Genomic DNA, 1093153 nt, shown 5'->3' with positions numbered 1-1093153 from the left:
GAAATCAGAGGCCTTGCCAACTGTCACTGGCTCGAAAGAAAGAAGGAAAGCAAGAATTCAAGCCACTCCTAAAGAAGCTCAGGTCCTCCATTGTTGCCACCAAAGATGCTCCACCAGCATGGTAGAAGCATTTTGCTCTTGTACCAATTTCAGCTGCCTGGTGATGGCTCTTGAAGCTTTCAAGGGTCTGGGCTCAGCAGGAGAGAATGTGGTGATTGATTAACAATGTCGGTCATGAGCAGACACAGATGCTTCATCCTTGCTACATCCCACCAGCATCCTTGTTAAGGATTATGGATTTTCTTGCAAAATATTAAAGATAATGGAGTGGGGAGAAAATCCCTAGATGACATGGAGTTTGCCACTACCTTTGGGCTGGTTTTGGATAAGTCAGTTCTCTCTGAGCCTCAGTCTCCCCAGCTATAGAATAAAGATGTTGGGCTCCACGATGCAGTGGCCAGGCTGGCTGTGATGACCTTTGCTTATAGTGGAGGGGGCTCAGTTCTTATGCAATGAGGACTGGGCTGTTTCTGAGGTCAAGTATGTTGTTAGGAAGATCAAACCCATTGACCCAGGGTCAGTGGAGGTTCTGCCAAGGGAACTGGCCAGTGATTTGAGCATAGAGAACTGTGAGGATGCTCACTGCAGCCTTACCTGGAATAGCCCTAAAGTGGGACCCGCCTTAACATCCAGCAATGGGATTTATTAAATAAACCGTGGGCCACCAGGCAGCCATCACAAAACAATGTAGACCAACCAACAGAAGTAAGTGAAAAGGGAAACTGTTTCTTCTATTTTTTAACAAAAAAAAATTTTTTTTAATCTAGAAAAAAATACTGGAAGGAAATGCATCAACAGTACACGTTTCTTGGTGGTGTGATCACAGGTCACTTTCACCATCTTCTTGGTATTTTTCAGAATTAAAAAAATGTTTACACTAAATATATGTATTGGATATGTAAACAACCCCACTAAATGGCCTGCAAATGAGTCAATAAAGGTTGGGCGCAGGACAAGGGAGTGGAGGAAACCTCATTCCTTTCCCAATGCCCGACCCACAGCCCCCACCAACCTGGGACTCTGAGGAATTATTGTGATGCCATTGCTGATAGCAGCAACAAACGCCCAGTCATGCCGGTCCCGGAACCACCAGGAAAGAAATAAAGAAATCATTACTGGAACTTACAACATAATCCCTCTTTTGTGGGACAGAAATAGATTAAATTCAGTGCAAATGAACCCTGGCTAAGTTGGAAGCTGTCCTAGCTCTTGGGGGGAGACAAAGACCAGATCTCTGCCCTCGTGGGGCCCACAGTCCAGTTGATGAAGGTGTGTTGGGTGACCCAACAGAGGTGGATGCAGGCAGCCGGCTGAGTGCTGGGATTTTCATCCACGTGGGCAGCATGTGCGTAGGCTCAGAGCTCCAGGAATGGGAACCCAGGCAGGGTGATGTGTTGCTTTCACTGCCGTGAGCCTTGGCCAAGTGTGCAAAGTACCAGGATAGAGGTGACACAGGGATTGTTATTAGGGCCAGACGAGCAATACAAATGCCAGGGTGCAGACAGGATGGGCTTAATAAGGCCAGCACAGGTCAAGTATGTCAAACAGTAGAACAGGGGCAAACACACAGATGGTATGGTCAGCACTGAGAGAGAGGGAGGCTGGCACCTGCCTCGTGTGTGACAGTCGCTGGCAGCTCAGTGGGGCCCAGAAGGGGATAACCTGCCTGATTAGGGAGGGGAAAAATGATTTCTTTCTTTCTTTCCTGGTGATTCTGGAACTGGCATGACTGGGCTTTTGTTGCTGCTATCAGCAATGGCATCACAATGCTTCCCTGGGGAATAGTTCAGAGAAGGCTTCCTGGAAGAGGTGACATTTGATCTGGGCTTAAGGGATAGGGATGTGTTAGGAGGGGAGGGCATTCCAGAGTGGGAGCCTTTCAGGGGCAAAGGAAGGAGGGTGGGTTTTGGAAAGAGTGTCTGGGAGCTTGCCTGAGTCGCTTGAAGGGGAAGGGAGTGGGGCGGGTGGCAGGGAAGGTGGGCTGGAGGGGAAGGGAGTGGGGCGGGTGGCAGGGAAGGTGGGCTGGAGGGGAAGGGAGTGGGGCGGGTGGCAGGGAAGGTGGGCTGGAGGGGAAGGGAGTGGGGCGGGTGGCAGGGAAGGTGGGCTGGAGGGGAAGGGAGTGGGGTGGGTGGCAGGGAAGGTGGGCTGGAGGGGAAGGGAGTGGGGCGGGTGGCAGGGAAGGGGAGCTGGAGGGGAAGGGAGTGGGGCGGGTGGCAGGGAAGGTGGGCTGGAGGGGAAGGGAGTGGGGCGGGTGGCAGGGAAGGTGGGCTGGAGGGGAAGGGAGTGGGGCGGGTGGCAGGGAAGGTGGGCTGGAGGGGAAGGGAGTGGGGCGGGTGGCAGGGAAGGGGAGCTGGGGATGTTCTCATGAGGAGTCAGAACCAGGGGCTGGAGGTGAGATGGGATTGGGGATGGGAATGGAGCACAAGCAGGGCTGGGGTCCTGAGGCCCTCAGTGCCTCCCAGAACGCTGTGGGCTGTATGGAGCCTCCCCCAAGGCAGGGGACAGTGTGCTCAGATCCTCAAAACCAGGCCTCGGGTAGCCTGCTTGTCTTCACTGTCTGGCTTTCCCAGAGGTCTCTGTCTTGCTCTTGCCATCCCCTTCTCTTTCTGTCTCTCCTTCCCTCCTCCTCAGGCTGTCCCTGCCCTGTCTCTCTCTTACCCACTGTCTCTCTCCTCTCTCTGCCAATCTCTTGGGTGCTTTCTGAAGCTCAGGAGGGAGCTGGGCGGCCTGTGGAGAGTGCACCTGGACACACTACGCGGTGACCCGCCCCTACTGTGTGGCCTCAGGCAAATGTCCTCACCTCTCTGTGCCTGCAGTCTGTGCCTGGCAAAAGGGGCTCTGGGCCCCAGCTGTCGGCCTGTGCTGTGCCTGGCCTTGACATGGAAACCACCCAATCAGATGAGCAGGTCCTCTTTCCAGGCCCTGCCCTGAGCATGGTGTTAACTCACTTTGACTTCACAATAGCGGTGCTGCAGGGGACAGGAGCTGGGACATACTCACAGCACGCTCACTTAAAGCAAAGCGGGGAACCCCAGAAGGAACTCTTGACACTGGGATTTCTGTGACTGGTATTGCAGTTGCTCTGATTGATATCATATCATATTGTCTAGCTGTAACTAGATAAAGGAAGACAGGAAGGGGTGACTTACAAAGTTCAGCTGTTGTGAGAACCCTCACGTACCAGTGTCTACCTGTCCTTGAAAACGGTGTGACTATTGAGTGGGGGGCTTGGGAAATGGGCAGGTCCCTGGGAGATGGGGGAATCACTGGACCAGGCCCCTGGGGGCAGCTGAGTCCCTCAAGTTGGGAGCCTCAGTTTGGGGTGCTTGGAGGTTTAACCTCATCTGCCCTCAAATGGCCATCCTTGGAGATAGATTCTTGAGGCAGCCCCCACCCCCACCCCATCTCCAGTCTCTCCAGGTCAGGAGGGCGGGAGAGGTTCCACTAGCAGCCCAGGGCAGGGCCAGAGAGGCTGGAGCAGGCTAGAGCCTAAGACTTTGCTATGTTGCAGGGCTTGTATGATTTTAGGGGTCAGTCCCCCAGTATTTCTCTCCCAACCCTCTAATTTTCTTTAGTAATTCAAGACTGGTGGCACAAACAGATGCAGTCGGCTAGCAGGTCAGTTAGTCAGTCAGCAAATGCACCTTACACACCCTCTGTGTGGACACAGAGCTGGGTGCCTTGGATATAGCAGGGAGCCCACAGATCAGCCCCTGCCCTCCTGGGGCTCACAGTGTCCTGGGGAGACAGAGACGGAGGGAGAGCAAGAAACAGACAAATAAATATACAGTCACAATGTGCGATTATCTCAGTCATGATGCGGAACAAAAATGAGAACATGTGTAGGATCCTGAAACGACACCATCAGAGGCTCATGAGAGGTTTCAGCCTCCTGGGAACGCCCTGGATGCCCTCCCCCAACCAACACTCAACACCCCTGCCACACACACACACACACACACACACACACGCACACATACACACACGTGACCCTCCCTCTATTCATCTTCCACGCATTTGACTTTGGAACACAGTTTTGGGGGCCAACAATGTATGAAAGGAAGGGAGCTTTATGAAATGTATAATATAAATAGCCCTACTATTTCTTTTTTCTTTTCTTTTCTTTTTTTTTGAGACAGAGTCTTGCTCTGTCTTGGAGTGCAGTGGCGTGATCTCAGCTCACTGCAACCTCTGCTTTCCAGGTTCAAGTGATTCTCCTGCCTCAGCCTCCTGAGTAGCTGAGATTACAGGCGTGTCCCATGATGCCCGGCTAATTTTTATATTTTTAATGGAGACGGGGTTTCACCATGTTGGGAAGGCTGGTCTCGAACTCCTGGTCTCAAGTGATCCACCTGCCTCGGCCTCCCAAAGTGCTGGGATTACAGGCGTAAGCCACCGTGCCCAGCCAATGGCCCTCCCATTCCTGAGTGCTCACTACCGGCCTAGCTGAGCCTCAGACCTGCAGGTCCACTGTTATCCCCTATGGCACAGAGAAGGAAATGGGGATACAAAAAGGCCTGGTAACTTGCTCGAGGTCACACAGCTACTGTGACAAAAAGCCAGGATATAAACTCGGGTCTATCTGACTGCAAAGCCCATGCTCTTCACCTTCGGCCAGAATCTCCCAAGCACCTGTCATTTATATACTGTCCTCACCTACCCCTGACAACTACCTTTAGCTTCTCCATATCTGCCAATGCCTGGGTTTTTATGGACTTAGCATGCATCTTGGCAAATGAAATAACTTTTGAAAACTCAAATAAATTTGATCTATTTCTTTTTTCTTTCTTTCCTTCTTTTTTTTTTTTTAATACGGAGTTTCGCTCTTGTTGCCCAGGCTGGAGTGCAATGGTGTGATCTTGGCTCACCACAACCTCCGCCTCCCAGGTTCAGGCGATTCTCCTTCCTCAGCCTCCCGAGTAGCTGGGATTACAGGCATGCGCCAACACGCCTGGCTAATTTTGTGTTTTTAGTAGAGATGGGGTTTCTCCATGTTGGTCAGGCTGGTCTCGAACTCCCGACTTCAGATGATCCGCTTGCCTCGGCCTCACAAAGTGCTGGGATTACAGGTGTGAGCCACTGTGCCTGGCCAATTAGATCTATTTCTAACAGAAAACTGTGTATGCTACCCAAAGTGAAAAAAACAATATCACTTGCCATAAATAGCCAGTGATGATGGGACTATAGTGACCATAATAAGGGTGGCGATTAAGCTTAATGATTACTTATCATGTGCCAGGTTCACTTTTACTCCCAAGAGCACTTGGCACGTGATAAGTACCCATTAAACTCGTCGCCCTTATCATCATCACTATAGTCCCATCATCACTATAGTCCCATCATCACTGACTGTTTATGGCAAGTGATGCTGTTTACAGAGGTGAAATGCCCTTTCCAAAGTCACAATGGAAACAAGTAGAAACATTTTGTTGAACTCTGGCTATCAAATGTTGCCTACTTTCTTTCTAAGGGGGAAGGTAGCGAGTGGTTGGAGAGGCATTGAAGACATTTCAGCACTGTGCCGAGCCTTTCTCCGTGATATCTTCAGAACAACTGAGAGAGAGTAGGAAGGTGACTCATTTTCTCACCACCACCAATGGCGTGGTAGGCAGCCAACACTTGCAGGCAACCCTCAACCAAGCTCTCTAGGATGCATCAAGAATGCCTTTGCTCTCTTTTTGAGAGTGTGTGAGTCAGATTAAGATCTCTTACCGTGTCCACCTGCGGAGGCTCCCAAACCAAATGAAGTGAGTTCTCCAAACCCTTTGTACCTTTCCGGACTGTGTGACCTCCCTGGACTGTGAATGTCGTGTTCTTTGCTTGTCCTGATTCCTGGTGGCCAGGAGGGAAGCATGGGGCAACCACAGGGCACCTCCCTTGAAGTTGTGCACAGGGGTTGGGTTTCTGCACTAATATTTACTCACTTAATCAGCAAGTCTCCCAGGAGGGGAGAAAGAGGCAACGAGGAGCCCAGCCCCATGGAGTGGGGGAGCGAGGACACCCACTGAAAGGTGGGGCCATCACAGATGCTCATCCACTGTTTTCCTTAGTGTTGGAAAGGAGCATTCAGGACCGCTGCTTTCCCCAGCCCCCCTCACCTTTCTGCACTTTCAGCATCTGCTGCTCCTGAGAGAGGCCACTCCTGGGTTTCCTTGCAGGCTAGGCCTGACTTCTGATCTGTCTCCCGTCATTCCTCACTGTGCCCCTCGTCTCCTGAGTCTCCCAACAAACGATGCCTCTGGCTCTCCCTCCTCTCTACCCCACTGCCCTGGCCTCCCCCCAGGCCTCCTCATTTCTTGCCTGGGAAAATCGCCACAGTCTCCTCACTGGCTTTCCTGAATCTCATCTGGGCCCCTCAAATTCATTTTCCATCACTATAGCCAGCACCATCTTTCCTCCCTCCAATAGTTTACAATGAAAAATTTCAAACATAGAGAAAAGTTAGTTTTACAGAGAACACTATATCCAACACCTAAGTTCTACCATTCACATTTTACGGCACTTCTTTAAATATCTATCCATTTGTCCATCTTATTTGATGCATTTCAAAGTAAGTTGTAGACATCTGTACCCTCCCTTCTAGGTACTTCAGCTTAAAGTTCAATATTTGTTTACAGTTGGGCTTTCTGCTCAGAGGAGAACAAGGTGCAACTTTCTTTGATCACTCAGCATCCGGGTTCAAGTGACACCAGCCACGTCCTTCACATGGCCCAGGTTCAACCCCAAGGAAATCAAAGTCTTGTACCTGATGTGCACTGGTGGGGAAGTTGTGCCACATCTGCCCTGGCCACCAAGATGGGCACCCTGGGGCTGTCTCCTAAAAAATGGTTGGTGATGATATCACCAAGGCAATTGGTGGGTTTAAGGAAGGGTTTAAGGATGACAGGGAAACGGATCATTTGGGACAGACAGGCCCAGACTGAAGCAGTACCTTCTGCCTCTGCCTTGACCATCAAAGCTGTCAAAGGACCACTCAGACAGAGAAAAGCAGAAGCACATTAAGCACAGTGGACATGTAACTGTTGAAGAGATCGTCAACATTGCCGACATAGGCGGGAAAATCGTTAGCCAGAGAACTCTCTGGAGTCATTAAGAACTACAAAGGAAAATATCTCAGTATGCAACAAAAAGCGCGGATCCTAAGTGTCCATTTGCAGAGTTTTGACAGGTGCATGCACCTGTGTGACCCAAACCCCATCAAGAGTCAGAATCTCCCCATCGACCCGGAAAGTTCTGTTCGCCCCTTCCCAGCCAATCCCCACTCTTCCCCCACAGCGAGGGTGACGTTCTCATTTTTTCCCCCACTATAGATTAGTTTTGTCTAAGATTCCATATAAATGGAACATACAATAGGTACTCTTTTGTGTCTGCCTTCTTTCACCCAGCACAATGATTTTGATATTCATTCACATTGCTGCAGCTCTTGGTAGTTTATGCCTTTTTATAGATACACAGTATCCCATTGTGTGGATATACCATAATGTGTTTAGTCATTTTCATCCTGTTGATGGACACTTGGGTTGCTTCCAGTTTGGGGCTATTCTGAATACAGTTTCTATGAACGGTCTTGTACAAGTCTTTTTGTGAATACATGTTTTCATTTCTCTTGAAGTGGGATTGCCAGCTCCTAGGGTAGGTATATGATTCGTTTTGTAAGAAACCGCCAGAACTTTCCCCAAAGTGGCTGTATCACTTTATACTCCCACCTGTAGTGTATGGGAGCTCTGGTTGCTTCACTCCATTACCAACGTTTGGCACTGTGAGTCTTTTTAATTTCAGTCTGCTGGCTTCCTACAGCTCTTAGGAGAAAGTCCAGCTCAAAGCCTCGTATTCAAGCCCTCCACTGTCCGGCCCTTGTCTCTCCAGCCTCACCTTCTCCCATTTAATTTTCCTACTACATTGACACCAGTGATTTCTCCTACATGCATCAGGTCAGTTCATTTTTCTCTGCTTTTACATGGGCTGGTTTTTCAGTTTAGGATGTGCTCCTGCCCTTGCCCATCTGGTGATGTACCAGTTATTTATTTATTTTTTTAGCCTGAGCTTAGGTGTCACCTCCTGCAGGAAGTCTTCCTGGATATCTCAGTCAAGTCATTCCCTCCTTAGTGCCACTTTCCAGCAAGTTCTCCTGCAGCTGTGACCACCTTGTTCTGTAACTGTCTCAGCCTCTGGACTGTAAACTCCATGAGGAAGGCACCCATCAGATCTATGCCTGAGTCTCCAGCTTGCGATGGATTTAACAGCATGGACAGTGGCAGCAGTGGCAACTGTGATGGCTGCTGATGTTCGCTGCATGCTCATGTGTGCTGGGCCCTGTGTGAAGCACATCAACACCTTCATTTAATCCCCATGACAACCCATGAGGAAGAGATGTTATCCCTGAAACAAAGATGTGGAAACTGAGGGTCAGAGAGACAAAGAGGCTTTCTCTAAGGAATAGCCAGCATGTGTTGACAATGGAATGCACCCTGGATCTTCTCATCCATCAGGGATCTGCTGGATCTTACATTTTCTTCCTGCACTCCCTGCCTCCAGCCCTGCAATCTTTCTCTCTTACTTCTTCCCACCTTATGGCCTTTGCAGCTCCCATTGCAGCCTGCAATGATCTTATTTATGTATGTGTTTACGTGCTTATCATCTGCCTCCCTTGCCCCCTGCCCTGAATGGTAAGCTCTCAAAAACATCAACTCATATCCACTCTGCTGCCCCAGCACATTGCCACACTGTGTGGCGCACAGTAGGAGCTCAGTGAGTGCTGGTGGAAAGTGAAGCAATGAACCTATACCTGCAGTCTTTAAAAAAAATTAAAGGCTGGCTCAGTGGCTCACACTTGTAATCCGAGTGCTTTGGGAGGCCGAGGCAGGAGGATCACTTGAGGCCAGGAGTTCAAGGCAAGCCTGGGCAACATAGCGAGACCTCGTCTCTCCAACAACAACAACAAAATTAACTGGGCCTGGCAGTATGTGCTTGCAGTCCCAGCTACTCTAGCAGCTGAAGTAGGAGACTCGCTTGAGCCCAGTGAGCCAAGATTGCACCACTGCGCTCCAGCCTCGGTGACAGAGTGAGACCTCATTTCTAAAACCCAACCCAAACCAAACCAAACTAAACCAGATATAAAGTATAAAAGTTAGAAATAGATACACTGAAAGATTTGTGTATTTCATTGCATATAAATTTATCTTGAAGTTAAAAAATAAACAAATATTAAACTCTTGTTAATGGAATGCATCTTGAAAAAATATATATATATATATTCTCTCTCTCTCTCTCTCTCTCTCTTTTTCACTCTTGTTGCGTAGGCTAAAGTGCAATGGTGTGATCTCAGCTCACTGCAACCTCTGCCTCACAGGTTCAAGCAATTCTCCTGCCTCAGCCTCCTGAGTAGCTGGGATTACAGGCGTGCACCATCATGCCTGGCTAATTTTTGTATTTTTAGTAGAGAGGAGGTTTCACCATGTTGGCCAGGCTGGTCTTGAACTCCTGACCAGAGGTGATCCACCTGCCTCGGCTTCCCAAAGTGCTGGGATTACAGGCCTGAGCCACCATGCCTGGCCAGCATCCTGAAATATTTAGGGATAAAGTAAATTGCCACTTCTTTAATTTACTTGAAATGCGTCGAAAAGTAAGATGGTTAGATGGAAGGCTGGATGGAAGGATGGATAGATAGGCAGATATATAAGGCAAGTATAGCAAAATATTAATTATAGAATCTAGTTAGTGGGTATATGGGTGCTTACTATACAATTATTTTAAATTTTCTGCATGTATGAATATTTTTATAATAAAATGTTTGGGGAAAAGTGATTCATGGACAGGATGAAAATTCTACCAGTGCAGAAGGATAATGAGTGAAGCAAGACATACAAGCTCCTTACCCCAGCCCTTTCTGCTCCCTGTAGTTTAATCACTGTAAACCCTTTCTTGCCTGTCCTTCCAGAAAGGACTTGTCCTTTTACAGTCATTGTTGGAGGATCAAACTGGATATTAGGTTTTGCACCTTGTTCCCCGTCTCACTCATGAACATGTTTTGGAAGTTTTCCCATATTGGCACATATAGTTTTAATATTTCATTTCACAGGCTGTATCATACCATCACTTTCCCCCTTGTCTCCAATAATGAGCACCTTGCTCACATGAAATCACTTCCTCCTTGGTGCCCCAGCGATACCTTCCGCTATTTCAACTGCAGCTCTGATTGCCAGTTCTGTAAAGGGGTTTCCTATTTCTCTGTCAGCCTTGGGCACGTGTCAGGGTGAGTTCCTGGGTGTGGGGTTGCTGGGTTTAAGGTCACTCATGTTTTAGTTTTAGATACTGGCAAACTGCCATCCCTGGTGACTATTTCTATTGATAAGCCCTGAGAGTGCCTGCGCCCATGGCTAATGTGTAACATTAATAGTCAAATTTATTGACATACTTTGAATTTCTTTCTTTTTCTTTTCTCTTCTTTTTCTTTTTTTGAGACAGGTCTTGCTCTGTTGCCCAGGCTGGAGTGCAGTGGCACAATCACAGCTCACTGCAGCCTTGACCTCCTGGACTCAAACGATCCTCTCACCTCAGCCTCCTGAATACCTGGGACCACAGGCATGTGGCCACCATGCCTGGCTAATTTTTTAAAATTTTTAGTGAGATGGGGTCTTGCTATGTTGCCCAGGCTGGTCTTGAACTCTTGGGCTCAAGCAATCCTCCTTTCTTGGCCTCCCAAAGTGCTGGGATTACAGGTGTGAGCCAACCACCCTGCCTTGCTTTGGATTTCTTTTCTTTTTTTTTTTTTTTTGAGACGAAGTATCTCTCTGTCACCCAGGCTGGAGTTGCAGTGGCACAATCTCAGCTCACTGCAATCTCTGCCTCCCGGGTTCAAGCAAATCTCTTGCCTCAGCCTCCTGAGTAGCTGGGATTACAGGCATGCACCACCATGCCTGGCTAATTTTTGTATTTTTAGTAGAGAAGGAGTTTCACCATGTTGGCCAGGCTGTTCTCGAACTCCTGACCTCAAGTGGTCTGCCCACCTCAGCCTCACAAATTGTTGGGATTACAGGCGTGAGCCACCGTGCCTGGCCAGATTTCTTAGATTACAGATATGTCTGAGCACTTTTGCTTATGATGATTGGGCATTCAGGTTTTCTTTTCTGTGAACTGCCTGCTCATACCTGTTTTGGATCATGTTCCTGAGAGGTGGAGCCTGGAATGGGGATCCTGGGGAATGCGATTTACTGGGGGAGTGCTCTTCTGGGAAAAGTTATAAGGGAGGGAAGGAAGCAGGATGGGGTGGTGGAGGAGCAGAGCAACATGTGGTCTCAGGGACGTCTGGTACTGGGGGCTCTGGCATGGATAGCCCACAACAGAGTTCCTCCATCTTGCAGCAAGGGAGATAGCCTTCTTCACTCTTAGTCAGTCATTGGCTGTGGGCTGTCCCTTAAGGGGATGAGCCTAACTTAGAGGTGCCCTCCTGTCAGTTGAGGGCACTTCCCTAGAGAGGGAGGAAGCTGTGGGTTGTTAGCCCTCACTGACAGCAGCTGGGGGTTAGCGCCCAGTGCAGGGGATCTGTAGGGCAATGCCGGTGTCTACAGTCCACCTCTTACACATCAAATTCACTCTGTTCAGGCACAGGTGCTCCAGGATTCTGCTTGGTCACTGTTATGGACTGAATTGTATCTCCCAAATTCATATGTTGAACCCTAACTCCCAGTATCTCAGAATGGGACTGTATTTGGACATAGGGGCTGTTAAAGAGCTGATCAAGTTAAACTGAGGCCGTTAGGGCCACCCTTATTTTATTTTATTTTTTGAGAGAGGGTCTCACTTTGTCACCCAGGCTGGAGTGCAGCGGCATGAACACAGCTCATTGCAGCCTCAGCCTCCTGGACTCAAGAGATTCTCTTACATCAGCCTCCCGAGTAGCTAGGACTACAGACACATGACATCACACCTGGTTAATTTTTGTATTTTTTGTAGAGATGGGGGTTTCACCATGTTGCCCAGGCTGGTCTTGAGCCCCTGACCTCAAGTGATCCTACTGCCTCGGCCTCCCAAAGTGCTGGGATTACAAGCATGAGCCACCGCGCCTGGCCTTAGGGCGGGCCTTAATTTAATCTGACTAGTGTCCTTATGAGAAGAGGAGGTTAGGACACACAGAGAGCCACAAGGTATGGCCATGTGAAGAGGCAGCAAGAGGGCAGTTGTTTTAGTCCATTTGTGCTGCTATAACATTATAACATTACCTGAGACTAGGTAATTTATCAAGATCAGAAATCCATTTCTCACAGTTCTGGGTGCCAGGAAGTCCAAGATTAAGGTACCAGCAGGTTCATTATGTGGTGAGGGCTGGTCTCTGCTTCCAAGATGGCGCCTTGAGTGCTGTGTCCTCTTGAGTGAAGGAACACTATGTGCTCATGTGGTGGAAGGCAGAAGGGCAAAAAGGGGCTTTCTCCATCAGGCTCTTTTATATGGGCACTTGATCCCATTCATGAAAGAGGAGCCTTCATAACCTAATCACCTCTTAAGAACCTCACTTGTTAATACTATAACATTGGCTATTAAGTTTCAACACATGAATTTTGGTGGGGCAGGGGGACATATTCAAACCATAGCAGTGGCCATCTGCAAGCCAAAGAGGAGAGGTCTCAGGGGCAATCAGTCCTGCTGGCACCTTGATCTTGGACTTCCAGTCTCCAAAACAGTGAGAAAATAAATTTCTGTTGTCTAAACCACCCAGTCTCTGGTATTTTGTTATGGCAGCCTATGTGGACTAATCCAGTCATAATTCACGGGAAACTTGCAAGACCAACAAGAGTCTCTGATGCTGCAATTGATGATGAGGCTGCAGCAGATACTCACAGTCTCCCTCCTCTACTATGTGTTCCAAATTGTCCTCATCCTCAGCGATCCTGTTGTCCAGGTGGCTTGTCTTGGTGGGGTGATCGGGACCTCATGTCTGAAGGATCTGAGCACCCTGGTCATCAAGCCTTTATCAAGCTGTGGTTATTATCCTTGTCTCTTTAGAGTCAAAGCTGGGCATGGGACTATGGGAGTCACCCCATGGTTGACCTGAGTTTCAAACACATTCCTGCTTTTCCCCAGCCACCTGCGTCCCCAGGGTTTATTACCCCTGCAGTCATGAAAACTCCTTTCTTCATCTGCTGGTCTACTGGCATGAAAAGTCCAAAGCAACCCAATGACAGTGGTAGCTTGAAGTTTAGCGAGATCCTCATTGAGTTCCCTAGAGAAAGGATCCTTCCCACTCTGGGAACCAGAGACTCTAGACTCACAGAGACTAAAGTTTTGGGAATGGAAAGTTCAAAGTCTCCATGTGTGTCACTGGAAGTGATGTTGAATGGGAGATACTTGTACTTGATTTCTAGACCAATGCATTCTATGTAGTGAGCACCCAGCATCATAAAATAGCCTAGGGTTTAAGGTGTGTATCACATCCTAAGGGATGATGCCCATGGAAGCCAGCCTGCAAGTTGGCCTCCAATTCCCCACCTCCTGGTATCCACACCCTTGTGTTGTCCCCTCTCACCCTGTACTAGGGTGGTCTGTGTGACCAATAGAATATGGCAGAAGTTGTGCTATGTCATTTCTGAGACTTAGGTTATAAGACTGTGGGTTCCATGTTGAGCTCTTGGATCACATACTCTAGGGAAAGCCAGTCGCCATACTATTAGGACAACGCCACCTGTGGAGAGGCTCACGTGGTGAGGAAAGAGGCCTCTGATCAATGGCCGGTGAGGAACTGAGGAAAACCAACAACCACTTGAGTAAACTTGAAAGCATGTTCACTCAGTCGAGCCTTCAGATGAAACTGCAGCGCCAGCCAACAACTCAACTGCAACCTCATAACAGACTCAGAGCCAGAATGCCCAGTCCAGCAGCTCCCAAATTCCTGATTCAAAAAAACCATTAAATAACACATGTTTATTATTTTAGAGTCCTGAGTTTGGGATAATTTGTTACACAGCAGTAGACAGTACCATACTGCATCCTTGCAGTGTATCGCCCACAAGATTGTGCCTCTTCAAGAGCCTTCCCATCATTCTACCAGGCTGGCAGCTTCTGGATGGTGTGATACATAGTAAAACCAGTGGATCTCACAACCATGTGCCCACTTCACAATGCCTTTGCTGAAATGGCTCCATTGGTCCAAGGTGATGATGTGTGGGACCTGGTGTCAGTGAATCAGACATTCTGCCAGCCTTTGTTTAGTGATGGCAGTTTAGGCTTAGCAGGTGGGAAAGGCAAACCCATTCTGAAAATATATGCCAGTCCTAGTCAGGGTGAATCAATGCCTTTTCCAGGACTGAAGGGGTCTGTTGTAGTCAACTTGCCACAAACTGGCTGGTTGAGCTCTTGAATGGATGGTACCATAGCAGGAGGTCAGTGTTTGTCTGTGGTTGACAGGTCACACACTCACTGGCAGTTACTAGATCAGCCTTGGTGTCCCCAGTCTTCCAATCTTGTTTCTTCCAGGTCCCTGACTAAACAATTAAACCATTTTCCCCAGCCCAAGTGTCTGTAAATTTTTTTTTTGAGACAGCATCTCTCTGTCACCCAGGCTGAAGTCTAGTGCATAATCATGACCCACTACAGCTTCCACTTCCCAGGCTCAAGTGATTCTCCCACCTCAGCCTCCCGAGTAGCTGGGACTACAGGCATACACCACCTCGCCTGGCTCATTTTTCATATTTTGTAGAGAGAGGGTTTTGTCATGTTGCCCAGGTTGGTCTCAAACCCCTGGGCTCAAGTGATCTCCCACCTTGGCCTCCCAAAGTGCTGGGATTATAGGTATGAGTCACTGCACCTGGCCTATAAATCTTACCTCCAGTTGTTTTTTTGTCAAAGTGGATGAGCAAGTGCACAGCCTGAAGCTTTACTCCTGGGGGGATTTCCTCGGGTTGCTGTCTTTCAGGGTCACTCCTGAGGGTGTGAAACATCGTCGATTTTTGGCTTCCTCTAACATACTGAGCTGACCTACTCATGAATCAAGTTTAGAATTTTTCCTTCTCCATCAGCTGATCCTCGGGAACATCTATGGGGCCATGGGTGTGCACCCAGGGAGAAGCTGGGTGCAACACTAGTAGGTGATGCGAAGGTCTGGGTAGCTTACTTTTGCCCCCTGGACCTTTTTGAGCCCCCACTAGATCAGACACCACTTCTGCCTGATGAAGAATTGCTGTTGGTCCTGCTGACCTGATGACTTGGTGGATGACAGTGACCAGTTCCTGATGGGCAGTTCTGGCCTCATGGTTACTGATGCCCTGTGATCAGGCGCCCCTTCCTGACCAGGGCCCTGTAGCATGTCAGAAGCTGTTTTACTCATGGTATACAGTTCCCTGCTGAAGGCAGCATGGCTTTGCTCCAGAAATCTAGCAGTCTGTGACTCCCTCACTGGGGCTCGCCAGAAAGTCCACATGGCATCTTTATAGATCCCAGAGAGTTTCAGTACCATGGCGGGGCGGTGGGGGGTCTGCCTGACCACCACATAGCTGAAGCATCAGGGCTGTTTGCAGCCTGCTGCAGAGCCTTTTGTTTCTCTGCGTCCCACTCAAAACCAGCACATAGTAGATTCTCTATAAATATTCCCCTCTGTGGGGGAATGAGGGACAGAGCAGGAGTTTCAAATGCAAAGATGCTTTTAGAGTAAGCGTAAGTTCTCACGTTGCTATGAAGAAACACCCAAGACTGGGTAATTTATAAAGAAAGAGGTTTAATTGACTCATGGTTCTGCACAGCTGGGGAGGCCTCAGAAAACTTACAATCATGGCAGAAGGCACCTCTTCACAAGGTGGCAGGAGAGAGAATGAGTGCCCAGTGAAGGGGGAAGCCCCTTAGAAAACCATCAGCTCTCATGAGAACTAACTTGCTATCACAAGAACAGGATGGGGAAAACTGCCCCCATGATTCAATTATCTCCACCTGGTGCCTCCCATGATCTGTGGGGATTATGGGAACTACAGAGATGAGATTTGGATAGGGACACAGCCAAACCATATCAGTAAGGTTGACAGGTAAAATATAGAAAGCCCAGTTATATTTAAATTTCAGATATATGATGAAAATTTTTTTAGTGTAAGTATGTCCCATGAAATATTTGGGACATACTTACACTAGAAATTATTTGTCGTTGATTTGAAATGTAAATTTCACTGGGTATCCTGTATTTTTACTGGTAAATCTGAAAATCTGCTTTAGGAGCTAAACAGTTAATAATGTAAGACAACTTGGTATGCTAGTTGGGGGATATGATGAATGCATTTGTATTTAGCATCCAGCTGGAGAACAATCAAGCATTCAAAGCAAAATCTAAAAAAATAACAATGCATCGGATTTGGCTGGAGCTCATGAGTTTTCAACCTATGACAAATAGCCTGAGCTCCAGAGTCTGACTGCTGGGATTTGGATTCTGGATCAGCTGCTCACAAGCTCTGTGACTTTGGGCCTTAGAGACCCCGTCTCTGGGAAGATTAGATGCAATCCTTAAAGGAGTTACTGCTACATAGATGTTAGTGTTCATTCCCAGGGTGGTAGCTGGGAAGTACATATATGTGCAACAGCTTCCTCTAGTGGCCACAGGACATACAGTGTGAGCGCTGGTGCAAGGTTAGGGGCCTGGAGAGCTTGGCTTCAGGAAATCCAGTAGCCAGGCTGGTCAGGCATTGGAGGCATGGTCCCTAAGCTCCCCGAATTCCAGTCATTCACATATCACCTCTGCGACTTGTGCCATATACAGGCAACCATTACTTTTATTTACTTAATATTTTCCTTTTGGGTGTCTTCCTATTTTTAAAGAAATCTATTATAATATAACAGGAACTTTTACATATTTTAAGTTTCACCATCAACTTCCTGAAATACAGGGTAACTGCTAAGTAGATGCAAACGGAAGAGAAAAACGTTATTAAGTTTTCCTGGATAATGTGGTGAGAAGAACTGGAGTCCAGCTCTCTCACTCTCTCTCTCTCTCTCTCTCTCTCTCTCTCTCTCTCTCCCTCTTCTCCTTTCTCTTTCATAAAAAAGAGATTGCGGCAGCATCACCCAGAGCATTCAAGACAGGCTAGCTCCCAACTGACACTCTTTCCTTGTTGCAATCAGAATAAGGAAAGAAAAATTACAAAAGGAACAGAAACATTTCCCCTTAGTGACTCAAGGTTGTTTCATGCTGTATCTCGGAACCATCTAAAGTCATCGCATGCCTGCCAACACTGGAGGAGACACGACAGATGGCAGAGATGTTGAAACTGTGCCCCTCACCCCCACTTCCACTAGAGTATTTCTGTTTTTATCTGGTCTGAATGAAGCAGGAAGGAAAAATTACCATTAAATGAATAATCAAAACAAGAATAGAAAACAAAAACACCGGACTATAGCCATTTGCACTTTCAAGAGAGATTGAAGAATTTACCTAAGGAGGAAAGACTCATTTATTTAAGAAAGCCTGCTCCTGGGACTTTGGCCATTGAAGGAAATGCCCAGGGTAACTTCCGGAATGGAAGGGAGTATAGTTGTTTATAATATATCCACAATCCTTTGATGCTCCCTCTTAAGAGGGAGAGCCTCATTCTCCTTTCCTTGCATGTGGGGTGGATTTACTCACTTCTAGTGAATAGGTTATGGCCCAAAGTGATGGTGTGTGACTTCTGAGGTGAGGTCAAAAAGAGGTACTGCAGCTTTCTTCTTTCTCTCTCTTGCTCTCTTGGATCACGTGTTTTGGGGAAGCCAGCTGCCATGTTGTGAGGACACTCAAGCAGCCCAGTGCGGATATTCTGGTGGCCAGGAACTGAGAATTCTCCAGCCACAGCCATGTGTATGAACCCTCTTGTATTCTCTGGGGCTCTAGTCAAGCCTTTGGATGATCGTGGCAAACATCCTGACTCCAGCCTCGCAAGAGCCAGAGCCACCCAGCTAAGCAGTTTCTATATTCCTGACCCACAGAAACATGAGGGTAATACCTATGAGATAATACATGTTATTTTAAGCCATGAAGTTTTGGGATACTTTGTTATGTATTAGTGATAGATAACTAATACAAGGGAGAAACTAAGGGAGCTACGTTTAGCTTTAGCATACGTCAAGTGGTGATCTTCCTGGGGACAGAGTTTCATCTGAAGCAAAGACTCAACAGCTAAAAGCTTCCCATTTCTTACCTTGGAAGACTGAGCCCCAAAGAGGAGGATGTTGTGCAGTGAGTTCTGCGGTTGCACTGCTGTTCATACTCAAGAGGGCTGTGGGAATCAGAACTTTGGGAAGCCGAGGCGGGCAGATCACGAGGTCAGGAGATCGAGACCATCCTGGCTAACACGGTGAAACCCCGTCTCTGCTAAAAATACAAAAAATTAGCTGGGTGTGGTGGCGGGTGCCTGTAGTCCCAGCTACTCAGGAGGCTGAGGCAGGAGAATGGCGTGAACCCAGGAGGTGGAGCTTGCAGTGAGCCAAGATTGCGCTACTGCACTCTAGCCTGGGCAACAGAGCAAGACTCCGTTTCAAGCAAAAAAAAAAAAAAGAGGGCTGTGGGATTGTGACTGGTCTTGGCTACTTTGCATTCAGGGTCACACACAGTGGGGGCAGTGTCTGGACTAGCACCCAGTCTCTGGCTTCTATTCCATGGCCTTACCAAACGCCCAGACTCTCAAATGTGTTCACTGAAGGAGCAGGAAACCTTCCTTGTGCCCCTGCATCTGTGGACTTGGAGGTGCAGAGACCCTAAATCAGGTTTCAGTTTTTCTTTGTTCTTCCTCACTTCATATCCATCTCCTCTTCCTGTCTACCCGCCCTGCTGGGTTGAAGCTCCAGCACCAGATGCAAAACAACAGCCTAACAAGGACTATTTAACCCACTCCCATGGTTCTGTAAGATCAAATCTCTACAATAGATCTCTTATCCTATGAAGGTCTCCGAAAAGCTTATGGAAAATGCATATTATGAAGAAACTATGCCTGCATTTCCAAATTCTTTTTGCACCAAAATAAACTTGAACTAATTTGTTATAACATGTTGAACGGGATCTAGTTTGAGGCAATAAGAAGGATAAGACATCACTTAGAAAAAAACCCTATCAAAGCCACATGAATCCTGCTAAAATTGAAGCAAGAATACACATCAAATTTATGGTGAAACTTGGATGGGTGAATGGTGAAATCATTGAGGCTTTATGAAAAGTTTATGGAGCCAATGCCCTAAAGAAATCAGCAATTTACAAATGGATAGCTTTTTTTTTTTTTTTTTTTTTTTTTTTTTGAGACAGGGTCTCACTCTGTCACCTAGGCTGGAGTGCAGTGGTGCAATCTTGGCTCACTGCAAACTCCGCCTCCTGGGTTCAAGCAATTCTCATGCCTCAGCTTCCTGAGTAGCTAGGACCACGCCCAGCTAATTTTTGTATTTTCAGTAGAGACGAGGTTTCATTATGTTGCCCAGGCTGGTCTCAAACTCCTGAGCTCAAAGCGATCAACCCACCTCAGCCTCCCAAAGTGCTGGGATTACAGGTGAGAGCCACTGTGCCCAGCCATGGATAACTTGTTTTAAGAACAAGAGAGAGCAGGGGCAAGACTGAGTGTGTACCGTTATTTATCCCAAGTGAGTGCCATTTGCTTCTGAGCTTGTTACCTTGAGTATTGAAAAGAACACATTTTCCAGATTAAAAGCTCCATAGTAAGTACCTAAGGCTGCATTGGGCTGTTCCAGTAAAGATACTACAACAGTCAACGCACTGTGTTAAATTTCTGGAGGTCCACCCTCATCTGCCGTAATCCAGCTCGTTTTACAAACGGGAGAGTGGAAATGGATGGAGTAAGCCGTTCCACTCTGTATTTCCTACTGAATGAAACAAAAACCCTGGACACAGTGAATGAGAAAGCTCTCTGAGGGTTCTGAAAACAATAGTGGCAGGGACATTGGGAAGGAAGTCATAATTTAAAGTATGAATGATCTATAAGTGAGTTTCCTGGGTTTTTATTCCTTTTATATTTTTCAGAATTTATCTGCATCACAAACTTGAGCTTTAAACAAATAAAAATTCATATCTTCTTCCTGCTTTATAATGGCATGTCTTGACCTTTGATACCTATCAAATCATCCCTCAGGCAGACAATGAGAATTCGGATCCTCTTCCTAACTTCATTCAAGTTGTTGTGTAAACCAATATCTGTTCCTCTTCATTGCCCAGTAGTATTCTGTGGTATAGATGTACTGAAGTTTGTTTATTCACCTAATGAAAGGCATTTGGGTTGTTTCCAGTTTTGGGATATTATGAACAAATTTGCTATAAACATTAAGGAACACGGCCAGGCGCATTGGCTCACGCTTGTAATCCCAGCACTTTAGGAGGCCAAGGTGGGTAGATCACTTGAGGTCAGGAGTTTAAGACCAGCCTGGCCAACATAGTGAAACCCTGTCTCTACTAAAAATACAGAAGAAGTAGCTGGCTATGGTCACGTGCATCTGTAATTCCAGCTACTCGGGAGGCTGAGGCATGAGAATCACTTGAACCTGGGAGGCGGAGGTTGCAGTGAGCCAAGATCATGCCACTGCACTCTAGCCTGGGCAACAGAATGAGACTCTGACACACACACGCAAAACCAAATGCCCCCCCCCCGCCCCCCGCCGCCAAAAAAAAATCCCCAAACATGAAGGAACAGGTTTTGTTGTGAGCATATTTCATTCCTCTAGCCTAAAAATCTAGAAGTAGGGTTGCTGGGTCATATGTTAAGTGTATGTTTAACATTTTTTTCCAAGTATACATTGTGATTAATTTTTATGAAGTTGAAGAAATGGCTAAAATAATGTATGTTACTAGAAATCAAAACAGGGGCTGCATATGGTAGAGTGAGTGGGTATTGGTTAAAACGTTACAAGGAGTTTTTTTTTGTTTTCTTTGTGACAGAGTCTCACTGTGTCACCCAGGCTGGAGTGCAGTGGTGCAATCTCAGCTCACTGCAGCGTCTGCCTCCCAGGTTCAAGTGATTCTTGTGCCTCAGCCTCCCGAGTAGCTGGGACTACAGGTGTTTGCCACCATGCTTGGCTAATTTTTGTATTTTTAGCAGTGATGGGGTTTTGCCATGTTGGCCAGGCTGGTCTTGAACTCCTGACCTCAAGTGACCTGCCCACCTCGGCCTCCCAAAGCGCTGGGACTGCAAGCATGCGCCACAGCACCTGGCCACAAGGAAATATTTTATGTGTTAATAGACATGATCTATATATTGATAAGGCTGTGGTATACTATAAGGAATATAAAGTTTAAAACTCTATAAAGCCATGCATTTAACATGTGCACATTTTACTACATTTTAATTTTATATAGTTACAAAAACAGTGAGAAAGGAAAAGAAGAATGATCATTAGCAGTAATGGACAAAACATATTTTATTTATAAATTTTCTTCTTTCCTTTCCTTTCCTTTTTTTTTTTTTTTTTTTGAGACAAAGTTTCACTGTTGTCACCCAGGCTGGAGTGCAATGGTGTGATTTCAGCTCACTGCAACTGAGGAATTCCGCTTCCTGAGTTCAAGCGATTCTTCTGCCTCAGCCTCCCGAGTAGCTGGGATTACAGGTGCCCACCACCACGCCTGGCTAATTTTTGTATTTTTAGTAAAGACGTGATTTCACCATGTTGGCCAGGCTGGTCTCGAACTCCTGACCTCAGGTGATCCACCCGCCTTGGCCTCCCAAAATGCTGGGATTACAGGCATGAGCCACTGCGCCTGACCTAAATTTTCTTTTCTAACTGACCATAAAAGAGACCAATCCAGGCTTCCAGTTAATAGCTGGGTTCCATTTGGAATGCTGGGGTGTTCTTTGGTTTTTGCTATGCTATGGCTGTGGGATCCATGGTTGCTGGGCAGAGGCCTATGGTGGCTGCAGTGCCATGCAGGGGCTGTGATCTTCTGCGGAGCTGGGCCCTAGGCTGACCCTCGGGAAGCTGGGCGAGGTGATAGTGGAGCTGCTGCCACATGACCTGAGTCCATGACTCATTTTCCATGGCCTCCAAGGGGAGATATTGGTGTGTCTGCCTCTTATCGGCTTAACATTTTAAGAAACTACCATACCGTCTTCCAGAGGGGCCATACTGTTTTTCATTCCCACCAGGAATGTATGAGAGTTTCACTGGCTCTGTGTTTTCACCATCACTCAGAATTGTCAGGTTTCTTTTTCTTTTTTTGGGTCATCCAATTAGGCATGTAGTAGTGTCCCAAATTTAGGGAGTTTTAAAATATGTTAGGTTTTAACTGGTTCCCAAAACCATCATTGATCATTTTTATTCTGTGTCTCTTCCTATCACAAGTTAAGTTAGACTCATTTCCCAGTTGCTTGCTTTTTAAAAATGGACAGATGTGTAGGATCATTTTTGATTCCTTGAACACTTAACTTGATAGCTTATTCTTGTTTATTACTTTCATAAGCAATATGAAAACACTGCTGATCTGAATCCTTTACTCTCAGCCTTCTTCCCATCTCCATTGAGAACTCTTGTCTTCTAATATCCTGTAGGAAAAAAACCTGGGGCCAACCTGGTTTTGCTTCCTTTGCAGGTAACCTCTGCCTTGGCCTCCCAAAGTGTTGGAATTATAGGCATGAGCCACTGCACCTGACCAAGAACTTCATCTCATGCTTAGCAATCCAGCTAGGATGCTTTCTATTACAGAAGTCTGAAACTGATAGTCACATATTGTATCCAGCCCATCTTTAAAGCTGGCTCAGCCAACAGTGTTTTTAATCTCCATATATTTGTAAATTTACCAAATTTCCTTCTGTTATTAATTTCTAATTTCATTCCATTGTGGTCAGATAACACACTTTGTATGATTGCCATCTTTTTAGAGGTATTGAAACTGTTTTATGACCTAACATATGTTCTATTCTGATAGGAGAACGCTCCATGTGTGCTTGGCAAGAATGTACATTCTGCTATTGTTGGAAAAAATGTTCTATAGATGTCTGTTAGCTCTAGGTGGTTTTGTAGACCTGTTCAAATCTTCCATTTCCTGTTGACCCTCTGTCTAGTTGTTCTATTGTTGAAAATTGTGTGTTTAAGTTTCTTGCTATTTTTGTTGAATTTTTAATTTTTTCCTTCAATTTTGACAATTTTGGTTTCATGTATTTTGGGGCTCTCTTGTTAGTTGCATACATGTTTATACTTGTTATATCTTCTTGAGGGATTGACCCCTTTATCGTTATAAATGTTCTTTGTATCACGTAACCGTGTTTGTCATAAAGTCTATTTTATCTGATGTTAGTATAGCCGCTCCAGCCTTCTTTGGTCACTGCATGGCATACCTTTTTTTTCATTCTTTTACTTTCAATCTGTTTTTATCTTTGACACTAAAATGTGTCTCTTGTAGAAAGAATATAACTGGATTATGTTTTTAAAATCCATTCTGCCAATCTCTGGTTTCAATTGGCAAGTTTAATCCATTTACATTTAATTAAATTACTGATAGAAAAGAATAGGATTTACTCATAGCATTTTGCTATTTGTTTTTTATATGTTTTATGTCTTATATGTAGCTCTATGCCTCAATTATTACTTCTTGTTATCTAAATAGATATTTTCTAGTGTCCCATTTAATTCTCTTGTCATTTCTTTCACTATATATTTTTAGTTATTTTCTCAATAGTTGCCCTAGGAATTATAATTAACGTAGAACAGTCTATTTCAATTAATGTGAATTTAATTTCAATAGTATATAGGAATTTTGTTCCTGTATACCTCTGTCACCCCTTTTCTTTATGCTGGTATTGCCATACAAATTACATATTTATACATTTGTATGCTCATTGACACATCTAAGTATTGCTTTATATAGTTGTCTTTTAGTCAGGTGAACAAAAAGAGTTACAAACAAAAAATACATTTATATTGTCTTTTATATTTAACTATGTAGTTATTGGTACTGATGTTCTTTACTTCCTCCTTTAGATTTAAATTGTTGACTAGTACACTTTCATTTCAGCCTGAAGGACTTCCTTTAAGCCATGTTTACTAGTGTCAGATTCTCTCAGTTTTTGTTGATGTAGGAATCTCTTAATTTTTCCTTCATTTTTGAATATTAGTTTTTCTGGATGGAGAATTCTTTGTTGGCAGTCTTTTTTTTTCTTTCAGAACTTTGAATGTTATTCAACTGCCTTCTTAACACCGTTGTTTCTGATAAGAAATCAACTGTTAATCTTATTGAGGGTTTAATGTACTTGGTGAGTCACTTCTCTCTTGCTGCTTTTAAGATTCTTTCTGTCTTTGTCTCTTGACAATTTGATTACTATATGTCTAAATGTAGATCTCTTTGAATTTATCCTACTTGGATTTTGTTGAACTTCTTGGATGTGTAGATTAATGTTTTTCATAAAATTTGCGGAAATTTCAGCTACTCTTTCTTTATTTCTTTCTTTTTGTTTGGAGACAGAGTCTCGCTCTGTCACTCAGGCTGGAATACAGTGATGTGATCTTGGCTCACTGCATCCTCTGCCTCCTGGGTCCAAGTTATTCTCATGCCTCAACCTCCCTAGTAGCTGGGACTACAGGTATGCACCACCATGCCTGGCTATTTTTTTAGTAGAGGCAAGGTTTCACCATGTTGGCCAGGCTGGTCTTGAATGCCTGACCTCACATGATCCACCCACACGGCCTCCCAAAGTTCTGGGATTACAGGTGTGAACCGCCATACCTGGCCCAGTAATTTTTTTTCAAATGTTCTCCCTCCATCCCCATCTCTATCTCCTCTTGTTCTGGAATTCCTATGATATGTATGTTAGCATGCTTATGGTGGCCACAGCCTTTTGACACTCTGTTTTTATTTTCTTCATTCTATTTTTTAATTTCTGTTCCTCAGACTAGATAACCCCAATTGATTAACCTTCAAGTTTTCTGATTCTCACTATGTTGGAGAGACACCTGCACTCTCAAATTTGTCACAGCACTGTTCATAATAGCCAAAATTTAGAAGCAACCTAAGTTTCCATCAACAGATGAATGGATATTATTCACAATGGTACTTATTCACAATGGAGTACTATTCATCCATAAAAAGGATGAGATCCTGTCATTTGCAAAAGCATGGATGAAACTAAAGGTCATTATGCTAAGTGAAGTAAGCCAGGAACAGAAAGACAAACATTGTGTATTCTCACTGATTTGTGGGATCTAAAAATCAAAACAAATTCATGGACATAGAGAGCAGCAGGATGGTTACCAGAGGCTAGGAAGGGTAATGCAAGGATGGGGGCAGGTGGGGATGGTTAATGAGGACCAAAAAATAGTTCAAAAGAATGAATAAGACCCAGCATTTGATAGCATAACAGGTTGACGATAGTCAATAATAATTTAATTATACATTTAAAAATAACTAAAAGAGTATAATTAGATTGTTTGTAACACAAAGGATAAATCCTTGAGGGGATGGATACCCCATTTTATATGATGTGGTTATTAAGCATTGTGTGCCTGTATTAAAACATTCCATGGCTGGGCTTGGTGGCTCATGCCTGTAATCCCATTACTTTGGGAGGCTGAGGTGGGCGGACCACCTGAGGTCAGCTGTTTGAGAACAGCCTGGCCAACATGGTGAAACCTCGTCTCTACTAAAAATGCAAAAAATTAGCCAGGTGTGGTGGCGCATACCTATAGTCCTAGCTACTAGGGAGGCTGAAGCAGGAGAATTGCTTGAACCTGGGATGTGGAGGTTGCAGTGAACTGAGACTGTGCCACTGCACTCCAACGTGGGTGACAGAGAGAGACTCCATATCAAAAAAACAAAAAACAAAAAACCAAAACTGATTTCATGTACCATATATATACATATAAATATATATATGTGTGTGTGTGTGTGTGTAGTATATATATGTATATACTATATATACTACATGTAGACATATAGTACCTACTATGTACCTACAAAAATTAAAATAAAAAATTAAAACAAGTTTTCTGGGCCGGGCGCAGTGGCTCACACCTGTAATCCCAGCACTCTGGGAGGCCGAGGCAGGCAGATCACGAGGTCAGGAGATCGGGACCATCCTGGCTAACATGGTGAAACCCCCTCTCTACTAAAAAAAAAATACAACAAAATTAGCCGGGCTTGATGGCGGGCGCCTGTAGTCCCAGCTACTTGGTAGGCTGAGGCAGGAGCATGGCATGAACCCGGGAGGCGGAGCTTGCAGTGAGCCAAGATCGCACCACTGCACTCCAGCCTGGGCGACAGAGTGAGACTCCATCTCAAAAAAAAAAAAAAAAAAAGTTTTCTGTTTATTCAGCTTGCTAAAATCTGCTGGTTAGCCTCTCTAGTGAATTTTTTATTTGTTATTATGCTTCTAAACTTCAGTTTTTTATTTGGTTCTTTAAAACAATTTCTGTAATTTTACTGATATTCTTTATTTGTGAGACATCATTCTGATATTTTCCTTTAGTTCTAAGCCATGGTTTCTTAGACATATGTTCTTTGAACACATTTTAAATTTGCTGATTTAAAGTCTTTTTCTAGTAAGTTCAACGTCTGAGATTCTTCAGAGATAGCTTCTATGGCTGTCATACTTGGGAAGTCATACTTCTTTCTTTGCGTATCTCATTTTTTTATTGTTGTTGAACACTGGTATTTTAAATAATATAACATGGCAGTTTCAGAAATTGGATTCTCCCTCCACTCCAGAGTTTTTGGTTGTTACTTGTTCTTGTAGTTGTTTGTTTACTGATTTTTCTGAACAAATTCTGTAAAGTCTGTATTCTTTGTCATGTGTGGCTACTGCTGTGTCTGCTTAGTTAGCTTACTGGTCAGCTAATGATTGTGTTGGGAAAACCAGTCTCATGCATGCAGCCTTTCGACTCCCACTCAGTCATATAAGAACAGGTCTTGGGCTTGGAACACTTCCTTACCAAGAGATAAAGGGCTCACGTGGCCTGTTCCAGGCCCTGCATGGGAATATATTTCCCTGTTTTAGATTCAATGTGTGCCCCTTTGTTCTGCTTAAGTGTATATGTCAATGGCCCTCAGATATGCCCCCAGCTTTTGGTATTTCTAACTCCACAGGAGAGGGGTCAGAGTCCATCCGTGGCATGAGAGGGGTGTCCATAGCCAATTGCCTTGCACTGGCTATTGGGGGGATCTGCTGGCATGGGGGACAAATGCATACGATTGAAGCTGATTTTGCTTTGTCTCTTCTCTACATAAGTAAAGTGTTATATTTTCCTTGGTGACTCCCATACCAAGATAAAATGGGCAGAAGTGTTTGGAGCCCTCTCCTAGGGTTGGTAACCTGTGCATGGTGTTCCTCTCCCCTGGGACTGGTCACTGGTGCAGGACGTTCAGCTTAACAGTTTGACATAGTGTGCAGGGTTGCCAAGGAAATAGACCATCACATGGTGGAAAGGCAAGGGCTTGTCAGCCCCATTGCCCAAGGTGGTACCAGCTCCTCTGAGGGGTCATAGACTGACTGAGGTGCTCGCTGCCCAGGGATAAATGGAACATAATGTCAACTCCCATGGTGTCCCAGGGACCACAGATGATGTCTGGGGGGAATGGGGGGCCCTGTGCAGGGAATCCTGCCTGGTCCAGGTTGCTTGCAGGCCTCAAGTAAGGCCTGTTTCCAAAAAGTGCTGAACAACAGAAGGCATTGCTGAAAACTAGACTATTGAAATGAGGTCATTCTCTGAAGAGGATATCTGACAATAAAAGGGAAAATGTGGACAAAAGCCAGAAAGTCTAATACAGCCCGGATGGTGTGTTTGTTTGATAAAGGGATATTGCAGACTCAAATGTCTCAGGTTGAATGGCACAGTTAGGAATGGGGCCAAGGCTCCTGGCTTCCCACTGGAGACCAATGATCTTATACCCCTGTCAAGATAAATGGGAAAAGAAAGAGATTCAGACTTTTCTGGGGCTCGTGGATACTCGTTCCCATATGACAATATTTCTGGATTTCCTTAGGGGAAAAATTAAACTGATGTCATTGGATGGTTTGGGGGTTAACATGGTGATCCATGGTGCTTACCTGCTTGTGGTACTTATGTGCTTGCGAGTGAGGCTCTTTGAGCCATTTTGAGTGCTGGTGACCATGGTTCCTTGTGTCGAGTGCATTACGGGCATTGATATTTTGGCTGCTTGTAGCACAGAACATCACCACTGCCTGAGGGGATATTCCCCCTCACAGCTGAGAATTTGAGCCGTAACAGTGAGGTGTGTCCACTCTACCTGCCACTTAAATTCTCCAAGCCTCAGTAGGTTATTCCACAAATACAGTACTGCATACCAAGTGGAGAAGAGGATATTACTCTGTGAATTTGGGATGCGCTTCTGTAGGAATGTTACAAACTACCCTGTCAATGTAACAGCTCAGTCTGGCTGATTGAAAAGCCTCCAGGGTATGGTGGCTGATGGTAGACGGAATGCAGGCTGAATGTTGGGGTTTGCCCTGGGCCCATGAGGTGTCAGATGTCATCACTGTCACTGAGGCAGTGGGAACCCTTACTGGAGATTAGCGTGCTGTTATTAACTTGGTTAGTGCTTTTACTCAATCCCCTTGTGACCAATTTGCATTCACAAGGAACTGCCTGCATAATACTTTCACTATTCTTCCTCAGGGATACCTCAATTCCCCTGCCATATGCCACCAGTGGGTGGGGCTTGACCCTCAACAAGCCCAAGTCCTCATAGAAGATTTAGTCATCCATTGCATAAATGATATCCTGATAGTAGGGCCTACTGAAAAACAGGCCATTGATACAATAACTGGTGTTGGCTGGACTATAAATCCAGATAAAGTCCAGGACTCAGCACAATAAGTGCATGTCCCAGGGGTCATTTGTATAGGAAACCAAAAAAGTATCCCCAGTACAATTGTTGGCCCTAGTGACATCCACTAATAAACAGGAGGCCCATTAGCTGATAGGCCTATTTGTATACAGGAGACAGCATATGCCCTGTCTGGGTGCTCTTTTGGCCTTCCTCGTCAAGGTGACCCACAAAACCACCAGTTTTGAATGGGGCCCCTTGCAGCAGCAGGACTTGGAAGTAGTTCAACAAGTCATGGCTCAGGTACTGCCTTTGGGACCTTTGGAACCTGCTAGCTCAATGGGACTCCGTGCGTCCATGACCGCCAAGCATGCTGATTGGAATCTGTGGCAACAGGAAACTGCCACTGGCGTGCACCAGCCTCTTGGCTATTGGACACATGACTTGCCTGTGGTGGCCACCAGATACACCCCCTTTGAAGGGCAACTCCTTGCTTGCTATTGGGCACTAGAGGAGACTGAGCATTTTATGGCAGGAGTGCCACCTGTGATGCTGTAACCTGTACTGGGGTGCTTACAAATCCCACCAATAAAACCGGACAAGCTCAACAGAGCTCAATCATTAAATGGAAATGGTACATCCAAGTCAACTAGGACAAGTAGACTCCATGAACAAATAGCCAGCTTCCCAGAAGCACCAAGCAACCCACAGGGAGATGCTCTGAACCCTCCTGTGGCTACCTGGGACCCAAGATTCAAAGATGTGTCTACTGACTATATGACCTGGTTTACTGATGGCTCTGCAAAACTAAAGGCAAATGGGGTCCACTGGGCTGCAGCTGCCCCTCAGCCAGCAGATGGCCATCTTTTGGCTGGGATTGGAATTGGACATTCTGCCTAATGAGCTGAATTATGTGCAGTGATGACAGCTGTGGGGGCCATTCTACCACCATATCTTGTTACATTTTCACTGACTCAAGGGCCATTGCCAACAGCCTAGCCATCTGGTCAGGAGAATGGTAACTGAGTGACTGAACCATCACAGAATCCCCTGTGTGGGAACAAAAACTATGACAGCAGCTTGCTGCCTGGAAGGAGACAAATGTTTGTCACTCCTGTGGATGATCATAGCAAAGGACCTTTTAAAATGGAATGTGGACAGAAGTCTTGTGCCAGTTAAGCTTGTGCCCCACAGCCAGCAACAATCGACAACTGAAAGTCCACCGCTATGGTTTGGATATCATTTGTTTGATCGCCAGAAGTGATGGTGTTGGGAGGTGGGGCCCAGTGGGAGGTGTTTGGGTCATGGGGGTGGATCTCTCACTGATGACTTAGTGTCATTCTCCTGGTAGTGATGGAGTTCTTGCTCTCACAAGACTGGATTGGTTCTGGGAGGATGTATTAGCACCCACGGGAGAGGGTTGTTATAAAGTCAGGACACCCCTTGAGTTTGGCCCTTCTCAGCATGTGCCTGCTTCCTCTATGGCCTTCTCTGCCAAGTTGTGTCACCACACAAAAGACCTCTCCAGAAGCTGAGCAGATGCTGGCAGCGTGCTTCTTGTACAGCCTGCAGAACTGTGAGCCAGATAAACCTCTTTTCTTTAGAAAGTACCCAGCCTCAGGTATTTCCTTATAGCAACACAAAATGGACTAAGACATCCGCCTCAGATGCAAGAACGAGCATCCTGGAAGATGCCGAGACTAGGGACACAGTACAACCTTGTGATTCTTGCTAAGGGGCACAAATTGTTCAAAGAGAGGAATTGGGATACATTAACTGAGGGCTAGAAACTGCCCTGGTGTGGCAGATTGACCACAACAGGCCTCTGGCCTCCTGCCATGGGCACTCATGTCCTCATTGCCATTGACACCTACTCAGGCTGTGGTATTACCATTCTAGACCACCATGTGAACTCTGAAACTACCATAGATGCTCTTAAAAAGAACTATGTCATGTTTTTGGATACCTGTGGGACTTTACTCTGACCAAAGAATATATTTTACTGCCCAAGCAACACAACAATGAGCTCAAACTCATGGAATGTGAGTTTGCACTCATATCACCTGCGGGCCAATGGAGCCAATGAATGATGGAGCGGTTAACTCAAGTAGCAACTGAAGAAAGGACATTAAGGTGGTCTGCTAATGGGCTGGTACCCTTGCCTGATTAGGGCAGGATGCACAGTAAATACTGCAGCACATGCTGGGAAACACTGAACTTGGTGGGGCTTGAGGTGGACATGGACTGGACAGTGCTTGATTAGGCTGTGCCTGTGAAATTCCAATCTCCGTGTTCTCAACCATTCTTTTTTTCTTTTTCCCTAAGGAGTGCACGTCTCTGGGGTAGTTTGTGGTTCAGGCTGTCATAATACCCCAGATGGGGCCCCCTAACTCTAATCTGGTGGTGATGCTTCCCCTGGGCACCTCTCTTTTATGGGACTCCACAGGGGTAGTGGATGAGACCAAAGAGTTCCAGGATGTTAGGGTCCCATTAGTGGCTCCAGGGACATCTGATCCTTCTACTCAGGTGGGCAACATTATCAGACCTGTTAAATTTGTGCAGTACATGATCTCCCTTCCTGGACTGGACAATTGAGGCTGAAAGTTCTGGGTCAAGCAGGAAGGGCAATGGGTGTCCACAGAGGTAGTCTCAGGATGGGGACACACAGCCTGGGTTGTAATACCTGGACAGCCAGCCAGCACCCCGATTAATAGACAGACACACCTCCAGCCACAAAGTATGAGAAGAGGGTAGAGGATGGGGAAACAAATCTTTCCCCTTTTTGTTTCATTAGAGTACCTAGTAGTGCCTAGATTGACAACACACTGGTGAAGATTAGCAGTGGCAGCCGTAGGTGGGGATTTGAAACATTGTGGACCTGTCACCCGTGTATTTGGAGCTTTCCCTCCAGGCATGAATAGTCCACATGTGACATATTGCCAATCTGATGGGGGCCCCAGTAGGAGAGTGACCCTCAGTGCGGGTTGAGATCCACAGGTACTGAATACCCTGTTCACAAAGCTTACCTTAAACATAGGGATATGTTCTAATGGGCTTTTCTTAGAGATTAGCAAGTTGGGCAGCATCCCATCTAAAGATTTAGAAAGGCTCCTGTGAGCTCCTGTGGGCTGAGCAGAGGTGGGTTTTATAGGTATAAAAGAAGAAGAAACAGGGGACAAAAAATAGATTGATCATCTCAAAGTTACTTTCCTTATAGGGTTAAGGAAGAGGGAACTTTCTTACCCTCTGGCTCAGGTAGACTTGGCCCCCTCTGGTTGGTTGGAAAACTGGCCTGTTACTAAAGTTTAGTTTGATTACATGATCCCATGCCTGAGTGGCTCCATTCTGGTTTGGTCTGGTCTGTTGGGCCTAGTGCAGGAGCTCAGTTCAAAACAGTGGCCTTTTCTAATTTTTATTTAACACAATTCTGCCTTAATCTTTACTCCTTACATAAACACAGCTCCCTGTAAGCACATGCCCTCCTAGAGCCCTAGGAGTATGTTGGAGATTTTCAAAGCTCATATAGATATCTTATTCCCCAGCTTTTCCTTGTCAGCTTTTTGGTTAGTTTTTTGTTTGCCCCAAATATTACATCCCCTCAGGCAGCTGTGGTGTTAAATAGTTGCCTCTGGTTATTTTTTGACAAATGTATTTGGGGAAAAGGTTGTTCAGACCAGGGGAGCTCTGCGTCAGGTCAAGTAATGACAATCATGAGAATGGGTCTTCCTGGGAAACCAATGGGCCGGTCAAACAATGACAATTCTCTGCGAATGAGTTGCTCTAACTCCCTCCTCACCTCTCCAGTGTCTACTGGGCTGCTGGTTCTCACAAAGATTGTGGGCTTTTCGTTTTCGAGTTGGCTGTGGAGCGGGAGTATGGGGAGATGGGAGAGGTTAAAATGCCACAAAGCTCTCTGTTCTTGCTGAGACTCCATAATTTGTATTGAATAAACTCTCCCCAGATTGCTACAAGCTTTGGTTAATTTCCAGAGCTCTGAAAATGTTAGTTAAGACCATTTCTGTCAGTTTTCTCATTGCTTTTACGTAGGAAAAAATTTTCAGAGACCTTTCCTTTGCCACTTTCACTGACATAATCCCAGAGAGTTTTAAAAATGTGTTTCCACTCTTTAAATAGCATAAATGTTTTTGACTAGCCTGGCCACCTGGCAGGATGTCTTGTATCCAGGGGAATTCTAGATTAGCTAATTAGAAATTGAACTTGTCAGAGAGGGGAGGACCCTTCTGTGGGCTATAGGAAGAAGTCCAGGGGAGCAGGGGGAAAATCATATCCAGAGATGGCCAGGGGATGGGTGTGAGGCAGGAACACGGTTCAGTACAATGGCCAGAGGGCAGCAGGCCCAGCACTGATGGTTCTAGATGTGTGTCCCTGGGCTCCATCCATCTCAGTTCTTGGGGCCTCAGACACAGGGAACTCTCAGTGCTGATCCAGTGCCTGCCCTGAGAGGACCTGAAGGTAGCTTATTCTTGGAGCCTCTCTAGCACGAGCAGGCCCCAGTTGCTGGCTTCCTATCTGGAAGGTCCTTCTGCATTTCCGGTCAGTGCCTAGGTGGACATTTCCAAGGCTCATTCAGCTGCTTGCTGGGAGTTAATTACTCATCTGAGCTCAGAGAACTTTTGTGGGTGTGGAATATGCTTTCTTTCTTAAATTCTCCCTGAAGACACATGATGGTGTCACACAACAAATCTCGAAGTCTGAGCTATGCAACTGTCCTTCTATGATGCCATGTTGATTGGAGGCAACAGTAGGTGGAGATAGTGGCAGGTCTGGACTTGATGATTGATGTCTGACAGGGGTTGGGGAATGGGTAGGTCCCCAGTTTAGAATCAGAGATTTGAGAAACATGAACTGGAATCTGCTCATTCTCACGAGCTCAACAAGGTCTCCAAAGAGCAAGGGACATGGTTTTCTGTAAAGTCTGGGATGTTTCCAGTCTTTCATTGGCCCTTTTGTCTCCCTGTGGCCTTGGGCAAGTCATTCACACAACCCCAAGGCCTCAGTATCTCATCTGTGTAATGAAAGGGTTGGACTAGTCCCTAAAGACCTCAACAATGAGAGTGTATGTATTTTTTATTTGAGGGGGGGTCAGAGTTCTTCAGTCTGGGTAGCCCCATTCTTTTTCCTTCTCACAGCCAGTATTTCATAAATCTTTTCTTTTCTTTCTTTTTCTTTCTTTTTTCTTTTTTTTTGAGACAGGGTCTTGCTTTGTCACCCAGACTGGAGTGCAGTGGCGTGAACATGGCTTATTTCACCCTTGACCTCCATGGCTCAAGCGATCGTCCTGCCGCAACCTCTCAAGTAGCTGGGACTACAGTCACATGTCACCATACCTGGCTAATTTTTCTTTCTCTCTATATATATATCTTTTTTTTTTTTTTTGTAGAGATGAGATCTCCCTATGTTGCCCAGGCTGATCTCAAACTCCTGAGCTCAAGCCACTCACCCACTTCGGCTTCCCAAAGTGCTAGGATTACAGGCATGAGCCACTGAGCCTGGCCTCATAAATCTTATCTGCATACACAGACTCAACTTCCTTACCTCCCCTCCTCTTCTCAGTACCTGAAACTCAGGCTTCTTCCTCCAACAATATGACTCCAACCCAGGATATCAAGAAGCTGCTGCTTACTTACAACTCTAGTTGTATCTTTCTCAAACCCCCAGCAGTGAACACTTTGCACCAGTTTGTCCTTTTCATTTCGTCCTTGGTCATTTTTTGTCCTCCTCTTACTTAGAGAATTGACAAGAGGTCAGTATGACTGCATGCAAGGAAGCAAAAGATGGGCGGTAGGTGACTTGTGTACCATCAGCTTCCTGGATGGATCCTCCGGGTGTCCCAGGCATTTCCACACAGAGTAGCCACAGCTAAGGGCATACTTTGTCTGTCGGAATCAGTTCATCCTCCCAGATCCCCAGGTACCCTTGGCTCCTCAGCCTGACACTGGACACGCACCTCACCTACGCCCTTGTCCACATCCTTCCAGATCTACCTCCTGAACATCTCTTAAATCTGCCATTTTCTTCTTTTCTTTCCAACTTTTATTTTAGGTTCAAGGGGTACATGTTACCTGGGTAAACTGTTTGTTGTACAGATAATTGTGTCATCCAGATAATCAGCATAGTACCCATAGGTAGTTTTTCAGTCCCCACTCTCCTCCCACCTTCTACCCTCAGATAGGTCTGGTGTGTATTACTTCCTTCTTTGTGTCCATGTGTACTCAATGTTTAGCTCTCACTTGTAAGTGAGAACACGAGAGACTTGATTTTCTGTTCCTTCATTGATTCACTTAGGATAATTGCCTCCAGCTGCATCCATGTTGCTGCAAAGGCCATGATCTCATTTTTTAACAACTGTGTAGTATTCCATGGTGTATATGTACCATATTTTCTTTATCCAGTCCATCACTGATGGGCATCTAGGTTGATTCTATGTCTTTGCTATTGTGAATGGTGCTGCAATGAATGTGTGTGTGTCTTTTTGGTAGAAGGATTTATATTCCTTTGGGTATACACCCAGTAATGGGATTGCCAGGTCGAATGGTAGTTCTGTTTTAAGTTCTTTAAAAAATCTCCTGACTGCTTTCCACAGTGGCTGAGCTAATTTACATTCCCACCAGCAGTATAAGCATTCCTTTTCTCTGCAACCTCGTTGGCACCTGCTATTTTTTGACCTTTTAATAATAGCTGTTCTGACTGGTGTGAGATGACATTTTACTGGGTGTTTCTAAAAATTAAATTTAATTTTTTTTTTGATAGGGTCTCACTTTGTCACCCAGACTGGAATGCAGTGGCATGATCTTGCCTCACTGCAACCTCCACATCCTGGGCTTAAACAATTCTCTCACCTCAGCCTCTCGAGTAGCTGGGACCACAGGCACACACCACCACCCCTGGCTAATTTTTGTATTTTTGGTAGAGATAGGGTTTTGCCATGTCAGTCAGGCTGGTCTTGAACTTCTGCCCTTAACTGATCTGCCTGTCTTGGCCTTCCAAAGTGCTGGGATTACAGACGGGAGTCACGGCACCTGGCCTTCATTGTAGTTCTAATTTGCATTTCCCTAACACAAATCTGCCATTTTCATTCGTGGTGCGGCAAACTTGTATGTCATTAACTGTACCTGGAGTATTATATCTACCCTGAATGCCTTATTCCCCCTTTCTAAGGACACCTGGGAAAGCCTTCTGAAATCCACACACACTTGAACATCTCCCTGACCTGCTCAAGACTATTCAGATCTACAAAGTAAGTGCCAAACTCTATGCTATGGGCCCAACCACCCAGGCCAGGGCTGTTTCCAACCCAGGAGCCCTCAAGTAATGGTGAAGGATGACAAGGCCCCTGATGCAGAAGAAGAGCCATTTTATTAGGTGAGGCACATGGGATGTTACACACGCCTGGTGGGAAAGGAGAGGGGGCAGGTTCCTCGGAGAGAAGGCAACTGTGTCATCTTCCAGCACATGGGCCAGCCATCTGTGAGCACTGGGAAGCTGGGCCAGAGGAAATGGATTGAGCAGCAAGAAATAGTTCTGTTGGGGGAAGACCCTAATCAGGATGGAGACTCAAGGTCAGTGAGCGTTACTGATATTGACTCATCATCAAACTCATGCCCCAGAGGGACAGGAGGAGGCTGAGACCCTGGGCAAGCCATCAGGCCTGGAGTCAGGGCTCTGTGAGCATGTGTTTGAGTGAGTGTGTCTGTGTATCCACGTGTACTTATGTGTGGTGAGTCCACTGATGTGTGCATATGTGTGAGGGTGCTGGGTGAGAGTGTGTGTGTCTGTGTGTGGTGAGTCCACCAATGTGTGCATGTGTGTGAGTGTGCTGGTGTGAGAGTGTGTGCATCTGTATCAGTGGCCATGTGTCTGGGCATTTGTGTGTGTGTTTCTCTTGGTAGCTGTGTTGCTGTGCTGCCTGCATCCTTCCACCTCTGTCAGCTTTTCTGTGGATTTCTCTGTGCATCCCTGTGTGTACCTCTGTAGATGTTTGTCTCTTTCTTTGGATGTCATTGTCCCAAGCTCCCGTCTGCCTTCTACCAGGAGAAGAACAGCCAGCCCCCAAAACCCTGGGGTGTGGGGAAGGGCACTTACCAGCTCAGCAGAGGCCAGCCCCTTCCTGGAAGGCTTAGACCTTGATGACAAACTGTAGTCCGTGGATCAGCATGTCTAAACAAACAAACAAGCAATAAAAAAACAGACGACAGTTATGATCTCAACGTGAAGGAGTCCATATTCCTCAAGGTGGGGGGCCAGGGAATGGAGGCCTCTGGAGATCCGACTGTGTTCAGCATGCTTGGAGGAAGCCAGGCCTCCTTCTACCAACCAGCCCAGCTGTCCTCAGTGTCAGGGCTGAGGCAGGAGACACGGTGTCTATCTCAAAATTATCTGGATTATTCGGGGGAAAATGAAGCCCAAAATAGAGAGAGTTGAGGCCAGAGGGACCTAGTATCCTAGGGTGTGCAGGGAAAAAACTCCTTGGGGGAAGTTGCTGCTCCTGCAGAGAGGGACAGAGGGCTTGAAAGCAGGTACTTACTAACAATGTCATGCACCAGGGTGATGTCCAAGCCTCTGAGAACCTCATTGACCAGAGGGCACACCTGGCCAGGGGCAGAGAGGAGAGTTAGGCAGAGTGGCACCCTGGAGCAGCAGAATCCCTAGTGGGGGTTCTCTGGGGAAATTTCCTGTCATTTTTCTGTGTGAAAGTGATTCTAAGCAATCCCACAGATCAATGGTCACACATGCCTGAGGAGAAACTGGAGGCATGAGGGATGTTGTGAAGGGCCCCAAATCACACAACAAGCCCAGTGTTCACCCTGTGACATCACATCTGATTCTAAGTGGAGTGGAGTGCCCTGGTTATAGGAGACACCCAAGCATAGGTTGAAAGACTGTCTGTGGCCATAGAAGGCTGGACAGGGAACTTCTCCAATTTCTCAGAACAGGGGCCAATCCATTTCAGCTTCAGTGTGGACAAGCAGGGCCTGGCCTAGAGCAGAGACTCATCAATGCATTTGGAAAGATGTAAAGAAGAAACATGGACAGATGGATCAATGGACAAATAGATTGATGAATGGAAGTTACTTATCAAATTGAGGGACTCGGACCCACTTAGCTCAGGGCTTTGTTTTAGTGCAAGAAGCTCTAAAACCTGAGGATCAGGGGATCCCCACCTTGCCTACTTACGTTGCCCTGAACCAACTCAGGCAGGACTTTATTCAAGATCCCTGTGAGGCTGTCCAGAAGACCTTGAATGGGGAGGGGGCCAAGTCTGAAAGAGAAAAGTCATGGGTGATGCAGGGACCTGGAGATGGTGTGGAGAAGTCTCCAGAGGGGGCCACTGTGAACCCCACAGTCTCAACACTCAGTCACTAAAGCCGAGCCTTGTCTATCTACACCCACGTGCAGGCCAACAGCAAGGGTCTTATGTAAAGGGAGTTACATTTGTGTACAGCAGTGAACACACAGGTATGTGTAGGATAAACACATGGTTCTCAGAAAAAGCAGGTGCCAATAAGGCTTTGCAGAGTCCATAAATGAATGGATACTACTTAGTATGTAGTTGTCATTATGATCCAATGAGATGACACATGTGAAGCCCAATGTATGTGTTCATTAAAAGTTAACCACGTGGGCAACTTTTGCGTAATAGGTTTGACACAGTCTCCCCATGTGACAGGTAACTGAAATAAATAACCTAGTTAGGATCCACGTCTATTTTACCCCTTACTGGGACAAAGCACTTTCACACCTGTTATCTTGGTAGGTTCTATCAATAACTCCAGTGCAGTTCCATATTGCAGATAAGTAAGCTTAGAACTAAATTGGAGAAGCACTACCCAGGTTCACACAGGAAGCCCTCTATCCCCATTCCCCTGTAATATGCAGGGCTTAAACTCCAATTTCTTGTTGCTAGATCCAGCATAAAATTGGTTAGCTTGGTCTAAGAAGGAATAAGTACTACTTTATCTATCTATCTATCTATCTATCTATCTATCTATCTATCTATCATCTATCTATCCATCCATCTATCTATTCATCCTTCTCTCCATCAACCCAACCATCTAACCATCTGTCCATCCATCCATCCATCCATCCATCCATCCATCCATCCATCCATCCATCTTTCCACGCTCCCTCCTTCCCATCCATTTTCCCACCCTTTCAGCCTCTCACTCATCTATTCTCTCATTGTCTCAGCTTTCCAATCATCCATCCGGCATCACACCCTGTCATCTCTGGGCAGGATAAGCTGCTCCTCTGGCCTCACCCATCAAGCAGAGAAATTTGCAGGCTTCCAGGGGAATGGGTGCAGTCACCAAGGACCAGGTGGATCCTCTCCTGCTTATCTCTCACAGCTAAGATTTCTGCAGTGATGTCCAGCTTCACAGCCAGCCTCAACAGACTTGCACCGACCAGGGGCCTGCAAAGGAGACAGCCCCACTGGTATCTAGCTCCACCACATTCCAAGGAAGAGGGTTATTTTCTCCTTGCCAAGAATGCTAGCCTCACCTCACTCCATCTTGCCCACAGTTGTACTTATCTCATTTTCTAGCAGGAGAAACAAAGACTTAAGAGGTCAAGTGAGTTTCCCAAGTGACCCAAGGCCACTTAGCATAGCAGCAAATGAGCTGAAGTTGGAGGCTCAGGTCTGTTAGACTCCAATACCCCCGTTATGGTTAACCATGGTCACCAGGGTCTCCCTCGGTGAGCCATCCTCTCACCCCCTCTTGGGACCCACTCACGTATTCACTTGGAGCTTTATGCCGAGAGGGATGGTGACATAGAGACGGTGGCCATCAGGGCTCTGCACAAGGCCAAGTTCCAGCAGCTGGGGGTCAGTGACCTTTATGCTGTCCAGGGAGTAATATTGGAGGGGGAAACATTAGCTCCTCTAGCTCCAAACCCAGAAACCATCTTTAACCTAACAGTACCCATCCCAGAGGTAGAGCTTCCCACCCAGGATAGGGAGATGGGAGGGGAGTCTTGCAGCCTAAGCCACGTGGGTTCTGAGTCACACACTAGGTCTTTTCCAGCCTCTGCCCTGGAACAGATCTGACACACACACAGGGCCCTTTCCTTATCTCCAGTCTATGAGGTATTCAGGACAACAACTGTGTCTGGATTATATCTGCATCCTGTATGCCAGCTAAGAGCCTTACAAAGAAAGTGGCTACTTCATATTAGTTGACTGGATTGATGGGAAGGTGGGTAGTGGATATGTGGGTACATGGATGGAAGAGTAAGTGATTAGGTAGAAGGATGGATAACTGGATGATGGATTGGTCAGTGGATGAATGGATGATGCAGGTGCAACTGGAAGTAAATCTGCACAAACATTTATGGGTAAGAATCACTCACCCTGTCAGGTGGCCAATCACCAATGTTTATCATGGGAATTGAGGAGCAGGAAGTCAGGGAGAGTGCAGAAAGGGTGGAAGGAAGCCATTCTCCCATTGTCCTATCTTTCCAACCATCCATCCATCATCACACCCTGTTGTCTCCAGGAGAAGCCAGGCCTGTGACCGCACCCATCAAGCAGGGAGGCCATTTGATGGGTGAGGCCATTCACTGAGCCAGCCACTGCGCCAGGTGATTTACACCTTTTCCAGTCCTCACAATACACTTTCTCTGTGGGTTCTATAATCTATATTTTACAGATGGAGAAACCAAGCACAGAGAGACAGGGTGTCCTGTCCCAGGTCATCCAACAAGTACATTTGAAAATCAAAGTCAAGAAGTCTGTCTGTCTCCAAGTCAGGGAGTGAGACCCTGGGTGGGTAGGATTTTGGAAATGGCTTTGATCCAGTCCTATCCAGGAACCAGGCTCTGCCGGCTCACTGGCATCAAGCTTCCATTCTTGCTTTTTGCTTTGCGAGCTCTTGGGTGTCTCATGGGAAACTCCACGTTAGACCTTTCCATGGACATCACACTGTTTTTCATCACATTGATATCATCAAGGTGGGCAGGTTATACTCTCGCTAACATCAAAGGCCGTCTGTGTTCTAAGGGATTTCACAGGTGCAGAGAACAAAATGACCACAGTGTAGTGGGAAGAGCCTTGGCTTTGGAGTTAGGATAGTAGAGTGAGAGCCTTACTCACTTGGCATCACTCTAGCAGCGTGAACACAGGCACCTCTGTGCTTTGGTTTTCCCATTTGCAAACTGGAGATTATTAAATCGACCTCAAAGGGTTGTGGTGAGGATTATAGATGATGCTGGGGCCTCAGGACATGCCTAGAACTGAGGGCATTGCTGGTTTGGGGAGGACGGGTGTCCCTGCCAAACTGGAGATGGGTCTCAGAACTGAGTCCTGGCTCCATCTTCAGGCCGCTCCCTCGCTGCTTCAGGGTCGCTGCTTCAGGGTCACTGCCTGGGGCTGGCAGATCTTCACCTGGGGTTCCCTGGTGGAGATCAAAGCTCTATTTTAGGACAACTCACTCAATGATGTTGTTCAGGCCAGGAATCACTGACGTCACTTTTCCAAGCAGTCCCCCAAGGAGGCCACCAGAAGTACCTCCTCCAGGCTTCAGGATGTCCAGGAGCGGAAGGTTTTCCAGAATGCCCAACAGGCCCCCAGACAGCAGGCCATTGCTGAGGGCTGGAAATGGGTGTAAGGGTCTCTGGGGGTCAGATCTGACAATTCCAGATCCTCAGGCCCCCTCCCCCATCCAGCCCTGTCCCTCCCCACTTTGCAGGGTTGGACACACACACACACACACACACACACACACACACACACACACACACACACACATGCACACATACACCCCTGAAAACTCACCATTTGTCAAGCTTCCTGCAAGACCTGTGGGACTCAAGGGCAGGGCTGGATTCACATTCAAGGGCAGGGTCTGGTCCAGGGGCACGGGCAGGCCTCCAAACTGGGCCATGGTCTGGGCTAACAGCCCGTAGAAGACAATGAGGCCCCCAGTTTGAAACATCTTTGCTCTTAGTATCTGTGGCCAGAATGACAAGTCCAACATGGCATGGGTATCAGAGAGGAATTTATCCACCACCTGCCCTGACACCTGGGGGGTGGGGTTGTTTGCTCCCCAGAACACCAGGGGGTCACTAGTAATAGCTAATACTGCTGAACAATTTCTCTTTGCCAGGCAACAGGCTGACCACTTTACACAATTTCATCTTCATCACAACCCTAAGACATGGGCACCTGTTACCTGCATTGCACAGGTGAGGACCACTGATCAGGGGCCTAAAAAGGAGACAGCCCCACTCCACCACATTCCAAAGAAGAGGGTTTTTTTCCTTCTTGCCAAGAATCCCAGCCTCACCTCACTCCATCTTGCCCACAGTTCACTTGTCTGATTTTCCAGTAGGAGAAACCAAGGCTCACAGAGGTCAAGTGAGTTTGCAGTTGGGAGTTTCAAATATACTCCCATCCCTTCTTGAAACCCACTTGTGTACTACCGAGTGTGGGTAACTTTCCCCAAGGTCACAAGTACACGGTGGACAGAGGATTAGAAGCTAGAGCCAGGTGAACCCTCGGTTAAATTAAGTAACCATCAGATTTATTCTCCAATCGGGCTTGCTTCAATGGTTTGAATCATTGCTGCTCTTCAGACAAAGCAAATGAGAAGGGTTAAACGTGCAAGTGCTGAAGAATTGAACTGTTTTAGATCATCCCTGTTCAGTCCTTTGGCCTGAGCTCAGGCCATGATGGTTGGTGGATGCCCTTGAAAGTCACACAATACAGGGGTCGCATGGCCACAGCCACCATCTCATGTAGACCTTTGTTGGGGAATTCCTGGGGCCATCAAAGTCTTCATTGCATGAGAAGAACCAGGAGACCAAAGAGGGGTAGTGACTTTCCCAAGGTCATACAATAAATTGATGGCAGAGCTGTGGTTGAAGGCAGGTCTCCCAACCCTCCCCTCACCCAACACACAAACATGCATTCTATCATTTTGACACCTTTCTCTTCTCCTTCAAGCTGCCCTGGATGGAATTCCGGTCAACCCCTGAGGTTTGGCTTGCAGACCTCTCACAGGTCTATTTGGCAGCCAGCAGAGTTGTCCAGAGCCAGCACTAGTACCTACAATTTGGAGACAACTGGTGACTTTGTGCAAAATTCCATCTATTGGCTGACTCAGCTAAAGCTCCATCCTTGTGGTGGAAGGCTGGAAATGAAAGGTCTTTGGTCCAAAGAGCCAGTTGTGCCCTTCTTAGGGAGGTAACTTTGACCACAGCCTCTGAATCTCTTTTGGGCAACAGACCCTTTATGAATCCAATGGAAGCTAAAGATCCTAGTCTCAGAAAAAATGCATCAAAATGTATAAAATTGGGTGAAGAATTTTAGGAGGTTTTTGGATCATCTGTATCCACATTGGTAACCTCAAGCTAAAACTTATGCCTTAGAGGCTTTCATTTACGGCATTAATAGTGCCCATTTCTATATCAATGTTACTGGTCTCTTAGGACAGCAGAGCAAATGGCCATCCCCACATCCCTGACATTGGCCAGGTCTGTTTCTCTTGCACAGCCCCCAGTGAGTGATCAAGATCACTCACTGCCCCACAGGGCAGGAGCCTGAGATCCCTGCCGTTAAGGGTAGCAGAGGGGCCACAGAATGGATGGCTCTTACCTGGACTTCTTAGAGGTCTCAGCAGCTGTCCTGGTCTCCTCTCTCTCCCCCACTCACTTCTGCCGAGGAGTCAGCCTCTTTTATAGTATGGGGACGAGGAAGCATGTGTTGGGTGATGGGTTTCTAGATAATTGAGAATTCTGCAATCTGACAGTGTCTTTCAGGGCTCTCCAAAGTAAATAATTGCCAATCACATTAGCAGGTGAGACAGTTAAGCTATTTGGTCAACAAGATAAACAGAGAAAAACCTGAGATGGGATGTTACTCAAGACTTTATGGTTTCCTGAGCGGAGCCAAGGTTGGGGACCCACGCTCCCAAGGTAGCTTGGAGCATTGAAAGGAGCAGCCAGACAGAGCCCAGGAAGGGACCTCAGTCTCATCTCTTGGCCCCTTTCCTCTCCTGCTCTAATTTTTTTGCTCCAGTTGGAGGATTCTTTCTCCTAAAATGTCAAAAGAGTCACACTGCATCCTACATCTGGGGTGCGTCTCCATTCCAGGGCAAGGGTCTCCTGTTTTCAGAGCCCCTATTGCACGTCAGGAGCTCTCTGTCCTCACAAGAACCCTGAGAGGGAGAGGTGACTCCTCCTCTTTTATAGAGGAGGAAACTGAGATCCAGTGGGGACAAGTGCTGAAAGACCCAGAGAGGATGCAGCAGAGTTAGAATGCAACTGACTGGAGAATGAAAACAACAAAAACAACGCCAACAGCAGACACTGGCCGAGCTCCTGCTGTATGCCTGGCCTGCCATGGTGTTCACAGGCAGCATCTCACAAAATCCTCACAACCCTGTACTCCTATTCTATAAGGGGGAAACTGAGGCTGAGTGTGAGGCAAGTTGTCCAGAGATGCAGTGCTTGCCTGGGGTGAGACATCCACATTCAGGTCCTTTCCCCGAATCACTGCACTGAGAGATGAAGGTGCCTCCCAACACTTGCTGGCCATTTTGATTTCCCCACCTGTGAACTTTACACTTTCATGCGTCCCTTTTTATTTTTTAAATTTTCACTTAATTTTTATTTTATTTTATTTTTTGAGACAGTCTTACTCTGTCGCCCAGGCTAGAGTGCAGTGGTGTGATCTCAGCTCATGACAACCTCCACCTCCCGGGTTCAAGTGATTCTCCTGCCTCAGCCTCCTGAGCAGCTGGGACTACAGGCGAGCGCCACCATGCCTGGCAAAGTTTTTGTATTTTTAGTAGAGATGGGGTTTCACCATGTTGGCCAGGCTGTCCTCGAACTCCTGACCTCAGGTGATCCACCTATCTCAGCCTCCCAAAGTGCTGGGATTACAGGCGTGAGCCACAGTGCCCCGCCGCTTCTCTTTTAGGTCCTGGAAAAGTCTTTCCAGGTTCCCAGGCCTGAGGGATCCTTTGGCATCCTGGTCTCTATCCTACCCTTTCTTCTACCTTTCCCTAAATGGAGTAATCAGGCATTTATTTATCCCCACCACTGGGGCCCTTGGAGTCTGTTCAGCAGATGAAAAAGTGAAGACACAGGAAGGCCAAGGTCCTGGACCAGTGAGCGCAGCTCTTACCCTGCAAAACCTAACACCTTATAAGCAAAAGTGGAGAGAGAAGGAATAAATGTGCTTTTATTAAGCACTGACTGCATGCCAGGTGCTCTCCATATTTGAACCTCATCTTCTTCAGGAGTGGTTGGTATTGTTGTCTCTCATACATTGGATGAGGAGGCTGAGGATCAGAAAGGGTGACTGCTTCCTGGGGACACACAGCGAGTGAGTGTTGGAGTCAATTGACCCTGCCACCCTCTGTGTCTGTCTGAGTCCCTGCTAATCAGTGGGCCACACTGCCTCCCTCACACTAGGCCTTCACTGGCCTGCTCCACTGCTCTCCAGAGTCTGGGTGGTGCCCCCAAGGGTTTGGGGCCATGGCTTTGAACTTAATTATCCATTCAAGGTACTTGCTGGACTCTGCCCACATCTTGTACATGGCAATCATCCTCACAGTGGTCCCATCGTATAACTCTTGTGGGTTGGGTCAGGTTGCTACTATCCTTGTGGGGAAACTGAGGCAGATAAGGCAAGGAATTAGTAGAGTTTGTGCAGCCAGTTAATGAAAGCTTACACCCTCTGGTTTGAGGCCGGGAGGCTGTGTCTGTATTGCAGCAGAAAGTGGGTGAATTTGGGCTCAAACAGCCCTGGTTCAAATCCTACGACCCTGGGCAAGTCAGTCCAGTTCCCTGAACTTCATTCAGTTTCCTCACCTGTAAAATGGGGAGCATAAAATCTGCCTCACAGGGCTATGGGGAGATGATGTCTGGGGAGCTGGTATGAATCACAGTTCATAAACTCAGGCGTCCACACATCTTTCTGATTTATCTATACTTTACCATTTCAAATGCCATTTTGCTCAGGAACAGAAATGTCCCAATTTCCCCCTGGGGTTTCATGTCTGTGCTAGGGGCTTTGTTTGTACCAAGGAGGCTGCCTGTCCCTATTTTTGGCTGGCAATATAGGAGACAGCCATGTGCCATCTGCCCCTAGATTGCAGAGACACTGTACTTCCCTCCTGGTGAAAGGTCCCTTTGGATTTAGCATTTACTTTCAACTCGTTTGTAAGACACAGAATTGTTCTGCTGTTCGCCAGTTCCTTGGGCCTGATACAGGACTGTGAGGGGCTGCCCAAGCCCTCCTGCCTGGATCCACCTAGACCCTCCCTTTACCCTTCTCTCCCTGGGGTCTCATGCCCTCTTCTGGCTCTGGGAGGGAGTGTGGACACAGACGCCCTCTGTCCCTGGATCCCATACATGTGCCTGGGATTCTGTTCCCTTCATCCCATGCTCAGGTCTGCCTGGGAGCAGCAAGGGACGGAGGCACCATCAGAACCCACCAGAACTATGCTCCTTCCAGTTCTCCTGGACCCTCACACTTCACCAACCCAACATAGGGCATTTTCTAGTTTTGTGGGCAGGAAGATTTGCTTCAACTTCATTGTGTGTATGCTGTTCTCAGACTCTCCTATGCCCTGAGTTTAACAAGTCAAAAGCCAAGACTATAAAAACAAAAAAACTTACAGTAAAATTGACTTCTTTTAGTGGTATGGTCCTTTGAGTCTTACCACATGTATAGTCAGCCACCATCATAATCAGGGTAAAGAACAGTTCCATCCCCCCAAAGGCACTCTCATGGGTCCCTTTACAGCCACACCCTGCCTTCATCTGCTGGCAACCACCTGTTTGTTCTCTGTCACTACCACTTTATCAAAAACCCAGGCTCTTGAAAGTCAAGAGCCTTGTTTCTGCTTCTGTTGAAACTGCCCTTCCTTGTGGCCACAGGGACTGCATGCTCCCTGCCCTGAACAGGGGAAAGGTCTCAGGGCACCAGGAAACAAGTGGAAGGACACACCACGAACATTTCAAGAGGTTTTCCCCACTCTGGTGATGTCAATACCCTCTCCATGTGTTTCTCAGAAACTGTAGGTGGTGCCTTTCCTTCCTGCTTCTCAGGTTGCAATTGTGTTTGGGAGCCTTTGCTCAGGTTGTTTTGTCAATCAAGAGATCCATTTCTGGCCGGGTGTGGTGGCTCACATCTGTAATCTCAGCACTTTGGGAGGCCCAGGCAGGTGGATCATTTGAGGTCGGGAGTTCAAGACCAGCCTGGCCAACATGGTGAAATCCCATCTCTACTAAAAATACAAAAATTAGCTGGGCATTAGTGGTGCGCACCTGTAAACCCAGCTACTTGGTAGGCTGAGGCAGGAGAACTGCTTGAGCCTGGGAGGCGGAGGTTGCAGTGAGCCAAGATCATGCCGCTGCATTCCAGTCTGGGTGACAGAGTGAGGCTCTGTCTCAAAAAAAAAAAAAAAAAAAAGATCCATTTCTAAAGGGCAGAATTGGTTTGATTTTTCAAAGGGCTCTGACCTATGCAAGGTCTGTTCTCCAGAATGTGAGAATGGGATGCAGGATCTCCTCCCCAGGAGAAAGGTCAGCGTGGGGACTGAGTTGCAGAGGGTCTTCAGATGGCCTTGGAAGCTCCAGAGCATTCCCAGAGAGCCAGAAACCCCAACTTAGATGAAAAAAATATATATTCTCAAGTAGGGTTTGCTTCAGGCAAGCTCCCCTTGCTTTTGAGATTAATCTTTGCACTTGCTTTTAAAGTGCAAAAAAAAAAATACTACTACTAATGATAACCTTTTGTGAGACACTAGAGCTTTATGCCACCTGTAACAAGCCTGTGGGGAAACTGAGGTTCAAGGAGGGCTGTGACCTGCACAGGGTCATCTCAGCTGGGAAGAGGTGAAGTCAGACTGTCATCTGGGGCTTCAGTGCTCTTACTTCAAGTGCAAGTTTGCATCACAGTTTTCAGTTCAGAAAGCACCTGCCCATCTTCCCTGGAGCCCTCCCGTTGGTGGAGCGCTTCCCCTGCCAACCCCCTTTCTTTTTTTTCTTTTGAGACAGTTTCGTTCTGTCGCCTAGGCTGAACTGTAGTGGCGCCATCACAGTTCACTGCAGCCTCGACCTCCCGAGCTCAGGTGATCCTCTCACTTCAGCCTTCTGGGTAGCTGGGACTACAGGTGTGCACCACTACACCGGGCTAATTTTCATGTTTTTTGTAGACACAGGGTTTTGCCATGTTGCCTAGGCTGGCCTGAACTCCTGGGCCCAATTGGTCTACCTGTCTTGGCTGCCCAAAGTGCTGGGATTACAGGTGTAAGCCACCGTGTATGGCCTTAAAAAAATTTTAATGTAGTAAGAACACTTAACATGAGATCCACAGAGTTTTTTGGTTTTTTTTTTTTTTTAACAGTTTCTTTCTTTCTTTCTTTTCTTTCTTTCTTTCTTTCTTTCTTTCTTTCTTTCTTTCTTTCTTTCTTTCTTTCTTTCTTTCCTTCCTTCCTTCCTTCCTTCCTTCCTTTCTTCCTTCCTTCCTTCCTTTCTTCCTTCCTTCCTTCTTTCTTAGTCTTGCTCTGTCTCCCAAGCAGGAGTGCAGTGGCATGATCTCGGCTCACTGTAACTTCTGCCTCTCAGGCTCAAGTGATTCCTCGTGCCTCAGCCTCCCGAGTAGCTGGGATTATGGGTGTGTGCCACCACACCCAGCTAATTTTTGTATTAATATTTTTGGTAGAGGTGGGGTTTCACCAGGTTGATCAGACTGGTCTCAAACTCCTGACCTCAGGTGATCTGCCCACCTCAGCCTCCCAAAGTGTTGGGATTACAGGCATGATCCACCACGCCTGGCCTTAACAGAGTTTTAAGTGTACAATACAGCATTGTTAACTGTAGGCACGATGTGGTATGACAGATCTCTAGAAATGCTTTGTTGCACCCCCTCTTTGAGCCTCAGTGTCCTTGCTTATGTCATGGAGCTAAGGACATCCACCTCCTAGGGCTGCAGGAGGGCTACAATTTGGGGAAACACATGTAGCTCCCAGCCCAATACCTGGCACAGAGTCAGTGCCCAGTAGTGGGAGGGCATGGAAGTTATAAAGCTCAGAGGGGCAGAGCCAGGACTGAGGTTCTGAACATTTGGGGCTGCATTTGGGCCTTAAACCATCCCCCAGTGTGAACCCCAGTATCCTAATAGAGGTCCATTGTCCAACAAGCCCTTCTGGGAGGAAATGTAATGAGTCCATGCTCCATGAACCTTAAAATGAAAACAGAATGTCAGAAACCCAAGGAGGTCCCTACAGGAAGCCCTGCGCCAGCCCAGGAAGAGTCAGGAGGAAGGCAGACAAAAGCTGCCTTCACCAGTGAACCAGGTAGCCTTGTTGGGGACCAGGCCTGGCCCTCCTGTGTTTGCTCTTTGAATCATGAGCAGGAAGAACCCCACAAGCTCACAGCTGGCAAGGAGAACACTAGCGTTTAGGGTTGCAAATCCCTGATGAAGCATTCCGGATTAGGGAGCTTGAATTGAAAGACAGAGAAGCGAGATTCTCCTGCCCTATTCTCATCTCTGAGCTGTTGACATTTCCTTATTTGAGCTTGTCAGTCCCACTGAACACATATTTCATCAGCCCCCGCTTGCGTGTGTGCATGTGTGTGTGTGTGGTGGGGTGAGGGGTGTTGGAAGGAAGGAAGGAGGATTCACAGTGGTTTAGAGTGTGGGCTCTAGAGCTGGCTGCCTGAGTGCAGTCATTGTGGCCATTTCCTTACTGTGTGACCTTAGACAAGTGACTTTATTTCTCCGAGCCTCAGGCTTCTCATGCATAAAGTGAGCTGAAATTTTGTATCTGGTGGGGTTGCTGGGAGGCATTGATAAGATGCTGGATGTAAGCTCTGAGCACCAAGAATCTCTTTATATAACAAGTGCTTAATGTGTGCTACTGTGATTAATATGTGTGTGTTATTTTCCCTTGATTTCTCAGGTTGCTTTTTCAACTCTTGGTTGGAGGAGAGTGGGAATCCATATTTAATAATTGAATAGTCAAGAGTCAAATCATTAACAATGGATTAATTGACTTTTTTTTTTTTTTTGAGACGGAGTCTCACTCTGTTGCCCAGACTGGAGTGCAGTGGAATGAACTTGGCTCACTGAACCTCTGCCTCCTGGGTTCAAGCAATTCTCCTGCCTCAGCTTCCTGAGTAGCTGGAATTACAGGCACCTGCCACCATGCCTAGCTGATTTTTGTATTTTTAGTAGAGATGGGGTTTCACTGTGTTGGCCAGGCCGGTCTCAAACTCCTGAGCTCAAATGATCCACCCACCTTGGCCTCCCAAAGTGCTGGGATTATAGGTATGAGCCACTGTGCCTGGCTGGATTAAGTGACATTTAATAAGCATTTCCCATGAACCCATCACATGTGAAATACACTGCAAATGGTTTTTCATGGCTTTACTCCTTACAAGCATCCTGCATTATAAATACATATATGGACTTTTTAGAGAGACAAGGTCTTGCTCTATCACCCAGGCTGAAGCACAGTGTTGCAATCATAGCTTATTGTAACCTTGAACTCCTAGGCTCAAGCAATCCTCCTGCCTCAGCCTCCCAAGTAGCTGGGACTACAGGTGTGTGCCACTACCTCCAGCTAATTTTTCAAGCTTTTTGTAGACATAGGGTCTTGCTGTGTTGCCTAGGCTGGTCTTGAACTCCTAGCCTCAAGCAATCCTCCAGCCTCAGCTTCCCAAAGTGTTGGCATTACAGGTGTGAGCCATCACAACCGGCCAATACTTTTATTGTCAAAATTGTTAAAGTACATTACACATAAGAAAAATGTGTATAGGTAAATAGCTCAATGAGTTTTCAGAAACCAAACATCCCTTCCCATACCCAGCACCTAGATCAGGAAACAGAATGCTATCAGCTCTCCAGAAGCCCCCTTCAATGCCCTCCTAGCATCTAACCCTTGCTCCAAGGTAACCACTATCTTATCTCTGGCGGCACGGATTAGTTTTGCTGTTTTTGGACTCACATAAATGGGAGATGCAACACATGCCCTTTTGTGTATGGCTTCTTTCATGTAACATTCTGTTTATGAGATTCATCCACGTGCTGTGTGCAATTGTAGGTCATTTCCATCACTATAGAGATTCCAGTGGGTGCCCATCCCACAAGATATCTGCCCATTCTATTTATTCATTCTTTTGATGGGCATGGGAGGATGTTGAGTTTGGGGTTATGACGAACATTGCTGCTATGAGCTTCCTTGCCTTTTGCTCCACACGTGCATGTATTTTTGTTGAGAATACACTAGGTAGTGGAATTGCTGAGTTGTAAAGTAAGCCCATGTTTAACTCTAGGAGATGCTTTATAAAGTGGTGGTAGAATTTATCTCCCACCAGCAGCATGGGATGGCTTCTGTTGCTCCACATCTTGCAAGATTTCTATTCCATTTTGCAAATGATGAAGACCGAAAGATAACAAGCTTTGTCTCAAATGCAGCTAGTGGATCCTAAGACTAGAATCCATCCACTCATTGAGCCACAGATATTTACTGAGCACTCACTCTGTGCCAGCTGTATGCTGGGGCTGGGATTCATGCGTCACCATGCTGCATGGCACCTACACCCTCATGGAACTGCCAGTTGAGCTGAATTGAAGGTGAGCTCAGATGTGTTTGTGCCCATGGTTTCACTTTTCCACTCTCTCACCCTTTCTCTACACCCTCTTGGAGCCCAGGAGTATTCTTGACACATATTAGGTGCCCAATAAATATGGAATGAAAGAATGAAAGAATGAGAAATCTCAACAGGCCCCTCCCTGCATTTTTTTTTTTTTTTGTCCTGGTATTTCTGGGCTGATGAGCAACCATAGGGATATTTGTTCTCAGGAGGATACTTCATCAGGTCTGACTTCTAGACCTAAACCCCAGGGCCCAGGTGGGAGGGACCTGTGCACCCTTCAGAGCTAGAGTTTATTGTAGGAGAGGATGGTATGTCCACAGAGCCTGGGGTAAAGTTTTTAGGGTAGCAGAAGCCCCACTCTAAGGGAGACTTAAGGTTGCAAGATGTGGACTTTCCTTCTGATCAGCAGAAGTCAGCTGGGGGACTCTCCAGCCTGGCATGCAGAGGGTTGGCTGGTTTCATGGTGGGTTGGTTCATGAGCAGCCTCCTGTTCTGTAAGGAGAAGAGGTAGCGTCTGTCACCAGTGTGCCCACCTCCCAACTCCCACACCGAAGGGAAACCCTCATCCATCCATGGTGACCAAAGGCAGGTGCCGGGAGCGTTCACGTGAAAACCCTCCCCAAATGATGCTGAATTGTTTGCTTCTTGGTGTCTTCACTTCACTAGTCTGTGAGCTCTATATGGGCAGGGACTATAACTGTTTATCTGTAACTGGAGTAGAGATGGTCTCAGGTTTGGGATGGGGCCAGTGTTCCCTACTGGATTGGGTGGAGATCTTGGAAGCAGCTCGAATCTCTGGTAACCTGATGACTTCAGTGACTTGGCAGGGCACAGCCTGCTTGGTAGGGGTACGTTCTGCTGTCCCAGCTCTCTTGGGGGACAGTGTGGTCATCATAATATGGTCACCTCTAAAGTGTTCTCACGGCACATGCAGACGCCCCTTAGCAGGCCTCCCTGGGGGCTCCAGGGCCGGGGGTACCTCTTTCAGCCACTTGCCAGTCCTAAGAAGTCCTCACTGGATGGACCAGACACTCACCTATGAGGCTTTTCAACAGTTTCACATCCAGCTGCCCGAGGATTTCACCGATCAGAGGACATACCTGGACCATCAGCACAGAGAGAAGGATCAGGCCAGGGGCTGGAAAAGGAAAACTGAAGTGACTGTGGCAGGAAACTTCAACTCCATGGGATTTTTTCCAGTAGGAATCGTGGCCAGAGCAGCTCCCTTGTAGTGAGCGCCAACTACCTGCTCAGTGTCATGCACAACACTTCGACGCTTTGTCTCCACAAATCCTCATCATATAAGATAGAGACTATGGTGGATCCCATGCTACAGGTGGGAACACTGAGGCTCAGGGAGGCAAAGTCTCTTGCTCAAGGATAGGCTGGCAAAACTCATGGCCAAACTGAAATTTTAAATTGAGATTTTTCAAGCTCTAAAATCCAATGTTTGAAATCCTTTGCTAAATTGCCAGTGGATATATGCCCTAACCCTCGGACTCAAGGATGCTCAAGATGCAAAGTTTTTTCTAAACTTACCTGACTTTCTACCATGTGTGGGAGAACTTTTTGCAGATTCTCTTTGAGGTTGTAGAGAAACTGATTCATCTTTGGTGGGATAGCCCTAGAAAGAAAGGTAGAGGCACAGAACAGAACAGAGCAATCCAGGCAATATTAAAGCCAGGAGGTATGTGTTGAGTATACTTTCCACAGTCTTTTAGTCCTCACTCAGCCCCATGCCAGAAGTATCATTGTCAGTGATCATCAAAGGGGTAGCTCAGACCTTGCCCAAGGTCACACAGCTAATAAGTGCTGGTTATATTAGAAACATGGCAATAGAGCACCAGATTCCAGAGTCTTTCCCTTACACCGTCCTCCCATGAATGTCTGGTACAATCTAGGTACTCAATGAATATCTGATGAATAAATGAACAGACATCCACTGAGGTCTTCATTGCTTTCAGCATTCCGGAATTACAGAGATAAATCAGGCACAAGTCTTGCCTTCAAGGGACTTACAGTCAGTTGAAATTGAAAGACTTGGTCAGCCAGTCTATGGAGCTTTATTAAAGCTGTATTTTGTGTCTTGTTCACCACTGTATCCCTAGCATCAGGTGTGGTGCTGGCATACAGTAGGTTTTTGGGAAATATATGAATGAATGAGTGATAAGGAGGAGCTTCATAGAAGATGGGACGGGCATTCCAGGCAAGAAGATCAGCATGTGCAAAGGCACAGTGGTGTGAAAATGTACGGTGTGTGGTGGAGGACAAAGGGCTGAAAAGTTGGCAGGGGAGAGGACAAGCAGGGCCTTGAGTGAAATTTGGGAGTTGCTGTTTACCCAGAGGGCACTGGGAACCACTGGAGGCTTTGGAGCAGGGGCTTGGGCATGGCCAGATTTCTGTGTTAGAAAGTTATTTCTGCTGCAGGATGAGGAATGGAGTGTAGGAGGGGAGATCCGGGCCAGGGAAAGCCAGGTGAGTTTCCTGTAGTGCTCCAGGTAGTGGAGTAGGAGATGGAGATAAAAGAGAGAAGCTGAGGGCTACTAGCAAGTCATTGATGGGAACTTGTGATGATGGGCTTGAGGAGTGAGGAGGGAGAAGAGTCTGGCTTCTGGGAGGGTGGTAGGGTCATCACGGATGGGAACATGGGAGGAGGAGCAGATCCCGGGGGAAGGATGAGATCTGCTTTGGACTAATTTAGGAGACGGTCAGGAAGTGACCCTGCAGCTGGGGCTCATCAGGAAGGAGGCCCAGCTCTGGGGAGGGGCAGCTGGGGTCTTACTCAGTGAGGATGGCCACATGGACACTGCTGGGCTCTGCATCGCATTTGCCTATCACCAGATCCCTCCGGCCAAACTCGTCTTTCTCCAGCCAGAACTCCACAACGATGCTCATATGTGCACACATCTTTACGATGTTGTTATCGAAGGACCTGCAGATGAGAGAGGAAGAGGAGGAAGGGCAAGGGGAGGAGGTAGAGAAAGAGTAGAAATCTCCGTATTGGCAAAGACGGGCACTGTCCACCGTTAGGGCTTCCCCTGGCACTCTGAGTCCTTTCAACAAACTAGGCCCAGTTAAATCCTGAAGTCAGTGATTAAAGAGAAAACAGCTGTAGCCAGAGTGACTCTGAAAACCCCTTAAATAGGCCTTTGGAAATTCAAACGTTGAGAGTTAATCTCTGTTTCAAAAATCTTTCCCATTTAGCTGCATCCTCCCTTTCTTGGGGGCAGTGGATGTCAAAGGATAGTTTGAACAGGAGGATGGTGAGCAGGGGCGATGAGATGATTACAGCAGTTCTCCCTTTCTCTCTTTAATCAAGCCCAGTTGTTGTGAACTCTCATAGGTTTGAATGAGCAAATGACTTCCTTCCACTGACTAATGATTGTCATCATATTTCAGGTGAAGAAACCAAGGCTCAGAGAGGTGAAGTGACTTGCCCAAGGTCACACAGCAAGTGGCTTTGGAAGCCAGGATTTGAATTTAGGTTGGGATCAGAAAGATCTGAATTTCCCAGGTTCCCTGCGAGGAGGGCCAGCACCTCTCAGATTCTGCTTCTGTATGACTCACGGTCTCAATTCAAGGTCAAATTCAAGTGAGATATTTGCCGAGAACCACTCCTTATGGAATGATATCTGGATCCCACCACAGTCCAGCTGAATGTTGGTGATGTTGATGCTGCACAAGGAAAGAGCAGAGGCCCCACAAGGGTGAGGGACTTCAGAACAGGTAAGGCTTCCTGCTGAGAAACAAGGCTGTCCGACTATAAAGAGGGCCTGGCAATGGGATTTGGACTGTGATTCTTTTACAGATGCTCTGAGGGCAAGAGTCAGGTGCGGGAGCCCTGGACTGCAAGCTGCCCCAGAGTGGCCCTAACAGTGCCACACAGTTTTGATTTGTGCAGCTGGGCCCCCACTGTTCCTTGTGTGGGCCTTCCACCTTCTCTTCTTTCAATCTTCCTACCTTCCCTCTTCACAGGCCTTGCACCTCCCCAGCCCCCCATCAGCTCTACCCTTCGATCTAGAGCTCTATAAAGAGTTCCAGGGCCACGGATAGAACTCAGGGTCTCACCTGCTCTCTTGCTGCTGCTGGTGTTTCCTGCCGCTGATTAGCCAGCCCACCAGCCCTGGGGCCACTTGTGCTGAGGCATTCAGTCTGTCCCCAAAGTGGATGTTCTGAATTCGGCTTTCTGCGTTGTGCTTTATGAGGCCCTGAGCAATAACTGGAAATGCACAAGGACCACTGACTTTGCACAGTGTCACGGAAAAGGTGGGGGGCTTGGGATTCGGAGGCCTGGGTTGCAGGCTGGTGCAAGATCTGATTGCTTAGTGAGTGGTGCATGTCACCACCTCCCCATGGAGATCTACCTTCTTCATCTATGAAATTATGCTTTGCAAGATTGATGTGAGAAATAAAGAAAAACACCTGCAGAGGGTGTGGCAGGCAACAGCTGCTCAAAGTGGGGTATTCTGGTTGAAAGTTCACCCAACACTGTATTTCAGTCTGGAGCACGGAGCTAACATACAGGATGTAGATCAGAGTCAATGTTGGTTGAAGAGAAAATTAGATGGGTAAGCCTGGAAAGAATAGATGTAAATTGCTCCACACCATGTCTAGAATAAATTGCAGGACCCAGTGGAGCTTCCACCAGAAAGGAATAAATCTCCCAAAGGAAGGAATTTTTAAAGCTATGGAGATGCTTAAGTCCTTTCTATTTTGTCTCTAGACCCTCCTGCCTGGGATGAGGACCCAGCTCTGATGAACCTCGTAGTGTACCACAGGGCACATTATTTCACTGGTTTGACCTGCCCTGAGATCAGTTCCCACACTGAGAACTCTGGGTTACTCCAGAGCAGCAGAAACCTTTGTCATACCCCATCCCCCTCCTCCAAGACAGCACCTTGGAGTTGTTTGTTTCAGCAATGTTTGTTTCTGTCGCTTACAAACAAGAATGTGTCTGGAGTAGCAGATCTTGATTCAAATCCTGGCTCTATCATCTCCCTGGGTCTTGGCTTCTTCATCTGTATAACAGGGGCAGTACCTCACAGGGTTCTTGTGAGGAATATTAAGACCATTCATTCATTCATCCAACAAATATTTATTGAGCATCTACTGGGTGTCAGGCCCCAAGCTGGTCACTGAGGGTACAAACCAGTTTTATGTCTACTAGGAGAGAAATATATTAAACAAATAGTTTCAAGGATAGAGTGAACCTATAGGTATGCCCAGAACTCTTAGTAGTTCTTGGTTCATGATTATAGTGGTGCTTGGGAATTTGTGAGCAGCAGACACCAGTGGTTGCCAGTCTAATATTCATCTATCCATCCATCCATTCATCCGCTCATCCATCCATCCATCCACTCATCCATCCATCCATCCATCCATCCATCCATCCATTCATCCGCTCATCCATCCATCCATCCACTCATCCATCCATCCATCCATCCATCCATCCATCCATCCATCCATCCATCCATCTGTCCATCTATCCATCCATTTATCCATTTATTCATTCTATTTTCCTCATCTGAACCCTGATTTTATTCAAGTACTCCCTTAAATTCCTGGTCTAGATGAGGCTGTTGATTATCTGAACCATCAGGTGTGCCTCACCCTCACTGACTCTTTTGGGTTCAAAGTTGGCACATGACCCAGTTGGCTCTATCAGACCAAACAAGAGGGGAAAATTCCTTTCTGTTTCTCCTATCGGAAAGAAGCAAGACAGCCTATAGCGCCAATGGCCATGGGCCACCATTTTCCTACCACAATGGGAACCAGCATGAGGATAAAACCATGATGATAGCAGAGCTGAGAAATAGACAAAATCTAGTCTGGAGGCAAACTTTGAACTCATGACTGAACCAAACCTGGAGCTTGTCCTATCTCTGACTTTCAGTTATGTAAAATGACAACTTTTTTTATTGTGTAAGCCAGGTTGAGTTGGGTTTTCTGTTGCCTGCAGCTAAGTACTCTAACTGATAATATAGTTTCACTGCCTTGACCCTACCTGAGATCAGGCCCTACACTGAGAACTCTGGGTTACTGCAGAGAAGCTGCTACTGGTCATAGCAATAAACATATGCATAGTCAAAGAACTTTTCACATACTTTCCAGCATTTAAGTTTGAAAAGCAGCTTCGTGAACTAACATTCTAACTGCACTTATTGTATAAATGAGGTTACCTGGGTTCAGAATTATACGCCAATATATTCAATAACCTAAATGAAAAGGATACATTTATGCCAACCACAAAATGCCAAGTTTCAATGAGGAAAAATAGAAAACATTCATAACCAAAGAAATTAAGAAATTTCTTAACAAATAAAAATGATGATTGAAGATCTCATTCTCTGAGAGCTTTTGATCTAGAAGATTTTATGCAGAGTTTTATCAAACTTTTATAAAGAGATAAATGTGAAAGAAAATTTAAAAACAGAAAGACGTTAAATTCATTCTCTGAGGTTAGTATAACTTTCCTAGCCTCAAGGACAGTACCAAGAAAAGAAAGTTACATATTAGTTTTATGTATGAAAAGTTTGCTAAGATCCTAAACAAATTATTAGCTAATGAAATCTTGGCCAGGCGCAGTGGCTCACGCCTGTAATCCCAACACTTTGGGAGGCCAAGGCGGGCGGATCACCTGAGGTCTGGAGTTTGAGACCCGCCTGGCCAACATGGTGAAACCCTGTCTCTACTAAAAATACATAAATCAGTAGGTCGTGGTAGTGGGGGCACCTGTAATCCCAGCTACTCGGGAGGCTGAGGCAGGAGAATCATTTGAACCCAGGCTGGGAGGTGGAGGTTTCAATGAGCTGAGATCCCGCCACTGTACTCCAGCCTGGGTGATAGAGCAAGACTCCATTTGAAAAAAAAAAAAAAAAAATCTAACAGTACATCATAAAAACTTTCATTTTAAAAGTGTTAGGAAGGTTCAACAGCAGAAAAATCTATTAATACAATTTATCATTTAGTAGGTTGGAGGAAAAAAGTGATTAACTTTTAGATGCAGAGAAACATTTGTTAAAGGTCAATACTGACTTATGAGTAAGAAAAATTCATAAAGCTAGGGGCATAAGGAACAGGCTTAATGTGATAAACACTATATTCCAAAAACCCACAGAAAATTTACTTGTAGGGGAATTCTGGATTAATTTCCATTCCTGTAGAAGGCTCTGGCTACAATGCAAGATAAGAAAAAGGCACAGGAAGTGTCAGGCTTAGAAGAGAAAAGATAAAGCTATTACTACTTATGGACAATATAATCCCCTAGATAGAAAAACCTACAGAATAAATAAAACAATAAAAATATAAGAGGTCAGCAAGGCTTTTGAATATCAGAAGAAGTCAACAGCTTTCCTTCCATCTGTACCTGCAATTCCAACTAGAAAATATAATAGAAGATTAGGTAGCATTTACTATGGCAATGAAAACTATAAATTCTCTGGGAATCATGTTAATAAATCATGCTCAATACATTGATAGGACTTTAAAATTCTCTTATGGGATATATAGTAAAATCTGAATAAATGGAAAGATACACTAAATTTATGATTGGGAAGTCTAAAATATCAACTCTCTTTAAATTAACAAATTCATTTTAACTCCAATCCAATTTCCAGCCTTATTTTTTTTTTTTAGATGGAGTCTTGCTCTGTCCCCCAGGCTGGAGTGCAGTGGCATGATCTCCACTCACTGCAAGCTCTGCCTCCCGGGTTCACGTCATTCTCCTACCTCAGCCTCCCGAGTAGCTGGGACTACAGGCCCTCACCACCACGCCCGGCTAATTTCTTGTATTTTTAGTAGAGATGGGATTTCACCGTGTTAGCCAGGATGGTCTCGATCTCCTGACCTTGTGATTCGCCCACCTCAGCCTCTCAAAGTGCTGGGATTACAGGCGTGAGCCACTGCGCCCGCCCTGATTTTTTTTTTTTTTTTAAGAGACAGGGTCTTTGTTGCCCAGGCTGGAGTGCAGTGGCACAATTATAACTCATTGCAGTCTCAAACTCCTGGGCACAAGTGATCCTCCCACCTCAGCCTCCCAAGTAGCTGGGACTACAGGTGTGTGCCACCATGCCTGGCTAATTTTCTAATTTTATTTTTGTAGAGACAGGATCTTGATATGCTGCCCAGGCTGGTCTTGAATTCCTAGGCTCAAGCGATTTCCCACCTCAGCCTCTTAAAGTGCTAGGGAGCCACCGTGCTCGGCCAGACGAATTTTTTAAAGGAACTCAACACACTCTAAAATTCATTTGGAAGAATATAGGTCTGTCAGATAAAACAGCATTTTACAAAGATGTTGTATTTACAATATTATGTTATTGGTGTAAAACAGATGTACAGATACAGCATAGGGAGTTCAGCAGTGAATCCTCATTTTTGGGAATTTGATCATTTAGTAGATGAGTTGGGGAAACTGAGTCATATGGAGAGAAGCGAAGCTGAATCTCTGCCTTACATACACAGGCATACATAAAGATAGCCTCCAGAGATGGGTTAAAATCTTAAATGTGAAAGGTAAAACTATAAAGCTATTAGAAAAAAACAAAGTAGAATATGTCTGAGGTAGGAGCAAGGTCTTAAGACTTTCCAAACACAAACTATAAAACAAAATATTGATGAATTTGAAAATATTCCTGTTCAGTGAAGGACCTACAAAGTTAACAGATGACAGTTTGGGAGAAATATTCACAATGCATAAATCTGACAAAGGGCTAATGTCAAGAATTAAGTAATGTCTCTTCAAGTCAAAGAGGATTAAAAAAACCCAGAAAAGCAAATTTAAAAATGGATAAAAGGTAAGAACAGGGAATTCAAAGAAGTCAAAATGGGGCTGGGCACAGTGGCTTACACTTGTAATGCCAGCACTTTGGGAGGCCGAGGTGGGTAGATCACTTGAGGTCAGGGGTTCGAGACCGCCTGGCCAACATGATGAAACCCCATCGCCACTAAATATACAAAAATTAGCCGGGCATGGTGGCATGCACCTGTAATCTCAGCTACTCAGGAGGCTGAGGCAGGAGAATTGCTTGAACCTGGGAGGTGGACGTTGCAGTGAGCCAAGATCATGCCACTGCACTGCAGCCTGGGTGACACAGTGAGACTCTGTCTCCAAGAAAAAAAGTCAAAATGGTTAACAAAAGTATAAGATGCTCAAACTTCCCACTCACCAGATAAAGTCAAGCTAAAACAAGTAGTTATCACTCAACTACACATCAAACTGGCAAAAAAAAAAAAGTAGAAAAATAGTGTCATAGATCAAATTGTGCCCTCTCCTCCCCCAGTGCGACTGTCTTTGGAGATAGGGCCTTTAAAGAGCTAATTAAGGTTAAACGAGGTCATTAGGGTATGGCCCTAAACTGATGGGATTGGTGTCCTTATAAGAAGAAACAGATCTCTTTCTCTGCATGCACAGAGAAAAGGCTGTATGGAGACATCGAGAAGGTGTCCGTCTGCAAGCCAGCAAGACAGGCCTCACCAGAAACCAACCCTATTTGCATCTTGATCTTGGACTTCCAGCCTCCAGAACTGTGAGAAAATGAATGTGTGTTGTTTAATTCCCAGTCTGTGGTGTCTTGTGAGGACAGCCCTAGCTGACTGATACAGCTCAGTACTCGGCAGTGCTGGGGAACATGGGGAGACAGGTATGCTCATTTCTTACTGGAGCACGTGTAGACCACACAGCCATTCTAGAGAGGATTCTGGCAGTTTTGGTTAAATTGAGTTCACCTCTACCCCAGGACCCAACCACTCTCCTTCTGGGTTTATCCCAGGGAAATTCTCCCACAGGCTGTAACAGGGACACTTGCAAGGAGGTTCATCTCAGTGTAGTTTATAATCATGGAGAGTTAGAGACAACCTGCATGTCCATCCAGAGGGGAGCAGCCAAATAAACTGAGGTGGATGAATCTTATGGCTCTTTCTGCACCAGCTGAAGCAACATAGATGTCAACAGCATAGTGCTGAGTGAAACCCAACACTATACAATTTATGTAAATTAAAGTACAATACAATTTATGTAAATTAAAGTACTGTACATACAAGGACACAGGCATATTTAAGTACATCCATTAAACACGCTGCAATGCCTGCCAAGGCAGTAGGGATATGGGGTGAGAATAAGTCATAAAGGGGGAAAATAAGAAAATAAAACAAAAGGGGGACCTTGCAGTGATTTGTGCCAATGAGGATGTGCTAGAAATTGGCATATGATCAACACAACCTCAATTTTCTGTACTTGAGGTCTAAGAAAAAGAGAAGAGGGAAAGTGACTAACCTGAAGTCACCCAGCGGGTTAGCAGTGGAGCCCAGATGGCACCTTCCCACCTCCCCAGCCCCGTAGGCAGCAGGCAGAGCCCGGGGCTTAGCTTACTTCTTGCCAGGGTGGATTTGTTGTCTCTGTGGGCTTGGGCCAGGCCAGGCCAAGGCTGCTTGTGTGGTGCCAAGGGCAAGGCCAGCAACCCGAGGAAGATGAGGAGCCTCCAGAGTGGACACATCATAGGGTCTGGGACCTGCAGATGTCAAGAGTGTCAGATGGGGCCTGGGCAGACGGCTTTGAGGGTGGCAGTCTGGAGGGATGGTCTAATGGTTTTCTGCAGAAAGATGACATCAGAATTAGCCCCCAGCATGCTGTGGGGAGGGGCTGCACTGGACCCTGGCGCTGCCACCAGGGCTTGCTCACATTGGGAGAGCAACATGTGGAACCCTGGGAGGAGGCCAGGGCTCCAGAGGGAGGCCTTGTTGCTTGGAGACACTCACCAGAGTCTATTGTTGGGTCATCCAACAGGAGTCCTCTCCCAGACCCTGGCACAGGCTGGATGTTAGTGACTCTTTAGTGAACCAATGAATGAATACATTTGAGTGAGGATGGCTAACCCCAGGCTCTCCAATTGGGTTAGGACTTTCTTAAGGGCATGACCAACCACTTCAATCCCTACCACGATACTTGCTTGTCAGAAATTGAGTGTTAATGAATGTTTGTTGAGTGACCAAACGACTGAATTGATGAGTGGAGATGGTTGATCTCTGAATCTCCTCTGAATTATGAGTTTCTTGAGGGCAGGGTATGAGTCTAATTAATCCTCATGTCTACAGTGCCTCCCATGTTTGCCACATGGTAAGTACTGGTGAATGTTTGTTAATGCTACAAATGAATGAATAACTGGATGGATGGATCTTATCTTTCTGGATAAGAATTACAGACTCTTGAAGCCAAAGCATCAGGTTGACCTTGGAGCCCTGGGGTTGGGATTCAGAGAGAATTCAGTTTAAGTCCCCTGTCCTCACTCTTAGGAAATGGTGCCAAGTCCATCTAGTTGTTCTACTCCCAGCCGGTGGAGCTGCCCTTTCCTCCCCTTTTCCCATCTCCCACAACCCATCTGTCAGGAGATCCTGCTGACACTTCCAGAACATGACCACATATAACAACTACTCCTCAGCCACCATCAGCTTGATCTGAATTATTGCCAGTGGGTCCCGGCTGGTTTCCCAGCTTTTAACTGTGCCCACCCACAATCTCTTCCACACAGCAGCCTGAACAGTCATTTTAAGATGTAAGGTAGGCCGGGTGCGGTGGCTCATGCCTGTAATCCCAGCACTTTGGGAGGCCGAAGCAGGCGTATCATGAGGTCAGGAGTTCAAGACCAGCCTGGCCAACATGGTGAAACCCCGTCTCTACTAAAAATACAAAAAATTAGCTGGGTGTGGTGGCACATGCCTGTAGTCCCAGCTACTTGTGAGGCTGAGGCAGCAGAATCACTTGAACCCAGGAGGCAGAGGTTGCAGTGAGCTGAGATCACACTACACTGCACTCTAGCCTGGCAACAGAGCAAGACTCCAACTCAAAAAAAAAAAAAAAAAAAGATGTAAGGTAGACCACCATGCCACTCCTCTGCTCAAAACCCTCCAGCATTTCCTACTGCACACAGAGCAAAAGCCACATTCCATGCAACACCTCCCAGGCCCAGGAGGGTCCCTGCATCCTCTTGGACCGCACTGCCTGCAGCTCTCTCTTCCCCACTCCACTGCAGCAGCACAGGTCTCGGATGTCTGGGCCCCACCTTGCCATTGCTGTGAGCTCTGAGACAAAGGCGTTTGTCACTGTCCCTGTGCTGTTTCCCCATACTACGGGCGACATAGAGGGTCCCATGTGGATGAGGGATGGGAACGTCCTTTGCAAATTTCACAGAAGCCTTGGGGCTATTCTTGGGCAATTCACTCTGGTTTTGTAAGAGATTGTACTGAGAAAGCCTTGGTTCAGGGTGTTGGCTTTCCCTGTTTGAGGTCCTTTCTCAGAGTTCATGCTCCCCTTGGGGATGTTTGTAGAATATCACTTACTTCAAAATGTATTTTTCTAGCCTTCCTGGTCTTATGTAAGTGGTTGGAATTTTGTTATTTATTGTCAAGAAAACAGAGAAGAGTGGGCATTGTCGGGAGGAACAAATCTGTTGTCCTTGGCTCTTTGGACATCTTAACATGGGGCAGGAGCTGTTGGTCCTACCTCATCACAGGCTGTGGTTCTCAGGGCCACAGAGCCTAATGAAAGGACAGCATGGAGGGTATAGATTTTCAGAGCTTGATGCATGACAAGAGAGAGCAGATTTGGAGGGATGAGAGGGCCCTGCTCAGGGGCTGGGGACTGGATTTGAAGCCAACTCGGTGCAGGATCACATGCAGTCCAGAGTATGTGCTTTAGGGTCACGCAGACCGGGGTTCAACTGCTGACTCTGTCTCTTGGCAGACTCAGCTCCCAGGTCTGTAAAAGGATCACAGTGCAGACCTCAGAGCTATAGTGAGGATTAAAGCGAATCATGCTTGGGCCAGTCCTCCAAAACCATGTTATTATGATGATCCTCCTCCTTGTCCTTACGCCTCTGAGCCTTCCTCACCTGTAAACCAGGGAAGCTGATGGAGTCAGTGACATGGAGCATGAGAATCCCAAGATGGTTCCTGGGACACGTGTGCAATGAATGCAGGAGCCACCTCTATCAAGTACTTTCACGAATGAAATGCAACTCCAGAAGGCAGGCAGGAATGATAGAGAGGCTGAGATGGCAGTGAGGGTGTGATGGTCCTGGAGTGAGCTTGCGCGTGGCTGTTCAGATGGTGGGCTTTGCTGTCATTCATTCAATGAATAAAACCACTAAAATCAATGAACACTGAGTGTCAGGAGCCGTGGGCTCTGGGGATCCCACAGAGAGTGGTCAGGCAGGGTCCTTGTCCTCATGGAGCTCACATACCAGTGGGGAGACACACAGTCTTCAATTATCCCTGCAACTGAGCATATGATTATGAAATATGGCCCAGAGGTGAAGGAGGTGGGAGGTACTGTGAGAGGGCACAGGGAGGGGATACCTGGCCAATGGGGGAAAAGGGATGTCAGGAAAAAGACCTCCCTGAGGAGGTGGAGTTTCTTTAGCTGACATTCAAGGAAAAAACCCAGGGTGGCTGGGCACGCCACGCTGGTGCTCTCAGGAAGGATGGTGGTGGATTGAGGACAGCTCCTTAATGAGCAAATACTTGGAGGCTGGCGGGGCTGGCGTTTCTCCGTTGGGACCCGTTCCCTGTGTGAAGCCTGCTCTGTGGTCTATCTCATTCCGTCCTCATCCCACAAAGGTGAGGAGACAGGGACCCAGAGAAACCCAGCGGCTGCCTAAGCTCCCAGCCAGGAAGAGGCTGAGCTGGCATCCCAGTGGGCTGTCTTGCCTTCCCCAGAACTGCCTCAGACACTGTTTTCCTTGGACACTGGCGCTGTGGAACACCACTGAGCCTCACACATTAGCAGCCTCCTTCACTATTCCAAATAGCTTTCCTTAAAACAAGCTTCTTTACCTTCTTGGGGGACATTTTGAAAATGCACTGGAAGCTTTGGTTTGTCTTTTAGGAAAAAAAAAACTCACCAAGCCAAACAATGTTGCACACAGTACCAGGATTGCCATGGACCTCTTAAGGCATGCCCATGGGTTCAATGGTAAAACCCTTGCTCTCCTGGGAAACTGGCTTTCAAGGAGTTTGACTTTGAAAAAAATTCATTTATCCATCCACCCAACCATTATTTACTGTGGGCCAACTGTGTGCCAGGCACTGTGCTTGACTCTAGGGAATAACAGTCACCCTATTCCCCAGCAGCTTATCATCTGGTGAGGGAATCAGAACAAGGTGAAATAAACAAGAAACCAAATAACCATAAATTGTATTAAGGGGAAAAAGCTTACTGTAAGATTGGAAATAGCAAGGAGGCCACATTAGACCAGGATTAGGGAAGGTCTCAGGCGACATTTGAGCAGAGCCCAGGAGGAGAGGAGGAGATGGAGCCAGGCTTGAGTATAAAAATGTGGAAGGGGAGCCAGGCAGAGGGAACCATGAGGGCAAAGGCCCTCAGGTGGGAAAGAGCTCGGCAGGTTGGAGGAAGAAAGGAAGACAGTAGTGGCTGTCTATGGGGTGAGAAGTCTGTACCCATGTGCCCAGGGAGAGGGCCTGTCTCACATCCCTGGCTGCAGGAAGAGCTGTCCAGTGGGACAAGGAGGCAGGAACCTCCCTTGGCAGAACTCCGGGCCAAGCAGGCTTATGCACACCTGTGATCTCTAACGGCCAATTGGGGTGGCCACTTCCCCTCCTTGGGGCTCTAAGGAAATTCCAGGTCCCTAGCAAAAGGCAGAGGTCCCCAAACTCCAGGGAACAGCAGAGGAGGCAGAAGCATTAAATGCAGATTCCTGAATCTGATTTAGTGGGGGCTGGGGGGAGGTGCTGGGAGCTGCCTTTGGAATGAACACCCTAGAGAGATGATGCAGGGGGTTCAGTCCATACTTTGAGAGTTACTCTTCTAAGGAATGGAATTCATTATTCATCTAGTCATTCATTCATTCCATTCTTTTATATATATATAAAAGATATATATATATACACACACATATATATGTATATGTATATATATATACACACACACACACACACATATATATGTGTTTAACATACATATGCCTAACAACTGTACAGAACTAGGGGCTGGAACCTTAATCCAAAGGCGAATTTCCTTAAAATGGCAGGGGAAGAGAGAGTGGGGACCGTTTCTGAATGGCATATTGGGTTTCACAAAGGAAGAGTTGACCTTTTCTGGGTTCTGAGGGTAGCCTGGAGAGGGCAAAGGGAAAATGGAAATGCTGGAATTTCCAGGGGAGCATCACCGAATTTTGGAGGGAGAGATGGGACTTGTAAAAATGCAGATTCTTAGGTCACCTCTGATGAATTGAGTCAGGCTCTCTGAGGGGGATCCTGGGAATAAGCTTCTGGACAATTCTGATGCACACGGTGTGTGAAGATCACTTAGCTGAAATAATAACAGTGATACCAGCTAACAGTTATTGAGTGCTGACTGAGCTCCAGGGGCAAGCTAAGTGCTTTACCTGTAATGACTTATTGAATTCTCAACACAACCCTTTGCAGTAGGCACTGTTATTATTGGCCTCCTTTTGCAGAGGCACAGAAATGTTAAGTAAAATCCCCAAATCCACCCAGCTGGGGAGGGGTGGGGCTCAGATGGGAACCAGGTAGCCTGGCCTGCAGAAGGGAGCTCAGAGGAGCTGTTGCTCATTCCCCACCAACTGCTTCATCCCACACCCCATTCTGCTGCCCAACATGATCCTCAGCCCCCATTCCCCCAGGCACAAGCATTGCAAGGAGAGGCAGGAAGAATAATAAGGGCAGATGGATGTTGAGCCCTGACTCTGGAGACACTTGTCTAAGGACACACAGCTGATAATGTGGAGCTAGGATTTGAACTTGGGCTGCCTGGCTCTGATAGGCTCTACCTTGTTTCTGGATAAATTCACTTACAGCCCTTAACCTTCCCTCGCAGGGGTCTGCAAGCTTGTTCTGTCCGGCTGCATTTCCTCTTATATACTACAGAGGCCAATAAGATTCCGTGGAACACACATGGCAAATACCAACATTTTCAGTGAGTTGAACCACCAGATAGACTGAAGACTGCAGGTCTCACCATAACCATGAACACTCTGGACCACAAGGGGGCAGGAACCAACCTGTCAAGTCCCGGGGCTTACATAGCAGGAGTGTTCTCAGGAGGAAAGGAGCAAGGCAGGTCATTAAGGATAACCAGCCAGGCACAGCCTCACCTGCCCTTAAATGTCAGCCAGTAGGAAGAGGAAACCGGCATGGGTCCTTCTTTTAAAAATGCACATTCAACCTGTTTGATCATTAATTTTATTCTTCAGCCAACTTGGCTTCTCTTCTGCTTCCTGCTGCGTTTCTCAAAGGGACCAAACTTGCTTTCTCTCTTCTTCCATTTTCTGCTTTTGGATCCCAATCCCCCTTTTAGTAATTTTCTCCAACACATGTCACCCCATATTTGCTCATTTTGCTTTACCTGATCCTAAATTCTCGTGGTTGCTGGAGATAGCTGCAGCACTAAATTTCTTCACCCGGATCCTCTGGGAATTGGGGAGCTGTCTTTGGGAGAGGGATTGTGTGACTCTGAGGGTGACATTCTCCATGCTATTGTGCAGTGTGTGGCAGCTCCCAGGAGGGAGCCTTTATCAGGGAGTTGGCAGGTTTCACTAAGCCCCTCCATGTGCCAAGCAGTGAACAGGACAGATAAAAATCCAGCCCAGTGTTCAGCCCTGAGGTTGGAACAAGCTGAGGAGGCAGCACAAGAAAGCCAGTGTGACCAGAGCAAGTGAGACAAGGGGAGAGTGGTGGGGACGGGGTCAGGAACATGCATATGGACACAAACAGTGTGCCCACAGGCCCAGTGAGGACCCAGACTTTCATTCTAAGGCAGACGTAAGTTTGAGTCCTGACTCTCTCATTCTTAGAGGTGCAGCTTGCACACATCACTGCACCTCTTTGAGCCTCAGTTTTCTCACTTATTCAAGGGAAAACAACAGTTACTTCCTAGGTTTATCATGAGAATTAAATTAGAATAATACTTTGGAGAAGGAAGCCATATTGTAAAAAAAAAAAAAAAAAAAAAGAAAGAAAAAGAAAAGAAAAAAAAAATGATGGCCGGTTGCAGTGGCTCACATCTGTAATCCCAGCATTTTGGGAGGCTGAGGCAGGTGGATCACTTGAGTCCAGGAATTTAAGACCAGCCTGGCCAACATGGTGAAATCCCATCTCTACTAAAAATACAAAGATTTGCTGGGCATGGTGGCACACGCCTGTAGTCTGAGCTACTCAGGAGGCTGAGGCAGGAGAATTTCTTGAACCCGGAAGGCGGAGGTTGCAGTGAGCCGAGATCACACCACTGCACTCCAGCCTGGATGACAGAGCAAAACTCCATCTTAAAAAATGACCAGAGGTTGAAGGTGAGGAAGGAGAGGCAGTGAATAGCAGCATATGTTTTGGGAAGTTTGGTGATACAGGGAAGAAAAATGGAGTTACCAGGGCCAGGATAAGGTTTCTCCCATAAGTCACAACTTTGTAGGCTGTTCCTGCCTGAGGGCGCTGGGAAGATGAGACCAACATTCCCACTGCACAGTGATGAGACTGTGGCCAAGAGGATGGAGCCACTCAAGGTCAAAAAATCAGTTCAGAAAACATCCCAGACAAGACAGGAAACCTTTTTAAAATTTTAATTAGCCTTTGGGAAACATCATACCAGAGTGTTCAGATGTTTATGAGATAATGGATAAATCAACCCAAGTATCCTCCCCTGCTTTTCATACTTTTGTTATCATGACCAGACCCACCATCATCTCTGGCCACGTTGCCCCCATCCACATGGCGCTGTGGAAGCTGGACAGTTTGCAGTTCAGAGCTGCTAAAAATTTATTGTGGGAAGATTACAGGGAATCAGCACATGGGTTCTGGTGAGGATTTACAGGGAAATAACCTCCATACCCGGAGAAGCAGGGGCTCTTTTGGTCCAGGGTGGGTCATGCAATTCCAGGCATCAGCTGAATAATCAACACGATCTACGCAGGTGGTGTCCTGGAGTGTGGAGGACATTCCAGGGAGGAGACTAGGATGCAGAAGCTGATTCTGTGTGAGATAATCCAGGTATTAGTAAATTTCACACCCTTTCTTCCGGTCAGAACGGACAGCCTTTCCCGCTTCTGCCCTCCCCCTCCGCACTGGCGTGACTGCTGTCCGTGGTGCTGAAATCTATTCCTGTCGGGACACCCATCCACTGCCTCTCTCTGGATAACGTTTTCTCATTGTTTCCCTGGACTTCCTCTCATCAATTAAGGTGGCTCTTCCTCGTCGCCTTGGCCTACTTCACAACACAATAATACAAAATATCACCAGGTGCCCTAGCTAATCAAAAGACATATTTCTTACTTTTAATATTGGCAACTCAGTCACATGTATAAAACACTTTATAGGCTAAACCAAACATGTCTGTGAGCTGAATATAATATGGGGGGGGGGGTGTCACAGATTTGGGACTTCTGTGCTAAGTGGCAGCCTAGATATATTGGCAGGAATACATGAGATGCCCTAGACCTTTCAACGTTTTGCAACTGCCAGCCAATTTACTTAGAGAGAGCTGCGTTGTCCAATATGGTAGCCACTAGTCACACATGGATATCAGCATTTGAAATGCAGCTAGTCCACATTGAAATGTGCTGTAAGTATAAAATACACATCAGACCAAAGACTTACTGCAAAAATAGAATGTAAAATATTTTATTACTTTTATATTGATTCCATGTTAAAATGATAATATTTTGGATATGGTGGGTAAATATAAACTAGTAAGGTTAATATAATCTGTTTCTTTTTCCTTTTAAAGATGGCCTTGCCAGAAAATTCAAAATTACTTGTGTGTCTCCTGTTATATTTCTATTGGATAACATTGGTTTAGAGTATTACGTAACTAAGCTAATTAACTCAAGGATGTGGATTCCATTATGGTGTTGGGCACTTAATTTTTTATGTCCCCTGTCATGGACTGTACCTTCTTACAGCCCAATTCATCACATGTGACCTTGTTCTCACAAAGCATGTGTACAGCATAGCTTATTACATGCTTATCCTTACTCCTCAGGGGAGGATACCTCTGTCCCCCATGACTCCTATGGGCAGTCACCCAGAGCTTCTCCCCATTGCCCAGAGCTTCTCCCCATTGCCCAAAGCATCAGACCCTTTCCTGCTTCTGTGTACTTGCACATGCTGTATCCTCTGCTTATAATGTCTTTTCCCACAAAGTGAGTCTTTATCATTTTTCAATACCCAGTTTAAATCTTGCCTTTTCTGCAAAGTCTCCTGGAAGTCCCCTGGCTACTGGGTCTTGCCTCTCTACTTCCATAGAACCTTAACTGAGCACCTCAATGCACATGAAATTGCCGATTTATTTGTTTTATCTCTCGCTAGGCTGGGAGCTCTTGAGGTCAGGGGCCAAGTGTGATTCATTTTTGTAATCCTGGAACTTGGGATAAAACAGGGAATAGATAAAGTCCCTGACTTCATGAGGTCTACATTCTTTTAAGAGGTGGAGAGAAAAGATACATATAATATAGTAGGAAGTCAAATAATAATGAGTGGTATGAAGAAAAGTAAAGCAGGGAAGAGAGTGGTGGATGTGCCATTTTTGAGAGACTTGAGATGGTGACACCTGAGCAGAGTGTATTCAGCACTGAAGAGTTGCAAATACATACATGATAAATGAATGAATAATGATATCTCCTTTTATAGAAACTCCCTTCCTTTTCTCTGCCAAATATCACTCTTGTAAAGATGTCTCCTACAACTGAGCTCCCTACACACTCCAGCCCACGACGGCCTCCTTTCTTTACTTCAAAAAGGCAAGTTCATTCATTTCTGCCTCAGGGACTTTGCACATGTTCATCCTCTTGCTTGTGATACTTTTCTCCTGGGTCTTGGCACAACTCCTTCTGCCTTATCATTCAGGGCTCAGCTGAATTGTCCCTTTGTTCCCCAAAGAGCCTCTGTCTGACTGTATTAATTTGATGTCTCTCTCTCTGCCCCCACCCCAGTTACTTTTGCCCACATCCTCCTACTTTGTTTTCTTCTGAATACCCACCATCCTCTGGAATTTAGTTGACTATATATTTATTTCCTTATTCACTGTTAGTATTCCCAACTAGAATACAAGCTCCAGGAAATCAGATTCCTTGTCCATCTTGTTCACTGCTGTATTCCTAACATGTGGAATAGAGTCTAGCATATAGTAGGGGCTTAACTAAAATTTAACAAATGAATGAATAACACACTTATAATGACCCTAAAGGCCAAAGGTCATCACTAAGCAATGGAAACATGCTCTGGTTTCTCACCGGATTGATACACACATAGCTTCTTCACTTTGGGGACATTTAGATGGTGACTTGGTACTTTTCCTGCAGCAGGACCAGATCTAGAATGCAAAAGAGATACTCAGACTGTGGGGGTGGTGGAGGATCAGAGAGGCCAGGGAAGTTTCCCCCTTGGAGCAGCACTGGGAGCAGAATGGGGATGAGAAATGAGCCCAAGGTGTGGAGACAGAAGGCTGAGGCTGGAAGCTCTTATTTGTCACTGGCTGTCTTGTATGATTTAACTGACAGTTCTTTATCCATGCAGTACAGTGACTACCAGTGTGGGCTCTGTAGCTGGAGGATGCGGGTTCACTCTGGCTCTGACATTTTCTTCCATGGAAATATGGGCAAACATTTTGATCTTCCTTTGTTTCTGTTTCCTCATCTTTAAAATGAAGATAGTGATAATACCTAGTTCACGGAGTTGTATGGACAGATCAAATTAACATATATAAAGTCTGCAAAGAGCCTGGCACATAGTAAAGCACTTAATATGCATTTAGCTTTTATTGTTATTATTTTTTACTAAGTAATCCTGGATAAATTGCTTAAAGTTCTTGGATCTTGGTTTCCTTATCTACAGATTGGGAACAACCACTTCTTCCCAAGCTAATCACTTAAGAGCTCCTACATTGGAATGAGACAGTGGAGAAAGGTGCCATTGCTGCAGCCGGAGTCTCCATTCACCTGGCCATCTCTCTGAAGTGATGGCCCATAGTAGAGCGAAGGTGTTGGTTGAGCTGTCCCATTCATTTGAGTGGGCCCGGGAACACAAGCTTTGGGAGTTTTTAGGCTCATCCAGATTAGTTGCCTCAAGCTTCCTACCTCATAAGTAGTGAGTACTGGCCGGGCTCACTGGTGGTGGTTCACACCTGTAATCCCAGCACTTTAGGAGGCTGAGGCGGGTGGATCACTTGAAGTTAGGAGTTCAAGACCAGCCTGGCTAACACAATGAAACCCCATCTCTACTAAAAATACAAAAATTAGCCAGGGATGGTGATGCCTGCCTGTAATCCCAGCTACTTGGGAGGCTGAGGCAGGAGAATCGCTTGAACTCTGGAGGCAGAGGTTGCAGGGAGCCGAGATCGCACCACTGCACTCCAGTCTGGGCAATAGAGTGAGATTCCATCTCAAAAAAAAAAAAAAAAAAAAGTAGTGACTTCCCAGTCAATGGAATAGGCAGAAGTCAGAAAATTGCTTGCTGGGAGAGCCACTCGAGGAATTTTAGAAACTCTGGCATCTGGCACTTGGCAGGACGAGTGAATATTCAGTGAATGAAGGCATATACCTTTCAATTCAGCATTTTTTTTTTTTTTTTTTTTGGTGGTGGAAGTTTGAAGTCCTGCTGGGGGCCTGAGCTGCTGAGATTCAATCTTGCATTTTTTGCTTTGAGTTCTGGCAGATATGAAAACTTTGGATGCTTGAGGTAGCGACTACTGAAAGGAGGCAGTGTTTGTCTGGGCTGAAAACAGACCAATTTTCTGCCCATCATTTAACTCATACAAATTTAGGGGAGGACAAAGGCAGAATTGGGCAGATTTTCTCCCCTGGAGAAGTTTCCATTCATATCTCAGCTGCTCTAGGCTTTGGGAGCAAGAATAGAATTGAAACCAGCACGTCCTTAGCTAAAGGTGCACGTTCAATTGCTAGTGCAGGCACAGTGCTTCATGTTGGCACACTGGGCTCCCTCAGTTAATGTCAGCTGAGTTTATTATTAAGGTTGTTATTATTAGGGACCATTCTACTTCAGCAGGAAAGAGATTTTTGGTCTAGGAGAAGTGCCAGAGTGAGGTAAGGGGAAATGAAATACAAAGGGTGAGGGAGGGTTCTGAGCTTTCTTCTGGAGTGTTCCTGTCCCTTCCCACCTCCAGCACTTACTAATCAACTCTTTAACCACATGCTGGTCCAGGTTGTAGAGCCATTTATTAATCACAGGGCACACCTGAAAGACAAGGAAATAGGCAAAAGTCAAGAGGAGGGCTCCACTAATAAAGTCTAAATGGGAGTGAGCAAGGCAAGTTCTCCCAAGCCAACCCATTCTGGGGACAACCAAGTAGATGGGTTTTGGGGGCAGACTGCCCTAGGGTCATAAGCCAGCTCGGCCACTTGGTAGCTCTATGACTTGAGTAAGTCATTGGCCTTCTCTGGAACTTAAATCTGGAAAATGAAGATGATATTGTTACCTGGAGTATGAGATTGTTTGGAGGATGAGATAAGAAAATTCATTTCAGATACTTAGCACAGTGTTTGCGTGCTTAGTGAATGTTAATTTTGTGATTACTTATCTCCATCTTACAGATAAGGAAACTGAGTTTTGGGGAGATTTATCTACTTACTTCTGGTCATATGGATGCTGACTTTGACCTAAATAATTAAATAATGTCTGTAAAATACTTCACCAGTGCCTGATTGCAGAATGGAAACTTAACAGATGCCACTCCATCTCTCTCTAACTTTCCTTCCTGGAAGATTTCTTCCCACTTCATTAAGAAGATCCAAACTCCCCCATGCTTTGAGTCTCAGCTCAAAAATGGAAGTAATCTGGGTTTGCATACTTACTTTTCGTCCCAGATCATGGGCTACTATGTTTTTCAGGTTTCTCTCTATGTTTGCCACAACAAATTTTGCGCTGGGGCGAGTCTAAATGAAGAGGCAGAAAATATGCAGAACAGATTAACTTCTCTCAGACTCTCCTTTATCCCTATCACTTCTTTGCTCAATGCCCGTGAACTTCTTCAAGTCTACTCCTTGTTTCCATGGCATTCCATCACCCAGCTGTGTCCTACCGCTCCAATCCACACTCTAGGGTTCTTTAAAATTAATCTTCCAATTTAAATCACCTTGCCCTTATCATTGTTACTCACCATTATGTTTTCTGTGACTATTTTGCATCTCCCTCTGGAGATGCCTTCTTCAAATTCTATCACTTTGCTAGGCCCGGCCAACTGGTTTCCTCCAGAAAGCTCTTCTTGACCATCCTAGCCAATTCTCAGTTCTCTCCTTCCTTCTCACTTTCCCATTTCTCTGATTACCTGATGCTACAGTAGAACTTATCTCCTCTGCCAGAGGGCCAATGCTTTCATGGAAGGAACAGTGTAACATCGTTCTTTAATTGGGAGAAAGGAGAAAGAAGCAGGAAATAGCATAAAGGTGTCCTTGTGTTCTGTGTTCCTGACTCAGTCCCTAATCCTTAACATGTGAGGGTAAATCTGTTTTATTCTCAGGCAAAGGGTTTATGTCTTTATTTCTTAAAGAGTTTGCATAGAAATCAGCTACGATCTACTGCTTCCAACCTGAGGTCTCAAATTCCTTGCAAAAGAGGGACATTTTCTTTAGTATATCATGGGAGAGAGAGGTATTTGCAGAGTTTTCAGAAGGGGAGATGGGCTGTGAATCTGGTCTGGTTCTCACTTATGTTTGAGCATGTCAGGAGGACAGGACCAGGTGTGCAAGGGTGCAGAAAGCATTCCACACCCAGATCTTTCCTGAAAGAGTGAGCAACTGAGATGAATCAAAATAAGAAGAAGACAGGATAGAAAATGGACTGGTGATGACCACTGGATTCAGCTAAATGTGGATATCAGCCTTAATTAAAAAAAAATTTTTTAAAAGGGCTAGGTGTGGTGGCTCATGCCTGTAATCCCAGCACTTTAAGAGACTGAGGCAGGTAGATCAGTTGGGTGCAGGAGTTTGAGACCAGCCTGGGAGACATGGTGAAACTCTGTCTCTACAAAAAACACAAAAATTAGCCAGGCATGGTGGCCTGTGCTTGTAATCTCAGGTATTCAGGAGGCCTAGATGGGAGCATTGCCTGAGTTGGGGAGGTGGAGCTTGCAGTGAGCCGAGATTGCACGACCATTGCACTTCAGCTTGGGCAACTGAGTGAAATCTCGTTTCAAAAAAAATATTTACAAAGAAGATTTTTAAAAAGAAATTATAAATTTAGAAGTAAACACTAAAACTCTAATTAATAAAAGGGCAAAACCTCTGAAGACAGTTTCTCTGAAGAGGAAATATCAGAGACTAAGAAATGATGAAATTCTTTTCTACTGGTAGACAAGGTAATGAAAACAATAGCATTCGTGGGATTTTCCTCCTAGTGAAAAGAAGATCTTGTCTTAACATACCTCAGAATAATCATATTCAGCACTTTTCCCAGCACCAAGCAGGCTGAAATAAATGAATGAGTAAGACTGAGAGCCATCTATAGAGATACTTGGGGAAGGTATGTATGTATAAAAGAATAAATGTTGTGAAAAAGAGAATAATTGGGATTGATTGTATATGGGACAAAACTGCCGAATGTCGGCTACAGACATGCCACTTGCTTCAGTTCCATTGGTAAGGCATTTGTTGAGTGGTTTGGCAGTGCCTTAAAACTTAGAAGTTGTAGAACTGTGTATACGTTTGGAATAATCTTAAAAATCTACAATAAGAACGTAATTTTATTTTGGAAAAGTTTCCTGTATCAAAATGTTCTGGGTTATTTATGTTAGCAAATGTTTATCTTTTGAATTAATTTAATTTTTTTGAGACAGGGTCTTGCTTGTTGCCCCGGCTGGAGTGCAGTGGCATGCTTATGGCTCACCGCAGCCTCAACCTCTTGGGCTCAAGTGATCCTCCTACCTCAGCCTCCCTAGTAGCTGAGACTATAGGTGCCTGCCACAACACCTGGCTAATTTTTGTATTTTTTGTATAGACAGGGTTTTGCCATGTTGCCCAGGCTGGTCTTGAACTCCTGGGCTCAAGCTATCCACCTGCCTCGACCTCCCAAAGTACTGAGATTACAGATGAGCCACCTGGTTAGCCCAAAAGTTTAGAAATAATCTATCAACAAATGGCCAAGCAATCCTTCTTTTTTTTTTTTTTTTTGCTTAGTACTATTTGGTAAGTCTCTTTTCATGTCGATAGAATTATTACTTTTGTAAAAAGCAAAATTTTAAAGACACAGAAAGTCCTATTTATTATACACACATCACTATACACACAAAAGCCTAATTTGGTAGGGTATTGTTTTTCTGGTGACATCTTTCAGGTGAAATCTCACTGGGGACGTCATCATAACCAGCTGGACACAGAGAAAGACAGATTGAGAACTCACTGGACTCCAGTTTGGATCCAAATAGCCTCGGGCAAGAGCCTGCAGTTCCCAAAGGCAAGCTCATATCTGCCACCTACATTCTTCTCCAAACGAATCTGGACTTTTATATCTGACTGCATATTAGCTGTGAAGGGCTTCATGGTCAGGAGCCTGTAGGAGGGAAGAGGTAAGGCAGGTCGGGGAGAAGCTCAGAGCTTACTACATCCTCATTTGTTTCTAGAACTAGGGTTCTTCAAAACCACCCTGTTAAGGTCATTTTCTCATTTTTCAAAAGAGGCCATTCAGTCCTGGAGAATGGGAATGGCTTTCTCCAAGTCATGCATCCAGCCAGTGGCTAAGTCAGAGGGTTCTGCACTCAGGGAGTCTAACTAATACTTGCTACCTCTGGCTCTGGGGACAGTTAGGAAGGAAAATGTTGATTCTAAGTATGACATCTTATCAAAACTGAGAAACTGCATCTGACCTTGGAAAGTCCTTTTCTAGAGTCTCAAACTCCATTGCCTTGATGGCCAGGCTTGAAATGGAAATGAATGAAGCAGATGGGCAATTAGTTTCACAGGGAGCGGTAAAGGCTGTGGTGAACTGGAGAATGCGTGGCCTCTGCAGATGCACCATGCAAACCAGACAAAATATATCAGTGGGTCAGATGCAGCCCCTGGGGTGATCTCTAGGCAATAGTGCCACGGAATTGGGGTCCAGAGGTGATTCTTTGCTCTTGTCTTCAGTTACATTCAATCAGAACTAAGAGAACTCATAAAGTCCAAATAAATGAAGGTGGGGGCTGTCTGGATGAGGTCGGGCGAGGAAATCTGCTTTCCCCAGAGAGGCCCCAAGCTTGGAGCACTCAAGTGTTCTGCAGGCCTCTCATTCTACACATGGGGCGACTCAGGCCCAGAGAGGGTGGATGTTTTGCTCTAACCACACAGTGAGTCCGTCGCTGAGCCCTTTGGTTAGGGATCTGCCCACATCCCCCGACTCCTATGCAAAAGCCAATGGAGACTGCAAGACCCATAGCTGTGACTTACTGCACAATCAACTCAGACGTGAATGGTACTTGTACAGTGGCCTCCTTTCTTTGAGGGGTGCTCTCGATGGAGACATGGAGGAGTTGAGGATTTTTCACCTGTATGCTGGGTGAAGAAACAACACAACACAGGGAGGCTGTGGCTCCTGCTGCAGGTGGACCTCACTTTGTGCAATGGCAGGTCCCTTGCAGAGAAGAAGCTGAATATATGCAAAGATCAGTACTCATTCATTAACCAGGTAGTTTATTGCAAAGTTACTATGTGTTATAAGCACGGGGAATATATCCCTGAGCAAAAAGAAGCTCTTACCTTGCTGTATCTCAGAATAATCACGTTCAGCACTTTGCCCAGCACCAAGCAGGCTGAAATCAACGAGTGAATAAAACTGAAAGCCATATATAGCAGATGCTTGGAGCAGGTATATATGTATAGGAGAATAAATCCAGTAAATAAATACATATAGAAAGTGATAGGCACCGTGAAAAAAAAGGCCCTACAGGATCAGGAAGATGGAAGGTAATATTGGGAAGAGTGGAATTTCAGACAGGGTAGTCAGGGAAGGTTTATCATAGGAGGTGATGTTTGGGCAGAGTCACGAATGAAGTGAGAATGAGTCATGCAGATAGCCAGGAGAAGGAAAGGACAGGTTTAAGACAGAGCAAGGCTGGGTGCAGTGGCTCACACCTGTAATCCCAGCACTTTGGGAGGCCAAGGCAGGAGGATCAATTAAGCCTAGAAGTCAAGGCTGCAGTGAGCCGTGATTGTGCCACTGCACTCCAGCCTGGGTGACAGAGCAAGACCTTGTCTCGAAAACAAAACAAAGCAAAACAAAAAATCAAGCAACCAAACAAAAAATTAGCTGGGCATGGTGGCATGTGTCTGTGGTTCCAGCTACTTGGGAGGCTGAGGCAGGAGGATGGCTTGAGCCCAGGAGGTTGAGGCTGCAGTGAGCTGTGGTCACACCACTCACTGAACTCCAGCCCGGGAGATGGAGCAAGACCCCATCTCAAAACAATAATAATAGTAAAAATAAAGAAGACAGAGCAAGTGCAAAATCCCTGAGGCTGAAATGTGGCTGGTGTGTTTGAGGAACAGCAACAGGCTTCATGTGGCTAGCAGGCAGAGAGTGATGCGAGACTAGTAGAAGAGGTGAGCGAGGTAGCCAGGGCCAGATTGTGTGGAGCCTTGAGGGCCAGTGGTAAGAACTTTGGGCTTGGTTCTGAGGGCGAAGAGAACACATCGGAGGGTTTGGACAAGGGAGTTACAGGGTCAGCTCCACTTCTTAGAAAGATTTTTCTGGATACTGGCAGAACAGAATGGAGGAGATGAGGGCTGGTGGGTGGAAGCAGAATAATCTGGGGCTGTAAGTCAAGCGGGGAGATAATGGTGGCTCAGACCACCAGAGGTGGAAAAAAAAAGTGGTGAGATGCCTGGGTATGATTTAAAGGCAGAAGTGACAGGGAGGGTTTGGCAACAGGCTGGAAGCAGGTACAAAGGAGACAGAGGAGCCAGGGAGGACATCATGATTTTTGGCCAGAGCAACTGGATGGATGGAGTTGTCATTAGGTAAGATGGGCTGGGCAGGGGGAGGCACAGGTTGTGGCAGGGATGAAGGTATGAGTCAGCAGTTGAGTTTTGGACATGTTGAGTTTAAGATGCTTGTGAGGCAAGGGACCCAGGTCTTCTATATTCTGATGGCCAGTCTAACCCTAAAGCTCAGCATCATCTAGTGTTAGGATTACCACATTCTTCCTGTTGTTGTTTATTACCTGTGATTGGATGCTCACTGAGGAGAGGAGGATGTGCAAACATTTTACACATATTATTTCACTTAATGTTCACAACAGCCCTATGGGGTTAGAAGCTATTATTCCCCATTGAACAGGGCAGATGTTGAGGCTTAGAGAAAGGGGGAGATGGGTGATGCTGTTACAGCTGGTGAGCAGCCATCCTCTTCCCAGACAAGGGGACTGAACCCCTGTGTCTTTAGCCTCTCCCCTAGCCTCCCGCGGTGGGAGTTTCTCCCAACCAGGGGATCTCAGGCCATCAGAGTTGGAAAGGCTCTTTGCAAGGGAAGGGCCTCTGTGAGGTCAGGAAATGTGGGGAGAGCTCTAACAATCCAACAAACCAGGACAGCCTGGACTGGGGGTGGTTGGTGATCAGAGACCACTCACCTAACAGTGTTGATCTCATTGGTGAGTGGAGGTCCAAAGATGTCCAGGAGGCCTGATACACCATCGAAGGCACTACTCAATGGTTTCTGGAGGCCAGTTGTCTGCAGGCTGGGAAGAAAGTCTGCCCTGAGGAGTCCTTGAGTCAAATCTGTAAAGAATGCCCCACTCCCAAACCCAAGTAGACATTTAGATGCCAAAGATCCTCAGATACAACCTTGACCTCCGAGCATGTCCCCTATGTGGCTCTGACTTGTTGTTCAGCTATTTCTGGCTTGCTGGACTGTGGGCCAAGTTCTAGACATAATCATCCAGCAAATATTCACAGGGGCCTACTATGCACCCAGGCCATGCACCCAGTCTGTTCACCACCCTGGGCACCACCCTGATGGAGCTGGCATTCTTACAGGACTGAGGAGAGACAGACGAAAAAGTGGAGAATAAAGGGACAGGCAGGATTCCGGTGCAAACAAGTGCTGTGAAGGGGTTGGTTTCAAAGTATTTAGCAATGAGCTCAACAGGGGCACTGGTCATAGCTCTGGATCCAGGTCCTGGGCTCCCCGGGCTGTGCCAGGTGTTAACTCCATAGTTGTTTCGTTCATGGGGAAGCTAGAGTTCTGGGGGTGAAGCTGGGATGGTTGGGGCAATGGCGGGCACCTGGAGAGTCTCTAAGCAGGAAATACTTCACAAATAGTATACCCCAAAATTTCAATGTTTTAACCACGATGACCATGCCGCTAGATATCAGTCCATCCTATGATGAAAAAACAAAAGGCAGGGTGAGGGATTCATTTACGCAGGAGGTCAAGGAAGGGCTTTCTGCAAATGTGGCATTTGAGCAGAGACCTGAAGGAAGGGAGGCAGCTAGGTTGACAGGTAGGGGAAGAGTGTCCCAGGCAGAGGAAACAGCAGGTACAAAGGCTGCGACAGGGACCAGTCCATATAGAGCTGGTTCCTTTGATGGTGGGTCTTGATAGATAAAGCACAGCAAGGAGACAGGAAAGAGGGGGTGCTCGGAAAATGAGGATTAAACGATGTTGCAGTCAGGACGGCTAATAATTAATAGTGTTCATTGTGTCCCAGGTACTTTGCTAATGAGAACTTAACTGGCATTGGCTCAGGGTTCTGCATGACCCAAAGCAGGACAGTCTCACCATTAAGGAGCTGGGAAGAAACTCCAGCCAGGACCTCCTGTGCAGAGGATGAGACAAGCAGCCCACAGAGGAGAACAAAGAGGCCGGAGACATTCAGCATCTTCGGTCAGGTCCCTGTGGAGGATCAGGGCAAAGAGGTCATTTGCAAGGACACTTTCTCAGAGGGTCTTCCCAGAGCTCAGATCTGAAGTGGCCACAGAACTCATATGGACCCATTCACCTATGTCCATTTTACAGATGGGTCTACTGAGGCTCAGGGAGGGACCTGCTTTTCCTCATAGTTTAGAGCAAGAAAGGGAGGGTCCAAGAGATGAAGTCACTTGCCCAAGGCCACACAACCTGTATTTATGCCCAAAAGCTGGACATACGGTTTTTCCCGCAGGGACACTGCCTTCCCCAGCAGGGCTGCTCATGGCTGCTGCGAGAGGCTGCATAATGTTAGAGTTATGACAATGGTCTCTGAAGACCCCCACCTGTTAGCAGCTGTGGGATTGTGGGATTTAGTGCAAGTTGCTTCACCACACGATGTTATGCAGGACACACTATCCTCATTTTACAGCAAAATGGTGGTGGTGATATGCCCTGGCTTCAGAGACAGACAGACCTGGGATGGAATCCCAGCTCTGCCACCTACTTGCTGGATACCTTAGGCTTTCCTCATCTGGAAGATGCAGAGGATCCAAACTCATACCTTCCTCTTGCTCTTGTCGTAAGCACTTAGCACAGTACCTTGCACATTGTAAGTGCTTCACAAATGGTCACCACTGTACTAATGCATCATTATGATCATGATTTTCACTTGACATTTTCAAGGGCTTACCTCCCTGAGCTGATGGGAGAGAGTAGGCTCCACAGCACAGACAAGAAGGGCCCAGGCTGAGGGACCAGGGCTGGAGTATGTGGACACTGTAGGACCATTTACTGTGCCCGCTTGAATGGCACACTCCCTGGGCTAGGAGTGGCCCTCGGGATCTTGACACACCCTCCACACCTCCTGGAAAGGAGGTGCATGAAGATGTTCGTGTGGCTTCCTGGGACTTCAACCAAATGCCAGTGCAAATGGTCCCATTAGGACCTGAGACTAACAGGTAAAGGCTGGTAGGGACCGATTCTCTCCTTCGACACTTGACAGATTCCAAGCAGACTCTCAGCCCAGTCCCTGGTCACTATTCTCATGTAAATTCATAACCCATTTGGTTTAGCATTTTATTTTATTTTATTTATTTATTTATTTATTTTGAGACAGAGTTTCACTCTGTTTCCCAGGCTGGAGTGCGGTGTGGTGTGATCTCGGCTCACTGCAACCTCCGCCTCTTGGTATCAAGCAATTCTCCTGCCTCGCCTCCCAAGTAGCTGGGATCACAGGCATCCACCACCACGCTCAGCTAATTTTTTCATATTTTTGGTAGAGACGGGGTTTCACCATGTTGGCCAGGCTGGTTTCGAACTCCTGACCTCAGGTGATCCATCCGACTTGGCCTCCCAAAGTGCTAGGATTACAGGCGTGAGCCACCGCAACTGGCCTGGCTTAACATTTTAATTTGGGTGATCTGTTTTTAGGCAAGTAGAAAAATTAGAAAGTGAAGATATGCACAAAGAGAAAAAAGTAAATAAAAATCAGTTCACAGAGATAACTTCTGTTGTATCTTTTTTTGGAAGTTTTTCTTTCCATAGGCGTGCATTCATGTAACATGATGAGAAACAAGGATTGGCCTGTCATGCTTCTACAGAAGCATTTATTCAAGTAGCAGTACATCAGGACTGTCTACCTCCTTGTCTGCAGAATTTTCTAAGGTATGTATTGACTGATGTTCATGGAATGTCTCCTCTTTTGGGCTATTTTCATGTTTTTACCCCAGATGGCACCGGCAGGAATATCCTTAGGTGTTTTTCTGCATTTACCTGCCACATTATAACCCACGAAGCATTTTCTAGGAATAACCAACCCTGAAGTTCTTTTTGTTTGTTTGTGTGTGTGTTTTATTTGTTTGTTTGTTTTGTGTGTTTGTTTGTTTGTGTGTTTATGTGTGTGTGTGTGGTGTCTTGTTTTGTTTTGTTTTTGAGATGGAGTTTCGCTCTGTCACCAAGGCTGGAGTGCAGTGGCGCAATCTCAGCTCACTGCAACCTCTGCGCAAGCCACCACACCCGACTAATTTTTTTTTTTTAATTTTAGTAGAGACGGGGTTTCACCGTGTTGCCCAGGCTGGTCGTGAACTCCTAAGCTCAGGTAATCTGCCCGCGTCAGCCTCCCAAAGTACTGGGATTACAGGCGTGAGCCACCGCGCCCAGCCTGTTTTTATAAGTATCGAAGCATTCTCTGTGTTCATCCTTCTCACCCTATCCCTGAACCCCAAATGAGGGGTTGCACAGTCCCTATGAAATCTAAGTTCAAGTTCCATCTGCAGAGTTCTGGTTTTGATCATGACAGAGTATCTTGCATCAGACTAACACTCCCAATTAAAGTCAACTATAAGAGATGGAAATCTGTAAAAACAAAGGAGGACATCCATGAGCAACTACATGGGCACAATTTGAAACCCCGTGATTCTTGAGAAAGAGGCATCATTCAAGGCGGGCTCCATATTCACCCAGCTTTTGCCTGAGGTCATTTTCCAACATGTCAACCAGGGTCCAAGCAAAAAGAGCTAGTCTTACAGGGATGAGGGGACAGAAGTTGGAATTTGGGGCTACCAGAGTGGCTGGGACTTGAGGGGCAAAAATCCCAAAGAGGAAGTTCCCCAGGGAAGGAGCCTTGAAATCTCAGCTTTTTAAGCTGCACCCTAGCAGTGTGGGACTCTCAGCCATGTGGCAGAAAATAGCAGGTGAAAGTTAAAAAGCTGAACAGAGACATCAGCACATCCACTGTGTGATGCTGGGGAAGGAAGCGCTAGTTTGAGGTGGGGCCCCTTTGATGGGAGGAACCTTGGTACACATCTTAAGCTCTCAGTGAAGACATAAAGCACTGTGCTCTAGGAGAAAGGGCCACACCCTAGAAATAGTCTCCCTCTAAAAGTAAGAACAAGACCAAAATAGTTCTACTTAATAAAACACAAAGCTAAGCCTAGGCAGGGTCATGATCCATTTCTGCTCTATCTTTCTGCCATCTTCGTTTCTGGAAAAAAGATAATGTCATTTCACCACCATGTTCAGCATCCAATAAAAATTTACAAGGCATGCATGCTTAAAAAATGACCAAGGGACTAAAGGCCAAGAAATTAAAATATATGATATAATAAACCCACAGGCAAGTCAAATATTCAAATATTGAGCAGACAACAGGGCAAGAAACCAACAGAGGATAAGGAGGCCCGAGACCTTCAGCATCTTGGGGCAGTACCCGTGGGATACCAGGTAAGTACAGTCAGCTTCAGGGTCACTCTGAGAGGTTCTCTATGGAGCTAAAGGAGATAGGGGGGAAGCAAAGGAGTCATTTGGACTCATTCTTACCCACCCAACACCCATTTTTTTTTTTTGAGATGGAGTCTTGCTCTGTCACCCAGGCTGGAGTCAGTGGCACGATCTCGGTTCACTGCAACCTCTGCCTCCTGGGTTCAAGCGATTCTCCTGCCTCAACCTCCCGAGTAGCTGGGACTACAGGTGTGCTCCATCATGCCCAGCTACTTTTTGTGTTTTTAGTAGAGACAGGTTTCACCATATTGGCCAGGCTGATCTCAAACTCCTGACCTCGTGATCCTCCCACCTCCGCCTCCCAAAGTGCTGGGATTACAGGCATAAGCCACCGCACCTGGCCCAATACCCATTTTACAGATGGCACACTGAGGCTCGGATCAGGGTTAAGTTTTCCTAAGGCCAGCTGTAGTTAGTGGCTAGCACCTGGCTCTCCCGTCTTTTAGTTTTTTATACTTTAATCTGCATCTCACTCAAAAAGGTTACTAGGAGAATTCAGGAAGCATTTTGAAAATTGTTTAGCCTAGTGCCACTAAATAGAAGTTAATTTTGGATTTGCAATTAAAGTTCCTTTTTATCCCTCCCTGGTTCTGACAGTGAGTACCCTTGGAAGACTCACAGACAGTCTGAAGGAGGGGAGGGTGGCCAGGGAGCATCTTTCCTGCTGGGTGTTGGAGGAGTCCCCCAATTCCTTACAACATCCCAATCTTATGAGACAGTTATTGACATGCTTCCTTTACAGAGCAGGAAACGGAAGCTTGGAGAGCCGAGGGCACATGCCCATTCTTCCCTCTTTATTTACAGAATCCTTTTATTTTTGAGGGAAGAAATGTGCTTAACAAAGAAATTATCTTTCCCAACCTTCTTTGCAACCAGGCATGATCAATGAGATATAAATGGAAATTGTAGGTCGGGGCTTCTTAAAAACTTCTCTAGAGTGGCTGACCCAGCTGCAAATTGCATGCTTTTGTTTTCCTCTCCTGCTTTTTCCTGATTACATATAAGATATGACGACTGGAGCCCAGCAGTTATCTTACTAGCAGGAAGATGAAAGCCACATCCTAGGGGTAGCCAAGGAAGGAGATGGCAGGCTCTGCCAGCCTAACTCTGGGCTTCTCATCATGATTGAAGCCACGATTTTTCATGTTCTGTGCTAGAACCAAACACAATTGGTAATAACTGGTAACATGTATCAAAAGCTTTAGTCTGGTTCAGCATCTGATGAAGAGGCAGGTTGGAGAGTGCCATTGCCTTGTGCTTACCTGGATTTCTCTGGTGTGCTGTCAAGACACTCTGGCCTCTGTAGGTTGATTCCCGATGACTTTGTAGGGGGGCAGACTGTATAAATGGCAAGTGATCCCATTGCTGGGGGAGACGTGGCACTGGGTGATGGACAGCTAGGAAGCTGATGGAAAGCCCTTGATTTTACCACGTCTATCCAATACCTCCAAAGCAAACATTCCTGCTTGGAAGGCCCGGGGGAATGTCAACAACATATTTGAATCTGTACATCATGAATGCCATCAAATGGAGAGGTGCAGAGAGTGTGGAGAGCACCGAGAGGGGCTGCAAGTGGGAAGATGGTGTGCAGGAGTCACATTCACATCCCTGCTCCACTCTGAGATGCTTTTCTCATCTGTACAATAAGCGAGATGGGCCTGGTGACTCCGAGGAAGGAAGCCACTCGGTCTTCTGTGAGTGGGGAGGCAGAGGGTGTCCTAGCTTCAGTTTACTGGTTTGTGGTCCCAGACCCTTGAATTCTAGCATGGCGCTGCCCATTTCTTGCTGTTTGATGCTGGACAGCTCCCAAGCCCTTTCATGGTCTCCGTCTCTCCATCTATAATAATAGTAGCTCACATTGACAGGCAATTTTCACAAATGCATCCTTATCATCTAAGAACTAATTTGCCTGATTTTACAGATGAGGAAACTAAGACTCAAGAGAAGACAAATCTTGCCCAAGGTCCTAGAGCTAGTGTATAATAGAATCAGGATTTGAATCTAGTTCTACATTCTATGAAAGCTTGTAACCTTCACACTACATCACAATTTCCTCCTTTTAAAGCAGAGCTGTGGTTTCCTTGTAGGGTAGGGGCAACTGTTCTCTATCTCACTGAAGATGTTTGTTCCTTGAAGACTTCAGAACAGATGTGCTCAACCATTTGAAAAGTTGGGACCCCACTAAAGCCTTAATTGCAAAGATGTCTTAAAACACGTGCATGGTTTGAATGCATGTGTCCCTCCAAAATTCATATGTTGGAACTTAAACCCCAAAGTAGTGGTATTAAGAGGTGGGGCCTGTTGGGCCCAATTAAGTCATAAGAGTTCTGTACTCATGAATAGGACAGTGTCCTTATAAAGATGGCCTCAGATAGCTGCCTGGCCCTTCCACTTCTCTTCTGCCATATGAGGACACAGCAGTTGTCCCTGTTTGCCCTTCCATCCTTTCTCTCTTGTGATTGCAGTGAGAAGGTGTCATCTTGGAAGCAGAGAGAAAGCCTTTACCAGACACCAAGTCTGCTGGCACTTTGATCTTGGACTTCCAGCCTCCAGAAGTGTGAGACGTAAATTTCTATTATTTATAAATTACTCAGTCTAAGATATTTTGTTATTGCAGCAGGAACAGGCTGTACTTTCTTGATGGTGAGAACAAGTCTAGCCCTTTTCCCCTCTCAGTTCCTCCAGCCCCTGCAGCAGGTGTAGCAGGAACATATTCCTTGCATGCTGAGGTTGGAGAGGCACTGCTTAGGTCACCTCTGAATTGCTCAGCACAGGCTTGGCTCAGCTAGATACTCAACAATCTTCCTATTTTTTTTTTGAAAATGCATTTTTTTTTCTTGCATGCACTAACACAGAAATAAGAGTCATGTCTAACAAATAAACTTCTGTCAAATTTTGGCATCCCTTTTCAGTTTTTTCTCAGTTCCACTTTTTTGCATCATTGTGATTCCAGCTAAGCAAATTCTTAGATCTGTATTCCCACCCAGCTGGAAACTACAGCTATTTTTCCATTTTTAAAAATGCTCAGAAAGCAGTCTGTCGAGTTGGTGTAACAATTAACTCCCCTAATTTGAGAACTTTGGCTTTTCCAGTGTTATGAAATTTATTCTATTCCCATTCACAGAGCAAATATTTACAATAAAGGTTTCCATCTGCTGGCAAAGATGTAGTGAAATATGTACACGCTATCATTGTAATGTAAACAGAAAGATCCAGTTTGGTAAATATTTCGTGATGTGTTCCTGGGGTCACAAAATGTTCCAAGGCATAGAGTTAACAATTTGGATCCTGAAATGTTATCCTGTGTAAATCAGGCAAACATTGGAAAGATCCATATTAATGGACAGCATTGATTTAACTGAATAAAGGCTTCAAAAGAGCCTGTACTAGAGTTGAGTGCTTTACTCTCTGGATAACCTCATGTCCACTTAGGTTTTGCCTTCATTCTTCCCACATATCCCCTTATGGTAGGTGTCCCTCTCCCTCCCAAAGCATCCTCCTCTTACCCAAAGCCTCCTTCATGGGACATCACCACCTCCAGGAAGCCCTCACCACATCCCCACTTTTACATTCTGGGCTTGGTGAAAAAGAAGTCAGAGCTGGTCCCAGGGAGGCTCACAGAGGGGAACCCCCCCCCCAACCCCACATTGGCCACATCAGTCTTCAGTGGGTCCTGGTGATCTTGGCCCTACCCCCTCCACAGCCTGGAGTCATGTACCTAGGAGCCATGCATTTGGTTCATAGTCCATCAATTTTGTCCTCCATTATCTGTCTCTGGTTAACAGAAAATAATGCAGGTCTCCTATACCCCCTAATCCTGGTTTGCTAGAATTTTCCTGCTTACTCACCCATTCAGCTGCCCCAGAGATGGTGTCCATGTACAGTCAAGAAGAGGTTCATTCATTTATTCACTCATCCAGTCATTCATTCATCATGGGTTATTTGCTTGCACCTTTGCTAGGCACTAGAGCTGTTGAAGACTGAAGCACCTGCCCTGGGGCAGATGGGCGGAGGGGTGAATGAGAAAAGTGGAAGCCACGCTATTGAAAGCTGATGATTTTTGAGTGTTCTCTCTGCACTGGACGCTGGTGACAAGGTAGCTTGGTTAGACCTGCCAGTCGAGAAATACAGTGTCTCATTTTTGGAAACATTAAGGAGCAGTCCCCACTTAGCTGGGCGGTGACTCCTGAGCAGTGAGTCTGGAAGGTTGAGGAGGATTTAACCAGCAGATAAGGGAGAAGAAAAGGTGTCCTAGGTGGTTGGTACAGCATGGACTAAGGCTTGGCACCGACCCGAGTTAGTTACTGCCCAAAAGAAGCCCCAAATTTCGAGCACCTCCTTGTGTATTTTCTGTGGGAGGTGGGATTGCCACAAATTATAATCAGCAAGGAAAATTCACATCCTTCATCTTTGGCTAGCGGGGGGAAAGCTATGGAGGAGATGAACTTCGGATTAAATGCAATTTTGCCTCTGACCAGCCATGTGGCCTCAGACAAGTCACTTCACCACTCTGACCGTGAGTTGCCACCCCTATCCAAAGACTCATTCACTGGATCACTCAGAAAAAATCCGAATTCAATGAGATAAATGTGTATGAGGTCCACTACAGGATTTCTTCCCCACCTCGCCACTCCCACAGGTTTTAAAATTTAACACATTGTAATCAAATAGTAGCAGCAGTAAATAAACACTTTGAAAAACAAGCAAGTATCCCCCTGTATCTGGAAGAATATTAAGTCTAAGTATTCTACATGATAGAAGGGAGAACTGACAATGTCCATGGTTAGACAATTCAAGGACATCTTGGAGATTTCTTTTTTTTTCTTTTTTCTTCCTGAGGCACAGTCTCACTCTCACCCAGGCTGGAGTGCAGTGGCGTGATCTCAGCTCACTGCAACCTCTGCCTCCCAGGTTCAAGTGATCCTCCTGCCTCAGCCTCCCAAGTAGCTGGGATTAAAGGCATGTGCCACCACGCCCGGCTAGTTTTTGTATTTTTAGTAGAGATGGGGTTTCACCATGTTGGCCAGGCTGGTCTCGAACTCCTGGCTTCAAGTGATCCGTCCGCTTTGGCCTCCCAAAGTGCTGGGATTACAGGAATGAGCCACTGTGTCCAGCCCAACTTGGACATTTCTAAAGCCATTTCCAAAAAATCAATGGCAACATGTTGGGACACAGCTACTTCAAATGGCAAAATGTCTATATCTACATTGGTTTTTATTAGCAGAGGTCAAATTCTACCTGTATAGCATGACATTCTTGTCTTTAGCTTTAAAAGAAAAAAAGCCTTTTCCATTTGCACCAGTTTGAAATATTTCTGAAATAAGCCTCCCTTAAAATGGATTAGTACAGTACTTATTCATATGACAGAGTTCATCCATGTAGTAAAAAGACAAATACAGGCCAAGTGCGGTGGCTTACACCTGTAATCCCAGCACTTTGGGAGGTCAAGGCAGGTGGATCACGAGGTCATGAGATTGAGGCCATCCTGGACAACATGGTGAAACCCCATCTCTACTAAAAATACAAAAATTAGCGGGGTGTGGTGGCGTGTGCCTGTAATCCCAGCTACTCGGGAGGCTGAGGCAGGAGAATCACTTGAACCTGGGAGGCAGAGGTTGCAGTGAGCCGAGATCGCGCCCCTGCACTCCAGTCTGGTGACAGAGCAAGACTCCATCTCAAAAAAAAAAAAAAAAAAAAAGACAAATACAGGGCTTCATGGGCTTTTTTTTGTTGTTTATTTGGTTAATTGTAGAAAATGAGAGAGAAATACTCACAAGCACGATCTGTTTAACAACTGTTTAACTCCTAGGTACATCAGAATGCAAAATATAGAATGCCCTAAAAGAGACTGACGAACAGGCATACAAAATTGCAGTGAAGCCTGGGATCAGCTCAGTTCCTGCCATCCCTTTAGCATTCCTATGAGGAGGTCTTTCTCTCCTCCTGGAGCATAGACCTTCGACCTAATAGAAAGGAACCTCAGAAAGGCAAGGCATTCTGATAAAACACTCCTCCAGCCTTTGCATGGGACATTTTATTTTTAATTTAAAAGGATCAACTGGCCTTGGTCAGCCTTAGGAAGGGAGGTATCACTTAGGTGAAAATATCTGGGGGAACTTTAAATACCTAGCTGCCTCTTCGCGCATTTAAATCAGACTGACTTTAGCAGTTCTTACAAAGAATTCCGCATAGCTATTCAGAGCAGTCACTCAAGTTTTGGTTCCCTTTTACATAGCTGCATTTGGAGATACGCTATGTGAGGCATGTTTAGGAAAAGAGAAACACGGCCGGGCATGGTGGCTCAGGCCTGTAATCCCAGCATTTTGGGAGGCCTAGGCGGTTGCATCACTTGAGGTCAGGAGTTCGAGACCAGTCTGGCCAACATGGCGAAACCCTGTCTGTACTAAAAATACAAAAAATTAGCCAGGCATGGTGGGTGCCTCTAATCCCACCTACTTGGGAGGCTGAGGCAGGAGAATTGCTTGAACCTGGGAGGTGAAGGTTGCAGTGAGCTGAGATCACATCACTGCACTCCAGTCTGGGCAACAGAGCAAGACTCTAGTCTCAAAAACAAACAAACAAACAAAGAAAACAAACAAAAAAAAACCCACTTATACCTGGAACTGATATTCTTCCAATTAACTTTTAGTCTTGTTGGTAAAGGCCGTTCCCAGATATCACTGTCTGTTAGCAGTGGGTTCACAGAGCTGCTATAGAGATGGTGTTTCCGGTGGACAGTGTCCAGGTTCTTGGTGTCTTGAACAAAGAATTGGACAAAACGCACAAACAAAGCAAGAAAGGAATGAAGAGATTTATTGAAAAGGAAGTGCACTCCACAGTGTGGGAGCAGGGCCGAACACGGGCTCAAAGGCCCTGTTACAGAGTTTTTGTGAGTTTAAATACCCTGTACTTGGGGTACGCCCTGTGTAAATGAACAGGATGAAGTAAAGTTACAAAGTCATTTACTCAGTGTAGGCCCTATGGAGAGGACATTTCCTGTCATAGCTGAAGTGTGAATTGGCCTTATGTTCCCTGTCTCCAGACTCTATTTTCCTGTTTCATCAGTGCTGATGGGTAGAGTGATTTGGTCAGTAAAGGTGAGCAGTGCTGTTCTGGGGCCTTCCCACCCGTCTGCTCATCCTTACACATCTGAACATAGCAGTCAATCAGATGAAACCATACTTGCCACATAGGACAGAGTGCAATCTGAATTTACCATCTTGGTATTTGATTGGAAGATTAGTTGGTCCAGCTGATGTTTTAACAGATATTGTTAGTAGGTCGTCTGAATGGGAGCTATCTCTAATCAAGGAATTTCCTCCTGGTGCCTCTTTTAATTTCTCTTTGGCTCTGTGGACATATTTCCCCCGTACCATCCTGTGGGAGCTCCTGCAGGGCCTTGCCAGACACGCACCGTCTTCAGGCACAGCTCCTCAGTGACCCTGTGGTCTCCCTGCTGGCTCCGCGTCCCTTCCCTGCCATTCCTGGAGGGCTCCAGACACCGCAGGGTCATGGGAGCAGGGTCACCGTGGCAAAGAGAGGTGGCCACTAGAGCTGGCTGGGGTCAGAGAAGGGTTTGTGTCCTTCCTGGATGTCAGTGGGAACCCCAAAATGAGTCCATCTGGGGTATCTAAAATGGTGGAGGAGGGGTAGGGGATGGGGTTCTTTCTCCCCAGGTCCGAAAACACAGATGGCAAAGTCCTTCGCAGACATGGTCACCCACAAATTGCCTACCCCAGGCTCCCCAGCTGCAAGCGTGGGGAATCCTGAGGCTGCGCCCCGGGGTCCTGGCCCTCACTGTCCTCAGTCAATACCAGTTGCCTACTACAGGGTTTCTTTTTTCTTTTTTTTAAGACAGAGTCTCACTCTCTCACCATTACAAATGTTGTCAGCATTGCTAATCTTGTACTTGGGTTTAATTATTTGCTTTTTGTTTCAGGTTTTTTGTTTTTTAAATTCCCATCATGAATACCCCTATGTCTTTGTGCTTAAATGTATCTGTACTTAAGTTTTTTGGACAGATTCCTGGAAGTGAAGCTAACTAAGTCTAAAACCTTGCCTCTTTCAGCACTTTTCATGACCTAGTTTTGCCTTCCCTGGTGGCTTAGAGGGGTGGGTGGGGTGAGTGGGTCCTGTCATTTTTTTTTTTTTTTTTTGAGATGGAGTCTCACTCTGTCACCCAGGCTGGAGTGCAGTGGCGTGATCTCCGCTCTGCAAGCTCTGCCTCCCGGGTTCATGCCATTCTCTTGCCTCAGCCTCCCGAGTAGCTGGGACTACAGGGGCCCGCCACTATGCCCGGCTAATTTTTTTTTGTATTTTTAGTAGATACGGGGTTTCACCACGTTAGCCAGGATGGTCTCGATCTCCTGACCTCGTGATCCACCTGCCTTGACCTCCCAAAGTGCTGGGATTACAGGCGTGAGCCACCGTGCCCGGCCTAGGGTTTCTTAACACTAGTGACATTTTAGGTTAGATGCTTCTGTTGTGAGGGGCTGTTCTGTGTATTATGGAATGGGTAGCACCACCCCTGGCCTCTACTCATGTGCTCTCCTGGAGTAGCACACACCTCATCCATTTGTGACAACCAAAAATATTGCCAGTGTGAAAGGAAAATATCGATGAAAGCTTTCGGATGGGCAGAAAATGAAGAGAAAAATCTTCCCCTCCCCCTCCCCCTCCCCCTCTCCCTCTCCCCACGGTCTCCCTCTCCCTCTCTTTCCACGGTCTCCCTCTGATGCCCAGCCGAAGCTGGACTGTGCTGCTGCCATCTCGGCTCACTGCAACCTCCCTGCCTGATTCTCCTGCCTCAGCCTGCAGAGTGCCTGCAATCGCAGGCACGCGCCGCCACGCCTGACTGGTTTTCGTATTTTTTTGGTGGAGACGGGGTTTCGCTGTGTTGGCCGGGCTGGTCTCCAGCTCCTAACCGCGAGTGATCCGCCAGCCTCGGCCTCCCGAGGTGCCGGGATTGCAGACGGACTCTCGTTCACTCAGTGCTCAATGGTGCCCAGGCTGGAGTGCAGTGGCGTGATCTCGGCTCGCTACAACCTCCACCTCCCAGCCGCCTGCCTTGGCCCCCCAGAGTGCCGAGATTGCAGCCTCTGCCCAGCCGCCACCGCGTCTGGGAAGTGAGGAGCGTCTCTGCCTGGCCACCCATCGTCTGGGATGTGAGGAGCCCCTCTGCCTGGCTGCCCAGTCTGGAAAGTGAGGAGCATCTCTGCCCCGCCGCCATCCCATCTGGGAAGTGAGGAGCGCCTCTTCCCGGCCGCCATCCCATCTAGGAAGTGAGGAGCGTCTCTGCCCGGCCGCCCATCGTCTGAGATGTGGGGAGCGCCTCTGCCCCGCCGCCCCGGCTGGTATGTGAGGAGCACCTCTGCCCGGCCGCGACCCCGTCTGGGAGGTGAGGAGCGTCTCTGCCCGGCCGCCCCATCTGAGAAGTGAGGAGACCCTCCGCCTGGCAGCCACCCTGTCTGGGAAGTGAGGAGCGTCTCCGCCCGGCAGCCACCCCGTCCGGGAGGGAGGTGGGGGTTAGCCCCCCTCCCGGCCAGCCGCCCCGTCCGGGAGGGAGGTGGGGGGTCAGCCCCCCGCCAGGCCAGCTGCCCTGTCCGGGAGGGAGGTGGGGGGGTCAGCCAGCCGCCCCGACAGGGAGGGAGGTGGGCGGGTCAGTCTCCCGCCCCGCCAGCCGCCCCGTCCGGGAGGGAGGTGGGGGGGTCAGCCCCCAGCCCAGCCAGCCGCCCCGTCCGGGAGGGAGGTGGGGGGGGTCAGCCCCCTGCCCGGCCAGCCACCCCGTCTGGGAGGTGAGGGGTGCCTCTGCCCGGCCGCCCCTACTGGGAAGTGAGGAGCCCCTCTGCCCGGCCACCACCCCGTCTGGGAGGTGAACCCAACAGCTCATTGAGAAGGGGCCATGATGACAATGGCGGTTTTGTGGAATAGAAAAGGGTGAAAGGTGGGGAAAAGATTGAGAAATCGGATGGTTGCTGTGTCTGTGTAGAAAGAAGTAGACATGGGAGACTTTTCATTTTGTTCTGTACTAAGAAAAATTCTTCTGCCTTGGGATCCTGTTGTTCTAGGACCTTACCCCAACCCTGTGCTCTCTGAAACATGTGCTGTGTCCACTCAGGGTTAAATGGATTAAGGGCGGTGCAAGATGTGCTTTGTTAAACAGATGTTTGAAGGCAGCATGCTCGTTAAGAGTCATCACCACTCCCTAATCTCAAGTACCCAGGGACACAAACACTGCGGAAGGCTGCAGGGTCCTCTGCCTAGGAAAACCAGAGACCTTTGTTCACTTGTTTATCTGCTGACCTTCCCTCCATTATTGTCCTATGACCCTGCCAAATCCCCCTCTGCGAGAAACACCCAAGAATGATCAATAAAAAAAATAAAAAAATAAAAAATAAATAAATAAATAAATAAATAAATAAATAAATAAAGGAAAATATCTTGGGCCCCCAAATCACTAAGCTAAAAGGAAAATTCTAGCTGGAAACTGCACAGGGCAAACCTGCCTCCCATTCTATTCAAAGTCATCCCTCTGCTCACTGAAATAGATGCATATTGTGATTGCCTCCTTTGGAAAGGGTTTTCAGAAACTCGAAAGAATGGAACCATTTGTCTCACCTACCTGTGACCTGGAGGCCCCTTCCTTGCTTTGAGTTGTCCCCGGTTTTCTGGACAGAACCAATGTACTTTTTACATATATCGATTGATGTCTCATATATCCCTAAAATGCGTAAAACCAAGCTGTGCCCCCATCACCTTCAGCACGTGTCGTCAGGACTTCCTGAGACTGTCATGGGCACACATCCTCAACATTGGTAAAATAAACTTTCTAAATTAACTGAGACCTGTCTCAAATTTTCAGGGTTCATACCAGACATTACCAAACGTTCCCTGGAAGGCAAAGTCATCATCAGTCTAATACAGTGTCTGGCATGTAGTAGAAACTTAATAAATGTCTATTCTTTCCTTCCCTCTTCGGTTATGGAAGAAACATTAATTTCTGTCCTGTCAGAGTAGGAAGAACCTTCAGGGATATGGAAACAGGGGTCTGAGAGAGGAAGTCGGCTGCCTAATGGTCACACAGCATGTGATTGGCAGAATGAGTTAGGTACAATGTAGACAAAGCAGACTTAGCAAAAAGACCCCAACATAATGGTTTAAATAAGCAAGTTCATTCCTTTCTCCCTTAGGAGCCCAGGGCTGAGTGGTCTGGGGCTGCTGGAGTAGCTGTACTGTACTCAACACAGAGCTTCCACCTCTGGGTCCAGGGCAGTTGCTCTAGTTGCTCCCATTTCTAACTGCAGAGGAGGGAGAATGCCAGGAGGAAGTTGAGGGAATCCCCTTCCTTTTAAAGCCCAAAGTGGAATTTGCATAATTAGTTCTGCTTATTTGCCATTGGCCAGACCTTAGTCACATGGCCACAGTTAGCTGCAAGGGAGGCTGGGAGATGTGGTCTCTGGCTGGGGTCCGTGTGTCTAGCCAAAACTTGGGGAGAGAAGAATGCACAGTGGGAGTTAGTTAGCAGTCCTCCCTCAGAGAGACAAGGTAGAAGCTCAAGATCTCCTTGGGCCACGATTCTTCTACCATATTAGTGTTTTTATCAGTCAATCAACAAACCTGAGTATGGCAGTCATAACAGCAGTTTCAGTGTGTAGAGGCCAACATTTATCCTGCTGTGCTTACTTGATGTGAGGCCCTGGTTAAACACTTTCCACTCACTGACTCTTCATTTAATCCTCACAAGCCCAGTGAGGGAGATTTTACTATTAATTCCATTTGACAGGTAAGAAAACTGAGGTTAAGTAACTTGCCCAAGATCACACTGCTAGAAAGTGGCAGGGACTGACTCGAGCTCAGATCTGCCTAAGTCCTCAGTTTTACCCTGTGTCAGGCAACTCACAGTCATAACCAGAGCTGAGGTCTTCAGCAGAGGGGCTCAGGAGAGGATTCAGCTTGCTGGTCCAAGGCTCTCTAGGCAACTTCAAGGAATCAAAGGACCCTGTAGGTCACCTGACTCAGTGAGGCTGCCTTCATCAGAGAGGAGGCCCTCGAGTGAATTAGCAGCTGGGTGCAGGCTTCAGTGTGGCCTTGGCTTCTCTGAGTTTGAGTTTCTCGTGGGGACAAGAGACATTCCTGCCTCCTAGAGTTGTGCAGAGTAATGAGATGGCTGCTTGGCAAAATCGGCAAAGGTTCCTGGGGCTGGGTTCCCTATTGGAAAGGAGAGGCTGCTGGGATCCTGAGGCGATGGTGTGCATTGGTGTGTGGCCCGTGTTGCATCTCTGCTGAGGCCAACGCGATTGTTGGGAGCGGACAGTGTCCTGCCCCTTCTAGAGCAAAGGAAGAGCCGAGGGTCTACACTTGGGGGAGAAGAACAGCACCCAGAGTACCTCATCTGTCTTGGGCCAGGGAAGTGGAGCCTGCTGGAGGCTGGCAAGAGTAGCGGCCAAAGTGCCTGGAAGCCAGGATGTCACCTCTCTGAGCCTGGGCCCTCTTTGTGCCTCAATGTCTTCATTTGTAGTAAATTCAGGGGTCCTACAGCTGTGGATTCAAAGCCTGGCTCTGCCTCTTGCTCACTGTGTGACCCGGAGGAGTCACTTTGCCTCCATCAGCCTCAGAGTCCTCCTCTGTCAAATGGGTGTGATAATGGCTCTCCTGGTGCATGGGTGTGGTAAGGAATCAATGGAGCCCGTGGGCCGCACAAAGGCAGTCCCCCATGACGTGTTGCCGTGAGCAGCGTGATGCTGTCTCTGCCACAGCCTGGTGCAGCATGGGCCGAGCTGCATTCTGGGGTGTGGATGGAGGGGCCTTGGGTGGAGGGAGAAGCTGGTCTCCATAGGATAGGTGAGCATCCCAGGGTTCTCGACCTCACTAGGGAGGCTGGGCCTCCAGGCAGCCTGGCAAGTGGGTGCACAGGCTCTCAGGTGATGGGAGGGGTGGGTGAGGGTGCTACAGACTGAGAACTCTCAGCACCACCTGGAAAAGACATCTCTGCTCCAGTGGGACCCCTAGAGGGCAGCAGGGCTAACAGGGCAGGTGGAGATGGGGCCACAGGCCTCTGACCCTGCATCACTCTGTCTCATACTCCTGACTCCAGTCAGGCTAGGTGTCCCCTGATTCTCCAAGAATCCTCAGGGCCCCTGGAGAGGAATGGAGGAAAGTGCTGGGTGGGGCTGTCCCCAGAATGTGACTTTCCAGTTCCCATTGCCTGTCTGGCACAGAGTAGGTGTTCACTACATACCTGTTGAATGCATGAATGGATAGATCAGGGGTCTGCTATTGCCACAGATTGGCTGTGTGACTTGGGCTAGTTTGTTGCCCTCTCTGTCTCAGTGGCCCCCTTTATAGAACCAGGAGATGTGGCTGGATATTCCCACTGAGCCTTCTAGCTCTGGATCCAGGTCTCTCCCACCCTAGTTGCAGCCCCCAACCTCCCTCCCCAGTTCCCACCAACAAATCCCAAATGGAGGGAATGCAACAAGCCACACAGAAGGGTGCAGAAATGGGCCTTTATTGCCAGGGGCAGGACAACATGTGTAGAGGCTGCTGTTCTGACTGTGAGGAGAAGGGGTATCTGGGAAGGTCCTTCTGGTGGGACTCAGGCTTTCACGCTGGTTAGGTGGTGGCAGCAGCTTCCTGGAGGGAGATGCTATAAGGGGGTGGGGCAAGCCACTGGGAACCAATCTGGAATGAGACCAAGGGGGTTAGGACATTTGCTGCTAGGCTGCCCTTACACCCAGCTGTCAGTCATCCACTGGGCACTTGATGGGACCCAAGTTGACCTGGCTCCAGTGTCCCAGCTCTTTCCCACAATACCCCATGCGGTTTAAGTCCTGGGAAGAAGAAACTGGCACCTGTGGTTTGGGGTCTTTCATTAGCACCTGGCACTGACTCATCTTCATTCCCCTCACCCTCCTTCAGAACAATGGTAGATGTGAAAAGATTGATTGAGGCCACTACTGGAGCCAGGTTCAGGGCCCAATATGTGATCAGAATCATGGATATCCATTTGAGACCAAGGTTGGGGCTCATTCTGTGACCAAGACTAAGGCTCAGTCAATAACTGGCATCAAAGCTCAGTCTGTGACTAGGATCCAGGCTCAGTCTGGGGCCAGAATCAGAGTTCAGTGATTAAGGCTCAGTGTTCAGAGTGTGACCAGAATCAGGGCCTAGCCTGGGATGGGGGCCAGGGCTCAATCTATGACTGAGATGAAGGCACAGTCTTCTAACACAAAAATAAGGGAAGCCACGCTTGACTTTTACTTCACCATAGGCCCCTGTGCATTGGGGCACAGAGACTGGCTCCTCACCAGCATGCACCACAGTGGTCCTCCTCATTCGTCCTCTTCAGATGAGGGTTTGCAGCTGGGTTTTGTGCTGAGGATTATCTGAAGAAACAAAATCAATAGCAGGCCTTAGTCTCTGCCACTGGAATTGAATAGAGACCAGACTCCAAAAGATGCCGCTCTCCAGCCGGTAACCTGACAGTTGTGGGACCCCAGGGATGTTGCTCCACCTCTCTGAGCTTCAGTTTGTTCATCTGTAAAGTGGGTACAATGACAGTACCTTCCCCACAGGGTTGTTGCAAGGATCCAGTGAGATAGTGTGTACAGAGCACAAAGTGACTGCCTAAGGGACTGGACTTGTGGCTATTTCCTTTCTTCTTCTTCTTTTTTTTTTTCTTTTTTTGAGATTGCGGTCTCACTCTGTCACCCAGGCCGGAGTGCAGTGGCATGATGTCGGCTACCTGCGATGTCCGCCTCCTAGGCTCAAGCAATCCTCCCGCCTCAGCCTCCCGAGTAGCTGGGACTCCAGGTGGATGCCACCACGCCTGGCTAATTTTGTATTTTTTAGTAGAGATGGGGTTTCACCGTGTCACCCAGGCTGGTCTCAAACTCCTGAACTCAAGTGGTCTGCCCACCTCAGCCTCGCAAAGTGCTAGGATTACAAGTGTGAGCCACTGCGCCTGGCTGACTTGTGGCTATTTTCATAGAAGGGTCACCTCCAGGGTCTTGACAGCTTTACTTACTCCATTTCTCCCCAGCAACCCCAGCCATGCCTGTAGACCCAAAAGCCAAAGGGAGCCCCCGGGTGCCTGTGGAGGGGAAGCCATGGCTCCCAATTTGCTTAGGACAGTGGGTCCTTCTGCTTCTCCAGGGTCCCCTGACCAGAACTGCTTATGGGGTGGGCACAGAGCTCCATGCCTGCCTCAGAAGGTCCCCACTTCCCCATTGACTTACCGACGACCTGCTGAATGACATTCACATCCAGGGAGTGGATGAAGATGCGGATCAGTGGACATATCTGACAGCGGAGAAAGGAGGAAGAGGAGGGTCAGGAGTAGGAGGAAGAACAGATCATTCTTCTCAGCTGAGAACAAATTGCTTGCCACCCACAGATGAGCTCATTTCTAGGGATCTTAGAATCTTTGAACCTTAGGATTTTATTTTGTTTTATTGTATTTTTTTTTTTTTTTCTGAGACAGAATCTCACTGTCTTGCCCAGGCTGGAGTACAGTGGTACGATTTCTGCTCACTGCAACCTCCGCCTCCCAGATTCAAGTGATTCTCCTGCCTCAGCCTCTCAAGAAACTGGGTTCACAGGCACATGCCACCATGCCTGGCTAATTTTTGTATTTTCAGTAGAGACAGGGTTTCACCATGTTAGCCAGGCTGGTCTTGAACTCCTGACCTCAAGTGATCTGCCCACCTTGACCTTCAAAAGAGCTGGGATTACAGGCATAAGCCACCGCGCCTGGCCTGAACCTTAGGATTTTAGAACAATGGGATCCCAGCAGTCTTAAATCTGGAAACCCTAGGGTGTTAGAATCCTAACACCTTAGAACACTAGAATTCTAGGACCTCAAAAATCTACATTCTAGATTGTTAACATTCCCATGTTGAACTTTGGAACCCTGGAATTTTAAAGGGTCAAATGGTGCCCTGAGGCATTTGCCCTGAGGTTGTAGAGCGGAGTATCTCTTGCTCCTGTGTGTACACAGTTCCCCGCAGATTGCAATTCAGCAGGTCTGGGGTGTGGCCTGAGATTCCGCATTCCTATCAAGCACCCAGCTGAGGCTGAAGCTGGTGGAGGATCGCTTTTGGAATATAACTAAACTCCGGTTCAGTGGGTCACAGAGCCATCCGGAGGATTTTTCTTTTATAAACCCACATTCCTGGGTCTGCTTCCAGAATGACTGATTTAGAATCTCTGCAACTTTGGGCCTAGTAATCCTGCACATGGTACCTATGGTTTTGGATGATGCACAGATGGAAAAAAAATTAAAACTATTTTATAAGTCCATTGATTGTATGATATGTGATATTAATTTTCTATTTATGATAGGGATATAAAGTTTTATTTTTAAAAATAAATGCTTCTAAAGAAACATATTTAAGTAAAATTGTGTTGAAGATGTTAGCTACAAAAGCATATTGGTAGTGCGTGGATATGGTGAGAGGCTCAAGTTTGGGACCTGGCAATTTCAGCTAATGTCAGGCCTCTGCTCTACCCTGCTACCCACCAGGCTGATTAGTAGAGGAGGAAGCTCCAGCTGACCTCCTAAGGAGAAGCTTTCACCTCCGAAGGAAAAGTGCTCAGAGGATACAGCCAGGCCTGCAAATTCCCCCACCTGCCCCCACCAGGCCTGGATCTGGGCTCCAAGGAGTGGGAGACTCACCTCCTTCTGCAGCAGGGAGGATACAGTGCTTTTCAGCGTGTTGATCACGCTATTCACGAACTTGTTGATGATTTGGCTGTGTCTGGAAAACACAGGGAACTATTAAAGTCTGGTCAAGTGGGCAAGAGATGGGAGAACTGCCAAAAAGTTGGGGGCGGTGCGGGAAATACTGTGGAGTCAGATAAACCCCAGGGACATGGAGACACTTTAACAGACAGAGCCTCCCATCCACATGGATCATCACTTAGACTCCCACATCTGACCAGCGGCTCACCCCAGTGCCTCATGAGATTCTCAGCGCAGAGACCTTATTCGTTCACTCATTCAACCCGTATTTACAGAGCACCAGCTATGCACCAGGAACCTAGCTGGGCCCTGAGGATACCGAATAAGTAAAGTACAAACATCCCCTAACCTGGTACCTAAACATTAAGGGTCCAAACATACCCTGATGTGGTACCTAAACAAATCTTGCCAAAGTTGGCTCCTCCCACCTTCAACTCTTAGTATAATTGCCACCTCCTCAGGGCACCCCTCCCTGACTGCTTACCTAAGAGAGAGCTTTGCTATCACAGTGCCCAGTTAAGGGTAATGCTTTCTGCAGGACTCATTTCCCTGGAGCGTTCTTTACCGATGGACTGAATTTGGGTTGGATTGGATCCAAAGTGCAAAGAAAAGCGCTGAGAGGATTTGGAGCTGTAGAGTGGTGTCATTTCACAGATGTGGACACAGATCCACGGCAGCTTAGCTTTCCCTTGGGTAAGCTCCGCAAGAACAGGGACCTTGTCTGTCATCACCAATCAGTTCTCCAGAGCCCAGAATGGTGCCTGCCTGGCACACAGCAGATGCTCAATACACTTTTTTTTTTTTTTTTGAGACAATGTCTTGCTCTGTCACCCAGACTGGAGTGCAGTGGCACGATCTCGGCTCACTGCAACCTCTGCCTCCTGGGTTCAAGCAATGCTTGTGCCTCAGCGTCCCGAGTAGCTGGGATTACAGGAAACCGCCACCACCCCCGGCTAATTTTTGTATTTTTAGTAGAGACAGGATTTTGCCATGTTGGCCAAGCTGGTCTTGAACTCCTGACCTCAAGTGATCCACCCACCTCAGCCTCCCAAAGTGCTGGGATTACCGGTGTGGAGCCATCGTGCCCAGCCTCAATACATTTTTGGCTGAAAGAATGAAAGAAGTGAACATACAATTAAATATATATTGAGAACTTGTGACGAGTGCTTTAAAGGCAAGAGTTAGACTCTTACGAGAGAGAATAGGAGGAGCCCTGGGAAGGCCCTGAAGGATGCAAAAGTCCATCAAAGTGGAGTGAGAAGAAGGTGCTCTAGGTAGCCAGAGCACCCCAGGCAAAGGTCTTAAGCTGGGAAAGAGCCTTGAGAAACAGCCTATCTGAGACATGGCACAAAGGCCACTGTATCTGGGCACAGTGAGTAAGGGGAGGGTACAGGGATACAAGGGTGGGGCCAGATCAAACAGAGCCTTCATGACCATGGGGAGCACTTGGGATTGAACCACAAGTGCAAAGAAAGACCCTGGGAGGATCTGGAGCCTCAGAGTGGTGCCATCTCACAGATGTGGGCACAGACCTAGTGCAGCAGGATGGCGTCCCTGAGGCTACTTGGGAAGATAGCACCCAGCCAGGCTCCAGCCTCTGAATTTACACCCCGGCCTTCGCAACTCACATCAGGCTATGGAAACTTTCTTTGGTTTTCAGGGGTCTTTGAGCAACCTGTGTTCAGATCCCTCAGTGCAGGGCGAGTGGAGTGTCCTCTGCTCATGGCCACAGGGGCTGAGAGCTGAGGACCCAGCCTTGCTCCTGGCCAAGGCCAAGTAGCCCCAGCCCTCAGCTTCTGGGTCATTCATCCTCTCCCAGCCATCGGCCAGCATCACTCTTTCTCCTTCCACCCTCTTGCCTGAGTCAAACCTGCTCTTTCAGGCACAGAGCTTAAGATGTAGATTTTGTGGATTAAAAGGGATCAGTGAGTCAAATGGAGAGGATTAAGTTTTCAAGATCTCCTTTCAGGAAATTTCCACTGGGTGGAGGATGATTTGGGGACAATCTGAAATTAGAGCCCGTGGCAGGCACTTACTCTCCCCTCTCCCTCCCAACTGGAGGCAAGAAGGTAAATATAATTTTATCGTTATTATTATTATTATTATTGAGGGACATTACATAACAATAAAGTGGACAATTCTCCAAGAAGTCATAACAATCCTAATGTGCATGCACCTAACAACAGAGCTCCAAAGGGTATGAAGCAGAAACTGACCGAGTTGAAAGGCGAAATGAACAAATCCATGATTATGGTGGGGAGCTCAACACTCCAGTCTCAGTAATGGAGAGAACCAGCAGGCAGAGAGGCAGCATGTTCCAGGCTGCGTGCTAAATATTTGTATTTTCTCATCTGGTCATCTCAGAAGCCTATGAGTAGTTATTATGAACACCCCCAGTTTACAGATGTGAAAACAGGCCTGGGTCAAGTTGGTGATAAAGTTACAAGTTAGTGGCAGAGCTGATGTGTAAACCAAGGTCAACATGACTCCAGAGCCTGAACACTTTCACCACTAGGCCTCCTCTTAGGTAGAGGACTAGAGCTGAAATTAGGGGTCCTCAAGTTCCCTGAGAGCCCAGCTCTACTAAGATGAATGGGACTTACTTGTCCAGCAAGGAAAGTGAGATGCTGGTTGGGTCACTGGCGCATTCTCCCAGGACGGCAACAGGCTGGTGTGTCTGGGGATCAGTTTCAATTGTGACTGCGGTCAGGAGGTCCAAGGAGGCTTTCAGGTTGATAATCTGGCCAATGATGGGCCTGCAGGAAGTAAGATGCACAGTGAACAAAGTCTAGAAGTTCCTGCCTGTTGCCCAGTTGGGTTCCTCCACCTGTGTGGACATGAGTCAGAATGTCTATGTGTAATGTCAACATGGCCCAGGTAATATCAACATGGTCCATATCCTCTATGAGATTTACATGTTTATATTAGGGGCTTCTTCTCCTGGCCACTTGGGTTTAGCTCATATGAATTTTTTATACAACATTACACTAATAAGTAAAATAATAATAGTTAACATTTATTGACAACAATTTATGTGTAGGTACTTTAAAAAAGTATTTTACCTGGATTCATTTATTACTATCCCTATTTTCTGAATGAGGAAACCTTGGTACAGAGAGGTTAAGTAACTATCCCAAGATCTCATAGCTAAATAATGGGTGGCATCATTAGTGCATGTAGTTTACAGAAGTGCTTTCACACATGCTCATTTCTTGTCTATCTCCTTTAAAATTAAAATTTTTTATTTTTTGTGAGACAGGGTCTCACTCTGTCGCCCAGGCTGGAATGCAGTGGTGCAATCACGGCTCACTGCAGCCTCGACCTCTCCGGCTCAAGCAATCCTCTTGCCTCAGCCTCCCAAGTAGCTGGGACTACAGGCGTGTGCTGCCACACCTGGTTAATTTTTGTATTTTTTGTAGAGACAGGGTTTTGTCATATTGTCCTGGCTGGTCACGAACTCCTGAGCTCAAGCAATCCTCCCACCTCAGTTTCTCAAATTGCTGGGATTACAGGTATAAGCCACCACTCCCAGCTAAACTTAAAAGAGTTTAAACTTATATTTTGCACACACACACTTTATTATACACTGTGTATTATTGTATGAATTTTTCTGTAGTGGTCACTGCAACTTAGAGAGAATCTTGAGGGACAAAATAATGCTGGAGGAAATTTTGCCAAAGAATGATAAATGTTTGTTATCTCAACTTTTCAAATTTTAAAACCAGATAAATGTCATGATTTCAAAACTATATTCAATGGAGCATTGTTTTTAAAAGACACTTGCTTATGGCCAGAGTTCTCTAGAACATTTTAAGGGTTAAGATCTTAGACCCAGAAGGGTTCTCTCACTCACAGATTGGGAAACTGAGGCCCAAGTTCACCCAGCAGCGGGAGGAGGTGCCCGATTCCCAGGTTGGGCATCCATCGGCCAGGTTGCACTGCCTTTCCCAAATCTCAGATTCTAGTGCATACTCACCCGGCCACAGTGACATTCGCGGTGACAGGGAAGCTCAGGTTAAGGCCTTTGCCATCATCGATCGGTTCAGCTTTGACATCCAGGATGAGGGAGTTGCTGATTTTCAACCTGTGTGAAACCCACAATTCACCCTTGTCACTCCTCATGACAGCCACTTGCCAACCACTTCCCTGGGCCAGCCTCGAGCTGAGCGTTTGGGTCTCGTCAGCCTTGCCTTCTTTAGTCTTCACTATAGCCCTGTTCAGAGGTTTGATTCTCTGTATTTTATGGCACAGCACACTGAGGCTCAGGCTGGTGTGATTTTCCCCCAGATTCCTAGGGGAGTAAGTGCCAGAGGCAGATTTTGAGGCCAGAACTATCTGACTTTAAAAGTTCATGAGTGGGACCGGGCACGGTGACTCACGCCTGTAATCCCAGCACTTTGGGAGGCCAAGGCAGGCAGATCTCCTGAGGTCGGGAGTTCGAGACCAGCCTGACCAACATGGAGAAACCCTGTGTCTACTAAATATACAAAATTAGCCGGGCGTGGTGGTGCATGCCTCTAATCCCAGCTACTCAGGAGGCTGAGGCAGGAGAATCGCTTGAACCCAGGAGGCGAGGCTGTAGTGAGCCAAGATTGTGCCATTGCACTCCAGCCTGGGTAACAAGAGTGAAACTCCATCTCAAAAAATAATAATAATAACAATAATAATAATAAAAGTATGTGAGTGGATCCACTGCCTGGGGTTATGTGGCGAAGACTCCAGTTCCCTTCCCCTAAGGGGATCTGGGCTTTTACCCCCAGTTATATATGGAAAAGGGAAGTTTTATTCCTTGGAAAGGGACTTTGTGTACCAGCAAATGGGTAGAGGTAAGGATAAATATAACCTTCACCCTGACCCTGAAATTAAAGAAAGCGGAAGCCCGAACCCATAAGATGCCCGGATTGACTCTGTAGCCCTGCCTCTAATTTACTCAAGCTCTGGTGGGTCTGGCCTTGCTCAGACCACCTTGGCTCTGTGGGAGGGGAATGAGGCTTGTCCATCTGTCTTTCATCTTAAACTTACCTCCTCAAAGATATGTTTTCCCTTTCCTTAGAGCAAAGATCTCCACCCTGAAGGACCAACTCACCCAAAAATGTCCGTGTTAGTTGGAAGCAGCTTAGAAATGACATTGTTCAGCAATTTCTCAGCTTCCTGGGCCTTCTGCTTGGCCAGTTGCCAAGCACTGGATTTCTGAAGCACTCCTAGGTCGACCTTCAGTTTCTCAAGGATGCCTGCCAAAAACAATCGCCATTTTGTGTCACGCACCACTTACGAAGTAGCTACGATGCTCCAGGTACCGGGTAAGACTGTTTGCCTATGTTATTTCATTTAATCTTTATAACAACTCAGTGAAGTAGATATTGTCACTGTCTGCTTTTTTATAGCTAAGGAAATAAAGGCTCTAGATGGTTAAGAAACGTGTCTAGCCACACAGCCAGGGAACTCTTGTTTCCTCCATACTGCCTCCGTACTATTAATAATATATACTGATTATTTATCAACAGTGCAATCAACCAGTTGGCCAGGCAATTGCTATTGATTGTACACCAGTGTCTAGGAGTGACTTAGGGGTCCATTGTGCTAAGTGAGATGCTCACGTGAGTTTGAAAAACTAGAAAGAATGAGAGAATACACTCAAGAAATGAAAAATCTAGAATCCAGGAGAAAAAATGGCTCCAATCCATGAAACTGGAAAACGAGAGTCCCAGAATGACAGCTTTCCAGCAGGTCCACAGAGCAATAATAATAATTTTTTTTTTTTAACTTTAAGTTCCGGGATACATGTGCAGAATGTGCAGGTTTGTTACATAGGTATACATGTGCCATGGTAGTTTGCCGCACCTATCAACCCGTCATCTAGGTTTTAAGCCCCACCTGCATTAGGTATTTGTCCTAATTCTCTCCCCCACCTTGCCCCCAAGCCCCCAAATGGCCCCAGTGTGTGTTGTTCCCCTCCCTGCATCCATGTGTTCTCATCATTAAACTCCCATTCATGAATGAGAACATGCAGTGTTTGGTTTTCTGTTCCTGTGTTAGTTTGCTGAGGATGATGGCTTCTGGCTTCATCCATGTCCCTGCAGAGGACATGATCTCATTCTTTTTTATGGCTGCATAGTATTCCATGGTGTATATGTACCACATTTTCTTTATCCAGTCTATCATTGATGGGCATTTGGGTTGGTTCCATGTCTTTGCTATTGTAAATAGTGCTGCAATAAACATATGTGTACATGTGTCTTTATAGTAGAATGTTTTATATTCCTCTGGGGATATACCCAGTAATGGGATTGCTGGGTCAAATGGTATTTCTGGTTCTAGATCCTTGAGGAATCACCACACTGTCTTCCTCAATGGTTGAACTAATTTACAGTCCCACCAACAGGGCAAAAGTGTTCCTATTTCTCTACAGCCTTGCCAACATCTATTGTTTCCTGACTTTTTAATAATTGCCATTCTTACTGGTGTGAGATGGTATCTCATTGTGGTTTTGATTTGCATTTCTCTAATGATCAGTGATGATGAGCTTTTTTTCATATGTTTGTTGGCCACATAAATGTCTTCTTTTGAGAAGTGTCTGTTCATATCCTTTGCACACTTTCTGATAGGGTTGTTTGTTTTTTTCTTGTAAATTTGTTTAAGTTCCTTGTAGATTCCGGATATTAGACCTTTGTCAGATAGATAGATTGCAAAAATGATCTCCCCTTCTGTAGGTTGCCTGTTCACTCTAATGCCAGTTTCTTTTGCTGTGCAGAAGCTTTTCAGTTTAATTAGATCCCATTTGTTAATTTTCCATGCTCACGGATAGGAAGAAACAATATCATGAAAATGGCCATACTGCCCAAAGTAATTTATAGATTCACTGCTATTCCCATCAAACTACCATTGACTTTCTTCACAGAATTAGAAAAAAAAACTACTTTAAATTTCATATGGAACCAAAAAAAGAGCACATATAGCAAGACAATCCTAAGCAAAAAGAACAAAGCTGGAGACATCATGCTACCTGGCTTCAAACTATACTACAAGGATACAGTAAGCAAAACAGCATGGTACTGGTACCAAAACAGACATATAGACCAATGGAACAGAACAGAAACTTCAGAAATAACACCACATGTCTACAACCATCTGATCTTCAACAAACCTGACAAAAACAAGCAGTGGGGAAAGGATTCTGTATTTAATAAATGGTGCTGGGAAAACTGGCTAGATGTATGCAGAAAACTGGAACTGGATCCCTTCCTTACACCTTATTAAAAACTTAACTCAAGATGGTTTAAATACTTAAATGTAAAACCCAAAACCATAAAAAACCTGGGCAATACCATTCAGGACATAGGCACGGGCAAAGACTTCATGACACCAAAAGCAGTTGCACCAAAAGAAAGCAATAATTCTTATAGGAGGAGGAGGACAAAGTGTCTTTATGATAGGTCTCTGGAGAACAGGGGGATGGGAATAAATGTCGTGACTGGGTGTGGTGGCTCACGCCTGTAATCCCAGTACTTCGGGAGGCCAAGGCAGGAGGATCACTTGAGGCCGGGAGTTCGAGACCAGCCTGGGCAAAATGGTGAGACTCCACCGCTACAAAAAATGTAAAACTTAGCCAGGTGTGGTGGTGTGCACCTGTAGTCCCGGCTACTGGGGAGGCTGAGGTGAGAGGATCAGTTGAGCCCAGGAGGTTGAGGCTGGCAGTGTACTCTAGCTTGGGTGACAGAGTGAGACCTTGTCTCAAAAAATAATAAATGTCATGATAGATACAGGATGATGCTCATGAAAATAATTAAGTATATATGAGAAGAAAATAATTCAAGTGAGAAACAACAGGGCAATTACTAACTTAAGGAAAAACAAAAGACTATACCGTATAAGAAAAGAGATGTAATCATAATATTGTAACTTGGCTCTGTAATGGACAATATCTACCTAGTTATAATGATTCAGAGAATGACACTTTAAATAAAATTGGTGATATAACTACGTCTAATCGTATAATTCACGAGGTGACTTTGGTTTAGACATTTCTGTCTCTGGGCCTCAGTTTTCTCAGCTGTGAAATTAGAGTGTGAGTCCTTTCTGCATCTTTGAAAGTTACCTAAGCCCTTGACAAGGTTTGAAAGGCAGCCATTTGCAGAAGTTACCTCCTCCTACAAAAACTGTTTTTGATGTGCTGCTAATGTTTCCATAAAACAAAAAGAAAGCCAAGTTATTTTAATAGGTTAGCATAAAAAGGAGGTATAAATAAATATAAAGGTAGGTAGCTTTACAGATACCAAGGCTAGGTAGGGATAATTTCCTTAATTTTCACTGAATTAACACAAGTCCATAAAAGAATATTAAACAACCCAAAAGAAAAATATGCTAAGAATATAGACAAAATCCTCAAGTTAAAATATGTAAGTACATAGTAAATATATGAAAAAAGAAGAGGGCTCCTTCATAATTAGAGGAATGCAAAGTGAAATAAGTTATAGCTTTTCATCTGTGAGACAGGCAGAATATTTAAAGTTGTCCATACCCAGTGCTGGAAAAGGAGTGGGAAAAAAGGCACTTTCGTAGACTGTTGGAGAAAGTGTTAACATAGGAGATTATTTGTCAACAGCATAGTTTTTGAACTTTTGAAATCCCACTTGTAGGAATTTATCTTATGCACGTTTATCAGGATATAATATGTAAAAGGCTATTCATTGTGGCATTGCTTGTTTCTAGAAAGATAAACGAATGAGTCAGGAATTGAATAGCCACTTTTCTCAGTAAACCGCCCATAAAGAGTAGCCCCTGGTGGCAGCCTCTGGTAATGCAGGCATAGTGTTTAGGAGGCTAATTTAGGTGACACTGTTCATCACCCTTGTTGATTTACCTTTAAGAGTATTGTCAACTGTCTCAAGTCCCTCGTGAAGAACAGGTTCCAGCTTATCCACGACATTGCTTAGGTCATTGCCAAGATTGTCAAGAAGAGACTCTGAGGTCCCAGTGAGCACGCCGCACAGGAGAACAAGTTTCCAAAGCTGAAGCATCTTTTGTCTTGACACCTGGACAGTCATGGGAAGAACAGGAGTGAGAATTGCCCAGAGGGAAATGGACTCTTCAGTGAGTTCCCATCACTCTTAACATTTAGCATTCCATTAAGATAGATGTGGTTATTTCCTATTTTACAAATGGGCAGCCAAGGTCAGAAAGCTACAGCAACTTGCCCGGAGACACACAGTCAGTGAGCAGAGGAGCTGGGATTTGAAAAGTCAGACTTGACTCCAAGCCCATACTCTTGACACAAAGTTCCTTTTCATACGCTGTCTTCTCTGCCTAAAATATTTTTCTTCTTCTTTACTTTTCCACTTAGGTCAATTCCTACATCATGCCCTCTGTGAAGCCTACTGTAGGCCCCTTCCCAGATTCTAGGTTGGAGGAGTCCCACCTTGCTGCCTTCATTATCCTGATCAAGGTCTTGGATAACACTTCCCTGATGATTTGACCACCTTTCCTACCAGGCTGTGAACTCCTTAGAGGAAGGACTGTGACTTATTTCACTGTCGAATCCTCAGGCGCCAGTAAAAAGCCTGCACCTAGTACAGTACAGTAAACGAATAAATCTTTGTTGAATATAAGTATGAACAAATCAATGGAGACCACCTCATGACCCTGCATTGTTCATTAGTTTGACACTTATTTTAATATAATCTATAGATCTCTAAATTTACTCTGATTTGCCATTTGTCTTGACACCTGGACAGTCATGGGAAGAACAGGAGTAAGAATTGCCCAGAGGGAAATGGAATCTTTAGTGAGTACTCATCACGAACTTGCCATTTAGAGCACATTTAGAGATATATTGATTATCTCTGCTGTATTCAAAATATTAGCTAACCCAAGCAATCCCACCCCTCTGCCTCTTGCCCCCAAAGCCTTCCAAAGACCACCACGTGTGGTGCCACTGGGGGGAGCACGCCACTCACGCGTTTAGAGGAGGATGCTCATGAAATCCTTGCCCCACTGCACAGTCTGCTGGGATTCTGCTGAATGGTGGCGGCTATTATATGGTGGAGATGGGATGGAAGGCTGCCCACAGAAGCAAGCCTTGGTTCTGGGATCATCCAAGGACACTCCAAGGAAAATAACCCCTCTCCAGGATGAGCAGAGAGAGAGATTTCCAACTCAAAGGTCACCCAGGATGCTTGAATTGAAACGGATGGCTATGGAGAGGGCTTTCCGCCAAGACTAAGACCAGGTCCTCATGGAGCCTGCAGCTACCGAGGGGGTGGTCCTTGGTCCTTGTGGGTGAGGACTGGGAGAAGACTGAGAATGAATGAATTGGAGAATGTCCTGGCAGGAGGACCCATAATGACCATCCGGTCTAACTCCGTCATCATTTGGAAACTGAGGCTCAGAGAGGGGAAGCCACCAGCCTGGGGTCATTCAGCAAGACAGGGACCGAGATGGGTCTAGAATTGTGGCCCACAAGGAGTCAGACAGCCTCCCAGGGGTCCTGCCCCCAGGGGTCTGCACCCGGCAGGTGCAGCAGATGCCTGGCAGCTGCTTGTGCTGACACTGGGCTTGGTGTCCCTAAAGGGCACTTTAGATGCACTTTTCTGTTAGTCTTTATGAAAACTCTGTAAGGCAGGTTTTCAGAGCTCCATTTTCCAGTTGAGAAAGCTGAAGTTCAGAGAGGGAGGTGGCTTGTCCATACTTGCAAGGACAGGAACCAGGCATTTGGGCCACCAGGGAAGACCCTTCCACCCATATCAGGCTGAGGTCAGTTAGCAGAGAGGGAGAGTCCCTGGGCCTGAGTATCCTGTTTTTGCTTCGGCCACTGATGTTTGGGTTGGTTGTAACGCCTGCTGCATTGGGCCTGTGTCAACCCGGAACAGCACAGGAAACTCGGGTGGGTGCCCACTTGGCCTCAGGCTGGGAAGGACTGGCACAGAGCTCAGGGTCACCATAGGTCTCTGCCCTTCTGCTCACCCACCTGCAATTCAGCAAGGACCTGGGGGGCCTGTCCTCAAAATGATGCAACCAAGCAAACGGTGGGACAAGACCAGTGGCTCCAGGAGCTGGCTGTTCCTACACTGACCATGGCTCCACTGTTACAGCACAGAGCTGGGCGGCTGCAGGAAGGTGATGGCCAGGCCCCAAGAGCCCAGACCATTAGACCCCTGCTGCAGTCTTGCCTGTGGTCTTGAATGGTTGTCACACCTCCTTCCCTGGCTGCCTGACACCGGGTTCTCCAAACGTCTGAGCCCCGCTCTTCCCCCAGTTGTGAAGCACAGAGCCAAGGGCTGTGCTGAAATCTTGTGAAGGCAGTTTGTCCCAGCCCAGGAACATAGCCCAGGGTGCTGAGCATGATGCAGTGACCTCGAGACCTGGTGTTGGCCCAGGCCTCAGTTGCCTCATCTGTAAAATGGGTAAACACGCTGTTCCTGGATCTCAGAGGCATGGTGGACAGGCAAGGACCTAGGAAATCAAAACGATGGTGAGGGGCTTTGAGGGCAGTGCTCAGAGCCTGGCACTGGGCTTGGGCTGTCCTGGGCATGAATACTCTCTCTCTGCTGGTTGCTGGCCATGTGACCTGGGCCAGAGACCGCACCTTGCTGAGCCTCAGGCTCTTTATCTGTGAAATGGGACTAAGAACAGTGCTCACCTCAAGGGCATGCTGTGAGGTCAAATTAGTGTAATACCCATGAAGGCTTAGCATAGGGTAGGCCCATGATGCACGGCAACAGCAAAGATGGCGAAGAAGATGCTGATGAATATGTGCGCATATGGTCCCGGCTTACGATGGTTTGACTTCAATATTTCAACTTTACTATGGGTTTACTGGGACACAACCCATTATAAAATGAGGACCATCTGGCCAGGCATGGTGGTTCACACCTGTAATCCCAGCACTTTGGGAGGCCGAGGCGGGCAGATCACCTGAGGTCAGGAGTTCGAGACCAGCCTGGCCAACATGGTGAAACCCTGTCTCTACTAAAAATACAAAATCTAGCCGGGTGTGGGGGCAGGCATCTGTAATCCCAGCTACTCTGGAGGCTGAAGCAGAAGAATTACTTGAACCCAGGGGGTGGATGTTGCAGTGAGCCAAGATTGTGCCACTTCACTATAGCCTGGGCAAAAGAGCGAAACTCCGTCTCAAACAAACAAACAAAAATAAAATAAAATGAGGAGCATCTGTCATAAGATTAATATTATATAATATATAATATAGGGTCCTTGGTGGGTGGGGAGGTTGGGATCCTCAGAGGTCACCCGAGGTTCAGGCTGGCTGGTCTGAGTCATTCCGGAAAAAGAAACAGTGACAACTCCTCCTGTGTGCTCCTCCTCCTCCTCTTCTTCCCTCTCCAGGTTACACAAAGTCTTCTCACATAGAAGATGTTTGCCTCTTAGGGACAAAGGCCCCAGCCATGAGGGTCGCGAGATGAATTTCTTATTGAAAATTCCCAGTGAGGCATTAAAGATTAGCTGTGCCAAGACTAGGACATCCTACCTGCTGCGTGACTGCTAATCCCCAGCTGGGGCAGCTTCCTGATCCCACTGGCCCAGCCTTAACCTCCAAGCTGGTATCTTTTTCCATACCTGGCTCAGTGCCCTGGCTAGAAACAGCCTAAGAGGTCATGCAGCCTACTGAGACCAGAGAAAGCGAGTGACAGGGCTGGGGTTGCATGAGGGGCCAGCCAGGCTGGGGGGTGCTCAGCTGACCAGACTGCCCACTGACCTTCCTTCTCCTGTGGACAGAAGCAGCCCCCACCCCTTCTCCAGATAACAAACACACAGGTGTGCACTCCCATTGCACCCATCAAAGATAATTGCCTTATTTTGCTAGTAAAATTGCTGAAAGGCTTGTCACCATTTTGCCTGTGAAATCAGTCAAGTACGAATCATCCATCCAATTTCTAGTAGGTCCTGGTTTCTCACACTTGAACTGCCTACTCAGGAATTCTGGGCAAATAAGAAAGATCAAAGCAACAAAACCTGTTCACACGTTACTGTCCTTCCTGTGACTGCTAAATAGAGCAATTAATAAAGTTGTCACAATGTTACAGTCTGAAGACCTTTAATTCAACTTTTGGTAATTTTGACTTTGCCGGGTTTTCTTCTGGTGACACAGTTTATTCTTTCAGCGCTCAAGTATTTCCCTAAGTCCCGGATTCCACATCTGGACACTAATAGACCCCTCTCAAGTCCTGCCTTTAGAATATGGAGAGCCACTTCCTATGGACTGACAGATGGAGGGGGCCTTGCCCCACTGCAGGCTGGAGTCTTCTTCCTCCTGTCCCATGGAATGTTCCCTGAATGCTTCATCCAACACTCCCAGAGAAAATTTAAAGGAGTTTTCACCGGGTCAGGGTCCTCCCCTGGGTCCTTTGAAGTCTGGGCACCTTGTCTTCGTTCACCTTCGTTCCCCCAGAGCTGGCACAGGGTCTGGTCTACAGCAGGAGTCAAATGATGTTTGTGGCAGGAAAGAAAGGAAAAAGAGAGAGAGAGAAGGAGGAAAAAAGAGAGAGGAAGGAAAGAGAGAGGGAGGGAAAGAAGGAAAGAGAGGGAAGGAGGGAGGGAAGAAAGGCAGGAAAGGAGAGAGGGAAGGAAGAAAGAAAGAAAGAAAGAAAGAGAGAGAGGGGATGTGGAGAGAGAAGAAGAAAGGGAGGAGAAAAGGAAGAGAAGAAGGGAGGGAGGGAGGTCAGCCACGTCTCGCCAGTCCCACTCTCTGAGGGCAAGACCACAGCATCTCCGAGGTCCCAGTACCCAGCACAGGGTCTGGTTCCCCTCATGGGCATTGACTTTCTGTCTTCCCCAGGTGGGTGGGCCTCTTGACATGAGCGAGCTCTCTGGGTCGCTCCCTGTTCTCACCTCACTCCCTGGAATTTGGCCCCTCAATCTCTCTGTGCCCTCTCTCATCTTCCAGATCCTCCCTGCTAAAGTGGGCCTGGCCCTGTATCTAGTCATCTGTCCATTTATTTATTGTTCATTCACTTTACAAGTGCAAATTATTTTCTGCTGGAGCCACTCATGCTTTTGACAACCCTTTAGTGGGCACCCCAAGCCCTGTGATGGGGTCAAAGATGTCTGAAGCTCAGTCCTTGTCCCAGAGACAGGCCAACTCCAGGGCAGTAGGTGAGCTGATTCGATCGGCCCATGTCTGGCAAGAAGGCATATTCTCTCCATTTACTCCTCCCAGCAACCAGAGGCAGGGACTGTCTTATTCCCATTTTATAAACAAGGAAACTGAGGCACAGAGAGGTAATGTGTACTGCCTAAGGTCACACACCTAGTAAGTGGCAGAGCTGGGGCTTGAACTCAGAAAACCTGGCTCCGGAGTCCATGCTCTGAGCTACTCACAGTGCACTGCCATTTATACTGTACATATATATATATATATATTTTAAACAAAGTCCATCTCGGCTCACCGCAACCTCCACCTCCCGGATTCAAGTGATTCTCCTGCCTCAGCCGCCCGAGTAGCTGGGATTACAAGCATGCACCACCACACCCTGCTAATTTTTGTATTTTTAGTAGAGACGGGGTTTTACCTTTTGGCCAGGCTGGTCTCAAACTCCTGACTTCAAGTAATCCGCCTGCCTTAGCCTCCCAAAGTGCTGGGATTACAGGCATGAGCCACCGTGCCCGGCAGCACTGCCATTTATATTCTAACAGTCGGAATCCTCCCTGGGCTGTGTGGGTCCTTTCGATTCATCTCCATTGCGCTAGCACCCCCAGCCCCAAGCCTGTGTCAGAGAAATCCCTTCATAAAAGCTTACTGGTTGAAGGGTTGTGGGTTAGCCCTTTCTCCTCCGCTGGACTGGGGCTCCTTAAGGTTGGGGATCATGATTCTGCCATCTGTGTGTCCTCAGCAGCCAGCCTGGGGCCTGGCTTTTGGTGGATCCCAATAAATACCACAATTAATTAAAGTGAGAAAAGCAAGTTAATCCACAGACTGAATAGATGAATGTAGATGAGACCCAGAATCACAAGAAGAGTCCTTCCTTCCCTCCACCCACCCATCCTGTCATTCATTCATTCGTCACACACTTACAGAGCGTCTCACCTGGGTCCTGTCCTGTGTGGGGCTCTGGGCCCCACAGAGCACCCCCACATGTGTCCATCCTTAGACCCCACCAGCAGGGGCAGAGGCCAACACGCACACTGACAATTACTTTCCACAAAGCAGGTACAGTTCTTGCAAATTTTCTGTGCATTGATGGCCCCAAGCAAATGGGGAGCTGCTGTCCCTGGCACAGTGCCCAGCCCTGGTGAAGGTCCTTCCTTTAAGCACTGAATGGGGTCGAAGTTAGCACTTTGGGAGTGAAAGAGGAAGTGCTATGACACTGTGGGGTAGGTGGAGACAGATCATGTAGAAGACAAATGATGGGAGGATTCCAAAACGTGGCTAAGTCTGGGTATATTTATCTTGCAGGGGCTTTGGGTAACCAGCCAGACCTCAATTTGGGTCCTAACCCTGCTGCTTTCTAGCTGTGTGACTCTGGAATGGTGGCATTGCCTCTCTGGGCCTGCATTTCCTCATTTGCAAAATGGTGACCATGATCATCTGCCTGACATAGCTGATCTGGGACTTAAGCCTGGAAAAGAGTTAGCCCAGTGTCGGGCACATCATAAGTGCTCAGTAAAGATAACTCAGAAGTGCTGTGCCCAGCGGCAGGATTAAGGGTGGGAAAGAGGGCAGAGCCTCATTCTAGATTCCGCCACTGGCCAGCTGTGTGATGTTAGGCAAGGCATGGCCGCTGTCTGAGACAGTGTCTTCTGCTCTCTAAAATCGGTGCTAATCCTGGCTAGTAGGGACTGGGGAGGCATTAAATTAAAGGGGGAATGCAGAATCCTGGAGCATCGTGTGGTGGCCACTCAATCAAAAGGGGGAATAAAAACCATGGGAGAGGCTGGGCACAGTGGCTCATGCCTGTAATTCCAGCACTTTGGGAGGCCAAGGCGGGTGGATCACCTGAGGTCAGGAGTTCAAGACCAGCCTGGCCAACATGGTGAAATCCCGTCTCTACTGAAAATACAAAAATTAGCCGGGTGTGGTGGCAGGTGCCTGTAGTCCCAGCTACTCGGGAGGCTGAGGCAGGGGAATCATTTGAACCCGGGAAGCAGAGGTTGAAGTGAGCCAAGATCTCACCATTGTACTCCAACCTCGGCGACGGAGCGAGACCCCATCTCAAAAAAACAAAAAAATCAAAACCATGGGAGAAGTACCATAGCTCCTTGTCTTTTCGTCCGGGACCCTCGAAGGACTTGTTTCTGTGGGGTCTTGGCTTACCACCTCAGACTTCTCTGTTTCTGCTGGACAATTCCCAAAGCCTCCTCTCTGGCCTCGCAGAATTTCTTTGCATCAACTCTTCCCAGTGCCAAGGGCCAGGTCTGAGGATGTCACCCCCCTGCAAATTCTCCCCATCCTGCAAGCACCTCTTATATAAAGCCTTCATTGAGCCACCCAGCTGACCTTTTCTCACGTTCTGCCTTGTCATTTTTGAACAGGTGTCTTCCTTGCCTACACACCCACAGCTGTCTCTTCTCCATTGTCAACTCCAGGAGGCCAAGTTCTCTCTGGGGTTCATCTCTGGTTTCCCACCATGGCTTGCCAATAAACTGAAATGTTTGTCAGTTGCATTTGTCAGGATTCTTTGGGTTATATTTGTAATTGAAAACACAACCCAAAGTGACTTAGATGTGAAAGAAAGTCATTGGCTCATGTAACTAGCAGGCCAACGGGTTTCAGGCATGGCTGAATCTAGGTGCTCAAAAGAAATCTCCAGGCCTTTGTTTCTTTCCATGACTTGGCTTGGGGTTTCTCCTCAAACTGACTTCCCCAAAGAGGTGGCAGAGATGGCCACCAACAGATTCAGGTCCACATTCTCTCTTAATAGTCTAGCAGAAGAAAGTATGTCTTTCCTAATATCTCTTCACAAGTTCTAGGACTGATTCCCATTGGTCCTGCTGGGGTTACATGCGGAGCAATGAACCAACCAAAGTGGCCAGGGTGAAGGAAGCCACTGGTTGGCCGATTTGAAAATATTACATCTGCAAAGAGGCAGAGGTAGAATGGTCAGAGGAGGAGGAGGAGGAGAGCCAGGGGAGTAAGGCCAAGGGAAGAACTGGATTCATGGAGGAGGAAGTGGTATGTGTGCTATGGTCAAGATGAGGCTGACCTCATCTATGATCCATTGACTTCCTCTACCTGGTGATCACGGAGGACCTGGTAAGGCCGAGTTTGGTGGGGCAACCAGTGGAAACAAGATGGGTGGTGGGGTGGATGTATCCAAAATAAGCATGCTGCTCAAAGGGTGGCCCATGGACCGCTGGCCTCTCCCTAGTTCAGACCAACTGCTCTAGAACCTGCATCTTAACAAGAGCCCAGGTGGCTCATTTGTGTGTTCAAGGTGGAGAAGCACAGCTCTAAGGAACTTTGGCTGCGAAGGGACGAGAGAGGGAAGGAGGTTGGTGGAGGGAGTGTGGAATTACAGAAGGGACCTTTATTCTTCCTGAGAAGGGAGGGACTTGAGCAAGTTAGGTGTGTGTTCTTAACAATGGAAAAGGTGGGGGGAGGGGATGTTTTATTTAACTTTCTGGTCACCATGTAAAACTTAATATGTTGCAGGACACTGTTGCAGATTTGCAGGTCAGATTCATATCAAATGGGACCTGGCTATGCTTACTGCCTGAAAGAATGAATGTCGTGATGGTGATATTTCCCAGGAGCCTCCCATAGTGGATCCTGTGGTGACCCAAGTCCTCGCCATCCATCTGAGCATTTATTGCTGGACCAAGAACAGGTGCCCTGGGCCTGTGGAGACTCAGGAACCCTGAAGGCCAGCTCCACTTGCTTCTTCTCTGCCTTCCTTGTGCCACCCTCAGGCTCCACGTGACTCTCCCCGCAGCCTGCAGGGCCCTCAGGTTGTTCACAAAGGCGGTCCTGACGAAAAGGTTGAGAAAACAAACATGGTCATATGTGTCATCAGCCATGCACCCAAGTGACACTAGGGAGGCCCAGTGTGGACTGAGCTCTGGGTGGCTTTGGCTGGGGCATGGGGAGACACCCAGGAGCTGAGGGCCCTCTTCTTGCTGCAGGGTCCACCCCCGCAACTCCAGGAGCCTCCTGGATATGGCTTCTTGGCTGTTGCACTGCATTTTTCTCCAGAGAACCAGGGGACCGTGAAGGCACTCCACTTCAAACATCCCAATCCCTGTGGTATCAGTGGTGAAACTGAGGCCAGAGGGCATGGGAGACTCAGCCAAGACACAGTAGGGTCCCCCCTGCTCCAGGCCCCAGACACCCACCACCTCCTGCAGCTCCTGCTCGCTGCCAGAGGATCTAGGTGTGAAGCCCAGCTCTGCCTCCTTCCAGCTGTGTAGAAGTGGGCCAGGCAGCAGCTAACCTCACTGGGCCTCAGTTTCCTCATCTGCAGAATGAATATGTATCAACAGCTGCCTCTTAAGGGGGGTAAAGGGCGGAATGAAATGATCCATGGCTGGGCATAGGATAAACAATCCACAAAGAGCTAAGGTCTATTCAAAATATTATTGCTATCATTGGCCCCATTTTTCCCCTTTGGAGCCTGAGGCACGAGAGGTTATGTGTCCTGATAGGCTGAAGAGCTGGGATTTGAGCCGAATTCTGACTCCCCAGTCAGACTCCCCAGTCCATCCATGCAGTCCCATCACCACTTTGAACCTCAGTCTCCTCATCTCTAAAATAGAGATAATGATACTGCTGACCTTGAGAGGTGGCTATGAAAATCACATGCGATCCTGAAAGCCAAATGCCCAGCACAGTGCCTGGCATAAAAAATAAAAATAAAAATAAAATGCTGCATTATGCAAATATCCTTAAATTCTAACAGGTATGAGAAACATGGAGTAGCAGGGTCACAACTCTACCTTGTGGCAAAATCTGAGAACTGTGCCTGCTCTCACCCCAATCCCTCCGCCTGGGAGCCCTGCCGGTGCCCAGGCCATACCTGCTGCTCCCTGTGTGTGGCCAGCAGCGGGAGAGACGTGGAAGGACAGGCAGTGTCCAGCTTCTGTCACTGTGCTTGTCTACGGGGAACAGGGAGAGGCAGAGAGTGTGATTGTGGGTTCTCACAGCCCCTTGCGGTTCCCCACTCCACACCTTAGCTCAAGCTGCCTGTCCCCTCTGCCTGGTGGTGTTTAGACAATCTGCCAGTGGTCATATTTGTTTAACAGTCAAGGAAACTGAGGCCCAGTGAGGTGAGGTGCCTGGCCCACTTCTGCACAGCTGGAAGGATGCAGAGCTGGGCTTCACACCCAGGTCCTCTTGACAGCAGGCAGGAGCTGCAGGAGGGGAGAGGTGACCGGAGCCTCAGGCAGGGGGCACCCTACAGTGTCTTCGCTGAGTCTTCCATGCCCTTCTGGTCTGTTTCCCCCATTAGTACCACAGGGATTGGGGTGTTTGAGGTAGAGCTGCTTTACCACCCTCTGGTTCTCTGGAGGAAAGGTAGAGTGCAGAGATGTGGTTAACTGGAAATGCAATGGTTCCAGGTAACTTTACATTTAGCGCTCATTTCCTTTCATTCTTTTTCTTTTTCTTTTCTGTTTTTGAGACAGCATCTCACGCTGTCACCCAGGCTCTGAGCATAGGCTTTCTTCATGCATTTTCTCACAATTTTCCTATAAAATAGGTGCCATTCTCACTCTCATTTTGTGGAAGAGGAACCTGAGATTCCGAGTCATTGGAAGGGTGGAATTTGAACTTAGGTCTACCTGACCCTAAAGCCTGTCCCTTTCACTGCCACACCAAAAAGCCATGACAGGGGCCACCCAGTTCCCAACACACTACTGCATCATGAGAGTTTCATGCAATTAAAGGATGCAGGGCTTCAATCCTGTGGACCCAGCAGGTCCAGCACCTCTGCTCATTCCCACCCATTGCCAAGGTCTTGGAGTTCCCAGGATCTCTAAGGCCAAGATTCTGACCTTCTGGAATTCTAAATGTATATAATCTTGGCATTCTTTACTTTATTTCCCTTGGCAGATCCTAAAGTGAACCTTACTCATTGAGAAAGTGGCTTGGGAGCACCTTGCTTATGCAGGAGAGGAAAGCAGAGTGCAGAGATGTGGTTAATTGGAAATGCAGACAGTCCAAGGGTTCCAGGTAACTTTACATTTAGCACCAATTTCCTTCAGGTCTTTTTTTTTTTTTTTTTTTTTTGAGACAGGGTCTTGCTTTGTCACCCAAGCTGCAGTGCAGTGGTGCAATCATGGCTCACTGCAGCCTTGACCTCCCCAGGCTCAGGCCATCCTCCCACCTCAGCCTCCCAAGTAGCTGGGACTTCAGGCACACACCACCACACCCAGCTAATTTTTGTATTTTCTGTAGAGATAGGATGTCACCATGTTGCCCAGGCTGGCCTCAAACTCTTGGGCTCAAGCGATCCTCCTGCCTCAGGCTCCTGGAGTGCTGTGATTATAGGCAGGAGCCACTATGCCTGGCCTCTACTTCCTTTAGTTCTAACAGACTTAAAGTCAGGCTTGTAACCTGGCTTCATACATCTTACTGCAAGGCCATTGACCTGCTGGATGGAACATCTCATCAGCTTCAGATGGTCCTCAAGAATACTCAAATCCTAAGCTATAAATCCGACCATCTGTCTGAAGTGGAAGGGGCATTCACTTCCCTTCCCCTGTCAGGCACCATTCCTTTAGTCTGCTTCTTAGAGGCTCTTCTACCTCCATCAGCTCCATGCTGAATTACCTTCCCTTGGGAAATTTCCCAGCTTATCAGCTTTGGGCATATCCAAACATAAGCTCTAATGAAGGAACTATTTGTGGTTTGGCTGCGGGAAATCATTGGTGGGTAGATCAAGGTCACAGCCACTTAGAGGGGAGTCCCACAGTGATGCTCCAGCGTTTGAACATCCTTACCATAGTCTTGGCGGGGTCCCATGCTCATCCTAGAAATAGGAAGACTGAGGGGTCACTGCAACCGACAGCACAGAAGACATTAGAAGACGCCACCATGAGAAAGACTTGTTGCGGCCAAGGTTTTGCCCTGCTTTTCACCTTCCCAACATTCTTATTGAAAGAAAGGCCTTTGGAGACTCGGCACACTTTACAGATGAGAGGAGAGAGGCCCAGAGAGAGGGTGGGGCTGGCATAAGTTCTCCCAGAGAGTTAGTGTCTGAACTGGGTCTTAAAACCTAGGTCTCAGGATGCCTGGCTTAGGGCTGTTTCTGCTCACCTTTTCTGGCTTTCACCATAATGTTGGAGAAGTCCCAGAGAAACAGCAAGAGGGCTTAAAAGCTTCCCTGTCTCCCCAGGGGAACAATAGGCTTCCCCGCCTGCTTGGGGGAGAGGAGTGTCCCATCTTTTCTCCTGCCTCCTGCCTGGTGCCCAGCCTCGGTGAGAAACTGAGAAGTGGCACAAGGCACCCTATAACGGCAGTTAGTCCAGAAGTTTGGTCCAGGACAACTCTCCTTCTTTGCCTACCTCCCTCCGCTCTTGCCTCAGCAGTAAGCATAGGAGATTTGGGAAATGTAATGAAAGCACAGTGATTTTTTAAAAATTCCTCCAGACTCAGAAATCAGTTCTGGAAAGCTTCTCACAATAGAGCAGTGGGCTATCCCAGGAATTCCAGCCCTGCATTCTTCACCAAAAAGTGGCATAGCCCAGGAACGTAGCTATAACACCAAAACCGTAATAACCATAACGTTTCACTTTAACACCAAGGGAAGGGGCTAGTCCTGAGTCCGATGGTAATGCCTTCTTTACGGAGTCAGTTATTTCAATAACAGACCACAGTAGTGAAATATTTTAGGAATTTCACTATAATAGTCTTCCCTGTGGGGCAGGCTATCCCAGGAATCCCACAGCACTGATCATTATGGAATGGGAAATTTCAGCAATTTCACCAGAAGACTAGTCATCCTGGAGTGCGTGATCACAGGAAGCTCATGATAAAACCCTTCACTGCGCAGTAGGTCAGTTCAGGAGACCCACCCTAACACTGATCACTGTAGAGTGGGCTATCCCACGAACCTAACACTGGCCACTATGGGATGGACACTCCAGAGATCCCTCAATAACAAGAATCACTACGGAATAGGATGGCCCTAGAATGCATTGTAACAGTAATCATAGTGGAGTGGGCTATCTCAGGAACCACACTGCAACACTGGTCACCATGAAATTGACTATTCAGAAACCCTGCTTTGGTGCTATTGATCAGGGCACAAATTCTGTGTCAGGTAGGTGCTCTGAGGTCCTACGGTTTTACACCAATGTTTGAGGAAGGACTGTCCTGCCCTGAAGAGGGAGGCAGGACTGGGAGACAGTGGGGTGGATATGAGAAAACAAAACTTACTTTCAAGCAGCCAGTTAATGAAAGAGCCTGGGAAGTATTTGTCCTGGGGAAAAAACCAGATAGCCCACATTAGTTGAGCACCTATTGTATGCTAGACTATGTGCCTCTCATTTAATCCTCACAACAACCTTGCAATATAAGAATTATGGACAAGGAAAGGAGACTCAGAGATGGCTCTGCCCCAAGATCCCTGAAGGTTCTACTTTGTGGAACAAAACACATTCTCTGTAATTCAAGAATTTCTGTGAGTTAGAGGGGCCGGCAGGATTATGCTAAGGCTTGGGAGAAGCTGAGAGGAAAGGGATGCAGGCCCATCATGGACTTAAAACCCCCGAATATTGTGATGCCAAGTAACTCACTTAATTTAATATTTTAAACTAAGGGCAGGTTGGGCATGGTGGCTTACGCCTGTAATCCCAGCACTTTGGGAGGCCGAGGCAGGCAGATCACCTGACGTCAGGAGTTCGAGACCAGCCTGGCCAACATGGTGAAACACTGTCTCTACTAAAAATACAAAAATTAGCCGGGTGTGGTGGCGCGTGCCTGTAATCCCAGCTACTCGGGAGGCTCAGGCAGGAGAATCACTTGAACCTGGGAGGTGGAGGTTGCAGTGAGCCATGATTGCATCACTCCAGCCTGGGTGACAGAGCGAGACTCAGTCTCAAAAATAAATAAATACAAAAAATAATAATAATAAAGGTAAAGAGGAATAAACCACTAGTGTTTGAGCTCCTAGGCTGTGCTAGGTAAATAACCAAGCATGTTCTCATCTAATCATCATATTATATTCCACACACACTAGAATACCATTGATTAAGATATGCATTATTTAATGTGCCACTAAGAAATTTTTAAATTGCCAATTAAATTATGAAATGCCATTGAATATACAATGCATTCCAATTTAAGATATTTACAATGTAAGGAAAATGCACGTCTTGCAAGTGATGAATTAGCTTTATATGGGGAATGCTAATCATCCTCACCTGATAGAGGAAGAAACCGAGGCTTAGAAAGGTAAAGGGATTTGCCCAGGGTTGCACAGTCAAGCAGAAGCAGAGCCTGCCTGGCTCTGAAGCCATGGCACATACTCCCTCTTTTAAGGGGACAGCTGTGGGCACATTTGCTTGGGAGACTCAAGTGAGTGATGGGGCACCATTGAGCTAGTTTCAGATGTGAAGAAAATCTCAGAGGCGAATCCCAGAACATTCCTTAGGAGAGAAGCAGCTGCTCCTACCTGAAACTCCAGGCAGTGATACTGCTGAGACAACAGGGGTATTTGGGAGAGAGGTGAGAGGTGGTCCCTAAATAATCTGAGTAAGTGGACATCTGATGGAGACAGAGGGAGACAGGGGGCGACGGGAAGGGCGGACAAGAGAAACATAAGAGATAAGTCAACTGAGGTGGAGACTTATGAAGCTCATTCATTTTCCCTTGTCATCCATAGATTTATGCAGGAGACGGAGATTATTCCCAAACTGTTACATTGCAGCTATAAAGCCCACTGTCTTCTGGCTCAGACAGTGGAGCGTTCTCAACTTGGCATGTTGTAATCCATCTCTCTTCCTTGTCCAGCCATGAAGCTCTCCTTACTGCCTGCCTAACCAGCATCTTTCTACACATCTTCCCATCCATCCACCCAGCCACCAAGTTTTCCTTTTTTTCTTCCTTCTTTTTCATTCATCCATCTCTATAGCTTTTTTCTTCCTTCACCCATTCATTAATCCATCTATTATTTATCCATCCACCTAGCCACCATTCATCTTCCCACACATCCAGTAATAAATCTTTCCTTCATTCATTCACTCACCTCTCCAACCACCATTTATGTACACTTTAATCCATTCATCCTCCTATTCAACCTTCCTTCTTTCCTTCTCTTTCCATACTTTTCTCCAACTTTCTCCCTTTGCTTCTCCCATCCATCCATCCACATATTCTTCACCTTTTATCCAAGTTGCCTGCCTTCCTTCCTTCCTTCTTTCCTTCCTCCCTCCCTCCCTTCCTCCCTCCCTCCCTCTCTCCCTCCCTTTCTTCCTCTCTCCCTCCCTCCCTCCTTCTCTCCCTCCCTTCCTTTGTTCTCCATCCATCATTTCACATCCATACTTCCTTCTATTTAAATATCACTCATCCACCCTTCTATCCATACATTCTTCCATTCATCTTTTCATTTTTCTATTTTATCATTCATTCATACTTCTGTCCATCCACATTTCTTCCTTTCATCTCCAGTTCCTATGCCAACAAAGTTGACATGGTGGGTCTACTCTGTGCCCAGCAAGGACTATGAGACAAATACAAGAGAGAGTACAACAAAGTCTCAACCCTTAACAAGCTTCTGGTCTAGATTAAAGACACAGCCAAGAAACAGAGAGTTACTAAGCTATATGATGAATACCAGATGGGTGTGCACAGTCCTGCAGAAGTCCTCAGGAGGGAGTCCTTCTGCCTGGAGAGATCTGCAAAGGTTTTGGAAGGACAAATCATGGGAGTCACACCTTGAAGGGGTAAAAGAGTTTTCCAGGCACAGAAAGAGGGTGTAGGAAGTCTCCAAGAGCAAAGCCATTGTGTCTCAAAAGGGGCTGGCATGTATGGGGGTGGCTGAGGCCAACCAGCTGGAGCAGCAAGAAGAAAGACAAGACTAAGGCTGGATGGAGCAGTTGCAGGAGAGATCTCAACTGCCAGCCTTGGGGGTGTGCCCTTGATCCTCCTGGTCATCTGCAGAAGATTTTGATCAGAGATGTGATCCAGAAAAATCTCTCTGGCAGCCATGAAGGGGAGAAAGCAGGAGTGGGGGAAGGGGGTATGCAACGGTCTAAACAGATTTGGTCTCAAGCCATCGGCACAACTCACTTTTCAGAACGTTCAACTGTTGATAGATAATGTAGAACCAGAACTGGACCACTGGGCACAGCTGAAATACAGAGGAACAGAGATCTCGGTGAGAGGAGCCTTGGGCTACCCTTGCAGCCCAGCTGTCTCCACCTGGCTGTGTGACCCTAGATAGATCCTATCTCTCCATGGGCCTCCAGGTCCCCATCAAGGGACTAAATCAATCTAATCCAGTCTGAGCTCTGCCATTTTCTGCATGATAGAAATATCATCACATTACCACCATCAACATCAACCATTTCATTCAGGGCTTCTCAGTGTTGGCACTATTGACATTTTGGACCAGATCATTCTCTGTCATGCGTGGCTGTCCTGTGCCCTGTAGGATTTTTACCAGCATCCCTGGCTTCTACCCACTAGATGCCAGGAGCACTCCCCTAGTTGTGACAACCAAAAATGTCTCCAGATGCTGCCAACACCCCTTGGCATGCAAACTTGCCTTGAGTTGAGAACCAATGTTTTAATCAGTTTGAGCTCCACTCAGCAATGAACTATTTAGCAATGATAACAGCTAACACTTATATAGTGTCCTTGGGCAAGTCACCCCACCTCTCTGAGCCTTTTTTCTCATCTCAAAAATGGAAGGAATTATAGTCTACACCTCATAGCATGGCCATGTGGGCGACAAAATTATAAGCCTCAAATATTTAATTATTATAGCATTCTCTTTTCTTTTCTTTTTTTTTTTTTGAGATGGGGTCTCGTTCTATTGCCCAGGCTGGAGTGCAGTGGCGCGATCTCAGCTCGCTGCAATCTCCGCCTCCCGAGTTCAAGTGATTCTCCTGCCTCACCCTCCTAAGTAGCTGGAATTACAGGCACCTGTCACAACGACAGGCTCATTTTTATATTTTTAGTAGAGACAGGGTTTGACCATGTTGGCCAGGCTGGTCTTGAACTCCTGACCTCAAGTGATCTGCCCTTTTTAGCCTCCCAAAGTGTTGGGATTAAAGCCGTGAGCCATGGTGCCCAGCCAATTATAGGATATTCTGATAAGCCTCAAATGCATTAATTCAATGTTTGACAAATTTAAAGAACAGAAGCACAAATCAGTAGATGTGATGGCATTTTAATGAGAAACTTTTAAGAAAAAGACTTGACAAGATGCTTTTGTGAGTGCATCCTAAGAGCTAATTATTACCTTTAGTTAAAAGATAAGGGAGTAAGTTGGAGATTCACATAACAGTGTAAGAGAACCAAGGATAAATAGCTTTATTCAGGTGGGGTAAATGCTTTAGGTGAAATTTATATTTATTCTCTAGCTTGTCATCATAAAATTGGATTTCTGGCTGGGTTGCTAAGAAGGTCAGGAAAACATTGTTCATACCTCCCCATACTCCCTTCCTTTGCCACTTGAGTCCAGCTCCCACTTGCATCTGTCTATTGGAGCCTCCAAAACCTGCTTTTCCTGCCTGTGCATAGGCTGGAAGTACCATGGAATCAATGCTCCCAGGAGCAGCCCTCAACCAAAGACTGATGGGAGTTGGTATATAAATACCCCAGCTTCCTCACCCTTGGGTGGGGTAATTCTAAGGCATGTTCCATGCACTGAACCAGGTTTCCCCAAGGAGACTAAGCTCCAGCGCTCATAATGGTAACTGGCTTGATATCACACCATATGAACTGCCTCCTCTTCCCTGTCTCTAATCCTCACTCTCCTACTTGTACTTCCTGGGACTACCTCCCAAATAAACTGCTTGCATTCAAACCCTTGTTTCAGTGTCTGCTCCTGGAGGAATCCAAACCTGGTCAGCAGGACACAGTGCTCTTTTTCAAAAAAAAAATTCTTGTTATTTTGCAAGCATTGCAACCTATACCCTTAATCCAAACATATTTGTGATGGAGGCACTGCGTTTATTAGGCTGTTGTAGGGAATTGCGATTGTTTGTTTAAGTTGTAAACCCATGTTTGCCAGAAGAAGCTGATTGTTTACCAACCTTGTAATAATGAACTTGCTGGTGGAAAGCTCATTGATCAAATTGTAACCAGTAAACAGATGCTGAATTCTCTTGATAAGAAAAAATCTGTATGCCTTTCTCTTTGAAGAATAAATTTATCAGATGAGATTAAATGATTCTATCAGAATTTGTAACACAATGCAAATCTTCATCTTCCACAGGTGTAAACTACCTGGTATATAGTTGTCCCTCATGAAATGTCCCTTTCTCTCCGCCTTGCCCAGTATCAGGGACTCATAAAAAGGACAGGAAAGAAAACTCTGAGAGATTAGAGAGCCCAGGAATAAAACTGGCATGGCTGCCTCTCCCATCTTGGCTACCCCTCCATACTTCAGCTGCAAAGGGTCTGCCTAGTTTCCCTTTTCAAACTTACCATGTTGGGTAGGGAGGTATCCAGGATCCATTTCAACATGGTCTCCATCACTGCAGAGAGCAGGCTGGGGAGTAGGAGCATTAGAAACAATAACAATTATAGCTAAAGGTTACAAAATGTTTCCTTTGCTCCGGGGACTAGTCTAAGTTCACGGCATATTTTTTTTTGTTGTTGTTTGTTGTTTGTTTGTTTGTTTTTAGACAGAGTCTTGCTCTGTCGCGAGGCTGGAGTGCAGTGGTGCGATCTTGGCTCACTGCAACCTCCACCTCCCAGGTTCAAGCGATTTTCCTGCCTCAGCCTCCCAAGTAGCTGGGACTACGGCGTGCGCCACCACGCCCAGCTAATTTTTTGTATTTTTAGTAGAGACAGGGTTTCAGCATGTTGGCCAGGATGGTCTCCATCTCTTGACCTCGTGATCCACCCGCCTCGGCCTCCCAAAGTGCTGGGATTACAGGCATGAGCCACCGCGCCCGGCTCAATTCATGGCATATATTAACTCAAACTACCAGAATAGTTAAAAACACAGATTGCTTGAATCCCAGCATCACTATTTCCTGGCTATATGACCTTGTCCAATTTATATAACCTCTCTGTGCCTCTTATCTATAAAATGTAAAATAGGGTTGTTGTGAAGACTAAATGAGTGAAAGAAAAGAAATTGGCTGGAGTGCATTCAACCCATTACCACAGGGTACCTGCCTTCTCTTAAACAAGGGGTGTGTTTTACATTCTTTGTGACTTGAGCTAAGGCACTTAGAGGGCATTTCTCCTTAGAAATCATGTTCTAAAATAGAGACTGTAGAATGGCAGGCTGCAGGCCACACGAGGCCCACAGGTGTGTTTTCTTTTGCAAAAATAGTCTTTTAAATTTTTACAGTGAAGTTTCAAAATTTACGTTCCAGTTTCTTCAAAATACAGAAAACTGGCAAGACTGGGCCCATCTTCCCATATGGCCATAGTCAACTGGAGCCAAGGAGAGGCTGCCCACTTCAGATGAGACATGTGCTGTCCAATTCGCCACAGTGCCCACCACTCTCTATTGCATCCCAAAAATTGAAATTGAACTTGAATGTTGTATTTCCTTAAACTGGACCCCGCTTACTAATTTATGCCACTTTCCTACCCCTAATAGGCATTTGAGCATGTGACCCATGTTCTAAGGCATTGAATTCAGAATCTGGGAGTTAGAAAGGATCTCAGAGAACATGTGGTTGAACTCTCAGGTTAGCCTGCCTACCTTGTTAAACCCATGATGAAATTGAACTGTAGCACTCCTGATTTATAGCACCTCCCTGAGGCTTACAGCATCCTTCTCAACCATGAAATAATGACCTTAGAGATCATCATGGTGATTGGGTACACAGCCCAGCCTCTGGATGCTTTTTTAGAGAATGATCTGTTTGAAATATAGTGCTATAGAACTTGGTTAACCCTGAGCTCATGGCTCTTAAATTAAGTAAGCATGTATTTTTAGACCTCATCTCGTGAGCCAAGCTTAGGTTTTCAGGGTAGTCTACTAAAGTCTTTTCAGGGTAGTCTACTGAAGTTTTCAGGGGAGTCTACTAAAGTCTACTATAGTCCATCATTTGCTCTATTTATACTTCAGTTCATCCCTCTATCCATCCTTGCCTCCATCCATCTACCTACTCATCCATCCTTCATTCATCCATCCAACCATCATCCATCCATCCATCCATCCATCCTCCCAGCCACCCCTCCTCCCATCCTCACTTTCATTCATTTATTCATTTAACCATCCATCCATCTTTCTCCGTCTTGTTCTCCAGGAACAACACAGTGCCTACCTGGCTCCATATTTGTTGAATAAACAAATGATAAATCTAAGGCAGCCTCTGCTCCTATAGTGCTCATGCAGGCATATGCAGACAATTACAACACAGCATGGGAAGTGATTTGACAGTGATCCTGTCCAGGATCTCTCTATGTAAGTGCAAAAAGGGGAGCATGCCAAACTCCTTATAGGCAGGGGCACTATCAAGGAAGGCATGTGCTTTCAGAAAGAAGGCATTCCTCCTGCTTAGAAATCTAACCTCCCTGGTAGAGAAACCTGGGCAGAAGAGGGGACTCTGAAATAAGAAGAAAGGTATTCTGGTGGCATAGTTTGCTGGAGCTCTGGCCCCAGTAAGCCTGGTGATCACTGCAGCATGGCACTGTCCCCGCACTGCACCCTGCAGGGCACTCAGCCCGCTCTGCACAGTACCTACCTTGCTCGCATGTGGATCCTAGTGAAGACTGGCTGGCAGTTCTGCAAGTCAAGAGAGATTTGACCCAGCTTGGTCTGGGAGAGCACAAAGGTAGCCATGATGTTCACGTCCACTGTGGAGCCACTGAGGAAGCCAAGCAACCTGTGCACACAGCAGGAGGGCTGGCTGAGCTGAGCCCAGGGACCCACCAGAGGGAGGGCTCAGCAAGAATGGCCTGGGATGTCACCTGCCAGGGTGCACCCAGAGTTCCAGGAAAGGTCCAGGACAAATCGCTGGTCTCTTCTTCTCCACCTCAGTGATGTAAGCAACACTCTCCTCCCAGAGCAGGTGTCTGGAGATGTTCTAAAGGCTTTTCTCAAACTCAGAAACAAGTACTGGCATTTGTGTGTGAGAGAGGTGGCCCATATACAAAATTTTTTAAATGATGCCTGCTGTTCAGTATATATTTTTAAATTTATTTATTTATTTATTGACAGAGTCTTGCTCTGTTGCCCAGGCTGGAGTACAGCAGTGTGATCACAACTCACTGCAGCCTTGACCTTCTGGGCTCAAGCAATCCTCTCACCTCAGCCTCCTGAGTAGTTGGGACTACAGGTGCGCACCACCACACCTGGCTAATTTTTAAATTTTATGTAGAAATGGGGTTTCACTATGTTGCCTAGACTGGTCTCAAACTCCTGGGTTCAAGGGATCCTCCCACCTTGGCCTCCCAAAGTCCTGGAATTATAGGTGTGAGCCACCACATCCCGTCTTGATTTGTTTTTGAATGTATATAGGAAGTGAGTTAAGTAAATGTTTTAGTTTATTTTTGAATACGGAATACATTGCTGTGGTTTAAAATTCAAAAGATGGAAAAACGTACAGTGAAGAGCCTGGCCCCCACCAATGTCCCCTCGCTACCCAGTAACCCTGTTGAGATCACACACCTCACCAATGTTTTCCTTCCTTCCTTCCTTCCTTTTCCCTTCCTTCCCTCCTTCTTTCCCTCCCTCCTCCCTTCCTCCCTTCCTCCCTTTCTCCCCTCCTTCCATTCTGTCTTTCTTTGTGTATTCTGTGTCTATGCTTACCCAACCGATGTTTTTCATGCCTCCTTCTGGAGATATGTGCACATCCACATCCCCAAGCACAATTGACTTTAACCTCTCTGAGTTTTTTTTTTTTTCCTGTTCCGTAAAATGAGCAGAATAGCAGTACCTCGTTTCTAAGGTTCTGGTGAAGATCATATGAGACAATTCATAAAAGCCCTTAACAAGGGGCCTAGAATATTTTAAGCACTCAGTAACATTGGTCATGTTTTATCACCACCGTCATCTCTTTGGAGGATAATTTGGCAATACTTATCAAAAGCTATAAATTACCCTTCTGAGAATTAGTAAGTAAACAGAGATATGAACAAAGGTTTATTCCTCAAGATATTAATCACAAAGTTATTTATAAGCGTGAAAATTGAAAACAACCCAAGTATCTAACAGTAGAATGGTTAAAAATGTATCATGGTGCATCTATGTATGGAATATTTATTGACATTCAAAATAGTGCTGGAAAAGGTCTGGAAAGAAGCAAACAAAACTGTTAATAGTCATTGTCTCCAAGCTGCAAGATTAGTGATTTTTTTTGTTTGTTTATTTGAGACGGAGTCTCGCTCTGTCGCTCAGGCTGGAGGGCAATGGTGCGATCTTGGCTCACTGCAACCATCGCCTCCTGGGTTCAAGCAATTCTCCTGCCTCAGCCTCCCATGTAGCTGGGATTACAGGTGCCCACGACCATGCCTGGCTAATTTTTTGTATTTTTAGTAGAGAGGGGGTTTCACCATATTGGCCAGACTGGTCTCAAACTCCTGACCTCAGGTGATTCACGTGCCTTGGCCTCCCAAAGTGCTGGGATTACAGGCGTAAGCCACCGTGCCCATCCAGATTAGAGATTTTTTTTTTCTGCCGCATTTTATTTTTCTCCCCAAGTTTGTTACAATAAGACATAAAGAAATAGCAGAAAAAGAAAAAAATTAATCTCACACCTAACTTCCTGTTAACAGCCATCTCTAAGAAGCTGTTTAGGCAGATATTGCCAAGAATTGTCAGCAAATGCTAAGAATAACCAAAGGCCATTTTGTCAGTTGTTAAAAAACTGCCTTCTGAAAAGTAAAGAAGACTTTGTCTTGCATCTTGGATACCAGCTCAGCCACAATAGGATAGGGCACCAGGCAGAGTCGTGAGGCTGGCGTTTCAGGCCCTAGCTCCTGGACCATGTTTCTAGACACACCTTGGGCCAGAAGGGAACTTACTACTTTGAAGGGAAGGAGCCAGTCCTGGGAGGATCCATCACCTGCTGAATAAACAGCCCTTAGGCCCTGAATAACCAGCAGTGATATCCAGGTGCTATGTCAGAGCCTTGGGTGAGACTCTGAGATGTGTTGGCTTCAGGTGAGACCCAGTACACTCTCAGCTATGGTGGCAATGGTGAAAGACTCTTTCTGCTTGAAAAAAGAAGAGGGAAACATAAAGGGAACTCCATCTTGCACCTTAGGTACCAGCCTGGCTACAGAGGGGTAGAGTACCACGTAGGCTCTTGGGGTCCCCAAATCCAGACCTGGGCTCTTAGACATTTGTGGACCTGCACTGGGCCAGACGGGAGGCCACTGCCCTGAAGGATGAGTCCCAGGCATGGGCAGCATTCACCACAAGCTGACTGAGGCGCCCTTGGGCTTTAAGTGAACATGGATGGTGGCCTGGCAGAGCTCCCGTGGGCTAAGGCATAAGTCTAAGGCAGTCTCTGCTCCTGTAGAGCTCACACAGGCAATATACAGGCAATTACAACATGGCATGGGAAGTGATTTGACAGAGATCCTGTCCAGGATCTCTTGACGTGAGCACAGAAAAGGGAGCACACCACACTCGCTATAGGCAGGGCACTGTCAGGGAAGGCGTGTGCTTTCCTGGTAGAGTCCTAAGGTTGCTGAGCACTTGTGCACCCAGGTATATAAAGCTGAGAGATCGACTTTAACACTCCTCTTTTGGCATTGGACGAATCTTTCAGATAGAAACTCAACAAAGAAACATGGAACTTAATCTGCACTATAGAACAAATGGACTTAATTGATATTTATAGAACATTTCATCCAACAGCTGAATAATACACATTCTTCTACTCAACACACAGATCATTCTCAAGGATAGACCATATGTTAGGTCACAAAACAAGTCTTAAAACATTTTTAAAAATTGAAATAATATCAAGCATCTTCTCTGACTACAATGAAATAAATGAGAAATCAATAATGAGGAATTTTGGAAATGGTAAAAACACACGGAAATTAAACAATATGCTCCTGAATGACCAGTGGGTCAATGACTATATTAAGAAGGAAACTGAGAAATTTACTGAAACAAATGATAATAGAAACACCGCATACTAAAACCTATGGGATACAGTGAAAGTTGTACTAAGAGGAAAATTTATAGCTCTAAGTGCCTATATCAGAAAAAGAAGAAAATCTCAAATAAATAACCTAATGATGGATCTTAAAGAACTAGCAAAGCAAGAGCAAACCAAACCAAAAGTTAATAGAAAAAAAGAAATAGTAAAGATTAGAGCAGAAATAAATGAAACTGAAATGAAGAAAACAATACAAAAGTTCAATGAAACAAAAGTTGATTTTCTGAAAAGATAAATAAAATGAACAAAATTTTAACCAGACTAACTAAGAAAAAAGAGAGAAGACTCAAATAAATAAAATCAGAGATGAAAAATGAGATATTACAACGGATACTTCAGAAATTCAAAGGATCATCACTGGCTACTATGAGCAACTATACACTGATACATTGGAAAACCTAGAGGAAATGGATACATTCCTGGATACACACAATCTACCAAGATTGAACCATGGAGAAATCCAAAACCTAAACAGACCAATAACAAGTAACGAGATTGAAGCTATAATAAAATATCGCCCAGTAAAAGAAAGGCTGAGACCCAGTGGTGTCACTGCTGTATGCTACCAAACATTTAAAGAAGAACTAATACCAATTTTACTGAAACTATTTCAAAAAATAGAGCAGGAGAGAATACTTCAAAGTCATTCTTATGAGGTCAGTATTATTCTGATACCAAACCCAGACAAAGACACATCAAAAAAAAGAAAACTACAGGCCATTATCTCTATATCTCTGATAAATATTGATGTAAAATCCTCAACAAAATACTAGCAAACCAAAAAGATCATTCATCATGACCAAGTGGGATTTATCCCAGGGATGCAAGGATAGTTTAACATATGCAAATCAATCAGTATTATACATCATATCAATAGAATGAAGGATAAAAACTATATGATAATTTCAAATGATGCTGAAAAAACATTTGATAGAATTCAACATTCCTTCACGATAAACCCCCCCCCCCCACAAAAAAAACTGGGTATAAAAGGAACATACCTCAGCAAGATAAAAGCCATATGTACAGATCCTCAGTTAGTATAATACTGAACGGGGAAAAACTGAAAGCTTTTCCTTTAAGATCTGCAATAAGCCACAGATGCCCACTTTCACCACTGTTATTCAGCGTAGTACTGAGGTCCTAGCTAGAGATATCAGACAAGAGAAAGAAATAAAGGGCATCCAAGTTGGAAAGAAAAAGTCAAATTGTCCTTTCTTGCAGATGATATGATCTTGTATTTGGAAAAACCTAAAGACTCCACCACAAAACTATTAGAACTGATAAACAAATTCAGTAAAGTTGAAGGATGCAAAATCAACTTGCAATAATCCGTAATATTTCTTTATGCCAACAGTTAACAATATGAAAAAGAAATTAAAGTAAAGTAATCCCACTTACAATAGCTGCAGATAAAATTAAATACCTAGGAATTAACCAAATAAGTGAAAGATTTCTACAATGAAAACTATAAAACACTGACAAAAGAAATTTAAAAAGGCACCAAAAAATTGAAAGATATTTCATGTTCATGGATTGGAAGACTCAATATTGTTAAAATGTCCATACTACCCAAAGCAATCTACAGATTGTATGCAATCCCTATCAAAATACAAATAACATGGCTCAAAGAAATAGAAAAATAATTATAAAATTCATCTGGAACCACAAAAGACCCAGCATAGCCAAAGCTATCCAGAGTAAAAGGAACAAAACTGGAAGAATCCCATTATCTGACTTCAAATTATGCTGCAGAGCTACAATAACCAAAACAGCATGGTACCGGCATAGAAACAGATACACAGATCTATGGAATAGAATCGAGAACTCAGAGACAAATCCATACACTGAACTAATTTTTAACAAAGGTACCAAGAACATATACTGGGGAAAAGACAGTCTCTTCAATAAATGGTGCTGGGAAAATTGGATATCCATATGCAGAAGAATGAAACTAGACACCTATCTCTCACCATATACAAAACTCAAATAAAAATGGATTAAAGACTTAAATATAAAACTTCAAACTATAAAAGTACTAAAAGGAAACATTGGGGAAACTCCAGGACATTGGTCTGGGCAAAACTTTCTTGAGTAATACCCCACAAGCACAGGCAACCAAAGCAAAAGTGAACAAATGAGATAACATCAAGTTTAAAAGCTTCTGCACAACAAAGGAAACAATCAACGAAGTGAAGAGACAACCCACAGAATGGGAGAAAATATTTGCAAACTACCCATCTGACAAGGGAGTAATAACCAGAATATATAAGGAGCTCAAACAACTCTATAGGAAAACATCTAATAATCTAATTTGAAAATGAGCAAAAGATCTGAATACACATTTCTGTAAAGAAGACATACAAATGCCAAACAGGCATATGAAAAGGTGCTTGATAACATGGATCATTGGAGACATGCAGATCAAAACTGCGATGAGATATCATCTCACCCCAGTTAGAATGGCTTTTATCCAAGACAGGAAATAATAAATACTGGCGAGGATGTGGAGAAAAGGGAACCCTCGTACACTGTTGGTGGGAATATAAATTAGTACAACCACTATGTAGAACAGTTTGGAGGGTCCTCAAAAAACTAAAGATAGAGCCACCTTATGATCCAATAATCCCACTTCTGAGTATATACACTCCTAAAAAGGAAATCAGTATATTGAAGGGATATCTGCACGCCCATGTTTGTTGCAGCACTATTCACAATAGCCAAGATTTGAAAGCAACTTAAGTGTCCATCAAAAGATGAATGGATAAAGAAAACGTGGTACATATATACAATGAAGTAGTATTCAGCCATAAAAATAATGAGATCCTGTTATTTGCAACAACCTGGATGGAACTGGAGATCATTATGTTAAGTATAATAAGCCAGGCACAGAAAGACACTTTGCATGTTCTCACTTATTTGTGCAGCTAAAAATTAAACCAGTTGAACTCATAGTGATAGAAGGATGGTTACCAGAGGCTGGAAAGGGTAGTGAGGTGATAGGAGTGGGGAAGGGATGATTAATGGGTACAAAAATCATTAGAAAGAATAAATATGACCCAGTATTTGATAGCACAACAGGGTGATTATAGTCAATAATAATTTAATTGTACTTTAAAAATAACTAAAAGAGCATAATTGGATTGTTCATAACACCAAGGATAAGTGTGTGAGGGGATAGATACCCCATTTACCATGATATGATTATTACATATTGCATGCCCATATCAAAGTATCTCATGTAACCCATAAGTATATATGCCTACTATGTTTCCACAAAAATTAAACATTTAAAAAAACTGCCTACTATCTCCAAGAATTCTCTTCCACCTGGCTTCTCTTGCCATGAATAAGTTACTCACCCTGGGAGTTTGATAGTCAACCTGGTCTGAAATTCTAGTTGGAGGTTGGATAAAGGATAGACCTTCTTCCACGCCACCTGGATGATATCAAAGTTGATGATTTTGAGCCTGAAGAATGGGAAGAGCAAGGTGAAGTGGAAAAGCAGAACTTCCCAGTCTTCTCGACTTATTACTCAAACTTCAACATGGCTTTTCTTCTATCCTGGGCCTTCGTATCCTTGACCTAGATTTCCATTCTAAATCCCATTTCCAAATCCTAGACAAGAAAAGCATTAGCTGATAACTAACACTTTTGTAGTTAATTAAGATGTTAAAGGAAAATTAAGATGTCAAATTCAAAGCATCAGTTGGAAATTACAGTGTTAGCATACAAAGATGCTGTTTTTAACCACTGGGGTATTAAATAATAACTAAAGTACTAGCTGGGAAGAGCTTCTGCTGTACCCCTTTTCAATGCTATTTGTAATTTAGTGGAGGCTTAGACAAACCTTCATAAATCCAAGGGGTGAAGCCATAATGATGGGATGCTGGGCAGTGGGCTGAGAGTTTGCAGGAGGAGGCGGCGTCTGAGGCTGCCTTCTTACTGTCTGCCTTCCAATTAGGTGAGTCAGACTCCAACACTTAACATATAGTGAGCACCTAGAACCCTTGTTGATCAGTGCATTGGGAAACTGTTTTATTGATGAAGGACTTAAACTTACCAGCTGTTGAGTTTCCCGAAAGAAGTGCTCTTCAGAACATTGTTGATGCCAACAAGACTCCCGTGGCCACAGAGGCCCCCCAGAGAACCCTTGCAGAGCAGTCCTTCCAGAGCCAGAGACCCTGCTGCCTCCAGCAGATGATCTTTTCCAGTAGGTAAGGTCCTGCTGCCCAGGAGGATCTTAAGTAGCATCTCTCTCTCCCTAACCAGATTCTGGTTGTTGAGAATGATGGCTCCAAGCAGCCCTTCCTGAGCCAGGAGGTCTTTGTTGAGGGCAGTTGTTGGCAATTGCTGACTGAGTGTGTTTCCAGCTCCTGCTCCTATACCCCCCTCCTTGACCATCATGAACCGGGGGAGGCAGTGTGTTGCCATTGACTGGACTCCTGTGTTGGGGAGCCTTATCATCCACTGGGGATCCCATGTGGCCAAGATCTCCAGATGGTGTTTCCCCAGGTGGACCAGAGGGGCCAGGGGTGCCACGCCCAGGCTGGCCGTGACCTAAGTAGAACCCAGCCCCAGACTTGTCATAATCATTAGGTGGCCTAGCTCCTGAGTGGCCACAGCTAAAAGATACTCCAGCCCCAAATTGACCATAACCTCTAGACTGACCGAGCTTCAGACTGACCATGACTGTCATGTGACTTAGCTCCAGACTGACCATAGCCAACAGATATCCCAGCCCCAAACTGACCAGAATTTATAGATGATCCAGCCCCAGAATGCATATCACGATCAGATGTCCCTTCTCCAAGTTGAACATTTCCTCCTGATGATCTTGCCCCAGGTTGAACAGAGCCATCAGACAGTCCCACCCCAAGCTGACCATTCATTGATTCAACCCTAGACTGACCCAGCACACCAGATGACCTAACTCTGGGCTGACCATTCAATGATACAGTCTCAGATTGACTAAAATGACTAGGTGACCCATACCTAGGTTGGCCATATCCTCCAGATGCTCCTAGTGCAAACTGACTGTCACCAGCATATGTTCCTGGCCCAGGCTGACCATTCATTGACCCTACCCCAGATTGATCAATACTACCAGTTGTCCCATCTCCAGGATGAACATTCATTAACCTTGCCCCAGACTGACCATAGCTTACAGATGTCTTTGTCCCAAGATGTCCATAACCACTAGATGACCTATCCCCAGTCTGACCACTCATTGACCCTGCCCCAGACTGACCAAGACCACCAGATAACCCAGCCCCAGACTGATCATTTAGTGGCCCTGGCCCAGTTTGACCATAACCACTAGATGACCTGTCTCCAATCTGACCACTCATTGACCCTGTCCCAGACTGACCAAGACAACCAGATAATCCAGCCCCAGTTTGACCATTATCACTAGATAACCTATCCCCAGTCTGACCACTCATTGACCCTGCCCCAGATTGACCAAGACTACCAGATAACCCAACCCCAGACTGACCATTTAGTGACCCTGCCCCAGTTTGACCATAAGCACTAGATAACCTATATCCAGTTGGATCATTCACTCACCCTGCTCCAGATCGACCCAAAGAACCAGATGATCCAGACCCAGACTGACTATACGCTCCTAATGACCCTGTCCCAAACTGACCATGGCTACCAGATGGTTTAGCCCCAGGCTGACTGTTCATTGACTCTGCTCCAAGTTGACCCATACCATTAGATGGTCTAGACCCAGATTGAACATTTATTGACCCTGCCTCAGACTGACCATACCTTCCAAATGACCCTGTCCCAAACTGATCGTAGCCACCAGATTGCCCAGCCTCAGTTTGACCATAACCACTAGGAAACCTATTGCCGGTCTGAGAATTCATTGAACCTACCCCAGATTGACCCAAACCCCTAAATGATCCAGCCCCTTACTTACCATTCATTGGCTCTGCTCCAGATTGACCCAAGCCACCAGATGACCCAGGCTCAGGCTGTTTATTGACTCCACCCCAGACTGACCATACCCTCCAAATGACTTGTTTCCTTGCTGACCATACTCATATGACCTATCCCCAGTTTGACCGTAACCAGATGACCTACCACCAGTCTGATAACTCATTAACCCTGCCTCAGACTGACCAAAATCATCATTTTTCCCAGTCCCAGGATGATCAGTTATTAGTCCTGCCCTAGATTGACCCAAACCATCAGATGACTCAGCCCCATACTGACCGTAACTGCCAGGTGAAGCCACCCCAGACACAACAGCATTTCCTGAAGAAGCATCTGAAGGTTGACCACTGCCTGAGAAGCTCATATCACCCACACCTGTATGGCCAGATTGGGTCATCCACTTGTGGTCAGAGTAGCCAAGGCTCTTTATAACCTTCTGACTTAATTGTCCAGGGGTAGTCATTCCTTTGTGACCTAAGGATCCTTGACTGATCACAGCACTTTTGTCAGTAGAGCCTGGACCGCCCATCTCACTCTGACCAAGTTTACCCATAGTGTCTTGATTGGTCACATGGATTCTCACAGATGGAGTAGGGGCAGAAGCAGCCATTCTCACTGGGGGTGTGGGCAGCAGAGTGGGCATCTGGAACATACTGGATTTCCCAGGCTTGATGCTGTACTCAGTGGCATCTTCGGCATGAGGGGAACTCAGATAAATGTATTCCTGGTCATTCTCAAGGTGGTTTGGCTCAGAGAGGTGAGCAGCAACTCTTGTAGTTGGGGAACCACTGTTGGCCCCAGCCTGATGGTTATTCCCACTGAGAAGGCCTGTGCCAAGAACACCACCATTGCCGAGCACCTGGCCATTCTTGAGAAGTCCTGTACCCAAGAGACCACTGCTGCCCAGGAGACCTCCATTTCTACTACCTGTTGGGACAGAGACACATAGGTGAACTCAAGGCTACACACTCCCATTAGGAACATAGGAGTAAGGAGCTCAACCCAGAACCAGCTCTGTGACCACATTCAGGAATCAGGATAAGAATTCTGTTGTGGGGTGGGGGGAGGGGGGAGGCATAGCATCGGGAGATATACCTAATGCTAGATGACGAGTTAGTGGGTGCAGCGCACCAGCATGGCACATGTATACATATGTAACTAACCTGCACAATGTGCACATGTACCCTAAAACTTAAAGCATAATAAAAAAAAAGAAAAAAAAAGAAAATCAGCACTATCAAAAAAAAAAGAATTACCCTTGCAAATTTAGAACTGAGTCTCAATCTTGCACTAGATTTTCTTGAGCACTTGACCCAGGAGGCAATGAAAAGTCAGATACATGGTGGTGACCACACTTGGGCCATCTATGGTGGAATGGATAAACAATAAAGAGAAAACAATGATATAGTTATGCTCAGAGAATCAAAAAGAAGCATCGTGGCTGCTTTAGTTGTTGTTAGTTTCCCAGATCTTGTTTTTAATGCCCTGGGAGGTCCAGGGGATGTATAAACTTTGATATCAGAGAGATAACCCTACTTCCCTTTTCACAATTTTTTTTTTACTGTTTTCTTTTTTGTCAGAAAAGTTTCTGCTCCTTGCAACCAAACCAATAACTAAGACAGAAACTGGTACCAGGAGTTGGGTTACAGATAAGAAATTTTCAGAGAAAACATGGGTCAGGCTGTGGACTCGAAGCATATGGGTGATTTTTTTTACGAGCTCTTTATTGTAAAATTGGAAGCTATAAATCTGTGATATGTGGTCCCAAAGCAACTGGTCAAGCTCCTTTCTGCAATCTCATGGGACTCAGATCATCAGTGATTAAGGCTAGAAAGATTTACCTGGGAACTAAGTGTAAGAATGGAATACTATGATTAAGACAGCAGAGAGTGCATGTGGTTTGTGTTAATATAATACATAATCTAGACACCAAGAGGTGATCTAAAGGAGATTAGGAACCTCTGAGTTGCCTCCAGTTGCCTCTTGTGACACTTGCAAATCTAAGCTCTTCTAATGAATCAGATTTGATGACAGATGACTGTTTGTCCAATGGAGGTAAACTTGCTTCTTTTGGAATCTCCTTGGAAGGAGCTTCCAGGAAAGATGGGATGGCTTACCTGTTTGGGACCTGGAACCTCCCAACTGAGCATGGCTTATGCTAAGCAGGTACCAAGGGAGGAGGAAAGTCCACAAAAACATCCCCATGTTCAGAGCAGGTGCCTGCGGAGACAACAGTTGGTCAACAGGTCACCACTGATCTGGGATCCATTCTTACTGTTGCCAGGTAGGATATGTGTACCCATTCTGGATGAAATGTTCCATTATTAGGAGAAGCAGGAATTTTTTTTATTATTCTAATGCAAACACCTGTAAAATGTCAGTTTCTTTTTGGCCATGTCCTTGTTTTGTTGACTTCTGTATTCCCAGCCTCTGAAAAGGGGCCTGAATCATAGCACACAGTCAACAACAACTTGTCAAGAGGAGGCATTAAAGCTCTTGGTTTTAAAACACTATAAACTAATTCAAAATTGTAAAATTGTTTAAATACACTTTGTCTCTCTCGTGTGCACACACACACCCGCACACATCCCTGGGACTGCCAGTTTGAGAGCTCAAGCAAACCCAGGCCTAGGACTGAGTGAGATGGGTGGAGGAGGAAGGTGGGCCCAGCATGCTTGGGATTGGAGAACAGCAAGCTAGGGCAGATCTTGCCCATGTGGGGCATAAGGAGGGCAGACATGGAACGGGAAAATCTGAGCTCTCGCTTGAAGGATGCTGATGAAGCTCTGAATGTGTGGCCCTCATGCAGGGCGGTGACACATGCTAGAAAGAAAGGGTCCAGGCCTCAGGTTGCTGAGGGATGGAGGCTCCAGCAGGATCCCCTCAGGCCACCCTGCAGACGGAGTGGGGAGCCTTGGGCACAGCCAACGCACAGGCCAGGGGGAATTGTTTGCTGCCAGAGTGCACCCCAGCAGGGAGGGCAAGAGAGAGGAGAAGCCTGGGTTCCTGAACCAGATTTTTCCATTTTTTTTCTAATTTTTCATTAAAAATAGATGTAGGAGTTATCTGTGCAGTTTATTATATGGATATATTGCACATAACAAATGGTGCAATGGACCAGGTGTGGTGGCTCACGCCTGTAATCCCAGCACTTTGGGATGCCGAGGCAGGTGGATCACCTGAGGACAAGAGTTCGAGACAAATGGTGCAATGGTGCAGTTTAGGCTTCCAATGTACCCATCACCCTAATAGTGAACATTGTACCCAATAGGTAATTTTCCCCCCTCACTCCCCTTCCCCATTCCCCCCTTTTGGAGTCCTCAGTGTCTATTATTTCCCTCTCTATGCCCTTTTGTACCCATTCTGAACCGGGTTTAGTGTGATGTAGAAAAACAGATAAATTTGCTAGAAAGCTGACACAGGCAACAACATAGGGGGATCTCACAGACATGACATTGAACAAAAGAAGCCAGCTACAGAATCGCTCACACTGTATGGCTCTTTCTGTGAATTTCAGGAGCAGACAGTACTTGCCCACAGAGATAGAGGTCAGAAGAGGGGTCACCTCTGGGGGCAGGTACTGACTGCAGTGGGGCAAAAAGGGGCTCTTTCTGGGTATTGGGAAAGTCCTGTCCCTTGATCTGGGTGGTGGTTGCAAGGGTGCACACATAAGCAAAAACCTGTCTTTCTTACTGCATCTTTTACTGTATACAACTGAAACCTCCATTTAAAACACGTGGAATAGGCTGGGCAGGGTGGCTCACGCCTCTAATCCCAGCACTTTGGGAGGCCGAGGTGGGCAGATCACCTGAGGTTAGGAGTTCGAGACCAGGCTGGCCAACATATGGTGAAACCTCGTTTCTACTAAAAATGCAAAAATTAGCTGGGTGTGGTGGCACACATCTGTAGTCCCAGCTACTTGGGAAGCTGAGGCAGGAGAATGGCTTGAACCCAGGAGGCGGAGGTTGCCGTGAGCCGAGATGGCAACACTGCACTCCAGCCTGGGTGACAGAGCAAGACTCTGTCTCTCAAACAAACAAACAAACAAACAAACAAAAACATGGAATAAAGAAAAAAAGAAAGACTACAGTGGGAAGGAGGACACTCCTTGCCCCTTAAGGGCTGGGAGGTCGTATCAATTACCTTGATGACCCCGTCATGGTTTTTACACCATGTTTCATTGGCTTGAAGACATATCTTTTTCTCATTTTACTCTCTTGGAAATCAGAATGCATCTTACCATCAACGTGTTTAGGTAACAGTGTGTTTTTTTTCTTGCTAGTACATAGAAAAGAGTGGCGTGTTTTACAGCCAATGGCATTCTTTCCATGTCTGCTCTAGAACCCTACAGACAAAGTAGGCGGAAATTCTCTCTTCTCAGAAATTGGACAGAGAAATGGAACGACAACAACTATTGTTTGCAAACACTCAACTTACCCATCACCCCCGTGAATGGCTCCTCACGCGGCTTCCCCCCTGCAGAGTATGGGCATGAACTCGTTTCTGGAAGTGAGGGTGCTCCCTTCTCACCTGGGACCTGTGCACACAAAGCAGTTGTGCAAAGCAGGGACCCTGTTCTCTTCGGGGCTAATGGGGGAGCCCATAGAGTGATGACGACAACATTTTCTAAGCGCCAGGCCCTGTACACAGCACTCCTGCACCATCTCTTTGAGTCCTTATGTCCCTGCCCCCAGGTAGGAGCTTTTCTTAGTCATGTTAGACAGATTACAATTTTCTGCCGCTGATGAAATTATTATTATTATTATTTTGGAGATGGAGTCTCACACTGTTTTCTGGGCTGGAGTGCAGTGGAACAATCTCAGTTCACTGCAATCTCCACCTCCCAGATTCAAGCAATTCTCCTGCCTCAGCCTCCGGAGTATCTAGGACTACAGTCGCCCACCACCACACCCGTCCAATCTATGTTTTTAGTAGACACAGAGTTTCACCATGTTGTCCAGGCCGGTCTCGAACTCCTGACCTCAGGTGATCTGTCTGCCTCAGCCTCCCAGAGCGCTGGGATTACAGGCGTGAGTCACTGTGCCTAGCTGGAATAATTATTTTTGATTATCAGAGCAAGAAATTTTGTCCCCAAAATTAACGGCATTGTCTTAAAAAGGACCACAGACGAGCAAAATAAACACAAAACATCCATGAGCTGACATGGTTTGGGTCCCTGGCTGAGTGGGCTTTGGTTCTCCCTCAGGTCGGGCATCGGCTGTTTGACAGACATAATATACAAAAGACCGAGGGTGCCCATTTTGCAGATCTGGAAATTGAGGCCCTTGGGTTCCCTGGCAGGTCAGTGACAAAGCCAGGACTGGGACCCAGGGCTCCAACTCTTTCCTCCTCATCACCTGCGCATTCCCCAGGGCTCTGAGAGCAGGGAGGGCAGGGTCCTTACCTAGGATGTGGTTCCGGCCACCCAAGACCGGTGGGACTCCTGCATCTGCCTCCGGAGTAAGATCCAGGAGCAGAGGGAAGCTTAAGTTGCAGGTAGGCAGGCCAAGTGGGGGCCGGGGCCAGGGGTGGGCAGAGGCTTGAGAGGCCTGAGCAGGGCTCCTGGAGCACCAGTCACTCTGGCTGACACCAGGACGGAGGTGGGGAGGGCATCCAGGGCCCTGCCCTGGAACCCTGAGGGGAATGAGGCCATAAGTCATCTGGGCTGGCAACTTTGGGAGGAGTGTGACTTCCTGAAGCCACTGCGAGTCCATGTATGTTCTGGTGTGTGTCTGTGTCTGTGTGTGCTTTTGTGCAGGTGCCTGTGTGTGTCTGTGTGGACTGCATCTGTGCATGTAACTGTATGTGGCTTTGTGTGTGTGTACGTGTGTGCACTTGTCTGTATGTCTCTTGGGGGGCGGGTCTCTGTTCTGAGTGAATATCCACAATGCATGGGGAAGAGCCCACCCCTTTCCGCTGATTGCTCAAGCTGTCCTAAGCCCGGGGAAGCCAGCTCCGGACTCCAAGGCAGCTCCCTGGGGAGTCTCTCCGTGTTCTTGGAGAGAATCACTGTCTGGGGGAGCCCGCTGCCCTCCTGTGAGGGTCTCATCGTTCCTCAGAGAAATCTCAAAATTCCCATGAGAATGCACACATTCCTGAGAGGACAGCCCAAATTCCTGAGGAATGCCAGCCTTTCTTTATGAAATGTCCCTATTTCCAAAAGACCTTTTACTTGTTTCTGAAGGAATTCTAATGACGCTTCAGTGTTTCCTCAGAGCTATCATTGTCCATAAGAATGTCAATGTCTCTGAAGATACTGTACAAATCCTGCAGGAATTCTAGGGAATTGGCAATGTTCCCAAGGGATCCCGGTTTTCCTGAGGGAATCCTGGTGCTGGCTGACAGAAGTGTCACCATTTCTCTGGAAATGCCAGTCATTGCACTGGAATTCTCCCTCCCCACCAGGGGCACCCAGGGCCCTCGGAACATCCCAGGCCAGATCTGGAATCTGCACCGGGGCTTCAGGGCAGGTCTCAGCTCTGCCATTGGCCAGTCGTGGGACTGACTCTTCTCTGTCTCAGGTTCCCCCTTGGTGCTGGCCTTAGCACCTGCTCCCTGAGGGACAAGGAGAGCAACTTGCAACCTGTGAAGGGTGGTACCCATTGAAGGGGCTGTTGGTCTTTCTGTCACCATTCACAACCTCAGTGTGACTCTTCCTGAAACCCTCTTGGGGGTTTGAGGAACGTCAGAGCAGGAGGAGGCTGCAGCCCAGAGAGGCCGAGCCATGTCACACAGCACTGACCCCAGTGGGCCTCTCCTGATCCCTCCTGCCATCCCTCTCAGGTACCCTGGCTCTACCCAGTGCCCTCTGAGTGTCACTGGTATGGGAATGGGAGTCAGCCACAAGGTGGCTGGGGCACTGCCTGGGGCTGGCTGGCTGGCCTCCTGTCTGTCTGCAGCCTTTTCACCTGTTTCACACTTTACTCAGCAGGAGAAAGAAAAACGGCCCCACCAGGGTGGGGTGATGGCAGGCTTGAGGGACAGGACAGCAGGGCCAGGCTGAGTCGGGGAGAGAGTGCTCACGGCCAAGGAGCCAGGGCCTCCCATGCTTGAAGCTTGGTTTGCACCATCAGAAAAGCAGGCATCTGGGGGCTGGAGAGCTCCCTGTGGGAGGCCTGGCCAGAGGGTGGTCTGCTGGGGATGGGGCAGACCAGCCTGGCCAGCGCCTCCACCTCCAGGGAGCTCTTCCCTGGAGTTTGATGCAGAGTCCTGGTGGATGCTCCATTTCTCTGGCTGTTCATAGCCTTCTGTGATTTATGCCAGGCATATTTCTACAGCCTTTGGAGGAAACACCATACTTGATGGTCAGAGCAACCTCTATGTTTTGTTCAGAATTCCTTAAAACCATGTGCCCCTCACACCATCTTTATTGAAGCAGGACAGACATACATAAAGGGCCCATACCATAGGCAGAGGGCTGTAGGGATTTGTACAAAGTGAAACTTCCCAGGGGTTAGGGACTAATCTGTGTCCCCAACCAGCACCCCAAATTTATATGTTGAAGTCCTAACCCCCCGTATCTCAGAATGTGACTGTATTCAGAGATAGTGTCTTTAACGAGGTAATTAATCCATTTAAAATGAGCTCATGAGGTGGGGCCTAGTCCAGTATGACTGGTGTCTTTATAAGAAGAGATGAGGACACAGACACACACAGAGGCAAGGCCATGGGAAGATGGAGCAAGGAGACGGCCATCTGCAAGCCAGTGAGAGAGGCCTTGGAATGAAACGGACCCTGCCAATACCTTGAGCCTGGATTTTGAGCCTTCCAGACGATGAGAAAAATAAACACCTGTTGTTTAAGCCACCCAGTCTGGGGTACTTTGTTATCGCAGCCTGAGCAGGCTAACATGCCACCCAACCAGCATCCAAGCAAAACATATGGCATCGTCCACATCCCCAGAGCCCCACTTAGGCCCCTCCCAGTCTCTAACTTGCCCCCAAAGGGAACTCCAGTACCATTCTCATGTCTCACACTGCAGATTCATTTGGCTGGGTTTTGAATGTTACGTAAATGGAATCGTGCAGAACGTGCCTTTTTGTGCCTGGTTCTTTCACTCAACATCACAGTTGTGTGATTAATCCATGTGGTTGTGTGCAGGCCTTGTTTGTTCATTTTAAATGCCTGAGTGTGCTCCATTGTGTAAGTTACCGCAATGTCGTTTTTCCGTCTACTGTTGATGGGTGTTTGGGCAGTTTCCAGTTTGGGGCTTACGTACAATGCTGCTGCAAAGCTTCTGGTGCCTTTTGGTGAACATGTGTGCTTATTGCTGTTGGGTGTGTACCCAGGAGTGGAATGGCTGGATCCTGCGGTTTGTGAGTATTCAGTTCCAGTAGACACTGCCAAGCAGATTTCCACATACACCATCTGATACTCTCACCAGCAATGAAGGCAAGTTCTGATCGCCAGCACTTGGCATTTCCCATTTTACACTTTAGCCATTCTGGTGGTATCACATGACCCTCACCCGTTTGCAAGTTGACGTCTCAAATTTTCAGCATGAGTTGAAGTAGTTGTCAATTTTATTTTCAGGGGATTGCAAATACTGACATTTAAAAGGAATACATTTATATTTCTTTATGTGCATTTATACATGTATCCAATGGACTACAAATTCCACAGTGGTTTGATTTCCACCTTCGTCCATTTACAAACATGTGAACTGGCCGGGCGCGGCAGCTCATGCCTGTAATCCCAGCACTTTGGGAGGCTGAGGTGGGCAGATCACCCAAGGTCAGGAGTTCTAGACCAGCCTGGCCAACATGGTGAAACCCCATCTCTACTAAAAATACAAAAAAATTAGCCGGGTGTGGTGGTGCATGCCTGTAGTCCCAGCTACTTGTGAGGCTGAGGCAGCAGAATCACTTGAACCTGGGAGGCAGAGGTTGCAGTGAGCCAAGATCATGCCACTGCACTCCAGTCTGGGTGACAGATTGAGACTCCATCTCAAAAAAGAAAAAAACCACAAAAAAGAAAAAACAACAACAAAAACGTGAACAAATTCTTTAACAGTCAGAAATTTTGTGGCATTCTTTTTTCTCCTTGAATTTGTATTTGCATTGCACAAAAAGCACTGTCCCCACAGAGTTTTAGTCTAATGTAATAGATATTTATGCTTGAAAGTCCGATGTTGATTAAACTCATTCATCCATTCCTTCATTTGCTCATTCCTCCATTCATCTAAATACAGTGTATTGAACGTCTGCTACAAGCCAGGCTCTGTACTGGGGTCACCAGGTGAGCAAAACAGACAAAAGCTCCTGTTCTCATATAACTGACATTTTAGTTGATATATAAACAAAGCAAATAAGTATAACAGTGATTGGTGGAGTGAGGGGGAGGCAGGCAGGGCAGAAGGAGAAAAGAGTTGAGGGGAAGGAGGAGAAATTTTAGATACAGAGGTCAGAGAAACCTTCCCTGAGAAGGTGACTTAGAGTGAAGACTGCAGAGGGTGAGAGAGGCAGCCATAATACTATTGAAGGTTGACCAGTCCAGGCAGAGGGACAGTACATGCAGAGGCCCTGGGGTGGGGAAGGTGCTGGTGCATTACAGGAATAGTTAGGAGGCCAGCAAAGCTGGTGTGAAGCTCGCAAATGGAAAAAACAGAGAATGAAGTTGGACAGGGAAGGAGAGAGGTAGACTCTTCTGCATCAGAAATATCTATCTTTGTTGGTGTGGATGCGGTGAACAGGAAACACTTCTACACTGCTGGTGGGAATGTAAACTAGTACAACCACTATGGAAAACAGCATAGAGATTCCTTAAAGAACTAACAGTTGAACTACCATTTGATCCAGCAATCCCACTACTGGGTTTCTACCCAGAGGAAGAGAAGTCATTATGTGTAAAGATACTTGCACATGCACGTTTATAGCAGCACAATTCACAATTGCAAAAAATGTGGAACCAACCCAAATGCCCATCAATCAATGAGTGAATAAAGAAACTGTGGTGTGTATATATATACGATGGAATACTACTCAGCACCTTCATCCATTTAAAAACATGTGAACTGGCCGGGCATATTCATTCCTTCAGAAAGGAATGAATTAATAGCATTCGAAGCAACCTAGATGGGATTGGAGATTATTATTCTAAGTAAAGTTACTCAGGAATGGAAAAACCAAACATTGTATGTTCTCACTTATAAGTGGGAGCTAAACTATGAGGATGCAAAGGCATAAGAATGACTTTGGCGGCCAGGTGCAGTGGCTCATGCCTGTAATCCCAGCACTTTGGGAGGCCGAGGCGGGTGGATCATGAGGTCAGGAGATCGAGACCATCCTGGCCAACATCGTGAAACCCCATCTCTACTAAAAATACAAAAATTAGCCAGGTGTTAGAGGCGCTTGCCTGTAGTCCCAGCTACTCGGGAGGCTGTAGCAGGAGAATTGCTTGAACCTGGGAGGCGGAGGCTGCAGTGAGCCAAGATTGTGCCACTGCACTCCACCCTGGGCAACAGAGCAAAAAAAAAAGAATGACTTTGGCAATTCAGGGGGAAAGGGTGGGAAGGGGGTGAGGGATAAAAGACTACAAATCGGATCCAATGTATACTGCTTGGGTGATGGGTGCACCAAAATCTCACAAATCACCACTAAAGAACTTACTCTTGTAACTAAATACCATTCCCCCAAAACCTATGGAAATATAAAAATTTGTTAAAAAGTAAACATTAAAAAAATATGTATCTTGATTAAATTTTTTTCAAATCTCCTTTGACCAGTGGACACTATGTATTTAAAATAATCTTTTAGATTGTTACTATTAATAGTGATATACAATTTATCAAAACAAATTTTGATAATAATTAAACACAAAGTAATATTGATTTGGAAATGGATGTGTTAATGACATGGATTGGGCTTTTTTCCAATTAGTTCTTTTAACAGATTTATAATTTGCTTATTGCTAGAAGGAGGCAGTGTTTAGCACTCATCAGAGACCTAATTTTCATTTTTAGAGACCTAAGCGCTCTTAAAAAACATCCGCTTATTTGTTTAGCAAATACAGGTCAGCAGATAAGAATGAACAGAGTTTTGGTAAAACAGTGTTGCTCAATTCTTTGAACTGCTTTCAATGTAAATGCCAAAAATCATGTGATGATGTTTTATCAAAAATGGTTTTGCAACAATTCCAGCAGATTAATACCACCACCAGCAGCAACACTCCTCTTTTGTTGAAAGCTAATTGAAAACCACCTGGCTTGCTTCCTGGCCACTGGAGCATCACTCTGTCCCTTTGTTCAGAGCCCTGGAGGTTGAGCCCCCCAGGCAATGCACTTGAGTAGGGGTTGGGGACAAAGAGAGAAATGCTAAGAAGCAGAAAGATTCAGTGGCAGCTCCTATCTGTAATCCCAGCACTAGGTGGGAGGATCGCTTAAGGCCAGGGGTGGGCAGGCTGCCTGGACAACACAGTGAGACCCCATCTCTACAAAAAATATGTTAGCTGGATGTAGTGGCTCATGCCTGTAATCACAGCTATTCAGGAGGCTGAGGTGGGAGGATTGCTGGAGCCCAGGAGTTCAAGTCTGCAGTGAATTATGATCACACCACTGCACTCCAGCCCAAGTGTCAGAGCGAGTTCCTGTATTTAAATTAATTAATTTATTTATTTATTTTTGAGACAAGGTCTCACTCTGTCACCCAGGCTGGTGTCCAGTGGCGTGATCTCAGCTCACTGTGGCCTTGACTTCCCGGTCTCCAGCGATCCTCCCACCTCAGCCTCTTGAGTAGCTGGTACCACAGGTGCGCACCACCAATGCCCAGCTAATTTTTGTATTTTTGGTAGAGATGGGGTTTCGCCATGTTGCCCAGGCTGGTCTCGAACTCCTGAGCTCAAGTGATCTGCCCACCTTGGCCTCCCAAAATGTTCGATTATCCCTGTACTTAAAAGAAAAAAACAGGAGAAAGAATGTGGAAAAAAAGATGGGAAAGGAGAAGCCACCCTTAAAAGGAAGATTCTTGGAAAAGAGAACACAGGAATGATGACACTGCAGAAATGGATTCATTTAAATAATCCTACATTCAAATCTGTGGACAGTTTTCTTGTATCCCTGCTCCAATCCACTGGATTAAAGATGGTCGAGGCATCTGTGGGCACTGGGTTTAAATCCTGAGTCTTCCATTTATGAGCAGTATGCTCTTGAAGTGGTCAGCTAACTTGACTAAACCTCAATTTCTCATCTGTAAAATGAGGACAAGAAAAAGTAAAGAAATAGGGAAATATAGGGCTTGGCCACGTGGCACCTGGCACATGGCAAGTGCTCGGAACATCTGAGCTGCGACTGTGACCATCCGAGCTGTGACTGTGACCATCCTGTCCATCTTCCTTTAGTAGAGAGCTATCACCATGGTTGCCGTGTTATCCTCATTAAGTAGGGGCAGTCTTGGAGGTGAAAGGGTCTGCAGGGCAGGGCTTCCAAGCCCCACAGCAGCTCCACCTGTTTTTCTATCAGGGAGCCCAGAAACCCCCATCTGAAGCCACGGCCATGCTGTGTCTTATATCAGGTAAATTGCAGCAGGGATACAAGAAAACTCTCCATAGGTTTGAGTATAGGATTATTCAAGTGTCAGTTTCAATGCTGATAGTGCAATGTGGACTGACTCCTAACCTCACCCCCACCTCCTCTGGCCACTTTCCAGGACCACACCTATGGCTGGATTTAAATTTCCCCCCATAATCTCTGTGGCTTAGGTTAGGATCTGGCGCTCTGATGTCAGGACAACCTGCATTTGAAACCGAACTTTGCTCATCATGCACCAGGTGACCTCAAGTGCCCTCTCTGGCCTCAATTCCCCTCTCTGGGCCTCAATTCCCTCACATGTAAAGTAGAGATAATGGTTGTTCCTGCTTTGAGGAGCCGTTGTGATGGCTGAATGAGTGCATGCCAGGAGCTTATCACTAAGCTGGGCACCGAGTAGACTCGATCCATTGTTGCTGTAATGATCAGAGGAAAGAGCCCTGCAGGCGAGATCAGGAGGCCTGAATCACCATCCCAACACTGCCTTTCCTCACCAGATCACCTTCCCATGCTTCAGTTCCCCCACTTGTGAAATGGGAATTCGAATCTCTGCTTTCTCTCTCAGTTCCCAGATGAGGGTCAAGTGAGATTGCAACCACAACATGCTTTATAACCCTCCTGTGGGGTAGGGCACTGCCCAAGTGTGCGGAGGAGCATGGGAACCTGCTCCTGGACCCCTGGCAGTACACTGGAGAAATAATAGACCCCCAGGGGTTAGTGGATGGAGGTTGGCGGGGGAATCACAGACTTGGCAAAGATTTCCAGGTCCACACTTGGCCCACAAAATAGTAGAGCTGCCTAAATTTGGATGACAATAGGGAAGGGAGGCTGTCCACATAACCACATAACCTGGCATATAGTAGTTGCTCAATTAATGCTCACTGGATGAAGGATCAGATGCTCAGATCTGTGACTCATGACAGGGCAGATCTGGGCAAAGACAGGACCTGGGAGTCTTTTCGGGTCCAGAAACTAGGAAAGAAGGTCCAGAACCAGAACAGTGACGACAAAAGGGTCCCAGCAACTTGAAGTGGAGAGGGCTGTGGCAAGACTGGGTGAGGACAAGAGCAGGTGGAGGAGGACTGATAGGGCCATGGCAGTGTGGCCTGAGAGACTGGGAGGGAGGTGTGGAATCCCCCAGGGGGCAGATATATGGCATCTGGTGAGGCCAACAGGTGAGATGTCAGCATTCAGGTGGGGCGGGGAGGGAGGCAGGTCTGGAGTCAGCTCAGGGCTCAGAACAAGTGTTCCTTAGAGCTGAGCCCCTGTGGCTCCCTTTGGGCAAATGCCCGGCTTGTTTTTATCAAACCTGGGCCATGCCAGCTTCTGTATTCGTCCTTTTCCGAGTCACCTTTTGCCTGGAAAGTGGCTGGGCTGGGAGTTGACAGCTGAGCTGTCACACTTGGCTCATACCTTGAGCAGGGGAGGGAGACACTCTTGGGGCTTGAGGGATCCCGTGGAACACCATCACATGTAAGTCACGGTCACCTGGACTTAGAGGTGGGCATCAAATACCTGGTTCTACAATCAACTCCATCACCTGCTTGCTGTGTGCCCCTTGCCCTCTCCAAGCCTTAGTTTCCCTGACTGCCTAAAGGCAAGAGTCGACTAAAGCAATGTTTCTCCAAGTGTCCCCCAATCCAGCTGCATCAGACCCACCCATGCAGCTTATTAAATTTGGATTCCAGTTCTCCATCCTGGAACTACTGAGACAGAAGCTCTGGGGAGTGTGGGCCTGGGGATCTGCAATTTTTTTACCTGCTGCCCTGGGGCTTCTATGATGAAGTGAGAGAAACTTTGATGAGGGCTCAGAGGCTGGGTCCTGACCCTGCCGTACTACTCCTGGTAAGTGGCCCTTTGATGTCCTGGGCCTCAGTTTCCACGAAAAATTAAAGGTCTTATGGGGGGAAGCAGGAGAGGACTTGCATTTCTTGAGCTCCATGCTGGGGACTTTTAGGCTGATGGTGTCAGTGAACCACAGACACTCACTCTGCTCCAGAATCATGTGCAAAACAGAAAGTTTAATCATTTGAGAGCAAGCATTGGTGACATTGGCAGGGTGCCTGCATCCAGTTGGAGAACCTCAGGCATGGCAGAAAGAAGGTGGTAGCTGGGGCATGGGATGGGGCTTCATGCCTGAGCTCAGACCTTGGGGCTTGGAAGTGGGGACACCTCAGGGATCCAGGCGGTAGCACTCACTTCACTCAAGGAGGTCTCATGAAATGAAATGCCAATGTCCACTTGATCAGATCCCCTCCCCTGCCCCCAGGGGTCTCCTGTCTTCCTCCAAGGCCCTGACTCCAGCCTTTCTCACTCCAGTCTACTTTGTCCATCTCAGCATATCCAATACCAATGTCAGGTACCTCTCCTCCCCAAGAAACTTCCGTAGCTCCCCACTGCCTGCAAGAGAAAACCCAAACTCTTCAGCCAGCCTTCCAGGCATCAATGCATTCATGATCTGGTACCAATTTACTATACCCATCTCCTGCTGCTCACATGTTCTCATGAGACTAGTCCTTTTTCTTTTCTCCAAACCCTCTTGTTTTTCCTTCTTGTTTTTCTGTGCCTCTACTCGCTATGGAGCAGTGAAAAAGAGCAGGTTCTAGGGTCATACTTGGGGCCATGTCCCAGCTGCTCCACTTGCTTGCTGGATGGACCTGAGCTGGTCGCTTAAGCTTTCTGAGCCTCACATCCTCATCTGAAATGAGGATAAGACCCCTTATTACCCAGGATGGCTGTGAGAGTTTCACAAAATAATCAATGGGTGTATTAGTTTATTTTCATGCTGCTGATAAAGACATACCCGAGACTGGCAAGAAAAAGAGGTTTAATTGGACTTACAGTTCCACATGCTTGGAGAGACCTCAGAATCATGGTAGAAGGGGAAAGGCACTTCTTACATGGTGGTGGCAAGAAAGAATGCGGAAGAAGCAAAAGCGGAAACCCTTGATAAACCTATCAGACCTCATGAGACTTATTCACTATCATGAGAACAACACGGGAAAGACCAGCCTCCATGATTCAATTACCTCTCCCTGGGTCCCTCCCACAACATGTAGGAATTCTGGAAGATACAATTCACGTTGAGATTATGGTGGGGACACAGCCAAACCATATCATTCAGCCCCTGGCCTCTCCAAATCTCATGTCCTCACATTTCAAAACCAACCATGCCATCCCAACAATCTCCCAAAATCTTAACTCTTTTCAGCATTAACCCAAAAGTTCACAGTCCAAAGTTTCATCTGAGACAAGGCAAGTCCCTTCTGCCTATGAGCCTGTAAAATCAAAAGCAAGCTAGTTACTTCCTAGATACAATAGGGGTACAGGCATTGGGTGAATACAGCCATTCCAAATGGGAGAAGTTGGCCAAAACAAAGGGGTTACATGGTCCATGCAGGTCTGAAATCTAGTGGGGAAGTCAAATTTCAAAGCTCCAAAATGATCTCCTTTGACTCCATGTCTCACATCCAGGTCACACTGATGGAAGAAGTGGGTTCCCACGGTCTTGGGCAGCTCCACCTCTGTGGCTTTGCAGGGTACAGCCTCCCTCCAAGCTGCTTTCATGAGCTGGCATTGAGTGTCTGTGGCTTTTCCAGGTGCATGATGCAAGCTGTCAGTGGAACTACCATTCTGGGGTCTGAAGGACGGTGGCCCTCTTCTCACAGCATCACTAGGCAGTGCCACAGTAGGGACTCTGTGTGGGGGCTCTGACCCCACATTTCCCTTCTGCACTGCCCTAGTGAGGTTCTCTATGAGGGCACCACCCCTACAGCAAACTTTTGTCTGAGCATCCAGGCGTTTCCATACATCTTCTGAAATCTAGGTGGAGGTTCCCAAACCTTAATTCTTGACTTCTGTGCACCTGCAGGCTCAACACCATGTGGAAGCTGCCAAGGCTTGGGCTTCCACCCTCTGAAGCCACAGCCCAAGCTGTATGTTGGCCCCTTTCAGCCACAGCTGGAGTGGCTGGGATGCAAGGCCCCAAGTCCCCAGGCTGCACACAGCACAGGGACCCTGGGCCCAGCCCACAAAACCATTTTTTCCTCCTGAGACCCTGGGCCTGTGATGGGAGGGGCTGCCATGAAGGTCTCTGACATGGCCTGGAGACATTTTCCCCATGGCCTTGGGGATTAACATTAGGCTCCTTGCTACTTATACAAATTTCTGCAACCAGCTTGAATTTCTCCCCAGAAAATGGATTTTTCTTTTCTATCACATAATCAGGCTGCAAATTTTCCAAACTTTTATGCTCTGCTTCCCTTATAAATCTGAATGCCTTTAACAGTACCCAAGTCACCTCTTGAATGCTTTGCTTCTTAGAAATTTCTTCCTCCAGATAACCCTAAACCATCTTTCTCAAGTTCAAAGTTCCACAAATCTCTGAGGGCAGGGGCAAAATACTGCCAGTCTCTGCTAAAACATAACAACAGTTACCTTTACTTCAATTCCCAACAAGTTCCTCAGCTCCATCTGAGACCACCTTAGCCTGGACCTTATTGTCCACATTACTATCAGCATTTTGGGCAAAGCCATTCAACAAGTCTCTAGGAATTTCCACTTTCCCACATTTTCCTGTCTTCTTCTGAGCCCTCCAAACTGTTGCAGGCTCTGCCTATGACCCAGTTGCAAAGTCGCTTCCACATTTTCGGATACCTTTTCAGCAACACACCACTCTACAGGTACCAATTTACTGTATTAGTCTGTTTTCACACTGCTGATACAGACATACTTGAGACTGGGAAGAAAAAGAAGTTTAATTGAACTTACAGGTCCACATGGTTAGGGAGGCCTCAGAATCATGGCAGAAGGTGAAAGGTACTGCTTACATGGCGGTGGCAAGAGAGAATGAGGAAGAAGCAAAAGTGGAAACCCCTGATACACCCATCAGATCTCGTGGGACTTATTCACTATTACGAGAATAGCACAGGAAAGACCAGCCCCCATGATTCAATTACCTCCCTTTGGGTTCCTTCCACAACATGTGAGAATTCTGGGAGATACAATTCAAGTTGAAATTGTGGTGGGGACACAGCGAAACCGTATCAATGGGCAATGCCTGGCACTGCTCTTGCACTTGCTAGGCATTTAATAAACACTAGCTCCTTCCCATTTACCCTCCTCTCTGTCACACCTGACCTGTGTCCGTGAATTTACACTCAAGAGGTCACTTCACCTAATCCAAAAACTAACCCACTAACACCAAAAGGCACAAGGATTTTCTCACCCAAAGAGCCCCTAGGTTGAGCTGTGGGTGCTGCCTTGTCCAAGACTCCCAAGTCACTGGGAGAGGATCCTGGCTGGGAGCACAGGGCAGGAGAAGAGGCCTTGGGAAGTCTTTACTCAAAGAGGCTCTCTTGAGCTGGGGCCGCACTGACACTAGTGAGGGCTACACTGAAGGGAAGGCCTCAGGCGCAGTGCCTGGCTGCAATTCCCAGAGAGAATAACTGGGTTGTTTTGGTGCCCTTTGGGAATTTCTTTTTTATTTAAAAAAATCAATTTCTGTGGTAATTTTTTAAAGAAGGTACAAATTCGCTAGAAGAAAAAAAGAAATCAATGTCACCCTCTGAGATAACCACCACAAGAATGATGGTGTATCTTCTTTCAGAAGCTTTTCTGTGCACATACAGGTAAAGTTGGGTAAAATTTTCCCTAAATAAAAATGGGATTATGCCCTGCACAGTGTTTTTATAAGCTCTTTTTTCATGTAGCAATGTATTACAAATACGTTTCTGTGTCTTTTGTTAACAGTGATAGAGTACTCCACCGCATATATTGAACATAATTATTTTAACTATCCTCCTCCTGTTGGTCATTAGTTGTTCCTCATGTTTACAAACCACTCTGGGATTGACACCTGGGCCTTCAACTTTGCTCACCTGCTTCACTACCAACTGGAGAACCTGTGGTGAATTAAAGATGATCACATATTCTTTGCCACTCATTCCATTGCTGGGTGGAGTCCACTTCCTGTCTCCTTGAATCTGGGCTGACTCATGGGCTATTTTGACAAAAATAATAGTAGAATTGACACTGTATAACTTCCAAGGCTAGGCCTTAAGAAATCTGTAGCTTTCACCTTCGCCATTCTGGAATGTCTTTGTTTTGAACCCAGCCACCATAATAGGAGGAAACTCAAGCAGTTATGTGGAGGAGAACAGAGGCTCCCTAGCCAAGAGTCCCAGCTGAGCTCCTAAACAGTGGCTGACAAAACTACCAGCTGTGTGAGTGAGGTCATTTGGACTGTTCAGCTATCCCAGTGCCCCAGCCAACGCCACACTTAGAACTACCTAGTTAATCCACAGAAGCATGAAAAATAATAAAGTGTTGGGTTTATTAAGCTACTGAATATCGAGGTGGCTTCTGATGCAGTTGAAATAAGAAACCAAGTATTTCCTGGGAATCACCAGCCTGCTGCTTCTGGGGGATGCTCTTTGTCTTTCTGAACCTCACTTGCCTCATCTGAAAAATAGGAGGACTGGAGTAGCATAGTACTCTTTTTAGTAGTCAACCTGCAAATAAGATTATCAGTGTGGGATTGAAGGTCAGGGTGGTGAAGCTAAGAAGAAACAAAGTGAACCACTTCAGAGATGCTAGGGTCACTGAAAATGAGATATGAATAATACAGGGTGGTTGCAAGAGAACAGAAAATCCCAGGCAGCAGTTTCACATGACTAGTAAAATGAAACTGTTGAAATAGCTGATAAGATGGTGAAAAATGGTGTGCACCAAACTGGCTAAGACCAACTGGACCAAACATGGCACTGGATTTGACCTAGGTTTCACCTAGGCCCTCATTATATGATCATTAACATACTAAATTACACACCCACCAGCACCATGACAGTTCCAGGAACATCCATATTTGGTGTAAAAATGAATGGCACCACAGTTCTGAAATGTCCACTTTTTTTCAGGAATCTTTATGAACATTCCACCCCTTGATTAAAGAAATCCACAAAGGTAGCAGCCTCAAAGCCCCTCGCATGACTCTCTTAAGTGCACCTGCACTCCCCTTTTTTTGAGTGAGTACTTTTCACTTTGCAATAAATCTCCATACTTTCACTATTTTCTGACTCATCCTTGAATTCCTTCTTGCAATGGTGTCAAGAGCCTGGATGCTGGCTGGAGTCAAGGTCCCATTGGCATTTGGGGACCTCCCCCAGCCCACCGGTAACATCAGGGTTGTATGCCATTGTGATAAGACTGATGAAGTGGCCACTTTGTTGAACCTAGAAAGGCTCTCGTGACCACCTTGACTAACTGTGTATAAGCAGAAGTGACACTACGTGACTTCCAAAACCAGATCACAAAAGTACCATGCAGCTTCCATTTTGCTCCCTTGGGATACCAGTACCCAGTACCCAGAGGGGCCATGTGTAGGTGTCACAGCTGACAGCCAACATCAACCAGCCGGCAGGTGAGTGAAGAAGACTCCAAATGATTCCAACCCCCTGCTCTCAAATCACCCCGAGTTGTTTGAGTCTTCCCAGCTGAGGACCCCGGACATCTTGGAGCAGAGATAAGCTGTTCTGACCCACAGAATCTGTGAGGAAGCTAAAATTGTGTTTTGTGCTATTAAGTTTTGAGATGGTTTGTTACTCAGGATTAATAGCAGAAACATCTACTAAGTGAAGTCTTTAGGAGGCTGCTCGAGTTTGTTATTTGTCATCTACAACTGAATTAAGACATTAGCGGAGATACATGGCATATTCTGCCATGAAATCTGCTGCCACACAGGGCTTCCAGGAGCCCACAGCACTTACACACAGACAGCTGGAATCCTGACATTTTAAGGAGCATCTATGATCATCAGTGAAACCTCTGTATCATCCCAAACTGGTGGAGATGCTCAGTGAGGCTTTCCTTGTGTTTAAATTTAAAACAACCGTTCACTTGGTTTTGTCATTGTCAATGCAGGGTGCAGTGATGGCTTGATCCACTGTCATGAGCAAGAATGGATCAGTGTGGTCTGAGCCCTGGACCATCAGGCTGGGTGTTGAGGCCCCTCTCCTGAGTCAGCAGCACTAATCACATCCTGCTTCACTCCTCTTCTCCAGAATTCCAAGCCTTCCTGACCATCCACCGTCATCTGGGCACTCAGCCCCATGCTGCTCTGCCCAAATTCTCATCTGGCCCAATCCAGTCTCTTCCTCCTTCCCTGGTCTCCCAAATCCTTCCATTTTTTCACTTTACAAGAACACATGAGCATGTCATTTGACTTTTGAGAAATCAGACCCAGTGGAAAATGAAATGGGTTATTTTATTTTTTATTTATTTATTTTGAGATGGTGTCTCATACTGTCACCCAGGCTGGAGTAGAGTGGCATGATCTTGGCTCACTGCAACCTTTGCCTCCTGGGTTTAAGCAATTCTCCTGCCTCAGCCTCCCAAGTAGCTGGGATTACAGGGGCATGCCACCATACCTGGCTAATTTTTGTATTTTTTTTTTTTTAGTGAGAAAAATAATAATTTTTATTTAATTCAGAAGTTATCTAAAGTTTAATTCAAAATATGGACTTGAAAAGGTTATTCATGAAACAAAGTAGTAAGGAATCAGTAAGTAGGGGAGAGTGATGTGAAGAAAGTTACAGATATGGGCTGGGCGTGGTGGCTCACGCCTGTAATCCCAGCACTTTGGGAGGCCGAGGGGGGCGGATCACAAGGTCAGGAGATCAAGACCATCCTGGTTAACACGGTGAAACCCCGTCTGTACTAAACATACAAAAAATTAGCCAGGCATGGTGGCGGGTGCCTGGAGTCTCAGCTACTCGGGAGGCTGAGGCAGGAGAACAGCGTGAACCCGGGAGGCGGAGCTTGCAGTGAGCCGAGATGGCGCCACTGCACTCCAGCCTGGGCTACAGAGTGAGACTCCCTCTCAAAAAAAAAAAGAAAAAAAAGAAAGTTACAGATATGAAGATGTGTTTTTGGTAAGGAAGGGTATAAAGAAAAGAGAATACTTTCATATGAGAAAGGATGGTAAATTGTAAGGTAAATTTTTGTCCTAAAGTAAAATGACTGGTTATTTAAAAAAAAAAAAAAAAGTTGAAAAAGCTTAGATAGTAAAATATTCTTTAAAAGCTGATAGAAAATTGGAGAAATTCAGCGAATTAACACTGTTCATAAAGTTCTTAATCTTGAAGAAAGTAAAATAAAAAATATTGTAAAGAAATACATTGGCAGTTTGGCCATTCTTTTTTAATAAAGTTAAGCATGAAGCCAGATTTAGTTAGCATGGAGCCAAATTTCACATATATGCTTGCATTGCTTCACACTATTTTTGCTATTCTGCATAGACAGTTTCAGCACTAAAGTACTTACTGGTCATGTACCTAAAGTGAATTTCTCAATTGCAAAAAATACATAATGGTATTGGTGGACTTAAAGACATTAAATTGTGTACCAGGAACAAAATATTCATCATTTGTTTTTGTAGGCTCTGGGCAATACTATAGCCTCCTGGGTAAACCAAGTAAGAGAAAAATTGGGGAGTGGTTTCCTGTTTGTTTTTTTTTCTTCTAATTTTCATTTATTTGCTGTTTTTTCTCCTTTGCATTTTGCTTATATAAACACATAAAACACCATTGATTTTTTTTAGTTTCTAACGGAAGGCTTTTATTTGGTTCTATAAATAGTCATTTTGTTTCCTATGGATTTCCAAGAATTCACTATCTGCTCTATTTATCCAAAAATTCCTAAGCTACCATTATCAAGCCTCTAAAAATTGATAGAGGATACCAGGTATTTGAAATTTGATTGGTTTTGCTACTTCTGATGCTCCCGAGAGCTATGAGAGCTTTAGGGTTCCTGGTGAAAAAAATTACATAAAAGACTTTTATAAGTTCTAAGCAGAAATAGTACATTATATATCTTGTTATTTGGAAAAGTAGATGAGAATAAGATTTTCTAAGTGGTGTTTGTTTCCAAAGAAATTCAATTCACTTAATAATTTGAATTGATTTCAGATCTTTTCCTTTAGGTCATGAAGAGAAACTGATATGGGTGCAAAGTTTTTTTTTGTTTTGTTTTGTTTTTTTATTGATCATTCTTGGGTGTTTCTCGCAGAGGGGGATTTGGCAGGGTCACAGGACAATAGTGGAGGGAAGGTCAGCAGATAAACAAGTGAACAAAGGTCTCTGGTTTTCCTAGGCAGAGGACCCTGCGGCCTTCCGCAGTGTTTGTGTCCCTGGGTACTTGAGATTAGGGAGTGGTGATGACTCTTAACGAGCATGCTGCCTTCAAGCATCTGTTTAACAAAGCACATCTTGCACCGCCCTTAATCCATTTAACCCTGAGTGGACACAGCACATGTTTCAGAGAGCACAGGGTTGGGGGTAAGGTCACAGATCAACAGTTTCCCAAGGCAGAAGAATTTTTCCTAGTACAGAACTAAATGAAAAGTCTCCCATGTCTACTTCTTTCTACACAGACACGGCAACCATCCGATTTCTCAATCTTTTTCCCACCTTTCCCCCCCTCTCTATTCCACAAAACCGCCATTGTCATCCTGGCCCGTTCTCAATGAGCTGTTGGGTACACCTCCCAGACGGGGTGGTGGCCGGGCAGAGGGGCTCCTCACCTCCCAGTAGGGGCGGCTGGGCAGAGGCGCCCCTCACCTCCCGGACGGGGCGGCTGGCCGGGCAGGGGGCTGACCCCCCCACCTCCCTCCCGGACGGGGCAGCTGGCCTGGCGGGGGCTGACCCCCATCTCCCTCCCGGACAGGGTGGCTGCCGGGCGGAGACGCTCCTCACTTCCCAGACGGGGTGGCTGCCGCGCGGAGGGTCTCCTCACTTCTCAGACGGGGCGGCCGGGCAGAGACGCTCCTCACCTCCCAGACGGGGTCTCGGCCGGGCAGAGGCGCTCCTCACATCCCAGACGGGGCGGCGGGGCAGAGGCGCTCCCCACATCTCAGACGATGGGCGCCGGGCAGAGACGCTCCTCACTTCCTAGATGTGATGGCGGCCGGGAAGAGGTGCTCTTCACTTCCCAGATGGGATGGCGGCCGGGCAGAGACGCTCCTCACTTTCCAGACTGGGCAGCCAGGCAGAGGGGCTCCTCACGTCCCAGACGATGGGCGGCCAGGCAGAGACGCTCCTCACTTCCCAGATGGGGTGGCGGCTGGGCAGAGGCTGCAATCTCGGCACTTTGGGAGGCCAAGGCAGGCGGCTGGGAGGTGGAGGTTGTAGCAAGCCGAGATCACGCCACTGCACTCCAGCCTGGGCACCATTGAGCACTGAGTGAACCAGACTCCGTCTGCAATCCCGGCACCTCGGGAGGCCGAGGCTGGCGGATCACTCGCGGTTAGGAGCTGGAGACCAGCCCGGCCAACACAGCGAAACCCCGTCTGCACCAAAAAAGTACGAAAACCAGTCAGGCGTGGCGGCGCGCGCCTGCAACAGCAGGCACTGGGCGGGCTGAGGCAGGAGAATCAGGCAGGGAGGCTGCAGTGAGCCGAGATGGCAGCAGTACAGTCCAGCTTCGGCTCGGCATCAGAGGGAGACCCTGGAAAGAGAGGGAGAGGGAGACCGTGGGGAGAGGGGGAGGGGGAGGGGGAGGGAGAGGGAGAGGGAGAGCACCGGGTGCAAAGTTTTAATGTTCAGGAAAGATTAGCCTTGTTCTTTTTTTTTTGAGATGGAGTCTCACTCTGTCACCCAGGCTAGAGTGCAATGTCGTGATCTTGTGTCTGGAATTGGTGGGTTCTTGGTCTCACTGACTTCAAGAATGAAGCCGCGGACCCTCACAGTGAGTGTTACACTTCTTAAAGGCGGCGTGTCCAGAGTTTGTTCTTTCTGATGGTCGGATGTGTTCGGAGTTTCTTCCTTCTGGTGGGTTCATGGTCTCGTCTCGCTGGCTGCAGGAGTGAAGCTGCAGACCTTCACGGTGAGTGTTACAGCTCTTAAGGCGGCGCATCTGGAGTTCTTCGTTCCTCCCAGTGGGTTCGTGGTCTCACTGGCTTCAAAAGTGAAGCTGCAGACCTTGGCGGTGAGTGTTACAGCTCATAAAGGCAGTGTGGACCCAAAGAGCGAGCAGTAGCAAGATTTATTGCAAAGAGCAAAAGAACAAAGCTTCCATGGTGTGGAAGGGGTCCCAAGTGGGTTGCCCTAATTTTTGTATTTTTAATAGAGACGGGGTTTCACCATGTTGGGCAGGCTGGTCTTGAACTCCTGACCTCAGGTGATCCGCCTGGCTTGGTCTCCCAAAGTGCTGGGATTACAGGCATGAGCCACCATGCCTGGCTGAAATGAGTTATTTATAATGCCAAAACTTTTTTTTAAGTTTCAAAAATCCTCTCAAAAACTGAATAGCAGAATAAATCAAACTTGTTAAAGGATGTGGGTATGTTTTAAGATGTCCGACATAAGTTGGTGTGAAGCCTCCTGAGGAAAGGGTGGGAGGGCCCCGTGGAGGGCTTCACTTTCCCTTCTTCAGCAGAGGACTAGGGAGAGGTGGGCTGGGGAATGGGGATGGGAGAAGACCCTGCAGGACCTTGTGGGCAGTGGTGAGGGTCTGGATTTTGCTCTGCACCCATGAAAAGCTCACGGAAGGAAAACCTGGGGAGGGAAGTGATTGGATCTGCAGTTTTAAAAATCCAGACCTGTTACAGCTGACTGGAGAATAGATGGTACAGAGGTAGGAGATCACCAGGACTTGTTTTCCGAGCACTGGTCATAACTTTGATCATTACCCTCCTAATCAGAGCAGGATTTGTTCAAAAGAGGGTGCAGTGAGGAAGCCAGGGAAAACCAGCAGATGGCCACGAAGGCGACTCTAGTTGCCCTCACTGCATAAGGACACTCCCACTGGGCCACGACAGTTTACAAATGCCATGGCAATGGGCCATGGCAACAACTCAGAAGTTACTTAAATGGTTCCAGAAACTTCCAGCTCTTTTCCCAGAAAGTTCCAAATAACTCACCTCTTAACTAGCATGTAATTAAAAGTGGGTTGACATACAGCTGCCAAAAGCCTATCCGCTGCTCCTCTGCACACACTGCCTGTGGGGTAGCCTTGCTCTGCAAGGAGCAGTCCCTCTGCTGCCATGCATTGCTGCTTCAGTAAAAGTTGCTGTCTGACACCACCAGCTCGCCCTTGAATTCTTTCCTGGGAGAAGCCAAGAACCCGCCTGGGATAAGCCCCAATTCTGGGGCTCACCTGCCCTCCATCAGTCAGAGCAGGAGTGGAAGGTGGGGGAGCACTGGGGAGGCTGGAGCAGTGGCCCAGGGGAGAGATGATGGGAGTGGAACCAGGGTGGTGCAGGGATGGAAACAAATGGATGAATTCATGAGGATTTATAGCAGGTGGTTCTAACACAGTGGAAGGAAAGAGAGGGCAGCCATGACAGGAAAGGAGCAGCCTCCTCCCCAAGCACCACCCTCTAAGTAAGGACTTCCTCCCCTTTAGCCCTTCCCTGGGCAGGCTGGACAGGAAGTCCCACCCTGCTTCTTTCTGAGCCCCTTCCTCCTCCAAGGGGTTAGGGTTTGGCCGTTACCAAGGAGACCAGGAGGCACCTAGACCCAGGAAGCTGCGGAGGGAAGGGTGGTGGGCTGTGAAGGCCCCCAGAGGGGTCTCTGATGATGTGTTTCCTCCTCAGAGACGCCTTCCCTGACCACCCAATGGTGCCACCTCCTTTCCCCTTCCCTCCCCAAGAGGAGTCCCTGTTTATTCCCTTTATAGCCCCCATGACAATCTCAAATGACCTCTGTTTATTGATTTACTCGTTATTGTTTACTTAGGCCGTAATTACTTAAAGTCTGTCTCATGGACTAGAACCTAACCTTCATGAGGAAGCCCTGTATCCCTTGTCAAGTGTAGAAATCCCAGTCCCTAAATCATTGCTAGACAGTCAGTGAATGCAAGAATGGATGGATGGTGAAGCCAGAAATCTACTATTGAACCCGACAACCCAGTAGCTTAGATTCCTGATATTTAAGTAAAAGAAAACAACAGAGACATAAAAAAAAGTCTTTTTAAAAATCACTAGGAGGAAAAAAAAATCCTTAATTATGTAAAAGGGACTTCAGTATTTCTGCACGCCTTCAAGGCTGGGATCAAATAACTCTCCTAAACTGCTCTGAATGTGCCCTATGGCTCTACAGGGAGATGTGGCACTGTCCCTAGGAGGGGTCCCCTGGGCACTGTCTCGGCCAAGAGACATGCCAAGGACCCCTCCTTGTCCTCAGTTTACCTCTGACTAGAGGCAAGGGGTTCCACAAGCTCACACTTTAGGAATTAGTGGACTTTGTTACTAACCACAGTGAGCACATATTGAGCACCTACTGCATGTCAGCCTCAGTGTTAAGTGCCTCAGAAATACCTGATCTTATTTAATATCCTCACACTCATTTTGGAGTATAATAATTATTACTATTATCCATTTTACAGATGGGAAAATTGAGATTCAGAAAGGCTAAGGACCTCATCAAGTCACACAACCAAGTGACAGAGTTGGGATTTGAACCTCATCCTCCCTACTCCAAAACTCCTGCACTTTAATGACCTCCTGATGCCAGAGTTGAGAGTAGTGAAGTACGAAAATGTCCTGGTGGCAGGGGACCCTCTCCATAGAATGCTGTGTGGTTGTTTTAATATGAAGAGACAGGTTGCTTCCCCCGCTGTCCCCAGAGGGACCATCATTCCCGCAGTTGTAGCTACAACTGCCAAGTGCCCGGGCGCAGCCAAAGAGGGAAAAAAACCCAAACCATCCAGACCCTGAGGGAGGGTCCTTCATGGAAACTCGTCACAAGTGCCGGGAAAGTGGAGTCTTTTATTGAAAGTGGGAATACTCAACCTGCTGTCAGGATGGGGTCTGAGAGGCCTCCAGCCCCAAGGTGACTCCCCTCCTCCTGGCAGGCTGACCATGGAAGGGAATGTTTGCCAACAGGGTAGTGGCTGGACCCTTTCTCAGGGTTGGGGCAAGGGAGGAAGAGGGTTGGGGGGCCAGGGAGGGACCTGTCATGGAGGCTGAGGGGACTCTGGGCAGGGGACTGTTTCCAGGCCGAGCCTCTCTGGGACTGGTTCCAGCTTCTTCCAGTTGCAGCAGCATCTCTGCCTCTGTCACTCATGCGCTCAGCACCAAAAGGTCCTTGGATGGCAGAACAGAGTAGCCGGTGATGGGTGGGGTGGCTCTGGCTAGAGCCTTGCTACTCACCTGCCTACGGATCTGGCCGGTCATGTTTCTAGGAAGCAGTAACTCTGAACAGCGGAGATAAAGGGGTCATGCAGGCCCGAGGAGCACCTGGCCAGGTCATTATCTGGCCCTGTGCAGAGGACCTTGGGCAAGACACTTCCCATCCCCTTATTCCCCAAAATAAGAGAAGTAGGCCTGAGTCCCTCTTCACAGTCTTCCAAAATCCAGTTTTCATAATTAAAAAAAATTTTTTGGCCAGGCGTGGTGGCTTACGCCTGTAATCCCAACACTTTGGGAGGCTGAGGCAGGTGGATCACCTGAGGTCAGGAGTTCGAGACCAGCCTGGGCAACATGGTGAAACCATATCTCTACTAAAAATACAAAAATTATCTGGGCATGGTGGCACGTGCCTGTAATTCCAGCTACTTGGGAGGCTGAGGCACAAGAATCACTTAAACCCGGGAGGTGGAGGTTACAGTGAGCCGAGATCGCGCCATTGCACTCCAGCTTGGGTGACAAGAGCAAAACTCCCTCTCAAAAAAAAAAAAAAAAAAACTTCAACAAAATAAATAATAAAAGTAAGAGATGATAACCCATAGACCAAAAAAAAAAAAAAATTCGTGAGTCTCTATCGACAGAAATAAATAATTAAATGGATAAATAAATAAATGGAAGAGAAGGGACAGCTCTTCCTCGGTAGAATTCCAGCTGACACATGTCAAAGGAATTGGAGAAGCAGAATATCACCATTAGGCACACACCACAGTCATAACAGTTGCAGACAAAACCGTGAACACTGAATGGCAAAAATTAGTGGGAGAAAGTCTAACGAGAAACAGGATATTTGCATGGTCTCCTGGTACCTCCTCACAAGAGATTGATTAGCTACTAAGGGAAAAATAGTAATTTTACAGTGAAGAAGCACTTAAGCAAGCACTCAAAGTGAACACCTCCAGGAATAAGTCACATGGACATCGGTATCCCCTGAAAGGATGCACTGGGGACTGCGTCACTTCTGTGGTGTTCTTGCCAAAACCACAAAACTTCAATCCAATTGTGAAAAAAGTGTCCATCAAATCCAGGGCATATCGCACAAAATAGGCCAGACTCATCAGAAATGTCAAGGTTATGAAACACAAGGAAAAGGTGAGGAATTGTCCCACCTTGGAGGACTCTAAAGAGACATGACAACTGAATGCAAGAGGGGATCCTTGACTGGACCCTGAACCAGACCAAAGGCAATAGAGGGGAAACTGGTGAATACGTCTGCAGATTCTTCACGGTTTTGTACCAATGTTAATTTCTGGGTTTTGATCATGGTACTCTGTTTATGTAAGATGCTAACATTAGGGGGAGCTGGGAGAAGGGTATTCTGGAACTGTCTGTACTATGTTTGCAACTTTTCTGTGTGCCTAAAATTATTTCAAAATAAAAAGTTAAAATAAATGGCTAGACCTATATAATAATAATAATAGCAGCTGCCATTTACAGGGGGCCTACAGGGTCAAGCCTGGGACTGAGGTTTTCTTTAAACCTTTCAAACCCAATACCCATTACACATTTGATTACAGGCATTTGTGTTATCTCCCTTATTATTCTGGAATAAGGTTCACAGATTCTATAACCTGTGTATACCTATATTTCAAAAACCAGTATAATTCCCTTACCAGAATATGAAGGAGAAAGAAAAGGTAAGTCATTTATAATAAAATAATATGTATTTTGATATGAAAATATGCACACATTCAGGAAAGAAAAATTCATCTCCACCAATTTCAAAAAGGCCCTGGGGGCCAGGGAGGGTGTAGTACAGCCCCACTGAGAGCCATTGGTTTGAGCTGCTTCACACTGTTTTGGTGGAAACTCTAATTCTCACCAGCTGGGTGACCTCGAGCAAGTGGCCTACCCTCTCTGATACTCAAGTCCTTCATCTACTAAGTGAGGGCAAACATCAACCAGGGCTGTTGATGGCCAAGTCCATGAAAGGTCATGTGGTAAGGCCAAGTCCATGAAAGACTATGTATGGGGCACTGAACATCTCAGTAAATAGTAGAGATGATGATGATGATGATGATGAAGATAAACCTGTGCCAATCCTGTTCGTGTTTCCTAACCCCTTTGTTGAAGTGAATAATAACATTTTATAATAAAATGCTGTATCTCGTTTAATTTCTCACCACAAACTGTATGAGGTGGCCATTATCGTTCCCCATTTTCAGATGAGAAAACTGAGGCTCAAAGCAGTGCCGAGGTCCTACAGGATCTCAAGAGACTGGGCCAAGGCAGGGGACTGTCCCAGAGCCAGCATCTGACCCCTGCCCACACTGCCCATCCAAGGTCATTGTCCACCTCCCTTGACTGACTCCCTAATGTGGGAAGGGGGCTGTTCCCTGGGTCTGAGCCTGTCATGAATGTGAGGGGCAAATGTGAGGGGGCAATTTCCTTCGGCAAGGAAATTGTCAATCTGGCACAAAGGCCCCATTCATTCCATTTCTGGGAATTTGTTCCAAGGAACTAAATCTAGAATCAAGAAACAGTTTATGCATTGAGATGTTCACTGCAGCATCCTTTATTACAGTGATGGTATTTATAATGGTGGACACTTCCAGAAGTGCTTATTATGTGCCAGGCCTGTGCAAGGCACGTTACACACAGAATCCCATTTTCTCCTAAAAGCAGCCCTATGGGTAGGTAGTATGATTAGCCCCTTTTTATAGAGGAAATAAATGGAGGCTTGGAGAGGTTACCCAGCTGGAAACTGGCAGAGTTAGGATTTGAACTGGGGTCACTGGGCTCCAAGCCCTCGTTCTTTAACCCCAATGCTCTACTGATTCCCTGAGCAAAGCCATGTTTAAAAATAAAACTTCAGAAAGACTGGAATGAAAAGCAGCAAAATGTTCTCAGGGGGAATTGCTGGATTGTATATATGTCTATATATATATATAGACATATATATATGGATGCATACTTTTTTTTAATCTTTTCCATATTTTCCAAATTTCAGATATTGAGCACGGGTGGTTTTTATAGTGGAAACAAGAACCCCTGCATGTGAACTTCAAAGCACCTGCCATGATTATAATTAGCCAATTACTTCGGGAATATTTACCAAAAGGCCATCTCCCCATTGGGCTAAGAGAGCTTTGCAAGGGCCAGGGTTGTCCTTGTTCACTGCTGGATCCCCAGGCCCCTGCATAGTGCCTGGCACACAGTAGGTGCTCAATAAAAGTTGCTCCAATGAACTATACCACATTCCATTTTGGGCAAGCCCCTTACTGCTGTGAGCCTCAGTTCTCACATCTGTAAGATGGCAACAATGACACCTGTGGTGAGGGCTAAATGAGACTGAATGGGAGAGTGTCTTCAAGGATCCTTAACAGCTCTGCTCCTTGTTCCCTCAGCCCCATGCTTGGAAGGAAGAGGACCCTGTTTCCTCCCCTTCCCTCCTCTTCTCTTCCTCTTCCAAGTTCCTGGCCTGAATGCAGTGGTCAAAGGTGATGAGCAAAGGGCAGGGAGGAAAAGCAGAATGGAGCTCGATCTCCTCTTACCTCCAACACGTCAATGTCTGCATTGCTAAAGTCGATGTTGAGGATTTTGGGGAGAGGGACGCCAGAACCCAGCACAGCTGTAAAATAAAAAACAGTCAGACATGGTCAGTGGTCCAAGAGGTGTTGGTCTCACCAGAAGCCGCCAGTATTTGTAAGAAGATTGGCAATTTCTTTTTTCTTTTTTTGAGACAGAGTCTCGCTCTGTTGCCCAGGCTGGAGTGCAGTGGCACAATCTCGGCTCATTGCAACCTCCACCTCCCAGGTTCAAGTGATTCTCCTGCCTCAGCCTCCCAAGTAGCTGGGATTATAGGCACATGCCAACATGCCTAATTTTTGCTTTTTTTGTTTGTTTGTTTGTTTTGTTTTTTGTTTGTTTGTTTTGTTTGTTTTAGTAAAGACAGGGTTTCACTATGTTGGCCAGGCTGATTTTGAACTCCTGACCTCAGATGATCTGCCCCCACCTCGGCCTCCCAAAGTACTGAGATTACAGGTGTGAGCCATGGTGCCCACACCTGGCAATTTCTTTTTCTTTTTCTTTTCTTTTCCCTTTTCTCTTTTCTCTTCTTTTCTTTTCTTTTCTTTCCTTCCTTCCTTCCTTCTTTCTTTCATTTTTTTTTTTAACTGAGTCTTGCTCTGTTGCCCCAGCTGGAGCGCAGAGGCACGATCTCAGCTCACTGCAACATCCACCTCCTGGGTTCAAATGATTTTCTTGCCTCAGCCTCCTGAGTAACTGGGACTACAGGCGTGCGCCACCACGCCCAGCTAATTTTTGTGTTTTTAGTAGAGATGGGGTTTCACCATATTGGTCAGGCTGGTCTTGAACTCCTGACCTCGTGCTCCACCCGCCTTGGCCTCCCAAAGTGTTGGGATTACAGGCTTGAGCTACTGTGCCCGGCCCTGGCAATTTCTTTTATGCCTCTAGGCCTTTGTCCTTGCAGTTCCTCCTGCCTGGTGCACATTCTCTCACCCTAGCATCCCTGGTGAGTTCTGAGCCCTCTCTGAGACTGTTCAGATGTTACCTCCTCTGCAAGGTTTTCTGGACCCCAAACGACTCAAGGCTCCTGCAGCACCCCCATCCCACCTCCGAACTGCTCTATTAGAGAAACCATAAAATATTAATTATCTGTTTCTGTATCTGTCACGCCCACCACATTGTGAGTTCCCTGAAGGCAAGAACTATGTCCCCTTGGGAGGCCAAGGTGGGTGGATCACTTGAGGTCAGGAGTTTGAGACCAGCCTGGCCAACATGGCAAAAACCCATCTCTACTAAAAATACAAAAATTAGCTGGGTGTGGTGGTGCACAGCTGTAATCCCAGGTACTCGGGAGGCTGAGGCAGGGGAGTCTCTTGAACCTGGGAGGCAGAGGTTGCAGTGAGCCGAGATCGTGCCACTGTACTCTAGCCTGGGCCACAGAGTGAGACTCCATCTCAAAAAAAAAAAAAAGAAAGAAAAGAGCTGTGTCCCCAGCATCACCCAGCCCTTCGCCCAGTCATAGAGGAGATGGCAAATGTTTGCCGAGTGAAGTAATGGAAAGTGCACGTGGAGCCCTAGCCATTGACTCTGCCGTGGGATGTGCTGTTTGTTTTCAGATTGTCAGAGCCTAAGTAAACCTGCTAATTACTGTTCTAGAAAGAGAGCAGGAAGAGAGAAAAAGAAGTGGGGTAGGAAAGAGTGGATGGGGGAAGTAAATTAAGTGAAATTTAACAGACTTCTCTATTCCAGCAGGACTTTTCAAAAAGCTAAGGACATTGTGAATCTACCCTGCAGGAGTATCTTCAGCACTTCCCAAACTTGCTCGGCCATGGAACGCTTTTTGCAGGGTATTTTGTGGGACTGCTTTACGGAGCTCACTTTGGGGACTATGGACCTTGTCCAAGCTCTCATTTTGAAAATGGTGAATTGCACTTCAGTATGATTAAAAGACTCGCCCCCAAGTTCACACCACTCTTAGTGATTAAGCCAGGCAAGACGCTCCGTCTCTTCCCTCCCAGGTCAGCCCAGCCCAGCCCCTGACCCCATCCTCTCACAGAGAAACCACCACTTTCCCCACCAGTGAGACTCGGCTTCCTCTGACCACAGGGCCCAGAACAAGGGTTTGTTTGACATCAAGATGGCTCCAACAGAACCCCCGCTGGTGTAGCTGATGACATTGGCTGGGATGTGCCAGCCCTCCTTGTCTTCTCATCCAGGAAGCAGGAGTGGGAGAGAGTCTGGGGCCCAGTGACCCCAGGGCTTGGGCAGTTTCCCAGTCCCAGTATGTGAGTAGCCAATGACCCCCATAGTTCAACAAGCAGCCTTCCCAGTAACATTCCTGAGACGCCCCAGAGAGCAAAGCAAGCTCAGTCTACTCTGTTTATAAAGTTGGGCAAGAAAACCTCCTAACTTGATGTGGTTCCCTAGGGGGGCAGATTCTGGGCTAGGAAGGAGGCTGGGGATGTCGATAAGAGCAACTTTAGCTGTATCTGCGCCAATGGAACTTTTCACAATAAGAATGTATTCCTGTAGTTCCTGTATCATTAAAAATAAATACATGTTTAAATATGAGTCAGGAAAGATCTCAATCATATGGGAAAACAATGGAGAAAAAGAGTTTAGAAGGAAATATGCTCAGATGTTGAGATTCATTGCCTCTGCGAGGTGAGTTTTTTTTAAATTGTTTTATATTTTCTAAAACTTGCACACACACAATGTTAATACATAATCGGAATTTTCATAGATAATCAGAAAAATAAAACAATCAGCCAAACAAGAAAGAAGCAAATAAGGAAGGTGCTGGAACTTTGGGGGCCACGTTTGGATTTGGAGGCTTTCATCGACACGCTTCAAAGGAAGTGCTCAGAAATACTATTGAGGTAGGATAGATGCACATCCAGCATGCCCAACAAGCCAGTATCCCCCAGTACCCAAGCCACAAGCTCCCAGAGAGGCACAGGCACCCGCTCTCACCGTTCATTGCGGGCATGAATGCCAGGTCAAAAATCTTCTCCACCAGCACCTCCATGAGGCCAATCTGCAGAGGAAGAAGGAGGACAGAGCCTGGGCAGGGGGTTTGCTCAGCTCCAGAGGGCCCCTTGGGTCTGCTCCCCTGGCTCAAGGTGGAGACACAGACCTGCTCTGGGAGAGTCTAGGTTCTGGCAGTCAGAACCCCTGAGACCCCAGAATTTCTCACCGGCAGCCTTAAGGTGCCCCCCATCAACTTGCACATTGTGCAGATGGGCAGACTGAGGCCCAGCATGGGTGGTGGCCCAAGGCCCCTATGAAGCAGGGATTGAGGGAGGCCTAGTTCCTCCCCTGGGAGGCACAGAGCACAGGTTTCAGGGTGGCCTGGCCCCGATGGCACTGTCATGGCATCACAGAAGTCCCAATGGCCCTGGAGCCAACACCCCAGGTTCCCATCCCAGCTCAGTCTCCGTGGGCCTCTGGGCAGGCTCCTTCACCTCTCTAACCCTCAGCTTCCTCAGCTGTAAAATGGGTCAGTGAGCTGAGTTTGCAAGGATGCGGTGAGGATGGTGGGTAGATCACGTAAAACTCCTGGCCTTGAGCCTTTTCATATGTTACCTCCCTTAACTTCTCTAAGCCTTGGTTTCCACATCTGAAAACAGGAGTGAGTAACCCTTGCCTCATAGGGTGGTTATAAAAATCAGACATAAGCCCCTATATGTAACATGCCTGATGTTCCAGTCTGCAGAGGGTGAGGGCATGGACTCACTTTCCGGCAGTGCCTCTTCCTAGCTCTGTTGCCTTGGGCAAGTCACTTGAGCTTACCTTCCTTATTTGGAAGAATGGGTGTAATAATAATACCCAAATCATAACACGGTGGTAAGGATTAAATGAGAAAACCTCATTAAAAGAGAAAAAAAAGCATAATTCAGTGCCTAGGGCCCATCTCGATAGCTTCATTAATTCATTAATTTTACACTGTCAGCCCCTTTCTTCACTTGGAGTCCAGAGATTTCAGTTCTAATCCCAACTCTGCCCCAACCAGCTGGGAAGCCTTGGGCAGTTTATCCTTATAAAATGAAGCTGGCAAGATCGGCTTCACAGGCTGTAGCTTTTTGGGTTAGAAAAGCTATAAAATTAGCAACACAATGAATGGGTTTGACTTTTTCTGCACATGTGGAGATCTCATCCAAGCTTGTCCCAGAAAGCTAGCAGATGCTTAGTTGTCAATTTATAAAAAGCGGAGGTGGGGGGGTGGGGAGGAAGGAGTGTTTCTGAAGCCTTAGGTGGGGGTGGGGCACCCAAGAGTGAACAAAGAGATAAAACAGGACCCAACGCTAGAATGTGAGCATCTCAGATTTCTGGACCCTTGGAAAAGCAGAATTCCACAACCCAGGGGCAAGAAGGGAGGTTAGAAATGAACTCAAATTGTATTCATTTTACAGATGGGGAAACTGAGGCTCAGAGTGGGTTGATATCGCTCAAGGTCACACAGGAGTCAGTGGGCTCCTAACTCCAGAAGGAAAGTGGTCCTGTAGGACAAGGCTGCCCACTGTGCCTCCCCACCCTGAAATGGAGCGATTTGGGCCAAGTGGCCCCCCATGGGGCAGCCAGTTAACATGGGACAGCACCCGAGGCAGAGTAGAAGGAGCTGTGAGTCTGTCCTCTGCCCCTCACTTGCCTTGTGGGCCTCAGTTTCTACATCTGTCCATCTGCAAAATGAGGGCTGATAGTGTTGACGGGAGCACTTTGGAATTCACAAACTCCCCATGCCCAGCCAGCCTCACAGGAACACCATTCCCGGAAGACACGTCCTGGGCTCCTTCCCAGAAGATCTTGCCCTGGGAACTAAACATGGTACTTACATCAAAGTTGCCCACGTTTGAGGTTCTGAGGTTGAGGCTGGTCCTGTAGACGAAGAAAACAGCCTGTGAGAAGCAGGGATTGCCTGAAAATCATAAGGCTCTTGCATTGCAACAAATTGTGAGAAGCCCCTCCACTATCCTCACGATCACTCTCCACCTGCAGGGATTTAATAAGAACAATGCTGGCTCTCACATGCTGAGCGCTAACTACACGTCGGACACCATGCTAAGGGCTTCATGCACCACACGGAGAAGGCTCAAATCATAGCTTTGCCACCTACTAGCTTTGTGACCTTAGTCAAGGTACTTTACCTTTCTATGCCTCAGTTTCTTCATCTGCAAAGTGGGTGGCTGCTAGGACTAAAGGGGATATTCCCATAAAGCGCTGCTCCAGAGCCCTGCCATAGGTGCATGAGTGATCACCATCACCTCGTGTAATCCTTCCAGCCCTCCAGTGGAGCAGGCTCCAGGGTAATTTACTGCAGCCACAGAGCCAGGGAGGGATAGCCTAGGCCTCGCACCCTGAACCTGCACTCTCACTGTTGTGCTGTTCTGAGATGGGAGGCTGAGGCCGGGGTTTGAGGTCTCGCTCTGCTCTATAAGGGCCTCCGTCTTGCTGCACCTGAATCTCAATACAGCTGACAGTCCTACCCGAGAGAGGCCAGACCGGGCTTGCCCGTGGGGCGGAAATCGTTCGGGGCTGTTCAGAAGCATCAGCTCGGTGTCCAGCAGGAGGGAAATAAAGGTACCTTCTAAGGAAACAAGACTCTCCGCTTGGGACATGTTTTCTTCCTTCCTGACTTCCTTACCCAGCCTCTCTCCCTCTCAGGCACCGCACCCCACAGTATCCGTGCCCTTTTCCTCTCTGCGAAGCTTGCCCATGCTGCTCTCCCTGCAGGAAATACCCAGCTCTTGCCCAGCTGGCCCCTACTCCTTATCCAGGCTGCAGGCTGAATCTTGCCTCCTTGGGAACTCCTGGATGTCTCTGATGTGCACTATATTAATCACGAGTAACTGCCATTGGTGGGCTTAAGAAATATTGGTTGTAAAAGAAAAGCTTACAATGATCTAGTCACATGCTAAAAATTTTACATATGACCTCATTTAATCTTGAAATGGAAATAATGATAGTACTTATTTCCATAGGCTTATATCAAGAATTAAAGGAAGGCCGGGTGCAGTGGCTCATGCCCATAATCCCAGAACTTTGGGAGGCCGAGGCAGGCAGATCACTTGAGCCCAGGAGTTCAAGACCAGGCTGGCCAACATGGCGAAACCCCGTCTCTACTAGAAATATAAAAATTAGTCTGGCGTGGTGGTGCATGCCTGTAATCTCAGCTACTTGGGAGGCTGAGGTAGGAGGATCGCTTGAGCTGGGGAGGTCAAGGCTGCAGTGAGCCGTGACTGTACTCTAGCCTGGGCAACAGAGCGAGCTCCTGGCTCAAAAGAAAAGAAAAAGAAAGAATTAAATGAAGACACACCTAGGACTTAGCCAAATACCTGGCACACGGAAAGCATCCAATGAATAATAATTATTCTTTTTATGAATCTTACGAGGTAGTGACTATTATCCCCATTTTCAGATGAGAAAACTGAGGCTCAGAGTGAAGTTGGTTGGCCAATATCACACAGTCAGTCAGTGGTCACATCAGGATTTGAACCCATATTGCTTGGCTCCAAAGCGCATGATTGTACCCATCCAATGCAGCAGGTCACATGAACCTGGGTTGGCTCACAGCCCCTCTATGTACTTGCTGGGTGGCCCTGGGTAAGTAAATCCACTGTTTCCAGCCCTAGTTTTCTCCCTACAAAGGGAGAATAATAGCCCTGACTTCCACTGGGACCATCAGAGGGGAGAAACAAGATAATACGTACACTTCAAGTACATAGAGCAGAGCCTGGTATGTCATCATCACCAGCATCCTCCTCCTCCTCCTCGTCCTCCTCCTCATCATCATCACTGTTACTTAGAGACAGGGTCTTGCTCTGTTGCCCAGGCTGGAGTGCAGTGGCACAATCATAGCTCACCACAACCTCAAGCTCCTGGGCTCCTGCCTCAGCCTCCTGAGTAGCTGGGATTACAGGCACATGGATACCAAGCCCGGCTAATTTTTTCTAGGACTACACGTGTGTACCTATGCCCAGCTAATTTTTCTATTTTTGTAGAGATGGTGTCTTGCTATGTTTCTCAGTCTGGTCTCAAACTCCTGGCCTCAATCAGTCCTCCAGCCTCGGCCTCCCAAAGCACTGAGACTACAGGCATGGGCTACTGTGCCCACACCCCAGCATCATTATTACTGACTGTTGATTTTGGCAGTAGTTTCTTTCTAAGTTCACGGCTTCACCCACCTTGCCTGGCTTGTGACAGTGGTAATGGTAGGCATGAGCCATCGTCACCTTTGCAGCCCCTTGGGTTTACCCAGCCCTGATGGCCACACAGGAGACCTCTACCCGCTCCCTGGTGGCTCCTCCATGAGCAGCACCAGCACCGTCAGGACCCCAAGGCAGCATAGCCCCTTACTTCTCCAGCTTGGCATCAATCATGAGCTTATCTCCTTCTGTGGAAAATGAGGCCAAGAATTCTGTGTCCTGGAGGGAAAGGAAAGGAGAAAGACGTCACTGCCTTCATGTCTTGGCCAGTGCTTGCCAAAGGCTCATTGTGTGCCCAGTGCTAGCTAGGGCTTCGTTAACCCTGAGCATGATGGCAGGTTGTTCCCCGAGGCCTGGGTCAGACCTCCTTTTATAAGCATGAGACTCCTGGTTAACACTCACCATGTACTGGATTTGCACCACCTCTGGAGGGAAGGAGTTCGGAATAATAAGTTGCCAACATTAACTATCGTTTGCAAGTGAGTCACAGTAAGGGCTGAGTGAACACTTCTCAGTAAGGCAACAGTCACAGGATCCCCATGATTTATAGAGGGTGTTTACCAGGTGTCTCTGCAATGCCTCGGAGTGGGTGGGGAGTGGCTCGTAGCCTATGAAACTCACTTTAGATGACGAGATTGGGCATCACCGCTGCCAATCATAACTGTCCCATCCCCAGGAGAGGATATAAAAGGCCCAGGCTCATCTCTCTCTCTCTCTCCAAGTAGAGGCCTTTTTGTAGGAAAATCCCTTTTTCCTTCCCTGCCTCCCACCCAAAATAAATTGAATTTAAAAGTTGGCTTTATGAAAAAACAGTAAGCTCCTGAGAAATTCAGGTGATGTTAGTAGATAACAATGACCACGATGACTGGCCTGATGAAGAACTGGGGGCTCTGGGTGCACGTGCCAGGGGTGTAAGCTGGTGTGGGAAATGGTGTTTGGACTGAGGACTGAAGGGTATGTAGGACTTGGCCAGATGAAAAGAGGGTGGGAGAGTAATCCAGGCAGTGGGGAGGGCATGGGCAAAGGCCAGGAGGCAGGGAAGAGGTTGGCATTAGAGAGGTAGAGAGGAGGCCAGAGAGCAAGGAGGTAAAAGGGTTCGTGAGGCTGCAGTGAAAAGGGACCAAGCCAGGCAGAGCTGTGCGCTGGGGAGGAGTCAGGGCTGCATCCCTGGGACAGCAGGAGTCACTGCAGGGTGCTGGGCTGGCTCACACAAACCTCTGAGCTGCTGATGGAAAATCTCCACACAGTAGAGGCTGATTGATGGAGGACAGATTGGGACAGCCATTCCCACTCGTGGGCTAGAATCGACCCTTTAATCGACCATCTTATAAGGCCCACACAAGAACCCCCACACTCTGTGGCTTGGCATGCTCCAGCCTAGAGCACCTAATTCCCAACTAGAAGTGGCTTATTTGGTCTCAAGCTTTGGGAGTAGGAGGGACTAGCAGGAAGACAGCAGATGGGACCAGAGTCCCAAGTGTCTGAGTTCCAAAGCCTGAAGCCTTAATCATGGAGGGAGAAATGGCATTTAACACAGCTTAACACATTCCTGTGACCAATGTTTACTGAGCATCTACTGTGTGCTGGGCCCTAAGCTAGACCGTAGCCTAGGGTCTCACCACAGAGTGAGACTCCATCTCAAAGAAAAAAAAAAAAAAAGGAAGTAAGGGAGTAACTGTGCAGATACCTGGGGGAAGAGCATCCCAGGCAGAGGGAACAGCATCTGCAAAGGCCCTGAGGTCAGACAGTGCCTGACATGTTGGAGGAACACTGAGGAGCTCAGAGGTGATGAGGGGATGGTCATGAGGACTTTGTGGGCCATTGTCAGGAGATGGGCTTTTATTTCAGAATTGAAGGAATGCAGAGGAGAAACATGGTTCATTTTTTTTTTTTTTTTTTTGAGATGGAGTCTTGCTCTGTCACCCGGGCTGGAGTGCAGTGGTGCGATCTCGGCTCACTGCAGCCTCCGCCTCCCAGGTTCAAGCGATTCTCGTGCCTCAGCCTCCCGAGTAGCTGGGACTACAGGTGTGTGCCACCACATCCAGCTGATTTTTGTATTTTTAGTAGAGGCAGAGTTTCACCATGTTGACAAGGCTGGTCTCGAAATCCTGGCCTCAAGTGATCCACCCACCTCAGCCTCTCAAAGAGCTGGGTTCTCAAGTGTGAGCCACCATGCCTGGCCATGGTTCACATTTTAAGAGGATTCCTTTCTATGAAATAATTGTGAAAATTGTTGTATTTGTATCTGTCCCCTGCTAGGTACCAGGTACAAGAGAGCAGGCACCATCTGTCTCGTTTCCCCTTTCCCCAGTGTCAAGTAGAAAGCATAACACATAGTAGGTGCTCAATAAATATTGCTGAATGAATGATCAAGACTGGCTTGGCCACACACTGGGTATAGGCAACCTGTGAGAATAATATCAGCTAACACTTTGGCAGCCTTTAGGGTATGTCAGGCACTGCTCTGAGCATCTTACTAATGCCCTACTGCCATCCCCCTGTGGCAGAGGAGAAAATCAGTCTTAATTTCATTCAGTCATCACGACAACCCCATGTGGTATTTTTTCTCCATGTTACAGATGAGAAAACTGGGGCTCAGAAGGAAATGCCAAGCAAATTGTGCAAGGCCAGCAAGAGAGTTAAGATTCTAGTCTAGAGATAGGGAGTGACTTGTCCAAAGTCATGTAGCTGGAAGTGGTAAAGGCTAGATTTGGGTTAGAGCCTCTGGCCCCAAAGTTGGGCCCATAGTCATGATGGTGGAGATTGAGGGGATTTGAAGGGGTCTTTGGGCTCCAGGAGACCATGTGGCTCTGTCTTGAGGCCCAGCTGGAGGCCACCAGTACCTCCAGACACTCACCACGTCAATGAGGCAGATGGTAGTCTCCAGGTCTTTGGGCTGGGAGACCATGACCTCGGCAGTGGCCAACACCTTCACCAGCGCTTTGTCCTTCTGCAGCATCACAGATGGTGGGTTCAGCACCTGGATCCTGATGATAAGTGGGCAGGACTCGGGGTACTGCTGGAACACCTGTGGGCAGGCACCAGGCCAGATGGACAGGGCCCTTAGCATAGGAGGTACCCAGGGGGTTATCAGCCAACCTCTAAACACAGAGCACCGGGGTCTCATGTTGCTTGAGTCCAACAAACCACAGGCAAAGCCAATGACCCACTGTGAGAACTGGGCAAGGAGCTGCCCTCTCCAAGCCTTGCACATGGGGTTACTATGAGAAATAACTGTGATCATGCCGGCAAAATTCAGGCTCAATGCCTGACACCTGGAAATGCTTAAAACTTGGTACTGAGTGAAATGGGGTCTCCCAGAGATGCTGGCCAGGTGCTGAATGGACAGTCTTAATTTCATTCAGTCATTACAACAACCCATGGGGTATTTTTTTTTCTCCACATTACAGATGAGAAAACAGGGCCTCAGAGGGGAATGCCAAGGAAATTGTCCAAGGCCAGGAGGAAAGTTAAGATTCCAGTGCATGTCTGTGGGCTCAGAGCCCAGAGCCTCCCAATGCCTCTGAACACTGTTCCTGAAATGAGAAGTCCACGCCTGGGGAATCCCACAGGGAGGTCCCAGGCAAGGCACAGGCTGCCCCCGAGCCCGGATTGCTGGAGGGACTTGAGCTTGTTTGCTGCAGTTTGATTCCCTGAAAGCTAATTTACTAAAGGGACAATTCATAAAATGGCAGTTTGCCATATTTATCAAATGATTGACTTACCAAAAATACATACTTTAAGGAATATACTTCTTAAATATGTTAACTGACCATAGAGAAATGGGCAAAACCACAATATTACTTTCAAAAGAAACAGAAAGAAGTCCCCTCCCCTGGTGACTCCGTGCAGCCCAGGTCTCCAGGACACATTGCTGGGTCCAGCCTGAATCCCCCCTGCTGCAGTCCCAGCGCCACTGAGGACTCAGTCCCTATTCTACCCCAGCTCTGCTACTGCCTCATCATGTGACCTCTCTGAGCCTCTGTTTCCCCATCTGTAAATGGTGTGCTTCTCCTCTTTGGTCCTGTGGATAGAGGGAATGATCAGAACCAATTGAAAAAGTATATTCTGACTGGGCACTGTGGCTCATGCCTGTACTCCCAGCACTTTGGGAGGCCGAGGTGGGCAGATCACTTGAGGTCAGGAGTTCGAGACCAGCCTGGTCAACATGGCGAAATACTGTCTCTACTCAAAATATAAAATTAGCCAGGCATGGTGGTGCATGCCTGTAGTCCCAGCTACTCAGGAGGCTGAGTCAGGGGAATTGCTTGAACCAGGGAGGCAGAGTTTGCAGTGAGCTGAGATTGTGCCACTGCACTCCAGCCTAGGCAACGCAGCAAGACTCTGTCTCAAAAAAAGAAAGAAAAAGTATACTCTAAAAAACAATTTCATAAGCTGTAAAGTGCAGTGCACATAGGAAGTGACCCAGTAAATAAAAGGTCCAGTTGATTGAGGGGTCCACCTGCTGGCTGGAGCTGCCACTGTTACCACCCTAGAGAATGATCCTTCCGATGTTCAATTTGCAGCCACATGAGGGCAATAGTGACCACGTGTTGAGTTTGTTCTCCCCCTAGAGCCTTTGAATTCCACCCAGGACTAAACAGGGCAGGCAGAAAAGAGGTGAAAAATGTCTAAAATGGCTATAGATTGCAGCCATCATTCACACCTGCATAACACTTACTAGGTACAGAGCCCTTTGCTTCCAGGTGCAAGGTAATAGGCCCAGAACCAGACATGGGACCAGAACTGGGGTGGGAAAGGCCTTTGTTCCAACTCTATATGGTCACTAATTGGACAAAAGCACACTTGCTTTTTTTTAAAAAAAGAAGTAATGTGTAATTATTAACAACAGCAATAATAGTTCATGTTGATCAAATGCCTGCTCCTTGCCTTGGTGCAGACTCCAGGTCCACAGCCACCCTCTGAAGTGAGCATGGTTACCCCGTTTTCCAGATGAGAAAACTGAGGCTCAGAGAGAGGAATTGTGCATCTAAGGTCATATGACTGGGATGTGCTGACTCATGTCTGTCTGTTCCAAAGGCCTGGCTTTTCCCTCTAAGCAGCTGTGCACCCGAGTGTGCCTGGCCCGCGTTGACACCTTTACATGCATCATCTCATTTACCTTCCTATGATAACCTATGGAATAGGTATCAGCAGCCTTTTTTGACAGATGAGGAAGCTAAGGCTCAGAGATGTTAAGACTCTTCTCCAAAGTCACACAGCAAGGGAAGTGGCCAGGCTAGGATTAGGCCTATGCAGGCTGGACCACCTATAGAATTCAGGGTCTTTCCACCTCAACCCTCTGTGTCTTCCCCCGCCCCCACCCATGGGGGTCTAGCCTGCAAGCCCTTGTCACTGTCACTGCACTCCCAAGCAGGGGTTCGGGGGAGAGCACCCCACCCCAGCGCTGAGCATCTTCCCTTCCAATCCAGTTTCTCAAACAAGATAGAGAATGAGGCTGAAGGCAATGGGACCTGCCCACCTTACATACCTTGGGGATCAGGGCTCCCAGTGTGGCTGTGGTAAGTGGAGGAAGCTCTTCAAACTATAGGACAAGAAGAAGGGCCACGTGAATCCTGGAGGCTATCGGTACAGACAGGAGTTGCTAATACAGTGATTAAACTCCTACATGCTTTACAACACCCAGCAGGGCGTCTTCGTCTTCTCTCCCTGAAAGACCCCTGGGGAAGTCCTGCCTACCCAGCCATCATCACCATACGCAGATCACCGTAGCCAGTTTGTGGTTAAGTGACCTGGGCTGACTTAAGCTGACCAAGGAGTGTTTCAAAGAACAGCAGGCAAAACCTGAATATTTCTCCTCTAAAAATGTTATTCTTGGGCGAGAACGGTGGCTCATGCCTGTAATCCCAGCACTTTGGGAGGCCGAGGCAGGTGGATCACTTCAGATCAGGAGTTTGAGACCAGCCTGGCCAACATGGTGAAAATCCCGCCTCTACTAAAAATACAAAAATTAGCCGGGCATGATGGCACATGCCTGTAATCCCAGCTACTTGGGAGGCTGAGGCAGGAGAATTGCTTGAACCCAGGAGATGGAGGTTGCAGTGAGCCAACATCACAACACTGCACTACAGCCTGGGTGACAGAGCAAGATTCTGTCTCAAAAAAAAAAAAAAGAAAGAAAGAAAAAGAAAAGAAACAAATGTCATTCCTTATTAAAACAAGGAGACCAGCATCAAGTCCATTTGCATAACTCAGTGTCCACTAAATTCATGACCTCTGTCATATCCTTGAACCACCTGTACTATTATTTACTTAGCATTTTTAAATTGGCTTGCTTCTTAAGACCTCAAATACTCAAAATGGAAAGCCAGTACCACTTGACACAAAGAGATGGCAACTGTAAAACCAAATACAATAAAAACAAAATAATGCCATTACCTTCTGCATGGATATCATTGTCTGTGGAGAGCTTTGGGCATGAGCTCTGTTCTCTCTTAGTTTAAAAGGGGACAACGACAAGTGCAAGAGAGGGCTAACTATATACGGACACCAAGTGGAGACTTTTCTCTTAATGGAAGCAAGTGTTGGCATCATTTGTATGATGGTTTTGTGCAGAATGTCTTGTTCTTAGGAGATATACAGTGAAGTTTATGGAATGAATTGTCATGATGTCTGCGAAAGCTCAAATTGCTCAAAAACAGATAAGATAGATGGATAGACAGACAGGGAGACAGACAGAGAGACAGACAGACAGATCAGACAGATAGATTGATAATGGGTGAGTGGGTGGATGGATATATAAATGGATGGATGGATTGGTGGATGGATGGATGGATGGATGGATGGATGAATTGTGAAGGAATGCATAAATGGGTGGATAGATGGGTGGATGGGTGGGTGGATGGATAGATAAATGGATAGATGGATAGGTGGATGGATTAGTGGATATGGATGAGTGGGTTGATGGGTAAATGGGTGGGTGAGTGAGTGGATAGGTGGATGGATGGATAGATGGATGGGTTGATGGATGGATGGTCGGGTTGATGAGTAGATGGATGGATGGGTTGATGGTGGATGGGTGGGTGGGTGAGTGGATAGGTGGATGGCTGGATAGATGGATGGGTTGATGGAAGGATGGGTGGGTTGATGAGTGGATGGATGAATGAGTTGACGGTGGATGGGTGGGTGAGTGGGTGGATAGGTGGATGGATAGATAAACAGATGGATGGATAGATGGATGAATTGGTGGATGAATGGGTGGATGGTTTGATTGGTGGATGGGTGGGTGGGTGGATGGATGGCTGGATGGCTGGATAGATAGATGGAAGGACTGGTGGATAAATAGATGGATATACAAATGAATGGGAGGGTGGGTGGATGGGTGGATGGATAAATAAATAGATGGATGTATGGGTGGATGAATGGGTGGGTGGATAGGTGGGTTGATGGGTGGAGGAGTGGGTGGGTAGGAGGGTGAATGGACGCATAGGTAGATATGAAGCAACTGTGGCAAAATTTTAACTAGTGGATCTAAGTGAAGGATATATGTCCATCAGTTGTAGCATTTTGCAACTTTTCTGAAGCCTTGAAAGTTTTCAAAAGAAAAAGTTTGGAAAGAAAATGACTGGAGCATGCCTAAGGGTGATATTTTGTTATGTGTCATTTTGTTACTTATGTATTAGTGTTTACCAAATGAAAACATTCTAAACATTTATATTGAGGTTCATATATGTGAATATATGTTATGCTTTTAAAAAACAATTGAAATAAAGTTAAATAAAATTGAATAGGGAGCAACTTTCTCATCGTGAGATTTGGTCTGTGGACCACCTGAAATCCTCCCAAGCACCACTTTGGCAAGTACTGACGTAATTGACGCACACCCATGAGCTGGAGGTGAGTCAAGGGGTGGACCATCTGCAGTTCTCACTTCACAGCAAATTCCCCAAGTCTGTGGAGACTGAGAAGGGTCACTGGCAGCTGTCTGCTGCCCAGCCACCTCCCCCTGGTGGGGCTGTGACTCACCATGCCATTGGTGATATCCAGGTCTAGAGCATGCTGCTTCTGCAGTAGAGTCAGCACTGAGCCCAGGAAGTTGGCAGACATGGCCAGCTGGGACTTGGTGTTGTCACCCATGGGAGGCAGCTCTGGCATCGGCTTGGGAGACACAGCTGGCCACCCCAATGGGTAGTCGATGAGTCCTCCTCCAGCCTCCCCAACCAGCGTCTGGGGGAGAAGAGAAGAAAGGGGTCACAGGGAGGGAGAAGATGGAAAGAAGGGGACTGAAGGCTGGAGTGAGGCCCTGAATCTGCCTCCAGGCAGCCATTTTTGGTTAAACCCACTGAGTCTGAGTGGCTCTTTGATGCATGGTCCCCACTCTCCTCCAGTTTATGATGCAGTGGAACCTTTCGCAGTTCCTGCTTCATGGTCACTTACAATTACAGCCATGGTATGACAGATCCTCTCCAAACTCAGCCCTGCAGTGATGAACTAGCATATGTATGCATCTGTACAATGCATATCTACCCTCTAAAGACCAGACTCCTCTCCACGGTCTACAAGGTGCTAGGTGATCTGCTCCAGGAGACCTCTCCAGCCTCCAAGCCACTCTGTCTCTCACCTTCCCGCTACACAGCCACCAGGGCCTTTGCAGTCTCCCCACAACACCACTACCCCCACCATGGAGCCTTCCCACAGGATATTCCCTTCCCCACATTCTTCTTTTGTTAAGTTCCACTCATCTGGCAGCTCTCAGCTCAAGTGTTACCTCCTCCAGGAAGCCCTCCTTGACTTCCCTGGGTGGATCATACACCCCCTGCTTTAGGCTCTGATAGCCTCGGATCCTTGATCACCGTGCTCATGACTTAGAATTGCATATTTGTTTGAGTGATTCTTTATGGCCTGTCCCCTCCAAAACATTCTAATCTCCATCAGGGCAGAGACTTTGTCTTGTTCATCACTGTACTTCCAGCACTCAGCCCAGAGCCTCACTCAGCCTCAGCTCAGGCATACAGCGGGTGACCAATGAATATCTCTTCAACAGATGTATGTTTATGAATATATTAGGTGTGCATGCACAGGTGCTGGAAATATATATGCATGCGCAGGGGCGCCTGTATACACGGGAGCACGGATGCACTCCTGCATCTCTGTATCTGCTGGAGCAAGTGTGGAGTCATCTGTGTTCATGAAGCCTAGGGAAAGTACATATGTGTGCGTGCCCCATACAAAATTAGGGGCCAGATGCAGGCCAGTGCTGGAGGAGCCAGCTCATACCACCTCACATGGTCAGATTTCACACATCTCTTCCCAACTCTGCATCCACTGACGTCATGTTGGTAACTTGAAGCTGTCCATGATGGGAGTTTTGATACCATGGATATTGGCCAATGCTACAAATCAGGACTTTTTTTTAATCATGGAGAGATGATGGTTAAATGCTTACCAGCATACCTCTGGCCACATTTATTCCTCCAGTACACCCAATCCCACAGCAGCAGCTCTTTTAGCACCTAGTAGCTCGATTGCCTGGGTTCAGACCCCAGGTCCACATTTATTAGCTGTGTGACCTTGGGCAAGTGATTTAACCTTTCTGTGGCTCAGTTTCCTCAATAAGAAGTGCCTCCCTCATATGGTTGCTGTGAAGATAGGCTGAGTTAATCGACACAAAGCACACAGAATGTGCCTGGCACACAGTAAGCATTTGGAATGCTGGCCATGATTATGTTTTCTAACACAGCTCTTAGAAGGCCTTCTTCTAATCGAGAGGGTCCTGTCAAGTGTTACTTCCCAGGCATTCAGCAGAAGCCCTGGGAGGGCCTCACTGATACTCCTGCCTTTGGGAGGAGGGCCACCACCCTTTGCCCTGAACCCCAGGCACTCACGTTGAGGTCCAGCTCCAGGAATTCCCCGGTCACAAGCGGGAGGCTGGAGAAGGTGTACTGGACACTTCCCAATATCCCCAGAGGAATCAGAGCTGCAGGCAAAGGAGAGGGTCACAGGGAGGTCCCCTCACCATCCAGATGCCTTCCCTCCTCATACACTGGGGCTGGGGATGGACAAGGTAGGCCCAGGCTCCAGCTCCAGACACCATGAAAAGAGCAAAAGTTCTGGGTTTGAATCCCAGCTCTGCCTCTTCCTTGCTGTGTGAACCCAAGCAAGTCATTGCACTTCTTTGAACCTCAGTTGCCTCCTCTGTAAAATGGGTTTACTGTAACCTCTGGGACTACGTTGGTGGGGGCAGGGGGGTGCAATATCCTGGATGTTGATGAGCTTTGTAAACTGTGAAGTGCTGTGCACCAGGGAAGGAATTTAGGGTTCCACAATGTGGTGCTTAGTTGAATCTGTCATTTCCTTGACTGTGTAATGAACAGCCCCAGCTTTTGGGCTCTTCCTTCCTCATCTCTGGCCACAAAGGGAAGGAGATTTCCCTGTCTTGGAAAGCCATTCTCAAACTGCCTAGAGTCCCAGAGAAATGGGAACACTATCAGAGACGGCTGCCCTGTGTGGCTGTGGAGGCTGTGCACTGCACAACTCGAGGCACTGCCATTGCACTGTAATCCATGTGAAAGGAGGTCCCTGGAATGGTGCAGTGCACAAATGGCACAGCCATACAGGGCGGGCTTGCTTTCAGGAATGTTCACTCAGAAATCAGGGTCCGAGATGGTGGTAGAGCCTGGTTCTGAGGCCGTGGTCAGTCTCCACAGTGTGTCTCCTGCTAGTCACTCTCCAACCCCTCTGTGAATTGAGAGATTTGAGAGATGAGAAAACTGGGAAGAGTCTCTCCAAGTCCACACAGCTGCCAGGGCAGAACCGGGGCTCAAACCCAGCTTCCTGGCTCCCAGGACGAGCCATTACCTCCCAGACCCCTGACTCCCAGGACAGAGCCATCACTTCCCAGACCCCTGACTCCCAGACCCTGGTGGAAGCTCCTCCCTCTGGTACTCGGGGGGGGTGTTTGGGAGCAAGAGGGAAAGCCAGGTGGCACCTCCCTTGTGGCATTAGCCACTCCTCACTTCAAGGGCCTAAGGGCAGGTCTGTGGCCCCCACCACATTGAGCCCTCCTCCCAGAAAGGGCCCGGTCCTCAGTGCCTTCCCCAGGCTGGAGAAAGTGTATTGGACTTACAATCCACGAGGCCCAGCTGGTCATTGACAAGACCCAGCACCACATCCACGATGGGGCAGAGCTGCAGGGGAGAAATGGCACAAAGCCTTGTTGACGCTGCAGGGAGTAGGAGCAAGGGAGTCGGGGACGCAAGAGTAACGATAGCTAAAATTTACTGACTGCTTGCTCTGTGCCAGGCACTCTCCTCACCACAGCCCTGTGGGGAAGGCTGTCTCTAATTCCCACTTACAGATGGGAAAATCGAGGTTCAGAAAGATGATGCAACTTGGCACCCAGCTAGGAAGTGCCCAAGCCGGGATTCAAACCCGGAACTGTGCAATTCTCAAGGTCCCTCTCCTTAGCCCTTCACTAATCTGTCCTTTCGTGTTCCTCAGGGTCCTCCCCAGACCCTCCAAATACATGCCCCAGGCCTTGGCTCTCTCTGTCCCTCTGGGTTACCTGCAGGCCCCCAGGGATGGAGGCTGGACTATGGCCCCTCAGTCTGGGGGAAGCCTGTGCCCCTTGCTCCCATACTGGGACAGCTTCTTACCAAGTCAGGGAGGACGTCGGCCAGGACTCGGTTCACTAAATTGTCCACGAGATTGGGGAGAAGCCTAAGGAGACAGGAGCAGGATGAGGTCAAGGCTCGCAGCCATGTGGGGCTCACCAAGGCTGTCCACCCTGTGGGTCACTAGTCCAGGCTCTGAACAGTGAGAACCTCTGAGTGCTGGAAAACTGTTCGAAAGCTGGGAGGACAGAGTACCTTCACCTTGGACTGACTAGACAGGCCACCCAGGCAAATTGTTTGGCTTTTCATGAATTCATGCATTCATTCATTCAATAAACAAAGTGTCTGGAGCTTTATAATGGGTCAGGCCCAGGCTGTAATGTTGCTGATTTTCAACTGCAAAAGTCATTCCCATCTGCTGATCTGACCCTCAAATGGGTCATTTGCTGCAGCCTTATGTTGTGTTTCCAAAGGGAAAACGAACGTGTTTATTTATCTAAGCATCTGACTCAAGATCTAGTACATAGTAGGTACTCAGTAAATGTTTGTGGAAGGGAGGGAAGGAGAAATACTGGCCAATAAAATGTGCTCATGTGATCCACAAGAAAGGATGGATAGTTGGTGCTCAAACAATTGGGAGAGGTGATCCATTTTACAGACAAGGAGGCTGAGGTCCACAGAAGTAAGCCATGCAGCTCTTTTTCTTTTTCTTTTCTTTTTTTTTTTTTTTTGAGACAGAGTCTCAGTTTGTTGCCCAGGCTGGAGTGTAGTGGTAAAATCTCCGCTCACTGCAGCCTTGAACTCCCGGGCTCAAGAAATCCTCCTGCCTCAGCCTCCTGAGTATCTGGGACTACAGGTGCACATAACTGTACCCAGCTCTTAACTAACCCTCCCAAGCTGTTAGTTAAGGAGGAAAATCGACGATAAACAAGATGTATAGATGGGCAGACAGATTTTTGGTCTAAGAATTTGTTTCCAGGGGCCTGCAGTGATAAGAAGACGAAGGAAACATGATCATCCTACACCAAAATGTCTCTGACCGCCGGACCTCTTGAGAACTTCACTCCGTCCCTCGCCACCGAACCCTGCCTGGGTTCCCGCTTCTGAGGTTGTGGCTGACTGTTCAGAGCTGCGCCAATTCAGCAAAGCAAAGAATTTCTTGAAATAAAGCCCTAATTAGAACATTTCTCCCAAAGCTAACTATGCATTTCGGTCCCCCTTTTAAGTGGATTCACCTTGACGGGCTTATCCTGGTTCCACCTCTCCTCAGATGATAAGGGCCTTGAGAATATATATGTGTGTGTATGCATGCATGCTTGTGTGTGTGTGTGTGTGTGTGTGTGTGTGTGTGTGTTGAGGGGATAGTTGGACTTTCCTTTATGTACATTCAGGGCATAAACTCTTTTTCTCTTCTGGGAAATTATCCAACAGGTTCATCGACCCTCCTGTGAAATGACATATGTAAAAGGTTATTCATTGTGACCTTACTTGTCAGGACACAAGATCAGGCAAATTATATCCAACAATAGAGGACCAGCGAAATAAGAGATGGCTCATCCAGGCAATGGAATATTACGTAGCTGTAAAAAGTTAAACAAGGAAGCTCTCGATGTTTGGATGCAGAAAATTCTCCCAATAGGGTAAATGAAAAAAAGCAAAGTGCAAAACAGTATTTATAGTATGTGCCCCTTTGCATAAAAGGAGGGTGGAAGATGAGAATCTATGTTCATATTTGTTTCATGTGTACAAAGAAACTGGAAGGAGAATTGAGAGATGAATAACTGGTGAGCTTGGTGGGAGGGAGGCAGAGGGAGGTGGGATAGGAGGAGGCCCTGTGCTCTGTGCCTTTTTGTTATTTTATGTTTGTGAACCATGCAATACCAAATATCTATTTCCTAGTGAAAATGTGAATTTAAAAATCTGTGAGGTTTCCATGGTTTTCCTCACCCTCCTCTCCTTGCCTGGACCCTGGGAGCTGATTTTCTTTGCCTCCATCGTCTCTGAAGCAGAAGTAAAGTCTCCAAGAAGCCCACGGGAATCAGAAAGTTTGGGGTTCAAGTTGCACAATGAGTTTCAAGGGCTGGGGGGACTGGGCCAAAAGATGGATAATAATGGAGAGGAAGAAGTGGGGACAGAGGCCTCCAAGAGAGAAGCCAAAGAAGAGGGCAGGGAGTGAACAGAAAGAGACTCCGCTCTGAGTGTGTACTCATCCAAGAGCACCACCTGGGGACAGCGTGCTGGCCAGTATATGAACACTTGACACCACTTCGCCAGAGGATGGAGACTTGGACATTTTGTAAGGAGCACGTCATAGGAAAACTCTCATCCCCTCACCAGGTTTGAACTGGGCAGAACCAAGTGGGGAATGCCCCTGTGATCTGGGGCACCAACGCACACAACCCCTGTTGGACGTACGTTCATCAGCTCTCAAGATATCCCAGCTGATCACTAAGTGTTTTCCATTCCTTATCTCAATTCCTGAAGGAAAAAGAATTACCCATTTCACAGAGGAGGAAACTGGAGCTCAGAGAGGGCAAGAGAGCTACCCAAAATCACACAGCAATGAACCATGGAACTGAGATGTGAGTCTCAGGCATGCTCCTGACCATTCAGATCAAAACCTTTTCAAAGCTGGAAAGAATGTGTGTCGCAAATGACATATTTTCCAGGCTGGTCGAAGGCCCCATCCTGGGTTTGAAGGTGCAGGCCATGAATTCCCATCAGGCATGTGCCAGGTCAGGGACAGAGGTGAGAGTACAGCTGGCTCAGCATGAGTACTCACCACCCCACAGCATCATCGTCCTGCCCACCCCAGAGCCTATGGGCAGGTGGGTGACGTCATGTTGTTTGCCAAAGACAGACCATTCCAGCAACCCCCAAGGCACTCCACTGCCGGCTAGCACTCACCCTCGCAGCAGCTTGACTTTGATGCCCCCTAGGAGGGTGTCACATCGCTCAATGACCAGCCGAGGATAACCCGTGCGGTCCATGGTCAGCCGGACCTTGGCTGTGATGTTCACTTCTACTGCGATGTCCAGGAAGCCAATAAGACTGGAGGAGGCCAAGGGGCCAGGGAGACCATGAGTCACCCCCAGCCGCCAGGAGCTCACCCTTACCCAGGCCTGTCCTTGCTGTCCCTGCCATCTGCTACGCTCCTTGCTCATCTCTAAGGAACCCAACCCAGAACTCTTCCCTGGTCCCTCAAGTCACACGTGAACAAGTCTATCTCCCCCTCAGCCCATGAGCTTCAAAGGCTGGGAACAGGGCTCAGCACACATTCTGGTTTCCAAGGTGACTCCCAATTGCCTAGCTTGGTGGACACGACCTCATCCCACGGGGATAAGTCCACACAGAAGCCCACCCTCTGAGGTCCTCTAGTCAGCACCTAGTGCATGGAAGGCCCTATTCCAGGAAGCATTTTGCTTGCCTTTCCCCACTTACGGCCACAGTCACCTGGAAAAGGGGGTGACCTCATTATCCCATTGCCAGTGAAGACACTAAGATTTAGTGACACTGGGGGACTGGCCCAAGGTCACACAGCTTATGAGAGAATCAGGATTTGAACCCAAGCTGTCACCTGACTCCAGCCTCCCAGATTTATTTATGTATTTATTTTGAGATGGAGTTTTGCTCTTGTTGCCCAGGCTGGAGTGCAGTGGCACGATCTCAGCTCACTGCAACCTCCGCCTCCTGGGTTCAAGCGATTCTCCTGCCTCAGCCTCCCAAGTAGCTGGGACTACAGGCACCTGCCACCACGCCCAGCCCATTTTTGTATTTTTAGTAGAGACGGGGTTTCACCATGTTGGCCAGGCTGGTCTCGAACTCCTGACCTCAGATGATCTGCCTGCCTCGGCTTCCCAAAGTGCTGGGATGACAGGCATGAGCCACCACTCCCAGCCCAGCCTCCCAGATCTTAACCACTGTGCTAGGCTGTTTTCACCGCTGACAGATGGCCTCTGGTGCAAGTCTGTGGGCATGCACTGGCAGAAGTTTAGGTCTTCCTAGCCTCTGTGTTATGGATACAGAGGTTGGGCCATAGGGTGGTGGGGACCCCTCCAGGGCCAAGGGCACGCACCTCTTCCCGTTGATGGCCACACGGGTGTACAAGCTCAGGTAGACACCCACGCCGGGCAGGAGCCGCACGGACACCCGAGGGAGGGTCAGCTCCACGATACGCAGCCTGCTCGGGACACAGAGTGGTGAGAAGGCCGGCCACCCCAACTACCACCCACTCACCCGAGCGCCCTCCCCTACACCCCCTTTCTCTGCTCCCCGTCTGTTCCTTCTGACTCTAAAGACACTAGACACCTGCAGTTCAAGGACAGAATGTGGAAAACAGAGAAATTAAGGCAAAAATGCCATGACCTGTAATCCCAATGCCCAGAGGCCCACTGTGTGCATTCCGTATATTTCCTTTGAATCTTTTCTGCATGTCAAGATGCCATTCCCTCTCTCTGCTCATCCCTGCCCCTCTTGCCTGGTTCCCTCCTATACATATAGGTTCCTCCTGCTTAATTCCCTCCTATACATTCTTCAGATTTCAACTTAAGGTCCTCTTCCTCCAGGAAGCCTCCCTTGACCTCCCTAGGTAGGTGAGCTGCCCCGTTATAGAGATTCTTACTTCTCCATGAACTTCTTGCCACTGTTGAAACTGCATGGTTATGTTTAGGCTTCTTATCAATGCCCATGTACCCTATCAACCTGCAAGCTCCGTGGAGACAGAGAATGTGTCTTTTCTTGGCTTACCATTGGGTCATGTCCCCAGTGCCAACACAGTACTCTGCACATAGCAGGAGCTTTAAATATTTGTTAAATTAAACATCGACTATGAGGAACAGGCTGAGCATAGAACTTATGATATATATGTATAGTTTTTAAATCCTTGGGGTCTTTTCCACTACACTGTATTACTATGACCATTCTACAGATGAGGAAACTGAGACTCGAGAGATGATATCAATGGCCCAAAGTCACACGCAAACATGAAAAGCTGAACTGGGTCTCAAACTTAGGACTGTTTCATGCCAAGACCCAAACCATGTAACTTGGGGGTCTTAAAACTTCCAATCCTGAGGCCAAACCCTGAAGTGTGTGGGGCTCTGAAGACCTTCCCTCCGGCAACCCCAGCTTCAGGGAGTGATCACCCCCATTTGGAGGTGTATGGGGGCTTTCTGGGGAGAACCCGTCCCCTCCTTACCCCGTGATGCCTTGCACAGTGCTGAGGATGCCACCCTCGCCGAGCACGCCCAGGACACCCCCTCCTCCAAGAAGTCCTCCATCACCAAGGAGACCACCTCCGCCGAGCAGGCCACCTTGGCCTGCGAGGATGCCATCAGCTGCCAGCATGCCTCCAGTGCCCAGCAAACCACCTGGGCCCACCGCCCCAGTGGCAACTCCAGGTGGGATTTCTCCAGGCTGCAGCTCTCGCCGGTGAAGCCTGCCCACAGGTGCTGCCCTGTATCGCCCGAGGCCCCTGTGGCCTCCATATGCATTCTCGGCACTGCGATAGCCACTGTTTCGGAGGTCCCTGATGCTTCCCTCGGACTCAAGGATCTCACCATATCGGTATTTGCCCCCCAGCTGAGCAGTGTTGTCGTTGGTCTCAATGTGACCATACTGGTAAATACCATCAAGTTTTTTGCCGTTGGTATATACTGGGGGGGGTCCTCGGACATGGAAGTCATTGTAGGGAATATCACCAACACCTCGGGGGAATTCAATGCGTCTGTAGTCATTGTAATGGTGTCGGCCACCACCCAAAAGACCACCACCACTGCCACCCAGCAGCCCCCCTCTACTGCCACCCAGCAACCCCCCACCACTGCCACCCAGCAGCCCCCCACCACTGCCACCCAGCAACCCCCCACCACTGCCACCTCCTCCACCCAGCAACTCCCCACCACTGCTGCCACTGCCACCCAGTAAGCCTCCACCCAACAGATCACTGCCACCCCCTCCACCCCCACCACCAAGCAGGCCCCCCAGGAGACCACCTCCCCCACCACCTCCACTTCCACTTCCACCAAGCAGACCGCCCAGGAGAGGCCCACCACCATCACCACGGGCTTTACCCAAGGGCACCTCTCTCAGGGCCGAGTGGAGAGCATCACTTTGCTGCAGCATGCCTGAAATGGCTGCAGAGAGGCAAGGGCATCAGTCCAGGGTTCCTCCCTTTTTTCCACCTCCAGCCCCCAGGCAGCACCTCGCAGTGTTGCTCAGCTCCCTGGGCCTCACTTTTCCCACCAGCGAAGAGCAGAGGCTGAACGGGATGACTTCTCCAGGCTGATCTAGCCCTGGCATCCTGGCCAGCTCATTTTCTGCTGGGTTTTGTCTGGTCTTACTTTAACTAGATTTGGACATCAGCCAGCCCTTCATGGATTTTCTTCATCGCCCTCCCTTCTAAGTGCTCTGCACTTTACAGCTTTAAAAAATTGACTTCAGGACGGGCGTGGTGGCTCATGCCTGTAATCCCAGCACTTTGAGAGGCTGAGGAGGGTGGATTATGAGGTCAGGAGTTAGAGACCAGCCTGGCCAAGATGGTGAAACCCCGTCTCTACTAAAAATACAAAAATTAGCCAGGTGTGGTGGTGGGCACCTGTAATCCCAGCTACTCAGGAGGCTGAGGCAGGAGAATCGCTTGAAACGGGGAGGAGGAGGTTGCAGTAAGCCGAGATCGCACCATTGCACTCCAGCCTGGGCAACAAGAGCGAAACTCCGTCTCAAATAAAATAAAATAAAATAAAATAAACTTTCTTATGTATTATCGCAACTGATTCTTGGGAAATAGTCAAGGCCAGAAGTGTACCCGTCTGATGGATAGAAAGATTGAGGCCTGTGAGGTACTCAGAGATCACTTAAATAGGAAATAATCTCATTTTTTTATGCTCATGATAGCCTGGGATGGGTGTTGAGGGAGAAAGTATGTCCTCACATGCTAGATGACAAAAGCAAGGTCCTAAGAATTGGAGGCAAGAATAATTATAGCTCCCACTTTTGAGGGCCTTCTAAGTCCCAGGAGCTGTGCTAAGTTTTCAAAAGGTCATTTCATTTCATTCTCATATCAGTTCTCTGAGATAGAGACTATAATTACACCCATTTTACAGATAAAGAAACTGAGGCTCAGGGAACTCAAGTCATGAACTTAAGGTCACACAGTCAGGATTTGAACCCCACGAAGGCTGATCCAGGGCTCTTAATCATTGTTCTCTATTGCCTCTAAAGAATGAGCATAAAGTCACCAGTATGGTGCTTGGCACATAGTAGGTGCTCAGGAAATGGTAGTCAAAAGAAAAAGGAGAAACTAAGGCCCAGAGAGTAGAATTCACCCAGCCTCCCGATGTGAACTCTGCTAGCAGGAGGAGGTTCCTGGGTACTTCAGAGTTGGCAGAGCTGCCCTGCTCACCCCATGCCAACCCTCACCCCTTTGGGGCTGGACTCACCATTGCTCAACACATCTTTCGTCACCCTGAGGACCGTGTTTGTCTCGTGGCTGGTGCCACACACAGCCACCACAGACAGCGCAGCCACACACCAGGCCATCCACATGCTGGCACTGCTTCCCTGTGGAGGAGAAAGTGCAGATGCAGATGTGGCTGGGCGCCACCACCCTGGCCAGCAGGTAGCACTAGGCAGCCCCAGCCAAGAGTCATCTCAGGACCCTGGGACCCAGAGAGAGGGGAAACCAGCCAAGGTCACATACTAAGGCAGGGTCCAGAATTCCAGATACTACCTTTTGAGTTTTTCAAATTGAAATGAATCTGGTGACACAAAGCAGACCCATTAAACACACTGTTTCAGAGAATGGATGTCTAATTATCTCCCAAGATGGAATTGACAAATTGAGCATCAGGGAGATGGGTAATAGGGATTCCAACAAAAACACCAAACTGGGAGCTCGCAGGTTCTAAGGAACTCTCTCCAGCATCTACCCATCTACTCATCTACTCATTCCTCTACATCACTCACCCATCTACTCATCTACTCATTCTCCCCTTCGTATTTATTCTCCTATTCACCCATACATTCAACCTACTATCTTTCCATCTATCTATTACCCATCTGTCATGGAAACACCCAGCAAGCCATATATCTATCCATCCAACCAACCATCCATCCAACCAACCATCCATCCACTCATCAACTCATTCTCCTCCCTCTATTTATTAATCTGTCCACCCATCCCACCATCCATCCATCTTCCCATATATCTATCATCCATCTGTCATCCAAACAGCTGGCAAGCCATATATCCTCCTGCCCATCCATCTATCCAACCAACCATCCATCCACCCAGCTATCCATCCATCCATCCATTCATCTTTCCATCAGTTTATCTACTCATCAATGCATTCATCTAGCCACCCTTCCACACATCCAGCTCACCAGCAAACACTCTTCCCATCTCTTTGGAGGAGTCAGTTCTACACCACGTGGTTAATATTAATGGCTCTAGGTCAGAGATATCTGGGTCTTAATGCTTAGGAAAGGGACTTTACCTTTTTGAACTTCTGCTCCCAAATCACAAACAAGTTGTATCTCATACATAGTAGACACTCAATAAAGAGCAGCTATTGTTATTACTTTGGGACTGTTATTTCAGACCCCTAAGAAGTGGGTGAGGAATGTTATGAGATTGGGGAGGTGAAACATGCATTTTGGAACGAGCTGCATAGCCTCTGGGAAACTTTCTTTTGCTCCTTTTGTGCCCTCATCCACTTCTCTCACTCCATCAGCCCCGGCTACACATCCACCAACCTCAGAGAGTCAGCACAGGGCATGGCCTCTCATCTGAGCCAAGAAATTGTTGGTTTCAGCCACCTTTGTTTAGGCACACTCTCCTCTTTTTTCTGTCCCCATTTCTCTTGGACTTCACAGCGCCCCCAAATTCTTTCCCTACTCCTATCTGCTCCCAGAAGAATATTAGAGGCATTCATTTACACTAGAATATAAAGGACTACTATATGCAATAATTTTTTTCTGGCTTCCTCACCTCATCCTAACCTCACTTTCCAGAGAGCTGTGTTCAAAAAGGAATCACCCCTTTCAGTTAAAAAGATGGGCACCGATGGAAGATTTCTGGCATCAGCAAACAGCTGAGGAGTCTCCAGGAGGTAGCAAAGGCCCTCGGTACCCAACGTCCCTGGGAAAGATGAGTGCAGCTCTGCGCATGCATGTAATTGGCATAACCCAGGCCTTTTTGCTGATTCCCAAGAGGCTCTCCTGACTAGGCCCATGCTACAGACAAGACCCCTGAACTTGGAGAGGGGCCATCCTGATGGATCTCCAGGCTGGGACTCTCTCTCCTTATTACCTTCCCAGGCCTGTGCCTCCCCTGCCGGACACTGAGTAGACAAGGTGCGCCTCCTTACCCCTAGGAGGTCCCTGCCGCTGAGTCTTGAGAAGTCCTGTTCCCCAGCCCCTCTGCTTTTGGCTGAGTCTGGTCACAGATCAGTCTTATATAGCAGCCTGAGGCTGAGCCCAGACCCCAGAGAGGGAAACACTGTGTAATTACAAGAGACCGGAATTCAGATTTGCTCTGCAAATTGGGCATTGAGCCCCAAAACCATAAAGGTTTGCGGTTTGTGGCTAATTCCAAGACTTGCACTCAGCCCCAGATGGTGTCACATGAGCTGGGTTTTATCAGCCCTTGGGCTGGGCACATTCCCAGAGACCCCAGCTAGGCCTCAAGCTTGGGGAACTGGAATCACCCCCAGATGCATCTAGTTTCTAACTCTAAGGCAGGCACTAGCCATTCCAGATGATCTGGGTAGACAGGAGGTGCCCAGGCTGGACTCAGCATCAGGATGACCCAGGTTCAAACCCTGCTCAACCCCCAACTCACCGTATGACCTTGGGCCAGCCACTTCCCTCCTCTGAGCCTCACATTCTTTCCATCTGGCAAATGAGTATAATACCTGCCTCACAGGGCTGATTTTAGGACTAAAGGAGACGAATATGAATCCAGCTCCTCAAACTTGGGACTGGTGCACGAATGTGCATTTTTTTTATCTGAAAAATATTCCTCACTCATTTCTTAGGGGTCTGAAATAATAGTCCCAAAGTAATAACAATAGCTGCTGTTTATTGAGTGTTTACTATGTATGAGATACAACAAGGTTTTTCCCAACTATTTCCTCATGAAATTTTCATACCTATAGCAAAGGTGAAGGAAATGTACAGCGGACACACATGGTTGTCACGTTGTTCCCACCAACTATACCCACCATTTACATTCTTGTCATATTTGCATCCATCTGTTAGTCCATCTTTTATTTTTTATGCATTTGAAAGTTGCAGACATCAGTATACTACCACTAAACACTTCACCCTGCATGGCATTCAGATTCTTTTCTTTATATCTTTAAATACAGTGACATGCACAAATCTTAAATGTTCATTTGCTGAGTTTTGACCATTTTTTACGGTCATGCAGCCCACACTCCTATCACAATATAGAACATTTCCACCACCCCAGAATGTTCCGTCTGCCTTTTCCCAGTTGCACCCTCCAAAACCTGCTGGGACACAGCCCAGACCACTTCACTTGGCATCCAAGGCCTTCCGTACACACATCCCAGTCCTCTCTTCACACAGAGCTACTCATTCCTTCCATCCCCTCCTCATCACCCCCTGTGCTCCCTGCCTCTGGGCCTTTGCATGTGCAGTCCCTGCTGTCTACAAAGCCCTCTCCAGATTCTAAGGGTGAAAGGTAAGCAGCTGCAGGAAGCTTCCCCCAGCCCCTACAGTTCCTCTGGCCCATCCAGAGATCCCTGGGGCCCATAGTGAAGTGTTGTTTCTCCAGGCGAACCAGCTATGTGCCCCACTCCTAGGCCAGCACAGGCATAGATGCCAGTGTAACAAATGAACAAGTGAATGAATTAATTAACTCATCTTTCGCTCTCCACTGGACAAAGTGCTCCCTATCTTCCCACCCCATAGCCCCAACCCAGGTCCTACCTCCATGTTTAATCAATGCCACCTCCTCCCTGCTCCAACCCTGCCCGTCTGTGAATTCTGAGAGGCAGGAGACATTTCTGTCTCCACCAAGGCCTGCTTTCAAGTCAAACTGGGAATAAACGTGTTTTGCCCCTGACTCCCCAAGGAGATGCCTCCTCCTTCCTCCCTGGAGGCAGTGGGGACTCTAAGGCAGGCGTCATTGATATAAGTCCTGCCAAGCTCAACCGATGTCACCCCTCACTTCTGTGCCACTGGGCCAGTCCCACCTTGGAACTCAGTTTCCCCATCTGCAGTGGGTGCATTGATGGAACCGTTAAGAGCACAGGCTCCAGAGCTGGCTGCTGGGCTTGACTTCTGCTGCCAGTTCTCCCTGTTTCCTTGGTTGTAAGATTGTGATTGGAACTGTCCTGACCTGCAAAGCTCTGGGAACAGGGCCTTGCACACAGCTGGGCTCAGCGAGTGGCATTTACGTCCTTATCATCCTGGGTCCCACACGGCAGCAAGTCTGGAGGGCGATGAGGGGCATGAGGAAGTAGCTTCAGCCCAGACCACCTCATTGCCTCCTGTGCGGGCTGGAGGGGTTCCTGGAATGGGAAATAGGGACTCCAAGAGTCACACACTCCTGCGTTCCCACATTCATCTGCCCTTTTAGCCTCAACAATCACTTCTCCCTGGCCACCGTCTGGCCACCTGCAAAATGGGCATAATTACACTTTCCCAGGAGGGTTTTGAGAGTTACATAGGAAATGTGTGGAATGTCCCTGGAGCCTCGGAGCTCCGTAAACAGCAGCCCCCTTTAGTTTCCCTTGATGAAAGCAGACACTGAGTAGGGGTAAGTTCTGCCCAGCCTGCTAGCAGCATAAACTTGTGACAATGACTCTTTCTCAGTGCCTCAGTCTGCACCCCTGTAAAATGGGGAAACTAGAAAGGACATTTCAAAATGATGCTACTCATCTGAGTAACTCAGCTCCTGGGTCTTCCCTGTTTAAAGTCGTTGTGGTTCCCCATTGCCTGGCACTTAGTAAGTGTGATAAAAATGTTTGTGATACAAATATATGACAGTTTTAAATGGAATACAATGCAAAGAGGGCAACTGTGCCTTTCCCCACTCCTAAGAGGGCAGGAACCAATGCACACTATAAACTGTAGAGGGAGGTGCACACATGAAGGTGGTGCCAGTCACCCAAGGTTCTGTGCCCATTCTCAGTCCTCAGGCCAGCCTGTCCCCTGGGTCCTTCCTGGCCACCCTGAGAGGATTAGGGCAGCCCTGGCGCCGGGGAGATCACCTGGGCTTAGCTTCCAAAAGGTACCTTTGTCTGGAGCTGGAAGGACCTAGTGGGGGACGGCTGGAAGGACATCCAGATTCCCTGGGAGGTGACTCACCTCCAAGGTGACTCAGCCACACAGGAGCCAGGGGGTCACACTGGGGCTGCTGAGATTAGAAAACAGATCAGACCCACCACCAAAACTCCACTCAGCCCTTGCCCCCCTGCCATGAACTGTCAGCCCTCCAGGGCTGCAAGGGGCTCCCTTCAGTCTTGTTTGATTCCTCACCCTAAGGGCGGAGTTCAGAGACTGGGGTCCAGAGGCAGGGGGTCAGAGACTGGGTACTAGGTTCAAATCTCAATCTTGTCACTACCTAGCTGTGTGGCCTTGAGCATACCACTTAACTTCTCTATGCCTCGGTTTCCTCAACTGTATAATGAAGGTGAAGACAGTTCCTAGAAAGCAGGCCTGATTCAAGAAGCTGATGACATGACGTACCTAAAGCACTTAGAACAGTGTCTGGCACTTAGTAAGCATGCAATAAATGCAGCAAGAACTTTCTGGCATAGCAGTGAAAGCCCAGACTTTGGAATTCGAGTCAGAGGGATCTGGTTCAAATCCTGCTTCTGCCACTTAGAAGCTGGCTGATTCCATTTCTCTGAGCTTCAGTTTCCTTATATGTAGAACAGGATGATAATATCCACCCATCCTGGGGGCTGTGAAATTAAGTGCACTAAGGGATGCTAAGCATCTGACGTAGCATCCAGCACACAGTAAGCACTCATCAGAGGTTAACTGCTCTCACCTCTACTCTCTGCAGCTGCAGGACTCACCATGATGAAGCAGACACTGTCCCTGACCTTGAGGAGCTCTTGGGCAAGTGGGAGAGTGAAACTGAGGCAGTGACCAGTGTGGCCCATACAATACTGGGCCCTGCTGCCACACGGGGAGGCGCTGTCCTGTGTATGAAGGATGGCACGGGTTTGCCAGGCACACTTGGAGGAGAGGAGAGGGAATGTTCCAGGAAGAGGGAAGAGCCGTGCAAAGGCCTGGCTGCACATTGTTACTCGTTTTCCAGGTGCCAGGCACTCTTCTCAGAACTTTACAAGAATTGTCTGGTTTCATCCCTAGATGACCCGTGAGTAAATACTATAATATTCCCACTTCGCAGACGAGGAGCCCGAGGCACAGAGACAGCTCTGCTCCCTCTGCATGCTCCAGGAGGAATCAGCTGAGGCCAGGTCACAGGCAGCCTTAAATGCCAAACCTCGGAGCTTGGAGGCTTTCCTGTTGGCGCCAGGAATCCAGCCACTGCAGGGCTGTCTGTGACAGTGAGAGACGGTCAAAGGAGGTCAAGGATGGGCAGGAGGGGGATGGGATGAAAGAGAGAAGGGTGGGAGTCAGGGAAGGGTGTTCCCTGTGAGAGATGAGGAGGGACAGCTGGGGCTGTGAATGGAGAGGAGATAGAATAATGCAACCGTAACAAGAGCTAACTGGAACTGGGGGCTTCTTACAGATGGGTCACCATCCTGAGTGCTGGTTTAATCCTCAAAGCCATAATAGAACATCCTCAAGTTACTGATGAAGAAACTGAGGCTCAGGGAGAGGAAATGACTTGCCTGAGGCCACATGGCTAACCAGAAGCCAGGAAGGGATTTGAACACGGACAGCTAACTCAAGCCACTCATTTAACCATGATGGGAATCAGTAGCACTGGAAGTGTCTGGAAATCAGACACAGGAAGATAAACCCGAGCATGTCACCCGGCACTGGCATGTAGCAGGCACCAATAAATGTAGGGTGGATGAATGAAAAGAAAGGACGAGAAAAGGGAAGGGAGGGTGGGACAGAGGAAGGGAAGGAGGAAGGGAAGCAAGGAAGAAGGGGGGAAGATGGATGGATGCATGGATGGATGGATGGATGGATGCATGAATGGATGGATGCATGCATGAGTGGATGGACGGATGGATAGATGGATAGATGGATAGATGGATGGATGGATAGATGGATGGATGGATGGATGGGAGAATGGGTGGGTGGGTGGATAGAATAATGGATGGGTAGAAAGTTGGATGGGAGGGTGGATGAATGGTTGAATAGGAGGCTAAATGGGAGGGTGAGTGGATGGATGGATGGGAGGCTGGATGGGAGGGGGGATGGATGGATGGATGGATGGATGGATGGATGGATGGATGGATGGGAGGCTGGCTGGCTGGCTGGTCGGCTGAATGAATGAGTTGTGGATAAATCTTCAGATGAGCTCCAAGTCTCCCCTACCTATTGCCTAGCCTCAAATCCTCTGAGCCAGTTATCAAAACTTGGTTGGCACTTCTTCACTCAGGCCATCTGTAAGTGCCAACTTGGGGATATTTTTCACCAAAGGTGCCCATCGTAAGCAGTGGGGAGAAGCCCAGGACCTAGAGGCAGGACCCCTAGTCTCTCATCCCAACTCTGCCGCTGTGTGGACCAGGGCCAGCCAAGCCCTGCTCTGGCTTCAGTCTCCCCATCTGCACCAAGAGCGTTTGGCACAGCTCTGTTCTGAGCTGTGTCCATGTCTGATGTGCAGCCAATAGGGACCCCCCCACACCACAGGGCAAGAACAAGTCTCACTCATCCTTGCTTCCTGGGGTGCTAGTGCCTTTGTTTCCTGGAAAGCTCCTATTCTCCCTTCAAAATTCAGCTCAGATGTCACTTCTGATAAGCATCCCAAAGTCAGAAACAGAGAAAAATGCAGACTCAGAGAGAGAGAGAGTGAAAAGTAGAAGTATTTAGAGAAAGAGAGAGAGAGAGAGCTGGAGGCAAGGGGGGCAGGGACAGAGAGGAAGGCAGAACAGGACACAGAGGCTGCCCAGGCCAACAAGGTCAGTTTGGGACTCAAAGCTACAATGACAAGGCCCTGAGTCCCCTCACCTCCCAGAAGCTCCTACCTGGAGCTAAGGAGGGCACTGGAGGCAAAGGCCAAGTCAAGTCCTACGTGACTGGGGAATAAACCAGCCAGGAGATACCGAGATACAGGAGTCATTTATTGAAAGCTCAGGGTTTGCTACTGAGGCCCCAGAGCTCTCTCTGAGGCAGTTCTATGATTAGCCAGGCAGTTCCCACCCCAAACTTGGAGTAGTGCTTCAGGGCCAGAGGGCATTTTTACTGTCACCAACATCAGCTAGAGACTGGGAGGGAAATTGAGGCAGAGTAGACAGGTGGTCTCTAGTAGTCAACAGGGAAGGCTGGTGGCCATGTCTCAGCCTCAGGATGCCACGGTCAGCACAACAGCATTCTGTAAGGAACAACCGCTCTTGGTTACACCCCTGAGTCTCTGCAATGCCCCATCCCTGCAGCCATCTTTACTCCCCTGCCCTGGGATTGGCCCTGTACCTGGAACACAGCAGGCACTCATTAAATGAATAAATGAATGATGAAAAAATGACATCCAGTGTGGGACAGGCTCTGACTTGAGGACTTAATAGACTCAAGTTCAACTGCCATTTCTGCTATTAATTTACTGGTGAACTTGGGCCAGAAATCTGACCTACTTCAGCCTTGGTCCTCATCTGAGAAATGGGTACAGAACTCTCTGCTCTGCCCACCTCCTAGAGCTATTCCACCACCCAAAGTTGGGCTGGTTTGAAAAGGATTGTGAGGCCATATCAATATTCCACAAGAAAAAGGGTCATGATCCATTGGTCATATCTGCTGCAGACACAAGATAAGGGAGAGATGGCATATGTATTTGTTGCTGTTGGACCAGGGGAACTGTGATTCTGTGAGTGAATCTTAGGTTCCATTCTAGAGGCCAGACATGTCTCTGAATCCAATGGGAAAGAACTCCGTGATTGATTGATGATGTCTGCCATGGGCAAGAAATGGAGGAGTAGTAGCACACATGTCATATATTTGCCATTCCTAAGTTAGGCAATTTGTAACTCACTGAGAAATTTAGAAAATGGATCAGGGACAGACAAGAGGATGAAGCAAAGCATTCCCCTCATTAGTTTCAAGCAGAGCTTTCCAGAGACAAGCTTAAGGCCCACCTGGGCCGTATCTGCAGAGAAGGCTCACCTCTACGATCTCCAGAACTGAATTGGAAAAATTGATATTAAGAACCTTAGGCAGGGGAATTCCAACATCCAGGGCCACTGTGAAAAGAGAATCGTTGAAAACAAAGGTACATTGGTGGGGAGCTCTTGGACCCTAGGAACCCTCGGACCCTGCTGACCCTATTCCATCACTTTCACTAGCCAGCCAGTTCTCTTCTCACAGAATCAGCTTCTTATTGGCAAACTCCTACTCATCCTCCTACACCCAAACAAAAATGTCCCTATTCTGTATTGTGTCAGTGGTGCCCCCGTGTCAAGCCTCCTAAAGGCTTCATCAATCCCTTACACACTCTGGGTCATCTATATTCTAATCATTTGTTTATATGATTATTTCCTACTAGACTGTGGGAGCTTAAGGCAGGACTGAGGTCAGATCAGCGCTTGAAGTCCATAGGCTGGCAAGATGTAGGTGCTAATCAATGTCATTTAAATGGAAAAATTGGTGCCTCAGTTTCTGCATCTTGCAAATGAGGATCGACCTCTCTCTCTGGCCTCAGTGTCCCCATCAGAACCATAAAGAGAGGCAACAGACTAGACAATACCAAATTCAGACACTCCATGTGTCCAAGAGAGCAAAACCTGCCATACCGTTAAGCTTTGGTGCATACACTGCCCCGACCACATGGCTGAGCCATTCTTCTAAACGCGATCCCTGCAACAGAACACACAGGGTGGTGGGGGTGGTGCTCTGGGGTGTGGCTTTACAGGCAGCAGCATCCCGTTCCCAGGGAGAGAAACCCAGGGGCCCAGCTGCCTCAGCCTCCCCCAAGCCTGAGGACACAGCTCCTGGCAGGCACTGGGCACTTGGGGGTGGCCTGGGCTGTCCACCAGTGACCTCGAAAGAGATTCTGTGATTTAGGCTGGCTTTACCCCAGGCCCCATGAGCTTGGAAGAAGTGCCTTCCTATAAGACTCTGTTGGGGCTGGAGGTGGGCAGTGCCTAAGAAAGAGGGAAGGAAATGTGCCCAGCTCCAGTCTATGGGGTCTGACCTTAGATTCCTGTCAGTTTAGGGACTCTGAGAATGTTCTAGAACCTGAGCCCATGGTGAGATTCCAGAACCTCAGAACTCTGTAAGAAGCAGGAACCTCGGGGCTCTGTGAGCTCTGAAATGGAACTTGCTGAGTTCGGGAAATTTATTACTTGGGAGAAGTTCCAGAATGATGGACCCTTGTGAGGTTCTAGATGTCCACAACTTTGTGAGGTTCCAAGACCGTGGAAGATCATGAGATTCACTTTCCTAAGATGATCACTGTTTCTCTCTCTCTCTCCCCACTGCCCACACCCCCTGCTCTCTCTCACGCACACCCGCCCTGATATTTGCCCACTCTGGCTTAATTGGGGAGGATCCCAGTCCTGAGGTCAGCTCAGTCATATGGCCCATGACTCATGGCCACCCCCTTTCCATGCCACACCTGAAGACTCTCATCACTGCCAAGCCCCTCACCCTCCCAGGAACTTACGTCAAAGGCATGGGTAAAGGAGGAGGCCACCTTGACACTGAGCCTGGTGGAGAGAAGAGAGATGCTGGGGCCCCCGCTACCCCCAACCACCCCTGTCCCACCCCCAGCCTGCCCCACCATAGCTCTCATCATCAGGAAACAGGATTACCAGCCCAACACTCTGCCTCTATCCAGCCTTGACTCAGAGACTCAGTTTTCCTACCTGTAAAATGGACCCAAAGGGACCTAACCTCCCTTCTGAGGCATCATGACCACCACCTCTGGCCTTGGCGCCTTTGTCTGACTCCCAGCTATTTGACCCTGGGCAGGTGGCTGAACCATTCAGAGGAGTGACCTCCCCCAGACTGAGCACTGGACACAGAGTGCCTTGCATACAGCAGGTGCTCACTCAAGGCAGCAACTCACTGATGGATCATATCTGGCCCAAGTGCAGATTCAGGGCCAGAGCCTGGGCACGCATCTCTACCTCCTAAAAGACTGAGGCGTGAACTGCCATCAGGAAGTGGAGGTGCACCCAGGCAGCAGGCGAGGCCCTCCATCAAAGTCGGCAATGGGGCAACAATGGAAGGCAGAGGCCAGCAGTGGCCTGAGGAGCCTGTGGGGGTGCTAAGACGGAGTCAGAGGAGCACTGGGTGCCTGTGGCGTAGGACGTCAGGTCTCAGCAATCTCCAGGAAAGTCCCTACTGCCAGGGGAGGGACAGACAGGCCGGGGCCCTGCCATGGTGACAGCACTGAGGCCCAGACTGCAGACCTGCTCTAGGGACGGCCTGCCGTGTGAGCCTGGGCCAGCACGGCGTTTTGCAAACTGTAAAGTACTGTGCATGTAGATGGTGCTTTGCAAACTGTAAAGTACTGTGCGTGTAGATGAAGGACTGTCACCAACACCATCATTCTGGTCATTATGATTATCTTGATGGACGCCTAGTTACCACAGGGGTGAGGAGAATAGAGAAGTAACAAGTAACAAGTCCACATAAATAACAACACATTTCCTGACACTCAAGGCCGGTTGTCTCTTGGTTAGCCTCTGGGGCTGATAACTCAGGAGTTTGGACTCCACATCCTGGCGGCAGGTTTATCTTTCAGAGGCAGGTTTTCAGCAGCAAAAGGGTGCCGTGGAAGAAGCCCACTCTTGAGCCTGCTGCTCTGAGCCCCCGATTCCTTGTCTATAACATGGACTAACACTGTCTCCTCCCTGGCGGGTCCTGAAGGCAAGGAGGATGCTGGAAAAACACCTGGAATTGCGCTGATGCTCAAGAAACGGGAGGCGGATCCTGTCAGCCCCTAATTCTTGTTCCTAAAGACAAGAACAAGATCCTGTCCCCAGGATCCCAAGTTACCGTTCCAGGGACAGGGAGATGTGCAGCTTGGTAGCCGAGGGAGCCAGCTGGGCACGCACAGTCATGACCTGCATGGGCAAAGCAGGCAGAAGTCACCCCCAATCGGCAGAAGGAGCTTGAGGACGGGTCTGCCTCCATCCATCTGTTCCGTCCACTAACCCTTACTGAGGCCCTACTGTGTGTCAGGGTCTGTGCTGAGCCCTGAGAAGGTAATTTGAAGGTTTTGCTGTTTTCTTGAACAGCAGAGAACCACAGTATTAAAATTGAGGGCAATTGGTAATGTAGGAGAGGAAGCTCTGGGGCTGCAGGAGCTTGGAGAGCCCCTCAAGCATGCCTGCTGTACGGTGAGGGAAGGCCTTTCCAGTGAGGTAACAGTTGAATCTTGAAAGATGAGGAGTTAGTGGAAGGAAGGGGAAAATGGTACTCCAGGTGGTGGACCTAGCACAGACAAGCCAGGGAGGGAGGACCTGGTAGACCTGAGTAGCTGAGGCTTAGGGGACAAGGACGGGCAAGGCAAGGATGGGGCAGAAGGACAATGAATGTCAGGCTCAGGTGTTTGGCCATGGGGAGCCAAGGTGGAGGATAGGGGGAGGGGCCTGCCTCGGTCCAGATGTGTGCAGAGGTGCGATGGAGGAAGCTGACTGGAGCGGGAGGGTCAGAGGAAGCTGGAGGGTCGTCAGGGAGATAGCTGGGCAGAGAGGCTGGGGAGATGGGGAGCAACGTCTGAGATCCCCAAGAAGCAGTGTGGGCAGCCCAAACAGGCCCAGGCAGACATGACAGGAGGGAGCAGGCAGGAACTGAAGCAGGGGCTTGGGTCTCAGCCCAGATGATGACAGTGGTTGTGGGGCGGGGGGCTTCCTGTGCTGGACTATGTGGGGCTCCCACCCTGAAATCAGGGGGACGGTACCTCCACAGTCCTGGAGACAGTCACCCCCATTTGGAACCCCAATGCCGGGCCCCCAGCCACCCCTTGACCACTCACGGAGTTCAGCTCAAAGAGGGATTCAGGGGTCCCCTTAGGGACATAGAACAGCACATGGATGTTGGCTGGGAGGGAGACCAAGGCCTTCTTGTTGTGGAGTGTGACCGTGGGAGCTTCCCTCACCCGCAGGAACAGTAGGAGTTGCTGGTGCAGGGGCAGCTTCCCCAGGGCCTGGAGAAATGCAGGGGCATAACTTAGATGCCCCAGGACTACAATCAGTCAGTCAGTCAGCAAACACTCACTAAGCACCTACCAGGCACTGGGCAACGTGCTGGGCAACGAGGTTACAGCCTGAAAGACACAGGCCTGGGCTCAGCCCCCATGAGGCTGACACTCAGGTGTGGAGACACCGACCTGCAGGACTGCCAAATCAGACTTCCTGTCTCAAGCAGAGTCAGAATCCTCCCCGAGGCCATAGGCTCTGTGTCCTCCATCCCCTGCCCGCCTCTCCACTTCACCTGCTCTCCTCCCGCTGCTGCCCTGCGTTCTCCCTCCAGACTCACTGGCCACGTGGCTGCTCCTCCAGCTGCCAGGGATGCTCCCAGCAGGCGCCAGGGCCTTTGCACTTGCTGCTCCCTCTGCCTGGAAATATCTTCCCAGAGAACTGCAAAGTTCCCTCACTCACCTCCTTCACTCAAATGTTACCTCCTCACTGAGGCCTTGCAAAGCACCATGTCTAAAAGCACCAGCCAGCACTCCTAAGCCAGCTTCGCCACTCCATGCTCTTCCACCTTCTGACACTGTCTCTGTTTCTGTTTATTTGTGCAATGTCTGTCACCTCCAGCAGAATGGCAACCCCTTGAGTGCAGAAGCTTTTCTCTCCTTTCACCTTTTGCCCTTTGTGCAGCCCCAGCTGCAGGTATGCCCTTGTTCCATTGCAGGGCCTGTTACACAGTAGGTGCTCAGTGGATATACGCTGACTGCCTAAATGAGGCACACAATCAGGAAATTCTGAGTCTCATAATTGCAACGTCATGAGACTAAGGAAATTACAGAACCACAGAAGCTTGGAACACATAAGTATGTCCCTTGCCTGCTGGAATTTGAGTCTAGGTTTCCTCAAGCCCAGAATCCCTAAGGGGCAGGATCATCAGGACCAGGAATCACCTGATTCCACCCTCACATGCCACAGAATCTGAAGCCACATGGGGCTCTAAAGCTGCGAGGCCAGCAAATGGAGACCAAAGGATTCAGCCTCCAGAGACAAGCCCAGCTTCCCCATGCTGGAGGGGCAGGCCCAGCTTGCTGCTTCTGGATACCCCTGCCCCAGCCAACTCCACTTGCCCCATGTCCCTCTCCACTCCTACTCTCTGGAGGTTCTTCTGAATGTCTGACTCCAATCGCATCCCTTCCATGAGGCTCCTATGCCCTTTAGCCAAGGGACTCTGGAAAGCTGAGGCCCCGACCTCATTCATCCAGACTGCTTTGAATCACCAACTTCAAGAACTCACAGAGTTTGTCCTCTGTGCCCCCAAACCCAGCTTTCATTTCCATCCTCTCTGGTGAGAGCCCAGGCCCCTAGGCCTCTTTCCAACCTCTTTCAGAACCTGCTGTTACATAAGGACCTTGTAGTAGACATTTTAACTTCAGTACGAATTCCAGTTCTCACAGCTGGAAAGCAGCTGGTCCAGCCCCAGTTGAAGGATGGGAAAGCTGAGGCCTGGCCTGGAAGTCATGTACTTATGTCCACTAGTGAGACCTACCTGACACTCTCCCTTTTCTTTCCTCTCCAAGACAAGTGCCCTAGTCTTTTCTCTGGGGACATTGAAGACTAAGGTCAGGATGAAGTAAGCCAGTTGGTAGAAGGGAGCTCAGTAACCTGAAAAGACTTTTGTCCTTGTGTGCTACAGAAACAATTTCCATAGGATAAATGCCCAGTTGATTTCTGGGGCAGTCAAGCCCTAATCCTTTACTCTCTAAGCAAAATCTGCTATCAGGAAAGGATGTCGTGTTAGTCATTCACACTTTAGTGTGAATTTGGACTCAACTGTTCAATTGCAGTTGCCTGGAGAGCTGTATTGAGAAAGATTCTGGACTCCATTCATGGTCATCAGGAAAGAGCTACAATGATCAAAACCCATGAGAGCGTCACTCACCTCAGGGAGCAAAGCTGCCAGGTCTGTAGTTGTCAGTGGGACATCGCTGGGAACCTGGACCCCCAATGGGAGAGAGGGTTGGTGAGCACAGAGACAGAACAGGAATCCCTCAGCACACTCAGAGCAGTTTCGTTCACCACTCTTCCCCCTACCCTGCCAATTTCATACATATATCACTACAAACACTCAAGTTTGTTCTATCAGCTAGCAATTACTGAGCACTTACTGCATGCCAGACAGATGCTAGGGGCTCTGCACGCCTTTGCTCATTTCACCTTTACAACAGCTCAAAGAGGTGGGTGCTACCATTGCCCTCATTTAACAGATGGAGACACTGAGGCTGTTGCCAAGGGTCACACAATTGGTAAGTGGTGACACCAGGATTTGAACCTGGGCAGGCTAACTTCAAAACCTTTTACTCTGCCAAGGCTCACGATCTAAAGGCCCAGGGATCTGACCCCAGATCTTTTTGCCTTTTACCCAAATAGTATTTTCAAAAACTATGAATTTATTTCTAGTATTTATAAATCAGGAAGTCACATGTAAATTTTTCAGTTTCTGGCTAAAGAGTTGGAAAATCTGGTCACACTGAGCCTGCACCCCCTCCCCTTGTGGCAGCTGAGTGGCAACTGCCTGAGAAATGGGGCACAGGGTCTCCAGTTCACTATAGTCCCATCAGGCTGCTAACTGATGGCCCAGCCTCCGGGGGCCCTGATGTTTGAGACACCCCCCGCCCACCGAACTACATATGCCCACTTCTCAGAACAGCCCTGTTCACACAGGATAAGCATACATGCAGCACCAGGACGAGGCCTCTGACATTCCTCTCTCTTGCCACGATGCTCATATGCAAACACCCAATGCTCCTATACACACACCCACATCCGCAGGCCGCTCAGACATGCACGTTCTTACACGCAGAGTCTCTGCCTGGCTATGACTACCCCCATCCCCCAGCTGGAAGACACCCTCTCCCCAGCTCAGGGTCCTGTTCCAGCCTCCCAGAGGCCTTCAGAGTGCTGTCTGGACCCCACTTGCAAGAAGTGAGTGACCAACCCCTGTTTCCTTGGGCCTGAGCTACAGGTGGGGAGCCCAGGCTGAGACCAAAATAAATGTCTCTGGGTGGGGCTTCTGGGGTCTGGGCTTTCCAGGATGTCAGAGGGGCCAGAATGGACAGAATGGAAGTTGGGAGGTACTAGAAGCTGCAGAACAAATGTTTGGGTAACTCTTGGTACAATCCAACCCTAGTTTTCTTCCTTCCTTCCTTCCTTCCTTCTTTCCTTCCTTCCTTCCTTCTTTTCTCTCTCTTTCTTTCTTTTTCTTTTCTTTCTCTCCTTCCTTCCTTCCTTCCTTCTTTCTCTTTTTCTGAGACAAGGTCTCATTCTGTGGCCCACACTGGAGTGCAGTGGCGTAATCACAGCTCACTTCAGCCTTGACCTCCCAGGCTCACATGATCCTTCCACCTCAGCCTCCCAAGTAACTGGGACCACAGGCATGCACCACCATGCCTGGCTAATATTTGTATTTTTTGTAGAGATGGGGTGTCTCCTGGGCTCAAGAGATCCTCCCACATCAGCCTCCCAAAGTGCTGGGATTACAGGCATGAGCCACCCTGCCTAGTTTTCTTTTCTCCCACTCAAATCTGCTCTTGAGAAAGCAGTGGAAATTTTAGTGGTTCACACTTTAGTGCTTAGACTCTAGAAAGGCTCATCTGATACAGGTATGGAAAGTGGGCTTCATTCCACATGCCAGTCCTGACCAATTGAAAGTGACCTCCTGGAGTGCCAAGTTGAGAAGGATTCAGAAGTCCCAGTCAGGTTTAACCAGGTAGAGGACCACGATCGATTAGCAATGTCTCCCCTAAGTATAGGAGTGGAGAACAGCAGTGTACACACTCTAAACTTGTTCAACTCCCTTTTATTATAGAGAGGAGGGCTCAGCAAGGCTGATCAGGGCCTAGGTCAACACTAGTAATGCCAAGGCACAGCAGGGCAAGGAGCCCCCATCCCCATCCCCCGGGCACCACACTCACCAGCTCAGGGGTGATGTCCATGTCGAGGGCGCCGTTGGTCTGCAGGAGTCCAAACGTGGTGTTGAAGAGGTACAGTGGCACCATCACCTGGGATGTGTGGTCCTTCTTGGGGGGCACCTTGGCTGGGGCACGGGACTTGGGGAAGTCAATGATATCACCAGCTACACTCTTCACGATAGGCTGCAGGGGCAGGAAACAGGGCCGAGGAGGGTCTTAAGGTGCTCACCCACCTGCCTTGATCCGGCATCCCCTATCTAGCCACCCCCAGCAGGAGGAGAGGCCCCTCTGGTTACTCACGTTGATGTCCAGTTCTATGTACTGGTTGGAGATGAGAGGCAATGTGGCCAGAGAGAATTCCACGGACCCAAGAGCCCCAAGGGACACCAGGCCTGCGTGGGAAAGTGGGGGCGAGAACGACCCTATAAGCCCAGTTCCCAATCATAATAGCCCCTATTTCCATTTATTGAGTGTCTGCTGAATGCCTAGCACTCTACTAAGCATTCACTTGGCTGCTACTGTCATCCCCATTTTACAGATGTGGAAATTGAGGCTTAGACAGGGGAAGTCACCAGGCCAAGGCCACACAGTCACGGTGTTCAAAACCAGGATTCCTGTTTTCCAGAGTTGATGCCACTAACACACTGCTACCCTGCCTCTCTTACATAACACCACCCATAGAGACATACCGGCCCCAAGTTTTCTATTCTTTTCCTGGTTGTGCCTTTTTATATTTTCCCAAACCCATTTTGTGAACACAGAAGGCACTTGTGTCTCCATAAGGCACAGAGAGACTGGGGTCTGCTGTGGCTGCGGGGCCTTGGGTTCCTTACTTGAGCTCTCTGGGCCTCGGTCATCTAGTCTGACCAGGTAATCATTATATCTTCCCCCTGTTTCTGACAGTGCCAAGCGCACACTAGGTGCTCAGTAAGTGTTGGTCTGCAGCACCCAACATAGAGAGAACTGATGGTTCTGGGTCTGCATGCCCTGCTAGGCGGCCTCAGCCCAGGCCTCCTCCATGAGGCTCCTCAAAGGGGCAGCCTGTCAGTGTGAGGAGGAACTAAAGGACCCTGAGATCCTGCCGCTTCTGGCTCCCCTTCGTACCCTACCCCATTGGGGTCATACAGAGACGGGTAGAAGGGGCAAAGAGGAGGGCATTGAGCCCTGACTTACCCAGCACAGCCCCCAGGAGCTCATTCACCACACCCAGCACACTGTCCACCACGGGGCACAGCTGTGTCAGGGAGACACATGTTACAGGGCAAAGAAGAGCTCACTGCGAGGACAGCTGCATGTTCTTTAAATGCTTTGCTATCTGCTGCTATGTGGTGCTGGGGACCAAGGCAAGGCGGAAGGCAGAGACAGACAGAAGACACACAGGTGGGAGGCAGGGAAGGGGCTGGGGGCTTGAGGTGTCAGAGGGTTGGGTGGCCCCCAAGCTGTCTTCCCTTGGTTACAAGAGCCCCATTAGAAAACCCCTAAAGGTGGCTGGGGGACCACGGGAGACACATTTCAGGGGCTGGTTTGGGCATGCGGACAAGGCCTTCACCTGAGGAGGCAAAAGCGGCTTTGGTTCCCCATAAAGTCACAGGCCATCCCCTGCCATTCTACGTGGGCACTGGGAAGCCTAGGATCAAGACCCCACAGAGGGGCACCTCCTCTCCTCCACCCAGAGAGTCAGGCCTGGATCTGGAGTGTCCATTCTGCATATCACCACGTGTTCATTCCTAACCCCTGTGCTAGGAGAATAGGGAGCAAGTGGTTCAACTTTCAGAATCCAAGTCTGGGAATCACAGAACCTGAGTCCCATAGCCCACTGGAGTGGGAGCCTCAGAGAGGATGCAGTCCAGCCCCTTCATCCTCCAGCTGAGGCCAGAGAAGAAGGTGGCCTGTCCAAGGTCACAGCTGTATTCAGAGAGACAAAAGAGGGCTGTCACATGTCAAGTGGGGGCCCCAAACTCCAGGATTTCTGGGGTCAGGCAAGTCACAGAAATGAGAGGAGACCAGAGGGGCTCTGCTGGGGATGGAGAAAGCAAACCCTCTGAGCACCAGATGGGAGGTACCAGAGGTACTTCCCACTTACAGGAGGGAGGTATCAGGCAGCCAGGATGGCTGATTGCAAAACAGAAGCCAGAAATCTGGACTGTTACGAGAAATCTTCAATGCTGAATGTTGGCAATGAATGCTCGTTTTCAAAACCTCTTTGTATCACACAAAACCTAGCTGCTGGCCAATTGCCCCAGAGACTAAGTTAGGGGCTGCCGTTGAAATGCACCTTCATGCCCTGGTGGAAACCTGCCTGACATGGTCTTGCTTAGGGGCCCCTCCTCCTGCTAAGCTTCTTTTCCAAACTGGCTTCCTCAAGCCCAGGGCAGTTTTGCCAACCCTAGGCTCCCATTCTTCTGCTGCCCCCAGCAGCGTTCGCAAGAATGCACAGGGAGAGCCAGCTAGGCCGTGGGGTCAGGAGGCCTGACTGCCCTTTGCTGTCTATGTGGCCCTCCCCTCTTCCTCGGTGATATGGGGTTTGGGCCAGACCAGCTCTCTCGAGTGCAGAAGCCAGGATGTTCTGGGGCAGGCCATGGACAGGCATCCTTTAATCTTAATATGTTTAATTGTGATGTATGAATAAAGGTACATGTGTTTTTCTAGACATGATTGCCAAGCACAGGGCTCAGTTTAAAATCACCAAGTGATCCAATTTTCATTTCACGCTAATTTAAAGAAAAACATAAAGTTGGTACTAATACAAATGGCAGAAACAGAGCAGGGGTTCTTACCCTTCTTAGGAGCCTACGATTTGGGAGCAGGGGACCCAGGCCGAAAGGATCGTGTCATCCACCCCCAGACTAGCAGGCGCGCCAGGAAGGCCGGTCAGCAGGCCCGGATGGGATTACCAGGTGGGTGTGGAAGGGAAGTACAGCCTAATCCTGCCTGGCGCCAAACTTCACCCAAAACCAGAGGGGGAAAGAGGCCCAGTCCTGGGAGAGGGCATGCTGGCACACGGCCCGCACACTCACCAGTCCCGGAAGCACCTTGAAGAGCATCTGTTCCACGACCCCAAAGAGTGGTGTGGGCAGCAGCCTGAGCAGAGGGAGACACATGTGGGTGCGGCTGCCAGGTGGACGGTTCAACCCAGATGACAGGGTCGGGCGGACACTAGGGGCTCTGGATTTCTCCTCTCCCTTCTCTTGGGGGTGGTGTTGACTGCGGCTTTGGAGACCTGAGTTAAATCCTGGCTCCTCCTCCCGAGGGGACCCAGGGGATGGCTTCATTTTCCCCAACTGTACAATGCCCACCTTAGAGAGCTGCTGCTGCCCGGGTTACATGGGAGTGTGTATGTGGCTGGTGTAAAATCTGTGCTTGACAAATGTCTGTCTCCTTTGTCCCTCTAACAGTTGTAGACAAGAGACATTTAGGCCTAGGACAATGGTTGTTATTGAGCCCCCAGAGTGGGGGTTCAACAAGTATTTGTTAGATGAATGAATGAATGAATGAATGAATGAATGAATGATGGCCTGAGGATAAGTGCATGTAGACAGGCTCAGGTCTGTTTGGAGACCATGGGGTGCAGGATGGCAACCACAGAGCCCCAAACACAGGACACCAACACCATCCTGGGAACCACTGGAATTTAAGGAGCCCAAAGCCCTTGCCTGGAATCCCTTTCTTAGGGCCCTCGTGGAGACAGGAGCAACCCAGTTACCCTGTTCCTGGGAGCTAACACAGAACTGCCTGATGATCCCCCACTGCTCAGAGTTACCCAACAAAGATGGAGCAGGGGCCGGGATTGGGATTGGGCCTGGAAGGTGGACACAGAACGGGGAGACACAAGTGGGAGGCAGCTGTGGGCTGGCTCAGAGTGCTGGCAGAGGCCTTGGACCCAGCCAGAGCGCAGCCCCTCTCCATCCCTGCCGGATCTGTGCGTGTGATCCTAGGCAAGGAGACCTCTGGGCCTCCATGGTCCCATGAAAGTGATGATTGAGAGGTCAGGCACGGTGGCTCACACCTGTAATCCCAGCACTTTGTGAGGCCAAGGAGGGCAGATCACTTGAGGTCAGGAGTTCGAGACCAGCCTGGCCAACATGGTGAAACCCCGTCTCTATTAAAAATACAAAAATTAGCATGGTGGTGGGCGCCCGTAATCCCAGCTACTTGGGAGGCTGAGGCAGAAGAATTGCATGAAGCCGGGAGGCAGAGGTTGCAGTGAGCCGAGATGGCACCACTGCACTCCAGCCCGGGTGAAAGAGTGAGACTCTGCCTCAGGAAAAAAAAGAAAAAGAAAAAGAAAAAAGTGATGATTCAACAAGGTGTAGGGAGGGCCACCTGGACAGATCCTGGGAAGAGACTGAAGTCACAGCCCCTTCCGAATCATCAAATCCAGCTCCACATATACAGATGGGGACATGGGGGCCCAGAATGGGGAGATAGGGAGTGGGTCTCCCTGAGGTTACACAGCAAGTCAGAGGCAGAGTTGGGTCTCATGTGCTGAGAGCAGGGGCTGAAATCCCGCAAATGGAGGGATCCCAGCTGACCCTGGGCCCGCTCTGGCGGAGAGGGGACGGCAGGATCCCGTGAACCAGACTAGAGGAATTGCCCAGGAGTGGGTGGCACAAGCTATGGATTAAGCCGGAGTCCCTGTCAGTGGTGGGACTCAATCTGTCGGTCTGTGAAGTGGGTTGAAACCGGCGGGACAAGCAGGGGTAGGACGAGTTCAGGCCCCCGCAGCTGGCAGCTCCAGGGAGACCTGGGAGATGCCCAGATGGGTGCGAGATGATCCTGAGCGGGTCAGGGTTGCAGGCTGGAACCTGCAGACTCACCCTGAGAACAGGCTGATGTGGCCCAGGAGCGTGCTGCAGCGCTTGAGGATAAGGATGGGTGTGCCCCTTGAGCTCACGGCCAGCGCCACCCGCGATGTCACGTTCACCTCCGCAGCCAGCTGCAGAAGGCCACCAAGGGGGCTGCAAGAAAGGACACTGGGGGTGTGGCCAGGCAGCCAGCTCCCACCCTTGGCCCCGCCCACCAGGGTGGCCCTGCCAGTGGCCTAGGCTCTGTGCCCCCTTCTCAGCCTCTGCCTCCCTGCCCCATTTTGCACTTCCCTGCACCCTCTTCCCTGACCCTCTCAGGTGAGCCTGAGCGGTGGGGTCCGGGTCTGGAGGAAGAGCGAAATGGAAGTCCCTGGGGAAGGGCAATGGCATAGGATCCAGGGGGGAAACAGTAGGATTGGGAGTCCCTTGGGGAGGAAATAGGGTGAAAGGAAATGGGGGATACAGAGGGGTGGGAGTGGGGGGACAGCAGAGTAGGAGTCTCCAACAGGTCAGGGGGTGGGATAGGAAGCAGGAGGGTAGAGGTCCCCAGGACACACTCACCCAGAGCAATGCATGCCCACTTTGGTGTGCAGGCTCAGCTGCACCCCAAATCCCGGCAGCAGCTTCAGCAACACCTTTGGCAGCGTGAGCTCCTCAATCTTCAGACTAGGATGGGAGTCAGGGAGAGGGTTGCTCACTCCCAGACATCCCAGCCCAGGCGGCGCCCAGAGTGGCTCTTGGTGGTGTCCCCTATCTCACCTCAAACCCACAGAGCCAGCTGCGAGCCCTTGGCCCATCACTTCATCTCTCTGGGCCTAGTTTCCTTATCTGTAAAGTGGGGCGATACTAGTTCCTACCTCACAGGAGTGTTGCAAAGACAAGTGAGATAATTCGAGTGCAGAACCTGGTACGGTGTGTGCTCAACAAATGTCCTATCATCATCACCGCTAGAGGCTCAAGGAATTAAAGTTTTTCCTCACTCCATCCCCACAGTCTCAGCCCTGGTTTGGTTTCTGGCCTTGACATTGCGCCCTGCTATACCCCTGCACACTCACACAAATGCAACCCGAGTGGGTTCTCAAACACGACTCCTCACAAGTCATTACTCTCTGTCCTCTGGGTCTTTGCCCAGGCCATTTCCTCTGTCTGGAACACACTTCCCTTGACCCTTCTTCCATTCTGCATCCCTCTTCAGCTTGCTGACTCCTCCCAGTTCACGTGCACTCCTCCAGGAAGCCTTCCATCCTGGTTTTCTGCCTCGGGCAGATGCCCTCTGAGCGCCTATCCCACCCTGCCTGGGCTGCCTCCATCACTGCCCTGAGCCCATGGGATCTTCGCTGTCAGACTCCACCACCTATGAGGAGCTCTTCAAGGCACGAACAATGCCAAGCTCATGTCTGAGACTCCAGCCTCACCAAGAAAGCGGATTTCACAGGGGAGGGAGAGTAAATATTGCATTAATAATAATAATAATATCTATCCAACACTTACTCTCTGCCCGGCTCTATTTCAGCTGCTTGGCACAGATTAACTCACTGTCCTGGCAACAACCCCATGAGTAGCTGCTAATACTGCAGCCAGTAAAAGGCAGATGGTTCAAACTCCAGCTCTGCCACTAACTGACTGGATGGGCTTGGGCTAGTCACAGTGCTGCTGTGCCTCGGTTTCCCCATCTGTAAAATAGGGACATTGACCACACCTACCACAGAATGACACACAGCGAACCTCGAGCAACATCAGCATTTACCAGCCTGCTTTCCGGACATTATGTTCCGTTTAGGGAAGTGAACACCCATCAGCCCTTCTTTCCGCTCCCAGTACCCCATTGCCTCCTGTCCAGTGACTCTTCTCCATACACTGGGCTTCAGCCTTGCCTGGGCCCTGTTGTTTGACCTTCCCCTAATTCACCCACCAGCCATAGACTGGTTTCCACTGGACTTGACCAGGCAGTATGGGCTGTGATGAAACACACAGACACATTCCCATCTCCTCCCCTAGCTGGGTGAGCTTGGGCAGGTCACTTCACTGCCAGGAGCCTCTATCTCCTCACCTGTTAAATGCAGTTCATAATAGTCCTACCTCTGGGCTCAGTGAGATAATTCATTTACAATGCACAGTGCTAGACACACAGAAAACCCTGAATAGGTGCTCATTGAGTTAGTGCATATTAGCTATAATGTGATGCTCTTCATTCATTCATTCAAAAATACTTTTTTTTTTTGAATGAAAAAAAAAAAGCTGTGTTCTGCAATCCTATGTTTAGGAAAACATTGAGACCACAGCAGGAGTGTTCTGGAATCCTATATGAGCAACAAACTTTCAGACCCTAACTGCAGTGTTCTTTGGTCCTGTGTGAGGGACAAACACTCATACCCTAGTAGCGGTGTTCTGGAATCCTATGTGAGGGACAAACATTCAGACCACAGCAGGAGTGTTCTGGAATCCTATTTGAGGGACAAACATTCAGAACCTGGTAACAGTGTTCTGGAATCCTGTGTGAGGGGCCAACATTCAGACAATCGTAGCAGTCTTCTGGAATCCTATGTGAGGGACAAACATTCAGACCCCAGCTCACGCCTGTAATCCCAGCACTTCGGGAGGCCGAGGCAGGCAGATCTCCTGAGATCAGGAGTTCAAGACCACCCTGACCAACATGATGTAACTTCTTCTCTACTAAAACTACAAAAATTAGCCCGTCGTGGTGGTGGGCGCCTGTAATCCCAGCTACTCGGGAGGCTGAGGCAGGAGAATCGCTTGAACCCGGGAAGCGGAGGTTGCAGTGAGCCGAGATCATGCCACTGCACTCCAGCCTGGGCAACAAAGCAAGACTGTGTCTCAAAAAAAAAGGGAAAAAAAAGCTTTTTGAGCATACACTGTGTCCCTATTTATGATCCCGGGGACACAACAGTGAATAAGCCAGACAAAAATCCTACCCCTCCTGGGGTTTATAATCTAGCAAAGGAGACATAAAATAAACCTGTAAAATGTATGGTGGGGATAAGAAAGGGCTAATCAGCCCACACCTCTTTTGAGCGGACACCTGGAGGAGGTGAAAAAGGGAACCATGCTGATAGCTAGATTAGCCCAGAGAGACTAAGCAACTTCCCCAAGGTCAAACAGTGAGTAACTAGTGTTGACCCCAGAGCTGGAACCCTCAACCACAGTGGCATTCTGCTGTTCTTGTCCTGCCAGGCATGCAGTAGAGTCATCATTTTTAGACCCGGATCACAACCCTCCCACACAACCTTCACTGCCTATTGGACAAATTACAAAGAGACAATCTCTCCTCAATTCCTGGAAGCAAAGCCAAGTCTTCCTGTAGGGCATGCAGCAGGTGGGACTCACCCAGAGAGCTCCTCGACAACGCCAAAAACCCCTCCGTGGCCCAGCAAGCCGCCTCCTCCAAGCAGCCCTCCTGAGCCCAAGAGGCCCCGGTTCACAGCTGTGACCGATCCCAGCACATTCTGCAGAATGGGCTCCCCAACCAGTGAGTTCTGGATGGCTGCAGAGAGAGTGGAAGTAGGAAGGTACTAGAAACTCCAACCTCACCCCCAGGACCATGGCAGCTGCCTCCTTCCTCTGAGATTGAGTAGGCTTCTTTTTAAAAATGGAATTAACCCAGAGGTTACACTCAAATGGTGGAACCCACTAAGCCATAACAGCCTCTTACTCCCACCGCAGGGCCTGTGGCCACCCTCCCTGCCTGGCATGTGGGAGGTACCCAGTAAGTGTTTGGAGAATGAATGAGCAAATCTCATAACAATCCCTTCATTTTACCAGTGGGAAAACTGAGGCTCAGAGAGGGGCAGAGACGTGTCCAAAGTCACACAGCAAATTGGGTTGGGGTCAGTAGTGTAACTTGGCTCCTGATCCTGGACTGCCCTACAGCACTGAAAGGGAGGGCAAAGAAGGGGGAGCTTGTAGCCACCAGGGCTCAATCAAGTTGGAGGAGATGGTCTCTGCTTCTCTCCTGGGCACTCCAGGCCTGACTCTGTGCAGACTGTGGGAAGGGCAGGATGGAGGAATGGCCCTGTAGAGTAGAGGCAGGCCAGGGGGCCTCTCTGAAGCATTTCCTGCTCATGACCAATCTACTCTATCCCTGAGACTGTCACCACAGGCCACCGGGCTCTGTAGTACCAAATGCCAAGTACAGTTCCCTTACCCTAGTGATGTGAGGCAGAGACACTGGCCCAGCTAGCACCCTCCCCTCGACCTCTTCAACCTCACTCTGTCCCTGTCCCTGAGCCACACACAGTCCCCAAACAGCCTCAGCCCATATCACCCAGTCCACCTCCCGTAAGAGGGAATTCATCGCCCATTCAAGCCTGCAAGGGAAACTTTCACTCCTGCACAGCTACTCCCAGGAGAATGTGCTCTCTAAGCAGCTGAGAATCACAACCTGCTCTTATCTGCTCTTAAAGCAGATGCTCTAAGCATATAGATTGAGTCGTTGACATTGCAGCAGCCCCCTCACAGACTGCCCACCTGGGGCTCACCTTTGCCGAGTTCATCCTTGTCAATCCGAGCGAGCGTGCCCACCGTCTCTAGCAGCTCCTGGCATGGAGTCGCCAGGCCCCAGAGCAGAAGCAGGGACCACAGGGCCAGCATGACTGGCTGCATGCCTATAAGGAGCAGAAGGAGGAACTCTGAGACCCTTCTCCTGCTCAAGCCTTTCCCCTCTCTGTTCCCATTATCAGCCTTCCCCCTTCCTGCCCACCTGGCACAGCCCAAATTGAGCTTCACTCCCAGGAAAGCCTTCTCCTCCCAAATGTAAGCAGAGCTAACACGCAGGTGGCACGGTGCAGCTGCCAATGCACTCAAGTCTCCAAGGCACTTTCCAAGCCTCTCCCTCATTGGGTTCCATTTCTCAGCTGGGAAAACTGAGACCGAAAGGGGTAGGGGACTAGACCAAGGCCACAGAACTAATCAGAGACAGTCAGAATTCAAGCCTGAGTCCATCTGACATAAAAATCTTCATCCTCAGAGGCCCAGTGAGCCTGGCCGGGTGTCTGGAGTGACAGCTGCAGACAGAGGGGCTTCCCCCTCCAGGACAGCAGGATGAGAGCTTTGTTTCCAGCAGCTGCTTCCCACTGGCTCATGAGGCTGTTTCAGAAGGTCTAGCTGACTGGGGACACCCAACACTTAGACTTAACATGTCTTATCTTTCTCCTTCCCCCACCTCCACCCCAAATCTTGTTGAAAAAGGGAATGGGGTGGCAGGTGGGGGCATGGCTAATCTGCTAAGTTCACAGAGTGGGATTTTTCTTTAAGCAGTTCCGTATTTGCCCACCCAATCACATATCCATCTATGCCCACCCATCACTCCTGCTTAAACCCTTCAGTGGCTCCCCGCTGCCCTGGGTTGAAACCCAGGCTTCTTGCCATTACCCACAAAATCCCTGCCTGCCTTTTTGACCTCCTTGAGCTTAAACATGCCAGGCCCCTTCCCACCCCAGGGCCTTTGCACATGCGGTTCCTTGTTAGGAAGGCTCCTCCCTGCTTCTTTGCATGGCTGACTCCTTATCATTGAGATTCCGGATAAACATTGCCTCCCTGGAGAGGCCTCCGTCCTTCACTTTGTCTAAAGAAATCCGTCTGTCACTAAACATCACGCAGAATATTTACTTTAAGGTGCTGATCTCCATTTGCAATTATGCATCTGTTTGTGTCCTTATTTCTCTTCCCTGTAAACTCCATGAAGGCAGGGACCATGTCTAAGGCCTCTGTGCGTGGTTGTGTGTCAGAAGGGGTCCCTGCTGAGGGGGCAGGGGATAGAAATTCAGCAGCATGTCACTGGCCAGGAGAAAAATGGGCACTCCTGGAACTCTCTCCATAGGATCATCCTATGGACAGGGATCCCCTGCCCACCCCTCCGGCTGTGAATATATACAAGTCTTTGCCTCTCTCTGGGCCCCAGATCTGTAACATGGTTTTTCTCTTCATCCACCCTCTTGGTACCCCCAGTCTCCTCCTAGGGTGAGTTCTTTCCGTGCCCATCATTCATATGGGAGGGCAGAAGGCAGTGGGGTCAACGGCTGGGCGTCAGGACAAGAGCAGGGCTGCCTCAGGCTGTCTTACCCTTGCTCCTGCAGCTCCACAAGGGGTAGGTGGGGGCTCCCGGCCTCCTGTCGGTTCCTCCACCCACGCGAGCTGAGGGGTGGCCCTTATATGCCCACGCGGCTCTGAGGACACAAAGGGGCCACGGCCGCCAGAATCCCGTCAATATGTCATGTCAGAAGCAAATTGCGGTTTTCCCCGAGGGCCTGGGCTAAGCCTTCCTCCTTGGAGGCGAGTAAGGGGACTGGGGTCGGTGCCCAGGAGTGGGAGTGAAGGCGTGGGGGCTGCACAGGCAGCCACCTCCCTCAGAGCCAGGGGTGAGGTGTGGGGCCCTGCCACCTACCCATTCAGCCACCTATTGGGCTCCCTCCAAGGCTCCCCAAGAGCCATTCCAATGGCACAGAATCTACCCTGCCTACCCCACCCCTTCCCCAGCGAAGGCCTACGGAGGGAAAGAAGGGACTTAAAGCTGCTGGGTCTTCTACCTTCCGCCACCCTCCCCCCGCACCAGGCCTCACATGGAGAGGGCTATGGGCCTGGAGACAGGGACTCTGGGCACACTTGGGGGAGGGGCATCAACTCCACCCCCACCTCCCAAGGCTCAGTATCCCCAGAGTTCCAGAGCTTTGTCCCCTTTCCGAGGCTGGTGCAGATGACAGCGACGAGAAATGCGTCCATTCATTCACTCCACTGCAGGCATTTGTGAGGCACCCACTGTCTGCTAGATGCTGGGGAAATCGCTGTAAATAAAAGAGACAATCTCCCCTGCCCTGAAGGAGCCGACTAGTGGAAATGCAATGCAATTTAAAACTTTCTAGTAGCCACATTTTTTGAAAGGCAAAAAGAAACAGGTGAAATTAATTATAATAGTCTAGTTTATTTACCCCCACCAAATCCAAAATATTCTCATTTAACATATAACCAACAGAAAATTATGAATGGGGTACTTTACTTTCTTTTTCTCATACTAAGTTTTCAAAATCTGCTTACAGCACACCAAGATTTGGACTTGTCGCACTTCAGGCAATCGCCTTGTATGGCTATTGGCTGTCATATTGGAAAGCACAGCTCTGAAAGGGACAAATAAGCACATAATACAGTAAGTTGGGGCTGGGCGCGGTGGCTCACGCCTGTAAACCCAGCACTTTGGGAGGCCGAGGCAGGCAGATCACAAGGTCAGGAGTTCAAGACCAACCTGACCAACATGGTGAAACTCCGTCTCTACTAAAAATACAAAAATTAGCTGGGTGTGGTGGCAGGAGCCTGTAGTCCCAGCTATTTGGGAGGCTGAGAGAGGAGAATGGCGTGAACCCAGGAGGCGGAGCTTGCAGTGAGCTGAGATCACACTCCAGCCTGGGTGACAGTGAGGGACTCTGCCTCAAAAAAAATAAAAAAAAAATTATATATATATATATATATATATATATATATATATATACACACACACACACACACAAATTAGCCAGGCTTGGTGGCGCATGCTTGTAATCCCAGCTACTTGGGAAGCTGAGGCAGGAAAATCACTTGAACCTGGGAGATGAAGGTTGCAACGAGCCAAAATTGCCTCACTGCACTCCAGCCTGGGCGACAGAGTGAGACTCCATCTCAAAAAAAATACAGTAAGTCGGAAGCTAACAACAAAAATAAAGCAGGGAAGGGGCTCAGGAGTGTGGGGAGTGGGTGCCATTTTCAATAGCGTGGTCAGGGAAGGCCTCATATTGAAGCAGGGGTGACTTTTGACCAGAAGGAGAAGAGGGAAGGAGTCAGATGGCTGTCTGGGAAGAGCCTGCTGACCAGAGGGACCCCCACACAAAGGCCTAGGGTGGTGTTCCAGGAACAGCAGGGGGGCCATGTGATTGGAGGGGAGTGAGAGATAGGTGGTAAACAATGTGTGATGAAGCCCTGGAAGCTACTGTATGGATTTACAGACTTTGGCTTTCATTGGCAATTCCTCTGAAGGCACCAGCTCAGGCATCCCTTCCTCCAGGAAGCCTTCATGAGCCCCAAGCTGCATGAGGTATCACCTCTGAGCTCCCACAGTCCCCTGGGATTTCCTCTCTCAGAATCTGTGACATGCCAAGCTGTCACTGTGTCTGTGGCTCTGTGAGTCTGTGGGTCTGTCTCCTGCGTGGGGCCCTGAACCTCTGCCTGCTAAGATGGGGAAGAAGGATGGCATTTGCCTTGTTTACCTCAATCATCTCTAAAGCCCTCACCCTACAATGTTCATTCTGATGACTTTAGGCCCTGGACCAGGTTACTCAACCACACCACACTTTTTTAAAAGATAAACTTTTTACTAAAATCTAAACCATGTACACAAAAAGGGGCACAGATCACAAGTATACAGTGTGATGAATTTTTACAAATGGAGCCCTCTCAAAGCCCTCTTTGTGTCCCCTCCAAGTCACTGCCCTCCTGGTGGTGACCACTGTCCTGACCGCTAACTCAGTGCTGAGTCCAGCATGCTCCTGGGGGTCACTAAGTGCAACCGCTGTGTGCTTTATGTGCGTGGCTTCCCTGCTCCCATTGTGTGAGGCAGTGACTGGGTCTTCTTTGCTGTGTACTACTCAATTATGCGAATCCCTACAGTTTGCTTATCCATTTTCCTGTCCAGTGGTGCCTGGGCTTTCCAGGTGTTGGCTATTATGAATGAAGCTACTATGAACACTCTTGTTTGTGGACATTTTTTTTTCTTTGAGACAGAGTCTTGCTCTGTCACCCAGGCTGGAGTGCAGTGGTGTGATCTCAGCTCACTGCAACCTCTGCCTCCTGGGCTCAAGCAATTGTCCTGACTGAGCCTCCTGAGTAGCTGGGATTACAGGCACCTGCCACCACACCTGGCTAATTTTTGTATTTTTCATAGAGACGGAGTTTCACTATGTTGGCCAGGCTGGTCTCGAACTCGTGACCTCAAGTGATCCTCCCACCTCAGCCTCCCAAAGTGCTGGGAATACAGGCATGAGCCACCACCCAGCTTGGGCCTATGTTTTTATTCTTCATTTCTTTTGGGTAAATAACAAGGAGCTGAATTGCTGGAGCACAGCATGCATGCGCATGTTTAGCCATACTCTCTATGGCTATGGTTCCCCTGAGCATTATGCCATTGCACGTGGTCAATGCTGCTACTCCACAGCCTCATCTGTGCTGGGTATCCCCAGTGTTTTTAAGGCATTTGTTTGAAGGAAGAGGAAAGAAAACTAACACTAGTATTTATTCGGCACATACCGTGTACAAGGCACCTGCTGTATGTGAGCACATCTAGTCACCACAAAGACCCAGTGAGATCAGTGCTGTTATTATTTCCTCTTCTTACACTCAAGAAGCCAAGGCTCAGCAAGGGTAAGCAGCTTGCCGGATGTCACACAGGAGTCCAGCCAGACCGTCTAACACTCATTGTCTTAACCACTGCCCAGCCTAGCCTCTTGGAAGAGAGGAAAATGCTACCTAGTTGTTTCTGGCCTGCTTCGTCTCTCCTCCTCCTTCCCGATCCCCACCCAACAGGGGACTCTGACACACCCATAAGCTCCCCAGGCGTCCCCATATCCCCTCATGCACCAAAGCCAGGTCAGGGATTGGGCCTGCCCACGGGAAGGGATTCATTAAAATACATATCTCTTGGCCTCACCTTTGGCAACACTGATTCCACTGACAAGCACCTAGGGGGACGTTTAACAAGCCCCCAAGGCAATATGATGTGCAGCCCTTTTGATATCCCTGGTGAGGGTGATGGGAAGCCAAGGAAGGGATTAGAGCAGGGGAGGGACTTGATGAGGAGAAATACCCCTGGGCATTAGTTCCTAGAGTAAAGGCTCTGGAGCCAAAATTTCTGGGTCCACATTCTGGCTCTGTCACTCACAATTGAGTGACTTAACTCACAGAGCCACAGTTCTCCCATCTGCAAAATGGGCTCATATTAAAGGTGGCCCTCCTCACCTAATTGGTATGGCTGTGAGGACAGGTATCCTAGAAATGAAATTTAAGGCATCAAGGGAGGGGGGCCAAGGGTGCAGATGGTGGTGAGATCCCTGGGAGGCCTCCCCATGCTACTCGAGCTGAGAGTGGGCTGAGAAGGGAGAAGGCAAGGTAAGTGGGTACTGGTATGAACACAGGTGTGGGGAACATCGTGTGGCTTCATTTTCCCAGGGTGAGGCTGTCTGACAGGTCCCGGGGGGTCAATAGCTGTGGGCCCAGAATCGAAGACCTCCCTCTGCTCTTTTCTGACTCTGTAGCCTTGAGCCTCACTTTCTTGAAAGGAGAACACTGCATTCCACTGCTGAGTGTGGTGTGAAGGAGTGAGGAAGAGACTTGAACTCAGGAAGATAGGGTTCAAGTCCAGCTCCACATGTGCCACGTGCCCTTGGGCGGGCCACTTCATCTTTCTGGGCCTCTACTTCCTTATCTGGGATTGGAGGATTCTGGGAGGTGAGCAGTGCCCAGCAGACCTCCTATCACTGCCTCCCCAGGAAGTGGGGTCATGGAGTAGGGATCCCTTGCCAGTCCAGCCCACATTTTCTGCTCAGGGTGAATCTGGAGGAACTGACCACTCAAAGACTGTTGACATCAGATTAGAGGTCAGAGCATCCAACCCCTTCCTTACTGTAAAGATGAGTAAACTGAGGTTGAGAGAGGAGTTGTGGCTTGTTCAAGGCCACACAGTACCCAAGGCCTGGCAAGAAGCCAGGCCTTCAAACCCTAACAGCTTGTGCCTTGGTTTCCCCATCAGCACACTGAGCCTGGAGAGGGTGGCAGCAAGGCTTTAGGTAGCCATAAGTGTGCTGTGGGAACATCCAAGGGTGGGTTGGGGGCAGAGGGGCGTCTCTGGCACGCCCAGGGCCAGGCATCAGCAGCCCATGGATTACCCTGGCATCTGAACCTGCCAGGCCTCCCTCAAGGCTGCCATTGTCCCAGAGCTGGGGAGACGATTAGTGACGGGATTAGAGCTCATGTTGAGGGACAGGGGAATAGCCCTGGCATCTGGGATGAGGCAAGATGGGCCCTCCTTCCTCTGTGGCATGGGCCTGGGCTAGGCTGGGAGAGGGCTTACCTGCCAGGGCCCCATGGCTAGGGGAGCAGTGACCTAATCAGGCCTCTGGCTACACGACACCACCCACACACACATGAATGTGCCCAGACACAGACCCACTCACAAAGACGCCCCCAATCTCCCACATCCAGAGCCTCACCCCAGGGAGACAGACATTCTGACACACACACACACACACACACACACACACACACACACACCCCAACAGACATATGGACACACATAGCCGCCACCCCCATAATTTCCAGGGCTGGGGCACCAGCTGATCATAGGAGGCCCCGATACATTTTTTTCCCCATAGTTAAAGGTTTTTTTTTTGTTTTTTTTTTTGATGGAGTCTTGCTCTGTCACCCAGGCTGGAGTGGTGGTGCGATCTCAGTTCACTGCAGCCTCCACCTCCCAGGTTCAAGTGATTCTCCTGCCTCAGCCTCCAGAGTAGCTGGGACGACAGGCGCGCACCACCACACCCAACCAATTTTTGTATTTTTAATAGAGACGGGGTTTCACCATGTTGGCCAGGATGGTCTCCATCTCCTCGTGATCCGCCTGCCTCGGCCTCCCAAAGTGCTGGGATTACAGGCGTGAGCCATTGCACCCAGTCTAGATTTTTAAAAAAGACATTAAGCAAGTGACACTGATTTGCAGGCTCCACTTAGAAGTCCTTTTCTGGAACCTGCAGTGCGTGTGCGGGGCTGGTGGGTATGTGCACACCTCCTGGTTGCCCCAATGCAGCCCAAGCAGAGGCATTATGGCTGTACCCCTGCGGCCCACCACCCACCTCCTCTTCGACGTGGATGGCCTGCTTCTGGACACTGAAAGGCTCTGTTCAGTGGTGTTTCAAGACATATGTGATCGCTATGAAAAGGAATACACCGGGGATGTGAAGTCCCTGGTCATGGGTAAGAAGGCGTTGGAGGTGGCGCAGGTGGTCGTGGATGTCCTGCAGCTCCTGGTGGAAGAGCTGTTGGAAGAAAGCCAAGCCAGGCCAAGGGATGTGTTCCCCACTGCAGCGCTCATGCCAGGGGGCTGAGAAACTCATCCTCCACCTTCGGAAACACAACATCCCCTTTGCCGTGGCCACCAGCTCAAAGTCTGCATCCTTCGAGGTGAAGACAAGCAGGCACAAGAACTCTTCAGTCTTCCATCACATCATGCTGGGAGACGACCCGAAGTGAAGAGCAGCAAGCCCGACCCTGCCATATTCCTGACTTGTGCCAGGAGGTTCTCTCTTCCTCCTCCTGTGGAGGAGTGCCCTGTCTTTGAAGATGTGCCCAACAAGGTGGAGGCAGCCCTGGACGCCAGGATGCAGGTGGTCATGGTTCCAGATGGAAACTTGAGCCAAGACCTGACCAGAAAGGCCTCCCCGTTGCTGAGTTCCCTGCAGGACTTCCAGCCCCAGCTGTTTGGTTTGCCCCACTACGAGTGAGAGGGAGTCGGAGTCTACATGGTGGTCCTCCTAGGCCACTCTCATGGTCAACACTACTGGGGGAAAGACAGAGGAAGTCGATAACTCCCACATTGCCCCCTACATCACTAGTGATTTTAGCCTCCTGAAGTCTGCCTTTTCATCCCGTGTTGCCTTGACCCACTCTCTAAAGTATTGATAAGACGTAACTTGACAGTTGAGAGAAAACACAGTAGCCCAGAACAAAGATCAAACTTGAATTACCATCTAAAAAATCAATCGGATGTAGCATATGATAAAGTGAATGTACATACATACATATATATTAATATGCATGTAGGCATTATATATATGTATGTGTATATATATATATGTAAAATATATGATTTTCTTAAGACAAAATAATTATATTTGTCCTAAGACAAAATAAAATTATATTTGTGTTTGTTTCTTTTTTTATTTTAGTTTTTCTGAACACTGCCTGGGAAATGTAAACTATCCATATATGTATACAATTTATGTGTGTATGTGTGTGTGTATATATATATATATATACACACATACACATATATTTCTGTCATATACTGCTTCCTCTTCTTGGTGTTAATGTTAACATTGGATAGAACTGATAAAGTGAGATGGTAGTTCTATCTGATTTACAAATAAACCTGAATGGGAAAGTCATGTTTTTGATGAGCACTAAGAAATAATTTTCCTCATTAACTAGCGTTAAAATTATTTTTGTTACCTCAAAATATCTCTGGATCTTTACTCATTGCCTGCCTCTGAGCTGTATCATCAATAGTGTATTTTTCAGCTACTCTTCAACTCTGGAAGCTGTAGATGAACCACAGGAATGCATGTGAAGGACAGAACAAGCCTCTGGCAAATTCGTTTCCACATCCCTGATGGCTTGTGTATGTGTCTGCACTTTGAATTCTCCTTCAAGCTAGATGCAACATCTTACTGTTTCCTTCACAAATTGATTTAGTTTAATCGTTTGACAGATTTTTTTAAAGAATACATTTAAGATGTATTTTAACTTGATTACATGTAAACATAATTTATGTAAAAAAGGAGTCAGTTTAAAGAATAGCATCAGTGTGAATCCCAGGAGAGGCACTGGGGACAGATACGGCAAATGTCAGGGAGCTGATCCTCACATGAATGAAAGACATAGAAACACCCTTGGCACAGACTATGTGCAAGTTAACATGGGAACACAGACACACACAGGCACGGATGGACACCAGGGGCCTTTCACACACAAACCTCCACTCTTGGCCCTGCCTCTGCACAGACCCTCCCACCAGGTCACTCATCCACAGGCTATTTATACACTGATACGTGCGCTGGTTCAGGGCCACATAGTTACTTGCCCACACACCAACACAAAAACACTTGTGCACATCTCTCTGACTCAAAAACCCACCTGTGGCTAACATTTGTTGAGCACTTACTCTGTGCCAGGCACTGTACTAAGTACCTTTTAAGATTTCACTCATGTGATCCTCACAATGACTCTGCTGAGGTTGGTACTGAGGTTTATCGAGGGAACCAGCCCCCAATATTTCAATGTAGGTTCTTTACTATTTTCCCTAAGTAAAAGAGAAAGAGTACAAAAGAAAGAAATTTTACAGCTGGGTCTCCGGAGGTGACATCATATGTCGGCAGGTTCCATGATGCCCCCAAGCTGCAAAACCAACAAGTTTTTATTAGTGATTTTCAAAGGGGAGGGAGTGTATGAATAGGGTGTGGGTCACAGAGATCACGTGCTTCAAAGGCAATAAAATATCACAAGACAAATGGGGGCAGAGCAAGATCACAAGGCCAGGGTAAAATTAGAATTGCTAATGAGGTTCCATGTTCCACTGGGCACACATTGTCATTGATAAACATCTTAACAGGAAACAGGGTTCGAGAGCAGACAATCGGTCTGACTAGAATTTCTCCAGGCTGGAATTTCCCAATCCTAACAAGCCTGGGGGCGCTGCAGGAGACCAGGGCGTATTTCGTCCCTTATGTACAACTGCATAAGACAGACACTCCCAGAGCGGCCATTTTAGAGACCTCCCCCTGAGAATGCATTCGTTTTCCCAGGGTTATTCCTTGCTGAGAAAAGAATTCAGCGATATTTCTCCTATTCGCTTTCTGAAAGAAAAGAAATATGACTCTGTTTTGCCCGGCCTAGCAGGCAGTCAGACTTTATGGTTATCTCCCTTGTTCCCTGAAAATCACTGTTATCCTGTTCTTTTCAAGGTTCCCAGATTTCATATTGTTCAGATACACACGCTTTACAAACAATTTGTGCAGATAACACAATCATCACAGGGTTCTGAGGCGACATACATCCTCAGCTTACGAAGATGACGGGATTAAGAGATTAAAGTAAGGACAGGCGTAGGAAATTATAAAAGTATTGATTGAGGAAGTGATAAATGTCCATGAAATCTTCACAACTTATGTTCAGAGATTGCAGTAAAGACAGGCATAAGAAATTATAAAAGTATTAACTTGGGGAACTGACAAATGTCCATGAAATCTTCACAATTTATATTATATTCTTCTGCCATGGCTTCAGCTGGTCCCTCCGTTCGGGTTCCCTGACTTCCCGCAACAGAGGTTGGTACTGCCATCATTCTCATTTTACAGGTGAGGAAACTAAGGCTCAGATTGGTGATGTGACTTGCCCAGGACACACAGCAAAGAGGAGGCAGAGGAAGGATTTGAACCCAGGCAAGCTGGCTTCACAGCCCAAATTCCAATCCTAGCTCTGCCTCCTGACTTGCCAGGTGGCTTAAGCCAGTCATGCCACCTCTCTGAGCCTCAATCTCATCAGTGAAATGAGGACCTTTCTCACCCCCGTCAACTGCTGTGAGGATTAAAGAAGGTGACACAGGGAAGGCTCCTGGTGTAACAGGTTCCAAGGGAATACAGCCATCTTCAAGTTGCCAAGATTTTGCACACAGCTAAGGTGGGAAGAGCTTTGCCACTTGCTAAACTATGTGACCTTGGACAAGGGAGTTGGCCTCCCTGTGCCTCAATTTCCTCATCTGTAAGGTGGGGATGACACTTGCCCTCCACCAATAGAGTTATTGTGTAGATTAAACGAGATGGTACAAGTAAAGCCCTGGGCATGGCATTGAGCAGGTACTCAATATGTGCCCAAGAACTCCCCCAAGCTGTGACCAGCTTCCCTCCAGATCCCAAGCTGGTCTTAGACCCCAAAACCCACCAAAAGGAAAGAATCGCCACACACAGATTTGTCACTTAAAAAAATAAAGAGACCGAAGTATCAGATATTTATAAGAGCCTTTCTCCTGTTTATTGGCAAGGCTCCAGCCCAGGCCTGACCCATTCACTCCTTGTCAAAGGAGGCAGCCACCAGTGGTAGGGGGCCAGGCCCACCTGGCTCCAATCAGGGGGTCTCCTCCATGGGGTGCAGGTGGTTGGTGGTAAGCAGGCAGCTGGCAGGGGAGTCCTGCCATGGTCAGCCCAGCTTCAAGTCCAGCATCAGGGCATTCTGGCAAAAGGCAAAGGGGTAGGAGAGCAATGACCAGGGACCACCTAGGCCCAGGGATGGAATGGAACTGGGCCCCTTGTCAGGAAATGGAAACCAGTGTGGTGGTTAAGCAAAGGTTGAAGTAGACTTGCCTTGTGACCCTGGAGAGGTCACTTCACCTCTCTTACCCTCAATTTTCTCAACTGTTAAGTGAGGACAAGCACCCCCACCTCCCAGAGCAGAGAGATCAGATAAGAAAAATGTACATTTACCACTCGAAGCTCAAAGGTTGGCATGCAATACAAAGGTAATATTTATTCAGCACTTACTATGTGCCTTTAGGTAAATGATCTTAGTGAAGCATAATAACAGCTCTATGAGGACAATAATGTATTATCATCTCCATTTTATGCACCGGAAAATGGAGACACAGACAGAGGTGAAGTAATTGGCCCAAGATGGCAGGAGAAGAGAGTAGCAGAGTCCAAGTATCCTTCTATGGAATCCCTGGTCAAGGAGTGTTCTAGATTCTGAGGGGCAGGATTATATTGATGGCCACCTGCCCTCCCAGGCTCTACCCTTTCCAGTTTGAGAGAGGTAGGCTCTTGCTCATCACTCACTGGCTGACAGTGTTGATTGACATGACCTCCCCTAGCCCCTCCTCTCACCTCTACTATGTCCAGCTCAGCCAGGTTGTAATTCATGGCCAGAAAGTCCGGGAGTGGGAGCCCCACTTGAAGCACATCTGAGAAATACAGTAAGAGTCATATCAGCCTGACTGCTGTGCAGTTGATTAAGGAGTGGCAGCCTGGGGTAGGGATAGTGGGAAATAGTGCAGTGATTGATTCATGATGCCTGCCAGCTGTACAAGCAAAGAGCTAATAAGCCTGATTTGCAATGTATTTACATCCCAGGTCAAGATGTGGGGTTATGATATGGGGTCAAAAGTCAGAGCCCAAATTGTGGGAGAGGCATTTGTCTTCAGACAGGTGACATTAAGACTATATTCACTTCAAAGATTCAGCAATTATCTTCCACTCCCTTTTAGCTTCCCCCATCTGGGCCCAGTGATAGGGCTTTGAGACCACCCAGGTGGCATCCCTTATTGCTTAAAGTGCTTCTTGGCACCATGGTCCAAAGCCTTTTGGAACCCTCACCATTGACAACTGGGATGTAGGCTTCTTCGAGATAGCTGGTGATGAAGCCAGTTAATTCCCTCTCCTGGAAAGAAGAAAGAGAAAGCATCCACATTCCATTCAGTCCAATACCATTCAACAGATCTTTTCAGCCCTCTCTGGCTAGGCCTGGGGACCACAGAAGTGAATATTAGACATCAAATGGTTTGTCCAGCTGGCATCAAAACTGGGCCTGGCCTTGGCTCTGTTTGGACTGTAGACCCGTGTCCTTCACCTCTGCTTAGTACCTATGACATGTGGGGCTTTGGGCCATGGTGCAGGAACAGGAAAACTCATGAGACAAGAAGTGGCTCTGTGGACCCCAGTCCTGGTCCTACAGAAACTCAGTAGCTTTGATGAGTCCCTCACTTACCACCGCTCTATAGCTGAGTTTCCCCACCTTTGAAAGTGAACTATAATCGCACCTGCTCCCAGGGTTTCCATGAGGATTAAAAGAGTTTGGATAAAGCACATGATCGCAGAGTAAGTGGTGGTGGTGTTGGCACCTCCTGGGGTCAGGTTCTGTGTTGGGCCCTGAGGCTACAGAGACTAATAAAAATAACAGCTTGGCCAACCAAGGCCAACCCAGGCTGCCACTGTTCATGACAATGTTTTTAAAACCAATCCAGGGAGATGTCCAGATTCTATCCAGAAAAGGAAACAGGGATTCAGAGAGGCTAAGGGACTTTCCTAAGCTCACACGGCAAGTCAGGTGCGCCACGCCTCACAGTGGCCTTGCTCTGTTCATCTGCCTCCATTTCAGGGCCTCGGCCCTGTAGTTCCGAGGGAGAATAGGCCCAGTCTTGTCCTCACGCCGGACAGGCAAGAGCACTTGGGACACTTACATTGAAGTTGCCAATCGATGAGGACTTCCGGGACAAGCTCAGTAATCTGTGGGGGAGTGGGGAAGCAAGCCAGGCGGGGAGGGGAAAGAACGGTCAGAGCCAGTGGCCCTGGCGCTGGAGAAGGGGGTCCCAAGCACCCCAACGCCTCCCTGATGCAGGAGTCCCCTCTACAGCCTTCAGACCAGGTGCTCCTGAGTCTGCTTGCCTGCTACCTGTGATGGGACACTCACTACCTTTCGTTACAGCACATGATTTCTCAAAGCTCAAACCACTAGACTGGTCCTGACTCTTCCCTCTGGGACCCCCATTTGTGTCTATTGCTCCTGCCCAAGGCCAGCTATGCAGAGGTTTACAGCCCAACTGGGCAGTCTCAGATCCTTGCAGGACACAGAACAGGAGCCCTTCCCCCAGCCCCGTCCCTGTACAGCCTCCAGGAGGCACTAACATATGTTGCCACCAGAACAGGCCATGTGATGGCCATCTGGTGGCTCTGCTCATCTATTCTCTATTCCAGTAACACATCCTCCATTTTCCACTCTGATTCCAAGTCATTCAGATGGGCTAAACCCAAAGTCCCTCGGGTGAGTCTATGACCCAGAAGCTGCCTGAGAATTTAGTCAACAAAGTGGGTAGCAAAGTCAAGAGGAAGAAGGAGATAGATTCTCAAGGAGTTCATTTGTGTGCCTGGATCCAACCACACCTGAAGGCAGAGCTACCCCTAAAGTTAGGCCGGGTGTGGTGGCTCATGCCTGTAATCCCAGCACTTTGGGAGGCCGAGGCGGGTGGATCATGAGGTCAGAAAATCCAGACCATCCTGGCTAACAGGGTGAAATCCCATCTCTACTAAAAATACAAAAAATTAGCCAGGCGTGGTGGCGGGCGCCTGTAGTCTCAGCTACTCTGGAGGTTGAGGCAGGAGAATGGCATGAACCCGGGAGGCGGAGCTTGCAGTGAGCCGAGATTGCGCCACTGCACTCCAGCCTGGGCAACAGAGCGAGACTCTGTCTCAAAAAAAAAAAAAAAAAAAAAAGAACTACTCCTAAAGTTTTCAGTTATATGAGCCAAGGATTCCCTTTGGGGCTTAAGCCAGTTAAAGTTGGAATTTTCTCTCTTGCAACGGAAAGAATCCTGACATAATTAATCCTGATGTGATTCATTATTAAGGCAAGTACAAGAATTAATAGGGACCGAATGTTAAGCTAAGTTGTTTGTAGTACCCTCCTCCCAAAGTGTAAGAATGAAATAGGATGATGAATATAATGTATGCAGCCAGTGCCTCACATATAGAGAGAGCTCCATAAATAAATGTTAGCTGCTATTAGTATAAGGAAAGGCTTCGTGGAGGAGGTGGCATTTGAGCTGGACCCTGACTCTCAGGTGAATGGCATGGGTAAAGGCTTATTAATGGAAAAGGGGGCATGGGCCCATGACCAGATTCACTGTAAAAGAGCCTAGGGGAAGAGTGAGGGTAGAGGTGGAAGAACTTGAGAAGGGCCTTGAGTACCAGGCTAAGATTTGAGAAAAGATTATGCAGACAATGAGGAGCCATTGAGGGTTCTAGAGCAGGAAAAGTAGCTAGAGCAGCCTGGTAGTTGGGGGTGTGCTGGGTGGATCAGCTCGGTAGTGTGGGGTGTGCTAGATCAGAAGGCCAAATGTGAAGGTAACAGGGATGCCAGCATTGGGCAGCAGGGTCGTACCTGTCCAAAGAAGTGGCCATCTGCAGCTGGTTCTCATGCACTGAGTACTGGACCTTCAGATTGAAGTGCTGGCATGGTGGGGAGGAAGCAGGGAGAAGGCAGTGGGTTCCCCACCATCAGGGCTGGCAAAGCCAGAGACCACCACCCTCCCAGCACTACCACCATTGCCAAGACAAAGCAGGGGATCTTCTCTCTGCCCATCCTCAGGAACTGAACCCAGCCATCTCCCTGTAGCGCCAGCCCAGGCTTCTCATCCCTCCTTGTCCTGAGTCAGGGCAGCATCCCCCAAAATACCTGGCACTGTCAGTAGGTCCCTGCACACATCATACTATTGATCCAGGCCTTTGCACATGCTGGAACCTCTGCCTGGGGTGTCCTCTGTCCCCAGTCTCCCTGGTAAGACTCTCTGTCCCCAACCCTTCTCTGGCAAGCTCCTGCTCAACCTTCAAAACATAGCTCAGCTATCACCTCCTCTTGGAAGCCCTTTGTGATTTCCCCAAATTGGATTTGGGAATCTCCCTAGGCACCCACAGTCCCTTCAGTGCACCCTTCACTGCCTTTGTAGTTGCTGAAGAATGTTGGAGGGAGGAAAGAGAAAGGAAGGACTAAGCCACTGACCCTCCATTTTCTGGGCTTTCCAGCCATTCAAAGGTTCAGTGGCAGAGCCAAGGATCAGACATAATCAAGATTAACTGATCCCTCTGATCCATGACTTGGCTGTCAACTAAAAATCCCATCCTCCAGCCCTGAATATCCAAGAGATTGGGAATAAATGGGGAAGGGAACGATTTCCCTCACCACTTCTAGGAGAAAGAGGGACATTGGAGCCTTGCTCCGCCACCGAGCTGCGAACATCTCCAGGGTGCTGTGGAGGTGCAGCAGGCTCTTGCCTGTCTTCATAGTGACCTTGGGAGGCTTCTTTATCTTGATCTGGGTCGTCAAGGGCTTTGACTTGGGATAAGCTACAGCCACCTACAGAAACCAGAACACTTCACTCAGGGCCAGTCCTTAGACTGGTGGCTTCAGTTGAAATAAGGGGTCCCTCAAGACATAGGTGATTTCTACGTTGGACACAGGAAGTACAACATGCAAAGGCCAGGATGTGTCTATCAGGAAATAAAAGAAACAAAATACACAATTTGGCTATTCTCTATTGGACAGAAAGTACAATGCACAAAAGTAGAGCTGTTTTCTATGTTGGACCCAAAAAGTACTTTATAAAGAAGAAAAGATGTTTCAGCATTGGACAAGGAATATGTGGCATGAAAAGCTGTCTCCCAAGTCCCACTGCAGGACAGACTGGAGGACAATAGGGCAGGACAGGGTGCAGTGGTGATGGGGAGGTGGGGCACTCACTTCAGGAATGAAGCGAGCCAGGGTCTTGGTGGTTTGTGGGGGCAGCTCACCAATCTACAGAATAAAAGTCAAGGTTAGGGTTGCTGGAGTCCTCCCTGGCCCATCCTAACAAACATCTCCACTGACTTAACAAGGTGTACCCTTTGAGGCTCCCTTCATCACAATACTTAACGCTCTGAGTTTAACTAAATATTGTGCCTTCTGGGCAGCCCAGGTGATGACTTACACATTTCAATGCTCATAACTCTTAGCACAAGGTCAAATGCTAAGAAAATGTTGTTGGATGAAAAAGCAGGAAGATAGATGGGAGAATGGGTAGATGTGATGGGTAAAGGGGATGGGTAGACATATTTGGAGATGAATAGACAGATGGATGGGGAAACGGATAAACAGAGGAGTGGGTAAATGGGTGGGAGGATGATGAATGGATGGATGGGTAGGTGGAAATCTAGGAAGAATACATGGATGGATGATGTGTGGACGGAAAGATGGGTGGGTGGATGAATGACAGGAATGGTGGATAGGAGGATGAGTGGATGGGAATATGGTGGAGTAGAATGATAAATGGATGGGAAAATAGATGAATGGACTGATGGATGGGAGGATGGATGGAAAGGTACATGGATGAATGGTAAACAGATGGTTGGGAAGATGAATGGATAGATCAGCGGGGAATGAACGGACATGTGGGTGGATGGTTGGATGGATGGATGGCTGAATGAGTGGACGAGTAGGAGGATGGATAAAGGAAAGTTGGGTGGATGTAGTGGTGTTTGGGTGGTACATGGCAGGTGCATACATTCATTCATTCAACAGTATCAGACTTTGTAGTAGGTGTTATGTGGATGATATGAAGGGATGGATGGATGCTAGTTGGAAGGATAGAACCTAGGGTATGATGAATACATGACAGCTAGAAAGATGAGTGGGTGGGTGTTGCTTGGACAAAAGGAAGGTGGATGGATGACCAAGACATTAGAGATGTAGGTTGATAAATTGTTGGTTGTACGGACTGATGGATGTACAGATGAGTAGATGGTAGTTACATGGACAGAGGGATGGTGGATAGTGAGATGAACTGCTGAGAGAAACTCAAATCGGTCCTGCATCTTCCAGTCCTAGTGTTGCCCACAAGGCCAGGATAATTTTCATGATAGAAAAACTAGGCAGGGACTGCATTGTAATGGACAGAGGCAGATGGAAATGGGGAACTGGACAGCTCACCATTGTATCCTGGATATTCACATGAAAGGACTTCTGCAGAAGGGCAAGCTCTGCAGAGAGGAAGGTGGCTGGGAGCAGCAGCTGCGACGAGCCTTTGGCATAACCCTCAGGGAACGTGAGGGCCTCCCCGGCATCAGCAAGCTTGATGGTTTTGCCCTTTTGCTGCTGCACCACAGGCTATGGGGCAGCAGGAGGGAGACACTCAGCCTTGGCCGAGAGGGATGTTGGCCAGGAGTGTCTCAGTCCTCCAAGCAAATGGGGCTCCAGCCAAACCCAAAGTCAGCAAATCATTAAATCTTATTAAGAGAACCACAATGGGCTACAGTGGGCCAAACCTCCCAGTGTACAGGTGGGTAGACTGAGGCCTGGGAGGATAAGGGAGTCAGTCACTAAACCACGGGCACTTTCTCCTAGCACTGCTTTAGTAGCCTCAGTTGCTCTGAGTGGTTGGAGGCTTCATTTATTCGGAACATGATTTCTGCCTTGTTCTCAAGAGAAAGAGACAGGCGGAAATCGACACGGGGCGTGTAAGAATCCTGCTGGAGGAAGACTTCACAGCGGGGTGACATCTTGCCATTTTACTTCACGTTCCTGAAAGATGCATCTCACCTCTTCGCCTGGAGCTCTGGAGATCTGGGTGAGGGCCCAACTCTGACACCAACTCACTGCAGGACCCTAGCCCAGCCCTACCCTCCCCCAAGGTCTCAATGTTCCCATCCGCAAAATGGCAGGATACAACTGGGTGAGGGTGAGGTGAGAGTGGTGGGGAATGCTGTGCCAAAGATCTCAGGAGGCCAGGTAATGGAGCTGGTGAGGGATGTGGGGTCTCTTCCCTGCCTTGTGCTGTCTTGCTGTGTGGCCTTGGGTAGGTCACTGCTCCTGCCTGTGCCTGGACCTCCTCAGCCATTCACTGGGGACAATATTTGCTTCACTCACTAGGAGAAGCAAACAGCCTAGCGGGGATCATGAGTGTGAAGTCAGCAGCCCCAGAAGCCAGCTGGGGCACTGAAGGTTCGCGTTTAGAGCAGAAAGAGGGAGAGGCCCAGGGTCCACAAACACCCACATGGCATTGGCCTCCACGGCTTGAGGGGCCTCCCTCCCTCCACAGCCCTAGTCCAGCCACCTGTCCTGGCAGAAGCATCACCCACTACCCAGACCAGTGAGCCTGAGACCCCAGCTCCCAGGTGGCCCTAGGCGCTTACACTGAAGTCCAGTTGGATGTAGCTGGCTGTGGTGGCTGGTGCGGACATCAGAACATATTTGACGGTGCCCATCTGGCCCACAGGCATGGGGTCTGTGTGAAAAGGAGGTTCCACTCAAAGAGGCACCAACCCCAGGAACAGCCCAGAGAAGCTGGCACCAGCCAGCTGCTACCTGCACCTGGCCCTCCACGTGACTCAAGGCAAATTCCTTAGCACTTCTGGGCCTCTGTAACTTCATCTGTAGAATAGAGGCCATGGTTCCTGGCCTGGAAAATCACATCACTCAGCCAGCACAGAGCTTGAGAGTTCACCAAAGGCCATCACTGCTTGGACCTTGCAACAGACTGGCATGGTCAGGATTATCAGCTCTATTTCACAGCTAAGCAAACCGAGGCTGAGAAGAGTGAAGTGACTTTTCCCATTCCACACTGCTGGGGACATGAATGAGTTTTCTTCAGTTCCAGTCACTGAGGTTTCCTCTCTCCTGCTTTGGGACCCAAAATGGGACCCCAAAATGATGGAGGCAGTATATCCCCTCAGCAAAGGCGATTCAGGCATTACTACCATCGGGATTACTACATAGGCACGAGGCTTGTGGACGAGCAAAGAAGGGCTGCTGTCTTTGGAGTCTTGTGGGGTTCAGGATGCAGTATTGAATAGGGAGATGAGAGAAAAGGAACCCAGATTCCCTGGGGACTTCAGGCCTCCCATCGGGACAGTGGGGGGATGAACATCATGACCTCAAGCCTCCTCTAGTCCCAAGGCTGGGCTGGAAGCAGGCACTAGGATGGGGAATGGGACATCAAAGTCTATCTATCCTGATATCCCTAGGTAGGGGCAAGGTGTGGGTAGGGCTACACTCACCACTGAGGTTGGTCCACTTCCTGTTCACATACACCAGGACTGCATCGATGGCGGGACACATCTGGAAGCAGAGAAGGCACTGGGCTGAGAGGGTCCCTGCATGGAGAGCCTCCACACAGCTGAATGGTACACCACGGGCCATCCCAAGAGCCCTGGTGGGACAGGGACTGGGGAGAAAACTGAGGTCCCAAGTCCCACAGAAAGTAAATGGCAGAGCTCGGACTAGAGTCCAGATCTGTTGACCAAATCAAAGTCTGCAAAAATTAGCCGGGACTCTTTCCCTGGGACTGGACATCAAAGCACGGTTGGCAAGCTGTGCATGCAGGCTGTCATTTTCTCCTCCTCTGTTCATGGCAGACATCACTAGATGATTGTGGCACTTTCTTCCACTGAGCCAGCCACAGTCTCAGAACCCTTCCCAGCCACTATCAGTCAATCAGGGTCAGCACCCAACATGAAATGCATTTGCCAGCCCTGGCCTAAGCAGTCCCAGCAACGAGGGGTGGAGGCTTTCTCTGGGTCACTCACCAGCCCAGGGAGGACTTTGTGCAGGGTGCTGTCCAGGAACTTGTTGACCATCTTGGGGAGCATGCTAGATGGACACAGGCACCGAGGATAGGTGGGCAGGTGCACCAGTGCAGGAATTTAGGCACAGGACATGAAGGGGCATGGTTAAGGGGGTTCCATGGCTCAGGAAGTGATATGCTGGGGGGTATAGCAATATGGACCGGCCTTCCTCCCCAGCCACAGAGCCCCTCACTTGCTAGGCAGGTTAGTCTTCACATTGACCAGGATGACCTCACAGCCCTCACTCTTGAACACGGGGAGGCCTGTCTCCTCATCCCGCAGAAGCCGGTTGGTGGCTGTGATGTTCAGGGCCACGATGATCTCCATGTTCCCTCCCATGAAGCTGGAGGACAGAGCAGGAGGGCACCATGGGCATCTCTGCCATGGTGTCCGCTCTCCCTGCCTTCTCTTTGCTCACAATCTGAGCAGCTGAGAGGGAGAAAGGGTAGGAGACCACCCCTACAAGACAGAAAAGGGGATGGGACCTGCCCCAGGTGACACAACCAGCTTTTCTCCCTCCCTCCTTGTTTTGGTGAACCCCTACACACCCTTTAAAATCTGCTTTGCTGTCATTGCCTCCCCATAACCTTTTCTGACCATCCGCCACCACTGTTCAATGCTTCCTCTGTCCTAGACCAGTCACTCAGTCTGTGATTGTGCTTAGGTCTGGTTCCTGACAAAGGTAGGGACCAAGTCTACATCATCCCAGATTACAACACTCAGATGGTACACAGTAGGCACTCAATATATGTGCATGTAAGGATGAGACAGGAAGGCCGTTCTCCTCCCCGCTGCCCCTCCCCTGCCACACTCACCTCTTGCCAGTGACGGTCATGCCTGTGGACACACATTGGAAGATGCCCACTCCAGGTACAAAGTTCAGTGTGATGACGGGCAGCTGGACATCCTTCACCTTCAAACTGGGAAGGGACAGGCAGCCACACCAATAAGATCTGAGCAGGCAAGACCCAGGACCTCCACCCACTTCACCACTTTACTGGGAAGACTTTCGATAACCCCGGCCTCCTATCCCATGTCATGGGGGTAAGCATGATTCATGGGGCCATTATGAAATGCAAAACAAAAGGCTGGACATGAATCAATTTGTATATAGAAAGCACTCATTATATGGGAGGTGGGACACATGGCTGACTCTGTGTGACCTTGGGCTGTGTCATTTCCTTATGTGGGCCACAATTTCCCCATCAACAAAATGGGAGGCTTGCTTAGATCAGGGTTTCTCAAAAGTGGCACTATCCACATTTTGGGCAGGATAATTCTTTGTCATGAGGCTGATTTGTGCATTATTGGATGTCTAATAGCATCTCCGACCTCAGCCCAGTAGATGCCAGTAGCATTCCCCCAGTCCCCGCAACTTGTGACAATGAAAAATGTCCCTGGACATTGCCAAATGTCTTCTTGGAGGCAAAATCACCCCTGTTTGAGAATCACCAGTTGAGATCCAGGGTAACAAAAGATGTGGCACACATACCCCCACTTGCCCATCCTGAGCTCTTGGCAGACATTGCTAGTTGATCACAGTCCTAGTTCCTGCCGAGTGCAGACAGTGCCTCAGAGCCCTCCCAAGTGCATCGTTTCAGGCAGCCCCTACTGATCAATCTCATGTGGCACTGGCAGAGGAACCAGTTTCCTCTTGTCATTAGATGATTGTTGATGCCTTTCCAGCTCTACCATTTGAGGATGTTTTCATTTAATTTCACGTACATTCAATGAGTTCATGTTGCATGCAGAGTTGAAATTTGACTTTCCAACCTCATTTCCTCCTCAAAATGACCCTGCTCACTACAAAGCAGAAATTGTCCCCAGTGAATGGCTGAGGAGGTCCAGGCACAGGCAGGAGCAGTGACCTACCCAAGGCCACACAGCAAGACAGCACAAGGCAGGGAAGAGACCCCACATCCCTCACCAGCTCCATTACCTGGCCTGCTAAGATCTTGGGCACAGCAATCCCCACCACCCTCTGCCCTAACCACCACCCTCCAGCTCCCCTCCCCTACTCACTTGGTGATGCCCTTGATAGGTTTCATCCCTGGCTGTTTCTTGCCTGCCTCGGCTGCCATCTTCTCCAGGATATGACTCTCATCCATGGCGCTCTGGACCTCTGGAGTGGAGACACTTAGTTGGAGAGATTTTCCCTGGGCCAATCACTCAGGTATCCCAGGCCACTCACCGTCACTGTGCCCCACCCTGGGCTGGACGATGGCAGAGACCCAGAGATGAGTCCCACAGCGCCCCAGCCTAATGGGGGAAGATGGAGTCACCAGCAATGACAGTAACAAGCTGTAGGAGCCGCACGAGGGTTTAGGTAGGAAGAGAAGAGCTGGGGAAGGCTTCCAGGAGGAGGTGACAGATCAGTTGGTACTTGAAAGGGGAATAGTAATTTTCAGCAGGAAGCAAAGGGATAAAAGATATCAGTCTGGACAGAGGGCACAGCAAGTGCAAAGGTGGGTGGGAGAGAAGGTGGCACAGTTGGGGGAAGAGGATAGATTCAGCATGGCTGGAGGGTGAGGACAGACACGACAGAGAAACTGGAGCAGTTTGCAGGGGGCATGTAGTGAAGCTCTTGAACCCTAGGGTACTGACTTTATCCTGTGGACCAGCCACTCCCAAGCCTAGGTGATTAGGGGACTCCTCTGGGGACTTGAATGCAGACTTTGGGCCTGAAGCAGAGAAATTCTGATTCCCCAAACCTGGAGGACCCAACCCCAAGTAACACCCCGCCAGAAACACCTCCATTATGGTCACAAGCTAATTCCAGAGAGGGCACAAACACTGAGCTGGTAGAACAGTCATTAGCCTTTTGTACCTGGATGTGACTCGGTTTCCCTTGTGCTAGTGGAGTGGGGGATGGAGGTGGAAAACACATTTTACTAAGGTCTCCTCCAAGAGATTATTCTATCCTGCTAGGGACAGACTGGTCACCCTATTTTACATTTCTTTACATTTCACCTTTACAGATGAGCAAACAGCAACACAGGGAGGCCAAGTAACTTGCCTGAGGTCACACAGCAAGTTGTTGCTGGGATTTGACCCTTGTCTGTCACTCCCACAGCCCACTTGTGGCTAAAACCCCTGCCATCAGGGCCAAGGAGAGACTCCAAAGGAGCAGGATTTTCAGCTCTGCCTCTAACTTGCAGGGGGAGCATGGGAAAATCATCCCATTTTCTCTGGTCCTTGGTTTCTCCCCTCTGTAAAGTGGGAGAATAATAATAACACTTGCTTATAAGTTTACTTGGAGCTCACGGGATGCTCCAGGATGTGCAACCAAGAGCAGTGACTACCTACCACCTACCCCAAGCACCGCCTCCCAGCTGCACGCCCGGGCCCACAAGCTCACCACGGTTCATGATGTCCATGCCCAACCGCAGCAGTGCCCCAGGGTCAGCTCGCGTGCCAGTCAGCAGGCTGCAGAGTGCCAGGCACAGGATCCGCAGCATGGCACCACCTGTGCCAAGGGGCCTGAATTGGGCGCAGCCCACCAGACCCTGGTCCCCTTGGGGACCTTCTGTCTCAGAGCAGATTGAGCCCCCTGGGTGTTTCTGGGGTCCAAGAGCCTTTAGACTCCAGCCAGTTCAGCAAACATGAGCACTGCCCTCTTCCAAGGGATTGAGGAACCCCCAGATTAAACACAGGGCCTCCAGCCACCCCCAGCTAGCTCATTTCCCTCTGTAAGCCTCAGTTTCCCCATGGACATGGTGTGTTCTGACCAGCCTGCAAGATGGGGTTGGAGGAAGGTTCAACTGCAGTTTTTCATGGGTTCAAGGACGGCTGAATGCTGGAGCCACAGAGAGAGTTCCAGACTTTCCTTGAGCCCCACACGGCATTGTGGGAGTGGGGAGCCCTGTGTCCCCACCTTGACCCTACAGCCAGGGTCCCTCCCCACCTCTTCCAGCTCAGCTCACTTCCATGTGGAACTCAGAAAGCTCAACTCTGAGCCCTGAAAGGCCTCTTGAGACATCGCCTCTCCGATAGAGAAACTGAGGCACAGACATTAGGTCTCCTAGCATAAGGACCTCCCACCCCAGACCTTTTCAGGTTCCCAGGAAAGCCCTACCCCACCCCGGGCCCATAGAAATCCTTCCCTCTTACTTACCAAGATCTGAAACTCTTCCAACCAAGGGCCAAGTGTATATTTCAGTTTTGAGCTTTGGCTGAAAAGAATGAAGGCAGGGCCCATGGGAGCAGGGCCTATGTCCACCCAGAGAGAGGAGGTTCCCACCAGACTCTCTCTTGCTCTCAGCGGGCTAAGTCACTGAGGGCTCACCTAATGCACAAACTAAGATGGGCCCTTACCATGGGCCTGCCTTCCCAGTCCAAGCCAATGCCTGCATTCATTCACTCATTCACTCATTCATTCATTCGGCTCACATCTATTGGGTGTCTTCTCTGTGCCAAGCAGACCGGGCTTGTCTCTTTTATCTCGGTGGCAGAGACAGCCCTGCTCCTCCTAAATCCTAAAGTCTGGCAGGGAACGAGAAGCAATAGGGTGGGATATGGGATAAAGGGGTCAGGGACGGACTCCTTATGGAGGAAACATTTAGGCTGAGACCTGAGGGATGAAAAGGAGCTTAAGTATCGAGAAGTGTTCAAGCCAATAGTCAATATTCACTAAATGGAAGATATATCTGGGCTTAAAATAATCCACAGTAGCGCTTCTCGACCACTGTGAATGCACAGGTGCGTGCCATGACGTGTGCTCATGTCCCGGCACACCCCATGTCAAATCTCTTTAAAAATCATCCCCAAAGGGGCTGTGAAATTCTGAGCCAGGCAACAGAGCTGGGAGGGGCTTGGTGAAGGTCTCCTCCAGCCCCAGCCCCATCTCACAGACGGGGTGACTGAGCCTCACCCCAGTCTCCCGTCCCCAGGCCAGAACTGATGCCAGGTGTTAGGGTCACTCAGGGCAGGGTCTTTTTTTGCCCTTTCAGAATAATAAGTGGCTTCAGGTAACGTGGTCATGCGGGTGTCTCTGGGACAAATGGCTAATGCTAGGGTTTTGTTTCTGAATGTGCTTGTCCTAAGCTGCCCCTCCCTTTTAGAATGCCTTCCCTCCATCCATCTATCACTGACTCAACCCTCAAGTCCTAATTTCAGCACTTGCCTCATCTACCAGGAAGCCTTCCTCAACCCCCGACTGCCCTGAGCCTCAAAAATCACAAATTGAACCTGACCGTGCAAATAATCCACCCTACCTGTGATGAGTGTTTCCTGCTACCCCCAACCACCCCCATCCTTTGCTCATGGTTTCCCCCACCAGAAGTCCCTTCCTCCCTCTTTCTGCCTGGCACATACTCCCACTCCTGGGTGCCCCAGCTTGGCTCTGAGCTCTTACAAAGCAGAGCCTGGGGTTTCCCTCCCTAGTCTCCCTTCAACCTCAGATGGAGACCAAGGAGACCCATTGGATCTGCTGTCTCCTTGATCTTTCCTTACTCCTACAGCATCGGAAAATTGCAATGCCTAGTGATCACCTGTGAGGTGGGAAGCACTGGATGGGGGTCAGGACATAGATCCAAGCCCTGGCCCTGCCACCCATTTACTGTGTGACCTCAGGCAAGTCTCTTCCCCTCTCTGGGCCTCAGTTTTCTCATCTGTAAAATGACAAAGCTGGAAAAGACACTCTCTGGGGAGAATTCCACAGTTGGGGGACTGTCCTTACCTTGCTGAGCTTAGGGAAGTTCTGCAGATGACTGACCCCTGCCTCGTGACCCTGAGCTGAAGAAGCCCTTATATTCGGGAGCCTGATTAGTGGCTTGGAATAATTAAGGGCTTAATAAGGCCCAGATAATTATCTAGAGGCTTGAAGAACAGGAGCCCTATTGCTCACGTGACGTTTCAGTCTGTTCCAATGTAAATAGTATGGAAGACAAGAGTGGCTGGGAATCCTGGTGGCCACATGAGGGCGGGTACCAGGGGCAGGATGTGGCTGCCCAAGGGACCATCAGTGCTCACACTGTCCCTTTTCCTAGACCCAGCACCTCCCACAAGTCTGGGCACACAGAGGACATGCATTTGTTTCTTCAAGAAACATTTATTGAGCACCTACTGTGTGCCACGCCTGTGCAGTGAACAGGCAGTTGGGATTCCTGCCCTGAGAGAGATCTTGGAGGCCAAAGGGGGAGACGGGCACTGTGCAGGTCAACAACCACAAAGCCTATCGTTCTCGAGGGAGGCAAGGGTGATGAGAGCCACTAAACCAGAGAGATGGGACAGAGATGAAAGAACAGGGTGATCATCAGAACCTGGAGACCTGTGAGCAAGGGTTGTTGGAGCTGATGCCAGGGGGTGAGCAAAACCAGCTCTGCAATACAGGGGCAAGGTGTTTCAGGCAGGGGCCAGCAAGTGCACAAGGCTTAGGAGATGCTGGCTAAGCCCACTGGGGCTTGTGTCCCCCAAGGTTCATTCACAGGGGACACAAGGAGCTAATGGCCAAGTAAGGTGTCTTCAAAGGGACCCCCTGAAGATGCTACCATGCAGTACCAGGTGGAGGGGTGCTTTCTCTCAAGGTCCAAATCTGGGAGAAATGAAGGCGGAGGTGACTTCAGAGGCACAGAGGGAGCCGGCCACAGACCTGGGACCGGGCCTTGGGGTTTCCAGCCTCTGTTCTGCCCATCATGAGCTTCTTGGGGAGGCTTGGCTCAGAGGCCCCTTGAGGGATTTTGTGCTTGAGGAACAGTCCCCGGGAGGCTGCTGGGGGCCTGGGGTTTTCCTTTCCCACCCCACACGGACTCCACACGTCCAGGAAGATGGAGGAAGCCACTGTGCTCGTGTGCATCTGGGGCCACTGAGGCCAGAGGGGAGTGAGGGCCTGCCCGAGGTCACATGCCGCGGCTGAAGCCAGGCTGGAAAGAGCAAGAGCAGGACCCAGGGTGGCCAGATAGTCTCTACTCTGATCCAGGCCCTGAGGTGCAGGAGCCAGATCCACAGATAGCATCGTCTTATCCCTGCTGACCTGCCCCCAACAGAGAGGCAGGCCTTGCATCCTCTCTCACCACCCACAAATCCACCCCAGTGCACCTTGACTGCAGTTGCCTGGCTCTCCCTGCCTCCCACCAGGGCAGAGCATATTTGGGGTGGAGAGCAGAAAGGACATGGGGTGGGTGAAAGAGGAGAAGCCCCTTGAATGGGTTTAGGGACCTGAACACCAGTCCCAGCCACTTCCCTCACAAGCTGTGTGGCCTTGGGCAGCTCCCTCAACCTCTCTGGGCCACTTCTGTTTAATCCTCTTTATGATGGATGAGAGGGTAGAACTCTATGCTGCTGACAATAACAGTAGGACCCATTTACTGTGCATTCCCCCTGTACCAGGCATCACGCTAAGTGTTTATTTACACTTACCCATTTAATCCTCAGAACTACCCTATGAGGCAGGCACTTCAGCAATTTTCCCCATTTTATAGCTAGAGAAACTAAGGCTCAGAGAGGTTGAGTCATTTGCCCAAGGTCATACAGCAAGTGAATGGCACAGCTAGGGGTTGAATGTGGATCCAAGGGCTCCAGAGCCCAGGCCAACACCTGCCAAGGCATACTCAACAGGGCTCCTCTCTTCCTCCGGGCCCCAGAATCGCCCTGCCTGGCTCCTTATGATGCCCTCCCTACCCCAGCTCTAAATTCAGCCATGCTTCCAGGACGAGCTGAGGCTCCTTCCTCCAGGGAGCCTTCCCTAGCCTCCTTTCCTCTCTAACTCTCAGACGCTAGAGACTGGGCCAGTCCTGAAGCTCAGTGTCATCTTTTCCCTTCCCCACTGACCCTCTGGGGACCCAACACAGGGGACTCCAAGTCTAGCAGCCCCCACCTGCCTATGAGGATGGGGCTTTCCACATGGCCTGCCCAGGGCTTAGGGTTGAGGCAAGCCTGGGCCAGAGCTCCACCATGTATGTGTGCAAACAGCTCGCTCACCACACATTTATTATGCATTTGTTGTACTCTGGGCTCTGGGAAGGGTCAGGGAGGTGCGGTGGGGAAGGAAGTCATGGACACCAATAACCATGGTGTGCAATCAAAGGGCAACACAGTGATTGAGGAGGAGGGGTTTGGAGACTGAAACCAGGCAGGTAGGTCACCCCATGCTGTGGCCAGGGGAGACTGCATCTGAGCTGCTGCGTTGGGGTAGACAGGCTCCGGTAAAGACATCCCATGTTGGGCAAAGAGCCTAGCGAGGAAATATGCAGGGTAGACATTCAGGGCAAAGAGTGGCCATGCAAGTGGACAAGTGAGAGATTTGCAAAGGCACCTGACCTGGGAAAACACGGTCCTTTTCTCCTCTGCCCCACTGTGTCAGTTAGCAATTTATTACTGCCTCTCAGCTCCAAAAGCACCCTTCAGTGTATGTTCCATGATAAGCAATGGGACTCACTTAAGTATTTCTCCTTTAAAGTGAGCATGATGTCAACCTTTCTTAGGAGAGGGCAGTACAAGAGGAAGAGGCTTCCTGCAGTTTCCAATGTGGGTTGGAGTTGGCTGTGTGAGTGTGTGCAGGTGAAGCCTATCCCAGCCATGGGTCCAGAACTCAATCCCTCTGCAAACTTGCAACCTCAGCCTGGGGCCAGCCCTTCCAAACAGAAATCAGAACTACTCTCCATGCCCCCACCCATCTGGCCCAACCCCTCTGAAGGCCTCTTGCCCATGCCAGTGCCCAGACTCCTCCATAAGTAGCCCCACGTTACCTCTATCCAGTCGCCTGTAGTCCAGAAAGCCACACCCTGAGCTGCTCCATGTGCAAGCCACACCCCAGAGCTCCCCTCTTTCGTCACCCCATGCTGCTTGCACACTGGATCCCAAGGTCTTAGTTTCCTGTTGTTTGCCCAGCAACTCTAGCAACTCTAGGCCAGCTGAGGCCATCTCCAACCTGGCCACACCAGCCAACATCTGTGCTATCCACTAGGCTGAGCAATGCCTTCTCCAATAACGCCTGAAGCCCTTCCGAGTTTGTCTTTCCTTGGGTACTCTCCCTCAGCCCTAGAGGACCATATAGAGTTTCCTTATGTCTTGCAGTGACTCTTTTATCATAGTTAATAACTCTTCATATTAAACTTCCCCTGTTTGAGCTCCTGTGTGGTTTCTATCTTCTAACTGGACTCAAACTGCTACACCCATCTGTCCCTCTCAGCAGCCAGAGCCCAGCAGGCACCTAACTGAATGACCAAAGGGTGTCCCTTAGGATGAGGGCAACTCTCTTTGGACAGACCACCATCTTCCTTCTGGGCAAGGAGCTTGACTGAGGCATTTTCATCCCCCCTTCACCTAAAAGAACATATATTATTGAAATAGGTACATCATGGGTACAAACAAAGCCTGGCTGGTTGGAAAAAATGACTGAATAAATGGGCAGACGGATGGATGGATGGACGGACGGACGGACGGATGGATGGATGGATGGATGGATGATGAACAAATGGATGAATGGTTATATGAATTGATGGGTAGTGAGTAGATGGATGGATGGATGATGGACAAATGGATGGATGGTTATATGGATTGATGGGTGGGTGGATGAATGGATAGATGAACAAATGGATGGATGGTTATATGGATTGATCAGTAGTGAGTAGGTGGATGCATGGATGGATGGATGGATGATGAACAAATGGATGAATAGTTATATGGATTGATGGATAGTGAGTAGATGGATGGATGAATGAATGGATGATGGACGACAAATGGATGGATGGTTATATGGATTGATGGGTGGGTGGATGGATGGATGGATGAACGAATGGATGGATGGTTATATGGATTGATCGGTAGTGCGTAGGTGGATGCATGGGTGAATGGATGGATGATGAACAAATGGATGAATGGTTATATGGATTGATGGGTAGTGAGTAGATGGATGGATGAATGGATGATGGACAAATGGATGGATGGTTATACGGATTGATGGGTGGGTGGATGGATGGATGGATGAACAAATGTATGGATGGTTATATGGATTGATGGGTAGTGAGTAGGTGGATGCATGGGTGGATGGATGGATGATCGATAAATGGATGGATGGTTACATAGATTGATTGGTGGGTGGGTGGATGGATGGATGGATGGATAGATGGATGGATGGATAGATAGATGGATCACTGGACTGACATATTGAGCTCATAATCTTTTCCTAGGTTATTAACTTCCTTTATGGACTATGGCTCTGTCTTAAGTTTTTTGTCTCTCTCATACTGCAGACCACTCTGAGTGCCTGGGTCTCCCTCCCTCACTTCTAGAGCTCAGCCTATTTTAACCCTCAATAAAAGTAGGATGAGTGAATTAATTAACCAAATAACCAAATGAAATACGAGTCACATTGTCCTGAGCAAAATCATGGGGGTGGATTTTCCAACCTGCCCCTTGCCACTCTCTCAGTACCACCCCCAACCTGTTCTCCACCACCAAGACTCTGGGCTTGGTCCAGTACCTTCGATCTCTCATGCTGGAAACTTTAGGAATGAACCTGAACCCTCACAGGAAGAGTGGCTAGGGTCACACCGTGCCAAAGGCTTTGCTTACTGGTGGTAAAAATTGAGGCACCTTTTACTCCCCAAAGGAAACATAAACAGAACATAAACACCATATATCTAGGCAGGAAGGAATCCTATCTCTGGCTAAGAGATTAGCTTATCAGGGGTAGAAAATCACATGGCTTTGACTTGCCAGCATTTACATCCCTTGGTGTTCCCTAGGTCATCTTGTTCTGTGTGATTCACTGGGTGTGAAGGGCATTCAGAGGCTAAAGGGGTTAGACATGTTCAGTGTGACCAGAAGGGCAGAGGCCCAGGAAGCAGATGCTGCCTCCTTAGAACAAAAAACTTGCTCGTAAAACCAAAGGCAGAGAAACCAAAGATGGAGAAGCTGCCTAGAAGAGCAATGAACTCCCCATCACCTGAAGTTCATGACTCAGGGACAAGGTCCAGCTCTGGGAGCCGGAGAATGGCAGAGGGAACCAGACATCTCATGTCTGGATTGAAGGAAGGTCATGTCACCATCCAGCTCTGAGGCACCGTGCATTCCCCTCCTCAGTGGACCTTAGTCCCCACATCCATAAAATGGAACTCCAGTCTCTGCCTGCCTGATTCATGGGGCTCCTATGAGGTTCTAGTTACAAGACGGGGCAAGCTGCCAGGCAAGGGGCACTGTGCCCAAAGTGCCACCATGGTGCTCTAACTTCAGGCTCATCCATGCGGCTCTCCAGGGTCCTCTTTCAAAACAGGAGCTCCCCCAGGCAAAGAGGTGACACAGTCAATGGATGTCATCAACAGAGATGTCATCAACAGAGATGTGGTTATGTCTTCTTCTTCTCCCAGGCAGCGTTGGTGGCTCCAGGGACAGACAGAACCTGGAGACTGCATGTAGGGAACTGGCCTTAGGTATGCAAAGAGGTTGCTGGGCTTGGCTGAAAGTTGCAGCTCAAGAGAAGTTGTTTAATGCAAGAGGGCAGGTCTATACAGCCTGGAGGAGCAGTCTGCTCCCCGCTGGGGTGGGGCAGAGGAAGGAGGGGGGAGATGAGGGAAGAGGGAGGAGAAGAGGAGGAGGAAGGGAAAGGGCAGAAGTGAGGGAGGGAGACCCAGGCACTCAGGGAAGATAAAACAGCCCAGCTAAGCAGTCCAGCTTGTTGGTGATGACTAAGTATGGTTTTGCCTCAGTTTCCCCAGTGGCTTGAAATGAGAAATTCGCCTGAGCAGCGAGCTGGCCCACTCTCAGGCCTCCCAGTGGTCTTGCCTCAGCTCTGGTAGAAGAGTCCACTGGATATCACCACGTAGCCCTGAAGGGCAAAGGAAACCATGGACCAGGTCAGAGGAGGCACAGGCAGGACCCCAGCCGCCCCCTCAGCCTGGCTCTGAGTTCTGCTCTGCCATTCTTGCTGTGGGTTGTGAGGAGAGTCCTTTGCCTCTCTGGGCCTCAGTTTACCAGTCTGTCACTTTGGGGGTAGTAACAGCCTCCACCTCACAAGGTCACTGTGAGGATGCAGTGAGACCCCCATGGAAGGCACTGGTTGCTGCTCCGATGGTGGATACCACTGATGCTTTATGAATGGGAGCCCAGAACCATGGAGCATCTTCTCCAAGTCCAACTCTCTCCAGCAGACTCAGGCACCCCCCATAGCTCCCCTATGCTACACTCCACTGCAGGAGCATTCTGGAGGGCTGCCGATCATTCATTCATTCATTCAGTAAATCTTCATCAAGCCTCTACTATAAGCCAAGCCCTGTGGCAGGTGCTGGGGAGCCAGCAGAGAACAAGCCAGACCCAGTTCCTGCCCCAGTGTAGCTCGTAGCCTAGGGCTCTGTGGTCCAATAAGGCAGCCACAATTAGTGGCTATGGCTAATTAATTAGTCCTATGGCTAATTACATGGAAATTCATTAAAATGAAACAAAATAAAAAATTCAGGTCCACAGTTGCACTAGCCACATTTCAGTGCTCAGTAGCCACATGTACCTGTGGCTTATCATGGCTGCTGCTTTGGACAGTATAAATTTCCATCCTTGCAGAAAGTTCCATTGGTAACAGTACTGGACTAGGGACTTTTCACCTCTGACCCAGTGGCTGGGTCAAGTGCCAAGGTGGGTCAGCCACTAACTGCCTGTTTTGGGAAGTCCTAGGGAAATCCCCACAGAGCCCTGCTCCTCTGTGTACCAATCGTTCCTTCTCATGGGGGCGGATAATCACCCAAGTGCCTTGAGAGAGTAGTTCTTAAGGAACAAGGGCATCCTCCCTGGAATTACATCAGCAGGTCACACTCATCGGGTATGAACAGCACGTGAGACATTGGGCTTGAGAGACCTGGGTTCAGCTTTCTGTCCTAGGCATGTCTTGCTGACTGAATTTCCTTTTATATCCCAGGTACAGAAGAAAGCAGCTGTCGCATCTCACCCTGGGCAGTGTTGTGACTGAAGCTCACCCTGGGCCCACAATTTCAGGTCCAGGGAAAGCAATTTTAGAAAGTTCAGGAAGTTCCCTACTCCCATCCAGCCTGCACAGTTTGTCTACAAAGTGGAAGGAGTCCCACTGTCATCTGCTCCAGATATCAAAGGGGTTGTGCCCATTCCAGGGCACAGGATCACGGGACAAGTGAAGGCCCCAATTGTCCGAGTGTGGTCTGGTGTGATATTTTATGAGGACTAAAGGAAGGGTGAAACCTTTGACCCAGCATCTCTTGGCATCCTGGACTTTTCATTTCATTGCAGTTAAGGATTCATGGCATGGTTTTGGCAGCCACAGAGGGGGAGGGAGAGAGGTGACCCCCACCTCAATCAGTCCCTCTGAGTGAAGGAGGCCCCTCTGGTCACACCCAAAGGCTCTCACCTCATAGACAAAGATCTCAGGGGCGACATAGTGGAGGTTGACCACACCAGGGAGGGCAATTCCCATGGCCAAGAGAGCTGCAGGCGAGAAAGAAGAAAGGATCGTCCCCTGGAGCCAGCCTGTGCTGAAGCCCTCATGTGCATCACAGCACTGAGTCCTCGCAGGCATCTGGAAGATGGATGCCATTATTGTTATACCCCTTTTACAGAAGGGGAAGCTGGGGCTCAGAGAGAAAAAGGAACTTGGTGAAGATCACACAGCTGCTTGGTGAAGATCACACAGCTGCTACACAGATATGTGCCAAGGGGCATGCACACATGGGCTGCTAGACTCCAGAGGCCCCCTCTCACCCTGTGAGCCTGGGAGGTGGGAAGGGGGCTGGGATTGAGCACCGAGCAGATGTGGGATATGGAGGGGGCCAGAGGGGCCCTGCTGGGGTGGAGGGCAGGGCTTACCATTGAGATGGTCCAGCAGGGGCTTCTCAAAAACGGTGCCCATCAGTGTGCGCACCTGATCTGTCTGTGGCCACGGAGCCAGGGAGATGGGCCCGTCCCAGCCGAGGGGCCAGGAGAGATGGACAGTCAGGCACATACATAAATATACACAGAGACAGACAGACAACAGATGGATGGCAGAGGCTGAGGCACAGGGAGGAAGGCAGATCACCCATGTCCTGGGTTCAAGTGGGGCCCAGAAATACCCCCATGGTTGGCTCAGCCTTCGCAGGATCACACCCAGCAGCAGTGCTCACCGGAGTGGAGGCTGAGGGACAGGCACTGACTGTGGACACTCACGCACTGTGTGACCAACAGGTGGACTGGCCAGCAGACTGCCTGACGCAGATGACCGACAGACAGACAGACTGACGGCTGGGTAGAAGGGGGGCATGTTGATGGCATGCCGGCTGACAAGTGGATGTATGGTGGCCGATGACCCAATCACATCACCTGGCTGAAGGGACAGCTGACATTCTTTGTCCAACTGACCAATGGACTTTTGGGGTGAGGGCTGGGTGACAAGTCATCGACTGCCAGGCAGAGTATCAGGCAGATGGACTGACTGGCCACTGTCCCCAAGCAGCCCGGGGAAGCCTGACTATAGTGGCACACACAGGCACACGGGTCAGCACATGTACACAGCCATCTCTTCCCCAGGCTCAAGGTGTGCCCTACCCAGGACGGGGGTTTCTAGAGGCCCCAGCCCCACACTCACATCAATGAAGCCCACGTTGGAGGAGGCCACCGTGAGCTGGACATCCCTGAAAGAGAAGCAGGAGAATTCAGGACAGGGTCTGGCACCTCCCTACGCCCAGGCTCCCTGGCTAACACCGTGACCCAGGGTGGTGATGGACCCATGGCACAGAAGAACACACTGAGGCTGCTGGGTCCAGGTGGGCTCGTTTACCCCAGCACAGACGTGGTCCCCTGAAGCTTCACCTTGGACACAGAGAGCTGGAGTCTCAAGTTCACTACCTGGGCACATGGGGAGAGCAGGGTCAGAGGGCACAGAGCCATGAGGGGGGCACCAGCCACCCAGCCTCCCACCCATCCCCCGACTCATTCAGGCAGCAGGTGTCTGTGGAGCCCCTGCTATGTGCCAGGCCCCACGCTGAATGTTGGCAACAACACAGTGTGAACAAGGCAGACCAGCTCCCTGCCCTGGGAACGAGCCGCCAGCTGTGGGAGAGGGGGACCGTAACCACAGTAACCAGGCGCCATCCTTTCAGAGAGTGGCAGGGGCCACAAATGCAGAGAGGAGGTGCCGAGAAGGCTGATGGGGACCTTCTTACTCAGGGTAGACCAGGAAGGCTGCAACATTTAAGCTGAGGCCTGGAAGAGGAGGGGGAGCTGGCCATGCCAAGAGCCAGGGTGGGAGAGTCCTAGGCCGAGGGCTCAGCACATGCAAAGGTCCTGGGGCGGGAGTGTCCTGACACATTCAAGGAACAGCGAAGACAATAGTGTGAGTAGAGCAAAGATGAGGGGACAGTGAAGCAGGGAGGGAGGTCTCTGTGACAGTTGCCTGCCTTCCGACCAGCCCCACCGCACTCACCACATCCAGGGAGAAGAGGGACTGGAAAGCCGAGTTGGAGGCTGTGGCCAGGACCTCCACGAAGGGCTGCAGCCGCAGGGTGGCGTTGTTTGTGTGGAGCATGGCCACAGGTGTGGCACCCAGCCGCACCTTGAGCACCACAGGCATGGGCTCGGGAAACTGGCGGGCCACCTGGGGAGGCAGAGGCGGAGGAGGCCCTGCTGAGGCAGCGGCTGGCGGGCTCTCTGGTCAGTCACTCCTCAAATGCTGATTGGGCCACCATGGCGCTGTATGTGACTGGGCACAGAGGTGGGTCCCCCCTCTGTGTAAGCCAGTGGGTCTTACAGGCCGCTGGACAAGACGAGGGGGTTGGATCTCCCCGAGGAGGTGACCTTGAGCTTGGTCTTGAAGAAGGATAAGGGAAAGGGAGGAGAAAGACATTCCAAACAGCAGACACTGCTCAAGCAAAGGCACAGAGAGACAGAGTGTGATGTCTGGGCAGAAGTTAGAGCCTCCCCAAGATGGAGGAGTAGGTTTAAGGACAGATGCTGAACTTCACTTGGGACAGATAAGAGCCAGCAGAGATCCCATGACCCAGAGAACCCCCACCCCAGTCCCTTGTCTCAGTCCCTGGAATGATCAGAAACATCACCGACCTCCGGGATGAGCCGGCCCAGAGCAGAGGTGTTCAGCAGGTTGTCATCCGACCTCTGAAATCAGCACCCCAGGCCACAACAGGTTTTAGGACAGCTGCTCCCCAAGACAGATCACCACTTTCCCCCTGAGCAATCGCTCCCCATAGCCCCCGTTTAACCCTTCCAACAGCCACCCTGTGGCGCCAGCTTCAGCGGCCCCACCCACCCATGATTTGGCCTCTGGGAGGTCTCCCTAGGCTGGGCCACAGGGAGCTCTTGCCCCACAGGCCCTGGGCTGCAGGTCGGGCCCTCACCAGCTGCCCTGTGATGTCCAGGTTGAGGGCACCGGCCTTCTGCAGCAGCAGGAGCGCAGAGTCAAACAGCTGCTGGGAGAGGCCCACGGTGGCCATGGAGCCCTCGGTACCCACATGCCTTGGCAACACAAAAGGGGTGGCATCCGTGGGCAGGATGATGGGCTTGCCCAGCAGGAAGAGAACAGCCTGTAGGGGTGGGAGGGGGAAGTGGGAGAAAAGCAGCAGGGCCTCAGCACGGAGGTGGCTCCATGGCAGAACCTGGACTCCTAGATGCCACTCCCTGCCCCCCAGCCCCTGCAAGATGCCACATGTGTAGTTCACACTTTCGCCTGTGTGGCATGCTCCCGGCTGGGACACTATTCCAGCTCCTCCTCTCCTTTCCCACTCCCCCGCTCCTTTAGGAATCTTCTGGAACACCAAGGACTCCAGAGGCAGCAAGCCCCCAGCTCTGGGCTGGCCAGGAGGCACTTACATTGACTTCCAGGGAAATGTAGTCACTGGTGACAGTGGGCACACTGACCATGGAATAGCGGATCTGGGACTCAGGACCCACGGGGTTGAGGCCTTCATGAAACCAGGGTAGAGAAGAAAAGATGGCATATTTAGCACTGCTCACCAACGTTTCATCTATCCAGAAAAGTTTATTTATTGTCTGATTACCCTGATTAGCCAGAGCCAGGCCACGAAACAAAAGAGGCAGAGCAAGCCTCTGAATAAGCAAATTTAAGTGGCAAAGTGCACATGGCCAGGATTGAGCTACTCACAGCCTGCTGACTCTTAGTTTAGGCACAATTCTAACAGGTATGCTTTCTGCTTTCCCCCTTGGTGGGAGACTAGTGACCCCAAGTTAGAAGGAAGGAGAAGGGCCCAGTCCAGGCACAAATATCCCCTGACAAAGGTGAGAAGCAACCACAGAAAAAGAAGAGAACTCTCACTTATCAAGGTCCAGATGCTTGACTTACAGCATCTCATTCAATCCTCGTTACAATCCTGTAGGGTTATTTTATACACACGTATGCACACATGCACACTCACACGTACGCACACACGCACACGCAGTCTGGTGAGGTTCAGTCTTGCCCAGGATTGTAATACCTGGTCAGTCTGACCCCAAAGCTATGCTCTTCCCACCTCATCACACTGTCTCCTATGAGAACTCCAAGAGCACACACCACTGGGGCCAGTTATGCAAGATCACAGAAGTCCAGCTTCCCTAACAGACCCTCCGAGCAGCCTTCAGGGAGGCATGGCTCAGAGCCCAACTCCTCTGAGCCTCAGAATACTCTTGCAGGGAAGTTTCAAAGGGCGAGGCCAGGGGTGGTGGCTCATGCCTGTGATCCCAGCACTTTGGGAGGCCGAGGCAAGAGCTGGTCTTTGGAATGATGAGTCTAGATTCTAGAATGATTCCAGATTCTAAGTGTCAATGGTCCTTGGATTCTCCAATGTTAAGACTCATGATTTCAAAATTGTATTTTGTTTTTCAGATTTTTTGATCTAAGATACACAGATTCTAGAATCAAAGACTTGGTTTTGGTTCTAGAATTTGGAGATTCCCAGATTTCATGAATAATTACACTGTTTTGGGAGCTCACAATTCAGTCACCCTACAACTGACTCTCCTAGAGGTCGACCGTGATCCAGAGTGGAGCCTTTGGAGGGTTCTAGGGGCTCCAGGGGGTCCCAGAGGCCCCAGCCCCCTCCCCTGGCTCCCAGATCTTACCAATTAAGGTGCCCAGGTGGACATTGACACCCTGCACCAGGTTGGAGATGCTCAGGCACAGCTGTGGTAAGACAGAGAGAAGGAGGCTGGGGTTAGGGCAGCCCTGGGGCTGGAGGGCACAAGGCTGAGAGGGGTCTAGAGTCCCTGTCTAGAAGCCTCCCCAACCCATACACCATGCCTGGAATCCCTTCCTCCACCCGCCAGTGGGCATCTCCTGGGACCCCTTCCAGGCACCGAAGAAACAGAGGAGAAGCAACCCAAAGGCTGATGGCAGTGTGAGCATAGGTCCCCAGGCACGGAAGAAAGAACAGAGGCCGTGGAGCCCAGCCCAGGTGGTCGTAGCTGGGCCTGAGCAACGGAGGCAGGGAATCTGCTGCAACGGGGCTGAGAGCTCAGTCTTGAAGCTCAGCTGGTGAGAGGGTGGTGCCCATGCAGAGGCAGGCAGTGATCAGCAAGCCAGACCAGGCCAAGCTTCAGATGCCAGGCCAGGGAGCTACAGAGGTTTTCCCTGGGCACCATGGGCAGCCAGAGAAGTACATTATGTTGGGATCAGTGTGATAGAAGATGGGGGCAGAGGAGGAACTGCAAGGCCAGGGGCACTCGCAGCCTTAACCAGGCAAGAGCTGGCGAGACTGGGCAGGGCGAGGTCGAGAGGAAGAGGAGAGGGTGGGTCTTCCTTCCTGCAGTGCTGCCTGAAGCCCCTTGCCCAGAAGAGGCTGGCTATGAGGGCAGCAGGGGGACTACAGGGAGAGGAAGAGGCTGGACCAACAGACAAAGTTAAGCTGTCCACTTGGGCATCCCGCAGGACTCTCAAGAGGAGCTGCCCCACCTTCACCCCTCGAGCCTCGGTTTTCTCATCTGTAAGGTGGGCATGTTGCAGTCGCCCTCTGGGGGGTGTGGGGTGGCATGCAGGAGGTTGACTTCGTCTCTACTACTGCCCCTTAAAGCAGTAGTGGGGTTGGGATGGGATAGGGCAGAGAGAAAATGAGCTCCCCCTGGGCAGTGGGACCCTAGCCCCTGGGCTACCCTCTCTCACCAAGTCAGCTCCACGCAGACAATGACAAGAGCTAAAATAGTAATAATAATAGCAGCACCCACTCTGCCAACCACTGTCCCGAACTCTTCTGAAATGTTAATGCATTTCATGCCTGCAACCACCCCACGGAGGAGGGGCTTTGTCTCTTTCAGTACAGATGTGGAACCAGGAGCAGAGACTGCACATCTGGAAAGGACCAGGACCCGTCCAGGCCACAGGTGGCCCCATGCCCACACCCTCGTTCACTCTCGTTCTGTCTTCTTTTCACAAACCACAGGCCCATGAACCCCACTCCATCCACCCTCTAGCATGAAATTGGGGCTGCCCTAAGAGGATGAACCTCCCCCTCCCCTCCAACCCCATAAACTCTGCCCTCATTTGTGCCTCCCCATCACTCCCCTGGACCTGGCACCAGCCTTTTCCCTGCCTTCATGGGGACCATGAAGGGGCGTCTTTTTTTTTTTTTTAATCCCAAGCAAAGTACCCCCTGCCTGAAATCCCACTCTTTCTTCACTGTGCCTTCTCGGTGAAGCCATGCCCTCCTTTCTGAGAAATCTGCAAGCCCTTTACCTTGTTACTCAAGACAGCTTTAATGTGCTTCTGCACCAGGACCAGCAGCGCGTGGGAGGTGCTGAGGGAGAAACACAGAAAGAGTTCCTGGGCTCCCAAACATATTAAGTCCCGTCACTCAGCACAGTCGCACGTCTGGGAAGAGAAGTCTCTATCCTCAGCCAGGAGGCCAATCAATTCCATTCGATGCCCTGCCATCTGCCAGACACAGTGCTGGCATAACTGGCCCCATAGATGAGGAAATTGAGTCTCAAAAGAGAGGGTCATTTATCTCAAGGTTTGGAAATGGCCAAGAATGTGGCGCGTGAGACAGAGAGGGCGTTGCAAAAGCCAGACTTGGCCATGACCTTGGCCAGCTGGCTTCGTGGCCACTCTAAGCCCAGTAAAGGTTGGGTTAGGGGGTAGAGCTGGGATCCTGGGTCTGCTTCATGCTTTGGGTCCAATTTTCTGTGACACACCTAATAAAATCCCTTCCTGACTCTGGGCCTCCGTTTCCCCTCTAAACAACTCAACAGTGCTCCATAGGCACCTATAGTTCCTTGATTTGCAAAAATGTCGATCCAAGCCACAGCCCAACCTTGCTGAACCAGCTCCCTGGGGGGGAGGTGGGAGGGTGGCCTCTGTGTTCCCAAAGCCTCTGGGCTTCCATTTCCCCTTCAATAAGCTGTGAGCATCCCCTGCCTGTAAGGACAGTGAGGGGTCGTGAGTCACACGTGGTGATCATGCGACACAAGTGTGAATGGGTTTACGCAGCCACATCCCTCTCTGGGGAGAAAGCTCAGTCTTGATGCATACGTTGCATTCTTCTAAGCCTCCAAGATGCTCAACACCTCAGCAAGCCCCGCTCACATTGGGAAGGTGCAGACATCGTCTAGGGGGATTTGCAAGCCATGGGATTAGTCGGGCTGCCTGGGCCTGAATGTGGTTACACCATTTGTCAGCCGGTGGCCTTAGGCAAGTCACTTAACTGCTCTGGGCCTCCATTTGCGCTCCTGTAAAATGCAGGAAATACTTAACACCTACCTGGTAGGATACTGTGAGGATCAAACGAAATGATCTATGGAAAGGGCCTGAACAATGCTCAGCACACATAAGTGCTCTGGAGGCGGGAGCTGCCATCAGCCTTTATGCAGAAGGGAGCGGCCTGGCCTGCGAGAGCTGGCTATTGGTGGGTCCCAGGCCCTCCCTGGCTTCCTTTCCCTCATCTCTGCTAGGAGGGGTGGGTCTCCGAGGTCCTCACAGCCAGTCTGATCCACCCAAAATCCCTCCCCAAAGAGTGTGCTAATAGCTAGTGTGTATTGTCAAGTGGTGCAGGGGATGGAAAGGTCCCAGGCTCTGGCCGCTCACTTGCTGTGTGACCTCAGGCATGCCTCTCCCCCTCTCTGAGCCTCAGTGTCCTCCGACATAAAACAAGCACAATAATGGGGGCCCCTGAGGCCCTTGTGGCCATTGGTTAAAGTCCTGAGTGGGCAGCTCAGGAAACAGCAGCACAGCTTTGGCATCTGGGATTCCTGTGACCCTGCCCTCACCAGGCACCCACCTGTTACTGCCATCAAACTCGTTGGCGTGGCCCGAGAATAAAGAGCAGGCAGAGATGCTGACCACAGGGGTCCTGATGGAGCTCTGGGTCACGCGGGTGTCAGCCAGCAGTTCCACAGGCAGCGTCAGCTCCAGGGGCTCTGGGGCGCTGTAGGGATGCCAGTCCTGAGCCCGAGCAGCACCGCCCAGCAGAGCCCACCATGACTGATGATAGATCTTACAAATTCCCCAGCCCCTGCCTGCCCTCCACTTGGCCCAGGCAGGCCCCCCACTCCCAGAGTGAGATGGCCCTACCTGGGGCAGGCCCACAGCCCCCAGCCTCAAGACTCCACTTGGGGTCATAGACGTTGCAGCAGTGGGTGTGAGCACTGGCTGTCCGGAGCCTCTCACTGTGAGACCCTGGGCCAGTCATTTACCATGCTGAGCCTCAGTTTCCTCTTCTGTAAAATGGACATAAGGTTGGTGGGACCTATTTCGCAGGGCTGTGCTGAGTTTCCTGTGAGATAATCATGTGAAAACACCCAGCACAGAGCCTGGCCCACAGGAAGCAATCATAAAATCATAGTGTCAGGGTAGAGAAGCTAGATAAGAGACCCCTCTGACTGCACAGCTCATGGTGTGAAAATTAAATGCAGTAACATACAAGATGCCAGGCACACAAAAATAACTCTGATCGTTATGCTTATTGAGCGTCTCTCATGTGCCTTGCCCTGGGAAAGAGAGGACAGTCATTATAATCACAGCAATGAACCCATTCACCAAACCGTCATTGGCACTTTACAGAAGTTCATCCCATTTTACAGATGAGGAAGCTGAGGGGGTAAACAAGCCAAGTGACTCTGCCCAGTTGCAGAGCTGTTGAGCAGGGTTCTCAGAAATGTTCTCACTATCTTGCTCCCCTCCAAGCGTGAGGGGAGAGAGAGCAACTGGACAGAGAGTCAAGAGGCCTGGATGAGGGCCCTGGAGGAGTTGCTACCCCCCGTCCCCTCACTGTATCCCTCGGAGCATCCCCAAAACCCTTCTCACCCCCTAACAAGGAGATCCGCTCACCGAAAGACCTTGAAAGTAAAATTAGCTGCTGCCAGCAGGCGCACTCCGAAACCAGCAATGAATTTCAGGTGGAGGCGGGGCACATGGACATTCAGAATCCGGATCCTGCAGGGTAGTAATCAAGGTGACAGAGTGGCCCCCATTAAACCATGGGATCAACTCTGGGGTGGGTGCTCTGAGCCATACCCACACGATGTTATAAAGAAGGGCTTTCTGACAATTGGAACCATGAGGTAAGGGGAAGATGGTGAGTTCTCCATCACCACGGGGCATGCAAACCAAGGTTGGACACCAGCTGGTAGGGAGAACATGCAGAGGGGCCCCCGCTTCGGGCAGGACTTGGGTGAGATGATTGCTCAGGTTTTTGACAGTTTCCGACCCCTGCCTGGAAAGTTGGGAAGGTTGGAAAAGAAAAACTTCAGGAACCACAGAAGGCAGAAATCCTCTCTCTGGTATCCTAGTCAATGTCTGCAGCTCGTAGCCTACAGCAACAGAAGCTCCCCCACTTCAAAGCTCCAAGCACTCTCCAGCTAACCTGTGATTTATTTTATTTCCTAAATGAAAGTCATTTCTGCACTGTACAGTTCAGGTCCCCGTACAGAAGCTGCGTCTGTGCACTCAACAATCCTGGGTTCAATCCTGTGTCTACAAACAAGAGCCCCGGGCACTGTTTTCAAACAGCCCCATGGTGTCCATTGTGTGGCCAGACCACAAGTGATTTAGGCATCTTTGGTCGCTGGGTATTTATGTCCAGTTCTCCACCTTTATTAACCATGCCATGAACTGCATTTCAGCTCTTCCTAAGGGATCTCAAACTGGTGGCCCCCAAGCCAGATGTTTTTTTCACCATCCACCCATTGTTCCAGGGTCTTAAAGTCTTAAATATTTTTTGTTTGTTTGTTTGTTTTTGTTTTTGTTTTTTTGTTTTGAGACAGAGTTTCATTCTTGTCGTCCAGGCTGGAGTACAATGGCACAATCTTGGCTCACTGCAACCTCTGCCTCCCAGGTTCAAGAGATTCTCCCACCTCAGCCTCCTGAGTAGCTGGGATTACAGGCACACGCCACCACTCCCAGCTAATTTTTGTATTTTTAGTTGAGATGGGGTTTCACCATGTTAGCCAGGCTGGTCTTGAACTCCTGATCTCAGGTGATCCACCCACCTCGGCCTCCCAAAGTGCTGGGATTACAGGCGTGGACCACTGCGCCTGGGCTTTAAATGTTTTTTCATTAGTTGCTATCATTCCAAATTTGATGGATTCTAGATGTATATCTTCTCTTGGAAACCCAAAGATCTGACAGTAGTGAGCCCTAGTTCCTATGTGGAAGGTGACTGTTGACCAGCCCAGGGGTGTCTAAGTTTGGGATGCTCCACATCCCTATGCCTTTAGTTTCTGCATTAAGCAGAGTAGGGTGGAGGTAAAGGAGGCTCAGATTCGTGTCTAAATTCAGTATCCAGTTTCTAGAAACAGAGGGTCCTGCCAGCCCTGGGGACCCAGGAGCCACTCTTAGCCCTTGAGGGCAGAAATTCACTAATTCAGAGGCACCAGGCCCGGCTTCTCCATCTTGGGTCCCTCTCTTAAATCATCTTGTGACCACTCACCTTGTGGGAGGGAGCACTCACCTTCAGTGGAGAGTGCTCATCTGGTGGACTGGAACACTTTGCCCCGTGGATAGGAGCATCTGCCCAGCAGGCAGGAGCACATGCCCGGTGGACTGAAGCACCCACCTGGCAAGCAGGAACACTCCACTTGGTGGCAGGAGCACCTTCTCTGGAGGAGGGGAGCACTCACCTGGTGGGCTGAAGCGCCTCTCCACTCCAGTCCAGGAAATGAGGGACAGTGACCTGCAGGGCCCGCTGGAGAGGGGCTTTCCCAATTTCAGACACTGTGGGGCCAGGGTAGAGTGAGGTCAGGGTGCCCTCGGGAACCACCAAGTAGCAAGAACACACTGCCTGCCATCTACCCTGCACCTTGGGCAGAGGGTACTCAGACTGGAAGGGGTAGGCTTACTCCAAGCATATGGGGAGGGCAGCTGACTCCCCATGAGCCCACCTTGGGTGCACCACTCGCATCAGGCTCTCTCCACCTGGGCATGACCTCCTTCTCCCACTCTGCCTCTCAAAATCCTGCTGATTTACCCCGTCCTTCAAAAGCAACAAAATCCTTTGCCCTCTTGCAAGGTTCCAACCAGATCCCATCTCCTCTGGGAGCCTTCCCTAAGTTCCCAAGCAGAAGGGGCATCTCCCAGTCATCCCTGGCCTGCTGTGGAGGCGCCCATGGGAGCAGAGGGGACGTCCCTTGGGAGGGGAGGGGACAGCCTCACCTGGGGGCTGAGGACTCAAGAGTCTCTCAGATCCTGGTTTCAAACCGCAGTGCTCACTGCTACTCACTGCCTGTGTGGCTACTCTGTGCCTCAGTTTCCCCATCTATACATCTGCAATGATTCTAATGGTATCTGTCACATAGGATCATTGTAAACACTCAGTGCACAGCAAATGCTAGCTTCTACCATTGCTATTTATTTTTGTAATAATAGCGGCAATCGTTTATGTTGTGATCCTGTAGTGCCAGGCCCTGTTCTGAGTGCTTTACTTTTCCTGTTATCGTGCCCAGTTTACAGAGAGGTGAGGGCACCTGGCCAGGGAAAGCTGGCTTTGGACCGAGGGACCTGGCTCCCGAGCCTCTGGGCATCCTCACTCACCTGTGCTGCTGAGCCCCAGAGAGGTGCTAATTAAGCAGGAGTTGAATTAGAATAAGAGGTGATGGTGCTGGAAGGGAGCTTCAAATGAGGAGTCAAGAGGCCTGCCCACTGCTCAGACTCACTGTGGGAACTTGAGGAGTCCCTGCACCTCTCTGGTTCTTAGTCTCCCCCAACAAGAAGCATAAAGGCGGTGGTTTCCATGTTTCCCAGCACCCCTCTCCCACCTAACCATCTGCAGCTGAGCTGGAACTCACACCCAGACCTCAGACTCCATCTACAGTGCTCCCTTGACGCAGGGTTTGAACTCTGGGGCTTGCAGGATGGGGTGGGGAGGACACTGGAAGTAGCCACTCAGCCCAGCCTGGGGAGCAATGCGTCCAGCGTGGGCCTCCAGCCAGATTTCTGCCAAAAACAAACACAGGCAGGCAAGCTGGGGAGGGCTCCCTGGGGACAAAGGAGGCTTGCACAGGATGGGCAGAGGGCAGGAAGGCGGCGGAGGGCGCGGGCCTCATGGCCCTACCTGCAGGCATCCATGAATGGCTCCATGTCATGCTCTGGCACGGATCACTGACCCCTTTCATTGCCTGCCCATCAGCCCGGATATGAGGTCCCGGAAGGCTGTGTTTACCCAGGGGTGGGGGAAACCTGCTACTTCCCTGAGCCACTGCTTCATGTCCTGGGCCACTGAAGGTCCCATCTACTGTCTGACCTGACTTTCTCACACTGTAATCTGAGTTTGGCCTTGGGGGAAACCGCTTCTGATCTCCTGGCTTTGGTGGGAAACCAAATTCTCACCGGGAGGCAACTCGAGGTGAATAAACATGTTTGTGCTGGCGTCCTGGACCTTGGCAATGTCTGTCCCTCCCTGGGGCTAAGTTTCTTCATTGTGCCCTCCTTAGGGGATTGGGGCAAGACTTGGAAGGATCTAGCAGCACAGCCGTAAGACAGAGCCCTCGCACAAGTGGGACCCAGAGAGCGGATGGTTCTCTCACGCTGAGCTCAGAAGGGATATAACTTTAGAACACTCCTTGCATCACGGTGCTAGACAGACCTCTCCCAAGAACACACGTGCGTGCACACACCACATACGCAAACGTGTACACCCAGGGTGAACAGCCGTACCTGTGCACACACATCCAGGCAGCATCATGGGCTTGCACCCTCCCCGACACTTAAGTACACACGTGGGCACAGCTCTATGAAATTTCAAACTCATAAGTAGACACACACAGGTAAAAATAGCCCCTCAAACCGACCTATGCCCACATCACCAAAGCATGTGAGCAAGTCACATGTGCACACTTGCACACTGGCCACATGACGTACTCCCCCCTCACGCATTTATGTAATAAGCATTTGTTGAGCAGCGCCATGTGTCAGGCACTGTCTGGGTGCCAGGGACACAACTTCCAATTAAAATCTGGGTCCTCATGGGCCTTTTGAGTTCACAGCTACGCACACACACTTAGGATTGCACACGCATGTACAGGCTCACAGACACTCACTGGGTAACACACCGCTTACCGTAGCTCAATGCTGCCTTGTTGAGTCGGACCACGGTGCCTGGCGTGGAGGCACCGACCACGGGCAGCAGCAGTGCCAGCAGCAGGCCCAGCCTACTTGCCCAAGCCATGGCTGCCCTGGCCGCTGCCCACAGGATCTGTGGGCTGGGGTAGAAATGAGCATCAGGGAGCTCAGCCAAAACAGCCCACCCCTGAGCCACCCGAACCCCACTCCAGCCTGGAGGGAACAAGCCCTGACTGGTGATCCCAGCCCTGCCCCAGGCCCACAGACATCAGTTTTTGCATCTCTGCATTGGGAACCATCACCTTGCCTTGCTTGCTTCATCAGGAATCATGGGGGAGTCCCTTCTGGAAATGACCCGCAATGCCCAGAGAAGAAATGGTCTTGCCTAGGGCCACACAGTGGACTGGGACCAGGTGCAGGACCCAAGCCATGGCATAGAAGGATGGTGAGACTCCCAAACGGGGAGACTGAGGGTAGTTTCCTGTCCCAAGAAGATGCCCAGGACTGTATCACCTGATGCCGGAGTCCAGCCCCGTGTGACAGCCAGCTTGGTGTCCAGCTGTCCACCAAATTCAGCCAGGGGAGGACCCAGGGTGGCTCCTGTCCTCATCCCCTCCTGGCCAGGTGGTAAATGGCCTAAGAGTAGGCCTCTCACATGGCCCCCATCCTCTCCTGACTCAGTCTGGCCAAATAGGCAGATCTGTGTCTGACTCAGGGAGAGGGAGCCAGGCAGGAGTGAGGGACTGCGGCTCAGGTGGGTCTGCTGAGACCCAGGATGGCGGCACTTGCCCAGGTCCTACAGCAAGGCCAGGGGTGGAAGGACCCTTCTGCAGAGGGTGGCTGGAGGTAGCATCCCCACTGAACAGATAGAGAAGCCAAGCCTCCTTGGAAGTGGTGTACCAGCCCAGCCCCATGCCTACCTCAGGTGGTTCCTGAGACAGGTGAACTCTCAGCCCCAGGGTAGCCCTCCTCTGCCCGAGGCAGGCAGATGCAGAGGCTACTTTATAAGGCTCCCAATGTGCAGAGTCCACTGGGAAGGGACCCAGGGAGCGGCGAGTTTGCTTGTGGTTGCAAGTGTTTTCCCTGCAAACATGGCCTTTGCCAAAGTGTCTCATCCCACATGTGCGCTGGGGCTGCCACGTAGCCAGTAGCCAGGCCCAGCTCCCAACCACTACAAGCCCCTGGGGCTAGGCAGCTATGGCCTTAGTGAGGGCCAGGAGATCTCTGGAAGGAAAGCTGCTTCTAGGAGGGTATCTTATCATGCCCAGCCAAGGCCTGGGAGGATGGGGCCCATGAGGACCCCATCCCCCCTCCCATAGGCAAGGGGATGGCTGCAATGACCCCTCAAGCCTGGTACCTCCAAGCTCTCTCGGAAACATGACCCTTTTAGGAGGGGCAGAAGGCTACCTGAGCACCATCCTCAGTCATTGACTGAGCCCTGACCCTGTCACATATTCACACACTGAGTCCTGACCCCAGTTACTGAGCTCTGACCCTGATCACATGCTGAGCCCTGATCCCAGTCACAAACTGAGCCCTAACTCAGAAGGGAACAGAAGAGAAAGTGTGCGTGACCTGTCCCCACAGCTTAACATCCCAGCCTCTCTCCAAATGCACATTCCACTCACAATGGATTAGTCCACGGTCTCTTTCCACATTACAAACGTCAGCCTCCGCCTTGGCTGGATGGGACCCAAGGAACTGTGTGTGCGCATGAAGGAATTTGCATATGCACATGTGTGGATGAGGGTTGTGTTGATACATGCATGTGAGTGTGTGTGCATAGTCACATGTACGGGGAAAATGTGTGCTCTTATGTGTGAGTGTGGACATGAAATGGGCACGTTGGCATCTTGGTTTATGGTGTTGTGTGTCTATTCACACAATCCAACAGGACCACAGAGGTGGGGAGTTTTGTGTACATGTATGCATGTGTGGGCTTGGCCTACTGAGTGTTTGTGGGTCTGTGAGTGTGTGGTGTTAGGTGCATGTGTGTATGCAAGTGGACTGTTTCCTGGGATGGGGAGGTACATGTATATATGTTCTTGTGTGTGTGCATATATGTGTGCACAGCAGGCGATGGCCTTTCCATTTTTCTTCATTGGCACAGGATGACTTGGGGCCTTTCCCCAACTCCAGGGCACTCTTTGACTCCCACTGACCCCACACCAGCCCAAATATCAGGCCCAGCTCCCAGGCCCACCCTGTGCTAGGCCTCCACCAGTGTCTACAAAGCTGACCACAGACACCATCAAGCCCTCCCCTGAGCAGCTGGAGCTCACTTGAACCAGCCCTGCCTCCCAACCAGTGCTCCCTTGCCCCTATTCTAGACGCAAAGAGGAATGAGAAGAGCCTGCTGTGAGCTCCCTGACACCCTGCTCCTGGCCTTGGTCTGTCCACCAATGCCCAAGACCGGCCCCTCCTGCGCCCTCACCATAGCTGATGCAAACAGCAGACTCAGTGGACAGAGGCGCAAATATTGACCAAACCCACTCTTGGTGTTTGCTGTTGGCCTGGACACTTCCTTTTCTTAAATATTTCCAGCACAAGAGCCATTTGGGTGACAGCCAGTAGACATAAAAGAGGGAGATTCTCACCAGCCCATCCCAGATCTCAACCGGCTCCTGACAGCAATGGCAAGCACCGTTTGGTGAGCACCTGCTATATGCAGAATGTTCTGCCAGCCACTTTGCCTGCATCCGCAGGGATGGGAGCTGGTTCTGCTCAGCCCTGTTTCCAGCACCTGGACCATACTAGGTGCATAAATATTTGTTGAATGAATAAATGAATGAGTATACATTTGAAAGACCCTTGTAACAATTGTAGTGGTGGCATTTCAGAGTTTCCCCTTCACTGAATATTCTCAGGGGTTTTGCATTGGTGTCCTGTTGCTGCAATAATGTATTATCACAAACTTAGTGACTTAAGACACAATTTATCATGTTACCATTCTGGAGGTCTGAAGTCCCAGATGGGTCTCCCTGGGCTAAAATCAAGGAAGTATTGGCAGGGCTGTGTTCCTTGCTGGAGGCTGTAGGAGAGGAATTGTCCACCTGCCTTTTCCAGCTTCTAGAAGCTGCCCTTATTCCTTGGCTCCTGGTCCCTTCCTCCATCTTCAAAGCCAGCATGTTGGGCTGAGTGCTTCTTGTGCTGCCATCTCCCTGCCTCCCTCTTCCATTTTTAAGGACCCTTGTCATTACATTGCACCCACATGGGTAATCTAGGGTATTCTTCCCATCTCAAGATCGACTGATTAGCAACTTAAATTGCTCTTCTAGTTTTAACTCCCTTTTGCCTTGTGACTTAACATATTTACATGTTCAGGTTTTAGTGTGTGGGCCTCTTTGAGGGACCATCGTACCACTTCCCATTGGTAATTAGCCTGCAATTTTAAGCAACTGCCACCAGGGGGCAAAAGTGAATTCATTTTAGCTTTGCTATCCAAATAGTCAAGCTCCCTACAGGCAGGGTGAACAGAAAAAACTTAGCCCGACATTTCCACTCGGTTATGCTTTTATTTTCCCCAGTAAAAAAGTAGAACTTTATTTTTGGACATAGAGTCTCACTCTGTTGCCCAGGCTGGGTGCAATGGCGCGATTTCTGCTCACGGCAACCTCTGCCGCCTCCCGAGTCAAGCAATTCTCAAGCCTCGGCCTCCCGAGTAGCTGGGATTACAGGCACACACCACCACACCCAGCCAATTTTTTGTATTTTTAGTAGAGAAGGGGTTTTGCCATGTTGCCCAGACAGGTCTCAAACTCCTGAGCTCAGGCAATCCACCCGCTTCTGCCTCTCAAAGTACTAGGATTACAGGCATCAACCACCGGGCCCAACAAAAAGTAGAACTTTATTAAAGCAACAACACATGCAATGTTATTTTGTGTTATGCACAATGTCCACCAGTGAGAAGCTCAGCATTACAAAATGCATTCAGGTGCAACCTAAGAAGGTGAAAAGCCTGGGAAGCTTGGGGCAGGAAGGGATCTAGGAAACAAGGAAAAGCATGGTTGGGTTACTGGAGCTTCAGCTCTCGCCCCTGTCCAGCTTCTGAGACCCCAGCATGGCCCTTCCTGTCTTGATGCCTCAATTTCCCCATCTTAAGAAAGGAAAGTGGGTCACAATGGCTTCCTCTGGGGGAGGTTCTAGGGCCAAGCTGGAGACTAGCCCCATCCCCTGCCCCTCCACCCACCTGCTCTGTGAGGTCACAATGCCAACTGCTCCACTGATCCTGGCAGATTCCACTTGGCACTTTTCAGGGGACATTCAGAGGCATCAGCCCCTTCCTCCTCACCAGCTCCCAGAGTTCCCATCTCCATCCCCAATCCTAAAGAAGGAAATCGATGCCACGGTCCTCAAGGAGCCCTGGGGACCCAGGCGCCCTACTCGAAGATGTGGCCCACAATCCCAGACCCCGGAGGTGAGGATGGCAGCCCCTCCCTTTGCCCAGCCCTTTACAGTTTACAAAATGCTGCCCCTCCACCCTGTCCTTGGAGATGAGTGGCATTGTCAACTGTACTGTACAGAGACAGCCACCAAGACCAGAGAGGTTTGGCAGTGGTATTCCCAAAGTCTCCCAGCCAGGAAGTGGTGAAGCAGCCATCCTTCCAGCACGCATTTATTGAGCATCTACTGTGTGCCGGGAAATGCACAGAGGACGGGGAACACGGTGTGGCACCAGTCTGATGTGCTCCGTTCCCTCATGGAGCTCACGGTCTAGTGCAGGAGACTGGTATGAAAGAAGGAAACAAGTATTTCGCCATCTTTATCTGTCAGAAAGCCTCTGAATGCAGGTGACAGAAATTCCAACTTAAAATGATGCCTATCTCTGGGCACCCAAATCTGGGTGTATATCCCAAGAGAGTATACCAAACAATCCCCAAGGGTGAGAAAAGAAATAACCAGGCTAGAATGTATGTCTTTCATCCTCTTTTAATTTATATTATTCAGGAATGTTACCATAAATCTGTACATTTGGGAAGGGTAAACAATGTATTAGTACAATTGGGTGTATATATAATTTATTAATAAACCAATATAAATACTCTGAGGTGGTATAAACAAAAATGTTTAAAGACCTTTGACTTAAGAAATAAGGGAAAATTTTAAATCTCACATATCAAGAGGTCCCAAGGTGCAGGGGGCTCCGGAGTGTGTTAATTCCTCAGTTCTGCCACCCAAGACCCAGGTTCCTGTCATCATTCTGCTCTTTTAGCCCCCTCTCATGGTCACAAGATGGCCACCACAGTTTCAGGTGTCACGCAGAAATGTGGCGTCTAGGGGAAGGAGAATAAGCATCGTTTTCTGTGGGTCTCATTTAGCTAATCCTAAACCTAACTTTTCCCCCAAGTCCCTTACCTCGTAACCACCCCCCTACCTCACCCTACCTCACCCCTGCAGACTTCCTCACCCTTGAACCAATCACAGCACAGGGAATGGGAGCACGACAGCAGGCTTCGACCAATCAAAATGGCCTAAAATCACATTGGGTAGGAGCAGACAAAGGAACAAAACCAAGCTTCTGCCAACCTCGGGGACATGGCGACAACCGCCTGTGACTGCCACAGCAACCTGGGTCTTTTCCTTGATGGATACCTGGATTTGGGGTCAGCCAGACCTGGGTCTGTCCCTGAATCACAGGCTGGTGGTGTTGGGAAACCTTCTCTGTACCTCAGTTTCCCAATCTGGAACGTGGTATGCACATTCCAAGGACACTATGTTCCTCATAATTGTAAAATGCGACTATGAATCTTATCATCCCCAGGATTGCCCAGCGAGGCCGGAACACCAGCAGGATGGCAGAGGACACCTCCCCAAACATGAGTGAGCAAGGACAGGTGCCCTGGTATTTTCATGGGCAGCTGAGGGGCTGAGGCTCAGGGATGTCAAACGGGCAACCTGGGGCTACCCAGCAAGGGGCAGGGGCAGGGATGTTCGCACCAAGCTCTGGGTGCTCCCTAGGTCTCTGCAAGCACCAAATCAAGAGGCTGGCAGTGACATGACAGTCCTGTGCTCTCTGCAGATGACAACATCCTGTTGCCTGTCCGCAACAATGACCAAGCCCTAGGCCTGACTCAGTGCATGCTGGGATGTGTGTGTACGTATATACTGAATAATCACCTTCGTCATCAATATGGGTCTGGGGAGAGGGTCCAGCCTCGGCCCAGGCTGACCTGGGGGTGGCAATGCCTGCCCTGGACTGCAGGGGTGGTGGGGAGCTGCAGGTTGAACTCTGGAGTTCTACCCATCGGAGGTATCATTCCTGCCAAAGTCTTTGGTGGCTGGAGAGGGGAACTGGGAGGGAGGCTTGCTGTCTGGAGGAGGAGTTAACTGCCAACCCTCCTCTACCACCAGTCTGGCTGCTGGTTTCACCCATCCATCCACCTGTTGAGTTCATCAGTTCTCCCAGACCTTATTTCATAGGTACATCCACCCAGTCATCCCTCTTTCTGTTCATCCACCCATCCTTTCAGTCTCCCATTCTCTCATCTATCTCCTGATTCATCCACCTCCAAGCCAGACAGCCATTCCCTTCTTCCTTCTTCCATCCACCCCTGTGTCCTCTCACCTTCCTGTCAATTCTGAGTCCCCTACTTTTTGCCTAGCTCCATAGTGGGCATTCTGGGATGAACCAGACAAGGCCCCAGCTCTTGCCAAGCTCCCAGTGTCTAGAAATGGGCATTGTTACATTCCAGGCCTTTTGTGCTCCTGAGTCACGATTAAGTGTTTATTGGCCAAGCGCAGTGGCTCATGCCTGTAATCCCAGCACTTTGGGAGGCCAAGGCGGGCAGATCACGAGGTCAGGAGTTTGAGACCAACCTGGCCAATACAGTGAAACCCCACAAAAATTAGCCGGGCGTGGTGGCACGCACTTGTAGTCCCAGCTACTCAGGAGGCTGAGGCAAGAGAATCGCTTGAACTTGGGAGGTGGAGGTTGCAGTGAGCCGAGGTCATGCCACTGCACTCCAGCCTGGGTGACAGAGTGAGACTCTGTCAAAAAGGAAAGAAGGAAGGAAGGGAGGGAGGGAGGGAGGGAGGGAGGAAAAGAAAGAAAGAAAAGAAAAAGAAAGAAAGAAAGGAGAGAAAGAAGAAAAAAGAAAGAAAGGAAGGAAGGAAGAAAAGAAAGAAAGAAAGAAAGAAAGAAAGAAAGAAAGAAAGAAAGAAGAAAGAAAGAAAATGTCTGTTAACTGCCAGTGGCAACCAGTGCCCACCTGTAGTGACCTGTACTCACTCCAGGCTAGTGCGTACCCATAAGCAGAGCCTGGTTCTGTCCCAGGCTCGGCCAACAAGTCGAGAGGGTCTCCCAGCTCCAGGGCCTCCCCCAGCCCCAGAAAGGTCAGCAGGTCCTTGTAGTGGGACAAAGATGAGGGCGTAGTGAGTCACTGCTTTTCTGTCTCCCGTGCAGCCTGGTTCACCTGTTTTGCCTGCTCCCTGAGAACTCAGGCCCAGCAGGTTCTGTTTAACACGTGCAGGTGAGCAGGGAAGGCAGGGGGAGGGTGGATGGGGAGTGGGAAATGGCAGCTGGGGACCATAACAGCCCCTCCATCAGTTTGGATCTCCCCTTGGTAGCCAGACCAGAAAAGCTATCCCAAACCTGGCTTTTATCAAACACTCCCACCCCAGAACCCACTGTGGCCCCCCATTGCTCCAGCCCCTCAGCCTGCAGTGTCCTGGAATCCTGTCCCACCCTTCCTTTCCAAGCTGCTCTCACTTGGCTTCCTGCCAGGGACCCATTGGGCCAGCAAGGCCAGGGTTCTCACTCCCTGGGCACACCATTCCTATTCCTATTCCCACCTCCACACATTTGCACGTGCTGTTAACTTTTTTTTTTTTTTTTTTTAGACAGGGTTTCACTCTACCGCCAGGGCTGGAGTGCGGTGGTGCCATCACGGCTCACTGCAGCCTCTACTTTTCGAATTCAAGCAATCGTCCCACCTCAGCCTCCCAAGTAGCTGGGACTACAGGCACACACCACCACGTCTGGCTAATTTTTGTATTTTTTGTAGAGACAGAGTTTCACCATGTTGCCCAGGCTGGTCTCAAACTCCAGTGATCCTCCCACCTCAGCCTTCCGAAGTGCTGGGATTACAGGCATGAGCCACCGCACCCAGCCCAGCACATGCTGTTCTTCCTGCCTGGAGGGCCTGCCCCATTCTTTCCTTCCCTTTTCCTTTGCTGTCCTTGGAAATTCTTCCAAACTCCAGCAGATATATCCACCTCATTCATTCATTCATTTGAAGTTTAAATTTTAAATGTTTTCTTAACATCTATTCTGAGCCTAGCTCAGCCCTGCCACTCATGAGCTCCCAGTCAGGTGGGAAAGGCAGGCACCAAAACATTGCCAAGTTCACAGGGTTGGGAGCATTGCCTGTGGAGGTCTTTGGAGGAGGGGACATTTGAGCTGAATCCTGAAGGACACGTTTACCAGGGAGAGAAGAAGGGATAGGGCAAACAGCATGCCTACGGAGAAAGAGAGTGACGAGGAGGAGGGTGAACACTTGGCAGGGCCTTGCCCACCTGATCTTGACCACCACTCCCTGCCTTCCAGATGCAAGCTGCTGTGCCAGAAGCTCATGGAGAAGACAGGCATTCTGCTCCTCTGTGCTTTCGGTGTGTCCCAGGGCCCTGCCCAGTCCCAGGTGGAGGTATCCCTGGGCCCTGGCACTGATTATAGGACACTGGGCAAGACACTGCACTGCCACGTGACTCAGTTTCCCCATCTGCCTGATGGGTGTTGCTGTGAGAATTATGAAATGAAATGATGACCATGAAAATATTGTAGAAGCCAAGAAATGCTTCAGAAGTTATAAAGCTCTCCCCAAACCGTGTTATGAACATTGTTACTTCCGCTTTCTGGGTTTCCATGGCTTCTTTCCAGCCACCACCCCCACCTCGCACAACACAGCTTAGCTTTCCCAAGCAAAGGAATCTCCTCCCTCCACTGACATATACTGGCTTTGGAGTGGAGGCTGGGGGTGGGGTAGGGAGGGAGAATCAGCTCCCCATGGGAAAATAGACAGTGAATCCTAGAGAACCGTCCCACTTTAAAATCCAACAACTAGGACTTCGATAAATAACACCTTTGTTGTTGTTGAGACAGAGTCTCACTCTGTTGCCAAGCTGGAGTGCAGTGGCGCAACCTCGGCTCACTGCAACCTCCGCCTCCCGGGTTCAAGCAATTCTCTGCCTCAGTCTCCCGAGTAGCTGGGACTACAGGCGCGCGCCACCACACCCTGCTAATTTTTGTATTTTTAGTAGGGATGGGGTTTCATCATCTTGGCCAGGCTGGTCTTGAACTCCTGACCTCATGATCCACCCACCTTGGCCTCCCAAAGTGCTGGGATTACAGACGTGAGCCATCGTGCCCAGCCTAAATAACACCTTTATTGTGACGCTATTAGAAATGGGTTTCTTAATTTTGTTTTCAGGTTATCTATTGCTAGTATATAGAAATACAGCTGACTTTTTGTACCTTGATCTTGTATCCTGCAACCTTGCTGAACCCGATTTTTAGTTATAACACAAGGCAAGACACCTAACCTTGGATCCCTTAGAATTCTAATGCAAGATCATGTCATTTGCAAATAGTGGTAGTTTAACTCTTTTCTGCATGATAATCTGGACGACCTTTACTTCTTTTTTGTTTTTTAAGACAGGGTCTGTCTCTGTCACTTAGGCTGGAGTGCAGTGGTGCAATCATAGCTCACTGCAGCCTCAAACTCCTGAGTTCAAGTGATCCTCCCACATCAGCCTCCTGAGTAGCTAGGACTATAAGCGTGCACCATCACCCCCAGCTAATTTTTTAATTTTTGTTTAAATTTTTTTTTTTTTGGAGAGATTGAGTCTTGTTGTGTTGCCCGGTTTGGTCTAGAACTCCCAGCCTCAAACCATCGTATCTCAGCCTCCCAAAGTGCTAGGATTACAGGTGTGAGACACCACGCCTGGCCTACTTCTTTTTCTTGACTAACTGGCCTGGCTAGAACCTCCAGTACCATGTTAAATAGAACTAGCAAGAGGAAGCATCCCTGTCTCATCCCTGATCTTAGGGGAAAAGCGCCCAGTCTTTCACCATTAAATAGGATGTGAGCTGTGAGCTCTTCATGGATGGTCTTTATCATGGTGAGGAGTTTCCCTTCTATTCCTAGTTCGTTGAGGGTTTTATCAAGAAGAATAAATAAATTTTAAAGGCTGTTTTTGTTTTTTGGTTTTTGGGGTTTTTTGAGACAGAGTCTCTGTCACCCAGGCTGGAATGCAGCAGCATGATCTCGGCTCACTGCAACCTCTGCCTCCCGGGTTCAAGCGATTCTGCTGCCTCAGTAAAAGCTGTTTGTTTTTTAGACAGGGTCTCAACTCTGTTGCCCAGGCTGGAGTGCAGTGGATCACAGCTCACTGCAGCCTCGACTTCCTGGCACAAGTGATCCTCCCACTTCGGCCTCCGGGTAGCTGGGACTATAGACGTGCACCACACCGGGCTAATTTTTGTATTTTTTTTTTTTTTTTTTTTTTTTGTAGAGATGGGGTTTCACCACATTGGCCAGACTGGTCTTGAACTCCTGGGCTTAAGTGATCTGCCTGCCTCAGCCTTCCAAAGTGCTGGGATTATGGGCGTGAGCCACCACACCTGGCCAAGACTTTTAAATAATGGCTTGAATGGTGGCTTTTCAGCCAGCATGGAGATCATAAAATGCAGAGCGCCTTCTTCTCTTTGCCAGTTATCCCCAGTAGAGTTGGAACAGGGAAGGGGGAGCCACAGATGACTTGGTTTATGTGCCATGTATTACACATTTGATATCATCTGATCATGAAGTGGATATTATTGTTATTCTTATTTTACAGAGGAGGGAACAGAGGCATAGAGCATTAAGTAATTCCCCCAGTGTTGCACAATGCTGGCAAGTGGCATAGCTGGGATTTGAACCCAGATGTCCTAACTCCAGCACCTAGGCTCTTCATCTTGCATGTTAAATGGCTCATTCTTATTCTCATGGCCTCACAGGATTCTGGATGTTTTCTATTCACTTACCATCGAAAATGAAAGTCTGGCAGGTGAGTGTGCACCCTCCTCAGGCCCCACAGCTGACAGGTCTCACCCTAACCAGTCAATATCACCTCCACAGCTCCATTCATTCTCACCAAATGGGGCCCCTCATCAGTTCCTGACTTGACCCAGATCCAAATCTCACCCTTCATCGTACCATCCACCTAGAACCCATCTCTCTGCCAGAGGTGACTTTCAAAGATTGGATGCAATAGTCCCTCCTCCAAGATGGCTCTCCTGTATTGACTCTCAGAGATGACCCATCTCTCCTTTCTCAAGGCCCCACTTAAAGTGGGGTGGTGATAACAGGGAACACATTTCTGTACTTAAGGCAGCTTGTCCTTCTGCTTAACAGCAATGATACTCATTTGCTTTCAGGTTTCTGAGGAGGAAGGAGGAGGAAATAAGTAGCGAAACTCCCTACATGAGGTCTGCAAAAAGTCTCAGAGGACCTCAGAAAGGGAATCTGAAAGGCCTGTCCCTCCCTCTCCTCTTTTCCTCCTTATGAACCCCTTCATATCCATCAAGGTCCATCAAGGTCCGGCTAAAATATCACCTCCTCTAGAAACACCCAGGCAGAAGTTGTCACATTCCTCTTTCCTCCGATAATTTTCTGTGGTCATGACTGTCTCTCCAACTGTACTGGCAGCTTCTTGAAGGAAGGAGCCAGGTCCTATTCACCCCAGCAATGTTTAGTTTGGTGCCAGCAACAGGGTTGCCACTATCCATGTTGGATGACTGGATGGCCAGATGGGAGTGTGCATGGAGAGAGAATGGATGGGAGGATGGACAGATGGAAGGTTGGATTTGATGGATGTAGGACTAGGGGAAAGAGATAGGAGGCTAGGTGAATACATGAATAGGTGAATGGGTGGATGAAATGATGGGTGGATGCAAGAGCAGATGGGATAGATGAGTGGGTGGGTGGGTTGGTGGATAGATGGATGAATGAAAGAGTGGGTAGATGGGTTAGGGTATATGGATTGGAGTGTAAATAGATGGGGGAAGTTGGGGAGTTGGAAGAACAGATGGATAAGGGAGGGTGGGTGGGTATAAGGGTGGATGGATGAAGGTGTGGATGGATGGATAAAAGTCTGGAAGGATGAATAAAAAGGGCAGTAAATTAGAGTTTGGAGAAATGATAGGTGGGTAGACGGGTGGAAGAGTCAACAGGAAAGTGGATGAATGTATGGGTTTATAATTGTGGGAGAATAGATGGATGAAGTTCTCCTGGGGCCAGATTAAGCCATCTGAAGGAGACCCCTTACTTTCTCAATACTCCACCAGGATGACAGCATAAATGGTCCACTGCAGAGCTTGAGGTAAGAGGAATCTTCTGGGTAACCATATTATTACCTAAAAAGCAGAGCTATAGCCAGAATCTGGGGTGTATTGGCTACAAATATAGGCTCTGCAGTCAGATCAACCTGGGTTTAAATCCTAACTCCCATGCCTTCTACATGGCTGACCTTAGGCAAGTCACCTATTCTCTCTGGGCCTTTGACTCCTCATTTATGAGATGAAGCATAACACCCATCTTGCTCTTGGCAATTATGGGTGCTAAAGAAGATGCAAAGTGTCTTGAATAGCTCCTGACCCATAGTCAGTGCTCAGCAAATGGTAGCTGAGAAGAAATTTTAACCAAGACACCACCTGATGGCAGCATCCTTAATTGCAGACAAAATACTCAGGAATATTTGGAAGGAATGAGCTGGGTATAAAGATATTCCAAGCAGAAAGAAGAGAATGAGTAATGTTTTAGAGATAATAACCTGATGAATGGGTCCAGGGATGGGCCCAAGAGATTAGGAAAATCTGAAACTCATTCTTTGAGAGCCAACTAGCAAAGGGAAAATCTGAGGGTAACAACAACGCATCACAAATCAACCTGTTCTTGTTATCACTCCTTCCTGATAAGGTTGTACCAGGAGAAGGTGCGACATCACAGTGGGGAAATCCAGGACCTCCGAGGTAGCATGAACCAGCTCATTGCCAAGCTCCAGGAGATGGAAGCCATGTCCGATGAGGTGAGACGCTGGCCATTCTGCCCCAAACATCTAATTTCTCTTTGTTTGATGTCCTGTTTCCTATACCTCAAGTGTTCTTTCTTGGTTTTATCTCTCATTTTGAGGGAGCACATCCCCCAGTGACTTTCAGGAATACAGTGAAAGAAGTATATTTTTAGTGCTTGTATGTTTAAAAGCATCTTTTTCTATCCTTGTACTTGGTTGATAGTTTGGCTGGGTACAGAATTCTAAATATGAAATAGTTTCTCCTGAGAATGTTGAAGGAAGCCCACCACTCTATTATAGTTTATACTGTTGCTAATGAGAAGTCTAATGGCACTCTTATTATTGATCCTTTGAGTATGATCTATTTTTTATCCCTGGGAGCTTGTAGAAAAATCTTTTTGTCTCTAATGTTCCTCATATAACCTGGTTTGTGGTTTGCCGAGCTTATTAAATCTGTGGGTTGATATTTTTCAATAGTTTTGGGAAACTTTTACCTTTTATCTCTTAAAATATTTCTTCTTTCCATTATCTGTCTCCTTTCCTTGGATTCTAATTACACCTATGCTAGGCCTATGCTTTGAAAGCCTTTAGAGTGCTTTATGTGATTCCTACGCTATTACCTGGTTTGTTTTTTCATTCTTTTTCTGTTATGTGCTTATGTTTTGATATTTTCCTATTAACCTTTCTTCAGGTTTACTAATAATCTTGCATCATTCTGTCTCTCCAATTTATTATTAAATCCATGCATTTAGTTCTTTTTGTTTTTTTAATGGAGTCTCCCTCTGTCGCCCAGGCAGCTCACTGCAACCTCTGCCTCCTGGGTTCAAGTGCATCCTACACCTGAGTAGCTGGGATTGCAGGTGCACATTACCACGCTCAGCTAATTTTTATATTTTTAGTGGAGACAGGGTTTCACCATGTCGACTTGGCTGGTCTTGAACTCCTGACCTCAAGTGATCCACCTGCCTCAGCCTCCTAAAGTGCTAAGATTACAGACGTGAGCCACTGCATCCAGCCTTAGTTCTTAATTTCAGATACTGCATTGTTTAGTTCTAGGATATACATTTGATTTTTTTCACAGACTTTAATTCTGTGGTGAAATTCCCCAACATTTCACCTATGTTGTCCATCTTTTCCTTTATTTTAATTAACACATTAGCAACAGTTATTTTAAAAATCCTTGTCTGCTAACTCCAATGTCTGGATCATCTGTGGCCTCCCTCTGTTTTCTGCTTTTTATCTTGGGTATCAATGATATGGTCTTGCCTCTTCAAGTCTAGTAACTTTTAGTGGTTTCTCAACATTGTATACAAAAGAACTGTAGCTGTTCCAAATAATTATAATTCCACTAGAGAAAGTTCCCCTTTTCTTTATAAGGAGGATGAAATAGACTGGTCACTTCTATCTAGACATGCACTAAGCTAGTTCAGACAGACCTGGATCACAATTTTAAAAAAATTTATCCAGAGGTTTTAAGCTTAACTCTTTAGACTCCTTCCCATGCAGCTTCAAAAATTTGACAACTGTCTTAGTGGCAGACTTACTGTATGTTTGAGGCCTCACAAGTCTCCAAATGTGTCTCTCACCCCTGCATGAACGCAAAAATCTCTGGGCCTGGTGGCAGCCTTCTCCGCCAGGAGCAAACTTGGATTCCTGGGTTCTAATTGTGCCCAGGATTGATTTAGTGCCCCCAGGTGAAGTGCAGCTGAAGCACAGTATTGACTCATCACCACCCCTTCTAGGGTAATGGATCTCAAAGTACGGCCCACGGCCCACGTGCCTGCATCATCAGTATCACCTGGGAAAATGTTAACAATTCGAATTAATAGGCCTCACTCAGACCTTCTGAATCAGAGGCTCTGAAGATGCAAACCAATCATCTGTGTTCCAGCAAGCCTTCCAGGTGGTTCTGACATATACCAGAGAGAATCACTGTTCTAAGGCCTTGATCTCTTGCTTGTTGTGTTTTGCGGTGCCCTCCCTCAAAGGGACTTCGTTTCCTAAGCACTGTGAAGATATGAAGTTTTATTCTGCTTTTCAGAAATGTTTGAAGTGGCCTATAGCCTCCTATAGTCTTGAAATTCAGTTAATACCTTGTGAAGAAAAGTGGCCATATTTGAGGCTCCTCAAGTCCCCAGTTTTGTTACTTTAGCTCTTTGTCACCATTAAGAACTTTGCTTCCTTCTCTTTCACCAGTAGCAGCAGCCCATTGTCTGGCCTAAGCCCAGATCCTTAGCCTATGCCTAGAATCGTCAAATACCCCCAGAGATTTAAAACAAACGGACAAAAAATGCCAGCACATCTCAGAATGGTTTTCTGCTCTGCAGAATTTTAGTTCATCTGGTCCTTGTTGCTTCCACAGATGTGCCTATGGGCTGGCCACCCTTTGGAATCCGTCAATCTGGAAACTCCTGGCCTTTGGGCCTAAGAAATGTTATTTATTCATGTGACTAAATTGGTGATTTCCCACAGCAGCATTTGCTCTATTCTTATTTTTGAAGCTCCTGTTGTTTGAATGTCTGCTCCTGAACAATTATAATTTTTTTCATATCATTGGGTGAACATATATACTTATTGATCTTGGCGGTAGATATAACTAGGAGTGGAATTGCTGGATCATGAGGTATGAGTGTGTTCATGTTATTAGATGCTGCCAAATAGTTTTTCAATTTACGCTCCCATGAAAAATATATGCAAATTCCAGTTGTCCCACATTCTCACCAGCAATTGGTGTCATATGTCTTTTTTACTTTATTCTGCAGGGTGAGAAGTGGTATCTCACTATGGCTTTAATTTGCATTTCTGGTTGTTAATAATGTGGAGTGTCTTTTCTTGTATCCAGCGGCCATTTGGATTTTGTCTGTTGCCTTTTGGGGGAGAGTGCCATTTCTTATTGATATGTCGGAGTTCTTCTGTGTTCTGGGTAAACATATTTTATTGGATGTACATATTGCAAATATCTCCTCCCAGGCTATAGCGTGGCTTTTCACTCTCAATGGTGATGAACAAAAATGTCTAATTTTAATTAAGTCCAGTGTATCTATGTTTTTTTGTGCAGTGCTTTGGGTATCCTATTTAAGAAACCTTCACCTGTCCCAACAGAGCCCTTCTGTTTTACCCTCTCCAGAGAATAACTTCTAGTCTTCTACTGGGGAACAGAGAAGTCCACTCAGCTTCTCAGAGTGAGAGGGAGTCCCCAGGGAATATGCAGATTCCTCTTAACTGTCTTAACACCCAATTCTCTACCCCAATTTCAGGGGCACCTAAGGCCACCAATCCTGAGCTTTTTGAGGATGGCCAGTTTCGGATTCAGATTTCTCATTTCTGCTAAATCAGTGGTTCTCAATTGGGGATTATTTTGCCCCCTGGGGAACATCCAGCAATGTCTGGAGATATATTTGGTTGTTACAATGTGAGGAGGAGACGCTACTGGCATCTAGTGGGTAGCCAAGGATGCTGCTAAACATCCTACAAGGTGTAGGACAACTTCCAGAATATTGCTGCTGTCTCCAGGGCCACTGCTGGGACACATTGTGCCTTTTTGCAGACTGGAAAAAACTATCTGTGCTGGGCAGATGAATTCGCAAAATGCACCTTCCTCCAAATCAAAGAACAGGGGAAGAGCTGGGTTTCAGCACCCACACAGGGCCCCTCAACTGGGAACCTTTCTGCTGTGCGCAACGTGCACAACCATACGCAGCAGCCTGGTTTTCTCCTCTCCTGTGCTTCCTGTTCATATGGGTTTGGGTCTTTTCAAATCCCTTTACTGAAGCTGTAATGGAGTGTTGGGAGAAACTAAAATTACGTGATGTCTTCGATCCATCAACTTTACCTAGAAGTTGAATTTTTAAAAGAGTTCACAAAGATAAATTCCATTGTGCAAGATTCAGCAAAATTTGCTAAAACTCATCTTTATCTTTTATTGTCCCAAAGTCCTAGGTCTCCAGTGCCCCTGAATCTCCCCTCTAAGCTCTGTTCAGACAGACCCAGGAGGAGAGACCGTGTCAGTCACTCACTGTCAAGTGAGGCTCTTGGCAGGTGTTTCCTCTGCAGTGGGGAGGGAAGCCCCGCTATGACTTACAAAGGCAGTAAGGTATAGTGATTATAAGGACTGGCTCTAGAGTCAGGCTGCTAGGCTTTGAATTTCATCCCCACCACCTATAAGCTGTGTGACTCTGGTCAATTTACTTACCGTCTTTGTGCCTCAGTTTCTTCATCTAGAAGATGAGTTGTAAGGATTAAACATGGTAATTCATGTAAACTTAGACTAATGTCTGTCCTATGGTGAGTGCTCCCTAAATGTGTGTTGCATTTAAACAAAGGCAGAATCCAAAGGCATGCACTCATCAATGTGCAATCATTAAGTGCCTACTGCGTGCTGGGGATCCAGGATCGGGGATCAACTAGAGCTCGTCCTTGCCCTCAAGCCAGTCCCAGCACCTGTGGATCCCAGAGAAGAAGACTGCACTCAGCCTTGGGGCAGAGAAAGGGTGGGGGCCATCAGGGAAATTCCTTAGGGTTGGCGACCCAGTTTTGAAAAGTAATAGGTGAGATTATTGTCCCCAGTAAACGAGGGGAGGAGTTGGGGATTTTTTTGCCTTTTGGAGCTGTGTAACCTCAGGCAGGTCATCAACCTCTCTGAGCCTCCAGTTTGCACATCAACAAGACAGAATCATAATCACTGCCTTGTAACACCCTGGCTATTGTTCTAGTTACCATTGCCACATAGCAAACCATCCCAAAACTTAGGGGTGTGAAACAACCACTTGTGCTCAGAGATTCTGTGGGTTAGGAATTCAGACAGGACACAGTGGAGATGGCTTGTCTGTGTTCCATGGTATCTGGGGCCTCAGCTGGGAAGACTTGAAGGCTGGAGGTGACTCTACATCTGGGGCTGGAATCATCTGGATTCACTCACGTGACTGGAGATTGATGCTGGCTATCAACTGGGACTCAGTTACGGCTGTTGATCAAAGCACCCATCTGTGGCCTCTCCGTGTGGCCTGGGCTTCCTCTCAACATGGCAGCTGGCCTCCAGGAGTGGCTGTCCCCAGAGAACCAGGCAGTGCTGTATCATTTTTTAGGACTTAGCCCTAGATGTCACACAGCATCACTTCTGCCAAGTCATTAGCCCAGACTGGTGGGAAGGGAGCTTAGACCCCAACTCTCAGTGGGAGGTCACACTGAAAGAAGAGCCTGGAATGGGAGACCTTGTTGCAGCCATTTTTGGAAAACAGAATCTTCCACCACTGTGAAGAGTCTAATAAAAAGAACAGCTGGTATTTATTGTGCACCTACTGTGCTAAGTGCTTTGCCATCCGCATCTGGCAGCAGAGTGGAGCGGTTAAGGGCCTGAACTCTGGAACCACAGTGATCGCTCTGCCTCATACCAGCTGGGTGATCTTGAACAAGCTACACCTTTGTGCCTCAGTATTCTCATCTTTAATACAAGGATGATAATAGTGCATACTTCTTAGGGGTGCTGGGAGGGGATAGGGTGAGCATATGTGAAGCCGAGGATAGCCCTGGCACATAGTAGGGGCTTTACAGATCCACAGTGGGAGGTAGACACGATTATTGTCCCCGTCTTACAGGTGAGAATATCGAGACTCAGAGGGGCAGTAAGTTGCCCAAGGCCCCACAACAGTAAAAGTTGGCCTGACGTCAGAGCCCCTGCCTGAACCTCACTGAGACTCCGGGACCTCCATATGACATCTGGTCACAGTGGACTTGAAAGCACCCAGTGAACCCAGGGTGGGGTCAGGATGGCTTTGTGTCACCTGGGCTTTCACAGAGCCACAGGCTTCCACAGGCAGGGGTGGGCTGTTAGGGAGAGGACAGCGTCCTGCAGCCCCCTGTTACCTCCCGTGGACACGTGGGGATCACAGTCCGTGACAACACACCAGGGCACAACTTGTGTTTTCTGCCTTTTCAGCAAAAAATGGCCCAGAAAATAATGAAGATGATACACGGAGATTACATCGAAAAGCCAGACTTTGCCCTGAAGTCTATAGGTAGGTGACCCCCTTCCCCACCATCTGACTGCCTCAAGTGTCCTGGGAAGCTGTACACAGGGTGGGTTTCAGTTCTGGTGTGGTACTCCCTCTGCCGCTGGGAAGTTCATCCTCTGTTCCAAGCTGGTTTTCTTGCTACAATTTTGTTTTCTCTCAAGGGGTTCTGGGACGGGGTGGGGTATGGGGGTAGGGGTGGGGTGGGGTGGGAGGGAACACGGGAATCCACAGGCCCTCAACATTATAGAAGATCTATAAAGACCCTACTATGTGCTTAGGCTGTTCTTGGCTTTACCTCTCCACCACCCCCACCCACCACTCTTCTCCAAACCCGATGCTGGGCACACAGGTCAGCAAGACAGAGCCATCTCCAACCCGCAGTCAAGAATCAGTGCTTCGGCCAGGTGTGGTGGCTCACGCCTGTAATCCCAGCACTTTGGGAGGCCAAGGCGGGCAGATCACGAGGTCAGGAGATCGAGACCATCCTGGCTAACACGGTGAAACCCCGTCTCTACTAAAAATACAAAAAATTAGCTGAGCGTGGTGGTGGGCGCCTGTAGTCCCAGCTACTCGGGAGGCTGAGGTAGGAGAATGGGGTAAACCCGGGAGGCAGAGCTTGCAGTGAGCCTAGATCGCGCCACAGCACTCCAGCCTGGGCGACAGAGAGAGACTGCTTCTCACAAAAAATAAAAAAAGTAAAATAATAATAATAAAAAAAAGAATCAGTGCTTCAGGGCTGGGCTTGGTGGCTCACACCTATAATCCCAGCACTTTGGGAGGCCGAGGAAGGCGGATCACCTGAGGTCAGAAGTTCAAAACCAGCCTGGCCAACATGGTAAAACCCCATCTCTACTAAAAATACAAAAGTTAGCTGGGCGTGGTTGTGGGCACCTATAATCCCAGCTACTCGGGAGGCTGAGGCAGGAGAATCGTTTGAACCTGGGGGACGGAGGTTGCGGTGAGCCAGGATCGCGCCACTGCACTCCAGCCTGGGCAACAGAGCCAGACTCTGTCTCAATAAATAAATAAATAAATAAATAAATAAAATAATAATCAGTGCTTCCGGAAGAATAAGGCAGGTGGCGAGGAGGGAGGGGACCTGGGCAGAGAGGCCTCCCTCTCAGGAGAACGTTTGGGCTGAGACTTGGTGAGGAGAGAAAGTACTCCAGACAAAGGGAGGCTGTGAGGAGGCCGGTGAGAGCCATTCAGGGACAGCTGGGAGGAGGCAAAGTATGGGCCGCAGGCTGCCCCCAACGCAAACCCCTACCAGGCAGCACCTCCAACTCGGGCACCCCCAGGATCAGTGAGACGCGGGGTCAGATAGTGTCAGCCCAGCCCCTGAGTGACACTGGGCCTCACTTAGCCTCTCAGAGCTGGAATTTCCTCCTCTGCACAATGGGTGTCGGTCGTCATCACAAGACTGTTACGTGGGGAGCGCTTACCCTGTGCCAGGCACTTTGGGAAACGTGCTCTGATGATTCATCTCAGCGCCACAGCAGCCCTATGACGTGGGGGCCGTTGCCACCACCATGGCTCTGCTAATAATAGCCACCATGAGAATTGCTTTAACCTGGGAGGCAGAGGTTGCCGTGAGCCAAGATCGCGCCACTGCAATCCAGCCTGGGGACTGAGCAAGACTCCATCTCAAAAAATATAAGATAAAATAAAAAATAATAGCCACCATGATTACCATTATTAACATGGCTGTAATCACATTTCCTAGAGGAGAACAGGGCCAGTGACTCATCCAAAATGCTCGCCCGGCACATAGTCAGGGCCCATCAGTGGCGTCCCCTCCACCAGGCAGAAGCCCGGCTGCTTGGCTGAGACCCCCTTCTCCTATACAGGGGCCAGCATTGACTTTGAGCACACGTCAGTCACCTATAACCATGAGAAGGCCCACTCCTACTGGAACTGGATCCAGCTGTGGAACTACGCACAGCCCCCAGACGTGATCCTTGAGGCAGGGGGGATGGCGGGAGATGGGACAGCGGCAGGGGAGTGGTCCGGGCAGGGTTTGGGGACAGGAGCTGGCAGAAGAGGTAGGGGGTGGGAGCAAAGGGAGTGGGGGCAGGGGCGGGGTTAGAGGTAGGAGCAGGAGACAGATGCAGGGGCAAAGGCAGGGAGCAGAAGGAGGGGGCTACTGACAAGGCGGGGGCTGGGGAGAAGGCGGGGGCAGGAGGTGAGAACAGACAGCAGGGGCTGCTGGGGCTAGGGTAGGAGCGAAACAGAGGGACAGCTTGCTTTGGCATTGGGAGGGACCCCACCACTCAGCCCTTAAGATTTGAGGGTCAGAGAAACCTCAGGACTACACTGGGCATGGGCCCATCATAGACCCATTTTGCAGAAAAGGAAACTGAGGCTCAAAGAGCCAGGTCACTTGACTGTGGCCACAGAGCTGGTCACTAGTATGTAGCAGAGCCAGAGTTCAAACCTGAGCTCTTCAGCCCTCCAGGATCCTGCCTCACAGATGAGGAAAATGAGGCCCAGAGAAGGAAAGGGCTTGTCCTGGTCACAAAGCAGGTGCCTTCATTCAGTGAACACTGGCTGAGAGTGTCATCCCAGTGGCACACCCTGGGTGATGCCAAAAGGTCACAGGCCACTCATCCGTGGGTTCTACCTTAAGGAGCTCCAAGATCTTGGCACTCGAGGTCAAGCTGGGGCATTGGCCTTGCTCAGCTTGGACGGGGCAAGGGGCTTCCTGGTGGCCGCAGCCGAGGACTAGCAGATCCGCAGGCAGATAGAACGCAGGGGCACAGGCCAAGCACAGGGCCCGGGAGTGGGGGGTGGTGCACACATCCAGGCTGGGGCGGGGGACGCGGCGGGCAGTGGCTGGGTTGCAAAGCGCTGGCTGCAGTCAGGTTTGGAGCAGTAGTGAAAAGCAGCCCAGCCAAGACTCTGCCCCTCCTGGGCCCTCTCCCAGCTCCAGCCTGACTGAGCTCTCCAGGTCCTCACATCATCAAGCCTGGCTCGCCCCTGGTCCTTTCCCGTGCTGTTCCCTTAGCTCCCTTTCCCAGCTGGCTCCTCATCTCCCCTGGCCCCAGCTCCTCAGGAGGCCTTCCCTGACACCCACAGCCCCCTGCACCCCTGGGCTAGCATCCACTGTTCAAATAAGGACTGTCCATGCCATGGCTCCAGAAGCTCAGAACCGACCGAGTAATCGCCTTTCCTGGGTGATTTCCATCAAACCTCTTTCTCTCCCTGGGCCTGTTTCCCCGTCTGTGGGGCAGGAGATCGTGGTGCTTAATGGCAAGTTCCAAGGTCAGATTCCCTGGGCTGCACTTCCAGCTCTGCATGGCCCTGGACCAGTCATTGTCCTGCTCCCCCAACTCAGTTTCCTCACCTTCAAAACGGGGATAGTGATGATGCCTAAGTCATGGGGTGATTGTAAGACCATGTAAAGAATAATGGGAGGGATGAATGAGTGAATGAATGAATGAGTGAGTGAGTAAATGAATGAATGAATGGGTGCCAGTGGGGAGCGGGTGGAGGCTGGGAGGTCCCAAGCAGGCCCCTCCCTTACTGCATTGAACTGAAGTAAGGCTTACCCCCTGCATGGGTAGTCAGGAGAGCTTCCTGGAGGGGGTGGCACTTGAGCCAAGCTTTGGAGACAAGAAAGGACTGGCTCACCCAGGAGGTCCCAGGAAGTACAGGGGATCAAAGGTGGGATGATCCCCCTACCCACCCAGCATATCCCTTATTGTACTTGCCTCTTCTAGCCCAACGTGACACCTGGCAATTGCTGGGCCTTTGAGGGTGACCGCGGCCAGGTGACCATCCAATTGGCTCAGAAGGTTTACCTGTCCAACCTCACGCTGCAGCACATCCCCAAGACCATCTCATTGTCAGGCAGCCTGGACACCGCCCCCAAGGACTTCGTCATCTATGTGAGCACTCCCCTGCAGGGAGCTATGCTTAGCTAAAGGGACAACCTTCCAATGGTGATATTCCAGGCCTGGGGTAAACAGTGTCTGCACAACACTTGCAGGCTGGAGGGGCTGAATGCAGCTTGGTTAAGGCTGGAAGTGGCCAGCGCTGGGGTCCAATTTCAGCCTTCAAGGGTAGGGGATAAACAGCTACTCTATTTTAAACCAAGCTTTTCAGAGCCGAGATAATCTTCAGAGACCATGGAGCCCCCATTTTGCTAAGAAGGTCCGAAGCGTTATCTGAACTGTCTCGGTGAAATAAGGTCCAGAGAAGGATCAGGGAAACACCCTAATCCTACAAGTCAATGGCAGAGCTAGTCATAGACCCCCAGGCTCTGACTCCCAGGCCAGTGCTCTTTCCTATTCATTACACTGTGCCACAGTGAAACGGTGCCCAAAGAGGTAGTGAGCTCCCATCCTGGGGAGTGTGCAAGTCTCCACTGGAGAGGGGAGACACCCTCTGAGGGCCCTGCTTGTATCTGACGCCTTCACCTTGGTTCTGGTTCCACAGGGCATGGAGGGCTCCCCCAAGGAGGAGGTGTTCCTGGGGGCATTTCAGTTTCAGCCAGAAAACATCATCCAGATGTTCCCACTCCAGGTACCTGCGAAGAGCTGCCTGTGCTGAGCACCTGCTGAATGCACAGTGTGCAGTCTGTACCCAGGGACCCCCTCTTCATCCCCCAGTATCCCCAGGAGGTGCCCAGTCATGACTAACCTGTTTGACAGGCAAGGAAACTGAGGCTCAGAGAGTAGGAGCCGCTACCCAGGGCCAAATGGGACTCCAGGGAGATCCCACCGCCTGTGGCCATGTCCCCTTTTTCCTGATGAGCCCAGGAGCCCTCTTGCTGTGTTTCTTCCCGGGGACAGCAGACGCTGAGCAAGAGGTTCCCATTGGGCAGGGGCTGCTGGCTCCAAAGGTAGAGTCTCCGTAGTGGGTGGCCCCATAATTATCACTGGATCCAACCACAGGTGGGGAAACTGAGGCCTGAAGGAGAGGGGTTTGGAGACAGAAGCAGGTCCGGAGGAGTGACCACTGGAATGGCCCTGGGGCTTGACAGGGTGAAGGTTCAGGCTTGGGAATCAAACCCATACTGGCCCGAATTTCTGCCCAACCACAAATTATGTGTGAGCTTGGGCCAAGCCCTGCTTCTCTGGAGCCTCAGTTTTCCCCTTCTGTCATTCCCTGGGAGGTTGAAAACATTCAGTGAAGGCCAAGCCCGCCCCACTTTTTACACTAGATAGGGAGAGTAATAAACACAGGCTCCACCCCCTCTTGCTTGGCAAAAACGGGGAGGGGCCTCACTTACAGAGAACTTACTATGTGCCGGGAGTCTGTGGATGAGCTGCCTCTGTGAATGATTCTCTTCTAGAGGCCGCCTGTTCCCAAAATCTCATTTCATGCCCACCGCAATCCTGGGAAGCAGATATTACCATTCCCATCTTACGGGCGGGGCAGGGCAGGAGTGGGAGACTGAGGCCCAGAAAGGGTGGAGGTTTGCCCAAGATCCCACAGCATTAAGGCCAGGACATTTCCTTACCCACAGCATGTCTGTCCTTCTGGCCTCAGCATCTTCAGTAAGAGCTCCTGAATATCGACTTGCTGTGAGGCCTTGGGACAGTCCATCCTCCTGTCTGGGCCTTAGTTTTCCCACCTATGAAATGGGAAACTTCCCTTCCACTCCCCACCTTTGGAAAGGCAGGGTGGGAGTCTATGGGTGAGCTGCCTCTGTGACTGATTCTCTTCCAGAACCAGCCGGCCCGGGCTTTCAGTGCGGTCAAGGTGAAGATCTCAAGCAACTGGGGGAACCCAGGCTTCACTTGCCTGTACCGCGTGCGAGTGCATGGCTCTGTGGCCCCGCCCAGAGAGCAGCCTCACCAGAACCCCTACCCTAAGAGAGATTAAAATTTATTCTTTACCCCCAGACCAAGTCTGAGTGTCTTTTGGCCCCAAAGAGAGGGAGTAGGCTAGCCTTTCACATCTGAGCATTTGATGGTTAGCAATGGTTGATCCCATTCCGGGTGCCCAGGCACCTTCTCAGCAGCCCCAGGAGACCCCATTCACGGATGGGGACAGTGAAGGCTCCAAGCAGCAAACTGACTTGCTGCAGATGACAGACAACAAATGGCAGCTCCAGGATTCAAACCCAAGCAGTCTGACTGTTGCACATGAGAAGCCTTTCTTGCTTCAAGTTAAGCTCTGTCCCCAAACTACGTGTGACATCGGTCAAGACCCTACCCTCTAGGAGCCTTGGTCTTCCCAGCCATAAAATAGGGACAGGATTATGACTATTGTGTCAGACAAGGTGATAGATGAGAGGTCCCAACCCTACCCACTATGGAGTGTTTCAACGTCATACTGACAATTTACTGTGTGACATTGGGCATGTCAGACACCCTCTCTGGACTTCAGTTTTTCCAGGTATGTAAGTATTGTTTCCCAAACTTCAGTCACTCATATTTTGTCTGTGTAATCTTTGCCATAGCTGAGGTCCATCCTGCTCTAGCATTGTCTTGAGAGCTTATAGAGGTGCTAAAAACAGTGCCTATTCCTGGAACCTACAGGAGCTGTGTGCACAAAGCTCTCAGCACAGAGCATGACACATGATAGGTGCTGGGTAAATGACCCTCAAGGTTATTGTCAACCTCTGGCCCCAGGCAAGTGATAGGAGGCCTAGTCCTCTGGGAGGGGCTGAGCTCCAGAATAGGGCAGGCTGGCCCAGCTGGAATGGCAGCAGGAACTGGAGCCTTCGAGGGAGGGAATTCCTAGCAGGCAAGGGCAGGGAAGTGAAGACTCTGGCACAGGGCCAGCTGGGCATTAGAAGGGTGGACAGATCGGAAATATGCTTGTCTCCAGGGAGGGCACCCTGTACCAGCCCGTCCTGCTGCAGAATCCGCCATTCTGGCCATCTGCCAGGCCTCCACGCCAGCACCCGGGGTTCCTCCAGCACCTGGCCCAGGCCCATCTCTGATGGGCCTCACAGTGGAATGGGCTTCAAGGGGTCGCCTCATATCCCTGCTGCAGAATCCGCCATTCTGGCCATTTGCCAGGCCTCCACGCCAGCACCCAGGGTTCCTCCAGCACCTGACCCAGGCCCATCTCTGATGGGCCTCACAGTGGAATGGGCTTCAAGGGGTCGCCTCACATCCCTGCTGCTCCCTGCTCCTCCAAGCAATCAGGGCACCTGGAAGCCATACACGTCCAGCCTGGCATCATTAGGGTAGTTTTTCTGTAAACCATTCTTGTTATTAAAAAGCCAAATCAAACTGAGGTTTGCTAAAAAGCGAATCCATTGAAAAACCCCACTTCCCCCACCCCCACATGCCCCTCCCAGGCTCACTCCTCCAGCTGTTCTGTGTTTTTTCCCAATCATTTGTCTTTAAGTGTCTTTTGTTCAACAGATTTTCTTGAAAATATTATCACCTCAATGTTTTTCTTTATGGCATCTAAGTTGTGTGCATTGTTGGGAAGGACATCCCCAGTTCCAAGTTTATAGACATATACTCCTGTACTTTCTCCTGCTAATCTTTTTTTTTTTTTTGGAAACAGTGTCTCACTCTGTCGTCCAGGCTGGAGTGCAGTGGTGTGATCTCGGCTCACTGCAACCTCCACCTCCCAGGTTCAAGCAATTCTCCTGCCTCAGCCTCCTGAGTAGCAGAGACTACAGGCGCCCACCACCACACTCAGCTAATTTTTGTACTTTTTGGTAGAGACGGGGTTTCACAATGTTGGCCAGGCTGGTCCTCTGTTAATTTTATTATACACACATTTTATACATACATATATATGAATATATATACACTTGTTGGTGCATAAACCCACACAATATATAAATGTATAAAAGCTCCTAATGCATCTGGAATTTATTTTTGTGCATGGTGTGAGGTAGGGAATCTAATTTAATTTTTGTGTATTACTACCCAAAGACCACAATATGGGATCATCATTGAATGGTTCGTCTTTTCCCAGAGCTTGGAAACACTCTCCATGCAGTGCCTGGCCTCTTTTTTGTTTCACTGAGCCCTGTCTCGTCCTGCATGACCACCATGCTCTGTGACTCCAGCTTTGGAATATATTTGGTACGTACCAGCACCCCCTCTTTCTTCCTGTTTCAAAACCTCCTTGGCCATTCTCATCCACTTTCTTTTCCAGGCAAACTTGAGAATCAGCTTGTCAACTTGCATTTTTAAAATGCTGCTGAATTGGCACTGGTTTTATGCATGACGAACAAATCTCTTGGCCATGTCAGCTCTTCTCAAAACATAGATTCTTCTCCCATTTCTTATGGTTTTCCTTCAACGTCCTTCAGTCAGGTATCCTCGCTTTTTTCATATGAATTCTGCACTTTTCTTGCGAGATTTAATCCTGGATACTTTACCAGTTTTAGGACTATGATGAATGGGATCCTTACCCTTGGTGACATTCTCTGTGGTCAGGGCTGTGGTGGAGGTAGCTCCTGCTGCCTGACACTCATGTGGCACTTGCCCCCAACCCCATGCCACCCTCCTGAGGGTTCATGTAATTCTCCCAGGGGGACACCCGGTCCACAAACACTACATAATCCACGGTGTGTCACACCTGTCACCACATCTCCACCCGACTATGGGGACTGAACATTCCCCTAGACATGAGGAAACCGAGGCACAGAAAGATGTGGCAGCTTCCCAAGGTCACACAGTGAGTCACAGTGATGCTCTGACCCCCAATCCAGACCTGCCAGGCCCCAAAATGCTTGGTTCCCCCCCTCAACTCTTCCCACAGCCATTCAGGTCCCAGTAAGTTTGGCTGAGCCAACTCCGTGGAGCCGTGAGTAGAGGGTTGAACCCTGGTTCTTACAGTGATGCCCAAGGGAGCAGATGGTGGCCCACCCCCTCCCCCAACCCAGATGGCTGAGACTGTCGCACAAACAATGGACAGGCGCTCAATGAATGGGAGTTCTGTCATTACATCCGAGGAGCCCCACTGCATGCAGCTCAGCCCCCTGACCAGATGATCAGGTACCCTTTATCCACCCACCCCTTCCCCACACTCCCTCCTGTCCTCCAAGGTCAGCAGTCCCTGGATGGAGCATTACAGTTCACAGTGCAGTTGAATAGCCCCTCTGCGTAGACAAGGAGGCTGAGGCCCTGCGAGGGACCCAGTCTCACCCAAGTCCCACAATAGGACTTTGATTCAGCCCAGCAGGGGGAGGGGCTCGTTTCTGGGGCAGCAGGAGAACAAAAGTCTCCCTCCCACCCACCCCCAGTCCAGGTCCACAATGCACAAGGCTGGCCGCCTGCCCGCCACTCAGCCCACCCACTGGACTGCAGCAGAGGAGTCGGCTGCCAGCCAGGGTGGGATCCAAGGCGACCAAGACAAGAACCAGAGGTGCAGAGTGCCAACCACCCACAGGGCCGCCAGAGTGGCGCCTCCGTTACGCCCAGTTCAAGCCCTGAGGTTTTAGCTAATCCGCTAATCCCTGGAGGCCAGACCAGGCATGGCTGGGGCAGGCTGCTTCTCTGAGACTCAGAAACCCCTGGGCAGACGGTGGCGAGAGCCTCAGTGATGAGACCCCATACAGATGGTGGCAAGGGCCCAGTGATGAGACTCAGAGACCCCTGGACAGACAGTGGCAAGGGCCCAGTGATGAGACTCAGAGACCCCTGGACAGACAGTGGCAAGGGCCCAGTGATGAGACTCAGAGACCCCTGCACGAGACCCCTGGACAGACAGTGGCAAGGGCCCAGTGATGAGACAGAGCCTAGGCCCTTCCCCTGGCCTGTGCCCCTTCACTGAGTGCCCAAGGGAGTCAGTCTTTGAGCCTCACTTTCCTCATCTGCACCAGGAGATGCCTGTCCTCACCTTCTCCCTGCCAGAAGTGGCCTAAGGCCCCCAGGATGCCAGTGTGAAAGGCTCTTGCCGGCTGTGTGATAAGTGGGGTCCCCAGAGCCTAGCACAGAGCCTGTCATGCAAGAGCTGCCCCATAAATAGAAGTCGGGTGAGTGAACAGGAGGGCTCTTGACGGCACAGGAGACGGCACAGGTTCAGGTTCTAGGAATTGGAGCAAACAGTGACGTTTATTTGCAGCATAAGGCCCGCTGTGGATGGGCAGGGGGCTGACACAGCCTGCCCTCACCCAAGTCCCCAGGGGACACTCCTTGAGGGTCCTCACAGAGGCTAGGGTCAGGGTCACAAGCACACCAGCAGCATTCCCTGGACAAGACAATCTCAGGGTGACAATCTCATGGTGGCTCGTCCATAAATGGACAGGGAGAAAAGCAAGGGCTGAGAAGTGGGAGCCCTGGAGTCCAGCCAAGGCCCTCTCTGGGCCTCAGTTTCCCCATCTACACAATGGGCACACCACCTCCTACTCTATCGGCCTCACAATGGTGCCCACCAGCTGATACCCAGGACATTGGGCAGAGAGAGAGGGGGAAATAAAGAAAGAAATAAATAAACACCAACCCTATTAATCTTGGCCAGAGTTAGAAAGTGTAAAGTCGGCCAGCACAGTGGTTTGTATCTGTAATCCCAGCACTTTGGGAGACAGAGGCCGGCAGATCACTTGAGGCCAAGAGTTTGAGACCAGCCTGGCCAACATGGCAAAACCCTGTCTCTGCTAAAAACACAAAAAATTAGCTGGGCATGCTGGTGCACACCTGTAATCCCAGCTACTCGAAAGGCTATGGCAGAAGAATCGCTTGAACCCGAGAAGCAGAGGTTGCAGTGAGCTGAGATCACGCCATGGTACTCCTGCCCGAGTATCAGAGCGAGACTCCATCTCGAAAAAAAAAAAAGTATAAAGTCATCAAGACTTAGAACCTATCCCCACCACCATGTCCAGGCAAGCCATGATACCCACTGGCCCCCAAAACATTCTAGGAATGCCCTGGCCAAGCCAGCAAGTTGGGAAGTGACACAGGGTGGCAATCTCATGCAGAGCAAGGTAAAGAAATTTACCTGTAAGTACTTAAGCAGTGTTTCCTTTCTTTCTTTTTTTTAGATGGAGCCTCAATCTGTCGCCCAGGCTGGATGCAGTGGTGTGATCTCTTCTCACTGCAACCTCTGCCTCCTGGGTTCCAGCAATCCTCCCACCTCAGCCTCCCAAGTAGCTGGGATTACAAGCATGCACCAACACGCCTGGCTAATTTTTGTATTTTTTAGTGGAGACAGGGTTTCACCATGTTAGCCAGGCTGGTCTGGAATTCCTGACCTCAAGTGATCTGCCTGCCTCAGCCTCCCAAAGTGCTGGGATTACAGGCGTGAGCCACTGCTCCCAGCTGTTAAGGAGTGTTTCCATATTAAATTATATTATGGGGTAGAAGGCCAAAATCAGGCTAATCTACGTAAAAGAATCAGAGCCTTCTGCTGCACTCTTTTGGGCTATGTCTCCAGTGGACTCCCAGCTAGCTGCCTTCAGAGAGACTGAGATCAGACCCACACTGACCACCCTTCTCATCACCCTCCAAATACCTCTCCCTCGCCCTCATGAGCTGGGGGCCCTCAGCCAGTATCTGAGGCACCGAGTCCAGGTTCTGCCTTCGGTGTCCACACCAGGCAAAGCTAGCTCATTCCCCCTTTCCCGAGACCAGAGGTCGCTACAGGATCTGGTGATCACAAGAGCCCTGCCACATGCAGGCTGCTGGGCTGCAGGACATGAGCACTCCGGCACTGCCAGGGGGAAGCTGGGTAAGTGACACCTCAGCTCGACCACCTCCCAGCTATGTGACCACTCACCAGTCCCTATCCCTCGCAGGGCCTTGGTTCATGCAGGAAGGACTAGACCAACGCCTCGCCTTCCATTCAGGTGTGGATGCCTGAGTGGCCTGCTGGGCACTGTGTGGGGTCCTGAAGCCGGTGGAGCTAGCTCAGAGGTCGGCCGTGGGGCTCAGGCAGGCAGGGCAGTGCTATCGACCACAACCCCACCAGGAAGTCCAGGTCAGAGCTGACCATCAGTGCTGGGCACCAGGAGGTCACACTGGAGCTTGGGAGCTCATAGGCTGAGGTCTGACACCTGGGCTGGTGAGGGAGGAAGCATCAGAGCAGATCTCCCTCCACCAGCAACCCTTCATCCTTCAGAGAGAATGTGCCCGAATCCCCAAGCCCTGGCCTCACTTACAGGAACGTTCCTCATGGAAGGTGAGGACCCGGTGAGGGAGGCACAGCAGAGAGAAAGGGCATCTCTGAGGCTCTCCCCAAGAGGGACTGCCTTGGAACAGCCTGGGACAGGAATCCAGCACTCAGCCCTGGTCGCTTGCTGTGTGGCTGAGGGCAAGTCTCAACTTCTCTGAGCCTCCGTTTCCATCAATGTGACCAGACGCCATGGGAGCAAGGAGGGAGTGAGCTCTGGCCCTGCTAGGTTTGGAGCCAGTCCCTGGATCCACAGGGAAAGAGGGACAGAAAGAGAGGCAGCCTCCTGGGAACAACAGCAATAAGAAAGGACTTCCTGAGCAACTGTGACTGTGGAGCCTGCCAGCTGCCTAACCTCTGCTCCCCAGGAAGTCTGGGTTGTGCCTGCAGCCATTCTGCTCATCTCTTCATGTCCACAGAGACAGTGAGTTTGCATCCATCAACCACAAACATGGCTCTGAGGATGAGATCCTGCAAGGGGGATTGGGGGTGAGGCAAAGAGGAGCTCCCAGGTGTTTGGAGCTGAAAAGGCCAAAGGAATCGTGACCAACTCAGCATTCCACTGGCTATATGATCAAACAGCAAACTGTTTATCATGAATGCAGGATGTGGGCAAACTCACGACTGCGCCTACTGCCAGAAGGTTTGCTGAGGGCCCTGGCACCGTGCTCATTGAGGTTATCTACTGGGACATCTAGAACCTATTGTTTGAAGAATGCAGTCTTGCAAGCCTGCTGTAAATTAAGCCCCTGATCGACAACCACCCCCACTTCTCCCTATCTCCTTTACCCAATCAAATGCGAAGGGCTGTAAAGCTAAGAGCCCTTGTTCACTAGAAGCAAGGAGCCCCCTGACCCCTTCTTCCAAATACACTCTTTTGTCTTTATCTTTATTCCCACGTTTGTCATCCTTTGTTCGGTCCCCCAAGGTCCGTGCAGATGACATCCAGGAGTCGCCCCACCCCTCAGGGCCCTCCCAGGCCTCCACCTCCACCCCACAACTGTGATCTCTGCCTGGAAGTGCAGCTCCTGTGGGCCTGCTGCTGAGATCATTCCATTCCCATCACGTGCCTTTGGCCTGAAGCTCTGTCCCTGTCTGTGCTGCTCTCAGTCACTCACCCCTCAGTGGGGAGGAGTCCGGCAGGGCCTATGGCACAGGGACAGTGAGGGGAGGAGCTGGAGGGTGAGGGTGCCTCATGCAGCACTCACCTCTTTGAGTCCGAGCAGCAGGAGGCAGCGAACCATTGGGTCCACACAGCAGCAGCTCCACAAGGGTGCACATCTCCACCATCCACGGGCCCTCCTCCAACAGCACCATGGGGGTGCCCAAGTCAGCTTTAGCCCCAAGGTCACTGCTGGCAAGTTTGATAAGCACTGTGGGGTACCTGTGGCTGTCCTCAGCCCTGTGAGAGCCCAGAGGCCCCGCCACCAGCCCATGTCTTCTCCCCACCAGGGAATTAAGCTGCCAATCATTCATCCCATTTTATGAATGTGGAAACTGAGGCTCTAAGAGGTTTAGACGCTTCCTCAGGGTCACACCAGGAGTGAGTAGAGAAGCTGGGATTTGAACCCAAGTCAGTCAGTTCAAGTCTGGAGCCCACGTTCTGTGGAGCATCAGCTCAACCCTGAGACACTACCCGTTCTAGGGTCCTCCCCATCCTGACATCTCATGTTGAGAAAATGAGTCCTCATGTTAAGAAACGCTAATCTAATTCAAGGCCCACGTGGCAAACAGAGGCCCAGAGAGGAGCAAGGTCTTGCCTAAGGGTACCCAGCGTCTCTATGGTAGAAATGGGCATAAGTGCAAGCCTCCATGGGCCTTTTCTTCCTGTGATTCTACCACTGGGATAAAGATTCAGCAGCTCTGAAAACTGAACATGCCAGGCCCTGATAGTCAAACCCTGTCTCGGCGTCAATACTGAATTGTACCTGAGAGAGTTAGAGAAAATGCCACACTTTGAGACGAATTAAGAGTCCGTTTATTTAGCCGGCGGCCAAGAGACGGCTAATGCTCAAAATTCTCTCGGCCCCGAAGAAGGGGCTAGATTTTCTTTTATACTTTGGTTTAGAAAGGGGAGGGGGGTCTAGTTAAAACAATTTTACAGAAATAAAGTAGGCAAAAAAGTTAAAAGGATAAATGGTTACAGGAAAGTAAACAGTTCCAGGTGCAGAGGCTTTAAGATTATTACAAGGTGATAGACGCAGGGCTTTTTGGGCGTTATCAATCAGATGAATTCCTGGGAACTGCGGATATTGCTTGCCACAGTATTTTATCAGTTAATTGCATTCTTGAATGTGCTGGGAGTCAGCCTGCACAAGTTAAGTCCTTGAGGAAGGCGCTGCCAGTGAAAGAGCCAAGATGGAGTCTGTCTGGCTCTCTTAGCTAAGGGAGAGCCAATTCAGGTGGAAACAAGGCTGGGTGATTAAAGGAAAAGGGAGAGTCTAAAAATAGGGTTAGTAAAAACAAGGTTGCGCATTACACTAACAGTTTACACGGGAAGCCATGTTTGACTTCTCTATACACCCCAGGCCTGTGACACCAGGATCACAGTTTCACTCGCATCTATGTGAAGAGACCACCAAACAGGCTTTGTGTGAGCAACAAGGCGGTTTATTTCACCTGGGTGCAGGCGGGCTGAGTCTGAAAAGAGAGTCAGCGAAGGGAGATAGGGATGGAGCTGTTTATAAGATTTGGGTAGGTAGTGGAAAATTACAGTCAAAGGGGGTTGTTCTCTGGCTGGCAGGGGTGAGGTCACAAGGTACTCAGTGGGGGAGCTTTTGAGCCAGGATGAGCCAGGAGAAGGAATTTCACAAGGTAATGTCATCAGTTAAGGCAGGAACAGGCCATTTTCACTTCTTTTGTGATTCCTCAGTTACTTCAGGCCATCTGGATGTATACGTGCAAGTCACAGGGGATATGATGGCTTAGCTTGGGCTCAGAGGCCTGACACACAGTGCCCACCTTTGGGTGTGTGAGCATTCCAGCCTGGGGTTGGAGCTCAGCACAGGAGCCAGTGTGCCATTGAGCAAGTCACAGCTCCCATCTGAGCCTCAGTTTTCTAATCTATAAAGCAGAGCAGTCATTTTGCCTGACAGGGACCATTCTGAGGCTCAAATGGGACTGCAGCCATGAGGCTATGGAAAGAGGCACAAAGTTCTCAGCAAACATCAGAGGCACGTTGGCAGTCACCACTTCATGGCTACATCCCCCATGTCAATTTCTTGTCCTCAGGGGCCCACTCTGATGGTGTCACAGCTCTGTTTGTTCTCCCTAACTTGATGGAAGTCTTTCCAGAAAGGACGTAGCTCCTTCAGCCATGAAGAAGAGCTGTTAACCCCTTCACCTGCTGAGCCGTGGGACCATGTCCAGCCTACGCACCTGAGCTCTGCTCTTAGTTTTCCATGCTCTGCTGTCAGCATGCCCCTACCCTCAAAGCCTCCTGCACCTTCTTCCAGCTTCTTGTCTATAATAATGATAATAACAGCTCATAATTCTTGGGCATTAGGTACCCTCAGAGGATCAAGATAAAGACACAGGCTGTTTTAAAAGAAAAAACAGTGTGGTTAAAAACATCACCTAAAAAAAACGAAAAAAGAAAAACTGTCTCTGCAGCTAGGCTTCTTCCTGGGTTCAAATCCCAGTTTCACCACTAACCAGCTATGTGACCCTTTGACAAGAGACTTTACCTCCCCGTGCCTCGGTTTCCTTATCTAACTGATTGGAATAATATTAGTACCTACCTCTCAGAATTGTGAGGATTAAAAGTAAAATCTTTAGAACATATCAAGCCTTTTGAATAGTGCTTGGTACATAACAAGTGCTCCGTAAATGTTAGTCATTACTACTGCAGAGGCAGGATAGCCTGCTGGTTAGGGATGTAGCTTCCTCCTAACTGTGTGACCTTAGACCAATTACCCGACCTCTCTGAATCCCATGGGTGTGGGGGTTAAATGTAGTCTTGCCTTGCATAAAACAACTACTCAATAAAAAGTTGCTATTTTTCCATGCCAGGCACTGTGATGATCTCATTGAATACTCACAACATCTCATGGGGTAGGTAATATCATTGAACCCATTTTATAGATGAGAAAACTGAGGCTTAGAAAAAAGGGTCTAATACAGGACAGAATTTGAATTCAGATTCAGGCCATCTGGGTCCATGCCCTTAACAGTTATATTACATCACCGGCCTAATATGCTCTGAGCTTTGAAAAACCCGTATCCAAGGTGGTTAGAACTTGTGAACATATTGAGTAAATTGGCACCAAGAGAGGACTTAAAACACATCTCACCTACATCATGCATGAGGACCTGTGGAGCTCAGAGGCCACGATCCATGGCCCCAGCCGAAGTCTAGAAGCCTGAGGTTGCAGCAAGTGTGAGCTCCTGATGAGTGAGGAGTTGGTGGTTGGGCTGTGATTGCTGCATGGAGAATCTAGGAGCCGAAGCGCAGGGCCAGTCCCTCACCACCAACTCCTGCGTGCAGGGAGGGATCTGCGGGGGGACGTTGATCAGGACAAAGAACACAGCCAACAGGAAGGCCTGGAAATGCCCAGGGAGGGCGCATATCCTCGGAGCCGTGGCTGGGCCACTGTCAGAGGACCAAGCTGTGGTGCAATGGCTGTGTTCCTTGACATCAAGTGCAGAGCCACCTGGGGACGGGACATACCGAAGGCACATCAGGCACAGCAGGGGCTTCGGGCCCCCATCCCCCACTCATCTCTAGCCTGAGCCCTGCACCATGGCCCATGAAGACAGGCCATCCAGCCAGGGTGCCCTGGATGGTGTCCGGGATGCCAGGTGGGCACCAGCACTGAGGGCAAGAGTGGGTGGGAAGGGCACAGAGGGACGAGTCACCAGCCCATCCCACACCCAGACCCCCAGGGCCTCTCCTTGGACACCACTTAGCAGGTAAGGCCCAGAAAAAAGCAGGCAGGGTATGCCCCACTCCAGTCACAGCAACAGTCTGGCCAGCCATTCTGGTTTGCCCAGGACTGGGGGGTGCCCAGGATGTGGAACCTTACATTTGAAAACCAGGACAGTTCCAAGCAAACCAGGACAAGCTGGTCACCATCTACAACAGGAAATAGGGGCTCGTGAGACAGGCAGGCTGACTGGTTTCCTGGTTTTGATGTGGTTTAGAGAAAAAGTACAAAAACCCCTTATCAGACTGTAGCTCACCTGACTTCCAGCCAATCAGCAGCCAAAGACCCAGGAAACTATTCACCACGAGTTCCTGCTCTAGGGGGCTAGGGACTTCCCTGGGGCCCCGCATGTGCAGTTAGACTTAAACTTCAACTTACCCTCTTCCTCATTTTAATGCTGCAAATCGTGCCCAAGCACGGAGATTTAAAATGCTGATGTTACATGCAATGTTTGAAAAAGTGTGTTGAGCCACTGTGCAAGTGCTAGAGAAACCCCTCCTCCTATACATGCCCTGGCAAAATCCTTCCCTACAGAAAGTCCCTGGAAATCTGACCCCCACGCTCCCCTGGGGAAACCCTTCCCTATAGAAAGGCCCTGGAAATCTAACCCACACACTCCCCTGGAGGAACCCTGAAACCCCTCTCCATAGAAAGGCCCTAGAAATCTAACCCACACACTCCCCTGGGGAGCAGCCTGCCCTCTTCCTTTCATGTTGCTGACTTCCCTCGTGCACAAGCTAAATAAAGCTCTTTCTCTTTGCTGCTATGTCTGGTGATCGCTCTTGATTTCTATCCTGGCAGATTACAAGGACCCAGGGCGCCGATAACACTAGAACTCTGGGATGCCTGAGAGGAGAGAGAATCAGGATGAGAAGCAGTGCCTGAGAGAGCAGAGAAGTGGAGACGGAGAAAACACAAGGCCAAAGACAGGAGGCAATGAGACTGAAGCAGAAAGAGAATGGATGGAGAAACAGGAAGACAGAGTCACAGCTAGAGACACAGAGATGGGGGAAAGAGAGGCAGGAAGTGGAACAGGACAGGGAGATGGCGTTAATGGTGGAGAGCGTCCTGGTTCTTGGAATCTTGAACAAAGAATTGGACAAAATACACAAACAAAGCAAGGAAGGAGTGAAGGGATTTACTGAAAATCAAAGTACACTCCACAGTGAGGGAGCAGGCCCGAGCGTAGCGGCTCAAGTGCCCCGTTATAGAATTTTTGGGAGTTTAAATACCCTCCAGAGGATTCCACTGGTTACTTGGGGTACACCCTATGTAAATAGAGAGGATGAAGTAAAATTACAAAGTTATTTACTTGGCCTACACCCCACGGAGAGGATATTTCCTGTCCTAGCTGAAGTGGGAATTGGCCTTATGTTCCCTGCCTTCAGACCCTATTTTCCTGCCTCACTGGGGGCACTCCAAAGACCCTGTGGCTGCCTCCCTGTCCCAGCTGAGCCCTCAGCCCCTCACCTCCTGCTCTGGGCCTCCCACCTTGTCTCCCACCCCCATCCCATGCCCACGTTGGTTCACGGTTGAGCACAGAGGCCCCCACCTGCTGGTACCCCATCTAGGGAGACAGAGGTTCAGGGAGGGAAGGGCCTCATAGGGCTCCCACAGCACCTCAAAGGGGTAGCTGGAGCCTGCAGCCTGACCCACCCCATGCTGCCCATGGCACTGGGAGGAAGGGAAACCACCTCACGGCCCTTCCCCAGCAGCTGCTGTGTGCCAGGCGGCATGCCCAGGCATAACGGGCATGAGACAGGCAGTACTGTCACCCCAGTTTTGCAGATGAGGCTAGCAAGGAGCTGTCTCTGACCTGAGGTCACACAACCAGGACTCGAACCCAGGCTTGCTGGCCCCAGATCCTAAGCTCTTTCCCTAAGACTGACAAGAAAACCAGAGGGTGGAAAGGGGGCTTGGTGTCCCCTGGACCCTGCAGCTCAGCACTTTAGCCCCACCCAGACCAGGACAAGCCCACCGTGGAAGAGGGATCCCACGCCCAAGCCTCCCCAACCCAGCCTCAAGCCAGGGGCTCAGGAGGCCGGAGACAGGGCTGGGGTCTGAATGGCGGAGCCAGGATGGGGCTGAGACCTGGACCCGGCCCTGCCATTGATTTGTTGTGTGGCCCCTGCCTGGTCCCATTCCATCTCTGGGCCATTGCCCTGACCTGCAGTGTTGCTGTGAACTCTGTGGAAACGGGGGTAGGGTGCTAGGCCAGGCCACCAACACAAAGCACAGCTCTCTTCCCACCTGAGAACCGAGCGAGTGAGCAAGAGTTTTGCCTACATCCCTGGGCCCCTGGGTCTGCTCAGTTTCCCTACTTTCCAAAATATCCATGCCCCCAGACCACCTGATCCTCATCACCTCCTGCGCCTCAGTTTCCTCATCTGAATAATGGGCACTGCTCAGCCCATTGCAGTATTCTTCTCCTTCCTTGCAGTATTCTGGGGTACTGAGCACAGCCTCTGGGTGCCTCGAGCAGTTTCTGGGTCCTGGGATATTTCTCTTCCCACAGGCAGCACCACCAGCCGTGGCAAAGTAGGAGTGTGTCCCTGGTCATGGTGGCCTGCCGGGCACTCTCCAGTGTGCTCTATGACCCCTGGCCATGGCTCAGCCTCTCTGGGCTCAACAGGAATGAGTGGAATTGCAAAGGCCCCCTGGCTCACCAGGCAGGACAGCGGCTCCCAGATGCTTTTGGAGACCAGGATTTGGACATGCGTGGCCAGGAGGCTGCCGTGAGACAGGGCATAGGCTGAGTCAGCCGGCCGCCCCCTGCCTTCCCACTGCCTTCTGTGGGTGATAGGCAATGCCAGGCTTCTAGCCGACCTACCCCATGGACTGTCTGCAACTGGTGAGAACTTTCTGTGTGCCCAGGCACCTTCATGAGCCACCTTCCCTCCCCTAGCCCGATCCTATCTAAAGTCAGGGCTTATCAGAGGATAAAGTAGGCCAGGGGTGACCGGGTATTTGAGGGGATATCTAAGCAGAGCCTGAGGGAGAGGCATTCCATCTGGGGGAAGGCCTTCTCAGGCAGAGAACAGGGTCCTGTTCTCCAAACACAAAGGTCCTGATTGGCCCTGGGCTCATAGACCCCCTCCTCCAGGAAGCCGTCTTGGATTGCTTCTCCCACGTCTGCCCACTCTCCCGTGAGATTTGCCTGGCTGGCACAGAGAAGTGGGTATGCATTCAGGACAGCTAATCTGCTGGATAAGCTAACAAGAAGCTGCATCCATGCTGTAGAGGAATAATCCGTGTCCCAACAGGAAAGGGGGGGGTCTTCCTCACTCTAGTGTCCCCAGTGCCCCCCACACAGTAGATGCTTAACAAGAGTAGAGCACATGTGAAATTTGGAAGTGGCACCAGAAAATGAGGTCAAGGGTGGCTTCTTTCTGAGGACAAAGCTGTCCCCACACTCTCCTCAGTGCCCTCATGTCCCATGTCCCCGTCCTTGGGCTGCCAGCCTGTGGCCACGACCCCTCAGCCCAGCCGGGCCCGAGGAGACAGTTCTGCTCCACCGCAGAGGGATGGCTGTCCATTCCTTTGTCTGGTGGCAGCAGTACATTGTTAGGGGCAGGCAGGATGCCCTCATGCGTGTCTTCCTGCTCCTTTAAAGAGTAGCTGGGTGGCAGCTCTAGATCCTGGAGAAGGTTCAGCCCCCAAGGAGCAGCCATCGTGGGCGAGGCCTCCAAGAACTGCAGCATTGAGGCGTTTACTCATCACATGAAGAATGATGTGTATGAAGCGTCGATTTTGAGATTATGAGTTGTGCATGTGTGTGAGTATATAAGTGAGTGAATGAGTGTGAGTCTGAGTGTGCATGTGTGAGTGTAAGGGTATGCTTGGGTGTGTATGTGGGTGTGTGCACACATTCACATAAAAACAGAAAAGTCTCTGTACACAGACAGGGAGGGTTCCAGGGACGATAGAAATTTCATGATCAACTTGGCAGTCAGCCTGTTGGACAGCCTCCCACTCTGCAGCCCATTTCCTCCTGAACCCTATGTGGGGCCGGGTGCGGTGGCTCACGCCTATAATCCCAGCACTTTGGGAGACCGAGGCGGGTGGATCTGTTGAGGTCAGGAGTTCAAGACCAGCCTGGCCACCATGGTGAAACCCCATCTCTACCAAAAATACAAAAATTAGCCGGGCGTGGTGACATACACCTGTAGTCCCAGCTACTCAGGAGGCTGAGGCAGGAGAATCGCTTGAACCCAGGAGGCAGACGTTGCGGTGAGCCGAGATCACGCCATCACACTCCAGCCTGGGTGACGAGAGCAAGACTCCGTCTCAAAAAAAACCCCTATGTGGGATGCAGTCGCCTAGTTGGTTAAAACGGGCACCCCACAGACACCGGCAACTTACGGATGAACTCCAGTGAACTTTCTCACAACCATGCTGAAGTCTCCCGCCCAGAAGGAGCTGTAGCCTCATCACCAGCACATGAGACCTATGTGCCGCATGATGACTCACTGCATCTGTGCAACTGGGACCCCTCCTCTGTATGCTGTGATGCACCCCTTCCCCTCTCCATCACCCAGAAAGCCCCCCGTCACTTTCCCTCAGGGAGACCGTGCTTTGGAGAATACACCCAGCACCCTCCTTACTTGTGCCAAGTAATGAAGCTCCTATTGATCAAAACCCGAGTTCTCACAGTGAGTGGTTTGTGGCTCACCAGGCAAATGAACCCTGGTTTTTTTTTGGCGGGGGTAAGAAATCTAGAAGAAAAATGCACCAAAATGATCGCTGGGTGATGGAGTTCAGGTGGTTTTTATTGACTTTGATGCTTTTCTATGTCTTTCTAATTTTCTACACTCAGTCTGTGCTACTTTTAGAATCAGAAAAGAGCTAAATCCAAGTGGGGTTTACGCCATTGGTGCAAAAAGCAGAGAGCAGGTGCGAAGGGGCATGGGCACTCGAGGACGCACCAGGATGACTGGTGACCAGGAAGCAGGGCCTCAATCCAGCTTCCTCATGCCGGCTCCTGGGGGACGTTGGCTTCCATTTCCCCATCTGGGTTCTAAGCTCCTTCTGACTCTGGTGTTCTGGAATGATCTACCCGGCATCCCAGGTAGGGCCTGGGTGGGAGAGGCTGGGTGTGGGCAGTGGGACAGACATGGCTGCTCACTCGCTATTGGTGGAGCTCAACCCTGCCTGTCATGCTGGGGCCTGTGACGGCTGCATCTTGGGCACCTGCTGCCTGGAGGGATGGCCTGTGGGCTGTGGCACCTGAGGCAAATCTCCAGGGTTGGCTGAAGTCAGAGTAGGAGATGAGACTCAGACCTTACAATTCTTTAAGTGCCTACAATTCACCAGATCTACATCGTGTGAGAAACATAGTGAAAGCGTCACTGCAGCATGATCTTAGTTTTTTCAGAAAAGCCCCGCAACCTGCGAAATTAACCTGTGCTTGCTGCTGTGCTTGCAGAAGTGAAGGCTGGAAGCCAATAACCACGAACCAGCCACAGGATGAGCTGAACCGAGCAGTGCGGCCTTGACTGAACTCTTGCCTCATTACCCTGAGAAAATCTCCACCCAGGGGGAGCAATGCACCTTGCTAGGCACAAAAAGTGCTGGGTGCAAAAGACAAGACTGTGCAGGGTCCAGCCCCTCCTGGAAGAACCCACCTTTCTCCAGGAATCCCTGGCCCAGTCTCCACCTACCTGCCCTAAAAGCCCTTAAAATCCCCCTTTGCCCTATGCCTTAGGGAGAAGGTGGTTTGAACATGAGCTCCCCTTCCCCATTCCTTGATCAACGAATAAAGTTTGACTCTGCTTTGCCCAACCTGGTTTTGTCCTCGTGGCACAAACAGCACCGGGCAGGGAAAAGACACATTAGGGTCAACTGACCCCTTCAAGGGTGGGTCACAGAATGTTATTGTAATGGGGCTGGGTGCATTGAGGGGAGGTTTGAAGAGTCCCAGAGTCAGGGGATTGGGGACAGGTTGGCCTGTCCTGGTCCATGGTGTCCAGCCAGGTGTCCCCATGTCAGGATCTTGGGTCTCTAAAGGAAACCCTGAACCACCCTCCAGGTCAGGGTTATGCAGAAGCCTCTAAGAAAATCCCCCGAAGCCTGGTTGCTACCACCCCCATCTTCCCTGCTCCCCAGCCCCAGTGTCCTTCCCCCGTGTCCTTCCTCTGGGCAGAGGAGGGACCAGCCCTAGGCCTGGCCTTGGGCTTTTTCACCAGCTTATCCACACACCTCCCCACTTCCTGAGTTCTCCACCTGAGATGCTGCGCAGAGCAGGATGTAATGGAAGGATCGAGGGCTTTAGCTCAGAAAACCCTGGGTTCGAATCCTAGCTCTACCAGTTTCTAGCTGTGAAACCTTACTCCTCGCTGAGCCTCAGTTTGCCCTGCTGTAAAATGGGGCAAATGCCTAAGAAAACTGTTGTCCAGCTCAAGTGAGCTGATGGGCAGGAGAGGGTTTTGGAAATAGAGTCTGGACTGGTGAGGAGCATCTCGCTTATCCCGCTCAAGAGAGCCCACAGCTGCCCCAGGCCTTGCCTGTCCTGCCTTTCCTTTCCAATCCCAGCTGCGCCCCTGCCCGGGCCCACAACTCACTTTCCAAACCTGTACAGACTACACCAGGGCTCAGCGCTGGAGAGGCAGGACCCTGAGGTGCTGACAACCAGGACTGGGTGCATCAGCTGGGTACCTTGGGTAAATGAAGCTGATTTCTGGCATCAGCCAATGAGCCTTTGGCAGGGACACTCCCCTCCCACCTCAAGTGGTGGCCAAAGTCACCAAGCCCTTCGCAGGCTGGGCTAAACTGGACAGACACCAGGACAGCACAGTCAGGAGGGACCAGGGGTCCTTCCTCCCAAGGGAGCAAGGCCAGAGCCCAGGACAGGCCCCAAAGCCAATGGACATAGCTTTGTGGGGGTTGAGTTATCTGGGACAGCCCAGCAGTTGCACTCAGAGCAGCTGAGCCTGGCAGCGTTCAAACGCTGACTCCCCCACTTCCTGGCGTGATCGTGGGCAAGCAATTTCACCTCTCTGAACCTCTCTTTCTCTGCAAAATGAGGTCATATCAGCACCCACCTCGTGGAATGATGTGAGGATTAAATACAGTTTCAGTACCTGGTTCAGGACCTGATGCTTGGAACGTGTCTAATAAAGGTTGTCTCTCACTTCCTTCAACTTTGAGAAACAGGGAATGCTGGAAATTCCATCCTTTTGCAGAAGGGAAAGAGAGTTCAAGCCCACTCCTTCTCGGATAAGTCAACGAGGGAAATCCAGTGAGGGTGGAAGAGAGGAATCGAGCACAGCCACCCCTGTTCCGTGCCTGGCTCAGAAACACCGGTCCCTGGGTCAGTGGGGAGGTGGCAGGTAACTTAGAGTTCATCATTGGTTTGAGGGACTCTAGCTGAAATTTGCTGGGAGAACAGCTGGGATTTAAGAAGAGGGCGTCAGCTACAAAGCTGAAAGCTCTAGAAACTGGGAAAATCGGCAGGGCCTGGTGGCTCATACCTGTAATCCCAGCGCTTTGGGAGGATGAGGTGGGTGGATCACCAGAGGTCAGGGGTTCAAGACCAGCCTGGCCAACATGGTGAAACCCCATATCTACTAAAAATACAAAATTAGCCGGGCATGGTGCCGCATGCCTGTAATCCCAGTTACTTGGGAGGCTGAAGCAGAATCGCTTGAACCCAGGAGGCGGAGGTTGCTGTGAGCCAAGATCACGCCACTGCACTCCAGCCTGGGCGACAGAGTGAGGCTCTATCTCAAAAAAAGAAAAAAAAGAAAAAGAAACTGGGAAAAATCTTCAGTGCAGCCACACTCTCTTCTGCTCCCCGACCTCGGGGGCTGTTATGGGTTGACCTGTGTCCTCCAAAGGATACGTTGAAGCCCTCAGGCCCAGTACCCCAGAATGTGGCCTGATTTGGAAATAGGGTTGTTGCAGAAGTCATCAGTTAAGATGAAGTTATACTGGAGTAGGGCGGGCCCTTAATCCTGTATGCCTGGTGTCCTTATGAGAAGACACTGTGGTCGGGTGCAGTGGCTCATGCCTATAATCCCAGCACTTTGGGAGTCTGAGGCAGGAGGATCCCTTGAGCCCAGGAGTTTGAGACCAGCCTGGGCAACACAGCAAGATCTTGTATCTACAAAAGTTTTATTTTTTATTTTTTTATTTTTCTGAGACACAGCCTTGCTCTGTTGCCCAGGCTGGAGTGCAGTGGCACAATTTCAGCTCACTGCAACCTCCACCTCCCAGATTCAAGCAATTCTCCTGTCTCAGCCTCCCAAGTGGCTGGGATTACAGGCATGCACTACCATGCCTGGCTAATTTTTGTATTTTTAGTAGAGACGGGGTTTCGCCACGTTGGCCAGGCTGGTCTCAAGCTCCTGACCTCAAGCAATCCTCCCGTGTCGGCCTCCCAAAGTGCTGGGATTACAGGCATGAGCCACTGCACTCGGCCTCTACAAAAAATTCTGAAAAGTAGCCAGGCGTAGTGGTGTGCACCTGTGGTCTCAGCTACCTGGGAAGCTGAGGCGGGGAGGTTCGCTGGAGCCTGGGGAGTTGAGGCTGCAGTGAGCTATGATCATCACACCACTGCACTCCAGCCTTGGTGACAGAGTGAGATCCTGTCTCTAAGGAGAAGGAGAAGAAGAGGAGGAATGAGAAGAAGGAGAAGAAGAAGGAGAAGAAGAAGGAGAAGGAGAAGGAGAAGGAGAAAGGAGGAAGGAGGAAGGAGGAAGGAGAAGAAGAGGAGGAGGAGGAGGAAAAGAAGGAGAAGGAGAAGACGAAAGAAGATAGAAGAAGAAAGAAGATAGAAGTAGAAAAAAGGAGGAGGAGGAGATGGAAGAAGGAGGAGAAAAGAAGGAAGGAAGGAAGGAAGAAAGAAAAGAAAAGAAAAGAAAGGAAAAGAAAAAAAAGAGGCATCATGGAGACCCATGAAGAAGATGCCCGTGTGACAATGGAGGCAGAGTGAGGAGCGGGGCGGGAAATGCATCTCTAAGCCAAGGAACACCAAGCAAGGATTACCAGCAAACACCAGAAGCTGGAAGAGGCAAGGAAGGGTCCTCCCCTACCAGGTTCAAGGTGCCCTGTTGACACCTTGATTTTGGGCTTCTGGCCTCCAGAACTGTGAAAAAATTAATGTCTATTGTTTGAAGGCCCCTGTGTGGGGTGCTCTGTTACCAACTTCCAGGGGCATCCAGAAGCCCTGGGACACAAAGGCAGGGTTCTAAAATGAGAAGCCACTTCCCAGGGGAGGTGGTATGAGGGGAAGGTCAGGGGAGGCACTGCTTGGGGTCCGCGTGGCCTGGGCAGGGCCCCATCACCTGTGCCCCCAACCCCGACCACAAAGGTGTCTGATCCCCAGCACCTCCTCCTGGGGACACATCCCATGATCCTCTGTGGCCCAGACAGCAGCCTCTCCTCAGCCCCAGACGGACGCCTTTTTCAGCTCCACCATAAGGAAGAGTTTTCTAGATTAGAAGGCACTTAATAGGTGTTTGTTGTGAAAGTGAAAATCAACAAGGGCTGCTGGGTGGGTTTACTGGGAAGCTACTGACACGTAAGCTGCAGCCTCTTCCAAGCTGACACCTTGACCTCCAGCCTCCAGAGCTGAGACAATTAGTTTCTGTTGTTTTAAGACATCAAGTGTGGTACTTTTTTTCCAGCAGCACTAGGAAACGGATACAGAGATGGTATTGGGATACAGACTGCAGATGGACTTTGGCCTCAATAATGCCTGGCTCCTGCGTGCCCCTGACTCCTTAATGCAAGAACCAAGCTGGGAGGGCTTAGATCATAATTTCTTCATACAGGAGAGGATGCAGTGACCCCAGGAAGGAGGCACAGGTGACGCAGAAACTCCCAGCAGACCGGGCGCAGTGGCTCACGCCTGTAATCCCAGCACTTTGGGGGTCTGAGGCGGGTGGAACATTTTGGGTCAGGAGTTCGAGCCCAGCCTGGCCAACATGACAAAACTCTGTCTCTACTAAAAATACAAAAATTAGCCGGGCATGGCGGCACATGCCTGTAATCCCAGCTACTCGAGAGGCTGAGACAGGAGAATCACCTGAACCTGGGAGGCGGAGGTTGCAGTGAGCCGAGATCGTGCCACTGCACTCCAGCCTGGGTGACAGAGCAAGACTCTGTCTCAAAAAAAAAAAACCTCCCAACCTCCCAGCAGAGTGGTGGTGGGGAGCCCGTGCTTCCACCCCTGTGAAGTGTAAAGGGAAATGGAAGGAGAAACACAGAGATGAGAAACGACACATACGCCCCTCAGGGCTGAGCCTCGGACTGCACAGGAGGGTCAGTGAGGACACTGAGACAGAGAGATCCCCCAAGAACCCCCAGCCTATAGCCCACCTCCTCCTTGCTCAGTAGCAGTGGGCTGCCCCAGCTCCCTTCAGGCTGCAGGTGATATGTCCAGAGGGCCCCACATGCCCCAGAATGGGATCTCCAGCTGCCAAGAGGGCTGATGGCCCAGCAGAGGTCTGGAAAGGTGCCTCTGGGCCAGAGGGGAAGGACACATGGGACTCCATAGCCTGACAGCGGCAGAGCCAGGAGGGGTGCTGCCCACCATGCTTCCAGCCCTCTCTGCACACGGGACAGAACAAGGTGCTTGGGGTGGAGTGTTTGATGATGAGGGAAGACTGACAGACAGCAGGGGCAGAAGACAAACAGCCATGACCCTCACCAGATGGCTGCCGGTCCTCACTCTTGCCATGAGGCTGAACCAAGTTTCCAAGCCAACCAGCCATGCCCAGGTGTCCTTGGACTCTCCTCTCTGCCTCTGCCAGGGCCAGGGGATGTGACTGGTCTCAGAAAAGGAAGGACCTAAGGGGGCAAGGAACACACAGCCCAACCTCATCACCTGTGGATGCCCACAGCTGAGAACATTTATTTTCTGCCCCAGGGCTCTGTGCGGGGCCAGAGAGAAGACAAGATTAGGAGACAGGTGAACTTCCCCAGAGAGGCCCAGTGGGGTGGCCGGGGGAAGAGCCACATCCTCTGGGTCTGGTAGGGAATAAGCCGAGAACATGCAGGACCGCCATGGGCCTGGTTGCCCTGCTGGAGGACTAGAGAAGACAGCGGAGCACCTCAGAACCTGACATGGGAGCTCCCCTTCACAGAGGACATGAAGGTGGCCTTCAGAGGCCTTGGGGGCCGCTCGAAGGAGGAGACAATGTGCTTGGGGGTCACTGACCCCTGCAGGGTGGACTTGGACACCGGGGATGGGACCGAGGGGGTGGAATGGGCTGTGGAGGCTGACTGGGGCCGCAGCAAGAAGGAGAACTGGGGCGTCAGGAAGGTGGGCAAGCTGGAGTCCAGCAGCCTGGAGGCTGAGGCAGTGACAGATAACAAGGAAGATGGGGAGGAGGCGGCCGCAGGCGTGCTGTCCGTGGTATCCAGCACAGCCTGCTCCCTGCTGGGCACCAGGTCCTTCTGGACATGGTGGGCCACCAGGCGGATGTGCTGGTCTTGCTGGTCTGGGCCCCTGCTGGTCAGGAAGTCAGGCTGCTGAGTCGGCATCAGATCACTGAAGTGCAGGCTTTGGTAGACCTGAGGCGAGATCTGCAGGGAACAGAGTGGGGAGCGGGAATGGGGCACCAGTTGGAGCCGGGGACACCCAGGATCAAGAGTAGACTCACAGGAAGGAGGCGCCCTGAGGTCTTCCCATGCCAAGAAGGCGTGTGTCCAGAGGACTGTGGCTACCACTAACCACCGTGGCCTGCGGGCCCATGCATCCACCCTGCACCAGGCCAGGTGCCCAGCCCTGCTCTCCACCCAGTTACGGCGCTTGTGGCAACTCTGTGAGCTGGCGAGCAGACTGCCCGCTTCTGAGAATGAGGCCTCGAGCTGGACCCTGGGTGAGGCCCAGGTGCAAAGAGCTCCTTGGAGCAATCCATCTCACACCAGCCTCTCCCCAGCCCGAGACAGGGGGGCCCTGCAGGGGCATGGCCTTCGGTGTTATCTCATTTATTCTTAAGGGGACCACAGGGAGGAGGGAGCTCCCACAATATTCCCCTGGCAGACAAGGACGGGGAGGCTGGGATCTCAAATCTGGAGCTCAAATCTGCTCTTTCGAACATCCCCTGCTCCTTTCTGTCCCTGATGGAGAGCCACTCCGTTTACCCTGTCTCTTACTATGGGCCTGGCATGATGCCCTAGTCTGCTGTTTGAGCACCAAAGTAGTGGGGACACAGGTGGGAAATATGCTAACCAGCAAATAGACAGCCACAGACCATAGGAAATGCTTGGAGGCTATAGACAGGAGTCCTGCCCAAGGAGACCTTGTCCCACAGGCCCTTGAGGCTTGTCCTCAAGGACAAAAGCTGCACCACTGACCTCAGCCAGGGCCTTGGCAAACAAACTGGCCACATTAGTCTCATCCCAGACCTGTCCATGGCCCAGAATCCTGTTAAAGGACAAAGGCTCCTGTCCACCCTCACTGAAGGGCTGTGTGGGCACAAGGGTGGCTGCTGGTGGACATGGGATCCCCTGGCCCCTGACCCAGCCTCTTGGGGAGCTGCCCCATCCCACCTTACCTGATGCTTCATCCAGCCATATGGCACCCTGGTGGACAGGAACCTGGTATTCTGCAAGCGTTCCTTGGGCTTATACGCCGCTCCCAAGACTTTGCTCACCTGCAGGAGCCACGCCCAAGAATGAAGGCTGCGAGTTGGGGGTCCCTGCACTCCTCCCTGTGCTCCCCTCCCAGCCTCACCTGCTTGTCCCTGGACTCCCACTTGTTCCAGCTGTCCTCAATGTCTTCCAGGGGGCGCTCTCCGGCCCACGGGGACATCAGGGCCATCTTCTGCAGCTTGGCCCAAGTGTCTGCCTCCTTATCTGCCTTCCCATGCAGGAGAGCCATCAGCGCCGCCTGCTCTCGCCGCTGGTATATCAGGGCCTCAGCCAGATCCCGCTGCTCCCTAGTGTGGGGGCTTTCCTTCACAAGATGTCCCCCCACTGCAAAGCAGGGTGACCCTCCCAGAAACCCTGAAAGCCTCTCCCCTTCCTGGCCTGATCCTTTCCAATCTTCCATCCCTCCCTCAGGCCAGACTCCCCAGAGTCCATCACTGAGTAAGTATGGAATTAACATTTGCAAAGCCTGGATCCAGCTGGCCCAGCAGTCCTGCCACTCTCCCACCACTCTGTCCTCTCCACCATGCAGACCTGACACCCGATCTGGCTTTATCTGGACCTCCCCTTGTGGACTATTTAAACATGTCTGCCCCCTGCCCCAGGGAAACCCTGCCTTTGCCTTGTTTGATGTCCCTCCACTGTACTGTCAAGATGTATGCCTTGATGGAAGCATAGGAGTCACAAAGATTCTGTGGATGCCTGACAGACTCCTACTTAAATGTCAAAACCCAACTCCAAAATCACCTCTCCTACGAAGCCTTCCTTACTTGATCCACTCAATCATGTAGATTGTCCTCTGAGCCATCCCTGTTCCTAATACTCTCATTACTTATCACATAAAATTGCAGCCATGAGTTTGCATGTCCACCTCCCTGAGTAAACTGTGAGTTCTCTGAGGCAGGACTGTGTCTGGATGTCTTGTATTTCTAGAACCTAGCACAAGGTCTGGCAGTCAGTAGGATCTCAATACACATTTTCTTGAATGAACCAGAATTACTGGAGACTTGGTCAGGAATAAAGATGCAGTGGATGGAGTGGGTAGGAGATGAACCTGCAGGGGGAGGACCAAGTAGCCAGCAGCCTGCTCCTCCCTGCAAATCAGGGAAATAACACAAATGTCCTCTCAGGATCAGGGACTTGGGCCTGGGCCTGAGCACTCCTCTGCCAGGGACCTCTGGCCATGCAGCAATGATCTCTGCAGGGAAGCCAGCTCTAGCAAATCTGGGCCTGGCTGGGGGACAGGGCCCCATCCAAGCACTTGGGTTTTTGTATTTTCCCCTTTCACTGCTCAACCTTTCAGCTGAGCTGGGCTAAAATAGGGCCTGGGCTCTCCAGCCATAGCTGCCACTGTGGAGTAGAGCTGCCTGCAACCCTCAAGCCTCTGGCCTTCTGAGGGTCCTCCCCACCCATGCCTAGCTCTACCCAACCCAGGTAGAGGCTTCCCAGGACCTGGGAAGACTCACAGCCTCTCCCTCCTCAGGCCAGAGAAGATCAAGCAGGCTGTGCTCACTCACTGCAGCTCCAGATGTAAGACCTTCTGGGTGGTGCCAGTGGAGTCACCATCTTCCTCTAAGCTTGCTCTGTTTTCACGAGGACCATCACAGGCATCCTGTAGTCTTTTCCACACACTCAGGCCAAACGTTCCTGTGATTTGACCAGACTGCTCAGAACCACAACTGGCATACCCCCTCCTCCATGCCCTCTGCCCCTTATCCTCTCCCTTCAAGGGTCAGCTAGCAGCCCCTATCCTCAGCCCCCACACTCACTCAAATGTTGAGTGCCCACCATACACCAGGCACGACACTGAGTACTCAACAAACGTGTGGATGAGCCAGACAGAAGCCCTAGGACACACTCGGAGCTCAGGCCTAAAGCATCCTGCCCCACATGTGAACTGAGATGGGGAGAGTACTATGGCAGTGACTGAATGATCCTCAGTTGGGCTTCAGGTAGCTTGTGTGTAAAATGGCAATGGCATAAAACGGTCAGACACCCATCAGATATGAGATTTGGGGTGGTGGGGGAAGGAATGGGGCTGGAGTAAAAAGTAGGTACTGAAAACAGAATTAAGTCCTGCTCCTGGGCAGAGAATAGTGAGTAGTAGGCCATTCTCCTGCTGCAGGATTTTTAAAGTTAAGAAAAATAAAACAGGTAAAAAATCATTTAAGAAAAAAAAAAATCACTGGAAAGCAGTAGAAGCAAAGAGGGCCAGGTGAACTAAGATGACAGAAAGGGACAAGTCTTTCCAAGAAGAGCTGGGAGTGGGAGCTGCTTTCTTGTCTCGGGGGCACTCCTGAGTCTACACACGGGCTGAATGAGAATCAGACTTGGCTTAGAGAGAGAGAAACCAGCAGAGCTTCTGACATCCACTGTGGCTGGCATGATTAATTAAGTCTCGCCTGAATGCACAGCTGTTTTTCTTGTTAGGACATTTGCCGAGCACCAGGGAGGCTGGGGTTGTAGGTGCTGGTATAGAAAAGCCGAATGAGATCATTGGGAGACAGAGTCCCACTGAAGGAGGAGCCTGAAACAGACACAGATTTCAACCTTGAGACAACTGAACACAGAGGCAAACTGAGTCCTCCTAAAGCTGCTATCCAGCCCCAACCCAGTTCAATCCCCAACTGGATGGAGATGCTCAGCCCTATACAGAGGAAAGAGCAAATGCTCTGGGGGAAATAATATCAACTAAAGTCTTTACAATCCATTTATACAAGCCCAGAAAAGTTTTGGGTTTTTTTTTTTTAATTTTATTTTGTATATATGACATGTGAAAAGGCCAATATAACCAATAATCAAGAGAAGAAATAGGCATTAGAAGTGGGCCCTCCAGAAGATTCACATTGGAGTTAGCAGATTAAAACTTTAAATAACTGTTACAAATAATGTTAAATAAAATTAAGGAAAATTGAATAAAATGGTGGAAAAGAATTGCAATCTATAGAAAAGAATCAAATGGACATTCTAAAACTAAAAAAATACATCTAAAATTAAGAACTAATTCAATAGATTTAATAGCAAGCTGCATACAGAAGAGGATAGGATTCGTGAACTGGAAGGCAGGTCAGCAAAAAAATAATCTGGAATTCAGAGATTGAAAAAAAATGAAAAAAAAAAAAAAGAATAGGGCATGAGACCTATGAGACAAAGTCAAATAGTCTAGTATACATATAGTTAGTACCCCCACAATGAGAGGAGAGAGAGAATAATGCAGAAGTAATAGTGAAGAGATAATATCTGAATGCTTTTCAAAACTGATGAAAGACATCAACCTCTAGATTTAAAAGATCAGTGAACTCCAAGCAGAATAAATACAAACAAAACCACACTTACGCACATCATAGTCAAACTGCTGAAAACCAAAAGCAGCCAGGGGAAAAAAAGACAAATTACCTTCAAAGAAGCAACTTGCAACTGACTTTTCAACAGAAAATATCAACACCAGAAGACCACTGAATGATTTTTTTAAATGCTGAAAGAAAAGAAACTGCCAGCTGAGAATTCTATACCCAGTAAAATAGTCTTAAATTTTACGGCAAAATAAAGATATTTTCAGATCAATAAACTATTGATCTGAAAATTTGATCAGAAAATTTGATCTGAAAATTATTAATCTGAGAATTTATTAGTGGCAGATAACACTATAAGAAATAGGAATTTCTTCAGAATAAAGGAAAACAACTGCAGACAGAATCCTAGAACTCAAGAATGAAGAGCACCAGAAATGGTAAATATGTGAGTAACCATAAAAGGAAATTGACTGCTGAAAGAAATAATAATGACAATGTCTTATAGGAAGACATAACATATGTAGAAATAAAATATATAATAATAACATAAACATGGGAGGGATGTAAGATTCTTGTACAGGAAGCAGCACTAGGTCAAGAATACATATAATCTCTAAGGTAATCACTAAAAGAATAATACAAAAGATACCATTTAAAGAGCAGAGGACATAAAACAACAATTTTTTAAATATTTGATTAATCCAAAAGAAATAAGAAAAGGAAGAAAAAAGAAACCAAGGATAGGATAAACAGAAAAAATAAATAGCAAGATGATTGACTTCAACCCAACTACATAATTGTTGATATTTAAATGGACTAAATACCCAATTAAAAGGTAAAGATTGTCAGACAGGATGAAAAAAATAAGACTCAATTATACATTGTTTAAAAGAGGCACACAAATATAAGAACAGAGATGGGCTGAAAGGGTCGTTTTTAACAAAAAATAGAGAAACAGCTTTTTCCCTCCCTTACATGGGCAGGCAGCATTTGCACATGTGAGGCAGGACCTTTATTCCAACTGGGTTGGAGGCCACCTATACCCTCGCTCAGGACGTGGAACAGAAGATATATGCTTGCTGTTTGGAGGTGGGGAAGGCTCCCAGCCCCCTTCTCAAGCCCTTCTTGGGGTTTCTTCAAGAATAGAACATTTACTAATCCAAACAGGACTCTCGAATACTGAGAGGGCATGTTTTTTAGATAATTTGTTTTATTTTATTTTATTTTTATTTTTTGAGACAGGGTATTGTTCTGTTCCCCAAGCTGGAGTACAGCAGCGCAGTCTTAACTCACTGCAACCTCAAACACCTGGGCTCTAGCGATCCTCCTGCCTCAGCCTCCTGAGTCACTGGGACTACAGGTGCACACTTCCATGCCCAGCTAAGTTTTTAATTTTTTGTAGAGACAGGGTCTCACATTGTTGCCCATGCTGGCCTCAAACTCCTGGGTTCAAGTAATCCTCCCACCTTGGTCTGTCAAAGTGCTGTGATTACAGGCATGAGCCACTGAGCCCAGCAGGGATCACTTGTTACAAATGCACTTGGAGGAGCCATTCTGTTTTTCACTTGTGTTCTTGTCTCTAATGGCCAGCTAGGATAAGATCTGGGTTTGGCTTTAGGGGGAGGGAGGGGCCTGCCTTAAGCAAAATCATACAGCTCTATCTCCACTTACCAGAAAAATGCTGCATTTTTTTAGGTAAAACCAAGAGAACCAAAGTAAAATGGTATTTTGAATTCCCATTGGCCACTCTACTCATGGGGAGGATAGATGTCCAGGACCAAGAAGGTTTTGGGCACTCAATGGTTCCTGGCCATAATACAATAAAGTTCCATTAAGAGTAAAATAGAATTCAACAATATATTAAAAGAATAATACATCTTGACTAAGTGGGGTTTACTCCAGGAATGCAAGGTTGAATTTTCAAAATTCAAAAAATGTAATTTACCACATCAACAGGATAAAGGACAAAAGCTATATGATTATCACAGTAGAAGCAGAAAAAGCGTTTGACAGAATTCAACACCTATTTATGATTTTTTTTAACTCTCTTGGCTAATTAGAAATAGAGAAAACATCCTCTCTACACAACAATTAATTGAAGATGGATCATAGAGCTAAATTAAAAGCCAAAATCTCTAGTTTCTAGAGGGAAATCTAAGAGAATATCTTTGTAATTTTAATGTAAGCAAAAATTTATTAGAGAACAAAAACATCTACTTGCTGATTTCAAAACATATTACAAAGCTACAGGAATCAAGACAGTGTGGTACAGGCATAAAAACAGACATATAAACCAATGGAATAGAAGAGAGTATCCAAAAATAAAGCCTCACATATATAGCCAAATGATATTCAACAAAAGTGCCAAGACCACTCAATTGGGAAAGATAGTCTCTACAACAAATGGTTTTGGGAAAACCGAATTGCCACATGCAAAAGAGTAAAACTGGACTGTTATTTTATGCCATATACAAAAATGAACTCAAAATGAATTAAATACCTAAAGATAATACCCAAAACTGTAAAAACTCCTAGAAAAAATATGGAGGAAAAGCTTCATAACATTGGATTAGGCCATTATTTCTTGGATATGACACTAAAAAAACAGGCAATGAAAGCAAAAATAGACATTAAACTTGAAAACCTCTGTGTATCAAAAAACGTAATCATGCTGGGTGTGGTGGCTCACATCTAAGATCCCAGCACTTTGGGAGGCTGAGGCAGGTGTATCACCTGAGGCCTGCAGTTCGAGACCAGCCTGGCCAAAGTGATGAAACTCTGTCTCTACTAAAAATACAAAAATTAGAGAGGTGTGGTGGGCCTGTAAGCCCAGCTACTCGGGAGGCTGAGGCAGGAGGATCGCTTGAACCCAGGAGGTGAAGGTTGCAGTGAGCTGAGATGGCACCATTGCACTCCAGCCTGGGTAACAAGAGCAAACCTCCATTTCAAAACAAACAAACAAACAAAAACCACAATCAACAATCAACCCAATGAAAACGAAGCCTACAGAATGGGAGAAAGTATCTGAAAATCATATCCCTGATAAGAGGTTAATATCCATAATATATAAAGAACTCCTACAACTTAAAAACAACAACACCCAATTTGAAAATGGGCAAAAGACTTGAATAGATATTTATTTCTCCAAAGATGATATACAATGGCCAACAAGCACATGAAAAGATGATTGCCAACCTCATGAATCATTAGAGAACTGCAGATCAAAACCACAACATCATCCCATTAGAATGGCTGTTTCAAACAAAAAAAACAAAAACAAAATAACAAGTGCTGGCAAGGTTGCAGAGAAATTGGAACCCTTGTGCATGTTTGGTGGGATTATAAAATGGTACATGTGCTATGGAAAACAGTATGGAGGTTCCTCAAAAAATGAAAAGTAGAACTACCATATGATCCAGCAATCCCACTACTGGGTATTTATCCAAAAGAATTGAAAGCAGGGTCTCAAAGAGATAGATACTTGCACACCCATGTTCACAGAAGCACAATTCACAACAGCCAAGAGGTGGAGTCAACTAAAGTGTCCATTAACAGATGAATGGATAAAGAAAATGTGGCATATATATACAATGAAATATTATTCAATGTTAAAAAAGAAAGGATATCTTGTCACATGTTACAATATTAATAAATATTGAGGGCATTATGCTAAGTGAAAGATGCCAGTCACAAAAAGATGACTATTGTATTATTCTACTTAGGTGAGTAACTAAAGTAGTTAAATTCGTAGAAACAGAAAGTTGAATGATGGTTACCAGGGGCTGGAGGTAACGGGAAATGGAGGAGTATGTTCAATGACTATAAAGCTTCAGATTTGCAAAATGAAAAAGTTCCAGAGATCTATGGCACAACAATGTGAATATACTTAACACTACTGAACTGTAGACTTAAAAATGGTTAAGATGGTAAGTTTTATGCTATATATTTTACCACAATTTTAAAGTACCCAACATGTTCTTTAACTTGGTAAGTTGGACTTCAGCAAAATTAAAAATTTCTGCTCATCAAAAGATGCCATCAGGAAAATGAACGGGCAAGTGATACACTGATAAAAGTACTCACAATGTGGATACCTGTTAAAGGTCTCATATCCAGGACACAAAGAATTTCTACAAATCAAGAATACAAAGACAAGCAACCAAATTTCTTAAAAACAACAAAATACTCAAAGAGACACTTCACAGGAGTAGATGTATGAGTGGCCAATAACAAATTGATTTTTGACAAAAGTACAAAAGGAACTCAAAGGAGAAAGGATAAAAATAGTGCTGGAACAAGTGGCTATCTCCATGCAAAATTTAAATTTTGTCTCATATTTCACAACATTACAAAAATTAACTCAAAATGATTATAGACCAAAAAGTAAGAGTGAAAACTATAAAACTTATAGAAGAAAATATAGTGGAAACATTTGTGACCTTGGGTTAGGCAAAAATTTCTTGCATACAATGCCAAAATTTAAAACTTCTGATTTTTTTTTTCTTTTTTTGAGACAGGGTCTTATTCTGTTGCCCAGGCTGTAGTGCAGTGGCTCAATCACAGATTACTGCATCTTCAACCTCCCGGGCTCAAGCAATCCTCCTGCCTCAGCCTCCTGAATAGCTGGGACTATAGACATGCACCACCACAACTGGCTAATTTTTAATATTTTTTTTTGTAGAAACAAGAGTCTCACTATGTTGCCCAGGCTGGTCTCAAACTCCTGAGCTCAAGCAATCCACCCACTTTGGCCCCCCAAAGTGCTGGTATTACAGGCGTGAGCCACCATGCCTGGCCACTGATCTTCAAAATGCACTATGAAGAGAATGTAAACACAAGCCACAGTAGTGGAGAAAAATATTTTCAAAACCTCATATCTGATCAAGAACTTGTATCCAGAATAAAGCATTCTCAAAACTCAATAAGAAAACAACACAGTTTTTTTTAATGGCAAAAGATCTGAACAGGCATTGCATCAAAGAAGATATATGGATAACTAATAAGTGCAAGAAAATATTTCAACATCATTAGTCACTAGAGGAATGCAAATTAAAATCACAGTAAGATACCACTATAAACCTAGTAGGATGACTATTTTTAACAGTTTTATTGAAGTATAATTGACATGCAATAACCAGTTTCTATTTAATGTGTACATATCCATCACCTGCAAAAGTTTCTTCCTGCTTCTTTGAGCTCCCACCCTTCCAACCCTCATCAGCCCCCTATCCTCAAACAACCAGTTATCTGCTGTCACACTACACATTTGTTTGCATTTCCTAAAATTTTATATAAATAGATGCAGGTGTAAATGGTTGGGAAAAAATAAATAGAATCATACAATATGTACAGGTTTTCGTCTGGCTTCTCTCACTAAGCATAATTATTTTGAGATCCAACCACGTTGTATAACGTATCAATTCTTCATTCTGTTTTATTGCTGAGTGATATTCCATAAACCATAGTTTATCAACTCAACTATTGATGGACATTTGAATCGTTTCTAGTTTGAGGCTGTCACAAAAAAATACTGCTGTGAACATTTATGTATGTAGTCTTTACCCGGGCATATGCTTTCATAGAAGTGGAACAGCTGATTCATATCATAGGGGCACATTTAACTTTTTAAGAAACTGCCAAAATGCTTTCCAAAGTGGTTGAACCATTTTATATTCCCATTAGCCGTGCAGGAGAGTTTCAGCTCCTTTAGCCATTCTAATAAGATAAATGGTATCTTACAGCGGTTTTAATTAGTATTTCTCTTCTAATGAATAAATATTGCGCATTGTTTTCCATGCTTCTATATATTTCCTTTGGTGAATGACAGAGCAGGAGCACCGTCATCTCGGACAAACACTGCCACTTTAAGTTCCAGCTCCCTTTCTAGCCTCATGCATTTCAAGGAAATCACGTCTCTTCTAACTACAAGCAGCCAAAAAGAGCAGACAGTAAAATACAATAGGACAGCTTGGGCACAGAGGGAGGGGGAGGTCTCTTGGGTAACTGCTAAACTTCACCCTCATACAATGGGCTCCAGTAAAACAGTGGGTCTTAAGAAGCACATTCCTTTCCCTTCAGGTGCACTAAGATAGGGAAGCTAAAAGCAACCCGGGGGATTTGCCTGCAGCTGCAGAAAGATGTATGGGAACAGACACACAACTCTCCCTCCCAGATAAGCACAACAAAGAGACACAGAAGCAGTCCAAGCCTCTGATAAATTCTCCCACCCTGAATCCTTAAAAACTCTTAGTCTGTAAGAGAGTGTGGCTCTAACCTAACTCAGCCAGCCGCCCCTCTCAGGTTTATTTAAAATAAACCTGTCCCTGTTGACTGTTGAGCTGTCCTTCGTGTTTCCTCTTTAATTCTTACAGTGAAGTCTCTTCAAATTTGGTGAAGTGTCTATTCAAACCTCTTTCTAATGTTTTTATTGTATTACTTGTTTCCTTGTTGAGTTCTGAGAGTTTATATATTCTAAATAGGAGCTTTATCAGATATAGGATTTGCAAATATCTTCTCCCAGTCTGTGGTTTATCTTTGTTCTCTTAACAGTGTCTTTTGAAGAGCAGAAGTTTTTAAGTTTGATAAACTGTTATTAACTTGATATTTTATGAATCATGCTCTATCGGTGTTGCATGCAAACAATCTTTGCCTAAACCAAGGTCACAAAGGTTTTCTCCTACGATTTCTTCTGGAAGTTTTAGTTTTAACTTTTGCCTTTAGTTCTATGTTCCATTTTTGTTGTTGTTGTTGTTGTTTTGTTGTTTTGTTTGTTTTTGAGACAGAGTCTTGCTCTGTTGCCCAGGCTGCAGTGCAGTGGTGCGATCTTGGCTCACTGCAGCCTCCGCCTCCCAGGTTCAAGCGATTCTTGTGCCTCAGCCTCCCGAGTAGCTGGGATTGCAGGCAGGCACCGCCATGCCTGGCTAATTTTTTGTATGTTTAGCAGAGATGGGGTTTTGCCATGTTGGCCAGGCTGGTCTCGAACTTCTGGCCTCAAGTGATCTTCCCACCTCATCCTCCCAAAGTGCTTGGATTACGGGTGTGAACCATCATGCATGGCCCATTTTGAATTGCTTTTTGTATGTGGTGTGAGGTGTGGATCCAAGTTCATTGCTTTAAGACTGTCTTTTCTCCACTGAATTGCCTTTGCACTTTTGTCAGAAACAGATGTCCATATATGTATGGATATATCTCTGGACTTTCTGTGCCATTCCATTGATCTGTCTGTCTGTCTCTATGCCATTACCACACTGTCTTGATTACCATGGCTTCACAATAAGTCTTGAAATCAGGCAATGTTAGCCCTTCATCTTAGTTTCCTTTGCCAAAGCTATTTTGACTGGCCTAAATAAATTTTAGAATCAGTGTGTCAATTTCTACAAAAATTCTTCTGGGATATTGATTGGTATTTCAGTTAACCTATAAATCAATTTGGAGATAATTTTATTCTTAATCAGAGAGTCTTCTACCCATTAACAGTAAATCTTCTATACTTTGTCTCAGCAATGTTTTGTAGTATTTTTCTGTGTACTTACATATCTTGGTATTTATGTTTTATGTTTTCGTAAATGTATCTTTTACTTCAATTTCTGGCTGTTCATTGCTAGTATATAGAAATACAATTGATTTTTTGTATTGATCTTGTATCCTGCAACCTTGTTAAACTCCTTACTAACTCTTTTTAGTAAAATCCACTGGATTTTCTACATAGACAATTAGTCAACTACAAATAAAAACAGTTTTATTTCTTCCTTTCCAATCTGAATGCCTTTTTTTTTCCTTCTGTAATTGCCCTCTACTCTTCTAGTATAATTTTGAATCGAAGTGACATGTCTTATTCCTGGTCAGGGGAAAGTACTCAGCCTTTCACCATTAGGTGTGAAGCTAGTTTTAGGTTTTTTCACAGATGCACTTCCTCAGGTTGAGAAAGTTTTTTCTATTTTGCTAAATGTTTTTTATCAGAAATGGATGTTGAATTTTGTCAAATGATTTTATTGTATCAAGATAATCACATAGTTTTTCACTTTATTAATATAATAAATTACACTGATTTTCAAATATTAAACCAACCTTGTATATCTGGGGTAAACCCTATGTGATCATTGCTGGATTTTATTTGCAAAATTTTGTTAAGATATTTTGTATTTATGCTTATGAGGGATATTAATTGATAGTTTGCTTTCTTTTCCTTTCTTTTCTTTCTTTCTTTCTTTCTTTCTTTCTTTCTTTCTTTCTTTCTTTCTTTCTTTCTTTTTCACTTTCTTCTTATAACGTCTTTGTCAGATTTTGGTACCAAGTTGCCTCATGAGTTGGGAAGTATTGTACCCTTTTCAACTTTCTGGAAGAGTTTCTGTAGAATTTATATTATTTCCCCTTCAAATATTTGGGTAAAATTCACCATGGAAGCCATTTAGGCCTGGAGGTATCTTTGTAAGGAGAGTTTTAAACTACAAATTTAATTTCTTTGATATAAGGATATTCGGGTTATCTGTTTCTTCTTGTGTAAGATTTAGTAGTTTGTTTCTTTCAAGGAGTTTATTTCATATAAGTTGCCAAATTTATTGTATAAAGTTGTTTATAGTATTTCATTGTTATCCTTTTAATATCTGTAGAATCAGAAATGATGTCATCTCACTCATTCCTGATATTGGTAATTGGTGTATTCTCTCTCTTTTTCCTGCCCAGTCTAGCTGGAGGTTTATCGATTTAACTATCTTTTCAAAGAACCAGCTTTTGGGTTCATTGATTTTCCTTATTATTTTTTACTTCCCTGTTTCATCGATTTCCATTCTAATCTTTATTATTTCTCTTCTATTTACTTTGGGCTCAATTTGCTCTTTCTTTCTAGTTTCTTTTTTCTTTTTTTTTTTTTTTAATTGAGATGGGGTCTTGTTATGTTGCCTAGGCTGGTCTTGAACCCCTGGGTTCAAATGATCCTCCCACCTGCCTCCCAAAGGCGTGAGCCACCGCACCAGACCTCTTTCTAGTTTCTTAATGTGGAAGTTGAGGCTGGAGATTTGAACTTTTTTCCTTCTAATATAGGCATTTAGTGCTACAAATTTCCCCGTTACTACTGTTTTTTGTGGCATCTCATAAATTTTGAAATGTTACATTTTCATTTTCATTCAGTTCAAAATATTTTCTAATTTCCCTCTGGATTTCTTTTTTTGGCCCATGGGTTATTTAGAAATGTGTCATTTAGCTTCCAAATATTTAGGGATATTTCAAAGATATTTCTGTTTTTGATTTATAATTCAGTTTCATTGGGATCAGAGAACATACTTTGTATGGCATAAATCCTTTTGAGATTAGTGAGATGTGTTTTGTTACCAGAATATGGTCGGTTTAATTAATGTTCTGTGTGCACTTAAAAATAATGTTTGTTTATGAATGATCTATAAATGTTAATTAAGTAAAATTGTTTGATAGTGTTATTCAAGTATTCTATATCATTAATGATTTTCTGTATAGTTGTTTTATAAATTGAGAGAATATTGAAATCTCATGCTACAATCATAGATTATTAAAATTTAAAATAATAACAGATCAAACACCAAATGTTGATGAAGACACAAAGGTAGAAATGCAAAACAGTTTGGTCATTTTTCATAAAGTTTCAATACACTTACCATACAACCCAGCCATTCTGCTTCTAAATACTTACCCAACAGAAATGAAAACAATGTTTAAAGCGGCTTCATTCATAATCATCCAAAACTGACAATGACTCAAATGTCCTATAATTGGTGAATGGATTAACAAACTATGACAGAGCCATACAGTGGAATAATACTCAGCAATAAAAAGAACAAACTACTGATACGTTCAACAACAAAGATGAATCTCAAATTGATTATGCTAAGTGAAAGTTAGACTTTCACTCAGCTACATGTGTATGTTTCCATTTATGATAATCTGGAAAAGGCAAAACTATAGAGACAAACAGATCAATGGCTGCCAGGGGTTAGGAGAAGGAAATAGAGTTTACTATGAGGAGACATGAGGTCACTTTTTGGGGTAATGTCTATGTCTTGATTGTGATACCAATTACACAATTGTATGCATTCATGAAACCTCACAGAACTATATACTTTTAAAAGGTGCTTTTATTGGATGTAAATTATACTTCAGAAATCTGATTTTTAAAACAAGCTTCTAAAAGATAACACTAGATATTATATTTAGGGGATAGTCAAAGACGTCTTTGAAAGATACAAAAAAATGGGTGACATCAGCAAGATGGTAGAATAGGAAGATCCAGAACTTCCTTCTCCCTATGGAGACACTGACTGAACAACAGTACATGGACCAGAAACCAGGACCATTCATCCCAGATGAATGAAAAAACAAACAAACAAAAACCAAAAAAACAAAAAACAAAAAACCAGCTGCACTGAAGCCAGTAGGAAAATTCATAGTGCTCACTTGTAATCCCTCCTCCTGGCTCAGTGAAGCAGATTGGGAAGGAACCACCAGCTTCCAGCTTCTCCCTGGGAGGGAAAGACTGAGATGTACATCCAACATGCAGACTTTTCAGAGGGCTGCATGATTAACCAGTTTCTGTCTTGCCTGAATCTAAGCACTGACAGGAAGAGGCACCAGACTGGGCTACTAAGAACAAAGGTGACAATTTAGACTAGCACACACTATCAGAGTCCCTCCTGCCGCTCTGTGGAATGAGTAGAGAAAACAACCCAACTTCCAGCTTCTCCTTGAGGAGGCAGATTTGGAGCATACATATCCAATGTTAGCCTTTGAGGGGTACCCAAGAAACTGGTTTCTGTCTTGCCTCTCTCAGACTATTGAAGGACCCAGCATATTCTAGAGGCCTGGGGGAAGCTTGTAGCCGCTCTAGAGAACTTGCAGTACTGCAAATAGACACCAGAGAGAGCAAGAGATAATGGACTCCTGAAAAAAATAAACCTGTAGATTCCTGTAATTGCGAATTTACATGCGTAAGTCTGGTGAAAGTATCCACAAAAAAGATTGGGGAGGCACCCAGAATCTTTAGCCAAGCTGATTGGTGCAGAATTTTCCCTGAATGAAGCCAGTATATAAAGACTGGGAGAGGTGGCTGATTTTACAAATGCATGGATCCCAATATAAAGTTATAAGGCACACAAAAAAAATAGGAAAGCATGGCCCAAAGGAACAAAATAAATCTCCAGAAACTGCCGCTAAAGAAATTGAGGTATATTAATTATTTGACAAAGAATTCTAAGTAACCGTAATAAAAATGCTCAACAAGCTCAGGGAAACAATACATGAACAAACTGAGAATATTAGTGAAGACACAGAAAATATAGAAAAGAACCAAACAGAGGCCAGCCATGGTGGCCCACACCTATAATCCCAACACTTTGGGAAGCTTAGGTGGGCGATCACTTGAGCTCAAGAATTCAAGGCCAGCCTGGGCAACATGGTGAAACTCTGTCTCTACAAAAAATACAAAAAATTAGCCAGGCATGATGGCATGCACCTGTAGTCCCAGCTACTCAGGAGGCTGTGGGAAGATCACTTGAGGCTGGGAGGTCAAGGCTTCAGTGAGCTGAATTCGTGCCACTGCACTCAACCCTGGGTGGCAGAGCAAGACCCTGTCTCAAAAAATAATAATAATAATAATAAAAATAACAGAAATTCTAGAGCTGAAGATGAAGAGTAAAATAATTGAATTCAAAAGTCATCTACAGCAGGCTTGATCAAGCAGAAGGAAAAATCAGCAGACTTGAAGATATCCAGTCAGAGAAGCAAAAAAGAAAAAAGAATTTTAAAGAGTAAAGAAAACTTAAGGGATTTATGAGACATCGTCAAATGGACAATATATGCATTATGGTAGTACTAGAAGGAGGAGAGAGAGACAGAGAGAGAGAAAGGGACAAAAAGCTTATCTGAATAAATAATGGCTGAAAATGTTTCAAATCTTAAAAAGGAAAAGAAACCTATATTCAAGAAGCTCAAGGGATTCCAACTAGGATAAAGTCAAAGAAATCCACAAGGAGACACATTATAAAAAGAACAAAAACTCTCATCCAAAAATACTATATCCAGGAAAGCTGTCCTTTAAAAATGAAGGAAAAATAAAAATTTTCCCAGATAAATAAAAACAAGAGGAGTTCATCACCATTAGACCTGCCTTTAAAGAAATGCTAAAGGGACCCCTTCAAGTTGAAACAAAAGGATGCTAGGCAGGAACATGAAAGCATATGAAAATACAAAGCTTTCTGATAAATGTAAACACATAGAAAAATACAGAATGCTGTAATACTGTAATAGTGGCACATAAGTCACTTTATTTTTATTATTATTTTTTTTTTAGACAGAGTCTCACTCTGTTGCCCAGGCTGGAGTGCAGTGACATGATCTCAGCTCACTGCAACCTCTGCCTCCCAGGTTCAAACGATTCTCCTGCCTCAGCCTCTCAAGTAGCTGGGATTACAGGCATGCACCACCATGCCTGGCTAATTTTTGTATTTTTAGTAGAGACAGGTCACTAAAACAAACAAACAAACACATAGGAAGACAGCACAGGAGGAAAAGGGGACAAAAAAGTGTTGGGATTACAGTAGTGAGCCACCGCGCCTGGCCCTAATTATTTCTTGACATGAACGGTGGCTATATGGGTATGTATTTACTTTCTCAAAATTCACCAAGCTGAACCCTTCTGGTTTGTATGTTTTTCTTTATATACAATGCAACAATTAAGTTTATTTTTTAAAAGAGAAAGGAATATGCTTTATCAGATATATGATTTGCAAAAATATACATAGGTGAATAATATTGGGTGGATGGGTGAATGGATGGACCGTTTGCTGAATGGATAATTGGACAGACTGTAATATTATTTAAGTGAAGGCAGTTGCTGTGGCCTGAGAGTCCCTCCCCACAGAGTACAAAGTTCATACCAGCTTATGTTCAGACAGGGACAGAGACAAGAAGGGCCATGGGCATGGCTGAGCTTCAGCAGGACCCATACCAATGGCATCACCGGAGAGTTTCCAAGCCTTGACGTCCCGGTCCTGGCCAGCGCTGATAACCAGCTGGAAGTTGTCCACATACAGGATGTCTGCCACACTATTCAAATGGCCTTTCCAGGTCATCAGGAGCGTGGGGGGAACCAGGGAAATGGTATGGCCAGCCACAACCTATAGGGGACAGTACAGGAGAAACACTTTTACCAAGACCACTACACAGGCTAATTAGAAGGCACCCAGGACTGCAGGCAGCAGAGCCCAGTTGGAAGGGCCCTGGGACACAGGCTAGCGTTCTAGTTCTAGATGCATTCCACATGAACTTGCTTGCGACCTTACATAGGTCCCGGCACTTCTCTGGCCCTCACTGGCCCCTTAGGTAAAACCATAAAAAGAACTTGCATTTACTTTCTCAAAATTCACCAAGCTGACTACATATGACTTGCATATGACTTGCATATGACTACATTGTTTACCAAGTGCCTCTGTACACATTATTCCATTTGAACCTCACAACCTTATAAGAAGTATATAATTCTCACTGACTTACAGAGGAGAAAAGTGAGAGTCAGACATGTTCAATAACTAGCCTAAGCCCACATAGCTAGAAAGTGATGGGGCCAGGGCAAGAGCCTCAGTCTTCTAAAGTTTTTCAGCTGGGTATTGGGAGATGAATAGGGTGAGCAATGGGGTGATAAATCACATTACACTGAGAGAATAAAACTACTGAACTGGAAAATGAGTGAAAATGACCATTTTTAAATAAAACAAGATTAATAAAGGAGGACTTATTCGACCATATTCAAGTATGGAAAGTCAGAATAATAAACTTTAAATTTTAAACAAAGCAATGGAAGACAATAGAAAGCTCAGAAACCAACCCAAATGTATGTAAAACTGGTATATAGTAAGAGTGGTAACAGAAAACATGACTCAATAAACAGTAGTAGGATACCTGATGAACTATAAGAGAAACCTACGTTGTTATCTTTTATCTTACACCCAAATGAATACTAGATGCGTTGAAGATTTTATTTTCAATGAAATCATAAAACACCTACAAAAGAACGAATCAGTATTTATCTTTTCTCTAAGAAAGTGATAAACAGGCAAAGGAAAATATCACAATGGGGACAAAAACTGACTTGAACACCAAAAAATATATTGTAATTTTTAAGTCATCATAAATAAAATTAACAAGCAAATGACAAATTGGGGGGGATATTTGTAATCCATATGATAGACAATCAGTTAATCTTTTAATATATTTTTATTGGTTTTTTTTTTTAGAGATGGGGTCTCACTATGTTGCCCAGGCTGGTCTCGAACTGTTAGGCTCAAGCAATCTGCCCACCTTGGCCTCCCAGAGAGCTGGGATTACAGGCATGATCTACCATGCCCAACCTAATGTATTTTTAAATAATTATACAACATTTATAAAAGATAGTTACCACAATAGAAAAGTAGGCAAAGGACATGAAGAGACAATTCATAAAGTTATACAAAGCCAATAGATTAAGAAAATATGTCAACATCACTAATAAACAAAGGCATCTTAATTAAAATCAAAAGAAACCATTTGCACCTAAAAATCAACCAAAAATGTTTTGCTCACTTAGGACATTTATTTATTGAATGCCTTCTATAAGAAAGACACTCTGATAGACCTAGAGGATCCTCAGATGAATACCACTAATAAATTCTTTAGGTTGTCAAAGATAAAAAAAACAGGCTAATGAAATGCAAAACTGTATAAACCTTCTAGAGTGCAATTTTGTAGTATACATTAAAGGCCTTAAAGTGACTTATGTTCTTTTACATACTCTTTCCTTGGGACAAATTACTAGATGTACAAATAAACAACTATAAACAACAACAAAAAACATTTGTGAAAAAGAATATTTGTACCATCATTTTTAGTAATATCTAAACACAACTTTATTGAATCATAATTCACATAAAAATTTACCAATTTAAAGTGCTCATTCAATGGTTTTTAGTATTTTCAGAGCTGTGCAACCACCACCACATTCTATTTTAGACCATTTCATCACCCCAGAAAGAAACTCTTTACCCAGTAGTCACTACGCAATTTCCCCAACTCCCTCCCCCAGCCTCAGGAAACCACTAATCTACTTTAATATGGACATTCTGGACATGTCATTTAAGCAGAATCACACAATATATGGTATTTTGTGGTTGGCTTCTTTCACTTAGCACAGTATTTTCAAGGTTCATCCATGTTGTTGCATGCATCAGTACTTTATTCCTTTTTATTATTAAATAACATTCCATTGTATCACCATACCACACTTTATCCATTTGGAAGTTGACATTTGGGTTGTTTCCACTTTTGTATTATAAATAATGCTACTATAAACATTCATGTACAAGATTTTATGTGAACATATGTTTTCATTTCTCTTGGGTATACACTTGGGAGTGGAACTGTTGGGTAATATGGTAAGTCTACACTTAATTTTTGAGGAACTGCCAGACTGTTTTCCAAAGTGACTGCAGCTTTCTATGTTCTTTTTCTTTTTTTTTTTTTAAACAGAGTTTGGAGTTTTGCTCTTGTTGCCCAGACTGGAACGCAATGGCATGATCTCTGCTCACTGCAACCTCCGCCTCCCAGGTTCAAGCGATTCTCCTGCCTCAGCCTCCCGAGTAGCTGGGATTACAGGCACCCGCCATCATGCCCTGCTAATTTTTGTATGTTTAGTAGAGACGGGGTTACACCATGCTGGCCAGGCTGGTCTCAAACTCCTGACCTCATAATCCGCCCACCTCAGCCTCCCAAAGTGCTGGGATTACAGGCCTGAGCCACCGTACCTGGCCAGCTTTCTACATTCTATCCAGCAATGTGTAAGAGTCCCAGTTTGTCCACATCCCAGCCAACCATTGCTATTATCTATAGTTATCCTGGCAAGTGTAAAGTGGGATCTCATTATAGTTTTAATATGCATTTCCCTGATAGCTAATGATGTTCACCATCATTTAATATACTTATTAGCCATTTGTACATCTTCTTTGAAGAAATGTTTATTTAGATCCTTTACCCGTATCTTAATTTGGTTATTTATCATTTTTATCAAGTTGCAAGAGTGCTTTATATATTCTGGATACTAGTCCCTTATCAGATATATGATTTGCAAGTATTTTCTTTCAGGTTACCCTTTCACTTTCTTGACGGTATCCTTTGCAGCCCAAAAGTTTTTAATTTTGACAAAGTCCAATTTATCTGTTTTTTTCTTTTGTAGCTTGTTTTTGGTGTCATATCTAAGACACACTGTCTAAGGTCACAAGTATTTTCCATTTATTTTCTTCTAAAAGTCTTATAATTTTGGCTCTTACATTTAGGTCTATGATCCATTTGGAGTTAATTTTTGTATGTGTTATGAGGTAGGAGTCTAACTTCATTCTTCTAATACAGATAAAGTTATCCCTATTGTCCCAGCAGGACATGTTTTAAAAAATATATTATTTCTCCCCATTTGATTGTCTCAGCATTCTTGTCAAAAATCAATTGATCATAATGTGAGAATTTATTTTTTAACTCTAAATTCTATTCCATTGATTTACATGTCTTTCTTTATGCCAGTATCACATTGTCTTGATTACTTAACTTCATATTCAGTTTTGAACTTGGGAATTGTGAGTCCTTCAACTCTGTTCTTTCTCAAGATTTTTTTCTTACTATCTATATCCCTTGTATCTCCAAAAAGCAAGGAAGGAAGGAAGGAAGGAAGGAAGGAAGGAAGGAAGGAAGGAAGGAAGGAAGGAAGGGAGGGAGGGAGGGAGGGAGGCAGGCAGGCAGGCAGGCACAGTGGCTCATGCCTGTAATCGTAGCACTTTGGGAGGCTGAGGCGAGTGGATCACCTGAGGTCAGGAGTTCGAGACCAGCTTGGCCAACATGGCAAAACCCCATCTCTACTGAAAATACAAAAATTAGCCAGGCATGGTGGCGGGCACCTGTAATCCCAGCTACTCGGGAGGCTGAGGCAGGAGAATCGCTTGAATCTGGGAGGCGGAGGTTGCAGTGAACCGAGGTGGCGCCACTGCACTCCAGCCTGGGTACCAGAGCAAGACTCTGTCAAATAGAAGAAAAAAAAAAGAGAGAGAGAGAAGGAAGGAAGGGAGAAAAAAAGAAAAAGAGAGACAGAGAGAGAAAGGAGGGAGGAAGGGAGGGAGAAAAGGAGGGAAGGAAGGAAGAAAAGAAAGCCAGCCCGCCAGGCGAGGTGGCTCATGCCTGCAATCCAAGCACTTTGAGAGGCCAAGGCAGGCGGACCACAAAGTCAGGAGTTTGAGACCAGCGTGACCAATACAGTGAAACCCCGTCTCTACTAAAAATACAAAAAAATTAGTCAGGCATGGTGGCACATGCCTGTAGTCCCAGCTACTTGGGAGGCTGAGGCAGGAAAATCGTTTGAACCTGGGAGGCGGAGGTTGCAGTGAGCTGAGATTGCACCACTGCACTCCAGCCTGGGCGACAGAGCAAGACTCTGTCAAAAAACAAAAAACAAAAAAAAAAAGGAGAGAGAGAGAGAGAATATGGAAGGAAGGAAGGCAGGGAGGGAGGGAAAGAGAGAGAGAGAGAGAGAGAGAGGAAAGAAAGAAAGAAAGAAAGAAAGAAAGAAAGAAAGAAAGAAAGAAAGAAAGAAAGAAAGAAAGAAAGAAAGAAAGAGAAAGAAAGAGAGAAAGAAAGGAAGGAAGGAAAAGAAAAAAGAAAGAAGTTGGGGAGAGAGAAAGAAAGAAAGAGAGAAACGAAGGAAGGAAGGAGGGAGGGAGGGAGGGAAGGAGGGAAGGAGGGAAGGAAGGAAGGAAGGGAAGGAAAAGAAAGAAAAAGAAAGGAAGGAAGGAAGGGAGGGAGGGAAGGAAGAAAAGAAAAGAAAAAGAAAAGGGAAGAGAAAAGAGAAGAGAAAGCAGCTGGGATTTTGATATAAATTGCATTAAATCAATTTGGGGAATATGCTATATTAACAACATCCAGTCTTCCAATCAATGAACATGAGATGTATTTCCATTTATTTGGGTATTCTTTCATCTCTTCCCATAATGTTATGCAATTTTCAGGAATCAAGTTTTGCACTACTTTTCCAAATTTATTCCTAAGTATTTTTTTGATGCGATTATAAGTGAAATTTTTAAATTTTCATTTTCAGATTGTTTATTGCTAGTGTATATAAATATATTGGTTTTGTATATTTATATCAAGCAACCCTATTGAATTTATTAGTTTTAATAGTTTTTAATAAATTATTTAGGATTTTCTAGATATAAGATTATGTCATCTGCAGATAGAGATAGTTAACTTCTTCCTCCCCAATATAGATACTTTTTATTTCATTTTCTTGCCTAACTGACCTCCCAATAAAATGTTAAATTGGGGTGGCAAGAGTAACCATTCTTGTTTTATTTCTGATTTTACAGGAAAGTATTTAATATTTCAACATGAAGTTTTATGCTACCTGTGAGTTTTCATAAATGGCTTTTATCAGGTTGAAGGAGTTTCTATTTCTAGTTTATTGGGTGTTTCAATCAGAAAACGGTGTTCAATTTTGTTAAATGCTCTTTTTGCATCTATTGGCATAATCATATGGCTTTTGTTTTTTATTCAGTTAATATGGTGTATTACATTAATTGATTTTGGATATTTAGCCAACTTTGCATTCCTGGGATAAATCTTACTTGGTCATGGTGTATAATCATTTTCATATGTTGTTGGTTTCAATTTGCTAGTATTTTGAAGATTTTTGTATCTATATTCATAAAAATATTTGGTCTACAGTTTTATTTTCCTGTGATATCTTTATCTGGTTTTGGTATCAAGGTAATACTGGCCTCATAGAGAACTCTTTTGGAAGAGTTTGTGAGCAATTGACATTAATTCTTTAGCCAGGTGTGGTGGCTCACGCCTGTAATCCCAGCACTTTGGGAGGCCATGGTGGGCGGATCACGAGGTTGGGAGTTCGAGACCAGCCTAGCCAATGTGGTGAAACCCTGTCTCTACTAAAAATACAAAAATTAGCCAGGCATGGTGGTGCATGCCTGTAATCCCAGCTACTCGGGAGGCTGAGGCAGGAGAATCACTTGAACCCCGGAGGCAGAGGTTGCAGTGAGTCAAGATCACACCATTGTACTCCAGCCTGGGCAATAGAGTGAGACTCTGTCTCAACAAAAAAAAAGAAAAATCTTTAAATATTTGGTAGAATTTACCAGTGAAACCATCTGAATGTGTACTTCTCTTTGTGGGAAATTTTATTACTAATCCAATCTCCTTACTTGTTACATTCAGATTTTCTATATATTCAGATTTTCTATTTCTTATTAAGTCAGCTTTAGTAGTTTGTGTCTTTCTGAGGTTTTGTCCATTTTCTTTTATTTTTTGATAATGAAAAGTTAGAAACCACATTAATGTCCAACAAAAGATAACAAGCTAAGTAAGTGATTATAACCCCATAAAATGAAAATTTGTAACTCCATAAGGTGAAATATTATTTAATCAACAGAAAGTGTGGTTTTCAGCTAGGTGCAGTGGGCAGTGGCTCATGCTTCTAATACCAGCACTTTGGGAGGCCGAGGCAGTCGGATCACCTGAGGTCTGGAGTTCGAGACCAGCCTGACCAACATGGAGAAACCCTGTCTCTACTAAAAATACAAAATTAGCCAGGTATTTTAAAATAAAATAAAATGCTTAATTTTATTACAAATAAAATAAATACAATATAAAATTAAATACAAAATTAGCCAGGTATTTTAAAATAAAATAAAATACTTAGGGGTAAATTTAACCAAGAAGTTAAAAGATCTGTACACTGGAAACTAAAACATTGTTTAAGAAAACACAAATAAATGGAAAGCTATCTTGTGTTGATAAATTAGAAGAATTAATATTATTAAAATATTCATACTACCCAAAGCAATCTACAGATTCAATGCAGTCCCTATCAAAATTCCAATGTCATTTCTTATAGAAATAAAACAATCCTTAAATTCATATGCAATCATAAAAGACCCTGGCTAGCCAAAACAATCTTGAGCAAAAAGAACAAAGCTAAAGACATCACAGTCCCTGATTTCAAAATATATTATAAAGCTAATATAATCAAAACAGTATGGTGCTGGCATAAAAATAGACACATCGACTAATGTAACAAGATAGAAAACCCAGAAATAAACCCATGCACTAATAGTCAATTGATTTTTGACAAAGGTGTTACTAATACATAATGGGGAAAAGACAGTCTTTTCAATAAACTGTACTAGGAAAATTGGATCCACATACAGAAGAATAAAATTGGATCCTTATCTCACACAGTATAAAAAATCAACTCAAAATGGATTAAAGTCTTAAATATAAGATCTGAGACTGTAAAACAACTAGAAGAATACCTAGAGGAAAGGCTCCATGACATTGATCTGAGCAATGGTTATTTAGCTATGACCCCAAAAGCACAGGTAATAAAAGCAAAAATAGGCCAGGCGCGGTGGCTCACACGTGTAATCCCAGCACTTTGGGAGGCTGAGTCAGGCGGATTGCCTGAGGTCAAGAGTTCAACACCAGCCTGGCCAACATGGTGAAATCCTGTCTCTACCAAAAAATACAAAAATTAGCTAGGCATGGTGGCACACGCCTATAATCCCAGCTACTCAGGAAGTTGGAGTAGGAGACTTCCTTGAACCTGGGAGGCAGAGGTTGCAGTGAGCTGAGATTGCACCACTGCACTCCAACCTGGGTGACAGAGCAAGACTCCGTTTCAAAAAAATAAAAAATAAAAATAAAAATAAAAATAAATAAAAGCAAAAATAGACAAATGGGATTTTAGACAAGATACAAAGCTTTTGGACAGAAAGGAAACAATGAACAAAGTAAAGAGATAACCCACAGAGTGACAGAAAATATATGTAAATCATACATCTGATAAGGGAGTAACATCCACAATAAATAAGAAACTCAAACAACTCAATAGCCAGAAAACGAATAACCCAATTAGAAAATGAGCAAAGTGGGCCAGGTGCACTCACTCTTGTAATCCCAGCACTTTGGGAGGCAAGGTGGGCAGATCACCTGAGGTCAGGAGTTCAAGACCAGCCTGACCAACATGGAGAAACCCCATCTCTACTAAAACTACAAAATTAGTTGGGCGTGGTGGCGCATGCCTGTAATCCCACCTACTTGGGAGGCTGAGGCAGGAGAATTGCTTGAACCTGGGAGGCGGAGGTTGTGGTGAGCTGCAATTGCGCCATTGCACTCCAGTCTGGGCAATAAGAGCAAAACTCCATCTCAAAATAAAATAAAATAGGCAAAGTGGCCAGGTGCAGTGGCTCATGCCTGTAATCCCAGCACTTTGGGAGGCCAAGGCGGGCAGATCACTTGAGGTCAGGAGTTCGGGACCAGCCTGACCAACAAGGTGACACCTCGTCTCTACTGAAAATACAAAATTAGCCGGGTGTGGTAGCCTGTGCCTGTAATCACAGCTACTCAGGAGGCTGAGGCGGGAGAATTGCTTGAACCCGGGAGGCGGGGGTTGCAGTGAGCCAAGATTGGATCAATGCACTCCAGCCCGGGCAACAAGAGCAAAACGCCATCTCAAAAAAAAAAAAAAAAAAAAAAAAAGAAAGAAAGAAAGAAAGAAAAGAGAAGAGAAGAGAAAATGGAGAAAGCATCCAAAGAGACATTTCTCAAAAGAAGACATTCAAATGGCCAACAGGTTCAAGAAAAAAAATGCTGAGCACCACTAATCATTAGGAAAAACAAATTAAACCACAATGAGATATCATCTTACATCTGTTAGATTAGATGTTATCAAAAAGACAAGAAACAAGTGTTGGTGAGGAGGCAGAAAAAAGAAAACCCTTGTACAATGTTGGAGGGAATGTAAATCAGTACAACCACTGTATTGGTCTGTTCTCATGCTGCTAATAAAGACATATCCGAGACTGGGTAATTTATAAAGTAAAGGTTTAATGGACTCACAGTTCCACATGGCTGGGGAGGCCTCACAATCATGGCAGAGGTGAAAGAGGAGCAAAGGCACGTCTTACATGGGAGCAGGCAAGAGAGCATGAGCAGGGGAACTGCCCTTTATAAAGCCATCATATCTCTTGAGACTTATTCACTATCATTAGAATGGTGGGAAAAACCCACCCCCACGATTCAATTACCTCCCACCAGGTCCCTCCCACGACAGCTGGGGATTATGAGAGCTACAATTCAAGATGAGATTTGTGTGGGGACACAACCAAACCATATCAACCACTACGAGAAATAGTATGGGGTTTCCTCAAAAAACTAAAATTAGAACTACTATATGATCTAGCAATTCCACTTCTGGGTATATATCCAAAAGAGATCAATATGTCATATCAATATGTCAAAGAAATACCTGCACTCCCATGTTCATTGCAGCACTTTTCACAATAGCCAAGATATAGAATCAACCTAAGGGGCCATCAGTGGATGAATGGATAATGCAAATGTGGTGTATATACATAATGGAATACTATTCAGCCTTAAAAGAGAAAAAAAATCCTGTCATTTGGGACAACATAGATTAATCTGGAAGACATTATGGTAAGTGAAATAAGCCAGTCATGAAAGAAAAATACTGCATGATTGTATTTATATATGGAATTATAAAAAGTCAAACTCATAGAAGTAGAAAGGGCTGGGCACGGTGGCTCACACCTGTAATCCCAGCACTTTGGGAGGTCAAGGCAGGAGGATTCCTTGAGCCCAGGAGTTCAAGACCAGCCTGGGCAACATAGACCTCATCTCTACAAAAAAAAAAAAAAAGTTTTTGATTTGCTTTGATTTGATTGATTGATTTTTTGAGACGGAGTCTCACTTTGTTGCCCAGGCTGAAGTGCAGTGGCGCAACCTCGGCTCACTGCAACCTCTGCCTCCCAGGTTCAAGTGATTTCTTGCCTCAGCCTCCAGAGTAGCTGGGATTACAGGCACGCATCACCATGCCTGGCTAATTTTGTATTTTTAGTAGGGACAAGGTTTCACCATGTGGGCCAGGCTGGTCTTGAACTCCTGACCTCAGGTGATCTGCCCGCCTCGGCCTCCCAAAGTACTGGGATTACAGGCTTGAGCCACTGAGCCCGGCCAAAAAGAGGTTTTTAAAAAGAAGTAGAAAGGAGAATGATGGTTACCAGAGGCTTAGAGGGTGGGGTGGGGAATAAGGGAGAGAGAATGGGAAGTTATTGGTCAAAGGGGTACCAAGTTTTGGTCAGACAGGAGGAAAAAGTTTTGAGATCTTCTGCACAGCAGAGTGACTATAGTCAGTAATATATTGCATACTTCAACATAACTAAGAGTAAATTTTAAATGTCTCACCATAAAAATTGTAAGTGAGGTGGTAGATATGTTAATTGGCTTGATTTAATCATTCCACATGTGTACATAGATCAAAACAGCACACTGTGCCTCAGAAATGTCTACAATTATGATTTATCTATTTGAAACAATAAAATTTTTAAAGAAAAAAGAATACTTGATGGTATAGGAAATTCCAGTTACATACAATATAATCCCAATTGTTTAAAATATATCATTATAAAACTAAGAGCAGATGGTCAGGAACACAGATTCTGGAGTCAGACAGACTTAGGTTTAGTCTCAGGTCTACACTGGTTGCTACTGGAGCTTAGACGAGTCTCTCAGCTCTTCAGTTTCATTACTTCCTCATCTGAAAAACATCATCTCCCTCACAAGTCATTATGGAGATTAATGAATGCATATATAATATACTATCACCATCCCTGGAACATTGCAAGCAGTAAATAAATATTATTATGATGATGATTGTATCAACATTATAAATTCTTCACATACTGACACTGTGGGTAATCAGTTCCCAAGACATTTTAATATAATGACATTCTCTTCATACTAAAACGAACTAGCCATAACATACTCATGTAGAGATTCAAAAGGCACATAAGACTGCAAGAAGGCTATCAAAATTGCAAATGCATGTAACCCTTTTACCTAGCAATCCCACTTCCAAGAACATCTCCTACAGAAATGCCTTCACATATGTGAAATAACATTCACTATTCACTTTTGTGTAAGATTTTTTTAAAGACAAATTTACCTTAAAATGGGATAGTGCTGCTATGCAAAGGTCTCCAAGATATATCATACAGCAAGAAAAGCAAGATGAGTACCAGTATAAGTGAAATGATACCTTCAGTAGAAAATAACTTTACACATCGTGTTTGCATAAGTAAACACCAGAGGAATAACCAAAAATCAACACACGTGGTTACTTCAGGGAGCATGAACTGTTTGGGGGAACAGGAATGGGACTTAGACTCTTCGCTGTAAGCCTTTTTACGTTACCTGACTTTTTAAAACTTTCATTGATGTATGATATACACATAGAAAATCGTATATAAGTGTAGTACTGAATAATTTTTTTTTTTGAGACAGAGTCACACGCTGTCGCCCAGGCTGGAGGGCAACGGAGCAATCTAGGCTCACTGCAACCTCCACCTCCCGGGTTCAAGTGATTCTTGTGCCTCAGCCTCCCAAGTAGCTGGGATTACAGGCGTGCACCGCCACACCCAGCTGATTTTTGTATTTTTAGTAGACAGGGTTTCACCAGGTTGGCCAGGCTGGTCTCAAACTCCTGACCTCAGATGATCCACCAGCCTTGGCCTCCCAAAGTGCTGGGATTACAGGCATGAGCCACCGTGCCCGGCCCACCACTGAATAAATTTTTAGAAACTGAATACAACTGCATGATCAGGCCCGTTAATGAAGCAGAGCACTGCCAACCTCTCCAGAAGTCCCCTTCATGATTCCTTCCAGCCTCTCCACTCCCCCAACAAAAACAATCATTTCTAATATATGTTCTTCTGGGTCTGACTTCTTTTGCCTAAATTGTTTGAAGAGTTCTCCATTTTGTAGTGAGTAAATTCACTTCTGGTGCCAGATATTACACTGTAATTTATTTGTAATTTATTTTCCAGTCTACGGTGATGGGCATTTGAGTTGTTTCTAATGTGGCATTATTACGAATACTAACTCTTTTTCTTTTTTGAAACGAAGTCTTGCTCTGTCGCCCAGGCTGGAATGCAATGGCGCGATCTCAGCTCACTACAACCTCTGCCTTCTAGGTTCAAGCGATTCTCCTGCCTCAGCCTCCTGAGTAGCTGGGATTACAAGGAGTGCACCACCACACTCGGCTAATTTTTGTATTTTTAGTAGAGACAGGGTTTCACCATGTTGGTCAGGCTGGTCTCAAACTCCTGACCTCGTGATCCACCCGCCTCAGCCTCCCAAAGTGCTGGGATTACAGGCGTGGGCCACCACGACTGGCCACGAATACTAATTCTATCAATATTTTTGCTCTTATCTTTTAGTAAGTGTATTTCTCTTGGGTATGAGTTAGTTTATGGTCCTAGCTCATTTGTGGGGCTCAAAGGCACTTTCCTGAGCAACTCTCCAGTAATCCTCCTACCTCTTTATCCTCCAAGGGAATGTAGTGTGGGAAGTTGGTCCCAAGTTGCTGAGGAATTAACAACCGGAACTTGTTGTGTGCTTCAGAGACAACCTTGGCCCCACTGGATTGGAATGGCTGTTTATCAATCAATGCGCAGTAATCCTTGATGTCCCAGATCTAGACATAAAGTGTGGGTTAGTGGCCTCACACCCCTTGACCCAGACCCCAACTCACTCTGCGGGCTCCTCCCAGACCATTCCTCTTCATTTGGTGGGGGTGGGGGGCAGTTCTTACTTACATCTCTGAGATACCTCACCACTAGGGCCAGAAAGGGCCTTAGGGATCTTCTAGGCCATACTCCTGGATTAGCAGGCAGGAAGGGTGTGACCGGCTCAAGGACAGCACACCCCTGCCTCATGTCTTGCCACAAGGCACACAATCAGCTCCTGAGACAGCTGATCCTAGATTAGCCACATGACTTCGGGATGAGGGAGTTGGAGAAGACAGTGATGGAGCACGGAATTCTCCAGGGAAGGCTTCTCAGAGGGGCTTTTTGAACCAAGACCCGCTCCTGTCACTGGGCTTAGCAGAGCAGGAGAGGACTCCTCGCTGCATTGTTTCACAAATGGAACCAGTACCCAGACAGAGTAGGAACTAGGCAAGGGCCATGTGAGCAAAGAGATGGCCGAACACTTAGCTGGCACCAGCCCCTCAATCTTCCTGCCAGTTCTTCCTCACCTTGATGTATCCTTTACAATCCCCCGTGATGAGGATCCAGTCATTTTTATCAGTGGCCATGGCACCCACGACAACATCCCCATTGTCTAGGTCCACAGGGAACTTCCCCAGCAGGCCTCCATTCTCATGGAGGGACCAGGCGTAGATGTAGCCGTCCATGCAGCTGCTCAGCAGGGCAGCCGTGTGCGGCAGGCGAGGCCTGGTCTGCAGGAAGATTATCTGAGGAAGAGAGGAGGGCCCGGCTCAGCAGGGCTGTGAGCCACTGTCACATGGTGCTGAGGGACCTCAGCAAGTCACCACACCCACCTGGTCCCCCAGTTTCCTAGATGCCCAGTGAAAGTGGTGATGGTGGTCCCACCCTTCCTCCCCAGCTGGTGACAAGGAACGTCATACTCGACTATGAACTACTAGAGGGCAGGGATTTTGCGTCTTTTTTGTTCACTACTTTGTCCTTAGTAACCACAATGGTGCCTGACACATAATACATGATCAATAAATGTTTATCAAATGAAGGCTTACAAGTTTGATTCGACATAGGCTCAGACAAGATTTTCACAACCTGTAACTCAACCCAAAGTGATGTGGGGAAGGAACTCATTCCCCTTCATGTATATCTATAGTGAAATATCCATATTTTCCAGCCAATCATCAAGAAAGCATTTTAAACAAATTCTTGTTCAAGACTTGTTTTGATCATGCCCTTTGCTAATTCCTCACTCTGCTCACTTTTCCCTTACATGTCACACCTGTGGCCCATGTGGGGGCCACAGTGGGAAGTTACTCTGCATGGCAAGCATGAGAAGAAAGTTTCTTGCCTGGCACCCAGCAGGAGGCTGAGAGCATAGTGAGGGTGGTAGAGCAAATCAGGCCAGAAGGGGGAAATTGGAAGCTTCCTCACTCCTGCTCAGAACTTTACAGTGTAATAGCTTATGTGTCCCCAAAACATGTCACCAACAACAAAAATCTCGATTATCAAAAATCTCATGGTGGCTCATACCTGTAATCCTAGCACTTTGGGAGGCCGAGGCGGGTGAATCACTTGAGCCCAGGAGATCGAGACAGCCTGTGCAACATAGTGAGACCCTATCTCTATTTAAAGAAAAAAAAAAAAAAACAGAAGGGAAGAGAAGCGGAGGGGAGGGGAGGGGAGGGGAGGGAAGGGAGAAAAAAGAAAAGAAAGAAAAGAAAAGAAAGAAAAAAATCTCAATTATCCTTATTGTTGTAGAAATCCGAAATTAGTTGTTCAACCTGCTTCCCACTGGCCCCGGTGCCAGGGTCAAAAACCAGAAGTCCCTTGTGCCCAAAGCTTGATGGCTTCACCAGTGAATTCTACCAAACATTTAAGGAAGAATGAATGCCAATCCTTCCCAAACTTTTCCAGAATACTGAAGAGGAGATAACACTTCCTAACTCATTCTATGAGGCCAGCATTACCCTGATATCAAAGTCAGACAAAGACATTATAAGAAAAAAAAAAAGACTACAGAGAAATATCCCTTATGAACACTGATATTTAAAAATTATCAAAAAAATTAGCAAACTGCATTCAGTAGCATATTAAAAGGATTATATACCATGACCAAGTGACTTTTATTCCTGGAATGCAAGGATGATTCAACATATAAAAATCAATAAATATACCACCTTCACAAAAAAAGAAAAAAACCCACACGATCATCTTAATTGATGCAGAAAACGATTTGACAAAATTAAAAAAAAAAAATAGGAATAGAAGGACATTACCTAAACATAATAAAAGCCATATATGAAAAACCCACAATGAATATCACACTCAATAGTAAAAGACTGAAAGCTTTTCCTCTGGAATTAGGAACAAGGCAAGAATGTCCACTTTTGCCACTTTTATTCAACAGAGTACTGGAAGTTCTGCCAGAGGGATTAGGCAAAAAAAGAAATAAAAGGTATCCAAACTGGAAAGAAAGAAGTAAAATTATAAGTTTGCAGATGATATTATCTTATATGTAGAAAACGCTAAAGCTCCCACACCAAAAAAAAGGGGCTAACAAATGAATTCAGCAAAATGGCAGGATACAAAGTCAACACATAAAAATCAGTCGCATTGGCTGGGTGCGGTGGCTCATGCCTGTAATCCCAGCACTTTGGGAGGCTGAGGCAGGTGGATCATGAGGTCAAGAGTTCGAGACCAGCCTGGTCAACATGGTGAAAGCCCGTCTCTACTAAAAAATACAAATATTAGCCAGGTGTGGTGGCATGCACCTGTAATCCCAGCTACCCATGAGGCTGAGGCAGGAAAATCACTTGAACCTGGGAGGCAGAGGGTGCAGTGAGCCGAGATCGTGCCATTGTACTCCAGCCTGGGCGACAGAGCAAGACTCTGTCTCAAAAAAAAAAAAATAAAAAATCAGTTGCATTTCTATACACTAACGTTGAACAATCTGAAAAGGAAATTACAAAAATAATTCCATTGACAATAGTGTCAAAAAAAGAGTAAAATACTTGGGAATTAATCAAAGAGGACATTATGCTAAGTGACATAAGCCAGTTACCAAAAGACAAACATATGATTCCACTTGCATGAGGTAGAATAGTCAAAATCATAAAGACAGAAAGTAGAATGGGGGTTTCCAGGGTTTGGAGGGAGAGGGGAGTGGGAGTTATTTTTTAATGGGTATAGTTTCAATTTAACAAGATGAATGGATAGTGGTGATGGCTGCACATTATGAATATATTTACTACCACTGAACCATACACTTAAAAATGGTTTCAATGGTAAATTTTATGTTATGTGTATTTCACTACAAGAAAAATTTTTTGAAAAAAAGAAAAAACAGGAATCCCTGAACCAAAGACAAAGGGCAAGCATTTCCCCCACTTTATGCAAGTGCTCACTGTACAAAATGTGGGCAGCATAGACATATGAAAGGAAATTAAAATCACCTACAAAATCCCAGTACCCAGAAATAATCACCATTAAGACTTTAATGTATTTTGGCCAGGCATGGTGGCTCTCGCCTCTAATCCCAGCATTTTGGGAAGCCAAGGCGGGTGGATCACCTGAGGTCAGGAGTTCAAGACCAGCCTGACCAACATGGTGAAACCCTGTCTCCACTAAAAATACAAAAATCAGCTGGGCATGGTGGCGGGCACCTTTAATCCCAGCTACTCGGGAGGCTGAGGCAGAAGAATTGCTGGTACTTGGGAGGCGGAGGTTGCAGTGAACCAAGATCACGTCACTGCACTCCAGCCTGGGAGACAGAGTGAGACTCTGTCTCAAAAAAATTTTAAATTAAATAAATAAATAAATAAACAAATCATGGTGAATCCAAAGAAATACACTGCAGCCAGTGGCAGATTTACTCGTGAAGTTCATGAAGCTCAAGGCTAAGTTCAAGTTTAAGTTCAAGGTTCTAGGAAAGAACTGGTAAGTTCTGGTGACTTTTGTAATTGTCAGATTTATAAGTTTTGAAATTTGTTGACACTTTTTTCTCATTCTAAATAAATATTCACTTTTGTACCTAATTTTTTATAATTTTGTGCATTTTTCTTGCAAAAGTTTTAGGCTCCAAAAAACCTAGATAGGTCCCTATATAAAGCTATTAAAAAGAATGAAGTGGTATACCCAAAGGACTATAAATCATGCTGCTATAAAGACACATGCACACGTATGTTTATTGCGGCATTATTCACAATAGCAAAGACTTGGAACCAACCCAAATGTCCAACAATGATAGACTGGATTAAGAAAATGTGGCACATATACACCATGGAATACTATGCAGCCATAAAAAATGATGAGTTCATGTCCTTTGTAGGGACATGGATGAAATTGGAAATCATCATTCTCAGTAAACTATCGCAAGAACAAAAAACCAAACACCGCATATTCTCACTCATAGGTGGGAATTGAACAATGAGAACACATGGACACAGGAAGGGGAACATCACACTCTGGGGACTGTTGTGGGGTCGGGGGAGGGGGGAGGGATAGCATTGGGAGATATACCTAATGCTAAATGACGAGTTAGTGGGTGCAGCGCACCAGCATGGCACATGTATACATATGTAACTAACCTGCACATTGTGCACATGTACCCTAAAACTTAAAGTATAATAAAAAAAAAAAGAATGAAGTGGATAGATTATTATGTGCTGAGAGGAAAAACTGTCCACCACAAATTGCAAGGTTTGAAAAAAAAAAAAAAGCAAACAGCTAAATAAACAATAGTTTCAAACGTTCTCAGTTTTGTTTGAAAAATCAAAACCATAAAAAAAAATTTAACGTGCACACAACTTTCACAGTAGTCATTAACTGTCATTTTAAAGGATGTGCTTTAAATTTTGTCATAAGCACATTCCAATGATTAAGTATTTTTCTAAAATGTGGTTCCTCATAACTGCACAGGATTCACCAAAGTGATGCACCACAAAGTTCTCCCATGTCTGAACTGGGGAAAAGCTGAGGCATCCTTCCCAGCCATTCCTTTGCCAGCCCTGGGACGGTGAGAGCAGGTAGGGTGAAGGTGAATGAGCGCCCAGGACTTCAGCAGGACTGGAGAGGGGCGGCCTGCTGAGAGCACAGGGTCAACTGCGTAGCCAGCATCCGGTGCTCACAGTGAGAAAAGCACAGTCAGAATGGTGGCCCTAGGCAGGACAGAGCCGTGTGGCTGCGAGGGACAGGTAACCAACACTATTCCTTTTGCACTCTGCATCCAGCCCCATCCAATACATTGCCCTGCTCATTTTGGAAAGAGCTGCTGGACTGAAGGTGAGCATTTCAGTCTCACTCAGCCCAGGAATCCCAGATAGTATCTCAACCACAGCGGGTTAATGGCCTCCCTGTGGGTCCCTTCAGAAGGAGCCATGGCAAGCTACTCACGGGCTAAACTTCATGTAACTTGGAGCAATTTTCTACTGCGTGCCATCTGGTCCTTCCCTACTGGGGAGATGGCCAGGGGCAAGTGCTTCATCTAAAGACTGTCAGGGGCTGGGCGCCGTGGCTCACGCCTGTAATCCCAACACTTTGGGAGGCTGAGGCAGGAGGATCACTTGAGGCCAGGAGTTCGAGACAAGCCTGGACAACATGGCAAAACCCCGTCTCCACTAAAAACCCAAAATTAGCTAGGCGTGGTGGCTTACGCCTGTAATGCCAGCACTTTGGAAAGCTGAGGCAAGAGGATCACTTAAGGTCAGGAGTTCAAGACCAGCCTGGACAACATGGTGAAACCCTGTCTCCATTAAAAACACAAAATTAGCCAGGTGTGGTGGCACACACCTGTAATCCCAGCTACTCAGGAGGTTGAGGCACGAGAATCACTTGAACCCAGGAGACAGAGGTGGCAGTGAGCTGAGATCACGCCACTGCACTCCAGCCTGGACAACAGAGTGAGACTCCATCTCAAAAATAAATAAATAAGTAAAATTAAAAATAAAGACTGTCAGGGACACAGCTGGGCCTGGATCTGCATCCTGGACTCCTTCCTAGTGCTCTTTCTGCCATGCCTCACAGTCTTCTGGGATGGCCAGACAGAAATAATGGGAAGGAAGACCCAACAGGTAAGACCCCCACCCACTCCCTGTCTGGTGTCCTTACCCCAGCCCACCCAAGCCTCTCTTCCACTAAGGAAAGGCTGAGATCAGAGATGACCCAAGCACTCTGGACCCTCTCCAGGGCACCACCCTAAAATGCTTCACTGTGCCCACAAGTGCCCCAGAGAGAAGGGACCCTGCTCCTCAAGGAGTGGTGCGGGTGGGAGACAGTACATCTTGAAGCCAGGGGTGAGGGTCAGCATCCAGAGGGGACACACACACACACACAGCCCTGCCAGCCACAGTGCCTCAAATCTCACCAATAGACATTCAATCTTTTGCATGCAATTCTGTGGCCAAAAATTCAATCAAGATTCATGATACAAATCCTTATTACACACAGATCACCAGGCCACGTAAAAAGCCCAAGGAATTCCCAACAGTGGCAGCACAAAAACTTAAAAGAACTTGAACTTTGAAAACAAATAGACCTAGAATCAGGCCCTGGCTCTGCCATTTTCTGGCCATAAGAATCTTGGGCAAGTCACTTCACCTCATTGGGCCTGTTTCTTCAGCCATAAAATGGGAATAATAATAATAGTACATTCTTTTCAGATGTATTAAACATTCTTTTCACATACATTCTTTTCAGATGTATTAAATAAATAAAAATCCCTCATAAATAAATAATAATAGTACATACTTCCCAGGGCTGTTTGATGGACAAAATAAAAACAACACATGTAGCTGGGCATGGTGGCTTATGCCTGTAATCCCAGCACTTTGGGAGGCCAAGGCAGGAGGATCGCTTGAGCCCAGAAGGTCAAGACTAGCCTGGGCAACATAAGGAGACTCCATCTCTATAAATATATATTTTTTTAATGAGCCAGGCACAGTAGCACACACCTGTGGTCCCAGCTATTAATACTCAGAAGGCTGAGGTGGGAGAATCGCTTGAGCCTGGGAAGTGGAGGCTACAATGAGCTGTGATTGTGCCACTGCACTCCAGCCTGGACAAGAGAGCTGAGATTCTGTCTCAAAAAACAAAAAATAACACATGTAAACCATTAAGTTCATTGTCTGGCAGATATTGAGAGCTCAATAATTACTAGCTACCACTGAAACATAATGCAAGATAGCAAAAGCTTTCCAGGAGTATGTTTCTAATCCTAGAGTTTTATATCTGGAAATAGACAAGAGATCCAAAATTTATGTACAAGGGTATTCATTGCAATGCTTTCTATAGAGGCAAAACCCAGCGGCAGCAGATAGCTATACAGACTCTGTGCAGTGTACCCAGGACATGATGTGACTAGTAAAAGGAATGCCATGGCTCCGTAAACACCGTCATGAAGAGATGCCCGTGAGGAGTCAAGTGAAAAACAGCAAGTCCCGGAATAATACATGCAATATGATATTATCCAGTGAAAAATATCTAGATTTATATATATACATTCATACATGTATGTACTTGTATATGCACAAAAAAATTCTAGAAGGCTACAACACATGTCTTAACGTAATTACCTCTGGAGGCTGAGGAGGGAGACAGCCATTCTTTTACTTTATACACTCGTATAAAGTTTCATTTTTTTTCATAGGTGGTGGTGGTGGTGTTGTTTTGGAGGCGAATCTCACTGTGTCACCCAGGCTGGAGTGCAGTGGCACGATCTCAGCTCACTGCAACCTCCGCCTCCCGGGTTCAATCAATTCTCCTGCCTCTGCCTCCCGACTAGCTGGGACTACAGGAGTATGCTGCCACCCCTGGCTAATTTTTTGTATTTTAGTAGAGACGGGGTTTCACCGTGTTGCCCAGGCTGGTTTCGAACTCCTGAGCTCAGGCAATCTGCCCACCTCAGCCTCCCAAAGTGCTAGGATTACAGGTGTGAGCCATCGCACTGGGCCAGGTTTGTTTGTTTGTTTAAGAGACAAGGTCTAGCTGTGTTGCCCAGGCTGGAGTGCAGTGGCACAATCACAGCTCACTGCATCCTTGACCTCCCAGACTCAAGTGATTCTCCCAACTCAGCCTCCCAAGGAGCTGGGTGCACCGTGCACACTATCAAACCTGGCTAATTTTTTTAATTTTTTGTAGAGATGAGGTCTCATCATGTTGCCCAAGCTGGTCTAGAACTCCTGGGCTCAAGCAGTCCTCCCACTTTGGCCTCCTAAAGGACTGGGATTACAGATGTGAGCCACTGCTCTTGGCCTGAATTTTTTTAGTTTTAATTAAGGACATGTATCACTTTCTAATTAGAGGAAGAAAGTATCAGAGAGAGATACAGAGAGAGAGAGAGAAGTACTCATTCTCGAACATTCCATGCCAGCTCTCCCATGTGGGCCCTTGCACCTACCTTCTCTGCCTGCATCACCCTCCTTCCAAATAACTGCAGGCCATGTTTCCTCGCTTCCTTCAGGCTCTATGCAGATGCCACCTCCTCTGTGAAGCCCTCCCTGACCAGCCTATTCATAAAACAGCAATGCCATCTCCTCCCATGTCTGTTCTCCCTGCCATCTTCCCGGCTTTCTTGTCCTCCATTGTCCTCACTCACTCTGTGACATGCCCTTTATTTTATTTGCTGGTTAATTGTCTATCTTGCCCCAACTAGAATGACAGCTCCAGAGGTCAGGGGCTTGATATCTTTCATTCACTGCTCCTTCCCCAGCGGCTGGCATGTAGCGAATGCCTGTGTCCTGACAGCACTAGGTCACTAGCCCAAAAGATCAAGCTTTGAGCCATCTACCTTGACTTCACAGATTTAAAGAGATGGGATCTGTTGGCAATTCTGTTTCCAAGAATCCGTCCTCTCAATATACTCACACTAGTGCCCAGAAATGTACGTGCAAGAATGTTCAATGCAGTGCTGCTCCTAAAAGCTAAAAACTGGAACTAACCCACAGACCTATTCATAGAGGACCAGCTTCACAGTTCCTGATGCATCCAAGTTATGCAGCAGTGGGCAGTTGTTAAAAAGAATAAGATGGCCAGGTGTGGTGGCTAATGCCTGTAATCCCAGCACTTTGGGAAGCCGAGGCCAGTGGATCACCTGAGGTCAGGAGTTCAAGACCAGCCTGGCCAACATGGTGAAACCCCGACTCTACTAGAAATAAAAAAGCAGCTGGGCATGGTGGCACATGCTTATGGTCCCAGCTACTCTGGAGGCTGAGGCAGGAGAATCACTTGAACTCAGGACGCAGAGGTGCAGTGAGCTGATATCGCAACACTGCACGCCAGCCTGGGTGACAGAGCAAGACTCCGTCTCAAAAAAAAAAAAAAAAAGAATAAGGTAACAAAAGAATAAGATGAATCTAAATCCCTCTCATGAAAGTATATCCATGCTATAGACTTACAGAAAAAAGCATATGGCAGGACATAGCTATCATTTTATATTACTAGTCAAAAAAAAAAAAGTACAAGGCTAAAACCAACCTGTTAGCAGCGAATGCTGCTGTTGAGAGTGGGATGGGATAGGGTGAGTGAGATATAGGGGACTTTTATTTTTATTTTTTCATTTACATACACTTCCTTTTTTATTATAAACTAGTATTATTACTTTTAAAAGTTATCTAAGGTATTTTTTTAAAGAGAAGGAAGAGGCTGGGTATAATGGTTCACATCTGTAATCCCAACACTTTGGGAGGCTGAGCCAGGAGGATCACTTGAGCCCAGGAGTTCGAGACCAGCATGGGCAGCATAGTGAGACCCCATCTCTACAAAAACACACACACACACACACACACACACACACAAAATAGCTGGGCATAATGGAGCATGCCTATAGCCCCAGCTACTCACAAGGCTGAGGTGGGAGGGTCCCTTCAGCCCAGGAGTTGAGGCTGTAATGAGCTGTGATCACACCACTGTACTCTAGCCTGGGTGACAGTGAGACCCTGTCTCAAGAAAAAAAAAGGAGAGAGAAATAATCAGAACCTGGAGGAGAGTGTGCAGCCACTCCTGCTCTCCCTCCCAACACTGCAAAACCCAGCTCTCAGGGCACTGCCCTCTTGTTCTCAAGTCCTGGTCCCTGGACCTGGGTGATGGGGCAGGCCAGCCACACCCTAACTCAACTATGATTTGTATTTTCAGGACGGGGAGTCAGTATCACAGTGAGGGGTGTCCAGGGTCAGAAAGGGGAAGGTACAGTAGGAAGAACAAAGATGAACCCATACCCAACTCGTGTTCGGTATAAAACACCCTTCCAGTTAACAGGAGGGCATTCTAACTAGAGTCTGGAGATGCCCCTTCTCCTACCTCCCTACCTCCCCTCCCAGAGGGGACACTGTTACCCCCAATCCAGAGGGGACACTGCTCACTTCCCTAGGCACCCCAACTCCACCTCCTTGGGAGCTGATATGGTTTGGCTGTGTCCCCACTCAAATCTCAACTTGAATGGTATCTCCCAGAATTCCCCCGTGTTGTGGGAGGGACCAAGAGGGAGGTAACTGAATCATGGGGGCTGGTCCTTCCCATGCCATTCTCATGATAGTGAACAAGTCTCAGCGAGATCTGATGGGTTTATCAGGGGTTTCCGCTTTTGCTGCTTCTCATTTTCTCTTGCTGCTGCCATGTAAGAAGCACCTTTAGCCTCCCGCCATGATTGTGAGGTCTTCCCCAGCCATATGGAACTATAAGTCCAGTTAAACCTCTTTTTCTTCTCAGTCTCGGATATGCCTTTATCAGCTGCATGAAAACGAATTAATACAGGAGCTCTCCCCAGACACCGCAGCCCTGACTCCAGTATCCTGAGCGTCTCCATCCTCTCCAAGATGCCTTCCGGGCACTGGGGAGAATCAGGCCGGGCCCCGAGCCCAGGCCCCCGAGCCCCATCCTGACCACCCAATCCTGACCGCCCACTCCCCAGCTCATATCCCTCTCCCTGGCTGATCACGGCCAACCTTCTCCACCGAGGCACTGGATTGAACCAACATATTCTTCTGCCATTCTCCTTTTCTCGTTTCATCCTCTTTGTAAATGGACTGTTTGCTGTGGATCTTGCTTGACTGCCTGGATGTGCCAGAAGCACTGGAAGGTTTCTGGAAAGAAAGATGGGCACCCAAGTCACCATGAGGGTGTTTCCCTTCCCCATAGGGGACCAGAGACCAGAGGAAGATGATAAAAGAGCGGCACTCCCAAGCCCCCGCAGTAGGTACACTGGCCTGGGAAAAGCAGCGCTCAGTGGATCCCGGAAACCTCCACTTTAAGCTCCCAGCAATTTTGCTAGAGCAAAATTGGGGCAGAGACTTGAGTTTGCCTCTGGGGAAGATGCTTCCTTTGTCCTGGAAGAGACCATCCTGGTTAAAAATGAGGATAAAGGTCGGTCGTGGTGGTTCACACCTGTAATTCCAGCACTTTGGGAGGCTGAGGCGGGCAGATAATTTCAGGCCAGGAGTCTGAGACCAGCCTGGCCAACATGGTGAAACCCCGTCTCCAATAAAAATACAAAAAATTTAGCCAGGCATAGTTGTGCACACCTGTAATCCCAGCTACTAGGGAAGCTGAGGCAGGAGAATTGCTTGAACCCAGGAGACAGAGGTTGCACTGAGCGAAGACCACGCCACTGCACTCTAGCCTGGGTGACAGAGTGAGACTCCATCTCAAAAAATAAAAATAAAAATAAGGATAGAGGGGCAAATATACCTATGCACCCATTTCCCTAGAAGATTTGAAAACAGTGGTGTAACCTCTGATAACTCAAAGATGGTATGAATGTCTTATGGTCAAGTGTACACGTCTTACAGCAAAATTATATCCTAGCAGACCATGTTGGATTTAGGTCTAGACTGCCCTATGCCTAGCAATTATTGTGTGTTTGGGGACGGTGGTGTTTCTCACTCAAGCCTCAGCTCCCAGGAATGGAAATCAGATTTTGACTACGAGAACAATCTCACTGGTTCCTCCTGCCCCATACAAGAGATTATTGCACTGATTGTTGGAATACTGTACTCACTGCTGAAAGTTCAAAGGCAAGCCATCCCCTGCAAGTAGGGAAACAGTAACTCCTCCTGCTCTTTCTCCCTACTCCCCGCAAAATAGAACTGTCAGCCATTCTTGGAAGGGCTAGTCCTGGGGCAGAGATGAGGCTCAGAGGAGGAGGAAAGTGGTTTGTCTGTGTCTGGGTCTCAGACTCTTACAGCCTGGTCTCCAAGCAGGTGAGACCCCATGGCTCCCTCTGCACCTGGGCCAAGGTCAGGTGACTTGCCCTTGAGGACTGAGAATGCAGCCCAGGATCTAACATCCAATTTTAGGTTTTCAGGGTTGTGTTCTCTTTGGGTCCTGCCTTTCAGCTTTCAGACTTTTAGGGCTGGTATTAGCCATGCCCTGGAAAGGGACCTAGCCCCAGCTCCAGGATAGATACATTGGGACTAAAACCAGAGGGTGCCCTGCCCAGGCCCACAATGCTCAAAACAAGTGAGTTGAGGGACCTAAAGGCACTTTGGAAAAAGTACATCCCAATAAGAAAACACACACACAGACGGTGTGTGAACGCCGGCGGCTAGAGAGTGAGGGTAGCCTTCTGGTTGGGCTCTCGCTCCCACCTGCTGGGGCACAGGCCTGTCTGGCTCCTTGTCTCTCGGGCACCGCATCACTGGGGGAGCCGACACCAGGCTCCGCCTCAGGTTGGTATTGGCCACAGACTCGGGGCTGAGACTGGAGAGCTTCCTGGAGGTCTTGTATGTCCACTTCTCCCGCTCCACATAGGGTCTGCTGGGCCTGTGGCTCTCAGCCAGGCAGTTGTTCACATCTTGCACCTGTACCAAGAAGAAAGCAGCCCCTAAGGCACTGCAATGTCGTAGAGGTAAATTCAGGACTGCCCCAGATCAATGCCAACACCACAGGGCCCTCCAGCCCCCCAGGGCTTGCTTCCCAGAAACCTAGCCCCCTTAAAGGCATCAGACCAGAGCTTCTAACCCCATTCCTGGCCAGCTGCAATGCCCTGAGTACCCACAGGCAGGACACTGCTCCCATGAGGAACTCAAGTCTTCTCATCTGTAAAATGGACAGTGGTTTCCAAATATTTTTGAGGCTACCTTTAATCTCAATGGAAGCTCCAAAGCATAAAACAGATAAAAAGCTGAGCTATTCTGGGGGAAACCCCACCTACCAGAGCCCCCCTGCAGTAGCTTCCAAGCATCTCTCTCCAGTACATTTGGAAAACCCCTGGATGAGGCGGCCCCTAAGGTCCCTTCCTGCTTTGATCTGCTGAGATATGGGAATTTGGAGACTGTATGGGTTTCCTAAGTCCCTGCTGGGGAGCCCACAGTGGTAATGTGTAGTAGCAATGGGAAAGGAGCGAGTAATCTACTAAAGATGGAGGACCAGCACTGCCAGCCTCTGAAGTCAGACTGCCTGGGTTTGGGTCTACTCCTTCTTGGCTGTGTGACCTTAGGCAAGGTGCTTCATCTCCGTGTGCCTCCATTTTCTCATCTGTCCAATGAGGATAATTACAGAAACTACCACCTACCTAACCAAGCTCCCCACCCCATCCAGAACAAGTCGCCATCATCCCTCCTGCTTCCCAGGGTGCTCCCCACCCTCCCTGCCCCACAGGATTCTGGTTCACAGCTGAGAGAAGGGTGGGAGGAGAGTGTGCTCCTGTTAACATACCCTCTTGGGCTGCAAGGGCGAGGGGCTCCTAGAGGCATTGAAGTTGAAGATGGGCTTGAGTGTGCCGGTGTTCCAGAAGAGGATGTCCCCACTGTAGGAGGAGGTCCCAAGGAACTGGTTCCGGTACTTGGCCATGCTCAGGATGTCCTCCGTGTGGTAGGTCTGCCAGTGGTAGCACAAGAGCACTGGCTTGGTCTTGTGGAACCTGTGCATATGGCCAGAGGCAGGAGGGCTGAGAGCTCAGCCTGTAATGCTCCATCCATTGGGGAAGCACTGGAGCCTTGAGGATTCTGGGAGCCGACTCAGAGGAGGATACTCTCAGGTGTCGGAGCTGGGCTGAAGCCATGTCCCATTGACCTCATTTACTAAGCGCTTACTACATGCTTTCTACAAAGGCCCTGTTGTAGGGGCTTTACATAAACTAATCTTACAGATAGTCAATGTGTAATACACCCCCAGTCAGACACCTAGGTAAGGATTAAGGTTTAAAGGGGGGGGGACATTGTGGCCTTACAGAGGTCCCTAAAAAGAAAGGGACCTTGAACATAGTGTGCCTTCTGCCTGGAATGCTCATCCTACCCTAAAGACTTCACAGAGACCCTTCCTTCTCACGCTTCAGATTGCACTCCACCCACAACACCCTCACTGAGCCTTTCCTGACCACCGCCCCCAAGAAGAAATCAGGTTTCCACCCATTCAACCCCCATAGAAACTCCTACTTTTTTTTCACAGCACTGAATATACTTTATAATTATAAATGAAAGTATTAATATTTGATTAGTACCTGCCTTCTTGATACAAACTGAATATTCATATTCTCCAAAAATTTATGTTAAAACCTAATCCTCAATGTGAGAGTATCTGAAGGTGTGGCCTTTGGAAGGTTATTAGGACAGAAGGGCAAAACCCTCATAAATGGAATCAGTGCCTTTATAAAAGAGGTCCTAGGCTAGGCATGGTGGCTCATGCCTATAATCCCAGCACTTTGAGGGGCCAAGGAAGGAAAATCGTTTGAGGCCAGGAGTTCAAGACCAGCTTGGGCAACAGAGCAAGACCACATCTCTACAAAAAAAAATTTTAATTAGCCAGGCATAGTGACACACACTTGTAGTCCTAGCTATTCAGGAGGCTGAGGCAGGAGGATCACTTGAGCCCAGGAGTTCAAGGCTGCAGTGAGCTGTAATTATGCCACTGCACTCCAGCCTAGGCAATAGAGCAAGATCCTGTCTCTTAAAAAAACTAAAACAAAAATAAGAGGCCCAGAGAGATCCCTTGTCCTCTCTACCATGTGAGAAAATGGCCATCTATGAACCAGGAAGTGGCCCTCACCAGTCACTGAATTTGCCAGTGCTTTAATCTAAGAACTTCCTCCAGAACTATAAGAAATAATTTTCTGTTGTTATAAGCCACCTACTCTATGGTATTCTGTTATAACAGCCTGAGTGAACAAAGACAGAAACTGGTACCAGGAGTGGGGTGTTATTGTAACAAATACCTAAAAATGTGGGAAGTGGCTTTAGAACTAGGTAACAGCAGCTGGGCAGGGTGGCTCATGCCTGTAATCCCAGCACTTTGGGAACTGAGACAGGTGGATCACTTGAGGCCAGGAGTTCAAGACCAGCCTGGCCAACATGATGAAACCCTGTCTCTACTAAAAATACAAAAAATTAGCCAGGTGTGGTGGCACACACTTATAATCCCAGCTACCCGGGAAGCAGAAGCATGAGAATCACTTGAACCCGGGACGCGGAGGCTGCAGTGAGCCAAGACTGCACCACTGCACTCCAGCCTGGGCCATAAAACAAGACTCTGTCTTAAAAAAAAAAAAAAAAAGTAGGTAATAGGTAGAGGATGGATGGTCCATGCTAGAAAAAGCTTGCATTGCTATGCATAGACCATTAAGGGTGATTCCAGTGAGGGCCTAGAAAGAAAAGAGGACAGATGCAGAGAAAGCCTCAATATTCTTAGAGAATACCTAAGTAATCCTGAACAGAATTTTGGTAGAAATATGGATGTTAAAGACCATTCTGGTGAAGTCTCTGGTGAAGAAATGAGAAACATGTTATCGGAAACTAGAGGAAAGGTCATACTTGTTACAAAATGGCAAAGAACTTGCTGAATTATATTTGTGTTCTAGTGTTTTGAGACAGGTAGAACTTGCAAGATAAGAAATTGGATATTTGACTGAGCAAATTTCTATGTAACATATTGAAGGAGTTCCTGGTTTCTCCTGACAACTTATAATAAAATGCAACAAGAGACAAATGGTTTAAAGACCAAACTGTTAATCAAAAAGGAAGCAGAATCCAGGAGCAGTGGTACATGCCTGTAACCCAGTACTTTGGGAGGCCAAGACAGGAGGATTGCTTGAAACCAAGAGTTTAAGACCAGCCTGGGCAACATAGCAAGACCCCATCTCTATAAAAAAATTTTTTTTTTAATTAGCAAGGCATGGTGGCATGTGCCTGTAGTTCTAGCTACTCTGGAGGCTGGGGTGGGAGGATCTCTTGAGCCTAGGAGCTGAGGCTGCAGTGAGCGATAATCGCATGACTACAGTCCAGCCTGGGTGACAGAGTGAGATCCCATGTCTTAAAGAAAAAAAAAATGGAAGCAGAACTTAAAAGATTCATCCTATCCATATAGAAAGGAATGAGAAAGGCTGTTCAGGAAAGAACATTGATATGGTTTGGCTCTGTGTCCCCACCCAAACCTCATCTTGAATTGTAATCCCCATATGTTGAGGGAGGGACCTGGTAGGAGGTGAGTGGATCATGGGGGCAGTTTCCCTCATGCTGTTCTCGTGATAGTGAGTGAGTTCTCACAAGACCTGATGATTTAAAAGTGGCAGTTTCCCTTGCACTCTCTCTCCTGCCACCATGTAAGATGTGCCTTGCTTCCCCTTCACCTTTAACTATGATTGTAAGTTTCCTGAGGCCCCCTCCTAGCCATGCACAACTGTGAGTCAATTAAACCCTTTTTTGTCATAAATTATCCAGTCTCAGGCATTCTTTATAGCAGTGTGAAAACAAACTAATACAATCATTAAAGACATAGCCAAGCACTGTTTGATGAGATTAGTATGGATCAGCCAACCCAACAGAAGCCAGTGCTGTTCTCCAAGACAATGAAAGAATGACCCTGAAGGCAACTCAGAGATCATCAGGACTGTCCCTCCCATCACCAGCCCAGAGTACAAGGGCTCTGGGGGCAGAATGGTTTCAAGGGAATGGCCACCAGTGCCCATGGGACCACAGCACTCTACCATCATCGCTTAACTTCACAGGCACCATTCTTCATGCTCCTTGACCACTCTAGGTGTGGCTCCTGTGGACCATGGTACAGCATGGACTGCACTCAGCAGAGCTGGGAGGACATGGCTGCCTCCACCACCTAGATTTCAAAGGACAGGGTCTCCCAGCAGAGCCACAGCCTTGGAATTGCAGCCCCACAGGGCCAGGGGGCTCATGCAGGGAAGTGCCACAGGGGCAGGGCCCAGGCATAGAGCCACCATGGGGGCAAGGCTCCCCAAATCTGTAGGTGTAGGGCTGCCCAGAGTCTTAGGGTTCCAGTCACTTGCCAGGCAAAGCTGCAGGGGCAGAATTGCCACCCCAGCAGGCCTGAAGGGCAGGGCAGCAAGCCAAAGAGGATTATCTTTGAGATTTAAGGTCTACTAGCATTTGCCCTGATGGATTTTTGACTTGCTCAGGACCTGTCCCTCCTTTCTTCTTTCCTATCTCTCCCTTGTGTCTATCCTATGCCTGCCCCACCATTCTATTTTGGAAGTACATAACGTGTTAGCATCACAGGTTCACAGCTAGAGGGGCATTTGCTTCAGAATGAATTGTAGCTTGAGACTCACCCATATTTTATTTAGGTGATATTTAGATGATATTTTGGACTTAGACATTAAAGTTGATACTGGAACAAGTTAAGACTTTTGGGCTATTGGGATGAAATGAATATATTTTGCATGAGAGAAGGACATGAATTTTGGGAAGTCAGGGACGGAATGCCATAGACTGAATTTTGCTCCCAAAATTCATATATTGAAACGTAATCCCTAAGGCGAGGAAATTTGGAGGTGGGGCCTTGGGAGGCGATGAGGTCACAAAAATGGAGCCCTCATGAATGGGATTAGTGCCCTTATAAAGGAGGCCCCAGAGAGATTTCTTAACCCTTCCACCATGTAAGTTTACAGTAAGAAGACAGCTGTCTATGAATCAGGAAGTAGGCCCTCACCAGGCACCAAATCTGCTGGCACCTTGTCTGGAACTTCCCCCATCTCCAGAACTCTGATAAATAAATTTATGTTGTTTATAAGCAACTCAGTCTATGATATTCTGTTACAGCAGCCCGAATGGACTAAGACATTCCCCCACTGAAATAGATACTCCAGGAGGATGAAGACTCCAATATTCTTGTTTATACCCATCCCAGGCACCTAGCAAAAGGCCAAGAATATATTAGCCTCAATGAATAATGAATAAATGGATGGATGAGCAGATGAAGCAATAGTCATTAACCACCACTAACTTCCTGCATGGTGTTCCAACCACCAGGAAAGCCAGGAATGGAGGAACCCATCTGGAGAGAGAACACGCAGCTACTGGAACCTACTCACCATACATGCTTTCTACTCACAGGAAATGAGTGATTCTCTTACTCCATCCTGTCACATAGAACACTTTGTTCATATGGATAATCCCACTAATCTGTTGAAGATGAAAGAAAACAGAACTAGAAAACTTATCAGAGAAAATGGCTCTGGGCCCTAAATGTCTTCCTAAAGGTGCCAAGCAAGAAGTCAAATCTCTGGATGACGAAAATCACCTACAGGTGATACCACCATGTATTTGTCATCATGTTCTCACATCCTATTCCCTCATTTGATGGACTTAGGGGAGTGAGATAGGGTAGGCATCCATGTCCATTTTACAGAGAGGATAGCTGGGAAATGGGCAAGTGACCTGGCTAAGGTCAAGTCACTACTGAGTGATAGGATCTGGAGCAGTACTCAACCCCTGGCATCTTGGCTAAGTACACTTTCTTTCTTCTTCTTCTTTTTTTTTTTTTTTGACAGAGTTTCACTCTTGCTGCCCAGGCTGGAGTGCGATGGCGGGATCTCGGCTCACTGCAGCCTCCACCTCCCGGCTTGTCCTGCCTCAGCTTCCCGAGTAGCTGGGATTACAGGCAGCCACCACCACGCCTGGCTAATTTTTTTTGTATTTTTGGCAGAGACGGGAGTTTCACCATATTAGCCAGGCTGGTCTCGAACTCCTGGCCTCAGGTGATCCCCCTGCCTCGACCTCCCAAAGTGCTGAGATTACAGGCGTGAGCCACTGCCTGGCCAGCTAAGTACACTTTCTGAGTTGGTTAAAGGACTGTGTCACAGAAGTTAGGGTGGAACTGCTGGCTTTGCCCTATGCCACTCCCATGGACTGGCCCTATAATACCATCAGGCATTTCCCAAATAGGGGTGACCATGGGTGGCTGTGAATTAACTGATCCCACTGCTAGAAATGCAATCCAAAGCTCCAGTATGTGGAATGAGAAGTGCTAGCAAATTTAAAGAGCAACAGTAGCTAACCTTAGTGGAAACCCATTAGTCCAGGCACTGTTACCTGTCTTCATTTCATGCATGAGGACACAGAGGCTCAGGGAGGTTTGAAGCCAGGCCACCTGACTATGATGAACACCCTTTCAGAGAGGTACAAAAAATAGTGCATCCCAGGGTCAAAGGAGCTGTGCTTTGCTTCCCAAGAGGCCGTCCCTGGCTGTAATTGACAAGCAAGACTGACCTCCAGCTGTTCCGGACTGGGAAAGGTCAACAGGCATTTGCCAATGTTGTAGTTCCACATCTTCATTGTGCCATCCCGCAAACCTGTGAGCAGGCACCGCTCTGACTCATCCAGGGCCATGGCGGTCATCTCCACGTGCTGGCCCCCAGACACAGCAAACTCCATCGTCTTCCTGCCCGTCACGACCTCCCACACACTCACTGTGCCGCGCAGGCAGCCACTCACCACCTGTAGGGAGCACACAGCTGGGGGCTGCTGGAGAGGCCGGGGCCTCCACTCCCAAGGGTGGTCTCCAGCCTGCCTTGGCCCCTCCCCTCCATCCACTGAGAAAACAGACGTTCAGGGCCCCCTGCTACAGCATAAGCCACTTTTGAAAACAGGACCTCCTCTGCCCTGTATCACAGGGCAGTGCAAACTGGAACGCACTGGAACGTTTGGTGAAGACCTGTTAACTCAGAAATGGCACTTATCAGGATCTAGCCAAAGAAAATAATCCCTATATGGAAAAGACATTACTGAAACAACATTAATCATGACCACCCCGTCAAAAAAATAAGAAATAAACTAACTGCCCCCTAAGTAGGGAACTGTTGAGAATAAGGACAGCCATGCCACTCAATGAAACATTTTGCCACCATGACCATTGTTATAATGCAAGAGTAGCAGGTAAGGCTGGGCACAGTGGCTCACGCCTGTAATCCTAAAACTTTGGGAGGCTGAGGAGGGTGGATCACTTGAGGTCAGAAGTTTGAGACCAGCCTGGCCAAAATGCTGAAACCCTGTCTCTACTAAAAATACAAAAATTAGCTGGGGGTGGTGGTGCATGCCTGTAGTCCCAGCTACTCGGGAGGCTGAGGCAGGAGAATCGCTTGAACCCGGAAGGCAGAGACTGCAGTGAGCCAAGGTCCCATTGCACTCCAGCCTGGGCGACAGAGCGAGACCCTGGCAAAAAAAAAAAAAAAAAAAAAAGTAGCAAGTGAGGTGGTTTCAGACCAACCCTCCCTACTGAGAAGATCTAGAAAAGTTGATAATTTTTTTAAATTTTAAACAAACTTTTTTAAGGTACTGAAGAGCCCTGAGGCAGTGAGAGAGGGTGGTGGCAGGAGCCAGGATGGGAGAGAAGCCCAGAATGGTGAGCTCCAGCCTTGTGCAGCCCAAGGCCACCTCTGCAGCCGATGCGGCGCACCTGTCCAGAGCCTGGGCCAGACAAGAGGTCCCAGTGGGTGGGAGTGAGCAGAGGGCCTCAGGCAGCAGCCCCTCCTATCCTCACACCTCAGAAGCAACTCCTCATGCCCAGCTGCCCTGCCCAACCCAGAGACTCCACGCAGGACCAAGGTGCTGCCTGCTGCCTGGGCCTCCGTCCCTTCCTACAATGAAAAAAGCCAAGTTATGGCTTCCCTGCAAAGAGATGCCCAAGAACAGCACCCACTCTGGGAACCTAGGAAAGCGCCCCACAACTAGCACTCTGTCTCATACTCCACATCAAGAAGGCCCAGTCCAGAGCTGACCCAAGGCGCTCAGCCAAGGGCATGAGGCTCAGAGGAGTTAGGCGATCCCATGGCTAACGGATGGAGCTCTGAGCTGATCCCACGCCAGCCCATCTGTAGAGCTGCTTTCTGTGTCTATCCCGCTGCCCCAGCACCACCATCAAGGCTGTAAGAGTTCCCAATGTGCCATGGGAGCTGACTACAGACCCAGGCACACAGGGAGGTCTGGTTCTGCCCCGTGTCACCTGGTGTTCCCGCCAGCCTCAGAGGCGAGCCCTGGGCCACTCACCTGCTTAAAGATCTTGCTGTAGAGGACAGCACACAGGGGTGAGCAATGAGTGGTCCTCTTCCTTGCTTTGATAAGCCCCTGGGCCTCTAAGTACCCTTTTAGGATCCCGATCTGTAGGTGAGGAAAGGGGCAGAGAGCTTGTCTGTCAGAAGGGCTCTGCTCACAGTGATGGGCTGCCGGGAAAAACTTCCAATAAATCACGACATCAAGACGTCCTGACCACACGCAGGCCTGATTCCAGCAAGACTCCAGGTTCCTCAGCAGGCCTGCAGATACCCCCACCCTACTCCATGGCCCCCGCTCCCCGAGACTGAGCCTTCCAAACCCTAGTGTTCCTAGAACCCCAAATTCCAAGTCCAAGGTCCCTTTCACCTTATAACTTCTGAGAAGCTGAAGCCTCAATCAGGTGTTCCCTCCGGGAAGCCCTCCCTGCCTCCCCCTTGCCCCAGGCGAGGCTAAGGATTCCTCTGTGCTCCAAAAAGCACAACTCTACCATAACACATAGCACTTTCTACCGAAATTATCTGTTTTTCTTCTACCCTGTAGGTTCCTAGAGAGATGGGACAGTGTCTTTGTCATATATTCTCTGTTCATGACAAAAGGCAGGGGGTTGATAAGGTTTGGTGCTCTGAAATGAACTTCAAAGGCCTATTTAATTCAGCAAATGCTGACCACCTGTCTGGCACTCAGCAAGGAGATAAAGGAACCCACTACCTTCTCAAGAAAACTGCTGTCTAGGGGAGGGCCAGCCAAGTGCGTAAGGATGACACACATGTCACCGACCAGGGTGGCCCAGCCCACGGAGCGTGGGAGGCCTTGGTGGAGCTCAAGCACGAGCGGCCCCCGCATCTCTTTTCTGGGCTTCTGCTCCCATCTGTGGGTTGTGGCTCAGCCTTGCAGCTCCCCAAGCCTCCACCTTCTTGTGGGCCCCCTTACCCCCATCCTCCACAGGAAGCCCCTCGTGCTTGTCCCAATCTTTCCTGTCCTCCAGGGTCAGGACAGACCTCACAGGGGTTCCAGCTGAGTCCTGAGTCACAGATGGCCTTCCTATCTGTGACTCAGTTTCCCACAGGGTCTCTCCTGCAGAGATGCTGCTCGGACGTGGCCCCTGTTTCCCAAAGTTCATGACTTAGCAGGAAAAACAGTCATGTAATAGCGACAGGACAGAGTTATGAGGCTCATGACTGAGACAAGGAACGGGGCCAAGAAAACATGGAGGAAGGGCTCCTAACAAGCCTGACGTTCAGGGTGGCTCCCAGAGGGAGAGGCTGAGGACGCCTGAGTGGGGACAGTGCAGACAGCAGCAGCAGCTGCAGAGAGGGTGACAGGCTGGGGGCCTAGAAACAGGATTTCAGGAAATCCCAAGACACGGCCCCTCACAGGCCAGGCCACAGAGTCTAGCCGCTTCAGCAGTCCCAGGAGGGACAGGACGTGGCCACCCCTTGGGTGTCCCATGGGATTCAGACCCTGGCCCTCCACCTGCGGCCTTGACCCCACTCCCTCCTGGGACAGCACTCACTGAGTAGGTGCTGCAGATGAGGGTATTGTCCTTCTCGAAGAAGTAGGCACTGGTGATGGGGCAGTTTCCCAGAGCAAAAAACTTCCCACAGAAGGACTGGAGGCATATGTAGTCCAGCATGTCCCACACGCGAATATTCTGGGGGATGGGAAAAAGGCAAGACGCTGAGCATGGGTCTCGGGGATGTAGCCGGCTCCTGAAGCCTCGGGGGTGCCTCCGGCGAACAAGGCCAGGGCACATCGTCCGTCCAAGCACTTCTAACACACACACATGGTGTTGGCACCGTCACACCCAGCAGCAGAGAGGCTACTCTTGTGCTCAGATAACCCAGGTACACAGTGAGTGAGGGCCGGGCACAGCTCCACCCCCAGCCTGCCCCCAGGCCTCCACCCTGTTGGAGCAGCTGAATTCACTGGCTGGGTACAAAAGCCAAGCCAGGCAGCACATGCTGGCCCCAGGCCCTCCCTTGCTGCCACTCCAGCCTGGGACACAGTCCGGTAGTGGCTACCAACATAGTTGCCACAGTGGCCTGCCTGTCCCCAGAGGGGCCCCTCCCATTCCTCCCAGGTGGAGGAACTTTCCCTAGAGGGCCCCACAGAAGTCCCTCCAAGACCCTGACTTCTTGGAGGCATCCTCTGCCCATGGCCGACTGGGGACCTCAGCGAGACTGTCCCTGTCCCCATGCCCCAGACTCAGACCCTTCATCAGAGGCGATGATCCCAGCTCCCAGGGCTTCTGGGAAAATTCCAGACAGGAGGGTGTGTGGATATGTTGGAGAGGGTGCTCCAGGTGACCCTGAGGGCCCTGACAATTCTCCATCTCCAGAGTTCCAGAAAACGTAACCTGTCCCCTAAAGGAGGGCCCCCAGCACTGTGGGCCCACAGCCCAGCAGACGGGGCAGTATCCTGAGCCTACAGCTGCAGAGGAGCACAGTGGCGGGTCCCAAGTGGGAGCCCTGGCATGTGGGAAAGGCCAAGCCCAGCCCTCATGGCCAGGCAGCCGAGGAGGGGTCACTAGAGCAACTGAGAGGTGCAGATCGAGGGCAGGGGCAGCGCAGGGGAACGGCTGCCATGCATTGCACAACTCCCCTGTGCCAGACACTGCACTGCTGTTTTGCTGCTGGTTCTCTAAACCACTCAACAGCCCATTCTATGGATAGGGAGACTGAGGACTGAGGCTCAGAAAAGGGAAGGACTTGCCAGGGTCACAAAGTTAGAAGCCAGGCTGGGCTACCTGGGAACCCAGCTCTGGGGACATGCTCAGAGGTCCATGGCCACCCTCACCTTCCTCCCACCCGGGGCCCCTCCTGCTAGGCCTTTGGCCAGATGTGGGGCCGTGGGCAGGGAGGTCATGCCATTTCTCTGGCCAGTGTGTTTCCCTGAGGAACAGAAGGAGTCAGGCGGACCGTCGGGGCGGACCTTGTCCTTGGAGACACTGATGAGGATGCTGTTGTTCCTGCTATCCACAAGGATGTGCGTCACTGAGGTCTGGTGTCCCTTCATCAGCCACACGGGCCTCTTTGAGACAAAGGGGTTCCACAGGCGGATGAAGGCATCGTAGCCACCAGTCACTGTGGTCAAGACGTGGGTGTCAGTCCCAGGGGCCTCCACTGGGGACCTTCACCCACTGGTGAAGGTGGTGCCCAGAAGTGGGGACAAGAGCAGCAGGAGAGGAAGCCAGACAGAGGCCAGATGCTGTGCAGCCCTCTCCTGAGCTCTGGTGGTCCCCCCATCCCCAGCAGCCCTCCCCCCAGCAGCTTCTGGGTGACATGAAGGTGACTTACCCAGGAAGTTCCTGTCTGGGCAGTAATCAAAGCAAAGAATCCCTTTCCTTAAACGCAGCACTGACAACCTACAATATCAAAGGAGTGAGGGCTGCAGGGCCGGGAGCAGTGGCCCCAAGAGAGCGTCTGAGACTGAGCCTGGGGTGGGAGGAGCTAGAGGCAGAGCCTCCCAGGAGGCCTAGGGAGGAGTCACTACCTCTCCATCCTAGGAGAGGAGTAGCCCCAGAGACCACCCAGGGTTCACCCTGCAGCCAAGTCAGGGCTCAGCACCACAGGCAAAGCAGCAGCCCAGTCCTGGCCCCAAACCAACAGCCCACAGGCCAGATGCCACCTTCCAGGTAGAGACAGCTCCCAGGCAGGAGCGACTCCTGACATTTGTAAAGCATTTGGCCTCATTCCAAGGGCAAATTTGATTTTCACATCAACTGTACTGGGACAGGCATCTTCCCATCCATGATACAAATCAAGAAAAAAGCGGGGTTCCAAGGGAGGGACAGAAAGGAAGCTCCCGGGTGCCCCACCCTGGCTACGTGTGGTCCCCATGCAGGGTGCTGTCTCCTGCATCATCTGGACATCTCATACAATGCCCAAGAATAGAACTGCCCTGCGCTAGGGATAGAGACACCAAAAGGAAAAGTCAAGGAGCTTCCCCAAGGTCACACAGGTTGCAAACAATGGGGGTTATGGGGTTTAGGACATGCTACCCCAAAATATGGCATCTTGGCATTTGAGACAACAGCAGAAGCAGCAGGAGGGCCACGCTTGCCTTCCCCTAGCCTTCTCCCTGAAGCAGGTCATAGAACACTGATTCCATAGGTGCCCACTCTATACCTATACCTAGGGGAAAGGAATGTCCTTTTTTTTTTTTTTGAGATGGAGTCTCACTCTGTCGCCCAGGCTGGAGTGCAGTGGTGCGATCTTGGCTCACTGCAACCTCCACCTCCCAGGTTCAAGTGATTCTCCTGCTTCAGCCTCCAGAGTAGCTGGGATTACAGGTACACACCACCACGCCTGGCTAATTTTTGTATTTTTAGAAGAGATGGGCTTTTACCATGTTGGCCAGGCTGGTCTGGAACTCCTGACCTCAGGTGAGCCACCCATGGCCTCCCAAAGTGCTGGGATTACAGGCATGAGCCACCAAACCCAGCCCCAATGTCCTTATTTCTGAAGACACAGGGACACAGAGGGGGATCTGGACAAACAGTTTACTGCCATCAGATGGTACTAGTCCAGTCGTCCTGCATGACCGTCCATTCTTCATCAAACTTCACATGAAACTACACAGGCGTCCCTGTCTCTTTGGGTTTTTTTCTGAAGGCTCCCATGTCACATGAAACTTAAATGTGCATGCTTTTCTCTTGTTCATCTGCCTTTTGTTATCAGGGTCTCAGCCATAAACCTTACAATGGGTGAAGAAAAAATATTACTCCTCCCGCACAGGGGTCAGGATTCAGACCTAGGGTGGATATGGCAGGAGGTGGCAGGAAGCTCAGTAAGCAGCGATCCAGGAGAGGAGAGGCTCATTAGGGCCGGGTGAGGCTCAGAGGGCTGGAGAGGCCCAGACAGGAGTTCCAGGAAGGCCAGGGCCCTGCAGCCCTCACAGGCCTAAGAACCGCAGATGCTCTGTGCCTATGCCCATGCCTCTCATCCACAACATCCTGCCCCGCCAGCTCCTTCTACTACACTCTTCAAAACTCCATTCTGGCCAGGCACAGTAGCTCACGCCTGTAATCCCAGCACTTTGGGAGACCAAGGCGGCCGGATCACCTGAGGTCAGGAGTTCCAGACCAGCCTGGCCAACAGGGTAAAACCTCGCCTCTACTAAAAATACAAAAATTAGCCAGGCATAGTGGTATGTGCCTGTAATCCCAGCTACTCAGGAGGCTGACGCAGGAGAATCACCTGGACCTGGGAGGTGGAGGTTGCAGTGAGCCAAGATTGTACCACTGCACTCCCAGCCTGGGTGACAGAGAAAGACTCAGTACCCCCACCCCGCCACCGCCTTAAAAAAAAAAAAAAAAAAAAAGCTCCATTCAGGTGTGGTGGCTCACACCTGCAATCCCAGCACTTTGGCAGGCACAGGCAGGAGGATCCCTTGAGGCCAGGAGTTCAAGACCAGCCTGGGCAACACAGCAAGATCCCATCTGTACAAAAAAAACAAAAATTAGCTGGGCGTGATGGTGCACCTGCAGTCCCAAATACTTGCAAGGCTGAGGTGGGAGGATTGCTAGAACCCAGGAGGTTGAGGCTGCAGTGAGCTGTGATCATGCCACTGCACTCCAGCCTGGGGGACAGAGCAAGAACCTGTCCACGAAAAAAACAAAAAGACTCTATTCAGGCCAGACACAGTGGCTCACGCCTGTAATCCCAGCACTTTGGCAGGTCGAGGCAGGAGGATCCCTTGAGGCCAGGAGTTCAAGACCAGCCTGGGCAACACAGCAAGATCCCATCTGTACAAAAAAATTAAAAATTAGCTGGGCATGGTGGTGCACCTGCAGTCCCAGCTACTTAGGAAAGTGAGGCAGGAGGATCACTTGAGCCTGGGAGTTTGAGGTTACAGTGAGCTCCAGCCTGGGCAACAGAACGACACCCTGCCTCAGAAAAAAAAAACCCAAAAAATCCATTCAAAGGCATCTGTAGTAGGGCACCCGACCCCCTGACACAGTATGCCCTCCACTGAAGTCACCCCTGACCCGGCTCCTCCACCACTCCCGGGGGGCCTAAGCCAGGTGCCTGGGCATCAACCTGGACAACACTGTGGCTCCCATTATCCAGCCTGGCCCCAAGTCCTCCTTGCCTACTTCCCTCCACTCCCATGGCCACTGCTAGCCCAGGCCCCTGACTTTGCCGTATCAGCCTCCCAGCCAGTTCCTTCATCTCCAGCCTTGCTCCCCTTTAAATCATCTGTCCAGAGACACAAGGATTCCTCTAAAAATCAAAGCTTCAAAGAGAACAGATGGCAGTACACATATTTCATTTATTGCCAAACCAGATATTCCTCCCTCCACACGTATATGTGCTGCCGAAAAATGTTCTGGAAGAATGGTCACCAAAATGTTAGTAGAAATTATTTCAGGCCGATTTCACGTATTGATCAACAAAGATTTCCTGGCTCCTACTCCTGCCAGGATTACCAGGGGCACAGACACGAGGCTTCTGCCATAGGGGGTTTTCCTTCTAGAGGGAAACAACAGGAGGAAGTGGACACACAGAAGGGAGATGGACATTTACAAATCATGGCGAGTCCTGCAAGGGACATAAGCACATGGCTTTGACGGAGGACAACAGAAGGAGGCTCACTTCTGCCGGCCTCTCTGAGGAGGGTCCAGGGCAGCGGAGACCTGAAGGGTGAGAAGGAGTCAGCCCCGGGGAGCCCAGGGGAGGGGTGAGGCTTCAGCCGGAGGGAGCAGCCTATGCAAGGCCGGTGTGGTGGGCACCAGGTGGGCCAGGAGGAGAGGGCATGAGAGGACATGGGCGAGATGGGCAGGGCCCAATCCACAGCCCTGGCCAGGAGCCGTTGAAGGCTCCATACAGGGCCCTGGCTGGATCAGATTTGTTGATGGCCGTGGGTCAGGAAATGTGGCCTGAGGGGACACGGTGAGGCTGCTAAGAGGGCCAGGGCAAGCAGTTCAGGTGGGAGATGACGGTGGCTTCAACTAGGTGGTGGTGGCAGAAGTGAAGGAAGAGGGGACAGTCGGGGAGACGCCGGGGGTCAGTCCACACACTCAGCACCGGCTCCTGCTACCACACCCGCTCCGTCAGATTTGCTCCTGGCTCGAACCATCTGAGAACTCAGGTGAGGCTGGCTGCAAGGAAGCCAGACCCTCAGGCCCACACTGCCTTGGAGGCTGAGGCTGACTCCAGAGGCAGAGGTTGGGGTGCCAATGCCAGGCCCCACCCGCAGAGGATATGCCCTAAGATGGCATCGCCAAAACGGGAGACCAGCAAGTGGTCAATTGTGCCACCTGCCGGCCTGTACATTGCACTGCATGCAGACAAGAATGCATGGGGTGTGCCAACACTCCCAGCTAATTTTTAAATATTTTGTGTAGATGGGATCTTGCTGTATTGCCCAGGCCGGTCTTGAACTCCTGGCCTCAAGGGATCCTCCTGCCTTGGCCTCCCTAAGTGCTAGGATTACAGAAGTGAGCCACCGTGTCTGACCTGAATGGAGTCTTTTGTTTTTTTTGAAGACAGGGTCTTGCTCTGTCACCCAGGCTGAAGGAAGGGAACATGTGTCTCTGTGTTTGTGTGTGTAAATATATTCTCTACCCTACCCCAAAAATACATCTCCAGTCCCTCCATCCCACAACACAGCCCAGCTCCAGGCCACCATCCTATGCAGCCTCAACTATTGCAATGGCCTCCTCACTGGTGTGTTCACCACCACCCCTGCCCATGGACACTCCACCTGCAACATATAAGCCAGACCACACCAGTTCTCTGCTCAAAACCATCCCAGAACCGTGCTTATATCTAGTTCCAAATATTGTAAGAAGATACTCTGAGGTACTTAGAGAAATATTAACGTGGACTAGCTACTAGGTGATATGGAAGAATTATACCATTTTATCTATTTTTGTGTGTGTTTGAAACATTTTATAATGAAAATATTAATTTAAAATTAATTAATTTAAAAAACAAGGCCAGGAGCGGTGGCTCACGCCTGTAATCCCAGCACTTTGGGAGGCCGAGGCGGGCGAATCATGAGGTCAAGAGATGAAGACCATCCTGGCCAACATGGTGAAACCCCGTCTCTACTAAAAATGCAAATATTAGCCGGGCATGATGGCGCGTGCCTGTAATCCCAGCTACTTGGGAGGCTGAGGCAGGAGAATCGCTTGAACCCGGGAGGTGGAGGTTGCAGTGAGCTAAGATTACACCACCGCACTCCAGCCTGGGCACTGCAGCAAGACTCTGTCTCAATCAATCAATCAATCAATCAGTCAATCAATAACAAGAGCATACCACAGACAGCGGAGCTGTGCAAAGGCCCTGGCGCAGGAGCACGCCTGAGCCTGAAGGCCAGTGGAGCTGAGTGGGCAGGTGGAGGCAATGAGGTCAGGAAGGCAGCAGGCCCGGCCCACAGAGGCCCTCCTGGCCCTGGTGAGGTGACCCCCTGATATCCTCCTGCCATCAGGACTCAATAAAACAAGATCTGAATGAAACACATATCTTATACACCAAGCTTGTCCAACTCACAGCCCATGGGCCTCATACAACCCAGGACAGCTCTGAATGTGGCCCAACACAAATTCATAAACTTTCTTATAACATTATGAGACTTTTTTGTGATTTTTATTTAGCTCATCAGCTATTGTTAGTGTCAGTGTATTTTATGTGTGACTCAAGACAATTCTTCTTCTTCCTATGTGGCCCAGGGAAGCCAAAAGATTGGACACCCCAATATACACTAAGTGATACCACCACCAATGCAGACAGATAGCCTCAGCAAACAGCTCCAAGCAAACTTCTGCCACACGGCCCCATTCAAAGCACTGAACCCAAGACTGAAACTTCCCCTTCACGTCAGACATTCCCGGAGGCCCCTTTTTCCGGCCTGCAGGGAGCTCCAGGACTTGTCTAGAAATGTACACAGTGCACTGTTTGGTTAAAAAGGCACTGGACGGCCGGGCGCGGTGGCTCATGCCTGTAATCCCAGCACTTTGGGAGGCCGAGGTGGGCGGATCACGAGGTCAAGAGATCGAGACCATCCTGGCCAACATGGTGAAACCCCATCTCTACTAAAAATACAAAAATTAAGCCGGGCATGGTGGCTCACGCCTGTAATCCCAGTACTTTGGGAGGCCAAGGTGGGTGGATCACAAGGTTGGGAGATCGAGACCATCCTGGACAACATGGTGAAACCCCGTCTCTACTAAAATATGAAAAAAAATTAACCGGGCATGGTGGCGCACACCTGTAGTCCCAACTACCTGGGAGGCTGAGGCAGGGGAACTGCTTGAACCCGAGAGGCGGAGGTTGCAGTGAGCCGAGATTGTGCCACTGCACTCCAGCTTGGCAACACAGTGAGACTCCGTCACAAAAAAACAAAAAATAAAAATAATAAAAATTAAAAAATGAAAAATAAAAATACAAAAATTAGCTGAGCACGGGGGCACGTGCCTGTAGTCCCAGCTACTAGGGAGGCTGAGGCAGGAGAGTCACTTGAACCTGGAAGGCGGAGGTTACAGTGAGCCGAGATTGCGCCACTGCACTCCAGCCTGGTGACACAACAAGATTCCGTCTCAAAAACAAAACAAAACAAAAAAAGGCACTGGACATATAATGAGGCCCAAGATAAAACTCCAGCTCAAGTGTCTGCTCTAAGACAGTCACTTCCCCTCCCTAAGCTTCGGGTTTCCCATCTGTAAAATGAGGAGTTGGACGAAATTAGCCTTATCATCTCAGGATTGAAATTTCCCCTGAAAAACAACCAGGACAGAAAGGGACAGACATGGGTCTAAATGGCCCTCTGTTTCTGCCCCAACCCCACCCTGGCCTCACCCAGTCTCTCCCCAATACAGGCCTTAAATCTCCTGCTGTTCCCCCAAAAAGACTCTCCTGGGGCTCAATCTTCAGCCTGTGCAGAAGCAAAATGTCAGAGCCCCAAAGGCTCAAGGTAAAGACTAGGGGCCGGAGGAAAACTGCAGGGGCAAGAGCCACCCAGCAGGAAGACTCCGCGAGAGAACATACCTACCAGTTTATCCACAGTAAACGGCACAGTAGAAGCCACACAGTAAAAGAACAGAAGTGGGCCAGGCGCGGTGGCTCGTGCCTGCAATCCCAGCACTTTGGGAGGCCGAGGCGGGCTGATAACCTGAGATCAGGAGTTCGAGACCAGCCTGACCAACACAGAGAAACCCCGTCTCTACTAAAAATACAAAATTAGCCGAGCATGGTGGTGCGTGCCTGTAATCCCAGGTACTCGGGAGGCTGAGGCAGGAGAATCACTTGAACCCGGGAGGCAGAGGTTGTGGCGAGCCGAGATCGCACCATTACACTCCAGCCTGGGCAACAAGAGTGAAACTCTGTCACAAAAAGAAAAAAAGAAAAAAAACCAGAAGTGGTGGCTTTTGATAACTGGGTCAGGGAATGGCGATTGAATAAGGAGGGGGCCCCTCAGGACTCCAACCTTCTTTATAATGTTTTCATTTTTTACATGGACAATGCATTTAATACATACTTGTGTGATTAATTGGTTTTTCTTTTTTTTTTTTTTTTTGAGACGGAGTCTCACTGTGTCCCCCAGGCTGGAGTGCAGTGGCGCAATCTCGGCTCACTGCAAGCTCCACCTCCTGGGTTCACACCATTCTCCTGCCTCAGCCTCCCGAGTAGCTGGGACTACAGGTGCTTACCACCACGCCCGGCTAATTATTATTATTATTATTATTATTATTGTATTTTTAGTAGAGACGGGGTTTCGCCATGTTAGCCAGGATGGTCTCGATCTCCTGACCTCATGATCCACCCACCTCGGCTTCCCAAAGTGCTGGGATTACTGGCGTGAGCCACCGCGCCCGGTGACTAACTAGTTTTTCAAAAGAAAAGAAAAAACTTCACTCTAGGGTAGAGGAATCTAGACTGAAGGAAACAGATTGGAACCATCTGCAAAGAACCAATGCTGCCAGTTACTGAACACATACCACAGAGGATTCCCTCATGCAACCCTTCAGGAAGTGAGGTACGTGCTTTCACACCCTTTCACAGATGAGGGAACTGAGGGTCACAGAGGAGAAAGTAACTCACAGTCATCCCTTCATTCAGAAAACATTTCACTGACTGCCAATCACTCTGTGCTGGCTTCTATGCTGAGTTTTGCATATAGATTGGGAGATAAAAGAGGCTGCTGTGTTCTCACCGTGCTGCTGCTGGCAATGCTGGAAAAACTAAACCCCAGAGTCCATACACCAACCACCATCTGCCACTGTCAGCCCCCATGGTCCACTCACCACCCCCCTCCCTTCCAGCCCCACCGCCTTAGCCAGGAGAGAAGCACTTCTTACCTGGGTTTCTTAGAGGCTTTGGCTGGCAATATTGTCAGCACCAGAGAGGACTTCTCGATGGCTGAACAGGAGACTACCACATTCATCTGGGGGATGAACTTGACCTGCTCACACCAGTTGGGATGGAGAGCCTGGGAAGACAGTAGCAATGGTGGGAGACTCCACCCAAGGACAACTTTCTAGGCCCAGCCCCCAGAACATGACCAGGTGCTGGGACTGGAGGTGCCCAGAGATCACGGAGTCTAATGCCCTTCTCCTAGTGATCACAAAGTGATGTGGCCCCGCAATCCTAGCCCAGGTCCTATGACCAGCACTGGCCATCTCTCGTCACTGAAAATTTTTAAAAGCACACAAGCCTACTTTCATTTGAAATCTTGTGAGTTAGAGGATGGGGAAGGTCAGGCCCATACTAATCATCTCCCACGAGGAGAGAAAGGATGAATTCAAGTCTGTCCAGGCCACAATCTAGTTATCCACAGGGAGCCCCCTCTACAGATGGGCTGTGCTCCCAGCCCACTGCCACCCTCCATGTTTGTCATAGCGTGGAGTGCTCAAGGAAGCGCGGAGGGCATGAGAATGTGCATTTCACGGCAACTTGAACCACAAAAGATGACGCGCAGTCGAAGGGGCTGGCTGGGCTCTGAATTCTCCGGCGCCAACTCTGTGACCTGGACCAGTGCTTGGCCTCCCAATCTAGAGATTTTCCTCTCTGTGACGAGAATGGAAAAGGCGGGTTGGAGAGATTGGCTCATCAAATATTTCTTTGGTGCTTTCTACATGCAAGACCCTGAGCTGGGTTTTACACACACTGTCACCAAGCATCTGTCGCAATGAAGGCACCGAATCCAAGACACTGAGTGAGACCTGGAGGGAAAACCAAGCCCAAGATGAGCTTCCCACAGAAGACAGAAGAGCGGGTGCAGTGGCTCACACCTGTAAACCCAGCACTTTGGGAGGCCAAGGTAGGTAGACCAGCCTGGGCAACATAGTGAGGCCCCGTCTCAAAAAAAGAATTAAAAAATTAGCTGGGTGTGGTGCTTGTATTCCCAGCTACTCGGGGGCCTGAGGTGGGAGGATCACCTAAGCCCGGGAGGTCAAGGCTGCAGTGAGCCATGATCGCACCACTGCATGCCAGCCAGGGCAGCAGAGTAAGGCCCTGACTCAACCAAAAAAAAAAAAAAAAAGTCAGTGCAGGCCTGTTGGATCACCCAGACCGCCCTGAGTGCGTCATTCATTCATTCATTTGTGCAGCAAATGTATTGGGAGCCCACCAAGCGCAGGGTACTATTTTAGGCACTGGAGACAACCGAGAGCACGAAGCCGCTGCCGTTGAGGAGCTGTCGATCTCGTGAAGGTGACAGCATGAGGAATCAATGGTCGGACCACACAAAGCTGGGAGCTGGTAAACACTGCGGGTGAAGGGATGAAAGCAGAGGTGGGCACAGGGTTGTCCTAGGAGGGCTGCTTGGGACCACAGGAAGTAGATAGGGGGAATACAGGTACCTTAGGGGAGAGCCCCGCGGCCTGAAGGCGCAGCACATGCCGAGGCACAGAGGCGGGAAGGGGCTGAGCCCATTCAGGGAACAGCAGAGGAGCCTGCGTCTCTGCAGGAGAGCAGATGGGGAGAAGGAAGGTTGAAAACAAGCCCAGAGCTTGCAAGCAGGAGCCAGATCACCTCACGTCCTGACGGCCATGGTAAGGACTTGAGATTTTGTTCCAAATGTGATGAGAAGCTACCGGGGTGACTCAACTGTATTTCTAACTCATCATTCCTCTGGCCCTGAATGGAGACAGTGCTGCATGAAGAAAGGAAGTGGGGAACCCAGCTAGAGGCCACTGCAGCCATCCAGGAGCGAGGCGGTGTCGGCCAGGACCAGGGCTTAGCAATGGCGGTAGTGAGAGGGGCATGGCCACAGAGATGTGGTCTGCAGATAGAGCTGACGGGATCCAACAGCTGCCGCAACCTGTTTCCAGAGACCAAACCCCAAGGGCTAAGACTGAACCCAGGGAGTAAATCCACTTTTTGCATTTATTTTGAGTGGTGTGTGTGTACAGATAATTACCATTGTAACAGGCCAAGGAAAGAAAAAACTCACCTTCAGCCGGTAGCTTCTATGCAAAGCAGACTTCTCATTTAAGAGTTTCTGCAAGGAAACTTTGATCCAGTGATCTGATAGGGGAAAAAACCAAGGTCCACATCAGCAGCTTTCCCCCTTCGCTTGGCAAGCAAAGCCTCAGAAGACGTCTTGAGTTGGCTTGCAACTCCTGTGCTTCTCAAAAGGCTTTTCCACCCAAACCCTCACTGGCACCTCACTGTGTCCTGGTGAGCTGAGCGGAGTGCCCCCACCCCAGGAAAAAGACTCAGGCAGATCACTGCTGCCTCCCAGAGTGCCCCTGCCAGTGCATGGCAGAACTAGAACCAGATTTCAGGGCACCTCACGCTTCCTAGGTGCTGCAATCTAAACAAGCTAATTCTTCATTAGGGAGCTCCATCTTTGCTGGAGTGGAGAAGGAATTGAGACTCTAGGCTCTTTTTGTTCTGAAAAGTAATCACTTGGGAGTTTGCCATCATGCCTCAAACTACATGCACCCCTTGTCCAGAAAGCACAGGTTCCAAAAAGTAGAAGTTCCAGGCATGCATCATAAAATAAGCATGTCTGGGCCAGGCGCAGTGGCTCACACCTGTAATCCCAGCACTTTAGGAGGCTCAGGTGGGAAGGTCACTTGAGGCCAGGAGTTAAGAGACCAGCCTGGGCCAGGCACGGTGGCTCACGCCTGTAATCCCAGCACTTTGGGAGGGCGAGACGGGCAGATGACCTGGGGTCAGGAGTTCAAGACCAGCCTGGCCAGCATAGTGAAACCCTGTCTTTACAAAAATACAAAAATTAGCCGGGCATGGTGGTGTGTGCCTGTAATCACAGCTACTCAGGAGCCTGAGGCGGGAGAATCACTTGAACCCGAAAGGCAGAGGTGGCAGTGAGCCAAGATCGCACCATTGCACTCCAGCCTGGGCAATAGAGCAAGACTCTGCCTTAAAAAAAAAAAAAAGAAAGAAAGAAAGAAAAAAGATACCAGTCTGGACAACACAGTGAGAACCCATCTCTACAAAAAAAAATCAAAAAAATAAAAAATTAGCCAGAAGTGGTGGTGGCGTGCCTGTGGTCCCAGCTACTTGGGAGGCTAAGGTGGGAGGATCACTTGAGCCCAAGAGATTAAAGCTGTAGTGAGCCATGATCATACCACTACACTCCAGCCTGGGCAACAGAGTATGACCTTGTCTCAAAATGTAAAAAAAAAAAAAAAAAAAAAATCTTAAATAAAATAAAACAAGCCTGTCTGGAGGAATTCAGGCAAGCCAGGTGCAGCCCTCATGGGGCTTAGCATCTCCCGGCTGCTGAAACCATTCAAGGCCAGCAGTTGATGGATCTTCAGGGAAAGCAAAGCCAGTCTGACACAGACGAGTAGAGCCAGCACCGTCAGGGACAAACATGGGTCCTCCGTCAGAGCAGTTTAAGGAGGCGGTCACAAATGCTGGGGCAGTCTAGGCTCAGGTTCCCTCCCAGGGATGGAGGAGGGAAGAGACAGCAAGGATGGATCTGGCGGCTCATGCCAAACATTGTACTGCTGCAAAGTCACCAGCCCCATCTTGCAAGGGCAGGAGGAAGCTTGCAAAGTAAGTCCCAGGGAGGGGTGGAAAGTTGCCCAAGACTGCCAGAGTGGGGCTGGTTGTGCACAGGCACAGGCAGAAGTCAGCTTTATGATGCGCTGTGGTTTAATCATCAGTTTACCTGCCTGTCTCTCCTACTAGGCTGTGAGGGAGGGCAGGGAAGAAGTCATAGCATAGTCACTGTGCACTTACTAGGTGCCTAACGTTCCACGTTTCTTATACCAAAGCTATCAGGGAAGTAGGGCCATCCCTATTTGAATAAGGGAACTGAGGCACAGAAAGGTTAAGCAACTGGCTCCAGGTCACACAGAGCTGGGGTACATACCTGGGTCTGTCCATCTCCTCCCAAGTCCATACACTGGGCCCACCTCATCGTCATGTTTGTCCCTAGCCTTCAATCACTTGTTGGCATGGAAGGACTCCTGCCCAAACAGTATCATCTGCCTCTCTCAATATCCCATTCACCATGTGGCTCAAAGACCACCACAACCTCCCGTGCCAGTTCCCACGGTGGCGCAGAGTGACTAGGCTCAAGCAGCTAAGTGGGCAGCTCAGGGCAGGGCAGGCACCCGAGGCCAATGAGGCAAGCAGGGTGCCAGCCCACTGCTGTGTCCAGGACAGGATCTGTCCCTGCTCTGCCAGCAGGGGACGCTGCCCCAACAAGCCTGCCAGGGGCCTGTTACCAAGGCCTGGGAACCCCTGGAGTGTCCTGCTTAGTAACTCTGGCTGGAAGAGGGGGTTGGTGGCCCTGCATGGGGCCCCTGGTGGCCTGGGCCTCCTGGTGGATGTGAGGCAACCTGGAGAGCCAGCACTGTGCATGCAAGGCTGGATTCTAGACAGGCTCCAGTTCAGATGAGTTCCCTAGGCGGCCCTGAGCCGTATCCTCTGGGGATCTAGCGACCTGGGCAGAACAGCTCCAATGACTTCCTCCTGCTATTAATCAGTGTGGGATGCAGCCCAGCAAAAGGCTAAAAGCACAGACTCCAGGGCAGGCAGCCGGACTTCAGATCTTAGCCCCCACTCACCAGGCAGGGGCGTGTACAGGTGACCTTACCCTTTCTGCCTCTTATTATGGGCTGCAGCAGCGGCTCCTCCCTCCTGACAGTAGGGGCGGATTATGGGAGGTGATGCATGCAAAGCGCTCAGCAAGGGGTGCTCCAGACTCAGCTGTGCCCACTCACCCATGCCAGCCAGGCCATGCCCAGGCTCCACAGAGCCCACATCCAGGACAGCCCCTGCCCACCCAAAGGCAGCACTAGAGCCAAGGAGAGCACATGCCTCCTCGCCACCATCCGAGGAAGTTAGTTAGCATCAGTGCTCTCACCCAGGATCAGAGTGGATGAAGGACTTCCCCAGGGTCCCACCACTGGCATCATGCTGGGGTGAGAAGTGTCCTGCACCCCCAGACCGCACCCGCACAGCCTCCCATCCTCAGAGAGGCCACCCCTCTCCCCAGCCCTCGTGGTCTTCTGCTGCCCCCCATCGCCTCTCCCTCTGTGCTGAGCTGAGCGGCATGCACCCTGCGCTTGGAAGCAGACGCCTTCCCAGAGACTCCAGAGCAGAGGCAGGGAGTGGGGGGCTCGGGGACCAGGATGACCTCAGCACCCACATCTAGGCCATGCCCAGGCCTCTGCCCCCTTCCCCAGCATCTTAGCTACCCCACTTGGAGGCCCTGGGGAGGATACGGGGGTTGAACAGCCCACTGGTCATGTTTTCGGAGGTGAAGACAATGACGTTGCCTTTGGCGTCTCCATAGCAGAACACACCTCTGTGATAGTCAGACCTGCAGAAAGATGGAGACGGAAGAGGTTGTGTGGGCTGGGCGCGGTGGCTCACACCTGTAAGACCAGCACTCTGGGAGGCCAAGGTAGGTTAATCACCTGAGGTCAGGAGTTCGAGACCAGCCTGGCCAACGTGGTGAAACCTCATCTCTACTAAAAATACAAAAATTAGCCAAGCGTGGTGGCGGGCACCAGTAATCCCAGCTACTCAGGAGGCTGAGGCAGGAGAATCACTTGAACCCGGCAGGTGGAGGCTGCAGTGAGCTAAGATGGCACCACTGCACTCCAGCCTGGGACACAGAGTGAGACTCTGAGTCATAAAAAAAAGAAAAAAAAAAAAAAAAGAGGCTGTGGAGCCTCCACTCCCTCCCTGGCCCCCCAACAGCTTCCCTCCTCCTTGGAAGCAAGGGCAGTTCCAACAACACTTTCCGGCCTTGCCCAGACACCTGAGGAGCCAACAAACACGGGCCCAGGAGACCAGGTCCAGCCCATCACTGAACCAGAATTCAACTTTTTTCTCAATCAAAATAAATGAATCCCTAGTCCTCCAGCTGCCCTTTGTTAAGTCACCCCTCGCAATAGACTGTGATGTCCCCAGAGTCCTCAGCCACAGCCAGACAAGCCTCTGCTGGGATTTGGTGGCTGTCTTGGGTGGGGGAGTGACAATGACTCCAAGCTCTGAGTGACCATGAGAGGTGACCCTGAGAGAGAAGCAGCCTGGTGGGGAGGAAGACACAGGGGCCTTGGAGCCAGTGGGGAGATATTTCCAGATCTTTCCAAGGAGGCTTTCTGGGGGCCCCAACCCTAGTCAGTGATGCGGCTGCTGCAGGAGGCCTGGGCCTCCTGGTTCATGTGAGGAACACCCAGTGGAGACTCACCAGTAGTCCATGACCAGAGCACAGCTGTCCAGATCAACAAAGGTGAAGGCCCGGACACATTTGTGGTCACTAATATCAAAGAAATCTGGGGGAAAGACAGAAGGCCACATAGAGCCCACAGCCATGCCTGGGAGGTCTTCAGTCACAGTGAGCAGCCTCATTGCTATCCCAAGGAATCTCTGGCCCCTTCAGCCCTTTTTCCCCCATGGCAACCACAGACAGCTGTTCACAGAGTAAACCCACCCACCGGGAACCCCACTGAAAATCCCCAAAGGCTTCCAACTGCAGCTGGAATAAAATCCCAGGCCAGGTGCAGTGGCTCATGCCCATGATCCCAGCACTTAGGGAGGCTAAGGCAAGAGGACTGCTTGAGCCTAGGAGTTTGAGACTGCAGTGAGCAGTGATTGTACCACTGCACTACAGCCTGGGTGACAGAGCAAGACCCTGTCTCAATTAAAAAAAAAAAAAAACTGACTCCTTCCAACAGATCCAGCCTCACTTCCAGCCTCTGATGAGCAACAGCCTCACCGTCATGTTGTCTCCCGCATCTGAACGGCAGCCTCTCGCCCTCCTCTGCCTCTCTACGTGGCCGGCCACCCCAGAGGGCTGTAGGTCACAAAAGGAGCACTGGCTGGACTGGGCTGGGGCCACAAAGGCCGGGGATCACACTGTTGCCACTTCCACCTCTGCTTTTGGCCTTGTCTGAGTACCTCCGAGCAGATGACAGCTGCTCCATCAGGACAGCAGTGATGACATAATTATCTCTAAAATGGGGTTCTAGGCTGGCTGCAATGGCTCACACCTGTAATCCCAGCACTGTGGGAGGCTGAGGCAGGTGGATCACCTGAGGTCAGGAGATGGAGACTAGCCTGGCCAACATGGTGAAACCCCATCTCTACTAAAAATACAAAAATTTGCTGGGTGTGGTAGCGCGCACCTGTAATCCCAGACACCTGATGAGCCAACAAACACGGGCCCAGCAGACCAGGTCCAGCCCATCATCGAACCAGAATTCAATATTTTTTTTTCAACCAAAATAAATGAATCCCTAGTTCAGCTACTCAGGAGGCTGAGGCAGGAGAATCTCTTGAACCCGGGAGGCAGAGGTTGCAGTGAGCCGAGATTGTGCCACTGCACTCCAGCCTGGGTGACAGAGTGAGACTGTCTCAAAAAAATAAAAAATAAATGGGGTTTTAACACCAAATTCTCAGGGCTGTCTGAGGATAAAGGGTGAGGAAGCCTGGGACAGCACTGGGTCCCCAGGAAACAGATGTTGCAGTGGAAAGCCCAGGCGGGTCACAGATAGATTGCTCTAGCCCTTGCTGACGGCTGACCACTTTCTCTGTATCACACAATTTAGCCTCATAATGATGTCAGTGTTGATTAACTGCCCACTATGTGCCAGGCACTATGCCAGCAGCTTCACACACCTAACTACTAAGCCACACTCACCCTGGAGTCATGTATCATAGGCCCCATTTTACCTCTGGGTAAAGCGAGGCACTGGGAGGTAAAGCAATTGCTCATAGGCAGACATCTACAGAGCAGTGGGACCAGGCCCTGAACCCAGGTCCTTTTTATTCCAGTCCCTGCTTGTTCCAGAACAGCCACTCTCTCTCCTCCCATTCAGCCTCACATCACCAGCTGTCATTTCATGTACTAATTCCCTCTCCCTGACCACCTTACAGGTCTGCTCAGTCAGAGGCCTCATTCATCATCCATCCATTCAATAGTCATCGAGCATCCAGAAGGTACCAGGCACTGAGACACTGAGTTGAGCAGAACAGATGCAGTCCCTGACCTTCCAGTCTGGAGGAGGAGACATGTGCTAAACAGAAGCAAACTAATACATGTGAGATGACACTGAAAGGGGACCTTGAAGGGAAGAGGTACAATCTCATGGGGTCTTTTTAACAGAGGATCTTGGACTAGAGGGTCAGGGAGGGCTTCCTGGAGGAAGTAACTTCTGAGATGAGAGCCAAAAGAAAAGCAGAGGCTGTTGGGGCAGAGAGAGGGGCAGGAGGGATGGCAGAGCACAGAGACCCAGGCCACAGCACCTACCAGAGGAGACCACAGTGGCCTCAGCACCACAGGGAGGGGACAGGTGGAGACTACTGGAGGCGGCAGGGCTCAGACCTCTGAAGGCCTCACAGACCACACTGAGGATCCCACCTCCATCCTAAGAACACTGGGGTAGGGTGAAGGCTTTCTGCAGAGGGCACTGTAATGCACATCCTGCCTTTGGGGGCATCAGGGAAGCGCGGCATGCAGGAGAGGCTTTTTTTTTTTTTTTTTTTAAGACTGAGTCTCTCTCTGTCGCCCATGCTGGAGTGCAATGGCGCGATCTCAGCTTACTGCAACCTCCACCTCCAGGTTCAAGCGATTCTCCTGCCTCAGCCTCCTGAGTAGCTGGGATTACAGGCGTGTGCCACCACTCCCAGGTAACTTTTGTATTTTTAGTAGAGGCGGGGTTTCACCATGTTGGCCAGGCTGGTCTTGAACTCCTGACCTCAGGTGATCCGCCTGCCTCGGCCTCCTGAAGTGCTGGTATTACAGGAGTGAGCCACCACACCCGGCCAGGAGAGGCTATTTAAGTGACAGTGAAGGGGGCCTGGACTAGGAGTGGCAAGAGGCAGGAGGTAGAATCAGGACCAGAGATGGACCAGTATGGCCTCTGGCTTGTAAATTTGGGTCTGTTCAACATCACTGTATTCATTCGAGCATTCACCGACCACCCCCTGCCTACTTGGCACTAAGGCCTCTCCACCTGGCTATCCTCCCAGGGGGCTCTGATCCATGTTCACAGTTGCTCAGCCAACAGACTTCTCCCAGGCACAAATGCATGGCTCCCAGTGGCTGAGAGCAGAGCTGGGAAGCCCCCAGGGACTCACCTATCTTTTGCCTGGTAGACGCAACTGCAACGAGGTTCATATTGTGCAGACATACCATGTCAATGACCCACATCGGCTGGTTGTAGAGCTGCTGGGTCTGGTTAAGCTGGCCAGAGGAAGAGCAGAGGAGATGGGCTGGGACGCATACTCAGGCCAGTGCAGCTCCCCATGAACCTCTCCTGCCACACAAGGCCTGGAGCCACCACAGACCTGGCATGGAGCCTAGCACTACCACTAAGTCTAGTGATAGGGGCCTTGGATAAACTCCCTAGCCTCCCTGGGTCTCAGTTTCCACATTCGTAAAATGGGCTTAAAGAACACCTTCTTTAAAACCCCTTTCTGGAGCAGTCTCACAGTTCTATCAAAGTCTTGCCGCAGTGAGCCGTGAACACACCACTGCACTCAAGCCTGGGCAAGAGTGAGACCCTGTCCGCCCCCCGCCCCCCACAAAAAAAACCAACCAAACTCTTGAATATGCATAGCTCATGATCCAGGGATCTGTTTCCAAGACATTTCTATGGGTGTGTTTGCACCTACTCAAAGGGGACACTGCAGCTGCTATTAGAGCAACAGGCCAGAAGCCACCTGGAAAGCACAGCTGATTATCAACCCACACCATGGACACCACCCAGACATTAAGAACAAAGGAACTGTGCCCATGCCAATAAAGAGCTGCCAAGAGACATGATTAAGTGACAAACCAAGGTAAAAAGCAACATTATAATATGCTTCCATTATCGCATTTAAAAAGAAAAGGGCACAGTGGCTCACGCCTGTAATCTCAGCACTTTCAGAGGCCAAGGTGGGAGGATCACTTGAGCCCAGGAGTTCGAGACCAGCCTGGGCAACATAGGGAGACCCCATCTCTACAAAATTAACAAAAAAGGCTGGGCGCAGTGGCTCACACCTGTAATCCCAGCACTTTGGGAGGCCAAGGTGGGCAGATCACTAGGTCAGGAGTTCGAGACCAGCCTGGCCAATGTTGAAACCCCGTCTGTACTAAAAATACAAAAGTTAGCTGGGCGTGGTGGTGCTCACCTGTAATTCCAGCTACTCGGGAGGCTGAGGCAGAAGAATCACCTGAACCCGGGAGGCAGAGGCTGCAGTGAGCTGAGATCACACCACTGCACTCCAGCCCGGGTGACAGAGCAAGACTCCATCTCAAAAAAGAAAAAATTAGCTGGACACGGTGGTGCATGCCTGTAGTCCCAGCTACTTGGGAGGCTGAGGTGGAAAGATCCCTTGACCCCAGGAGGTTGAGGCTGCAGTGAGCCGTGATTGCACCACTCCACTCCAGCCTGGGTGACAGAGCAAGACCCAGTCTCAAAAAAAAAAAGAAAGAAAAGGGGGATATGTAGAGAGGATAGCCATGGAAGAGCACCCCAAAACTGGTCATAGCATTTGCCTGCAGGGAGAGGAAGTAGGAACTCAGGGAAGGAAGACTGACTTCCCCTGTCTGCCCCTCCATAGGTCTGAATCCTATTTTCCATCTGCAGATGTCACCTGGTCAAATTGGCTTACTAACCGATAATTTGTTCTGCAAAGTTGCGAGGAATGAATGGAATAATGAAAGTTGAAGCATTGAGGGTGGTGCCCAGCACTCAGTAGGAGCTCAGCACTGGTGCATCCTGCACTCGTGTAGCATGTGCACAGACAGAATGTGAGCTGGCACTCCAGGCAGGGAAAGCCACGAGCAGAGCCAGGTCAGCAGAAATGAGCTGCTGTGTCCTGGGGAAGAGGGAGGCCAGCCCACTCGGCTTAGAGTTGGAGAGGAACCAGAGATGAGGTAGGTGTGGCCACCTAAGGAATCTGTATTTTACTCTCTTTTTATTGAGACGGAGTCTCGCTCTGTCGCCCAGGCTAGAGCACAGTGGTGCGATCTCGGCTCACTGGAACCTCTGCCTCCGGGTTCCAGTGATTCTCGTGCCTCAGCCTCCCAAGTAGCTGGGATTACAGGGGTGCGCCACTACGCCTGGCTAATTTTTGTATTTTCAGTAGAGACGGGGTTTCACCATGGTGGCCAGTCTGGTCTCAAACTCCTGACCTCAAGTGATCCGCCTGCCTCAGCCTCCCAAAGTGCTGGGATTACAGGCGTGAGCCTCCGCGCCTGGCGCTGTATTTTACTCTTTGAATGACACCACAGGCTCTGAACTGAAGAAAGCAGAAAGAAGTACGATCTGAAAAGCTGGGAGGAAGGAGCAGGGAGGAGCGTAAACCAATTCCTCTAGATGGATAATCAGAAGGGATAGGGAAGGCAGGGGCAGAGAGGAGCCTGTTCCATCAGAACTCAGAGAGCACCAAGAGCACAGAGGACTGCGCTCTCGGGCTCCCCAGGTGGTTCTGGCGGTGAAGACAATGGACCAGAACCCTCCTAAGCCCCTCTCTCCTGCCCAGGGCTGGAGTCTAACCCCCACACACCAGTAGCTTGGTAACTCCCAACCCTTGCACTATTCAGAGAAACCAAGAGCCCTAGGGAGTTTCAGTGACCTGCACCCAAGATCACATAGCTCTTGAGTGGAACTCAGGCCCCGCCTCAAACTTGAGGTGTCTCCATCTGCATGACAGTGGGTGTGTGGTCCTGGGAGGCCTACTCCTGCCAAAGCGGCCCCTCCAGGAAGAATCCAGGCCTGCTGCGCCTTCCCAGAGAGCCTTCCTCTGTCCCCTTCAGCCTTTGGAGGTGCTTTGGTGACCATGTAGCAGCCACAAGCAGGAGCTCTGTCTGCAACACACCCTGCCCCAGTCCACACACAGAAAGGTAAGGTGGATGGCTATGGAAGCCACAGCCTCAGGATGGTGATCGTGACTCCCCCTTGGTGCACCAAGGAGAGCCATGGGACCCCACAGACCCTAGTTCCACCCAGGCCTCTTCTTCCCCAAAGGATGAGCCCTGATGCAACTGTGAATCACTCTGCAGTTACACAGGCTCAGAAAGCCCTTCATCTGGGGGCTGTGTTCTCAATCAACCTTTCTGTAGAGCCCTGGAGAGCAGTGCTTTCCTCGTCTGCTGGAGGATTCTGGACGGCCCTGGCGACCAAGTACACAGTGGGTTCTCCTGAGCATCTTCTCACTTACTACTCTCAGCCAAGAGCTGGCAGCACAAAGACAATATATCCAGCAGGGACTTGCTGCGTGCCCTGCCCTGCCCCAAGCACTACACATGTATTATGTCATCATGTGTTCCCAAAAGGACTGTAAAGAAGCACTGTAACTAGCCCCATTTGACAGATGGGAAAACTGAGGCACAGGGAGTATATAGTACCTTGTCCAGGTCACAGAGCTTGCAGGTGGTACAGTTAGGACTCTGACCCTGGGATTTGGGCTCCAGAGCCCATGCTCATAACCACTATGATTTCCTGCCTGGACTAGGCAAAAGGCCTGAATCGGTAGGACGTGGGGACAGCGTGGGAGTGGCTGACCCCTAGCACAGGAGTCTTGGGGATGACAATGCCATTCACTGAGATGGGGACGCAAGAGAAGGAAACCTGGTGGGCAGGGACAGCTAAAGGGACACCTGTTTGGGCTAATGGATTTGAGGGGCCTGTGAGACACCCACAGGGAATGGACATCCAGGTGGAATCCTGCTTAGCAGAAGGGAAATGTGTGGCTCCCACAGTGAAGCCAAGTCAGGACCCAGGTGCTGTGACTGCAAGTCCAGGCTGCTTAGACCATGAATCTGCCTGGCTCCAGGTCACCTTCACCATGGGGGTGCTAAGGCAGAGGCTCTCCAATCACCCATGTGTGCACCATGTGTAGGGGCCCCACTCACCCTAAAGGAGCTCATCAGCGAGAAGGACTCAGACCAGAACTGCAGGATCCCGTCTTTGGTGACAGTCAGGAAACACCCGATCTTCTTGAACCGGTGGATTAAAAACACCACCTTCACCACCTCACAGCCATGGTTCCTGTGGGAGGCGATGAAAGAGAGAAGAGCCCAAGCAAAAACAGCTCAGGGAGGGGGCACCTGCGGCAGAACAGAGAGCCACCGAGGAGGAGGGACAAAAGCCGGCGGAGCGTCACGCACACGCACGCACATGCGCACGCCATAAACCCATAGCTGGCTCTTCCAAGCGGGTTTCTACTGGATCATCAACAGTGGCCAAAAGAAAAAGGGCCCCACGTAGAAGCTGATATGAGGCGGGGCTCCAGAAGTGAGAAGCAGCAGGCTTATCCTGCGAAGTAGCCAGCCAGCCTCCTCGCGACGTGATGGGACAGAGGAGACAGAACGGAGGTTGTTCGCAAAGCTTCTATCATAGGAAAAACTGCCCAGGAGAGGGTGAGCAGAGTGGAGCCTGAGGCTGAAAACTGAGAAACAGCACTTTCTAGCAACTGCTCTAGTGCTCTGGGGTAGAGGGGGGAACAGAACCGAAGGATGAAATCAAAGTGGACAAGGAGCAGTGGGGAATTAGGGTCCCACACACCAAACCTACAGCCAACAGCTCCGGGGGCAGGCCTGGCCTCGCAGGAGGCCGCCCTTGAGCATTCATACAGGCTTTGATGCTCCCCTCTGTGGGTTGCTTCCCTGCACCCAAGTGGGCTAAGCCAGCTATCTGGCCATTGAGAGTCCCTGCCACTCCAGCTTCCCAACATGGCATGGCATGGCACACACTCTCCTACTTGATCTGCCCAATCTTTGAGCCCTGGCAGAGCAGGTGATATTACCTCATCCTACAGGGGCCCAGGGAATAATCATTTGCCTGGAGTTATGTCCTATTTACTAGCAGGGCTGGAACTAGAACCTAGGCACTGTGACCCCTCCTCCAGGGCCCTTTCCAAATCCGGTAGGCCTGGTCTGACCCTGGGCTTAAGGATAACCCAAGCCACTGTGAAAATTCAACTGCCATTACCATCTCTGCAGAAGAGCAAGGGAAACGTGTCTGGACACGGTTCTCCTCTCTCCTATCCTCAGCCCATGGCTCTGGGTAGATTGTGATGAATATTCTCAGTTGCCCTCTCATCTCTTCCAACCCTGCCACTTCTGTCAGGGCCAAAGACTGTGCAGAATGGGATGATAGGTGACAGCTAGGAAAAGGGAAGACAGCCCTAAGGACAGGCCATCTCAGGGAGGACTTGGTTTCCTCACCTGCATGATGACAGCACCTGCACCTCCTAGGGCTGTGATGGGATCAGATGAGAGGCTGCATTTGGTGCACCCGGCCCAGGCTCAGTAAAGGTAAGCCAATGTTTTAAGTTACTCTTTCATGAAGGTAATTAAATATTACTCATTTATTTTCCCCACCAAGTTGGAAATGCTCTCCGGGTTTGTAGGTTGAACAAATAAATAGGAGAATATAGGAACAAGCCTCTTGACATTCTGTTTCAGGACCTTTAAACACCCTTGAGATCTAAATGGCCCAAAGAAATAGAAAGACCTGACCGGGCAGAGTGGCTCACGCCTGTAATCCCAGCACTTTGGAAGGCTGAGGTGAGTGGATCACTTGAGGTCAGGAGGATTACTTGAGGTCAGGAGGCGGGCAGACCACTTGAGGTCAGGAGTTCAAGACCAGCCCGGCCAACGTGGTGAAACCCCATCTCTACTAAAAATACAAAAATTAGCCAGGTGTGGTAGCACACGCCTGTAGTCCCAGCTACTCAGGAGGCTGAGGCAGGAGAATCGCTTGAACCCGGGAGACAGAGGTTGCACTGAGCCAAGATTGCGCCACTGCACTCCAGCCTGGGTGACAGAGTGAGACTCCGTCTCCAAAAAAAAAAAGAAATAGACCAGTGAAGGCTTGACCTTATTAAGCAATGTGTTCATGCCAAAATGTACAGTTATGTATTTGAACATACTTCATGTTCAAATGGTTGCTTTTATCTGATTGTATCATGGGAATGAACACTATATCTAATTAGGGAATGTCTCCCCTTCCTACTGCTATAAAACAGAGGTATGTAAATCGCCATTCAAGCTATATGAACTGGACATGCTACATGGGAACCAGTAAGATTGCCCAGGCCCACACAGTGCAGAGTAGAAGCTAGAGAGCTGGCAGGGACAAATTCTCCACTGGATAGCCCTCTGTGGAGCATTTCCTGGGGCTTACGACAAAAGCCTGTAAGCGCCTCCCGGCAACAGCTACTGGGACTTTGGACTAGGGAATGTCCTCTTGAGGGGCATTTACTACCTTGTTATGGGACATTAACTGAAGCTACCCCTACGACTGAAGGATATAAAATTATCTTGAAACCTGAAATACCCAGATGTCTTGGGTGATATCAGAGAAATGCTCTAATGGGGCCTACAGAGGCCAGAAATTCCATAATAAAATGGAAATGGTTGGCCAGGCGCAATGACTCACACCTGTAATACCAGCACTTTGGGAGGCCAAGGCAGGTGGATCACCTGAGATCAGGAGTTCAAGATCAGCCTGGCCAATACGGTGAAATCCCGTCTCTATTAAAAATACAAAAACTAGGCCAGGCGCGGTGGCTTACGCTTGTAATCCCAGCACTTTGGGAGGCCGAGGCGGGCAGATCATGAGGTCAGGAGATTGAGACTATCCTGGCTAACATGGTGAAACCCCGTCTCTACTAAAAATGCAAAAAAATCGCTGGGCATGGTGGTGGGCGCCTGTAGTCCCAGCTACTCGGGAGGCTGAGGCAGGAGAACGGCATGAACCCGGGAGGCAGAGCTTGCAGTGAGCCGAGATTGCACCACTGCACTCCAGCCTGGGCGACCGAGCAAGGCTCTGTCTCAAAACAACAACAACAACAACAAAAAATCGGCCAGGCGTGGTGGCGGCCACCTGTAATCCCAGTTACTCGGGAGGCTGAGGCAAAAGAATCACTTGAACCCAGGAAGTGGAGGTTGCAGTGACCTGAGATGATGCCACTGCATTCTAGCCTGGGCCACAGAGCAAGACCTTGTCTCAAAAATAAAATCCCAAAAAATAAATACAATAAAATGGAAATGGTTTACTCAGCATCTTGCTACCTGGGGAATGCAAGCAAGAGATACTCACAGGCTATGAGCCTCTTTACCCCAGGACTGATTCCGGAACTGTGTGAGGTGCTGCTGGGTTCTGTCGACACTTGGACAGTGTGCCGTGAACAGCTATCAAGTGACCAACGAGGAAATGCTGGGTTTACAGTTTCAAAGTGAATGGACGATATTCTGTTTGGAGGGCTGCCACTTGCAGCAAAGAAGGTAGAAACTGATCAGCCTCAGTGGGCTGAATTGCATTTGCATGCTGTTTTTTTTTTTCTTTTTGAGACGGAGTTTTCATTCTTGTTGCCCAGGCTGGACAGCAATGGCGCAATCTCGGCTCACTGCAACCTCTGCCTCCTGGGTTCAAGCAATTCTCCTGTCTCAGCCTCCCGAGTAGCTGGGATTACAGGTGCCTGCCACCACATCCAGCTAATTTTTGTATTTTTAGTAGAGACAGGGTTTCACCATGTTGGCCAGGACTCCTGACCTCAGGTAAGCCACCCACCTTGGCCTCCCAAAGTGCTGGGATTACAGGTGTGAGCCACCATGCCTGGGCAGGGATAATTTCTAAGCAAGAAACAGTCACCATGTTTTAAAACGTTGTCAGAATTCCCTAAGGGCCTGATGGGGGTGGATTGCGCCTTCATCCCATCTGGCAAAATGGGGGTTAAAAATAAATACAGCTATATTGTCTCATGGTAAAAATGGCTCGCGAGTTTGGAACTCGTGTAACCCTATTCTCTATGAATGAGAATGGACTGAGGGGAGGCACTCGCTACAGTAGCTTTGCTACCAATGATCCAGATAGGCACAGTGGCTGAACCCGATGTCCCTTGCAAAGGAGGAAAAGTTTGGGTAAAAATAAATGACAAATGGAGAAAAGGAGGAATACTAGCTGAGGGTAAAGATTAATAAATGGATTAAATGGAGAGAAATCCAGTATTACACCAACAACTCGAAGGAGTTCTCAGAGCAAGAGATGACTGGCTGGATGCGGTGGCTCACGCCTGTAATCCCAACACTTTGGGAGGCCGAAGTGGATGGATCACTTGAGGTCAGGAGTTCGAGACCAGCCTGGTCAACATGGTGAAACTCCATCTCTACTAAAAACATAGAAATTAGCTAGGCATGGTAGCAGGTGCCTGTAATCCCAGCTACTTGGGAGGCTGAGGCAGAAGAATCACTTGAACCCGGGAGGCAGAGGTTGCAGTGAGCTAAGACCGCACCACTGCATTCCATCCTGGGCAACAAGAGCAAAACTCCATCTCAAAAAAGAAAAAAAGAAAAGAGAGATGACATTGTCTCTTAGCTCAATGATTCCAGATGCCTGAGAGGTTTATTTGCCAAGCCAACTCCGGCTTTTGGAACCTGACAAGATTGAAAGGAAGCCTACAAACCTGAATGGCCTCAGCCTGGGAGACATTCATATACTATGATGGATGGGATGAATTATTAATGACTAAATGGGACTCTAGGAATGTGCCAGTATCTTTTGAGTTGTGTATTCTTTTGCTATAAGGGAGCTGTGTTCTCTATGTTCAAAAACCAGGAGTGGGGGCCTGTGGTGTTTTATATATATATATGTTTTGCCCACAGTTCCTAACTCCCACAGCCCCAGAGTCCTGCCCTATGCCCTAGGGGCAGGAATGCTGATGTCATGAAGCTTCCACTAAAAACCCCAGAGGACTGGGTTCTGAGAGCTTCCCTATGGCTGAACACACGGAGGTTCCTGAAGCTTGTGCATCCCTCTCCCCATACCTCGCCCTACACATCTGTTCATCTGTATCCTTTGTAATATTCTTTATAATAAACCAGTAAATGTTTAAAAAATACAGTTATGAAATCTCTTATCATTCATATTTATTGGTTATTTCTCAATTAAATCCCAACCAAAATTTTGTTTTAAGTTATTGCCGGGTACAGTGGCTCACACCTATAATCCTAGCAGTTTGGGAGGCCAAGGTGAGCGGATTACTTGAGGCCCCAAGTTCACAAACAGCCCAGCCAACACAGTGAAACCCCATCTCTATTAAAAATACAAAAAAATTAGTCAGGCATGGTGGCAGGCGTTCGTAATCCCAGCTACTTGGGACGCTGAGGCGGGAGAATCGCTTGAACCCGGGGGGCGGAGGTTGCAGTGAGCCAAGATCAAGCCATTGCACTCCAACCTGGGCAACTGAGTGAGACTCTGTCTCAAAAAAAAAAAAAAGTTACCCTTGGGTGACTTTCATTCAAGCCGCCTTCTCTATTAAACCCCAGGCTGCCTGAGGACCGGGGCTGCCTTCCAGCTCTTTGACTTCCCCGTGGCCTGGTCTGGGTCTGGTCCTCTTAGGACAGACCCACCCACAGCTCCCTCCTGACCTGGTCACAAATGTAGGCTGCCACACCTTGTATCTCAGGACCCAGCTCCCTGCCTGGCCACCTGCCCCAGGCAGCAGTGCTCCAGGGTGGACTGCAGGAAGGGATCCAGTGACCCGGGCAGCCCAGGCCCAGCAGGTCAGAGCCCCTGCAATGCTCCTCATGCTTAGGGAGTCCAGGGGGAGGAACACACAGCGAGGCAGATCAACCCCTGGCACAGACAGAAGAGGTTGAGGGGTCTGAGAGATGCTACCCCCAAATAGGGCACCGCAGCATACTGAGTCTGTTAAACTAAAGGAATTTGAGAAGCAGTATGTTCAGGAAGGACTGTCTGACCTTCCCCTGAAGCCGGTCATAAGACTCATGTGAGGGGTGCCCAAAGACACAGGGACACGGACAAGAATCTGAACTAACGTCCTTGCTATTTCCGCCATGTATTACGCTTGGCTCATCGCCCCTCTGTCCTATCTTATTTTTCCACAGCTTTCCACCCTCCATTGAACCTAGCATGAAAACCCTCAGGTTATCTGTTTCTTAGGGGCTTCATTTCCTACAGAGGCTCCCGTGTCATGTAAAACTTATATTAAATAAACTTGTATGCTTGTCCTTGTGACTCTGTCTTCGCTTAGAGAGGTCCCTGCCAATGAACCTCAGATGGGTAGAGGGAAAAGACAGTTTTCCTCCCCTGCAAAGCAAGGGTTCAGTGGGCACAGCGGGTGGAGGAGCCACGAGGAGGAGGAGTGAGCAGAGCGGTCAGGCAGAAGCCAAGGCAGGGTGGTGCCACCAGCTCCAGGAGTAACAGAGGGACCTACTCCCGGGGCCAGCCACTCTGAGGCCTCCAGGGCCTGGCTGGGGGCTTGAGGAGCAATTCCCTTCCTGTTGCCTGGGAGGAAACTCCTATTCCTGCCTGTGCTGGCCACCTGTGCCACCTGTGCCCCTATGATGAAACTGCCAGACCCACTCTGCACCAACTAGCACAGGAAGCAGGTGAAGCAATGCTGTATACTGGGGAATGGGGGCTGAGAGGGCCAAACACAGCAGCCCGCCACTTTCTACCTATTGGCCTGGGGCCAGCCATTTGACCTCTCCAGACCTCAGTGGCCTCATCTATAAAATGGGGACAAATCACGTACCTTAGTCCTAACACTTACAGGGCTGTGAGGTTGAAATGAGCCAAAGGACATCAGGCAGCAGGCTGATGCCAGCCCCTGGTCAGCACCAGCAAGGTCACGGATTGAGGGAGGGGCTCACTGCAGGCTGGCACCAGCACTTGTCCAGTCACCCCACCCACCAAGGCCCAGGAAGAGGCTCCTTACAGGGGGACGACCGTCATGGGAAGGTAGAAGTGCAGGCGGTACTGGCTCTTTCGCATGTCCTCTTTTCCCTGGAACTCACGCATCATGTAATCCACATACTTTTGCTGCCTCGAAAGAAAGCACAAGGGAGGCAGGGTATTGGCAAAATGGTCTCAGCCTTCAGTTTCAAGAACTCGGCAGGAGAATGGCGTGAACCCGGGAAGCGGAGCTTGCAGTGAGCCGAGATTGCGCCACTGCAGTCCGCAGTCCGACCTGGGCGACAGAGCGAGACTCCGTCTCAAAAAAAAAAAAAAAAAAAAGAACTCAAGCCTGATTCCCAGGGTCCCCCTCACCACCCCATCTCTCCCAGGCCCTTCCGATAGGCTCTGGTGGCTGCTTCCCAAGTACTGGCCAGGGCAGGTGGCCAAGCAACAGACCTGCTCTTTCTCTGTTTGTCACTCAGGCTGGAGTGCAGTGGTGTGATCACAGTTTATTGCTCAGCCTCCCAAAGTGCTGGGATTATAACCATGAGCCACCACACCCGGCCTTTTTTTTTTCCTTTTGGGACAGGGCCTTGCTCTGTCACCCAGGCTGGAGTGCAATGGTGTGATCACAGCTTACTGCAGCCTCAATCTCCCAGGCTCAAGTGATCCTCCCACCTCAGCCTCCTGAGTAGCTGGGACCACAAATGCATGCCACAATTCCCAGCTAATTTTTGTATTTTTTGTAGAGATGGGGTTTCGCCATGTTGCCCAGGCTGGTCTCGAACTCCTGGGCTCAAGTGGTCTGCCAAAGTTCTAGGATTAAAGGTGTGAGCCACTGCGCTTGGACAGCAGACCTGTTCTTGAATCCTGAGTATGGGAAGGGCCTACTCGCAGCATTCACTGAAAGAGCACAGCAGCGTCTCCCTCGCCGTCCTGAGGCGCTAAGTGCATCCTCAGATCACCCCCACAACTGGCATCACCCTGGGAGCTCTTTATTCACTCTCCCCTATGGATAATAAAACTCAGGCCCCTGTAAGGATGTGAGATGCCCATGCTCAAACATCAAGTTAACAGCAGGGAGCACCCACACCAGGGCCACTGGCGCAACTCCAGACTCCATTCCACTGCCCAGCTGCTGGAAAACATGGCCAAGGCCCAAAGCAGCCACCATATGAAGCTGTAACAAGAAACGGGGTTGTAAACAAGGACCACTGGGTAAAGCCCTGAGAATGCTAGGAATGCGAGGGGGTTAAATTGCTTTTTATTCTTTTTCTTTCAGTTGGCCTCATTGTTCTAAAGGAAATGTTTATTATAGAACATTAAGAGAAATAAAAACCGCCAAGTGCAATGGCTCACACCTGTAATCCCAGCACTTTGGGAGGCTGAGGCAGGTGGATTACCTGAGGTCAGGAGTTCCAGGCCAGCCTGGCCAACATGGTGAAACCCCGTTTCTACTAAAAATACAAAAATTAGCCAGGTGTGGTGGTGGGTGCCTGTAATCCCAGCTACTCGGGAGGCTGAGGCAGGAGAATCACTTGAACCTGGGAGGCAGAGGTTGCAAAGAGCCAAGATCGTGCCATTGCACTCCAGCCTGGGCGACAGAGCAAGACTCCATCTCAAAAAAAAAAAAAAAAAAAGAAAGAAATAAATAAAAACAAGAAAATTGAGAAGAAGAAAACCCAGAATGTATACCTATGCTGAGGAGAGCTATGAGACGGCAGTTAACGCAGGGACTCTCAAGGCACCCTCCCTGGTTTGAATACTGGCTCCAGTGCTGATGAGTCTGAAGCCCTGGGCAAACTCCTAACTTCCCCATGCCTCAGTTTCCCAATCTGTCAAATGGAGGTAAGTTTTTTGTTTTGTTTTGTTTTTTTCCTGAGACATGGTCTCACTTTGTCACCCAGGCTGGAGTACAGTGGTGCAATCTCAGCTCACTGCAGCCTCAACCTCCTGGGCTCAAACAATCCTCCCAGCTCAGCTCCACAAATAGCTGGGACTATAGGCGTGCACCACCACACCCGTTTAATTTTTGGTATTTTTTGTAGAGACAGGGTTTTACCACGTTACCCAGGCTGGTCTTGAACTCCTGAGCTCAAGCGATCCACCCCCCTTGGCCTCCCAAAGTGCTAGGATTACAGGCATGAGCCACTGTGCCCGGCCGAAATAGAGGTAAGTAATAGCACCTACCCCATAGGATTCCTATGAGGTTTAAGTAAAATAATACATAGAGAGCTTAGCACAGTGCTTGGTGTAAATGCTAGTTATCATTGTCATCTTTGCTACATCAATTTGTCAGACTATCCTTGGTACTTTTCTGTATGCTTAAAAAGCTGTATATTCCCATTGTCGAACGTTTAGAACCAGAAAAACATGAAAGCATTATTATTATGATGCTGTAAAAGCCTGACACTTTTAGATGTAACAGCCACAGGCTGGCCTATTCCTGAGTGACAGTGAAGGGTCATGAGATGGTCGTGGTACCAGCTTGAATCCCCCAAGCCAAATGGGAGGTTGGTGGGCACCACAGCCGCGTGGCAGGTGGGGTCACCGCTGCACACTCAGTAGGTCTCACACAGGGGCCAACGACACTTGTCCCTGGGGAATGAGCTGCCAGGAACTCAGCTCACACAGGTCTTAGGAGGGACGTCTCCACCAGGCAAGTCCCCCGACTGGGGCCAGAATCCACAGGGAGGCTTTCCCACATCGTGATGGCCTCCCATCTTCAGCCCCACCAACTGGTCAAGGACTGGACCCTCCAGCCTCCCTCCAGCACCTGAGGAAGCAGGGGCACCCTCCTCACCCAGGTGACAAAGCCTTCACAGTCCGAGTCCACCTTCAAAAACAGCTCCTTTAGCATCTCGTCCGACACACTGCTCAGAACCTTCTTCATGGCCTTGATGAAGGCGTCCATGCCCAGGGCTTCAAAGAGAGAACAGAGAGCATCATCCCCTTCCTCACAAGTCCCTCGGCCCATCACTGCCACGGAGTTCTCAAGTGTCTGGGTGCTGAGGGGGACACACTGAAGACCACATCTACGGCCAGGCGCGGTGGCTCATGCTTGTAATTCCAGCACTTTGGGAGGCTGAGGCAGGTGGATCACTTGAGGTCAGGAGTTCAAGACCAGCCTGATCCACATGGTGAAACCCTGTCTCTACTAAAAATACAAAAATAAATTGGCTGGGCACAGTGGTGGGTACCTGCAATCCCAGCTACTTGGGAGGCTGAGGCAGGAGAATCCCTTGAACTCAGGAGGCAGAGGTTGCAGTGAGCTGAGATCGCACCACTGCACTCCAGCCTGGGCAACAAGAGAGAAAACTCTGTCTCAAAAAAAAAAAAAAAAAACCACCATGTTTACCAGGTGTGCTCAGTTCAAGGCAGTCTTGGTGCTGCCTCCCCTACGGTCCTCAGCTGGTCCACTGCAGGGGGCACAGAAGGGAGATGGCTCCAGCCAAAGACGGGGCCCTTAGGAGGCTGCCTCCTCCAGCCCCTCAAACCTCAAATCCAGCCCCTCTTGGCCCTGTCTCCCCTCCTCACATCTCAGCATCCACCCCAGCCACCCCAGGCTAGGCCAATTCCGGACGCTTCTGTCCTCACATGGTTATCTTTTGCATCTTATCTGCTCAACATTCAACCACCCCACAAGTCCTGGCTGAAAACCCGCCATATGGGAGCACTGTGTTGGTCCCACAGCAGTGTGGGGAGGGGAGGCACTAAAAAAGACCAACTCCCATTTCCATACAATTAACAAAGAGGAAGGATTGAGACAAAGAAAACTCTCCAAAGAAAAGGAGAACCAGGCCAGGCACGGTGGCTCACGCCTGTAATCCCAGCACTCTGGGAGGCAGAGGCGGGAAGATCACCTGAGGCTAGGAGTTCGAGACCAGCCTGACCAACATGGCAAAACCCTGCCTCTACTAAAAAATACAAAAAGTTAGCCAGGCATGGTGGCACATGCCTGTAATCCCAGCTACTTGGGAGGTTGAGGCAGGAGAATCGCTTGAATCCAGGAGGCAGAGGTTGCAGTGAGCCGAGATCACACCAACGCACTCCAGCCTGGGCAACAGAGCCAGACTCTGTCAGAAAGAAAGGAAGAAAGAAAATAAATATTTAAATATTTTTAAAAACAAAAACAAAAATTAGCCATGTTTGGTGGCGTGTGCCTGTAATCCCAGCTACTTGGGAGGCTGAGGCACAAGAATCACTTGAACCCAGGAGGCAGAGGTTGCAGTGAACCGAGATTGCACCACTGCACTCCAGCCTGAGCGACCGAGTGAGACTGTCTCAAAAAAAGAAAAAGGAAAGAAAATAAAAGTAGAAGCAAGGCCAGGCACAGTGGCTCATGTCTGTAATTCCAGTGCTTTGGGAGGCTGAGGTATGAGGATCACTTGAGATCAGGAGTTCAAGACCAGGCTGGGAAACATAAGGAGACCCAATCTACAAAAAAAATTTTTTAAATTAGCCAGGTGTAGTGGCGTGAGCCTGTAGTCCCAGCTGGTCGAGAGACTGAGGTGGGAGGATGGCTTGAACCCGGGAGGCAGAGGCTGAAGTTGGCCATGATCTTGCCACTGTACTGTAGCCTAGGTGATGGAGACAGACCTTGTCTCTAAAAAATAAATAAAATAAAGGCTGGAAGCAAGTGTTCACACCTATAATCCCAGTACTTTGGGAGGCTGAGGTGGGCAGAAGGCTTGAGCCCAGGAGTTTGAGACCAGGCTGGGCAACATGGTGAAACCGCATCTTCACAGAAAATACAAAAATTAGCCAGGCATGGTGGCACATGCCTGTAGTCCCAACTACTGGGGAGGTTGAGCTGGGAGGATTGCTTGAGCCTGAGAGGCGGAGGTTGCAGTGAGCAGAGATTTCACCACTGCACTCCAGCCTGGATAACAGAGTAAGACCCTGTCTCAATAAATAAATAAATAAAATAAAAACGAAGAAAAGAAGCAGCAGAACAAAAGTATATAATGGCAACAAATAGACATTAATAAATTCAGACATCTAGAAGGAGAGGTGAACTGCATTTTTTTTTTTTTTGGACAGAGTCTCGCTCTGTTGCCCAGGCTGGAGTACAGTGGCACAATCTCAGCTCACTGCAACCTCTGCCTCCTGGGTTCAAGCTACTTCCTGCTAATTTTTGTATTTTTAGTAGAGATGGGGTTTCATCATGTTGGCCAGGCTGCTCTCAAACTCCTGACCTCAAGTGATCCGCCCTCTCCAGCCTCCCAAAGTGCTGGGATTACAGGTGTGAGCCTACCACACCCAGCCAAACTGCATCTTCTAAAAGCAATTATCAAAATATAAACTTTGGCTGAAGGAAAAGATGGGGAGAAGAAAGGAGGAACAGGCAAGGATAGAAAATTCTCCACGTGCTGGCTGGGTCTATAAGGGGATCTGTCTGCAAATGGGTCAATAACCCCTGTCTACAACTTTTTTTTTAATAATCACAATCTTTAAAAAGTGCTTCTGGGCTGGGCACAGTGGCTCACACCTGTAATCCCAGCACTTTGGGAGGCCGAGGCAGGTGGATCACGAGGTCAAGAGATGGAGACCATCCTGGCCAACATCCTCAGAGTTCAGGGGGCTCCTTCCATAGGGAAGCCTTCCTAGGGTCTGTCTAAGGAGGCCACCCCCGCCATTGCCCAGTTCCATGGTTCTTGCTGACATTATCAGCTGACACACTGGCTTTCACTGTTTTGTGTTTTGTTTTTGTTTTTTGTTTTTAGTATTCTGTTTTGTTTTGTTTTGCTCTTTGAGATGGAGTTTTGCTCTTATTGCCCAGGCTGGAGTGCAATGGCACGATCTCGGCTCACTGCAACCTCCGCATCCTGGGTTCAAGCAATTCTCCCTGCCTCGGCCTCCCAAGTAGCTGGGATTACAGGCGCCCACCATCACACTCGGCTAATTTTTGTATTTTTAGTAGAGACAGGGTTTCGCCATGTTGGCCAGGCTGGTCTCGAACTCCTGACCACAGGCGATCCGCCCACCTCGGCCTCCCAAAATGCTGGGATTACAGGCATGAGCCACTGCACCCGGCCTTTTGTTTTTGTTTTTGAGATGGAGTCTCGCTCTGTTGCCCAGGCTGGAGTGTGGTGGCATGATCTTGGCTCACTACAACCTCCACCTCCTGGGTTCAAGAAATTCTCCTGGCTCAGCCTCCCAAGTAGCTGGAACTACAGGCACCCACCACCATGCCCAGCTAATTTTTGTATTTTTAGTAGGGACAGGGTTTCACCATGTTGGCCAGGCTGGTCTCGAACCCTTGACCTCTTGATCCACCCACCTCAGCTCGCTGGGATCCCAAAGTGCAGGGATTACAGGCATGAGCCACCGTGCCCAGCTCGCTTTCACTCTTGTCTGTCTGTCTTCTATCTCCCACTCCAGCCTGAGAGCTCTGGGATGGCAGGCATGAGCCTGTTGCCCCAGGGCTGGGTCCTGGCTTCAACAAACATTGGTCCCCTGAGGGTTTCTGTGGGCACTGAGATGTGCCGGTGATGGCACTTCATGCCAGGCATTGTTCTCTGTGCCTTATGCACCCTGACTACCTACATAAGGAAGAAAATGTGGCACAGAGAGGCGTGGTTGCTTGCCCAAGGTCACACAGCTGGTAAGTGGTAGCACCAGATACTAACCCTAGCAATCTGGCTCCAGAACTCATGCTCTTAACCCCATTCTATTCTCCTTATACAACACCCAGCACAATGATACAACAGTAATTATTATTATATTTGTTGCTGGATCAAGGAATAAATGGAAAGCCTGAAGAAATCATGCCTTGCTAAAAGAGGGACCCATCTTGTTTATCTGGAGTTACAGCCAAGGTGCTTAAGCACTTAATGGTCCTTCCAGGTAGAAGATAGATGCCAGGGGGCAGGCCATGAGCCCTGCGGCCTCCTTCCAGACAGAGCTGGGAGTCAAACTGCCTTTGTGTGCTTTCAAAACCTCCTGGGGAGACTGAAAGGCACTCTTTCCTCTTTAAGAACCACTGACTTCCCTCAAAGATCTGGCACAACCTGGACTGAAGCTAGGAAAAGGGAACTTACAGAACAGGAAGAAGGACACTGGCATGTCCCCTCTTCCCTCCAAGGCACGCAGTGACAGTTGGGGTGCCTAAGACACGGTATGGAGCCCGCACTCATAATCCACCTCCTTAAAAGACTTTCAAAAGAGAAAAATGATCCTATTTTCCTTTATCCTACATCAACAAAAGGTGAATTTTCTTTTCTCCCATTTAAAGCCAAAGTTGGTTTTTTAAAATGAGAAAGGGTTTTTAATATTGATATGAAAATATCTGCAAGATACATTCAGTAAAAAGCAAGAGGTAAACTTGTTAAAATTAATTTTTTAAAAAAGCAAGGAATACAGCATAGCAAGACACCATCTCTACAGAAAATAAAAATGAAAAAATTAGCTGGATGTGGTAGCATGCACCTGTAGTCCTAGCTACTCTGGAGGCTGAGTCAGGAGGATTGCTTGAGCCCAGGAGGTCGAGGCTTCAGTGAACTATCATCACACCACTGCACTCCACCCTGGGCTACACAGGAAAACCCTATCTCTAAAAGAAATTTAAAAGAATAAAAATTAAAAAAAATAAAAGCAAAGAATAGAACAGTGTGGACAATAGGCTGCCACTGCATATAAAAAAAGGGAGGAAACTGATGACTGGACACTAAAATTTAAAAGAAGAAGTAGAGAGGGCCGGGCACGGTGGCTCACACCTGAAATCCCAGAACTTTGGGAGGCGAGACAGGTGGATCACCTGAGGTCAGGAGTTCAAGACTAGCCTGACCAACATGGTGAAACCCTGTCTCTACTGAAAATACCAAAATTAGCCAGTGGTGCGTGCCTGTAGTCCCAGCTACTCGGGAGGCTGAGACAGGCGAATCACTTGAACCTGGGAGGCAGAGGTTGCAGTGAGCCGAGATCGCACCACTGCACTCTAGCCTGGGTGACAGAGTGAGACTCCATTTCAGGAAAAAAAAAAAAAAGAAGAAGAAGTAGAAATGACTAAAGATACTTCTGTATTTATTTCCAAAGGTCATAGGAGGCTGGGTGCAGTGGCTAACGCTTGTAATCCCAACACTTTGGGAGGCAGAGGCAGAAGGATTGCTTGAAGCCAGGAGTTTGAGACTAGCCTGGGCAACATAGCAAGACCCCATCTCTACCAAAAAGTTTTTAAAAATTACCCAGGTATTGTGGCACATGCCTCTAATTCTAGCTACTCCAGAGGCTGAGACAGGAGGATCACTTGAGCCCAGGAGTTCAAGGCTGCAGTGAGTTATGATCACACCACTCCACTCCAGCCTGGGCAACCAAGCGAGACCCTGTCCCTAAAAAAATTAAAAATAAAGATCACAGGAAACAGAAAACAGTAATAACTTAAAGGGACATACCTGGGCACATGGGTGGTGGGGGAGAAAAACATTTTCTCTGTATATCAAAAAAGTATCATGAAAAAAGTACCTTTTGGATTTTGAACCGTTTGGATATATTGAACTGTGTGGGTATATTACCTATTCAAAACATACACAAACACAATAAAAACGATGGCCAAGGTCAGTACCAATGGAGTCCTCCCAGACACAGTGGTGGCACTTCCTGGCTGCAAACAATGACATTGAAGACCACCACCCAGGAATCACCCTATCTTCAGACCAGACACAAATTGTCCCTCCTAGGTCTCACTTTACTCGTTCGTAAACTGGAGATTTCTTATCCTTTCCTGCCCACATCACAGTGTGGTTGTAAATCTCAAAAGAAATTCACAGGGCAGGTAAATAGGACCCTAGCATGGTCTAGTGGATATAAAGAAAGATGCCTTTAAGTATTCCTATTATTTGACTTACAGGAGTATTATCTCAGGGGGAAAAATCAAGCTCTAAACAGAGAAAAGGCTTGAGGCACAAAGGATATCTTTACAACATTCAACTCAATAAAACCTAAACGTCTGAAAACAGAGGAATAGCTTAGCCAGTGAAACAACTGCCTCTGTTAGTAATGATGACTTGGAAGATTATGTAGCAATATGGAAAATTCCTTAGGATATTAGCATTAAGTGAAAAGTAGTCTGAAATTACATATATAGTATGATTAAAGACATATGAAAACATACACAGTCATCTGCAGTAGAGAGACTTAAGCAGCCCCCATACTGTGTGCCTCCTGGTGCTCAGTCCCTCCTTCGATCCCCTCCCCTGGAGTGTGGTGGGACCTGTGACTTGCTTCTAACCAACAGAATATGGCACAGGTGACAGGGTGTGCAGGACTATGTGCACATGATTACATGATTTGTTATATAAGATTGCAACACCTGGCCAGGCACAGCAGCTCACGCCTGTAATCCCAGCACTTTGGGAGGCTAAGGCAGGCGGATCACCTGAGGTCGGGAGCTCGAGACCAGCCTGCCCAACATGGAGAAACCCCGTCTCTACTAAAAATACAAAATACAGCCAGGCGTGGTGGCACATACCAGTAATCCCAGCTACTTGGGAGGCTGAGACAGGAGAATCGCTTGAACCAGAGGCGGAGGTTGCAGTGAGCCAAGATCGTGCCATTGCACTCCAGCCTGGGCAACAAGAGTGAAACTCCGTCTCAAAAAAAAAAAAAAATTGCAACACCCATCTTGCTGGAGTTTTTCTCCCTGTTGTTGGCTTGAGCCTTGCAAACAGCTCTGTTGGTGAATCCTGCGTGGCCAGGAACTGTAGGTAGCCTCCCACCAACAGTCAGGAAGAAACAGAAGCCCTCAGTCACACAGGGGCAAGGAACTGAATTCTGCCAACAACCTGAGTGAGCTTGGAAGTGGGTTCTTCCCCAGTCAACCCCAAGATGATTCCACAGCCCCAGCTGACGACTTTTTTTTTTTTGAGATGGAGTCTCACTCTGTGGTCTAGGCTGGAGTAAAGTGGCATGACCTTGGCTCACTGCAACCTCTGCTTCCCAGATTCAAGCGATTCTCTTGCCTCAGCCTCCCAAGTAGCTGGAATTAGAGGCCCGTGCCACCACGCCCAGCTAATTTTTGTATTTTTAGTAGAGACGGGGTTTCACCATGTTGGCCAGGCTGCTCTTGAACTCCTGACCTTAAGTGATCTGCCCGCCTTGGCCTCTCAAACTGTTGGGATTAGAGGTGTGAGCCACCACACCGGTCCCAGCCAACAACTTGATTGCAGCCTTGTGAGAGCCTGAACAGAGAAGCCAGCTAAGCCATGCCCAGACTCCTGCCCCACCAGAACTGTGAGGTGATAAACGTGCATTGGTTTAAGCCACTAAGACTGTGGTATTATCACACAGCAACAGATAATAAACCATACATATGAAACTGGAAGAAAATACATACACCAAAATGCTAACAGTGGTTACATGTGGGTATTTGGACTAGGGGTATTTTTAAAAATTTTCTAGATCCCAAATAGCCTCCAATATGCTTGCAATACCTACATAATGCTTGAAAGTTTTACAGGAGACACTAGATGCAAAGATGCTGATCAGGGTTGGGCACAGTGGCTCACACCTGTAATCCCAGCACTTTGGGAGGCCAAGGCAGAAGGCGCTGCTTGAGCCCAGGAGTTTGAGACCAGCCTGGGCAACATAGCAAGACCTCGTCTCTACAATTATTATTTTTTTAATTAGCCAGGCATGGTGGCATGTGCCTGTAGTTTCAGCTACTCCGGGGGCCAAGGCAGGAGGATCACTTGAGCCCAGTAGTCCCAGACGAGCCTGGACCACATATCACATTGGTGCAAAAGCAATTGTGATTTCTGCCATTACTTTTAATAGCAAAACTGCAATTACTTTTGCACCAACCTAATAGCAAGCCCTTGTTTCTAAAAAAAAAAGAAAAATTTTAATTAGCCAGGAGTGGTGGTATGTGCATGTAGTCCCAGCTACTCTGGGGGCTGAGACAGGAGGATCGCTTGAGCATGGGAGGTTGAGGCTGCCGTGGTGATCACACCACTGCACTCCAGACTGGGTGACAGAGCAATATCCTGTCTCAAAAACAAAAAAAAAATGCTTATTATGTCTGAACCCTCCACACACCCCAGGTACTCGGTCCTGCCCTGTTGCAGAACTCACACAAAAACCGAGCCTACAGAGCGGCCTTACCTCCAGTCGAGTTGATGTCCTCCTCAAACATTTTCTCTATCTTGGCCAGGTGTATCTCAGTAAACAGCTGGGACCCAGGCTGGAGGTCAGGCACCTGGCTAAGGGTGATGGATGGTGTTGGGGAGCTAGCAGCCTCCTTGTTCTGGAAGCCATGTGGGATGGACAGCTGGAACGAATATAACAAGAACCAGGGACTGAGCGTTTCAATTTCCTGAGCCAAACATTTTCAGCACATGATTTAAAGAGAGACTCTTTGAGAAAGAACAAGGTAAGTAGTGTTATGATGTCACTGACAGAAATACAGAATTCTTAACCATTTTTACACCTAAGAAGATAAAGAAAAACCTAGACTCTTCCGACTTTGGAGAGGGAACCATTGTTCCCTTTTTACAGATGCCACAGCTGAGGCTCAGGGAGGATACAGCCAAGTCCTACCTTACTCATAATGGGGTGTTCATTTATAAGGGACCTCAGTTCAGTAACTATATCATTTCAAATCTTCAGTGGTCAGAATTCAGAACCCCAGGGGGCTGGGCATGGTGGCTCATGCCCATAATCCCAGCACTTCGGGAGGCCGAGGAGGGCGGATCATTTGAGGTCAGGAGTTTGAGACCAGCCTGACCAACATGGTAGAAACCCACGTCTACTAAAAATACAAAAACATTAGCTGGGTGTGGTGGCATGTGCCTGTAGTCCCAGCTACTCAGGAGGCTGAGGCAGGAGAATCACTCGAACCCAGGAGGTGGAGGTTGCAGTGAGCTGAGATTGTGCCGCTGCATTCCAGCCTGGGCAACAGAGCAAGACTTCAAAAAAAAAAGAAACGAAAGAAACGAAAGAAAGAAAGAGAGAGAGAGAAAGAAAGGAAGGAAGGAAGGAAAGAAAGAAAGAGAGAGAGAAAGAAAGGAAGGAAGGAAGGAGGGAAGGAAGGAAGGAAGAGAGGGAGGGAGGGAGGGAAGGAAGGAAGGAAGAAAGGGAGGAAGGGAAGAAGGGGGAGGGAGGGAAGGAAGGAAGGAAGGAAGGAAGAAAACCCCAGGGAATCCAGCTCCATTTTCCCTAATTTGACCTGGTCCTGACCAGCCCAGATGTCCCATCTCGGTCAGATGAGCTCACCTGCCCCACCCCTGGCCTCCCTGCCAACACACCAATGCTCATACAGACCCCTCCACTGGGGGTTCTCCCTCACTTCCCCCTTCTACTCATCCTTCCCAAATCCCCCCAGAAGCCTTCCCCACCCCTCCAGGCCTCATGATGCTTCCTCTCCTCACCCCTCCATGAGACTGATACAGATACTTAGCATAATGTGTCAGGTCACCAAAGCTCAGGCCATCAAAGGCTGCCTTCCCTAAAAGACTCTAACGTGGATAATTAGATGACCTGAGTGGCAGGCAGGCAGTCCTGCTCACTGAGACACATTGCTTTGGGCCTTGGGAAGTTGAAAACACTTTAGTTCAAAAAGCCAAAAGACAAGGGATTAAATTGCTCACTCTCCCCCACTTAGCCCCAACTAAAGAGCAAATGTGCTCATCCTCCTGTGACCTTTCATTCATTAGCCCAGCGTCTACACACATTGACTGAGTGCTAGGCACTGTGGATACAGCACTGTGGATACACCGTGAACATAGTGAGGGTCCCTGCCTCCACGGAGCCCAACAGAGGAGCACGTGAAGGCTCTCACTACACACCCAGACTCCAAATTAGAAATCTCAGCACCGCCTTCAGCTCTTCCCTCTTCTTCCTATGCATTCTACCGTCCCTCCAGTTAATTATTCCTGGGATCCATCTCCTACATATAAGCCTCCTCTCCCACACCCCTGCTCGCCCCAAACTGTAGTCTTTTGCTGGGACAAGTACAATGACCACCACTAAGACCAGAGTTTGACCCTCTCTTCCCATCCACCTCCCAACACTGGCACCAGTCATCTTTCTAGGCAGCAAATTTTTTTTTTTTTTTTTGAGACAGAGTCTCACTCTGTCACCCAGCTGGAGCGTGGTGCGATCTCAGCTCACTGCAACCTCTGCCTCCTGGGTTCAAGTGATTCTCGTGAACCAGCTTCCCAAGTAGCTGGGACTACAGGCATGAGTCACCACGCCTGGCTAATTTTTTGTATTTTTAGTAGAGACAGGGTTTCACCATGTTGACCAGGCTGGCCTCGAACTCCTGACCTCAGGTGATCCTCCTGCCTTGGCCTCCCAAAGTGCTGGGATTACAGATATGGGCCACTGCGCCTGGCTTCTAGGCAGCAAATCTGATCAATGACTTTACCCTGCTTCTGACACTCTTCACCCCAACTCCGGAGTGTAGCATTCAAAGTACTTCCTAACCAGCTCTGACCTATCTTTCTAGTTTCAAGCATGCACCATGTTCCAGGCACACCACCTGCTCCCCACCATCCCCAAGCCCAGCAAGCATTCGGTGCTTACTCACGTGTGTCTCCCATACACAGTCCAACCCATCTCCCCTAGAGGTGAACCCCTACCCACTCTTCAGACTCTCGCTCAAATGGAACCTCCCCCAAGGAGCTCTTCCATAACTTTCAGATGACAGTCATCACTGCCACCTCCATATTCCCAGGTCTTTGTTCATATCTGCCCCTCAAGGCATAGTAAGTGTGCTTGTCTGTCCATACATGTGGGCAGCAAGGCATGAGGGGAAGCACACGGCTGCAGAGCCCCAGAGCTCTGGGTTGGAATTCTGTCTGGCTCCCTCACTTACAGGCTATTTTAACTTAGGCATATCACATCACTTCCCTGAGCCACAGGTTTCCTCATCTGCAAAACAGAGAGCCACAGTCCCTACCCTGCAGGGCTGTGGTTGAGACCTAAATGACACCTGAATACATGTGAAGCCCCAGTAAACTGTAATTACACAATAAATGACAGCTCTTGTTATTACTCCTTGTCTCATAGTGAGCTCTTCAAAGACAAAGGCATGTTTAACTTAACTTAATCTAATTTGTATTAATTATCTCTATACTCCCCAGCCCCAAGCACATAACAGACAATTGATACATACCTGGCTTGATAAAAACTCTTACAGCCCATCCCACTATTATCACAACCTGCTGGACAAAATTAAGTAGAGAAGTGGAGTCCACGTACAGACCGTACATCAGGGGGCTCGGGTGTGTTGCATTTGACTCATGTAGCTTTTTTGTTTTGTTTTTTTAGAGACAGGGTCTCGCTCTGTTGCCCAGGATAAGTGCAATGGCGAGATCATGGCTGACTGTAGCCTCGACATCCCAGGCTCAAGCAATCCCCCCACCTCAGCCTCTGGAGTAGCGGGGACCACAGGCATGTGCCACCATGCCTAATTTATTTTTTACTTTTTGTAGAGATGGGGTTTCACTATGTTGCCCAGGCAGGTCTCAAACTCCTGGGCTCAGCGATCCTCCTGCCTTCACCTCACAAAGTGCTGGGACTACAGGTGTGAGCCACCATACCCAGTCTCAGGCAGCCCTTTAAAAGTACACTTAGGTCAGGTGTGGTGGCTCACGCCTGTAGTCCCAGCACTTTGGGAGGCTGAGGCGGGCAGATCATGAGGTCAGGAGTTTGAGACCAGCCTGGCCAACATGGTAAAACCCCATCTCTACTAAAAATATAAAAATTAGCTGGGCATGGTGGCACATGCCTGTAATCCTAGCTACTCAGGAGGCTGAGGCAAGAGAATTGCTTGAACCCAGGAGGCAGAGGTTTCAGTGAGCCAAGATGATGCCACTGCACTCCAGCCTGGGCGACAGAGCGAGACTCTGTCTCAAAAAAAAAAAATACACTTAAGTTACCTGCCCAGTAAATATCTGAGTATGCAACCCCCTCCCCGATGCAGAAACACCTATACTTCCATGCTGGTAAGTGAGGTTTTGGGTGACTCTGGAATGCCCCACCCTTTATTAGTTCAGATAATTGTCTTTCTTACCTTTTGGAGTTGAGGGATCTCTGCTAAGTCTTCAGAAGACATTAGCCTTGACCTAGAATAGGGAATCATAGTCAACTTAACTCCAGTCGTTGTAAGGACCACGTGGAAGGCTGACTTAGCCAGGTCACAGAAAGGTGGAAAAGAAGTCAAGGTCAAGGGAGAGGGTGGCTTCCCCTTGCCCATGGACACTCCCAGCGAGCAGTGGATGAGCATTCCTTTTCCCAGAGATTTCTCCAGCAAAAAGCTTTTGCCAAGCTTGCACTTGAGCCTTTCTTCCCCTGATAGAGAGGAGTTGTCCTGCAGAAGCCATGGGGTTTCACAAGTTTCTTTACTCCTGACTTAATGCCAGAGGCTTCCTAAAGGGGATCACACTTTCTACAGAAGTAGAAGAATCTTAGGAGGCCATGTGGTAGTCCAAGTACAATAAACAGATTAGAAAAATGAGGGCTCCTCATTTCCACTGCATATACCCTCCCCACCCACCTTCCAGTGCCCTTGCAAGCCAGGACTTCGGGAGAGCAGACAGAACAGAGCTCTGCTCTGGGAATATAAAGAGAACGTTTCTATTGGGTCAGCAAGGCCTCCATATGAGATGGATGACAGCGTTTTGTTAGGGTCTTTGGAGCACCAATCCACCTCGTCAGCAAGTCCCACCAGGCAAGAGTCCAGAGGGCACTCTAGGATGGCAGGGGGACAGCCAAGAAATAGTTAAGCCCAAGACACGCACAGGGGGCAGACCAACTGAGCCAGCTTGGCTTGATCTGAAGGGTCCTGGAGGCAGAGGGGAGGGAGGAATCATGGCAGAGAAGGAAAAAAAAAAAAATTGGCAGCAAAAAGTAGAATCTTGAATACCTGGCCAGACAGTCTGAACAAAATGAAGGGCAACTATGAAAGTCATCAGTGGCCAGGTGCAGTGGCTCATACCTGTAATCCCAGCACTTTGGGAGGCCAAGGCGGAAGGATTGCCTGAGGTCAACAGTTCAAATGAGACCAGCCTGGCCAACATATTGAAACCCTGTCTCTACTAAAAATATAAAAAATTAGCCGGGTTTGGTGGCAGGTTCCTGTAATCCCAGCTACTTGGGAGGCTGAGGCAGGAGGATTGCTTGAACCTGGGAGGCAGAGGTTGCCATGAGCCGAGATCGAGCCATTGTACTCTAGCCTGGGCAACAAGAGCAAGACTCTGTCCCAAAAAAATAAAAAATAAAATTCATCAGTACAAGCTGGAGGGAGAAGACTGAACGGTACCCAAGAATGCTCTAATCTAGCAGTGTCTTGGCAACAGCTCACACCTAAGGACCAAAGGAGAGAGGACAGCCTAAGGGAAGGAGATTTGGAAGCCAAGAAGCAAGCTAACAGAAATGCCAGAACCACTTTCAGAAAAAGGAGCAAAGAGGGAAAGTGGTTTTAATGCATGTGATACTAGGCTGTCCAATTAGGAATAAAAAATAGGCCGAGGCGGGAGGATCGCTTGCATCCAGGAGTTTGAGACCAGCCTGGGCAACATTGAGACCCCACATCTACAAAAAATCCAAAATTAGCCAGGTGTGGTGGCACATGCCTATACACCCAGCTACTCAGGAGGCTGAGGTGGGAGAATTACTTGAGCCCAGGAGGTTGAGGCTGCAGAGAGCTGAGATCATACCACTACACTCCAGCCTGGATGACAGAGTGAGACCCTGTCTCAAAAAAAAAAAAAAGAAAAGAAATAATAAAAACAAGTATCTGGAAATCTGGGGACTGAAACTTGAGGAGTGGCTACATTTAGAGGACAGAAAGAGGGAGAAACACACAAGACAGCTAGGAGAATGGGACGCTACAAAGTGACCTAAGGTGATAAGGGAAAGAAACAGCCACTGAAAAAGGCAATTAAGAGGTTACCAGTGAAAAAACTAAAGTGTATGTAAAATGTTAAGTTCATTTCTGTTAAGAATATATGCATGTGCATATTGGCACATGCATAAAAAAGAGCCTGGAAACATATACTCCAAAATTAATAGCAGTCATCTCTGGTAGGTGAGATTATGGAAGATGTTTATAGCCTAAATCATGCAATTCTCTGATTTTTATTTTAATTAAAAAAGGGTTCATGGCGATCTTTTGAGATGGGGTCTTGCAATGTTGCCCAGGCTGGTTTTGCACTCCTGGGCTCAGGTGATCCTCCCATCTCAGCCTCCCAAGTAGCTGGGACAACAGGCACATGCCACCACACCAGGCTCATGGCAATCTTTAACATGTGTTTCAACGGCTAGGCGCGGTGGCTCACATCTGTACTTCTAGCACTTTGGGAGGCCGAGGCAGACGGATCACCTGATGTCAGGAGTTCAAGACCAGCCTGGCCAGCATGGAGAAATCCCATCTCCACTAAAAATACAAACGTTAGCTGGGTGTGGTGGTGGATGCCTGTAATCCCAGCTACTCAGGAGGCTGAGGCAGGAGAACTGCTTGAATCCAGGAGGCGGAGGTTGCGGTGAGCCGAGATTGTGCCATTGCACTCCAGCCTGGGCAACAAGAACGCAACTCCGTCTCAAAAAAATAAAATAAAATGTGTTTCAGTGGAGTGGGTAGGATGGTGGGTAGTAATTTAAATGACTCCTTTGTGAAAGGCCACTGTTGAAGAGTGATTGCTGCAGCATCATTCATAGGAGCAAAAACCAAAAGTGAACCATTATAGACACAGAAATGAACAAATCAGTGCATCTGCACCTAGGACGTCACCCAAACATCAGAAGGATGAATCTGACTTCCAGCAGCTAAGAGAGATTTCCATGAAGTACTAATAAGAAAAGCACGATGCAGGCCAGGCACAGTGGCTCATACCTGTAATGCCAACACTTGAGGCCAAGGTGGGAAGATCGCTTGAGCCCAGGAATTTGAGACCAGCCTGGGCAACATGGTGAAACCCCATCTGTACAAAACATACAAAAAATTATCTGGGTATGGTGACACTCCCCTGTAGTCCCAGCTACTCAAGAGGGTGAGATGGGAGGATTACCTGCATCCAGAAGTTTGAGGCCGTAGTGAACTGTAATCACAACACTGCACTCCAGGGCCTGGGTGAGAGAATGAGACCTTGTCTCAAAAAAATAAATAAATAAAAAAACCAAGATGCAGAAAAGGGTGCACACTATGATGCCAATTTTTATAAAAGAATGAAAAAATAGCCTGGGCACAATGGCTGACGTCTGTAATCCCAGCTACTCGGGAGACTGAGGCACGAGAATCGCTTGAACCCAGGAGGTGGAGGTTGCAGTGAACTAAGACTGTGCCATTGCACTCCAGCCTAGGCAAAAGAGTAAGACTCCATCTCAAAAAAAAAAAAAAAAAAAAAAAAAAAAAAAGTTACCACCATCAGCGATGGAACAAAATGACATCCATCACACACCTCCTGATCCGATACATGCAGGGCACAATGCTTCAGTAGTATTATTGCCAAAAAAATACATGATCTGAATCTAATCATAAGGAAACAGACAAACCCACATTACAGGATATTCTACAAAATAACTGGGTTTTTTTTTGCTTTTATTTTTGAGAGTCTCACTCTGTCACAGGCTGGAATGCAGTGGCTCAATCTCAGCTCACCGCAACCTCCACCTCCCAGATTCTGATGATTCTCATGCCTCAGCCTCCTCAGTAGCTGGGATTATAGGTGCACGCCACCATGCCCAGCTAACTTTCGTATTTTTAGTAGAAACAGGATTTCTCCATGTTGGCCAGGCTGGTCTCAAACTCCTTGGCCTCAAGTGCTTTCCGCCCGCCTTGGCTTCCCAAAGTGCTGGGATTACAGGCGTGAGTCACCGCGCCTGGCCAAAATAAAATGCCATGTAAACCAAAGAAAGGCTAAGGAACTGTTAGAGATGAAAGGTGACTCAAGAGACCCAACAACTAAAGGCAATGCACGATTCTGAATTGAATCCGATTGGGAAAAAACAAAAATGCTGCAAGGGCTGTTATTTGGTGAAATTATGTAAAATTTGAACATGGACTCTATATTATTAGATAGCATATTAATGTTTTCTGCTTTTGATAACTGTATTGTGGTTATGAGAATGTCCTTGTTTCAGGAAATGTACACTGAAAAGTATTTAGGGGTAAAAGGGCATGATGTCTGTAATTCTCAAATGGTTTAACAAGTAACATGTATAATAACACAAATGTGGCAAAATGTTCACAATTAGTCTATCTGGACAAAGGGAAGTTCTTTGTAGTAGTCTTACAACTATTTATATATTTTTAATTATTTCAAAACTAAATATTTTGTAAGATAAATGTCTTTCACCAGGAGAAAGTGGTTCTATGTATGTTCATGAACAGAGGTAAAACGCCAAATGGGAAAAAAAGTGCTGGTTGCTGCCAACAGAGACCACCCAAAAGAAAAGGGCAAAAGCAAGAGGGGAGAGGCCAAGACAAGTACCATTCCTCCAACTCTGAAGGGAAGGAAGGGAAGGCTGAGATGTAAAACTCGGTTGATATTTAGAATTGGAGAACAGGTCAGATCAGAAGTCACATCCATCTGCCTCAATCTATTCCCTAAAGTTGACCTGTCCGGAGCTGACGGAAGAGGGGCAGGGCAAGGCAGGTGGGAGAGTACCATCCAGAACAGGGGTGAGAATTCAGAGCAGCCACTAGGGGAACATGCTAGGGATGAGAGGGGAACGAGTGGTTTGTACGAATTTGTAGAGGCAGATGACTTAAGGATACATGCATTGAAAGCCAGCCAGGACACAGATAAGAGCTGCTCTCCAGCCTTGGAGGTCAGGCAGAGGTCTTCAGCAGAGGTATCCAATCTTTTGGAGAGCAACTTTCACCTAAAACCCTCACTCACCCTGACTCAATTTGATCTCCTCAGTTAATCTTGCTGGCAAAGTCTGGCAAAGTGCTAACACTTTCCAACTCCCATCTCAACAAAGACATTGGCAGCTGTTCCCAGTCCAAGACAGCTCCTTTATGAAGTCGAGATGGAACTCTGGGTCTGCTGGTCATATTTAGAACTAGGGAAATGAGACAGAATTCCGTATGAAGAACATAAATGAAGCATCAGAACCCGTCCCACAAACCATAATCACAGAACCATTTTTCATCCAATTTGAAACATTTCTTTTATTGAAGAAGTTGAACTTACAGCAGACAGTGAAAGGAGTTACAGCACTCCAGGACAAACACAGACATAAAATAATACATAAAACAAGTAGCGGGAAACTGGAAGATGCCAGGGAGTCCTCTTATAAAAGCAGGGTTCACCAAAACCAGAAGGCCAACTGGCTCCAGGACAGCGAAAGGCACAGTGGCTCCTCTGCTCCTCTGCCTTCTGCCCCATTTGAAATGGGGGACTTACAAATCCAGACTTCAGGGCAGGCCTAGACTTGATGCAGCCACTGCAATCTTGGTCCATGGTGCAATTTGGCAGACAAGTTGGTGAAAGGTAAGTTGTCTCCAGAGATTTCAATCAGGGACGTGGCTTCCAGATGTTAAAAGATACCCAGCTAAGTCACAAGGAAGTGGATGTTTTCAAATGCTAAGTGACCACCAAACAAAACATTCTCCCTGGGCCTTCACCACTCAGAGAACACCAACATACAAAAACAAAAGTCTGTTCCCATTTCATCAATAATGGAGTTTTAAGGATTTTGTCATAGTGTAGAATATTAAGAATGGATGAATAAAAAGTCAAAAAAGGTGCAGAGGTCCTATAAATCAGGGTTTATTAGACTAGATATTAATAAATTGGAAGGGTTTAAAAAAAAAAAGGCTGTTGGCCCTACATATGACAGTTTCCCATTGTTTCTTAGCTTAGTATATTTATTTTCCAACACAATGTTAGCAATTCTTACAGCAGTTCTTGCATTTTTCCAATAACATTTTTATTAATCAAATGGTATATATTTTTCACTATAACCTATTTTCACTGATTAATACATTTATCAGTATTTTAATGTGGCCTAAAATATGCTAAATTCTGTCACAATAAATATGTTTTTCCCTCCCTGGGGAGAAACACAAGTAAAAAAAGGAAAATATTAAGATGCATTCCACTTTTTAGTTAAGGAAAAGTTCAGAAAACTCCCATCTTTTTAAAAAAGAATGAAAATATGATCCTAAGTAACTCAGGTTAGAAAAACAGTAACAGAGCCAGGCGCAATGGCTCACGCCTATAATCCCAGCACTTTGGGAAGCTGAGGCAGGAGGATCACTTGAGCCCAGGAGTCTGAGATCAGCCCAGGCAACATAGTGAGACCATGTCTCTATTAAAAAAAAAAAAAAATTAAAGAGAGAAAAAAACAGTAATAATAAAACAAGTGGGGAGGAGGACATTTAGAAGAAAAATCTAGATAAACCTCTGCACAAAAATAATTTTGGAAAAAAGTTAGAAGTCCTACCTGAGATTAATTCAGGCGTCACTGGCTAATGCTAAGGGAATTCTGATTGGAAGGCAGCAACTCAGGGGCCCAAGGACCACATTAACAGATGCAATTACCTGCCCTAGAGAAGGCGCTTCCTCACACTCCCACTTAGCTGCAATGCCAATACTGTCCTTTCAAGCTTCAACCCTGTGATTTTAAGATATCAAAACTTGTATCCTTCTTCAGCTCTATGTAATTTGTCAAAAATTTCAAGATGCAACTCTATAGCCAAAAAGAGAGCCTTTTACTTTTTCAAACAAAAATAAACAAGAGAAGTCACTGACTGCTAAAACTAGAAGGGACCCTCAAGATTGGTATCACAGGATCACACCTTCATCTGGCAGTAGGTTGAGGTCAGTAACTCAGCTCACATGACATTTAAAACCACACAACACTACCAGAGAGAGCTACAGGTTCAGATGCCAATGGTTTCAAAAAACCATGATTCAGGCCGGGTGCAGTGGTTCACGCCTGTAAACCCAGCACTTTGGGAGGCCGAGGCAGGTGGATCACAAGGTCAGGAGTTTGAGACCAGCCTGGCCAACATGGTGAAATCCTGTTTCTACTAAAAACACAAAAATTAGCCAGGCACGGTGGTGCGTGCCTGTAATCTCAGCTACTCGGGAGGCTGAGGCAGGACAATCGCTTGAATCTGGGAGGCGGAGGTTGCAATTAGCCAAGATCGCACCACAGCACTCCAGCCCGGGCGACAACAGCAACACTCCGTCTTGAAAAAAAAAAAAACAAAAAAACCACGATTCAAGAAAAAGGCAGATTCTCCTGTGTTCAGCAGCTACTTTAAAAAAAAAAAAAAAAAAAAAGGCACTTCTTGGCCAGGAGTGGTGGAGGACTGCTTGAGCCCAGGAGTTTGAGACCAGCCTGGGGAACATAGCCAGACCCTGTCTCTACAAAAATAAAATTAGCTGAGCAGTTCCAGCTCCTTGGGAGGCTGAGGTGGGAGAATCACTTGAGCCCGGGAAGTCAAGGCTGCAGTGAGCCGTGACCATGCCACTGCACTCCAGCCTGGGTGACAGAGCGAGACCCTGCCTGGAAAAAAAACAACAACAACAACAAAAAAGCACTTCCTAATGATTGGGGAAAATATTAAATATTAGGTCAGAGAGTTAAACACTCTTAGAAATTTTTAAGAATACATTTATTTCACTCAACACTGAATCTTAAAATTATTACTTCTTCAGACCAGGCACGGTGGCTCAGGCCTGTAATCCCAGCACTTTGGGAGGCGGAGGAGGGCGGATCACTTGAGCTTAGGAGTTGCAGACCAACCTGCACAGCATAGTCAAACCCCATCCCTACCAAAAAAAAAAAAAAAAAAGAAAATTATTACTTCCTCTCTCAGGCTTCAAAATTAAGGAGGAGGGAGGGACAAATTGGGATATCCCATAGCTGCCTGCAAAAAACACAATAGCTTATTCCATTCTCCCAAGCAGGATTTAAAATTTCAAAGTGAAAACAGCAGTCATATGTAATTATACATGCTTAACTCTCTCACATTTTGTAGAAAAACATACAAAATACAAAAAAAAAAAAAAAGACTGTATCAAGTTAGAAAACTTAAATAGAACACCAAAATCCAGATGACCTTGAAGTTTTGCTGGATCTTAAAATCACTAGAACTACTTCAAAATATATAAATAGGCCCCATTATGAAAAATATAAATATGAACATGATAAATAAGCAAGAGAGGAAAGGAAACTGGTCACTCAGATAAACCATGACAGGTCCTGGGTAAAATACATTTAGACGATTCGGGGATGGAGGTACTAGAATTAGCAAGGCCCTCCCTGCAGCTTGCAACCTGTGGGGAAAAAGCCAAACAGGTGGTAGGCCACGTGTATTATTGCTCCTGCCAAAGCCTCCTCTTTCAGAATCAAAAACCACAAGTAGTTGAGACACTGTGCTTTTCTATCAAAATCGCCCTTCACTGGTGAAAATTAGCCTCCACTGGCAATGTTCGCTGGGAACTGTACACTCTCCCACTCTTTCTTGTTCCGGTATCCTACTGACTTTTACAGACCTCGGTAACTTTTTCTGAACCAGGACTCAACTCCTCACTGAGCCAATGAAAAGCCATGCTCTGCAGACTTCAGATGCAGGGCCTAGCAGAGGACTCTGGTCTTAACTCCTGGTCCGTGGCATTCCACTTACAGCACCGTCTTCCTCATTTATTTCAGTAAAGGTCAGAGGTGGGTGCCAGCCACACACCCATTTCATATGTTCAGTTTTACCCACTTGTGTGCTTGACCTTGGACTTAACTTCAATACTCTGCATTGCAATTTGTGAATCATCCATTAAGGCTAAATCTTAAAAACTAATCTTTGTCTCCACTGGAGACACAGTAACTAGTAACTAAACCACAAATCCAGCTTTTTAAGATTTACCCTGACAGATTGACTCTCACCCAACAAAAGCTTCCGACATCCCACTCTACTGCTAAAACAGAAAGTAAATGAAAGGCTCAGTAGATGGAATAAATTACTCTTCCTCCTCTGCCTCATACCTACACCCAGCCGCACCAACAATCTCCTCCGACTACAAAAAAACACTCAAAGTAAACCAGGAAAAAACTAAGGTAGAAATTTTTAAAAAGCAAATAAGGCAAGACAAATAGAATTCCAAACTGCATATATATATATAAGATATATATGATCATATATATATATATTATATATATGATCATATATATCTTATATATATTATATATGATCATATATATATATAAAATCTTTTAAATAGAGACAGGGTCTCTTGCTATGTTGCCCAGGCTAGTTTCAAACTCCTGGGCTCAAGCAATCCTTCTGCACTGGCCTCCCAAAGTGCTGGGATTACAGGCATGAGCCATGACACCCAGCCCCAAACTGCTGATAGGTTATTTTACAATTATAAATTTATATCTTGATGCCACTTACAAAGTTCTAGGCATTGGTGGGTAACCTGGTTTGCTTTCAAATGGTCACAGGACAAAGAACTGCCTCCTCACACTCAGAAACGTGTCTATGAAGGCTATTTCCATTTCACATTTCAGAACCTGAGAGCCTCCAATACAAGGAAACGAGAGTTATTTACAATTTTGATACACACACGCACCTCAAGATTTAAGGTTCTAGATTGAGGAGCCTAGAAATTTGACTCTAAGGCTTGACCTGCTCACCTAGATAACCAAATTAATGAAGCTACTGGATACAACCTCAATAGAGTACAGAGAAAGCTTCTGCACTCCAAGGACTAAGGTAACATTACTTCCCAAATCAGATTAAACCAAAGGGGGAACAGACCTTCACAAGTCACGGCTATATAGCAATTTGGGCCAGGCACAGTGACTCACACCTCCCAGCATTTGGGGAGGAAGAGATGGGTAAATTGTTTGAGCCCAGGGGTTCAAGACCAGCCTGCAATATAGCAAACCCCGTCTCTACAAAAAATACCAAAAAATTGGCCGGGCATGGTGGCTCACGCCTGTAATCCCAGCACTTTGGGAGGCCGAGGCAGGTGGATCACCTGAGGTCAGGAGTTCCAGACCAGCCTGGCTAACATGGCAAAACCCCGTCTCTACTAAAAACACAAAAATTAGCTGGGTGTGGTGGTGGGCGCCTGTAATCCCAGCTACTCTCGAGGTTGAGGCAGGAGACTCGCTTGAACCCAGGAGGCGGAGGTTGCAGTGAGCCAAGATGGCACCACTGTACTCCAACCTGGGCAACAAGAATGAAACTCTGTCTCAAAAAAAAAAAAAAAAAAAAAATTAGCCAGCCAGGCATGGTGGTGTGCACTACAGTCCCAGCTACTATGGAGGTTGAGGTGGGAGGACAGCTGAAGCCCAGGAAGTTGAGGCTGTCATGAGCCATGACTGTGCCACTGCACTCCAGCCTGGGTGACAGGAGACCCTGTCTCAAAAAAACAAAAACAAAAACAATACATAATTTGGCTGAAGTCATCTAGGTTAATGGTTCTAACTGCAGTCAAGTTCAATGTAAAAGTACACAATCCCTTCAGGCTTTCAGAGAAAACCCTGAACACTCAGTTATACCCTCGCATGTGAAAATGAAGAGAAAAAAAGCAGCAAGCGTCATGAAGATACAGAAATAAATATGAACTCATCTGGTTTTGACATTTTACAAACTAAATGTGTGAATCCAAAAGTATGATATCAAGCAGGGAGTGGTGGCTCACACCTGTAATCCCAGCACTTTGGGAGGCCAAGACAGGTGGATCACTTGAGGCCAGGAGTTCGAGACTACCTTGGGCAACATGGCAAAACTCCATCTCTACTGAAAATACAAAAATTAGCCAGGCATAGTGGCACAGGCCTGTAATCCCAGCTACTCAGGAGGCTGAGGTACGGGAACTGCTTCAGCCTGGGAGGTGGAGGTTGCAGTGAGCCAAGATCGTGCCACTGCACTCCAGCCTGGGTGACAGAGCAAGACTGTCTGGGGAAAAAAAAAAAAAAAAAAAAAAGACATATTACAACAGTGCCAGACCAGAAAAATGACGGGTGGTTCACAACACTGATCACAGACTGAGGTTCAGCTTGTTTCAAAGCAATGTTCTCTGTTGTCAACAATCAGATTTGGGTCACCCACATGCTAGCAAGCTAATCTGACTAGGCTGATCAGGCCTAAAGCTTGGATTTTTATTTGTGGACTTTGCAATGAACTATGGTCAACATCACAAAAGGAGTCCTTTATACTCAATCTTCTAAAACAATCCTTAAAAGAAAAACTACAGAGGATCACCTTGGCTAGGGCAAAAGAAAAATGCTTCCTTTTCAAAACCCTTCACATTCTAGAGAGTAAATCTTGAAGAAAATATGGGTTTTTAATCAATGAATCTGAGACATTGAATCTTCATTTAAAAGAAAACAAAAACAGGATAAACATAAGAGCCTGAAGACATAAGGGAGTTCTACTTGTCCATATACCATGCTGAAAAGGAAATACTTTGGGTGTATTTTACAAAACACCCAAAGCCTGTCTGAAGGAATGCCCTTCCGAATTCTGAGGATACAAAAGCCCTGTCCTAAGCTTTTTCTAATCTATAAACAGAATTTCAGACCAGATCTGAAGAACTTGTGCCATAAATAATGCCTCTTGTCTGTACAGAGCTTTTTAGCTTTGTGGTGCTGTTTTTTTTTGGTCCATCAGCTCCTTCTAATCCCAACAAGTACCCAGTGAGGGAGGCACGTCAGCCAAAATCATCATCTCTGTCTTGCATGTAAGAACAAGAGAGGTCAAATAGCTCAAAACTCACAAAGCAGGAGAGACCTGCAAGAGGACTCAAGTCTGATGTTCCCCTTGCCAGAATTATTATTTAAAATTGCAGACATGTAGATAAGGCCCAAATTAAAATGCAGGTTTTCAACCTCCAAACTCAGAATCTCTGGTGATGAATTTTTATAAATACATTATGTCAAACAAGTTCCCCATGTGATTCTGAAGCCCATCAGTTTGAGAATCATCAGCATGAACAATGATCCAAATTGAGCCAGAGAACCCATTTGTTTACCTATCCTTCATGAAACACAGAACCTGCCAAGCAAACCAAGCAGCAAAGACTGTATGTGCTTCAAATTCAAGAGCCAGGTCAATGCACTTGGTCAGATACCCACAGTTTTGGCTTCTCTCTTTACCAAGGTAACTTCTCAATTGACAGTAGCCAACAGTATCTTCACAAACTCCTTGCACTCCTGGAAGGTATCTTCTTGTAGATGACCAATACATATGGTGTCAAATTCCTTCTGAAGGTATTTAACACTTTAAGGGAGGTATCATACCATTAACTATGGGTGCAACCCTTGTCAAGATCATCAGGTTGGGTTTATAGAGCATCCATAACCATGACTCTACATATCCTACAACACACTATCTCTGCCCATTTAACTTTATTTCTGACAGAAAATGGCAGCAAGTCTCCTTTTGAACTCATTTCTAATAGCATATAATTTTATAAGGGAGAAAAAAATGGTGACAATTTTAGATTATTTTATAGATTAAGATCATGTTAACTGACTTTGAAACATACTTTCAGGGCTGGGTGCAGTGGCTCACACCTGTAATCCCAGCACTTTAGGAGGTCAAGGTGGGAGGATCACTTGAGCCCAGGAGTTCAAGACAAGCCTGGGCAACATAAGGGGACCCCATCTCTACAAAAAATACAAAGTTTAGCTGGGCATGGTGGTGCATGCCTGTAGTCCCCACTACTCACGAGGCTGAGGTGGGAGGATCGCTTGAACCCAAGAGGGCAAGGCTGCAGTGAGCCAAGATCATGCCACTGCACTCCAGACTGGGCAACAGAGGGAGACCCTGTCTCAAAAAAGAAAGGAAGAAAGAATCACACCTTCAGAAAAAAAAAAAAAAAAAATCTCCCCACAGTCATCTGCCAAGCACTGTCCTGCTATATTTCTCAGAAGGAAATGCCCTGAAAAGGCTTCACAGCAGATAGGCCAGGCCTTGGACTTCCGAGAGGAAAAACCTCTTACAGCAACGAGAATTTTAAAAAGCAGGAGGCTGTACAATATAATGTGAATGAAGAAAAAAGAAGTCAGCTTAGAAATAAGCACATCTGACCGAGCACGGTGGCTTACGCCTGTAATCCCAGCACTTTGGGAGGCTGAGGTGGGTGGACCACGAGGTCAGGAGTTCAAGATCAGCCTGGCCAAGATGGTGAAACCCCATCTCTACTAAAAATACACAAAAATTAGCCGGGCGTGGTGGTGGGTGCCTATAATCCCAGCTACTTGGGAGGCTGAGGCAGAGAACTGTTTGAACCTGGGAGGCAGAGGTTGCAGTGAGCCGAGATCATGCCACTGCACTCCAGCCTGGGCGACAGACCAAGACTCCATCTCAAAAAAAAAAAAAAAAAAAAGAAGAAGAAGAAGAAATAAGCACATCTGAAAAATCAGTAAAGGATGTGAAAAGATCAGTCCTCACTGAAGAAAGAAGCACTGGTTTCCCATCACTTGAACCTAACAGCATATACCCAGGGCAAGACAAATTTCAGAAGACATGATACTCTTGAAATACAGAATTTTATTTAGAAACTGTTTAAAGTAGAAAAAAACCCTGTCAAGAAAGACCAGGTGGAAAATGGGTTCCCAATAAAATGGAATTTTAGGGCAACAAAAGTCTAAAAGGCCACAAAAGAGAAATAGCACCACTGTCATTTGAACAATGGCTAGTTACTTGCATTTTTTGGCATTGTTAATCACTGAATCTGGGTTTTCCTCTGAATTCCACACAGAGCATGCACTACACAACATTTTTATCATAAAATACTTGCTTTCTACACACATTTCAGGACAAGCTACCACCAGAAACAAATCAATACAAATACATCAGGGGCTGAACAATCTCAGTAGTGGGTGAGACACATTTTGCAGAATCCTGCCAAACAAAGGAACTGAATAGGCTGTGGGCAAAGCAAATGAGGGAGAGTTAAGGAATGAAGTATTTTAAATATTAATAATTAATTCAGACACGGTACTGTATTTTCCGCAAAAGAAAATTAACATTTAGTAACACACTAATGAATTTTATCTCCAAAGAGATTAGTGCACTGGCAAAGTATTCGGATTACAGTGGAGAGCTGTGAACAGCAGATACCGAAAACACCCCAGCCTGGCAGATCCCAAGGTAACGATGGCCTTCACTGACCACTCCCTTTGCCAGAGGTCCAGAAAGAACTTGCAGCATGATCACCTGCCTGCTGCACTTCCAACTCTAAGCAGCAAACTTCAAGGAGCCAAAGAGGAGTCCCCAGTGGGCAAGGGGAGCAGAGAAGAGAAACGTGGTAAATGTAAACCTAAAAGACAGTAAAATGGGATACAATCCCCATTCAAATCCCAGAGATGTGGGCAAGTCCCCAAAAGTAGTTGTTAGATTAAAAAACTGGGCACACCTCACTTCCCCAAAAAATATAATACATAGAAATTTCGGGGATAACTGGAAAAATAGAGAAATGCTCAATGAAAACCAAGCTCTTCAACTGTAACATCTCAGGGCTGAAACACATCCTCTATTATCCAGGCAACGATGCCTCTTGCTTTTTAGCTGGGATGCAATTGGTCAATGACACCAAATAACTTTACAGGGCAACTTTTTAAATGTTCCTTTTAGACCAAAGCCTAGGCCTATGAGGGTTCAAGCAGCCCTGTAAGACCTGTTGACAGCAGGTTCCAAAGGTTCCAAGGTCTGGCCCTTCCTTCCCAGACACAATGTCAAACGCAAAATCTCTTGTCATGTTACATTTTATATTTTGAAATGTGGAAGCATATTTTAAATACTCTTAAGGCATTTACTTATTACAACATTCTCTGATTTCACATTAGCTTAAAATTCAATTCAGTCTTTACATTTCTCCACTGAGGTCGCCACCTCAGCATATTACATAACATCTCTCCAGCATTCAGTGTGACCCGCATCCGCATGGTGAGCCCCACGGTCAGCCTCTCTGTTTTCCAGGTGAACCAACTAGGTGTTAATACTGCTCTGCTACAAGGTAAAAGCTCCTAACTCAAACTTATTGGAAAAGGAGTGAAACGTCTGCAAAGTGCACTTTAAGAAGAGGTACTTTTTGCTTATGAAAAGAAACCAGTGAGTCCTCTAAGGATAACAAAAGGGAGTATTTTACAGTTAAGCACATGATTTGGAGTGAAGAATTCCGATGTTGCTCTGCTGGTCCAGGCTGTTAATACTCTTCTTGCTCCTCCTGTGGGCCCCCTTCATCAGGTATCACAAAGCCTTCCTGAAATAGGAAAATGAGAGGGGAAAGCCACTGAAAGATCCATTTCTACTGTGAGTTCACTTTCCTCATACTTACAGCCTCTTAAAAACAATGGTTCTTCCTGGCTCTATACAGGCCAGGTGACTGCTATTTTATTTCTTGGGTAGTAGAATTGCATCTCACCAAAGACAAAAACTGAGCACAGTCAAATTTACCCTCAAACTTTTGAAAGTGATGCATATTTACATTGTCTTCATTATGGTGGTAATTTCACCCATGTCATCAAAGGTACATTTTAAATATGTGCAGTTTATTATGTCAGTTATACTTCAATAAAACTGTTTTTTAAAGAAGAAAGAAGGCCAGGTGTGATGGCTCATGCCTGTAATCCTAGCACTTTGGAAGGCCAAGGCTTGAGCCCAGAAGTTCAAGACCAGCCTGGGTAACACAGTGAGACAATGTCTCGAAAAAAAAAAAAACTAGCCAAGCCTGGTGGGACATGCCTGTAGTCCCAGCTACTCCCCAGCGGGGTCGAGGCAGGACTGCTTGACCCAGGAGGTCAAAGCTGCAGTGAGCCATGATCGCACCACCAGGCACTCCAGCCTGGGCAATAAAGTGAGATCCCCGTCACTAAAAAAAAAAAAAAATTTCCCTCAAAAATTCCTGAAGTCCCCTGTAAAGTTCAGTACTCTAACATCTTCTCTCAATAAACTGTCTATGCAGCCAGCTTTCCTTTTATGCCTTCCTTTTGTTATACTTAGGAGCCATGCTTTACCCAAAATATTCACAACAGCAAGACTGACCCAACATCAGTGGCAGAAAAATTGAGTGCACAAGGAAAAAGCAGATTCATGACTCCCACACACCTCATTCTCACTACAGGGCATTCTGGCATGGACTCAGAGCAGGAAATTACTATACTATTCTGCTGTAAAATCAGACTTCTCTTTCAACCACCATCTTATTTCTATTAACTAAATCTCTATAGCTGAACTTACTTAAGATGTGGCTCCACTAAAATAATACTCAGACTAAACCAAGGACCCCCTATATCTTCGTTGTCTTTTTTTCATTACATAGCACAGAGCAAGCTCTAAATTAAAGATTTATTCAACAGATTATCAACTTTTCAGTCATCTGTCTTAATCCCCTGAAATTCACAAGATATGTCTCAAGGACAGTGACAGTAACAGCATTATTACTACCTTGTATTTGCATAGTGCTACACATACTACCAGAAGTTTGTAGTTTGATCCTACAGACCTTGCTAGGCACACAGAATTACAAACATCACCATTAAACAGTGGACACAGCCGGATAACAATCCTAAATCTAGAAAAAAATGAGTCTTCCCTGATCAACTAACATGTCGTGATTAATATCAACAGATTTGACTGTGCAATAAACATGGATCCAAAGAAACTTGATCATAGAGTACTTTGAGGGAGTGAGAACCAGGCAAACTCCTAGGAGGGAGGAGAAAGGCATACCCAGACATGACGTGATATGTGGGCACGCCGTGAAAAAGGGAGCATGTGCCTGCTTTTCCGGGCATGCCCCGGGCCCTGATAAAATGGAGGCAGCAACTGAAGCTGAGGGATCCAAGCAATAGGAGGTGGGGTGGAGTGAGGACATGGGTTGCTTCTGGCTAAGAGCAGTTTGTGGCACTCATCACCTATCAGTGGCCACATACTACAGATGCTGGGCAAGCCAGCCACCTCCTTGTCCTATTCCTTCTTCAAAAGCTCACAGACCTCAGGCAGAAGCTAAAGCTGGGCAGAGATGCCCTCTGGCTGACTTTGAGGGGTTAAAGATGAAGTCTTTTGATGAATGCAACACTGGAATACAACAAGCATCAGCACAGAGTTCACCAACCCTTCTATGTAAAATGGAAAGAAAATATCCTCATGTCAAACACATACATCTGTGGCATACAGAATGTCTACAATCCTCTGCAATACAGGGTCGTTTTCCCCCTCGTTCTCCTGGCAAATCAATTCAATGTTCCGTAGCTTTCCGAAGTAGAAATCCCTCTCTTTCTCCAAGTCTTCAACAGTAAGTTTCAATACGTTGACCTGCACAAGACATTAAAAAGGGTGAGATGCTTGGCATTAGTATGGCAATAAAATATCAGGCAGACTTCTAACCCAAAAGGAGATGTGGTCTTTGATCAAACCCCAACACAGACAAAAACCACATCAGTTTAATGTCAATTTTCTTCAGCCTCAGATAAACAACATGGATTTGTTTATAGCAACCTTGACGGTAACAGCTCCCAGAAAGAGCAGACTACCCCTTGAAACATGTAGAAGCTTCTCAGGGACTGAAAAAGGATTAAGGAGAAAAAACTAGGGAAGCCTGAGACAATTACAGCCTAGCAAGGTAGCTGACAATCATAAACTGAGTCCTTACCAAGGGACTGGACAATCAAGTCCAGGTCTGATTGCATGAGGGGGTCAATAGAAAGGACCCTGGAAAGGGCTCAATGGAACTCTTTGGAAGCCCAATGGAAAGTGCTCTGACCCTCCATGAGCCCCACTGAGGGTCTCTGATTCCCATTAAGAGGCTATGAAGAAATCTGTCTCAGTCCTTAGGCCAGGACTCTATCTAGCCAAGACCAATAAAAGTTATAACACTCATAGTCCTGTGTGTACTTTAACCATGGGGCATCTTCATTCCAGTGTACTGTATTCACATCTATGACAAGTGAATTCCATTTAACTGTCAATGAATGCAAGTTGCAAAAACCTGTATTTACAGGTCAGGGCCACAGAGCAGCATGGAAAGTAAAGCAACAAAATCAAAGGTACAGCCACTGAGAACGACCTCGGCAGAAGGGAATTCTACAAGCCAGAAGGGACCAGAGAAATCATCTAGTCCAGCCTTCTGAACTCACAGCCACAAAAACTGAAGCATGTCAGGTGGAGTGGCGCACGCGTCTCAGCTACTCTAGAGGCTGAGTCGGGAGAATTGCTTGAGCCCAAGAGTTAAAAGCCAGTTGTGACAACATAGCAAGGCTCCATCTTTTTAAAAAATAAATAATAAAAATTTAAAAACAGAAATAAACAGCTTATCTAGCTTCCCCACAGCCTGATGAAGACACCAAACACAACAGAGGAGATCAAGTCTCATCCCAGGAGAAAGGACCCTCTTTATAACCTGCAGTCAAAAAGCATCCAGAGATGAGGATCAGGTGACACCACCAGGACAATTTTATCAAAACGAATTTCAAAGTTCATCATCAAAGTCTTGTTAGACCAAACCAGAATCACAGTTCTAGACAGCCTTTCACTATTCCTTTACCAGCCGCAGAAATAAAAAATAATTGAAAGTTTCAATAAAGTACTAGAGGGGCCAGCTGCCGTGGCTCACATCTGCAATCCCAAAGCTTTGGGAGGTCAAGGTGAGAGGATCGCTTGAGGCCAGGAACTTGAGACCAGCCTGGGCAACATGGCAAAACCTGTCTCTACAAAAAAATCTAAAAATTAGCCAGGTAGGGTGGTGTATGCCTATAGTACCAGATACTTAAGAGGCTGAAGCAGGAACATTGTCTGAGCCCAGGAGTTCAAGGCTGCAGTAAGCTATCAATGGACCATTACACTCTAGTCTGGGAGACACAGCAAGACCCTGTCTCATTCAATCATTCATTCATTCATTCATACATACATACATACATACATACATACATACATACATACATACAGTACAGCTACTGCCTGGTGGCCGGCAAAGCTAAATCATCCATTTTCCCTCACTGTCCCCACCTCTGCTTTTGCTGCAGTTTGCTGCCTTTCCTGAAACCAACAGCCCCAAAGAGCAGGGGATACACAGGCCAAGAGCCGACCAGCCCCAGCGGGAAGCAGACTCAGAGCTACAGCTCCACAATCCAAAAGGCAGGGAAGGGGCCTTCTAATCACATGCCTGGTGGCATTAATGACCAAGGAAGAAAGGAAGTCGAAAGAGCTTATGAAAAGGAATGCTGGCCAGGCGCAGTGGCTCACGCCTGTAATCCCAGCACTTTGGGAGGCCAAGGCAGGCGGATCACGAGGTCAAGAGATCAAGACCATCCTGGCCAACATGGTGAATCCCCGTCTCTATAAAAATATAAAAATTAGCTGGGCATGGTGGTGTGCACCTGTAGTCCCACCTACTCAGGAGGTTGAGGCAGGGGAATCACTTGAACCCGGGAGGCGGAAGTTGCAGTGAGCTGAGATCACGCCACAAAAAAAAAAAAAAAAAAAAAAAAAAAAAAAGGAATGCTAGCTTGGTATCCACCTAGTTTCACTAGTTTCACTAATGCTACCCTCTCAAACCCTTTAAAACCTTCTCTGTCCAACAAATTATCAAGGCCAAACCAGATACCCAGCCTTCTGGGTCCCACCTATAAAGGCCAAAAGTTGCATCTGTCCATGATATTGCTCATAACTATACACACATAACAAACACTAAATCACTAAAAAAATATATACTAAGACACTGGCTTTCACGTGGCACTCCTTTCAAGTCTGTATTCATGAGGTTATTAAAAATCTGTGGCTTGGCCAGGTGCAGTGGCTCACATCTGTAATCCCAGCACCTTGGGAGGCCAAGACGGCCAGATCACCTGAGGTCAGGAGTTCGAGACCGGCCTGGCCAACATGGTGAAACCCTGTCTCTACTAAAAATACAAGAATTAGCTGGGCGTGGAGGCAGGCACCTATAATCCTAGCTACTTGGGAGGCTGGGGCAGGAGTATCATTTGAACCTGAGAGACAGAGGTTGCAGTGAGCTGAGCTCACGCCACTGCACTCCAGCCTGTGTGACAGAGCAAAACTCCATCTCCAAAAGAAAAAAAAAAAAAAAACCTGTAGCTAGTAATTAAGGTCACTCTTAGAACCTTATCTTGAGGTAAAGCAATAGTTATAACCTAAGAAGCCCCAAGTCAGTGTTTCAGGCCTGCACTGGCCACAGTAGCCATCAACCACATGTGTCTATATAAACACTTAAACGTGGCCAGTGCCACTGAGATGAGCTACAAGTATCACATACACACCTGATTTCAAAGACCTAGCAGAGTCTTCAAATGTAAAACAGCTCATTGATCATTATTTATATTTGATTATATGCTGGAGTATTATTTTTTACATATTAGATGATGTGTTGCTAAAATTAATTTTACCTATTTCTTTTTATTCTTTTTAATGTAGCTACTAGACCATGTAAATCAGGTAGCTCACACTTCTGACTCACCTTCTACCTTCATTGGACAGCACTGCTTTGGACTAAAATCAACTAAAAGTAAATTTCTCCAGGACGACTTAGGAATGTAGAATCTTTGCAGATCTCCCAAGGATACGAATACCACAAGGTAGTGTGTGCAGATACACTGTTTTTCCCACAGCCTGACAAGCCCACGTGGCTCCATTTTCCATATTTACAAAGGGCTGCAAATGCAAAAACTTTCAGGAGGGGCCAGATAATGTAAATGAGCCAAGAGAGGTGGTAACAGGTAAGGGAAGGACTTTGACAACCTGGAGACAAATCCTTTATATTTAATAAATAAATAAATAAATAAATAAAACTCTGTGCAGGCCAAACACAGTACTTCTATGTCAGGGTTGAACCAGCTGGGTATGAGCATTTGATCCCAGCCTTCCAGGATCAACAAAGCACCTGGTTAGTGACCTTCAGCCTCTGCAAACTTAGCCTCTCAATGTTCCCCAGCACCGATGGACATGCAACAGAGTTATAAGCCTCTTCAAGACCACAATCCCTCCCAACCTCGACTGTTGAAGTTCTACAACACCGACCATCCAAAGCAGCTAATTCTGGTCACCCTCTCAGGGAAGGAAGCCTCCTCAGACCCCAATCACACTCTCCCCCATAAGAGTTGTGGTTCTTGCCTTCCGTAACCCTCATCTGGGACTTGAACACAGGCAGGCACCAAGTCCATCTTCTCCAAGTGTATCAAACCTGTCTAGGTCTAGGACAGATCTCCCATGCCTTGGTACTCTCATCAACGCTTAGCAGCAATTTGCCCAGAGTCATTATCTGGTGAGTACTTACAGTTTCCAAAGGTGGGTGCAAGGAAAAGAAACATCTGTATACCTTAGATAAATCAAATAACCTCTTCCTCAATTCCCCATTCAGCAGGGACTGACTGATCTAGGTTCTGGAGACAGGTATACCTGGGTTCAAATCCTAGCTCAAGTTATTTAACCTCTCCAAGCCTTATTATCCTTATGTGTAAAACCTCACAGGGTTGCTGCGAAAGTGAAATTAAGTGCTTACACTGTGCATGACATAAGCACTTTTAAAATGTTAGCTATGGCTGGGCACTGTGGCTCACGCCTGTAATGCTAGCACTTTAGGAGGCTGAGGCAGATGGATCACAAGGCCAGAAGATCGAGACCATCCTGGCTAACACGGTGAAACCTCGTCTCTACTAAAAATACAAAAACTTAGCCAGGCGTGGTGGCGGGTGCCTGTAGTCCCAGCTACTGGGGAGGCCGAAGCAGGAGAATGGCGTGAACCCAGGAGGCGGAGCTTGCAGTGAGCAAAGATCGCGCCACTGCACTCCAGCCTGGGCGACAGAGTGAGATTCCGTGTCAAAAAAATAAAAATAAAAATAAATAAATAAATAAATAAAATGTTGGCTACTTTTGTTATGACCATTTACGCATATTATTTCACACAAGCCAAAAAAAAAAACTGGTTCCTGTGAACTTTTAAAGAACATTATTCTACTCTATCAAGACCATGAACAAGAACCATAATCATCACAGTCTTTTATCCACTGACATTTATCCCAGTGGTATTGGCAACAAACACCATTCCAGGCACTTAACATTCAGCTCATATAATCTGCTCAACTGCTGTGAGCAAGTGTCAGCCCCACTTCACACGTGAGGCAGTAAGTTCAGAGAGGCTGACTTGTCCAGATAGAAGTTAACTGACAGAGACACTCCTACTTCTCCCTCAATCTATGGAACCCCAAGCCTGGGCTCCATCACCCAGGATAAGAGCTGAGCGGATGAGAACACATGGACACAGGAAGGGGAACATCACACTCTGGGGACTGTTGTGCGGTGGGGGGAGGGGGGAGGGATAGCATTGGGAGATATACCTAATGCTAGATGACGAGTTAGTGGGTGCAGTGCACCAGCATGGCACATGTATACATATGTAACTAACCTGCACGTTGTACACATGTACCCTAAAACTTAAAGTATAATAATAATAATAATTAAAAAAAAAAAAGAGCTGAGCAGAGAGCAGCCACACTGCAGAACCTGGCACGCTCTCTCGGAGAGCACAGATCAAGTCGCTGCTACCCAGCCTCAACATTAACCACTCTTTACTCTCTCGTATTTCTTTCTGAAACTGCTTCCTGTGTTTGAAATCCATGTCTTGAAATAGTTACAGGAAGTCTCTCCTTGTTCTCCGAGGCTTCTGTACTTCAAAGTAACAGCCCCAGCGGGTGCTCAAGTCAGCCACACCCACTCCAAGGATGAGGACGGTGACCCAGTCACCTGGACACTCCCAAGGCACCTAAGACCACGGGGCACACACAAATGAAAGAACGAAAAAGTGAAATGTGGGCCAGGCGCAGTGGTTCATGCCTGTAATCCCAGCACTGGGAGGCCAAGGCAGGTGGATCATCTGAGGTCAGGAGTTGGAGACCAGCCTGGCCAATATGGTGAAACCCTGTCTCTACTAAAAATACAAAAATCAGCCAGGCGTGGTGGCGCACGACTGTAGTCCCAGCTACTCGGGAGGCTGAGGCGGAAGAATCCCTTGAACCTGGGAGGCGGAGGTTGCAGTGAGCTGAGATCACGCCACTGCACTCCAGCCTGGGCGACACAGCAAGACTCCGTCTCAAAAAAAGAAAATAAAAAATAAAAAAGTGAAATGTGATTTTTGGGCAGGTTCTCACTGTCCTGATCTCTTAGAAGTCTGAGTGTGGGTCATGAGAGGTTCTGCATTAGAAATCAATTCCCTCAAGTTTCAGGACTTGGCTTTTAGAAAAGTAAAAGGATGCAATCCCAAACTCACTGGAATCACAGAGCATCCCAGATTTTTTCAATGGAGCCAGGCGTGGTGACTCACACCTGTAACTCCAGCACTTTGGGAGGCTCAGGCAGGGGGATCACTTGAGCTCAGGAGTTAGAGACCAGCCTTGGCACCATAGTGAGACCCTATCTCTATTTTATTAAAAAAACTTTTTTAATAAAACAAAATTTAAAAAATAGAATTAACAAAAAGAATCATCTGAAAGCAAGCAAACCAACCAATTACAAGGATTAGTGGGAAAATGTCTAAAAGTCTAAAACTTGTTTTGATCCACAGAGACCTCTGACAGGTGCCTTAAGGACATTTACTCCTGAAGAAGACATTTCGAATCACCCAATTACTAAGAACAGAACTAGAAGAGCCACAGGCTTTTCATACCAGTTCCACTCTGAATTCCAATCTCCAGTGACCCCAGTCTAGGACTCAGCAGAGAGACTGCGGAATCCTTTTTATTAAATTATTCAAAAAGGAGACCTCCTTTATCTTTCATTCTCCAAATCCCAGGTCCCTGGCAGCATTCCAGAAACATTCAACAGGATTCTAGTCTAAGCACTGGCTTCCGAGCACAGGCTTCTGCCACACTAAGAGAGCCCAGGCACACCTGATCTCTCTCTTACATCTCCACGTTCATGCTCCCCGCACAGCACCTGAGGCTCACACGTGTCACATGCTCTGGCAAGCAAACAAGGCAGGTGTTCATTTAAGAACACGGATAAGGCACCCTGGCCACCGCAAGGATCCTATCCCCCGAGGTGACTCACGTGCTAAACACAGGGGTGCCCACCTGCTGCATCAACTCAGCTGCCTCGTCGTCTCCGTTGCCCACACCAGGGTTCTTTCGCACCACACCAGGGCCAGCCTTAGGAGCCGCAGCGGTTCTCTGTGTTGAGATGGGCCTCTGGGGAGCTGAAAAAGAGAGCACAGGTTTTTGAAAAGGAGTAATTCCAGCCCAAACAAACAAAAAATCCACAAGACAACATGGAGAAGCTGTGACCATCTGCCTTGCACAGGTGTTCAGTGAAGGGAACCAATGCTAGAGAGCCCCCGCATGCAAGACAACGCTCCCACATTTGCCTACTGAGTGGTTTCTATCCTGGCAGCAGAGTTAAGTACCAATTTCTGTCATGATGTTTCATGCTGGGAATAAGTCCTTCAGTGAGGTCTTTTCTCCACTGCGGTGAACAGGACTACCATCTGAAAGGGGTACAGTCATTCTGGTGCACAGAGATGATCCACCTTAACCCAGCTCTGACCAAATCCACAAACAGGTTGTTTCATGTTGGTTACAACAGCTAAGATTTAGTTAACACATCTACAAACCAAATCCAGCTTCGTAGAGCAAAGGCAAACTTCACGCTAGACATGAGCACACAGTCTCGGCTGTTGCCAGGTGCCCACTGCTCCCCATCTGGAAAGTTAGGTCCCTCCTAACTCCTCACCTCAGACTCCTTGGAGTGGAAGAGGGAGGGAATCCATAAGAGCAGGAGAGCCTGCTCTTCCCATGAATTGCTTTAAAATCTTCATCTCTGCTTACCTTTTAGAAGGAGTTTAGAAGAGTGAGGAGAGAAAAGCATCACACTGACTAGTATTTATAGACGTCTCTCAGTATTTACAGCCAAAAGCAGACAAAGACAAGAAAAAAGGAGTAAAGGAGCCAACCTATCTACAAGTAAAATTAATCAAGAATGGGCTAAACCTCAAGGTATATATATCACTGATGATTCACCTACTTAGCAATTATTTTGTAAAGTTTGCATATTACATGCCAGGTTTGAAAATATCTCATCTTCCTAACACCCCAAACTATAATCACAAGGCCTGTCACCCACAGTAATAGGCATTTCCTCTGGATGACTCTCTCTAGCACGTTTATCCCAAAGACTAAATGCTTAATGCACGTCTCCACTCAACTGGTAGCAGCATCTGAAATATGAAATGCACGGGGTTATCTATGTAGTTTCCCATTCTAAACAGGTAAAGAATAAAAAGTACTCAATATCTAGAGAAACGGGAACCCTGCTGATGGGAATGTAAAGAGCTGAGGCACTTTGGAAAACAGGTAGTTCTGCAAAAGGTTAAATACAGAGTTAACACATGGCACAGCAATTAGCAATTCTGCTCCCAGAGTATATACTCTTGGGTCTGTAACTGAGAGAAATCAAAACTTGTAGGTCCACACAGAAGCCGTATATGAACGTTCACAGCAGCATTATTCCTATCTGCCATAAAGTGGGAAACAACGCAAAAGACCATGAACTGCTGAATCAAATGAGGTATAGGCATGCAATGGAATATTATTCCACAATAAAAAAGAATGAAGGACTGATACATGCTAGGGCATGGATGAACCTTGAAAACAGCAGGCTGAGCAAAAGAAGCCAGACACAAAAGATCACATACTCTATGACTCCATGTATAGGAAAAGTTTAGAACTGGCAAATCCAGAGACAGAAAGCAGATAAGTGGTTGCTTAGGGCTGGAGGGAGGGGGTAAAGCTGGGGAAAGTGGGAAGTGACAACTATTAACTATGTACAAGGTTTCTTTCTATTTTTTTTCTTGAGACAGCGTCTGTCTCTCTCACCCAGGCTGCAGTGTAGTGGTGCGATCTTGGCTCACTGCAACCTCCACCTCCTGGGTTCAAGCGATTCTCCTGCCTCAGCCTCCTGAGTAGCTGGGATTACAGGCATGCACCACCATGCCCAGATAATTTTTGTATTTCAGTAGAGATGGGTTTTCACCATGTTGGCCAGACTGGTCTCAAACTCCTGACCTCAAGTGATCTGCCTGCCTCAGCCTCCCAAAGCGCTGGGATTTACAGGCATGAGCCACTGCGCCCAGCACAGGGTTTCTTTTCAGAGTGATGAAAATGTTCTAAAATTGATTGTGGTGATAGTTACACAATTCTTTGGATATATTAAAAACCGTTTAACTTTATACTTTAAATATAAAAATATAATTATATGGCATGCGAATTGTCTCTCCATTAAGCTATTTAGAAAGCACTCAACCTACCCTCTCTATCAGATGAACAAGCCTCTCTCTAGGTATTATGAAACCTTAACTAATATTCTTGCCATCCTCTGGAAAAGAAGAAATTAGCATCTGTAGAGTATCTACCCTGCCCCAAAATATACACATTCTATACTAATGTAAACACATCTTGGGAAAGCTACCAAGCCCATACCCTTTTGAGAAGGTATGTAAAATCAGCCTCTCCCCTACCCCCGCCCCTGACTCTGCTAGCACCATGGCAAGCCAAAGTCACCTAGCAGCTAAAGTTCTAGGGCAGGTAGGGAAGCTGTGAGTATACACAGGAAGCTGGTCTACAGAGAGAATAACACAGACAGCCAAGAGCAGTCCCTGAGAGACCTACACACTTCCTTCAAGGAGTTCAGCTCTGGTATAACTTCCCATCCTAGGGCTCTGTAAAAATGCCCTTGTTTTGGAACAAACTAATGCTCTCTTACATGAGCTAGCCTGATGGATTTCTAGAGCTTTGGCAAAACTGCATACAGTAACTTGTTCAAGTTTCAAAAACCCTCTGGGGCAAGTATTAAAATTCCCATTTTATAGAGGAGGAAACTGTGGGGCAGAGTTGAAGTTGCTTACACAGGGCTACAGACACCTAAGGACACACACCGTTATCTGCCTGATGCCAAAATCCATACTCTGGCCACATGCCTGGGATTATATTTCTTAAGATCCCTAAGCCTATGGCTACTGAAAAAAATTCTAGTTGAACGCTGAATGAATATCTGGAACGCTATTTTTTGGAAACGTTTTGGGGTTGTTTTTTTACCTGCACTGCTAGAAGTGAGAGGTTTCTTCGGTTTATTCAGAGCTGGAGCAACAAGGGAAGGAGCCACTGCAGTTTCTTGACCTTGTCTGGCAGCCACAGGGTCATAGTCTTTTCCATCATAGTTTGCATCGAAAAACTTCTTGAACCACTGAACGAATTCAAAATTGTCCTGAAACTTTCCTTTTACTAATTTGTCCACAGGAATTATCTGCAGAGAAAAACAACTGTTTAGCCCCAAAAAAGAGGCTTTTGGCAAGCATCAAACTAGTCCATGCATCAATTCATTATAAAGCTCTGCCAAAAGGAGAAAAAAATATTTTAGAGACCTTAGGGCTAAGCCCCTAAATTTATAAAGCAAGTTTCATGCAGTTTGCCTTCAAGAGTACCTACACTTCCCAACCCCTCCCCACTCTCTCAAATGTATGAAAAGGAATCAGAAACAAAAAAGGAACAAGTACCATATAAGTCACATACACACATCCATCCAAGCACATCGTAAGACGTGATACAAAAGTGCATTATGCTATAAAGAGTAGGTCCGCTATATAACTTGCATGGCCACAATGCCTATCACAAAGCATGAAATCCACTGCACAGGCCAGGCACAGTGGCTCATGCCTGTAAACCCAGCACTTTGGGAGGCCAAGGCGGGCAAGAGTTTGAGACCAGCCTGGGCAACATGGTGACACCTAGGCTCTACCAAAAATACAAAAAAATTAGGCAGGTGTGGTGGCATGCGCCTATGGTCCCAGCTCCTTGGGAGGCTGAGATTGGACTGCTTGAGCCCAGGAGACAGAGGTTGCAGTGAGTCGAGACTGTGCCACTGCACTCCAGCCTGGGTGACAGAGAGAGACCCCATTTAAGAAAAGGGAAGAAAAATCCATTGCACAAACCAACCAAAGGCATCTACAATGAACTGTGTTCAAGAAAATTCTGGGCCGGGCGTGGTGGCTCACACCTGTAATCCCAACACTTTGGGAGGTCAAGGCAGGTAGATCACTTGAGGTCAGGAGTTCGAGACCAGCCTGGCCAATATGGTGAAACCCTGTCTCTACTAAAAATACAAAAATTAGCCGGGTGTGGTGGCGGGCGTCTGTAATCCCAGCTACTCAGGAGGCTGAGGCACGAGAATCACTTGAACCCGGGAGGTGGAGGTTGCAGTGAGCTGAGATTGCACCACTGCACTCCAGCCTGGGCAACAGAGTGAGACTCTGTCTCAAAAAAAAAGAAAGAAAAGAAAAGAAAAGAAAAAAGAATAATTCTAACCTGAAAATAGATCAAGATGCAGAATCAGTCTCAGGATAAATTTTTACAAAATGACATGTTTTCCAAGTAATTCCAAATCCTATTAAAACATGCTTGCTGGGGGCAGGGCTGCCCACCTGCAATCCTAGCTATCTTGAGGACTGCTTGAGTCCAGGAATTTAGACCAGCACTGGCAACACAGCAAGACCTCATCTCAAAAAAAAAAAAAAAACACCAATAAAAACACACACACAAAAAATAACAAATATACATAAGGACCCTGTAAGTATTTCTATTATACAAGAATACTGTGTTTTCAAGTATTCAAATCACTGAAGTGTTGGCCACAACTTAACTTTTTAATCTTTTTTAGAGATGGGGTCTTGCTCTGTTGCCCAGGCTGGAGTCTTATGCTGCAATCATAGCTCACTGCTGCCTCAAACTCCTGAGTTCAAATGATGCTCCTGCCTCAACCTCCAGAGTAGCTAGGACTACAGGCATGAGCCACCATGCCTGGCTTTTAACTATCTTTTAATCTCCAAAGATTCCAGTTGCAATGTATTATAAAAAGAATATATCCAATAATATATCCACCCCTCTGACAAATATAATTTTTAAAAGTTACTTTGCTTGATACTGAAACATTCACAAATATTACCTCTGTACTCACTTCAATAACCCAGAATACATAGGATAGGATAGAATTAGATATAAAACAAAATTGGCCATGCTAACCATTGAGTTACATGAGGGATCATTACACTATTTACTATTTATTGTTTATACACTATTATTACTTTTATATACTTTAGACATTTTCCATATTCAAAAAATAAAATTCCATAATAATGAATGCAAAATTACTGTATATGAACTCTATTTAAACTATGCCTGGAAAGTTAAGTGATATTCTTATACTATAAATGCCTATTTTATATATTGTAGAGACAAAACTAAAATTAAAAAAAAACCCTGATTTCAAAATAAATAAAAACCAGACACCAGCAAGATAATTGGGGGTGTTACTACCTTTGCCATAAAAAAAAAAAGTTATCCCCCCAAAAATGGCTTAAAAGGATAAACCCTTCACAAGGGTGGGGGAAGGGATAAACTACTTAATCTATTATCTACTAAAACAGAGGTAATATTTGTGCTAAACATTAAATGTTTGTGCTAAACCATGCCTGGTGGACCATGTTTCTGTTACCTTCAAAAACCTTTGGGGGCAGAAAGGAGTTTTCCAGCACCCACCACGGAGCCTCCTTGTAACCTTCTATAAAAAGCAAGTATTTCTAGAATCTTCTCCACCTCAGCCTCCAAAGTGCTGGGATTACGGGTGTGAGCCACCACGCCTGGCCTAGAATCTTCTCTACTGGAACTATTCTACATACAGTATGCTTTTACAGAAGTAAATCCAGATTAAGAGAGTTAGATTCCAGACTACTAGAGATTACACAGGAATTTTTTAAAAATAAAAATCACTGTACAAATTTACAGGCTGACTCCTCTAAACAGTTACTAACTTCACAGACGATGAAGAAAGAAACAAGCAAGGGGAATAGGGGCAAGAAGGTAGGGGCAAACTGCTCCCAGTAAATTCTGTGTTAACTGAGAAAAGTTAACTAGATAAATTAAGAAAAAAAAGAAAATGTCCAAAGTCATAAGCTAGCATCTACCTCCTTAGTAACGATCATTAAGGAACATTAACCACAATAAAAGATAACGTTTACTTACTTTGTCAACACCCATTCTCTTAAAACCTGCTTGTAGTATTTTGAAGTTCTGGATGTACTCGTGTTCTAGCTTAGCTTGGAATTTCACTTTCTTCAAGGCAATGGAGCCAGGGAACAGCATGTCCATAAACTGACAATACGCAGCCCCTGAAAGAACAACGGCAACAGAAAAATACAATTAAAGAAGCAGGGTGAACTTCTTCCCAGACCCACTTAAACCAAATACAATTTTTAAAATTGTGAAGTAGACCTACAAAAACCAAAAGCTTCACTAACTTCATGTGAAGTCAATTTCTAAAACCTGTAACAAGACTGTGGTTTTCACCCCATATATTCTACAACATACTTGCAACCCAGAAGCCTATAACAAGGAGAAAAGGAGTGTTTCTACAAAATTTTAAAACTCCTGTTCTTTATTGGTAATCATCATGACAATAAAATGACCACTAGAAACAAAAATGAATGCCTAAAATACAGAAAAGAAAATAACAAAAGTGACATTTTCTGATTTTTCACAAAGATATACCCTCCTCTTCAGGAGGCAATTTCCAAGATCCATCCTTGATCTAGATTAAAAAACATTTTTTTCCCTAAGACGTCTGTCTCCCTGGGCTTTTTACATCTCTAAATACATTTAACCTATCATTTCTTTTCTTTTCTTTTCGAAACAGGGTCTCACTGTCGCCCAGGCTGGAGTGCAGTGGCACAATCTCAGCTCACTGCAACTTCTGCCTCCCAGGCTCAAGTGATCCTCCCACCTCAGCCTCTGGAGTAGCGGGACTATAGGCACGTGCCACCAACGCCCAACTAGTTTTTTATTCTTTTTGTAGAGCACCCAGCCAACCCGTCATTTAATTAACAAAGTTGAATAGAAGACATTTTTGTGTTCCTCTATTAATTTTTTATTTATTTATTTTTTTTGAGACAGAGTCTCGCTCTGTTGCCAAGCTGGAGTGCAGTGGCGTGATCTCGGCTCACCGCAACCTCTACTTCCTGAGTTCAAGCGATTCTCTCAGGCCACTGCACTGTCTCAAAAAAAAAAAAAAAAAAAAAAAAGCGAAACTCTGGCTCAAAAATAAATAAATAAAGACTACTATGATAAGGCCAGGCACCGTAGCTCACGCCTGTAATCTCAACACTTAGGGAAGCAGGTGGATCACTTGAGTCCAGCAGTTCGAGAACAGCCTGGGCAACATGGTGAAACCCTGTCTCTACAAAAAATACCAAAATTAGCTTGGCGTGTTGGCATGCCCTTGTGGTTCCAGTTACTCAGGAGGCTGAAGAAGGAGGATCACTTGAGCCCAAGAGGTCAAGGACTGCAGTGAGCCATGATCACATCACTGCACTCCAGCCTGGGGGACAGAGAGAGACCTCGTCTCAAAAAAAAAAAAAAAAAAGAGACTACTGTAATAAATTATTGCAATATTTCATCCCATTTCATTCCTTCCCCCACTTGCCCATTTTTTTTTTCCAAAAAGTGTTTTATTACTGCTTAAACTTTCCAGGAAGATTATTTCTCTAATGCCGACAAACTGAACTCTCCTAATTCACAGCAGGCTTCACTGTGTACTTTACTGCCCTTCCAGGGCTAATTTGCCAAAGGAACAAGCTTGGGAAGCTAAACCAGTGGTTAAGTAATAAGTAATCTGCAGAATTCAAGACTGCCATAAAATGCATATTCAACTTACTTGAGGTCAGGCCGAACCAGTTCTCTGCTGGTTCCAGCATGTTCGGTTACCGTTATTTTTGGAAAGTCAACATAAACGAGAGCAGGGGCACTTCAGTGACCAGGGTGACATTCTTAATTAAGAAAGGATCTTCAGAAGGTTAAGGCCTTGATTTCTGAGGTGACTGATTTATTTACTCATCCAACAAAAGTACACTGAGGGCATTCTTTTGTTTTTTTTTTTTTTTTTGAAACGGACGAACTTTTTTTAAAAACCCAAATAGAAGACAATCTATTCAGCAACTATATCCACAGTGGTATTTTACCCAGTACTATTTTACACAATTAAAAAAAAGAAAAATTGGCCAAGCGCGGTGGCTCACACCTGTAATCCCAACACTTTGGAAGGCCAAGGCGGGCAGATCACCTGAAGTCAGGAGATCGAGACCAGCCTGACCAACATGATGAAATCCCGTCTCTATTAAAAATACAAAAAAATTGGCCAGGCGTGGTGGCGTATGCCTGTAGTCCCAGCTGCTTGGGAACCCGAGGCAGGAGAATCGCTTTAACCCGAGAGGCGATGGTTGCAGTGAGCTGAGATCGCACCATTCATTGCACTCCAGCCTGGGAGACAGAGCAAGACTCCGTCTCAAAAAAAAAACAACAAAAAAGAGACAATGACTTATGAATGAAACTGGTTACCAAAATTGCACAGGAGTTAAAAAAAAAAAAAGTCAACAACTTATGCATGAAACTGGTTACCAAAATTGTACAGGAATAAAAAAAAAAGAAAGAAACATTCTTATTTATTTCCCTATTTCTAAAAAGAGAAAGAATCAATTACATAAATATTGGCATCCAGTCCTCCTGATAGACTTTTATGCGAGTATGATTCTCTTCATGTTTCTTTTTCTTTTTTAGAGACAAGGTTTTGTCATGTTGCCCAGGCTGATCTCAAATTCCTGGGCTCAGGTGATCCTCTCACTTCGGCCTCCCAAAGTGCTGGATTACAGGCATGAACTACCACACCTGGCCTTTAATTTTTTTTAATGAAGACCTAACTATTCATAATCAGAAGAAAATGAGCTTCCTATCTTCTGTTTTGGTTTGCTTTATGTAAAGCAAGGGAAAAATCAAGGAGGTGCTTGAAGACTTAGGCAAAAATGTTTGAAGAGGCTGGGCGCGGTGGCTCACACCTGTAATCCCAGCACTTTGGGAGGCCGACGCAGGCGGATCACGAGGTCAGGAGATCGAGACCATCCTGGCAAACACGGTGAAACCCCGTCTCTACTAAAAATACAAAAAAATTAGCCGGGTGTGGTGGCGGGCGCCTGTAGTCCCAGCTACTTGGGAGGCTGAGGCAGAGAATGGTGAGAACCTGGGAGGTGGAGCTTGCAGTGAGCGGAGATCTCCAGCCTGGGCAACAGAGCGAGACTCCGCCTCAAAAAAAAAAAAAAAGTTTGAAGAGATACTTCCTTGATCAGAAATGTGACTTGATAAAACCAGTCCCTCAGAAAGGCTGCAGACTTATGCAATATAACAAAAGGGAAGGTGGGGGCTGGGAACTTAGAGGGAACTTAGTGTTCAGTCAGGAGGCCACTGCAGCAGCAGTGAGCAATCTGAGAAGGGGCTGGATCTAGAAGCTCTTTCAGAAGACAAATAAAACTGTGAATTAGCCTCAAAAGATGCTTCTCAGGCCTGGGACACTGGAAGAAAGATGGAATCATGGCCCCAAATGGAGTACCTGGAAAAGGGAGCTAGCCTGAGGAGAAAACAAAGCTGAGATTTTAAGTAATGACAGGTAGGGCAAAAGTATCCCATAAACAGAAATATCAGACCAGATCTGAGCTGGGAGAGGCCTGGTTACAGGTGTGATAACACACTCCCAGAGCAGGAGGACCATGTCATTAGCAGTGCAGCAGAAGCAAGATCGCCAAGCTGTCTTACATGAACTCAAGGGCTGTCGGGGCCCCACATTAAGCTGAGGAGAAAGGAATCTACCATTTGCCTGGGAACATCAACACCTTTGCTGCGAAGGAACCCATAAAGGAAGCCAGGCTGGAGGGAGAAGACAAGGAGGAGAAGGGGAGAGCCGAATACATTCAGTGAGACCCCTCTACATGTGCAGAGGACCAAGCTGTGCTCTTGAGAAAATGCAGAGGGGCCTGAATATGGAATGCAACACAGGAACAATTCACAAAAGCAACCAGTACTCCCTTTCTGACAAAAAAAAGCTCTCATAAAAATCATTCTCTTTGACCAGGTTTTTCCTCATGATGACTATCTTTCCAAAATACTTGATGACTAGCTCTCCAAACTACGGAGACTACAGAATGTATTAATGAATCTTGAAACAACCTGCCAAATCTTTCACTGAAAGTTATCCTTGCCTAATCTCCCTCTACCAGAGCCAAGCAAAGGCTCAGCTCACTGTTGGGGGTAGGAGAGCCCACTGCTGACAAAATTTGGCCACTTCACAGGCAGCAGGCAGATTAACAAAGGACCTCAGCACTTTGCCCTCTCAAGGAAGAAATGTATTCCTACTTTGTAAAGCTGTGTTTAGTGGAGAACTCTGGTCTGCTAGATCCTCTGCTCATCAGAGATGAGGTTAGGAAGGATCTGGCACCAGCATCAAAAGCTCCTGGAATTCTCCTTGGGCCTCAGTAAGCACAAGGAGTTGAGGAGCCTCACTTTCTCTGACTCCAAACCCCTGGCAGCGGGCCTTCTTCAGAGAGACAATGTCTGTGTCTCATCCTGTCTGCTCTCATACTGGAAGCAAGACCTCATTTTCTAAACACCAATGTGAAACACAATGCAACCATCTACATACTCCAAGAGACATCTTATACGGCTTTCAAGAAGACTAGTTATGAATGAACAAGTTTGTTTACAAATCACAGTTAAGTGTCCTGCACTTACCCTTTTCTAGGGAGAAAAAGCACTTTATTTGGGAAAAGTAGCAGACATGAGACAAAACTGACATACCACCCAGGCGCGGTGGCTCACACCTGTAATCCTAGCACTTTGGGAGGCCGAGGTGGGCGGATCACAAGGTCAGGAGTTCAAGACCAGCCTGACCACCACGGTGAAACCCCGTCTCTAGTAAAAATACAAAAATTACAGGTGGCACGCACCTGTAATCCCAGCTCCTCAGGAGTCTGAGGCAGGAGAATCGCTTGAACCTGGGAGGCGGAGGTTGCAGTGAGCCGAGATCACGCCACTGCACTCCAGCCTCCAGTCTCAAAAAGAAAAAAAAAACAACTGACAAACCTCACAGACTTTATAGTGAAACAGTATCACTATAATTAACTATATGTAATTTACATTTGTAATTTACATTTGTTTAATCCCCTCCAAATGTTTCTATAAAAGATATAACAAGTATGCAGCAGGATGCATGTGGGCTGTGTGCTCAGAAAGATCTGGTTCAAAACCAGGTTCTGTAATACATAAGCTGTGCCCCAGGGTTAGTCTCCTCATCTGTAAAAGGAGGATGTGCCCCCATCAAATGACCTGCACTCATTTCCAGGGTCTGGCACACAGTCAGTTATCTGAAAGCTGTTATTATAGGTGATTCTCACACTGGCCAACAAGTGGGCCAGGTATCGCTGCCCCAGTTCACAGATGAAGAACTAAGACATTAAGGGTCTTGTCAAAAGTCACATGGCTCAGAGCAGACTGAAGCCTCTTTATGCCCAGTCCTGTCTACAACAGCTCTCTGCCTGAATGAGATAAACCTAGAGCCCGATCAGCACATATACAACTTATCTAAACATTAAAGATCACATTTTCCAATTAACTAAGTGAAATAGACTTTGGAATATATTTACAGAAAAAGGTAAATTTTAGAGGGAATTGCTGGTAAAAAGCTGGCTCCAGTGAAAACTAGGATGACCTCATCCTCACATTAGTCACAGAACACAGGTCAAACAAGTGCTTTAAAAGCCTCACACAAATGGGGATAGGGAAATGAATAATGAGGAAACTAATAGAAAATGGTGGGGGGGACACAGCACAGATCTAAGGCTAACAGCCTGTTGTCTATGATCAGCAAAGTAATTAATGCTGAATAAACACAACTCTTGGGCACCACTGTGTTACTGTACAGCTTCACACGTAGCCTCCATCTGACCATCCGTAAAACCAAGATTAAATACACCTCACCAAGGAAATAACAAGACAAGTCAATGAAACTAAGACCGAGACTAGGACCCAGCTATAAAATAAGGAAGGGCAGAAGCTGAACTCAAAAAAAAAAAAGAAAAAATCCTATAAGCAACGGCAATAAATTTTTTTTTTTTTTGAGACAGAGCCTCGCTCTGTCACCCAGGCTGGAGTGCAGTGGCATGATCTCGGCTCACTGCAACCTCCACCTCCCAGGTTCAAGCGATTCTCCTGCCTCAGCCTCCCGGGTAGCTGGACTACAGGTGCGTGCCACCAAGCCTGGCTAATTTTTTGTATTTTTAGCAGAGACGGGGCTTCACTATGTTGGCCAGGCTGGTCTCAAACTCCTGACCTCATGATCCACCCGCCTCGGCCTCCCAAAGTGCTGAGATTACAGGCACGAGCCACCACACCCGGCCAAGCAATGGCAGTAATTTAAGATCGATCCAGGGCAGGCACAGTGGCTCATGATTAGTGAGTGAACAGTAGCCGGCTTGAATAGTGGAATTATAAGGCATTTTTTTGTTTTCTTCTTTCTAGTTTCCCACGTCATACGATTAGCATACATAGAAAGAGACCATGTTTTTGTTCTTCTTTTAAATCACTACTTATTTTTCATTTTTTTGAGACGGAGTCTCGCTCTTATCACCCAGGCTGGAGTGCAGTGGTGCGATCTTGGCTCACTGTAACCTCCACCTCCCGGGCTCAAGCGTTTCTCCTGCCTCAGCCTCCAGAGCAGCTGGGATTACAGGCGCCTGCCACCACCCCCGGCTAATTTTTTTGTACTTTTAGTAGAGACGGGGTTTCACCATGTCGGCCAAGCTGGTCTTGAACTCCTGACCTCAGGTGATCTGCCTGCCTCAGCCTCCCAAAGTGCTGGGATTATAGGCGTGAGCCACCACACCGAGACTTTAAATCATTACATCTTTGCCAAATTATTGTTAAACAGTAGTTCCATAAAATTGTGGCTGAAATGATATTTGCTAGACTTTGATCTTGTACTTCTTGGGAATAAGAAATGCCACTGATGAACATAAAACTAGAACAGCAGACAGTAGTTAATACAATTACTGTCCTCAAATAAAACATGCAATCTGGATGCACAATAATAGACACCAAGAAGTCGGGGCTGAGCTTCAGGCCTCAGAATGCAGTCTCTAGAGCAGAAGATGGTGGACCTGCAGGCCAGAGCACACTCTTTATTTAAGTATAGTTCCAACCAGGCATGGTGGCTCATGCCTGTAATCCCAGCACTTTGGGAGGCTGAGGCAGGCAGATCATTTGAGGTCACGAGTTCGACCTCATGGTGAAACCCCGTCTCCACTAAAAATACAAAAAAATTAGCCAGGTGTGGTGATGCACGCCTGTAGTCCCAGGTACTTTGGAGGCTAAAGTAGGAGAATCGCTTGAACCCGGGAGGCGAAGGTTGCAGTGAGCCAAGACTGCACCACTGCACTCCAGCCTGGGCAATAGCGCCAGACCCCATCTCAAAAAAAAAAAAAAAAAAAAAAAAAGGCCGGGCGTGGTGGCTCACACCTGTAATCTCAGCACGTTGGGAGACCGAGGCAGGCAGATCATGAGGTCAGGAGATCAAGACCATCCTGGCTAACACGGTGAAACCCCATCTCCACTAAAAAAAATACAAAAAAATTAGCCAGGCGTGGTGGCAGGCGCCTGTAGTCCCAGCTACTCAGGAGACTGAGGCAGGAGAATGGTGTGAACCCGGGAAGCGGAGCTTGAAGTGAGCCGAGATCGCGCCACTGCACTCCAGCCTGGGCAACAGAGCGAGACTCTGTCAAAAAAAAAAAAAAAAAAAAAAGTTCCTTTGGAAGCAGAAGCAAAGGCAGGGCTGAGAGGAAGAAACAGGGTGGCCCTAACAAAGACCCTGAACCTCTGTGTGTGGCTTTGCAGTCAGATACAGGCCTTCACATTCCTGAAAAACCTACAGGCTTTCCTAGAAAAATGATCCAGCAGATTTCTCTTACCTGAGCACAACTGTTCGATCTTTGTCAGATTCAACTGCAGAGACTCATTGATCCAGGCCAGCATGTCATGTCGACTTAGGTTATCACTGGTCACTGACGTTGAGTATACGTTCACTGCCATCTTCTAAAGCATGGGAAGAAAAGAGAAGGGCCTGTGTTACATTAGGCATGCAAGTAAGGTCAAGTGTTTCCTAGAGAGTCACCAAAAGCAAACCTGTAGGAACACTCAATTTTATTTTATTTTATTTTATTTTATTTTGAGACAGAGTCTCACTCTGTCGCCCAGGCTGGAGTGCAGTGGCACGACCTCGACTCAACTGCAACCTCCCAAGTTCAAGTAATTCTCCTGCCTCAGCCTCCCGAGTAGCTGGGATTACAGGCGTGTACCACCACACCCAGCTAATTTTTGTATTTTTAGTAGAGATGGGGTTTCACCATGTTGGCCAGGCTGGTCTTGAACTACTGGCCTCAGGTGATCCACTCACCTTGGCCTCCCAAAGTTCTGGGATTACAGGTGTGAGCCACTGCGCCCAGCCTAGGTACATTGACTTTTTAAGCCTCACCTTCTTCCCCATGAGGCCAAACGAGAGACACTAAGATTCCAGCCACAGAATCTGGATTTCCACATACAAACATGACCTGAAATGAACTGCCCAACACCAGCCAGACTAAAATTGAGGCCCCATTTTAATGTGATTAATATACAATTCTAAACTATAAGAGGCACTAAATAAAGGGATGAGTAAGTGCTTTTATGATGGGAGGCAGATGCATAAACGAGAATGCTTTCTGTTTAGAAAACATCAGCCCAAAGTTACCCATAAAGATATCAAAATGTTACAATTTTCTTCAGATAATGGTTTTTTGTTTGTTTGTTTCTTTCTTTTTTTTTTTTTTTTGAGACAGTCTTGCTCTGGTGCCCAGACTGGAGTGCAATGGCACGATCTCAACTCACTGCAACCTCCGCCTCCCAGGTTCAAGTGATTTTCCTGCCTCAGCTTCTCAAGTACCTGGGATTACAGGCGCATGCCACCATGCCTGGCTAATTTTTGTATTTTTAGTAGAGACAGGATTTCAGCATGTTAGCCAGGCTGGTCTAGAACTCCTGACCTCAGGTGATCCACCCACCTAGGCCTCCCAAAGTGCTGGGATTACAGGCGTGAGCCACCACGCCTGGCCCGATGGGTTTTTATTAATTCCTATTTATAGTTTTCACTACTTCCCAAATTTTCCTTAAAGACTATACCTAGGCCAGGCACACTGGCACATGCCTGTAATACCAGCACTTTGGGAGGCTGACGTGGGAGGAGCGCCTGAGTCCAAGAGGTTGAGGCAGTGAGATCCTATTTCCAAAAAAAAAAAAAAAACTATAAATTCTTTCATAATTGAAAAAGTAAATCAGCTTTTCAATACCTAGATATTAAAAAGGCAGTATCAAATGACCTTACAGGTGAAGAATCCTTGTAGTTAATTCTCTGCAGAGCTACCTGGCAATGGTAGGGCATCTGTGGGCCTAAGTGCCAGATACTTCACAGACACTTGTTGTTTAACCCTGACAGCCCTCTGCAAGGTTCACTTCATGTCCCTCATTTTACAGGTGAGGACAAGAGAGGCCCTGGGGTTGGCAGGCAAGCCTGCCCAGCCCCAGCCTCCACATTCTCTTCCCTCCCTTTTCTGCTAGGCTTTCAAATTCAAAACAATAAACACACAGCAATGAGTCTAATTTTCAAATGCTAGTAAATGTGGGCGTTATTGTCTATGAGCACCAGTGTAGTCAACCGTCACTCATTCTACAAATGTTTACTAGCTCTACCGCGTGCTAGGCACTGTTCTAGGGACCAGGATACAGAAAAGCAAGAGACAAGGTGCCTGTCCACAGGGAGTTCACATTCTAGTGGTGCAAAGTCTGACACTGACCAAATACACCAACAAACATCATTTCATACCAACCACTTATGCAACGGGGTTTACGGAATGTGGTCAGAGGAAGCCTCTCTGAGATGAACAGTTGAGCTTAAGGATCAGAGAAAGAAGCAACCACATGAAGCTCTAGAGATAGGGCTCTCCAGCCCAGTGAGCAAGGAGAGCAGAGCCTGAGGTGGGAACAGAAGGAGTTAGGATTTTATTCTATTAAGAAATCCACTGTTGGGTTTGTTTTTTGAGGCAGGGTGTCACTCTGTCACCCAGGCTGGAGTGCAATGCCACAATCACGGCTCACTGCAGCCCTGACTTCCCAGGCTCAAGCCATCCTCTTGACTCATCTTCCCAAGTAGCTGGGACTACAGATGGTCACCACCAAGCCCAGCTAATTTTTTAATTTTTTGTAGAGACCAGGTCTCATTTTGCGGCCCAGCCTCAAACAATCCTCCGCCTCAGCCTCCCAAGGTGCTGGGATTACAGGCATGAGCCACCACACCCAGGCACTTTCAGGTTTTAAGTGCGGTAGAATCTTGCTCTCATTACAGTTTGAAAAAGATCACATTGACTACTAGTAGAGAACAGACAGTAGGGAGGGAAGACTCAAGATAAAGGCAGGCTAATCCAGATCTAAATCAAATCCCTGAGCAGTCACCATGAGGACACACTATGAAATACCAGAGACTTCATAGTGACCTAGACACTTAACAATTTTCTTCATTTCATAAGACAGCAACATTACCAGTGGGGAGGGGCAGGGGAAAGATGCAGAGCAATCTGGAACAATCCTGAGATCCCAGCCCCTTGCTCTCTTACGGTACTTCGTTCCCTCCACCTAGTGACTAGAGTTGGTCTTTCCACATCAGTCTCCTGCACTAAGCTGCTGCAAGCCTCCTGACTCACCAAGCCACAGAATGTGACAGCCAGAAGAGGCAAATCCACCCATCCAGTCCCCTTTTTATGGGGTGACTGAGGTCTGTAGAGGTCAATAACTTGCCAGGTCTGCGTGCCCTCACATCTCCCAGGCACCTCATAGTATCTTGCACATAGCAAGCACTCACTACTTATTTTCAGGTTGGCAGAACAGCGTCAAAGAGAGAAAAATGTGTCTATATAAACTTGTCAGAAAGCAAATCATCAACACTGTTACACTCCCCAAATCAGCTGATAAAACCATGTTATGCAAGACACCAACACAATTTAGTTACTGACTCCACTGGGAAATTAATCCCTATGTTTCCAGAGCAATTCATTCAAACCTTTATGATAGGAAGTCCCACAATGAATTGTCATTATCTCGTTATTTCTGAACCATTCTCGAGCCAGATTTGGGCCAGGAAGCAATCCACTCGATGCAAACAGCTGAGGATTTCAAGCCAGGAGGACATGGGTTTGAATGTGAGGCAGTCACTCATTAGTTGTGTGATCTTAGGCAAGTTACTTAAACTCAATGTACCTCAGTTCCCTTACAAGTTAAAGCCACCTATCTGAAAAGGGTCATAGAAGGGTTTAAATTAGATAAGGTACATAAAATATTTGGCATGGCATCAAATTTAAGAGGTATTTAACAAACAAGATGTAGGGTAGGGACCTTGTCTCACTCATCCTCCTATCTCCAATGCCAAAAACAGTGCGCCTGAGACCTGCCAGCACCATCTTGCACGGAGATGCACTGCAACAGTCTTCAAATTTGTCTGTGTCAATCTGTTCTTACACAGCAAACCAGAGAGAATTTCCTGAATCACAAATCACAGCAAGTGCCTCCCTTGTTTAAAATCCTTGAATGAACAAAATACTGTGCGCAAAATCAGGTACCAGAGACATTCAAACAAAAAAGACATGGTCCCAGCTGAGCAATTGTAATCTATTATGGCGACATTCCTATATATACTGTATCGTGTGCATCATGCTGCTATAAAATCTAAGCAGCTGGTAAAGCCATGTGTGTCTCCTGACCACACCCCAGCTCAAAAAACATTAATGGCCTTTCATCATCATATAATTTAAAACTTTCATTAGCAGTACATTAATACCTGGTCCCACGTGCTCCACAAACGCTGCAGCCACTAAATACATGGATTAGGCACCCTGTGGATGTACAATGAACATCCACCGACTCAATCAATTAATTGGCTCCTCCTGACAATCAAAACAGAGCTCCAGCTCACCCTTCCTTCACAATTCCATCATTGGCAGCCATGGAAGACCCATGACTACCACACAAATCTCACCCTTACAAGGCTTCCTGATCCAGGTTTCCACCACCACCATGAAAAAGCTCCCTCAAACCTACCCAGGAATCTCTCTTCCTTCAGCAGCTCTCCTAGCAAGATCCCAAACCTATACAAATTCAACGCTGGCTCTAAAGCACTCTATTACTTTCAAGGCACCACAATAAGCCCTATGTAAAGTGGGGGAAGGAGGTGCCACCAGAAAGGACCTATGTGACCGTGGGCAAGTCACTTAATCTTCCTGCATCACAAATGGCTCATCCTGTAAAATGGGTAAAACAGTATCTCTGCACAAAGTGGTGGTAAGGATTAAACAAAAATCTACATGAAAACACTTAAGCAAAAGGCACATCACGTCCTAAGCTTCCCTCTGTGCCAAAAACTGTGCTAGGCACTTTGACGCACCACCACAAAGGGCACATCTGGATGTGTAGCTCTGGACCTCAGGGAGAAAGTGTAATAAAGAGGTTAAGAGCCTAGACACTGAAGTCCCAGGTGGGGGTTCAGCCACTTGCTGGGCTGCATAAGACACTCCGCCTCTCAGAGTCTCAGACCCCTTATTTGTAAAATGAAAGTAATCTCTCTTGCCAGGCGCGGTGGCTCACACCTGTAATCCCAACACTTTGGAGGCCGAGGCGGACAGATCACTTGAGGTCAGGAGTTCGACAACAGCCTGGCCAACATGGCGAAACCTCGTCTCTACTAAAAAATACAACAATTAGCCGGGCTTGGTGGCGCGCGCCTGTAATCCCGACTACTCGGGAGGCTGAGGCACGAGAATCGCTTGAACCCGGGAGGCGGAGGTTGCAGTGAGCGATGGTGCCACTGCACGCCTGGGCAACAGAATAAAACTCTGTCTCAAAAAAAAAAAAAAAAGGAAGAAGAGAATCTCTCTTAAAGACAGTGTTAGTATTAAAAGACACAAAGCCACATGGAGCACTTAACAGTGCTTGACACAAAACAAGTGCCCAACTAACAAAGAGCTGCTATTATCATTACTACTGTTAGAGACATGCCATCGGAGAAGCGGATGCCCGGCCTAGCATAACCTCCCTCAATGGGCCCCAGGATCCTCATCCCCAAAATGGGGCAGAGGTCAAGCTCTGCCCTGCAGCATCCGAGGGCAACTGTGAAGTAGGGACTGAACTAGCACTGTTGATACCATCCCGTTATACTGTCCTCCTGCTCATCATAATGTGGATTCCTGGAGAGCAAATCTTTGTTCCCGGGAAAACAGCCAGGGTTTAGCACGGTGCCCAACACCTAGTGGGCATTCAATAAACACACACTGAAGAAAGGAGGGAGTCCAAGAGCTGGCTTACTTTCTGCCATACATCGCGCTAAGAGTTTAATGTGGGTAGTATTACTGTCCCCGTTTTACAGATGAGGAAGCTGAGATCCACAGCGGTTAAAGCACCTGTCCAAGGTCACACCGCACGGAACCCAACCCAGGTCTGACTCCACCACCCGATCTCTCGGCCCTCAGGCAACACGGCCTCCCACAATGTGCGTCCCCAGAGCTCCCAGGACGGCCCACCTCGCCCACACCCTCCCAGGGCCCAACCACCCTGGGACCTCCAGTCGCTGCAGCGCAGGGACCACACCTCAGCGGCGGCCCAGAAACCCCCACCCCGCGTAGCAGCAGCCCACTTCCGGCCCGAGACCCCGCCCCCTGAGCAGAGCGCAGCGCGCGCCCCCAGGCCCAGCCCGCGCGCGCCGGGTGACGGCCCCGCCCTTCCCCCACCCGGCTCGAACAGCACCGCCGTGTGGAACGGCCCTGGCGCTGCCCGTAGGGCCTGCCCGCGCACGCCCGGCCTTGGCCCACGCGGCCGCCCCCCCAGCCGCACCCCCCGGGCCCGCTAGCCGGCTCACCGGCTCTCGGCAGAACCGCGTCCACTGCCCGCAACCGGCTCCGGTTCCGTCTTCGTCTCGTTCAAACCGCCAGACCCCGCCCGCCCGCCCGCGCGATGACCTCACACGCACCCCCTCGTTACGCGCCGACGTAAAGGCTCGCCATCCTCCGCCGGCTCCTTTTATAGAGAGGGTCTCAGCCGCGCGCCGGGGGCGGAGCTCGGCCCCTGATCCACAGAACGGTAGCCGAGGGGCGGGGCCCCGACCGCCGGGGCGACTGCGGCACGTGGTCGGTCGCAGCCAATGAGGTCCCGCCTCGGCCCGGTGTGACTCAGTTACAAAATCCCTATGGCAGTAACCAAAAAGAAAATTGCTTTTACAATGAATTTTTTTTTTTTTTTGCTTAGAGATGTATGGAGGTCTCGCTGTGTTGCCCAGGGTGGTCTCGAACTCTTGGCCTCAAGCGATCCTCCCGCCTTAGCCTCCCAAAGCGCTGGGATAACAGGCGTGAGCCACCGCTCCCAGGCTTACAATTAATTTCTGTAAGAATGGGTTATTGAATCATAAAGATACCTAATAGACACTTTGGGGAAACGCTTAGAAGTCAACTTTCTGGGCCGGGTGCAGTGGCTCACGCCTTTAATCCCAGCACTTTGGGAGGCCCAGGTGGGAGGATCACCTGAGGTCAGGAGTTTGAGACCAGCCTGGCCAACATAGTGAAACCCCATCTCTACTAAAAATACAAAAATTAGCCTGGCGTGGTGGTGGGCGCCTGTAATTCCAGCTACTTGGGAAGCTGAGGCAGGAGAATCACTTGAACCCAGGAGACGGAGGTGGCAGTGAGGCGAGACTGCACCACTGCACTCCAGTCTGGGCGACAGAGCAAGACTCTGTCTCAAAAAAAAAAAAAAAAAGTCACGTTCTGTGACGCCCCCGCCCCCCCATCTGCAATATCATGCGGCATATTTTCTTCTTAGTACCATAAGAAGGCATCTTGTGCCTTTACTGTCTGTCTCCTGTAAAGTCCACAGGAGCAAGGACCTCCTGAGTCCTGTTCCGGGTTGTTTCCCAATGGCTGTACATACATTCTCTCTTGCCCACTCCCTCTTTTTTTTTTTTTTTTTTTTAAGAGATGGGGTCTTGCCATGTTGCCCAGGCTGGGCTGGTCTCCTGGGCTCGAGAGATCCACCCGCATCGGCCTCCCAAAGTGCTGGGATTACAGGCGTGAGCCACCACACCTGGCCCTTACATTCTCAAGAGAGCCTTGGCTGAAGGAGGAACTGGGCTGGGCGTGGTGGCTCACACCTGTAATCCCAACACTTTGGGAGGCCAAGGCGGATGAATTACCTGAGGTCAGGAGTTGGAAACCAGCCTGTCCAACATGGCGAAACCCCATCTCTACTAAAAATGCAAAACTTAGCCGGGCATGGTGGTGGGCGCCTGTAATCCCAGCTACTTGGGAGGCTGAGGCAGGAGAATCACTTGAACCTGGGAGGCAGAGGTTGCAGTCAGACTTCGTCTAAAAAAGAAAAAAAGAGGAACTGCACCACTTTACAGCAGAAAGAAACTGAGGGACAAAGAGGCCAATTGACTCACTCAGTGTCAGAGGTAGATCCAGATTTCAAGCTGACTTTTTTTGTCTGGGTATCATTTATTCAAGTATTCAACAAATATTTTCCCTGACCAATCAGGCCCTGGTGAAAAAAAGACACAATCTGATCATGGTGGTACGTGCCTTTAGTTCCAGCTACTGGGAAGGCTGGGGCAGGAGGATCGCTTGAGCCCAGGAGTTCGAGGCTGCAGTGAGCAAAGATCACGCCACTGCACTCCAGGCCTGGGAAACAGAGTGAAACTCCATCTCTAAGAGATAAAAACGAAAACTAGACACAGCTTCTGACCTCTTAAAGTTTCCAGACTGGCAGGGGAGGCAAAGGGGACACAACTAATGACACAAATCCTTGTTAAATTACAAATCAGGCTCAATGCTAGGCAGGGACATTATGTGGTGGGCTGATGGTACTTCCACTGTGTGGAGCAGGGGCCTAGAGGTCCCTCTAGGCCAAATCTCACCCAGTTAGTTGCTGAAACCCAGTAAGACGTTCAGGGAAGAATGGGTGGGGAAGCTGGGGCAGGAGCTGTTTATCAGCAGGTCTAGAGGCATTTCAATACTTCGGTCTCGAGTACTGCTCCAAGAGCACACCACAAGAGACATGACCTCTCCTAGGTAGTGTGGAAAAGCTTCCCAGAAATGACACTTACCATGAAAGATGAGGAGTTACCTTGGCAAAAGAGTTTGAGCAAGGCCAGTTGTGGTGGCTCATGCCTGTAATCCCAGCACTTTGGGAGGCCGAGGTGGGCGGATCACGAGGTCAAGAGTCTGAGACTAGCCTGACCAACGTGGTGAAACCCCGTCTCTACTAAAAATGCAAAAATTAGTTGGGCGTGGTGGCGCGCGCCTGTAATCCCAGCTACTTGGGAGGATGGAGCAGGAGAATTGGTTGAACCCAGGAGGTGGAGGTTGCAGTGAGCTGAGATCGTGCCACTGCACTCCCGCCTGGGTGATAGAGCAAGACTCTGTCTCAAAGAAAAAAAAAAAACAGAGTTTGAGCAAAAAAAGGCAAGAAAAGCCAGGCGCGGTGGCTCGTGCCTGTAATTCCAGCACTTCGGAAGGCTGAGGTCGGCAAATCACGAGGTCAGGAGTTGGAGAACAGCCTGGCCAACATGGTGAAACCCCGTCTCTACTAAAAATACAAAAATTAGCTGGGCATGGTGGCGGACACCTATAATCCCAACTACTCGAGAGGCTCAGGCAGGAGAATTGCTTGAACCCAGGAGGTGGACGTTGCAATGAGCCGAGATGGCACCATTGCACTCCAGCCTGGGCAAAAGAGCAAGACTCCAACTCAAAAAAAAAAAAAAAAGAAAAGAAAAAGAAAAAAAAAGAGGCAACAATAAAGAATAAAAAACCATGTAACAAATGATTATAGCGACAGCAGTAATATGAACATTATGGTGAGCTGATGTCAAGCATAGATAATCAACTAAAGATATTTATAAGTGCTTTGATGCAACATCTGTTACCTGTATTTTATTTATTTATATTCTTTTTAAAAAACGAAGAAACAGAGACACTCTGTCGCCCAGGCTGGAGTGGAATTGTGTGATCTCGGCTCACTGCAACCTCCGCCTCCTGGGTTCAAGCCATTCTCCTGCCTCAGCCTCCTGAGTAGATGGGATTCCAGGCACACACCACCATGCCCGGCTAATTTTTGTATTTTTAGTAGAGACAGGGTTTCACCATATTGGCCAGGCTGGTCTCAAACTCCTGACCTCGTGATCCGCCCACCTTGGCCTCCTAAAGTGCTGGGATTACAAGCGTGAGCCACCACACCCAGCCACCTCTGTTTTATCCACAAAGACATTAACTTTTCATTAGGCTAAATAATAAACGGCGAAGCCAGTATGTCTGGGTTCAAATTCTGTTAGAATTAAATGGGAAGTGTATAAAGTTATCAGACTGCGCCTAGCACATAGTATGTGCTCAATAAATGTGATTTCTGAGTCCTTTCGTCTAAAGTCAGTTATTAAATTATGTCAATTAATTGGTATCAGCATTACCTGCAGGCCATTTTGGTCTGGAGTGAGGACATTAGTATGGGGGATGAGATCAGTGTAGAAAACCAAATCAGGAAAAGCCTCTAGGCCGGGTGCAGTGGCATGATGGCTCTGTAATCCCAGCACTTTGGGAGGCCAAGGTGGGCGGATCACTTGAGGTCAGGAGTTCGAGACCAGCCTGGCCAATATGGTGAAACCCCATCTCTACTAAAAATACAAAAATTAGCAGGGCATGGTGGCATGCGTCTGTAATCCCAGCTACTCAGGAGGCTAAGGCAGGAGAATCGCTTGAACCAGGGAGGCAGAGGTTGCAGTGAGCTGAGATCACACCACGGCACTCCAGCCTGGGCGACAGAGTGAGATTCTGTCTCCAGGTGGGGAAAAAAAAAAAGCCAGCCTAGAAAGTTTGGACCTAATTCTGGAGACACAGGAAGTTACAGGAGATAACTCTATTTTAGAGGAGCAAGGCCCTCTAAAGTACAACTCATCTACCCTCCCAAGACAGCTCCCAAAAAACTGACATTGGGCCAGGTAACCTGCTAGCATCCACTCTTCTCACTGAGGAAAAAGCTGGCCAAGGTTATCTGGGTCAGATTAAGCCTTGACAGCAAAAGGCCAGAGGGTAAAAAGAAAAAAGAATCTCCATCCTGTAAGAGAAATGGCTCCGGAGATGTAATATGTATCTTAAAGCAACTGTTTTAATATGTGAAGCAATCTCATTATCACAGATAGAAATTATGACTCTCCTGTCCAAAAACAAAACAAACAAAATAATTGTACTTCAAGGCCTGAGTTTTACAAATGTATGACAACTTTATTGAACTAAATAATGATGTTGGGAGATCAAGCTGCTTTGAGAATCTCACAAACTCATGGAGGAGAAGACTACAAAAATAAGAAGTTATAGGCCAGATGTGGTGGCTCATGCCTGTAATCCCAGCACTTTGGGAGGCCAAGGAGAGACAGCATGGCAAGATTCAAACTCCACAAAAAAATTTTAAAATCAGCCAAGCGTGGTGGCATGCACCTGAAGTCCCAGCTACTCTGGAGGCTCAGGTGGGAGGATCAATGGATCCTGGGAGGTCGAGGCTGCAGTGAGCCTGTGATCACCACACTGCATTCAAGCCTAGGCAACAGAGCAAGACGCTGCCTAAAAAAAAAAAAAAAAAAAAAAAATCAGAAATTATAATACATAGTGCTTTGTGGTGAGATAGATTCTTCTTGTGTTTTGTTTTGTTTTTGAGACGGTGTTTCGCTCTGTCAACCAGGCTGGAGTGCAGTGGTGTGATCTCTGCTCACTGCAACCTCCGCTTCCTGAGTTCAAGCAATTCTCCCGCTTCAGCCTCCCAAGTAGCTGGGATTACAGGCCTGCACCACCACACCCGGCTAATTTTTGTATTTTCAGTAGAGACAGGTAGTAGCCTGTTGGCTAGGCTAGTCTCAAACTCCTGACTTCAAATGATCTGCCCACCTCAGCGTCCCAAAGTGCTGGGATTACAGGTGTGAGCCACAGCGCCCAGCCAATTCTTCTTCTTTTTTTTTTTTTGAGATGGAGTATCACTCCTGTTGCCCAGGCTGGAGTGCAATGGCGCCATCCAGGCTCACTGCAACCTCTGCCTTCCAGGTTCAAGCGATTCTCTTGCCTCAGCCTCCCAAGTAGCTGGGATCACAGGCATGTGCCACCACACCCGGCTAATTTTGTATTTTTAGTAGAGACAAGTTTTCATCATGTTGGCCAGGCTGGTCTTGTACTCCTGACCTCAGGTGATCTGCCCACCTCAGCCTCCCAAAGTGCTGGGATTACAGACATAAGCCATTGCACCCAGCCCGATTCTTCTATCTATACATAGGGAAGGAGGATTCAGATTGGAGAAGGGCTCCTAATTCTGCTCAGAATAGGTGCAAAGAAATTTTCCTGGAAGAGGCAAGAACTGGAGGACCAGCCTGGAAAGGGGAGAAGGCTGTTACAGGTGGAGAACAGCATGTGCAAAGACTCAGAATGAGCAGTTACCAACTCCAGTAACGCCAACCTCTGTTTTCTTTCAGCAATGCTCAGACCTTGGGATGAACCAAAGCTTAGAGAACAAAGATAGGTTACAAAGCCTAAAGCACCAGGCTTTATGCACTGTTCTGTTTGCATATTTCACAATTAATTGGGAGCCTTAAAAATAAAAACAGGCCGGACATGATGGCTCACGCCTGTAATCCTAGCACTTTGGGAGGCTGAGGTGGGCGGATCACCTGAGGTCGGGAGTTCGAGACCAGCCTGACCAACATGGAGACACCCCGTTTCTACTAAAAAATACAAAAAAATTAGCCGGGCATGGTGGCTCACGCCTGTAATCCCAGCACTTTGGGAGGCTGAGGCGGGCAAATCACCTGAGGTCAGGAGTTCCAGACCAGCCTGGCTAACATGGAGAAACTCCGTCTCTAATAAAAATAGAAAAATTAGTCAGGCACGGTGGCAGTCACCTGTAATCCCAGCTAATTGGGAGGCTGCGGCAAGAGAATCGCTTGAACCCAGGAGGCAGAGGTTGCAGTGAGCCGAGATCAGAAAAATGTTATTAATATATAGAGAAGATGACAAAGGAAATGTGACAATATGTTAATATCTGGGGAATTTGGGTTATGAGTATTTAGGAATTCTTTCTACTATTCTTGCAAGTTTTCTGTAAGTCCAAAATTACCAATTTTTAGTAATTTTTTTAGAGACAGAGTCTTGCTCTGTCACCCAGGCTGGAGTCAATGGCAGGAACACAGCTCACTGCAGCCTCAAACTCATAAGCTCAAGTAATCCTCCCACCTCAGCCTCCCAAGTAGCCAGGACTACAGGCGTGTGCCACCACACTTGGCCTGCGTATTTTTTAGTTAAAAGTTGTGGGGTTTTTGTTTTTTTTTTTTTGAGATGGAGTCTCGCTCTGTCACCCAGGCTGGAGTGCAGTGGCATGATCTCGGCTCACTGCAAGCTCCGCCTCCCAGGTTCATGCCATTCTCCTGCCTCGGCCTCCCCAGTAGCTGGGACTACAGGCGCCCGCCACCACACCCAGCTAATTTTTTGTATTTTTAGTAGAGACGGGGTTTCACCGTGTTAGCCAGGATGGTCTCGATCTCCTGACCTCGTGATCCGCCCGCCTTGCCTCCCAAAGTGCTGGGATTACAGGTGTGAGCCACCGTGCCTGGCATAATTTAAAGTTTTTAAAAATCAATAAAGTTACGTGGCCGGGCGCGGTGGATCAGTGGCCAGGCACGGTGGCTCACGCCTGTAATCCCAGCACTTTGGGAGGCCAAGGCGGGCAGATCACGAGGTCAGGAGATCGAGACCATCCTGGCTAACACGGTGAAACTCCGTCTCCACTAAAAAATAAAAAAAAATTAGCCGGGCGTGGTGGCGGGCGCCTATAGTTCCAGCTACTCAGGAGGCTGAGGCAGGAGAATGGCATGAACCCAGGAGGCAGAGCTTGCAGTGAGCCGACATCACGTCACTGCACTCCAGCCTGGGCGACAAGCGATACTCCGTCTCAAAAAAAAAACCAATAAAGTTACACAAAAAGGAAAGAAAGAAAGGGGAGAAGTAGGCAGGATAAAAGGAAGGGAAGGAAGCTAGGAAGGAGGGCAAAATGCTACAAAGGGCAGCAGGTAATTTCAAGCTCCAGCAAAACAACAAACAAGAACAAAGATGCAGGTGAGACCAAGGAGAAAAAGTAGACTGGCTTCCCAGAGCAGATTCCAATGCACAACTCCTTTTGCTGCTAGCTGGGTGACCTTGGGTATGTGATGAGACCTCCTTGGAGTCAGTTCTCTTACTTATAATCATGGTAATCAGGCCTCACAGGGTTGCCAGAATTCTCTAACAGTAATAAAAAAGCATTTTTGGGTCATTTGTCACTGTCATTTACTCAGCATTCAGTCCCCATCCCATGTGCCTCACATATACTGAATTGTTTGATCCGCGCATCAGCTCTGTGATGTTGATATTATCCCTATTTTATAGTTGGGTAAACAAGGCCCAAGCACGCCCAAGGTCACAAATTAGCAGGGAAGTGGAGACAGGATGGGAACCCTCGCAAGGAGCATTGGGATCTCTACAGGATGTGGGGGGTGGTGAGGGGCACAAGTTCCACACCCGATGCCACTGTTGCTACAGTTGACACCAGTCAGCCTAGCTGCTGACAACATCTGGGGAAATATTACCCTGCCTTTTAAAAAGTATTACTATTATTGTATGAGGCAGGGTCTCACTGTTGCCCAGGCTGGAATGCAGTGGCGCAATCTCGGCTCACTGCAACCTCCACCTCCTGAGGTCAAGTGGTCCTCTCACTTCAGCCTCCCGAGTAGCTGGACTACAGGGGCGTGCCACCATACCTGGCTAATTTTAAAATTTTTTTGTAGAGGGGGGTGTGAAACCCTCTCCGTGCTGCCCAGGCTGGTCTCAAATCCTGAACTCAAGTGATCTGCCTACTTCAGCCTCCCAAAGTGCTGGGATTGCAAGGTGTGTGCCAGCGTGCCTGGCCTATGGCTATTATTATTGATAAACATTGTGTGTTACTATCACTACGTGCATCCAGTCTTCATTGTCATTAGCACTGCATTGATTAATAGGTCTCATTTTTACAATAATGCCATCTCATATATGTGAAGTTTATTGCCTGCCAGGTGTCAGGCAAAGCACTTTACCTAGATCTGGCCTTTGAACTTCAGTAACCCTATGAAGTAGGTAGGATTTATTATTTCCATTTTATCACTTTTTTTTGTTGTTGAGACAGAGTCTCACTCTGTCGCCCAAGCTGGAGTGCAGTGGTGCGATCTCAGCTCACAGCGACAACCTCCATTTCCCGGGTTCAAGCCATTCTCCCACCTCAGCCACACCCAGTAGCTGGGATGACAGGTGCATGCCACCACGCCCAGCTAATTTTTGTCTTTTTTGGTCGAGATGGGGTTTCACCATGTTGACCGGGCTGGTATCTCCACCTTTTAGGTGAGAGATGAAAAACCCCAAGAGGTTAAGTCATCTGCTTGCTCCAAGTGACACAGAAACATGCCAGACCCCAGACACAAATCCAAGCAAACCCAAAGACTGCTTCAGCAAAGGCCCACATAGGATTCAAACTCCAACCTCTTTCCCCAGATCAGAACACTCACTGCATTCTCCCCCTGCCTCAACACCTGGGATCACTCAGATACCAGCCTAACCTCATCTTGAGAAAACACAAGAATTACCCCCATACTCCCTCTGAGTCCCCCAACTCCAACAAGCAGGCCAGGACGCCAAGGACCCCTCATCTGGAGGGCTTGCCCGTCTGTCTTAGGGTTTCGAGGCCAGGGCTGTTTAGCTGGCTTCATCCTGTCCTGGTATTTGGTGCAGCATTGTACACAAGATGGCTTAATTGGGTGGCCCAGGTCCCTGGGGTCTCAATACCCGGGGAGGCAGGGGAGGTTGTGTGGGGCTAGCTTGCTAATTGCCAGTTATCTCACCATGGCAACCTGCACGTGGGCTGTTCTAGTCCTGAAGCACCTTTCTAATAACATGTTCATCCTTCCACTCTGGAAGCTTCTTCCCTCCCCAAACCCTGGGCCAGGCCCTTTAGAAACCTGACCTTATTTAAGAGATGGCCATGATTATAGCCCAACTCACACATGGCCTGGGAGGCTCAGAGGTGCTCGGTCTGACTGGTGTTCAGTGGGTGAACCCCAAGTGCACCACCCTATTCCCTCTCTAAATGCGCTAGCTAACCAGCATTAACCTTTTTCCCTGACCAAAGGCTGGAGATGAGTGTGGCCCGATGGGCTCTGGCCTTGGGACTTCTGCCTGGGGAACCCCATGTAAAGTAAAATGGGATTACTGGTGTTGCAATATTAGGCTTAGAAGGGCAACCGACATCGTGAGTGCTCATTGAAGGCCAGGATTTTAGTTGGGGGCATGCTGAGAATCACACTCCAAAGGGTAGAGGACACGGGCTAGGCTGGGACCACAGGGCCACTCCCAATTAGCCCCCTCACGGAAGGTGGTTGACCTGCAACACATCAACTTGGGAGCTGTGGAATAAGGTATAGAATCCCACCGAAGCGCGACAAACTGTGAGAATCATCATTAGGATCTTTTGCTAGAGGTGATTATCACCTTGATCAGTTCCCCAATATCTGTATGTCTGGAAACAGGTGTCCCACACATGGAGCTTTTAAATGAATTCAGACACTCAAGCCATATTTGGGAACCATGAGTTAGATACCCATTCACTAGTCCGGTGTGTTCCCTGGATAGTGGCATCAAATTCCTAGGGTCAGGCTGGGTGTGGTGGTGCATGCCTGTGGTACCAGCTACTTGGAGGCTGACAGAGGAGGATCACTTGAGTCCGGGAAGTCCAGGCTGCAATGAGCAGTAATTGTGCCACCGTGTGACTGAAAATTCCTAGGGTCCACTTGGAGTCAGAAACTCTGGAGGTTGGGCCAGCAACCACAGCCCTGACAAGCCCTCCAAGGGAAGCAGATGTGCTGGATTCTTTTTTTTTTTTTTTCTGGAGACGGAGTCTTGCTCTGTTGCCCAGGCTGGAGTGCAGTGGCACGGTCTAGGTTCACTGCAAGCTCCGCCTCCTGGGTTCACGACATTCTTCTGCCTCAGCCTCCTGAGAGTAGCTGGGACTACCACACCTGGCTAATTTGTATTTTTAGTAGAGACAGGGTTTCCAGGGTTAGCCAGAATGGTCTCGATCTCCTGACCTTGTGATCTGCCCGCCTTGGCCTCCCAAAGTGCTTAGATTACAGGCATGAGCCACCGTGCCCAGCCTGGATTATTGGTTTTTTTTTTGTACGGACGGGGTTTTGCCATGTTGGCAAGGCTGGTTTCGAACTCCTGGACTGAAAAGATCCGCCCACCCTGGCTAGGATTACAGGCGTGAGCCAATGGTGCAGAACCAGTGTATTACACTGTAAGTAAGCTCCAGTCAGCTTGGGGTCACATTGCGTTTGAATACATGAATGAATGAATCACCTACTTCCAAACTCCCACCCTGACATGTTAGCCAGGCCCTCCCCCATGTCCCATCCATCTGACCTGCAGAAGAAAAGGGACATCAGACAGTTATAGACAAATACTGATTTTAATTAAACATAAGGTAAACTCTAGGCATCCGTCATCTTTCAGCCTAAAAATTAGCAAAAACTGTTGAAACAAGGCACAGTTTTTTCCCCATATTTGTTACGTCGTGGCTCCAGTTACAAAAAAAATTTTAATGAAAACGTTAAACATAAAAATAGAAGTTTGAGATTTTAAAAAGTGTATAAAAAGCCCCACAAAACTTGTCAACGTTGTTCCTTATTCTACAAAATAGCACCAGTAAGAAGAGTAAAAGGTGTTAAAAACCATTATGACAGCATTTCTGAAATGCAGCTTGTCTGAATTCCCGTTCTCCCTAAAAACGACTTCTTATGGAATAAAAAAGGATTAAAAAATCTCCAAAGGGAGCACCGAGCTTTGCAGTTTTCCCTGTCATCTCTCAGATGTGGGGAAGGTATGAGAAATGTATGTCTGTCCCTGACTGCTGTCACTGCCTCTGAGTTTAGTAAAAAGATGAGAAATGAGGGTAGCAGACTTCTCATCTGGGGACCTGTGCCTGTGGAGGGTAGGTCTCCTGGAGAGGGAATGGGTTTGAGGGGGTGTCTTATCTAAGCTCCTTGCTTCACACTCCTCTCCTAGGGAAGAGGGAGATATGGAGGAGCCATACTTGTCTACAAAATATATGGCAGCTTATATTATAGAACTCAGCACACCCCTTCCTGAGCTCCCCAGAGGGTTCTATTGCAGTCACGGGGAGGGATTTAGCTAAGAGTGGCCCCTGCCCTTGGGTTTGTGGGGGAAAAAATAGCCCTGAATGTGATGATGACGTCATCCCTGCTGAAATCATCATCATTGTGGAAAATACTCTAATAGGTCCCGTGCAGACTCCAGCCCTTGTATTTAGGCAAGGGGAATGTGCCGGGTAAAAGACATATACAACATTTTCTCTTCTGCTTGCCCTGGGAAAAAACGATCCTGGGCCCTTAAAAATGTCCTGTAGCTACATGCCTACAACTGCACACGTCTGTAAACACAGAGCAGTAGCCAGTTTTCAAAAATTAAACTCTTGCAATAACTGTCTTGGATGATTTTTCAGCATTAACCTGAGTATTGGAGAGCTGTCGGCACTGTGGTTTTGGTATCTTAGCCATTGTTTCTCTGAGTGGTAGACCCAGGAAGGGAAAAAAAAAAAGCCACGTTGCTACCTACTTCAAGTTTTAAAGTTTTAGGAGAAGAAAAAATGAGCACCGTGTTAGGCTGCTCCAAGCAGCCAGGTCTGATTTGTGCACAAGGAGGCGGCACCTCAGGCTACCCCTGCAAGAGTCAGGTGGCTCTGCCCCCACTGAGCAAGAGGGAACTGAGGTACACGGTATGACCCACACAGCTGAGGAAGAGCAGGGCCTGGGGATGCCTTCAGGAATCACACCTCCTGGGTCCTGGCTCTGCCACACACCCCAGTGGGCTTGGGGCCTGGCTGGAACTATTCACATGCAAAGTAGTCCTTCAGAGGGGCGAAGAGGTGTCGGATGACAGGCACGCTCCAGGACCTTCCCAGCAGCTTCTGGCGGGCACCACGGCCCATGTTGGACACGTCTGTGTAGTGCACAGGAAAGCCAAAGATCCTGGGGGTACCGGAGTGAAAAGACAGCAAGTCAGAAGTGCCTCCAGGATGTTGACAGCCTCAACCAGCCAGGTCCCACTCTTTCTGCCCTCGCCATCCCTCAGTCCCATCAGTAAGGTCCCCAAGGACCTAAATTCAGAGCCCTTAATTCAGAACACTTGCTTACAAATTGCTCACAAATGAAAGTCCCCCGTTTTGTGCAGGCCTAGCACCATACTCTTGGCATAGAGTTGGTGCTCAGAGGACCTTCCTAGAATAAATGCATGCATACTAAATCAGCCAGCCAGCAATGTATCCATTTTCAAAACACTATGATGGGAGAAGTTAAGCAATTTCCTTAATAAGGAACAAGGTCACTCAAAAACAGCCTAGATTTTCAGTCATCACAGGCTCAGGCAACCAGAGTTTTCCTTCCCTCTTCAAACCCAGCTGCCGGATGAAGGACCATGCTAGATGACTCCAGGCAGATGGCATCAAATATACCAAAAGCTTCCTCTATAGGATTCTACCAGGCCTGGAAAGAGGCTACAGAGGCTGAGCCTCAGTGTTACTCAGGTATACAATCCAATACTAAAAGTCATCCCAACAGGCCAATGGCTGCGTGGGTTATTCAGAAACATGCCAAAGATGTGATACCTCAGGCCTGTGTCTTGCTTGGTCTTAGCGTCTACACAATGTCAGCCATCTGCACCAACCATTTTAGGTTTAGGTCCATACAGAATAATCTACAGCATAAATACTAATCAGAAGTTACTTTTATACTCAGAAAACTGTTGGTAAGTCAAAGAAGAAATTAAATGAGTTATAGAAGTGAAATATCTGGAATGAAAATACTCTATATCAAAGCCTTCAGAATACAGAATACATGTAAAGAGGAATGTTCAAAGCCATAATCACTATAGCAAATAATGATTTTTAAAAAATAGTATAAGCAAAATGAACAAACAATAGAGGAGTGAAAGAAAACAGAACAGAACAGAACTGAAATCCAAGAGATGGTTATTTGCATCAAAACAGACAAACTTAGCCCAAAGAAAGGGAAGGAGAGGATAAACTGTGGCTAAGAAGGAATCATTTATAGAATGAGCAAACTGAAGTCTTCAAGAATGGCATGTCTGTGGGGTTTTCTTTCACTGGCTTCTCACACATCGTAGTGTCCCAGCATGTTGGGACAGGCAGATGTCACGGCAGTGCAGCCAACAGACAGATGGTGTGGCCTAATGACCTCATGTCTCAGATTCCTCACCACCACCACACCCCCTCCGCCATTTTTGTCAGGAAATAAGGGCGAACTATGAAAAGGTATTATTACTCCTCGCCCCAGTAACACCAAAGGGCAGTGAGGCCATCAAGAATGAAGGTAAGCACCTGCCCATGTCTGCCCATTTGTGTTTTGATCTACACAGTTTCCCTCTCCAAGTGCAGCCTTGCTCACCTTTCGAGCTCAGTGCACCACAAAACATCTTCTTTGCCATTCATGACAACAGGGAAAAGTTGGTTTTTCCCCTGTTTGATCGAGTTCGACTTGGTGGTTATTGTCTGTACTTTCTTTAACTGGAGAACAAAATGACATCATGGAGTGAGCACAGAATGAAGGGACCTGGGGAGTCAAGGCTCAAAAGTACCTGGGAAAGATGGAGGGGAGAGCGCAGGTGCGGCAGAAGAGTGGCAGGGCTGGGAGAGAAAAGTACCTGGGAAAGATGGAAGGGAGAGGGCAGGCGCGGGAGAGGAATGGCAGGGCAGGGAGCGAAAAGCAGAGTTGGAGAGACAAGAACATTTTGTGCTTCCCACAAATGCCAAGACGTTAACAGGAAGGACCAGCCTCAGAGAAAATGAGATAAACAAAAAAGTGACCATGAACGAGATCACGTGGGGGGCCAAGAAGACACCAGAGTTCCTGATCAAGCAAGATTAAGTAAAAAAGTAAAAACCACCCAGATACAGAGAATGCTCAATTGGAGTTTAGAAAATGGATCTTAGCTTGATGCAAACATTGAGATTTAGGTTTATGGAGGTCTTCATATTCTATGACTTGACAGCAAATTAATTTTTTGGCAAAAGGATTAATGATTCCTTTCTCCCTGAGAGGGCCAGCTGAAACTCTTTGTCTTTATGTATCCAGTACTAAAATTAAAAAGACTAGTTGCCTTTTCTCGTCGTGATTACTTATCACGAATGTCTCCTAGTCTCTGTATTTGAGGATGGGACAGAACAATCATGTGGGAGAGGGAAGCCCAACACCAGGAAGTCACGTGGGGGGAGGAGTAGGAACCAATCAAACACCAAGGTCATCTCCCAAGTCCCCACTTGGAGGTCACCAAGTGCATTTTTCCAGAGGGCCACAGCTCGTCTTACCTTGGCTATCCTATTGTATTCCAAGCAGTCCTGCAGCTCGAGTTTATCATTCTTTGATGCTATCACGGGCCTGGGAACAGCCAAAACCCATTACTTCTTACTAGCTATAGAGGGTCCTCTGCTAGGCACAAGGTGGGAGTGAGGGTCTATGTTGCAGAGATGTGCCCTGGCAGTGAACTTGGCTACAAATAAATGATGAAAATGATCCTGGCATGAGCACAAGCCTGTGTGCCAAAGCCAAGGATGGGCTAGAGGGGACAGCCCAGCATCCAGGAGGTAATGCTCCCCTGCCTGGACTTCAAAGTCAGGTTCCCATTGAGCAGGAACACTGCATGGGGTAGGGCAGGAGAAACCTCAGGTCCCAGCTCCACACTGCTCACTGACTGAGCTTGAGCGAGTCACACTACCCCTTTGGGCTTCCTGTCTATTTTAAAGTGAGGAGCTTGGAATAGATTTTTGTGGGTCTACCTGATACAATTATCATATCACACCCACGGTTTGGTGGCTCACTGCTGGGGATACAGCCTCAGGAGGCTTTAAAAGTGAATGGCAACCGCCTGCAGTGGTTCCTACCCTTAATCCCAGCAATTTGGGAGTTCAAAGCAGGAGGATCGCTTAAGCCTAGGAGTTGGAGGCTACAGTGAGTTATGATTACAACACTGCACTCCAGCCTGGGAGACAGACCCTGTCTCTTAAGGTTCCAAAAAAAAAAAAAAAAAAAAAGACTAAGCACCCTTTTAACTTTCACCCTTGAAAATTATTTTGCAAATGCAGAGAGAGGCAAACAGATGACTAAGAAGGGCAAGGGCTAGAACTGAAAGTAGTTGAGCAGCTCCAGAACAGAAACTGGTGCAAGAGGACTGGACGCAGGGACGGCCATAGTAACCTGTGTTAGGAACGTCAAGGCCAAACAACTCAGACATGAGAACGGGAACCGTGCCTACAAGAGGGGCTGAGGAAATCACAACACATATTTCCCCTAGACTGATAGATTTCCTTGACCTCACCTGCCAGGCTTCAAATGCTACCTCTATCCCCATTCCTACCTCCGACATGGACCCAGGGGAGCTGAGGGCCCAGAAGAAAAGGACACTGCACAGCCCCGCCTTGTGCTGACTATAAGATTAAGCTCTAAACAAGCCAGATGACTTGGGTCTGTCCCCTAAATGATGCCTGACACACCCATCCTATAAGCCTGCAGAGCTTAGTCACAGCATCAGATCTGCATCAGGTCTCACTGCTCTTTCCACCTCATAGCCTACACATCCAATGCATCAGCAAATGTCCTACCCTCCACATATGTTGAATCTGATCCGTCCTTGCTAAGTCACAGGATTGCTGTGCTGCAAACCCCAGGGGCCACCACTCACACTGTGTTCTCTATGGATGGCACCTCCTGGGGCATAACATCATAATCAGTCATCTCTCCTTCTTTGAGCAGTCTAGTCCCTTCACTTGTCTCCCCATTCCCGCCTCCATCCTGTTATTGTCTATAATCCACCCAGAAACTACCATGAACCAAAGCACAATTCATCTCATCTGTAACTTCCCATGCCAAAGTGATTTCAGCGGTACCACATTAAGGCCCAAGTTACTTGGTCCTTCTCTCCCAGCCACCCCACCTAGGGTGCTCTGAGCTGGTCTGGGGATGTTTCCCATCATCCCAGACCCTCTTCCCACCTGGAGTACTCTAATAACTGCATGGGTCCATCCCTTCACTTAGGACCTTCGCTAGAATGAGAAGCCTTCCCCATCAACCCTTCCAATGTCCATCCGCCAGCAATAAACCCCAAATCATTGTCTTCTCTCCCTCCCCCTTCGGCATGTCACTATCGACATGATGTGTTTAACCATGAAAATGGCAACAGCGTAACAGTGCCTGGCCTACTGGGAGTTCAAATGTTGAAAGCATTAACCCATTTAATTCCAGACACAGACATGGCACCCTAAGACTGGCTGCTTAGCCAAGTACACGGGCAAGGTGACCAACAAAAATCCTCCAAGCTACCCCAGGACCCTCACCTCTGTCCACACTTCACTAAGTGGCAGAAGGTTATTATGTTTCCATGCCTCCTTCTACAGGAGAATGTTTTAAGCTCAACTCATTTGCAAGTCTGGGATGTCACATTACCATAACATTTTACATCTTAATTAGCAAGTTCTTCTCCTTGAAACCACATATAGAAGAAATAATTAATCCTCAGCAAAGCTGCTTTGTGGCTTTCAGAGTGTCTGAAGAAGACTGTTTTTAGTATACGATAACAAAATATGAAATGCTCCTGGTGATGAGAATCTGAGGGACATAGTCTTTGGGCTATTGTTTGTCATAGCAGCTCTGCCACCTGGTTGGTCACCATGAGCCTGGCCAAGATCGCTTCATCTCCAGGGCAGGAGGAAAGGCACCGGTAACAACAATCTACTTCCATTTCCAGACGGCTGTCACTACATCAACGGGGAGGAGAGGTGAAGGGCAGGAGCATCAACAAGCTCAAGTCTTGAGAGATCCCTGGCAGGAAGGAGGTACACAGTCTGGCCACAGCTCATGAGACTTGTATTTTTCTTTATTTTTTTGTAGAGACGGGGTCTCACTTTGTTGCCCAGGCTAGTCTAGAACTCCTGGGCTCAAGCGATCCTCCAGCCTCGGCCTCCCAAAGTGCTGGGATTACAGGCGTGAGCCACCACACCCAGCCACGTGGGACTTTTAGGATCAGGTCCATCAGCAGCTTACAACAGGTAAGAGTGGGACTCCTACAGAGATTCCCAGGTACTTGCTGAACATCTTAACAGAGATCAACCCGCACGACCACAGGTGGTCTGAAATCCAAGTATAACTATTTCTCAGCAGAGCCAGGTCTTTCTAGGAAGGCTTGAATGTCAGAGCTTGTTATCACATATTTAACTTGGCTGTTACCTGACCCACTAAGAGCCCTTTGTTACCTGTTCATCCCGGGTAGGTTGCCCCAGAAGTATCGGGCCCTGTGAGCAGCAGAAACTTTGATGGCATCAATCATCACTGGATTACACTGTGGGGAGAAAGAAGGTTACTGTTAGGAGCCTATTATTAGAGTTTCAGTGTCAACCAGACCTTTGCAGGTGACAGGGCTATTCCCTGACTATGGATGAGGCACGGATCCTCCAAAACAGGAAAGACCTACTGCCATCAGGAGGCTGGCTAGAGGACATGGTAAATGCCCTCATACTATGCTAATGGTAGCTAAAGAGATAAGGTCAAACCTGCAGATTCTGAGACGGTATCCCCTGGGATACGCCAGATTATTACAAAATATGATACACCGTGGGCTCAAGTGATCCTCCAACCTCAGCCTCCCAAAATGCTAGGACTGCAGACATGAGCCACTGTGCCTGGTCTAAAGCAGTTTTCATATCAAAAATGAGAAAACTCTCTAGAGTAAAAAATTGAGTCAAATCTCATGAGTCCTTAACAGCAGATGATGGTTTGTTTCATCATTTCTGACTTCAAAGAGTTGGGCTGAGATTAGAGATCAATTATTTTCCTTGTACTGGCAGGGGATGGTGGCTCACATCTCTATCTCCAATCCCAACACGTTGGGAGGTGGGCGGATTGCTTGAGCCCAGGAGTTCAAGACTAGGGTGTGCAACATACCAAGACCCTGTCTCTACCAAAAATACAAAAATTGGCTGGGCACGGTGGTGTGCCCCTGTAGTCCCAGCCATTTGGGAGGCTGAGGTAGGAGGATTGCCTGAGCCCAGCTGTTTGAGGCTCCAGTGAGCTGTAATAATGCCACTGTACTTCAGCCTGGGTGACAGAGCAAGACCCTGTCTCAAAAAAAATATTTTCCATGTACTAAGAGAACCCACTGAATCCCTCACTATTGGATCTAGCCAGACCAAGAACGGGAAAGTCATTCCCAATGTTGGCAACACCCACCAATCATCACTGCCAGCAGCGCTTTCCCTGCCCTGGCTGTCTGTGACAATCAGGTCCCCAGATTCCCTCACCTCCAGGAACCGTGAGATGTCCCTCTTGTCGCCAACCTTCATGGCTACAACATTCTCAAACATCCAGAAGAACGGCCGGTCATCACCCTCCTTGGGGCGTGAGTAATTCAGCAGGTGGTAAAATTCGAAGAAGAGCCGGCCTGTACCCTCTGTGCTCAGAAAAGATGACAGCGCAGGGTTCATTTGAAACCTCCAGCCCAACCCACCTTATTCCCTGAGACCAGCAGGTTCCCAATGGCCTCCTGACAGTTCAGGGTGATGCCTACCAGTCTATGTCCACCTGAATGACAGCAGGGACACAGGCAGCAGCAGGGCACTATTTACTAGGGTATTTCCCTTGTGGGCTGAGGATTTACTATGGAGCGTAGGCAGCACCAACAGGCCCCTGATGCTGCCAGTAACTTGGCCAGAAGCAAGTGGCTCCTTCTCAGGCTGCTGCACCTGGGCCAGTGGTCAGGTGACATAGGCTCTCCAGGGACTGCCAGAGAGAAGGATGCTCACCATACAGGCCTTTCCTGGCTGGATTCACATTTGAGAGATCGTTGCATGGGCTTCCGCCAATCACCAAGTCAAATGGGCCCCATTCTTCAATCTGAAAGAGAGAGACAGAGTCAGGATGAGGGTGTGGACAGAGGGAAAGAGAGCTGGACCCACTTCTAGAATCTTGCGTGGGGCTGGACGAGGTGGCTCACACCTGTAATCCCAGGAAGGCTGACGGCGGGGGTGGATTACCTGAGGTCAGGAGTTCGAGACCAGCTTGGCCAACATGGAGAAACCCCAACTCTACTAGAAATATAAAAATTAGCCCAGCATGGTGGCAGGTGCCTGTAATCCCAGCACTTTGGGAGGCTGAGGCAAGAGAATCGCTTAAACCCGGGAGGCAGAGGTTACAGTGAGCTGAGATCATGCCACTGCACTCCAGAGGGAGACTGTCTCCAGAAAAAAATAGAATCTTGCTTGGTCACCAACTCCACTTCTGACCCTAACCTAATGCTTAAGATTCCCACAGGATTTCAATCCTTTTTTCTGGGGTCTCAGGGATGGGGCCTACATGTGGGTTTCAGGGTGTGGAGGACTGGGGAAAAAGACAGGAAGAGATGAGGCCCGCAAGGTACAGACTGCCCTCACATTTTTCTTTGTGATGTTCCTCACGTCGTTCACGTATTTGATATTCCCCTCGTGCTTCACGGTTCCAACAGCAATGGACTCCTCACACACTTCAGAAGCGACGTACTTTCCTACCTTTATGCCCAACTCTTTGAGGACTAGGTAGCCTGTGGGGGCCAGAGAGACACAGAAGCATAAATGATGCTGAGCACACAGCAGCTCATTTCCTCCACTCCCTGCTATGGTAAAATGAACAGTTCCTCATGACTGTATCACATGCGTTCAATCCAGCAAAGGCTGTACACGCACCACACATATTGGCTGTGTAAACTCCATATAGGAGGAAAAGAAGGGAACCAAAACCAGAGGTAGCAGTAGTTGTTAACTAGTTTATCTCCAATTATACTTATGCATGTGGAATGAAAATCAAGTTCAAGATAACTGCACATAAAAAATAAAGTGTAACAGCTAAGATGTATGTCCTTTTAAAATGACCAAGACTGCCCAGGCACGGTGGTTCATGTCTCTAATCCCAGCGGTTTGGGATGCCAAGGTGGGCAGATCACTTGAGGTCAGGAATTCGAGACCAACCTGACCAACGTGGAGAAACCCCGTCTCTACGAAAAATATAAAAATTAGCTGGGCGTGGTGGTGAGCACCTGTAATCCCAGCTACTTGGGAGGCTGAGGAGAGAATCACTTGAACCTCGGAGATGGGGGCTGCAGTGAGCACAGATCACGCCATTGCACTCTAACCTGGGTGACAAAGGGAGACTCCATCTCGAAAAAATAAATAAATAAAACTCAATGACCAAGACTGCAAGGTGGTTGAGAAGGTGGAGAGAAACAAGGAGACAGGGTTTTTTTCAGGGCTGGTAATCCCCAGGGACCTTTCTTGCCACTGATGTCAGACACCTTAACCATGCCTTCTGACTCCCTGGCTACCCTGTTGTGACACGATAGCAGTGTCTCCAGGTGTTCCCCGAACTCACCTGTCGCGATGCCATCAAACAATGACAGGACTCGAATGGGCCGCCTTCGGGCTGCGGGAATGGCAGGGTACAGCTTGGGGGCTTCCTGCCAGGTAAGGAAGGAGGTCATGGTGGTGAAGGCACAGGGCAAAGACTCAAGCTCTGAGGGAGGGGCAGGCTGACCCTGCTCAGAGGGCTTCAAACCTTGCCGTAGCCACTGCAAAAAGCCCACTGAAGGCTTGATGGGGATTGGGGAGACAAGTGTGTACCACACGAGCCTGCATTTGGCAAGGAATGGTCAATTTATCCTTGGACATGAGCCAGATATGTATGCACAGAGGCACACATGAAAAGGTATCACCCCAGACAGGAATGACCTAGGGCTTCCCTCTAAGAACTAGAAAATTCATTTCTACTGTTTCCTTCCCTCTCAGCTCTGCTAACTCAGAAGGCTACATACAACCATTTCTTCATCAGGCCCCTGAAAATCCATACGCTGAGAAGCCGGCAAGGAGGGAGTGAATGAACCCTGGCACGGCTGAAAACCGTGCAGAGGAGCTGGCAATTCGCCAGGTCTCTCAGCCATTGAGGCTCCAAGAGGTACAACGTGTCTTTACTTCTATTACTCTTTCTGAGAATTCCAGAGCTTTCCAACACCCTGTGCCCCTGGGATCTGTGGTGGTAGAGGCGGGAGCCTGTGGCTTACATATTCAAGCCCCGTGTCACTGGTGAAGAAGGCCTGCAGGCGCACGTTCCAGTCCTTCCGGCGCCGCAGGACGCCATGACAGCGCTGCGGGAGACACATGTAACAGCTCCAGGGCTCCTGAAGCTTGGCCTCGGCCGCTGTGCCTGTGCCCACCAGCACCTCCAGGCACTCCACACAGAAACACCTGGACCCAGTGGCAGGGAGAAGGGATGCCTTTGTCAGAGCTGGTCTCCTGTGCCACCCCCTTACCACTTCCACAGGGAAATGCCAACCCCCTCCTGAAAGCTTACCTAGGATCGGCTGCTTAACAGCATAGCCTGCGGGGCCCTGTGCAGTACGGGCTTCCCTGACGTCTTCCTTGGATGCCCCAACCCCCTTAATCCCACAGGCTCTCTGATCAGAAATGCTCTCCCGACAACCTACTTCATTCCATGGACACTTTGGATTACAGGCCAACTGGCAAACCAGGGAATTAGCCTTCCCTGACACCCTACTCATCCCCTTCCCTCATGCTCTTGGCCTATTAAGAGCACTTCTAGCTGGGTGTGGTGGCTCACACCTACAACTCTGGGGCTTTGGGAGGCTGAGGTAGGAGAATGGCTTGACCCCAGGGATTTGAGACCAGCCGAGGCAGCGTTTATTACACTTTTTATTTATTACAAAAAATAGGCCAGGCACGGTGGATCATGACTGTAATCCCAGAACTTTGGGAGTGCTGGGATTTGAGAGGCTGGGGCAGGTGGATCACCTGAGGTCAGGAGTTCGAGACAAGCCTGGTCAACATGGTGAAACCCTGTCTGTACTAAAAACACAAAAATTATCTGGGCGTGGTGCTCCGCACTTATAATTCCAGCTACTTGGGAGGCTGAGGCACGAGAATTGCTTGTACCCTGGAGGCAGAGGTTGCAGTGAGCCAAGATTGTGCCACTGCATTCCAGCCTGGGTGACAGAGCAAGACTCCACCTCAAAAAAAAAAAAGAATAACTAGCTGGGTGTGATGGCATGTGCCTATAATCAAGCTGTTCAGGAGGCTGAGGTGGGAGGATTGCTTGAGCACAGGAATTGGAGGCTGCAGTGACCTATGATCATGTCACTGTACACCCTGGGCAACACAGGGAGACCCTGTCTCAAAAAAAAGAGCCGTTCCCTATACATGAGTTCTACTCCAATTATGCTACAACCACAGCCACCACAAAATATAAACCCTGTGTGCTGCTTCCAGGGCAAATTAGCTCCCTATTCCCATGCCTAGGATTCCATTCAACAGACAGCTGTCTGCAGACTGCAGGAACGTAGGAGCCTTGGGGGCCCACCCACATCCACCCCACAGGGCCCAGTGCTCACCGGCAGCAGCTCGTGTTGCTGCAAAGCAGCAGCTCTCGGCCCTCGCAGCACACAGTGCAGTAAGACTGATAGCCATCGTCATCATACATGTAAAACAGCTCAAGGAAGCGATCCTGGCAGCCAGAGAGAAACACCAGTGAAATCGGAGACCAGAGAAGGGCAGGCCCTGCCGGCTTGCTGGTGGAGGCCCTAGGATACAGCTGCAGAACACACTGCTGGTGGCTTGGTGTCCTTTAAAAGGACAACTGGCTGTGACCTGCGTGCCATTGGCCTCTGTGACAGCTGTCCCCCATCCTGCCCCAGAGGCAGAGTGCAAGGCAGCTGGGATGAGTGGGCTTCACTGAGTCTCCACACAGGTGCTGTTGGGAAGGAGAGGGGAGTTAGAGGAGGCAAGGGGAGGAAGGTCCAGGGCAGTAGTAGGAGGACTTACCCGGCATGTCTGACAGAGCCCCCCCTCAAAGAGAGGGTGGAAGGACACGGGGTTTTTCCTGCCACAAGACAAACAGCCATCTGTAAGAAAAACAGGGTTGTGGCTTTTGGCAGTTGAGGCCCTGACACCAGCTGCTAAAGCCTGGGGTCTCTCAGTTCCTAAGATTTCCCTCCAGGCCAGCAGCTTGCCAAGGACTCTTTGCACCTCAGGCCATGCCTCACAGCTTCTACCACTCAACAATGCTTCCAGGTGGCATCCCTACTTCACAGATGGGGAACATCAAGATGGGCAAGGGGCTGCCCCAGTAGGATGATGTCAGGCAGAACGCTGAGCAGGGGGACCTCCCTGGTGTGACAATCCTTGAGAAGCTTTAAATACTGGGACACTAAGGATTTTGTGGTGACTCCAATTGGCTTGTTGTCTCATGATAGGACTTGCCCATGCCCACACCCTGTAAACAGCAAATGGCTGTAATTTCAGAATCCAGGTCCTTTAACCAGTAGGCAACCCTGCCTTCCCTTCATATCACCAGGTCAGCATGGAGTTGCATCCCTGGCTGGGTAGATAGGACCTTTATAAAACCCACAAACAAGCATCCCTACCTAGCCAGATGGGGGAGTGAGTCTTGGGGAATAGGATTTCTAAACCGAAGCTCTTCCCCGGGTTCTCTGGGTCAGGGATGTGGTGTTTTCCTATTCAACATTGAGTAACTAGGGGTTAAGGAAGCAAGGGAGACTTCATCCTCACACATTCTGTATTCCATGAGGTATATTCTGATCAGAGTATCCAATCCAGTGGCAATCCCCAGCCAGGGCAAGCAGAGTATTTAGCCTGACAGTAGGCAAGTGACTAAAAGCTTGTTAGTTGCAGTTCTTCTTTGGGAAGGTTCATGATACCAGTAATCTTGGTTTTAGGTTATGGCTCTCCCGGCCAAAATGGCCCAGCTTCCCTTGTTCCTCACCATACCCTTCCTGTACCTTTCTCTTAAGGGGCACAATTGGCAACTCATTCCATAAACTAGCAACTAAGATGCAGGGTCCAGAAATAGGCCTTGGCCTGAGGTTAAGGAACAGAGCTCTGGGTTAAACCCTGACAGGGTGGATGAGCCAGGACAAGGCAGGCCTAGAGCCCTAGCCAGGGTGTGAGGGGGATGACTGGGAGGGAGAGAACGTTACCTTCCAGGCTGCTCTTGTTGTTGGCAACATCTGAAGCCATTTGTTCTATTGAGAAAAGAAGAAGGCATGAGATGAGGTCAGGGAGCCGGGTACAGATCAATTCCTGATCTGCAGCGTCCTCCTCCCATCTGTCCCATGATCCCAGGTACCCAACAATCACCTCGGCTCTGATCTTCATCCCCTCGGTCTTTGCCGTTGTTATAGCAATTTGTCTTGAGGCGCTTGGGTGCGGGGCAGTAGTCAGAGGTGGCTGAGTCGTCAGCTGTGCGTCTTCGAGTCTTGTTCTCTGTGAAAGGTAATTAGACTGCAGCCGTGGCTTGGTAGGAGGGTCCAGAGAGAATGCGGGCCCAGGACAAGACCATGCTATGCCTGGGTACCAGCTGCAATTGGGGCATGACAGGGGGTCCACACTGAATGTATATGGCCCCTTGATGGGCAACTCACAACAGGAGCTCATTCAAAACCCCTTGCACCCAGGATCCTTAACACATGTTTACAAGGTTTTAAATGGCTACAACTAGGATGTAAAAATGACTCAGCTCAGAGAGCAAAGCTCGATTCAAAGCTAAAAGCCTGGCATACCCATGTCTGTGATATCTGACATGCTGGGCAGTAGGCATAGGGGGTGGCTACTGAGAACTTGAAACTGTTGAGGAAATGAATTCTGCATTTAAGGTTAATTAAAACACTGACAAGTAAGTCAACTAACTGGCTCATTAAGACTAGCCTAGACATATGAGTCTGCTTTCTCAAATGCACGTTTTATGAATTTAGTTAATTTGTGTTTAACCATCTACATCTGTATTTAGTCAAGAATCTGTATATAGTTAATACAGATCAAGTATTTTCATTGCAAATTTAGCATCAAAATTGAGATCTGTAAAATATGTAATATGTAAAATATATAAAATAAGTGAAATTTTGAAACCAGCACTATAAATGTAGACTATCTCAGTTTTTATAATAGCTGGATATTAAAATGCTAACATCTTGGAAATTTAGCGCTAAAAAAATCATGATTTGTATTAATTTCACCTGTTCCTTTCTTGTTGCCCAGGCTGGAGGGCAATGACGTGGATCTTGGCTCACTGCAACCTCCGCCTCCTGGATTCAAGAAATTCTCCTGCCTCAGCCTGTTACAGGCATGCAGCACCACACCTGGCTAATTTTTGTATTTTAGTAGAGACGGGGTTTCATCATGCTGGCCAGGCTGGTGAACTCCCGACCACAAGGGATCTGCCTGCCTCAGCCTCCCAAAGTGCTGGGATTACAGGCATGAGCCACTGCACCTGGCCTCGTTTTTTTCTTTCTTTTTTGTTTCTGTTTTGGTTTTTTTTTTTTTTTTTTTTTTTGAGACAGGTTCTCAGTGTGTCACCCAGGCTGGAGTGCAGTGGCATGATCTTAGCAAACTGCAGCCTGACTTCCTGGGCTCAGGTGATCCTCCCACCTCAGCCTCCACAGGCACACACCACCTCACCCAGCTAATTTTGTATTTCTCTTAGAAACAGGGTTACATCCTGTTGCCCAGGCTGGTCTTGGAACTCCTGAGCTCAAGCAATCTGCCCACCTCAGCGTCCCAAAATGCTGGGAAATCCAAGAGATGGTTATTTGCATCCCAAAATGCTGGGATTATAAGCGTGAGCCACTGAGCCCAGCACTTTTTAATTTTACATAATATGGCTCCCATTCTATAAATGGGATTTTGTAAAACCCATTTGTATTTCTATTCCATCTACACAGAAAATCTTAATGGACATGGTTAAATTTGACTCTGACCCTAGGAAAGAAAATTGTACAGCCATTAAAAATCTTAAGGACCCTTTAGTGACAAAATGACATCAGACAGTGCTTACAGTATTAATATTAATAAAGGGGAAAGCAGGAATCCAACTAGTGTTCAGAAAAATCTGGAAGGATGTGCAACCCAACGTTAACCTGGAGGGTATTTGTGAGGGTGGGATGTGAGGGGAGAGTGGGGAGGGAGTTCAGATTGACTTTTCAAGAAATTTGATTCTTTTCCAGTGACCATTTTATATGCAAAGAAATCAGAAGAAAGTGCATAGAAAACAGGGCACAGTCAAAAGACAGGAAGGAAATACCGTATTTCCTTGATTCTAATTTCCTACTGCCTGCACGACGCACCTTCGACTTATTAACCACTTTTGAGGGGAAAACAAAACAAAACAGAAAAAACATTACATTAAATGTATGGACTGTTTTCTTTTTTGAGACAAGGTCTTGCTCTGTCACCCAGGCTTGAATGCAGTGGTGCGATCTCGGCGCACTGCAACCTCTGCCTCCTGGGCTCAAGCCAATTCTCCCACCTCAGCCTCCCGGGTAGCTGGGACCACAGGCACATGCCAAGCACACCAGGCTAATTTTTCTATTTTTCACCATGTTGTCCAGGTGATCGCCTCAAGTGATCCACTCGCCTCAGCCTCCCAGAGTGCTGCGATTACAGGCATGAGCCACTAGGCCTGGCCTTTAAATCTATGGATTGTAAGACAAGTCCTGGATTTCTAGAAACCAGAGTTATCTTATAATGGGAGAAATATGGTACTGGTCAAAATGTTAGCAGGTGGCATATTCTTCTTTAACACTTTCCAATTTTCTCAAATGAGCATAGCTTAACTATTTTTTCCTTTAATAAAAAAGGTGCTAGTCAACACTGCATCCTGACTTCAAGACAGATGTCAGATTCAATACAAATTATATGCACGTGACCATCAGCAAGAAAGTGGCCGGGGAAGCCAGATAGAGCTGGCACAGCCTTCGTATGCCTGCTCCTATTTTTCCAACATTCAGAGTTGAGACCAGCTGCTAGAAAGCTGGGTGGGGTGTGGGGCAGCAGGGGTGGCTGACTCTCCCAAGAAGTGGTCCCACCAGCAGAGGCAGCGGGTGCTGCCATGGGGACTCATTCCCACCTGGTTGCGTGTTGTTGGGTTTGAGGCCCTCGATCCCAGTGGGCTTGAAGCCCCCGTGGGCCCACTCCAACATGGGCTTCAGCTGGTCCTCCAATGAGTCTCCAGGGCTGCTGGGGAAGGTCTTGCCAGCTCGCACCCTAGCTTTCTGCAAAGGCAGAGTCTGTGATGAATGGGGGGGTGGGGAGGAGGTGCTCGCCAGGCCACACCCAGGGATTCCCCCAGCCAGGGCCTACATTCCCCTTCACACTGGGCCCTTTCATAGCCAGACAGCTGTCCTGGGCTGTGGTATGTGACAGAGGAAGGAGGGGCCTGTGCAGGGAGAGGCCTCGGAAGGGGGGTTGTGGTTAAATCTTTTCATGCAGGCACCAAATAGGATCTCTTCCCCCTAGGGAATGTCAGTGGTCACCTCCCACTCAAAAGGCAGACATATCAGAATTAACTCTACCACCAAGATATAGAAGCCCCAGCCAGCACTATCTCATCTCCTCTGTATCTTATATAAGGCGGCACTAGATTTCTTGTTTTATCTCCCTAAAGATGGGGACATTAACTTGTGTCCTACATGAAGGACCAAGGATTTCAGTGTCTAATGAAGCCTTTAGCAATGAGAAGAGGTTGGCTCTTAAATGCTGAACAAAGGTGGGGGGAAAAAATCAAGGTGAAGGGAGAAACAGGGTATAATGGTTCATAGGGGATAAGACGGCCCACAGATAGAAGACAGCTGGCCTCCACTGCTGTCTTGCTGTGAACTCCAACCCTCATAAGAAGGCTCTGAGGTCTCTGGAAAAGCACATTCACTGATACGAATATTGCACCCCTAACTGCCCGTGCTCTTTCCTTCTGATTCAGTTAGTGGTCCCAATAAGTGGCAGCTGGGATGTCTCAAATCCCTTTGTTGGGAGGCCCAATCCGGTGGCCATCATGTTATGTTGTCATTTACCTCCTCCCTGGCCACCCTGTCCCCTCCAAACCACCCTTGGCAACACTGAGCTAGGTTTCTGTGGGTCTCTTGCTTCATCCCTGCTCTCAGGGCTTAGCCCTCATTCCCTCATCCCATGTTACCTCCAGAGCATGGTACATGGCTTTTCGATAGGAGACGAGCTTATTGAAGGTGGCCAAATTAAAGTGCTGGCTGAACAGCCCCAGTGCCACCAGTTTGTCTGCAGAGACCTAAAAGAGAAAGACATCATCAACATCCACCTACAGGTGTGTCCCAGGTGCCATGTCTATCACAATGTTGTCCATCAGATGCAGAAGATTTTCACACACTTTAACCAAGAGACCATTCCTGGGGATAAAGTCCACAGACATCTATTTGAAAGGAAGGAAAGAAAAAAGCAGAAAAATAGAAATGGCAGAGTCTCAACACACAGATATCCAGAACCTTGTTAGGTACGACACTTCCACTGTGGAAAAGGAGGATACTCTGAATGAAGGCAATTAGGCGAACCCTGTGTTTGTATACATTTTCCAAGCAGGTGTCCCTGGTGTGGACCCCTGAGGCTCAGTCCTAATATTCTCTGTGGCTGCTCCAGCATTGAGGGTTTGCACATATTCCTTCTTTCCTAAGCATGATAATTGTTTACTCTTTACCCTTTTATTAAAATGAGTTCACCTAATGAATGTGTTTAGAAAACAGTGCTCGACACAGCACCTTTCACTTGTTGTGATTATTTAACTTTAGTTCTTGTGATTTAATCCATATTCCACAAGTCTCCTGATGTACCAAGTCCCTGGACCAAGCATGAACTGACTGAGTTGCCAGTGAGAGAGAAAATGGCCATTCAGGGATGCTAATCAGAACTGAAAGGCCAGACGTAGTGGCTCAGGCCTATATTCCCAGCACTTTGGGAGTGGGAGTTGAGAGGATCGCTTGAGCCCAGGAGTTCGACTAGCCTGGACAACACAGCAAGACCCCATCTCTACAAAAACTTTTAAGAGCCAAACACAGTGGTGTGCACCTGCAGTCTCAGCTGCTCTGTTAAGGCAGAAGGATTGCTTGAGCCCAGGTGATTGAGGCTGCAGTGAGCCAAGACAGTGCCACTGCACTCCAGCCTGGGTGACAGTGAGGACCTCATCTCTTAAAAAAAAAAAGGAACTGAAAGACACAGGGAATGTTCTAGTCTCCGTAAAGAGTGCTCACACTCATGCAAACCTCCATTTTATCACGGAATGCCTGATTTCCTATATGGGGGTGTGACCACCACTGGGGAGAAAACACTGTGGCTCTGGTGGGGGGAAACCGCTCCAACACAAGTGCTGGTTCCAGCGCCCAATAGCTCCAATACAACCCAAACAGCGTACACATGCTGAGCAGGCACTTGCCCAGGCCAGACCCAGGTCCCATATTGTCATCTCATCCCCTAATGCTGACAGCCCCACACTGCATTGTATTAGCCTCAGACTCTATCTTGCAAAGTGCATTTTATGTCTCGATGGGGCAAAGCAATTGCAAACAATCCATCTTCCTTCACTTGAGTTACTGCTCTCCCATCCCTGGAAGCAGCTGCCTCACTGCCAGCATGGGCCCAGGACTTGTCCTCCCTCTGCTGGTCACAGCAGGCAACTGCATGCAGGGGCTCTCCTACAAAGGAGACTCCACACCCAATATATTATTGTAGCCCTTGGGAAACTTCAATTAGCTCATGGCAAATGGCCCCATGGTAGCTCAATTCCTGGGAAAAACAGAATCTCTGCTTGAGCTGAATCCCAGGAATGTACAGTCCTTCCTTCAATCCTGCCTGGCTTGCTTCTGCTGCAACTTGCCCAATGACCTTAGGCACCTAACTTAGCCTCTCTCAGGGCTCTGAGGGTAGGACTAACATTTACTTCTAAGAGACCATCACAGGATAGGTCTGTCTGATTAAAATCTTTGTTGAGGCCAGGCGTGGTGGCTCCCGCCTGTAATCCCAGCACTGGGAGGCCGAGGCGGGTGGATCATCTGAGGTCAGGAGTTGGAGACCAGCCTGGCCAACATGGTGAAACCCAGTCTGTACTAAAAATGCAAATATTAGCAGGGTGCGGTGGCAGGTGCCTGTAACCCCAGCCACTCAGGAGGCTGAGGCAGGAGAATTGTTTGAACCTGGGAGGCGGAGGTTGCAGTGAGCCAAGATCGCACCACTGCACTCCAGTCTGGGCAACAGAGTGAGACTCCATTCTCACCGCCCCCAAAAAAATCTTTGTTGAAAGAGTGTAAGAATCAAAACAGCCTAGTTATGCCCAACACAGCTCTTCCCCAGCTAAATGTCATTACCAAGAAAGATTTTAAAAGGCTAGAATCAATCATCAAGAGACTCTGAAATACCCAATTCTACTAAAAACCCTTTTCACAACTGATACCAGGTGACCCTAAACCCAACTCCATGCCTTTCTCTCCCCAGGGCTAAATGACAAGAGGCCGCGGCCATGCTTCCGGTCTCTTCCAGGCTTCTCCACTGAACACTTTTGGGTACTTGCTCACGTGGCCACTCCTGGCCCCTCAGAGTCCACACTGATGATTCTGCCCCCAAAAGATAAATCTAAGAAATAACATAAAATCCAACTGCCCATGGATCCAGAACTTTCTAGCACTTTTGTCCCCCGTGTGAGTGGAATCTGCTGTAGCTGGTTAACACAGGAAGTTTTGTCCTTCCTCCCAGACAGTGTGAAGGCATAGGCTCACACATCTGCAGAATACAATCCCAGGCCTTTGTCTTCAAAGGGAGGCAGGCAGGCACAGCCTCAGGCCTGCAGAACCCCTTGCCCTTCCCCGGACTCACCTCGGAGAACTTGCCATCGCCAAACCACTGGACCCACCGCATGCCAGACATAGCCTGTCGCTTGGAGGTGGCCTTCCAAGACACCACCATGGCGGGCCACCAGGAGAAGCCCTTGATCTTTCCCCACACGAGGTCCCCTATTCCAAACTCCTTCCCATCCTGGAAGAAAACCCACATGAAGAAATCCCAGTGAGGAGAGGCCATCCTGGGCCAAGTCCTGTCCACTCCACTGTCCCTGAGGGCAACAAAAAGCTTGCCATAAAATGCAAGATGTAGCCAGACACCGTGGTTCATGCCTGTAATTCTCAGTACTTTGGGAGACCGAGGCAGGGGGATCGCTTGAGGCCAGGAGTTGGATACCAGCCCGGGCAACACAGCAAGACTCCATTTCCACAAAAGAATTTATAAAGTAGCTGGGCTTGGTGGTGCACGCCTGTAGTCCTAGCTACTCAGGAGGCTGAGATAGGAGGATCGCTTGAGGCCAGGAGTTTGAGACTAGCCTGGGCACCATAGTGAGATCCCTTCTATACAAAGTAAAATGTAATAATGGACATAGAAAAAAGGGATCCTAACAACACATAAATACATACATGTGTAAGGAGTCTTCGTGCAGCAATGCTTGAATAAGCATAAACAACCTGAATCGGTTAATTAAGCTATGACCCAGACCACTGGATTTATTATCCAGACATGAACCTCAGGCAACTCTAGTTCTTAATAGAAGAAAAAAGCAAGTCTACAAAGGTATCATACGTACAATATATACAGTATGTGCACTCTGATGAACAGAATCACAATATGTATTGTCAGGCCTCTGAGCCCAAGCCAAGCCATCGCATCCCCTGTGACTTGCACGCATCCCCTGTGACTTGCACGTTTAAGCCCAGATGGCCTGAAGTAACTGAAGAATCACAAAAGAAGTGAATATGCCCTGCCCCACCTTAACTGATGACATTCCACCATAAAAGAAGTATAAATGGCCGGTCCTTGCCTTAAGTGATGACATTACCTTGTGAAATCCCTTTTCCTGGCTCCTCGTGGCTCAAAAAACTCCCCCACTGAGCACCTTGAGACCCCCACTCCTGCCCGCCAGAGAACAAACCCCCTTTGACTGTAATTTTCCTTTACCTACCCAAATCTTAGAAAATGGCCCCACCCCTATCTCCCTTCGCTGACTCTCTTTTGGACTCAGCCCACCTGCACTCAGGTGAAATAAACAGCTTTATTGCTCACACAAAGCCTGTTTGGTGGTCTCTTCACACGGGCGTACATGAAATGTATAACGTACGCAGTTGCAGTCCTTACATAAATGTCATGTTGGGAAAAACCACAGTATTCACGTGGTAAATACTGGCATTTGACTTATGTCTGGGAGAGGATTAAGGTAAAGAAAGGTCCGTGGTGCATATGGAAGATACTTAGAATTCAAACATGTCAATTATTACAATTACGAAACTTCTAACAACTGTTGTCGCTCTGTTACCAACAGTAGCAGGTAACTGGTTTTTCCCCGTGTTCAGGGTCCTCAGTCACCCTGGGCAGGAGCCCCTCTCGGCCATACCTGATACTCTGAACTGTCTCCATCTCCACTGTCTGCCTCCACCTGCGGGGACTCCATGCCCCCCTGCTGGCTGTCCTGGGCTAGGCGGGCGTAGGGGGTACTGCTGCTCTGGGGCGTCCCATGTGTGTCCTCTGTGTCGTCTGTGAGGTCGATGGTAAGGTAAGAGCTGGGAGGGGACGGCCATGGCGTTCCTGCCGATGCTGTTGCCCGCCGTCTCAGGGACTGTGGACAGAAGGACACATAGTTTGGGCCAGAGCAAAGGATGTCGGTGACCAGAGACCAACGGCACCCCCATATGGCTCCTAGGCAAAAAGAAAGAGGAAAGACTGAAGTTAAAGAGAACAGAGACCGCTGAAGAAACTTTTCCAGGAACACGTATCCCTTAAGGGGGGAGAAAGTCATTGTAACTGTCCCAGAGACAGAAAGATGACAAAGGCACAAATGATGGGTAATGACGAGGGACTCTCAGAGAGTGAAATGTTGCCATACCCGCTAGGGTTGCCTCAAGACAGGTGAAGAAGACATGAGGGAGAAGACAGTTCTGGATGTCAGTGTTTTCTACCTTGTTTCCAAGTTAGAGCAAGAACCAAGTCAACAGGGAAAGCTTCCATTCCCAACAGAGTGTCATCTGAGATCAGACCAGGAGAGAAGCCAACAGGCTTACGGGAAGCTTACCCAGGAGAGAAAAGAAAAAGCAAGAACCTGAAAAGCAGTGTGAAAAAAGGACACAGATTATCTACCAGCCACAACCAGTAGTGCAGTGAGTGAGGCATATCTCCCAGTTAGAGACTGCGGGCAGGGGTCTGGGCATCTGGGGAACCAACCCTGGTAGCCGGGAACTCCACGGGGGACTCGTCCACATGGTTGCGGCCCTGCCGGCCTCGGGTGGAACGTGGGGAAGGCCTGTGCCTCTCCCGGCTGGAGACACTGTTGTTATTTCGAGTTCGGACCTAGAAGCAAGAGAGGACACTCACTGGGCCTTAGGTGACTGGAGGCCTGGGGTCTGGCGGGGCCAGAAGGATTAGGCCTTCAGGTGGCCAAGGAGACCTGGTAGCCAGCTTCAGGACAACTGGAAGTGAACAGGTGATGAGGTGGGACTCTGGACTGAGTCCAGCCAGAATTCCCCAGTTCTTGGAATAGAGGTGGTAGGGTGGCCAGCTAGGATGCCCGACAATTCCCAGCAGGTCCTGCTCTGCCTGTCACAGCAGACAGACATGGCCAGCTGAAATGGCACCTGCCAATTGGGATTGAAAAATAAAAATCTGGCCAAGCGCAGTGGCTCGCTCATGCCTGTGATCCCAGCACTTTGGGAGGCCAAGGCGGGCAGATCACTTGCAATCAGAAATTCAGGATCATCCTGGATAAAATGGTGAAACCCCATCTCTACTAAAAATGCAAAAATTAGCCAGGCATGGTGGTGGGTGCCTGTAGTCACAGCTACTCAGGAGGCTGAGGCAGGAGAATCACTTGGACCAGGGAGGCAGAGGTTGCAGTGTGCTGAGATCACGTCACTGCACTCCAGCCTGGGCAACACAGTGAGACTGCATCTCAAAAAAAAAGAAAAAAAAAGAAAGAAAGAAAGAAAGAAAAATTCGTGTTCACTCTAAAATAAACTTTTATGTCAAAGAAGCATAAGGCCAATTACTGGGTTCAGGAAGGCACCAGATCATCAAGATGGAATAGAATTCCTTAGGCTCCATGTTCATTGTCAAAAATGGCATGAATTTGGTTGTTGCAGAACCTGTGTCCAAATTATGCATAGAAGAGTTGATGTTTAACCTCAGTTAAGTTGCTGGAATCTTCTCTCATCTCCACAAAGGGGATGATACAGACCATATCCTGGGAAGGGAAGACTGTAACCCACACCTGGGATAGTAACTGTCAGTCTGGTCTCTAAAGGGCTGGGTGACCATAAGCAATAACTGCCTTCCCATTGCCATACCTCAAAACTCTGAGGCACAAAATCCACCCACAGAAATGGTGGACTCCCTAGGTCATTAGCAGCTGAGCCATCCACCCTGCAAACTCTATCACCCCTAGGCACCTCCAAGAGTGTTACAAGAAAGAACTTAAAAACCACCTGAAAGAAATGGCACATAGAGAAAACCTTCCAGCCGGGCGCAGTGGCTCACACCTGAAATCCCAGCACTTTAGGAGGCCAAGGTGGGTGGATCACCTGAGGTCAAGAGTTCGAGACCAGCCTGGCCAACATGGTAAAACTTCATCTCTACTGAAAATACAAAAACTGGCCGGGTGTGGTGGTAGGTGCGTGTAGTCCCAGCTACTTGGGAGGCTGTGGCAGGAGAATCACTTGGACCAAGGAGGCAGAGGTTGTTGCAGTGAGCTAAGATCACGCCATTGCACGCCAGCCTGGGCAACACAGTGAGACTCCGTCTCAGAAAAAAAAAAAGAAAAAAGAAAACCCTCCAACAATAGTCCAAGAGCCTTGCTTATATTTTCTAGTTTCAAAACATTTTTTCATCACTTTCTCTTAAAAGCTCCCCTAAGGAGCTATGCTATGTATGTAGCATGCTATGTATGCTATGTAGAGTGTTGGCCACAAGTGCTTTGGCTCGAGGTGTGGCTACTTACAGCTGGGCTTTCTGAACGAGTCCTGGTTTCCCGGAAGAGCTTTGGCATGACTGGGGTGTCAGAGCCATCCCCATCTTCCCCGTCGCCATCGCCTGTCAAGTCCTTTATAAGGAAACATGATGAACATGATGAAGACCCCAGGGTATCAGCAAGTCAAAGAAACAAGGCACCTGCAATATGAAAGACTGATCGCCTGTGCCTGGCAGGGAGACCGGGTCACTCATCACAACACACTGCATATGGGTGCAGACACAGACCAACCACGACAGATGCCCCGGAAGCAATGGCATGAAACCTGCACCATGTCATCAGGGCTTCCTCGTGCAGGCCTCACACCTCACACCAAAACCCAGCATAAGCCAAACACAAAAGCTGAAGCAGCGAGCAGCTAGGTCTGGCTGGAGTGTTAAGCACTTGCCTTCACTCACCAACTGTGTGGCTTTGAGTCCATTTCCCTCATTTTAAAATTGGAATAACAGTACTTCCCTCATAGCACAACAGGGTTACATCAAGAATCAAATAATATGCAGGGTGTGGTGGCTCATACCTGTAATCCCAACACTTTGGGAGTCTGGGGCAGACTGAGGTCACCTGAGGTCACCAGACCAGCCTGGCCAAGATGGTGAAACCCCATCTCTACTAAGAATACAAAAATTAGGCCAGGCGTGTAATCCCAACACTTTGGGAGGCCGACGCGGGTGGATCACCTGAGGTCAGGAGTTCAAGACCAGCCTGGCCAATATGGCGAAACCCTGTCTCTACTAAAAATACAAAAATTAGCAGGGCATGGTGGCATGTGCCTGTAATTCCAGCTACTCATACTCAGGAGGCTGAGGCAGGAGTACCGCTTAAACCTGGGAGGTGGAGGTTACAGCGAGCCGAGATCGCGCCACCGCACTCTAGCTTGGGGAACAAGAGTAAGACTCCATCTCAAAAAAAAAAAAAAATACAAATACAAATACAAAAGTTAGCTGGGCATGGTGGTGCACGCCTGTAAGCCCAGCTACTTGGGAGGCTGAGGCAGGAAAATTACTTGAACCTGGGAGGCGGAGGTTGCAGTGAGCCGAGATCGTGCCATTGCACTCCAGCCTGGGCGACAGACTGGAGACTCTGTCTCAAAACAAAACAAACAAACAAAAAGAAACGTGTGGGCAAGAGATTTCATTACTGTTTCTGGTAACTAGCTACCAGAAACAAAACAGCAGTGCTGAGCCTCTGATCCTGCAGCTGCCCTAATTCCTCCCAGGGCTTAGGTTCCCCACCTTCTGAGTCCCCTAAGTAGGTTGGCCACCACCAAGAGAATGGAAGCTGAGGGTGAGTTTTCATTGCCCAGGACTTTTATGACTGATACTGGCTCTGAGCAAAACCAACCCAATTGACAAACTCTACTAAGAATAATTAGGAAACAGACGGTGTCAGTAAAGGAAGGAACACAAAACAAGATGGGAAAGATCCAACCTTGGAAAAGTAAATGAAGTAGAAAGCTTGATAATGTAGCAAGTCTTAGAAGATATAATTGTTTGAAATTCATTAAAATAAGCTTAGACAAGTTTCTTCCAGCTTGTAAAAAAAATTCCTTGAGCCCACCTAATCCTAACATCAAAACCATAGATATATTTAAAGAAATAAAATGGGCCAGGTATGGTGGCTCACACTTGTAATCCCAGCACTTTGGGAGGCCGGGACAGGTGGCTCACTTGAGGCCAGGAGTTCGAGACCAGCCTGGCCAACATGGTGAAACCCCATCTCTACTAAAAATACAAAAAAATTGGCTGGGTATGGTGGTCCATTGCCTGTAGTCCCAGCTACTCGGGAGCCTGAGGCAGGGGAATCGCTTGGGCCTGGGAGGCAGTAAGTTGCAGTGAGCAGAGATCATGCCATTGCACTCCAGCCTGGGCAACAGACTTCATCTCAAAAATAAATGAATAAAAAAAAATACCCATTTCATTCATGAATACATGAATAAAATCAACTTCAAAATGCACCATAACCAAGTTGGACTCATTCCAGGAATAAAAAGACAGTTTGCTATACAGTAGTCTCCCCTTATCCAGGGGGGATACATGCAAGACCCCCCATGGCTGCCTGACACCTTGGAAGATGGAACCCTATATGTGCTCTGTTTTTGTCTATATCTACATACCTATGATAAAGTTTAATTTATAAATTAGGCACAGATTAACAACTAATAATAAAATAGAGCAATTACAATATACTGTTAATAAAAGCCATATGAATGTGGTTTCTCTCTCAAAATATCTTCTTGTACTCTATTCAGGGTTAATCTGTCCTTCCATGGTTTATGACCTAGTGTCTTCCTCCTTTGCACTTTTATGAAGGTAGGTTCTATTAGACATCATCTTCTGGAGGAGTCTGGTTTCACTGCAGTCTTAGTTTTGGATTGTTTCCTTTCTCAATCAACTTCAACTCTTCTGAAAATGTAGCAGCAGGTTTTTCATTGGCAAATGCAGCCTCTCCAGTCATTTTTATAGTTTTCAGTAGAAACCTATTCTTGAATCTATGTAACCATCCCTTACTTGAAGTAAATGGTTTGGTGTCAGGGGATCCCTTGCTATAGGCTCAATGCTCCCTGGCACAAAGCACTGCTGTCAATCAGAACATATTTCTGTTCATGTCTTCCACCTACAAATTTAATGCCTTTCCCATCTTAACTACACACTTATCACACAACATGGCCATAACTTTTGCAGTTTGAGGTGCAACAGTAAAACTAGCATGCATTTATTTTTCCTTCTTCATGATTTCACGGCTGGAAGATTTGTTCTTACCACAGATCTAACAACTTCAGCATATGATTTCTTCTTTCCTTTTTGAGAACTTTCACTTTTTCACTTAAAGGAAACACTTCATGGCTTCTCTTTGGCATAACTGAATTGCCAGCGTCATCACTCCTGCACTTTGGAGCCGTTATTAAGTAAAACAAGCACTACTTGAACACAACCACTGTGATACTGCAACTGATCTGATCACGGAGACGGCTACAAGTGACTAACAGGCAGGTAGCACCTAAGCATAGAGATGTTGGACAAAGACAGGACTGATCCTGGGCAGGACGGAGCAGGACAGTGCAAGATTCCATCATGCTACCAGAATGGCACTCAATTTAAAATGTATAAATTGTTTATTTCTGGGATTTACCATTTAATATTTTCCATTTAATACTTTCAGACGGCAGTTGACTGCAAGCAACTGAAATCGTGGAAAGCAAAATGACAGATAAGAGGGGACTACCATATTAGAGATTTAGCAATGTAACTGATCGTCCAGATTGAAAAAATAATGCCAAATATATGCAGAAAGCATCTAGCTCGGCAACCCTCCATACATTTGCAGATGCCAGTTTTTATGGGCCTCAGGCAGCCCACGTGATGAAAGCCAAAGACAAAGTCCCTGAGCCCTGAAAAAGGGAGAGCAGAGACCATACCTGTGTGTAGCTTAGCAGACTGGACACCTCCCTCTTGGAGAGTCGCGAGCTTGATCTTCGGCCTGTAGAGGAAACAGCCAGGAGTCTGTTTTGTGGGGGCAGGCACCAGTCTGGGGAACGGCCTTGCTAATAGGGGCTTTTCTCCGTGGCGTGGCCTGGGATCTCCCCTACACTATTGTCAGCCACAGGGATTTGCTCTCAGTCCGTCAGTATCGTTCATCTTCTCCACTGATTTTATTCCTAAGACAACAGAGCCCTGGGCCAGGCACGTGACAGGACCCAAACCAACACTGAAGTTACCAAGGGGAGCCCTCCGATTCCTTCCAGCAGGGTGCTGCCCATCCAGGGACCACTAACTACATTTCCAGGAACAATTCACTGCCTGCTGTGTCAGCCGCTTCTCAAGTGCTCCCATGTAGAGTGTGGCTATTGTGGGGAACAATGCAGAAATAGAACCCTTTCACGCTCGCAGGAAGTTCCATGGGATGGCACAGCTGAGAGGACAATGCAGGGCTTTCCAACCCAGCTGGGGCGGGATCCCAAGTGAGCTGGCTGGAGCTGCTCAGGGCAGGGTGGAAAGGAAGCACACTCCAGACCTCCCCCTCCCAACCCCAGCCCAGCTCTGAGTGGGGAGAGGGTCCCACTGCAGAAGGGCTCTCCAAGGGCCCATGCTGAGACCACCCCTGTCATGACTGGCAGAGGACAGGGAACCATCACCCTTGTGTCACGCTCAGAGTCCCAGCTGAGATGAGAGTCCCAAAGGGGAGGCCAAGGGCTGCGGGCAGGTGTGAAGGGCTCGACCCTGCATCCCTCCTTGCTAGAGCTCTCTTCCCTCCCGGGGAATTGTGGTGGAGGTTGTCAGAGACTCTCCCCAAAGCCTCCAGTTGTCTGCAGTGACCGCTCACTATGTCAGCGCCTGACACCACCCCAGTCCCCACTGCCCAGCCACCTCTGATCTCCGGGGTGCGGATAGCCTCCAGGATTGGGGGCGAGTCGGAGGACTGGTCGCTGCAGGCCCCGTTGACGAGGATCGAGTCTTCCCTCCCGCCGGCGTCCTCCTCTCCATTGAGATGCCTGGTGTCTCCCTTCATGCTTTCCTGTGGGAGAAGCCAGAATGGGTGGGGTGAAAGGGAAGCAGGGACATGAGAGGGACAGTGTTCCCCCGCCATGGGCTCTGTGTTCTCAGGCCAAGGCCCCAGGATGCATTCTTAGGGTGATGCTCTTGCCCAAGTACCCCACCCAGGCTGCCCCCCATAGCCTCCCCCTCACCAAGCTTGGAGGCTCAGGACTTGGTTCCATGTGGACAGGCTGTCCCGAAGGCTCAGACGCCAGCACCCAGGACAGAGTGGGGAGGCCAGGGCTGGGGTCTCAGGCTCAGACTGCTCTGTGCAATTAGCCGGCCCCTTCAAACAATGCCATTTAGGACCTGCCTGTCCCGGCCCGTCTGCCGCCAGCCTCTGTCCCCTCTGGCCCTGGCCCCCTCTCCCTGCTCAGCCTCTGCAGGGGCTCAGGAAGCCAGTGCATTATTTTCCCTCCTGACCCCTTTGTTTGCTCTCTCCCTTCCCCTCAATCTCCAGGTCCTCTTCCCACCCACCCCCTCCTCCCCCACAGAACCGCTTCTCTCCTCTCCATGGCAGCACAAGCCCCGCCTCACCCCATCCTCCAGGGCCCATTGGTCTGCTGGCCTGTCGCTCACTCCCCTCCTCCCTCACCAGCTGGGGCTCAGAGTCCCAAGTTCCCAAGGAGGGAAGGATGGAGGCACAGGCAGAAAGCCTGGGGGCAGTTACCAGGAGGGGGACTCCCCAGATCCATTGTAGCCTCACCCTCACCTCTGGGACTTGGCCTCCCCACTGCTGCCCCTCCTGGTCAGGTAAATCAGCTAACACACAGGGCCAGGGCCATACGGATGGGTTGGCAGGCTATAACCTCTGGGCTGGCCCATTGCCTGCAACATTATGGGCACACAGATTTTGTTGGATGCAACAACCTGTATCTCCCCCTAGGGAGACTGGGGAGCTCACCTTCTAGAAAAAGAAAACTGACATCCAGACTAGGTTATTCTCCAAGGTCATATAGCCCATCTAAGAGGTAGGGCCAGGATTAGATAGAGAACGAGTAAAAAACTTCAGGGCATAAATCCCCGCTGAAACCGAGTTTTCCAAGTCACTTGCCTTTGCTTTTTGTTCCACCTTTGGTTGGCAAAAATATTATAAAAGCCTAGGCATAATGAGACCTCCAGGCCCCCATCCCTGAACCACAAACAGCTCCAGGTCACTCACACCACACCCTTGTGTCCTGGAACCGTGCCTGGGAAAAGCTTCCCCAATAAGCTGCTGCCATATGCACCGGGCCTCCCTGCCTCGGGCTCCATCGTGGAGACATACCAGCCCCTGCCAGACAACCCGTGCTAGCCTCGCAGTTTATCTTCTATCTGTCCATCCATCCATCCATCCATCCATCCATCCATCCATCTATCTTAGAGACAGGGTCTCACTTGGTCACCCAGGCTGGAGTGCAGTGGCGTGATCACGGCTCCCTGTAGGCTTCAACTCCCAGGGCTTCAGTGATCCTCCAGCTGGGCCCACAGGTGTGTGCCACCAGGTGTGGCTAATTTTTTGTAGAAACAGAGTCTGGCTATGTTGCCCAGGCTGGCCTCAAACTCCTGGCCTCAAGGGATCCTCCCACCTCAGCATCTCAAACCAGGGTACCTTCTAGAAGCCACACCTTGTATTGCGGGCTCCAAGCTGCACTGGCGCCACTGGCATCGCCCACCAGGGGGCACCGTGAGCTCAGTCTGATGAGCCCAGTGGCGCCCCCAGGCAGAGGTGCAATCTGTGGTGAGAGCTCCCAATTCCAGACCCTGCACCTGCCCATGGCATGGGGCAACTGGACCTCTGCTGCTACTCCCTGTGTGGCCCAGGAGCCACGCAGGCTACAGTACCATGAACTGAGAGCTGCTTGGAAGAACTGTTGGAAGTGGGAGCTGGCTGGAGAAATCTCCACCACTAAGCTAGATGTCCTGAAGCAGGGTTTTCATTTTTTTTTTTTTTGAGACAGAGTCTCCCTCTGTCGCCAGGCTGCAGTGCAGTGGTGCGACCTCCGCCAGGCTGGAATGCAATGGCACGATCTCAGCTCACCGCAACCTCTGCCTCCCAGGTTCAAGCGATTCTCCTGCCTCAGCCTCCTGAGTAGCTGGGATTACAGGCATGCGCCACCACGCCCAGCTGATTTTTGTATTTTTAGTAGAGACAGGTTTCACCATGTTGGCCAGGATGGTCTCGATGTCTTGTCCTCGTGATCTGCCCACCTCAGCCTACCAAAGTGCTGGGATTACAGGCGTGAGCCACCACACCCGGCCTGAAGCGGGATTTTCACAAGACATTTTAACACACACAAGTCATGCCTAGGTGATTAATATGCATGTTAAAGCAGCATTGTTCAGATTATAAACATGTGCGCTGATACATAACACATAGGCTTTCTGTGCTTCACATGATCCAGAGTGTGTATCAGCACCTGTTAAGGAATTTCCCCTACCAAGGACAAGGGACGTGCCTGAATCAGACCAATCAGCTGCTTCTCAGCCCTTTTTCTCCCAAGCCCTGACCCGGAAGAACAGGCTGGCTGACCTATGGCCAGTTCCTATGAGACAAAGCAGTCAGAATCCCAGGAAAGCTGCTGCGGTGTCGGTTCAGAATAATCATTAATTTCAAGCGTTTCACCTCAGGCCAAATCAGTGAACTAAGTAACCTAGTGGGCCTGGCATAGAGTGGGAGGTGGGGCTACCTGGTGTACCTGGTGTCTCCAGGAGGGTCCACCTCCCCAAAGTGCTCTGGGGGGAGGACACACAGGGTTTGTTTGTGGCCAGGAGCTGGTAGCAGACCAGAGGCCTGGAGTGAAGGATGTGACCTCCTTCGCCTTCATCCAGGGCCTGGGGTTCTAATGTGTGCTGGGTTTCGCAGGCAACATTGAACCCCATTCCTCAGACAGGCCCTAACTGGGTCAACAAGAAGCCAGACAGGAGTCTCACCTCCTAGACAGACCCAGGCTGACAATGATTAACCACCCTGGGCCTTCCCCCAGGGCCTCAGCAGTGCCAACTGGCCACCAGCCTACCCAACGTGTGGGCAGCACACCTTCCAAAACCCATATCTCAACATTCAGGAAAAGCCTCAAGCCCCTAGAACAAGACCTGTGGGTACTGGAGAGACAGTCCAGGAAGAAAACCCACAATAAATGGCACTAGCTACCTGGGTGTCCCCCAGGAGCAAGCTGAGCACTTATATATGCTTTCTTCTCGTTGCATAATTCAATGTGATTTCATTTAAAATTCCTTCTGTTTTTATCACGACCCTACGTTTGTAGTGAAATTAACTACCCTCATTGCCTTATAGCCACAGCTGTGTAGACAGCGCACACCAACTTCAGAACCTGCACCCATGACTAAAGATGCCCAGCTCAGTTCCTCCCCCACCCCGCTTCAGTCTACACGCAGGCCAAGACAATCTAGCCTCGAGGCATGTGCTGCTGTGTTCTCTCAGCCTGGAAGCCCTCCCCAACTCCCTACACCTCCTGCTTCCTTTCTCAGACCTCAAAACCCACAGCTCAAAATCCAGGAATAAAAGCTTCTCTCCTAGGCCTTTCTTCCCACATATATAAATATATAAAAATCCCCCCAATAAGGTCATCTTTTTTTCAGTGTTACTATGTGTCAGGCACTGTTTTGGCTTTACTTATCTTAACTCATTTAACCTTTAAATGTGGTAAGTACTGTTATTCCTGTTTTGCAGATGGAGAAACCAAGACAGAGACTGACATACTACCTCCTTGATCAATATATAGGGAAAGTAAATAACATACAAATTTAACTACATGTTCTTAGAATCAGGACAAGAGAAATTAAATTAGCATCAGGTGTGTACCAGTGGATACAAATCTCCCCCACCTCTTTTCTATGTATCTCACTGACTTCATGATTCAAGGCTGGCATTTCCAGATAACATGGCCCCCATCACAAGCCAACTGCTTTATCTAATATGACCTATCCAGAGTGGCAGACATGCTGGATTTAGAACTGCATCATCCCACACTGCCACTGTAACATTAAGTAGCTAACAGTTCCCAGGGCCCTACTTACTGTAGGCTGAACACTGTCTACCACCATGGATTTTTTTTTTTTTTTCTTTTTTTAAGATCAAGTCTCTGTCACCTGGGCTGGAGTGCAGTGGCGCGATCTCGGCTCACTGCAACCTCCACCTCCCGGGTTCAAGCGATTCTCCTGCCTCAGCCTCCCGAGTAGCTGGGATTACAGACTTGCACCACCATGCCTGGCTAATTTTTGTATTTTTAGAAGAGACGTGGTTTCACCATGTTGGCCAGGCTGGTCTCAAACTCCTGACCTCAGGTGATCTACTCGCCTTGGCCTGGGATTACAGGCGTGAGCCACTGCACCCAGCCTGTCTGCCACCTCCTTTAACCCCCACCCCATCCTGGGGCAGGTCTTATTATCCCCCTGCCTTCAACAGACTCAGATGAGTTAAGTCACCCAGAGAAGTGGCAGTGCCAAATCTCATGCCCAGGCAATCCAGGGCACGTGCCTGGAATTGCCGTAACTGAGACAAGACAGACAAGAATTACAGAAGTTATGAACAATGAATGCATCACCCATCCCAGGGATGAAGGGAGCTTCGTGGCTGGGACATGATATACCAGCTGAGCGTTTCCCTTCACAGGAGGTGGCTGCCTAACCTTGTGATGAGAGGTGAACTCTGACCCTTTCCCAGAGGCTGGGGTCCAGCGTGTGATTCAGAGTGGGCAGCAGTGCTGGGTGGGCCCACCCACAAGCTTCTCCCCGAGGGGCCTTCCTCATTAGTGCAGCAGGGTGCCTGTGCCCCGACTGAACCAGGTCAGATGTACTCAAATGCAATGTGGCAGACAGAGGGGTAGGTGGCAACCCCCAATTAGACTCAGAGGAGGCTCAGGGACTCGCCCCAACCCAGCAGTAATGCTGAGAACTGATGTCACTCACTTCCTCCAGGCTGATACCAGCAGCAGAGCTGTTTCAGAGCACTTCGTAAATGTTAATTGCATTAATTAAACCTCACAATGCAGGAAGGGGGGTCACTTTGGTATCTGCCCCAACCCCTGGGGTGCAGTAAAAAATTAAAAACTAAAATCCTACATTCAGTGGAGAGTATTGATTTAAAGAAAAAATAAATAAAAATTCCACCTCCACAGCCTATGTTAGAGAAATCTAGGGCCAGGTGCAGTGGCTCAAGCCTGTAATCCCAGCACTTCGGGAGGCTGAGGCAGGTGGACCACCCGAGGTCAGGAGTTCAAGACCAGCCTGGCCAACATGGTGAAACCCCATCTCTACTAAAAATAAAAAAATTAGGCCAGGCGCGGTGGCTCACGCTTGTAATCCCAGCACTTTGGGAGGCTGAAGCGGGTTGATCACTTGAGGCCAGGAGTTCGAGACCAGCCTGACCAACATGGTGTAACCAGTCTCTACTAAAAATACAAAAAAAAATTAGCCGGTCGTGGTGGTGGGCGCATGTAATCCCAGCTACTCAGGAGGCTGGGCAGGATAATCACTTGAACCCGGGAGGCGGGGGTTGCAGTGAGGTTGAGATCGTGCCACTGTACTCCAGCCTGGGCGACAAGGGGGAGACTCCATCTCAAAATAGAAAAGAAAAAAGACAAGACAAGACAAGACAAGACATGGGAGACCCCAAAAAGACGGGAGGATGGGAAGGAGCAAGGGTTGAAAAATCACCTATCAGGTACAACGTTCACTCTTTCGGTAATGGATACACCAGAAGCCCAATCCCCACCAGTAAGTAATAAACCCATGCAACAAACAAGCACATGTACTTCTTGAATCTAAAAAAAAAAAAAAAAAAAAAAGGCCAGGCGCGGTGGCTCAGGTCTGTAATCCCAGCACTTTGGGAGGCCGACGTGGGCAGATCACGAGGTCAGGAGCTCGAGACCATCCTGGCTAACATGATGAAACCCCGTCTCTACTAAAAACACAAAAAATTAGCCGGGCATGGTGGTGAGCACCTGTAGTCCCAGCTACTCCGGAGGCTGAGGCAGGAGAATGGTGTGAACCTGGGAGGCAGAGCTTGCAGTGAGCGGAGATAGCACCACTGCACTCCAGCCTAGGTGACAGAGCGAGACTCCGTCTCAAAAAAAAAAGAAAAAAAAGACACCATAAAACAATGCAGTAAGTAAGCCCAGGGAGGGACACCACACCTAGGTGAAGTAGAGAGCGGGAAGGATCCAGGCAGCAGGGACAGCACATCCAAAGGAAAGGGGGCCAGACTCAGGCTGTCCACACTGGCGGCGGCAGCAGAACACATGACAGAACACAAGGTCCCAGTACTGTGCTTTTGCTCTGTCTGATAAGGAACTTACCCTAAATTCCAGAAAACATCAGATTTACAGGAAAGCGTAAAAAAAAAAAAAAAAAAAAAAAAAACCACTGCCGGGCGCAGTGGCTCATGCCTGTTAATACCACCACTTTAGGAGGCCAAGGCTTGAGCTTGGGCTCAGGAGTTCAACGCCAGCCTGGGCAACACAGCAAAACCTCTTCTCTATTAAAATATTTCTTAAAATTAGCTGAATGTGTCGGCCTGCCCCTGTAGTCCTAGCTACTCGCCTGTAGTCCCACCTCCTCGGAGGCTGATGGGGAATGATCACCTAAGCCTCGGAAGTTGAGGCTGCAGTAAAGCTATCGTCATGCCACTGCACTCTAGGCCCAGTGACAGCACAAGACCCTGTTATAAAAAAAAAAAAAAAAAGCCCAATATTTCTCTCAAACCCCAGTTTTATAATCTGTGAAATAAAGTAACCCACCCAATTCACTGGGAAGTTGGTACCAAGGACCCCTACATAGATGACACAGTCATGATACCTGAAGTCACTTATTCTCATGTGCCATCTGGCTACCCACCACAGCACCACACCACAGGGCCAATCAAGAAGTATCCACCCCATCACCCTCCACAATTCAGAATGCGTTTGGGGAATTGCTCAGTGCCTCTAGGTCATGAGTACATGTACCACTGTCATCCTACAGTAGAAGCTGGGCCCTTGGCATAGTAAGCAGAATTATCAGAAGAGTGTGTCCATACAAAAAATAAACTAGGCGTGGTGGCACACACCTATAGTCCCAGCTACTCAGGAGGCTGAGGCAGGAGAATCGCTTGAACCCGGGAGGTGGACGTCGCAGTGAGCCACTGCACTCCAGCCTGGGCAACAGTACAGGCTCAGGCTCCCTCTCAAAAAAAAAAAAAGCCAGGCACAGTGGCTCACGTCTGTGATCCCAGCACTTTGGGAGGCCGAGGAGGGCGGATTACATGAGGTCGGGAGTTCAAGACCAGCCTGACCAACATGGAGAAACCCCGCTCTCTACTAAAAATACAAAATTAGCCGGGGTGGTGGCACATGCCTGTAATCCCAGCTACTCGGGATCGTGCCATTGCACTCTAGCCTGGGCAACAAGAGCGAAACTCCATCTCAAAAAAAAAAAAAAAAAATGTGTCCAAACAGGGAAAAACCAGACAAGTGGCTATCTGCAGACTGTGCATGACACCAAAATATACTCAGATGTTTGTCAACGCACTGGAATAAAATAATGTCATTACCTTTTAGATAAGTAACAGGAAAAAAAAAACTAGGACCATAAAGATCTGAAAAGATATGACAGTAACTTTAGAGTCTAAACTTTTTGCCCTTTATACAGAAATCACAAACACCCAGCCCCTTCCCCTATATCCACTTTGAGAACCCCTTGAAGGGTGTGGCAGCCCCAAGGAGTGGTCAATGGTAACTCAGAGAATGAGGGGCAGCATTGGAGCAGAATCCTAGGCACTGCTATGCCCAATTCCTGTGGCCACCTACCCCTTGGCAAAATCAGAGCCAACAGCCCTGTCCCCTCCCAAGGGGGCAAAGGAGGTCAATATTCTGGAAAGAGACCCCCTCAACCTTGGCCCCTCCCTCACAGCAGGCTGCACCTGTGGCTTCAACTAAGAACGCCTTAAATCTCAAGTCTACCTATCTACACAGTATTTAGTCATCTTAAGCCTAAATACCTACACAGCAGGGATACTGGTTCAGTCTTTGGGATAGTAATCTTCACTGTGTCATCTAAAATGCCTAATGTCTATATCCTGTTACACAGGATTCTACTGCTCAGAAACCACCCAGTTCAAAGCTCTCGCCAAGGCCTCTGTGCAAGGGGGTTGCTGCAGTCCCATTTGTCATAGCAAACACTGCAATCAAATCACGGTCAAGAGGACTGGTTGACTAAATTACCTGCTTCCACAATAGGGGGCAAAGAGTGCAGTACTTATTGTTAGACAAAGTTATGTAAAGTGAAAACAAGAAACCTGCATAATGCAACATCAATTATTGATGTTTAAGCCATTTCTCTGCAGCATTTCTTCTCTAACTATAAAAATTCATACTCAGAAGGAAGGTTTGGGGGGTAACTACCTTAAGCCCATGTAACTTTTACAATCGGAAAACATAACTCGCCTGTCTGAGAAACATTTATTTGAATTAGGCCACTCAGGTTTAATCAACATAATTATTTGATTATTTGTATATGGTATGAGATAGGGACCTAATATTTTTCCCCGTAAGTAAAGCCAGACACCTATGAATACATCCCAACTCTATCTCTTATTTGAACTTCCCATATATATGTAATATGTTTTGAGGCTCACTTTTGTTTGGTATTTATCCTTTACCACTCCTTTTTTTTTTTTTTTTTTGAGATGCGGTCTTGCTCTGTTGCCCAGGCTGGAGTGCAATGGCATGATCTCGGGTCACTGTAACCCCTCCACCTCCTGGGTTCAAGTGATTCTCCTGCCTCAGCTTCCTTGGGATTACAGGCACATGCCACCACGCCCGGCTAATTTTTGTATTTTTAGTAGAGATAGGGTTTCAGTATGCTGGCCAGGCTGGTCTCGAACTCCTGACCTCAGGCGATCCGCCCACCTCAGCCTCCCAAAGTGCTGGGATTACAGGTGTGAGCCACTGCACCCAGCCATTGCCACTACTTTTAATCACTACAACTGCTAGAGCAAGCCTGCAAGCCTTATTGAAAAGTTCATTTTCTCCCTTTAGTTTGTGGTCTCTCATTTCCTGTTCTCTTCTGCTCTCTAGATTTCTTTAAGGGAGCTTAGTTCTTCTACCAACAGATAAAGGCACAGCATTTTTAGTTGTTTCAACATGGATAGACTTTCAAATAAATTATTTCTATCGTAACCAGAAAATATGTCCTTGCACACTATGTATTGAAAAGGTAAAAATCACAACACAAAGAAAAGCTAGAAATGTTATATTCACAGCAAAAAAAAAGATGCCAGGGACAGTGGCTCATGCCTGTAACCCCAGCAATGTGGGAGGCCTAGGCAGGAGGATTGCTTGAGCCCAGGAGTTCAAGATCAGCCTGGGCAACAAAGTGAGACCCCAACATTACAAAAAAAAAATTTAGGCCGGGCATGGTGGCTCATGCCTGTAATCCCAGCACTTTGGGAGGCTGAGGCAGGCAGATCACCCGAGGTCAGGGGTTCAAGACCAGCCTGACCAACACGGAGAAACCCCGTTTCCACTAAAAATACAAAATTAGCCGGGCATGGTGGCACATGCCTGTAATCCCAGCTACTCAGGAGGCTGAGGCAAGAGAATCACTTGAACCCGGGAGGCGGAGGTTGTGGTGAACCAAGATCATGCCATTGCACTCCAGCCTGGGCAAAGAGCGAAACTCTGTCTCAAAAGGAAAAAAAAAAAAAAAGTAAGGCGGAGCATGGTGGCTCAAGCCTATAATTCCAGCACTTTGGGAGGCCAAGGTGGGCGGCTCACCTGAGGTCGGGAGTTCGAGACCAGCCTGATCAACATGGAGAAACCCCATCTCTACTAAAACAACAACAACAAACAAACCAACAAAAATTAGCTGGTGGTGGTGGCACATGCCTGTAATCCCAGCTACTTGGGAGGCTGAGGCAGGAGAATCGCTTGAACCTGGGAGGCAGAGGTTGCGGTGAGCTGAGATCACACCATTGCATTCCAGCCTAGGCAACAAGAGTGAAAAACTCTGCCTCAGAAAAAAAAAAAAATTACAAAAACTAGCCTGATGAGGTGGCGGGCACCTGTAATTCCAGCTACTCAGGAGGCTGATGCAGAAGAATCGTTTGAACCCAGGAGGTGGAGGTTGCAGTGAGCTGAGATCATGCCATTGCACTCTAGCCTGAGTGACAGAGCAAGACCCTGTCTCAAAAATAATTTTTTTTTAAATTAACTGAGCATAGTGGTGCACAAGTGCCTGTAGTCGAAGCTACTGGGCAGTGGGGGCTGCAGTGGGAGGACTGCTGGAGCATTGGAGTTGAGGCTACAGTGAGCTGTGATTGTAGTACTGAACTCCAGAGACCTGTCTTAAAAAATTTTTTAAAAAGTAAGAAATAACTGCTAGTACGTGTCATAACACAAATAAATCTCAAATATCTCACAATAAGTAAAAGAACCCAGACTCGAAGGGCTATATAATGTATGGTTCCTGCTTGAATTCAGGAGGCGGAAGTTGCAATGTGCCAAATCGTGCCACTGCACTCCAGCCTGGGCAACAGAGTGAGATGCTGTCTCAAAAATAATAATAATGTATGATTCCATTTATATGACATTCTGGAAAAAGCAGTACTGCAGGGACAGAAAACAAATCTCGAGAAGGAAAACAGAAATGTCAAAATTAAGGCCTGCAGATAAGGGAACTGCATATATACAAATGGCTTTAAAAGAAGCCCATGATCTCACATAAAAACCACTTTTCAAAAACTGTCCACAATTACCTAGTGGGGGCTCAGATCTGCCCACCCCAACGGTCAAGAAGCAGGCCTGTAAAACAGTCAGCTGAACCCACAGAGAGCACCAAAGCATCTTAACCCAGCGCATCTTGTGTGTCCTGCCAGTTCTGTGGGTTCAGCCATGTGCTGGCAGAGGTTTTGGAAAGAAATTTGCAACAGTGGGCCCGGCATGGTGGCTCACGCCTGTAATCCCAGTACTTTGGGAGGCCGAGGCGGGCAGATCACGAGGTCAGGAGATCAAGACCATCCTGGCGAACATGGTGAAACCCCGTCTCTACTAAAAATACAAAAAATTAGCCGGGCAAGGTGGCGGGCGCCTGTAGTCCCAGCTACTACTAGGGAGGCTGAGGCAGGAGAATGGCGTGAACCCGGAAGGCAGAGCTTGCAGTGAGCCGAGATCTCGCCACTGCACTCCAGCCTGGGCGACAGAGCAAGACTCCGTCTCAAAAAATAAAAAAATTTGCAACAGTGTTTTAATGCAGTTCTACTCCTTGCTAGTTTTGTGGTTGTAGTAACAATCATATTTAGTACTGAGCAATTCCCCTAATTCAGCATCCTGCTTACAGCTCAGCATGTAACATCCTAGGGCAACATGAGGACACAGGTGAGGTTTGCAAATTCACCCAAGGACTTGGGAAAGCCAGTGCCTAAGCTTGAGGCTCTTCCTCCAGTGCCATTGTCGGGGTAGGGCTTCCTTACCCATGGTGCCAAACAACTCCCAGAGTCAGAGAAAATGGCTTGCCTGGAATATAATGAACACTTAAGTCTTCATCACAACCATCTTTTCACAAAAGAGCGGGGGCCTGTAGCTGGCTCAGTGGGACCCTAGTTAGTGCCTCCCCATTCCCATCTCCAGAGCCTCCTGTATCCATTCAGATGAGTTCTACTAGGCTTCAGGAACCATGATAGTAATTAGGAATCAAAGGCAGGCAAGGGACCAGGCATGGTGGCTCACACCTGTAATCCCAGCACTTTGGGATTACACTTGAGCCTAGGAATTTGAGACCAGCCTGGGCAACATACCGAGAGCCTATCTCTATAAAAAATTTTAAAATTAGCCAGGCACAGAGGCTCATGCCTGTAATCCTAGCACTTTGGTAGGCCGAGGCGGGTGGATCACCTGAGGTGGGGAATTCGAGACCAGCCTGACCAACATGGAGAAACACCATCTCTACTAAAAATACAAAATTAGTCGGGAATGGTGGTGCATGCCTGTAATCCCAGCTACTCGGGAGGCTGAGTCAGAATTGCTTGAACCCGGGAAGCGGGGGTTGTGGTGAGCCGAGATCCCGCCATTGCACTCCAGCCTGGGCGACAAGAGTGAAACTCCATCTCCAAAAAAAAAAAAAAAAAAATTAAAATTAGCCAAGCCTGGTGGCTCTCACCTGTAGTCCTAGCTACTCAGGAGGTGACTGAGGTGAGAGGATCACTTGACCCAGGAGTTCAAGGCTGCAGTAAGCTGTGATCGCACCACTGCACTCCAGCCTAAGCAACAGAGTGAGCCATGTTGCCATGCTGCCAGGGCCCATCACTGTTCTGGCTGCAGCAAACGCCCTACAAAGGCATCAGCACTTCTGCAGGAGCTGGGGCCCAGTGGCAGCCTGGGTTCCAGCCCCAGCTCTGGCCCCAGAACACACACATACAACAGGACATAAATGCTGCTGGAATCCAGAAAAGCCTACTAAGAGAGAGGCCTTCTTCCAAAGGAAGAGTTAGACCCTTGACTCCCAAGTCCCCTCCCTCAGCCTGCTGCTCTGGAGACAACCACTCTTCTTCAGACATGCAGGCTGAGGCTCTGGACAAGAACATGAGACAGCTGGGCGCACAGGCTCACACCTGTAGTCCCAGCACTTTCGGAGACTGAGGCAGGATTGCTTGAGCCGAGGAGTTTGAGACCAGCTGGGGCAACATAGTGAGACTTTAATGTTTCTACAAACAATTTTAAAAATTAGATGGGCGTGGTGGCACGTGACTAAGGTCCCAGCTACTTTGGAGACTGAAGTGGGAGGATACTGGAATGAGCCCAGGAGTTCAAGGCTGCAGTGAGCTATGATCGCACCACTGCACTCCAGCCTGGGTGACAATGCGAGACTTGTCTCAAAAGAAATAATTAAAAAAAAAACACACACAAGAGCTTACAGACTGGGACAAGTGGAGGAACAGATACCAGACTGAGACCTCACCAGTCTCCTGGCCCTGTAGCCAGACCTACAGGGCAAGGTACTGGAAAATTGAGTATCCCTTAATATTGGCGGGAACACGAGGGAACACTAAACCCTACAATATTCTCAGGCAGATAAATGATGTTGTACCCATAAAACAAGACAAGGACCCCATTAAAAATTGAATTTGGGCCAGGCACGGTGGCTCACGCCTATAATCCCAGCACTTTGGGAGGGAGGCTGAGGTGGGCAGATCACCTGAGGTTGGGAGTTCGAGACCAGCCTGACCAACATGGAGAAACCCCATCTCTACTAAAAAAATACAGAATTAGCCGGGCATGCACCACCACGCCCGTAGTCCCAGGTACTCAGGAGGCTGACGCAGGAGAATCACTTGAACTCGGGAAGCAAAGGTTGCAGTGAGCCGAGACCACGCCATTGCACTCCAACCTGGGCGACAAGAGCGAAACTCCATCTCAAAAAATAAAAATAATTAAAAAAAAATTGAATTTGGGTGTGTTGGCTCATGTCTATAATCCCAGCACTTTGAGAGGATGAGGAGGATAGATTGCTTGAGCCCAGGAGACTAGCTTGGGCAATGAGGTGAAACCCCATCTTTACAAAACAAAAATTGGCCAGGCATGGTGGTGCATGCCTGTAGTCTCAGCTACTCGGGAAGTTGAGGCATGAGAATTGCTTGAACCTGGGAGGCAGAGGTTGCAGTGAGCAACCGCCACTGCGCTCCAACCTGGGCAACAGAGCGAGACTGTCTCAAAATATAAATAAATAAGTAAATAAAAAATAAACTAGAGCAGAGGTCATACCTATGCTATTTTGTTTGAATGAATGAAAAAATCTGAGTGAAAAGTGACCTAGAGGCCATGTGTGGTAGCTCACACCTGTAATCCCAAGCCTTTGGAAGGCTGAGGCAGAAGGATCGTTGGACCCAGGCTTTCAAGGTTAGCCTTGGCAACACAGCAAGACCTTGTCCTTATAAAAAAAAAAACTTAAGCTATCTATATCTACGTAGATATATACACATAGAGACAGGGTCTCGGTCTGTCGCCCAGGCTGGAGAACAGTGGCAGGATCTCAGCTCACTGCAACCTCCACCTCCTAGGTTCAAGCAATTCTCGTGCCTCAGCCTCCCAGTAGCACGGATTACAGGCATGCACAAACACGCCTGGCTACTTTTTGTATTTTTTGTAGAGTCACGGTTTTATCACGTTGGCCAGGCTGGTCTTGAACTCCTGGCCTTAAGTGATCCTCCAGCCTCAGTCTCCCATGTGCTGGGATTATGGGTGTGAGGCAGCACCCATATAAAAGCATAGCCAGGCACAGTGGCTCACGCCTGTAATCTCAGCACTTTGGGAGGCCAAGGCGGGTGGATCAGGAGGTCAGGAGATTGAGACCATCCTGGCGAACACGGTGAAACCCCGTCTCTACTAAAAATACAAAAAAAATTAGCCAGGCATGGTGGCCGGCGCCTGTAGTCCCAGCTACTTGGGAGGCTGAGGCAGGAGAATGGCATGAACCCGAGGGGCGGAGCTTGCAGTGAGCGGAGATCGCGCCACTGCACTCCAGCCTGGGAGACAGAGCCAGACTCCGTCTCAAAAAAAAAAAAAAAGAAAAAAAGAAAAAATAAATAAATAAATAAATAAAAAGCAGCCGGGTGTAACAGCCACGCCTACAATCCCAACACTTTGGGAAGCCGAGGCGGGTGAATCACTTGAGGTCAGGAGTTTGAGACCGGCCTTGCCAACATGATGAAACCCCGTCTCAATTAAAAATACAAAAATTAGCCAGGCGTGGTGGTGTGCGCATGTAATCCCAGCTACTCGGAAGGTTGAGGCAGGAGAATTGCTTGAACCCGGGAGGCAGAGGTTGCAGTGAGCTGAGATCACACCACTGCACTCCAGCCTGGGTGACAAAGCAAAACTGTCTCAAAAAAAAAAAAAAGAAAGAAAAAAAGAGAAAGAAAATGCTCACCACCAAGACGTAATAGTACCTGTATCTTCCAGAGCCTCAGTTCTATCACCTGTAAAAGGGTCCCAGTGAGAACATGAGCCCCCCAACAAAGGGGAGACATATCTGCTCAGTCTCTTTTTACAAGAGTGGCCTGCACATGAAATGAATTCCATACTTCACCAGCCCTGGTCCTCCGTGAAACTGGAAATCATCCTGAAAATTCATGATTTAAAAGAAAAAACTCCACTCAATTAGTAGTATGTGCCTGGGCTAAGGACTGGTGTGTGAGGAAGAGCACACAACCTCATACCTCTGAAAAGTTTCACATTTAGCTGAAACTGGAAAAGGCGTCTGAGCCTGGAGGTGAGGCAGCCGGCATAAGAGCTGGTCTAGGAAAAGGAATCCCAAGGTAAGTTTTCCTTGAAGAACTTGCCCAAGCCCCCACTGGCAGCAGGTCCATGGGGCTGCAATAATGAGGGGCGACAGGCGCCTCTGGATCACAGGCCCCACGTGGCTGGAGGAAGGGAAGGAAGCAGCCTCTCAACCCCACCTCCCTTGCTCCTCCCTTAGACCCCTGCAGCTCCCAGCTACCGTCTTCCCCTCCCCCCATCCTTTGCAAGGGGTGGGGGTTATGTCTATGACTTTAAGAGCAGGATGCCACTGGCCCCAGTCCTTGTCCCTTTGTCTCAGCACTCTCCACCCCAATGGGAAAAGGTAAAGGATCTCACTTAGTTCTGCAATTACACCTTTGCAGTAGGCCCCCATGCGTGGCCGGGAGGGCTTTAAAAACGGCCCCAACCCTTATAAAACAAAACCAAGACTCCGTTCGAAAGGGAACAAAGGCGGTTCTTCCTGCCAACTCCCTAATCGTGGACAATGATTGAGAAAAGCTTTCAGAGCTGCCTTCATGAAGGCAGGAAAAGGAGAGGCTGGCAGGGGTGCCTCCCTCCATCCCCAAATCTCAGGAATGGCCACCCTAAAATGAGGGGCTATTCGTTATTAAGTACAGACATCAACACTCACCATGTGCTGACCCTACACAGGCACTATCCCACTGCCTCTTTACCCAGGCCCAATGTGGTAGAGGCTATTATGCCTAAACATCTGAGGAAGATCAAGGGCTGAAGAGGTTAATTCACGCATAAGACTGGTTTCATCCTTACACAACCCTATTAGTAGGACTATTGCTAATTCACAGATGTAATAATTAAGGCACGGAGAGCAATGAACTTGGCGAGACAGGGTTTAAACACATGATGAACTAAGAACTATGCTTCCTTAAGGAAGGAAGCTTGCTTAGCCCGTGTGCTAGCTAGTGATTCCAACAATGGCAAACATGTATTGAGTGCTTACTGTATACCAACCCTATAAACTAAGTACCATCATCTCAACTCTGGAAAAATCAAGTCCGCACCTGGCGTTTCCAAGGTGGGTGAACAAGAAGCCCCAGCAGGCCTGGTAGAGGAGATAACAGCTGTTTCCCAAAAACTGCCACCCGTCTGCCACAACCCACCGCATCCAGAACTCAGGAGGCAACTCAAAGTTCATACTCTGCCCTTAATTCCCTTTAATTCAAACACTTCCCAGCTTCGGGGGAGGGTGGAAACACGGAGGCCCAGCGAGCCTCTCTCCTAGACCAGGGGAGGAAAAGGGAGCAGGGAAAGCTGGAGGCGCGGGCAAGACCTGGGCTCGGAACTCCATCCACAGGTGAGATCCTCCAGCGGGAAGCCTGGGCCCAAGGGCAGCGCAGTCTTACAACTTGTTAGGTCTTTCTCCGCTTCCACTTTCTCCCCGATAAAGTGGAGCTCAATACACCCTCCCCATGCAACCACGAGCCGGGAAGCTTATCTTCCAGGAGCTGGTGCTAGAGGTTTTGAGGCCTTAGTGTGCGAGTCTGGGAAGTGGGGCCAGCCGCACACGGGAGTTAGGCTAAGAATGGAAGGTAAGACCCCAGGGTAGGCGGCGTGGCCGGGACAGGGAGGCGCCGCCCCTCCGGCCGGCTCCTCCCGGGCCAGGTGTGCACAGGCAGAGGGCAGCCCCGCTGCTCCCCGCGCTTGATGGCTCAGCTCAGGAGCACCCCGGGAGGTCGCCCTCTGCCTCACGCCCTCCACGGCGCACACCCCAGCCCGCGCGAGTCTAAGCCCACACTCACGAGCTCTTTCCTAAAGCTGGGATTGGGGGAAGGGACAGCGCCTCGCCTGAAGACCCCACATCCCAGTTGCAAGGGGCGGACGCCCACCTGCATGGCAGAAACCCCTCCTCACCTCCTCTGCCCCTTAACTTTTCCCAAGGCAGAGGCCAGGTAATTACACCCCCTGCCCATGAGCAAAGCCCCTGTTCATGCTCTCGACGGGCACCTCCTCCTCCTCGAGTCTGGACCCCGGGAAGCCAGCGCGTCCCCCTCCCTGCGAGCAAGCTTCTCTCCTCTTCGGGCTCCTGGAGGCAGCAGACGCGTCCCTTCCTCTAGTATCTCCGGTCCCCGTCAGACGTATGTCCCCCGCGTCCCACCCGCTGTCCCCGTTCCACCCCAAGCAGGGTCCGTGGACGTTTCCTCACCCCGCAAACCCAGCCGGGTCTCCAACCCGGCGAGAGCCCCTCCTCGGGAGGTCCCTGGAGAGGGTCTCTCCCCGGCAGCTTCGGGAGCCCCCGCCGTCCCCTCCCCTAGCAGCCCTCGAAGCAGCTGGCGGCCGAGCCTCCCCGGGGCCCCGGGGCGCTCACCTGCCGCAGGGCTGGCTGGGGCGCGGCTGGGCGGCGGAGCCGCGGGTCGGGGCTGGCTGGCGGGAGGCCGGCTGGCGGCCGTGCAGGGCGCTGGGCTCGCGAATCTCCGGCGCCGATCGCCGAGCTAGGTTTACTTGGGCCACTTAACCCCAGCGCTGCCGGCCGGGCAGCGTTGCCGCCCGCTCGCCCGACCGCCAGGGAGCCGGTCCCGTCCGTCGGGGGGCGCTCGGAGCGTCCACGCGGGCTGCGGCCGCGGAGCCGGGAGCAGCTGCTGCGAGGAAGCGGCGCGGGCCGGACGGGGCAGCGGGAGTGGGTGGGGAGGGGGCGGTGCCGACTCCCCTTGTAGCCCCGGCCCGGCTCTTGCCCCGCCCCCGCCCGGGGGTGCCCCCGCCGCAGCCACTCAGATCCCCGCCCGGGCGCGGGGGGAACGGGGGGGCGGGGACGAGGGAAATTTGAAATCGCTCGGAGCCTCCCCTCCGCCCCTCTCCGCGGGCTCCGCCCCCTGGCCCCCTGCCCTCCCAACCCCGGGCCAGTGAAATCACCCTGGGGGATCAGAAGCCCTAAGCGGGAGGGGTGGGGTCAGACGTCCAAAACCAGACTCCTTCTGGGGCCTTTTTCCCGGGCTCCTTTCAACCCGAACGGAGACACACACACAGGCCTGGAGGCGGGGGCTCAGAGAGGGCAGGGCCCCCACTGTAGTCACACAGCACCAGAGTCTCCGCTTTAACCCCCACCTCCAGCCGCAGTGCCACCGGGGCGCCGCGGTGCCCCTGCCTGTCATCCTGCTTTGGACCCTCTGCCTCGCCCTTCCTCCCTTCCTTCCACCCAGCCCGGCCTTTGTCAGCCATCTTGAAGGGAGGGGAGGGCAGGGGAGGGGAAAGAAGACCAGCGGGTCTCTGGCTACCTGGGTTCCAGACCCTGCAGGCATGGACTGACTGAGGGAGAAGCCGCCCTCAGCAGGTCTCCCCACCTCTGCCCTGGGATGACCATTGAACCACTGGAAAACAGCACTTCCTAAAATTTATCTGACCTGGGACTTACATATTTGCTTGTTTACCTGCTTGTGGTCTGTCTCCACGCAGTAAACTAAGGACAGGATCTCAGTAGATGCTCAATAAATATGTGTTGAATGAATGAATGATTTATATCGCCTGTAAGCCCCTATAGGAGCCTCCCCTTTCAAGGTATATGCTACCTTAACCCCTCTCTGCCTTCACTCCAACTTCTCTGCTGCTCCTCAATACACCAAGCGTTTCCTTGTGATGGTGACTTTGACCTCGCTGTTCCCTACACCTGGACATTTCTTGCCCAGATCTTTGCAGGACCAGATTCTTACCCCTCGGTTTTCTCCCAGAAGGTCACTTTATGGAGAGGCTTTTCCCGATGACTCCACCTGAAGTCTCCCCTGTCCATCACTCCTATCCTATTTCATTCTGTTCCTAGCACTTACCGCGATCTGAAATTGTTTTGCATATCTGTTTTCCTGTTTACATTCCCCTACACACACACACACACACACACACACACACACACACACACACACACACACTATGGGAGCAGAAACCACATCTGTGTGGGTCTCCAAGTGCTTATAGTGGATGGGGGATGCATCAAAAAGGAGCTCAATACAAGTTTGTTGAATGAATGGGCATGGGTTTCCTGCCTTATGGGCTCCAGCTCCCTGAGTTACTCCACAGCTTTCTCCCTGTATCTCTTACCAGGTGAGTAAATGAGTGAAGGGTTAATTCTTTGGATGCCGCAAAAGTGTCTATACTTACTGGATCTTATTCTACCTAAGAGCTTGGGGAGAGGCTAGGGAGATACCAGAGAGAAATGGGCTCAGCTCAGCGCCCTGCCTGGCGCCCAGCAGGGCCTCTTGTGAATGAACAGCAGGACTCCTTGGCTTTCTGGCACAAACATACAAATTGGTGTCCAGTCCATTGGTGCAGGAAGAAGGGGGTCTCTCTGGAGAGGGCCTGTAGCTTGTCTCCACCATCTGGGGCACATCTTTTGTTTTGTTTTGTTTTGTTTTGTTTTGTTTTGTTTTGAGACAGAGTCTCAATCTGTCACCCAGGCTGAGTGCAATGGCGCGATCTCGGCTCACTGCAACCTCTGCCTCCTGGGTTCAGTCTCCTGCCTCAGCCTCCCAAGTAGCTCGGATTACAAGCGCCTGCCACCATGCCCGGCTAATTTTTTGTATTTTTAGTAGAGACGGGGTTTCGCCATGTTGGCCAGGCTGGTGTGGAACTCCTGACCTCAGGTGATCTACCCACCTCAGCCTCCCAAAGTGCTGGGATTACAAGCATGAGCCACCATGCCCAGCCTGGGGCATATTGTTGTTGGAAAGAAAACAGCATATATAAACAGGCCTGAAGCTGGGCGTGGTGGCCCACGCCTGTAATCCCAGCACTTTGGGAGGCTGAGGCAGGCAAATCACAAGGTCGGGAGTTCGAGACCAGCCTGGCCAACATGGCGAAACCCCATCTCTACTAAAAATACAAAAAATTAGCCGGGCGTAGTGGCGGGCGCCTGTAATCTCAGCTACTCGGGAGGCTGAGGCAGGAGAATAGCTTGAACCTGGGATGTGGAGGTTGCAGTGAGCCGAGATCACTCCACTGCACTCCAGCCTGGGCAACAGAGGGAGACTCCATCTCATAAAAATAAAAATAAAAATAAAATAAATAAACAGGTCTATGGGGAGGGCTCCTGGGCCTCTGTGTCTGAACCCTAAGCTAGGAACCCACAGCTAAACCCTGTGTCCTGAATTGTGGCAGAGGATGCCTGTGCCACCAGTGGGAACTCCGGGGAGGCCCAGTTCAGATGCCAAAGGGCTGGATTTTCTGGGACCACCTAAACCCAGGAAGAAAAAGCAGAAGGTTGGGTGAGCAGGTTGTCTCAGTCCCATCACTTGGGAAGGAGCAGGAATGTTGGGAGAATGGGTAGAAAAATGGCCTGATATCTCCCCAGGGCATAGAACTTCTTTTTTTTTTTTTGAAACAGAGTCTCATTCTGTTGCCCAGGCTGGTGTGCAATGGCTCAATTTTGGCTCACTGCAAGCTCCGCCTCCCGGGTTCACACCATTCTCCTGCCTCAGCCTCCCGATTAGGTGGGACCACAGGCGCCCACCACCACGCCTGGCTAATTTTTTTGTATTTTTAGTAGAGACAGGGTTTCACCGTGTTAGCCAGGATGGTCTCGATCTCCTGACCTCGTGATCCGCCCACCTCGGCCTCCCAAAGTGCTGGGATTACAGGCATGAGCCACCACGCCCGGCCCCCACAGAACTTCTTTACAGTTCTTTTTTTGAGACAGAGTCTTGCTCTGCCACCCAGGCTGGAGTGCAGTGGTGTGATCTCAGCTCACTGCAACTTCCGCCTCCCAAGTTCAAGCAATTCTCCTGCCTCAGCCTCGTGAGTAGCTGGGATTACAGGCATGTGCCACCATGCCTGGCTAAATTTTGTTTGTTTGTTTGTTTGTTTTTGACTAGAGACAGGTTTTCACCACATTGGCCAGGCTGGTCTGGAACTCCTGACCTCATGATCCACCCGCCTTGGCCTCCCAAAGTGATGGGATTACAGGCTACTGCCGTCCAGCCTTTCTTTACAATTTTAAAAGTGCATTGATCAAATTCATCATCTCACCTAAGCCTCACTGCCACCCATGAGGATGTGAGGCAAGGAGAACTGGGGGCCCCATTTCAGATGAGACTGAGGCCCAGAGAAGGAAGGGATTACACAGAGTGAGTCAGCTGTGTAATCAAACCTTGACTGAGCACCTACTGTGTGGTCACCTTGCAATGTTTACTTAAAATTGTATTTTAGGCTGGGTGTGGTGGCTCACACCTGTAATCCCAGCACTCTGGGAGGCCAATGTGGGCAGATCACGAGGTCAGGAGATTGAGACCATCCTGGCTAACACTGTGAAACACCGTCTCTACTAAAAAATACAAAAAATTAGCCGGGCACAGTGGCAGGCGCCTGTAGTCCCAGCTACTCAGGAGGCTGAGGCAGGAGAATGGCGTGAACCCAGGAGGCGGAGCTTGCAGTGAGCCGATATCGTGCCACTGCACTCCAGCACTCCAGCCTGGGCGACAGAGCGAGACTCCGTCTCAAAAAAAAAAAATTGTGTTTTAACAGATCACAATCATTATAATCATGAAGGTGAGGAATATTCATTAAGGGGATACATATTCTGTGATTACAGACCATTTGTTTCATCACCCAAAGCAACAACACATAGATAAGAGAGTGTCCTTGCTCTTAGGAGATGAACACCAAATTATTTAGAAGAGGCAGCCGGGCATTGTGGCTCACGCCTGTAATTCCAGAACTTTGAAAGGCCAAGGCAGGAGGATCCTTTGAGTTAAGTTCAGAAGCAGCCTGGGCAACAAAGTGTTGCCTGTCTTTACTAAAGATCAAAAAAATTAGCCAGGCATGGTAGCCTGTGCCTGTAGTCCCAGCTACTCAGGAGGCTAAGGTGGGAGGATCCCTTGAGCCTGGGAGATGGAGGCTACAAGTGAACCATGATCCTGCCACTGCACTCCAGCCTGGGCGACAGAGCAAGGCCCTGTCTCAAAGAAAAAAAATAAAAAAAGACACAGTATCACCAATTTACTCTTAAATAATTCAGAAAAATAATATGCATATGTATGGGTCAGGGAGATTGCTAAAGCAAAGAGGACAAAATATGAACCAAATAGATAATGTGGTTTAAAAGACATCCAGGAGTTCCTTGAACTAGACTTACAACTCTTCTATAAATTAGATATTATATTAAATAAAAATTTATTCTTCAGAAAATTAAGGGCCAGGCACGGTGACTCCTGTCTGGAATCCTAGCACTTTGAGAGGCCAAGGTAGGAGTATCGCTTGAGCCCAAGCGTTTGAGACCAGACTGGGCAACACAGTGTGACCCCCATCTCTAAAATAAAATAACATTATAAAGAAAAGCCACATGTACATATATAGATCCTAGACACTCTTATGCTAATAAATCAACACACTGATGGGCTGACACACATGTTATAGTTAACTTACATTTCTGTTAAATTATACCATGACCTTTCAGTTCTTAGAGCAGCTACAGGTTTTTAATAACAAATGTAAAGTGCTTAGCACAGTGCCTGCTGCATACTAGACACTTAATGTATGATAGAAATTTTTGTGAGCATGTGTTATTACCTCTTTATGCCACAATTTCTTCATCTTTATTTTTATTTTATTTTATTATTTTTTTGAGACAGAGTCTCACTCTGTTGCCCAGGCTGGAGTTCAGTGGTGCGACCTTGACTCACTGCAAACTCTGCCTCCCAGGTTCAAGTGATTCTTCTTCCTTCCTCAGCCTCCCGCGTAGTTGGAATTACAGGCGCGGGCCACCACACTGGGCTAATTTTCGTCTTTTTAGTGGAGACAGGGTTTCACCATGTTGGCCAGGCTGGTCTCAAACTCCTGACCCTAAGTGATCCTCCCACCTCAGACTACCAAAGCGCATCTTTAAAATAGAGATCATTTTTCCTACTTCCTAGGGGTTTCCTGAGAATTATGAGTTAATACATGTAAGGCATTTTGAACAGTGCCTACCACATGGAAAATACCATAAAAATGCTTGTTAAATTTTATATATATATATACACATTTTTTTTTTTGAGACAGGGTCTCACTCCGTCACCAGAGCTGGAGTGCAGTGGTGCGATCTCGGCTCACTGCAACCTCTGCCTCCCCGTTTCAAGAGATTCCCCTGCCTCAGCCTCCCGAGTAGCTGGGATTACAGGCGGGTGCCACTACGCCGAGCTAATTTTTTTTTTGTACTTTAGTAGAGAGGGGGTTTCACCATGTTGGCCAGGATAGTCTCGATCTCCTGACCTCATGATCCGCCCGCCTCGGCTTCCCAAAGTGCTGGGATTACAGGTGTGAGCCACTGCGCCTGGCCTATATATTATTATTAATGAGTATATGCTGCACTGCTTTCCTGGCTGCCTCAGCTCTTGGCAGGTGTGGGATAAATGTTCTCCTTCCATCCTCAGTGTCTGCCAAATAGTCCTGTCTGTCCCTTGGTCTCCCAGCCTCTCAGGCAAGCCCAGTCCACCTCTAGTATCTAGTATCTAGTGCCTCTCCTTATAGTGAAGGAAAATGAGGTTCAGAAAAGTGAAGTGGTTTGCCTGGGGCCTACAGCTGGCAGAGCTGGGACTAGATCCTCCACTCGACCCCCATCTCCCTGTGACCCCCACTCTGTGTGTGCTATGCTAAGGAGTTCGAGCCTCAAGCATCTCCCTTGTCTAATTGGAGTAATAATAATAATAATAGCCATGCCTACTTCCCAGAATGACTGTGGGGATTCGCAGAGCCCATGTATGTGAAAGAACCCCATTGTAAGGTATTCAGTCCTAATGGTAGTGCCATTAGAGGCCACGTTCATTTGCAAAGTGGGTTCCTCACCTTTCACTTTCAACAGGAACACCCAGACTCCTATTCTCCTTTTTTTAACCCCAAAACGGGTCATTGAAATATTTTCCTTAAATGTACCTAGCTAGACAAGTACACAGAGCCTGGCCAGGTCATATTCATTATTTATTATTGTTATTATTATTATTATTATTATTATTGAGACAGTCTTGCTCTGTCACCCAGGCTGGAGTGCAGTGGTGCGATCTCAGCTCATAGCAACCTCCGCCTCCCAGGTTCAAGCGATTCTCCTGCCTCAGCCTCCCAAGTAGCTGGGACTACAGGCACCCGCCACCATTCCTGGCTAATTTTTGTATTTTTTAGTAGAGACGAGATTTCACCGTGTTGGCCCGGCTGGATCCATGCGCTTCGGCCTCCCAAAGTGCTGGGATTAGAGGTGTGAGCCACCGCACCCAGCCATTCATTAATTATTATTAAATAAGCAATTTCATAATAGCTGCTGAGAGCCTACCATGTGCTCAGGCACTTGAGCTAAACATTTTATGTGTATTACACTTTGACTCTCACAACACCCTTGTGAAGTAGGAAGGAGTCTAATCTCCATTTCACACGTGGGATAAACAAGGCCCAAACGGGATTGGGATGGAGGGAGTTCATCCATCTCTCTCTATCCCCTGCAGAACCAGCACGGAATTTCCTTCCCTGTTTCTGTCATTGGTGGAGGAGGGGTGTGCATATTTCTTTAATTTTTTTTGAGACAGAGTTTCGCTCTTGTTGCCCAGACTGGAGTGCAATAGCGCGATCTCAGCTCACCTCAACCTCTGCCTCCTGGATTCAAGTGATTCTCCTGCCTCAGCCTCCCCAGTAGCTGGGATTACAGGCATGAGCCACCAAGCCTGGCTAACTTTGTATTTTTAGCAGAGACAACATTTCTCTGTGTTGGTCAGGCTAGTCTCAAACTCCCGACCTCAGGTGATCCACCCGCCTTTGCCTCCCAAAGTGTTGGGATTATAGGCGTGAGCCACCACGCCTGGCCAGGGTGTGCATATTTATTGAATTATTGAATTCACTGAACTCTGTGCCAGGCACTGTGGTAAGGAATAAAGCTGAGAAGAAAAATGCAAAGTCCTTTTACTGCCCTCCCGGAACTACAACTGAGTAGAGGAAACAGACATTCATCAAATTTATCTCACTAATAGTTGTAAGATTACAATTGTACTTTTTTTTTTTTTTTTTTTTTTGGAGACAGAGTCTTGTTCTATCCCCTAGGCTGGAGTGCAGTGGCTCGATCTTGGCTCACCGCAACCTCTGCCTCCCGGGTTCAAGTGATTCTCCTGCCTCAGCCTCCCAAGTAGCTGGGATTACAGGCGTGTGCCACCACTCCTGGCTAATCTTGTATTTTTAGTAGAGATGGGGTGTCTCCATGTTGATCAGGCTGGTCTCAAACTCCTGACCTTGTGATCCACCCGCCTTGGCCTCCCAAAGTGCTGGGATTACAGGTGTGAGCCACCACACCTGGCCGGCCTACAATTGTATTAAATGCTATGACGAGTACAGGGTATTATAAAATGAAAATTAATTAGGTCATGGGGCCTGAGAAAACTTTCCTGAAGAAGTAAGTCACGTTTTGGGAGGCTGAGGCGGCAGATCACTTGAGGTCAGGAGTTCAAGACAAGCCTGGCCAACATGGTGAAACCCCATCTCTACACAAATACAAAAATTAGCTGGGCATGATGGTGGGTGCCTGTAATCCCAGCTACTTGGGAGGCTGAGGTGTGAGAATTGCTTGAACTTGGGAAGCGGAGGTTGCAGTGAGCCAAGATCACGCCACTGCACTCCAGCCTGGGTGACAGCGAGACTCCATCTCAAAAAAAAAAAAATCAGCAGGACGTGGTGGCATGCTCCTCTAATCTCAGCTACTCGGGAGGCTGAAGCAGGAGAATCACTTGAACCTGGGAGGCAGAGGTTGCAGTGAGTCAAGATCCTGCCACTGCACTCCAGCCTGGGTGACACAGCGAGACAGTCTCAAAAAAAAAAAGAAAAAAGAAAAGAAGCAATGCTCATGCAGGGATCTGAGGGGATGCAATGGTTAAGTAAGCAGCAGGCTAAGGGGTGAGGGAAACGTGTTCTGGGATTTGGGAACAGCACTTGCTAAGCTCCTGAGGCACAAGGAGCACGGCTTGGGCAAGGAACAGAGGGGAGGCCCACATGGCTAGAGCACACAGCTGAAGAGGAAGGCAGACTCAGGTGAAGAAGACAGGAATCAGAGCATCCACGCTTTCAGCAATTGGAGCCTTTGCAGGGTTTTCAGTGACGTGATCAGGTCAGAGTGAAATATTCTGCACCATGCCTAGCACAGTGGTAGTTAATAGAAGACAGGATGCCAGGCATGGTGACTCAGGCCTGTAATCCTAGAACTTTTGGAAGCCGAGGCAGGAATATCATTTGAGCCCAGGGGTTCAAGACCAGCCTGAGCAACATAGTGAGACCCCATCAGAAAAAAAAAAGAAAAGAAAACAGGAAAGCCCTCCCTTCATTCTGCAACAGTCTCTATGTCTGTGGATAATGTTTTATCCCGTTTCTCCAGACAAGACATCAAATGAATGAATGCTTGTTATTTATCATAATAGTAGCAGTTATTATTATTGGATGCCGTACAGTGGCCCTCGTGAGAAAAGGCTTAACTGCAAATCAAAATCTGTGATTTGTCTTTCTGGCTTTTGACTTGGGGTCCAGAGCTGAATCCACTGATTTCTTTCTCCATCCTGGCCCTTGAAAGAGATGCCATGCCTCACTCTGTTGGACATCACCTGTTTTTGCCCCTTGGAGAATACCCCATGGCCCCCTCCAAATTTGATGTTGTTCATGAAATGAAGTAACATTGACTTTATTTTGTTGTTGTTGTTGTTTGTGTTGTTTTATTTATTTATTTTTTTTGAGATGAAGTCTCACTCTGTAGCCCAAGCTGGAGTGCAGTGGCGCGATCTCAGCTCACTGCAACTTCTGCCTTCTGGATTCAAGCGATTCTCCTGCCTCAGCCTCCTGAGTAGCTGGGATTACAGGCGCCCACCACCACACCTGGCTAATTTTTGTATTTTTAGGTGAGATGGGGTTTCACCATGTTCACCAGGCTGGTCTTGAACTCCTGACCTCAGGTGATCTGCCTGCCTCGGCCTCCCAAAGTGCTGGGATTTTAGGCATGAGCCACCGCGCCTGGTCACATTGACTTTAATTCATTCACACTTTGAGCTTTCTGAGAGCAGGGACCACATCTACCCCCACATTAGGTAATCAGTAAATGTTCGTTTCCCTGAAGCCCTGACTCATCATTATCTCATCCCTCACCCTCAGACAAAACAGAAAGTTTCCCTGGACCTGAGTTCCTTCATTTTTGGAAGCTCAGGCTTGACTTCTGAGGAGGGTAAGATGGTTAAGGGGAAAAGTTCAGCGGTCTAGGTTCTGTTCTCATTCTCCTATTAACCCACTGTGTGACCTCAGACAGGTGTCTTCCCTTCTCTGGGCGTCTGCTTCCTTCACTGTCAAATGGGGCAGATAGTGTAGCATGGAATGAAGCCCAAAACCTTAGTGTCATTCTTGATTCATCTCTCTGCTTCTTGGATTCTACTTCCTGGATTTGTTCTGGGTCCAGACTCAGCCTGCTCTACCGTTTTGAGATAAACATAGAGGGGATGGATTCTTCTTGTCCAAACCTGTTCTTATCTCCTCTGGTCAGGGCCCTCAGCCTCCAATCTTCACGACGTCCATATACACAGCATGCTGATAACCCTGGCTGCAGGCCAGGAAATGATTACCAAGTTATGCTGACCTGCAGAGTAGAGGGAGAAGGTAGGGGTGACATGCCCAAGACCCCAGGGCTTCCCCCTCAATTGCTCCTTTCCTAAGGCCCCACAGAGGCTAACTGCTCCATCTGCTTACCTTCCCTCCGCCGGACAGGTTTACCCCCATTACACCTGTTGACAGCCCCCCACTCTCCTTCCTAGCATTTTTCTCCTTTGCAATGTCTTTCCGTGACTCTTCATATAAGGTGTGCCTCCCTCATTAGATTTTGAGCAGTGTAGAGGCAGAGCAGTCATCTATCTTATTCATTGCTGTGTCCCTGACACCCAACACAGGACCTGGAATATAGTAGGTGCTCAACAAATACCTACTACTGGAATGAATGAAGCGACTCCTCTATCTTTCAGATGATAAAAATAGTCCAGAAAAGAAAGTTCTAGAGGTCAGTCCCCCAAGATTACACCCCGGATTGTGTTCACAGCACCCAGCAGTGATATGCATTGCTGGCCTAAAGCAGGGCAGGCCAGGCATTCACTTTATAATGGTTCTGCAGAGAAAAACAAAGCGGACAATAGAGATCCAGGCCTCATTTTCTCAGGCAAAGTGATTCCTACCATGAATTTGAAATGAGGGGTGAGATTCCCAAAAGGTAGAGACATTGTCACCCACACCCTCAAAGTAGGAACTGCCAAAGGGCTCTTTAAAAAGCAAATTTCTAGAGGGACAGCTTAAACATCCATTGGAGCTTAGGCCAGAGGATCTTAAAAAGGCTTAAACTTTACCCCAGAAATCCTGCCATTTGAAGGAAGATTTTTGAACAGGTAAACAAATTCATCACCATGTCCTAGATAAAAATTGGAGAATTGGAACTCTCCTGTAAGTCCAACAAGAGAAATTTATCTACATTAATTTACCTGTGTAAGGATGAAAAACTAGAGGTGAAATTGACTTATCTCCCTCTGGCTTCCAGCATGCTCAGAGCCAATTTAGAAATTAATCAGTGATCTCCACATTACCACATGTGTTGGCTCATTTTTTTCCCTGAACCATTTTATCCACTTTTACCTTGAGTACTTTGAGCATGCATTTCTTAAGAACAAAGACATTTTCCCATAACCAAATTACATTTATCAAGTTCAGGAAATTGAACATTGATACAATATTATTATCTAATCTACAGTGGGTGTTCAGACTTCAATTGTCACAATAATGTATTTTTTTAATTGTGGTTTTAAAAAAGCACATAAAATTTACCATTTTAACTATTTATTCTTATTTATTTGAGGACAAGTTCTCACTATGTTGCCCAGGCCTAGAACTCATAGACGCAAGGGATCCTCCTACTTCAGCCTATCAGATAGCTGGGACTACAGGAAAGAGCAACCATCTTAACTATTTCTAAGTGCAGAGTTCAGTAGTGTTAAGTACATTTATTTTGTGCCAATGTCTTTTATAGCAATTGTTTACCTCCATCCAGAATTACACATTGCATTGTTATCTTGTCTTTTTTATTTATTTTAATCTAGAGCAATTCTCCAGCCTTCCTTTGTCAATGACTTTCATGACATAGATGTCAGGAATCTAGGTCAACTGTATTTTTACATTTTTGTTACGTGCTTTTTTTTTTTCTTTTTTTTTTGAGACAGAATTTCGCTCTTGTTGTCCAGGCTGGAGTGCAATGGTGTGATCTCGGCTCACTGCAACCTCCACCTCCCGGGTGCAAGCGATTCTCCTGCCTCAGCCTCCGGAGTAGGTGGGATTACAGACATGCGCCCCCACGACTGGGTAATTTTTGTACTTTTAGTAGAGACGGGGTTTCGCCATGTTGGCTAGGCTGGTCTCGAACTCCTGACCTCAGGTGATCTGCCGGCCTCGGCCTCCCAAAGTACTGGGATTACAGGCATGTGCCACTATGCCCGGCCCAGTTTTTTTTTTTTAACCTGAAAATGTTCATAGTATTTTCTTCTAGTTTTTGTTAGAGGATCTAGCACTTGTCCCTTCTGTTAAAATGCCATTGGGCAACATGGGAGATCGTTGCTGCCATGGAAATGTTCTGCGTCTTGACTGTATCAATGTCAATATCCTGGTGATGACACTGTGGGATCTGTGCATCGAGGGAAACCGGGTAAAGGCCACAAGGAATGTCTCTGTATCATTTCTTAAAACTGTATGTGAGTCTACAATGATCTCAAAATTAAAAGTTTAATTTAAAAAAAAATGCCCTTTGGCATTTCAGAGTGTGAAGGGTTAGACCTTTCTCCTAGGGAAAACCTGGCCCCTTGGTGAAACTCCCAGCAGGAATCCTCCCTGCCTGAGAAACTACTTCTTAATGAACTCCTTTCACTTGCAGGCGCGGGGGAGGGGAGAGGGAGTGAGGACTTTCGTTGCCCTCCACAGGGACATTTTAAAGTGAATGAAGGGAGTAGGGTCCCTCATTAAGGCTGAAATGGGGGCAGGAGGTTCTCTAGAAGAGAGTCCTGGCTCCGGCCTGCATTTCCTGCTGCAAAGTTATCACATTAACAGTAATCACTGCTCCTTCCTTCCTCTAAGAGTGGATTGTGAAGGAGAAAATTGGAAAGACTTTTTTTATCTATTGCCTTTGTTAGTTACAAAGTTCTTAATGAGAAAGAAAAGTCAGAGAGTTCTAAATAGGCAACCACAAGGATTAGTTATGAGCATTTAATTCTTGCTCCATAGAATATTATGCAGCATTTTTGGACGATGTTTAGGTAGCATTTTATCATTGAAGCCAAAAATGAGATTTGAGATTTGGAGGCTAATTTAGAGGACTTGGATGTCTCCTCTTTGGGATGTAGGGGATGTGGGTTGGAAGGCGGGCAGGGCCTGGACCCGGAGCCTCATCAGGGAACTGCACCAGGTGCCTGTTCAGGCAGAAATGCTAATTTCTGGGTGTTTTCAGAGAGATGGTTCATGGGTAATGGTTTAGTTTCTGCTTACCTTGAAAATTCATCCGTCCTTGTGATATTAAAAAAATATATTGATACATAATATTTGTACATAGTTATGGGGTATATGTGATATTTTGTTGCTTTCATAGAATGTGTAATAATCAAGTCAGGGAATTTAGGGTATCCTTCACCTGAAGTATTTGTCATTTCTTTTCTTCCTTTTTTTTTTTTAATTGAAATGGAGTCTCACTCTGTCACCCAAGCTGGAGTGCAGTGGCGCAATCTCAGCTCACTGCAACCTCTGCCTCCCGGGTTCAAGCAATTCTCCTGCCTCAGCCTCCTGAGTAGCTGGGATTACAGGTGCCTACCAGCAAGCCTGGCTAATTTTTGTATTTTTAGTAAGGACAGTGTTTCACCATGTTGATCAGGCTGGTCTCCAACTCCTGACCTTGTGATCTGCCTGCCTCAGCCTCCCAAAGTGCTGGGATTGCAGGCATGAGCCTCCTCGGCCGGCCTTTTTTTTTTTTTTTTTTTTTTTTTTTTTTTTTTTTGAGATAGAGTTTTGCTCTTATTGCTCAGGCTGGAGTGCAATGGCACAATCTTGGCTCACTGCAACCTCCTTCTCTTGGGTTCAAGCTATTCTCTTGCCTCAACCTCCCAAGTAGCTGGGATTACAGGCACCTGCCACCATGCCCAGCTAATTTTTGTATTTTTAGTAGAGTTGGAGGTTCACCATGTTGGCCAGGCTGGTCTTGAACTCCTGACCTCAAGTGATCCACTTGCCTCGGCCTCCCAAAGTGCTAGGATTACAGATGTGAGCCACCGCCCCCGGCCCTTGTTCATTCATTCTCTCTCTCTCTCTCTGTTTTTTTTTTTTTTTTTTTTTTTTTGAGATGGAGTTTCGCTCTTGTTGCCAAGGCTGGAGTGCAATGGCGTGATCTCAGCTCACCACAACCTCCGCTTCCTGGGTTCAAGCAACTCTTCTGCCTCAGCCTCCTGAGTAACTGGGATTACAGGCATGCACCACCAGGCCCGGCTAATTTTTTGTATTTTTAGTAGAGACGGTGTTTTTCCATATTGGTCAGGCTGGTCTAGAACTCCTGACCTCAGGTGATCTGCCCGCCTTGGCCTCCCAAAGTGCTGGGATTACAGGTGTGAGCCACCGCGCCCAGCCTATTCATTCTTTATAACTACTTTTTGTGGTATCCATTAGACATCCTCATCTCTACCCCATCCCCATGACATTTAGAGCCCAGAAGGACTGAACATAATATTCCTTGCCTTCCTAGAAATTTTTCCTAAAGAAATAATCAGATGTGGAAAAGAATTGTGTACAGGAATGTTTATTGCCATATTCTTTTTATAAGATTGAAAAATTGAAATGATAATAATACCAAGCAGTTACTGAGCTCTTACCATAGTCCAGTTGCTGTGCTAAATGCTTTATAAGCATTGTCTTGTTTCATCTTTCCAAGAAGGTTATATTATCATTTCCATTTTATAAATAAAAACAGAAATAGAAGCACTGAAAGGTTAGTAATTTGCCTGAGACAAAATAATTAGTAAGTGGAGGAGACAGATGTATAAACGACAGCAATAACACATTGTGGTAAACATTAAAATAGAAATAATGGTTCATTCCTGGGTTTCAGCACACACAAAAAAGAAAAAGTAATATGAGCGACAATCAGTAGACAATGCAAAGTATTATTATCATTATACACGGTGTGTATTCAAATGCTTAAAATAAAGTCCTGCACAAAGTGAGCACTTAAAGTGGTTGTTATTATTTGCACTTCAAACTTTAATGTGCCCACAAATCACTTGGGAATCTTGTTAAAATTCAGATCCTGAATCAGCAGGTCTAGTAGACCTGAGATTCGGTATTTATTTTATTTATTCATTTGTTTTTGAGACAAAGTCTCACTCTGTCACCCAAGCTTGTGTGCAGTGGAGTGATCTAAGCTCACTGCAACCTCCACCTCCCAAATTCAAGCGATTCTCCTGCCTCAGCCTGCGGAATAGCTGGGATTGCAGGCATGTGCCACCACACCTGGCTAATTTTTGTATTTTTAGTAGAGACAGGATTTCTCCACGTTGGCCAGGCTGGTCTCGAACTCCCGACCTCAGGTGATCTGCCTGCTTCGGCCTCCCAAAGGGCTGGAATGAGATTCAGCATTTCTTTTTCTTTCTTTCTTTCTTTTTTTTTTTTTTTTGTGAGATATAGTCTCACTCTGTCATCAGGCTAGAGTGTAGTGGCCCGATCTCGGCCCACTGCAACTTCCGCCTCCCGGGTTCAAGCTATTCTCCTACCTCAGCCTCCCTAGTAGCTGGGACTACAGGCGCTTGCCATGACGCCCGGCCAATTTTTGTATTTCTAGTAGAGACGGGGTTTCACCATGTTGGCCAGGATGGTCTCAATCTCTTGACCTTGTGATCCGCCCGCCTCGAGCCTCCCAAAGTGCTGGGATTACAGGCGAGAGCCACCGCACCCAGCCTGAGATTCAGCATTTCTAACAAGCTTCCAGGTAACGCCTGCACTGCTGGTCCAAGGAACCACACGTGGAGTATGAGGGATTATTAAATAACTTGGTGAAATGCGAGAGTCCTGTGTATGTAAAACGAAAACAAATCACACAACCCCAGTGACCTGCGATGTGGAAAAAGACTGGAAAAAGGCCGGGCGCGGTGGCTCACGCCCGTAATCCCAGCACTTTGGGAGGCCGAGGCGGGTGAATCACGAGGTCAGGAGATGGAGACCATCCTGGCTAACACGGTGAAACCCCGTCTCTACTAAAAATACAAAAAATTAGCCAAGCGTGATAGCGGGCACCTGTAGTCCCAGCTACTCGGGAGGCTGAGGCCGGAGAATGGCGTGAACCCGGGAGGCGGAGCTTGCAGTGAGCCGAGATAGCACCACTGCACTCCAGCCTGGGCGACAGAGAGAGACTCCGTCTCAAAAAAAAAAAAAAAGACTGGAAAAGAAGAGTCACCATATTCCTATAGTATTGGGTGTCAGTTTCAAGTGAATTCCTTTCCTTTTCTGTATTTTCTGTCACATGAGCTAATTCCGTTCCACAAATACAGTATTTATCAAGTGACTCAGCACCAGTCACTGTGGAAGCAGAAATGAAAAGAAATCCAGTGGTTTTCTCCAGGATGTTAAAAACAAAACAAAACTTAAAACAGGTTCATTTTATTTTTTATACCTAAACAGTTGATTTAACACTTAAAGATATGAAGAAATGTAATGCCCTGATGGGGATCTTCTTTTTTTTTTCCCCCAACTATTTATTTATTTATTTTTGAACAGAGTCTTGCTCTGTCGCTCAGGCTGGAGTGCAGTGGTGGGATTTCGGCTCACTGCAATCTCTGCCTACTGGGTTCAAGCGATTTTCCTGCCTCAGCCTCTAGAGTAGCCGGGATTACAGGCATGAACCACCATGCCCGGCTAATTTTTGTATTTTTAGTAGAACCAGGGTTTCACTATGTTGGCTAGGCTGGTCTTGAACTCCGGACCTCAGGTGATCCACCGGCCTCAGCCTCCCAGAGTGCTAGGATTACAGGCATGCGTCACTGCGCCCAGCCCAGATCTTCTTTTTTAACAAGGTTAAAAATATTTAAAAATAAAAATTCCGGGCCAGGTGCAGTGGCTCACGCCTGTAATGCCAGCACTTTGGGAGGCTGACGCAGGTGGATCACTTGAGGTCAGGAGTATGAGACCAGCCTGGCCAATGCGGTGAAAACCCATCTCTAGTAAGAAGACAAAAGTTGGGCCAGGTGCGGTGGCTCGCGCCTGTAAACCCAGCACTTTGGGAGGCCGAGGCAGGCGGATCACCTGAGGTGGGGAGTTCAAGACCAGCCTGACCAACATGGAGAAACCCGTCTCTACTAAAAGTACAAAATTAGCCGGGGTGGTGGCACATGCCTGTAATCCCAGCTACTTGGGAGGCTGAGACAGGAGAATCACTTGAACCCGGGAGGCGGAGGTTGCAGTGAGCCGAGATCTCGCCATTGCACTCCAGCCTGGACAAAAAGAGCAAAACTCCGTTTCCAAAAAAAAAAAAAAAAGACAAAAGTTAGCTGGGTTTGGTGGTGGCCACCTGCATTCCCAGCTATTCGGGAGGCTGAGGCTGGAGAATCACTAGAACCCGGGAAGCAGAAATTGCAGTGAGCCGAGATTGTGCCACTGCACTCCAGCCTGGGTGACAGAGCCAGAATCTGTCTCAAAAAAAAAAAAAAAAAAAATTCTTGCACGGTGAGTAGGGCCTCTGAGTTCCTGTCTGTTTGTCACCCGAAGGTTTATTCTCTTCCAGGTACTCCAAACTCGGACTGTGTCCTGTACACATTCTCAAAGCACCTCCTACTTTTTGGCATCCCTTAATACTTTCACACACACTTGCGTCTGCCCCCTGGGTCAATTCTGACTTCTCAGAGGCCAGGCACTGCATCTGGTTCATCTGGTTGTGTCACTGTGGAATCCCCACCCCCTATCATGTCATGGTATCTGCCTCACAGCAGACCTTCTTTTTTTTTTATGGAGATGTGGTCTTGCTCTGTCGCCCAGGCTGGAGTGCAGTGGCGCCATCTGGGTTCACTGCAGTCTCGATCTCAAGATCTCAAGTGATCCTCTTGCCTCAGCCTCCGAGTAGCTGGGACCACAGGCATGTGCCACTCAATATTTGTTGAATGAATGTATGAATGATATAATGACTGAAGGGGATGGGCTTGGCCTTTGGGTAGAAGACTTTTTTGTTTTTTCTTTGAGACGGAGTTTCGCTCTTGTTGCCCAGGCTGGAGTGCAATGGCGCGATCTCGGCTTACCGCAACCTATGCCTCCCGGGTTCAGGGAATTCTCCTGCCTCAGCCTCCCGAGTAGCTGAGATTACAGACATGCACCACTACGCCCGGCTAATTTTGTATTTTTAGTAGAGACGGAGTTTCTCCATGTTGAGGCTGGTCTCAAACTCCTGACCTCAAGTGATCCGCCCGCCTCAGCCTCCCAAAGTGCTGGGATTACAGGAGTGAGCCACCGCGCCGGGCCGGGTAGAAGACATTTTGTTTATACTTTTACAGAAGGGATTTTCAGGAAAGGGTAGAGGAGAGGAGGAGGGCTGGTGAGGAAGGCCAGCCAAACCCCCCACATTTCCCTGCTCCAGGTTTCTCGGCATTACCTCTTTACCCTCAAGGCTGGACTTAGGGGCTAGGTGAAGCCCTTAGGCTTGGCGTTCAGTTCCTAGATTCTGGGTAGCATGTCTCTATTTTCTCATGTTTCCAGTGGGGATTAGGGTAATATTCACCTGGGAACTGTGAGGAGCCCCTGGGAAGAGAGGGCATGGGGGTTAGAGTGTTTGAGGGGCTGCAGTGATGATCACGGTCTCAGTAACCTCCCCTCACCCACCTCACCACCACCCTCCCTGCCCCGCACAGTCAAAGCCCTCGCACTATTTTGAGGAAACTTTGGTAAGTCAGTTTCTTCCACTCCAGAAGGTCTCAAAGTGTAGTCCCTGGGTGCTTATTGGAAATGCAAATTCTCAGGCTCCACCCTGGCCTTTCGAATCAGATCCTCTGGGGGCGGGGCCCGGCAATACCAGGTGATGCTGGGGTGATGCTGATGCCCTTCCAAGGTTGAGACCTAGTCTCTACTCTGATGTCAGCTCTCCGAGAGACACTCTGGCCTGCTTTGTTCCCTTCCCTGTCCCCAGTGTCTGGCATCGAGTAGGCTGCCATAAATATCTCTGGAGTGCATAGTAACAGTGATGATGATAATAGCAGCTAGCCATTGATTGAAGACCTCTTGTGTGCCGGTCTCTGCGTTAAACATTTCTGGAGGCTTAACTCATTTAAGGAGCTACCCCAGCCATCATTTTCTCAGATGGTGAAACTGAGGTTCAGAGAGGCCAAGCGCCGTACCCAAAGGTCACTCAGCGGGAGAGCTGGCAGGAAACCTCGCGTCTGCCGGTGCCGGCGCCGCCCCTGCCCCTCCCCGGAGCCCGGCGGCCGCGCGTGTCCGCGGCCCTGCGAGGGCTCCCCGGCTCCGGACAGCCCAGGGCGGCCGGGGGAGGAGTGCGCTGCGACGGCCGTGGCGAAAGTGCGGTTGTGGATGCGCGGAGAGGCCGGCAGCGGTGGCAGCGGCAGCGGAGGAGGAAGCTGAGCAGGGCGGCGGCGGCGGTGGAACCTGCGGGGCTGGGGCGCGCGCCATGGGCCGCCTGCACTGCACTGAGGACCCGGTGCCGGAGGCCGTGGGCGGCGACATGCAGCAGCTGAACCAGCTGGGCGCGCAGGTGGGCCCGGCGGCGGGGCGTGGGGCGCGGGGCCCAGGTGATTCCAGGATCCGGGCCTGGGGTGGGGGGGACGTCCGGGGGTGCGCGGGAGTTGGGAGAGACTAGACAGAGCGGCGTCTTGTGGGCGTTTGGGGTGTGTGAGGTGGGTTCGGGGCGAGGCTAAGGTGAGCTGGGGTCTGAGGAGAGTGTGGGGAGCCAAGGGATCTCCGGAGGCCTAAGGGCCACCTGAGGGGTCCGAAAGGCTTTGTGGGGTCTCAGAGATGGGACTACGGGACCTCTGCGGGGTCCTGGGGCCGAGGAGAGCTTTTGGGGTCCTAGAAGAGGGACGGAGGGGAGTCTAGATGAGGCTGAAGGAGTTTGGGGAACTGAAGGAACAGACTAAGGGCGTGGGGAGTTTTGGGGAGCAGTGGGGTCCAAAGGGAGATAGATGTTTGGCAGGGAGGCCGAGGAAGCCTGAGGGGAGTGGGAGGGCCCGAGAATCTGAGGGGGCCCGGGGAAGCTTGGCCTGGGCTGCCGTCTTACATCTCAGTGTGACATGAGTGTCAGTAATAGCCAGGCCCCACTGGGGCTCTGTGGGCCTGAGGGGCTCGATCTGGGACAAGGCTGATGACACCTTCCACCTCCACCCAGTTAAGGAGAGTCACTGGGATTCACATGGAAAGAAACCTTATACACTGTGTACAGTGGGGGTCTTCATCCTCGATGGTAGGGGAGCTAGCAAAGCCTTTTTCTCCCCCTTCAGGCTGCAGGTGCCAACCAAGGCAGTCTTGGAGGCATCCTGCTTCTGTGCTGGTTGGGATGCCTTTTCATACCACCAAGGCTGCTGAAATAGGTGAGAATGACACTTCTCACCCCCACTGGGAAGATACATCTATTTCCCCCGCTAGGTTGTCACTTCCCAGGAGGTAGCGCCCCTCTTCTTTCATCTCCATACCCCCCACAACTTCCCACACAGTAGTGCTGCTTGCGAGATAAAAACCAAACTTAGAACTTGTAACGACAGGAAGGTTCTAAGCTTGAGCTATGCAATAGAAAAATTTGCAAGCCACATTTCTAACTTTGCATTTTGTAGTAGCCACATTTAAAAATTAAATAGAAATGGAAATTAATTTTTTTTTTTTGAGACGTAGTCTCATTCTGTCACCCAGGCTGGAGTGCAGTGGCGCGATCTCGGGTCACTGCAACCTCCGCCTCCCAGGTTCAACCAGTTCTCTGTCTCAGTCTCCCGAGTAACTGGGACTACAGGCACACGCCACCATGCCCAGCTAATTTTTGTATTTTTAGTAGAGATGGGGTTTGACCATGTTGGCCAGGCTGGTCTTGAACACCTGACCTCAGGTGATCTGCCCACCTCAGCCTCCCAGAGTGTTGGGATTACAGGCGTGAGCCACTGTGCCCAGCCCTGAGTTTATCTTATGCAAGCATCCTAGAGTTTATTTACACAAACCTACTGCACCCTAGGATATATGGTATAGCGCATTGCTCCTAGGCTACAAACCTATACAGCATGTGACTGTACTGAATACCATAGGCAACTGGACTATAATGGTAAATATTTGTGTGTTTAGACAAATCTAAATAGAAAAGGTACAGTACAAATACAGTATAAAAGATAAAAAATAGGCCGGGCACGGTGGCTCACACCTACCCTAGGACTTTGGGAGGCCAAGGTGGGCGGATCACAAGGTCAGGAGATCGAGACCATCCTGGCCAACATGATGAAACCCTGTCTCTACTAAAAATACAAAAATTAGCTGGGTGTAGTGGCGGGCACTTGTAGTCCCGGCTACTCTGGAGGCTAAGGCAGGAGAATCGCCTGAACCTGAGAGGTGGAGGTTGCAGTAAGCTGCGATTGCACCACTGCATTCCAGCCTGGGCAATAGAGTGAGACTTCATCTCAAAAAAAAAAAAACAACTTTCTAGTTGGGTACGGTGGCACAGCTACCACAGTAGTCCCAGCTACTTGGGAGGCTGAGACAGGAGGATCACTTGAGCCCAGGATTTCAAGGCTGTAGTGCATGGTGATTCCACCTGTGAATAGCCATTGCACTCCAGCCTGGGCAGCATAGTGAGACCCCCATCCCTAAAAAAAAATTTTTTTTTTTCTGTTTTTGATAAGTTGACCTTAGCCTACTGTCAGTTTTTTTTTGTTTGTTTGTTTGTTTTAGACGGAGTCTTCCTCTGTCACCCAGGCTGGAGTGCAGTGGCGTGATCTTGGCTCACTGCAAACTTCACCTCCTGGGCTCAAGTGATTCTTTTGCCTCAGGCTCCCAAGTAGCTGGGACTACAGGCGTGCACCACCATGCCTGGCTAATTTTTGTATTTTTAGTAGAGACAGCGTTTCACCATGTTGGCCAGGCTGGTCACGAACTCCTGACCTCAAGTGATCTGCCTGCCTCAACCTCCCAAAGTGCTGGGATTACAGGCGTAAGCCATGCACCCTGCCAACTGTAACTTTTTACTTCATGAATGCTTACCTTTTTTTTTTTTTTTTGAGGCAGGGTCTCGCTCTGTCACCCATTGCTCACTGTAGCCTTGATCTCCTGGGTTCAAGCAATCCTTCCACCTCAGCCTCCCAAATAGCTGGGACTATAGGCACGCGCCACCATACCTGGCTAATTTTTGTATTTTTTGTAAAGACAGAGTTTTGCCATGTTGCCCAGGCTGGTTTTGTTAAACTTTTTGGCACTTTTGTAGTAACACATAGCTTAAAACACAAACATGGCTGGGCGCGGATTTCTGTGACAATCACTAGGTAACAGGGGATCTTTTACCTCCATTATAATGTTATGGGACCATCATTTTATATATGGTCCATCATTGATCAAAATGCCATGCATGCTTAAATCCACAATATCAAAATATTTTTCAATATCTTACCCATATACAAATATCAATGACATTTTACTTTTTGGTACAAAGTTTTCTAAATCTGGTGTTTTACACTTACGGCACATCTTAAAGTAGTTTAGCCCTTTTCTTTTTTTTTTTGAGACAGTGTCTGGCCCTGTTGCCCAGGCTGGAGTGCAGTGGCGTGATCTCGGCTCACTGCAAGCTCCGCCTCCCGGGTTCACGCCATTTTCCTGCCTCAGCCTCCCAAGTAGCTGGGACTACAGCTGCCTGCGACCATGCCCGGCTGATTTTTTATATTTTTAATAGAGATGGGGTTTCACCGTGTTAGCCAGGATGGTCTCGATCTCCTGACTTCATGATCTGCCCACCTCGGCCTCCCAAAGTTTTGGGATTACAGGTGTGAGCCACCGCATCCGGCCAGCCCTTTTCTTTTTAAAGACAGTCTCGCTTTGTTGCCCAGGCTAGAGTGCGGGGATGTGATCTCGGCTCACTGAAACCTCCGCCTACAGGGTTCAAGTGAGTCTCATGCTGCAGCCACTCAAGTAGCTGAGATTACAGGTGTTCACCACCATGCCCATCTAATTTTTTCTTGTATTTTTAGTAGAGATGGGCTTTCGCCATGTTGGTCAGGGTAGTCTCGAACTCCTGACCTCAAGTGATCCACCCACCTTGGCCCCCCAAAGTGCTGGGATTACAGGAGTGAGCCACCACCCCTGGTCAGATTAGCCCTTTTCAAGCGCTTATGTGGCAAGTGGCCACTGGACAATAGGGATCTAAGTGCTTTTATGTATTTTTTTTTTTTTTTTTTTTGATACAGAGCCTTGCTCTGTCACCGAGGCTGGAGTACAGTGGTGCAATCTCGACTCACTGCAAGCTCCACCTCCCGGGTTCACGCCATTCTCCTGCCTCAGCCTTCCGAGTAGCTGGGAGTACAGGCACCCGCCACTACTCCCTGCTAATTTTTTGTATTTTTAGTAGAGATGGGGTTTCACCGCTTTAGTGAGGATGGTCTTTATCTCCTGACCTCGTGATCCGCCCGCCTCAGCCTCCCAAAGTGCTGGGATTACAGGCGTGAGACACCGCGCCCAGCTTATGTATGTTAACTAATTGAGTCCTTGCAATCACTTTTATAGGTAGTTGCTGTTATTATTTTAAATTGAGACAGGGTCTCCCTATGTTGTCTAGGCTTGTCTTGAACTCATGGTCTCTGGTGATCCATCTTGGCCTCCCAAGGTGATGGAATTACAGGCATGAGCCACTGCACCCAGCCACTTATTATTATTCACATTTTACAGACGAAGAAACTGAATCACAGAGCAGTGAAATGAACATAGCTATTATACGATATTAATATATTGAGCATGCACCATGTGGCCAGGCACCATTTTAAATGTATGCATAACAACTCTAAAAGGAAGGCACTATTATTATTCCCATTTTACAGTTAAGAAAGATGGTTCAGAGAAATAAATTGACCTGTTTAAAGTCATGTAGACAGGAGTTCAAGACTAGCCTAAGCAACGTAGCAAGACTCCATCTCTACAATAAGATAAAAAATTAGCCAGGCATGGTGGCACACACCTGTAGTCCCAGCTACTCCAGAGGCTTAGGTGGGAGGATCACTTGAGTCAGAAATTGGAGGCTGCGGTTAGCTATGATTATGCCACTGCACTCCAGCCCAGAGAACAGACCAGACCCTGTTTCAAATAAATAAGTAAATAAAATCATGCAGAAAGCCAGGCAAGGTGGCTCATGCCTGTAATCAAGCACTTTGGGAGGTAGAGGTAGGGGGATCACTTGAGGCCAGGAGTTCAAGACTAGCCTGAGCAACATAGCAAGACCCCATCTCTAGGAAAACATTTTTTTTCCTTTGAGATAGTCTCAATATTGCCCAGGCTGTAGTGCAATGGCATGATCTTGGCTTACTGCAACCTCCGCCTCCTAGGTTCAAGTGATTCTCCTGCCTCAGCCTCCCAAGTAGCTGGGACTACAGGCGTGCACCACCATGCCCGGCTCATGTTTGTATTCTTAATAGAGATGAGGTTTCACCATGTTGGCTAAGCTGGTCTCCAACTCCTGACCTTGTAACCTGCCCACCTCGGCCTCCCAAAGTGTTGGGATTATAGGCGTGAGCCACCGTACCTGGCCAAAAGTTTTAAAAATTAGCTGAGAGTGGTGGTATGTGCCTGTAGTTCTAGCTACTTAAGTGGCTGAGGCAGGAGAATCCCTTAAGCCCAGAAGTTTGAGGCTGCAGTGAGCTATGACCATGGCATTGCACTCCAGCCTGGGTCAGAAAATGCGACCCTGTCTCAAGAAAATAAATAAATAATGTCAGGCAGCCAGGAAGTGATGGAGCCAGGAATTTAGGATCACGTGTTTGGCTTCAAAGCCTATGGTGGTAGCTTAGCTTTTACTTGTTAATGTATCAGTGTTCTCTGGAAGATATCCATTTGGAGAATAAAAAAAGATTCTGCTACTAACAAAGTTTTTTTCTTTTTTTTTTTTTTAAGATACTGGATTGTATGATCTGTAAAATTACCTCCAGCTTGGTATTCGTAGAAAATACAAACCACTTCCTTTGAGATCAGCACTTGACTCATTTTCTTTTTTTTTTTTTAAGACAGGACCTCACTCTGTTGCCAAGGCTGGAGAGCAGTGTTACAATAATGGCTCACTGCAGTCTTGAACTCCTGGGCTCAAGGAGTCCTCCTGCCTCAGCCTCTTGAGTAGCTGGAACCACAGGCATGTGCCACCACACCAGGCTAATTTTTTATTTTTTAATTTTTTTTATAGCAACACGGTCACTGTTTGTTGCCTAGGTTGGTCTGGGCCTCCTGGCCTTAAGGGATCCTCCCACCTCAGCCTCCCAAAGTGCTGGGATTATAGGTGTGAGCCATTACACCCAGAGTTGACTCATTTTCTTTTCTTTCTTTCGTTTTTTTAAATTTGAGACAGGGTCTCATTCTATCACCCAGGCTGGAGTGCAGCCTCGACCTCCCAGGCTCAAGTGATCCTCCTACCTCAGCCTTTCTAGTAGCTGGGACTATAGGCATGTACCACCGTGCCTGGCTTATCTTTTTTTTTTGAGACGGAGTCTTGCTCTGTTGCCCAGGCTGGAGTGCAATGGCACGATCTCGGCTCACTGCAACCTCTGTCTCCCAGGTTCAAGCAATTCTCCTGCCTCAGCCTCCCGAGTAGCTGAGATTACAGGTGCCCTCCCTCACACCCAGCTAAACTTTATATATATGTATATGTATATATTTCTTTTTTTTTGAGATGGAGTCTCGCTCTGTCACCCAGGCTGGAATGCAGTGGCGCGATCTCGGCTCACTGCAAGCTCTGCCTCCTGGGTTCACACCATTCTCCTGCCTCAGCCTCCAGAGTGGCTGGGACTACAGGTGCCCGCCACTACGCCTGGCTAATTTTTTGTATTTTTAGTAGAGACGGGGTTTCACCATGTTGGTCAGGCTACTCTCGAACTCCTGACCTTAGGTGATCCACCTGCCTCAGCCTCCTAAAGTGCTGGGATTATAGGCATGAGCCATGGTGCCCAGCTCTGGCTAATTTTTGTAATTTTTGAAGAAATGGGGTTGTGCCATGTTGCCCAGGCTGGTCTAGAACTTCGGGCTCAAGTGATATACCCACTGTGGCTTCCCAAATTGCTGGGATTACAGGTGTGAGCCATCACCCCCAGGAACTGACTCATTTTCTAACCTTGAAACATACTGTAAACCTTTACCTTTATTGGTTTTTTTTGTTGTTGTTGTTTGTTTGTTTGTTTGTTTGAGTCAGAGTCTCGCTGTATCACCCAGGCTGAAGTGCAGTGGCATGATCTCAGCTCACTGCAACCTCTGCCTCCTGGGTTCAAGCGATTCTCCTGCCTCAGGCTCCTGAGTAGCTGGGATTACAGGCATGTGCCACCATGCCTGGCTAATTTTTTGTATTTTTAGTAGAGACGGGGTTTCACCGTGTTAGCCAGGATGGTCTCAATCGCCTGACCTTGTGATCCGCCGGCCTCAGCCTCCCAAAGTGCTGGGATTACAGGTGTGAGCCACCAGGCCCAGCTACCTTTATTGTTAATACAGAAACCTTAAACCTTTCTCCTAATAAGCAACTTACCTGAGTCGTTTGGCCCATTTCTCTGTCTTTTGTTGGATAATCAGACTTCTCCAAGTACCCACTCTGTTAGCTGAATTTATTTTGAATTCTAAGGTGTAGGCCTCAAGTAGTAAAACGAATCATTGTGTGAACCTTGTCTTTAACATTTATTGCTCGTTCGGTGGGTGTTTACCTGAATGCCTACATAAACCAAATAGCCACTAAACCTGGTAGGACTTAGGAATATTTGATGGTCAAGGCCTTTTGTCCTGGGGAAGTTGTGATCTTCTACAGCAGGTCATAAAATGAAGAAGCAGATAGTACCAAATTGCACATAGATGTGCCCTTTGATGCCCGTGGCCAGTCCCAGGCAATGTGGAGTCTGAGAATAGGCAGGATTTTAAGTTAATCATTTTAGAATGAGAGTAAACTCAGAAAAATATAAAGGATAATACAAGCAAGTGGCCCACAGTCCTCTTACCAAGCTGGAAATGAAAGTAATAGACAGGAAATTCAAACAGTATACAAAGATATCAAAGTGAAATAAGCTAGGTATGGTACAGCATGTCTGTAATCCCAGAGCAACCCAGGAGGCTGAGGCAGGAGCCTAGGAGTTGGAAGCTGCAGTGAGCTATGATGATCACCCACTGTACTCCAGCCTGAAAGAGTGAGACCCCCATCTCTTAAAAATAAAATGTTTATTTTTCTTATCTCCAGAAATCATTTTAATAGTTTCTTATAGCTGGTCACAGTGGCTCACGCCTGTAATCCAACCACTTTGGGAAGCCGAGGCAGGTGGATCACTTCAGGCCAGCAGTCTAAGACCAGTCTGGCCAACATGGTGAAACCCTGTCTCCACTAAAAATACAAAAATTAGCCGGGCATGGTAGTGCACGCTTATAATCCCAGCTACTCAGGAGGCTGAGGAGGATAATCACTTGTACCCAGGAGGCGGAGGTTGCAGTGAGCCATGATCGCACCACTGCACTCCAGCCTGGGTGACACAGAGAGACTCTGTCTCAAAAAACAAACAAAAAATAGTTTCTTAGTTATTTTTATAGAAATAAAAGTCTTAATTTGCCAGCATATATATGAGTATCCTTTAAAAAAAAATTTTTTTTTTTTGAGTCTCGCGCTGTTGCCCAGGCTGGAGTGCAATGGCGCAATCTTGGCTCACTGCAACCTCTGCCTCCCGGGTTCAAGCAGTTCTCCTGCCTCAGCCTCCCAAGTAGCTGGGATTACAGGTGCTCACCATTATGCCCAGCTAATTTTTTATGTTTTTAGTAGAATGGGGTTTCACCATGTTTGCCAGTCTGGTCTTGAACTCCTGACCAAAGGTGATCCACCTTCCTCAGACTCGCAAAGTGCTAGGATTACAGGCATGAGCCACCGTGCCTGGGCATGTTTTCTTATTTTTATTTTATTTTATTTTTGAGATGGAGTCTCACTGTGTTGCCCAAGCTGGACTGCAATGGTACAATCTTGGCTCACTGCAACCTTTGCCTCCTGGGTTTAAGCCATCCTCCTGCCTCAGCCTCCCGAGTAGCTGGGACTACAGCTACCACCACACCTGGCTAATTTTTGTATTTTTAGTAGACATGGGGTTTCATTATGTTGGCCAGGATGGTCTTGAACTCCTGACCTTAGGTGATCTGCCATCCTCGGCCTCCCGAAGTGCTGGGATTACAGGCGTGAGCCGCTGTGCCTGGCCTTATTTTTATTTTTTAGAGATGAGGTCTTACTATGCTGCCTATGGTGATCTTGAACATCTAGGCTCAAGTGATCCTCCCATTTCTGGCTTTGAATTTTTATATATATATAGAAAATGGTTCATTCTGTATATATTTTTTCTTCATCTTGCTGGGGTTTTTTTTTGGTTGGTTTTGAGACGGAGTCAAGCTCTGTCACCCAGGCTGGAGTGCAGTGGCATGATCTGGGCTCACTGCAACCTCCACCTCCCGGGTTCAAGCAATTCTCTGCCTCAGCCTCCCGAGTAGCTGGGATTACAGGCGCATGCCACCATGCCCGGCTAATTTTTGTATTTTTAGTAGAGACGGGGTTTCACCATCTTGGCCAGGCTGGTCTTGAACTCCTGACCTTGTGATCCACCCGCCTTGGCCTCCCAAAGTGCTGGGATTACAAGCGTGAGGCACGGCACTTTTTTTTTTTTTTTTTTGTGACGGAGTCTCGCTCTGTTGCCCAGGCTGGAGTGCAGTGGTGTGATCTGGGCTCACCACAAGCTCTGCCTTCCAGGTTCACACCATTCTCCTGCCTCAGCCTCCCCTGTAGCTGGGACTATAGGCGCCCCCTACCACGCTTGGCTAATTTTTTTATTTTTTATTTTTAGTAGAGATGGGGTTTCACCGTAGCCAGGATGGTCTCTGTCTCCTGACCTCATGATCTGCGCGCCTCGGCCTCCCTAAGTATTGGGATTACAGGTGTGAGCCACCGCACCCGGCCTTCTTTTTTTTTTTTGAGAAGGAGTTCCACTCCGCCCAGGCTGGAGTGCAATCGTGCAATCTCGGCTCACTGCAACCTCTGCCTCCCAGGTTCAAGCAATTCTCCTGCCTCAGCCTCCTGAGTAGCTGGGATTATAGACGCACACCACCACGCCTGGCTAATTTTTTTTTTTTTTTTTTTGAGATGGAGTCTTGCCCTGTCGCCCAGGTTGGAGTGCAATGGTGCAATCTCGGCTCACTGCAACCTCCACCTCCCAGGTTCAAGCAATTCTGCCTCAGCCTCCCAAGTAGCTGGGATTATAGGCACGTGCCACCACACTCGGCTAATTTTTTGTTTCTTTAGTCGAGATGGGGTTTCACCATGTTAGCTAGGCTGGTCTCAAACTCCTGACCTCAGGTGATCTGCCCGCCTCGGCCTCCCAAAGTGCTGGGATTACAGGCGTGAGCCACCGCTCCAGGCCATTTTTGAATTTTTAGTAGAGACGGGGTTTGTTTGGCTAAGTTGGCCAGGCTGGTCTCAAACTCCTAACCTCTGGTTATCCCCCCGCCTCAACCTCCCAAAGTGCTGGGATTACAGGCGTGAGCCACCGCGCGTGGCCTGTTTTGTTGTTGTTTTTTAAACTGAGCAATGTATCCTATTTTCTCCCTTCAATACAAATAGATCTACTGCATTCTTTTTTTTTGAGATGGAGTCTTACTCTGTTGCCCAGGCTGGAGTGCAGTGGCACAATCTCAGCTTGCTGTAGCCTCCGCCTCCTGGGTTGAAGTAATTCTGCTGGGATTACAGGCGCCCGCCACCATGCCCAGCTAATTTTTGTATTTTTAGTAGAGACGGGGTTTCGCCATGTTGGCCAGGCTGATCTCAAACTCCTGACCTCAGGTGATCCGCCCGCCTCAGCCACCAAAGTGCTGGGATTACAGATGTGAGCCACCGCGTCCGACCTTCTTTTTTCTTTTTTTTTGAGATGGAATCTCACTCTGTCGCCCAGGCTGGAGTGCAGTGGCGCGATCTCGGCTCACTGCAAGCTCCACCTCCCAGGTTCATGCCATTCTCCTGCCTCAGCCTCCCGAGTAGCTGGGACTACAGGCGCCCACTTCCAAGACCGGCTAATTTTTTTGTATTTTTAGTAGAGGGTTTAGAGACAGGGTTTCACCGTGTTAGCCAGGATGGTCTAGATCTCATGACCTCGTGATCCACCCACCTCCGCCTCCCAAAGTGCTGGGATTACAGGCTTGAGCCATGGTGCCAGGCCTCTTTTTTTCTTTTTAAATTTAAATGTATTATTATGATTTGTAGAGATGGGCTCTCACTATGTTGCCTGAACATAATGCTTGTCTCCTGGGATCAAGCGGTCCTCCTGCCTCAGCCTCCCAAAGTGCTGGCATTACAGGCATGAGCCACTGTGACTTGCCAAAACATTTACTTTTTGGAACATACCTAAAGGATATACTTCATGGAATGGAATTACTAGGTCGAGGGGTATAATCACTTTAAAAATTTGATGCCGGTTGGGTGTGGTTGGTCAAACCTATAATCCCAGTTCTTAGGGAGGGTGAGGCAGGAGGATTGCTTGAGCCCAGGAGTTCCAGATGAGCTGGGGCAACATTGTGAGACCCTGTCTCTACAAAATATAAAAAAATTAGCCCAATGTGGATGTGGTGGCATGTGCCTGTAATCTCAGCTACTCAGCAGACTGAGGTGGGAGGATTGCTTTGAACCCAAGAGGTTGGAGGCTCCAGCGAGCCGTGATTGCGCCACTGCACTCCAGTCTGGGCGACAGAGCCAGACTCTGCCTCAAAAAAATACAAGTTAGATGCACATTGTGAAATTGCCCCTAGAAAGGTCACCCCAGTGTATCCTATTATCAGTCATGCAGGAACCTGTCTGCTTCCTTGTACTTTCACCAGCACTGGTGTCCTAGTCAAACTTTTGGGTTTGCAGATCTGATAAGTGAAAAATAGTATATTCTGGTTTTACTGATTTGCATTTCTCTAGTCTGGAATGACCTTGTGCATCTCTTCCTAAGTTTACTGGGGAGAATCCTTAAGATTTTGAGATGCATGCATAGATAGCCATGGGTGGGTGAGCATTCCAGAGGGAGGCACCTATGCAATTGCAAAGGCAAAGCATTGCGGGGAGTGTTTAGGAAAGATTTATTCAGCAAATACTGTGCACTTACAGTATTTAAGTTGCTGTGAAGCTGCAATGCCATATAAGGAAACTTCTCTTCTAAGACATGTTTGTGTTCCTTATCAGAGTTGAAAATTGTAGGTGGCCCCAGGGAGCCTCAGAAGTTGAGAATCTGGGTAGGTCCCTTTCTTGTTGGGAGTGTCATGGTTTCTTGGCAGGGCTTTGGAGGATAAGGAGGGCTTGGGAAGGGAGAGATAGGGACGAGGGATCAATAACACATTCTTGCACTGTCGCTCAGGCTGGATTGCAGTGGCGCAATCATAGTTTGCTGCAGCCTCAAGCTCCTGGGCTCAAGCAATCCTTCCACCTCAGCCTCCAGAGTAGCTAGAACTACAGGTGCATACCACCATGCTTGACTAATTTATTTTTATTTTTTATTTTTATTTTTTGAGCTAGGATCTTGTTCTGTCACTCAGGCTGGAGTTCAGTGGTGTGATCATGACTCACTGCAGCTTGGAATGCCTGGGCTGAAGCAATCCTCCTGCCTCAGCCTCCTGAGTAGCTAGGACTACAGGAGCATGCCACCTTGCCTGGCTAATTTTTAAATTTTTTTATGCAGATTGCCCAAGCTGGTCTCGAACTCCTGGCCTCAAGCAATCCTCTCACTTTGGCCTCCCAGAGTGCTGGGATTACAGGCATGAGCCACCACACCCAGTTTCGTTTTCTTTTAAAATAGAATACATTTTTGAATAAAATAATACAGAGTCCTGACAGATGTGTAGAGTTTAATGTGTCATAGCAGAAGGGATAGGTGCATTTAACATACTACACATACAACTTTGGGGGTTTTAAGCTGAAGTATCTGCCTATAATCTTTTTCTTTTTTTATATATTGCTTCTAGAAGGTGGATCAAATGGTATAGTGACTCTAATTATGACTCTAACTGTAGCTACCATTTGTTTAGCGTCCAGCCTGGCTCTGTGCTAGAGGCTCTGCATGTGTTACTGTTAGTATTGGAAGCTGTGTATTCTTACCTTTGTTTTCCTCGTGGGGACTGGGACACAGATGCTAAACGGCTTGACCAAATTCACAAGAGTAGTCAACGGAGAACACTGATTGAACTGGGTCTTTTAAACCCTGGCATCCTGGTTTTCCCCACTATGCCATACACAGTGGGCTTTTTGTTGTTGTTGTTGTTGTTGTTGTTTTTTGAAACGGAGTCTCGCTCTGTCACCCAGGCTGGAGTGCAGTGGCATGATCTCCACTCACTGCAACCTCCGCCTCCCAGGTTCAAGCAATTCTTCTGCCTCAGCCTCCTGAGTAGCTAGGATTACAGGCACGCACCACCACGCCTGGCTAATTTTTGTATTCTTAGTAGAGACGGGGTTTCACCATGTTGGTCAGGCTGGTCTTGAACTCCCGACCTCAAATGATCCGCCAACCTCAGCCTCTGAAAGTGCTGGGATTACATGCGTGAGCCACCGCGTCCAGCCCATACACACTGTTCACAGGGAGGGACATGAGAAAGTAATGATCTGTGTCTCAGTCAGCTCAGGCCAGGGAGGGACATGAGAAAGTAATGATCTGTGTCTCAGTCAGCTCAGGCCAGGGAGGGACATGATAAAGTAATGATCTGTGTCTCAGTCAGCTCAGGCTGCCATAACAAAATACCTGGGCAGCTGGTATTTTGTTAAGGCAAAATATCATAGACTGGTTGGCTCCAACAGCAGACATTTCTTTCTTTCTTTTTTTTGAGACAGAGTCTCAATCTGTCGTCCAGGCTGGTGTACAGTGGCATGATCACAGCTCACTGCAACCCCTGCCTCCTGGATTCAAGTGAGTCTCCTGCCACAGCCTCCCAAGTAGCTGGGATTACAAGTACACGCCACCACGCCTGGCTAATTTTTTTTTGTTTTTTGTTTTAGTAGAGACGGGGTTTCACTATGCTGGCCAGGCTGGTCTCAAACTCCTGACCTCGTGATCCACTCACTTCAGCCTCCCAAAGTGCTGGGATTACAGGTGTGAGCCACTATGCCCAGCCCAGACATTTATTTCTAACAGTTCTGCTTGCTCGGAAGTACAAGATCAAGTGCCAGCCAGTGTGATTCCTGGCTTGTAGATGACTCCCTCCTTCCTTTTTTTTTTTTTTAAGAGGTGGGGTCTTGCTGTGTTGCCCAGGCAGATCTCAAACTCACAGCCTCAAGCAATCCTCCCATCTTGGTCTCCCAAAATGCTGGGATTACAGGCGTGAGCCACTGCACCTGGCCTCTTCCTCTTCTTATAAGGGCCCCAGCCCTAGGCTGGGCACGGTGGGTCATACCTATAATCCCAGCACTTTGGGAGGCTGAGGCAGGTGGATCACTTGAGGTGAGGAGTTCGAGACCAGCCTGGCCAATATGGTGAAACCCGTCTCTACTAAAAATACAAAAATTATCCAGGTGTGGTGGCAGGCACCTGTAATCCCAGCTGCTCGGGAGGCTGAGGCAGGAGAATTGCTTGAACTCAGAAGGTGGAGGTTGCAGTGAGCCAACATCACACCACTGCACTCCAGCCTGGGCAACAGAGTGAGACTCCATCTAAAAAAAAAAAAAAAAAAAATCAAAATAAGCGCCCCCAGCCCTATGGGGCTAGCATCTCACTCTTATGACCTCATTTAACCTTTATCATCTAACAGGCCCTGTCTTCAAATATTGTCACAATGGAAGTTAGGGCTTCAATATATGAATTTTGGGGAGACACAAACATTCAGTTCCTAACAACACATTACCAGTAAAGAGAAAAGATTAAGACACACAAAACTGTAAGAGTCTGTTCTAGGTGTATAATAAAGTGTTACAGTTTATTGTTGTCTTACACAAGTAACGAGATGTTTATGGGTGGGGGGAACCCAAGAAAATATGAGGCCAGGTGCATGGCTTATGCCTATAATTCCAGCACTTTGGGAGGCTGACGTGGGTAGATCACTTGAGCCCAGGAGTTTGAGACCATCCTGGGCAACAAAGTGAGACCCTGTCTCTACATTAAAAAAAAAATTAGTCGGGTATGGTGGCATGTGCCTGTAGTCCCAGCTACTCTGGAGGCTGAGGTGGGAGGATTGCTTGAGCCCAGGAGGCAGAGGTTGCAGTGAGCCGAGATTGCATCACTGCATTCCAGCCTGGGTGACAGAGAGACCCTGTCTCAGGGAAAGAAAAAAAAAGAAAAGAAAGAAAATATGGATAGGTAAAACAGAAGAAAATAAAAATCATCCAAAGTGGTAACCGCTTTTAATTTTCTGATGATTTCCCCCTTGTGCGTGCGTGTGTGTGTGTGTGTGTGTGTATGTCTGTCTGTGTGTGTCTGTGTCCTAGAGATATATGTGTGCATCTGAGTGCATATGCTTACAGTCTCTCAATACATGTCTGCTAAGTATCCCAATAAACGTGTTTTTCAGATGATGTAGCGACACAGGTATATTGACACTGGTGGTGGGTATTGTGAACATTTGTAACTATAGGATGATCAGAACAGGCATAACACCTGGCTGTTACTGTTCTTCCCTCTCAAGGCTATGCAGTTGCCTGGGGTGGGGCATGCTGACCCAGTAGTAGAAATTGTACTGATGTTCTGTGTTGTTTTCTTCACAGCAGTTCTCAGCCCTGACAGAGGTGCTTTTCCACTTCCTAACTGAGCCAAAAGAGGTAAATAAAACATTCTGTGTTAGGGAGTGGGTCCGTGCTCCCTGAGATGCTTAGAAAGTGAAGGCCCGGGTTTTCACTGTTCTCTCTCTGCAGGTGGAAAGATTTCTGGCTCAGCTCTCTGAATTTGCCACCACCAATCAGATCAGTCTTGGCTCCCTCAGAAGCATCGTGAAAAGCCTCCTTCTGGTTCCAAATGGTGAGTAACCTCTCTTAGCAGCTGTGGCCAGAGACATTAACTTGAACATTCCTTTAGTCCATGGAGTCATTGAAGCATGCTCCGTGGGCCAAGCCAGAGCGTTTGGTAATGAGCCAGACGTGGGTGGGACTCTGTCTCTGGAGGGAGCCCACGTAACAGGTGAACATAGTATAGTTGAATAGTAGTGTGCTGTGGTGCAGCACAGCTGGAAAGTTCAGTGTGCATCTTGGGTTATGTCCTCAGAATGTCCTCTTGTCCTCTCTATAATAAGGACAGAAATTGAGAATAAGCATTTGGAACCTTTTATAGCAATTTGACAATGTCCCTTGAATCTAATACTTTTTTTTTTTTTTTTTTTGAGACAGAATCTTTCTCTGTCGCCAGGCTGAAGTGCAGTGGTGCAATCTTAGCTCACTGTAACCTCTGCCATCCGAGTTCAAGTGATTCTCCTACTCAGCTTCCCGAGTAGCTGGGATTACAGGCACGCACCACCACGCCCAGCTAATTTTTTTATTTTTAGTAGAGACCATGTTGGCCAAGATGGTCATGATCCCTTGACCTCATGATCTGTCTGCCTCAGCCTCCCATAGTGCTGGGATTACAGGCGTGAGCCACCGTACCCGGCCTGAATCTAATAATTTTTTTAAATGGAGCATTTTTTTTTTTTTGACAGGGTCTTGCTCTGTTGCCCAAGCTGGAATACAGTGGTGCAATCATAGCACACTTCAGCCTCAAACTCCTAGGCTCAAGTGATCCTCCCGCCTCAACCCCCAAGTAGCTGGGACCACAGGTGTGCACCACCCTGCCTGGCTAATGTTTTTTGTGTGTAGAGATAGAGTCTCTCTATGTTACCCAGGCTAGTCTCAAACTCCTAGCTCAAGCTGTCCTCCTGCCTTGGCCTCCCAAAGTGCTAGGATTACAGGTATAAGCCACCATGCCCAGGTTCAGTTCAAGTGTATTAGAAGTTGGGGGTTTAATTTGTTTGCTTCTGTTCAGCACTTTCCTATATCTTAGTGAAGGTTCTTTCCTTTGCCCTGTATTGTGCTCCTGAGGTTCTGGGGGCTTGAACCAGAATATTCCAGAGATTTTCAACTGAAATTTTCTGAGCCTCGTGTTTTTGTGATTCTTGCCTTCTTTGCTGTCATGACTTGATAAGAATTTGAGGGTTTTTTTGTTTTGTTTTGCTTTTGAGACAGAGTTTCAATCTTTTTGCCCAGGCTGGAGTGCAATGGCGTGGTCTTGGCTCACCGCAACCTCCACTTCCTGGGTTCAAGTGATTCTCCTGCCTCAGCCTCCCAAGTAACTGGGATTACAAGTGCCCGCCACCACACCCAGCTAATTTTTTGTATTTTTAGTAGAGACAGGGTTTCACCATGTTGGACAGGCTGGTCTCAAACTCCTGACCTTAGGTGATCCACCCACCTCAGTCTCCCAAAGTGTTAGGATTACAGGAGTGAGTCCCTGTGCCTGGGCTTGAAGTCTTTTGTTTGTTTTTTTGAGACGGAGTCTCGCTCTGTCACCTAGGCTGGAGTGCAGTGCAGAATCTTGGCTCACTGCAACCTCTGCCTCCCAGGTTCAAGTGATTCTCCTGCCTCAGCCTCCCGAGTAGCTGGGATTACAGGCACAGGCAAGCGCCACCATGCCCAGCTAATTTTTGAATTTTTAGTAGAGATGGGGTTTCACTGTTTTGGCCAGGCTGGTGGTCTTGAACTCCTGACCTCGTGATCCACCCGCCTTGGCTCCCCAAAGTGCTGGATTACAGACATGAGCCACTGTACTCAGCCAAAGTCTTTTTATATAGGAATACTTTTTTTTTTTTTTTTTTTTTTTGAGACAGGCTTTTGCTCTGTTGCCCACACTGGAGTGCAGTGGCATGATCTCAGCTTACTGCAACCTCCGCCTCCCGGGCTTAAGTGATCCTCCCGTATCAGCCTCCGGAGTAGCTGGGACTACAGACATGCACCACCATGCCTGGCTATTTTTTGTATTATTATTATTATTATTTGTAGAGATGGGGTTTTGCCATGCTGGCCAGGCTGGTTTCAAATTCCCGAGCTCAAGCGATCTGCCCGCCTCAGCCTCCCAGAGTGTTAGGATTACAGGTGTGAGCCATTTCACCAGCAGGAATAAATTTTCATTTTAAACTTTCAAAAACAGTACAGAGCGGCCAGGTGTGGTGGCTCACGCCTGTAATCCCAGCACTTTGGGAGGCCAAGATGGGCGGATCACGAGGTCAGGAGATCGAGACCATCCTGGCTAACACGGTGAAACCCTGTCTCTACTAAAAATACAAAAAATTAGCCGGGTGTGGTGGCTGGCACCTGTAGTCTCAGCTACTCAGGAGGCTGAGGCAGGAGAATGGCGTGATCCCGGGAGGCGGAGTTTGCAGTGAGCTGAGACCGTGCCACTGCACTCCAGCCTGGGCGACGGAGCAACACTCCGTCTCAAAAAAAAAAAAAAACAAAACACAGTATAGAGCTATAGAGAGTCAAAAGTAAAAATCCTCTTTTACTCTCCTCCTACTTTTGTCCCTAGAGATAATCACAATATAATTTTGGACTATGGCCTTTTATATTTTTATGTACACTAATGAACATATTCATGTAGCTTTGTTTTTCATAAATGGTAGCAAACCATAAAAAGTGTCCTGGAACTCACATTTTTTCATCATACCTGGTATATCATGGAGCTCTTTCCACATCACCTTCATTCTTTAGATGGATATAATATCCCATAGACTGAATATATCTCCTTTTAGTTAATCTATATCCTGTTGTTGGATATTTCTGTTGTTCCCATATCTCACCCTTACAAACAATGCCACAGTGAACATCCTTACAACCTCTTCTTACTCACAAATGTGAGTATTTTGAGACCAGCCTGACCAACATGGTGCCTAAAGTGCAGAACCACAAGTCTTTTTTTTTTTTTTTTTTTTTTTAAATTTATTTTTTTATTGATAATTCTTGGGTGTTTCTCACAGAGGGGGATTTGGCAGGGTCATGGGACAATAGTGGAGGGAAGGTCAGCAGATAAACAAGTGAACAAAGGTCTCTGGTTTTCCTAGGCAGAGGACCCTGCGGCCTTCCGCAGTGTTTGTGTCCCTGATTACTTGAGATTAGGGATTGGTGATGACTCTTAACGAGCATGCTGCCTTCAAGCATCTGTTTAACAAAGCACATCTTGCACCGCCCTTAATCCATTTAACCCTGAGTGGACACAGCACATGTTTCAGAGAGCACAGGGTTGGGGGTAAGGTCACAGATCAACAGGATCCCAAGGCAGAGGAATTTTTCTTAGTGCAGAACAAAATGAAAAGTCTCCCATGTCTACTTCTTTCTACACAGACACGGCAACCATCCGATTTCTCAATCTTTTCCCCACCTTTCCCGCCTTTCTATTCCACAAAGCCGCCATTGTCATCCTGGCCCGTTCTCAATGAGCTGTTGGGCACACCTCCCAGACGGGGTGGTGGCCGGGCAGAGGGGCTCCTCACTTCCCAGTAGGGGCGGCCGGGCAGAGGCGCCCCTCACCTCCTGGGCGGGGCGGCTGGCCGGGCGGGGGGCTGACCCCCCCACCTCCCTCCCGGACGGGGCGGCTGGCCGGTCGGGGGGCTGACCCCCCACCTCCCTCCCGGACGGGGCGGCTGGCCAGGCAGAGGGGCTCCTCACTTCCCAGTAGGGGCGGCCGGGCAGAGGCGCCCCTCACCTCCCGGACCGGGCGGCTGGCCGGGCGGGGGGCTGACCCCCCCACCTCCCTCCTGGATGGCACGGCTGGCCGGGCGGGGGGCTGACCCCCCACCTCCCTCCCGGATGGGGCGGCTGGCCGGGCGGGGGGCTGACCCCCCCTCACCTCCCTCCCGGACAGGGTGGCTGCCGGGCGGAGATGCTCCTCACTTCCCAGATGGGGTGGCTGCTGGGCGGAGAGGCTCCTCACTTCTCAGACGGGGCAGCTGCCGGGCGGAGGGGCTCCTCACTTCTCAGACGGGGTGGTTGCCAGGCAGAGGGTCTCCTCACTTCTCAGACGGGGCGGCCGGGCAGAGACGCTCCTCACCTCCCAGACGGGGTCTCGGCCGGGCAGAGGCGCTCCTCACATCCCAGATGGGGCGGTGGGGCAGAGGCGCTCCCCACATCTCAGACGATGGGCGGCCGGGCAGAGACGCTCCTCACTTCCTAGATGTGATGGCGGCTGGGAAGAGGCGCTCCTCACTTCCTAGATGGGATGGCGGCCGGGCGGAGACGCTCCTCACTTCCCAGACTGGGCGGCCGGGCAGAGGGGCTCCTCACATCCCAGACGATGGGCGGCCAGGCAGAGACACTCCTCACTTCCCAGACGGGGTGGCGGCCGGGCAGAGGCTGCAATCTCGGCACTTTGGGAGGCCAAGGCAGGCGGCTGGGAGGTGGAGGTTGTAGTGAGCCGAGATCACGCCACTGCACTCCAGCCTGGGCACCATTGAGCACTGAGTGAACCAGACTCCGTCTGCAATCCCGGCACCTCGGGAGGCCGAGGTTGGCGGATCACTCGCGGTTAGGGGCTGGAGACCGGCCCGGCCAACACAGCGAAACCCCGTCTCCACCAAAACCAGTCAGGCGTGGCGGCGCGTGCCTGCAATCGCAGGCACTCGGCAGGCTGAGGCAGGAGAATCAGGCAGGGAGGTTGCAGTGAGCCGAGATGGCAGCAGTACAGTCCAGCTTCGGCTCCGCATGAGAGGGAGACCGTGGGGAGAGGGAGAGGGAGACGGAGACGGAGACGGAGACGGAGAGGGAGGGAGAGGGAGAGGGAGAGGGAGACGGAGAGGGAGAGGGAGAGGGAGAGGATCACAAGTCTTTATTATTATTATTATTATTTATTTATTTATTTATTTATTTATTTTTGAGATGGAGTCTTGCTCTGTCACCCAGGCTGGAGTGCAGTGGCGTGATCTCAGCTCACTGCAAGCTCTGCCTACCAGGTTCACGCCATTCTGCCTCAGCCTCCCGAGTAGCTGGGACTACAGGTGCCCACCACCACGCCCGGCTAATTTTTTGTATTTTTTAGTAGAGATGGGGTTTCACCGTGTTAGCCAGGATGGTCTCGATCTCTTGACCTCGTGATCCACCCGCCTCAGCCTCCCAAAGTGCTGGGATTACAGGTGTGAGCCACTGGGCTCGGCCAAGTCTTTTTTTTTTTTTTCCTGAGTCTCACTCTGTCACCCAGGCTGGAGTGCAGTGGCACGATCTCGGCTCACTGCAACCTCCACCTCCCGGGTTCAAGTGATTCTTCTGACTCAGCCTTCTGGGTAGCTGGGATTGCAGGCGCCCACCACCATGCCTGGCTAATTTTTGTATTTTTAGTAGAGACCAAGTTTCACCATGTTGGCCAGGCTGGTCTTGAACTCCTGACCTCAGGTGATCTGCCGGCCACGCCTCCCACAGCGCTGGGATTACAGGCATGAGCCATCACACCCGGCCAGAACGATAAATCATTATTCTCATTCTCTGGCCTTCATCTTTGGAAATGGGTTTGTCTGAGGGCTGAGACCTGTCTACCAAACACCTGTTATGGGCACTAATTTTCAGGAGACCTCTGTCTAGTGTCCCTGTCCCCAGTCTTCCCTGTCTTCCTCACCCCACCACACTGTATCCTTTTTTTTTTTTTTTTTTTTTTCGAGACAGAGTTTTGCTCTTGTCACCCAGGCTGGAGTACAGGGGCAAGATCTCGGCTCACTGCAAATTCCGTCGACAAGGTTCAAGCAATTCTCCTTCCTCAGCCTCCCGAGTAGCTGGAACTACAGGCATGCACCACCACACCTGGCTAATTTTTTGTAGTTGTATTTTTATTTTTATTATTTATGAGATGGATTCTCACTCTGTTGCCCAGGCTGGAGTGCAGTGACGTGATCTCGGCTCACTGCAACCTCCACCTCCCGGGTTCAAGCGATTCTCCTGCCTCAGCCTCCCAAATAGCTGGGACTACAGATGCATGCCACCACACTCGGCTAATTTTTTTTTTTTTTTGAGACAACGTCTTGCTCTGTCGCCCAGGCTGGAGCGCAGTAGCATGATTTCAGCTCACTGCAAACCTCCATCTCCCGGATTCAAGCAATTCTCCTGCCTTAGCCTCCCGAGTAGCTGGCATTACAGGCACCCACCACCACGCCCGCCTAATTTTTTGTTTGTTTGTTTTTTGTATTTTTAGTAGAGATGATGTTTCTCCATGTTGGTCAGGCTGGTCTCGAACTCCTGACCTCAGGTTATCTGCCTGCCTTGGCCTCCCAAAGTGCTGGGATTACAGGCATGAGCCACTGTGCTCAGCTGATTTTTTTATTTTTAGTAGAGATGGAGTTTTGCCATGTTGGCCAGGCTGGTCTTGAACTTTTGACCCCAAGTGATCCGCCCACCTCAGCCTCCCAAAGTGCTGGGATTACAGGCGTAAGCCGTCCTGCCCAGCAATTTTTTGTACTTTTAGTAGAGATGGGGTTTCACCATGCTGGCCTGGCTGGTCTTGAACTCCTGACCTCAGGTGATCCGCCTGCCTTGGCCTCCCAAAGTCCTGAGATTATAGATGTGAGCCACTGTGCCCGGCCTATTATTTAAAAAATAAATAGAGTCAGGATCTTCCTATGTTGCCCAGGCTGGTCTCCAGCGATCCTGGGCCCAAGCAGTCCTCCTGCCTTGGAGTTTGAAAGTGCTGGGATTACAGGCATGAGCCACCGCACTTGGCCCCCCACTGTATCCTGTTAGATTGCCTTCAGCCTTGAGCTGCAACCCTGTGCTGCCTCAGAAAGCCTTCCCAAATCGCTTGAGTTCACAGTAACCTCCCCTTCCAGCATCTGAGATATGTTTTTTATCTGTAACTATCATTTTGGTCAGTACTAATTTACAGGTTTCTATTGTTCCTGCTGATTTGTTTGTATCTGATGTATCTGTCTCATGGCTCTAATAGATAGTTCCTCAAACTCAGGGGCGAGTCTTGTTCTTTCCTAAGCCATAGTTAGAAGCAAGGTAATGGCATAAAGCAGGTGCTCAGTACGTGCAGAGCGAATTGAATAGAATTTAGGAGATGCTGTGACCCTCCCAGGGGATGTTGAGTCTGTATTTTCCTTCTTTTTATGTATTTATTTATTTTGGGACAAGGTCCCACCCAGACTGATTCTCATAGCTCACTGCAACCTCCAACTCCAGGGCTTAAGTGATTCTTCTGCTTCAGCCTCCTGAGTAGCTGGGACTACGGTGCACCAACACACCTGGCTAATTTTTGTATTTTTTGTAGAGACGAGGTTTTACCATGTTGCCCTGGCTGGTCTTGATTCTTGGGCTTAAGCGATCTGTCTGCCTTGGCCTCCCAAAATGCTGGGATTACAGGCATGAACCACCATGCCCGGCCTAGTCTATATTTTTCTTTCTTTTTCTTTTTCTGAGACGGAGTTTCACTCTTGTCTCCCAGGCTGGAGTGCAATGGCTCGATCTCGGCTCACTGCAATCTCTGCTTCCCGGGTTCAAGCGATTCTCCTGCCTCAGCCTCCCGAGTAGCTGGGATTACAGGCATGTGCCACCATGCCCGGCTAATTTTTGTATTTTTAGTACAGACGGGGTTTCACCATGTTGGCCAGGCTGGTCTCGAACTCCTGATCTCAATTGATCTGCCCACCTCAGCCTCCCAAAGTGATGGGATTATAGGCGTGAGCCACTGTGCCCGGCGTATAGCAGATCATTTTCTATAGATACAGAGAAAATTGAGGAACTCAGCATACCAGTGAAGAGATGGGCTTTTCAGGCTCACTCTGATTTGAGTTTTGGTCCCATCACTGAATGTAGCCATTTGGTTCTGGACAAATCAGCCTTGTAGAACCTCAGTTTCTTTTCTGAAAAGTAGAATAATAATAGCAGCTTATTGCGGTGTTAGGAATGAAGAGATGAATGCCTGTAAAGTACTTAACACAGTGCTTGCTCAACTGTAACCTTTGTTTTGTTGAGGCTTTTGTTGAGCCAGGGTCTTGCTATGTTGCCCAGGCTGGTCTGGAAGTCCTTGGCTGAAATGATTCTCCTGTCTTAACCTCCCAAGTAGCTGGGATTATAGGCATGTTACTGTGCCAGGCTGTTATGGCCTTTATTTATTGATAGAGCTGCTAGTGTTCAGTCCTATTCCTTTATGTCAAATTATGGGATAAAACTTTTACCTAATAATGAGTATGTGAATGTATGTCTGGGCTAGTTAATGTCCCAAAGCCTCCTAAGTTTTATTATTTTATTATATTTTTTTTTAGATGGAGTTTTGCTCTTGTTGCCCAGTCTGGAGTGCAAAGGTGCCATCTTGGCTCACTGCCAGCTCCGCCTCCCAGGTTCAAGCAATTCTCCTGCCTCAGCCTCCTGAGTAGCTGGGATTACAGGCACCCGCCACCATGCCTGGCTAATTTTTTGTATTTTTATTAGAGACGGGGTTTCACCTTGTTGGCCAGGCTGGTCTCGAACTCCTGACCTCAGGTGATCCACCCCACCTTGGCCTCCCAAAGTGCTGGGATTACAGGTGTGAGCCACTGCTCCCGGCCTTCCTGTCCCCTTCTTATCCTTTGTCCTTGTGCATCCCTTCTTTCTAGTCCCAAAGGCTGCCATCCCAGAACAGTTTCTTAGCCCTACATGCCTAGTTATGGCAGTTACATCTCCACCTCCATTCTCCCATCCAGACTCCAGTTTGCCCTGGAGCACACTTAACTACAGCACAACTTGGATCATCCTGCTTCTCTCAACTGTTTACCTTGCGTAATGAAGTCTGTAGGCCTCAGTTTGGCATTCAAGGCCTTTCCTAATCTAATCTGCAACGTAAGAGCCTCCAGGCCCTCATCAGTGTCCTCTTCCTTTGACCTGGTCCTGCCTGTGCAAGAAGCTCTTATTGTAGAAGTACAGTTTGTTAGAGCTGAAGTGGCCTTAAGAAACCACCAGATCAGTCTTCCTCAAATTGGTGTGTCCAGAGTCAGAAATACTCTCCCCGCAACCCCAGCCTTGGAACCCTGGAGATTCAAGCACACATTGACACATCTCAGGTTCTGAAAAGTCCTACAGTAAAGAAACTTGCTTAACCAGTATCTGTGAAGCACAGTTAATGATGGAACTTTTTGGTTTCTTTTTTTTTTTTTGGCAGGGGGAGAGTCAAGTAAAAGCTTTGTAAAGTACTGATCTTTTTTGGCATTTTATTTTATTTTATTAATGTATTTATTTGAGACAGAGTCTCGCTCTGTCACCCAGGCTGGAGTGCAATGGCACAGTCTCTGCTCACTGCAACCTCCGCCTCCTGAGTTCAAGCGATTCTCCTGTCTCAGCCTCCCAAGTAGCTGGGATTACAGGCCCATGCCGTCACGCCCAGCTGATTTTTTGTATTTTAGTAGAAACGGGGTTTCACTGTGTTGCCCAGGCTGGTCTCGAACTCCTGAGCTCAGGCAGTCCACCCGCCTTGGCCTCTCAAAGTGCTGTGATTACAGGCGTGAGCCACTGCGTCCGGCCCCCCTTTTTTTTTTAGATGGAGTTTCGCTCTGTAGCCCAGGCTGGAGTGCAGTGGCGCAAACTCGGTTCACTGCAAGCTCTGCCTCCCGGGTTCACGCCATTCTCCTGGCTCAACCTCCCGAGTAGCTGGGACCACAGGCGCCCGCCACCACGCCCGGCCAATTTTTTGTATTTTTAGTAGAGACGGGGTTTCACCGTGTTAGCCAGGATGGTCTCGATCTCCTGACCTTGTGATCTGCCCGCCTCAGCCTCCCAAAGTGCTGGGATTACAGGCGTGAGCCACCGCACCCGGCTCCCCTTTTTATTTTATTGATTTTTTTTTTTTTTTGAGAGGCAGTCTCGCTCTGTCGCCGAGGCTCGAGTGCAGTGGCACGATCTCGGCTCGCTGCAACCTCCACCTCCTGGGTTCAAATGATTCTCCTGCCTCAGCTTCCTGAGTAGCTGGGATTACAGGCACACACTACCACGCCAGGCTCTTTTTTTTTTTCTTTTTTGGTCAAGAGGGGGTTTTACCATGTCAGCCAGGGTGGTCTCAAACTCCTGACAAAGTGCTGAGATTACAAGCATGAGCCACTGTACCTGGCCTTTTTTGCCTTTTTTAAAAAATGTTTTTCTTGTACTATTTAGTATGTAATTCTTTGAAACACCTGACTTCAGCCAGGCACAATGACTCATGCCTGTAATCTCAGCACTTTGGGAAGTCAAAGGGGGAGAATCTCTTGAGGCCAGGAGTTGAAGAACAGCCTGGGCAACATAATGAGACACTACCTCTACAAAAAATAAAAAAAATTGGCCAGGTATGGTGGCTCACGCCTGTAATCCCAGCACTTTGGGAGGCTGAGGTGGGCGGATCGCTTGAGGTCAAGAGTTTGAGACCAGCCTGGCCAACATGGCAAAACCCTGTCTCTACTAAAAATACAAAAATGAACTGGGCGTGGTGGCACATGCCTGTAATCCCAGCTACTTGGGAGGATGAGGCATGAAAATCACTTGAACCTGGGAGGCAGATGTTGCAGTGAGCTGGGATTACACCACTGCACTCCAGCCTGGGTGACAGAGTGAGACTCTGTCTTAAAAAAAAAAAAAAAAAAAAAATTAACTGGGCATGGTGGTGCACACCTGTAGTCTCAACTACTTCAGAGGCTGAGACAGGAAGATACCTTGAGCCCAGGAGTCCAGGCTGCAGTGAGCCATGATTACACCACTGCCCTCCAGTTTGCACAACGGAGGAAGACCCTGTCTCTAAAAAACAAACCAAAGAAAATCCTTCAAAAGTTATTAACCCGGGCTGGGCACGGTGGCTCACACCTGTAATCCCAGCACTTTGGGAGGCCGAGGCATGTGGATCACGAGGTCAGGAGATCAAGACCATTCTGGCTGATACGGTGAAACCACATCTCTACTACAAATACAAAAAATTAGTCGAGCATGTTGGTGGGCACCTGTAGTCCCAGCTACATTGGAGGCTGAACCCGGGAGGCGGGGAGCAGAGTTCCTGACACTGCGCTCTGGCCTGGACGACAGAGCTAGAGTCCATATTATGAAAAAAAAAAAAAAGTTACTAACCCATGGCCAGATTGATTCATGTGGACCCCACCCATGGCTCCTTACTGCTCTCTGAACTGGATTACTTTAGTTTAGTTTAGTTTTAGAGATGTGGGGGTCTTGCTTTGTTGCTTGGGCTAGTCTCAAACTCCTGGCCTCAAGCAGTCCTCCCACCTCAGTCTGCTGAGTAGCTGGGATTACAGGTGTGGGCAACATGCCCAGTGCAAACTGGATTATGTTTTGTTTTTTTTGTTTTTGAGACGGAGTCTCACTCTGTCACCCAGGCTGGAGTGCAGTGGCACGATCTTGGCTCACTGCAAGCTCCGCCTCCCGGGTTCACGCCATTCTCCTGCCTCAGCCTCCCAAGTAGCTGGGACTACAGGCGCCTGCCACCACGCCTGGCTAATTTTTTGTATTTTTAGTAGAGACAGGGTTTCACCGTGTTAGCCAGGATGGTCTAGATCTCCTGACCTCGTGATCCGCCCGCCTCGGCCTCCCAAAGTGCTGGGATTACAGGTGTGAGCCACTGCGCCCGGCCCAAACTGGATTATGTTAAAGGCAATATCAGACATACTTTATTCCTGAATACCTAGTTGTCTATCTCTAAAAGAAAAAAAGGAATTTCCCCCTTATCAAACTACAATGCCATTATCATATCTAAAAGGAAAATACAAGGTCAGTATTAATTTCCCCATTGTCTCCTGTATTTTGTTTGTTTGGAATGGGTTCCCATCAGGATCTAGATAGGACTCCAGTCCAGCACGTGGCTGCTGGGTGGCCCTTCTGTGCTTGCTTACTCACCAGGGATTTAACAGCTCTGAGACCCAATGGTACCTGAGAACTAATAGTAGACTCATACTTTTATTATAAGGATAAAGATAATAAATGTAATAAGGTGCTCACTTCACTAAGTGGTAGCACACTGCTGCTAATATTATGATTGTCATTATTATTATGTGTTATCTCCTAGCTGAGATTACAGATAACTTGGCAGTAGGGCCACTATTTAAGCCTGTTTTTAATTAATTTATTAATTTATTTATTTTTGATTAATTTATTTTTTTTGAGACAGAATCTCGCTCTGTCACCCAGGTTGGAGTTCAGTGGCATGATCACAGTTCACTGCAGCCTTGTCTACCTGAGCTCCAGTAAGCCTCCGACCTCAGCCTCCCGAGTAGCTGGGACCACAGGTGGATGCCACCACTCCTGGCTGATTTTTGTATTTTTGGTAGAGACAGGGTTTCGCCATGTTTCCTAGGCTGGTCTTGAACTCCTGAGTTCAAGCAGTCCACCTGCCTCAGCCTCCCAAAGTGCTGAGATATAGGCATGAGCCATCACGCCTGGCCGCCTGTTTTTTTATTTTATTTTATTCTTTTTGTTTGTTTTTTTGAGACTGGGTCCGGCTGTGTTGCCCAGGCTGGAGTGCAGTGGCACAGTCTCTGCTCACTGTATCCTTGACTTCCTGAGCTTCAGTGAGCCTCCCACCTCAGCCTCCCGAGTAGCTGGGACCACAAGTGCATGCCACCACTCCCGGCTAATTTTTGTATTTTTGGTAGAGACAGGGTTTTGCCATGTTTCCTAGGCTGGTCTTGAACTCCTGAGTTCAAGCAGTCCACCTGCCTCAGCCTCCCAGAGTGCTGGGATATAGGCATGAGCCACCTAGCCTGGCTGCCTGTTTTTTTATTATTATTATTATTATTTTTTGAGACTAGGTCTGGCTGTGTTGCCCAGGCTGGAGTGCAGTGGCACAATCTCTGCTTACTGCAGCCTCGATCTCCCCAGGCTCAGCCACCCTGCTTGGTCACCTATTTTTATTTCATTTATTTATTTATTTATTTATTTATTTTTATTTTTATTTTTTTGAGACAGAGTCCCACTCCGTTGCCCAGGCTGGAGTGCAGTGGTGCAGTCTCGGCTCACTGCAACCACTGCCTCCTGGGTTCAAGCGATTCTCCTGCCTCTCAACCTCCTGAGTAGCTGGGATTACAGGCATGCGCACTACACCTGGCTAATTTTTGTTGTTGTTGTTGTTGTTGTTGTTGTTGTTTGAGATGGAGTCTCACTCTGTTGCCCAGGCTGGAGTGCAGTGGTACGATCTCGGCTCACTACAACCTCCACCTCCCAGGTTCAAGCGATTATTCTACCTTAGCCGCCTGAGTAGCTGGGACTACAGCCATGCACCACCGTGCCCGGCTAATTTTTGTATTTTTAGTAGAGACGAGGTTTCACCGTATTGGCCAGGCTGGCCTCGAACTCCTGCCCTCGTGATCTGCCCATCTCAGCCTCCCAAGGTGCTGGGACTACAGGTATGAGCCACCGTGCCTGGCCTTAATTTTTTGTATTATTAGTAGAGACGGGGTTTCACCATATTGGCCAGGCTGGTCTCGAACTCCTGACCTCAGGTGATCCGCTTGCCTCGGCCTCCCAAAGTGCTGGGATTACAACCACCGTGCCCGGCCCTATTTTTATTTTAATACTTAGCAAGATATCTGGCCCCTGTGGGTGATCCGTAACTGATTTTTATTTTATTTTATTTTTTTATGAAAAGGAGGTAACTCCCCTTCCCCACTCCCCAACGAGTTCTTTTTAGCAACATACACACAAAAAAGAATAATCAGCAATGAAATGTAGTCATAAGTGGCATTTAATCAAACATTGAACTAAATTCCCCAGGACCGCCAGCCTCATGCACCACCCTACTATTTTTCTCCATGGCACTTTCCCCCTTCTTTTTTGGGGGTTTTTTTGTTTTTGTTTTTAAGACAGAGTCACACTCTATTGCCCAGGCTGGAGTGCAGTGGCACGATCTCGGCTCACTGCAGCCTCCACCTCCTGGGTTCAAGCGATTCTCCTGCCTCAGCCTCCCAAGTAGCTGCGATTACAGGCGCTCACCACCACGCTCAGCTAATTTTTGTATTTTAGTAGAGATGGGGTTTCACCATGTTGGCCAGGCTGGTCTTGAACTCCTGACCTTGAGATCCACCTGCCTCGGCCTCCCAAAGTGCTAAGATTACAGGCGTGAGCCACCATGCCCAGCCTCCCCCTTCTTATACCCTGTATGGCTTATGTTTTACGTTATTGCTGTGGTCTTTCTCCTGCCAGTAGAATGGAAGCCTCATAAGGGCAGAGATTGTTGTCTGTTCAGTTCATTGATGTTTCCCAGCATCTAGCACAGTGCAGGCACATGGCAGTGCTCAGTAAATGTGCGTGTGTGACTACGGACCTCTGTTCTCTGTGAGCCTCACAGGGTGGCTTCAGCTGGTCAGCCTTCAGGGTCAGTACTGACTGGATGAAAGCAGCTCTCCATCCTCTCCCATCTGCTTCCAGGAGTTTTCACCAAGCCTGTGTCCATTCCTTGGGCTCCCATTTGTACACTGAATAAGAACAATGTTTGCTGTTTTTCCAACCGTCTTGGCAAAACTGAAGTCGTCACCCTCACTTCCCTTTGTTTTGTCCTTCATATTGTTTGACAGCTTTGAGGGTTTGGCTAAGGCAGCAGTTCTGGTGAAAATTGGTGCCTGTTGCCAGGCGCATTGGCGCACGCCTGTAGTCCCAGCACTTTAGGAAGCCGAGGCGGGTGGATCACCTGAGGTCAGGAGTTCACAACCAGCCTGACTAACGTGGTGAAAGCCCATCTCTACTAAATACAAAAAAAAATAGCCAGGCATGGTGGCACATGCCTGTAATCCCAGCTACTTGGGAGGCTGAGACAGGAGAATCTCTTGCACCTGGGAGGCGGAGGTTGCAGTGAGCTGAGATTGCACCATTGTGCTCCAGCCTGGGCAACAAAAGTGAAACTCTGTCTCAAAAAAAAAAAAAAAAGAAATTAAAAAAGAAAGAGGACGGGCACAGTGGCTCACGCCTGTAATCCCAGCACTTTGGGAAGCCAAGGCAGGCGGATCACGAGGTCAGGAGATCGAGACCATCCTGGTCTCTACTAAAAATACAAAAAATTAGCCGGGCATGGTGGTGCGTGCCTATAGTCCCAGCTGCTTGGGAGGGTGAGGCAGGAGAATCACTTGAACCTGGGAGGCAGAGGTTGCAGTGAGCCAAGATTGCACCACTGCATTCCAGTCTGGGGGACAGAGTGAGACTCTGTCTCGAAAAAAAAAAAAAAAAAAGTCTCCGTGTCAAAAAAAAAAAAGGGACCATCTCAAAGTTATCTGTGTTTGAAGAAGGATGTTCTTAAATTTCCCCACGTGTCATGTTCTGCTGACTGCAGCTGTTGGAGTTTACACAATTTTCTTTTTTTTTTTTTTAAAGGTCTGGGGTACATGTGCAGGGTGTGCAGATTTGTTACATAGTATGCCATGGTGGTTTGCTGCACCTGTCAACCCATCACCTAGGTTTTTTTTTTTTTAATTTGAGACGGAATCTTGCTCTGTCACCAGGCTAGAGTGCAGTGGCGCGATCTTGGCTCACTTCAACCTCTGCCTCCTGGGTTCAAGCAATTCTCCTGCCTCAGCCTCCTAAGTAGCTGGGACTACAGATGCATGCCACCATGCCCAGCTAATTTTTATACTTTTTAGTAGATACGGAGTTTCACTACATTGTCCAGGATGGTCTCGATCTCTCTCTTTTTTTTTTTTTTTTTTTTTTTTTGAGACGGAGTCTTGCTCTGTGGCCCAGGCTGGAGTGCAATGGCACGATCTCGGCTCACTGCAACCTCTGCCTCCCGGGTGCAAGCAATTCTCCTGTCTCAGCCTCCTGAGTAGCTGGGATTACAGGCGCCTGCCACCACGCCCGGCTAATTTTTGTATTTTTAGTAGAGATGGGGTTTCATCATGTTGGTCAGGCTGGTCTCGAACTCCTGACCTCATGATCTGCCCACCTCGGACTCCCAAAGTGCTGGGATTACAGGCATGAGCCATCGTGCCCAGCCCTCAGTCTCGATCTCTTGACCTTGTGATCCACCCGCCTCGGCCTCCGAAAGTGCTGGGATTACAGGCACGAGCCACCACGCCCAGCCCATCACCTAAGTATTAAGCCCAGCATGGAATAACTATTTTTCCTAATGCTATCCCTCCCCCCACCCCACCCTCCAAGAGGCCCCACACAATTTTCATTCTGTCTGACATAAGGTCAAATGTTGCAGGTCTGTCTTGTGGCTGGCATTTGCTTAGGACAAAGGAATCACCACAGGAAAAAGCTGAAAAAGAAGTTAAGAGCTTGAGGCCTAGCATGATGCCAATCCATGTTTCAAGTCTGGCCTCTGCCCTCCAGAGGTAACTTCAGGATGGAGAGCTTGCTCTTCCATCCCTGCAGCTTTGTTGACTTCATTGTCAGCAACTGTCAAGGCATTGCCTGATACCGCAGCACCAAGATAGCGTCTGAGAATGACCTGGTGTAGAAAGAACTTGGTGTGGGGACCCTCTGGCCTATAAGCCACTTGGCTCTGTCAGTTGCTGACTGTTGTGGCCTTGTTCCTTTAACTGTTTCCTTTTTTTTTTTTTTTTAAGTAACATTTTTTTTTTTTAGACAGAGTCTCACTCCGTCGTCCAGGCTGGAGTGCAGTGGTGTGATCTCGGCTCACTGCAACCTCTGCCTCCCAGGTTTAAGCGATTCTCCTACCTCAGCCTCCCAAGTAGCTGGGACTACAGGCGTGTGCCACCACGCCCAGCTAATTTTTGTATTTTTAGTGGAGACGGGGTTTCACCACGTTGACCAGGCTGGTCTCAAACTCCTGACCTCAAGTGATCCACCCGCCTCAGCCTCCCAAAGTGCTGGGATTATGGGCGTGAGCCACCACCCCCGGCCAAAGTAACACTTATTTTTATTTATTTATTTTTAGAGATAGAGTCTTGCTCTGTCACCCAGGCTGGAGTGAAGTGGTGCCATCATGGCTCACTGCAGCCTCAAACTTCTGGGCTCAAGCGATCCTCCTATTTTAGCCTCCTGAGCAGCTGGATTACAGGTGTGCACCTCCACACCCAAGTAATTTTTTATTTTTATTTTTGTAGAGGCAGGGTTTTGCTATGATGCCCAGGCTAGTCTCAAATTCCTAGCCTCAAGCAATCCTCTCACCTCAGCTTCCCAAAGTGCTGGGATTATAGGTGCCTTTCCTTTTTTTCTTGACATTATATTATGCAGATTGGTCCATCAACAGCTACTGAGCTACATCTATTTTTTTTTTTTTTTTTTTTGAGATGAGGTCTCACCCTGTTACATAGGCTGGAGTGCAGTGATGCAATTATGGTTCACTGTAGCCTCAACCTCCTGGGCTCAAGCCATCCTCCCACCTCAGCCTCCTGAGTAGCTGGGACCACAGGCCTGTGCCACTATACCTTGCTAATTTTTTTATTTTGTAGAGATGGGGTCTCCCTGTATTGCCCAGACTGGTCTTGAACCCCTGGGCTCAGGTATCCTCCCACCTCAGCCTCCCAAAGTGCTGGGATGACAGCACTTGGCCTTACATAATTTTTTTTAAGCCTGGATAGCAATCCATTGTAAGGATTCTTGCATTCAACGTGCTTTTATTGAGTGCCAACCAATAAACTTTGCCAGGCATTTCTCTCAGAGCTTGGGACACAGCAGTAGGCAAAATGAGCCTAGTCTTTGTTCTTATCAAGCTGGTGTTCTAGTGGAAAAATTGATAATAAATATATAACATAAAGTTGGGTAGTTATAAATGCAATGCAGAATATCCCACAGCATTATACGAGTATGAGTAAAGGGCAGTGCTATTTAAATTAGAATGAGGCTGGGATTGGCAGCTCATGCCTGTAATCCCAGCATTTTGAGAGGCCAAGGTGGGAGTATTGCTTGAGTGCGGGAGTTTGAGCTGGCAAGATAGTGAGACTCTATCTCTAGAAAAAAAAATTAAAAATTAGTCAAGCATTGTGGAGCATGCCTGTAGTCCCAGCTACTTAGGAGCCTGAGGTGGGAGGATCCATTAAGCCCAGGAGGTCAAGGCTGTAATGAGCCGTGATTACACCACCGCACTCCAGCCTGGGTGACAGAATGAGATTAAAAAAAAAAAAAAGTAAAAAAAGAAAAAATGTGAAATAGAATGGTCGGGGATCCTTTCTGAGGAGGTAAGAGTCAGGCAGAACCCTGAATGAAGCGAAGGGATGAGCTATGTGCAGAGAACTGCAAGGGCAAATGGCCAGGGGTAGAAAGCTGTCTGGCATATTCTAAAAATAGCACAGTAAGCAAGGGAGAGAGCCTAGGGGTTCTAAGAGGAGGCCAGAGCATGCAGGGTGTTGTACAACCTTTGGATTTTACTGTGAGTGAAATAGGAGATAGTAGAGGGTTTTGAGCAGAAAAAATAGCATGGTCTGACCTGAGGTTTTTGTTTGTTGTTTTTGTCATCGTTTGTTTTTGAGACGGAGTCTCGCTCTGTCGCCCAGGCTTGAGTGCAGTGGCAGATCTCGGCTCACGGCAACCTCCACCTGCCAGGCTCAGATGATTCTCCTGCCTCACCCTCCTGGCTAATTTTGTAACAGGCGCCCAGCCTGTTTTTTTTTTTTTTTGAGACAGAGTTGCTCTGTTGCCAGGCTGTAATGCAGTGGTGCCGTCTCTGCTCACTGCACCCTCAGCCTCCCAAGTAGCTGGGACTACAGGCGCATGCCACCACACCCGGCTAATTTTTGTACTTTTAGTAGAGACGGGGTTTTGCCACGTTGGCCAGGCTGGTCTCGAACTACTGACCTCAAGTGATCCACCCCCTCAGCCTCCCAAAGTGCTGGCATTACAGGCATGAGCCACCGTGCCTGGTCTCTCCATGACCTTTCATCCCTACTATCCACATTGCTAAAGAGCTTCCCCTGTATATCTCAGCGTGCTTTTGGGTGCAGCTTGGTTGGGTGAATTCTTGGCAGTGCAATTCTTGACTATCTGCATTTGCCAAATTTTCTCCCAAAAATGCTTAATGTTTCCTGGTAAACTAAGTTAAAATAATAGCTGGGCATGGTGGCTCATGTCTGTAATCCCAGCACTTTGGGAGGCCAAGGTGGGTGGATTGCTTGAGGTCAGGAGTTTGAGACCAGCCTGGGCAACATGGCAAGACCCTGTCCCTACAAAAATTCAAAAAATTAGCTGGGCATCATGGCACACGCCTGTAGTCCCAGCTATGTGGGAGGCTGAGGTGGGAGGATTGCTTGAGCCCCACCCACCCACCCCGGTGTGGTAGGAGGTGAGCTGAGATTGCCCAACTGCACTCCAGCCTGGGCGATAGAGTGAAACCGTGTCTCACTGTCTCAAAAAAAAAAAAAAAGTTACAATAATAAAGCCCAGTGTTTGGGGATTGTCAAATAAAGCATTGGGTTTGAATTGGATATAAACTAAGACACTGTATTCATGGTAGTTAGGAGTTATTTGGATTGGCTGGGAAGTAGCCACCTTCTCAGAGGGCCTTTATGGCTAAGGTTTCCCGGGGTCTTGCCTTTTTTATTCCGTGTGGCTTCCTTGCTCAGTCTGATTTTGGAGATAAAAGATTTCCTCCCTTTGTTTATATGGTTGATTTTACCGGTACAACAGCCTTTAGGATTGTTTTTCTGGAGTGAGTTGGGGGTGGGGACTTGGGTTTAGGGTATAGGTTCAGGGCCTTCCCTTGATGGTGGTTGGCATCTTCCTATTCTTTAATTAGTCATTTTCTGGTGAACTAAAAAGTGGAAAATTTGAGAGTGGTTGCCAAATTGTGACTGGGGATGTAGCCTGCAGGTTAAACATTGAGAAGCCCAGATTGCTGGCTTTGTTTTCAGGAATTGGAGCCTAGCAAAACAAGGTGACCACCACAGGGAAGTGTTCCTAGGGCTTCTGAGAAGTTTTGACAGCCCCTCTGGAAGTGACTTGTGAATTGTAGAGGTTAGTCTGTTTAGTCCATCTTGGTGTACTGTGTGAAAGCTAACTTCTTAGGACAATGCCATCCAATAGAACTTTCTTTGCAGATGTAAATGGTCTGTAATCTTCAGTGTTCAGTATAATGGTCACTGGCCTTGTGTGACTGTTTGACACAGGAAATAGCTAGTGAGACTGAGGAATGGAATTTTAAATTTTATTTAATTAAAATTTGCATAACCACATGCAATAGTGGCTACATAATGCATTGTGGAGCTCTAGGTGGTTGCCCCCTGTGCCCAACCTGACATTACACTCCCCTGCCTCTTGCTCCAGGAATTCGTATCCTTACTCATTCCTCAGACCAGTTGCTCCATCCCCAAGTCCGTGAAGTCTTTTCTGTTGTCTCTGACTTCTCTCACACTGGTTGGAGGGATAAATAATTGTGTTGTACAATTAAAAAAAAAATATGTGCCAGGCATGGTGGCTCTCACCCCTTTAATCCTAGCACTTTGGGAGGCCAAGGTGAGCAGATCACTTGAGGTCAATAGTTCAAGACCAGCCTGGTCAACATGGTAAAACCCAGTCTCTACTAAAAATACAAAAATTGGTTTGGTGTGGTGGCGCACGCCTGTAGTCCCAGCTGTTCAGGAGGCTGAGGCATGAAAATCACTTGAACCCAGGAGGTGTAGGTTGCAGTGAGCCGAGATCACGCCACTGCACTCCAGCCTGGGCAACAGAGCGAGACTCCGTCTCAAAAAATATATATATATTTTGAGATAAGTATATATATATATATTTTTTTTTTTTGAGACGGAGTCTCGCTCTGTTGCCCAGGCTGGAGTGCAGTGGCGTGATCTCGGCTCACTGCAAGCTCCGCCTCCCGGGTTCACGCCATTCTCCTGCCTCAGCCTCCCGAGTAGCTGGGACTATAGGTGCCTGCCACCATGCCTGGCTAATTTTTTTTTTTTTTTTTGTATTTTTAATAGAGACAGGGTTTCACCATGTTAGCCAGGATGGTCTCGATCTCCTGATGTCGTGATCCACCTGCCTCGGCCTCCCAAAGTGCTGGGATTACAGGCTTGAGCTACCGTGCCCGGCAAAAATAAATATATTTTTTAAATAAAATAAATAAATTGTAAAATGTACTGTCTTTCTTGTTTTCTGGTCATTTCGGATGCTATTTCCCCATGGCTGGATTGAGATCTTGGAGCTGGCCAGTCTTTGGGTGTTCCTTTTGTCCTTTAGGTCACATAGGTTGTGCCCATTAAATACTTATTGCCGACTAATTCACTGGTCTGCCTTTCTAACTGATTTCTCCCCTGCCTCCCAGGTGCTTTGAAGAAGAGTCTCACAGCCAAGCAGGTCCAGGCGGATTTCATAACTCTGGGTAGGTCATTGGCCAGGGTTGCTCAGGGTGACTGGCTTCTGAGGCTTTTTATTATGTTAATATCTCCTTCTGTTCTCTTATAGGTCTTAGTGAGGAGAAAGCCACTTACTTTTCTGAAAAGGTATAATTCCTCTTAATCAAGGTTAATGGCTGATTAAGATCCCTTGCTTTTCTTTCTTTTTTTTTTTTTTGAGATGGAGTCGCATTCTGTCCAGGCTGGAGTGCAGTGGCAGTGTGATCTCGGCTCACCACAACCTCTGCCTCTCGGGTTCAAGTGATTCTTCTGCCTCAGCCTCCCCAGTAGCTGGGACTACAGGCACATGCCACCATGCCCAGCTAATTTTTTGTATTTTTAGTAGAGACGGGGTTTCGCTGTGTTAGCCAGGCTGGTCTCGAACTCCTGACATTGTGATCCACCCACCTTGGCCTCCCAAAGTGCTGGGATTACAGGCATGAGCTACTGTGCTCGACCTCTTTCTTTCTTTCTTTCTTTTTTTTTTTTTTTGAGACAGAGTTTCGCTCTCGTTGCCCAGGCTAGAGTGCAATGGCACAATCTCGGCTCACTGCAACCTCCACCTCCTTGGTTCAAGCAATTCTCCTGCCCCAGCCTTCCAAGTAGCTGGGATTACAGGCATGTGCCACCATGCCTGGCTAATTTTGCATTTTTAGTAGAGACGGGGTTTCACCATGTTGGTCAGGCTGGTCTTGAACTCCCGACCTCAGGTGATCCACCTGCCTCAGCCTCTGAAAGTGCTGGGATTACAGTCGTGAACCACCACCGCCAGCCCCTTGCTTTTATATCATGAAGAGAGAAAACAATGGGAAATGCCAAGTAAGGCCAAACCACCTATCAGTATCATCATTTCCCCAGCCTAAGGTTTTCATCTGGCTTCAAGCGCATGTCATACACACAGCTTTAACCAGCACTATTCAGTGTATCTCTAATCATTTCTCCTGATTTGACCCAGTCAAAAATCTGCCCATTTTCATGGATCAGGAGAGGACTTACTTGTAAAAATATACCTCCTACTGGCCAGGCCCGGTGGCTCACGCCTGTAATCCCAACACTTTGGGAGGCCAAGGCGGGCGGATCACGAGGTCAGGAGATCGAGATCATCCTGCCTAACATGGTGAAACCCCATCTCTACTAAAAATATAAAAAATTAGCTGGGCATGGTGGTGGGCGCCTGTGGTCCCAGCTACTTGGGAGGCTGAGGCAGGAGAGTGGCGTGAACCCAGGAGGTGGAGCTTGCAGCGAGCCAAGATCATGCCACTGCACTCTAGCCTGGGCAACAGAGCGAGACTCCATCTCAAAGAAAAAAAAAAATATATATATATATATATACACACACACATATATATATACATATATATGTATGTATATATATACACATATATATGCCTCCTTTCTCCAATTCACTGCTCTCAGATGTCACTGTGACAAAAATAGAGAAAAATAACAAGTGACTGATTGAGAACTTACCCTGAAGACCCCATCTTGCAATTGTCTAGTAGAAGCCATGTGGGGGCCAGTATGATGGCAGCACTGTTTTTTTTCCAAGATGGATTAAATCTTGGAATGAAAAATACAACATTAATGTTGTGGTCTGCCACTCTGTGCCCTCCTCCATCCCTAGGTATGTGCATATAGACTGAGCCCTTCGTTCTGCACCCTCCCCACTATCTTCTGCACCCTCCCCACTATCTGTGTCAATGCTAAATATTGCAATGTTTAGGGCAGGATGGAGAGGGGGAGATTTTCCTATTGTAATTGACTTTGTCTTTTGCTTTTGTTCCAGTGGAAGCAGAATGCTCCCACCCTTGCTCGATGGGCCATAGGTCAGACTCTGATGATTAACCAGCTCATAGATATGGAGTGGAAATTTGGAGGTAACTAGTTACAACCAGTCCTGGGTTATTTGGGTGGTACAGGGTTGGGGTGCAGAGGCTGTGACACAGCCACTATGGGGAAGGCATGACCTAGTCCCTAGCACTGTTGGGGCAGCAGCTGCTGTTTTGTATTCTGTCCACATTCAGTAGCTGTTTCATGGCTCTGGATAAGTTGACTTTCCAAAAGCACACCTTGCTGCCCTCATACTTGCCCCCACATGGCTTCTGCTGGACAGCTGCAAAACTGGGGTCTTCAGGGTCAGTCCTCAATCAGTCACTTGTTATTTCTCTCTCTCTCTCTCTTTTTTTTTTTTTTTGTCACAGTGACATCTGGGAGCAGCGAATTGGAGAAAGTGGGAAGTATATTTTTACAAGTAAGTCTTCTCCTGATCCTTGAAAATGGGTAGATTTTTGACTTGGTTAAAAATTATATCTACATTGGGTTAAATGGATATTTAAATGGATGTTTTACTGAAGTACCTTATATATCTCAGAGCAGTGTGGCCAGCTAAAGATGTAGTCACTAACATGCCTACTTTTAGATGAATAGATCCTAGTGTTATTCATTGATGCGTGATTGTTCCTGTAATCATGGGAATTGTTAGAATTTTCGGTGGTGGATGATCCAGACTGCTCCTGTATGACTCTCAGGTTGGAAGCTTAATTAAGTCAAAGGGTTTTAAGAATTTCTTTGCCCAGTTGTCATCATTTTAATTTAAATTATTTCTTTTTCTTTCATCAGCTAAAGTTGGTGGTTAAGAAAGGAAATCAAACCGAAAATGTGTATATAGGTGAGTCTGAATTCCCACTTGAGCCTCTTCACCTTTTTTGTGTTCTCTGCAATCAGGGGCTGGTGACGCTCACCACAAATCATGTCTTCTATAAAAACAGTCATTGCCAGCTGTGGAGTAGCTGTTCCACTGCCTTTCCTCTCCTGAAAGATGGCACAAGGAGTGTTAGAAAGCCACTGGCAGGTTGGAGCCCCCACAGTTGAAGAGCCGTTTTGAAAAAGGGAAAGGGTGGGAACGGAATGGCTGGGATTGAAGAAGAAGGTTGACGAGCAAGAAGCTCTTGCCATAGAAGTCACATTGAACATCCCGAATGATACCCTTTCATCTCTTTGTGCCATGGAGCTGTGCCATTTGAACACTCACTCCCCTTTTTTTTCCTTTGGAGCAGAGAACCTTCTGCATTCAAGTCTCTCAGTTCTTTATTATGATCAGTTACCCATCAAGAGCTGCTTAGATGTATTAAGCCAAAAAAGAAAAAAAAAATCCTCCGGGTGGAAATTAATTTTCTTGGATGATTCTGTGGAGTTGGAAACATTTATCTGAAGCTGAATTTTCTCTCCCCAGAATTAACCTTGCCTCAGTTCTACAGCTTCCTGCACGAGATGGAGCGAGTCAGAACCAGCATGGAGTGTTTCTGCTGATTTCTGTCCCTGCATCTCCCCTGGCCCCGTTCCCTGCCCTCCTCCCTTCCCTGGGTGACTGCTCTGAGAGGCACTTCACTCACAGGCCTGTGGGATGCTCCATGGGGCCCTGCTGGCTCCATGGGGCCCAGGTGCAAAGGGTTTCTGAAAAACAGCAGGATTAAGTACTGAAAGAGCCCAACACAATTACCCTGTAAACTCTCTGTTAGGGCAACCACCACCACCTGTCTTCCAGGACACATTTTTAGATACTCTGACAGGCCACTGCATCTCAGATTCAGGGGAGAAAATAAGTTGTCACCTCCCCTTCAAAGTTCCAGAGTAAACAAATGGTGCCATCATTCAAGATAACATGCTGATCACCCTCCTCCCAAAAAGCAAGAGCTTGTTTATGGCTGAGGAATCGGCGGATTGTCTGAATGACACATATACAGAGCCCCCACGGATTTCTGCACACTCTGGGTCTGTGCTGGTGGAACATTGCCAATCAGTTCTTAATGAGGCACCTGTGTGTAAATACATGCTTGGTCTTCTCTGCAGAGAACTGAGGCTAAACTCTGTCCCTACTTCTGGTTTTGCCCTGTCATGTCGTAACGAGGTGGGCCTTTTGAGGCCATTTTAGTTTGAGTTCGAGCCAACCACCTCTGTTGGTTAGATGATGAATAAAAAGGTTCTGAAGAAAAGGTCTGGATCCAGTTGTCTTTCTGCATGGATTAAAGAGTCGTGTACCTTGCAGAGAGCTAGTGCTTGCTCTTGTCTTTAAAAATTATCTTCCTGGTTTTGTGACGATCCTGGGTCTCCAGTGAAATTGGGTCTGTTCCAAAGTTGGAATTTGTAAGAGCAATTCCGGGGAAACTCAGGTTAAAAGCCACAGGAAAAAGCATAACATGTGAAATGCTTTGTGTACAGATGACTTTTCCTGCTCCTCCTCCTCCACTACCCTCCTCCTCAGAATTTTTTTTTTTTTTTTTTGAGACGGAGTCTCACTCTGTCACCCAGGCTGGAGTGCAATGGCGGCATCTCGGCTCCCTGCAGGCTCCGCCTCCCGGGTTCACGCCATTCTCCTGCCTCAGCCTCCTGAGTAGTTGGGACTACAGGCACCCGCCACCACGCCCAGCTAATTTTTTGTATTTTTAGTAGAAAGGGGGTTTCACCATGTTAGCCAGGATGATCTCGATTTCTTGACCTCGTGATCTGCCCGCCTTGGCCTCCCAAAGTGCTGGGATCACAGGCGTGAGCCACCGCGCCTGGCAAATACCTCCTCAGAAATTTTATAAAGTTTTGAATAGCTAAAAGATGCCCATGATTAAAAGGTACAGTGTAAGGTAATAACCCCTCCCCACCACCGTTTCCCAGTTACCCAGTTCTCTTCCCCAGAGGTAGCCACTGTTATTAGTTTATTCTGTGTTCTGAAGACATTAACTGCATTTGCAAACGGATATGCATATAGTTTCACTTTTCTTCCCACACAAATGGTAGCATTATGTACCCACCGTCCTGCACCTTTCTTTTTTCCATTCAACTTGGAAATCGTTCCATATCAGAACACAGAGAACTGCGTCATTCTTGGTAACAAATGCACCGTTTTACTTCAAATGGATGATTTATTTAATCAGTTTCTTGCTGATGGGTGTCTAGGTTGTTCCCATTCTTTTTCTCTTACAAATAATGCCACAACAGAATATCCTTGTATATATGTCGTTTTGCACATATGGAAGTATGTTTATAAGGTAATTACATGGGTATGGAACTGCTGGGTGATAGAATATGTACATTTATCAAAGAGTATAAAAAAGAGTAAAACAAAAGGTTTCTTCTCCCTTGTCTCCCATTTACTTAATTCTCCCACTGGCCTGTTCCAATAGATAACCTCTGTTGTTAGTTTCTTAGGTACCCTTCCACAGGTTTTTATTTTTCCCCACATAGAAACAATAGGGTCAGTCATGGTGGCTCACACCTGTAATCCCAGCATTTTTGGAGGCCGAGGCAGGAGGATTGCTTGAGGCCAGGAGTTTGAAACCAGCCTGGGCAACATGGGGAGACCCTGTCTCTACAAAAAATTTAAAAGTTTGCTGAACGTGGCTGGGCACAGTGGCTCACACCTGTAATCCCAGCACTTTGGCAGGCTGAGGCAGGTGGATCACGAGGTCAGGAGTTCAAGACCAGTCTGGCCAACATGGCGAAACTGCATCTCTACTAAAAATACAAAAATTAGCCAGTTGTAGTGGCAGGCACCTGTAATCCCACCTACTCAGGAGTCTGAGGTAGGAGAATTGCTTGAACCTGGGAGGCAGAAGTTGCAGTGAGCCGATATCGTACCACTGCACTCCAGCCTGGGCAACAGGCAAAACTCCATATCGGGAAAAAAAAAAATAATTGCTGAACTTGATGGTGTATGTCTGTTGTCCCAGCCACTTGAGAGGCTGGGGCAGAAGGATTAGTTGATCCTAGGAGTTAGAGGCTGCAGTGAGCTGTGATCAGTCATACCACTGCACTGCAGCCTGGGCGACAGAGTGAGACCCTGTCTCAAAAAATGAAAAAATAAACAACGTGAATTTTTATTTTTACACCCTTTTTTGTTTACACAGATAATTGCACACTCTACATACTTTTGTTAATACATCTAGGAGATCTTTCCATATCATTTTATAAAGAGTCTGCATCCCCTCCCTGTGGCTGTAGCATATTCAGTTTTGTGGATGGATTGTAACCAGCACGAGCAGTGTTTTTTTGTTGTTGTTGTGGTTTTTGTTGTTTTTTTAGATGGAGTCTCACTCTGTCACCCAGGCTGGAGTGAAGCGGCGCAATCTTGGCTCACTGCAGCCTCTGCCTCTTGGGTTCAGGCGATTCTCCTGCTTCAGTCTTCTGAGTAGCTGGGATTACGGGTGCATGCCAACACACCTGGCTAATTTTTTTGTATTTTTAGTAGAGACGGGGTTTTGCCATGTTGGCCAGGCTGGTCTCGAACTCCTGACCTCAGGTGATCCACCCGCCTTGGCCTCCCAAAGTGCTGGGATTACAGGCATGAGCCACTGCGCCTGGTCCAGTATGAGCAGTTTTGATAAATGGTGCCAGTGTTAATCACAGTTCTCAGAGAACAAAATCAACAGGATGTATGTGTACATATGTATATGTATATGTATTGGGGAGAGAGATTTTTATTTTAAAAGATTGGCTCACATGATTACAGTGACATGGTCAGTCTTCAGAGTAGACCAGCAGGCTGCATATGCAGGAAGAGTTGCAGTTCAAAGGGTATCTACTAGCCAGGCACTGTGGCACACACCTGTACCCCCAGCTTCTTGGGAGGCCAAGGCAGGAGGATCACTTGAGCCCAGGAGTTCAAGACCAGTCTGAGCAATGGCGTGAGACCTTGTCTCTAAAAAAAATAGGAAAATAAAGGCTGTCTGCTATCAGAATTCCTTGCTGGGGAGGAAGGGATAGGATGCCAGGCTTTTTTTTTTTTTTTTTAAGGCTTTAACTGATTGGATGAGGCCCACCCACATTATGGAGAAGAATTTGCTATACAATAGGTCCCCCTGTATCCATGTTTTCATTTTCCCTGGTTTCATTTACTCACAGTCTGAAAATATTAAGTGGAAAATTCCAGAAATAATTTATAAGCTTTCAATTGCCTACCATCCTGAGTAGCATGATGAAATCTCGTGCTGGCCCACTCCATCCTGGACACGAATTCATGTTGTGGTATGGGAATCAATCCTTTCTCCAGGGTACCCATGCTATATATGCTGTTAATCATTTAGTAGCAGGTACTGTTGTCAGATTGAGAAAAACATATGTATAGGGCTCGGGACTATCTGTGGGTTTAGGAATCTGCTAGGGGTCTTGGAACATATCCCACATGGATAAGGGGGGGCTGCTGTACTTAAAAGTCCACTAATTTTTTATTTTTTTGAGATGGAATCCCACTCTGTCGCCCAGGCTGGAGTGCAATGGCACAATCTCAGCTCAATGCAACCTCCGCCTCCCAGGTTCAAGCGATTCTCCTGCCTCAGCCTCCTGAGTAGCTGGGATTACAGGTGTGTACTACCACGCCCGGCTAATTTTTGTATTTTTTTTTTTTTTTTAGTAGAGATGGGGTTTCACCATGTTGGTCAGGCTGGTCTCGAACTCCTGACCTCGTGATCTGCCCACCTCAGCTTCCCAAAGTACTGGGATTACAGGCGTGAGCCATCGCACCTGGCAAAAGTCCACTGATTTAAATGTTAGTGTCGGCCGGGCAAGGTGGCTCACGTCTGTAATCCCAGCCCTTTGGGAGGCTGAGACAGGTGGATCATGAGGTCAGGAGTTCAAGACCAGCCTGGCCAAGATGGTGAAACCCTGTCTCTACTAAAAATGCAAAAATTAGCTGGGCGCTGTGGCAGGTGCCTATATTCCCAGCTACTTGGGAGGCTGAGGCAAGAGAATCTAATTGCTTGAACCCGGGGGGCAGAGGTTGCAGTGAGCCGAGATTGTGCCACTGCACTTCAGCCTGGGTGAGAGTGAGACTCCATCTCAAAAAAAAAAAAAATTTAGTGTCATCCATAAACACCTTCAGAAAAACATCTAGAATAGTGTTCAACCAACTCTCTAAGCACTGTGGTCCAGCCAAGTTGACACAAAATTAATCCTCACAGTGCCAAGTTGATCTCTACCTTCTTTCAATTTCTGCTTCCACCAGCAAGTTTACTGTCCAAAAGTTCCAAAGAGGAACAGATGAGTGCCTTTGAACAGTGTCCAGATATATTCATGAGTTTTCAGAGAGCCTCATGTAGCTTGAGACCATGAGAATCTAATGTATTAATAAAAAGAATTCACAAAAAAGGAAGTAAAAATAAAAAATTAGAAAAAAAAGTTCACAGAAAGTCAGAACGGGAAGGTACCTAAAATACTATCAATTTATTTATTATTATTATTTTTTGAGATGGGGTCTTGCTCTGTTGCCCAGGCTAGAGTGCAGTGGTGTGATCTTCGCTCACTGCAACCTCTGCTTCCTGGGTTTAAGTGATTCTCCTGCCTCAGCCTCCCGAGTAGCTGGGACTACAGGCGCATTCCACCATGCCCGGCTAGATTTGTATTTTTAGTAGAGACAGGGTTTCGCTATATTGGCCAGGCTGGTCTTGAACTCCTGACCTTAGGTGATCTGCCTGCCTCGGCCTCCCAAAGTGCTGGGATTACAGGTGTGAACCACTATGCCCGGCCAATACAATCTGTTTAAAACTCACTCATATTACAGATGGGGAAACTGAGGCCTGGAGACTGAAACTGTGGTCACTGGCCAGGGGTCAGACAGTGCTGTCCTGTGATCCATGGGGTCCTGCTTGATTCAGAAATGGGCTCCTGACACTAGAAGGGCTTCCAGCACGCCAAGCCATCTGGTGCAGGTCCAAGTCCGGGTGCTGTGTAAGAGTTGCACCCAGCTGGCCACCGGACAGATTCTGACCAGGGAGCTCCTTGCCCTGCCCAATTCAGCCGCTGCTGCCCCACCTGGATCACAACATTGGCTTTCTGATGGCCCCCCTGGAGTCTTCAGCCTCACAGCTTCCACAGTCCAGCCCATTTCCTGTGTGACCATTCTTATGCACAAGTCTCATGTCACCCAACAGATCCACTGCTCAGGGTTCTGCCAGGTGTCCAGAGGAAAGTCAGAACTCCTAACTTAGAACACTCAGCCCTGACAACCTGGCCCTGCTGACCTCCTCCAGTGCTCCATCTCCACTGCCTCATGGCAGGCATCCTACTGGAGCATCTAGACTACCAGGCTGCTTACAGCCACCAAGCCATGGTGCCATCTGCCTCTTCTCCCCTTGGGCTCACAGTGCTGCCCCACATTTCTAAAGGCCTCTCCTGATAGTTCTTGGCCATAATAAACACACCTTGGGCCCTCATTCCTCTGCTTCAGGGGTTAGGAGTGCAAGCTCTGAAGTCAGACTGCCTGGGGTTTCTTTTTTCGCTTTGTAGAGAGCGGGGTGGGGGGAGGGGGGGCTGTCTCACTGTATTGCCCAGGCTGGTCTCAAACTCTTTGACTCAAGTGATTCTCCCGCCTCGGGCCTCCCAAAGCATCAAGATTACAGGTGTGAGCCACCACACCCAGCCCTGCTTGGGTTTCAATACTGGCCTTTCTGCTTATTAACTGTGTGACCTTGGGCAAACTCCTTAACATCTGAGAACCTTAGTTTCCCCGTTTGTAACAGGGTTATAATTCTCAGCTCACAAGGTTATTGGGGTAGATCACTTCACACAGAGCATGCTTAACTAACCAGTGAGCTACTTATTATCAAATCGTAATTATTTGTTCCCAGGATTCTCTTTCCCACTAGCCCCTGAGTTTCTTTCTTTCTTTTGTGCGTGTGTGTGTGTGTGTGTGTGTGTGTGTGTTTTGTTTTGTCTTGTTTTTGAGACAGAGTCTTGCTCTCTTGCCCAGACTGGAGTCCAGTGGCACCATCTTGGCTCACTGCAACCCCCACCTCCGGGGTTCAAGCGATTCCTGTGCCTCAGCCACCTAAGTAGCTGGGATTACAGGCACCTGCCACCACACCCAACTAATTTTCATATTTTTAGTAGAGAAGGGTTTTGCCATGTTGGCCAGGCTGTTCTCAAACTCCTGTGCTCAAGCGATCTGCCTGACTCGGCCTCCCAAAGTGCTAGAATTACAGGCGTGAGCCACCATGCCCAGCCCATGAGCTTCGTGATAGGAGACTTGCTTTTCAGCTCAATCACCCCTACAATCAGCATCATTCAGCCCCGCTCCTCCTCCCCAAGCCAGCCTTGGAACAGGTCCTGCCCTTTGTTGAAATGAAATGAGGCTGAGTGTAGAGCCTCCATGGAAGCAATGTTAACAAACCTCCCTGACTTTAGAAGAAGAAATCCAGGCCAGGTGTGGTGGCTCACACCCGTAATCCCTGCACTTTGGGAGGCCGAGGCAGGCGGATCACCTGAGGTCAGGAGTTCGAGACCAGCCTGGCCAACATGGTGAAACCCCATCTCTACTAAAAATACAAAAACTTAGCCAGGTATGGTGGCTCGTGCCTGTAGTCCCAGCTACTCCAGAGGCTGAGACACAAGAATTGCTTGAACCCGGGAGGTGAAGGTTGCAGTGAATTGAGATCCCGCCACTGCACTCCAGCCTGGGCGACAGAGTGAGGCTCTGTCTGAAAAAAAAAAAAAAAAAAAAAAAAAAAAAAAGGCCAGGGAAGTTGTTTTCATTGTGGGTCAGTTTTAACATAGATCACAGATAGCTCCACAGTGTAAGGGGGCCCTCTTCCCAGAGCAGTTGACTATCCTGCTCCATGACTCCACCAACATTCTTGGAGCGCCTCATATGGGCAAAGGCTTTGCTAGGCCCTGGGGGAGGGAGTGATAAGCCCTGAACACAGATAACTGACAAGTTGTTTTTTCTTTTTTTCTTTCTTTCTTTCTTTTTTTTTTTTTTTTGAGACGGAGTCTTGCTCTGTCACCAGGCTGATGTGGCGCGATCTCGGCTCACTGCAACCTCTGACTCCCTGATTCAAGCGATTCTCCTGCCTCAGCCTCCCCAGTAGCTGGGATTACAGGCATGCGTCACACCACACCCAGCTAATTTTTGTATTTTTAGTAGAGGTGGAGTTTCACCGTGTTCGCCAGGATGGTCTCAATCTCCTGACCTCGTGGTCCACCTGCCTGGGCCTCCCAAAGTACTGGGATTACAGGCGTGAGCCACCGCACCTGGCCAGGTTGTTTTTTCTATGTAAGAGTAGATTATATCCTCACTCCCATTTACAATAGTTCAGAGCCCATTATGAACTCCAGAACTACTACAGTTCCTTTGCTGGATTGGAATTTTGTCACGAATATACTCTGTTGAATAAGGGGCATTGATCAGGCTCTGCAGACTGTCAAGGGGGATTTTGCTGCAATGCTGGGGGATTTGGGCAGGATTTTTCTTACTGTTAGCACTGCACCTTTGCATTGATTCACTGTTCTTCCAATTCTGTTTAGAAATCTGCTGTCTGGTAATCTCACTTTTGATTGCAGTTTATTTGCTTTTGGAGTATAGTGTTCATTAGGATGGTAATAGTCTGGCCCAAGAGGAGATGAGCCAGAAATACCTGTATTCTTTCCCTGGAGGGAAGAGGACTGGCTTGGCTGGGATGGGAAGATCAAGTGGGGGGAGGGGGTGTTGATTGTTCAGTTCTTTTTTTTTTTCTTTCATTTTTTCACTTTTTGGCCTATCATTCTTGTTTCCTATAACTGTTCAGTTCTGACACTATTGTTTATTTTTACTATAGTGGCATTAAAAAAAGAACCTGGGGGCCGGGCACGGTGGCTTACGCTTGTAATCCCAGCACTTTGGGAGGCCGAGGCAGGTGGATCACAAGGTCAGGAGATCGAGAGCATCCTGGCTAACACAGGTGAAACCCCGTCTCTACTAAAAATATAAAAAATTAGCCGGGCGTGGTGGCAGGTGCCTGTAGTCCCAGTTACTTGGGAGGCTGAGGCAGGAGAATGGCGTGAACCCAGGAGGCGGAGCTTGCAGTGAGCAGAGATCACACCACTGTGCTGCAGCCTGGGCGACAGAGCTAGACTTCGTCTCAAAAAAAAAAAAAAAAAAAAAAAAGAAGCTGGGCCTGGCACAGTGGCTCACATCTGTAATCTCAGCCCTTTAGGAGGCCAAGGCAGGAGGATCATGTGAGGCCAGGAGTTCCAGACCAGCCTGGTCAACATAGCAAAACCCTGTCTCTACAAAAAACTTAAAAATTAGCCAGGTGTGGTGGCATGTGACTGTAGTCCCAGTTGCTCTGGAGGCTGAAGTGGGAGGATTGCTTGAGCCGGAGTTAGAGGCTGCAGTAAGCCATGATCTGTGCCACTACACTCCAGCCTCATATTTTAAAAATAAAAAAGCTGATGATGTTGTGGAAAGTCCTCAAATAGCCCAAGTGGTCAACTGCTCTCTTGTGGGACCAGCAACCTGACACATGAGCATTTGCCAGAGTGGAAAATGGCCTTTCTGAAAGACAGAACACTCAACAACAAATATTTTTCTAAAGGATACTTGATCTTTTCCAAGTTGCTTTATTTTTTTTTTTTGAGACAGAGTCTCATTCTATTGCCCGGGCTGGAGTGCAGTGGTGTGACCACGACCCACCGCAGCCTCGACCTCCTGGGCTCAGGTAATTCTCCCTGGTAGCTGGGATTACAGGCATGCACCACTATGCCCAGCTAATTTTTTTTTTTTTTTTTGTATTTTTTGTAGAGACAGGTTCTCACTCTGTTGCCAGGGTTGGTCTCAAACTCCTGGGCTCAAGGGATCCTCCTGCCTTGGTCTCCCAAAATGTTGAGATTATAGGCATGAGCCACCACGCCTGGCTGGGGTTTTGTTTTTGTTTTTTTAACATTTGTCACATTTCACAAAGGTATTTCAGAATCTCTGAGAAAAGTGCTATAATGTCTAATGATACTTTATATTTGGACAGCACTTTCGTTTGTTTTTTTTGGCGGGGGGGGTGGGAGAAGTCAAGTAACTTACATATAGTGAAATTTACCCTTCTTGAGTATGCAGTTCAGTGAGTTTTGATAAATGTGTAATGGTAGTGTAATCACTACCACAGTCAAGACATGGACAATTTTCATTACCCCACGAAGTGCCCTCATGTGTGGTTAGAGTCAGCCCTCCCATCAGCACAGTCCTGGCAGCCACTGACCTGGTTTCTGTCCCTACTGTTTTGCCTTTTCCAGAATGTCATTTAAGTGACATCATTCATTATGGAGACTTGTTTTATTTTTTATTTTTTATTTTTTGAGAAGGAGTCTCGCTCTTGTTGCCCAGGCTAGAGTGCAATGCTGTGATTTCGGCTCACTGCAACCTCCGCCTCCCGGGTTCAAGTGATTCTCCTGCCTCAGCCTCCCGAGTAGTTGGGACCACAGGCGTACACCACCATGCCCAGCTAATTTTTTTTTTTTTTTGAGATGGAGTCTCGCCCTGTCACCCAGGCTAGAGTGCAGTGGCATGATCTCGGCTCACTGCAAGCTCCGCCTCCCGGGTTCACGCCATTCCCCTGCCTCAGCCTCCCGAGTATGCCCGGCTAATTTTTGTATTTTTAGTAGAGACGGGGTTTCCCCATGTTGGCCAGGCTAGTCTCAAACTCCTGACCTCAAGTAATCCGCCTGCCTTGGCCTCCCAAAGTGCTGGGATTACAGGTGTGAGCCACCGCGCCCAGCCCATTATGTAGCTTTTTGTGCCCCACTTCTCCCACTTAGCATAATGTTTTTGAGATTCATCTGTATTACTAGTGCATCTGTAGTTCTTTCCTTTTTATGGCTGGGTTGTTTTTTGTTTTTGTTTTTGTTTTGTTTTTGAGATAGGGTCTCACTCTGTTGCCCAGGGTGGAGTGCACTATCGCAGCTCTCCGCAACCTCCACCTCCCAGGCTCAAGATATCCTCCCACCTCAGCCTCCTGAGTAGCTGGAAATACAAGTGTGTGTGCCACCATGCCGGTTAATTTTTTTTTCTTTTTTTTTTTTTTTTTTCAATTTTTGTTGGAAGCACCATGGAGCCGCCTGAGCCTGGCTGAGCCTAAAAGCCCTGTGGTGCATGCCTGGCCAATTTTTGTATTTTTTAGTAGAGACGGGATTTTGCCATGTCGCCCAGGCTGGTCTGGAACTCCTGGTCTCAGGTGATTCTCCTGCTTCGGCCTCCCAAGTAGCTGGGGTTACAGGCATGTGCCACCATGCTCAGCCCTCCCGTCAGCACAGTCCTGGCAGCCACTGGCCTGGTTTCTGTCCCTACTGTTTTGCCTTTTACTGGTCTCCATGCTCACCTAAATTTTTTTGTATTTTTTGTAGAGACAGATTCTCGCAATGTTGCTCAGGCTAGTCTCGAACTCCCGGCTTCAAGCAATCCTCCCACCTCAGTCCTCCAAAGTTCTGGAATTACAGGCATGAATCACTGTGCCAGTGTTGCATTCCAAAGCATGGATACATCACAGTTTTTAAAATGTTTACCAATGTAAATGGCCCGTTTTAATATGAGAATAACTAATGTTGAAGAGAGTGCTACAAAGAGGATCATGGTCGTGATGTGTAGACACAAAAATGAGGTTAGAAGACAGTAAGGTGAGGGCCGGGCACAGTGGCTCATGCTTGTAATCCTAGCACTTTGGGAGGTGCAGGTGGGAGGATTGCTTGAGCCCAGGAGCTGGAGACAAGTCCAGGCAACACAGCGAGTCCCTGCCTTTATAAAAAATTAGAAATTAAAAAAGCCTTGGCGTGGTGGCTCACGCCTGTAATCCCAGCACTTTGGGAGGCCGAGACGGGTGGATCACGAAGTCAGGAGTTCAAGACCAGCTTGGCCAAGATGGTGAAACCCTGTCTCTACTAAAAATAAAAAAAAAAAATTAGCCAGTCGTGGTGGTGGCACCTGTAATCCCAGCTACTCAGGAGGCTGAGGCAGGAGAATCGCTTGAACCCAGGAGGCGGAGTTTGCAGTAAGCCAAGGTCGCGCCACTGCACTCCAGCCTGGGCAACAGAGTAAGACTCTGTCTCAAAAAAAAACAAAAAACAAAAAAACAAAAAAAAAACAGGCCGGCGCAGTGGCTCATGCCTATAATCCAAGTACTTTGGGAGGCCAAGGCAGGCGGATCGCAAAGTCAGGAGTTCGAGACCAGCCTGGCCAATATGGTGAAACCCTGTTTCTGCTAAAAATACAAAAAATAGCCAGGTGTGGTGGCAAGCGCCTGTAGTCCCAGCTACTCAGGAGGCTGAGGCAGGAGAATCGCTTGAACCCGGGAGGCAGAAGTTGCAGTGAGCTGAGATTGCGCCACTGCACTCCAGCCTGGGCAACAGAGCGAGACTCCATCTCAAAGAAAAAAAAGCCAAAACATAGTAAGGTGAGGGTGAAACTTCTCTTTTAAAAAAATGTTTACATAGAAACAAACTAAATGGACAAAATGGATATAAACAAAAATGTTATCGGTGGTTATTTTTGGGCAGTAGAATTATAGGTTTTTAATTTCTTTTGCTTATTTATAGTTTCAAAAATTTTCAATTTTAATATAAATTAATGTGCTCTATTTATAGAGACAATACATGAAATATACTTAATAAAAATTCAAATGTTATAGAACTGAAAAAGATGAAAAGTAAAAACAACCTATTCCCCAGAGGTAGCCACTGTCCATAGTTTCTATTTTAGATTCTTTCCTTTATACAAGATTATTATAGCTTCTATTTTTTGGTGTATGAACTGTAGTCCTAGAGGATTTTATTAGTTATGAGTTCTATAACTAAGATCCATCATCTTAGTTGCTAAGAACGTAGATACTGAGAACATCATTTAAAAAAACATTTTTGGCTGGCACCTCTATGATCACTGGAGTCTCGCGGGTCCCTCAGGCTGCACAGGGACAAGTAAAGGCTACATCCAGATGCTGGGAATGCACTGACGCCCATTCCTGGAAACTGGGCTCCCACTCAGCCCCTGGGAGCAGCAGCCGCCAGCCCCTCGGGACCTCCATCTCCACCCTGCTGAGCCACCCGGGTTGGGCCAGGATCCCGGCAGGCTGATCCCGTCCTCCACTGAGACCTGAAAAATGGCCTCGGGGCAAGGCCCAGGTCCTCCCAGGCAGGAGTGCGGAGAGCCTGCCCTGCCCTCTGCTTCTGAGGAGCAGGTAGCCCAGGACACAGAGGAGGTTTTCCGCAGCTACGTTTTTTACCACCATCAGCAGGAACAGGAGGCTGAAGGGGCGGCTGCCCCTGCCGACCCAGAGATGGTCACCTTACCTCTGCAACCTAGCAGCACCATGGGGCAGGTGGGACGGCAGCTCGCCATCATTGGGGACGACATCAACCGACGCTATGACTCAGAGTTCCAGACCATGTTGCAGCACCTGCAGCCCACGGCAGAGAATGCCTATGAGTACTTCACCAAGATTGCCTCCAGCCTGTTTGAGAGTGGCATCAATTGGGGCCGTGTGGTGGCTCTTCTGGGCTTCAGCTACCGTCTGGCCCTACACATCTACCAGCGTGGCCTGACTGGCTTCCTGGGCCAGGTGACCCGCTTTGTGGTGGACTTCATGCTGCATCACTGCATTGCCCGGTGGATTGCACAGAGGGGTGGCTGGGTGGCAGCCCTGAACTTGGGCAATGGTCCCATCCTGAACGTGCTGGTGGTTCTGGGTGTGGTTCTGTTGGGCCAGTTTGTGGTACGAAGATTCTTCAAATCATGACTCCCAAGGGTGCCCTTTGGGGTCCCAGTTCAGACCCCTGCCTGGACTTAAGCGAAGTCTTTGCCTTCTCTGCTCCCTTGCAGGGGTCCCCTCTCAAGAGTACAGAAGCTTTAGCAAGTGTGCACTCCAGCTTCGGAGGGCCCCTGTGTGGGGGCCAGTCAGGCTGCAGAGGCACCTCAACATTCCATGGTGCTAGTGGGCCCTCTCTCTGGGCCCAGGGGCTGTGGCCGTCTCCTCCCTCAGCTCTCTGGGACCTCCTTAGCCCTGTCTGCTAGGCGCTGGGGAGACTGATAACTTGGGGAGGCAAGAGACTGGGAGCCACTTCTCCCCAGAAAGTGTTTAATGGTTTTAGCTTTTTATAATACCCTTGTGAGAGCCCATTCCCACCATTCTACCTGAGGCCAGGACGTCTGGGGTGTGGGGATTGGTGTGTCTATGTTCCCCAGGATTCAGCTATTCTGGAAGATCAGCACCCTAAGAGATGGGACTAGGACCTGAGCCTGGTCCTGGCCGTCCCTAAGCATGTGTCCCAGGAGCAGGACCTACTAGGAGAGGGGGGCCAAGGTCCTGCTCAACTCTACCCCTGCTCCCATTCCTCCCTCCGGCCATACTGCCTTTGCAGTTGGACTCTCAGGGATTCTGGGCTTGGGGTGTGGGGTGGGGTGGAGTCGCAGACCAGAGCTGTCTGAACTCATGTGTCAGAAGCCTCCAAGCCTGCCTCCCAGGGTCCTCTCAGTTCTCTCCCTTCCTCTCTCCTTATAGACACTTGCTCCCAACCCATTCACTACAGGTGAAGGCTCTCACCCCCATCCCTGGGGGCCTTGGGTGAGTGGCCTGCTAAGGCCCCTCCTTGCCCAGACTACAGGGCTTAGGACTTGGTTTGTTATTTCAGGGAAAAGGAGTAGGGAGTTCATCTGGAGGGTTCTAAGTGGGAGAAGGACTATCAACACCACTAGGAATCCCAGAGGTGGGATCCTCCCTCATGGCTCTGGCACAGTGTAATCCAGGGGTGTAGATGGGGGAACTGTGAATACTTGAACTCTGTTCCCCCACCCTCCATGCTCCTCACCTGTCTAGGTCTCCTCAGGGTGGGGGGTGAGAGTGCCTTCTCTATTGGGCACAGCCTAGGGTCTTGGGGGTCGGGGGGAGAAGTTCTTGATTCAGCCAAATGCAGGGAGGGGAGGCAGATGGAGCCCATAGGCCACCTCCTATCCTCTGAGTGTTTGGAAATAAACTGTGCAATCCCCTCAAAAAAATAAAAATAAAAAAAATAAAAATAAAAAAACATTTTTTTCAAGCAGGGAGTGGTGGCTCCCGCCTGTAATCCCAGCACTTTGGGAGGCCAAGGCGGGCAGATTGCTTCAGTTCAGGAGTTCAAGACCAGCCTGGGAAACATGGTGAAACCCCATCTCTACTAAAAATAAAAAATTAGCCAGGCATAGTGTCGCGCACCTGTACTCCCAGCTATTTGGGAGGCTGAGGTAGGAGAATTGCTTGAACCCAGGAGGTGGAGGTTGCAGTGAGCTGAGATCAGGCCACTGCACTCCAACGTAGGTGACAGAGATAGCCTCCTTCTAAAAAAACAACCTTTTTTCCAGCCAAAACAACTGAACTTCCTCCCCACTGACCACCTCAATTATTTCTAGATGCCTTGTTGCTGTCCAGACTGCGGTGATTCCCTGGGCTGATCTGAGCCCGTGGCCTGAGTCATTTGCAGTTCCTCTAGCAGGTGGTCCCCCATGTCATGGCCCCTGTGAAACCAGTTCCTTACCATCTCTGTTCATCGCTGCTCCCTAAGTTAGGCCCTGCATGTCTTGAGGGTAGGTTAGATTCAGAAAAGCTTTGGTCGCATCACTGCTTTCATAAACTCAAATGAGAGGGAGGGAGGGAAGGCAGGAAGAAGGGAGGGAGTCCTTTCTCTCCCACAGTGTGCATTACCTCATGTAACACTTCTTGCTAATGTGGTAGAATGTGTTTGACTTTGAATGAGACTTGGGTTTATTTTTATTTATTTATTTATTTATTTATTTATTTATTTATTTATTTATTTATTTATTTTGAGATGGAGTTTCACTCTTGTTGCCCAGGCTGGAGTGTAGTGGCACGATCTCTACTCATTGCACCCTCCGCCTTCCAGGTTCAAACGATTCTCCTGCCTCAGCCTCCCAAGTAGCTGGGATTACAGGGGCATGCCACCATGCCCAGCTAATTTTTGTATTTTTAGTAGGGACGGGGTTTCACCATGTTGACCAGGCTGGTCTGGAACTCCTGATCTCAGGTGATCCACCTGCCTCGGCCTCCCAAAGTGTTGGGATTACAGGCGTGAGCCACCGTGCCTGGCCTGAGACTTAAATCCATCTCTTTTTTCTTCTTCTTTTTGAGACAGAGCCTCATTCTGTTTCCCATGCTGGAGTTCAGTGGCGTGATTTTGGCTCACTGCAACCTTGGCCATCTGGGTTTGAGCAATTCTCGTGCCTCAGCCTCCTGAGTAGCTGGCACTATAGTCACATGCCACCACGCCCGGCTAACTTTTTTGTATTTTTAGTAGAGACAGGGTTTCACTATGTTAGCCAGGCTGGTCTCGAATTCCTGACCTCAGGTGATCTGCCCACCTTGGCCTCCCAAAGTGCTGGGATTACAGGCATGAGCCACCGCGCCCAGCCCACCACCTCCTTTTTTTAAATTAATTAATTAATTTTCTAAAGATAGGGTCTCACTCTGTCACTGAGGCTGGAGTGCAGTGGCACAATCATAACTCACTGCAGCCTCGAACTCCTGGGCTCAAGAGCTCCTCCCACCTCAGCCACCAGAGTAGCTAGGACTACAGGTGCACACCACCATGACTGGCTAATTTTTAAATTTTTTGCAATGATGAAGTCTCACTCTGTTGTCCCGGCTGGTCTCAAACTCGGGTTCAAGTGATCCTCCCGCCTCAGCCTCCCGAAGTGTTGGGATGACAGGCGTGAGCCACCATGCTCGACCTAAATCCACCTATTATTGTTTATATTCATGGATGCACCAGTTCAGTGAGAATATGTTAGCCGCCCACTGTGTACCAGCCCTGGTGCTAAGCAGTGCGTAACCTGGAGGCTTGTGTCACCTGTCCATACCTTTGAGGTTCATCTATAAAATGGAGATAGTGTATCCTCTGAAGGTGATTCTGAGGACTGAATGCAGTGCCTGCTTCAGAGTTGTACATCATCACCTCTATCACTCATCATTGGGTGCTTAGTACTAAGCCTAAGCCATAGTACTGAGTACTTTTGGAGAAAATGATAAACCAAGCAAATTTATTGGTGGTAGGTAGCTACCCGATCCCCCTGCAAGTTCTACCCAAGACTAAATGAATGGCTAGACCAATGGTTCTCTTTAAAAAAAAAATTCTATTGGCTGGGCACCGTGGCTCACACCTGTAACCCCCGCACTTTGGGAGGTCAAGGCGGGTGGATCACCTGAGGTCAGGAGTTCGAGACCAGCCTGACCAACACAATGAAACCCTGTCTCTACTAATAATACAAAAATTAGCTGGGCGTGGTGGCAGGCACCTGTAGGTCCAGCTATTTGGGAGGCTGAGGCAGGAGGATCGCTTGAACCCCATCTCAAAAAACAAAACAAAAAAAAACCACTTGGGGCTGGGCACGGTGGCTCACACCTATAACCCCAGTACTTTGGGAGACTGAATTGGGCAGATCACTTGAGCCCAGGAGTTCAAGACCAGTCCGGGCAACATAGTGAGACCCTGTCTCAACAAAAAATACAAAAATTAGCCAGGTGTGGCGGCACACACCTGTGGTCCCAGCTATGTGGGAGGCTGAAGGGAGGATTGCTTGAGCCTGGGAGGTCAAGGCTGCAGTGAGTCATGATCACACCACTGCACTCCAACCTGGGTGACAGAACAAGACCCTGTCCCCCACCAAAAAAAAGGAACTCTTAGGCAACATACAGGAAATCGTAAATCTATGTAGCAAGGCTGTGAGTTATGGAGGAGGACGCTGGGTTACAGTGCCTGGGGAGGAGAGTTAGTGAGTCGCCAGAGGAGGTCCCTCTGCGTGGCTGAGCCCCACAGCGCTGGGTCAGGGCTAGGGAGTGGTCTGCTTTGCCCTGCTAGGCCCAAAGACGGGGAGTCTCAGTGTCTCCAGGCAGGCGTTTGGGCCACACTTTCCCTTCACATGGACTTTGTGTAGCAGGAGATCAATATGCTGCCTCTGGCCTCTTTGGAGAGGCCCGTTTACCTGCTGTTGACTAAATAAAGGCTTAGAGAGGCTTATGGAATAAGGCGGCTTTCACATCAAAGGGCTCTTACAAAACAGCCCGGTGATGAGTTAAGTACGAATGAATCAGAAACAGATGGACTCAATTTCCTAGAAAATACCCCTGGGCTTCAACAAGAAGAGGGAAAGTGCTCGGCCAAAGGCATTGTGGGTTTTTGCTGATCCTAAAATATGCTCGATGATTTTGCCTGAAATGAGCTGAGATGCTGGGAATATGTCGGCTCCAAGTCATGAGAAACTCTGGGCTGGAGCTCTGCCAGCACATCAGCTGATTTCCAGCAGCTCTCCAGCTCGCCTTGTGGGGCCTGAAGGAGACCCCACTGACTTGGGGCCACTCTGGGTTTGCAAGGCCTGGACAGAAGGTACTGGCAAGACCTTTCTTTCTCTCTCTCTCTTTTTTTTTTTTTTGGTGAGACGGAGATTTACTCTTGTTGCCCAGGCTGGAGTGCAATGGCGTGATCTCGGCTCACTGCATCCTCCGCCTCCCAGGTTCAAGCAATTCTCCTGCCTCAGCCTCCCGAGTAGCTGGGATTACAGGCATGTGTCACCATGCCCAGCTAATTTTGTATTTTTAGTAGAGACGGGGTTTCACTGTGTTGCCCAGGCTGATCTCGAACTCCTGACCTCAGGTGATCTGCCCGCCCCGGCCTCCCAAAGTGCTGGGATTACAGGCGTGAGCCACCGCACCCGGCAAGACCTTTTTTTTTTTTTCCTGCATCAGTTTCCTGATGATAAAATGCAGGAATCGTTTTCCTTTGTTTGTTTTTTTCTTTTGAGACTGCATCTCATTTTCTTGCCCAGGCTGGAGTGCAGTGGTACGATCTCGGCTCGTTGCAACCTCCACTTCCTGGGTTCAAGCAATCCTCCTGCCTCAGCCTCCTGAGTAGCTGGGACTATGGGTGCTTGCCACCACACCCGGCTAATTTTTGTATTTTTAGTAGAGACAGGGTCTCAGCATGTTGACCAGGCTGGTCTTGAACTCCCGACCTCAAGTGATCCCCCCCACCCCCCACCCTGGCTGCACAACAGCATTTGAGGAATGCTTGAAAAATTTCACTGTTAGGTCTCCAGCCCAGGCTCTTTAAGATGAGGATCTCTGATAGCAGAGGGGCCTGGCATCCTTGTTTGCAGAAGCTCCTCAGGGAGTTCCCCTGCATGGCCAGGGGTTCTCAGTGTTTGGTGCACATCACAATCCCCTGGGAGCTCTCCTTGCCCCAGCCTGGACCTGTGAAATCAAAATAGGATGGAATGGGTAGTGATTAGGACATCTGTGGTTTTTTTTTTTTTTTTTTTTTTGAGATGGGGCCTTGCTCTGTCGCCCAGGCTGGAGTGCAGTGGCGCAATCTCAACTCACTGCAACCTCTGCCTCCTGGGTTCAAGTGATTCTCCTGCCTTAGCCTCCTGAGTAGCTGGGACTACAGGCGTGTGCCACCACGCCTGGCTAAGTTTTTGTATTTTTAGTAGAGATGGGGTTTCACCCTGTTAGCCAGGATGGTCTCGATCTCCTGACCTCGTGATCCGCCCACCTTGGCCTCCCAACGTGCTGGGATTACAGGCGTGAGCCACTGTGCCCATCTGTGCTTTTAACAGGCTCCCTGGGTGACTCTGATGTGCACGTACGTGTTGAGAACCCTAGATCATACACTTTGGTTATATTTGCCTGGGCTTCTAATGGAGGTCTGGGTCCTGGTGGCTGCTTTGTAAATGCTGATTAGAGATTGGTAAGAAGGGGGAGACCCTCCTTATGAAGCAGCAAGTGTTTGAGGACCTCTGACACTCTTGGCTGTCCTCTTCACAGAGGAGAACAAAAATGATGGCAAGGCCGGGCGCGGTGGCTCACGCCTCTAATCCCAGCACTTTGGGAGGCCGAGCGGGCAGATCACTTGAGGTCAGGAGTTTGAGACCAGCCTGGCCAACTTGGCAAAACACCATCTCTACTAAAAATACAAAAATTAGCCAGGCGTGGTGGTGTGTGCCTGTAATCCCAGCTACTTGGGAGCTTGGGAGGCTGAGGCAGGAGAATCACTGGAACCTGGGAGGCAGAGGGTGTAGTGAGCTGAGATCACGCCACGGCACTCCAGCTTGGGCGACAGAGTAAGACTCTGTCTCAGAAAAAAAAAAAAGGCAACAGTTTATGGAATGTTTTACTGAATGTTCCCATCCACCATCAACAGGCCCCTGCCCTCTGGGAGTTCACCTGTGTGGTGGGTGGAACAGCCCTGCACCTGTGTTCCAAACTCCTAGCTCCAGCCTCACCCTGCAGTGCTCTTCTGAGCCTCTCTCTACTGAACATCATAAGAAGGAACAAATGAAGAAGAGGTGTTCTGATCGTGTAACTGGTTAACTTTGTGGTATGGTCAAGAGGATAGAAGGTGCTTGAGTGCTAGCCTAAGTGGTGCCAATTGCTTACAGTGAGAAGTCATTTAATTATTCATTTAACAAATATTTTCTGAGGATCTACTTTGTACCAGGCCTTGGGAACACCAGGGTGAGCAAAATCAACCTTGTGGGTTGACTCTGCCTGGGGAGACAGACAGTAGCTGGGTAAAGAAGTCCATAATGAACTTGTTCTGTGAGTTAGGATGGGAGCTGTCTTCATGCAGGGATAGGGAATAATGTGTGTGTGTGTGTGTGTGTGTGTGTGTGTGTGTGTGTGTGTGTGTTGTGGGAGGCGGATTCTTTTTTTTTTTGAGATGAAGTCTCACTCTGTGGCCTAGGCTGGAATGCAGTGGTGCGATCTCAGCTCATGGCAACCTGTGTCTCCCAGGTTCAAGTGACTCTCCTGCCTCAGCCTCCTGAGTAGTGGGGACTACAGGTGCGTGCCACCACGCCTGGCTAATTTTGAGACGGGGTTTCACCCAATTGGCCAGGCTGGCCTCGAACTCCTGACCTTGTGATCCACCCACCTTGGCCTCCCAAAGTACTGGGATTACAGGCATGAGCCACCGCACCCGGCCAGGGGGAGGCAGATTCTTAAAGTGGTCAGGGAAGGTCTCTGAGAAGCTGACAGGTGACCTAGTCCTGCAGGATGCAGAGGAGCCTGACATGTAATGATGGAAGACAGAAGGGAAGGCACGTGCAAAGGCCCTGAGGTGACAGCATGTTTTGTGAGTTTGAGAAACGACAAGGCCAGGGCGGCTGGTGAAGGAGATCAAGGGGGAGCGATATGAGGGCCGAGATCGCAGGCCCAGACATGCAGGGCTGTGATTAGGATGTAACATCTTCAGCAGGAGAGCAGCCTGCATTTTATCTCCCAGATAAGAGAGTGCATCAGGGTTTGAACGAAGGGAAGTAAGAATGACAATATGGGCCAGGTGTGGTGACTCATTCCTGTAACCCCAGCTACTCGGGAGGCTGAGGCGGGAGGATCACTTGAGCCCAGGAGATTGAGGCTGCAGTGAGCTGTGATGGCACCGCTGCACTCCAGCCTGGGTGACAGAGCAAGACCCTGTCTCTGAAAAAAAGAAAGAACAAGATGGAATGTTGTCTACATTTTAGGGACATGGACTTAAAGTTTTTTTTTGTTTTTTGTTTTTGTTTTGAGACAGAGTCTCATTCTGTCACCCAGGCTGGAGTGCAGTGGCACAATCTCAGGCTCACTGCAACCTCTGCCTCCCGGGTCCAAGCGATTCTCCTGCCTCAGCCTCCCGAGTAGCTGGGGTTACAGGCGCGTGCCATCACGCCTGGCTAATTTTTTGTATTTTTAGTAGAGACAGGGTTTCACCATGTTAGCCAGGGTGGTCTCGATCTCCTGACCTCATGATCCGCCTGCCTCGGCCTCCCAAAGTGCTGGGATTACAGGCATGAGCCACCGCGACCGGCCTGACATGGACTTAAAGTTTGACCTCACGTGTGACCTGTGTAAGTCACCACTGCTCTACGGACCCCCTTTGTGGGAGGATTGGCCCAGTTATCTGTGTCTAGCTGTGTGTCTAAGGAGCCTCTGGTCATCCACACAGAAACTGAACGTAAAGAGTGTCCGCCACGCACGTGGCTGGGACAGTGAGAACCTCTGGAAGCTGTGTCGCAGATGTTTGTTCATCATTGAGTGAAGTGGTTGCTCTTCTTGACTCTACTATTGTCCCCAGGGCAGGCGACCCGTAAATACTGATTGACGAAGGCCGAGCTGGCCTTATTTCACATCAGTCTCATTATTCTTCTTCCCAGGAGAAAGAGAAAGAGAAAGAGGTCTGCCCTGTACAGTGGCTGGGAGGAGGTGGGAGGGAGGCGGCAGGAGGCAGTGTGGCTGTGTGGCTGGAGACTCTGGCTGGTGAGGCTGGGCGCTGGGCTCTGGGCAGGTGTCATTTTTATGAATGATTTCCTGCCAGGTAGAGGAGCTGACTCAGCCGGCGGCCTCCCATGGGCTGGTGTGGGCCTGCTTTTCCGGAGCCCAATGCTAATCTGCCTGGGGCAGCTGGCTCTGGGGAAGGAAGGGCCTCCCACAGAGGGGAGGGCAACTGTGCATCTTAGCAGCTTTTCTCCCCCCAGAGCTTTTCTTAGCTTGTCGGGGTGGGCCGTGGGGAAGGGAGTACGACTCACCCAGTCTCCCCTCCCCCTTTTCGCTCCCTTTCTCCCTCTCCCCTCTCCAGCCTGCTGTCAGCCAGTTGCAGCTCCACTGCCTGCCTCATGCCTGCCTGCACTGCTTTCAGCAGATGTGTCTGTGGGAGCAAGTGAAGGCTCCCTGAGAAAACCCCTCCACCTAGCAGGTCTCTGCAGCCACCCCTGGAAGCCAGGAGGCTCCTGGGGTGGGCAGTGTTGGGGGTGGCAGCAGTGGGGAGGAATTCCACCTTTCCACCCATGCACCAGCTCCTGGAGCGCTCTCCCCAGAGATTCCTAGTGCTGGCTCTGTCATCTCCTCCAGGTCAGAGCAATCATTCCAGAGAGAAGCTCTTCTGTGCTTGTAGACAGTGTGGGAGGGTTTTCAGGCCTGTCTCAAAGCCCAGGCAGAAGATGTGTCTCTGAGCTTGGGTGTATTTGGCATCAGAGAGGGAAAGAGGAAGGGGGATTTGTGGAATGCCTGATCACCTTTTAGCCTTCAGGAATGCCTGTCTTCAGTCCCTTGCCTGCCTGGGGCCTTTGCAGAGCTCTCCATCCTGTGGACACCTTAGTTCATTGAATTCTTACATTAAGAAGCAGTTATTATTTTCCCCATTTTACAGATTAGGAAACAGGCCCAGAGAGGGAAATTCATTTGCCCAAAGTTACACAGCAACCAAGTAGGGGGATGTGGCTCCAAACCAAGTCTGCCCAGCCCCAAAGCCATTCTGTACACTTCCCTGGCTCCTGGAGGCAAAGCCTATGAAGAAGGTGAATGTGTAGGAAACTACTCTCTTGTCAGGCACCAGAAGAGAAGTGGGGGATGGGGAGTCAGGGGCTTGGGTCTAACCTGCTAACAGTCTTGGGCAGACTCTGTTCATCCTCTGTTCCTCTATGACCCCATCTATAACACGAAAGGCTTACATTGGGTGCTTCTTTTGGTTTTTGTTTTTGAGACAGAGTCCCACTCTGCCACCCAGGCTGGAGTGCAGTGGCACCATCTTGACTCACTGTAACCTCTGCCTCCCATTTTCAAGCAATTCTCCTGCCTCAGCCTCTGGAATAGCTGGGATTGCAGGCGCATGCCACCATGCCTGGCTAAGGCTGATTTTTTTATTTTTAGTAGAGACAAGGTTTCAACATGTTGGCCAGGCTGATCTTGAACTCCTGACCTCCGTCTCCCAAAGTGCTGGGATTACAGGCATGAGCCAACGCACCTGGCCTACACTGGGTGCTTTTGAGATCCCTGTTAGTGCCAACGTTCTTTCCTTCTGAAATGACCTCACCAAGGCCCAGAGTTCTGCAGGGGGCTGGACACTGGCATGCGTGGGCAATCTGACCTGCCAGAGCACCTTCCGGTGGCTCCTCTTTCACTCGCCCTCTGAGGCTTGCTCAGCTCAGAAAAGGAAAAGCGCTACTGGTTATCGGTGGGTGCTGAGCTGAGCAGGAAAAGCTGAGCCCTAATCCCAGTATTCCCTGGAAGGGTCTGCATGACCTTGGGCAAGTCACTAGCCTGCTCAAGAGAACAGGGACCATGTCCCACCTCCTGCCTCCATCCTAGGGGATCAGGGGAGATGATGGATGTCAGTGGGCTCTGGGATAAGCTTACAGAAGGAGGACCCTCCAGTTTCCTCTCCCTCAGGTGTTGATGGGATTGGGCCTGCTGTAATTATCAACACTTCTAAGCAATTTGCAGGCGGCTGCAGGCAGTGGGAGCTAAGGGGAGGAGGTAGCCTCTGGAGGGCCTAGAAAATCTTTTTGCTAGATTTAGAGCAACTGGGTCCAGGTCTCCTCCTCCTACCAGTCTTGTCTGCAGGCCAAGCCATGCCTGCTCCTGCATCCTGGTCTTTGTCTCTGAGAAGAGCTCTCACCCTACTAGCCCAGAGGGGGAAGGAGCAGCAAGGTTGCTGGTGATGCTGAAAATCAAGTTGAACGTCCTTATATGACAGCAGTTTGAACAGATCAGCAAGTTCAACCACACAGAGGTGCCTGGAAGCCCCTCTCAGTGATACCTAAGAGGGAGGTCTCTGGAACCAGCCTGCCAGTTTCTTCCCTCCAGCCCTACTCTTACTGCCTGGGGGCCCATGGGCAAGTCTCCCTGCCACGGTTTCCCCATCTCTGAAATGGGAGCAGTGGCAACTCCGGGGCTGGAGGAGTAAATGCAGCAAAGCATGTGTGTTTGGCACTCACAGTGAACCACAGTCAACGACAGCCAGCACCACTGGGGGTGGTTGCTGTCATCGCTGGCATTATGCCTCACCCAGCCCATCTCTTGCACTATGTTGGACACTGTCCCAGGATGGCGGCAACCATCTCTGTCCCCGACACAGTGCCCTGACAGGCCTTCCCATCTGAGCACCAGTTGCCTGCACTGCACTTCTTTTTTTTTTTTTTGTACACAGAGTCTTGCTCTATCCCCCAGGCTGTAGTGCAGTGGTGCGATCTTGGCTCACTGCAACCTCCGCCTCCTGAGTTCAAGTGACTCTCCTGCCTCAGCCTCCTGAGTAGCTGGGATTACAGGCACCCACTACCATGCCTGGCTAATTTTTGTATTTTTAGTAGAGACAGGGTTTCACCATGTTGGCCAGGCTGGTCTCGAACCCCTGACCTCAGGGGATCCGCCCACCTTGGCCTCTCAAAGTGCTGGGATTATAGGCATGAGCCACCATGCCCGGCCACTTCTATTTATTGTTTTTGAGACCGAGTTTCACTCTTTTTGCCCAGGCTGGAGTACAATGGCGCCATCTCGGCTCACCGCAACCTCTGCCTCCCAGGTTCAAGCAATTCTCATGCCTCAGCCTCCTGAGTAGCTGGGATTACAGGCACGTGCCACCACGCCCTGCTAATTTTTGTATTTTTAGTAGAGATGGGGTTTCACTGTGTTGGCCAGGTTGGTCTTGAACTCCTGACCTCAGGTAATCTGCCTGCCTCAGCCTCCCAAAGTGCTGGGATTACAGGCATGAGCCACCGCGCCCAGCCACTTCTCTCTTTCTTTCTTTCTTTCTTTTTTCTTTTTTTTTAAATAGAGACAGTCACTATTGAGACTGTTGCTCAGGCTGGCCTTGAACTCCTGGGCTCAAGTGATCCTCCCACCTCGGCCTCCCAAAGTGCTGGGATTACAGGTGTGAGCCACTGCACCCAGCCTGTGCTGCACTTCTCTATGCATATGTCTCACCGTCTGGATGGCAAATTCCTGGACTTCTGGGCTTCCAGAATTCTGATGCACCCCACAGCTGACACTGGCTGACATTGCTGGAAGGACATGTTAACAGTCTTAGAAGGGTGTGGAGGGGAGGCAGGGCTCCTCCCTCTGCACTACTCTGTGCTTTCTCCTCTACCTCTGGTTTCTCCTCAGAAGAGTGAGGAGCTGTGGTCATTTCACAAACCCTGTAACACTGGGAGAGGTGGAATGTGACTCAGACTGCCCAGGGAAAGAGGGGCTGCCAACCACGCCCTTCCTCTTTCCTTCGCACCTGCACGTCCTGAGCCAGTGGTTTGTGCTCCTCTGTGAGAGCTGATAAACTGGCCTATGGGGAGGCCCAGAGCCATTCCCCATCGCACCTCCCCAAGTGGGGCTTTCTAAAAGATCCCGAACCTAGGAGGTGCTTGATAAGTGATTGCTTGATACATGCTTATGAGGTGGGGTTTGCTTCTCCCAGGCACTGACAAGGTAGATAGTGCTGACAAGTAATAGCCTCTGAATTGCCAAAGGCGATGTCAAGCTTTCGCCATTAAGGTTTGAGCTAGAGGGGTACAAATTAGAGGTGAAACCAATGTGGGGAGCTGAGAGTCAGAGCTCTTTGGGGGCACACAGTGCTCTCAGCACTGCTGAGAACTCACATTTCTGCACGGACTCTTAGCAGTGAGGGCCAGAAAATGCAGTGGGCCTGAATGAGATGCACGTGCTGCAAGACCAACTCTGCTGGTTCAGTTAACACTCAGGGAGCCATGTGGTCAAGGGCAGCATCGGGGCCTACATCCTGGAGATACCAAGATCCAATTAAGCAAGTGTTTATTAAACACCTACAATACACCCGGCCCTGGGCCTCTGAGATGGAGATGATGCCGTCTCTGCCCTGGGTAACCCCGGGTGGACACATGACAGACACTAGGTGATTAAGAACCATTTGAGGCCGGGCGCGGTGGCTTATGCCTCTAATCCAAGCACTTTGGGAGGCCGAGGCAGGTGGATCACTTGAGGTCAGGAGTTCGAGACCAGCCTGGCCAACATGGTGAAACCCCGTCTCTACTAAAAATACAAAAAATTAGCTGGGCATGGTGGTGGGCACCTGTAAATCCCAGCTACTCAGGAGGCTGAGGTAGGAAAATCGCTTGAACCCAGGAGGCGGAAGTTGCAGTCAGCCAAGATTATGCCATTGCACTCCAGTCTGGGCGACAAGAGCGAAACTTCGTCTCAAAACCAACAAAAAAAACGGGTTCCTTTGTTCCACTGCGAAGAAGAGCAGTGCAGGCATCCCATGCTCAGATGGGAAGGCCTGGTTCCTGGGGTGGGTGGCACTTAGGAAGCGAGCATCTAACTAGTTGCAGGGCCATGTGCAAGTCACCAGTTTCCATGCCTCGGTTTCCCCACCTATCATACAGTCCTGCATGATCCAGCCTCTGTTTCTCCTCTTGCCTCGTGTCTGGCCAGCCGCTCCATGCCTGCACTCCCTCTGCTGCTCCGGCCTCCAGTGGCCTCCCAGGCTAACACCTCCTCATTTGTCACATCTCAGCTCAAGCATCATCTCTAGGAGGCCTTCCCTGGCCACCTGGCTCTGCATCCTCTCACACCCCATCATGCCTTATGACACTTGACATCACGTGCAACCGTGTATTTATCTGTTGCTCTTTTTAGTGGCTTTCTCTTCTTGGCCCAAAGCCTGGCACTGAATAAATATTTGTTGAATGAATGAATAAACTAATGAATGAACAAATGAGCAGGTGTGCTGTGGGACTCAGATGACCCCACAGCTGGGACTCAGTGCCCTGGGAGTGGAGGGACACAATGTGTTCCTAAGCCCATGGGCCAGAGTCAGGGAATCCCACATAGAAACTGGCTTCCCCTGGGCTTCCAGAGGCTGCCAGGGAGCATCACTGCCTTAGGCCTCCCGCCCGGAACAAGAACAGGCCTTCCTGGAGCCACTATTGTGGTCAGCATTGTTGTGGTCCTTGCTGCCCTCGCAGCTGTGCTCCCTGGAATTCCCAGGTGGCTGTGTGTGTGTGTGTGTGTGTGTGTGTGTGTGTGTGTTAGTGGGGTGGGCGTGGGGGAAACCTGGAGCCCTGACCCTGAGGCCACCTGCCTCAGTGGGTTGGACAGGGAGGCTTCTTGAAGATTGACCCCCAACCTGAGTCTCCCCAGCGGAAGGGGAATTCGGCTGGTGGGGAAGGTGGGGGAATGGGCGTGGCGTATTCTAGGCTTAGGGATCCCAGGGCTGCGGGAGGACAGCCAAAGCTGGAGCGCCAGTCGTGCAGGCCAGAGCTGATGGGGCTTTGCCTACCATGCCAGGTGCTGCTTCTGGAGGGTGGGGCAGGGGGAAGGATTTGAAATGAGGTAGCAACAGCACAATCAGAATTGTGTTGTTCAAAGGCCTTCCTGTCACGGGGAGAGGATAGGCCACCACAGGTTCTTTCCTATCTCCCTCTTTCCCCTCCAGACCTTACCCCTTCTAAAATGGAGGCATTTTGTTTGTTTTCGCTCAGAACCCAGTTCCTCATGAACTGTCATTGTAAATAGACCGGAGGCCAGAACAAAGGAAGATTTTTTAAAATTATTTTTTCCTCCTTTAAAGACTAGCTTAATGAGAACTGCTGACATGGGGTAAAGTACAGCACGCCCAAGCTGAGAGAGGTGTGGGGGTACCCTAGACTGGGAAACTGAGGCCCAGGGAGAAGCACTGCTGGGCAAGGAGCATCCCTCTACATCCCAGGTGGGGTGGGCGCTCCACACACCAGTGTGATGGGAAAAGTGGAGGTGATGAGTGTCCTCACCTGGGCACAGCCTGGCCCTCATGAGATGGAACGTGCAGGGAGCCTTTTGGGGGAGGGTTCAGGAGGAGAACTGGGTGGTTTGCCCAGGAACTCAGAAGGAGTATTCCCTAGGCGGGTGGGTAGCGTGTGGAAGGACACCTGAGGCAGACAGAAGACACAGAGACCCAAGGGAGAAGGAAGAACGGCTGGGTTTAGAGACGTGGACGTAAGTGAAAGGGCAGAGCCAAGGATGCAGCAGGACAGGAGGGAGGGGGTTAATAACACACTTGAAGCCCACGGTCCAGGTTTGATTTCATTTAACTTAGTTTACTCTGGACCCCTGAGTCTCTCTCAAATTTGAATGGCCTTTTTTTCCTTTTGAAGGGGGATTCTTTAGGAGGAAGGGCAGAGAGGGCACCAAGCAAGTAGATACTGTCTCTAATAAAAGTTTTGGTCATGGCCAGGCGCAGTGGCTCACTCCTGTAATCCCAGAACTGGGAGGCCCGAGGCAGGAGGATTGCTTGAGCCCAGGAGTTCAAGACCAGCCTAGGCAAAATGGCAAGATCCCTATCTCTACAAAAAAAAAAATAATAATACAAAAATTAGCTAGGCATGGTGATGTGCACCTAGTCCCAGCTACCTAGGAAGCTGAGGTGGGAGGATTGCTTGAGTCTGGGAGGTCGACGCTGCAGTGAGCTGTGATTGCACCACTGCACTCCAGCCGTGGTGACAGAGTGAGACTCTGTCTAAAAAAAAAAAAAGGAAGTTTCGAGGGTGAGATGAAGTAAAAGACTGGAATGTTCTTGAGACATTGGGCTAGAGATTGTCATTTGTTTTTGCTACTTAAATCCAGGTGCTCTGGGCTAACCTGATTGGGCCCCTGATGCAAAAGCGCCTCCTGGTGGGTGGTTCTGAAAACACTGAATACTTTCCTCCCCCTGCCACCCAGTAACAATATTAATAATACAAATACAGCATTTTTTTTTCCCTGCAGAACAAAATTCCTAGAAGCTGAAGGGCTGAGTTGCTGAACATGAGCATTTTACTTTTAGGCAGATTACATCAAAGTCTCTTTCCAAAAAGTTGGCACCAATTGGCACCCCATTTTTGGTGCATTTAAATATTAAACACCAAGATGAGACTGGATGGATCCCTCTCCTGAAATGTCCTGTCCATAAATGAAAGAGCTGGGGCCAAGCTCACGGTGGCTCACGCCTGTAATCCCAGCACTTTGGGAGGCCAGGGTGGGAGGATTGCTTGAGCTCAGGAGTTCAAGACTAGCCTGGGAAATATAGGGAGACCCCTGTCTCTTAAACAAACTTAAAAAAAATGGCTGGATTAAACGACAACAACAGTTTCAGGGACCCAGTCTTTTCTGAACAGTGTCTCCCCCGCTCAGCTCTCACAGATCATTGAGGTGGGCGGGGTTAGACCCATTGACAGTTGGACCTGCAGGGCCAGGTCACATAGCCAGTGGGTCTGAGCTGACTTTTCTTCCCAAGCCTGTGTGATCCCCAAAACCCTTGGCTGCCCCCACTCTGCCCCCCGCCTCCCAGCCCTTCCAGCTGCAGCCTTTTCACTCATTCCACCACCACTCAGCTCTGAGTGGCTACGCTGGCGGGCTCTCTGCTTTGCGTCGGAGACATCACAGTGAGCAAAGGCAGATATGTTTTATGTGCCCTTGAAGAATCTCCCAGACAAACGTGTCATTGCAGTCGGAGCCAAATGGCCGGGGCAGGTGGCACAGATGAATGCCGGGCAGAGGAGCCTGCAGGTGGGTGGAATGCAGCCTGTCTGTGCTGAAAGTGTGGGGTGACCCTGGGGTTTTAAGCAGGGGATGGTGACCAAAAAAGCCAGCAGAAAGACCAGTGTGTGGTTTTGAAGCTGCTGCCCTAGACTCCCTGTGCCTCATGTGTCCCTTGGAGCTCCACCTGGGTCTCTGTGCCCACGGGGCTGCGGTGAGGCTCCCCGAATGTGGGGACCGTGTGGCCGTTGAGCCCATCTCCGGCAGCTATGGCTGAGGCGCCAGCCACTTCCGCCCTGTGCTCTCTCTGTGGTTGGCTACGGGGGCTGAGACACCTCCGGCCAGTCTTGAGGGGAGCAGGAGGAGGCTGCTGGACTGTCCCCCATGGCAGCCACAGGGCCTCTTCACTCCCTCCTGCCTCTGTGGCTCCAGGGGCCCAGCTCAGCCTCTTCCTGCCGTTTGTACCAGCCCTGGGGCTCCTCAGGAGGGCGGGCTTGTCGCTTGTTCCCCCAACCCTGCAACCCCTCCACTTCCTCTCCTCACCCGCCCCAGGGTGTGAGGTGGGACACAGAGAGATGCCCAGCCCTTACTACCAAGGAGTCTTGGGTCTTGAGGGGGCTTCTTTTATGGCCACTCATTTCAGCCCCTAGATCCTGCCAGTCCCATATTCTTCACTCCCTGAGGCCTTCTGGCTCTCAAAGCCCGAGTCTAGTGCCTTCCTACCAGCCATCTTCACCAGGCCCCTCTCCTATGCTGGGTCTGTTTAGATGCAGGGGCACAGGGAGTAGGAAAAGGTCTCTGCTGCCGGAGCCCACAGCCCTGTGGGAAGACAGCAGGGCCAGGTGGCAGTCAGGGAGAGAAGCACTTTTCTGGAACTGTGTGAAATGCTGTGAGCTTGGGGGAGGCAGGGGAGGGAGTGGGGAGGGTAGAGGAGGAAGAGTCCCAGAACAAAAAGGCCTGGTGTGGTGAGAAATTCAGGAGGGAATAAAAGGGAACAAGAGCAAGAAATAGAGACAGGCACACTGTGGTTCTTGGTTTTTCCCACAAAACTAAAGCTATTTAAATTGAAGAAGTATTTTTTTTTTTTTGGAGATATTGTCTTGCTCTGTCACCCAGACTGAAGTGTAATGATGCAATCATAGCTCATTGTAACCTTGACCTTCTAGGCTCAAGCAGTCCTCCTGCCTCAGCCTCTTGAGTAGCTAGGACTACAGGCATGCGCCACCACACCCAGCTAATACATATGTATGTATGTATGTATGTATAATATATATGTAATATATTTTATGTGTGTGTATTTATTTTATTTTATTTTATTTTTTTGAGACAGAGTCTTGCATTGTCACCTGGGCTGGTGTGCAGTGGTGGGATCTCGGCTCACTGCAACCTCCATCTCCTGGGTTCAAGCGATTCTCCTGCCTCAGCCTCCCAAGTAGCTAGGATTACAGCTAGCTACTGTAATAGCTACTGGGCGCCCACCACCATGCCCAGCTAATTTTTTGTATTATTAGTAGAGATGGGGTTTCACTGTGTTGGTCAGGCTGGTCTCGAACTCCTGACCTTGTGATCCGCCTGCCTTGGCCTCCCGGAGTGCTGGGATTACAGGCGTGAGCCACTGCCCCGGCTCCTCTTAAATTTTTAAGTGCACGCTACAGTATTGTTAACTATAACCACAATGTTGTGCAGAAGACCTCCGGACATTTTTATCTGTGTGACTGAAACTCTATACCCATTGAACAGCAACTCTCTGTTCCCCACTCCCCCTCAGCCCCTGGCAACCCAACCCCCATTCTACTATTTTTTTTTTTTTTTTTTTTTTTTGGAGACAGAGTTTCACTCTTGTTGCCCAGGCTGGAGTGCAATGGCACGATCTCGGCTCACCTTAACCTCCAACTCCTGGGTTCAAGCAATTCTCCTGCCTCAGCCTCCCGAGTAGCTGGGATTATAGGTGTGCGCCACCACGCCCGGCTAATTTTGTATTTTTAGTAGAGACAGGGTTTCTCCATGTTGGTCGGGCTGGTCTCAAACTGACCTGAGGTGATTTGCCCACCTCGGCCTCCCAAAGTGCTGGGATTATAGGCGTGAGCCACTGTGCCTGGCCCATTCTACTATTTTTTCCCTTTCTTTTTTCTACTTAAAATTTTTTTGTCTTTATTTTTTTTCTTTCTTCTACTTTCTGTTTCTTCTTTGGATTCCTCATATAAATGGAATCATGCATTATTTGTCCTTCTGTGACTGGTTTGTTTCATTTAGCATAAAGTCATCAAAGTTCATCCATATGGCAGCACATGACAGGCTTTCTTTATTTTGATGGCTAAATAATATTCCAATGTGTGTACACACCATATGTTGTTTATCCATTCATCTGTGGATGGACATTTAGGTTGTTTCTACCTCTTGGCTATTGTGAATAATGATGCAATCAATATGGGAGTTCACATATCTCTTGGAGATCCTGATTTCAATTCTTTTGGAAAAATACCTGCAAGTGGGATTCCTGGATCATATGGTAGTTCTATTTTTAATTTTTTGAGAAACCTCCATACTGTTTTCTGTAGCAGCTGCACCATTTAACATTCCCACTAACCATGCACAAGGGTTCAACTTCTCCACATCCTTGCCAACACTGTTGTTTTTTTTTTTTTTTTAAATAATGGCAGTTCTAACAGGTGTAAGTTGATGGCTCATTGTGGTTTTGATTTGCATTTCTCTGGTGATCAGTGAGGTTGAGCACTTTTTCATGTTCTTGTTGACCACTTGCATGTCATCTTTGGAGGGATGCCTATTCAAGTCCTTTGCCTATTTTTTATTTTTATTTTTATTTTATTTTTATTTTTTGAGACGGAGTCTCGCCCAGGCTGGAATGCAATGGTGAGATCTTGGCTCACTGCAACCTCTGCCTCCTGGGTTCAAATGATTCTCCTGCCTCAGCCTCCTGAGTAGCTGGGATTACAGGTGCCCACCACTACACTCAGCTAATTTTCATATTTTTAGTAGAGAGAGGGTTTCACTATGTTGACCAGGCTGGTCTTAAACTCCTGACCTCGTGATCCGCCCACCTCGGCTTCCCAAAGTGCTGGGATTACAGGTGTGAACCACTGTGCGTGGCCTATTTTTATTTATTTGTTTATTTTTTATTTATTTTTATTTTTTTTGAGACGGAGTCTTTCTCTGTCACCCAGGCTGGAGTGCAGTGGCGTGATCTCGGCTCACTGCAACCTCCACCTCCCAGGTTCAAGCAATTCTCCCTGCCTCAGCCTCCCAGGTAGCTGAGATTACAGGTGCCTGCCACCACACCTGGCTAATTTTTGTATTATTTAGTAGAGACAAGGTTTCACCATGTTGGCCAAGCTGGTCTTGAACTCCCAACCTCAGGTGATCCGCCCGCCTCAGGCTCCCAAAGTGCTGGGATTACAGGCGTGAGCCACCGAGCCCGGCCTATTTATTTTTTGAAACGCAGTTTCACTGTTGTTACCCAGGCTGGAGTGCAGTGGCTCAATCTCGGCTCATTGCAACCTCCGACTCCCGGGTTCAAGCGATTCTCCTGCCTCAGCCTCCTGAGTAGCTGGGATTATGGGATTACAGGCACACGCCACCATGCCCAGCTAAGTTTTGTATTTTTTAGTAGAGACGAGGTTTCAGCACATTGGCCAGGCTGGTCTCGATCTCCTGACCTCGTGAATCCACCCTCCTCAGCCTCCCAAAATGCTGGGATTACAGGCGTAAGCAACTGTGCCCGGCCGGATATTAACTTCTTATTACATATATGGTTTGCAAATATTTTCTCCCATTCAGTAGATTGCCTTTCACTCTTGTTTCCTTTGCTGGGCAGAAGCTTTTTAGGTTGATGTAGTCCCTCTTGTCTATTTTTGCTTTTCTTGCCTGTGCTTTTGGTGCCATATTCAAGAAATTATTACTAAGGCCAGTGCTATGAAACTTTTCCCCTATATTTTCTTCTGTAAGTTTTATAGTTTCAGGTCTTAAGTCTTCGATCCATTTTGAGTTGATTTTTGTGTTGTGTAAGGAAAGGGTCCAGTTTCATTCTTTCGCATGTGGATATCCAGTTTTTCCAGCACCATTTGTCGTTTGGTTCTAAGGGCCTTCCTTGGCAGAATAACAACTTTCAGTCCTTTGCAGGTTCCCCAGAGTTTCTTTGGAAATGTTACTGGTCTGTGAAATGGATGAACTAGACTCTCATGACTTTATTATAGTGACAAATTATATTTTAAAACCCAGGATGTGTGATCAAGTACACACATGGCTCTTACGAAGGGAGCAGGTCAGCCAGAAGTGTTCCAGGAAAATTCGGGCCATAGGATCTGTGTCCTCGGAGGCATATGCCTATAGTTCTAGCTACACCTCCCAGCCTGCCTGGGAATCGGCTGTGCATACTTTGGAGTCAGGGTCTGGGCCTAGAGTCCGCCCCCAGTTAACACAAGTTCAGCACACACAAGGGCACTGAGTCCCAGAGAGGCCAAGCCCCTTGCCTGCATCACAGAGCAAGTTGGGCAGAGGCTGGGGCACCCCAGGATCTCCTGGTTCTTCAACCAGTACTGTTTTAATTGCCCCGTTACCAGCACACGACTCTCTGCATGCACTAAGGCTTCCTCCCGCTGTGGCCAAGAGTGTTTGAGAAAGAGCTTTTCCTTCTGAACTGGAAAACTTCGATTTTGTAGAGATGAGTCTTGTACCATCTTAGTGTCTCCCCCAAGCTGTGGACGTGGCACCAGCACATGGCAAGAACATGGTCAATGTCTGGATGAAGGGACAACCAGCAAATTCAGTTGAGAGGCAGCTCTGAGTAAGAGCCAGAATTAAACATTTATTCATTTATTTATTTATTTAGAGACGGAGCCTTACTCTGTCACCCAGGCTGGACTACAGTGGGGCGATCTTGGCTCACTGCAACCTCCCGAGTTCAAGCAATTCTCCTACCTCAGCCTCCCTAGTAGCTGGGATTACAGGCATTACAGGCATGCACCACCACACCCAGCTATTTTTTTAATTTATTTTTATTTTTTTATTTATTTTTTTTTGAGACAGAGTCTCACTCTGTCACCTAGGCTGGAGTGCAGTGGCTCAATCTCGGCTCACTGCAACCTCCACCTCCCGGGTTCAAGCGATTCTCCTGCCTCACCCTCCCGAGTAGCTGGGACTGCAGGCACCCGCCACCACGCCCAGCTAATTTTTGTATTTTTAGTAGAGATGGGGTTTCACCATGTTGGCCAGGCAGGTCTCAAACTCCTGACCTCAAATGATCCACCCGCCTCGGCCTCCCAAAATGCTGAGATTACAGATGTGAGCCACCGTGCCCCACCTCAGAAGTTAAAAATTTAGATTCTGCTTCCTGCTGTGCTTCAGGTTTGCTGTGTAACATTGGATAGGTCCCTTCCTATCCCTGGGGCTCAATGTTCTTGTAGGTTAATAACAGTGGCAACATCAACAATAATAGATAACAGGAGTGCCCTTGGTGTAACCACTCTTACAGACCCATTTACCCCTCCCAGTCATCCCAAGAGATACAGATGATTAATGCTCTGGTGTCCGGATGAAGACATGGAAGTCCAGAAGAATTAAGTATTTTGTGCAAGGTCACACAGCTAGTTAGAGGGGCAGCAGGGATTCACTCCAGGCGGGCTAGCCCCAGAGACCACCTAATCACTGTATGATACTGAGTGGCTAGAAGATTTCTAGGCCTGGCGCCGTGGCTCATGCCTATAATCCCAGCACTTTTGGAGGCCAAGGCAGGCAGATCACGAGGTCAGGAGATCGAGACCATCCTGGCTAACATGGTGAAACCTGTCTCTACTAAAAATAGAAAAAATTAGCTGGGTGTGGTGGCACGCGCCTGTAGTCCCGGCTACTCAAGAGCCTGAGGCAAGAGAATTGCTTGAACCTGGGAGGTGGAGGTTGCAGTGAGCCGAGATTGCCCCACTGCACTCCAGCCTGGGTGATAGAGCAAGACTCTGTCTAAAAAAATAAAAGATTTCTTGCTCAGAAATACAGTGATTCTATGAGCTACAGAAGGTGGCAGATATTTCAATTCTAGCCCTTGGCAAAATTATTCTGGTTGGGTTCTTCTAGGCTTTGTTAAGTAGCAACTGCGCAGATCTCTTCCTGGAAGGAAGGCAGCTATAGGAACAGGGTTACATGGATGGAATTTTGGTCAAAGAGAGGGAGAGGAAAAGCAGACGGCCAGGCCTGCCTCCCTGTCTCACTGCCTGCCCACAGCCTTGTCAGTATTCCCTGAAGCTCTTCTGTGGCTGTCATCAACGCAGCTCTAGGCCACCTTCAGCCCACCTGGGCATCTCACTGGGCAGCCAATCTCACCTGCTCCGAAGCCCTCCAGGCAGCAGCCAGAGTCAGCTTCAAAGACAGTAAGTAGTCAGATCACATGATGCCCCTGCTTAAAGCCCTCCCACGACCTCGAAGCTCTTGGAATAAAATCCCAGGTGACCCTTTCCCACTGCTTCGACCTTACCTCATATCTCCTCCCCTTTACTCACTGTGCTCTGCCCCAGTGCAGCCCCAGCCAGTGGCCACTGACCATCTGTGGCTGCTGAGCACTTGAAATGTGGCCAGTCTATAAAATACACACCAGATCTCAAAGCCAGAGTGTCAAAAAAAAGGATGTAAATCATCTCATTAATTTTTGTATTGATTATATTAAAATGATAATATTTTAGTTACATTGGATTATATAAAATATATCAAATTGTACGTGGTGGCTCATGCCTGTAATCCCAGCACTTTGAGAGGCCGAGGTGGGAGGATTGCTTGAGGCCAGGAGTTCGGGCAACAAAGGAAGACCCCATCTCTAAAAAACAAAACAAAACTATATATATATATATATATATATATATAAATTAAAATTAATTTCATCTTTTTTTTTTTTTTTTGAGATGGAGTCTTGCTCTGTCACCCAGGCTGGAGTGCAGTGGTACAGTCTTGGCTCACTGCAACCTCCGCCTCCTGGGTTCAAGCAATTCTCCTGCCTCAGCCTCCTGAGTAGCTGGGACTACAGGCACATGCCACCACACCTGGCTAATTTTTTGTATTTTTAGTAGAGATGGGATTTCACTATGTTAGCCAGGATGGTCTCGATCTCCTGACCTAGTGATCTGCCCGCCTCAGCCTCCCAAAGTGCTGGGATTACAGGTATGAGCCACTGCGCCTGGACTTTTTTTTTTTTTTTGAGACAGAGTCTCACTTTGTTGCCCAAGCCGGAGTGCAGTGGCACGATCTTGGCTCACTGCAGCCTCAACCTCCTGAGCTCAAGTGATCCTCCCACCTCAGCCTCCTGAGTAGATGAGACTATAGGCATGTGGCACTATGCCTGGTTAATTTTTGTATTTTTTGTAGAGATGGGGTTTTGCCACATTGCCCAGGGTGGTCTTGAACTCCTGAGCTCAAGAGATCCTCCTGCCTCGGCCTCCCAAAATGCTGAGATTACACATGAGCCACCACACTCAACCAACTTTATCTTTTTTTTTTTTTTTTTTTTTTACTTTATTTATTTATTTTTTATTGAGACAGGGTCTCACCCTGTTATTCAGGCTGGAGTGCAGTGGTATGATCTCAGCTCACTACAACCTCTGCCTCCTGGGCTTAAGTGATCCTCCTGCCTCAGCCTCCTGAGTAGCTGGGACTACAGGCATGCGCCAGCACACCCGGCTAATTTCACTTCATCTTTTAAAAAAAGTGGTTTTGTTTGTTTGTTTGTTTTGAGAAGGAGTCTCACTCTGTCACCCAGGCTGGAGTGCAGTGGCATGATCTGGGCTCACTGCAAGCTCTGCCTCTCGGGTTCAAGCGATTTTCCTGCCTCAGCCTCTGGCTAATTAAAAAAAAAATTTTTTTTTAAGTAGAGACTGGATTTCACCATCTTGGCCAGGCTGGTCTCAAACTCCTGACCTCGTGATCCACCCTCCTTGGCCTCCCAAAGTGCTGGGATTACAGGCATGAGCCACCGCACCTGGCCTTAAAAAACCTTTTTGTCGTGGCTCCTGGAAAAATTCAAATTCCCTGTGTGGCTCACACTTGTGGTTTGCGTTGTTTTCCACTGGGCAGCGCTGTTCTAGCCACACCAGCTTCTGTCTGGTTCCTGGACCGCGCCTTGCTCTTCCCAGTCTTGGGCAGGGCCTTATCTCCCTCCCACCTCCTACAGTGTTTCCGGCCTGGTCACTGGGGCTCCCCAGCACTGTCTCCAAAAGCCCTTTCCTGTGCGTGTTTATGTCTTTCTTCCCTGGGTGGAGTGGAGGCTCCTGAGCACAGGCTCTCTGCTCTTGGTCTGGCACCTGGTTGGGGCTGGCCAAAAAGGCCACCTGCTCCCTGTCAGGTGTCTGGAGGAGGGTGGATGGGAACTGTCCCGCATTCTGCAGCTGGAGACTGGGGCAGCCTTCAGCCAGAGGGCCCCATCTGCTGCTACTTAGGATTTAGCCCAAACAGGAGTAGGTGATCAGAATCCTCTGAGCAGAACCCACGGGCCATCAGAGAGGGGCTTTGGGCCTTGCGTGGTCCTAGGAACCTGGGACCCTGCTGTGTGGGTAGAACCAGGGCACAAAGTCTCCCCCAAGCTCCATCAGGGGAACTTACTTGGCAGCTTGGATCAGGGACCAGACACCCAGTGGCCACCAAGGGCGGGGTCCTGGGTAAACACTAGTGCAGCCAGAATGGATTTGGGCTTTGCTGGGGCAGCTCCGGAGTCTGTCTCAGCCCTGCTGCACACTAGCACGGTGACCTTGGCCGATCACTCAGCTCTGCTCTAAATGAGGATCGACTCACTGCCTGGGGCTCGTGGAGACTGGATTGAGGGCCTTGTGTGCAGCACCCATGGGGCACAGTGTGGGGATGTGTGGGTGCTCAGGCACCCAACGCCCTGTGACTGGCTCTCCTCCCTGCTGTCAGCCACATCTGCAGGACCACTGGCTGGGATGGTGTGGGTGGCAGCGTGTGGCCTCAGTTCCTGAGAGAGGAGGGGCCCCACACTGTGGGGGACTGCCAAGCCACTGCCTGGTCCTCTCTTCTCACGCTGAGGAGCCTGCCTGTGGCTGCATCTAGAGGAGGGGGAGATACCACCAGCTCTGTAGAAAAGGCCTGTGGGTTTCCATCGACCTCAAGCTCACAGCAAGCCAACGGGTGACCTGATTGCTAAAATAGCCCAGGAGGAGGGCAGGAGCTTCCAGGACCCCAAGGTGGGGTGGCAGGGCTGGGGCTGGAAGGACGTGAGGGCAGTGTTCTTAAACTTGCCCAACTCTACGGCTGGCTCTGGCAAGCGGGGAGCCCCTTCTCTGGAAACCTGTGTGGGGATCCAGGCTGGAGACCACTGGCTTCTCACCCTGTGCTGAGAAAGAGGTGGGGGTATGAGGAGACCCCGGCAGGAGGCCGGCCTGGATCTCACTGTCAGTGCCTTTCCAACACTGCTTTTAAGTGAACTTGGTTGGCTTCCCTAAGGCGCAGATCAGCACCCAGGGCCCTCACCTCCCAGGTTAGAAGAAACCCAGAGCGCTGGGATCAGAAAGTCCAGGGAGACCAGAGCAGCTGGGTGCTCCACTCCCACATGGGGAGGCTGAGAGCCTGCGGGGCCACAGTGGGAGGGTGACAAAGGCCAGCTCTCCCTAGCCCACTTGCTGCACTCAGCCATCCCAAACAAAAACAAGGAACAAAGAAAATGGCTTCTCTCGTACAGCAGATAATGAATGTTCTGATTCTCAGCCCTGAGTGGTTCATTTCCCAGTGTCCCCAGCCAGGACATTTATGGCCTACAAGTGACCCTCCAGAGGGCCCCGGGCAGGGGTTGGATTCCTTGAGGGCAGTGTCCCATGGCTGGTCCCTCCGGGGACAGTGTGGTGCAGGCCGTCCTAGGCCTCCTGTGGCCTGGCTGGGCCAGCTGGTGAGGACAGAGCCCAGCGCCCAAGCAGCTCCATCCTGGCTGTGGAGGGGATGAACCTGGGCTGGTGAAGCCTCTACCCTGCCATCCAGCCCCAGCCCAACTCATGCTTTTTTGGTTTATGTCTAATTATAAATGCAATTTGTACTCATTGTAAAATTTGGAAACTACAAGAAGGTAGAAAGGAGAAAATGAAAATCATCTGTCATCCCACTCCCCGGAGGTAACTATGGTGCTATTTTGTTACATTTCTCTCCAGGCTTGTTTTTCCATATAGATCATATATATATGTATATATGTGTGCATTTTAATTGTAATCATACTCTGTAGCTGGCTTTCCCCCAACATTACATGGTGAATATTTTCTCAGCATTAACATTTTCTTTAAAGTTATTTAATGACTGTAAAATATTCTATTAATAATTTATTTAGCCATTCTTTTTTTTTTTTCTCATTCTCTTATTTTGACTCTCATTTCCACCAAGGGAATTCAGTAGTTTTTAAAATTCCACGTAAAAATATAAATCTAGCTGGGTGCGGGGGCTCGCACCTATAATCCCAGCACTTCGGGAGGCCGAGGTGGGTGGATCACAAGGTCAGGAGTTTAAGACCACCCTGGCCAACATGGTGAAACCCCGTCTCTACTACAAATACAAAAAATTAGCCGGGCATGGTGGTGGGCGCCTATAATCCCATCTACTCAGGAGGCTGAGGCACGAGAATCACTTGAACCTGGGAGGCAGAGGTTGCAGTGAGCCGAGATTGAGCCGCTGTACTCCAGCCTGAGTGACAGAGTGAGACTCTGTCTCAAAAAAAAAAAAAACTATATTTATATCTATCTATCTATATATATATATCTAGCTGTTCCTTTCTTGTTTTTTTTTTTTTTTTATAGAGACAGAGTCTCGCCTGTCACCCAAGCTAAAGTGCAGTGGCGCGATCATAGCTCAGTGCGGCCTTGAACTCCTGGGCTCAAGTGATTCTCCTGCCTCCTCTTCCCAAAGTGTTAGGGTTACAGGCATGAGCCACCATGCTTGGCAGAGCTGTTCCTTCCTGACTGCTGAGATGGGGGCAATTCTGGGATTTCCTGTCAGCCATTCACACTGAGAAGGACCCCTCAGTTGAACATCTCAGGGTGATTGCAAAGGTTTAACAGAGATTTGTTTGTTAATTTTTTTGAGACAGAGTCTCACTTTGTTGCTCAGGCTGGAGTGCAGTGGCGTGATCTTGGCTCACCGCAACTCCGTCTCGGGTTCAATCGATTCTCCTGCCTCAGCCTCCAGAGTAGCTGAGATTACAGGTGCCTGCCACCATGTCCAGCTAATTTTGTATTTTTAATAGAGACAGGATTTCACCATGTTGGCCAAGCTGGTCTTGAACTCTGGACCTCAGGTGATCTGCCTGCCCCCTTGACCTCCCAAAGTGCTGGGATTACAGGTGTGAGCCACTGTGCCCAGCCCGTTTATTTATTTTTAACTCTATAGCTCCTTGCAGAGCAGGGCTAACCTATAGGCAGTGTGCCCAGAGTCAGCCAGGTTTAGCATTTAGAACAAGCCCCCAAAACAAAGACTAAACCCCCATACCACCAGGGGAAGCTTAGGAAAAGAGTTTCCCTTTGTGCCCCTGGCTCGTGCTGCTCCCCAAGATTGGGTGCCATCATCCTGCGTCGCCTGTACCAGGCTGGATCTGCCATCCTGGGGCGTGAGCGGGTGGTGGAAAGTGCTGGGCAACTCCCAGTTCTGATTCTGCCTGTGTCTCCAGTGGGTGGTGCTCTTGGGCAAGTCCTTTTGTGGCTCTGTTTCTCCATTTCCTGGGGCTGGGAAATGGGCCTTACGCTGACATGGGCCTCCCCGGGGGCTAGGATGGAGTGAGCTAGTGCTACCTATGAGCTGATGCTTCTGTCTGTGGGGAGCACAGGTGTGGAGTGGGGGGCTTTGGGCAAGTCACCTCCCTTTTGTTAGAGCTGTGGCCCATCCTGACTGAGAGCCTCTGCTGGGTCTCCAACCCCATGGATCTGTGGCTGCATCCTGAATGGGTGGCCCTTGCTGACCGTCCAGTAGTCCAGATGACCCCTTTGCACAGCTCTGGCCTCTCAGGGCCCTGATTTAGTCCCCAGGAAAGGCACTAATCAGGGTCCCCTGCTCTCCCAGACAAATTCCTGCTCAGCACCCCAGAACCAGGCCCAAGGAAGATTCATGGAGAACCCCTAGATTTGCTGCTTCTCCCAGTCTTTCCAGAGAAATTCTGCCTTGTGTTCAGGGTTCAGGGGTCATGCAAGAAAGGTTTCTGGAGGGCCAGGGCTGGACACCACTGGAGCACATCCTTCAGAAAGGCAGGGGCCTTGAGCTTCTCACTGACTTGGTGCCTTCAGTGCCCAACACTGAGCCTGGCCTACTTAGACCTTTCATAAATACAGACCAAGTCAAGTGATGTCTGCCCATCTGTTTCCCTTTCCATTCTGCCCTGCTGTCATGAGCTTTGTGAGAACAGAGATGAGCCTGGTTCACCTCTGAGCCCTCAATGCCCGGCAAAGAGCCTGGCACCTGGAGAAGGCCCACAAATGTATGAATGAGTGGAGAACAGGTGGGCCGATGACTAAGTCGGGTCCTGAGAGAGTCAGAGCTGGTGACGCAGGCCCTCCTTTCTTGCCGCCTCCCGCACAGTGGGTCTCTTTCCTCCCTCTGAACACCTTGATTGTCCCTTCCTCTTTCCCTCCTTGATATGGTTTGGCTGTGTCCCCACACAAATATCATCTTGAATTATAGTTTCCATAATCCCCACATGTCGTGGGAGGGACCCAGTGGGAGGTAATCGAATCATGGAGGCAGTTACCCCCATGCGGTTCTCATGATAGTGAGTTCATTCTCACGAGATCTGATGATTTTTATAAGGGGCTTTCCCCGCTTTGCTTGGCACTTCTCTCTCCTGCCGCCGTGTGAAGAAGGACATGCTTGATTCCTCTTCTGCCATGATTGTAAGTTTGCTGAGGCCTTCCCAGTCATGCAGTACTGTGAGTCAATTAAACCTCTTTCCTTTATAAATTACCCAGTCTGAGGTATGTCCTTTTAACAGTGGGAGAATGGACTAATACACACACGTTCTTGGTGGAAACTGGCCACCAGGAAACTATGAGGCTTCCTGTCCATGTGACTTTGGACAAGTCACTTGACCTCCCTGAGCCTTCACTGTCTCCTCTGTAAAATAGGGCCATTGAAAGGGTTTTGTGAGGCTCAGTGCTGATGGCCTAGCACAGTCAGTGCCTGGCAGGTCATGGGCACTCAGGGAGAAGCAGCCCCTCTTTTCGGCAGCAGCGTGGCCTCTCGAAGGTGTGAGCTCCCTGGCATGAGCTGGCCAACCGATTGACCAGTGAAAGGGCATGGAGTAAGCTCGGGCCTGGACTGGCTGAGGAGGCAGTTACAGATCCCCTGAAACCCTGGTTGCTGTTCCTGGCACCTTGGCCCTTGGCTCTGTCATTCAGTGTCCTTTCTCCTGCTGGGAAGGGCACATCCTGTGGCTGGGTGGCTCGGCTGGGAGATGGACCCAGATCCTCTGGAGAGCTGCCCCCCAACCTCCCTGCAATGGGAAAGGTGCTTACCGCACAGCCTCAGAGAGCTTCCCACTGGGCTGCCCTGTACAGGACAGGAGTAGCAACTGTGCCCCAGAGGTGTAGTCCCCATGTGGTCTGCTCCCTGGGCCTTTAAAATGGGGGGAAATAAAGTCAGAATGAAGACTTATAGATCTGCTGAGAAGAGCAAATGCGCTGGCATACAGGACAGCACACTGGCCACTGACACACACTCCCCAGGTTACAACACAACTGTGTTGATGTGGATGATGATGATGATGATGATGTTAATATAATACATTTGATATAATTATATGTCATAATAATTATTGCTATTATCTATTATTATTAATTGATATTACTAGTGCCAGCCACGGAGGTGGGGAGCATGCCCATGGCCCCTCACAGGTGAAAGAGGCTGCCTGGTATGGCAGCTGAGAGCACAGGCTCTGGCTTGCACCTCTTCCTGCCACACAGTCACTGTGGGACATGGACAAGTGGCCTTCCCCTCTCATTCTCAGAGTCCTCATCTGGGAAATGAGGGAAGGCACCCTTCCTGGGATCCTGGCAGAATTCACTGAGGTCCACCCATGAGGGGTCCAGCCAGGTCCAGTCTCAAAGATAGTGGCTGCTGCAGGCACCTCCACTTTGAGCACCTGGGTCCACTCATGTAGGTTCCCTGAGCCTCAGTTTGCTCATCTGTACAATGAAGATGGTGGTCCCACCCATCACTTCAGGTCATCAGGAGGAGGAAATAAAATGAATCAGGTACATCACCTAGCAGGACTGCCTGATGCGTAGAGAGTGTTCATTGAGCTGCGATAATGTTTTTGTGCTGGTAGTAGGCAGGATGAGAACCTGCCCCTAGCCCCAGGCCTCCTGCCCAGGGCTTCTCCTCCTTGGTGAATTGTACGGCCAGAAACAGGGTGACCTTCATCAAGCCAGGATTACATTCCCAGTGTCTTTGGAGTGTGGGGCAAGGGGGTCGGCTGTGCAGCAGCTGCACCAGCTGCCCTGAAAGAGAAGGGGTCTTAGGCCGGGCACGGTGGCTCATGCCTGTAGTCCCAGCACTTTAGGAGGCCAAGGCAGGTGGATCACTTGAGTTTGGGAGTTTGAGACCAGCCTGACCAACATGGAGAAACCCCATCTCTACTAAAAATACAAAAAATTAGCCAGGCGTGGTGGTGCATGCCTGTAGTCCCAGCTACTCGGGAGGCTGAGGCAAGAGAATCATTTGAACCCAGGAGGCGAAGGTTGTGGTGAGCCGAGATCACGCCATTGTACTCCAGCCTGGGCAACAAGAGCGAAACTCTGTTTAAAAAAAAAAAAAGAGAAGTGGGTCTGAGTCTCTGGGAAGCCGCAGTGGGGTCTAGGCCTTGAATCAGCCCTGGACGCCAAGGCCGGAGGACGCTGAGCCTTGGTCTTCTCCTGCTCCATCTCCCTGTAGCTCCAGTGTCATTCCCCACCTACCCTTTGTGCTCACACAATGTCAGGGCCAAAGGAATGCCTGCAACACAGCAAAAAGCTTTATTGTTTTTTCTGTCTGTAGAAGTGATTATTATCCATTGCAGTAACAAAAATTGGAAAATTCAGTAAAATATAAATTAAGAGTATCATAGATTGGGTGTGGTAGTTCACTCCTGTAATCCCAGCCCTTTGGGAGGCTGAGGTGGGAGGATTGCTTGAGCCCAGGAGTTTGGGGCCAGCCTGGGCAATATAGCAAGACCCCAGCTCTAAAAGAAAAAATTCAAAAATTAGCTGGGCATGGTAGTGTACATCTGTAGTCTCAGTTACTTGAGAGGATTCCTTGAGCCCAGGAGTTTGAGGCTGCAGTGAGCCGTGATCCTGCCACTGCACTCCAGCCTGGGTGAGAGTGAGCCCTGTTCTCCAAAAATAAAAAGAGTACCCTAAATCCTAAATTTCCAGGTATTTTTGTTATACACATATAGATACAGATTTTTTCATAAGAATGGAATCCTATTATGCTTGCTTCTTAAAAATCAGAATGCCAGGTGCCAGCTAATTTTTGTATTTTTGGTAGAGTTGGGGTTTCACCGTGTTGGCCAGGCTGGTCTTAAACTCCTGACCTCAGGTGATCCGCCCGTCTCGGCCTCCCAAAGTGCTGAGATACAGGCGTGAGCCACCGTGCCCAGCTGAAATTTTATCTTCTTAAAGTCTCTTAAGTACCTGTTTTAATCTGCATGCTTTCTTTTTCTTTCTTTCTTTCTTTTTTTTTTTTTAGGTTTGGGGGCGCACAGAGTCTAGCTCTGTTGCCCAGGCTGGAGTGCAGTGGCGCAATCTCAGCTGACTATAACCTCCACCTCCCAGGTTCAAGGGATTCTTCTGCCTCAGCCTCCTGAGTAACTGGGATTAGGGGTGCCCACCACCATGTCTGGCTAATTTTTATATTTTTAGTAGAGACGGGGTTTTGCCATATTGGCCAGGCTGGTCTCGAACTTCTGATATCAAGTGATCCTCCTGCCTTGGCCTCCCAAAGTGCTGGGATTACAGGCAGAAGCAACCTTGCCCAGCCTACAGGCTTATTTTTGAACCTGCTTTTTTTTTCTTTTGACTTGGTGGTATATCTTGGACCTCATCGATGTTAGTAAATGTGACGCCTTTTTATTTATTTTTAAAATTTTGTTTTAGAGATGAGGTCTCACTATGTTGCCCAGGCTGGTCTCAAACTCCTTTGTTGTTGTTGTTGTTGTTGTTGTTTTGGAGACAGAGTCTCGCTGTGTCGCCCAGGCTGTAGTGCAGTGGTGAGATCTCAGCTCACTGCAACCTCCTCTTCCTGAGTTCAAGTGATTCTCCTACCTCAGCCTCCCGAGTAGCTGGGATTACAGGTGCCTACCACCACGCCTGGCTAATTTTTGTATTTTTAGTAGAGACAGGGTATCACCATGTTGGCCAGCCTGGTCTGGAACTCTTGGCCTCAAGTGTTCCACTCGCCTCAGCCTCCCAAAGTGCTGGGATTACAGGTGTGAGCCACCATGGCCAGCCTCAGCTAATTTTTAATTTTTTTGTAGAGATGGGGTCTCACTGTGTTGCTCAGGCTGGTCCTGAACTCCTGGCCTCAGGTGATTCTCCCACCTCAGCCTCCCAAAGTGCTGGGATTACAGGTGTGAACCACTGTGTCTGGCCCCAGCATGATGTTTGTAAGGTTTATCTATGTTACAGCATGTGTCAGCACTTTAGTCCTCCTTTTTATTGCTGAATAATATTCCATTGTATGAATATACCACCTTTCATTTATCCATTCATCAGCTGATGGACATTTGGGTTGTGGTTGTTTCTATTTTGGGGGAATAATGCTGCTATGACTAGTCATGTAAGATTTTTTTTTTGAGATGGAGTCGTACTCTGTTGTCCAGGCTGGAGTGCAGTGGTGCGATCTTGGCTCACTGCAACCTCTGCCTCTGGGGCTCAAGCGATTCTCATGCCTCAGCCTCCTGAGTAGCTGGGACTACAGGTACATGCCACCACACCTGGCTATTTTTTTTCTATTTTTGGTAGAGACAGGGTTTCACCATGTTGCCCTGGGTGTTCTCGAACTGCTGAACTCCGAAAATCCACCTGCCTTGGCCTCCCAAAGTGCTGGGATTACAGGCATGAGCCACTGCGCCCGGCCTTATGTAAGTTTTTATGTGAATACATGTTTTCATTTCTCTTGGGTATATACCTTTTAGGTGCAGAATTGCTGGATCATGTAACTCTATATATAACCTTTTGAACTGCCAGGCTTTTTCCAAAACGTTTTACATTCTTACCAGCAGTGTATGAGGGTTCTGATTTCTCCATATTCTCATCAACACTTGTTATTATCTGTCTTTTTTATTATAACTAACCTAGTGGGTACAAAGTGCTATCTCATTGTGGTTTTGACTTGCATTTTCCTAATGACTAATGATGTTGAGTATCTTTTCATGTGCTTATTGGCCATTTGTATGTCTTCTTTGGAGAAATGTCTATTTACATCCTATGCCCATGCATTAGTCTGTTTGCATTGCTATAAAGGAATAGCTGAGACTGAGTAATTTGTAAAGAAAAGAGGTTTATTTGGCTCACAGTTCTACAGGCTGTACAGGACACATGGCACCAGCACCTGCTCCTGGAGTAGGCCTCAGGAAGCTTCCAATCATGGCAGAAGGCAAAGGGGAGCCAGTGTGAGCAAGAGAAAGGGTGGGCACTGCCAGCCTCCTTCAGACAACCAGCTCTCTTGTGAACTAACAGAGCAAGAACTCCCTCATTACTGTGAGGAGGGCACCAAGCCATTCATGAGGGAGTCACCTCCGTGACCCAAACATCTCCCAGCAGGCCCCACCTCCAGCGCTGGAGATCACATTTCAACATGAGATTTGGAGGAGACAAACATCCCAACCATATCTGCCTGTTTCTATTTTTATTTTTTAAATTTTGAGGTGGAGTCTTGCTCTGTCACCCAGGCTGGAGTGCAGTGGTGTGATCTTGGCTCACTGCAACCTCCACCTCCTGGGTTCAAGTGATTCTCCTGCCTCAGCCTTCTGAGTAGCTGGGATTACAGGCGTCTGCCACCACGCCGGGCTAATTTTTATATTTTTAGTAGAGATGGGGTTTCTCCATGTTGGCCAGGTTGGTCTTGAACTCATGACCTCAGGTGATCTGCCCACCTCAGCCTCCCAAAGTGCTGGGATTACAGGAGTGAGCACCACACTTGGCTCAGCCCATTTTTAAACTGGGCTATTTGTCTTTTATTATTGAGTTGTAAGGGTTCTTTATATATGCTGGTTAGAATCTGTTATCAGATATATGATTGTCAGTTATTTTCTCCTATCCTGTGGGTTGTCTTTTCACTTTTTTGATAGTGTCCAGTCTCAAGCGATCCTCCTGCCACAGCCTCCCAAAGTGCTGGGATTTCAGGTGTGAGCCACCATGCCTGATGCAAAATTTTAAATTCTGATGAAGCCTAGTCTATTTTTTCTTTGGTTGCTTGTGCTTTTGGTATCATATTTATGAAACTATTGCCTAATCCAAGGTCATGAAGATTTATGTCTATGTTCTCAGAGTTTTATAGTTTTAGCTCCTACATTTGTTTTCATCCACTTTAATTTTTGTGTATGGTGTGAGGCAGGGGTCTGACCTCTTTCTTTTGCAAGACTCTGTTTTCCCCATTGAACTCCACCATTAAATATGTTCGGCTCTTGCGGCTGAACCAAATGTGAGGGTTTATTTCTGGACTCTCAGGACTCTTATTTATATTTCATTGATCTCTATGTCTGTCCTTATGCCAGTACCACATTGTCCTGATTACTGTAGTTTATTATAGTAATTTTTGAAATTGGAAGTGTGTGCACTCCAACATTGTTCATTTTTTCTTCTTCTTTTTTTGGGGAAGGATCTTGCTGTGTCACACGGGCTGGAATGCAGTGGCACATTCTTGGTTCACTGCAATCTCTACCTCCCAGGTTCAAGTGATCCTCCCACCTCAGCCTCCTGAGTAGCTGGGACTACAGGCACATGCCACCACACCCAGCTAAATTTTTGTATTTTTTGTAGAGATGAGGTTTCACCATATCACCCAGGCTGGTCTCAAACTCCTGGACTCAAGTGATCTGCCCACCTCGGCCTCCCAAAGTGCTGGGATTACGGACATAAGCTACCACGCCTGGCCCACCATTATTCTTTTTCAGGACTGTTTTAGCTTTTCTGAGTCCCTTAAATTTCCATATGAATTTTAGGATCAGCTTGTCAATTTCTGTAAAGAACCAAGTTGGAATTTTGATGGAGATTGTGTTGAATCTGAAGATCAATTTGGGGAGTCTTGCCATCTTAATGGTATTGGGTCTTTAGATCTATGAACATTGGTATTTTTCCATTTATTTATGGCATCTTTAATTTCTTTAAACAATGTTTTGTAGTTTTCAGATTATAAGTTTTGTACTTCTTTTATTCCTAAGCATTTTATTCTCTTTGATGCTAGTATAAATTGAATTATTTTCATAATTACATTTTTGAAGTGTTCATTGCAAATGTGTAGAAGCTCAATTGATTTTTGTATATTGATCTTGTATCCTGCAACTTTGCCAAACCCAATTATTAGTTATAACTTTTTTTTAGTGGATTCTTTAGGATTTTCTCTTTTTTTTTTTTTCGCTCCATCACCCAGGCTGGAGTGCAGTGGCGTGATCTTGGCTCACTGCAAACTCTGCACCCCAAGTTCAAGCAATTCTTGTGCTTCAGCCTCCTGAGTAGCTGGGGTTACAGGCACACACCACCACGCCTGGCTAATTTTTGTATTTTTAGTGGAGACATGGTTTTGCCTTGCTGGCCAGGCTGGTCTTAAACTCCTGACCTTAGGTGATCCACCTGCCTTGGCCTCCCAAAGTGCTGAGATTACAGGCATGAGCCACTGCTCCCAACCAAGATTTTCTATATATAAGATCATGTCATCTGCAAGTAGGGATAGTTTTACTTCTTCTTTTGCAATCTGGATGACTTTATTTTCTTGCCATTGTACCCAGTACAGTGTTGAATACAAGTCGTGAATTCAACTTTGCCGTAAGAGTGGACATCCTTGTCTTGTTCCTGGTCTTGGGGAAAGCACCCAATCTCTCACCATGAAGTATGATACCAGCTGTAGGAACACTCTTCTTAGAACTCCCCGAAAGATTGGCTGGTTTACACCCTCAGTTCTAGCAGTGTGCAAGCAGGAGGCCTAGTCCCCCATCCCTTGCCAACACAGTAACCCCAGGCTTTAGAGGCAAAGAACCAAGCCTGGGAGGGAAGTGCTGCATGCTATGTCACACAGATACTCAGCGACCTACAGTTCAGCTGTCCATATGCACTGGGAGTGAGCCCTGGACACTCAGCCTTCCCTCCCCTAGGGTGGGATGTCTTGAGACCCCCTAAAAAAAAGCATTGGTACAGAGGAACTTCTGGGTTCTGTTCTTGTATTAGTCACTGGCTGTGCAACTGTAGGCAGGTCACTTCCCTCTGGGCCTTGGTTTTCCCATCTGTGTAGTGGAAAGAGTGGTCCACCTTGAAATCTTCCAACTCTGACCATCTCTGCCCCACCCACCCTTAAATTCACAGTGGCTTCAGCATCCACCACTGCCCAGAGGAGCCACCAGAGGGCGCCCCAGACCATCATTTGGCCCAGCTTGGGTGCAGGGTGCCCTGGGGAGGCTGAGAGCAGCGCCTATTTTCCAGGAGCTGCTGGCTGTGCTTGCACAGACTTCCTGTGGCTAGACCAGCCCGCTCCTCTGGCTGAGCTCTGATCTCCAGGAAGGGAGTGACGGAGGCACCATCCCCAAGGCCAGTGACCTAGCACTCACCCTGCCCGCTTTGGGTTGCCGCCTGAGGCTCAGGCTTTGCAACATCGGGGCCAGCAGCCTTGCATCTCTCAGCCTTGAGAGGCTTCCACCATCTCTGAGAGGGCCTCTCACTGGTGCTGCATCCTCTCCCCACCAAATTGCCCAGCAGCAGGAAGCCCCCCAAACTGGTGCGTGTCTGGCTACCTGGAAGGGGGCCCTCACTGTTTTTTGTGGACGTGAATGTATTCATGCTGGGGGTCTGGACAGTGTAGTCTCCAAAAACCACAGCATCCGGGACTCCTAGATACCTCCAGGATAGATCCCAGAACCTTCGAAGCAGGAATCACAGAGGTCAGGGACCACCCAGAACTTCCCAAAAAAGCCAGAGGAGGCTCCATCAGCACCCCCATGACCCCCAGGGCTGATTTTATCGTTCAAATAAAATCAAAACCTTTGCCTTGCAAATTGAGCTCCAAGACACAGCAGCATCTCCCCGCCATCCCAAGAGTCTCACCCCAGCCCCTTTGCATGGAGGGCTGCTGGGCCCCCTCTGATGCCAGGGGTATTTGCTTTTTTTTTTTTTTTTTTTTTTTTTTGAGATGGAGTCTTGCTCTGTCGCCCAGGCTGAAGTGCATGATCTCAGCTCACTGGCACGATCTCAGTTCACTGTAACCTCTGCCCCACCAGGTTCAAGTGATTCTCGTGCCTCAGTCTCCCAAGTAGTTGGTACTACAGGCGTGCACCACCACACCCAGCTAATTTTTGTATTTTTAGTAGAGACGAGGTTTTGTTGTGTTGGCCAGGCTGGTCTCGAACTCCTGATCTCAAGTGATCCTCCTGCCTAAGCCTCCCAAAGTGACAGGTGTGAGCCACTGCATCCAGCCACATTTGCTTTGCATTCTAGTTATTTGTATGTGTGTTTTCTCTCTCCTTCCAGACTGGGGTCCCCTTAAAGGCAGAGTGAATCTCAGATTCATCTTAGTCCCTTCCTGGGGTCTTGTTCAGGACCCTGCATCCAGTAGATGCTCAACAAATGTCAACATAGGAATCCAGGTCCCATCCTCTCCTCACTCAAGGGATCCAAGGCTGCCTCTTCCTCTTCCGTAGTGGTGTGGCTTTGCAGAAGTCACTTAAGCTCTCTAATCCTCCTCCTCAGAGTGCCAGACTGCAGCTGCCACATGAAGAGGTAAGACTCGGACAGGCTAGGTGCCAGGTCACCCCCCAGTTCCCCAGACCTTTCAGATGGCAGTGGCTGGCTATTCAGGTCAGACCAGTTGCTGTGCTGGACACTTCACCTTTGTTATCTCCTCCAGTCTTCTCAGAGACCCTTTGAGGTGGGCTCTGTTGCCATCCCCAGCCTTGCAAATGGGGAAACCCAGGCATGTGACAATGAGCTCCCTTGCCTGAGGTCACGTTGGTTGGTAAAGGTGTCTGAGCCTACAGCCCTGCTTTGAAGTGACTTGGGGCAGGGATGAGCAGCTTCAGGGGGTTTTCTTGTCCACCCTGTAAGAATCTTCAAGGCTCAGAGATCATTTGCTCCAATTTTCTCGTTTCTTTTCCTTTTTTTTTTTGAATAGGGTTTCGCTCTGTTGCCCACTTTGGAGTGTAGTGGGGCGATCATGGCTCACTACGGCCTCAACCTTCTGGGCTGAAGTGATCCTCCCACTTGAGTAGCTACCCCATGAGTAGCTGAACCCTCAGGCGCAAGCCAACACACCCAGCTAATTTTTTTTTTTTTTTTTTTTTTTTTAGAGAGAGGGTCTCCTATGTTTCCTAGGCCTGTCTTGAACTCCCGGGCTCAAGCGATTCTCCTGCCTCAGCCTCCCAACATGCTGGATCACAGGCAGTGGCCACCTCGCCTGGCCAGTTTTCCCTTTACAAAAACTGGAATGCTGAGCCGGGTAAGAAGTGCTGTCCCTGTCTCCCACACCTGGGCTGACACTGGGGACTGTTGGGAAATTAGGGAAGACCTAAAGCCCCTTGCGAGTCTCAGGTACTAAGATTCTATGATCTTCTTGGGGGCCTTGTTCCCAACAGGCCACATCAGTCTTGGCTGGACTCACTGCCCACCTCTGGGACCTTGGCGGTGGGGCGGGAAGGAGGACCTCAAAGGCTCAGCGAGTCCACCCCCAGCCCAGCCACCAGCGCCAGCCTCCTCCTCCGCAACACCCAGGCCCTTATCAGGAAAGGATTTGGGTTGGTGGGGAGGGGTGGGGGGAAGTTGGAGGCCTCAGGCTCAGCAAGGTGGGTCGGAGAGATAGGGAAGTGGGGAGGGGGCTGCGGGCCCCTGCTGGGCGGGGGAGGGCAATGGGAGGGATGCCCAGAATGGGCACGGTGGGGGACTTTGGCCAAGCTCTGTCCTCGCTGGCCTGGACCTCAACATGTTTCCAGGACTTCTGCCTCCCATCCTTGCCAGGCAAGTTGCCTGCACCTTTAATTAGCAAGCAGCAGTTTCTCTCCAATTCATCACGGTCGCTGTTTAATTAGCCGAGCCCAGGGCGCCCCCACCCCCAGCTCTGCCTGCCTGTCCTACCAAGGCCACCACCACCTCAGGGTGTCCCCTGTTACCACCCCCCACAATCATTCTGCTCCCCAGAGTGGGGGATGGGCCCGGCACGCCCAGCTGAAACCTCAAGGAGATTCTGGGCACCGGCGCTTGTATTCAAGGCATTCAGCAAACATGATTAGGGACCGAGGCTGTGCCAGGCTGGCTCTGGGTAGAACCCCGGCCGGACATGCGGGGCAGGCTCTGGTCCTGTCCAGCTGCTGGAGAATGGCTTCTCCCTTGGGAGGCGCTGGCACATCTCTCTGGCTTGGTCCCTGAGTGCTGGGAGGAGGCTGCAGTACTCCTGTGTGTCACTCCCACCCCACATCCGGAAAGGGACACCATGTCTTCCTCTTCCTCTCTCTTCCAGAGCCCAGAAAGCTCCTCTGAGAATGCTGGACCTCAGGACAGGGGCCCATGCTCTGCACCCGGCCCTCAGCAGCCAGATCCTAGAGGCCCAGTCCAAGCTGTGGGCCAAGGGAGCGGGGCGGGCTGAGGCCTGCTTTGTGTCGGCAGGGTCTGGGGAATTGGGAGCACTGGCGGGAGCCCATGGTCCGGGGCCGAACCAGCCCCCTTCTGTTTCCCTGAAGAAGGGTGAGGCTGAGGGCCCTCGGAACAGAGCCCCTGTGTCATTCTGTGCAGGGCCGGGATAGCCACTAGTCACTGTGGGCAGAAGCAAGAAGCAGAGGCTCAGGCTCCATCCCAAGCCTGTGCTCCTGCTGGGCTGTGGGAGGTGTGACCCTTCCACTGTTTCGTAGACTGAGAACATGGAGGGACTGGCATTTGCTGTGTTACCCTGTGGTGCCATCAGCGTGTTGTGACAGGGGCAGGAGGAGTGTGCTAGAACCCACCCACTCTGGTACTGCCCATCTCTGTGGCCTTGGGCCAGCCACCAAACCGTACCATGCCTTAGTTCCCCTATGATTCATAGCTGCTTCATGGGCTGATGTGAGGATTAAACAGCTTACTATGTGTTGGGTCTGGTTTTGTTTGGCTTTGTTTTGTTTTTTGAGACAAGGTCTCACTCTGCTGCTCAGGCTGGAGTGCAGTGGTGCAATCACAGCTCACAGCAGGCTCCACCTCTCAGGCTCAAGCGATCCTCCCATCTCAGCCTCCCTGGTAGGTGGGACTATAGGCACATGCCCCCATACCTGGCTAATTTTAAATTTTTTGTAGAGATAGGGTCTCACTATGTTGCCCAGGCTGGGGCTTACAGTGTTTAAAGCACTTAGGAACACTGTCTGGCAGGAGTCCTTGATAGTCATTGGCTGTTTTTGCCATTCTTTCCTCTCCTTTATCCAATCAGCACTCCTTGCCAGGTATGAGGAAATTGATGTCAGTGGGAGAGGCAACCTCCCTGCTTTTCAGAGTTTGCCTCCTCATGGGGGAGGCAGCTGAGAACAAATGAGTAAGGAAGAACACAGTTTCACCGGAGTAAAGCCTGCGGCTCATCAGTGTAATGTACCAATGTCACTTTCTTGGTTTTGACCACTTACCATGGTTAGGTAATAGGTTGACATAAGAAAAAACTTGGTGAAGGGCCAATAGGAACTCCCTGTACTATCTGTGCAATTTTTCTGTTGCAAAATAATTTCTAAGTTATTCCCTAAAGAAAGTTTATTGGCCCAGCGCAGTGGCTCACACCTGTAATCCCAGCGCTTTGAGAGGCCGAGGCAGGCGGATCACGAGGTCAGGAGATCAAGACCATCCTGGCTAACATGGTGAAACCCTGTCTCTACTAAAAACACACACACAAAAAAAAAAAATTAGCCAGATTTGGCAGCAGGCGCCTGTAGTCCCAGCTACTCGGGAGGCTGAGGCAGAAGAATGGCGTGAACCTGGGAGGCGGAGCTTGCAGTGAGCCACCGTCACACTACTGTACTCCAGCCTGGGCGACAGAGCGAGACTCTGTCTCAAAAAAAAAAAAAAAAAAAAAAAAAAAAAAGACAGTTTCAGGCAATGGTTAGTGCCATGAAGCAAACAATCAGGGGCAAGAGACAGAGAGAATAGGGATTGGGGCATTTCGGGAGGGGTGGTCCAGGAGAGCCTCTGAGGGAGGCAAAGCTGAGCAGAACCTGAATGATGGGAAGGGCAGGGAAGGAGGAGGGAATGGGGAGTGCAAAGGCCTGGAGGCAGGATGGGCTTAGGCTGTTTGAGGAAGCTGGGGAGCCTGGGCTCCAGATCCCACACCCCTGGCCACTGCACTGGACTGGGAGAAAGGACCCCAACTCTGGAGTCAGCTAGACCCGGGTGTGATACCCACTGCTGCCTCACTGTGTGGCCTTGGGCAAGTAGCCCAAGTAGCAGATCTCTGTTACCTGGATCTGCTGCCAGGGATGGAGGAAGAAAGCCTGCTCCTCAGAGGGCACAGAGGGTGAGAGAAGTGGGTAGGGGTTAGCTTGCCTAGGGTGCTGTAGGTGCCATCAATGGATTGGGGAGATACTATGAGGGACCTGACACCCTCTGAGCCTGGAAGGGTGGGGGAAGGCGACGCCCCCTGCCGTGGGTGGTGAGGCTGGGGAAGGAGCTGGGACCAACACTCCTGCACTCCAGGCTATGCACCTGACCCTGAGCAATTCCCCGACCCGTGGTAGTTTCACCCTTTCAACTCCGGGTGGGGAACTGTATCTGGCGCTTTCCACACATTAGTTCTCCATTTTACTTTTTTAGACATAGGGTCTTGCTCTGTCACCCAGGCTGGAGTGCAGTGGCATAATCTTGACTCACTACAGCCTCAATCTCCTGGGCTCAAGCAATCCTCTCACCTCAGCCTCCTGAGTAGTCGGGACTACAGGCGTGTGCTAAAATACCCAGCTAATTTTTTTAATATATTGTAGCAACAGGGTCTTACTATGTTGCCCAGGCTGGTTTGGAACTCCTGGCCTCAAGTGATCCTCCCACCTTAGCCTCCCAAAGTGCTGGGATTACAGGCATGAGCCACCAAGCCAAACCCTAGTTCTTCTTTTTTTTTTTTTTTTGAGACGGAGTTTCACTCTTGTCTCCCAGGCTGGAGTGCAATGGCAGGATCTCGGCTCACTGCAACCTCCGCCTCCCAGGTTCAAGCAGTTCTCCTGCCACAGCCTCCCCAGTAGATGGGATTATAGGCACACGTCACCACGCCTGGCTAATTTTTGTATTTTTAGTAGAGATGGGGTTTCACCATGTTGGCCAGACGGGTCTCAAACTCCTGACCTCAGGTGATCCATCCAGCTTGGCCTCCCAAAGTGCTGGGATTACAGGTGTGAGCCACTGCGCCCGGCCCTAGTTCTTTATTTTAATCCTTATAGTTACCCTGGGGGAGGCATGAGCCTCTCCACTTATGAGTGAGACAATGGAGGACAGAGACTCACATCAAGTGTCATGTGGTGAGTGACCAGTGTGTGCTAGATGGAGAGACCCTCCTGGCCCTCAAGGCTGTGCCATGGTCTTGCTGGGAGACATGGGGTAGTTGAAAAGGGCCTGGGTGAGGCATGGGTGTAGCTGTGGAGGGATGAGCCAAGCAAGTGGTAGGAGCTGGCCTGGGCACCCAAGGCATGCATGGGGCCTCTGGCTAGCATGAGTGCATGTGTCAGGCCAGGGGAGCAGCTCTGTGCAGTCATCATGTAATCAGCTGTGGTAACAGTAATAATGCGTGACTGCAATACACAATTCTGAAGGTGGCAGACAACCTATAGGGACAAGTTAGGGCTCCCACCCTTTCCCCAACTGTTTCCCTCCCCGGAGATGACCTCTGGGGCCTATTCCTTGTGTTTCCTTCTGGAGTCAGCCTAGACAGCCCCATCTTGACCACAACAGCAGGCCATCAGTGTGGGCCTTCTAGACACCACCTGCTAGGAAGCCCTTGACACACAGTTTAATCCTCATACTAGGCCAGACGTGGTAGCTCATGCCTGTAATCCCAGCACTTTGGGAGGCCAAGGCGGGTGGATCACTTGAGGCCAGGAGTTCGAGACCAGCCTGGGCAACATGGTGAAACCCCATCTCTACTAAAAATACAAAAATTAACAAGGCGTGGTGTCATGTGCCTGTAATCCCAGCTACTCGGGAGGTTGAGGTGGGAGAATCGCTTGAACCCAGGAGGCAGAGGTTGCAGTGAGCTGAGATTGAGCCAGACTCTGTCTCAAAAAATCGAGCGAGACTCTGTCTCAACAAAAAGATCGAGCGAGACTTTGTCTCAAAAAAAAAAAAAAAAAAAAAATTGGGATCAAGCAAGACTCTGTCTCAAAAAAAAAATCCTCATACTGACCCTTACCTTAAGGCCCACTCTGTTTTAAATTGGAGAAAGCAGAGACACAGACAGGTTAAGTGACTCACCCAAGGCCACACAACTTACACAGAATTTGAAGCCAGGGACTCTCTGATAGCACTGTGTAGATGGAGAAACTGGGGTACAGAGAAGTTGAGGTGTCTACCCCAAGTGACCCAGTGAGGAAGCTGGGGAGCCCAGGCTCCAGATCTCACACTAATAGTCTAACACTTCTCCATCCTCAACACTGCTGGCCACTGTACTGGACTGGGAAAAAGGTCCCCAACTCTGGAGTGAGTCAGACCCAGGTGTGATGCCCACTGCTGCCTCACTGTGTGGCCTTGGGCAAGTAGCTGCCCCTCTGTGACCTGGATCTGCTGCCAGGGATGAAGGAAAGAAAGCCTGCCTCTCAGACAGCCTGAAGATGGGTGGTATGGTGGAAAAGCTCGGAGGGCTTGAAGATGGGCAGTGTGGTGGGAAAGCTGGGAGGGCTTGGTGCTGGCTCTCTCTCCTCTCCAATGTCTGCTTCTGCGCTGGGCAGGAGGACGTGCAGCAGTGCAGGGGAGAGGTCTCGCAGGAGAGGAGTGGCCTGCAGCCACTCAGCCAGTCTGTTTGCTGACCCAGAAATTCTGGGAAGTCCCAGTTTGGGAGAATATCCCCCCAGGGGGGCAGGGTCATCAAGGAGAGGAATAGGGGTTTTGCAGAGAGGTTTGTATGATGGGCCCCCCTCCCCTCCATACACCCCCAGCCTGAGTGCCAGGATTCTGGAAGGTCAGTGAGCCGGGCGGGATGCCAGGCAGGAGGCTGCACCTGAGGGCAGCTGGGAATGATCACAGCATTCAAAGACTTAGGCATGGCCTTTGGCTTAGCATACCCAGAAAATGGATTTCTCTACCTGTCTTCCCTGAACAGATGATCAGAGTACTAGGGGCTGAAAGAGCTCGATTCTCCAGGACATCGAGCGACAAACCCAAGTGCCAGTTTCTCCATCCACAGTGTGGGCCAGGCTGTTAGGGGCCAGATCACATTAGCCCCCCAACCAATTCCTCTTATATCTGAGGCCCTGAGAACCTGGCTTAGGAATGGGAAGGGGGCCTGGAGAGCGAGGTGTGGCACAGGGTTTGGGGCGTGTGGTGGCACTGGGGCTGGCGAGCCAAACCCAATCTTGGAGCTTGAATCCTAGCCCTGCTGCATCCCTGGACATGTTAATTTACCACCGAGAGCCTCAGTTTCCCCCATCTGTGAAGAGGGATTATTATCAGAATTGAGATCTCACCATACAGGTACACGATGCATGACACATCACTGGTGCTCAATAAATGTCAGTCTCCTCCCTTGACTAGCTGATCAAGCTCATTTTCCAAACCTCGCAGGGCCTAGGGAAGAATTTTGGCCCTTGTCCTGTGTTCAAGAGGCCACTCTCTGGGAGATGTAATCTGGTTGCTGGATGTTAGATTTGCTGAGATGTTTACAGGGAGATGTGAGGGGCTACTTGAATGGGGCACTTTCCCAATTAATTAGGCTCAGGGTCACAGGGCCTCCCCTGCAGGTGCCCCCAGGGGACTCCTGATCCTTGACATCTCCCTTGCCTGAGGCTGGGCTGGCTCAACCCATAGGGCTTCTTTTTGGCAACTCCTTTTTCTTTTGTGTTTTGTTTTGTTTTGGTTTGTTTTGGTTTTAGAGATGGAGTCTCGCTCTGTCGCCCAGGCTGGAGTGCAGTGGTACGATCTCAGCTCACTGCAATCTTTTCCTCCAGGGTTCAAGCAATTCTCCTGCCTCAGCCTCCCGAGTAGCTGGGACTACAGGTGTACGCCACCACACCTGGCTTATTTTTTGTATTTTAGTAGAGACAGGGTTTCACCGTGTTGCCCAGGCTGGTCTTGAACCCCTGAGCTCAGGCAATCCACCCGCCTCGGCCTCCCAAAGTGCTAGGATTACAGGCGTAAGCCACGGTGCCTGGCTACAACTCCTTTTTCTAGAAGGCTCCTCGCAGACGCCACCTTCTGTCCTGACAACCTTCTGGGTATTCTGTCTGGTTTGGGGTAGCCAGAGGCAGCTGTGCGGGGTAGAAAGGGACCTGGGCCAGTCCTGGCTGGGCAGTCGTGGGCGTGGGGTATCCCTGGTGTGGCCTTCCCACTCTGACCCTCTCTGATCCCTGTGGCAGGGCTGAGAGTGCCCCACAGGGCCATGATGCTTTCATGGTGGTGAGTGTGAAAGGGTTTTAAAAACAGAAAGGCACTTCTCCTAGGTGATGATGATGATTTTTAGCAAATCTTCCCATCTTTTCTGTGATTCACGGAAGCTGCAAGATAGAAATGACCTTGACCATCATTGTTTTCTAGGAGGATGTTAAATCGACCTTGGGCAGAAAAGGGTGTTCATCGTCAAATAAATTTGAGAAACAACGCAAACATCCACAGAGCTCTTCACTGCAGGGTTTCGCAGAAACTTTCGTGTGTGTGTGTGTGTGTGTGTGTGTGTGTGTGTGTGTGTGTGTGTGTGGTTCCAGGAAGCGGCTGGGTCTACACTAGCACCCAGGCCTATGTGACAATGGTGCCCTTTTTTATTTTCCTAGAGCATCCCGTGAGTTAGAAGTCCATGGGATCCACTTTGGGAAATGCCAGAATAGTCTAACACTTTCCCGTCCTCCACACAGCCCAGCTGGATGAATCCGGGGGAATATGGGAGAATCTGGGGTTCAAAGAAGTTAAATGAATTCAGGAGATGCTCTGGGCTTTATTTTAAGGCTGAGATTTTAACTGGCATTTTACCTCTATTAACCCATTTAATCTTCACAGCCACCCTATAAAGTAAGCATGACTGTCATCTCTGTCTTCCAAAGGATAAACTGAGGCACAGAGAGGCCAAGTGCCTGCCCAAGGTTCACAGCTGGTAAAAGACAGAGTAGGACACTGATCCCAGGCTGCCTGAGTCAGAGGCTGCCCTGGCACCCCCTCCCAGCCTGTCTTTACCACACAGGTTCTTGGAGCTGCCTCCACCAGCAGCCACATTCTCACAGCACTGGGCCGAGGTGCACCTTCATGCGGCGGCTGGTCTCAGGAGAGTCTGTGACTCCATTTCACAAGGGGACAGGCTCTGAGTACAGGGTCTGGGGATGCCCTGTGGGTGAGCCCTCCTGCCCACTGTCTGTAGCCTCCCACCGGCAGCCTGGCCCCACCAAGACACAGCCTTAGGGTCTCATTTCGTTCTCACTCTGGTTGTCTCCATTCTACAGGTGAGGCTGTGAGTGAACTGAGGCTCAGAGATGGAGAGTAACTTGTCCATGGTTACACAGCAAGGAGATGGTAGGGCTGGGATTCAAACCCAGGTAGTCAGAATCCAGAGCTGGGTGTTCAAGATGCAGGCGCCCTTGGTGATGAAGCAGTGAGTTTCTGGGGCCAGAGGCTGGCAGGGACACACCCCACCAGTTCCCTGCCCGCCTCTGACCAGCTGCCCCCCTTACAAGCCCCTAGACAGATAGGCTTATGGGTTCCCTGCTAATCTCCCTGGCCTCTCCTTCCCAGCCTCAGACAGGCCAATAGTCAGTCACGTAAAAACAGGCCAGATAGATTACTGCCACCAAGGACACAAGAGGCAGTTGCCTGGTGGCCTCTCGCCGCGCCAAAAGTGTTATCTCTACCTCCTGGAGCTGGGCCTCAGCAGTTTCTTCCTCCTGGGGTGTGGACTTCTTGGTCTGTGTGTTTTTTCTTCCCCTTTGGCTTACTCGTTCCTAGAGATATACTTGTCTGTCTGTCCATCCATAGACATTCACTGGACACTTGTGGGCCAGGCCCCAGCAGGACTTACTCTTCCACCTGCTCAGAGCAGGGCCAAGTCTGCAGGGGGCTTCAAGATGTCCCTGGCGGTGGGGCATATGCCATGGGGGTGTGTGCAGTGTCCACCATTTGATAGTAAAGCAAGGGCCAGACCTGGCTCTAAATGCTACTTCCAACAACTTAATAATAAAGACACAAATAACCCAATTTTGGTTGGGCACAGTGGCTCACACCTGTAATCCCAGCACTTTGGGAGGCCAAGGCAGGAGGATTGCTTGAGTCCAGGAGTTTGAGACTAGCCTGGGTAACATGGAGAGAACCCGTCTCTACAAAAAATACAAAAATTAGGCGTGGTGGTGTGTGCCTGGTGCCTGTAGTCCCAACTACTCAAGAGGCTGAGGTGGAAGGATCACTTGAGCCTGGGAGGTGGAGGTTGCACTGAGCCGAGATCGTGTCACTGCACTCCTGCCTGGGCAACAGAGTGAGACTCTGTCTCAAAAAAACAAAAACAAAAACAGAAACAGAACAAAAACAAATAACTCAATTTTAAAAATGGCGATACGATCTAAACATATATTTCTCCAAAAAAGATGTATAAATGGCCAATCAGCAAATGAAAGGTGCTCAATATTATTGGCTATCAGAGAGATACAGATCAAAACCACAATGAGATACCACTTCACATTCACAGGATGGCTAGAATAAAAAAGACAAATAAGAACAAGTGTTGGTGAGGATATAGAGAAATTGCAACCCTCATACACCGCTGATGGTAATGTAAGATAGTGCAGTCATTTTGGAAAACAGTCTGGCACATTCTCAAAAGTTTAAACATAGAATTATCATTTGACCCAGAAATTCCACTCCTAGATATATAATTGAGAGAATTAAAACATATATCTACACACAGACTTACACAAATGTTAATAGCAGCGTTATTCCTAACAGCCAAAACGTGAAAACAGCCCAGTTGTCCTGAATGTCTGTTTCTTTCTTCCTTTTTTTTTTTTTTTTTTTTGAGTTTTTGAGTGCTCTGTCACCCAGGCTGGAGTGCAATAGCGTGATCACGGCTCACTGCAGCCTTAAACCCTCAGGCTCAAGTGATCCTTCCACCTCAGCCTCCCTAGTAGCTGGGACTAAAGGCTACTCCACACATGCACCACGACACCCAGATAATATTTTGTATTTTGTATTTTGTAGAGACAGGGTCTCACTATGTGTCCCAGGCTGGTCTCGAACTCCTGGCCTCAAGCAATCCGACCACCTCGGCCTCCCAAAGCGTTGGGATTACAAGCATGAGCCACCACACCCAGCCTGAATGTCTTTCAATATGATGAATTGACAGATATAATGTGGATATTATTGGCCATGAAAAGGAATAAAATACTGATCCATGCTACAATACGGATGAAGCTTGAGAACATTATGCCAAGTGAAAGGAGCCTGTCACAAAGATCACATACTGTGTGAATCCATTTGTATGAAATGTCCAGAAGAGGGAAATCCATAGAGACAGAATATGGTTGCCTAGGTCTGGAGAGGGGGGTTCTGGAAAATGGGGAGTGACTGCTAATGGGCAGGAGGTTTCTTTTGGGAATGATGAAAATACTCTAAAGTTTGTTGTTTTTGTTTTTTTTGTTTGTTTGTTTTTTGTTTTGAGACAGAGTCTCGCTCTTTTGCCCAGGCTGGATGGAGTGCAGTGGCGTGATCTCAGCTCGCTGCAACCTCCACCTTCCGGGTTCAAGTGATTCTCCTATCTCAGCCTCCTGAGTAGCTGGGATTACAGGTACGCCACCATGGCCGGCTAATTTTTGTACTTTTAGTAGAGATGGGGTTTCACGGTGTTGGCCAGGCTGGTCCCAAAACTCTTTACCTCAAGTGATCTGCCCACTTTGGCCTCCCAAAGTGGTGGGATTACAGGTGTGAGCCACTGTGCCCGGCCTGAGAATGCTCTAAAGTTGATTATGGTGATGGCTTCACAATTCTGTGAGTATGCTAGCAACCATTGAATTGCATGCATTAAACAGGGGAATTGTATGTGATGTGAATTATATCTCAACAAAGCTGTTATTAAAAAAATTAGAAAATATGGATAAGCAGAAAAAAAGAAAAGAATTGTAAGGCCCTTGATCCTATCACCTAGGGATAACTACTGTTAATATTTTAATGATACTCTCCCAAATTATACTCTGTTGGCCTATGGACTGCTTTTCATTTAATAATATGTGGTAAACATCTTTGATGTCAATAAATACACATCTACATAAAAACAAATTCTACTTCCACCACTCCCTGGCTGTGGGACCTCTTGGAGCCTCAGTCTCTCCATTTATAAATTGGGGTAACCGAGGACCCACCTCCACAGGAAGTCGTGAGAATGAAAGGAAGCAGGCCGCCCACGAACGGCACATGGTACAGACCCCAACCCTTGGAAAACACTCAGGAATCCAAGGGCCTGTTATGATTACGTGTGTGCCAGAGTGGAGTGCTCTGACCGGGCACAGCTCATTTCTGTGTGTTCTGTATGCTTCAAACATATCATGATTTACATAGCCATAGTTTCAAAGTAGGGGGGCAGTGGCCAAGGTGGCCTTGGGAGAGCCTGGAGGTGGCCATGGTGCTCGGTGGACAGATACACCCTCCCTGAGCACACCCACTGTGTGCCTGGCACCAGCTCTTGTTGTCTCCTTTAATCCTCACGGTGACTTTTTTTTTTTTTTTTTTACTATTTAAAAAAATATTGTTACAGGGTCTTGCTATGTTGCCCAGGCTGGCCTCAAACTCCTGTGCTCAAGCGATCCTCCAGCCCTCACCTCTTGAGTAGCTGGGACTACAGGCCAACACCACCATGCTCCTCATAATGACACTTATGAACCCCATATTACAGATGAGGAAACTGAGGCTCAGGGAGGTGCAGTGATTTGCAGGGTGGAACTGGGGTTCGTTTCCAGGTTGGCCTGGTTGGAAGCCCATGTTCTGCCCACTTCTTGGCCTTCCAAGGAGGGGCAGCTTTGAAAGGTGTTGGTACTGTCCAACTGAGACTGTTACTGTTTCCCAGACTTGGGTAGAGGGAGAAACATCCAAAGGAAGAAGTCACTGTTCCCATATCTCAAAGAGCAAGGATTGTTTTCAGCTGAGCCTGCTGTGTGCTGAGCCCTTTGCTGGACTGTGGAACACTGTGGGTGGTGTCTGCTGTCAGGGACTACACAGGCTCGTGGCGGAGAGCCAGGCCAGCCAGGGGAGCCAGGGCTCTGCATCCTGGGTAGGGGCTAGAGGCACAGGCTCTGGAGCCAGATAGTTGGGGCTTGTACCCTCCCTCTGCTGGTGGCTTGGGCAGCTACCTCGCTGCCTGAACTCTGTTTCCCTGTTGGAACTTGTTGGGTGTAAGAATTAAGTAAGTCAGAGCATCTTGAGTTGCACACCGCAGCTCCTGACACAGAATATACACTTGGTATCACCAGGTGAGTCAGGCCGACATTGCCGGGAGCGCAGGAGGAGGGGCCTGGGACAGGGGATGCTGCCCGCCCCCCCTTTCTGCTTCTCTCCAGGGCCAGTGCATGGCAGCCAGCCCATGTGGAGGCCTGGAGACAGGTGGTCCACGGCTTCTGTGGCCATTTTTCAGGAGAGAAGAGGAAGCAAGGACAGCTTTGCTGAGAAGTTGGCCTCCATCTCCCCAGTCAGACCCGGTCCCTCCTGTCCTCCAGTTTTGTGCAGCTGTTTTGCATTCAAGCACAGCTCCTGCCTGGCTCTGGGTCTCTGTCCTCTTCCCTTTGGTTACCCTCACCTCTTCCAGGGTGGCCACCAAGTGGGACCTCAGACTCCTCTGGTGTCCTGGACCTGCTGTAAATCTCAGCAGACCACCTCTGTGACCCTGGGCAAGTGACTTCACCTCACTGATCCTCCTTCCTCTTCTGCAAATGGAGTCTCCAGCACCAGGGTTAGCAGCACCCTCCAGAGTCTGACTGTGACCCCCACTTTCTTGCTGTGGTCCCCTGAGCAAGTCACTTAGGCTCCCCAGCCTCATCTGCAAAATGGGGACAATTACATGTCAGAGATTTGAGAATTAACTGAGAAAACATACATGAAGCACACAGAACAGTGCTTGGGACATAGCAAGTGTTCAATATATGTTGGCCATGGTTATTACAGTCCAGGCTTTCTTTTAAGGCTGTTGCAAAGAGCTCAGGGTCCTGCCCCAGAGAACCCACCCCCAAATGCCAGGTCCTTGGCTTCACATACAACCAGGCATGATGGCTCTTTGAGTCCTCACCCTGGCCTCTGCCCCTCCTGCCATCAGATTGGGCACTCTGCTTTGTATACACACACACACACACACAAGCACACATGCAAACAACAAGTACACAATGCACACACACGCACAGACACATGGGCGCACACACACGCCCATACATGCACCTGCACACACACAAACACAGGCACACACACAGGCACATGCACACACACCTACACCCACACACATGCATGCATGCACACACAGTGACGCAGAGGGCACTGATGTCTGTTGAACAAATTAAACAAAAGACCAAATGTGTGAGAAGGCCAGGAGGCTCCATCTTTTGCAGGAAAGCAAGGATTCATTCATTCAATGAATTCTTACTGAACACCTATTATTCTAAGCATCAGAAATACCTCAGTGATCAAAACAGATAAAAACCCCTGCCCATGTGGAGCTGACACTGTAGTCCAAGAGACGGACCCTAGTGAAAGTGAACAAATGACATGGAGAATGTCAGTCAGTGATACATGCTAGGGAAGCCTGTAAAGTGGGGGTGGGGAGTGGGGAGGCTATCATCTGAGATGGCAGTCAGGGAAGGCCTCATGGAGGAGGTGACATCTGAGCAGATTTGAAGGAGGCAAGATTACTGTTTCGTTGTCTACTCATTCGTTTCTTTTTCTTTCTTTCTTTCTTTTTATTTTGAGACAGTCTTGCTCTATCACCCAGGTTGGAGTGCAGCAGTGGCGTGATCTTGGCTCCCTGCAACCTCCTCTTCCTGGGTTCAAGCGGTTCTCCTGCCTCAGCCTCCCCAGTAACTGAGACTATAGGCGCCTGCCACCACGCCCAGCTAATTTTTGTATTTTTAGTAGAGATGGGGTTTCACCATGTTGGTCAGGCTGGTCTCAAGCTCCTGACCTCAGGAGATCCACTTGCCTTGCCCTTCTCCTAAAGTGCTGGGATTACAGGCGTGAGCCATTGCACCCAGCCCTGTGCTGGTTCATTTCTTCTTTCCTCTAGGCAGTGAGCCAGCGTCAGCAAGCCTGTCCTTGGGCCTCTTCTGTGGCCTGGCCTTGGCAGGGTTGGGGAGGTAGAGAGCAGCCCAGCCCCTGCCCCTGGTGACTCTCAGGCTGCTGTCTCCCGGCAGTGGGAGTGTGAACATGTCCTGCCCACCCAGTGAGAGTCAACAGAAGCCAGGGTGACCAGTCCTCTTGGTTTGCCCAGGCCTGAGGGGTTCCAGGACACTGGACTTTCATTGCTAAAACTGGGCAGTCCTGGGCAGACCAGGATGAATGGGTCACTCCAACAGAGGCTGCCCTTGGTGCCAAGGGGCAGAGGAAATATCAGGGAAGTCCTCCACTTCTCTGAGGATGTCAGGTTTGCAAGGGACATGGAAGAGATATATGCCCTCCCTGGGTGAGCGGGGAGGACAGAGGTTCCATGGCCCAAGTCCAGCAGCACATGGGGGGCGCAGGTGGGTGTGAGGACGAGGCTGTCTTCCAGGGCTCAGTGAGCGATGAGGCAGGAAGGGATGACAGGGGCCTTGCGTGTCTGCAGAGGGGCTGTGCTGACTGTTGGCAGCCAGCCTCCAAGTAGGTGGGCAGCTCCTCTGTGTTAGCATTTTAGAAAGGCCAGCGCTTTGCTGTGCAAGGTTATCCACTGGGGCCAAAGGCAGAGGGGAGCAGCGCCGTGTCCTTGCTCTCCCTTTCGTTGATTCCAGCAGGCGTTAAGCACCTTCCAAATCCCCAGCCCTGGCCAAGTGTTCAGATGTCTGCACTAGTTCAGCAAGACAAAGAGAGAGAGAAAAAGCAAATTGTGGCAAATCTAAGCGAAGGGTGTTCATTATACCATTATCTTTGGTTTGGACATTTTCGAAATAAGATATTGGAGGCGGGAAACAAATAGAAATAAATCCTGGGCCCTATAAAGCCCCTGGGGAAGAAAGAGGTAAGGCAGGTCCTTCCCCCAGCAGCTCACCATCCAGGCAAGTATCTGGGCATGCACACCCGTTGTTCAGTGGCAAGGGTGCTCGGTGTGCATGACCTCCCCAGTGGAAGGACCCTGAGGGGGGCCTGGGGGCTGGGGGAACTGTGCCAGATGGAGAGAGAAAGCAGAGGGCATTCAGACAGGAACGGCAGGAGTCAGAGCACGTGGGCTCACTGTACACGGGATGGGAGGACGACACGTCATTCCGGGTGGCTCCCTGGGGGTTTTTGCTGGGCTGGGAGGCATGGCTCAGGAGGATGCTGGAAAGAGAAGTTGTGGCCTCATGGAGTTGCCTCCTAGAATCTGTCTCTGAAAATGAAAATGTGAGACTGGCCCACCATTACAAAATCAGAGAACACAGGAATGTTTATTTTAGACAGGGTCTTGCTCTGTCACCTAGGCAAGCGATCCTCCCACCTCAGCCTCCCGAGTAGCTGGGACTACAGGCACACACCACCATGCCCAGCTAATTTTTGTATTTTGTAGAGACAAGGTATCCTCATGTCCAGGCTGGTCTTGAACTCCTGGGCTCAAGCAATCCCCCCACCTCAGCCTCCCAAAGTGCTGGGGTTACAGGCATGAGCCATGGTGCCCAGCCGAGGAAATGATTATTATTATTTATTTATTTTTCTTTCTGAGATGGAATCTCACTCTGTCACTCAGGCTGGAGTGCAGTGGTGCGATCTTGGCCTTCTGCAACCTCCATCTCCCGGGTTCAAGCAATTCTGCCTCAGCCTCCCGAGTAGCTGGGATTACAGGCATGTGCCACCATGCCTGGCTAATTTTTGTATTTTTTAGTAGAGATGGGGTTTCACCATGTTAGTCGGGCTGCTCTTGAACTCCTGACCTCATGATCTGCCTGCCTCGGCCTCCCAAAGTGTTGGGATTACAGGCATGAGCCACCGTGTCTGGCCCATTTTTATTTATTTATTTATTTTGAGACACGGTCTCACTCTATTCCCCAGACTGGAGTGCAGTGGCACAATCTTGTCTCACTGCAACCTCCGCCTCCCAGGTGATTCTCCTGCCTCAGCCTCCTGAGTAGCTGGGATTACAGGCATGCACCACCATGCCCGGCTAATTTTTGTATTTTTGGTAGAGACAGAGTTTTGCCACATGGGCCAGGCTGGTCTCAAATTCCTGGCCTCAAGTGATCCGCCCACCTTGGCCTCCCAAAGTGTTGGGATTACATGTGTGAGAGACCGCGTCTGGCTGAAATTATTTTTAAAAAGGAACTACAACCCCCAGGTTAGTCCATCACCAGAGATAACCACTGTGAAGCATTTGACACATTTCTTCCTAATATCATTTCATATATATATATATATGCATATGTAGGTCTCCTAATAAAAAATAGTTTGCCTCTTGCTGTCTTTTACCTACAGTTACATCAGATGCATTGTCTGGTGCCTTTAAGTAGTCTCTGAAATCTGACTCCTCAGCCTTTTGGATGACTCCAGCCGGTGGTGGCCCTTTGACAAGTGTGGCCCCTTCTCGTGGCTGGGCACAGAGGCTGTTTCACTCGTTTTCTGTGATAAAAACACCGCAGTAAACATCCTCCGTCCTGCGTAACTTCATGTCCACATTGCTGATTGTTTTGTTGTGTTTTTTTCTGATAAATTTCTGGACATGAAATTCTCGGAAGCCCTGCTGGGCCCGGAGCTGGCTAGGTACTCGGGAGGGTGCTGGGCTTCCTAGAGCCACGCGTCCACACCTGAGGACAGCTTGGACCCAGCTGTAAGGAACAACGTGCACTTCTTGAATGTCTCACGCTGTCTTCCACCGCTTTGTCCATGATGTCACAGTACCTCTCGCCTCCCCTCCCAATGCCTGTCTTGCTAATTCTTTCTTATCTTTCCAGACTCCAGCATAACCTTCTCCAGGAAGCTTTTCCAGAGCCCCCAGGCTAGGAACCTCCCCCCAACCCCTGAACTCAAGCCCCAGCAGCCCGTGCCTGCGCCATCTCCATCAGAGCTGCATCTCTCTGGGTCTCTGGGTAACAAGTGCCATTTCTTTGTTGTTTTCTGTGTCCCCCAAGGACAAAGCTCAGGCTGGATTCATCTCGGAATTCCCAACACCGGGGTAGAACTGGCTCATTTCAATTTCAGTCAATGTTTGTTGAGGAAAGGAGTGAAGAGTTGGACACATGAATGAACGCATGAAACAGTCCGGAGTGGGGAAGCTGAAGCTCAGGCATCAGGATCCGGGAGAAGCATCCAGTCCAGGCGGACGGGGTGGAAGGTTCAGAGCAGGGGCCCCAAGTCAGGAGTAGGGAGGCAGACGGCAAGACCTCCTTCCATGAAAGGAGGCTGGGACCAGGGGACCAGGTAGTGCAACGCGGTGAGGGGGCTGTCAGGGCGACTGGCCGGAGGAGTCAGAGGCAGGAGGCACCACCAGGTTACAGACAAGGACCTTCTACAAGAGGGAAACGTGTCATGGGCTCTGGAGCCCCTGTCCAGGTTCAAATTGTGACCCTGTGCCAGGGACAGCTTCTTTGTGCCTCAGTTTTTCCCATAAAATGAGGATAATAATACTTCATTCATGCCTTTTTTTCCCCTCAACAAACATTTGTTGTATGTCTGCTGTGGGCCCAGGACAGGAGGCTGAGAAGGAGCTGACCACAGTGGTCACACAGCCAAGCCCTGCTGCTGAGATCTGACCCCAGTTCGCCTGTCACAAGTTCTATCTGTGCCTCGTTGTCTGCCTCCTGGGGCTGTTATGAGGGCTGAAGAAGGGGCAGGCACAGAGGAGACACTTACTATATGATCATTGTCCTCCTAGAGTATCATCACCATCAGGTGGACTTCAGTGGCCATCCCAGGCCTCCACGGATCAACCACAAGATCTTGGAGAATGTCCTTACCCTCCAAGCCTCAGTTTACCTTTAGGGTGACCAACCATCCTGGTTTGTCCAAAACTGAGGGTTTTCCTGGCACAGTCCCAGGCAAACTGGGATGGTGAGTCACTGATATAGTTTGACTCTGTGTCCCCACCAAATCTCACCTTGAATTTTAATAATCCCTAGGTGTCAAGAGCAGGACCAAGTAGAGATAATTGAATAATGGTGGCAGTTTCCCCCATGCTGTTCTCATGATAGTGAGTGAGTTCTCACGAGATCTGATGGTTTTATAAGCAGCTTCCCCCTTTGCTCAGTATCACTCTCCCTCCTGCCGCCCTGTGAAGAGCTGCCTTCCACCATGATTGTAAGTTTCCTGAGGCCTCCCCAGCCACGCAGAACTGTGAGTCAATTAAACCTCTTTTCTTTATAAATTACCCCAGTCTCGGGCATTTCTTCACAGCAGCGTGAGAACAGACTAATCCCGTCACCCTGGTTTCCTCATCTCTAACACAGGGACCACCTGCCTCCCAGGGCTGTTGTGCAGAACAGAAATAAGCCTATGGAAAAGGCAGAAAACCATGGAGCCAGAATTCTAGATCTGGTTACATGAATACTAAAGACTTTTGCATGCCATGGAATTCTAGGCATGAAAAAGAACGAGGCGGTCCCGTGTACTGCTGTGGAAGAAGCTCTGAGATACATGTTTTTTTTGTGAAAAAGGCCAGATACAGCGCACTTTGTGGGGAGCGCTTCTGTTAGTACCAAGGAGGGGGCAGGAACACACGTGCATGTGCTCCAGTGCGCACATGGGTTCTCCCGGGCGGGGACTGGGGGCTGAGGAGAAAAGACTTGTTTTTCACTGTACATCCCTTTGCTTTGTTTGAATTATTTTACCCCTTTGTTTTCAGTAGCTGGCCGAAAAACTTCCCAAGCTTCCATGTGTCAAAAAGAACTCACTGAACGAGATTTAAAGGCCAAAGTTAGGGAGTAGGAAATGTGTCTAGCTCAGGGCCCAGCATCTAAGGAGTGCTCCATGAAAGGCCTTCTCCCCTCTCCCACTCCTGACCTTGCTGACTGCTGGGAGTGCAGGGGCACAGACGGGCTGTTGCCTCCCCCAGTGCGGTATTTGTGAGGCTCAAATGCAAGCCCAGGCTGGGGAGACTGCTCTGGGTTCCACGCGGCATCCTGCCTAAGCCCTGGGGGTCCTAGAGGTCACTGGCTCCCTTCTCTGCCTGCATGTCTCAGGTCGCCCTCTGGCCAATTCTGAAGTCCTGCCCTGCCTCAAGGAGCAGAGGTGGCAGAGGTGGGCCCACCGCACAGGGTAAATGTCCCGGTGTCACATACCTCCAGATTGCAGGGACCTGCGTATGCTACTGCTGCTGTGGAAACCAGCTCTCTCTGGCTCTGGCCTTGGGGAGAGGGAGCCACAGTGGATTTAGGAAGAGTCTCCAGATGTAGCTTGAGACTACCAAACAGGCCTGACCCCCACAGACCCTGCCTCTTATGAGCGCCCAGACTGAGCCCTGCTTCAGGCTCCCAGCCATGTGGCCAGCTGCTTTTCTTCTTTAATTTTTAGCATCAGACGAATATTTCAGGAAAATATTCTCATTGTAAAATCTCAAACATTAATAAAATGTAGTGAATAAAAGGCCATGTAATTCCTCTTTACCTCCTGAGCCCCATTCTGTTTAAACCATTGTTGTCAGCTGGTCAGTGTATATACCTATACCTATGCCATGCCTATACCAATACCTATACCAATATCTGTAACTATACCTATGCCACTACCTATGCCTGTGTCGTGCCTGTACCAACACCTATACCTAGACTATCTATATTTATATCTGTTTAGATGTGCATATTGTGTTTAGGTATGCGTCTCACGTGAGTAGTAACATTCTGTATGTTTTGTTCTGCAAGATGCTTTCTTTTTCTTTTTCTTTTTTTCTTTTTTTTTTTTTTTTTTTTTTTTTAGATAGAGACTCATTCTGTTGCCCAGGCTGGAGTGCAGTGGCTCAATCTTGGCTCACTGCAACCCCTGCCTCCCAGGTTCAAGCGATTCTCATGCCTCAGCCTCCCAAGTCGCTGGGATTACAGGTGCACACCACCACACCCAGCTAATTTTTGTATTTTTAGTAGAGGCGGGGTTTCACCATGTTGGCCAGGCTGGTCATGAACTCCTGAGCTCAAATGATCCTTCTGCCTTGGCCTCCCAAAGTGCTGGGATTACAGGTGTGAGCCACCGCACCCGGGCTATTTTTTTTTCCCCTCCCTCCCTTCCTCCCTTCCTTCCTCCCTTCCTTCCTTCCTTTCCTCTTTTCTTTTTTTCAAACAGGGTCTCACTCTGTTCCCCAGGCTGGAGTGCAGTGGTGTGATCTCGGCTCACTGCACCCTTGCTTTCCCAGGCCCAAGTAATCTTTTTACCACAGCCTCCAGGTAGCTGGGACTACAGGCACACACCACCAGGCCTGGCTAATTTTTGTATTTTTTTTTTTTTGTAGAGATGGGGGGTCTCACCGTGTTGTCCAGGCTGGCCTCAAACTCCTGGGCTCAAGTGATCTGCCCGTCTCGGCCTCCCAAAGTGCTGGGATTACAGGCGTGAGCCACCGCGCCCGGCCAATGCCTTCTTTTTCACTGAACAACGTGTCATGGACATTTCTGAGTCAGTGCATACAGACCTGCCTCCTCCTCCGTGCTGTGCAGTGTTCTGTGTGTGAGCTGGTCCATCCTTTATTTGCCCTCTGGCCTATAAATGGACATTTCCATTATTTCACTCCCACACACAGCCCTGAACAGGCCTCACTGTGCACTCCAGCAGTTTCTCCAAGATAGGTACCCAGCTGAACCCCTGGCACTACTGAAGAGGACGGGTACCAAATTTGTGATCGGTATTATATAAAAACTTGCCTTCTGGGAAGTCCAAACTAAGCTCTCCTTACTCTTGGACTTCCAATCACTCTGTTGGGTTGGCTTTTAAAGCTGGGCCAAGGAGAACTTTTCAACCATCTTGGCTTGCCCTGTTGGTGGGTGGGAGACAGGGTCCCCGGCCTGGGGCAATTTCAGGGAGAAGGGGAAGAACTCCCCCAGTCCCCAAATTTCTCTCCCATCTAAATGCCCCCCGACCTGAAAATGGAGATAATAATAGACCTTCCCTCACAGAGTCTTTCTGGGGACGCTGTGAAAAACAGCCAGGATGGAGATCTGGTGCAGAGGGACAAGGACAATAACAGTCGTAGTGCGACGTCCGGAAGCCTCGCCACGCCGCCCGGAAGCTTCGCCACGCTCCAGGCACTCTTTGAAGGCCCCACCACCATCTTCTCCCTTATGGTGCCTGGCACCCACCATTGTGGTCACTTGCACTAATGCGAGTCCTACCAGTGGCTGGTGCTGGTTCTCACATGCTCCTCTGCATCACACCTGATCCACATCACTCTAACCCAGTGGCCTGTGAGTTCCCATGGCTGACATTAGCTGCAGGGCTGGCCCAGAGCTCTCTTCCAAATTTGCATTCAGAATCCTTCCCCAAAATACCCAATTAAAACCCCAGATGCTGTGTGGACAGCTGGATCCAAAAAGAGCTCTGGGATCAGTGGGACTTACTTACCCAGTCTCAGCTACTCCAAGATCTGGGAAACAGTGGGTTCTTTGGGCCTGGGCCAGGCCAGAGCCTCAGTTTCCCCATCTGTAAGATAGAGGTGGTTGCAGTCAGACTGGATAATTCCAAAGTGCAGTTTTGTTTGTCTCAGACCTCCTGCCCCACCCTCTCCAGCTTATATTCTCAGAAAACATGGTGCTAAAAGGAATGGCCCCGTCTTGGCTCCTATTAGCCTCTGTCTCAGGAGGACAGGGGAGCCCAGGACCAGGGAATCAGTCGGAAGTTCAAGTTCTACTCCTGACTTCAAGTTCTACTCTCCGCCTTCTAGCTGCAGCCCCAGGTGATGTTTGCAAAGGCCCCTGTAACTTAGTGGGTGCTTAGTCATGGTCCCTCCCCTTTCCATGCCTGGGCAGATCTCTGAGCCTCACTTCTCTGAGCCTCAGTTTCCTCACCTCTGCAATGGCTGTGCCTCCCTGCCTGGCCCAGTGCCAGGGCTGTTTGAAGCTAGCAGAGGATGCTGGATGGAAAGAGCTTTTCAGGTAGAAAACCGTGTGCTGTTGGGAAGATTTATTGCTGGGACTGAAAGTGGGAGGTCCAAAGGCCATTGAGGCTGAGACAGTCCCTACCCAGAAGGCTGTGCCAGGGACCAGGCTGCTCTCCCTCCACCCGCACTAGCTGAGCAGAAGGCCTTCTCCCCGAGGCCCTAATGTCTGGTGGTGAGCAGGGGCCGGGCTCTCTTTCAACAGATATTTACCCTTTTATTTTAGAGTGTCTGTCCCCCAAGCAGGGCCCTGGTCAGCGGCTCGATGACCAAGGTCTGGGGAGGGGCACAGGCAGCCTGAATCCTTCCCTTGCTCTCATCCCCCATGTCCTGTGGATTCTCCTTCATTTTCCTCTCTCACCTGCAGCTCCAGGGGACCCTTGCCTCGCCCGTGGCCCCTTGCTGCTCCCGCCACCTTGTCCCCCTCCTTTGTGCTGCCTCCACTTCCACTCTGGCCACCAGGATTCTCTCTGTGTGTGTGTGTGTGTGTGTGTGTGTGTGTGTGTGTGTGTGTGTGTGTGTGTGTTTGAGATGGAGTCTTGCTCTGTTGCCCAGGCTGGAGTGTAGTGGTGTGATCCCAGCTCACCGGGAGACTCTCCCGTGTTCAAGCGATTCTCCTGCCTCAGCCTCCCGAGTAGCTGGGATTACAGGCACATACTGCCACGCCCAACTAATTTTGTATTTTAGTAGAGATGGGGTTTTGCCATGTTGGCCAGGCTGGTCTCGAACTGACCTCAAGCGATCCACCCGCCTCGGCCTCCCAAAGTGTTGGGATTACAGGCGTGAGTCAGCGTGCCCGGCCTCGGGATTCTTTGGAAAATAACATCTGAGCGGTATCTCCTGCCGAGTGCCAGCCTGTGCAGGGCCCTGAGGGGCAGTGGAGCCAAAAGGAGAAGAGACGGCATCCCTGTGCTCTGCACCCTGCTGACCCCCGGCCACTGCTCCCTAGCCCATGTCCTGCTGGGGCGCACCCCACATTCTACCACACAAATCTGTTCCAGCGCCAGACCACACTTCCTCTCTCTCCCCTTGGTGCCTCCCCTCCCCAGCCTAGACCCCTTCCTTTCCCTCCCGCCCTGACGCATCCTGCTTCCAGGCTGGGCGAGGGGAGTCCTGGTCTGTGTTTTCTCGATCGAGTTAGCTACTCAAAATCATATCTGTGTGTCTCCTGAGGGGGTCCGCAAGCCCCACAGGCAGAGGCACACCTGCGTCACAGTGGGGGCCCTGAGCTCAGCCCTAAGTGGCTCCTGAAATGCTCTCTCGAGGCCTGAATGAATCTCCTCCCCCGGCCACCCGGGGCAGTTGGGAGTGTGAGACCTCAGGCTTGGCCCGGCAGAGCTATATTTAGACACCAGGGCCAAGGCGAGCTTCTGAGGCTGAGGAGGTGGCGGGGCCCACAGTGGGGCCCCAGGGGAACCGCCTCATCGAGGGGACCGTCCCTAGGTGACAGGCCAGAGCCCATTCTGGCTGCTTTGGCTTCCACTGCCCCCAAAACGGCAGAGGAAGGATTCTGTTTGAACAAAGGAGGTTCTCTGGCTGGTTTGGTGTGTGTATTATAGCTGGAAAAAATAAGTTCTGGGCCGGCCGGTCAGCTCCAAGGGTGGCCCAGGGCTGGGGGGCCAGGGCGAAAGTGGGGGTTTCCTGGCCAGCCCCTGGGCTGGCTCCTGTCTGCTGCAGCAGCCTGCATGGCTGTCCTCCCCACTGTACCTCGGGCAGGCATCGTGCCAGGCCAGGGTGCGGCTGCCCGGCGGGTGAGGAGGGGCTGCCCTGGCCCCGCTGCTCGCTGCCCGGCTCTTGGGGCGGGCTGGAGGCAGGATGGATGTTCGCAATAATTACCCAGCTGCAGCTTCCCCAGAGCTGCCGCCATAGCAACGGTGCCGGGCGCCCCAGCCGGCCAAGTGGCAGGAGGGGGATGTGGGCACTGTGGGCAGGTCGGGGAGTGGGGTGGCACGAGCCCCAGGCACAGCCCCACTGGCTCCCTTTGTCAGCTCCCTCACTGGCCCACCCCTTCCCCGGAGGCCGGGGGAGGGGGGCTTTGTCTGGGCATAGGGAGGTTGGCACAGCCCAGGAGAGGCTCCGGCAGACGCCCCATTCCCACTGCCAGGGCCCATGTGGCAAGGGGAAGCAGGTGTCAGGAGGGCTGGGAGCGCTCAGGGTCCCCATGGCTCAGGGTTCAGTGGAGGGTGTGCTGTGCCCCACCTGGTGGCCCCCACACACCCCGGGTCCCCTGGTCTCATTGTGCACAGTGCTGTCTTCTTTCTCTAGAAGGGAGTGTGTGGGCACTGGGCACTCCCCAGGGAGGACTCCACTCACCCTGCCTTGCAGGGGTCCTCTTGGAGCAGGCCTTGGGCAGAACTGGCTTTGGGTGGGGCTTTACCTGTGGGGGAGGCCCTGGGGACCCCCATAATCCTGCCCTCATGGTACCCGTCCCCTCTCTCTGTACTTGGAAGCCCTGACAGTCCCTCCCTCCTGTGAACATTCAGTCTGATGAAGAGACTGTGGTTAGCTCCATTTTCCAGATGGGGAGACTGAGGCCAGAAAGGTCTAGGACTTGTTTGGGATCACAGAGCTCAAGTCTGTGGAGCCCCAACCCCGTCCAGTGTTGCCACCATGGTCATCTGGCAGCACAGCCTAGTGGTGACCGAAGAGTGCAGGGCCTGCAACCCAGGGGCCTGGCCAGCCTTGCCCAGCTTCAGTTTTCTCCTCTGTAAGATGGGGATGGAACTGGAGCTCTCTGTATGGGGTTGTTGCGTGGATTCGAGGAAACTGCACGGAAGGCGAAACGCCTGGCACGTGGGCAGTGTTAGCTGCTGCTGTTGTTGTTGGAAATATTATTTTTTATTATTGTTGTTACAACACGTGGGGGCGGACCTCGATGCTCACCAAGGTCCCTTTTGGCTCTGGTCTCCTGGGGCGCTCCGGGTGGGCGCTAGTCACCACAGGCATGCTGGGAAGTGGGAAGCTCGCAGCCTACTGAGAAGGTGGGTGTTAATCCCCTGATCCCACAAGTGCGTCTGGGCGTGGGCTGGGTGAGAATGAGGTAGGAGACACAGGACTGAGGCGGAACCCGCGCTGTGGGGGTGAGACCCTGTTTATACAGAGTGATAGGGGCCTGTCCTGGGGGTCGTCCTGGAAAGGTCAGAAGAAGGGCGTTCTAGAAGGTGGTCTTGCTTGAGGAACCAAAGGGGAGCCAGAGTCCTGGAGCACAGGGAGGGACAGAAAGGGACAGGGAGACTGAGGGTGGAGCGGTCCACTGGGGAGGACTGGGTTCCTGGGGCTTCGAGGGCCACCCATGGAGGACAGGGTTGTTTTTGAGACAGTCTTCCTCTGTCACTTAGGCTGCAGTGCAGTGGCACGATCTCGGCTCACTGCAACCTCAACTTTCTGGGCTCAAGTGATCCTCCCGCCTCAGCCTCTCAGATAGCTGGGACTACAGGTGTGCGCCACCACACCTGGCTAATTTTTGTATTTTTTTTTGAAATGGGGTTTTGCCATGTTGCTCAGGCTGGTCTCGAACTCCCGGACTCAAGCGATCCTCCCACCTCGACCTCCCAAAATACTTGACTGCACCTGGCCGAGAGATTTTGGAGTGATTCTAGAAGCTGGGGAAAGCTAGCAAGGGGCTTTAAATAGAGTAGGTCAGTATGCATGTGTTGAATGAATGGGTGAATGAACAAATGATTGAATGAAAGCTTTATTCTGCCTTGGCCAACCACAGAGCCTCTCTCCCTCCACCTTTCCCTCCTTCCTGTCTCATACCCCTTCCCTCATCACCCCAGCCCTCCCTGGCTGGCTCAGTTTTGTCATTTATAGCCACTGCCCCTAGGAACCCACAGTCATATGGTGGAAGACTGACAAGTAAAGGGAAGAATTCTAGTGCAGCAATCTGGCCAATATGGAGGAGGGTTCTGAGAAAGGACAGCTGACACCAGGCCAGTCAGGGCATTGCCTGAGAGGGGTGTTGAAGGATTAATAGGAGTTCACTAGGCTGCCGAGGCAGAGGACGCAGCATCTGCATAGGCTCCGCAGAGTATGCTGTGGGAGATTTTTAGTCGTTTCATGGGGTAGTGACAAATAAGGATAGCTACATTTATTGAGCACCCACTGTATATCCTAGTCCAGTGCTACACACATGAGATTATTGGAATCGCACAATTGAAACCCTGCTCCCCTTGTGGCAGAGACCTATTTCACTTTCATGGATGAGAAATCAAGGTTCAGATAAGTTAAGTAACTTGCCCAAGGTCACACAGCAACTACAAAGCCTATGCTCTTAATGACCCAGGGGGTGGTAAGGGGTGGGTTGGAGAGACAGGCCAAGCTGGAACAGGAAGGATCCTGAAGGCCAGACTAGGGTGTCAAGACCTAATCCTGGGGCCACCAGAGGCCCATGGTAGGGTTTTGAGTAAGGGCAGGAGGTCTGGCCTGTGTTTGAGACAAAGACTCTGTGGCCTATTTGGAGGGTGTACAGGGTAGCTGAGACTAGCCTGGAGGCTACTGCAATAGTCCAGGCGAGGGCTGACCCCAAGGGGGACATGCTTGGTGAAGGGGAGGAAGGGATGTCTTTAGGGGAGACAGTGAGACAAATGCAAGACCAGGGGAGTGGGCTGAGGCCACTGGTTGAAGTGCAGATCAAGATCAGAGTTCGGGTCCGATAAGTCTAACAGGGAGTTCGGCTCCGATGAGTCTAATAGGGAGTTGATGCTCTTTCCTGCTTTCCAGCCAGTTACTATTTCCTTGATATGTAAAAGACCACATTTTCTGGTCGAGCATGGTGGCGGGTGCCTGTAATCCCAGGTACCCAGGAGGCTGAGGCAGGAGAATCGCTTGAACCCGGGAGGTGGGGGTGTAGTGAGCTAAGATCGTCCAAACTGCCCTCCAGCCTAGGGGAGAGAGGAAGACTCGGTCTCAAAAAAAAAAAAGACTTCACATTTTCTCCTTTGTAAAATTATAGGCATTTTTTAAAAGGTAAGTGGGAGAGGGAGGGTAGTTCTTAACCCACAGTAGAGGGAGGGTAGTTCTTAACCCACAGTGGCGACAATGGCGCTGGCTGCTGGTGGCTCTTGGGCCCAGTGGTGCCACTGGGGGTTTTCTCCAGAGTCTCCAAGGCCCCTAACAGGCCAAGGGCAGAAGGCCTTGCTCGTGGTGGCAGCGACCTTCAAGTGTGCATACGGGACCCGGCATTTGTGAGGGGTCCAGCAGGGGTCAGACTGCCCTAGATCCGTACCAAAAGTTGCTGGGACCGCAGAAATTGGAGAAGCTTCTGGAAGCCTGGCAGCAGCACACTTGACCTCTCTCTCTGGGCTTCCCGAGGCTGGGCCGGTGAACCGAGGCCCCCTAGCCTGCCCGCTGCTCGGGGAATATTGTCACCAGCAGGCCAGGCAGGTGGCGGCTCGTGCTGCAGGTGCTGTGTCACCTGAGCCGGGGTCATGGCCCCTCCACAGGGAGGAGGGAGCCAGGCTCACAGCACAGCCTGCCCGCCGGCCCTCTTCCCCACCGCCACAGAGGAACCATGGCCAGGAGCCTTTCCTGGCCCAGAATCTGGAATGAGGATGCTGTTTTCTCTACCCCACCCACACCCAAGCCCCTACCAGGAGTCAGGTGCCAGTGGGAACTGGGACTGGGGAGAAGGTCCAGCACCTATGAGGCGTGGTCCAGCCTGGCTCACTCTACTGCCCTCCTTTGCTGTTGCTCAGACATTTCAAGTACGAGCCCACTTCATGCCTTTGCACCTGCTGTTCCCTCTGCCTACAATGCCCTTGCCTCGGTGTCCCCAGGGCAAACTCCACACTGCTTTTTTCTTTTTTTCTTTTTTTGAGACAGGATCTCACTCTGTTGCCCAGGCTGAAGTGCAGTGGCACAGCCATGGCTCACTGCAGCCTTGACCTTCCCCTGGGCTCAAGCGATCCTCCCACCTCAGCCTCCAAGAGTAGCCCTGGATTTAACTTCTGGCTTTGCTACTTAACCCTCAAGTGGCCTTGGACAGTCACCATTTTCAGCCTCAGTTTCCCCACCTGTCAATGGGGACTGAGAAGACAGAATGAGATGGTGAGTGTTGGCCAGCCCAGAAAGAGTAGACAGGAAGCTTGAGCTCCTTTCTCCTCTCCCTTCCCTGACCTCTCCCTTCCCTAGGAGAGGAGTGGGGCCAAACCAAACCAAAACCAAACAAAATTGCTGGAAGCCTGACAGGTCTAACGATGGTTTGTAAGATGCCCTGCTCGAGCCGGATGTGCTGTCAGCTTGGCGTCCAGATGGGCACCCTAGAGCAGGGCACGCCTGGCCAGCGCAGTGCACAGATGGTGAAAGCACAGGAGGCCACAGCCAGGCCTCCGGAGCCAGAGCCAGGACTGCAGCGACGGGCAGTGGAGGTGGCGGTGGCCCCTCGGCCTCCAGGCCGTTGCTTCCTCCTGGTGGGCCTCAGCTGCCCGGGTCGGGCTCTGCCACTGGCAGTTGCACTGCGGGACACCAAGCATCGCCAGCCTTCAGGAATCCTTCTCCCTCCCTGACCCTGTCCCCCTGTGACAAGGCAGACAGCGGAGGTCCCAGGAGCAGTCTTGAGCTCTGCGCCTGGGAGGTGGTAGAGTCAGGACATGAACCCCAGGCTCTGTCTGCACTGCCAGGTCCCCTCCAGAACACCCAAGATCCTTGCAGGGTGGGGCAGTCCCTCTGGCCTCAGCACTCTGAGATTTTCTTCTCCCAGAATCTTGCAAGGCAGCCTGTGCAGCTTAGGCCGCCACGGTCCCCACGCCACAGATGGTACAGGGCGCAGCTTCATTCGCTTTAAACCTCGTTCGGAGCCTGTTAAGCCCCTGCTCAGAGCCCTCCATAGCCTTCTGCCATCCCCGGAGGAATCCAGCACCCACGAGGCATGGCCTAGCCTGGCTGCCTGTCCCCCTGGCTCACTCTACTGCCCCTCTTTGCTGTTGCTCAGACATTTCAAGCACGAGCCCACCTCATGCCTTTGCACCTGCTGTTCCCTCTGCCTACAATGGCCTTCCCCCAGTGTCCCCGGGGCAAACTCCACACCGCTTTTTTTTTCTTCTTTTTTTGAGACAAGATCTCACTCTGTTGCCCAGGCTGAAGTGCAGTGGCACAACCATGGCTCACTGCAGCCTCCACCTTCCTGGGTTCAAGTGATCCTCCCATCTCAGCCTCCAAGAGTAGCTGGGATCACAGCGTGCACTACCACACCCGGCTTTTTGGTAGATACGGAGTCTCTCTCTGTTACCCAGGAAGGTCTTGAACTCCTGGCCTCAACGGATCCTCCCACCTCAACCTCTCAAAGTGCTGGGATTACAGGCACCCAACCCACACTTCTTCAAGTCTCTACTGTCACATGCCCTCCTCCTCCGAGCCCTCCCTGACCATCTGAAGGCACCTCCCCTCTCAATTGGTCTGCTCTCTTCTTCTTAGTGCTCATATTATACATATCTTGATTGCCTGTCACACCCCTGCCCCCTGAGAATGTGAGCTCCAAAACGGTGGGAGCTTTCTCTTGTTCAAGGCTGAATCCCAGGGCCCTAGCACCATGCCTGGCACAGAGGAGTCACTGATACATTTGTTGAATGAATGAATGATCAAATGAGCAAATTCATCACTCAGCAAACATTTATGAGCACCTATTGTGGTCAAGATCTTGCTGTAGGTACGGGACCCAGGGAACCAAATCCCTCATACCGGGGCCTCAAGGGAACACATAGCAGAGAACAGAAGGGAGGTAATGAGGACCCTGATGGGCCTGGGTTCTCATCCAAGCCCATCCTCCATTTTCCAGCCGAAAGGTCTGCAGCTTGGCATTTGGCCTGTCTGAGCCTCACAGTCCTCATCTACACAGTGGAACTGAAAATATCTCCCCACCTCCCCACCCCAGCCTCCTCCCCACCCTAGTCTCCTCCCTACCCCAGCCTCCTCCCCACCAATCCAGCCTCCTCCCCACCCCAGCCTCCTTCCCACCAACCCACACCAGCCTCCTCTGCACTCCAGCTTCCTCCCCACTCTAGCCTCCTCCCCACCATCCCACCCCCAGCCTCCTCCCCACCCCAGCCTCCCCACCAACCTACCCCAGCCTCCTCCCCACCTCAGCCCCCTCCCCACTATCCCACCCCCAGCCTCATCCCCACCAACTCACTCAAGCCTCCTTCCCACCCCAGCCACCCTGGTGAATCTATAATCCATTATCCACACGGCAGCCAGAGGGGCCTTTCTTTTTCATTTTCTTTTTTCTTTTTTTCTTTACTTCCAAAAAGTATTTATTTATTTATTTTTGACTAGGTAACAAATTTGCATGGTTCAAAATTCAAAAGGTGCAAGAAAAAATGTAGAAATGATCCCTCCCACCCAGTCCAGCCAGCCAGGACTCCTCCTCACAGGCAGGCAGCTTCTCCTATTTTCATCTATCATGCCAGAGATAATTTTATGTATATACAATGCATACCTTTTTTTTTTTTAAAGCCGACAGTAGCATACTGTGCATGTGGTTCTGTCCTGTTCATTTTTCATTTGACAATTTAATCTGGAGACTTTTCAGAGGGTCTTTTATTTTTTATTTTTTTTGTAGAGACAGGGTCTTGCTCTGTCGCCCAGGCTGGAGTGCAGTGGTGTGACCATACTTCACTGCAGCCTCAACCTTCTGGGCTCAAGTGATCCTTCCCACTCAGCCTCTTGAATAGCTGGGACCGCAGGTGTGCACCATCACACATAGTTTTTTTTTTTTTTAATTTGAGACGGTGTCTCCTTCTGTCACCCAGGCAGGAGTGCAATGGTGCAATCTCGGCTCACTGCAACCTCCACCTCCTGGGTTCAAGCAATTCTCCTGCCTCAGCCTCCTGAGTAGTAGCTGGGAGTTCAGGCATGCACCACCAAGCCTGGCTAAGTCTTTTTTTTTTTGTATTTTTAGTAGAGATGAGCTCTCGCCATGTTGGCCAGGCTGGTCTCGAACTCCTGACCTCAGGTGATCCACCCGCCTTGGCCTCCCAAAGTGCTGGGATTACAGGCTTGAGCCACTGTGCCCGGTCTAAATTAAAAAACATATATATAGAGAGACAGGGTCTTGCTATTTTGTCCATGTTGGTCTCAAACTCTTACCCTCAAGTGATCCTCCCATCTCAGCCACTCAAAGCACTAGGATTACAGGCACAACCCACTGTGTCTGGCATTCAGGGGATCTTTTTAAAATAGATAACCAATCCAATAAATAGATAAACCAATAAAATAGATAACCAATCCATCCCCTGCAAACCAGCCCTGTGGCAGATCTTCATCATTCTTAGAATAAAATTCAAACGTCTACAGGGTCTCCCAGGAGCTGGCCGCTGCCGTCCTCTCTGACCTCTCCTCCCACCTCTCTCCCGCTGGCTCGCTGTGCTCCAGCCACGCTGGCCCCTCTCTGTTCCTCCAATACTGCAGGCAAAGCCCCTCCCAGGGCCCCTGCACTTGCGGTTCTCACCGCCCTCTTCTTCTGAAAGCCTCTCAGCTCCCTCTCTGTTTTTCCAGGTCTGTCATCAATTGCCACCTGCCCAGGGAGGCTCTCCTTGATTATCCTAACTGAAATCTCCCCCCTCCCCCCTGTCCCTTTACTCGTCTTTGTTTTCTAGATATACCGATTACCATTTTTGAGGAGATATATTTGGTCACTGTCTGACTCTTCCACCAGACCGAGTTCCATGAAGTGAGAGGACTGGGTCTGTTTCGGTTACCGTCCATCCTAACACCTGGATTTTGACAAATACTCCGGCTGGGCACAGTGGCTCATGCCTGTAATTCCAGCTCTTTGGGAGACCGAGGCAGGTGGATCACCTGAGGCCAGGAGTTCAAGACCAGCCTGGCCAATATGGCGAAACCCTGTCACTACTAAAAAATACAAAAATTAACCGGGCGTGGTGGCGGGCGCCTGTAATCCCAGCCACTCGGGAGGCTGAGGCAGGAGAATTGCTTGAACCTGGGAGGCGGAGGTTGCAGTGAGCCGAGATGTGCCACTGCACTCCAGCCTGGGCCACAGAGCGAGACTCCATCTCAAAAAACAAACAAAAAATCAAGTACTCCATAAATATTTGTTCTCTGAGCTAATACATGGGTCCCCATTTTACAGATGAGGAAACTGGAAGTGCAGAGAAGGGGAAACCCTTGCCCGGAGTCAGGGTGGAGTCATTGAAAGTCAACCTGGGTTCCCATTGGAGCTCCAGCCACCATTTCCTAGCTGTGTGGTCTGGGGCTGGACTTTTGCCCCCTCTGAGCCTGCCAGTCCTCACCGCCCATCCTGGGCTCTGCGAGGAAAATGAGATGGGTGTCCCTGGTGTTTTCCTGGGGGACCACCAGGAGCCCCACCCAGCTGGCCCATTAATGACAATGAGAAGGTTCCCGGCCATTAACAGTATTTTTAAGCAACAATCCCAAGGAAATATTTTTTAAATCCCGAGGAGTGCTATGGAACAGCTCTGAATTATTAACTGTCCGGCTGCCCTGCTGTATTTCTTGACAGAGTTTATTCTGACATGCACTATTTTCCTCCTGGTAATTTATGAAAAGCTCATTCTCTTCTTCAGGAAATTGCACCCCATTCTCCTGAGCATCCCACCCCAATTGGAATGTATACTGGGTAAATTCAACAAACTTTTATCCTTTTTATTTATTTTTCATTTTTTTATTTTATTATTATTTTTTTAAGAGACAAGATCTCACTTGGTTGCCCAGGCTGGAGTGCAGTGGCGTAATCATGGTTCACTGCAGGCTCAACCTCCTGTGTTCGAGTGATCCTCCTGCCTCAGCCTCCCAGGTAGCTGGGACTACAGGTATGCGCCACCACACCTGGTTGATTTATTTTATTTTATTGTTTTCTTTAGAGATGAGGTCTCGCTGTGTTGCCCAGGCTAGTCTTGAACTCCTGGGCTCAAGTGATCCTACTGCCTCAGCCTCCCAATGCGCTGGGATTATAGGCTTGAGCCACTGTCCCTGGCCCAACTTTTGTCTTTAAAGAGTGTCTGCTGTCCTGCATGATATCAGAGGACATTTCCCAGTGCACTGCAGCCATGTTTTCCAAAATGCACAGCCTGGGGCTTTTAAGGAATTCAATAGAACCTTGTCAATTAGGATGAATGAATCACTGGAATAATTTCACCTGCATCCCCAGCAATAACCGCCCCCCCGCTCCCCCAACTCTCATGCCTGGTGGGGAGATCTCTCATCTGCTTCATATCCAGGTGGTCCTGGGTTCGAGCCCCAATGGAGTGCTCATTTCCTGGGACCCAGCTGCTCTGGCCTCTTCGTTGCCCACCCTGTCCCAGGCTGAGGCCTGTCAGGGACACAGACAGAGTCAAATGAACTGAGATTTAGAGGCAGAGGCCCTAGGTTTCAGTCCTGTCAGCATCACAGGCTAAGCCGATCATCCTTGGGCTAAGTCACCCAACCTCTCTGATCCTGTTGGTTTGTTTGTTTGTTTGTTTTGAGATGGAGTCTCGCTGTGTCACCCAGGCTGAAGTGCAGTGGCACGACCTCGGCTCACTGCAACCTCTGCCTCCCGGGTTCAAGCGATTCTCCTGCCTCAGCCTCCCGAGTAGCTGGGATTACAGGTGCCCGCCACCATAGCCAGCTAATTTTTGTAATTTTAGTAGAGACGGAGTTTCACCATGTTGGCCAGGCTGGTTTTGAATTCCTGACCTCAGGCAATCTGACCACCTTGGCCTCCCAAAGTGCTGGGGTTACAGGGATGAGCCACCATGCCCAGCCTCCATTTTTTTTTCTTATTCAGTTTTTTCTTCCGTCAAACAGGGAGTGACAATCCGAATTCAAAGAGATAGGATCCAAATTCAGGAGATTAAGGCATCATCTCTGCAAACAGAGGGAGATCACCTTGTGCTGCCCCAGGGGAGATCCAAGCTAGGACTTGCCCTCAGGGAGCTCATTCTAGGTTGAGAGTCAGACCAACTGAACACACAAATAAATCAAAGAAATGGCAGATGCTGTTAGGAGCTATGGAGAAAATAAAGCTGGGAGCCAGGGTGGGAAGTGTTGGGGGTGCTATTTTCAGTAGGGGTCTAGGACAGAGGTCTCCTCCATCCCTCCTCTCCCTGCAGTAGGGAAGACTTTGTCGCCCAGGAGACCTTTGGTAGTATCTGAAGATTTTGGTGTCACCACTGGGAGTGGGTGCTACTGGCATCTAGTGGGTAGAGGCCAGAGATGCTGCTAAACGTCCTACAGTGCCCGGGACAGGCTGCACAACAGAGTCATCGGCCCAAGTGTCACTAGTGCTGGGGCTGAGAATCCCTGAGGTAGGGCCTGTGAACCATCACAAGGCCTTGAGCTTTTCCTCTGAGTGATCCAGAAGCCAGGAGAGGGCTTGAAGCAGAGGAAAGACACCACCTGTTTTAGAAGAACCCCTGTGACTGCTGGGCAGGAAATGGGTTGTATTGGGGAGCAGGGGTGGCAGATGTGTCCTCCGACGCCGGTGTAGAATCCACTCTGCCACTCACTGAACTCAGCACTAGGTGCATACACAACCACAAACAAGACACCAGGGCCTGCCCTCCCTGAACTTATGTTCTACTCAGGGGAGAAAGTCAGACAAAGTCTTGCTCTGTCCCAGGCCCTTGATTGGCTCCTCCTATCACCCTTGGGACCAGCCCCAGGGCCCAGGGGCTCTGCTGACCCCTTGCTGGCCTCTCCAGTACCCTGCTCCTCCTTGCTTACTCCTGCGTCCTTTGGTTGTACCAGATGTGTGCTGGCCCCAGGTGGGGCAGATCCTTGCAATGCCGTGTCCTCTGCCCCAGCGCTCACAAGGCCCCTCCCTCCTCCCCCTTGATGCTTTCTCTCTCTCTCTCTCTCTTTCAGACAGGGTATTGCTCTGTGGCCCAGGCTGGGGTGCAGTGGCACAATCATGGTTCACTGCAGCCTTGAACTCCTGGGCTCAAGTGATCCTCTTGCCTCAGCCTCCTGAGTATCTGGGACTACGGGTGTGCACCAGTACGACCAGCTAACTTTTTCATGTTTTGTAGAGGCAGGGTCTCACTATGTTGTCCAGCTGGTCTCTAACTACTGGCCTCCCACAATCCTCCTGCCTCAGCCTCCCAAAGTGCTGGGATTACAGGCGTGAGCCATAGCCCATGGCCCCCGATTCTTCTCAGATGTTACCTCCTTTGAGAATGGCTCCTCCACCTTCAGCCACCCTGTGAAAACAGCTTTTCCCTCACCCTCTCCCTCCTGGCTCCTTACTCTGCTTCTCTCCATCCATCCTTCACCCTCCCATTCATGCAGGCTTCCATCTATTCATTTGTTCATTCATTCACTCAACAAATACAGTGGCTCACACCTGTAATCCCAGCACTTTGGGAAGCCGAAGAGGGAGGATCTCTATCTTTTTTCTTTTTTTTGAGACAAGAATCTGGCTCTGTCACCCAGGCTGAAGTCCAGCGGTACGATCTTGGCTCACTGCAACCCCTGCCTCCCAAGTTCAAGTGATTCTCCTGCCTCAGCCTCCCGAGTAGCTGGGATTACAGGCGTGTGCCACTGTGCCTGGCTAATTTTTGTATTTTTAGTAGAGATGGGGTTTCGCCATGTTGACCAGGCTGGTCTTGAACTCCTGACCTCAGGTGATCTGCCTGCCTTGACCTCACAAAGTGCTGGGATTACAGGCATGAGCCACTGCACCCAGCCAAGGGAGGATCTCTTGAGCCCACGAGTTCAAGGCCAGTCTGAGCAACGTAGTGAGACCCTGTCTCTACAAAAAAAAAAAAAAAAAAAAAAAAAAGTAAAAAAATTAGCCAGGTATGATGGCATATGCCAGTAGTTCCAGCTACTTGGGGGGCTGAGACAGGAGAATTTCTTGAGCCCAGAAGTTTGAGGCTACAGTGAGCTATGATCACACTATTGCACTCCAGCCTGTGTGCAGTTTATTTAAAACCTTTATATTTAAAATAAATAAACTAATACTCAATGAGCTTGACTTAGTGCCAGATGCTATGCTAGGTACAGGGGCCTAGCGGGGAATGGGACAGACAGAGCCCCAGGCCCATGCTGGTTTGTGTCCTGGGGGACAGATGTTACTAACCATGCAAGCACATGCCTGCAGCTGTAAGAAGAGCTGTAAAATAAAAGTCCAGGCTGGGGGTCAAGGAGGGCTTCTTTGTGGAAGTGGCTGCTGACTTGAGATCTGAAGGGGAGTAGGAAGTAGGTGGGTGAAATGTGGGTATGTTGGCTCTGAGGCTGGGGATGGGTGGCAGAGGAGTGTTCTAAGTCTTGGAGTGGGTGAGAGCATGGTGCCTGTTGGAGACAGCAAGGAGACCACTTAATAGCAGAGCACAGAGGGATCGGAGATTGCGTGAAGGCAGTGGAAGATGAGGTCCAGAGGTAACTCAGTCCCAGTTAGGAGCTCCAGGAGAGCCAGTGGGAGATTTGAGGCGGTGGGAAGTAGGTGCTAATTTACATCATAACTCCTCCTACTGCCCTCAGAGAATGACCTGAAGTAGGGTTTGGAAGGCAGCAGGGAGCCTAGTGAGATGGGTGCTGCGGTGTCCAGGCTAGAGGGGGTAGTGGCCTTTGTTGGGAGGTGGTAGGGGAGTTGGAGAGAGAGTTAGAGGTAAAATAGATGGGCTCTGGGAGTAGAGTGGATATGAGAACTGAGAGCAAGGAAGGAGTGAAGGACTCATTTGCCCATTGAATTTCCCTTTACCTAAGTGGAATCAGGCAGAGCTCATGCTGGGCACTAAGGAGTCTACCAGTTCAGGGACCCTTCTCTCCATCCATCCATTCACCCATCCACCCTCCCATCCATCCTCCCATCCATCCATTCACCCATCCACCCTCCCATCCATCCATTCACCCATCCACCCTCCCATGCAGCCACCCATCCACCCTCCCATCCAGCCTCCCATCCATCCATTCAGCCATCCACCCTCCCATCCAGCCTCCCATCCATCCATTCACCCATCCACCCTCCCATTCAGCCTCCCATCCATCCATTCACCCATCCACCCTCCCATCCAGCCTCCTATCCATCCATTCACCCATCCACCCTCCCATCCATCCATTCACCCATCCACCTTCCCATCCAGCCTCCTATCCAGCCAGCCCACCAGCTGGCCAGCCAGTCAGCCTCTCATCCATCCATTTGTCCATTCATCCAGCCATTCCCCCATTAATCCATCTAGCCTCCCATCCATTCATCCGTCCATCCATCCATTAATCCATCCATCTGCCCATCCACCCATCTGCCCATTCATCCATCCATCCATCCATCCATCCATCCATCCATCCTCCCATCCATTCATCAGCCAGCCTCCTGTCCATCCATCCATCCACTTATTTATTCATTCATTCACTCATTCATTCATTAATTCATCCATTCATCCATCCATCCGTCCACCCACCTATCCATCCCAGCCTCCTATCCATTCATCCAGCCAGCCTCCTATGCACCCTCCTATCCATCCAGCCAAATGGCCAGCCAGTCAGCCTCTCATCCATCCATGCATTTGTCCATTCATCCAGCCAGCCATTCATCCATCCAGCTTCCCATCCTTTCATCTTTCCACCGATTCATCCATCCAGACTCCCATCTGTCCATCCATCCATCTATCCATCCATCCATTCATCCAGCCTCCCATCCATCCATCTATCCATCCATCTATCCATTCATCCAGCCTCCCATCCATCCATCTATCCATTCATCCATCCATCCACCCACCCTCCTGTCCATCCATTCATTCATTCATCCACCCATCCATCCAGCCAGCCTCTCATCCATCCATCCATCCATCCATCCATCCATCCATCCATCCACCCACCCATCCTCCCATCCATCCATCCATCCATCCATCCATCCATCCATCCATGCATGCATCTATCTGTCCATTTATTCATTCATCCATCCATCCATTGATTCATCCACCCACCCATCCATTCATCTATCCATCCATCCTCCCATCCACCCTCCCATTCATCCATCCATCCATCTTTCTACTGTGCATTCCTCAGCATCTACTCTATCAGGCTGAGTGTTGAGACCCAGGGACCAGAAGGCCTAGGATTCAGCCAGCTAACACTGGGAATCTGGAAGACTGGTTTCAGTCAGTGGATCTTAGCAAGGCTAGAAGGGGGCTTAGCAGTTGCAGAGGCCAGATGCCATTGTTCCAGGGACAGTAAGGCCTGGGAAAGCTCAGGGGCCCATCTGAGATTACATGACTAGGCAGCAGGAGGATCAAGCCTGGAGCCAGAGAGGCCTCATGCCTCCCACTGCAGCCCTTTCTCCATGTGTCTTGGTAACTGTGCCTGGCACCTATAGATCCCCAAGGAAGCCCTGCAGCTGGCAGAGGAGCAGCCTTCCTGTGCCCAGGCCCCTTCTCGCAGGCCTCCTTGTCCCACCCCCACCCTCACCCCAATAGCTGCAAGAGAGACCTGGCTGGGAAAATGCTTCTGTGTTGTCCAAAGGGCCCTGGGATGCTGATTCATGGCTCACAGGAGCTGCCTGTTAAATATGTGGAGCTTGGCTATAGCCTGTGCCTGTCTCTTTAAGGAGGCCTTGGGCCTCCTTGCTCAGCCAACATTCCCTAAGGAACTGGGCAGGCCTGGTGGCTCCTCTGGCATAGGCCTACTGACTTCAACTTGTTAAGGCAGCCTGAGGCGGGGCCCACAGGTCCTTGGGTGGGGGAGGGAGGACCAGGGGCTCAGAGGAGCCCTCCCTTATCCAAGATCCTAGTCTTTGGAAGGGAGGGAAATTGGATCCCAGACCAGGTAGCTGGACCCGAAAGCCTGGGCTTGTGGCACTTGGGAGGTCCTGAGTTAGGATGACCAGCTGTCCAGCTTGCCTGAGACTGAGGGGTATAAACTGTGATGGTCCCAGGCAAACTGGGATTCCATCAAGAGCGAAGTCATCCCCATGCCTGGGCAGGCAGTCTTCTCTGCTGACCGAGCTCTGTGGGGTGCAGAATTCCTGGGTTCCAGAGGCTGCCCCACCTGAGACATGGCTGTATGACCTTCGACAGGGCTCCTCATATCTCTGAGCTTTCATTTCTTCTGCTGTAACATGAGGGTGTGGTCACTGCCCTGCCCCTTTCAGGCCAATGGGAGATGCTGGGAGGTAATGGCTGCCAGAGTAACTTCATCCTTCGTTTGAATCTCTGTGCCCTGGGGCAAATGTCTTTTGAGCCTCTGGATAGCCCAATGTGGGGAAGAGGGTTCACTGATTCACTCAGCACAGGGCCCGGCGCCTGTGCTCAGTGCATATTGAATGAATGCATGCGTGGAAAGTTAAATGTGCATCCATGCCTCCTCTGTGAACAGAGCTGGAGAAACAGAAGAATAAGACCATCTTGGCTCTCAAGGGGTCATCTTTAGTGGGAGGGGGAAAGAAAAGGAGTCAGTGTCCAGAGTGGCCCTGTTTGGAGCTTCTGGGCTGTACTACTTCCCAGCCAGGAGAACTTGGGGAGCTCTCTTTACTGCTGCATGCCTCAATAATCTCCCAGTGAAAACAGCATTAAAAATGGCACCCTCCCTGTAGGTTGTTAAAGGAGTAAGCCGTGTGCACACAGCTCAGTGCCCGGCATGGTGTCAGTTATTATGACTGCAATTGTTATGTGAGGGAGGCAGATGGGAGGAGGGAAGTTGCCAGGAGAGGGGGCAGCAGCATGGGGAAGAGCCAGGAACCTGTGAGGGTGACCTTGGGGAGGGTGCCCGGCCTCTGTCTCACTGGTGGTTACAGAAGGAGTTGGAAGCCAGCATCTCTCGGGCCTCTGGGGTCTGCCAGCTTGCGAGTCTGTACTGAGCTTTCAGGAAGCTCAGCTGCCTACCATGGCGAGGCTGGAGGAGGTGGGGTGGAAGGGCTGGCCCTCCCGGGTGCAAGCCCCTCTGCCTGCCCACAGCTTGGCTGGGCAAGGGTTGGATCCAAGCACAAATCATGTAGCTGGTTACTGTGCCAAGCAATCTCCAGCCTTTCCACGGGACCACAGTCTAAATCCACGGCAGCTTAAGGTTCCCCACCCCCTGCTGAGCAAGGTTGGGGCAACCATTTCCTGTCCCAGAGCCACCTCTTCCCCAGGCCCTATCCAGACAGACCTCCTTCAGCTCTGCCAGGGAGGCCCTCTCATCCTCCATGAGCAGACGAGGAAGCTGAAGCATCCCTGCGAGCAGGCAGAGCCGAGAGGACAGGACGTGGGCAGTCGGTCTCCACCTGCTGCCTCCTGGGCTCTGGGGCATTCATGGCAGGGACAGATGACAGGGCTTCTCCCCTGGGGGAGGACACAGTGGCACCAGGGCATTATCTGAGCCCACCACCTGTGCCAGCAGGCCTACAGCCCACAGGCTCCGGTGCCCAGTGCTGCTGGTGTCTGCCCTGCTCCAGGATTCACGGGGGGCTCTGTAGCCAGGCTCACTCATGAAGCAAAGGCCAAAGTGGCCCCAGCTGACTCCTCTGCTAGCTCAGGAACTCAAGTCCAGGGCCAGGGGCTCCACAGTGAGCCAGTGGGTAAGGGGCCCACAGCCTGCCACTGCACTGGGCGGGCAAGGGTCCCGAGCCACTTCCGGGCACCCGCTCACTCGCTCGGCGGCGTTTGCCATAATTATCCAGCCATCCCCTTCAAGTGTATGGCAACCATAGCAACAGACAGATGTTCTGTCCCAGCCACGGTCCACAGCAAGGCAGGAGCCAAGCACAAAATTTAACCCTTTCCAGCTCAAGCAGGCAAGGATGAGACTGGACCATGGGCCCAGAGGCCCAGAGGCCCCAGGCCAGGAACCCAACCTTGCTGGAATCTGTTACATGGGACTACAGGAATCCTGAGCACCTGTTCACCTGTGATACTTAGTCTCCCTTGTTTGCCCCCTTCCACCTCTTCTACTTAGATTTTCTTTCTTCCCAGGACCGAAAGATGGGGATGAGGGATAAAGGTTGTATTTGAAAGGCTGGGGTGAGGCTGGTTGAACTCTGAGTGCTAGTTATGGTGTAGGCTGAAGAGCACTGGACGCAGAGTCAAGTGAGCTGAGCCAGGCTCCTGCTGTGGTTCTGCCTCTGGTTTGTTGTGTGACCTTGGGCAAGTGACTTACCCTCTCTGAACCTCAACTGCTGCTTTTATACAATAAGCGGGGTAGACGCTCATGTTCTCATTCCACAGATATTTATTAATCATCTACTGAGTGTCAGGCCCTGTGCTGGGCCCTGAGGAGACTTCAGGGAACAAGATCCATGGGGTGCTTACACCCCAGTGAAGGGAGAGGGCATTGACAATAGACAAGCCCACAATACATGTGATGCCTGATATTTTTGTTAAATACCATGAAAGACCTTAAAGGGCCCTCAGATGGAGAGTGAGGGGGGTGAGAGCAGGGCTGCTTGAGACAGGTGGTCGGGGGGCCTCTGAGGAGGTGACCCTTGAGCTGGGGCGCGAGTAGGAGCGGGAGCCAGCCACACAAGGATTAGGGGAAGAGTCCCTGGCAGAGGCACCAGCCAGGGCAAAAGGCCTGTGGAGGGAGGGAATGAGCATGGCCATCTGGGAGCAGCGGGAGTGACCCACAGGCAGTGAGCCGGGGAGGGGACAGGAGTAGTTGGAGTCCCAGCCGCAGAGAGCAGGGCATCACGGCCACCTGCTCTAGACTCTGGGAAGGTTCTAGCAGGGGCAACCTGGCCCAACTTCCCCGTGGGCTCTAGGCCCCCGGCGGGTAATGGCCCAGCCAGTCAGCCCCGACCCCAGCAAATCGGGCTTCCCCCAGATGCCAATGGCCCAGCTCTAGGGAGACCAGGGTTCCAGTTGTTCCCCAGCCGGCCCCATTCATGGGCTCACTCACTGGGCTTTGCCCTGGAGGTCACTGGGCTGAGCCTAAACCTGGGGCTCCTGACCCAGCGGGGCCCCACCTGGCTTAGCTATTAATAAGTAGAGCGTGGCTGAGTCCCAGGGTGCACAGAGAGGGCCCCTCAGACCAGCAGACCCAGGTCTAGCCTGTTTCTGCCTCTCCTTGTTTTGTGGCCTTGGACTTAGCACTTAGCTTCCCCGAGCCTCAGTTTACTCTCCTGGGAAAGGGTTTAGGAAAACTTCTCCCTAGCTCAGCCCCACCCACCCCGCTCTCCCCTGGTTCACTCAACTCTGGCCTCACTTACACACAGAGCTCAGCCCTGTCTCGGGGCCTTTGCCATTTACTGCTTCCTCCACCTGGAATACTCTTCCTCCACACACGCTCAGTCCTTCACATCACTGGGTCTCAGCTCAATGCCACCTACTCAGAGAGACCACCGGGATCACCGCAGTCAGAATGGAACCACCCCTCACTCCATGTGTCTGAACTGTGCTTTATGTCTCATAGAATGTCGATTTTATTTCTTTATTCAGCAATTATTTCCTCCATGCCTGGCACTGTCCTCGGTGCTGGGGACAGGGCAAGGAACAGAATAGCCAGCTCCTGCCTGCCCTTCCCAGAGGGCACATCCTCATGGATGAGACAGACAAAGAAAGCAGGGAGAGGGGTGAGGAACTGAGGGGACTATGGCAATTTTAGACTTGGTGGCAGGGAGGCTGCACAGAGCTGGTGACATCTGAGCAGGGATCTGAAGGAGAGAGGCAGAGTTTGGGGATCTGTGGAAGGAGTCTGGGGAGGAGGTATTTGCCTCCCTGGCTGGAAGCTGCCCTCCAGGGGTGAGGGCAAAGCATGTCTTCTTGTTCCATTCTTGTCCCCAGCACATAGTAGGTGCTTCATAACACAGTTGTCACTGCTGTTCCTGTGGGCCCTTGGAGGATTATACACTGCCCGAGGTCCTTCTCGCATGGGGCCTGTACAAGTGGGCCCCGGGAAGCACAGTGCTGTGAGGAGAGTCCGCCAGGCAGCCTGTGAGGGTGGCGTGGAGAACAGGCCACCTCCAGGGAGATGGGGGCAGATCTGCAGGGGAGGAAGAGACAGGGGAGGGGGCTGAGGCCGGGTCTCCAGGGGCCTTCACGCCACGCAGGGACTCTGGACATGATCCCGAGGGCCACCGGCAGCCACTGCAGGGCTCAGGGGAGGGGGTGACATAATTAGATCCAGGTTTTTAAAGGCCTTTCTGACATCCATTGTGGGGAATGGGGTGGGTCTGAGTGGGGCCACAGGCCGGAGGAAGGCAGGGCCAGTGAGAGCCGTGGACAGCAGTGAAGGCAGGGAGGCCACAGGCCCCGCCAAGGGACTGGCAGGCATAGGCTGCGTTGCCATAGCCGCGCCCAGGCCCTGAGAGCTCTCACCCTGCATGCCCTCACTGTGCCCCTCCTGGGCACTCTTTCACCAAGAGCGAGCAGCCTGGCTCCCGGCTGCAGGCCAGGCCCTATTCTAGGCCCGGGCAAGGCGGCGTGAACACAGGCCCAAAGCCCTGCCCTCCTGGGAGAACCTACGACAAACATGGTAAACAGATGAAATAGGTGGTGTGTGAGGACAGCACAGAAGAGAGAAGGGGACAGGTGGGGAAGGGCCAGGCAGTGGTCAGGATGGTAGACAGGGCACGGGCTGGGCCTCCCCAGAAGGAGACTCCTACTCCAGGCCCTGAAAGAAGGTAGGATGTTTCTGCTGTTGCTGCTAGGGGAAGAACTTTCCAGGAGGCAAACACCCCTGGCAGGAGCTACAGTGGGGTCAGCCTGGCAGGGGAGGGAGACTGGGCAGGAGAAGCCATGGTCGGGGGTGTGCAGGCTCAAAGAAGATCTCTATGAGGACTGGGCTTCTCCGAGTGACACAGGAGCCACTGCTGGGCCTGAGCAGAGGGACGGGCCTGACTCTCCTGGGACGGGGCCCCTCTGGCCGCCGGGTGGAGAGTAGACTGCAGGCGGCATGGGCAGAAGCCCCCAGAACAGGGAGGCAGTGGAGTGAAGATGCAGGTGAGATGGTGGAGGCTGGCCCAGGGGAGGCTGAGGGGTTGTGAGCAGCTCTGGGGACTGAGATGTGTTTGGGGTCAGAGTCCATGGGATTCACTGATGCAGTGATGTGGGATGTAAGACAGAGAGAGACACAGAGAGTCAGAGACAGAGACAGAGAGTCAGAAACAGAGAGAGACAGAGAGTCAGAGACAGAGACAGAGAATCAGAGACAGAGAGTCAGAGACAGAGACAGAAGGAGACAGAGGGACATAGAGTCAGAGACAGAAGGAGACAGAGAGGGACACAGTCAGAGACAGAGAGTCAGACAGAATCAGAGACAGAGGGAGACAGAGTCAGAGACAGAGTGTTAGAGACGGGGGAGACAGAGAGTCAAAGACAGAGACAGAGAGTCAGAGACAGAGGGACACAGAGTGTCTGAACCAAAGACAGTCAGAGACAGAGGGAGATAGAGAGTCAGAGACAGAGGGAGACAGAGACAGAGGGACAGAGAATCAGAGACAGAGAGTCAGACAGAATCAGAGACAGAGGGAGACAGAGAGTTAGAGACAGAGAGTCAGAGTGTCAGAGACGGAGGAGACAGAGAGTCAAAGTCAGAGACAGAGAGAGACAGAGGGAGACAGAGATTCAGAGACAGACACAGAGAGTCAGAGACAGGGACACAGAGAGTCAGAGACAAAGACAGAGACTCAGAGACAGAGTCAGAGACAGAGACAGAGAGTCAGAGACAGAGAGAGAGAGTCAGAGACAGAGACAGAGAGTCAGAGTCAGAGACAGAGAGAGAGACAGAGATAAGACAGAGGCAGAGTCAGAGTGACAGAGTCAGAGGGAGAGAGACAGAGAGACAAAGTCAGAAAGACAGAGGCAGAGAGGGAGACAGACGCAGAGAGAAAGAATTAGAGACAGATGAGAGAGAGTTAGAGATGGACGGGGTAAAGGGTTGAGGATGACAGCCAGTGTTCCGGCCTGGGCCAGGGGAGAATGCAGTCGCCATTCTCTGGGATGAGGAGGGTTGAGGGTGGAACCGATCTATGTGCAAATATCAGGAGATCCTGGAGAAGCCCGGAGGAGCTGTGCAGGAGGAAGTGGATGTGTGGCTTTGGAGCTCAGGGGGCATGTCCAGGTTGTTGATATCAGTGTGGAGGGCAGCAGAGAATCGGTCTTTAAAGTCAGCCAGGGAGGAAGGCAGATGGAAAGGGACAGCAGCCCAGGGATTGAGCCCACGGCCCCCAGCCTGAGAGGTGAGGGAGAGATTGGCGAAGAGGCAGAAAATGGACTGAGAAGGGGCAGCCAGGGAACTGGCAGGGAGGGTTCTTCTCACAACCAGGGGAGGACAGCGTTTGAAGGAGCAGCAGGTGTTAGCTGCATCTGATGCTACTGACAGGTCCAGATAGGGAGGTCTGAGAGATGGCATTGGGCAGGTTTAGAAACGCGAAGTTTCTTCATTTCCTCGGGAGGGGGAGGGGAGACCCTGTGGGGAGTGGATTGAAGGGAGAAGAGGGGAGAGAGACTCTGGAGACAGCGAGAATAGGTGTGTTTTCAGGGCGTTCCAGCGAAGGGCTGGAGAAAAACCGGACAGCTGGAGAAAAACGGGACAGCAGAGAAGGGAGGGGTGCTCAGAGAAGGGTTCTTTTAAAATTCAAGAAAAACTAGCACTTTGTATGGGGAGAGTTTCTGGAGCAAAGTCTCAGGCATGACAAGAGGGAGGGGGTCACTGAATCCTTACCACGTCCCTGGACAGTGAGCCATATTATCATCCCCACTTTATAGATATGGAAACCTCAGCCCAGCGAGGTGGGTTCTCCTGCCCAAGGTCACACAGCTGGGCAGTGGTGGCGAGTCCCTGCAACTCTTCCCGGGCCTGGGCTGTTATCCTGTTTGACAGATTACTAGTTACTAGTCTCAGTTCACAGAGCAGGTTAGTGGCTAAGTTAGGAGGTCGATTTAACAGGCTGTAGGGGGAGAGGCTGTGGGAGGAGCCAGGAGTGACTCCTGGTGCTCAGCACAGTGGTGCCTCTCCCCGGGCTGGGAACTGAGAGAGGAACAGGTTTTCAGAGCTGAGCTCAGTCACGGGTGTGCATGACATTCCCCAACTGTGAGATGAGGCCGATCGCAGAGCTGACCTCACGGAGATCCTGTGAGACTCGGGAGAGCTGTGGTCAGTCCCAGCACACAGCAAATGCCGGGCAGCGCGTGTTTGTTCTCATTTCTCAGTCTAGCTAGTTGAGTGCACAGTGGGACTTCCAGGCACCAGTGTGCACAAGCAGCTGACTCCTGGGTGAGACTGGTAGAATGAGAAGGTTGATGGGAAGTTCAGGAAGACATGGACCTTCGGAGGTCCTTCCTGGAGGAGCCACACAGCTCTGAGTTTAGTCCTGGGCTTGGAGGCCCAGCCTTCAGGGGACCTTCAGGAGCCCTTAAGTAGGTCCAAAGGTGGGGCCTCAGGTGGGTGAGAAAGGTCCTGGGAGAGCCTTCCCTTCTCAAAGCCTGAGGTCTTCATCTGTAGGATGGGTGTTCTGATTCTCGCTTTTGTGGAGATGCGGTGACTATGAAATGTGCTCACAGGTGTCCAGCAATTGCTCAGGGTAGATGGGCTGAATGAACCCTGGGACTGAAAGTCAGGAGGGCTGGGCACACTCCCTGCTCTGCCCTAATTTGCTGTGTGAACTTGGACACGTAGCCTAACCTCTCTGGGATTTAGCTGTAAAGCCTGGATGGTGTAAGGCCCCCTGCAGCATGTGCACTTCATCGTTATTTAGAGCTTCCTGATTCTATTAGGTGGTAACACCTTCCCTGCCCGCCCCGCTACACCTGAGTTTTTCTGCTACAAAGTCCTGCTTCTTGCCAGGGCAGGAGAGGGGCTGGAGAAAGTAGAATGCAGGTCACCTGGGCCTGAAGGGTTCCACTCTGGGGCAGCCCTGCCCCAGGCACATTCTGAGGTTCCTAGAGTGGCATCTTGGGTGATCCATTCATTGATCTGGGACAGAGAAGCTGTGGGTCCCATTTCTCATCCATCTTACAGATGAGCAAACTGAGATTCAGGGGAAACATGACTCACCTGCCCTCAGAGCCTCCTCTTGCCAAAACTCCAGGCCACCCCTGAGGAGCTGGCTGTCGGGAGGCAGGGATCAGACCCCTCAAGGGCATCCACAGGCCTCCGACCCTGGCTCCTTCACTAATTCATTTGGCCCATGGGTGGCACCTCCCATCCGCCAGGCTCTATCCTGGGCACTGGGGACACCAAGAAGACTCAGGTGGACTCCTGGCCTCCTCTAGTGGAAAAGACATATGTGAACAGAAACCAAAAGCAATTGAGAGGGGGCAGGATGGGAAGGTGGCTCACGCCAGTAATCCCAGCACTTTGGAAGGCCAAGGTGGGCAGATGGCTTGAGCCCAGGAGTTTGAGACCAGCCTGGGAAACATGGCAAAACCCCATTTTTACAAAAAATACAAAAAAAAAAAATTAGCTCGGCATGGTGGCACACTCCTGTAGTTCCAGCTATTCAGGAGGCTAAGGTGGGAGGATCACTTGAGCCTGGGAGGTCGGGGCCTCAGTAAGCTATGATTGCACCACTGCACTCCAGCCTTAGCAACAGGGTGAAACCCTGTCTCAAAAATAAATAAATAAATAAAATAGAAAGAAATTGAGAGGGGCTGGGGACACTGGGGAGGGAGTGATTCATTCTGATCTAAGGATCTGGGGGTGCTTCCTGGACGAGGAGCACCCACGATGGCTCTGCAACGCCAAGGGTAACTGTGACCATCCTGGGCTTCAGGGCACAGTCTCACCTTCCCAGTCCCCAGTGAGGCAAGTCCTACCCTTAGCCCCACTTTACAGATGAGAAGACTGAAGATCAGAGAGCTGAAGTGATGTGTCCAGGGTCACTTGGCTTGCGAGAGGGGCCTGAGCTCATTCCCAAGGTCCTGGCAGGGATCAGTCCCAAGACCAACTGTCCCCAGGCCAAGGAGGCAAGGAAAGACCCCCGCCCCGGGGGCCCCCAACCCAGGAGGCCCAGGCCTTCCTCCGGCCTGGCGTCCCCGATGCCCAGTTTCACTTCCCGAAACACAGGCCTATTTTGGATCCTGCTGACTTCCTTTCTCACCCGTGGCCGTTCAGGCTCTGAGGACTGGGCAACTGTAGGATGGATCTGGTGCCCCTGGGCCTTTCCCAACCTGCTCTTACACCACCCTGGAACGGGTGGAACTGCCAGGGCTGCCACCGCCTTCTCCCGGCCCAGCCCGCCATGGCCCCTCAGGGAGGGTACCAACCGCAGGGCACCTGGCAGGGCCCCTGCCACACGCCAGCTCAGAGGTCCTGCTCCCAGCCCATGCCAGCCTGAGCCGGACAGAGCAGGAGGCTCTGTCCAAACCCCAGCCCCAGAGTGTCCTGGCCTTGTGACCTCGAGCAATTTATTTTCCTCCATGAGCCTCAGTTTCCTTCTCTGTGACAGGAGATGAGGGTGATCTCCCACCTAGAATTGTTAGGAAAACCACTCAAGTTCAACAGCATGTCATTACCAAGCATCTACCATGCTCCAGGCCTGTTTTGGGCATGGGCCACTCAAAGAACCTTGTCCTCAGGAAGCTGAAATCCTAATGGGGGACAGAGCTGGAATAAACACTATGAATAAGTTCATTAAATGGTACATTGGAAAGTGACGCACATTTTGGAGAAAATGGAGCCGAGAAAGCATGTGTGTGTGACGGAAGGAGATGTGGGGCCATGTTAAACGGGGTGGTTAGGGAGGCCTCCTGGGAAGGTGGCATCTGACAACAGGAAGGAGAAGATGGAGCTGGCCCTGCAGACATCTGAGGAAGGGCACTCCAGGCAGGGGGCCCAGCATGTACAGACGCCCGCCCGGAGGCAGGAATGCCAAGAAGTTGTGAGTGTGCCGCAGCCAGGGGTTGGGCGAGAGCCTTGGGGACACATGGCCAGAATGGGCAGGGCGACCAGAGCATGAGGCCCTCCAGGGCCAGGCTCAGGACTTTATTCTGAGTGAGGTGGGGAGCCACAGGGGCTTTGGAGTAGGGGAGGGGTGCGATCTGACTCTTGTTTCAGCCGTTTCCCTCTGGCTGTGTTATGGAGGGTGGGTGGCAGGGCCAGGTTGGAAGTCAGGTGCAGGGAGAGGTTGCTAGGGGTGTCAGCAATGGGGCGGTGAGATGTGGTCAGATTCCGGTTATATTTTGAAGGTGGAGCCAAAGGGATTTGCTGATGGATCAGATGTAAGGGGTGAGAGAAAAGGGCCAGGGGCAGAGATGACTCCACGGCTTTTGGCCTGACCCTCCCAAGTCTCCTGACTCCCATCCCACGCTCCTGCAGGCCAGTCAGTCCCCAGTAGCCAGAGGGGTCTCTTGAGAACCCAAGCCAGATGGTGTCTAGACCTTTCCAATCCAGTGGCTCCCCATGGCTGTGGTCTGGAGTCCACGCTCCTTGCTTGGCCTGGCCCCAGCCCACCTCCCCAGTCGCTCTTAAGCCCACTGGCCTCAGCTCATACTGTGTGCCAGCCTCGGGGCCTTTCCATTTGCTACGCTGGGTTCCAGTCTGTTGCTCAACCACTCGGTGGCCCTGGAGATGACACATCTTTTGGGGCGCCCTCAGTTTCTCCGTATGTAAAAGGGTAAGTTTAGACCCCTTGAGCCCTAAAGAGAGTCCTTACGTTTGCACGCTTTGGGGATTTACAATCCATGAAGAAGCCGCCCTTCTCCGCCCTTCTCTTGCCTGGTGAGACCTTGGGCAAGGTGCTTCATGCTCCCTGCTCTCTGCAGTCTTATCCACCTTCTGGGGTCTCTCTCAGGTACTTCCGGCTGGAAAAGGAGATATGTGTTCCTGAGATCATGTTCCTGGAGGAGGGTAAAGAAAGATTCAGACAGGCTGGGCACAGTGGCTCATGCCCGTAATCCCAGCCACTCGGGAGGCTGAGGTGGGTGGATCACCTGACGTCAGGAGTTCAACACCAGCCTGGCCAACATGGTGAAACCCCACCTCTACTAAATACAAAAAAATTAGCTGGGCGTTGTGGCGCATGCCTGTAATCCCAGCTACTTGGGAGGCTGAAACAGGAGAATCACTTGAACCCGGGAGGCAGAGGTTTTAGTGAGCTGAGATTGCACCATTGCACTCCAGCCTGGGCAACAAGAGCGAAACTCCACCTCAAAACAAAAACAAAAGATTCAGACAGACCTGGGTGGGCTGGGAAAGTTCCCTTCCCCACCCTGAGCCTCAGTTTCCTCGTTTGTAGCATGGTGCTCATGATCACTGAGCAGTCTGGTGACCACAGAGTAGGATGCCTGGTCCACTCAGTCATTCAACAAGCATCCACTGAGTGCCTGCCAGTGGGCAGGGCCTGGGCTGGGTGCTGCATACAGTGGGGACCAAAGATTCAGCCTTGCCGTCACGGAGCTAGCCCCTACAGGCACCAGGCAAATGATGTGATTGACTAACAGGGCACACCTCAGGCCTGGTTTCCTGGGGAGACAGGGCTGTACCTGCACTTCCCACCTATGCCTGCTGTCCAAGTTCTCCCCAGCCCGCCAGCCCCAGCCCAGGACCTCTCTCCAGGACTCCACTCCCCAGGGCCAACTCAACTCTGTCTTCACCCTTTGGTTCCTGGGCTCTTCAGAGCAAGTGACCCCAAGAGCAGGCTCGGGCATGCGCCCTGTTTCTGCAAGTCACAGCCTGTGGGACTTAGACAAGACACTGGCCTTAGCCTTGGTTTTCACACTTGTAAAGTGGGAGAATAATAGAGCCTGCTTTTTTTTTTTTTTTTTTTTTTTTTTGACGGAGTCTCGTTCTGTCGCCCAGGCTAGAGTGCACTGGTGTGATCTTGGCTCACTGTAACCTCCGCCTCCTGGGTTCAAGCAATTCTCCTATCTCAGCCTCCCACGTAGCTGGGATTACAGGCACCCGCCACCACGTCCAACTAATTTTTGTATTTTTAGTAGACAAGGGGTTTCTCTACGTTGGCCAAACTGGTCTTAACTCCTGACCTCAAGTGATCTGCCCACCTCGACCTCCCAAAGTGCTGGAATTACAGGCATGAACCGCCATGCCCGGCCTTGAACCTGATTTTTATAGGGCACTTGTGAGGATTCAGTGGGTTGTGGAGTAGCAGTGGGCTCAAAGAACAGTCGCTGTGATCTTTGAAGCCCTTCTCTGACATTTTCTCCAGTGGCCCTGAGGGCACAAAGCTGAGAGCTGGTACTTCTTACGCCAGAGCCTTGGTACAGAGAGAGGACTTAGTCACTCCCCTTGTTCCTGGCCAGGTCAGCTCCAGAGTTCATGTTTATTAGAAACTGTCTCAGACCTTCCCTGCTCTGGGTACTTTGTTCTATTGACTAGTTAACCCAGAATTCCCCCATTTCACAGATGAGGAAACTGAGGTACAGAGAGGTTAAAAGCACCCGAGCAAGGTCACACAGCTGGTGAGTGGCAGAGCTGGGGTTCTAACCCAGACTGCCTGGCACTATCCTGCTACCCAAATCCTTAGAGTGCTTCTGCCAACATTATCCACTCCCACGGGTTGCCCTGTGGTGTGATCCATCATCTGAAGCCTCAGGGTCATCCAGGGTCAAGGCCAGGAATCCTCTGCCTCAGCCTAGCAGGAGAAAGGTATCAGAGTTCAAAAACTACAGATTCCCAGCCGAGTGCGGTCGTTCCCGCCTGTGATTACAGCTACTCAGGAGGCCAAGGCGGGAGGATCGCTTGAGCTTAGGAGTTCAAGACCAGCCTGGGCAACATAGCAAGGCCCTGTCTTTACAAAAAAATTTAAAAAATTATCCAGGCATGGTGGTGCATGCCTATAGCCCCAGCTACATGGGAGGCTGAGGCAGGAGGATCGCTTGAACCTGGAAGTTGGAGGTTGCAGTGAGCTGCGATCACACCACCCTGGGCAACAGAGCCAGAAACCATCCATTTATTTTATTTTATTTATTATTATTACTATTTTTGAGACGGAGTCTCGCTCTGTCGCCCAGGCTGGAGTGCAGTGGCACGATCTCGGCTTACTACAAGCTCCACCTCCCGGGTTCACGCCATTCTCCTGCCTCACCCTCCCGAGTAGCTGGGACTACAGGCGCCCGCCACCACGCCCGCCTAATTTTTTGTATTTTTAGTAGAGACGGAATTTCACCGTGTTAGCCAGGATGGTCTCGATCTCCTGACCTCGTGATCCGCCCGCCTCAGCCTCCCAAAGTGTTAGGATTACAGGCATGAGCCACTGTGCCTGGCCAAAACCATCAATTTAAAAAGAAAAAAGAATTATAGATTCCTATTGTCCCCACCTTGCTATTGACTGGCTGAGAACACCCTAGGCTGATCCCTGCCCTCTGTGCCTGTTCCTGCCTTTGTCAGATGGAGAGCAGAAAGCCCTTCCAGCTTCATCACCCCTGGGGTCATACCTCAGCCCTGTCCTGTGCCTGCCATGTGAGCCTTCCTCCAGCCAGCATCCCTCTGGGGCTGTTTTCCTTGTCTGGCAAATGGAGCTGACACTACCTGCCCCTGTGGAGCCCTCAGCTGGCTGGGAGAGCCCCCGAGAGAGAGCGCAGACGTGGGTGTGCACTGTAAACAGCACGCACCCCTCGGGGCTCCCCGTGTCTCCCAGCCCAACTTCTGAAGGCAGGGCCTCTCATCACCTCAGCTCCCAGGGAAGGGTGGAGCCCCTCAGGTCCTCAGCGGCCTCCCCTCTTCCTCACCACCAGGTCTGCTCTGCATAGGTGCCTGGAGGGAGGAGCTTTTGTGAGCAGAGACAGCCCTATACTGGTCCCAAAGAATGGGGAGGTCGTCTGCCCATCCATTCAACGGCTGAGCATCTCCTCTGTGCCAGGCCCAGTGCTGGGTGTCAGGGGCACCACAGGGACAAAGACAGATCCAGTCTCTGACCTCATAGAATTCACAGCCAGGGGTGCGGTGGACAGTTCTCAATCAAGGAACAACATAAATGTGAAATGCAGGGGTGGTTAAGTATTACAAAGGAGGGGCATAGGACTCTGTGAGAGTGCGTCCTGGAGGAGGGGTCTGGGGGTGTTCAGGAGGTGATGATGGAGCTGAGTGCTGTTAAGGATGAGTTGGAGCTAATCAGGTGAATTTGGCCGGGCGCAGTGGCTCACACCTGTGATCCCAGCAATTTGGGAGGTTGAAGCGGGTGGATCACTTGAGCTCAGGAATTCGACACCAGACTGGCCAACATGTGAAACCCCGTTTCTACTAAAAATACAAAAATTAGCCAGGCGAGGTGGTGGTGGGCGCCTGTAGTCCCAGCTACCTGGGAGGCTGAGGCAGGAGAATCGGTTGAACCCAGGAGGTGGAGGTTGCAGTGAGTCAAGATTACACCACTGCACTCCAGCCTGGGCAACAGAGCAAGACTCCATCTAAAAAAAAATAGGTGAATTTGTGGTAAGCGGGGCAAGGGCTTGTGCAAAGGTCCTGGGGTGGGAGGGAGCTGGAAAATTCCAGGAAGCAAAGGAAGGTCAGTGTATCTGAACTGCCCAGTGATGGCCAGGGAGGCGAGCAGGGGTCAGACCTCACTGGGCCGGTTGTGGATTTCACAGAGCCAAGAGAGAAGAATCTCAAAACCATCCAAACTCCTCATGGCACAGATGGGGAAACCGAGGCCCCGTTGGGTAAGGGACATGGCCAAAGTCAGAGAAAGTCGGGGGCAGACCCAGGGCTAGGACCCAGGCTTCCTAACTTCTGCCCAGGCCATTTTTTGCATCTGGGTAGTGGCCTGAGAAGAGGGGGAGAAAACCAACATGACTTAGTGCCTGCAGTGTGGCTGGAGTGCTGCGTGTACCTGCACATGCACACACTTCACCGCTGGGCCCCTGCACCTGAGACTAAGGCCTTGGCCCTAGAATCCCTTCTAAAAAGAGAGGACAGGGAACCTGCAGAGGTGATCTGATGCAGCCCCCTGCCACTGACTCAAGGCCTCACCCCATTGTTGCCTTTGAAATGCTCTGTAGCAAATAGGAATTATAATCCCCATTTTGTGGACGAGCAAACCGAGGGAGGGAAAAAATGAGGCAGTGACCCAAAGTCCCAAGGGATCTGTCAGTCAAAGCTGTCTTGACTCCTAGCTTAGTGCTCTTTCCTAGGCCAAGCACAGCCCAGGTTTTAGCCATCTGGCAGGGCAGAAGTCTCTCCTGCTGTCTAACTGAAATCTCTCTTGCTTTCATATGTTAGCTTCTTATTTGGCTTGCTGAAGATATGGAGAAGCTCCGTGTTCCACCTCTTGGTCCCTGACTATCCATCTTGAAGGGGACTGAGCTGGGGGTAGGAGACTCAGGGACTTCCCCCACCACAACACCACAAACCTGAACCCAGGGTGTGAGTTTGCTGGGGTGGGGTGGGGAAGGTGGCAGGCCATTTGCCAGTGAGCCTTTCCTCTGAGGGAAGGTTCTGGGAAACCTCTAGAAGAATTCCCCAGGGGTGAAGCCCTTCTGGATCACCCCAAGGACAGACACTCTCCCTGGGATGCAGCTGTCCAGGGGCTGAGCTCATGGCCAGTGGCTGGCAGAACTCAAGGCCTCAGATCCACCCCCATGGCTACAGGCAGCCTTGCGTCTCCTCCACATACATGCCTGTACAACTTGCTTGTCAGAAACCACTCAACAAAATCCAACTTATAGAGCCAATATGAAAATGCAGGGAAAATTCCTCTAAACAAAAACCACCTTTTTTTCAAGTCAGGGAGGAGGAAGGCCCAACATCTGGGCTTCCACAGGAGCAGGCCCCATGTGGGAGGTCAGCCCAGCCTGGACCTGGTATTTAATTGGCATCTTTCTCCAGAGAGAACCACAGCTCTCCAAGATGTCAAGGCTCAGTGTGTCTGCTATTTCCTGAGAAATCTAAGGTTATAGAGATGCTGGTGGCAATTTACCGGGGGCCTACTATGTGCCGGGCACTGTGCTAAGTGCTTTTTTTTTTTTTTGAGACGGAGTCTCGCTCTGTTGCCCAGGCTGGAGTACAGTGGCTCTTGGCTCACTGCACCCTGCGCCTCCTGGGTTCAAGCGATTCTCCTGCCTTAGCCTCCCAAGTAGCTGGGATTACAGGTGCCCACCACCATGCCTGGCTAATTTTTGTATTTTTAGTAGAGATGGGGGTTCACCATGTTGGCCAGGCTGGTTTCGAACTCCTGGCCTCAAGTGATCTTCCCACATCGGCCTCCCAAAGTGCTGGGATTACAGAAATGAGCTGCCGTCCCCAGCCTGTGCTAAGTGCTTTTATGTGGACCACTTCACTTAAACCCTGACAACAACCCCATAAAGGAGGTGCTGTTATTGTCAACACCTTATGGATGAGGACATTGAAACTCAGAGGGGCTAAGTCACTCAGTCAAGGTCACACAGCTGGTGAGAGCGGGCACAAGACTCAAATGCAGGCAGTCTGGCTCCAGAGCCCTCACTCTTAACGTTTTGGGCCTGAGGCAGTGGGATGTAGACAGGAGGGCACTGGGGGACACAAGGCTGGACTGAGGGCCCAGATCTGCCATCAAGTGCCTGGATGAGTCTCTGTCCCTTTCTGGGCCTCAGTTTCCCCATTCCTAAAATGGACCAGATGACCTCAAACCGTTGCCTAGGCCAGCTTTGGCATTCTCTCCCTTTCAGGGAGGGTTGAAGTGCTATTATTAGCACGTGAATGCCTCTGAGAAGTCCTGCAGTAAAGAAAACCCAGTGAGTGGTTAACTGGAAAAGGTGACCAGCAAAAATAGTTACCTAATGGTTTGCAAGGATTTCAGGAATATGAACTTGGATTGAGTGCCCTGTCGGTAAGTCAGTCAGTTGACAACTATTTATTAATAGGCCCTTTGGGAGATGAAAAATGAACAAGACATGACCCTGTCTTCGAGTAGCTCCTTGTCAGGGAAGAAGGTAGCCAGGTGGAAGAGAATAACCACATCAGGTGGTCACTGCATGAAGGAGACCAGCCAGGGAGCTTGAGGTGCCAGGAGAGAACAGATATCTTACCCTGCCTAGGGGTCAAGGGAAACATGGCAGACGGAGTGACAATCAAATGGGATCTTGAAGGATGAGTAGGAGTTTTTCAGGAAGAGAATTGGTGGGGAAGGGCAGTCCCAGTGATTGAGGGGAACTGCATATACAGGTGATCCCCAACTTAACAAGGGATCAACTCACAATTTTTCGACTTTACGATGGTGCCAAAGTGATATGCATTCAGCATACTCCTTGACTACAAAGGAGTTACATCCAGGTAAACCCACTGTTAGAATAAGTTGGAAATGCGGTAAGTTAAAAGCGTATTTTTGCTGGGTGCTGTGGCTCACACTTGTAATCATAGCACTTTGGGAGGCCAATGTGGGTGGATCGCTTGGGCCCAGGAATTTGAGACCAGCCTGGGCAACATGGCAAAACCCTATCTCTACAAAAAATACAAAAATTAGCCAGGCATGATGGCGCACACCTGTGGTCACAGCTACTTGGGAGGCTGAGGCAGGAGTATCGCTTGAGCTCAGGAGGTGGAGGCTGTAGTGAGCCGTGATCTCACCACTGCACTTCAGCCTGGGCAACAGAGTGAGACCCTATCTCAAAAAACAAAACAAAACAAACAAAACCAACCAACTGAACAAACAAACAAAAAAATGCACTTTTGACTGACTTACAATGATATTTTCAACTTACAATGGGTTTATCAGGACTTAGCCACATTGTAAGTCAAGGAGCATCCGAACAAGTCTGAACGCAGTCTTGCTGTTCAGGGGAATGGAAGGTTCAGTGTGGTTGGCACAGAGAGAAGTAGAGGCTGGAACAAGATAGTGAAAGGCCTTGAATGCCACACCAAGGAGTTTGAACTTTATTCTGGTGTACCAGAAGGGAAAACCTAGAGGCCAGGAGTGCAGAGAGGAGGCTGGTACAGCCATCTGGGCCAGACCAGAGGGGGTCTGACTGCACTGAACAAATGGTACATCCGTCAGGGCTCATGGGGTTGCAGGAAATCCAGCACTGAGAGACCTAAGTGAAGAAGAAAAGGGCCTTTAGGTGTGGTTGAATCCAGGGGCTCAAAGGGTGTTGTCAGAAATCTTTTTTTTTGAGATGGAGTCTCGCTCTGTCACCCAGCCTGGAGTACAATGGCGTGATCTTGGCTCACTGCAACCTCTGCCTCCCAGGTTCAGGTGATTCGCCTGCCTCAGCCTCCCGAGTGGCTGGGATTACAGGCATGCTCCACCACACCCGGCTAATTTTTGTATTTTTAGTAGAGACGGGGTTTTGCCATATTGGCCAGGCTGGTCTCGAACTCCTGACCTCAGGTGATCCGCCTGCCTCGGCCTCCCAAAGTGCTGGGATTACAGGCGTGAGCCACCGCACCCGGCCGGTGTTCTCAGAAATCTGGTCACACTCACGGTGGTTGGGGCATGGGATGGTTTCAGTGGCCTAGTCATTCAATGCTTTCAGTGGTCAGGTCAGTATGGCTCCAGCAACATGCTCTGAATATGAAGGAGGCGGTTTCTCAAAGGGATTTCAAGATGCTGTTACCAGGAGAAGAAAGTTGCTATGCAGGTAAAAGCAGCAGCCCATCTTGGTGGATGGCGAGTGCCGCGGACTTGAGAGGAGGATGGGCACTTTCCCAGCCCAGGCCCCCGGCGGTTCTGAGGCTGAGGCATGTAACTCAGGGCTGGTGTGGTCAGGGCAGGCTTCATGGAGGAAATGGCCTGGAAGGAAGACCTGAGCAATTAGGTAGGGTCTGGGTAGACAGAGCGGGCATTGCAGGAGAAGGGGCCAAGAGAACAGAGGTGCAGAGGTGAGAATGAGCCGTAAGTGTTTGGCTGCCTGTGACATGCCAGGTCCAGAGAGCTGGTAGAGGGAGGTGAGGCTGAAGCTAGATGTTAGAGGTTCTCGAAGGCCAGGCACACTCTGGCCTGACTAGCAGGCCTCTTACAATATATAGGTCAGGGGGAAACAGTGGCTTCATTGCTCAGCAGCCTCCCATGGCTCCCTCCCCATGTCCCACCAGGGAGGCCCAAGGCTTAGCCAAGCATTCAGAGCCCCAGCATGCCCACTGCTGGGCCCTGGTGCTCTCCCAGGTGGGCATGCCCACCACAGTGCAAACAGATCGCTCCCTTTTCCCTCCAGACCTCCACTCGGCTGCTTCTCTGGCCTAAAACACACTCACCCTTTGGTATCTCCATCTACCCGCTGAAGGCCGGTTAAAGGTCTCAGCCTTAAGGAAGCCTCCCATGGAAAGCACCTACTCTCAGTTTTCAACTCCCAGAGCTCTTCCTTTTTATTTTTATTTATTATTTATTTATTTATTTATTTTTGAGATGGGATCTCACTCTGTCACCCAGGCTGGAATGCAGTGGCCACTGAAAGCACTCCATGCCCCCCTGACCACTATGATTGTGACCAGATTTCTGACAATCGTAGCTCACTGCAGCCTCCAACTCCTGGGCTCAAGCAATCTTCCTGCCTCAGCCTCTTGAGTAGCTGGAACTACAGGTGCACACCACCACACCCCACTAATTTTTAAAATTTTTTGTAGAGATGGGGTCTCACTATGTTGCCCAGGCTGGTCTCAAGCTCCTGGCCTAAAGTAAACCTCCTACCTTGGCCTCCCAAAGCCATGAGATTATAGGTATGAGCCACGGTGCCCAGCCAAGAGCTTTTTTTTAGTGTTTTTTTTTTTCTTTTTTCTTTTTTTTTGAGACAAGACTGGAGTGCAATGGCATGATCTCAGCTCGCTGCAACCTCTGTTTCCCAGGCTCAAGCGATTCTCCTGCCTCAGCCTCCCGAGTAGCTGGGATTACAGGCGTGCACCACCACACCTGGCTAATTTTTGTATTTTTAGTAGAGATGGGGTTTCACCATGTTGGCCAGGCTGGTCTTAACTCCTGACCTGAAATGATCCACCCACCTCAGCCTCCCAAAGTGCTGGGATTACAGGTGTGAGCCACCGTGCCAGGCCCGTTTTTTTTTTTTTTTTTTTTTTAATGCCCATTGGCCCAGCCAGCCTGAGTGGGGCGGGATGGCAGTAATGTGCCCTGGCTTTAGAGCCAGGCAAATCTGGGTGCAAACCCTCCTCTTGCCCCACCACTAGCTGTGCGACCTCAGCACATTTAAGCCCTGTATGAGGCTTAAATGTGGTTATAGGTACGAAGTTCTTGGCACATAGTAGGCCCTCATGCAGCTCTCACCATTTTGGTTATTTGAAATATGTCCACTTCAACCCTCTATGAGCTCAGGCCAGGCAGGAACCACACTTGTTTTTTTTTCTGCCTGCACTGCCTGGCACACAGAAGGGGACTGACTTGTAAGGGCTGACCTATCAATTTTCCTGGGCTGGGCAGACCCAGGCTCCCCTCCCCTCCCTGCCTGGGTGAGGCTGGGGTAGGCCCGAGGGCCCTACACCTGCTCCCTGAGACTGACCCAGCAGGCTGCTGGGTGCCAGCATCCAGCATCAATAAATTACTGGTGAGTTCAGGTGACGGGACAGATCCAGTGTCAGCTTCCTTTGTGTCCTGCAGAGAGGCTCAGGCCCTGGGATCCCCCTTCACAGGCCTCCCCCAACAAGGGCTCCATCAAAATGACAGAGTTGCCCACCTACTGTGTGCCAGGCCCCACCTAGGCACTTTGCACCGTATTTGATTGACGCTTCACAAAGATTCTGCAAAGCAGGCACTAGCTCCGTTTTACAGATGAGGAAACCGAGGCTTAATGAAGGGAAGTGACTTGCCAAAGACAAAATGAATATAAGCAAAAAAGGCCCCTGCCTCTCCAATTCAGCAGAAATCTTCCTGGATCTCATTGCAGTGTATAGTCAAAATACACACACACACACACACACACACACACACACACACACACACACACACTCTCTCTCTCTCTCTCTCTCTCTCAGGGATTTTCATTCATTCATTTATTCAGTAAACACATATGGGACACCTACTACGTGTCAGGTATTGTTCTGGATGTTGGAGATACTGCAGTGAACAGGACAGAGCTCTGCCCTCTAGGAATGTACATTCCAGTAGGTGAGATGAACAGAGACAGGAAACAAATACATATGTATTATAAAGGAAGGTGGCACTGAGTCCATGAGGATGAATCAAGTAAGGAACGGGAATGGAGGGCCACTGGGGGACTTTTAAGAAGGGCAGTCAAGGAAGGCTCCTCAGGGGAGGTGACATTTGAATGAAATCCCTCGACAAATTAGTTCTCTTATCTCTTTATGCTTTAGTTTCTGGAAAAAAGGGGATGCTGGACTCGAGCGGGTCTCAAACTCTGCAAGGTGGACAGAATTTTTTCCCACTCAGTCGTAATTCCACAGGCAGTGTGGCGCGGGCCACTGCAGGAGTAGAGACACTTTTCTCCTCCCCTCCACTTTGCCCAGTGCTCCATCTTCTGGTCCAAAGGACCCTTAGGGCACTTAGAGTGGGACTTCTCGAAGGTGCTGATCTGGGCGCCCCGCTCCCCTGCCATGTGTTCTCATGGCAACTTTTTTTTTCTGAGACAGAGTCTCACTCTGTTGCCCAGGTTGGAGTGAAGTGGTATGATCTCGGATCACTGCAACCTCTGCCCGCTGGGTTCAAGCAATTCTCCTGCCTCAGCCTGCGGAGTAGCTGGGATTACCGGTGCCCACCACCACACCTGGCTAATTTTTGTATTTTTAGTGGGCGGGGGCGGGTTTCACCATATGGGCCAGGCTGGTCTCGAACTCCTGACCTCAGGTGATCTGCCCACCTTGGCCTCTCAAAATGTTGGGATTACAGGCGTGAGCCACCACACCCAGCCTCATGGCAACTTTTTGTTTTTAATTCTAAACCCATTTGTTATGATTTTTTTTTTCTTTTTTGAGACAGTCTCACTTTGTCTCCCAGGCTGGAGTGCAGTGGCACAATCATAGCTCACTGTAGCCTCTACCTCCAGGGCTCAGGCAATCCTTCCACCTCAGCCTCCCAAGTAGCTGGGACTACAGGTGCACACCACCACCGCTGGCTAATTTTTTTGTACTTTTTTGTAGACACGGGGTTTGGACATTTTGTCCAGGCTGGTCTTGAATTCCTGGGCTCAAGCAATCCACCCACCTTGGTCTCCCAAAGTGCTGGGATTACAGGGGTGAGCCACTGTGCCTGGCCTGTCATGATCTTTTGAAAGTCAGCTAGTCCCTGAGCTTCATGGGTCAGGTCCCTCTTGTTTATTACTGTATTCCAAACACCAAGCATGGTGGCTGACATACAGAAGATGCCCAAATAAACGTCTGAATGATGGATGGGCATAATGACAATAGGAGCTAGCATTTGTTGAGTGCTTATTCTCACGACAGCCCTGTGAGTTAGGGATAATTATTAATATTCCCATTTTATCGGCATTGAACACTGAGGCTTAGAGAGATTAAGGGACTCAGTCACTCAACAGCAGAGCCTGTTAGGAGAAGCACAATAAATGCTGATGGATGGATTGATTATGGAGGAAGCATAGTAGCATGGTGGAAAATGCTGTAGACTTCAGTCTAGCACCTGCTTTTTGAGGATAAGCCCATTCATTCATTCATTCATTCATTTGGTTGGTTGGTTGCTTATTTATCCATTTATTCAATAACGTTTAAGCCTTAGCTCCTGTGCTGGGCACTGGTCGACACAGGTAATGAGGCCATCGTGAAATGCTGTGGTCAGAGCTGGGAGGGGGAAAGCCCAAGGCTCTATGAGTGACCAGAGAAAGCCCCTGACCCAACCTGAGAGGTCAGGAGGCCTTTCTAGAGAGGTGGGCGTACAGCAGCGGCTCAGCATGGCTGGCAGACTGCAGGGGGATGCTATAGAATAGGGGGATGGCAGGTGGTGGCACAAGCCCTTGATAGAAGGGGCACCAGCACCCAGTGGTGGTAACTACCTCTCCCCAAGGCTCTGGGGCCTCTCTGCTCTTCCTGGCCCTTGCGTGGACAGGCCTCTGTGGGAGCCTGAGTCACTCTGCCCCACCCCAGGCCTGGAACTTCCTGTGGCACAGTCAGGGCCACCTCACTGTCAAGTTGCAGGCATCCCCGCTCATCTGGGCCCAGGGTCAGAGCTCAGTGAAAGGCAGGTGATCTGGGCCAAATCAGGCAAAGGCCAGGTACCTGGTTCTGTCCTGCGGCCCTGAGCCTCTTTGCTCCTGTGGGACTCAGTTTACCCATCTATCAGAGGCAGGGTTTGGACTGTATACTCTGAGAACCCTTCATCACCAAGCTCTTGTGACCCATTACATTACTATCTGTATTCAGAGTGGACGTGAGCCCTGGGGGCTTGGACTCCCTGTGCTTCAACTCCAGTCTCCCTTGGACACCTGGACGAAGTGTGGAAAAAAAAAAAAATCCAGAGGCCGGGCATGGTGGCTCATGCCTGTAATCCCAGCACTTTGGGAGTCCAAGGCGGGAGAATCACTTGAGCCCAGGAGTGATTACGTTACTATCTGTATTCAGAGAGGACGTGAGCCCTGGGGGCTTGGACTCCCTGTGCTTCAACTCCAGTCTCCCTTGGACACCTGGACGAAGTGTGGAAAAAAAAAAAAAAATCCAGAGGCCGGGCATAGTGGCTCATGCCTGTAATCCCAGCACTTTGGGAGCCCAAGGCGGGAGAATCACTTGAGTCCAGCCTGGGCAACAAAGAGAGACTCTGTCTCTACAAAAAATAATTAAAAAAAAAATAGCTGCGTGTGGTGGTGCATGCCTGTGGTCCCAGCTACTGAGGAGGCTGAGGTGGGAGGATCACTTGAGCCTGGGAGGTAGAGACTCCAGTGAGCAGCAATTGCACCACAGCACTCAGCCTGGGAGACAGAGCGAGACCCTGTCTCAAAATTTTTAAAAATGCAGAGGATCTCCTGGCCTTTGATTCATGGGGCAGCCTACTTTTTCCTTTGGCAGGTGTCTGGAATGGAAATCAAAAAAGAGCAGCTGCCCCCTGGGACCGTGATTGCATCCCCCCAGGAGTTGGGCATTGTGGGAGACTTACCCCACACCCCACCCAGCATGCCCCTCCTAAAGGACCCCAGTGACACGGATAGGCTGAAGACCCAGGGTCTGTTTCTGCAAAAGTGGGGATGGGCCGCAGTAGGCTGTTCTCACTCCTTGGCTGTTCCACTCTCCCAGGAGCCCTTGGGGCAAGAGGCTGGGACGTGCCTGGTGCAGTGAGCTGTCACACAGTAGGGACACCTCCAGGCCTCTGACCTCCAAGACCACAGACCTCTGGACCCCTGCAGCTGCCCTCCTCTCCTCACTTCTTCTCTACCCCACAGTCCTGCTCGTTTAAAACTCGCCAGTAGCTCCCATAGCAGCTGGAATGCCATCCAAAGTATTTCCCAGGGTCTTCAAGACTCCTGCCCTCCAACCCCTCCTCCCTCACTTCAGTCTCACCACACTGGACACCTTCCAGCTTCTAGAAAATGCCAATCTCCTTCCACCTTGGGGCTTTTGCCCTTGCTCTTCCCTCATCCTGGAATGCAGGAACAGCATGCCTTGGCACCTGTCATTTAAGTCACTGCTCAGATGCTACCTCCTTAGAGGGGCCTTCCCTGATCCCCCTAAGAAAAGCAGCCCCTTCTTTGCATTATTTGCTATCACAGCTCTCTCTTTCCTTCGTGGCCCATTCCCCGGGCTGTTGTGATCAATAGCTGGTTTGTTCAATAGCCATCTTCCATACCCATTGGTGCACTCCCGTAGGGCAGGGACCTTGGGGATCCCATGACCATATCCCAAGCCCCTGCTGCACAATGGCTGCTAAACAAATGTTTGTTGAATGAATGAAGCACAAAAAGTGCCAACAATGCCTGTCTTCCTCCTTGAATACTTCGAGGCCCCATGAGGGAGAAAATGGCACTTACTGGGCACCCGTCACAGCTCAGGCACTCTCATCCTGTTGAATCTCTACATCTGTGACATCCTGTCCCGCTATACAGATGATGAAGTAGGGGCTCAGTGACCTGCCTGAGGTTACCCAGCAAAGGGTGGAATGATGGCTTCATTCCATTGTGAAGTAGCCAAGTGGGACCTGTGAGCATGAAGAATGCCACGCCAAATAATCATCAGGATTCACTTCCAAATCTGACTCCACCCGAAGCCCATGTTCTTTTCATTATACTATACATTCTGCTGTGCCAGAACTCAGCCCAAGATTGACAACCAGGTTTTTAGCTTCTGAAAGGCAGGCAAAGACCCAGCCTGGGTGGAGAGGTGGTCCGGCTTAGTGGTTATTGAAGTGGGTCCTGGAACTGGACAGAGAGACCAGGGCTCACACAAGGACCCCACCACCCAGGCACAGGGCATATTTGCCACAGTTATCATTACCATTGCCAGGCTAGAGCATCTCTGCTCTCAGGAAGAGTGTGCTGGAAGGATAACCGTCAAGGGACACATGGAAAAAGTCAGGGTCTGAGCTTCTTAATCACAGAAGCCCCTGCGCCCCTGGGGCTGGCCTTTGGGTAGTGCCTTCCCCGCTCTGAGTGGTCACCTCTTAAAAACGGGCATGCATACCAGCATAGATCCAAAAAGAGCTCTTGAGAAGATAAAGAGGAAAAATGACTGTGGAGTTGTTGGTGTATATAAAGTAACATGAAATGTAAATTATCTAAAAATAATCTCCCATGTGAAATGCAGAGAGAGGTTGGGGCTTGGGAGACCTCTAGGGTTCTTTCAGCATTTACTGGCACCTACTGTGTGCCAGGTGTTGTGCTAGGGCCTGTGCATATGAGGATGGGTCAGATATGGCCCTGAGCATCTGGAGCTCCCTGTCTACTGGGGGAAGTGAGCCAGGTATACACAGCGTGGGGCTCTCTCCGAGCGCGGTGAAAGGGGAAGAGTTTGTGTGTGATATGGCAGCAGCAGCCAGATGCACATGAGCTGAAACCCACCCCTCCTTCCTGCATGACCTTGAGCAGGTCAGGCCACCTCTCCAAGCCCCAGGTCTTCGTCTGTAAAATGGAGCCATTCCCTCTGCCTCTCAGAGTTGCCAGGACATGGCACGTAGTAGGTCCTGGGGTGGGGGACTTTGGGATGGGAGTAGACAGTAGTTCCTACGCAGGAAACGGTCCTGCACTAGACAAAGTCTGGGCCTCAGGACTTGGATGGTGACTTGCCTGCAGGAGTGTCATGGGGACATGGGGTGGACCCCCGGGGACAGCTGGGAGAGAAGTGCAGCAATTCCTCATGACCTGTTAAGGAAGTGGGGGGTAGGGGCACAGAAATCCTGGGGAATTGGCCTGTGCCTTTATTTATGTTGGTAATTTCATTAAGGGGGAGGGGACCAGCTAGCTCTACCCAAGGTCAGATCTGCCCAGGTAGGAGGGGGGCGGTGGGGCTACCTGAGTTTACTCAGCAAGAGATTCTAGGTCAAGGCGCACTCAGGAAGGCAGGGTGTCTCAGGATGAGTTTGTGGATGTGTTGAGAGTTTTCTGAAGCGGAGGTGGGATTGGGCTGAGGCCACAGGCGACTTCCCAGGGGGCCTGGGCCTGTCCCAGAGCAGTGGGGCAGGCAAGCAGAGGCAAAGCTGGCCAAACTTCGGGGAATTCAGGGTGAGGCAAAAGGAGAGGAAGTTTGGGGGCCCCGAAGGGCGGCGATGTGGGGTTCCCCCAGGGGAACACTGCTCTTCTGGCTTCGGCTCACGGGAGAGGTCAAGTCACTTGCGGGAGCGAGGGAGGGGGAGCCTGCCCTACACCTTCCCGGCCTGGCTAAGTGGGGCGGGGCGGCCGGGAGGTCGGCGTCTGGGCTGGGGTCTGCGCCCTACTCCCCGCGGGACCGCCGCGTCCGGGAGGAGCGGGGCCTGCGAAGCTCCGGGCCCGGCCCGGCCAGACGGAACGCGGTTCCTGGGCTGGGCACTGCGCGCCTGTGGTTCCTGCCCTCCCGGCGGCTGCGGGCGCGGCTGCCCCCGCGCCCCCAGGGGCCGGGCCGGGCGGGGGCTGGGCCCGGCGGGCGGGCGCAGGAGGAAGGGGGGGGCGGGCGGCGGCGAAGGCTGCGCCGCTCTAACAGGTGGGATCCCGCGGCGTGGTGGAGGCGGGCGCGGGAGGAGGAGGAGGAGGAGGAGGAAGAGCCGCGGCAGCGGGAGCCTGAGCAAGAGCAGGATGAGCCGCGCAAGCTGACAGCCACTGCTGCCGCCCGCGCCCAGGCTCGGTCTCGCTCCCAGCGCTCGGGGCCGCTCCCCGCCTCCCGCCTCCCCCGGCCGCCCGCGGGGCGGCCCGCCCCCTCTGCACCTCCGGGCCCGGAGCTGCCTCCATCGCTCCTGCATCCCGGCCGGGGGGAGGAGGAGGCGGAGCAGGAGGCGAGCCGGAGCCGCCGCCGCCAACGCCGCCGCCGCCGCCCGAGCAGGACAGAGCGCGCCGCAGCCCCGCGCGTCCGGCCGCCGCCCGCGCCCATCCAGCAGCCTCGCCGGAGCCACACCGCGGGACAGACGCGGCCGCGGCGCGTCCCGGCCCGGTCCAGCCCAGCCCAGCCCAGTCCCGGCACCGGGCGGCCCGGCGGCCGGCCCGCCCCCGAGGGCGCCGGGCGCGGCGGGAGGATGCCGAAGCCGACGCTGCTGCTGCGCGGGGGCTGGGAGCGCGAGCGCAGCCCCGGGGACTCGGAGCTGGGCCGCCAGTTCCGGGACTGGTGCTTGCGCACCTACGGCGACTCGGCCAAAACCAAGACGGTGACACGCAGCAAATACCAGCGGATCGCCGAGGTCCTGCAGGGCGGCGGCGGGACTGGCGCGGGCAGCGGCCCCGCAGCCGGCGAGAAAGGCAAGTTCCAGTTCTGGGTGCGCTCCAAGGGCTTCCGCCTGGGCAGCGGCCGGGAACCCAAGATGGGCCAAGTGGTGTATGTGCCGGTCAAGACGGGCTCGGTGAGTGCGCGCGCGGCGGCCGCGGGCGGGTCCCGCCGCGGGGCTTGGGGCAGGCGGGCGGGGGCGGGGTGGGGGTGTGGATGTGTGTCCGAACGTGTGTCCCTGAGGTTGTCCGTGTGTCGGGCCCGCCGGAGGCGCACGCGTCCCTGCTCACCGGCCCTTCCCGGCTCGCCTGGGCAGCGCTCCGGGTTCGGGGCGTCCCTGCCCCCCTCCGCGCCGCTGCCCGGGCCGTGGCCGTGCCGGGCAGGCTGTCCCGGGCTGCTCACCCCAGCATGTTCCGTCCTCTTGTCCCCTCCCCCCGCCAGCAGGCGGCTGCTCTGGAGCCCGAGCCTCCCCCCGCCCGCCCCGGGGCTGCCTGTCCCGGGCGCCTCGCGCTCCCGCCCCCGGGCCGGCTGGGCGGTGTGTGTGTGTGTGTGTGTGTGTGTGTGTGTGTGTGCGCGCGCGGAGGGTGGTGCCGCGGGGTGGGGGGGGGGGAGGGAGGCAGGGGCAGCCGCGGGACGGGGAGTCCGCCGGGCCTCCCAGCGCCAGGGGAGGGGGCCCGCCCGGGCACTGTCGCCCCGACCCCACCCGGGGCTGGCCCGGGGAGGGGCGGCCGGAGCCGCAGCCTGGCGCAGGAGCAGCCTCCCGCGGGTGGGTGGGGCGCCCCCTCAGCCCCCCGGGCCCCTCGTTCCCCCTTCATGGGACGGGGGAGGCCTGACCTATCCATCCCCTCCCCTCCCCCGTCCCCCGGGCCGGCCCGGTCCGGGCGGGGTGGCGTGGGGGAGGGGGCGGGGAACCGCAGCCGCCTAAAGGGAGGAGGCGGGCGGCCGGGCGGGGGCGTCCCCTCTGGCCCGGGGCGCCCTGGAGAGGGCGTGCGGCGCGGGCCCCGCGGCTCCCCCGCCGGGACCTCATTGTTCTGCAGAGGGTGGGGGCTGGGGGGGGGGCGGCCGCTCCCGGGGCGCTGCTGAGCTTTGAACTTTCCGTCGCCGAGACCCTCCATTAGTGCGTTCCGCCCCCGGCCCGGTCGGGCCGCGCCGGCCTCCCCCCGCCCTCCTTGCTCCCTCCCCGGCCGGAGCGCGAGAGCCGGGCCGCCCCGCGCCGGCCTCCCTCCCTCCCCCGCTCCCCCGCTCCCCCCTCCGCGCTCCTCCCCCGGCCGGCCCGCCCGCCCCGCGCTCAGCCCCGTCCCCGGCCGGAGCGGGCTCTTCACACACAATTGATTCGGTCGTTACGAAAAGTGCACTTGTCCCCTCCCCCTCCCCCTCCGCGGCCGCCCGGGCCGGGCCCGCGGGGTGAGGGGGCCGCGAGGGAGGGAGGCGGGAGCCGGGGAGCAGATCCGGAGGCGCCTCCCCCCGCGCCCAGGGGACGGGGCTGCAGGCCGCGGGGAGTGGGAGCCGCGAGCGCGGAGGGCGGGCGGCCCATCTGCGAGGAGCGCTGATAACCGCGCTGCGGCCGCCAGCAGCCCATCTGCGCCGCTGCCGCCTCCGGCCGGACCGGGAACAGGGGGCCGGGCAGAGGGGCGCGCCGGGACCGGGCTCCCCGAGGGGGAAGCTGGGGCAGTGACCCAGCCCGCGCAAGGCTGGGACCCTCCCAGCCTAAATCAGCACTCTCGCTCAAACCCGGCGAGTCTGGGTCATTGTCCCCTCCCCCGATCGAGTCCAGGACCCCTCCCCCAGCCCAAATCAGTGCCACTTTCCCAGATGGGGAGTATGGGTCAGCCCTCCCCACCCTGCCAGGTCGGTCCCCTCCTCGGTTCTCCCATCTTGGGTCACTGCCCCCCGCCGGAGGGCGGTTTTTCTGAGGTCAGTGACCCACGAGATGGTTGGCTGGGTCTTGCCCCCTACCCTAGGTCAGTGCCCTCTGCCATCAGGGCTTCCCGGGTCGGTGCCCCACCCCACCCCCCCATCCTGGTTACACCTCCCTGAAGAGCTGGAAGCCTTGGCCCAACCTTCTTAGTCTGAGGCAGGAGCCCTGAGTCCACCCTCTCCTGGAGTTGGGGGGTGACCCCCCAGACCTGGCAGCTGGCTCACTGGCTTTCTGTGTGGCTCGACTTCTCCCTAGGGAGTGGGCATCTGGAGCAGTCGTCCACTCTTTATCCACACAGCTGTAGAGGCTGAGCACCCCCTCCCCCTATCCAGGCCACATGCAGAAACTGGGTGCTGGGCCTGGACCCCAGGTCCTGCCGGCCCAGCTGCTGGCTTCAGATGCTCCTTGAGACCCACGCTGACCCGCTCTGCCTGCCCCTGGCAGCGCGACCGTCCCCAGTCTCCACCCTGGCTCTCAGACCAATAATGAGCCCTCCCCAAGGGACCACCTGCCTGGGAGGCAGAGAAAGGGGACCCAGGCCTCCCAGTCCAGGCTGCCAGGAGATCGACAAACACAACAGACGTGCCCTCCCTCGACAGCCCGCCCCTCGGGCTCCCCACGCCCGCCTGCCTGGCCTGCTGGTCCCGAGAGCCCGTCAGTTACCTGCCACTCGCCCAGCCAGCCGGAGCCAGGCAGGAGATGCCACCCCCATCTCCAAGTTCTTTCCTGGGGCCCAGTTATTATTTTTATATTTCCATTTTCCTTTTCACTGATCCAAGAGGAACAAATCCTGCTGGGAATTCTGGGGCAGCCATTGGCCTCTTCCTGGGAGGGGCTGAATGGGACCTCCTTTGAAAGGTGCAAAGGACGTCTCCCTGGCCTACACACACACACACACACACCCCCTCACCCCTGGTGTCATTTGGGAGAGAGCCTGTAGTTTGGTCCTCGGTGGGTTTTTGTGAAGGTCATTGGGCCATAAACCTTTGTCAAAAGCATTTGTTTAGTACCCACAGTCCTTGTGCGGGCACTGGGGTGCTCGGGTGGGTGGGGCTGTGTGCCTGCTCCCAGGTCACCCAGCTGTCGGGGGTGGTGGGCATAGCTGAGGACAGGATAAAGAAGCCCATGGGGGCTTCAAGAGAGAGCAGGTAGAAAGATTCCAAGGAAGAAGGGAGGTGGGAGTTGGGTCATCCAGCAGACAGGCCCCATATAGCCTCTGTCCCCAGGGTGGCCATGGTGTGTCACCTCTCTTCCCCATTGCTCTCTGGCTGCCCCCACCCTGGGCCTCCCTTCCTCCTCCCACAGCCATATGCGGTGCTGTGGTCAGGGCCCTCTCCTAGTCCCGGCCAGCCTCGGGTCGATGATCTGACACCACTTGTCCTGTCCCATCTGGCCCTGAGCTTTTCTGGGTGTGTGTGACAAAGGCTTAATCTGTCCGGACGGGCCCAGGGCAGAGAGAGGGCGAGGGGAATTACACTCCACAGGGCCTCCTGCAGCTGGGGCCCAAGTGGGGGTGGGGCAGGGCGGGGGTCGAGGAGAAGCCTGGGCGTGGGGGAGAGGCAAGTTGGCCTCCAGTTTGCAGGTTGTCACAGGAAGTAGAAGGTGGAAGCAGGGTATGGAGGAGAGGAGGGCGGAGTCCTCCACGGGCAGCTAGGGGTGCTGGTGGGGATAAGATCTCTTTATGACAAGAGCCAGCTGGGGGCCTCCTGGCCGGGTGAAGCCTGGTGAGGATTTATTATTTCTTACGTTTGGCCTGCTCCAGGCCTGTGGGCTGCCAAGCGGGGGAAGCAAACCCCTTGGAGACAAGACCCTCCAATTCCGTTCCGGCATTGGCCACAAAGTAAAACAACCCCTTTCCTTTTCCTCTGGCCTCTCTGAGTGGAGCGCGTGGAGCCGTCCCCAGAGCCTGCGAGGGCCACAGGTTACGGCTGAGGTGGGGCCCTGGGCTGTCTGTCAGTTCCTAGGATCAGAGAGCCCCAAGTCTCCGTGGAGAGATAGAGGTTCTCAGCCCAACTGTACCATCTTCCAGATGGGAAAACTGAGGCCTAGAGAGAGGAAGTTTCCATTTGTTGAGAGCCAGGACTGGAACAGGGTTCTCTGTGCACTGCTGTAGCTTCTCCGTGGACCTGCCACATGCCAGGAATCCCACCGTTAGAGCCCCATTCCCCAAGGGAAACTTCGAGATTGCCAAACTCCACTCTCAAAACCAGGCTTTTGCAAGCTGGACCCCAGGTGTTCCACTACCCAAATTGACTAATGGTGGTCTTTTCCCAGTTTGCAACAACGTTCATTTAGTGGAAAGCATTTTGAGGCCTAAGTCTTTCTCCCCAGAGCTTTTGTGTAAACCTTTGGCACCTGCGGCCGCTGGTCTGGGCGGGAAATGGCCTCTGACTTAGCACCGCGTAATATGTGCTGTGACCTTTGGTTGAGTCCCTCAATATTTCCTGGTTTTCTCTGAATTATCAGTATAGCGGCTGTTTCGGGGGTCACCTACTGTGTGCCTGTCACTGGGCTGAGGCGCTGATACGCATCAGCTTGTGGAATTCTCACAGCAGCCTAGAGGCCAGTGCTGTGATTACTGCTACCTTCACATGAGTAAACTGAGGCTTAGGGAGGTTCAGAACTTCCCCTAGTCCACACCAATGCCAGGGCCTTGCATACATCTCCATTCTGACTTTGAAGGGTCTTGCAACCTGATCCAATTTGAAAGCACAGGTCCTTCATGTCAAGCTTTCAGTCCATTACACTTTAGTCTGAATTAGTTTCAAAGCATCCCTCTGGTCAAGAGGTCTGTATTCACAGGCTGCTGCCTGAGGCAGGACTGGCACAACATAAAGTCTGTGGGCTTTCCTAGGGCTCATGAAGATGGGTGTGGGGTGGGGAGGAGGGAGGATGCCTCTGTTGTCCTGGGTCCTGGGGGGGCTTTTGGAAGAAGGTTGACAGTGATGCCTGGCACAGGCTCCATTTGCATTTTTTGTGAGTGGCAGAGCGTGCGTTTTTGTCAGTTACACGTTGTGATTTGGGTGGCATGGTCCTGGGTAACTCTGGGGGGCTGCATTTCGGTGCCAGGGTGATGCAGACAGGTCAGGCTCTGCCTTCCTGGGGCCTCCCCTCTAAGTCCTGGGTCACTGTCTGCTGAGGGGTGGGGACACCGTGCACCCTTCTTCCCTGGGTAGGAGCTGGTAGGAAAACCCTCTGCTTTATGGCCCCTGCAGGCTGCTTTGTCGTCCCTGCACGTCTGGGAGGCTGGAAGGCCCATCTGGGACCTCAGAAATGCTGCTGGGAGGATTGGGGGGTGGGGAGCCTGTGGCTGGGGGTGTCTGGGGACCAAGTGGAGGGCCTCAGGCATACCTGGGCTTCTTCAAGCCAGATCTTAGCTCAGAGGTTGTGCGACTGAATCCTGAACATGTGTGTGCTCACGGGCTAGAACACGCATGTGCGTGCATGTGTGTGTGTGTAAAAGTGCAACTGTGTGGGTGTGAGTGTGCTGTTCCTATCTATGTGCAGGCTGGAAATGCTTGTGTGTGTGTGCGTGGAGTGTGTGCAGGGCACAGGTGGAGAGGCTCCTCTGCGTGTTTGTCGGCATCTATGTGAGCACCTGGGCTGTGGGCCTTGGCAGCTGCGGGTGTGACTGCGTGTGCTTGCACTCATGTGAGATCTGGATTGGACTCACCCTGTCTGTCTGCCAGTGTGGTGCTGTTGGGATGTCCTCCATCATCACCAAGTCACCTGAGCTGCTGCCCTGGCCCCTGCCATCCCCGGAGTCTCAGCAGCTGGCTGAAGCCAAGAGGTGGCCATAAGAGGTGGTGCCATACCCCCGTCCCCATGACTGCAGCCAAGGCATCTCCTTGTTCCAGCTTCCCACTGCCACCCCCTACCCGCCTCTTGCTATGGTCCTATAACAAAGCCCAAAGCCAAGCATGGGGCGGGAAGGTCCTGGGAGAAAAGGCTCTGAACTTGAAGTGAGGGGGCCAGGGCCTATGGGGTCCTAACTCAACTGTTTAATTCCCACATGACCACGGGCAAGTAGCCTGCCTGGCCTCTCTCAGTCTCAGTTTCCTTTTCTGGAAAATGGGCTCTAAAACTCCACTTCTTGGCAAACTGGAAAAGGCTCTGCTGTCATTTGAGGATGGTGGCTAAGGAATGTGCTTGAGGCCACCCTGCTCACTCATGTCAAAGCCAGGCCTACCAGCCTGGGGACATGGTGAGACCCCGTCTGTATGCAAAATTTTAAAAAACTCAGGCATGTTGGCACGCACCCGTAGTCCCAGCTACTCAGAAGGCTGAGGCAGGAGGATCACTTCAGCTCAGGAGTTAGAGGCTGCAGTGAGCTGTGATCATGCCACTGCACTCCAGCCTGGGTGACAGAGGGAGACTCTGTCTCAAAAAAAACAGAGAACGAGGCTAGGCCCATGGGCCCCAAAGCAGGTAAAGAAGCAGCTGGAAGTTGGTGACAGCACCCACCAGGGCCAGTGGCTTATTAGAACAAGAACTCTTGAGTCCACTTTGATGTAGAGAACAGGTAAAGGGCCTGGGCTTTAATGCTACAGGACCCTGGGTTCAAATCCCATCTCTGCCCTTTTATCAGTTTGGCCTTAATTTTCCTTCCTTCCCTCCCTCCCTCCCTCCCTCCCTCCCTCCCTCCCTCCTTCCTTCCTTCCTTCCTTCCTTCCTTCCTTTCTCTCTTTCTTTTTTGACGCAATATTGGCTTACTGCAACCTCCGCCTCCCATGGCCTTAATTTTCTCATCAGTAAAATGGAACTGTAATCATATTCCTCTTCTAGGAGTGATGTGGAAATTAATGCTTTCATGCACGTAGGGCCCCCAAATGTAGCAAATCTTAGGAAATGTTAGCTGCTATGTGATCTCACTGAGCCTCAATATTCCTCATCTGGAAAATGGGAATGGTGATGAAGGATGTTGTGAATATTAAATGGTACAGTGGAGACGAGGCACCCAGCCAAGTCCCCGGCATAGAGTAGGTAGGCAGCAACTATGAGTTCCCTAGAGGTTGTATCTGAGTCATTTCTGTGTCTCCAGTACTATCAGGGGCCTGAGAAATGTTGCATTGAATTGAACAGAGAAGGCTTTTTCTTTTCTTTTTTTTGAGACAGATTATCGCTTTGTTGCCCAGGCTGGTCTTAAACTCCTGAGCTCAAGTGATCCTCCTGCCTCAGCCTCCCAAGTAGTTGGGCTTACAGGCAGTGGGCACTGCACCTGGCACCAGAAGTCATGGTGAGGGATGGAGATGTGGCATGAGCCCCCAGAGCTGGGAACTTGCAGACTCAGGGTCTCTTGCTGCCCTGACTGGTTCCTGCCCTGCAGTGAGCCTCATTATGTTTAGTTATGACATACAGAAGGCTCCAGTGATCTCCCTGCCTCTGAATTCTTCCCAGGTGTCAGATCCCAGAGGTCAAGGAAGGGCGCTGGAGGGCTTTCCCAAGGCCTGGCAGGCACCTGCTGAGAAGAGGGACAAGCCTCTCGCCCTTCTCCTGTATGGACGCCACCCCCGCCCGGCCCCCTGGCTGGGAACCTGAGTTCCTGGGGTCTGGATTTGTGAGGAGAACACACAATGGCTGGCGTAATGACTGCCTCCCTCCGGCAGGGGTCTGAGCCCATCTCCCAATTTTTCAAGCCCCTGCCATGTGCCAGATACATTATTCCATTTAATCTCCCCTGGGTTCTGTGAAGTAGATGAGAACTTGGTACCAGACAGGCCAGGGAACCTCCTCAAGGCCCACAGTGAACACACAGCTGGGCTGGAGCTCCAGGGCTCTGTCTGACCCTCCAAACCCCAGAGCCTGGAGGCAGGGGCACGGGAGGACCCCCGGGAGTGAAGGCAGCAGGGGTGCCCTAGCTCTCCACCCACCCCTGGCTCATGGTGCCCTCTCGCCTTTAGTGAGGGCACCCCACGTAAGCTTTCTAGACCTCAAGGCTGCCCTCCCACCTGGCCAGACCCAGCCTTGTGGGAGACGGATGCCCCTGCTGCCTCTCGTCCATGCTCTTCCCCTCCGATTTCAACTGCAGCTGCAGGCCTGGCCTGGGCGGGCTGCTGGGCTAGCAGACGGGAGTCGTGGGGAGTGGGGAGACGGCAGAGCAGGTGGGAGGCTGGGCCCATCCTCTCACCCACGTGGTTGTGGATCCCGGAGCACTAGTCCTCTTGGCCACCCTGGACATGGAGCTCCTCCCCTGCAGATGGGGAAACTAAGGCAGAGTGGAGGGAACTCACTCAAGGTCCCAATGAGCTCCAGAGCTGAGTGTGAGCCACTGGTTCCCAAGCCCAGGTCATTCATTTATTCACTTCCTCGCTGCCCTTCCTGTACAGCAGCTGCAGCCTTCCCCTTCCTCGGCCACACCTGAGAGTCACTTCCGACCCCTTTCTCTGACCTCCTCTCCCTCCCAATCCAACCCATTTGCAAATCCTGTTGGTTCTACCTTCAAAGCACATCTCAAATTCTACCATGTCTCATGGCCTCCACTGCCTCTAGCCTGGTCCAAGCCTGGAGAGGTGGCTGCCTCTCCCCGGGGCCCCCTGTGTCTACCCTGTTCCCTGCCCACATAACCCCTTCTTCCCACAAACAGCCAGAGGAAACCTTGGAAACCCCAAGTCAGGTTCTCTCCCTCCTCTGTCCAGAACCCTCCAAGACTCCTGTCTCACTCAAAGCAAGAGCCAAGGCCTTCCCAGTAGCCTGCAGAGCCCTGCGCGATCTGGCCCTGGCTGCCCACTGCTCTCAATTCCCTCTCGCCTCGTTCATTTGGCCTCAGCCACACTGGCCTGTTTGCTATTCTCCAAACACGCCAAATACAGTCCTGCCCCAGGCCCCTTGCACTGGCCTTCCTCTAGCTTGGAATACTCTTTCTTCAGATCTCTGCATGGCCAGCTCTTCTCCCTCTTCAGGTCTTTGGTCAAATGTCACCTGCTCAGAGAGGGCCTCCTTGATCACCCAGTGAGGCCCACCTTAGATCCCTTGGACCATCTCCCATCTCTCTTTTCTACTTGATTTTTCCTCTGTGGCCCTTATCCCTGCCTGACATTATGTGTATTTCACTACTTTCTGTGCTTAGGATCTGTCTCCTCCAAGGCCATGAGCACTAGCAGGGCGGACTGCGTCTGTGTTTTTTTGCTGCCGTGTCCCCAGGACCCAGACCAGCCCCTGCCCTTAAGGGGCTCCCCACTGGGCAGGGTGGTTCAGCAGATGTCTCAGAGCCGGGTTCTGAGAACTGCCTAGTTCTACACAGAGGCCCTGAGCAGCCCCAGGGCGCAGACCCACCCTCCCACGGGACAGGGCCTGAGAAGTCCTTGGGAAAGTGACATTTCACCTGGACCTTGAAGTCCAAAAAGAACTTTTCAGCAAGAGCAGAGCATAGGGAAGCTCATTCCGGGGGGTGGGACTGGTTTTGGCGGGGTCAGCGTGGGCGTTGTACGACGGATCCCAGGGCCAATTTTCTTAGAGAAGCATGTTTGGAAGAACATTCTAGATGGAGTGGAGATGAGTAAATGGCCAAGTCAGCTTGAGAACCACAGTGGGGTCCTGAAGGGGTGAGCTGGCAAGATTGGTTGGGGCCAGATGGAGGAGAGAGATCTGAAGAGCCCATCGCATCAGGCACAGCAGGGAGCTCACAGGAGGGTTCTCACGTGGAGGGAGCTAAGGTCACGTTGGGGTTTTAGAAGGAACGCTCAGATTCTGTGGTGAGAGGCAAGAGGGCGATGGAGAAGGAAAACCAGGCAGAGGCATAGTGAGGTGAGGGGAGAAAGGCGTGACGGGTTTCCTCGACGGACCAGCGGTTGAGTGGCTGGGGCTAGGTGAGGTGGGAGTGGGGTGAGGGAGGCTAGAGGGTCGCAGGCAACCCTGGGATTCGTGGGTGGGAAGAGTGGTTTAGGAAACCGGGGTGCAGATCTGGGGTGAAGGCGCAGGGGCAGGATCTGGGGCACAGCATCCAAGGGTGTCCGGTAGGCTGGCAGCCTGTGGCGGTGGGAGGCCGTGGAGGGGACCCCGTGACTTAGGCCTCGGGGCCAGCGCGGGAGTCATCGTGTTACCCGGGCCCCCTCTCCAGCTTGGAGCCCTCCCCTCCCGGCTGGGACCCGACACAAGCTCCTGGGAGGCCTCTGCTTGGGTGGATGACTCATCGTTTTCTCGGCATCCCCGGGCTGAGGAAATGTTCAAGGAGACATGGGGCCCTTCCTTCAGCAGGCCAGGCCCTGACTGGATGCTGGCGAGTCGAGAAAAACACAATCGGGCCTCCGGCCTTGTCTGAGGACAGCCCTCAGGGGTGTTTCCGAGAGCCCCTGGCTTCCACAGCCTTGCACAGTCCTCAAGCACCCTGCAAGGCTGTGTTATGACCCCATTCTACAGGTTAGCAAACCAAGGCACAGGCTCTGCTGGGCCCCCAGCTAAGCAACCACTGGGTGCCTCAGTTTCTTCGTCTGTAAAATGGGTGTGATGATTGCCCCTCCCCTGCAGGTTGTTGGGAAAAACTAAAGGCAAGAATCCATGTGAAATGTTTAACTCGTGGGATTGTCATTGTCATGAGGATGTGAAGAGGGGTCTCCCCGGGCAACAGGGGCTCTTGACTGGGCAGAGCCACTGTAGGGACATCCAGAAGGCGGTATGGCCAAGGACAGTCCTGCATTTGGATCCCAACTCTGGCAACAGCTGTGTGGTTCTGGGCAAATGGCTTGCCTGCTTTGATCCCTGACCCCTTCTGTATAAGGGGGTGATAAAACCCGTACCCCAAGGGGTAGCTGGGAAGATGGCATAAAACCAAGCCTGCCCGGTGGGCCACAGCATAGGGGCTGCTGCTCCATCTTGGGGTCTCTCAGAGCAAAGATCCCAAAGCCAGGCAGCTGTGAAGCTCCCAAGGGTGGCTCCGAGGCTCTCTGTGGGGTGATAGGGAAGCCTGGGCTGAGGGGAGAGAAGAAGGGAGGCAGCTCAGAGGGCTCAGGCTGGGAGGCTCCATGGAGGATGGATGTTCTCTGGAGGTTGAGGTTGAGACAGGAGCAGGCTAGGGGTGAAAGGCTTTATGTTGATTCGAGGCCCCTGCAGGTCAGCAGAGCAGTGGGGGTCTGGAGCCAGGGGCTGGGTCCAGGTTCTGCCGCTTACTGCTGTGCAGTCTTGGGTAAGTTACTTCCCCTCTCTGAGCCTCAGTTTCCTCATCTGTAAAATGGGATGACAATAGCTATGGATTCAGTTATATCCTCCTTCTATGCTATTGTATAGAAGTATCTATACCAAGGTGTGGACAGTCAAGCCCTCAATGAAAGGAAGCTGTGATCGGGATTGTGACTGAGATGGAATCAGTAACCCTAGAAGCTGTGATGAAGCCAGGTGAAGCAGTGCCACCGAGTGGGTCTCTGGAGCTCAGACTGGCCGGGGTTTCAGTGGATCTCTGTGACTCATGAGCTGAATGACCTTGAAGCAAGTTGCTGCCCCTCTCTGAGCCACAGTTTTCTCATCTGTAAAATGGACCCAGGCCAGGCACAGTATTTCATGCCTGTAATCCCAGCATTTTGGGAGGCCGAAGTGTGAGGATTACTTGAGCCCAGGAGTTTGAGACCAGCCCTGGCAATATAGTGAGACTGTGTCTCTATAATAACTAAAAAAACTTAGCTGGGCATGGTGGCGCCATGCCTGTGGTCCCAGCTACACTTGAGCCTGGGAGGTTAAGGCTGCAGTGAGCCGTGGTTGTGCCACTGCACTCCATCCAGCCTGGGTGACAGCGAGACCCTGTCTAAAAAAAAAAAAAAAAGAAAAGGATGCGATAGTATGACCTATCTCTCAGAGCTGCCTTGGGGAGCTGAAGAGAGACTCCATGTCAAGTGCTCAGCATCGGAAACAAGAACTGCTCTCTGCTTATGCCTGTGGCGTGGCCAGTGGCAGTGAGACCTTACGGACATGGAGTCCGGGGCAGGGGATACTGGAGCAGAGAGCTGCAGAAGGGGCAGTGGGCAGAGGTAGAAGGGAAGCCAGAGCCTGTGCAGGGAAACTGGGCTGGGGGGCTTCCAGGAGGGTAGTAGTCAGCTGGGTTTGCCTCCAGGATTGACAGGGCCCCAGCCCCCAGATCTGGAGGAGAGGGGGCCTTGATGGAAGCCAGAGGTCAGAGGGACGGCGCCAAGCCAAAGGTGGTGGGAAGTGGAGGCCGGGAGTCCTGCTGCTCCAATCAGAGGCTGGTCATCGGGGAGGAGGGGCGAGGGGCAGTGGGCTCCACGGAGTTCAGGCTGTGCATTACAGGACTGAGAGCGGGAACAAGAGCCCTGGGTTCGAATCCTGACTCACCAACTGGCTTGGATCCATCTTAACTTCTTCCATTCTCACATCTGTAAAATGGGGAGAGCAACGTCAGCTACTTCTTCCAGTTGCTGTGGGGAGAATCTGGAATACATGAAGTCCTCAGTCCGTGTCTGCTGTGGAGTGAGAACAATGGCAGTCATGACACAGCCAGTATTGCCCAGTGCTTAGGAAGTGCCAGGCCCTGTGCTAAACACTTTATGCACACGACCCCATGTGATTGTCCAAATTTGGTGGCCGCTGGGATCCTTATCTCGCCAATGGAGATTCGGAGGCTCAGATACGTTAAGTAAGATGCCCAAGAGCACAAAGCTGGGAAGAGGCAGACTACAGACTCCAGCTAGCACAGGGAAGGGTTGTGTCCTCAGCTCCTTAAATCGCCATCCTTCTGACAGCAAGGCTTAGATTCTGGGATCCTCTGTGGTGTTACCTGGTCTTGGATGGTGGTTCATCCCAGGCTGGGGAGTTGGGTGTGAATCTGCCTGGCAGAGGGTGCCAACCTTGGGATATTAGGCACAAGCAGGGTCTGTTGGTAGGGTTCACCCTCAGGGATCCCCCAAAGATTCTGCAGTTCAGGGAGAGTACCGAGTAGCATGGAGACCCACAGCCAACCGCTGGCCACTCCACATCAGCCGAGGCTGGGAGAGCCTCCTGCCGGCTCCTGTGAGACCAGGCCTCTGCCCTCAGCGGGTGGGGCCTAAATGGGGAGGTGCAGCCCCACACCCAGCCCAGGCCAGCTACCAGCTGCCCCAAGAGCAGACGTGTGGCCAGTGCATGATCTTGGGCAGCCTCCTGAGGGGTTAGGACAGGGAGAGAGTGCCTTGGTGGCTGGGGAGGAAGCACGGAAAGCCTCTTGTGAGGAAGGAAACGGTGCCATGGGGAGAGGAGGAGATAGGCCTCCTAGGAGGGGCAAGGTGGGTGAAGGTGCACGAAAGAGGTTTGTTTTATGGCAGTACACGCACATGATTTAAAACCCAAACCAAAACCGGCAGTTGGCCGGACATGGTGGCTCACACCTGTAATCCTAGCACTCTGGGAGGCCGAGGTGAGTGGATCACTTGAGGTCAAGAGTTTGAGACCAGCCTGGCCAACATGGTGAAACCTGGTGAAACAAAAAACAAACCATCTCTACTAAAAATACAAAAATTAGCCAGGCGTTGTGGCACACGCCTATAATCCCAGCTACTTGGGAGACTGAAGCAGGAGAATCTCTTGAACCTGGGAGGCGGAGGTTGCAATGAGCCAAGATCGCGCCACTGCACTCCAGCCTGGGCGACAGAGCGAGACTCCAACTAAAACAAACAAACAAACAAAAAAACCCCCACAATAACAAAAAGCAAACCAGCAGTTCCCTAGGACCTGATAAGTGGCCATCCCATCCCATTCCCTGCCCGCTGGTTCCCCTGCCTGGAGGAGTCCACTCCCTTCTGTGCCCAACATACTTGGCTCTGGAGTGGGGTTCCTCAGTTTGAATCCTGAATTCACTGCATAGTCGCTGTGTGGCTTGGACAACTTGCTGAAGTTCTCTGTGCTTCAGTTTCTACATCCAAAAAAGTGGGAGTGCTAATGGGACCTGCTTCCCTGGAGGCTGTAGTGAGCATTGAGGGCTTCTTAAGGGTCGTGGTTGAGTGCTCGGTGAGTGTTGGCCATCATCACTGTGGCTGCTGTTGTTATCATTATTGTTATTAATTATTATTGTGCATATATAGCTAAGCATGCCCTGCTTGCAGTTTTAAATGCCCAGCTCCCTGTGCAGGTCCTAAAGCTCAGTTTTTGTCTATTCAGGAAAAAGAGAGGCAGAGGTAAGAAGTCAGCCCAGGGTCAACCCAGTGGCCCCAGACCTTGAGACGGGCCTCTGGTGTGGGCGGGTTTTCTGGACACCCGCTGGGCCCCAGGAAGTAGCTGCTGCTGCTTACAGGGCTCGTGGTTTGGGAACTCAATCCCTGCGCCTGTGCTGGGTACACAGGGTGACTGTGGGGACAGGAGGGGGAAGGGTACTATGGAAAGAGCCCTTGGCCAGGCCCCAGAAGATGGGGGCTCAAGGCCTTCCTCCGCTGCCCCTTTGGGGTACCATTCTTGGAAAGGTTCCCAAGCTCCAAGCCTTTGGGTTCCTTATTGGGAAGGCAGTGCCATTCTCTGAGCTGCTGTGGACAGCCAACGCAGCGCCTAAGATGTGATGGAGGATTGGGGTTGTTCATCAGGGACCCCAGGGATCCCTGCCCTCAGGAGGATTTACAGTTGAGTTGGGAATGACGGTGTCATTGATAAGATCCTGATTCAGGAGGTATTAACATGTAGCTGAGAAGAACCCAGCCCTGGGTTCGAATCCTGGCTGTGCTGCCTAGTAACAGAGTGACCTTGGGGAAATTAATTAACCTCCCTTGGCCTCAGTTTCCTCCTCTGTACAATGGGCCTAGCAATAGAACCTGCTGTTTGGGGTTGTTTCATGCTGGTAAGAGACTTAGCTCAGGGCCTGGCTCCTGGCAAGGCTCTGCGATCCGATCCACAGCAGTTGTAATTATTTTAAGGAACTCAGACTAACACAAGAAACTACCGGCAAATGATACAGGGCTGCAGGCAATCCATTCATTCATTGATTTGTTCAGCACATTTTGATTGGTGCCTGCTATGTACCAGGTCCTGTCATTCATTCCATAAAGATTGCCAGAGCACCTACTCTTTGCTAGGAGCTGTGCTAGGTACCGCCTCTGTGGTGGTGAACAGGACTTGATCTCTGCCCTCTCAGAGCTGGGAGTACCAGGTACCCCCCTGGCTGGAGGTCAGGGGCAGCCTAGGGGCTGGTGTGCTCTCCAGCTGGTTGGCTCAGGAAGCCAGCCCCTGTCCTGGTTGTGCCAGGCTTGCTGAGCTCCAGGAGGTGGCTTCTGCCTGGAGTCCCCCATGCCAGCCCTGCTGCCCTAGTGTCTGGCTCCTCTGAGCCCCCCTTTCCCAGGAAGTAGTGCTCTAGGGAGTGCGGGAGTGCAAGGCCTTTTCCATCACTACCTCCTACCCCAGCTCTTGTCACCTCCTCCCCAGCTGTAGCACTCATTGTCCTCCCTGTTACTTCCGCCCCGCTTCACACTGTGGCCAAAGTGCTGTGTTAAAAATGTAAACCTGACCATGTTCCTTCTCTGTTCAAAACTCTCCTGTGGCTTCTCATCACTCTCTGAGCAAAAGTCACCATGACCTGCAAGGCCCAGCTCTGGTCCCTCTTTCCAGTTCCTTGGCCCCTGCTCACTTTCCTTCAGCCACACTGGCCTCCTGGCTGTTCCCCTGGACGTCACTGAGCTCTGCTGAAATGTCACCTCCTCAGGGAGGCCCTCCCTGATTGTCTTTTCAAAATGTCGTTGGTTCCTATCACTCTCAAGCCCCTTACACTAACTTTGGAGCCCTTATGAACATCTGACAAAGCTGTGTTTTTGTGCGTGTTCCTCTTGGGCTCCATAAGGACAGGAATATTTGCTGTCTGGTTCACTGCTGAGTTCCTAGCACTCAGTGTATATTTTTTAAATGAATGCCTCAAGCCTTGTCTTTATCCATTTTGTGCCTCAGTTTTCTCCTTTGCAAAATGGAGAAGCAGAGCTGTTGTGGGGCCAACATGAGGGCTGGTGAGATGGCCAGGGTCCCCCACACAAGCAGCCTGCAGTCCCATCAAGGGGGGTCCGACCTACCCAACAAGCAGGCTCCTCCAGTTCCAGGACGGAGAGACTCAGGAGCCTGGCAGGGTCAGCAGGGCTGGGTCATCATGGGCCTCAAGCCCCATCAAGAGGATTTCCACTTTCTCTGGCCATGTTGGGAAGCCCAGGTCGGGCAGGGGCACAGGCGGTGGAAAGGAGGGAAGGAAACTGGCTTGAAGGGAGGTGCAGGGCTGGGGAGATATGGCTGGATGGCCCCATAGTGGGGCCCCAGAAAGCCAGATCTCAGGGATTGGGAGCCATTGAGTGTTGTAGAGCAGGAAGAACATGGGGAGGGAGGTGTTTAGGGAGTGAGTCTGGTCCAGTGTGTGCAGAGCAGAGACTGGAGTCTGAGGTCCAGGGAGGCTGTAGGCTCTAGGGGGCAGTGCCCTAAATGGGAGCAGATTTACTCCCATTTAGGAATGAGGGGGAGGGGCTGGAGGGGTGAATCTGAGTCTCCTCCTCATCAGCTGCTTTGCCCTGCACAAAGAACTGTTCATCATTCATTCACTCATTTATCCATTTAGCAACCTGGAGAGGGCCTCCTGGGGTGCACTGTTGAGACCCATAGATGTGGTTCTTGCCCTGGCAGAGTTCAGGGCATATTGTGGGGAACGGATGCTACATGACACAGTTATGGTGGTGGTGCTGATGGTGGTGATGGTGTTGGGGATGGTGGGGATGGTGGTGAGGATGGTGATGGCCGTCATGATGATGATTATAGTGGTGATGGTAATGGTAACAATAGTGGTATTAATGGTGATGATGGTGATGATGGTGACGATAATGTTGATGTGGTGATGATGGTGGTGATGATGATGGTGATGAATATGGTGATGATGGTGACGATGATGGTGACGATGATGGTGGTGATGAAGATGATGGTGATGGTGATGATGATGATGATGGTGGTGGTAATGATGGTGATGAAGATGATGGTGGTGGTGGTGGTGATGACAATGGTGGTGTGATGGTGATGGTGGTGTGTGTGATGGCACACACCAATGATGGTGATGATGGTAGTGTGTCAGCTCATGTTTATTGAGTACTCAGTGGGTGCCAGTCTGTTCTAAGTGCTCTGTGTGTGTTTGCACATTGGGCTCCTGCAGCAACACTGAGAGGCACTGAGATCTTATGCCACTTGCCCAAGGGCCCCTGTGAGCAAAGGGCAGCACCCAGATGTGCGCTCAGGCAGGCGGCTGACCAGCAGCTGCTCCCAGCTATGGCCACCTGCCACTTCCAGCAGGCAGTTTCCTCCCTCTGTGGGGGACTCAGCACAGGGGAAGTGTATGAGTCTGACTTGCCAGAGCAGAGTTTGAGGTCTGGTTTTGCCCAAGTAAGTTTGGACAAATGGTGCCCTGGCTCCTCTGCCCTCAGCACCTTGTCTGTGAAAAGGGAGAACAATCCTCCATGGAGGCCACCAGGAAGGCAAGGAACTGCCACCTCGCCATGGCAGCTAGTGTGTCTGGGGCAGATCCCGTTCCCTAAATCAGGAGGAAGAAAGAAAAGAAGGCTCTGTTCTCAGCCTTGCCTCTGGGAACCGGGATGGAGAGTGGGGCAGGTGGGAAGCCAGGGTCTCTTGGAAGGACACATTCTACACACCCACATTGCTGTTTCCCTGACGCAGCCCCAGGGCGGAGGCTGTTCTCCCACCCATTGTTGGCTCCCAGATCTCTCAGGAGGGGAAGGAGGCAAGGACCCAGGCTCCTGCACCCCTGATTCTAGCAAAGCCAAGCTGATTCCATGCCAGTAAAGAGAGGGGACAGATGCCCAGGGCTGGGCAGAAGGCCAGGACACAAATGCTGCCCCTTCACTTCCTGTGCAGCCTGGGGCCCACCAGCTTTCCTCTCTGGGCCTCAGTTTGATTCACTTGTTCAAATATTTGCCAAGCATCTGCTCTGTCCTAGACACTCTACTCTGGAGGCATAAACAAAATCCCTGTCCTCATAGAGCTGACGTTCTAGGGCAGGCTGACAGTACCCAATAAACAAGGAACAGGCCCACTGTGTCAGACGCTGGTAAATGCGTGGAGAAAAGTAAAGCAGAACCAGGGGAACTCAAGGGGTTGGAGCAGGAGGTGTTAGAATTTTAAACAGGGTGTCAGGGAGGGCCTCAGTGAGAGGCCTTCAGCTATAAAATGTGACATTTTGAGCAGAGCCCCGTAGGAGCAAATTATACGGGAATTGGGTGGAAAAACATTCCAAGTAGAGGGAACAGCAAGTGCAAAGGCCCCGAGGCAGGAGTGTGTCTGGTTGGTTTGAGGAACTGCAAGGAGGCCAGTGTCCCCAGCTCCTCCCACCCCCTGTATTTGGGAATCAAAAGACCACATTTTACTCTGCAGGACCTTGAGCCTCAGAACAAAATGATTTCTGAGCCCTCGTAGCCTGTCCCCACGGGAGTCAGTGATGCCAACCTTGTAGGTGGGGCTGGGGCAGGTGCCTTGCTGCCCATATCTTAAAAGTGCTGAGTGGGTTTGAAGACCCATGGGGACTTGGAAAAGAGGCTACTATCATCCAGCTCCTCACCCTGAGTGACGGATTCGCAGATGGCCCTGGATTCGAATCCTGGGTCCACTGCTTTCCAGCCATGTGATCTTAGGCAAATCACTCTCTGAGCTTCAGTGTCCTCAACTGCAAAACAGGGACAGGAGTTTTGCAGCCCATAGAACCGAGTTGCAATGGGACTTACAGAGACCACTCTGGGAAGCATGTGTGTAAGTGCCCAGCCTGAGGCCTGGCTTATAGGAGCTTCTCAGTAAATGTTTATTTTTATTTGCTTACTTTTTAAGACAGGGCCTTGCTCTGTTGCCCAGGCTGGAGTGCAGTGGTGCGATCACAGCTCACTGCAGCCTTGACCTGGGCTCAAGCATCCCACCTCAGCCTCCCGAGTGGCTGGCACTACAGGGCACATCACCACACCCAACTAATTTTTTTCTTCTTCTGTTTTTGTTTGTTTGTTTGTTTTTAGAGACGGGGTCTTGCCATGTTGCCCAGTCTGGTCTCCAACACCTCAGCCTCCCAAAATGCTCAGATTACAGGCGTGAGCCACTGTGCCTAACGTTTAAAACCAGAACCTAACAACTTAACATTCTGGTATGACTCTGAATTGTTTTCAAAGCTGTTGGAAATTTGTCCTATCACTTGAGTCTTCTAAGAACCCCATGAGGAAGATGGAACAAGAAGTAATAGCCCCAGTTTACAGAGAGGGTAAGTTGAGGCCTGGAGAGGATGTGTGACTTGCCCAGGCTGACAGTGAGGCAGGGCTGATGGAGGGCTAAGACCAGGCTGTCCTGGTTCAGAGAGCCCAGGGGGTGCGGGGCAGGAGAGATCGTCCAGTGCCCTTACACCCCCTACCATAAGCAGCCCCATGCATGCACCTCCTGCACATGTGTGCTATGCAATAATAGCGCCTTGCAGATTTGTGGTCCCCGACCAGGTTTTGTAAGGCACAGCTTGGTGGGACAGGAGGTCTGTTGTAAGGATATTGAAAGGCCCAGAGCCTGGGGAAGCTCAGGCCGCAGGCAGGCAGAGTCTGGGGCAGGTCTCGGCGAGAAGAGGAAGAGGTACCTCACGTGACCGTCCACTCGGCCTGTGTGTCCATCCGGTGTCTGGCCTGGCTGGGCTGGGAGGGCGGGGTCTCCAGACTGTTCCCTCAACAGCCTGGCCCCCAGTGCCTTGTCATCCAGATGCACGCCCCTGTCAGCTTCTCTGAGCCTCAGGACAGCTCTGTGAGGGGCTGCACATGAGGAAGCTGAGGTTGAGAGAGGGGCACGCCTGGTGGGGCTTGGACCCGGGCCTGCCTAATCCCAAGCCCCAGGGCGCTAGTCACAGCTCAGGCAGATACTGGCAGGTGGGCTTCGTGCAGGCGGGCCCCCTCCTCCCTGGGCCAGCCTTCCTGGCCACGGCCCAGCCTCCCAGCCCTTGACAGTGGGCCCTGCCCACAAGTCTCTGCTCCTTGGTTCCTGCAGCCTGAGCCTCATCTCACAGGGCTCCTGGCCCCAGGCTCTAGCCGCACCTGCTTCAGCCCCCCGAGGCACTGGGCTGCTGGACCCCTCGAAGGAGCAATCAGGGAGCCCACCTTTGTGCAGCACCTTGAAGGGCCAGACATACTTTCCCCAGTGCCCACACAACTCGGAGATTCCTAGCCCATTTTACAGATGAAGAAACTGAGGCACAAAGAGGGAAGATTGTGTCCTGAAGCACACAGGACATACGAGGCAGAGCTGGGACTCCAAAGCCCAGCTTCTTCCATTCTGTAGCTTTCTGCCCTCAGTTTCTTCTGCTGCAAAATGGGAGCCTTAAACTAGACAGTCTCAATTTAGATCATAGAATAGTACAAGCTCAGCAGCGAGATGGGCTGAGTTCTAATCCTGGCTCCTTCATGTCCTACCAGGTGGCCTTGGGCAGTTGCTTCATCCCTGTACCTCAGTTTTCTCCCCTGTAAATGGGGCTGAGAGCGGTATCAACCCATGAGCGGCTGTGAGGTTCTGTAAGCAACACACGCAGAGCGTCCAGAAGATGCTGGAACGTTCGTGGGAATCATCCGCTTTTTCAATCGTTAGCTCCCTGTACACCTCCCCTGCAGTGCTCTGAAGGATGACAGGGCCACGTTAATGGTCTCTTCTGGCCTTCCTGGGGCGCGGCCGGGTGGCCTACACCGAACAGAGACTGTGTGGATGTGTCATGGGGACAGACAGACATCCTGGGGCCCGCCGTGGTGGATGGCAAGTGGCAGGGAGCTCTGGATGTGAAGCTGGCTCAGGCTGCACCGGGCAGCCAAGGGCGCCTTTGTCCCTTTGTCTCCTCTCGTGCAAATTAGCAATTACCTTTCCTGCTCCTGCAAGCTCGGCCTTTCCTGGGAGAATTGCTCCAAAGCAGCCACTGAGCAGGCAGGAGCCGCCTGGCTAATTAGCAGGTGGCTGCCGAGGATACGCTTAGGGCCCAGTGACCAGAATTGGGGCCACAGCTGCCTGGGGGCTGCTGCCACCTTGGCCGGGAGACCAGGCAATGTCCCAGGCTCTAGGACGTCGTGGCTTTTCCATCATGGGGTGTAAGTCCTAGCGCTATGGCTTGTCAGCTGTGTGACCTTACATAAGTCACTTGGCCTCTCTGGGCAACAGTTTCTCCATGTTTAGGATTATGTGGGTTTTGGAGCCCAGTGCCTAAATGGTGCCCGTTATCAGCCAGTGTTAGGATTACTGCCGTTGTCACCACTGCCATTGCCTTGGGCCTGGGCTGGCTGGCTCAGGTGAGAGAACATGAGGAATATGCAAGCCCTGTGATGGCCCTTGGGGACCCCAGAACGTCACCTGAGCAGCGCAGGCAGTGGAAAAGCCTAGCTAGGCCTCAGGCCCTTAGGCAAGAGGGAGCCTTCATCTCTCCAACCCTAATCTCCTTTCGGTCCTCTATGAAATGGAGTCATCGAGATACTGGTTGGCCATGTGCCTAGAATAGGGCCTGACCCAGGGCAGGTATTCAGTAAAGGTGAGGCTCGCTCCCTCCCTCCCCTTCACCCTCCCTGTTCTCTACCCTCCCTCCCCACTCTCCCTCCCGAGTCTCCCTCCCCACCCTCCCTGACCTCCACCCTCCCTCCCCACTCTCCCTCCTCACTCTCCCTCCCTCCACCCTACCTGCCCTCCACCCCTCCCCACTCTCCCTCCCTCCACCCTCCCTGCACTCCACTCTCCCTCCCTCCAGCCTCCCTGCCCTCCACTCTCCCTGCCTCCACCCTCCCTCCACCCTCCTTCCCCTTCACCCTCCTTCCCCTCCACTCTCCCTCCTTCCACTCTCCCTCCCTCTACCCTCCTTCCCCTCCACTGTCCCTCCCCTCCACTCTCTGCCCTCCACTCTCCACCCCTCCACTCTCCCTCCCCACCCTCCCTCCCCTCCACCCTCCTTCTCCACTCTCTCTCCCCTCTACTCTCCCTCCCCTCCACCCTCCCTGCCCTCCTTAGGAACACAGTAGCTTCTGGAGCAACAGCGTGGTGGAAGGGCTGTCAGCCTGTGGCTTGGGGTGATCAGGGAAAGGCCCCTCCTGCAGGAGCAGAATGGGGAGGGCCGAGGGCTGTGGATGCTGAGTGAGAAAAGGAGTGCCAGCCGGGAAGCTGTGGAGGTCAAGGGAGGGCAGAGATTCCAGAGATAGGATACCAGGCCGGGAGCATTCTCCCTGCTGGCTGGTGACTCCGGGGAGGAGATCTCCCAGGGCTACCCAGAGGGTAGGGAGCAGAGGAGTCCCTGGCTTGGCCTGGAGTCTGGGCTGGGGAGATTTTCTGGCAGAGTATACCCTAGGGCTGAGGCTCACCAAGGGGCTAAGCAGAGGGTGGGTGTCCCAGGTAGAGGAGACAGCCTGTGCAGAGGCATGGAAGTGTCATTTAAACCTGAGGTGGGCGGAGCCATAGCACACAGGCCTCTAGTGCCCAGCAAATCAGCCTGGATTTTATCTGGGCACTGGGGAGCCCAGGAATGTTTGGGGCAGGCGGCGTTGAGGTCTGATTTTCAGGGTCAGCGTTCAGCACTGCTAATCGGGGAGGTTGAGATAGTGGCTGAGACAGTGAAGCCGGAAGCCTGATGGGCGGGTGGGGGGTGGAAGTCAATCTGACATCTCATGCTCCCCAGTGTCACTAGGCAAATGCCATTCCTCCTGGAGCCTCAGTTCTGCCTATGGCCAGTGAGTGGACTGTGGACTTCCTGCCTCCCTGAGTGCTTAGGGTGAGAATGAAATAGTCCTGACGGCATGCCTGGAGCCAGGCACCCCATGGCCCTCGGAGTAAGCGCGCCTGTGGTCTTTCATTGAGCACTTGCTATATGCTAGATATTTTATTTATTTATTTGTTTATTTTTTTGAGGCAGAGTCTCACTCTGTCACCCAGGCTGGAGTGCAGTGGCATGACCACGGCTCATTGCAGCCTCAACCTCCCAAGCTCAAGCGATCCTCCCACCTCAGCCTCCCGAATAGCTGGGACTACAGGCACGTGCCGCCATGCCCAGCTAATGTGCTAGGTACTTTACACGAATTATATTGTTTGATTCTCATAACCACCCTTTTAGGTCCTCCCCATTCATTGAGGAGAAAACTGAGTCACAGGGGAGACAAATAACTTGCCCAAGAGACAAAGCTGGGATTTGGGCCCATGCTGGGGTGACCCCAGAGTCCTCACTGTTGCTCCTCCACACTCCTGTCCCCAAGCCCAACCCTGGCTGGGGCGTGGCCCCATCCCCAGCCAGTTCCCCAGGGCCCAGTTAATCCCCTCTCAGGGCCACCGGCATGAGAGCCAATTAGTGCCTGCTGTGCTGGGGGCACCACACCTGTCCCCTGCTCTGGGCCCCCCAGAGGCCCAGCCCTGCCCAGATCCTTTGGGCACACCCTCGGCTCTGGAAGCTGATGCTTCTTGTATTGCGCCATTAAGAAAAAGGACTCAGCCTCGTTTTTTGTCAGGGAAGCTTGGGGAAAATAAAGCCAGTGAGAGAAGCATTCCAGCGTCGGGATTTTTCCAAGCCTCGGCTGGGCCGCCCGTGGAGCGCTGACTTCCCGCTGCAGGTTCCCCTCATCCTCCCGGCACCCACCTACCTCCCCACCCGCAACCAGGCCCCAAGGGCCCCCATGGTCCCTGGTGACAGGGGGCTGCTGGTGGGGTTGGCTGCGGTTTCTCACCTGCGTGCAGGGTCTGGCTCCATCGTGAAAGGAGGAAGAGGGAAAAAAAGGTCCTTGAGATGGTGACAAAGGTCTGAGTGTGGGCCGCGAGAGCAGCCTGTTTCCAGGCAACTGCTATACCCTGGGCTCCCCGCGGTGGCGGGCACATCCGTCATGCCGCCGTGGCTCTGCTCGGGAGGGAGTTGGGCCCCCCCAGCAGCCCAGGCACACTGCCCACCGCCCCCAAGCTCCGGCCCTGCTGGGGACATGAGGCCCCTCCGGCAGGCACTGCGTGAGAATGCCCAGTGTTCTTGTGGCCGATGCTGGCTAAGCTCCTACTGGGTGCCCAGCCTCAGGCCTGGTGCAGGTGGGACAGAGCTGTCAATCATCAGTCCCATCCGTCAGTCTGTCCGTCCCCCATCCAGCCGTCCAGGATAGAACTGTGGTTTGGCGCACAGGTTCTGGAGGGCTGGGTTGAAACCCACTCCACCAAATCCTTGCTGTTTGTCCTTTGGTGCATTGCCCCACCTTGCCAGCCTCAGTTTCTTCATCTATGAAATGGATATAATAACAGTTCTTACCTCATAGGGTTGTTGGGAGGATTAAATCACTTAATATAGGTAATGCCTTAGGCACAGTGCCTGCCACATATTAAATGCTTGCTAAATGTTCATTGTTTCTCTTTTTATTATTAATTGTTTGTTAGGTGACAGTTGGGGCAGCGGGTAGCATGCCATCTGTGGCAATCAGGTAGACCTGGGTCGGGGGTGAGTTTGTCCCACTTTGAACCGTATGACCTTAGACAGGTGGCTCGGCCTCTCTGAGCCTCAGTTTCCTCTTGACTACACTGGGGAAATAATAGCTCCCTTGACACGCTCCCCTCCTCAGCCTAAGTGTGAAACCCCATCTCTTGTCGGGAGGATTAGTGGTGTCCACGTGTGCCAGGGCCCCACCCTGGCCACACTCAGTACTCAGAATGGTCATTATTCAGCAGGCCACGATTGGTGCCCACTGGGTGCCTGTGTGACGGGGCTGGGAGAGGAGTCAGGCCTGGCAGGGCGTGGCCTCACCAGTGCTCCCTTCCCCTGCCTTGGGGCTGCCCAGCCCTGCCCCCCATCCTCCAGCTCCTTTGTGAAAAGAACCTCTGCGAGTGCCCTGGAGCAAGAGGAGGAGGAGGACAAGAAGGCAGCCCGAGTGCCAGGGGGCCGGGCACACCGCCGCCTTTGTCTGGGCCACCCTGGAGGCAGAGGGAGGCTTGGTCTCCCAGGGCAGGCCACACTGCTGGCCTGCTGGCGGCTCAGGGAGGCCGCGTGGGCGGCAGGGCCTGGGCAGGCCTGGGCTGGCCGTGGTCCCTTGGGACAGCTTGGCCCACTCAGGCGAGAGGGATGCCCACGCCTGGGAGGAGGGCGGCAGCCAGCTCGGAGGTGACTGTGTCCTTCTGGGGCCCGTTACAGACAAACCTCAGTACCTACTAAGTGCCAGGAACAGTGGCAGCCACTGGGCCCTCAGAACTAGGCCATGCATTCCAGTCCTGGCGCCTGGGGGCCTGGGTTCCAATCCCTGCTCCGCTATTTGACAGCTGTGTGGCCCAAGCAAATTCCCTCCCCTGTGTAGGCCTCCATTTGCTGATCTGCAAAATGAACGTAATAACATTCCTACCTCAAGTGCTCCGAGCAGTGCCGGGAACAAAGAGAGCTCCCAGTAACTCTGGGCAATTTGTCATTGACTCTGCCCTTGAGGAGAAAGGGCTGAATGTTTATCGAGTTCCTACTGTGTGTTAGACTCTGACCTGAAGAGAATCCAATTCAAGAAATATCTGCTGAGTACCTACTATGTGCCAGCATCTAGGCTGGGCTTTGGGGATACCTGGATGCAAGACCTGAGGCAGGGGTGTGGGGATAGAAGGAAAAGGAAAGGGAAGGGAGGTGAGGTATGAGGTCCTACTACGTGCCAGGCTGTTTGCTGAGCACTGGGAGTCCAGAGAGGAAAGCAGTGGCCCCTGCCTTCATGATAGGGAAGGACAGAAATCCAGAACCCGATGATTATGACCCAGGGTAGTCCCGTGGGGGATGCCTGGGGGCCAGGGAAGGCTTCCTGGAGGAGGTGATCTGGAATCTTGGGCATTGCGGCCACACTACAGCTCTCTTCTACAACAGCCCCATCATGTGATCTGGCCTCAGTTTACACATCTGGAGATACGGGACACACTATCCAAGGAGGAATATACTTTTTCCATCTGCAATCGGCTCACCTTCCCTTGCACTGGTTCTCGGCGGCCCCTCCGCTGCCCCTGCTCCGGTCCAGGCTGCAGTGGCTCTTGCTTTGGCCTGCTGGCTCCCTCTCTCCATCCAGCAGCCAGAGCGATCTTCCGAAACGTAAATCACACATCATCAGTTCCTAGCCTAAAACCCTTCAGGGGCTCCCCAGGGGCTCTTAGGACAAAGACCAGACTCCATACCACAGCCTGCAAGGCCCGGCCAGGCCCAGCACCGCTGACCCTCTGGCCCCACCAGTCAGAGGAAAGGGCCACAGCCAGGCCAGATCCTCCACCTGCTGGTGCAGCTGGAATCCTCCGTTACGGCTGTCAGGGGATGAGTGGTGTGGGGTGGTGGGGCGGCCGTGTACCCAGCCGGCTGTGTGATCTCAGCATACAGTCCCTTTCCAGAACCGTGAGTCAGTTTCTTCATTGGTAAAACAAGAGGGCTTCAGCGGTGATGCCCTCAATAGTCTCATTCAGGGTGCTGGGGCCCCTTGGACTTTTGTGAGCTTGCCCCCCTACACACACCCTGGGGCTCCCATGACGGAATGTTTCATGCCCTCCCCAGATCTGATCAAAAGAAGAGACCAGCAAATCAGGGTTAGATTACGATGCGGATTTCAGCAGCTCTCTTGATCGTGAGGAGGAACTGAGGCCCATAAGTTGAAGTGACCCTTCCTGGGCTCCCACTTTTAGCCAAGCTCCTCTGTGGCCAGTTGTCAGTTGTCAGCAGCAATGACACAGGGCAGTGGCACTGGGAATCCCTTAGGAGAGGTCGTGCAAACTCGGGAAGCTGGGGATTTTAATCCCTTCACTTGAAATCTAGATTTTATTATTTTTAATTTCAACTTTGTTTAAATATCAGTGCATTCACATTATTACTGTTACATTGAGACACGGTTTCATTCTGTCACCCAGGCTGGGGTTCAGTGGCATGATCACAGCTCACTGCAGCCTCCACCTCCCCAGGCTCAAGTGATCCTCCCAAGTAGCTGGGATTACAGGTGGGTGCCACCATGCCTGGCTACTTTTTATATTTTTTGTAGAAACAAGGTTTCACTATGTTGCCCATGCTGGTCTCAAACTCCTGAGCTCAAGTGATCCACCTGCCTCAGCTTCCCAAAGTGCTGGGATTACAGGCATGAGCCACCGCGCCTGGCTGTGTTCACATTATTTAAAATGCAAAAGTTTAAAAATACAAACTTTTTCTTTCCCCCAGCCATTCAGCTTCCTTTCCAGAAGGTTCCCCTGTGACTGGTTTCTTGCCTGTCCTTGCAGAGATATTTGATGCATGTGTAGGCAAAAGCTGGTGTGCAAAATTCATTTTTAGCGCTAGGAGGAACTAGTCATTGTCTGAGTTTGCCCCCTGCCCACCATTAACGGCTTGCATGAGGTTGCAGAGCTTGGCAGTGGGTAGAGCCCTCCGCCATCCTCTGCCTGCTGGAGCACTGGGCATGCCCAACCGAGGAGACTTGGAGAGGCTGGCTGGGGCTGCTCTGACTTTGCTGCACAGGAGGCCAAGGAGGCTTCTGCCTTCAGAGCGTCTCTTCTGTATAAGCAGTAAATAGGGACCAAGGAGATGTTGAGAAAGTTCTAATTAGCTACAATGAGCACTTGCAGCACCATCACAATGCAAGTGATAAGGAGGCTTGGTGCTGGGACTCAAATCAATGGGACTCCAGGGGCAATGGGACTGCAAGGGCAGGACGGTAGCGGGGAGGCTGCTTCGTGGCCAGGGCAGGGATGCGTGAGGGTGGACCCCACTTTATGCAATGAGCTCAGCAGTTTGACCCTGCTTTATGTAGTGGATAGGCTCTGTGTTACGGGTTTCACAAACGTTGTTTCAACCCACACATATCCCCACCAGGTAGAACCCCCTGTAACAGCTGCAGAAAAGTCCTAAGGAGACGGAGTTCCTTGGCTGAGATCACAATCACATGGCTGGATTTAAAATCGGGTCTACCTGATTCCTAGGATTTCCCACCCTGCTTTGCATCAGGAGCTCGATCAATATCACACAAGCTGCCTCCTGCATAGTCACGTCGCTGGTGCAGAAGGAGCAAGGTGGCCGTGTGGCGAGGCACTGTGGCTCCGGCACGTCCAGCTCTGGCTCCACTGTTAACCGGTTGTGTGGCCTTGGGCAGGTCACGTGCTCTCAGTGGCAGAGGCCCAGGACCTCTGCCAGGCCCACCTCGGCTCAGACCCGACCTGCCCAGTGGAATGAATGGAGGAGGTAGAGCAGTTTCCCCTGGGGCTGAGGACACTTGTGTCACCAGATGCCTTCGCTGATATGCCTGGAGATGGGACCAGGCCAGAGTTGAGATTCACAGATGGACCAGCCTCTGCTCGGCTGTGTGACTTTGGGCCACTCTCTCTCCCTTTCTGAGCCTCCGCTTCTAGTCTCTGGGCCCCCGGGGATGAGCTTTTGGAGAAGGGAAATTTGGAGTGTAGCCCTTAATAGCTGGCAGGATTTGGGCAGGGCTGGAATGGGGGATCAGGAAGAACAGGGTTCAAGGAGGGACAGAGACAAGTAGCAGAGGACGAGGCACCTTGTCTTTTGCTGACTTCAGGAATGAGTTTCACATTTTTCAGCAAGGATTTGATTTAAAGTTGCTGGACAAAACTGAGCCTGACAGAGCTGAGGGGCTCCAGGGAAACCCCCCCCCCCCACAAAGGAAATATTTGCTGAAGAAGAGGATTGAAGTTCAAAAGTTCCAGAAGCCTTGGTGGTGCTGTTTTGGTCGGGGAATAGAGACACAGAGGGAGGCAGGAGAGCTCCCGAGGCCGCAGAGCCTCTCTGGCTCTTCCCTTCTCATCTCACTCCGCATGTATTTAGGGGGGGCCTACTATGCACCTGGCACTGTGCAGAGACCAAGGCAGACCCCGTCTGTGCCCTTGTGATTGTCACCATCTATGGAGGACACAGCCATTAACCAAATGATCACAGAAATACGCAGAATACTGTGGTCATGAGAGGCGCCGTGAAGGAAAGAGCATTCACAGGGTCTCAGCTTGGGTCTGGAGGGTCAGGGAGGGCTTCTCGGAGGCCACCTAATGAGTCTGCTGGGGCTGCCGTGACAGAGTAACAGACTGGTGGCTTAAACCACTGACATTCTCACAGCTCTGGCGGCTGGAAGTTCAAAATCAAGGTGTCAGCAGGGTTGATTTCTTCTGGGGCTTCTCTTCTTGGCTTGTGGACAGTCACTTCTCTCCGTGTCTTCTCATGGTCTCTCTGTGAACGTCTGTATCCTAATCTTCTCTTCTTGGGAAGACATCATTCCTATTAGAGTGCGGCCCACACTAAGGACCTCATTTAACTTAGTCACCTCTTGAAAGGTCCTGTCTTGGCCAGGTGCATTATCACTCCTGTGACATCCTAGCACTTTGGGACTCTGAGGCAGGAGAATTGCTGGAACCCAGGGGGTTGAGACCATCCTGGGCAACATAGTGAGACCTCATCTCTATGAAAAAAAAAAATTAGCCAGGCATGGTGTTACATGCCTGTAGTCCCAGCTACTTGGGAGACTGATGCAGGAGAATCACCTGAGCTCAGAAAATGGAGGCTGCAGTGAGCACTGCACTCCAGCCTGTGCAATAGAGCAAAACTTGCTCTCAGAAGAAATTTAAAAATTTTTAAAAAGGTCCTATCCACAAATACAGTCACATTAACAGGGGTCAGGACTTCAACATATGAATTGGAGGGGGCACAATTCAGGCCGTAACAGACAGTAACACTCGAGCTGAGGCCTGAAGATCAAGTAGAAGTTAACGTAACACCAGGAAAGAAAGGGTGTTTCAGGCAGAGGGAGCAGCCTGGGCAGAGGCCAGGTGCTGAGAGGGGGCACATGGTGCAGATGTAGCTGGGGGAAGCCAGCATGGTCAGGGTACAGGGAGGCCACAGAGTGGGGTTCAAGAGGAGGCCAAGGAGGCCACATCCCAGTTTGGCTGCTCCATTGCTTTGTTACTGGATCCATTTCCAGTCCTTGGTTTCCTCATTGGGGAAACAGGAGTAATCAAAGTTAGCCTTTTGGGGCTGGGAGCTGGAATGTGGTCACATACTTCTAAAATGTCTTGCCCCATGCCAGCTCCTAGTAGGTGCTCAAGATGAATTAGTTGTCCCTTTCTCCTCCCTTCCTGGACCACCTTTGGTCTCCCTAGCCCCTTCCTTGTCCCCTACCCTGATTTGGATGACCTGGCTTGAAATCCTGAGCTCCAGAGCCAATGACTCTTGACAAACAGTATTGTGACTCATCAAGGCCCTCTGGGCCTCCTGGGAGGCAAGGAGAAAAGGAGGATTTCCTGGGGGGTTTCCCAGGAGAGGGTGCCTGCTTCTGAGTGATACAGGACCAGGGGTGGATCCTCAATGAAGCATCTGAGCCTCCTATGATATTTGGGAAGGAAAGCTCCACCCTCCCCCCACACAACATTGTCCTTTATTGCAAAAGAAATGGATCTTCAGTGACAGGGGCCTCCTTCTCTTGGGGAGGTGTTTGCTGGGTCTCTCTGCCCATGAGCCACTTTCTGTTTGGCTGTGCAGCCTGTGACAAGCGCCTTCACCTCTGAGCCTGTTTGTTCATTTGCACTTACATCCAATACATTCCTTTTTTTTTTTTTTTTTTTTTTGAGGCAGAGTCTCACTCTGTCGCCCAGGCTGGAGTGCAGTGGCGCGATCTCGGCTCACTGCAAGCTCTGCCTTCCGGGTTCATGCCATTCTCCTGCCTCAGCCTCCCGAGTAGCTGGGACTACAGGCACCTGCCACCACGCCCGGCTAATTTTTTGTATTTTTTAGTAGAGACGGGGTTTCACCCTGTTAGCCAGGATGGTCTCGATCTCCTGACCTTGTGATCCGCCCGCCTTGGCCTCCCAAAGTGCTGGGATTACAGGTGTGAGCCACCGCGCCTGGCCACATCCAATACATTCTTAACATTTCAGCAAATGGTTTATTGTAGGGTCAGTTTAGATTTACAGTTACAAAGTTGCAAAGATAGTCCAGAGAGTTCCTGTCTACTCCTTACCCACTTTCCCCTGTGGTTAACATTTGATGTTACTAAGGAACCCATCCAGGCACGTCACTATTAACTCATACTTCTTTTTATTTCACTAGTTTTTCCCTAATGTAAATTTTCTGTCCCAGGATCCAACCACAATACTACGTTACATTTAGCTGTCATGTCTCCTTAACCTCCTCTGGTCTGTGACAGTTTCATAAGACCCAGTTTTATTTTGACAAATATTTCTGAGCACCTACAACGTGCATTGATCTGTTCTTGGTGCTAGAGAAAGAAACAGAATCCCATCTTCCACGGAGCCTGTATGTTTGGGGGTGGGGAGACAGACCATGAACCCTAAATGTAAATGTTAAATATATAGAAAAATAAAGCAGAGAATGGGGCTAGGGCTGGGGGCTGCTGCTTGAGATAGGTGTGGGGAGGCCTCCTGTTCCCAAGGAGACATGGGAGCAGAGACCCACTGGAGGTGAGAGAACATCCATGTGGGGATCTGGTGGGAGAGGATTCCAGGAAGAGAAAAGGACAAGTGCAAAGGCCCTGCGGCAGGAAGTGCCTGGTGAGTAGCGCCAGGAGAAGGCCAGTGGAGTGGGCTGGAGCCCTGGGTGTGGGGGTGAGTGGTGAGAGGTGAGCACAGATCTGTGTGGGTTACAGACTGGGGTTGGGGGTGAGGGTGGAAGCTGGGAGGAGGCTGCTGCAGTGATCCAGGTGAACCAGGGAGAAAGGCTGGTGGCCTGGACCAGAATGGTGCCCATGGTGGGGTGAGAAGTGAGCCGATTCTAGGCCTGTTTTGAAGGGCGCGCCACAGGATTTGCTGGTGGAAATGGGGCGGTGCTGAAACCTTCTGGCAGGGCCTGTGTGAGGAATCTGAGGACGGTTGTGAGCAGGCTTGGCACACTGTAAAGTAGGATTCCTCAGGGGATCTCCTATGCTCTCAGAGCCACCAACCAAGCTCATCCTCTGGCTGAGGGCCAGTGAGTAATCTTAGCTTCCTGCAGCCTCCGCCCCCAGATTCAAGCGATTCCCCTGCCTCAGCCTCCCAAGTAGTTGGGATTACAGGCATGCGCCACCATGCCCGGCTAATTTTTGTATATTTCAGTAGAGACTGGGTTTCACCATGTTGGCCAGGCTGGTCTCGAACTCCTGACCTCAGGCAATCTGCCCGTCTTGGCCTCCCAAAGTGCTGGGATTACAGGCGTGAGCCACTGTGCCCAGCCAGAAAAAGGTGTTGTTTTGTTTTGTTTTGTTTTGAGACGGAGTCTCTCTCTTGTCGCCCAGGCTGGAGTGCAGTGGCATGATCTTGGCTCACTGCAACCTCCGCCTCCCAGGTTCAAGTGATTCTCCTGCCTCAGCCTCCCAAGTAGCTGGGATTACAGGCGTCCACCACCATGCCTGGCTAATTGTTGTACTTTTAGTAGAGACAGAGTTTCGCCATGTTGGCTAGGCTGGTCTTGAACCCCTGACCTCAGGTCATCCGCCCGCCTTGGCCTCCCAAAGTGTTGGGATTATAGGCATGAGCTACCGCGCACTGCCAGAATTTCATTATTAAAAAAAAAAAAATTAATCAAGTACCCGTAGACTGTTAAAAAGAAAAAGTCCCCTTTCTGGCCCTGCCTGCCAGTCACCCTGTTCCTCTCCCCGGGCGAAATCACTGTTATTTCTTGGGTATCCTTTCAGAGATATTTTATACATATATATGCACATATGCATATCTATTTCTGGGTTTTGTTTCTAGTTTTACACAAAATATGTTGTACATTGTTCCATAGGTTGCTTTTTTTAATATAATAGCATTTTTTTGAGATATAATTCACATGCCACACAATTCACCCATTTAAAATATGATTCAGGCTGAGCATAGTAGCTCATACCTGTAATCTAGCACTTTGGGAGGCGAAGGCAGGAGGATCACTTGAGCCCAGGAGTTCAAGACCAGCCTGTGCAATATAGCCAGACCCTGTCTCTACAAAACATTTAAAAAATTAGCTGGGCATGGTGGTGTGTACCCACAGCCCCAGCTACTCTGGAGGCTGAGGTGGGAGGATCACTTGAGCCCAGGAGTTCAAGGCTGCAGGGAGTTATGATTACACCACTGCATTCCAGCCTGGGAAACAGAGTGAGACCTTGTCCCTAAAAAAAAAATAATAAATACAGTTAAGTGACTTTCAGTATCATATATTCAGAGATGTGCAACCATTGCCACAATCAATTTTAGAACATTTGCGTCATCCCCAGAAACCCCCCATACCCCTCACTCCTCATTTCCTCTTGACCCCCTCCCCCAGGTAGGGAGACAACCACTACTGTGCTTTCTGTCTCTTTAGATTGGCCTTTTCTGGACATTTCCTATAAGTGGAATCATACAATACGTGGTCTTTTGTAATGGATTTCTTTTACTTACGTTTTCGGGGTTCATCCATGTTGTAGCATGTATCAGTACAGTCATGCACCACTTAAAGACATTTTGGTCAACAATGGACCACATATATGACAGTGGTCCCATGAGATGAGGATGATGCTCACGATGATGATGATGATGATGATGATGATGATGATGATTTTGAGACCGAGTCTCACGCTGTCGTCCAGGCTGGAGTGCAGTGGCATGATCTTGGCTCACTGCAACCTCCGCCTCCTGGGTTCAAGTGATTCTCCAGCCTTGGCCTCCAAAGTAGCTGGGACTATAGGCACCCACCATCACGCCCGGCTAATTTTTGTATTTTTAGTAGAAATGGGGTTTCACTATGTTGGCCAGGCTGGTCTCGAACTCGTGACCGCAGGTGATCCACCTACCTTGGCCTCCCAAAGTGCCGAGATTACAGGCATGAGCCACCGTGCCTAGCCTAAATTATTATAATACTGTATTATTATTATTATTTTTTGAGATGGAGTCTTGCTCTGTCTCCCAGGCTAGAGTGCAGTGGCACAATCTGGTCTCACTGCAACCTCTGCATCCTGTGTTCAAGTAATTCTTCTGTCTCAGCCTCCCGAGTAGCTGGGATTACAGGCACCCACCACCACGCCTAACTTTTTTGTATTTTTTTTTCTTTTTTTTGAGATGGAGTCTCACCCTGTCGCCCAGGCTGGAGTGCAGTGGTGGCATGATCTTGGCTCACTGCAACCTCTGCCTCCTGGGTTCAAGCGATTCTCCTGCCTCAGCCTCCTGAGTAGCTGGGATTACAGGCACACGCCACCACACCTGGCTAATTTTTGTATTTTTAGTAGAGACGGGGTTTCACCATGATGGTCAGTCTGGTCTCCAACTCCTGACCTCATGATCTGCCCACCTCAGCCTCCCAAAGTGTTGGGATTATAGGCGTGAGCCACTGCGCCCGGCCACTTTTTTGTATTTTTAGTAGAGACGAAGTTTCACCATGTTGACCAGGCTGGTCTTGAACTCCTGACCTCAAGTGATCAGCTCGCCTCGCCCTCCCAAAGTTCTGAGATTATAGGCGTGAGCCACCACGCCTGACCTATAATACTGTATTATTGTTTACTGTACCTTTTGTATGCTTAGATATGTTTAGATATACAAATATTGGCCGGGTGCAGTGGCCCAGCTACTCGGGAGGCCGAGGCCGGAGAATCGCTTGAACCTGGGAGGCAGAGGTTGCAGTGAGCTGAGATCGCACCATTGCACTCCAGCCTGGGCGACAGAGTGAGACTCTGCCTCAAAAAAACAAAAAATCAAATATCATTGTGTTACAATAGTCTACAGTATTCAGTACAATAATAGGCTGTGTCATCTAGGATTGTGTAGATACACTCTATGATGTTCGCACAACGATGCAATCACCTAATGATGCATTTCTCAGAACCTGTCCCATCATTGACACCTGACTGTACTTCATTCCTTTTTATTGCTGATAATATTCCATTGAATGGACATACCACATGTTATTTATTTATTCAACAGTTGATGGACATTTGTGTTGTTTCCACATTTTGGCTATTTTGAATCATGTTGCTATGAACAGTCATGTACAAGTTTTTGTGTTCACCTCTGCTTTTTATTCTCTTCCATGTAGGAGTGGTAAGTCATATGGTAACTCTATGTTTAACCTTTTGAGGAACTACCTGTTTTCCAAATCAGTACATCATTTTACATTCCCACCAGCAGTGCATGAGGGTTGCAATTTCTCTACATTTTTGCCAAAACTTGTTATTTATTTATTTATTTATTTTTGAGACTGAGTCTTGCTCTGTCGCCAGGCTAGAGTGCAATGGCGCGATCTCGGCTCACTGCAATCTCTGCCTCCCTGGTTCAAGTGATTCTCCTGCCTCAGCCTCCTGAGTAGCTGGGATTACAGTAGCGGGCAATCACTCCCGGCTAATTTTTGTATTTTTAGTAGAGACAGGGTTTCACCATGTTGGCCAGGCTGGTCTTGAACTCCTGACCTCAAGTTGCCCACCTGCCTCGGCCTCTCAAAGTGCTAGGATCACAGGCATGAGCCACCATGCCTGGCCAGAACTTGTTATTGGCTGTCTTTTTGATTAGAGCCATCCTAGTGGGTGTGAAGTGACATCTCACCATGGTTTTGATTTGCATTTCCCTGATGGCCGATGATGTTGAGTATCTTTTCATGTGCTTATTGGCCATTTGTATATCTCTATTGAAGAAATATCTATTCAGATCCTTGCCCGTTAAAAAAATTGTATTACTTGTCATTTTACCATTGAGTTTTAAGAATCTTTTCTGTATTCTAGATACAAGTCCCTTATCAGATACATGGTTTGCAAATATTTTACCCCAGTCTGTGAGTTGTCTTTTTGCTTTCTTGATGGTGTCCATTGTAGCATTAATGTTTTTAATTTTAATTAAGTGCAATTTGTCTAATTTTTCTTCTGTTGCTTGAACTTTTGGTGTCATATCTAAGAAGTCATTGCCTAATCCGGGGTCACAAAGATTTATCCCTGTGTTTTCTTCTAAGAGTTTTATAGTTTTAGCTCTTACATTCTTCAGGTTGTTTTTCCCACTAAACAGTAAATCTGTATGCTGTCAGTGCATAAGTATGTTAGAACATAAAGAACTTTCTCCTTCTTTTTTACAGCTGTGTAGTATTCAATTTTATGGATGTACCATAATTTACTTATCCAGTCCCCTGTTAATGGACATTTGGATTGTTTATGATATTCTGCTCTCGCAAGACTTCAGTGAACATCCCTGAATATGGATGGCCATTTCAAGCATGGGCGAGTTTATACCAAGGAGTTGAATTGCTGCGTCTGAGGGCATGTGCTTTTGGAGATGATACAGACTGCCCTCCACAGACAGGGAACCAATTTTCACTCCCGGCAATAATGTCTAGAACGTGAGCCATTCGTGTGATGACCGAGGTTACTGTATATTGAGCATTCAGTGTATGCTGGCACTGTGCATCCCCTCGTAATGACCCTGAAGATCAGAATTAAAATCCCCACTTTACAGAGATCTCAGTTCACATGATCTATCCGACTTCTGATCCTGTTTATTTTTCACCATTTGATTTGGCCCCCATGCCTTGAGAGTGTCTCCGCCCACTTCTGAAATAACTACCAGAAAAATGCAAATTCAGCAGGTGATGCCTGGAGAATCTCTGAGATCATACTTAAGTGTGCAAAAGGCAATTAAGTGTGGAAGCCCAAGGCAGTCAGTTACTAGGGAATCTTGAATGAGCATCTGTTGTATGCCTGCCAGTGAGATGTGGTCTGGTTTAGGGGCTTAGAGGTCTAGCTTTGCAATTTGTCAGGCAAATGTAGGTTCAATCCTGACTCCATCCCACCTGTCTTTGGGCAACTTGCTTCTCCTCTCAGTGCCTAAGTTTCCTCATCTGTAAAACGGTATTGACAATAGTACCTACTGGTACATCAGGAGTGTTTAATACACATTGGCTATTATTGTCCTTGTTGGCAAAGTGTTACAGGAAATTGAAGGCAAGAGACATGTTGGGTTGGGGGTTGGGGGAAGGTCAGGGAAGGATTCCTGGGGAGAGAGAGGACATTTGAATGAAACCACCCAGTTGTGGGCACCCAGTTGTGGGCAGAGGGGACAGTGTGTGTCCAGGCACAGAGGCACGATTGCCCCAGAGCTCATGGGAGGAGAAGCAGCCAGGGAGGCTGGAATGTCAGGTTTGTGCTGGGACCTCTGGGAGGAGGAGACATGGCTGGAGCTGCTTCCAGGGGCCTCAAATCCAGGCATGAGTTTTGGGATGGCATTTGACAGGCAGTACAGAGCCACAGAAGGATTGTTGAGCTTGCAGTCCTGCCCAGCATGTCCCCACCTGCAACTTGGGTGCTTCCTTGGGGCAGGCTTCCCAAACCTCCTTTCTTACTGAGGGACAGCCTAGGACAGTGTTTAAGAATGAGAAAGCCAGGCATGGTGGCTCATGCCTGTAATCCCTGAACTATGGGAGTCTGAGGTGGGAGAATGACTTGAGCCCAGGAGTTCAAGACCAGCCTGGGCAACATGGTGAAAACCTGTCTGTACAAAAAAATACAAAAATTAGCTGGGCATGGTGGCTTGTGCCTGTAGTCCAGCTACTTGGGAGGCTGAGGTGGGAGGATCCCTTGAGCGTGGAAGGTTGAGGCTGCAGTGAGTCATGATTGAGCCACTTCCCTCTGGCCTGGGTGACAGAATGGGATCCTCTCTCAAAAAAGAATGAGAGTTCTGGGGCCAGGCTGCCCGGGCTGGTCTCTAGCTCAGGTGCTTTGTGCTGTGTGACATTGGGCATGTGTGTCACTTTCTTCTCTGGGCCGCAGTTTTCTCCCCCATAAAAGAGAGTTGTCCCAACCTCCTGGGGCTGGAGTGAAGAGTCAGTGAGTTGATATATGTAAAGCACTTAGAGCAGGGTGAGGCACACAGTAAGCACATGGTAAATGTTTGTTGTTACAGAGAAGGAAGGCAGTGGCATCAGATTGTCCTGCCTGTTTCTCAGATGGGAAAATCAAGCCCCTCTGAAAGTTAGTGAATGCCCAAGGTCCCTCTGGAGGACCAGGAGGACTCATTCATCACTTATTCTTTCAGTACACGTTTCCTGGGCACCTACTTTGTGGTCAGCTCTGGCAGATACTGGGGATGCAGTGGTGAACAAGACAGCCTCCATCACAGGGAGCTCCTGACCCAAGGAGTTGAAAGTCAAGACTGCCATTGCCTCCAACACCCATGCTCTCTCCTGTGTCCCACCTATGTCTTGCCCAGGCCAGAAGGGAATTAGAATTACAGCCTTGCCGGGCGCAGTGGCTCACACCTGTAATCCCAGCACTTTGGGAGGCTGAGCCGGGTGGATCACCTGAGTTCGGGAGTTTGAGACCAGCCTGATCATGGAGAAACTCTGTCTCTACTAAAAATACAAAATTAGCCAGGGATGGTGGCAAATGCCTGTAATCCCCTTGGGAGGCTGAGGCAGGAGAATTGCTTGAACCTAGGAGCTGGAGGTTGCTGTGAGCTGAGATCATGCCATTGCATTCCAGCCTAGGCAACAAGAATGAAACTCCATCTCAAAAAATAAATAAATAAAAACATGGAGAAACCCTGTCTCTACTAAAAATACAAAATTAGCTGGGCGTCGTGGTGCATGACTGTAAAAGGAGGCTGAGAAAGGAGAATCACTTGAACCTAGGAGGCGGAGGTTGTGGTGAGCTGAGATCGCGCCATTGCACTCCAGCCTGAGTAACGAGCAAAACTCCATCCCCTCGCCAAAAAAAGGAAAAAAAAGCTGGGCGCACTGGCTCACGCCTGTAATCCCAGCACTTTGGGAGGCCAAGGCCGGCAGGTCATGAGGTCAGGTGTTCAAGACCAGCCTGGCCAGCATGGTGAAACCCCGTCTCTACTAAAAATACAAAAATTAGCCGGGCATGGTGGTGCCTGCCTGTAATCCCAGCTACTGGGAGGCTGAGGCAGGAGAATCGCCTGAACCAAGGAGGCGGAGGTTGCAGTGAGCCAAGATCATGCCACTGCATTCCAGCCTGGGCGACAGAGCAAGACTCTGTCTCCAAAAAAAAAAAAAAAGAAAAGAAAGAAAAAAAAAGAATTACAACCTAAGTGTCTTGTAAACAGGCTCTTCCTAGCTCCAAAATCTGGACACAAGAATAATGGCAATCCAAATATCCTGCTCTAGCCCGCCCTTCTTACAGACAATGGAACTGAGACTCAGCACGCTAGAATAACGGCACATGCCTCTCCCTGCACCTCCAGCCCCTGGGACAGCGGAGAATGCAGCTGCATTCTGGATATAGTTTAAAGGTGGAGCCAACAGAACTTGCTGATGGATGGGATGTGGGCTGTGAGAACCAGTGAGCAGTCAAGGATGCCTTCAGGGTGTTTGGCCTAAGCAAGGGAGATGGAGAAGCCTGCTGGGGGAGGAAGTTTGGTGGTGGTGGCCAGGGCTGTGGGCGGGTCGGGGGAAGGGGGTCTAAATGCTTGCTGGATGAGTGGATGGATGTGTCGCCCTGGCTCTCCAGGGGGCCCTAGACACACACTTGCTTTCAGTCCAGTCGGCTGTCCGGCAGCAGAGGAGAGGCCCATGCTGGAGATGTCAACGTGACATCGCACACGTGTGAGTGGCCCCAAGGTGGACGAAGTTCAAGGACTGGGGCTTGGGGTTGTCAACATTAGGAGGTCCTGTCCAAAGTTCATGTTTTTCTTCTTTCATGAAATGTCCCATTTTTTAAAAATTTTTATTCTTTAGAGACAGGGTCATGCTCTGTCACCCAGGCTGGAGTGTAGTGGCACTATTATAACTCACTGCAGCCTCAAACTCCTGGGCTCAAGCAATCCTCCTGCTTCAGCCTCCTGGGTAGCTGGGACTACAGGCAGGCACCACCATGCCCAGCCCCAACTTTTAAGTATCAGCAACAAACTCAAATTGTAATAAACCTCTGTAGGTTCCCCCAGATACATCCATAGACCCCACTTGGCCTGAGACCTCCTGCTTAGGACCTGTGGTGTGGGTCTGGAGTCACACTGCCTAGATCTGAACCTGGCTGTCAATTCCCAGCTGTGTGCTTTTAGGCAGGTGACTTAGCCTCAGTTTCCTGATCTGTAAAATAGGAATAATAATAGTACTCACCTTTTCGTGTCATAGTATGGGTTCTCTGAGAGTCGTGATGAAAAGCTATTTGTGATGGATTTTACTAGTGACCAAGGCTGTTGATAGCAAAGGGGAACAGTGCACTGGATTTTGAGTTCACCCTGGGGTGGGATCTATCTCTGCCATTGACAAGCCGTGTGACCTGGGGCTGGTTTTAGACCTCTGAGAAAGTGGTTTGTTGCTCTTGGAGTTGGGAGCTGGCCAGGATGCCTGCTGAGGCCTCTGAGCCGCCACTGACCACCCTCCCTCCCTGCCTCTCTCCTTCCAGCCTCGCCCACCTGCCACCTCCCACCCCTTTACCCTGCAGCCAAAATGATCCTTCAAAAGCACAAATCTCAGCATGGTCTTTTCCTGCCTGGAGAAAAATCCTTGTTGGCACCCCACTGCCTTCAGGACAAAGCTGGAGAGCCTTAGCCTGGCGCAGGGAGGTGGGAGGTGGCCCTCACCTCTCTTCTGCTATCTCCTTCCACCAACCCTGCTCAGGTACCAGCTGCACACAGCCCCTCACCACGCCTCAAAGGCCCCATGCCTCTTTGTACCCCTTCCCCCTTCCTTTCTCCACCCGCCCCCTGCCTTCCCATCATCCTTCCAGCAGCTCCTGGGCCCTGCTATACCTTGGGTCTAACCACTTCTCTCCCCCAGTGATCCAACTGCCTCCCCATGGCTTCCCTGCCTCTCTCTCACCCCTTCTTCTCCATAGCCCATTTTCCACGAGCAGTCAGAGGGATCATTTAAAAATATCCTCTGGATGGTGTCACCCGCCTGCTTAAAATCCCTCTATGGCTGCCTGTTTCACGTGAATACAGCCGCCACCCCATCCGTCCCTCCAGCACGTTCAGCATAGCCTCCCCACCATCCTACACACCACTGCCCACGATGCCGGCCGCCTGCCTGCCTGAAGACCTTTGCACAGGCTGTTGGCCTTCAGAGGTGACTTAACATCGCACCTTCAGCAGAGGCTCCCTGTCCACCACCCTTTTCACAGGCACAAATCACTCATTCAGGAGGCAGCCAGGTCTGCCTGTTGACTTTGTAACCACAGTGCCTGACCCTGGTATCTTTTTTTTTTTGTTTTTTTCTGAGACAAGGTCTCCCTCTGTCATCCAGGCTGGAGTGCCGTGGCGAGATCTCGGCTCACTGCAACCTCCACCTCCTGGGTTCAAGTGGTTATTGTGCCTCAGCCTCCCAAGAAGCTGGGACTACAGGTGTGCACCACCACACCCAGTTAATCTTTTTTTTCTTTTTTTTTTTGTGACAGAGTCTCGCTCTGTCATTCAGGCTAGAGTGCAATGGCACGATCTCAGCTCGCTGCAACCTCCTCCTCCTGGGTTCAAGCGATTCTCCTGCCTCAGCCTCCCTAGTTGCTGAGATTACAGGTGCCCACAACCACACCCAGCTAATTTTTGTATTTTTAGTAGAGACAGGGTTTCACCATATTGGTCAGGCTGGTCTCGAACTCCTGACTTCAGTGATCCACCCACCTGGGCCTCCCAAAGTACTGGGATTACAGGCATGAGCCACCGTGCCCAGCCCCAGCTAATTTTTGCATTTTTAGTAGACACGGGGTTTCACCATGTTGGCCAGGCTGGGTATCACCCTTTCTGGTGGCAGAAGTGCCACGCATCCTTCAAGACCCAGCCCAAATGTCACCTCCTCTGTGAAGCCTTCCTTCACGCAGCCCCACTCCTTGCCCTGTTCCTGAGGGCCCTCTGGATCATTCTCTCCTATTGCATCCCCTGATGGCAGAGCCAGCTGAGCTCCGTGGTGGCTTCCCGCGAGCTTTATTCTTTTCCCTTTTCCCCACACTCGACATGGTAATGATCACTAGCTGGCGAGCTCCTCAAGGCAAGAGCACCACAGCAAGAGAGCTCGTGTTTATCGAGAACGGCTGTGTGCTCAGCGCTTTCCTGCATCCTCTAAAATCCTCACAACCCCGTGAGGTCGGTTCTCCTAAAAGCCCCACTTTAAAGAGGAGCCAGTGGAGGTTTAAAGAGGTTAAGTCACGTGCCCAAGGTCACCCTGACACCAGAGCTAGAGCTTGGAATGAATCACGGCAATGACTTATATATAGCACCTTCCACATGCCAGGCACTATTAAGGTGTTTCATCTTCACAAAAACTTTCACTGCAGCTTCATGTTATGGCTGGGGAAACTGAGGCATGGAGAGGTTAAGTAACTTGGTAAGGTTCAAGAGACGAGTCAGAAGTAGAGTAGGGGCTGAGCACAGTGGCTCACACCTGTAATCCCAGCACTTTCAGAGGCTGAGGCGGGAGGATCTCTTGAGCCCAGTAGTTCGAGACCAGCGTGGGCAACACAATGAGACTCTGTCTCTGCAAAAAAATAAAAAGATTAGCCAGGTGTAGTGACACATGCCTATGGTCCAGTTACTTGGGAGGCTGAGGTGGGAGGATTGCTTAAGCCTTGGAGGTCGAGGCTGCAGTGAGCCGTGATCCTGCCACTATACTCCAGTCTGGGTGACACAGCGAGACCCTGTCTCAAAAAAAATTTTTTTAAAAAGAAGTGGAGTAGGATTTGAGCTCAGGCTGTCTGGCTGTTGGTCATCTCTTGGTCATGCTCTCAAATGTCATGCTGTACTGGCCATTGTAGCCTTCTCCCTCTGACCTGCCTGAGCAGCTCTCATTGTCTTGGTGCCCCCGAAACCTGGACTAGCAGCTAGCCCGAGGAGGCACTAGTTAGTGACAGTTTCAGGAATAAGGACACAGGTAAGCCAGTGGATGCGGGACCTTGCCCCAGCCATTCTGAAGCTCTGTGTCCTGAAGCCCAAAGATATGGCCACCTGTCTCCTGGGCTTAGCGCCCCCCACCACCCGCCTGTCCAGACAGCCTCAGGGAAGGACCAGATCCATAAACATGAGGCTCTACTTGGGCTGGGAGGAGTGCTGGGCACTGTACAAGTCCTCAATATTATTGCTTTATTGTCATTTAAATGGAGCCTGCCTCAAACAGGCCACCCAGTTCTAGCCACCAGCTCTGGACAAAACCCCCATTGAAAAGCCAATTACAATCACTCCATCTAAATTGTCATGGATTTGTATAGAAAATTACATCTCCATTTAGTCCTAAAGCGACGTCCTGGGCATGGACAGAGGGGAGGCTGGCCCATTTACCCCGCCAGCTCAGCGCGGGTGCCGCGGGCAGACAGAAAGCCCAAGCTGCTGGGTCTTGGCCGGCCCAGGAACAAAGGCCAGTTTGTGGGGGCCCAGAGAGAAGCTGGGCCTCTGAGGGCAGCTCAGATTCCAGGCCCGGGCCGATGGACCCTGCACCGCCAGCTGGTCTCTCCTGCTGGCGGCTGTGGCCAGACGAGCTCCTGACAGCCGGCTTCAGGCGGCCCATCAGCCCCGCCACCCCCACCACCATCCAAGGTGGCTGGAGCTTGGCTCATGTCCACACTACCAGGAAATGAAACTCAGGGAGCACTTGACTGGGATCCTGAGATCTTGGTTTCATTCATTCACTCACTGACACATTCAGTGCCTGCTAGTAGCATGAGAAAGGCAATAATGTAGAAGTGAGCTCCAGCTTCAGAGTGCCCTGCATTCAGTTCCAGACTCTGTCCTCAGTAGCCATGAGGCCACTTGCTTATTCCTTTAGTTTTGAAATAGTTGTCGAGTGCCTACTGTGTGCCAGAGAACAGGACAAAATGGTCTTCACTCTTGGCCCTTAAAGTCCAGTGCCCTGGGGAAAATAAACAGGGGCTGACACGGGCTAGTATCCCCATTTCACAGAAGTGTAAGTAGGCAGCTCAGAGGAGCTGGGCATGCTATATGCAAGTGAGAAGGGCCTTCTAGCCAGAGGGAATAGTGTGTGTGTGTGTGTGTGTGTGTGTGTGTGTGTGTGTGTAGGGGGTGGCGAGGCAGGCTGGAGCAGCACTGTGGCATGACATGAGATCGGTGGGGCAACCTACAGACTGTGGGCCTCTTCTCTGAGCCTCGGTTTCCTCATCTGAGGAATGGGGGCGATGACCCCAGCTGCTGGGGACTTGGACAAGGGCTCAGGGAGATAATGTGTGCCAGGTGTTCTGCGTGGAGCTGGGCATGGGATGCTTTTGGCTAACCAGGATAGCCTTACTTAGATGACACTGTGGGCCAAACACGGACCGAGGGCTTTCCACACATTCACTCCTAACATTGACAGTCCCATGTGGCAGGGCTAGGATCCCCATCTCACAGATGGGGAAACGGAGGCAACAGCACAGGGCAGCTAATTATTTGTTCCTGTTCCAGTCATTCTGATTATGGGTTAGCCCAGGGCCTCCACAGAGAAGACCCTCAAAAAGGATTTGTTGAATCAGTGAATGCATCTGGAAGGTCGGTGCTGGGCAGGTGTGGGGGCCGGGGAGGAAGATTCCCGTGTACATGTGTGAAGCTGTGTGGAGTGCTGTGGGATTCTGAGCATGGCTGTGGGCCTGCGTGTAATTGTGTGTGAGACTGTCCAAGGACTGCAGATGGTTGCATGTGTGAGGCTATGTCCATGTCTCTGTGACCTTAACTGTGTGTGACAGTCACACATTGTCTCCCTGAGTCCTTGCCCAAATGCCCAGTGGCCACAGTGGCTCTGTCAGACTGACTGTGTGTGTGTGGCTGTGTCAGACTGTGTGTCACGGCCTACACACATCTGTCTGGGCCCAGAGGGACACTTGGCACCCTTCCTGGGATGGCTGGTGGGCCCAGAGGCTACCTCAGGGCAGGACAGGCACGTGCAGAGGCGAAGGGGTCAGAGTCCCCAGCCTCCCCTGCCCAGCCCAGCAGACAGACCGGCAAATGGAAAAAAATGTTCACACCCGAGGCAAGCTGGTGGCTGCCCCACCAGAGACTGCTCTGTGCACAGAAAACAAGTTCTTCTGGTATCAGCTTGGCAGGAAGTGGCTTTTGGGTGGCAGGAAGCTGGATTCAGCTCATATCAGCCCCGGCCGAGGGGCAGGAGAGCAGTTATCTGGGGTTAAACAGAGTTACTGAGAAGTGGAGCCCCCAACACACCATGCCCGATAGAGTTGAGGGCACAGCCTACCCCTGGTGGCCCTTTGGAATGATGGGTGGGCGGTCTTGTAAAGATGAGCCTCAGGCCCCAGACAGAGCTCATTGTCCACCTCTCATTTACTCCCATTTAGAAGATATGCAGACTGAGACTCTGAGAGGCAATGACTTTTCCAAGATCACCAGTTAAGAAGAGAGACAGAAGGGAAAAAGACCGCAAGAAATTTACATCTAGAGACGAAAAAGCCAGGACAGAAGAACAAAGAGAAGAGGAGCGATGGGACAGGATGGAGCTAGGAGTCACATGAATGCAGACAGCAGTGAGGCTGCACCATGGGAAGGCCTGTGTGTGCCCACCATGTGCAAGGTCATCACGTGGACGTCACAGCTGACCTTGAGATCCTGAACCCATTTCCCAAATGAGGGGAGTGAGACTCAGAGAGCCTCACTGGCTGAGTGAGGCCTGGAATCCAGTTCTGATTCCAAAGCCCAGGTTCTCTCACGTCATGCCCCCGTGCCCAACTTCCAGGGAAGGGAAGTGGCTGTTCTAAAACAGACACCCAGTTCCACTAGCTGCTTGCCTGGGTGCTCGATTGAGGAATTCACTCAGCTGGCCCATGGAGAGCCAGGGTTCAAACCTAGGCAGGATGGCTGCAGAACTCACGTGCTTAACCACGTGACAGGGTGTGCCCAGTGCTTTGCTGGAGCAGGCAGAGAAAGCCATGGCCCTGCCCTTGGGCTGGGACCCAGAGGGTCCAGCCACTGGAACAAAGCCCTGCAGCTGGCAAGAAACTGAGTCTCCCAACGCCCAGCCCTAGACACTCTGTGCCGCCCCCCACCCCACCCCACCCCCACTGGAGCCCCTGGGCACTGGGCTCTGGTCCTTCTGCTCTCATCCCAAAAGCAGCTCTCAAGCTGTTCCCTGGCTGAGATGCTGATTTGAAGCTCGGTTTGCATGTCGTTTGCACATTACTCAGTGTATGTCAGAAGGTACGAACATCTCCCTTTCCGGGAGAGGGCTGCCGGGCCCCCCTGCCCTCCTCCAGACAGCAAAAATGCCAGCCGGCTAGACGGGAGCGACGCCCTGGCCTCTGACGGCACCCGCCTGCCGCTGCCTCCCCCATTCCCTCCTGGAGCCAAATTTAGGCAGCTCTGCTACTGAGAGATGGGGAGAGCGGAGGCAGGAAACGGTGAGGTTGGAGGCAGCCTGGCCTTGGCCCTCCCAGAGTGGAGCAGCCCCAGGGGTGCCCCTGTCCCTAAAGCTCTGGGTGCAGTCTCCCCCCACCCCTCCTCTCACTGGAATGCTGGCGGGGTTGGGGAACGCTGGGTTCTCAGCTGCAGCCCAGGGTGCTGGCTACCCCAGCCATGAAGGAGGAGGGAGGGAGGGAGGGAGGGAGGGAGGGAGGGAGGGAGCGAGGGAGGGAGGGAGGAGGTCATGGCCGGGGCAGTGGGGAAGGGATCAGATAGCCTCCTCCTGCCCCAGACACCCGCCGCCACTGGGGACACAGAGCCGGTTCTGCTTCTTGGACACTTCCTGCCCCTCCTTGGTGTGCACCCCCCAACCCTGGGCCTGATTGTGGGTGGGGGGCAGGGGACACAGCCAGGCCTGAGGGGACTGAACCCTCCCTGCCCCCCAAAGGCTCTCCCAGGCCATCTCTGACTCAGGCCAGCCTCGCACCTGAATGGTCTTGGTTCACCTACCTGGGAAATGGAAGGGGTGGCCTAGAATGACTTCCAAGCAGCTGCCTGCACTGACAGTAGGAGCTTTTGGGAGGCCTGACAGAAATGAGGGTTGTGGGCTGGGTGTGGTGGCTCATGCCTGTCATCCCAGCACTTTTGGAGGCCGAGGCAGTGGGATCACTTGAGGCCAGGAGTTCGAGACCAGCCTGGCCAACATAGGGAAACCCTGTCTCTATTAAAACTGCAAAAATTAGCCAGGCATGGTGGTGTGTGTCTGTAATCCCAGCTACTCGGGAGGCTGTAGCAGGAGAATCGCTTGAACCCAGGAGCCGGAGGTTGCAGTGAGCCGAGATGGTGCCATTGCACTCCCTCCTGGGCTACAGAGCAAGATTCCGTCTCCAAAAAAAAAAAAAAAGAAACGCGGGTTGTGGCAGTGGCTTTAGGCCTAGAAACTTCTTCGATTTCTCAGGTATGGCTAGGAGAGGCAGCTACTCACGATGCTGGGACAGAACCTGCGTGGGCTGAACTGAGGAAAGGAAGAAGAGGTGTGTGCTGGATTTCAGCCACCACGAATCCAGGGGTGGGACTAATGGAGCCCAGTAGTTGGTATCCTGGGGTCTGACTCCCTGGATTTGAACCCCAGCTCTGTCACTCTGTACCTTGTGACTGTGGGCAAATCGCTTCAGCTCTTCTGTGCCTTTGCTTCCTCACCCTGGGACAACAGATCTCTCGTTGCTGTTGCGAAAGTGAAACGAGGCCGTGAGTGCTTGGCACACAGTAGGTGCACCGCGACGCCAGCCACCAGTGTGACTGTTTTGTCTCCCAGGACGGTTAGGAGGCCCCGGAGCCACAGCAGATGTGGATGTGGACGCGGTGGGAGGCGCAGTATCTTGGTTGTTAAATGGGCACGGGGATGGGGGGTTCAAGTCTGCGTGACCCTGGGCAAATGGCCACACCCCGCTGCGCCTTGGGCGGGGAGCAGCAGAGGCACTGACCGCGGAGGGTCTGTGAGGACTACGGGAGATCAGGCTTGGCACGGCGCCTGGCACATAGCGGGCGCTCCCTGAAGGAGAGCTGGCAAGATCGAATGGTACCGCCCTGCACAAAGGACAGGTGGGCAGCGTCCCGGGGGGGCGGGGCAGGGCAGGTGCGCCGGGAGCCGGTTGGCGGGGCCGGAAGGGGGACGCGAGGCCGGCGGGCGCGCGCGCAGCAGGTGCGCGTGGGGTGGGCGGGGCCCGCGCGGGCGCGGTCTCCAGGTGAGCGGGCGCGCGCCTAGAGGCTGGAGACAGGGGGAGGCCAGCCGCCCTGGCCCGCCGCAGCCGAGCGTCCCTGTGTCTTTAACGCCCCCGTTCCTGCGTGTCCCCCCCCCGCCCCGTTGGTGCGCCCCCCCCCCCCCACTCCCAGCCGGGCTGCAGCCGCGGAGCCGTCCCCCCTGCACTGACAGCTGGTATCTAATTACTGTGTGAGAATGGAAAGTCAGGCTGTCCCAGCTCCGGGGAGAGGGGATTAACGTCTCCTGCAGAATACACTTCCTCTGGTGGGTTGCCATGGTTACTCTCATTACCTGCCTGCCCGCGAGGAGCCCGCGCGAGCCGCTCCAGCAGGCCCTCCGAACCCAGCCCGGCGCGCGCGCGCCTTCCCGCCCCTCCCCGCCGGGGCGCACGCGCCTGCGCCGTGAAGAGAGCGCGGCCGCCTCGCCCCCGCCCCTGCCCCCCGCCCGAGCAGCTGTCAGCGGCGCGCGCGGCCAGCTCGGCCCCAGCGCGCGCTGTCAACAGTCATTAGCGCGGCCCACTCCCCTCCCCCTCCAGCCCCACCTCTTCCCCCGGCCCTGGGTGGGGCCCGCACCTGGGGCTCTCCGCTCGTTAGCGCGCCCAGGGCGCCTCCTCGGCCCGAGAGGGACCCGCCCGCGGGGCCTGGCTGGCTCAGGGCTACCTCCTTCCGCCTAGGACCCCCCCTTCGGTGACTCCCGATTCCCTGTCCTAGGCTGCGGTGCCCCGGGAGGCGGGTCGCCAGAGTAGCAGACAGAGCTCTTTAATGGGTGTCTTCTAGGGCGGGTGCTGTTTGTGCATCATTTGGGTTCCCACACACTTCCTATGAGGTGGCGAAAGCCATTATGCCTATGGTGTCTGCTCACACAGGGGGAAACTGAGGCCCAGGCAGGACAGCCCCTTGCCTGGGGTGGGGGCTGGGTTGTCCTTAGGCCTGTGACTTCACCTCTACAGCACCCTCCTGTGGACCCTCTCCCTGCCCCCGCCAGGCCAGAGTCCTGCAGCCAGGCCCAGACCCTGGCCTGTCCGTCCGGGGATGCTGGACAGTACTCCTCCCTCCAGCCCTCATAAGTCATTGTCATTCGGATCTGCATTTCCCCAGCCCCTCTCCTTCTAACTGGGGGGCACTGTGGCCCACTGTGCCCCTTTCTCTTCCCATTCCTTCCCCCTACACCCATTCCAGACATCCCAGAGTTAACAAAACCCAAAAGAAAGAGAAAAAAGACTCAGAGCTGCTTGGAGGAGATGACATCCTCAAATGTAGCGCCGTTGTTTGAGGGGCTGGTCCCAGGCACCTTTCTCTGTGGCCTGGGGTGTGCGTTTTGGTCCCCAGCGTGATTTGAAAGAAGATGGAGGTTCAGCGAAGCAGAAAGGAGGTCTTGGAATATGTGAGGCCTGTTCCAGATGGCAGGTGCGACTCGGTGGTGGCGGTGGCGGCGGCAGCTACGCGCTAACAGTTGGAGATTGTGCACAAGGGTGGAGAAGAGGCAGGTGCTATATTGAGTCCTCAGCGCCTTGTTTATGTATTTATTTATTTATGGGGAGAGTGTGGTCCCATCCCTCTGCCCCATCCAGGCCTACGAAGCTCAATGGAACTTTGGGTCCTAAAATTCTGGGGTAAATTCCTATTTTGGAGGGTTTTTTTTTTTTTTTCAATTTCCAGTCCCCAGTAGGTAGTATTCAGAACCGAGAGAAATTAAAATACTGCCTTTGTCCCAGTGAAGCAATACCCTCTCTTCAATCACCTGATTGCCCTTTACAAATTATGACAGCTTCTCTTGGGGATGCTGAAGAGAGGGTTTCTGGGTGTTTGGGTGATGGTCTTCATTCTGGTTTTCTTTTCTTTTTGTTCTCTTAGTTTAGTGTGGTTTTCAATTTCCTCTCCACCTCCTCCTTCCTTTCCCTGTGGGGCCCCTTTGCAGGAGACTGACTCCTCCCCCTTGCTTCTTTTTTCAGCCCCACCAGGAGCTGAAATGAGACTTTACAGGAATCCCCCCAGAAGCTTCTAAAACTCCAGTTCTGGCTGACTTTTTTTTTTTTTTTTTTGAGATGGGGTCTCACTGTGTCACCCAGGCTGGAGTTTAGTGGTACGGTCATGACTCACTGCAGCCTACACCTCCCCAGGCTCAAGTGATCCTCCCACCTCAGCTTCCTGAGTACCTGGGACTACAGTCGAATGCCGCCACGCCCAGCTAGGTTTTTTGCATTTTCTGTAGAGACCTCCTGGCGGCGGGGGGTGGGGGGAGTGGGGGTCACCGTATTGCCCAGGCTGGTCTTGAACTCCTGAGCTCAAGCGATCCTCCCACCTCTGTCTCCCAAAGTGCTGGGATTAGAGGCGTGAGCCATTGCACCCAGCCCTGACTGAATTTATTAAGGCTGGGTTTTGGGGACAGGAGGAATGGCATGATTGCAGAAGTTGGGAAGAGCATGCTAGTAATTAATATGCAGGGTAATTTTTGTCTGTGATCTCAGCCACTTTGATGGCCTGGATGGGATGGAGCGGCATCCTCACATTTGCCTGTGCAATCAGCCCCCTGAAGTCCTGGGCTCCCTCCCACGTGGTAGCCAAAGATTTGCTTCCTTTGGGGTGGGCTCTACTGGCTGACTTTCTCGTCCAATAGCAATCTCGTTGATTTTTATTCCTTGTCAAGAGCTGGATCCGAAATGCACCAGAAGGCCTATCCTAAGGCCTTTCTCTGTGGTTTTTTCTTCTACCATCGGAGAAACCCAGTTGAGAAATGTCTCCGCTATTTAGCCGCATCCTCTCAACCATGGCCTCGTCGTTGCTGGAAGGCACACTCTACTAATATAGTGATGGTGGCACACTAAATGGCACCCTGGTGGCCTAAAACTGTGATCCCACCTTGATAAGTATGTAACTTATTACCAGCAAGTGACTTCGAAGCTCTAATGGAGATGACAGAACTGCAATCCATTAGCAACTGGACCTCACTTCACCATCAGGGGCAGGGGTCCATTTAATTGGCTCATGTGGGGAGACAGGCAAGATTCAGTCCGATTCAGGAGCTCCCTGAGGTCGCCCCGGCAGGAGCCTGTCTAATGGCCTGGTAAGACATGCCGATCCCCCTCTTAGGTCTGCAGCCTGGGAATTAGCATGCTGAGCATTCAGATCCATCTGAGGAAAACGAGGAAGCCAGAAAGGACCTGCCAAGGGATGCCCTGCTTAAGTATTTATTAACTTTGCCAGGGAGGACTTAAAAATCTGATGTCAGGATGCAGGGCGTTCCTGCTCTTTCTATCCATAATCCACATTAAGTCTCTGGGCAGATGTGTTGAATTTATACTAATGTTGCCCAATAAGATTCTTTTGTTCTCACCATTAGGAAAATTGGCCTTCATCGGAAATGAAAATATTAATATATTAGGCCAGGAAGCACAGAGCATGTCTATATTTAATGAGCCAATACCTGTTTTCCTACAGTTACCTCCCTGGCTCAATCATGGAGACATTCTGATCAGCAGTTCTCAAAATCTGTCTTGCATCAGAATCATCTGGGGGGGCCTGTTAAAACCCCCAGCACATCAGATTTGGTAGGTTTAAGGTGGAACCTGAAAATGTGCATTTCTAACAAGTTCCCAGGTGATGCCAATGCTGCTGGTCTAAGGACCATTGCTGTAATATTTTGAAATATCAGATGTATTTAAGTAGACATTTGGTGATTTTGTCAATGACTTGCCACCTAGCTTTTCATTTAGAACCCAAATGGGCTGGTGTTAAGGGAGCTGGTGATGTCCAAGAATGTAGCTCCATAAATGTGTAGGTTTTTTTTGTTTTTGTTTTTGTTTTAGAGATGGGTCTTGCTGTGTTGCCCAGGCTAGACTCAAACCCCTGGGCTCAAGTGGTCTTCCCATCTCAGCATCCTGAGTAGCTGAGACTACAGGCATGCGCCACCATGCCCAGCTTCTCCATAAATTTTTAAAACTATTGCCATGTCTGATTCTGTTGGCCTGGCTCTGGCAGGCTGTTTGGGGGTTGGATGGTTCGAAAGGATGGTGTGTGTTACCATGGCAATGTTCTTCTCCATGCAGGAAGGCCCCAGAGGTTGATCCTACACAAGTGACTGTGTGTTTTTCGTGGTTCTTCCCATGGGGTGATACAGGGTTCCATTCCATTACTCCTGCTAGGTGTTTCCAGGAAGCTGGGATAGGCAGGAGACTCCAAGTCCCTTCTTGATCCAGCCTATAGATAAAGTGAACTTCCTTTGTCAATTCACTGTCCAGTTTGCTTAGGGCAATGGATTAGATGAAGCTAATTTGGGTACCAGGCAGAAGGGGGATGGCAGGGGCTTCCCAAGTCTACAGGGAAGGTGCTTTCTGCTTCCTTTATTAGCAGCTCTTCCCTTGCAGCACTGTCTGGATCCTTAGCTAGGGAAGGCCTGCCTCCCCTGCAGCATTTAGCATGAAGGTTATTACCTCCATGGATGCAAGGGATAGCAGAGATGTCTGCGGCACGTGACTACTGTCGGATCCCTTTGTTGCTGTCTTCTCAGGGTTCTCCTTGAAGGCCACGTAGACATCCTGGCGTTCTTCCCCTAGGGTGTAGCACACATGGAATCCAGGTGGCCCTAGCTCACCAGAGGACAGTTCAAGGTATGGCTCTGCAGCCCTTGCGTGGTTTGAGTTCTGGTCGCTCCAGGCCCTCTCCTTTCCTATGTAAATCTTTGCTGTAGAGATAGGTGGATTACAGGACCCAAATTTGAACATTAAGGGAGAAAGTGATCAATTTTTAAAGAAGGAACTAACTGAAAACTGCTTCCCTGAATAATTTTGCTGGGATTAATTTTATGGTCACATTGGACCAGGTGCAAAGCTGTTGTTTACCAGAGTCAACCTAAGAGGGCAGGTGGGAGGCTGGGAAGAGACAGGCCACATGGGACAGTACGTTTTGCTTTTTTATCTGGGTTGGTCAATTACACTTTGACTTTTGGAAAGCTTATTCCAAGTTTGTGGGAGCCTTAGCATATTATTTAGGAATTAAATAAGACTGTGCATCTCTTCTGATGGTGGGTGTTACTGAGGGGGACACATTTTGTCATGGGTCCCCTCTGGACGCGTCAGAGGGACCAGAGATAAGAGGAGATTCCTAAACACAAAATGTCCAGACTCAGAGGGGTCCAAGGGAAGAGATGAACATTAACCAAGTCTGTATGTGCTGGATGCCTGACATACATTCTTGATCCTTGGAACATCCAACTAGCACTTTTTAGGCCCATTTTATAGGTGCGGAAACTGACTTTCAAGAGGTATAAAAATAGGCCGGGCACAGTGGCTCACACATGTAATCCCAGCACTTTGGGAGGCTGAGGTGGATGGATCACCTGAGGTCAGGAGTTTCAGATCAGCCTGGCCAACATGGTGAAACGCCATCTCTCCTAAAAATACAAAAATTAGCCAGGTGTGGTGGCAGGCGCCTTTAATCCCAGTTACTTGGGAGGCCGAGGCAGGAGAATCGTTTGAACCCAGGAGCCAGAGGTTGCAGTGAGCACTCCAGCCTGATGGCAGAGTGAGACTGTGTTTCAAAAAAAAGAAAAAAAAAAAAGGTATAGAAATAAAGTAACCCACCTAAGGCCCCCACAAGCTGGTTAGGGGGAAATTTCCATCTCACCTACATAAAATATTGTCTCCTCATCAGATTGCTTTCTTTCTCCATTCCTTCCCACAAAATTTTATCTCCTTCCTTTTCCAGAAATATCTGTGTTCTGGTCTGAAACAATTTTGAACAGGGAGGTCTATTGGCCTTTAAGCAGCTAAGCCTCTAGAGCTATGCCTCTGGATTCAGGTGATCCAAATGTGGCTGACTTCACTCTATACTTAAAAATGGTAAAGATGGTACATTCTGCATGGGTATTTTACCTGAATTTAAAAATTCAGTGGAACTACCCCCATGATATCCTTTTTAAAAACTGTTTTTTAAATTAAAGTTTATCAGACATACAGAAATACACAGATTATAAATGTTAAGGTTTTTGTTTTTGTTTTTTTTTTGAGATGGAGTTTCACTCTTGTTGCCCAGGCTAGAGTGCAATGGCGTGATCTCAGCTCACTGCAACCTCTGTCTCCTGGATTCAAGTGATTCTCCTGCCTCAGCCTCCTGAGGAGCTGGGATTACAGGCATGCACCACCACACCCAGCTAATTTTCTATTTTTAGTAGAGACGGGGTTTCTCCATGTTGGTCAGGCTGGTCTCAAACTCCCGACCTCAGGTGATCTGGCTGCCTGGGCCTCCCAAAGTGTTGGGATTACAGTCATGAGCCACCATTCCCGGCCAAGTGTTAAGATTTAATGACTTAATAAATTGAACACACTTCTATAACTACTGCCCAGATCAACAAATAGAAACCCAGCTATATTCATTTTTTTTTTTTTGAGATGGAATCTCGCTCTGTTGCCCAGGCTGGAGTGCGGTGGCGCGATCTCGGCTCACTGCAAGCTCTGCCTCCCGGGTTCACACCATTCTTCTGCCTCAGCCTCCCGAGTAGCCGGGACTACAGGCTCCCGCCACCATGCCCGGCTAATTTTTTGTATTTTTAGTAGAGACAGGGTTTCACCATGTTAGCCAGGATGGTCTCGATCTCCTGACCTCATGATCCACCCGCCTTGGCCTCCCAAAGTGCTGGGATTACAGGCGTGAGCCACCGCGCCCAGCCAAAACCAGCTATATTCATTCTTAAGGTTCATTTTGTTTATTTTCACCAATGTGAACCTCTGGTTAGAAGTGTATTATAACTGTACATCCCAAATCCATATCTTTGCTGAGTAAAAAATTTTTTAAAAGTCTAACTGACCTATCATAATATTTGTCCCATCCCAACCCTGTCATGGCAGTATATGAAGAGCCCTGTAATGCTGGGCATTTACGGGTCAATAGTGAACAAGTTAGTCATTGATCAGCCCGTACAGATGGCCTGAGATGTCGGAGGGGGTGGGATACTCCCCAAAAGAGGTAAAATTGATTCCTGAGAGAGGTTAAGAGCAGAAAAGTCATGGAACTTTACAGCTCATCTCATAAATGAAGCTCGGGGAGGTTGAAGGGTTTGCCCATAATCTCACAGCGAGGAAGCTGGACCAGCAAGTGGCTTCTCCTGTACACACAGAGAGAGAGAGATATGTGCTATCTGAGACGTCCCACTGAAATGGGTTCTGACCAGGAAGGAAGCCACTGGCAAGAGGGCCTTGTTGGGGCCAGTGAGGTCACCTCCCAGGGTTACCACTTAGGGACACTGCCCGCTAGCTGTGGGGCTCGGGACCCCACATCCCAGATGCCCTTTGCCCCCCATCTGCTCTCTGCTCTTGAATGGGCTGCTGGTGAAGAGACACTGCTGTTCGGCCATCATGGTGTGTCGAGAAAGCTACTGGGTGAAACCAAGACCTGTCTGTGCCAGAACGTGTTGTGAGCGAGCGTCACCTCCCAGTGTGGCCTGTATTCTACTTGGACTACAGAGTCCAAGGTCTGAAGCCATCTGTGCCATCCACCAGCCACTGTACCTCAGGCAGGTCCTGACCCTAACAACCTCCGAGGGTTGCCCCGGTGTTCGGCTCTCTCATACCTGGGGGAAACATGGTGAACTGCAAAGCACTTCTTAATAACAATATCTAGCAATCCCTGTACTCCAGGCTCAGTGCCAAGTGCTGCACACACAACTCAGTTCTTCATGGGAAAGGGGCTTCTGTTATCCCCATTTTACAGATAAAGGGCCTGAAGCTCGAAGCACAGTAAGTGCTCGGGGTCACAGGGCCACTTCCATGATGGGGCCGTATTCAAACCATGGCAGAGTGTGTCCAAGTGACCCTGCCCAGCTGCCACTTATGACCACTCAGTCATTCAGTCATTATTTACTGACTACCTACTATGTGTCAGGCACTGTTGTAAGTGCTGGAGAGAGCTGAGAAGGAGCAGGCGAAGCCCACATCCTCTTGTTGCTGACATCCTTGAGTTGGGGTCCTTTGGGGAAGAATTCTCTTGGAGATGTGTCTTTTGGGCACTTTTAGAGAAAAGCCTGCTTCCTTTCCCCTCAAATTCCCTCCATATGGCTTGCTCTTGATCTTCAAAGCCCCCTAACGTCCCCACAGACTCCCCTGAAGGAGCTGGTGGCTGACAGCCTAGTGTCTCTGGGTCTGTGTATCTCCCTTGTGAGGACTGCCTGCACGGAGCAGTTCCCCAGCAGTCCGTTCCCTTCCGGGCCCTGGCCTCACCCCCAGCCTCCTGCCCTGTGGTTTCCCTGCAGCCCCCTTTCCTGCTGGAGGGGAGGGCAGGCGTCAGCCCCACAGCTGTTTGCTATTGAAGGACCCGTCTTGCTCCTGGCACACCTAGTCGGGCCAGCTGACACCACTCAGCCAGCCTGATAAGAGGCTCGGGGCCCACGGCCGCCCCGTTCACACGGCCCTGCCACCTCCTCGTGGCCTCGTGCCTGTTATTCTGTACATCTCCACACACAAAGGGCCCGGGTGCCGTTGCTGGCGCTCAGCTGCTGGAGTGGGGAGGGCAGGCAGCCGCGAAAAGCTTTTCAGAAAGGCCAGGGCGGAGGCAGGAGTCACCCAGGTGATCGGAGCTGTTCCCCCGGGACCCCAGCCCAGGCCCACAGTGAAAGGTTACTGCTAATTGGCGAGCTCCTGATGGGGCCGCATCTATTTAGCACTCCCCCCTCCCCAGAGACTTCCAGGATGGTCTTGGCACAGCGTGTGATTCAAGAGCTCCCCGCCCGAGTCTGGCACAATCTGTCTGAAATTGTGAACATGGAGCCTCTTGGTTTTTTAATTTGTATTTTCGTTGTCGCCGTTCTCTGCCCATTGTTGCTGGTAGATTTCATAGCTGCAGCCACCCTGACTCTGGCGTCCCCCTCCAGGGAGCCCCCTCGGTAGGCTCCCTCCCCTCCCCACCCCAAGACCCACTGTCGGAGGCATTGCCCGTCCTGACCCCTTGCCCCGGCCTCAGGGCCCAGTTCTCACCCCGCCATCATTCCTGACACTAACACAGCTTGTCCACCCTGTCGCAGGGGGCAGATGGCCTGTCGGAGCCAGAGGGCATCTCTCTGAAGCGGGTCGCTGTGGTGGAAGATTTCTTTGACATCATCTACTCGATGCATGTGGAGAGCTCAGCGGAGCCAGGCAAAGCCCCCAAGCACGCTGGGCAGAAGAAAACCTACCGAGCGGTGAGATTTCTGTCTCTTTGCCTCCACTGGCAGCCCCAGGCCTTGGCAGGAGGCCACGGGCTCCGCACATGTTGGGCTTGGGGGGCGGGGCAGGGAGCTGAGGCGTGATGAAACGGCCTTTGGGGATCTAGGGGGGCACAGGGCAAGGGCACGGCAGCCAGAGATGGCTCACAGGGCGAGGGGAGGGAATCTGTGGTCTGAGCACAAAGGAAAAGCAGGTTGAAGGGGGTGAGAGGGAGGGAAGGAGAGGGATGAGGGCAGGAGGCGCCCTCCTCTTCCCCGTTTCTGCTTCACTTGCTCCCACCCGACACCACCCCCAGCCCCTTGCAGCCTGTTCTGGGGCTGGGGTGCTGGGGACAGATAATAATCAGAGGAGCAAATGCCTTCATGGCATGGCATTTACTGCATGCCAGGCCTGTCCTGAGCTCTTCCTATGTGTGAGCTCATCCTGTGAAGTCAGGACTGGGAGTTCCCCAGGGGAAGTCGAAGGACCTGCTCCCCACCCTCCAGGAGATCACAATTGGATTTGGGGTGGGGAGGCTGAGAGCAAAAACAAGATACATGAGAAGCAGAAATGTCTCCAAGGCTCGCTTTGAGAGAGCAAGAACCCAGGCTCAGGGGCATTTAGCACAGGCACCGCCAGACACAGATGAGCCCGGGGGACTGTGTGGAGAAGGTGACACCTGTACTGGCATTCTACGCTTTGGGGAGGCATAAGGGCAAAAAAGGCAACCTAGGGGCAGGAAGCATCACAAATGCCAGGGAGGTGGAAATAGATGGGACTGGCCAGACCAGAGGCCCCTCCTCACCCTGCAGAGGGGCCTGCCTGTGTTCTGATCCATCTCCTGCTGACCCACATGTGGGCCTATCCACAGCTCATACATAGCTCTGAACCATTTGTCCAGTGCCCAGGGAAGCCAGTAAAGCCAAGCCCTTCATGCTCATTCAAGCCTTGATGCAGTCCTGTGACCGAGGCACTGAGGACCCATTTCACAGTTAAGGAAACTGGGACCCAGAGAATTGGGTCACTTGTCCAAGGTCAGACGGCAGCTGAGTTGCAGTCAGCCAGTGTCCTCCATGCCGACTTTCTCTGGAGCTTCTAGAGATATGCCCTTCTGTGGCTGGGCTTCCCCACCCAAGGCAGATGTGAAACTTCCCACCCCAAGTTCTTTGTATAAATAGCTTTGGACTACCGTGGAGGTGGCTGTAAAGTCTATAATTTCCCCTTATGGCCCATCTTTTTTTTTTTTTTTTTAATGCAACCATCCGGTTAGTCCTTGTCCTCAGAAAATGGCTTTTGCCCTAAATGGATTTTAAGGATGGACCCATGTGCCAAGAGCCTCAGAGAGGCAAGGTGTCTGCCCAGGAAGGCAGGAGATGGTGATGGTCTCCCCGCCCCTCCTGCTTCTCGGTCTGTGTGCTTTGGGAAGTGACTTGTGGGAAGGGAGTTCTGAGGGTATTTCCACCAGAGGATCATAGAAGAAGGAAGAGGCACCCAGGCTGGGGCCCACATGGGCCCCTTGGCACTGACAAGACCACATTTTCTCAGCATTAAATTTACCATTGTGGGTGGGGCATGGTGGTTGACACCTATAATCCCAGCGCTTTGGAAGGTTGAGATGGGAGGATTGTTTGAGCTGGAAGTTCAAGACCAACCTGGGCACCATAGCAAGACCCCTTCTCTTAAAAAAAAAAATTGGGGCCAGGCGTGGTGGCTCATGCTTGTAATCCCAGCACTTTGGGAGGCCGAGACAGGCAGATCACTTGAAGCCAGGAGTGTGAGACCAGCCTGGCCAACATGGCAAAACCCTACCTCTATTAAAAATACAAAAATTAGCTGGGCATGGTGGCGCATGCCTATAATCCCAGCTACTTGGGAGGCTGAGGCATGAGAATCACTTGAGCCCAGGAAACAGAGGTTGCAGTGAGCTGGGATCATGCCACTGCACTTCAGCCAGGGTGACAGAGTGAGACTCTGTCTCCAAAAATAAAAATAAAAAATATATTAAAAAATTCAGGCCTAGTGGTGTGTGCCTGTAGTCCTAGCTGATTGGGAGGCTGAGGCAGGAGGATTGCTTGAGGCTGCAGTGAGCTATGATTGTACTACTGCACTCCAGCCTGGGTGACAGAGCAAGACCCTGTCTCAAAAAGAAATAAATAAAATTCACCATTGTGCTGAGCAGTCAGCATGTGCTCTACACCAGCACTTCCTACACATGTATGAAGGTTGCATGCATGAAGCAGGTGCTGTTGTTACCTCCATTTTAAGATGAGAAAACTGAGACTCAGAGAAACACATAACCTGCCTGAGGTCAGTCAGCTGACATTCAGAGCCAGGCCACCCACCCCAGAGCCTGTGCCCTGACCACCACACATCCTGCCTCTCTGCAACCCTCCTGTGGTCAGCTAGTAAGCCCTATGACTTGCTGTTGTCCAGGCGGATGGGCTGGAGCCAGCTGGATCATGTGGTTTCCCTGGCCCCTTCGGTGTCCAGCATCAAGCCTCGTCCACAGGCACTCTTTGGGCGGTTTAGGAAGGCAGGGGTCTGCGGCCTCCATGCTGTGGGGAGGGCAGGGCTGAGCTGGTTCTGCCAGCACTTGCATCCCTGGGCCAAGCGGACATCCAGCCCTTTGCTCTGCACTTCCTGGCTTCTCGTCCATATGCCTGCCGCGTGCCCCACTTCCCGCTGCCCAGCCTGGAGCTGGCACATGACTGGCACTGAGCCAGCTGAGCTGCACACAGAGCTGGAATTTCAGCAGCAGGGCCAAGGCTGAGCTGAGCAGGCCAGGGCCCTCCTGCCGTGGGTGTGAGGCCGAAGGGGCTGGCACACCTCCCTCCTCCCCTACGTGCCTCCTCTCCTTTTCCCCTTCTCCTCCCCATCTGTCACCCTTCTCATGCCACCCTTTTCCTTTTTTGGGGGCAGGGGGTGGTGCCTGGATGCCTTTGTGCCCCTCTTCATCTGCTCCCATTTTCCTCGACCCATACCTAGCTCTTCAGCCCCACTCTGCAGACACGAGGCCCCCACCCATCCATGCCTGTGGAAGGAGCCCCCAAGGAAACCCCTGCTGATGGCTGCAGAGGGGCACAGCCTGGCATCACGGGGTACGCATCAAGCTCCTGGCTGAGGACTTTTTGGATCTATCTCTGTGTTTTGCCAACGCTGAATCCTCAGACTGCCTGACAGTCTCTAGGGCACAGGGCCCCTCTGGATTTTTCCAGGCCTAGGAGGGTACTATAGGAGTTAGGACTGGCAGGGCGGTGGCAGACTTTTTCAGTGCACTAAATGAGGCGTGTTATTTGGTAGGGAAAAGAGCTTTCTGGCATCTACTGCTGTCCACCCGTGGATCAGATAGGGCAGGCAATGAGCTTTCTGAAACTGGAGGTATTCGAGCTGGAGTTAGATGGCCATGTGCAATGGATAATGCAGGGATTCCCATTTCGAGTAGGAAGTCCCTGTCTCACTTAGCTTCTCAGTGTGACCTGAGGTGCAGAGGATCTCGGAGGTCTCTCCAGCACCAGGGTTTGAGGAAGGCTCCAGCTGGTTCTACAGAGTTTCCTGAACTCACACAGAGGGCTAGTCCTTTTTCCAAGGGGCCTTCCTGCTTTTCTGATTTCTGCACCCTTCTGGGTTGGAACAAGCCCTTTTGCTTCCTTTTTCCCTCCCAGGGTGCTGGTAGGTCAGATCGGGTTCCACAGTCCGGATCTAGCTGCCCAGGCCACTTTGGAGTTGGGGCCAGATGTGGTCAGCAGCTGCTCCAGGCCCACCACGTGCTAATCCACCCTCAGGGCAGAAGGAGGATCTTGTAAAGTGGTGCAAATCCCCCCAATTGGCCTCATCTGTCTTTGTTGGCCTCTGAGTTGGGGAGTGAAATGGGGCCTTGCAAGTCAGCGACTCTGCAAATAGCTCCTGCTCTCTCTGCCAGTGAAGTCCCTGTTTTTTACCACCAGGAAAAATGTGAAAGGCAAATTCACATACGGGACTCAGTGTCCAGGCAGGAGGCCCGGGGAGCAAGGCAGCAGGCAGCCCAGGGCAGCGGAGGGCAGTTGGGCAGGGACAAGGGTCCTGGAACTTCCCCTCCTTAGACACAGCAGCTCTGTCTTTATCTGTTTCATGTTTTGGGCTTCAGTGTATGAGTCTATTTCTAGAACAGGGTCTGCAGCTTAAATCTAAAACCATCTGAAAACCACCATCCTATTAACTAGAGCATCTGCTAGGATTGTCCTCCTGGTTTCGACTCATTCTGTGGTCCTGTGGCCTTGGGCATTCGTGCACTCAATCAGAAATGGAGGTCCCATTTCTGGTCCCAGGCAAGCCAGGAAGATGAATCAGAAGATGCCTGCTGAAGGTTGCAGGGGGAGGGTTTGTCATCCTCTATACAGGTCCCTACGGCAGTGCAGAGCTGGGCTGGACTCTGCGCTTTATTGACTCCCCAGGGAGCTCTAAGCCAGGCTTGCAGACAATCCAGCCTTGTGGGGCAGGGCTTCCCTCCCTGGCCCTCAGGCAGTTCCAAGGACTTCTCACCTGTCAGCCTTCTATCCTCCCCTTCCACCCATCAATGGGACCCAGGGCCAGAAGGTGTGTGCTCAGCACTCCCCTCCCTGTGGCACGCCAGCCAGCCTTTGCACACTGCTGGGGTCCCTGCCAAGGCCAGGATAAATGTGGCCACCACTCTACCCCTGGAGAGGGAGCCATTCCTATTCCCTCAGCTGGCCAGGCAGCAAGAAGGGCCCTGCCCATCCTGTGTGCAGCCCTCAGCAGAGCAGCCAGGCCAGGAGGACCCCCTGAGCCCTTTAAAAAATATTTCTCTGCCCATTGGCAGGTGAGCAGGCAAGCTTTGGGTAGCTTAGTAGGGCTGCCCTCATGGTAGGGACCTGGCCCTCTTCTCCCAGCTGACTGTGCAACCCTCCCCCGGGCCCTCCACTGAGCTCTCCTGAGGCCTGACCTAGGGTGCCACGTCTCAGGGGAGCCGAGGGGCATCTGTCGGCCCAAGTCAGCCACAGCCCTCTGCTCTGCCTAGCACACGCCCTTCCCTCCTGCACACTTGCTCCTGCAGCTGCCACCCTTCAGCCAGACATCTCTCTCCAGACCCAGCTGGCCTGAGAGGAACGTGCCCCCAGACTTCCAGGCAGCCCTGGGCTGCTCTGCTGAGGGCTGCACACAGGATGGGCAGGGCCCTTCTTGCTGCCTGGCCTACTGAGGGCACAGGAATGGCTCCCTCTCCAGGGGTAGAGTGGTGGCCACATTTATCCTGGCCTGGGCTAGGGATGAAGCTCTCTGTGTGCATGGCAGAAAAGCCCCATCCCTCGGACCTGACACCTGACAAGGACCAGCTGCATCCCTGATGTTGCTCTCCCATCCGCTGCTCCAGTCAGAGACACTGGGGTTTGCCCTTGTCCCTGACCTCCAGAGGAAGGCAATCAGACAGGGAATTTGGAAGGGAGATAACTCATCAAGGAGCCTGCCTGCTCCACAGAGCATCAAATCAGCTGAGAAATAACAATTGTGTCACCAAAATTAACTTCGCATTTGCAGCTGGCAAGAGTGGCCCCTGGACTCTGCCAGTGGGCTGAGCTGGAAGCTGTGCCTGAGCTGGTCCTCCAAGAGCCCAGCCACAGCCTGGGACACCCCAAGCCTTCTGCATCCCCCCACAACTCCACTCCCCAGCCCCGCCCTAGCCCACCTCTACCCTCCAGCCATCACAGAGATGGAGAAGGACATTCGTGCATTTCTAAAGGAGCAAACCCCTGCAGTTGCTGTGGGAAGGCGGGGCCAAGCGCAGCGCAGAGCAGCCCCTCACCCTTGGCCAACTTTCCCAGCCCGGCTGCGGGCTGCGGCGAGGACAGCGGAACGCTTGGGTGATGCTGCCCCTTAGTGGAGAGGTGCGGGAGGACCCAGGCTCCAGGAAGCACATGGAAAACCAGTAACTGGGCAGTCTCAGCCCAGGGAACCTGGGACTGAAGGGACTCTTTGGCCCCACCAGACAGCTAAATCAGGGTCAGTGGCTTTTCCAAAACCCAGAGCAAGAGGAAAGGGCTGGACACCTAGGCCCACAGCCACTTCTTCCCCACTCCCCCACCCAGCCCTTTTTTCATGTTCCCTCCCTTCTTTGTGTCTCTCCCCCAGCCCTCTGCATCCCTGTCCTCCTCCTCAACTAGGGGAGGCCTTCTGGAGGCAACTGTGGAGTGGTGTGACCTGGAACATGGGGTTTAGTCTGGCACTGCCTTGAAAATTCCTTGTGACCTTGGGGAGTCAGCTCACCTCTCCAAGCCATAGTTGCCTGGAACATGGGGGTCCTGCAGAGCCTGTCTAGTTTGAAAAGTCTGATGCCTGGTACTAGCCCTTCACAGCTCTTCCTAAGAAGGTTCTTGACCTGTCAGTGATCACAGGAGATGGCTTGTAGGACCTTTGGTTCTGTGTATGGGCCTGGGGCAGTGAATTTATCTGTGGGTCTCAGTCTATCCATCTCTAAGAGGGGAACTGCTCACCCTACGCTAGAGCAATGTTTGTAAGCCCATTTTTTTGTAGCAGCAATAAAATGTTCTGAGGAATGTTACTTATTAGAATATAGGTTAAAGACTAGATAATGTTTAAAGGGTTTGCTTTTTCAATTTTTAACCTCCTTTATTGCGATTTTTAAAACAAATGGTTTTCCACAAAAGTACTGTCTCATTGCCACAGCTGAGAATCCAGGACACCTGTCCCTTGCTCCTCAAATCCCTGACTTTCCTTGCAAGAGCCGAAGCACCTGCCACCAAAGCTCAGACCTTGGTGACCCCATGGCCAAGTTGCCTCCCCACAGATCCATATAACAAGCGAAGCTCTTCTCTCCTCCAGATCGCAGAGACCTATGCCTTCCTCCCGAGAGAGGCCGTGACCCGGTTCCTGATGAGCTGTACGGAGTGTCAGAAGAGGATGCACTTTAACTCCAATGGCCTGGAACCCAAAGGTAGCAGGGGTGGCGTGCTGGAGGGCTAGGGCGGGGGCCATCTAAGAGTGGACTGTCCCTGAAGACGCCAGCTTTTGCTGGCACAGAAAAGTGTCCAGCAGCTGTTGTTGCTAGTCCCAGAGGCCAGTATGGGTCCGTGGTGCTGCCCAAAGCGCCTTGTTTTGTTTCGTTTAACTTTTTTTAAATCTCAAATTTCACTTAAAAACCAACCATACAAAACAAAAAAGTGAACAACATGTTTCCCCTGCCTTGCAAGGCCCCGGCCAGCCCCTTTCCTCCCAGCCGGATTCCAGTTGGGAATGGCCAGCCTGCCCCGTTCTCAAAGTTCCATCCATGCCTCCCACTGCTTCTCCATGCACGAGGGTCTGGCCTGTACCCTCCCTGAGACGTGTGCATGCATCCTCCCACCCACATACCTGTTAATGATACATCTTCCCTGGTGCTTGTTTCCACCCTGTGCACACCCATGTGGCCTCTGATAAGTAAACCCACGGAGTACTGATGATAATTTTTTTTTTTTTTTTTGAGACAAAGTCTCGCTCTGTCGCCCAGGCTGGAGTGCAGTGGTGCGATCTCGGCTCACTGCAAGCTCCGCCTCCCGGGTTCATGCCATTCTTCTGCCTCAGCCTCCCGGGTAGCTGGGACTTCAGGTGCCCACCGCCACGCCTGGCTAATTTTTTTTGTATTTTTAGTAGAGATGGGGTTTCACCATGTTAGCCAGGATGGTCTCGATCTCCTGACCTCATGATCTACCCGCCTTGGCCTCCCAAAGTGCTGGGATTACAGGTGTGTAATCTGCACCCGGCCGACTGATGAGAATTTAAAATGACCAGGGCAGGCTGGGCACAGTGGCTCATGCCTGTAATCTCAGCAGTTTGGGAGGCTGAGGTGGGAGGATTGCTTGAGCCCGGGAGGTGGAAGCTGCAGTGAGCCATGATCATGCCACTGCACTCCAGCCTGGGTGACAGAGTTAGACCCCATCTCAAAAAACAATAAAATAAAATGCCCAGAGCACTTGTGACCACCAAAGGTGATCCCTTGGACTGACGTCCATGCCCTCCAGCTCTGTCCTGCCCAGTGAGACCAGCAAGGACCTCACTTCAGCACCCCCGCACCCCCTCAAACTGAACATCCCAGAGGCCTCCAGGAAATCTGGGGGCCCATCTGTTTGCAGGTGGCTTTGGCACATTGAGACGGCCCAGCACATTTGGCTGGTACAATTATAATGCTGCCCTGAGAAATGGTGCCCAGGTGGGCGATTTATCAGGGTTTCCAGGACTGCCTGGTGCATCATGCCAGCTCCCGGGCATCGGGCCTGTGGAAGTTGCTGAAGTCAGGCCCGAGGATGGAAACAGACTCGAATGAAGGGCGCGCCGTTTATCCGGGTGGCACTCAAGTAGCATCCATTGAATCTGGGGAAGGAAAAATCCACAGCAAAGCCTGAGCAGACAACAAAGGATTGGGAGCATGGGCGTCAAGCGGGGCTTTCTGCTTGTGTTCATTGTCCCTGACACACGTGAACGGCTTCTGACAGCAGCTGACTCACCAAATCCAGAGGCTTCCATGCCCTTGGGAGCCATCAGGCCACGGCTGTTTCATTGGGCACATGGGCCAACTTCAAAGCACGAGGGGCAGGAATGGATCTAGTTAATCCCTCATAAATGCTGGTTCCCATGTTAAGAACAGGGCTCCAGGGCTGCACTACCATTCAGCTGCTGTGTGTCCTGGGCAAGGGACTTCATCTTTCTGAGCCTCAGTTCCCTCATCTGTGAAATGGGGTTAATCAGAAGGCTGACAAGATATGGGTTAGTCCCTGTACCTGGCATTGGTGCAGGAAGAGAGAGCTGTGGCTGTTGCGGTTCCTGTTATAATGCTGGACACTCCCTCGATGCATGCCTGAGCCAGTGATCCTGAATGCTGCCACCCACGTGGGCTGCCCCTGGCCAGGCAGCAGCTGCAACCCCTGGGCCAAGACAGCATTTGGTACCTGCAGATGGGCTGGAGGGCTTTCCCTGCCCCACTCTCCACCCTGCCAGGGTTTAGGCCGCAGGGGCCAGGGGTGTGTGTCCTAGTGGTGACTGCCTGGTTCCTGCCCACCCATCCGCCTGTCCCCTCCCGTTCCTTTCCTCATTGTTTCCATAGCAACTGGCGGAGTCAGACACAGAATTGCTTGCCTGGAGGAACAGAGGCGAAGCCAAGAGGGGCTCCATTTGTGGGCTGCTCTGGGGTGTCTGAGGCGCCATCCGCTCCCCTCTCCTGCCACACATCCCACGGCAGTATGGAGGGCATTCCTCAGCTCCCTCCGCACTCCTCACTGATGGCTGCGAGGTCTCCCCATGCTGCAGGCTGCACTCCTCATCTGTGGGCTTCTGTGTGGCCAGGAGGGCAACGCGGAGCACAGCAGTGGCCTGCTTCCTCTCCTCGCTGGCTGCCACCACCACACCCCACCCCCAGGGAGGAGAAAGAGGCCAGGGAGCGAGGGAGCACACAGGCCAGGAGCCATCTAGAATATAAACCAGCGCTGAAGCCCATCTTTCCTGGGGCTTTCTTCAGGCTGGACAGAAGACTAGCACCATGCCCATTCTCACCCATCCTCCCCCATCCTCAGACACAATGCCATCTCTGTCCCAGGTAGCGGAGCTTCTCCTCGCAGGGAGAGGAGAAGACGCTGAGGGAGCAGGAGCCCGGGGAAGTGGCTCATGGAAGGGCATGGACTTGGAGTCAGGCAGGTCTGGTGTGCAGCCCTGTTCCCCACTGTGTGTCCCTCGGCAGGACAGGGAACCTCTCTGAGCAGTTCCTGATCATGACAGTTACAAAGATCCTATGAGGTGTTAGTCCTGGCTTACAGGTAAGGAAACTGAGGCACAGAGAGGTGTTGAGGTGAAATCATACATCCAAGCTCTCCCAGGAGATAGAAGTGCAGGCAGGAAACCATATTTTCTCATCAGCAAAGTGGAAGGAATGCCATCCTTTCAGGGTGGTGAGGGTGAGCCTATTGTGGAGGGCACCTGGGACGCAGCGGGTGCCTGGGGAGCATCACCCTGCCTCCTGCCTCCAGCCCGTGTCGTGGCCTACGGTGCCCAGACACAAGGCTGCCAACGTCCAGGTGGCCCAACAGAGACACAAGGTCTGCCTCTACCCAGGTAGGGTCAGATGTGGCCCCCAGCCCTGCCAGGCAAGCATGCTGGGTCCACACCCTGGACAGGGTTAGAAGGGAAAGGCCTGGTTTCTGGAAGCTGCCAGTGGAGAGTTTTGAGTCTGAAAGGCTCCACTGTCTGCTAAGTGGCCAGAGGCATTCGCCTCCTGGACCGTCCCCAGGTTCCCCTCCTCCTGCCCCCGCTGAAAGCCTGCAGATCCTATCTCTGCCCGCCATGCTGGCCACTGGATGCAGCTATAGCCTGCTGTCTCCCAGGCACCCCTGCATTGCCAGCCCTCCCTTCTCCCTCTCCAGCTGCTGGGAAAGCAGAGCCTGCACCAGCCCCAGAGGCAGACCCAGTGTTCCTGCCCCAGGAAGGTGGGAGGGAGCGGGGACAGGGGACAGGATGGAGGCTCCTTGAGGGCTGCTGGGAGAATGCCTGGCTTCCTGGCCTTATGTTAAAAAGAAAGAAAGGAAGTAGAGTGGCCTCCTTTGCTCAGCGGTCTCTCCCCAGCAGAGTGGGGGGGACCTGGACAGCCCCGTGCCCTCCCCCAGTGCCAGGAGCATAAACAAAGGAGGTGGCAGAGGATCAGGAAGTCTGAGGACGGGAAATTCCAGGACCTCCTGACTCCACACTCCTCTTCCACCAGTCCCTGAGGAATTGAGGACACAGCATGCAAAGTGGGTGTGACTTTAGACCAGCCCAGCTCTTGGGGAAAGGGACCTTTGGAGGCATGTCTCTGTTTTCTTTGATGTGACAAAATATTGTTGCATGGTTGCAAACTGGGAGTAGCCAATGGGCAGCAATGCTGACTCTTCCTCAGTAGGCAGGTTGTCCACTTGGGTCTCCACCCCTTCACAACCAGGCCCAGACTCCTCTGCGTGGTTTCCAAGGCCCTCCATGCCTGGCCCCTCCACATCCCTCCTTGCCAGCCTGGCCTCTCCCGGCTCTCACACTTGCTTGCTGTGGGACTGTGGGAAGGTTGCATAGCTTCTCTGTGTGCTGTTGCCTCATCTGTAAAGTCAGGGTATTACTATGAGCACCCACCTCACAAGGTTCCTGGGAGCCTCTAACCAGAGTGTGTGTGTGGAGCCCTAAGCAGGTGCTAAGGAGCTGTCAGCTGAGCAATAGTTCGTGAGTCCCATTCCGATTCTCTCTACGAAGCTTCCTTGAGCGACTCCGGGGCCCTCTCAGCTCTTCCTCCAGTGACCCTAATGGCCTCACGTCTGTCGCACCCTGCTCATCCTTCACCCTTGTTTCCTGAGCCTGGGGACTGCACCGCACACAGTTTCCTCACGTTCCCCACCCGGATAGCATGCACATCAGCACTCCTCGAAGACTTGCCAATTCAATGATTTACTTCCCCAGGAAGGAGATTTTTTTTTTTTTGCCACCTTTTGAGCTGGTCTCAGGCCTGGGATCTCTGTTTCCAAATTTGAACCCCCTGAGGCTGGCTGGTCTCACGGCCTCTCTGTGCCAGGCCCCCATCGTGCACACATCCTTCGACGCCCACCCCTGCCTGGAAGATCTTTCATACCTGTCTCTGGACTGAGAGTTCTTCGTGCTGTAGGTGAAAGCTTGTGAGCATCACCACCTGGTGTTCCCACGAGGAAATGAGGGTCACTCCCATGGTTGAGGTTTGCATTGGTTGATGAGTGCCATTGGCGCCCAGCTGCACAGGCCAGCAAACAACCTGGCTTGGCCCAAGCACCCACATCATTGATTATTCTCGAGACTGCATAAAACTAGGTCTAGTGCCTGGGCTGGTTTCCATTTTTCTTGGCAAAGAGATGTTGAAAGATCTCTCTGGGCTCTTGTTGTGCTTCTCTTGCCAGCAACCTGCTGGATGATTTAGGCTCCGTGACCCTTGCTAGCTCCTAGCTCACCCTTCTCCATGGCAACAGAGTCCAGCGGTGCCGCACTATCAGGTCATTTGTAGAGGCTCGAGTGTGGCACCACATGTTGACCATGGGCAGGGAGGGGGGCGGCGTGTCTCAGAGTCCAAGGAACCCACTTCTTCCTTGTTCACGTTTCCACCTGACCTTGTCCCCCATCCTGGCGTTTTTCTCACTGGTGAGCATCTGACTCTGCGGCTTCCACTGGCCCCTGCTCCGTCTCTTTCCCACTAAGCCCATCCTCTCAGTGTGCACCCACTTATTGAATCCAGAACACCTGGGGCTCCTCACTGCTGAAAAGCTTGCCTGCTTTTCTCCTCACCCTGGTGTGGTTGAGCTCTGACCTCCCACCCATGGCTCCATGGCTCATTTCCTCACCTAGAATGTCCCCTCCCTGCGGAGGTCCTCCCTCCCCCACAGAACTCTCATTCTGGAACTGCAAAATCAAGCATTTCACCTTACAGCAATGTAAGGTGTTCTCCGATGGGTTTAGGGGTCTGCTCGGGATGTTCCAGCTTCCCCAAGACCAGGACATCCTGCCTTCCTCTTCTGAGCTCTCTTGGCTTACCTGCAGGCACGGGAAGTGGTTTCTCATCTCTGGAGACACTGGGGTGGGAACAGGCCAAGGAAGACCTCTTCTCACGCCTCCCAAGGGTGCTGTCCTGGCCACTGTTTTATTTTTCCTAAGCCACACTGTCACTAGCTTTATTAAAGATACTTTCTCATGAACAGTCATGACACTGCAGTCAGGACAGGGGCGACCATCAGTAGAAGAACACAGCTCCCCGCCTCCGTGCCTCCCAAACCTAGACAATCCCTGCAACACCCAACGAAGGGCCGACCGGGGCCGCGAGAGTGCTGGGCGCCCTTCACACTCACCATGATGTCACACTCACCATGGTGCTTAACAGCTTCTCACCAGACAGCCTCCTCTTAGAGGAAACAGAAATGGCAGAATTCTCAGTCCAAACATCCACCTCTGAAAACAGGACCCACGGCTCTTCTGAGCGATACCATCTCAGTGTCATCACTAGACTGCCTGCCTGACATGTGGCATCCGACCCGGTCAATGTATGGGGCTAGGGTTTAAAACCCCACTGAGGTTAAGAAAGTCAAATCTAGGTTGACGGTGGGGTGGAAACCCATTTGAGTTTGGTATCGGTGCAGAGGATCCCTGCCACCCAACCAAGCAGAAGTCTCTCTTAAAAAAAGGAGGAGGAGGGGGTGGTTCCTTTCAGGCCAGTTTCTTAGCCATTCCATTAGTGACATTTACTTTTTTTTTTTCCTTGGGACGGAGTCTTGCTCTGTCACCAGGCTGGAGTGCAATGACATGACCTTGGCTCACTGCAACCTCCACCTCCCGGGTTCCAGTGATTCTCCTGCCTCAGCCTCTGAAGTAGCTGGGATTACAGGCATGCGCCACCATGCCCAGCTAATTCTTGAATTTTTAGGAGAGTGGGGGTTTGTCATGTTGGTCAGGCTGGTCTCCCAACTCCTGACCTCGGGTGATCCGCCTGCCTCAGCCTCCCTAAGTGCTGGGATTACAGGTGTGAGCCACCACACCCAGCCGACGTCTACTTCTTCCTCAAAGAACAAAGAATGAAACATTCTATATGTGACAGGGTAGCTTTAAAGAGCAAAACTAAGTTCTGCATTCCTGTAAAACTTTATTCAAAATGTTATTTGATCTATAAAGTCACCAGAAGTACACAGCGTCAAAGAGGACCCCCATCCTCTAGGCCCCAGCTATTCCGGGTCCCCACCTTTTCTGCAGGGCTGTTCCTATCCTTGCCAAGCAGGAACTTCCCTTGTCCTCTTTGGGTAACTTCACCGCTTGTTGGCAGACTTTTTTTCCTTTTTAAATTATGGTAAAACATTTACAGCACAAAAACTTGCCTTTTTAATAATTTTGTTTGTTTGTTTCTGTTGTTGTTGTTGAGACACAGTCTCTGTCACCCAGGCTGGATCGCAGTGCTGCCTCAACGTCCTGGGCTCAGGTGATCCTCCCACCTCAGCCTCCCGAGTAGCTGGGACTTCAGGCACGTGCCACCACACCCAGCTAACATTTTTACCTTTTAGTAGAGACGAGGGACTCACTATGTTTCCCAGGCTGGCCTTGAACTCCTGGGGTCAAGCAGTCCTCCTGCCTCTGCCTCCCAAAGTGCTGGGATTACATGCGTGAGCCACCGTGCCCGGCTTAATCGTTCCATTTTAAAGATATTATATTCACACTGTTGAGCAATCATCACCACTATCTATTTCCAAAACTTTTTCATCACCCTAAACAGAAACTCTGTACCCATTAAGCAATAACGTCCCATTCCCTCAGCCACCAGTCCCCAGTAACCTCGAGTTACTTTCTGTCTCTTTGAATTTGCCTATTCTAAGTATTTCGTGTAAGTAGAATCATACAGTGGTTGTCGTTTTATGTCTGGCTTCTTGCCCTTGGTATCGCGTTTTCAAGGTTGCAGGGACCCTTTTGGGCTATGGCTCTTGAGGGGCAGGTATTATAAGTCACCCCCGGATATCCTCTGGTCCTCCTGGACCTCGGCCCTGTCACCCTGCAGCCTGTCTCTTGGGCCTCCTTGTGATGGTAGAGGGCACTTGGTCTGGAAGTTGCTCCCACTTTTCCTCACGCTATGGAAATCCCAGCCCATCAGTGGGACTATGTACCAGGGGCACCTTTTGATTAAAAGGCTGGGGCAAAATGAATCTGGCCTGAAGTCCTTGGAAGAAGGAGGAGGAGGCCAGGTAACAAGTAATTGAAACAATTCCTACAGCAGCTTGGTCAGAGATTTTAATGGTTATCAAATTATGTCCCTACCTTTTAATTTCTTGTAATCTGTTCCAAAAAGGCAAGAAATAAGATCAGAAATACGGAGCAATATTTATGCACAAAGATGTCCCCTGCAGTGTTGTTTATAATAGCCCCAATGGGAACAACCTAAATAGCCAATCGTTAGAGAATGACTTAAGCAAATTATGGTAAAATATTACATGGCCATAAAAATTCTACTTACAAAGCAAAATAAGATTCTTGATGTTGGGGAAAATACCTATGACAAAATGTTAAGGAAAAAAAAACTTTTTAAAAGCAGACTGGAATTCTCTGTATGCATTATGAGATCATGTGTAAAAAAGAAAAATCACAGGGAAAAAATAAACAGAAGCATATGCCAAGCTGCGTGGTGCAATTATGGTTTTTAAATTTTTTCTTTACATCTTTCTGTACTTTGCAAATTCTCTGCAAAAAGAACATGCATCACTTTGATCTTCAGGACAACAAAGGAATAAATGGGAGGAGAATGTTCCTCTGCATATGATGAAGGAGGAACCAGAATTTGGGGGCTACTGAAGGCCTGGCTCAGACCTGGGAGGCATAAGGCACCTGAGGATGTTTTTGGGGGATGCTATGGGGTGGCGGGATTGGGTGAGGTGAGAGTGGCATGTGTTCACCTGGAAGATAACTGACTTAGACAGTGGTTGGAAACACAGATGCCTTCAAGGGTCTGGCAAGTATCATAATTGATACTTGCAAATGAGCAAAGCTGTGCAATATGATAAGGAGTGGTGGGGACTGTGGCAAAATGGGAGCCACACACCCTGTCTAAAAGAAGTGGCTGCTGAAGTGGCAGTGGTTGCTTGCCTTCGGGAGTGGGGGCCCCATGTGGCCAGACCTTATGTTCTTCAAAGAAGCCAAAAATTCCTATAAACGTGTGTGTGTGTTGTGGGGGTGGGTTTGCTGGGTTTTTTTGTTTGTTTTTTAGAGATAGATTCTCACTCTGTTGCTGAGGCTGGAGTGCAGTGGTGCCATCACAGCTCACTGCAGACTGCAGCCTTGACCACCTGGCCTCAAGCGATCCTCCCACTTCAGCCTCCTATGTAGCTAGGACTACAGGCACACACCACCACGTCTGGCTAATTTATTTTATTATTTGTAAAGACGAGATCTCCCTGTGTTGCCCAGGCTGGTCTCGAACTCCTGGGGCCTGTGTCCCCTCCTGGGGCTCAAGGGATCCTCCTGCCTTGGCCTCCCAAAGTGCTGGAATTACAGGCATGAGCCAGCACGCCCGGCCTCATTGTTTTTTAACGTGTGAAATCTCTAAATAGAACACTGGCATTTAATAAAAAAAAAATATTTTTGACACCATGCAGTCCACATCTCTGGGCCAGATGTGGGTGAGCCACAGAGTCTGCGACCTCTGACCTGTCCCTTCTCCTCCAAGGTGGCTTCCTCTTCCACGGGCTCTGTTAAATGCTCCATGTGGGCAACAGGCCCGCAGCACAGACTGAAAGGGCTTTCCTTTTGTTCTTTCTGCCAGAAAACGAGCCTCCATCTCCACTGGTCTCTGGGATTATTGATTACAACATGCCCCTCACCTCCACCTACCTGAAGCAGATGAAGCTTCGAGTGATGAATTCCCAGGAGCAGGTAAGGCGGCCGTCTCCCCTCACCCCACCTGGAGGCGTCCTGACTTGCCTGGCGGTGGTTGATTCTTTCCAAGACTTGGGGCCACAGCTTGTGTAAACACACGGGAAATCAAAGAGGCCCTTATCTGGTTATCTGGGTTGTCCAGGCGGAGAGGCGGGAGGCAAGAATGTGTTTCTCGTGAGAGGGTCTCCTGTGCAGACAGCCCTGCAGGTCTTCAGGGAGAAAACTTTCCCCTTGGGTGGGCTCGTGGGAGGAGGGGGAGGAGGGGACGTGGAAGGGAGGGAGCCGCAGCCCTGGCCCCTGGAGTTGTTCTTTCTCTGCTCTGCCCTTTATCGCTGGCCTCTTGCCACCTTCCCCCAGGGAGGCAAGAGAGAGTAGCCGCCTGCCTGTGGCCTCTGTCACTCTTGGGGCCCAGAGGACTAGGGGATAGTCCTTGGAGGGTGGACCTGGGGCCTCCTGGCCGTCCAAGCCTCCCCAGCTGGGGTTTGCCAAGGGCCGTGAGACACCATGGAAACAGGCTATGAAAAGAAACTCCCTCTCGCCTGCCTTCCCACACAGTCCACCTCCTAACCCTTTGCAAAGCACGTAGCCTGACTGTCTTTCAAAGAAGGACTAGGTGAGTTCCCCTCCACCTCCACCCCCCAACCACTGCCTAAAACCAGGGTAATCACTTCTTGCCTTCAGCTTGGAGTGTTCTCATCTCTTATGGCATCCAAACCCATCATGTCCTTGTGGCCCTAGCAGGGGATTGGATTCTTTCTCTCCCATTGAAAGATGGGTCAGAACTCGAGTCTGTCTTCCAGCCCTGGATGCAGCTGTCCTGCGCTGCCGGTCTCCAGCCCTGGGTGCGGCCGTCCTGTGCACTGGTCTCCTTGACAACCCCAGCATGCGTGCTCCGAGGGGGTGGTGGCTCCTTGGCCAGATCCATGGTGATGTAGCAGGACACGTGCAGGTGGCATCTTGGCCCGTGTTACCCAGTTTGAGGACTTCAGCTGGGTGGCTTGAACCTGCAGAGCTGCGTATTCCTTTCAAGAGGCAGGGCGGCCAGCCCTCCTGTCCCCACACTGTGCCCAGACCCTAGAGGCTGTGTGACGTAGGCTTTGCTCTGAGCGGTAGAACTGTTTGCTAGAACTGTGTCTCCCACGTCTTCTCATCTGAGCGTGCCTGTTCTGGGATGGTTGCATCTCCAAAAACTTCACATCATCACAAATAATTCCAGTGGGGAAAATGGGCTTGGGTTGGGTTTCCAACGCACAAAGGCAAAGTAGTTTGAGCTGCAGGAGTGTCGGTAATGAGGGTGTTGCTTTTGTTGTTGGTTATAGAATCCCAGCACCACTGTGCAGCCTCTGCATTAGGTCTCCTCTCACTGCCACTGAAGAGCAATCTGTGGCCTTTCTTTCCTGTAGCCATCCTCACTGTCTCCGGCACCTGGCTTCGTAAACACTGTTATCACCGTGCTCATCTGTGCCCATGAAGAATGAAGCACAAAACCGCACAAACAGCCGGAAGCACAGCCCCCTGGTTTTGTTTCATACAGAATGGCACTAAATCCAGGTCACCACTAGAACCAGTAGTGGTCAGTGTCGTGCAAGTTGCGATCTCTCACTAACAAATCAGATATTTGATCTGGTTAAAAATCCTAACTGTATCTTCACTTGCGTCAATGGAAGGAGGGGAGTTAAGACTATGGGTTAGGTGCTTTAACGAGGATTCAGTCATTCCACAAATATTTATGGAGCTCTGTTCTGTGAGCCAGGCTCTGAGGATTTACAGAAACAGCAGTACCCCTAGATTTTCTTTCTTTTCTTTTTTTTTTTTTTTTTTTTTTTGAGGCAGAGTCTCACTCTGCCACCCAGGCTGGAGTGCAGTGGCCCAATCTCGGCTCACTGTAGCTTCTGCCTCCTGGGTTCAAGTGATTCTCCTGCCTCAGCCTCCCGAGTAGCTGGGGTTACAGGCACCTGCCACCACACCTGCTAATTTTTTGTATTTTTTGTAGAGACAGGGTTTCCTCATGTTGGCCAGGCTGGTCTCGAACTCCTGGGCTCAAGCAATCTGCCTGCCTAGGCCTCCCAAAGTGCTGAGATTCCGGCTGGCATCCCTGTATTTTCTTCTGATCTAGGGGAGACAGACACCAGCCAGAGGATCCCACACAAATGCCCAGCTCACAGCAGGCAGTGATAAACAATGGAGGAAGTGATCAGTGGGGCATTGCCATGGTGCAGAAGGACACGTGGCACTGGGGGTACTTAGGGTGGGCTTGGAGGGTGGACTGAGGCAGGGGTCAGGGAAGCTGTGCCTCAGAAAGGGAGCTTCAGCTGAGAGTGGAATCTGAGGGGAAGAGAGTTCCAGGCCAAGGGAACAGCTTATGCAAAGGCCTTGTGGCTCAAGGGAGGACCAAGCCTTCAAGAGATTTGAGGGGCTGGTGTGGCTGCAGCAGAGAATGTGAGGAGTTCTGTTGCCGAAGCAAAAGGGGGAAAGCACAGTGTTGTGTGCATAAGCACCTGATGAGTATCAGGGGATGAACCGAAGTTCATGACCTGAGATGCAGGAATTGCCCTGGTGAGGCTCTGGTAGCTCCCAAAGGAAGAAAGGACTGTGGAGGGCATTTGTCTCCAGGGTGTTCTGGGAGTCCAGCTGGGGCAGGGCCAAGATCGAGGTGGCCTCTGCTTACAGTGGGGCTGGATGTGACTTCCTCAGCTTCATTAGTAGTTTCCAGGTGGGGGCCTCTGAATGTAGCCAGCTTCTTCTGAGTGCGGCAGGAGATGGAAGTTCAGGCCTGCCTTTCACCACCTGGCAGGTGAAGCAGCCTCCCGCCTCATGCCTAGAGCCCTTCATCTGTCAGTCTTCAGCACTCCATGCAAAGCAATGAGCTCTCAAGGCCTCAGCCTCTTAGGCAGTGCCGTTATCCCTGTTTTATGGCTGGGCACGTGGCGCAAGATGAAATCACATGGCTCACCAGATTATTTATCTGCAGCATCAAGGAAGGGCCAAGGACCCAGCAGTCTTTGATTCTTCAGCTTGAGTTAGAACTAAAAATACATATACTTGAATTACTAGCTTATTTCCTGTGCAGCAAAGGCAGGCCAGGGTGGGCGAATGACTCCCCACCATCCAAACACAGCCGCAGGACAGGTTCGGCTGCTGTCAAATCCGATGTCCCAAGACAAGGCTTTGAGAGTGGTTTCATTTCATCACTCTGACCACAAAATGCCAAAAGAGGACATCTGTAGTGTTTGCAAATTTCTAATGCAGGTTACATGGAAAATAAATCCAATTCTAAAGTAACCGGTAACCAGGATAAATATTTTGTTTTATTTTATTTTATTTATTTATTTTGAGATGTAGTCTCACACCGTCACCCTGGCTGGAATGCAGTGGTGCGATCTCGGCTCACTGCAACCTCCACTTCCCAGGTTCGAGCATTTCTCCTGCCTCTACCTCCCGAGTAGCTGGGATTACAGGAGGCCGCCACTAGGCCTGGCTACTTTTTTTTTGTATTTTTAGTAGAGACATGGTTCACTCTGTTGGCCAGGCTGATCTCGAACTCCTGACCTCATGATCCACCTGCCTTAGCCTCCCAAAGTGCTGGGATTACAGGCATGAGCCACTGTGCCCGGCCAGGATAAATATTTTATTAATGCTGAACAAAGCTCTATATCTGAAAACTTTGGGTAAGAAAAAATCTCAATAATCTGTTTATTTCCAACATCACGTATCCAAGAGACAAATGGTAAGATAAGGAGAACATTTTCCCTCACTTTGCTTTGATCAAAATGCAGGTGGTGGGATTTTCTTGAGGGCTGGACAGAATCATGTTACTTGTAGGCCAGTTGTATCAGATTAATATGCTAGAAAATGAGTCCTTCTCTGCAGAGGGTATTAGATAATATGAAAATTCAATAACAAGATTCACAGAAAGAAGAAAGATTCTTCTTGAAGTCTGGTTCAGTGCACCCAATATTTATAGTGTCCTCAATGTACAAGGCACCGCTATGGGGGTTAGACTCCACCCTCTCGGCACCTCCAGCCTAAGACACAGACCCCAAGAGCTGTCATCAAAGTGGCCACACTGAGCAGAAAATAGTGGAGTGTGGTCTGATCAAAGAGTTTTTTTATTTGGGAATACTCTTAAAAAGATATAAAATGGAAATTGTATTTAGTTGCACAGAGGACTGAGCCATCTTCTTGGAAGGGGCAGGGAAGGAAGATTTCAGGCCCCTTGTAGAAATTAGCTGTGGAAGCAGAGAGACAACTGTGCTCCTTCTCCCACCCAGAGGAAGCCGAGGCCCAGAGAGGCTCAGGGCTCACCTCTGGAGGACTGTGGGCACCTCCCTTGCCTCCCTCTCTGCAGTTCCTGGAGCAGAGCTAATGTCCCGCTAATGGTTTTAATGGTCCTCACAGCAGTGTGTGAAGTGGTGCAGCTCCATTGTCTGAGCCCACGTGATGGAGGTTCTAGCTTGCCCCCATTAACCTCTGCCTCCCTCTCCTCTACTGTTCTGTCCTGGCCCAGAATTTTCCTTGGGTCCTGGAGGGCAGGTGAGGAGGAGCAGACCCCTTCACAGACAGTGAGCTCTTCTTAGTAGAGGGGACAAAACAGCAGCCACAGAGCTGTCACCTGGGACAGAAAACAGAAGGGGCTAGTGCCAGGAAGTTCAGAGGCACTGGCTTATTTATTTATTTATTTGGAGATGGAGTTTTGCTCTTGTTGCCCAGGCTGGAGTGCAATGGCGCGATCTCGGCTCACTGCAACCTCTGCCTCCTGGGTTCAAGCGGTGCTCCTGCCTCAGCCTCCTGAATAGCTGAGATTACAGGCACGCACCACCACGCCCGGCTAATTTTGTATTTTTAGTAGAGATGGGGTTTCTCCATGTTGGTCAGGCTGGTCTTGAACTCCTGACCTCAGGTGATCCGCCCTCCTCGGCCTCCCAAAGTGCTGGGATTACAAGTGTGAGCCACCGTGCCGGGCCTGGCTTATTTTTAAAATGCCTGGCTTGGGCAAGCAGAGAGGGCCTGGGTGAGGGAAGCTGAGAGGTAACAGCTGGAGCAGGACCTGGGGCCAGGGGAGGCTGGAGCCAGTTTGGGGAACAGAGGAGAAGGAGGCCAGGACTCCGAGGAAGCCCCCTCCTTGGAAGCCAGGCCCAGGAGAGAGCGCTTCCTCAGTCAGCACTAGGGATCAAGGTTCAGATTTCCAGCAGGAACTTTCTCAGGCTTCCATCCCCCTAAATGGAGAAGGAAACAAGCCCACCCTGAAAAACTCTCCACATTCATTTTTTTAAGAAAACTGTGATAAATATATAAAACCTAAAATGTGCCATTTTAACCACGTTTAAGTATATAATTGAGTGGCATTGAGTATATTCACAATGTTGCACAACCATCACCAACTATCTATTTCCAAAATTTTTTCATCACCCGAAACAGAAACTCTGTACCCATTAAGCAATAATTCCCCTTCCTCCCCTCCCCCAGCCCTGGTAACCTCTATTCTGCTTTCTCTCTGTGCAGTTGGCTCTTTTAGGCACCTCATGTCAGTGGAATCAGATGTCCTTTTGTCCTTTTGTGCATCATGTCTTCAAGGTTCATCCATGTGGTAGCATGTGTCAGAACTTTATTCCTTTTTGTTAGTTTTTTGAGACAGGGTCTCACTCTGTCACCCAGGCTGGAGTGCAGTGACACGATCACAGTTCACTGCAGCCTTGCCCTCCCGGGCTCAATCTGCCCACCTCAGCCTCCTGAGTATCTGAGACCACAGGTGAGCACCACCACATCTAGCTAATTTTTGTATTTTTTTTTGTAGAGATGTGGTTTCGCCATGTTGTCTGGGCTGGTCTGGAACTCAAGCGATCTGCCCATCTCAGCCTCCCAAAGTGCTGGGATTACAGGCATGTGTGCTATTGCGCCTGACCAACTTTATTCCTTTTTATGACAATAATATTTCATTGTATTAACCATACATTTTGTTTATTGTATTTGTATTAACCACATTTTGTTTACTGCATTTATCTGTTCATGGACATTTGGGTTGTTTCCACTTTTTTGGCTAACTACATTTACTTTTTAATCATTATCTTTTCTCTTTCTTATGAACCCTCTCAATCTCCCCCCTGCCCAGAAAGACCCCCAAAATATGGGCAGACACAAAGGAGAAGGAGTGTTAATGGGTTACTGTGAGAGACTGTCACTTACTCAAACAGTGCTGACTCATGGGGTTCTTACCATGGAGAACCCAAGAGTACTGACTTAGACAACCTGTTTAAGTCTAACTGACTTAGGCTCCATGTTTAGGAGCCTGATAGCAGTGATGATTCCCTTCTTTCCTTCCTCAGGCTGCCCTGCAGCCCAGGTGAACTGGGAGTTCAGAGGAGTAATAGCAGAATGGAAACATGGCCTTGTCTCCTGCTGTGGCTCAATGTGTGTGACCTTTGATGGTCTCTTAAAGAAGCAGAGGTGGCCGGTGCAGTGGCTCACGCCTGTAATCCCAGCACTTTGGGAGGCTGAAGCGAGTGTATCACAAGGTCAAGAGATCGAGACCATCCTGGCCAACATGAGGAAACTCCATTTCTAAAAATACAAAAATTAGCTGGGCATGGTGGCACGTGCTTGTAGTCCCAGCTACTCAGAGGCTGAGGCAGGAGAATCACTTGAACCTGGGAGGCAGAGGTTGCAGTGAGCAGAGATCATGCCACTTCACTCCAGCCTGGCGACAGAGCAAGACTCAGTCAAAAAAAAAAAAGCAGCTGCAGAGGTTTTGAGATGTTTTTTTCTTTCTTTCTTTCTTTTTTTTTTTTTGATGGAGTCTCACTCTGTCACCCAGGCTGGAGTGCAGTGGCACGATCTTGGCTCACTGCAAGCTCCATCTCCTGGGTACACACCATTCTCCTGCCTCAGCCTCCCGAGTAGCTGGGACTACAGGCGCCCGCCATGACACCTGGCTAATTTTTTGTATTTTTATTAGAGACAGGGTTTCACTGTGTTAGCCAGGATGGTCTCGATCTACTGACCTCGTGATCTACCCACCTCAGCCTCCCAAAGTGCTGGGATTACAGGCGTGAGCCACCACGCCCGGCCTCTGAGATGTTTCTTTAAAGTTAAAGAGTAATCTCCATGGACTAGAAATAGAATGTAGAACTTCTAAACCAGTAGAGTGAATAAAAGAAACACAGAAAACTTAATCAGTCCAGCAAGAGTGATTACATGGGGACTAAACGAAGAAACCACAAAAAAGAGATTTATGTATACATATAAAATAAATATAAAGGAATATGATAAATGTATATAATAAATTACATAAAGTAACATAATACAAACAACACCAAACTACTAAATATAAAAAATGTGAATGGGTTAAATTTCATTACACAGTATCATAAAAAGCTCAGATGGGCCTTCTTAAATGGCATTGGGTATTTACAAAAGACATTTATCAAAATGACACAAAAAGGAAAATTAAAAAAGAGGGAGTAGTGCTATTAATGTTAAATAAATGTTCAAGGCAAAAAAAAAGCATTAAGTAGGGCAAAGTGTGATATTTTATGATGATCAAAGACAGTTTCCCAGTGACACTCCAGACCTTGGAGGTCTGCCATTGGGGAGGTGAGGAGGGCTGTTAAGCTTTGCTGTAAGAGGCAGAATCTTTCTAGCTCTCAGCATATCTTTGCCGTCTCCACTCTCTTTTCACCATTTGCAGATTTTGCTACTGTCTTGGAATAGCCATTTCTCTAGACTGTTCAAACTTTGAGCATCTGTGTCTGCTCCTGAAAATGTGCATGGACCAATAAGTGGGGTAGACCCTGTGGCATTTGTGAGGATATGGGGTCTGCTGCTTTGGCTGCCTAGATTTTAGTCTGCCTCATTCTCTCCCCATGGGGCTCTCCCACTGAGGCCACCACTTCCCTCTCAGTTCCCAGCCTCCCGAGCTTCTACCCATCCCACCAACTGTCTTCACTACTCCCAGCCTTGCTTGTCCGCTTCTGGCTTCTTTCCTTTGCTCCATCTATTACCTCCTCTTGTTGTGTAGCTGAGCTGCAGGGGCCTAACCTGCCACCATGAGAGCACGGGAAAGGCCTGAAATGCCATCGACCACATTTTCAGTATCTGAGAATCTATAGCCCAAACCTTCATCCTGTCTCAGTAAATTTCTGGCCCTGTGGAAGGTTTATGCTGCAGCAAGAAAACAAAAGCAGCTGAAATACTGTCCTTGACCAAGGCTGCTGTTGGGATTTCTCTAGGCAGAGGACAATCCTTGGAGCATTTCTGCTGTGAGAGGACATACAGTTGGAGAAGCCGCTGTGAGCTTCTACCTTGTGCCCCCAGACCTTCCACCGCAATCCCAGGGCAGCTCACCTACAGAAATCACTTCTGGGTGGCCCTTTACCCTTTTTTAACTTGTTTTGATTTCTTTGCATTTATTTATTTTTTATGTTTATTTTTTATTTTGAGATGGAGTTTTGCTCTTGCTGCCCAGGCTGGAGTGCAATGATGTGATCTCGGCTCGTTGCAACCTCTGCTCTCAAGTTCAAGAGATTCTCCTGCCTCAGCCTCCCGAGTAGCTGGGATTACAGGCCCCGGCCACCACTCCCGGCTAATTTTTGTATTTTTAGTAGAGACGGGGTTTCACCATGTTGGCCAGGCTGGTCTCGAACTCCTGACCTCAGGTGATCCACCCGCCTCGGCTTCCCAAAGTGCTGGGATTACAGGGGTGAGCCACCACACCCGGCCTGCATTATTTTTATTTTTATAGATAGAATACTTTTTTTTTTTGAGATGGAGTCTCACCGTCACCTAGGCTGGAGTGTAGTGGCGTGATCCTCACTGCAGCCTCCGCCTCCCGGATTCAGGCATTTCTCTTGCCTCAGCCTCCTGAGTAACTGGAATTACAGGCGCCTGCCACCAAACCCAGCTAATTTTTGTACTTTCAGTAGAGACGGGGTTTCACCCTGTTGGCCAGGCTGATCTTGAACTCCTGACCTCAGGTGATCCGCCTGCCTCGGCCTCCCAAAGTGCTGGGATTACAGGCATGAGCCACCACACCCGGCCTCTAGAATACATTTTTTAAAATCATATAGAAAAATAGCAGACCCTGCCCCAGCCTCCCCACTTCAATTTCTACTCCCTAGGGACAGCCTCTTTTCTTTCTTATGTTTTAGCTGTCTCTTCTGGTATTTAACTCCTATTTTGGAATAACCTGCTTATACTATAAGTTCTTGATTTTTCAATTGGGGCTTTTGTTGTTGTTAATTTCTTGCTGTAGGAAATAAGTATTTGCACTCTTACACCCTCTCATAAATACACTTATTATTTCTCCTTCCTCCATCCTGCAACATATCTATACCTCTCTATTTAGATAAATTGCTATTCATTGTTTATATTATTATGACTGTGTGCATATTACTCATAGCTGACCCAATTAACATATGCTATGATTACATTTCCTTACATTTCCTTTCTTCGGATTCCCCAGAGTTAGTCATTGCCTCCTTTTCCCCATCCGTAGCTCTCTCTCTTTTGATATTGCCTATGCTGTGTGTGTTGTCATTTTTATTTTTATGTACTCAGATGTATCAATTTTTTCTTCAAATCGCTTCTGCATTTGAGTCTTAAAAAGGCTAACTCCACTCCATCCCCCATGTTTTCTTTTAGTATTTTTATGTTTTCATTTTTTTTTTGATAGACTATTTTTGAGAACAGTTTTAACTTTACAGAAAAATTGGGAAGATAGTACAGAGTATCCACATTGCCCACTCCTCGACACACAGTTTCCCGTATTATCAATGTCTTATATTAAGGTGATACATTTGTTACCACTAATGAACCACACTGATACATTATTGTAAGTAAAGTCTACAGTTTATTTAGATTCCTTTAGCTTTTACCTAATTTCCTTTTCTGTTCCAAGATTTCATCCAGGATACAACATTTAATTTTCATTGTAACATTTAATTCCATTTAATTGTCATGTCCCTTTAGTCTTCTTTGGGCTTTGACAGTTTCTCAGACTTTCCTTGTTTTTGATAACCTTGACAGTTTCGAAGAGTACTAGTTGTGTATTTTGTAGGATTTAGAAATTTGACATTTTTCTCTATATAAAACCGGGGTTATGGGTTATTAGGAGGAAGACCACAGACATGGAGTGTCATTTTCATCACATCCTGTTAAGGGTCCATAATATCAACATGATTTAGGACTGTTGCCATTGGCCTTGATCACACCTGGTTGAGATATTGGTTGTCAGGTTTCTCTCCTGTCAAGTGACTTTTCCCTCTTTCCACACTGTGCACTTGGGAAGGAAGGCACCGTGTGCAGCCCACACCTGAAGAGTGGGGAGTCATGTTCTGCCTTTTTTAGGGTGAATTATCAACGTAAATTATTTAGATTGCTTATGCATAGGAGATTTGTTTCTCCTCCCCCACTTATTAATTTATTCAGCCATTTATAGAAGTCGAGACTCATAGCTGTTTATTTTATGCTTTGATGATCATTCAATACTTCTTCATTTTGTTGTACAAATTGTTCTAGCTTTGGCCATTGGAGCTTTTTCAGTTGTTTCCTGTGCTCTTTTGCCATACCTCATTGGTGTTTGGGGTTTTTGTTTGTTCGTTTCTTGTTTTTTAGTGCTTCTTTGCTTTCTGGCACTGTAAGACTCCAGGCTCATCTTGCATATTTCCTGCCCCAATCCTGGAATCAGTGATTTCTCCAAGGAGCTCTGATTCCTTTTATTGGAAAACCATATTAAAAACCAAAATATCGGATCGAGACCATCCTGGCTAACACGATGAAACCATGTCTCTAGTAAAAAAAAAAAAAAAAAAGAAAGAAATACAAAAAAATTAGCTGGGCGTGGTGGCAGGCGCCTGTACTCCCAGCTACTTGGGAGGCTGAGGCAGAAGAATGGCATGAACCCGGGAGGCGGAGCTTGCAATGAGCCGAGATTGTGCCACTGCACTCCAGCCTGGGCAAGAAAGCAAGACTCCGTCTCAAAAAAAAAAAAAAAAAAATCTGGCTGGGCATGGTGGCTTACACCCATTATCCCAACACTTTGGGAGGCCAAGGCAGAAGGGTCTCTTGAGTTCAGGAGTTCAAGACCAGCCTGGGCAAACCTCATCTCTATATATTTTGTATAAAACAAAACAAAAAAACAAGATCTGGGCACTATGTGTGCCCATTGGTACTGAAGTATCCTTTCTTGCAGGCTCTTCCAGCTGACAGAGCAAAAAGCATACATGTTTTTATTTTCATTTTTTATATTTAATCTTTGATCCATTTGGAGCTTATGCTGACGTATTCTGAGATACAGATTCCGCTTAACCCTTTTGTCTCAGCATCATTTGTTAAATACTCCATTTTCCCCCACTGATTTGAGATGACACCTTTAAAACTTACTAAGTTTCCATCCAAAACAGAATCTACTTCTGTTTGGTCCACTGGGCTCCTTGACTATTCATGTAGCAGCTACCAAACTGTTTTAAGTGTGAAAACTTTATCATATGTTTTAATATCTAGTAGGAATTGTTCCTCTTTTGTTGGCTTTCTTTTTAAAAGTTTTGCTGGCTTGAAAAAAGGCATTACTTTGAAAAAAATAATTGTTCCTTTTTTTTTTTTTTTTTTTTTTGAGACAAGGTCTCCCTCTGTTGCCCAGGCTAGAGTGCAGTCGCAAAATCTTGGCTCACTACAACCTCCGCTGCCCAGGTTCAAGCAATTCTCCTGCCTCAGCTGACTGAGTAGCTGGGACTACAGATGCCTGCCACCATGCCCGGCTAATTTTTGCATTTTTAGTAGAGATGGGGTTTCACCATGTTGGCCAAGCTGGTCTGAAACTCCTGGCCTCAAGTGATCTGCCTGCCTCAGCCTCCCAAAGTGCTGGGATTACAGGCATGAGCCACCACACCCAGCCAAAAATTGTTTCTTTAATGCCTAAAAATGTTTGTATCCGCTTTTTGGTGGAGGAAAAATACTGCAGCAGCACCACTGATCTGACCACATGAGCATTATGTGAAGACACTTTATCCCAGGCCTCTTTGTTCACTGACAAACAGAGGTGGACTGAGAACCAGGAGCACCATGAGCCCAGTGTCAGGATCGGGGGGCTCTAAACATGGACAGCACAGCATTCCCCATCCTCCTAAAATGGTATCATGCAAAATAGGGCATTTATTTAAAAAAAAATTTTTTTTGGCCAGGAGCAGTGGCTCACGCCTGTAATCCCAGCACTTTGGGAGGCCAAGGTGGGCAGATCACAAGGCCAGGAGTTTGAGACCAGCCTGACCAACATGGTGAAGCCCCGTCTCTACTAAAAATACAAAAATTAGCTGGCGTGGTGGCAGGAGCCTGTAATCCCAGGTACTCAGGAGGTTGAGGCAGGAGAATCACTTGAACCTGGGAAGCAGAGGTTGCAGTGAGCTGAGATTGCACCACTGCACTCCAGCCTAGGCAACAGAGCAAGACCAAGACTCTGCCTCAAAAACAAACAAACACAAAAATTTTTTAAGTAGAAACAGTGCTTCACTTTGTTGCCCAGGCTGATCTTGAACTTCTGGGCCTCCCAAAGAAAATAGTGCATTTCTTTTTTTTTTTTTTTTTTTTTATTGAGACAGGGTCTCACTCCCGTTGCCCAGGGTAGAGTGCAGTGGTGCAATCACAGCTCAATGCAGCCTCGACTTCCCAGGCTCTAGTGATCCTCCCACCTCAGCCTCCCGAGTAGCTGGAACTACAGGCACACACCACCACACCTGGCTAATTTTTTGCACTTTTTATAGAGATGGGGCTTCACGTGTTGCCCAGGCTGGTCTTGAACTCCTGGGCTCAAGCGATCCTCCCACTTTGGCCTCCTAAAGTGCTGGAATGACAGGCATGAGCCACCATGCCCTGTGAAAATAGGGCATTTCTAAACTTGAGAGGGAATGATTTATCAGAAAGCTTTTTTTTTTTTTAAGAGAACAGAGAGAGGCGTGAAAAGCTCATTGTCAAACATCTTTTGTTATGGGACATTATTTTTGCAATCAGTATATGTTCTTGAACATCCTGGGGTGCTTTCTAGAAACTTACTACAATTTCCAAATTCTCACAGAAAATGAGCATTTCCTCTGTTTTGTGAGGGCAACCTGAGCTGGGAGAGGTCTGTGTCTTTTCTTTCCTCTCACTTCCCTGAAGCTGTGTGGGAAAGTGGAAAACAGCCACCACCCTGTCTGGAGAGCCAGTGTCTGGTGGGGTTGGCAGATACCCCGAACCTGAACAGCTCATTGTCCCCAGCAGCTCCTTGAGGCTCGAGCCCCTTCCGGGCTGCAGACCTCCACCCCTACAAATGCGAGAATGCCAAGGTGGCCTTTCAACTTTATTATCTGGGGGAAAAAATGCAGGAAGCACTCGTAATTTACTGGTGCAAGCAGGAGAGCTGCCTGGTGCCATAAGCAGCAATACTGCATGCAGGGCTGGCCTCGGGACGCTTTGTGTGTGTCAAGGGAAAAGCTTGCACAGGTCAGGAGCTGCTACCTGGGCGTCCATGAATGAAGGGGGGAAGTGGCTCTGTCCTGTCAGAGCTCTGGCAGTAAAACACCCCTGCCAGGCAGCCCAGGGAGCTGACTCCGGTCTGTTTCTAAGGACAAGAGAGACCTAACAGGAAAGGAGACGTCTTTCCTGGGCTGGGCCAGGAAGGAGCAGCTCAAAACATCCAGATGGTCCCTGTACTGATGGCTGCCCTTGTGACCGCCACAGCCTAACCAAGACCCAGAAGGGATTCGTGATCTTGTGGCTAAGTCCCGTTCCGTTTTGCAACTAAACTCCTCACTCCAGCTTTTGGGTGCCTCTTTCACCCAGAACTAGTGGGATATTTTGGGCAGGGTGCTTTTCTGCAGCCGTCCCTGGTTTTCCTTGCTTTTTATTTTGAATGCGGGACCCCTGATGGCTTTGTCAAGCCTTCTACTTAAGGCACTGAAACTCAGGCAGCTCAGCCCCCTGGCAGCTGAGCATTTAGTGGTTGTGACTTTTACACAGGTTCTTGACCCACCCTGACTCTTGTCAGCCTGATGGGTCCTTTTCATGTGGGGCCCAGATAGGCCCTGTCACCCCCAGCAAAGAGCAGCTCCAGGAGACCTGACTCCATGGGGCGGGTGGGTGGGCCAGGGCTTTGTAACCAGACCTGGAGGGTGCAGGAGGGTTTCAGACGCTTCAGCAGCTGATGTCTGGAGATCAATTAGAGATAATGGCTTTGGGTGGACTGGAAGAAGCATGGCCAAGCTTTTTCCTGGTCATGATTGTGTTTACCTCATTATCGGGCTTTTTTTTTTTTTTTTTTTTTGAGGGTAGGAGGGCACAGTATTGCTTTGTGAATTTGTGCTGTCTGCTTTGTTTTGCTCGGGGTGACTGGGTGTGGATCCCGGCAGGCGGGTAGCTCCCCGACCCCTATTCAGACTGAGAGGCACACAGCACAGCTGCTGCTCACGGCCGACCAGACCCTTGTCCTCCCTGCAACACAGCATTATGTAGTTTTAAAGAAATTTCCTAGGCCAGGTGTGGTGGTTCATGCCTGTAATCCCAGCACTTTTTGGGAGGCTGAGGCGGGTGGATCACCTGAGGTCAGTTCGAGACCAGCCCGGCCAACATGATGAAACCCTGTCTCTACTAAAAATACAAAAAATTAGCCAGCTGTGGTGGCAGGCACCTGTAGTTCCAGCTACTCGGGAGGCTGAGGCAGAAGAATCACTTGAACCTGGGAGGCAGAGGTTGCAGTGAGCTGAGATCATGCCACTGTACTCCAGCTTGGGCAACAAGAGTGAAACTCTCTCAAAAAAAAAAAAGAAAGAAAGAAATTTCTTCCTTCCTTCACTCAAAAATCATTTCCGAGGTTCCTACTACATGCTGGAGGTCATTCCAAGCACGGAAGATACCACAGTGAATGAGACAGATAAGGTACCCATCCCTAGGAGCTCACAGGCCTGGAGATGATAAACAAGGCAATATAAAAAAATATGCAAAAGGAGGAAATTTGGGGTAGATAATTAAAATAGAGTAAGATGACAGACTGTGCCTCAGGGCAAGAAGGCCTCTCTGAAGAGGCAGCATCCGAGCCAAGGCCTGAATGGTGAGAAGTGGCCAGCCCTGCAGAGATGAAGTGGGAGGGCTTTCCAGGCACAGGAGACAGCACATGCAAAGACCCTGGGGTAGGAACAGCAGTGGGGCTCAGATAGAGGAGTAAGGGGGAGCTATGCCTGGGAGCCGTCTTCAAAGGCAGCTCTCCCAGGGCCTGCCAGCCGGGTGCACATGTGTTGTGATGTGAAGCCTAGTGGTGATCTTTCTCTGCCAGAGGGAAGCAGGGCAGGGACCTGGGCCTGTCTCAGGTCGAAAGTGGAGATGAGCACCTGAGAGGGAGTCCAGCGACTCTGGTTCTAGGTGTGCCTCTGCCCCACGAGTCATCTAACTTCTTTTATTGGGGTGCAGTGATATGATCACAGCTCACTGCAGCCTTGACCTCCTGAGCTCAAGCAATTCTCCCACCTCAGCCTCCTGAGTAGCTGGGACCACAGGTGCTCAACACCGCGCCCAGCTAATGTTTGTATTTTTTGTAGGGATGGGGTCTCGCCATGTTGCCCAGGCTGGTCTTGAACTCCTGGGCTTAAGCATTCCCCCACCTCAGCCTCCCCAAAGTGCTGGGACGTGAGCCACTGCGCCCCAGCCATCTAACTTCTTCATGCTGCAGCTTCCCTGTTACTAGATCAGCAGGTTTGGGTCAGACATCTGTGGCTTTCAAATTTTACATTTTGATGGAGGAACCCCTTTCTTCAAGGGACTGTCTTCTGGGGAGGAAGTTGAGTGGGTCAGGGGTCAGCAGCAGACAGGCATGTTGCTGGCAATGCTGGGCACGGAGCCCAGAGCCCGCCTACCTACCCCTTTCGTCCCCAGCAGCCCATCTGCCTCTCCTGCACCACCTCAGGAATAGGCCCGGGCAGCCCTGAGCTTTGGCTTGCGGTGCCGAAGATAGTCAAGGAGAGGGGCTCGATCCAGCACAACCACAAGCAGCCTCCTCGACAGATATGAGTCACAGAGCCCATGCCCTGCCAGCCCCATGGTCATTCTAAGGCTCTGGCATTTAGAATGGCTCTAAATACCTCAAGAGATAAGATAGAAACAGAAGATGTTCTTTAACTGGGATACTCCTGTGGCTGAGGAAGTGCCCAGGCACACTTGTGCTGCAGCCGTGACAGTTTTCCCTCCTTCAGAGTCCACAAGTGAGGGAACTAAATGCTTGTCTGCTCCCCAGGCACCACAGTACGCACAGCAGGTGCCTGGACGTAGCGTAGCACCCCTGTGTCCTCTTCAAAGAGTCAAGAGGCTCCTGTGTCCTCTTGAAAGAGAAAAGGCCACATGGGAGTGGGGGATCCTTGCCATCTAGTCCACCCGCGGACAGGAGCCATGTGAATAAGCCAGGAATGCTTTTGACTACAGGCCCCCAAACCCAGTTGACTATAGCAAAACATGAAGTTATTTTACTCCTAAAACAAGAAGAATGGAGGAGCCGCCGCTGGTGCCATTTGCAATGTTGGGTTGGTGTCTCTGTGATGTTATTGAGGCTTTTCCTCATGGTTGCAAGTTGCCTGCTATTGCTCCAACCTTGTCCACATTCGAGGCATTGTGTTGATGTCTCATTGCTGCAAAAGGGTCACGTGGTTCCCAGTTGTAAGGGAGGCTGGGAAAGAAAGAATTTCATGTTTCTACCCTCTGTGGTTGAAAAAGATAAGGGAGAATGTTGATTCAGGGCATAATATCAAGAAAACTGGTTCACAGTCTCTGCCACAGCCTGGGCACCATCAACTAAACTTTGACAATCACTTTGGGTGTTAAGATGCCGAAGGCTTGGGCAGAGAAAAAGAATGGAAAAGAAAGGAAACGGGGAAAGTGGGGAGGAAGAAGAGAGGAGAGGGAGGTAGGCAGGGGAGCAGGAACAGCAATTGTTGGGGGCCTTCTGTGTGCTGGGTACCCCCAGACACAGAACTCAGTTCCTCAGCACACAGGGAAACTGAGGCTCGGCTTTAGAGAGCTTAAGTAATTTGTTTGTGTGTGTGTGTGTGTTGTGTGTTTTTTTTTTTTTTTTTTTTTTTTTTTTTCCCGAGATTATCTCACTCTGTGGCCCAGGCTGGAGTGCAGTGGCATGATCTCAGCTCACTGCAAGCTCCACCTCCTGGGTTCAAATGATTCTCCTGTCTCAGCCTCCCAAGTAGCTAGGATTACAGGCATGTGCCACCACACCCAGCTAATTTTTGTATTTTTAGTAGAGACCAGGTTTCACCATGTTGGTCAGACTGGTCTTGAACTCCTGACCTCAGGTGATCCACCTGCCTTGGCCTCCCAAAGTGCTGGGATTATAGGCATGAGCCACTGCGCCTAGCCAGTAATTTGTCTGAAGTCACAGAATTAGTAAGAAAGAGAGCCCTAGTCTCTCCAATCTTAATGCTGTTATTTCTCAAGGGAAGGGGTGGGGAAAGAGAAAGGAAAAAGAAAGCAACAGTCAGGGTAGGGACAAGCTGAGGCCGCAGCAGCACCAGCACCATCGGCTCCACATGGACAGACCCAGGTGTGCTTATCTCACCACTGCAGTCCCTGCACCTGGACCGGGCCTTGGAGCATAGTAGGGGCTCAATAAATGCGTGTGGACTGATGACTGAGTTATTACTTAGTTTTCGTAGTACCATCACTATCCATAACTATGGTTCGGGCGGTGCTCTGTGCCCAGCACCAGTCCAGGCCTCTTCAGCTATCGCTGCATTTAGGCCTCACTGCAACCTTCAAAAACAAGTCCCTGCTGTTGTTTCCTCATTTTAGAGATGAGGAAACCAAGGCTTGGAGAGTCAAGTCACCTGCCTGAGGTCACACCGAGCAAGGGCCTGAGTGCAAACAGAGCGTGTCCGCAGCTGCCCACTCCCCTCCACACCTGGACATGACCCCACACACTAGATTCAGCCCCAGAAAGGTCCCCATGCAGCATCCCGGGCCCCAGAGCCTTGGGCCATCATCCACACCGGAGCTGTGGGCTCTGTCATGAAGGGACTGCAGGCCTAGGCAGAAGGTGCTGCCTGCCTCTTTCTCTTGGTAACCTGCCCGTTTCCCTGCATGGCTTCCTTGGACCGAGTGAACGTAAGTTAGTCTCACACCCCCACAGCCTGTGGAGGGTCCTTACCTCTCCTCACCTGCCGGAGAGCCAGCTAGAGTTTCATCCCTTCAGGCTTCCAAGGCCAGCCTCCTTCCAAGGCTTGTATGGAGAAGCCCTGGGGTCCATCCCAAGGCAGGGCCTCACAGCAGTCCTAGCCCATTCCCAGGTCTTGGCCCAAGGGAAATCTCTGGCTGCATCTGACTCGCACTGGTGGATTCCTCCTGCTCTGCTGGAGGTCGGTGAAGCGCAGCACCACGTGGCCTGGCTCAGTGGTCTCACCTTAGCAGGGCCCACCACACACCCTGGAGACCCACACATCTTGGTCCAGCACAGCCAGCAGCTTCTAGCTCCATGATTGTGGACGTGTCACCTGCTCTCTGAGTGCCAGTTTCTCCACTCTTGGGTGACTGGGTGAGTCACTTAATCTTCTCCCAGAAGCCCCTAGTCTTCATGTGCACAATGGCAAATGAATATCAACCTTGTTATTTGGTGGATTAAATAAGATAACACATACACACTGCCCAGCACAGGTGCCTGGTGTCCAGTGGGTTGCAGTAATCGACTACAGCGAGCTCCAGGCTGCTTAGCCATGGAAGCTGACCTGGCTTGCTGTTTCCCCTTTTGAAACTTCTACTGAAGCATAATGCACATTCAGAAAAGAGCACGCATCACTCAGTTTCACAGCTCAGCCAAGTTCACAAACTGACCCCACCTCCTGTGACCCATGTCCAGATCAAGAAACAAAACATCAGCACCACCCTAAAGACCCTTTGTGCTCCCTCTAGTCACTGCCCCTGGGCCAGGGTGACCACTGACCTGACTTCTAGGAGCATACATTGATTTTGCCTGTTCTAGAACTTTATAGAAATGGAATTGTACAGCATGTGCTCGTTTGCTCACAAGCATAAGTGTGTGAGCATCATCTGTGTTATGGCATGCGTCAGTAGTTTGTTTCTTTTTATGGCTGAGTAATATTTCATGGTATGGGGGGCCCACAATGTATCCATCCTTCATTGGTGGACAGTTGGGAGCTGTTGTGAATAGTGCTGCTATGACCAGCCTACCAGTCTGCTATGTGTTCTTTCTTCTTTCTGTCTTTCGAGACAGGGTCATGCTCTGTGGCCCAGGCTAGAATGCAGTGGCACAATCACAGCTCACTGCAGCCTTGATCTCCCAGGCTCAAGCAATCCTCCCACCTCAGCCTCCACAGTAGCTGGGACTACGGGTGCATGCCATCATGCACAGCTAAATTCTTTTTGCAGAGACAGGGTCTTGCTATGTTGCCCAGGCTTATCTCGAACTCCAGACTTCAAGTGATCCTCCCACCTCAGCCTCCCAAAGTGCTGGGATTATGGGTGTGAGCCACCATGCCCAGCCTACTGTGTGTTCTTTAGGGAACATCTGTGTTCATTTTATTGTGTACACACCTGCAAGTAGAAATGCAGGGTTGTGGCTGGCCTTGGTAGTTTCTCTGAGCCTCTCCAAGGGCACCAGGAAAGAAGGGAGGGAAAAGAGGCATGTGCATGCCCCATGGGAGTTACAAAGTGTGGCCCGTGTCCAGGATGGCCCGCTTCATTCTGAGCTCTATCGAAGACTTCAGAGCTGTGCTGGCAGTGGGCAGGAAGGGGCCCGAGTGAGGCAGTGATGCATCCCTACTGTGTGCAGGGTAACTCTTCTAAGAACCTGTCCCAGCCCTCAGAGCGAATGGCCCAGTTCGGAAAATGAAGTTAATGCAGGAAACAGAAAGTACCACAAACGCGTCAGTTCAGAGCCAGCTGGGCGGCAGTCTGTGGAGGGATCTTGATTTGGCTGAGGTGGAAGGTGTCTTTGTTGACAGCCCAGGCACCTTTCCACCTCATGAACACCCATTCATCCTTCAGTGCCCAACTTAAATGTCACCTCCTCAGTGGAGCCCTCCCAGATCTGCTACTTCCTTCTCACACCCTGGGGACTTCCTTCCTAGAATGTTTCAGGACTATCAAGTACAAACTGGAATACACCGCCCATGACCAGCATGCAGATCAGGATCCCATGACATCACTTGTTTAATCTCTCTCTCCCCTGCTGGCCTGGAGGCTCCCTATGGTCAACCCTGAGTCTGTATTGTACATTGCCATGTCACCTGCACTTGTCATGGCGCCTGGTGTGTGGTAGTGGCTCTGTACATATGTGTGGAAGGAACACAGGCCTAAAAACATGTGTGGTCAAAGGCATGGAGGGGTCGCACATGGGTGACTAGGGGACAAAAGATGGCGAGTCCGTCTGCTACAGAGTTCCCAGAGAGGAACAGAAGGAAATAAGGCCAGCAGGCCAGTGGGGCCTCCAACGCCAGACCAGAGAGAGCTATAACTCGATTCCGCCGGTGACTGGGAGTTATTGAAGGTTTTGGAATAGGAGAGCGACATGACCAGAATTAACTGATGACATTTTAAAGCAAGACTTTTTGAAAAGGAGAATAATGAAATTGTAATTTTTACCTTTTATCATGGTTTTCAGGAGAATGTATTTCAACAAGTCAGGCTCAGTTAGTTGTATTCGTAATGGAAAATTTATCTAAATAGAGAAGAATGAGGAAATAGTATTGGACTGTTTCTCCTAGATTTCAGCAAAGGTGTCAAACTGACTGTGAGGTTGCAGGCAGCTATGCAAAAATCAGTTAATATAAAGAATAAATGGATAGTCAGCGCTATGGCCCAGCCCACAGGTCAGGTGTTTTGAATCCAGGCACTTGTGAAGCCCTGGATTCTCCACATCCTCCTCTTCCAGCCGGATGCCTCCCTACTTTCCACCTGTCGCAAGCCTCCCAACTTCTTTGATTCACAGTAAATGTCATCTCTTCCAGGAACCTTCCCTCTCACCCCCCAGTCCCCCAGGAGAAACATCTCTCCTTTCTCCATAAATATGCTGTACCTAGAGTACCCCTTGGCTGTGACACTGTTTCAATTATTTTTGTTATGGTGTGAGCAGGGACAGTTTATGGGGTAGAGATGGATGCTAGCCCTACCTAGTAGGAAAACATATATATACATAATGTGTGTATATACATATATATATGTGTATATATATTTTTTTTTTTTTTTTTGAGATGGAGTCTCTCTCTGTCACCCAGGCTGGAGTGCAGTGGCATGATCCCGGCTTACTGCAGCCTCCCCTTCCTGGGTTCAAGCGATTCTCCTGCCTCAGCCTCCCCAGTAGCTAGGACTACAGACACGCACCACCACGCCCAGCTAATTTTTGTATTTTTAGTAGAGACAGGGTTTTACCATGTTGGCCAGGCTGGTCTCAAACTCATGACCTGAAGTGATCTGCCCACCTCGGCTTCGCAAAATGCTGGGATTACAGGCGTGAGTCACCATGCCAGGCCAGAAAACTTATTTACTTATTTATTTATTTATTTATTTGAGAGGGAGTCTCACTCTGTCACCCAGGCTGGAGTGCAGTGGCATGATCTCGGCTAACCGCAAGCTCTGCCTCCCAGGTTCACACCATTCTCCTGCCTCGGCCTCCCAAAGTGCTGGGATTACAGGCGTGAGCCACTGCGCCCGGCCCAGAAAACATATTTTAAAGCCATAATACTGAGACAGGAATAGGTCAACAGAATATAATACAAATCCACACATAATAGAAAATTAGTATAAGATGACATTTCCAATTAGTGGATAAAGATGAGTTATTTAAAAGATGATATTTAGGCCAGGTGCAGTGGCACATGCCTGTAATTCCAGCACTTTGGGAGGCTAAGGCAGGAGGATTGCTTGAGTCCAGGGGATTGAGCCTGCAGTGAGCCAAGATCATGCCACTGCACTTCAGTCTGGGTAACAGAGTGAGACCCTGTTTCAAAAATAAAAAATAAAAGATAAAAGATGGTATTGACACCACTTAGAAAGCCATTTAGAAAAAAATAAGCCAGATCCCCACTTCATTACTTATATTGAGATAAATAAAAGATGGAATAAAGATTTAAATGTAATGAAGACATAAAGTTTCCAGAAGAAAATATAGGTGAATTACTTTTGTAATCTTAGAGTGGAAAAAAGCTTTTGTTTTAACCTGAAGCCCTAAAGCCCTAAAGGAAAAAAAAAAAATCAGATGATATAAAAATGTAAAATTTCCATATGGCTAAAAAAATCTTGTCATAAACTAAATAAAAAGACAACAAAAGGAAAACATATTTGCAAAATACATGACAAAAGATTAATTTTCCTTATTTCCAAAAAGTTCTTACCAAAAAAAAAAAAAAAAAAAGACCAACAATTCAAATAGAGAAATGGGCAAAGGATATGAACAGGTTAGTCAGAAAGAAAGAAAGAGAGAGGAAAGAAAGAAAGAAAGAAAGAAAGAAAGAAAGAAAGAAAGAAAGAAAGAAAGAAAGAAAGAAAGAAAAAGAAAGAAAGAAAGAAAGAAAAAGAAAGAAAGAAAGGAAGGAAGGAAGGAAGGAAGGAAGGAAGGAAGGAAGGAAGGAAAAGAAAGAAAGAAAAGAAAGAAAGAAAAAGAAATACAAGTGCCCCGTAAACACAGTGCACAGAAACATCTACTTACATTCCCAAGTGAAGAGGAGCAAAGGAAAATAAGAGACACTGTTCTTCCTCCCTCAGATTGACAGAGATAAAAGAGATTGCTAATAGTAAGCAGTGACAAGTGTGCAGTGAAATGAGTGCTGCTAGATATTGCTGGTGGCAGAGTAAACTAGTGTAGCATTTAGAGAGAGGGATGTGACCCCGATTGTGCAATTATGAAATGTACAATCCTGATGATAAAAGCTACCATCTACCAAGTACTCCCTCTGGGGAAAAGATCAAGATGTCTTTTAGGATCTAGCCTTGGCAGTCACACACCCTCATTTCCACAATGCACCATTGGTTCCACAGCCCTGTGCATTGCGATGGTACCAGGGTATGAAACTGGGCGGTGAGGGTCATCATGGGCCATCTTGGAGACTGTCTACCACAGTTTGTAATCTCAAAGAGGAAAATTTGGTGCCAAATGCTACGTTAAACACACGTTAAACATAGTGGGTCTTTGGAAGGCCAAGGCGGGTGGATCACTTGAGTCCAGGAGCTTGAGACCAGCCTGGACAACATGGTAAAACTCCATCTCTACTAAAAATACAAAAATTAGCCAGGCATGGTGGCACACACCTGTAATCCCAGCTACTTGGGAGGCTGAGACACAAGAATGGCTTGAGTCAGGGAGGTGGAGGATGCAGTGAGCCCAGATCGTGCCACTGCACTCCAGCCTAGGTGACACAGCAAGATTTGGTCAAAAAAAAAAAAAAATAAAACCAACAAACAAAAACTGTGGATCACATGTAGATGAATAAACTGTTGCTTAGAGAGGTTTAGGTATGGTGCCCAAAGTCATCCATCTAGTGTCAGAGCCAGAATTTGAACTAGTTCCATCTGATGATACTCTTTCCATTAGACCTCCTCACTGGCCTCCCTGTCATCACTTCTGCTCCTTTATAATCTCATCTCCCCTGATCTAAAAACGTAACTCAGATTGCATCCTCTCCTCACTCCCAGTGTAAAGCCCACACACCTCACGGGGGATGTTCAGGATGTTGCATGCTTGGCCCTGTTTGCCCCCCCGATGCTCATCCCTCCTGCCCTCCCCCTGGCCCACATTGCTCTAGCACTCTGGTCACCTTTCCTTTCATCAGCAGTTTTGCACCAACTATTCCCTCTGCCTGGAAGACAGTGCCCCCAGGTCTTCACCCAGCTGTCAACTTCTGCCCTCTGGGGATTAGGACACCCAGTGGCTTCCTCCTGGGAGAGCTCTTCCCTGACCACTCAGCCCAGAGCCCACCCTGGCCCCCACCCTCATTCCACCCCCATCCTCTGCCTCTCCCCCACCCCTTGTCCACACCTCATTCCATCTCTACAGGATCTAAGAAGAGTCACACATTAAGTTTAGTTGTTATTTCTCTCTCTTTAATTTTTTTTGAGATGGAGTTTCGCTCCTGTCGCCCAGGCTGGAGTGCAACGGTATGATCTCGGCTCACTGCAACCTCTGCTTCCTGGGTTCAAGCAATTCTCCTACCCCAGCCTCCCGAGTAGCTGGGATTACAGGTGTGTGCCACCACGCCCGTCCAATTTTGTGTTTTTAGTAGAGACTGGGTTTCACCATGTTGGCCAGGCTGGTCTCGAACCCCTGACCTCAGGTGATCCACCCGCCTCGGCCTCCCAAAGTGCTGGGATTACAGGTGTGAGCCACTGCACCCGGCTGTTATTTCTCTTTCATCTTATCGTTTAGAAAGTCAATTAGTGACAATGAATGTTTTGTAGAGTCCAAGACTGTTGTGTTGTGGAGTTTCTCTTTCTGGATTTCTTGTCTGGTTGTCTCTTGAGGAGCAGATTCAGGTGAAGCATGTTGGGGGAGCACATGGCTCAAGTGATGCTGTGTCTTCCAGTGCCTCCCTTCAGGAGCCGAGGACATCATGTCTGGTGGCCCCACTTTGGAGGCTGCTGAATTTGATGACTTGATTGGGAAGTGTCTGCCAGATCGCCCCATTGCAGGTACATTTTCTTCTCTGTCATTAATAAGTCATTTGTGGGGATAATTTTTTTTTTTAATGTTTTGACGTGCTTGAACAGTGTCTGCTCTGGTCACGCTAAGATCCTATTTGTCCTAATAATGGCAAACCAGAGTCCCATGGCCAGGTCCCCACTTGTGGGACATGCTTACTTCATATGGGAAGCTGCATGAAAGAAAGGGGTTTGCTGCTTAAAAAGCCCCATCAGAGCATACCCTAATCATCTGTTTACAAAAGCACCCAATGTCTTCAGAGGCTGGAGGGGACCTGTGGCAGCATTGTCCCCCCGAAGCAGATGGGATCAGCTTTCTCTGCCATGGTCTCCTACCAGGCTGGGGCCAGAAGAAGGGACACATCACTGGGAGAATTAGTGGTCAAGAAACTAGGTCACCCGATTCCTCATTGGGACTCATGCTGTGGCCACTTTAAGGAGTGGGGGAGTGGCACAAGGACACTGAAAACAACCTATACAAGGTTACTCCAGGAGTGGCAGCTCCTGTAGGAATAAGGATCTGGGAGATTTCTGAGGGCTTCAGCACACACACATGAAAACTCACCTCATTTGCAGTGCCGCTCAACAGCCAGGTTTCTGCAGGGCTCTCAACTGTTTTCTGTGGGTTGAGCAGGGCTGGGCTGTTTTATCTCAGGGATAGTAAATGAGTTCACGTTTCATGCCTACAGAAAATCACTGCTCTGCCCTCCTGGGCGGTACTAGCTCTCTTTTATTAGTCAGAGAAGAGGTGGGTTATCTGGGTTCAATTCCACCTTTGAACTTCAGTTGTATTTGGCTTTATATTTCAAGCTCAGATGTCCACCACTGCTGTGAAATAGTAATTCAGGCCAGGAGAAGTCAAAGGTCTCTGAAAATGTGGTGGGGAAAGGGAAATCCTGAGTCTGAATTATCTCATTTTCAGAGTGAGGATGGACAGTTCCCGCGTTTGGAAACACATTTCCTGGATGAACTTAAGAGCTGTGGCCACTAGTTCGTTCTAAAAATCATTATTGGGCACCAGCATGTGTGGATAAATAAAGCCTCCCACCTGCCCCACATCACCAAGGATGAGAAGATCCAGTAAACTGGGGAGAGTGAATTGGTTTGAAAACACATTTGATTTCAGGAATAAAAGGTGCAAATGAGTAAATGTGCCTAAACCCTCTTTTAAAAAGAAAGTGTGAGTTTTCTATTGACAGCAGAGTCTTGAGCATGTGCGGAAGGAAGCCTGCGTGGCGCTAATGTGATGTCTTGTCATCATTTTATTTTTCTGACGGGTAAACGCTGGGCTCTGAACCTGTGGGGTTGTACTTCGCACTCGCGGCTGTAGAGGGAGCCTTGTTTACCATGGATTGTTCACAATGCAAAGCTTTCAGAGGAAGAAAGAAAAAAGGCTTTTTACAGAAAAAAAGTTGGAGGGTTAAAGGCAGTCTGTTTCAAAATTGCAAACAATCGCTGTGGCTGTCTCGTTTTCTCTTCTCTGCTGGTTCCACCGTGAATGAATGGTAGCGTAAAGAGTCAGTAGAAATTGCCCTTCCTCTTCGGATGCGACCAGAGGAATCAGGAGGTGGGATCCTTATCAGGGTTTTTTTTTAGTTGTTTTTTTTTTTTTTTTTTTTTTTTTTTTTGGCAATTTCCCCACAGAATTCCACGAGGGCAGTTCCCCATCCTTGTTGAAGCACAAGCTTTTTTCGAGGCTGATCTGTGGTAGCGGAGGGTCTGGATTTGGAGGGGTGGGGTGGGAATGGATCCCCTGACCCATTTTCTCCATCGGGGTCTAATTCTGCGGTTTGGTGATGAGAGTGTTGCTTTTCGGGCCGAGTCCGAGGTTGCTCGGAGGTCCAGGGCTCCCACCCCGCGATGCCAGTCCTGCCTCCTCCTGCGCCCCGGGCAAGGGTCTGTCCGCCTGGGGGACCGCATCTGGAATCCGCGTGGCTCCCCTCCCCGGCGGTGCCGTCTCCACGGACAGTGCGTGCCCGGGTCTGGGCTGGAGCGACGTCCCCGAGATTATCCTATTACTTTACAACTGTGGCTCGCGCGCCGTCAGGACCCGGCCCGGTGTGGGCTGGCGGAGCACAATGACCGGCGGCGGGGCGGGGGCGGGCACGCGGGCGGCGGGCGCTGGGGGTCGCGTAGATGTTTGGGTCGAACAGGTGAGCGCCTCCCGGACACTCGGGTGCCCGCGGGGGGCGGGGAGGAGGGCGGAGGGGGTGTAAACTAAGTGGTGGGAAAGAGACAAAGGAAGAGTGAAGAGCGAGACGGTGCGGATGGGGAAGGGGGAGGGGCGCGGAGGGGCAGCCGGTGGGCAGCGCGCCGAGGAGCTCGAGCTTGAACTTGATCAAGCACTGGGGGCCCTGCCGTGGGGGTGGGGCGGGGGTACGGCCGAGAGCCGGCCACGTGCCTGGCTTTCCCAGCCCGGGGTCTCGCTCCGGCCGCCCGGGGGAGCCGAACCCCGAGGCCCGGCAGCCCCGCCCCACAAGTACCCGCGTCCCTGGGGACCCGAAAGACGCATGGGGGTCGAAGGCTGCCCGAAGGGGCCCCGGGCGCCGAGAGTTCCTGAGGGTGCCTGAGTCACTTTATTTGGGCCAAGTCTCCCTCTCCTGGCCTGACCGCAGACAGCCCGCCGGGTGCCCTCTCCCCCCAGCCCCCACCGGACCCAGAGACCGCAGCCTCCGGGAGCGATGGGTAGGCACAGATCCCAGCGCCTTCTTTCCGGGCTCAGCCCCGTGCAAGGATCTTCCTCGAAGCGCTTCCCCCTTAAGAGCGCGCTCCCCACCGAAGCGCACGGCGGCGCGTCCAGCGCGCCCTTATCCCCCCCTACCTGGCCCAGCTCCCCCTCCTTCCTCCTCTTCTCCCCCCGCGCCTCTCTCCCTCCTTTCTCCTCTCCCCTCTCCCTGGGTGCCTCCTTTTCCTCTCTCCCCTTCCCCCCGTGCCCACTCCTCCCTCTCACCCGCCCCTCCGCCACCTCCTCCTGCTGCTCCTCCTACTCCCCCTGCCTGCGCCCTCCCTGCGCTCCCCTCCCCCCCGCCCCCGCCCCGTGCCCGGTCCCGCCCCCTCTCCCGCCTCCCCGTGCCCGGTGCCCCCTCCCCCTTCCTCCGGGCCGCGGCGCCGCCGCCGCTGCCGCCGCTGCTCGCCTGGGCCCTCCTCCTGGCCACCCCCGCCCCCGGGCCGGGCAGTGACGCGCCGCGGTGGTGCCAGCCCCTCTCCCCGGGCAGCCGCGGCGGCAGCAGCAGCAGCAGCAGCTGGAGCTGTGGGGCTGTCACCGCCGCCCGCCCCGCTCACTCGCGGATCCCGACCGCCCATCTCCGCCTCGCTTCCAGCCCAGGTACGGAGTCCGGCCCGGATCCCGGCGATCGGGCCGTTTCCGGGGCCCGGGCCGCCGCCCCCCTTCTCCGGCTGCTGCCGCCGGCCGTTGAGCTGCGGTTAGGGGGGCGAGGGGCTGGGGGCGGTTCTGGGGAGGGGGGCGCAGGGGGAGCTTCCTTTGCCGGGGCTGAGGGAGGGGGCGCGGGGGAGCGGCTGCGCCCTGGGCCGAGTGGGCTGGGGCGGGGGGCGGGTGAGTGTGCCCGAGAGTGGAGGGGGGGCGATGAAGGCTGCACTGTGGGGGCCGCGGGGCGCCCAAGAGGTGTGTCTGGCCCTGAGCGCCCAGGGTCGCGGGGCGCACCCCACTCCCGGGGTGCGCGCCGCGGGTCCTGGGGGGCGGTGATTGTGCGCGCAGCGCCGCGGTATTGTGCCACGGCCGCTCGGTGTGCAGCGGGCTCGGCACCGCGTCCCGGCGAGGGAGGCGTTCTCTGGCGGCGGGGCGGGGGCCGGGCTCGGGTTGCCGCGGCCGCCACGAGAAGGGAAGTGGACTGTGTTTGGGGATGTGAGGACGGGAAGCGTTGAGTGTCAGGGAGGGGTTCCCCGGCGCGGCGCGGGGAGTTGAGACGCGGTTTGCAGAGTTGAGCCCACTTCAGCAGGCCCGGGTCCCTCCCGGGAGGGGACGGGGTGTCCCTCTCAGGTGCACCGTCTGACCGGAAGCCGCGGGCGTTGGCGGCCCCTGGCGAAGGGGCCTTCCTTAATGAGGGGACACGGCGGGGCGGGGGCAGCCGGCCGCCTCGAGGGCGCGCGCAGGGGTTAAGTTGGATTTACACCTCCGCCCTCTCTCTCCTCCCTCCACCTTGTCTTCAAGGCTGGACACTTTGGATAGGGAGGAGGGGGGAGTGCAATCCGCATTTTTATTCCAGCCGCTCGGGAGCAGAAGTGACCCTGCTCCCACCCGGAGCTGCGTTTGCCCGAGTCCGGCCGCCCCTACCGGGCTGCGCTTCCTGGGGGAAGTTCTCATTAAGCCTCGCTAATTAGCATTATTCCTGTAGAAAGGTTAAGGTTAGACCGTCCTTTTCCTTATGGGAGGCCCACCCCCTCCTCCCCATTCCCTACTCCCTCCCCTCTCCCCAAGAGCACAAAAGCACAAAAAGAAAGTGTGAAGAGGCTCAGATCAATGGAGAAGCCACAAACCCATTAATTCAAATGGAACCTTTTTTCCCCCTCTAAAACATTGATTTTCCTTTCTGTCTGCTCTGAGGGGAGATGAATAACCTCCTGATTTCACCTGAAATGGTGTTTGGACTCTGTGATTTCCTCCTCTTTCTGAGAAGGATTGTGGCTTGAAATAGATTCTCCCTTGAGATAAAGCCCTACTTATCCCAGAATCAGCTGGCAACCCCAGCCTGCTCCCCCCCCCCCGCCCCGCCCCACCAACTCACACACACCAAAGGGGGTGTGGGGAGAGGTGTTTGGGGGACCTCATGGCTCTTCTGGGGAGAGCCATCTGTGTGATGGGACCAGGCCCCTGTCTTGACCCCTGACACAGGCCGGATTCTGGACTGAGTTGGTCTGGGGAAAAGGCCCGTTTATGGCCCAGGCCCTGTGGTAGTTTAGCCCCCCGGGTAGTAAATTACCCCTTCATTGGAAAGCCATTAGGGCCTAAATGTGTCCTTGAATAATATCAAGCTCCTGTCTAATCCAGGCTCAGGCTGGGCTTGCTTTATAGAGCAGGGTTTTAAGACAGCACCTCTTGAGCTGGGCGACACCACCCTATTCAGCACCTTCCTGCCGCACAGTGGGAACAGAGCTCACTGCGGCCTTCCTCCCAGCTGAGAAGACGGCCTTCCTCCCAGCTGAGAAGACGCCTTTGGGGAACTTTTCCTGCGGCCCCTACCCTGGGGCTCTGTGGAGCTGGACCGCCTGGGAATTGCTCAAGAACTTTTTCTGTGTTGTCTGGGTTCCTTTCTTGGAAGGACAGCCCTGCAGGGGATTAGCTCACAGCGGCTCCCTTCCAGCCTTCCTTTTGGCTGGAAGATCCCTGTCTGCTGAAGCTCCTCTCTCCAGCTTCACTTTTAAAGAAACCCCCATTAATGGCAGGGTCTGAGGGTACCAGCGAGGCCCTCGTGGTGAGGAATGCTGATGGGGAGCAGCCAGGTGCCTTTGCTTAGGAACAAAAGCCTGTTTTCCACTTGATATACAGTGGGAAGGTGTGGGAAATGCTCACTTCCAGCATCCAGGTGTCTATGACAGCAGGGACAACAGAGGACCACATGTAGATGGGAATACGCTTCTGACAGACACAGTGTGCGTGTGAGTGAGTGTGAGGGAGAGAGAGCGAGAATGCCTCCAGTGTGGTAGGTGATTGGCTGTGTCTCAGCCCTTCCTGCCTCATATTTCCCAGAAGAGCTGGTGCTTGCATGGCTAGTAAGCAGAGGAGGCATGTTTGCAGGAAGGAGTGGAATTGTGCAGGGAGTGCTGGAAGGCTGGCCTCCTTCCCTGGTGGCTAGGTGGGCTTGGGGTGTAGCCATGAAGCAACAGCCTTGGGACCCCACACCCCCCAGGAGCTGTGGCTCAGACCACCCTCCTGTTTCATGTGTGCGGCTCCTTCACAACAAGGATTTGAACCCCTGTTGCTTTAGATGCTGGGGGTTTTTCGTCTTCCATTAATAAGCCATCTGATGAACTGAAGTGGTTAAGTTGGGGTCACATGCGGTTCAGTACCTTCTTGGCATGCTCAGAAGGCTGCGTGTGTAATGCTCGCTGACATGGAGACAAGGGGGAGAGTCGCCTCGTGTGGAAGAATGTCCAGGGCCTGGAAGGGGCCTACAGGTGTCCAGAAGGAGGGGCCCACCAGTGGGTTGAGAAGAGACTCCGCTTTGGGATAGAGCTGGTGCTGGGGCAACCCCCTGAGGCTGGTGTTCTTCCCAGTGGGAGCTTTAGCCTCCTGTCGAACAAGCCTGGGGGCTGTATAGAGAGGGGTCTCTTTCCTGCTTGGCCCAGAAACATCCCCTGCACATCCCTGCCCCTGCCCTCCTCTGAAACACACACCCAGGGCTCCTGGTCAGGGCTTATGGCTTAAAATTGCACTAAATTCTCAGCAAATCCTCCTCCTTTTCTTTCTCAAGCAAGCTGTAGAGATAGAATTACAGCTCTCAGGAAGGGTCTGGAAAATACCGTGTGAGGCACGCCCCAGGATCCCAAGTCCTGGAGGATGCAAATGGCTCAACTTCAGAGGCACCAGGAACCCAGTTCCAGAGAAATTGACCCCAGTTGTAAAATAATCAGGTTACTGATAGCACCTGCCCGTAGTTACAAGCCATGGATACAGGCCCATTTCCACCATTTCCCCTCTGGTCTCCCGTTTTCTCCTCCTCCTGGGCTGGGCAGTGGTTGTGCTAGTTACCATGCAGAAGAGGAAGGGCCTCAGAAGCTGGGTGGAGAGAGACTGAACCTGTCCATGAATTTTGGACTGAAGATAAGAGCAGGGAGAGTCTGGTCAGCTCCTCTCCCTCTGCCCCAGAGGCAGGGCTCCCAGGTTGGGGTGTGTCCCAGAGGCTGACTGGGTGCTACCCATCTGCCTGCCTAACTCTTAAGTTCCCTTTTCAGAAGAGCATTTGGCTTTGGCTCTGTTACCCTGTGACCCATGATGGCTTTGGTGCTGGAATAAATGATTGCTGGGTGGGCAAGGCCACGGGCTTCAGGGTGTCCAAAGGGCAGAGGCTAGAGAAACCAGGGGGTAGCTGACTGGCCAGTCACATGGGGACTGGGGAGAGGGAACCCAGAAGTAATGGATTGCACACACTTTTTTTTTGTAAATAGAGACAGCGTCTCACTGTGTTGCCCAGGTGGGTCTTGAACTCCTGGCCTTAAGCAATTCATTCACCTCAGCCTCCCAAAATGTTGGCATTACAGGTGTGAGCCATCACACCCAGCCCACACTTTTATTCTCTAATGTAAGTTTTGTTGAAGTTTGTTAACAGAAAGGGAGAAAATAGCCCTCAATTCATCTGAGATTCCTGAAGGGAAAAGTAAAAAGCGCCCTGTGACCTCTGGGTGAGCCAGTGAGCACCTTGGGTCTCTGAGCAGGCCTGAGGCCTTGGCCACTCTCAAACCTGCACCAGTGCCTCCAGCATGGCCCTCTGGACTTGGGTGTATTTTCCCCCTCTGCACAGTTGTCGTTGACGGGTTCTGATCTGTGTGTACTTGTAACTGCCTGTGTGATTAGCCTGCTTCTCCAGCCTTGGCTTAGGGTGTGAGTGAGGGACTGGAGCTACAGTCTGCCCATCTGCGGCTAGGGGGGCTTACACCCATGAACTGGGCTGTGCTGCGCCAGACAGGTTGCAGAGGGGTCTTGGGAAGTCTTCTTCTCTACCTCAGCCCTTGAAAGTCTGGGTGTTGAAGGGTTTGTGTAAGTCTGACCAAAACTTATTTTTGTATTGTGTGTTTTTGAAAAGTTAGGCTTAATAGACTTGATTTCTCACTTAAAAAAAATTTGCTGTCGCAGCCAGGTGTGGCAGCTCACACCCGCACTCCCAGCACTTTGGGAGGCCAAGGCACTTGAGCCCAGGAGTTCGAGGCCAGCCTGGGCGATATAGTGAGCCCTTGTCTCTACAAAAAATTAAAAGTTAGCCAGGCGTGGTGGTATATGCCTGTAGTGCCAGCTCCTCGGGAGGCTGAGGCAGGAGCCTGGGGGGTCGAGGCTGTAGTTAGCCACTATTGCACCACTGTACTCCAGCCTATGTGACAGTAAGATCCTGTCTTTCAAAAAAGCTATAGCAGTCAAGATATCAGAATCTTAGAACCACTTTTCACAAAACTGGGGTCCACATGGCAGAACCCTGGAGGCTGTGGGAAAACTTCCTGGGGAGCTGGGGAGAAAGCAGTCATCGTTAGGTGACTAGGCAGTGTGTCCACAGTGTCTCCCCACTGCACCTACAGGTGGGTCAGAAGTTTTGCTGGTCCCTTTTCCTAGCTAACAAGGCCTGGTGTAAAGGAGCCCTGCCTTAGTTATCTATGTCCCTAGCACAGTGCCAGCACATAGTAGATGCTCAATAAATGTGCAACAACTCATTGAAGAAAGTGAGCATGCATGAGAGAGAGAGAGAGAGAGTGTGTGTGTGTGTGTGTGTGTGTGTGTGTGTAAATATAGCCTCATCACCCATGAGTTCCCTCTGGGCCTCATCTTGAGACACTTGGTTGTTAAGGAATCTGGTTCCTCCCATTGAAGGGAGGAGATGTGGTGAGGTGGCCCATGGTGCGGTGACAGTGTGATGCAGGCTCTGGGCACAGGCTGCCTGGGTCTACACACCAGCTGTGCTGCTGGCTTCGTGCCCCTGGGCAGTTGGGGCAGGCGGGGCGGGCCTCGCAGGGGCAGTTATCAGAGCTGGAGCTAGGCCTGACGTGGGTGCCTGTGTTATGGGGTCATGGGAGGAAATCTAATAAAACCATTAGCCTGAAGTCCCGTGCCTGTGGGCACTGGGTGCTCCTCCTAATCAGGTGATTTTGATGCCAGGTTAGGTGTAGCCCACCTTTTCCCAGTGGGACCCATCAAGGGAGTGAGGGTTGGAGGGGGCATTTGGGTGAACAGTTCAGTGATGTGAGCCAGAGAAACCCTGGCTGTGTGTGGGGTGGCTGGCAGCGGCAGGAGGGAGGCATTGCAGGGCACCAGGGTGCCACCAGCCCACCAGCCTGCATCCTGGGCTTCATATGCCCTCCATTCAAGAACTGTGCGCAATGGGACCAGAGTCCTTAATTGTCAAATTAATGGAGCGTCCTCATTAAACACCAACACTATGCCAGGCAATTCAGTTGATTCAACAAGTCTCACTGCCTTGTGCGGGATTCAGAGGACATACAGTCTGGTCCCCACTGTTGGAAGGACCGAAGGTTTTCCAGGGAAAGACAGGGCAGAGACCCACAAGACAGTGACAGCTGGATACAGCTTGGAATTGGGATTGTGGTTCACAGCAGCAGTGTGGGTTCTAGGCGAGGGCCAACTCAGTTAGGAGGGCGTGTCCAGTCCTTGGCGATTGCACAGATCTGGCTCTGCCTCGTGTTAGCTCGTGACCTTGGGCGAGCACCTTAACCTCCTGGAGCCTCAGTTTCCTCATCTGTGGAGCGGGGCTGTCAACTGTACCTACCTGGTGGACCTGTAGTGAGGGTGAAATACCACAAGTCCAGGGGAGCGCTGGGCCCCTGAGAAGCTTTGCCTTCTGTTGTTATGGTTTGAACTTGGCTGAGAGAGGCCAGAGTGTGCGTATTGAGTGGAGTTCAAGAGCCTTTCTCCAACCTAGAGATGGCAGGTACGGCCCTGCCAGGGTTACGTGCACTGTGGGAGGGGAACTTTTCGTGTGGCTCCTCTGTCCCCGTGTGCCCGCCCATGCCTGCCCACAGCAGCCTCCTTGCCTCTCCTCAAACCCAGCAGCTTGTGCCCCACTTGCTGCTGCCTGTGCCTGAAACTTGCGTGGAGCCACACAGACCTCATGGGCTCCCCTCCTCACTTCTCGCAGGCCTCTGCTCCAGCATTTCTGACCCGTGGGGTTTTTCTGGGCTGCCCTGGCAAACAGGTCCCTCTGCCCTCTTGCCCTGCTTCCATGTGCTTTGCAGCCGTCATCAATGTTTTTCTGCTCATTGTCCATCTCCCTCGTGGATCGAGGGGTGCCAGGCAGGCCAGGAGTGTGTCTGGTCCACAGCTGAGTTTCCCAGCACCTAGAGCGGAGCTTGGCCCATAGCAGGTGCTCAGTAAATACCTGTCGAATGGATGGATGGGGAGTTTGGAGTAGGTGGCACTTTCAACTGTTACTAGAATACTCTGTCTTTTAAGTCGTGAGCATTTGAACAATACCCAAGAGTCTTCCTCCTTCAGCTGTGACTTCAGGTCAAACCCAGAGCATGGCACCCCCTGGGCATCCAGGAAGTAGCAAGGGGCCCATGCAAGATGCCCCGTTCCTGGTTCCCGGAGCCCGCATGGCACGACCAGCTGGGAAGATGGGGAGCCGGCTGCACCTTGCAGCCTTGCTCAAGGCTCCAAGGAACCTTCCCCCACCTGCCAGCCTCTCTTCCCCCTCCCCTTCGTCTCCCTCCATCCAGTTAGCACAGGGGAGAGTTTTGTTGTCCCTTTGTACCCTTTGTGCAGAGCCTTTTGAACGTGTGTGTGTGTGTGTGTGTGTGTGTGTGTGTGTGTGTCCCTCCGGGTGTGTGAGCGAGTTTTCACGAAGGAGGGCTGTGGGTGGAGGTGCTTGTGTTTATGGAGCAGGCAGCCTGTGGGAGGGAGGCAGAGTGAGTGCGTGTGCCTGTGTGTGGGGAGAGGACACTAGAGGACACGTGGGCTCTGTCCATCCCCCGAGGCCCTGGGTGTGCCGCGTGGGGACTACAGGCGTCACAGCCCAGCTCCTGTCCTCTGGATTCAGCAGAGGGTCCACACTGCACAGAAGCTATAAATTCCAGGAAACTCCCTACCAGCCCAGCCGGTGGGGGAGGGAGTGGAGGCGAATCCACACTGGTTCCCTAGCACTTGGAGCAGATGTGTCTGCCTCAGGGACAGCAGTCTAAGAAAGTTCCAACCAAAGTGTGTTTGCTCACTATAAAAGAGGTGTCTGTGAGGGGGGCCCCGGAGGGGAGGCTTGGGGGGTGCTCTGTCAGAGGTCCTCACTGGGGGCCCACAGAGGCCATTGTGTCTTGCTGGGGGGAGGCCAGAACTCCGGGTGTGGGAGCTGCTGGGTCATCTTTCTTGGTTTTACAGCCAGCTCCCAGGCACAGTTGCTTGCTGCTCCTGAAAGGCTGGGCCTGGAGGAGGTGGGGGCCCTTCCCCCTGGAGGGCTGGGTTGAAGGGGCCCCGCCCCGGGGGTTCCCGGATGACTGGCCAAGGGCCGGCCCGAAGCCGGCAGCGAGGAGAGAGGAGGCAGGCGTGGTCCTCTCTAGCAGGCCATCCGGCTGTTTGGAACGCCCTGGCGGCCCCCCAGGCCCTTGAGCTGAACCCCCTTTGCGGTCTGGTCCGAACCCTGGCCTGCCCCGCCCCCTTCCTTCTCTGCACTTCTGGGGCTGGCCCTTTCAGCCCTGGAAGCTGCCCAAGAGCGTATCTTTGAAGCACAGCAAAGGTTAGGAAGGAGGAAGACAGAAACGTCCTCTGGGCTGGGGGAGTGGGAGAAAGGAATTCCATGCATGCTTCATGGGAGTCAGGGCGCCAGGCCTGCTGGGGGCACTCAGCTCAGCCTCAGTGCCTGGTGGCGGGCATGTGCTGCTGCCCGCTTCTTGCCGCCGGGTCCTGTGCAGAGTGAGCCCCGGTCCCTGGGCTGAGAGCAGGGAGCGGCAGCCCTTGTTTACAGCGCTTGTTTCAACCTTGGCTCACAAGGGTAAGAGCCAGGCCCTGCCATCCGCCCCTGCAGGATGCGAGACCTCATAATTGTCTTCAATTACAGACAGTGCCGGCCCTTAGCCTTGGCTTCCGACAGGAACCAGAGCCGGGGCCACTTCCACCGGGCAAGGGGGAGCACCACCCAGCCCTCACTTCAAGGTTTGAGGGCTCCTGCCGCCTTCAGGGCACTCCCAAACGCCCACTGGCCCTGGGGTCCACCCACAAGGCTGCCTCAGGCTGATGAGAGCCCGTCCCTGCTGAATGCCCACCTTCTTTGTCCCTGCTCAGGATGAGACTTCTGTGAGCAGCGAGGATTTTGATATGAGCGACTCCACATGGATGTCAGCTGACCCGCACCTGGCCTCCAGCCTGAGCCCCAGCCAGGACGAGAGGATGCGGAGCCCGCAGAACCTCCACAGTCAAGAGGACGGTGAGTGCCCCTTGGTGGCAGTTGAGGAGGGGCTGTGCCCGGCCCCCTGCTCCCAGTTGTCCTCAGGTGAGAGGTGTGGACACACTCCAGGGTGGCGGAATCTGGGCCAAGGCCTTTGGGTGGCTCAGGCCCAAGCTTGCACTGCCCCCAGTGTTCTCAGCATCTCCATGGGCCCCAGTGCCCCAGCTCCTGGCTCCTTCCTCCCAAAGATGAGGGAGAGAGCCCATAGGACTGGCAGCCTGCGGGGCGGGGGGTCTGCCTGGTTGCCGGGATGCCATGGGCTTCTGCAATGTGGGTTTCAGAGTTACCAGGGGCAGGCCTGGGAAGGTTCACAGTGTACCTAACCCAGAGCAGTTCCGCTGCCCAGCAAGGGAAACAAGCTGTGTTTCTGCAGCCACATGTGAGGCTATAGCCCAGGTCACCTGGTGAGTGACCAGGCAGTGCAGCTGCCCACATTCACCCTAGCCCCTTGGGATGCGATGCGGCTGGCTGGGGAGCTGTCCGGATTCTTCCCTAGCCCTGACCGCCTCCGCGCAGGGCCTGCCAGGCAGCCTACTCCAGCCTCCCTTGGAATAGAGGCTTCCTTCTCAGGGGTTGGAGAGTTAGGGTCAGGAATCAGACCCCAAAGATCCACCCCGGCCTCCACGTGGACTCCCCCAAGTGGTTGGGCTCTGGGACCCTGGCATCTACCTTGGTGTGCCAGGGTTGTGAGGTGGCCCTGTGAGCACAGCACCCCAGCATCGCCTTTGTTTCCGTGGAGGAGATGGTTGGGGGCAGGGATGAGTGAGCTGGGCCCAAGAACTGGGGTGTAGGAGCCGGAGCCAGCAATTAGGAGGGGTTGAAGGTCGAGGCCTGGAATGTGGGAGGGAGGTGCGGATTAAAAAGGGGTGTAATGTGAACTCTGTGAAACGGGTCAGCCTTAAAGAGTAAATAAGGGGTAGGAGCCTTGCTGTTTGGGTCAAAGTTCATCTCCATGGCAGAACCTGCGCGCCTGCCTCCCGAAGGCCTGAATCCGGCTTTGTTTGGGAGGAGACCCAGTCTGGAGGCAGCTGGAGGTGTCTGGGCCAGGGGCTGGGGAGCACAGGGAGTGGCTGCAGGAGGAGTGGGGTGCGTGGCTGCCGGCAAAGAAAAGGCTTTTGTGCTTGATGCCTCGTGAGGTCGGTGCGACCCCCTCGTGCTGCCAGCCTCCCAGGCCAGTGCCGCCTTCCAGCGTTCCCACGGGGGTGGGGACCGGCGGGGGCAGCCACGTGCTCTGGGGGGCTCTGGGGCTGGGACAAGCGCAGCAGCTGACCTCCCGCCTCAACTGAGCCGATTGAGGCCACGCCCAAGGAACACTGAGGGCGGTGCCTGCAGAGCCCAGCTGGGGCCACAGGCTGTGGTCCCCCACAAGAAGGGTCTGGGACAGTTGTTCAGAAACCCAGAGCAGTGGGGCTGAAGGGACCATGGTCCCCCTACTCATTCCCAAGCAGATCTCATGCTGTTATTCCTCATGACCACCCTTTGAGAGCGTGATCTCTCTTGGAGACACGTCCTGGGGAGGTCTGGTGATTTGGGGGCTGTCAGGATCAGGTAGCTGACAGTGGCATTTCTGTGGGGTCCATGGGGTTCCCTCAGCACCTGCTGCCCAGAGGCTGGCTGGCCTGGCCATGAGGATGAGGCTGAGAGATGCAGGGAGGCTGGGGGGTCTGTAGGTCCCCAAGAGCCCAGTGCGGGGTCAGCCTGGGGTAGTCAGACACCACCTTCCCCTCCTGATGGACACCAGAGCTGGGACAGGGAGGATGCTGTTGACCACAGGGCCGTGGGCCTCACTGTCCCCTCCGAGACACTCATGGAGTTGTGGGCCACCCCGCTGGCTGGCTGAGACCCTGGGCAGGGCACAGGCCTTGGGAAGGCCCAGGCAGCTGGCCTGGCCTCTGCTGCCTCTTCTGGGCCTGTGGGCCTGTTGGTGTCTGTCCAGAGCAGTGGGTTTCCAGCCTAGAGTCCTGGGCCATCTTCTGGCCCCCCTGGAGACATACAACCAGCCCCTCTTGAAGGTGCTCACGGTGCAGAAATGTGAGGTCCAGCTCCCATGAGTGAGTCAAGGGGCTCCCATCAGAGCACTCTCAGGCCCCTGTTATTGACGCAGGACTAGGCAGGGACAGCCCAAGCAGAGGCACCCGCTTTAGCCCTCTGTGTGCTCCACTCCCCGCCCGAGGGTCTCCATTGCAGAAGCCCCCCAACCCCACTGATGCCCAGGTGGGCTTGGTGTGTGGGCTCTGGCCTTCCGTCCTTCGTGGAAGTCTGAGGCCTGCTGTAAGGTCAGTCTTGGTCTCTGCCCTGCCCCTGGGACTCGGTTGCGAACATGGCCCATTGTCGGTACCTGCTGAATGTCTGTTATCCCCGAATGAACAAACGAACAAACATTTACTGAGACCTACCCAAGCACACCATTGCAGAGCAGATGGAGCTCCGCCTCTGATGGGGGATAAGTTGGGTTGTTTGTTTCTGGGGACATCCTTCCCATCTGAGTACCTGGGCCTTTTCTTTTCGCCGGGAGTGTGGGGACTCCCAAGGCTGTGCTGATGACACACCTGTGTTGGTCCGTTTGGTGTTGCTATAAAGGAATACCTGAGGCTGGGTAATTTATAAAGAAAAGAGGTTTATTTGGTTCACAGTTCCACAGGCTGTACAGGCATGGCACTAGCATCTGCTTGGCTTCTGGTGAGGCCTCAGGAAGCTTACAGACATGGCAGAAGGTGAAGGGGGAGCAGGCATGTCTCATGGTGAGAGAGGGAGCAAGAGAGAGGGAGGAGGTACCAGGCTCTTTTAAATAACCAGCTCTCGCATGAACTCATAGTGAGAACTCACTCCATACAGCACCCAGCCACTCATAAGGAATCTGCCCCTCATGACCCAGACACCTCCCACCAGGCCCACCTCCAACCCTGGAGGACACATTTCACCATGAGATTTGGAGGGGACCCAGATCCCAACCATATCAGCACCCCATCCCTGCTGACAAGTGATCCAGCCAGGAGTGATTTCAGGGAGCCAGGCAGTTAGCACAGATCTACAGCTGTGGATTTGTTGGGGCCCTTCTTTAAAGATTTTAACAAAGGCAGATGAAGGCTGAGTGGCAGAGCAAATCCCATGGCGGAGACCACTGGGCCCAAGAGTGAGTTGTGCGGGTGCCAGCTCTCACTCCCCGGGAGCTTGCCTCTGAGCTTCTACCGGGGTGAGTGTCTGCTCTCACTCCCCGGGAGCTTGCCTCTGAGCCTCTACCGGGATGAGTGTCTGCTCTCACTCCCCAGGAGCATGCCTCTGAGCCTCTACCGGGGTGAGTGTCCACTCTCACTCCCCGGGAGCATGCCTCTGAGCCTCTACCGGGGTGAGTGTCTGCTTGTCCTGAAACTGAGCCCAAGAGTGAGTTGTGCGGGTGCCACAGCTTTCACTCCCCGGGAGCTTGCCTCTGAGGTTCTACCGGGGTGAGTGTCTGCTTGTCCTGAAACACAGTTAGGCTTCTGCCCCCAACCCTGCCACTGGCTGCGAGTCTTGGTCTCCCAGACCTCTTTACACCAGTTCCCCACACTCTGAAGTCCTGGGATGCTCCCAGGTCCCTGCGATCACAGCCACTGGTGCTTGGCAGGGAGCACCACTCACAGTGCCCTCATCTCATGGGGAGGAAACTTAGGATCAGGGAGAGACTTGGGGCAACTCAGCCAGAGTTGGGGAGGTGCCAGTGCTTCTCCTCTCTCCCCTTTGGCAGGGGCAGGGGCCATGTGTGAGGGTCCCCAGAAGATGGGCAGGGCAGCTAGGGAACCAAAGAAGGCCCTCTCCACACACTTGGGGCGCTCCCTCCTTGGGGCCCAGGGCCATGCGGGCCAGCTCCTGCCACAGTTTCCTGCCCAGGCACGGGCCAGGTCCCCTAAAGACCCTCGGCCAAGCCCCGGCTGAGGCGTGGGCTTTCTTTTGGGTCTGAACAGGGCTCTGTGCACATCATAGGGTGTGGAGGGAGGATGCCTGAGAGACTTTGTCCAGAGGCACTGTGGTCTGGCGTTGCCTTGGGGCTGAACAGCACATCCGTCTGTACTTACGCCGCCACCTGTGGGATGATCTGTTTGATGCAGTCTCCTCCCCAAGTACCATAAGCACCCTGAGAGCCAGGCCTCCAGCACCCAGCACAGGGCCTGGCACCACGCAGGTGCTGGGGTGCTGTTTGTTGAATGAATGAGTGGATGAAAATGAACGAAGGCATGCACGGAGGCAGGTGAGCCAGTGCGCCTCCTGCAGGCCGGGGCTGGCCCAGGTTCCTGACCCGGCAGGCGGGGCCACTCCTTCCGTTTCCCCTGGATGTGCTTCAGCAGGCCTCTCACTCTGCCCCTTCCTGAGCGGAAAATGTGAGGCCCGTCTGGCCTCCAGAAGGGATGCGTGGGGGCAGGGAGCGGACATTACTCACCTCCTGGGCAGACAGGAAGCCAGCGCCAGGGGAGAGCAGGGGTCTGCTCGCTGGGCCTGCATCCGCCTTCTGCAGGGTGGGCAGTCGGGGGATTGCTGAGCAAGAGTCGTGTGGAGCCCTGGCTGGGGCAGGTCAGGGCCTGGTGTGTGCGCCTCTCAGATGAGGCCGCTCCTCCAACCTGGGCCTCGGGACACACGGGCTCCCGCACTGTGCAGGCCTGAGTCTGGACAAAGGCACTGAGGGCCCTTTGGCTCTTCCAGGTTCTTGGCCACTTTAGTCACACCAGCGTTGGCCTTGTGACACACAGGGGTGATGAGCCCTGTCCCCACCTCCCTGGAGGAGTCTGGGGTTTGGTTGAAGCCAAACAGGCACCAGTGTGGGACCCCTGCAGGCTGTCAGCTTGCTGAGGGCAGGAGCCACATCTTTGTAGAAATGTCCCTTATTTCTCCCCTTATTTCAGAAGTATTACAATTATTGTAGAAAAATAAAGGAGAAGGCCAGGTGCGGTGGCTCACGCCTGTAAGCCCAGCATTTTGGGAGGCTGAGGCGGGTGGATCACCTGAGGTCAGGAGTTTGAGACCAGCCTGACCAACATAGAAAAACCCTGTCTCTACTAAAAATACAAAATTAGCTGGGTGTGGTGGCACATGCCTGTAATCCCAGCTACTCCGGAGGCTGAGGCAGGAGAATTGCTTGAACCCGGGAGGCGGAGGTTACAGTAAGCCGAGACCACACCATTTGCACTCCAGCCTGAGTAACAAGAGCAAAACTCCATCTAAAAAAAAGAAAAAAAAGAAAAAAAAATAGAAAAATAAAGGAGGAAAAAAGAAAATGAAAAATAATGATGTCTGGGGCCCTATTTTTCTCAGACTTTTCTATGTATCTAAGTAACCAGAGCCTCATTTTCTTTTCAATGAGGCAGTATTGGCGCCTTTTTTCTCACATAGTCATTGGCCTCCCTGACACTGATGTGGGCCAGCCACAGTTCAAAGCTTGTCTAGTCAGTCCAGTGACTGGGGTCCCATTCCTGAGCCCGCTGTGTGCCCAGCCTGACCCTGCTGTGTGCCCAGCCTGACCCTGTGAGCCCAGAGCTATACATGTCGCTGTTCCACAGGGCAGGAAACATCGTCTCCGAGGGGAAGTAACTTGCCCAGACCACAGGGACTGGGTCTCTCCAGAGCCAGCGTTTTGGCCACTCCTGTGGAAGGACACTCAAGTCCCTGTTTTTCTTTCTTTCTTTCTTTCTTTTTTTTTTTTTTTTTTTTGAGATGGAGTCCCGCTCTGTTGCCCAGGCTGGAGTGCAAAATGGTGTAATCTCGGCTCACTGCAACCTCCGCCTTCCAGGTTCAAGCAATTGTCCTGCCTCAGCCTCCCGAGTAGCTGGGATTACAGGCGTGCACCACCACGCCTGGCTAATTTTTGTATTTTTAGTAGAGACAGTGTTTCACCATGTTGGTCAGGCTGGTCTGAAACTCCTGACCTCATGATCTGCCCGCCTCGGCCTCCCAAAATGCAGGGATTACAGGCGTGAGCCACCGTGCTTGGCCAAGTCCCTGTTTTTCATTGCTGGAAGTGGCGCTGCAGGGTGCCCCTCAGGGCTGGCCCCATGTGGCCTGAGTCTCCTGTCCTGGGCTTTATCCCCAGGCCCTAGCACTGAATAGGTGCTCAACCAACGGCCACTGAGTCACTCTTGGCAGAGATGGGGAATCAGAGAAAGGGCCTGGGAGGAGGTGGCCTGGGAAGCTGGGCAGAGGCGTGGCAGCAGGGGGCTGGGAAGGGAGGAGGTGCCCGATGCCAGGATTGAGGGTTTCTTGGGTCACCTGTTTCCAAAAGCTCCCTATGACCCCAAGCTCCAACCAGGAGAGAAGGGCAGAGAGGCCACAGCCAGGCCATCTGGGGAGGGTCTGGCATGGAAGGGTTCTGGGAGGATGGAGTGGTCGGGCCCAATATGTGGCATCCTGTAGGCAGGTCCTGGGTGCTGTGCCATGGATCTGGCCGGCCCTTCCCCGAAGTATGGTCTTGAGCTAGCCGATCCCCCAACTCTGGGCCACAGCTTCTCTCTGTGACATGGCCTGGGGGCTGTGGCCCCTCATCCTGGCATGCCCCCAGGAGCTCTTAGTGAGAAGACCAAGGCTTCCTACCTCCTGGCCCCTGCTGCCCTTGGGTGGGGCCCTCCACCACCCAGAAATGCAAACTGGGCAGCAGGGCGGGTCTCTGGGGAGCAGGTGTGTTTCCTGAGTGCCCAGGGCTCGGTATTTACAGCAGCAGTGCTGTTGGCCTCTTCTCCTTGGCCCGGCCCCCTCCCCTGTGTGCCTCCTCCCTGGCCTCCAAGAGGTCTGCAGGGAAGTGTGGGGGCACACAGAGCTCAGATCTTGCTCAGTTCCCTCCTTGCCAGGCAGCCTTGGGCGGGTGCCAACCCCTTGCTGGGCTGGGGGTGATCATCTTGGCCCACCTTGCCAGGCGGTTGAGGACCAGATGTGGACAGCACAGGCCCATTGGGGGCCAGGCTGGGACTGGATGTGGGCGGTCTTCCTCACCTCCCCCAGATTCTCTGAGCCCTGCGCACCACCCCGTTGGTCCAGTCTTGCCTCCTCAGCCAGCCTGGTCTCCCTTGGTCCCCTCTGCCATGGAGGCCTGTGGGACCCTGACTGCAGCTTACCTCACAGCCACCCTCAGCGGCATCCCCACCCCTGCTCTCAGCTCCCAACCACCGCCCGGGTTGTGCTTCTTCGTAAAGGGAGCCGGGCTAGGGGGTCCTTGGTGTCAACCAGACCCAGGCACTCACAGCTTGTCCTGAGTCCCTGTCCCTCCCTCCCCACCCACATGTGCCAGGCCCTGTCCAGGGACCCCAAGTTCCCAAGACCCTGCTTCTCAATCTGGCAAATGCCAGACCCATCCAGGTGCCCACACTGATGGGCAGCTAAGCAGGCAGCGAGGAGTCAGTGCTGCCATCCAAGGAGAAGGTGCCAGGCAGAAGTGTGCTTCTGGCTTCTGGTACTCAGGGTGCCATGGGGTGTCCCCAGCACAGCGTGAAGCCGTTCAAGTGAGGGATCAGGCAGGAAGCCATAAGGCTGATGGGGAAGGAGCTGGTGGGAGTAACGACCAGGCCACCCGGGCTCAGAGACCATTACCCGCATTACCCCTGTGCCGCGGCTCTTTCTAGTGTCCTCCTCAGGTGATGCCCACCCTCCCCTGGGCCCATCCCTGGGTCACAGCAGCCCTCTCCCACCAGGAGGCACAGAACTCCGGCCTGCTGCTGCCTCCCCGTGGACCCAACACTCATGGCCAGACGTCTGCTCTGGTCAGTATTGCATGGCAGGAGGTGTGGCCCCTGCACCAGCCTCCCTGGGCTGGCCTGTGAAAGGCTTCTCTTGCAGTGGGCTTTTAAGCCAAGCCTTCTCCCCAACACCTGCTCATTATGGCTGTGTCCATTGCCCTGACCCTAATTCTCACAGCTGAGGCCAGAAACCAGAGCTGGGCCCCATTCTCTGGGTGCAGGTCCCACCCACCCCCACCCCAGGAGCAAGAGCTGTTTGTTCCTCCTCAAGGCTCCAAATACCCACAACAGATGAGCAGGCGGCGGCCTCCTGGCCTCCCCTCCCCCAGGAGCAGAGAGCTGGGGCCCAAGCCTTCCAGGGATTGGCTGTGGGCCACACTGGCAGTCCCGGGTCACAGGAAAGTGTCCATCATCAGCTGGGCCGCAGGCGGCACAGACAATGCTGGGCTGTGCTGGGCCCCGGCCCGCCAAGGGGTGAGAGACGCTGGGAGACAGCACCGAGAGATCCCTTTATCCAGGAGTGGGCAGGGCCTACACAGCCCTGGCCTTGTCTGGGATGCTGGGGAGGACAAGCTCTGGGGCCTGAGGAGCCGAGAGGTTCACCTACTGAGAAAGTGGGTGAACCAGGCGTGGTGGCTCATGCCCATAATCCCAGCACTTTGGGAGGCTAAGGCAGGCAGATCACTTGAGGTCAGGAGTTTGAGACCAGCCTGGCCAACATGGCAAAACCCCACTTCTACTAAAAATACAAAAATTAGCTGGGCGTGGTGATGGGCACCTGTAATCCCAGCTACTCAGGAAGCTAAGGCAGGAGAATCGCTTGAACCCAGGAGGTGGAGGTTGCAGTGAGCCAAGATCACACCACTGGGCTACAGAGTGACTCCATCTCAAAAAAAAAAAAAAAAAAAGAATGGAGGTGAAGGTGAGCCTGGCCCAGTGGGGCCACGTGGGGATCAGTGCCCTTGCCCTTCGCCACCACCCCTCAGCCCAGGACACATACAGAGCTCCATCCTGCAGGCTCCTGTGTCAGGGACAGGCCCTCCTGAGGCACCTCCACCGGGAGCCTGTTCAAGGGTGACTTTCCCAGGAACCAGGAAGTGACCAGGCCGCGTTGGCGTCATCACTCCGACCTAAGGACTGCAATGCACCGAACCCAGACTGGCTTCCGGGAGGGCTGGAGGAGGGCCTGCAGGGGCTTTGGGGCCAGGGCCCTGCCCCGTGAATCATTCACACATGGTGGCCTGGAGTGGCTCTGTTTGCTCTGAGAACACGGGGAGCAGGCTGTGTGTCTCGGCTCGATCTTTGCACACTGAATTAGTGTTTATTTCTCACCGCCTGTGCTTGGCCTGGAGGACGGGGCCAGGGAGAACACCCACACACAGGCAGTTCATCCTGGGAGCGCTTCCCCGGGGCATCAGTGGCCAGTAGGTGTTGGGGGAGGGGCTCTAGGAAGTGGAGCAGTCTGGTAGCAGGGGTAGGGAATTGTCCCACAGTACAGATGGGCAAATCAAGGCTGGCCTTGGAGGCTCCCAGAATGTCTGAGAGCACTGGGCGGCCTGGGTGGTGCTTTGGGGCCTGTCTGGGCGCCTCCACTCATCCCGGGTGATGGGTCGGTGACTTCCCCCTGGAGCCTCTGGTTCCTCCCTGATGTCTGCTGCAGAGGGTGGTTGTGCAAATCAGGCATGATGAGTTACCCGCCGCCTGACACTCGGGACCTGACGCATAATTGGTGTCCACCTCCCCCTCCACTGAAGGTGGTGTCTGTCTCCAGGGCCCCACCGCTTGAGCCACCTGTCCCAAGGCCTGAACATCATCTGCAGCTTGGACACCTCTCTACGGGCCAGGAACCCCAGGGTCTCTGCAGAGAGAAATGATTTCAGTTTTAGGGGAAGATCTAGGTGTGTGACGTCTAATTCATTAGCCAAGGACGGCTACTGAGCCTTGGAAAAGGCTAGTGCAGACAGGTGTGCAATACACGCTGCGTCTCAGCGGCTCCGTAGGAAAGAAGAAGGTGAAATATCTCAGCTCTGATAACACGGTATCAATTATTTGTTGAAATGGTACTATTTTGGATATATTGGGTTAAATAAAGTAGATTATTAAAATTGATTTCACCTGTTTCTTTATTACTTTTTAAAATGTGGGTACTAGGGCACTCAAATCCCTCATGCGGCTCCCACTCTGTTTCTGTCGGACAGTGCTGCTCCCGACTGTGAGGGCCTAAATTGGCACCTGCCTAAGCAAAGAGTGACCAGAGTTTCAGCAGGAACGCCCACTGCCCGGGCACTGAGGGGCACACGCAGAGGAGGCGCATGCTGTGGGGGTAGAGGAACTGGCGCCCCGGGGCTGCAAATCAGGGGGCAAGTGTGGCACCCAGATGGGGGGCATGGGCTCCCTGCTCCGTGGCTGGGGCCGGGCCAGGCTGTGTGAACCACAGGGACAGAGCTGGGCGCTCAGGAGGGCAGCTGTGCAGGCAGCTGGGGCCTGAGGGCCACGTGGAGAATGCAGGTGCCCCGTGTGGCCCCATCACCCGGATGGTAGGGTCCTAGTGTCCCCCATTTGACCCCTGCACCCCTCCTGCCTTTCTGGAGGAAGAGCTGGGCAGCCTGCCCTGAGCCTGGTGCTCCTTGGAACTACGCATCGTGTAAACACAGCCTGGGCGCTGGCCTTTGTCAAAGCAGGCAGGGGGCCAGTCCTGGGGAGGTGCACGCCTCAAATTCAGAGCAGGGTCAGCACCCCCAGACCACAGCCCATAGCCCTACTGTCCACGCCTCCCTGGCCATGGTGGGCCGTGGCTCCAGCAGTCTCCCACCCCCTCCTCCCCCGTCGCCCTGTTGTGTGTGAATTATTGATGCCCCTCCCATCCCCCGCCTGGCTGCTGCTGTGACAGAGTCTCATGGAGGCGGCACTGCCTCCAGCAGCCACACCTCTGGACACGGAAGGCAGTCTGCACGCAGGGCCTGCTGGCCTCCAGTGGCCGTGTACCTGGCCTGTGGTCCCAGGGATGGTGGGCCTTCCCGTTCTCCGAGCCTAGCCTGGGAGCTGGTGGGAGTCGCCCACCGGGAGAGGGTGCCACTGGCTGTGGGCCCCAGAGCGCGGTGTGGCGATTGGTGGTTCGCACAGAGCTGGGCTTGTGCGGGCTGCGGGGCACTGGCGCCCACATAAGGGCATTGTTTGCTGAGGTAAAAGGGGTTTTTGTCTCCTTCTGGAGACGGGACAGAGGGAGGAACAATTTCCCCCATTCATCACTAATTCCTCCATTTGAATAGCAGCACATTGCCCCATGTTCAAATAGACGGACACGGCAGTCCTTCCCTGCCCGTAGGCATTCTGGGCACAGGTGGTGGGCTCCGGGTCCTGCCCAGATGAAGGAGTCGCCCTTTGCCACAGTGGGGAGGGCCTGGTTTTGTGGAAATGCTGAGAGGGGGTGCATCCCGGGCTGCTTCCCCAAGGCCCCTCAGGACATGTCTCTGCTGCCCACGCAGCCATGGGCTGGGGGCAGGCCCACCCTGCTTTCATCACACTGGGCCCCAGCAGGTTGGCCTCAAGGGTGACCCTCCTGGAGGGGCCTCATGGAAGCAGCAAGATGGGGACCAGGTGGGGACAAGAGGTCACCTGGGCACCCTTAGGTTCCACTTCCAGCTCCAGGTGTGGAGGGTCCATCCAGAACTCCCAGCTTCCCACTGAGCCTCCCAGCTGGAGGCCTGCACCCCGTGAGGCCTGTGTGCTGGGGCTTCGGTGCCCATGGAGCCAGCTGGGTTTCTTCACAGAGTCATAAAGTGCCAGAGCCCAGGAGGGCGTCAGCGGCAACTCCCAGGACTGTAGATAAGAGGAGGCCCAGGAGGTGGCAGTGCCCAAGGTCGCCCAGACTGCAGGACCCTACACCAGCACCATCCCTGCCCGGGCCCCACTGCATTCCATCACAGCAAGGGTTTGTGCGCCTGTCGATGTCTCTTTTAAATCAGTTTTTTTTTTTTTTTTTTTTAAGACAGAGTCTCGCTTTGTCGCCAGGCTGAAGTCCAATGGCGCGATCTTGTCTCACTGCAACCTCCACCTCCCGGGTTCAAGCGATTCTCCTGCCTCAGCCTCCTGAGTAGCTGGGACTACAGGCGTGCACCACCACGCCCAGCTAATTTTTGTATGTTTAGTAGTGATGGGGTTTCACCATGTTGGCCAGGATGATCTCGATCTCTTGACCTCATGATCTGCCTGCCTCTACCTCCCAAAGTGCTGGGATTACAGGCGTGAGCCACTGCGCCTGGCCTAAATCCATTTTTTTTTTAAGGGTTGTGGGAGGAAGAATTCCAATCGGATCAAAACCCAACTGCCCCCAGTCTCTCTTTTCCTTCTTTCCCCAAACAGTGACAGGCGCGTTCTCCTGGCCAGGTGCAGTGAGGGGTGGGTGTGAGGGTTGCAGCCAGCCCCTTCTGTGGGCATGAGCCCTCCTGTGGGCACCACCCCCTCCTGTGGGTACCAGCCTCCTCAGGACTGAGCTGGGCGTCATGGTGAGGTCCCCATGCAGAGCGATCCCAGCCCCCGGGTCCCATCCCTTGGCCTCTGCCAGGGAGAAGACCCTGGACTACTCAGAGACCAAGCCATTGGTGTGAGCCTGCCTCTAGCCGGCCTAACCAATAAGGAAATTATTAGCTCCCTCACCAAAACCTCTAGGGCCTTCCTAGGTGGCAGGCACAGATGGATTTCAGGGGATCATCTGTGCCCCCTATCAGCCCTGCTTTCCCCAGCGTGGGCCTCCCTGCACCACGGGCCCAGCAACCCCAGGTAGAGAGCACCTTCCCAGCCATCGCAGCAGGAGTCCCCGCGTGATGTCCTCGGGCCCAGCTTGGTCACACGCTATTACCAGTTGCTGTGATGGGTTGACTGGCCAGGCCTGGGGCATGCACTCACCCCGGCGAGCCCAGGAAGACTCAGTTGCCCCCACCAGAGGGAGGGGTGTGATCTAGGGGGCAGCAGGAGCCATCCAGGCCCACCCAATACAGCTGCACCAACTCTGGGTCTCTAGGGCTGGGGCCGCTTCTGTGAAGGCTGGGCACAGGCCAGAGACACAATAAACACAGTAGTATTGCAAGGAGAGGATAAGTGCTTGGAAGAAATAGGTAATTTCTTCCAAGCACTTATCCTCTCCTTGCAATACTACTGTGTTAGAGGGGGCTGGGCGCAGTGGCTCACACCTATAATCCCAGCACTTTGGGAGGCTGAGGTGGGTGGATCACGAGGTCAGGAGATCGAGACCATCCTGGCTAACACGGTGAAACCCCATGTCTACTAAAAACATAAAAAATTAGCCAGGCGTGGTGGTGGGCGCCTGTAGTCCCAGCTACTCGGGAAGCCGAGGCAGGAGAATGGCATGAACCCGGGAGGCGGAGCTTGCAGTGAGCCGAGATCACGCCACCGTACTCCATCCTGAGCAACAGAGCAAGACTCCGTCTCAAAAAAAAAAAAAAAAAAAGAAAAGAAAGGTAGAGGGGTCAGTGTGCCAGAGCAGGGTGGGAGCTGGGCTTACCGAGAAGGTGACCTTTACGCAGAGCCCTGGAAGTGAGGGACTGCGCCAAGGGGACACCCGGGACAGAGTGGAGCAGGAAGAGGGAACAGCAAGTACCAAGGCTGGGTCACAGCTGGGGCGGGTGGGTGAGCCATAGGGGCTCGCTGGAAGGGCCTGGTGGGCCCAAAGGAGGGACCTGGCTTCCAGTTGGAGTAAACTCAGCCCTTGCGGCTGCAGCCGGCATCAAATCCACTGCTTGTGGGGCCGAGGGACAGGCTGGACCAACCCCACCCCGAGCAGCACCTCTGCCCCTGTTGGTTCATGAGGCTTCAGCCCTCGCCCCACCGTCCCTGGGATGGCTTCTGCAGAGCCGTGGCCCACAGCCGGTGCCACGATGGAGATCGGGGCAGGTAGGGAGGGCTTCCCTGAGGTGGTGGTGCTCGGGTTAGCACAGAAGGGCGAGCAGGAGTCGCCGAGAGTAGGGGAGACACCATGGCTCAGGGGCCAGAAAGCTGGTGACACCCCTTCAGAGCCCCGTCTCCTCTGGAGCCCTCAGGTTTGATTTGTCGCTGCTGGAGCATGAGCTCCGAGGGTGGCAGTTGCCCCCATCCCCACAGTGGCCCTCTCACTGGGCCCACCTCAGACTGTCACAGGCTGGGCTCCGGGATCCCCAGAAGCCCCCGTTGCAGTCTGGGAGCCTCGTGCGTCGGCAGTGGGTGAGTTATGATGTGAGAAAATGTGGGGTGCAGGGAATTGGGGTTTCCTTTTGAGCTCCTGCCCCATCTCGGGCACCATCCTCACCTTAGAACCGTGTTTTACGGCTGTGGGACCCACTCTGAAAGGAAACGGAGGCTCCAGAAGGTGGAGTAGCCTCTTCCAGCCACTCCGCGGCTCAAACCTGTGGCCTCCCCAGTCGGCAAAACATGGGCCTCAGGTTGCAGGCAGCCCCCAGAGCATGTGGCGCGGGGGCAGCTGTGTGGGGTGGGGGCTGGCATGCCGGGGCTGCCTGAGCGGAGCTGGGGGTAGGCGAGACCTTGGTGTCACTGGGGAAGGCAGGCTTTCGCGATCCATGTTGTCCCTCTGAGTAGGCTCTGTGTGTGCGGCATGAGAAAATGAGATAATGGCAGATAGAGCCTATAAACTAGGGCAAAGGGGCTGTTTTTGGTCTGGGTTCTGTGTGTGTGGTAAAATGTGTGACATAAAATTTGCCATTTTTAAGTGTACACTCCAGAAGCACTGTTATTTCCACAGCTTGTTCATCCCCCAACAGAAACTCTGCACCCTTTAAGTACTAACTGCCCATTCCCAGCCCGTGGAGCCTCACTGTACCTTCTGTCTCTGTGAATTTGCCTGTTCCAGATGCTGCGTAGAAGTGGAATCACTGAGTATCCTTGTCCGTCTGGCCTGTTTCCCACAGCCTCGTGTTTTTATCATCCACATTGCAGCGCTTATCCAAACTTCATTCATTTTCATGGCTGGATACTATTCCATCGTATGAATAGACCACATTTGTGTACCCATTTACTTGTCGAAGTTTTTAAAAATATAAATAATGGGTTGGGCGCAGTGGCTCACGTCTGTCATCCCAGCACTTTGAGAGGCCAAAGTGGGAGGATGGTTTGAGCCTTGGGAGTTTGAGACCAGCCTGGGCAATATAGCGAGACCTGTTCTCTACAAAAAAAGAAAACTTTAAAAATTAGCCGAGGCTGGGCACGGTGGCCCATGCCTGTAATCCCAGCACTTTGGGAGGCTGAGGCGGGCGGATCGCCTGAGGTCATGAATTCGAGACCAGCCTGGCCAACATAGTGAAACCGTGTCTCCACTAAAAATACACAAAATTAGCTGAATATGGTGGCGGGCGCCTGTAATCCCAGCAACTTGGGAGGCTGAGGCAGGAGAATCGCTTGAACCTGGGAGGTGGAGGTTGCAGTAAGCCAAGATCGCCCCATTGCACTCCAGCCTGGGCAGGAAGAGTGAAACTCCATCTCAAAAAAAAAAAAAAAAAAAATTAGCCAAGCGTCGTGGTGTGCGCTGCTGGGGAGATCGCTTCAGCCCAGGAGGCAGCAGTTGCAGTGAGCCCTAATGGCACCGCTGTACTCTAGCCTGGGCAACAGAGCAAGACCCTAAAAAAAAAAAAAAAAAGTAAACCATGTAACTGAGTCGCCAATATTTTAAAATCTGTTTACATAATGGTGCAGATTTCCAGTTTCTTCTAACAGCTTGGAACACTTGGCCATACGAGGTCCTAGCACCTGGTGCCTTACGGGTCTTACCCGCCCAACCACTTCCCTGGCCAGACCAGGGTGGCATCTGAGTGCAGTTAGGGGAGGTTCTGCCCCGGCACTAGTGCCTGTCGATCCCCAGCCAGGCAGCCGGGGGCACAGCCCCGAGGCAAAGGTCTTGGTAGCTGGAGAGTCTGGGCCCCCGTGCCGGGCATCTGACCTGGTAGAGGCTCCAGGAGCACCCTGAGCAGCGTGTCTCTGGAGCTCACAGTGGCGGAGGGCAAGTCCATCTTCTCGGGAAAACCTGATTGGGAGGTGGGTGGTGGGATGATGGGATGTCACTTCTGGGCCTATGTAGGGTGTGGCACTGCAGCCAGCCTTGGGCCTGGTGCCTGTGATGAAGGCAGTGACCACTTGCTCACTGTGTGCCAGGCACGATGCCCACTGAGGAGCAGCCCCTCATTCCAGAGGAGGAATCTAAGGCCCTCCAAGGTCAAGCAAGTGGCCTGTGAGGGTGGTGTCGGTATGTGAAGTCGCACCTGCAAGGTGGGTGAAGGATGGGCCCCCTGCAGCTCATGGGAGCGTGGGTAACCAGCCAGTATGGGTGTCATCCCTGTCCCCCGTGGAGGCTCCTGGACCTCAGGTGCAGGGGCTTCTCTGGTGACAGGGTCTGTCCTGGTGGGGCAGATGGCCCTCACGATGACCCTGGGCCAGGGGAAGGGAGCATGAGGATCCCTGGCAGGGCCGGGCAGCAAGCTGGGGTTGGAGGCGTGAGTGCCTCCTTCCTAGGGACAGTGGAGAAAAGTGCCAGCCTGAAGTGGCAGTGTGGAACCAGACCTTGAAGGCTGGCTGCCATCTGCTCAGCTGGAGGTGTCATGGCAGGCAGATTGCAGAGCTCCAGCACAGGATAGTGAGGCTGGGCTGGGGGACTGCAGAGGTCACAGGACTGAGAGTGCCAGTGGCTGTGGGCCGGACTCTTACTCAGCTACAGGAAAGCATGGGACAGGGGAGTGAGGATTAGGCCTGGCTCTCACAGGTGGGATGTGGGTGGCCTGGGCGCTGGAGAGCAGCCAGTGGGAGCTGCATGAGGAGCTGGTCTGGTTCCCGGGTGGAGGAAAGTGGGCACCCCCATTCTCACAATTCACCTTCCCTGTTACCCACGAGGCTGAGTAAGGCACATCTGTCCCCCAGGAGGTCTGGCACCTTGGTTGCAGTCATTACTTTGTTTCCAGGCCAGCACTCAGTAGGTGCTCAGTAAAAATGCTGGGGAATGTGTTGGCTCCAGACTGGGCGCGAGTAGGCTGTGGGGTCCCGGGGACAGCCAGCGCGGGCCGGGACTCCGAGGATGCAGCCAGTGAGGGGCAGCTATGGGCGGGCTTTGAGCAGAGCCCGGAGCTGCCCTGCGGGAGGATGGAGGGAGTGGTGGAGCTAGGCTGCCCGAAGGAGGACAGGACGCCTGGCCCAGGGGACCTGCTGCAGCCGAGGGGGAGGGGTGCACTGCGCCGCCGTGGCCTCCCATCCCCCTCTGCCCGGCCTGGCTGCATGATGGGCAGCCTGGACCCGCCCCCGGGCAGCCGGGAGGCCAGCAATTGGTTGGGGCGCTAGAGCCGCTCGGTCGCCATGGGGACGCTCTGGAGGTGCGCGTGCCCAGTGCCCAGCACCGGGGACTAAATCTTCATAATCTGCCGGCTGGGAGGGTGGGGGTGGGGTCCGGCGTGACCCTGGCCTGGGGGAAGGGGCGGCAGGGCCCGCTGTGACCACCCCTCCCCCACCCACTCTGGGTGCAGGTGTGGAGCCGCCAGGGTCACCCGTACCTCCCCGGGACCCTCGCGGGTGCTCACCTGACAGTGACCCCGGGAGTTCCCGTGCAGCTTCAGCCTCTGCCGTCTCAGCTGAGCAAGCAGGAGGCCGGGGCTGGGGCTGGGGCTGGGTGGGCAGAGAGGCCTGGAATGTATCTGGAACTGTCTGGTCCCCTGGTTAAAGTTTCCTCCCCCGCGCCCGCAGGCTGGCGGTGCCGCGCTCTTTGCGGCAGGGGGCGCCCTCGCAGTGCTTTGCCGGGGCTGCCCACCCTGAGACGCCGGGCAGGCCCACTCGGGGGCCGCGTGCAGACCCCAGACCTTGCAGCCCCGGCTTTGCACGTCCCAGGCCGTGGGGCCTGCACGGAGCGCAGATTCGGGGGCCACCGTGCCTGTGCCTAGGCTGCCAGGGCTGGGCTTGCTTACAGGAGGGAGTGAATGGCTGGAGGTCACAGTAGAGCCATCCTTCCTGCTTCCGGCAGAGGAAGGAGACATTTGAGGGCCCACCGTGGGCAGGGGCTCTGAGAGCTCGAAGCTGCAAGGCAGTGCCCGGCAGCAGGAGCAGGGTGGGTGGGAGGTGCGGTCCTGGGAGCTGGGGAGAAGGGAGAGCCTGGCCGGGCTTCGAGGGCCTCCAGGGCCCTCTGACAGGCCACTCACTCCCAAACCCTTGGAGCTCGGTCTCCCTTAAGCCTGGACATAACGCTTGCGAGTTTGGGGTGCAGGAAGACCCTCCATGCCCTGCACAGCCCTGCCTGGCCACACCCCTCCTGATGGCCCCTCTGTTCTGGCAGAGGGGACCCTGTGGCTGCCTCAGCTGAGGCTGTGGGCTGGGGCAAATTGCCTCTGAGGTGGGGTAGCAGCACTCACCCCAACCCAGGGACACTCATGAGGAGGACACAGGGTGGGATACTCCGAGGTGGCTGCAGTGGCCACAGTGCCTTGGGTGGGGCCTCACACCCAGGCCTCTCATTCCAGATGACTCCTCCTCTGAGAGTGGCAGCGGCAATGGCTCCTCCACCCTGAACCCATCCACGTCGAGCAGCACGCAGGGCGACCCTGCCTTCCCCGAGATGAATGGCAACGGCGCCGTGGCCCCCATGGACTTCACCACGGCCGCCGAGGATCAGCCCATCAACCTGTGTGACAAGCTCCCGCCGGCCACGGCACTTGGCACAGCCTCCTACCCCTCGGATGGCTGCGGTGCCGACGGGCTGCGGAGCCGCGTCAAATACGGGGTGAAGACCACCCCCGAGGTGTGTGGGGCTGGGGGCTGAGTCCATTTCTTTCTGTAAAGGGCTGTCGCGAGGCGAGAATGAAATTGTATACGCCCAGAGCTTAGCTGGAGCCAGCCCATGTGTGTGACACCGAGCCAGGGTGGTGGCTGTGGCTGGTATGTGTTCGGTTCCTGGTGAAGCTCTGGAATGGGAGATGGCTTGGAGTGTGCCCCCAAGCCAGGCCCCCTTCTCCGAGCCTGTGAAGTGGAGCTGACGGCCCCTGCCTTGGTAGAGGTGGTAGGTGGATATGCATCCCCACAACCCATCCCCCTCCCCCAGAACAGCATCTGCTGGGGATAACAGCAAGTGGCCACTTTCGGCACAGCCAGGTACGAGGCCTCCCACTGCCTGGTTTGTCTGCGTGCCTGTCCCCATTTTATAGGTCGTGCGAAAAAAGGGCGAGGGCCCAGGGATGTGGGCAGTGGAACTCCTCCTTTGACTAGGCTGATGGACGGTGGTAAGGGTGGGCACAGTACGTACCCCTACCAGTGGGCATCCCCCCTGCTTCCTGGGGCCTCCCCCACACTTCCACAAGCTGCCTCCGGGCCACTAAGGTTTCCTGTAGTAGTGCCTCTTCTCCAACCTGGGCCCGGGGGCCAGAGGTGCCTTCCTGGAGCTTACACCTCTGGACAGGCTCTTCTCCCTCTCTGGGCCTGTTTTCTCTTCTGCAGAGAGAGTGGAGTAGGTGCTACTGCCTGCCTCATTTGGAATGTCTCGTGGGGACATTCTGTACCATGGGCTCAGTGCTGAGTTGTTGCTATGTGTCTAGCACAGGTGGCTGGGAGCAGGTTCTGGCCAGAGCAGGCTTTGCCTGGGTCCAAGGGACAGGCATAGCTGCTGTTCCATGAAGGGGGTGAGTTGTGTTCAGCAGCCATTGCCACTGTGGCCACAGGGTACATGGGGGGCCCAGGGAAGTGAGATGAGAGCAGGAACGCCACCAGCAGCTCCTATCTTAGTTTTTTCTCCATCTGTCTGCCCTGGCCCTGGCTCAGGGTTTGGCTGAGGAGTGGCGTGGGAATGTGGCTTGCCTGGGGCCACACGGCCAGTTATGGTAGCCAGCGGGGGCCCTCGGCATCCTGCCCCTATCCAAGTCTGTATGTGGACGAAGAGACAGGCACCAGGCCAGTGACCCTAGGGCACCAACCCCTGCGGGCCTGGTCCCAGGGAGAGAGGCCTGGCGGGGGCCGTGCTGTGGGACCAGGTGCCAGGCAATGCCCTTCTTCCTGGATTTGCTCCTCAGTGAGTGCTGTTCCCTTCCGGGCTGTGCCATGGCCATGCTGCCACATCACAGGGTCTGACCATACCGCCACCTGTTCCCTGAGCCTGCCTTACCTGCTAGATGCCAACCTCCTTGAGGGCAGGGACAGTGTCCCCAGGCTACTGTCAGTCACGATCTGAACGAGTACTTAGGACACATCGAAGGCACAAACTTTCCGAAAGGCAACAGTGGTCCTCAGCCGTCCCAGAGCGGTGCCCCGAGGCAGGGGCAGGAGACAGGTGGTGTGGGAGCTGAGCCATGAAGGATGAGAAGATGGAGGGGCATGGGGGAAAAGAGGGAGCTGCTCCTAAGGAGAGATGGTTGAGGGGCTTGGCCAGGGAGAAACTCGTGGTGGGAGCAGAGGGCTGGAGCCCTTCTCTACTGGAGGACAGGAGACTGCTGGGGGAGGCCGGATCCGGTTCCCTCTCCCTTTCTACCCGCATATTCTCAAGGGGCCACTGTGCTGTCCTGGGTGGGGGGCAGACAGGAGAAGTCCAGCTCAGGAGCTGCGGGAACGCATCCTGCTGAACGGACCTGTCGCCCTGGCTGGCTACCTCGCCCAGCGCATCTGTTCCTCCTCCCGACAGACAGCATGCTCGTTGCTTTGGTGACAGCTCGGTTGTCAACTTGGGGTTGCAGCCCCTTGGGGATCAGGGAGGAAAACCCCGAAGCCAAAATATATCTTGGCACGAGAGGAGGCTGGCGGGTGGTGGGAGTCCTTTCCATGTCTGCCTTTCCCCTGTACACGTGGCAGGTCCTGGTGTTGGCCTCTGCTGAGGAAACAGCTGACACCCTCCTAAGCGCTCAGCAGCCCCGGGAACCAGGTCTCTGCATACACTATTGCAGTCGGTCCTCCCTGCGGCAGCCCAGGGAGGGAGGTGGTAGCATTGCTGTCCCCATTGCACAGATGAAGGGAGCAGAAGAGGGGAGTGACTTGCTCAGGGCCTCGCAGCTATGGCTCTCGTGGCAGCAGGGCATGCGTGCCACCCTGGTCCCCAAGCTCACCGCCTGTAGGAGACCCAGCAAGGGCTTGAGCAGCTGCTTGGCCCAACCCTCTGCCTCTTGCCCTCCTTTTAGTCCCCCCCCTACAGCTCTGGGAGCTACGATTCCATCAAGACCGAGGTCAGCGGCTGCCCTGAGGACCTGACAGTGGGCCGGGCCCCGACGGCAGATGATGACGACGATGACCACGATGACCATGAGGACAATGACAAGATGAACGACTCTGAAGGCATGGACCCTGAGCGTCTTAAGGCCTTCAACGTGAGCACCGGCCGGAAACAGGTGGGGTGGGATGGGGGCAAGGCCAGGGCCAGCCCTTCCCATGGCCCGTGTCTCCACAGATGTTTGTGCGTCTCTTTGTGGACGAGAACCTGGACCGCATGGTGCCCATCTCCAAGCAGCCCAAGGAGAAGATCCAGGCCATCATCGAGTCCTGCAGCCGGCAGTTCCCTGAGTTCCAGGAGCGGGCCCGCAAGCGCATCCGCACGTACCTCAAGTCCTGCCGTCGCATGAAGAAGAACGGCATGGAGATGGTGAGTCCCCCCTGCCTGGCCCACACTTTCCCTCGGTGCCACTACTGACCTCCTGCCACACTCCCAGGATGCCCGGGCCCCTTCACCCAGGGTCTTCCCAGGAGCCCTGGAAGCAAGTACCATAATCCCTGGTTTGCAAATGAGGGAACTAAGGCCCAGAAAGATCACACAGCTCCATAGACTGAGGCGCTGGAGCCCAAACCCCACCCTGTGCCACCCACCCCTGGGGCAGGGTCTCTGCACAAGCCCAGGGCCCCCACGGGCCCCATGCTAGCTCCATCCCCGTTCTGCCTGCAGACCAGACCCACGCCACCCCATCTGACCTCGGCCATGGCAGAAAACATCCTGGCAGCTGCCTGTGAGAGCGAGACAAGAAAGGCAGCCAAGCGGATGCGTCTAGAGATCTACCAGTCCTCACAGGTACCTGCCACCGCAGCCACTACAGGGGCCGCTCCTGGGCAGCCAGGGAGGGCAGGCCTTATATGGGTGTGGACTGAGGGAGCTGTGATGGGTACAGTCGGGAGAAGGGCAGAGGGGGAACAGGAGGGCAAAGACAAGGAGAGGAGGTGGGTGGAGGTCAGGTGTGTTGTTCTCAGAGCTCCTCAGACCTCATACGGAAGCCTGGACTTCATCTGGAGACCAGAGGGCCCTGATCAAATACGCTGACAGGGAGATGAGCAGAGTTGGGGAAAGCCCCCGGGGGGAAGGTGGCTGGGGGAGGGGACAGACAGAATCCCACAGGTCAAACCGCAGCATTGGGTCCCAGGAGTCCTGGGGCCGCAGCATTTATCCACCTTGTGTCCAGGGATGGTAGTTGGGGCCAGCTGCCCCTTGGTTTCCCCAGCGCCCCCCTCTCCCCTCTGCAGGATGAGCCCATAGCCCTGGACAAGCAGCACTCGCGGGACTCCGCAGCCATCACCCACTCCACCTACTCACTGCCAGCCTCCTCCTACTCCCAGGACCCTGTGTACGCCAACGGCGGCCTCAACTACAGTTACCGCGGGTACGGGGCCTTGAGCAGCAACCTGCAGCCCCCTGCCTCCCTCCAAACAGGAAACCACAGTAATGGTGAGTCGGGGGAGGCCTGGGCTCTGGCTTCCCGACCAGCACCCAGCTGGGTCTGCAGAGCAGCCCTGGGCAGCGGAATGGGGAGAGGGAAGCAGAGGCCAGTGATGGAAAGGGGCTGCCTCACAGCATAGGGAGCAGGAGGGGCGGCTCTGGCACCCTTCCACTTCATCGTCTTAGCTGGTCCTTAGATTGGAAGGTGAAGGAGACTCAGTTGGTTAAAGCAAAAACCTACCGCCCCCTTCTCACCGCCAGTGACGCTTGCTCCAACACTTCCCACCTTCACTACCGGCGCCTCTCACTGGTTCCACTCCCCCAGGGTCCCTGTGGGTGCCGAGTCCCAGCCAAGGGCCTGTTCTTGGCCTGAGTTGAATCTCCGCAGCCCCGTCTGTCTCACCCATAGCGACTGAGGCTCAGTGAGACAGCTGCTGGCCTGGCCCAGCTGTGGCCCCGCTGGCCTGCAGGGCGGCTCCCTCCCCAGGCCTCAGCTCAGGGCCTGCCTTGTGAGGTGAAAGCTTTCCTCACCTGGGTGCTGGGCCTCCGTTCTTGCCCCTGCATTCATGGAGCCTACATCTGAGACACCTGGGGTGATGGTGCACACCTGCTCCCTCGCTCCGCTCCTGTAGCTGGGTGATTCAGTAGGTGCTTTTCCGGTAACTCCCCAGGCTACTCTGCGCAGATGGGGCACAGACCATTAGAGGAGACAGCCCCCGAAGAGACAGAGGCTTCCTCATGGAGTCAGGTGCTGCCGTGAGCACGAACTGGAATGGGGAACCTCAGACCCCTTTACTGTGAGGCCAAGGGAAGCAGGGGAGGAGTGGGGTCAGCCTGGTGGGTCACAGGACCTCTTGGGCCAGGCACTCGGGTTGTGTTCTGTGTGCAGGAGGAGCCCCTGCTAGGTTTTAAGCACAGAAGGGCCGTGAATTGTGTGGTCTGTGTCATTCTGTCTGCCCCTGTAAGAAGGTTTGAATGGGCAGAGCAAGAGGCAGAAGCCATGTGCTTTGGGGGTCGTTCAGAAGCCAGGGAATGAAGGGAAGAATTGAGGAACCTGAGTAGGTTGGAGAAAGGTGCCACCTGTAAGCTGGGGAACCCTGGTGCAAGGTCTTGGCTAAACATGCCTGAGGATTCCCTAAGCCCCCATCCTTGGCTGCAGGAGACCCCTCACTGTTCCTGGGCAGCAAGGGAGGGAGCTAGTCCCCACCCATGGCAGGAAGCCCAGGCTGCCTCCACTCGCCTTGACCCCCGCCACCCCCCAGAACCAGGAAGTGTATGCAGGTCCCTGGAAGATTCCTGCCTGGGCTTAACTCCTCATCCCTTCCTAATGCCTCTTAACCTAAAATAAGAGGCCGCCTGGCCCTAATCCCTGAAGCTAAGGCCGGAGTGGCCAGCACGGTGAGAGGTGGAGTGGCTGTCCTAGGCGGGCTCCTTTCATTCCAGGAAGAAAAGCCCTGCCCCCCCTACACATGGGGGTCTGGGGCTCAGCAGGTGAGGTGAGGGTGGTCTGGGGCCTGCTCCCTCCTAGCAGCAGGCGATGGTGACAAGCCTCTACCTGGTGTCCACCCAGCATGACCTATTTCAGGGCTGCGGCTGCCAAGTCCCCCTGACCCTCCTAAGGGCCTCTCATATTAGGGCTGAGCCTGCTTCATGCCTGCCCGTTCACACCTGCCCAAGAGGCACAAACAGCAGCCAGAGAATGATTCTTCCAGGGAGGCAGCTGGCTCTGCCCTTGTGCATCCTGGGGTCTCAGTCTCCCATCTGTGAATACCCTGGTTCCTTCATGGTGGGTGGGGAGGCCACTGACGCAGAAATCTGGTCATTTACCTCCTTGCCTGGGGCAGCCCCTGTCCTTGAGCACTAGTACCTCATTTGAAGAACATTGTTTAAATCCTCCAGCAGTTGAAGGAAGACAACAGGCAGCCACGTGGTTGCAGGGCCACCCAGCCCCACTGGCCTCCCCAGCCTCAGCCTTTCAAGTATTGTTCAATCAGTTTGGTACCTCAGCCGGGCAGCCGTATTAATGGCTCAGAGCTCCTCACTTTGCTCATTATGTTGTCATCTGGAGATGCAAATCAGCTTAGATAGAATCAGGCTCGGCCTGTCTTGCCTGGGGTGCTGGGTAACTCATGCTCACTCCTATCCCTCTACCCACCATACGGCAGTCCCTCGGCAACCTGAGCATCTGGCTGTAACCAGAGTCTACACGGGGGTGTCTCCAGATCAGATCAGCTGCAGGAAACAGGGACCTTCTCCTTTCCAAGCCTCAGCTACAGCCCAGGAGAGAAGGGAGGAAGCTCTGAGCACAGGCATGAACAGGATAGCACTTGGGGAGAGGAGAAAAGAAAGGAACCGGGACCACTGCTCATGTTGACTATGCCAGGAGGCTCTGGCCACTCCCAAGCATGACGCAGAGGGGACCAGAACCACCCTAGAGAGAACCAGACCCTCTTCCCCCGCATCCCTCTGGGTCCATCCCCTGCAATATCCAGAAGTTAGCAGAGGCACTCCTGTTCCAAGCTTCTCAGTCCCGCATTGTGACAACACCCTGGGAGTCAGTCACCTGTTTGGCTGCTGTTTCCAGACACAGCCCCAACCCCTTCCCCCTGTGTTTGATTTTAACAGACTCAACTGTTTCCTTAACTCTCAATTCCAAGGACGCTATTTAGAAAATAGTTCCTAGGACCTCCTCCTTGGTGTCCACATTCTCTGGCCGGAGAGGAAATAACCCCATGTGACAAACTGTCCCATCTTAGACTCCAGCTTCCTTCCCCATTTGGGGGCTGCACCAGCTTCCTTTTAGCAGCAGTCAGGTTTCCATAGTTTATCCCAAGATGTTACTTCCAGTCTGGATACCTCCCGTGACAAGAGCTTGTCCATCTCTCTTCATAGCAGCATAAAAACTGCCATGGAGATGCAATCATGAGAGAATGTGACCATCAGAACTTTCAGGGTAGCTGGGGGAGCCTCACACCCCCGTGGAAGATAAAGCTGTGGGGAAGGGACTCCAGGGGGAGGGCAGACAACAGAGAAGCTGACCTGGCTGCATCAGAGAAGGCTTCCCAGGGAAGCGGCAGCTCTGCCTGCACCTGCCCAGATTCTCTCTTCTTTGGCTGTTTCTTGCCGAACACCTTGTAGAATGCTTTTCAAATTCCAGGAGCTTCCAGGTCTCCTGGGAGCCCATTCAGAAAGCCCTGAAACCTCTTTGGAAGCCCTTCCCTATTGGGCCAGTCTAGGCAGTCAGGCCTCCTGTGGGCTGAGAAGGAGCCTCAGCCTGTGCTGAGTGTTTCACAGCCGGCATCTCAGCTTCTGCTCGCAGGAGCCGCCTAGTTTTGGCAGATGAGGGCTCTGAGGCCCAGAGAAGTTAAAGAATTTGCCAATGAAGTAGCAGAGCAGGACTTGAATCCACACTTGCCTGACTCCAAAGCCAGGAGCTTCTTGGGAAAGGCCAAGAGAGGACAGGGCCTGGCGGTCCCCTCCCCAACACGCACACCCCTAGTGTGTTTTGAAAGATGGCAGGCTCCCTCTTTGCCATCATCCGAGGACAAAGGGCGGGCAGTTTCTCCAGAAGCGAGTCTGAGTCTTGTCCTGATGGTTCCGGCCCACACTCCCTCGTATCCTAGCAGCATGAACCCTCCACCTCACTCAGGCACAGGACTCCTCCCAGGAGGGGGGATTCGAGGTGCTTGAGGCTTAGCAGAAAGAGGCTTCACACACCCAGCCCCTTCCTCCATCCACTGGCTGCCATGGTCCCTCCTGGGGGTGCAGTTATGGCCTGGCCAGTCTGGCCTGTACCTCTCCCCCCAGACAACCAGGGCAGCTGGCCTCTCTCCAGCTGGACAGAAGCCCCTTTCTTGTCTGGGCACACAGATGTTTCTTCTCCTGGCCTTTTGTGGCTCGACTCTCAGCTCCTCCTGGGCTTTCCCCACACGCATCTCTCAGGTGTGTTGGGCCCCTGCCTACCTGCAGAGTCTCCTGCACACCATCTCCCCTTCCAGCCTCGGTGTCTGGGCTGGGGAAGAGCACACAGATGGGTGCTGCTCCTTTAGGCACACTGGCAGAGGCTTTCTTTTAGCACTTGTCCCACAGTTCCTCAATGGAAGTAGTATTTCCCATTCCCAAGCTCTGCTCACCACACTGAGGAGAGGCAGATCTTAGGAGTTCCTTTGCCCCAAGGCCGCCTCTTCCTCACCTAAAACCGGATCCTTGCAAGATCACCCTGAGGATTCTCTGAGAACCCTGTCGCCCGCAGGCCCATTCTAAGCACTAGGGATAGAGCCATCAGGGAGATGGACCAGAGCCACGGACTTCAGTGCCCAACTCACAGTGGGCACTAGGCCATAGGTTATGACAGTGCCAAGGAAGGTACACCTCCCAGATGCCAGGCAGGGTGGCTGCTCCCTTCTCACCCTACTTCCCTCTCCACAGGGCCCACGGACCTCAGCATGAAAGGCGGGGCCTCTACCACCTCCACCACCCCCACGCCCACCCCCTCCAGCACCAGCACCAGCAGGCCCGTGCCCACCGCTCAGCTCAGCCCCACGGAGATCAGCGCCGTGCGGCAGCTCATCGCGGGCTACCGGGAGTCTGCTGCCTTCCTGCTGCGCTCTGCAGATGAACTGGAAAACCTCATCCTACAGCAGAACTGACCCCACCGGCACCTGGAGCGCACTGCCCTAGGGAAGGAGGCTGTCCCAGCCTGGACCTGGCTTCCTGCCTCACCAGTTGGTACATTTTGTTTTTGAAAGAGGTGGGATCCAAAAGAGCTGTTTCTAGCCACACTCCAAGCACCTGAGACTTTGGGCACAAGGACACTTTTTTTTTTTTTTTTTTTTTTTTTTGGAATCTCACCACACGGGTGCTCTGACCTGCTTGGAAGAGGCCAACGGGGCAGCTCTGGAAGGGTTGGGGGCTCCCCTGACAAGGCGCTGGGGCTGCAGCTCTGTTTAGAATCACCTTCGTGGACCCTGATGTTAGAATCCCACCCCCAGATAATTACCTTTCAAGTCTTAGGTGAGCAGAATTGCATATTTATTGAGAAAAGCAAAGTGGACCCTTTCTTCCTCTCCCCTTAGTAATTTATTTTTCTGAAAATGGATTCTTTTGTGTTTGTACAGATTGCTAGTCTGTGTCTGTCTGATCAGAAGGATGTATCCCCATACCTAACATTCCATATCACTACACTGATGTGGGCTGGGGCCAGTAGGGGCAGGACAGGTGCCAGGCTGGCTGTTCCTCTGCATGCCTGGTGCACCCTGTGGCCGCTAGCCCTTGGCCAGGCCATCCTGTTGCAGATCCCAGTGCTGCCACAGGGACACCACCAGGCACCTCCCTAGGCAACGCCAAGCAGGAGGACCTCACCCACACCCATGGCAAAGCAAAACAAAAGAGGCACCCCGACCCCATTCTACAGAAGCCCCAGTCCATGGTCACCTGTATTCTACCTCACACTCCAGCGTGGGCTTTTTCCAGGATGTGCCCTGAGCCTGTTCTGAACAGCTGTAACCCCAACTCCCCCACACAATGTGTCTGCCTGGGAGGTAAGTAAGTCCAGACTGGGTGTCCAGGAGCTGGAACCCAGAGAGCGTCCTGTCCCTAACCAGCCACTGCAGCCCTCCAGCTCTGGCCCTCAGCTGCTTGACAGGACGGACTGCTGGGAGATGGCAGCCGGTTGGCAGGGCCCTTGCCCTCACACCCCGCTGCCCAGGAGCCAGGTCTGAACTTCTGTGCACAGGCCTGGCCCCTCAGACTCACTCCTGCCAAGAGGGGCCACTTCTTCAGGGTGAGCCCCGGCTATCAGGCAGCCGTGAGCTCCAGGGCGGGCTGCAGCTCCCATCCCCTTGCGCCATGTTTGGAGTAAAGGGATCAGTGGAAGTGGAGGAGCCACTTGGGTTCTCCTAAGACCAGCCCTTCCGGAGGGGCCGGTCCTGGAAGAAACCCATAATCCCTGGAGTGTGAAAAAGGGCAAAAAGAAAAAGCTGGCCTGGTTTCCTTCCTCCCTGATTGATTGATTGATAGGCACTTCCTCTTGCTCAGTGCAATACCTACCAGTGCTGCTAAACCAGGGACTCGCCCAGACCTCAGCAGGCCCCCAGGGCCTCTCCGTGCAACACTCCGTAGCCATGACAGCAGCTCTCTGCTGCCCGCCCCTGCCCAGAGCTGGCAGAAGCCCTCTGTTGCCTTTCCTCCCTCAGAGCAGAGAGGCCCCAGGGGAGCCAGGGCCGAGTGGATCCTAGGATGGCCACGGAGAGCCACTCGCTCCCAGAACAGGCACCCCTTCCCAAACCAGCTTTTCTGCAGCCAATTGCCTGTTGCAGCTGTGGCCACTGCCTCCCGGCACTGTGGCAGACTCCCCCCAAGGAGGGATGGGGGGGGCACCAGTGAGGATGCCCCATCCTGCCTCAGGTCCAGAACTCTGAAAGGTAGGGTGCCCACCCCGTGCTTACTTCCGGCCCCTAGAGGTTGGGGGTGGTCGTTATCTCTCAAGTGGCCTCCAATACCCCATCCAGCCACACCACCTCTGCCTTCCATCTGACCAATCCCCAGGCCTCTGGTCAGGGCCAGGACACCTGAGACTCACCCTTAGCACAGCACAACCTCCAGTGCCCAAGGCCTCTCCCACACCCCAGCCATCCACACATCTGGCCCCACCTGCTCAGTACTACTCAACATTTGAATTCGTGTAAATATTTATTTTTGTGTGTGAACAATACTACAAAGTAATCAGTAAGATCTTTTGCAAAAATGTTACCCCAGGCAATTATTTGTGAAAATCTTAATGTTAAAACCTGGCAGAGACAATCGCCACCCTAGAATTCCTGGTATCAGTTACTTAACGTGTCACTTCTCCTCCCAGAGGCAGTACCCAAGCTAGACATGAACCGTTTGCATTTCTTGGCAGACAGGAGTGAGAAAGACTGGGGAAGGGGCTCCCTCCCCCTACCCACACAAGGATTAGATCTAAAGATCAGCATAAGCTACAGTTTGAAGTCATGTTTTTCTGAGTTCAAGCTGTTGGAACTGACCACCCTCCAGCCTGCCTTAGTACTGCGGCAAGAGCGTAGGTTCAATGTGTTTTCAAGAGAAAGGAAAGAATATGTTGTTAAAGTCCATTGGGCCTCCCAGGCCCCTCCAGGACAATGGATTTCATCATGTCGACCCCACCTCTTGGGTGGGCTCCTCCTTTCCAGTGAAACTACACCTGAAGCCCTAGAGATGGCAGAATCAGGAGCAAGTTTCTGCATGGAAACAGGATTCCATTTAGCTGGCTCAGTCAGGGAACTTGTTTTGCTTTTGTTTTAAAAGATGCAGCTTCAACCCCTTCCCCCTACTCCCGACTTGGAGGGCACCAAAGAGCTGGTTCTGATGAACTAAGCTCACTGCTGTCTCACCCTCACCAGAGGGACTGCCTTCTCCCAAAAGGAGCTCCCAAAGCCCTTGTCCCACAGCCATTTAAAAATCTTCTGAAGGGCCTCAGGGCACAAAGTGATCATTTGGGATCCTAAGTTAAAAAGGAAATGCAAGAGTAGGATACTCCAATTCCAGAGTCTTTGCAGGAGGCTAATCCCACAAGAAGGGTAGCATCAGAGAAGTGGGCATTGGTCTTAGTGGTGGATCATCAGGTAGACAAGTGATAGTGTGTGTAACCCATCTGAAATTCATTTTACCGTCACCACTCTTACAAAGGACAGTTTATTCCCAAGGACAGTGCTGACGGGGAGGGGGACAGGCAGGGAGTTAGGAGGGTTTTCGAGGATTTCAAACAGGTGGAACCCATCCATCCCTATTCCCAAGGGCCACTTACAACTCTAAGGGTGGTTACAGGATTAACTACCAGTTCATTTTCAAAATGCTGCTTTGAACTCAGAGGGTTGATACTTTTAATTTGTAATTTTTTGTAAAACTTTTTACAAAATAGTAAAGTATTTCACCAGAATACCAGTTTCAATCCGTCCATGGTCTGATTTTTATATAATTTAGTGGTGCTTTAGAAACTTTGTTTTTGTTGTTTCTGAGCTAAACAGCTCAATCCTTTTTCGCCTGTATCTACCTAAGACCAATGTGAACCTTTGTATTTTTGCTCCTAATTTTGGACTCAGTGAAAGTGTACTGTTTACATGTACAGATGCCCCCAGTCCCTGTGTGTTCTGCAAGACTTGCTCTTGAGGAGGAAGATGCACCTCACTAAGCTCATCTGCTTAGCAAAGCCACAAACAAAAACCTCTCACTTTTTACCTACGTTTCCACCTAAAAATACAACAAAAAACCTATACCACGTAGAACTCAGATTGGCTGAAAAACACTTTCCACCTGGTAGATGGCCCATATGCCTCAATTATGTGGTCCATTTAGGAGCAGGAGTCAGAAGAGAGACCTCTTATTGGCTGCTGGTGGGTAACTGCATGGACAGAGGAAAAGGGAAGGCAGGACTTTGCTGCAGAGCTGTGGGATGAATGTAGTTCTTCCCTGGGCAGCCTGGGAGTGGGAAGGTCAGAATGACTCATGTTGCCTTCAGGATCAAGCCATCCAGGATTTAGGGACAACCCAAGAGGTCTTTAGTCCTCTGGCATAATTTAGACATGTTTTGGAAGAGCATGAGTTCCATATCTGAGATGAGATTTAAGACTTTCAGTGCAGATAGTACAAGCCATTTCTTCAGGGTTCCTCTGGGGGCAGCTCCTTCATGAGGTCCCACCTCCGGGGAGGGGCACAGGGCTCCAGATAGTAAGCACTTAAGGCAAACAGTGGATGGCACCAACTTTTAAAGGTGACTCTATTAATGGCTTCACCTCTAAATTATATTTTTACAGATATGCACCTATGCAACTTAACGTGGCTCTTCTAAGCAGGTGAGGACTTCCTCCTCAATGCTCTCTATAAAAATTATTTGTGTTCTATATAGTGAGTTTTACCAGTAAATGTGGCTTAATATTTTAATTCTTAGAATGTGTCTTCTCTACGTGATGTGACTAAATTCTGTTTTGTTTGTGGAATGACTAGCACAGGCCGACTCCCTCTCTCCCTCACTTAACAAAAGACCAATGAGCTGTTAATCGAGCTGTTATCTCCATGGTATTACTTGCTAAATGCACTGATTTCATAAGTATGTGGAATCCTTTTCCTTTTGAATCTGTATATCATATATAAGACTGAATCTACTTAATAAACACTGAACAACAAACCGAATGCTCTGCTTCCACTGTGTCCTATCAACAGCAGCACCGCCTGCCACTTCTCATCCTTCCTCATCTAGTTGGGCACCGAAACATCTTTCTACTAGTAGATTCCACCTTTTCCTAGCCAATAGTATGGCACACAGAAGGTCCTCAGTACATTTTCTAGAACAAATAAACCTGTAATTCCAGCACCTCATCTGTTAGAAAGGGAAGGAAATGAACCTTTCCCAGGTGCCCTTCAGTTGCTGAGCACAGGCAGAACTCTCATGCACTGTTTTAAATCTCAGTTCCCTTACCCGCCACGTGCAGACACAGAGGCACACGGGGTACACGCCTTGCTGAAATTCAGTGACCAGCAAAAAACTTGTAGCTTTTCCACAACCTCTCACCCTAGCACATGGCCAACTGACTGAAACCAAATTCCCATAACAATCCCTAAGTGCTAGTTTGGAAAACTGAGCAAACATGATCCCTGGTTCTGAACCTTCAGTGCTGCACATTCCATTCTATGCAAAACCCTGGATCCCACCTTGAAGGAAACAAAAGGGCTGCTTTTCCCAAAGATACTTATTTGTGCTAATTTTTTTTCATCCTATATATATGGTTTAGGTTAAGCTTTAAGGAAAAATGGTAGGAATATGGCTGGGAACCAACATGATCATGGATTTAAAAACAACTTTAGGCATGTTAAAAGCATACATTTGCTAAAATTCCGTGTGTGTGTATATATACACACACATATATACATACATATATACACATATATATACATACATACACACATACACACATATATACACATACATATACACATATATACACATACATATACACATATATACACACATACATATATACATATATATGTATACACATTTATGGCAGTTATTAAAACCTTGATTTTTAAATAACATAAGAATCCTTTTTCTCATAGAAAGTCTGTGCAGTAGCCAAATACATAAAATGGAGAAGGGCATGACTTTGGGGCTGAGACTCACTGAGAGCCAGAAGACGATGGCCCTTGACACCTCCCTTGCCGCTTTCCTTTTGCTGAGGGGCAGCAAATCCTCAGTTAATACCACGGAAATTCCTTCTCCTGCCTCAAATGATCACCACTGAGACTCCTCAAACTATTAAGACTATTAGAAACCCACAACCTGTGACAACAGCTCCAGAACATGGACCCCGCTGGCCTGCTGGCCAGCCCTGCAAACACTTACCTCCTTCCACAGGAAATACTGCAGTCCACCAGAGCACTGAGATTCCCAGGAGAAATTGCCTGAGGGCAGAAAAGTGCTCCCTTATTCTAGTCTGGCTCCTTTGGGGGCTCCGCACCACTGTTGTTAACAGTGGATAAAAGACTTCATCAAATGGGAATGTCCCCTCAGAAGAGTGAACTAAAATGTATTCAATGACAAAACAGGCAAACCTCCCTTTATGAAAAATAGGAAAACATGCATATGCTATTTTTCCAACTTAAAATGCACTAGGGAAGCTTAGTAGTTACATTTCTTTGCAAGAAGAATCTCTGCAAAATCCTATCTTCCCTTAATTGATCTTTTGTATAAACACAGATTTTATTAGGTTTATTCTCAGCCAGTGGTTCTTAAACAAAGGGCCCCAGCTGCCTAAGGAGCTGGTAAATCCTGACACAGTATGCAAAACTTTGTGAGGCCAGGTGTGCTGGCGGGAAGATCGGGAAGATCGCTTGAGGCCTGGAGTTCAAGACTAGTCTGGGCAACAGTCTCTACAAAAAATTTTAATATTAGCTGGGCATGGTGGCACGTGCCTGTAGCCTGAGCTACTTGGGAGGATGAGGTGGAAGGACCACTGGAGCTCAGGAGTTCGAGGCTACAGTGAGCTATGATCACGCCACTGCACTCCAGCCTGAAGAGAGTGAGAGTCTGCAAAAAAACCCCAAAAAACTTTGTATGTGCATTCCATGGGGGGAGAGTTCCCAAAAAAAGGTTAAGACCCACCCATATCAGGTAACACAGCACTGACAACTGTTGTTCTCACAGGGCGTTCGTCTATGGCTTACGGTAGAGATGTTCATTCTAGGCTTTCAAATTGACCAGAGACAAGAGGAAGCATAGGGGTGTTGTCCAATTTTGGAGCAATCTCCAAAGTTCCACATCCTGCCACTTCTATGGCTTCAAACAACACCCACACGAGGGCAACACAGCCTGGGTCCCCTCCTCTCAGGGAGACAGGGCAGGCAGATGCTTTGGCCATCAAGACCCCTGATGGATGCAGGCAGCTCTATTTAGCATGCACACATACCCACACACACTCTAACACAGTCTTACAGCAGGCTGGATAGCAAATAAATGACACCTTGCCAGGCCAGTACCATTCTTCCTATATTCTGAAACATTATTTCCCTTGTCCTTTGGACCATGAGCAAAATAAGCCTTCCTGACCAAATATTCAGTCTAAACTCAGGACTACACTCAACCTTTGGTCAGGTCTGTGGCCTGAGACCAAAAGCCAGGGTCCAAAGTGACTTCACAGCCTGCATCACCCCTCAGCGCAGTGGGCACAAGGCCTACATCCTGACAGCTCCTTTCTGGAGCAAGAGTGAAGTAGCTGGCAGTAGCTGTATAGATTTCTACTATAAGTTCACCTAACAATTATTGCCTTGGCCTGCTGTGAACTAATAGTCATTATGTCCTAGGTGGCAGGCACTAACAACCTCATGAAGTAAGAACTATTACACCCATTCATATATGAGAGTTGGCAGCCTGGTTAAATAACATGGCCCAAGAACACAGAGCTGGCACGTCGCAGAGGCTATACTCTAGGAACTCACTACACCATTCTGCCTCCCTGAGGAGAGGCAACAGGCATTGGAAGGTCCCGATCTGGGACCGTAATGCATTCTGAGCTCCTGCAGACATAAGTGGGCAAATGGATTCTGTGACACAAGGACATATCACCAACAGCAGGCAGTTGCTCAGTCACTACAGGGCCTCCGAACCATCAATTCTCAAAACTGCATGTCGATCAAACGGCAGCAATACAAAATGGCAGCTTGAACTCCCCAAAGGATATCCCACCACAAAGTTTTTCCTCCAATTCACAGGAAAAAATTAATGAATATATGTTTAAACTCCCATCATTTTGCTGTTTTGGCTTATTTATATACTAATAAAATTATTTCTGATAAGCACAAAGTCAATGTATTTACGTACTCTAGAGACGTCTGAGGACTTCTCAAGAAGTCAATCCCTGAAGCACGTCGTCTACTCAGGCTCACGCAACTAGCATCAGACACCCCACCCTGGGCCAGCACCTTCCTCTCACTGCCACCAGAGGCTACAGAAAGAGGTGCTTGTGGTTAAGGTTTTCCAAGGTTAGAGCTAGTCACCCTCCCACAGAAGACCACTAACCATTAGGAAGCCACTTGGCAACCTCAACCTCAGTGAAGCTGTTTGGATGAGTTGCTGCAGAGGGATGTCACAGTTTGTGACTCGCACTCCCAAGGGGAAACATTCTCATTGCTCTCAGTAGAACGCTGACTGCAGTCTATGTGGTGAAGTCCGCCAAGTCATGAATGGCTAAAGACCAGTGAAGCTGCCAAGTCATTCCTTTTGGACTAACCTCCCAAAAGAAGAGCTCCAAGTATAAGAAGAGTAGCTCCAGAGCCAAGGTGAGGAGAGCTGGCGTCTACTCCTTCCCTTCCAGCTCAGCACTCCAGCTGACCTTCCCACACCAGCGAGGCAGCCACAGATGACTGAGACCACAACTGCAGGTTGTACGGGTTTATTGTTCCAATACCACAAGAGACATACAGAAGCAGTGCTTTCTCTGGGCAGCCTCATGGACCAGATCAGTGTCAAACTGTACCCTTGAGTGTCCCCAAAGGTTCCAGCAGAGGGAAGAAGAGGACTGGACATGTTTGGGCCCCTGTTCCCGGTCTTTGGTAAACAGACGCTTAAGTTGACAACTTGGACTTGGCCAATACTGCATTCTAAATCACCACATCATTCCCAACTTGTCACTCATGCTTCAGATGACGAAAATGCCACATCAGATTAAATGAGAAAAAAACCTTTCAGATAAAATGAGACTTGAAGTCATACAAATTTTATACTTGATCTAAATTAAGCAAGAACCCTCAACTCTGTAATAAGTCGAAATACAAGATATAAGGCAGGAAACAAGGCAAGGGAAAACACACACAGGGGCATCTACTTGCTGGAAACATGTTGGGAGAGAGGCAGGAGCAGGCATGGCTTTGTTTCTTCCCAAACCTGCCTGATGTCAAAAGTACGTCAAAAGGAGCCTCACAGTCCCAGGAGAGCATGGTCCCAGGTATTGCTGTGACAGGTGGTGACCCTGGAGCCAGATCTGGAAGGCCTTCCTGGGGGCTGCCCAGGGAACTCACCCATGAATCCAGAAGCACTTAACACTGGTGGTGGTGATTTGTCACATATGGCAGCAAGCAGCCATTAAGGCTGTAGGAGGAGAGATGTGAAAAGCAAGATGCGTTTGCTCGGTGGCATGTGGGCAGGCTGACTGTGGCTCTGCAGGCTGCAGCAGGTCCAGCCGGTGACCCAACAGGGCATCGGGCAACCTGGCAGGTCACAAGTCAATCATTTCACCCTCACGTCGAGCAGCACAGCACTCAGTGGCTCTGACAACAGATGTAGAGAAGGAGATTACACCACTTTAATGCAATGATGCTGAAGATGTAAAATTAGGAAGAGACGTTCATGTTCTCTGTACAATACATCCATTTACAGAATCAGCCAGTACTGTGTACAACATATAAATACATGATAAAACATTAGAGGTGCATAGAGCATACTTACAGAAGCCAAAAAGTTCACTTTATACATCCAAGAATAAAGAGTTAAAAATATAAAAATAAGAAACACACACTGCTTTGAAATGTAAAATGACTTTCACATACACAGGTGCGTGGAGATGCCCACTCCCATAGGGTCCAAAGTGACAGGGAGGATGTCAAGCAGAGGAATTCACCTGCAAACATCTGGACGGCTGACTCACAAGGTCTACAGATGGCATTTTCATAGGAAAGACAACCCTATTCCCCAACCCCATTGTCCAAGCAGAGCTATTCAAGGTTCCAAATGATCCTGTGGGTTAGTGGATCACACTGAGACAGAAAAGTTCCAAATTTGCTTCAGCAACAGAACCAAGGTCAAACTTGCTCCGTCAACTGGCAAATGACTCAACTGTGACCCTGAGGTCAGCAGGTGCACCAGCCCCCTGGTGGGCAATGCCAGGAGTTACTTTAACCCTGTGCTGGCTTCTTTCCTGGCCATCAACTCCCCAAAGTAGCAGAAGAAAAGATGGCAGGGAGGGGGTAGTGGAAGACTGGCATTTCTACTTAGTTCAGGTAGGTTAACTCCCTTGGTGGAGAATGCAACCTTCTTGCTTCAGTTTCAAGTCCCTCTGGGAGTCAGGCAGTCCCCCCACCCCCCGCAACCCCACTCCGTGCCACATCAGGCTCTGTCTTGCAGGAGAGCTCAGGCTGGCTGGCCTTGGGCAGCCCAATGGGTTATACCCAGGAAACCCCTCCAGCAAGACCAGAAGGGTCGCCAAGTGACAGAGGGCTTTAGCAGTGTAAATTTTGGGGGAAGGCAAGAGTGCTCCTGCCTAAAGAGTATTATATCAATGATATTCTGTATACAGATTTAAGATCAATCATTATCAAAATACACACACTAAATATACAATGTTTCCCATGGCCATAATTTATTATCTCACCACAAGGCACAATACACAGAGCTTTGAGGGTCCAATACAGTCATCGTGACAGAACGCACCGCAGCCTTGGCACATGATCATGGCTTTCAGGCTGCACGCACACTGGAGCGAGATGCTTTCCACCGTGCTGCTGTCAGTGAACATTTGCAAGGAAAGTGATGCACTGTGGCTCGCACCAAAGTTTGCTTTGTGGCTCAGCTGCACCACACTTCCAGCAAGGCCTTTGGGAAAGGTGGGAGAGCTAGAGGAATAATTAAAGCTGGTGGAACTCAGTTGGAGTTTAGAAAGCTTCCCATAAAATGCCTGCTTGATGCTGAGTTGGGAGGGGAGAGAAGAAGGCTCCAGAGGCTCACTGAGCCCCTTCCCTGGCTCTCGGGGTAATTTCCAGAAGGGCAAGTCCATGACAAAGGGCATCCCTTCCAAGTGACCCACCAGTTCCAGGGGACTATGCCCAGTAGCTTTCCTGTTCTCGGCATTTGCCTTAAGAGGACCCCCCACAAAAGTCTTCTCATTCTTGACGCTGCCAACAAAGGCATGTGGCTTTGGAGCCCAGTCTTCCCTTGGAGTCTGTACCCCACCAGACATGGAGTTTGTGCTTGGTCCCAACTTCCCACTGGGAAAAACTGGAGGGATCTCAGCAGGAAGAGGCATCGGGTCCGCAGGCCTGGGGCGCTGAAGGGTTGCAGCCACATTCCCAGAGCCAAAAAGCTTCTTCCCTTGGCCTGTAACATTGCTCTGATCACCCAGGGCCCGACCTGTCTGCTCTGGACCAAAGGAGATCACATTTGGAGATGAGAAACGAGGTGTTCTCGAGGTAGTAAGATCTCCTGGGCTCTTTCCTGGAGCAGCATTTGAATTACTGTCCTGTGACATAGCACGGACTTCCTTCTGATCTTCACAACTAAAGGAAGAGAACTGCTCTTTGGAATCCATTTCTTCCAGTTTCCTAGAGGATGTAATGGGATTTGTCACTGGATGGAGGGAGTCAAAACTTGGGACTGCCTTGCAATTCTTTTGGGGTGCTCCAGGAGCCTGGGTGGCCTCAATCCTGGCAAGACCAGTGCCTGTTTCACAGCTATCTGGCAGAAGAGGCTCCTTCAAAGCCCTTAAAGAACTGGGGCTGCTTCCATCAACCATGCCACTGTTTTTTCCAAGACCATGTAAAGATCCCATGCGTAGCGAGCCATGGCTCTGGTCTTTTGTAAGTGGTACTTGTGGGGATTCTGACATGCTGTCATCGTGGGCTGGTGGAAGAACCTTCTCTAGGGGCAAGCTACCCTGCAGCAACTGCATCACAAGTGGGTTAGTGGCCTCCACTGAGGACCCAGGCATGGACAGGCACACGGCTCTTGGCTGGTACTCAGTACTGGCCAGCAGTAGGGAATCTGGGATCTTTTGGCGGACCGCACATACTCGAGACACCCAGCTCTGAGGAGCAACCATCCCATCTGTCCTTGTAACCAGACGCATGTCACCATTCACCTTGGACAGTGGGGCAGATTGGTTCCAATTGGGTTTCTCATCCTTGTCCACCGAAGATCCCTTTGTCACTGCAGCTTCTCTAGTGTCAGCCTCACTGCTGTCCTCCGTGAGGTGACCTTCAAAGTCAGAGGCTGTATCCGTGGACTCACCGTGAGGACTCAGTGCTTCAGAGTCTCCGTTGATTTTCAGCTTTTCAATGTCCACCTGTTGACAGTAACTGCCATTGCTGTCACTGCCTCCTCGAGATGGCACAGTCCAGAGTGAAGTAAGGCTGTCAAGAGGATCTAGACCCTCCTCAGCTGTCAAATCCCCAGGCAATGCAGGAGGGGTGGGAGCAGCTTTCTCCCACTCCTCTCCAACCTGGGGCTCAACAGATGGTATGTGTTCTCTGGATTCTGGTTTGGGCTGTTTCACTACCTCATCATTCGATGGGATGGGTATCCAATGCAAAGAACTGTTAGAAACGAGAGCCTTGGTTTTCAAGTTTTCTTGTCTAGTATCACTTTCCCTCATAGGAGGGCATGAGCCACCAAGCCCTAATTCGTCATCAAATGCTCTGTTCTGCAGGCAATCAGTCGGTGAGGATTCAGGTGTGGAACTGGGGGTCACATTTACAGGATCCTTCATAGTGGGATGACTGTCAAGAGCTTGGCCAGTTCCTTTCTCTAATGTATCATCTCCCACTAGAGACGGAATGGGACCATTGTCTGCAGGAACGGTGGGTCCTTGCTCCTCATCATCACTTTCCCAGGAAGTGGTGCCAGACTCACATTCAGTTCTAACATCCGGATGCAACTGAGGCTGCTCCACTAATCTCTCAGCTACTGAGGTTTGGGAGGACAGTAGGGGCAAGGCCTGGCATGGCTGGTCCCCAGTGGGAGCAACGGGGAGTTGGGAGGCATCTCCTAGCCCATCTGTGAGTCCAACTGTAGCCCTCTGTAGTAGGCAGCTTTCCTCCTTTCTCAGAGAAGGCAGGTCCTCTCTCCTAGCTCTGGACATGGCAGTTCCGGCCTGGGTATGCTCCCCATTTAGAGGATAAGGCGGCAGTAGTTGTGTTCGCTGTAGATCTGACGTACACTTTCCAGGGGTGCTCGGGCCTCCCCTGGGCTCAGGGTGGCCACAGGCCTCACCACCATCACCACTGCTGCTGCCTCTGCCACCTCCCTCATCGGTGGCCCCGCCGCCACCTCCACCCGGGCCACCCCCCCCTCCGATGGCAGTGGTGGCCGCCTCTCTATGGCAGTGGTGACCTCTCGCCCCTCGGACCTGCAGAGCACGGGCTTTAATGTCTGCGAGGGTCCTGGCGCCAGTCCAACCCCGGCAGGAGGACTCCGTGGTGGGGATGATCCGGGGGCATATCTGGTAAGTGGGCTGACCTTTAACCACCCAGGGTGGTTTGATACGTGAAAGTTGAATCTGCAAAAAAAGAATTAGAAAATAGTTTTAACTGACTGGGTGATCTGACCTAGGGACTGTAAAGCAAAACTAGGATTCTAGTAGCTTAAGGGTCATGGCATACAGAATCAAATAATTTCCTTAAAACAATGAAATCATCATAGTAAAATGGCGCCATAACACACCATTCAGAGAAGATTCTGCTCAAGGGCTGTTATATGCCACACTTCTAAATTTAATTTCTGGTGGGACTGTGTGAGTCACTATAGCAAAGAATCTAATGCTATCTTAAAAAGATTTTAAAACCCCAAAGGATTTTGACCTCTCAAGATAACTTCAACAGAGTGAACAAAAAAGTGAGGAAGAAAAGAACCTATCTCACTAAACTTGAAGGCTGTCTCAAGCAAACCTCTCATAAAAAGCTCTACATTCCCACATAATTAACTTCAGGGCCCCAGAGTTAAGGGCTCTATAATCTCATGACCCTCAAAGAAAACCTGGCTCCAGGGCAGCCAGGAATCAAACAGTCTCCTACCCGGATGGGCGGGACTTTGGGCTCCTCTTTAGTGGGCTGTGGCTTTTCGGTGTGAACACTTTCAATTGTGTTACGAAAGGACTGACGATCTTCAAGCCGGGGCTTCTTTTCGGGAAAGGATGCAGAGGCCGCCTGCTCAAAGGATTTCCTCTTCTGATCCTTGGGTTCCTGATCCACAGTTTCCTGAGGCAGGCTAGGAATTCTGTCTGGAGATGCAGAGGCACGTGCCAAGTTGTCTGGCTCAGCCTGGATCCGAGAAGCCACAGACTCAACTGGGAATTCGGGACCCTCCAGGTCGGGTGCTGCAGAGGATGTGCCTGGCAGATGGGGACTGCTCAGCCCTGCTGGGTCAGTCTTAGCCTCCCCATCCTTGTAGAGGGGAACATCTGAGGCCACAGATTTTGCATCCTTAGCAACCCCTGCTTGTTCTGACTCCTGTTTTTTGTACAGATTCCTTCTGGCTCTGGTTCGGAGATCTGGCCGAGAGCGTTTCTTAAAATGCCCATCTCGCTGTCGGGTGGCTGGACCACGCTGTATACGCACTGATTCTCCTGGGACACACAAGCCACTTTTGATTTCAGCCTCCTCCTGGCCCACGTTCTGCTGCAATGACTCTTCTTTGGTCAAACCCAGCCTGCAAATCAAAATCACAGCCATCAGTTTCAGGCCAGAGTGGACATGTCTCTTATTTCTATGAATAATATGGACCCAGAAACACAGATATCTCAGAACAAAATAAATCTGTGTGGTGCACAATCTAACCATGGAAAAACTTCTGTTAGCTTCACTATGAATGGCATTAAGATAAATGACCCAAGTGTCACTGCAATCTCCACATTCTTGTCCAACACATAAGTATATGCTATTTTGAGACCATCTACCTCTATCCCCTCAAAACCCCAGACCAGGACTCATAGCTCCAACTGCCTTACTTCTGTCCATAGTAGTCTTCAAAGAACTTTTCTTTCCATTGTTCCACCTTCTTTTCCTTCTCCATTTCCTGTCGTATCCTGACTTGCATCTCATGAGTAAATTCACCTAGGGAGAAATAAACCTCTTCTAGTAAGTGCATTCGGGATATTAATGTCTGTCTTATGGACAGCTGAATCTCCCAGTTTTAAAACAACACGTCTCTTCTAAAGGCTCTCTCACATCATGCTCTTATAGGGACAGAGCTAACACATCTACTATAAGGGAAATTCACTCTTCCTTAAAGTGAGACCAAGCAACTCCTTGATCGAAAAAGCAAAACAACAAACAAAAGAACCATTCATATTTCCTGTGTAGATAAAAAGTTAACATAGTAGGTAGGCCTGATTGTTTACTCTTAGAAAGGCCTACTTAAAAGAACAGCCCTTGGCTGACATCTGGGAACTTAGATTTCAGGAGGGTTCCCAACCACCCTAACTGATATGAGTTGTTCACTGTGCCTAAATTGTTTATGCAAACAATACGGCTTATGCTGAACACCTGCCTTCCTTTTGGGAATCTGGAAGCTGGGTATGTGCCAAGCAGTGGCTTCCTACATGATCAGCCCTTGATAAAAACCCTGGGCACCGAGTCTTTAACAGGTTTCCCTAGTAGACATTTCATACATGTTATCATAACTTGTTACTGGGGGAATTAAATGTGTCCTGTGTGACACCACTGAGAGAGGACCTTGGAAGCCAACACATGGTTTCCCCTGGACCCCACCCCATGTGCCTCTCCATCTGCTGATTTTACTTTGTATTCTTCTGCTGTAATAAACCGCAGCCCTGTACATATAACTATATGCTGAGTCCTGCTAGCAAATCATCAAACCTAGGGGTGTTCTTAGAGCCCTCTCAACACTTTCCCCACAAAATTAAATTAATAGAAGCTAACAATCACTCCAAGTGACAATGCCTAAAAAGACAGAGCATGGTGGAGCTTCTCAACTCCACAGTGTACTTTCCTCCACCCTTCCAGACCATGCCATGATTACTGGAATAGGTGTTTATAGTTTTAATGATAAAAAGGAGATGATGAATGAGTACATACATACAATATAGTGAAAGTCTAAACCTAAACACCCTGTTATTTCTTCAGAGCTGTGTGGCATATTAATACCCACCACATTTATTAGTAATGAGGAAAGCCTGTCTTATACTAAATAACCCTTTGAGAAGAGCGAGCTTGGGTTTTAAATACCAGGAGACATGCAACACCACACGACAGGTGCGTCGCAAGCCGTCCGAGATGACCAAGTCTACATACCATCAGCCAGGCGCTCCCGCCAGCTCTGAGCCGCATGGGTAAAAAACTCGTTATTTAGTGCACTGCTGCTGAGACGCAACAGGCCATCCGTCCCCACCTAGAAGGATCAAGGGGGAAAAAAATCCTAATAAATAAACTTAAAAGAGAACAGAAGCCCACCCAGAGAGAGGCAAAGGGGAGGCTGCCCATGTGCACCTGTCTGTCTACTTCAGGCAGGAGGAAGAGGAGCTGCTGCTGGAAGTGTGATGGTAAGGCATGGAAGGTCCGAGAGTTGATCAGGGCACGGAGGTTGGTGTTGACAAGAATGGACCCAGGTGTCTCAAAATCTATTTCTTCCCCTCTGTTGCGCTTCATTTGACCTATGATTTTTGAAGCAAGGTATAGATTTCAGCTTTTTAAAAGAAAAAACAAATGCCAACTGATGGGAAAACTTTGGTGACAGCACCCAAGCTACCCAGGAGTTATCTGCACACAATCTGCTCAATTGTCCAGTCCATCCTAACCTGTATATTCTTTCCAGGTTACTGTCATTGCCATCAAACCCAGGAGAACACTTGGGGTTGCATCTCCTCAGACAAAACTCTGTACCGTGCTGTGTCACAGCCTGAAAAGGACACTTCCCACAGAAAATCAGGCAAGGGGCAGGTTCTGAGCTTCCCTCCAAAGCTGGAGAACAGGCTCCACAAAGCTCAACTGGAGAAATCATGAGAATTATCTAAAAGTAAATCTAGTTAGTATACTATAGAAAAATCTGCAGAAGCCTTCTGTGAATGGGCTGGAGAGGGATGATCTCCATGCAGAAATGTACTAAGGACTGTTCAAAGCCAACTGAGATGCTAATACCTCTCACAGAAGCCTCAGCAAATGTTACTTTTATCTGAAAAACTCACTAGGACTAGAGACCTGTGAGACCTTAGATTGAGCACTGCTGATGAGCTGGAAAAGCAGCAAGACAGCAAACCTAGTTCTCACATGGGCAAAGGTTTACTCTAATTCTCAGAAGCAAAAGCTTGTCTTCTTAATGGTTTCATCTACAAAAAAAACCAGCATGTGGGTCATTAAGAATTAAATCCTGAAATAGCAAAGAGCATACTAATATTGCAAATAACCCTAATGGGGGTGGGGTGGGGTGAGGGGTGGGAGGTATAGATAATAGCACTACTGAATTTGTTTGCATCCCCAAAATTCAACACATGCTTCCACTCAACATACTGACTAGGTTGTAAAAAAGGGAGCGTCTGATACAGACTACAGATGTTGGGAACAAATGTGGCAACATGCTACCGAAGAGAGAAAAGGGGTGTTGGAATTCTTCACTGAGAAGCTCAGAAGCAGTTTTCACTCACTCAAACACTTACTATGCAGTACAAGGCAGGCATAGACTAGGCCTACAGGGACATACGAGAAACAGTATGGCATCATCTCTGCCTGAAAGGAGTTCTCACAGTTTAGCAGAGAGCTACAAATGAAATAAGCAAATTACAAAGTAAAAATAAACAAAAAATAGAGGGCCACCCAAGAAGTAAAAATAAACTGGTAAAGGAATTGGAATAGAAGACATCATCTTCTCACTAGGCCTGCAGGGGCCCCCTTTACAGGCAGAGAAATAAGTGCCACGCCACTCACCTGTGGCTGGCTTCCGGAAGCCTCTCAGGAGCGGGGCAGGGTCCTGGGTGACCTCGGCCTGGCCACGAATAGCAGCGCTGCCCAGGGCCAGAGAGCCGCTGCTGCTGCTGGACGGGCTGCCGCTCTCGCCATCGGCGTGGCAGCCCGAGAACCCTGAAGGCACAGCATTCCACTGGTCAAAAGTATCACCAAGCCGCGCCCATGGCTCTCAGACAAGCTCATTTCTCCCAGCTCTCCCTGAGATGCTGCCAGCAATACTGGGATGCTTCCATCTCCCAGCCTTAGGCTGAGAGAAACCACCACTTCATGGTCTGGCTTTAAAATATCACCTTACAGGTGCCAAACTGCCATCTTTATTTGTATAGCACTACACCTTTTACAAAGCACTGGCATAATCAAATCCTCCGTTGGATCCTCACGACTGCCCTGGGAGACAAAGAGGAAGGCACACAGCAGAGCCCAGCACTAGAACCTATGGCAGGCCTCATCCATTGGCAGGGCTCTTGCCTGTGGCCCGACAGCTCTCCTAGTATCGCACTATTAGGTCAGAAACTGCTGACAGAGGGAGGCCAGGTCCCCAGGACCTGAGGAAAAAGCATCACAACCATGAGTTTACACATACCTGATGCAGATTCCACGTGGGCCCCGTTTACCTTCAGAGGAGTCAGGACAACTCGAGGCAGCATCACCCCAGTCTTTTTCTTTTGTTTGTTCGCCTGCGTTCCAAGAGAGAACAAAAGAGAGCCCAAGTCAACTGCAGAGCCACAAAAGCATTCCCTGGCGACACTATCTCTACTCACGCTCTTGTAAAATGAAGTTCGTCTTCAACCAGATCTGTCAAATAATGCTGACAAGAGCACTGGTTAATGTTACTGAGCTACGTGCTGGTCACTGTGCCAAGCATCATTCCAAGCTACAAAAATGTACTGTTATCCCCATTTTACAGGTAAGGAATTTTCCCCAAGTCTCAAGGCTAGTAAGTGCAGGGTTATCATTCAAACTGCTCACTCCCAATCTCCTGTTCTCTCTACTCTGCACTAACCACACTTCTCCCTGAATGTTCACGTGTATATTACAAGAATGAACAGAATCAGGCTAGGCATGGTGACTCACACCTGTAATCCCAGCACTTTGGGAGGCTGAGGTGGACAGACCACTTGAGGTCAGGAATTCGAGACTAGCCTGGCCAACATGGCAAAACCCTATCTCTACTAAAAATACAAATATTAGCCAGGCACGGTGGTACGTGCCTGTAATCCCAGCTACTCGGGAGGCTGAGGCAGGAGAATTGCTTGAACCCCAGAGGCAGAGGTTGCAGTAAGCGGAGATCATGCCACTGCACTCCAGCCTGAGCGACAGGCGCGACTCCATCTCAAAAAAAAAAAAAAAAAAAAAAAAAAAGAATGAACAAAATCACTCAGCCAAGGTAAAGAAAGAGAAAAAACTTACTCTGCTCAAACCTACTGTTCACTTTTCCTGCGGCCCCCTGTTAAATGCTACTAACAGCTGGAGACCAGACTTCTATTCTTCACTCTCTGAACATGTTCACAGCTCACTACAGGAGAAGGAGGGATCTTGCCTTATACCTGTCATCATTCATCCTCCCAGGCTAGGCTCTACCTCTTCCTTACCTGTGAGGAAGCTCTGTAGCTGTCCCTGGGATTGGAAAGAGGTCGACTCTGAGATTCTGTAGAACAGGATGCGTTCGAAGATGTTTCATCAAGAGATACTGGAAGAGAGGAAAATAAAGGTTAGTCCCTAGTGCCTGCTGTGGCTCCCTCACCCATCCATTAAAGGGTCCTTACCATCGTTTTCACCACTCACAGTGCTGGCTTCATTAGACCCACAGCTCTCCACATCAGCCGTGTCCTCTGGCTCCTCTCCCTCCACTGTAGCTGGATGGCGAGACCACTGCAGGGCATCCTTCTGTGACAGCAAGGTACAACTCAGGTGAACAAAACCCTACAAATTCTTAAAGCAAGGCAGTCATTCCTAAATGTGTATGCTTTTGAAAAAGAGGGATTTAGAATACTGACAAGTTCCTAACCCTTTCTAACTGACCTTTTTCTCAGCAAGTTCTTTTCATAAATATATCATTAAGAAAGTTAGATACACTTTTGCATTCAAACATTCATTAAACATTTATAGGGTGCCTCCTATAAGCTATACCATGTTAGTTCTGGGGAGGGTGGAGTGCTAAGGAGCAGGAATCAAGGCCCTGCTCTCAAGGAGCTCAAATAAGTAGGGGGGTCAATTAAACTGATTACAATACAAAGTACAGTACATAGGTGAACATGGAGAGCCGTGGCAGCCCAGAAGAGGGGCACCTAACTTCAATGAGTTGAGCGAAAGACGGCATGGAGGTGAATAACGATCAGGGAAGTAACACATCCAAAAGGATGTGTTGCTTAAGCTGGGTTTTAAAATAAATTAGCAACTAGACAGACAGGTTGGCAGTAGAGAGATTGTAGGAAGTTTCTAGATAGTGGGATGAGCAAATGTGAAAGAATATTCCAAACTCAGGGAAACTAGGGCTGTGGGGAACTCAATATGCAGGAAGCTAGAGAGGGCACGAGGGCAGATGGTAAGACCCATGTGGAGGGATCAAGAATTTGATTGTTCCGGAGTCACTGAAGAATATTAACTACAGGAATGATTTGAGTTTTCGGAATTTCATCTGGCAACCGCGGGAAGCCTAGAGGCAGGAAGAAGAGGTAGACACTATGAAAGATGTCCAACAAAAAATGCCAAAGATCTAAACCAAAGATTGTGGCTACAGGGCTAGAGTGTAGAGGAGAACTCCATCCCAAATTTCACCTCCTAAGAAAAGCTTCTTCCAATAGACTCACGACATGTAGACTCAGAATTAAACTCTACCCATTCCCAAGAAGAACTTGGGAGTTATCTCACACCTCAAAACTACAAAGAGTGTGGATGAGAATACTGGCAGTTGGAGACAAGAAGAAGATAAGTTGGGGCAGAGGAGGAGAATGTCTTCTTTGAATAAAAGTATGTGAAAAAGAGTTGATAAAGTCATGATTCTGCTAAAAAGGCACCATAAATTTAAAACAGGTGCCCACAACAATCTAACTCATCAATTTCATGAGTCTCTTGATCCACTACATTGAAGTTTCATCAATTTATTTTCATTAGTTTTAGCCAAAATCATGTATCTTAAATTAATAAAAAAGAGGCCAGGTGCAGTGGCTCACTCACACCTGTAATCCCAGCACTTTGGGAGGCTGAGGCAGGTGGATCACGAGGTCAGGAGATTGAGACCATCCTGGCCAACACGGTGAAACCCTGTTTCTACTAAAATACAAAAAATTAGCCAGGTGTGGTGGCACGCGCCTGTAGTACCAGCTACTCGGGAGGCTAAGGCAGGGGAATCACTTGAACCCAGGAGGTGGAGGATGCAGTGAGCTGAGATTACGCCACTGCACTCCAGCCTGGCGACAGAGCAAGACTCCATCTCAAAAAAAAAAAAAAAAAAAAAAAAGAAAGAAAAAAAAGAAAACAGTTTTCTACATCTTTACCTCTTTTCCTTACTGGCCATACATGGTCTTCAGAATCAAAAGCTAAATAATATTTTTAGTTATGCTTATTGACTGCCATGTTCTTGGTATAATAAAACAAATTTAATCTCTCTTCTCTCATGGGCAAACTAAGATAAAATACTCCTTAATGAATTAAGAAAGTCTATTACACTGGCAAAGTTACCCCAAATCTCCAGTTCTGACAAGAGTATGAGAAAATCATACATACACCCTTGATGAAAGTAAAAATGGCATAAAAAGGTTCACATGCTGCCAACGGAAAACTATTAGCCAAAACCTAAAAAATATATATGTATCTTTTATCCCAATACGAGATTTACACAGGACATGAAAAATATTGATTCTTACAAAGGAGAAAACAAATCAATTAAACTACATTAAAATTAAGACCTCCTATTCATCAAAAAACATTATTACCTACAGAGCTGAAAAAGATATCTGCAACTTACATAACCAATAAAGAACTTGTATTTAGACTACATTTATAAATCAGGCCGGGCATGGTGGCTTGCACCTGTAATCCCAGTACTTTGGGAGGCCAAGGCGGATGGATCACTTGAGGTCAGGGGTTCAAGACAAGCCTGGTCAACATGGTGAAACCCTGTCTCTACTAAAAATACAAAAATTAGCTGGGCGTGGTGGCGCACACCTGCAGTCCCAGCTACTTGGGAGGCTGAGGCAGGAGAATCACTTGAACGAAGGAGGCAGAGGTTAGTGAGCCAAGATTGTGCCACTGTACTCCAGCCTGGGTGACAGAGCCAGACTCCTTCTTGGGGGCGGGGAGAGAGGGGGAACAAATATAAATCAATGGGCAAAAGGCAACTCAGAAGAAAAATAAAAGATGTGAATTAGGCACTGCACAAGAGGATACTGAAGTAGCCAAAACATATAAAAGGGTATTTAATCTCACTAACAATAAGGAAAATGCAAAATAATGCAAATTAAAACCGCAATGAGATACTACCACATCCATCAGAATGGCTACAATTAAAGTTTGACAATATCAAGTAGTGTTAATTAGGAGTAGAACAAGTACACTGAAAACAGATCCAAGCATTTGAGAATACAATTTGGCCTTATCTGGTACAGTTGAAGATACAAACATCCTCTGACCCAGCAACGTCCCTCCTAGGCTTGGATTCCTTAGAGAAGTACATGCACATCTACACAAATCACAACCCACATGTTCATGATGCAGCATTTGAAATCTGGATTATAAACAATCAAAGTGGCTGCCAAAGGCAGAATCAAATTGTAGTACATTCAATAAATGGATGATTATACAGCAACAAAAAATGAATGAACTATAGCTACTAACGACATAGATGAATATTAAAAACAAAATAGTGAATGAAAGCCAGATACAAAATAATGCATAGTTGATGATTCCGTTTGTGAAAAGTTCAAAATAAGCTCAACTAAACTACAGCATTAGGAATGCAAAGACGGGTAGGTAATCTAAAGGAAAGCAAGAAAATAACTTTCATAAAGTCAAGACAGAAGTTACCTTCAGCTGGAAGAATGGGGCTGTGACTGGGAAGGGGCAGTGGGGGGTAGGGGAGGTGCGCCTGGCTGCTGGCCATATTTGATGTCGTGATCTAAGTGGCAGTTACAGGGTGTTCACTTTATAATAATTCCTTAAGCTGAACATTTGTGTCCTATGCATTCACTGTATTACATTCCCACAATTATAAAAGTTTAAAAACAAAAAATTTTAAGGTATTTCCTTCAAGGAACACTACCACAGATAGCCATTTAAAAGAAAGCTGTACAGCATTTAATGACAAGAGAAACGATGATACACAAGCTTAATTAGGCAATTAAATTCATACAGTATGATTCTATCATCTTTTTTAAAAAATGAAAATTTGAATGTGTTTGCATAGAAAAATGCAAGAGAAATTCTTACTAAGCTGTTGGCCACCACCATCTCTAGGTGGCAGTTTTTTTGTTTGTTTTTTGAGACAAGAGTCTCGCTCTGTCACCCAGGATGGAGTGCAGCGGCATGATCTCGGCTCACTGCAACCTCCTCCTCCTGGGTTCAAGCGATTTTCCTGCCTCAGCCTCCCGAGCAGCTGGGATTACAGGTGGCTGCCACCACGCCCAGCTAATTTTTGTAGTTTTAGTAGATATGGGGTTTCACCATGTTGGCCAGGATGGTCTTGAAATCCTGACCTCAGGTGATCCACCCACCTCAGCCTCCCAAAGTACTGGGATTACAGGTGTGAGCCACCGTACCTAGCCTAGGTGGTAGAGTTTTAGTAAGTGCTTTATATTCTTTTCAATTGTGGGTATTTTCTACTATTAACATGTATTGTTTTCTGTGATCAAGAAAATAACAATGAAAAAGAAAAATTAGGTGTTAAATGCTTTACCAAGAGCTAAATCAAAATTTCCTTCCTCTAGGTCCTAGAGTCTGGGGAAACCAAGTACTGTTTACAAATCTCATTAGTTAAACAAACAGGAATAGGGCCTGGTTGTCTGCAATTCAAACTACCCAGAAGTTTCTAAAGCCATGCATTTTCAGTAAAAAGACAAGGAAAACAAAACTTTTAAGAGTAAGATTTGCTATTCTAATACTGCATAATTTTTATTGTACAGACAGGGTCTTGGTCTGTTGCCCAGGCTGGTCTCAAAGTCCTGGGCTTGGCCAGGTGCAGTGGCTCAAGCCTGTAATTCCAGCATTTTGGGAGGCCAAGCCAGGCAGATCACTTGAGGTCCAGAGTTCGAGACCAGCCTGACCAACATAATGAAACCCTGACTCTACTTAAATACAAAAATTAGTTGGGTGTGGTGTACATGCCTGTATTCCCAGCTACTCGGGAGGTTGTGGCAGGAGGATCGCTTGAACCCGGGACATGCAGGCTGCAGTGAGCCAAGATCATGCCATTGCACTCCAGCCTGGGCAACAGGGTGAAACTCCATCTCAAATACATAAATAAATAAATAAATAAAAAATGCTGGGTATTGTGGCCCACACCTGTAATCCAGCACTTTGGGAGGCCGAGATGGGGGGACCACCTGAAGCTGGGAGTTCGAGACCAGCCTGGGCCAACATGATGAAACCCCCCCTACTAAATATACACACACACACAAAAAATTAGCTAGGCATGGTGGCACACACCTGTAATCCCAGCTACTTGGGAAGCTGAGGCACAAGAATCGCTTGAACCTGGGAGGTGGAGGTTGCAGTGAGCTGAGATCATGCCATTGCACTTCAGCCAGGGCGACAGAGTGAGACTGTCTCAAAAAATAAAAAATTAAAAAAAAAAATCAAACTCCTGGACTCAAGCGATCCTCCCACCTCAGCCTCCCTAAGTGCTAGGTTACAGGCCAATTCTACAATTAGCCACATCCAGCCAATTCTGCATTTGTAAAAGATCATTAATCTTTCCATATAAACTCTATAAGTTTGACATAATTGACTTTTCATACATTAACCCTATATGTCTGACAAAAACGAAATGGGTTACTGAAAATAACAGGTGCCAGAAAACATGCCCTAGGATTCAAGATTTTAACATTTTACAAGAATAATTTTCATCATGAAGCTTTTAAAAAAATTAATAATGGGTGATCTTTCACTAAATCCTACATATAAAAAATTCTATAGGCCGGGCACGGTGGCTCATGCCTGCAATCCCAGCACTTTGGGAGGCCAAGGCGGGTGGATCACAAGGTCAGGAGTTCGAGACCAGCCTGGCCAACATGGTGAAACCCCGTCTCTACTAAAAATACAAAAATTAGCCGGGCATGGTGGTGCACGCTTGTAATCCCAGCTACTCGGGAGGCTGAGGCACAAGAATCACTTGAACCTGGAAGGCAAAGGTTGCAGTGAGCCAAGATCATGCCATTGCACTCCAGCCTGGGAGACAGTGCAAGACTCTGTCTTTAAAAAAAAAAAAAAAAAAAAAAATTAACCAATCCTTCACCACACAGTTACCATGAGAGGGAGAGTGTGAGATGGGGAGTGTGAAGACAATTAAGATCTACTCTCAGCAAATTTCAAGACACTGGGATATTTGAATGTGAACTGCATACTAGATGGTAATGCTGCATTAATGTTAAATTTTCTGAGTGTGATAACTGTATTGTGCTTACGTAGGAGAATGCCCTTGGATCAATGTATACCTCCTCCTATCCTTCCCCTATTTTTTTAAATTAAAGTTTAATTTAAACACAGTGATATGCACAGATCTTAGGTGTACCATTTAATGAGTTCTAACAAATGCATATCAAGATATAGAACATTTCCAACACCCCCAAAAGTTTCCTTGTGCCCCTTCCTAATCAACCCCCATTTGAAACCACCCCTCTCGGCCGGGCGCGGTGGCTCACACCTGTAATCCCAGCACTTTGGAAGGCCAAGGCAGGCGGATCACGAGGTCAGGAGATCGAGACCATCCTGGCTAACACGGTGAAACCCCGTCTCTACTAAAAATACAAAAAAAAAAAAAAAAATTAGCCAGGAGTGGTGGCGGTCGCCTGTAGTCCCAGCTACTCGGGAGGCTGAGGCAGGAGAATGGCATGAACCCGGGAGGCGGAGCTTGCAGTGAGCCGAGATCACGCCACTGCACTCCAGCCTGGGTGACAGAGCCAGACTCCGTCTCAAAAAAAAAAAAAAAAAAAAGAAAAGAAACCACCCCTCTCACCCCACGAAGGCAATCATTGTTCTGACTTCTATCTCCATAACGTACTTTTGCCTGTTCTTGGTCTTCATGTAAATGGACTCATACATATATATTCTTTTGTATCTGGCTTCTTTCACTCAGCCTGTTTATGCTATTCATCTACATTGTTGCATGCATCAGTAGTTCATTATTTGTTATTACAGACTAATATTCTCATATACAACCATTTGTATATTCTCTCTTGATGGACATTTGGGTTATTTCCAGGTTCTAGCTATTATGAATAAAGCTATTATGAACATTCTTGTAAATTTTTGGAGACGTTTTCATTTCTCCTGAATAACTATCTAGGAGTAGAAATGCCGAGTCATAAGATGGATGAAAGCTAACTTTATTAAAAAAAAAATTATACTCCCAACAGCACTTGAGGAGAGTTCCAGTTGATCCAAATCCTCACCATTATTTGAAGCTGGCAGTTTTATTTTAGCCATTCTAGTGGGAGTATAATGGTACCTCATTGTGGTTTTAATTTTAATTCAGAGTGCTAGATTTCAATGATTTTCATTTTAATTTGCCTAATGTCTAAAGATGTTGAGCACTTTTTTTTTTTTGAAGTTTTTTTTTTTTTAAATTTTACTTTAAGTTCTGGGATACATGTGCAGAATGTGCAGGTTTGTTACATAAGCATACATGTGCCATGGTGGTTTGCTGCACCTATTAACCCATCATCTAGGTTTTAAGCCCCGCATGCATTAGGTATTTTTCCTAATGCTCTCCCTCCCCTTTCCCCCCACCCCCCAACAGGCCCCGGTGTGTGATGTTTCCCTCCCTGTGTCCATGGGTTCTCACTGTTCACTCCCATTTATGAGTGAGAACATGGGGTGTTTGGTTTTCTGTTCCTGTGTTAGTTTGCTGAGGATGATGGTTTCCAGCTTCATCCACGTCCCTGCAAAGGGCATGAACTCATTCTTTTTTATGGCTGCATGAGCACTTCTTAATGTGCTTATTGGCCATATTCATATCTTCCTCTTTAAGTATCTGTTCAAGTCTTTCACCCATTTTTTTTTTGAGTTGTCTTTTAAAAACTGTAGTTGTAGGGATTCTTTATTCTGAACCTTTTTAATACTGATGATGAGTACGTATTCCTTTTACAAATACATTTTGAACATTTTTATATGGAAAGAAATTCAATTTTACAGGAAAGCTGCAAAAGCTTTTCATTCTACTTTTGCAAGAGTAAAACAGTACAAAGAAGACTTGCTGTATACTTTTTACTCACGTTCATCTATTAATACAAATAAGTGTTTCTAAAATGCATAACGTATACTAGTTTGGCAAGGTAACTAGAAAAGAAGCTAATGTTGAAAAAAAATAAACCATCTGTAATAAGTAAACCAAAATAAAATGTTCTCCCACAGGTCAGATGTTTTAAAAAATACAAGACACTACGAATGTGGCAAATCTGAGCAAAGGAGAGCTAACATTTAAATTGATAAAGTTTAAACTGCCCAAGATTAGATTCTGAAGTAAAAAAAAAAGCAAAATATCAGTTATGCCTTTCCTTATATCTTTCCTGAGCAAAAAATAAGTACTATCTCTTAGGAGAAGGCTGACTTGAAGGCTGTGAAAAACTAAGAAAACACCAACCATTCAACAGTATACTAGAATTCCTTTCAATGCATAATAGAAACAAGAAGGGATTAGAAAAGCATGTCATAATTTCCAGATAGCATAATTATTTACATTAAAGATCCAAGAGACTCAGACCTAGTAAAAGATTTTGGCCACATTGTGACATTTGAGATCACATTAAAAAAAAAAAAAAGGAAAAATCAAGTGATACTAACATCACCAATTAACATCATCAATTAGAAAATTTATCCATCAGCCGGGTGTGGGGGCTCATGCCTGTAATGCCAGCATTTCGGGAGGCCGAGGTGGGTGGATCATCTGAGGTCAGGAGTTCAAGACCAACCTGGCCAACATGGTGAAACCCTGACTCTAGTAAAAATACAAAAATTAGCCCGGCGTGGTAGCGCACGCCTGTAATCCCGGCCACTCAGGAGGCTGAGGCAGGAGAATTGCCTGAATGGGAGACGGAGGTTGCAGTGAGCTGACATGGTGCCACTGCACTCCAGCCTGGGCAACAAGAGCGAAACTCTGTCTCAAAAAAAAAAAAAAAGAAAATATATCCATTTGCCAGGGTTGAAGAAAAAAGAAAACAAAAATATAATTTATAACAAAAATATAATTTATAACAAAAACGAACGTAAGTTACCCAGGGATAAATTCCACAAAAGAAATATCATCATTTTATGAAGAAAACATAAAACTTTATCAAGAAAGGCTTAAAACCTTGGTAAGGCCAGGCATGTTGGCTACACTTGTAATCCCAGCACTTTGGGAAGCTGAGGAAGGAGGATCACTTGAGCCCAAGAGTTCAAGACCAACATGAGCAACGTAAGGAGACCCCCGCTCTACAAAAAAATTCAAAAATTAGCTGCACATGGTGACGCGCACCTGTAGTCTCAGCTACTCGGGAGGCTGAGGTGGGAGCATTGCTTGAGCCCAGGAGTTTCAGGTTGCAGCGAGCTATGATCGCACCACTGCACTCTAGCCTGAGAGACAGAACAAGACCCTGTCTCAAAAAAACAAAAACAAACAAACCCTAAATAAATGGAGAGCTATACCATGTTCTTGATTAAGAAGATTTTATATCATAAAGATGTCAATTTGGCTGGGCATGGTGGCTCAAGCCTGTAATCCCAGCACTTTGAGAGGCTAAGGCGGGCAGATCACGACGTCAGGAGTTCAAGACCAGCCTGACCAACATGATGAAACCCCATCTCTACCAAAAATACAATAATTAGCCAGACATGGTGGCGTGCACCTGTAATCCTAGCTACTCGCAAGGCTAAGGCAGGAGAATCGCTTGAAGCTGGGAGGCGGAGATTACAGTAGGCCAAGATTGTGCCACTGCATTCCAGCCTGGGTGACAGAGCAAGACTCCGTCTCAAAAAAAAAAAAAAAAAAAAAAAAAAAAAAAAAAAAAAAAAGATGTCAATTCTTCCCATTTTGATTTGTCGATTCAATGCAGTTCCAATAAAGCTCTCAACACGATCTTTTACAGAATTTTACATGGAAAAGCACAGGGTCACAAAGAGCCAAGATACTCTTGAAGAACAAGATGAGAGGAGTTGCTTTTTAGAAAGTTTTAGTAATTAAATGAGTAGACTGGTGATGCTAGGGACTAGGAGGAGGTGAGAATAGGAATGACCTACTGGGGTTTCCTTTTGGGGTGATGGAAATATTATGCAATCAGACCATGGTGATGGTTGCATAACTTCATGAATATACTAGAAGCCACTGAATTGTATACTTTAAATTGGTGAACTGTATGGTCTATGAATTAAATCCCAATTAAAGTAGGTAAACAATGGCTTACAAAATTTAACTGATAGTTCTAAAACGTATTTTTTGTTTTTGTTTTTTGAGACAGGGTCTCACTGTGCGGGCCCAGGCTAAAGTGCCACGGTGCTATCACAGCTCATTTGCAGCCTTGACCTCCCAGGCTTAAGTGATCTTCCCACCTCAGCCTCTCAAGTAGCTGGAACTAGAGGCATGCACCACCACTCCAGGCTAATTTATTTATTTATTTATTGTATTTATTTATTATTATTATTTTTTTGATACAGAGTCTTGCTCTGTCATCTGGGCTGGAGTACAGTGGCTCCATCTCAGCTCACTGCAATCTCTGCCTCCCGGGTTCAAGCAATTCTCCTGCCTCAGCCTCCCAAGTAGCTGGGGTTACAGGCGCCTGCCACTATGCCCAGCTAATTTTTTGTATTTTTAGTAGAGACGGGGTTTCCCCATGTTGGCCAGGCTAGTCTCGAACTCCTGACCTCGTGATTCGCCTGCCTCAGCCTCCCAAAGTGCTGGGATTACTGACATGAGTCACCGCGCCCGGCCAACTTTTTTATTTTTTGTAGAGATGGGGTTCTTGCCATATTGCCCAGGCTGCTCTTGAACTCCTGAGCGCAAGCAATCCACCCTCCTCAGCCTCAAGTGCTAGGACTACAGGTGTGAGCCACCACACCTGGCCTAAAACAAAAGATTCTGATCAAAAAAAAAAAATTTTTTTTAAACCTACACATACCTATTAAAGTATACAGAAAGTTTAAAGATCCAAAGTCAAAATGCAACTTTGGAAAACTGTGGCTAAAATGGTCCATTAATGATGTTTTAATTTTCTCATGAAAATCCTAAAGAAGAATTAAAACAAGGAAAGCAATCTCCATACATGCTTGAGAAAAGGCTTCTCCATTTAAACAAAATACTTAACATAAAAAGGTTCTCTTGAATGTGAAATCCATTTGCATTATCAAAAGCAATTTCAATATTATAGATGTCAACGAAAGAAAAGGAAGAGCTGTTATTTAAAAAATGAACACACTCTTGGAATATAACGTAAAGAAATTGTCTGAGTTCTTACTAATAATAAGAAAGGAGTTTCTATCAACCAGAAAGAAATTCTTGTAAGTTGCCACTCACAGCTGAAACTTTCTAGCTAATGGTGACCACAGGTCCACAATCCCTTACCTGAAATCTTTGGGTCTAGATGTGTTTTTATTTAGAATTTCTTGAATTTTAGAATGTTAATATATGCATATATTGTGTATCAGCACCACCAGCAACCCATAATCAAACACATTAATTTTTAAAAAAATAAAATGTAGACAAAGACCAAGTGAAACAAATAAGCTAACCTAGACCTGTCAATCTACATCAGAGTTTTGACACAAAATGAGTTTACACAGGTCAGGTTTTACTACTAAATCAGTCAAGGGGAAAAAAATTCAGTTCTCATAATATTTTGGATTTCAGAATTGTTAATAAGGGACTATAGATCTGTATCAGGAATTTGAAGAGTTCATCATTAAACACAAGGAATTACAGACTTTTTAAGCATAAAACTTGATGTCATGATCGTAACAAAGCATGTTTCTCAAAACTTTTAAAAAAGATTTATAAGTTTTATATTTTTCTCATCATAATTACAAAATGCAAAGAAAATGTAATGAAATCTTTTCACTAACCCCCACAGAAAGAGCCTCCAAGTCACTTCCATTTTACCCAAGCATACAATATGAAAAGGTAAGGGAATAGTCCCTTAGAGAAATTCTCACACGTTTGTACATGGAGATTAAGGATAAGTGTTGCTGCAGTGTTTATAACAGGGATTAGAAAACAGTGAAAAACGCACATATTCATAGCAGGGGACTGGATAAATAAAATGTAGCTATATTGATATGGTACACTATTAAACATTAAAGAAAATAAAATACACTTATATAAACAAACATACCACATACCTCCATATGAATAGGAGGATGCACGTTAAATTAATGATAGTGGTTGTAGCTACTGGGAAGAACAGGGGCAACAGGCCAGGGTGGCAGGTGGGGACAGAGGGATTGGGGTTTGGCATAAAAGCCAAGGGCATTTTCCACTTTCTCTGTACAAACGCTTGAGCTTCCATATTTAAACATGGCAAAATAGAAGTTGGTTAAGGGGTATAAAATTACAGTTAAATAGAAGGAGTAAGTTCTAATATTCAATAGTAGAATAGGAAAATTATAGTAAACAATAATTTACTATATATTTCAAAATAACTAGAAAAGAAGAATTTTAATGTTCCCAACACAAAGAAAAATGTCTATGTATTGCATACAGGTATCAAAATATCACCTGTACCCCCAAAATACATATAACTATTATATCTCAATTTTCAAAATTTGTAGTGTACTGCATTGAATCTACAAATCAAATTGGGAAGAACTGACATCTTTACGATATAGAATCTTCTTAATCAACAACATGGCATAGCTGCTCTCCATTTATTAAGGGTTTGTTTTGTTTTTGTTTTTGTTTTCTTTTTTAAATATTTTTTCTTTTCTTTTGTTTAATGGTATTTGGGGGTTGTGGATAAACATGGCAAAATGAACATATACTTCTTTGCATCTTCCTGAGGGTTCACTAGAATGACTATAAGGGAACAGTAAAAGTGTACATGCATAAAGACAAAGAGTAAGGGGAAGGAAAAAGGCAGTAGATGAGGGATGTCAACAGAAATCTGAAAGACCAGGTTGAGCAGGAAGGTAAGAAGTAACTGACTCAGCAAAGAAGGAAAGTTGAAGTTTATGGCTGCAGAGGGAAAAGCCACAAAAAGCAAGCCAGTGCTTCAAAAGCCCGGAGCACGCAGGGAAGTGGGAGGCACCAGGAACCACTGCAGACAAGAGTTGAGAGGCAGGGGCTGAGAACAGGAGAACTGTTTCAAACTCTGAATAAAACAGTCAGACCCCCTCAGGTCTCCTTCCTGTCCCTAAACAGTAAGGCAATACACCCTTCTCCCACTCCAGAGGAAAACAGATTTATATTCTGATTAAACTGAACCACGGAAGTTCTGGAACAGAAGACTAGAGGCACAGCTCAAGGGATGGGGCATGGAGTGAGATGCCACACTCTAAATAAGACCAACAATAGAAAATCATGACGCAGGCTGGGCATGGTGGCTCACACCTGTAATCCCAGCACTTTGGGAGGCTGAGGCAGGAAGATCACCTGAGGTCAGGAGTTCGAGACCAGCCTGGCCAACATGGCGAAACCCCATCTATACTAAAAATACAAAAATTAGCCAGGGGTGATGGCGGGCACCTGTAATCCCAGCTACTAGGGAGGCTGAGGCTGGAGAATTGCTTGAACCCAGGAGGTAGAGGTTGCAGTGAGTTGAGATGGCACCACTGCACTCCAGCCTGGGCGGCAAGAGATAAACTCCATCTCAAACAAAACAAAACAAACAAACAAACAAACAAACAAACAAAAAACACCAGAAAATCATGACACCACTAGCTTCCCTCCCCACCTTGGCTCCCAAAGCTCCCCAAATAGTAGTAGTACTATGACCCCAACCACAGCCTACTGTCATGTAGATGGCAAGAGATGAAAGGATTTCTCCTCCTGGAAAAAGTGACCAGCCTAGGAGAAAACACTTTCAGAAATGGATAACAGGAGGATCCCCTAAAAGCATCTAGGTCCCCACCCTCTATCACAGCCAATAAACACTGCTCACAAACACAGGATCCATCAGTTTGCTCACTGTTGAGTGACCTATCAAGAACCACCAGCTATTTAAGCACATTGTTATATGAAAGATAATCACAATAAACAAAAGAAGAACTGAAAGGAAACAAAGATAAATAAAATTTCATAGTAAATGTTCTCAAAGAGGCCCAAAACAAACATAGAGTGCTTTTTTTAAAATAAGATATGGGGTGTTGCTATGTTGCCCAGGCTGGACTCAAACTCCTGGTCGTAAGCAATTCTCCCACCTTGGCCTCCCCAGTAGTCGGGACCACAGACACGTACTACAGCTCAGCCAGAATATTTTTTTAAAAAAATAAAGCAACATTAAAGAACATGAACAATCTGCTAGAAATTAAAAATGAGAGGCCAAAAACAACAGATTATCTCCTAGAGAACTGATTAAAAAAAAAAAAGAAAAAGAAGCTCCATTAAGAGAGTCCCACATCCAACAAATAGAAGGTCCAGAGGAAGAAAGCCAAAAGACAGAAATAATACAAGAAATTTTCCCCAAATGAGAAGACTCCAGTTTCCGAGTTTAATAAGGCAAAACACTCAGCATAATGAATGAAAAAGACCCATTCCACAGCATTATCATGAAATCTCAAAACACAGGAGAGAAACAGATCCTAAAATCTTCCGGTCAAAAAAAACACACGATATCCAGAAATCACAATGGCATGTTTCTCAAAAGCAGCTCTGAAGAATGTAGTAGTAAGAGTAACATCTTCTGGAATTCTGAGCCCAACCAACAATCTAGTGTGGAACACAGAATAAAGACATGTAAGGCCTCAATTTACCTCCTAGGCACCTGTTCTCTAGAAGCAACTCTACGTCAATCTGCTCTACATAAATGTATTGTGTAGAGAATGCGCACACAACTAAAGGAGTAACAATAAATGAGATTTGTGTGAGATCTAGGAAAGGCAGGACATACCAGGAGAAAGTGAAGAGAATTCCCAAGGTACATATAAGGAAAGTCCGAGGAAAACAGCCACATGCACGTGAAAAGAGTAGCCAACAGGCCCCAGTTTGCCTGGGAGTTTCCAGTTTTAGCACTGAAAGTCCTACACCCCGGGAAACCCCTCAATCGTGGGCAAACCAGGATGGCTGGCCACCTTACACCACAAACTGTCCATGCGGAGAGCAGGAAAAAAGATGGCTCCAGGAACAAACATTCAGAAAGAAGAATGAAATACGTTGAACACATCAAGAATTGTACAGCTGTTAATAGCACTGGGTTTCATCTTTTGTTTGTAACCCATTTTGTTTTTTATTTCCCATCTTTGTTATTTTATCTACATATTGAATTATGTGAAATATAACATGATTACAAATCAAAACTATATAAAAGGTTATACTCAGAGTAAGTGACACTGCTCCCCACCATCCCTTCCATTTCCATCCCCCTCCAACTCTCCATTCCATTCCTGTTAGTCCCCTAACCAACCTCATTGTTTCCGGTGTATTCTTCTTGTGTTTCTTTTTGTACAAATGATAATATACACATCTGTTTTATTTATCCTTCATCCTTAAACAACAACAACAACAAAATCTGCGTGCCTCAGAGAGTATTTTGCTCTTCAATTTTCCACTTAACAATATATTCTGGAAATTACTCTATCGTTTCATGAAAACTTCCTCATTTTCTTCTCAGCTGCATGATACTCCATGATGTTGATGTATCAAAGTATAACCACTCCCTCATGTACCACCAGCATTTAGATGGCTTTTAATATTCTGCAACTACAAATACTACTGCCTTGAATAATCAAATGGAAACAATCGGTCAAAAGGTAGATGCAAATATAATTTTGTTAATAGTATCAAATCCCCCAACAAAAAAAAGTATCCATTTGTTTTCTTGACCTGGGGACAGTGGCTCACGCCTATAATCCTAACACTTTGGAATGGCAAGGCGGGAGGATCACTTGAGCCCAGGAGTTCAAGATAAGCCTAGGCAACATAGTGAGACCCCCATGTCTGCAAAAAAAAAAAAAAATTAGCCAGCCAGGATGCATATGCCTGTAGTCCCAGCTACTTGGGAGGCTGACGTGAGCTACGATCCCACCATTGCCCTCCAGCCTGGGAGACAGAGTGAGACCTGTTTCCAAAAAAAAAAAAAAAAAAATTTATTTCTTTTCTTAAGGGTAATGCAACAGTGCTTGTTTTCCCACAGCACTAAAAAGAGGAAGTGGTTGTGATACATTTAAAATTTTTACTGACATATACTTAAAGTGAATAACATAACCACACTGAAGGGGCACAAGGACAGATCTAACCCAAGTAATTCTTCAAGTATTTTGACTATATATCCTTAGGCTAAAAACCTAAATGAACTATAAACAAATACTGAGTTCTAGTTAGATTTGTTCTTCCACAGTGGAATGGGTTAACAATTATAAAACTACTAAGTGTTTATACTAAAACTGAGCAAGTAGGTAGATACAAAGTACATAATAGAAGCCAGGTTGTTCAATGTTGGAGTAGCAAGATGCACATATAGAAAGGTAAAGTTAGAATGAAACCCCCAGTAAGAGACTAATTTCAAGGTATTAGTATGAATACTATATTTACCTATAGACAGACAAAGAGAGAAACAGGTACAGATGTATACATGCATACTATTCTAAGCTAAAAGAAACCAGAGCTCCCCAGGAAAATGGATGATTCTAGAAGTGGGGCTGGGAAAATATAAGCTAAGCCCAGAACATCTTGCTGGGTCAGAAAGCAGGTAAGTAAAGAAGTGTTCAGGAATGAGGAAAACACATAAAAAGGACACAAAAGCTGGAGTACATGCAATTCCACTGGCCAAATCAGCGACAATTTGTACATTAAAAATGATAGTAAGATTATAACTCAATAATAAAATAAGAATCCATGGGTAGGGCTGGGCATAATGGCTCATGCCTATGATCTCAGCACTTTGGGAGGCCAAAGCGGGTGGATAACTTGAGGTCAGGAGTTCGAGACCAGCCTGGCCAACATGGTGAAACCCCATCTCTACTAAAAATATAAAAGCTGGGTGTGGTGGCACAAACCTGTAATCCCAGCTACTTGTGAGGCTGAGGCAGGAGAATCACTTGAACCCAGGCGGCAGAGGCTGCAGTGAGCCAAGATCGCACTACTGCACTCCAGCCTGGGCAACAGAGCGAGTCTTCATATTTTAAAAAAAAAAAAAAAAAAAAAGGAATCCATGGCCGGGCACAGTGGCTTATGCCTGTAATCCCAGCACTTTGGGAGGCTGAGGCGGGTGGATCGCTTGAGGCCAGGAGTTGGAGAGACAAGCCTGGCCAACATGGTGAAACCGTCTCTACTAAAAAGACAAAAATTAGCCGGGCATGGTGGCAGGCACCTGTAACCCCAGCTACTCGTGAAGCTAAGGAAGATGAATCACTTGAACCCAGGAGACAGAGGTTGCAGTGAGCCGAGATTGTGCCACTACATTCCAGCCTGGGTGACAGAGCGCATGAGACTCCATCTCAAAAAAAAAAAAAAAAAAAAAAAAAAGAATCCATAAATTCACAACGAATAAACAAATGGGGGAATAAATTAAAGCTCTCCCCCTTACTGAAAAACCACAACTAATAGATGTCAGATAAATGGTGGAACTTAAAAAAAAAAAAAATCACCACTTGACAACAACTCTCAGAGTACTAATTTTTTTTTATTTTTTTTATTTTTTTTTTTTTTTGAGACAGAGTCTTGTTCTGTTGCCCAGGCTGGAGTGCAGTGGCACGATCTCAGCTCACTGCAACCTCCATCTCCAGGGTTCAAGCGATTCTCCTGCCTCACCCTCCCCCAGTAGCTGAGATTACAGGCATGCGCCATCATGTCCAGCTAATTTTTTTGTATTTTTAGCAGAGACAGGGTTTCACCATGTTGGCAAGGCTGGTCTCAAACTCCTGACATCAAATGATCCACCCACCTCGGTCTCCCAAAGTGTTGGGATTACAGGTGTGAGCTACTGCACCCAGCCTCAGCGTACTAACTGTTTTAGGTAGGAATCCTTCATCAGTGGATGCTAAAACCAGTGAATGAAAGTACATGAGACTATTCATATAGTCTCAAAGTACAGTAAGTGCCCTCTACCCGAAGTTTCACCTTCCACAGTTTAAATAACCTGTGGTCAACAGCAGTCCAAAAAATTACAGTATTTTGAGAGAGAAAGAAGGATCACATCCACATAACTTTGATTATAGTACATTGTTGCAATTGTTATATTTTATTCTTAGTTATTGTTGTTATTCTTTTACTGTGCCTAATTTAGAAATTAAACTTGGGGGGCTGGGCACAGTGGCTCACACCTGTAGTCCCAACACTTTGGGAGACCAGTGCAGGAGGATCACTTGAGGCCAGAAGTTCATTCAGGACCAGGCTGGGCAACGGTGTAAGACCGTATTTCTAAAAACTAAATAAAGGAATAATAAAATAAAATTTATCAAAAGTACATATGCATAGGAAAAAACACAGTATATATAGGGCTTGGGACTATCTGTAATTTCAGGCACCCACTGGTCTTGAAACATCCCCAGCAGATAAAGGGGACTACTGTATCTCTCTACAAGGTACTATTTATAGGAGAGAAATAAGGCAGACACCACCTTAACCAAGTGTTTGAAGTTATCGTTATCAGAAATCAGACAAACAGGTATCGTGTCTCCTGATAAAATGTACTGAGGAGGACATGCTGAGGTATTCCTGTCAAAAACATTACTTTAATAATGAAAAGCATCAAGACAAATCCATATTGGAGAACTTACTATTAATACAAAATAAATGGTCTGTACTTTAAAAAAAATTAAGTCATAAAAGACAATGTTTGTGAGAACTTTTTCAGATTAAAGAAAATGAGATTTGACAAACAAATGTACCATGTGATCAAGGATGAGATCCTCAACCAGAATTTTGCTTTATAATTGGCATTAGAAAAGAATAGGTAAAATTTCAGTAAAATATGCAGTTTTTTTTTTAAAGATAGGGATCTCACTATTGTTGCCCAGGCTGGAGTACAGTGGCTATTCACAGGGTTGATCATGGCATACTGCAGCCTTCAACTCCTAGGCTCAAGCGATCCTCCCACCTCAGCCTCCTGAGTAGCTAAGACTATAGGTGTATACCACCAAGCCCAGCTCAAAGTATGCACATTAGACAGCAAGCAGTACCATATCAACATTAATTTTCTGACATTGATAATTGCAATGTGGTTATGAAAGAGAATGTACTTGTTGTTAATAACTATTTAGAGGTTAGGGGGCATTATGTCTGCACTTTAGTACATGAAAAAAATAACATGTAGCTAGAATTATAAAGCAAATACAATCGTGTCTGAAATTATGTCAAAATTACAAGTTATTGAAAAATCAGCTATATACCTGCTAGGGCAAAAAACTGGGAAACAAATTTTTAAAACAAATTCCATGTATAATAGCATCGAAAATAAAAATAGCTGAGGCTGGGCATGGTGGCTCACGCCTATAATCCCAGCACTTTGGAAGGCCAAGGCAGGTAGATCACGAGGTCAAGAGTTTGAGAACAGCCTGGCCAACATGGTGAAACCCTGTCTCTACTAAAAATACAAAAAATTAGCCAGGTATGGTGGTGCCCGCCTGTAATCCCAGCTACTAGGGAGGCTGAGGCAGGTGAATCGCTTGAAACTGGGAGGCAAAGGTTGCAGTGAGCCAAGATTCCGCCACTGCACTCCAGCCTGGGCAACAAGAGCAAAACGCCATCTCAAAAAAATAAATTAATTTAAAAAATTAAAAAAATAAAAATACTTGAGAAAAAAATGTTAAGGCATGCAAGACCTCATTGGAAACTATAAAACACTAAGAAAAATTAAAGATGATAATAACTGGAGATTATACCATGTTCATGGATTGAAAAAAAATGCTGTTGAGAAGTTAATTCTCCCTACAAAGTCAACATAATCCTAATCAAAATCCCAATTTTTTTAATTGATAAAAATTGACAAGTTGATTCTAAAATTTATATGAAAATGCAAAGAAGGCTGGGCATGGTGGCTCACACACATAATCCCAGCGCCTTGGGAGCTTGAGGCAGGAGGATGGCTTGAGCCCGGAAGTTTTAGGATGCAGTAAGCTAGGACTGCGTCACTGCACTACAGCCTGCCGACAGAGCAAGACCTTGTCTCTAAAAAAGAAAGAAAAATAAATGCAAAGAACCAAAAGCAGTCCAAGCAATTTTAAGAAGGAAGAACACAGAGGATTCACACTACTAACACTATCCAATCTCATGACTTACTAAAATCAGGAGAGTAAAATATTGGTATAAAAATAGATAGATTAATGGAACAGAACAGAGTACAAAAACATATCCTTATGTATGGACTCAACTGATTTTTGACAAAGGCACCAAAGCTATTCAATAAAGAGGGGAACATCATTTCAACAAATAAAGCTGAAACAAGATAAACACGTAAAAACGCAAACCTGAATGACTACCTCGAACCGTACATAGAAATTAATTTGAGGCCAGGCATGGTGACTCAAGCCTGTAATCCCAGCAACTTTGGGAGGCTGAAGCGGGCAGGTCACCTGAGGTCAGGAGTTCAAGACCAGGCTGGCAAACATGGTAAAACCCCATCTCTACTAAAAATAGAAAAATAGGCATGGTGGCAAGTGCTTATAATCCCAGCTACTCAGGAGGCTGAGGTAGGAGAATTGCTTGAACCTGGGAGGTGGAGATTGCAGTGAGCCAAGATTGTGCCACTGCACTCCAGCCTGGGTGACAAAGCTAGACTCCCTCTCAAAAATAAAAATTAATTTGACATAAATCGCACACCTAAGAGCCAAAAATATAAAGCCAAAAAATATTTTTGTGCACTATTAATAGATAGGCAAAAGTTCCTAAAAACATATTGTTTTAATGTGGATAAAACAGACTTCCTCAAAACAAAAAAACTTCTAATCAAAAGACACTTTAATAAAAATGCAAAGGCAGGCCAGGCCAGGCCAGGCATGGTGGCTCACCAGCACTTTGGGAGGCTGAGGTGGGATGATCACTTGAGCCTAGGAGTTTGAGACCACCCTAGGCAACATAGTGAGACGTCATCTCTACAAAAAACAGACATAATGGGCCAGGAGTGGTGGCACGTGTCTGTAGTCCCAGCTACTCAAGAGACTGAGGTGGGAGGATCACTTTGAGCCCAGGAAGTTGAGGCTGCGGTGAGTTGTGACTGTGCTACCGCACTCTAGCGTGGGTGACAGAGGAAGACCCTGTCTCAAAAAAAAGAAAAGAAATAAAAGGCAGGCCACAGACTGGGAGAAAATATTTGCAAAACACATACTCGGGATACAGTATGTATCCAGAGTGTGTATATGTGTGTGTATACATATATTTCAATTCTTTTTTTTCCCCCCGAGACGGAGTCTAGCTCTGTTGCCCAGGTTGGAGAGCAGTGGCACGATCTCAGCTCACTGCAACCTCCACCTCCCAGGTTCAAGCAATTCTTGTGCCTCAGCCTTCTGAGTAGCTGGAATTACAGGTACCCTCCACCACACCCAGCTAATTTTTCTGTATTTTTAGTAGAGATGGGGTTTCACCATGTTGACCAGGCTAATCTCAAACTCCTAAACCAAAGTGATCCACCTGCCTCAGCCTCCCAAAGTGCTGGGATTACATGCGTGAGCCACCAAGCCCACCTATATATTTCAATTCTATAAACCTAAAACAAAAAGACAAACCAATCTTTTTAAATGGGAAGAGCTGCCCTTCTCTTCCCCCAAACTAGTCTTCCCTTCCATTACATGGTACACAGCAAGGTAGGCATCCATACAAAAGTGGAGGCCTGAGGCTAGGTAGACAAGAGTAGAGAGTCAGAGCCTGAGTGGAGCACAGAAGGTATCTGTGTGTATCTGAGTGTGGTATGACGTGAGAGTTGGAGATCAAGATGAGTGAAATGCCCAAACAGGGAATGACAAAGGACAGAGTATTGAAGCCCACGCGGGTTGAGAAGGGCATGTATATGGGAGAACACCCTGATGTGACTGGTCAGAGCTTGAGTGAACTCATCCATGGGATGAGAGTGGAGCCAACCCAACACAGGGTGTTGGAGTCCAAGCAAAGTAAAGAGGACATCTGCATGAAGAAAGGGCTGCAACAGTGAAGAGTGGGTGATTAAATAATTAGGTAAATATATTAGGGAATAGATTTGAGACAGGGTCTCACTCAGTAGCTCTGGCTGGAGTGCAGTGGTGCAATCTCGGCTCGCTGTAGCCTTGACCTCCTGGGCTCAAGTGATCCTCCCACCTCAGCCTCCTGAGTAGCTGGGACTACAGGCATGTGCCACCACACCTGGCTAACTTTTTTTTTTTTCCCCATATAGATGGGGTTTTGACATGTTGCCCAGGCTGATCTAGAACGCCTGTGTTCAAGCAATCCACCCGCCTCAGCCTCCCAAAGTGCTGGGATTACAGGTGTAAGCCACTGCGCCCAGCCCAGATTTATTATTGTTGGAAAAAGGACTTATACATATGGAAAGGGAAAAAACTAGAATGACTGGATTAGAACTTGTATTATTGGGGTAAGCTCATAGTTTTCAACATATTTAGATAAAGACAGATATAAATATAGATTGAGTGAACATATGTGTATGTATGTAAATATACCCATATATTCCTTAGCCCCTTCCCACTGAAAGGAACTGGGATCACCAACACTCCAACAGCAGCAAACATTTAGAAACTAGATCTTGGCTTCTAACTATGACTGTATATATTACTATTAATTTTTTTTTGAGACATTGCACTCCAAGCCTGGGCAAGAGGAGCAAAACCCCATCTCAAAAAAAAAGGGGTGGGGGTAAAAAGGAGCTTTATAGTGATGAAGGATGGCAGATGCTACCTTAACCAAGTGATCAAAGAGATAATCAATAATAGGAAAAAACTGAAATAAAGAGCTACCTGACAGGACACACTAAGAACCTAGCATCACTTCTCTGCTATACCTGACAAAGATGCAAAACCTGAATCCAATTATGAGAAAATTCAAACTAAAAAAGATTCCACAAAATAACTGGTCTGTAGTCTTCAAAGGAGTCAAGGTCACGAAAATCAAAGAAAGATTAAAGAACTGTTCTAGAATGAAGGAGACCAAAGACATATGACAACTCCATGCAACACATAATTCTGACCTAGATACTTTGGACAAAAAGGACATTACATGGACAATTAGCTAAACTTTAATGAAATCTGAAGATTAGATGGTAATAATGACTCAGTGTAATTTTCTGAATTTTATGAATGTATTGTGGACAGGTAGCAAGGAGAATGTCATTAACTTTAAGGCAAATATACTAAAACATTAATACTAAAGTATTAAGGGTAGGGCCAGGTGCGGTGGTGCATGCCTATAATCCCAACACTTTGGGAGGCTGAGGCAAGAGGATCGCTTGAGCCCAGAAGTTCAAAAAATTAAAATTAAAAAAATTAGCCAGGCATGGTGGCACACACTTGTCCCAGCTACTCAGGAGGCTGAGGCAGGAGGATCGTTTATGCCCTGGAGTGAGCTATGATAGTACCACTGCACTCCAGTCTGTACAACAGAGTGACAGACCCTGTCTCAAAAAATAAATAAAAATAGTAAGGAACAACAGGGCTCTAAAATGGGTCAGGAAAAAATAAAGTTCTTTGTACTGTACTTAGAACTTTATGAAAGCTTAAAATTGCTACAAAATAAAAACTTTTTTTAAATGGGCAAAACTAATAGAAAATTCACGCAGGAAGATGATAAAATGGTCAGTAAGCATATGAAAAGGAATTCATCATCAAGGAAATGCAAACTAAAACAATAAGATGTGAAAAGAAAGCATAATTATTTATATCAATGCAGAAACTTTGACAAAATTCAACAAATACATTCATGATAAAAACTCTCAGTAAACTAGGAATAGAAGAAAACGTCCTCAACTTGATAAAGACCATCTATAAAATGTCTATAACTAACATCATACTAGTGGTGAAAGACTAAAGGCTTTCTATCTGAAAGCGGGAATAAGGCAAGAATGTCCACACTAAGCACTCATATTCGACACAGCAAACAAGTCCCAGCTAGTCAATCAAGCAAGAAAAGGAAATAAAAGGTACACATATCAGAAAGGAATATATTAAACCGGCCCTATTAACAGATGATATGATGGTCTAACAGAGAAAATCCCAAAGATTCTAGGAGAAAAACTTGTAGAACTAATAAGTGAGTTTATAAAGGTCACAGAATACAGATCAACACACTAACATCAATAATGTCTATATATTAGCAATCAGCAATTAGAAACAAAAATTAAAAGCACAATTTCATTTATAATAGTTTACCAAAAAAAACTAGGTATATATCTAACAAAACTGTACAAAATATGCATGCTAAAACCTATGAAATGCTGATAAAAATACCAAAGATGACCTAAATACATTGTTAAGTAAAGGAAGAGGCACAGAAAGATAAATATCACATGTTGTCACTCCTATGTGGGAGCTAAAAGAGTTGATCTCGTGGAGGCAGAGAGTAAAATGATCGTTACCAGAGCTGGGAAGGGGGCAGGGAGATAAAGAGGGGTTGGTCAATGGGTACAAACATACAGTTAGATAGAAGAAATTAGTTCCAGGGTTCAACAGCACAGTATGGTGACTGTAGTTAACTATAATTTGTTTATATTTCAAAATACCTAGAAGGGAAGAGTTGAAAAATTCCCAACATAAAGAAATGATAAATATTTGAGGTGATGGATAGCCTAAATACCTTGCTTTGATCATTATACACTGCATACCTGTATCAAAATATCACATGCACCCCATAAATATGTACAATTATTATGTACCTTTAAAAAAAAAAGACAACCTAAATAAATGTAAAAAAACATACTATATCCATGAACTGGAAGACAACATGGCCAAGATGTCACTTCTCCCCAAACTAACCAATGGGTTTAATGCATTTACTATTGAAACTCCACCAAAACTTTATTGTAGATAATATGATTCTAAAATTCATACACAGCTGACTGTGGTGGCTCATGCCTTTAATCCCAGCACTTTGGGAGGCTGAGGCAGGAAGATCACTTGAGCCCAGGTGTTTGAGACCAACATGGGCAACAGGGTGACACCCCAGCACTACAAAAAAAGTAAAAATTAGCTGGGAGTGGTGGTGTACATCTGTAGTCCCAGCTACCCGGAAGGCTGAGGCAGGAGGATCCCTTGAGCCCAGGAATTCCAGGCAGCAGTGAACTATGATCATACCACCACACCCCAGCCCGGGCAAAACACTGAGGCTGTCTCAAGAAAATAAATAATAAATAAATAAAATTTCCATGTAAAGACAAAGAAACCAGAATAGCTGAAACAACTCTGAAAAAGAAAAACGAAGGTGGAGGAATAACACTACCTGATTTTAGGACTTACTATACAGCTACATTACAGTAATCAAGACAGTACGGTATTGACAGAGGAACAGATGCGTAGGTCAATGAGCCAGAACAGTGTGCGTAGGAATAGAACTTTTCACAAAATATGGCCAACTGACTTTTGCTAGAGGTGAGAAAGCAATTCAATAAATAAAGAATAATCATTTTAAGCAAATGGTTTTGGAATAATTGGTCCCCCAAAAAGGAAAATGAACATTGATGTAACCTTATGCTTAATTTAAAAATTAATTCAAATGCAATCACAGACTTAAATGTAAAGCATACAACTTTTAGAAAAAAAGAGAAAATTTTGTTAGCCAAAGAGTGCTTAGATATGACACCAAAAAAAACTATAAAATTTAAAAATAGATAAATTAGACTTCATAAGAATTCAAACCTTTTGCTCTATGAAGCACACTCTTAGGCAAATTAAAAGATTAGGAGAAAATATTTGCAAATCACGTATCCAACAAATAACTTGTGTCTAGAACACTCAACAGTAAGAAAAAATCCAATTTGAAAATAGAAAAGTCTTGAACATAAACTACACCAAAGAGAATATTCAAATGGAACCTAAGGAGATGAAAAGATATTCAACATCATTAGCCACTACGGAAATGCAAATTTAAGGCATGAGATACTACTATGCATCTATTACAATGAACAGAAGGAAAAATACTGACAATACTAAAGTGCTAATAAAAAAGCAGAACAATTGGATTTCTTATACATTGTTAGTGGGAATGAAAAACTACCACCACTCTGGAAAACAGTGTAGTCGTTTCTTACAGAGTTAAATATACATGTATCATACGACCCAGCAATTCTACTCATAGGTAGGTATTCATCCTAGAGAAATAAAAATATTTTCACACTAAAATCTGCATGCAAATGTTCACAGCAGCTTTATTTGTAATAGCCCCAAACTGGGAACAACTCAAATGTTCTTCAGTGGGGCCAGGCACAGTGGCACATGCCTCTAATCCCAGCACTTTGGGAGGCTGAGGCAGGAGGATAGATTGAGCCTAGGAGTTGGAGACCAACCACAAAGCAAGACTCCATCTCTGTTTGTAATTTAGGGGGGAGAAATGCTCTCAATGGAAGAATGGGTAAACTGTAGTGTGCCCAAGAATAGAATACTACTCACCAATAAAAAGAAACAGTGTTAATACATAGGACTTGGATCGATTTCAAAGGCATTTTGCCGAGTTAAAAAAGAAAAGCCAATCTCAAAGGTAACATATTATATGATTCTATTTACAGTAGTCACCACTTACCCTTGCTTTCAGCTACGCATGGTCAACTGCAGCCTGAAAATATTACAGTATTTTGAGAGAGAAACAACATTCACATAACTTTTATTATAGTATATTGTTATAATTTTTTATTATTGTTAATCTCTTACTGTGCCTAATTTATAAATTAAATTTCATCATAGGCGTATATGTATAGTAGGCCAGGTGCAGTGGCTCACGCCTGTAATCCCAGCACTTTGGGAGGCTAAGGTGGGTGGATCACTTGAGGTCAGGAGTTCGAGACCAGCCTGGCCAACATGGTGAAACCCCACCTCAACTAAAAATACAAAAAATTAGCCTGCGTGGTAACACGAACCTGTAATCCCAGTTACCCAGGAGGCTGAGGCAGAAGAATCGCTTGAACCTGTGAGGTGCAGATTGCAGTGAGCCAAGATCACACCACTGCACCCTAGTCTGGGTGACGAGAGTGAGACTCCGTCTCAAAAAAAAAAAGGGGGGGGGGGAAAAAACACACACACACACACACACACATATATGGTTCAGTACTATAGCTGGTTTCAGGCATCCACTGGGGGTCTTAGAACATATCACCACAGATAACGGGGACTACTGTATTATGACATTCTGAGAAAGATAAAATTATAGCGAAAGTGATAAAATTCAGACAACTGGTAGCTGCCAGGATTAAAGTTGGTTGGTTGATTGGTGGTGGAGGCTGGAAGGAGGACATGATGACTACACAGGAGTAGTACAAAGGCATTTCATTAAAATGATGGAATACTTCTATAACCTGACTAGTGATAATTACACGAAATCTATACACGTGATAAAACTTCATAGAACTGTATATTAACCATGCCAGCTCAAAATAGTTCATGTGAAAATATGAAATAAGGCATGAGGTTTAGTTAACACTATTATACCAATGTCAATTTCCTAGTTTTAATAACTATACTATGGTTATGTAAAATGTTATCATGGGGGAAGTGGGTGAAAGACACCTCAGAACTCTGTATTATTTCTGCAGCTTTTAGTAAACCTAAAATTATTTCTAAAAGAAAAGTTGAAAAAAACTTTTCAAGCACAACAGGGACCAGATTTACCCTCTCACCTTAAACCACTAAAATAACTAACAAAACATGAAACTATAGCTTTCAAGATGCTGCGCAGCAGGCAATGAGAGACAGTAATCCCCAAAGGAAGAGAAACAAAGATATGAGTCCTATGATGGCCAAACTTAGTGCCTGAAGAGAGTTTCCTGGGCACCATGCAGAAGCAGAAGCCCTATGGAGGCTGCAGAACTCAAAATTGAAGACAGCGAGCTCAGCTCAGAGTGCAGGACTTAGGCAGCTAGAATTCATGGGACAATACCACACAGTAGAGGGCTGAGGAGATCTAGAGAGGTACTCACTGAGTACTGAGTGGCCCATAGTGTGATGAAACTACCCAAGACCATGGGCAGCAAGGAGAGGAAAACAACACCCAAAAGAATTATGAACAGTACTCTGCCCTTACCCACTCAAGTAGCTATTAGACTGGAAATCTCAAGACAACCCTCAAGATTTGGGAAGAATCTTGTCTCAGAAGTGAGGAAGAATTAGCCATAAACCAACTACTACACCGTTCCCAGCTAACAAATCTTACAAACAAGACCTAAAGGAATCAACGGTTTTCAAGTGACTTAACTGCATCCAATAACAAAGTTAAAGAACATATGTAGAAATACAAATATCCCCAGCACCCAACGAGGTAAAACTCTCTATGTCTGAAATCCAATCAAAGATCACCAGGCAAGAGGCAAGGAAAAAAAAGTATACTAAAGAGAATAGTCAATTGCAACCAACCCTGAAATGACACAGATGTTAGAATGAGTACACAAGGACATTATAAGAGTTATATCTGCATTTCATATATTCAAAAACTTAAGTAGAGACAGGAAAGATTTTTTTTTAAACCAAATCAAAATTCTAACGATAAAAAAAGGTAAAATATGGCCGGGCATGGTGGCTCACACCTGTAATCCCATCAATTTGGGAGGCTGAGGCAAGCAGATCACTTGAGGTCAGGAGTTCAAGACCAGCCTGGCCAACATGGCGAAACCCCGTCTCTACTACAAATACAAAAATGAGCCAGGCGTAGTGGCGGGTGCCTGTAGTCCCAGCTACTCGGGAGGCTGAGGTGGGAGGATCGCTTGAAACCAGGAGGCGGAGGTTGTAGTGAGCTGAAATTGTGCCACTGCACCCCAGCCCAGGCAACAGAGTGAGACTCAGTCTTTAAAAAAAAAAAAAAAAAAAAAAAAAAAAAAAGAGTAAAATATGTGAGATTTTTAAAAATGCTAAATGTGACTAACTTCAGATTACACACTGCAAAAGAAAGTAAATTCAAAGGCACAGAAATAGAATCTTTCAAATAAAACACAGGTTAAAACAAAAACTATCAGTAAGCTATGGGGCAACTTCAAGCAGCCTAATGTTTGGATAAAGAGTACCTGACTAAAAAGAAAAGAGAAATTAAATGGAAAATAATTTGAAAAAAATGGCCAAAAAAAAAAAAAATCCGAAACCTGAAGAAAGCTATAAACCGACATATCCAAGAACATCAATGAACCACAAGCACAATAAACACAAGAAAAACCATACTGGCATATCATAATCTAATGCTCAAAACCAGTAATAAAGAGAAAATAATAAAAGCAGCAAGGAAAAAAAAAGCATGCAAAATACAGAACAAAGATAGCAGATTTCTTGTTAGAAACAAGGTGAGTGACAAGACAGTGGTATATCATCTTTAAAGTATTGAAAGAAAAAAAAACCTGTCAACTACGTATTCTTTTTTTTTTCTTTGAAACGAGTCTTGCTCTTGTCGCCCAGGCTAGAGTGCAGTGGCATGATCTTGGCTAACTGCAAACTCCGCTTCCCGGGTTCAAGCAATCCTCCTGCCTCAGCCTTCCAAGTAGCTGGGATTACAAGGTACCCGCCACCATGCCTGACTAATTTTTGTATTTTTAGTAAAGATGGGGTTTCACTGTGTTGGCCAGGCTGGGCCAACTCGGCCTCCCAAAGTGCTGGGATTATAGGCATGAGCCACCACCCCTGGCCCAACCTTATTCTTAATCCAGCAAAAGTATCTTACTAAAACAAAACCAGGCCGGGCGCGGTGGCTCACGCCTGTAATCCCAGCACTTTGGGAGGCCGAGGCGGGCGGATCACGAGGTCAGGAGATCGAGACCATCCCAGCTAAAACGGTGAAACCCCGTCTCTACTAAAAATACAAAAAATGAGCCGGGCGTAGTGGCGGGCGCCTGTAGTCCCAGCTACTTGGGAGGCTGAGGCAGGAGAATGGCGTGAACCCGGCAGGTGGAGCTTGCAGTGAGCCGAGATCCCGCCACTGCACTCCAGCCTGGGCGACAGAGCAAGACTCCGTCTCAAAAAAAAAAAACAAAAAAAAAAACAAACAAAAAAAACAAAACCAGCCACAAAAGGCTACATACGCTATGATTCCATTTGTATAAAATATCCAGAACAGGTAAATCCACAGAAACAGAGCAGACTGGTGTTTGCCAGAAGCGAGTGAAGGGAAAAGGACAGAGAGAAAAATGCTTAATAAATACGGGGTTTTCTTTCAAAGAAAAAAAAATGTTTTGGAACCAGATAAAGATGGTTACCCAACACTGTGAATGTACTAAATGCCACTTAACTGTGCACTTTAAAATGGTTAAGGCTGAGAATCGCTTGAACCCAGGAGGCAGATGTTGCAGTGAGCCGAGATCGCGTCACTGCACTCCAGCCTGGGCTACAGAGTGAGACTCCATCTCAGAAAATATATATAAAATTAAAAAAATAAAATGGTTAATTTTGTTATGTGAATTTCATCTCAATTTTTAAAAGAGAAACAACCTATTGATTCATTTAACAACATGAATGAATTTTAAATGTATTTTTCTAAGGAAAGAAACCACACCCAAAAGGATACATAACAATAACTTTATAACAGTGTTTTAACTAGATACTATAAGGCTACAAACGAACCGATCTATACGTAAATACCCTACTACAATTGGTAAATTTGTTTCACATCTAAGGAAACATGACAACTAAATGCAATGTGGTATTCTGACCGTGTACTGTAACAGAAAGATAACAGTGGAAAAACTGATGAAATGCAAAGACATTACAGGCGTGAGCCAAGGCACTTGGCCTATAACTTTTAAACTTATGTCCCAGAGCAAGTTTGTCCAACCTGCGGCCAGCAGGTCGCACACAGCCCAGGACAGCTTTCAATGCGGCCCAACGCAAACTTTGTAAACTTTCGATGCTGCCCAATACTAATTCATAAACTTTTCTTAAAACACAATTGGCTTGGCATGGTGGCTCACGCCTGCAATTCCAGCAGCATTTGGGAGGCCCAGGTGGGTGCATCACTTGAGGTCAGGAGTTCACCAGCCTGGCCAATATGGTGAAACCTGCCTCTACTAAAAATACAAAAAACTAGCTGGGAGTGGTGGCACACACCTGTAATCCCAGCTACTCGGGAGGGTGAGGCAGGAGAACTGCTTGAACCCGGGAGGCAGTGGCTGCAGCGAGCCGAGATCATGCCACTGCACTCCAGCCTGGGTGACAAAGTGAGACTCCATCTCAAAAAAAAAAAAAAAAAAGGCCAGGAGTGGTGGCTCACACCTGTAATCCCAACACCTTAGGAGGCCAAGGCAGGTGAATTACAAGGTCAAGAGTTCGAGACCAGACTGGCCAACATGATGAAACCCCATCTCTACCAAAAAAAAAAAAAAAAAAAAAAAAAAAAAAAGCCAGGCATGGTCGCTCACCCCACAAAAAAAAAAAAAAAAAGGCCAGGCATGGGGGCTTACCCCTTTAATCCCAGCTACTCGGGAGGCTGAGGCAGGAGAACTGCTTGAACCTGGTAGGCGGAGGTTGCAGTGAGCCGAGATCACACTACTGCACTCCAGCCTGAGCAACAGAGCATGACTTCATCTCGGGAAAAAGAAAAATACAGGGAAAAAAAAAAAAAGCCACAGTGAGTTTTTTTTGTTTGTTTTTTTTTTTTGCAATGTTTAATTTTTAGCTATTCAGCTATCATTAGTGTATTTTATGTGTGGCCCAAGACAATTCTTCTTCTAATGTGGCCCAGGGAAGCCAAAAGATTGGATACCACTGTTCAGAGTTATTTCAAAATGAACACATAAAAAATGCTAACTTAGTAAGCAGTATGTGACCTCATGTATAAACAAATATGTATACTGAGAGAGAATGAGAGTTTGAGCTCAAAAAAATTTTTTATATTACTATTAGGGGAATAATTTTTTAAGTGAATCCTACTGCTGTAGGCACTGAAAAGCAATACAGTGACAATATCAGAATTGTGCTTTAGAATTATTCTGACAGTAGTCTGTACACTGCATTAGAGACAGAAAAAGTCTGGGAACCAGAGTGCCAATTAAGAAGCTAATGCAACAGTTAGGGAAGAGGTAATTACTCCCTAACTAAGAATGTTACGAATATAAGGAAAAAGATTGTTACAGATTAAATAAGAATAAATAAAGAGGGAAATAAGAAAACATGTATATCTGTATACCCTTACAAAAATAAACACAGAAAGGATACGCCCCACCTAACAAAGCTAAAAAGCAAGCCTCAAAAGAATTAGTTTCCAGCTAACTCATCTGCACTCCAGAACAAATCTCAAAAATACCAACATGAATACAAAAATATCCACAACCCAAAGTGAAATTCACAATGTCTTTCATCTAAACAGAATTTATTAGGATTGCAAAGAACTGGGAAATCTGACCCATAATGACAAGAAAAATAGAATACATAAAAACAGACCCAAAGATGATATAGAGACAGAATCAGAAGAGATTATGAAAAGTTATTATATTTCACATGTTCAACATTGAGCACGTTAAGCAGAGAAATATAAGATGTTTTTTAAGAAACAAACCAGGTGTGGTCGCTCATTCCTGTAATCCCAGCACTCTAGGAGGCTGAGGCAGGTGGATCACCTGAAGTCAGGGGTTTGAGACCAGCCTGGCAAACATGGTGAAGCTCTGTCTCTACTAAAAATACAAAAACTAGCCAGACATGGTGATGCATGCCTGTAATCACAGCTACTTGGGAGGCTGAGGCAGGATAATCGCTTGAACCTGGGAAGCGGAGGTTGCAGCGAGCCAAGATCATGCCACTGCACTTCAGCCTGGGTGACAGAATGAGACTCCGTCTCAAAAAAAAGAAAAAAACTGAATTTTTAAGGATAAAAGGTATAATTCTGGATAAGAGTAACAGATTTAACATGGGAAAGATAAAGACTAGTGAAATGAAGATCAGTAGAAACTACCCAAAACAAAGAGAATCAAATGACTAAAAAACATAACAGTGCATCAGTGAGTTGTATGACTACTTCAAGCAGCCAAATATACATGTAATTACAGACTCCAGATGCGGTGGGGAAGTACAAAAGAAAAATATTTCAAGAAATAGTAGCTGAATACGTAAATTTCATCCATGAAGCTCAAGAGAATTCAAACACAAGAAATATGACGCAAACTACAACAAAGTATATAATAAACACATTGCTGAAAAAGCAGTGATAAAAAGAAAATCTTAAAAATTAACCAAAAAAGGCAAAAAAGATAAATTTGCTCGCTGAAGAACAAAGATTAAAATAACAACAGATTTTACAGGAGAAATAATGCAAGCTAGAGACAGTGGAGCAACATCTTTAAAGTACACAATGAAAAAAACCTGTCAACCTAGAATTCTGTATCAAAGGAATATATCTTTCTAAAAACAAGAGGAAGTACTTTTTCAAACACACCAAAGCTTAAAGATATCACCAGCAGACCTACACTACAAGAAACACATTAAAGGAAGTCCTCTGGCAGAAAGAAAATCTGAACTGACGAGAAAAAACTGAAGAAAATCTGGCAGATGAGAATCTGGAACCGCTCATAGGCAATAAAGAACACCAGAAATGGAAAACATATAAAGTAAAAGACATTTTTTCTTACTTTTAAAATCTTTTTAGGCCAGGCATGGTGGCTCATGCCTGTAATCCCAGCACTTTGGGAGGCCAAGACAGGCGGATCACTGGAGCTCAGGAGTTCGAGACCTGCTGGGCCAACGTGGCAAAACCCCATCTCTACTAATAATACAAAAATCAGCCAGGCATGATGGGGCGCACCTGTAATCCCAGCTACTCAGGAGGCTGAGGCATAAGAATCACTTGAACCCAGGAGGCAGAGGCTGCAGTAAGCCAAGATTGCACCACTGCACTGTAGCCTGGGCAACCGAGTGAGACTCCGTCTCAAAAAAAAAAAAATTGTTTTAAAAAAATTGACTACTTAAATGAAAAATAATAATGTATTGTGGAGTTTACAACATATGTAAAAGTGAAGTGTATGACAAACATAGCACAAAGTCTGAAGGGAAAATGAAGTGTACTGCTATAAGGTTCTTGTAATATAGGTGAAGTGGTATAATATTAAAGACTGAGTTTCACAAGCTGAACTCAATAAACACTAAAGCAGCCACTAAAATAACAAAGTACTAATGAGCCAAGAAAGGACTTAAAAATGAACCACTAAAAAATCCTCAATCCAGGCCAGGCATGGCGTAGCTCACTCCTGTAATGCCAGCACTTTGGGAGGCCAAGGGCAGGGATCACTTGAGGTCAGGAATTCGAGACCTGCTTGGCCAACATGGCAAAAGCCCATCTCTACTAAAAATACAAAAATTAGGCCAGGCACGGTGGCTCACGCCTGTAATCCCAGCACTTTGGGAGGCCAAGGCGGGCAGATCACAAGGTCAGGAATTTGAGACCAGCCTGGCCAATATAGTGAAACCCTGTCTCTACTAAAAATACAAAACATTAGCTGGGTGTGGTGATGGGCGCCTGTAATACCAGCTACTTGGGAGGCTGAGGCAGGAGTATCGCTTGAACCCAGGAGGCGGAGATTGCAGTGAGCCGAGATCGCGCCACTGCACTCCAGCCCAGGTGACAGTGCGAGACTCTGTCTCAAACCAAAAAAAAAAAAAAAAAAATAGCCAGGTGTGGTGGCACGCACCTGTAATCCCAGCTACTTGGGAGGCTGAGACAGGAAAACTGCTTGAACCCAGGAGGCAAAGGTTACAGTGAGTTGAGATTGCACCACTGCACTCCAGCCTAGACGACAGAGTGACAGTCCATCTTAAAAAAACAAAAACGAAAAAAACACCACATCAGACAAATAGAAAAGATGGTTGTTTAAACTCTATAAAAATCAGTAAACATCCAGCCGCAGTGGCTCACACCTGTAATCCCAGCACTTTGGGAGGCTGAGGTGGGCGGATCACAAAGTCAGCAGTTTGAGACCAGCCTGGCCAATATGGTGAAACCCCATCTCTACTAAAAATACAAAAATTAGCCGGGTGTGGTGTCAGGTGCCTGCAGTCCCAGCTACTTGGGAGGCTGAGGCAAGAGAATGACTTGAACCCGGGAAACGGAGGTTGGAGTGAGCTGAGATCGTGCCACTGCACTGCAGCCTGGGCGACAGGGCGAGACTCCATCTCAAAAAAAAATCAGTAATCACATTAAACATAAATAGTCTACAAACTCCAATTAAAAGGCAAACACTATCAAACTGGATAAAAGCAAGATCCCAAACACATGATGCCTGGGAAAAAAAACCACTTTAAACATAAAGACACAGGTGATAAGTTTTTTTAAAATATAAAAATATATGCCAAACACTAATCAAATGAAAAGCACGAGTAGCTATATTATGAGACAAAGTAAGTTCTGTCATTTCAAAATGACAGAGACCAATTCATCAAGATGACGACAATCATAAATGCTTATGTACCTTATAAGTAAATTTCAAACCAAAAACAAACAGAATTGAGATTTTAACACCTCTCTCTATAATTGATAGAACAGAAAATCGGTAAGAATACAGAAGACTTAAACATTATCAATCAACAAGCAAAACAGAATTGAGATTTTAACACCCTCTGTCTATAACTGATAGAATAGGAAATCGGTAAGAATACAGAAGACTTGAACATTATCAATCAACAAGCCAATCAACATTAATAGAATGCTCTACCTAACAACAGTAGAATACACATTCTTTTCAAGTGCCCGTGGAACCTTTATCAAGACACCTTATTCTGATCCATAAAACAAGTCTCAATCAATTTAAAAGGATTCAAATCATATAAGGTATGTTCTCTTACCACAATGGAATTAAATCAAAAATCAGTAACAGTAAGATCTCTGGATTTTTATTCCCAAAATATAATATCACACTTCTAAATAATCAGTAAGTTAAAGAATAAATCAAAAGAAAAATTAGATATTTTAAGCTGAATGAAAATTAAAACATAGCATATCAAAATGTGTGTGTGCATTAAATGTCTATCTTAGAAAAGAGGAAAGATTTCAGGGCTGGGAGCAGTGGCTACCCGCCTCAGCCTCCCAGCACAGGCGTGATCTGCCCGCCTCGGCCTTCCAACACTTTGGGAGGCCGAGGCGGGCAGATCACGAGGTCAAGAGTTCAAGATCAGCCTGGCCAACATAGTGAAACCCCATCTCTACTAAAAATACAGAATTAGCTGGGCATGGTGGCAGGCACCTGTAATCTCAGCTACTCGGGAGACTGAGGCAGGAGAATTGCTTGAACCCAGGAGGCAGAGGCTGCGGTGAGCCAAGATTGCGCCACTGCACTCCAGAGTGGGCAACAAGAGCAAATCTCCATCTCGGAAAAAAAAAAAAAAAATCAGCTAGGCTTGGTGGCACACGCCTGTAATCCCAGCTTCTCGGGAGACTGCAGTGAGATGACTGCTTGAGCCCAGAAGTTAGAGGCTTCAGTGAGCCATGATCATGCCACTAGCACCCCAGCCTGGGTGGCACAGCAAGACCTTGGCTCTAAAAATAAATAAATAACAAATAGCTAGATGGTGGACTTAACCCAACCATATCAATAATTAAATACACATGGTCCAAGCATCCCAAGTAAAAGACACATTAGGAAAAACTAGACACACATTAGGTCCAAGCATCCCAAGTAAAAGAATTAGGGAAAAAAAAAAAATCAAGGTCCAACTACAAATATAATGAAACAGACAGTATAACACAAAAGGATGGAAAAAATATACCATGCAAAAACTAAGCACTGAAAAGAACTGGAGTGACTATATCAATATCAAAGTAAATTTCAGAAAAAAGTATTGCCAGGAAGAGCAGAAATTTTACTAAAACACAAAAACCTTGGCTGGGCTTGGTGGCTCACACCTGCAATCCCAGCACTTTGGGAGGCCAAGGCAGGAGGACTGCTTGAGCTCAGAAGTTCAAGACCAGCCTGGGAAACATAGCCAGACCTTATCTCTACTAAAAATCAAAACTTAGCCAGGCATGGTGACACACACCTGTACTCTCAGCTACCTGGGAGGCTGAGGTGAGAGGATCGCTTGAGCCTGGAAGATCGAGGCTGCAGTGAGCTATAATATAATCTTGCCATTGCACTCCAGCCTGGGCAAGAGAGTAAAGCTCTGCCTCAAATACAACGAAAACAAAAACTTGAATTTAAGATGGTGAAGCCACTTTGGAAAACAGCTTAGCTATTTCTTTAAAAGTTAAACAGAAATTACCACCCAACCCAGCAATTACTCCAAGGTTTATCTACCCAAGAATAATGAAACTGTATGTCCACATAGAAACTTACACACAAATATTTATTCACAGCAGCATTACTCACAGCAGCCAAAAGGAGGAAGTAGTCCAAATGTCTATCAACTGAAGAATGAATACGCAAAATGTGGTACATCTATACAATGAGATACTATCCTGCAATATACAGAAATAAACTGCTAGCCAACTGTAATGGTTCACACCTGTAATCCCAGCACTTTGAGAGGCATAGGTGGGAGGATTCCTTGAGGCCAGGAGTTTGAAATCAGCCTGGGCAACAGAGTGAGATCCTGTCTCTACCAAGAAAAAAAAAAAATTAGCTGAACATGGTGGTGTGCGCCTGCAGTCCCAGCTACTCAGGAGGCTGAAGTGGGAGGATTGCTTGAGTTTAAGCCTGCAGTGAACTATGATCGTGCCGCTGCACTTCAGCCTGGGTGACAGAGCAAGACCTTGTCTCCAAAAAGAAAAAAAAGAAAAAAGAAATAAATTGCTAATACACATCACAAGACAAATAAATCTCAAATACTTCACACTAAGTAAAAGACGCCAGACTCAAAGTGTTATATAATGTAGGATTCAATTTATATGGCATTCTGGAAAAGACAGTACTGCAAGGACAGAGAACAAATCAGTGGTCACCAGGAGCTGGGGGTGAAAAAAGAAGCTGACTACAAAAGGATACAGGGAAAGTTTCTGGGATGATGAAACTGTTCTGGATCTTAATTATGGTGGTGGCAGGGCACACTGGCTCATTCCTGTAATCCTAGCACTTTGGGAGGCTGAGGCAGGAGGAGCACTTAAGGCCAGGAGTTTGAGGCTGCAGTGAGCTACGATCATGCCACTGCATTCCAGCCTGGGTGACAGTGAGACTGTCTCAAAAATATATTTTTTTAAATTAAAAAAGAATCATGGGTGGGGATTACATATCTGTATATAGATCTGTCAAAACTTACAAGACTATACACAAAAAAAGGTGAATTTCCTGTATTTTAAAATGGAAGTATGTTAGCACCAATAAAATATACAGCATACCCTGACTTATGATTTTTTGAGTTTACGATGGTATATGAAAGTGATATGCATTGAAGAGAAGCCATACTCTGACTACTCATACAACTATTGTTTTTCACTTTAGTATTCAATAAATTATATAAGATATTCAACACTTTATTACAAATAGGCTTTGTGTTTGATGATTTGCCCACTGTAAACTAATTTAAGTGTTCTAAGTGCATTTAAGGTAGGCTAAGTTAGGATTTACAGCAGGTTAGTCATATTAAATGCATTTTCAACTTAATATTTTCAACTTAAGGTGGGCTTACAGGGACACAAAAACATCATAAGTCAAGGACCATCTGTACTAGGATAATTGCATTCAAGCCATATATGGCATATATTTAAATAGCACTGTTAAAATACCAAATATAACTTTAAAACAAATTTGAACTAAAGAAATCAAACTCTCACAAAGCTGTATACTTGTACACTAAAAAGGGTGAATTTGGCTGGGCGTGGTGGCTCATACCTCTAATCCCAACACTTGGGGAGGCCAAGGTGGGTGGATCACCTGAGGTAAGGAGTTTGAGACCAGCCTGGCCAACATGGTGAAACCCTGTCTCTACAAAATTAGCCTGGCAGGCACCTGTAATCCCAACTACTTGTGAGGCTGAGGCAGGAGAATCGCTTGAACCCAGTAAGTAAAGGTTGCAGTGAGCCGAGATTGTGCCACTGCACTCCAGCCTGGACAACAGAGCGAGACTCTGTTTCAGAAAAAGAAAAAGGCGGGGCAGGGGGGCGGTGGTAAATTTTACTGTACGTAAATTATGCCATAAACTGAGAGGGAAAAAAAACAAAAACAAGATACTATTATACACTCACAATACTCAGTCCCATTCCCAGCAACATATACACCCCAGAGAAGTGAATGCACACATGCATCAGGAGACACATACACAAGCACTAAATGCAGCTGTTTGTTACAGCAAGAACCAGAAACAACCCAAATACATGCTAAGAACAGGTAAATCATATGGCACGTTGATAGCATAAGATGATACACAGCAGAAAATATGAAGTATTTCTATAAATGCACCAACATAGATCAAGCTCAGAAATGAGAGGCAAAAGCAGCAAATCAGAGAAAATACATCCACCAGTATGATTTCATTGACATAAAAATATATTTTAAAGCAGGAAAAATTATTATTTAGGACTTAAACTTCAGTAACACATGTGGGTTAAAAGCAAAAGAATCATTAATATGAAAAATCTGAATAGAGGTTTCTAAAGCAGTGAGGGAAAGGAAAATGCTCAGAGGCTCCAAAAGGGTGTATACTCTAGAGGGGTGGGGGAAAATAAATAAATAAAATAGAGTGTAAAAGATGTTTTGTTTGACGATGGTTGGATGTGGGGGCGTGCAATTTATTTTTAGCTATTATTCTTTAAAGGAACACAAACTCTGTATATACATATTTTAAAATAAATTATATATTTCATAACAAGGAAAGTAAAAACAATATATTCCCACAATAAAAACATACATGCCCAGGTCTTATAGGCATGATCTACCAAAAAGAATGAATAATCACTATCTTAAAGAGACTACTACTGAGAATCAAGAGAGGAAAAACAGCACAGCTTGTTTTGATAATAAAACTGGAAAAGGCCTGAAATTAGAATGTAACACTTGTAAATACAGATGCAAAAATTCTCAATAATTTATAACCTAAATCCAGCAATGTATATTTAAAAGGAAAATCATGTTGAAGTACCATTTATCCTAGGAATGCAAGGATGCTTGAGCACTGGAAAAAAAGAATCTATTAACATAACTCACTATATTACCAAATTAAAGGAAATAAAATACATCTCTTTACCCAAAGGAATAAAAAATTTGGCCAAGCATGGTGGCTGACGCCTGTAATCCCAACACTTTGGGAGGCTGAGGCGGGCAGATGACCTGAGGTCAGGAGTTCGAGACCAGCCTGGCCAACATGGTGAAACTCCATCTCTACTAAAAAATACAAAAATTAGCCAGGCATGGTGGTGCATGCCTGCAGCCCCAGCTACTCGGGAGGCTGAGGCAGGAGAATTGCTTAAGCCTGGAAGACAGAGGTTGCAGTGAGCCAAGATCAAGCCACCGCATTCCAGCTGGGGTGACAGAGCAAGACTCTGTCTCAAAATAAATAAATAAATAAATAAAATATATCTTCGGTGTTGAGGAAGGTGGCAAGAATGGAAGGAAGGAGACCAGTTAGGAAGCTACTAAAATAACCTAAGAGATGAAGGTGGCTTAAACCACTCTGGTGGCAGAGAGAGTGATAAAATGAGATATATTCTGAAGATAGAGCCAACAGGATTTATTCGTGATTACATGTGCCACAAGAGCAAAGGGACAGACTCCAAAATTGATGACTCCCAGGTTTCTGATTTAAGCAACTTAAAAAATGGAGTTCCCACTAATTTATACAGCCAACACAAGGGTGGAACAGGTTGGTTTTGCACATGTTAATTTTGAGATGCCATTAGATATCCGAATAGAGATACTGAGGAGGTAACTGAATATATGAGTCTGACGTTCAAAAGGAATATCCAGGATGGGGATATAACTTGGAAGTCATCAATGACAGAGAAACAAATGGAGAAGCAAAGAGAATAGTTAGCAAAGCAAAGGAAGATGAGATCTAAGCGTTGCAGAGGGAGATGCTGAAAAGAACCAAGCAGATTCATCCCCTGAACTGCAGACAGGCTAAGAGCTTAAACCAGACAAGGATGGAGTATGGAGTGGAAAACATGGGGATTATTTAAAGTGTGCATCAGGAGATAGACATCTCTACTTCAGAACCATGCATCGAAGTAAAAACCACTTCCCCACTTCTGTAAGAGACAAGTGAAGTCACAAAACCACAATGCACTGAATTCGCCAGTAGTATTTAAGAGCCTGACTCTCAAGCATCACACCTCAATCAAGGATCAGCAGGCATCTGAGTAAGGCTATGATGTGAAAGAAACAGGGCATGACAAATAGAAAAGCCTGGGCTGGATATTATATACATAATATTAAATTTTTTATGTATTTTATTTATATTTTGAGACAGGGTCTTGCTCTGTCTCAGTCTCGGCTCACTGAAACCTGTCTCCCAGTTCCAGTGATTCTCGTACCTCAGCCTCCTGAGTAACTGGGATTATGGGGGTGCACAACCATGCCCAGTTAATTTTTGTTTTTTTGTTTTTTTAGTAGAAGGGGTTTCACCATGTTGGCCAGGCTGGTTTTGAACTCCTGACCTCAAGTGTTCCTCCCACCTCAGCCTCACAAAGTGCATGAGCCACTGCACCTGGCTTAAATTTTTCATTTGCATTATGAAATGTTTCTAACATAAAGTTAAATACTGACAGTATCAGAACAAACAGCTAGTTACGCACCAGCTGGAAAAACTGTAAAATCATTTCCCAGACCTGAGACACATGAGTTGCTAGACCTAATAGCACAAAGGGCGAGAAAAGACCCACATCAAGGTACATAATCGTGGAAAAAAAGATCCTAAAAACTTTCGGGGAGAGGTAGCAAAAAAAAAAAAAAAAGAGAGAGAGAGGTCATACACAAAAGATCAGGAATCAATATGGCATTTGATTTCGATTTCAGAAGTAACAATGGGCCGGGCACGGTGGCTCTCATCTGTAATCCCAGCACTTTGGGAGGCCAAGGCTGGCAGATCACTTGAGGCCAGGAGCTTGAGACCAGCCTGGTCAACATGGCGAAACCCCATCTCTAATAATTATACAAAAAACAGCTGGGCATGGTGGCACACACCTGTAATCCCAGCTATTCCAGTGGCTAAGGCATGAGAATTACTTAAACTCGGGAGGTGGAGGTTGCAGTGAGCCGGGATCATGCCACTGCACTCCAGCCTGGGCAACAGAACAAGACTCTGTCTCAAAAAAAAAAGTAACCCCAAATATGACTGTTTTCTTTTGAGAAAAAAAAAAACTTACACTTTGGAGGTTTTCAAACATTCCATTCCATGAGAAAAAGATCTTGCTAATAAACATTCCATACTACACATCTCCTTGTTGACACTAAAAATTACTATTGTAAACCAATTCAACTGTTGGCACTGAGAACTGCTGCCACAGCACCTCTTCTATGTGTTTTTCCACTGCCTTTATTCAACAAACATTTATTGAATACCTACCATAAGAGCTCCTAGGGATATAAACAAGAACAAAATAATACAGATTCTCTGCCCCTAAGGCCCAGTCAGGAGAGACACATCAAACAATCACCCAAATAATTATAAACTTGTGATAACAAGTAAGGTTTGGACACAGGAAAATCCAATTTAGAGATAAATGAAGGATCCTCTTAAGAACTGAGGTAAGTTGTCAGCTCTTGAAACCTGTGGCCAGGAAAAAGTGGAGGAGAAAGAGTTCAAAATGGGAAATCCTGAAACTGGAAAAAGCTTAAGGAATTCAAATTACTGAAAGAAGGGCAGTGTGGCCAAACAAGGTTTGGATTTTTCTGCAACTGCCATGGGAAACCATGGATAAGTATCAAACATAGATCTGTTATAATCAAATTATGTTTTGAAAAAAATCCCTCTGGCCACTGGATTAAAAGGAGCAAAGCACTGGATCGTAAGGGGGCGAAGTGAAAGTAAGTAGACCAGGCAGAAGCTATTTCAGTATCCAGCATAACGGGATAATTTAGGATAGGGTGGTGGCAATGGAAATGAAGACTAAAAAAAAAAAGTTGAAGTTTTAGAAGTAGAATTGTCAGGACAGATAACTTTCCAAAGAAAACCAGCTCAAAGAGTCATCTGTATTTCAAAAAAGAAGACTAAAACAAAATAATTAGCTAATGCATTTAAGAAGTATCATACAAGCAAAGCCCATTTAGCACCACTGCATCAAAAAAGACAGCATCATTCAGAAGAAATTATACATATTTTTGCTCCCTACTCCTCTCATGATGTACAAATTAATTAAGCTATTCCTCCAGATCCTTGAGCATGCTTCTCAAACATTTGAGAACTGACTCATTTAGCTGAAGCTTCAAAGTTCCTAACCTGTCCTCTCTGTATTAAAAACAAATCTCTGAACCAAAAGTGTTACTTTGTACAATTTACTTAAACTCTCACAGGCAATTTCCTCATTATTATAGGACTTGGAAACATATTTATGCTTCAAAAGGACCAATATAAGGAGTATAACGTCTGTCTGGAATACAGTTAGCACTCAAACATCAGGTTCCATTTTTTCTTCCAGATTTAGCTAAGCTAGAAGCAACTTTCTTAGACTAAACAAATTCTTCAACTAACTCTCCCCAAAAGCCTGATCTGAAGGATTGAGATCAAATGCAGTTTTCATACTGGCTGACCCAAAGAAAAGTTTTTTTTTTTTCAAATGCAGTCCCAAGGAAGCCTAGAGTATGTACAATCTTCTCATTTTCCCAGAACCCTCATGCTTTAAAATCAAACTTAATAGAAACATTTATAACCTTCTTGTTCCAAAAAAAAATACATCTTTAGCACCTCTGAAGTAAGCATCCTGCCCACTCTGCTAGGCTACCACAAAATCGTCCCAGTGCTGGTGCTTTTCAAACTACTGCTACTTGACCTTTACCACTTCATTTTCACAGGGCTCTGAACTTCAGGAGGTAGAAGGACAAAAGGCAGTTCATCCCTTGGGCATAAAACCAGACTCTGACCAGGGCCCTGAAAACAATCAAGTTCTCTCTTCTCCCAGAGCTAGCTAGGAATACTGACAACGGAATACCCCTTCTTTTGAAGACAGATCGAGATGTCCTTTGGGAATTAGTCAAAGAAGGAACCTTTTACCAAATGAGGGGTCAAAGCCTCCTTTAAAACCAGATTGCTGGCCGGGCACGGTGGCTCACACCTGTAATCCTAGCACTTTGGGAGGCCGAAGCAAGTGGATCACTTGAGGTTAGGAGTTTAAGACCAGCCTGGGGGTGAAACCCCATCTCTATTAAAAATACAGAATTAGCCGGGCATGGTGGCACACACCTGCAATCCCACTTGGGAGGCCAAGGCAGGAGAATCGCTTGAACCCAGGAGGCGGAGGTTGCAGTGAGCAAAGATCACACCACTGCACTCCAGCCTGAGCAACACAGCAAGACTCTGTCTCAAAAAAAAAAAAAAAAAAAAAAAAAACAGACTGCTGCTACAATTGACCAAAGCAAATGGTACTGCTCTACTAACTAGGCTTTCTGAGCAGACCTCCTATAGTACACAGTGGAACAAGGTTTGCAACAAAACAGGCAGCCTCCAGTAAATACCAAATGCCTCACAAAATAGGAAAGAAAAATATCCACAGCTGACTTACTCTTCACACACAACAATCTAAAAAGGCTAGAACGTGAGTATCAGAAGGTCTGTACTGGTTTTTAGCCCAAGAGATTTTCAACAGAGCTCTGGGATGGAGGAAAGATGCCTTAGGAGATCAGGATGTCAGACAGTGATGGTGGAGCCCACGAGAGATGGAGAAACTGAGCCCTCATGCTTGTTTCAAAAGCAGTTTCAGAGTCATCCACTTATATTCTGCAGTTCCATTTCATGGGATACTAGCGTTTTACACCCACAGTTTTTAAACAACCAATTATACCTCTTCAGTGTTAGAGACAAGTGGAGATACCAAGTAATACATGAGGTGCTATGCTGTACCTCAGTCCTTGACTCCTATTCCAGTGCTCTTAGTACCACCATATATCACTCAATCTGGCACAGAAAAGAAAACCAACAACTGGCCGGGTGCAGTGGCTCACGCCTGTAATCCCAGCACTTGTGGGAGGCCGAGGCGGGAGGATCACAAGGTCAGGAGATGGAGACCATCCTGGCAAACACAGTGAAACCCCGTCTCTATTAAAAATACAAAAAAATTAGCCGGGCATGGTGGCGGGCGCCTATAGTCCCAGCTACTCAGGAGGCTGAGGCAGGAGAATGGCGTGAACCCGGGAGGCAGAGCTTGCAGTGAGCCGAGATCGCGCCACTGCACTCTAGCCTGGGCGACAGAGACAGACTCCGTCTCAAAAGAAAAAAAAAAAAGAAAACCAACAACTATAAATGCCAATATAATGGAGAGTACAAAAACTCCAGCCTAAGGAACAGGTTCACATTTAAGGATATGAAAGGCTACTTTCACCTAACAAGAACTTTCATTGAAGAGAATAAAACTGACATTTTGAGAAATATCAAGGAACTTACAAGATCCTTCAAAAGATGAAGTGGCCAAAGGTCAGAAAACCAAGAGAAAAAATTTTATTCTAAATTGGCATAATGAAAAGAAATCAAATCAAAGATTGGGTCCTGGGTTCTAACCTCAACTCAGCCATATGCAATTATCATATAGATGTATGGTATAAATCCTTTCATCTATCAGAAGTTTAGTTTTTATCTGTAAAATGACAGTAAATTAGATAACTTGAGAGCTCCTCCCTCACTAAAATTCTAGGATTCCAAGCATTAAAAATCACATATATTTGATGAGATTCACACAGACTACATAAGTTATTATCTAAAATGTTGCTACCATTCATTTTTAAATGAATGCAAAAATTCATTTTTTTTGAGACAGGGTCTTACTCTGTTGCCCAGGCTGGAGTGCAGTGGCACAATCACAGCTCACTGCAGTCGCAACTTCCCAGGCTCAAGCAATCCTTCCATCTCAGCCTCCTGAGTAGCTGGGAACACAGGCATGAGCCACCACGCCTGGCTAACAGGTTTTGTTTTTTTTTTTTTTTTTTTGTAGAGACGAGGTCTCCATATGTTGCCCAGGCTGGTACCAAACTCCTGGGCTCAAGTGACTTCCTGACGACTCAGCCTCCAAAATGCTGGGATTACAGGTATGAGGCACAGTGCCTGGCCTCTTTTTTCTAACAAGATGATCAAAGTTCAAAACTCTAACAGGAATAATATATCTAAAAACCACCTAGAATGTTTAAACTGTTCCTAAGGGTTCAGTTTTTTCCTTCAGCAATTACAACGAACCAGATTATGGCCACACCCTGAGAAAGGTTTATTTCTAACGTCAGCAGATTATTCCACAGATTTATGTAGAACTGCTCTAAAGAGGGCAAGAGGCCGGGTGCGCTGGCTCACACCTGTAATCCCAGGACTTCGGGAGGTCAAGGCGGGTGGATCACCTGAGGACGAGAATTCAAGACCAGCCTGACCAACATGGAAAAACACTGTCTCTAGTAAAAAATAAAAATAAAAAATAAAAAATAAAAATAGCCAGGCCTGGTGGCCTCATGCCTGTAATCCCAGCTACTCGGGAGGCTGGGGCAGGAGAATCACTTGAACCCGGGAAGTGGAGGTTGCCGTTAGCTGAGATCGCGCCATTGCACTCCAGCCTGGGCAACAAAACCAAAATTCTGTCTCAAAAAAAAAAAAAAAAGGCAAGAAAAAAAAGATTCTTCAAAGTTAACTTGCTGAGCAGAAGAAAAATAACCTAAAAAGAAAGCACATTCTATAACAAAAACTGATATAAAAGCAAGGTGAGATACAAGAATTAACAAGTTTAAGATTTTGATAAGAGGCGGCCAGGCGCGGTAGCTCATGCCTGTAATCCCAGCACTTTGGGAGGCCGAGGTGGGTGGATCACGAGGTCAAAAGATCGAGACCATCCTGGCCAACATGGTGAAACCCCGTCTCTACTAAAAATATAAAAAATTAGCCGGGCGTGGTAGCAGGCGCCTGTAGTCCCAGCTACTCAGGAGGCTGAGGCAGGAGAATGGTGTGAACCCGGGAGGCGGAGCTTGCAGTGAGCCGAGATCCCGCCACTGCACTCCAGCCTGGGCGACACAGCGAGACTCCGTCTCAAAAAAAAAAAAAAAAAAAGATTTTGGTAAGAGGCTGGACCAGTGGCTCACACCTATAATCTCAGCATTTTGGGAGGCTGAGGCAGGTGGATCACTTGAGCCCAGGAGTTTGACACCATTCTGGGCAACACAGTAAGACCTCTTCTCTACAAATAAAAAAATTGGCCAGGCATGGTGACACACACCTGTGGTCCCAGCTTCTCAGGAGGCTGAGGTGGGAGGATCATTTGAGTCCAAGAAGTCAAGGCTGCAGTGAGCCGTGATGGCACCACTGCACTCAGCCTAAATAACAGAGGGAAATCTTGTCTCAAAAAAAAGGACTTTGGTAATGTTCTCTTCTACTACTTCTACTACCGAAGCCAGCTTTTTTGGTTGCATGCAGCCAATATTTATTAGCACCTATTATGTGCAAGAAGTTACCGCAGAATTTTCCAGGTAAATGAGCTAGCAAATGCAAGGGCCCTAAAGTATACCCAAGATTGGGGTGTTTGAGAAATAGGTTGAAGGCCAGAATGGCTGAAACACAATGAATAATGACCAGTTAGAATGTGCTAGGAGAACCATTCGAGAAGTAGGCAAAGGCCAAGCAGAAAAGTGACATGATGTGACTTGCATTTTTCAAAAGGACCACTTTGCTTGCTACACACCTATGAAAAGTCAAAAATGCCTTTCAAATGATAAGCTCCATGATTTTGTTGTATCTAAATCTAAGCTTACTCCAGTCATTCTTTTCTTGGTATTTAATGGTAAGTAAATCATTTGGGTTTTTTTTGTTTCTTTGTTCGTTGAGACAGGGTCTCAATTAGTCGCCCAGGATAGAGTCTAGTGGCTTGATGTCAGCTGCAGCCTCAACCTCCTGGGCTCAAGCAATCCTCTCACGTCAGCTCCCCCAGTACCTCCAACTACAGATGCAGGCTACCACACCTGGCTAATTTTATTTCTTGTAGAGACAAAAGTTTCGCTATGTTGCCCAGGCTGGTCTCGAATTCCAGGGCTCAAGCAATTCTCCCACCTTGGGCTCCCAAAGTACTGGGATTACAGGCGTAAGACACCACACCTGGCAATAAGGCATTTGCAAATTGCTATTAAATGTGGAATTGTACACAAAAATTTTAATTGTAATTATTTAACATTGTAAAAATGAAGTAATTATCTCACTCTCTTCCTCCACTGCTTTTTCCTTTATTTGTAAACTATGGATTTAAATGGAAGATATTTTAAATGTAGTCATCTATTTCTTTTTTTTATGGGAGGGACGGAGTCTCCTTCTTGTCGCCCAGGCTACAGTGCAGTTGCGCAATAGGCTCATTGCAATCTCCGCCTCCCGGGTTCAAGGGATTCTCCTGCCTCAGCCTCCCAAGTGGCTGGGATTACAGGCGGCCGCCACCACGCCCAGCTAATTTTTGTATTTTTAGTAGAGATGGAGTTTCACTGTGTTGGCCAGGCTGGTCTTGAACTCCTGACCTCAGGTGATCTGCCCGCCTCAGCCTACCAAAGTGCTGGGATTACAGGGGTGAGCCACCATGCCCAGCCATCCATTTCTTTTATTAAGTTTTTTTATACTTTTAAAAAATATTCTAAACAGGAAAAGGGTTCAACTGAACTTAACTGAAAAAAGACCCTGATGCTGAACCATATATCATCACATGAAGTATAATAAAGTACAAATAGCCATAACTGACATCTTTTTTATTTTTTTCTTTTTTTGAGACGCAGTCTTGCTCTGTCACCCAGGCTGGAGTGCAATGGCACGATCTCAGCTCACTGCAACCTCTGCCTCCCGGGTTCAAGTGATTCTCCTGCCTCAGCCTCCCTAGTAGCTGGGATTACAGGTGCCCGCCTGTAATCCCAGCTAATTTTCATATTTTTAGTACAGACGGGGTTTCACCAGGTTGGCCAGGCTGGTCTCAAACTCCTGACCTCAGGTGATCCACACACCTCAGCCTCCCAAAGTGCTGGGATTACAGGCGTGACCCACCATGCCTGGCCGTGACATCTTATGTAACAACAAAAGTGAATAATGTTGGCTGGACACAGTGGCTCACACCTGTAATCCCAGCACTTTGGGAGGCCAAGGCAGGTGGATCACATGAAGTCAGGAGTTCAAAGTCAGCCTGACCAACATGGCAAAACTCCATCTCTACTAAAAAATAATAATAATAATAATAATAAATAAATAAATTAGTTGGGCGTGGTGGTCTGCACCTGTAATCCCAGCTACCTGGGAGGCTAAGGCAGAAGAACTGCTTGAACCTAGAAGGTGGAGGTTGCAATGAGCTGAGACTACACCACTGCTCTCCAGCCTGGGTGACAGAAGGAGACTCTGTCTCAAAAAAAAAAAAAAAAAAAAAAAAAAAAAAAAAAAAAAAAAGACTGAAGTTATACCTGACAGTGAGTGCTGGAATCACCATTTATGAACCCAATTTATTTATCTGTGTGTGTGTGTGTGTGAGAGACAGAGTCTCACTCTGTCTCTGGGTTCAAGTGATTCTCCTGCCTCAGCCTCCCGAGTAGCTGGGACTACAGGCGTTCACCACCACACCTGGCTAGGTTTTTTTTTTATTTTTAATAGAGACAGGGCTTCGCCGTGTTAGCCAGGCTGGTCTCGAACTCCTGACCTCAGGTGATCCGCCCGCCTCCGCCTCCCAAAGTGCTGGGATTACAGGCATGAGCCACCGAGCCTGGCCTATTTAACTATATTTAGTTGAGGGTGTTTTTTTTTTGAGACAGGGTAAGCATGAGCCACCATGCCTGGCCTGGACCCTATTTAAACTCAGCAAAGACACAACAACCATTTTATAAAAGCATAGTATTTCAGCATGAAAGTCCTAAGAATGTACAACACTACAAGGGAGTTCACAGTGATCTTATGACAACAGGAAATTCCAAGTGTAAAAAAACAATACAAATCCTACCTCTAACCGGGCAATAATCAACACTGACACATGACTTTAGGAAAAGCTTAAGAAAAAAGAATTCAAATCAAGAACTCAAAGTAGAGATAATTTTCACCTATCCCACCACTGAGGACTAGCTCCAAGCACTGATGCAAGCATCTGTAAATAAACTGTCAAATGTACAGGCTGAGCATCCCTAATCCAAAACTCCAAGGAGCTCCACAATCTGAAACCTTTGGAGTGCCAACCTGACGCCAAAAATGGAAATTTCTACACCTGACCTCACGTGATGGGTTGCCATCAAAACACAGTCAAAGGCTGGGCATGGTGGTTCACGCCTATAATCCTAGCACTTTGGGAGGTCAAGGTGGGCAGATGGCTTGAGCCCAAGAGGTCAAGAGCCAGGCTGGGCAACATGGCAAAGCCCCATCTCTATTAAAACACACACACACACACACACACACACACACACACACAAATTACTCAGCCACAGTGGCACGCACCTGTAGTCCCAACTACCTGGGAGGCTAAAGTGGGAGGATCATTTGAGCCCAGGAAGCTAAGGTTGCAGTGAGCTGTGATCATGCCACTGCACTCCAGCCTGGGCGACAGAGTGAGACTCTGTCTCCAAAACACACACACACACACACACACACACACACAGAGTCAAAACTTTATTTTGGGGCCAGGTGCGGTGGTTCACACCTGTAATCCCAGGACTTTGGGAGGCTGAGGCAGGCAGATCACTTCAGGTCAGGGGTTTGAGACCAGCCTGGCCAACATGGTGAAACCCCATCTCTACTAAAAATACAAAAATTTGCCGGGCATGGTGCCTCATGTCTGTAATCCCAGCTACGCAGGAGGCTGAGGTAAGAGAATCGCTTGGACCTGGGAGGCGGAGGTTGCAGTGAGCCAAGACCATGCCATTGCACTCCAGCCTGGGCGACAGAGTGAGACTCCGTCTCAAAAAAAAAAGAAAACAAACAACTTTGTTTCATGCATATAAGATAAATATGAAACACAAATGAATTCTGTGTTTAGACTTGGGCCCCATCCTCAAGGTACCTTACTATGTATGTGGTAAATATTCCAAGATGCTAAAAATTCTCAAATCCAAAACACTTCATGTCTCAAGCATTTCAGATAAAGGATACTCAACCTGTACCATCACATTACCCAGAAAAACTTTTATCAAAGAAGAAACCCTTTGTCATGCCCAAAAAATCTCCAGCAAATCAGTAAACCTGACAATCATAGGTAAGTCCACACAAATGTTTCCAGAACCAAAAAATAAAATAAAAAATTGCAATTATTTTCAAATAGTAAAACCACGTAGATAAAATATAATTCTGGCCAGGCACGTGGCTCACGCCTGTAATCCCAGCACTTTGCGAGGCTAAGGTGGGTGGATCACCTGACGTCAGGTGATATAATATACATAGATATATCTATAATATATTATATATAATATATTTATAGATATCTGTATAATATATAATATATATTATATTAATATATCTATTAATATATTATATATAATATAGATATCTATATAACATTATATATAATATATAATAGACATATTATATCTGTTGTATATTATATCACCTGACCTCAGGTGATCCACCCACCTTAGCCTCCCAAAGTGCTGGGATTACAGGCATGAGCCACGTGCCTGGCCAGAATTATATTTTATCTACGTGGTTTTACTATTTGAAAATAATTGCAATTTTTTATTTTTATTTTATAAATATAAAATATATAACATATAATTATATATTATATATCTATCATGATATTTATATAATATATAATATATAAAATACATTATATATATCATGATAGATATATAATATATAATATACAAAATTCTGACCCTAATGTCCCACCAGATGAGATTTCCAAGTACGGAGGAGAAAAAACTTAACAAGCCATTCTGCACGTAAGCTTATCCTTAACACATAAGGGAGAACAGGCAAAGAAAATGCCAAAAGATTTCAAAGGTGTCACTACTACCTTTAAAAGGAAAACAGAGAAATGTGAGTTAAATAACTGGTGTCAGCTGGGTGTGGTGGCTCACGCCTGTAATCCCAACACTTTGGGGGGCTGCGGTGGGTGGATCACCTGAGGTAAGGAGTTCAAGACCAGCCTGGCCAACATGGTAAAACCCTGTCTCTACTAAAAATACAAAAAATTAGTCGGGTGTGGTGGCTCACGCATATAATCCCAGCTACTCAAGAGGCTGAGGCAGGAGGATCACTTCAACCCGGGAGGCAGAGGTTACAGTGAGCCGAGATTGCGCCACTGCACTCCAGCCTGGGTGATACAGTGAGACTCCATCTCAAAGATAACACAACACAACACAAAATAAAATTAAAATAAAATAAAATAAAATAAAAATAAAATAAAATAACTGGTGTCTTCCTGTCCATTATCATAGGCAAGACACTCACCAAACTAGCCCTTGGTCGACCACTATGCAAAACTTCCCACCACTTTCATCCTTTGCTGCTGAATCCTTTGGACAACCTGGAACAGTAGACATGACTACTGTCTGGCATTACTACATTAGTACTGGCAGTAAAACATAAAGGATTCCGGAAATAACGAAGATTTCTACATTTTTATTAGTCCTTAAAAAATGTACTTAACTGCCAGGCCTGGTGGCTCACACCTATAAATCCCAGCACTTTGGGAGGCTGAGGTGGGAGGATTGCTTCGAGTCCAGGAGTTCAAGACCAGCCTGGGCAACATGACAAAACCCCATCTCTATTAAAAATACAAAAATTAGCTAGGCGTGGTGTCACGCACCTCTAATTCCAGTTATTTAGGAAGCTGAGGCACAAGATTGCTTGAGCACAGGAGGCAGAGGTTGCAGTAAGCCGTGATCATGCCACTGCACTCCAGCCTGGGCAACGGAGCCAGGCCCTGTCTCAAAAAACAAAACAAAACAAAACAAAAAAAACAAACTACTTACTTCTATACAACAACTAGTCTGGATTGTTCAAAAATATCATGATTGGATACAGGATTTTAGGCCACAAAGAATAATTTTGAAATGAGAGAAAAATTTGAATATGGACTATGTATTATACACAATCATATCAATGTTAAGTTTCTTGAGTGTGATAACGGCATTGTGGTTATATAGGAAAATGTCTTTGTTCTTTTTTTCTTTTTTTTTTTTGAGACCAAGTCTTGCTCTGTCACCCAGGCTACAGTGCAGTGGTGCCATCTCGGCTCACTGCAGCCTCTGCCTCCTGGGTTCAAGTGATTCTCCAGCCTCAGCCTCCCGAGTAGCTGGGATTACAGGTGCACGCCACCACACCCAGCTAATTTTTTGTATTTTTAGTAGTAACGGGGTTTTGCCGCGAACTCCTGACCTAAGGTGATCCGCCCGACTCAGCCTCCCAAACTGCTGGGATTACAGGCGTGAGCCACTGCGCCGGGCTATGTCTTTGTTCTTAAGACATACTATCTAAAGTGCTCAGAGGTGGCTGGGCACGGTGGCTTATGCCTGTAATCCCAGCACTTTGGGAGGCCAAGGCAGGCCTTGAGGTCAGGAGTTCGAGACCAGCCTGACCAACATGGCAAAACGCTGACCAGATATGTCCCCTCGACCTTGGCCTCCATAGCTGTAAGAAATAAATTAATTTTCTTTATAAATTACTCACTTTTGGATATTCTAAGTAATGGAAAATGGACTAAGACTATGGTACTGCCTCAATTTTTCTATAGGTTTGAAATTTTTCAAAATAAATAAACGTAAAGTAAAAATATATATATATGTATTTAACACCACCTTGGATTAGGGTGTTTATTGGACAGACCTGAGTTCTCAAGTGACCAAGATGGTAATCAGCTGGTTCAGATCTTTGATATCCTTTCTCATCCATTCCTGAGTAACAATAAACTAAATGCCTGCACAACTTCTGGGAGAAGTGTGGTGTTGATGAGGCATATAACAAGAGACTAGTTAGTAATCACACATTCATGGCTGGAAATCTGGAATTCTTAAAACAGCCTTCAAAAAGAATAAGGGGCCGGGCACCGTGGCTCACACCTGTAATCCCAGCACTTCGGGAGGCTGAAGCAGAGGATTGCTTGAGGCCAGGAGTTTGAGACTAGCCTGAGGAACAAAATGAGACCCCCTCCATCTCTATAAAAAAAATTTTTTTTAATTAGGTGCAGTGGTGCATGCCTGTGGTCCCAGCTACTGGGGAGGCTGACAGGAAGATTCCTTAAGCCCAGGCGCTCAAGGTTGTAGTGAGCTATGATGGTGCCACTGCACCATCTAGCTTTAAGCCACAGAGCGAGACCCTGTATCTAAAAATAAAAAACTGGGTGAGCACAGTGGCTCATGCCTATAATCCCAGCACTTTGGGAAGCCAAGATGGGAGGATTGCTTGAGCTCAGGAATTCAAGACTAGTGAATTCCCACCTCAACAAAAACTACAAAAATTAGCTGGGTGTGGTGGCATGCGCCTGTAGTCCCAGCTACTAGGGAAGCTGGAAGGATTGCTTGAGCCCAGGAAGTCAAGGGTGCAGTGAGCCATGATTGTACCACTGAACTCCAGCCTGGATGACAAAGCGAGACTCTGTCTCAAAAAATAAATAAATACACACATATATATACACATATATAAGACATGTCTATATATAACACCATGGCAAGTGGTTCAAAATATATTAACTGAATGAAAGAAGCAATGATGAAATTTTTTCAAATATTAATTATTTAGGTTACAGGTATCTGAATTTTTTTTTCTTTTTCTTAAGAGTCTCTGTCACCCAGGCTAGAGTGCAGTGGTGCAATCTTGGCTCACTGCAACCTCTGCCTCCCGGGTTCAAGCAATTCTCCAGCCTCAGCCTCCCCAAGTACCTGGAATTACAGGCACCCACCACCATGCCCAGCTAATTTTCGCATTTTCAGTAGAGACAGGGTTTCACCATGTTGGCCAGGCTGGTCTCGAACTCCTGACCTCAAGTGATCCACCCACCGCAACCTCCCAAAGTGCTGGGATTACAGGCATGAGCCATCGCAGCTGGCCACAGGTAGAATTTTATGGATTACTTTCATTTTCTCTGTTGCATTTACGTATATTGCTTTTATAATAGGTCAAAAAAATTAAGGCACACACATAATTAACCAAGCTAAAATTTACCAAACCCAGAGGTAAGCATCCTTCATTCTGGCTCTGAGATATGAGCTAGATGCCAGATGCAAATCTAGGGACAATTTCATCAAAACTGTTCTTGAGATGGAGCTTCACTCTTGTTGCCCAGGCTGGAGTGCAATGGCACGATCTCAGCTCACTGCAACCTCCATCTCCCGGGTTAAAGTGATTCTCCTGCCTCAGCCTCTTGGGTAGCTAGGATTACAGGCGTGCACAACCACGCCCGGCTAATTTTTGTATTTTTCGTAGAGACGGGGTTTCGCCATGTTGGCCAGGCTGGTCTTGAACTCCTGACCTCAAGTGATTCACCCACCTCGGCCTCCCAAAGTGCTGGGATTACAGGCGTGAGCCACTGCGCCCAGCCCATCAAAATTATGAACAAGGACACACGAGGTGGCTCATGCATGTAAACCCAACACTTTGGGAGGCTGAGGTGGGTGGATCGCTTGAGTCCAAAAGTTCAAGACCAGCCTGGGCAACAAAGCGAGACTGTCTCTACCAAAAAAAAAAAAAGAAAAAGAAAATCATAAACAGTATTTATCATCAAATGTCAAAAGAATAATGAAGGCTGGGCGCGGTGGCTCACACCTGTAATCCCAGCACTCTGGGAGGCCGAGGCAGACGGATCACGAGGTCAAGAGTTCAAGACCAGCCTGGCCAACATAGTAAAATCCCATCTCTACTAAAAATACAAAAATTGGCCAGGTATGGTGGTGCACGCCTGTAGTCCTAGCTACTCGGGAGGCTGAGGCAGGAGAATCACTTCAGCCTGGGCGGTGGAGGTTGCAGTGAGCCAAGATCACACCACTGCACTCCAGCGTGGGTTACAGAGCAAGACTCTGTCTCAGAAAAAAAAAATAAATAAATAATAACGAAGTACAAAAATGTAGCCATTATTCACTAAATTCGTTCATTAAATATATATTTATTGAAGGCAACTATGTACCTAGTACTGTGGGTAATTAATAAAATACAGACTCTGCTCTCAAGGAGTTTACAGTCTAACTAGAGGAACCAACCAAGCAAACCATTAATCCATTAAAAGAGCACAACGAATATCAGAGAAGTGATGCCTATGGATGTAAAAGGCCAATGAACAAGATACTATGAAGGATAAGCAACATAAAGCCAAAGGCAGTTAAGATGAGGTACTGAGCAAATATTCAATTAGCACATCTCAGACACAAGCTGTAGACTAACAGACCACTCCCAAGCTTACAGCAGGTTCATACAATGGTGTTTATTCAAAGATATATTAAAATTAAGATGAAGGGGCCTGGTGCAGTGGCTCACACCTGTAAAATTAAGATGAAGAAATATAATTCAGTTCACACATAAAGCACGTACTATGCCAAGAATTCTGCCCAGAGCCAAATTACAAACACAAATAAAACTCAGTTCCTGCCCTTAAGGTACTCATAGAAAAAAGTAATTATCCTTCCTTTTAAAAACAGAATATACCATTAACAGGCATATTTGTAATAAACATATATGTATTAAATAATTATAACTATATATAATTACAGCATATGTAACAATAAGCTATATATGAGATAATAGAGGGCCAGGTATGGTTGCTCACACCTGTAATCCATCCCAGTGCTTTGTGAAGCTGTGGTGGGAAGATCACTTGAGGCCAGGAGTTTGAGACCAGTTTAACCAACATAGCAAGACTTCATCTCTAGGAAAAAATTTAAAAATTAGCTGGGGTGATGGTGTACGCTACTCGGGAGGCTGAGGTGGGACTACTGCTTGAGCCCAGGAGTTCAAGGCTACGGTGAGCTATGATTATACTACTGCACTCCAGCTGTGGACAACAGTGTGAGACCCTGTTTCTAAAAATATAAATTAATATTAAATTAAAAAATAATAGGCCAGGTGCAGTGGCCCACGTCTGTAATCCTGGCAGTTTGGGAGGCCAAAGCCAGTGGATCGCTTGACCCCAGGAGCTCGAGACCAGCCTGGGCAACATGGCAAAACTCCTTCTCCACAAAAAATACAAAAAATTAGCCAGGCATAGTGGTATGCGCCTGAAGTCCTAGCTACTCAGAAGGCTGAGGTGGGAGGATCACTTGAGCCTAGTAGGTCAAGGCTGCAGTGAGCTGTGACTATGATACTGCACTCCAGCCCAGGTGACAGAACAAGACCCTATCTCAAAAAATAGATAATATTAATAGAAAAATGCCATTAACAGGCAATTAAGAATGATAAACCTCAGATCATCATAAAGGCTATCATTTATTAAGGACTGACTCAATGCCAGGGATGCATATTCCACCAAAAAGAAGGGTTAAATCCCTCCCAGGTTACAAAGCTAAGTTTTTGTTTTGAGACAGGGTCTTGCTATGTGGCCCAGGCTGGAGAGCAGTGGTGTGATCACAGCTCACTGCAGCCTCCATCTCCAAGCTACCCTCCTGCTTCAGCCTCCTGAGTAGCTAAGACTATAAGCACACACACCACCACGCAAGGCTTTTTTTTTTTTTTTTTTTTTTTAATAGAGACAAGGTCTCATACTCCTGAGTTTAAGCAATCCTCCCGCCTTAGCCTCCCAAAGTGCTGGGATTACAGGCATGAGCCACCACAGCCGACCACAAAGCTAGGTTTTGGGCTCAGTGGCTCTGTCTCTTCCAAGGCTCGATTACAAGAAAAGCATACAAAACTGAAAGGAAAAAGACCAAACTATTGGATATAAAAAAATATAGAAAACAGCACAGACATCTGACCCCAAGATAAACTTTATTTATATATAAAGACCAAGTTTTATGGCTTCATGTTATATAGTTGGTATTTGTTCAGGTATTTATTTTGAATACAGTCCATCAAGAAAACAAAACTTAAAGGAAAAAGTTTGTACTGACTGCTAAAATTTATAACCCACTATGGAAGAACGAAAGGGTCAGCATCAAATTTTCAGTTTCTCCAATGTCGACAAGTCATCTTATGTCTAAATCAGGGGTCGACAAAGTACAGCCCCAAATCAAATCTGGCCTGCAGCCTGTTTTCGTAAGTAAAACAAACATTTGTAAATAAATTTTTTTTTTTTTTGGAACACAGCCATGCCCATTCATTTGGGTATGGCTGCTTTCCTACTACAATGGCAGACCTGAGTGGTTAAGACAAAGACAGTATGATCCACAAAACAAAAAAACATTGATTTTCTGGTCCTTTACAGAAAAACTTTGCAGACCCCCGGTCTAAATGATTACCATATATATCACAAATGGTGGAAAAATAATTAGCCTGTTCATTTCGGCCCTATTTAAGCTTTATTATGAACTCTACCTGATTTAAGTACTCTTACTTTATAATTACTGTCACTTAATTTCCACAAATATGTTCACATTTCAGTTATTTTCCATAGAGTAGGTCTTACATTAGCTGACCAGTAATTTATCCTTCACATCATTACTACAACAAAATCCTAATTAAGGCACATCTGTGGCCAGGTGCAGTGGCTCACGCCTGTAATCCCAGCACTTTGGGAGGCTAAGGCGGACGGATCACAAGGTCAGGAGTTCAAGACGAGCCTGGCCAACATGGTGAAACCCCGTCTCTACTAAAAATACAAAAATTACCTGGGCATGGTAGTGCACTCTTAGCTACTCAGGAGGCTGAGGCAGAAGAATTGCTTGAACCTGGGAGGTGGAGGGTGCAATGAGCTGAGATCGCACCACTGCACTCCAGCCTGGGCAACAGAGTGAGACTCCATCTCAGAATAAAAAAAAAAAAAAAAAAAAAAAGGCACATCTGCAATTATCCCCATAGTTATGCTTCAGTTTTGTACAATCTACAAAGATATAGACAAGAAAAGATGAACACACAAACAAGAGCTGCTATGACTAAATAATTTCTAATATCTGATTCATATTAGAACACCTCAAAGTGCCATTTAGAACCAACAGCATCTGGCCAGGTGCGGTGGCTCATGCCTGTAATCCCAGCACTTTGGGAGGCCGAGGTAGGTGGATCACCTGAGGTCAGGATTTCGAGACCAGCCTGGCCAACATGGTGAAACCCCGTCTCTATTAAAAAAAATAAAAAAATTAGCCGAGCATGGTGGCATGTGCCTGTAGTCCCAGCTACTTGGGAGGTTGAGGTGGGAGAATCACTTGAACATGGGAGGCAGAGATTGCAGTGAGCCGAGATCTCGCCCCATTGCACTCCAGCCTGGGTGACACAGCGAGACTATGTCTAAAAAAAAGAAAAACATCAGTGTCACCTGACTGCATATGAGAAATGCAAATTCATGGCCCCTATTCCAGACCTACCAGGTGATTTTTATGCACATTAAAAGTCCAAGAATCACTGCACCAAAAGAGAGTTCATATCACTTACCTTGAGCGTGAAAAGGCTGATTCGGCCAGGCAGTTTATAAAACAACCCCTCTCCTCCTCTTGAATTGGAATGTAGCATAGCATTGAGGCATGCGAGAGGGGAAGTCCCACTGTAAAACCACAAAAGAATGGATGAGGGTTATACAATCCATCTGCCTACTTAAAGACCTAATCCCTCCAACTCATTCTTAAATGAGAAGAAGCTAAGCAAGAAATACAGAAGAAAAAATCTCATGACAATTTCACTGTGAAAATAGTAAAAGAATAACCAAATGAAATTCACATAAATCACACTCAGAAAACTCTGGAATAAACATTATGTGATACCCGAAATCCATAACTAACACTTCTTCAGTGCTTTTTGACAATATAAATCAAATTTCCAAGAAATTTAGAAAAACCTCACAATTTTTTCAAGTTATATTTTAATAAGTTAATAAATTTTTAGTAAAATTTTACTATTAAAAGTTTCCTAGCCTCTATATTTCAATCTACATATCATACTCAGAAACTGCCACAGAATACTATGACAAAGAATCACAGAATCAATGGTGCTGTGCCAATAAAACAAGCAGAACTTTTTTTCCAGTTAAACATTTTCTAGTAAGTACACAAAAAGAACAGTATTTCATTTGTTTTTTCTCTGCTGGAAGTGGGGAGATTGAGTTTTATTCTGTATCTACCCAGGAACAATTATTTAAACCTAAATGCAAAAAGTAAGTCAAGTGGATTTAGTTCCCAGTAATGCTTAAAAAATAAACTGAAACAATGGCATACTAAGTTGTTTCATGGTCCCTGCCACAACAGCAGGTTACAAAACGTGACAATTCAGTGCAAAGGATGCTACTTACTGAATCTTTAAATAGAAAAGCTACCAAAAATATCAACAAATGACCATTATTAATATTAACTGAGTTTGGCACTAGCATATTAGTGCTAGGAGTCACCTGTGCACCCTCTCTTCCCTCTCCCCAGCATGTTAAAAAATATATAAATAGCTTAAGTAAGCCTCTTTGCATTTTTCAGAACTAGAAGCCCTAATTTATGCAGTGTTAAAAATAAATTCTGAGTCTAAAAAAACCATTAAAAAACTATTACTTATTTTGCCTTGGAACACACTGGATGCTAAAAAATTTTTCACCAAGAACCAATCTCTAAAAGAAACCCTATGCAAAATCTGGAGTATCAAGTGGGTGTGCTAGCATCTCTGCTACAAGGGGAACAGCATGCTGGCACAGCTCTTCTGTGACTCCTACATATTATACCTCTGTCTACAAATTACAGAGCTGCTCACTCATCATGAGCCATCATGACTGCTTCATAATTCCTCTAAGAACAAGAAGCAGAAACAAGTTAAGGTTCTCAATTCCATATGTCCCAAAGGGACTCATTTACCTTCTATAGGCAAAGTGGTCCAACAGCAGTGCAGACAGCAGCATGATGGGAAATAGCCCATAAAAACAAAAATAAAGCACAATTATAACACTACACAGTGGATAAGTACAAGTCAAATAAATGTGATGTAGACAATCTCAATCTTCCCTCCCCACAAAACATCAACTTGAGAACGTTTGAACTGACAACTGGAAAGTGAAGGCCTTTTGACCCTAAAAGGTCAATTAAAGCAGCTAAGTTTGACTAGCAAAAACATGAAGTTTGCTCTGAGTCCCAGGCAAGGACTGTGTAGTGCTCTCCTCTTTCCTCATTTAAGTACTTTCTTTGTTTTTTGTTTTGTTTTGTTTTTTGAGATGCAGTCTTATTCTGTTGTCCAGGCTGGAGTGCAGTGGTGCAATCTCGGCTCACTGCAACCTCCGTCTCCTGAGTTCAAGCGATTCTCCAGCCTCCGCCTCCCAAGCTGGAACTACAGGCTACAGGCATGCGTCACCATGCCGGCTAATCTTTGTATTGTTAGTAGAGACGGGGTTTTGCCATGTTGGCCAGGCTGGTCTCGAACTCCTGACCTAAGTGATCTGCCTGCCTTGGCCTCCCAAAGTGCTGGGATTACAGGCATGGGCCACTACCCCCAGCTTTTTTTTTTTTTTTTTTTAAGTTTGAAGTTAGGATGAGGAAAAAGAAAGATGAAAGATAGTCCTGGCTTTCAAGCCTGCAAATTCTATGTTTCTAACTTGTTACTTCTCCAGGAAAACTACACCATAAATTTGGAAAATAAAGGTCACCTCAAAATTTAGTAAATTCACATCATATATGACTGCAATTAGTAAGGGGAAAAAAGTCAGTGGTTTTTTATGTTGATGAGACCACTGTTCTTTTATTCTAAAAGAAAGAACTTCAGTGATACGGCATAGAGAAAAGGGTAGCGTTAGGCACAATAGAGGCTATCAGGTCTGAAACTTCCAAAACAGCACAAGAGAAAATGTGCCCTGACTCCTTACACAAAAAACAAGCTCTATGCCAAGATTTAAGGAAGAACAAGGAGATGGGGAAAGCCACTGCACCTCTAAATGAAAACAAATGGATGTTCACCCACTGCCACCCTCCACTGAGACGACACACAATTTGGGAAATGGATAGTTCCATCTCACTACCAGACACAGAAGCACAAATACATACACAGGTGTACTTACTCATATCACTACAACTACAGAAAGACACATATCCTATGAAACCCTCATGTTAAGCAACAAGAACAATACAAACCTCATTTCCTTTAGTCCTTCTGCCTCTATGACCTGCAGAATCTGTTTTGGTGTCATTGGAGCATCCGAGTAGTTTTCTAATACCTGAAGAAATATAAACGTCCTAATTTCAGTGTGCAATTTCCATTTATATCCATCCATCCATATATCATGGGCTAAAGTTATGCTATGAGGTACCGCTGGTGACAACTTAGTTTTTCCACAGTTAAAATTACTTCAGAAATCAAATTACACATATATCTAGTTACTGAAAAGTTACTGCAATTAACTGAAATGTTCTAATTCTCAATTCTAAGGATGCATATCTTCTCAGCATACATGGTATAGTATGCGAGACCTTAGCAACACTGGTTACTGTTCAGCTTGATGCTGTTAATACTGCTAAACCACAGAATATATAGTGCTGCACAAGAAATGTATGACACAGAAATGCATTCACATTTTCTTTCCCAAGGAAGTTTGATTAGTATATATATATACACACACACACTAATTTTTGTATTTTAGTAGAGACTAGAGCTAGTCTCGAACTCCTGACCTCAGGTGATCTGCCCGCCTCAGCCTCCTAAAGTGCTGGGATTATAGAAGTGAGCCACCACGCCTGGCCAAGTACCCATATTTTTAAACGGTGCTTTCTGCCACTGTGTTGTTAATTTGTGGTGTTAACTGCCACAGTACGTTCTGCCATCTGGCACATGATGCTATGATTCTGCATGACTGGTGCAATGAGAAACAGAATATCCCATTTATGTTAGCATCACCTATAACCAAGTCATGGCAGTATTGCAGTATTTTCTTAGTGTGCAACTGCAGCTCTCTTGCTTTAAGAGTTGTTTTAGATATGTTATTCTTCTAAAGGAAGAAAAAAGCTGTCAATATCTTTGTACTTTGTCTACCTGTGCAGCTACTCAGGGTACTCCAAATCAAGCTAACATCTTACAGTCCATTTAACTGCCATAGCCAAGTACTGCTGTCACAAGCAAAACATAAAGAAGTCTGATACGATGCTGCTGTCTACAGCCATACCACCCTGAATGTGCCCGATCTCGTCTGATAGGTCTGCTGCGGAAGGTACTCTCTATGGAAGAACATAAGACCTCAGCACCAAAGTCAAGGTTTGGAGAAGGTACTAAAATAAAACCCCTATTTCCCATGGTCCTATTCTTTGCTTCTCTTTTCAGATTTTCCATTCTCCATGGGTAACATTATCATCTCAGTTTCAGCTACTACCTAAATTCTGATAACTACCTAATCTCTACCTCTAGCTCTGACTTCTCCCCCAAATTTCAGATTCAAATATTCAGTTGTGTACTGACTATACCCCTTCATTATCTACTCTAATTCAGCTCTACTCTTAATTCATCTAATTGGCAACTCTAATTCACCTCTTCTCCAGACCCACTCTTCTTCCTGTATTCCCTACCTTGATTGACAGCCTGTATAATCACCTAATTCAGAAACGCAGGTGTCATCTTTCTCGCTCATCTGTCCGCCAAGTCCCAAAACCAGTCTCTTACCTGACCCAACACAACAGCCTCTTAATATTTATCCCTCCATCCAGTCCTGCTTTCCTCAAATCCATTCTGACTCTGTTGTCATCCTTCATTCAACAAACACATGGAACACGTACCTTGTGCCAGACACAATTCTAGGGATTCACAGTAAACAAGACCAAATCCCTGCTCTGGTAGAACTTACATGTTATAGACTGAGGTCAACCCAGCAAAGCAAACCTGCCCTCATCACTTTCAGCTCTAAAATCCTTCAACAGGCCAGGCACGGTGGTGCACACCTATAGTCTCAGCTGAGACTGAGGCAGGAGGGTCACTTGCTGCGCTCAGGAGCTCCAGGCTCTAGTGCACTATGATCGTGCCTGTGTATAGCCACTGCACTCCAGCCTGGGTAACACAGTGAAACCTCATCTCTTTAAAGAATTTAAAAAATATATATGGCTGGGTAAAGTGGGTCACACCTGTAATCCCAGCACTTTGGGAGGCCAAGGTGGGCAGATTGCTTGAGCCTAGGAGTTCAAAACCAGCCTGGGCGACATGGTGAAACCCTGTCTCTACAAAAAAATACAAAAAACTAGATGGGCATGGTGGCTCATGCCCGTAATCCCAGCTACACAGGAGGCTGAGGTGGGAGAATCATCTGAGCCCAGGAAGTGGAAGCTGCAGTGAGCTGTGATGGCACCACTGCACTTCAGCCAGGGTGACAGAGTGAGACCCTGTCTCAAAAAATAGTAATAATAATAATAGAAAGCAAATAAAATCCTTCAACAGCTCCTTAATCACATACTGCAAAAGCTGAAGCTTCCAAAGTCCACTGGCCCACCGGTAAAGAACAGGATCTAGAGTTAGATTCAAATTTTTACATTCTAAACTGGGGCAATTACAACCCAACCTGAACCTAGGTTCTCTTTTGAAGGATACTGATGTCTTCCTCTCGAGTTGTTGGACAGATTAGAGACAATGTAAGTAATGCCTACAATGTCTGGCACAGAGTAGGTGCTCACTGGCCTGGCATATGGAACCCTCACAATCTGGTCTCTGCCTCTCTACCCATCCACAGTGACACTCTACAAACTTTATGTTCCAATAATTTGTAGATATACCTAATTCCCACACGTTGCAAATACACACACTCCCTCTCACCCACTCTGACTCTTTCTCTCCTGCTATGTGTTGTCACCAGCTCCTGCTTATGCCCTCTGTGATTGGCCTAACTCCTAGTTACCCTTCAAGATTCAGCTCAGAAAGCACCTTCCTCCAGGAAGCCTTCCCTGATCTCTGCCAGGCAGAGGTAAATGTCTCTTTTCAATGTTCCCATTGTTTCATAACACATACAATTATCTTCCAAACCAGGACAGTTGAGAGTGAAAGGAGAAACTATGACTAGACAAGAGGCAGCAACTGGGATATCTGTTTATGATTTATACAACTATGATAACACGTATCATGACTGTAGTAAAATTCTGTTCCTGCGTCTGGACCTTCTTCATCCCCAGAAGACCATAAGCCCTGAGGGGCAAACCTTATCCACCTCTGTATTCCAAGAACCTAAGTGCCAAGATGGGCAGTACTGACTTGAACAAACCTACAATAAACCCTGGAACAAGCTACTAATGTTCACTGCCACAGATAACATTTCTTTGATACTAATTAAATGAAAGCTGAGCTGGCGAATTTTTATATCTTTTTTTTTTAAGAAGCATGACTCAAATAGTAACTACCAATTATTTAAACAGCAATCAGAAATAGCCTGAGAATTTAAGACAGGGGAAACAGAATCTCTAAAGGGAAGTTACATCAAAAGATACAAAGTATTCTTTTTTATTAAAACTGTTTATGCCTCCAGCTCTTGGTATAAGAACAAGTCAGCAGTGTTCTATTCCTAGTCTCTTTCTAGACTACATTTTTTTTTTTAAGTATCTCTTCTCTTACTTCAAAGGGGAAAAAAATGTTTGATGTAAGAACTGGTCAGTCATGAATCAAAGTAAAAGATAAAGCATACAACAAAGAGTTTCTCGAAGCCAGGGAGAATCCATTTAGCGTCCTCGATTTAAAGGGAAATCCCCTTGGCTATTTCTCCCAAACAAACTGTTTATAACAAGTTGGAGGATTTATATCCACTCAACCACATAAGGTCTACTTCTTACACCTAGAAAAGACAATACTACAAAATGTGTGAAAGAAAGACTATTTTTCAACAGCATAATTAACATCTGCAAAAATCAATCTCCTGGGGTACACTATACTGAAATTCTTAAGAATCTTCTTTCCTCTACGAAAGGTTTTTTTGTTGTTGTTGTTTTGTTTGTTTGTTTTTGAGACAGAGTCTTGCTCTGTCGCCCAGGCTGGATGGAGTGCAGTAGCTCGATCTCGGCTCACTGCAAGCTCCGCCTCCCGCGTTCACGCCATTCTCCGGCCTCAGCCTCCCGAGTAGCTGGGACTACAGGCACTCGCCACCACGCCTGGCTAATTTTTTGTATTTTTAGTAGAGATGGGGTTTCACCGTGTTAGCCAGGATGGTCTCGATCTCCTGACCTCGTGATCCGCCCGCCTCGGCCTCCCAAAGTGCTGGGATTACAGGCGTGAGCCACCGCGCACAGCCTACAAAAACAATTTTTAAAAGGATTCCCAGTAACACTCTAGTCACCAATCTGAGTGGGGTCAGGAGCAATCTGAAAGCGTTCCCATGGAAGTGCATACAATTGCCATTGCAAGCACTCCAAATTCACCTGCCCAAAGAGAAGTGTTCAGGTGTTCTAATCAACTGTCCTACGTTCCCTCCTAGTCAAGTTTCTCTCAGTCCAGTGTACGCTCTCACAAATTCTCCAGTACAGTGTTACAGCAACTTTTTTTAAACATTAAGAGGACTGGTTTTTTCTTTTGTTTTGTTTTTGAGACAGAGTCTCACTGTCGCCGCTGGAGTGCAGTGGTGTGATCTGGGTTCACTGCAACCTCCACCTCCCGAGTTCAAGTGATTCTCCTGCCTCAGCCTCCCGAGTAGCTGAGGTTACAGGCATGCACCATCACCATGCCTGGCTAATTTTTGTATTTTTAGTAGAGACGGGGTTTCACCATGTTGGCCAGGCTGGTCTCGAACTTCTGGCCTCAGGTGATCCGTCTGCCTCGGCCTCCCAAAGAGCTGGGATTACAGGCGTGAGCCACCGTGCCCGGCCTGGGACTCTTAAAAAGTTCCCCCTCACCTACCATCCAGTCCCATTCAAAGAAATGGAAAATTCTAAAACAAAAAACACACACAAGATACTCAAATTGCATATCACATTCTCAACAAGTCCTTTTTCTTTTTTTCTTTTTTTTTTTTTTTTGAGACGAGTCTTGCTCTGTCACCCAGGCTGGACAGTGGCATGGCCTTGGCTCTCTGCAACCTCCACCTCCCAAGTTCAAGTGATTCTCCTGTCTCAGCCCCCTCAGTAGCTGGGATTACAGGCGTGCACCACCACACCCGGCTAATTTTTGTATTTTTAGTAGAGACTGGGTTTTACCTTGTTGGCCAAGCTGGTCTAGAACTCCTGACCCTGTGATCCACCCACCTCGGCGTCCCAAAGTGCTGGGATTACAGGCGTGAGCCACAGCGCCCAGCCTCATTATTTTTTTAGAGTCAGGGTCTCCCTCTATCACCCAGGCTGGAGTGCAGTGGTACAATCAATCATTGGGCACTGCAGCCTCCAACTCCTCGGCCTAAGCTATCCTCAGCCTCCTGAGTAGCTAGGACCACAGGTGTGTACCACCATGCCCAGCTCATTTTGTTGCTGTTGTTGTAGAGACCGGGTCTATGTTGCCCAGGCTCATCTCGAATTCCTAGCCTCAAGTGATTATTCCACCTCAGACTCCCAAAGTCTCGCAAATCCTTTTTCACATGTATAACAGCACCACAAAGTAATTCCTACTCATAGGCTGGGCGCGGTGGCTCACGCCTGTAATCCCAGCACTTTGGGAGGCCAAGGTGGGCGGATAACCTAAGGTCACGAGTTCGAGACCAGCCTGACCAGCATGGAAAAACCCCATCTTTACTAAAAATAAAAAATTAGCCGGGTGTGGTGGCAAACAAACGAAAAACAAACAAACAAAGTAATTCCTATTCATATTACTATTTTTAATGAAGAGCCTTAGAAGAAAAAGAGGAATAACTTACCCTGATAACCTGGCTTGAAGTTGAGTCAATGATAAAACAGAAATAGCAACCTCGATGTTGAAGTTCAGACCACGGTAAATTCGAGAATCTAAAGAGACTTAACAGTGGACCCCAAATTCCTAAAGTCAACTAGTAAGAGCCAACAGAACTTTGAGACAAACAGATTTCATAATTCTGTCAAGACATAAATAACACAAGACTTAAAAGTACTTTCACCTACCTCTAACAAGTAAAACTCTGGCAAGCAAATTTCCTTGGGTGCCCAGGGTCATAAACACCCGCATAACAGGAACGCCAAGGAGAATGTCAATGAACACACAAAACTCATTGTCGAGGAGGAGAACGAGAGCTCTCTCCCACTCCCCATCAGGCCTATATTTGTTTCCAGGTGCAGAACCGTTAGAGAAATCCTGAAATTTCTACAAGATCCTGAAAACTAGCCCAAGCTTCCAATTTTGACTCAATCAGAAAAAAAATATTTCGGAACCTCAAAATCTTCAAACTTCACATGCCAGGCCAAAATAAACTGAAGCACAAAACTTCAGCATACAAACAATTGCTATTTTTGTTCCCTGGGCAACAAATGACTAGGGAAGAGGATAGCAAGCACCAATGAAAATTCTGTAGCCCAAATTCCTTCAGTTTTTATAAATCTGTAACTTTTACAGACTTCGAGAAAGAAAAAGGTGTACTTCAGGTTTGTGTCAACCCCCCCAATACAGTCTATTTTTTTTTTTTTTGCACAACACCTTTGAAGCAGAAAACTCACTTCAAAATAAGAGAGAAAATTAAGTCTGAGCTTCACTCATCATTAAAACTGAATTACAACCATTACATATAAACTACAGTGTCAAGAGACACTTATGCTATCCGCACCACAACCTCGCTGTGTGACAGATCTTAGGAACTGACATCTTAGTATAACCTGTTACTACTGGTATCAGCAGATAATTACCCGAATATGTCTCAAAGTGTCTGAGCTTTGTGGGAGTAATCCAAAAGGAAGCTATTTCACCTGCAAGTCCTCTGACGCTCTGAACACAAAATTCACAACCCCCATCGGTTGAACGAGACGGCTTCAAACACTCAAGTTACGCTCTCCCTTGCTAAATCCTCAGTGAACAACGTCTCCCAACAGAGATACTTTGTCTTTGTCCAACATACATTCTTTGCAAAGTGGATTCAGTTCTCCTCAAAATACCAATTTCCAGTCCAGCTTCTGAAGGCAAACAGCCCAGTCTGCGTTTCTCAAAGTGGGGTCCGTGAGCCACTGCGTTTGAATCACCTGGGAAGCTGGTGAAAGCGCAGATTCCCAGGCTCTATCCCAGACCCTGAGGCTCAGCAGGTCTTACGAAGGGCCCTAGGAGTAGCGTTCCTAACCGCCTCCCAGGTGTCGCCCACAGGACACTAAAGTTAGAGAACCGCTGCTCAGGGTTCAAGCTGGGAGTAAGCACTTGCTTCCCTCCACGCACCTGGTTTAGATTGGGAAAGCTCAACATGCCATTGGCGTCCTTGAATGTGGGGTCGCTTTTCCACCCCCGGAGTCAAAGGCACCACCCCATTACCCACCAGGAAGCGAGGGAGGAGCTTCCGACCCTTCCCGGAAACCCAACTCCCCCGGGTGAATGAACGAAGCTGCCCCAGACCCCCAGACGCTGCCAAATAGTGGGGGAGGGGACGCGGGACCCCGCTGCCCAGAGTGGGAGGAGCCGGCCTGCCAGCTCGCCCCTCCGCCGGAATTTAGCTGCGCGGGGCGGGGGGGGCGCGAGGGCGAGCGGAAAAAGGCGCCACATCCCATCCCGGCGGAGCGCTCCCCACCCCTCGCCTTGCGGGGCTGTCCCGTTCTTAAAGGAAGATGGCCCCGCCCCCTCCCGCGGTGGGCAGGGCCTTGCCCCTCCCCCCCCAGTGGGGGGGTGCGCGGCGAGCCCCCCCCACCCCGGGCCCCACGGAGCCCCCCTCGGCTGTCCGCCTCACCAGGCGCGCGGCCTCGGCCCACGTGCGCTCCTTCTTCTTCTTCTGTTTGTCCTTCATCCTTCTCCCCGGCGGCGGCGGCAGCTCCACGCGGGACCTCCGGGCTGGGCGGGCTGGGGCGGTGGCGCGGGGCTGGGGCGGCGGCGGCGGTGGGGGGGGCGCGTGGCAGCGGCGGCGCGCGAGGTCTCGGGTGCGGCCGGGGAGAAGGGGCGGGCACGCGGGGACCGGCTGGCGCGAGAGCGGCGGTGGGGGAGGGGCGGCGGCGGCTCCACGCGCCCGCGCTGCGTCAGTCGCCCACGGCGGCAGCGGCGGCTGCCCCGCGATCGCTAAGGAATGCGGCGGCTCCGCATAACCACGGGGTCAGAGGTCACGGCTCCGGCCTCCGCTTTCCCGCTCTGCTGAGGGACTGAGACAGGACCGACGGCGGGGCGGGAGGGCGAGACGCGGCTTTCCCTTCGGCGCCCGGGTGCGTGCGTGTCTGCCGTGGGTGTGTGTGAGTGTGTGTGAAGAGTGAGGAGGGGGAGTGTGGGGTTTTTTTTTTTTGAACAAAAACAAACCGAAAGGGCGCCTGGGAGTCGTAGTCCCAACGGCCTCTCTGGCCTCCCCCGCTCCGGAAGAATATGGCCGCGTGAAGCGCGTGGACCACACTTCCCGGCGTGCCCGGCGGCCCCCTTCCGCTCTCCCTCTCGCGTCCTCCGCCTAGCACCGACCTCAGCTAGGAACGGGGACGGGTCGCTGTTCGGGGAAGGGGCTGGGTGGAGTCTCGCGAGGTGCGAGAACTGGCTGGGGGCCTGCGGGATTCTGGGAGGCGATGCTGGGAAGGGGCGGTGGCTGGGCTCCCCCGGCCACCCTTAACCCCTTCGGTGCTTTTTGCTTCAGGACCTCCTGGCGGGTGCGGGTGGGGAGTGAGGATGGGGAGCTCGACTCGCAGTTCCCACTTCGTGCTTCTCCTCGCCTAAACGGTTCTTACCTACACTTCTCGTAGGGGACGAGAGGCAGGACTTTCCCTTTTGGTCACCTCTAAATGACTCACTGCCACATAATAATGAGACAAAAAGACCCTCATACCAGTAAAACGGTTATTCCACGGCTGATGGACTTAGACGGTTCTTCATTTCTTCCTGTGCTTTCAGGCCGCTGTGTATTTGCAGAGCCTGCACCAGCAGCCTAGAGCGTTCTTAGGAACTTGGTGATATGTTGACGGGTCGTGTAAAGAACTTGGACTCTGGGGCCATACTGACCAGAATGCACCTGAGGGCGTTTTTAGAGGCAGTACCCTGGAGAGAATTCAGGCCCTGGAGTCCAGCGGACCTAGACTGGAATCTTGGCTGAGTCACTCCCTGGCTGTCCACTCAACCTCTCTGAGCCTCAGTTTTCTGATCTGCATTTGTCTTGTATTTCATGGCATTATTGGAATTAAAATTAACATACAATTCTTGACAGATTGGAAGAGGATGTGAAGGGAGATCTTGACATTATCAGGTCCGTATGATATGGCGCCTGGCATAGAGCAAATGTTTAATAAATGGTAGCTGTTATTACCAGCTGAGAAACAATAGGCAATATACTTAGCCTCTCTGAGCCTTAGTTTTAGAACCTGAAATGAAATTCAGAGCGCCCAGCACATAGGTTTTCTGTAACTATAGGTTCAGTCGTTGTCCAGAAACATTTCTAGAGTCCGTCCGGAGTTGGATTGATGCCAGCTCTTAAAAACTATGAAGGCAGGATCAGTGGCCACATTTAAACGGTTTCCCTGGGTGAGGAAACACACTCTCCACTCCCTAATGTTAACACGTAGCGAGAGCCAGTATTGATAGGAGACCATTATGGTGTAGCCCAAACTCTAACGCCAAGGGGTTCAGTGTTTTCTGCTTCTAATACTGGTCACAGAAAACTTGTGAGTCCGGTAAGCAAAATCCTACAAAGGGAAAAGACTGCAAGTTAGAATAAGACACCTCTTAAAAATCTCTCTAGCTTTACCCTGAGAGAAAGGAGGAACTACTGTCCCTCAAAAAACTGTTTGCCTTGATTTTTTACAAAGGATTTTTAACTTCTTTTTTTTCAATCTACGGCTGATACAGTACTCTTTGGCAAGTCATTTGGCTTCTTTCCGATGTCTTCTGAAGTAGCTTTACTGCCCTCTGACCTACAGGGAATAACTGAAATTTACATGTTTAATACAGGTACTGTGGTAGACAGAATAATGTCTTCCCCGCTTGCCCAAAACTGTCCAAGTCCTAGTCCCTGGAACCTGTGAATATGTTGCTTTTTTATTTATTTATTTATTTATTTTTTGAGACAGAGTCTCGCTGTGTTACCCAGGCTGGAGTGCAGTGGCGTGATCTTGGCTAACTGCAACCTCCGCCTCCTGGGTTCATGCGATCCTCCTGCCTCAGCCTCCCAAGTAGCTGAGATTACAGGCATGCGCTACCATGCCCAGCTAATTTTTGTATCTTTAGTAGTGACTGGGTTTCTCCATGTTGGCCAGGCTGGTCTTGAACTCCTGACCTCAGGTGATCCACCCATCTCGGCCTCCCAAAGTGCTGGGATTACCAGCCAGCATTCTTTGGCAAAAGATATTTTGCCAATGGAAATAAAGCCCTTAAAATTAGATGATTCCGTATTATATGGGTGAGCCCAGTGTAATCACATGAACCCTTAAAAGCACAAAAGGGAGGCAAAAGAGATGTTTTGGAGAGATGAGGCAGAGGAATTAAATTCAAAGTATGAGAGGAATTCAACCCACTGTTACTGGCTTTGAAAGTGGCCACAAGCCAGGGAATCCAGGCAGCCTCCAAAAGCTCAGAGGAAGTCCTGCCAAGAGCCAGCAAGGAAATGGGGACTTCAGTCCTACAACCTCACAGAGCTGAATTCTGACAAGCTGAATGAACTTGGGAACAGATTATACCCCCTCCCCAACTCTCTAGAAAGGAATATAGACACCTTGATTTCAGCCTCGTGAGACTGGAAGCAGAGAATCAGCTGAGCCATGGAATCCAGACGTCGGGCCCACAAGAAGCGTGAAACAGAAATGAATATTGTTTTATGACACTAAATCTGTGGTAACTTCTTACAGCCCCAAAAGAAAGCTAATACAGGCATTATGGAAACACCTTTATTTCTTTCAGCGAACACTGCCTGACTTCAGCTGGGTCAAACCATGGGGGAATCCAGATTTGAATATTTCAAGGTCTCTGCCCTTGCAGAATCAGACAGAAACAAGTGACAACATCGTAGTTAAGTGTGAAAACAGTATGTTCAGAGAACGGTACAGATATGTTAGAAAGTTGGCTTTAGTCATTAAACCTTAAGTAGATGTGATTTTTTTAAAGTTAATGAGATTCATGAGTTTATTTTCTTGTCAGAAGCACCAACAGACAAACCTATACATTTTTGGTGTGTGTTTTTCTGTTTTTTAATCACAGTGCTTTTATTATAGATTATCTTCAGAAGTTAGTGCAGGTGGCATGTGGAAGATAAACAGGACAGACACTCAACCCTGCCTAGTTTGGGGATGAGTCACTTTTCAAACTGCACAGTTATAAGCAAAGTGCATATTCAAGAACCAAGTTAACAGGCCACCAGCAGACACCCAGGAATTCCCAAAGGGACACATATATCCCATAAACTGCACTGCAAGATAATATATTCTCATTGGCTCTGCATGTCAGCAGGCCTGGGTTTGAATCTCTGCAGTCTTTCTCCATCCAGTTCTGTGGCCTTGGGCAAGTTATGAAACCTCTCACTGACTCAGTGCCGTCATTTGGACAGCAGGGTACATAGCAAATTCAAAGAATGGAACTGAGATTAAATGAGATCTCTGTAAAGTGCCTAGCACATAGCAGATACTCACTAAATACCAGCCCTCTTTGCCTCCAAAAAGTTTTAGTGTCTAAAGTGTAAAAAGTGCCTCATTGTTTATACTTTGAGTGAAAGAAACCTTGGAACAGGGTTTGCCCCTGTAACAAATGTTCTCTCTCAATAATATTATCCCCGTTTTCACATGAAGCTGAGATTCAGAGAGGTCAGATTACCTCCCTTGGGTCCAGATGATTAAATAAGATTACATTTGCTAAATAAACTTCCAGCATAGCAGATGATCAGTACATGTATAGCTCTCCTTGTCCCTCCCACATTTAATTTATTTGTGTGACTTTGGTTTAGTGATTGTGTTCATGCTAGCATCTTTGGTTTCATCATCATATCCCCAGTGCCTGGCACAGTCTTGGCACATGGTAGGCACCCAATCTGTTGAATAAATGACCCGATCTCCGTAATTACTTTACTGGAGAAACTCTGAAGACTAATTTCCCTTTGAGCCCTAAACAATGTTTGGAACCTGCTCAGGGAGAATCGGGAAAGACCAAGACAGGATTTCACCCAAATATATCTATGCAAGTTATAAAGATGCTCATGGATAGAGAGCATGACTTCAGCTGGGCGTGGCAGCATGTGCCTATAGTCCCAGCTACTCAGGAGGCTGAGGCAGGAGGATCATTTGAGCCCAAGAGTTTGAGGCTGCAGTGAGCCATGGTTGCGCCATTGCACTCCAGCTTGGGTGACAGAGCAAGACCCTGTATAGGAGACTTCATGACCTTATTATTGTCATTAAGTCACAGAATCTGCCCATGTGATGGGCAGCCCTAACTCATAGCTCACCTTCCATTCACCATCGTTTAAATCCTGCTGTTCAGTCTCCCAGTAGGGAGGAAAACGTGTTTAAATTACCAAAATGTCTTTTTCGTTTGTTTGAGACAGGGTCTCTCTGTTGCCTACACTGGAGTGCAATGGTGCAATCTCAGCTTATTGTAGCCTTGACCTCCTGGGCTCAAGTAATTCTCCCACCTCAGCCTCCCAAAGTGCTGGGATTGCAGGCATGAGCCACTGTGCCTGGCAACAAAATGTCAATAATGGTTACCTCTGGGTAACCATCAGACTATGGCAACTTTTGATTGTCTTTTTTTTTTGAGACAAGGTCTCACTCTGTCACCCAGGCTGGAGTGCAGTAGCATGATCATGGCTCACCGCAGTCTTGACCTCCTGGGCTTAAGCCATCCTCCCACCTCAGACTCCTGAGTAGCTAGGAGTAGGTAGGGCCACAGACACATCCCACCACCCCGAGCTAATTTTTTTTTTAAATTTTTTGTAGAGACAGGGTCTCGCTATGTTGCCCAGGATAGTCTCGAACTCCTAACCTCAAGTGATCCTCCTGCCTCGGCCTCCCAAAGTGCTGGCATTACAGTTGTGAGCCATGGACATATTACCTTTTGTTTTTGAGATAAAGTCTTGCTCTGTCATCCAGGGTGGAGTGCAGTGGCATGATCTTGGCTTATAGCAACCTCTGCCTCCCAGGTTCAAGCAATCTTCCTACCTCAGTTGGTGGGATAACAGGCATGTGCCACAACACCAGGTTAATTTCTGTATTTTTAGTAGAGACAGGGTTTCTCCATGTTTGGCCAGGCTGGTCTCAAACTCCAGACTTCAAGTGATCTGCCTGCCTCAGCCTCCCAAAGTGCTGGGATTATAGGCATGAGCCACCACGCCCGGCCCATATTACACTTTTTAATTGAAAAAAATTCTTTTTCATTTCAACCGCAAAACATAGAACATTTAGATTAAGGTAGTAGCTATGGGTAATATTTTTTCTTTTTTATATTTGTATTTTCAAAACCTAGAATTAGTATGTGCTACTTTTATGATGGAAAAACAAATTCCATTCTTAATGCAATATACCTCAACAATGTGAAAACAACTTTAATAATTATTAATATTTTTATTTTGCTTAAAAAGATTTGTGGGACCCCCTAGAATGGCCTCAAAGGAAGGATAACCTGAGCTGCTTTTTACCGAAATCACGGAAAATGGCAGCTCTCTGATGCTTTAAGGTTTTCAAGTATAGATTTCAGGACCTCAATAAGGTACCCATCCCAATTTTTAATCTCTCTTAATAATGCAGAGATTTACTCACATCCACCATAATGCTTCTGGCCTCAGTTTAAGCCATTTCCTCTATTATTTCCTCTGTGAAAGAAGGAAAAGAACCTTTAAAATGTATTTTAACATCAAAATGCTGAGCGGGTGGTGTGCCCAAGTGATGAGAGCGGTGAATGGGTTATTTCTTTGTTTCCCATGATTTATAATAAAAACATCAACTTACACCCTACCCTAAATGACTTTTCTTCCTCTAATAACTAAATGTGAAGTTGGGGGCTTATATAAATGGCTTTTCACAGGACTTAACTCTTGAATTCCAAAACCATCATACGAGGTGAATGAGAAAAGTGGGCCAGTAAAGAAAAGACACTTTCCCAAGATTGCACAATTGGTTGTTGCTGGAGTCAACATTTAAACCCCAAGCTCCTCATTCCAAGTTCTTTCTAAGGCACTGTGGTAGCCTTAGAAATGGCCACCTCCTCACATTCATATCCTTTTTTAGTCCCCTCCCACTTTGATTAGGGCTGAACTCTGTAACTGTGGAAATGAGCATAAGTGGCTTCTGGGGCTAGGTCAGAGAAAACATTGCAGCTCTGCCTTGTTCCAGGTCACATGCTCTGGGGGAAACTAGCCACCATGTCATAAGGACACTCAAGCAGCTTTCTGGAGAGGTCTATACGACAGTAGCCCCAGACAAACTTTCACATGACTTCAGCCTTGGCCAACATCTTGCCTACAACCTCACGAAAGACCCCAAGCCAGAATCATCCACATAAGCTGGATTCCAGACCCACAGAAACAGCGAGACATGATATGTTGATTTTTTGTTGTTGTGGTGGTGGTGGTTTTTTTTTTTTTTTTTGGTTTTTGGTTTTTGGTTTTTTATTTTTTTGAGATGGATTCTCACTCTGTCGCCCAGCCTGGAGTGCAGTGGTGTGATCTCAGCTCACTGCAACCTCTGCCACCCGGGTTCAGGCAATTCTCCTGCCTCAGCCTCCCAAGTAGCTGGGATTACAGGTGCCTGCCATCGGGCCCAGCTAATTTTTGTATTTTTAGTAAAGGTGGGGTTTCACCATGTTGGCCAGGCTGGTCTTGAACTCCTGACCTCATGATCCACCTAACTTCAGCCTCCCAAAATGCTGGGATTACAGGTGAGGGCCACCGTGCCCAGCCGAAATGTTGATTGTTTTAAGTCACTAGATTTTGAGGTAATTCGTTTCACAGCAATTGACAACTAATAAAGACAGTGTCTCCCCTTCTGAGTGGTGCTTACCTTTTGTGAAGCCTGTTAAAAAGCAATGGACTCTCTTTCCAGAAAAACTTATACCTATTTATATGAAATTCTCTATAGTGTTCCAAGGTATTCCTGGCCCCTCTTGAAACCCCAAGAAATACAACTACATGTCCCAGTTTATGGAGTTAATAGATGCCAGAGCCAGGATTCAAACCCAACTACCTCAACTACACAGCTCACATCCTCTGCCCCTTTGCCGTTCTGCCTTCCTGGAGGCCTGGGTTCAGAACCACTGCTCTAAGTTAAGTTGTCCTTACATCTTCATCTTCCTTCTGCATTCTATCCCTTTATTCTTTTTTTTTTTTTTTTAAGAGTGAGCAGCAGCAAGATTTATTGTGAAGAGCGAAAGAACAAAGCTTCCACAGCGTGGAAGGGGACCAGAGTGGGTTGCCCTATCCCTTTATTCTTGCAGGTCACATTTCTCTGGACCCATTTTAATTGCAATTCCTGAGTGACCCATTGTGTATTAGGTCCCAGCAAAAACACAAAGACAAGCTCACTGACTCCGAGGGCCCCTGGTCTAATGGGATCTTAGAGATGGAAATAAATAACTGTACACATTATTAAAACCTATTATCTTAGGTCCTTTTGGACAAGGAGGCAGCAACAAACTCCGAGAGGGCAGCCTTCACAGAGGAGCTAATACTTTAGCTGGGCCTTGAAAGCCCAAAGGAAAGAGGGTGGCTCAGGTGAATTCTGGGTAGAAGTGCCAGTGAGTATGATAGGGAGTGGTCTCCATGGGTCTGTGTGTGAAAGAGCAAGTGTGTTCACTTGGGGACAGGCCAGCAGTCCAGAGGGGCAGGAGCAGGAGACAAAGCCAGAAAGGTGGGCTGGGCAGATCCCAAGCAAAGTCTTGACCACCTCCTGTAACAACCAGCTCAATAGAGCTATGATCTGAGCTCATATATTGGCTCTTACCCAACCCTGTGGCCCCAGACCCAACAGCAGAGGCCCTGACACAGGTGTTTGTCAACGTTTTCTGAATGAATTCATTCAAGCAGAACTGGGTGCTAAGACTGGTCTGCAGTTGGGGCAGGGAAAGCAAGACAGGGTTGCAGAGTCACCCTTGATGTCTCCTTGAATGTCATTTCTTTGGCAAGGTTTTGCCTGATTTCCTACATTCATTAAGCCGTCCATCCTCCCATACCACTCAATGCGTTCTTCAACATATAATGAAAAATCTAATTCACTCTTGACATTAATGATGACTTCAATGTCTACTCCAAATTAGACAGTCAGCCAGATGATGTAAGGGACTGCTTGCTTCTTCACTGCTCTGCTCTCCATCCTAGAGGAAAGACTCCTCTATCCCAGAAAACAACAGTAATACAGCATGGGGCACCTTCTTCCATTGGCACTGATAGCCTCTTACTGGGATGCCAGCCCTGTGCTGAGCCCTGGGGACTTACAGCCTAGATAGACACAGTTCCTGTGTTTACACAGATGGATTACAAATGATGGCAAGCCAACGTAGTAGGTGCCCTAGCAGATAGAAGCCTGGGGTGCTGTTAGAGTTGACAGAAGGGGATGTCTGAAAGCTGACACCAGGTAGGGGAGAAATTAGTTCCAAACTCAACAATTATAGTCACTTTGGGTGCAAAATAAGCATTCAAAAATGAATAACTTTTAATGTACTACTAATAATTCCATTAGAAAATGGTGCGATGAGGGCCAGGCACAGTGGCTCATGCCTGTAATCCTAGCACTTTGGGAGACCAAGGTGGTAGGGTTGCTTGAGGCCAGGCATTCAAGACCAGCCTGGGCAACATAGTGAGACCGTGTCTCAAAAAAAATAAGAAGAAAAAAAGAAGGAGAAGGAGGAAGAGGAAGAAGAATAGGGAAAAGAAGAACAAGAAGAAAAGAGGAAGAGGAAGAAGGAGAAGGAGAAGAAAATAATAATAATAATGGTGAGATGGCTGGGCACAGTGGTTTGCACCTGCAATCTCAGCATTTTGGGAGGCTGAGGCAAGGGTATAATTTCAGCCCAGGAGTTCAAGACCAGCCTGCACAATATAACAAGACTTCATCTATACTAAAAATAAAATAAATTAGCTGGGTATGGTGATGCACACCTGTAGTCCCAGCTACTTGGGAGGCTGGGGCAGGAGAGCTGCTTGAGCCTAGGAGTTCAACATTGCAGGGACCTCTGATCATGCCATTGCACTCCAGTCTGGGCAACAGAGTGAGACATGTCTCAAAAACAGGAAATAGGTTGGGAGAAAAAACCAAAATGGGTTGGGAGAAAAAAAAATGGTGGGAAAAAAAGGATTCCATTCACAAGAGCAATTAAAATATTACATCATCTGGGCTGGGCACAGTGGCTCACACTTGTAAACCCAGCACTTTGGGAGGCTGAGGCGGGAGGATCACTTGAGGTCAGGAGTTTGAGACCAGCCTGACCAACATGGTGAAACCAGTCTCTACTAAAAATACAAAAATTAGCCAGGCATGGTGGCGCATGCCTCTAATTCCGGCTACTTGGGAGGCTGAGGCAGGAGAATTGCTTGAACCTTGGAGGTGGAAGTTGCAGTGAGCCAAGATGGTGTCACTGCACTCCAGCCTGGGTGACAGAGTGAGACTCCGTCTCAAAAAAGAATAATAATAATAATAGTAATAGATAAAAAAAATTACACCATCTGGAAATAAAGTTAACAAAAATGTACTGGTCTTATAAAAAGAAAACTATAAAACTCTACTGAAGAGCATAACATCTTGGACCAGTGGAAATCAGAGCTTTCCTTAGAGTGGAAGGTCCTATAACGTGGATATTAATTATCCCAAAATCATCCCACCAAGTAAATGTCATCCCAATGAAGATCCCAGTGAGATTTTATTGTCAAAACAATCCTAAAATTCAACTGGAAAAATAGGTGCATCATTTTCATAAAAAAAAAGACCTAACATTTACTGACCACTCACCATGTGCCAGGTGCCATCCTGAGGACTTGCTATGCATCGTCTCATCACATCTTCACAAACACACTGTGAGGTAGATACTGTTATTGTTAACATTATACAGATGAGGAAGCAGAAGTTCAGAGAGCAAAAAAATAACTTGTTCAAGGTAACACAGCTAGTTAGCGGCTAACCTGGGATTAAAGCTCAGGCGGGCTGACCTCAAGGTCCATGAATTTTACCACTTTGCTCTACTGCCAGGAAAACTTTGAAGAAGATTAACGAGCTGGGACTTGTTCTACCAGATATTAAAATGCATTAGATAGCTACAACAGCTAAAACAGCAATTTCAACAAAGAAATACAGTCCTATTAAACCAAACAGAGTATAGAAACAGAGCCAGGTGTATGAGGAATTGTAGTGTATGATAAAGGTGACATTTCCAACTGGTGGAGAAAAAGAAGTCAATAAACAGAATGGGACTAGCCACAGACTAGCCACTTGGAGAAAAATTAAGCTAGAGCTCCACCTCTCTCATTAAATCTAAATAAATTCCACCTAGATCAAAAATTTACATGTGATAAAAGAAACAATAAAAGTATTGAAAGAAACAAATGGATATTTTTATAATCCTGGAACTATTAATCTTTTAACTATATTTTAATAATTAGGCAGTTTTCCTAAGCACAATATGGAAGTTAAAAAATCCTTGGGGGCCGGGCGCGGTGGCTCATGCCTGTAATCCCAGCACTTTGTGACGCTGAGGCAGGCAGATCACTTGAGGTCAGGAGTTGGAGACCAGCCTGGACAACATGGTGAAACCCCGTCTCTACTAAAATTACAAAAATTAGCCCGGCATGGTGGCACATGCCTGTAGTCTCAGCTACTTGAGAGGCTGAGGCAGGAGAATCGCTTGAACCCGGGAGACAGAGTTTGCAGTAAGCCGAGATTGCGCCGTTGCACTCCAGCCTGGGTGACAGAGGGAGACTCCGTCTCAAAAAAAAAAAACAAAAAACAAAAAAAAAACAGGCCTAAACATGCTATTAACAAAAGAAGAAATACAAATGGAAATAAATACTTGAAAAGATTTTCAGCCTCATTAGGAATGGAACTACAGATTAAAACAAGATTGAGATATTTTTCAATAGATCAGAGTGGCAAAGGTTAAAAAGATTGGCAGAATTCAGCAAAGATGGAGGGAAACAGACACAACTCATGCACTGTTGATGGGAGTGCAAATTCATACAATTGATTTGGGAGGCAGGTTAGCAATATGTAACAAAATCATACTTGCTCTGGGTGTATCAGGATTTGAACACAAGTCTGGCTAACACAAGAAAATTATAGGCCAACAGTGGTGGCTCACGCCTGTAATCTCAGCACTTTGGGAGGCTGAGGTGAGAGGACTGCTTGAGCCCAGGAGTTCAAGACCATCCTGGGCAACACAGTGAGACCCTGTCTCTTTATAAAAAATAACAATTTAAAAGATTTTAGCCGGCCATGGTGGCTCACGCCTGTGATCCTAGCACTTTGGGAGGCTGAGGCGGGTGGATCACCTGAGGTAGACCAGCCTGACCAACATGGAGAAACCCCGTCTCTACTAAAAGTACAAAATTAGCTGGGTGTGGTGGCGCATGCCTGTAATCCCAGCTACTTGGGAAGCTGAGGCAGGAGAATCACTTGAACACGGGAGGCGGAAGTTGCGGTGAGCCAAGATCACTGTATTGCACTCCAGCCTGGGCAACAAGAGCAAAACTCCATCTCAAAAAAAAAAAAAAAAAAATTAATAAAATTATAATGGGAAAACCTTTTGATTTGGTAATTCATGTACAGTGATTTATTCCAGGAGGAAATTAAACAAGCGAACAGTGATCTTTGTCCAAGGTTGCTTAATATAGCATTGTATAAAATGGTAAAAATCTGGAAGTAGCTTCAATGACCATCAATAGTGTTAAATAAATTCTGGTACAATATAATATAATATAATGCAAGGTACTGATTTAAAACAATAATATAAATTTAAATTAACTGGATATATGTCCACAACATATCATTGAGTGAAAATAGGACAGGTGAGTAGAATAAATTTACATATACCATGATGGTCAAACTAAAAGAGTTTGCACAAAGAGGTATCCAAAAGATAATCATTGGCTCTGGGTAACGGAGTTTCCAGTGATTTGTAATTACTTTCTTAAAATGTTTTTGTATTGTTTGAATTTTTTACCATTAGAAGATGTAACTTTTATAATCAAAATATTCAGTACCAGCCTAGGCAACATGGCAAAACCATGTTTCTTTTTTTTTTCCCGAGACAGTCTTGCTCTGTCACCCAGGCTGGAGTGCAGTGACGTGATCTCAGCTCACTGCAACCTCTGCCTCCCAGGTTCAAGCAATTCTCCTGCCTTAGCCTCCCAAGCAGCTGGGATTACAGGCATGCGCCACCATGCTCGGCTAATTTTTGTATTTCTAGTAGAGACAGAGTTTCACCCTGTTGGCCAGGCTGGTCTCAAACTCCTGACCTTGTGATCCACTCCCCTCAGCCTCCCAAAGTGCTGGGATTACAGGCGTGAGCCACCGCGCCCCACCTGCAAAACCATGTTTCTACACAAAATACAAAAAATTAGCCGGGCATGGTGGTGCACGCCTGTACTCCCGGCTACTTGGGAGGCCCAGGTGGAAGGATCACTTGAACCAGGGAGGTGGATGTTGCACTGAACTAAGATGGTGCCACCACACTTCAGCCTGTGAAACAGGGCAAGACCCTGTCTCAAAAATAAACAAACAAACAAAAAATTTCAATAGAGCTCACTGCATTTTGGTTTTAAAATAGCACTTAACTGAACATCTATTACATAGCCTACAAAGTCTATATTCTTATTTATTCCCTACATCAACCCTACATAGGAGGTCTTACTTGTTTATTTTGCAGGTGAGGAGACAACTAAAGGCTCAGAAAGGTTAAGAAGCTTGCTCTGGATGTATCAGAATTTGAACACAGGGCTGGCTGACACAAGAACTCTTTCCATGATGCTCCACTACTTATCTTAATATTGCTATTAATATCTAATAATATATGCCTCATATTGTGTGCCTATTAAGTGCCAGGCACTTGATGGATATTTCTTTAATCCCTTCAGCAACCCTGCAGGGTATTAACCCTCCCCCAGACGTGCAATAGCTCAAAACAGATAGTAAGTGCCAACCCTGGTTTATCCGGCTTCAAAACCTCCCTGCTCCATTTGGCTACATTTCCTGCTAATTTAGTAGTGTACTGTCTTCGATTGGAGACGTTATTTGCCCTGAGGTCTGTGCTCCTCTACATGCCTTTACATCTCCATCTTGTAGCTTTTTGGTTTGACTGCAGTGCTTAAATATAGATTATGGATTTAACCATAATGCAAATATTTACTTTTACCATGCAGTACTTAAACAAGAATGTTGTGAACTCTTAGTTTATCCACGAACTTTATCACCCAGCTCAGAAGCCTTCAGAGTCTCCCCTGGCAGAATAAAAGCAAAACTCAGCAGCTAGGTTCCTTCACAGTCTAGCTCTAATGTGCATGGCCACGAGGCTCCCAGAATGCCCTGGGCTCCCTCCTGCAGGCTCCTGACCATGCTCCTTCTGGGTTTTGCAGCTCAATAGCCCCAGCGCCCAGCAGGATGCTCAGCCCAAAGTGGCATTCAGTAAATGCTGGATGAAAAGAGGAAAGGAGAAAGCTCTACACCCTGAGACAAAGATTTCACCCAGGCAACAAGATGGGGGCGTTGGAGGCTGAATGAAATTCAATTGAGCAGAGATGAGGTAAGGCTTCAATGAAGGCCACATGCTCATGGCACAGTCACCTTCAGACCTACCTCTCTGCTGTGCTATCCAGCTTTACAAAATGCTTTCACATAATAACCCTAACTGCTACTACTTCTAGAGAGCTCACCACATGCCAGGCACTAGGTGCTTTACAAATATGCTTTCTTATTTTATTAGGATTACTGTGATTATTATTAATTTCTGTCCCTCTGCACTAGCTCCACACAAGCTCCAGGAGGGCAGAGGTTTTTGTCTGTGGTGTTCAAAACAGTGCTGGGCATATAGTAGGTATTAAATAGGTCATTGAATTCTTCACAGAGCTCCATGAAGTAAGGAGGATTTTTTTTTTAATAGGGTCTCTCCTCTGTCACCCAGTCTGGAGTACAGTGGTGTGATAACAACTCACTGCAGCCTCCAACTCCTGGGCTCAAGAGATGCTTCTGCCTCAGACTCCTGAGTACTTGGGACTACAGGTGTGCGCCATCACACTCGGCTAATTTATCAATTTTTTTGTAGAGACAGGGGTCTCGCTATGTTGCCCAGTCTGGTCTTTTTATTATTATTATTATTTTATTATTTTTTATTTTTTTGAGACGGAGTCTCACTCTGTCGCCCAGGCTGGAGTGCAGTGGCGTGATCTCGGCTCACTGCAAGCTCCGCCTTCCAGGTTCACACCATTCTCCTGCCTCAGCCTCCCGAATAGCTGGGACTACAGGTGCCTGCCACCACGCCAGCTAATTTTTTGTATTTTTAGTAGAGACGGGGTTTCACTGTGTTAGCCAGGATGGTCTCGATCTCCTGACCTCGTGATCCGCCCGCCTCCCAAAGTGCTGGGATTACAGGCGTGAGCCACCACGCCTGGCCAGCCCAGGCTAGTCTTGAACTCAGTGCCTCAAGCAATCCTCCCGCCTTGGCCATCCAAAGTCCTGAAATTATGTGCTTTGAGCCACTGTGCCAGGCCTGAAGTAAGGATGATTTTAACCTCCATTTTACAGATGAGCAACTTAAGGCTTAGAGGGGTAAGTGACTTTTCCAAAGGTACAGATCCAACAAAAGGCACAGCCAGCACTAAAAACAGGTCACCCTATTGCCCTTGCAACCACCTGGATTCAGAAATGTCCACTCCTGGTCATGAAGTTGGGAGCCACCACCTGTCTGCAGGACTTCTTAATTGACTAATAAAGATAACACGGTACCAATTAACATTCACATTAACATTGCCACATACCAGGCACTGTTCCCAATGCTTCACATGTGTGACTCACGGCAACTTAAGAATTATAGTCATGCATTGCATAATAATGCTTCAGTCAATGGACCACATATAAGACAGTGGTCCCATAAGATTATAGTGGAGCATATACAGAAACATAAGGCCAGGCACAGTGGCTCATGCCTGTAATCTCGGCACTTTAAAAGGCCAAGGTGGGAGACTCACTTGAGGCTAGGAGTTTGAAACCAGCCTGGGCAACATAGTGAGACCCCCATCTCTACAAAAAATACAAAAATTAGTCGGAGGTAGTGGCACAAGCCTGTAGTCCTAGCTACTCAGGAGGCTGAGCTGGGAGGATTGCTTGAGCCCAGGAGTTTCAGAATTCTGCTACTGCACTCTCCCCTGGGCATCAGAGTGAGACCCTGTCTTTTTTTTAAAAAAAAAAAAAAAAAAGAAAGAAAGAAAGAAAGAAAAAAATGGAAATCTGACATATGGCACTTGATATTGACATTGCAGCTCAAGTAGAGGAGATGAGTGATATTCAGTAACGGTGCTGGGACATTGCGTTTTCCACATGAAAAAATATAGGAGAATGGCTTGAGCCCAGGAGCTCAAGACCAGTCTGGGCAACACAGGGAGACCCCCATCTCTACCAAAAAATTAAAAACTTAGCTGGGTGTGGTGGTGCACACCTGTGGTCCCAGCTACTGGGGAGGCTGAGGTGGGAGGATCACTTGAGCCTGGGTGACAGAGTGAGACCCTGTCTCAAGAAAAAAAAAAAAAAAAGAGAAGAAAAAATATATAAATAAAATGTATATACCATCTAGATTTGTGTAAGTACACTCTATCATGCTCACGCAATGACAAAATTGCCTAAATAATGCATTTATCAGAAAGTATCCCGACATTAAGGGATGCATGACTATACTTGCTATGACTCATTTTTGACAGTTGAGGAATCTGAAACCCCAAGGAGGTCTAGAAACATTGCCAGAATTGCAAAGCTAGTAAATCGTGAGTTCAGAATTCCCAATCCAGCCCTCTGGGTCTGGCACCCACACTCTTCACTACAGCTCACACTGCCTCAGTAACGCATCGTCAGAGCTGTCCTGCTCTGGGATGGCAAACCAGGAGTCAGGGCAGCAGTGAAGGGCACAGCCACTTTGTTTGGCCTGCTAGACAAGCTCTCATGTTTTCACATCACCTTTTGAAACCTCACAGTTACCCTGTGAAGTTACAGATGAGCAAATAGCAATACAGATAAGACCCAAAAAGAGCCAGGAGCAGACGAGACACAGCGGATTAGAGGTTGCCTAGGGCCACAGAGTTCAAAGAAAATGGGGAGTGACTGGTAATGCATACTTGGGGTGATGAAAATGTTTTTTTGTTTTGTTTTGGGGATGGAGTCCTCCTCTGTTGCCCAGGCTGGAGTATGGTGGCACAATCTTGGCTCACTGCAACCCCCGCCTCCCAGGTTCAAGCGATTCTCATGACTCAGCCTCCCGAGTAGCTGAGATTACAGGTGTGCACCACCATGCCCAACTAATTTTTTGTATTTTTAGTAGAGACAGGGTTTCACCATGTTGGTCAGGCTGGTCTTGAACTCCTAAACTTGAATGATCCACCAGCCTCGGCCTTCCAAAGTGCTAGGATTACAGGAGTGAGCCACTGGGCCCGGCCTGAAAATGTTTTAAAATTAATGATAGTGGCTGAGTGCTATGGCTCACGCCTGTAATCCAGCACTTTGGGAGGGCAAGGCAGGCGGATCACCCGAGGTCAAGAGTTGGAGACCAGCCTGGCCAACATGGTGAAACCCTGCCTCTACCAAAAATACAAAAATTAGCTGGGCGTGGTGGCAGGCACCTGTAATCCCAGCTACTCTGGAGGCTGAGGCCAGAGAATCGCTTGAACCTGGGAGGCGGAGGTTGCAGTGAGCCGAGATCATGTCACTGCACTCCAGTCTGGGTGACAGAGTGAGACTCCATCTCAAAAAATAAAAATAAAAAATCAACTAAAATTAATGATGGTGATGGTTGCACAACTGCGAATACACTAAAAAAGCATTGGATTGTATACTAAATGGGTGAATTGTATGTTAAGTGAATTACAGCCACACACCACATAAGGACATTTTGGTTAATGACAGACTGCATATACCATGGTGGTCCCATAAGATTATAATAACATATTTTTACTGTACCTTTTCTGTTTAGAAATGTTTAGCCACACAAACACTTACCATTGTGTTACAATTGCCTACAGTATTCAGTGCAGTAACATGCTTTACAGCTTTGTAGCCTAGGAGCAATAGGCTATACTATATAGCCTAATTGTGTGGTAGGCTATACCAGTAAGCTTGTGCACATACACTTCATAGTGATCACACAGTGATGAAATCACCTAATGATGCATTTCTCAGATGGTCTCCCCATTGTTAAGCAATGCATGACTGTAAATCTCAATAAAGTTGTGTGGGTTTTGTTGTATTTTTGTTTTTTAAAAAGGGAAAAAACAGGCTGGGCGTGGTGGCTCATGCCTGTAATCCTAGCACTTTGGGAGGCTGAGGTGGGTGGATCACAAGGTCAGGAGTTCAAGACCAGCTTGACCAACATGGTGAAACCCCGTCTCTACTAAAAATACAAAAATTAGCCGGGCGTGGTGGCGCATGCCTGTAATTCTAGCTACTCAGGAGGTTGAGGCAGGAGAATCGCTTGAACTCAGGAGGCAGAGGTTGCAGTGAGCCAAGATTATGCCACTGCACTCCAGCCTGGGCGACAAGTGGCATAGGTTGAATTTCAATAAGTTTCAGATCAAAAACCTTGGAACTATTGTTGCTTCTTTTTATCTCCCCTCTCATCTCTGATTATCAGCAGACAAAATAAATCTAAGGCACGTTCCTACTTCTCTGTCCCCACTGCCTGGTCCAAGCTGCCCTCTCTCATCTGCATTACCTTTGCCGGCCCACTGCACCTTCCTCACCCCATCCCCGTGTCCCCAAACCCCCTGCCACTCCAAGCAGTCTCCTCACTTCCCCTTCTGCTACCTACAGTTTGTCTCCACCAAGCAGCCAGAGGGATCCTTTGAGAGCATTCCTGTCAGATCATTTCCCTCTTTTGCTCAGAAGTGTCCAATGGCTCAAAAATAAAATTCACTTACGACTTGCCTCTGCCCACCTTCCTAACCTACTGCCCACTAAGCACACTTGTCCCCTTCCTGTCTCTAAATGCACTCCCACCTCCTTTGCACTCTTTTTTTTTTTTTTTTGAGACTGAGTCTTACTCTGTTGCCCAGGCTGGAGTGCAATGGCGCAATCTCAGCTCACTGCAACCTCCACCTCCTAGGTTCAAATAATTCTCCTGCCTCAGCCTCCTGAGTAGCTGCGATTACAGGCGCATGTCACCATGCCTGGCTAATTGTTGTATTTTTAGTAGAGACAGGATTTCACCATGTTGGCCAGGCTGGTCTCGAACTCCTGACCTCAGGTGATCTGCCTGCCTCAGCCTCTCAAAGTGCTGGGATTTCAGGTGTGAACCACCATGCCCAGCCACACTCTGACTCTTATTTCCTAGAATATTCTGCCTCCAGGTACCAGACACACAGCTTGCTCCCTAATTTCACTCAGGGCTCTGCTCAAATGTACATCTCATCACTCCAGAGATGCTTTCCCTGCCCTCCCAATCCAGCTCAGCCACACCCCAGCTCTTTACTTTCTGACCTGCCTGGTTTTACTTCAGAGCACTCTGACCACCATTAGACACAGCCTGTTTGTCCTTTGACAACCATCTGCCTCCACTATTAGGATGTGACATTCCCTAGGACAGGAGCTGCCTTCTGTATCCCTAGGATCTAGAAGAATGCCCAGTACTTAGTAGATGCTCAAAGAATGAATAAATGAATCTGATGCCAAAGTCCTGGCTCCTCACTGTCCCTGGAATAATCTAGCAGAGGGTGATCACTGCATTAACAAAGCCCCTTATGGAAATCTGTGACGCCTCCTTTGTGCTGTATCTGTGCCACTGCTCACCTTAAATTTACTTATTTGTGAATGGCCAGAATTTCCTCCAGACTGAGAGTTCTGGAAGGGCAGGGTTCATGGCTGCTGTAGCCCATGACATAGAGTCTTGAACAGCATAGGTTATTTAATCTTTTGTTGACTGAACAGAAAAACAAATCCCCAAACCAATGGCAGAAGTTTAATTTCTCTGCTGCCAAATGCAGAATAGGGGCCACCTTCCAGCCCACTGCCCTGAAAAAAGACTAGGCCCCATTCCTAGGGAACTAAGACCTTGGAGTCAAGCTCAAGTGCTCCTTAGAATTCCTTGGGTAGTGAGCTGTGCCAGGGAAAGCTCCTGGCAGAATGCAATTTGCCAACTAAGCCCAGAAAGCTGTGTGAACAGCAGGCAAACTTAAAGCAGGCACTTAGTGAAATTGCTTTCTGTTATCTCAAAAAGAAATAATAGCATGCCAGGCTGGCTTAAGGGGAAAATACTCGAGTGTAAATAGGCTGCGCTTCACTCCCCTGGTCTCCAAAACACACAAAAGCCTCCAAGGGCTCTCCCTCTAACTTGAGCCATGGAGTCGAGACCCTCCCAGCCCCGTTCTCCATCCCCATTCCATCACTCCAGGCCCATCAGATTCCGCAGTCACCAGGAACTCTCCTTGCATTTATTCATGTTGTCCCCTTTGTCTGGCATGCTTGTCCTTCCTTCCTCTGTCACCCAGGCTGGAGTGCAGTGATGCAATCGTAACTCACTGCACCCTTGACCTCCTAGGCTCAAGTGAGCCTCCAACCTCAACCTTCTGAGTAGCTGGGACTACAGGTTCATGTCACTATGCCTGACGAATTAAAGAATTTTTTTTGTGGCTGGACGCGGTGGCTCACACCTGTAATTTGGGAGGCTGAGGCAGGCAGATCATGAGGTCAGGAGATCGAGACCATCCTGGTTAACACGGGTGAAACCCCATCTCTACTAAAAATATAAAAAATTAGCTGGGCATGGTGGCACCAGCCTATAGTCCCAGCTACTCGGGAGGCTGAGGCAGGACAATTGCTTGAACCTGGGAGGCGGAGATGGGGAAAACCACAACGAAGGGCTGGGGAAGGCTTCTCTGAGGAGGTGACATTCAACTGGTTCCTGATGGATGAGAAGGAGTTAGCCGAGCAAAGAATGAGGAGAAAATGTTTCAGGCAGAAGGCATATGGCATGTGTGAAGGTGTGAAGGTGCCAGGCAGGAAAGCACATGGCATAACCCAGGAACCAAATGGAGGCCTGTGTAGCTCCGGCCTCAGAGGACTAGGAGGGCTGTGTGAGGAGAGGAGCCAGGCCTCCTATGCAGCAAGTGCTCTGAATTGCCATCCTTGTGTTTCTGTCTCCCCTCTCCTCAGAAGGGCCATGGTACATCTACTCCCCTCCCTATCTCCAGTGCAGGGCAAGGCCTGGTGCATAGAGGGCACTCAACAAGTGCCTGTGGGCTACACCGTCCCCAGAGATGCGGTGAGCCATCGCTCCCTCTGCCCATTCCTCCAGCCCAACAGCAAGTCCCCAGTTGGCACGCCTAACTGAAGCACCCAGGGACCGGTTAACCACAAGACTAGTGAAAGAAATGGAGGTTGAAACAGGAGCAGCTGCAAGAGCTAGTTACGTCCTTGACAAATGCCACCAACGACCCAGTTGGCAGATGTGACCACCACATGGTCCTTGGAGACCAGAATCTCAGGGTAAGCTTCAATCAGATGGTAACTCTAATATAAGAGGGCCTGCCAAAATCACAGCCCCCAAGACTTAAATTATCAGTCTGAAGTTCAAAATACAGTTTCCAAAATTCAGTAGTTTGTTGATTAAAATTTTAAAAATCCAAAAGATAAAAACAAAGCTGAGTTGGTAGGAATTTCCAAGTTGCCAGGTGCCCCGTCTGTCCTGTATTTCCCCTGATGAATTAGCCTCTGGCCCAACCAAGAATTCTGTCATTTTCTTTTCTTTTTTTTTTTTTAAGATGGATGGATGGAGTTTCACTCTTGTTGCCCAGGCTGGAGTGCAATGGAGCGATCTCGGCTCACCACAACCTCTGCCTCCTGAGTTCAAGCGATTCTCCTCCCTCAGCCTCCTGAGTAGCTGGGATTACAGGGATGTTCCACCACGCCTGGCTAATTTTGTATTTTCAGTAGAGACGGGGATTCTCCATGTTGGTCAGGCTGGTCTCAAACTCCTGACCTCAGGTGATCTGCCCACCTCAGCCTCCCAAAGTGCTGGGATTACAGGCGTGAGCCACCGTGCCCAGCAAATTCTGTCATTTTCAAGAACACACTCACAGTTCTTCAAATCCTACTTTGAATTCTTGCTTTCTGGGTAATGGATTCTGAACTATTCTAAACTAGTAATTACTGAGGCTAAGCCAAGCTGTTTCTTAACTCTTTTTGGAAGGGTGGGGAGTAAACAGACATTACACATAGTTTGAAAGCGTCTTATGAAGAAACACAATTATGAAACGTTTGCCCGAGTCGCACAGGCCACTGTCCCCTTTGTGCTCTTTACATTTTTTGTTGCTATCTTTAAAGTCCTAGACTGTAATCTTTTCTACAGTTCTCCATGCTACCCTCTAGTGAGGGTAAAAAGGGACTGCAGATACCTTCTTGTGAAATTTGAGTTTGTTCTGCAAAACCCTCGCAAACACTGTTCCCCCATCCCTTCACAAATGCCCTTCCCTCCTCCTTGCCCAGCTAACTCCTGTCCTCTAGATCTCACTGTAACTGTCATTTCTTCAAAGAGCCCTTTCCTACTTTACCCACCCCATCTAAATTAGGTCTCCACTCTCCTTTTATAATATTCTATTATATTGGCCACACAGGGTGGCTCACACATATAATTCCAGCACTTTGGGAAGCTGAGGCAGGAGCATCACTTGAGCCCATAAGTTCAAGACCATCCTGGGCAAAATGACAAAATCCTATCTCTATAAAAAATTTTAAAAAATTAGTCAGCCATGGTGGTTCGCACCTTGGTCCGTTACTTGGGGGACTGAGGCAGGAGGATCGTTTGAGCCCAGGAGGTCGAGGCTACAGTGAGCTATGATCACGCCACTCACTGTACTTCAGCCTGGGTGACAGAGCGAGAGCTCGTCTCAAAACAAAAATAAAAACAAAAACCTATTATAACTTCATGACATTTGACACAATTCATAATCATATATTTGTGTGCATTTGGTTAATTTAACATTTACCCATCCTCCATCCCCATTAAAGTGCAAGTTCCATGTAGGCAGGTTCCTGGTGTTACGTCTATATATCTAGTGCCTAGAACAGCTTGACACATAGTAGGTACTCAATACACATTACTAAACAGTTAACAGCTTTTCTTTAGGATTTTCTAAAGATGGTATGTCCAATACTGACTTCTAGTTTCTCGGGACACAAAGTGTTCATGGTGTCTTCTAAACACAGTGCCTTATCACAGCAATAACCACATTTTTTTCACGTTTGCTCTATCCCATACTGTACTTGCTGCTTTAAATGTATCGCTGATCCTCAAAATGGCCCTTCAAAGTGGGGATAATCACTCCACTTTACAGACAAAGGCCCCAAAGTTCAGAGAGGTCAATTAAATTCCTCCTAGTCATATGGCTAGTAAGTGGTGGCAATACTAGAATTCAAACCCAGCTTGGAATCCAGGGTCTGTGCTCCTTCCACCCAGTCCCACTTCTCAACTAAGGGGCACAACCCCCCAGGGTCACTCCAGCAGGCCTACGAGCATGGAAATCCAAAAGACAATGTGTGGCCCATTTTTTGTATCTTCTTTTCCTGATGGTAAACAACATAAAATACTTTAGTGTTAAAAAAGGCACAGATCAGCCTGGGCAACATAGAGAGACCCCATTTCTACAAAAAATAAAAAATTAGCCAGGTATAGTGGTGCACACCTGTAGTCTTGGCTGAGGTGGGAAGATCACTAGCCTGTGAGGCTGAGGCTGCAGAGAACCGTGATCACGCCACTGCATTCCAGCCTGGGCAACAGAATGATGCCCTGTCTCAAAAAAAAAAAAAGGCACATATATTTTAAAGTATGATGTATAATAGTAAATTTAAAAGAATTTTTAAAACAAAACACAAAAGTTAAAAGAAATTTCATGCCGTTGCCCAGGCCAGTCTCAGGAACCTCCACGGAAAAACATGAAAAACACTTATTTGTCACTCTATCATTCTTCATTTTGTGTCCTTTTCCTTGTTGCTACATTATTTATTTATTTTTATTTACTTATTTATTTTTGAGGCGGAGTCTCGCTCCGTTGCCCAGGCTGAAGTGCAGTTGTGCAATCTTGGCCTACTGCAATCTCGGCCTCAAGCGATTCTCCTGCCTCAGTCTCCCGAGTAGCTGGGATGACAGGTGCGCACCACCACGCCCGACTCAATTTTGTATTTTTAGTACAGACAGGGTTTCACCATGTTGGCCAGGCTCGTCTCCAACTCCTGACCTGAAGTGATCCACCCGGCTCAGCCTCCCAAAGTGCTGGGATTACAGGCATGAGCCACTGCACCCTGCCCCTTGTTGCTATATTAAATAATGCCAGCATCCCAACTCAATCTTCATTTTCCCACTCCCACCCAGTTAAAATGTTTATTGAAAATGGCAGTGTGTCAGCCACAGGCATGTCATTTTCAAAAGCCTTAGTCATTTATGAGGACACCTTTTTGTAGGTACAATAAATCTGATTGATTTTTATTACACATCTTAGTTTAGAATCACTTTTACATTCCTAGACAAAGAGATGATACAAATAAATATCAATTGTAAAACTTAGAGCCCCAAGTATTGATTGGCGTATTCTTTGTCTAAAGGTAGCCAAAGAGAAGGTCAAGATCAGTAATAACTTCAAGGAGCCATGAAGCCCACTGCCTCCTGCCTGCCCCAGGATCACTCCTTTCATAAATAACCCCAGAAGCATTTCATTCAGGAAACAAGGGCAGGCAGAAAGGTGACAGATTTCTGAACAGTACAAAACAAAGCCTTGCGTGATAGACAATCACCAGGCCCACTATTCTTAGCCAGTTCCCTCAGAGCATTTTTAGTATGGCTTTTAGAGTATATTAACAGCCCCATTTTCGTCCACTGATGGGGTTCAGATGGTCTGAGGTGTTGTCTCCAGTACGCCTCAACCTCAAGTGGGAAATGTGAGGCAGAACTGATATCCATGTTAACAGGGAATCGACACTTCTCAGAAACTTGGCAACGATTCTACATTCAGTGAGGGAGGACTTGTCAGAGTCAGACAGGAAAAGCAGAGAGCGGCCCACGCCCCAGTTGCAGCACTCTGGCGCCCTTGGTCATGGAGGTGTGGGTGGAGCAATTCAAGCAGCATGCAGGCATTGGACGGGAAATAATCCAGCGTTAGGTCAGTCTTAAGAAAGTGCTTCATGCCTATGATTTGTGGCCTTGGGTTCTGAATCCAGGGGTCTGAGAGACATGTGACTTGAAAATATGAAGCCAGATACATTCTCCAGATCAGAGTAAAAGGGGGTCTATTGGGGGTTGCATACACAGTCTCAAACTCCTTCTCCTGATGGTCATCTTAGATCCTGTTAGACTTGCTTTCTGGCTTTGCTAGCTGCTGCCGGCATGAAGGCCCTCAGACGGCTCAGAACATTCTAGGTATGACTAGAGACATGAAAACCTAGTCCCTCAGTGGGCTTGGTAGGTCCTCTACATATTTGGCTCAATGCAGAACCCAAAACAGCAGCTTTCTGGTGACAGCACGACATTCTACAATCTGCTCTATTCAAATATTTATCGGATCCATTTTGAGAGAAGAAAAGCACCAGAGACTGCTTGGAAAGGGACAGCTTCATTTCCAAATGAGTCTTCTTTTCTTTCCACAGACCACCACATGAACACAGCTGAGTACAAGGCATGCCTGTCAACTTGTCTGTCTTCTCTTAGAAAAGTTCTATGTGTCACTTAACCACCCTTGGTCAGAAGAGTCACCTCGAGATACCAGTATTAATGTATAGGGTTATCTGCAGTTTTCTTTTTCTTTCTTTCTGTTTTTTTTTTTTTTTTTTTTTTTTTTGAGGGGGAGTCTCACTCTGTCACCCAGGCTGGAATGCAGTAGTGTTATCTCGACTCACTGCAACCTCCGCCTCCCAGGTTCAAGTGATTCTCGTGCCTCAGCCTCCCGAGTAGCTAGGACTAGAGGCATGCACCACCACACCAGGCAAATTTTTGTATTTTTAGTACAGATGGGGTTTCACCATGTTGGCCAGGCTGGTCTTGAAGTCCTAACCTCAGGTGGTCCACCCACCTCGGCCTCCCAAAGTGCTAGGATTACAGGCATGAGTCACCATACCCGGCCGGTTATCTGCAGTTTTCAATTCTCAGATTTGCTACATGAATATTTTTAGCCTACAGAATTCAGATTAGCTTTGAGGAAATGTGGTGTGAGAGACACGTGTAACCAGCAGAAAATCAGCTTAGGCTACCCACCTTAGCGTTTTGTTCTTATTCAAACAGGCAAATTCTTAGTAAATAAGAAAGAAGTAAAGTTTGATCTCAAGAAAATATGAGGGAAGGCTGAAAAGGGCCCTGGGTTCAGAAAGAAGGGTTACTAAAAAGGAGATAAGCCGCTGGACAACAGATCTCCATTTTGCAGAATGCTAAGACATTGCACTTAGTACCTCCTGTTTCCCATGGGTTCTGATCCAGAAATGTGCCCTGGGAACTGAGCAGCTGAGTTAAAATATAACTCAAGGCCCACCTGAGTCGCCACCTTCCTGAGGCACCGTGCCAGCAAGGTGCACCAGTGTGGCAGACCTGGAGACTCACTGTCCCCTCAGGCTTGGCTCATGGACTCAGACACCCACATGGGAATGCTTCCAGCCTGGATTAGTCATTCAATGGGCCTTCAATACAGACAAAAGGCAACAACTGCACATTAGTGTATTTCTAAAATTGGGCAAGTTCTTGGTCTCTGTCTCTCTTACAGACACATATGGACACATTCACAGAACACAGGCACCATCGTGCTCTCACACCCACACACACTTATGAGCTTCTCTTGAGGGAAAATGAGTAATATTCACCTAATGACCAACATAAAATGAAGCTCTGAATCTCAATAATACAAGGAACTAAAACTTACAAACCAAACTAGTAATATGTAAATGGGAATTCTGAACTCTCCTTTGAGCCTATTCAATCACACAGCTATTCTTCACCAGCATCTTAGGCTCTGCCTGGAGGGAGCCACAGTTCTAGGATTCGGTGAATTCTCTGCTGAAGGCAGGCAGGATTCCTTTGCTTCCATCTGTTATGTCTTCCCTGCCCACTGCACTGAGTCTCATGTCTCCATCTCTGCATCTGCCTAGCTACTCTTCTGCTCTCTATACCAATATGGAACAAAACGGGGAATTCAGAAGTGCCACAATACAGCTCCTTCCCTCAACTCCAGTCCCATCAGAGAAGGCAGAGACAGCCTCCTTTCTTCCACAAAACAGGCCCACTGCAGAGCATGCTCTGGATGCAGAGGATGGGCCCACACAAGGATGTTCAGAGTATGCGTGCATGGGAAAAGATGGTGACAAATGAAGAGTAAAGTGACATGGTGTATGGACATGGCACCAGCTTACAGACTTAGGTCTTTGACAGGATGGTCATGGTTTTGAGGTTTTAAAGAAGCTATTTCCCTAAACACTCAGAGAAGGCAAAGGGAATGTTATTTCTATTGCTCCCAACATTGAATCATTCAGAAGCAGAAATTGGAAGAGATTTCCTCACTGAGCAGGTCCCAAAGGCAGATCCACTTCTTACTGAGGTGCATGGAAGCAAGACTGCTGATGGTGCCCACCTGGGGCCTGGATCCAAATGCGATTTCTCATTTCTCCCTACAAGAACAGGCACCTATTCAAGTTCTAGGGTTTTCACTTTTCAACCTCACTGTCATTTTATCCCGAGGCTCCAAAGATGTGGTCCTGCTAAGGTGACTCCTGATTCTGCCCTATTGTTCAACAAGAAGGGAGCCCCATGTAAAGAACAGGCTAGAAAAGGAGAGAGGAGAGAAAGGGAGCACAGGGGAAGGGGGAGAAGAAGGCAAGGGGGAAGGAAGCAAGGTCACTGGTCATTCTCTTGCTTTCCACTTGAACTATCGCACTTTACCTTACCCATGCATTTCTGAGATGCTAATTAAAAGATGTTTCCCAGAGGGGCTGAGTGCCAGATTAGGAACAGCACGTTCAACCAGATTAAGTTGGTTGATCTGCAAAGAGGCCACCGCTTCTCCTCAGGGGAACAGTTCTGAGTTTGGGCCGAATCCTCTCTGCAGCTTTTTGCTAGTCTCTTCTCTCAGAAGGCAAATGCTGTTTCCGCCCTGGGAGAGGAGAAGCTGGCTTTACTTTGGAACCAGCCCCCGAGACTGTGGATAAAGCTGAGATGCAGGGGTTCCTGAGGAAGAGGAGGAGGATCCCGACTTCCTTCCACTTTTAGGCCTGCAAAAGTCAAACACATGTTTATATTACATGTCCCCATCTCTGTCCCTGACACATCAGATGTCATTAACATTTCATTTCAGGCCATTCTTCAATGGCCTGAAAACGACAAGTTCAACTGTAAAACCACTACACTGGCACAGCCTGAACCTTTGGGGATGGTGAAAATGGCCTCAGAACAGAGGTGTGGAACCTGAGAGAAGGAGACTCTGATGCTTAGCAATTGTTCTTCTTTAAAACCAAAGCTTGACTGTACTGTCCTTCCCTGATTGATAAAAAAATATTAAGTTTGCAGGTAGAATTTCTTCCATTTTGGTTTTCCACCCAATTGTTTTCCTACAACTTTTAATCCAGGATGTAATAAGACAGAATTACTAGTTTTGCACCACATGGGTGAGGTAAACTTAGCATGGAGGCCCAGAGACTGGGTTGTGGATCTGGATTGACCTATTTTTGAATTCTTGCTTTGGCCCTTACTTGCTGGGTTTCCTTAGAGATGGCTACTTTCTCAAATTCTCTAAGTTTCAGTTTTCTTGTCTATAAAATGGGACTGATTATAATATTTGCCTTCTAAGTTTTTACAGGAAATCATTAAGAGAATGTTTGTAAAGCACTTAGAACTACCGGACACCTCATGAGAACAGAAGAACTGACTGCTATTTCACTAGAACACATTCACCTTATAGTAAGGGACTGGGGACATTAGGTATTCTGGTATTCGGTATACCCAGCATAGTGTCTCAACCATAAATATTTGTAGAATAAATAAGTAAACATAGGAGTAATATGGCAATATTTTCTAGTGTGTTCTGCAAAGTATTCCATGATAAACAAGCATTCTTGCTTTGGTTTGTCCTTGTTCAAACATGTTCTGTTTAAACACACGTCATCAAAGCCACTCACCTGGCCTTGGATTTCTTATTTGCAGTGCTTTCAAATGATGATGCATCCACCTGTATCTCATCTTCATCCTGCAGAGCCGCATCCAATGCAGCCTGGACCTTGGGGGCAATGGCTGGACCCTCATAGTCTCTGGTGGTCCGGCTGGGCATGTCCAGCTCTAACAGCACAATGTTTTCTGCCTGCAGAAGCACAGCCATCACCAGCTAGGTTAGCCTCCAACTGGACACAGGCAGTACAAGCAATCGAGGGCCCCTCCAAGAATAGAAGTGCAAATTGCTTGTTATTCAGGGCCTATCAAGAAAGAGCCTGCCTGAAAGAAGTGATGCCGTTTTACAACACCTAACTCCACCTAATTTTTTGCTTTTGCTTTCTTTCTTTTAAATAACTCAAAGCCAGGAAGAATGGCACCCAAAGAGCTAACTAACCGTAATCTTCTGTTTGGCTCTGGCTGCCAAGAGAGACTCAGAAACATCTAAAAATATTTCAAGTGAAAATCTTTCACTATAAAAATAATACAAGTTCCCTATTGATAGTTATAAAATACAGATGAGCAAAAAGAAAAAAAACATTGAGTGTGCTTCCACCAACCAGAGAAAAACAGTTTACATTTCAATATATTTTACATCAAATTTTATATCATATATATACTTCTGGTGTAAATTACTCTATAACTTAATACGTTGTGTATCCTAGTTCAGCCACTTGCCCCACTACTTGACCTTTAAGCAACAGGACTGAATGCATAGAGAAGATGGGGAAACTTAATTAGAGAAAGCAGTCAAGTGCTGGGTACAATGCCCAGCACACAGCAAGTGCTCAGCTGGGCATGGTCATCCCAGTGCTTTGGGAGGCCAAGGCAGGAGGATCACTTGAGCCGAGGAGTCTGAGGATACAGCGAGCTATGACTGTGCTACAGCACTCCAGCTTGGGTGACACAGTGAGATCCTGCCTCAAAAAAAAAAAAAAAAAGAAAAAAAAGGCCAGTGCGGTGGCTCACGCCTGTAATCCCAGCACTTTGGGAGGCTAAGGCGGGTGGATCACCTGAGGTCAGGAGTTCGAGAGCAGCCTGGCCAACATGGTGAAACCCCGTCTCTACTAAATATACAAAAATTAGCTGAGCGTGTTGGCACATGCCTGTAATCCCAGCACTCTGGGAGGCCGAGGTGGGTGGATCACCTGAGGTCAGGCATTCAAGACCAACTTGGCCAACATGGTGAAACCCTGTCTCCACTAAAAATACAAAAACTAGCTGGGTGTCGTGGCATGTGCCTGTAGTCTCAGCTACTAGGAAGGCTGAAGCACCAGAATTGCTTGAACCCAGGAGACAGGGGTTGCAGTAAGCAGAGCTCGCGCCACTGCACTCCAGCCTGGGCGACAGAGCGAGACTCCATCTCAAAACAAATTAATTAATTAATTTAATTTAATTAAAAAGTAGAGGCTCTCATGGCAGAGTTTCTATTTTTCTATTTTGGGGTCATTAAATAGTCCTCAATGATGTCCCTTTAAATGACTACATGACTGACACACATTTTGTGAGATGAAAGTACCTGAAGTTCTTTACGACAGGTCCATCTCCTGTCACTACACATCTGTGTTCTCTCCAGCCTTCCCACAGAGCCATTTTGAAGTTCATTGTTAATATTTACTGGCCATGACAGACAGGATGTTTGTACTCTCCTTCTCTAGTACTGACTTTTTTTTTTTTTTGAGACAGAGTGTCGCTCTGCCACCCAGGCTGGAGTGCAGTGGCACGATCTTGGCTCACTGCAACCTCCGCCTCCTGCCTCCTGGGTTCAAGCGATTCTCCTGCCTCAGCCTCCCGAGTAGCTGGGATTACAGGTGCCTGCCACCATACCCGGCTAATTTTTGTGTTTTTAGTTTTTGTTTTTTGTTTTTGAGACGGAGTCTTGCCCTGTTGCCCAGGCTGGAATGCAGTGGCGCGATCTTGGCTCACTGCAAGCTCCACCCGCTGGGTTCACGCCATTCTCCTGCCTCAGCCTCCCAAGTAGCTGGGATTACAGGTGCCTGCCACCATACCCAGCTAATTTTTGTGTTTTTAGTAGAGATGGGGTTTCACCACGTTGGCCAGGCTGGTCTCGAACTCCTGACCTCAGGTGATCCACCAACCTCAGCCTCCCAAAGTGCTGGGATTACAGGCATCAGCCACTGCGCCCGGCCTATTAGTTATTATTTTTATTATATTTACTTATTTATTTTTTGAGACAGGGTCTCACTCTGTCACCCAGGCTAGAGTGCTGTGGCATGATCTTGGCTCAATGCAGCCTCTGCCTCCTGGGCTCAGGTAATCCTCCCACCTCAGCCTCCCAAGTAGCTGGGACTACAGGCACACACCACCACACCTGGCTAATTTTTGTATTTTTAGTAGAGTTAGGGTTTCGCCACATTGCCCAGGCTGGTCTCAAACTCCTGGGAATCAACCAATCTGCCCACCTTGGACTCTCAAACTGCTGGGATTACAAGTGTGAGCTACTGTGCTCGGCTTATTTATTTATTATTTGTTATAATTGTTATTGGTATAAATGTCTTCAAGTACCTCTGGAAAGAAGGTATGAACTCTGAGTGGAATAGTATCTAAGGGCTTACACAAATCTAGACTCCAAAAGAGACAGGAGAAAAACCCAAGAAGGATCTTCTCACCCTATATCGGGCCTCTGGACGAATCATCATGGACATTCTTGCGTGCTGGCTCAATGGTCTCTTATATCCCACGGCTGAGACTGGCCGCTTCATCATCTGCTGGTTCCTGGAAATGAACTGCAGTGTTAAAGCCCTGGCTGGAGTCCTGTGGAACCAGCACTCGGAAGACACTGACAGAACCTGAAGCAAGTAACTCCCTGGACTGCAGGCTGACGTAAGTGGGACGGGAAATGCTTCTGTTTTCTGCTTGAGTTGCTTTCTGATTCAGAGCATCATGCATCTTTTAAGCCAGAAGAGATTTTTAATCATCACCCAGTTCTTAGACAGCATTCACAAAGCATAGCTGTCAACACCCCCCACCTCTGCATCCCTGCCAGGTGTCTCCCATCTTTCCAGCAGCACCCAGACTTAGCATGAGAATCCTTCTCAACACTGTGGGTCAGAATGACACACAAAGATAACAGCTCTGAATTGCCCCTTACGTGACCTAGCATACTTCACTTCACAGCTGGAGAAACAGAAATGCAGGAACTTTGGAAAGGTCACTTGCTCACTCACTAGTGACAAAGTCTCCCAATTCCTAAAACCACACTCATGATCAAACTTTTACCTGGTGGATCTATGGCAGCTAGAAAATCAGTAATGCAGTGGGTTTTGAGTTTAAATAAGCCAAACTGTGTTCTTATCAAACCCCTTTGTTGACCAGAGGGCTCTTGTTATCAACATTCTTTTCCTCCCTCATACTTGAAAATATACTTGAAGTTAATAGTGACTTACTCCAGTCTGGTTATAGGATGTAGTTTCCAATGATCTTCCTCTTCATCAAAGAAGGCTCTATTCATAATTTTACTTTTTTCTTCCAGAGGGATAAAGTTTTCTATAATAAGATGCCTGTAAGAGCACACATAACAGGTGAAAACAGATACAGAATACATATGAAGTGTCAGCTATCTGGTCTCATGCATGGTGAGTAATCAGGTAAGAGTCAAGGCACATAGCAAACATTTACTCAGCAAGTACGATGGGCCTAACATCATACAAAGAGCTGAGATACAGACACAAATGACATCTGGCTCCTGCCTGAAACAAAGGGTAATGGTGCAGCCCTGTTAGGTATAATAGGTACTGACAGTGGTCTGTCTTAGAAATATGGAGAGGTCACTTCTGCCTGGGAAGGGGCAGGATGTGAACAGGCTCAAGAGGGAGGTGACCCCTGGGCTATATTGGAGTGAACATTTGCTACCTGAAGTATCTTTCAGAGGGCCACTGGTGCTGATAACCAAGGTCATTAACTTCCAAAATGCCAAAAACAGAAGAAATTAAACTGCCTTACTCCAATCCCATGGCTCGTTGTCCAAGCTGGAAAATTTCCCATTCTAACTGACCAGGATAAAAAGCAGGACTAAGTGGATTTCAGCCCCTGAGAATGAAGACCATTCCTACTAACAGTCTCTGTCTGACAAGTGCCCAGGAAACACATCAAACAAGGAAACTGGAACCCACTGGTGGTGTCTCTCTATGGTGATGACTGTCTCCCATTATATCTCTGCCTTTACTCTTCTAAAGCCTCAGGACAAAACAATGCCAAAAGGAAATGAACATGGAAGGGACACAAAGCAAACAGCACAGAGGTATAGGGTACTGTGAGAAAGAGGCTGACTCACTGTTTACTCAAAAGATATAAAAAGAGATATAGGCCAGGCACGGTGGCTCATGTCTGTAATCCTAACACTTTGGGAGGCCGAGCCAGTGGATTGCCTGAGGTCAGGAGTTCGAGAACAGCCTGGCCAACATGGCGAAACTCTGTCTCTACTAAAAATACAAAAATTAGCTGTGTGTGGTAGTAGGCACCTATAATCCCAGCTACTCAGGAGGCTGAGACAGGAGAATCACTTGAACCCAGAGGGCAGAGGTTGCAGTGAGCCGAGATCACACCACTGCACTCTGGCCTGGGCCAAAGAGCAAAACTCTGTCTCAAAAAAAAAAAAAAAAAAAAAAAAAAAAAAGAGAGAGAGAGAGAGATAATAATGAAAATAGACTCCTTAGAAAAAAAAATATTTTGGGGAGCTAAAATTTTCTCTTTGACATTTCAGAAACTATTTTTTATAACACATATTTGGCTTTCTTCTGGTTACAATGATTCTATTTATTCATTAGAAAATGTAAAAAACAGGCCAGGCCCAGTGGCTCACACCTGTAATCTCAGTGCTTCGGGAGGCCGAGGTGGGTGGATCACCTGAGGTCAGGAGTTCGAGACCAGCCTGATAAACATGGCAAAACCCTGTCTCTACTAAAAATATAAAAATTAGCCGTGCGTGGTTGACCTGCACCTGTAATCCCAGCTACTTGGGAGGCTGAGGCATGAAATTCACTTGAACCTGGGAGGCAGAGGTTGCAGTGAGCCAAGATCGTGCCACCGCACTCCAATCCGGGTGACAGAGCAATACTCTGTCTCAAACAACAACAACAACAAAAAGAAAATGTAAAAAACATAATCACCCACAATTTCACTATCCAGAGATAACTATTATTATTATGTTGGTATATTTTGTCCTGATCTTTTTCTAGATGTACATACCTGCAAAGAGGACTGACCGACACACACATTTAATTAATTAATTAGTTTTTCTGGAGACAGAGTCTCACTTTGTCGCCCAGGCTGGAGTAAAGTGGCGCAATCTCAGCCCACTGCAACCTTCGTCTCCCAGGTTCAAGCGATTCTCGTGCCTCAGCCCCCGGAGTAGCTGAGACTATAGACACATGTCTCCATGCCCAGCTAATTTTTTTGTATTTTTAGTAGAGACAGGGTTTCACCATGTTGCCCAGGCTGGTCTTGAGCTCCTGAGCTCAGGCAATTTGCCCACCTCAGCCTCCAAAAGTGCTGGGATTATAGGCATGAGCCACCGCACCTTGCCTACATTTAATTTTAAGGGCTCTTTTCCAAATTTAAAATTTGATCATTAAAAGAATCCCTTTGAAAACTTCTTCTTTGGCCAGGCATGGTCATTTTGTAACCCCACTAATGAAATAATGGATCCAGACAAAGATCATCTGTTGGCTGAAACTATTAGCTCCACATTTCTCAGGCCAGGCTGCACATTAACGTTACCTACAGAGTTTTGAAAAATATCTTGCCCAGACCTCATGAGAGACCAAGAGTTCTCAAAGTGCATTCACCAAACCAGCAGAAGCAATACCTGGAACCTACTAGAAATGAACATTCTCAGGCCCTGCCCCAGCCTTTCTGAATCAGACTCCGGGTGTGATACCCAGCAATCTGTGTTTAACAATCCCTTCAGGTAATTCTGATGCCTGCTAAAGTTTAAGGACTACTGCCCTAGACCAATTAAATCAGAATCTCTGAGGTGGGGCTCAGACATCATTAATTTTTAAAACTTCTCAGTTTGTAGCCAAGGTTGGGAACCCGTGCTTCAGAGATAGCTTTCAGTTAGAGCTAAATAAAGGGGATAGAGATACAAGTTAATTGACACCATGAAGAAAGAGACCAACAAATCCAGAATGTAGTATATTTCTTCTTTTTTTTTTTTCTTTTGAGTTGGTGTCTCACTCGGTCACCCAGACTGGAATGCAGTGGCATAATCTTGGCTCACTGCAGCCTTGAACTCCTGGGCTCAAGCAATCCTCCTGCCTCAGCTTCCCAAGTAGCTGGAACTACAGGCACATGCCACCACTCCCGCCTACAATGTGGGATATTTCTACAGGCTATCTGATTCAGTCTTTTCAACAAGTCAACTATGAAAAATATGTATATATATACTTTTTGAGATGGAGTTTCGCTCTTGTTGCCCCAGCTGGAGTGCAGTGGCACAATCTTGGCTCACTGCAACCTCCGCCTTCCAGGTTCAAGCAATTTTCCTGCCTCAGCCTCCCGAGTAGTTGAGATTACAGGCGCCCGCCACCACACCCAGCTAATTCTTGTATTTTTAGTAGAGATGGGGGTTTCACCATCTTGGCCAGGCTGGTCTTGAACTCCTGACCTCATGATCCACCTGCCTCAGCCTCCCAAAGTGCTGGGATTACAGGTACGAGCCACCATGCTCGGCTGAAAAATATTTTTAAAAATAAAAAGAATTGGCTGGGCGTGGTGGCTCACTACTCGAGTAGTCCCAGCTACCTGGGAGGCCGAGGCAGGAGAATCACTTGAACCTGGGAGGCAGAGTTTGCAGTGAGCCGAGACCGCGCCACTGCACTCCAGTCTGGCGACAAAGTGAGACTCTGTCTCAAATAAACAAATAAATAAAATAAAAAATAAAAAGAATTGCCTCAGATTAAAATAAGTCTAAGAGACTTAATAACCAAATGTAACATGTAGTCCTAATATGTAGATCTTAAAACGAGCAAACCAAGAAAATCTGAATGTGGATTGGGTACTAGAAAATACTAAGAAACTTAATTTTTTTAGGTATAAAAATATCATTGTGTAGACAAAAATCAATTATATATAAATATAAATATATATAAATATATAAATATAAATATATAAATATAAATATATAAATATATGTAAATATATAAATATAAATATATAAATATATATAAATATATAAATATAAATATATATAAATATATAAATATATATAAATATAAATATATATAAATATAAATATATAAATATATAAATATAAATATATATAAATATAAATATATGTATATATAAATATGTGTATATATATAAATATGTATATATATAAATATGTATATATATAAATATGTATATATAAATATATAAAAATATATATGAATATGTATATAAATATATAAAAATATATATGAATATGTATATATAAATATATATAAATATATAAAAATATACATATAAATATATATAAATATATATAAATATATATATAAATATATATAAATATATATATAAATATATATAAATATATATATAAATAAATATATATAAATAAATAAATATAAATATATATAAATATATAAATATATATAAATATATATAAATATATAAATATATATATAAATATATAAAAATATATATATAAATATATATAAATATATAAAATTTTTTTTTTGAGACGGATTCTCGCTCTGTCGCCCAGGCTGGAGTGCAATGGCGCAATCTCGGCTCACTGCAACCTCCGCCTCCAGGGTTCAAGCGATTCTCTTGCCTCAGCCTCCCAAGTAGCTGGGATTATAGACACCCGCCACCACGCCTGGCTAATTTCTGTATTTTTGTAGAGACAGGGTTTCACCATGTTGGCCGGGCTGGTCTCAAACTCCTGACTTCAGGTGATCCGTCCACCTGGGCCTCTCAAAGTGCTGGGATTACACGTGTGAGCCACCATGCCCAGCCAGTATTTTTATATACTAGTAATTAATATTCCAAAAATAAAATTAAGAAAACAATGTCATATACCATAGCACCCAAAAAACCCTTAGGTATAAATTTAACAAAAGTGTAAGAATTATACACTGAAAACTACAAAACATTCTCGAGAAAAATTAAAGAAATAATAAATAAATGGAAAGACATCTCATGTTCATGGATCTGAATACTTAATACTGTTAAGATTACAATATTGCCCAAATTGATCTACAGATTCAATGTGATCAATATCAAAATCCCAGCTGGCTTTGTTTGCAGAAATTGACAAGCTGACCTTAAAATGTAGAGGCATACCTCAGAGATACTGTGGGTTTGGTTCCAGACTACTCCAATAAAGTAAGTATCACAATAAAGCAAGTAACACAATTTTTTGGTTTCCCAGTGCATATAAAAGTTATGCTTACACTATACTGTAGTCTATTAAATGTATAATACCATTTTGTCTACAAAAAGTATAGACTTTAAGAATACTTTATTGCTAATAAATGCTTACACAGAGACATGAAGAGAGCATATGCTGTTGAAAAAATGGTGCCAACAGACTTGCTTTATGCAGGGTTTCCACAAACCTTCAATTTGTAGAAAATGTAATATCTGTGAATTATAACAAAGCAGAGTGCAGTAAAACAAAGTATGTTTGAATATGGAAATGCAAGGGACCCTGAACAGTCAAAACACTCCTGAAAAAGAACAAGGCTGGAGGACTCACACTTCCTGATTTCAAAACTAACAAAGCTATAGTAATTAAGACAGAATGGTACTAGCATGAGGATAGATATATAGAACAATGGAACAGTATTGAAAGTCCAGAAATAAATAAATAAATGCTTAATTACGGTCAACTGACTTTCTTTTTTTTTTTTTTGAGACAGAGTCTTGCTCTGTTGCCCAGGCTGGAGTACAGTGGCATGATCTCAGCTCACTGCAACCTACACCTCCCAGGTTCAAGGGATTCCTCTGCCTCAGCCTCCTGAGTAGCTGGGACTACAGGTGTGCACCACCACACCTGGCTAATTTTTGTATTTCTAGTAGAGACAGGGTTTCACCATATTGGCCAGGGTGATCTCGAACTCCTGACCTCAGGTGATCCACCCACCTCGGCCTCCCAAATGCTGGGATTACAGGCATGAGCCACAGCGCCCGGCCCTGACTTTCAATAAGTATGCCAAGACAATGAAATGGGAGAGAAAAGCCCTTTCAACAAATGGTGCTGGAACAACTAGATATCTGCATCCAAAACACTGTACTTGAAACCCTACCTCATACCATACACAGAAATTAACTCAAATGGATCATAGACCTAAATGTAAGACCTAACACTATAAGCCTCTTAGAGGATCTAAGAGAATGAAACATGCGTCCACAAAAGAAACTTGAATATGAATGTTCACAGCAGCATTATTCATAACACCCAAAAGTAGAAATAACCCAAATGTCCATCAAATAATGAATGGATAAATAAAATGTGGTATATTTATACAACAGAATATTATTTGGTCATAAAAAATGAATAAAGTATTGATACATGCTACAACATGGAAGACTGTTGAAAACACTATACTAGCTTTGGCAACACAGCAAGACCCATCCTTATGAAAAAATTTTAAAAAATTAGCCAGGTGTGCTAGCATGCAACTGAAGTCCTAGCAACTCAGGAGGCTCAAGCAGGAAGATTACTTGAACCCAAGAGGTCAAGGCTGTGAGCTATGATGGCACCACTGCACTCCAGTCTGATTGACAGAAGAAGGCCTTATCTCTAAAAAAAAAAAAAAACTAACAAAACACACACATGCACACACACACACACACACATATGAAGAAAGCAGTCACAAAAGGCCACATTATTCCAACATTATTTCATTTATAAACTTATATGAAAGGTCCAGAAAAGGCAAATCTAGATACAATACCAAAAGTAAAATAAACAAAAGAAAATACAATTAAATTGGGCTATATCACAACGGAAATCTTTTGTGCTATAAGTAATACCATCAAGAAAGTTTAAAAACAACTCAGAATAACAGAAAGCATCTTCAAATCATGAATCTCATGAGAAAGTGGTATTCATAATATATTAATATAAAGAACTCTTAAAACTCAGCCGGGCACAGTGGCTCACGCCTGTAATCCTAGCATTTTGGGAGGCTGAGGCGGGTGGATCACCTGAGGTCAGGAGTTCCAGACCAGCCTGGCCAAGATGGTAAAACCCCGTCTCTACTAAAAATACAAAAATTAGCTGGGCATGGTGGCACATGCCTATAGTCCCAGCTACTCGGGAGGCTGAAGCAGGACAATCACTTGAACCCAGGAGGCAGAGGCTGCAGTGAGCTAAGATCATGCCATTGCACTCCAGCCTGGGTGACAGACCCAGACTCTGTCTCAAAAAAAACTCTTAAAACTTAATTATTGGCTGGACATGGTGGCTCATGCCTGTAATCCAAGCACTTTGGGATGCCAAGGCAGGTGGATCACCTGAGGTTAGGAGTTCAAGACCAGCCTGGGCAACATGGTGACACCCCATCTCTACTAAAAATACAAAAATCAGCCGGGCATGGTGGCGGGTGCCTGTATTCCCAGCTATTCGGGAGGCTGAGGCATGAGAATCGCTTGAACCCAGGAGGCAGAGGTTGCAATGAGTCAAGTTCACGCCATTGCATTCCAGCCTGGATGACAGAGCGAGACTCCAACTCCAAAAAAAAAAAAAAAAAAAACAAAAACAAAACAAAAAAAAACTATATATATACACATATGTGTGTGTGTGTGTGTATGAAATATATATATTTCATATATATACGAAATATATACATATATATATATATGAAACAACCCCATTTTAAAATGGGGTAAAGGATTTGTATAGATATTTCTCCAAAGACATACAAATGGCCAATAAGCCCGTGAAAGGATGCTCAACATCATTAGTCATCAGAGAAATATGCAAATCAAAACTATAATGAAGTACCATTTCACACTCGTTAGGATGTCTATGATAAAAGAGACAGGAAATAACAAGTGTCGACAAGGATGTGGAGAGGCCGGGCATGGTGGCTCACACTTGTAATCCTAGCACTTTGGGAGGCTAAGTCGGGCAGACTGCTTGAGCCCAGGAGTTTGAGACCAGCCTAGGCAACATGGTGAAACCCCATCTCTACAAAAAACACAAAAATTAGCCAAGTAGGGTGGCATGCCGCTATAGTCCCAGCTATTCCAGAGGTTGAGGTGGGAGGATCGCTTGAGCCCAGGAGGTGGAGGTTGCAGTGTGCTGAGACTGCACCTCTGCACACCAGCCTGGGTGGCAGAACGAGACTGTCTCAAAGAAAAAAAAAAAAAAGAAGATGTGGAGAAATTGGTGGTAGAAATGTAAAATAGTGCAGCCACTGTGGCAAACAGTTTGGCATTCTCTCAAAAAGTTAAACACTGAGTTACCATATGACCCAGCAATTCCACTCCTATGAATGTATCCCAGAGAAATGAAAACACACATCCATACAAAACCTTATACATGAATGCTTATAGAAGTATTATCCATAATAGCCAAAGACTAGAAATAATCGGAATGTATATAAACTGAAAAATAAATAAATATGTGTCCTATTCATACAGTGCAATATTATTCAGTCATAATAAAGAACAATTGATGTTGGGACTACCAGATATCTGTTGATCCATGCTACGGCATGGACGATCCTTGAAAGCGTCATGCTAAGCAAAAGACACCAGGCCAAAAAGGCCACACAGTGTGTGATTCCATTTATATGAGATGGCCAGAATAGGCAAAGCCATAGAGACAGGAAGCAGATTAGTGATTACTTCGGGTTGGGAAAGGGGGTAATGAGGAGTGACTACTAACTGGTAGAGTTTCTTTTAGAGGAGAGTAATAAAAATGTTCTAAAATTAGATTGTAGTGGTGGTTTTATAGCCCTATGCATATATATGCTTTTAAAAAAACACTGATTTGTATACTTTATCATTTTTTAATTTTTTTTTTTTTGAGACAAGAATCTCGCTGTGTCACCCAGGCTTGAGTAAAGTGGTGTGATCTCAGCTCACTGCAACCTCCGCCTCCCAGGTTCAAGAGATTCTCCTGCCTCAGCCTCCTGAGTAACTGGGATTACAGGTACACGCCATCACACCCAGCTAATTTTTGGATTTTTAGTAGAGACGGGGTTTCACCATGTTGGCCAGGCTGGTCTTGAACTCCTGGCCTCAGGTGATCCACCTGCCTCGGCCTCCCAAATGCTGGGATTACAGGCATGAGCCACCATGCCCGGACTGATTTGTACACTTTAAATATGTGAATTGTATGGTATGTGAAGTATGTCTCAATTAAGCTTTTTTAAAAACAGTATTGTGGGCTGGGTGTGGTGGCTCACACCTATAATCCCAGCACTTTGGGAGGCTGAAACAGGAGGATTGCTTGAGCCTAGGAGTTTGAGATCAGCTTAGGTAACATAGAGAGACTCTATCTCTATAAAATTTTTTTTAAAAATTAGCTGGGCATAGTGGCACACACCTGTAGTTCCAGCTACCCGGGAGGCTAAGGTGGGAGGACTGTTTGAGCCCACAAGTTACAGGCTGCTGTGAACTGTGATTGTGCCACTGCACTCCAGCCTGGGTGATAGAGCAAAACTCTGTCTCAAAAAAAAAAAAAACCACTGTGATCATATATATATATATATAAGTATGTAGGAGTGAGATAACATGAGGTTAAGATTTGCTTTAAAATATTTTTGTGAAAGATAGATGGCAAAAGCTTGTTAATCCTTGAATCTGGGTGATGGGTACTTGGGTATTTATTATACCATTCAGAAAATTGTCACAATAAAAAGTCAAGTTAATAAAATATTCCCTCTTATCATCAGACAGATGTAAGACCAGAATCTTTAAAAGCTTCGAGAAGGTAGGGTTAGAAGGGAACTTGGAGATCACCTGATGAAGTCATTCAGTTAACAGATGGGATCCAGAGATGGAAAGTGACTTTTTCAGGAATGAACAGAACATGGGGTGGCAGGAGATGAGCTGGAGAAGGACCTGTCCTCAGGGCTATTTCTTTTTTTGTGTTTTTTTCTCACTCCGTCGCCCAGGCTGGAGTGCAGTGGCACGATATCAACTCACCGCAATCTCCACTTCCCGGGTTCAAGCGATTCTCCTATCTCAGCCTCCCAAGTAGCTAGGACTACAGGCATGCACCACCACGCCCAGCTAATTTTTGTATTTCTTAGTAGAGACGGGGTTTCACCATGTTGGTCAGGCTGGTCTCGAACTCCTGACATCAGGTGATCTGCCCGCCTCCGCTTCCCAAAACACTGGGATTACAGGCGTAGGCCACCAAGCCCAGCCAGGGCTGTTTCTAACTAAACAAACGAGATCAATGACTCAGCAAGTGGCTTGGGGGCACTATGGAAGGCCTGGCACTTACTTGAGTTTCAGCTCCCTGGTGAGCTCATTCTGAGTCTGCTCTAGCTCTTGGCGCTCCTTGATGTGTTCTTCTTGGAGGTCATGGATCTCAGCCTTCACTGCCTGAAGCTTGGAGAAGAGCTGGAATGAGGGGAGAGGCAGGTGAGGAGGGTGTCTGTCCAAAGGGTAGAGTTCTCCCTTTCCCCAAGTCTCAAGGCAACTCCATCTGGCCTCATTCCTTTCATACCTTTTTGAGTTTTTTGGTCTTGATGTCCACCTCTTGCTGCAATGAGCTGTATGTCTCTTTAAGTTCCAAGGTCTCCTCATCTCGACTTTCCATCTGTTGCTGGATTTCTCTTTCTCGACGTTTCTGAGCAACATGACAAAATTCATCAGCTTGCCCTAGAGACTGTGTCTATGCTGGGTTCCCCAAGCTAGGATCAGAGTCTCCAGCTAGGATGAGGCAGACACACCTTGCTCTCATTCTCTTTGAAGAGAGTCTAATATGAGACGTTTGCTCTGCAGCATAAACACACCTTACCTCACCCATTCTCCCTGAAAAAGAATGAAAAGTTACCTGCTCTGCAATTTCCTGTCGTTTCTGCTCCAGGATTTTCTGCTGTTCATTCGTATGATCTACTATATTTTTTCCTCCAACAAGCAACTTACTCTCCATGGCCTGAGTGAGAAACAAAGTAGAATCCATCTCATGAACGGTTTCTCTCAGAACATAATTCCTCACAGGGGAGCCTGTGAAAGATAAAGAGCTCAGGACTGAGCCAAAAGGGACAAACTCTGGGAAAAAATACACTGTGCTCAGCTGTGCCCATCCATCACTGGTGAGGGACTGGGGCAGCTTCACTAGAGGCTTCTTGGTAACACTGAAGATACAGTTTCTTCAGATACATGAATTTCAGCTTTAACAAATTTTTTTTTTTTGCTTGTTTCTACAAAGTATTAACCCCACTTAGAACATATTAAGCAGACCCTTTATGTTAGGTCCTGGGGATGCAATGTGAGTGTGAATCACAAAGCTCCGAGTCCACTGAGGAAAACAGACAAGCAAGCAGGCTTTAACCATATGGCGCCAGATGCCATCATGAGGAAAGGACACAGTAATTCATGGGAGAGGCACACTGATGGGATAGAATTCAGACTCTGTGGGGATTTTTTAAAATTTTTTAAAGACAGGGTCTAGTTCTGTCACCCAAGCTGGAATGCGGTGGCACGATCACAGCTCACTGCAGCCTTGACCTCCTTAGTTCAAGCAATCCTCCCACCTCAGCCTCCCAAGCAGCTGGGACTACAGGTGTACACCACCACACTTGGCTGATTGGTTGATTGACTGATTGATTGTAGAGGTGAAATCTTGCTATGTTGTCTGGGCTGGTCTTGAATTCCTGGCCTCAAGAGATCCTCTGCCTTGGCCTCTCAAACTGCTGGGATTATAGGCATGAGCACAGCGCCCAGTCAGAGAATTCAGACTTTTAGAGGGAGTCAGAGAAAGCTTTCTGTCTGCAGGGCCAGATACACAGACAGCTGAAGTTAAAAAATAGGAATTAGGTAAGAAAAAAAGATTGTTTTGTGAGGGGAAGGTGGGAAGTGATGAAGTTGACCTAAATCCCTGTCAAGGAGACTAAACTTCTTGATCCTGAGAAGTTCGGGGAACCACTGACATATTCTTTTGAGCATGAGGCTACACAATCAGATGTGTGTTTTAGAAACATTACTCCCCTGCAATGGGAAGCATGGCAAAGGACTGGCAGGATGGAGGGAGACATGACAGGAAGCCACTGCAGGGGTCTAGGCCTGGGCTAGGCCTCCTCCCTAGTTGGGGAGGGCAGAGTAGATGAGTCCAAGAGACCCTGATGAGGCAGGATCCAAAGGCTTTGGGACGGCCTGGCTGTAAGTGAGAGGGAGTGGCTGCTGGCAAGGATAACTCCCAGGGGTCTGGCTTCCCTGAGATAAGGAAGGCAAGAGCAGGCTCTGAGTGGCTGTGAGCATCCCAGTGGGCAGAAGGTTATTGGGCCTGGATGGCAGGAGACAGTGCTAGGCTAGACATACAATGGGCCTGGATGGCAGGAGACAGTGCTAGGCTAGATATACAGATTGGGAGCCTTCAGCATTTTGATAGGGGCTGAAGCCATGAGAATGATTTTGACCTAAAAAGTATGGGACCCCAAAACTGCACAACTTTTAAGAAACTTATAAACCTCACTGGAGCTCTGCTGCCATCTTTCAGTGAGTCCTCTGAGCCTGTTTCCTCACCTCTCGAATGAAGGGGCTGGACTAGATTGCTAAACTCCACATACATACCTAACAATACCTAACCACTCTAACATTCTTTTTTTTTTTTTTAGATGGAGTCTCGCTTTGTCGCCCAGGCTGGAGTGCAGTGGCATGATCTTGGCTCACTGCAACCTCTGCCTCCCAGGTTCAAGCAATTCTCGTGCCTCAGCCTCCCAAGTAGCTGGAACTACAGGTGCATGCCACCACACCCAGCTAATTTTTGTATTCTTAGTAGAGACAGGGTTTCACCATGTTGGCCAGGCTGGCCTTGAACTCCTGACCTCAAGGGATCCACCTGCCTGGGCCTCCCAAAGTGTTGGGATTACAGGCGTGAGCCACCGCGCCCAGCCTCTAACATTCTTTTATGATTTCACAGCATCCAGGGATTGAGAAAGACAGAAATAATGTCATTCTCCATAGTCAAAATGTCTAAGAGATGCAGTGACCTTAAGATGATGCTGAATCTTGCAGACTCAGCCTCTGAGAGTTCAACTTTCTCTGAGGGGTTGTTTAGAGAATCTAGGTGCTCCTGGCCTTGAATAACAGATCTGATCCTAAAAGACAGTATGCAAGTCAAATATGGGCATACCCAGGCCGGACATAAGGGTGCGGTGGCTCACGCCTGTAATCCTGACACTTTGGGAGACTAAGGTGGAAGGATTGCTTGAGTCTAGGAGTTCAAGACCAGCCTAGGCAACATAGTGAGACCTTGTCTTTACAGAAAATCAACAAAATTAGCTGGGCATGGCAGTGCACACCTGTAGTCCCAGATACTCGAAGGCTGAGGTGGGAAGATTGCTTGAGCCTGGGAGGTCAAGGCTGCAGTGAGCCAAGATCACGCCACTGCACTCCAACCTGGGTGACAGAGTGAGACCCTTTCTCAAAACAAAACAAAACAAAACAAAATATGGGCACAGCCAGTCGCGCTTACTGTGCAGCAGTGAGAAGGCATGAAGTGCTTTGACATAATGGCATCTCAGAACCCCTCCCTGGAACAAAGTTACCTCCTAATTGTGTTGTATACGACTCCATTTTCACATCAGGTCTTAAAAGTGCTAGAAGGGACTTTCAAGGTTTTAAAACCCTGCCTCTGAAGTAAAATAGCACCCAGCTCTGTGAAAGGGCTACTATGAAGCCACTGATTAAAACAAACAAACAAAAAAACAGTACAGCTTCATACAGTAGGGGTAGGAGGGAGGCAAAGATAACTTGTAATTTTAAAATTTATAAACATGGAGACATTTTAGGATAGAAATCAAAGTTTGCATGAATTCAATAAAACAGAACTGAACATTTCCAAGGAATTCTGCCTTGTGGTTAGCCAGTGGCCATCCTCAGCCTTCCAAGTCTACCTTTGCACTCTCCTCTGCCATTAAAGCCCAGTGGAAGCTCAGAGTCCAGGCAACTGCAGGCATAGTGCATTGCCACCAGAAAGAAGGCTCAAAACAATGGGAGCCTCAGCACTCCAGAATGCTAACTAGCCATTGGGTGGAAAATGGAATGGATGTAAAGAAATATATTAGCACACAGGGGTTGGGAGAGGAGGCTGACTATAAGAAAGTAGCATGAGGACATTTTGGGGGTGATGGAAGTGTTCCTTATCTTGTGTAATCAGGGTACTGCATACTGAAACTGCACTGAGAGGCTATACTATATGCAAATGTTAGTCTGATCATCACAAGTGCTGGTAAGGATGCGGGGCATCCAGAACTGATACCCTGCTGCGAGGTGTTTCAATCTGCACAACCACTTTAGAAAACAACTTGTCCTTGTCTAGAGAAGTTGAAGCTGCAAATACCCTAAGACCTAACAGTGCCAAACAAGACAATCTTGCACGTCCATGTTCTCCTGAAGCCAAGCACAAGAGCATTCACAGCAGAAACTGGAAACAACCCATACACCAGGAGAATGGAATACCATGGAATACTTGGAACAGTAATAATGAGTGAACCACAGCTTCAGGCATCAACATGGATAAATCTCATGAACGTAATGTTGCAAAAATAAAAGCAAATGGCATGAGTGGGATTCCATTTACATAAAAGCAAAAAATTATATGAAAACGAAACCATGTTTTCTTTAGAAATATACATGTAGAAAGTAAAACTATAAGGAAAAGCAAGGAAACAATAAACACCGAATTCAGGATGATGGTTATCTGTTGGGGAGGGAAACGCAAGGAGCTACTAAAGATATAGGTATCAGCTGGGTGCAGTGGCTCACGCCTGTAATCCCAGCACTTTGGGAGGGGGAGGTGGGAGAATCATTCGAGCCCAGGAGTTTGAGACCAGCCTGAACAACATAGTGAGACCATGTCTCTACAAAAAATTTAAAAAATTTAGCCAGGCAAAGTTGCGTGCCTGTAGTCCTAGCTACTTGGGAGGCTGAGGTGGGAGGATCCTTTGAGCCTAGGAGGTCAAGGCTGCAGTGATTGGGCCACTGCACTCCAGGGTTGACAGAGCAAGATCCTGTCTCAAAAAAAAAAAAGAAAGAAAGAAAAAAAAAAGCCGGACACGGTGGCTCACGTCTGTAATCCCAGCACTTGGGGAGGCTGAGACAGGCAGATTACCTGAGGTCAGGAGTTCGAGACCAGCCAGGCCAACATAGTGAAACCCCATCTCTACTAAAAATACAAAACTTAGCCGGGCGTGGTGGCAGGCACCTGTAATCCCAGGTACTCTGGAGGCTGAGACAAGAGAATCACTTGAACCCGGATGGCAGACGTTGCAGTGAGCCGAGATCGCGCCACTGCACTCCAGCCTGGGTGACGAGAGTGAAACTCCATCTCAAAAAAAAAAAAAAAAAGAAAAATGGATGTTGTTCTATTTCTTACACTGGGTGGGGGGGTACGTGGGTGTTACTTTTATTGCTGTTCTTTTTTTTTTTTTTTTTTTTTTTTTTTTTTTTGAGACGGAGTCTCGCTCTGTCGCCCAGGCTGGAGTGCAGTGGCGCAATCTCGGCTCACTGCAAGCTCCGCCTCCCGGGTTCACGCCATTCTCCTGCCTCAGCCTCCCAAGTAGCTGGGACTACAGGCGCCCGCCACTACGCCCGGCTAATTTTTTGTATTTTTTTAGTAGAGACGGGGTTTCACCGTTTTAGCCGGGATGGTCTCGATCTCCTGACCTCGTGATCCGCCCGCCTCGGCCTCCCAAAGTGCTGGGATTACAGGCGTTGCTGTTCTTTATACTATGTGCATACATAATAATTATTCTCATTATGAATTCAATTTTCATTTTTGTAAATGTGAAAAAATCATATTCATGTCAATTAAACAGAGGTTTACTGAGTACTGGATATCATGAGCTGTTGGAAATCCAAAACTGATGAGAGACATCATCCCTCATATGGTTATGTTTTTTGTTGTTGTTTGATGAAAGCAAAAGCAGTGACAGGGCAAGGGCCTAAGGAAGGGTACGGGTATGGTACCTTGATCTTGGCGCCCAGCATCTCGGCAGCATCCTTCTCCCGCCGCAGGTCCTCCATCTTTTTCTCTTTCTCCTTCAGCAGCCTCATCTTCTCCTCTGCAACCAAGCTGTGATCCTCTACAATGGCCCGCTTCTCAATCTCCAGTTTTTCTTGCTGTTCCCGCCAGTAATCATCCTTATCATCCCCTTCCTCCTCACCCTCTTCTCCCTCCTCCTCCTCCTCTTCCCCACCCCCACCACTGCCACCACCTTCCCTCCGCTTCTCTCGCCTCTTCCTCCTACCAATGGACCGTTTTTCCAGCTGGGCCTTGAGCCGAGCAATCTCTTCCTGGAATTCTCGAAGGAGGGCATCCTTGGGGTCCTCATTGACCCTTGGTTTGTTCTTAATGTTTTTGGCACGGTTGGCATATCGCAGAGTGGTCAGAGTCTCTTCTACGTTGTAAGAGGCAGGCCCCACGTTGGCCACCATCACAGTCTTGGCATTGCCACCAAGGGAATCTTGGAGGAGCCTGGTAAGCTTTGAGTCCCGATATGGAATGTGAGTGCTTTTGCCGTCCACTAGAGCAGAGATGACATTACCCAAAGCGGAAAGGGAGAGGTTGATCTTGGTAGCTTCTTTTAATCTCTCCCCTTGTGCGCCGGTCTTGGCTTGCCGTTCGCTGCCAGCAAGATCTACAAGGTTCAATTTTCCTACACGGATGTGGTTTTCACCATCGAGGCCCACCTCGCTGCACTCAATAGTGATAACGAAAATTGCATGAGAACGCGAGCTGTGCTCGTTCATGTTGGTAGCACCGACAGAACGGTTCTGGTTCCCCACATTCATCACATGCTCTATCTCCTTCACACTCTTGGTGACAAAGGAAGACAGGTCTTTCACATACACTCCTGTGTCAGGCCTCTCTTTGAGCTCAAGCCTTTTGGTCTGATCCTTTGAGAGCAAATCTCGGATCTCCTCCTGGTAGATCTCTAAGTAAGAAGCCCTGACCAGGTATTGTTGATTCTGGGATCGAGAGATGTGGGTGAAGATATGGTCAAATGAGTTAGGAATGACTCCTCTTTTTTCAGGGTCACCACGGATTCCTTCCATGGTGTAGGTTTTTCCTGTCCCAGTTTGTCCATAGGCAAAAATGGTTCCATTGAAACCTTGCAGGACAGAGTCAACAAGTGGTCGGAACGTCTCATCGTACAGTTCAAACTGCTTGGCATTCCAGTCATAGACGGCATCAAAGGTGAAGGTCTTGGGCATTTCATGGGCCGTCCCTTTGGGGTTCTTCACAGACACCTGCCCCAGCTTAACATCCACATCCACCACTTTGTCATACGAAGCAGCCTTTTCCTTGCCATTCATGGGCCGACAGCGAACCACCACCCTGACTGACTCTGAGCTTTTCAACTTTGACATGATGAACTCTGATCCAGTCAAATCTTGAGAAGTGTCAATTCAAAATGTCTCAGGATGCTACGGTCCTAGAGAAAAAGCAAAAGTAAATAAGCACAGTACCGTTGTCATTGCAGCCTGCCTGACAGAAGCTGACACACCTAAATAGTCTTCATCTTGCTAACCTGACAGCCATATCTGATAACTTTACTACACTGTATATTTCCTCACAGGATCTTAACCAGCTTCAGTGGTAAAAATAAAAAACTGCAGTCCACCAGTGTTGTTGGCTAGCCCATCCTCCTCTCAATCAATATCTGATCTTATGCTATAGGCTGAGGCAGCTGGAAATCTTTTAAGTCTGGGTCTCACTCTGGGAGGCCGAGGCAGGGAAATTCCTTGAGACCAGGAGTTTGAGACCAGCTTGGGCAACACAGCAAGATCCTGTCTCCAAAAAATTTGTGAATTAGGCTGTACACAGTAGCTCACATCTGTAATCCCAGCATTTTAGGAGGCTGAAGCCAGAGGATCACTTGAGTACAGGTGTTTGAGATCAGCCTGGGCAACATAGGGAGCCCCCATCTCTCCAAAAAAAAAAAAAAAAAATACCAACAACAATTAGCTGCACACGGTGGCTCATGCCTGTAGTCTTAGCTACTCGGGAAGCTGAGATGGGAGGACTGCTTGAGCCCAGGAGGTTGAGGGTACAGTAAGCCGCAATCACGCCACTGCCCTTCAGCCTGGATGACAGAGTGAGACTCTATCTTAAAAATAAAGTAAAATAAGCGGCTGGGCGCGGTGGCTCATGCCTGTAATCCCAGCACTTTGGGAGGCCGAGGCGGGTGGATCACGAGGTCAGGAGATCGAGACTATCCTGGCTAACACGGTGAAACCCCATCTCTACTAAATATACAAAAAATCAGCCGGGTGTGGTGGCAGGCGCCTATAGTCCCAGCTACTTGGGAGGCTGAGGCAGGAGAATGGCGTGAACCTGGGAGGCAGAGGCCGAGATCCTGGCACTGCGCTCCAGCCTGGGTGACAAAGCGAGACTCCGTCTCAAAAAAAAAAAAAAAAAGTAAAATAAAAATAATGACCAGGCTCAGTGGCTCACGCCTGTAATCCCAGCACTTTGGGAGAACGAGGTGGATGGATCCCTTGTGGCCAGGAGTTCGAGACCAGCCTGGCCAACATGGCAAAACCCTGTCTCTACAAAAAATACAAAAATTGGCTGGGCGTGGTGGTGGGCACCTGTAATCCCAGCTACTCAGGGGGCCGTGGCACGAGAATCACTTGAGCCTAGGAGGCAGAAGTTGCAGAGAGCCAAGACTGCGCCACTGCACTCTGGCCTGGAGGACAGAGCAAGACTCTGTTTCAAAATAAATACAGTAAAATAAAAATACAAAAATAAAAATTAGCCAGGGGTGGTGATGTGTGCCTGTGGTCCCAGCTACTCAGGAGGCTGAGGAAGAAGGATTGCTTGAGCCCAGGAGTTCAAGGCTGCAGTGAGCTATGATCGTGTCACTGCACTCCAGCCTACACAACAGAATGAAACCCTTTTTTTAATTTGAGACGGAGTCTCGCTCTGTCACCCAGGCTGGAGTGCAGTGGTGTGAGCTTGGCTCACTGCAAGCTCTGCCTCCCGAATTCATGCCATTCTCCTGCCTCAGCCTCCCAAGTAGCTGGGACTACAGGCACCTGCCACCATGCCCGGCTAATTTTTTGTATTTTTAGTAGAGACAGGGTTTTGCCATGTTGGCCAGGCTGGTCTCAAACTCCTGGCCACAAGGGATCCCTCCACCTCATTCTCTCAAAGTGCTAGGATTATAGGCGTGAGCCACCCAGGCTGGTCACTATTTTTATTTTCCTTTTTTTTTTTTTTTTTTGAGACAGAGTCCTGCTTTGTCACCCAGGCTGGAGCACAGTGGCACGATCTCGGCTCACTGCAAGCTCCGCCTCCTGGGTTCATGCCATTCTCCTGTCTCAGCCTCCCGAGTAACTGGGACTATAGGTGCCCGCCACCATGCCCAGCTAATTTTTTGTGTTTTTAGGAGAGATAGGGTTTCACTGTGGTCTCGATCTTCTGACCTCGTGATCCACCCACCTCGGCCTCCCAAAAAAACCTTTTCTTAAACAAATGAAAAAAAGTCTTATATTCTCTTGAACTACTATAACCTGTTGAAATACTACAACCTCTGGGTAGAGCAATTTGGACCTACCCATCAACATTTAAAATGCATATACTTTTTGAACTAGCAATTGTACTGCTAAGAATTTATCCTAGAGATACAGATTTTAAACAATGACATATACATAAGGATATTTATTGTGGGAGCAACAGATTGTGAGCAACCCGGGTTCCCATCAAGAGGAGACTGATTAAATTAAATATATTCCATATATGTGGAATCCTATGCAGTTATTAAAAAGAAGGTGGTAATCTAAATGTAATCCTATACCAAGATATGTTGTTAAGTGAAAAAAGTAGGTGACAGTGTGTACAGTATAGTTTACATAGTGTGAAAAATGGAAGCTATAACACCAAGAATGAACCTTAATGTAAATTATGCACTTTGGGTGATAATGTGTCAATGCAGGTCTGTTGCTTATAACAAACGTACCACTCTGGTAGGAGATGTCCATAATGGGGGAGGCTTTGTATGTGTGGAGGCAGAGGTATGTGAGAAATCTGTGTACCTTCCGCTTATTTTTGCTGGGAACCTGAAACTGCTCTAAAAATAAACTCTATTTAAAAAACAAACATTACATAAGAAAAGGGGGGATATATGCATGTTATATGCTTGATATGAATACAATATTGTTAGAAGTATACTTCTAAAGGTAGTAACAGTAGCAGCTTTAGCACGGGAACTATGGGCCCAGGAGACTCAGAAGCCTAAAGAGAGAGGAAAGGCTGAGCGTGGTGGCTCACGCCTGTAATCCCAGCACTTTGGGAGGCTGAGGTAGGTGGATCACAAGGTCAAGAGATCAAGACCATCTGGGCCAACATGGTGAAACCCCGTCTTTACTAAACATACAAAAATTAGCTGGGCATGGTGGCGCAAGCTTGTAGTCCCAGCTACTTGGGAGGCTGAGACAGGAGAATTGCTTGAACCCGGGAGGTGGCGGTTGCATTGCAGTGAGCCGAGATTGCACCACTGCACTCCAGCCTGGTGACACAGCGAGACTCCGTCTCAAAAAAAAAAAAAAAAAAAAAAAAAAAGAGGAAAAACTTTTCACAGTATACTCATTTGTAGTGTTAGAATTTCCTAGCTTGTGCTAATAATACTTTTCAATCCCACAATCATTAATAAAAACTGGCTTGTGCAAAATGTGTGCAAATAAATAAGGATGTGGTATAATGCATTACATAAAAAGCACTCATTCAATCAATAATTTTTTTTTTCTTTGAGACGGAATCTTGCTCTGTTGCCAGGCTGGAGTGCAGTGGTGTGATCTTGGCTCACTGCAACCTCCGACTCCCTGGTTCAAGCGATTCACCTGCCTCAGCCTCCCTAGTAGCTGGGATTACAGGCACATGCCACCATGCCCAGCTAATCTTTTTCGTATATTTAGTAGAGATGGGGTTTCACCATGTTGGCCAGGATGGTCTCGATCTCCTGACCTCATGACTGGCCTGCCTCGGCCTCCCAAAGTGCTGGGATTACAGGCATGAGCCACCGCACCCGGCAATAACTTTCTTTTTTTTTTTTTTTTTCAGATGGAGTCTTGCTCTTATTGACCAGGCTGGAGTGCAATGGCGTGATCTCGGCTCACTGCAACCTCTGCCTCCTGGGTTCAAGCAATTATCCTGCCTCAGCCTCCCGAATAGTTAGGATTACAGGCACCTGCCACCATGGTCTACTAAAAATACAAAATCAATCAATAAATTTAATAGAATTGGAATGCAAATAAGAAAATGGAGCCAGGTGTGGTGGCTCACACCTGTAATCCCAGCACTTTGGGAAGCCAAGGAGGGCAGATCACCTGAGCAGCAGTTCGAGACCAGCCTGGCCAACATGGTGAAACACCATCTGTACTAAAAAAAAAAAAATACAAAAATTTAGCCGGGCATGGTGGCATGTGCCTGTAATCCCAGCTACTTGAGGCAGCAGAATTGTTTGAACCTGGGAGGCGGAGGCTGCAGTGAGCCAAGATTGTGCCATTGCACTCCAGTCTGGGTGACAGAGCAAGACTCCATCTACACACACAAAAAAAAAAAAAAAAAAAAAAAGGTGGGGGAGTGTTAAAATTTTATAAAGTAAAAACAAAAAGAGACAGAGTTTCATTTGGTGCTGGAAAACTCAGGGAGCAGAAGAAAGGATTAAATGGGTCCTTTGGGTGGGGGTAGGTAGTAAGCAGGTCAGAGTACTTTACCGGTATATATGAGGACCCCAAACTCCTATAAATCTCAGTGCAGGGATTTTTAAATTTTCTTTTTAAAAGACAGTCTCGCTTTGTCACCCAGGCTGAAGTGCAGTGGCGTGATGACAGCTCACTGCAGCCTTGACCTCCCAGGCTCAAGTGATCTCCTCCCACCTCGGCCTCCCAAGTAGCTGGGACTATAGGTGCACACCACCACACCTGACTAAGTGCAGGGATTTTTAAAAACATGTAATTCATGTTTTTTTGGGTTTTTTTTGTTTGTTTGTTTTTTAAACAGAGTCTCCCCTCTGTCCCCCAGGCTGGAGTGCAGTGGTGCGATCTCGGCTCACTGCAACCTCCACCTCCTGGGTTCAAGCAATTCTCCTGCCTCAGCCTCCTAAGTAGCTGGGACTACAGGCACCCACCACCATGCCCGGCTAATTTCTGTATTTTTTTTTTTTAGTAGAGACAGGGTTTTGCCATGTTGGCCAGGCTGGTCTCTAACTCCTGACCTCAGGTGATCCACCCACCTCAGCCTCCCAAAGTGGTGGGATTACAGGCGTGAGCCACCATGCCTGGCTGTTTTTTTTTATCAAAAGGCTCTTCAGTGACAGGTCTCTCTCTCTCTCTCTCTCTCTCTCTCTGTGACCTGCTCTCTAGCCACCCTGTTCTGCTGCTCACAGACAAGTGTTATTAGATTTTAAATCATTGATACATAAGCAAATATGTATTAATACACATTTATCCTCTCCCTTTTTACACAAACATATTATATACAATAATAAACAGTGTCCTTGGAGTTCATTCCTTCGGTAAATACAGAGCTGCTTTATTCTCTGCAACAGCAGCATCATACTCTACTGCATGCATGCACCATAATTTATGTCACTGCTGCAGATGCACTTCAGCTGTTTCTGATATTCTGCTGTGAAAAACCTAGGACGTACAATCATTCATGTGTGGGAAAGTGTATCTGTAAGCATCAATTCCTAGAAGTGGAATTGCTGAATCAAAGGATATATGCAATTGCAATTTTTAAAAAATATGCAGAACAATGACAGCAGTATTCTTTTTAGTTGTGAGAATGACTTATTTCCTGCCATTCTCCCATGGTGGGAGAAGGTGAAGCAGTGATGGGCCACTTGGGCATATATGCTGTGGCTTAATAAATAGACAGCATCAACATATTCCCCCACTGCCCTTCACAGACTGTTCTGCTGCTAAGCAAGTGGAAACACAAAAAGTTGCTTTTCATATTTCTTCTAGTTGTTACATGTAATAAAATATTATTGTCTAGAATGAAGAAATCCAGAAGACGTCTTACCCTCTCTGAACCCGTTTTCTGTAAATCTGAAAAAATAGGTATAATTCTTCTTTCTTATGGATGATTATGAGACTAAGAGGTGCTTATAAGGGTGGAAGTACTTTGTAAACTAATACAAAGCTAGATTAAAATAACAATACAGATTCATCCAAAACCCTTGTCAGAGGGTCATTCCAGAGATTAAGGATGAGGCCTAATTTTATGCATTAAACATCACTAGAATAACATTTCTTTTTCTTTCTTTTTTTTTTTTTTTTTGTGAGACTGAGTTTTGCTCTTGTGACCCAGGCTGGAGTGCAATGGCACAATCTTGGCTCACTGCAACCTCTGCCTCCAAGGTTCAAGCAATTATCCTGCCTCAGCCTCCCGAATAGCTGGGATTACAGGTGCCCACCAACACACATGGTTAATTTTTGTATTTTTAGTAGAGATGTTGGCCAGGCTGGTCTCAAACTCCTCATCTCAGGTGATCCACCTGCCTTGGCCTCCCAAAGTGCTGGGATTACAGGTTTGAGCCACTGCACCCAGCCTAAATTAACATTTTTTTTTTTTTAACGGAGTCTCGCTCTGTCACCCAGGCTGGAGTACAGTGGCATGATCTCGGCCCACTGCAACCTGTGTCTCCCGGGTTCAAGCAATTCTCCTGCCTCAGCCTCCCAAGTAGCTGGGATCACAAGCACCCGCCACCAGGTCCAGCTAATTTTTGCATTTTTAGTAGAGATGGGGTTTCACCATGATGGCCAAGCTGGTCTGGAACTCCTGGCCTCAGGCGATCCACCCCACTCAGCCTCCCAAAGTGCTGGGATTACAGGCATGAGCCACAGCGCCCACTCTAAAATAACATTTCTATTGTTCAGTTTGTAACAATCATCCTAAAAAAAATTCAGATTAAATTGAGATCTAAATACCTAATTGATGTTCAATAAGAACTAAATCTCAAGCCGTGTAAAGAAAACTATGCAAAAGGAAGCCCTTCAGGAATGTAGTCATTATCTTCTAGATCAAGGGTGTCCAATCTTTGGCTTCCTTGGGCCACACTGGAAGAAGAATTGTCTTGAGCCACACCACACATAAAATACACTAACACTACGATGGTTAATGAGTTAAACAAAAAATTGCAAAAAAAATCTCATAATGTTTAAAGAAAGTTTACAAATTTGTGTTGGGCCACATTCAAAGCCATCCTGGGCCGCGGGTTGGACAAACTTCTTCTACATGCTATTAGAATTTTGCCAGATGGGAAGAAAGAGACAGATGTTAGAATGGCCAGTTTCCTGCGTCTTTTCATTTCAGGGGAATGGCTCATGAGCTACGGCCTGTCTCTCCCTCCATTTCAACAGACGCCTGCCAAAGCTGATCTAGGTGCAAAGGGAAAATCCCAGCCCCTGATATCCTCTGGGAAGACCTCTGTTTCAGTGCACGAGCCTGCCAGACAAGATCCTAGACCTGATAGAGTAAGAGAAACAGAATGGCAGGGCAGGACAGGGAGACAGGTCAGTGCAGAGGACTGATTCTTCTGCATTACAGACTTCTGAGAAGGCGGAGCTGTCCGACTTTTACCTGTCAAAACAATGGGGCTCCAAGCCTATGAAAGAAGAAAGAAAGCCTGCAGCAAGCTGACCTTGAGGTTCAGCTGCTTTGTAATAGCTCCATATATTTTTTGAGCTCTCCAAAATGATAGAAACAAAGGAATGATAATGACCTACATTAATCTTAAAAATCTTTAAAAAGGAAGGAATTCCCAAAGCATGAGTCCCCTTAATTAAATCTCCTCAACTCTGAACACAGAACACCATTTCTTTTCTGAACTCACCCAGCTAGACTGAACTAGTCATGTATTATTGACATATTCTTTCAGGAAAATGGACTAAGTTAATTTCCTGCCACCAAGGCTTAAAATCTTATTCTGGGTCTTCCTCAAAGGAGAGAGTTTTCTTGGAAGGATGCCCTGATACTCTTTCTTTATTACCTTTGTTATTCTTCCAGTGGGTCTAATTAGAGTGATAAATCTTTAAAGAAACTCACAGAATTGCCAGGAAAGAAGGAAGCACAGATCAGCAGCTCATCGCCTTCATCCTGAAGACCTTTTCTGCTAGAACTTGTCATTCAATGTTAACACCCACTGTTTGAATGGTTATTGAACATGAAAAATTGAGTAATTCCCCAACCTCAACTCTTTTATCTGCTGAGGAAATCAGATGCACATTTGTCACGGCAGTCACACTCTTCCAGACCGTTCTCCAACTCTTTTGTGTTTAGATTCACGCATCCTCACCTTGCTAGCTGTCATAGAGTCTCACCTCAAAGTCCAGAACTAGGTATGAATTGGATTCTCAGTAACTATTGGCTTCCTATGGAAAGCGTAAGAGAGAGGTCACAAACTGGTTACATTCTATCTAAAACATTTCATTTGGCCCACCTGGTATTTAAAACAACATGGGCCTGGCATGGTGGCTCACATCTGTAATCTCAGCACTTTGGGAGGCTGAGGCAGGTGGATCACCTGAGGTCAGGAATTCAAGACTAGCCTGTCCAACACGGTGAGACCCCGTCTTTACTAAAAATACAAAAATTAGCTGGGCATAGTGGTGGGCGCCTGTAATCCCAGCTACTCGGGAGGCTGAGGCAGGAGAATTGCTTGAACCCAGAGGCAGGGTTTGCAGTGAGCTGAGATCGCGCCATTACACTCCAGCCTAGTTGACAAGAGCAGAACTACGTCTCAAAAATAAATAAATAAATAAATAAAACATGGGCTGGGCACAGTGACTCACACCTGTAATCCCAGCACTTTGGGAGGCCGAGGCGGGCGTATCACCTGAGGTCAGGAGTTTGAGACCTCGTCTCTACTAAAAATACCAAAATTAGCTGGGTGTGGTGGCATGTGCCTGTAGTCCCAGGTACTTGGGAGGCTGAGGCGGGAGAATTGCTTGAATCCAGGAGGTGGAGGCTGCAGTGAGCCGAGATTGCGCCACTGCACTCCAGCCTGGGTGACAGTGAGACTCTGTCTCAAAAAAAAAAAAAAAAAAAAAAGACCATGAAGCGTGGGCAACATAGGAAGACCTCCATCTCCACCAAAAATTTAAAAATTAGCAGGGCATGGTGCCGCTTGCCTGTGGTCCTAGCTAGTCGAGAGATTGAGGCGAGAGGATCACGTAAGCCCAAGTCAAGGCTACAGTGAGCCATGATTGCACCACTGCACTCCAGCCTGGTGCTAGGTCTTGCCCTGTTTCCAAAAGTAAAAATAAACAACAACAACAACAACAACAACAACAACAAAATCCTCAGCAATTCCACTTCTCTATCTATGTATATCCTAGTAAAAAGCTTTGCATATGTGCACAAGAAAACATGGACAAGATTGCTTCCTGCAGCATGGTTATCACAGTAGAAAAACTAGAAACAGGCTGGATGCAGTGGCTCACACCTGTAATCCTAGCACTCTGCGAGGCCGAGGTGGGAGGATTCTTTGTGGCCAGGAGTTCAAGACCAGCCTGGGGAACATAGTGAGACCATCTCTACAAAAAAATTTTTAAAAATCAGCGGGTGCGGCGGCTCACGCCTGTAATCCCAGCACTTTGGGAGGCCGAGGTGGGCAGATCACAAGGACAGGAGATGGAGACTATTGTGGCTAACGCGGTGAAATCCTGTCTCTACTAAAAAAATACAGAAAAAATTGGGGGCGTGGTGGTGGACGACTGCAGTCCCAGCTACTCGGGAGGCTGAGGCAGGAGAATGGTGTGAACCTGGGAGGCGGAGCTTGCAGTGAGTGGAGATCGCACCACTGCACTCCAGCCCGGGCGACAGAGAGAGACTCTGTCTCAAAAAAAAAATTTACATTTAAAAAATATAGCTGGGTGTGGTAGAATATACCTGTAGTCCCAGCTTCTTGGGAGGCTGAGGCAGTAGGATACCTTGAGTCCAGGAGTTGGAGGTTGTAGTGAGCCATAATAGCCCTACTGCACTCCAACCTGGGTGACAGAGGGAGACACTATCTGTAAACAAAACAAAACAAAACAAAACAAAACAAAACAAAACAAAACAGGCCAGTGTGGCGGCTCTCACCTATAACCCCAGTACTTTGGGAGGACAAGGCAGGAGGATTGCCTTAGTCCAGGAGTTGGAGACCAGCCTGGGAACAGAAGGAGACCCCATCTTTAAAAATTAGCCAGGCGTGATGACACATGCCTATAGTCCCAGTACTTGGGAGGCTGAGGCAGGAGGATTGCTTAAGCCCAGGAGGTTAAGACTGCAGCAAGTCAGGATCACACCACTGCACTCCAGCCTGAGTCACAGAGGAAGACCCTGTCCCAAAAAACAAACAAAAAAAATCTAGAAACAACCTAGACATCCATTTATAGGGGAATTGAATAATAAAATATGATATATTCATATTATAGACAATATGGCTGGGTGTGGTGGCTCACGCCTATAATCCCAGCACTTTGGGAGGCTGACGCCGGAGGATCATCTGAGGTCAGGAGTTTGAAACCACCCTGGCCAACATGGCGAAACCCTCTCTCTACTAAAAAATACAAAAATTAGCAGGGCATGCTGCGATGCGCTGTAATCCCAGCTACTTAGGAAGCTGAGGCACGAGAATCACTTGAACCCAAGAGTCGGAGGTTGCAAGCGAGCTGAGATTGCGACACTGTGCCCCAGCCTGGGTGATAAAGCAAGACTCTGTCTCAAAAAAAAAAAAAAAAAAAAAAAAATATATATATATATATATATATATACACACACACCATTCAGTAGTTACAAGTTATAAGGAATAAATTAGAGCAGAGGTCAGCAAATTACAGTCCAGGATACAAATCTGGCCCAGAGCCTGGTTTTGTAAACAAAGTTATATTAGAACAGCAATATTCCTTAGTTTACATATTATCTACTGCTGCATTAACTATAGAGGTGAATAGAGTTGAGTAGTTGCAATAGAGACAATATGGACTACAATACTAAAATATTTACTATCTGGCCTTTTACAGAAAGTGTTTGCCAATCTCTGAATTAGGCTTACAGATTTAACATGGATAAATAAATAGGCTGAGTGAGAAACAAAGCTGCAGAGTGACAGTTACGATTAGGAATTTACAAAAAAATACGGTGCTCATGGATTTGCATTTATGTATGTATAAGTACTAAAAAGTGGGATAGGATGGGTGCAGTGGCTCACACCTCTGTAACTGCAGCACTTTGGTAGGCTGAGGTAGGAGGATGATCACTTGAGTTCAGAAGTTTGAGACCATCCAGGGCAACAGAGCAAGACCCTATTTCTACAAGAAATGAAAATTAGCCCAGTGTGGTGGCCTACTACCTACAGCTACTCCAAAAAGGTGGAAGGATCACTTGAGCCCAGGAGGTGGAGGTTACAGTCAGTCACGATTGTACCACTGCACTCCAGAGTGAGACCCTGTCTCTGAAGAAGGGAAGGGGAAGAGAGGGGAGGGGAGGGGAGGGGAGATAGAAGGATATATAACAATTTATGACAGTGGCTGCCCAAACTGGGCAATGGGAAGTATGGATAATGGGAGTAGAGATGGGAAGGATATTTCAACTTTATCTGTAATACTTTATCCTTTCTCTTAAAAAACAAAAACAGGAAGGTTTCAAGCTTTATAACATTTCCCTTACTTTGCTGATTCTATTTCTTATATTATTCTCTGAATTTTTGTTTTGTTTGTTTTTTGAGATAGAGTCTCACTCTGTCACCCAGGCTGGAGTGCAGTGGCGCAATCACAGCTCACTGCAACCTCCGCCTCCCTGGCGATTTTCCGCCTCAGCCTCCTGAGTAGCTGGGATTACAGGCTCAGGCCGCCATGCACAATTAATTGTTGTATCTGTTTGTAGGGCTGGGTTTTTGCCATGTTGGCCAGGCTGGTCTCGAACTCCCAGCCTCAAGTGACCCACCCACCCTGGACTTCCAAAGTGCTGGGATTACTGGTGTGACATTGCACCAGGCCTGAATTTTTTTTTTTAATTCAAAAAAACAACAATTTTTTTTTTTTTTTGAGACGGAGTTTTACTCTTGTCCAGGCTGGAGTGCAACGACATGATCTTGGCTCACTGCAACCTCCGCCTCCCAGGTTCAAGCGATTCTCCCCGCTTAGCCTCCCAAGTAGCTGGGATTGCAGGGATGCGCCACCTTGCCCAGCTAATTTTGTATTTTTTTAAGTAGAGATGGGGTTTCTCCATGTTGGTCAGGCTGGTCTCAAACTCTTGACCTCAGGTGATCTGCCCGCCTCAGCCTCCCAAAGTGCTGGGATTATAGGCGTGAGCCACAGCACCCGGCCTAACAATTTCATATTAAAAAAAAAAATCCACTTCTCTGGAAACATGGGAATATCTGACAGCCCTTGACCTGAACCCCAAGTGGCAGCAATAGGAATCTTCCCCAACCCCACTATCTCCTGTTTCATATCTAGCATGCTTTGCTCATTTATACTTCCTGGCTGGCTCTTGTAGACATCTCTGTCTATGACCAAATTCATATATGTATGATTTGATTAAGAAAGGCCCGACATACTAGCCCATCTTTTTAAATGCCATTTGCCGAGGCTCTGTAATGACATGGAAAATGCTTATCATAAATGAAAAAGCAGTTTACAAAATTGAATCACTGCATGCAATCACAATTATATAAAAATAAAGACACACGTAAAAACATCAATAGTGGTCAACCTTGGGTAATAGTATAGGTGATTTCCCCTGCTCTTTCAACATTTCTGTATTTTCCAAATTCTCTTTAATGAGTATGTGGTATCTCCAAATGGGAAAAAATAGAGGTCTGGCAATTCCCCAGGAACAACCCTGCAAGGAGGTGCAACCTGTGGGCACACAGAGTGCATACTAACGCACCTCAAATCAATGCATTCCAAAGCAATGTCCTCTAAGATCAGATCACGCAACCACCTGCCAACTGCCTGGCCCAGGGTTCAAATACTCAGAGTATCTGAAATGCAGCCCAAGCCAAAGATCACATGAGCCATCAGAAAAGCACTGCAACACTCGAGCAAGAAGTAAAAGCGACTCCCTGCTAAGCAGCCTAAACCAATTCCCTGGACAGGCTTCTCTCGGGGGAAGCAGCTGTTTTTACTCTGTATCCACCTCATCACCATCAACACTACTCCTTTTTACAATTATTTCTAATTGTTTTTGAAGTATCAGGACTCCGTGTTTGCAATCCCTGAACCACACCATGAAAGCAAGTCCAATTCTAGGTCTCTGGTTCCTATGATGGCCAGTTTCACAAAGGGAGTTACACACTTTTTAAAACAAGATTATCCATCTTGGGTTGAAAAATAACACCACTGTCCTGCAGAACTTTTAAAAAGACGTTTTATACATATTGAGAAAATGGTTCTACATTTGCTTATATGTGCATAAAATATATCTGAAAGAATTCACAAGAACCATGTAACAATTGCCAGATAACAACACTGGCTTTCCCTAAAAGAGCTAGGTGGATGAGGGCCAAAAGTAGAAGAGAAACTTTTCATTATATACCCTTTTTTTTTTCTTCAGACCGAGTTTCACTCTGTCACCCAGGCTGGAGTGCTGTGGTGCAATCTTGGCTCACTGCAACCTCTGCCTCCCATTCAAGCGATTCTTGTGCCTCAGCCTCCCGAGTAGCTGGGATGGCAGGCACCCACCATCACACCGAGCTAATTTTTGTATTTTTAGTAGAGAAAGGGTTTCGCCATGGCCAGGCTGTTCTTGAACTCCCGGCCTCAGGTGATCTGCCCACCTCAGCCTCCCAAAGTGTGTTTACCCTTTAATATCTCTTGAGTTTTGAATCATGTAAATATATTACTTAGTCAAAAAATAAAATAAAATCAAGGGGAAAGAGAGATGGAAAGGCTTTGTGAAATTAAACAAATATACAGGGGTTACTCATTTTTCCCATTTTATCTATCCATTTGTGCTGACCACCATGAATATAAGATAATAAAAATGGGCCGGGTGTGGTGGCTCACACCTGTAATCTCAGCACTTTGGGAGGCCGAGGCGGGTGGATCACAAGGTCAAGAGATCGAGACCATCCTGGCCAACACGGTGAAACCCCGTCTCTACTACAAGTACAAAACTTAGCCGGGCGTGGTGGCAGGCAGTTGTAGTCTCAGCTACTTGGGAGGCTGAGACAGAAGAATCACTCAAACCCGGGAGGCAGAGGTTGCAGTGAGCTGAGATCATGCCACTGCACTCCAGCCCAGGCGACAGTGCAAGATTCTGTCTCAATTTAAAAAAAAAAAAAAAAAAAAAAAGATAATAAAAATGTTTTAATTGATAAATGAGGGGACCTACTAGGAGACCTAAATTCGGGACCTACTTATCCTAAATTTATGATGAAGCTTCGTAAAACAGTTTCTATTAGGTCCACAGCACTAGAATTTTTAACTTTCTAAGGTAAATGTAGCAAGTCATGCAGTGACGGCTCTAAAAAGCATTTAGAGCATAGACGTCAAATAAGAAAGTAATGAAATATATTCTGTTGTTATTACAGGCATTATTTGTAAACATAAGGTCAGCCAGGCGTGGTGGCTCACACCTGTAATCCCAGCACTTCGGGAGGCTGAGGCGGGTGGATCACGATCTCAGGAGATCGAGACCATCCTGGCTAACACGGTGAAACCCCGTCTCTACTAAAAATACAAAAAAATTAGCTGGGCATGATGGCGGGCACCTGTAGTCCCAGCTATTCAGGAGGCTGAGGCAGGAGAATGGTGTGAACCCGGGAGGCGGAGCTTGCAGTGAGCTGAGATCGCACCACTGCACTCCAGCCTGGGCGACAGAGCGAGATTCTGTCACAAAAGAAAAAAAAAAGGGGGCGGGGGGCGTCACCTTTTTTGTAAGCCAAACAGTTGCGTGAACTGTCTAAAAAGTTTCAAAATGTCCCTTACAGAAAGAACATATAAGAGCCACAGCATCTCAAATTGGCACAACATACTTGAGGGCAGTCAGGCAATCAGTACCAAAACTCTAAATGTGAATACTCCCTTGAAACAGCAATTCCATTTCTTGGAATTATTTTAAGGACATAATTGAGTAACTAAATACATGTGCAACAATGTAATACACAATTTGTGTTTGTCACATCACCACCTCTAAGCACTTAAATGCTCATCAATAAGGGAGTGGTTAGATTATGGCACATCTCTACAATGGGAAACTATGAAGTCATTAAAAATGGCAACAAACCTCTAGGTATTTAGATATGGGCAATATTCAAGACATATTGCTGAGTGAAGAAAAAGGCTACTAAACAGAATTACTATGATACAGTTAATGTTTATGTGTACAGGCACATGTGCAGATGCAGATTTGGGGAACACAGAGTAAAGACATTGTTAAAAGCATGAGCTGAGGTGTTCAGCAGGTCTGGCTTTGAATTTCTGCTCTGCCATTTACTAGCTATAAAATCTCAAGAAACTAAGTCACAGTTTCTTCTTCCACCAAGTATGGTTAATAGCAATATCTCCCTTAAAGAACTGTTCTGAGGATTAAATAAACTAATGAATGTTAAATGCTTAGCTTTTAACATTGAAAAGTACTAATAAATACTCATGAAATGCAGGTAATATTGACCTCTAGGGTGGTGCGCCTGCAGGCTATTTTTTTGCTTTCTTTGTATTTTTTGATGGGTGCATGTATTTTGATTTTTATAATTAAGGTGGGGGAAGCAATAAAGCAATGTTTTCTTTGGAGAAAAGTCCAGAACTTTGATTTCAGCTTAAATGTCTGAAGAAGACACGCTAGTTCTCCGGAAAGAAACCTAAAAACGTCACAGTCAAGTAACAAGGACAATAAATGCCTGCCCTGAATTCAAACTGGCGCCATGTACTCTCTGTCATTTGATGACACAAAGAGGCAAACAAAGCATTTATTTAGGCAGGGAAAGAAGAAAAGAAACTCTTTTTGGCATTCAATTGTAAAACATAAAATACATTCAAAAATATATTCAAGTCTGTTGGACAACACCTACTATTCAGAATCAATGCAGTTCTTGGGTTTTATTGTATTCAATAGTCACAACTCACAGTATACCAAGAGCTTAATGTGAGTCCTCTTTTAATCCTCAAAATCACCTTGGGAGGAAGGCAGGCATTAGCCTCATTTAAAGAATAAGGATCAGAGACTCAGGGAAATTAATTTGCCCAAGGTTACACGACAATTAAGTGGAAGAGTCAGGATTCAAAACCAGATTTGTCTTATTTTAAAACCCATATATAAACCCATATATTTTTAAAACACCTGATATATACGCATATATACATGTGTATGTCTATGCAAAGATTAACGCAATTCAAGCTGTACAGAGTGTACAGTGAACATGTAAATCTTCCTAACATATCTGCATTGCTCCTTCATCTTCATCTTTTGCTTTTAAACCTTTTTAACTCAAGTAGCAGTATACTATATACCACTGTACTTCTTCCTATATAAATCTTGGAGAACTCCTTCTCCCCGCCCCCCAACTCATTTTGTGTTGTTTTCTTTGTTTGTTTTTTTGAGACAGACTCTTGCTCTGCACTCCAGGCTGGAGTGCAGTGGCATGATGTTGGCTCGCCATAGCCTCAACCTCCTGGGCTCAGGTAGTCTTCCCACCTCAACCTCCTCAGTAGCTGGGACTACAGGTACATGCCACCAAACCTAATTTTGTTTTTATTTTTTGTAGAGACAAATGTCTCACTATGTTGCCCAGGCTGGTCCCCAGGCTGGTCTCAAACTCCTGGCTCAAGTGATCCTTCCGTCTCTCAGCCTCCCAAAGTATGGGATTACAGGCATCAGACACCATGCTTAGCTGCTTCTTTTTCCTTTCTTTTCTGTCTTACTTCCTTTCATTCATTCATTCATTCACTCATTTATTTTGAGACAGAGTCTCAGTTGCCCAGGCTGGAGTGCAGTGGCACAATCACAGCTCACTGCAACGTCAACCTCCTGGGGTCAAGCAATCTTCCCACCTCAGACTCCCAAGTACCTGGGACTATAAGCACACCCCACCACATCCAACTAATTTTTTATTTTTTGTAGAGACGGGGTTTTGCCATGTTGGCCAGGCTGGTCTTGAACTCCTGACCTCAGGTGTTCCGCCTGCCTTGGCCTCCCAAAGTGCTGGGATTACAGTCATGAGCCACTGCGCCCAGCCAAAAAATGTCTTTGATCAGTCAGTCCCTTATTGAGGGACCTTCTGATGGTCTCTGGTCATTTGCTACTGCAAACAGTACTGCAGTGGCTATACTGAACATATATACCTTTAGGGTAAGTGGGAGTAGTTGGTAGGATCCACTCCCAGAGGTAGGACTGTTGTACACATTCTATTGTTTTTTAAGAGTCAAGGTCTTCACATTCTGTTGTTTTTCAAGAGCCAAGGTCTTGCTCTGTTGCCCAGGCTGGAGTGCAGTGGCAGAATCTCAGCTTACTGCAGCCTCGAACTCCTCGCTCAAGCAATCGTCCCACCTCAGCCTCCAGAGTAGCTGGGACTACAGGCGTGCGCCACTGGACCCGACTTTTCTTTTTTTTTTTTTTTTTTTTTTTCTATTTTTAGTAGAGACGAGGTTTCACCGTGTTGGCCAGGCTGGTCTCAAACACCTGACCTCAAGTGATCCACCCACCTCAGCCTCCCAAAGTGCTAGGATTACAGGCATGAGCCACCATGCCTGGACTAATTTTTAAAATTGTTTGTAGAAGTTGGGGGGGGTCTTGCTTTGTTGCACAGGCTGGTCTCAAACTCTTGGCTTCATGTGATTCTCCCACTTAGGCCTCCCAAACTGCTGGTATTACAGGTCCATCATGTAATACCAGCCACCATGGTGAGCCACTACGTCCAGCTCCTTTTTTGATCTTGATTCAAACAAACCAACTGTTAAGAAATGTACAAGGACCAAGCTAGGTGGTTCACCACCCATAATCCCAGCACTTTGGGAGGCTGAGGTGGGAGGATCACTTGAGCCTAGGAGTTCAAGACCAGCTTGGACAAGATGGCAAGATCCTGTCTCTACAAAAAAATTTTTAAAAATTAGCCAGGTGCGGTGGTATATGCCTGTGGCCCCAGCTACTCAGGAGGCTAAGTTGGGAGGATCACTTGAGCCCAGGAGTTTGCTTGAGCCGCCTAAGAGTTTGAGGCAGCAGTGAGCTCTGACTACACCACTGCACTCAAGCCTGGGTGATACAGTGAGACCCTGTCTCAAGAAAAAAAAAATGAGGCGAGGCGCGGTGGCTCACACCTGTAATCCCAGCACTTTGGGAGGCCGAGGAGGGTGCATCACTCGAGGTCAGGAGTTCAAGACCAGCCTAGCTAACATGGTGAAACCCTGTCTCTACTAAAAATATAAAAATTAGTTGGGTGTGGTGCATGCATGTCTGTAATCCCAGCTACTTGGGAGGCTGAGGCAGGAGAATTGCTTGAACCCGGGAGGCAGAGATTGCAGTGGGCCTAGATCGCACCACTGCACTCCAGCCCGGGTGACAGAGCGAGACTCTGTCTCAAAAAAAAAAAAAAAATGTATAAGACAATCAAGGAAATTGGAACACTGGATATGAGACAATGTAAGAAATTATTTTTACGTGTAAAAAAATGTTATTATTTTAAAAAGAAAGTTCTTATCCTCTAGAGGTAAACAAGAATATTTTCAGATAAAGTTATATGCCATCTGGGATCTTTTTCAGGGGTGGGGTGCATGGAAGGTTATAGGTAAAATAGGATTGCCAAGTGCTGAGAACTGCTGGAGGTGGGTAATGGGTTCATGATTCATTACATTATTCTAGTTTTATGCATAATTGGGATTTTCCAAATGAAAAAAAAATCACCCTCTAACCAATGGCTTATCATTTAAAATTTTTTTAAAATTACAGTAAAAAACCCCACATAATATAAAATTTACCCTCTTAATCATTTTAAGTGTATAGTTCAGTAGTGTTAACTATATTCACATTGTTGTATAACACATTTCTAGAACTTTTTCATCTTGCAAAGCTGAAACTTTATAACCACTGAACAATTCCCCATTTCCCCCTCTCCTTAGCCCCTGGTAACCATGTTTCCATGATTTTGTCTACTCTAGCTACCTCGGATAAGTGGAATCATAACAGTATTTGTCCTTTTGTGACTGGCTTATTTCACTCAGCACAATGCCCTCAAGGTTCATCAATACTAAAGCATGTGTCAGAACTTCCTTCTTTTTTAAGGCTGAATAATATTCCATTCCATGTATGCACTATATATATTTTCTTTTTTTTTTTTTTGAGACACAGTCTTGCTGACACCCAGGCTGGAGTGCAGTGGTGCAATCACAGCTCACTGCATCCTTGAACTCCTAGGCTCAAGCAATCCTCCCACCTCAGCCTTTTGAGTAGCTGAGACTACAGGTACATGCCACCATACTGAGCTAATTTATTATTATTATTATTTGTTATAGAAACAAGGTCTCACTATATTGCCCAGGCTGGTCTGGAACTCCTGGGTTCAAGCAATCCTTCCGCCTTGGCCTCCCAAAGTGCTGGGATTACAGGCGTGAGCCATCGCGCCTGGCCTGTACCACATATTCTTTATCCATTTATCTGTTAACGGACATTTGGGCTGCTTCTACCTCTTGGCTATTGTGAATAATGCTATGGGCAGAGGGCCATAGCAAAACCTGTATTTAACAGGCAGAGGTAGCCTGAATAGCCAAAAAGAGATTCAGACACACCTGGGACTGAAACCCAGCTCTATCATTCCTAGTTTTGTTTGTTTGTTTTTGAGATGGAGTCTTGCTGTCACCCAGGCTGCAGTGTAGTGGCGTGATCTCGGCTCACTGCAACTTCCACCTCCCAGGTTCAAGGGATTCTCCTGCCTCAGCTTCCCAAGCAGCTGGGATTACAGGCGCCTGCCACCACGCACGGCTAACTTTTGTATTTTTAGTAGAGCGTGGGTTTCACTATGTTGGCCAGGCTGGTCTCGAATTCCTGACCTCAGGTGTTCTACCTGCCTCGGCCTCCTAAAGTGCTGGGAGCCACTGTGCCCAGCCTATCATTCGTAGTTCTGAGGCTCTGTGAAAGTTTCTTACCCCTCGGAGCTGATTTCCTCATCTGTAAAATGGGAATATCACTAACACCTGCTGCTTGGGGCCGTGTGAGGACTAGAAGAAGACAGGCAGCAAGCGTCTGGCCCACAAGTGGTAACTCTGCCCTGACCCAATTTGCAGGAGAAAAAAAACAGAGACTTAGACAGGGAAGTAACATGGCACACTGAGTTAATAAGTGGCAAAGCAAGCTGAAACCAGGTCCATCTGGCTCCAAAGTCCATGGCCTTTCTTCCACACCAGCATGTCCTAAATGTCAATAATCCGATTGTTTCTGGACAATTTTCGCCATGTCTATCATCACCTGTACTATTATTTACTTAACGTTTTTTCTTTAAATCTACTTTGCTTAACACAAAGTTTATTTTAAAAAGAAACTTTATATAACCACCATGAATGGAAAATCAGTATCACTTGTTATAAATAGAAAGTAACTGTGAAAATAAATATAAGAACAGACAACAATGTTACTAAATTCTAGCTAAATACTGTAGCTTATCTGAGGCCTTAAGCTTGATCACCATTGGTTTGAAAGGGAGCTTAATAAGTGTTAAGAAATAGACTAGTGGCCGAGCATGGTGGCTCCCGCCTGTAGTCCCAGCCCTTTGGGAGGCCAAGGCAGGTGGATCACAAGGTCAGGTGTTCAAGACCAGCATGGCTAAGATGGTGAAACCCCGTCTTTACTAAAAATACAAAAATTAGCCGGGCATGGTGGCAGGCACCTGTAATCCCAGCTACTCAGGAGGCTGAGGCAGAGAACTGCTTGAACCCAGGAGGCAGAGGTTGCAGTGAGCTGAGATCGTGCCACTGCACTCCAGCCTGGGTGACTGAGACTCCATTTCAAAAAAAAAAAAAAAAAAACCAGACCAGTACCAAACAAATACAGTATTCTTGACACAGTCAGAAGAACCAAGAGAGAGTTTTAAAGGGAATAGCTCTCACCACTACATTCAACATAATTTTGGATGTTGTGTTTGACTGTTACCCAAACTCTCCTCCTATTCCACCTGGTTCAGCTCTGCAGAATATAAGGACCCACTCAGAACCCCGGATCAGAATCTTGTCTTATCAAGATTCATGCCTACGCATGCTACCTTTATAGTAAACAGTTTCCAAAGTTGATCCAACAGAATTTCCCATAAATCATAGGATTTATTTTATTAATATGATGAGTTAAATGCTTTTTGAAAAATCCCTCTTCAAAAGTCCATCAGAACTGTCTTGGCTCATTGTCCAATGTTATAATGATATGCTTGCTCTCACAGTTCATACAGTGCACATCACTTGAACCCAGGAGGCGGAGGTTGCAGTGAGCTGAGGCGACAGAGTGAGACTCCAATGCTGTACATAAAATGTTTCCAGTTAATGTTGCCAATAAACAGCCTATTCAGAGAACGAAGGGTTGAAATGACAAAGGCCTATGTTCTGGGTCCTACTCACAGGGAATTCTTCATCAGAAAGAAAAATGGATAAAGAGAAGACTAAAAAGAAGGTGAGAAAAACTACTACATCAAAAAAATACTTCATCATATGTAAAATATATCTAAATAAAGTTCATTTTTTGTTTGTTTGGAGACAGGATCTCATTCACTGTGTCACCCAGGCTGGAATGCAGTAGCGCAATCATGGCTCACTGTAGCCTTGAACTCCTGGGCTTGAACTTGCCTCAGCTTCCCGAGTAGTTGGGAGTACAGGTGCAAGCCACTGCACCCGGGTAAATTTTCATATGTTTTGTATAGATGGGGTCTCACTATGCTGCCCAGGCTGGTCTCAAACTTCTGGCCTCAAGCAATCTTCCCACTTAGGCCTCCCAAAGTGCTGGGATTACAGGAATGAGCCACCACATCCAGCTAAATCTGTTTTTTAAAGATACTTTTAGGCCAGGCACGGTGGCTCACGCCTGTAATCCCAGCACTTTGGGAGGCCGAGATGGGCAGATCTCAAGGTCAGGGGTTCAAGACCAGCCTGACCAACATGGTGAAACCCTATCTCTACTAAAAATACCAAAATCAGCTGGGCGTGGTGGTGTGCACCTGTAATCCCAGGTACTCAGGAGGCTGAGGCAGGAGAATCACTTGAACCCAGGAGGCGGAGGTTGCAGTGAGCTGAGACTGCACCACTGCACTCCAGCCTAGGCGACAGAGTGAGACTCCATCTGAAAAAAAAAAAAAAAAAAAAAAAAAAAAGATACTTTTAGAGGATCCTAAGAAGGGAAATGGACAGTTCTCTGTTAGAATTTTTTAAAGTTCAAACTTTTCACAAACCACTTATTTAGAATTGTTCTCTTAAGAGGCTGAGAGAGAAGGAGATATTCTGTATAACACATTATATGTGATTATAAAAAGGTGGAAACAACTTCAATGCTCAATGCCAGGGAAAGTGTAGTAGTTACTACTAAACTACTAACATGTAGTAATAACTACTAAACACAAAAACACAGCAAGGCGTAGTGGCTCACACTTGTAGTCTCAGCACTTTGGGAGGCTGAGTCAGGAGCATTGCTTGAGGCCAGGAGTTGAGACCAGCCTGAGCAACATAGTGAGATCCTGCCTCCATGAAAAATTTAAAAATTAGCCACAAGTGGTGGCACGCACCTGTGGCCCTGGCTGCTTAGGAAGCTGAGGTGGAAGGACCACTTGAGCCCAGGAGCTGGAGGTTACGGTGAGCTATGATCATGCCACAGTATTCCAGCCTGGGCAACGGAGCGACACCCTATCTCAAAAATAAACAAATAAAAAAAATAGATTGGGCCTGGTGGCTCACACTTGTAATCTGAGCACTTTGGGAGGCCAAGGCAGGAGGATCGCTTGAGCCTAGGAGTTTGAGACCAGCCTGAGCAACATAGTGAGACCCTGTTTCTACAAAAATAAAATGAAACAAAAATTGAAATAAATAAGTACAAAAATATGGAAAAATGGTTATGAAATAATGTTAAGCAAACATTTCCAAATAGAAAATGGGAAATATGCTTTGAATACAACTTTCTAAAAATATACTTGCAAGTAGTCAAGTAAGCTAAAACCTGAGTTAGGATACCATCACCATGGGTAAATTCCCCAACCAAATTGTAATTCTGTCTGTCTTTTCAGCTTTAGGTTAACACTGCCATGTTAAAAACATTATTTAAGGGGGGTTGCCTTTGTAATTTAAAATTTTTAACATTAAAGGACCTAGTTTAAAGAAATCATCAGCAGTGCAGACAAAGGTTTACACAAAATAATCATCATTAAGATGTTCTCTGAAGCATTACTCATAATGTTTAAATGTTGAAAATGGCCTAAATAACAACAATGGAGGAAACAGGTGAGAACTGCAAGCCTATGAGATAAAATGTATTTAGGAATACATTTGTATATGGACAGTAAAATGTTAACAGTAGTTATTTCTCAGTGGTGGATCTTAAAGTCAGCCTTATTTAATCTGTTCAGTATTTTCCTCATTTTTTTACTCAATGGAAGTTTATTATTTTTATAATCGGAAAAAATTATATATTTTTAAAAGGCTGACAATTGAAGAATAAGGAAAAACATTACATATATTTCTTAGGCCAGAGTCTAACTTATTATTGCAGATCTTGCAAAACCAGTAACTACTTCCACCAAGGACTATCTTCTTGTGGTTATCTTTAGGTAACTTGAACTGATATTTTATCTTACCTAGATGGAATCTTTTATGATTTGCCAGCTAGATTTTTTGCTTATGTTCTGAAATGTGTTACAAAGTAATGATTACTGTAGTCTGCTAAGCTGCTAGAGATTGTGCTATGAGCTTTTAGTTTCTGTTTAATTTATGTCACACACAAAAGGCCAAGCAAGCCCTTCCTGAAAGCACTGCTGAAGGTGATATGAAGGACTCCAGAGTGGTTAAGTCCCAAGCTCCCAATAATCTATGGCAATTTCTATTTCACTTGAACCCATTTCCATTTATAGACTATATTCAAGCATGACAAAATGCAAGTGCTGCAAATGTCTTGCCAAAAACTTTAAAAATAAAAGCCACACCCACCATGATTATCACTGGTTCCCTCTCTAATGCAAATTATGAGTTAAATAAATCAGCATGCTAAAGATAGATCTTCCTGTGTGAAGAGCTCAATGTCCGCAATCAGTGTGACAAAGTGAGAAGACACAATGTGTCACCATGATTAACTGAACCTTAAACATGAACATCCCAAGCTGCTGTGCAGATGTGTGATGCTGATAAGATGAGCTGATTGTAATGCTCTCTGACTGCCAAGAAATACGCTCTAAAAGCCACACCCGAAAGGTCTGGGAGAAAGCTCAGTATGAAGTCACCAAGAAAGAACAAAATATCACCCAACTCAAGGTTCAGTCTTGTGGGCAGGGCTGGAAGGGCTTTGGGAAGAACTGTCCTATATCTTTATTTTACATATATATATGTATGCGCAAGACAGAGGCCTAGAGAGGTTGAGTCACTTGCTCCAAGTCACACAGCAAGTAGCAGAATTGATAGAATCCTGCCTTTACCCAGTTCCCACCATCCTTTCAGGTCAAAATTTCCTATAATGGCATAGTCCTCGACCAATATATCTTTCTGAGAGTCTAGAAAGACAGGAGGTGTTGAAAGGAAAATAATGAGCCCACAGGGCAGAGAGAGAAAACTGAGGCACAGTGAGATGGAATGTTTTAACAATTAGTTGGCAGGTGTTATATGGGACTTTATCCACTATCTTCTCACCCAGTGTAGATATTTATCACCAGAATCAAGAAACAGCTTAGAGCTAAATGACTCAGAATACAAGCTCACAGTTCCTACCTGCTTCAGCTGTTCGGACCCTGAAGTTAGATCACTAAGAAGTGTGAGAGGTAGCTTATCTGACCAAATGAGATATCTGTTTGCGGCCTCATCAGTCAAGTAACTGACACCCATCTAGCTCAGAAGTTTTTCCCTTGATTTTCTCAAACATTCTTTCAAGTCACTGTTTTTTTTTTTTTTTTTGGTCATCATTTAAAATTAGTTATGCAGGTATGGAAGAGAAAGGCCTTTGACAAGACAGCTAAGATGTGGTCACTGCCCACCTGAAAAACAGATGAACACGCGAATGAATGGTAGAAAGAGCAATAGACTTGGAGTCAGCAGATGTCAGGAAGTTACTGAACTTTTCTGAGCCTCTACTTTCCTCTTCTGGAAATCTGTGTTACAGGATTGGTGTGAGGTCTAAATCTAAATGAAACAACATGTGTAAAGTGCTTACAACAGTGCTTGGCTAATGTATCTTAGCTACGACTATTACCTTCATTGTCATTATCATTGGTAAGTCTTAGTTTTGCTACTGATTACCTAGGTGAGAGCATCTCAAACTTTTAATGTGCACAGGAAACATCCGGGATCTTGGTAAAAGGCAGGCTCTGATTTATTAGATCTGGGCCTTGTTATTGTTGTTGTTTTCTTCTTCTTCTTCTGTTTTTAAAAATACAGAGGAGGTCTCACTGTTTTGCCCAGGTTGGTCTCGGACTCCTGGCCTCCAGTGATCCTCCTGCCTTGACCTCCCAAAGTGCTGGGATTACAAGCGTGAGCCACTACACCCAGCCTAGATTCTGCATTTCTGACAAGGTCCTGGGGACATGGTACATCTGTCACAGAGAACACACTTTGAGCAGCAAGGATCTCCCTAACTCAGCACCTAGAAAATGCTCAATATTACTGACAAAAACAAGTGACCTCTCCACACCACAATGTCTTCATTTGTAAACCAGGGATAATATGTAGTCCAGATGATCTCAACTGATTGACAATTAGTAAATGAGAATGCACAGGAAAGAGCGTTCTAAACTGCAAAGTTATACAAATAGCAGTGGTGGCCAGGTGCTGTGGCTCATGCCTGTAATCCCAGCACTTTGGGAGGCTGAGGCAGGAAGATTGCTTGAAGCCAGGAGTTTGAGACTAGCCTGTAACATAGCAAGACCCCATCTCTACAAAAAATAAAAATTAAAAACAAAAATTTTTTTTTTTTAATTAGCTGGGTGTAGTGGCATGCACCTGTAGTCTCAGCTACTTGGATGGCTGACGTGGGAGGATCGCTTGAGCCCAGGAGTTGGAGGTTACAATGAGCTATGACTGCACCACTGCACTCCAGCCTGGGCAACAGAGTGAGACCAAGTTTTCTAAAAAAATTAGCGGCTCATGCCTGTAATCCCAGCACTTTGAGAGGCCAAGGTGAGTGGATCACTTGTGGCCAAGACGCCTGGACAATACAGTAAGACCCGTCTCTACAAATTTCTTTTTTTTGAGATGGAGTCTCACTCTGTCACCCAGGCTGGAGTGAAGTGGTACAATCTCAGCTCACTGCAACCTCCGCTTCCTAGGTTCAAGCGATTCTCCCGCCTCAGCCTCCGAAGTAGCTGGGACTACAAGCATGCACCACCACACCCGACTAATTTTTGTATTTTCAGTAGAGATGGGGTTTCCCCATGTTGGCCAGGCTGGTCTTAAACTCCTGATCTCAGGTGATCCACGTGCCTCAGCCTCCCAAAGTGCTGAGATTACAGGTGTGAGTCACCATGCCTAGCCATCTACAGAATTTTTTTTTTTTTTGAGACGGAGTCTCACTCTGTCGCCCAGGCTGGAGTGCAGTGGTGCGATCTCAGCTCACTGCAACCACCACCTCCCGGGTTCAAGCGATTCTCCTGCCTCAGCCTCCTGAGTAGCTGGGATTACAGGTGCGCACCACCACGCCCAGCTAATTTTTGTATTCTTAGTAAAGAAGGGGTTTCACCATGTTGGTCAGGCTGGTCTCAAACTCCTGACCTCGTGATCTGCACACCTCAGCCTCCCAAAGTGCTGGGATTACAGGCATAAGCCACCACACCCGTCCCCAAAACATTTTTTTTTAAATTAGCCAGGCACGACAGTACATGCCTGCGGTCCCAGCCACTCAAGAGACTGAGGTAGAAGGATCACTTGAGCCCAGGAGTTCAAGGCTGTGGGGGAGCCATGATCACACCACTGCATTCCAACCTGGGTGACAGAGGGAGTCCCTGTCTCCAAAATGAATAAATTTATTAAATTTAATTAAATAAACAAGTGGCAGTGATAAGACTATTAGTTTTACTATTCACAATGTTGAATGTACAACCCTGTAATGCCCAGATTTACAAGTACAGTTACTGGAATACATAACAATGAAGCTCGAATTCCCTTGCTCAGAAGAGATTCAAGAATCCTCTAGGAATTCTGGTAGAGTACAATAGGTTTTCCAGGGATTCTGAAGTCAAAAGCTCTGAAACTTCAGAACTGTCATTTGGTGACCAGGAAAGAACCACTTTGGCAGGGAGAATGTGGCCATTTGGCACACCAAGTGAACTTCACTAGTGATTCCGCTCCCTCTTCCAGAGCTGGCCAGGCTCCCTCAGCCAAGATCCCGAGTCAGCACTGCAATGCCAACAGCACAAGACAGAAAGACAGATGGGTACTGCCCTGGCAAAGCCCACACCTGCCGCTCCACAGGCTGGCAAAAAGCCAGACTGTAGAAAAGCAGGACTTTTTTTTTTGGTTCACAGTAAGAACGTCAAGCTTCAATCAGTTGCACCTGGCTAGCTTCTGCCAGCATAATCTGGGATTTCCTCCCCACAGACTATAAAGTATGATGCTTATACCTTGTGCCTCTCCTCTACAGGGTTCAAAATAAACTATGAATAATTCTTCCTCATAGGGCCCCTTACCAAAAAGTCCTTTCATCATTTCAGAGGCAGATGGCATCTCTAACATCTACTTAATTGCTCAGGCCAAAAACCCAGGAGTCATCCTTATTCTCTCACCCTCATCCCGCCATCCTGCTGGTTCTACCTCCGAAACACATCCCCAATCCGTCCTCTTACCATCTCCACTGCCACCAACCTAGAAAGCCACTATCTTCTCTCACCTAACCTCTTAACTAGCCTCCTGGCTGCCACTCCTATGCCCTCTAAAATTCACTGCCACAAAGAGGCCAGAGTGATTTTTTTAAAAAACAAAAATAGATCATGCCACGTCCCTTCTCCAGAACCTCCAATGATTTCCACAGCTTTTAGAACAAAATCCCAACTCATTACTCTAGCAGACAAGGTCCTGTATGATCTGAGCGCTCCCTACCACTTCCATCCCCTACATCCACCCACCTCCCCACTCTGCCTTTGACTCACCTGTCCCTGCCATTGTAAGCCTTCTTGCAGTTTCTGGAACTTACCAAGCTTGTTGCCACCTCACAGCCTTTACCCTTGCTCTTCCTTCTGACATGTCTTCAAATGGCTGGCCCGTCCCTGGGAGCAAATCTCAGCAAAAACGTCACCATCCTAGCAAGGCCTTTTCTTTTTCTTTTTGTTTGTTGGGTTTTTTTTCTTTTTGAGATGGAGTCTCGCTCTGTTGCCCAGGCTGGAGTGCAATGGCGCAACCTCGGCTTACTGCAGCCTCTGCTTCCCAGGTTCAAGCAATTCTTGTGCCTCAGCCTCCTGAATAGCTGGGACTACAGGCACGTGCCACCACACCCAGCTAAGTTTTGTATTTTTAATAGAGATGGGATTTCACCCCAGCACTTATTCCTCATCCAAATTCCCTTGTTCATTTACTGCTGTATTTTTCTGTTTGCTGCCAGTAGAATATAAGCTGCATGAGAGCAAGGGACTCTGTACCTTTCTACCATGATATCTCCAGGCTAAAACAGAACTGACACATTCTAGGTGCTCAGGAAATACTGAATAAATACAATCCGGGCAGGATAGTGGTAAGTACACTGAATTTGAAGACAGAAGACTGGATTTCAACGTGAAATGGGCCACTCAATAGCATCATGGCTTCTTGGCTTCCATTCAGATTCCTCGACTATAAAACAGAGATCCTAATCTGCACCTTACCTTCCTTGAAGGGACACAGATAAGATTAAATGAGTAAAAGCATGTGTAAGCAAGTGTAGGCATTTTTGTAAGCCATTAGGCACCTTATTGTTATTGTCAAGTATTGCTACTCTCTGTTACATAAGACGGGGTCTTTCTCAGGGACTTGCGAATTAATGGATGAAAAGGCTTAGGAAGCAATCTGAGGTTTCTAATCCAGGCACCTAACAGAAGTCTAGGGACACAACAAAACAGATTAGAATCAGTGGCTTCACTCTGCAGCCAAGGCAAACATAAGATATGAATTCATTTAAAGATGTCAAATGCAGTAATTTGCAAATTAAGCTCTGAGTTCCTCGAAGGATATGGAGATGGGATTGACCTCCACATCCTCCATGTGCCTAGCATAAGGGGATTTAGCAAATATTTACTGAATTGGATGTTGAGCTACTAAACCTAACGTCCTACCATCAGCTTTCATCTTTCTTTCTTTTTTTTTTTTTTTTTTTTTTTTTTGAGACGGAGTCTTGCTCTGTCGCCCAGGCTGGAGTGCAGTGGCGCAATCTTGGCTCACTGCAAGTTCCACCTCCCCGGTTCACGCCATTCTCCTGCCTCAGCCTCCCGAGTAGCTGGGACTACAGGCGCCCGCCACCATGCCCAGCTAATTTTTTTTTTCTTTTAGTAGAGATGGGGTTTCACTGTGCTAGCCAGGATGGTCTCGATCTCCTGACCTCGTGATCCACCCGTCTTGGCCTCCCAAAGTGCTGGGATTACAGCCGTGAGCCACCATGCCTGGACAGCTTTACCTTTCTTTGCAACCCATTGTGGCACATGATTACAGGTTCCTGGGGCCAACTGTATAAAAATATCAACATTTATATAATGCCATGATGGCTACTGTTTCATGCTTGCAATGACATTATGGTTGACGGACCTGGTATTATCACATACTTTAATTTATTCTTTCACCAACCATACACGGAAAATACAGCACAAGCACCACGTTAAACCCAAATAACGATAGCTAATGTTTACCAAATATGCTGGGCACTTCACATATATTAAGTTCAAATAAATCCTCAGAACAGCCATACATGATAATAAGGCCACAGGTAATAAGGCCTATTACTATCCCCATTTTACAGATGAGGAAACTATACCACCAAGGGGTTCAAAATGAACTATGAATAATTCTTCCTCACAGAGCCCCTTACCAAAAAGTCCTCTCATCATTTCAGAGGTACTGAGCATCATTTCAGAGGTAAAGTAGCACCTCTTTGCTCAGTAGCACACAGCTTGGAAGTGGCAGAGCCAAGATTTTAGTCCAGGTAGTCTGATTGCAAGCTTTTAACCACAACTGCATAACAGCACTGAAAGGGCCTTCAGTATAATCTAGCCTAGTCCCCTCATTTTAATGAGGAGGGAATGAGGGACAGAGAAGCCCTCTTTTAAAGATTCCAGCTCTCAGGCTGGGCACAGTGGCTCATGCCTGTAATCCCAGTCCTTTGGGAGGCCAAGGCAGGCGATCACCTGAGGTCGGGAGTTTGAGACCAGCCTGACCAACATGGAGAAACCCCATCTCTACTAAAAATACAAAATTAGCCGGGCATGGTGGCACATGCCTGTAATCCCAGCTACTTGGGAGGCTGAGGCAGGAGAACTGCTTGAACCAGGGAGGCGGAGGTTGCAGTGAGCTGAGATGGCACCATTGCACTCCAGCCTGGGCAACAACAGCAAAACTCCGTCTCAAAAAAAAAAAAAAAGATTCCAACTATTTTCTGAGATCCTCACTTTGGGTGGTATCTATTTAAATAAAGCTTTACCTGAGATCTTGTTTCCTTGCCTTTTAACTTCTAGCCAGTTAAAAGTAACAAAAGAATACCCCTGTGGCCTTATAATAGCAACTGTTGCAAAATCAGAGGCAACAGTGAATGGGGGATAAAATACAGGATTTACCTAGAAACACGTCCACTTCCATCACTTAATAGATACAAGATTCTTAGGCAATGACTGGGTGTGGTGGCTCACGCATGTAATCCTAGCACTTTGGGAGGCCGAGGCAGGTATATCACTTGAGGCCAGGAGTTCGAGACCAGCCAGGCCAACATGGTGAAACCTTGTCTCTACTAAAACTACAAAAATTAGTGGACGAGGTGGTGAACATCTGTAGTCCCAGCTACTCGGGAGGCTGAGGCAGGAGAATCGCTTGAACACACGAGGCGGAGGTTGCAGTGAGCTGAGATCGCGCCACTGCACTCCAGCCTGGGCAACAGACTAAGACTCTGTCTCAAAAAAAAAAAAAAAAAAAAGGATTCTTAAGCAGGTCCTTCCCTTTACTTTTCTGAACCTCAGTTTCCTCATCGGCAAAATGAGGATGACATCACCAGGCACCTGGCAAAGTCTACATAAAGATTAAATGAAATAATATGCCTGGTAAAGTGCTTCTTAATCATATGCTTGTAAATAGTTATTACTGCTTTAAGCACTTCCCAAAGGACACAAAGATGCCTTTTTTCTTCTGGAAGGGTCAACGAAGCCCAGGTAGAAAATGAGACCATGACCCCAGCTATCTACAAGGGGTTGACCTCAAAGAGTTTCCCAGGACTACTTGTAGAAGTACCTCCCTTGCTCTGAGCAGAATGGAGAAGTAAAACCGGGGTTGGGGGTTGGCATTGCAGTAGGACTACCCATATGAGCTGGCACTCTACACACCTACACCTTACCTGTCCCAAAGTCATCTCCTCCTGGAAGTCTTGCCCTCCTACCCTGGACGCCTCATAATAGCTGGTTGAGCACTTACTATGTGCCAAGCTACTTGACATACCCAGTCTCACTGATTTCCACAGTAGTCTATTACCTCATTTCACAGATAAGGAAAAGAAGACTCAGAGAAATTAACTTGCCCAGGGCCACACAGTTACTAAGTGGAAATGCCACGTCTCTAACTCGCTCAGACTTCAAACTGCCCTCTTGGTCTCCCATCTAGGGTGCCCTAAGAATTCTCCCTCTCCCCATTTAGGGCACTTTCACATACACTTCTCATTATCTTTACCACTCTGAGCAGCAATGTTAGGACCCCATTGAATAAACAGGTCAGCTAAGGCCAGGGAGGTGAAAAGACTTGCCCAAGGTCACACAGCAAGCCCAGCACAGCGCCGAGGTTCGGACCCCAGGCTCTCGCTTCCCCGCCCTCCTCCCAAACTGGGGCCCTGACCACCGCCTCAGGGCCCCCAGGTGGGCTGCGACCCAAGGTGGCCGTGTCTGGGGGTCGGGCCGCGACCCTGCCAGGGGAAGGAGGGGCAAGGCCGTCCGGACTACCAAAGGATGCCTAGGAGGCAGGGCAGAGGATGCTCCGGCTCGCGGGACAGCAAAGCCAGGCAGAGGCGCGGGCGCAGGTCGCAGGGAAAACCCCAGGCGGCCACAGGATTAGCCCTGCTCGGTGGGCGCCCGGCCCCTCCGACTCACCTGAGGCCCGAGCCGAAAGCGGGCGGCGGCGGCGGCGGCGGCGGCGGCGGCGGCGGCGGGGGCGGCGAACCCCTGGCTCAGCCATTCCCCGCTGCCCCGGATGGGGAGAGACAGTGGCCGCTCACTTCCTTAGCAACCTGGCTCGGCGACCCACTTCCTTAGCAACCGGTGTCAATTTCAATAACTTTATTGGCACACGAGCAGAGGACAGGGAAAGCCGGCTGGAGGGGTCTGGGCGGGGCTCAGGTCGGTGCTGGTGTTTAGCGGGGGCCCAACACACCTCGGTCTCCTCACCCACCTAAGCGGGGAGAGTGGCGCACAACGTGGCCTGACTCCATCCTCTGGTATCTCGTGCCTCAGTTTCCCATCTGTAAATGGAACACACGCGATTTCAGCCGCCGTTCAACCTTTCTAAAAGCTTTCACATCCATTATCTGACTGGTGTCTCAAACTGCTACTGAGGTAACTCCCATTTAGGGTGCCCCCAGTGACTCAATACGAACACCTATAGGCACCCTTGTTGTAGCTTTCCTGTCCTTCACCCAATCCAGTCAGTCACAACCGCCCCAGGCAAGGCCAGGCCACGCTCATCTCTAGCCTGCCTGAAATATCTGGTCTGTTTCCATTCTTTTGTCCAGCTCTGTCCGAACAATCCATTTTCCATAAGGTGGCCAGAGTAATTATTTAAAACAGATCATGCGGCCAGGTGCGGTGGCTCCCGCTGTAATCCCAGCACTTTGGGAGGCTGAGGCAGGTGAATCACCTGAGGTCAGGAGTTCGAGACCAGCTTGGCCAACATGGCGAAACCCCGTCTCTAATAAAAATACAAAAAATTAGCCGGGCGTGGTGGCGCATGCCTGTAGTCCCAGCTACTCGGGAGGCTGAGGCAGGAGAATCGCTTGAACCCGGGAGGCAGGGGTTGCAGTGAGAGAGATGGCACCACTGCACTCCAGCCTGGGCGACAACAGCGAAACTCCGTCTCAGATATAAAGATTAAAATAAATAAATAAATAAATAAATAAATAAAACAGATCATGCCACTTTCTGATTAATACTCGATTTAATGGAGTCTCATTGCTCTTAGAATCAAATATGAAGTCCTTATTACTTCCTGCAAAATTCGTTAAAACTCTATTCCAACCACACTGGCCTAGAAGGGCAGGTTCCAACCCCCATGGAACTTACACCTGCTGTTCCCCACTAAATAGAAACTGCATAAGAGCAGTCTTTTATTTGTTCACTCTTGTATCCACCATGCCTGGAACCAAGCTTAGTCAATAGTAGTTGCTGAACAAATATGTTTTGCTCCTTGAATAAATGAATACCTGAGATGGTCTTCTTCATCTGCCTACAACTACTTTTTGCCTGTTGTGGCAGATATTGCTACTTCCTCTCAAAAACGTTATTTCTTCCTGCTCCTGGACACACAACTAGACAGTATTTCCCAGCCTTCCTTACAGTTCAGACCAAGTTCTGGCCAATTAAATGTGATGTGTGCTATTCTCAGGCCTGGCCCATTAAAACTCCCACATAATTTGATTTACACTTTCTCTACAGTGAAGAAGTTTATTTTTAAATAAAATAATAAAGGAAATACCAAAAGAGACTGCACCCAGCCTCTTTTGGTATTTCCTGAAGCTAATAATTGCCTCATTTTTTCCCCCCTTTCATTAGCTTTCTTTGCAGATATTGTTAATTTTTTCCTATGTGGTTAATAAATTAGACAAAATAATCAGCAGTGATTTTTCCAGATGTGTAACATAACAATTCGGCTAGGCATGGTGGCTCATGCCCATAATCCCAGCACCTTGGGAGGCTGAGGCAGGCAGATCACCCTGAGGTCAGGAGTTCAAGACCAGCCTGGCCAACATGGAGAAACCACGTCTCTACTAAAAATACAAAAATCAGCCAGGAGTGGTGGCAGGCACCTGTAATCCCCACTACTTTGGAGGCTGAGGCAGGAGAATTGCTTGAACCTAGGAGGTGGAGGTTGCAGTGACCCGAAATAACCCTATTGCACTCTAGCTTGGGTGACAAGAGCAAAACTCCATCTCACAAAAACAACAACAACTTAAAAAAAAAAAAAAAGTTCATGAGTTCTCTTTTGTTTTTTTCTCCTGAAGGCTTCAGCTCTGATCTGGACCAGTGCTCTCCAGGCCTACTGCACAGCTGTCATACTGAACTTTCCTATATCCTACACCTGGTTGGGATTCCCTGTGCCCTGGACCTTGTGTCTCAAACTTCTAGATTGTGGATTTACTCTGTCATCTCTGTGCAGCACATCTTTCTGTAGATTCCTGAGAAAGGTTGCAAAGAAGCAAATATATTTAGTCCTTGTATGTCTAAATATGCATTTATACTGTTTTCACACTTGATTAATAGTTTAGCAGGGTATAGAAATCTAGGCTGAAGGCCAGGCGCCATGTCTTATGCCTGTAATCCCAGCACTTTGGGAGGTCGAGGCAGGCAGATCACCTGAGGTCAAGTGTTTGAGACCAGCCTGGCCAACATGCTGAAACCTTGTCTCTACTAAAAATACAAAAAAAACATTAGCTGGGCATGGTGGCACATGCCTGTAGTCCCAGCTACTCGGGGAGGCTGAGGCAGGATAATCACTTGAACCCAGGAGGCAGAGGTTGCAGTAAGCCAAGATTGCACCACTGCACTCCAGCCTGAGCGACAGAGGGAGCCTCCATTTCAAAAAAAAAAAAAAAAAAGAAATCTAGGCTGAAAATTATTTCTCTCAGAATTTTTAAAACATTGCATTATTGTTTCTAGTATCCAGATTTAAGACATCTAATGCCATTCTTAATCCTGTTGCTTTATATGTGTCTTGTTCTTTTTTTATTTTTAATCTTTGAAAACTTTTAGGCTATCATCTTTATCCATAATGTTGTATTTGATGATGACTCCCCTCAGTGAGGCTTTTCCTCACTTGTGTTAGCTGGGCCTTTTCAATCTGGAGACTTATATCCCTCTAATCTAGGAAATTTTCTTGTATTATTTTTTCGATAATTTTCTCCCCTCCTATTTTTTTTTCCCCTGAAACAGTGTTGTGCTATGTTGCACAGGCTGGAATGCAGTGGCATGATCATGGCTCACTGCAGCTTCAAGTGATCCTGCCACCTCAGCCTCCCGAGTAGCTAGGACTACAGGTGCATACCACCATGCCTGAGTAATTTTTCTATTTTTTGTAGAAATGGGGTCTCACTGTGTTGCCCAGCTGGTCTCAAACTCCTGGGCTCAAGCAATCCCCCTGCCTCGGCCTCCCAAACTGTTGGGACTACAGGAATGAGACACCAGACTTGGCTCTCCCCTCCATTTTTTTCTCTTTCTGGAATTTCTCTTAGTCAGAAGTTATACTTTCCAAACTGAGTTTCTAATTTTCTCTGTTTTTCTCTTATTGTCCCTCTTTTTGGCTCTTTTGTTCTACTCTGTGGGAGATTTCCATCCATATCTTTATTTTTAGTGTCTATCTCTTCTATGGAAGAATCTGGGCTCACCTTTTAGTCATCAAATCAATATTCCCTGCAGACATTTGGGTCATAACTTCCTCCCCCTGTTAAGTCAGTTACTACTTCCCCTTCTGTCCCTGTTTTCTAAAAACTTGCTGAAATCCCTGGGCCACTAATGTCTCCTTTTCATTCCTATTCATGTTCTGGGTTAATACATTTTTTATTCCTTATTGCCATATAGATGGGGTTCGAGGGAGAAAAAAATAAATACGCATCATCAATCCACTATGTTTAACTGGATGTGTTTACTGCTATTTAACAAAAATGTATTGTGTTCTTCAAAACAGCTAGAAGACCTGAAATGTACCCAACACATAGAAATGATAAATACTTGGGTGATAGATAACCTAAATACCCTGACTTTATCATTACACATTCTATGCATGTAACAAAATTGCACATGTACCCCATAAATATGTACAAAAACTATTTAAAAATTTTTTTAAACAGGTAGGTAAAAGGTATGAACAGATAGTTCAGAGAAAAGGAATAGAAAATATTGCTTTTAAACATAGGAAAAGGAAAGATACTTATGCTTACTCATATTAAAGAAATGAAAATTAAAACAACTTTTTTTTTTTTTGAGACAGAATATTGCTCTGTTGCCCAGGCTGGAGTGCTGTGGCGCAATCTCAGCTCACTGCAACCTCTACCTCCCGGGTTTAAGTGATTCTCATGCCTCAGCCTCCTGAGTAGCTGGGATTACAGACATGTGCCACCATGCCTGGCTCATTTTTGTATTTTTCAGTAGAGGCAGGGTTTCGCCATGTTGACCAGGCTGGTCTCGAATTCCTGACCTCAAGTGATCCACCTGCCTCAGCCTCCCAAAGTGCTGGGATTGCAGGCATGACCCACTCACTGCACCTGGCCGAAAAAAGAACTTTGGTAAGGCATTGTTGATGACGGTCTGGTCTTGATTCTGTCCTTAGCAAGCTGAATAAAGCTGTGTATTGAAGTGGGATTAGTAGTAGTAGCTGTACAGTTGTAGGGTGACTAACTTGTTCTAGTTTGCACAGGTCTGTCCCTGTTTTAGCACCAAAAGTTCCATGTCCCAAGAAACTCCTTAGTCCAGGCAAACTAGGATGAGTGGTCACCCTAGTATGATGGGGTAACTTCTATATTACCAAGTATGTTTCCACTCCTGGCATTTCCTTTCCATACTGTGTCCTCTTTTCCATCTAACCTGGACTGTGAGGTATTTATTGCTCAGAAAAGAGTTATTTCAGTAGAAAAATAGAGAAAGGACTTTCTGAGCCCCAGAATCTTGGGGAGGAGACTCAGGGAATGAAAGAAGTTTTGAAAAGTCAGAGTAGGGCTTCCAAACCTCTCAATTCTGGAGATTTGCTCAGTTCAATGAAGGGGAGAGATGGTGAGGATGCAAAAAGAGGAAGGAGGCCAGTGGGGCTGGAAAAAAAGGGTCCTGGAGAGATCACATGGACCAGAGCAGAGATCCTCCTTCCTACCTCCCCAAGAGCAAACTCTAGCCTAGAAATGATCTAATTCCAGCGAGCACCATTGTGTCAGTTTATCATAATAATAGATATCATAAATAATAGAAACCAATTCTGATGGTAGCAGAAAAGGAATTTATTAGCAGGGTAGTAGGAAGGCCACAAAATCACCAGGAAGTTTCTAGAAGTGGCCACTAATAAGAAAGGCGAGGCCACGTGGGACCATGTACTACTGGACTTGTATGGTGAGAACACTAGTTGCCCTGCTTTCACCATGGCTACCTGGCCATGGGCACTGTCTCAAGACCATTCTCACCTTCCCTCTCCATAAGGATTCCCCACAGTCTCGACCTCTATAACCCAAGCCTTAATTGGTTGATCCTTGATCACATGCCCATCTCCTACCTGCAGTGGAAGCTGTAAAGACAAACATCTGACCTTTTGGCTTCTATGGTAGGAAGAAGACTGCCTTCCGTTCACAAAGTAAGGAGTCCCCAGACATAGGGAGGGGGTTCTGTTGCTAAGCGGGGGGAAGAATCCCTTTATAACCAGACATCCCCTTTGCCAAGAAACTCCGTTAGCCCTCCTCCTCAACGTCAGTCAGTGAGGACCCTCCTCCCCAGTGGCAGGCATGTCGCCCAGGGACCACCCAGCTGGAATTAAGCCCACTGTGTTATAAAATTTTGCTCAGTCTCCATCTGAGTTGTCCTGTGAGGATGCCCCACTTTAGTGACTAAGATAACCCAAATCCTGTATGACAGAGAAAGGCACTAGATACCTGGCGACTGGGTGGCAGCAGGGGAGTGTGGGAAAGGGCATGCTTGCATCTATCATGGATGGGGATGAATGGAGGCCAAACCAGGAGAAAGGTAAAACATAGCCCAGACACCCATGGATGGTTTTATTATGATCTCATCCAGGAAAAATAACTTCCGATGAACTCTCTACAAAGCTGACAAGTGGCAGATGGCCTGGCTCCCCATGCAAGGGTAAAATCACGATGTTTTCTTTCTTCTCTCACATTTGAGAGCAGCGCTGTCCAACAGATCTTTCCACCGTGGTGGACATGTTCTATATCTGTGCTGTCCAATAAGGCAGCCAACAGCCACATGTGGCTATTGAGCACTTGAAATGAGTCTAGTGCTACTGAAAAACTGAATTGTATTTATTTAATTTTAATTAATTTATGCCTAAGCAGCCACATGCAGCTAGTGGTTATCACATTGGACAGTGCATCTCTGAGCTATGAAAATGACAAGCATGGACTGCGGGGTCCAGACAGTCAAAGGTTTGAATCCCAGCTCCATTCCTTATGTGTTAGCTGAGTGACCCAGTGCACATCACTTGACCTCTCTGGGACTCACATTTCTCATATGCAAAGTGGAGCTAGAAATGCAACTGCTTAGGTTTGTTGTGAGGATTAACTAAAATATGGTCTGGGGCTGGGCACAGTGGCTCACGCCTGTAATTAGGGAGGCCAAGGCCGGTGGACTGCTTAAGCTTAGATGTTTAAGATCAGCCTGGGCAACATGGCAAAACCCTGTGTCTACAAAAAATACAAAAATTAGCCGGTCATGGTGGTGCACACCTGTAGCCCCAGCTACTCAGAAGGTTGATATGGGAGGATTGCTTGAGCCCAGGAAGTTGAGGCTGCAATCAGCTGAGATCACACCACTGCACTCCAGCCTGGGCAACAGAGCAAGATTCTGTCTCAAAAAAAAAAAAAAAAAAAAAAAAAAAAAAAAAAAAAAAAAAGATGCACTTAGTACGTTCTCCATGAATGGTGGCTGTCTTTCCTTTCTTTATCAGTGGAGTCATGGTGCCCTCCAGCAAAGCAATCACTGTAAATGTGAGAAGTCATGCTGGTGAGAGAGTTCAGTATTCCTGGAAATTTAATACCATTTGGGGAGGAGGGCTGAAGAGGGGTTGTATAAAAAGACTGCAAAGGGAACTATTTATTAGAATGCAAGGAGGTGACATCCCAGCGCCCCTTTCAGGAAGAAACAAGATGTAGGGCTTGGACTGAAGCCAAGCACCTGAGCTGTGCTTGATGCTTCTCACTTGGCGGAGTGCCCAGGTTCAGAATGGATGGAACTCTGGGACCTCAGGGAGGCTCTAAGGGCTGAGGATCAAGCTAATGGCTTCTAAATTCACATCTTTGATGTTTTCTGAAGAAAGCCAGACAGGAGTTGGCTGCTAATTGCTTCCTCCTCAGGCACTTAACTGGCTGTGTGATCTTGGGCAAGTGAGTTCACCCTCAGGACCTCGTTTCCCTGCCTGCTTCCCTCAGGGCTGCTGTGAGGGTTTACCCAGGGAATGGGTGTGAAATGCTTTCCCATTTGTAAGGCCCATACATAGTAATACTGAAATAAAGAAAACAATACTCTTTTTTTTTTTATTTTTTTGAGACACAGTCTTGCTCTTTCGCCTAGGCTGGAGTGCAGTGGCATGGTCTCGGCTCACTGCAACCTCCGTCTCCCGAGTTCAAGCGATTCTCCTGCCCCAGCCTCCCTAGTAGCTGAGATTACAGGCATGTGCCACCATGGCCAGCTAATTTTTTTTTTTTTTTTGTATTTTTAGTAGAGATGGGGTTTCACCATGGTGGTCAGCCTGGTCTCGAACTCCTTGACCTCAAATGATCCACCTGCCTCGGCCTCCCAAAATGCTGGGATTGCAGGCGTGAGCCACTGTGCCTGGCCAAGAAAACAGTGATATTAAAGTCTTAGAGCCAGGAGGAGGTCATAAAATCCCTTGACAGACCAAAACTACCACCTAGGTCCCAGGACCGGGTTTTATGTTACTTATTTGTATCCTCTGTGCTTAGCACAGTGGCTGGTGCACTGCACGCAGTACACTTATTTAAAAACATGTATTTGACAGGCGAGGTAATTCATGCTTGTAATCCCAGCATCCTGGGGGCCCAAGGTGGGAGGATCCCCTGACACCAGGAGTTTGAGACCAGCCTGGGCAATGTAGAGAGACTTCATCCCTAAAAATTAAAATTAAAAAATTAGCAGTCAGGCGTGGTGGTTCACGCCTATAATCCCAGCACTTTGGGAGGCCAAGGCAGGTGGATTATGAGGTCAGGAGATCAAGACCGTCCTGGCTAACACGGTGAAACCCTGTCTCTACTAAAAATACAAAAAAATTAGCCAGGTGTGGTGGTGGGTGCCTATAATCCCAGCTACTCGGGAGGCTGAGGCAGGAGAATTGCTTGAACCCGGAAGGCGGAGGTTGCAGTGCGCCGAGATCACGCTGTTGCACTCCAGCCTGGGCAACAGAGCAAGACTCTGTTTCAAAAAAAAAAAAAAAAAAATTAGCTGGTGGTGCATGCCTATAGTCCCAGCTATTTGGGAGGCTGAGGCAAGAGGATCCTTTGAGCCTAGGAGTTTGAGGCTGCAGTGAGCCAAGATCATGCCCCTGCACTTTAGCCTGGGTAATGGAGTGAGACCCTGTCTCAAAAACAAACAAAAAAAATATATTATCATCATTTACTTCTCAAATTAGCAGATTTTTTTTTAAAGCATCATACTTGGCTGGGCTCAGTTGTTCACACCTATAATCCCAGCACTTTGGAAGGCCAAGACAGGAGGATTGCTTGAGCCCAGGAGATTGAGAGCAGCCTGGATAACATAGTGAGTCCCCAATCTCTACAACAAAATTTAAAAATTAGCCAGGTGTGGTGGCACATGCCTGTAGTCTCAGCTACTGGGGAGGCTAAGGCAGGATGATTGCTGGAGCCCAGGAGGTCAAGGCTGAGTGAGCCATGATTGTGCCACTGCACTCCAGCCTGGGTGACAGAGTGAGACCTTGGCTTAAAAAAAGAGAGAGAGAGAGAAAAAGCATCATACACAATGTTGGCAAGGAGCACTTTCATCCCATTGCTGATGGTATTGAGAAATTGCCACAAATTGTAAGAAAATAAATCATGGCCGGGTGCAGTGGCTCACGCCTGTAATCCCAGCACTTTGGGAGGCCGAGGCGGGCAGATCACGAGGTCAGGAGATCAAGACCATCTTGGCTAACACGGTGAAACCCCGTCTCTACTAAAAATACAAAAAAATTAGCCGGGCATGGTGGCAGGCGCCTGTTGCCCTAGCTACTCGGGAGGCTGAGGCGGGAGAATGGCTTGAACCCGGGAGGCGGAGCTTGCAGTGAGCCAAGATTGCGTCACTGAACTCCAGCCTGGGCGACAGAGCAAGACTCCGTCTCAAAAATAAATAAATAAATAAAATAATCATGATGACTAAAAAGCATTTGAGTCAGCCCATTCCATTTCTAGGAATCAATTTTGAGAAAATAATGAGATATACTCGCAAAGATTAGGCACAAGCTTGTTCACCTCAGCTTCACTTGCAACAGGGAAATATTATGTCTGATATTAGAGGAATGGAGAGAATAAGAGATGTCAGTAAGGAGAAATATCATGCTGCCATTGAAAATAATATTTTTCAGCCGGGCGCGATGTCTCACGCCTGTAATCCCAGCACTTCGGGAGGCCAAGGCGGGTGGATCACAAGGTCAGAAGATCGAGAGCATGCCGACCAACATGGTAAAAACCCATCTCTACTAAAAATATAAAAATTAGCTGGGCATGGTGGTGCACACCTGTAGTCCCAGCTACTTGGGAGGCTGAGGCAGGAGAATCACTTAAACCCGGGAGGCAGAGGTTGCAGTGAGCCGAGATCGCACCACTGCACTCCAGCCTGGCAACAGAGTAAGACTCTGTCTAGAAAGAAAGAAAGAAAGAAAGAAAAAAAAAAGAAAGAAAGAAAGAGAGAGAGAGAGAGGAAGGAAGGAAGGAAGGAAGGAAGGAAGGAAGGAAGGAAGGGAGGGAGGGAAATGATATTTTTCAATAGCATCCAATGATATGGGGAAATGCTCATGAAAATATAAGAAAGTAAAAGGATATCTATACTCATTAGGAAAAATTTTTAACTGCTCTATGGTGGTCTTCAAGAAAGTTTCTTATACAATAAACAGAATTAAAAAGGCAACACACGGAATGGGAGAAAACAGTTGCAATTCATATATTAAGGGGTTAATATCCAGGTTCTATAAGGAACTCTGGCCTGGTGCGGTGGCTCATGCCTGTAATCCCAGCACTTTGGGAAGGGGATAGATTACCTGAGCTTAGGAGTTTGAGACCAGCCTGGCCAACATGGTGAACTCTATCTCTACTAATAATACAAAAACTAGCCAGGCATGGTGGCGCATGCCTGTAATCCCAGCTAATTGGGAGGCTGAGGCAGGAGAATCGCTTGAACCCTGGAGGCAGAGGTTGCAGTGAGCCAAGATCGTGCCCGGCAACAAGAGCAAAACTCTGTCTGCAAAAAACAAAAATAACTCCTACAACTCAACAACAAACATATAAACAACCCAATTAAAAACGGACAAAAGCTGGGTGTGGTGGCTCACACCTGTAATCCCAATACTTTTAGAAGCCAAGGCAGGAGGATGGCATGAGACCAGGAATTCAAGGCAGCCTGAGCAACGTGTTAAGACTCTGCCTCTACCAAAAAGCAAGGAAAAAAAAATTAGCCTGGCATGGAGGCTGAGGTATAACAATCATTTGATCCTGAGAGGTCAAGGCTGCAGTGAGCCATGATTGCATCACTGTGCTCCAGCCTGGGTGACAGAGTAAGCCTGTCTCAAAAAAATAAAGAATAGAAAATGGGCGAAGGACTTGAATAGACATTTCTCCAAAGAAACTACAGAAATGGCAAAAAAAACGGCCAGGCGTGGTGGCTCACGCCTGTAATCCCAGCACTTTGGGAGGCCAAGGCGGGGGGATCACCTGAGGTCAGTAGTTTGAGACCAGCCTGACCAACATGGTGAAACCCTACATCTACTAAAAATACAAAATTAGCTGGTCATGGTGGCAGGCGCCTGTAATCCCAGCTACTTGGGGGGCTGAGGCAAGAGAATCACTTGAACCCAGCAGGTGGAGGTTGCTGCCAGCAGAGATCGTGCCACTGCACTCCAGCCTGGGCAACAAGAGTGAAACTCCCTCTCAAAAAAAAAGAAATGAAACACATGAAAAGATATCCAAAATAACTAATTATGGAAATGCAAATCAAACCACAATGAGCTAGCACCTCAAACCCATTAGATGATTATTATAAAAAATAAAAATAAAAAAACAGGAAATACGTGTTGGCAAGGATGGAGAAATTGGAAACCTTATGCGCTGTTGGTGGAAATGTAAAATGGTAGAGGTGCTGCAGTGTTAGTTCATCAAAAAACTAAAAATAGATTTTTATATGATCCAGCAATTCCACTTTAAATACCCAACAGAATTGAAAGCAGGGTCTCAAAGAGATTTTTGTTTACCTATGTTCATAGCAGCATTATTCCCAATAGCCAAAAGGTAGAAGCAACCCATTGTCCCTCAACGGATAAATGGATAATAAAATGTAGTATAAACATAAAATAGAATATTGTTCAACTTCAAAAAGGAATGAGATTCTGACACATGCTACAACATGGATGAATCTTGAGGGTATTATGTTAAATAAACCAGTCACGGGCTGGGAGCGGTGGGTCATGCCTGTAATCCCAGAACTTTGGGAGGCCCAGGCAGGCAGATCACTTGAGGTCAGGAGTTCAAGACCAGCCTGGCCAACATGGTGAAATACTGTCTCTACTAAAAATACAAAAACTAGCTGGGTGTGGTGGTGTGCACCTGTAACCCCAGCTACTCGTGAGGCTGAGGCAGGAGAATCGCTTAAACCTGGGAGGCGAAGGTTGCAGTGAGCTGAGATCACGCCGTTGCACTCCAGCCTGGGTGACAGAGCAAGACTCTGTTTCAAAAAAAAAAAGCCAGGCGTGGTAGCTTATGCCCGTAATCCCAGCACTTTGGGAGGCCCAGGCAGGTGGATCACGAGGTCAGGAGGTCGAGACCAGCCTGGCTACCATGGTGAAACCTCGTCTCTACTAAAAACACAAAAATTAGCTGGGCATGGTGGCAGGCACCTGTAATCCCAGCTACTGAGGAGGTTGAGGCAGGAGAATCGCTTGAACCCAGGAGGTGGAGGTTGCAGTGAGCCGAGATCACACCATTGCACTCCAGCCTGGGTGACAGGGAGAGACTCTGTCTCAAAAAAAAAAAAAAAAAATATATATACATATATATATATATATATATATATATATATATATGTAAACAAATAAATAAACAAACCAGTCACAAAAGGACAAACACAGCATGATTTCACCTGTATGAAGTACTTAGAGTAGTCAAATTCGTGGAGATAGAAAATAGAGTGGTAGTTGCTAGGTGCTGGGGAGAGAAAATGGGAAATTGTTTAATGGAGACAGAGTTTCAGTTTTGGAAGATGAAAAGAGCTCTGAGGATTGGCTGCACAATCATGTAAACGTGCTTAACACTACTGAACCGTACACTAAAAGAGGGCTAATATGGTATATTTTATATGTATTTTACCACAATTTTATTTTTTATTTTAATTTTTTTGAGACAGGGTCTAGCTCTGTACCAGGCTGGAGTGCAGTGAGTGGCACAATCACTGCTCACTGCAGCCTCAACCTCCAGGGATCAAGCGATCCTCCCACCTCAGCCTCCTGAGTAGCTGGGACTACAGGCATGTGCCACCATGTTCAGCTAATTTTTTATCTTTGTATGTTGCCCAGACTGGTCTTGAATTCCTGGGCTCAAGCGATCCTCCCATCTCGGCCTCCTAAAGTGTTGGGATTACAAGCTTGAATCACAGTGCCCAACCCTTACGCAATTTTAAAAAAGAAAAGAGGCTGGGTGCAGTGGCTCATGCCTGTAATCGCAGCACTTTGGGAGGCCAAGGCAGGTGGATTACTTGAGGTCAGGAGTTCGAGACCAGCTTGGCCAACATGGCGAAATCCTGTCTCTACTAAAAATACAAAAATTAGCCTGGCATGGTGGCGGGCACCTGTAGTCTAGCTACTCAGGAGGCTGAGACAGGAGAATCGCTTGAACCCGGTGGAGCAGAGGTTGCAGTGAGTTGAGATTGCACCACTGCACTCCAGCCTGGGCGAAAGAGCAAAACTCCATCTCAAAAAAAAAAGGGAAAGAAAAGAAAGAAAGAAGCAGCCTATTTTCATCCTATTCCATCGCCATCCTCACAATTTGTCTTTTTGTCCTCGCACTTGTTATCTTGTGGTTGCAAGATGGCTGCTAGACATCATACTCACACCAGGGTCTTGGACAGGAAGATGCAGGAACAGAGGTTCTGTCCTAATGAGGCTCTTTTTTTCTATCTATGTAGGGGAGTCCCCCCAAACTTACCACTCGTGTTTCATTGGCCAGAATTGGACCACTTGCATACCCCCAGCACTGTCCAATAAAACTTTCTGTAGTGATGGAAATGTCCTATATCTGTGTTGTCCAAAATGGTAGCCACTAGTCATGGATGGCATTTTTTGTTTGTTTTTGTTTTTGCTTTTGTTTTTTGAGACAAAGTCTGGCTCTTGTCACCAAGGCTGGAGTGTAATGGCATGATCTTGGCTCACTGCAACCTCCGCCTCCTGGGTCCAAGCAATTCTCCTGCCTCAGCTTCCCAAGTAGCTGGGATTACAGTCGCCTGTCACCATGCCCGGTGAATTTTTGTATTTTCAGTAGAGACAGGGTTTCACCATGTTGGCAAGGCTGGTCTCGAACTCCTGACCTCATGATCTGCCAGCCTCAGCCTCCCAAAGTGCTGGGATTACAGGCATGAGCCACCACGCCCGGCCATGGATGGCTCTTAAACACTTAAAATGTGGCTAGTGCAGCAGAAAAACTGCATTTTAAATTTGATTTAATTTTAATTAACATTAGTTTAAAAAGCCACCGGCGTGGGTAATGACAACCATGTTAGACAATGCAGCAATCCAATCTAGAAGGGGAATCAGATTACCATGACTGGTCTAGACCAGCCGTGATTCATCACCTGGCACAGGTTAAATCTTCTCTAAGATTAAGGCAACTCCACGACTACCTAAAAACAAAATTAGAGTTCTGCTGGGCAAGGTGGCTCACGCCTGTAATCCCAGAACTTTGGGAGGCTGAAGTGGGAGGATTGCTTGAGCCCACGAGTTTGAGACCAGCATGGAAAACAAAGCAAGATCCTATCTCTACAAAAAAATTTAAAATCAGCTGGGTGTGGTGGCTCACGCTTGTAGTCCCTGCTACTCAGGAGGCTGAGGTGGGAGGATCACCTGAGCTCAGGAGGTTGAGGCTGTAGTGAGCCGTGATCACGCCTCTGCACTCCAGTCTGGGAAACAGTGAAACCCTGTCTCAAAAAAAAAAATTGGAGTTATGTAAACAGGGAGAAGGGAGAGTGTGTATTGAGTAGGCAATCAATAGCATCTGCTACAGGTATGTTACTGTAGTTTTTTTATGATCACACATTTGACCTAATAGGAAGTATGTGTGCATGTGTGTTGGCACAGAGAAATCTAGAGGGAAATACATCAAATATTTGCAATGGTCATTATCTTTGGGTATTCAGATTATAGTTGATTCTTATTTTCCTCTTAACAGCTTTTCCTATTTTCTAAATTGTATATAGTAAGGAGGAATCATGTTTATTGTTAAAATAAAGCAGCTGTTGTGGTCTTCTTTTTTTTTTTTTTTTTTTTTTTTTTTTGAGACAGAGTCTCGTTCTGTCACCTAAGCTGGAGTGCAGTGGTGCAGTCTCGGCTCACTGCACCCTCTGACTTCCAGGTTCAAGGGATTCTCGTGTCTCAGCCTCCCAAGTAGCTGGGATTACAGGCATGCACTGCCACGCCTGGCTAATTTTTCTATTTTTAGTAGAGATGTGGTTTTGCCATGTTGGCCAGGCTGGCCTCGAACTCCTGGCCTCAAGTGATCCTTCTGCTTCAGCCTCCCAAAGTGCTGGGATTACAAGTGTGAGCCACCACGCCTGGCCTGTTCGTGGTCTTAATGAAGGCCACCATTCTCAACTCCACCATTTGGACATGGTGACTATCACCCTGTAATGGTCACCACCTGGAAAGTCAAGACGGTCCATCAGGATATGGTCACTTATCCTCTCCTTCTCTGAGAAGCAAGGCCATTTCCTGTGCCTTGGGCACACGACTCAGGCTCTACAGAAAACTGGCATCTGACACAGGGGTGGCCAATCCGTCAGGAAACATTTACTGAAACAATTGTGTGAAGGACAATGCTTTAGGAGGTATGTGACCCCTTAAAGTGGTTAAGGTGTAGAGTTTTCACTAGGCTAGGACCCTGGAAGTGTGGAGAATATTGACTATATAAAGTCAATGTGGACTTGGACTAGTCGCTTTCTCTCTCTGAGCCTCAGTTTCTTCATCCACAAATGGGCATGACTCCCGCTGGATGACCTCACAGAATTTCTGTGACAGTTGATAATCAAGCGCTATAGTGAAATGCTCCAGTATTTAATGACCATATAGGAGAAGCATGGTGATTCCACTAAAAGGCCACTAAAGATTCCACATGGAGACTGGGGAGCATGGGGTAGGGGAGAATCACCAGATTTGGAGCCAGGCAGACATAAGTGTGGCTCTCAGGTCTACCATTGACAGCTGTGGAGCTGGACAGGAACACTTATTTTTTTTTTTTTTTTGACACAGGGTCTCACTCTGCTGCCCAGGCTGGAGTACAGTGGCACGATCACAGATCACTGCAGCCTCAACCTCCAGGGCTCAAGCACTTCTCCCACCTAAGCCTCCCCAGTAGCTGGGACTACAGGTGCACACAGCCACACCTGGCTAATTATAAAATTTTCTGTAGAAATGGGAACTCACTTTGTTTTCCAGACTGGTCTCAAACTCCTGGACTCAAAGTGATCCTCCCACCTCAGACTCCCAAAGTGCTGAGATTGCAGGCATGAGCCACTGTGCCCCACCTAGAAACTTGATTTCTCACAGCCAGTACGTAATGGACCCAAAGAGCAGAGGGTGGTATAAGAGTTCATGAACTTGACCTGGATTCAAGACCAAATTCTTCCATTTTTCAGCTGGGTGTGACATTTTGTCTTTTCCTAAAAAGCATCAGAAGTAAATACATGCAATGGTTCATATTTGACCAGTAGGAAAGTGGGATCAGGAAATGAAAGGGTGAGAGCAAAAGGGGTGGAGGGCAGTGGGAGACGATAATCCACAGACACAATGTTGGGGGCTAAGGCAAGGAGACCAAGGGGAAGGCTGCTGGGGGAGCTGAAAATCCCCAAAAGGACATTTATTGAGCACTTATGAGTTAAGCACATCAGTCTTTGTAATCATTCTATCATGAAGGTACTATTATTTTTATTATTATTATTATTATTATTATTATTATTATTATTATTATTATTATTTTTGAGATGGAGTTTCACTCTTGTTGCCCAGGCTGGAGTGCAGTGGTGTGATCTTGGCTCACTGTAACCTCCGCCTCCCACCTCAAGCGATTCTCCTGCCTCAGCCTCCAGAGTAGCTGGGATTACAGGCGCCCGCCGCCATGCCCAGCTAATTTTTGTATTTTTGGTAGAGACGGGGTTCCACCATGTTAGCCAGGCTGGTCTCGAACTCCTGACCTCAGGTAATCTGCCCACCTCGGCCTCCCAAAGTGCTGGAATTATAGGCGTGAGCCACCGCACCCGGCCCAAAGGTACTATTATTATCCCCACCTTACAGATGGGAAGACTGAGGCTCAGTTCATTAACTAGCCAAGGTTGTGTAGCTACCTCGTGGCAGAGTCAGGTTGTAACCCAGAGCTCACACTCTCTCCTCTGCCTACAATCAGGTGACCCCAGCTCAGTCCCTCCCCTTCTCTCAAGTCCTCTGCAAATATTGGGTGTGTTTCTAGGACAGAGAGATGAAAAATATCCTATTCCCCTCGTCCCTGGAGGCTCCCAGACTCTGGAGAAGAGACACAATATATAACTGATTTGAGACGAGTCCTTTCAGAAGCACATTCAGTGAGTGACTTGCAAACCGTGATCATTCTTGGTTAGCCCTCTTTGTGTGTTTCTGCAGAACTGCCCTGCTTACATCTCTCTAATGGCTCCCCATTTTCCAGAGGTTAGGCCAGGTTGTCTTCCTGTCAACACCAGGCCCAACTTAAGTATTGGCGATATTTCCCTTTTTTCTCTGATCAGGCTCCAGGAGCTCACCCGCCTCTAAATACTTTGTTCCACCGGTTCTCCTCACCTAGAATGCCCTCTCCACTAAACCCCTCTCTTCACCTACAAACAACACACCTATGTCCATAGTTGTTCATTGCCCACCATCCCAAAGAAGCAGGATCCTGCAGACATCCTCACTCAGCTGAGTTTTATCTGCATTGTGGACAAAGGAAAATGTCGTATTTCTGGCACTTAAAGGGAAAATGTGAGCTGTACTTCTAATAATTAAAAACAAAGTCCTGGCCCGGCGTGGTGGCTCATGCCTGTAATCCCAGCACTTTGGGAGCGGAGGCGGGTGGATCACCTGAGGTCAAGAGTTCGAGACCAGCCTGGCCAACCCCATCTCTGCTAAAAATACAAAAATGGCCGGGTGTGGTGGCTCACGCCTGTAATCCCAGCACTTTGGGAGGCCCAGGCGGGTGAATCACGAAGTCAGGAGTTCAAGATCAGCCTGGCCAACATGGTGAAACCCCATCTCTACTAAAAATACAAAAAAAATTAGCTGGGTGTGGTGGCGCATACCTGTAATCCCAGCTACTCAAGAGGCTGAGGCAGGAGAATCACTTGAATCCAGGAGGCGGAGGTTGCAGTGAGCCGAGATCAGATAGTCACTGTACTCCAGCCAGGGTGACAGTGCGAGACTCTGTCTCAAAAAAGTAAATAAATAAAAATAAAAATACAAAAATTAGCCAGGCATGGTGGTGCATGCCTGTAATCCTAGCTACTTGGGAGGCTGAGGCATGAGAATCACTTGAACCCAGGAGGCGGAGGTTGCGGTGAGCTGAGATCACCACTGCACTCCAGCCTGGGCGACAGAGTGAGACCCTGTCTCAAAAAAAAACAAAAACAAAAAAACAAAAACCAAAGTCACTGAAACCTTGGAACGTACCTCAACCAGTCTTATAAAAAATTACCTTTGGCCGGACATGGTGGCTCACACCTGTAATCCCAGCACTTTGGGAGGCCGAGGCCGGCGGATCACGAGGTCAGGAGATCAAGACCACCCTGGCCAACACGGTGAAACCCTGTCTCTACTAGAAATACAAAAAATTAGCCGGGCATGGTGGCACGCACCTATAGTCCCAGCTACTCGAGAGGCTGAGGCAGGAGAATCACTTGAACCCGGGAGGCGGAGGTTGCAGTGAGCCAAGATGGAACCACTCCAGCCTGGGCAACACAGCGAGACTCCGTCTCAAAAAAAAAAAAAATTACTTCGCCAGGTGGGGTGGCTCACGCCTGTAATTCCAGCACTTTGTGGGGCCAAGGCGGGTGGATCACCTGAGGTCAGGAGTTTGAGACCAGCCTGACCAACATGGTGAAACTTTGTCTCTACTAAAAATACAAAAATTAGCCAGGTATGGTGGTACACGCTTGTAATCCCAGCTACTCAGGAGGCTGAGACAGGAGAATTGCTTGAACCTGGGAGGCGGAGGTTGCAGTGAGCTGAGATCACGCCACTGCACTTCAGCCTGGGCAACGGCGAGACTCTGTCTAAAAAAAAAAAAAATTGCCTTTATGGGTAAAGCAGGAATTACTGGATGAAAGCTCCAGAGAGACCCTCAAAATAGTTTATTTATTTTACTGATTGATTGATTGATTGATTGATTGATTTTGAGACAGGGTCTTGCTCTGTCACCCACGCTGGAGTGCAGTGGCACAATCACAGGTTACTGTAGGCTTGACATCCAGGCTCAAGCTATCCTCCCACCTCAACCTCCCAAGTAGCTGGGACTATAGCCACACACCACCGCACTCAGCTAATTTTGGTATTTTTGTAGAGACAGGGTCTCCCTATGTTGCCCAGGCTGGTCTTGAACTCCTGGGCTCAAGCAATTCACCTGCCTTGGGCTCCCAAAAAGTGTTGGGATTATAGGAGTGAGCCACTGTGCCCAGCCAAAAATAGTTTATTTATTGTAGTTATTAATATTTAGCATTATTTATTTATTTATTGAGACAGGGTATCATTCTGTCACCTGGGCTGGAGTGCAGTGGCACAATCTCAGCTCACTGCAACCTCTGCCTCCAAAGTTCAAGTGATTCTTCTGCCTCAGCCTCACGAATAGCTGGGATTACAGGTGTGCAACACAACGCCTGGCTAATTTTTGTATTTTTAGTAGAGACGCGGTTTTGCTCTGTTGGCCAGGCCACACCTATAATTTCAGCACTTTGGGAGGTTGAGGTGGGAGGATCTTTTGAGCCCAGGAGTCCGAGACCAGCCTGTCTCTACAAAAAAAAAAAAAATTAAAAATTAGTCAATTATGGTGGCATGTACCAGTAGTTCTGGCTACTTGGGAGACTGAGGTGGGAGGATCACTTGAGCCCAGGAGTTTGAGGCTGCAGTGAGAGATAGAGCAAGACTTCGTCCCTGAAAAAGGAAAAAAAGAGGTAGGTAAGTGCTATTATTATTCCCATTTTACAGATGAGAATTGAGGCTACAATTATGCAATGAGTAAGTCGCAGAGCGAGATTCAAAGCCTGTTTTAACCCAGCTTTAAAGCCTGAGACTTTGGCCACCTTGGACTCACAAGCCTGTGAACCAGAGACAGCACAGGTCTGCAGTTGTATTTCCTGTGGGCTGTTCAGTGTTTTATAAACTAGAGAATTAGGCCGGGCATAATGGCTCACGCCTGTAACCCCAGCACTTTGGGAGGCCGAGGCGCGCAGATCACGAGGTTGGGAGTTCGAGACCAGCCTGGCCAATATGGTGAAACCCCATCAGTACTAAAAATACAAAAATTAGCTGAGTGTGGCAGCGGGCACCTGTAGTCCCAGCTACTTGGGAGGCTGAGGCGGAAGAAGCACTTGAACCTGGGAGGCGGAGGTTGCAGTGAGCCGAGATTGTGTCACTGCACTCCAACCTGGGCAAAAGAGCGAGATTCTGTCTCAAAAATAAAATAAAATAAAGAATTAATTGCCAATTTAAAACCCAGGAAATTGCCTGACACAGTGGCTCATGCCTGTAACCCCAGCACTTTGGGAAGCCAAGGCGGGTGGATCGCTTGAGCTCAAGAGTTTGAGACCGACCTGGGCAACATGGCAAAACCTTGTCTCTACAGAAATTAGCCAGGTGTAGTGGTGTGCACCTGTAGTCCCAGATACTCAGGAGGCTGAAGTGGGAGGATTGCTTGAGCCCGGGAGACAGAAGTCGCAGTGAGCTGAGATCATGCCACCACTCCAGCCTGGGTGACACAGTGAGACCCTGTCTCAAAAAAAAAAGGGAAATTTCCTATAAAATCGGGATTTTTCAGCTTCTCTTGAAATATCTAAAGATCTGGCTACACTGGACCTAAGTCCCATATGGCAACAATTGGCTGGGAGGAGTAGCAGTTGCTACAGTTAAAGGGGGTGTGTGCATTGCACTTTGACTTAGACCCCCAGCCCCCACTCCACCACATTGACCTGCCTCATTCATCTGGTCCTTGAAAGCATTTGGGGATTTTTTTGTGGTTTTTTTTTTTTTTTTTTTTTTTGAGACAGAGTCTCGTTCTATTGCCCAGACTGGAGTGCAGTGGCGCGATCTCAGCTCACTGCAACCTCCACCTTCCAGGTTCAAGTGATTCTCCTGCCTCAGCCTCCTGAGTAGCTGGAATTACAGGTGTACACAACCACTCCCAGCTAGTTTTTGTATTTTTAGTAGAGATGGGATTTCATCATGTTGGCCAGGCTGGTCTTGAACTCCTGAACTCAGGTGATCCGCCTGCCTCGGCCTCCCAAAGTGCTGGGATTACAGGTGTGAGCTACCACGCCCAGCCCTTGGAAGCATTTGAATTTGTGACTCCTGGGTCCATACTTTCTAACAGTTGGAATTGCCTTGCAATGTACTGATCTCCCCGTCACTGGAAATGTGCAAACTCAGGCTAGATGGCTACTGTAGGGATGTCAGAGAGGGATTTCAAGAGCCAGTTGGGTAATTAGATCAGATAACATACATTATGCTTTCCAGCCCTGCAATGACAAATATTTACTTAAGACTTTGCAGCATATATTTTTGAGAACTAACTTCCCCTCTGGTTTCAACTTACTGTTTCAGTCTTTCCTTTCCCTTTCCCTTGGTTTCTTGATCTATTTATATATTTTTAATCATACGATTATACTGTATGAATCCCTGTAAGCTTCCTCAAATCTTTTCTGGGAATAAGGGGAACAAATGAATCTATACGTAAATATTTACCTAAAGGGTTTGGCTCCAGGTACTGAAGAGAAACAAAAAGAGAATTATAAGTTACAACTGCCAAGTTACCTCAGGTCTCTCCGAGATTATCAGACTCAAAGCAATAAAGGCAACAAAACAGAAAGAGCTAAGAGTCTGGGATATGAGCATGTGCCTAGGTGCTCCCAACCCACTGTCTTAGGAAAGGCAGCCTCAATGTTTATTGCTCACCCTTTGTTTAAAATACATGTTTTTTTTGAGACAGGGTCTCACTGTATCACCCAGGCTGGAGTGCAGTGGCACGATCTTGGCTCACTGCAACCTTTGCCTCCCAGATTCAAGCGATTCTCGTGCCTCAGCTTCCCAAGTATCTGGGATTACAGGCGTGCACCACCACTCCTGGCTAATTTTTGTAATTATAGTAGAGACAACATTTCACCATGTTGGCCAGACTGGTTTTGAACTCCTGACCTCAAGTGATCCGCCCACCTCGGCCTCCCAAAGTGCTGGGATTACAGGCATGAGCCACCGTGCCCGACCTAAAATAGATTTTTAAATCCCATGGCCAGGCATGGTGGTTCACGTCCGTAATCCCAGCACTTTAGGAGGCTGAGGCAGGAGGATCACTTGAGGCCAGGAGTTTAAGATCAGCCTGGGCCACACAGTGAGATCATGTCTCTACAAAAATAAAATAATACAATAAATTCTATAACTAAATGTGGCAGTTTTTAAAGAAGTGGCTGCAAATTCCTTGACACTCCTCCCATTGGAGGGGAGTCTATGTCCCCTTTCCTTGAATCTGGGTGGCTTGTGGCTGATTTCACCAATAGAGTATGGCAGAGGTGATGCTATGTGACTTCTGAGGTTGGGTCATAAATAAACATGCAGCTCTGCCTGGTTCTCTTGGAATATTCTTTCTCCAAATGCTTCTTTCTGGAATATTCCCTCTTGGAACACAGCTTCCACGCTGCAAGGAGGCCTAGGCCACAGTGAGAGGCCATTTGTAGGTGTTCTAGTCAATGGCTGTAGCTGAGCCCAGCATGCTAGTCATCCAAACCCAGGCACCAGAAACGTGAGTCATCACCAGCTGTTGTCATCTCCCAGCTCAGGCTCCATATATCAGGGAGCAGAGACAAACCAATTATGTTGTGCCTTGTGCAAATTCCTGATCCACAGAATCTGTGAATGGAATAAAAGGATTGTTGTTTCATGCCACTAAGTTTGGGGTGCTTTGCTATCCAGCGACAGAAAATTAGACCAGTTACCCAGGAACACAGTTATTGCAAATGATTCAAACCATCAAGAAAAATATGTAATATAAAAGTGATAGGTCCAGTGGGGCAAGGTGGCTCACGCCTGTAATCCCAGCACTTTGGGAGGCTGAGGTGGGCAAATCACCTGAGGTCAGGAGTTTGAGACTAGCCTGGCCAATATGGTGAAACCCTGTCTCTACTGAAAACACAAAAATTACCTGGGTGTGGTGGTGGGTGCCTCTAATCCCAGCTACTGAGGAGGCTGAGGCAGGAGAATCACTTGAACCTGGGAGGCGGAGGTTGCAGTGAGCTGAGATCATGCCATTGCGCTCCAGCCTGGGCGACAGAGTGAGACTCCGTCAAAAAAAAAAAGTCTGTCCTGGCCAGGTGCAGTGGCTCATGCCTGTAATCCCAGCACTTCAAGAGGCCGAGGTGGACAGACCCCTTGAGCTCAGGAGTTTGTGACCAGCCTGGGAAACATGGCAAAACCCCATCTCTACAAAAAATACAAAAATTAGCTGGGCGTAGTGGTGCCTGTATTCTCAGTTACTTGGGAGGCTGAGGTGGGAGGATCACTTGAGCCTGGGAGGCAGCAGTTGTGGTGAGCTGAGATTGCACCACTGCACTCCAGGCTAGGTGACAGGGTGTAACCCTGTCTCAAAAAAAAAAAAAAAAAGATAGGTTCCCTTCTCTTTTTTGTGTGTGTGTGTGAGATGGAGTCTTGCTCTGTCACCCAGGCTGGAGTGCAGTGGCACGATCTTGGCTCACTACAACCTCCACCTCCCGGGTTCATGCCATTCTCCTGCCTCAGCCTCCTGAGTAGCTGGGACTTCAGGTCCCCTCCGCCACGCCTGGCTAATTTTTTGTATTTTTAGTAGAGACGGGGTTTCACCGTGTTAGCCAGGATGGTCTCGATCTCCTGACCTCATGATCTGCCGGCCTTGGCCTCCCAAAATGCTGGGATTACAGGTGCGAGCCACCACACCCGGCCCTGGTAGATTCCCTTTTCATAATATGCCTACCATTCCATCTCCCTCCCCAGGGATGACATTGTTACCAGTTTTTGTTGTTGTTCTTGTTGTTTTTGAGACGGAGTTTCACTCTTGTTGCAATGGCGCAATCTCGGCTCACTACAACCTCCGCCCTCCAGGTTCAAGCAATTCTCCTGCCTCAGCCTCCCGAGTAGCTGGGATTACAGGAGCATGCCAACACGTCCGGCTAATTTTTGTATTTTTAGTAGAGACAGTGTTTTGCCACGTTGGCCAGGCTGGTCTCAAACTCCTGACCTCAGGTGATCCACCCACCTCGGCCTCCCAAAGTGCTAGAATTACAGGTGCGTGCAACCATGCCCAGCCATTACCAGTTTTAAGTGTATCCTTCTCAATCTTTTTCTACATATTTATATGTGTATGTAATAGAAATATGTAGGTTTCATGCTTCTTTTTTAAGTGAGATTATATATATGCAGGCAACTTGCCTTCTTTCTATTAATAATATGTCTCAGTGATATCTTTATATTCACAAAAGAATCTGAATTGGTAATACATTCATGTGCTGTGGTCACCAGCTTTGAAGATGGCCTTCAATGACCCCCACCTACTTGTATTCAAATCCTTGTGTAGTCTCTTCCCACACGGAACCAGCACTGGCCTGTGTGACCAATAGAATATGGCTGAAATGATATTATATGACACTTCTGAGATTAGGTTATAAAAGACACAGTAGCTTCTGTCTTGGATCTTTCTCTTGGATCCCTTGTTGTGGGTGAAGCCAGCTGTCAAATTGAGAGCATCTCTGTGAAGAAGCCCACAAGGAGAATAACTGAGGCCTCTGGTCAACAGCTAGTGAGGAACTGAGACCTCCAGCCAACAGCCACACGAGTGAGACATCTTGGAAGTGCACCCTGCAGCCCCAGTCAAACCTTCAGATGATGGCAGCCCTGGCTGACATTTTGACTGTAACCTCATGAAAGACCCTGAGCCAGAATCACCCAGCAAAGCTGATTCCAGATTCCTTGTCCTCAAAAAATGTGTGAGATAATAAATGTTGTCGTTAGCTGCTGAGTTTAAGGGTAACTTATTTGCAGCAATAGATAACTAATACTATTTTTTTCCTTTTTTTTCTGACTCCAACTTGTATGACTAAAGTACTAAATTTAAAAAGTATAAAAAGAGATAAGCTGGGTGTGGTGGCTCACACCTGTAATCCCAACACTTTGGCAGGCTGAGGCAGGAAGATTGCTTGAATCCAGGAGTTTGAGACCAGCCTGGGCAACATGGCAAAACCCCGATTCAACAACAAATACAAAAATGAGCTGGGCATGGTGGTGTGTCCCTGCAGTCCCAGTTACTCAGCCGTCTGAGGTAGGAGGATCACTCGAGCCCTGGGAGTCAGGGCTACAGTGAGCCAAGATCATGCCACGCCACTGCACTCCAGCCTGGGTGACAGGTTGAGATCCTGTCTCAAACAAAAAACAAAAAACAAAAAAAACCCAGAAAACAAAAACCAAAAAAGGGATACAACAAACACTCTTTGTCACTCCTACCTTTAAACACCTGATCTCCCATCCTCTCCCACCTCTGCTATCTCATTTACAGTAAGCCCTAGGGAACTGTTCAGTTTATTCTCTTGGGTTCAGAAGCAGACATCCCCTTGACCCCTCTTCTTGATCATCCAACCCAAGAAAGGCTGCAGCAGTATGACAATCCCTTTCAGCAGCTGCAAAATTGCACACCCTTCTTTCTCCACAGGAACTGCGCCATTGGCCTTTCCAGATTAGATGCCACCTTCCCTGCCAAGGCCTTAGACACCTACAAGCATCCCCACATCCTGTCTCAGGTCTGGGGGTGGGGGCTTCCCCCTCCTTCTACACTAGTGGAAAATGTTATCGGGTCTTTTTCTTCAAACCATAGAAATCAGAAATCAACCACTCACCTCTCAACGTCTAGTCCCAGCCCATTTCGCTGGCCCCTTTCTCATGGCACTCACCCTTCATCCTGCCCAACCTTGCCCTCTTCACTTCAGACAACCCAAAGTGTTACTTTCCAGGCTTCGCAGTCTTTTGCCCCTCACGACATCACTCAGGGACCGGGCGCGGTGGCTCATACCCGTAATCCCAGCCCTTTGGGAGGCTGAGGTGGGCGGACCACTTGAGACCAGGAGTTTGAGACTAGGAGTTTAAGACCAGCCTGGCCAACATGGTAAAACCCCATCTCTACTAAAAATACAAAAATTAGATGGGCATGGTGTCACGCGCCTGTAATTCCAGCTACACAGGAGGCTGAGGCACGAGAATCGCTTGAACCCGGGAGGCAGAGGTTGCAGTGAGCCAAGGTTGCACCACTGCACTCCAGCCTGGTAGACAGAGTGAGACTCTGTCTCAAAAAAAAAAAAAAAAAAAAAAGACATCACTCAGATCCATCTCTCTGTCCTGAATGGTCTACCCACAACTAGCCCTTCTGAAAACAGCCACTTATCTTTTAAGATTCGATCCAGAGGTCACCTCTGTGAAGCCTCCTCTGACCTCCCCGCAGGTCTCCTTACTTCCAACCTTGCCCCCTTCAGTCAACTGTCTGCTGGATGGCCAGAGGGATTGATTCAAAGCCTCCCTGTCTCTGCTGCTGAAGACAGCTATAAACCCTGTGCAGAGCCCAGGGAACAGCCAGCTGAGGGCTCTGAAGAGTCAAGAGTAGCAGGCAAACTGGGGCAGAAGACCACTGATTGAATTACCACCAGCACTTCGGGAGGCTGAGGTGGGAGAATTGCTTGAGGCCAGGAGTTCAAGACCAGCCTAGGCAACACAGCAAGACCCTGCCTCTACAAAAAATATTAAAGATTAGGCAGGTATGGAGGTGCATACTAGTAGTCCTAGCTACATGGAAAAGTGGGAGGATCCCTTGAGCCCAGGAGTTGGAGTCTGCAGTGAGTTATGATCCCATCACTGCACTCCAGTCTAGGGGACACAGCAAGACCCTGTGTCTAAAAAACAAACAAACAAACAAATGAACAAACAAACAAACAAAAAAACTCCAAGGAAGAAATGGGAATAATTGTTTAATGGGTCCAGAGTTTCAGTTTGGGAGGATAAAATGTTATATAGGTAGACAGTGGTGATGGTTGCACAACAATGTGGATGTATTAATGCCTCTGAACAGACTGAACTGTACACTTAAAAATGGTTAAAATGGTTGCCGGGTGTGGTGGCTCACACCTGTAATCCCAGCACTTTGGGAGGTTGAGGCGGGTGGATCACTTGAGGCCAGGAGTTTGAGACCAGCCTGGCCAACATGGCAAAACCCCGTCTCTACTAAAAATACAAAAATTAGCCGGGTGTGGTGATGCATGCCTGTAATCCCAGCTACTTGGGAGGCTGAGGTGGGAAAATTGCTTGAACCCAGGATGCGGAGGTTGCAGTGAGCCGAGATCATGCCACTGCACTCCAGCTTGGGGGACAGAATAAGATCCTGTCTCAAAAACAAAAACAAAAACAAACCATGAAATTAAAAAAAAAAAATTCATTTATTGGCTGGGCAAGGTGGCTCACACCTGTAATCCCAGCACTTTGGGAGGCTGAGGCAGGTGGATCACCTGGGGTCAGGAGTTCCAGACCAGCCTGGCCAACATGGTGAAACCCCATCTCTCCTAAAAATACAAAATGTTGCTGGGTGTGTTGGTGGCGAGCCTGTAATCCCAGCTACTTGGGAAGCTGAGGCCGGATAATGGCTTGAACCTGGGAGACAGAGGCTGCAGTGAGCCGAGATCGCACCGCTGCACTCCAGCCTAGGTGACAAGAAATTAAAAAAAGAAAATTCATTTGTTGAAATCCTAATCCCTGGTGGGGCGCGGTGGCTCACGCCTGTAATCCCAGCACTTTGGGAGGCCGAGGCGGGTGGATCACGAGGTCAGGAGATTGAGACCATCCTGGCTAACACAGTGAAACCACATCTCTACTAAAAATTAGCCAGGGGTGGTGGCGGGCACCTGTAGTCCCAGCTACTCGGGAGGCTGAGGCAGGAGAATGGCATGAACCTGGGAGGCGGAGGTTGCAGTGAGCCAAGATCACGCCACTGCACTCCAGCCTGGGCGACAGAGCGAGACTCTGCCTCAAAAAAAAAAAAAAAAAAGCTGTAAACAAGAAATTTCTGTTGTTTATAAGCCTCTTAGTCCATGATGCTTTGGTATAGCAGCCCAAATGGACCAAGACACAGCTCTACTCACAATTTCCCCAGATTGGAAACAAGCCCTTCAATGGGTAAATTGATAAACTGTGACCTATCCATACACTGGAACATAATTCAGCAATAAAAAGAAATGAATTACTGATTCCTGCAACAACTTAGATGAATCTCAAAGGCATTATTCTGAGTGAAAGACGCCAGTTTCAAAAGGTTACATAGTAATGATTTCATTGCTATGACGTTTTCTAAAAGACAAAACTATCAGCCGGGCGTGGTGGATCATGCCTATAATCCCAGCACTTTGGGAGGCTGAGGCGGGCGGATCACTTGAGGTCAGGAGTTCGAGACCAGCCTGACCAACATGGTGAAACCCCATCTCTACTAAAAATACAAAATTAGCTGGGCATAGTGTTGCATGCCTGTAATCCCAGCTAACTGGGAGGCTGAGGCAGGACAATCAATTAAACCCAGGAGGCAGAAGCTGCAGTGAGCTGAGACCGTGCCACTGCACTCCAGCCTGGGCAACAAAAGCGAAACTCTGTCTCAAAAAAAAAAAAGACAAAACTATCATGATGGATCTGCAGTTACCACAGGTTGAGGTAGGAGGAGTGTGTCACTACAAAGGGGAACACGAGGGTTTTTTGAGGGGTGATGGAACTCTTCTATATCCTGTTTGTGGTAGTGGTTACGCAAATATACTCATATGTTAACATTCATAGACCTATACATCTTTACGTCAAAATTAAGAAAGAAAAGGGTAAATTTCATTGTATGTTAATTAAAACAAACAAATAAAAAACTTTTGGTAGCCTGCCTCTAAGATGTTCCACAATGACCTCACCTCCTCCTTGTACTTACGCCCTTCTCATATTGAACAGGGCTAGCCTGCACACAGGCTTGTGCCATTTTTCTTGGTCACAAGAAAAATGGCAAGACATGGCGGCTCATGCCTATAAATCCCGGTTGGGAGGCTGAGGCTGGAGGATCATTTGAGGCCAGGAGTTCGAGACTAGCCTAGACCACATATTGAGATCCCATCTCTACCAAAAACCTTTTTTTTTTTTTTTTTTTTTGAGACAAAGTCTTGCTCTGTAGCCCAGGCTGGAGTGCAGTGGTCTGATCTTGGCTCACAGCAACCTCCGCCTCCCGAGTTCAAGTGATTCTCCTGCCTCAGCCTCCAGAGTAGCTGGGATTACAGGTGCGTGCCACCACACCTGGCTAATTTTTTGTATTTTTAGTAGAGACAGGGTTTCACCATGTTAGCCAGGATGGTCTTGAACTCCCGACCTCAGGTAATCTGCCCACCTCAGCCTCCCAAACTGCTAGGATTACAGGCGTGAGCCACCATGCCCGGCCTCTACCCCAGATTTTTTTTTTTTTTTAATTAGCCAGGGCCAGGCGCGGTGGCTCACACCTGTAATCCCAGCACTTTGGGAGGCCAAGGCGGGTGAATCACTAGGTCAAGAGATCGAGACCATCCTGGCCAACATGGCGAAACCCTGTCTCTACTAAAAATATAAAAAATTACCTGGGCATGGTGGCGTGTGCCTGTAGTCCCAGCTACTGAGGAGCCTGAGGCAAGAGAAGCTGTTGAACCTGGGAGGCAGAGGTTGCCGTGAGCCGAGAACGTGCCACTGTACTCCAGCCTGGCAATAGAGCAAGACTATGTCTGGAAAAAAAAAAAATTAGCCGGGCATGGTGGTACGTGCCTGTAGTCCCAGCTACTGTGGAGGCTGAGGTGGGAGGACTGCTTGAGCCCAGGAGGTCAAGGCTGCAGTGAACTGTGATCATTCCACTGCATTCCAGCCTGGGTGACACAGAGAGACTGTGTCTCAAAAAAAAAAGACATTGCAGCTTCTGTCTTGGTGTCTTGACTCACTCTCTGGGGGTAGACAGCCACGATGTTGCAAAGACCTTCCAGCAACCCCATGGAGAGGAACAGAGGCCTCCGGCCAATAGTCAGCCCCAACTTGCCAGCCATAAGAGTGAGCCACCTTGGAAACGAAGCCTCTAGACACAGTCAAGCCTTCAGATGACTGTAGCCCTGACCAATATTTGACTACAATCTCATGAGAGATCCTGAGCCAGAACTGCTCAGCCAAACTACTTCCAAATTTCTGACCCACAAAAACTGAAAGATAATAAATGATTCTTGTTTTAAGACACTACATTTGGGGGTTATTTGTTATACAGCAACGGATAACTAATATAAAACCTAAGTCAGAGGCCAGGCACGGTGGCTCACACCTGTAATCCCAGCACCTTGGGAGGCCGAGGCAGGCGGATCACGAGGTCAGGAGATCGAGAACATCCTGGCTAACACGGTGAAACCCCGTCTCTATTAAAAATACAAAAAAATTAGCCAGGCGTGGCAGTGTGCGCCTGTAGTCCCAGCTGCTGGGGAGGCTGAGAAAGGAGAATGGCATGATCCCAGGAGGCGGAGCTTGCAGTGAGCCCAGATGGCGCCGCTGCACTCCAGCCTGGGTGACAGAGCAAGACTCTGTCTCAAAAAAAAAAAAAAAAACCTAAGTCAGATATGTCACTCCCCTCTGCTCAAAACCTTCCAATGGTTTCTCAGGTCACTCACATAAAACCAAAGGCGATGGCTCACGCCTGTAATCCCAGCACTTTGGGAGGCCGAGGCAGGCGGATCACCTGAGGTCGGAAGTTCGAGGCCAGCCTGACCAACATGGTGAAACCCCGTCTCTACTTAAAAATACAAAATTAGCCAGGCATGGTGGCGCATGTCTGTAATCCCAGCTACTCAGGAGTCTGAGGCAGGAGAATTGCTTGAACCCAGGAGGTGGAGGTTGCGGTGAGCCGAGATCGCACCATTGCACTCCAGCCTGGGCAACAAAAGTGAAACTCCATCCCAAAAAAACAAACAAACAAACAAACAAACAAAAAACCAAAGGTGAGGCTGGGTACAGTGAGTCACGTCTGTAATTCCAGCATTTTGAGAGGCTGAGGCAGGAGGATCACTTGAACCCATGAGTTCGAGACCAGTCGGGGCAACATAGTGAGACCTCATCTCTACAAAAATTTAAAAATTAGCTAGGCATGCTCATGCATGCCTGTAGTCCCAGCTACTTGGGAGACTAAGGTGGGAGGATCGTGTGAGTCTTGGAGGTTGAGGCTGTAGTGGGCCATGATTGTACCCCTGCATTCCAGCCTTGATGACAGAGTGGGAGATTCAGGAGAATCGCCTGAATCTGGGAGGTGGAGGTTGCAGTGAGCTGAGATCGTGCCACCACACTCCAGCCTAGGCAACAGAGCAAGACTCCGTCACAAAATAAGTAAATAAATAAAAATCTCAAAACAAAAACAAAAACAAAGGCAGAACCCATGAAAAACCAAAGGTGAGGTCCATTATGATCTGGCCTCTCTCACTGTCATACCTCACCTCCTGCCCCGCTCCCTATGGCCAAAATCATCTCCCTTTCAGGACTTCTGCACTTGCTGTTCCTTCTACCTGAAATGGTCTTCCCCAGATACCCATATGGCTCACTCACTCACCTCCTTCAGGCCTCTGCTCAAATGTGACCTGAACACAGAGGCCTCCCCTGACCACCCCAGTTACTCTCTTTCTCTTTACTCTATTTCATTCTCATTCATAGTCTTCGTTACCGCCTCATACTTTCTTTTTCTTTGAGATGTGGTCTCTGTCACCAGGCTGGAATGCAGTGGCACAATCATGGCTCACTGCAGCCTTGACCTCCTAGGCTCAAGCAATCCTCCCAGCTCAGCCTCCCATGTACCTGGGACCACAGGTGTACACCACTATGCCCGGCTAATTTTTTTTTTTTTTTTTTTTGGACAGAGTCTCACTCTGTTGCCAGGCTGGAGTGCAGTGGCGCAGTCTCGGCTCACTGCTACCTCTGCCTCCCAGGTTCAAGCAATTATCCTGCCTTAGCCTCCTGAGTAGCTGGGAGTACAGGCACGCACTACCACACCCAGCTAACTTTTCTGTATTTTTAGTAGAGACGGGGTTTCACCATGTTGTCCAGGATGGTCTCAATCTCTTGACCTCATGATCTGCCAGCCTCAGCCTCCCAAAGTGCTGGGATTATAGGCGTGAGTCACTGTGCCCGGCTAATTTTTTATTTTTATTTATTTACTTATTTTGCGACGGAGTCTTGCTCTGTTGCCTAGGCTGGAGTGTAGTGGCACAATCTCACCTCACTGCAACCTCCACCTCCCAGATTCAGGTGATTCTCCTGCCTCAGCCTCTCGAGCAGCTGGGATTACAGGCACACACCATCACACCCGGCTAATTTTTGTAGTTTTAGTAGAGATGGGGTTTCACCATGTTGGCCAGGTTGGTCTCAAGCTCCTGACCTCAAGTGATCCGCCTGCCTTGGCCTCCCAAAGTGCTGGGATTACAGGCATGACCACCGTGCCGGGCCCCAGCTAATTGTTTAAAAAATAAAAGTGGTTAATTGGGCTGGGCACAGTGGTTCACGCCTGTAATCCCCGCACTTTGGGAGCTCAAGGCGGGCAGATCACCTGAGGCCAGGAGTTGGAGACCAGCCTGGCCAACATGGTGAAAATCCATCTCTATTAAAAATATAAAAATTAGCCAGGCGTGGTGGCACATGCCTGTAACTCCAGCTACTTGGGAGGCTGAGGCATGAGAATCAGTTGAACCTGGGAGGCAGAGGTTGCAGTGAGCCGAGATTGTGCCACTGCACTCCAGCCTGGGTGATGGAGTGAGACTCTATCTCAAAAAAAAAAAAAAAAAAAAGAAAAGAAAAAAAACTGGTTAAGTATTGGATGATGAGAGTGTGGCTGAGTTTTTTTGTTGTTTTGTTTTTTGAGACAGGGTCTTGCTCTGTCGCCCAGGCTGGAGTACAATGGTGCCATCACGGCTTACTACAACCTCCACCTCCTGGGCTCAAGTGATCCTCTCACCTCAGCCTCCTAAAGTGCTGGGATTACAGGCGTGACTCACTGCACCTGGCCTCATCTTTGGTTTTACAGGACTACAGGCATGTGCCATTATGCCTGGCTAATTTTCGTTTGTTCTTTTTTTTTTCTTTCTTTTGGTAGAGACAGGGTTTTCTCACATTGCCAGGCTGGTCTCAACTCTTGGGCTCAAGCCATCCTTCCACCTTGGCCTCCCAAAGTGCTGAGATTACAGACATAAGCCTGGCCCCAGCTAATGTTTCGTTATTTATTTCTTATCTGTTTCTTCCCCACTAGAATGCCAGTACCATGGGAGGAAGACTTAATTCATAATGGTTCAATGGCTTAATTTGTATTCTCATTTTACAGATGAGAACACTGAGTCTCATAATTACACTCCGGATTAATTTTAAAGCTAGGCCTTGCACCCGCGCCCTTACACTCCAAACCTAATGCCCTTTCCAAAGGGTGACTCAGTTCCAAAGCCCTCATTTTACAGTTGCAGAGGAGGCAAGAGTTCACGGAAGGCCAGGGCCTGTTGCAAAGAGGCAGTTCTCTGCCTCTCCCCATTCTCTGCCCCTACATCATTGGCCTGGGTCCTTAACTCCCTCCAAGCCCTACTCCCCAGAAGCCTAACCCCTTGGAGGTGGGAGGGGGTTTCTCCTGCCAGCCCATCTCCCCAGCAGGCAAAGTGCTCAGAGTTCCTGTTCGCTTACCGGCAGCAGCTGGGAGAAAATGGTCTCACTGTAAGCAAACACAACATTTAAAAGCCAGAGGGAGATGTAAAGGAAACTTATAGCAGGCAATGCCTGGCAGGGTTGCCAGAGCCCCCATAATGCTTAATCCTTCATATTTGAGGCCCTCCTAAGACTTGCAAAACATTTTCATGAACTTTGGAATCTCTCTGACAGCCTCATGCCAACTGCTGGTTCCTAGCTGAAGAATCTGAATTTCAGAAAGGTTATGCAATTTCACTAAATAATAACACACTTTTATTATCAACCATCTACTATGTATCAGGTACTGTGGCAATATTATTTATATCTATCTATATCTATATCTATATCTATATCTGTGTGTGTGTGTGCGTGTGTATTTTTTTTTTAGATGCAGTCTTGCTCTGTTGCCCAGGCTGGAGTGCGGTAGCACCATCACAGCTCACTACAGCATCTGCCTCCTGGGCTCAAGTGATCCTCCTGCCTCAGCCACCTAAGTAGCTGGGACCACAGGCACACAGCACCACACCTGGCTAAATTTTTAATTTTTATTTTGTATTGATGGGAGTTTTGCCATATTGCTCAGGCTGTTCTTGATTTCTTGGTCTCAAGTGATTCTCCTGACTCAGCCTCCCAAAATACTGGGATTAAAGGCATGAGCCACCACGCTAGGCCTATTTCTGTATTGTAGATGCAAAAACTGAGGTTCAGACAGGCTAGTGACTTGTTTGAGTCCCACAATGACTTGAGTTAGTGACTGGGCTGGGATTTGAAGCCAAGTCTCCCAGACTGTGTATAGCCAGCACACTGTAGCACCAGGACAGAAATCAAAGTGCACAAATCCAAGACTTTTGTACTTTTAGTAGAGACTGGGTTTTGCCATTTTGGCCAGGCTGATCTCCAACTCCTGATCTCAAGTGATCCACCTGCCTCCACCTCCTAAAGTGCTGGGATTACAGGCGTGAGCCACCACACCTGGCCATGAAACTTTGAGCAGTGTTTGCCTCTGGAGTGGGGTTTGCGCTAGCAAGGGGGCACTTATTTTTCACACTACAGGTATATTATTTTGAACTTTTTGAATTTTTCACCCTGTACATGAATTTATTGTCATTACATTTTTGACTAATTTATGCAGCCAAAGTCCTGCCTTTTGGCATTGCCCTCAAGGGGCACTATGAGGACCCTTTCACTCCTATGATGCCTCAGGGCCCTTAGTGAGCCCTGCAAAGCCCCTGCTCGTACCCTTACCCCATGTATTTGCCTCTAATCCTGAGACAACTTCTGGTTAAGATCCCCAAGGGTAAGGACCAAACCTCTTAGTTTGGCATTCCAGAGCCTTCTCACATGGCTCAAACCTCCTGATGCTGCCTCATCTCTTGTCTCCACCTCCCTAAACCTATGGCCAGCACTGCTTGCTGCTCCCCACAGACTTAGCTCTCAACACCTGGGTCAGCACCTTTGTTCACGCAATCCCTCCATCTATAATTCCTTTTCTTATCTCCCATGTGTGGCTGTTAAAATCATACCCAGCATTTGACTCGACTCCTATCTCCTCCACGAACCCTCCATGATGCCAGACGTATATGTACACATACACATATATGGGTTGAATGAGTGAATATATATATATATATATATATATTCTTTTTTTTTTTTTTTTTTGAGAGAGTCTTGCTCTGTTGCCCAGGCTGGAGTGCAGTGGCGTGATCCTGGCTTACTGTAACCTCTGCCTCCCAGGTTCAAGCAATTCTCCTGCCTCAGCCTCCCAAGTAGCTGGGATTACAGGGCCTGCCACCATGCCTGGCTAATTTTTGTATTTTCTTTTTTTATTTTTTTGAGATGGAGTTTCGCTCTTGTTGCCCAGGTTGGAGTGCAATGGCGTGATCTCGGCTCACCGCAACCTCCACCTCCCAGATTCAAGCGATTCTCCTGCCTCAGCCTTCCCAAATAGCTGGGATTACAGGCATTCACTACCACGCCCAGCTAATTTTGTATTTTTAGTGGAGACGGGGTTTCTCCATGTTGGTCAGGCTAGTCTCGAACTCCCGACCTCAGGTGATCTGCCCGCCTTGGCCTTCCAAAGTGCAGGGATTACAGGCGTGAGCCACCACGCCTGGCCTAATTTTTGTATTTTTAGTAGAGACAGAGTTTCCCCACGGTGGCCAGGCTGGTCTTGAACTCTTGACCTCAGGTGATCCGCCCACCTCGGCCTCCCAAAGTGCTGGGATTACAGGCGTGAGCCACCATGCCCGGCCATAAATTTAGGACACTTTTATAAACCAAGCACTGGGCTAGGCGCTGATGTTGGGAGATGCATCAGGCATGGTCCCTATTCCTGGGGGACACTTCTGGTCCAGCTGGGGAAACAAGTTAGCAAATAATTTGGTCTGATGGGTAACATGACATCAGAGGCAGCACAATGCGTGGCTTTGGGGCACTGACTCGTGTGCCATGCTTCTAGGGCCCAAGTCCCAGCTCTTCCACTCACAGGCTCTACAACCTTAAGCTGGGTGCTTCACCTCACTGCTTCTCAGTGCTCTTATCTGTAACATGGAGATAATAAGAAAAGCAGCCTCTTAGGGATATTCTCTAATGAGGCGAGTTAATTGAAGTAAAGTGCTTAGAACACTGTAGCACATGGTAAATGACATATGTTAGTCATTTAATACATGTTACTTATTATCTGAGACAGGGTCTCCCTCTGTCCCAGGCTGGAGTGCAGTGGCACAAACATGGCTCACTGTAACCTCTTGGGCTCAAGTGATCCTCCCACCTCAGCCTCCTGAGTAGCTGGAACCATAGGCACTTGCCACCATGCCTGGCTAATTTTTTGACTTTTGGTAGAGATGGAGGGGGGGGCGGGTCTCACTTTGTTGCTCAGGGTGGTCTCGAACTCCTGGGCTCAAGCGATCCACCTGCCTCAGCCTCCCAAACTGCTGGGATTACAGGCGTGGGCCACTGTGCCCAGCCCATGTTACTTATTATTACAATTTCAAGGTTCTATGGGAGCTCAGAAAAGGAGAATTTCATAGAATCTTGAAACATTTACGATATGTTTTAAGCAGAGCAAAAGCTTAGACAATAGTGCGGAGGTGTGAAAAGTGAGGAGAGTTTCTCTCACAAAAGCCCCTTGGGTATTGTTTTGAGCTATCTTCAGGGGCCAGCCGAGTAAGGATCTCCCAAACTTTATCTTCATAATTCATGCCACACCATCTACTTAATACTTTTTCTCTGAACCAACTCACTTTTTGTAACCTAAGTTTCTTAAAAGGAAACTTTAAATCACATCTTTAAACAGAAAAACACAAGTACAAAGGATCAAAAATAAATAAAATGGCAGGGCACGGTGGCTCACTGTAATCCCAGCACTTTGGGAAGCTGAGGCAGGAGGATCCCTTGAGGCCAGGAGTTCGAGACCAGCCTGGGCAACACAGCGAAACCCCATCTGTACTAAAAATACAAAAGTTAGCTGGTGCAGTGGTGCGTGCCTGTGATCCCAGCTGCTTGGGAGGCTGAGGTGAAAGAATGGCTTGAGCCTGGGAGGTTGAGGCTGCAGTGAGCCAAGATCAAGCCACTGTACTCCATCCTGGGCAAGAGTGAGAACCTGTCTCAATAAATAAATAAATAAATAAATAAATAATTCATTTATTTACTTAGTAATAGTGTTACTAAATTCCAGAAAACTAAGATTGTCTGACTCTGAGGTCTACTCTGTTACAAGGACAGATTATTAGCAAGCAGTAGAGAGGAGTTAATGACACAATAGCACTGAACTGAGACTTTCTCTTTGGGCATTGTTAGCAGGATTGAGAAAAACTGAAAAGATAATTCTTGCCTTCTGCCAGTGCCTGCCCAGGACCTCCTAAACCAGCTTGTGCAGTGTCAGAGAGGGGAAAACATCCCCCACACTGGAGGAGATGAATATCAAATGGATCAATGTGTTGCCAATTTTTTTGCAAAGGTGGATTTTTCAGAGGGGTGGGGTATCCTCCCCGGGGTGCTGCCCCCAGGTGGGCATTGTTCTGAGTCACTGCACTTGAGGAATGGGGTTTCTGGGAAATGCCTTCTGTTTCTTCCATTCTCACTGTTTACCTGGTTATGCTTGGCATCCTGGGCTGATGATCAATAAAGGATTAGATGTAAAAACAAACCAAACCTGCTTGCCCTTAAATAATGTTATTTCAAGGGAAAGGTCTCAACCCTGAAATAAACCAGGTTTCAAGCAAGAATTTGAATTCACTTTGACAACATAATCCAGAGTGCAGGATTTGCCTTCAGGCTATGGGTTTTTTCTGTCAATTCCACTAAGGACAGAAGGAGAACTGAGGAGAGGAAGGATCTTTATTTTCAGGCCAGTGAAAGCTTATTATTATTTTTGTTGTAGTTACTATTAATAGATTATTTGCTGAGCTTCTTTGAACAGAAAATAGAAATGAGAACTCAACTCTTTCTTCCTCCCTCTGTCCTTTCTCCTCTTTCTTCTTTATTTTCTTATTCTCTCTCCCCTCCCTTCCAAATGTCTGGAGATCTACAATGTTTCAGGACAGTGTTTCCAGCTTTGGTTCCTTTGAACACCAGCTTCTCCATTTCTCTATCCAATCAGATGCAGATTTTGAAAAATGGAATTCCCTTTTAATTTTGAAAAATTGAATTCCCTTTTTTTTTTCCTCTCTTTTGAGACAGGGTCCCACTCCAATGTCCAGGCTGGAGTGCAGTGGTGCCATCACAGCTCACTGTAGCCTCGACCTCCTCCTGGGCTCAAGTGATCCTCCCACCTCAGCCTCCCGAGTAGCTGGGACTACAGATGCATGCCACATGCCTGGCTAATTTTTGCATTTTTTTGTAGAGACGGGGTTTCCCTATGTTACCCAGACTGGTCTCGAACTCCTGGGCTCAAGCGATTGGCCTGTGTCAACCTCCCAAAATGCTAGGATGATGGGAGTGAGCCACTGCGCCCAGGCTTCCCTTCCTTTTCTTATATATAAATTTGGGCTGACCGTAAAACAATGAGATTTGATCATCTGGTTGTAAAGCCCCTACAAATATACAATAGGAGATGTAGGTCAGTACAAACTGGGCAGCAGGCAGTTCCTAAAGCCACCTTGTTGACCATGCCTGGTGGAACCCGTGAGGCTTGCCAGGGAGGGGCTGCAGAGGTCTTCCATTACCGTGGGCTGAATGACCACACAGTGAGATCCCCACTTCCTTCAGATCAGTGTTGCTCAAGTTTTAGCCCCAAGAGAGCTTAAGAGATTCCTGGGCTGCGTCCCCAGAGATCCTGACTCAGTGGTTCTGGGCGGGGGCCTGGGATTCTGCATTTCTAGCAAGTTCCCCCAGGTGATGCTGATGCCGCTGGTCTGACGACCACAGTTTCAGGTCTTGGGCCACTGGGCATCCAAATCACTTGCAGGTGCTTGTGAAAAGGCAGATTCCTGGGCACTACCCCCGAGACATTCTGATTCTCAGGTTCAGGGTGGCTCCTGGGAATCTGCCATATCAACCAGCCCTGGAAGGAACCTCTGAAGACCACCCTTTGGGAAGCACTGCCTAGACCATTAGCACCTGTAATGCTGAGGTGAGGAATGCGGAGGTGAAGGGATTTGCTTCAAGGTCACTCTGCAAGTCAGGGACAACTCCCTGGTGCCTGGGCCCTAAATCTTGGAGCACCCTGGGCTCCTCTTTCCTTCCCAGTCCACATTCAGCATGTCAGCAAATCCTGTTGGCTCTTCTTTCAAAACACATTTAGGTTTTCTTGAAGACTCTAGCAAACAGACTTGGGTGTGGGAGAGTCAATGCAACTAGACTGGTAAAATGTGGGTCATTGTTGAAACTGTGAGTTCATTTTATTACTCACAATTTTTTATTTATATTTGAATTCTTCCATAACAAAAAGTTTTAAGTGTTTGATCTAACAAATTCACTTCTGGGAATTTATCTTAAACAACTTTTTTTTTTTGCTTCCCGTCCAACAACTTTATTAATGAACATTTTAAATAAAGAAAAACTCTTACAAATAAAAATATTTTTTCAAATAACAATAGTGAAAAATTGGGGGCACATGAAGTCTCCTTTTTTTTGAGATGGAGTCTCGCTCTGTTGCCCAGGCTGGAATGCAGTGGCACCATCTCGGCTCACTGCAACCTCCACCTCCCAGGTTCAAGCCATTCTCCTGCCTCAGCCTCCCAAGCAGCTGGGAATACAGGCATGTGCCACCACGCCTGGCTATTATTATTATTTTTTTGTATTTTTAGTAGAGATAATTCACCATGTTGGCCAGGCTGGTCTTGAACTCCTCACCTCAAGTGATCTGCCCACCTCGGCCTCGCAAAGTGCTGGGATTACAGGCATGAGCCACCACACTTGGCCTAAATTCTCATAATAGGAAAACAATAAACTATGGAACACTCCTCGACAGAATTTTTTATAATTAAGAGCATTTATCCAGGCTACATACCAACAGGGAAAACATGATACACTATTAAGTAAAACACTAGGACATTAAATTGTATATATTACATGATTAAAACTATGTAAATATTTGTATCTTTGAAAAAGACTGAAAAATAATTACATATGTTCAGAATCTAATCATTTCCCACCTCCTTCAATGCAATGGCCTTTGTCTCTTGGGAGAGGAGGGCACTGGAGTCCTAGTCTAGGGGAGCCCAGCACCCCAGTCTCTCGCCTGCAACCCTGTTAACAGCCCTGCACTGGTCTCTCTGCTTTCACCCTTTCTCTCTCCAACCTCCTCAGCACTGGCCAGCTAGAGAGGTCCTTCAGAATGTGAATCAGCTCATGCCCCTCTTCTGCTCAGAACCCTAGGAGGCTTCCTGTATCTCTCCAACTAAAAGCTTCCTGCCATGGCCGTCCAGGCTGCAGAATGTCAGCTCGCCTGCTCTGACCTGCTGCTCGGTTCCCTGCCTATGCCTGCCTCTCCAGCCATGCTGGCCTCCTGGCTGCTCTTCAGGAACACACTCCAGTCTCGGGGCCTTTGCACGTGCTGTTTTCTCTGCCAGGAATGTGCTCCCTCCCTCCTTCATGACAGCTCTTCAGAGAGGTCTTACCTGGGCTCATCTAAAATAGATCCACTCCCTCTTTTTGCTCCCAAACCCTTTATATTTCTTTATAGCACTTATTAACATGTCCCACAGTACATTTATTACATCTTCTACTTTCTAGAATGCAAATTCCTTGAGAACAAAGACTTTACGCTTGATTCTCTCCTGTATCCCCAGTACCTAGCATAGAGCCTGACACATAGTAGGTGATGAACAAACACCTGCTGAATGCAAGACTGTTGTACTGAGCAACCATCCAACGGGGGCTGTAAGCGGCATGTAGGCTTTGTTTCTTGGGTAACCTCCCCTCCTTAATCCTTCTGGCATAGGCAGACTCACAGCAGGTACCCAGTAGAAGGTAAGGTGGCTGATCATTTTTCCATAGGAGGTCTCCATGGCACACAGGGTAGAAAGTGCATTCTGTGAATTAGAGGCAGCAGAGCATGGCAGCTAATGGAAACTGGCTCTGGGAGGTCAAATTCTGGCTTAACACCACCAGCTGGGCAGCCTTGGGAAAATTATGACAATTCTCAGGGCATTAATTTTTCCTTGTGCAGAAAGAGAAGGATAATGACAGCTCCTATTTCCCAGGGCTGGGGAATAAATAAGAGAATGCCCCCATAAAGCAATTAGCAAGCACAGTGCCTGGCATGGAGGTGACGAGCAACGAGAAGCAGTCAAATTAATCAACAGCCACATTTGTGCCTTTGTCTCTTTCAAGTTTACAACGTGCTCTTATATACATGCTTTAGCTGATCTGGGCCTTTGAACAACCTGTCGGTTTTTATCACCATTTTATAGGTAAGAAAATTGGGTCAGAGGAAAAAGTGCTAGCTCACAGAACACAACTGAATTTTGCTAGAACTTCTGGTGCCCTTTCTTTCAGAACACAAGTGATTATTACTGCTGATATGAATCAAGGTGATTTGGAGCTGGGCATGCAGTCTCAGCTACCAGAGAGGCTGAGGCAGAAGGATCGCTTGAGCCTGGGAGATCAAGGCTGCAGTAAGCCATGATCATGCCACTGCACTCCAGCCTGGGAGACAGAGCAAGGCCCTGTCTTGGGGGGAAAAAAAATTAGGCGGGCCCCACTGGAGCCCCAGACTCTAAAGTGTGTGCCTAGTGTAAGGCTGTGGATGGCAAATGAATTCCAAAATGAAATCAGCCAGCCAGCTACAGGCTTACAACCTAGTGGTGGCAGGGAGTGTACGGGCTCCCTCATCTGCAGCTCCTTCTCTGGATGAGGCTTGAGAGCAAGTCTGGACAGGCAAACCATCTCTCAGTCCACCCAGGACTTAAAACACTTCATTGTTTTCCCAAAAGGGAAAAATAGCAAAGCCCTTTCTGTACAGTTTCTCCTGCTTAGAGTTGGGTGGCAGCTCTATACAGCAAATGCTGACTTTGCTGTTTGAGATCTTTGATACAGTGTGACCTCTGAGCTCTGAACCAGGCTGCCCCTGACAAAAAAAGTGTTTCCTCCCACAGGTAAACAAGGAAGAAGGCACTGCAAGGAGCTCTGGGCCTGGCTCAGTGGAGGCTCTGCCACCTTTCCAGGATCAAAGGCCAAGGGAGGTGACATGGCAAGGAAAAGATCTACAGGGGTCAGACAAGGAATTTTAGAACCACAAGGTCAAAAAACCATGGGCTCTCAGGAGTCACAGATTATTAAAACTGCAGCATTTGAGACCAAAACACTCATGACTTAGAGCACCTTAAGCCTCATGGTGTTGGCAGAGATTACATTGGAAGGGAAGAGTCAAAAGGTGCTTCTCCACTGATAATTCTGATGGCTTCTGGGCCCTGGGCATCTTCTGTGAGGTCAGAGCCTTGGCAAACGTTCCCTCGTGAGAATACGGCCTGAAGGCTCCAGCTGCAGGAGGACGGCTGGGAGAACAGGCTTTGGATATCAACCGAATGCCAACATTCTACCAACCAGGCCCCACTGGGGCAAGAGATCAGAAGAGATCTGATGGTGCCAGGTTTGCAGTGGCCATCAACCACCAAAAGACTGTGAGAACAATACCATGATAGTGTGGCTTGATGGTATGTGCTCCTTGCCAGGAACATGCTGCGTGAGTGGCACTTAGTCGCCCACAGAGCGCTGCACAGCACCACAACCGATAACTTCCATTTGCATAGTGTTTACAGCACAGGACAGCATTCATCCCCCAAGCCCCAGAAATGGCCTAGGAAGTAGGGGACAACAATGGCTCTGGCCAGGCAGTGGGGATGGCTCTTGAGGGCCACATTGGGGGACACCTTGAAAAGCAGCCAAAAGACCCACACCAGCCCCAGCCTCATCCACATTCAGTTAAGGTCACTTTAGGTACCTACATTAATAGAATTCAATGATTTTCAAAAACCACAGAGAGTTCTAGGATAGTCATGACCTTGTATCAAAATTATAGAAATCTCTCTATAAAAAAATCTCTCTGAAGAGTTCAGCATCCCAGGCTGCTCAGAGCAGAGTGGACCAGAAGACGGAGGCTGGACTGCTTTGCCAGTGTGAGAAATTCCCAGAAGAGCAGAAAGCACGTGCGATGGGAGATGCTCCTGCTCCTAGGAACCTGCAAGTCCTATGCCCTGGGATATGGAGCGTCTCCCTCCTTGAGGGGTCCCTGGCACTCTTCTCCATCTTTGGCAGGTGAGAAGAGGAGTTTGCAATCCCGGAGCACCTCTGGCTGCCAGGCCTGGCTGGAAGGACCAGCTCAGACTCTGGTCCCTCCAGGATCAGAGGGTCTGGTGCTCCGGCCAGAATCAGAACTCGTCCCGCAGCTTAGGGGGCCTGTCCATGCCGAAGAAAGAAGACGGCCTCCCCTGGAGGTCCCGCTCCCGCTTCACAAAGGCAGTGAAGGAGGAGACACAGTTGCCAATAAAGTGGTCGGCTTGGCCGAGGATGTACAGGTCGACCTGGGCCACCTCAGGCTTCAGGCTCACCACCTTCACCTGCAGGAAGAAGCACAGAGCATATAAGCTGGGGTGGCTACAGGCCAAGGCCTGCCATCCACACCCCCAACCTTATTCCCTGAGCTGCAGTTACAGACACAAAAGGAGGGGCAGAGAAGAGGAAGATGTGGTTCAGTGTCTGAGGGAAGCATTGCCCAGCTGCTGCCTAGGCCCACCCCACCCTTCCGGGCTCCAGGAGCCTCAGCTCCAAACACACCATTCACACCTTCATGTCTTCACTTGTGCTGTTCCCTCTGCCTGGAATGCTGCTTCAACACCCATTAAAATACCGACCAGACTCTTTTATTTTATTAATTTTTTGAGATGGGCTTTTGCTATACTGCCCAGGTGGGTCTTAACCTCCCAGGCTCAAGCAATCTCCCACCTCAGCCTCCCAAGTAGCTGGGACTACAAGTGTGCACCACCACACGTGGTTAATTTAAAACAATTTTTTTAGAGGAGGAGTCTTGCTATGTTGCTCAGGCTGGTCTTGAACTCTGAGATTCAAGTGATCCTCCTGCCTCAGCCTCCCAAATAGCTGGGATTACAGGTGTGAGCCACTGTGCTTGGCCTGACCAGACTCTTAAGGCTAAGCTCAAATTCTATTTTTCCTAAAGCCCTGGCCTGGTGGACTTCCCCACCAAACCAGAGAGGGGAACAGAGAGCTCCACACCTTCCAATTCTGGGCTGGATGCCTCCATCTCCCATGTACCCCAAATCCAAGCCCAAGGTCCGTCCAATCTACCCCTGAGATATTCCCCAAAGGTGAGCCCTTCTCTTGAGGGAGGGCCACTCCTTGGGCCCAATCATCACAATCTCTTGCCTGATGGACTGCAACAGCCTCTCCCTGGTCCCCTCACTGCCTCTCCTGGTCTGCTCACCACAGAGCAGCCAGAAGAAACTTTTCGAGATAACCTCACACCTGTCCTTCCCGCCCTCCAAGTGGAACACCCTTTAATGATGCCCTATTGCCCTTCAGATAAGGGTGACAAATTGTGAACGTGGCCTACAAGGTCCTCGCTGGGCCTCTTCTTATCCCACCCCCATCATCCAGCCCCTACCCAGGCTCCCGCCCTCCTCAGGACCTTTGTGCGTGCTGTGCTGTTTGGGGTGTACCTCCCTTTACCTGGTTAGCTCCTAGTTCTCCTTCGCATCTCGGCTTCAGTGGTGCCTCCTTGGGGAAGCGCTCCCTGGCCCTCTAGCCTAGGCCAGCATCCTCTGCTCTTCACTCTCACAGAACCCTGCTGCTCTACTTTGGAGCACACATCTCTGCTTATAGTTTCCACTCCTTAGTGATTCTCTGATTAGCATCATCTCCTGCCCCTGACTGGGGCTAGAGCTGTGTTGGTTTGCTCTCCACTGCTGGCCAGGCCCAGCACAGAGCCTGCCCCAGTAAAAATCTGGTGAGTGGACAGGTGAATGAATGGACCTGCCCATCTCTCTAGCAAGCTCCTGAATCCACCTTGTGGCCCACGTTATAGCTCTCTGCAGTCTCTTTTCCTGGGTCTAGAATGTGAGCCCTGGAGAGCGGGACCACATCTTATTTACTGGTACCCTTACTCAGCACTGGACCAGCTTAATGGAGGAGGAAGGCTTAGTTCAGGATAAAGGTGGCCTCTGAACCCATGGAGAAGGGAGTTGAGGGGTGGGGAGGGATGAGAAGACTGGCATAGGGACAGGAAATAGAAAATGGCAAGAGGTTCAAGGTGTAACAGATACACTGACTCCAAAAACTCACAAAAAAACTCCCTGGGACTCTCCAAATGCTTCAGCTTAGTATAGAGGTAGTTGGGGGTTGTAGGTAGGTGGGGGGAATGTGGGCAGAGTTGGGGCTGAAAGTGCTTTGCTGTTCCACAGAGATTTCTGATGTAACAAAAATCATCATCTTGCTATCTGGATTGTAGCAAAGAAATAATACCAGTTTAATCATGGCCAAAATCCCCCAAACAATTCCACTCACATTCTGAAACTTACCCACTCTGTGTCATGCCCATTATAATTAGCTCTGGGACTGCTTGGGTAAACTCTATCCTTTCTTGGAATTTTGGTTTCCTCAGCTATAAAATAGAGGGGTTGGGTTAGACAACCCCTGAGATCTCTCAGCTCTGATTTTCTCTTAATTATATTTTTCTTCTGCTTTTCTTTCTTTCTTTCTTTCTTTTTTTTAAATAGAGATGGGGGTCTCGCTATGTTAGGCCAGGCTGGTCTCGAACTTCTGGCCTCAAGCAATTCTCCTGCCTTGGCCTGGGATTACAGGCATGAGCCACTGTGCCCAGCCCCAGCTCTGATTTTCTGTTCAGTAGGTGGGGAGGAGATTAGAATGTGCTGACTTAGCACTTCCTCTCTGCACTGGAGCTTCCTGTGTCTGGGGTGAAAGAGAAGGGGAGGCCCTTGATATAAAGCCAGCGGTACCCAGTGTCTGCCTCTTAAGGCCTGCACAGCATTTACGGTTTTCACTCATCCTACAAAGTCCTATGGAATGCTTAATACTAATTCAGTCATTTTATCAATACGTACTCACTCATTGCCTGAGTATTACTCTTCACTGATATAGTAAGCACTGACCAAGAACATTCTAGTATTTACTCATGTACTGAATACTCACTATTCACGGCTTCTTCAACAGTTTGCTAAGCACAAAGATCCTTTCCTTCATTCATCAGCCACCAATTTCTACTACTGATGATAGCTAACTTTATTGAGCACTTATTTTGTAGCAGGAACTGTTTCAATTTCTTTACATCTGACCTTCACAACTGCCCTATGAGATAGGTACTATTCAGTCCCATTTTATAGATGAGGAAACAGAAGCACAGAGAGGTCAAATAACTTTTTCAAGGCTGCAGAGTGGGTAAATTCAAGTTCTCTGACTCCAGAGTCTCTGCTATTAACTCCTCCACTATACTGGATCTCTCCCCAGAGCCCACTCTCTACATCCTCATTCAACAAACTGACTGCCTACTAAGTGTCAGGCACTGTACTAGACACTGGTGATGGTAAGGCAGGGTTTCAGTCCCAAAGAGGTCGAAGCACCAGGCTAGACATCAAGGAATGTTAACAGTGAGTCAGCCTTGGACCCTGCCTTCAAGGAGCCCACAGCTCCTGGGAGGAAATAAGACATATTTCTACACCAGTCTCATACAGTCCAGAAAGTGCCCGAGAGAAGAAATGATATAGGGCCACGAAGGTCCCAGCAGGGATACGTGAGCTCCAGGAGTGGATGAAAACCTGGAAAGACTACGGAGGAGGCCTCTGAGCTGGGGTTTGAAGGAGGGTAGGAACTGAAGAGGAATGGTAGGTCCAGGCAAAAGGCTTGTAGGGGAGCCCGTGAAGCATGCAGTGGGCAGTGGGACCATCCTGGCTCCTCCTTTCATTCCCTTCCTACTGCACTCCCACTTGGCCCACACATACCTTCCCTTTGAAGAGCTGTTGGAGCTCAGGCACATAACTCTCGGAATCAGTAGCAACGTAGACCGACTGGGCATCCAGCGACCTCACCCAGAGCTTCACAGCCCTCTGGATCTCCTTCAGGTCAGGCAGGCACATAGTCATCGTGAGGGGGGCCGCTGTGCTGCGGCTGTAGCCCACACACTGCGGAGAGGCCATGAAGTGCGAGCCTGCAGTCCCGTCCTTCAGCATGGCACAGGCGTTCTTCTACGGAGAGCGGGGAACAGGGTTAAATACTGGCAACTGCCCTGGAACCCCAGAAGCAAGACCTGGTAAGTGGAAAAAGACAGGCTATACAGGAAGAACCTAACTACATTTTTTTTTTTTTTTTGAGACGGAGTCTCACTCTGTCACCCAGGCTGGAGTGCAGTGGTGTGATCTCCACTCACTGCAACCTCCGCCTCTGGGGTTCAAGCAATTCTCCTGCCTCAGCCTCCCGAGTAGCTGGAACTACAGGCACCCGCCACCATGCCCGGCTACTTTTTGTATTTTTAGTAGAGATGGAGTTTTGCCATGTTGGCCAGGCTGGTCTTGAACTCCTGACCTCAGGTGACCCACCCACCTTGGCCTCCCAAAGTGCTGAGATTACAGGCATGAGCAGCCGTGCCTGGCCTAACTACATTTTTTTTTTTTTTTTTTGAGAGGGAGTCTTGCTCTGTCGCCCAGGCTGGAGTGCAGTGGTGTGATCTCTGCTCGCTGCAAGCTCCACCTCCTGGGTTCACGCCATTCTCCTGCCTCAGCCTCCCAAGTAGCTGGGACTACAGGTGCCCACCACCACGCCCAGCTAATTTTTTGTATTTTTAGTAGAGACGGGGTTTCACCACGTTAGCCAGGATGGTCTTGATCTCCTGACCTCGTGATCCGCCTGCCTCGGCCTCCCTGAGTGCTGGGATTACAGGCATGAGCCACCACGCCCAGCCTAACTACATTTTTAAAGAAAACACTGAGGACCAGGCGCAGTGCCTCGCACCTGTAATCCCAGCATCTTGGGAGGCCGAGGCAGGCTGATAGCTTGAGCTCAGGAATTGGAGACCAGTCTGGGCAACGTGGCAAAACCCCATCTCTACAAAAAATACAAAAATTAGCCAGGTGTGGTGATGTGCGCCTGTGGTCTCAGCTACCCAGGAGGCTGAGGTGGGAGGACCACCACCTGAGCCCAGAAGGTGGAGGATGCGGTGAACTGTGATTTTGCTTGCCACTGCACTCCAGCCTCGGCAATGGAGTGAGACTCTGTCTCAAAAAAAAAAGCATTGAAGGAGGAGGAGTTAACAGTGGTTCTTTCTGGGCGGTGGGCACAGCACAGAAAGCCTGGCATTTTGAAACAAAAATTACTTTTCTTGGTCTTACTGCATTATCTGGGACATTCACTGAATTCTGAACAGTGGCAGTACTAACGGGCAGCCTTATATGATTCCCAACTACAGTGGGAACACTTCCAATAGCTCCCCAGGAGGTATGCTATCTGCTGTGGTTTCGAGAGATAGCCTTTATCAAGTTAAGGTGGGTCCATTCTATTCCTGGTTAGTTATGAGTTTTTATCATGAACAGGTGGTGACTTTTATCAAATGCTTTCTTGGCCTCTATTGAGATGATCATATGATTTTTCTTCTTTGGGTGTTAATATAGTAAATTTGATTACATTCTTGCGATAGATTTTTACGTGTTTTGTGTTGTGTGCTAATATGTTATTGGCTTTGACCTGTTAATATTTCACTTAGGGCCTATGCATTTGTGTTCATAAGCAAGAACAGGCTATAATTTTCTGAGCTGACCTTATCTGAGTTTGGTATTAGTGTTATGCTAGCTTTATAAAAAATAGAATCTTATATCTCTTGATGTTGTAGGAAAGTATAGATGGGAATTACTATTCCTTGAATGTCTGGTTGGAGCCACTCATAAGACATCCTGGCTCTGGCTCCCTTTCTTTGTGGGGGCTGGGGGAAAGAGGAGAGTTTAGTGGGTAAATGTAAGATTACCTCATCAATTGGCTATGAGTGAATTTTAATTTTAGTATTTTTCAAGTTTTCTGCAATGAGCATTTCTAACATATCTATATATCTTCTTAGGTAAATCAAGGTGACCATCTATATTGATTCTGTTATTTTCACACAGAGGTGAAAACCTCATTGGAATACAAGGATTCTGCACATTTAAACAGCCTCCAAATTCTGTTAGGATGACATCTTCATTTCTTGGGAGCCATGCCTCATCTCCACAGTCAGTTTTTCAACACGGAGTCTACCAGCCAGACACTGAGCTAGGACAGGGGACTCCTGGACTGTGGCCTCTTTATGGCTTGCTGCCTGACCTGGGGTCTGGCTTGATCTCTCAGTTTATCCATCTGTAAAATGAGGATAAAAACAGCTGCTGCTAAAGTGAGACCTGGCTGGCAGGCACTCTGGAGTTACATTTTGATATGTGCTGCAGTGGGATGATGGGACACAATCCCACGAACCAGAACAAGTGAGAGATCTCTGCTCTGGCTGGGACGCGGGGCCGATCCCTACAGGCCAGGGCCATGCTCAGGGACACATCCAAGTTAGCCAGTGAGAGAGGAAGGGGGAAGTTACCCAGTCAGAGCCAATGCGCAGATGAATGCCCACATAGGGCCGGACAAGGTGGGCATGAATCTGGGCCTCTCCCGTCTTCACCATTTCGTCTGACCATACCATGTACTTCTGTAGTGGCCTGTGTTCCTCTAGGACGGGGAACTGGGCTGGGGCTCCTGGCAGGGCAAGCACCGGATGTTCCTTTGGAGAAAATCTAGACAGGAGATGGAATGAGGGAAGTCAGAGGACGCACAGAGAGCCTGGCTGCCACCCCCACGGGAAAAAGGATGGTGTTGCACCATGCCCCAGAGACCCTGCGGAGGGGCCCCTGCAACACGCAAGAAACACGAGAGGTTGTGAAATACCAACGGGCTGATAAGGAACCTTGGTGGCGGCGGCAACAGGCACAATATGCAATACTGTCCCGCCACATGGAATTTACAACCCTCTTTGCTTGTCGAACAATTAAAACTTTACAGGAGAGCATTCCAACCTTTTATATGTCACACTGGCTTCCAATCTGCGGTGCAGTAATTCATTCCAGGGTGGGGTGTCTGGACCAAGCCTTTGCCCTTTTACCTACATGGCAGGACTGGGACATGCAGCTGCTTACAGAAGCAACGGCCAGGTCACACTCACAGGGACTATGTATACTGGATTTGAATCATTCATTCAACATTTAAAAAACATTTATTGATTGCCTACTATGTATTGGGACCTGGAGGAAAACAAGACAGGCATAGTCCCTGCGCTATGGAAGGGAGCAGGGGTCTGCAGGTGCCCCTATCATGCCCTCCCAAGCCCCTGCTTCCCCCTCATACACAGTCCATCTCATAATTATTTCACCTCTGTCCTTGCTGTGGGAAGGCAGTGCTCCAGTATGCGCAGAATAGTGTCTGGCACACCCAAGAGCTTGGTAAATATTTTTCTTTTCTTTTTCTTTTTTGAGATAGGATCTTGCTGTCACCCAGGTGTCACCCAGGCTGGAGGGCAGTGGCGTGATCTCGGCTCACTGCAATCTCCGCCTCCAGGCTCAAGGCAAGACCTTCCCATCTCAGCCTCCTGAGTAGCTGGGACTACAGATAAGTGCCACCAGGCCCAGCTAATTTTTTACATTTTTTTTGTAGAGACGGGGTTTCGCCATGTTGCCCAGGCTGGTCTCGAACTCCTGGACTCAAGTGATCTGCCTACTTAGGCCTCCCAGTGTTGGGATTACAGGTGTGGGCCACCGCGCCCGGTCAATACTTCTTGACTGAACAAATGAGGAGCAAACCTGTGTTCCCTCTTCAGCTAAACCCAGACTACCTCTCAGCAGCACGAAACCCCTTGCTGTTCCATGTTCACAATGCACTTTCAAGTTCTAGATCTCTGTATACTTCTTCCCTCCAGCTGGAGGGGGGAAGTGCCTTCTGCCAGCCAAAATCCTTTCCTTAAAAGTATGAAATGGGAACAGCCATTCTGGAAAACAGTTTGGCAGTTAGGCATGCAGTTACATGACCCAGCAATTGTACTCTTAGGCATTTATTCAAGAAAAATGAAAACTTATGTTCACACAAGCCTATACACCAATGTCCCTTGCAGCTTTATTCATAAAATAGCCCCCAACTGGAAACAACCCAGACGTCACTCACAAGTAAACAGTTAAACAAACTGCTGTACCTCTGTATCATGGAATATGAACCCCACCAAAAAAAGGAACACAGTATCAATACAGGCAACAATTTGGATGATGTCAAGGGAATTATCCTTGGGTCAGGGAGGGTGGGCAATCTCAAAGGTTATGTATTGTATGGTTCCATTTATATAAACATTTTAAAACAATAGCATGGAGAAGAGATTAGTAGTTGGCAGAGGTTAGGAATGGGGTGTATATGTTTAGGGAGGTGGGTGTGGTTATAAACTGGCAACACAAGGATCCTTGTGATAATGGAACTGTTCAGTGTATTAACTATAGTAGTGGATACATAAACCCACACACGATAAAACTGCACAGAAATACACACACACACACACACACACACACAGGCATGCACTCACACACTCAGAAGTAAGTACAAGAAAACTGAGTAAGATGGGTAAATTGTATCAATGTCAATATCCTGGTTGTGATACTGTACTATAGTTTTGCAAAATGTTACCATTGGGGGAAATTGGGTAAAGGGTACATGGGAGGTTGCTGTCTTATTTCTTACAACTGCATGTAAATGTACAATGACCTCAATGAAAATTTCAAATAAAAACTATGAAATATTTCAAACCATCCAGGCAAATACAGAAAATAATTTAATAATTTATATACCCATGACCCAAATCAGCAGAAACTAACTTTGCTTTGTTTCAGGTTTAAAAACAAAACAAAACAAACAAAACAAAAAACACACACCTAAATACAAGCTCATCCTGCCATCATCCTTCCCAGAGGGTAATGTGTTTTAATGTATGATTGCACTTTTACTATAGACATCAAAAAGGAGGGGAGTGTTCTTCTGCGTGCTTTCTATGGAGTGGAATGATGAAGATTGTAGGTTAAGCCAGAATGCTTTGTTCCAATGTTGACTATGCCACTAGCTAACTTGGGCAGGTGACTTTACCACTCTGTGCCTTAGCTCCTCATCCACATAATAGAGATAACAGTTCCCACATCATAAAGCTGTTTTTTTGTTGTTGTTTTTGTTTTTTTTCAATTGTGGTTGGGTGTGGTGGCCACTTCTGTAATCCCAGCACTTTGGGAGGCTGAGGTGGGCAGATCACTTGAGCCCAGGAGTTCAAGACCAGCCTGGGGCAACATGGCAACACCCCATCTATCCAAAAATATCAAAAAATTAGCCAAGTGTTGTGGTGTGTGCCTGTGGTCTCAGCTACCTAGGAGGCTACATGGGAAAATCGCTTGAGCCTGGAAGGTTGAGGCTGCAGTCAGCCATGATCGTGCCACTGCACTCCAGCCAGGGTGGGAGGGTGAGACCTTGTCTCAAAAAAAATTTAAAAAAGTTGACCGGGCGCGGTGGCTCACGCCTGTAATCCTAGAACTTTGGGAAGCCAAGGTAGGTGGATCACGAGGTCGGGAGATCGAGACCATCCTGGCTAACACGGCGAAACCCCGTCTCTACTAAAAATACAAAAAATTAGCCACACGTCGTGGTGGGCACCTGTAATCCCAGCTACTTGGGAGGCTGAGGCAGGAGAATGGCGAACCTGTGAGACAGAGCTTGCAGTGAGCTGAGATCGTGCCACTGCACTCCAGCCTGGGCAACAGAGCAAGACTCCGTCTCAAAAAATAATAATAAAAATAAAAAATAAAAAAAGGTTGTATATATTTACGATATACAATATGATATTTTGATCTACATGTATGTAGTTAAATGAATAGTACAGCCAAGCTAATTAATATATCCATTTATAGGGCTACTGAGAGGATTAATGTATTATCAAAGCAAAGCATTTAGAACAGTACCTTGGCACACAGAAAGCTCTCAAAGAATTCTAGCTCTTATCATCATCACATTGCATGTAACCTAGTTAAAGGTTACATATAAATCTAATCAACTTTCTAAAAATTCAACTTTATGTTTCAGAGACTTGGCCATGTTGATCATGTGGATCATGTGGTTGTATTAGCTTCTCTAAAAGTTTTCCATTTTGTACAAATAAACTGCAATTTACCTACCTATTTCCCTCTTGCTAGACAGTGAGGTCGTTCCAATCTTTCCCTCACACAACAGTGCTGTGACAGACATGCCACTCATTCTCCACACCCAACAGAGACTGCTTGCTCAGCAAACACCTTCCACACCTCCAAGGTCAGTCGCAATTCCCAAGCCTCACCTCCTTAGGGAGTGTTCCCTGTCCCACTTCTCTTGCTGCCTTCTGCACAATGATATGCCCTGCAGCCACTTTCCCTGCCCATGGAACTGTCAGCTGGTGAGGCTGGGGACCCAAGCAGCCTGTTTGCCATTGCTCCCACATACGCTATCCAAGGCCTGTGTCACTTACACAGGCCTCGGACCAGTGACAAGAAAGTGTTCCTTGATGGTCCAGCTGTGCGACACTTATCTTGCTAGACTCTAGTTTTCTTTCCTTTTTTTTTTGAGATGGAGTCTTGCTCTGTCACCCAGGCTGGAGTGCAGCGGCGTGATCTTGGTTCACTGCAACCTCCGCCTCCCAGGTTCAAGTGATTCTCTTACCTCAGCCTCCTGCGTAGCTGGGATTACAGGCACGTGCCACCATGCCCGGCTAATTTTTGTATTTTTAGTAGAGACGGGTTTTCGCCATGTTGCCCAGGCTGGTCTCAAACTCCTGACCTCAGAAGATCCGCCCGCCTCAGCCTCCCAAAGTGTTGGGATTACAGGCGTGAGCCACCGCGCCTGGCCTAGACTCCAGTTTTGTTTATATGTACATAATTGTGCATTGTTTATTGGGCCTCATTATGTGATAGGCAATGCTCCAATTGTTTGTGTATATTAAGTCATTTGATTTTCACAAGAGCTCTGTAAGGGAAGTATTACTGTCATTCTCATTTTACAGGTGAGGAAACTGAGGCACAGAGGTTAAGTAACGTGCCCAAGGTTGCACAGCTAGGAATTGGTGGAGCCAGGATTTAAATCCAGGCAGTGTGCTCCAGATCCTATGTTCTTAACTACTACCCCTTACTCCCATCTCCCCCACCCTTGACAATGAGCTGAGTCTGTGGCTTAATCTTCTGATTCCCAGCCCCAGCATGGACCTTATCACATGGTAGGCATGATAAATATTTTTAGAATAAATGAGAAAGATTTGGGGACCTCACCAGAAAGACCCGATCAGGCTGTCAGGGGTTAGAGAAGGAAGGAATTCATATTACCTGAGTAGCTACTATAGGCCAGGTCTTCAGCTAATCTTTCAGATGCTACCTCAAAAGGATTTTCAAAGGAAAGCCAGAGTAGATCTCCCAGTGGGGCTGGAATATCAGGATAAAACCAGGATCTGCGGCCCCCTGCCACCCCCCGACCTCTTGGAAAGCACCTGCAGCCAACCTTCGGTGAATTCCAGACTTGGAATGTGTGTCCCCTCTACCTGGATCTGGACCAGCAAAGAGCTGTCCCAGTGGGACAACATCAGCTCAGACCCAACAAGCAGCAAGAGGCTAAGGCTGATCTGCTCACTTACTTTTGGTGAGGTAAGACAGCGCTGTCTGGAAAGAATGAGGGGGGAACAGGGATCTTGGCTGGAAAGAAAATCTTGACCAGCACCACCTCCCGGTGACTGCTCACCCTTGGTCAGGCCCTTTGCCTCTTGCTATCCAGCTGAAGTCAGCTGGCTTTCCTGCTGCTGGGCCCAGTGAACCTCTGGGATTCTTCACCACCATGCCTGTGCTGCTGAGATTCTCCAACAAACTAGGACTTCTCTGTATACAGCATCCATTTATGTGTCCAGTATGTATCTGTGGGACCACCAGTGGATGAAACCCATATTGAGTGCAGAAGACCCAGGGACATGAACAAGGCAGGGCTTTGTTCTGGATGTCCCTGCCATGAAGGACTGCCTTTCCCTCCAGCTCTCTGCATGGCTGGCTCCCTCTCACTCTTCCAGTCTCATTCTGGTTCCCACAGGGAGGTGGCAGCCTGGGAGAATGACAAGCCATGCGCTCAAATTCCTGGACCATTATACCTGAGAATGGTTTGGCACGATGGTGCATTGCCTTCCAATAGTCAATGTGCAGTAAGCGTCAGCTGAATTAGAGCTGTGCCAGGCTATTCACAGGCTCAGAACGAGCAGAGCTGGAAGGATCCTCAGAAATCACGTGGTAAAGAAGAAATACCTCTTATCCTCTTTCCCTCGAACCCAGTTTTCAGCTGGATACGTGGCAGCCTAAAATAAAGACACTTCTTATCAGCCAAACATACCCCGGGCGAGGTGGGGGAAAGAAAAAGAAAGACAGACATTTCTAAGTACTTCTTGCAGCTAGGTATGGCCCATGTGCCCTCGTACTAGCCAATGAGATGTAAGCAAAAGGGTTATAATGGACTTCCGGGAAGGCTTCTTAAAAAGGGAGGACATGCCCTTTCGCAACTTTTGTTCCTCCAGTTGGGATGTGATGGCTGGAGCTTCATCTGCCATCTTGGCCCATGAGGTGATAGAAAAGCTAATACTGGATGGCTGAACAAAGAGATGGAAGCCTGATTCTTTTTCTCTTTTTTTGAGGCGAAGTCTCACTCTGTCACCCAAGCTAGAGTGCAGTGGCAGGATCTCCGCTCACTGCAACCTCCGCCTCCCAGGTTCAAGTGATTCTCCTGCCTTGGCCTCCTGAGTAGCTTGGATTACAGGTGTGTGCCACCATGCACGGCTAAATTTTTTTTGGTATTTTTGGTAGAGACAGGGTTTCACCATGTTGGCCAGGTTGGTCTTGAACTCCTGACCTCAAGTGATCCGCCTGCCTCTGCCTCCCAAAGTGCTGGGATTACAGGTGTGAGCCACTCTACCCAGCTGGATTCTTGATGACACTATGGAGCTGGCATTCAGCTCTGGACTGCATACCCAGATCTTCTTTTACTTAAGAAAACAATAAACCCTATCAATCTGCTCTTATTTCGGGCTTCCTGCTACCTGTAGCCTAACTTAAGTCTGACACACCTAGACTTGTAGCCTACAAACTTCTTCTGCCTTACTGAGAACCCTGATATATTTAAGGGTTATTGGTTGAAGGCAATAGGGAGGAAGAATTGAGCCCCTGGAACTTGGTCCCCTACTGCTACCCCCCATAAAGGCCCTAGAGGCATTTTTTTTTTTTAAGATGGTCTCAATCTGTTGCCCAGGCTGTAGTGCAGTGGACAGATCATGGGTTCACTGCAGCCATGACTTCCTCAGGCTCACCTGATCCTCCCACCTCAGCCTCCCAAGTAACTGGAACTACAGGTATGCGCCACCATGCCTGGCTAATTTTTTCTATTTTTTGTAGAGATGGGGTCTCCCTACGTTGCCCAGGCTGGTCTTGAACTCCTGGGCTCAAGCGATCACCTGCCTCAACCTCTCTGTAATCCCTTAGGATTACAGGTGTGAGCCACTATGCCTGACAAGCACTTCTTGAAAACTCTGAAGATAGTTTCAAAACCACTCATCGTGCCCATCCCCTTCATTTTATAGATGGGACATTGAGGCCAGAGAAGGGGAGCAGCTGCCTAATCGCACAGTAAGGCTGGGAAGAGCTTCACTCTCTGATTCCATTCTTCTCTTCTCCCCAAGGACAAATATGCATAGCAAGGAAGTATCCTGTATCTTAAGAAATGTTTAATGTTAAATGTTCATACACATTCAAATTCATCCCTACTAATCATTCACAGGCTTCTTAACAGATTGCCTCACAGGGCCTATAAACCCGCGTGTTTTGACCCCTGCCCACCTCTCTGATCTCTTTTCCCGTGTGGCAGATTAGAAGTGGTCAAGTCTTTGAACCCCTTCCCATTAGGTGGGCTCTGCCTCCTCCCAATAGCACCCGACAGAAGTGACACTGTGCCGGTTTCCAGATTCAGTTGTTAGGGAGCCCGCAGTTTCTATTTCCTGTCTCTTGGGACACTCACTCCCTGGATGCTCCCTCTCAGAACACAGGTGCCATGCTGTAAGAAGCCCAAGCCACATGGAGAGGTCAAGTGTATACATGCTTCTTGGTGGCCCCAGCTTGGCTCCCAGATGACAGCAGCATCACCCACCAGACATGAGGGGGACTTCCTGGATATGTAGCTCAGTCAAGCCTTTTTTTTTTTTTTGAGACAGTTTCACTCTGCTGCCCAGGCTGGGATGCAGTGGCACAATCTCGGCTCACTGCAACCTCAGCCTCCTAGGTTCAAGTGATTCTTATGCCTCAGCCTCCTGAGTAGCTGGGATTACAGGTGTGTGCCACCACGCCCAGCTAATTTTTTATATTTTTAGTAGAGATGGGGTTTTGGCATGTTGGCCAGGCTGGTCTTGAATTCCTGGGCTCAAGTGATCCACCCGCCTCAGCCTCCCAAAGTGCTGGGATTACAGGTGTAAGCCATTGCACGCAGCCTTGGTCAAGCCTTTAGATAACTTGAGCCCTGGATGGGCATGGTGGCTCATGATGTAATCCCAGCACTTTGGGAGGCCAAGGCAGGATAATTACTTGAGGCCAAGAGATCAAGACCAACCTGAGCAACAGAGCATGATCCCCACCCATCTCTACCAAAAAAGGATAACTTGAGCCCTAGCTGACAGCTGACTGCAGCCACATGAGACCACAAGCAATAACTGCCCAGCTAACTCAAGTGTCCATCAATAGATGAAGAGATACACAAATGTGGTATATACATACGATGAACTATTATTCAGCCTTAAAAGGACTAAAATTTTGATACAGGCTACAACACTGATGAATCTTGCCACATGAAATATGCCACATGAAATAAGCCAGACACAAAAAGATAAATATTGCATGATTCCACTTCTATGAGATACCTAAGTACCTATGAGATAGCTAGAGAAATTCAAAGACAGAAAGTAGAAAAGCATTTACTGAGGCTATTCATTGCAAGAATAAAGGTTATTCGTTCCAAGAAATAAGATGTTTAACCTGAATTTAAACTTTGTACAGCAGGGATTCCATAAGAAAACGGAAAAATGAAAACCCAAAAGAATTGCCCAGCTAAGCCCAGTTAACCCACAGTCCCATGAGAAATAATAATAACTTGTTGTTGGCCGGGCGCGGTGGCTCACGCCTGTAATCCCAGCACTTTGGGAGGCCGAGGCGGGTGGATCACAAGGGCAAGAGATCGAGACCATCCTGGCTAACACGGTGAAACCCCGTCTCTACTAAAAATACAAAAAAATCAGCCGGGCGTGGTGGCGGGCGCCTGTAGTCCCAGCTACTTGGGAGGCTGAGGCAGGAGAATGGCATGAACCCGGGAGGTGGAGCTGGCAGTGAGCCGAGACTCCAGCCTTGGTGACAGAGTGAGATTCCGTCTCAAAAAAAAAAAAAAAAAAACTTGTTGTTATGCTACTACGTTTTGTAGTGATTTATTATGCAGCAACAGATAAGAGCAACATCCTACCATTCTCTCACTCACTCCATACCACATTGCCTTCTTTCTGCTCCTTCACCATACCAAGCTTATTCCTGCCTCAGGGTCTTTGCTCCTGACTTCCTGCTGTGAACTACTTTTCCTCTAACTCTGACACAACTGGCTCCTTCTCATCCTTCTGGTCTTAGCCCTGCCAATCACATACCACCTGTTTATATCCTTCTAAGCACCATCTCACTCTGGAACTATCCTATGTAAAAGTTTATTCACTATCTCCCCTGTTAGACTATGAGTTCCATTGGGGCAGGGACCTTATCTGCCTTATTCTGGCCTTGTTCATTCCCTGCCTTGTTCATGTCCTTATTCTGGCCTATATCCCCAGCATCCAAACCAGCCCTTGACACTCAGGAAGTGCTTCTTAAATATGTGTTGAAGGAAGACAGGCAGCTGCCAAGGGACCATCAACTCCCTCAAACTCCCTCTAGGGACCTCATCTTCCCTACTAATTTTCCTTTCCCAAAAACTTGGCTGTAAGGCACAAACTTCTTCAAACCCTCATGTAATTCTTACAACTCAATGAACTCAAACAAAGCTATGGGGCAATAAACAAGTGTTTCAACAACACTCCCCATGCACCATTGTCCTTTCTCTTCCTACTAGGATTGTGTGCTTTTTCTAGCTTTTTGGAATTTGCTTTTGGAGTTGCTTTTAGAGTTGGTGGCTTTTTTTTCTTTCTTTTTTTCCTGGCATATTGTCAATATGGGCAAATCTCCATCCTTTGAGGGCAGGTCTGCCTTCTGGCAATAGCTCCAGGTCATTCGGAGGTGAATGGGGGAGAACCATGCAGGCAGAGAATGGGAGTGTGCTATCTGGGATCAACAATGAGGAAGATTTAAATCTGCCATGACTGAGGATCCTCAGTGGCACATGAACTAGGTCCAAAGCTAGGTCCAAAGGCAAGTCCCAGAAGGGAACTGGCAGCTGTTAAAGGCACAGCTATTTAATCCACTGTGATTAAGAACAGGTGCTTTGGGACTGGGCGCAGCAGCTCATGCTTGTAATCCCAGCACTTTGGGAGGCTGAGGTGGGAGGATCACTTGAGGCCAGGAGTTTAAGACCAGCCTGGGCAACATAGCAAGACCCTGTTTGTACAAAACAAAACAAAATATTCGTCAGGCATGGTGGCACATGCCTGCACTCCCAGCTGCTTGGGAGGCGGAGCGGGGAGGATTGCTTGAGCCCAGGGATTTGAGGTTATAGTGAGTTATGATCATGCTACTGTACTCCAGCCTGGGAGACAAGCAAGACCCATTTCAAATATAAATATATAAAGTAACTGGTGCTTTGGATTCAGACTTCTGGGTTCAAAACCAAGCTCTGCAACTTCAAGCTTTATGACCTTGGGCAAGGGACCTTATTCCTTTCTGCTTCAATTTCTCTAAGTGTAAAGCACAGATGGCAGTAACAACCCACAGACTCAGGGAAAGATTAAGTGAGTCAATACCTGTGAAGACTTAGAACAGTGTCTGGCACATAGAAGACACTAAATGAATCTTAGCTGTTGTTATTTATTAAAGATTTACAAACAGACCTGAGCTGTCCACTCAACAGCTCAATGACCTTGGGAAGTTATTTAACTTCACTGGGCTCAGTTTCCTCACCTATAAAATGGAAATTGATAATAATACCCACTTCATGAACTATCTCAAAGTCTTAAATAAAATAAAGCATGTGAGTAATAACACTGACAGCCAACACTGGCTGGCTGCTTAGTGTATGACATGCACTTCATGCACTACGAGGCAGATACCATCAGCGCTGGCTATCTCACTCCTTGGCCTGTGCTTGTTTTGTTTTGCTGAGACAGGCCCTTGCTCTGTAACCTGGGCTGGAGTGCAGGGGTACCATCATGGCTCACTGCAGCCTTGATCTCTTAGGCTCAAGTGATCCACCCACCTTGGCCTCCCAAAGTGCTGGGATTACAGGCATGAGACTCATTTCTCTACATCTGTTTACCTTTGCCCTATTAAATGCCAAGTGCTTTGACCGCACATGAATTAGTATGTTCCCTGCACCTCCTAACCAATGTCTGCCTTCTAAGCCCATGGTCTTTCCTGCCATGCTATAACATTAAGGACAAGTACACTATGCTGATTATTGTCATTATGAGACCATAGCTCCTAGAAAACCAGAGCTGGTCATCCTCATTTTCACACATCACCATTGGCCTCTGATTACTATGTCTCACACGTGACAGGCGCCCTATAAATGTTTCACGGCCTGTGCCCACGTCCTGCTAACCTATATTTTTTAAAAACAGGGGCTAATGGGGTGCAATTAATAAACACGTCCAATAATTATCAGGATGACGTCATTTCTCGGTCTGCACCTGAAGCTGTTCTCTAGAAGCTGCTTCCAGTTTCACCTTGGGAAGAGTAAGGTAACACAGGAGTGATTCTCACGCCTAGAGGAGGAAATTGAGACTCATGCGACTGCAGAATGTTCTTTTTATGACATCCCTTATCAACCGATGAACTCTTTCTCAATCTCATGGCGGGTCAATGTTCCACCGTGTCAGGCGTGGACATGGGAACAGATCACACAGGATTCCAAGTTCAACAGACAGAGCACCTGCACCTTTGGTCTCATACATCAGAGTTGGGAAGATGGGGAGAGTGCCAGAAGGTGCTGAATGCTCATGAGCTCCATGCGCCTCCCCTAAACCCAGAAACGCTACCCCCTCCAAGTACCTCTGGCTCCATTGTTCTCTGTAGGAAGCACTGAAGGAAATGCCTGTAAAAAGCTCCGACTTGTTGAAACTCACATGAAACTGATCCCAGAATGGGCCAAAGGGGTTTCCTTCCTGCAGAAAGAGAGTGGTGGAAGGCTTACTGATGGGGAGGGAAAGCCATTTGGGGATGGGGCCAGGGAAGTGTAGGTGGGGGAAGCTGGGTGATGTGACTCAGGCCAAAACACTCTCACAGGATGGCCTAGGAGAAATGTCACTCTGCAATTCCTAGGCCAGGGGCTGAGCAGAGTGCCGTGGCTTCAATTCTGGATTCCAGCAGGAGAGTCTTTCCTGTTCACATGTCACATCCTGCTGACCCAGCAGCACTGATGAGGGTCTGGGGAGAAGCAGACCTTGGATTTTGAACCAAGGACTAGAGCTTCAAGAGACATTCAAGATTGGCTAATCCAATGCCTTCATTTTCAAGGTGGAAACCAAGGCCCACTGAGGGTCAGACACTTACCCAAGGTTACACAGCCAGTAAGGGCACTGTTGGGGCTGTGAGCTAGGTCTCCTTTCTCAAATTTCATAGTTCTTCCAACCACTTTCCCAAGACTTTAGCACATACACCGAAAGACATACTTGGGGGTTTATTTCCAAAGTGCCAGAAATGTATAAATTTCTTTTAATAAGATATGACAGCCTCTCATTTACCTGCTGAGATGCAGGAAGGTATTCAAGTTAAGTGGGTAGACAATGGTGCCAAATTACCTAAGGTTGAATCCCAGCTCTACCACTTGTTTGCTGTGTGATCCTGGGTAAGACACTGACCCTCTCTGTGCCATCCTCGGTGTCCTCTCTATGAAGTGGGGATATTATAAGTATTTTCCTCATGGAACAGTGTGAGTATTAAATGAGTTGATACATGTAAAGCTCTTAGCGTGGTACCTGACATACATAGTAAGTGCTACATGAATATTAGTTATTATTACTGATGTGGCACTTTGCAGTTTACAAGCACTTTTTCACCTGGCCCTCATGACACTTTAGGAGTGAGACAGAGCAGGGACTGGCATCTCTATTTTGTAGGTAGAAATGAAGGTTCAGAGAAGCAAAGTCTTCTGCCCAAGGTGATGCAGCTTCGCTAACAAATGCCAGAAACAGGACTTAAATCTCCATCTTTCTATTCTAAGTCCTTCTGGTGCTTTTCCCCACATTTTGCCATGACATAGTCTTGGGGGCCTAGAGGACATGGAACAGGAAGAAAGGGCCCCCGAACCCACAGGACCCACCTTCATGGGGCACGTCTTCTTATCTGGGCTTCGCTGGGCTGCCACCTCAAAGCAGTATGCCACCCGCTTCTCAGGGGGCCAGTGGGTGGGTGCCAGCTTCTCCATGAAATCCTCCAAGCTGATGACCCGATGGTAAGCCTGGAGGGGCTCCAGCTTGAAGTACTTCTGGTAGGACACATGGAGCTACAGGAAAAGGAGGAGCAGAGGTCCCGTCTCAGTGCCCCCGTGGCTACTTTAGACATTTATTAAAACAATACACTCCAGGCCAGGTGCAGTGGCTCACGCCTGTAATCCCAGCACTTTGGGAGGATAAGGCGGGCGGATCACTTGAGGTCAGGAGTTCGAGACCAGCCTGGCCAACATGGTGAAACCCTGTCTTTACTAAAATACAAGAAAATTAGCTGGGGGTGGTAGCGAGCACCTGTAGTCCCAGCTACTGGGGAGACTGAGGTAGGAGAACTGCTTGAACCCAGGAGGTGGAGGTTGCTTGCAGTGAGCCAAGATTGTGCCACTGGACTCCAGCTTGGACGACAGAGCAAGACTCCGTCTCAAAAAAACAAAAACACTCCAAGACCAAGACAGTTCAGACTACATGACAATTAAAAGTTTTCATCAAAAGACGCCAAAGCTAGGATAGACAGGCTAGCAGGAGAGTCTGCAAACTAAAGAACAAACAGTAACATCCCTTGTGTTAAAAAACACCTGCTGATCTGTAACAAAAAAAGACAAATAATGCCAAGATAAAACACAGGCAAAGGTTAGGGGTAAACAATTCACAGCAAAGGAAACCCAAATAGCCAACACACTCAGAAGATGTCTAACCTCATTAGTAATTAGGAAAAAGCAAATTACAATTATAACGAGGCATCAATTACTTCTCACTCATGAGACTAGCAAAAACTGAAAAGCTTAACTTGTGGGGAAATGCGCACTCTTCTACACGGCCGGTAGCAGAAGTCTACATTTTGGAGCAACCAGTTTGGGATCCAATCGGTGAGTATCTAATAGAATTTAAAATGCTCCTTCTGGCCAGGTGTGGTAGCTCATGTCTGTAATCTCAGCACTTTGGGAGGCCGAGGTAGAAGGATCACTTGAGGCCAGGAGTTCAAGACCAGCCTAGACAACATAGCGAGACCCTGTCTCTACAAAAAATAAAAAAATTAGCTGGGCGTGGTGGTGCACATCTGTAGTCCCAGCTACTAGGGAGGCTGAGATGGAAGGATTTCTTGCATTCAGGAGGGTGAGGCTTCAGTGATGTGTGACTGTGCCACTGTACTCTAGCCTGGGCCACAGAGTGAGACTCTGTCTCAAAAAAAAAATTTTTTTTTTTTAATGTACCTTCCTCTTCTAACTATTTGCTCTAGAGAAGTACAGAAGTTCTTGCACTTTGGACCTGGAGATCAGTACCAGGATGCTCAGTGCCACAATGAAAGTATAGGAAGGAACATCAAAGGAGTCACACCAAATACACTATATCCACAACAGTTGTTAAGGGAACAGGGTTAGCCCCAGGGGCCAAAAAGAGACTTCATCTTTTACCAACTTTATCTGTAACGCTTTATTTCTTTTATTAACAAAAAGAGAAGATGAAACAAACATGAGAAAGTGTTAACAATTATCACTTCTAATGGTGGGTATATGGTTGGTGGTTGTATTCATCTGTGTAATTTTCTTTTTTTTTGAGATGGAGTCTCACCCTGTCACCCAGGCTGGAGTGCAATGGCGTGATCTCAGCTCACTGCAACCTCCCCCTCCCAGGTTCAAGCGATTCTCCTGCCTCAGCCTCCCGAGTAGCTGGGATTGCAGGCACGCACCACCACGCCGGCTAATTTTTTGTATCTATAGTAGAGATGGGGTTTCACCATTTTGGCCAGGCTGGTCTCAAACTCCTGACCTCGTGATCTGTCCACCTCGGTCTCCCAAAGTGCTGGGATTACAGGCGTGAGCCACTGCGCCCAGCCTCATCTTTATATTTTTCTACTTTTTTTTTTTTTTTGAGATGGAGTCTTGCTCTGTCTCCCAGGTTGGAGTGCAGTGGCGCGATCTCGGCTCACTGCAAACTTCGCCTCCCGGGTTCAAGCGATTCTTCTGCCTCAGCCTCCTGAATAGCTGGGATTACAGGCGGGCGCCACGACGCCCAGCTAACTTTTTTAGCAGAGATGGGGTTTCACCATGTTGGCCAGGCTGGTCTTGAACTTCTGACCTCAAGTGATTTGCCCGCCTCCCACTGCGCCTGGCATATTTTTCTAGATTTTAAAAAATTTCTGGCTGGGTGCGGTCACTTTCACCTATAATCCCAGTACTTTGGGAGGCTGAGGCGGATGGATCACCTGAGGTCAGGAGTTGGAGACCACTCTGGACAACATGGTGAAACCCCATCTCTACTAAAAATACAAAAATTAGCTAGGCATGGTGGTGGGCACCTGTAATCCCAGCTACTTGGGAGATCTGAGGCAGTAGAATCGCTTTAACCCAGGAGGTGGAGGTTGTGGTGAGCCAAGATCGTGCCACTGCACTCCAGCCCGGGTGACAAGAGCAAAACTCCGTCTTGGAAAAAAAAAAAAAATTCTGGCTGGGCGCAGTGGCTTTTGCCTGTAATCCTAAAACTTTGCAAGGCCAAGGCAGGTAGAATACTTGAGGCAGGGAGTTCGAGACCAACCTGGCCAACATGGCGAAACCTCGTCTTTACTAAAAATACAAAAAATTAGCTGGGTGTGGTGGCACATGCCTGTAGTCCCAGCTACTCAAGAGTAGAGGCACAAAAATCACTTGAACCCGGGAGGCAGAGGGTGCAGTGAGCCAAGATTCTGCCACTGCACTTCAGCCTAGGTGACAGAGCGAGACTCTTCATCAAAAATGAAAAACAAACAAAACCAAAAAAATTTCTACAGGGTGTGGTGGCTCATGTCTGTAATCCTAGCACTTTTGGAGGCTGAGGCAGGAGGACTGCTTAGACTCAGGAGTTTGAGACCAGCCTGGGAAACATAGCGAGACCTTGTCCCTACTAAAAATCAAAGAATTAGCCGGGTGTGATGGTGGGTGCCTGTAATCCCAGCTACTTGGAGGCTGAGGTGGAAGGACTGCTTGAGGAGATGGAGGCTGCAGTGAGCGATGATCATGCCACTGCACTTCACCCTGGGCAACAGTGAGACCTCGTCTCAAAAAAAAAAAGAAAAAAGAAACACAGGCCTGTAATTATGGAGGAGTCTGAGTCTGGGCCACAGATAAATTTGGGAGGTACACGGAGAAGAGTAAAAGCCACAGGAGTCAACAGATATTTATAGCAAAGCAAGTAATGGTAATAATAGCAACTAATATTTATTGCATGTTGACACAGTGCTAGGTACTGCACTCATCACTTTACATAGATTTGCACATTTAATCCTGAGGTAGGAATATAACCATCTCCAGGTTACTTATGAAGAAACCCAAGCATACAGAATCTAGATAACATCTGAGGTCACATAGCTAGTAAGCAAACAGAAAGAGGAGAAACACTAACATCTAAACAGTGGGTGGAGAGAAAGGAGCCCCTGATACAGTGGAAAGAGGAAAATGCTGAGAGGTTAGATTGTAGCAGGGACAGGTGGTGTCTTGGAACAGGGAAGTTCAGGAAGGAGAAGCTTGCAGGGTCAAGTGCCAGTGGGAGGTCAGGTGAGAGAAAGACTGGGAAATAACCCCTGCCAATTTGGAGGTCACTGGTGACCTCAGTGAGAATGCTAACAGTGGCGAAGAAGAGCCTTGTTGGAGCAGGTTAGTAAGCCACAGAAAGCAAGGAAGTGGGGACTTGGAAAGACAACTGGCTGAGAAGGCAAGGAGACAGAGGCAAGCAAGCCAGAGGGAGATGGATGGGCAATGTCTACACTGTAATAGTGAGTGCGAGGCCAGGCGCAGTGGCTTATGCCTATAATCCCAGCACTTTGGGAGGCCAAGGCAGGCACATCATGAGGTCAAGAGATTGACACCATCCTGGCCAACATGGTGAAACCCTGTCTCTACTAAAAATACAAAAATTAGCTGGGCGTGGTGGTGCGCCTGTAGTCCCAGTTAATCAGGAGGCTGAGGCAGGAGAATCGCTTGAACCCGGGAGGCAGAAGTTGCAGTGAGCTGAGATCGTGCCACTGCACTCCAGCCTGGCAAGAGAGCAAGACTCCATCTCAAAAAAAAAAAAATAGTGAGTGCGAAATTATCAGAACATCAATGGTTTCCATTAACTGAGGACTCTAGGATCTGTACGTTGATAAGCTCAGTTGATTCTAAGAGGGAGGCGGCATATGACAACACTGAAGGCGTGTTACTGCCACTGACACATTCAGTCCTTACCACAAGAGGGTAACAAGAATCATTACCAGCTTATTTTTAAAATGAGGACACTGAGGCACAAAGAGGTAAAGTACCCTGTCCAGGCCATGCAACTAGTAAGAACCCAAGTCAGACTATGATCTCTGGTACTCTGGCTTTTGACTGCTGCTCAAAACCTCTGTAAATACTGGCATGCAAAGGAAAAAGTAAAATCTATGCAGAGAAAAGGTTGTAAGAATGAAATTAAGTGTTTTGTTCACACTAAGTATTATTTCTGATGTCTATTGGAAAATTATTAAGTCAATTCATCAAATACTAATTAAGTTCCTACTGCCAGGCTCCGGGAGATACAATATGAACAACGACACAAGGTCACTGGAAGACACAAAGAATAAGCAAGGAACTGGGGGCCGGTGAGCATCGCATGACAAGGGAGCCCCTTGATGGGGTGAGAGGCAGCACTGAAGCCAGACTACCTGGGTTGTGGCCTTGGACATGTCATTAAATAACCTGTGCCTGCATGTCTCCTTTAAAATTGATAATAGCATCTGCCACCCTTGGCCAATGGAATGCACAGAGGGTAGGACCAATCAGGGAAGGAAATGGAGGCTTTAGGTTCAAGTCACAGGCTCTGGAGTCAGACAAAGATAGCTTTGAATTCCAGCTCTCCTACTCACAGGCTGTGTGATCTTGGGCAAGTTACCTAACCTCTGTAAACCCCGGTTTCCTCACAGGCAAGTGATGAGGGTGAAATGAGCTAATTCTCATGCAGCCGCACACAACAGGTGCTGGATAAATAAATGTTAGGCATTGTTATTGCAGTGAAGACAGTTCTGGCTGGAGGTAGGGAAATCTCAGAGGAGTGGGAGGTAAAGCCCAGAGGACTTGAGGGTTAAGTGTAAGTAAGCAAGACTGAGAAAGGGCGGAGAAAGGCCAAGGTCAGTGGGAAGTACTCACGTTGGTGAAAGGAGGCTTGTGATGCTGGTACTCAATCCAAGGAGGGACAGCCAAGGTACGGTTTAGCAGCTTTGCAAATGCCAGAGAGCCCAAGAAGTGATCGGCCTGGTTCCCAAAGCGCCCTGGAAATGGTACATTGCGGGTGAGGTGAGGCCTGGGGCATGGAGGGCATAGAGCATGCAGGGCTCAGAAAGGTTGTGGAGCCAGGGGTAGAAAGTCAGGGATACCAAGGAGAACTAGGGGAGCTGGCAGCATAAGAACAAGTCTGGACTCTTGGGTCTGATATCCAAGGCTCTTCAGGTCCTGCAACAACTGCTTCCGCCACTCCAGGTTTCTTGCTGTTTCCCCAACATGCTCTACAATTCCCATCCCCACCCAATGCCTCTGATCTTGCTGTCCCTCAGCCAGAAGAGCTTCTACCTCTATCTCCATTCACCTGCACATGGACGGGCAACTCGAATGCCTCATTCACTGGGCTCCTTTCACCAATCCCCTGCCATACTCACTCTCCCTCCTTTACCTCCCACCTTGGCTCTGAGCTACTTCAGTTCTTCAATTTTCCTCAAGTATCTTTGCTCACTTCCTGGCCTTCGTACTGGCTGATTCCTCAGCCTGTGAATGCCTCAGAAGCAAGGACCCTGTGTGATTCCTTTTCTTAATCCCAGCATGGCACCTGTTCATTCATTTCACAAATATGATTGAGAGGCCACAATGTGCCAGACTCTGTGCTAGGTGCTGGGATACAGGAATGAACAAGAAGGACAAGGCCTCTGCCCCTAAGGCACTCACAGTTCACTGCAGAGACACTAAACATGTAAACAAATACATGAAAAATGTTGATAATTGCCAGAAAGAGATGAAAAAAGTTTGGTGATAGGGTAATGAGGAGATTACTTGGGTAGAGGTCAGTGAAATCCTTTCTGGTGACATTTAGGCTGAGATCTAAAGGATGGGAAACAGCTGGTCAGGCAGAAATGGAGGAGAGGATTCCAGGCATAGGGACCGCCACCTGCAGCAGTGCAGACTGGAAGACCTGAGCATGTGTGAGGAACGCAAAGGAGTTAAGTGTGGCTGCAGCTGGAGGATCAGCAGAGAAGGGAGTTGTGGAGATGGCCAGTGGAGGCCACATCATTCAGGGCCCTGAAAGTCATGGTCAGGAGTCTGGAAGCCACTGGGGGCCTTAAGATCATCCACTTCCACAATGATGATCCACCATACCCATTTCAACTGTGCACCTGGCATGGTCTTTAGATTCTCCCCTACCCTGCTCTCTTTATTTTCCCTTAGTATTCATCATCCTCTATGAAACTATGTATTTATTGTTTTATGTTTACCCCTTTTTGGGTTTGCTTGTTTCGAGACAGGGTCTCACTCTGTCACCCAGGCTGGCAGTGCGGTGGCACGATCAGAGCTCACTGCAGCCTCGAATTCCTCGGCTCAAGAGATCCTCCCACCTCAGCCTCCCAAGTAGCCGCCCAGATAACTCCCAAGGGACTACAAGCACACGATACCACGCTCTGCTTTTTTTTTTTTTTTTTTTTTTTGAGATTGGATTTTCACTATGTTGCCTAGGCTGATCTCGAGCTCCTGGCTTCAAGTGATCCTGCCTCGGTCTCTCAAAGTGGTGGGATTACAGAAGTGAGCCACCGCGCCTGGCCTACTTATTCTCAATTGTTTGTCTTCCCCAACTAAAATGAAGGCTCTACAAGGACACGGAGTTTATCTTATTCACTGCGGTATTCCCAGTACAGAGAACAGGGCCCGGCACAGAATAGGTGCCCCATAAATATTTGCTGAATCAATGAAAAATCACCAGGAGCCAGCGTGGGTCAGTGACATCAAGTCCTGCCCCACTAACTCCATTTACTGGACCCTGGACTGGCTTAGACCTCAAGCAAGTCACGTAACCTCTCCCAGCCTCAGTTTTCTCATCTGTCAAATGGAAAGTTGGACACGTTGGCCCCTCTGTGCCCTTGCAACTAAGGCAGAGAGGAGAAGAGCATGCCCCGTCCCGCTCTGAGGTTCTCTCCTGGACCTGTGAAGGTGTCTCTGGGCGCATCTGAGGAGTGGCTTTTCCTCTCCCGGCCTCAGTTTCTCCATCTGAGCAGAGGGCTTGGGAGGCCTTACCCATGCAGGGGCAGTAGAGCAGGTAACCGGCCGGGTCCCAGGAGCCCGCAGGCATCCCCGGGAGCGGCAGAAGCAGCAGCAGGAAAGACACGCTCAGCGGCCGTGCCCACGCGGCGGCGCCCATGTCGGCCCGGGAACCCGAGCCAGCCGCGGCGCACAGTCGGGGAGGGAAGGAGGGACGCGAGCGCCCGCCCCGCTCCCAGCGGTCCCTGCGCGCCGCCCGCGCACCGCCCCGGCCGCTCTAGCCCGCGGGCGGGCGGGACCATAGAGATCCCGCGGCACCGCCCCCTCCACGACCCGAGCGCCCGCTCGCGCGGCTCCCACAATGCACCGCACAATGGCCCGACCGCCGCCACTACCGGGGCCTGAGGGGGCCTGGCGGAGCCCGAGCGCGGCCCGGCCCGCAGCGTGGGGCCCCGAGCGCGGTGAGTGCCGGCGAGGGCCCCAGGGGACGGCGGGGAGAGGGGCGGGAGGCCGTCTCGCTGCGTCCGCGCGCCCTGTACCCGGAGCGGCGGCGCGCCTCATCTCGGGCCCCTCAGCGCGGTCGCCCACACCCCCGACCCGGGGCCCGGTCTGCGCCAACCCGGCCCCAGATAGGCCCTGGGGTGACGAAAACTCTCCCTGGACCCCATACCTGTGTCTGGGGGACCCGAGGAAGCCACCGGTCCCCTCCCTTCCGAGACCTGGAGACGCAGTCCTGAGGGTCCCCCATTCCCGACCCCTAGGCTCCCTGGAGACCCAGATAAGGCGCTGCTGACCTTACCAGGGACCCGGGTCTGGGGGACGCAGATAAGCTGCACCTGCTCCCTCCCTCCGACACGCCTACCCAGACCCACATAACCCCCTTTCCTGCTCCAGATAGCCCGCTCTGTACCCTGTTTCATTTTCCAGACTTACATAACTCCCTTTGAGGCTTCCCTCAAATATCTGGGTCTGGAGAAGTCGAATAAGCCCCACCTGTAGTTCCCTCCTCAGTGGCCATACTCCCAGGCTTTCGACATCTTCCATCCCGTTACCCATTTTGAGACCCTCTTGAAATTCAGAGGATACACTTCTGACTATCCCCATCCCCCCAGCCTTCCAGCCCTTATAATCCCCCATTTCATTCTTGTGGGGATCCCTTAGAGACCCAGGAAAGTTGCTCATGATTCCTTCCCATCCTCGCTCTTCCTTCCCATCCCAGAGACTCCCTCCAGACTTCTCCCTGGATTTCCTTTGCTTCTCCAGCCCTCATCCACTCCCATCTCTCCCAGGCTCGGGGAATTGAACCTTTCCCACACCACAGTGGGGTGATCTAAAAGTTGGCCTGGGACCAGGCTGTGGCCCACCTTGGTGGGGAGAAAGGGGCCTGTTAGGTGGAGGATATGGGGACACCTGTGTGGGGGAATCGGTGCTTTCACCTGCAAGCTTAGCCTGTCTCCTGGCTTGTGTGTTTTTCCACCTGTCAGCCATGGGACTGTGTGTAGAGTCTGGTCTTGGGTTTCTAACCTTTCTCTCCTAAGGTGAGGCCACCAGATTGGGAGCGGGGGTGTCGAATCACGTTTTCTCCCCATGAAAATGGGGTTGTGATGAGTTGCAGCCATTTGTTCAAGGCCTCCCCAGGAGTGGGAGGCAGCAGGAATCTGAGGAAATAGTGAATCAAAGAGACTCCAAAGAGGGCCCATCTACACTGACAGAAGAATTAGCAGCCTGAGAGTAAATCCAACCCCTGTTAATCCTGTTTGATGTTTCTTGGAATGGTGCAAGTCATTGAGACTCTCCAGCCTCCCTGTAATTTAATTCTCCCACCACTCTGGAGTGGGCGGGGGGGAAGGGGGCGACAGCATTCCCATTTCCCCTCTTCTCACTGTTTTCCAGCCAACCAGTGTGTTTTAGGATTTGTTTCTGGTTCTGAGATCAGGATCTGTTTTTTGTTTTGTTTTGTTTTGTTTTTTCTTTCCTCTAAGTCTATTTATAATTTCCCAGTTGCTATTTTGGGTTCTGCTTAAGGGAAGATTCTATCCCAAGGAACGTTCTGGGTCTATTTCCTCCGGCAGGTGTTGAATTGAGTTCTTCAGATCCCCAAGTAACTCTTGGGCAGGAGGATAAAAGCTATTTTAGGGTAGTCACTGAAGTGGAGCTGTTAATCCTCTGTGGGTCTCTTTAGTTAAGAACACTCAAAGATTAACCCTTTCCTTGTGCAGGGGTGTTATCTCTCAACTGTTTTTTAGGGGGGAGTGAGGAGAATTTGAGTGTGGCAGCAGAAGGTGGAAACATGCAACTCAATACAAAGACAAAGATAATAGCTCTCTTTTGTTGGGTACTTCTAGCAGGCCAAGCTCTGTGCTGAGCCCTTTGCATACCTCACTAAAATAATCCTTACAGCAAGCCTGTGAGGTAAGTATTTTTAGCTTTACAGATGAGGAAACAGGCTAATAATGGAGAAAGAACGCAGTTTCTATAGAGATGATGTAACACCATAAAAACTATAGTTTCATCAGAGAGCAGCAGGCATCATGGCCCATAACAGGGGACGGACAGACTGGGGAGAAATATGTCTCAGTTTCAGCTTTCAAAGAGGACCATACAGAGTTTTTAGCAAGCATTCCTGTTTGGGATATGGAGCCCTAATAATACAAGAGAGTATAGGAAAGTGGCTCTCTGCTTAAGAGAGAACTCTGGCCCAGGAGATGGTGCCTGGAGGGAGGTAAAGTAAGGGGCTCTTTAAAGGGGATGTGCCGAGGGTTAGTTGTGAGGGAAAAGGGGAAGACTGCATTCTGGGGGAGATGTTGGGAAAGGAAGGAAACTCACTCTGAGGCCTGAGAAGTAACATTAAAGAGGAAAAAAAGAAGTACTATTCAGGCCTCATGCGGAAAAAGAGGCAGACACAGCCGAGACCTCAGAGAAGGCACTGCATGTATTCAGAGCACACATTTTGTATCAGCCACTTTCAAGAGTATTATTTCATTTAATCCTCTATACGAATCTTACAGGTAAGGAAAATAAATCCGTATTTTAGAAATTGAGGAAACTGAGGTTCAGAGAAATAAAGTAACCTGCCTATGGTTTCCCAGCCAGTAAGTGGCAGCTCTTCTGATAGCAAGTCCAAGGTTCTTTCCCCTTTCAGATCAGGCACTAGAAAGAATCTTAGGCTGAAAATATACTGAGTTGTGCCAGTAACTGGGAAGGATTGTGTTTGTTTTATGGAAACAGGTTCTGTCAGCTTCTCTATAGTCTATAGTTGTTAAGATTAAAATGTGAGACCAGAAGAGCAGCTTTGAAAGAGAAGTAGAATTCTTTCACAGTTTTGCTGAGGAAGGACAAGTCTGAAGGAACAGGCCTTCTGCTTATGTAAGACAAACCCAGGAATCTTTCTGGATCAGAGGAGTTTTCAGACAAAGGGCAGAGAGAGACTAGATCCCCAAAAGGGTTCCTAGGTAACACTAGCAGCTTTGGTTATCCAAGAGGCTGCTGGTGACTGTAGGTAGGGACTTCCTGTGCCTTTTGAAAAGTGTAGGAGAGTAGGATCAGGGTGTTGGCTCTTTTCTTTGTGAAGACATAGCCCCATTAAAAGCAGATCAAGGTGAGCACATGGCTGCTGCTTTCCTCCTTTGGTTCTATCAGTACAAGCTCCTTAGCCACCACCAGCCTCTTTCCTAGAAGCCCATTACTCACTCTTTCAGTAGCAGCCTACTAAACTATTGTGTCTTGTTTGTGCTTGTTCAGGAGAACAGATGAGGTGGACGTGTGGGAGGTGGGGACGTAATGTTCTCTTTCTGAGTTTGTGTGGAGTTTCCAGGGCTAGGCTCCTCTCTCACATCAGCCAAATTGATGTGACTTGTTTCCTTCTGGCTGCCATTCCCAACTTTCCAGAGGCTGAGGTGCATGATTTCAAATTGAAGGGGGAGTAGAATTTGACTTTGAAGGTAGGGGTAATTCCCTCCAATCTAAACATGCACACTCGAGCACACTCTCTGCTCAATTCCAAGGTGCATAGTAATTGCTGGTATTACAAACAGGTAATTCCACCCTTGCAAAGGAGGAGGGGACTTAAACAATGAAAGCCAGACGTCACAGGCCTTTGAGGTTTATAGTGAAGCAGGCACATATGCCATAATGACTTGAAGGCTCAAGTGGGACTAGTTTTTAGTGCTACCTACCCCTCCCCAGCATGTGATTCATGCAAAATGCAGCCACCTTAATGCAGATCTTTCTAGACAAATCTACACTCGTGATGGGGACGTGTTTATCATATTACATCGCAGTGTTTCTTCAACAAGAGGAATGGTTCCTGAACAGGACGTAGCTCATGTTAATGATGAGCAAAGCTCTCTGGGGCATGAACCCGCTGATCCCATCATCTTGTTCACGGCCAGTCTGTTGGATGAATGGTCACTGTAAGCAGCAGGTGCTAATGAGCTGAGCAAGCATTCTGTGGCCCACAGCTAGTTTGTGCAGTTGGAGCCCTCCCCAGATTCTCGTGGATAATCCCCAGACACCCCCTTTTCTCTCTTCACATGGAAAAGCCTCATGATCAAATTTTGGCACCATCTCTTCAAAGGGAATCCCCCTGTTGTAGCAGGTTGCATCGTGGTTGGTAATCTGTGGTAAGCTTGGGAGTATGAATGTGGGTCTCTTGTCCCCTTTTGAGAGTCAGTGTGGTAACTCCCATCCTCTTCCTCTGGATTAGTATCTGGAATGGAGTTGTGTCGTTCTTGCACATCTCCCCTTCTATTCAACAAGAGAAAGAATCAGACTTTAAGATTTCGGCTCCCCACTTGGGAATGGCTGCGAACCCAGTTTAAACCAGAACTACCTGGGCCTAGGTTGGTCCCTGAGAATCAACCTGCATTCAGTGACTAGTTTACCTATCTGAAATAAAGTTAGGGTTCCTTTTCTAGATATTAGGTATATAGAGATGAAAGAGAGATGATGCAAGCCCTCAGACAATCAGGCTGGTGGAGAGGAGTAAATTCCAATGCGAGCTCGCTACCGTCTTCTAAAGGAGATGTGCATATGTACTCTGAGGCCCTGTAGGAGGGGCCTCTCAGCACCTAGGGGTGTTGGACAGGCTTTGCTAAAGAGGGATGGTCTGGGCCCTGAGACACAGTGACCCAGAGAAGTGGTGGTGGTCAGGATGGGACCAGTTCTAGTCCTGGTTTAGGGAAAATGCTAAGAATCTGCTGTTGCCTTCCCATATAGACCCTCCTGATGTTGATGCACTGCTAAGAAACACATCTGGTACCAGGACTGACTAGGATGTAAATTTCCTAAGTAGAGGCTTCCCCTTCCTCCTCTCTTGCCTTTTGGGCATTTTATTGCTCCTTAGCACCTCCATGAGGAGGACAATTGTGGAAAGTAGTGGACGAGGAGGTGCCAGGGTAATAAGAAGGAGGAACCGCTATCTCTAGGTTCAATGGAAAGGATATAAAAGTGAGGTCCAGAAGAAAAAGTTTGAAGTTTTGGGGCTTTTGGTTCCTCAGTTTATCTTGTTTCTTATTAGCCTAGATGGTACTAGTAATAGTAGCTACCACTAAGCACTTAATGGATGCCCAGCCTTCTGCTGAATGCTTTATATTCATGATCTCATTTAATCCTCAAAACATTTTTATAATTTAGGAGATTATTATGCCCATTTTATAAATGAGGAAACAGCTCAGGGAAGTAAGTAATTGGCTGAAAGTCACACAGCTTCTAAGTGGAAGGGCTGGGATTGGAACGGGATCTGTCTGCTTCCAGAGCCCATGTTCTCATGGTATTGGGCTCCCTAACACCAGGTGTTCTGATGTTTCAGGTGAAGAGATTGTTTTCTGAAAGCTGCGTTGGAGGCTGTGACAGAGCTGAGAGCCTGTGTGGAGCGGATGGGGAGGCTTTCTCAATAACATGGCCCTTTGCCATTAGCCTTGCCATGACCACATTTTTCACCAGCGTCCCCCCCTGGATTCAAGATGCAAAGCAGGAGGAGGAAGTGGGCTGGAAACTAGTTCCCAGGCCTCGGGGCCGGGAGGCGGAGAGTCAAGTGAAGTGCCAATGTGAAATTTCGGGAACACCTTTCTCAAATGGGGAGAAGCTGAGGCCTCACAGCCTCCCGCAACCAGAGCAGAGACCATATAGCTGCCCTCAGCTGCACTGTGGCAAGGCTTTTGCTTCCAAATACAAGCTGTATAGGTAGGTGACACTCTCATATCTCTTCCTGCCCTGAGGTTCCCAGAGGGAAAAAGCAGAGAGACTCTGCCTAGTGTGGGTTTTTAATCTGTGGCAGAAGAGTGGAGGTTAATTTGTCCTACAAGTATACCCTGAATGCCAAACAGTTGAAGTCACTCACTAAAAAATGATTCAGATTGCTTGATTCAGACACTAGAATCTGATGGGTTGCCTCCCCAAAGTATTGGGATTGCTGGCGTGAGCCACTGCACCTGGCCTTCTTACACCTTCTTAGTGACGATCTGGGTGCCAATGTCAGGCAGCCTTGAGTTTTGTTTGTTTGTTTGTTTGTTTTTTTAAGAAATGGGAGTCTTGCTCTGTCATCCAGGCTAGAGTACAGTGGTGCAATCAGCTCACTGCAGCCTCCAATTCCTGGGCTCAAGTGATTCTCTTGACTCATTCTCCCAGGTAACTAGGATTACAGGCTTGAACCACCGCACCTGGTTGTTTTTAATTTTTTGTAGATATGGGGGTGTGGCTGTGTTCCCCAGGCTGGTTTCAAACTCCTGGGCTCAAGTGATCCTCCTGCCTTGGCTTCCCAAAGCAGTGAGATTACAGGCATGAGCCACCGCACTTAGCCCTGAACATTTTTTTTTAAATATTGCTTTCCTCACCTTTGTCAGGTGATGGTCAGAATTTTAGCTAGAAGTTAGGAATCAGTATTCGAACTTTAGAAGGAAAAGTAGACCTTCTGGCCCAGTCTGTAAATTTTAAAGTAGAGGTTCAGAGTAGGGACATAACTTACCCAAGGTCACACAGCTTCAGAGGTCCTGCAGTGCCTCTTCTACTGAATCAGCCTGCTACTTACTCATTTAACTATGTCTGTCTCCCTGTTGCCCACTGGGGCAGCTGCTTTTCTGAAACTTGTAAGCCCAAGAACCCCTACTTAAAGTGAAATTAAACGTAAAAGCCCTGACATAAGGCAGATAGAGAAGAGCAGCTTTGGTTGCTTTGGTGAGGATGGGGAGGCATGGTCAAAAGCAATTTTGGGCCAGGCGTGGTGGCTCGCACTTGTAATCCCAGCACTTTGGGAGGCTGAGGCGGGCGGATCACTTGAGGCCAGGAGTTTGAGGCAAGCCTGGCCAACATGGTGAAACCCCATCTCTACTAAAAATTTTTTAAAAATTAGCTGGGTGTGGTGGCACATGCCTGTAGTCCCAGCTACTTGGGACTCTGTGGCAGGAGAATCACTTGAACCCAGGAGAAGGAGGTTGCAGTGAACTGAGATTGTGCCACTGTACTCCAGCCTGGGTGACAGAGCAAGACTGTCTCAAAAAAAACAAAAAAGAGCAATTTTGATTTTATCCTTTTCGCATTAGAGGAACCATGAACTTGCCCTTTAGAAATGAGATAGATCAGCCGGGTGCGGTGGCTCACGCCTGTAATCCCAGCACTTTGGGAGGCCAAGGCAGGCGGATCACGAGGTCAGGAGATCGAGACCACGGTGAAACCCCGTCTCTACTAAAAATACAAAAAAAATTAGCTGGGCGCGGTGGCAGGCGCCTGTAGTCCCAGCTACCGGGAGGCTGAGGCAGGAGAATGGTGTGAACCCAGGAGGCAGAGCTTGCAGTGAGCCGAGATCACACCACTGCACTCCAGCCTGGGCGACAGAGCGAGACTCCGTCTCAAAAAAAAAGAAATGAGATAGATTGGCCTGATGCACAGTCATCCAACCATCCATTCATCTATCCAACATTATTGAGCTCTTGCTCTGTACCAGGCACAGTGCTCGGTGCAAGGGGCGGAGTAGTGAGCCAGACAGATGGGGGTGCTGGTCCTCCTTGGGTTTATGGTCTTAATAGTGGGTACAGACAGTAAACAAGTAAATACATGAACAAGATGACCACAAAGCCTCAGTTCCTCATCTGGAAAACAGTTAATAGGAAGGGACTAAAATAGGCAACAGGGTAGCATGGTAGTCAGGATTGCCCTCTTGACAATTCTGTGGTCCTCAGGAGTGCTTAGATTCTCTGTGTGCTCCTATAAGTTAAGGGAACTCCAGTCAAGGCCATACTCTTAGGCTTTCTTTTTTTTCTTTTTTTTTTGAGACAGGGTCTCACTTTTGCCCAAGCTGGAGTATAGTGGCGTGATTATAACTAACTGCAGCCTCAAACTCCTGGGCTCAAGTGATCCTCCTGCCTCAGCCTCCTGAGTAGCTAGGATCACAGGCATGTACCACCACCACACCCGCTAATTTTTGCATGTTTCCTAGAGACAGGATCTCTTCCCTGTGTTGTGCAGGGTGATCTCAAATTCCTGGCCTCAAGCAGTCCCTCCACCTTAGCCTCCCAAAGTATTGGGATTACTGGCATGAGCCACTGCACCCGGCCTTCTTAGACTTTCTTAATGATGATCTGGTTGCCAGTGGGCGGCTGCAGGAAAGGTCCTGGGTCAGGAGGCAGGAGCCCTGACTCATCACATATAATTTACTGTGTGATCTTAGGTGAGTTGCTAGACCTCTTTGGGCCTCAGTTTCCTCACCTGCAAAATGAGGGAAATGAAAAGTGGATCACTCAGCACCTCCCTCTCTACATTACCACGTCAGTTCCATCACAGGAGGTTGACAGTAACCCACATAGGCACGAGCACTCTTGAGCATGCATATGTGGGATGTGGGCAGGGGGTGTGTTTGATACCCTCCAGGTAGAAAGGATCACAGAGTGCTGTACGAGAGAGAGACAGCTGTTGCATACCTGACTGAACATAGGTCTTCCGAAGGCCTGTTTAAATTCAGCCTCTGCTAGGGTGAGGGGGCTGCCTTTTTTTTAGACTCCTTTCCTTGTCTGGAGATCAAGGTTAATGACACAGCTTATGCAGAGCCTGGCAAACAGTGGGTGCTGAGTTGATTCTGAATATGCTCTGGAGCTGTGAATTGCAGTTCCTGGATTCTGAGCCACTTTTCAACCATATAGGATCAGGTAAACCAAGGGACACTGAAGTGCCATACCATTAAAACATTTCTTAAAGTGTTACTGGTTTATATGACAAGCAATTCAAGTGGTACATACTGGCATGCAGTGAAGAATGAATGATCCTCACACTCGAAGTCACTATTCCTCTCCCCAAAGGCAGCTGGTGGGTTGGTTTTTGTGTATCCTTCCTAAGACATTCAAACATGTATATTCTCTTTCTTTTTTATTTTCAAAACAGATTGTATCACATGTACTGTATTGAACTTCCTTTTTTGACTTAGCCCTGTATATCTTGGAAATTTGTTCTAGATAAGGAAGTTTATTTATTTATTTAGAGACGGAGTCTTGCTCTGTCACCCAGGATGGAGTGCAGTGGTGCGATCACAGCTCACTGCAACTTCAAATTCCTGGGCTCAAGTAATCCTGCCTTAGCCTCTTGAGTAGCTAGGACTACAGGTGCATGCTGCCATGCCCATCTAATGGTTAAGATTTTGTAGAGACAAGGTCTCGCTATGTTGTTCAGGTTGGTCTGAAACTCCTGGGCTCAAATGATCCTCCTGCCTCACCCTCCCATAGTGCTGTGATTACAGGCATGCACCACTGTGCCCAGACTGCACGTTTAGGTATATTTTATTTTCTCTTTATTGTATCATTTAAAATTATTTAAATGTAATGTTTAAAAAATGAAATACTTTCACGTAATTCAAAATTCAAAAAGTACCAAAACTTATACGATGAAAATTCTCCATGACACCCATCTATAAGCTGTTCGGTTCTTTTTCGCATAGGCAGCCACTGGTATCAGTTTCTTGTATGTCCTTCCAGAAATATTTTAGCCATATACAAGCAAACATACATATATTTTTCCCCTTTTCACATAGAGTCCTAGTCTACATCCACTATTCTGCCTCCTTGCTTTTTTTCTACTTCCTGTCTCTTAGGAGCATGTTCCCTGTAAGTACACAAAAAGCCTCATTTTTGAAAAGTTGAGTCATTTTATGGACTTATCATAATTTATGTAACCAGTTCCCTATTGATAGATTGGACGTTCAGATTGTTTCTGATTTTTTTTGCTACTACAAGCAATGCTGCAAAGAATGTCGGTACACATTATTTTGCAGATAGGCAAGGATATCTGTAGAATATAACTGGTTTGGTATTGCATTGCAAGCCTTTACCATGGTTTTTATATCTAGTTTCCTGTTAATGGACACCTTTGGTTGTCCAGTCATCCCTTGTGATCTCCCCTCTTTCTGCTTTCTCCCCTATCCCCTGTCTCTACCCCCAGGCACATGGCCACCCACTCAGCCCAGAAACCCCACCAGTGTATGTACTGTGATAAGATGTTTCACCGCAAGGACCATCTGCGGAACCATCTGCAGACCCATGATCCTAACAAAGAGGCCCTCCACTGCTCTGAGTGCGGTAAGAATTACAATACGAAGCTGGGCTACCGGCGCCACCTGGCCATGCATGCTGCCAGCAGCGGTGACCTCAGCTGCAAGGTGTGCCTGCAGACCTTTGAGAGTACCCAGGCCCTGCTAGAGCACCTGAAGGCCCACTCACGCCGGGTAGCAGGCGGTGCCAAGGAGAAGAAGCACCCCTGTGACCACTGCGACCGGCGGTTCTATACTCGTAAGGATGTACGGCGGCACCTAGTGGTGCACACAGGCCGTAAGGACTTCCTGTGCCAGTACTGTGCCCAGCGGTTTGGCCGTAAGGACCACCTGACGCGTCATGTCAAGAAGAGCCACTCGCAGGAGCTGCTCAAGATCAAGACAGAGCCCGTGGACATGTTAGGCCTACTCAGCTGCAGCTCCACAGTCAGTGTGAAGGAAGAGCTGAGCCCTGTGCTGTGCATGGCCTCTCGGGACGTAATGGGGACCAAGGCCTTCCCTGGCATGTTGCCCATGGGCATGTATGGTGCCCACATCCCTACCATGCCCAGCACGGGCGTGCCACACTCCCTGGTGCACAACACGCTGCCCATGGGTATGAGCTACCCTCTGGAATCCTCACCTATCTCTTCCCCAGCTCAGCTCCCTCCAAAATACCAGCTTGGATCTACCTCATACTTGCCCGACAAATTGCCCAAAGTGGAGGTGGATAGTTTTCTGGCGGAGCTTCCTGGAAGCCTGTCTCTCTCATCCGCTGAACCCCAGCCCGCCTCACCTCAGCCGGCGGCAGCTGCGGCCCTCCTAGATGAAGCACTGCTTGCCAAGAGCCCCGCCAACCTCTCTGAGGCCCTCTGCGCTGCTAATGTGGACTTCTCCCACCTACTGGGCTTTCTTCCACTCAACCTGCCCCCGTGTAACCCACCTGGGGCCACAGGAGGCCTGGTCATGGGCTACTCCCAGGCTGAGGCACAGCCCCTGCTTACCACTTTGCAAGCTCAGCCTCAAGATTCCCCAGGAGCTGGGGGACCACTGAACTTTGGGCCTCTGCACTCCTTGCCTCCTGTCTTCACGTCTGGCCTGAGTAGCACCACCCTGCCTCGTTTCCATCAAGCATTCCAGTAGCCCCCACAGAGGCCCTCAGCTCAGTTTTTGGCTCTGTTATGGAGCCTTAGTACCCACCCCGTCTGTGTCCCCCATGAAGGCAGCTGAGCTTTCAGAGCTGGGTTCAAAAAAAAAAATTCCAGTGTCTGTATACAGGAGCACTTGGTTTGGGGGTTCAGGCTCTAGGATCGATTCCAGAAGGAGCCTTGAGCCCCAACCCCGTGAAAAGATCTCATACCGTAGGACTTCAGGTATTATTTACTTTTATTTTTTTGACCTGAATCGGGAGCCACACTTGGCCCTCTTCCTCTCCAAAGCGCCAGAACCTCCTTCTCTTTGGAGAATGGGGAGGCCTCTTGGAGACACAGAGGGTTTCACCTTGGATGACCTCTAGAGAAATTGCCCAAGAAGCCCACCTTCTGGTCCCAACCTGCAGACCCCACAGCAGTCAGTTGGTCAGGCCCTGCTGTAGAAGGTCACTTGGCTCCATTGCCTGCTTCCAACCAATGGGCAGGAGAGAAGGCCTTTATTTCTCGCCCACCCATTCCTCCTGTACCAGCACCTCCGTTTTCAGTCAGTGTTGTCCAGCAACGGTACCGTTTACACAGTCACCTCAGACACACCATTTCACCTCCCTTGCCAAGCTGTTAGCCTTAGAGTGATTGCAGTGAACACTGTTTACACACCGTGAATCCATTCCCATCAGTCCATTCCAGTTGGCACCAGCCTGAACCATTTGGTACCTGGTGTTAACTGGAGTCCTGTTTACAAGGTGGAGTCGGGGCTTGCTGACTTCTCTTCATTTGAGGTCACATTTTTCCCCCGTGGGGAAATAAACTGACTTTGGACTGCTTCAGTCTCTGCCATCTTCCATGACTGCATTTGTTCCTGCCTGCCTCGGCGGTATCCACAGAAGACAGGCAAGAGGATTGGAGCAGTTTTCTCACAGGTCTGCAATTCTGTTTTTCTCCAAGTACATTATGACCCCCTCATCCTTCTCTTGAACTGGAGAGGGGAAGAAATGAAAGGCATGCCCACGTCCGTCACCTCCCCATCCCCTAGTCCCCACCTTGAACATCATGAGCTGTTGTTATTAGTCTTGGAAGCAGAGTCTGGGTTGGTGTGGATAGCAAAGGAGGAAGTCTGAGCCCCTCATTGGTCTTCCTCCCACCTGTCCCTTTTCCGGGAAGTTGTGGAATTGTTGGAAGAAGAGTTTGCAGAAGGTTAGGAATGGGTAGATAGCTAAGTCCTAATCTATGGGTACATTGTTGTGTCCCAAACCAAAATTTTCCTTATCCACAATGTCCCTTCTGTCTCTTCCACTTTACAGTGGACTCGGCCACTGTGCATAGGCTTCTCTGCTCTCCATCAAATCACTTCCACTTTCCTGTGCCCCCACCCCCGCCTCCAGTTTTCCGCTAGTATCCGGCAAGGTTTCTTGCAACAAATGATTAGTTCTTTTCTTCTGACTCGTGGGGCTCCCTGCTGCAGAGAGCACAGCCCTTGCCTGGAGCCCAGGAACCCCATCCTTGCTTCATCTCAGTTCTTCATGGGCTTCACTCTTCCCACTCACGGAAGGGAGGTAGCTCAGGGACCTCCACTGTGGGACCCTTGAGACGCTTCCACTCTGATTCAGAAACACACTTCTACCTCTTTACTGTTAACTCTTAACAGATGCAGTCAGCAGTTTCTGGGCACTTCTCTCAGTAGGTGCCTCATGCTGACTTCTCCAGTAGGGTTTCAGGACAAACTACCAAGGAATTGCCTCAGCCTCCTACCAGTCCTCCCTCACCCACCTTCTGTCTAGGTTCACTTGGTTTGTCATCAGGAACTGAGCAGGTCCAGGACTCAGCTTTCTGCTTCAGCCTAAGCCAGTACTCCTTGTTTGAGGTAAAAGCCTTAAAATTTAGCTCCCTAGCTCTTGATTAGAAGCAATTTGGAGTAAGTGTGTTTTGATTTAGGCAGGGTAGCTTGGGATACCTTTTTAAAAACACCAGATATTAAAATGTCTGGCAAGGTTAGAATCAGACTAGATGATTTGCTTCTAAAAATTAGTTTCAGTGAGTCCCAGGGACTAATTAAGGTTTATTTTAAAAAGTGTCTACCTTGGTACGCAGCCACCTCCTGCATGCTGTGCATGTTATTGGGACTTGTATTATAGGTGATGGTATGTGAGAATCCAGTTGGGACTCGCTGTTGCCATCCTCTTTGTTGTATCTGGTTTTCATCACTAGACTCAGCAACCCTTCTCACCTTAACTGCCACCTTCCCTACACTCTCAGTTTACAGAGGCCACTGGGCCTCTGGCTGCAGAATACAAAGTCCCGGGCTGTTAGAGGAGTCCTTTCCTCTCTGCCTGCCCTTTCCTGTCCCTCCCTCGAATTCTCTCTCCCCGTAAGTGATGCTGGAAAAGTCATAGGACTGGCAAAGCAACTGTTTAAACCCTTTGTAACCGGGGCCTTGCCCCCACCTCCTGTCTTTTCTCCTTGCCTTCCCCACTCCTGTGTCCTCCCATCTATCCTGTCTTTCCTTTCCTCCTCTCAGTGTCCTCAGCACCCACAAGGAATTTTCCTATCACTGTGAACTTTGCTGGTACAGAGGAATAATATCTGCCTTCACCTTTTTTTTTTTGGACCATAGCTAGCCAGTCATTTCTTAAACCTCCCTTCCTAAAATCTGGGGGGTCGGGGGGAAAGAAAAAAAAAGCCTTAGTGGCCTGGTTGTTCAAAGGATAAGAATAGCTTTATCCTGCACTCAGTACCCGAACTCACTTCAGTATGCTTACTGAGGCCATGAGAACCTGAGGGGCATCTGCCCAGGACAGGAGCCATGGCATATGACAAAGACCAATGAGGGACCAGGAAAAAAAGTGATGTCCCCTTTCCCTGCCACCTCCAGCCTCTGCCAGCAATGAGCTGTCCCCCTCCCACCCTACACAGTAGCTGGTCAGGGCTGAGTACAGTCCTGGGGGTAAGGGGATGACATGCCCAGGTGTCAGCTCAAAGGATCTCTGCATCATCTTGAGGTGGGAGGCAGGGAAAGGAGCGCCAATGAGGTTCCCTGCAACCCCCGCCCTCCAGCCCACCGCCCAACCTTTTACAAATGGCATTTTCTTAATTGAAAATCCGGGAAGCAGGTGTGATTACTTTTTTGCTCGTAGATATTGTCCTAAGTTGGAATTCTCCCACTGCCCTAAAACTTTCCCTAGTAGTCCTTTAAACTCCCCCCTCCCTTTTTGGTAGCTGTTTTCTCCGTCCTCTCTCCACCTGCCCTCTTATCTAGGAGCTGTTTGTAAGCACGATTTTTTTAACAGGTTATATTGTACAGGATCAATATTTTGCTTTTTAACAAGGATATTTATGTAATAAGAAACTTTGCCTTAGGCAGGTGTTGGCCAGAAAAGTCCAGATTCCTCTGGGATCCCACCCTGGCCTCTCCTGGAACTCTGAACCTGCTGTGGAAGGAATTGGCCATGACCTTCACCTCTGGAGAGTAGGGTCTATGGCGAGGGAAAAGGGTGTTCACCATGATAACCTAGTGCCTCCATAGAGGGGTTTGGAAAAATTCCAGTCCGATTTCTTTGTGTGTCAGCTGACTTCCTTAGCTGATTGTTCCCACTTGCACCTCTCCACCTTTGGCACTAGAACTCCTGAGACACCACTTCTCATGCTTCTCCCTCCCTACCAGCGGTCAAGGCTTTGGAGCCACTCTTTTGTAACTCCAGATTATTTAAAGAGAAAAGTACAAGACAGAAATCTTCTAGCACTTTGTAAACACAGTGAATAACCTCTTGGAGTATTTTTGGCTTTATATAAAACAAGGTTTTTAATTGTAAAGTATAAGTGCCATTAGAAAATGCACAGGGCATATCTTTGTTAAAGTAGATTTTTCAATGTTTTACAGAATTACATTTTCAAAAAAAGGTTTTTATAATGAAGTTGTTTATTAAAAACTTCTGAATGATGTGTTTGGGAGTTGTGAACCTGTCTGATTGGGAAACGGTTGGAGAGAGCCTCGAATTGGGAAGAATTGGAGTCTCCAGACATCTTTAGCATCCAGGATGATGGTGAGCGTAGGGCAGACAGTAAAAACCCCTCCCATCAGCACCTATAAGCTTTGTACTTTTAAGTTAAATATCATATTTGCATGTCTTTGAGGTAAGTGGCATAATTCTATCAGTTAATCATCTTGGATGCAAGAGTCAGACAGCCAAAATCAAACTGGCTTTAAACACTGAAATTGCATGTAACTGGAAAATGCCAGATGTAGAGCAGTCTTTGGGTTAGGCTTGATCCAGTGGCTCCAACATGGCTGGCCTCAGCATTCCTATTTCTCTCTGCTCTGTCTTGTGTAGTTGTGACTTCATCCACAGGCCCTACAAAGTAGATTTCCCCTTTGTGTGGGAGTGAGCAGAATGCTGCCTGGATTCCAGACCTGCCATTCTCACACATTGCCAGCCAGAAGGAAGCAACCCTTTCTGGGCTCTCAGGAGAGGACTCACCACAGAAGCCCCAATAAGCATCCTGTTTCATTGGCCTTGATGGGATTCTGTGCCATCCCCAAACCAGTTACCATATGCCAGTGACAACAAGACTGAAACAGGAGTGGTTTCTCAAAGGAAATTTGGGGCACTCTTAAGATGAAGAATTGATGCTGGTTGTCCAAGAAAGGACAAATGTTCACCCTAGTCACTGCCCAAGGTGTACAGCTGGTGACAGCTAGGACCTGACCTTACCTATACTTGTGCCCAACCACCGGGTTCAGGCAGACTGCTGAGAGGCTTACATAGCTTCACCTGACTTTGGTGGTCTCTAATGAAGGTCGTTACCACCATCCTGGGTGCCAGCCCTTGTGCTGAGATCCTCCCATCAGGGGCTCAGACTGAACTGGCTTTTCTGTGGTCTGGAGCCAGTGTCTATGGCCAAGCAGTGCAAGTCACTTGCAGTCCAGCCAAGAGCCTATGGGGCCGTTAACAAGTGCAGGTGTTTTATGTACAAAGGAAGTGGGCTGACCCTTCATTTTTGACCTTCCACTTGACAAATGTTCACTGTCCACCCCAGTAGGTTAAAACCCTAGCTAGGACCCTAAGGAAATCCACCTTGCTCCCTAGGGAGTGTATACCACAGTATAGGTCTGAGGGCTCAGATGAGGGAGCTGTTGTATCCATTTGTCAGGAAAAGGCTGAAAGCTTTCTGGAAGAGGTGGCAAGGACTTCCACGCAGAGGTGGAGGGGGATTGGAGGTACTGACCTCCATAGGCCACAGTTTGGGAGCTGAGACCACAGGAACACAGATTTGCAGGATCGAGGACTAAGAGGGCTGGCCAATCCAGCTCTTAGCCTGCCAGGTACAGTTCCTGCACTTCAAGCTAGAGTCCACCTTTGGAAGGGTAGCCTTTGGGCCTAGCACAAAGTGAAGCAAGGTCCACCTCGCTTCTGCCAACCAGCCCAGGAGGAACCAACTCCTGTTGGGGAAACCAGGCAGATGCCCACTCGCTCCCTGGTTTGTAGCATTTAAGACCCTCTCTCACCCCAGATCCTTCCACTCTGACCTTGCTTATTTTCCCCACATGAATATTTCAAGCACCTGCTTTCCCTACATGAACGTGTTGATCACCTTTGTGTGTCAGAAAATTACCATTATCTGCCGCTCCCAGTTTCAGTCTGGTCAGTCTTTGCAGGAGATACCTCTTAAGCCCTCTGCATGTGCCTGAGTAATTTATCCCCTGTAAGGCCGAGAGTGTCCTACAACTGCCCCAAAGCGCCACTCGAGTGTGGAAGCCGGGCGACTCCTGCCTGCCCACCGCAGATGGGGAACACTGAGCAATCGCCTGGCGTGGTGGTTGTGATGGGAAAGTTTTACTTGTCCAGGACCAGCGACTGGGCCTGTCCCCTGGTGTTTGCTCCGAGCTGACTCTTGCTTGGTACACACTTCTCCCCACCTCCACCGCCAGCGCCAACGAATGTGGGGACAGTTCGTCTGGCGCCCGCGGTCGCATCCCCATCGGGCAGTTCCGTACCCCTCCTCCGGGCTTCCAAGCCGCTCGCCCCGGCTGCGGGAGACCCCGGCGAATCACATCCGAGAGGGGGGCGCGTGGGGCGGAGCCTTCCTCCCACTGTCCTCCCGCCACCAGCCGCCCCTGTCGCCGAGCCCGCAGTCGCCAGCGCGCCCCGAGCCCCTCCAGGCCAGAGGCTCCCGCAGGCGATGGCGGACAAGAGGGCGGGGACCCCAGAAGCCGCGGCGCGCCCGCCGCCCGGCCTTGCCCGGGAGGGGGACGCGCGCACGGTCCCCGCGGCCCGGGCCCGAGAAGCTGGGGGGCGCGGGTCCCTCCACCCCGCAGCGGGCCCCGGGACCGCCTTCCCTTCCCCTGGGCGCGGGGAAGCGGCCTCCACGGCGACTACTCCGAGCCTGGAAAATGGCCGGGTCCGGGACGAAGCCCCAGAAACCTGTGGTGCAGAGGGGCTAGGGACTCGGGCAGGAGCCAGCGAGAAGGCCGAGGACGCGAACAAGGAGGAGGGCGCCATCTTCAAGAAGGAGCCAGCGGAGGAGGTGGAGAAGCAGCAGGAGGGGGAGGAGAAGCAGGAGGTGGCAGCGGAGGCCCAGGAGGGCCCGCGGCTCCTGAACCTTGGTGCCCTAATTGTGGACCCACTGGAGGCCATCCAGTGGGAGGCGGAGGCCGTGAGCGCCCAGGCCGACAGGGCCTACCTCCCGCTCGAGCGCAGGTTTGGGCGGATGCACAGGTTGTACCTCGCCCGTAGGAGCTTCATCATCCAGAATATTCCGGGCTTCTGGGTCACCGCCTTCCTGAACCACCCGCAGCTCTCAGCCATGATCAGCCCTCGAGATGAAGACATGCTCTGCTACCTGATGAATTTGGAGGTGAGGGAGCTCAGGCACTCTAGGACAGGTTGCAAATTCAAGTTCCGCTTTTGGAGCAACCCCTACTTCCAGAACAAGGTGATAGTGAAGGAGTATGAATGCAGAGCCTCAGGCCGAGTGGTGTCTATTGCGACTCGCATCCGATGGCACTGGGGCCAGGAACCCCCGGCCCTCGTACACAGGAACCGGGACACTGTCCGAAGCTTCTTCAGCTGGTTTTCACAGCACAGCCTCCCAGAGGCCGACAGGGTTGCCCAGATTATTAAAGATGACCTGTGGCCCAACCCCCTGCAGTACTACCTGCTGGGGGATAGGCCCTGCAGAGCCAGGGGAGGCCTCGCAAGGTGGCCCACGGAGACCCCTTCTAGGCCCTACGGGTTCCAGTCTGGCTAAGTGCTGCCTTGGGATGTGCGGCCTACATAAGCTTCCTCATGCCTCCTACGGGTGGCGGATCTGGGCTCAGGCCCATGGTGGGCGCTCTGTTGTCTGCTGTCTGCTGTCTGCTGTCTGCTGTCTGTTCTGTGCACTCCCGCTCTGCGTGGTTCGGTGGACTCAGCTCTCAAATTGTGGCCCTCGTGGCCAGTCTCTACTGTTTCCATATGGCCTCTTGCTGTTCTGTGTTAACATCACGTGGCTGTCACATGCCGCTGCGTCTACACTAAGCACCCAGTGCTGTGGATGTGCACTGCCATAATCTTTACGGCATGGACCTGTGACCGTGGCCATCCCAGCCATTTTTGACAAGGGTACCCACAAGTCACTACTTGGAGGACAGTGCCTCTTTGAGGCCTATGCTTCAAGACTCCAGCCTGCCGGCCTTCGCATGCTTGCTGGTCGTGCTCACAGTAGCTCTCTACACCCTGGCTGTGGCAAACTGAGTCTCATCACCCAAGATGAAGTGGCTTCATTTGGTGCCGGGTGCCACCCAGGCTTGGACATTCCATGGCCTCAAGACCACAGGCTACCACCAAGTGGACTCTTGGGTATCTGGCAGGATGAGCACACAGCTGGCTGCTGGGCATGGGTGAGGTCAAGGGCATGAAGCAGTGGACAGCACATTCTTTGTGATCATACTGCTCCTCCTGCCCCACGGTGGCCTGACATCACAGCCTGCTGCTAGCTTATGAGGGTCTGTGCCGTGCCCCACCAATGCCTAGCCATCTCCTTTCCCATGAGTTTTGCCCAGACCACCATCAGCCCTGTTGCCCGCCCCCAGGTCTACAGGAACCTCCATAGCCGCTTGTGGACCCAGGTGGGCCACCTGCCAATGCACAGGAGAGCCCCTAATCCCCAGGAACTCTGCCAAACTGGCCTATCTGGGCATGTGAGTGAGGCAGGGGCAAGGATGGGATCCCCTCCTGAGCCCCAGTTACTGGACCCCACAGAATCCAGGTGCTCTGCCAGCCCCCCTGCCTCTACCTGTTAGGCTGCCAAGCTGTGGGTGCTGGGGAGGGGGTCTTCCTGGTCCTGGGGCCTGTCTATCCATACCCAGATCTCACACCATTTTTTTCTTTAAATGATGGCTTAGAAACAAAAAATAACAACTGAAGAAAAAGATTTTTTCTTAAACTCAACAAGAAAGACTTTCGTGTTCAGTTTGCCTCTCTTCGTCTCCAGAGAGGGAGGGTTTGCCCTGTAGACTGCCAGCATTCTCTCTTCCCCTATACCTTACCCTCTTTAGCAAGGCCTAGAATCTTCCAAAGGGGACAGTCCAAGGCTGCTGAACAGAGAGACCAGGAAGTCCCCAGAGCGGGGATAGTTAATATTCCATTTTATGCTGTGTTCTTTTAGACTAACCCCAACTCTTTCTTACCCTTCCACCAAGTCCGAACCCCTCTAGGTATAAGAGCTGAGCTGCCCACCCCCTCCTCCCCCTGCTTGCAGAGCTGTCTGTCTCCATTTCATTTTAGGGGAAGGGGTGGTAGTGGCCATACCCAGGCCCCTTCCCATGGAAGGCCTTATCTTCTGTTCCCTAGGACCTGGGGAGGCCTTATCACAAAATAATGTGGAGGGTGCTTTTGGCAGGGAAGTACAAAAGGAACCAGAGCCAGCTGAAAAGGCAGGATGGCTGAGAGATGGTAGAAGGAGGAGAGCCCTTGATTTTGGTTAATACATAGAGACAGGGTCTCACTATGTTGCCCAGGCTGGTCTTGAACTCCTGGGCTCAAGCGATCTGCCCACCTTGGCCTCCCAAAGTGCTAAAATTATAGGTGTGAGCCACTGTGCCCATCTGATTTTTTTTTTTTCTTCAAGACAGGGTCTCACTCTGTTGCCCAGGCTGGAGTGCAGTGATGCATCATAGCCTCAAACTCCTGGGCTCAAGTAATTCTCCCATCTCAGCCTCCCAAGTAGCTGGGACTACAGGTGTATGCCACCATGCCCAGCTTTTTAAAAAACATTTTTGTAGAGACGGGGGTCTCGCTATGTTGCCCAGGATGGTCTTAACTCCTGGGCTCAAGGGATCCTCCCACCTTGGCCTCCCAAAGTGCTGGGATTACAAGTGTGAGCCACCGCGCCCAGCCCTTGCTAACATTTTTGATTCGCCAATATGTTTTGTAAACTAGAAGAATAACAGAACACTGCAACTTTAGAGGTTTTCTCTCTTGGTCCTACCTTGTGTATGTAGAAAGTTAATGTAAGCTTTTCTTCTGCTGCTTTTAAGTAAGACCCTATGCATCCCCTCCTGTGTTTCAGCCCACTGGGGCATTATGCTGTAAAGGCTTGCTTGTTGCTTTTAGTTGAGAACTTTTGCAAGATTGTCAGTGTACATTTTTTATGCCACTTGGAAACTTATGTGACTATTCACAATTGTTATCAGGTTGTTGGGGCCTTTACCATAATCTTGTACTTAGAAGCAGAGTTCTGGTTTTGTTGGACTTCAGACTGGAAGCTGTGCCTGTGTTCTGCAAGGATAACCTCCAGAAAGAATTCTGTGACCCTGATGGTCTTGATGATTTTGTGCCAGGTTGTAATTGACATCACTGTAACTGACAATGCTTCTTTTAAGCAGAGAAATATTCCTGAGGTGGCTTTGTCCAGTCACAAGGGGATCTGTGACACTTTTGTTTTCTATACGCATGATAAAAAATAAAAAATTGCCTGTCTGGGGAAAAAATAACTTAGATCATGTCACTTCCCCATCCAAAACCCTACACTGGTTAAAAATATGTATCTATAGGCCGGGCATGGTGGCTCACGCCTGTAATCCCAGCACTTTGGGAGGCTGAGGCGGGTGGATCACGAGGTCAGGATTTCGAGACCAGCCAGTAGGATTTCACCAGTAGTGAAACCCCATCCCTACTAAAAATACAAAAATGTGCT

The 1093153-nt window shown here is 48.5% G+C and overlaps 18 protein-coding genes, 11 long non-coding RNA genes, 1 other non-coding gene and 6 pseudogenes across 116 annotated transcripts, besides 212 other annotated features; 13 read left to right on the top strand and 23 right to left on the bottom strand.

Moving 5' to 3' along the window:
- RPL12P3 (ribosomal protein L12 pseudogene 3) lies at nucleotides 6770–7165 on the top strand (annotated as a pseudogene).
- Nucleotides 21931–36879, top strand: LOC105372593 (uncharacterized). Of its 2 annotated transcripts, none has more exons than XR_936683.2 (3): nucleotides 21931–22047; nucleotides 35942–36342; nucleotides 36815–36879. It is a non-coding gene; the product is annotated as an uncharacterized LOC105372593 (long non-coding RNA). The 2 variants fall into 2 exon arrangements; XR_936682.1 differs by having other exon boundaries at nucleotides 36758–36858.
- Nucleotides 36121–43431, bottom strand: BPIFA1 (BPI fold containing family A member 1). 3 transcript variants are annotated; one of them, NM_130852.3, is made up of 9 exons: nucleotides 43377–43431; nucleotides 41556–41730; nucleotides 41213–41372; nucleotides 39517–39624; nucleotides 39042–39194; nucleotides 37958–38042; nucleotides 37308–37371; nucleotides 36866–36940; nucleotides 36121–36320 (listed from the first exon to the last, which is right to left on the bottom strand). In NM_130852.3, the coding sequence occupies exons 2-8, from the start codon at nucleotides 41713–41715 to the stop codon at nucleotides 36900–36902; spliced, it is 771 nt and encodes a 256-aa protein (NP_570913.1). In that variant the 5' UTR covers nucleotides 41716–41730; nucleotides 43377–43431; the 3' UTR covers nucleotides 36121–36320; nucleotides 36866–36899. The 3 variants fall into 3 exon arrangements, with proteins under 3 accessions (NP_570913.1, NP_001230122.1, NP_057667.1); NM_001243193.2 differs by having other exon boundaries at nucleotides 36121–36304; NM_016583.4 differs by having other exon boundaries at nucleotides 36121–36265.
- An 8189-nt stretch (nucleotides 43432–51620) lies between these two features.
- On the bottom strand, nucleotides 51621–62117 carry BPIFA3 (BPI fold containing family A member 3). 3 transcript variants are annotated; one of them, XR_244132.4, is made up of 7 exons: nucleotides 61764–62117; nucleotides 55466–55616; nucleotides 54965–55072; nucleotides 54180–54329; nucleotides 52937–53021; nucleotides 52434–52535; nucleotides 51621–51889 (listed from the first exon to the last, which is right to left on the bottom strand). XR_244132.4 is itself a non-coding variant. In NM_178466.5 (7 exons), the coding sequence occupies exons 1-7, from the start codon at nucleotides 61888–61890 to the stop codon at nucleotides 51810–51812; spliced, it is 765 nt and encodes a 254-aa protein (NP_848561.2). In that variant the 5' UTR covers nucleotides 61891–62075; the 3' UTR covers nucleotides 51621–51809. The 3 variants fall into 3 exon arrangements, 2 of the variants coding, with proteins under 2 accessions (NP_848561.2, NP_001035904.1); NM_178466.5 differs by having other exon boundaries at nucleotides 52434–52497; nucleotides 61764–62075; NM_001042439.2 differs by lacking the exon at nucleotides 54965–55072 and having other exon boundaries at nucleotides 52434–52497.
- Nucleotides 54472–55671: an enhancer, noted in NCBI's record as "BRD4-independent group 4 enhancer chr20:31811562-31812761 (GRCh37/hg19 assembly coordinates)". NCBI's record gives its function as "activates an origin of replication core promoter dependent on BRD2, P300/CBP, MED14 and CDK7 cofactors, and independent of BRD4, by STARR-seq in HCT116 cells {active_cell/tissue: HCT116}" and the evidence as "EXISTENCE:reporter gene assay evidence [ECO:0000049][PMID:35650434]".
- A 6847-nt stretch (nucleotides 62118–68964) lies between the features above and the next one.
- BPIFA4P (BPI fold containing family A member 4, pseudogene) lies at nucleotides 68965–85822 on the bottom strand (annotated as a pseudogene). Its single transcript, NR_026760.1, has 9 exons — nucleotides 85786–85822; nucleotides 81116–81229; nucleotides 79965–80112; nucleotides 77791–77895; nucleotides 76766–76915; nucleotides 74224–74304; nucleotides 73543–73606; nucleotides 71647–71726; nucleotides 68965–69388 (listed from the first exon to the last, which is right to left on the bottom strand). The product of NR_026760.1 is annotated as a BPI fold containing family A member 4, pseudogene (transcript).
- On the bottom strand, nucleotides 91588–92232 carry SOCS2P1 (suppressor of cytokine signaling 2 pseudogene 1; annotated as a pseudogene).
- Nucleotides 98015–117657, bottom strand: BPIFA2 (BPI fold containing family A member 2). Of its 2 annotated transcripts, none has more exons than NM_001319164.2 (9): nucleotides 117529–117657; nucleotides 110125–110296; nucleotides 106351–106495; nucleotides 105241–105348; nucleotides 103868–104020; nucleotides 101199–101280; nucleotides 99760–99823; nucleotides 98830–98907; nucleotides 98015–98203 (listed from the first exon to the last, which is right to left on the bottom strand). In NM_001319164.2, exons 2-8 carry the CDS (start codon nucleotides 110279–110281, stop codon nucleotides 98867–98869), a joined length of 750 nt encoding a protein of 249 aa, NP_001306093.1. In that variant the 5' UTR covers nucleotides 110282–110296; nucleotides 117529–117657; the 3' UTR covers nucleotides 98015–98203; nucleotides 98830–98866. The 2 variants fall into 2 exon arrangements, with proteins under 2 accessions (NP_001306093.1, NP_542141.1); NM_080574.4 differs by lacking the exon at nucleotides 117529–117657 and adding an exon at nucleotides 111218–111268.
- Nucleotides 101305–101806: an enhancer, noted in NCBI's record as "H3K27ac hESC enhancer chr20:31765427-31765928 (GRCh37/hg19 assembly coordinates)". NCBI's record gives its function as "activates a minimal SCP1, AML or CMV promoter by ChIP-STARR-seq in naive H9 embryonic stem cells {active_cell/tissue: H9 hESC(naive)}" and the evidence as "EXISTENCE:reporter gene assay evidence [ECO:0000049][PMID:30033119]".
- Nucleotides 112129–112628: an enhancer, noted in NCBI's record as "H3K27ac hESC enhancer chr20:31754605-31755104 (GRCh37/hg19 assembly coordinates)". NCBI's record gives its function as "activates a minimal SCP1, AML or CMV promoter by ChIP-STARR-seq in primed H9 embryonic stem cells {active_cell/tissue: H9 hESC(primed)}" and the evidence as "EXISTENCE:reporter gene assay evidence [ECO:0000049][PMID:30033119]".
- Nucleotides 112629–113130: an enhancer, noted in NCBI's record as "H3K27ac hESC enhancer chr20:31754103-31754604 (GRCh37/hg19 assembly coordinates)". NCBI's record gives its function as "activates a minimal SCP1, AML or CMV promoter by ChIP-STARR-seq in primed H9 embryonic stem cells {active_cell/tissue: H9 hESC(primed)}" and the evidence as "EXISTENCE:reporter gene assay evidence [ECO:0000049][PMID:30033119]".
- A 1146-nt stretch (nucleotides 117658–118803) lies between the features above and the next one.
- LOC105372714 (uncharacterized) lies at nucleotides 118804–139090 on the bottom strand. Of its 6 annotated transcripts, none has more exons than XR_001754580.1 (5): nucleotides 138529–139090; nucleotides 137828–138083; nucleotides 123589–123631; nucleotides 122151–122205; nucleotides 118804–119181 (listed from the first exon to the last, which is right to left on the bottom strand). It is a non-coding gene; the product is annotated as an uncharacterized LOC105372714 (long non-coding RNA). The 6 variants fall into 6 exon arrangements; XR_001754579.1 differs by having other exon boundaries at nucleotides 137828–137935; XR_005647057.1 differs by lacking the exons at nucleotides 122151–122205; nucleotides 137828–138083; nucleotides 138529–139090 and adding exons at nucleotides 126442–126502; nucleotides 128809–128872; nucleotides 131034–131075.
- Nucleotides 159470–159729: an enhancer, noted in NCBI's record as "active region_17726". NCBI's record gives its function as "activates an Ori minimal core promoter by ATAC-STARR-seq in GM12878 lymphoblastoid cells {active_cell/tissue: GM12878}" and the evidence as "EXISTENCE:reporter gene assay evidence [ECO:0000049][PMID:35858748]".
- BPIFB4 (BPI fold containing family B member 4) lies at nucleotides 167676–199784 on the bottom strand. Its single transcript, NM_182519.3, has 18 exons — nucleotides 199724–199784; nucleotides 198851–198958; nucleotides 197795–197915; nucleotides 196427–196489; nucleotides 195553–196060; nucleotides 194431–194535; nucleotides 193263–193406; nucleotides 190398–190461; nucleotides 189869–189929; nucleotides 188628–188719; nucleotides 186769–186969; nucleotides 184274–184327; nucleotides 181640–181810; nucleotides 178934–179001; nucleotides 176413–176455; nucleotides 174554–174617; nucleotides 171607–171683; nucleotides 167676–168013 (listed from the first exon to the last, which is right to left on the bottom strand). Exons 3-18 carry the CDS (start codon nucleotides 197898–197900, stop codon nucleotides 167990–167992), a joined length of 1845 nt encoding a protein of 614 aa, NP_872325.2. The 5' UTR covers nucleotides 197901–197915; nucleotides 198851–198958; nucleotides 199724–199784; the 3' UTR covers nucleotides 167676–167989.
- Nucleotides 199785–205579: 5795 nt separating this feature from the next.
- On the bottom strand, nucleotides 205580–225524 carry BPIFB3 (BPI fold containing family B member 3). 2 transcript variants are annotated; one of them, NM_001376932.3, is made up of 16 exons: nucleotides 225462–225524; nucleotides 223880–224005; nucleotides 222729–222885; nucleotides 219945–220049; nucleotides 219396–219536; nucleotides 217596–217659; nucleotides 215752–215812; nucleotides 214879–214970; nucleotides 214582–214761; nucleotides 212550–212603; nucleotides 210454–210624; nucleotides 209472–209539; nucleotides 208132–208174; nucleotides 207260–207323; nucleotides 206634–206710; nucleotides 205580–205851 (listed from the first exon to the last, which is right to left on the bottom strand). In NM_001376932.3, exons 2-16 carry the CDS (start codon nucleotides 223989–223991, stop codon nucleotides 205822–205824), a joined length of 1419 nt encoding a protein of 472 aa, NP_001363861.2. In that variant the 5' UTR covers nucleotides 223992–224005; nucleotides 225462–225524; the 3' UTR covers nucleotides 205580–205821. The 2 variants fall into 2 exon arrangements, with proteins under 2 accessions (NP_001363861.2, NP_872599.2); NM_182658.5 differs by lacking the exon at nucleotides 225462–225524 and having other exon boundaries at nucleotides 223880–224096.
- Nucleotides 225170–225703: an enhancer, noted in NCBI's record as "H3K27ac-H3K4me1 hESC enhancer chr20:31641530-31642063 (GRCh37/hg19 assembly coordinates)". NCBI's record gives its function as "activates a minimal SCP1, AML or CMV promoter by ChIP-STARR-seq in primed H9 embryonic stem cells {active_cell/tissue: H9 hESC(primed)}" and the evidence as "EXISTENCE:reporter gene assay evidence [ECO:0000049][PMID:30033119]".
- Nucleotides 225704–226238: an enhancer, noted in NCBI's record as "H3K27ac-H3K4me1 hESC enhancer chr20:31640995-31641529 (GRCh37/hg19 assembly coordinates)". NCBI's record gives its function as "activates a minimal SCP1, AML or CMV promoter by ChIP-STARR-seq in primed H9 embryonic stem cells {active_cell/tissue: H9 hESC(primed)}" and the evidence as "EXISTENCE:reporter gene assay evidence [ECO:0000049][PMID:30033119]".
- Nucleotides 231233–231907, top strand: PUDPP3 (pseudouridine 5'-phosphatase pseudogene 3; annotated as a pseudogene).
- Nucleotides 235319–247779, bottom strand: BPIFB6 (BPI fold containing family B member 6). 2 transcript variants are annotated; one of them, XM_017027663.1, is made up of 15 exons: nucleotides 247635–247779; nucleotides 246344–246443; nucleotides 245137–245241; nucleotides 244515–244664; nucleotides 244283–244346; nucleotides 243755–243815; nucleotides 242891–242982; nucleotides 241689–241865; nucleotides 240465–240518; nucleotides 239907–240080; nucleotides 239109–239176; nucleotides 237412–237457; nucleotides 236549–236612; nucleotides 236060–236136; nucleotides 235319–235412 (listed from the first exon to the last, which is right to left on the bottom strand). In XM_017027663.1, exons 1-15 carry the CDS (start codon nucleotides 247777–247779, stop codon nucleotides 235380–235382), a joined length of 1410 nt encoding a protein of 469 aa, XP_016883152.1. In that variant the 3' UTR covers nucleotides 235319–235379. The 2 variants fall into 2 exon arrangements, with proteins under 2 accessions (XP_016883152.1, NP_777557.1); NM_174897.2 differs by having other exon boundaries at nucleotides 235380–235412; nucleotides 247683–247779.
- Nucleotides 237293–237794: an enhancer, noted in NCBI's record as "H3K27ac hESC enhancer chr20:31629439-31629940 (GRCh37/hg19 assembly coordinates)". NCBI's record gives its function as "activates a minimal SCP1, AML or CMV promoter by ChIP-STARR-seq in primed H9 embryonic stem cells {active_cell/tissue: H9 hESC(primed)}" and the evidence as "EXISTENCE:reporter gene assay evidence [ECO:0000049][PMID:30033119]".
- Nucleotides 255724–271723, bottom strand: BPIFB2 (BPI fold containing family B member 2). The gene is made up of 16 exons (NM_025227.3): nucleotides 271667–271723; nucleotides 270744–270886; nucleotides 268310–268403; nucleotides 266520–266624; nucleotides 265471–265617; nucleotides 263931–263991; nucleotides 262325–262385; nucleotides 261077–261168; nucleotides 260605–260790; nucleotides 260312–260365; nucleotides 259677–259847; nucleotides 259032–259099; nucleotides 258840–258885; nucleotides 258083–258146; nucleotides 257628–257704; nucleotides 255724–256085 (listed from the first exon to the last, which is right to left on the bottom strand). The coding sequence occupies exons 2-16, from the start codon at nucleotides 270850–270852 to the stop codon at nucleotides 256044–256046; spliced, it is 1377 nt and encodes a 458-aa protein (NP_079503.1). The 5' UTR covers nucleotides 270853–270886; nucleotides 271667–271723; the 3' UTR covers nucleotides 255724–256043.
- Nucleotides 260677–261272: an enhancer, noted in NCBI's record as "H3K4me1 hESC enhancer chr20:31605961-31606556 (GRCh37/hg19 assembly coordinates)". NCBI's record gives its function as "activates a minimal SCP1, AML or CMV promoter by ChIP-STARR-seq in primed H9 embryonic stem cells {active_cell/tissue: H9 hESC(primed)}" and the evidence as "EXISTENCE:reporter gene assay evidence [ECO:0000049][PMID:30033119]".
- Nucleotides 264339–264904: an enhancer, noted in NCBI's record as "NANOG-H3K4me1 hESC enhancer chr20:31602329-31602894 (GRCh37/hg19 assembly coordinates)". NCBI's record gives its function as "activates a minimal SCP1, AML or CMV promoter by ChIP-STARR-seq in naive and primed H9 embryonic stem cells {active_cell/tissue: H9 hESC(naive and primed)}" and the evidence as "EXISTENCE:reporter gene assay evidence [ECO:0000049][PMID:30033119]".
- Nucleotides 264905–265469: an enhancer, noted in NCBI's record as "NANOG-H3K4me1 hESC enhancer chr20:31601764-31602328 (GRCh37/hg19 assembly coordinates)". NCBI's record gives its function as "activates a minimal SCP1, AML or CMV promoter by ChIP-STARR-seq in naive and primed H9 embryonic stem cells {active_cell/tissue: H9 hESC(naive and primed)}" and the evidence as "EXISTENCE:reporter gene assay evidence [ECO:0000049][PMID:30033119]".
- Nucleotides 270348–271342: an enhancer, noted in NCBI's record as "H3K27ac-H3K4me1 hESC enhancer chr20:31595891-31596885 (GRCh37/hg19 assembly coordinates)". NCBI's record gives its function as "activates a minimal SCP1, AML or CMV promoter by ChIP-STARR-seq in primed H9 embryonic stem cells {active_cell/tissue: H9 hESC(primed)}" and the evidence as "EXISTENCE:reporter gene assay evidence [ECO:0000049][PMID:30033119]".
- Nucleotides 271343–272338: an enhancer, noted in NCBI's record as "H3K27ac-H3K4me1 hESC enhancer chr20:31594895-31595890 (GRCh37/hg19 assembly coordinates)". NCBI's record gives its function as "activates a minimal SCP1, AML or CMV promoter by ChIP-STARR-seq in naive H9 embryonic stem cells {active_cell/tissue: H9 hESC(naive)}" and the evidence as "EXISTENCE:reporter gene assay evidence [ECO:0000049][PMID:30033119]".
- Nucleotides 274994–295652, top strand: SUN5 (Sad1 and UNC84 domain containing 5). 5 transcript variants are annotated; one of them, XM_011528573.2, is made up of 14 exons: nucleotides 274994–275163; nucleotides 276508–276566; nucleotides 276766–276840; nucleotides 277098–277166; nucleotides 278149–278215; nucleotides 279292–279353; nucleotides 281740–281789; nucleotides 283069–283103; nucleotides 283700–283808; nucleotides 289729–289807; nucleotides 291652–291767; nucleotides 293524–293691; nucleotides 294242–294328; nucleotides 295478–295652. In XM_011528573.2, the coding sequence occupies exons 1-14, from the start codon at nucleotides 275087–275089 to the stop codon at nucleotides 295631–295633; spliced, it is 1209 nt and encodes a 402-aa protein (XP_011526875.1). In that variant the 5' UTR covers nucleotides 274994–275086; the 3' UTR covers nucleotides 295634–295652. The 5 variants fall into 5 exon arrangements, with proteins under 5 accessions (XP_011526875.1, NP_542406.2, XP_011526876.1 ...); NM_080675.4 differs by lacking the exon at nucleotides 277098–277166; XM_011528574.2 differs by lacking the exons at nucleotides 276766–276840; nucleotides 277098–277166.
- Nucleotides 277714–278214: an enhancer, noted in NCBI's record as "H3K4me1 hESC enhancer chr20:31589019-31589519 (GRCh37/hg19 assembly coordinates)". NCBI's record gives its function as "activates a minimal SCP1, AML or CMV promoter by ChIP-STARR-seq in primed H9 embryonic stem cells {active_cell/tissue: H9 hESC(primed)}" and the evidence as "EXISTENCE:reporter gene assay evidence [ECO:0000049][PMID:30033119]".
- Nucleotides 278215–278715: an enhancer, noted in NCBI's record as "H3K4me1 hESC enhancer chr20:31588518-31589018 (GRCh37/hg19 assembly coordinates)". NCBI's record gives its function as "activates a minimal SCP1, AML or CMV promoter by ChIP-STARR-seq in primed H9 embryonic stem cells {active_cell/tissue: H9 hESC(primed)}" and the evidence as "EXISTENCE:reporter gene assay evidence [ECO:0000049][PMID:30033119]".
- Nucleotides 298363–303315: an enhancer, noted in NCBI's record as "VISTA enhancer hs2101". NCBI's record gives its function as "enhancer in: neural tube[4/5] | hindbrain (rhombencephalon)[5/5] | midbrain (mesencephalon)[5/5] | dorsal root ganglion[4/5] | forebrain[4/5] | eye[4/5] | trigeminal V (ganglion, cranial)[5/5] | cranial nerve[4/5] | facial mesenchyme[4/5]" and the evidence as "EXISTENCE:transgenic organism evidence [ECO:0001131][PMID:17130149]".
- Nucleotides 298876–299376: an enhancer, noted in NCBI's record as "H3K4me1 hESC enhancer chr20:31567857-31568357 (GRCh37/hg19 assembly coordinates)". NCBI's record gives its function as "activates a minimal SCP1, AML or CMV promoter by ChIP-STARR-seq in naive H9 embryonic stem cells {active_cell/tissue: H9 hESC(naive)}" and the evidence as "EXISTENCE:reporter gene assay evidence [ECO:0000049][PMID:30033119]".
- Nucleotides 299377–299877: an enhancer, noted in NCBI's record as "H3K4me1 hESC enhancer chr20:31567356-31567856 (GRCh37/hg19 assembly coordinates)". NCBI's record gives its function as "activates a minimal SCP1, AML or CMV promoter by ChIP-STARR-seq in naive and primed H9 embryonic stem cells {active_cell/tissue: H9 hESC(naive and primed)}" and the evidence as "EXISTENCE:reporter gene assay evidence [ECO:0000049][PMID:30033119]".
- Nucleotides 300822–301448: an enhancer, noted in NCBI's record as "H3K27ac-H3K4me1 hESC enhancer chr20:31565785-31566411 (GRCh37/hg19 assembly coordinates)". NCBI's record gives its function as "activates a minimal SCP1, AML or CMV promoter by ChIP-STARR-seq in naive and primed H9 embryonic stem cells {active_cell/tissue: H9 hESC(naive and primed)}" and the evidence as "EXISTENCE:reporter gene assay evidence [ECO:0000049][PMID:30033119]".
- Nucleotides 306362–306870: an enhancer, noted in NCBI's record as "H3K27ac-H3K4me1 hESC enhancer chr20:31560363-31560871 (GRCh37/hg19 assembly coordinates)". NCBI's record gives its function as "activates a minimal SCP1, AML or CMV promoter by ChIP-STARR-seq in primed H9 embryonic stem cells {active_cell/tissue: H9 hESC(primed)}" and the evidence as "EXISTENCE:reporter gene assay evidence [ECO:0000049][PMID:30033119]".
- Nucleotides 306707–306836: an enhancer, noted in NCBI's record as "active region_17725". NCBI's record gives its function as "activates an Ori minimal core promoter by ATAC-STARR-seq in GM12878 lymphoblastoid cells {active_cell/tissue: GM12878}" and the evidence as "EXISTENCE:reporter gene assay evidence [ECO:0000049][PMID:35858748]".
- Nucleotides 306871–307378: an enhancer, noted in NCBI's record as "H3K27ac-H3K4me1 hESC enhancer chr20:31559855-31560362 (GRCh37/hg19 assembly coordinates)". NCBI's record gives its function as "activates a minimal SCP1, AML or CMV promoter by ChIP-STARR-seq in primed H9 embryonic stem cells {active_cell/tissue: H9 hESC(primed)}" and the evidence as "EXISTENCE:reporter gene assay evidence [ECO:0000049][PMID:30033119]".
- Nucleotides 308022–308973: an enhancer, noted in NCBI's record as "H3K4me1 hESC enhancer chr20:31558260-31559211 (GRCh37/hg19 assembly coordinates)". NCBI's record gives its function as "activates a minimal SCP1, AML or CMV promoter by ChIP-STARR-seq in primed H9 embryonic stem cells {active_cell/tissue: H9 hESC(primed)}" and the evidence as "EXISTENCE:reporter gene assay evidence [ECO:0000049][PMID:30033119]".
- Nucleotides 308974–309926: an enhancer, noted in NCBI's record as "H3K4me1 hESC enhancer chr20:31557307-31558259 (GRCh37/hg19 assembly coordinates)". NCBI's record gives its function as "activates a minimal SCP1, AML or CMV promoter by ChIP-STARR-seq in primed H9 embryonic stem cells {active_cell/tissue: H9 hESC(primed)}" and the evidence as "EXISTENCE:reporter gene assay evidence [ECO:0000049][PMID:30033119]".
- On the top strand, nucleotides 311495–312543 carry LOC124904887 (uncharacterized). Its single transcript, XR_007067565.1, has 2 exons — nucleotides 311495–311830; nucleotides 312188–312543. It is a non-coding gene; the product is annotated as an uncharacterized LOC124904887 (long non-coding RNA).
- A 5038-nt stretch (nucleotides 312544–317581) lies between these two features.
- Nucleotides 317582–420504, bottom strand: EFCAB8 (EF-hand calcium binding domain 8). 10 transcript variants are annotated; one of them, NM_001143967.2, is made up of 27 exons: nucleotides 420421–420504; nucleotides 415593–415644; nucleotides 411680–411845; nucleotides 403383–403501; nucleotides 400620–400723; nucleotides 393787–393922; nucleotides 390021–390126; nucleotides 387130–387214; nucleotides 386129–386253; nucleotides 382900–382973; nucleotides 380804–380934; nucleotides 372798–372865; nucleotides 372433–372584; nucleotides 371015–371152; nucleotides 369496–369606; nucleotides 367720–367947; nucleotides 366563–366633; nucleotides 361922–362126; nucleotides 360853–361065; nucleotides 359212–359349; nucleotides 348811–349029; nucleotides 348091–348249; nucleotides 335623–335791; nucleotides 320877–321006; nucleotides 319445–319649; nucleotides 319266–319364; nucleotides 317582–318291 (listed from the first exon to the last, which is right to left on the bottom strand). In NM_001143967.2, the coding sequence occupies exons 2-27, from the start codon at nucleotides 415632–415634 to the stop codon at nucleotides 317818–317820; spliced, it is 3867 nt and encodes a 1288-aa protein (NP_001137439.1). In that variant the 5' UTR covers nucleotides 415635–415644; nucleotides 420421–420504; the 3' UTR covers nucleotides 317582–317817. The 10 variants fall into 10 exon arrangements, with proteins under 10 accessions (NP_001137439.1, XP_024307649.1, XP_024307652.1 ...); XM_024451882.2 differs by lacking the exons at nucleotides 317582–318291; nucleotides 319266–319364; nucleotides 319445–319649; nucleotides 320877–321006 and adding an exon at nucleotides 332740–333139; XM_024451881.1 differs by lacking the exons at nucleotides 400620–400723; nucleotides 411680–411845; nucleotides 415593–415644; nucleotides 420421–420504 and having other exon boundaries at nucleotides 403383–403467.
- Nucleotides 328378–329186: an enhancer, noted in NCBI's record as "OCT4-NANOG-H3K4me1 hESC enhancer chr20:31538047-31538855 (GRCh37/hg19 assembly coordinates)". NCBI's record gives its function as "activates a minimal SCP1, AML or CMV promoter by ChIP-STARR-seq in naive and primed H9 embryonic stem cells {active_cell/tissue: H9 hESC(naive and primed)}" and the evidence as "EXISTENCE:reporter gene assay evidence [ECO:0000049][PMID:30033119]".
- Nucleotides 360934–361450: an enhancer, noted in NCBI's record as "H3K4me1 hESC enhancer chr20:31505783-31506299 (GRCh37/hg19 assembly coordinates)". NCBI's record gives its function as "activates a minimal SCP1, AML or CMV promoter by ChIP-STARR-seq in naive H9 embryonic stem cells {active_cell/tissue: H9 hESC(naive)}" and the evidence as "EXISTENCE:reporter gene assay evidence [ECO:0000049][PMID:30033119]".
- Nucleotides 372182–372682: an enhancer, noted in NCBI's record as "H3K4me1 hESC enhancer chr20:31494551-31495051 (GRCh37/hg19 assembly coordinates)". NCBI's record gives its function as "activates a minimal SCP1, AML or CMV promoter by ChIP-STARR-seq in naive H9 embryonic stem cells {active_cell/tissue: H9 hESC(naive)}" and the evidence as "EXISTENCE:reporter gene assay evidence [ECO:0000049][PMID:30033119]".
- Nucleotides 384245–384756: an enhancer, noted in NCBI's record as "H3K27ac hESC enhancer chr20:31482477-31482988 (GRCh37/hg19 assembly coordinates)". NCBI's record gives its function as "activates a minimal SCP1, AML or CMV promoter by ChIP-STARR-seq in primed H9 embryonic stem cells {active_cell/tissue: H9 hESC(primed)}" and the evidence as "EXISTENCE:reporter gene assay evidence [ECO:0000049][PMID:30033119]".
- Nucleotides 384757–385268: an enhancer, noted in NCBI's record as "H3K27ac-H3K4me1 hESC enhancer chr20:31481965-31482476 (GRCh37/hg19 assembly coordinates)". NCBI's record gives its function as "activates a minimal SCP1, AML or CMV promoter by ChIP-STARR-seq in primed H9 embryonic stem cells {active_cell/tissue: H9 hESC(primed)}" and the evidence as "EXISTENCE:reporter gene assay evidence [ECO:0000049][PMID:30033119]".
- Nucleotides 385269–385780: an enhancer, noted in NCBI's record as "H3K27ac-H3K4me1 hESC enhancer chr20:31481453-31481964 (GRCh37/hg19 assembly coordinates)". NCBI's record gives its function as "activates a minimal SCP1, AML or CMV promoter by ChIP-STARR-seq in primed H9 embryonic stem cells {active_cell/tissue: H9 hESC(primed)}" and the evidence as "EXISTENCE:reporter gene assay evidence [ECO:0000049][PMID:30033119]".
- Nucleotides 385781–386293: an enhancer, noted in NCBI's record as "H3K27ac-H3K4me1 hESC enhancer chr20:31480940-31481452 (GRCh37/hg19 assembly coordinates)". NCBI's record gives its function as "activates a minimal SCP1, AML or CMV promoter by ChIP-STARR-seq in primed H9 embryonic stem cells {active_cell/tissue: H9 hESC(primed)}" and the evidence as "EXISTENCE:reporter gene assay evidence [ECO:0000049][PMID:30033119]".
- Nucleotides 386831–387570: an enhancer, noted in NCBI's record as "H3K27ac hESC enhancer chr20:31479663-31480402 (GRCh37/hg19 assembly coordinates)". NCBI's record gives its function as "activates a minimal SCP1, AML or CMV promoter by ChIP-STARR-seq in primed H9 embryonic stem cells {active_cell/tissue: H9 hESC(primed)}" and the evidence as "EXISTENCE:reporter gene assay evidence [ECO:0000049][PMID:30033119]".
- Nucleotides 391591–392432: an enhancer, noted in NCBI's record as "H3K27ac-H3K4me1 hESC enhancer chr20:31474801-31475642 (GRCh37/hg19 assembly coordinates)". NCBI's record gives its function as "activates a minimal SCP1, AML or CMV promoter by ChIP-STARR-seq in naive H9 embryonic stem cells {active_cell/tissue: H9 hESC(naive)}" and the evidence as "EXISTENCE:reporter gene assay evidence [ECO:0000049][PMID:30033119]".
- Nucleotides 399293–399470: a silencer, noted in NCBI's record as "fragment chr20:31467763-31467940 (GRCh37/hg19 assembly coordinates)". NCBI's record gives its function as "represses an EF-1alpha promoter that drives an FKBP-Casp9 reporter gene in an ReSE screen in K562 erythroleukemia cells {active_cell/tissue: K562}" and the evidence as "EXISTENCE:reporter gene assay evidence [ECO:0000049][PMID:32094911]".
- Nucleotides 401699–401868: an enhancer, noted in NCBI's record as "experimental_60089 CRE fragment used in MPRA reporter constructs". NCBI's record gives its function as "activates a minimal promoter by MPRAs in K562 erythroleukemia cells, with activity observed for both the introgressed and non-introgressed 20:31465450 variant alleles {active_cell/tissue: K562}" and the evidence as "EXISTENCE:reporter gene assay evidence [ECO:0000049][PMID:34662402]".
- Nucleotides 402705–403674: an enhancer, noted in NCBI's record as "H3K27ac-H3K4me1 hESC enhancer chr20:31463559-31464528 (GRCh37/hg19 assembly coordinates)". NCBI's record gives its function as "activates a minimal SCP1, AML or CMV promoter by ChIP-STARR-seq in primed H9 embryonic stem cells {active_cell/tissue: H9 hESC(primed)}" and the evidence as "EXISTENCE:reporter gene assay evidence [ECO:0000049][PMID:30033119]".
- Nucleotides 403675–404645: an enhancer, noted in NCBI's record as "H3K27ac-H3K4me1 hESC enhancer chr20:31462588-31463558 (GRCh37/hg19 assembly coordinates)". NCBI's record gives its function as "activates a minimal SCP1, AML or CMV promoter by ChIP-STARR-seq in primed H9 embryonic stem cells {active_cell/tissue: H9 hESC(primed)}" and the evidence as "EXISTENCE:reporter gene assay evidence [ECO:0000049][PMID:30033119]".
- Nucleotides 419825–420637: an enhancer, noted in NCBI's record as "NANOG-H3K27ac-H3K4me1 hESC enhancer chr20:31446596-31447408 (GRCh37/hg19 assembly coordinates)". NCBI's record gives its function as "activates a minimal SCP1, AML or CMV promoter by ChIP-STARR-seq in naive H9 embryonic stem cells {active_cell/tissue: H9 hESC(naive)}" and the evidence as "EXISTENCE:reporter gene assay evidence [ECO:0000049][PMID:30033119]".
- LOC119746555 (uncharacterized) lies at nucleotides 420676–422795 on the bottom strand. The gene has a single exon (NR_171378.1). It is a non-coding gene; the product is annotated as an uncharacterized LOC119746555 (long non-coding RNA).
- Nucleotides 422796–429021: 6226 nt separating this feature from the next.
- Nucleotides 429022–459650, bottom strand: MAPRE1 (microtubule associated protein RP/EB family member 1). 2 transcript variants are annotated; one of them, XM_011528696.3, is made up of 7 exons: nucleotides 459510–459650; nucleotides 453379–453502; nucleotides 445565–445710; nucleotides 442586–442793; nucleotides 439571–439692; nucleotides 432657–432809; nucleotides 429022–430755 (listed from the first exon to the last, which is right to left on the bottom strand). In XM_011528696.3, the coding sequence occupies exons 2-7, from the start codon at nucleotides 453497–453499 to the stop codon at nucleotides 430699–430701; spliced, it is 807 nt and encodes a 268-aa protein (XP_011526998.1). In that variant the 5' UTR covers nucleotides 453500–453502; nucleotides 459510–459650; the 3' UTR covers nucleotides 429022–430698. The 2 variants fall into 2 exon arrangements, with proteins under 2 accessions (XP_011526998.1, NP_036457.1); NM_012325.3 differs by lacking the exon at nucleotides 459510–459650 and adding an exon at nucleotides 459399–459473.
- Nucleotides 437899–438398: an enhancer, noted in NCBI's record as "H3K4me1 hESC enhancer chr20:31428835-31429334 (GRCh37/hg19 assembly coordinates)". NCBI's record gives its function as "activates a minimal SCP1, AML or CMV promoter by ChIP-STARR-seq in primed H9 embryonic stem cells {active_cell/tissue: H9 hESC(primed)}" and the evidence as "EXISTENCE:reporter gene assay evidence [ECO:0000049][PMID:30033119]".
- Nucleotides 446347–446847: an enhancer, noted in NCBI's record as "H3K27ac hESC enhancer chr20:31420386-31420886 (GRCh37/hg19 assembly coordinates)". NCBI's record gives its function as "activates a minimal SCP1, AML or CMV promoter by ChIP-STARR-seq in naive H9 embryonic stem cells {active_cell/tissue: H9 hESC(naive)}" and the evidence as "EXISTENCE:reporter gene assay evidence [ECO:0000049][PMID:30033119]".
- Nucleotides 457755–458424: an enhancer, noted in NCBI's record as "H3K27ac-H3K4me1 hESC enhancer chr20:31408809-31409478 (GRCh37/hg19 assembly coordinates)". NCBI's record gives its function as "activates a minimal SCP1, AML or CMV promoter by ChIP-STARR-seq in primed H9 embryonic stem cells {active_cell/tissue: H9 hESC(primed)}" and the evidence as "EXISTENCE:reporter gene assay evidence [ECO:0000049][PMID:30033119]".
- Nucleotides 458425–459094: an enhancer, noted in NCBI's record as "H3K27ac-H3K4me1 hESC enhancer chr20:31408139-31408808 (GRCh37/hg19 assembly coordinates)". NCBI's record gives its function as "activates a minimal SCP1, AML or CMV promoter by ChIP-STARR-seq in naive H9 embryonic stem cells {active_cell/tissue: H9 hESC(naive)}" and the evidence as "EXISTENCE:reporter gene assay evidence [ECO:0000049][PMID:30033119]".
- Nucleotides 459167–459756: a silencer, noted in NCBI's record as "silent region_12810". NCBI's record gives its function as "represses an Ori minimal core promoter by ATAC-STARR-seq in GM12878 lymphoblastoid cells {active_cell/tissue: GM12878}" and the evidence as "EXISTENCE:reporter gene assay evidence [ECO:0000049][PMID:35858748]".
- Nucleotides 469245–469746: an enhancer, noted in NCBI's record as "OCT4 hESC enhancer chr20:31397487-31397988 (GRCh37/hg19 assembly coordinates)". NCBI's record gives its function as "activates a minimal SCP1, AML or CMV promoter by ChIP-STARR-seq in primed H9 embryonic stem cells {active_cell/tissue: H9 hESC(primed)}" and the evidence as "EXISTENCE:reporter gene assay evidence [ECO:0000049][PMID:30033119]".
- On the bottom strand, nucleotides 470071–517042 carry DNMT3B (DNA methyltransferase 3 beta). 23 transcript variants are annotated; one of them, NM_006892.4, is made up of 23 exons: nucleotides 516728–517042; nucleotides 498962–499109; nucleotides 498013–498074; nucleotides 494568–494669; nucleotides 492800–492925; nucleotides 491976–492197; nucleotides 490415–490573; nucleotides 487719–487826; nucleotides 486657–486801; nucleotides 485832–485891; nucleotides 483893–484018; nucleotides 483733–483777; nucleotides 482558–482637; nucleotides 482128–482240; nucleotides 480784–480967; nucleotides 480099–480183; nucleotides 479129–479274; nucleotides 478502–478592; nucleotides 478001–478149; nucleotides 476957–477042; nucleotides 474020–474089; nucleotides 473100–473218; nucleotides 470071–471665 (listed from the first exon to the last, which is right to left on the bottom strand). In NM_006892.4, exons 2-23 carry the CDS (start codon nucleotides 499101–499103, stop codon nucleotides 471524–471526), a joined length of 2562 nt encoding a protein of 853 aa, NP_008823.1. In that variant the 5' UTR covers nucleotides 499104–499109; nucleotides 516728–517042; the 3' UTR covers nucleotides 470071–471523. The 23 variants fall into 23 exon arrangements, with proteins under 23 accessions (NP_008823.1, XP_047295902.1, NP_001411280.1 ...); XM_047439946.1 differs by lacking the exon at nucleotides 516728–517042 and adding an exon at nucleotides 499282–499575; NM_001424351.1 differs by lacking the exon at nucleotides 473100–473218.
- Nucleotides 470913–471710: an enhancer, noted in NCBI's record as "OCT4-H3K27ac-H3K4me1 hESC enhancer chr20:31395523-31396320 (GRCh37/hg19 assembly coordinates)". NCBI's record gives its function as "activates a minimal SCP1, AML or CMV promoter by ChIP-STARR-seq in primed H9 embryonic stem cells {active_cell/tissue: H9 hESC(primed)}" and the evidence as "EXISTENCE:reporter gene assay evidence [ECO:0000049][PMID:30033119]".
- Nucleotides 471711–472510: an enhancer, noted in NCBI's record as "OCT4-H3K27ac-H3K4me1 hESC enhancer chr20:31394723-31395522 (GRCh37/hg19 assembly coordinates)". NCBI's record gives its function as "activates a minimal SCP1, AML or CMV promoter by ChIP-STARR-seq in primed H9 embryonic stem cells {active_cell/tissue: H9 hESC(primed)}" and the evidence as "EXISTENCE:reporter gene assay evidence [ECO:0000049][PMID:30033119]".
- Nucleotides 474599–475412: an enhancer, noted in NCBI's record as "H3K27ac hESC enhancer chr20:31391821-31392634 (GRCh37/hg19 assembly coordinates)". NCBI's record gives its function as "activates a minimal SCP1, AML or CMV promoter by ChIP-STARR-seq in primed H9 embryonic stem cells {active_cell/tissue: H9 hESC(primed)}" and the evidence as "EXISTENCE:reporter gene assay evidence [ECO:0000049][PMID:30033119]".
- Nucleotides 477281–478084: an enhancer, noted in NCBI's record as "H3K27ac hESC enhancer chr20:31389149-31389952 (GRCh37/hg19 assembly coordinates)". NCBI's record gives its function as "activates a minimal SCP1, AML or CMV promoter by ChIP-STARR-seq in primed H9 embryonic stem cells {active_cell/tissue: H9 hESC(primed)}" and the evidence as "EXISTENCE:reporter gene assay evidence [ECO:0000049][PMID:30033119]".
- Nucleotides 478085–478888: an enhancer, noted in NCBI's record as "H3K27ac hESC enhancer chr20:31388345-31389148 (GRCh37/hg19 assembly coordinates)". NCBI's record gives its function as "activates a minimal SCP1, AML or CMV promoter by ChIP-STARR-seq in naive H9 embryonic stem cells {active_cell/tissue: H9 hESC(naive)}" and the evidence as "EXISTENCE:reporter gene assay evidence [ECO:0000049][PMID:30033119]".
- Nucleotides 479811–480312: an enhancer, noted in NCBI's record as "OCT4 hESC enhancer chr20:31386921-31387422 (GRCh37/hg19 assembly coordinates)". NCBI's record gives its function as "activates a minimal SCP1, AML or CMV promoter by ChIP-STARR-seq in primed H9 embryonic stem cells {active_cell/tissue: H9 hESC(primed)}" and the evidence as "EXISTENCE:reporter gene assay evidence [ECO:0000049][PMID:30033119]".
- Nucleotides 479811–481241: a biological region, named in NCBI's record as "CDK7 strongly-dependent group 2 enhancer GRCh37_chr20:31385992-31387191".
- Nucleotides 480042–481241: an enhancer, noted in NCBI's record as "CDK7 strongly-dependent group 2 enhancer chr20:31385992-31387191 (GRCh37/hg19 assembly coordinates)". NCBI's record gives its function as "activates an origin of replication core promoter dependent on BRD2, BRD4, P300/CBP, MED14 and CDK7 cofactors, with strong dependence on CDK7, by STARR-seq in HCT116 cells {active_cell/tissue: HCT116}" and the evidence as "EXISTENCE:reporter gene assay evidence [ECO:0000049][PMID:35650434]".
- Nucleotides 488261–489190: an enhancer, noted in NCBI's record as "OCT4-H3K27ac hESC enhancer chr20:31378043-31378972 (GRCh37/hg19 assembly coordinates)". NCBI's record gives its function as "activates a minimal SCP1, AML or CMV promoter by ChIP-STARR-seq in primed H9 embryonic stem cells {active_cell/tissue: H9 hESC(primed)}" and the evidence as "EXISTENCE:reporter gene assay evidence [ECO:0000049][PMID:30033119]".
- Nucleotides 488959–489098: an enhancer, noted in NCBI's record as "active region_17724". NCBI's record gives its function as "activates an Ori minimal core promoter by ATAC-STARR-seq in GM12878 lymphoblastoid cells {active_cell/tissue: GM12878}" and the evidence as "EXISTENCE:reporter gene assay evidence [ECO:0000049][PMID:35858748]".
- Nucleotides 489191–490122: an enhancer, noted in NCBI's record as "H3K27ac hESC enhancer chr20:31377111-31378042 (GRCh37/hg19 assembly coordinates)". NCBI's record gives its function as "activates a minimal SCP1, AML or CMV promoter by ChIP-STARR-seq in primed H9 embryonic stem cells {active_cell/tissue: H9 hESC(primed)}" and the evidence as "EXISTENCE:reporter gene assay evidence [ECO:0000049][PMID:30033119]".
- Nucleotides 491112–491782: an enhancer, noted in NCBI's record as "NANOG-H3K4me1 hESC enhancer chr20:31375451-31376121 (GRCh37/hg19 assembly coordinates)". NCBI's record gives its function as "activates a minimal SCP1, AML or CMV promoter by ChIP-STARR-seq in naive H9 embryonic stem cells {active_cell/tissue: H9 hESC(naive)}" and the evidence as "EXISTENCE:reporter gene assay evidence [ECO:0000049][PMID:30033119]".
- Nucleotides 491783–492454: an enhancer, noted in NCBI's record as "H3K4me1 hESC enhancer chr20:31374779-31375450 (GRCh37/hg19 assembly coordinates)". NCBI's record gives its function as "activates a minimal SCP1, AML or CMV promoter by ChIP-STARR-seq in naive H9 embryonic stem cells {active_cell/tissue: H9 hESC(naive)}" and the evidence as "EXISTENCE:reporter gene assay evidence [ECO:0000049][PMID:30033119]".
- Nucleotides 497360–498360: an enhancer, noted in NCBI's record as "OCT4-NANOG-H3K27ac-H3K4me1 hESC enhancer chr20:31368873-31369873 (GRCh37/hg19 assembly coordinates)". NCBI's record gives its function as "activates a minimal SCP1, AML or CMV promoter by ChIP-STARR-seq in naive H9 embryonic stem cells {active_cell/tissue: H9 hESC(naive)}" and the evidence as "EXISTENCE:reporter gene assay evidence [ECO:0000049][PMID:30033119]".
- Nucleotides 498361–498861: an enhancer, noted in NCBI's record as "OCT4-NANOG-H3K27ac-H3K4me1 hESC enhancer chr20:31368372-31368872 (GRCh37/hg19 assembly coordinates)". NCBI's record gives its function as "activates a minimal SCP1, AML or CMV promoter by ChIP-STARR-seq in naive and primed H9 embryonic stem cells {active_cell/tissue: H9 hESC(naive and primed)}" and the evidence as "EXISTENCE:reporter gene assay evidence [ECO:0000049][PMID:30033119]".
- Nucleotides 498862–499363: an enhancer, noted in NCBI's record as "H3K27ac-H3K4me1 hESC enhancer chr20:31367870-31368371 (GRCh37/hg19 assembly coordinates)". NCBI's record gives its function as "activates a minimal SCP1, AML or CMV promoter by ChIP-STARR-seq in naive H9 embryonic stem cells {active_cell/tissue: H9 hESC(naive)}" and the evidence as "EXISTENCE:reporter gene assay evidence [ECO:0000049][PMID:30033119]".
- Nucleotides 499364–499864: an enhancer, noted in NCBI's record as "H3K27ac-H3K4me1 hESC enhancer chr20:31367369-31367869 (GRCh37/hg19 assembly coordinates)". NCBI's record gives its function as "activates a minimal SCP1, AML or CMV promoter by ChIP-STARR-seq in naive and primed H9 embryonic stem cells {active_cell/tissue: H9 hESC(naive and primed)}" and the evidence as "EXISTENCE:reporter gene assay evidence [ECO:0000049][PMID:30033119]".
- Nucleotides 499865–500365: an enhancer, noted in NCBI's record as "H3K4me1 hESC enhancer chr20:31366868-31367368 (GRCh37/hg19 assembly coordinates)". NCBI's record gives its function as "activates a minimal SCP1, AML or CMV promoter by ChIP-STARR-seq in naive and primed H9 embryonic stem cells {active_cell/tissue: H9 hESC(naive and primed)}" and the evidence as "EXISTENCE:reporter gene assay evidence [ECO:0000049][PMID:30033119]".
- Nucleotides 500867–501368: an enhancer, noted in NCBI's record as "H3K4me1 hESC enhancer chr20:31365865-31366366 (GRCh37/hg19 assembly coordinates)". NCBI's record gives its function as "activates a minimal SCP1, AML or CMV promoter by ChIP-STARR-seq in primed H9 embryonic stem cells {active_cell/tissue: H9 hESC(primed)}" and the evidence as "EXISTENCE:reporter gene assay evidence [ECO:0000049][PMID:30033119]".
- Nucleotides 500872–501001: an enhancer, noted in NCBI's record as "active region_17723". NCBI's record gives its function as "activates an Ori minimal core promoter by ATAC-STARR-seq in GM12878 lymphoblastoid cells {active_cell/tissue: GM12878}" and the evidence as "EXISTENCE:reporter gene assay evidence [ECO:0000049][PMID:35858748]".
- Nucleotides 501404–501952: an enhancer, noted in NCBI's record as "OCT4-H3K27ac-H3K4me1 hESC enhancer chr20:31365281-31365829 (GRCh37/hg19 assembly coordinates)". NCBI's record gives its function as "activates a minimal SCP1, AML or CMV promoter by ChIP-STARR-seq in primed H9 embryonic stem cells {active_cell/tissue: H9 hESC(primed)}" and the evidence as "EXISTENCE:reporter gene assay evidence [ECO:0000049][PMID:30033119]".
- Nucleotides 503600–504305: an enhancer, noted in NCBI's record as "OCT4-H3K27ac-H3K4me1 hESC enhancer chr20:31362928-31363633 (GRCh37/hg19 assembly coordinates)". NCBI's record gives its function as "activates a minimal SCP1, AML or CMV promoter by ChIP-STARR-seq in primed H9 embryonic stem cells {active_cell/tissue: H9 hESC(primed)}" and the evidence as "EXISTENCE:reporter gene assay evidence [ECO:0000049][PMID:30033119]".
- Nucleotides 505011–505717: an enhancer, noted in NCBI's record as "H3K27ac hESC enhancer chr20:31361516-31362222 (GRCh37/hg19 assembly coordinates)". NCBI's record gives its function as "activates a minimal SCP1, AML or CMV promoter by ChIP-STARR-seq in primed H9 embryonic stem cells {active_cell/tissue: H9 hESC(primed)}" and the evidence as "EXISTENCE:reporter gene assay evidence [ECO:0000049][PMID:30033119]".
- Nucleotides 508687–509188: an enhancer, noted in NCBI's record as "H3K27ac hESC enhancer chr20:31358045-31358546 (GRCh37/hg19 assembly coordinates)". NCBI's record gives its function as "activates a minimal SCP1, AML or CMV promoter by ChIP-STARR-seq in primed H9 embryonic stem cells {active_cell/tissue: H9 hESC(primed)}" and the evidence as "EXISTENCE:reporter gene assay evidence [ECO:0000049][PMID:30033119]".
- Nucleotides 510763–511364: an enhancer, noted in NCBI's record as "H3K27ac-H3K4me1 hESC enhancer chr20:31355869-31356470 (GRCh37/hg19 assembly coordinates)". NCBI's record gives its function as "activates a minimal SCP1, AML or CMV promoter by ChIP-STARR-seq in primed H9 embryonic stem cells {active_cell/tissue: H9 hESC(primed)}" and the evidence as "EXISTENCE:reporter gene assay evidence [ECO:0000049][PMID:30033119]".
- Nucleotides 511365–511966: an enhancer, noted in NCBI's record as "H3K27ac-H3K4me1 hESC enhancer chr20:31355267-31355868 (GRCh37/hg19 assembly coordinates)". NCBI's record gives its function as "activates a minimal SCP1, AML or CMV promoter by ChIP-STARR-seq in primed H9 embryonic stem cells {active_cell/tissue: H9 hESC(primed)}" and the evidence as "EXISTENCE:reporter gene assay evidence [ECO:0000049][PMID:30033119]".
- Nucleotides 512794–513457: an enhancer, noted in NCBI's record as "H3K27ac-H3K4me1 hESC enhancer chr20:31353776-31354439 (GRCh37/hg19 assembly coordinates)". NCBI's record gives its function as "activates a minimal SCP1, AML or CMV promoter by ChIP-STARR-seq in naive and primed H9 embryonic stem cells {active_cell/tissue: H9 hESC(naive and primed)}" and the evidence as "EXISTENCE:reporter gene assay evidence [ECO:0000049][PMID:30033119]".
- Nucleotides 513458–514122: an enhancer, noted in NCBI's record as "H3K27ac-H3K4me1 hESC enhancer chr20:31353111-31353775 (GRCh37/hg19 assembly coordinates)". NCBI's record gives its function as "activates a minimal SCP1, AML or CMV promoter by ChIP-STARR-seq in naive and primed H9 embryonic stem cells {active_cell/tissue: H9 hESC(naive and primed)}" and the evidence as "EXISTENCE:reporter gene assay evidence [ECO:0000049][PMID:30033119]".
- Nucleotides 514788–515453: an enhancer, noted in NCBI's record as "NANOG-H3K27ac hESC enhancer chr20:31351780-31352445 (GRCh37/hg19 assembly coordinates)". NCBI's record gives its function as "activates a minimal SCP1, AML or CMV promoter by ChIP-STARR-seq in primed H9 embryonic stem cells {active_cell/tissue: H9 hESC(primed)}" and the evidence as "EXISTENCE:reporter gene assay evidence [ECO:0000049][PMID:30033119]".
- Nucleotides 516012–516111: a silencer, noted in NCBI's record as "silent region_12809". NCBI's record gives its function as "represses an Ori minimal core promoter by ATAC-STARR-seq in GM12878 lymphoblastoid cells {active_cell/tissue: GM12878}" and the evidence as "EXISTENCE:reporter gene assay evidence [ECO:0000049][PMID:35858748]".
- Nucleotides 516682–517321: a silencer, noted in NCBI's record as "silent region_12808". NCBI's record gives its function as "represses an Ori minimal core promoter by ATAC-STARR-seq in GM12878 lymphoblastoid cells {active_cell/tissue: GM12878}" and the evidence as "EXISTENCE:reporter gene assay evidence [ECO:0000049][PMID:35858748]".
- Nucleotides 517449–518114: an enhancer, noted in NCBI's record as "H3K27ac-H3K4me1 hESC enhancer chr20:31349119-31349784 (GRCh37/hg19 assembly coordinates)". NCBI's record gives its function as "activates a minimal SCP1, AML or CMV promoter by ChIP-STARR-seq in naive H9 embryonic stem cells {active_cell/tissue: H9 hESC(naive)}" and the evidence as "EXISTENCE:reporter gene assay evidence [ECO:0000049][PMID:30033119]".
- Nucleotides 517582–517631: an enhancer, noted in NCBI's record as "active region_17722". NCBI's record gives its function as "activates an Ori minimal core promoter by ATAC-STARR-seq in GM12878 lymphoblastoid cells {active_cell/tissue: GM12878}" and the evidence as "EXISTENCE:reporter gene assay evidence [ECO:0000049][PMID:35858748]".
- Nucleotides 518338–518885: an enhancer, noted in NCBI's record as "H3K4me1 hESC enhancer chr20:31348348-31348895 (GRCh37/hg19 assembly coordinates)". NCBI's record gives its function as "activates a minimal SCP1, AML or CMV promoter by ChIP-STARR-seq in primed H9 embryonic stem cells {active_cell/tissue: H9 hESC(primed)}" and the evidence as "EXISTENCE:reporter gene assay evidence [ECO:0000049][PMID:30033119]".
- Nucleotides 518886–519434: an enhancer, noted in NCBI's record as "H3K4me1 hESC enhancer chr20:31347799-31348347 (GRCh37/hg19 assembly coordinates)". NCBI's record gives its function as "activates a minimal SCP1, AML or CMV promoter by ChIP-STARR-seq in primed H9 embryonic stem cells {active_cell/tissue: H9 hESC(primed)}" and the evidence as "EXISTENCE:reporter gene assay evidence [ECO:0000049][PMID:30033119]".
- Nucleotides 521988–522973: an enhancer, noted in NCBI's record as "OCT4-NANOG-H3K27ac-H3K4me1 hESC enhancer chr20:31344260-31345245 (GRCh37/hg19 assembly coordinates)". NCBI's record gives its function as "activates a minimal SCP1, AML or CMV promoter by ChIP-STARR-seq in naive H9 embryonic stem cells {active_cell/tissue: H9 hESC(naive)}" and the evidence as "EXISTENCE:reporter gene assay evidence [ECO:0000049][PMID:30033119]".
- Nucleotides 522974–523960: an enhancer, noted in NCBI's record as "OCT4-NANOG-H3K27ac-H3K4me1 hESC enhancer chr20:31343273-31344259 (GRCh37/hg19 assembly coordinates)". NCBI's record gives its function as "activates a minimal SCP1, AML or CMV promoter by ChIP-STARR-seq in naive and primed H9 embryonic stem cells {active_cell/tissue: H9 hESC(naive and primed)}" and the evidence as "EXISTENCE:reporter gene assay evidence [ECO:0000049][PMID:30033119]".
- Nucleotides 526179–526752: an enhancer, noted in NCBI's record as "OCT4-H3K27ac-H3K4me1 hESC enhancer chr20:31340481-31341054 (GRCh37/hg19 assembly coordinates)". NCBI's record gives its function as "activates a minimal SCP1, AML or CMV promoter by ChIP-STARR-seq in primed H9 embryonic stem cells {active_cell/tissue: H9 hESC(primed)}" and the evidence as "EXISTENCE:reporter gene assay evidence [ECO:0000049][PMID:30033119]".
- Nucleotides 526753–527326: an enhancer, noted in NCBI's record as "OCT4-NANOG-H3K27ac-H3K4me1 hESC enhancer chr20:31339907-31340480 (GRCh37/hg19 assembly coordinates)". NCBI's record gives its function as "activates a minimal SCP1, AML or CMV promoter by ChIP-STARR-seq in naive H9 embryonic stem cells {active_cell/tissue: H9 hESC(naive)}" and the evidence as "EXISTENCE:reporter gene assay evidence [ECO:0000049][PMID:30033119]".
- Nucleotides 527327–527900: an enhancer, noted in NCBI's record as "OCT4-NANOG-H3K27ac hESC enhancer chr20:31339333-31339906 (GRCh37/hg19 assembly coordinates)". NCBI's record gives its function as "activates a minimal SCP1, AML or CMV promoter by ChIP-STARR-seq in primed H9 embryonic stem cells {active_cell/tissue: H9 hESC(primed)}" and the evidence as "EXISTENCE:reporter gene assay evidence [ECO:0000049][PMID:30033119]".
- Nucleotides 528126–528766: an enhancer, noted in NCBI's record as "NANOG-H3K27ac-H3K4me1 hESC enhancer chr20:31338467-31339107 (GRCh37/hg19 assembly coordinates)". NCBI's record gives its function as "activates a minimal SCP1, AML or CMV promoter by ChIP-STARR-seq in naive H9 embryonic stem cells {active_cell/tissue: H9 hESC(naive)}" and the evidence as "EXISTENCE:reporter gene assay evidence [ECO:0000049][PMID:30033119]".
- Nucleotides 528767–529408: an enhancer, noted in NCBI's record as "OCT4-NANOG-H3K27ac-H3K4me1 hESC enhancer chr20:31337825-31338466 (GRCh37/hg19 assembly coordinates)". NCBI's record gives its function as "activates a minimal SCP1, AML or CMV promoter by ChIP-STARR-seq in primed H9 embryonic stem cells {active_cell/tissue: H9 hESC(primed)}" and the evidence as "EXISTENCE:reporter gene assay evidence [ECO:0000049][PMID:30033119]".
- Nucleotides 529409–530050: an enhancer, noted in NCBI's record as "OCT4-NANOG-H3K27ac-H3K4me1 hESC enhancer chr20:31337183-31337824 (GRCh37/hg19 assembly coordinates)". NCBI's record gives its function as "activates a minimal SCP1, AML or CMV promoter by ChIP-STARR-seq in primed H9 embryonic stem cells {active_cell/tissue: H9 hESC(primed)}" and the evidence as "EXISTENCE:reporter gene assay evidence [ECO:0000049][PMID:30033119]".
- Nucleotides 530051–530692: an enhancer, noted in NCBI's record as "H3K27ac-H3K4me1 hESC enhancer chr20:31336541-31337182 (GRCh37/hg19 assembly coordinates)". NCBI's record gives its function as "activates a minimal SCP1, AML or CMV promoter by ChIP-STARR-seq in naive H9 embryonic stem cells {active_cell/tissue: H9 hESC(naive)}" and the evidence as "EXISTENCE:reporter gene assay evidence [ECO:0000049][PMID:30033119]".
- Nucleotides 531634–532576: an enhancer, noted in NCBI's record as "OCT4-H3K4me1 hESC enhancer chr20:31334657-31335599 (GRCh37/hg19 assembly coordinates)". NCBI's record gives its function as "activates a minimal SCP1, AML or CMV promoter by ChIP-STARR-seq in naive H9 embryonic stem cells {active_cell/tissue: H9 hESC(naive)}" and the evidence as "EXISTENCE:reporter gene assay evidence [ECO:0000049][PMID:30033119]".
- Nucleotides 534465–535409: an enhancer, noted in NCBI's record as "OCT4-H3K27ac hESC enhancer chr20:31331824-31332768 (GRCh37/hg19 assembly coordinates)". NCBI's record gives its function as "activates a minimal SCP1, AML or CMV promoter by ChIP-STARR-seq in naive H9 embryonic stem cells {active_cell/tissue: H9 hESC(naive)}" and the evidence as "EXISTENCE:reporter gene assay evidence [ECO:0000049][PMID:30033119]".
- Nucleotides 535705–535934: a silencer, noted in NCBI's record as "silent region_12807". NCBI's record gives its function as "represses an Ori minimal core promoter by ATAC-STARR-seq in GM12878 lymphoblastoid cells {active_cell/tissue: GM12878}" and the evidence as "EXISTENCE:reporter gene assay evidence [ECO:0000049][PMID:35858748]".
- On the top strand, nucleotides 535960–576728 carry COMMD7 (COMM domain containing 7). 8 transcript variants are annotated; one of them, NM_001099339.2, is made up of 9 exons: nucleotides 535960–536119; nucleotides 551288–551338; nucleotides 551432–551534; nucleotides 572667–572723; nucleotides 572807–572844; nucleotides 574523–574613; nucleotides 574938–574987; nucleotides 575356–575404; nucleotides 575969–576728. In NM_001099339.2, exons 1-9 carry the CDS (start codon nucleotides 536036–536038, stop codon nucleotides 576043–576045), a joined length of 600 nt encoding a protein of 199 aa, NP_001092809.1. In that variant the 5' UTR covers nucleotides 535960–536035; the 3' UTR covers nucleotides 576046–576728. The 8 variants fall into 8 exon arrangements, with proteins under 8 accessions (NP_001092809.1, XP_016883174.1, NP_444269.2 ...); XM_017027685.3 differs by having other exon boundaries at nucleotides 575505–576728; NM_053041.3 differs by having other exon boundaries at nucleotides 551285–551338.
- Nucleotides 536115–536184: a silencer, noted in NCBI's record as "silent region_12806". NCBI's record gives its function as "represses an Ori minimal core promoter by ATAC-STARR-seq in GM12878 lymphoblastoid cells {active_cell/tissue: GM12878}" and the evidence as "EXISTENCE:reporter gene assay evidence [ECO:0000049][PMID:35858748]".
- Nucleotides 536297–537124: an enhancer, noted in NCBI's record as "H3K27ac-H3K4me1 hESC enhancer chr20:31330109-31330936 (GRCh37/hg19 assembly coordinates)". NCBI's record gives its function as "activates a minimal SCP1, AML or CMV promoter by ChIP-STARR-seq in primed H9 embryonic stem cells {active_cell/tissue: H9 hESC(primed)}" and the evidence as "EXISTENCE:reporter gene assay evidence [ECO:0000049][PMID:30033119]".
- Nucleotides 537169–537343: a silencer, noted in NCBI's record as "fragment chr20:31329890-31330064 (GRCh37/hg19 assembly coordinates)". NCBI's record gives its function as "represses an EF-1alpha promoter that drives an FKBP-Casp9 reporter gene in an ReSE screen in K562 erythroleukemia cells {active_cell/tissue: K562}" and the evidence as "EXISTENCE:reporter gene assay evidence [ECO:0000049][PMID:32094911]".
- Nucleotides 537794–538295: an enhancer, noted in NCBI's record as "OCT4 hESC enhancer chr20:31328938-31329439 (GRCh37/hg19 assembly coordinates)". NCBI's record gives its function as "activates a minimal SCP1, AML or CMV promoter by ChIP-STARR-seq in primed H9 embryonic stem cells {active_cell/tissue: H9 hESC(primed)}" and the evidence as "EXISTENCE:reporter gene assay evidence [ECO:0000049][PMID:30033119]".
- Nucleotides 540932–541097: a silencer, noted in NCBI's record as "fragment chr20:31326137-31326302 (GRCh37/hg19 assembly coordinates)". NCBI's record gives its function as "represses an EF-1alpha promoter that drives an FKBP-Casp9 reporter gene in an ReSE screen in K562 erythroleukemia cells {active_cell/tissue: K562}" and the evidence as "EXISTENCE:reporter gene assay evidence [ECO:0000049][PMID:32094911]".
- Nucleotides 541468–542323: an enhancer, noted in NCBI's record as "H3K27ac hESC enhancer chr20:31324911-31325766 (GRCh37/hg19 assembly coordinates)". NCBI's record gives its function as "activates a minimal SCP1, AML or CMV promoter by ChIP-STARR-seq in primed H9 embryonic stem cells {active_cell/tissue: H9 hESC(primed)}" and the evidence as "EXISTENCE:reporter gene assay evidence [ECO:0000049][PMID:30033119]".
- Nucleotides 544898–545765: an enhancer, noted in NCBI's record as "H3K27ac hESC enhancer chr20:31321469-31322336 (GRCh37/hg19 assembly coordinates)". NCBI's record gives its function as "activates a minimal SCP1, AML or CMV promoter by ChIP-STARR-seq in naive H9 embryonic stem cells {active_cell/tissue: H9 hESC(naive)}" and the evidence as "EXISTENCE:reporter gene assay evidence [ECO:0000049][PMID:30033119]".
- Nucleotides 545766–546634: an enhancer, noted in NCBI's record as "H3K27ac hESC enhancer chr20:31320600-31321468 (GRCh37/hg19 assembly coordinates)". NCBI's record gives its function as "activates a minimal SCP1, AML or CMV promoter by ChIP-STARR-seq in primed H9 embryonic stem cells {active_cell/tissue: H9 hESC(primed)}" and the evidence as "EXISTENCE:reporter gene assay evidence [ECO:0000049][PMID:30033119]".
- Nucleotides 547711–548005: a silencer, noted in NCBI's record as "tiled region #10337; HepG2 Repressive DNase matched - State 5:Enh". NCBI's record gives its function as "represses a minimal TATA promoter and a strong SV40 promoter by Sharpr-MPRA in HepG2 cells {active_cell/tissue: HepG2}" and the evidence as "EXISTENCE:reporter gene assay evidence [ECO:0000049][PMID:27701403]".
- Nucleotides 556014–556520: an enhancer, noted in NCBI's record as "H3K4me1 hESC enhancer chr20:31310711-31311220 (GRCh37/hg19 assembly coordinates)". NCBI's record gives its function as "activates a minimal SCP1, AML or CMV promoter by ChIP-STARR-seq in naive H9 embryonic stem cells {active_cell/tissue: H9 hESC(naive)}" and the evidence as "EXISTENCE:reporter gene assay evidence [ECO:0000049][PMID:30033119]".
- Nucleotides 556589–557090: an enhancer, noted in NCBI's record as "OCT4 hESC enhancer chr20:31310141-31310642 (GRCh37/hg19 assembly coordinates)". NCBI's record gives its function as "activates a minimal SCP1, AML or CMV promoter by ChIP-STARR-seq in naive and primed H9 embryonic stem cells {active_cell/tissue: H9 hESC(naive and primed)}" and the evidence as "EXISTENCE:reporter gene assay evidence [ECO:0000049][PMID:30033119]".
- Nucleotides 567746–568040: a silencer, noted in NCBI's record as "tiled region #13573; K562 Repressive DNase matched - State 15:Elon". NCBI's record gives its function as "represses a minimal TATA promoter and a strong SV40 promoter by Sharpr-MPRA in K562 cells {active_cell/tissue: K562}" and the evidence as "EXISTENCE:reporter gene assay evidence [ECO:0000049][PMID:27701403]".
- Nucleotides 570059–570565: an enhancer, noted in NCBI's record as "H3K27ac-H3K4me1 hESC enhancer chr20:31296664-31297170 (GRCh37/hg19 assembly coordinates)". NCBI's record gives its function as "activates a minimal SCP1, AML or CMV promoter by ChIP-STARR-seq in primed H9 embryonic stem cells {active_cell/tissue: H9 hESC(primed)}" and the evidence as "EXISTENCE:reporter gene assay evidence [ECO:0000049][PMID:30033119]".
- Nucleotides 573175–573922: an enhancer, noted in NCBI's record as "H3K27ac hESC enhancer chr20:31293307-31294054 (GRCh37/hg19 assembly coordinates)". NCBI's record gives its function as "activates a minimal SCP1, AML or CMV promoter by ChIP-STARR-seq in primed H9 embryonic stem cells {active_cell/tissue: H9 hESC(primed)}" and the evidence as "EXISTENCE:reporter gene assay evidence [ECO:0000049][PMID:30033119]".
- Nucleotides 576019–576535: an enhancer, noted in NCBI's record as "OCT4-NANOG hESC enhancer chr20:31290694-31291210 (GRCh37/hg19 assembly coordinates)". NCBI's record gives its function as "activates a minimal SCP1, AML or CMV promoter by ChIP-STARR-seq in naive H9 embryonic stem cells {active_cell/tissue: H9 hESC(naive)}" and the evidence as "EXISTENCE:reporter gene assay evidence [ECO:0000049][PMID:30033119]".
- Nucleotides 588373–590497, top strand: BAK1P1 (BCL2 antagonist/killer 1 pseudogene 1; annotated as a pseudogene).
- Nucleotides 588786–589348: an enhancer, noted in NCBI's record as "H3K27ac-H3K4me1 hESC enhancer chr20:31277881-31278443 (GRCh37/hg19 assembly coordinates)". NCBI's record gives its function as "activates a minimal SCP1, AML or CMV promoter by ChIP-STARR-seq in primed H9 embryonic stem cells {active_cell/tissue: H9 hESC(primed)}" and the evidence as "EXISTENCE:reporter gene assay evidence [ECO:0000049][PMID:30033119]".
- Nucleotides 592573–593212: an enhancer, noted in NCBI's record as "OCT4-H3K27ac-H3K4me1 hESC enhancer chr20:31274017-31274656 (GRCh37/hg19 assembly coordinates)". NCBI's record gives its function as "activates a minimal SCP1, AML or CMV promoter by ChIP-STARR-seq in primed H9 embryonic stem cells {active_cell/tissue: H9 hESC(primed)}" and the evidence as "EXISTENCE:reporter gene assay evidence [ECO:0000049][PMID:30033119]".
- Nucleotides 594827–595326: an enhancer, noted in NCBI's record as "H3K27ac hESC enhancer chr20:31271903-31272402 (GRCh37/hg19 assembly coordinates)". NCBI's record gives its function as "activates a minimal SCP1, AML or CMV promoter by ChIP-STARR-seq in naive and primed H9 embryonic stem cells {active_cell/tissue: H9 hESC(naive and primed)}" and the evidence as "EXISTENCE:reporter gene assay evidence [ECO:0000049][PMID:30033119]".
- Nucleotides 595327–595828: an enhancer, noted in NCBI's record as "H3K27ac hESC enhancer chr20:31271401-31271902 (GRCh37/hg19 assembly coordinates)". NCBI's record gives its function as "activates a minimal SCP1, AML or CMV promoter by ChIP-STARR-seq in naive H9 embryonic stem cells {active_cell/tissue: H9 hESC(naive)}" and the evidence as "EXISTENCE:reporter gene assay evidence [ECO:0000049][PMID:30033119]".
- Nucleotides 597209–597807: an enhancer, noted in NCBI's record as "H3K27ac-H3K4me1 hESC enhancer chr20:31269422-31270020 (GRCh37/hg19 assembly coordinates)". NCBI's record gives its function as "activates a minimal SCP1, AML or CMV promoter by ChIP-STARR-seq in primed H9 embryonic stem cells {active_cell/tissue: H9 hESC(primed)}" and the evidence as "EXISTENCE:reporter gene assay evidence [ECO:0000049][PMID:30033119]".
- Nucleotides 597209–598407: a biological region, named in NCBI's record as "H3K27ac-H3K4me1 hESC enhancers GRCh37_chr20:31268822-31269421 and GRCh37_chr20:31269422-31270020".
- Nucleotides 597766–598060: an enhancer, noted in NCBI's record as "tiled region #7023; K562 Activating DNase unmatched - State 1:Tss". NCBI's record gives its function as "activates a minimal TATA promoter and a strong SV40 promoter by Sharpr-MPRA in K562 cells {active_cell/tissue: K562}" and the evidence as "EXISTENCE:reporter gene assay evidence [ECO:0000049][PMID:27701403]".
- Nucleotides 597808–598407: an enhancer, noted in NCBI's record as "H3K27ac-H3K4me1 hESC enhancer chr20:31268822-31269421 (GRCh37/hg19 assembly coordinates)". NCBI's record gives its function as "activates a minimal SCP1, AML or CMV promoter by ChIP-STARR-seq in primed H9 embryonic stem cells {active_cell/tissue: H9 hESC(primed)}" and the evidence as "EXISTENCE:reporter gene assay evidence [ECO:0000049][PMID:30033119]".
- Nucleotides 599007–599606: an enhancer, noted in NCBI's record as "H3K27ac-H3K4me1 hESC enhancer chr20:31267623-31268222 (GRCh37/hg19 assembly coordinates)". NCBI's record gives its function as "activates a minimal SCP1, AML or CMV promoter by ChIP-STARR-seq in primed H9 embryonic stem cells {active_cell/tissue: H9 hESC(primed)}" and the evidence as "EXISTENCE:reporter gene assay evidence [ECO:0000049][PMID:30033119]".
- Nucleotides 599607–600205: an enhancer, noted in NCBI's record as "OCT4-H3K27ac-H3K4me1 hESC enhancer chr20:31267024-31267622 (GRCh37/hg19 assembly coordinates)". NCBI's record gives its function as "activates a minimal SCP1, AML or CMV promoter by ChIP-STARR-seq in primed H9 embryonic stem cells {active_cell/tissue: H9 hESC(primed)}" and the evidence as "EXISTENCE:reporter gene assay evidence [ECO:0000049][PMID:30033119]".
- Nucleotides 600206–600805: an enhancer, noted in NCBI's record as "OCT4-H3K27ac-H3K4me1 hESC enhancer chr20:31266424-31267023 (GRCh37/hg19 assembly coordinates)". NCBI's record gives its function as "activates a minimal SCP1, AML or CMV promoter by ChIP-STARR-seq in naive H9 embryonic stem cells {active_cell/tissue: H9 hESC(naive)}" and the evidence as "EXISTENCE:reporter gene assay evidence [ECO:0000049][PMID:30033119]".
- Nucleotides 603165–603867: an enhancer, noted in NCBI's record as "H3K4me1 hESC enhancer chr20:31263362-31264064 (GRCh37/hg19 assembly coordinates)". NCBI's record gives its function as "activates a minimal SCP1, AML or CMV promoter by ChIP-STARR-seq in naive H9 embryonic stem cells {active_cell/tissue: H9 hESC(naive)}" and the evidence as "EXISTENCE:reporter gene assay evidence [ECO:0000049][PMID:30033119]".
- Nucleotides 604719–604788: an enhancer, noted in NCBI's record as "active region_17721". NCBI's record gives its function as "activates an Ori minimal core promoter by ATAC-STARR-seq in GM12878 lymphoblastoid cells {active_cell/tissue: GM12878}" and the evidence as "EXISTENCE:reporter gene assay evidence [ECO:0000049][PMID:35858748]".
- Nucleotides 605486–647802, top strand: C20orf203 (chromosome 20 open reading frame 203). 3 transcript variants are annotated; one of them, NM_182584.4, is made up of 6 exons: nucleotides 605486–605795; nucleotides 627446–627694; nucleotides 628261–628409; nucleotides 628546–630172; nucleotides 638740–638861; nucleotides 645157–647802. In NM_182584.4, the coding sequence occupies exons 3-4, from the start codon at nucleotides 628275–628277 to the stop codon at nucleotides 628993–628995; spliced, it is 585 nt and encodes a 194-aa protein (NP_872390.2). In that variant the 5' UTR covers nucleotides 605486–605795; nucleotides 627446–627694; nucleotides 628261–628274; the 3' UTR covers nucleotides 628996–630172; nucleotides 638740–638861; nucleotides 645157–647802. The 3 variants fall into 3 exon arrangements, with proteins under 3 accessions (NP_872390.2, XP_047296087.1, XP_024307646.1); XM_047440131.1 differs by lacking the exons at nucleotides 605486–605795; nucleotides 638740–638861; nucleotides 645157–647802 and adding an exon at nucleotides 621668–622851 and having other exon boundaries at nucleotides 628546–631768; XM_024451878.2 differs by lacking the exons at nucleotides 605486–605795; nucleotides 638740–638861; nucleotides 645157–647802 and having other exon boundaries at nucleotides 627326–627694; nucleotides 628546–631768.
- Nucleotides 606739–607238: an enhancer, noted in NCBI's record as "H3K27ac hESC enhancer chr20:31259991-31260490 (GRCh37/hg19 assembly coordinates)". NCBI's record gives its function as "activates a minimal SCP1, AML or CMV promoter by ChIP-STARR-seq in primed H9 embryonic stem cells {active_cell/tissue: H9 hESC(primed)}" and the evidence as "EXISTENCE:reporter gene assay evidence [ECO:0000049][PMID:30033119]".
- Nucleotides 612107–612607: an enhancer, noted in NCBI's record as "H3K4me1 hESC enhancer chr20:31254622-31255122 (GRCh37/hg19 assembly coordinates)". NCBI's record gives its function as "activates a minimal SCP1, AML or CMV promoter by ChIP-STARR-seq in primed H9 embryonic stem cells {active_cell/tissue: H9 hESC(primed)}" and the evidence as "EXISTENCE:reporter gene assay evidence [ECO:0000049][PMID:30033119]".
- Nucleotides 613702–614172: a silencer, noted in NCBI's record as "fragment chr20:31253057-31253527 (GRCh37/hg19 assembly coordinates)". NCBI's record gives its function as "represses an EF-1alpha promoter that drives an FKBP-Casp9 reporter gene in an ReSE screen in phorbol 12-myristate 13-acetate-treated (for megakaryocytic differentiation) K562 erythroleukemia cells {active_cell/tissue: K562(+PMA)}" and the evidence as "EXISTENCE:reporter gene assay evidence [ECO:0000049][PMID:32094911]".
- Nucleotides 613702–614396: a biological region, named in NCBI's record as "H3K27ac-H3K4me1 hESC enhancer GRCh37_chr20:31252833-31253400".
- Nucleotides 613829–614396: an enhancer, noted in NCBI's record as "H3K27ac-H3K4me1 hESC enhancer chr20:31252833-31253400 (GRCh37/hg19 assembly coordinates)". NCBI's record gives its function as "activates a minimal SCP1, AML or CMV promoter by ChIP-STARR-seq in primed H9 embryonic stem cells {active_cell/tissue: H9 hESC(primed)}" and the evidence as "EXISTENCE:reporter gene assay evidence [ECO:0000049][PMID:30033119]".
- Nucleotides 614397–614965: an enhancer, noted in NCBI's record as "H3K27ac-H3K4me1 hESC enhancer chr20:31252264-31252832 (GRCh37/hg19 assembly coordinates)". NCBI's record gives its function as "activates a minimal SCP1, AML or CMV promoter by ChIP-STARR-seq in primed H9 embryonic stem cells {active_cell/tissue: H9 hESC(primed)}" and the evidence as "EXISTENCE:reporter gene assay evidence [ECO:0000049][PMID:30033119]".
- Nucleotides 614407–614596: an enhancer, noted in NCBI's record as "active region_17720". NCBI's record gives its function as "activates an Ori minimal core promoter by ATAC-STARR-seq in GM12878 lymphoblastoid cells {active_cell/tissue: GM12878}" and the evidence as "EXISTENCE:reporter gene assay evidence [ECO:0000049][PMID:35858748]".
- Nucleotides 626254–626353: a silencer, noted in NCBI's record as "silent region_12805". NCBI's record gives its function as "represses an Ori minimal core promoter by ATAC-STARR-seq in GM12878 lymphoblastoid cells {active_cell/tissue: GM12878}" and the evidence as "EXISTENCE:reporter gene assay evidence [ECO:0000049][PMID:35858748]".
- Nucleotides 626644–626693: an enhancer, noted in NCBI's record as "active region_17719". NCBI's record gives its function as "activates an Ori minimal core promoter by ATAC-STARR-seq in GM12878 lymphoblastoid cells {active_cell/tissue: GM12878}" and the evidence as "EXISTENCE:reporter gene assay evidence [ECO:0000049][PMID:35858748]".
- Nucleotides 630768–631268: an enhancer, noted in NCBI's record as "H3K4me1 hESC enhancer chr20:31235961-31236461 (GRCh37/hg19 assembly coordinates)". NCBI's record gives its function as "activates a minimal SCP1, AML or CMV promoter by ChIP-STARR-seq in primed H9 embryonic stem cells {active_cell/tissue: H9 hESC(primed)}" and the evidence as "EXISTENCE:reporter gene assay evidence [ECO:0000049][PMID:30033119]".
- Nucleotides 631269–631769: an enhancer, noted in NCBI's record as "H3K4me1 hESC enhancer chr20:31235460-31235960 (GRCh37/hg19 assembly coordinates)". NCBI's record gives its function as "activates a minimal SCP1, AML or CMV promoter by ChIP-STARR-seq in primed H9 embryonic stem cells {active_cell/tissue: H9 hESC(primed)}" and the evidence as "EXISTENCE:reporter gene assay evidence [ECO:0000049][PMID:30033119]".
- Nucleotides 639967–640466: an enhancer, noted in NCBI's record as "H3K4me1 hESC enhancer chr20:31226763-31227262 (GRCh37/hg19 assembly coordinates)". NCBI's record gives its function as "activates a minimal SCP1, AML or CMV promoter by ChIP-STARR-seq in naive H9 embryonic stem cells {active_cell/tissue: H9 hESC(naive)}" and the evidence as "EXISTENCE:reporter gene assay evidence [ECO:0000049][PMID:30033119]".
- Nucleotides 640720–640907: a silencer, noted in NCBI's record as "fragment chr20:31226322-31226509 (GRCh37/hg19 assembly coordinates)". NCBI's record gives its function as "represses an EF-1alpha promoter that drives an FKBP-Casp9 reporter gene in an ReSE screen in K562 erythroleukemia cells {active_cell/tissue: K562}" and the evidence as "EXISTENCE:reporter gene assay evidence [ECO:0000049][PMID:32094911]".
- Nucleotides 652035–652104: a silencer, noted in NCBI's record as "silent region_12804". NCBI's record gives its function as "represses an Ori minimal core promoter by ATAC-STARR-seq in GM12878 lymphoblastoid cells {active_cell/tissue: GM12878}" and the evidence as "EXISTENCE:reporter gene assay evidence [ECO:0000049][PMID:35858748]".
- Nucleotides 655623–656173: an enhancer, noted in NCBI's record as "H3K4me1 hESC enhancer chr20:31211056-31211606 (GRCh37/hg19 assembly coordinates)". NCBI's record gives its function as "activates a minimal SCP1, AML or CMV promoter by ChIP-STARR-seq in primed H9 embryonic stem cells {active_cell/tissue: H9 hESC(primed)}" and the evidence as "EXISTENCE:reporter gene assay evidence [ECO:0000049][PMID:30033119]".
- Nucleotides 659827–660327: an enhancer, noted in NCBI's record as "H3K4me1 hESC enhancer chr20:31206902-31207402 (GRCh37/hg19 assembly coordinates)". NCBI's record gives its function as "activates a minimal SCP1, AML or CMV promoter by ChIP-STARR-seq in naive H9 embryonic stem cells {active_cell/tissue: H9 hESC(naive)}" and the evidence as "EXISTENCE:reporter gene assay evidence [ECO:0000049][PMID:30033119]".
- Nucleotides 667685–668298: an enhancer, noted in NCBI's record as "H3K27ac-H3K4me1 hESC enhancer chr20:31198931-31199544 (GRCh37/hg19 assembly coordinates)". NCBI's record gives its function as "activates a minimal SCP1, AML or CMV promoter by ChIP-STARR-seq in naive and primed H9 embryonic stem cells {active_cell/tissue: H9 hESC(naive and primed)}" and the evidence as "EXISTENCE:reporter gene assay evidence [ECO:0000049][PMID:30033119]".
- Nucleotides 668299–668914: an enhancer, noted in NCBI's record as "H3K27ac-H3K4me1 hESC enhancer chr20:31198315-31198930 (GRCh37/hg19 assembly coordinates)". NCBI's record gives its function as "activates a minimal SCP1, AML or CMV promoter by ChIP-STARR-seq in primed H9 embryonic stem cells {active_cell/tissue: H9 hESC(primed)}" and the evidence as "EXISTENCE:reporter gene assay evidence [ECO:0000049][PMID:30033119]".
- Nucleotides 670534–691948, bottom strand: NOL4L-DT (NOL4L divergent transcript). The gene is made up of 3 exons (NR_034152.1): nucleotides 691871–691948; nucleotides 677731–677914; nucleotides 670534–671117 (listed from the first exon to the last, which is right to left on the bottom strand). It is a non-coding gene; the product is annotated as an NOL4L divergent transcript (long non-coding RNA).
- Nucleotides 673162–673328: a silencer, noted in NCBI's record as "fragment chr20:31193901-31194067 (GRCh37/hg19 assembly coordinates)". NCBI's record gives its function as "represses an EF-1alpha promoter that drives an FKBP-Casp9 reporter gene in an ReSE screen in K562 erythroleukemia cells {active_cell/tissue: K562}" and the evidence as "EXISTENCE:reporter gene assay evidence [ECO:0000049][PMID:32094911]".
- Nucleotides 673671–674170: an enhancer, noted in NCBI's record as "H3K4me1 hESC enhancer chr20:31193059-31193558 (GRCh37/hg19 assembly coordinates)". NCBI's record gives its function as "activates a minimal SCP1, AML or CMV promoter by ChIP-STARR-seq in naive H9 embryonic stem cells {active_cell/tissue: H9 hESC(naive)}" and the evidence as "EXISTENCE:reporter gene assay evidence [ECO:0000049][PMID:30033119]".
- Nucleotides 676117–676166: a silencer, noted in NCBI's record as "silent region_12803". NCBI's record gives its function as "represses an Ori minimal core promoter by ATAC-STARR-seq in GM12878 lymphoblastoid cells {active_cell/tissue: GM12878}" and the evidence as "EXISTENCE:reporter gene assay evidence [ECO:0000049][PMID:35858748]".
- Nucleotides 677175–677676: an enhancer, noted in NCBI's record as "H3K4me1 hESC enhancer chr20:31189553-31190054 (GRCh37/hg19 assembly coordinates)". NCBI's record gives its function as "activates a minimal SCP1, AML or CMV promoter by ChIP-STARR-seq in naive H9 embryonic stem cells {active_cell/tissue: H9 hESC(naive)}" and the evidence as "EXISTENCE:reporter gene assay evidence [ECO:0000049][PMID:30033119]".
- Nucleotides 680725–681226: an enhancer, noted in NCBI's record as "H3K4me1 hESC enhancer chr20:31186003-31186504 (GRCh37/hg19 assembly coordinates)". NCBI's record gives its function as "activates a minimal SCP1, AML or CMV promoter by ChIP-STARR-seq in primed H9 embryonic stem cells {active_cell/tissue: H9 hESC(primed)}" and the evidence as "EXISTENCE:reporter gene assay evidence [ECO:0000049][PMID:30033119]".
- Nucleotides 681244–681744: an enhancer, noted in NCBI's record as "H3K4me1 hESC enhancer chr20:31185485-31185985 (GRCh37/hg19 assembly coordinates)". NCBI's record gives its function as "activates a minimal SCP1, AML or CMV promoter by ChIP-STARR-seq in naive and primed H9 embryonic stem cells {active_cell/tissue: H9 hESC(naive and primed)}" and the evidence as "EXISTENCE:reporter gene assay evidence [ECO:0000049][PMID:30033119]".
- Nucleotides 681745–682245: an enhancer, noted in NCBI's record as "H3K4me1 hESC enhancer chr20:31184984-31185484 (GRCh37/hg19 assembly coordinates)". NCBI's record gives its function as "activates a minimal SCP1, AML or CMV promoter by ChIP-STARR-seq in naive H9 embryonic stem cells {active_cell/tissue: H9 hESC(naive)}" and the evidence as "EXISTENCE:reporter gene assay evidence [ECO:0000049][PMID:30033119]".
- Nucleotides 682311–682370: a silencer, noted in NCBI's record as "silent region_12802". NCBI's record gives its function as "represses an Ori minimal core promoter by ATAC-STARR-seq in GM12878 lymphoblastoid cells {active_cell/tissue: GM12878}" and the evidence as "EXISTENCE:reporter gene assay evidence [ECO:0000049][PMID:35858748]".
- Nucleotides 693442–693521: an enhancer, noted in NCBI's record as "active region_17718". NCBI's record gives its function as "activates an Ori minimal core promoter by ATAC-STARR-seq in GM12878 lymphoblastoid cells {active_cell/tissue: GM12878}" and the evidence as "EXISTENCE:reporter gene assay evidence [ECO:0000049][PMID:35858748]".
- Nucleotides 693712–693901: a silencer, noted in NCBI's record as "silent region_12801". NCBI's record gives its function as "represses an Ori minimal core promoter by ATAC-STARR-seq in GM12878 lymphoblastoid cells {active_cell/tissue: GM12878}" and the evidence as "EXISTENCE:reporter gene assay evidence [ECO:0000049][PMID:35858748]".
- NOL4L (nucleolar protein 4 like) lies at nucleotides 694094–836368 on the top strand. Of its 3 annotated transcripts, NM_001256798.2 has the most exons (11): nucleotides 694094–694857; nucleotides 751514–751669; nucleotides 758505–758616; nucleotides 767971–768080; nucleotides 804685–804826; nucleotides 823032–823309; nucleotides 825666–825851; nucleotides 825932–826123; nucleotides 826421–826543; nucleotides 826990–827191; nucleotides 831611–836368. In NM_001256798.2, exons 1-11 carry the CDS (start codon nucleotides 694537–694539, stop codon nucleotides 831829–831831), a joined length of 2043 nt encoding a protein of 680 aa, NP_001243727.1. In that variant the 5' UTR covers nucleotides 694094–694536; the 3' UTR covers nucleotides 831832–836368. The 3 variants fall into 3 exon arrangements, with proteins under 3 accessions (NP_001243727.1, NP_001338609.1, NP_542183.2); NM_001351680.2 differs by lacking the exons at nucleotides 694094–694857; nucleotides 751514–751669; nucleotides 758505–758616; nucleotides 767971–768080 and adding exons at nucleotides 795937–796065; nucleotides 827854–827930; NM_080616.6 differs by lacking the exons at nucleotides 694094–694857; nucleotides 751514–751669; nucleotides 758505–758616; nucleotides 767971–768080 and adding an exon at nucleotides 795937–796065.
- Nucleotides 694122–694171: a silencer, noted in NCBI's record as "silent region_12800". NCBI's record gives its function as "represses an Ori minimal core promoter by ATAC-STARR-seq in GM12878 lymphoblastoid cells {active_cell/tissue: GM12878}" and the evidence as "EXISTENCE:reporter gene assay evidence [ECO:0000049][PMID:35858748]".
- Nucleotides 694232–694391: a silencer, noted in NCBI's record as "silent region_12799". NCBI's record gives its function as "represses an Ori minimal core promoter by ATAC-STARR-seq in GM12878 lymphoblastoid cells {active_cell/tissue: GM12878}" and the evidence as "EXISTENCE:reporter gene assay evidence [ECO:0000049][PMID:35858748]".
- Nucleotides 694532–694581: a silencer, noted in NCBI's record as "silent region_12798". NCBI's record gives its function as "represses an Ori minimal core promoter by ATAC-STARR-seq in GM12878 lymphoblastoid cells {active_cell/tissue: GM12878}" and the evidence as "EXISTENCE:reporter gene assay evidence [ECO:0000049][PMID:35858748]".
- Nucleotides 694922–695121: a silencer, noted in NCBI's record as "silent region_12797". NCBI's record gives its function as "represses an Ori minimal core promoter by ATAC-STARR-seq in GM12878 lymphoblastoid cells {active_cell/tissue: GM12878}" and the evidence as "EXISTENCE:reporter gene assay evidence [ECO:0000049][PMID:35858748]".
- Nucleotides 695152–695361: a silencer, noted in NCBI's record as "silent region_12796". NCBI's record gives its function as "represses an Ori minimal core promoter by ATAC-STARR-seq in GM12878 lymphoblastoid cells {active_cell/tissue: GM12878}" and the evidence as "EXISTENCE:reporter gene assay evidence [ECO:0000049][PMID:35858748]".
- Nucleotides 695422–695471: a silencer, noted in NCBI's record as "silent region_12795". NCBI's record gives its function as "represses an Ori minimal core promoter by ATAC-STARR-seq in GM12878 lymphoblastoid cells {active_cell/tissue: GM12878}" and the evidence as "EXISTENCE:reporter gene assay evidence [ECO:0000049][PMID:35858748]".
- Nucleotides 695582–695801: a silencer, noted in NCBI's record as "silent region_12794". NCBI's record gives its function as "represses an Ori minimal core promoter by ATAC-STARR-seq in GM12878 lymphoblastoid cells {active_cell/tissue: GM12878}" and the evidence as "EXISTENCE:reporter gene assay evidence [ECO:0000049][PMID:35858748]".
- Nucleotides 695972–696181: a silencer, noted in NCBI's record as "silent region_12793". NCBI's record gives its function as "represses an Ori minimal core promoter by ATAC-STARR-seq in GM12878 lymphoblastoid cells {active_cell/tissue: GM12878}" and the evidence as "EXISTENCE:reporter gene assay evidence [ECO:0000049][PMID:35858748]".
- Nucleotides 698283–698982: an enhancer, noted in NCBI's record as "H3K4me1 hESC enhancer chr20:31168247-31168946 (GRCh37/hg19 assembly coordinates)". NCBI's record gives its function as "activates a minimal SCP1, AML or CMV promoter by ChIP-STARR-seq in naive H9 embryonic stem cells {active_cell/tissue: H9 hESC(naive)}" and the evidence as "EXISTENCE:reporter gene assay evidence [ECO:0000049][PMID:30033119]".
- Nucleotides 701951–702904: an enhancer, noted in NCBI's record as "H3K4me1 hESC enhancer chr20:31164325-31165278 (GRCh37/hg19 assembly coordinates)". NCBI's record gives its function as "activates a minimal SCP1, AML or CMV promoter by ChIP-STARR-seq in primed H9 embryonic stem cells {active_cell/tissue: H9 hESC(primed)}" and the evidence as "EXISTENCE:reporter gene assay evidence [ECO:0000049][PMID:30033119]".
- Nucleotides 703861–704816: an enhancer, noted in NCBI's record as "H3K27ac-H3K4me1 hESC enhancer chr20:31162413-31163368 (GRCh37/hg19 assembly coordinates)". NCBI's record gives its function as "activates a minimal SCP1, AML or CMV promoter by ChIP-STARR-seq in primed H9 embryonic stem cells {active_cell/tissue: H9 hESC(primed)}" and the evidence as "EXISTENCE:reporter gene assay evidence [ECO:0000049][PMID:30033119]".
- Nucleotides 703861–704940: a biological region, named in NCBI's record as "Sharpr-MPRA regulatory region 4335".
- Nucleotides 704646–704940: an enhancer, noted in NCBI's record as "tiled region #4335; HepG2 Activating non-DNase unmatched - State 8:EnhW, and K562 Activating DNase matched - State 5:Enh". NCBI's record gives its function as "activates a minimal TATA promoter and a strong SV40 promoter by Sharpr-MPRA in HepG2 and K562 cells {active_cell/tissue: HepG2 | K562}" and the evidence as "EXISTENCE:reporter gene assay evidence [ECO:0000049][PMID:27701403]".
- On the bottom strand, nucleotides 705136–718334 carry NOL4L-AS1 (NOL4L antisense RNA 1). Its single transcript, NR_199031.1, has 3 exons — nucleotides 718248–718334; nucleotides 706915–707039; nucleotides 705136–705795 (listed from the first exon to the last, which is right to left on the bottom strand). It is a non-coding gene; the product is annotated as an NOL4L antisense RNA 1 (long non-coding RNA).
- Nucleotides 708322–709046: an enhancer, noted in NCBI's record as "H3K4me1 hESC enhancer chr20:31158183-31158907 (GRCh37/hg19 assembly coordinates)". NCBI's record gives its function as "activates a minimal SCP1, AML or CMV promoter by ChIP-STARR-seq in primed H9 embryonic stem cells {active_cell/tissue: H9 hESC(primed)}" and the evidence as "EXISTENCE:reporter gene assay evidence [ECO:0000049][PMID:30033119]".
- Nucleotides 715447–715988: an enhancer, noted in NCBI's record as "H3K4me1 hESC enhancer chr20:31151241-31151782 (GRCh37/hg19 assembly coordinates)". NCBI's record gives its function as "activates a minimal SCP1, AML or CMV promoter by ChIP-STARR-seq in primed H9 embryonic stem cells {active_cell/tissue: H9 hESC(primed)}" and the evidence as "EXISTENCE:reporter gene assay evidence [ECO:0000049][PMID:30033119]".
- Nucleotides 716906–717557: an enhancer, noted in NCBI's record as "H3K4me1 hESC enhancer chr20:31149672-31150323 (GRCh37/hg19 assembly coordinates)". NCBI's record gives its function as "activates a minimal SCP1, AML or CMV promoter by ChIP-STARR-seq in naive H9 embryonic stem cells {active_cell/tissue: H9 hESC(naive)}" and the evidence as "EXISTENCE:reporter gene assay evidence [ECO:0000049][PMID:30033119]".
- Nucleotides 737331–737836: an enhancer, noted in NCBI's record as "H3K4me1 hESC enhancer chr20:31129393-31129898 (GRCh37/hg19 assembly coordinates)". NCBI's record gives its function as "activates a minimal SCP1, AML or CMV promoter by ChIP-STARR-seq in naive H9 embryonic stem cells {active_cell/tissue: H9 hESC(naive)}" and the evidence as "EXISTENCE:reporter gene assay evidence [ECO:0000049][PMID:30033119]".
- Nucleotides 737474–742834, bottom strand: LOC105372592 (uncharacterized). 3 transcript variants are annotated; one of them, XR_007067563.1, is made up of 3 exons: nucleotides 742796–742834; nucleotides 741891–741966; nucleotides 737474–738253 (listed from the first exon to the last, which is right to left on the bottom strand). It is a non-coding gene; the product is annotated as an uncharacterized LOC105372592 (long non-coding RNA). The 3 variants fall into 3 exon arrangements; XR_007067562.1 differs by lacking the exon at nucleotides 742796–742834 and adding an exon at nucleotides 742227–742334; XR_936679.3 differs by lacking the exon at nucleotides 742796–742834 and having other exon boundaries at nucleotides 741891–742379.
- Nucleotides 737837–738342: an enhancer, noted in NCBI's record as "H3K4me1 hESC enhancer chr20:31128887-31129392 (GRCh37/hg19 assembly coordinates)". NCBI's record gives its function as "activates a minimal SCP1, AML or CMV promoter by ChIP-STARR-seq in naive H9 embryonic stem cells {active_cell/tissue: H9 hESC(naive)}" and the evidence as "EXISTENCE:reporter gene assay evidence [ECO:0000049][PMID:30033119]".
- Nucleotides 739772–740743: an enhancer, noted in NCBI's record as "H3K4me1 hESC enhancer chr20:31126487-31127458 (GRCh37/hg19 assembly coordinates)". NCBI's record gives its function as "activates a minimal SCP1, AML or CMV promoter by ChIP-STARR-seq in naive and primed H9 embryonic stem cells {active_cell/tissue: H9 hESC(naive and primed)}" and the evidence as "EXISTENCE:reporter gene assay evidence [ECO:0000049][PMID:30033119]".
- Nucleotides 741715–742686: an enhancer, noted in NCBI's record as "H3K27ac-H3K4me1 hESC enhancer chr20:31124544-31125515 (GRCh37/hg19 assembly coordinates)". NCBI's record gives its function as "activates a minimal SCP1, AML or CMV promoter by ChIP-STARR-seq in naive and primed H9 embryonic stem cells {active_cell/tissue: H9 hESC(naive and primed)}" and the evidence as "EXISTENCE:reporter gene assay evidence [ECO:0000049][PMID:30033119]".
- Nucleotides 742327–742436: a silencer, noted in NCBI's record as "silent region_12792". NCBI's record gives its function as "represses an Ori minimal core promoter by ATAC-STARR-seq in GM12878 lymphoblastoid cells {active_cell/tissue: GM12878}" and the evidence as "EXISTENCE:reporter gene assay evidence [ECO:0000049][PMID:35858748]".
- Nucleotides 742867–743246: a silencer, noted in NCBI's record as "silent region_12791". NCBI's record gives its function as "represses an Ori minimal core promoter by ATAC-STARR-seq in GM12878 lymphoblastoid cells {active_cell/tissue: GM12878}" and the evidence as "EXISTENCE:reporter gene assay evidence [ECO:0000049][PMID:35858748]".
- Nucleotides 744507–744801: an enhancer, noted in NCBI's record as "tiled region #5058; K562 Activating DNase matched - State 8:EnhW". NCBI's record gives its function as "activates a minimal TATA promoter and a strong SV40 promoter by Sharpr-MPRA in K562 cells {active_cell/tissue: K562}" and the evidence as "EXISTENCE:reporter gene assay evidence [ECO:0000049][PMID:27701403]".
- Nucleotides 750116–754896: an enhancer, noted in NCBI's record as "VISTA enhancer hs2225". NCBI's record gives its function as "enhancer in: hindbrain (rhombencephalon)[7/9] | midbrain (mesencephalon)[7/9] | dorsal root ganglion[7/9] | forebrain[7/9] | trigeminal V (ganglion, cranial)[7/9]" and the evidence as "EXISTENCE:transgenic organism evidence [ECO:0001131][PMID:17130149]".
- Nucleotides 751959–752132: a silencer, noted in NCBI's record as "fragment chr20:31115098-31115271 (GRCh37/hg19 assembly coordinates)". NCBI's record gives its function as "represses an EF-1alpha promoter that drives an FKBP-Casp9 reporter gene in an ReSE screen in phorbol 12-myristate 13-acetate-treated (for megakaryocytic differentiation) K562 erythroleukemia cells {active_cell/tissue: K562(+PMA)}" and the evidence as "EXISTENCE:reporter gene assay evidence [ECO:0000049][PMID:32094911]".
- LOC101929698 (uncharacterized) lies at nucleotides 759142–769468 on the bottom strand. The gene is made up of 3 exons (NR_110619.1): nucleotides 768759–769468; nucleotides 768039–768212; nucleotides 759142–760028 (listed from the first exon to the last, which is right to left on the bottom strand). It is a non-coding gene; the product is annotated as an uncharacterized LOC101929698 (long non-coding RNA).
- Nucleotides 768054–768449: a silencer, noted in NCBI's record as "fragment chr20:31098781-31099176 (GRCh37/hg19 assembly coordinates)". NCBI's record gives its function as "represses an EF-1alpha promoter that drives an FKBP-Casp9 reporter gene in an ReSE screen in K562 erythroleukemia cells {active_cell/tissue: K562}" and the evidence as "EXISTENCE:reporter gene assay evidence [ECO:0000049][PMID:32094911]".
- Nucleotides 772162–772843: an enhancer, noted in NCBI's record as "OCT4-NANOG-H3K27ac-H3K4me1 hESC enhancer chr20:31094387-31095068 (GRCh37/hg19 assembly coordinates)". NCBI's record gives its function as "activates a minimal SCP1, AML or CMV promoter by ChIP-STARR-seq in naive and primed H9 embryonic stem cells {active_cell/tissue: H9 hESC(naive and primed)}" and the evidence as "EXISTENCE:reporter gene assay evidence [ECO:0000049][PMID:30033119]".
- Nucleotides 772844–773526: an enhancer, noted in NCBI's record as "H3K27ac-H3K4me1 hESC enhancer chr20:31093704-31094386 (GRCh37/hg19 assembly coordinates)". NCBI's record gives its function as "activates a minimal SCP1, AML or CMV promoter by ChIP-STARR-seq in primed H9 embryonic stem cells {active_cell/tissue: H9 hESC(primed)}" and the evidence as "EXISTENCE:reporter gene assay evidence [ECO:0000049][PMID:30033119]".
- Nucleotides 781966–782482: an enhancer, noted in NCBI's record as "H3K27ac-H3K4me1 hESC enhancer chr20:31084748-31085264 (GRCh37/hg19 assembly coordinates)". NCBI's record gives its function as "activates a minimal SCP1, AML or CMV promoter by ChIP-STARR-seq in primed H9 embryonic stem cells {active_cell/tissue: H9 hESC(primed)}" and the evidence as "EXISTENCE:reporter gene assay evidence [ECO:0000049][PMID:30033119]".
- On the bottom strand, nucleotides 792125–793397 carry LOC124904886 (uncharacterized). Its single transcript, XR_007067564.1, has 2 exons — nucleotides 793306–793397; nucleotides 792125–792913 (listed from the first exon to the last, which is right to left on the bottom strand). It is a non-coding gene; the product is annotated as an uncharacterized LOC124904886 (long non-coding RNA).
- Nucleotides 795903–796062: a silencer, noted in NCBI's record as "silent region_12790". NCBI's record gives its function as "represses an Ori minimal core promoter by ATAC-STARR-seq in GM12878 lymphoblastoid cells {active_cell/tissue: GM12878}" and the evidence as "EXISTENCE:reporter gene assay evidence [ECO:0000049][PMID:35858748]".
- Nucleotides 796423–796532: a silencer, noted in NCBI's record as "silent region_12789". NCBI's record gives its function as "represses an Ori minimal core promoter by ATAC-STARR-seq in GM12878 lymphoblastoid cells {active_cell/tissue: GM12878}" and the evidence as "EXISTENCE:reporter gene assay evidence [ECO:0000049][PMID:35858748]".
- Nucleotides 801800–802571: an enhancer, noted in NCBI's record as "H3K4me1 hESC enhancer chr20:31064659-31065430 (GRCh37/hg19 assembly coordinates)". NCBI's record gives its function as "activates a minimal SCP1, AML or CMV promoter by ChIP-STARR-seq in naive H9 embryonic stem cells {active_cell/tissue: H9 hESC(naive)}" and the evidence as "EXISTENCE:reporter gene assay evidence [ECO:0000049][PMID:30033119]".
- Nucleotides 803743–803932: a silencer, noted in NCBI's record as "silent region_12788". NCBI's record gives its function as "represses an Ori minimal core promoter by ATAC-STARR-seq in GM12878 lymphoblastoid cells {active_cell/tissue: GM12878}" and the evidence as "EXISTENCE:reporter gene assay evidence [ECO:0000049][PMID:35858748]".
- Nucleotides 804116–804887: an enhancer, noted in NCBI's record as "H3K27ac-H3K4me1 hESC enhancer chr20:31062343-31063114 (GRCh37/hg19 assembly coordinates)". NCBI's record gives its function as "activates a minimal SCP1, AML or CMV promoter by ChIP-STARR-seq in naive H9 embryonic stem cells {active_cell/tissue: H9 hESC(naive)}" and the evidence as "EXISTENCE:reporter gene assay evidence [ECO:0000049][PMID:30033119]".
- Nucleotides 808816–808865: a silencer, noted in NCBI's record as "silent region_12787". NCBI's record gives its function as "represses an Ori minimal core promoter by ATAC-STARR-seq in GM12878 lymphoblastoid cells {active_cell/tissue: GM12878}" and the evidence as "EXISTENCE:reporter gene assay evidence [ECO:0000049][PMID:35858748]".
- Nucleotides 809186–809235: an enhancer, noted in NCBI's record as "active region_17717". NCBI's record gives its function as "activates an Ori minimal core promoter by ATAC-STARR-seq in GM12878 lymphoblastoid cells {active_cell/tissue: GM12878}" and the evidence as "EXISTENCE:reporter gene assay evidence [ECO:0000049][PMID:35858748]".
- Nucleotides 820094–821009: an enhancer, noted in NCBI's record as "H3K4me1 hESC enhancer chr20:31046221-31047136 (GRCh37/hg19 assembly coordinates)". NCBI's record gives its function as "activates a minimal SCP1, AML or CMV promoter by ChIP-STARR-seq in naive H9 embryonic stem cells {active_cell/tissue: H9 hESC(naive)}" and the evidence as "EXISTENCE:reporter gene assay evidence [ECO:0000049][PMID:30033119]".
- Nucleotides 821010–821925: an enhancer, noted in NCBI's record as "H3K4me1 hESC enhancer chr20:31045305-31046220 (GRCh37/hg19 assembly coordinates)". NCBI's record gives its function as "activates a minimal SCP1, AML or CMV promoter by ChIP-STARR-seq in naive H9 embryonic stem cells {active_cell/tissue: H9 hESC(naive)}" and the evidence as "EXISTENCE:reporter gene assay evidence [ECO:0000049][PMID:30033119]".
- Nucleotides 821623–821772: a silencer, noted in NCBI's record as "silent region_12786". NCBI's record gives its function as "represses an Ori minimal core promoter by ATAC-STARR-seq in GM12878 lymphoblastoid cells {active_cell/tissue: GM12878}" and the evidence as "EXISTENCE:reporter gene assay evidence [ECO:0000049][PMID:35858748]".
- Nucleotides 821926–822841: an enhancer, noted in NCBI's record as "H3K27ac-H3K4me1 hESC enhancer chr20:31044389-31045304 (GRCh37/hg19 assembly coordinates)". NCBI's record gives its function as "activates a minimal SCP1, AML or CMV promoter by ChIP-STARR-seq in naive H9 embryonic stem cells {active_cell/tissue: H9 hESC(naive)}" and the evidence as "EXISTENCE:reporter gene assay evidence [ECO:0000049][PMID:30033119]".
- Nucleotides 822203–822252: a silencer, noted in NCBI's record as "silent region_12785". NCBI's record gives its function as "represses an Ori minimal core promoter by ATAC-STARR-seq in GM12878 lymphoblastoid cells {active_cell/tissue: GM12878}" and the evidence as "EXISTENCE:reporter gene assay evidence [ECO:0000049][PMID:35858748]".
- Nucleotides 822263–822532: a silencer, noted in NCBI's record as "silent region_12784". NCBI's record gives its function as "represses an Ori minimal core promoter by ATAC-STARR-seq in GM12878 lymphoblastoid cells {active_cell/tissue: GM12878}" and the evidence as "EXISTENCE:reporter gene assay evidence [ECO:0000049][PMID:35858748]".
- Nucleotides 830930–831431: an enhancer, noted in NCBI's record as "H3K4me1 hESC enhancer chr20:31035799-31036300 (GRCh37/hg19 assembly coordinates)". NCBI's record gives its function as "activates a minimal SCP1, AML or CMV promoter by ChIP-STARR-seq in primed H9 embryonic stem cells {active_cell/tissue: H9 hESC(primed)}" and the evidence as "EXISTENCE:reporter gene assay evidence [ECO:0000049][PMID:30033119]".
- Nucleotides 833344–834005: an enhancer, noted in NCBI's record as "H3K27ac-H3K4me1 hESC enhancer chr20:31033225-31033886 (GRCh37/hg19 assembly coordinates)". NCBI's record gives its function as "activates a minimal SCP1, AML or CMV promoter by ChIP-STARR-seq in naive H9 embryonic stem cells {active_cell/tissue: H9 hESC(naive)}" and the evidence as "EXISTENCE:reporter gene assay evidence [ECO:0000049][PMID:30033119]".
- On the bottom strand, nucleotides 840108–921096 carry ASXL1 (ASXL transcriptional regulator 1). Of its 15 annotated transcripts, none has more exons than XM_047439942.1 (14): nucleotides 920093–920362; nucleotides 918621–918717; nucleotides 912961–913043; nucleotides 911698–911700; nucleotides 910304–910412; nucleotides 851179–851299; nucleotides 851005–851102; nucleotides 849996–850089; nucleotides 849374–849526; nucleotides 847943–848106; nucleotides 847748–847844; nucleotides 846442–846547; nucleotides 845510–846143; nucleotides 840108–844995 (listed from the first exon to the last, which is right to left on the bottom strand). In XM_047439942.1, exons 3-14 carry the CDS (start codon nucleotides 913014–913016, stop codon nucleotides 842089–842091), a joined length of 4542 nt encoding a protein of 1513 aa, XP_047295898.1. In that variant the 5' UTR covers nucleotides 913017–913043; nucleotides 918621–918717; nucleotides 920093–920362; the 3' UTR covers nucleotides 840108–842088. The 15 variants fall into 15 exon arrangements, with proteins under 15 accessions (XP_047295898.1, XP_047295900.1, XP_047295895.1 ...); XM_047439944.1 differs by having other exon boundaries at nucleotides 918621–918633; XM_047439939.1 differs by having other exon boundaries at nucleotides 918621–918629.
- Nucleotides 910078–910187: an enhancer, noted in NCBI's record as "active region_17716". NCBI's record gives its function as "activates an Ori minimal core promoter by ATAC-STARR-seq in GM12878 lymphoblastoid cells {active_cell/tissue: GM12878}" and the evidence as "EXISTENCE:reporter gene assay evidence [ECO:0000049][PMID:35858748]".
- Nucleotides 920397–920556: a silencer, noted in NCBI's record as "silent region_12783". NCBI's record gives its function as "represses an Ori minimal core promoter by ATAC-STARR-seq in GM12878 lymphoblastoid cells {active_cell/tissue: GM12878}" and the evidence as "EXISTENCE:reporter gene assay evidence [ECO:0000049][PMID:35858748]".
- Nucleotides 920797–920846: a silencer, noted in NCBI's record as "silent region_12782". NCBI's record gives its function as "represses an Ori minimal core promoter by ATAC-STARR-seq in GM12878 lymphoblastoid cells {active_cell/tissue: GM12878}" and the evidence as "EXISTENCE:reporter gene assay evidence [ECO:0000049][PMID:35858748]".
- Nucleotides 923795–923864: a silencer, noted in NCBI's record as "silent region_12781". NCBI's record gives its function as "represses an Ori minimal core promoter by ATAC-STARR-seq in GM12878 lymphoblastoid cells {active_cell/tissue: GM12878}" and the evidence as "EXISTENCE:reporter gene assay evidence [ECO:0000049][PMID:35858748]".
- Nucleotides 944416–1001776, bottom strand: KIF3B (kinesin family member 3B). 3 transcript variants are annotated; one of them, NM_004798.4, is made up of 9 exons: nucleotides 1001662–1001776; nucleotides 968246–969714; nucleotides 963108–963209; nucleotides 962778–962900; nucleotides 962553–962671; nucleotides 952543–952656; nucleotides 951766–951871; nucleotides 949108–949286; nucleotides 944416–948204 (listed from the first exon to the last, which is right to left on the bottom strand). In NM_004798.4, exons 2-9 carry the CDS (start codon nucleotides 969647–969649, stop codon nucleotides 948108–948110), a joined length of 2244 nt encoding a protein of 747 aa, NP_004789.1. In that variant the 5' UTR covers nucleotides 969650–969714; nucleotides 1001662–1001776; the 3' UTR covers nucleotides 944416–948107. The 3 variants fall into 3 exon arrangements, with proteins under 3 accessions (NP_004789.1, XP_047296546.1, XP_047296545.1); XM_047440590.1 differs by lacking the exon at nucleotides 1001662–1001776 and adding an exon at nucleotides 997554–1001309; XM_047440589.1 differs by lacking the exon at nucleotides 1001662–1001776 and adding an exon at nucleotides 977480–977657.
- Nucleotides 945091–945150: an enhancer, noted in NCBI's record as "active region_17715". NCBI's record gives its function as "activates an Ori minimal core promoter by ATAC-STARR-seq in GM12878 lymphoblastoid cells {active_cell/tissue: GM12878}" and the evidence as "EXISTENCE:reporter gene assay evidence [ECO:0000049][PMID:35858748]".
- Nucleotides 951900–953099: an enhancer, noted in NCBI's record as "CDK7 strongly-dependent group 2 enhancer chr20:30914131-30915330 (GRCh37/hg19 assembly coordinates)". NCBI's record gives its function as "activates an origin of replication core promoter dependent on BRD2, BRD4, P300/CBP, MED14 and CDK7 cofactors, with strong dependence on CDK7, by STARR-seq in HCT116 cells {active_cell/tissue: HCT116}" and the evidence as "EXISTENCE:reporter gene assay evidence [ECO:0000049][PMID:35650434]".
- Nucleotides 1001401–1001580: a silencer, noted in NCBI's record as "silent region_12780". NCBI's record gives its function as "represses an Ori minimal core promoter by ATAC-STARR-seq in GM12878 lymphoblastoid cells {active_cell/tissue: GM12878}" and the evidence as "EXISTENCE:reporter gene assay evidence [ECO:0000049][PMID:35858748]".
- Nucleotides 1001401–1001924: a biological region, named in NCBI's record as "H3K4me1 hESC enhancer GRCh37_chr20:30865306-30865816".
- Nucleotides 1001414–1001924: an enhancer, noted in NCBI's record as "H3K4me1 hESC enhancer chr20:30865306-30865816 (GRCh37/hg19 assembly coordinates)". NCBI's record gives its function as "activates a minimal SCP1, AML or CMV promoter by ChIP-STARR-seq in primed H9 embryonic stem cells {active_cell/tissue: H9 hESC(primed)}" and the evidence as "EXISTENCE:reporter gene assay evidence [ECO:0000049][PMID:30033119]".
- Nucleotides 1001601–1001760: a silencer, noted in NCBI's record as "silent region_12779". NCBI's record gives its function as "represses an Ori minimal core promoter by ATAC-STARR-seq in GM12878 lymphoblastoid cells {active_cell/tissue: GM12878}" and the evidence as "EXISTENCE:reporter gene assay evidence [ECO:0000049][PMID:35858748]".
- On the top strand, nucleotides 1001884–1004008 carry LOC124904885 (uncharacterized). The gene is made up of 2 exons (XR_007067561.1): nucleotides 1001884–1002123; nucleotides 1003785–1004008. It is a non-coding gene; the product is annotated as an uncharacterized LOC124904885 (long non-coding RNA).
- Nucleotides 1001971–1002020: an enhancer, noted in NCBI's record as "active region_17714". NCBI's record gives its function as "activates an Ori minimal core promoter by ATAC-STARR-seq in GM12878 lymphoblastoid cells {active_cell/tissue: GM12878}" and the evidence as "EXISTENCE:reporter gene assay evidence [ECO:0000049][PMID:35858748]".
- Nucleotides 1008534–1009065: an enhancer, noted in NCBI's record as "NANOG hESC enhancer chr20:30858165-30858696 (GRCh37/hg19 assembly coordinates)". NCBI's record gives its function as "activates a minimal SCP1, AML or CMV promoter by ChIP-STARR-seq in primed H9 embryonic stem cells {active_cell/tissue: H9 hESC(primed)}" and the evidence as "EXISTENCE:reporter gene assay evidence [ECO:0000049][PMID:30033119]".
- On the bottom strand, nucleotides 1040769–1071547 carry POFUT1 (protein O-fucosyltransferase 1). 4 transcript variants are annotated; one of them, NM_015352.2, is made up of 7 exons: nucleotides 1071362–1071547; nucleotides 1069235–1069356; nucleotides 1063976–1064158; nucleotides 1062706–1062818; nucleotides 1050972–1051164; nucleotides 1048366–1048608; nucleotides 1040769–1044954 (listed from the first exon to the last, which is right to left on the bottom strand). In NM_015352.2, exons 1-7 carry the CDS (start codon nucleotides 1071483–1071485, stop codon nucleotides 1044766–1044768), a joined length of 1167 nt encoding a protein of 388 aa, NP_056167.1. In that variant the 5' UTR covers nucleotides 1071486–1071547; the 3' UTR covers nucleotides 1040769–1044765. The 4 variants fall into 4 exon arrangements, 3 of the variants coding, with proteins under 3 accessions (NP_056167.1, XP_047296035.1, NP_758436.1); XM_047440079.1 differs by lacking the exon at nucleotides 1069235–1069356; XR_007067447.1 differs by lacking the exons at nucleotides 1040769–1044954; nucleotides 1048366–1048608 and adding an exon at nucleotides 1056594–1056794 and having other exon boundaries at nucleotides 1051081–1051164.
- MIR1825 (microRNA 1825) lies at nucleotides 1041580–1041632 on the bottom strand. The gene has a single exon (NR_031726.1). It is a non-coding gene; the product is annotated as a microRNA 1825 (primary transcript).
- LOC124904884 (uncharacterized) lies at nucleotides 1048386–1055058 on the top strand. Its single transcript, XR_007067560.1, has 2 exons — nucleotides 1048386–1048673; nucleotides 1050468–1055058. It is a non-coding gene; the product is annotated as an uncharacterized LOC124904884 (long non-coding RNA).
- Nucleotides 1070800–1071713: an enhancer, noted in NCBI's record as "H3K27ac hESC enhancer chr20:30795517-30796430 (GRCh37/hg19 assembly coordinates)". NCBI's record gives its function as "activates a minimal SCP1, AML or CMV promoter by ChIP-STARR-seq in primed H9 embryonic stem cells {active_cell/tissue: H9 hESC(primed)}" and the evidence as "EXISTENCE:reporter gene assay evidence [ECO:0000049][PMID:30033119]".
- Nucleotides 1070800–1071897: a biological region, named in NCBI's record as "H3K27ac hESC enhancer GRCh37_chr20:30795517-30796430".
- Nucleotides 1071208–1071337: an enhancer, noted in NCBI's record as "active region_17713". NCBI's record gives its function as "activates an Ori minimal core promoter by ATAC-STARR-seq in GM12878 lymphoblastoid cells {active_cell/tissue: GM12878}" and the evidence as "EXISTENCE:reporter gene assay evidence [ECO:0000049][PMID:35858748]".
- Nucleotides 1071478–1071897: a silencer, noted in NCBI's record as "silent region_12778". NCBI's record gives its function as "represses an Ori minimal core promoter by ATAC-STARR-seq in GM12878 lymphoblastoid cells {active_cell/tissue: GM12878}" and the evidence as "EXISTENCE:reporter gene assay evidence [ECO:0000049][PMID:35858748]".
- On the top strand, nucleotides 1071684–1086923 carry PLAGL2 (PLAG1 like zinc finger 2). 4 transcript variants are annotated; one of them, NM_002657.3, is made up of 3 exons: nucleotides 1071684–1071786; nucleotides 1077135–1077508; nucleotides 1081745–1086923. In NM_002657.3, exons 2-3 carry the CDS (start codon nucleotides 1077249–1077251, stop codon nucleotides 1082973–1082975), a joined length of 1491 nt encoding a protein of 496 aa, NP_002648.1. In that variant the 5' UTR covers nucleotides 1071684–1071786; nucleotides 1077135–1077248; the 3' UTR covers nucleotides 1082976–1086923. The 4 variants fall into 4 exon arrangements, with proteins under 4 accessions (NP_002648.1, XP_047296156.1, XP_011527166.1 ...); XM_047440200.1 differs by lacking the exon at nucleotides 1071684–1071786 and adding an exon at nucleotides 1072864–1073131; XM_011528864.3 differs by lacking the exon at nucleotides 1071684–1071786 and adding an exon at nucleotides 1074224–1074333.
- Nucleotides 1073629–1073678: an enhancer, noted in NCBI's record as "active region_17712". NCBI's record gives its function as "activates an Ori minimal core promoter by ATAC-STARR-seq in GM12878 lymphoblastoid cells {active_cell/tissue: GM12878}" and the evidence as "EXISTENCE:reporter gene assay evidence [ECO:0000049][PMID:35858748]".
- Nucleotides 1082362–1083124: an enhancer, noted in NCBI's record as "H3K4me1 hESC enhancer chr20:30784106-30784868 (GRCh37/hg19 assembly coordinates)". NCBI's record gives its function as "activates a minimal SCP1, AML or CMV promoter by ChIP-STARR-seq in primed H9 embryonic stem cells {active_cell/tissue: H9 hESC(primed)}" and the evidence as "EXISTENCE:reporter gene assay evidence [ECO:0000049][PMID:30033119]".
- Nucleotides 1087908–1088105: a silencer, noted in NCBI's record as "fragment chr20:30779125-30779322 (GRCh37/hg19 assembly coordinates)". NCBI's record gives its function as "represses an EF-1alpha promoter that drives an FKBP-Casp9 reporter gene in an ReSE screen in K562 erythroleukemia cells {active_cell/tissue: K562}" and the evidence as "EXISTENCE:reporter gene assay evidence [ECO:0000049][PMID:32094911]".
- Nucleotides 1088980–1089259: a silencer, noted in NCBI's record as "silent region_12777". NCBI's record gives its function as "represses an Ori minimal core promoter by ATAC-STARR-seq in GM12878 lymphoblastoid cells {active_cell/tissue: GM12878}" and the evidence as "EXISTENCE:reporter gene assay evidence [ECO:0000049][PMID:35858748]".
- Nucleotides 1089067–1090281, top strand: TSPY26P (testis specific protein Y-linked 26, pseudogene; annotated as a pseudogene). Its single transcript, NR_002781.1, is given in 1 exon segment — nucleotides 1089067–1090281. The product of NR_002781.1 is annotated as a testis specific protein Y-linked 26, pseudogene (transcript).
- Nucleotides 1090358–1091173: an enhancer, noted in NCBI's record as "H3K4me1 hESC enhancer chr20:30776057-30776872 (GRCh37/hg19 assembly coordinates)". NCBI's record gives its function as "activates a minimal SCP1, AML or CMV promoter by ChIP-STARR-seq in naive H9 embryonic stem cells {active_cell/tissue: H9 hESC(naive)}" and the evidence as "EXISTENCE:reporter gene assay evidence [ECO:0000049][PMID:30033119]".

Source organism: Homo sapiens, chromosome 20 (genome assembly GCF_000001405.40).
Source record: "Homo sapiens chromosome 20, GRCh38.p14 Primary Assembly".
NCBI classification, from domain to species: Eukaryota; Metazoa; Chordata; class Mammalia; order Primates; family Hominidae; genus Homo; species Homo sapiens.
Note: the sequence above shows the minus strand (reverse complement) of the source record. Positions and strands in the feature narration are given on the sequence as shown.

Coding starts and splice junctions, on each gene's coding strand:
- NOL4L (NM_001256798.2), top strand. CDS start 694,537: ATGCCGAAGCCGACGCTGCTGCTGCGCGGGGGCTGGGAGCGCGAGCGC. Junction 768,081..804,684: donor TGATGAATTCCCAGGAGCAG/GTAAGGCGGCCG, acceptor GTCCCTGCTCAG/GATGAGACTTCTGTGAGCAG. Junction 823,310..825,665: donor GGGTGAAGACCACCCCCGAG/GTGTGTGGGGCT, acceptor CCCTCCTTTTAG/TCCCCCCCCTACAGCTCTGG.
- DNMT3B (XM_047439946.1), bottom strand. CDS start 499,311: ATGGAACCAAGTCCTGAGCCTCCAAGCTTG. Junction 492,926..494,567: donor CTCGTTCAGAAAGCCCAGCT/GTAAGTAGCCAC, acceptor TCTTGCTTCTAG/GTCCGAACTCGAAATAACAA. Junction 478,150..478,501: donor AGCCAGGAAAGGCCTGTATG/GTGAGCATCCTT, acceptor TTCTGAGCACAG/AGGGTACAGGCCGGCTCTTC.
- EFCAB8 (NM_001143967.2), bottom strand. CDS start 415,634: ATGTCTTCTGAAGACTTAGCAGAGATCCCTCAACTCCAAAAG. Junction 411,846..415,592: donor AGATCCCTCAACTCCAAAAG/GTAAGAAAGACA, acceptor TATTCGTTCCAG/CTGTCCATCCCACATGGCTT. Junction 319,365..319,444: donor GGGAGTCCAGGGACAAGCAG/GTGAGGCTGGGA, acceptor TGGCTCCTGCAG/GTGAGCAAAGTCTTGGGAGC.
- POFUT1 (NM_015352.2), bottom strand. CDS start 1,071,485: ATGGGCGCCGCCGCGTGGGCACGGCCGCTGAGCGTGTCTTTCCTGCTG. Junction 1,051,165..1,062,705: donor AGAGAACAATGGAGCCAGAG/GTACTTGGAGGG, acceptor TCTCCTGTCTAG/ATTTTCTCCAAAGGAACATC. Junction 1,044,955..1,048,365: donor AACAGCTCTTCAAAGGGAAG/GTATGTGTGGGC, acceptor TTCTTCCTGCAG/GTGAAGGTGGTGAGCCTGAA.
- C20orf203 (NM_182584.4), top strand. CDS start 628,275: ATGTTTCCTAGGCCTGTCTTGAACTCCCGGGCTCAAGCGATTCTCCTG. Junction 628,410..628,545: donor AAACTGGAATGCTGAGCCGG/GTAAGAAGTGCT, acceptor TGTTCCCAACAG/GCCACATCAGTCTTGGCTGG.
- COMMD7 (XM_005260299.5), top strand. CDS start 536,036: ATGGGCCGCCTGCACTGCACTGAGGACCCGGTGCCGGAGGCCGTGGGC. Junction 551,339..551,431: donor TCCTAACTGAGCCAAAAGAG/GTAAATAAAACA, acceptor CTCTCTCTGCAG/GTGGAAAGATTTCTGGCTCA. Junction 574,614..574,937: donor TATGGAGTGGAAATTTGGAG/GTAACTAGTTAC, acceptor TTTTTGTCACAG/TGACATCTGGGAGCAGCGAA.
- BPIFB4 (NM_182519.3), bottom strand. CDS start 197,900: ATGTGGATGGCCTGGTGTGTGGCTGCGCTGTCTGTGGTGGCTGTGTGT. Junction 184,328..186,768: donor TGGATATCACCAATGGCATG/GTGAGTCACAGC, acceptor CTTGTCCTATAG/TTTGAAGAGCTTCCTCCACT. Junction 171,684..174,553: donor ATTCATGCCCGCAATGAACG/GTGAGAGCGGGT, acceptor TTTATTTTACAG/CTGTGCTGGGTTCTGGCGTC.
- KIF3B (NM_004798.4), bottom strand. CDS start 969,649: ATGTCAAAGTTGAAAAGCTCAGAGTCAGTCAGGGTGGTGGTTCGCTGT. Junction 963,210..968,245: donor TGCTGGGCGCCAAGATCAAG/GTACCATACCCG, acceptor TTTCTCACTCAG/GCCATGGAGAGTAAGTTGCT. Junction 948,205..949,107: donor AATAAGAAATCCAAGGCCAG/GTGAGTGGCTTT, acceptor TGACTTTTGCAG/GCCTAAAAGTGGAAGGAAGT.
- BPIFB2 (NM_025227.3), bottom strand. CDS start 270,852: ATGGCTTGGGCAAGTAGGCTGGGCCTGCTGCTGGCACTGCTGCTGCCC. Junction 262,386..263,930: donor AAGCTGTCTTGAGTAACAAG/GTAAAGGGCTTG, acceptor GTCTTACCACAG/CTGTGCCTGAGCATCTCCAA. Junction 257,705..258,082: donor CCTGCTGGACCATCTCAATG/GTAAGCCCTGCC, acceptor TCTCGCCTGCAG/CTCTCTTGGCCATGGGAATT.
- PLAGL2 (NM_002657.3), top strand. CDS start 1,077,249: ATGACCACATTTTTCACCAGCGTCCCCCCCTGGATTCAAGATGCAAAG. Junction 1,077,509..1,081,744: donor TCCAAATACAAGCTGTATAG/GTAGGTGACACT, acceptor CTCTACCCCCAG/GCACATGGCCACCCACTCAG.
- BPIFB3 (NM_001376932.3), bottom strand. CDS start 223,991: ATGCTGGCCCTGTGGTCCCTGCTTCTGCTCTGGGGCCTGGCGACTCCA. Junction 219,537..219,944: donor GTGGGCATGCATTGCTCTGG/GTGAGTGTGTCC, acceptor CCTTTCTTGCAG/CCCCCTTGGTGGCCTTCTGC. Junction 210,625..212,549: donor TGGCAGCTTTGCTCCCTGAG/GTGAGTGACGCT, acceptor GCATTTCTCCAG/GCCCTGGGGAAGCTGCCCCT.
- ASXL1 (XM_011528648.4), bottom strand. CDS start 920,413: ATGTGGCGCCTTTTTCCGCTCGCCCTCGCGCCCCCCCCGCCCCGCGCA. Junction 850,090..851,004: donor GCTACAGAGCTTCCTCACAG/GTAAGGAAGAGG, acceptor CTTGGAACGCAG/GCGAACAAACAAAAGAAAAA. Junction 847,845..847,942: donor TGCCTGAAGTAGACAGACAG/GTGCACATGGGC, acceptor TGATCCTTCTAG/GTGGGGACGGATGGCCTGTT.
- MAPRE1 (XM_011528696.3), bottom strand. CDS start 453,499: ATGGCAGTGAACGTATACTCAACGTCAGTGACCAGTGATAACCTAAGT. Junction 445,711..453,378: donor GATCGAACAGTTGTGCTCAG/GTAAGAGAAATC, acceptor TTGTTCTTTCAG/GGGCTGCGTATTGTCAGTTT. Junction 439,693..442,585: donor TCTCACTTCTAGCAGTGCAG/GTAAAAAAACAA, acceptor TCTCTTTTTCAG/CTCCCCAGAGGCCCATCTCA.
- BPIFA3 (NM_178466.5), bottom strand. CDS start 61,890: ATGATGTGTCCACTCTGGAGGCTCCTCATCTTCCTCGGGTTGCTGGCC. Junction 55,617..61,763: donor CAAATCCACCCTGGCAAGAA/GTAAGCTAAGCC, acceptor GTGCATTTCCAG/TTATTGCTCAGGGCCTCATA. Junction 55,073..55,465: donor CAGCAGCAGCAAGAGAGCAG/GTGAGACCCTGA, acceptor TTCCTTGTGCAG/CATCAACATCACCAACATTC.
- SUN5 (XM_011528573.2), top strand. CDS start 275,087: ATGCCACGGTCCTCAAGGAGCCCTGGGGACCCAGGCGCCCTACTCGAA. Junction 279,354..281,739: donor TCTGCTCCTCTGTGCTTTCG/GTGTGTCCCAGG, acceptor ATGGCCTCACAG/GATTCTGGATGTTTTCTATT. Junction 281,790..283,068: donor CGAAAATGAAAGTCTGGCAG/GTGAGTGTGCAC, acceptor ATACTCCACCAG/GATGACAGCATAAATGGTCC.
- BPIFA2 (NM_001319164.2), bottom strand. CDS start 110,281: ATGCTTCAGCTTTGGAAACTTGTTCTCCTGTGCGGCGTGCTCACTGGG. Junction 106,496..110,124: donor AGTTGACAATACTCTTAAAG/GTAAATCAACAA, acceptor TGTTTTTGGCAG/GCATCCTTGAGAAACTGAAG. Junction 105,349..106,350: donor ACTAACACGGACATTTTTGG/GTGAGTTGGTCC, acceptor GGTTTCACACAG/GTTGAAAATCAGCAACTCCC.
- BPIFA1 (NM_130852.3), bottom strand. CDS start 41,715: ATGTTTCAAACTGGGGGCCTCATTGTCTTCTACGGGCTGTTAGCCCAG. Junction 38,043..39,041: donor CAAATTTCTCTGCTTGATGG/GTGAGGCCAGAG, acceptor TTTCTCTTTCAG/ACTTGGCCCCCTCCCCATTC. Junction 37,372..37,957: donor CTGAGTTGGTTCAGGGCAAC/GTAAGTAGGCAA, acceptor GCCCCTGGCCAG/GTGTGCCCTCTGGTCAATGA.
- BPIFB6 (XM_017027663.1), bottom strand. CDS start 247,779: ATGCTGCGGATCCTGTGCCTGGCACTCTGCAGCCTGCTGACTGGCACG. Junction 236,137..236,548: donor CTACATCCCAGTTGTCAATG/GTGAGGGTTCCA, acceptor TGTATTTCTCAG/ATGTGCTTCAAGTGGGGCTC. Junction 235,413..236,059: donor CTGAGCTGGACATAGTAGAG/GTGAGAGGAGGG, acceptor GCCTTTTGCCAG/AATGCCCTGATGCTGGACTT.